General features: G+C 42.8%; 12 protein-coding genes, 1 non-coding gene and 2 pseudogenes across 34 annotated transcripts; 7 read left to right on the top strand and 8 right to left on the bottom strand.

Moving 5' to 3' along the window:
* The first annotated feature begins 99,765 nt into the window (after window positions 1-99,765).
* Window positions 99,766-99,869, top strand: LOC132528277 (U6 spliceosomal RNA). The gene has a single exon (XR_009543160.1). It is a non-coding gene; the product is annotated as a U6 spliceosomal RNA (small nuclear RNA).
* Window positions 99,870-117,294: 17,425 nt separating this feature from the next.
* Window positions 117,295-160,276, bottom strand: TMEM170B (transmembrane protein 170B). Its single transcript, XM_060163706.1, has 3 exons — window positions 159,961-160,276; window positions 135,711-135,881; window positions 117,295-125,142 (listed from the first exon to the last, which is right to left on the bottom strand). Exons 1-3 carry the CDS (start codon window positions 160,274-160,276, stop codon window positions 125,012-125,014), a joined length of 618 nt encoding a protein of 205 aa, XP_060019689.1. The 3' UTR covers window positions 117,295-125,011.
* A 22,737-nt stretch (window positions 160,277-183,013) lies between these two features.
* On the bottom strand, window positions 183,014-227,697 carry LOC132527955 (52 kDa repressor of the inhibitor of the protein kinase-like; annotated as a pseudogene).
* Window positions 227,698-350,870: 123,173 nt separating this feature from the next.
* Window positions 350,871-854,693, top strand: NEDD9 (neural precursor cell expressed, developmentally down-regulated 9). 3 transcript variants are annotated; one of them, XR_009543054.1, is made up of 8 exons: window positions 417,394-417,559; window positions 436,216-436,662; window positions 453,725-453,826; window positions 454,315-454,416; window positions 455,238-456,464; window positions 457,816-457,905; window positions 460,092-461,882; window positions 854,681-854,693. XR_009543054.1 is itself a non-coding variant. In XM_060163697.1 (7 exons), the coding sequence occupies exons 1-7, from the start codon at window positions 350,998-351,000 to the stop codon at window positions 460,599-460,601; spliced, it is 2,490 nt and encodes an 829-aa protein (XP_060019680.1). In that variant the 5' UTR covers window positions 350,871-350,997; the 3' UTR covers window positions 460,602-462,370. The 3 variants fall into 3 exon arrangements, 2 of the variants coding, with proteins under 2 accessions (XP_060019680.1, XP_060019679.1); XM_060163697.1 differs by lacking the exons at window positions 417,394-417,559; window positions 854,681-854,693 and adding an exon at window positions 350,871-351,009 and having other exon boundaries at window positions 460,092-462,370; XM_060163696.1 differs by lacking the exon at window positions 854,681-854,693 and having other exon boundaries at window positions 460,092-462,370.
* On the bottom strand, window positions 505,772-521,564 carry SMIM13 (small integral membrane protein 13). The gene is made up of 2 exons (XM_060163691.1): window positions 521,438-521,564; window positions 505,772-510,024 (listed from the first exon to the last, which is right to left on the bottom strand). The coding sequence occupies exons 1-2, from the start codon at window positions 521,511-521,513 to the stop codon at window positions 509,837-509,839; spliced, it is 264 nt and encodes an 87-aa protein (XP_060019674.1). The 5' UTR covers window positions 521,514-521,564; the 3' UTR covers window positions 505,772-509,836.
* Window positions 587,593-589,025, bottom strand: LOC132528242 (large ribosomal subunit protein uL4-like; annotated as a pseudogene).
* ELOVL2 (ELOVL fatty acid elongase 2) lies at window positions 592,927-622,217 on the top strand. The gene is made up of 8 exons (XM_060163950.1): window positions 592,927-592,938; window positions 595,247-595,310; window positions 599,944-600,131; window positions 604,305-604,382; window positions 609,277-609,448; window positions 612,461-612,585; window positions 612,994-613,128; window positions 622,092-622,217. Exons 1-8 carry the CDS (start codon window positions 592,927-592,929, stop codon window positions 622,215-622,217), a joined length of 900 nt encoding a protein of 299 aa, XP_060019933.1.
* On the bottom strand, window positions 629,162-696,970 carry SYCP2L (synaptonemal complex protein 2 like). The gene is made up of 28 exons (XM_060163698.1): window positions 696,919-696,970; window positions 695,180-695,317; window positions 694,972-695,091; window positions 692,076-692,180; window positions 691,647-691,671; window positions 687,138-687,223; window positions 686,939-687,027; window positions 685,176-685,210; window positions 683,907-684,049; window positions 681,698-681,750; window positions 680,811-680,856; window positions 678,629-678,721; window positions 678,470-678,530; window positions 667,368-667,510; window positions 665,703-665,796; window positions 665,070-665,224; window positions 664,394-664,420; window positions 655,323-655,470; window positions 654,478-654,527; window positions 652,290-652,419; window positions 651,141-651,214; window positions 650,906-650,975; window positions 640,669-640,770; window positions 639,523-639,629; window positions 638,544-638,635; window positions 637,616-637,715; window positions 637,452-637,510; window positions 629,162-629,610 (listed from the first exon to the last, which is right to left on the bottom strand). Exons 1-28 carry the CDS (start codon window positions 696,937-696,939, stop codon window positions 629,556-629,558), a joined length of 2,421 nt encoding a protein of 806 aa, XP_060019681.1. The 5' UTR covers window positions 696,940-696,970; the 3' UTR covers window positions 629,162-629,555.
* On the top strand, window positions 702,496-709,906 carry GCM2 (glial cells missing transcription factor 2). Its single transcript, XM_060164279.1, has 5 exons — window positions 702,496-702,585; window positions 706,705-706,957; window positions 707,090-707,202; window positions 707,836-707,961; window positions 708,965-709,906. Exons 1-5 carry the CDS (start codon window positions 702,496-702,498, stop codon window positions 709,904-709,906), a joined length of 1,524 nt encoding a protein of 507 aa, XP_060020262.1.
* MAK (male germ cell associated kinase) lies at window positions 734,527-775,442 on the top strand. Of its 3 annotated transcripts, XM_060164280.1 has the most exons (14): window positions 734,527-734,627; window positions 740,223-740,277; window positions 741,292-741,413; window positions 743,830-743,909; window positions 746,505-746,637; window positions 751,271-751,442; window positions 752,433-752,600; window positions 756,262-756,573; window positions 760,273-760,445; window positions 762,445-762,593; window positions 766,469-766,600; window positions 768,266-768,340; window positions 770,923-771,042; window positions 775,288-775,442. In XM_060164280.1, exons 1-14 carry the CDS (start codon window positions 734,527-734,529, stop codon window positions 775,440-775,442), a joined length of 1,947 nt encoding a protein of 648 aa, XP_060020263.1. The 3 variants fall into 3 exon arrangements, with proteins under 3 accessions (XP_060020263.1, XP_060020264.1, XP_060020265.1); XM_060164281.1 differs by lacking the exon at window positions 768,266-768,340; XM_060164282.1 differs by lacking the exons at window positions 768,266-768,340; window positions 770,923-771,042.
* On the bottom strand, window positions 787,891-794,695 carry TMEM14C (transmembrane protein 14C). 2 transcript variants are annotated; one of them, XM_060164284.1, is made up of 6 exons: window positions 794,593-794,695; window positions 793,464-793,533; window positions 793,050-793,126; window positions 792,123-792,224; window positions 789,333-789,413; window positions 787,891-788,415 (listed from the first exon to the last, which is right to left on the bottom strand). In XM_060164284.1, exons 2-6 carry the CDS (start codon window positions 793,484-793,486, stop codon window positions 788,408-788,410), a joined length of 291 nt encoding a protein of 96 aa, XP_060020267.1. In that variant the 5' UTR covers window positions 793,487-793,533; window positions 794,593-794,695; the 3' UTR covers window positions 787,891-788,407. The 2 variants fall into 2 exon arrangements, with proteins under 2 accessions (XP_060020267.1, XP_060020266.1); XM_060164283.1 differs by having other exon boundaries at window positions 789,326-789,413.
* Window positions 800,322-811,116, bottom strand: PAK1IP1 (PAK1 interacting protein 1). 4 transcript variants are annotated; one of them, XM_060163692.1, is made up of 10 exons: window positions 810,982-811,116; window positions 808,731-808,896; window positions 805,199-805,319; window positions 805,053-805,127; window positions 804,482-804,534; window positions 803,943-804,088; window positions 803,730-803,827; window positions 801,811-801,910; window positions 800,947-801,070; window positions 800,322-800,792 (listed from the first exon to the last, which is right to left on the bottom strand). In XM_060163692.1, the coding sequence occupies exons 1-10, from the start codon at window positions 811,063-811,065 to the stop codon at window positions 800,587-800,589; spliced, it is 1,173 nt and encodes a 390-aa protein (XP_060019675.1). In that variant the 5' UTR covers window positions 811,066-811,116; the 3' UTR covers window positions 800,322-800,586. The 4 variants fall into 4 exon arrangements, with proteins under 4 accessions (XP_060019675.1, XP_060019677.1, XP_060019676.1 ...); XM_060163694.1 differs by having other exon boundaries at window positions 811,036-811,065; XM_060163693.1 differs by having other exon boundaries at window positions 808,731-808,893; window positions 810,982-811,065.
* GCNT2 (glucosaminyl (N-acetyl) transferase 2 (I blood group)) lies at window positions 816,541-923,405 on the bottom strand. Of its 7 annotated transcripts, XM_060163704.1 has the most exons (4): window positions 889,620-890,953; window positions 841,413-841,505; window positions 817,410-817,479; window positions 816,541-816,647 (listed from the first exon to the last, which is right to left on the bottom strand). In XM_060163704.1, exons 1-4 carry the CDS (start codon window positions 890,536-890,538, stop codon window positions 816,626-816,628), a joined length of 1,104 nt encoding a protein of 367 aa, XP_060019687.1. In that variant the 5' UTR covers window positions 890,539-890,953; the 3' UTR covers window positions 816,541-816,625. The 7 variants fall into 7 exon arrangements, with proteins under 7 accessions (XP_060019687.1, XP_060019682.1, XP_060019684.1 ...); XM_060163699.1 differs by lacking the exons at window positions 816,541-816,647; window positions 817,410-817,479; window positions 889,620-890,953 and adding exons at window positions 834,643-835,522; window positions 922,322-923,405; XM_060163701.1 differs by lacking the exons at window positions 816,541-816,647; window positions 817,410-817,479; window positions 889,620-890,953 and adding exons at window positions 834,643-835,522; window positions 911,520-912,543.
* C10H6orf52 (chromosome 10 C6orf52 homolog) lies at window positions 818,044-821,687 on the top strand. Its single transcript, XM_060163707.1, has 4 exons — window positions 818,044-818,114; window positions 818,344-818,524; window positions 820,871-820,916; window positions 821,530-821,687. The coding sequence occupies exons 1-4, from the start codon at window positions 818,044-818,046 to the stop codon at window positions 821,685-821,687; spliced, it is 456 nt and encodes a 151-aa protein (XP_060019690.1).
* Window positions 923,406-1,011,035: 87,630 nt separating the features above from the next.
* TFAP2A (transcription factor AP-2 alpha) lies at window positions 1,011,036-1,033,797 on the top strand. 8 transcript variants are annotated; one of them, XM_060163710.1, is made up of 9 exons: window positions 1,014,835-1,017,973; window positions 1,020,235-1,020,288; window positions 1,020,432-1,020,669; window positions 1,023,750-1,023,801; window positions 1,025,899-1,026,130; window positions 1,027,992-1,028,110; window positions 1,030,016-1,030,157; window positions 1,031,702-1,031,755; window positions 1,032,045-1,032,183. In XM_060163710.1, exons 1-8 carry the CDS (start codon window positions 1,017,438-1,017,440, stop codon window positions 1,031,733-1,031,735), a joined length of 1,407 nt encoding a protein of 468 aa, XP_060019693.1. In that variant the 5' UTR covers window positions 1,014,835-1,017,437; the 3' UTR covers window positions 1,031,736-1,031,755; window positions 1,032,045-1,032,183. The 8 variants fall into 8 exon arrangements, 6 of the variants coding, with proteins under 6 accessions (XP_060019695.1, XP_060019693.1, XP_060019691.1 ...); XM_060163708.1 differs by lacking the exon at window positions 1,031,702-1,031,755 and having other exon boundaries at window positions 1,015,306-1,017,973; window positions 1,032,045-1,033,797; XM_060163712.1 differs by lacking the exons at window positions 1,014,835-1,017,973; window positions 1,031,702-1,031,755 and adding an exon at window positions 1,011,036-1,011,194 and having other exon boundaries at window positions 1,020,235-1,020,669; window positions 1,032,045-1,033,797.
* Window positions 1,033,798-1,153,433: the final 119,636 nt, after the last annotated feature.

The following is a 1,153,433-nucleotide window of genomic DNA, read 5'->3' on the forward strand; positions in this document are numbered from 1 at the left end:
AAAATCCCAATTTTCCTAAAAAGAGGCACTTTCATAAGCTAGTTATTTTCATGGATTTCTCATCTATTTTTTTTCTCAGTCTAAATGGAAATGTAGGGAGATGGCTGCTTCTGAAGTTGTCTGTCTACCTAGTATAATAGCAAATTAACTGGGGCAATGAGAAAATAAGTTATAAAAAATATTGGTAAATCTGTCCCTCTTGTGAGCAAGCATTTGGGGCAGGTAGACATTGAACACAGTGATATTGTCAAAATCTCTTCCATTGGTATATTGATTAATTTGTCAAATAAGTGTACATTTCACTTGGGGAATAATCTGGATGGGAGGTGATATGATTATGATGACTGCTGAGACTGCTGTAAGTACAAAGCACTTGGCTGTGATAGTTTACGGTTTAACAAAGCTGACTGTCAGATGATTAACAAGCACATTCATGAACGCTGCTTTAATTTTCCTAGAGGATTTTTCTCGGTCTTTATTTACAGACACATTCTGTAAAGAACACAAATGACTGGTAGTAGGTAAACATGTTCAAGTCCATCGATGGGTCAACAGGCCCATGTGGGTTGGGTGTGGGCACCAGAGTAAATTGTACTTGGGCTTCCCAACCTAACATTATAGAGGAGAAATCTGGTTGAAATGGACACCAAGGGCAGTCTGATAGGCGTAGAGAAGAGAGCAGACTATCCCAACAGGGCAGGTAGTCCAAGGCAAGACTAGGACAGGCACCAAGCAAACTGCTTGAAACCTACTCCTCTACAGTTATACAAATATGAGCCTCAAGTCTTTGGATTGAGCTGGGAACACCACCTCTTTTCCCACACCTGCTGCTTCTTGACTGCTCCTAGCACCTGTCTCAGCAGGAGCTCAGAAGCAGTTGTCACAGTGGAAATTCTCCAAATGTGAAGCCCGCAGGGGATCACCCAAATTTTCCACACCCCAAAGATGACTCGGGCTGCATCCTTCTCGGAGTCATAGTAAGCTCTTGGCTGTGATGAGCCGGCAGATTTCTATCTGTGGTTTCACTATCCCCAGGACCAAATTAAACTGTGGTTGCTGCATGCCTGGCCACTGTGCAATATCTATTCCAACACCAGGAACACCTCAGAACCATTCCCCACTGAGTGTATACGTAAGCACACAGTGCTTCCTTGGTGCTGGTATAGCTTAAGAAAGGAGAAGCAACAAAACACCTGTAATGAACACTGACTAAACATTCATTAAAAGGGAGACAGTATTACCTGCCTACATAAGGCTGTGTTTGGCCCTTAGTGGTTAGAAAACAACAATACAAACCAAATGATGAGAAAACCAGCAATAATACTTGTACAGTGTCATGTAATTTAGAGCCACTCTCACCTCCATGACCTCGTTTTATCTTCACAAAAGTCTTAAAAGTAGAAAATATATTATGTCCTCATTTTACAAATGAGCAAACTGAGTTTCTGATGTTGGTGTGCTATAAATGTTTAAAATCCAACTCTCTGGAAAAAAGAAAACTTTAAGGCCCTGATTTATAGTTTGCCCATTGCCATGGTGTAAACACTCCAACATGACCTTTTTCAAGCTACCAACATGTCAGTGAACGCAGAGTTGGGAAGAGAGACACAGAACCACTGAATCCTTGTGAGCCTGTACAAACTCTCTCCAGCACACTACTGGGTTCAGAGAAAGGGAAAAAAACCGATCCAAGGTCACATAGATGGTTGATTCCCAAGCCCACCTTCCTTCCTCTTTATTACAGAACAAAGCAGGAACTGAGCATCTGGAAGCCTTTATTTTCAAAAGCAAAAATGTATGTACATCTGCAAGGTTACACAAAAGAAGGGGTTAGGGACCCCAACTTGGTGGAAACTCTCACCCATACAGGCAGGGGGAGCTACACTACTGCTTCATGGACTGGTCCATACCTGTGCTTATATTCTGGAGTTGCTATCTCACATGTGACACCAATTTTGAGTTTGGAGAGAAGACTTACCTTGTTTGCCTAAACAATACATTAGCCCCATGTTCCCTGCAAATGGGTCATACATTTCTCAAGCTATTTTTGGGTCCTCTGCACCTACTCGCTTGCAATACTTGTCATAACAGGAAGTCAGTTTCATATACTGTAATCCCCAAACACGCTGCGCCTGCACATGGGGAGTGTGAGGCGGGGCAAGGAAAGAGTGGGGAGGCTGGGCCTCCCAGAAGGCTGCCTGGATGAGCGCTGAACCCATCCCAAGTCTGGGTATCCCCCCTGCGAGGGCACAAGTGTCAGCAACCAGAATCCATATCCAGATACTATTTCCCATTCTCATGCAGTTGGTGCTTCCTTTTTTTTTTTTTTAATAAAGCATTTGAGTAGGCAGCAAAGCCAGTCAGAACTGTTTATTTATAGCTGTGGATTTTCAATGCTGTATAAATTAGAAATCATTGCTGAATGAGGCCCACGCCCACTCACACACCCAGGGCCGCTATCTATGAGTCCTTTCACACAGTTTGACTGTACACAGTCTAAAATGGGAGAAAATGACATGCTCGAAGTCAAATGATGGAGTCACAGCTAAACTGCAAAGCAGAAAACCAGCAATTATTTTTCTTCAGCACAATATGGGGAGTACGACAGGTGCAATTATCCAATATTATTTAACAGCACTGGTTTGTGGTGTAGGGAGAAAATAAAGGTTTCTGTGTCTTGGAGAGAAGAAAAAAAAAGAGAGAGAGAGAGAGAGAGAGAGAGAAAGAACCAGCCTCTGGCTCCTGTTTCTGTGGATTAAGCTGTGTAATGTAAATTGAAACTGGCCTGGATTCCAAAAAAGGGAAGAAAGAAACACCTGGCTCCTTTGCCCTGGCTCCCTGGAAGCTCACCACTTGCATCATCAGGGACTTTAGAGAAAGGCCCCTCTCCTTGGGGACCCGGAACATCCTTCTCAGAGGCAGTGGTTCCAGGTAAGACTGTGTGGAAGGCTGAGCTTCCTGAGCTCCTGTCCTTTAGAGGGAAACCATCTCCCGCGATGACTCCCCCTCACTCAACTGAATTAAGATACAGTAAAAGAGAAGGCAGCCCACACGAATAATTTTCATTCCCTTAATCAGATCTCCCCCGCTTCTGTTCTTCAGCACATTCTTATTCCTACTCCCAAGCCTTTCCTTTATTGGTCATCCTACCTGGAAAGACCTCTCTTCTTCCAGCTACTATCAAATAAGCTGTCCTTCATGGCTTCTGGCCCTATCTGAGTGCCACTTCCCAGTTCTCCTAAAAAGTTTTCTCTTACTGGTCCAGGGCATTGGGCTCTTCCTCCTCTAAACTCCCATAGGAGGCCACATCCACCCCACACAGACTTCTATTGCTCTCTTCACCTCTCCCTCTTGGCTTCTGTGTCCATAACAATGTGGAATGCTGAAAAGAACACAGGCATCAGAACCAGACCAGATCTGAATTTAAATCCTGACTCCACCACTCACTATTTACATAGAACCTGGGGAAAACAGTTTACGTTTCTTAGCCTTGGTTCCTTAAAGTCATAAGATAATCCCTACTGCGATTAAATAATATTATTTAAAGTGATGGATGCAAGTGCTTGGCATCCAAGATTCCCCATTCCACTTGCTTAACTGCAAACTCCTTGAGGCCAGGTAGTTGTCTGTATCCCCAATAACGCCTAACTCCATACCATTAGGAAGCAATGAAAATACATACAGGCTGACTTGAGAATTACTAACAACTTACTAATTTTACAGGCGTAATCACCAAATAGCTTCCTCCTTTCCCAGAAGCTGAGATTCCCAACATGAGACTCACTGTTTCATTTAAGATACTCTCTCCATCTTAAATCCCAGGATCCTACTGACAATGATGATCATATTATAATTTCATGTGATCCAGCAGTGGAAAGCATACTGATAGAATGGGACACAGGAAAAATAAATTTTGATTAAAAAAAAAAGATGAGGGAAGGCCTGCAGAATAAAGACTGCATGCAGGTGACACTCCAGATTGGACTATTAGAATGACCCTGATTACCCCAAGGAGAGCCTATAGGCCACTAGGGTCTAAATCAGGGAGACTGATCTTTAAAATCTCGTTTAGACCTGAATTTATTTTCCTTTAGGTGCCTGCTAACCCCTTCCTCACAGATGATACCTGTTATTTGATTATTTAAAAGCAAGTATTAATATGGGAGGAAGCATGCTTGGAAGAATAAAAATGGGGATATTGTGAGAAAAGCAACGGTACAGAAAGGGTCAGCTGCAGACTTGGAGGACAAACCTTACCGAGTTCACAGTGTTTTACCACGTGGCTGCCAAGAAATGGCTAGGTATGTGTGTCTTGACTCTCACCCCTCCCTAAGAGAGCTAATCTATGGTTAGAGTACCGCAATATAGAATAGACAGTGATCTTAGCCACTGATGGGTCAGCAAAATTCTGCATCCCTTTATAGGAGTGGAAAGAGGAGGCACAGCTGTGACATGCCACACTTTATGATTCCAGTCTTGACTAACTAGCTGGCACTACAAGAATTTAAACCTGCTTTATGGCTGGGGAGAGAAGTTACTGTTGGGTTGTCACCATACCTAAGAAGAGAGGAGACAGCAAAGAGAAAAATAGATTCCATTGGCTCCTGAAGAGCTTCTGATGCCTTCAGAAATACATTTTACATCATGGCTCAGCAGAAACACACACACACACACACACACACACACACACACACACCCCATACACACACACACACACTTTTAACACGTGTGATAGACCACTTTATTTTCTATCCTATTATTTTCTATCCTATTGTTTGAAAGATATTGTGGGACTTCCCTGGTGGCGCAGAGGTTAAGAATCCGCCTGCCAACGCAGGGGACACGGGTTCGGGCCCTGGTCCGGGAAGATCCCACATGCCGTGGAGCAACTAAGCCCGTGCGCCACAACTACTGAGCCTGCGCTCTAGGGCCCGCGAGCCACACCAACTGAGCCCATGTGCCACAACTACTGAAGCCCGTGCACCTAGAGCCCATGCTCTGCAACAGAGAAGCCACCACAATGGGAAGCCTGCGCACTGCAACGAAGAGTAGCCCCCGCTCGCTGCAACTTAGGAAGACCCAACACAGCCAAAAATAAATAGATAAATAAAATTTTAAAAAAAGAAAGATATTGTGACCATTAAATTGATTTTCTTTTTTTGGCTGCAGTGGGTCTTCCTTTCTGCACGTGGGCTTTCTCTAGTTGCAGCGAGCGGGGGCTACTCTTCGTTGCGGTGTGCAGGCTTCCCATTGCGGTGGCTTCTCTGTTGCGGAGCATGGGCTCTAGGCGCACGGGCTTCAGTAGTTGTGGCACACGGGCTCAGTTGGTGTGGCTCGCGGGCTCTAGAGAGCAGGCTCAGTAGTTGTGGCGCATGGGCTTAGTTGCTCCACGGCATGTGGGATCTTCCCGGACCAGGGCTCGAACCCGTGTCCCCTGCGTTGGCAGGCAGATTCTTAACTGCTGCACCACCAGGGAAGTCCTTTAAACTGATTTCTTAATACAACAATAGGGTTGCAACCAATAAGCTGATCAACGCTGCACTCCACTGTACTGTAGGATTCATTCACTCACTGAACAAGTAATGGTAAAGTGCCTACTACGTGTATGGCCCTGGCCATATGCACGTCATGGCCTGAGGACAGGAACATGGTGGCTATCACCCAGCCCCTTGCATTAGGGTTTGGGATTTGTATCCTTTCATCCTGCAGCACCTTTGGGAAAGCAGAACCAAGCCTTGTTTTTCCAGCTCATTCTGTTAGCAGCTGCTCTGCCAGACTCAGCTCCTCTGAGATGCTGACAGGAAGAAGAGAAAAAACACTTCCACTACGAGAGCTTACAAAACCTTCCGCTGAGGCTTAAGTCTGGCCTGAGCCAATATATTTGGTTATACTTTTGGGATTTGTTTTCACTCAACACTTAATTTTATTAAGATTCAAATTATGAAGTTAGATGACGTAGAGTTAGGAAAACAAATGCTATACGACTTCTACTTTGCCAGGAATCTGGTACAGGGTTCTTAAAACTCTCAATCTAGGCACGTTTTACTCCATTTGAAAAATTTTCTAACTAAAGTCTAAAATGCACTCGTGTTGACATTTTATGTACATGCATTGACTCAACTTTGCCAATTTTTAAAGTCATGGGGTTAACTAAAATTCTTTTTACTGTAAAATAAATTGCATTGGCACTGCCTATATTTTCCTCTGCCAGACTTCCTGCCATCGTGACCTTTTAGTGCCCTTATATCACCCAACTCAGAGGAAGAGGCCAAGAGATCTATCTGCAGCCAATTCAGTCAGTCTCCCTGCCCAGCGAAGTGGATTTCTGGGTAAGCTTCACGTCAAGAGAAAGAAAAGACCTGTTGCAAAATATTCTTCCAACGTACAGATGAACCTCTCCCGGGCCCACCTGGGAGCCACATTAGACCCTAGGCATGGAGTATTTGCAGGGGTTACTTGTGTGACTGTATCACCAACGATAAAGGGAGACTTTGCCGTACATTCCAGTGGGTTCAACGAAAATGTCATGTGCACATGAATCTCTGGTCTGTGGCTGCTTATTGGGACAGAGATTGAAATCACAACTCCAGGATCGGGTGTCCAAGGATGAGAGCCAGCAAAGTCTGAACTAGCTGAGTGTGCGTGTGTTTATGTGTGCGTCACAAAGGGTTGTGCTAGTGCACCTGAGATCAAAGGGCAGGGAGCCCTTTTCCCGACTGGTGGGTGGACGAGCCCAGGGCAGGCGGCAATTTCATTTTTACTTATTGCCTTACTGCCTCTCACGTGGCCCCCTGCTACATGCAACACTCGTTACTTCACTCCATCTCTCAAACGGTCACCCTTGAAAGACCCTCCAGGCGCCAGCGGCCTTGGCTCCTAGCACAGAACATCATCAGACTAGGCTCTTTAGCCAATATCTAAATAATCCTAATTAACAGTTAGCTAAAATTTTACCATTTCTAAATTTAATTATATTTACAATATAAATTCATTTATAGTTCCAATAACCCAGAAGTACTATATTACTACCTAAATTGTTTTCCTAGAGCTACCATAACAAAGGACCACAAACCAGGTGGATTAAAAACCCCAGAAGCTTATCCTCTCACAGGCCCAGAGGCTAACGGCCTGAAAGTAAGGTGTCCGCAGCACCATGTGCCCTCTGAAAGCTCCAGGGAAGAATCCTTCCTTCTAGTGGCTTCTGATAATCCTTCACCTGTGACCACATCACTCCTCTGCTTCCATCCTCATATGGCATTCTACTTGGTATGTCTTTGTGTCTCTTACCTTAGAGGAAATCTGGAATCTGTGTCCAAATTCCCCTCTCCTTTCTTGTATAAAGACGTGAGTTATTGGTTTTAGGGCCCACCCTAAATCTAGGATGATTCCATTTCGAGATCCTTCACTGATCACACCTGCAAAGACCCCGTTTCCTAATAAGGTCACATTCTGAGGTTCCAAGTGGACATAAATACTGGGGGGATGCTATCCAACCCAACACATTATCCCTGTTTTACAAATGAGAGAACTGAGGGTCAGAGGTCACTGGACATCAAATTTTGGCTTTTAATTCCTCTGTCTTGTCTGTCTTAAGTCAAGCAGTCACCAGCAGTTTATACCATCTATTGAACGCCCACTACAGGATAGCCATTTACTTATTCATTATCTCTAGTCCCTCCCTATCTGAAAAGCAGACATTATTATCCCAATGTTAAGGATAAAGAAACAGGCTCAGTAAGGCTGATGAATTTGCCCAAGGAAGAATTACCCCAGAAAAATGGAGCCCAAGCCCAGTCTGGTCAGTTCAGATGCCCCCTTTGCTTTATACCATGTAACTTCTACCAAATCTTGCTTCTGTTTCCTTCATGAGGTCTAGAAGATCAACCCTTCCTGCTGGCTCCTCAAGGTCAAAACGTTAAACATTTTAATTTTAAACCCTCTGATACAATGTGAGAAAGTGCAGGCCCCAGGAAAATCACATTATTGTGGAAAACTCCCTTTCCAGAGCCCTAGCAGCTTGAATGGCCATGGAAACGGGTTAAATGGACATTGGGGGAGCCTCACATAGGGGAGGTGGGGAAGGAAATGCAGCTGACCCTTGAACAATGCAGGGATTAGGGGCGCCGACTCCACACAGTGGAAAACCTGTATATCACTTATAGTCAGCACTCTGTATCCGAGGTTCCTCTGTATTCACTATTCCACATCCACAGATTCAACCAACAGCAGATCATGTAGTACTGTCGTATTTACTACAGAAAAACATCCGTATAAACGCGGACCCGTGCAGCTCAAATCTGTGTTACTCAGGGTCAACCGTAGAACAAAGCTGCTGGAGCTGGATATGGCAGAGCTGTTCAGCCTGGCCTGTGTATCTGGAGTCACCCGGGGAGCTTATAAAAGTACTTGTGCCCAGATCCCTCCTCGGGAAATTCTGAATTGTTCCCGGCTATGGATTAGGCATTGGGAGTTTTAAAAACACTTCTAGGTCATTCCAATGTGCAGCCAAAGTTGGAAGCACTGATATATGGGAATTCTGATCGAATATTATTTGGAAATGGCAGCAGCTGAGGTCTGATTGAATATAAGAAGTTGCAGTTGCTTTCAACATCTCCCGGGAGAGCCACCGTCTTCTACCCTAGCTGCCTTCTGAAACCCTGCCATCCTAGTGCTTGGCAGACCTGGTGGCATAATTGACTGCTCGCTTCGCACGCAGTATCAGAGGTGACCCTGAGGCAGAGTGAGGGGCCAGGCTCTGAGGATGCTTCACAGTCCTCTCCGGAGCGTCCCGGTTGGGCTTTCTCAAGTCTATCCGCCGATCTCAGCACAGCTCCCTAGCGGTGACAAATTCCAGACTGGCAGAACGCAGCCGCAGCCGTGGGGAACTCTGCCAGCAGTCGGCCTTTGGGCTTGACTGCCGCCTGGGCTCTCCTGGGTCTCCAGCCCACCGGCCCTCCCTGCAGATTTAGGTCTTGCCAACCTCCGCAACAACGTGAACCAACCTCCCTGAAACCTCTCCCTCTCGCTCTCCATCCCTCCTTCTCTCCACACACACACAGCCCTCTTGGTTCTGCTTCTCTGGAGAATCCTGGTTAGCCTCATTCACTCCTCTGCCTTTCCTCTTCCCAGGCTTCACTTCCTCCCTCCCTGTCTGCACCCCACCCTGCCCAGGCTCCGCTCCACGCCAGCCCCGCACTCATTCACCCCTCTCCTCATCACCTGCCTGCAGCCCCTGTGACTCACAGGCCTGTAATAAGCCCTCAGCTTCCGTGTGACAAACTCTCTCTCCCCTCTCTTCATTCAAGAGTCTCCCAAAATCCCACATCATCCAATCAAGGAAACAACAGGCTGTCCTCCCTCAGATGAGTCCATTCAGTGGAACAGATTTCTGAAAATATCTAATAGTATGAGTTTTGCTAAGAAAATTAAACTCTGAAACTGTTCCACACATGACCATAAGGGGACTTGGTGTTTCAAAATTCTCTGCTTTAGGGGCCAGGCTGCAAGAGGCGGGGTCTGCACTGCAGAGGTTTGTCTTTGGCACATGTTCACATGTTCTAATGATGCTCACAAGGCCATGGTCTTGGGTGTGGCTTCCGGACTGAGGTGCTAAAGGCCACTGCCCTCCATGGCTACAGATTTTATAACCAGCCTCACACCACCATCCTGCTCATGTGACACTATTTACCAGGTGAACTGGGTGAGAAGGTGTAAAGGGGTCAGGACAAATCCATAAGCATATGTCCTCCTGGGGGCAAAGCCCATTCTTACACAAGCTCAACACAAATGATCAATATGTACAATCATTCTGGTGGCTCATCCACCCTGCCTGTGTTTCCCTGCAGACCATCCAACGGTCAGAGAACGTTAGTGTCTGGGATGAGAATAGCCATGGCCAAACCATGGCGGTTACTGCAAGAGACCTGCAAGGGTCTTGTCACTGCCCCCTGCACTCCGGATGATGGAGGGCTGGGGGACACTACCCCTCCCTTTCCTACCACCTGTGTGGAGGGGCCTTGTGATGCTGCTGCAATCCCCATTAAACCACACTCTCGGCACACACTGCAGAGGCTATGGAACACACTGCTCAACCAATGAGCTACACTTCCAAAGACCCCTGAATGGCCTGGGGAGAGGACTCCTTGGGCAGCCAGAGGATAAAGAAAACCCAAGGTATAAGCTCACATTATGAGGGCTACTGCAATGTCAGAAAGAAGATGAGCTTCACGGGTAGGCAAAATCCAGTTCGCCCACAACATTTACCATCTTGGGTGACTCATTCCACCTTTCAGGTCTGGGTTTCCTCCTATATAAATTGGGGGAGCAATACTTACCTTGTGTTAGAGTTACTTTAGGGATGGACTATAATAATGAAGCTAGAACACAGCCCAGTGTGTGGCACTCAATAAACATCCATTTCCTTCTCTGCTCTCTTAACTCAAAGGCTCTATTAATCCAAGGAGGGATATATTCATAGGTTGTCACTTGTGACCTTGGTGGATTCAGTGTGAAATCACAGAGCACAAAGCAGCCAGTGGGGGCACCAGGAGTCAGAAGATTTTAATGGGAAATCTAACTTATTGTCTGCATGACTTCACAAAATCCACAAAAGGGTCCCAATCATTCCCTAACTTAAAATACAAACAGGAGACCATTACGAGTGACCCAACAATATAAAAATGAGAGAAGGCAATGAAAAACTGTAAATGCCATAGACTCCAGCAATCCTAGGTTTTAGAACCCTCTAAGTCTTCATAAAGCCCTAACATTTCAGCAAACATCACCACTTCAGGTAGCTTACATTAGGCCTCACTGTAACTCCCCACTTCTTTCCACCCGACATATGGGAATACCTCCCACGCGGTCCTTGCCTTATTATAGGGCATGAGAGAGAAATTCATTTTTCGATTAACAAAAGACAAGGAGCCCCTCCTTGCCATTTGGAGACAGAGTATTTAAAGCAAGTTTGCTAGTTTCAATTCTCTCATCTTGTAATAAGATGACTTGGCAGGATGTCCTTACAATGGTAGTATAAAGTCAGTGGAGTGGGAAAGGATATATACCCTCTTCTGGTCTTCAACTGCACTTTTCTCTATCTCATGAATAGTTCTAGGCCTACAATAAAATGGAATGATGAGAGCCCTCTGCTGGCTAAATTTACTCTTCCCTTTTCTTAGAGATATTAAAACAAATTATCTTATGTTTTGAAAGCCCTACGCATTGTTCTCATGAGCAACTTGCTGCATGAACTTCACCTTTTCTCCACCTGTGATCCCTCACCCTCAGATAAAGAGATGATGAGATATTTTATTTTCAATTTATTTGAGGCTCACACTCTGCAAATATCTGGGCAGATAAATCCTTCTGAAAAGATAAAACACACTTTTAAAAATTAATTTTCAGACATTTATCTAACAAATATCTATTGGGCATCTATAACAAGTCAAAGACCATACTATGTACTGTAAGAGATACAAGGAAATTTAAAATATAATCTCTAATTACAAGAAGCTTATTGAACAGTACAGAAAACAAGAGGCTTTAGTTTTTTAAAATGCGGCTTTTCTATAAAACTTAATTGTCTTATAAGATATATATATTTTCTTCTAAGAGCTATATCCTTAGGTTCTCTACCTTTCTATCCTCTTGGGTGCCTGTAGCAGGAATCTGAGCACCTTTCTGGACACTTCCTTCTCCTACTCACCACTCCAATTACTCACCATGTCCTGCCAATTCTACTTCTCTTTGTTTCTACTGACACCAGTTTAGCTTAGGGCACCATCATTTCAGGTTATTACAATATACTTTTTAAAATATTATAATTATTTTTGAGTGGTTAATGCATGCACATATTATAAAATTCAAAAAGTACAACAGGAATGCATAGAAAGTAAGTCTCTCTCACACCCTTAATTCCCTAGCCACTCAGGTCCCCTCTACAAAAGCAAACGACAATTCCAATCTCTTGCGTATGCTTCTAGAGATACTATATTCATGTACAAGCATATATATATATTTTTCACAGTAGTGACATGCTGTTCTGCACCTTGTTTTCACATCTTTCAGTTCATGTTGGAGAAAATCATAAATGTGTGTAAAGAGGGCTGCCTCATTCGTTTTTAAGAGATTAAAAGAATTCTATTATATGTATACTACCGTAATTTATGTAATCAGTTCCCTATTGATGGAAATTCAGATGGTTTCCAATCTTTTGCTATTATAAGTGGATGCTGCAATAAAGATCTTCATACAGATACCATTTTGCATATGTGCCAGCATATATTTAGGATAAATTCCTGTAAGTGGAATTGTTGGATCAAAGGAAATGTGGGTTGTTTTACTATTGATAGTTATTGCCAAATCACTCTTCATAGAGGTTTCACCAATATCTACACTCACTGACAAGATAGGAGACCCTGTTACCCCAAATCCTCAATAATACAGTGGGTTATACAATCTCATGGGTAGAAACTGTATCTCAATATAGTTTTAATTTACATTATTCTTATTTTGAGTGAGGATGAGCATCTTTTTATGTTTAAGATATTTTAGTATGTATAATTTATATATATTTCTATGAACAGACTTTTGTATCTCTTTTCCATTTTTCTGTTTTGAGGGGTTTTTTTTTCCTTATTGAACTGTAGGCACTTGTAGCAGGCAGCCCCCAAGATAGCCCCAGATGACCCCCACCTCCTGATATTCACATCCTTGTGCAGCCCCGCTCAGGCTGTACCAGGGTTGGTCTGAGTGAACCGATACCAATATGGCAGAAGCAATGGTATGACATTTTCAAGATTAGCTTGTAAAAGATGTTGTACTTCTCTCTTGGAGGTGCGCTTTTTTTTTTTTTTTTTTTTTGCGGTACGCGGGCCTCTCACTGTTGTGGCCTCTCCTGTTGCGGAGCACAGGTTCCGAACCCGCAGGCTCAGCAGCCATGGCTCACGGGCCCAGCCGCTTCCCGGACCGGGGCACGAACCCGTGTCCCCTGCACCGGCAGGCGGACTTTCAACCACTGCGCCACCAGGGAAGCCCAGGTGCGCCTCTTTTGAGTTCCTCACTCTGAAGGAAATAAGCTGCAATCTCAGCCAGCTGCTGATGGAGAAGGCCAGTGCTGAGGAACCTAGGCCTCCAAGTGGCCAGCAAGGAAGTGAGGTTTCCTGCCAAGAGTCACATGAATGACCTTAGAAGTGGGTCCTCTAGCCCCAGCTGAGCTTTTAGATGAGACTGTAGCCCCAGCCAACAGCTTGACTGCAATCCCATCATGAGAAACACTGAGCCTGAGCCTCCCAGCTAAGCCAGCTGCTCCCAGATTCCCGATCCTCAGAAACTGAGAGATAATAAATGTGGGTTGTTCTAAGCTGTTAAGTTTTGAAGTAATTTATTAGACTTTAATCAATAATAATGTATAGCTCTAAATATGTTTTTAAAAACCAGTCCTTTCTTTCCTTTGAGTATGAGCTTATTTATATGAGTTTCAAATGCGTCTCTCCATTTGTTGAATGTTTATTACTGGTCTTCTTTGTGATTTCTTTTTTATTTCTTTTCTTTCTTGCCATGCAGAATTTTAAAAATTCACTATGTAGACATATGTAAACATAATTAAATTTACCAATTTAGGGGAATACTTTTATACTCAGAAATGGTGAAAAAGAGACCGTTAAAAAATGTTCCAAATTTCATTTTCCCCCTTTTCCAATAATAAAGAGCTGGGCCATTTGCACCAACCCTCCTGCTAAAAATGTGTCAGATAATTTTCCTAAAAATTTATAAAATAATTTTCCAATCTCCTTAAAAGCATCAAAGGAAGGACAAGATAATGAGGAATTACCAGACCAAGTTCTAAGAGACTCCAAGAACCCAGAAAGGCAAGAAAAACAACCAAAACCTTTTGCCCTGAGGACATATGCTGGGGGACTTGTGTTACTGTTCTGAAGATCTCACAGAGTAAGAGAGACAAGTCAAAGCTCAGGGTCCACCCAGGGTGAAAAGTTAATATTAGACACCACCTCTTATGTTAACCTAGAATCCCAAAGGGAGAACCTACAGGAGAAAGGTAAAGAAGTAAAACTACCTACCCCTCACTCCCCATTTCCCAAAAAAACCCAACGGTCCAAAGACAGAGATGTCTTAATAGAGCAAAGAAGGGACGGACACACACACACACACACACACACACACACACACACACACACACACACACACACAATCTGTCCTCGCGTAGTTCTACCCAGTGATGAGCCCTCTGAGAATTTATAGCATAAATTCAAAACCCAGGAGTGGTTCAGAAAACTTCAAGCCATTACTTTAGTTTGAATTGGTTACAGAGAGGCAGTGCCCCTAAATGTCCGGAGAGGCAAATGCAAGACTGCCTGGAGAAGGGCGCCTCACCCAAGTCACGGGAATCACCCAAAACGATGTCTCATGGGCAGTGAGCAAGAAGCAGCAGCAAAAGATGTAACATACATGAAGCACAGTGCAGTAGCTGGCACTGAATAACTGCTCAACACAGAACTGTTGCTGCTGCCCCCCTTGGCTTGTTCACACCATGGTTCTTGTTCATATTTTCATTCCTGGCCAACTCATCACTCCCTGGTAGGTAGGAGGGCTTCTAATCAGGCTCCATGATTCTCCCTCTCTCAGCCATACTAAAGCTTTGAGCAAAGCAACCAATCAGAACACCCGTTAGAAAAGTGCCTGTTATCAGTCACATCAGGTTCCAGCAATAATCAAAGTATTCGCAAACATCAGTGTCCTTTGTTCCCTCAAGACCTTTAATTTAAAGACTGCAGTTCTGATTTTTCACTAATGTGAATAAAGTGAACTGTGTGTATAAATCAGGGATCAATTTTTCTAAACATAAAGTCCCTCACATATAGACACATTCATTTTTATATAAACCAAGGAATATAATTTAAACTTTGTTTAGCTGTTTGTTAACTTTTGAGCCTTGAAATACTGAAATTATATTATCCTTTACTGGAAGCATCATTTTCATAGGAAATTTAAAAGCTACGAGGTCTCACTAAAGCACAGGCCATGTTCATAAACACAAACCGACAAACTGAAGGGACAGAGGCAGAGCTCCTCTGACCTCATATCAACCAGAGGGGTTGACGGCCAGGTTGATTCTGCTGCATCAATTGGCACACAACCATTATTCGCAGCCAAGCCTATGCCTGCGAAATAAAGCGACCACACAGATACCATCGGGACTCTAAACACTGCCAAGTCCCCTGGCCACCCCCTGTCTTCTCCCATGCTGGGGGATGTACCATTAATGTCGAGTCAACATAAGGCACCTCAGGGTAACAGGTTCCTCCAGGACAGATCCGGCCAGGCCTGGGACTGCCTCTAGACTGCTCCTCTAAACCTGTCACCCACCTCAGTTTGGGTCTGATGCCAGTGACGTCAGAGGGCGGGCCTCCTGCCCTTGCTCTGCTTTTCCTGCAGCTGCTGCTTTTACCACCAATGCACTCGGTCTCCCCACTGATTATCACTTGGTTCCTGGCTTTCTGATACCATCATCATTTCTGTTCCAAGCGCTGCAGGTAAACTGCTACCCGAGGTTGCTATGTTTATTCATTTTTCCAGCTTTCTCTATTGAGGCCATGTTGGTAGCTTTTTCTCTATTTAGGAACTTCAGTGAAGTCCTCTGCTTGTTTTACAGGGGAAGCTATTCAGCAAAGCTCCATGCGACAGCCCAACTCCTCTTCCTCCTACCACGTTCTCTGTGCTCTAAAGAGAACTCTTGTTCTCTGACTGCCTCCAGCCCCAAGCTGGCCTTGAGCTCTCCAACCACGGCTCAGAGGCAAAAACCTCATTTCCCCTCGCTGGAGACTAAATGCAAACGTCTTAAGTGGAGAAAGTTAGGGTTATAGTCTTTTCCCTTAAAATACAGGGCTGCCTTTTTGCATAAAGGGTTCCTGGAGCCCCAGTGGCCATATGTGAACTAACCCAATGGTACTGGGTTTAGACAGTCAGAACAAATAGATCAGCCATCAGATCAGCCATCATCAAACTTTCATAGCCTCAAAACCCTAACATGTAAATCTAAGAGCATGGCTGCTAGGGCTGCATGTAATTAGCTGCCCAAACTGCTATCCCCTGAGCTGGCTCTGATAATGCAGTGTAAAGCATGTAAAGCCATGCTTTACAATCATCTATTTCCACAGATGATTTTTTCCATTGCATTTATTCCCCAATCTGCACCTTTCAGTGGCAGGGATGTAGGAAGTCTGTGAAGATGTGTACAGATTTGTGGTTCACTGCAAGAGAAGATGTGAATCTGAATCAACTGCAACATATGCTTCCAAGCCTCAAATCCATTCAGAAGAACGGTCAAGGAAGCATCTTGCCTGGAGATCCTCACAGTAGCAGACACATGTTTTCTAAATGGTTTAAGGCAGGCAGAGATTGCTCCGTCTGACCCTTGAGTGCTACTGAAGGCATGTCCTTAAGCCGAAATAAGCCCTACAAATTCCCAGAAAACAGTCCCTCTTATGAGCTCCTAAATGTTCTCTTTTTTTTTTTTTGCTAATAGTCTCATTTTCACACAGACTTACATATTACTTCCATTTTTTTTTGGAGTAAAGGCATATTTATTTATTGGAATATCAGCATGCAAATTGACACCAAGAATTATAATAACTCAAAGAGAGCCAAAAGTCAGACATATGAGCCTGAAGGAAAGTGAAAGCAGAGAAATAATTAAATGGTAGTTATGCTTATATTATGTGTCAAAGTTTACAAAGCACTTTTACATATATAATGTATAATAATCCACATACTTGGTGGCAAGTAACAGAAGCTATTTCTGGCTATTGCAGTGGAAATAAATGTATTAGAAGGATAAAGAGTAGTTCACAGAATTTACATAAACACCAGAGCATGGAGAACAGTCAGGAACTTAAGGGACTTTGTGGCACAACCGAAGTCATGCCACAGTCACTTCTGGTCTGAAAGCTGCCCCGGACTCTGCCACCACTGGGAATCTGCCACCACTGCTGCCATTCTCTGGGGCTGACCTCTTACAGCACCTGAGTCTTTGTATCCTTCCCTCCAGATTCAAAGTTCCAGGTGGGCACGTCTGATTGGCCAAGCCTGTGCCCTAGCTGTTGGGGGGGGTAAGAAAAGACAATACCCACTTCCTTCACCCCTCACCTCTCGGCGTTCGGTACTGAGTATGTTAGTTTTTATTGCTGCATAGTAAATTACCACAGACTTAGCAGTGTAAAATGACACAAATTGATTATCTCACAGTTTCTGTGGGCCAGGAATTCTGGCATAGCCTCAGCTGGGCTTTCCATTCAGGGTCTCATAAGGCTGTAATCAAGGTGTCAGCTAGGCTGCATTCTTATCTGGAGGGTCAACTGGAGAAGAAGCTGTCTCCTAGCTCCCTCAGGTGGAGACACAATTCATTCATTTGCAGCTGTGTGTCTGAGGTCCCTGATTTCTTGCCAACTGTCAGCTGGGGACCATTCTCAGCTCCTAGATGCCACACTCAAGTTCTTGCCATATCCACAGGTCCATCCCTCATGGGCAGTTCACAGCAAGACTGCTTGCTTCTTCAGGGCCATCAGGGTATCTCAGGCTTCATATCTCCCTTCAGGAAGGCCCCAGTTCCTCTTTTAAGAGTACACTTGATTAGGCCAAGTCCACCCAGGATAATCTCCCTTTCGATTAACTCAGAGTCAACTGATTATTATCCCATTCATAGGAGTAAAATCCCATCATATTCACAGGTGGTCACCCACCCTCAAGAAGAGGGGGTTACACAGGGTATGTATACCAGGGGTTGGAATCTCCGGGTCCATCTTTGCATTGTTTATCATACTTACCAGAAAATGACAAGAACTATCTCATTTCATCTCATTGGAGCAGCAAGTCAGGCATAAATTTTTTAATTTTATAGAGGAAAAAAATAAGACGCTGAGAAGTCAGGTGATTTGGTTGTAGCCACAGAGTTAAGAAGTAGCTAAACTGGAGCGTGACGTCCAAACTTTTGACAGTGCTTTTTTCAAAGACAAATGGAAACAATAGCAGTAAATATAAACATTCATGAAAATAAATGATTTGACAACTGATGCTACAAGTTCTGATGGAAATAAGAAAGGAAGAATAAAAATGGAGAATTATGACTAACGAGGCTATGGCCTGCTAGGGGAGGCCATTCTTCAGCTACGGGAAACAATGCCAACTAAGAACATGAGCTGTCTGTTTGATGTTAGAGAGAATGACATGCATCTGTGACATGACTGCTATTTTTTTTTTTTTTTTTTTTTTTTGCGGTACGCGGGCCCCTCACTGTTGGGGCCTCTCCCGTTGCGGAGTGCAGGCTCCGGACGCGCAGGCTCAGCGGCCATGGCTCATATAAGCAGCAACTGAGAGCAAGTTTCAAAAGTGAATATTCAAGGTGACAAAAGTCTCCAGAAAAGCCCAAGCAGGAGCTAGAAAGATCACTGCCAAGGCCCTGTAGTTTTCACCAGCTCTACCCCTCTGGGTGTTCTTTGCTTCCTGTTCTCCCCTTTACAGTTCAGAGACCACCCTGTATTCCAAGGAACCCTCCTTGGGTAGGATTATCAAAGAGAACTTGAGTTTATGTCAAGCTAACGATGTTATTTCCTTTATCATCATAGTGAAAGGTTACCAAAGAAGCTTTTGAAAGGCAGGATTTAGAAGGATAAAAGGGGTAAGGTTCTCAATGATTTAGTTTGATATTCTACAAATAACAACATTTTGTTGTCTAAGGATATATAAGTAAAAGTTTAATAGGTCTTTGAACCCATGTCTCTGTATAAAAACCTAAGTGTAGAGAGAGCAGTTTTAAAAAAATATTTAAATGTGTCTGAACACATAATAGCACATTTAACCTCTTCTAGTTACATGTATACCACATGCAATGAGTAACAGTAAGTTACTGGAAAACCTCTGTGCTAATTTGGACCCTGCCACCATCCAGCTGCGTGATCTTGGAGATATAATTTCACCTATCTAGGCCTCAATTTTCTACTGTAAAAATAAGAAGTTAGAAAATTTGATTCCTAAAAAGCCCTTCCACCTTTAAAATTTGGTAATTCTTCAATTGGCTAGATAATGCGCAATAGTCAATATTTGGGGAAGACCATCTTTAGATGGAAGGATGTTAGTTCACTTTAATCACAGGTGACCATGAACTTGGTTACATTTTGAATTACATTCAGCTAAGAACATCTTCCAGCCCCTTTCATCATTTTGGGATATTTGTCTACTGTAGAAATACTTACCATAGCCATATATCTAGCTATCTAGATTCCCCCCATGCCAACACACACCAGAAATATAAAGACAGTTAGTGACCAGGTTAACAGAGTGGAAGTGAGGAGTAGCTGAGTTAGCAGAGATCTGCAGAAGAAGAGGAAAATAGAAGAAATAGTACACAGCTTTCCCAAATTGACATTATCCATATGCATCACCATTAATTATAATAATCATCTCCTTCTACAACAAGTGTACTGTTTGACCCTATGCCTATGTTTTACTTACTTTTTTCTTAGCATTTCCTTTCTCCTTTAGGCTATTAATTAACTGCAGTGAAAGATTAAAGATCTCCATCACATGGTCTTTTTGGCCTGTCTCTGCTCTCTACTATCTTAAAAGACTCCCAACACTTTTATGAACAGCGGTACATTTTAGCATAACCAACAAGATAGCCAGCTCTCTTCTCTCCTCTTAACCCCTCGTGTTCAAGTTTTACTGCAGAAGAACAAGGCACAGGAATGCTAGACCAGCGTCCAAACTCTGTCTGAAACATAAGTGGAGTATCTGGGATATGTGCCCATTTTGTCTTTCCAAACTATGCAAGAGGAATGCATATTCTTGCTAAGACCTTCTTAAAAGCCAACTGTATTCTTTCCCAAAGAGATATGGAAACACATTTTTTAGGAAAAGAAAAAAAGACTTTCCATTTTGTTGTCATTTCGGCTTCACATATTCCTCCAACCAACACAGACTGAACATCCTGTAAAGTCTTTTTCATTGAGGTAACTTGCTCACTTAACAAATGGTATTTCAACTTGATCTATAATTCAAATTTCAATGACGCCCTACCTGTGTACTATCTTACACTATTCTCTTCACAGCCAGAAATTACCTACAAATTGCCTTACTCAGTGGGCATGTGCTTTCACTGCCCAGCCTGAGGTCAGGTCACTGTTAAGCACTGCCTCCCTCCTTTGGATCCGGTGCCTTCTCCTTCTCTTCCCTTCTACCACTCTGACCACTCCTTTTCTGTCTTTTGGGGGGGCTTTCTTCCTCCGCCTGCCCCGAAAATGTAGGCATTCTTCAGAGCTCCATCCCATGGCCCTCTGCTCCTCTCATTCTTCACACTCTTCAGGATTACATCCAAACTCATGTTTTCACTTACCACCCACTCAATGACTGCTTCTAAATGTATTTCTCCAACAAAGACCTCCCTTCTGGAGTCCACAATTACGTACTGAAATACCTACTAGAAATCACCATTAAGATGTTCCCCAGATACCTCACACTCAACTGGGCTGTTTTAGTGTGCTCAGGCTGCCATAACAAAATACCACAGAATGCGTGGCTTCAACAACAGAAAGTTATTTCTCACAGTTCTGGAGGCTGGAAAGTCTAAGATCCAACTGCCACCTGATTCAGTTCCTAGTGAGGCCCCTCTTCCTGGCTGAAGATGGCGCCTCTTGCTGTGAGCTCACATGGCTTTTACTTGGTGTGTGTGTGTGTGTGTGTGTGTGTGTGTGTGTGTGTGTGTGTGTGTGTGTGTGTGTGTGTGTGTGTGTGTGTGTGTGTGTGTGTGTGTGTAGAAAGAGAGAGAGATTTTTTGTCTTCCTCTTCTTTCAAGAGCGCTGGTCTCATCACACCCTCATGACCTCATGTAACCCTAATCACATCCCAGAGGCCCCATCTCTAAATACCGTCACATTGGGGATGATGGCTTCAACATATGAATTTGGAGGGGACACAAATATTCAGTCCATAACATGGGCCAAAACCAAATGTCTCACCCTTCCCTCTTACATATGCTCCACCTCTGCTGTGCCTCAGCTCAGTGCAGGACAGCATCACCCATCCAGTAGCCTAACTGGTAACCGGGGGCCACCTTCTAGGTTCTCCAAGCCTGTTTTCTCACCTGTAAAATAAGGATACTAACAGTATCGACTTCACAGAGAATGAGATTAAATAAGTCAATACATGTAAAATGCTAATAAAATACAGGACACAAAGTAAGTTAACAGTAATGTTGCCTATCACACTTTTTCTTAAATCTCTTCTTTTTACTAACCCCACAAAAATGTTTGAGATCTTACCTTACATAATATTCTTTGACTTGCAAACCTTCCCCAGCCCTGGTCTATCTCTACTACCTTGGTTTTGGGCAGTTCACTGCACACATGGTATACTGGAATTGCCTCCTAACTAGTTTTTCTGCATTCTCTCAGCTATCTATCTAATCCTTTCCACACTTAGCTATGTGAGTAATCTTTTCAAATTCTGGTTATCATCATCACAGTTCTCTGGTCAGAAGTCTTCAGTGGCACCTCAGGCTTTTGAACATAGCTCAAATTCCTTAGCACTGCCTAAAATTCCCTTCATGGTGTAGCCCCTGCTTAACTCTCTAGCCCCTGTTGGAAGAGACAGTCTACCATGGGTGCTAAGTGTCTCTGCCCTCTGCTGAGGGTGCCAAACTGCAAGACTCATCCATCTCCTGGTCCTGAGCAGCTCCTATAGCTAGTCGTCACATAAGGCAACCACAGCATGACTAGTGCGTCCCTTGGAGAGGGGGACTGGACAGCTGGCTGCCTGCATAAAACGTGCTGTGCCCCTGGCTCTGGGTTTCTCGGCTGCTATGCAAACCCACTGAATATGTAGCAACCACCTAGGTCCATCACATCACCCGTGTGGGACGTTGAGGGGAAGGGAAACCAATGCAAATATGCTGATGCTCATGATATGCTTGCTATACCATTAATAATGAAGTCCTTTGTCTCTGACCCAGTAACCTTGCGTCATCTGCCAGCATCCACAAGACTGTACCAAGCTAACTTATTAGCTTGCAAATAGGGGGAAATTCCATATCCTTCACTTTTTGATAGCCCTACCTCCTCCTGTCTCTTGTTCTATCTCTTGTCCTATGCTCCAGTTGTACTGAACTATTTCCTGCCCCTGTGCCTTGAAAGATGCTAGTCTCTCTACCCCAAATTTTATTTCCTTTGTTTTCAACCAGCTAAAAGCACTATTTCCTCCAGGAAGCCTTCCAGACTTTTAGCGTGATTTTGAACCCTTTCTCTCTTCTTCTCAGTGCTCTGTGCAAGCCTCTGCAGAGCTCTTGACACACCGTGCTGTGGCTTATTTGACTCATGCACTTCTCCACTGGACAGAAGGCTTTTTGAGGATAAGGGCCATGTTTTATTTGTCTTTGTATGCCTGGTGTCTAGAGACTTTGTATCCTGCAACACTTGGCATGTAAATGTTTAATAAACGGTACATGCCTGAATGAATGACTGGACCCTAATAGGTTGAACTCATTCTGAAAGATGAGCTTAGAAATAAATTACCCACTATCTCCCTCTTTGCCCTCCACACATTTCTTTCTCTTTTTACCTTCCCACCACCTTTTCTTCTATTCTAAGCTACACCCTATTCTGTGTGCTTAGCTAGATGCAAACAGACTTAAGTGAGGCAGAAGTATGACTGCAAAGCAATGAGGTGGATTCCACGCGCCATATGGGAGAATTAATCTCACCCTATATAATCAGTGCCTAAAGAGAGAGACTCAAACATCCTTCCCTCTCTCAAATTTCCTGAGAGATTGCAAAAATGGATTAAGTAGCAGGGATTAGGTAATGTTTCTATTTTTTAATATTTTAAAATCAATCTCTCTCTCTCTCTCTGTCTCTCTCATACACATACACACACACACACACACACACACACACACACACACACACACACACACACACACACACACCTTCTGATGATAAAGAATGGGCCATGGTAAAAAAACAAAACAAAACAAACTGCTTGGCTTCAGACAAATTTGCTACTGCCACAGTGGAAATCTCAACTTTAAATGAGCCCTCTGGGCTTCCCTGGTGGCGCAGTGGCTGGGAATCTGCCTGCTGATGCAGGGGACACGGGTTCGAGCCCTGGTCCAGGAAGATCCCACATGCCATGGGGCAACTGGGCTCGTGCGCCCCAACTACTGAAGCCTGCGCACCTAGAGCCCGTTCTCCAAATTGAGAGAGGCCACCATAGTGAGAAGCCCACGCACCACAACGAAGAGTAGCCCCCTCTCACCGCAGCTAGAGAAGGCCTGCGTGCAGCAACAATGACCCAATGCAGCCAAAAATAAATAAATTAAAACAAAAACAAAACAAAAAAAATGAGCCCTCTTTTCGGGAGACAATCCCCAGGAAGCAACACCGTAAACCTAGAAGGTACATCTTGACATATGTTAAATAAATGTATGAGCTAATAAATAATGTTCATAGTAAAAGTGAGTAATCCCATGGAGGCTATTTCAGAAATAAACATTTTCGCAGGGAAACTAATAATATTTTCCTTCCTAGGGAAGGTATGTGTCCTCTCCTACTTGCCTAATTACTGTCCTGACTCTCACCATGTCTATAAGTGTACTAATGATAAACGGCTAGGATTTCATCCTAGTGCACTTTGCTAGTGAGCCAGTTATTAAGCTACTCTCTCTCTACGTCAAACCCATCCTTCCATACTTGGCTTTGTGATTCTGGCACTGACTCTGCAAACTCCATTTCTGCTTTGCCATTCCCTTCAAGTCTGCCTCTTCCATTAGGGCATAACAGAATAACAAGGGACTTGCTCCTTGTTTGTTTACCATTGGTGTCAGTGTCACCCAGCCTCACTTCTTCATAATTCTAAAGAACCTAACTCTCCCATAAATGGCAAAGAGCCCATCCCCGTGGGGCAGCATCTTCATCGCTTGCTTTCCTGTTCACTTTTGCTCGCTAACAGCACTCACGGCAAACACTCTGCTCTCCTTCCAGTCATGTCATCGTGCTTGTCTCTTCCCTTTCTTCTCTCCCTTTTTCAGCACTCTGTGAGATCACAGCATTGTCCATTTATAGAACAATCGCTAAAATAGCAACTGAGGTGATAACAAAAACCAGCAGCCAAGAAATAAATATTTGTGGTTGTGTGCTTAAAAATAACCGATCTGGAATGACATAATTGGAAAAATGCAGATAAAACAACATTTGCCCTGCCGTGAAGTCACAAGTAGCTTTACTGCTGGATGCACTTTTTCCTGATGGTACCACAAATATTTAAAAGCAAAAGTAATCTCCTGCATTCCTTAATCTTCCTTCTCTCCAAAACACACTAAGCAATTAAAAATTTTCACTTAGTGTCCAGCATTACTTATTCCATTTGAAAGAGGAATACACTGAGGCGCCAGCAGTTTTAGTATAAATCTCGTAAATTTCAGCTCAAATAAAAACTTAAAGCTTCATTAATTTCTTGAAGAGATTATGCAGCTTTGTGGGGGTGTAAAGAAAAAGGAAAAAGAAAGGCAGCAGCAGCGACTGACACTGCTGCCTGAGTTGCTTACCAGGTGAGCACCACCTTGCACTGTGCTCCCCTCCCCCTCCCCACCTTTCTGTGTTCTAGAAGTAGATGGGAAACTGATGAACAACCTGCAGAATGCTGATCAACAGCCTGGTTGTTGCCCCCAGAGTCGTCTGAGAAATCTACCCTAGGGCTCTTATCAATTGTTCAGGGTTAAACGACTTGAATAAGGATGTCAATAATGTTCAAGCAACTGTAAATGGCAATTGGTAGAAACGCTAGCTAAAACTTTCCACGGGCAAAGGAGAGTCCAAAAAGATCTCAACGAGCAGATCAACAAGATTAATTAGGACATTCAGGTCCAAACTAATGTGTAAAATAAAGGAAGCCTGGCACATGTGATACAGATGAGGCAGTTTTATTGACTGAAGATTCAATATGAATAATTCATATGACATGGTTATTTATATGATCACACATGATTGCATGTTAGGGACCCCTGCTATGTGTTCTCTCAGTGCTCTGGGCTGAACCCTATTACAATGCTCATCACACAGTACTGCAATTGTCTATCTTCCCATGTACACTGTAAGTTCTCTGAGGGTGGGGACTGTCTTTTTTCTTTTTCTTTTTAATCCACAAGTCTAGCATAATATATAACCCATTGTGGGAACTTCATGTCAACTCTCAAAATGAAGTGGACAATAGCTTTTAACTATATTTATACTATAACAAAATGAAGTTACTTGAAGACTGCAATACTATTTGTATTGTATTGAGGTGAAGTTACATGAGACAGTACAGTAGTGAAGGATGAGTTCTCTGCAATGAGTCGGCCTCGGTGCTAATCCTCCCTCTGCCACTTACTGGCTGAACAACCTTGATCAATTTCCTTAGGCCTTTTCATACCTCGGTTTTTGTATCTATTAAGATGGTGATATATAATAAGCACCAATTTCATAGGGCTACTGTGAAAATTAAATGAGGTAATACACATACAGTACTTAAGTGGGCCCGGCATAAGGTAAGCACTCAATATATTTTAACTATATGGGTATTATTAATAGCATTAAAATGATGATGATGTGATAATGATGATGATAACAATGACTCTGTCACTGAAGTTATAAGACAGTGACACACTGGGATACAATATTTGCAACGTATGAAACAAAGGAGTAGCATATAAAATATACATAAAGAACTTCAAACTTCAATTTTAAAAAATAATATCAAAAAATGAAGAAAAGAAATAAAAGGCAATTCACTGCAGTAGAAACTCAAATAGCCAACAAATATTTAAACCCAAGCTTATTAATAATTTGGAAAATGTAAAGCAAAATCCATGAAATAACATTTCTCACCTATTAAGGTGGCAAAAATTTCAGTCTGATGATATCAAATGTTGGCAAGCATCTAGGGTGATGGGAATGCCCATACACAGGTGGTGGAAGTGTAAATTGGCCAAACACCTTGCAGGGCAATTTGGCAATATTTATTAAAATTGAGCATGTGCATATCCAAGAATTTGGTGGTCTTCACACCAGAGCTATTCAAAGAGTTCACAAATATAGAGAGTTTTACTGAACTGGCCTAAGAGCCTGCAAATGTTTGCAAAAGCCCTTTCTTTCCACATCCATCCCAAATCTTCAGTGTATTGCTCCTGAGTTCCAAAACCTTTTGTTAACTAAACAAAAGAGAAGCCTCTTTTAATGATTACTTGGAGCACCATAAAGCCTTCTGTCTTCCAGTCTTTCCTATGTAACACACACTTCTGTTAAGAGTGAAGTTTGGAATTAAAATGGGATACTCTGTTACGTGGTAGAGAGGCATGGAAGTGATAACTTCTATTTTTTTTTACCTCTATTATTTTGCCTCTATTATTCCTAAACTAATGTCAAAAATTGCAACACTGTTGGCAGTGGTGGGGTAGGGGCAGTTCATGAGAACAAATAATGGGTAAGATATTTTTAATACTCTAACTTTTTCAGGTATAGGCAATTTCAGGTGTAGGCAATTCCTTTAGGCTATCCTCAAAATTTATGTCTAAAATGTATCATCAGCTGGAAAGAAAAGCAGCATTGACTAGCCAAAGGAGTATATGTTAGTGACTGATTTTTTTAAGTGTACTTGAAATGTTTTCCTGGAACTACCAAATTGCCCAAAGTAAACTGAATAAAATTCACATATGAAACATGTTCATAATTTCTTTCTGATCTGCTGCGTGCGCTTCAATAAAGCAGTTAAAATTCACATGATAAAAGCGTATCATTAAACATGTATTCCAGTTGAAGTTATTTCTCATCTAATTTTACTTATAAAACACTTAATGCTTTCTACTCCTGTAACAAAAAAATAATAAAATTATATGTTTGCTTCTAGACCAATGAGTTTTAGCAGTAGGTAGCTTTCTCTTCCTTTAAATACTAGGAAAAGTTTTATCCTGAGGTCTAGAAATTAATAGCATTATTTATGATATAGTTGGTTCTAATTTAATTATTCCTCATAGCAGAATACCAACAATCAATATACGCACACGAACACGTCTGCTAAAGAAACACCATGCTTTTTATCATATACCTCACTTCAAAAAAACTTATGATTTTTGCTAAATAGTACATTATTATAAATTAAATAATGAGAAATAATATCTCAATACATTTTCTTGTTTGTATAACTTACTATAAGGTAAATAAATTAATTATATTACATCTGCATCACTTAAATCTCTTTACAATATGCATTTTGAAATTTATTTCTTAGTAGTATTTAATATTTATTCAATATTAGACGCAAATTAAATTCAAGGAATACTTAATGAGATTTTTGAATCCAGTATTAACATTTGAATTAAAAATGAAGCTAGGGGCTTCCCTGGCGGCGCAGTGGTTGAGAGTCCGCCTGCCGATGCAGGAGACACGGGTTCGTGCCCCGGTCCAGGAAAATCCCACATGCCGCGGAGCGGCTAGGCCTGTGAGCCATGGCCGCTGAGCCTGCAGGTCCGGAGCCTGTGCTCCACAACGGGAGAGGCCACAGCAGTGAGAGGCCCGCATACCGCAAAGGAAAAAAAAAAAAAAAAAAAGAAGTTAAACTATTTCCGTCAGAAAATAAGTCTTATTTTGATGATAGGTTTAAAAAGGGTATTGGTTTTGTTTACATGGGGAGGATATTGTTTTATAAATTAAATTAGATAAATCTGCAGCTTCAGGTTTGATGAAAATATATTTTAAAACATGGTAAGAGAAATATTTTTATCAGTAATAAAGTTAACAATGTTTTTTTTATTTTTCAGCTAGTTCAGGAATTATTGATATCCCACTGTGTATCCTAATGGCCCACCTGTTGAGTTCACTTCACCTAGTGCAAAGGGCCCAAGTCTTTCTGATTCTCAGCTGTAAAAATGGGGTTGGGGCAGAAATAAAATCAGTGCAGAAATCTGTATTGTTCTAGCATATGCCACTCAACAATGGATACAAGAACTAATTAGAGAGAGGAGCACCATTTCAAGAGAAGCATTTTCAATGATATTTTATTTTTTCTGTTTAACGAATTACAATATTGTAAAAGAATTTTATCTTGATCAATTGTGTAACAATAACAATTGCAACAACTCAATCTACAAGAAAGTTTAAACACAGCCTTATGATCCAGGAAACAAAACATATTTTAAAATTTCAGTTTCTATCTACAATTTTGTCAAGGAGAAGTATGATAGGGTGGTTCAAAAAGAGACTTTCTGGCATGAAAATATATTACATGAAGATAAAGTTCTGTGGGAGAATTGGAATAGAAAGGAGAAAATGGAAAGAAAGAAACTTTCCACAGGAAATTACGCATGCATTTTTCATAATGAATTATGGTTACTGAGTCAAATTGTTATGGTATTCAGATTCCTTTAGATACACTTAAACAGGTAACCATTTTATTTTAAAGTGTTAATATTTACAAAATGCCAGAAATTTTATTCTTTGGAACTTTTTAACCCTATGATTTAAATCCTTAAATGTCAATGTTAAACTGTGTGAGGGGCACATAGTTTTTCTAAATTCTTTTAAGGGTTATACAAAAAGTAAATTTGCAGACTTATAGGTTGAATTGTGTCTCCCCACCAAATTCATGCATTTAAATCCTAATCCCAGTACTTCAGAATGTGACCTTATTTGAAGATAAGGCCTTTATAGAGGCAATCAAGTTCAAATGAGGTCATTAGGGTGGGCCCAAATCCAATATGACTGGTGTCCTTATAAAAAGGAAAATTTGGACACAGAGATAGACAAGAATGACAATATGAAGAGACACAGGGATAAAACAGCCATCAACAAGCCAAGGAGAAAGGCCTAGAACAGATTTTCCCTAAGAACCCTCAGAAGGAACCATCCTTGCTAACACCTTGATTTTGGCTTCTACCCTCCAAAACTGTGAGAAATAAATTTCTGTTGTATAAGCCTTCCAGTCTGTGATACTTTCTTATAGCAGCCCTAGCAAACCATATACAAAGACCACTCTCCTGGATAAACTCTCTCACTTGTAGACAAGGAGAAATACAAAGGGACATTACTGCTTCATTCTTTGCATTAGGGGAGTGGATAATTAAAATGCGGTATCCCAGCATTCCCTGTTTAGTGCCGGGAATGGGTTCCTGGAAATGGGAATGCAAATCCAGGTCCGCTCCTGGGTATCTAAAACTGGCAACTGCTCTTCCATTCTTTTCAAATGTCCTAAGGGCATGCATGCTTTGGACCAGTTTCCTTTAGCTTCTTTCCATGCAAATGTTTGGCAATCTTTGCGGTTGCAGTGATATTTCTGACACCCTTGACAATGTCAAAGGACTTCTACCAGTTCTTAAATTGCAGGCTAATTTTTATCCTTCACATTCTTTTAAATGTGCCCCTTCCCCCTCATCTATAAAACTTGGATTTTAAAATCCAGCATGATTCTCTTCCTTTGTTTCTTTGCAACAAGGCTGATTCTATTCCCTATTATGTTAAAGGGCAAAACTGGCAGAATCTAAAATAAATGACAGCATCAGAAAAACAAGGTGGATCGATGTGATAGATGGCAGAATGAACAGACAGACAAGTATGTGATAAAGTGAGTGTGGTAAAAGACCAACAGTAGAATCTAGGTTGGGGATGTATGTAAAAAACTATTATAAAAACTTAAAACTTCAACTTTCTGTATGTTTTCAAATTCTCAAAATATTGGAAAACAATGAAAAACTAAATGGCAGACAGAATGGCTACAGCACAGAGTAAACAACACAAATTACAGAATATATCTAACTTGGGTGACCAAGGTTGATATCAACTGTGATAACTCATGTTGATAACATGTGTGCTTGATATGATGTGATGAAAATGGCACTTCACCTCTGTGATTTTCTTACCTCACCCTGTTATCTAGGCCTTCCTCTGTCTCCTGGAGTCTCCTGCTATTTGTTCACTGAGCTGTCTCCCTCAGCCATTTAACTCTCGCTTATTCCTTTTAAAAAAAGGCTTTAGTTGGCCCCCAAAAAGGTTTAGTTCCAAAGTTTTGGGTTTTTTAAAAAATGACATTATACTGAAAATTGCCAAGTCTTTCCATATATATGAGCTCGTTTGATTGTTACAGAAATCTTAAATACTCCTTTATTGGCTAAGGAAACTAGCACATTGAGGGTAAGCTGAAGGGCATCCCTGACTCTTGACGTTGGCCATTCTTCCTCTTGTCTACGCAGCATCTCATTACCCTTGTAGCATGCGGAGAATCCTCCATCTTATAAGGTAAGCATGCCTCTGTTCTCAGCCTCTGTTTCAAAGTACACACTTTTTGTCTGGCTTTTTTCACCCAGCATAATTATTTTGAGATTCAGCTTGTTGCAGGTATCAATAATTAATTCCTTCTTATTGCCGAGTAGTATTCCACTGTATAGGGAGACCACAATTCATCTATTCATCTGCTGACGGGCATTTGGGTTGTTTCTAGGTTTCGGCTATTATAAATAAAGCTGCTATTAAGACTCACATGTAAGTCTTTATATGAGCATATGCTTTCGTTTCCTCTGAGTACATACCTAGGGTGGAATGGCTGGATAATATGGTAAGTAATGTTTACCTTAAGAAACTGCAAAGAACTTTCCAAAGTGATTGTACCATTTTACATTCCCACCAGCAATAAGAGAGTTTCAGTTTCTTCATATTCTCTGCAACGTTTGGTATGATAAGTCTTCCTAAATTTTAGCCTTTCTAATAGGTATTATATGATATCTCACTGTGGTTTAATTTGTATTTCCCTAATGACTAATGATGTTGAGTATCTTTTCATGTGCTTATTTACTATCCATATATATTCTTTGCTGAAGTATCTGTTCCAATATTTGCCCATTTTTAATTGAGTTGTCTGCTTCCTTATGACTGAGTTTTGAGAGCTCTTTACATATTCAGGATACAAATATTTTCACATTTTCTCCAGCCTGTGACTTGCCATTTTATTATCTTAAGAATTTCTTTTAAAAATCAGAAGTTTGGGCTTCCCTGGTGGCGCAGTGGTTGAGAATCTGCCTGCCAATGCAGGGGACACGGGTTCGAGCCCTGGTCTGGGAAGATCCCACATGCTGCGGAGCAACTAGGTCCGTGAGCCACAACTACTGAGCCTGCGCGTCTGGAGCCTGTGCTCCGCAACGGGAGAGGCCACAACAGTGAGAGGCCCGCGTACCGCAATAAAGAGTGGCCCCCACTTGCCGCAACTAGAGAAAGCCCTCGCACAGAAACGAACACCCAACACAGCCATAAATAAATAAATAAAAACAGAAGTTTTTAACTTTGATGTAATTTACTTTATAATTTTTTTCCATTATAACTTGCTTTTAGTATCACATCCAAGAAATCTTTGCCTAACTCAAGGTCTCAAAGATTTTCTCCTATATTAACTTCTAAAAGTTTTATAATCTAAGGTGTTACATTTAGCTCTATGATCCTTTTGGAGTAAATTTTTGTATACGGTGTGAGATATGAAGTTCTTGTGAGTGTGTGTGTGCACACAGGTATTTGACTGTTCTAGCAGCATTTGCTGAAAATACTATTCTTTCTCCTTTGTGCCTTGATAAAAAATCAGGTGTCTAAATATGTGTAGGTCCATTTCTGGACTCTACTCTGCTTCACTGACACTTTTATCTATCTTCATGACAATTTTTATCACTCTAGCTTTAAAGTAAGTAAAGACCTTTCTCTTTACTTATAAAGGCATTTAGTACCATAAATTTCCCTTCAAGTACTACTACAGTGGCATCCTACTAATTTTGATATATTATGTTTTCATTTTCATTTAGTTTAACACATTTTCTAATTTTTCTTTGACTCATGGTTTACTTAGAAGTACTATTTTATTTCCAAATATTTGCACAGTTTTCAGATTTCTTTCTCTTATTGATTTCTAATTTAACTCTTTTGAGCAAAATAACATACTCTGCATTACCTGAATCCTTTGAAAATTGACACTTGTTTTATTGCCCAGAATATTGCCTATCTTGGTAGATTCCACATGCATTTTAAAAGAATGCCTATTCTACTGTTGTATAGTGGGTCTTCTATCAACGTTAAATATGTCAAATGGGTTGATAGTGGCTTTCTCACTTTCTATATCTTTACTTATTATCTCTCTTCTTGTTCTGTCAAATATTGAGAGTTGGGTATTGAAATTTGCAACTAAAAATGTGGATTTGTCTATTTCTCCTTGCTTTTGCATTTTAAAAATGCGTTACTATTGGCATAAAAGTTTAGGATTATTATGTTCTCTTCATAAATTGACATTTTTTCATTAGAAAATGACTTTTTATTTCTTGATTATTCTTTGCTTTGAAATCTACTTTCTCTGACATTAACATTGTCACTCTAGCTTTCTTTTAATTAATGTTAGTATGGTATATCTTTTTCCATGATTTTATTTTTAATCTATTTGTATCATTATATTTAATGTGGGTTTCTTGTAGGCAGCAGACAATTGGACAATTTCCATTTTTAAATTGAGGTATTCAGACAGTTAATGTGATGACTGATATGATTAGGTTTAAAGCCATCATCTTGCTATTTGTTTTCTACCTATTCTTTGTTACATAGCTCCTATTTTTCTGTGTTCTTTTGAATTAATTGAACATTTTTATAATTCTACGTTATCTCCTGTGTTGGCATCTTAGCTAGATCTCTTTGTTTTGTTATTTTAGCAGTACTTTAGCATTTATAGTATATAGTACACATCTTAAACTTATCACAGTCTACTTTTTAGTAATTTAGTCTGGGGCTAATTATTTTCCCTCCTACTGAGGTAAGACTCTTCTAAGCAATCTATTGAATGACCCATTTTCCAGTCAGGCTGAACACAGGAACTATTTGTGGCATTGTATGAGCTCTAGATACTGTTTCCTCTAACCACCCTTTCACCTTTTAGGAGTTCATTCTCTGGCCTCAGGTAAGGTTTGTAACCATGAGTGCTCCTCAGCACTCATCTGAATACTCAAGGGACCCTTATGCATATCTCCAGAGTTATCTTTCTGTACAGCCCTCTCCGTTCTCATACTGCAACCTGAGAGCTCTAGCTACCTTGGACTCCCTAGAAGCTCCACCTCCTCAACTCAGGTTTCCAGCTGGCTCCTCCTCCCTGCACTGTAGCCTAGAAACTCTCAAGGCAGCAAGGTGGGGCATTTGTAAGGCTTATCTCCTATTTTCTTTTTATCATCTCTCAGGGATAACTGTTCTTCATTGCTTAAATGTCCAACATCTTGAAATCCATCGCTCATATATTTTTTCTAATTTCTTAGTTGTTCCAGGCAGGAGAGGAAATCTTGTCCCTATTATTCCATTTTGGCTCCAAGGAGAACTTCATTCTGCCAATACCCTTCTTATCACTTCCTTTCAACTTAAATATGACAGAGGCACTATCTATTGTTCACAAATAAGAATTCAAACACATACATATGTACCTCTTGCTTATCTCATATACTCAATTTATTTCCTGGTCCTGTCAGTTTTATCACTTAAACATCTTTTTAACAGTAATAGTGTAAGTTTAGATAGATAGATAGACAGACAGATAGGTAGATAGGTGAGATCAAACTCCTTAAAGTGCTCCCCAAGGCCTTGCCCTTCTCCACCCAGCTTCAACCCTGCTTGCCTCTTTCTCTGCCATCCAGCTACAATAGACTTTTTTCAGAACTCTTGCTCTCTTCTGCCAAAGGCTCTTATTCACGCTGTTCCCCCCACCTAGAGCACAATTCCTGACCCCTTTGGGGCGATTCTTTGTCTATTTTGACTCAACATAAGATACCCAGCACCTGGCATAGAGTTGAGCACACTCCATATTTTCCAAAAATGAATAAGTGAATGAGTTAGGTTAAGTTACTTGACTACGGTGACACGGCAATAAGTTGGGAAACTGGAACTGGGCTTCTGGTTACTGGCCCAGCTGTCGGTTTCATGTGGCATTTGAATTAAAAGCTTGAAAGAACTTCTTAACTGCTGTCACCCTCTCATATCTGTTTTGGAGATGTTAGTAATGATACCCAGCCTGTAAATCTCTTAAAGAGTCAGTCCCTCCATGTCCCATGATTAGTTGCTGGTGCATTTTGCCTAAAGAACTGTTATGCTCTGAGGTTATTTATGGGTGACTCTAGTCTTTAGGAATTTCAGTGGATCCAATAATTGGTCTAAGCATTAGTTTCTGATGATTTAGCTGTGTTCTTTGTGAATTAATGATGACTAATGATAGGGATTTAGAACTGACACCCCAGGTATTGAGCTGTTTTAAATAGCACATTAAACAATATAACACTTAAAGTTCATGTGCCCTAAAAAATATTTTATGAAAACCCAAGAGGTGAACTATAAGTGTTGTATTAGTTGCATTGAGAAGTAATTTCATAGCTCCAGAGGTGAAGCCAGAAGCAGATTCTTTTTCCTCTAAATGAATGTACCCTTCACTAAGAACACAGGTTCATAATGACTGAATAGTATACACATTCCTGTTCCCAAGCTTCTAAGACCCAGTGCCTAAAAGGGAGAAGCATGCAAAACTGAATTTAGCCATGAGTAAAAATCAGATAAAACTCAAATTGAGAGACAGGTCTCAAAAGTATCAAGGTCATGAAAGACAAAAAGACACTGATGAACTGTCCCAGACTGGAGCCATGACAACTAAACGCAATTGTTGATGCTGTCTTGGATCCTAGATCTTAGAAAAAACATTAGTGTGACAACTCATAAAGTCTGAATAAGGTCTGTCAACTAATCAAAGATATTGTGTGTACTGTTTCACAGTTTTGGTTTTGGTCACTGTACTATGGTTACATTTGTGGAAACTAGAAGAAGAGCATGTGAAAACTTTTGGGACTATTTTTACAATTTGGTTATAAGACTAAAATTATTTCATGGTAAAGTGTTTAAAACATACCCAAAATGAATTAATAAACAAAAAACAGAAACAGATTACTACATCCAAAGAGAGAGACACAATTTCTATGCAAAGAATGTTATAAATATTTAAAATTTCAGGGAGATTTCAAAGCACAAAACCAAGATGAACAGAAAAACAGAACTGATTCTCTTGAGCTTACAGCTCAAGAAAACTCAGTTCTTCTTTAAAGCCACCACCACTGGTCTCAGTAGATGCCAGAACAGTAGCACAGAACAGACACCTGACCTGTTGCCTTGGGCTGCCCTGCAGATGGGGGCCTGGAAGCCCTAATTCTTATGGGGCCTGTTGGGTATAGGCCTATTTTTTCTCTTTAGAGTTGCCTTACACGTTCTAGTTCCTTTGCCTTTCCATGAACATTTTAGAAAAATATTGTCACTATCTACAAAAATTCTTGCAGTAATTTTGATTGGAATTGTATTTAATCTGTATATCAATTTGGAGAGAATTCACATCTTTACTGTGTTGAGTCTTTCAATTCATTAACATGGAATATCTCTCCATTTATCTAGATTTCCTTTGATTTCTTTCATCACTGACTGGTAGTTTTGAGCATATGAATCTTGTACATGTCTTGTTAGATTTACATTGAAGTAATTTATTTATTTTTTTTAGGAATTGTAAATAGTATTGTATTTTTAATTTCAGGTTCCACGTGTTAATTGCTAGTATATAGAAATACAATAGGTTTCTTATGTTGACCTTGTATCTATACTGAACTCACTAAATAGTTGCAGGAGTTATTTTGTACGTTCCTTGGGATTTCTATGTGGAACAACCTGTAATCTGAAAATAGGGACAGTTTTATTTCTTCCTTTCCAATCCATACGCCTTTTAATTCCTTTTCTTCCTTACTGCACTGGCTAGAGCTTCCAGTTCTATGTTGAACAGCAGTTGTCAGAGTGGATATCCTTGCTTGTCCCCCATTCAGCTTCTCAGCATTGTCTGATGTTAGCTATAGGCTTTTTTATGAACATTCCTTACTAGATTGAGGAAGTTCCCCTCTATCCCTATTTTGCTGATAGTTTTTATCATGAATGGGTATTGGATTTTGTCAAGTACTTATCCTCCATTGATTGATAATATGATCATGTGACTTTTCTCCTTTAAGCTGTTAACATGGTGGATTACACTGACTAGTTTTCATATTGAACCAGGCTTTCATCACAGAACAAACCCCTGTTGGTCATGGTATATAATTCTTTTAAATTTCATTTACCATTGCTGTTATACAAAAATAATTTTATTCATGCATACTGCCCTAGGATGATCTTAAAACATAAATATGACTGTGCAATCACTCTGCTTATATTCTTGAGCTACTTCCAATTTCCAGCTGGAAGTGGGGATTACTCCCTCACTGGCTACTCTTAATGATAATGACCTCCAGGATCCCGGGCTAGGGGCCAAGTTCTGCAGCAGGTTTCAGGGCCCCTGGATCTCCCAAGTTCTTTTATTCAGAACCCTCCCACAGTCTGCTCCATCGTAATATAGGGCTGGATAAAGAAATCCCTGGCTATGTCATATGTGGATGGTAAGATTTTATTGCTATTAATTCCCCATAAAATCTTTTCCTGAAGAAATGGAGATGAGTCCCAAATACACTGAGTACAGTTCAGCTCTCTCTGGAAATGAGCTATCTTCTTCTACCCCAAGAGTGAGAGTCCTGAGAAAATGATTCACATTTCCCTACTCCACTGATTCAAGGGAATGTGCATATTGTAATAATTACTCTGTGACCGCAAAGTAACATTTCTCATTACCTCCTTAGTGCAAGATTAGCTAAAATAGGGGTGTGTGTGTGCGTGTGTGTGTGTGTATGTGTATGACTCAGAAACTTTTTTGAAGTTTCCAGCTGCTCTGTTTGCTCTCTTAAATCTCACCACTGTTTTTCTTTCTAGATGCACAGGTTCCCTATGCACATGTCAGCAACTCCAGAATTTACATTTTTAGCCTTGACTTCTCTCCGGAATTCTACCCCTAAATGTCTATCTGCTTGACAGACCTTCCCTCTGGAAAATTAACTGTGAATTCCTTGAAAGCAGGAGCAATGTCAGATTTAATTTTATATCCTCCATGCCTAGTGCAACACGTACTACAGAGTAGACACTCACAGATATTTAAAAAATGAATGGATATTATGTAAGACTATGAGATTATGGAATAATGTCTGTGGAAAGCACTTAATAGTCAAATATGTTGCCACTGGTTACTATTTTTTTAAGTAACAAGAATAACAACCAACACTTGCATTACATTTGAAGATATGTTAAGATTGAAGTAATGGATTAATATCTTAAACTTAATTTATCACCATCTTACTCAGTGTGGCTGCAACCTTAGCTCCTACTCCTACGAACTAGTAAAATTACTCTAGTTACTGTCTCTGGAACACATTATCTTTATTTCTTTGCTTCTATAATCCCTTTCTTCTAAAATTGGATTCCTACTTACTCTTATTTAAGTTTTCTTCGATGATCCATCTAAACTCCCACTTCCTGTATAAAGCATCCACACAGCCTTCAAGCCAACACATCTCTTTTTATCTTCCGAATTCATAAAACTCATGGTCTAACCTCCTAATGGAGAGTCATGATACAACTATATGTCTAAATTCCAGCTTTAGCACATTCTATGTAAACTTTCTCAGTTACTTAACCTTCCTGAACCTTGATCCCTGATCTGTGGAGAAGAGATACTAATATCTACCTCTCAAGATTCTCAAGGGTTACATGAAGTAATGTTTCTAAAGAACTTAGCTGGCATGTCTTAAGTATTCAATGAAGAGCAGCTATAATGTTATTATATGGCACGTACTATCTGCCATCTTGTTTCGTTGTGGACTTTCAATGTATATATCGTAACTCCCTAGACTGGAGATATTTCTTTGTAATTCTTTAATCACCAAGAGCTGTGTCTTACTGAAGTGCTTCCTGATTTATTTAATCATGATTGTTATTGTTGTTGTTATTGTTATTATTATACCTCCGGCTTGTATAATACTTTACAGTGTACAAAGCAATTTCATGTACATTATCTCAGTTTATCTTCATAACCATCTAGTGAAATAGGCCAGGCAAATATTGTTAGAACCTATAATTTACTGAATAAGAAATAGACTCAGAGGACTTTCACTTCCATCCAAATTTAATTATCTAGTACTACACTTTTTCTTGCGCTGTAAACAAATATAAACCTAGACAAAAATGTATGAAACAAGTGTTTTTAGTTACTGGAAAGTAGGCAGTGCAAAACTGTAATCACTGAAAGAACAAAAGCAAGTAAGGTGAGCATGACAATTTGGCCATCTTTCTTCCTGCAGGCAGTTTCTGGACCTTGACACAGGACAAGGGAACCCAAGCAGAGCATGTCAGTCTCAACGAATTGCAAATACAGACATCTGAATCCAGGGAGGCTAAAGTGGTTAGAACATATGGGACAAAGTACCGGAGAAATCAGAGCTACATAGAGAAAATGCTTCAGAGATCTGAATAGGGCTACCCTTGAATTTTTGCTGAATATTAAGTGGTATATATATACATATATATATATATATGTATATATATAGGGTGAATTTCCACAAAGTCAGGCCTAGAACAACTATCATAGATTATAAAGCTGAACAATTTCTAGAGTTCATCGTAGCAGTAGGAGCATTTGCATTCCAGCCAGCTACACCGAAGAGAACACACTGAACACCAGGACATTAGTATGGGCCCCAAAAGAGCCATACTTTAGAAGTGGAGCTAAATTAACCCTAAAATAATGGCTACCCTCGGGCTGCCTTAATAAAACTTTAAAACAGCCTAAAAAGAACCAAACTGATCCACAAATAACTTAACTACCTGGCAAAACAAAATTCAAACTCATTAAAAGATGAAAAAGGAAAAATCCAGCTCCCAATCAATTCACACCCTCCATCATCCCACCAATAATCCCTGGAAAAAGCAGCAGGGAAATGGGACAAACAATCAAGGGGAAAATCAGTAAATCAAGACAGACTCAGAAATGACAAAGATGATGAAATTATCAGAAAATACTGTTGATACAGCTATTATAAATATGTTCAAGTGTGTAAAGAGAAACACGAATGTCTTGGGGAGAGACAGAAAATATTAAGAAGAACCAAGTGGGCCTTCTAGAGATGCAAAATTTAATGTCTAAAATTTTTTATTTTTTTATTTTTTGATTGATAAAACAAGTTAGCATGTTACGTTGCTTTATAAATTGCTGACATACCGGCACGCCTGGGCAGCAGAGGGCCACCTGGGCCACCGGCGCCCTGAGCCCCTAGCCGAGCCCCTAGCCCAGCCCCCAGTGCACTGACGGGAAGGGTAGCCGGAAGCGGAAGCGAGGGGCCCCAAGAATCTCTTCCCAAGAGAGCAGGACGGCGCAGGCGGTGACACCCGCGAGGCACCCAGGCCTGTCCTTACCGTGAGAAGGCCGCGCCATCCTTCACGCCGGGAAAGTCTCAACGCGCTGGCTAATCTCCTCAGGATGAGGGGCCCCAGGCCCAGCGACGGGAACTCGCGGCTGTGCCCACAGAGCCGCCGCCGCCGGTGGACAAAGAACTTAATGAACTCGTAGTCAGAGGCAGGCACATGGTCCTCGGGCCGCAGCGCGCGAACGTCTGGAGCAGCGGCCCCAGCTTGGGCGCGGCGTCCGCCTGCGTTTAGGCCCCAGCTCAGTTGTAGGCGCGCAGGTGGCGGCGCCGACTTGTGGTGCGGGGCGCGCGGGGCCTGGGCGAGGCGTGGCTGCGCGCGCACACCCGGCAGAGGCCCCGCCCGCCTCGGGTCGTGCGGTGCCTGTGTCCGCTTCTGTGGAGACACGGTCACTTTTTGAAGGCCCAGTGGAGGGCGGGTGTGGAGGCCTCGTCAAGTATGTCTCTGTCCAGCACGTCGGACGGGGCCTGCGCGTCCACAAGCAGGAAGACCCACTTCTCCGTGCCGGCGTCACCAAGCAGCACGTGTACCCAGGCCCCCCCCCCCCCCCCCGCTCGGCTTGGCGGGCGGGGGTGGGGCGCCCGTGGTGGAGCCTCTGGAACTTTGCGCCTGCAGACTCTGTCTGGGGGAAATGGCCCGGTCCTGCGCTGTCTTCAGGACCACCAGGTGCTAGGCGTCATCCCAGAAGTAGGAGGTGGCGGCAGTGTCATGGATGCGGACCCTGGATGGGGTCGCCCCCAGCCCTCCAGGCCGGCCCGACATTGGAGGCAGACAGGCTGGTCACAGTATCATGATCCCGGACAAGTGGCCGGAGCCGGAGGGCTCTGTTTGGACTATCAAATGCGGGACCTCCTTCCTTCTGGAGACATCCAGGCATCCTGGCTGGACGTTAACCCACGTGAGTACTTCATCTTCTCCTCCATATTGGCTCTCTGTCACCTTCTCCTGGACTTTCTCCTCTCCACTCTTTCCACCTTTTTTTTTTTTTTATGAACTTCCCTAGTAGAGTTCAAAAAATGAGAAAAGATGAGGCCCAAGCAAGTTAAAGATCACCAATATTGAGGAAATTATCAAAGGGAGAAGAACTTATGGAGAAGCTAGTGAGAAAAAAAACAAACAGGAGAGAGTGGTCTCGTGGAATTCAAGAATTCGGTACAGTGTGGTCAACAGGATCAAATGTGATTAATAGATAAGGAATGAGACCATGTATTATATTTGGTAAAAAGGTCATTGTTGACTTGTGAAGAGCAATTTCATTGGAGTGGTGGAAGCAGTGTTGGAAGCATATACTGAAAAATGGAAAATGAGAATAGGAAATACAGAAAACTTTTTCAAAAAGTTTGCCTGCCAGGAAAGAGTTCAAGGGAATTTTGTAGTCAAGGGCTTTTCCCCCTAAAGTACAGGAAAGTCTTAAGTATTTTAAATGTTGGTGAGAAGGAGCATGTAGGTTCTGAAAAGGAAATGATGACAACTTTTTTATCATTTATCAAGTCCCATATTAGCTGGACCCAGGACTCAGAGGAACAAGGAGAAGCTTAAGTGTCTGGGCAACACTTTTTTTTTTCTTTTCTTTTATTTATTTTTTTATACAGCAGGTTCTTATTAGTCATCCATTTTATACATATTAGTGTATACATGTCAATCCCAATCTCCCAATTCATCCCACCACCACCACCACCACCCCCATCACTTTCTCCCCTTGGTGTCCATATGTTTGTTCTCTACATCTGTCTCAGTTTCTGCCCTGCAGACCGGTTCATCTGTACCATTTTTCTAGGTTCCACATATATCACTCTCCACCTTTTAGCAACACTCACTTAAATGGCGACACAGTTCCAGGCTTCATGCCCTTCTTGCCCGCCTCTTCATGCCTCTTGCCTGTCATCTCATACAGACCCGCCTCAAAATTGAGTGACATTAGATCTAGATGGTATTGATCAAATTGTAATGCATTAACCCTGTCTTAATTCAGTGTTTTATCCTGGTCATAGAGAGGAGGACTTTTGGCTTTATTATAAAGACAGTTGTTTTTAGAGCTCTTCTATACAAAGTTGAGAGGAATTTGCATGTTTGATGGTTTATAAAGTTAAAAACTCCACATCTTAGGAGTTCTGTAGTTTTGTCTTCAATGTTATTTTAGTTGTCAGATTTCATCTATTTCTGGGCATAATAAAACCCTTATGCACACAAACAAGATTTTTGGTCACAATTTAAAAAGCTATTTGGGGCTTCCCTGGTGGTCTGGTGGTAAAGAATCCGCCTTCCAACGCAGGAGATGTAGGTTCGGTCCCTGGTCAGGGAACTAAGATCCCACAGGCGGCAGGGCAACTAAGCTCGTGTGCCACAACTACATGCCACGTGCCCAGGAGCCTGCACACCACAACTAGAGAGAAGCCTGCATGCCACAACGAAGAGCCCTCATGCCTCAACAAAGATCCCGCCTGCCGCAACTGAGACCCGACACAGCCAAAAATAAATAAAATAAATAAATAATAAATAAATCTTAAAAAACATAAAAATAAAATATAAAAAGCTATTCTTAGATAAGATGATATGTATATATGTATAAATATATAAATACAGGTTTCCCCTCCTATCCAAAAGTAGAGCATTCGTAAGAAACCTTTCATAAGCCAAAATGGTATAAAGCAAAAGCAATTACCTCAGAACAGATCTTGCTAATGAATACCCAGAGTAAGTCAAGATAAAATATAGATGCTCACAGACACAGTTCAAAGCTCTGGTGGCTTGATGATGAGATGCTGAATGTAGTTCCCAGGGAAGGAGCTTGATGATCCACTCTCCCTGCTTGGGATGTGTGCTGCCCCTATAATGGCTTGCTGCAAAACAAATACCAAATGCTATTTTCACTTTTTGTCTTTTTTTCATAAAACTGAAAATCCTCTTGGATTTCATTCACTTAGTGTAAACAGGTACTCACGTAAGTCTTTAATAATAGCAAAGTGGCATAAAGCGAACTTTTGAGAAGTATGAGATACCTGTATAAATATTAATATCTATCATGATAAATTATAAATTTTTTCTATGTTAAGAAGTAGTGTGTAGAGCAGTTAAAAAACACCACCTCTAAAGCAAGTGATGGCTTAATATATGTTTATCACTAAAACAACTTTCAAGTATCATTAATTTAATTAAGGAAATAGGATGATTTTATACATTTTTATTTTATTTAACAAGATTAGGGCTTCCCTGGTGGCGCAGTGGTTGAGAGTCCACCTGCCGATGCAGGGGACACGGGTTCGTGCCCTGGTCCGGGAAGATCCCACATGCCGTGGAGCGGCTGGGCCCGTGAGCCATGGCCGCTGAGCCTGCGTGTCTGGAGCGTGTGCTCCACAACGGGAGAGGCCGCAACAGTGAGAGGCCTGCGTACCGCAAAAAAAAAAAAAAAAAAAGATTATATGCATAGTTTTATTTAACAAGATAATACGTCTTTCACTGAAGTCCTCCAACAACCAAATCTAGAAAACTATGAAAGGGTGAGATACTATTTAAATAAGTCAGACCACTGAATGTTCAACATTGTCTAAATATAATGCAAATGACTAAACATAATGCAATTTTTCAAGTTCCGAATTCTTCAGTACATAGTATCAATAGTGTATATATGTCAATCCCAAAAGATAACTAGTGAGAACCTACAGGAAACTCTACTCAGTGCTGTGTGGTGACGTAAATGGGAAGGAAATCCAAAAAAGAGTGAATATATGTATATGTACAGCTGATTCACTATGCTGTAGTAGAAACTAATACAACATTGTAAAGCAGCTATACTCCAATAAAAATTTTAAAATAAATAAGTAAAGCAAGCAAGCATTGGTGTTATATGTAAATTTCTGATGTAATTGCCTCTTGGGCTTTTAAATACTAAAACTATATGATTGAAAATACTATTTTTATTTATTATTTCATTAAGATTTTAAGCAAACTGATAAAATATAAGATTTTTGACAATAGCCTATTTCAATTAAAGTGACATTTTATTCAAAAAAAATAAAATAAAAGTTGTGTGTGTATAGAGCAGGAACCAAAACTGATGAAAAGCTAAAATAGGATAAGCATCTAGAGAATTCACATTCCTGGGGTCAGCTATTATCTCTAATATAAGACTTGGGCCAGGTCTAGAACTATCAAGATCAAGATTGGCTTAACACTAGCTTGTAATTCAGCTAGCACTTGTTAAAGTGGTTCTGCGTAGAAGCCCTAGGGTAGAGGAAGTCATATTGGTATTTGTGTAGGATAGAGTACTTCCAGCTGGTCTCAAAAAGTTCTATTCTTATGTCTAAAAAAATGTTAAATCCACTTGATGGGAATATCAACAAATTAAACAGCACAGAAGAAAAGGTCAGTGCCCTTGAAGACAGAGGTGCAGAAATTATCCAAACTAAAGCACTGAGAAAAAGATTGGAAAAAAAATGAATAGAGCCTTAGTGGCATGTGGGATAATATTAAGAAATCTAACATAGTATAAATGGAGTCCCAGAAAATAAAAAGGGGAAATGAAAATATTAAAGTCATAATGGATAAAACATTTCTAAACTTGATGGAAACGGTAAACTCACAGGTAGAGGAAGTTCAGTAAACCCTAAGCAGGATGAACACAAAGACAACCATACCAAGGTACATCATAATTGAATTGCTCAAAAGCCAGTGAGAAAAAGAAAACCTTAAAAGCAGCCAGAGGGAAAAATATGACTCATACACGGAGAACAAAAATAAGTATTTCCAAAGACTTCTTATCTGAAACAATGTGAGCTAGAAGATATTGGAAGAAAACCTTTGAAGTATTGAAATAAAGAAAAAACTGTCAGCATAGAATTTTATGTCCAGAAGAAATATCCTTCAAATATGAAGGTAAATTTTTTTTAGTAAAACGAAAGCTGAGAGAATTTCTCACCAGCAAATCTGTACAATAAGAAATGTGAAAGAAAGTTCTTCAGGCAGAAGCAAAATACTAACAAATGGAAACTCATCTCTGTCCAAGGATATGAAAAATGTCACAGATGGTAAATATGTAAGTAAATGTGGGTAAAACTTGTGTATTATAAGTGAAATGACAATATTATTTGAATATATTCTGTGATGATTTTAAGATTCGTTTTGTGAATCGTAGAGAAATCACTGAAAAAGGGAACCAAAGAGATACAGCTAATAAGCCAATAGAGGAAATGAAACGGAAAACTAAAACGTAATTGATGGAGAAGAAGTCAGAAAAAGAGGAAAAGGAGCAAAGAACACATGGGACATACACAGAATAAATACCAAGATGATAGACTTAAACCTAACTCTATTGTTAATTACATTAAATGTGTATAAGTCTAAGCACTCCAACTGGAAGACAGGGATTGTCACAGTGGGTAACAAAGCAAGATCCAACAATTTACAGAAAATCACTTTACTATAAAGATACAGATAAGGTAAAAGTAGGAAGAGAAAAATATGTACTATGAAAACACATACACATAAAAATCAGTATTGGAAACCATAATCAACCCTTCTGACTTAATTAACAGTTATAAAGCACTAGACCTAACAACTACAGAATGCACATTCGTTTCTAGTGCGTGTTGAACATCCACCACGCCACACAATATACTGGACCATAATGCATATCTCAATGAATTTGAAAGGGTAGAAACCACACTAATAATGTTTGATTAAATTAGATATTAGTAACAAAAGATATCTGGAAAATATCCACATATTTGTCATCAAACAACAAATTACAAAATTTCCAAGAACTGAAAAGGGAAGTTCGAAAATATTTTAGCTGAATTATAATGAAAACACAAATATCAAAACTTGTGGGATGAAGCTAAAGCAGTACTTAAAGGGAAATGTATAGGTTTGAATGCTTAGAGTAGAAAAAGATCTGAAATTGATGATCTCTACTTCAACCTTAATAACTTAGAAAAAGAAGAGCAAATTAAACTCAAAGTAAGTAGAAGGAAGGAATAGTAAAGATAAAAGCAGAAATAACAAAAAATGGATAAGCAATAGAAAAAAATCAATAAAAACCAAGAGCTAGTTCTTTCAAAAGAACTATTTCAAAATAAAATTGATAACCTCTACCTAAAGAGAGAAGATACAAATTACCAATATAAAGAATGCAAAAGCAGACATCACTAAAGATCTATGGACATTGATAACATAAAAGGAAAACATTATGAATGATTTTATGCCAATAAATTTAATAGCAGAGGTGACATAGACAAATTTCTTGAAAAACATAAATTGTGAAGACTCAAGAAGAATTAAATAATCATTATAGCTTTATATCTAATAAAGAAGTTGGGGCTGATGGAAAATCATATATCTTGATTATGGTGAACATATCCATTTATCAAACCTTATCAACTGTACACTTAAAATAGGTACACTTACTGTATGTAAATTATACTTCAATAAAGTTGATTTAAAAGGAAGGAAGGGAGGGAGGAAGCTCAGAGGATTTACTCGATTTACTGAAGACCAGGTCCCAAACCAGGGTCCTCTGATTGCCAATACACAGCTTTCCCCACCGGAGCACATTGCCTTGGGATTACCATGGGGGAAATTTAATCATTACACTCTTTGAGATGAGAAAAAGTAATCACATCTTTTCAGAAATTGCCACTCATCATCTGTTTCTAATCGAATTTCCAAAATTTTAATTCAGTCTGCGTTCTGATCTCTGCTCAGGGCAACACACACATGAACCTGGTGAGTGAGCCTAGGCTGGGGTAGACCTGATGGCTGCCCATGGGAGTGATTTGTGACTAAGTAAGGAGCGTGCTCAGAACCTCTCCTTTGCCTCTCATTGCTCTGCACCACACTCCTCTCCTTCCTGCCAGAGCTGCTAGGACTGTGCTCTCCCAGTTCATGGTCCAAGGCTTTTGCTGCTACGCTAGAAGCAATATCTACTGTGAATTAGTGGTGTTCAGCCCTATACTCACAGTTTATATGGATGTATGCTTTAGAGGTATTGGATTGAAATGGACATCTAATTTACTCCACAGCCTCAAGGCAGAAAGACCTGCTGCTGCTTTACCCTTCTCCCATTAACATATATATTAACTAGATTAGCAAGCTATCAGCACTCAGTCCTGAGAGCCTGGGTAGTCCATTCAGTGCATTTTACAGTCTCCTGACTGTGCATTTCAGTGAGAGTAAGGAAAGCTGAAAATAAAGAAGGAAAGAGAGTGAATGTAGGGCACTGGCAAAGACATGCATGCCAGGATGAGATAGCTCAGGATCTGAGCAGCATGGGAGACACCGAGGCATCTAAGAGAATGCACCCAAAATCAGGGGAAAGAAAAACACCTAACGCATGCAGTTGCTGACTAATGTTTCCCTTAGAGCATGGGACAGTGCAGTTTGGTGGAAAGTACATGACTTTCAAAACCAGACAAATCTTGGTTGAGTGCTGTTTAGTTTCTGAGTGAACTTGAGCAGGTGACTTAACCTCTTTGAACTTCCACTTCCTCACTATGCAGTGAAAATAATAAAGTCTTCTTGGTATTATTAGAAGAATTAAAGGGCCATGACACATGAAAAAGCCACAATGCCTATTTTTGTTCCTCCCTTTCTTCTTTTCCTCCATCCCCTCTTCCTACCTCCCTCGATATATAAAATGGCAGAGATAGAAAAGACCCTAAAATCCTGTACTGCAGCACCCTCCTCATACAGATACGAGAAGCAAGAGACTTGCTCGTTTCCCACCACTGGCCACTGGCAAGGCTGAAGTCTCCTGAATATAGTGTGATCTTTCCACCATCCCATTTGGGGTGGGGGGCACATGTAGCTGGATTAGAAATTCTAAATACCAGTTTCCAAAATGTACATGTGCATGAACTTAAAGGTCCAAATCCAAGGGGATATCAACAAGGATAGCTCTCTTATCTCATGCTTTTTACTCAAGAACCTGAACTAGACCATTGCCTATTTTAAAAGCTGCTCTGATGAATAAACCTCTGGTAGACTTTTATAACTCAAGATATAGTTGATGTCTCCCCACAAGCACTGCTGAGTAAATTCTACTTTCTGGAAGGAGGCAGTACCAGGAGTTCCCAAGATGGAGCCCTCAAGCTCCTCAAGGTCCACAGCTGTTCAGAAGACCTAGACCTCCTTCAGTCTTTGGGAGGAGAACTCCCCTATTTTGTGAGTCTTAAGGGAAGTCTGGACTCTGACAGCTGCAACAGAAGGACAAGGGGGCAGATGTTCCTTCTTCCCACTCGTACAAATAGAACTGGGTCACATGATATATCCTCTGTTAATCAGATGTTCCTATCAGACCGTGATCCTTAAGAGAGCGATGCTATGATTAGAATTCAAGGCAGCACCATCAGGGGCAGCAGTACAGCATTCATGTATTCACTACTGTGTCTAGAGCTGTGTTTCTCAATCTTTTTTTCATTATTGCTCTCATAAGGAGATTTTTTGGACTTTTTTTTCCAAATTTCCCCCACCATGTAATTTTAAGACAACAGATATTCAGTATATCTGCTTACATACTGTATATATATATCCATGCATTATACATAAAGAGTAGAATTTATGTATTTTGCCCCTTCAGGGGTGGTATCACTCCTGTTGAGAATGCAGGGTCTAGGAGATACGGTGTCCAGCAGGGGCATCCCAACCAGATGTTCCCATGAATCAGTAGTGGCAGTGAATCTTATTCCCTGGCATCTCTGTCCCTCACTCATCTTCATCCATTTGTGAGTTCCCTGGGATTTTTCCAATAAGGTTCTATCTTGGTTTGGATTTGCCTGGAAGCAGATCCTGAGGTAAGAATTCTAGTACAAATAGTTTATTTGGAAGGTGAGCCCAGGAACACCAGCAGGAGAGCTAGGAGGGAGACGGGAAAAGGAAGCCAAGCAATTGGGTTCATTACCAAGCCAGTTACCACCATGGGCAACTGGAGCTCAAGCCCACGGTGTGCTCTAGGTGAGAAAGTAAAGCGTACGCCAGAAGCATCCCACCCAAGGGACACGGCAGATGGAGTGTTTGTACACCAATTCCCACCAGTCATTGGTCGAGTGCTACTGCCACGGTTGCTCCTCCCCAGCCCTTCTAGTCTGCTGTGCATGGGCAGAGGAGTTCTGGAGGCCAGAGAAGGGCTTGATGTAAAGAACATACACGCTGGCAGCTAGAAGTCTGGCATGTGTGCACTGAAGTGAAAAGGGTCAAAGGGACATGGTCAGGGCACTGACATTGAAAGACAGATGAAAAGCATGAAGTCATGGACTTTAACCAAGGATTTCAATGACTGTGCCGAGAGGATGGGGCCAGGATAGCTGGAAACCAAAGGTGAAGTTTGATCTGAGATTACTGAATTACCTTATCAGCTGAACCCGTATCTTCATGGTGGCTTTTTGTCTGTTTTGTTCGTTTGTTTTGCATGTGTAAGGACATTGATCAGAAGAGAGCTGAAATGGGGATGTGTGGGAGGATATACCATGTGTACATTGCAGTTTTCCCAACCCTCAGCCCACTCTTAGCCCTTCTTGCCTCCCTTAGCATCCTCCTCTTCCCTACCTTGATTAGACTCTTCATGTCTGGCCTGAGAACACTGCTACCTTCTCCAGAGGCCATTAGTTACCTTGGAAGAGGGAGCAGATTCTCTTCATGCTCTATCTCCACCCCATATACAGTGATTCTTGATATTCTGAGACCTGTAGCTAGAGTCAGAGTCCAGCATTTTCCAAGGGAGGAAGGATATTTACAATGTCAAACCCAGTAGGAGATTTGCCCACCAAAAGATTTACAGGACTTTACTCAACTATATTGGCAAAGTTCTGAAAATGTGTGAGTCAAGGGATCCCAAGGGCTACTGATCACGAGGAAGGAACATCATTTTGATCAACGTAAATTTGGATGCACTTAGCAATAACTCTGGGTGTAGTGATGCTAGTTGGAGCAGCTGAGAGTGGTTCTGATAGTTTGCTTGCTGGCTAAAGAAGACTTGAGATCAGTTGGGAGTCAGTCAATACTAGGTCATTGACTTCAATGACCTAGGGAAAGTTGAGATGCCAGAAATGGTGACGTTCAATTAGAGAAAGGAATTCAAAGATGTCAGGAGATAGGAATGTGGCTGTAGATTTAGCCCTATAGATGATCTCTCATCATCAAGGCCTGAGATAGACACCAATAAGGGAAATGCCAGCATCTTTGAAAAGCAGTGTAGTGGCTATTCTCTGTGGGTTTGGGAGACTGGTAGAAATAGGACTCCTTGATTACAGTGAATGTGAAAAAGTCCCAAGATGGCAAACGGCAAGTAGTTACACTAGAAGAGTCAGATACAAATGGGTGTGGTTACTTTAATAGACATTAGGGCTCATTAGAATAGACGGACCTGGTGAGATTTTAGGGTATGGTAGATTGGTCATGGAGATTCTGGCCCAGCTTGATGTATGTAACTGAAAAAATTTCAAGTCTTTTGAATCAAGACTACCACTATATATGAAAGTTGGGGCCATTTCATTTTTCTTTAATTTTTATTGGAGTATAGTTGATTTACAGTGTTGTGTTAGGTTCAGGTGTACAGCAAAGTGAATCAGTTATACGTATACATATATCCACTCTTTTTTAGATTCTTTTCCCATATAGGCCATTACAAAGTATTGAGTAGAGTTCCCTGTGCTATACAGTAGATCCTTATTAGTTATGTATTTTATATATAGTAGTGTGTATATGTCAATCCCAATCTCCCAGTTTATCCCTCCTCCCCTTCCCCTCCTGGTAGCCATAAGTTTGTTTTCTACATCTGTGACTATTTCTGTTTTATAAATAAGTTCATTTGTACCATTTCTTTTAGATTCCATATATAAGCAATATCATATGATATTTGTCTTTCTCTGACTTACTTCACTCAGTATGACAATCTCTGTCTGACTTACTTCACTCAGTATGACAGTCTCTAGTTTCATCCATGTTGTTGCAAATGACATTACTTCATTCTTTTTTATGGCTGAGTAATATTCTGTTACATATATATACCACATCTTCTTTACCCATTCCTTTGTCGATGGACACTTAGGTTGCTTCCATGCTGGCTTTTGTAAATAGTGCTGCAGTGCACATTGCAGTGCGTGTGTCTTTACTAATTGTGTTTTTCTCTGGATATATGTTGAGGAGTGGGCTTGCTGGATCATATGGTAGCTCTAAATCCCAGTCAGTTCACAGAGCCACATCCTCTAATGATGGGGGAAAGAGAATGCCTAAGGAATCATGTTCTACTAATATTGCAGCTATATTCTATAAATTTTCCTCCTTGCCTTCCCCAAAGGTACTTGTGTCTATTTATATAATTCACTGTAATGGGGAATGTAAAATGCCCAGACTTTTCAGAAATACTAGGTCATTGACTTCAAACCAACAATACTATAAAAGCAGGAAATTAGTGGGGATCAGGTGATTAATAGACTTTTGGAGTGTGGGTGTTGGCCTTTTTTATTTAATGGAGGGAAAATATAATAAACACAGAGAAGAGTGCAAAAATCATGATGAGTTTTCACTCCTGTAAGAGCATCCATTCTCCCCTTCCATCGCTGAGTTCCTTCCCGACCTGCAGCTCCGTGTCTTAAACTCTCCCTTCTCCCTCCCATCCCAAGGTCTTGAGGTCACTGCTGTCTGGTGTGAACGTTCTTCCCAGCTCCTCCCACCCCTTCACCTAACTAATTCCTCCTCATCCTTCAAATCTCAGCTCTAGGCAGGGTCACTTCCCTAAGAAACCTTGACTGCTTTCATTTCCCCTCGAATCTAAGTCAACTTCCTTGGTTCAACAATACCATGGGATAGTGTTCCTTTCCTTCAAAGCACTTTCCTCAGTTTGTTTCTATACATTCATGTGGGTGACTTGATTAGTATCTGGTTCTTCCACTAAACAATAAGCACCACAAGAGCAGAAACCACATGTTTTTCTTCATCACTGTATCCCTGGCTCTTTAGTACAATGTCCAGCATGGTGGACACTCAATAAATATTTTTCAAATAAATAAATGGTAAATGCATTACCATGCCTTTTTATTTTTAAAGTAAAGTCTTATAAGAATGAAAATTTGGCACAAATTGCCCAATATTTTTCAGGATCCTTAGTATGGCAGAATTTTCTTCTGGTGACTCTGAACAGAGGAAGAAAAATACCATCCCCTTCACCACACACCTGAAAGTGTGTGTCCCTCCAAAACAGGGCCTGGATCAGTAACGTCACTTTATGATACTCTTTTCTAAATAGGACAAAATTTTAAGCAGACTGTAAAAGCTGGGTTGGTGTCTGAAAAAAATAAGGTAGTGATAAAAAGGGAAAATTGAACCATCCACCATCTCACTGTCCTTTGTTTCAGCATCCTGCGTGCTTGCAGGCCTAGAAGGGGCTGGTGGAAGGGTTTGTAGGCTGAGAGACTGGACTTTAATTGGTCGGCAAAACTCTAATAAAGCTTTGTTTCAAGTCTTTAATTTCACCATACTTCCCTTTTAACAAACTTCAAGGAAATAACTCACCCTGAACTACAACAGTGTACTGCCAAAGAGCTACCAAATAAGAAATGCACATGTTTCCTGAATTTGAGTGAATGAACCACAACACTCACCTAAAAGGCTTTTTTACTAGCAGGGAGGATGCAAACGAGGTTTTCTTTCACAGTGTTATTTTTCTAATGAAAATATTTGGTGCCACCTGCTGGCAAAATCCACGCTGACTTCTTAGCATTCACAGAGTGTAAATACGTTCGTTCTCTCAAATGAACTAGATATGAAAAACTCTGATACAACTTATTTGGTAAACTTCTAAGAATATAGAGAATTTACATTTCTTACTGAAAAAAATTCCCATCTGCGATACCTCACTACTTGGGGCAATTTGTGTTCCTGCAGAGGTGTCCTTCTCTAAGTGAAAATTGTTTTTTAAAGTAATATATTTTATGCAGAGTTCATTTTTGAGCTAAAAGAAGGAAAAGTGAGAGAAGAAGAAGGAAATGCCCAGAAATTCTTTAGGCCCCTTCCAATCTCTAACATGCTAGGATTCCAAAAGGTTTGAGAATGTTTCTGATACTAACACTTGGTCCAAGCAAACTCACGCTTTCACTTGGAGAAAAGGTTTACATTCCACACCCTCAAGTAAAACATAAATAGACCCAATTAGTCCCTCTGATGTTTTATGAACTGGAAGTGTACTTCTTAACCTACCATTCATTCCTGAGTATGAGAAAAACAAGAAGAGTGATATTTAATGTCTTAACAAACCCATGCCAGGTTACCAATTTTAGCTAGCTGACATAATTAACACAAATTCTGTTTCAGGGAAATCCACCCCCTTATAAATCAACTGTGTTTTAAAATCTCCATATGCACAAGCCATATATTTGAATAACAAGGATAAAAAAATCATTTTCCTGGAAATGTGTAGGTTGATTAGCAGAGACAAGCCCTATCTCCTCGTACTCTAGAGGAACATTTATGGTAAAGGCATTATTTAGTGTGCCAGGTGTAGGAAATTTGGTCCCAAGTATCAGCCAGTACAGAAGAACATCTACAAGACTTAGCAGAGTGGTAGTGTCTCGTGCACTGGGTGGCTCATCACCAGAATTTAAGTCACTGTTTGAGAGAGAACAGCCCCCAGAAACAGCCCAGCAAGAGCCTGAGTCTCTGAAAGATCTTTCAGTTCAAGCCTCTCTTTTTACAGACAAATAAACGGAGGTCCCAAGAGTTTAGGTGACTTTTCCATGGGCCCTTATCAAGTTAGAGAAGAGCCAGAGTTGGATGTGAGGTCTCCTGATTCTGCACTTTCTGCTTCTCCCTCCCCATAATGCTTGTTGTAACCAATGTCCTCCTTTCGGGTGATGCAAAGTACAGAGGTGACGGGAGAGGTGGCAAGAGCCACTCTGGAGTATAATAATATACATCACTTAGACTGAATGTCTTTCTCCTTCAAAGAAAGAAATAAAACTCTTAATGTAAAGTAAAGGGGGAAGGGAGAAAACCCTGTCCCAGCTAGGCAGAGGGCATGCAGCAAAGCAAATGCTGCTGCCCATGTTGTTAAGCATGTACTGTGTGCCCAGATACTTTTCACACATTGTCTTCAAGTCTCATAAACACTCTCTAGTATAGCGTGATTATACTGAATAATGTCCTGCTTCAAGAACCTAAGGAGGTGCTGTTTCTAATAAGCGAAATTAATACAGAGAGCTACCCCAGGCAGTGTAACCTCAGTAGCTGTTGAGCTCAGCATTTGCCTTTAAAATGAGAATTACTGACTCTGGGTGAAGACTTCAGTTCAAGCATGAGTCATGCAGCCTAGGAGACCTGGTTTGTTTTTAGCCAAGTGTCGGGTGTGTGTGCTCACCAGCAAAGCATGTCACAGAGGATGCAGATACACACATACACTCATCTGCCTATTACAGCTGCCCCAGACGTCTCTCGCCTGACAGAGCAGGGGCTGTTTCCGACCCCTACACATCCTTAAGGAATGTGGTCTTTGTGGAGATCATGGACAGGAAATGACCTTGAGGAAAGTTGCTTGATGTCATTCTTTGAATGTTCTGCTGTCAGCTCCCAAAACTGTCAGGAATGAGGTAGTATCTCCTTCAGCTGTACAAACAGGGACGACCAAAGGATTTCAGGAAAGAAAAAAGCTGGTAGTCATAGTAATTTACATTTGGACCAAATATGGCAGCACCAGTAGGAGGCTGCTTGGTATTGTGATTCGGACAAACTCAAGCTTAAACCGTACAGCTGTGATTTTTCGGGGTAGGACATTGAACAGCATATTATAACGTCTCAGTTTTCCCATCTGCTTGGTGGGCCTCAGAGCATGGTACAAGCAGTCAGTCCCCGATAAATGCTGCTTCTCATTCTTTATCTCTCCAACTCCCATGATGTGGTTAGAAATTGCTGGTGCCCACCCGAACAAAGAACTGTGGCCTTGCAAAGGGCACGCCAGCCCAGCTTCCCCGCCATTGATGCTAAAATGGAGCAAACTGGCAAGCTTGATGTTTACTACAAAAGTGCTTACATCAGATTCTCAAAAGGGTACATTTCCCCCCAGACATGTAAGAATCACTACTATAAATTCTTCCTCGGAGCTCCCAGAACTGTTCCCTCTTCTTCTTGGTAACTGTCATCACTTCAGTTCGAGGCCTCTTCACTTCTCTCCAAATACTGCAGCACGTCCTCCCTGTCTCCCTGCCTTCAGTCTGCCTCCACCACCCCATTCTCCACACTGCTGCCAGACTGAGCTCTCTGACATGTCAGTTGAAGGCATTGGATGTTATTAGTTACCTCCCAGCATCATTTCGCTATCTCCTTGGATTTTATTCAGGGATCCATAACTCCCTTTACCGCCTTGTGTAGAGGAAACTGTCCCTCCCTCCATCTCCTTAAGTGTGCCTGATTGGTCTAAGAGTCAGACTATTTGCCATAGCAAAAAGTTTAGTGTTGGTCCACATCTCAATTCTGAGCAGTGATACGTGAAGAAAGGATTTTGGCTGTTCCTTGAAATGTTCGTCATCACTCTTATCTGTAGGCCTTGAAACAGTCATAACTCTGTCGTGATACAACCCCCCTGCTTTATTCAATGACATGTTTTGGTCCCCACTGAGACTATAAGCACATGGCGTAGACCTTTTCTTATGCTGCTTTTCAATCTGTTCCTAATGCAATATCTGGCATATAGTAGGCCCTACGTAGGTAAAGAGACAAAGATCCTCGTTCACAATAAAAAAAAAATATATCCACTTGGTGATTCTGTTTGGCTACAAACTCTCACCTGTTGTAGCTGTTGTCTAGAACATGACGCCAGGCCAGATTTCAACCTTCTTTCCTAATTAGGAAATGGTTCCTAAGTGATAGCACACAAGGAGACCTCTCTACAGGATGTTATGGTCACAACAAACCAAGGTTTTAGGACACCAAAGACAGAGAGACTTTCAACACCCTGTCTTTTCAGCAGAGACAGTATCACGTACTGGCCTGAGTCATCAAAATCAACAAGACAGGTAGTCAGAAGGGATCCTGGCAACACCTGCAGTAGGATGAAGTGGATTTAAGATATACGGTCTACTCCCCTAATCACCAAAATCATTAAATTAAAAATCCCGCCTGTCCCTACAAAGTCCAAATTAGCAGCCTTGTACATAGACCATTTGCAATTAAGAGCAGTAATTTAGCTTCTGTTCCTGTAATTACAACTTCTCCTGTGTGGACAGACAGATCCCTCATTGTGTCTGGAACAATCACAGCATTCCAAACACAAAGCAAGCCAAAGTAGCATACCCCAGGGCCGACTCTTTCAACAATCTGTCGCTCAACAGCTCCATGCTGCAGCCAGCTCGAGGACCCGGTTTCCTGCCATTGTTAGCACATTGAGCCTGGAATTCCATCCAAATGGATTTGACCCCTTTACTAAACAGCAGTGCATATTTCCCTGATTAGTATATTCCTGTGTTTAGACGGGAAGTGGCAGGATTGGGGGAAGTGAAGGGAGAAAGACAAGAAAAATAACAAGAGAAAAAAACAACTTCATTCTATTCATGCTATAATGATAACAACCTGGAACTCTGGCTTCATCCACAAGTGTAATAAAAGTGCTCACCCGTACATAAATACACATACATCTATCAAAAACCTTGTGTTACATGTGTGCAATAAAGTAACCGGACTGGGCATGAGCAAGCACACCTGGCTTCATTAATAAACAGTTATTGCTATGGGGCTCTGTTTATTTTAAACAGGAGAATGCAGAAAATTATAAACTATAATCTCTTATGATTGTCCTTTTCTTCATGAGTTCTGTTCCCTAAAGATATTGTTTCTTCTCATGATGACACTGATTAGGGGACCTTTGGTATTATGCAACTGGAGTGATTCCTAGTTATACAAGACTGCAAGGGCCCTTCTCTACAAAACACTTTCAGACACCACACCCTACTGTTTTGCTGTTTTCTCTAATATTGAAGCATCTATCAATTTTATTGTCCTTTAGGAAATTCCCTGGTGGTCCAGTGGTTAGGACATGGCGCTATCACTGCCAGGGCCCAAGTTTGATCCCTGAAGAGCCCACGAGCCGTGTGGCATGGCCAAATTAAAAAAAAAAAACATTGTCCCTTGTATCTAGCTGAAACTACCTCATATAGATCAATACACTGTTCTTTAGCACATATTTAATTACTACATGTATAATAAGGTCTATATGTAAATGACCCAAAGACAGAGAAAATATAATTCACCATTTGAAAGCCTATGAAGTTATCAAATTTTAAAACTTACGTGCCTTAAAAGACACCATCAAGAGAGTGAAAAATCAACCCACACAATGGGAGAAAATTTTTGTACATCATATATCTGATAAGGGATTTGAATCTAGAATATACAATACAGAGAGCTGTTACGACTCAAGACAAATAACACAGTTAAAAGTGGGAAAGAATCTGAATAGACATTTCTCCAAAGAAGATATACAAATGGCCAAAAAGCACATAAGAGATGCTTAATATTGCTAGCCATCAGAGAAACACAAATCAAAACTACTGCACATCCTCTAAGATGCCTATAATAAAGAAGACAGATAACAAATGTTGGTGAGAATGTGGAGAACTTGGAAGCCTCAGACACAGCTAGTGGGAATGTAAAATGGTGCTGATACTTTGGAAAACAATCTGGCGGTTCCTTAAACAATTAAATGTAGAGTTACCATATGATTCAGCAATTCTACTCCCAGGTATATACCAAAGAGAAATAAAAACATATATCCACACAAACACTTGTACGTTAATGTGTATAACAGCATTATTCATAGTAGCCCAAAAGTGGAAACAGCCCAGTGTCCAACAACTGATGAATGGATAAATAAAATGCGATAATGCCATACTACGGAATATTATTCAGCAATAAAACACAATGAAGCGCTGGTACATGCAGCAACACAGGTGAACCTTGAAAACATACTAAGTAAAAGAAGCTATCTGCAAAAGACCACATATTTTATGACTTCATTTTATGAAATGTCCAGAACTGACCAGCAATAGAGAGAGAAAGTAGATTAGCAGTTGTGCAGGGTTGAGGGGGCAGCATATCTGAATAGAAGTTTCTCCAAAGAAAATGCAGAAATGGCCAAACAAGGGTATTTGGGACTGACAGCTAAGAGGTGTGGGGTTTCTTTTTAGGGTAATGAAAACATTCTAGAATTGATTGTGGTGATGGATGCACAGCCCAGTGAATATATTAAAGGCGCTCTGTACAGTTTAAAGGGGTGTGTTAGGTGAATTGTATTTCAGCATTAAAAAAAACAACTGTGAGCTTTCTGCATACTCATAATTTGCTGACAAATTTCATTGCAAGAGCATGAATCTTTGCTGTCTTGTCCTAACACTGACCCTACTCTAAACAGCTAAGTAACCAGGCATGTCCCTTTAGTCTCCAACCTGTGTCCTCACCTCTGAGGTGAGGTGAGCAAATGCTTTCTGAGGACCTTCTCACTTCTAATTCTTTCCAAAAACAGTGACATCCCAAACAATTGTGCCGAGAAAACAGTCTAACTGTTCTTTGAACTCTCTAAAGTTATAATATTCTTTTCCTTGGTTTTTAAAATTCCACCAAGAACTCCATTGGGTAGTTAAAAATAGTAAGTTAATTGTGTTTGATTTCAATGAAAGCAAAGCATTTTAAATTAGCATGATTTGTTTACATGCTGATAACAGCCTTTTTCTGTGTGCTGGGCTGGGGGTGAACTAGCAAAATCTGCTTACTTAGAACTGGGCTCTGGGGGCACCCAGCTGAGGACCTGGGAAGCCCCTTTGTACTCACTCTAAGTAGGACCCACGAGTCCTTCTTGTTTCTCCCATGCTCATTCTTATGTCTCAGGGCCTTTCCTATATGGTTTTGAGACTATTAGGTTGCTAGCCCAGCAACACATAGACCTGCAGATTAATCCTTGCCTGTGGGTGAATCATATCATGGTCTAACATGTTTTGGACATGAGTTTTGTTGTTATAGTTTTGCCTTTTTTATTTTTATTTTTTTACTTAACGGTGGTGGCACAGGGTGCTCTGTCTGCTAAGCTGCCACGTAAATCACTGGCCAGATGCCTGCTTGACACAGTGTAATTCAGCCGAGACTGGCTGCATAGAGGAGGGGACAGGGCCCTTGTCTCCCAAGCCCTCGGGTTTATGGGTGACTCCGCTGCACTGATGTAGAGGACTGTTTGCTTTCCCTCTTCCCCGTGCCCAGCCCCTTGGCTCTGTTCCAAAGATTCCATTTTCCCCATCAAAACAAATGTTTATGTTTTTAAACTACAGCTTCAGTTCAAATCCTATCTTCTTTTTAGAGCCTTCTTGTCTACCTACACTGATCTCCTTTCGCTAAATTCCATTACAATAATGGCCATGAGCACAAAGTGCACAGAATAGGTCGCTAGTTATTTAATGCCTGTGAAATGGGCATCTTCAACCAGCTCTTGAGGCCAGAACTGAGTCTAGTGTTTCACCACTCTCCCCCTCAGTGCCTACGTAGTCATAATAGACATTAAATAAACATTTAATTCGTTTTGCTAAACATGGAACTCGGAATACCTACAAAGATGTCCATGCCAACACCGTGAGACAAGTAAAACGTTCACAGATTTCTGAAAACGGAAGTAGGAAGTTTTCAGAAATATTATGGTCGTGCCCTACTTATAATCCAGTTAGAACTTTTCTCGAGGTACATTTAAGCATTTTCTAGAAACAACAAAGTCATCATTTTCCTTCTCTAACTTTTCTGTTGGGATCAGGGGGAGAGGTGGTGCTTCTGCTCATTGTTTCCATTCACTCCGTCCAGAGACGAGGTCTCCATCCCTCCATGTCTCCACCTGTCTTCCCTGGTGCTTTAGAGCAGATCTTCACCTATACTCTGAAGACCTCCCCTAAGCTGTCTTTTTATACTTGCCTTTTTACACCTTCTTCCTCATCTCACTAAATCCTCTTCAACAGTAGCCTGTTTTCCTCACACTATTTTTGGAGTAATAAAAATGTTCCAAATCTGCGTATGTAAATTCTACATTACATGTACAGTTTGCAACCCTCTGAAAAATAGAATTATTGGAAATAACTTAATTCACTTGGGTCATGGACAACTTTTGGAGTTTGGTTTAGTTTGCTTTGGTTTGGTAGATCACAGTAGCCTTCAAAAATATTTGAATGGGCAATAATTAACTTTCCTCTGCAACCTCATTAGCAAGTCATTATGAGAGCAAGGCTCAGGCCAGATCTCATACACAGACAGACACCTATTTGATAAACATTCATTAATAAAGCAGGCTCAGAACAGTTCGTCAGCTGGTTCTCTAAATGTGACCAAATCCCAACTCTCTATTCCTTTAGGTACTCTAAACATGTCCTGTAAAATGTTTGCTCATAGCAGATACAGCAGTATTCCTAGGTAAGAGTCAAAATGTTGTCATTGACACCATCTCATCTCTTAAACCAATGACTGGATGTAGGACCAAATAGGGCTCAAGCTAAGAAAATATCCCCAAGGGGACTGGGTCCATTGTTGAGTCGATTCTTAGGAACTGTTCATTCACAGAGAAGGAGCACCTCTGAGCTCTGATTTACACATTTTGAATCCCTTTAAATTCACCAATGAGAAATAATTAACAAGACTCTAGTTTCATCAGTAAAACCCCATTGTTGATACCTAATATAAGAATTATCAAAGCAATGGTAATTGAACAAGGAGGCCTTGTGAAAGATGGGAATGGCCTTTCTGATATAACCCTGGCTGGCCACCTCCTAACTAGGTCTTCTTGATTAGCACCTGAGATTGACCTAAAGTAACACACACAGTTGCCAAGTATTTCTAAGAAACTTGTAGGTATCACAACAGGCCTATAAGTTAACATTTTATAAATTGAACCTCTCTTACATGTGACAAAATGCTGGTACTATACCAGGATCACTGTACCTGTGAGCATTTGGAGGGTCTTCTGAATAAGTAATGAAGATGGAAGATGAACGTCCACCTAGTGACATTGCCTGCTGCCTGAAGAAAGGCCTTTTAAGCAATGTTGGAAGCAGCGAGACTACCGCTCCCAGCCTGGACTCCCCACTTCACTTGTGGGCCCCTATCTCTTCCCAAAACGGTTGTGTTTGGGGACCTTTTTTCCATGCCACTCCAGTTACACACTGAAAAGGCTGAAGGTCTTAGTTTTGTGGTTCAAGGACCACTTTGAGAATGTAGTGAAAATCTGTTCGATAAAAATGCATGTATGCATGTATGAAAAGTAAACTTTAAATACCATTTCGGAGAGTTTACAAACCCCGCACTACCACCACAGTCACCACCACCACCATCATCACCATCATCACAATCACCACCACCACCATCACTACCATCATCATCACCATCACCACCACCACAGTCACCACCATCACTACCACCGTCATCACCATCATCATCACCATCACCACCACCGTCATCACCATCATCACCACCATCACCATCATCATCATCACCACCACCACCATTACCATCACCACCACCACAGTCACCACCACCATCAGCAGCATCACTGTCACCACCACCACAATCACCACCACCATCATCACCACCACCAACAACAACACCACCACCAGCTTCATCCTCCAATTTTCCAGGAGTCCCACTAAGGTTTTCAATAGATCACCTCTGGTAGTATGACATCAGGAAAACCAGTTCACCTCCCTGAGTCTCTGAGTTTCATCTTCTCCATGATCTTCTGTCACAGTGCTTCATCCTACTCCATCACAATACTCTGAGGAGGAAGTGAAATATCAATTAGGGAAGTGCACTGGAACTGCAGATTGCTGTGTGAATATGTGGTGATTCTCTTAATGAAAGTACAGCCCACAGGGAGGATAGGCTTTAGTCCTCTGTGCCTCTCCCTGGACATGTAGGATATTACCTGGCACCAAGTCTGCTCATGGTCTTCTGTGTTTTATCAGAAGCAGACAAGCAGCACTGTTTCCAGGACGGCCCTCTGCAGTAAGTGAACCTTACCTTGGGTTTCTTCTCCCCTCTCAGAATATTGCCCCATGCTTTTAACCTCTCAGTTTTCCTAACCTCTCAGTTTTCCTTCCTACCCATCCTCACTCAGAGCTGACACAGGGCCCTGAACTGCTGAGTTAATTCACACTGAAGTCATGTGCAGTGTTTACCCCAACAGTATTTCGCATTTTAAAGGCAAGCTGCACTGTTAGGGTTACAGTCAATGCTAAAGAATGAATCTCTAATATTGGAATTCCAATAGCTATTGCACTGGTCTGGGGTAACTAGTTTTTAAGTCAATTGTGTAGGCTATCACATATTCCTCATAAGCTGAAAGACTAAGTTTGCCATTTGCTTGAAATTTTTAGGGAGATAAGATCCTCCTCTATCTAGGCAGGAGTATTTCAAAAGAGATAGTGAAGAATTCTACTCATTTTTCTGTAAGAGCACAGCTTTTCCCTAAAAGGAAGGGGAGAATCAGGTCTATGTCAATATTTGTGGTATCAGAACCCAAGTTGGATGACATTGGTTATCCCAAGAGCTTCCATTTCCACTAGTCCTGGGGTAAGCTAGCACTCCTGGCCCCCCTGAGCTCATGGCATGTGTTCTGGGTAGGTGTAGGAGGACCACTAAGGGACTGCTCTGGGATGGAAGGCCCACGCCCTTACCCCACCTCTTACCTCAAAAGCACTTGAAGATTCACGGTCGAGAGCCCCATTTACCTGTTCCCACCTGGCCCTTTCCCACCAGGAGCAAATCTGGGCATAGACCCCTCTGTGACAGCTATTGCCTTACTCAATTATTTTGTCTTACGTGAAACCAACAGCCCGGCCCTTGCTGTTCTTCCTCCCGTGCTGCATTTTCCCCATCCATGACCTCTCCCTGCCCAGGATCCTGCTTGCCTAATCAAGTCCTGGCTTGAATCTATTTGAGAGCCTCTAGGTCCAACTCATGCCCCTTAACAATTCTAGGCCACCCCAGTCCTGCAGGGCAGAAACAAGGCTCTCCCTGGCTCGGGTTGCCCAATCCTCTAAGCATACAACCAGCTCTGCCAGTTTTTAACCAGAAACTTACATTCCAAAGGAGAGACTTGTAAGTTCATATGCTTTCCTAGAAACCAGTGATGATGGTGCAGAGTCTTCTAATGCAGTCATGTCATTTAAAGAAAACCTGAATCTTCCTTAATTTCGTTTTTCATGTAGTCCATACAAGAATCCTGGACCCTATATTTCCTATCCACCTTCTATTCCATCTTCTGTTGCTTCTCTGTCCAAGTTTTAATGGCTTAGCTGGAGTTGAGGCCATATTTGCTCCTCATGTTTGTTTGAACACTTCGGTTCTGTAAAAATATTTGCCTCCCAAATTCCAAATGACAGATGTCCTAGCTCATTGCTGTTGTTAAGTATCTTGGCAGGGAGAGAATTGGCTTCATATTTCAAAGAATCCCTTCTTTACTAAAAAGTTTTGGTAGCACCACACATAAGCACTTAGAACATGCATTCACAAAGTGGGGCCATCAGGACCTCTTAAAAAGAAAAGGCAGTGCTTCATTTTCTCTCAAGCCCCACTAATTAGGTCAGTGACCTCACACTTAACCTCTCCAGGCCTTGGTCTCCTCATTTGTAAATAGGGGATTTGATTTTCAGGGTTTCTTGCAGCCATGACCATCTACGATTCCATCAAAATAGGTCATAGGCAAAGGAAACTATAATTTTATTCTGGGCACAGGGATTTTCAGGAGAATATCACGAATCTACAAATAGAGTTTAAGGTGGCATCAATCTGCTTGCTAACAACATGCATTTCCATTTGCTCCTGCTGCACTCTTTCACTGAGTAATTGGAAAGAGCCTTGAAGGGTAAAGATCTGATGGGCCTCTAGGACAGCAGGGTTCATTCTCCTGCCTTTAGATTCCAAAGTTCAAAGACTATTGAAACCAGTTCCTCTCACCAGGCAGATCCAGCAGCAGCCATCTCAATTGGATCCATCTCAGTGTCAAATGAAATGAATACGAACACATGTTTTCATAAATGGGACAAGTGTGAGAAGGACCCTAGCTCACTCATTCATTCCTTGTTGTTTCACTGGCAAGGCACGCTTCCCCCTTCTGGAATCAAAAGTAGAAGAGAAAATCCATGATCTGTTGCAGCTACCTTTGACACATGCATCCACCCAATCATTTGTTCATTGAGTCGGGGCTGCACTGGGCCCCTTAAGTTCTGAAGGTGAGGATGTAGGCGAGTGGGGGAGACACAGTCAGTCATCTGATGATTTCTCCTGAGCCAAGATGGGAGTTGACTAACAGAGGTACAACTGCCACTCCGTTCCTACAGCCCCTGACTTCCCAGCACGTTTCTAAAATGTCTCTGCATAGGAAAGGGCAACTCAGCAAAAATGTCCCTGATCACTTTAACTGCACCGTGAGTCTAATAAAGGCCGAGGGGTGAGCTATAAAGTAGTTAGCTACAGAAACTTGGCCTGTTTCCTGGAGGTTATTTGGCCTTTTCTCTCCCCTAATTCCCTGGACACTGTGTCTGTCACTCTGCTGTTCCTTTGGGCTCTTATTCAAACCCACAGGCTGTGTTTCTATGAACTAGTACTAAATGGAGAGCTAAGGTGTCAGTTCCATGCACCAATCAAAACAAGTCGCCAGTTTTAGCCCTGTCCCCTTACAGAGTTACAGTCACATAGGAATATTTTTGGCTCACAATTCAGTCTTCAGCCTCCACTCCTCCACATACCTCTTTTCTAATGAAAAACAGTCTGGGGGGGAAATGCACATACACAACTAGCTGCATCTTCATTTTGTTTATTGTTTTCTGTGAACAAAAGTATAGGTTTTCATTTCTTTCCATTAAGCACATGGTTATGTGTAAGGGGAATGGCTTGGAAGAGGTATATTATGTTCAAGATTTCATATTTCTTTAAAAATATTTGCTGTTATGTTTTAGAATCCTTTCTACCAACTATGGGTTCAGAGAGGTCAGGGAAACTATTCACTGCCAATGATTCAGTTTATAAAGGTCTAGGGAAACATTCCATATGGAGAAAAATAAGACCAAGCAAAGAGGAAAAATGGAAGCTTCCTCTACCAAAATAGAGAAAGGGCCCTGCAAGAAACCAGGTGACAAGAACATCTCAAAGGAAAAGCATTCCCAGGTAGCAAAGGCACACGTGCATACACAGACACACACATATACACATATATGTATGGACACATAAACACACACTTATACACATAGATCTGGACCCTTTGGGTGGGTGCAACTATGCTCATGTTTCATGGGCTTCTTTTGTGTTTTGTCCATGATAAACCAGTAAATTGTAAATTCTGCTACAGACACAGAGCTCTGTAAAGGTGAAACAGTGTCTCTGTAGTTGTTGTTGTTGTTGTTGTTGTTGTTGTTGTTTTTGCGGTACGCGGGCCTCTCACTGTGGTGGCCTCTCCCGTTGCGGAGCACAGGCTCCAGATGTGCAGGCTCAGCGGCCATGGCTCACGGGCCCAGCCGCTCCGCGGCATGTGGGACCTTCCCGGACCAGGGCACGAACCTGCGTCCCCTGCATCGGCAGGCGGACTCTCATCTGTAGTTGTTTTTTGGAAGCACAGTAACTCCTGACTGTATCTCTTTTGGCTTTCTACCAGAGATGACTATTCATTTACTCAACAAATATATTTTGTGGTGAACCTCTACCATACTGTAGGCACTATGCATCCTAGAACGCTGGCCTTGACTTAGGGCACTTCTGTCTGGTGAGTGAGATGGTCGCGAAAAGAGACAATTAGAATAAAAATGTTTGGTGTGAAGCAGTGTATACACCACATGTGAAAACACAGATAAAGGATTGACTAACTCTGCGTAGAGAAACATCTGTGCTGAGTCTAGGAGAATGAGGAGGGTCTCACTAAGGAAGCAGGAAGGGCATGATGAGCAAAGGGGAGAGCATGAGCAACAAAAGAGGAGAGGAGGAGTGTGGAGGGTTCAGTAGACAGCAGGGGATCTCCTGTGGCTGGACCTTACGAGGTGATTCAGATTTTGAAAGTCTCTGACCACCACACTAAGAGATTTTAGCTTTATAGCATAAGCAATATGGCAGCATAAAGGGATCCTCTTTCCCTCTCTTTCTGCCTGTCTGTCTCTCTCCCTCTCTCTCTTCCACCCCTGACAAGCATCACTGTTAATTTAGGGATTTGGTGAGATCTTTGCTGCTGTTGGATAACTTTGGCCATAGTGAGAAGAAAGGTCAGGAGGTTGGTAAGGCAGGGAAGTTAGTTAGGAGGCTGTTGCAGTACTCCGTGTAAGAGCTGATGAAAGAAGCCCTGAGTTGGAAAGTGAGAAGAGAGAGGAGGATTCTTAGATGTAGGCCGGGAATGAGCCAGACCATCCTGTGTCCTTCGTCTCCTAGATTCATCTCTCCTGGGGGCATCTGTCTTCTTGGCAGCCCCGTGACTGCAGCGTCCTCCATGACGCTGCTGGGAACAGCTGCCAGGCCCCGTTGCAGAGGGGCGGAAGCACCCAGCTCTTACTTTCACTCAGGCCCCTCATAGGATCAGAACTCCTGCCAGGTTCAGAGCATGGGGAACGCAGGCGTCCTTCTCACAAACAACCTTCAATCTGGCTCATTATGAGGATAAAGCTGGCAGTTTGACTCACCTTTGAAATCAGTTTGAAAAATAAAGAATCCGTTTTCTAGGTTATCAGAAGCAGCTTAGTACTGAGGATGAGACGCGAACATACTTTTTTGTAGCTCTGTCGTTACACACCAGGATCTCCCTTGCCTTGAACACTGTCAATTCACAGTTTCCAACAAGGTGACCCAGTTAGGAACAGATGAGAAGATACCCAGACAGGCTGTCCCACAATTAGAAATGTGGAGGGGAACGAGGGAGGCTTCTGCGAGAATGAGCATGAGGTAGGGTTGAGGTTCATCCAACTTCTGAAGGCAGATTCAGAAAAGGAAGGTGGATGGTGAAAGTCACACGCCCTCACTTCATCCACACAGAGCCCTCACCATCGGCAGCAACCTTCAAACAGGGAAGCACAGTTAACGAGACATCAACAAGGATGGCTGACTTCCCATATTTACTTTTTCTTTTAAGCCCCAATCATGGTATATTATTGGTGCTCAATAAATGCCTTTTGAGTGAATAAGAAGGTTCGACACAGGCGGTTTTCAAACTGGTCTTTACCAAGGCCTCAGGTTTTCCCAGAGAAGTTATGGGACCTGCGGTAGGGAAAGGTGTGCTGGGGCCCAGCAGAGCAGCTTCATCTGTGTTCCTGTGACTGTCTGTATCTTCTCTGATGTCAAGAAGAGTCTCCACAGTAAGACTAGGTGATTGCTGAAATCCTCCCCTTCCTAAGGTATCCTTTGGATCCTATGCAGCAGCCAGACGTCAATGAGCTGATTGCCAGTGCTCAGTGTGCTCTAGCAAGTCATGGTTAACATATTTTTAATTCAGTGGTGACAAATAAAAACCAGCTCTCTTCCCTCACATTTGGGGGAAAAAGGATTTCTAGAAATAGCCTGGTTTAGGAGGAATGAGGCTGCCATCATGGGGTTTGCCCAGCTTGCTTTATACATATTATTCTACCCTGTTCTCCAGTTCTTCAGACAGTTGGGGATACAACTGTGGCTTAAGATGACCAGCTCTTGCCTGCTCTCTGGCCCTCACTAGTCCCCCCCAAACATTTCTAGAGAAGCTGGACTTCCAACCCAGAATGAATTCATCACCACCAAGCAATGGGACCCGTATTTTTCTCTTCTTAGGGTATCTTGCTAACTCATTATTTCCATCATTAGCTTTAATGACCCTCGTCTTCTCTTTCTTTCCAAACAACACACATTCTCATTCTTGGTGGGTATGGCAGACCTCCAAGCTTTTGGCAACTCTCTGTTTGACGGAGATCCCAGGGGAGAATTTCAGACGGTCAGCTGAGGGTGCCAAGGACAGCTGTGTGAAGAATGAGGCTTAGATGGGGGGGGGAGGGGGTTAGGGAGGAGGAGTAGAGGGAGAACACAACATTACAGTGGAAAAAGGACTCAGACAACATTTATTCCAATCCCCATTTCACAGATAGGAAAGCTGAGACCTAGCGAGGTGAAGCAGCTCACAAGGCTGCGATGGTGAGGTCTTGGCATACATCAACCTATCAAAGCTGGGGCAGGGTTGAAACTGAGACTGTCCTTTGTTGGCTTAGGTGGTGATCTGAACTTTCTGTACTTTTCCAAGTGAAATATGGAGCCGCAGGGTCCAGATTTTTCTGGAAACATATAAGGCATATATGTCTCAACATATAAGGCATTTAGCTGGTGAGGCCTCTTTCGTAGATACAGCCACATGTCCCTGCTGGCTCTGCCTCAGCTCTCTCTGCCAGGGTGCTCAGGGTCTCCATGGCACCAGGTCCAGGGCAGAAGGAGATGGGGAACCCCCTCATGTAGAGAAGGGGGTTCACCAGCACAGCAGACAGCTCCCCGCTCTTCTCCTATGGTCTCCTCCCCTCCACGTGCTTAAGCCTACCACGTCTCACACGTGTGATTTTGAACACAACCTCTCATACACTCATTTGTGAGTCTTAAATTACTGGGACATACAAGCACCGTTCCCTGTGCACTGCCCAGAGGTTCTGTTCCCCCACGGCCTCCAGCCTGGGGTGCGTGCCCAGCCTAGGCCTGCTGACGGAAGGCAGCAGGACATACTTCCTCAGGCTACAGGGCCGGAACTGCTGCACCCGAAGCACTCCAAGAGGAAAAGACTGAAGGAGGCAGAGCAGTGGGCAGAGAGGGTCTAGGGGAGGAGAAAGAAGGACTTTGTCACATGGCTTTAGTTGACACAGTAAGTTCATAACTGGGTAATAAAGAGACAGAAGCCAGTGAGAGCCTCTGCGATTTCCCCAGAGAATAGAAAGGTGACTTGAGGTCTGGAAATTTAGAAAGAAGAATTTAGAAAGCATGACTACATAAAACTAAAGATATGGGAAGGGAAGGAATGAAGTAATCTGTGTGCTGGGAGCAGACAGCCTTGACAAGGGACATTGGGGAGCATGTTGTCCAGGGAGCCAAGGAGTCCAGTGCCAAGATGAAGCCTCCTGCAGGGGCGACTGCCCAGTGCAGCCCAGTCTCGGAGAGAAGCGCTCGTAAATTCCTCTTAAATTCCCCGTCAGCAAAGGCAGCCATCCTTCCCTTAGGTAACACACTGGACTGCATACGACATAGAAGAAAGAATGACGTGGAAAGTTCACGGTACATTGGGCTTTGTATTTATTACAAAGTAATAATCAGTACAATACAAATTATTTATTATAAAGTCATAAATAGAGCATGAACCCGTTTTGTTAAAAGTAAGCACACATACACTCTCACGCACACACACGCACACAAAACACCCACATTTCCCTAAACCACCTGGGCCTCTGGGAAGAAATGGAGTCACTTTAATGACAGTTACTGAAATTTCTCACCTTGTGCTCCCTTTGCTAATACGGAACTCCCAGCCCTCTGAAGGCACCTCCAAGTGGTTCTGGAGTCCCTTGCGGGTATCTTTCATCTGGCTCATCACTGTGTCTCGGCGCCGGTTCTGCCCTGCTTCAGTGAGGTCTAAGCAGCGTGAGAACAGTGAGGGCAGAGTAAGAGGCAAACCGAGCACGGGTGGGTGGACACCAGGCCCGGCAGCACCCACCTCAGTATGAGTGAGTCAGATCATGTCTGGGCCGGTCCTCCTCCCGATGAGCATTCGGCCCACACCTGTTTTGTTCCTCATGCAAACAGGCATCTGGTAAACCCCTCTCACCTAGCTCAGCCAATTCCTCTTAAACTCAACCTGAGGCCCCAGAAAAATAGACACAGGCCGGGCCACAAGCTCACACACGTACAAAGACATCACGGAGAAAACCAGAGAACAGCAGGGAAGGATTGCTTTGTGTGTTTCTTTTGGTGTTGTAGTTTCTTCTCTTGGTTTATGTCTCTTCCTAAATTTTTCTCGAGTTCTTTTGAATTACTAATTCAATTTAAATACCTAATAACAAAAATAAATATGTTATTTATAAAACTCCTGTGAAAAATGAGTTAAATAGGCACAGTGTCTCCTGCATTATGCTTCATTCATTCATTCAACAAACATTGGTTTTTACCTCGTTTGCACTTAATGCTAAGGATTAGAAGGGGACTCAGAGGTTATTTCTGTTCCCAATCTATCACTTATCAAGAAAAGAAAGATACATTGAAGACATGGGTGAAATAAATTGTGTAAACTCAACCCTGATATTACAATATGATCACAAAAGATTTCTTAGCATCAGTTAATGATCAGTGTGGAACATTATCTCCCCAAAAAAGTTTCCAGCTCAACCAAAGAGTTAAAAACCAGACATTTCACACTCAGGCCAAAAAGCCCACAGGTCCAGACAGCCTCTTGCGGTGGCTGGAGGCCTTGCTGGCCATGCCTTTCATGCCTGCCCCTCCCTCAGGTTTTGGGGTGGTGTCAGACAGTGACAGCCAGGTCACGGTGCCCTGTCCTCCCGGCAACGCAGCCAGGGGCCCCATTTTGCTCCTACCTGACAGTCCGTGAATTTAGTTCTCCAGGCTTGGGGCTACCAGCCAGGGCCAGCAGGAGCCAACAGCTCTTTCTTGACTTTTTCTCTAAAAGAAAAGGTGTTTTACAAGATATCCCTCCCTGGGATGGAGTCAGGAGTGCTGGGAATGGATAAGAGGCTGAGCTCTGTCCAGGCAATCGAGATTCATCGCTATATTTCAGTTTCCCCAGAACATGAAAAAGAAATGCATTTCCCCCCCTCCATTCAAATTGCAAACACCTTAAAATAAAACAATGGCCTGTAAGTACGTCATCCAGTAGCCAGCTGATTTTTGTACCCCAGGAAATCCCTGGAATGAGCAAGCCGGTCCTATCTGGCTCCATCAAGGAAATCTTACATGGGCTCAGAAGTTCCCTGAGTGACCCTCTCCTCCACTGAGCCCTCCTTTGGGCATATTATAATTTTTATTAGTAATCAGATCAAATAAAATTATTAATTACATTATTACCTAATCCTATTAATGGTTTACAATATGACTAGCCCTGTGCTTAAAGTCAATTATCTCATCTAATCCTCACGGAAATGCTGTGGAATGAGGTTTATTCCAATTTTATAGAAATAAAAATAAGGTGTGTAGGTGACACCCCAAATAGAGTAACAAATCCACAACATGATGGTGTTGCTGATGTGACTGTTGTGTATTGTTACAGGTTATTTTTCAGAGTTCCCTGGGAATCGTTTTTTCCTCTGTGTTGTGATAGTTGAAAGACAATAATGCCACCTGAGCAGAAAATAAGACCTGCGCAGGGACAGAGTATACAGTCGTGATCAGATAAACTTCAGAAACCAGGTTAATCTGACACGTGAAGCCAGTCACGGCCAGAGCTTGGCTGCAAGGTACTTGAGTGTGAACTGTATAGGAAGGGAGTAGCCACACGTAAACTTCCCCTACTTAAACGTTGGCCCCTTCTGGCCTCCAGCCTCTCACTTTCCAGCCCAGCTTCCCAATGTTGGCTTCTCTGAGTCTGGCCTGCCTCAGGCTGACTCTGAGGCATCCTGTGATCTAGAAAGTTGTAAGACCAAAAGAAAGTGATATTTACAGTCCAGTTAACTAGGACCTAGCTTATGCCTCACACATAATAGATGCTCAACAAATACTTGCTGAATTACTTACTCTTTGCCAGAAACTTTTATTGGCCAAGTGAGAGCGGCCCCACTCCACCCCACTGTGGTCCTGAGTTGGGCTTCTTCAGAGAGACCCATGGTGCTGTGGATGGCAGATTATTGCCAAACTGACATCTCCAGCTGGGTCCACCAGAAAAGCTAAGCACGGTGCATGTGGGTCCATGTGTTGACCTCTACTGGCTTTTCCCACCCCCAGGCCTGATCTCAGGCATGCAGGACTGAAGGTTTTTTTTTGCCAGGGTTGTAGGCTTTCAGGGTCCCCCAAAGCTGAGAAGCCACTCAGGACTGGTCCTGGACATTCATGGAGCAAGCCTTTGTCTTTGCTGCTGCCTGCTCTCCTCTCTGTTCCTAATCTTCTTGGTGTCCAGTCTCCCATTCCTCTAAATATCCCACTAAAGCATTAATTGATAACTAAGGTAGAATATTTACATTTTAAAAGCAGACTCATATTGGGAAACTCTCACACCCAAAAGAAGAGAGTCCTGATGAGGGAATCAGTGAGGATAGGATAGGTGAGGGCAGGAATCCTTGCGTGATTTCCCTAAAAATCATACACCGGCAGTTATTACTTGGAACAGCTACTCAAAAGGCTGATGCTGCTGCCCACACTCTACAAAGATCGGTGTGCAAGGAGGTCCCCATTATAACAGCCTCACCTGAGAGATACCGGGGTATGTCAGCATCATTTTTTATAAACCATCTGTTTGAGGAGAAGAGAGAGAGGGAGAAGGAGAAAGAGAGAGGGGTTCAGCAAATAGTTTCAAGACCTGCTGTTTACCAGCCACTCTGCTAGCCCTGGTCCTGGGCGCAGAGAAGATAGAAGATTAATGCCGTCAAAGAGCTCATGAAATATAAGCAGATACTGTCAACATCATGTACCAGGTCTTGTGAAACCAATAGGATCAGGGAACACATGGACAGATAACCCACCCCTAGCCTGGGATTTCAAAAAAGTTTCCCCAGAGAGACTTCACTCACATTAAAAGATACATGTTTGGCTTGGTTCCCGATCATTTAATGCTGGAGATTTCCCCCACCTGGCTCTCCTCCATCAATACTCTTCATAGAGCAGCTCTCTGTGCGTCAAACACCTCTAGCTGGAAAGCACCTCAGTTCAGCCATGGAGGACCGACTGCCTATCCTGCCTGGCCCGCAAGCTTCAGACCCATGAAGGAGAGGGATTGCCAAGTGTCGTGGGCCAAAGGTGTAAGGGGCAGGAAAAGCAAAAGTTTGCTGAATCTCAGGAAATGCTTGTCAACAATGTCATCAGACAGACCCAGGTTTTGTGGATCCTGAAGTTCAGACAGTTTAGGGGACCTCTTTAAGAAAAAGAATTGGAAAAGATTCCTTCCACAAGTTGTCAAAAGCCTATTACTTATGAACACATTGCCTGGGTCCTTCGCAGAAAGGAGCACCTTTGCAAATGAGGGACCCCAGAGCTCAAGCTTCACGGACTTCATGGCAAACCCACCTTTGCTCAGAAGCCAAGAAATGGTCTTTCTCCAGAGAAAAGAATTGGGATCGACCCCACCTCCAATAACTTAACCATCATTGAACTGCAAAGGCAGAGCGGCGGGTTGTCTAAGACAGTGAGAGGACTCCCTCCCTGTTCCCATGGGTCTCTAGAAAGATGCCATGCTATTTTTGGAGCACACACTTTCTTCAGCCTTTCAGTTTGGCCTCTTGAAATTTTCACAGCAAAGCAAAATATAGGACTGGGTGGAAACAAAATAGCTTTCATATTGCTTTTTGTTGTTGTTATTCTAATGAGCCAAGGACAGAGATACTAATTTTTAAACAACATATCAAAAATATTTACCCTTAATGCTTTTCTTTCTTTCTTTTTTTTTCTTGGAGATTAAAAAGGTCAGAGGTTCAAACGCCTTGTATTAATGGCAGCACCATACTTATTTGTTTTCCTCTAACAGACAGCATTGCTTAAGATTAAGAAAAAGGAGTCTCCTGAGCAGGTGGATATTGATAACTCTTATCTCCATCTTTATTATTGTTATGTGCCTGTTACTAATACTAATTAATAATAGTAGCTAGCTCTTTCCCTCGGAGTTCACAAGTGAAATGAATAATGAATGGAATCATCAAATACCCATCTAAGCAGAGTTTAGGAAACGAAGAGTACTGGAAATGCTAGCCCAGTTGCGTTTTTCACTTCAGATCCCCACCCATGAGGCCTCCCATGATATTCCAGGCCTTGAAGCACCCTTCCTCTTCTAAATGCAGCCCAACGCTTAGAATAGGGCCAAGGCAGCAGGCTAACTCTTTAGCAAAATCCATCCCTCCTTCCCCAACTTTCCTCCTTAAGGAAGCCATCAGCCATGTGACACAATCCTGGCTGGTGATATGCAGGCTGAAGCCACTGGGGAGGAAGAGCCTGCTAAGAGGAAGCTCTTCATTCTTTGGGCCACTTTACCTTCTTTTTCTCCCTCTTCATCTCCCTGTGGTACAGCCTGGACGTGCAGCTGCCATAGTGGAAAACAAGGGATGGCAAGTATGATGAAGGGCTCTATGTGCTAAGCATAACACAGTGGGAAGACGAAGGTCCCAGTCCCTGGGGCATGGGGAGCCACCCCTCAGCCCTGGCCTGGCCTCCTCAGACTATTATTATTATTTTGTAAGATGAACAAATCCTCATCTCTCGAAGCCACCACTAGTCAATATTTCTGATACTGGTTGCCAAATACATTTCTAATTGATGCAATAGAAAGAAATAACCTGGTCCCCTCTGATTCCATCGTAAATGTATTAGCAAATAATAGAATAACTATAATAGTTCTGTGTTCTCTAGGCTTTAGTCTTCTCCGGGGTAACATAGGTAACTATCCTTGGCCTCCATCCTCATTGAGCTCCTCTGAGGACAAAATAATATACAGGCAGACCTTGGAGATATTGCAGGGTCCATTCCAGACTGCCGCAATAAAGTGAGTCACAAATTTTTTGGTTTCCCAGTGTATATAAAACCAGTATCACTGGCATTGGTTTACACTATAGTGTATTGGTTTACACTGTACTGTATGTAGTCCATTAAGTGTGCAATAGCATTGTGTCTAAAAAAGTATGCATACCTTAATTTAAAAAGTACTTTATTGTTAAAAAATGCTAACCATCATCTGAGCCTTCAGCAAGTCGTAATTTTTTGCAATAGCAGCATCAGAGATCACTGATCACAAATCACCATAACAAATACAACAATAATGAAAAAGTTTGCCATATTGCATGAATTACCAACATGTGGCACAGAGACACGAAGTGAGCAGGTGCTGTTGGAAAAACGACACTGAAGACTCGCTCAAAGCAGTGTTGCCACGTAAACCTTCAATTTATTAAAAAAAAAAAATGCAGTATCTAAGAAGCACAGAGGAGCGAAGCAGAATAAAACAAGGTATGCTTGTATGTGAGAACACTATGAAAAGTGTTCATTGTACAGCATTAACTGTAGCAGGCACCATGCTAGGAGCCTCGTTTGGGAGCCTGCCTCCCGTAGGGTTTTAGGGTCAGTGAACAAGAGGCCTATTTTGTAAGTCTTCCTATTGCTGCACTGGAGAGAGTAAAGGATCAGCTAATAAGACCTATAGAAAGCAGCAATAAAAATTAGAGTGGGGGTCATAGTGCCCCGCTAGCAACGCCAGAAGCAGCACAGACGCGTGGATGATCAGGATTTTTCAGGTACAAGCCTCTATTAGCTTGCTGGAGCTTCTGCAACAAATTACCGCAAATTGCGTAGCTTAAACCAACAGAAATTTATTTCTCACATAGCTCTGGAGGCCAGATGTCTGCAACCAAAGTGCCTAGCAGAGTCTTTGCTTCCGAAGGCTCCAGGGGAGAATCCGTTTCATGCCTCTCTCCCAGTTTCTGGTGGCTTCCAGCAATCCTTGGTTTGTAAGTTGCATTATTGCAGTCTCTTGGTGTTCTCCTCTTTGTGTTTCTATGTCTCCTTCTTTTTTAACTCTTGTAATAACACTCTGCACTGGATTTAGGGACAACTCTAAATCAGTTTTATCTCAGTTTGAGCTCTTTACCTTAATTACATTACCTTAATTATCTTAATTACCATAAGATACTTATTCCAAATGAGGTCACTTTCTAAAGTTCCACTGGGCATGTCTTTTGGGGGCCACAATATAAACTGCAGTAGTGACACCTAAATGCTCTTTGACCAGGGCCCTGGGTAACTGGCCCACATTCTTGCGAAAAGTGGAGTCCAAGATCCTGGCTTTGAAAATGAAGACTACTGCTCTCGGTCCCCATTGGGCATTAACTTTGCTGAGTCACCCACCAAAGGTCACTCGTCCTCCTGGAACAGCCACCTCCAGTAGGTGGCTGACTCAGCGTATAAATGCCTGGTCCCTCTTGCCAGCTCAGGACGTCTCTGAAGGGCCATCCCTGCTTCAGAGCCCCTCCCACCCTTGGGGTCAGCTGAGACCTTGTGATGAGGCCGCATTGTTGCCCAGCTTCTGCCTCTGCCCCCACAGGCCTCGATCCTGAGAGGATCAAATCCCTACAGGCAAATATCCCCAGTCAAATCTCTGCAGGCAAATCTCCATCTCAGAGTCGGCTTCCCTGGGAGCCAATGGGCAGAGTTGTCCTAATTACAAAATGTAAGAAGGAGAAATCTCAGCCTGCACTTAGCAGTCTAAAGTGCTCGCATTAAGGCATCCTCATTTTTACAAGAAAATAACTTTTTTCCCTTTTAAACAATCACGTTATAAAACAGTTTTGTAAAAATATCATTAACACCAAGCCAGGTCTTATGTAGCATCCCATACTAGCTTAACAAGGGCCTGAAGTGACTTCTTAGCCTACCATGGGTTCTTTTAACTTTTTAACACTTGGCGTAAATGTTAACAACCTATTGTCTGATTTTTATGGACTTTGAAACACTGCTGCCAACCCTTCTGGAAAAGATCTGGTTTTGTCAGCAATTCAGGCATGAATATTAGAATTTGAAAACAAATAAAAAAGATCTAGTAAGCTCATGGGACTTATACTTAAAATAGTTCCCATGTATAAACACTGTCCTCCTACAAAGCCATGTGTGCTCACCGTTCTACAATCATAGGTATATTCATGACCAGATGCATTCTGTTTAGGACTGGAGTAATCATGTATAATTTAGATAAAATGACTTTGTGCCAACATCTGCCTGAGTTATGGAGGCATGAATTTGAATTCCATGCCACCCAGGTGGGCTAGGAATTCTGGGTAGTCATAGGAAAGAATTGTAAAGATACTTAAGAATTTTACAAAGAACTGTGGCTTGGAGAAAACTGTATAGTGAGTTCAGTACAAGGGACCTGAGCATCGGAAATGATCAGAGGAGGACTGAGTTTGGTTCAGGGAAATTTCATGAGCTAAGTCCTAAGAAGTCACTGAGTTTCAGTTTGGGCAACTGCAACACAGAGAAGGCCATCTACGAGAAAGTTCTTGGTCTCAGAATGGAGTGTAGAAAAGGTCTCAGAAAGATTTTGTTATCATAATAAAGAGAACTGGAAACAGCTATGAAAGTTAGGTTTTCTAGCCAATCTTGAGATTTACCTCATGTTACGTTGAATAGCAGAGTGTCTTGGCTGAAGCGGACACAGTGGGCAAGTGGTATGGCAGTGGCAGGCGGGAAAGAGCAAGGCGTCAGGGACCTGGGCAGAGGCAGAGAAGCCCTTAAGACCCCAGGTGGGGATCACTCATCCAAGTGTCACTGGAGTTGGAGAGAGGGCCAGAGGGATAGATGTCCTGGCTTACCTGATGTCAGTGGTTCTTCCCTTTCACACACATCACCACATCACACAAATCACTCCATTTGTGTGAACAAAAAGCCCAGTTCTGTCCACAGATTTCAAGAGACAGGGAGCACATATCCCTATGCAGAGGGATGGGCCTGTCCATGCCACAGATGCTTTTTCTTCTTGGACAGAGCTAGCTCAGACATGCTGGCTTCCCCATGCCCATGAGGTGGCCTTCCCCAAAACTAGGAGGCAGGGTGGGGCTGTTGATTATACAGAATCTTACAGAATAATCCTTGGCAAGGCAGGCATTCAGGGAACAACCTGTTATAAGCTGAATTGTGTCCCCCTAAAATTCATACAGTGAAGTCCTAACCCCCAGCATCTCAGAATGTGACTGCATTTGGACATAGGGCCTTTAAAAAGGTGTGTAAGGTAAAATGAGGTCATACAGTGAGCCTTACTTGAGTATGACTGGTATCCTCATAAGAAGAGGAGATTAGGACACAGACACATGCAAGATGATGTGAGGACACAGGGAGAAGACAGCCTTCTACAAAACAAGGAGGGAGGCCTCAGGAGAAGCCAATACTGCCGACACCCTAATCTTGGACTTCTGGCCTCCAGAACCCTGAAGAAAATAAAATTCTGTTGTTTAAGCCACGCAGTCTGTGGTACTTTGTTACGGAGCACTAGCAGACTAATGCACCATCTCAAGACCAAAGTTTTAAGACACCCCTGAGTGTGCTCATGCTGGTGGGACCACATCTATCTGGCTTACCCTGTCTTCCCAGGGCCAAGCCCAGTGCTCGTCCTACAGGATACTCAGTCATTGTTTGTGGAATAAATGAATGACTCAGGATAAACTTCTCTGGAATTGAAACTTTCCAGGTGGTCTCACTTGGCAAGCAAGTTATATCTGAGTGGCTGCCAGGAATCTTGCTCTGTCCCAAGAGGCTATAAATGCATAGCAGTAGTAACCTGTCAAGGATAACAACCCTCTGGGGAGAGGAGAGGGCTCACCCTTTGTAGTTTGCTCTCTTCAGTCCTCAGCACAGCTGCCTTAGGCAGGTCAGTGCTTAATTAGTGTTTCTTTTGATAGTATGGGCTGGTACCACAACATCCGTGTTTAGTAATACTAATGCTGTCTAAGAATTTTTCCCTTATGTACACATTGCTCCAGGACTGACCCCATTTGATTCCTCCCCCCATCTATCAATGGTATCCCCAGTCTCCCGTGGCTCAGACTCAAACCCTTGGAGTCAGAGTTGATTCTTCCTAATGCTTGAAGCTCTAAATCCCATCAGGGACAAAATCTTTTCCATTTTGCCTTTCACTTGCCTCTCCTATCTCTCCCTCTCCAGTCTCATCACCATCGTAGCCCGGCCCATGCCTCGTGGCAGGGGAATCCTCACTGATCCCCCTTGCACGCCATTGCATGATGTGTTCTTCGGCCAGACTCACCTTTGTCAAGCCTCAGAAACTCTTTCATGGGGCCCTGGATAGACAGTAAAGAAGGTTAATCCTAGTGATTTTATGCCTGGCAGCAGTAGCTAAGAAGTTTGAAGAAGTGGGGAGTGGGAGGCTAGTGAAATTGCTGGAAATACCTGCTACACTAATCTACAACCATTGCTGTGGGGTCTCCTGGAATCAGAAACCCCATTTCCAAATGCTACTATATAAAATGCACATAACCAGATTCACCTTAGGTTGTTGGATACAAGAACTCAGCTTTTACAACCTACCAGAGTTCATATGCAGACTGTTAATTATACACTCTTTCCTGTTTGTTTATTTTTGCAAAAATTGTTATATGATGGGGCGGAGTTAGGGGTTGGGAGGTGCATGTGGAGGCCAGAGGGACATGGGGAGAGAAGACTGCTCCCAGGAACACAGAGTAATCGCCAAGAACTATAATTCTAACCTTCGCCCTACATGGTTCAGTGGCTTGTGGGCTGGAAGAAGGAAAGTGACATCTGTGATGGAGTCCATATGAGATGCTTGACCTCCCCAGCTTCATGCTTCAGCAGGCTCAGTGTGGGGCTGAGGCCAGCAAACAGAGCAGGAAGTACAGAGCAGGGGAATGTTGACAGAAGAAACATTCATATGTTCTCTGGATGCTAATTACCGAAAGCCTATCCTCCTACAGACTGTTTCGTGGTAAATTTTCTGCTTATATAAATTTTTATAACAAATCAATCCATTTGGTTTGGTTAGCCATGGAAGGATGACTTCCTGAACACTGACACAATTAAAACACCTGCCTCTGTCCTGAATTTTTCCTGAGACCACGTTCCTGCATGTGTCACTGAAGTTTCTGTAGCTGAGAGTCCCATAATGGCCCATGGCTGACCCCAGCTCTGGGCCTAGGATCTCCATGCTTGACATGCAAAGATGGTTTGGAATTAATAAAGGACTTGTGAAAAACAGGAATTGTTTTTCTTGTTAATTGTTACAAGTTTAGGCGGAGGCCCATCATCCCTGACATGTCCACCAAAATCCCTGAATCCTGGATTTACTGCCTCACTCTGCCTCCCCTGCCCTCCCCCAGCGAATCTTTGACCACCCTGTCCCTGTGGCTACCCTAAGAGCTGAAGCTTTGAGGGAAACGCACAGAAAGGCATCTCCAAGAGGATCTGGCTTGGATCATCCAAAAAGAAGGATTCAGAGCTCTTCTTATTGAGTCAATTCTGTTTCCTCGTCTGGCAAATGGAAAAATATTCTGGCTGATGTAGGACCTCTTCCAGCACACAGATCTATGATTTTTAAATATTGCTCTCTTAAGCATTATTAAACAAATGCTAACACACATTAACATTTATTCATATCGTTAATTGATTACCTATTTTAATTGACTCTGGTAAACACACAAAACGTATGTGTTGCTGAGTGATGTGCTGGCAAACTGGGTCTTCAGCTGGCGGCAGCTCCATTTCCATCAAACTCTTACTGAGCTATGTGCCAGGAACCCAGCTCAACCCATGGCCCACGAAAGATATTCAATAAAAGTAAATTAAATATGAATGTATTCTATAACAGGGTCTTGAATTACAACCATTAGGACACTTTACAGTTTCTGTTTTCATCAAAGTTAAGCAGATACAACAGGCTGTTGGCCAATTAAGTGGGCAAAGAAAGTAATGAGTGATACACCAGAAGGCAAGATAAACACTGTTGTCTCTAATGATGTCTGGACTCATTCTGCTGATGCCCTAGGTTAGACCAAGTTTACCAACAGCAGAGAGTTTCTGGAAAATCTATAAATATACTTTCTTCAGGGAATGTAACTTTAGTTATTAAAAACCACATGCAGAAACAGCATCTCTACTAACAAGTTCCTGAACACTGACCTAAAATGGAAGATGTGCAGATAGCCCATAATACTTGTACAGTCAGTTTTTTCATCTTTAAAACAGGCACCAATGCTTGCTTTTCTGACCAGTTGTGCAGATTAAATGAGATAATATGTGCAGAATGCCTAGAACATGCTAGAAGTTCAGTAAGTATGTTTGATGACTATTACATTCTTTTAAGCCTCCACAACCCTTTTTTATGCTTTCTTAGTTTTTGATACTGACTTTATCCCAGTAAAAACACATCCCTAAGGTCTATCAAAAGTATGGTTCTGCCTCCTCCTCTCTGAGGCATTGTTACGTAGTATGATTCCAAGCAGCTCGAGGTATAGGCAGTAAGTAAAATTCCACCTTAGCTGGTGGAACAGGCTGAAAGGTCACAATTTCAGTATTTTTGTCTTTTAGGCTATGGTAGACAGAATAAAAGCCCCTAAAGGTGTCCACATCTTAATCCTCAGAACTATGACTATGTGATCTCACCCATGGCAAAAGGAACTTTGCAGATGTGATTAAGTTAAGGATGTAATCACCAAGGTTCTTATGAGAGAGAGACAGGAGGTCAGAATCAGAGGAGATGTAATGATGGAAACAGAGGTTAGAATGATGCAGCTGTGAGCCAAGGAATGCTGGCAGACCCTAGAAGCTGGAAGAAGCAAGGAATGGATTCTCCCCTAGGACGTCCAGGAGGGACCAGCCCTGCTGACACTTGGACTTCAGCACAGTGAGACACATTTGGACTTCTGATCTCCAGAACTATAAGATAACAAATTGTTGCTCTAAGTCTCTACATTTGTGTTAATTTGTTACAGCAGCAAGAGGAAACAAATACATAGATAAACTAAGAAACATGGGTCATGAGTCCCAGAAGGGGAACAGTCCTTTCTCTCCAAACCCCACATGTAAGAAGAAAAGATACAGTCTCCTTGACCTATGACGGTGTCACTTTCTCAGATGAGATTTCTTCAGAGCAGGAAAGTACTGGTCACCAACAGGCCCTGAACCCTCCAAGAACGTACAAGAAATATAACTTAAGTCAGGGAATATAAAATGAAGAAGGCAAGCAGTTAGAGGTGTAGTGTGTAAAAAAGTTATAAGCCATCAGGATTGTTGAACTCAGGTGGTATGAGTATATATGTTTGTTTGTTTTTTAATTTTAGAATGGTTCAGAGCAATGACATTGTAAGTGGATCAAGGAAACTAAGTGAAGGATTTTCCAAGTAAATATTTGAGGAGAATTGGAAAATGATGACCTCAACTGAATTATGGCCTAGTCTTCCACGAAGGAATAAAAGCTCCAGCTTAGAACAGATTAAGGATGTTGTAAAGCAATTGGAAACTATTTGTTAAGAAACAATCCCCTCCTCGCAGGGGTCCTGGAGCTCTTTCATGACCTCATGGGGAGTGTAGCCTGAGTCTCCTAGTCTTTGCTGGCCCCATCCACTGACTGTGAGCCACAATTGTAAACTCCAGAAGGACACAGGTCATTGGCGAGTGTCCTACGTATTCTGTGGGGTTGGCAGAGAGACCTGAAGAAAACAGAAAGGAAGGCAGAGGTTGCTGGCCATCTGGCTGACACCCTGGACTACCATTTGGTTTGCATTGTCCTACTTTGCAGAAGGCCCCTGCTGCTTTCTCTTTCAGCAAAATGCTTTTCACACAGAGCTGCTACTTTAAATGGAAGGCTTTTCGGTGGGTTCCATCTAATATGCTTTCATTGTGCTAGCTCAGAAAGCATATGGAAAAGGAATCATTAAGAAAGATTTTCATTACATATATATTGTCAAACATAGAAGCACAGGAGTATCTTGGGTAGGATACAAGTGAAATTGGTTAACAGTATGTACTTTTGTGGGTGGAATTAGAAAAGCAGTAGGGGGACTTCCATTTATTTGTTCATGTTGTTAAATGGTGATATTAAGGGTGTTTTTCCTTTTTTTGTTTCATTTCAGCTTTTTTTCCCCAAATACATTTCTTTTAATAGAAAATAAAATTTTCCTTTTGGCTGAAAAGTAGTAACACAACAGACCAGAAAACAGGTAAAGTTCTGATGGTACCCACTGAGTTTCCTGAATTCAGTCCTTTCTTCTTAAAACAAAACTATCCTGGACTAGTGCAGTGAATGGCTGACCTGTCTCGTGGACATATAGGACAGTGGACGTATAGGACGTATAGACAATAGCCTCTATTTCAGGAATTCTAGCACAGAGCTTCTCAACCTGAAATGTGCACGTGAATCACCCCAGGATCTCGTTTAAGTGCAGGTCGGATTCGGTAATTCCAAGGTGGGGCTGAGATTCTGCATTTCTAACCAGCTCCCAGGGGATGCGGATGCCGCTGGTCCATGAACCAACTGTGTGTTGCAAGGGCCCAGACCATTGTCAGACCAAGTATCAAGTCATGTGTTCTGATTTAGGGATCAGAACGCAGAGCAAACCAGCAAGTGAGAAGCTTCATAAAGCTCGGACCAAGGACTGCCCAAGATCAGACAGTGGATTCCAAAGCCAGGTAGATAACTGGTGGCTAGAGGCACTTGCTTGAGGCCCACTGATCTCAACACTGGATGCCTAGGAAGCGCTACCATAGCACAAACTGTCTGGGTTTGAACGTCAGCTCTCCATTTCTTTACTGACTTTTACCATAAATGGAAAGGCTTTCCCTGGGAGCTCCCCAGGGGTCTTATTCTGCAGTGTGGTCACTGTTGTTATCGCCAATATTACAGTAAGGACTGTGATGGTAATAAGCTGGAATGTTTGTTCCAAACGCCAGGATGTCGAGTTCTTTGTGATTACCCTTCAACGAGAACCTCTGGTGTTTTGAAACTGACACACTTATGAAAAAAATTAAATACTAGATGATCAGCCAGGATCTGAGGGAATTTCCCACCCTGAGCTGCACATGCCAAAACTAACCAAAACTCTTGGTGGTGGTTTCCTTGTTACTGCTGGTACACAAGCAATACAAGCATTGAAGTTTACGTGGGAGACACGGCATGACCGCTAACCAACAGAAGATCAAAACAGGCTTTATTTTAGGACTCTCTGTTCTGTGGGCGAGGGGTTCATGAAGGATTTCTACTGGCAGGTCCTTGGACTGCAAATTGGATTCCTTTAAGCCCCCAGTAGGCTTTTTCCTATAACCAAGACATTAATAAGGACATGGCTGCCTGACGTTGTCTGTGCCATTGCTTCTCTGCAGTTCCAGCCGTAAAAAGGCATTGCCCATAGTGGGGGTTTCCCTTCTTGCTGAGATGACAGGGGGCCAATCTCTGCCTCCACATGTCTCTGGCTTCCTTACCAGTCTCTTAGGGCCATTCGGATTCAGAATCGTAGAAACCGATTTTTAACAAATTTCGGAAATCATCAAGCATAATCTCTTCAATTTAAGGATGAGAAACCCAAGGCCAAAAGGAGTGAAGTGCCCAAGCTCATCTAGCCAGTTCGTGGCAGAGCCAGATCCAGAACTCTGTCTTCTGACCCCAAATCCATGAGTCCACTGCCCTCAGATCATGGCTGACACTGAGGGGTCTCCCACCCCGCACATCCCAAAACCTCCTTCAAAGTCCAATCCACCCACAGTGCATGGACACCATCTCCAGAGTCACTAACTAAGAATCTGAATATCTAAACAGTATCTAATTATCAGATTAATAGTCAAAAAAAAAAAAACCCTCACGGGGTCCAAAAACTGAGTTTACTTCGAACGTTGAGTATATTCATGGATGATTCAGTAGTTCCTAGGTCCTCTTCTGATTCCCAAGGTTATTAGAAAGGTCATTGGGAGGAGGCATTATTCTAACAATCATTGCATAGTTAGGTTTGATGTCCACATACCTGAGTTTGATTCTTGCTTACTGCCAGCAGGCTTTGAACAAATTCTTTAACTACTCTAGCCATCAATTTTCACATCTTTAAAAATGAGGTGAAGACTTTTATCTCATAACTTTGTGGAGGAATAAAATGAGATAGACATTACATCGAGTGCATAACAGAGTGCCTTAAACATAGTAAGCATTCAAAGATGCAACCTGCTACTCCTCCCTCATCATCGTCATTGTGTATCTGGTTTTCCTTAACGAGACTTTGACTTCCCCACAGATTTGGTTTATTAAAGTGAAAGGCTGACACATAGGAGACACTCCATAAATGCTTTCAGTTCATTTCAGAAGCAGAAGAAAACATGATGCTCTCCCTTGAGGAGCTTTTACTGTCTGCAGAAAAAACAGGAAGATGAGCTAACATGTCGAGCATGTAACGTGCTAAGTACTTTGCATGAGTTCTTTCATTTAATCCTGTGGTACCTCTATAAGACACATGCTATCACGAAGCTCATTTTACACTTGCAGATACGTAGGCCCCAAGAGATTATTTTACCCAAGATCACAAATCTACTGAGTGATGGAGCTGACCTTCAGAACTCTTCGTACCTGGAGCCAGGTGCATAGACTTGCCACCTTTCATGCCCTCAGACTCTGATGCCACATCATTTCTTCCAGGGTCCACTCTAGCAAGGAACTGTGTTTCACAGTTTTCTTACGGAATTTTTTCTAACCATGTGTAGTTGTTTGCCCAGACCACCATAACAAAGTACCACAGACTTGGTGGCTTGAACAGCAGAGATTTACTCCCTCTTAGTCCTGGAGGCTGAAGTCCAAGATCAAAGTGTTGGCAGGTTTGATTTCTCCTGAGGCCTCTCTCCTTGGCTTGTAGATGGCTGTCTTCTTGCTGTGTCCTCACATGGTCCTCCTTCAGTCTGAATTTTCTGTGTCCTAATCTCCTCTTCTTATAAGGACACTGGTCATATGGGATTAGGGCCCACCCTAGATACCTCATTTTAATTTATTTACCTCTTTAAAGACCCTCACTCCAAATACGTCCTGTGATGCTGGGGGTTAGGACTTCAACAAATGAATTTTGGGTGGACACAATTCAGCCTATAACACCATCATTAGCATTACATATGTGTGTCTCCTCTTAGCTCCTGAAATCCATGGTGTAGAAATGATGGACAAAGGTGAGGGGTGGGGGAAGCAGGGGGTCTAATCTCTGCTTAGAAAGAGCACAGATTTCTCTTGGAATACCTTTCTGTAACCCCTTCTGCCTCCTTGAATGATTTTACTACTTCATCATTCCCCGCACCATGCATATGCACTTTATACTATTTGTCTCTGCTCAGCACCACCATGTACCCGCTCCATAGGTTGTGCTCTGCCCAAAGATGCTTGGGTCGGGGGTGAATGATGGTTGAATCCAGCCCTGAGTCCACTTTCCAAGGCAGGGGACACAGGACTACATCTTCCTAAGAGTGGGATCTTTTTCTTGACACAAAAAAGCACATTTTTCATCTTTAACATTCATCATTTGTGGCTCAATGCTAGAATTTCTTCCCTGTCTGTGGGTATGGAGAGAGACAGATAAAGACAGAAAGGGAACAAGTTGGGTAAGAGGGAGAAGGAGAGATGGGAGGGGGAGTATTTGATCTCTTTAGAAGGATCTTTGAGAGCAGATTCCTCTTCCTTTACATCATTGGGTGTTTAATAACTCCTAAAACAATTACTCAAAGAGAGAGAGAAATTTGCATAAATTTATTTTTAGGACAGTAAACCTGGGCCAGGGATGGCAGTGGAGGTTTCAACTTGAGAGTCTAAATTTAGATTCCTATCTGTGCTTCCCCATACCTCTAAGATTCTGCCTTTTCTCCTGCTGACCCCTAGTATGCCAAGTCAAATTTTCAAGTAAACTCTAAACTCTGTATGTTGTTAAATTCTTCCCATTCATTGTCACTTTCTTCTGTTATTTAGAATCTCAATAAAGGAAAGAACTATAAGAGTCTCTCAGAAGAGTCTCTCAGAAGCAAGCGCACAAAGGAGCTTTAGTCCTCTGCCCCTGGCCAAAAGGAAGGGCTGCCTTCCTCTAGAGTCTCACTTAGCATCCTTGTCTCCAAATCCCGCCACCATCACTAGTATCTTTCTTCTTCCTTTGGTCCTACAGCACAAATAAGATGTATTTCTTGCTCACATCATGATGCTGAAGATCAAGTGCTTTCCTGGGCATTTTTGTTCTATGTGGAGACTGGAATCTGGAGAGGAGCTATTGGGAGGAACTGATGTCATGGATGAGGGGACATTGCTGATGCTCTTCATTCCTTTGTGTAGACCCAGCTTTTTATCTGGCATCATTTTCCTTCTGCTTGCAAGATTTCCTTTAATATTTCTAATGGAGCAGGTCTTCCAGTGACAAGTTATTTCAACTCTCAGATGTCTGAAAGAGGCTCTATTTTACTTTTGTTTTTGAAAGTTAATTTTGCTGGGTATAGAATTTAGGTTGATAGTTGTTTGTTTGTTTTTTCTTTCAGGACTTTACAATGTTGCTCCACTGTCTTTTAACTTGCATTGTTTCCAAAGAGAAGTCTTCTAAAATTCTTATCTTTGTTCCTTTGTATATAGTGTGTATTTTTTCCTCTGGTTATTTTTAAGATTTTTCTCCTTATAATGACTTTTTTAAAATTTAAATCTAAATCTAAAATTTTTTTTTCATGGACTTTATCCCCACCACCACTTTTACCCCAGGTTGAATCTGATTATGATATGCCTTGGAGTCATTTTCTTTATATTTTGTCTCCTTGATTTTTGTTGAGTTTCTTGGATCTGTGAGTTTATAGTTTTCTACAATTTTAGGAAAATTTCAGCTATTACTTCTTCAAATATTTTTTTCTGTTCCCACCTTTTACAACTCCATTTACATGCAAATAGGGCCACTGGGGGTTGTCCCACGGTTCACTGATACTCTGTTGAAGTCTGTTAGTCTTTTTTCCTCTGTGTGTTTCATTTTGAACAGTTCCTATTGCTAAAGCCCTCAAATTCACCAATATTTTCCTCCACAGTGTCTAATCTGCTGTCAGTGCCATCCAGTGTAATTTTATCTCAGACATTGTATTTTCATATCAAAATAGTTGACCCAGGTCTTTTTATTTTAAACTAGATTCCATGTTTTCCCTCAATATGTTTATGATTTCTTCTATCTTCTTGAATTTATAGATTGTATTTGAAAGGACATGATAGGGTTCCTTAGTCATTTGTGTTTCTTAAAAACGCACTGCCTTCCTTCTGCATTCCAAGTGCATTCTGGTTCCAGTGGGAAGTGTGCCATCCTGGGAAGGAAGTGCCCCTCCTCCTTCCCCACCCCCACCTTACTCAGCAATAGACATGCTTACCTTGTGTTTGCTTGGAGTCTTCCCTACACTCTGTCACAATCATGGGTCCTGTGGAATTCTGTGCTCATGGGGCATCATGAATGCTACACGTGAACGGGCAGCGAGGACCAGTGGACACCCATATATCTCCTGACTACTCAGATCACATGCATGCTCTGCTGACCCAATGGACTTCGTACAAAACATGAGTTCAAAGATAACATTATTAAGGATTTCCAAACGGCAACAGCGGACTGTTAAACCAAGCGTGGGTCCCTTCTGTCAGCTGCACGGGTCCCCGGCTAGCCCTCATCCCCAGGCGGCAGAGAGAGGGGAATGCAGGCACACTGAGTACCGTGAGGTGGGAGTCACAATTCTGCATCACAACCATGCTTTACCCAATGGGATGACCAGGGGCAAGGCTCTGAACTCTTTGGCCATCAGAGTCCTTATGAAACGAGTGTCTTGTATATGATATTTACAAAGGTCTTATTTCTACAATAGTATCATCCTACCAGAGTGAGAGGGCTCCTTAAAGTTCTTTACCGTGTTTGAGCAGGTCTTAATGAAGACCTAGAAAGAATTTAAAGGACACGCCTGCCCCTTTCTTTGGGGTTCCCCTGCTCCCATGGGTGCCACTTAGAAAAGTGAAAAAAACCCCACAGCTTTAGAACATATTTGGCAAGAGCAGAATTCTTTCTAGACATTAAGATAAATTCCACGCTTATTTTTCCCTTAAATGCTAAAGGTTTTGCAGGCTTTCCATAGAGTGGGTTTTAAGCCTGAGTATAGCCATGGACACACACGCCTTTGGCTTCATCTCAGTGCCCACGTCCGCATGGTGTGGTCACTAAGGCTGCTGTGCCCCTGGACCTGCGGCCTGTCATGTTCCCTGATTTCCAGCTGTGTTCACTGGGCCTGCCTTCACCTCTGTTCTGCACGTTGCTGGTTTTTCCATATCAGGTCTGTGGAAGAACATAAACATTTCTCCTTTTCTGAACGAGACTTCCAGTGAGTGTGTGTATGTGCGTGTGTGTCTAACTTCCTAGAAACCAGGGCTGTTTTCTCTTGCCAGGCGCCACAGCGGGCCTTCCTGTGCAGGAGGTCATTTCAGTAAGGACTCGGAGCTTAGTAAACGGAGAAAAGAAGGTCATTCTCAGACAGGATGTTGGGAAGACGCCCTGAATGAGCCTTGCTGGGCAAGAGACGCCAACGGGACCAAGAATGTGGACCAGTCCCCCAGGAAGTTATTCATGAGCCTGCACTGTATGATAAACAGGCAACCAAAGCCTTTTCTAAACAACAAAAATCACAATGCTCCAAATTCCAGAAAATCCTCAAACAATGACTGGACATTCCTTATCCCCCATTTGCTTATTTGTGTACCAAGTACTTTCAAATAGACCAGAAACTGGAGTCCTGACTTGGGTTTTGGAGCAGGAATGAAGTGTGCGAGAAATGTGCTGGCAATGGCCGTGCCTCCCCAGTGTCATTCCTCCTTTCAGGAGAGCATGAGTCTCGCTCACTGTGCCAACCCCGTTGTCCGGAATCCCTTCTGCTTCCAACAGCCACCTTGGGCTGAAGGCCAGCATGAAGCAGCTTTAAGCCTGATCAGCAGGACAGGGTCAAAAGGCAGGGAGATGCTTCTGTGGTTCATGTTACCACGAGATGTGAATTGGTCAGGTTTGAAAGTCCTTCCGGAATAAACGAACAGACTATTTGGAGAACTAGAAATTTCCTGTGTATCTATCTACCTGACTTGAAAATTATCAAAGCTCCTTGAAGGTACATATTTTTCAATTAAATTGTAACGTACATATGATTATATATGTGTATATATAATTATAAAATAATATTCTGAATATTATTACATAATTATTTTATATTCTGAATATTATTTTATAAATAAATGAAAATATTTGCAGAAAATAAAATGTTTCCACAGATAGTGATATGTTTTATTGGCAAGACCAATTCTTCACAAGAAGGAATAGAAGCACTCGTTTGTCATTTTTCTCACTCGTTCAGTAAAGTTGCACTTGAAAATTTTATTACAATCTTCCCTTCCCCACTCCACCTGCACACCAGATGTCCCTTTACCTGCTGTATTTTTTCTACAGTATTTATAACTTCTAATATACCACGCAATTTATTGTTTATTGTTTACCATCTGCTTCCACACTCCCTTCCCACCCTTATAACGTAAGCTTTCAAGACAACCATTTTTGTTGTTGTTTCCTTGTGTGTCCCAAGTACACAGAACAGTGATTGGCATACATGAGACACTCAAAATTAACTTTTGAATGAATGAATGAGTGAATGACTACATCTGCCTTACCTCGAAAAATCAAAAGCATCGGATATTTACAAAGAAGCAACAAGCACTTCTGGTCAGTGTGAATCTAAATGGAAGGCTGGGTAGGTATTGGGGTGGCGGGTACACTCTGGAGGATGGATGACTCAAACTCACAGGCACGTAATTAAGATGTGACAAAAGAGGTGTCCGGGTGGGTATAGAACAAACAGGATCGATTTTAAAAGGACCAATGCAAGAACCTGAAACCACCTGGAACAAAACACAGAAATGAGCCCCCAGAAAGCCTGTGGGAGCCCCACTCTCAGATATCTTTGAAACCAGTTATCTGAAGGGGTCAGTTTCCAGAGTGCCTGCTTGCAGGACACAGGCTGCACAGAAAGAGTCTTTATAAGCTTCCCATGCTCTCTTTTTCTGAGATTCTGTGAATTTCTCAGTCCATCCCAGTGGCAGGAATTCACACCACATCAAACCAACCCCCTGACAATGCTGGCAACACGACTGGTGTGAAAGGGACTCCAGACTTGGATCAAGGAGAGAGAGAAGAGGGTGAGGTTGAAGTCAGAAACCAAGCCGAACAGCCTGGGGAAAGAGCTAGGGGAGGGCTGGCTTTTGCTCTGCTCCCTTGCTCCGGATTCTACCAGACGCACATTCATTCTGCCGGGCTTTCAGCAGGTCTTTCCCTGGCAGCACTCAGAGTATCTCTGAAATCAACACAATGCATTTTACAGCTCCTTCCACAGACTGTGATGTGGGGATGGAGATCTTGGGGAGCCACAGGGCTCAAGAGCTGGAGCCGGGTCATGAGGTTGAGTCCCTGAGGAGTGAAACAGGGTGTCTTTTGGGTTGAGACCTTAATTCCATCCATTTTACTAAATCCCTATCCCACTCGTCCACCTGCCCAGCCCATAACTGATGCCAACTGTGTTATCTAGTCTCTCTTCTCTGCATTCCTTAGGTTGTCTATTTTAATAAGGCCAGTGAGATCCTTAAACCACCTTTGGGTTCTCTGAATAAGATGTACCTCTGTGGGGTTGTGGACGTGCGTTCGTTTTCGTGTCACAAAGACGCATGTGAGGGCCTCTTTTGGCGTGGCTGAGCGGAGCAGAGCATGCTATATATTTCATGTCTTTGAGACAGTAATCTTGTTAAGAATGAGGACCATTCTCAATTAAATCATAAATCACCATCCCACCAACAGCAACAAAACTCAATACAAATCTCTTTATAGGCAGAGATAGCTTGGAATTAAACTTGGAATTGAATTTGGGGAGGAGCGTCATTTCTGGCTTTCAAGGCAAGCTCAGAATGAGGCAGTACCACTTCCTGTTGGGGGCGCTTTCCACCTCGAAAGTGAACAGTAAGCAGGTAGATGACAGTTGTTTAAAATTTAAACCGTTTTGATCTTAAACCGCTTTGGTCCTGTCTTTCAGCCCTGGCAACTGATGATGAGACACTGAGCTTGGGTCAGTAGCTGAGGGGGACTTGTGTTTGGAAAAGTTAGCAGCAGCCCAAAGACCCTCCTGCAGACCTAATGGCTTAATTCTTACTTTAATCAGAAGGCCCAGGTTTCTTGAAAGGCCTCTTCCTTTCCTTCATTTTTTGACCCAACTGGCTGCACTCATAGCTGATGGTTCTAAGCGCAGTTCAGTGGCTGCCTCTGTCCTGACAGGGCAAGTGGCCAACTGGATCTTAAACCAGCCAGTAAACAAGATGTACTGGAATTGACGGAGGGTTGGTGGAAGTGCCTGCCAGGGGCAGGAAGCCGACCACGGGTGCAGAGTCATTAACTCCGAGGTTAACTACCCATTGAAATGCAGTCTAAACCGAGCCCTGCCCTTTCTTCAGCAGGTTTTCATTAGCTGCTTGATCTGCAAAGGAATAGAGATACTGCATGAGATAAGGGCTGGGGACAGCCTGCCTTGGTTCACTGGGTTCTAGCAAGCTTGCCAAAAAGCTGAAGGGGGTGGGGGAGAGCATCTGCTTTTTAAAAAGAGTCTTAAATGTAAAATTAACGTACCATATCTTGTTTTAGGAACACACACGCCGCAGCAGCTCTGCTGCCATATTTCTATTTGAACTGTTAGCGTGGCTCATGTCAAAGGCCTACCCCACCCTCCCACTGGCCCGGCTACACTGCATTCAACCGGGGCAGCTTCCCAATAAGCCCATTGCCCAAGGCCAGGGTACCTTGCTCAGAGCAAAAACTCCAAAGCAGTGGCTTCACTCCACTCCATCAGATGGCTTTACTCAACGTGGCTTTTCAAATTTCACTTTCACACCGATTTTACCCACGGTTTGTTTTCCTGGGAGGCTCAGGATTTCTTTGCAGATGATTCCCCAGGAGGCCTCCACTGTTTCCCCAGTTCTGATTGCTTTATATTCTATTTTCAGCCTCTGCACACAGATAACTCTTTTGTTGTGTTCAGAGCTGTCATGCTGACACGGCGTCCTTCCCCCTTTATAATGTCTGTCTTTCTGTATATTTATCTCTGCAGGCATGTAGCTCCGAAGAAAGAAGAGTCAGCTACGCGTTGATTCCCTGCAGTCTACTTGGCTGTTTATGTCTCTACAAAGCACTCGCCCCAAAAAGAACGTGTACAGCGCTAAACATCCCAGAAAACAAACCATCGCAACATCAGGTAACCGAGTCAGGCACACAGGGAACTCACAACAAATCTGTTTTTTCCTTTGTATGAGAACAAATGGTGCCCAGGAGTGCCCACACTCGAGTGGGAAAAGGCGGGTGTTAGGAGAAACAAGACAAGTGGTGTTGTGATCAGGATTTCTTCCTTTCCCAGAGCTCCTGCACCCGCCCTCAGGGCAGCCAGGCCAAGAACAGGAGAGGATTCTCCAGTGGAAGCCTCCAAACGAGACTCCTGAAGGTTCTGCCCCGGAGTTCCTGGAGGTGGTGGTGTGTGTGGATCTGGAAGTCCTATCTGGCTTCCGATGAGTCCCTTGTAGTTATGCTACCCATTCCAAGTTCCTAAAATAAAGGTGATTAACAGATGATTCCAAAAGGAAACTTCTGGAAGCTGACAAAAATGGGCTGCTTTAGGCTCTGAGGAAGAATGGGGTTTTGTGCTGTTGTATTCTTCCACAGGACCTTTTACATAGACATGATGAAATTTTAAAAGGCAAGGCACAGTCTAGGTAGTGTAGTTGTGAAAGATGCTGGGGCCCTCCTGCGTTGAACGACTAACCACAACAGAAATCAAATGAAGAACCAAAGCACTGATTGTCAGCCAGGTGTCCTCCCCTCCCCACACCTCCTTTCCCTCTCTTTCCCACTTTCCCAGCCAACTTAAATCATCCCGGTGTTACTGCTGTCTCCAGGGGTTAAGGTTTCTCTCTCAGGGCTACTGTTTTGGGCTGGCCTCAGCCTATCAGTAGAGATGCTATCAGCTAGGAATGCCTGGGAGTGCTCACCTGGGCCCCTGCTACTGCTAGGAGCCCCCCGCAGACATTTCCCCACGGAAGCAGCAGTTGAGACTGGACCAGCCCTTGTGGTTCTTGTTATGATTGCAGGGCACACCTCACTGACGGCCACCAGGGAACTTTGAAAAGCCAAGGTACCTAACTCACAAGTCCTGGGGGCCAACAGCGAGGTCGTGGGGACAGAGAGAGAGAACACACAGACCTGGGGTTCTGCCTTTATCGGGGTCGAGGGTGAGGCGCCTAGGGTTTCGTGGGCTCACTCTTTATTGGTGAATTTAAAACATGAGTGGGAATTAAAGCACAGGAAGGGGGAAGCACGTGACTCAGATGGCCAGCAGTGTAGGTCACCCAGGGCTTTCTACCAGGGGAGCTTCATGGGTGGGGCGGCCTGGCTCTGATCTAGCTGTGTAGCTGGAGAAGTGTTTATTCCAGATGGATGTCTTTGAAGTGGATGCCTCCGTAATCAAAAGGTTAATGTCATGCACTTAGAAACAATAAAAATGCTGATTGTCTGGCGCTCACACCACAGCTACCCTGTGAGAAAGCATCACTTCAACCCCGAAGGCCAGTCCCTACCACCTGAGCACCGTCCTGAAGCTGAGCCTTGTGTAGGCAGTCTGCTCACCTCCAGACAGTGTCCTACACATTCAGTTCTACCCACATACGTGACTGGTCGTTCGTCTAGCCACTGTCTTCATCCAGGAGGGCGAATTCTTGATTCTTCTGTTGCTTTTCTCTGTCACTTCGTGCTCTGCAATCTTAATTAGCTGATAATGTGCTCTGGCCCAGCTCTCCAGGGTAGGATCCAGGGGTGACCCTTATCTATATATCTCTTAGACAACCCCCAGCTTGGATGGGGGCAGCCCAAGAGTTTGGGAAATTCACAGCCTGGCCCCTAACAACCTGAGTGTTACTGTGGGTGAGCGGTCCTGGGCTGGAACCTCCTCAGGACTTTGAATTTCAGCCAGGATCCTTGAGCCTCAGCCTGAGTGAGGCCTTCAGGATGGAGCTTGACGAGAATGGTCTCAGAAGGGAACCAAATCATTTTCTCTCCTGGCATGAGAGCTTCTCCCCAACCCTGACTCCGCAGCCTCCCTCGCAGAAAGGCTCAGTCCCAGGTGGCAGAGAGACCCCAAGAATCAGCCCTTGGTGTCATTTCTAAACTGTAGTCCAGACTCAGGATCCCATCAGCCTCTCTGGCACTGGCAAAGACATTAGCTGCCTGGCCGTTGCTAGTGGAACTCACACAGGAATCCCCAGAGCAGCTAAACACTGCACGTGTGTTCAGATAAGTGCAGCAGTGACATGGCCAAGGTCTCCCACAGCTATAGTCCTGATGCAGTTGAATGTGGCAGCATTTATCTAATGCCTGTTACAGGCAAGATGGTTTGGCCATCACTAAAGGGAGTAAAAAACCAACTGTTCCAGTAATGAAGATTGATACCATACGCAAATAACTATAATAAAGAGCAGGGTGTTTATGAATAAGAATGTGTGATTACAGACCCAAATAAAGTGCTGGGGGAGCACAAAGAAGGAAGCAGTGACTTCCACTGGGAGGGGGAAGTAAGAAGAGGGAGAGGATCGAGGCTTCCTTCATCTGGGCCTTGCAGGCAGCATCTTGAAAGGATTCTTACTGAGTGAGACCAATAAAAAGTCCTTCAGGGTAGCTGTTTCCCCTGGTTGAGGCAAATGGTAGAAGCTCATGACACCAGAGTTGCATATGTTATTTTATGGTGATTTGACAGTTTTTGAGGAAAGAGTGATATTCAAAATACTTCAGGAAAATATCTAAAAGTGGAAGTCTGTGGATTGATTGAATGAGGGTGAGACTGGAGGTCTCGGCAAGAAAAAGAAGGGCTATAAGAACAAGGGATTTTTTTTTAAGATTTTTTTATTTTTATTTTATTTATTTTGGGCTGCATCAGGTCTTAATTGCAGGTCTTAGTTGCGACACGCGGGATCTTCGTTGTGGTGCCCAGGCTTCTCTGTAGTTGTGGTGCGGGTTCCAGGCGCTCACGGGCTCTATAGTTTGAGGCACGTGGGGTCTCTCGTTGAGGCGTGCAAGCTCAGTAGTTGTGGCGCACGGGCTTAGTTGCCCCACGGCATGTGGGATCCTAGTTCCCTGACCAGGGATCAGATCTGCATTCCCTGCATTGTAAGACAGATTCTTTACCACTGGACCACCAGGGAAGTACACAAGAGCAAGGGATTTTTGAATGGGAATGACAGAAGGAGAAGAAGACACAGATGGTGGAGCCAGTGTGAGGGGGTAGCAAACTAGAGGAGTCAGGTGTGACATTATGGAAACTTAGGGAAACAATACTGGCGTGGCTTTTGCTGACACAGCAGCACCGGAAGAACAGGAAGAGATGATCCGTTCAGTTTGAAACCTGTCCAGTATGAAGTGTCTGTCACCAGGGGATGCCTAGTGAGGTGAGGATATGCTTGCAAGAAGGAATGAGAGGGGCGAGGCGGCAGAAGTCACCAGACTTTCCCCCAAAACTCACCCTGCCCTTCAGGCTACCCCTCCTCACATCTCCTCCTAAACACAACTTCCTTAGGGAGAGCCTTTCCTCACCCTCCCTTCTCGCATTCTGATTTAGGTGTCTCTGCTGGGTGCTCCCGTAACATCCTGTACCTCCCACCTCACAGCACTTAGCACGTTTTACTGTGATCGCTGTTTTAATTTTATGGTACAGAACTTGGCCCACAGAAGATGCTTAGTAAATATCTACTGAATAGATGAGAGGAAAGAAGGGAGGGAGAGAGGAGGAAAGAAGGGAGGGAGGGTGGGAGGATGGGAGGGAGGGAGGAAAATCCGAAGTTCAGAAAAGAAGTAACTCCTAAAAGTGCCAACTTACATGTTATTCACAGATGAAGTCAGAATAAAGGGGAAGAAAGACAAGAGAGTGTTTGTGGAGGAAATGGACTCTAAGCCAGGACAGAACCTGCGTGTTTGGAAAGGAGGAGGATGGGGAGAGGGGACGAAAGGAGGAGAGACACACACAGTAAAGGAAGCACAGTGAGTTCAAGGGTTAGAGAAGAATCACGACGGAGAAGGACCACTGCAAGGGGCAAACGGGAGGCTTCAGGCCTCGGCCAGGGGTGTTACAGTGCAGCATGGAGGATGCGCATAGTGACCACAGGGAAAGAAGGTTTCGGACTCGACCTCCAGGAAGCCTGTGGTGGGAGTCGGGGAGAGAGTGAGGATGGGCCCATGCACACCTGGGCTGAGAGCGAAGGTTCAAAGAGGAAGCACCGGAGGGGTAGGAGGATGTGACGGCAGCTCAGAGGAGAACGGGCCACAGACTAGTCTCCACTCAAGGAGACCAGGGGCTATTCACAACCTATGTGGAGAGAGCCACTGGGCCAGAAAGAGAAGACGCATGGTAGAAGAAAGCCAGTGGGTTTGTAGGAGGACTCCAGGTCAAGGTCAGAGACAAAGGGCGTTGGCCTTGGAGAGGAAGAGGGGGCAGGAAGGAGAGAGGGACAGGCAGGGAGAGCAGGCAGGTGAGAGAAGCGGAGGGCCCCCCTCGGATGAGCCAAGGTTATTTGCTGAGTGAGGGAGTCTGGTAGGAGGGGCAGCAGAGGTGGGACTGGGTCTTGGCAGGAGTGAAAACGGTGAGGAAATCCCTCTCTGGCTAAATAGGAAAGAATGTTGATGCGTGGGAGGCCTGGAGCCCACAGAGCCCTTAAGATAGCAGCACGCAGGCTCTGGAGGTGCGCTCCTCTCCAGCAGCCCTCAGGGGTCCAGGGGAGAGGGAGCTCGACGAGATTTTCCGGGCAAAGGAAAAGGCTTTGCATCCATTCCAAGAATGGTGCCAAGCAGTGAAGTCAGACTAGTAGAGTAGCTGGGACGACCAAGTCACTGCCTGCAGGGATGGCCGGCCCGCTCTGCCACCTCCACCTGGTGACCTGTCTAGTTTTCACCCCTGCAGCCTGCTCCCTCTATCCAGCAGTGAGTATCCTGGGAGTCATGACCCCGGTCGTATCTGGGGCCAGCCTAACCGCAAGAAAGAGCAGGGAACTCCCTGCAGGAAGGTACAACTGGGTGTGCACTGGAAATACCTTACTACTTTGCAATTGCTGCCTATTTCACTGTTGGAGATGAGCCTTTGAAATCGCAGTGAGGAGACAAACACAGCAAAGAGAGGGGCCATTCATTGTGGTCACCTGTGGACTGGCTTAGACTCATGCTGACTCCTAAAAATTAGCCGATATCAGCTATCCCAGGAAATGAGAGTGGCGCAAGGTCACTGGGACAGGCTATTTCGGAAGATAAGAAAGAGGGCAGAAGTGGACAGGTGCTGCAGTGAACTAGACAGCAAGACCCCTCGGGATTTAGGGTGAAGGGAAGGAAATGGAGATGCGGAGCCTACAGAAAGAGGAGGTAGACTGGAACCAAAGCAAAACAAAACCCTGTATGCTCCGTAATTTTACTTGGAGTTGACTCTTTGGGGGGCAGTGGAGTATTCTGAGAAAAAAAACCTATTATCAGAGAATTTTGCAGAACACAGAGTGGGATTAGCTCAGTTTCTTCTGTCAAAATAATCCACGCAGGTACAACGGAATAAAGTCAGGGAGTACTGGAGTGAAAACAGAAAATACAAAAATCAAAGGAGGTCTGGATTGGGCATCCAGACCTGCTGGCTTATCCTGCACTCATGTCCCCTTGGGCAGACAGTCAGCAGGTTTCTGCAAGCTCCTCCCTTTCTCCTGAGAACTCAGTTTTATTGAGCACATTACATGTGCTCTCTCATTTAATTATCCCAACCACCCTGCGAAGCAGGTACTCTTGTTCCTCCCATTACACAGATGGGGAAACTGAGGCCCAGAGAAATTTAGTAACTTGTCCAAGGTCACGCATAGAGTAAGTAGCAGAGTCCAGACTCAGATTCAGGCCAATATGACTGAAGTCTGTGCTCTTAACTGGAAGCTTCATCACCTCTCTTTTCCTGGAGACAGTAAGGAAAATAAGAAGGAAGAAAGGGGCAAGGAAGGAGGAGGAGGGAGGGAGGCTGTATGGGAACATTTTGAGAACTGAGAAATGGTTCTGCAGACACATTCCGATAGGCAAGGGATGCAGTTATACCAGATGCAAGCGCAAAGCTCCAGTACCAGCCAGTCCAGAAAGACGAGCTTCTGGGCACACAGGCCCCCAAAGTGTATACCACAGACTTGGATATTTTTACCCCTGGCTTATCCCCCCACCTTCCTGCCTCTCTTCCAAGTATTAGTAACATAATATTCTATGATAATTTTTCCTTTTAAAGGAGATACTACTCTTACTAAAAGGTCAACCACCTAAAAATACTTTGCTCTGATTTTCCATGAGCTTTTCTGCATGACTTCTTTGCTTCAAGTCTTACCTGGGAGAAACAACTGGAACATTTTTCACCCACAGAGAGCCGTTTTCCAGGCACTGGTGCCACGGTTTCTCTTCTCCTTGTTCCTTCCCTGTTTTATCCCCTTTGGTCTTATCAGTAACTTTCAGAAGAACCAAAAGAAAGATTTTATTTTCAAAGAGAGAAACATTGCTTTGACATTTAAAGGCAAAGGCCCTACATTCCTTTTTAGTAAATCCCTTTACAAAAGCAAAGGCAGGGTGCAGTTGTGCGTGAGTTATTGAAATGAGAGTTTTGCTTGGGGCAGGTCCTCCAGGTGCCACGGAGCACCTACCAGTGGACAGCTCAGCAGCTGTGCGCCAGATAGAGAGCTTTGAGAGGTGCAGGTTTCCCCTGCAATCCACAAGTAGAGCGTTCTTATGAAACCTTTCGTAAGCTGAAATGGCATAAAGCAAAGAAGAAATGACCTTAAGACACATCTTGCAAATAGATGCACAAAATAAATCGAGATAAAGCATCTGTTATTTTTGCTTTTTGCCTTTATTCTTAAAATTAAAAATCGCCTTCAAATTTCTTTCACTTTGCAAAAACAGGTACAGGCATATCTCAGAGATGTTCTAGGTTCAGTTCCAGACCATCACAATAAAGCAAGTCACATGGTATTTTTGGTTTCCCAGTGCATGTAAAAGTAATGTTTACACCATACATAGTCTAGTCTATTAAGTGTACAATAGCATTATGTCTAAAAAACAATGTGCGTACCTTAATTTAATAATACTTTCTTGGGACTTCCTGGTGGCGCAGTGGTTAAGAATCTGCCTGCCAATGCAGGGGGCACGGGTGCTGCAACTACTGAAGCCCACATGCCTAGAGCCCGTGCTCCACAACAAGAGAAGCCACCGCAATGAGAAGCCCGTGCACTGCAACAAAGAGTAGCCCCCGCTCGCCGCAAGTAGAGAAAGCCCACGCGCAGCAACGGAGACCCAACGCAACCAAGAAAAAAAAAAAAAAAAGGACTTCCCTGGTGGCGCAGTGGTTGAGAGTCTGCCTGCCGATGCAGGGGACACGGGTTCGTGCCCCGGTCTGGGAAGATCCCACATGCCACGGAGCGGCTGGGCCCGTGAGCCATGGCCACTGAGCCTGCGCGTCCGGAGCCTGTGCTCCGCACGGGAGAGGCCACAACAGTGAGACGCCCGCGTACTGCAAAAGAAAAAAAAAAAAAAGTGTATTGCAATGCTTGCTTCAGCAGCACATATACTAAAATTGGGACGATAGAGAGAAAATTCGCACGGCTTCTGCACAAAGGATAACACACGAATTCATGAAGCAGTCCATTTTTATGAAAAAAAAAATTTAACCCTTTGAGCAGCAAAACATTTTTTTAAATACTTTCTTGCTAAAAAATACTAAACATCATCTTATCTTCCAGTGAGTCGTAGCAGTAACATCAAAGATCACTGATCACAGATCACCATGACAAATATAATAGTGAAAAAGTTGGAAATAGTGTGAGAATTAGCAAAATGTGCTACAAAGACATGAAGTAAGCAGATGCTGTTGGGAAAATGCTGCCACTAGACTTCTTCCTCCAGTGTAGTCATCCCTACACCATGGTGCTGGTTCCCGACTGAACAGAGTCAGCCCTACATTTTTTACCAGTGTCATGAGTAATTTTTTATTAACACATTCTTTAACCAAACCCAGGGCACTGACAGGGGGCTGGGGGTGTGGACCTGGCTGGGGTGCTCTGGCCAGGCAACCTGAGGCCTGAGGGGAGGTTGGGGTCCCTAAATACCATGTTCACCTCCATCCCTGGTGCGCCTGCAGCAAGCCCTTGCCCTCAAGGTGTCAAATTCTCCTCATGTCCTATTAAACTTTCAACCTGTTACTACTTCCCAGTCAAGGAGGGATTTTGGTTTTGGTGGGGTTTTTTCCTGCCATTAAACATTTTTCAGTTTAAATATGAAAAGTAGTCTGCCTTTTTTTGGTTCAAGGTTTTTGATGTTTTGAGGGTATCTTTCAGGCCCAAAACAGTCCTCGTGGGAAATTCTTGTAAGACTCAGAAACTTAGGAGGCCAGGAGTGAACAGTAGAAAGTGGAGGTGCCCAGGGGAGGGAGAAAGTAAAAGATGAGTGCTATTAGTTTTTAGCCATTTTCCCTCAGGATCATCTCCTCCCATAAGGAGCTTCCTTTTAGCACAATACTCTCCTGAGTTTTTAGAACTGGGTAGAGATCATCCGATCTATCCCGGACACACCAATGCTGGTTACAAGCAAGAAGAAGAAAGGCCACAGAGGCTGAGATAGAGGTGAAAGTACTTGCTGAAAATCCCGACGCTTTCCAGGAACAGGATCAGGACGGGAATCTCCAGGTCTTAACTCTCAGCTGCTGGCAGAGCTCAGCGGAGCAGAGCATAGCGCCCTGACTTAAAAGAAGCTGCTAACTTGTCCAAGGACATTTTTAAAGAGTTCTTTACTTTTTATTGGAGTATAGTTGATTTACAATGTTGGGTTAGTTTCAGGTGTACAGCAAAGTGAATCAGTTATACATATACATATATCCACTCTTTTTTAGATTCTTTTCTCATACAGCCATTACAGATTATTGAGAAGAGTTCCCTGTGCTATATAGTAGGTCCTTGTTAGTTATCTATTTTATATATAGTAGTGTGTATATGTCAATCCCAGTCTCCCAATTTATCCCTCCAATCTCCTTTCCACCCGGTAACCATAGTTTGTTTTCTATATCTGTGACCCTATTTCTGTCTTGTAAGTTTATTTGTATCATTTTATTAGATTCCACATTAAGTGATATCATACGGTATTTGTCTTTCTCTGTCTGACACTTCACTTAGTATGATAATCTCTAGGTTCATCTATGTTGCTGCAAATGGCATTATTTCATTCTTTTTTTTGGCTGAGCAGTATTCCATGGTATACATATACTGCATCTACTTTATCCGTTCCTCTGTCAATGGACATTTAGGTTGTTTCCATGTCTTGGCTATTGTAAATAGTGCTGCAATGAATATTGGGGTACATGTATCTTTTGGAATTATGGTTTTCTCCAGATACATGCACAGGAGTGGGATTGCTGGATCATATGGTACTTCTATTTTTAGTTTTTTAAGGAACCTCCATACTGTTCTCCATAGTGATTATAGCAATTTACATTCCCACCAACAGTGTAGGAGGGTTCCCTTTTCTCCGGCATTTATTGTTTGTAGACTTTCTGATGATGGCCATTCTGACTGGTATGAGGTAATACCTCATTGTAGTTTTGATTTGCATTTCTCTAATAATTAGCGATGTTGAGCATCTTTTCATGTGCTTTTTGGCTGTCTGGATGCCAAGGACTTTTTTTTTTAAGTCGAAGTATAGTTGATTTACAATATTGTGTTAGTTTCAGATGTACAGCATAGTGATTCAGTTATTTTTTTCAGATAATATTTCATTATAGGTTATTACAAGATATTGAATACAGTTCCCTGTGCTATACAGTAAATCCTTATTGCTTATCTGTTTTACGTACAGTAGTTTTATCTGTTAATCCCAGGACTTTTTCATTAGTTCACCCCATTTGAATCCTGAGGTTCTGAAGATTTGCTTACACAGGAATTCTTGTGTAGAAATAACCTAGTGGTTGTATTTGGCAATTTGCAAATAAGCCATTTAACTGGCATTTTATAGCTGCTGGGAAAGGAGTTCCTGCTACTTCTCTCTCTGCGATAATCAGGGAACACAGTGAGCCGGGGAAACCAAACGTCAGCTCACAACGGGAAACGCAGGGAACTCACTCTCAGGGCTCCTGCACTTTACTGGCATGCCTGGTGTGGAGGCAACCACCCAATAGACAGTGCAGTTTGCAAATACACCCTAAACCAGAATCACCTGACTCAGCTTATTTCATGAAAATATTAGCTGGAGCCATCTCAGTCTAAAGGTTAAATTCAAAATGTGGATATATTATATATGTGTATTATAAATATATATATATAGTCGTCCCTCTGTGTCCTCAGGCTGTGCATCCTGGGATTCAAGCAACAGTGGATGGGAAATATTCAGGAAAAAAATTCCAGAAAGTTCCAAAGCGCAAAACTTGAATTTGCTGCACTTTGACAACTATATACATACCACTTACATGGTATTTACAACGATTTACACAGCATTTACATATTATTAGGTATTGCAAGTAATCTGGAGAGGATTTAAAGTACATGGGAGGGAGCATCATCCACCAGAGGGCAGACAGAAGAAGCAAGAAGAACTACAATCCTGTAGCCTATGGAACGAAAACCACATTCACAGAAAGATAGACAAAATGAAAAGGCAGAGGGCTATGTACCAGATGAAGGAACAAGATAAAACCCCAGAAAAACAACTAAATGAAGTGGAGATAGGCAACCTTCCAAAAAACGAATTCAGAATAATGATAGTGAAGATGATCCAAGACCTCGGAAAAAGAATGGAGGCAAAGATTGACAAGATGAAAGAAATGTTTAACAAAGACCTAGAAGAATTAAAGAACAAACAAACAGAGATGAACAATACAATAACTGAAATGAAAAATACACTAGAAGGAATCAATAGCAGAATAACTGAGGCAGAAGGACGGATAAGTGACCTGGAAGACAGAATGGTGGAATTCACTGCCATGGAACAGAATAAAGAAAAAAGATGAAAAGAAATGAAGACAGCTTAAGAGATCTCTGGGACAACATTAAACGTGACAACATTCACATTATAGGAGTCCCAGAAGGACAAGAGAGAGAGAAAGGACCCGAGAAAATATTTGAAGAGATTATAGTCGAAAACTTCCCTAACATGGGAAAGGAAATAGCCACCCAAATCCAGGAAGCACAGAGAGTCCCATACAGGATAAACCCAAGGAGGAATACACCGAGACACATAGTAATCAAATTGGCAAAAATTAAAGACAAAGAAAAATGATTGAAAGCAGCAAGGGAAAAATGACAAATAATATACAAGGGAACTCCCATAAGGTTAACAGCTGATTTCTCAGCAGAAACTCTACAAACCAAAAGGAAGTGGCATGATATACTTAAAGTGATGAAAGGGAGGAAACTACAACCAAGATTACTCTACCTGGCAAGGATCTCATTCATATTCGATGGAGAAATCAAAAGCTTTACAGACAACCAAAAGCTAAGAGAATTCAGCACCACCAAACCAGCTCTACAACAAATGCTAAAGGAACTTCTCTAAGTGGGAAACACAAGAGAAGAAAAGGACCTACAAAAACAAACCCAAAACAATTAAGAAAATGGTCATAGGAACATACATATCAATAATTACCTTAAATGTGAATGGATTAAATGCTCCAACCAAAAGACACAGACTGGCTGAATGGATACAAAAACAAGAGCCATATATACACTGTCTACAAGAGACCTATTTCAGACCTAGGGACACATACAGACTGAAAGTGAGGGATTGGAAAAAGACATTCTATGCAAATGGACATCAGAAGAAAGCTGGAATAGCAATACTCATATCAGATAAAATAGACTTTAAAATAAAGAATGTTACAAGAGACAAGGAAGGACACTACATAATGATCAAGGGATCAATCCAAGAAGATAAAACAATTATAAATATATATGCACCCAACATAGGAGCACCTCAATATATAAGGCAAATGTTAACAGCTATAAAAGAGGAAATTGGGGCTTCCCTGGTGGTGCAGTGGTTGAGAGTCCGCTTGCCGAGGCGGGGGACACGGGTTCGTGCCCCGGTCCGGGAGGATTCCATATGCCGCAGAGTGGCTGGGCCCGTGAGCCCTGGCCGCTGAGCCTGCGTGTCCCGAGCCTGTGCTCCGCAACGGGAGAGGCCACAACAGTGAGAGGCCCGCGTAACGCAAAAAACAAAAAAAGGAAATTGACAGTAACACAATAATAGTGGGGGACTTTAACACCTCACTTACACAAATGCACAGAAAATTAATAAGGAAACACAAGCTTTAAATGACACAATAGACCAGATAGATTTAATTGATATTTATAGGACATTCCATCCAAAAACGGCAGATTACACTTTCTTCTCAAGTGCACACGGAACATTCTCCAGGATAGATCACATCTTGGGTCATAAATCAAGCCTCAGTAAATTTAAGTAAATTGAAATCATACCAAGCATCTTTTCCGACTACAACGCTATTAGATTAGAAATAAACTACATGGAAAAAAAACGTGAAAAGCACAAACACGTGGAGGCTAAACAATACGTTACTAAATAACCAAGAGATCACTGAAGAAATCAAAGAGGAAATCAAAAAATACCTAGAGACAAATGACAACGAAAACACGATGATCCAAAATCTATGGGATGCAGCAAAAGCAGTTTTAAGAGGGAAGTTTATATCAATACAATCCTACCTCAAGAAACAAGAAAAATCTCAAATAAACAATCTAACCTTACACATAAATAGAGAAAGAAGAACAAACAAAACCCAAAATAAGTAGAAGGAAAGAAATCATAAAGATCAGAGCAGAAATAAATGAAATAGAAACAAAGAAAACAATAGCAAAGATCAGTAAAACTAAAAGCTGGTTCTTTGAGAAGATAAACAAAATTGATAAACCTTTAGCCAGACTCATCAAGAAAAAGAGGGAGGGACTCCCCTGGTGGCACAGTGGTTAAAAATCCGCCTGCCAATGCAGGGAACGTGGGTTCGAGCCCTGGTCCGCATGCTGCAGAGCAACTAAGCCCATATAACACAACTACTGAGCCTGTGCTCTAGAACCTGCAAGCCACAACTACTGAGCCCACGTGCCACAACTACTGAAGCCCGCGAGCCTAGAGCCCATGCTCCACAACAAGAGAAGCCAACGCAATGAGAAGCCCGCGCACCGCAACGAAGAGTAGCCCCCACTTGCCGCAACTAGAGAAAACCCGCATGCAGCAACGAAGACCCAACGCTGCCAGAACTAATTAAATAAATAAATTTATTAAAAGAAAAACAGAAAGAAATGTTCCAACAAATTCCAGGACCAGATGGCTTCACAGGTGAATTCTATCAAACCTTTACGGAAGAGCTAACACCCATCCTTCTCAAACTCTTCCAAAAAATTGCAGTGGAAGGAACACTCCCAAACTCATTCTAGGAGGCCACCATCACCCTGATACCAAAACCTGACAAAGATACTACAAAAAAAGAAAATTACAGGCCACTATCACTGATGAATATACATACAAAAATCCTCAACAAAATACTAGCAAACAGAATCCAACACCACATTAAAAGGATCATACACCATGATCAAGTGGGATTTATCCAGGGATGGAAGGATTCTTCAATATATGCAAATCAATCAATGTGATACACTGTATTAACAAACTGAAGAATAAAAATCATATGATCATCTCAATAGATGCAGAAAAAGCTTTTGATGAAATTCAACACCCATTTATGATAAAAACTCTCCAGAAAATGGGCATAGAGGGAAGCTACCTCAAGATAATAAAGGCCACATATGACAAACCCACAGTAAACATCATTCTCAATGGTGAAGAACTGAAAGCGTTTCCTCTAAGATTAGGAACAAAACAAGGATGTCCACTCTCGCCACTATTATTCACCATAGTTTTGGAAGTCCTAGCCATGGCAATCAGAGAAGAAAAAGAAATAAAATGAATCCAAATTGGAGAAGAAGAAGAAGTAAAGTTGTCACTGTTTGCAGATGACATGATACAATGCATAGATAATCCTAAAGATGCCACCAGATAACTACTAGAGCTCGTCAATGAATTTGGTAAAGTTGCAAGTTACAAAATTAATGCACAGAAATCTCTTGCATTCCTATACACTAACAATGAAAAATCAGAAAGAGAAATTAAGGAAACAATCCCATTCACCATTGCAACAAAAAGAATAAAATACCTAGGAATAAACCTACCTAAAGAGGTAAAAGACCTGTACTCAGAAAACTATAAGACATTGATGAAAGAAATCAAAGATGATACCAACAGATGGAGAGATATACCATGTTCTTGGATTGGCAGAATCAATGTTGTGAAAATGACTATACTACCCGAAGCAATCTACAGATTCATTGCAATCCCTGTCAAATTACCAATGGCATATTTTACAGAACTGGAACAAAAAATCTTAAAATTTGTATGGAGACTCAAAAGACCCTGAATAGCCAAAGTAATCTTGAGGGAAAAAAACGGAGCTGGAGGAATCAGACTCCTTGACTTCAGGCTATACTACAAAGCTACAGTAATAAGGACAATATGGAACTGGTACAAAAACAGAAATATAGATCAATGGAATAGGATAGAAAGCCCAGAGATAAACCCATGCACCTATGGTCAACTAATCTATGACAAAGGAAGCAAGGATATACAATGGAGAAAAAGTCTCTTCAACAAGTGGTGCTCGGAAAACTGGACAGCTACATGTACAAGAATGAAATTAGAACACTCCGTAACACCATACACAAATAGAAACTCAAAATGGATTAAAGAACTAAATGTAAGACTGGACACTATAAAACTGTTAGAGGAAAACATAGGAAGAACCCTCTTTGACGTAAATCACAGCAAGATCTTTTTTGACCCACCTCCCAGAGTAATGGAAATAAAAACAAAAATAAACTAATGGGACCTAATGAAACTTAAAAAGCTTTTGCACAGCAAAGGAAACTATAAACAAGATGAAAAGACAACCCTCAGAATGGGAGAAAATATTTGCAAATGAATCAACAAAGGATTAATCTCCAAAATATATAAACAGGTCATGCAGCTCAACATTAAAAAAACAAACAACCCAATCCAAAAATGGGTAGAAGACCTAAATAGACATTTCTCCAAAGAAGACATACAGAGGGCCAAGAGGCACATGAAAAACTGCTCAACATCACTAATTATTAGAGAAATGCAAATCAAAACTACAATGAGGGCTTCAATGGTGGTGCAATGGTTAAGAATCTGCCTGCCAATGCAGGGGACATGGGTTCGAGCCCTGGTCCCGGAAGATCCCACATGCCGCAGAGCAACAAAGCCCCTGTGCTACAACTACTGAACCTGCTCTCTAGAGCCTGTGAGCCACAACTGCTGAGCCCGTGTGCCACAGCTACTGAGGCCCGTGCACCTGGAGCCCGTGCTCTGCAACAAGAGAAGCCACTGGGATGAGAAGCCCGTGCACCACAACAAAGAGTAGCCCCCGCTCGCTGCAACTAGAAGAAAGCCCGCGTGCAGCAACAAAGACCCAATGCAGCCATAAAAAAAAAAACTACAATGAGATAACACCTCACACCGATTAGAATGGGCATCATCAGAAAATCTACAAACAAATGCTGGAGAGGGTGTGGAGAAAAGGGAACCCTCTTGCACTGTTGGTGAGAATGTAAACTGATACAGCCACTATGGAGAACAGTATGGAGGTTCCTTAAAAAACTAAAAATAGAATTACCATATGACCCAGCAATCCCACTACTGGGCATATACCCAGAGAAAACCATAATTCAAAAAGACACATGCACCCCAGTGTTCATTGCAGCATTATTTACAATGGCCAGGACGTGGAAGCAACCTAAATGCCCATCAACAGACGAATGGGTAAAGAAGATGTGGCACATATATACAGTGGAATATTACTCAGCCATAAAAAGAAATGAAATTGAGTTATTTGTAGGGAGGTGGATGGACCTAGAGTCTGTCATACAGAGTGAAGTAAGTCAGAAAGAGAAAAACAAATATTGTATACTAACGCATTTTTGTGGAATCTAGAAAAATGGTACAGATGAACCGGTTTGCAAGGCAGAAATTGAGATACAGATGTAGAGAACAAACGTATGGACACCAAGTGGGGAAAAAGGGGGTGATGGTGAGGGGACGTGGTGGGATGATCTGCGAGACTGGGATTGTCCTGTATACACTAATATGTATAAAATAGATAACTAATGAGAACCTGCTGTATAAATATATTAAAAAATTAATTAATTTAAATTTAAAAAATGAAGTATGTGGGAGGATGTGCATAGGTTATATGCAAACGCTATGCCATTTTACATAAGGAACTTGAGGATTCTCAGATTTTGGTATCCGTGGGAGTCCTGGAGTCACACCCCAAGGATCCGAAGGACAACTGTATATAATATATGGCCATACTATATATGTGTATTATAAATATATATATATATATCTCTCTTAACTTTTTATTTGAAATAATTTCAGAGTTACAGAAAAGTTGCTAAGATAGTACAAAGATCTCTCATACTCTCTTTACCCGGGTAAACCAGATTTTAACATTGATCCACATGTGCTTTATCATTCATTCTCTCTTTATGTAATTATTATTATAATTTATAAATATTAATATAATTTATATAACATTAATACTAATATAATGAGTCGGTTACATACATGATTCCTCTTTACCCCTGAACGTACCAGTGTTTGCCTGAGAACAGAGATACCCTCTTATGTAACCACAGTATAGTTATCACATTCAAGAAATCTAACAGTGATGTGATATTGTTATCTAATCCACAGTTCATAAAATATGGCTACAGTGTATCCCAGAAGTCTTAGTGCAGCTTTAAGCTATTTAATGTTTTAATAAAATGAAAAATGTTCTACTCACTGCAGATATCATTCATGAGAACCTTCCTACCGATTTATACTAAAAACAAATCATTTGCTCCATAAATTATTTATTGATCTAGCTATTTTTAGTTTGTTTATCACCTAGCACTGAAAGCTTCTAAATACCTGTTTATAAATCCAGGAAGATATTCTGACAATCCTGCTGGTATCACGTTGATTTGAAAGATGTGTTATTTTATTATAAATGCAATTAAACAATAAGAAGTTAAAAAGGTAAAATATAGGCTTTAAAGTTTTAGCAGGATTTGGGCTTCTGGGGTACACAAGAATGAAAATGTGGATTAGGAATGTTCTTTATGAAAATTACCCCAGTGCCCATAAGGCTAGGAAATGCACAGTTAACAGCCACACCAGAACCCAACAGCGAGAGTCACTAACCAGGGTACAGAACCGTCTTGTTCCAATGTTCTTCCTTCTTAAAGGGAAGGGGAAAGTGATGTTTTCCACTGGGAGGATGTGTGTATGTGTGTGTGTGTGTGTCTGTAGTCATTTCATAATAATGTAACACAGAACTGTAGCAATACCACCTACTTACCCTCAGGCACACTGGATCTTACCTCCCTTTCTTCAGAGATGTCTTACCAAGTCAGGGCTTCCCCCCAACAATCAATCACTATCTCTCTCTCTCCTCCTCTTTCTCCCCCTCTCCCTCTGTCACCTTTCCCTCCCTCTCCATTGGCTTTTTTCCTTACGACCTGGAGCCTACTCAAGTCTTTCCCCGGGAGCCAAGTCCAGGTACACCTCACCTGGAGCAGGCTGCAACGGTGGGTGTCGTGCCTGGGGGGAGGTGGAACTGGAACGTGCAGGGTCAGAGACAAGGGGCCGAATGGACACATGAGGAAGGAGCTACCACGTGAGGACAAAGTGAGGCCTTCAGTCCAGAAGGAGAGAGCCTGGGTTGATGGGAGGAAGTTAAAATTAACTTTATAAAATCCCCCATGGAGAGATAGTGTATGGAGAGAAACAGTACATCAAAGGACATAAATACATTTCTGGCTAGTAATAGCTATTTGCTAAATGTCTTATTGTCTAAAATAAACTCTCACAGCATAAGAGTTTACTTTTACTTATTTTCAGTGCCTTGAGCCCAGGTAGTGTCCTGATAAGAGACATTACAGAGAATTCCCATCTGGCATTCCTTCCCCCAATTAACTAGCTTTAAAAAGAAGAAAGGGAGAAGTTACAAAGGGAATTTTAGTTTTCCAGCTCTAGGCAAAAACTGCCGGGTTGGGGTCAATTGGTTTCACCTCCCTCTGACCGTCTTCTTTGCTTGGGAGGTAACTGGGCAGATTGGGTTTCAAAAAGTCATACTCCCAGAGCCAGTCCAGGTGGCTGCCTCTGTCTGTTGATGACAGCAGACACTAATGCTAATGAGGAGAATGGAGAGATAAGGGCCTCACCAGCGACCAAATAACGCAACAACTCAAGAAGGAAAAATAGGGTAACAGCATGGTTCTCTCAGTTGTGGGCAATCAGGGCAGTGTGGACTCAGGGATCCTGCGAGGCACAAGCAGCTGACCACGCAGCACGCCGGTCACGTTGCTGGAAAACTACAGATCAGAATGATCTCTAAGTGCACGGCTTTATTGAGCATGTCTGCAGCTGTGTTTTATTCCAACAGCACCGTCACTTTACAAGTACTGCACTGTTGAAGCCTCACAACAACCTGAGGTAGCTTTTGAAATCATGCCATACGTGAGGAGACTAAGCTTCCGAGAGATCATGTAACTTTCTCAAGCCCATAAGTGGCAGTAATAGGTGGGAACAGATGGAGGATTCTGACTCAAAAGCCCTCGTTCTTTCCCACTAATATCTAGAAAGCTGACACGTTGATGTAAAGGCAGCACTACCCCACACGCGCCTTCCGTGAATTTCAGATGGAGGTGTACTTTTCCTTCTCAGAAAGCTTCTGGTTTTCCTCTGCCTGTAGGATACAATTCAAATTTATGTGCCTGGTATCTGGTGTGTGTTTACGTTTCAGTCTTACCTTCCACTGTCTCCCACTGCAGCCTCACCTGTCTGTAACTCACTTCACATATCCTGATCCCCCCACCTGGATTTCCGTTGTTCTCCCACCTGATCTGTCCATGTCCACCCTTTTCCTCTTCATTATGGGCCACCACTTCTGCCTTTAAAAACATCCTTCAAGGCCTGTCCTACTGCCAGATCATCTGTGAAGCTGCCCCTGAACTTCCCAGTCCCCAGGGGACTTCCTTTGCTGCAATGCTGTGACATTTAGCCAGCACCTCTCATTGGACACTTGCCAGATGCAACCTTGAATTTTATATGAGGGTCCCATTTAATATGACTAACTTGAGCCTGGGCCATGCATAGCAAAATGCCATCCAGGGAGCTTGGGCCTGGGACGTCCCCAAAGGACGTGTAAGTTAGGAAGCGCCTGACACAGACCTGCCAAACAGGGCTGGGAAGGTACCGCTATGCAGAGTCCAAGCAAAGGATGAGGAGCCAGAGGTCAGCAGACATTGGAGGCCAGAGAGGAGCAACACTGGGAATAAAAAACTCAGGTTAAAACTTAGATATTAAAACCCTGCATCATCGGGGCTTCCCTGGCGGCGCAGTGGTTGGGAGTCCGCCTGCCGATGCAGGGGACGCGGGTTCGTGCCCCGGTCCGGGAGGATCCCACATGCCGCAGAGCAGCTGGGCCTGTGAGCCATGGCTGCTGAGCCTGCGCGTCCGGAGCCTGTGCTCCGCAACGGGAGAGGCCACAGCAGTGAGAGGCCCGCGTACCGCAAAAAAGAAACCAAAAAACCCTGCATCAGATTTAGTGTGATTGAGCCGGAGATCTACCTGGTGATGCCAGGTAGAACTTTTTAAATATGCTTGGAAATGCTTTCTAGGAGTCCACAGAATCAGCAAGCTAGAGATTTCTCTTATCACGATAGACATTCTTCAGAGAATTCATGGCAATGAAACAAAGCCAAATAGGGTTCCTAACTCAAAGCTTTTGAAAGTCTTTAACATGCTTGTGTGAATTGTGAATCTCTAAGACAGGGATGTAGAAGACAAGTTTTATCAAACTCACTTGTCCAGCTAATTCTTTTTCTCAAGATCCTCTCCCAGCGAAGGCTCTTCAGCACACACTTAATACGTGCTATTTACATTTAGTCTGACCCGTGTTTCATTGTGGCTTAAAAAACAGATAAGCCTGGGAAGTTTTAAAGAGATTGGGCCTTATTTTACCAAATTTATCATTATATAAAAAGCCAGATTTATTGGTAGCTTTGGACAAGAGGATGAGCCCAGACTGGATTAGTAACAGCTAAGATAACCATCGAATTTTTTGAGGTATACGTCATAAAACTGGAACCTCACCAGATGATTTGATACATTTCTCAGGTTGATACTTTCCAGTATTAAAGGTATTAGCTTGATTGTCCTCATTTTAGCTTATGGGAAAAGCCCTGCTTTAGTGACAGAACCTATTTGAAGGGCTCATCTTGTTAACTTTGGGGACCGTTCTTTTGCAAAAAATCATGTCTACTTGGTCCCTCTTAATTCTCCATCTACTGTGCGTGTAAAGAAGCCCTCTGACTCTTGACCACCTCTGCCCCCTTCTGGACATGGTGAGCGAATACAAGGTTTATATCCATTTGAGAAAGAAACGCTTGAAAATATAAAGAGATCTTTGCAAAGTGGTGCAAATTTCAATGTCAGGCAAAAATTCCTTTAGGGTTACTTGTCAGTTTATTATCTCTGCCTCTTGTCCTTCCCTTGTAGATGGGTTGTCATAACGTTGAGCTGGCCTTTGTTTATGGGCACTGTTGTAATCTAAATTTCTGTTCAGGCCTTTAATAGTTTCCCAATACAGTTTCAGATACCACAGATTCCTGATGTCATGGGTGGATGTGTTTTTTCTTGATCCTGATTCTGAGGTTAATCAGCACGCTGTTCATGTTTTCCATCGTAGCCAACAAACCTGCTGCTGACACACTGCAGGCCTCAGTCTACAGATTTTAGTAAAACGCTGCCTCCCATTTCTGTGATACCAAAATCACATTTTTTCTTTTGGTCTGTTTTGGATTCAAAATGTCCAGGAAGACTTAAGTGTTTTGCCTTGACTTTTCCTGTCCAGATAATTGGTGGTATGGATAAACCAGTTAAGGTGACACAAGGGTCTCTGAAAATCATGCTGTTTTATTTATGAAAGAAAATATCTGCTCAGTTAAGTGAAATCTTGGAAAACAATTAAATTTGGTGGCACCTCTACTGATAATGAGCATTCTGTCAACACTGTCATGTAACTCTTATGTCTGAAGATGTCCATCACAAGTAAGATATTTCTGATAGAAGAAAACAGGTTAATGCCCCAATAAGATCTTGTGTGAACACATGTGGGCCTTTCTGCCTCCTTAAGAGTTAAAAACTCTTAAGCCAAAGCATTGTGGCAGGAGAATGAGCCGATCATGGGTTACCCAGGAAGTGATCAGTTTCCACGGGGATCTCTTCAGGCCTCTAGGCTGCTGCGGCCACTTCAGGTCGGCTCTTATTATTGGCATTTGTCCAAACAGCTGCCCAGTTCTCATGAAATACCTGTGTTTAACCAGGTAAGTTACTTTGATTAAAAAAACAAAAACAGTTTTTTCTTTTCCTCCAAGTAAGAACAAATTGTGAGGGTAAAATGAGATTATAGATGTGAAAATGGTTTGAGAGTGAAAGTTGAATGCCAACATTATTACAAGGTCTACCTTATCAATAATATAGGCCTTACATAGTTTATCCAGATACTTGTTAAAAAAATACAACAGAAGTTATACTTTAGATTTGAAATGTTCATCCCTTCTAATTCACCTTGCAAAAAGTCTCCAAGTTAGACAATCTTCAAATAAATCTAAAGATGGATTAAAGCTTAAAACTATAGTAGATATGGCACATGTCAAGTTCAAGGTGTCAAACTGGTCCAGGTCTAAAAAAGTTCCAAGAACAACAGACCTATACTGATGTTGTCCCATTGAAAGTTTCAACTTGCATTTAAGAGAAGACAAAAGAAGCTAATCTATTTCCATGTTTATCGCAGAAGAAATTGTCATAGAGAGATTAAGTCTAACATGAGCTCTCCTGTGCACAAGGGGTCAGAACCAGGGAGAACACCCAGGTCTGATACCCTCCCACTCAGTCAACATGCACAGGGCCTTCAAAAGTCTGAAGTCTCTCAAAATTGTTGTTCCCTCAGCCCTACAATGCCACCCACCCATCTCTGTACCTTCTATTATTTTCCACATCAAAGACAACACAAGTGTCTTCTTGTAGCACATCCTGTAGTCACCCACCAATACCAGTTCCCACAAAAAAATAAGCAAAAGGGACAGGAGAGGTGTCATTTTATGAAAATCTGTTGGGTCCCTTCTCTGGTCTCTTAAGTGCCGTTCTGATTGCTTTAAGACCTGGAGTGCATGTTTGTCTCCGAGGCTATTACAGACCACGCTGTGTACTAAGACTTGAGCTTTTAAGGTCAGACATTCTGGAGCTGAAGAGACCAACACTTCTCTGTGTTTGAACCATTGGCTGTCTCTGCAGAACAATAAACAAAGCCAAGAAGCCCACTTGCAACAGGATCTGAGGTGGTGGATGACTATGTGCACAGCTGACAGGCGAGTCACGACCATCTTTCGGGGAATTTATGTTGGCTGCTTTGGCTTCCTCATCTTGTACATATTTGGTTTAGAGAATGCAAGGAATTTGCTAGCTGAGCAAGTTTATCCACTCTGTTCTCTAACCAGGCTCTTTTTCACTGAGGTCTGTTTCTGAAAAATTCCCTCAGCCAACTTTGCTGCCAAAGCAGCCCACGGTTCAGTGGAACAGTTTAAACCTGAAACAAATCCTCTCTAAAATCCCAGTGTGCACTGTATGGAAACAGACTTTGAAAACAGAGGTACCTGAACTTATTATCAAAACTCATATGGCAAAGTCCAGAACAACATCATCTTTCTATGTGCACATGACACACGAGAGGAGGAAGCCCCTGGGACAGAGTGTTTGCTGAGCCCCCAGGAGGTATTATCCTCATTTACTGATGAGAAAACTGAAGATCACAGAAGTAAAATAACTCGGCCCAAGTTAATATCCTAAGTGGCAGAGCAGGACTTCAAAACCAAGTCTCATGGTGTAAGACTGATTGTGATACGTTGGTATATTCCTTTTATCCCAACAAGTTGACCAACTATGCAATTAAAAATCATTAAAGTATAGACTATTAAAGACCATTATGCACTGAGCTGGAACACAAATTTATGAAGAGTACATAAATCAAGGTCCAGATTAATGATTTGCCAAAATCACAAAATTAATGTGATTTTCTAATTTGTAAATAACCCCTGAACACTGCTTCTTAACCTTCTTTGGAAAATTAGTGATAACATGGAAACTCTTGGTTTTTCTTGTATTTAATTTCGTCACGTGTATTTTTATCCGAACAAAATAAAATGAATGTATTTTATGGAAATGAGTCCAGAAGTACAGACTGATTTAATTCGGGTTGGTTCATAGATAAGAATGGCCAAGACAAAAGCAAGGGAAAAATAAAATAGAACTACTGCACCATCTAGTGATGAAACTCTTTCTTTGCCAGAAAACCACCTAATGCAATTCCATTTTGCAATTCAATCCCCAGAACTCTGAGCCTGAAGAATACTCATAAAATTGGCCAAAAGAAAAATGTCTGATAACAATGAATAATGGAAAATTAAAAGCAGATAAACGGGAATAGTGAAATGGGACAGACTCTTCTGTTAAGATTCTATTGGAAGCTGGAGGTGAACCCCAATTCTCCTCCTCAAAGATCTGCCATAGATCCTGTTTACTTTTTTCTTTGTACCCTAAAACTTTAGGTACCATTTTATGAATTAACAAGGGTTCAACTTCAAAACATAGATGACACAAGTATCCATTTGATAAGTCTGAGATATTCTTCCTCCACAACTCATTCTTCATCAGAAAGCAAGCTCAATGTAAGAACTGAGCATCTTTCTTCTAGATTACCTTTCCCTCTGGTCTTGTTCTAAACAGGTGGCAATAAATCTGAAATTCAATGCATGCTTTCAACGCTCAGTGAATATCAAAATACCCAAAGATAGCTTTTCCTATTACAAATACTATAAAAATATTACTTCAAGAGCCAAAAAGAATAAAATCAAGAGAAAATTTCTTTTTAATCTCAAGATTTATATTTTGTTCAAGAACTCTTTAAGACTCACGGTCAGGAAGGAAATATATTTAATAACTTTATAATTCTTACAGTTGAAGAAGTTACCTAGAAAAAAATACATTTCAATGTAGTAATTACATGAAATATGTCAGTATGTGTGAAAAAAATGTTTACTTCCACTTTCCTTGCACAATTTTTAAAGTTAAGCGAGTTTTTATTCCATCAGGGTTTGTAACAATTTCAGTGACTGGCTCTGTTGGCCCCAATCTCTCCTCAGGCAGGAGAATTAGTGGAAGCTAGTTGGGTACCTAGCACCTTCCCTTAGGAATCCCTAACAAAAATTCAAAATATGCATAGTTTTGGCAATACAAATTCTGAGTTGATAATTTTGAAAATCCCCATAATGCTGTCTGGTCTTTGTCAAAAATGAGATCTTATCTCATTATAAGAGCTCCCAGAATACTCTATTGAAACCAACATAGCACGGTGGGGAAAAAACATAGGTTAGAGTAAGAAAACCCCAGTTGAGCATTAATAGCTGTGTGACCTTGAGAAATTCATCACCTTCTCTGAACCTCAAATGCTTCATTAGTAAAGTGAAGGATCACGTTCATAATTCTTAGTAATCCCTTTAACCTAAAGGTTACCGTAAGTGTTAAAGAATGCTTACGAGGTGTCTAACAGATACTAAGCACTCAATAAAGCGTAGCCATTTATTAATAAACGTGACAGTAGGCTCTTTAAAACAGGAATTCTTAGAAGTAGATGCTTATGTGGCCTAGCACTGATCCTTGGTAAAACTATGAACTAGGCCAAGTTTGTCTTTTAAACTCCTTGCTCACCTTTTCAATGCTACCTTCCAAATCCAGTGTAAAACTGGCCCAGAAAACCTGACAAAAGGGTAAGAGGAAACACTTGAGTCTACAGTGAATGAGTTAAAAAGATATGTCGTAAAGAATCAAACACCCCATAAAGCTTTTGAAGACAGGTTTATTTATATATAAGCGCATGAAACTGAATACAGAAACTTTATTAAAATACTGTATATTACAAATTTTTAATCCAATAAATTCTGTGTAATGACATTTAAGTGCTGGATTCACTTTTAACAGTTGTTTTGTGTGTATCAGTAAAGAGTTCACCCTGTATATTACAAAGAGGAGAGACACATGTGGACCTCAGAAATGGTCCTGAGATTAGACAGTGGATGATGTTAATTGTGCATCTTTTCTTTAAAGCAGTGAATTGGAATCTAGATCTTGTCTTTGCAGACCAACTTTCTATAATCAAAAATAACTTGCATATATTTATTGCTGCCCTTTGAAGAAAATGAGTGGTGAAAAATAATTTAAAATAAAGAGCAACATTTCTATGCTTACTACAATTAAAATAATTAAAATTCACTGCAAAGTTTGTGTTATCCAGGAAATTATGCTATATACACAATGAGATTTGTACATGAATTGGAAATAAAAAATTGCTTATATAAAATTAAAAATCAATAGTATACAATATTTACAGCTTGTTAGGTATTATAAATAAACATACTTTTTAAATAACCCTTCAAAATTAAACTGTATTATGTAAACATGCAGTACACATACTCATACAGTGTGGTTTATAGTCTTAACAGAAGGGGGAAAACTGTGTTCACATAATGTAGGATACTTCATCACATACGCCTTTGTTTTTATGCGTTACCCCTCCAAGGCTGCTTCTTCCTGTCTTTAAGCTTCACAGTACGTTAAGTATTTCTATAGTAAAAAAACCCAAAAAAATCCCTGATGGTAAACATATTCCTAAAAGTTACATGAAGTGTCTGCCCTTGTACTACAATATAAAGCTCACACTTTTCACGCTAGACTCTCTAATTTACAACAAAACCGAATTTTAAAATTCCACGTTTAATTGTCTTGACATTTTCTCTCATTTCAAACTTACTTGGAAAAAGAAAAGAAGACAAATACCACATCATGAAAATGTAATGAAAGCAGTTGTCATCTGTCATAGTCAATGGTGAAATAACTGATTTTTACTAAACCGCAGGGACCTAATTCAATTACACTGTTCCTCACCTCTGAATCCCCAGCAATAGGTGTACCAATCCTGAATCTTACTAAATTCACTTTGCGAAAGTATCTTAACTTCCAAGGCACTAAGGCATCATTTAGCTTTTAAAAACTGCACTGTGGTTTACTAAATGATTCATCAGTGGTCTGAGAGTTAACACAATTTGAAAGTGAGTTTTTAATACCTATCAGGTAAACTATATTTTTGCTGTGTGAATAAAAACATTTTCATTGATTAACTTCAAGGTAAAGTTGATCCCCTCATTCTAGAATGATTAGAATTGAGAGTTAATACTTTACAGTAGGATCCTATGAATTTTACCTAGTTATATGACTGAAATGAAAAATACTGTGGAATTTTATATTGGTAGAGCTCGTGTGTGTGCATGTGTTTGAGAGACGTACAGAACTTTTAAAATTCCTCCATCGTAAATGCATCCGATATCACAAATACCAAGAAAGTGTCAACAATTAGACTATCAACTCATCCAGTATTAAAGTAAATCATTTTTGATTACTTTTCAAACAAGTGCCTCTATTTTGCCTTCTATGGAGAAAACTTTAAAATGTTCCTTCCCAAAGATACTCAGTGATGATGTATAAATACTTTAATTTAAAAACAAAGGAAACTTTTCACCACCAATAGTACTGTCAAGTTATCATTCATTTATACAGGGCTATAAAAAAATGATGCTTTTTAGAAATTATCAATATGTTTAGGAGAGAAAGTGTTATAGTTATGGTGATTATGCATTATAGTTCCTCTTCCTATATATTTTTGTAACACTGCTTTCCAGTTTCAGTTACATACGTAAATACAGTTCCCAAATGGGGACAGTCATGTCACCACTGAGGGGAGGTATATACGGGCACAGGATATAATTTAAAAAAAACATGCAGGAGGTCCACGCTCTCTTGACTTGCTTATAGTATTTAATTTTCAGCAAGATTATAGCTGCATAACCATAAGGTGTTAAGAACATTCTCTTCTAAACCAGCACTTTTGAGTCTATCAACAAACTGTACATATGTTTAAACTTTACCATATGACATCTGTATGGAAGGGGGAGGAATATTTTTAAGAAACTGCTAAATTAGTTCTCAAGATCAGGAAAGGGTTATTACATAAGTTCAACATATGTGCAATGAATGTAAAGAATGTGAAAATGAGTCCCCTAAGCTCAGGGGAGATGGCTACAGTTCACAGCCTAGTGCTCTCAGAAATTTGGGTGTTTCCACTAATCTATTAACTGGTATATCTCCACATTTACTGAAAATACTTTATATATTAAGCATTACTTCCTCTAAACAAATTCATAGATATATTTTTAGATAACAACTTCAGCAACCTCCTCAAAAACATTCCATTGCCTACACTGAACAGACATCCTTAAGTTAGTAGGCAAACCTACCACCACACGCACGAAAATGTAGTACGATTTCAAAATGCTTTGTGGTAAGTTTAGTCTCACATATAAAAAAACACTGCATTTTGCAAACATGCACTAAATGTACTCATACAGTGTAGTTTATAGTCTTAACAGAGGGGGAAACTGTGTTCACATAACGCAGGGTGCCTCATCAAGTGTGTCTGTGTTTTTGTGTGTAACCCTCCGACATTTCTTCCTGTCTTTAAACTTCCCTCTGCTATAAATGCTACCACATGTTAGAAAAAGTTAATCAGTTTTTAATCAAATAATGTCCTTTTTATGCTGTAGAGTCTTCCTCCACGATGTTATAAAAAGGACAGGAAGATAAGGGAAATTACTAGTCAACTTTAACCACTGAGATTCTCACCCGATTATTAAAAGAAACAACCGTTTACCCAGTTACCCAAGTGTTGCCAAACTTCTCTGCAATCTAGGTCACTAGAATTTCTTCAGTAACTTTCCACATTCTTCCATCTTAAAAACAAATGGCAACTCTTTGAAGAGTTCTGATTAAAACTTTCTGAGAGAAACATTTGTAATAGTGAGAGTGAAGTAGCTTGAGAACATTTCAGAAAGTCCTCTTAACATCTTGTTACTTCTTGAATTATAAAATGGACATAAATTAAAAATAAAAGTATTTCCTTTTAAGTTAAAAACAAACAAACAACAAGTAGGGCTTAAGCACTTTTGGTCCATGGAAGGAGGGACGTGGCAGACACTGCAGCCCAGTTCTGTTCTCACCCGGCACGGTGAAGCCACAGGCTGGGGCGGTGGGAGGTACACAGAGAGAGGGGACACCCCTCCACCCCGAAAGCAAGGAGAGTAAGTTGCGTGTAGTGGAGATTCAATGAATATTGGCTGAGTAAATCCAAAAGAAGCAAGCAGGATAAGGTAAGGGCTAAATCCCGGCTACTTCTCCCTTTCCCTGTTTTAACTAGTAATAAACACAGCCTGATATTGAATTCGGCTTGCCCTGCCATTTCCATTGCCACCAATTCCCAAAAGTGCTCTTAGAGAACTATCTGCTGATTTAAAAACTAAAGAGGTGGAGAGGAGAAGCAACATTATAAGAGAAATTTTTTAGTTTCCATCTTAAAATATATGTAGGGAAAATGTAGAAATGGAAGAAAACAGTTGACTCTTACAAAACAATATATTCAATTGGTATTGCAAAGTGTATTTAAAAAAAATTATAATGACTATTGATCATTTACTGTTAAATACTGAGTCGTCTCTTAGTATCCAGAGTGGATTGATTCCAGCACCCGCATGGATACCAAAATTTGAGGATGCTTATAGAAAATGGCCATTATAGAAAATGGTGTAGTATTGGCACATAACCTATGCATATTCTCCCATATACTTTAAACCATCTATTGGTTACTTATAATACCTTATACAATGTAAATGCTATGTAAATGGTGTAAATAGAGTGTAAATGCTATATGAATAGTTGCCTGTGTGGGGCAAATTTATGTTTTGCTTTTTGGAACTTTCTGGAAATTTTTTCTGAATATTTCAATCCAAGGTTGGTTGAATCCCTGAATGCGGAACCGCAGATATGGAGAGCTGACTGTACTGTTTCACCATCATAAACAAAAAGTCAACAAGTGGGAGGGCCTGGATTCAAATCTATGTCACGGTATTCCATTTGGTTAATAAACTGAGAAAAATCAGAATTGGGGGAAAAAACAGGACTTAAGCTCTCAGCTAGAAGCAAGATATTCTCCCAACTGTTTTAGGATTTAAATCATCTTGGTAGCTCTTGGGGACTCAAGGGTGGGAACCCCATCTTGGTCATCCTTGTACTTACTACAGAAAATACCAGGTTCAGCACTTTGTACATAGTAGATCCACCAAAAATGTTTACAAAACTGAATTCGCTGGCGTTTAACTGCCAGCTTGGGCACACTGACATGGCAGCCCCACTCTCCTCATCTTAATTGGAGGTTCTCTAAAGACGTTTTCCAAGAACATTTTAAAAACTATTCCTGTTCCTTACATCACAAATATATGATACACAGGGCAGCTCATTTCTTTATTTCTCACTTAAAGTACAAACAAAACCCTCACATTTTGGGGGGGCAGTAGAAATGTATGCTGCAAATACTAAGAAAGTACATTGGGTTACAAACTATAACACTGTTCAGTAAACACTAAGATCTAAAGTAAGAATAATTAACCTACAAACACTGAATATGGCCACCATTTAGGACTCTCCTTATGTTAACTCCCTGTGTTAACTAATTAACAATTAGTTTGGGCATATAGGAGTCTCTTCTCTGAGGAACTGATTTCACTGTCAGCAATATTTTATTAAGCATTTTTAAAAATAACGAAGTGTAAACTGCAGAGGATTCTCCCCTTCCCTCCTGCATTTTTCACAAAGAAAATTTACTGCTAAGTCACATGTAAATTTTAAGAAGATTTAACCCAAATACATCAATAAGGGCTTTTGTCACATCACAAACAAGGATCTCTACCACTATTAAACCAAGAAAACTTTCCCCAAATTAAAAAATCTCAAAGTTCCTTAAACTGATTTAAAAGATCACTCAACCGAGCAAATGTATCAAGTTCTCCACGATAATGTCCAAGTGTTCATTGAACAAAAGCTTTCCAATTAGACTGTATTCATATATAGCAGCTTTATATATATATATGTGTATATAATGATATATGTGTATGTAGATATATATCATTAAATGTTACTTGTCTCTATAAGAAAACCAATAACATTTTAAAAATCTCATCACAGAAACAGCTATTAAGACATTTCATCAATTCACACTATCAACTGCATTTCAAAACATCGAAATAGTAACAGTTGCACAAAATCCCAATGGAAGCAACTAAAAACAACAGAGAAACCAAAAATTCCCCCAAAAGTTAAAAGCACACACACACACACACACACACACACACACACACTCCTCATAACGTAAAGCAACTTGATAATGAGATAACTGCAGGACACTCTACAAACTGATCCACCTTCTCATACTTCATTCTAGAGCAGAAACAGGAGTTTCATTCTCTTTGGTCCATGCATCCATACACTTAATGTGTCCAAGTTATTTTCTGGCTAATTTCAGATTCTGAACCATGTGTTCCATGTTACCTTACCATGGTAACTTTCTGAAACATAAAATAACCATGTGTTAAAATAAATATTCATTTCTGTAGATCTCAAACCATTTCAACATATTACTGGTAATTCCTCCCAAAGAATATGAACACTTTAAATTATTGACCAAAGAATTTAAAGAATTTAAAGAATAACCAAAGTAAAGGAAGAACACAATTCAAGTCTAACAGAAAAGGAAAAATCAAATTGACTTGGAAGATTTAGGCCTAAATTTAATTTAGGAAAATGTCAGGAATATAAAGAACACATGAAAACAATTTCAGGCTTGAACATAATAAAAAGAATCAATTTTAAGATTTACTTTAAAGATCTCTAAGAATGCATACTTGCTTCTTGGGTTTTTAAAAACAAATTTCCAAGCCACAGTGTTGTTAAACTCCCGCACCGCCCCAAACTGGCTTCCGTACTGGTAAAATACCCCCAGTTCCTCATCGGTGAGTTGTTGATACTACTCAGCTTTTTGGTGGAGAAACGGTGCCGTGGGTAACAAAGGTCTTATATTTGCATGGAACCTAATAGAAATGTACGTTTTTCCAAATTAGGTTATAAAACAGTGAGGCTAGAGTATCAGATTATTGTTTGGATTGTCCTTAACTTATATTTTCTGCAGTTGGCTCTTCCTTTGAGTTACCATATATATAATTGTACCTGGTATTAAAAAAATCTCAGTAGGAGACAAATTCCACCACGTTCTGTGTTGCCCTTACTTCTTGTACTCTTAAATACAATTACATATTGCCAAAACCTCTTAAAACCTCTAAGGATTTTTTCATTCTAATAAATGTCATCACAGATTCTAGTAAACTTAAATAACAGCATAAAACAAGAGCTGAACAACTGAAATGAATAACTCAAGTATGCATTCAATACTGTGTTGATATGCTGAGATTTGTTGCCAAATTTTATAATTATTTACTATATTCCCCAATTTTTACTCAGAGAAATTATGATGCTACCACATACCCAAAGTAAGATAGCTTATTACTCTTCCTATATGTTTCTTATCTACAAATGAGGCTTCTTGTTTTCATAGCCTAATTTAGGCCACTCTTTAAATACAGTTAATACTCTAGAATGAATGACTGCTTACGTTTTGTCAAAAATCAAGGTATATGCAACAAGTGATATAATCCCACTGAGATACTAGTTGTAAAGATGTTTCCTCCATGAGCTACATGGCAAAAACTTTCTTTAGAAGGGTCAAGAATGCAACGTGCATTTCAGATTTCTTTCAAAATTTATAAGAAAATTTTCAAATTATACTTTTGTGACACACAAGCTACAATCAATGTGTATGACCCATAAAGTTTTTAAATTCATATCAATAGAATGTTTATGTATGAGGGAAACTATTAAAAGAGTGTTACTTAAGTGAGTGAAAAGGATGCACCCTATAGATCTACTTTGAGTCCTTAAAAGAGTTCAGCAGTTTTCCATTAAGTATTATTTTTCACGTAAGTAACAATAATGCCTAATTTATATGAAAGCCCTAAATCCCAGAAACGTTCAACATTAAAAATCAAATAATTTGTCTCCTATTAAATGATTCGGTATGCAGCACTCATACGGGATTTAGCATTACAAAACAAAAATCTCACTACACCACCTGAATTCATGTCAGATATGTTCACAGCACTCATCTACATCTACACTTGCAAATTCCACATGATCAATGTTAAAAAAAAAGAAAAGAGTTTGGCACATATGTCAATTCTTCAAAACGTCCCTGTAACTTAACACAACACTGTTAAGAACGATGATTCAACGCCAGTGTTAACCTGACTGGCAGCTAAACAAGGTGCTTTTTCTTGTAGCTTCACGTAGTGTCATGCGCCTTGCCTGGGACGGAGGCACGTAAGGTGCGGTGCGGTAGTGCAATCACTTGAACACCAGAGGGCAATCTTCCCACACAGCTCAAGGCCTTATGTTTTGACCTGCTCCTTCCACATTCTTGTACAATTTCATTCCCTTGTTAACAATGCCATTTTCAGAGAATCTGTACATCTGCTTCCTTATGTGAAGTAAGACATGCCCACAGAAACCTCAGAGTGTGGCGAGAATCCTTGAAAAGGAGATGATTAATGTCAGTACGGTCTGTCCAACGCCCCACACCAGTGCTTCCAAGGGGGCCATGTTCTTCCCTGCCACTCTGTAAATGCCGGCGACTGCTGCACCTAGACGAGAAAGAGGGAGAGACAAATAACACCTTCATTCATTCTGAGACACGCTACATGGCTGTAACTTAAAATCTCTTTTCATCTGAGCCAAACAGTAAATCATCAGTCATTCTCATTTTATAATTTTCTATGGAAGAGTTCCCTTGTGATTGGTAGAAGTTACTCTACCATACCGCATTTCCCCACAAAATTGAATAACAGACTTTTCTATTCAACTGCAAAATATGTATTTATGGTATATGCTGCTTACCTGACATAAAATATGTTCATAAAAAACGAGTAATTCATTACTGTAATCTCTCAGCTGGGTGTTAAATCGGCCAGACCTCATCGGCACTTTCATAAACATATGACACAATATATTGGTAATTATAAATAATAATACAGAAAACCATACAATTTAATATAATTTCTAAATTATTCAAGAAAAAAGTTAATATTAAAGGAATTTTAATTTATTTCAGTAAAATGAATGAATTCTTAAATGTCCCATAAAATATCAGAATTGTGACTAATGTGCTTCACAATCTACCATATAAAATGGTTTCAGTGTTTTAATAAAGCATACAACTGTAAAGTTATTTGAGTATCTTGACATCTAATAAAAGTGGAGTATGAACCTGACATCCATCTGTTCTAGGAGAAATTTTTAGATAACGTGCATTTCTGAGAATGAGAGAATCTCAGGAGCTTCAGAGCCCCGAGGCTCGGTTCAACACTTCATCTGATTGCTATAGTATGTATAATGATGTGGTATCTATGAGGCTGATTTTAAAAGTACATTCAGAAATTATAAAAGGAAACATTTAAACTATGGTTATGCCATCTCACAGGTTGAGATGGCCTTACAACTCTTCTCTAGAAAAAACTGTCTATGTATCCTAGAATGATCAAACAAAAAGAACAGAAATAAATTATTTGAAGACACTGAATTATAATTATTTGAGATAGAAATTCTACTCATAAAAATTAGCTAAGAATTAACTCCAGAGTTCACTTAAATTCAAAATATTATATTCCTCCATAGAAGATATAAATAGGAAAAGCAAATTATTAATTTAAGCCAAGGGCTTTCATATACATATTTTAAAGAAGGAATTAAAATATATAGTATATTTACAGCATACTGTGTATCTTGACAGGAACTTTATCATCTTAAATATGATACCACTCCTGAGTATTATTACTTAATTTAAAGATGAAAAAAACAGAGGTTCAGAGAGTTTCATTTACTAGCCCAAGGAAATATAGTAAGTACAGAGCTGGAATTTCAATCCAGGTTAGTCTGGCTATAAATTTCCAAATCATTCTATCATTTCACATTTACACCTCGTGAAAAAGAGAATAAGGAATTCATAAAATAATGAAGTAACTGATAATCATCTCAATACTAAATAAAACTCCTAGTAGCACCAACATTTACTTAATCAATTAATAAACTTCACTAGTATAATTAATCATATCCTCAAATTTTAGAATTGGATAACATTCTGAAAATAAAAAAGATCTTAGCCTTCTTTGTTATCAGAAATTATGTTAAAATAAACCTGAAAAATACTGTCTTTACTTTGGGTTCACCCTAGATTTCCATGACTATCTTCAATTTTAAAAACTACAATTTGGCCTCCATTTCTCCAGCATTAAATTTTCAAAAATGATCCAAAAGGTGAAAAACATAGCAATTACTAGCTCAGGCTGCCTGGGAAGTGCCAATTTGTTAATTCAAACATCTCATGCTTATATAAAGTTAAGAGCATGGATTTTGGAGCTAGACTTGTGGGTTAAAATCCAAGCTCCGCTAATTAGTAGCTGTGTTACACTGAGTAATCGCTTAACCTCCCTGTGCCTTATTTCTTCAACTGTAAAATGGGTGGGTTTGAAGATAATACTTGGAAAGTGCTTAAAATAGTGTCTGGTCCCAGTATGTACTCCAAATTTTGGTTAGTAGTTGTTGCAGTAGTAAATGATAAAGGAATTTCCAATCAGTGATTCATCATTCAATAAGTGGTGTGGAACAACTGATAGCCACTTGGAAGAAATAAATTTAGGTCCCTACTTCACACCACTCCCCAGAGTAAATTCAGATGGGTTAAAAAACTAGACGTTAAAAGCAAATAAATAAAATGAATTTCACTTTGGAAGGCTTGCTGTTTGAGGAATAACTTACAAAACCACCAATAACCCACTTTTCTTTACACTCTTTCAAGAAACAGAGGATAAGATCTTCAACCCTATAATGTAAGGGGAGAAAAACCACTGTAAAACTCCAGAGTTTCCAAAATCAAGAGAGATATTTATAGTGTTATACAGAAAATAAAACGAACTACTGTTTTCCGCCCAGCAGATAATCAGGAACCAATTTGTAAGTTACAACTTCCCTTCAAAAGAAGCAGATTTACACTAGCTCCCATTGCACTATATCATTTCACAACCCAGAAGCACTAGTCAGAAAAGACTGTTCCAGTGGAACTCTTAATCGAAAAGATCTGAAAGAAAACAATTTTGTGTGCCTATTAAATGATTTTGGAAACACTGCTATTAAATATTGAGCAGATATGAAGGAGTATTTATAAAATACGTGTAGACTGTTAAAAAAAACACACAACAAATTCCCAAGTACCACCATCCAACTGAAGAAAAGAACATTACTATTTCATTTGAGGTTCCAGTGCAGTCTCCACAGTCACATCCCATTCCCTCCCAAATTTGGTTTTTATCATTCCTTTGCTTTTCTTCAGCTTTACTGCCTGCCTATATCCTAAGATATCTGTTATTTAGTTTTTTAAATAAATGAATTTTATATAAATTGATACTCTAAGTATTTTGGAATTTTTGGCTCAAGGTTATATTCAGAAAATTATCCATCTTGTTGTATACAGCAGTAATTCATACATTTCCAATGTTGTACAGAATTCCATGTATGAATATACCACAACTTATTTATCCATTCTACTGGGGATGACATTGTTTCTAGTCCTTAACAATGACAAACCCTGCTTCTGTGAACGTCCTTGTAACATGACCTCTGGCACACATGCGCAATCACGAGTTTCTCTACAACGTGGGTAAAAGCAGAATGGCTCAGTCCTATGTTATGGGCATTTTCAACTTTACTAGGTAATGCCAACTTGTTTTCCTAAGTAATTGTACCAATTTATATCCCAGTTACTCCATATCCTCAGAAGCAGTTGATATCTTTAAAAAAATTTTTTGTCAATCTGGCAGGTGAGAGATGTTATCTCTGCAATTAATTTGGGTTTCCCTGATTTTTAATGTCATTGAGCTTTTCCTCACATATTCTTCACATTTGGCCATTAGGGTTTCTACTTCTATGAAATGTTTGTCAAATCTTCTGTCCATTTTTCTAGTGGATTGTCATTTTTTTATTTGATTCATAGGGTTTTTTAAAATATAGTTTGGATATTAATCTTTTTACATTTATATAAGCTAACAAATATCTTCCCCCAATTTGTGCTTTAGTTTTCACTCCTGTTAAGATGTATTTTGCTGAACAACAGCCAGTTGAAGGAGTACAAATATTGTGATCGTTATTTTCTTGGTGAAGTGTGTGCAAGAATGAAGAAGGCAGAAGTGTATAGGGTGCCTGAAATAAATGAAACATGTTTGGAGCTGCCACTGTGAACAACAGCAGAAGGTATCAATTAGAAATATGTAAAGATTCCCAAAGTATTAAGGAGCTAGAGAAGACTGGCATAGCAAAGATGAAGTGGAGAAAGCAATTCTGCTGAGCTGAGCTGAAGGTAAATAACAGATGTAAACCTGCAAGGACAAGGGTGACTAGGAGAAGAGTCACCAGTGACAGAGATGTCCATATACAGCAACATAAAGTGTCTGCAGAGAGGTGGACCACTGAAAAGTGATTTGATCTGCCCTCCACATTCCTGAGAGAACGCAAATATAAAGGTTAAGGCAGATTTGGTTCTAATGGTGTTGATTCTCTGTTTGTGTAATCAGATCAGGGGTCAGCAAACTATGATCCACAGGTCCAGTCTGACTCACCACCTGTTTTTGTACAGCATGTGAGCTAAGAATGGTTTTTACATTTTTAAATGGTTTAAAAAAAAATCAAAAGAATAATAATATTTCATGATACATAAAAATTATATGAAATTCAAACTTTAGTGTCCATAAATAATGTTTTATTGGCATACAGCCGTAGTCATTTCTGATACTGAACTATCTTTGCACTCCTAGGATAACATTCTTAAAGTAAATGAGCCTATACTTTTCCATCCTTCTGTAGTCTTCAACTTGTTTAGCAACAAGATTACTTTGATCCAGCAAATATGCTATGCACAGTTTTTAATCTTTCCATTTCCTGCAATAATTTGGAAAAAATAGGAACTGTTCCCTGAAAATTTGGTAGAACTCATCTGTAAACCTCATTTGAGCCTGGACTTCTTTTGGGAGGAGGAGTCTTCAACATTTCAATTGTTTAAACATACTTATTGTATTATTCATATTTTCTCTTTCTTCTTATGCCAATTTTAGCAACTTATATTTAGGAATATATAACTGTTTACAAAACTGTCATTTTTTATAATCCTTTATTCTACCTTTACTATTGAGTCTGTAGTTCTCTCTTCTATGTTGTTCCATATTTTACTTTTCTGCCTTAACTATTTTAGAGTTACGGCAGCAATCTATTCACCTTATTATCTTTCCAGAAAACCAGTTTTTTGCTTTGTTATTAATCTCTCATAAACTCAACTTAAAAAACTTAAATGCATTTCTCTATAAATAATATATATATATAATAAAACTAAACAATGTAATTTAAAAAGATACCATGCACAACAACCGTAACATAATAAGAGTTTAGGAATTAACTTAATCAAAATATACAATCCTCCTATTGAAAAAAAACACTTTTAAACTCTAACAAAAGATGTAGAAAATGATCTGAACAAATGGAGATATATTACATGTTCCTGGGTGGGACTTAATTTAATATGTCAATTCTTCCCAAATTAACCTCTACAATCAATTAAATCCTCATAAAAATAACAGTTATACTTTTTGAGGAACTCAGTAGACATATTCTAAAATTTATATGAAAGAATAAAGGTCCATGAATAGTTATGTTAACTTTGAGAAAGAAAAGAAATGAGAGGGACCAGCCCTACCAGATATTAAGAAATACTACAAAATAATAGAGACAAAAAAATGAGGCCTTGCTGCAAGAACAGATAAAAAGACTAACAAACCAGAACAGAATCTGAAGGCAGGTCCATGTACCTTGAGAACACAGTACACAAAAAAGGATGAATCAATGGATAGATTTTTTTAGTGACGTGGTAAAAATTGACTTACTACATGGGAGGAAAAAAAAAATACACATGGAATCCTATCTAATTCCAAACACAAAGATAGACTCTAGACCAGAAGGCAAATTATGACCTGAATGTCAGACATCTGTTTTTGTAAATAAAGTTTTATTGGAAAAAGCCATGCCTATTCATTTACCAATGTCTATGGCTGCTTTTATGCCCTAATGGCAGAGCAGAATAGTAGTGACACAGACCCTCTGGCCTGCAACGTTTAAAATAGTTACTGTCTGGCCTTTTAAGAAAATGTTTGCTCAGTCCTGCTCTAGATAAATTAAAGACTTTAATACAAAGGTAAAACTATAAAATTAACAAAAGAAAATATATCAGAGTATCTTTTGACCTTGGTGTGGAGGAGAACTTCTTAAATAAAATTCTAAATTAGGCAAAAAGACTCTTTAAGCTGATTATATAGAATAAAGATTTCTACTCAATAAACAACATCATGGATGAAGGTACTGATAAAAGAGAAGTTATTTGCAAAGTTCAAAACCAATAAGACACCAATACATCTAAGAAACATCTATCGTTTAATAAAAAAACAAGAACCCCAAAAGAAAAGCACAGAATTTAAAGAAGCAATTTGTAGAAGAAATCTAAAAATATGATAAGAATAGAAAGAGATGTTCAAATTCATTAGTAATCAGAGAAATGCAAATTAAACCAACAAAGAGGTGTCACTTTAACCCTCAGACTCGCTAAAATTAGACAGCAATACAATGCCAAGCAATGGCATTATAGAGAAACCCATTTCCTCCCAATTCTGGTATTAACTATCAGTACTAACTGAAATGAAAAATCACTCTATTCTGGAAATAAAAATCTAAGAGGGGGCTTCCCTGGTGGCGCAGTGGTTGGGAGTCCGCCTGACAATGCGGGGGGCGTGGGTTCGTGCCCCGGTCCGGGAGGATCCCACGTGCCGCGGAGCGGCTGGGCCCGTGGGCCATGGCCGCTGGGCCTGCGCGTCCGGAGCCTGTGCCCCGCAACGGGAGAGGCCGCAACGGTGAGAGGCCCGCGTACCGCAAAAAAAAAAAAAAAAATCTAAGAGGTAGTAAAATATAATAGATATGTATCTATATTCAGTCAGCCATCATGTGCTGAACTGAATATACAGCTGTGATCGTGCTATAGCACTCACAAAATACATTAAGAAAATAAATGCAGTTAAATATTCACAGTGGCTAGTTTTCTTAATTCAAGTGTTTGCAGGTCAAAAAGTTGGCCAGAAGAAATTTATATGTTTTATTGTTAACCTGCATACACATTTTTACTTGAAATTGTGTCAGACATATTTGTAAGGATTTTTAAATATAACACTGTGGTTTCCAAAATCATTAGCTTATTTTATTCCTGACTGAACTGAAAGCAGGTAATATGTAGATACACATCATTAGGGAAGTAGAATCATGTTCTCTTTAAAATTTCACAATAATTTACAGCAATAAACACACATACAACACACATACTACTTTTGACTTGGGAACAAGCTGCTCCTTCTTCCTTCCTCCTCTGTTTACGGTTCCACAGTTGTAGCAGTGGCCCACATCAAGAATGTCAGCAGTCCCTTTCATGTCTCTTTGTATGCCACCGCAGTGAATAACAACTAATTTGGATTTTTCCCTTTGCCACAGTCCTGACACCAACTCCTTTTCCAACCCACCGCCACTAGTCTAGTTCAGATCTAGCCTCAATTCAGATCACAGTTAATGCCTCAACTCCTCTTCTTTCCCCTTTTTCCTCCCTTCTTCCCTCCCCCCACTTTCTTCCTTCCTTTCCTCTGTGCTGCCTCCCTTACTACATCCATCTATCCAACCAGTATTTTCTGAGTATCTGTTCTATTCCAGGTACTGTTTTATTGTTGGAGATTCAGCAGTGATGAAGACAGACAAGGTCCCTGCCCTTTCAGAGTTTCTTCTTGGTTCTTTCTTCACATATATTCTACATTCAGCCATAAAATAGATTTTCCTATTGAATTGCTTTGCCCCTTTCCAACCCCATTCTAAAATATCTAGTTGTTTTCCATGACCCACAGAATAAAGTCTAGACTCTGGCTGGCCGTCCAAGACCCTTGAGGATCTGGCTCTTTCCAGTTGAATTTCCTGCTACTCCACTCTGCACATTTGGTGCTTCAGTGAAATCTGATTTCTTGTTTTAAACTCTACCTATGGCAAAATGAATGAAGTACCACATGAGAAATTTACAGAAATTTACCTAACGCAAGATAACACACAAAAACTGAATAGTAAATGAAGACAGGATGAGGAAATAGACTACTCCCTATTTCCCACAACTATTTTATGACTGTCTCACAGGACAAACCCAGAGACATGGGAACAGGGCTCTCCCCTCAAGGCAAGGCATGCTGATCACTCTGGGAAAAGGTGACTGTGCGACACAGAAGGAGGGAGGCCTTGGAGCCATGGAAGAAAAGGACTTCCTCTCATCTCTGGGGCTAAGAAGGAACTTAGAAAGGAAGAAGCCCTCGGTGGCGAGTCTTGAAGCAGATCCAGCAGCGACAGCCAGCTACCCTAGGCTCCCAGAAGCCGGCCAGAGTGAACAGCAACAGAAGCTCTGCTGTTCACCTGCAGTGACGAGACCACACAGCAAAGAGAAGCACCAGTGTCCGGCAGAACCACACGAAGGAAGCGGCTGAGGGCCCTCCAGGCTCAACAGGGTGCATCTAAGTTCTAGCTCATCTAGCACAGCAGAACCCCAGGCTGGAGTTGGGGCCTAAGTACAGCGCTAAGAGGAGAAGGTCAGAGGGAGTGAACCTGAGGGCTGTAGGACACGCACATAAGGCAGCACAGGAGAAAACTTGCAGACAGCTGGAGGACACCGTAAAGTGGCTAATTTCTAGTAGGCCAGGGGAGACTTATGTCATAATAATTTGTGTTTAAGAAGGAAGTGCACTATTATGGTCAATCTGCATACGACAGAGGAGGCAAGAATATAAAATGGAGAAATTCAAAAAGTGCTGCTGGGAAAACTGGACTGCTACATGTAAAAGAATGAAATTAGAACCTTCTCTAGCACCATATACAAAAATAAACTCAAAATGGATTAAAGACCTAAAGGTAAGACTGGATACTATAAAACTCCTACAGGAAAACATAGGCAGAACACTCTTCGACATAAATCGCAGCAAGAGTTTTTTGGATCCATCTCCTAAAGTAATGGAAGCAAAAGCAAAAGCAAACAAATGGGAACTGATTAAACTTAAAAGCTTTTGCAGAGCAAAGGAAACCATAAACAAAATGAACCAACAACCTATGGAATGGGAGAAAATATCTTCAAACGCTGCGACCGACAAGGATTGATTTCCAAAATATACAAACAGCTCATACAGCTCAACATCAAACAAACAAACAAACAACCCAATCAGAAAATGGGCAGAAGACCTAAATAGGTATTTTTTCAAAGAAGACATACAGATGGCCAATTAGGCATATGAAAAGATGCTCAACATTGCTAATTATTAGAGAAATACAAATCAAAAATATAATGAGGTATCACCTCACACCAGTCAGAACGGCCATCATCAAAAAGTCTACAAATAATAAATGCTGGAGAGGGTGTGGAGGAAAGGAAACTCTCCTACACTGTTGGTGGGAATGTACATTGGTACAGCCATTATGGAGAACAGTATGGAGGTTCTTTAAAACACTAAAAATAGAGTTACCATATGACTCAGCAATTCCATTCCTGAGCATATATCCGGAGGAAACTCTAATTTAAAATGATACATGTACCCCAATATTCATTATAGCACTATTTACAAGAGACAATACATGGAAGCAACCTAAGTGTCCATGGACAGATGAATGGATAAAGATGTGGTATATATACACAATGGAATATTACTCAGAATAAAAAAGAATGAAATAATGCCATTTGCAGCAACATGGATGAACCTATTGATGATCATACTAAGTGAAGTAAGTCAGACAGAAAAAGACAAATATCATATGATATCACTTATATGTGGAATCTAAAAAAAATGATACAAATAGACTTATTTACAAAACAGAAACGCACTCACAGATGTAGAAAGTAAAGTTATGCTTACCAAAGGGGAAAGGGGGGGAAGGGATAAACTTGGAATTTGGTATTAACAGATACACACTACTATATATAAAATAGTTAAACAACAAAGACCTACTGTATGGTACAGGGAGCTATATTCAATATCTTGTAATAACCTATAATGGAAAAGAATTTGAAAAAGAATACATATATATGTATATCTGAATCACTTTGCTGTATACCTGAAACACTGTAAATCAACTATACATCAATAAAAAAATTAAAAACTTTAAAACCCAAGAATTTGAAAGGAAAAAAAACATGTAATTGCTACTTCTAAACTTCCAACTGTTCTTAAAATATAAATAAACCAATTTGTCCCGAAATTTATTAAAATGATTAAAAATTAAGACTATGTGAAATAACAATAACTAAAGCTTAAAAAATATTTTAAGTATGTCAAAATTAGAATTTATTCCAATTTTAATTGCCTGGTTTTAAAGAAGGCAAATTATCTGTAATATATTTAGAATATCCTTTTAAAAAAAGAAGGAAGTGCACTTTTATTTTGTAGTCACAGGCAGATGACATCAAGGACCTAAGAGCTATATCTTCACTTTTTTTTTGTTTTTTGGTTTTTTTTTTGCAGTACGCGGGCCTCTCATTGTTGTGGCCTCTCCCGTTGCGGAGCACAGGCTCCGGACGCGCAGGCCCAGCGGCCATGGCTCACAGGGCCAGCCGCTCCGGGGCACGAACCTGTGTCCCCTGCATCGGCAGGCGGACTCTCAACTGCTGCGCCACCAGGGAAGCCCTATCTTCACTTTTTTAAAATGACAATTATCACTGGCATATTTGTGTGCCTACCTCTCTCCCTTACCACATAATGAGCTCCTTTAAAGCAGAAACTACATCCACTATAAGATAAATTTTCCCACGAACTGCTTTACCTCTTGACAATTTCTACAAGCTTTTCCATTTCCCCAAAACCTTCCATAATGAGTATTCATACAGCAAAAGTACCAAAACTATCTGTTCAGTAATTAAGCGAACTGATCTTTACCTTCTAGATGAAGTGTGGTTAGTGCTGAAAAATATTCTACATGAAAGATTACACTGTTGCATTTACAATAAGAATAAAGTTACCAAAACTGTAAGTGCATATAAAATTATGTGCTTAAAATTAAATCAACTTACTAGTAATCATTGCTCCAGTCACGGAAGCCAGAAATCCGATGCTGACTGCAATGACAGAGATTACTCTCCCCTGCCGATGCCTCTGTAGCATCACGAACATCAACACTCCTGCAGCACCATGGACAAACAGAGAGGAGAAGAGAGCCCAGAGGAAGATCCAGTACCACATCTCTGAAAAGAAAAGCAAAATGTTAATAATTCTGTTGAAAAACATCTTAGAAAATCCAGTTTAACAAATAGTGAGCACCTATGGTCTGGAAAAAGGTTAAATGAGATAACAGATTAAAAACATGCCTCGTACAGGACTTGATACATAGTAGTACTAAATAAATTTTAACAGTTATCATCATCACTAATGCTTGATGGGGAAGTCATTCCCTCCATGACTTCAGAAGGTCAAAGCCTCTAATTTCCTCTAAATGTGCCCATCATATAGCTATAATCTATTAATTTCTCTAATAAACCCTCATGTCTGCAAATCTCTTGCAATAAATTATATAAGTTAATTAACTGCTGTTAGATATATAATTTCCTATCTTCTATACTAAGTGCCCAGACATTTTTAAAAACTACCACTTAATTCAAATAATAAGTACAATAAGTACAAAAACTATCTGTTCAATAAATAAATGAACTGATCTTTACCTTCAGAATTCAGAAATAAGTCAGTGATTTTTATCTTTTATGATTTTAAGAATTTCAGGCCATTTCCCTCTTGGCTCTCACCTTTACATACTAAAGAATCAGTCAGAATTTTTTTAATGCTTTGTCTCTCAGGTCGTATGCTAGTCCTTAGCAGGAACTCCTCAAGCTCTATCACTCTTTCTTCAATGTAGTCTCGGTTACTGTTCATTGAAGCCTGGTTTACAGACAATTGATGAGCATGCCTTTCATTCTCTCTCTTTCTGGCTGAATGGTGGTTGCCAAGGACTTGGGGGAGAGGGAAATGGGGGACTTCTTATTTTAAAATGGCTACAAACACAAGGGATCTTTGTGGCAATGGAACTGCTCTGTATTTTGACTGTGGTGGTGGATACATATACAAGTGATAAAACTGTACAGAACTAAACACACACACACACAAATGAGTACAGGTATACAAGCAACACTTGTGGAATCTGAAAAAGGTTGGTGGGTTCTATCAATGTCAATATCCTGGTTTTGATATTATACAGCAGTTTTCCAAGATGTTCCCATTGGGTAAATGGGGTAAAGGGCACGTGGGTTTTCTCTATACTATTTCTTACAACTGCATGTGAATCTACAATTATCTCAAAATTAAAAGTTTAATTTTTAAGAAGAGAGGATATATAGAAAACAGATTTTTTAAAAAATCAGTTTCAGCCTGCTAAATTCTTAAGAATTGACACTTAGAATGGACTTATAATTTGAAATCATTTCAAGGAAGAGACATCTGATATATTTTTCTGTGTTAAAGTACCATGCATGCTTCTCTATGGCATAAGAGAGAGATGCTGGTGATTAAGGAAAAACAGACAAAGCTTGCCTTTTAGAGGTCTTTCTCTTCCAGCTTTCAGAGAAGTAATGCTTTCACACTGTCACTCCCAAACAAATAGCTTCAATTTATAAAAAATAAAGACAAAAATGCTTAACTTGCCCTGAAGAATATTTATATTTTAAAAGATATAATTTTCCAGAGTGACCCTAACAAAGCGAGACTATGATACAGCAATAACAGGGGGGGAGGGATGCTCATCAAGGCGGTTCTGAGATGAGACAGGCGCTGGAACAGGCACCTACTCTTAATAAGAGCAGCCATTTGCCTTGATCCCCAGTCCTGCTTCTCACCAGGGCTACCCCCAAAAGCACTTTTATTTGTTGTCCTTATAATACAGGTAGAGTGAAAATTTTCTTGACTATATGTAACACTATGAACAGGGATTATCTGACATTATAAGTAATGTTGTTTGCCTACTGACTATATAGCTATAGTCAGTATACCTAATAATTAGGAAAATTAAGTCTAATGTCTTATAAATCCCCAAGCTATCAAAGAATTATACAACTGAAACAGAATCTCAAATGGTCCTCTAATGTCCAATCCAGGATTATCCCTCAAGCAGACTGAGCACAATCTGCCCAAACTCAAATTTATTTTTATGTTTCTTTGTTTTTCTTAATCACACTATTTATCATGGAAAAAAAACCGAATGCTGCTGAGAATATCTACAATTAATTTAGGTTTCATGTTGTTACTACTTTTTTTTTTTTTTTTTTTTTTGCGGTACGCGGGCCTCTCATTGTTGTGGCCTCTCCCGTTGCGGAGCACAGGCTCCGGACGCGCAGGCTCAGCGGCCATGGCTCACGGGCCCAGCCGCTCCGCGGCACGTGGGATCTTCCCGGACCGGGGCACGAACCCGCGTCCCCTGCATCGGCAGGCGGACTCTCAACCACTGCGTCACCAGGGAAGCCCGTTACTACTATTTTAAATTACCTGATAGATCAATACAACCATGTCAGTGAACAGGGCCTCTGAAGACCTGGTTCTACTCCAGATAAACAAGTCTAAGGTCCGACTCACTAGTGGCAAACGCAGCACACCTGGAGAACCGCAGGAGCCTAAGAGTAGAGTGAAGACAGATGCCCCAGGGCCCTAGAGAAAGAACAGTTGCTAAGAACGGGAGAGGAGTATGACAACCTTTTCTTAACTTGTGCAGGCTTGTACGGCTAACGTGAACACCCAGAGGCCCAGTTTTCTCTTTCCACCCATATCCCACCTAATCCAAGCTTCTTGCAACTAAGCAACAATAAAAGGATGAAGCCAGAGGGAGAGTTTGCTGGTGCTAAACAAAATACAAAATGAGAAATTAAAAATACACTTACAAAACAGAAACCTTGAAGCATGCCGTCCATTCAATTACCGTAATTCACTGAAAGGAGATATTCCGTCTTCATTAAAGCCCTTTCATTATTTTTCCCTATTCAAGGCTGTCCATAATCTTCATCTTAAACTGAATTGTTGCAGTGTGTTTGTTTACTTTTAGTGGGATAAGAGGCAGAGGAGTAGTGATTTGTTCCAGTCTCCAAACAATTCTAGAAATAGCCCTGATCCCAATCTGTATCTCTCTCAGCCCTGGTTGCCAAGTCACTAAAAATTATCTTCTGTGCTTTTGTTTGTTTGTTTTGTTTTTTTGCAGTACGCGGGCCTCTCACTGCTGTGGCCTCTCCCGTTGCGGAGCACAGGCTCCGGACGTGCAGGCTCAGCGGCCATGGCTCACGGGCCCAGCCTCTTCGTGGCATGTGGGAATCTTCCCGGACCAGGGCACGAACCTGTGTCGCCTGCATCGGCAGGTGGACTCTCAACCACTGCGCCACCAGGTAAGCCCTCTTCTGTGCTTTTGATTTTAATCTTTGGACAAAATTATTTATGAGAAATAAATTTTTCTAGATTCTAGAATATATTAACTAAGTAAAAACAAATCAAAGAATGGTACATATTGTATGATCCTTTTTGTTCAAAAATTATAGGTACAGAGAAACACATAAACAGATTCTAACAATGGCTATCTTTTAAAGATAAGAGAGGAGATGGGTTATATTATTTTATTCTTTACTGATTATTTTTTAGCAACCAGCCTGGTTTTTTTTGTTTGTTTGTTTTTTTACTTTACTGCAGATACACTGTCTTTAAAAGATAGTTTTTCATTCTAGAATTCATCAAAGGAGAACATGCTCAATGAAGCCAATGCTTCTCAACCCAGACTGCTCACAAGAATTACCCACAGAGCAACTAAAACTATCACTTGAGGGGGGACCTAGACAATTATATTTTCATCAACTCTACCAGATAATCATGACATGCAGTAAAGACAGAAATCACCACTCTAGGCTAAGGTTACATAAGAGGTACTTACTAAAAAAATCCAAAAGTCATAAAAACAACAAAACCTATCTCAACAGACAAACACTAAACATAATTTTTAATCCTCTATAGCATATCTAACCCTTCTAACAAAATCATTAGCAAATAGATACTGAACATTTATATGTATTCAGCATACTCTAAGCCTCAAGGTGAAAATAAACCAGTAAGACTAAATTTGGGGGCTGTTCATAATTTCTATCTTCTTTATAGAAATGGTCCTCATTATATGTTTAAATAATCTGTGTTCAAATTTGGTTATCTCAAGTTTGTTTTTTCATTCCAGCAAATCTAAGGTGAGGCAATCGCTCCCCTTAGTTTCCGACACCAGTGACTTCTCAGTTTGGGGATGTGTCCCACACAGGCAGCTTATTAAACTCTCAGGGAGATGATGCATTTATAATTTGAAAAAATCCCCTAGATCAGGGATTGGCAAAGTATGGACCATGAGTCCTATCTGACCACCAACTGTTTCTGTACAGTCTGCGAGCTGACAATGGTTTTTACATTTTGAAATGGTTGAAGAAAACCCAGAAGAACAATATTTCATGACACGTAGAAAGTACACAGAATTCAAATTTCAGTGTCTATAAAGTTTTCCTGGAACACAGTCATACTCATTCATATTGTCGATGGCTACTTTCATGCTACGATGGCAGAACTGAGTAGTTATGACAGAGGCCACGTGGCCCACAAAGCTGAATATATTTACTGCAGTTACTATATATATGCTGAGTATGTTAAATACCGGTCCTTTATAGAAAAAGCTTGCTGACTCCCGGTATAGATGATTTTGACATATGCTCCAGGGGGCTGGGTTGTTACCCCACACCTCACTGAAAATTACAGTCACAGTACTTTCATATATTATCAAGACCTGATACTTTGGGTGTTTAACTAATGGTACGTCAATGGCATATATTCTAACACCACAGGTTCTTCAGGGCACAGTATGCAGCGGTCGCTATGGGGTACATACACCCATAGTTACACAGAACAAGAGGGAGAAATGTCAAGAAAGATCCCAAGAGAATTCGTTGCCACCTGAATTTTTTTTTTTTTTTTTTTTTTTTGCGGTACGCGGGCCTCTCACTGTTGTGGCCTCTCCCGTTGCGGAGCACAGGCTCCGGATGCGCAGGCTCAGCGGCCATGGCTCACGGGCCCAGCTGCTCCGCGGCATGTGGGATCTTCCCGGACCGGGGCACGAACCCGTGTCCCCTGCATCGGCAGGCGGACTCTCAACCACTGTGCCACCAAGGAAGCCCGCCACCTGAATTTTTAAAATAAACAGGACTGAACCAAATGATAAACACACTGGAGATGGAATGAGGGTGAGGAATGGGGAGTGGGGCACTCGAAGCTAACGGTTCTCAGCCTTGGCTAGATGTTGGAGTTACTTGGGAGAGCCTAAAAGAAATATCACCCTCAGAAATTCTGACTTAATTGGGATTCAGAATTTTTTAAAGTTTTGATTCTTATGCACAGCCAAGAATGAAAAACTGCACTAAGACAAAATGATCTAATCATGGAATTATGTACAACTGAGAATATGCAATTGCAAAACCTCCAGTTTGGCTAAAGCCGAGAAATATGGAGAGAACTGGCTGCAGATTATAGAGGTGTGCTGGAGCAGCTTTTGTGGGGAAGGGAGGGCGCTTACAGACCCTGAAGATGTGGACTTTATTCTGAAGACTGAAGGTCATGAGGAGCCAATGGAAGACTTTAAATAAGGAAGTGATACAATCACATTCACCTTTTAAAAAATTAATTATCCTGGCAAGTATGGGAAAGGGGGACTAGAAAGAGATGAGAGACTATCAGAATATTTCAAGAGTCCCGAGAGAAACTCAGGCCTGGACTTAGGCACTGGCCTCAGGATTGAAAATAATTTGAAATATTTAGGATTTGCTGATGGCCTGGATGATGGAGGTGAGGAAGATGTGATGTCTGGCCTCCCAGATTTCTGCTATGGACAGCTGAATAGACGACAATGCTGTCAGGTTTGGAAACATGGGAAAATATGTTTCATGCATCAGCAATACTATTCAAATGTTGGTGAGAAGCAAAGAGTAAAGAAGCTAAAGGCAAGAATATGTCAAGTAGGGCTTCCCTGGTGGTGCAGTGGTTGAGAGTCTGCCTGCCGATGCAGGGGACACAGGTTCGTGCCCCGGTCTGGGAAGATCCCACATGCCGCGGAGCGGCTGGGCCCATGAGCCAGGGCAGCTGAGCCTGCGTGTCCGGAGGCTGTGCTCCCTAACGAGAGAGGCCACAACAGTGAGAGGCCCGCGTACCGCAAAAAAAATAAAAAAAGAAAAAAAGAATATGTCAAGTAGAAAAATGTGAAGATTACCTATACATGCATATTATGGGCCATGTTTTAAAAAGCAGTAAATCTCAAGTTTGTTGTGTCAGCAATCTTCCTAAGTTCATGATCTGTCAAATTTTAAATCTATGATTACTAAAACAATTCTGTTATTAGATATAAATTTGAATTAAATTTAGGATATAGAAAGCTATAAAGAATGTCACTCTCATCCTAACAATGAGAAAAAGATAAACTACAAAATCATAGCTCTTCTTTAGCCCATCAGTCAGGTGACACTACAAGATAACAAAGTAACCTGAATTTCAAAGAGGGACAAGACCCTCCAAGGAGACAGGTGACACACTCACTATGTTTCCTGTGGCAAAGCACAGGAACAGGAAGTGGGTACCATACAAGTGGGTAAAAAGAAATCTAAAATTTTAACCGACAGTTAAAGTCCAAGTGTGCGATTAATCGGTCAGCTTGGAGTAAGTGACACAAGGAAAGTGCACAGTCACCTGCAAGCTCTTTTCCACAGGTCTCTACCGAGCACTCCCTAGAAAGACGGAGACTGGAGAGAGCCACCCCAGTGGTGTATGTCGGCCTATAGGAGGTGATCAGTGGCTGCTAAGGGAAACAGACAACCTGGCATGCTTCTTGGATACCTTTTTCCTATTCAAAACAAGCCTTAGCCATTGCTGGAAGGCAGCAAATCCTGTCACCCTCAGGGGACAAGCAAAGACCCACTGCAGCTCCAGCTTGGGAAAGAGTAGAAGGAAAAATCCTTTACCCCTGGGGCAGGGGCAGAAAACCATCCAGGACCCAGGATCCTATTCTAAGCAGAGTCGGTTACTGCTGAGGGAAGGATAGAAGACTCCTGCCCAAGACCAATCACAGATACTAGGGAGAGTGTGGCTACCATGGTTCAGAAAGGCAGGACCGTGGACAGCCCCACCCAGATACCCCACTACACAGAGCTTGCCTGAGACTAAAACTGGACAGGACAAGAGAGAAATTTCCCCTGCCCCAAGTAATGAGCAACACAAGGCTGTGGCTGGGGGAAGGCAAGGGTGTGGAGAGACACTTCTTCCATGGTGCAGGCTTGCAGAGGTGGCTAAAAGCTGACAATACAGCACTAACACTGATACTAACCCTGCAGCACCCAGCCCCCACCCTGCGTACAGGCAACAACAGCACCTTCTGGGGAATTTGAAGCCTAGGGTGTGCTGAAGGTAACCATAACAAGAAAGCTCAAACTCAGCTCACTCCTGACTAAATTAAATCAACCTTCACCCTACTGGTCTAGCAGAAGAAGCCCATTTCCAGGCATAAATATTGATATTACATACCTCAGTCACTACTGTTATACATATAAAGTCCTTAATTCAATAAAAAATATATTGAATTAAGACACCCTCAGAAACAGGAAAACCAATTCATTGTCAAGAAATAAAGTGATCAGACTTAGAGATGATCCAGATTTTAAAACAACCAGACAGGGACCTTAACTATAATTAACATGTTAAATACTCTCCTGGAAAAGGTAGACAACGCACAAGAACAGATGGGGAATTTCAGCAGAGAGATGGAGAGTCCAAGAAAAAGTCAAACGAAACTGCTTAAAAGAAAAAACAAGAAAATGCAAAAACAGAAAAACCATAATATCAGAGATGAAGACTTCCTTTAATGGGCTCACCAGCAGACTTGACATAGTTAAGCAAAGGATCAGTGAACTTATCATAGCAGCACTATTTACAAGAGCCAAGACATGGAAGCAACCTAAGTGTCCATCCACAGATGAATGGATAAAGAAGATGTGGTACGTAGGTACAATGGAATATTACTCAGCCATAAAAAAGAATGAAATAATACCATTTGCAGCAACATGGATGGACCCAGAGATCATCATACGAAGCGAGATTAAGTCAGACAGAGAAAAACAAATAGCAAATGACAGCGGTCCCCAACCTTTTTTGGCACCAGGGACTGGTTTTGTGGAAGACAATTTTTCCATGGACCGGGGCGGGGGTGGATGGGTCAGGCAGTAATGCAAGCAATGGGGAGCGGCAGACGAAGCTTCACTCACTCACCTGCCACTCACCTCCTGCTGTGCGGCCTAGTTCCTATCAGGCCGCAGACCGGTACCAGTCCACGGCCTGGGGGTTGGGGACCCCTGGCATATAATATTGCTTATATGTGGAATTTAAAAAATGATACAAGCGGGCTTATTTACAAAACAGGAATAGACTCACATAGAAAACAAACTTATGGTTACCAAAGGGGAAAGGGGGGGAGGTATAAATTAGGAGTTTGGGATTAAAATATACACACTACTATACATAAAATTGATAACCAACAAGGACCTACTGTATAGCACAGGGAACTATACTCAATATCTTGTAATGACTTATAATGGAAAAGAATTTAAAAAAGAATCTATTTACCTATCTATCTATCTATGTATCTATCTATATAACTGAATCACTTTGCTATGCACCTGAAATGAACACAACATTGTAAATCACCTACATTTCAATAAAAAAATTTTAAAAAATAATCAGTGGGCTTCCCTGTGGCGCAGTGGTTGAGAGTCCGCCTGCTTATGCAGGGGACACGGGTTCATGCTCGGGTCCAGGAAGATCCCACATGCCGTGGAGCAGCTAGGCCTGTGTGCCATGGCCAATGAGCCTGCACATCCAGAGCCTGTGCTCTGCAGCGGGAGAGGTCACAACAGTGAGAGGCCCATGTTCCGCAAAAATAAAAAGGTAATAATCAGTGAATGTAAAAGTAGACAAATAGAAATTATTCAAATTGAAATATAAGAGAAAAAGAGGGGGGGGGGAAACAAAGAAGTAGTAGGAGGGAAAAGAGGAACCATCCAAGAGCTATGGAATAATTTCAAATGGTTTAACATACACGTAATTGGAGTCCCAGATGGAGAAGAAAGAGATAATGGAGAAGAAAAATATTTAATGAAACAGTGGCCGAAAATTTCTAAAACTAATAAAAGATATCAAACCACAAATCTAAGACTCCCAGAGAATCCTAAGCAAGAAAAAGACCTCCCAAAAGAACTAAAAAATAAAAAAACAAAAATAAAGCACACACACATACCTAGATTCACCACAGTGAAATGACTAAAAAAACAAAGATAAAGGGGAAGTATTGAAGAAGAAATAAGGAAAAAAGAAAGAGCGAACAAAAGACATTACACACACAGAGGGACAAAGATAAAAAATACAGCAAACTTCTCATCAGAAGCAACCAAACCAGATGACAAATTACAGTAACACTTTAAAAAACTAAAATGCAAAGTCAGAACCTATATTCAGGAGAAACATTTTTCAAAACTGGAGGTGAAATGAAGATTTTTTTCCAGGAAAAAAAAAAACTGGAAAAATTAACTGCCAGTAGACCTGTGCTACACGGCATATTAAAGGAAGCTCTTCAAACAGGAGTGTAATTCTAGATGGAAACTTAACGCTCCACAAAGAAGTGAGCAACAAAGAAAATTAAAATGAAGGTAAACATAAAAGATATGTTTTCTGGGCTTCCCTGGTGGCACAGCGGTTAAGAATCCGCCTGCCAGTGCAGGGGACATGGGTTCAAGCCCTGGCCCGGGAAGATCCCACATGCTGTGGAGCAACTAAGCCCATGTGCCACAACTACTGAGCCTGAGCTCTAGAGCCCGTGAGCCACAACTGCTGAGCCCGTGTACCACAACTACTGAAGCCCATGCGCCTAGAGCCTGTGCTCCGCAACAAGAGAAGCCACCACAACTAGAGAAAGCCTGCGCACAGCAGCAGAGACCTAACGCAGCCAAAAATAAATAAATTTTTTAATATGTTTTCTTATTTTTAATCATTCTAATATTTTAACCAGATTTAAAAATAAGTTGTTGCGTTTTTTCACTTGAAGCCTCATTTAACATAGAAGTTAAAGCTATTGTAGATATTTTATAGCTGCCTGCTTCCACTTCTTAAAAGAGAGCAAAAACATTAGTTTTTAAATTTAATTGTGACACCTTCAAGAGCTGCTTGAATATACTGCCTCTCTCAAAGCTTACAGCAATACTGTTTATTACCCACTTAAACCAAATTACCCTTTCACCAGCTAATTATATAATTTTAAACTGTAAATTACAGTACTCATCATTGAATAGAAAAAAAATTCTTAGAAAAATAAATTTTTAATTTAAAACAATCAGAATATCATTTGCTGTAAAAAAAAAAAACAGGTTAAGGCTATTTAAAATAGTTCAAAATTTGCTTTACATTTAAGCCACAGCACTACCTTCCTAAAAGATGCCATTCAATTTGTTCTTTCCCATAATCGATTAGTTACTCAGTTATAAAAGTTATAAAAGATCTTCCCGGACCGGGGCATGAACCCGTGTCCCCTGCATCGGCAGGCGGACTCTCAACCACTGCGCCACCAGGGAAGCCCTATCTTGAAATTTTAATAAGTCTTTAGCTATACTAAACACTCCACATTAACTTGCATTATATATCACAACACAGTTACAAATTGATCACAGAAAAGCTTCATTTTAAAAAAATCCAGTGTTCCCAATCCTTGAGTTCTCAGTAATAAAATCGCCTTAAGAGCTAGTTTAAAATGTACCTTCCTAGGCCCTGGTCTCAAGGATTCTAATTCCATAGCTGTGGACTGGGTCTATGGACTGTACCCTCAACCAGCCTCAGGTAATTCTGATATGTAGCAAGATTTAGTAACCATATTGGATTAAATTAATTCATGGTAGGGACTGGAGAGAGGGAGAATTTTATAATGAAAACATATTAGCGGGACTTCCCTGGTGGCACAGTGGTTAAGAATCCTCCTGCCTATGCAGGGGACACGGGTTCAATCCCTGGTCTAGGAAGATCCCACATGCCACAGAGCAACTAAGCCCATGTGCCACAACTACTGAGCCCACGTGCCACAACTAATGAAGCCCGTGTGCCTAGAGCCCGTGCACCGCAACGAAGAGTAGCCCCCACTCGCCGCAACTAGAGAAACCCTGTGTGCAGCAATGAAGACCCAATGCAGCCCCAAAATTAATTATTAATTAATAAAACATATTGGCTACACATAGTTATCCAAAAGCAATATAATACTTTAAAATTTAATCAAGTCCTGGTGGTATTCCTGAACCATCCTCAAAACAGATCACCTCTCCTCTCTCTCCATCATCCCTTAAACAGGTTCTTTCTCTACTCTCTACCTCTTTTGTTGTCTTCAAAGTCCCATTACCTGGTTCTCCCTGAACTCAGCAAGCCGCCGAACTACGACTTAACCTGAAGGTTAGTTCGCCTCTCTACACCATGAGCCCCTTATGGAGAATGATTGACATTTTCATTTTTGTTTATCAGTGTTTGCCACAGAGACTGGCAAATGCTCATGATCAAGAAATATCCAACAAGCCTGATCCTTGAAAATGCTAGACACTGCTTCTTAGTATAATTCTTCTATATACATTTAATAAAATACATTGTATGGCCACTTCAATTATAGTAAGTAAAATGCACGCAAAATGCTTTGTACAGTACCTGACATATAGTAGGTGTTCAATAAATATAGCCATTGTTAGAATTATTCATCTGATTCTAAGGTAAGTCCAATGCACTGAATTCTCTGGGCTCTCCTCTTACATCTGACCGTTCTTAATTCCAGTTTCCTTCCCTGGTTCCAATTCCTCCTCCCCATCTCTGCCTCATCCTTCCTCTTCTGTTTAGAATTCCTTTCTACAGGAAAAATATCCCTAGTTATTCTAACTTTTCCTCCTGAATTATCTTACTTTTCTGGTCCTTTATTCCAATCACTAAACAAAGCAAAGATAAATATATTTATATTCTGATAGTTAACCATTTAAGAATCAAAATCATAGCTTACACCGTCCTAAGACTTATCTGGAAATTGCTTTAGGTTTAAGAAACATCATCTGGACCTTGGACATGGTACCGCCAGAGGATACTGATATATGATTCAAAGATAAAGAGATGGGTATTAGGAATGTAAAAACCTGAAGATGGCAATTCTAATTTTTGAAAAATTACAGTGGCTTCATTCTCGATAACACAGGTAAGTCTTCCAAATGGCAAAATCCTATAAAGTACAAATCATATCAGTACTTATTAATTGGCTCAGTACCACAAAAGAGTAAGGGATTTTTCACATGTATTTCAGAAAAAGTAAATTTGGGGGTCTGGCACAAATATTGAAGAGTAGCACATTGTCTTTAGGGCTACATTTACAAAACATAAATTTCTATAATTGGACATCTGAAATAATTTTATCTGCATAAACTCACCTCCTATAATAGAGCATTTAGGAGGAGGAACTTAACCTAATGGGACACTAGAATACGTGCAGGGACTGAGAGAAGCATACCAGTTTGGGAGCACCACCAAACGAAGTTGCTGGCTCTACTAGTATGAGGTGTGAACAATTACAAGTATGTATACTAGGTACCCAAGTTTTCCCCCTTTCTCTCTTTTTTTTTATCTGATAATCACTATTAACACTAAAGTGGCTTAGCAACTATAAAATCTAAACGGGAAATATAACAGTGTGTATGTATATAGTAAAAATAAATAAGCACATATATATTTTGTAAACACACACACACACACACACACACACACACTTGACCTTCATTCCAGTTTGAATTCCCAGCTTCCCGATGTTTATACCAATAGAGAGGTGCATCTGCGCCCACATTTGCTGCTGACACAGAGAGGGGATGAGCCTGAAGCCAGACTTTGCCTTTTTTCCAAGGAACCAATTATTCCTTTCCCAACCCGAGCCCAGCTCTGTGTTTATCCGGGGGTTTAGGGATCCTGCCTCCTTCTAAGTAAAAAATTCTTCTCGAAACTCTTAGCAACCAAATTTGGGTGGGAACACAAAGTTGGGAGCCAAAATAGTTGAAGAAAATAAAAGTAAAGCAAAAGAAAACATTTCATTGTAGATCGTTATTTTGAAGTTAGGTTACCCATAAAACTGAAAGAGTATATACATTCTGACTCTAATTTTAGGTTGTGGTGGGCAAGAGGGATTTAGGACATATTCAGAGAAAGAAAAACTGTATGGGAAGGAAGGAAGCCACCTATCTCTCTACTTGAGTGAGCTGAATAAGCATATAACCTATACACAGTTAACAAACAATTTAGGAATCCTGAGAATCACACACTGTGGGAAGTGACATACAGAAGAGAACTCTGGCAATAGTTACCAAGTGACAAAGATGGGGTCTCCAGGTGTTAATCTCTATATGAAATCCCCATAGTACTACTGTCTTCCAGGAAGGAGAAAAAACAGATTGAACTTGGTAGGATTTCTAAAACTAGATATATAGTAAATATGGATCACTAACTTTTACATAGCCTATGGCAACTTAAAATTTTAGAAAGATTATTACTATTATCACTATTCAATAATATCTTACATTGTACAGTATCTTTTATTTCTGGACAAAAATTAGTTCCATTCATCCATTCTTGGGCTCATTTGGGGCAAATACTTACACAGCTATTCTTAAGTGCCTTAAGATTTATCATCTATCAGACCTGCCTGAGTTAAAATCAGATGTGGAATAAAAGCAAAAGGCACAGAACTGAGAGTCAGTGAACAACAGTTCTAGTCCTGGCTCTGTCATTAAATGACTGTTTGATCCCAGTCATGTATATCTCAATATTTCTAAAAGGAAGTAATCAAACTACATAACTTCTAGCTCTAAAATGTTGGCTAATTCTAATTTCTAGTTGTCGTCACTTTTAAAAAATATATTTCTATCAAAGTAATACATACACAAGACTACTTTCAAGAGATTGGCCTCTGAGATAAAAAGGTCAAAATTCTGCTTCACCTATGGGATAAGATACAGACAGAGGAATAAATCATACCTGTTAACTGAAAAAAAAGATGAGGGTACATTACCCTTTTATTTACTTTTTAATTAACCAGAATTCCTATTAACGAGATTTCTGCAAATCCTTCACAGTCATTTCTTAAATCTAAATCAGTCTGGTTACACTATGCTCCTTTCTATTACCTGTTTCATTTTCAAGTTTATGATGATGACAAAAATGCCTTCTGACTTAATATGTGTTATCATAATCTGAAAAAAGGTAATAATTTTTCACTTATTAGCTACCAGATCTAAGCAAGTTACTCTTTGCTTCAATGTCTGAACCTGTAAAATAAGGATAAACACTAATCTCTCTCAAGATGGTTGAAAAGATTAAATAAAATACATGAAAGAATGGTAACTAGCACAAAAAAAGCATTTTTGTGTTTTAAAAGTATGACAATTATCTATATAAATTGCTTAAACACTTTATGTCCTAGTTAAAAGCATATTCACTCTAGAGACTTTTTCTTCCCTCTTTGTTTCCTGGTGCGCGAGGAGAGGGGATTAAGAGCACTGCTTAAAGGAGCTCCAGAGACGGGCGCAAGTCGCGGCTAACAGCGCGGACCCCAGAGACGGGAATGAGGCGCTAAGGCTGCTGCTGCCGCCACCAAGAAGCCTGTGTGCGAACACAGGTCACTATCCACACCCCCCTTCCGGGGAGCCTGTGCAGCCCGCCACTGCCAGGGTCCCGGGATCCAGGGACAACTTCCCCGGGAGAAGGCACGGCGCGCCTCAGGCTGGTGCAACGTCACGCCGGCCTCTGCAACGTCATGCTGGCCTCTGCCGCCGCAGGCTCACCCTGCATCCGTACCCCTCCCTCCCCCCGGCCTGAGTGAGCCAGAGCCCCCCAGTCAGCGGCTCCTTTAACCCTGTCCTGTCTGAGCGAAGAACAGATGCCCTCCGGCGACCTACACGCAGAGGTGGGGCCAAATCCAAAGCTGAAACCCGGGAGCTGTGAGAACAAAGAAGAGAAAGGGAAATCTCTCCCAGCAGCCTCAGGAGCAGCGGATTAAAGCTCCACAATCAACCTGATGTACCTGCATCTGTAGAATACATGAATAGACAACGAATCATCCCAAATTGAGGTGGTGGACTTTGAGAGCAAGATTTATTATTTTTTACCCTTTTCCTCTTTTTGTGAGTGTGTATGTGTATGCTTCTGTGTGAGATTTTGTCTGTATAGCTTTGCTTTCACCATTTGTACTAGGGTTCTATCCGTCCGTTTTTTTTTCCTTAAAAAATTTTTTTTCTTCTTAATTATTTTTTTATTTTAATAACTTTATTTTATTTTATCTTATTTTATTTTATCCTCTTTCCCCTTCCTTCCTTCCTTCCCTCTTCCTTTCTTTCTTTCTTTCTTTCTCTTTCTTTCTTTCTTTCTACTTCTTCTCCCTTTTATGCAGAGCCATGCGGATGAAAGGCTCTTGGTGCTACAGCCAGGAGTCAGTGCTGTACCTCTGAGGTGGGAGAGCCAACTTTAGGACACTGGTCCACAAGAGACCTCCCAGCTCCACGTAATATCAAACGGTGAAAATCTCCCAGAGATCTCCATGTCAACACCAGCACCCAGCTTCACTCAACGACAAGCAAGCTACAGTGCTGGACACCCTATGCCAAACAACTAGCAAGACAGGAACACAACGCCACCCATTAGCAGAGAGGCTGCCTAAAGTCATAGTAAGTCCACAGACACCCCAATACACACCACCAGACGTGGACCTGCCCACCAGAAAGACAAGATCCAGCCTCATACACCAGAACACAGGCACTAGTACCCTCCACCAGGAAGCCTACACAACCCACTGAACCAACTTTAGCCACTGGGGACAGACACCAAAAACAACGGGAACTACAAACCTGCAGCCTGCAAAAAGGAGACCCCAAACACAGTAAGATAAGCAAAATGAGAAGACAGAAAAACACACAGCAGATGAAGGAGCAGGATAAAAATGCACCAGACCTAACAAATGAAGAGGAAATAGGCAGTCTACCTGAAAAAGAATTCAGAATAATGATAGTAAAGATGATCCAAAATCTTGGAAACAGAATAGACAAAATGCAAGAAACATTTAACAAGGACCTAGAAGAACTAAAGATGAAACAAGCAACAATGAACAACACAATAAATGAAATTAAAAATACTCTAGAAGGGATCACTAGCAGAATAACTGAGGCAGAAGAACGGATAAGTGACCTGGAAGATAAAATAGTGGAAATAACTACTGCAGAGCAGAATAAAGAAAAAAGAATGAAAAGAACTGAGGACAGTCTCAGAGACCTCTGGGACAACATTAAACGCACCAACATTCCAATTATAGGGGTTCCAGAAGAAGAAGAGAAAAAGAAAGGGACTGAGAAAATATTTGAAGAGATTATAGTTGAAAACCTCCTTAATATGGGAAAGGAAATAGTTAATCAAGTCCAGGAAGCACAGAGAGTCCCATACAGGATAAATCCAAGGAGAAACACGCCAAGACACATATTAATCAAACTGTCAAAAATTAAATACAAAGAAAGCATATTAAAAGCAGCAAGGGAAAAACAACAAATAACACACAAGGGAATCCCCATAAGGTTAACAGCTGATCTTTCAGCAGAAACTCTGCAAGCCAGAAGGGACTGGCAGGACATATTTAAAGTGAGGAAGGAGAAAAACCTACAACCAAGATTACTCTACCCAGCAAGGATCTCATTCAGATTTGATGGAGAAATTAAAACCTTTACAGACAAGCAAAGGCTGAGAGAGTTCAGCACCACCAAACCAGCTTTACAACAAATGCTATAGGATCTTCTCTAGGCAAGAAACACAAGAGAAGGAAAAGACCTACAATAACAAACCCAAAACAATTAAGAAAAAGGGAATAGGAACATACATATCGATAATTACCTTAAATGTAAATGGACTAAATGCTCCCACCAAAAGACACAGACTGGCTGAATGGACACAAAAACAAGACCCATATATATGCTGTCTACAAGAGACCCACTTCAGACCTAGGGACACATACAGATTGAAAGTGAGGGGATGGAAAAAGATATTCCATGCAAATGGAAACCAAAAGAAAGCTGGAGTAGCAATTCTCATATCAGACAAAATAGACTTTAAAATAAAGACTATTAGAAGAGACAAAGAAGGACACTACATAATGATCAAGGGATCGATCCAAGAAGAAGATATAACAATTGTTAAGTATTTATGCATCGAAGATAGGAGCATCTCAATACATAAGGCAAATACTAACAGCCATAAAAGGGGAAATCGACAGTAACACATTCATAGTAGGGGACTTGAACACCCCACTTTCACCAATGGACAGATCATCCAAAATGAAAATTGAAAAGGAAACACAAGCTTTAAATGATGCATTAAACAAGATGGACTTCATTGATATTTATAGGACATTCCATCCAAAAACAACAGAATACACATTTTTCTCAAGTGCTCAGCGAACATTCTCCAGGATAGATCATATCTTGGGTCACAAATCAAGCCTTGGTAAATTTAAGAAAATTGAAATTGTATCAAGTATCTTTTCCAACCACAACGCTATGAGACTAGATATCAATTACAGGAAAAGATCTGTAAAAAATACAAACACATGGAGGCTAAACAATACACTACTTAATAACGAAGTGATCACTGAAGAAATCAAAGAGGAATTCAATAAATACCTAGAAACAAATGACAATGGAGACACGACAACCCAAAACCTATGGGATGCAGCAAAAGCAGTTCTAAGAGGGAAGTTGATACCAATACAATCCTACCTTAAGAAACAGGAAACATCTCGAATAAACAACCTAACCTTGCACCTAAAGCAATTAGAGAAAGAAGAACAAAAAAACCCCAAAGTTAGCAGAAGGAAAGAAATCATAAAGATCAGATCAGAAATAAATGAAAAAGAAATGAAAGAAACGATAGCAAAGATCAATAAAACTAAAATCTGGTTCTTTGAGAAGATAAACAAAATAGATAAACCATTAGCCAGACTCATCAAGAAATAAAGGGAGAAGACTCAAATCAATAGAATTAGAAATGAAAAAGGAGAAGTAACAACTGACACTGCAGAAATACAAAAGATCATGAGAGATTACTACAAGCAACTCTATGCCAATAAAATGGACAACCTGGAAGAAATGGACAAATTCTGAGAAATGCACAACCTGCCAAGACTGAATCAGGAAGAAATAGAAAATATGAACAGACCAATCACAAGCACTGAAATTGAAACTGTGATTAAAAATCTTCCAACAAAGAAAAGCCCAGGACCAGATGGCTTCACAGGCGAATTCTATCAAACATTTAGGGAAGAGCTAACACCTATCCTTCTCAAACTCTTCCAAAATATAGCAGAGGGAGGAACACTCCCAAATTCATTCTACGAGGCCACCATCACCCTGACTCCAAAACCAGACAAGGATGTCACAAAGAAAGAAAACTACAGGCCAATATCACTGATGAACTTAGATGCAAAAATCCTCAACAAAATACTAGCAAACAGAATCCAACAGCACATTAAAAGGATCATACACCATGATCAAGTGGGGTTTATTCCAGGAATGCAAGGATTCTTCAATATACGCAAATCAATCAACATGATACACCGTATTAACAAACTGAAGGGAAAAAACCATATGATCATCTCAATAGATGCAGAGAAAGCTTTTGACAAAATACAACACCCATTTATGATAAAAACCCTGCAGATAGTAGGCATAGAGGGAACTTTCCTCAACATCATAAAGGCCATATATGACAAACCCACAGCTAACATCATCCCCAATGGTGAAAAACTGAAAGCATTTCCACTAAGATCAGGAACAAGACAAGGTTGCCCACTCTCACCACTCTTATTCAACATAGTTTTGGAAGTTTTAGCCACAGCAATCAGAGAAGAAAAGGAAATAAAAGGAATCCAAATTGGAAAAGAAGAAGTAAAGCTGTCACTCCTTGCAGATGACATGATACTATACGTAGAGAATCCTAAAGATGCTACCAGAAAACTACTAGAGCTAATCAATGAATTTGGTAAAGTAGCAGGATACAAAATTAATGCACAGAAATCTCAGGCATTCCTATACACTAATGATGAAAAATCTGAAAGTGAAATCAAGAAAACACTCCCATTTACCATTGCAACAAAAAGAATAAACTATCTAGGAATAAACCTACCTAAGGAGACAAAAGACCTGTATGCAAAAATTATAAGACAGTGATGAAAGAAATTAAAGATGATACAAATAGATGGAGAGATATACCATGTTCTTGGATTGGAAGAATCAACATTGTGAAAATGACTCTACTACCCAAAGCAATCTATAGATTCAATGCAATCCCTATCAAACTACCATTGGCATTTTTCACAGAACTAGAACAAAAATTTTCACAATTTGTATGGAAACACAAAAGACCCCGAATAGCCAAAGCAATCTTGAGAATGAAAAACGGAGCTGGAGGAATCAGGCTTCCTGACTTCAGACTATACTACAAAGCTACAGTAATCAAGACAGTATGGTACTGGCACAAAAACAGAAATATAAATCAATGGAAGAGGATAGAAAGCCCAGAGATAAACCCACGCACATATGGTCACCTTATCTTTGACAAAGGAGGCAGAAATGTACTGTGGAGAAAGGACAGCCTCTTCAGTAAGTGGTGCTGGGAAAACTGGACAGGTATATGTAAAAGTATGAGATTAGATCACTCCCTAACACCATACACAAAAATAAGCTCAAAATGGATTAAAGACCTAAATGTAGGGCCAGAAACTATCAAACTCTTAGAGGAAAACATAGGCAGAACACTCTATGACATAAATCACAGCAAGATCCTTTTTGACCCACCTCCTAGAGAAATGGAAATAAAAACAAAAATAAACAAATGGGACCTAATGAAACTTCAAAGCTTTTGCACAGCAAAGGAAACCATAAACAAGACCAAAAGACAACCCTCAGAATGGGAGAAAATATTTGCAAATGAAGCAACTGACAAAGGATTAATCTCCAAAATTTACAAGCAGCTCATGCAGCTCAATAACAAAACAACAAACAACCCAATCCACAAATGGGCAGAAGATCTAAATAGACATTTCTCCAAAGAAGATATACAGACTGCCAACAAACACATGAAAGAATGCTCAACATCATTAATCATTACAGAAATGCAAATCAAAGCTACCATGAGATATCACCTCACACCAGTCAGAATGGCCATCATCAAAAAATCTAGAAACAATCAATGCTGGAGAGGGTGTGGAGAAAAGGGAACACTCTTGCACTGCTGGTGGGAATGTGAATTGGTACAGCCACTATGGAGAACAGTATGGAGGTTCCTTAAAAAACTACAAATAGAACTACCATATGACCCAGCAATCCCACTACTGGGCCTATACCCTGAGAAAACCATAATTCAAAAAGAGTCATGTACCAAAATGTTTATTGCAGCTCTATTTACAATAGCCAGGAGATGGAAACAACCTAAGTGTCCATCATCGGATGAATGGATAAAGAAGATGTGGCACATATATACAATGGAATATTCCTCAGCCATAAAAAGAAATGAAATTGAGCTATCTGTAATGAGGTGGATGGACCTAGAGTCTGTCATACAGAGTGAAGTAAGTCAGAAAGAGAAAGACAAATACCGTATGCTAACACATATATATGGAATTTAAGAAAAAAAAATGTCATGAAGAACCTAGGGGTAAGACAGGAATAAAGACACAGACCTACTAGAGAATGGACTTGAGGATATGGGGAGGGGGAAGGGTAAGCTGTGACAAAGTGAGAGAGTGGCATGGACATATATACACTACCAAACGTAAAATAGATAGCTAGTGGGAAGCAGCCACATAGCACAGGGAGATCAGCTCGGTGCTTTGTGACCACCTAGAGGGGTGGGATAGGGAGGGTGGGAGGGAGGGAGATGCAAGAGGGAAGAGATATGGGAACATATGTATATGTATAACTGATTCTTTGTTATAAAGCAGAAACTAACACACCATTGTAAAGCAATTATACTCCAATAAAGATGTAAAAAAAAAAAAGCATATTCACTCAAACAGATGTAGCTGAAAATAAGGCGACTAGAATGTTTTAATCATGCAACTGTTAAGTATTGTTTTAAAAGCTCAATTCAATAAACATGCATTGAGCATATACTACGTGCCAGATACAATACGCTAGGATTCCAGAATTCCATGATTACAACAATGACCCCACCCTCAAAAAGCTCACAGTCTAGAAGAGACAAATAAAAATTATAATGTAATTGAAAAATATAACAACAAAAGCATGTATAAGGAGCAGAAGGAACAAGATGAAGCACTTAATTCATTCTGTTTATAGAGAACAGAGAAGAAGTAGCTAAAGCAGCTTGGAAAGGGGGAAAGAGTAATTCTGTAGGCAGAGACGGGTTTCAAGCCTAGCTCAGCCATTTCAAGCTATTTGATGTGGGCCAACTTTACCTCTCTGAGCTTGTTTGTAAATCTGCTTTGGATAGTTACTCTGAAGATTAGAAATAATATATGTAAATTGCCTGATACATAGCAGGCATTTAATAAATAGGAGTTATCTTGTTTTAGAAGTTGTGTGTTTGTTTTTAATAGACTAAGTTCTAAATGGCACTGTAGATGCAAGAGGGAGGGGATATGAGGATATATGTATACATACAGCTGATCCACTGTGTTATACAGCAGAAACTAACACAACATTGTAAAGCAATTATACTCCAATAAAGATGTTAAAAAAATAAACAATTTTAACTTACATCTTAATTATGAAGCCGAAAAAAAATAAATGGCACTGTAGGAGGCAGCACTTAACTATCGATCAAGCTGCATCTGGGATCGCGAAGGTCACCAGCATGGAGAAGGTCATGATGAACCACATCAGAATGTTACCACTTACGGAGTCTACTTTTTAGCAGTGATGGGGTTCCTAACGTGGTACATTCACCTGCTGGTGAAGCCTATTTCTAATCGATTTTCTCCATTTTTACAAAATTTTGCGTACTCAGACTCTATTTAAATTTCCTAGAAGAGGTTCCCATGCTCCTCAGTCCTGGTTTTGGATGGTCAGCATATCCCATATCCTTTATAAAATGGCAAGTCCAATGAGCAACAGCTGATTATTAAGACTATGTTAGGAGATAATTGGAACTAACCCTGGATTGAAACTACTATTGTTAGCCTAACGGTTGACCTATGGGAACTGGAAGCCACTGTAATGATTCAGAATGTTAAAGTAAATATTTTAAAATATTGTTAAATCTGTCCAAGAGGTAAGTTACATTTACATTTACTCTATGGTTCCCAAAGCTAATTTTCTCTAAATACCCACCGATGAGCTAAGCCAGTCATTAACATATACAAATACATATTCTTAAATCCTTATTTTTCATTTTACTCCAATAAACATAATTCATACAACATTTGAAATATTAACAGTGGATAAACACAAGGAACGCCATAAGTAAAATAAAGCAGTCTATCTCAAAATTCAATTGAATTATGAAATGGTTCTTATGTCAGTGTAGGTTTTCAGAACTAAAAACATGTTCCTGACCTGCAACCAGCATGTAAGGTCAGTGTGCTCCAAGTTAAATAACCACAGATTAAAAGTGAGGGCACTATAATCCAATCCTGAATCCACGTTCATTTTATTTATTTATTTATTTATTTACTTTGCGGTACGTGGGCTTCTCACTGTTGTAGCCTCTCCCGTTGTGGAGCACAGGCTCTGGACGCGCAGGCTCAGCGGCCATGGCTCACGGGCCCAGCCGCTCCGCGGCATGTGGGATCTTCCCGGACCGGGGCACGAACCTGTGTCCCCTGCATCGGCAGGCGGACTCTCAACCACTGCGCCACAGGGAAGCCCCCCCCATGTTAATTTTATATAGCAGTTTCCACATTCAAGGCACACAGCGTCTTTAAACTCAACCTTGTGGTAAATAATCCCAATTTTTCTCTATGAATATCTGAATTCCATGTAATGCTAGATTTTATAATATCTTGTATCCTATCAAGACAGGTTATATTTGTAAAATACTCTCCGTAGCCTTAACCAGTTTAACATAATGCATTCTGAAATACTAATGCTCTATCAAAGTTAGCTGTCTTATACATTTCCAAAAATTAAATCCTGAGTATGTTTTTAAGATTTTTCCCTGAGAAGCACGCACTGAGGAGTCATCAAACTGCAACTGAAATTACTTTCTTGTAAACACTAATCTTTAGCGAGTATTTTTTAAAGTCAGGGTATAATACAAGCATTTCTGCATTAACCAAGCCAGAAGTTTCTCCACAAACCAGACCTACAAATTTGATTTTTAAAGTTTATGAGTATTATTGCTCACTTTTACAACTAGAAATTGATGTTAATTACTATAATATATTAAGTCCAATTCCCTCCTGATAGCCTTGACGTATGAAGGGAAATACACAAAATTATCAAATGTCACAGAAGCAGCAGCTTGAGGCCAGAGGGAGTCAGACAGACAAAAGGAAATAGGAGAGGGAGGAGATATACGGTTAAAGCAAAAAGTGCTTAGAATTCACTAGACCTTGACCCAGCCCGTGACCTAATACAATCTACTTAATGAGTCATTTATATCGCAAAAAAACAAAAACAAAAACTAACAGTTGAAGCAAACTGATCATTGTGAGCAGGGAATTTAAGTCCTGCATTCGATTTGAGATTTGCAAGAAAGAAAAAGAGCTAAACTAGAAAAAGACCTAAAGAGCAAGAAGCGCGCGCGCGCGTGTGCGTGTGCGTGTGTGTGTGTGTGTATGGAGGTGGGGAGATAAATAAAGGCTAACTGTACTCAAGTCTCAGCGCTAAAGCTATTCCACGCGTACTACAGAGGCAGGGCGGTCGCCGGCCCTCCCCATGCAGGAAGGGAGGGAGGCGGGGGTCGTGGATTCTCCCCCAGCGCTTCTGGAGCCGGGGTCTCGGGGGACTGGCGTCGGCGCCCCCAGAACAGGAGCGGAGCGGATCCACTTAACACCTTCCTCGCCAGGACTTGGGACCGCGAGCTCCCGAGCGGGGCGCGCTCGGGGGTGGGGCGGCGAGGAGCGCTTCCCCTCCGAGGGAGGGAGAAGGGAGGCAAGGGGCGGCACCGCATCCCGGTCCCCACCCCGGGCGCATCAATTACCCGTAAGGTTCCTCAGCACCGTCCCGTGGGCCCAGAGGCTCAGGACCTGCTGCACCGACAGGTTGATCATGGAGTGGTCGCCCCCCTCCGCCTTCATCTTCCCTGGGGGGCGCCCGCCGCCTTCTCCTCCGGCGCCGGGCGGCGGCGGCGGCTGCGAGGCTCCGGGGGCGGCGGCGGGTGCGCGGCTCCTCCAGGCCGCCGCCGCCGGGGGAGGCTTCGGGTCGCCGGGCTGGTCGCTGTTGCTGCCGCCGACGGGCCTCCGGGGGGGGCCGCTCAGCGCGTCTCCCAGGCAGCCCCCTCCCCGCCGGGGAGACATCGAGGACGGCGGGCTGGGGAGGGGAGGGTGCCGGGCGCTCTCCCTGCTCGGCCCCCGAGCGATAACTCGGGTCGGAGGAGGCCGCTGCCGCTCCCTCTCAGGGGCAGCTCGGAGCCGCGGGGGCCGGGCACGCGAGGAGGCCGAGGTCACGCCGGGAGGTCCGGGGTGATGGGCAGCCGGCAGGTGCAGCCCCCGACGGGGCTCAGCTCATCACCGCGAGAGGACGAGCAGACCCGGGACTCGGAGGAGGCGGAGGCGGCGGCGGCGGCGGCAGTGGCCGCGGCAGCACCTGCCGCCAGCCTGCCAACCCTCCTGCCGCCGACACTCGAGGAACCGCCCCCTCCACCCGCGGCCGCCCCGGGCCGATCGTGCGCGCGCGCACGGGTCCCCACCTCCCCCGCCCTCCCCGGAGCTGCTGCGCATGCTCATTCTCCCTCTTCCCGCGACCCGTCGCCCTTCGACAGCCGGCCGGCCCCAAAGCCCTCCTCCTCCTGCTTTGCGCGCGCGCGAGCTCGCGAGGCTGACGGGGCTGAGCCTCGGCCCGCAGTGGGGCGGAGGGAAGCGCGGCCTACGTCACTAGCGCCACCGCCGGGCCTCGCTGCTGACTGGGCGCTCCAGGGGAACCAGCTCCACGCCCTCCCTAACCCCGGCCCCCCGGCCCCGGGCGCGCGCCCTGGGAGAATCCGGGCGGAGCTGGAGCTCCAGGCTGAGCTGCAGCCCCGACCCTACGTGACGGGGAGCGAGGTGTCAAACTCTGTCAGGTGGATGCTGTGACAGTTCACATCTTTGGCTTCGAATGAAATACATTGGATAAAAAGGTTTGAGTACAACTTTTTCTAACAAGTGTAAATATCTCAACATTGTAGATTTGTCAGTTTGTGGGTTTGGGGTTTGGGGTTTTTTTTGGGGGGGTGAGTCACATGACCTGGGTAGGTTACTACTTGCAGAATATATCCGAAAGCCATTAAAACAGAAACAGACCCACTTTACGATTCATCCAGTCCTACCCACAGCCAGAACCTGGGCCTCCCGTGGTTCCGGCATCTGAAATCACCTGGAGTCCCGGGGCTAGGCAGGTGGCCTACACCTCAAGGCCACCCTCGGGGCTAGCTCATTTTTCGTTGCAGTACTCTCTTTACCTAAATTGTAAAAGTCTCCGTTATCTCCCCCCAGCCCCGCCCAGCTCAGGACTTAAACTAGACCTCTCTTCCCGTGGTTTGCTGCCTTTCTCCATATCCACCGTTAGCCCGAGGAACTGTCTAAAATTCAGCCACAACAAAGTGAACTCCTCCTTGAAGTCTGAAACCTTTTATCTTGAAAAATAAGAATTAAATTTTGGCAGTGATCGCATATGCACCAGTCAGCCGCCTCTCCCCATCCTTTTTCAATCTCTTTACTGTCTGAAAAGAAAATCTGCAAAGGACGCCGAAGTTCATGCTGGAGCTAAATCATCAAGTACTTTGGGCAAAACGCAGGAGGGTTGGATCACCTGTAAAGGGTGTTCTTGGGGACCACCTTAAAATATACATATGTATATTTATATACGTATGTACGTGTCAACGGAAATAATGTACAGCGAGAGAGGTGTGAGTTAAGTTTTATTTGGGGCAGAACGAGGACTGTAGCCGGGGATACAGGCTTTCAGGCAGCTCTGAGCAGCTGCTCTGAGGAGGTGCGGAGGTCAGTATATATGTGACTTTGGTGAAGGGGACGTATGTGCCCTTAAGCACACATTTTGGCAGAAAGTTGCTGCTGGTCACAAGAAGGTTGGTGCTGGTCACGAGGAGCAGGTGTCTCTGTTAATGATTTTAGTGCTTTTGTAGATGTGAGAAGATGCAAGAAATTGGGCTCATAAATTCTCCTGAAAATACCTAACTGAAGACCTGTTGTGCCAATTTTTCCTGGAGCACGGAGGGCCTCATTCCTGATCTCCACCCTGAACTCCTTTCAGGGTGTGGGGAAGTTTAGCGGCTGCAGTGGCTACTGACTTCATTCTTATAGAACCAGAAGGCAAAAAACAATTTTTAGTTGGCATATGTATTGTCTGTTTGATGTCGCAACACAGGAGGAAAGGGAAGAGTCTGCATCACTAATAAGAACTGAGCCAAAACTCATAATGTGGAGTTATCGTCTTCTGAGGATATAGAATTCATGAGATCTTAATTTAAGATTATAAAATAATCAAACTTAAAAGAGGCTTTACCACTTTGCTAATTCACTTTATTTTACAGATAGGGGAAACTGATTCTGCAGAATTAAGTGCCTTAGAGAGGTGACACCACTTCACAGCCTAGTTTCTGAATTCCTAGTCTGTTCATTCTTTCCAGTAGCCACATCTTCCTTACCTAACTATCAACTCCATACCTTTAAGGTTCTGGATGGGGAGATGCAGGTTACCTAATGATTACCAATAAGAGATTTGACATGATATGATTAGCGGTATTAGAGAATATGACTACATTCAATGAAGGGTTCATATCAAACTCTCTAAGCAGCAGCTCATTAAACTCTCACATCAGGAACTTTTAGTTAGTTTACACGGAATCAGTGGGGTTCTTATTATTACACACTACTGTTTACAACATGGTAGCATGCATTTAAAATATTCAGAACCTGGGACAGTGCCTAGCACATGGTGTTCATCAAATATTTGTTGAATGAATAAACTTAGAAAAGTCAGCATTTTTCTTGTTTCACATAATTTTTTTAATGGAACCTAAGTGTTGATTTCTGGAAATGAGAAAGTAAGACACAGCAAGGAAGGCCCAAATCGATAATGCACTTTGATAACCAGACAACGTTTCCCTTGCTATTCAGCTCAATTCAGTAAGCATTTATTTGGCATCTGTTATCTATAATAATGTTCTGTGCTAGGCATTACCTACAGGATTTGAAGATTCATAAGGTCTCAGCTCTCTAGGCTAATACCTTGCATTCAACTTGTGTTTGCCTTGATAAAGCTAATGATAAACATAATGATATGTTGGAAGCGTATATTCTTAAGTGAATTGAACATTTCCCAATGACCAAGGTTATGAAACCCAAAACTGAATTAATGCAGGTGGAAGTTGTGTAATTTCTTTCAGTATTGAGTTAATACACCGGTCAAGGAATGGTTTAGTCACATTCCTGCCAGAAATCAGGGAACACCCCAAATAAATTCTAGAGGTCTCTTTTAGCCCCGTGCCCTTGCATGTGAAATAAATAACAATTCACAAAGAGTTCCTAGTTTATTTCTTACACACAAGTAAGGGAACACCCATAAGTCTTAGGAATCCTATTAATTGTCCAGAGAGGGCCCAGAAGAAAGCTTTTAAAGTCAATTAGAATATAAAATGATATTGATCCTTTGAGAAAAACATTAACTATGAGGACATCTTTCTCCTTTATTATCTTCCTTTCTCGCTGTACAGTACTATATCACAGAATCACATTACATAGGCAACCTAATTTCATCTCACGACACATTTCAGCAGCTCCAAACTCTGAGTGATGGGGCAGGTTTAAAAGATTCATTATCTGGAAAATATGGTTTGAACACTGGCTGCATCACTTACTAGCTTTAAAATGGGAATACTAATGGTACCTCTTCAGATTTTTGGCATCATTTAACTAGTAGTAGTAATCAACACAGCTCCTTCCTCCTGCCAGACCTTGTGCCAAGTACACCATATTAGCTTATTTAATTTTCACAAGGATGGGTTGAAATTTCATAACACTAATTTAATAGTGTTAAATTTTATAACACTATTAGACAATTTTTTTTTCAAAATCTATACACAAAACCTCACTTCTGCCCAAATCTTGTTTCTTGTTCTTATACGCACATGCACACACACACACACACACACACACACACACACACAGCGAAAGCACTGTTGGTTTTTTTGAAGAAGAATATAAAATTCTGTTGGAAGAAATGACAGAAATAAGAGGAAGAAATGGTCGTGCATATTATTTTAAAATAGGTACCGCACTGAAATTTACTTGTTGAAATGTTTCTCAGAACCCCTGTTAAGAGTCAAGAGACATTTCCATCACAGTAAAGCAGAAAAACAAGGTATGTCCTATTTTGTCTCCGCAGTAAGATATGGCATACCTAGGGTGCCAGGTCACCATTATGGGGCTACTGAGGGGTCCAGCCCTGTCCAGAAAAGAGCAGAGATGCTCCATATTGGCAGTGGGAAATGACATCCACCCACAGTCCTGGCGGGTTAGGAGCATGTTTGAGATGGAAGGACAGGCAGGTAACTGCCCGTGCCTCTAGCTCCATTTTCCACCTCATCCTTGTTGTCTTCCCTCCACCTGTGCATACAAACCACCTACCTTCCAATTTCTGCCAGATGCTGCCCAGCCCACTCCTCACTGCCATGTAGCTCCTTGTTTATTATCCTAAGTCTTTAAAAAAGATAATACACGACATTTGAACTCTAAGAATTCATTCTCTGAGGCCTGAATATGAGTGTAAAGAAAGACTCCGCTAAAATCACACGCATACATTTGGCATTTGGCAACACAGGAGACTCAGTTTCCCCCCTAAAAACCAGTGTCTGAAATTACCCTGCATCCAGTCTGGTCATATTATGGATGGAAGGCCAAACATAAAACACATAAAATAGTGTGTTGATTAAATGCCACTTGTAGATTCCTGATGCATAATCCACACTAAACTCAATTCTTAAAGTACTTAATTGTTGCGCTAAACATCATAACACATTGTATGCCAAGAACAAAATGGTGAAAATGGTATTTCACTGTATTTTATTGGCGATTTTCTGGTTTTAAGTGAGGTGACACATTTTATGTGTGTGTGAAGGAACATATTGATTGCCTTTTCTAGGCACTTCTGCCCATTTTTCTTTGGGGTAATTTATCTTTTAAAACCTTACATGTAGGAGCTTTTAAATATTTAACAAATTAACCATTTGTGATATGTACTGTATACATCTTTTTCAGTTTGTCAGTAGCCTTTTAGCTTTAACAAAACTCTTTGGTCATGTAGAAATTTCTGATACTTATGTTGTCAGCCTTTTCTTTTATGGTATCTAAGTCTTCCGCCATGCTTTAAAACGTCTTCCCTTCTCAGATTTGATTTTTTTAAGTCTCATATCTTTTCTAAAAATTTTATGGGTGTCTTTGTTTACACCTTTGGTCCACTTGGAATTTTTTTAATGTAAAACGTTTAGTAGAGATCTAATTTTGTTTTTCCAGATGGCAACTGAATTGTCCCAAAACATTTATTGAAAAATCCATCATTTTCCCACTGACCTAAAACACCAGCTATATCATGTTCAAAATTTCTGTGTATACTTGGATTTATTTCTGGACTTTCATTTTTGTCCTATCTATCTATTCATGTGTCAGCACCATACTATTTTTATTTTCTTTAACTGTACAATATGCTTCAGATTCTTCTAAGATAGATCTTCCTTTTCTATTCATCTTTCGATTTTTTTCCTGATTAATCTTGAATGTGTATTATTCTGGAAGAACTTTAAAATCAGCTTCCTAATTCTAAAAATATTACTGGTTATATTTTCACTGAAGTCGTGTTACATTTATAAATAAATTTAAGGGATGTTGAGATATTTTAATGTTTTATTTTATTAAGAAATTTGATTTTGAAAAGTTGTTGAATATGTCTCTTTTTAGCATCTATGGATATGACAATGTGATTCTTCCTTTGGTCCTAAATATATGAGGATTATATTAAAATTTTCCTAATACATTTTCTTTGAGTTTCTAGAGTTAATGCGACTTAGTCATGATCTCTCATTCTTTTAATATGCTACTTAATTCCATGTCTTAATCTTTTATTAGAATTATGTCATCAGTATTGTGAGTGAGATTGATCTGTACGTTTCTCTTTAGAATTGTGTTTAATTTAGTTTGTGGTTTTTATTTTTGCTAATTAATGTTGTGTTGGCTTTATACAAAATATTTAGAAGCTGTCCTTATTTAGATTTTTCTTTTCCTTTGGTGTTTGGTGAAATTCAACTGTAAAACTGCTGTCGATGCTTTAGGGAAGCAGCTCTTTGTCAGTTTTTTTCTAGGTAGTGTTTTTTCCTATGGCAGTTTATCCATTTCGATATTTTTTCTCTTCCTGATTTCTTTCTGTAATTTTTTCATTTGAACCATTTTTATCTATCTGATACAATTTTTAAAAGTAATTTGCAGTGTTAATCAATACCTCTTGCAAATCTTTTAACTTCTCCAACAAGTTGCTTATTTTGCGAACGTACACATTCTCTAATTTTATCTTAATTATATTTGCTAATCATTTTATATTTTTTCCAATTAATCAGCTCTAAGATGTATTTATCAGTTCTCTGTGTTTCTGTATATTCACTTTTTTTCTTTTCTCATTATCAGTTAGTTTCTTCTGCTATTCTTTGGATAGTTTTGTTATTTTTATAAATATTTAACTTTGAATTTGCCCTGAGCACTGCTTAGGTTGTATCGTGTAGCTTTTTTTTTTTTTTTTTTTTTTTTGTGGTTCGCGGGCCTCTCACTGCTGTGGCCTCTCCAGTTGCGGAACACAGGCTCCGGACGCGCAGGCTCTGTGTCCATGGCTCACGGGCTTAGTTGCTCCGCGGCACGTGGGATCTTCCCGGACCGGGGCACGAACCCGCATCCCCTGCATCGGCAGGCGGACTCTCAACCACTGCGCCACCGGGGAAGCTCTATCCTGTAGCTTTTGATACATGATGTTCTAGTAACATTTCCTGTTGTTACCTTCTAGAAATTCTGCCATCTTACTTTTGATTTCTACTTTGAAGTTATGTAAAAGAGAGATTCTTTTTTAACTTTCAACTTTCAAAGGGAGGCAGTTCTATATTTTTTTAGCAGTTCATAGTTTAATTACTGTGTAGCCAAAGACTGTTATTTATACCATTTCCACTTTGAGGGATTTACCGATGTTTTCTTTGTAGCCCAGTATATGGTTAATTTGGGGAAGTGAGTACACAATCAAAGAAGGTGCATTCTCTGTTTTTAGGGAATAGTGTGGTCTATATGAATAAGATCTACCATATTTATTACGTTACTAAAGGTCTTCTATAATCTTACTTATTTTTGTCCACTAGATCTGCTTTAGGCTATACCTTAGGTTTCACTAGACCATGCTACATAACAAAGAAACTTAGAATCTCATTGGTTTAAACAACAAATCTTATTTCTTTCTGGTGTTGCATGAGAGCTGCAGCCCTGTTGCGGTTCCCCTGGGATCTACCTGGATAGTAAATATCTGGGGTAACTGGGAATGAAATGAGAACATCTGGCCCACTGTAAAAATATAAGTTTGAACTGAAGTTAATAATTTTCATCACTTTTCTTTCATTATACTAATCATATGTGTTAAAAAATAAGAAAAACACTGTTCCTTCCCTTAAAGACCCTAGCATTGGTTTAAGAGAATAAAACATGCATTAGAAACAATAGAAGACAGTTAACAACAACCTGTGACTGAGTATACACTAACATTGTATAATTATATATATGTAAATGTATGTTTATTATGTATACGTGTATAATGTAATGCATAATGTGTTATTATACATGTATATAGTATACATTTTAATATGTATTATATGTAACGTATAGTAATATGTATAATAATATACCTATATGTATTGTATATTGCAGGAATAATATATATTATATATTTTACATATGTTACATAATATATGTGTGTAGTCAGTAAATAATATTACATATATGTATATATTTATATATGTAATACAATGCGTAAACTCAGTTACGGACATATATATTTACTATATATATATATATTCCATAAGTGCTGAGGGTATTATAAAAATAAGACAGGATGATTAGAGCCTTCTTCATAGCCAAGGTCACGTGACCCAGTTCTCAGTTGGGGAAAAGGTAGTATCAAGTAGGGCACTTGGCTCCTTCTCTTAGTTTCTCCATCACTCCTGATGACCAAAGGAATGGAAGACTGTGTCTTAAAATCAAATTAACAGGGGCTTCCCTGGTGGTGCAGTGGTTAAGAGTCTGCCTGCCAATGCAGGGGACACGGGTTCGAGCCCTGGTCCAGGAAGATCCTATATGCTGTGGAGCAGCTAAGCCCGTGCACCACAACTACTGAGCCTGCGCTCTAGAGCCCGGGAGCCACAACTACTGAGCCCGTGAGCCTAGAGCCCGTGCTCCACAATAAGAGAAGCCACCGCAATGAGAAGCCCGCGCACTGCAACGGAGAGCAGCCCCCACTCACTGCAACTAGAGGAAGCCTGCATAGGGCAACAAAGACCCAATGCAGCCAAAAATAAATTAATTAAATAAATAAATTTAAAAAAAAGAAATCAAATCAAATTAACAGATGTTGATTGAGTGAGGAGTAAGTTGTGCAATTGTTGAACAGATGTCATCTCTCACGATTAGCCAAGAGTTCTGCGTAACCAAAAAGTTGTACAACAAAATGCAACTTCCTCTCTGCAACCAGGGCGCATTTCTTGCTTCTCAGAGTCTGGCCTCCGAGGGAGCCTCCTCTTTTATTTCAACCTCCTTATATTTTTCCTGGATTTCCAAGCTCAAATAAAGTGCAGGCTAGTATTTCACTGTGAAATATGACACAGAATGCAATAGAAGGATGAAGAAAGAATTTAATTTACTCCAGCGTGAAGATGAGGCAGTGAAAAATTTGTGTTTCATGTGAACTAAGAGTCCCATTAAAAAGATCTCATTTTAAGCAAAGTGACTTTTTTTTTCATGAAAAGACATTTTATCTTAAATATAGCAGTGCGTACATGTCAATCCCAAACTCCCAATCTATCCCTCCCCCAACCTTTCCCCACAGCAACCGTAAATTCGTTCTCTAGGTCTATGAGTCTGTTTCTGTTTTAAGCAAAGTGATGTTTTGTTAATGATCTTTTTTTCTTTCTTTCTGTAATTTCTGGGAAAGTTACAGCAGGGTCAAGTTAAAGATGACCCTTTTTCCCTTTGCTTGTCCTTCTTCCTTTCTGAAAATCTGAACATGATGTGAATAGCTTATTAGGCATTTTGAAATCATAGTTTATTCCTTTCTGTTCTTTGTAAGACTTTGAAAAACAAGGCCATTTCCTTCTCATGCATATTGAGGTATAAGAAATAAGGAGGAAAAAATAAAGCCATGTATTTAAATGTACTTAGAAATTGCTGAGTGGACCTCAGTTGGAAATTCACGAGTAAAAATACCATCATTGCTTCAGTGAGTAGCCAGTTAGGGCTTAACTGTTGAAGTATCCGGGGAAAAATTGATATATAATATGTACTTAAAAAAACTTTTGTCAAAAGCCTTGCCTGGTTTGAAGTCATCAAGCATGTATGCCAACAAGATTGATACTCTATTTGAAATCAGAATGTTTTCTTTCACATTTGGGTATTTAAGACTACTTTGATAAATATTTGGCACACTTTTAAAAAATGCCCTCAATGGTACTAATGTTTATAATTTAAGGGTGGACTTGGCATTTGGAAAGAGTCAGAAGTTGCTTGGTGTAATGTCAGTTGAGTGGCCAGCCTGGCAAGAAACGTCTTTTGAGTAAAAATGAGGTGTGTCATGAGTGGTGAAACCTTTGTGTAGTTTGGAACTACCTGGTTTGGAAGAAAATTAAAATGTGTTTGAAGTAATGGCAACGCCATTAGAATAACAATCTACCTTCCAGAGTGTCTTCTCTGAAGAATTATATCATTTTGGAACCATAAATGGTAGTAAGTCATTAAAACATGCAATCTATTACTTTATAGTCACATCTCATGAAATCTTTCATTTGCCCTGGATTTGGTCTTTGATGAAGATATATATTATCTCTAAATTCTTTAGTCTGTTCCTCTCTCTGGAGATTTTATTTATTTTCTGTGTTTAAATATGCACACATAACTCCTACTTAAAAGGAAACAATTGGCCCTGAACCAAGATGGCGGAGTAAAAGTACATGCTCTCACTCCCTCTTGTGAGAGCACCAGAATCACAACTAGCTGCTGGACAATCATCGACAGGAAGACACTGGAACTCACCAAAAAAGATACCCCACATCCAAAGACAAAGGAGAAGCCACAGTGAGATGGTAGGAGTGGCGCAATCACAGTAAAATCAAATCCCATAACTGCTGGGTGGGTGACTCACAGACTGGAGAACACTTGTACCACAGAAGTCCACCCACTGGAGTGAAGGGTCCGAGCCCCACGTCAGGCTTCCCAACCTGGGGGTCTGGCAGTAGGAGGAGGAATTCCTAGAGAATCAGACTTTGAAGGCAAGTGGGATTTGATTGCAGGACTTCGACAGGACTGGGGGAAACAGAGACTCCATTCTTGGAGGGCACACACAAAGTAGTGTGTGCATCGGGACCCAGGGGAAGGAGCAGTGACCCCAGGGGAGACTGAACCAGACCTACCTGCTAGTGTTGGAGGGTCACCTGCACAGGCGGGGGGTGGCTGTGGCTCACCATGGGGACAAGGACACTGGCAGCAGAAGTTCTGGGAAGTACTTCTTGGCATGAGCCCTCCCAGAGTTTGCCATTAGCCCCACCAAAGAGCACAGGTAGGCTCCAGCGTTGGGTTACCTCAGGCCGAACAACCAACAGGAAGGGAACCCAGCCCCACCCATCAGTAGTGAAGCAGATTAAAGTTTTACTGAGCCCTGCCCACCAGAGAAACAGCTCCACCCACCACCAGCCCCTCCTATGAGGAAAGTTACACAAGCCTCTTAGATAGCTTCATCCACCAGAGAGCAGACAGCAGAAGCAAGAAGAACTACAGTCCTGCAGCCTGTGGAACAAAAACCACATTCACAGAAAGACAGACAAGATAAAAAGGCAGAGGGCTATGTACCAGATGAAGGAACAAGATAAAACCCCAGAAAAACAACTAAATGAACTGGAGATAGGCAACCTTCCAGAAAAAGAATTCAGAATAATGATAGTGAAGATGATCCAGGACCTCAGAAAAAGAATGGAGGTAAAGATTGAGAAGATGCAAGAAATGTTTAACAAAAACCTAGAAGAATTAAAGAACAAACAAACAGAGATGAACAATACAATAACTGAAATGAAAAATACACTAGAAGGAATCAATAGCAGAATAACTGAGGCAGAGGAACAGATAAGTGACCTGGAAGACAGAATGGCGGAATTCACTGCTGTGGAACAGAATAAAGAAAAAAGACTGAAAAGAAATGAAGACAGCCTAAGAGACCTCTGGGACAACATTAAACACAACAACATTCACATTATAGGGGTCCCAGAAGGACAAGAGAGAGAGAAAGGACCCGAGAAAATATTTGAAGAGATTATAGTCGAAAACTTCCCTAACATGGGAAAGGAAATACTCACAAAATCCAGAAAGCACAGAGAGTCCCATACAGGATAAACACAAGGAGAAACACATCAAGACACATAGTAATCAAATTGGCAAAAATTAAAGACAAAGAAAAATTATTGAAAGCAACAAGGGAAAAATGACAAATAATATACAAGGGAACTCCCATAAGGTTAACAGCTGATTTCTCAGCAGAAGCTCTACAAGCCAGAAGGGAGTGGCATGAAATACTTAAAGTGATGAAAGGGAGGAACCTACAACCAAAATTACTCTAACTGGCAAGGATCTCATTCATATTCGATGGAGAAATCAAAAGCTTTACAGACCAGCAAAAGCTAAGAGAATTCAGCACCACCAAACCAGCTCTACAACAAATGCTAAAGGAACTTCTCTAAGTGGGAAACACAAGAGAAGAAAAGGACCTACAAAAACAAACCCAAAACAATTAAGAAAATGGTCATAGGAACATACATATAGATAATTACCTTAAAGGTGAATGGATTAAATGCTCCAACCAAAAGACACAGACTGGCTGAATGGATACAAAAACAAGACCCATATATATGCTGTCTACAAGAGACCCACTTCAGACCTAGAGACACATACAGACTGAAAGTGAGGGATTGGAAAAAGACATTCTGTGCAAATGGACATCAAAAGAAAGCTGGAATAGCAATACTCATATCAGATAAAATAGACTTTAAAATAAAGAATGTTACAAGATACAAGGAAGGACACTACATAATGATCAAGGGATCAATCCAAGAAGAAGATATAACAATTATAAATATATATACACCCAACATAGGAGCACCTCGATATATAAGGCAAATGCTAACAGCTGTAAAAGAGGAAATTGACAGCAACACAATAATAGTGGGGGACTTTAACACCTCACTTACACGAATGGACATATCATCCAGACAGAAAATTAATAAGGAAACACAAGCTTTAAATGACACAATAGACCAGATAGATTTAATTGATATTTATAGGACATTCCATCCAAAAACAGCAGATTACACTTTCTTCTCAAGTGCACACGGAACATTCTCCAGGATAGCTCACATCTTGGGTCATAAATCAAGCCTCAGTAAATTTAAGTAAATTGAAATCATATCAAGCATCTTCTCTGACCACAATGCTATGAGATTAGAAATGAATTACAGGGGAAAAAACGTAAAAAACACAAACACATGGAGGCTAAACAATACGTTACTAAATAACCAAGAGATCACTGAAGAAATCAAAGAGGAAATCAAAAAATACCTAGAGACAAATGACAATGAAAACACGATGATCCAAAACCTATAGGATGCAGCAAAAGCAGTTCTAAGAGGGAATTTTATAGCTATACAAGCCTACCTCAAGAAACAAGAAAAATCTCAAATAAATAATCTAACCTTACACCTAAAGGAAGTAGAGAAAGAAGAACAAACAAAACCCAAAGTTAGCAGAAGGAAAGAAATCATAAAGATCAGAGCAGAAATAAATGAAATAGAAACAAAGAAAACAATAGCAAAGATCAGTAAAACTAAAAGCTGGTTCTTTGAGAAGATAAACAAAATTGATAAACCATTAGCCAGACTCATCAAGAAAAAGAGGGAGAGGACTCAAATCAATAAAATTAGAAATGAAAAAGGAGAAGTTACAGCAGACACTGCAGAAATACAAAGCATCCTAAGAGACTACTACAAGCAACTCTATGCCAATAAAGTGGACCACCTGGAATAAATGGACAAATTCTTAGAAAGGTATAACCTTCCAAGACTGAACCAGGAAGAAATGGAAAATATGAACAGACGAATCACAAGTAATGAAATTGAAACTGTAATTAAAAATCTTCCAACAAACAAAAGTCCAGGACCAGATGGCTTCACAGGTGAATTCTATCAAACATTTAGAGAAGAGCTAACACCCATCCTTCTCAAACTCTTCCAAAAAATTGCAGAGGAAGAAACACTCCCAAACTCATTCTATGAGGCCACCATCACCCTGATCCCAAAACCAGACAAAGATACTACAAAAAAAGAAAATTACAGACCAATATCACTCATGAATATAGATGCAAAAATCCTCAACAAAATACTAGCAAACAGGGCTTCCCTGGCGGCTCAGTGGTTGAGAGTCCGCCTGCCAATGCAGGGGACGTGGGTTCGTGCCCCAGTCTAGCAGGATCCCACATGCCGCGGAGCAGCTGGGCCCGTGAGCCATGGCCACTGAGCCTGCGCGTCTGGAGCCTGTGCTCCACAGCGGGAGAGGCCACAACGGTGAGAGGCCTGCATACTGCAAAAAAACAAAACAAAACAAACTAGCAAACAGAATCCAACACCACATTAAAAGGATCATACACCATGATCAAGTGGGATTTATCCCAGGGATGCAAGGATTCTTCAATATATGCAAATCAATCAATGTGATACACTATATTAACAAATTGAAGAATAAAAACCATATGATCGTCTCAATAGATGCAGAAAAAGCTTTTGACAGAATTCAACACCCATTTATGATAAAAACTCTCGAGAAAGTGGGCACAGAGGGAACCTACCTCAACATAATAAAGGCCATATACAACAAACCCACAGCAAACATCATTCTCAATGGAGAAAAACTGAAAGCATTTCCTCTAAGATCAGGAACAAGACAAGGTTGTCCACTCTCACCACTATTATTCAACATAATTTTGGAAGTCCTAGCCACGGCAATCAGAGAAGAAAAAGAAATAAAAGGAATACAAATTGGAAAAGAAGTAAAACTGTCACTGTCTGAGATGACATGATACTATACATAGAGAATCCTAAAGATGCTACCAGAAAACTACTAGAGCTAATCAATGAATTTGGTAAAATTGCAGGATACAAAATTAACACACAGAAATCTCTTGCATTCCTATACACTAATGATGAAAATCTGAAAGAGAAATTAAGGAAACACTCCCATTTACCATTGCAACAAAAAGAATAAAATACCTAGGAATAAACCTACCTAGGGAGACAAAAGACCTGTATGCAGAAAACTATAAGACACTGATGAAAGAAATTAAAGATGATACCAACATATGGAGAGATATGCCATGTTCTTGGATTGGAAGAATCAATATTGTGAAAATGACTATACTACCCAAAGCAATCTACAGATTCAATGCAATCCCTATCAAATTACCAATGGCATTTTTTACGGAACTAGAACCAAAAAATCTTAAAATTTGTATGGAGACACAAAAGAACCCGAAGAGCCAAAGCAGTCTTGAGGGACAAAAATGGAGCTGGAGGAATCAGACTCCCTAACTTCAGACTATACTACAAAGCTACAGTAATCAAGACAGTATGGTACTGGCACAAAAACAGAAACATAGATAAATGGAACAAGATAGAAAGCCCAGAGATAAACCCATGCACCTATGGTCAACTAATCTATGACAAAAGAGACAAGGATATACAATGGAGAAAAGACAGTCTCTTCAATAAGTGGTGCTTGGAAAACTGGACAGCTACATGTAAAAGAATAAAATTAGAACACTCCCTGACACCATACACAAAAATAAACTCAAAATGGATTTGAGACCTAAATGTAAGACCGGAAACTATAAAACCCTTAGAGGAAAACATAGGAAGAACACTCTTTGATATAAATCACAACAAGATCTTTTTTTGATCCACCTCCTAGAGTAATGGAAATAAAAACAAAAATAAACAAATGGGACCTAATGAAACTTAAAAGCGTTTGCACAGCAAAGGAAACCATAAATAAGACGAAAAGACAACCCTGAGAATGGGAGAAAATATTTGCAAACAAATCAACGGACAAAGGGTTAATCTCCAAAATATATATAAATAGCTCATGCAGATCAATATTAAAGAAAGAAACAACCCAATCCAAAAATGGTCAGAAGACCTAAATAGACATTTCTCCAAAGAAGCCATTCAGATGGCCAAGAAGCACATGAAAAGCTGCTCAGCCTCACTAATTATTAGAAAAATGCAAATCAAAACTACAATGGGGTATCACCTCACACCAGTTAGAATGGGCATCATCACAAAATCTACAAACAACAAATGCTGGAGAGGGTGTGGAGAAAAGGGAACCCTCCTGCACTGTTGGTGAGAATGTAAATTGATACAGCCACTATGGAGAACAGTATGGAGGTTCCTTAAAAAACAAAAATAGAATTACCATATGACCCAGCAATCCCACTACTGGGCATATACCCAGAGAAAACCATAATTCAAAAAGACACATGCACCCCAATGTTCACTGCAGCACTGTTTACAATAGCCAGGTCATGGAAGCAACCTAAATGCCCATCGACAGATGAATGGATAAAGAAGATGTGGTACATATACACAATGGAATATTACTCAGCCATAAAAAGGATCGAAGTTGGGTCATTTGTTGAGACGCAGATGAATCTAGAGACTGTCATACAGAGTGAAGTACGTCAGAAAGAGAAAAACAAATATTGTATATTAATGCATATATGTGGAACCTAGAAAAATGGTACAGATGAACCGGTTTGCAGGACAGAAATTGAGGCACAGATGTAGAGAACAAACGTCTGGACACCAAAGGGGGAAAGCCATGGCGGGATGGGGATGGTGGTGTGATGAATTGGGCGATTGGGACTGACATGTATACACTGATGTGTATAAAATGGATGACTAATAAGAACCTGCTGTATAAAAAAAAAGGTGCCTTCTTGATAAAATGTTTAAAATAAAAATGTAAAAAGAAGCAATAACAATATTTACCTCACCATATGTGTGGTTTTTTAGGACCACTTTTTCCTTTCTTCCACACCAAATTGTTCAAAGAAAAAAATAATATATGACAATATATAACTGGGCTCTTCCAGTGGGGCAGACACTGTGCTAAGCATTTTTCATATTATATTGCTAACCCTTCCTATAATGAGAGTGTTAGTATCCTCACTTTAAGGATGAGATTACCAAGAATATTAGTTTACTGGAGCTGCCATAACAAAGTACCACAAAATGGGTGGCTTAAAACAACGGAAATGTTTTTTCTCATAGTTCTGGGGTCTCGACGTCCAAAATCAGCCCTGTTAGCAGGGCTGTACTCTCTCAGGTTTCTAGGAGAGAATCTGTTCTGTGCCTTTCTCCTAACTTCTGGTGTTGCCAGGCATCCTGAGTTTTCCTTGGCTTGCAGTTGCATATTAATTCCAGTCTCTGCCTCCATCCTCACGTGGTCATCTTTCCTGTGTGTGTCTCTTTCTGTGTCCTTTCCTCTTCTTATAAGGACATCAGTCATATTGGACTAAGGGCCCACCCTACTGTGGTATAACCTCACCTTTACTAGTTACATCTGCAACAACCCTATTTCTAAATAAGGTCACATTCTGAGGTTCTGGGAAGGACATGAATTTGGGGGGATGCTATTCAATCCAGTGCATGGAGACTTAGGTCAACTTCTGTGTGTTGAGTTGCCCAGTCTGGTTGGAGCCAGGATTCAGGTAGAGTTGCCATCAGACCCTGTCCTCCTAACTGCTTCATTATTCTGCACATGTCCACTCACTCATCACTACATAGCTCCTTCCCTCCCTTGTCTATGTGATCTGGTTTCCAGTCCCAGATCACTATTAACTCTTCTCCTAAAGTCCTCATCTTCTCGCTCCTTCACCTTCTTCCAGCACTGGTGACAGCGTCCTCCTCCTTAACCACTCTGCTGCCTTAATTATCTGGCAACACTATCTGAGTCTCACCTACATCCCAGGCCACAATGTTCCCTCTTGCATTGGCTCATTTTATTTGTCCTATGCCCTAAATGTGGGTGGTTTCCAACTTTCATTTCTCTGTTCTCTCCTCCACATTCCTTCTTTGATGAATCCTCCCTCATTCTCTTGGCTTCAGCTGTCGCTTCTATATCATTGGCTAGTAAATCTATGTCAATCTACTTCTTCATGCTGTCCTCTTCCCTAAGTTCCAGCCTCATACCTCCCAATTCCTTTAGACAAGAAGTTCTACCATCATCTCTGACTCAGATTGCTCAAGATCAGGTAGTTTTCTTTTTTGGAAAGCTCTTATTGGTCCTTCCTATTTGCGATGACACTGCCCTCATTACCTCATGGAAGGATCACTACAGCAACGCCCTGGCTACCTTGCCAGATGCCAGTCTCCACCCTTCCCAAGCACCTTTCATAACCTTGCCCAACTAATCCTCCCAAACCAATTTTCATCCTATTATCCCTCTGCTCAGCAATTCCCTATGTTCTTCATGTTTAAAATCCTTTGACTCCTCTTTTTCACTATGCTCACCCAGTATTATTTCCTATGGCTTCCAACGCTAGTACGGTTAATTGCTCCTCTGCAAACCTGAATGTATTCTCATCTCCATACTTTGGCTTATGTTGTCTACTTAGCCATTTATCCTTTCAAATCCTGTGTCTTCCTTCAGGTCCCAAATCAAATCAACTCTCTAGGAAGTTCTCTCTGACCATTTCAGCTTCAGTTCATTTCAGTGGATCCCCAAGAAGGGAATGACAGAAAAGTTGTCATAAATGCAAGATATACTCTCTCTCTGTATCCTCTGTTCTTAGCTTCTTTGTTTACTTTTTTTTTCCATTTCTCTCTCCCCCATCTCAGAACTTCTAAAAATCAGCATACGCATCACTCTGCACTGTCTTGTTTTATTACTCTTACTCTGTATCTCTTCCCAACTACTTTACCAGGTAAAGGAGGGCAAAGGCCACATGTCTTTTTTTTTTTTTTTTTTTTTTGGCTATAACACCCATATCACCTAGCAAATGTTGAGTATTTATTGAATAATTTTTGTTTGATTCACTTAATTTAATAAAGTTTCACAATAGTTTGAGAGTGTGAAGAAACCAAGTTTCTAAAACATAATGTGTCCTACAGACTGGTTTTCTAAGCTAAAAGTATTTCACCCAACGTAGAGTCTGCAATATGACTAGTAAAGATAATTTTCTAAATCATGTGATGAAAAATTAATATCAGGACATTTTAGGGTTGTGTTAATTCTCTGCTATCTTTGGTTTTCTAGACATATCCTTAGAGCTACACTAACCAATACAAATTATATTGGTAATACTGGAACTTTTTTATTAGCAATGTGAGTGAATTTTCCCTCAGTCACTAAAACTATGTCATGTAAATTTATGCTTCACCCAAGGCAAATTTCTGAAAACAGAACTCATTGACATTCAGAAGCCAAAAAATCTCAAGTGCTTTATTCTCACAGTATTAAAATTATTGACTACCTTGGAAATAATAGTAAGACAAATAAAACTTGATTTCCTTTCTGAGAACAACGCAAAGGAATTAGAATTAAAAACATCTGCAGGAGTCACCGAATATCAAATCCTATGCATTTTCTGACAATGTGCTCTCTCAAATCAGGAAACTATACATAAAAGTTGACATTGATGTTTCAAAAGAGCAAAGACGATCTAGGTAACCCTACAGTCAGCACCTTAGTGAGTGAGCAGGGAACACTACAAGTTTACAGCTAACATGGACCCTCAGATGGAGGGAGTAGATCAGAGAAAGGCCATCACCCATAGGCAAAGCCAAAGGATATACTGATCACAAATATGTTAGTTGTTTAAGGGATAAAACTTCCCATAGTCCATACTCATTTCTGTATTATTCGGGCCCCTTTAACAAAAACTTAATTCAACAAAAAAAAAGTTAGAAGTTGGTATTACAATGATTGAGGGGTTTCACAGAACCCAAAGGCAGGAACGCAACTGGAGTTCTGGAAGGAAGTGAAACCAGCAATTAACAGCTGGCAGAATCCAGGAAATGCTCTTGGTCCATATCTGCTTCTCCTTTTTGCATTTCCTCTTGTCTTCTTTCTCTTTGAAGACTCCGTTTCTCTGGCCTTCAGTCCACAGTGTGTGCTACAATTGCAGGCAAACTTTACTCTGGACTTAATTTCGGAATTCCTGTGTGAGAGAGTAATTGGCCCATTTAGTTCAGGTTGCCAGAACTTTAACAATCACTTGTGGCCTTAGAACAGATTATCTACTGTAAATTTGGCTGCCTAGAGATTGCTTCTGTGGTTTTTCTTGTAACAGGATACTTAAAAATAATTTTGAAATGCTCAGTTTTGTGACCTGCCGTAAATTTCATCAAGGGCAAGAGAACAACTAAACATGTGAAATAAATTTAAAGTAACAGTTTAAATTTAAAATAAAATTTGTTCCATGATTGCTTCCCTGAGTCATGCTTGTTCAATAGTACAGTTACATTTTAGATAGCGGATTGTGAAATGGACCATTGCCATGGAAGAAGAGTCATTTATGAGTTTGGCAGATACTCCAGAAATAGATGTCTGTTGGAAGTGCAGTTTGGATGTAGCTTACAGTTAAAATTTATGTCTTCAGGAAATGCAATTACAAGTGTCATAAAAAGATGTTAAAATGAAAGCTAATATCATCATATTACATGCAAACAAAAATAAAATCTCAGAGTCTTGGAGAAAGAAAATTACATGCAAAATAATATTAGATTAAAAATGCAATATACAATTTTATGACACTATATACAGAAGATTAGAAAGACCAACCCAAAAGGTCAACTTGGGTGATTTCTGGTTTTCTTGTGTAATCATGGGTAATTTTGTTTACTTTATACTTTAACATATGAGTTGTCATAAGTGAAAAACTATTGCTTTTAAAACTTAAAAAGGTTATTTTTATAAAAAGAAAAATAACACTTTTGCAGTAGGAATATTATTATAATAGTGGAAAAAGTGCTTTGATAGGCTAATGTATAAATAGAAAAGAACAACACATCAGATTAGTGTATTGAACAAGAGTAATGCTGAAGAACATCCAGTTTCCTTTTGAATAAACATTTCCCAGTTGAATATCTAATTATTCCAGTACCTTTCATTAGAAAGATTTTCCTTGTCCCCCAATGTATTGCTTTGGTACCTTTGTTGGAAATTAATTGATTTTACGAGTGTGAGTCTATTTCTGGGCTCTCTATCCTGTTCCATTGATGTTTCTCAGTCCTTATGCCAGTATCACACTGTCTTGATTAATGTTGCCTTAGTAAATTTTGAATTCAGATAGTGTAAATCCTCCAACTTTGTTCTTCTTTTTCAGATTTACTTGCGTCTTCTAATCCATTAACATGGTACATATGTCCATTTATTGGGGTTTTCCTTAATTTCTCTCAGCAATGTTTTGTAATTTCTAGTGAAGAGGTCTTGCATGTTTAATTCACTTCTAAATTTTTATGTTTTAGTTGCTATTGTAAATGAAAAATTTTAATTTTATTACCATTAAATCAGTAAGTTATAAAAGAACAATTGATTTTAGAATATTGACAATGTATCCTGCAACATTTTAAAATTTGCTTATTAGTTCTAGTAGTTGCTTATTGGTTCCCTAGAATTTTCATACAAACACATTAAGCTCTTTACTTCATTTTATTGCACTAGTCCACTGGCTGGGGCCTCCATTGCAACGTTAAGTGGAGACATCTTTGCCCTGTGTCCAGTCTGAGAGGAAAAACTCTTATTCTCTCACCACTGAGCATTATATTAACTGGAAGGTTTTCATAAATATCCTTTTTTTTCCTGGCCATACCGCACAGCATGTGGGATCTTAGTTCTCCACCAGGGATCGAACCTATGCCCCCTGCGGTGGAAGCGTGGAGTCTTAACCACTGGACCGCCAGGGAAGTCCCCCATAAATATCCTTTATCAGGTGAAGGAAGTTCCCTTCTATTTCTGGTTTACTTAGATTTTTTTTGTTAATATAATATCATGAGAGTTTTTAAAATTTGTCAAGTACTTTTTACACATCTATTGAGAAGATCCTATGATTTTGTTCCTTTTATCTGTCAATACAATGAGTAATATTGATTGACTTTTAAATGTGAAACCAACCTTGCATTCCTGGGATAAACTCTACTTTGTCATGGTATATCATTCTTTTAATATATTGCTGGATTCCATTTGTGAATATTTCGTTAAGGAGTTTTGCATCTATGGTTATAAAGGAATTTTTGGAATTTTCTTTAAAAAAATAAAATTTACGTTTTGTTTAGATTAAAACACATTGTACAACATTTTTCTCACCAGAATAACAGCAATAATTTCTGTATTATTTTTATATAAGCAAAAAAAAATTCCTATTTTTCCCAGGTAATTTTTATAAATCAAAACAAGGCAGGACTTCCCCTGGTGGCTCAGTGGTTGAGAGTCCGCCTGCCGATGCAGGGGACGCGGGTTTGTACCCCGGTCCGGGAAGATCCCACATGCCGCGGAGTGACTGGGTCCGTGAGCTATGGCTGCTGAGCCTGCATGTCCAGAGCCTGTGCTCCGCAACAGGAGAGGCCACAACAGTGAGAGGCCTGCGTACCGCAAAAACAAAACAACAACAACAAAAAACAAACAAACAAAAAACAAGGCAGTAGGTATGGTCATGGAGAGAAAAAACAGTCAAATAGATGGTCAGTAGCCTTGGCTTCTGATTCTATCTTGACCATGAAACAAAAGTGTTCAATGTACACCTGCTAGAAAGACTACACTCAGCTAAGGTATAAATTCGACAATGATTGTAAATAACATCCAGAAGAAGAACCACAGTGGACTGCTTTCTATTCGAACTTCAATTTTCTACTTAATGGAGACAAAATCTACATTGCAATCTCTGTTTGGTGATCTCAAAGTTTATTCTACTTGTTGGTAATTTCCTTAACTGCCCATTACAGATTTTTAACCACATACTAAAACACCTACTAGTCAATGGTCAGTCCTGAGCTTTATTGCAGTATTTTATGAAATATATTCCTTCTCCCCACACCTCTCCAACATTTATTTCCTCAAAGAACTGGAAACTAATACCTAATAATTTGATTCATGGCAATAATAATGTTCTATTTCAAGTGACTCAACTAAAATTTCCCCGGAGTACCACCAAGAGAAATCACAGAGAAATGAAATGTTCTTTCAATGCTGTCTTCTGAAATGAGAGGTTTTCAGAGAATAAAAGTTCAATCAGCAGCCATTTAACCAGCAGCTTATCAATGTTTAATGCCTTCAATGGAAGGCTCAGAAGCAAATAGTCAGTGATTGAATGGCCTACATACACCTTAGAGCTTTTCCTCCAAATATCAACTGTAAGGATAAAACCAATTTTTAAAACTTCTCTTAGGTATTTTCAGTGTTCTTTTTTTTTTTTTTTTTTTTTGCTGTACGCGGGCCTCTCACTGTCGTGGCCTCTCCCGTTGCGGAGCACAGGCTCCGGACGCGCAGGCTCAGCGGTCATGGCTCATGGGCCCAGCCGCTCCGCGGCACGTGGGATCCTCGCAGACCGGGGCACGAACGCGTGTCCCCTGCATCGGCAGGCGGACTCCCAACCACTGCGTCACCAGGGAAGCCCCCAGTGTTCTTTTTAAAGTACTTGTAGGAAACTCTGGCTTAAATTCATAATTTGATATATGTGTCTACCATTAAATTAAGATCATATTTTATATCAAGATTTATGTTAAACAAAGTAAAGTTATTTGACCTCTGGTCTGTTGAAATATTTCTTAATTATGCTTAAGATGCTTTCATCTAATTTCATTGCTCTCATTCTCAAACTTCATCAGGGAAGAATACACAGGACCTTCAGCCATGTATAGACATTAAGAAAAAAATTGAAGTGAGACAGGTAGGGGGCTTTGTACATGGTTAATGGAAGTTCTGTGTCCTTTTCTCTGTGTTTTGTTTGATTCTCCAACAATGAAGGTTGGCAGAGAGTGTGTTGGGAATGGATAAGTCACTTTGGTACATGTTGGCATGGTGTTGAATGTGAGCTGTTCCAGGACTGGTGCTATAAGACATAAGCATTTAAGAACTGTGAGGTGCCCATACATTTGTTTTCTACATCTGTCTCTATTTCTGCTTTGCAACTAAGATCATTTGTACCATTTTTCTAGATTCCATATATATGCATTATTATATGATATTTGCTTTTCTCCTTCTGACTTACTTCACTCTGTATGACACTCTCTAGGTCCATCCACATCTCTACAAATGACACAATTTCATTCCTTTTTATGGCTGAGTAATATTCCGTTATATATATGTACCACATCTTCTTTATACGTTCCTCTGTTGATGGACATTTAGGTTGCTTCCATGTCCTGGCTATTGTAAATAGTGCTGCTATGAACATTGGGGTACATGTTTTTTTTGATTTATGGTTTTCTCTGGGTATATGCCCAGTAGTGGGATTGCTGTATGTATGGATACCAATGGGGAAAAGGGTGGGGTGGGAGGAATTAGGAGACTGGGATTGACAAATATACATTATTGATACTATGTATAAAATGGACAACTGATGGGAACATGCCGTATAACACAGGGGAACTCACCTAGTGCACTGTGGTAACCTAAATGGAAGGGAAGTCCAGAAGGGAGGAGAGGGGATATCTGTATGTGTACGGCTGATTCATTCTGTTGTGCAGTGGAGGCTAACACAACATGGTAAAGCAACCATACGCCAATAAAAATTAATAAAAAAAAAACTAAGAAAATTTAGAAAAAAAAGAACTTGTGAGGTGCTATTGTAAGAAAATATCTTTAACGTCCTGAATAATGTGTTTCATTGTTGGGATACTAAGTATTTGTTTATACTAATTCTCAATGGTTAGTTGAGATTATCTTGCTGAGCCCAGAGGAAGTTCCAGGAAATTCCATTTAAATATCAAGTTTGGTGCTCAATCATGGCTTTCTCAAATCAAAATTTACGATAAACATAAATATTTCCATCTCTTCATAGAGTGCAACTCTACTGCAAAGAAATATTGGAAATGCGGCCCTGGAAGTTTTTTCCAAAGGCTATTTTAAAAAATAGGATATTTTTATGAACAACAATAATAATTAAAACAAAATCTGTTAATGCACTACAGAGAACAAAAGCTCAACCAACTATAAAGTTATTCTATCTAACATTCGTTAGATTCGTATCATTATTTATACCATCTAAACACAAAACGAGTATTTACAGGAGTTCTACAAAATTTTCAAAAGCATCATACCCACCTATTCATTGAGACTGGCAAAATTCCTTCAGTTCATGTGCCTTTTATCCTTCACTGTTCTGAAAGAGGACAGATATTACATTGTTAAGTTCTAAAGTAGTTGTGATCAACAGAAAAAAGAACAAACATCTTTAATTTCTCCCAAAGCAACAGATACTCCCACAACAGACGCTGCTTTTGACAACTACGTATTTAAGGCAGAGGAAGAATAGACTGTGTAGATATTTTGGGGTTGTTTCTCTACAAGTCTAGTTACCATGAGTTGCGTTTGGGAGAAAGTCCACTAGACATAATCTAAGCCAGACCACATCAGTGCTCCATGTTTGTCCCCCACTCGTCCATTATCATAGTGTGAAAGTTCATAGCCAGAATTTCTGCATCAACTTCAGAAGGTAGAAAGCTCATATTCCTCTGTCTGGATTGAGATTCATTGATGAACCTCACCAGTACTGGTGATTGCTCCTCCCCTACTATGTCCATCTTATTATCAGTGATAATGGAAGAGGTGAGTCTCTCACTTCCCTGTTTCTCTCCAATGGCACCCTTGCAGTGTCCAGCACCTATTTCTGCTGTGTTTTCAAAAGGATGGATGTGTAACTGCTACTGTCTCGAAGCACTTTCTCAGAACTGCCTCACCAGAATATCCTCTGCACTCCAGCAGGAGAAAAGATATCTTTAGAGATTTTGTCAGCTTCATGTTAATCCAGACTTGTGCTTTATAAAAATCAAACTGCAGATGAAGATTTTAGCTGCTCCTTGTTTTCTTTCTCTGCGAAGTTTAAGGATAAAAATGCCTTCCAATCTTGTTCTTTACCTTCTTCCTCTGCGTTGGAGTGGTGAGGATTGCTATGGTTTCTTTATTTCTGAGTTTGTTCCTGTTCACAAGTTTTACCATTTCTTTTTCTGTTTGTGTTCTCATTTCATGATCACTCAGTTATTTTACTAATTTTCAGTGTCTCCACGTGGCTTGTTCAGATGACTGGCGAAATCAACTACTGCTAGCACAGCATAATCTCAAAGAACTCCTTTTTAAGTACTCGTTCTACAAACCATAGGTTTCTTAAAGCATTTGGCAGTAATGTGTGCTTAGTACATCAGGTGTTTTATCTTCTAAGTCACATATCTTACATTTCTTCACCCACTTCTGGCTTCTGTCCAGATCTTTCAGGAACCTAAAGAAAGCCAGATTGGACTGCATTATCTTCCATTCAGTTGGGGGCTGTGCAAAAGTTTGATATTGTCGCCCACCAGCCAGCCAGCCTGCTTTTCCCTCCCCTTCCCCCAATTCAGGGAAGCTTGTTTGCCTGTTGGTAGTGGAGGAAGGAAACTAAATTAGGTGGGCAGTTTGACATGACTGGTGTTTTAATTTTCTTTTTTAAAAATGTCTGTGTCAGATTTAGTATAAGGGTCATTCTAGCCTCATAAAACACATTGCAAAGTGCTTCCTCCTCTTCTGTTTTGGAAAGCATTTGTGTAAGATTGATCTCTTACCTAAATGTTTAGCAGAGTTCACCAGTGAAACCATCTGACCCCGATGTTGTATTTGAGAAAAGATTTCAATAACGAATTCAATTTACTTAATAGATATAGGGCCAGTAAAATTTCCTATTTCTTCTGTGTCTGTTTTGGTAAGTGTTTTATTCATAAATTTCATCTAGTTGTTGAATTTATTAACATAAAGTTGTTTACAATATCTGTAGCATCCATAGTATATTCACACATTTATTCCTGATATTGGTAATTTTTCTTATTTTTTTCTTTATCAACCTATGTAGGGCTTATCAACTTTCTTATTCTCTCAAAAAGAAAAAAAATTTATGTGTTAATTTTCTCTTTCATTTATCTATTTTCTATTTCATTGATTTCTCCTCTTTACTATTTCCTTCATTCTACTTCCTCTGGATTACAGATCTTCCTCAACTTACAATGAGGTTATGTCCCAATAAACCCATTGTGAGTTGAAAATATCCTAAGTCGAAAATGCATTTAATATACCTAATCTACCAAACATCATAGGCTAGCCTAGCCTACCTTAAACATGCTCAAAACACTTAACAGTAACCTGCAGTTGAGCAAAATCATGTCACACAAAGCCTATTTTATAATAAAGTGTTGAATATCTCATGTGATTTATTGAATACTGTACTGAAAATGAAAAACAGAATGGTTGTAAGTGTATCAGTTGTCTACCCTGTGATTGTGGCACTGACTGGAAGCTGCAGCTTGCCACCACTGTCCAGCATCCCAAGAGAGTATCATACTACGTATCGCTAGCCTGGGAAAGACCAAGATTGTAAATCCAAATCCTACTGAATGCACATTGCTTTTGCACCATTGTAAAGTTCAAAATTTGTAAGTTGACCCATTGTAGGTTGGAGACCGTTTGTACTTTGCTCTATGTTCTCTAGGTCTTACTGTAGACTCTTAGGTCATTGATTTTATACCTTTATCCTTTCCTTATCTAGGCATTTAAAAGCTATAAATTTTCCTTTAGCTGTAGCTCACAAATTTTAATATGCTATATTTTCATTATAATTCAGTTTGAAATATTTTCTAATGTATCTTGTCATTTTTCCTTTACCCATGAATTATTGACAAGTATGTTGTTTAATTTCCAAATATTTAGGTTTTATCCCTCCTACATATCTTGTTGTTGATTTCTAACTAATTGCCTGTGATCAGAAAACATAGTCTATATTATGTCAATCCTTTAAAATATATTAGAATGTGTGTTATGGTCCAGCAAATGGTTTATCTTGGTTAATATGCCATGTGCACTTGAAAAGAATGTTTATCCTGCAATTGTTAGGTGTAGTGTTCTATAAATGTCAATTAGGTGAAGGAAGTTATAGTGTTACTGAGATCTTTTGTCTATTTGTTCTGTCAATTGCTAAGAGAAGACTCCACTGTAATTGTGGATTTGTCTCTTCCTTTAATTATGTTACTTTTTCATCTGATGTATTTGAACCTCTTTTATTAGGCACATACATGTATGATTCTTATGTCTTAATAAATTAATCCTTTTTATTGTTCTAGTGTGTCTCTCTTTATCTCTGGTAATACTCTTTGCCTTGGCATCTGTTATATCTCATGCTAATCTACCTATTCTGACCTTCTTCTGTTTTCTGTTTGCATGATTTATCTTTTGATATCATTTACTTTCAACCTGTTTGTATTTTTATATTTTAAGTTCATCTCTTATGGAGAGATTATGTTGGGTCTTATTTTTTTTTATCTATTCTGAGAACTTCTGACTACTATTTGGAATGTTTAGTCCATTTACATTTAATCCAATTATTGATATGGTTGAGTTTGGACCAACCATTTTACTAGTTGTTTTCCTTTGGTCCCATCATTTTTGTATTTTGATTCTCTGTTCCTACTTTCTTTTTTTTTTTTTTTTTTTAGGGTAACTGGTCATGCTTTTTGCTCTCCTTGAATTTTTTTTTTTAACATCTTTATTGGAGTATAATTGCTTTACAATGGTATGTTAGCTTCAGCTTCACAACAAAATGAATCAGTTATATACATACATATATTCCCATATCTCTTCCCGCTTGCGTCTCCCTCCCTCCCACCCTCCCTATCCCACCCCTCCAGGCGGTCACAAAGCACCGAGCTGATCTCCCTGTGCTATGCGGCTGCTTCCCACTAGCTATTTACCTTACGTTTGGTAGTGTATATATGTCCATGCCTCTTTATCGCTTTGTCACCGTTTACCCTTCCCCCTCCCCATAACCTCAAGTCCATTCTCTAGTAAGTCTGTGTCTTTATTCCTGTTTCACCCCTAGGTTTTTCATGACATTTTTTTTTTTTAAATTCCATATATATGTGTTAGCATACGGTATTTGTCTCTCTCTTTCTGACTTACTTCACTCTGTATGACAGACTCTAGGTCTGTCCACCTCATTACAAATAGCTCAATTTCGTCTCTTTTTATGGCTGAGTAATATTCCATTGTATATATGTGCCACATCTTCTTTATCCATTCATCCGATGATGGACACTTAGGTTGTTTCCATCTCCGGGCTATTGTAAATAGAGCTGCAATGAACATTTTGGTACATGACTCTTTTTGAATTATGGTTTTCTCAGGGTATATGCCCAGTAGTGGGATTGCTGGGTCATATGGTAGTTCTATTTGTAGCTTTTTAAGGAACCTCCATACTGTTCTCCACAGTGGCTGTATCAATTTACATTCCCACCAACAGTGTAAGAGGGTTCCCTTTTCTCCACACCCTCTCCAGCATTTATTGTTTCTAGATTTTTTGATGATGGCCATTCTGACTGGTGTGAGATGATATCTCATTGTAGTTTTGATTTGCATTTCTCTCATGATTAGTGATGTTGAGCATTCTTTCATGTGTTTGTTGGCACTCTGTATATCTTCTTTGGAGAAATGTCTATTTAGGTCTTCTGCCCATTTTTGGATTGGGTTGTTTGTTTTTTTTTTATTAAGCTGCATGAGCTGCTTATAAATTTTGGAGATCAATTCTTTGTCAGTTGCTTCATTTGCAAATATTTTCTCCCATTCTGAGGGTTGTCTTTTGGTCTTCTTTATGGTTTCCTTTGCTGTGCAAAAGCTTTTAAGTTTCATTAGGTTCCATTTGTTTACTCTTGTTTTTATTTCCATTTCTCTAGGAGGTGGGTCAAAAAGGACCTTGCTGTGATTTATGTCATAGAGTGTTCTGCCTATGTTTTCCTCTAAGAGTTTGATAGTTTCTGGCCTTACATTTAGGTCTTTAATCCATTTTGAGCTTATTTTTGTGTATGGTGTTAGGGAGTGATCTAATTTCATACCTTTACATGTAGCTGTCCAGTTTTCCCAGCACCACTTATTGAATAGGCTGTCCTTTCTCCACTGTACATTTCTGCCTCCTTTGTCAAAGATAAGGTGACCATATGTGCGTGGGTTTATCTCTGGGCTTTCTATCCTGTTCCATTGATCTATCTTTCTGTTTTTGTGCCAGTACCATACCGTCTTGATAACTGTAGCTTTGTAGTATAGTCTGAAGTCCGGGAGCCTGATTCCTCCAGTTCCTTCTTTCGTTCTCAAAATTGCTTTGGCTATTCGGGGTCTTTTGTGTTTCCATACAAATTGCAAAATTTTTTGTTCTAGTTCTGTGAAAAATGCCAGTGGTAGTTTGATAGGGATTGCATTGAATCTATAGATTGCTTTGGGTAGTAGAGTCATTTTCACAATGTTGATTCTTCCAATCCAAGAACATGGTATATCTCTCCATCTATTTGTATCGTCTTTAATTTCTTTCATCAGTGTCTTATAATTTTCTGCATACAGATCTTTTGTCTCCTTAGGTAGGTTTATTCCTAGATATTTTATTTTTTGTTGCAATGGTAAATGGGAGTGTTTTCTTGATTTCACTTTCAGATTTTTCATCATTAGTATATAGGAATGCCAGAGATTTCTGTGCATTAATTTTGTATCTTGCAACTTTACCAAATTCATTGATTAGCTCTAGTAGTTTTCTGGTAGCATCTTTAGGATTCTCTATGTATAGGATCATGTCATCTGCAAACAGTGACAGCTTTACTTCTTCTTTTCCGATTTGGATTCCTTTTATTTCCTTTTCTTCTCTGATTGCTGTGGCTAAAACTTCCAAAACTATGTTGAATAAGAGTGGTGAGAGTGGGCAACCTTGTCTTGTTCCTGATCTTAGTGGAAATGCTTTCAGTTTTTCACCATTGAGGATGATGTTTGCTGTGGGCTTGTCATATATGGCCTTTATTATGTTGAGGAAAGTTCCCTCTATGCCTACTATCTGCAGGGTTTTTATCATAAATGGGTGTTGAATTTTGTCAAAAGCTTTCTCTGCATCTATTGAGATGATCATATGGTTTTTCTCCTTCAGTTTGTTAATATGGTTTATCACATTGATAGATTTGCGTATATTGAAGAATCCTTGCATTCCTGGAATAAACCCCACTTGATCATGGTGTATGATCCTTTTAATGTGCTGTTGGATTCTGTTTGCTAGTATTTTGTTGAGGATTTTTGCATCTATGTTCATCAGTGATATTGGCCTGTAGTTTTCTTTCTTTGTGACATCCTTGTCTGGTTTTGGTATCAAGGTGATGGTGGCCTCGTAGAAGGAGTTTGGGAGTGTTCCTCCCTCTGCTATATTTTGGAAGAGTTTGAGAAGGATAGGTGTTAGCTCTTCTCTAAATGTTTGATAGAATTAGCCTGTGAAGCCATCTGGTCCTGGGCTTTTCTTTGTTGGAAGATTTTTAATCACAGTTTCAATTTCAGTGCTTGTGATTGGTCTGTTCATATTTTCTATTTCTTCCTGATTCAGTCTTGGCAGGTTGTGCATTTCCAAGAATTTGTCCATTTCTTCCAGATTGTCCATTTTATTGGCATAGAGTTGCTTGTAGTAATCTCTCATGATCTCTTATTTCTGCAGTGTCAGTTGTTACCTCTCCTTTTTCATTTCTAATTCTATTGATTTGAGTCTTCTCCCTTTTTTTCTTGATGAGTCTGGCTAGTGGTTTATCTATTTTGTTTATCTTCTCAAAGAACCAGCTTTTAGTTTTATTGATCTTTGCTATTGTTTCCCTCATTTCTTTTTCATTTATTTCTGATCTGATTTTTATGATTTCTTTCCTTCTGCTAGCTTTGGGGTTTTTTTGTTCTTCTTTCTCTAATTGCTTGAGGTGCAAGGTTAGGTTGTTTATTCGAGATGTTTCCTGCTTCTTAAGGTGGGCTTGTATTGCTATAAACTTCCCCCTTAGAACTGCTTTTGCTGCATCCCACAGGTTTTGGGTCGTTGTGTCTCCATTGTCGTTTGTTTCTAGGTATTTTTTGATTTCCTCTTTGATTTCTTCAGTGGTCACTTCATTATTAAGTAGTGTATTGTTTAGCCTCCATGTGTTTGTATTTTTTACAGATCTTTTCCTGTAATTGATATCTAGTCTCATGGCGTTGTGGTCAGAAAAGATACTTGATACAATTTCAATTTTCTTAAATTTACCAAGGCTTGATTTGTGACCCAAGATATGATCTATCCTGGAGAATGTTCCATGAGCACTTGAGAAAAATGTGTATTCTGTTGTTTTTGGATGGAATGTCCTATAAATATCAATTAACTCCATCTCGTTTAATGTATCATTTAAAGCTTGTGTTTCCTTATTTATTTTCATTTTGGATGATCTGTCCATTGGTGAAAGTGGGGTGTTAAAGTCCCCTACTATGAATGTGTTACTGTCGATTTCCCCTTTTATGGTTGTCAGTATTTGCCTTATGTATTGAGGTGCACCTAAGTTGGGTGCATAAATATTTACAATTGTTATATCTTCCTCTTGGATCGATCCCTTGATCATTATGTAGTGTCCTTCTTTGTCTCTTCTAATAGTCTTTGTTTTAAAGTCTATTTTGTCTGATATGAGAATTGCTACTCCAGCTTTCTTTTGGTTTCCATTTGCATGAAATACCTTTTTCCATCCCCTTACTTTCAGTCTGTATGTGTCTCTAGGTCTGAAGTGGGTCTCTTGTAGACAGCAAATATATGGGTCTTGTTTTTGTATCCATTCAGCCAATCTGTGTCTTTTGGTGGGAGCATTTAGTCCATTTACATTTAAGGTAATTATCGATATGTGTGTTCCTATTCCCTTTTTCTTAATTGTTTTGGGTTCATTATTGTAGGTCCTTTCCTTCTTTTGTGTTTCTTGCCTAGAGAAGTTCCTTTAGCAGTTGTTGTAGAGCTGGTTTGGTGGTGCTGAACTCTCTCAGCTTTTGCTTGTCTGTAAAGGTTTTAATTTCTCCATCAAATCTGAATGAGATCCTTGCTGGGTAAAGTAATCTTGGTTGCAGGTTTTTCTCCTTCAACACTTTCAATATGTCCTGCCACTCCCTTCTGGCTTGCAGAGTTTCTGCTGAAAGATCAGCTGTTAACCTTATGGGGATTCCCTTGTGTGTTATTTGTTGTTTTTCCCTTGCTGCTTTTAATATGTTTTCTTTGTATTTAATTTTTGACAGTTTGATTAATATGTGTCTTGGCGTATTTCTCCTTCGATTTATCCTGTATGGGACTCTCTGTGCTTCCTGGACTTGATTAACTATTTCTTTTCCCATATTAGGGAAGTTTTCAACTATAATCTCTTCAAATATTTTCTCAGTCCCTTTCTTTTTCTCTTCTTCTTCTGGAACCCCTATAATTCGAATGTTGGTGCGTTTAATGTTGTCCCAGAGGTCTCTGAGACTGTCCTCAGTTCTTTTCATTCTTTTTTCTTTTTCCTGCTCTGCAGTAGTTATTTCCACTATTTTATCTTCCAGGTCACTTATCCGTTCTTCTGCCTCAGTTATTCTGCTATTGATCCCATCTAGAGTACTTTTAATTTCATTTATTGTGTTGTTCATCGTTGCTAGTTTCATCTTTAGTTCTTCTAGGTCCTTGTTAACTGATTCTTGCAATTTGTCCATTCTATTGTCCATTCTATCTCCAAGATTTCGGATCAACCTTACTATCATTATTCTGAATTCTTTTTCAGGTAGACTGCCTATTTCCTCTTCATTTGTTAGGTCTGGTGGGTTTTTATCTTGCTCCTTCATCTGCTGTGTGTTTTTCTGTCTTTTCATTTTGCTTATCTTACTGTGTTTGGGGTCTCCTTTTTTGCAGGCTGAAGGTTCGTAGTTCCTGTTGTTTTTTGTGTCTGTCCCCAGTGGCTAAGGTTGGTTCAGTGGGTTGTGTAGGCTTCCTGGTGGAGGGGACTAGTGCCTGTGTTCTGGTGGATGAGGCTGGATCTTGTCTTTCTGGTGGGCAGGTCCACGTCTGGTGGTGTGTTTTGGGGTGTCTGTAGACTTACTATGATCTTGGGCAGCCTCTCTGCTAATGGGTGGGGTTGTGTTCCTGTCTTGCTAGTTGTTTGGCATAGGATGTCCAGCACTGTAGCTTGCCGGTCGTTGAGTGAAGCTGGGTGCTGGTGTTGAGATGGAGATCTCTCGGAGATTTTTGCTGTTTGATATTATGTGCAGCTGGGAGGCCTCTTGTGGACCAGTGTCCTGAAGTTGGCTCTCCCACCTCAGAGGCACAGCACTGACTCCTGGCTGCAGCACCAAGAGCCTTTCATCCACAGGGCTCCTTAATTTGGGATGATTCGTTGTCTATTCAGGTATTCCACAGATGCAGGGTATATCAAGTTGATTGTGGAGCTTTAATCCGCTGCTTCTGAGGCTGCTGGGAGAGATTTCCCTTTCTCTTCTTTGTTCTGACAGTTCCCAGGGGCTCAGCTTTGGATTTGGCCCCGCCTGTGCGTGTAGGTCGCCGGAGGGCGTCTGTTCTTTGCTCAGACAGGACGGGGTTAAAGGAGCCGCTGATTCGGAGGCTCTGGCTCACCCAGGCCGGGGGGTAGGGAGGGTCACGGAGTGCGGGGCCGGCCTGCAGCGGCAGAGGCCGGCGTGCCGCTGCAGCCTGAGGGCGCCGTGCGCTCTCCCTGGGGAGCCGTCCCTGGATCCTGGGACCCCGGCAGTGGCGGGCTGCACAGGCTCCCCGGAAGGGCGTGTGGCTAGTGACCTGTGCTCGCACACAGGCCTCCTGGCGGCAGCAGCAGCGGCCTCAGCGTCCCATGTCCGTCTCTGGGCTCCGCAATCTTAGCCGCGGCTCGCGCCCGTCCCTGGAGCCCTCTCAAGCAGCGCTCTTAATCCCCTCTCCTCGTGCACCAGGAAACAAAGAGGGACGTAAAAGTCTCTTGCCTCTTCGGCAGGTCCAGACCCCTCCCCGGACTCTCTCCCGGCCAGCCGCGGCGCACCAACGCCCTGCAAGCTGTGTTCACGCCGCCAACCTCAGTCCTCTCCCGGCGCTCTGACAAAAGCCGGAGCCTCAGCTCCCAGTCCCGCCCGCCCCGGCGGGCGAGCAGACAAGCCTCTCGGCTGGTGAGTGCCGGTCGGCCCGATCCTCTGCGCTGGAATCTGTTCGCTTTGCCCTCCGCACCTCTGTTGCTGTGTTCTCCTCCGCGGCTCCCAAGCTCCCCAACTCCGCCTCCCGAAGTCTCCACCCGCGAAGGGGCTTCCTAGTGTGTGGACACTTTTCCTCCTTCACAGTTCTCTCCCGCTGGTGCAGGACCCGTCCCTATCCTTTTGTCTCTGTTTAGTTTTTTCTTTTGCCCTAACCAGGTACGTGGGCGGTTCCTTGCCTTTTGGGAGGTCTGAGGTCTTCTGCCAGCGTTCAGTAGGTGCTCCGTAGGAGTTGTTCCACGCGTAGATGTACTTCTGGTGTATCTGTGGAGAGGAAGGTGATCTCCGCGTCTTACTCTTCCGCCATCTTCCCGGAAGTCTGTTCCTACTTTCTTAATTTCTTTTGATTTAATTGAATCTTTTTGAGAATCCCCTTTCAAGGGATTGTGGCATTTCAGTTATATCATTTTGCATTATTTCAACTGGTTGCTCTAGGAACCACAATATATACAGTATCCTTAATTTTTCACATTTTTCTTACATTTAATATTGGACCATTTCATACAAAATATAATGATCTTTCAAAAATATAGATTTTTAAGCTCCTTTCTTTATTTTTTAGTTGTCTATATTTCATCTACAAATATTATAAATCAAACAATAAAATGTTATAATTTTTGCTTAAACAGTCATACATATTTCTAAATAACTACAGAAAAAATCTTTTATATTTAGCCACACATCTATCATTTTTGGTACTTCACTTTCCTCTGAACATTTGAATGTCCCTTTGGCATCAATTTTTCTCAACTGATGAACTTCTGTGGTTTTTTTGTACTGCAAGTCTGCTGATAAAAAGTTCTCTTAGTTTTCATCTATCTTTATTTCGCTTTCATTCTTGAAGGATATTTTCACTGCACTGAACTGACTTCTTTCTTCTTTCAGCATTTTAGAGATGTCATTCCATTATCTTCTTGTGGCCAGTGTTTCTGACAACAAATCATTGTTAAATCATATCATTCCACTGCATGTAATAAATTAATCTGTAGCTAGTCTGCAGTTGCTTTCAAGAGTTTCTTTTAAACTATGGCTTTTAGAAGTTTGACTCTGATGTGCCTAGATATGCTTTTCTTTATCTTTTTCCTGATTGGGGTTTACTGGACTTGTTAGATGTGTAAATGCGTGCCTTTCACCAAATTTGGGGAAATTATCACTATCATTTCCTTATATTTTTTTTCTCTCTTATTCTAAGACAGCAAGTACACAAATGTTAGACCTTTCTACGATGCCTGCATAGCTCACTGACACTCTTTATTTTCTCCAACCTTTTCTTTCAATTTTTCAACTTAGACACTTTCTATTGATCTATTTTCAAATTTACTTACTCTTTTCTCATTTTGGTCTGTGTCAAGCCACTTTGTAAATTTTTAATTGTAAATACTATATTTTCCATTTCTAGAATTTTCAATTGGTTCTTTTTTGTGGTTTCGTTTCTCTGCTAAGATTTTCTATTTGTTAATCATAAGTGTGTTTTCCTCTAAATCTTTGAGATGGTTATAAATAGTTGCTTTAAAATCCGTATCTGCTAATTCTAATATCTGGGTCATCTCAAGGTCAGTTTCCACTTATTGCCTTTCTTTTAGATTTAATTGGCCTATTTGAAGTTTACCCCATGTGTATGTAGTTCAGGGATCAACCAGAGATTTTGGCCAAGTTTATATACAGAATCCCCCTCTCCCCACCATGTCTATTGCTTTCACCTTTCCAGGATTCCAACCCCCCTCAGGTTCCAGCTGTGTGGTGTCCCCAAACTCTGACCTATGGCTTTCCAAGCCAGTAAGACTACGGATTTCTATTAGAATTTTAGCCACTCAGCAAGCTGAAACTAGGGCTTAACCTCAAACAAAAATCTGTATCAAAACAGGAAAATTACCCTGTGCCATTTACTTCTTTCAAATATAGATTTACTTCGTTTCTTTTAGTTCCGCTGACTGCCTTCAACTTATTATATTTTGTATTTTAGTAAGTGTTTATAGTTGTTCTCTGAGAGTGAGTTGACTGATAGAAGCTACTTTTCCACTACTGGAAATCTATTTGCATTACTTTTTAATTCACTGAGAAATCAGAGATTACTAATTAGTTTTCCCATTACCTCTTGTAGCAGTTGCCTGGTGTTGGTTGTAAGTAGATTTTCTTCGACTCTACCACTGTAAAATGTTTAATTTATTCTTTTTTTTAAAGAGATTCTCTCTTTTTTAAATTTATTTATTTTATTTTTGCCTGGATTTTGCCTGGAATGGGTCTTCGTTGCTGCACACGGGCTTTCTCCAGTTGTGGTGAGCGGGGGTTACTCTTTGTTGCGGTGCACGGGCTTCTCATTGTGGTGGCTTCTCTTGTGGAGCACGGGCTCTAGGCACACAGGCTTCAGTAGTTGCAGCACGTGGGCTCAGTAGTTGTGGCACACGGGCCCTAGAGCACATGGGCTTCAGTAGTTGTGGTGCACAGGCTCAGTAGTTGTGGCTTGTGAGCCTGGTGCTCAGGCTCGATAGGTGTGGCTCATGGGCTTAGTTGCTCCGTGGCATGTGGTATCTTCCTGGACCAGGGATCGAACCCGTGTCCCCTGCATTGGCAGGCAGATTCTTAACCACTGCACCACCAGGGAAATCCCTTGATTTATTCTTTGATTGGTTGGTTGTGTTTATCCCCACATATTTATCAAGGATCTGCTATGTCCTAGGTACTGGATACATAAAAGTGAATAAGGTACAGTCTCTGCCCTCACAGAGCTCAGAGTCTAGTGCTATACTTTTATTACAGTAGTGACTAGAATACATATAGAACATTTCAATCATCCAAAAAGTTCTAATGGACTGTCTTGGTGTAGTGGAAGAGAATGATATGAAAATGCATCACTAAAATATAGCGTGAGAAAGTGTAAGAATAGAGTTGTATATAAAGGTATGGCAGTTGAGCAGAGGTGATACTACTTACTTGTTATTAGAAAGATCCAAAGGGGAAATGATTCTTAAGCTGAATTTTTATTGATTAGAAGGATTTAATCAGTTATCTTAGGAAATATAAATAGTGTATCAATAAACTCTGAAGACTTGAAATAGATAAGGGAACTACAAGAAAACTCCTGACTCTATGTATCTATTTTAGGGTTAGTTTTACTACATAAAGCTGTTCTGTAGTACTTTCTCACAGGAATTAAAAACATTTACTTAGTTAATTATATTCAAAAGAGTATATATTTTGTTTTTCTTAATAAGAAAAAGAAGAGCAACTACAGACATGACTCTGAAGCAACTGCATAATCAAATTTCAATTCACGTAGCCTATCCTTTTGCCAAGATAGTTAGTGATATTGAGGAAAGAGCTGTCTGTCAACAGATTTGGCTACCACTGCTTTTAGATAACTGAAAATAGTAAATCTCAGGTGTTAGAATATCAACCAGGAACTACATAAAAGTTCTTCTCCATTAGGTTTTGGACAGGTAACATATATTTGCTTTTAAATATCTTGTTAAAACTGAAAGTTTTACTGTATAAAAAAAGTGGTAGTAATTTGTACCACCCACCAATTGAAAATGCTGCAGGAATGATTAAAAGAGTTTCATGTCTTTGTAAAGAGTTCTAAGAACATAATGATTTATTAGTGTTCCAACTGCTGTCTTTTTTTTTCCTTTCGTGTCTTGACAATTTTTATCATACATTCCTTACTGGTGATCTAGTAGAAGTAGTAAGAAGATCTTAACTTGAAAATTACACAACTCCCTTATTTAAACTGCAGGCTATTTGTTCCAATTGCCATTTTACTTATTTAACGAACTTTTATTGATACCTCATTATATGCCAGATATTGTTTGAAACTGGGGGCCCCAAACTGAAAGCATAGTCTCTTTCTTTAATGAGTTCATAGTCTAGTGAACATATAGAGAAATATTTGCGGTAAATTTTGTAGTAGAGGGATATTCAAGTTGCATGTGGCGGCTAGCCTAGGCAGTCTTCATAAAGAGGTTAAATTTCAGTGTGATATTGGGAGTATGTCAATTTTTAAACCTCATTAAATTGAACACTTATAATTTATGCATTTCAATGTATTTAAATTTTACCTGAAAAAACTGTAGAGAGATATTGAGCCCTAGTTAATAGGATTGCTTTTTACAGGGGTATGGGTTGGCAATTCTGAGAAGTCCTTCTGTGTATTGTAAGCTTAATATTTATATATATGAATGATATAGATATAGAAATATGTTCTTAATGTTAAGCATATTGATTGTGATAAATATACTATTGTTTATAAGGAAAAGTCCTCACAAAAATGATGTTTAAAGTATTTAGGGTAAAAGATACAATGACTCCAGCCAGTTCTCAAATAATTCATAAGATATATAAATACAGACATAGGTAGATAAATATATATAAAGAGAGAGAAAGGCAGAGAGACAGAGAGAGAATGATAAGGCAATGAGGCACATGTAGATAACTGATGAATCTGGATAAAGTTTACTTAGGAGCTTCTCATACTATTTTTGCATCATTTATCTAAATTTTAAATTATAACAAAATTAAAAATTATGGTAAGTTTCACTTATCCTTAAGATATAGAAAACTAGGGACTTCCCTGGCGGTCCAGTGGTTAAGACTCTGCGCGGCCAATGCAGGGGGCGCAGGTTCCATCCTTGCTCTGAGAACTAAGATCTCACATGCCGTGCAGCACGGCCAAAAGATTTAAAAAAAAAATATATATATATATATATATATATATATATAAAGCTATATTTTAGAAAGAAAACATCACTTCCACAATAATACAAGAAAGTGCAAGATAAACTATAAAATTATAACTCTTTTGAACCCGTCAGAGAACTAAGTTTGCAGGATAGCCAAGAAGTCTGAAATTTAAAGAAGACAGGCCCTTCTAAGGATATAAGCACTGTCACACCTGGGTCAAAGCATGAGAGGAAGAGAAGTTGATGCCATATAAGGAAAATAAAAGAGAAAGAATAGGACAGACAATATTTGAAGTGCTAACAAAAACAACGTAAGGAGAAAGACTTCAAAATGCACATCCAGGAATTACAGGAAACCCCAAGCAGCATAAATGTGAGAAAAAGACATCCACCTATAGACAAATAACAGTTAAACTGCTGGAACCCAAAGATAAAGAAAAAAGCTTGAAGGCAGTCCAAATAAAATTACAGCAGATTTCTCATTAGAATATATACAACCCAGAAGATAATGGAGTGACATCTTTAAAATACTGAAAGAAAAAAGAAAAACCTACCAACTCAGAATTCCACATAGATTCAGAGAACTGCCACTTCAGGGAAGTTTTCAGAAGTGCAGTTGTCAGGTGCACACTGGATATCCCCTCCAAAGCCGAAGACGAATCGCTGCATCTTGAAGCCCCACCTCAGAGAAGGAAGCACGGTACCTCGTAGGCCTCTTTGAGTTCTAGAGGCAATTCCTTCCACAGCTAAGAGCACATTGGGTGGCATGATGGCTACCAGCTTTGAGTGGTGCCTGAAGCAGGAAAGGGCTCTGCAGTAGATGCAGACCAGGATGCAGGCCTGTAATCTGTGAAAGGTTAGTTGGGAGGCAGAAGAATATGTTAGGAAGGGTCGCAAATTGCAGTGTTGCCCTTCAAAAGTCTCAGCCAGCCCAACGGGAGGTCCAGAGCAAAGATTGCCTGGTGGAGGGTTTCCACATTGATCAGAAATGGCCTAGGCCCTGGGCCATTTACAGAGCCTGGCCTAATCAATAGTAAATAATCAAACAAAGTTACCTTCCCCTAAAACAGTGGTTCTTAATGGGGCCAGAGTTGCAGTCTCCCACCGAGATATTTGACAATGTCTGGAGACATGTTTAGTTATTACAACCGAGGGGAGGGAGGGAGGGGATGCTACTGACATCAAGTGGGTAGAGGCCAGGGATGCTGCTAAACAGCCTACGATACACAGGACAGCTCTTACAGCAAAGATGACCTGGCCCCAAATGTCAGCAGTGCCCGGACCGAAAACCATGTACAGATAGCACTTCCCATGGCTTATTAGACAATGCTCCAGTATGACACAGAAAGGACATATGAAGCACAGTTTTAATGTCTCTTGACCTCATTCCCTTAACTGTAAAATTGGGATAATGATAGTAGCAACCTCATGTAGTTTGGGGGAGAATTAAGTAAAACAATTGTCGATTGTATTTTTATACAAATGGCCACCAAATATATATCCCATCCCAGGTGGGGTTTACGTTCCCTCTCCTTGAGCCTGGGTGGCCCTCTGTAACTGCCTCTTTCAGTGGGGCACAGCAGAGGGGATACTGCATGACTTCTGAGGCTGGGTCATAAAAAGCAATGCAGCTTCACCCTGGCCCTCTTCGTTGGGATCCAACCTGAAAGAAGTCTGGGTATTCTGGGGAATCAGAGGAGGGTCTACAGAGAGGGCTCTGTAAAGTTAACGTTCACTTATAGAAGATCTATACATTGCAATTTATTCCTGTCCAGTAGAAAAAAATAAATCCTACCGATTGTGCTTTTATTGTTTTACAGGACATTGATCGGTTTCCATCTAATTTGTAATCTTATTTCAGCATTCTTTTCATCCACTGACTGGATATAATAGTTCTTCCTCTCCTTCTTTTAACTATCGTTGTCACTGTGCCGGTTCCTTCTTTAATGCGCTAAGTAAATCTGTGCGAGTTGCACAGACACACACAGACACGCACACCAGCATCTTGGTAGAAAGCAGAGAGAGAATTCTTTGCAAGGGGCAGGTACGGCCATCATGGAGAGACAGGGAGAGGTGCTGGATGTTCCAGCCCCAGCTCTTCCAGTCTCACCGGCTCAGCCACCAGACGTGAACAAACGAGTCTTGGAGATGCCCCAGTCACCATCTGACTGCAATCTCGTGAGGAACCTCCAGCCAGAGCCATCCAACGGAGCTGCTGTGGAATTCCTGGCTTACTGAAACCGTGGGAGATAATAAACGATCATTATTTTAAGCTGCCGTGTTAGGGGACGGTGTGTCCCACTGCAGTGGACAGCCAAAGCACCAATGCTCATCCGGCCCTTAGTGCAATGCTTGGCACATAGTTCGGGCATAATTGGTCACTTTTTTCCTGTAGTGTTAGTATTTTGTAGTTTTCATTTTTTCATGAGTATTTAGTTAGTAATTAGCATTTAATTTGTAGCTTTACTCTGCCTCTATGCACTAGAGGGCACTCTTATCCGTTGCCAGATGGTCTCAGACATGCAGCTGCGGTTCTCCAACCAAGGCACCAGGGGGAGCCAACCCCTAACTTTTCACTATCCCTTTCGGAAGGTGAGCTTGACGGAATGGAAAAAGGCTTCAGAACCAACGAATTAGCATACATAAGAAGACGTTTTCGAAAACCGTCGTAAACACAGTCTAAAAAACAAGAAAGCTTATTTCTGATGAATAACGCTGCCCCCAGGCTGGATGTGCAGACAAAGGAGAAGAAAATCCCCACCCACACTTCTTTTTTTCCATTTTAAATGTGGTGGAGAAGGGATCTGCCATGCTATGATTTCTAAACAGCGTTGTACCGAATCTTTACTACATCTAGAAACGTGGCGAAAGCAGTGTCTCTGCCGCAGTTAGCTTCTGATGGCGAGAGGGTAATTCTGATTACTGTTTCACAGTGTCCCAAACAATATTTGTACCACTACTTTAACTTACGGATTTTAAAGGTCCCATTTTTTTCTAGGTCTTTATTTTATATACACAGGATTTGATAGTCTAGTGACTGTGAAAATGGACCATGATTATGATTGCAGGAAATTGGGGAACCCAAACCTTTAAAATGAATTGCCTGAACCAAATACATTGTAAGTCTCCCCCTCTTCCAACAAATTCAAAGCAGACTTTATCTATAATCATTCACAGTAACCTGAGAAGGTTGGCAGCCTGCACGATGATGACGGTCTGCCTGTCTCTAAGTACCTCCTGAAGTCTGGCCCTCCCCTGAGGGGGCTCAAGTATAGCCGGGGCTTGAATGGAGCAGGGGTTTTGAGAATAAAGAAAGGTTTATGGTGAGCTTATCTGATTAGAGCCTTACGCTGTGAGGTCAGGACTCTGCAGGCTGGTAGATTATAAATCAAAGGGGACTAGAGTGGGAGAGAACTGAACTCTGAAGAGCTGATTCTTCGAGGGTGTCCTGTACCTGACTCAACCCCAGCTCTAGCTGACCTACCGTCTTGATGATCAACCACAAGAGATTTGATCAACTCAGATCCTGTTATTTTGTTTTAATCCCCACCGTAGGGATTAAAACAAAGCCAAAACAAACACAAATGTATGGTAAAGGTAGTAGAATGATGTTTCTATCTAACACGTGTCTGTAAATGATGGGATTGCTTTTCGGGTATAACTTATGGCAGTGTCTCATCACTTGGTGTTCAGAGGATGTATATGTAATATACTTATCTATAACACACTAACAAACGCTGCGCTCTTTGGCTTAACCACAAATTGTGGACTATGAGACCTCAGAGTATCTCCAGTCTCTCAGCTAGTAATGGAAATTTCTAGAGCATTTCATAATGCACTCCTAAGAAGCCCTAAAGCTCCCCAAAACCACTTTGTAGACCCGAAGTAGCAGATGTGACATACCCGGTGTGCTCTTTAGAAGCTGCGTGGCTGGGTCCCCAGGTCACTGATTCTGCCCGTGAAGAAATGGTGGTGGATGACATTAGGGTGCATCATTTAAAATTCTATGAGAATTCGCAGGACAAGGGAATACCTTTGAGTTGGGAAAATTTAAAGGACTTCATGGAGGACAGCCCCCCAATTAGGAGTAGGGTTGGGCATACAGTGATGGAGTGAAGGGTACTCTGGGCAGGGCTGGGTAAGCTGAGGCATGAAGGCAGAAGTGAGTAGGTATATTTGGGAACAGTTCAGTCTAACTGGAGCATTATATGAAGGAAAACAGCAGCAGAAGGGCCTAGAAAGGAAAGATTTAAGTCCTATATCAAAGTCAGAAATCTTAATCTAGTGAGCTAGGCCAGCTCTATCCAATAGAAACTTGTGCAATGATGAAAATGTTCCAGATAGGAGCTGTGCAATATGGTGGCCCCGAGATACATGTGGCTATCAGATACTTGAAATAAGCTGGTGCAACTAATGAACTGAATTTTTAATTTAGTTTAAATTAATTTATTTTTTTAATTTTTATTTTTTTACATTAGGGTTCATTCTTTTTTAAAATGTTAATGGAGTATTGTTGATTTTCAATGTTGTGTTAGTTTCTGCTGTACAGCAAAGTGAATCAGTTTTACATATACATATATCCACTCTTTTATAGATTCTTAATAGTCACATACGGCTAATGGCTACCGTATCTAGTAGTGCATTTCCAGACAGTGGAGAAAGGACATGAACAGAAGGGTGCTTCGCTTTAAATGACCTGAAAGCCAACTATAAAGCGGATTGTAAGGGAGGTACTCTGAAGATAGAGTCTTATGATGCGACAGAATCAATACGTGGGCCAGTGGGGTTTTTTGAAAAAGTAAAATAAAAAAGGTTTTTTCCAAGAACAAACAAAACAAAACACATAACTGATCCTGTTTAAATGAGGAGGCAGGAACAGTCCCTGTGAGGGGCCATACCACTTTCTTGCCTTCTGTAGGACACCTACAGAAGTCCTTGAGGAATCTCCCTGGGATTTCCAGGAGCTGTTCAGAACTCAGTTTGTTAACCACTAAGCCAGGTCAAAGGTAGTGGGGAATTCTACCAGGGTAACAGGGATAAAGAAGAGGAATAAATGTGAGCAATATTATGGAGGTGGAATCAATAGATCTTAGTGTCTACTTGGGTATAAGGAGTAAGGCTTAAGTATCTGCACATCTATTTTTTCATTCAGCTAAGTCCAAACATTGGTGTTATCTGGAATTCCTCCCCATTACTCAATCATCGCAAATATGATAGGTACACAAAAATAAATGTATTGAATGGAATAGAATTAACACACACAGTGCTGCACAGATGTTGAGTGGGGAGAATCAGGATGCATATCCAGGGCCATTGACTCCAAGGCTTTCCCTACAGCTTGTGGTCCACTTTCCATCCCCTGAATAATGCAGTCACAGAAGCCAAGGCAAGAGGCTTTGCAAGTAAGGGTGGTCCATCAACAGTTTTAAGTGCGGCAGCAAGTTTGAGGAGAAAATGACAAACGGATGTTAAAAATGGAAGGTAATTCCAGTTAGAGTTAAGGAAGGTGGGCTCAGAATTTCAAGGATTAGGATAGTAGTGGATGAAGGTGAGAGAGTAAAGGCGATGAATACGAACTACTCTTTAGCTTCCTGGTCAATGGAAGGAAAAAGGTGAGATATACTGCGAATAGTTCGCGAGTTGACTGCTGGCTCTACTTTCTACTTTTTTGAAATCTTAGAGTACCTAGAACACCTAATGTCATCTCAAAGGAAGTCCTTGGCCATTAGTCACCTTACTTAGAGCCATGTGGTCTCATCATGAGGTTGATAGGACCAGACATAGACAGCTGACAGGAGCCAGCCATTGCTAAGCTAACCAATATCCAATGGGGTGGCTTGGTAGAAGAGCTCTATCCAACAGAGGCAGTGCATGCATACTGACTGATAACTGGCCAACCACTCGTCCTCTGTGTCAAGGACGTAGAACTCAAAGACATCAGAGAGACTCAGGGAGCAATAGAGGTAGAGATAGAATGATCATTTTGTCACCCGAAGTCACTCTGAGTAAAGAACAACGGATATCTTCCCTGAAGAAACGAGCTGTCTAGAACCTTGGAATTTCATAGTATTTTTAAGTGTTTCATCCTCTGCAAAGCCTTGCTGAGATTCTGTCTTCCTTACTTGCCCTTGTATCCTTATGGAAAAATAAAACAACTCAACAAATGATTTAAAAAAACCCAAGCACAATTCTGTTTCTTGCAACCTGAAAGAACATAAACAACACGTAAGTCTGGAAGGCAGAGTAAGGTGGAAGTGTTGGCGTCCTTGCAAAAAATAATTGCAGAAAATTCTCACAGTGGCAGGTCCTTAACGAAGAGTCTCCAATGGCCATAGGCTCAATGGTCCTGTCTTTAGAAAAAGTGCAGAAAATTCCTGTTGACCCACCTACTGTCTGGAATGGTGCCGCCTCCCCTACTGAGTAGCTTTAACTTAAACGGAGGAAGACTACAGACAGCCTAAAAGTGCAGCCTCAGTTCCCTGCAGTCTATAAAGATAGCAGGCTGAGTCTCTCCATGTTAGAAAAGGGAAGATAAGCTAATGAAAAGGCAGTATTTGAGAGAGAAAAGAAATCAGAGAACTCTGGAATTGAAAGGTACCCTGGAGACTGTTATGAGCTGAATTGTGTCCCCCCAAAATTCATATGTTCCAACTGCCAGTACCTCAGAATGTAACTGCATTTGGAGATGGGACCTTTAAAGAGGTGATTATGAAGTCATATGGGTTGGCCCTAATCCACTCTGACTGGTGTGCTTATAAGAAGAGAAGATTAGGACACAGACATGACGTGAGGACACGGGGAGAAGACAGCCACCTGCAAGCCAAGGAGAGAGATTTCAGAAGAAACAAAACCTGCCAACGCCTAGATCTTGGACTTCCAGGCTCTAGAACTGTGAGAGCATACACTCTGTTGTTTAAGCCAGGGGTGCCCAACTCCCGGGCCATGGACCGGTACCTGTGCACGGGAACCGGGCCGCACAGCAGGAGGTGAGCGGTGGGCGAGCGAGTGAAGCTTCATCTGCCGCTCCCCCTCCACTCCCTGTGGCTCCCCATCGCTCGCATTACTGCCTGAACCAACCCCCGCCCCCCTGGTCCGTGGAAAAACTGTCTTGCACAAAACTGGTCCCTGGTGCCAAAAATGTTGGTGACAACTGGTTTAAGCCACTCCATCTGTGGTACTTTGTTATGGCAGCCCTATCAAACCATCTGGTCTAACTCTTCCTCTTGACTTCTGAAGAATCTGAGGTCCAGCATCACACAGCTCGTATCAGTTGGTAGGTCCAGGCTCCAGGGGTCCTCATTCTCAGCCCAGAGGACTTACACCAGCCACACCCCTGAATTTGACTTGTGTGCATTTCCAGAAAGGAGGGAGAAGGATGATGGAAAGAGCAATGACCAGAGTTGGCGTCTAGTCCATTATATGAAAGGAATGGATGGGAAAATCGTTCGCTGGTTTAATAGCATCTCATAAAATCCTATGACTCTTGGGCTGCCTTACTGATGACTTTTTGTTGTTTTCTATTCTACTTTCTGTTTGTTTTGTTTCTGTTGTTTTCTATTTCTACTTTCTGTTGTTTTCTATTCTTATTCCCATTCTTACTGGGAAAAATTCCTAACTGGGAAAAATGATTGGTTGTAGACATTCCAAAGTGACTTCAGCATGATTTTTAAATACATGAAACCATGTTGGACTAATGGGCCTACACGTAACCAAGGAGATCTTATTCTTTTCTTCCATGTTTACATCTCTGATCTGTTGATTGTATTACAGAACCTCCTTTGATGAGAAAAATCTGGGACAGCTGGGGGATTCGTGGTGGGAGAGTTTAAGTAATTTGTAATTCAATTTTATTTTAGTTTTAGTATCTGTTGTTGTCTTTTTTAAGCACGTGGACTTTTCATTTTTTTTTAAGGCAAGGGCCTCAGAATGCACTAATTTTCTCTCTCAACCCCGTGTTGGTTTCAGATGACAAGCTTTTAAAAGCACAGCTCTTGTTAGTTTTAGGGAAGCTTAAGACTCATTGTCTTGTCGCCTTCCTGTCCCCTGCTACACTCTTGTTGTTGCCACATCCCAAGGTGTTCTAAATCTCTGATTTCCCTCTTTGAGTGCTTGTCTCCCACTTATTTTATTTACAGATGAGGCCAAGCTTTTGAATCTGAATAAAGCATGGCGGACTGAGCTTAGTCTGTTGGTATCTCTGGATCATCCTGATGTTAAAAAAGGGGGAAATGCCTACAGGCTCTTTCTCAGAAAACCCATCCTCTTCTCCACGCTTCTATAGGTGAATTACAAGCTTCCCCACCTGTTTCCACTGATTGGTGTGATGGACGCAGTGCCGGGCATTGTACTGTGAGCCTGGTGGCTGGTGGCCTGGGCTGCCCGTCACAAACACCAACATATGAAGCTGAGACTACTGATCAAGTCTGCACAGACTGTCTGCGATTATTCTGCTCATGGATACTCCAGATCAGAAGCCAGGGGGCCGTGGAAACTGTGCTTCACGTTCATTTTCAGCAAATGGAGAGGAAGTAAAAACAGGCCTGATTCATAAGGACTAGTAAGGGATACAAAAGGTAGTGCTTACTTAAAACTAGGATTCAAAACAAACATTCTAATCAAGGATTTGACTTTGGCACCATAAAGTCATTGAACTGCCAAAAAAGATGTATTAGGAAACAAAATTCTAGTTTTAATTGGTGTTTTGTTTTGTTTTGCTTGTTTATTTTTGACAGAACTTTAGAGCGCCTTTTAAGTTCTGATCCTGAAATTTTTTCTTAGTTATGTGGTTACCAGCAAATCACATGTGAACTAATTAATATTAAGCCTTTCAAATTAGCTTTTTAATAATGATAAACAAATGCATTTTATTCTAATTAAAAATAGAAACTCTTCATACTGAATTTCTTTTATAGTAACTAGGTCCAGATGCAAAACCAATTGCTTCCACTTAATTCCTTATTAATCTACTGCTTTCCCCCCAATAAAGTGAAGTTATAAATTAAAGAAAGAAACTGTCTTCCTTGGATTTTATTAACCACAGGATTTTTGGGGAAGACAAGCAAAGTTCTCATTACTTCTATTTGCAATCACTTAAACCTCCTTGGAGAAGTTTCTTCAGTGCATGGCTCAACTATTTGGAACTCTGGAGAACTTTCAAGGAAAGAGAGCACAAGTGATAAATAGTTTGGAAATGAAGATCAAAAAGAAAGCATTGGGAGAACTGGGAATGTTTAGTCTAGAGAAAAGAAGAAGGAGTAGAGTCGTACTTTTCCTAACTGTCATAAACAGGACGAGGGTCATTCTTCTTTTTCACCAAAGAGTTAGGAAGAACAAGTGAATATAGGCAGGAGCAAAGCATTTAACTAACATAATTTATTTTAATTTTTTAAAAAATAATAATGGAATGCTTAGGGACTCAGGAAATTATCCTAGAATCATTTCAGAATACTATTCCACAGATCAATCTGGAGATTAAGAACACAGCAATACCTATCAGGAGGAGTGGAGAATTAATGTTATTCACATAACAGAGTCAGAAATACTTTCCACTGATAATTGAAATAATAGTGATGTTTACTTCCAACAGGAATTTAACATTCATCACACATTGATTAAAGGCCTAGTCAGCCTTGGGCACTGAAAAATTCATCATAGCGAACACTTGCAGAGGCTTGGTCTCTGAGCACTGTCCAAAGTGCTTTGCACACAGGAATTAATTTAATTTTCACAACAGCCGTATGAAGTTAGTGCTATTCTTTTCCTATTTTTGCAAGTGAGGAAACAGAGGCAAAAATAAAAATTAATTATTTGCCTGAAGTTACATCTTGAGGTTATAAAATAAAAGAGCCAAGATTTGAACTTGTACCCTTATAGGTTCTCTGAGAACAAATACCAGGGTGAGAGTAGACACAGATGAGGCTTACTGGGACAAACATCTATGACAGATAAAGAAGGAAGAGGCAGGAGGAGTGGGCAGGGACAGGCTTCAGACCGAGATGCAGGCGTGATATTTGTGAAAGGCAAGAAGGAAGGAAGGACTGGGTAGCGAGAGCCTCAGACTCCTGTGCAGATCTGGGAAAGCCTCAGACAGACTGATGGATGGGGCGTCCCTGGGTCAAAGTGGGAGATTCCCTCAGGCAGCATGAATGGTGGAGTTTCATAGCCTCCTGTTGCTCAGTCACGGCTGGGAGGAGTCTAAGAGAAGTGTGGTCTGCCACCAGTGCTGCAGGGGATCCAAAGAAGCCACTGGGGGCTCTGCCCCTCTCTCTTGAAGGGAGGTCTGAGTGGGAGGCTACGGAACCCAAGCTGTCTGGCACCAGAGTCCATGCTTTTAGTCATTCTGTTATGCTGCCCTCCTCATACCTTGAGGGTGTGCAGTGAAGGATGTAACCCTGTAGCAATGAAAGGCCTCAGTAGGAAAAGGGGACGCTTTGTTACAAAGATCTGGGGCCTCCACTCACACAGAGTTCAGTGCCTGCAGTGCCCCGAGGTCGTGCAGAGCGATGGCTCTGGTAGTAGAGAGCTGAACAGCAATCTTCCGATCCAAACACACTGTAGTTTTACCCTGAATCAGGCACCTTCATGTCATAAAAATCTCGTAAAACTTTTCAGCCAATATTTAAATATTTATTCAATACGTACTAAATACGAGGCATTGTGTTAAGTGCAATCGGAAATATTAAGATCGAGAAGCCTGAACCCTTCCATCCAGGGTTTACCCAATAGGGTAAATGGAAAATAACTAAAAATAACCATATATACATGAGAACACGTGAAAAGTGGCACAGATATGGTGCTGTGGGAGTTTAGGGAAGAGAGAGATTACTTCCTGCTGGAAAGATTGGGAAAGATTTCATGAAGGAAAAAGCAATGGTGTTCCTTCCTCAAATGAAAATATGAAATTAAAAATTTGAAGCTGTCTTTAAAATTTGTATCTGTCTAGCCCACCACCCTCACCCCAAGCACTGGTCTTTAGGAACTGGTGGGAACATATATCGTAGGTTAGAAAATGGGGTTCAGATCATAAGATTGAGAACAGGGATATTCTGGCCGTGGTGGAAGGTTGGAGAGAGATCAGAGATGGAAATGGAGACTTAGTGTGACTGTTTATCCCTTTATTTTTTGGTAGCAGTGTCTAATCTTTGAATCCATCCCAAGCTCCTAATTACACTTAAAGAAAGTGCCAAGTTTCATATTCACTGTATCCAAGCTGCACCATAAACGTACAATTTTCTGTGCACCCTTTAGTCCCCAGACAACACATTTCCTTTTGTATATTGTCCTGATGGCTCAATGGGATTTTTCCAGATTCAGGTCTCACTCTTATTTATATGGTGGAATCATGATTTAAAAGTACACTATTAATTTGTCAGAAGTTTTTCAATAATTTTTCTAAAACTGTACTCCTTCTGCCTTGCATTTTATTCACGTTTTCTTTTCTGTTTGTTTCCTCAGCTAAGTTCATATTTAATCGCTCTCTAAACTTAGAGCCATTTCATTTGAGAAAATAAAGTCCTTTTATTTTCTGACATTTCCCAAGGTGGCAGGGGGTCTGGGGTCTGGGGAATGTGTTTCCACCTCTAAGTTGGAGGAAGCTTTGAAAACACTTTAGCAAGTTTTGGATTCTTGTCTGATTAAAAGCTGCTACAAATAATAAGTGGAAGAAACAAAAATAGAAGGTAGATAGGTATGAACACGAGTGTTAAAGATGCTTCTCTATATCCCTGCTCTGTGATTTTAGGAATTATAGAAAACAAATTGCAACACTTTTACTCAGACTTTATATTTTTATTACAGAAGGCAAAGGATTTGTCTTAGAATACACGTTTGAGACCTGAACATTTCCTAGGTGTGGTAGTGTCTGCTTTCACTTGGGTAGTATAATTAGCTCCGCCACTGAGGGCTGGCTTCACTCCTGTAAGTGCCCTCCTTCCTGCATCAGGAGGCTTGCAGCCCTTCTAGATCATTCCCTCTGGAATACTAATCACTTGTCTGTCTCTCATCTTAAAACAAAACAAAGCAAAACATACAAACAAAAACGTCCTTTAACCCCACATCCTCTTCCAGCTTCTGCCTTTTTTCTCTTCTCCCTTTTGTAGCAAAATTCTCAACAGAGTCATCTATGGTTTCTGTATCCACTTCCTCACCCCTGCGGATTTTCCTAAGATATTCTTGTCCACATCCCAGAAAACTTCCATGTTGCCAAATCCAAGACTCTTTTCAAGGTCCTTCTCTGACCCAGTCCCTCAGTATCTTTTACCACAGCTGACCACTTCCTTTATTGGAACCTCTCATGTCTCTTAGTCTGTATTTACCTGGTTTTCCTCATACCTCTCTGGCAGTTCTTTGTATCTTCACTGATGAAGCCTCCTTTTCAGCTTAGTCTCTAATATGTTAGAGGGCTCCCAGGGCAGAGTTCCAGGCCCTTTTCTCTACCTACATTGTCTTTCTAGGGAAATAATCCTTCCTATCCTAAGGCTTGAGATGTCATTGATATGCCATGACTCCCAGGTTCTCATTCATTCCTGAACTCTCCTCTGAGCTCCAGACTTGGATATCCAATTTTGTATTCATTACCTCCATTTGGCTCACTAAGAGGTATGGCAAATATAGTTAATTTTCTCCTACCCTCCATCCTGTTCCTTCCCAGCCCTCCCAGTCTTCGATAATGGCCTCGCTACCCACTCGGGAGTTCAAGCCTTGATTTTTCTTTTTTTCTTCCTAATCCATCAGTGAGTCTGGTAGCTTCATCTTCAAAATAGATCTCAAATCCATCCACCTCGCCTTATCTTCATTGCTATCATGCTAATCCAAACCATGATCATCACTTTGATGACTGCAGTTGCCTCTGAATGTCTCCCTACTTCTGCTTCTCCGCCACGAACAATCCACTTCCACACAGCAACCAGAGAGATTTTTTAAAAATATAAATCAGAGCATGTCATTTCCATGCTTTAAACCAACCAGGTATTTCCCTTCCAAAAGCACTTAGAATAAAATGCACCTCTGTTCCCCAGTTTGCAAGACTCCAGTTAACTTGGCCCCTACCTAACTCCTTGTCACCTTAAACCATTTTTCTACCTCACTTCCTCTCTCCCAGCCATGTTGGCTGTCTTCTTGCTCCTTCAATATGCCGAGATGCTCTCCCTCTATCCCTTTGCTTATCTGGCACCTTCTTATTTGTCTCAATTTATACGTTACTGTTAGCCCCTTAGATCAAACCTCCCTGATGACTGTTCAAAGGAAGTGCTCTCTCAGCAGCACACCCAGTTCATTCCCATTAAAGCCCTTACTACAGGTTGTAATTATAGGCTTGTTTTCTCATTTGCTGTCATTCATCTCCCACAAGAATGTGAGCTCCATAAGAGTAAGGACTTGCTCTGTCTTATTCATACCTGCATCACTGCTGTCTAGAACAATGACTGTCCAGAATAGATGTTCAATAAGTATTTGTTGAGTGAATAAATCAGTTTTTAGATTATTCAAGCCATTTGGTTTTCCTTGATTGTTTGCCAGTCTACTCCTTGTAAAGTATCTGAGCATTACAGTATGGAACATGTTTCATTTGCAACTTCTGTTCAAAGAGGATATGGAACTTTAATAGATTAGAGGGAGATCCTAAACTTTTAAGTCTTAGCTTTTCAGCAGTATATCCCTTAACGATGGCAAAAAATCAAAGATTAAGTTATGAGAGCTATTAGAGTTTCACTAGCAAAATTTAATTTTTTCTATTTTCTGTCTGTTTTGTGAATTTCATTTTATCTGAATTTAGAATGTGAGCAAAGCTGTGGAAGGGTTAGGGTTGCTTGTACGTGATTTTCAATCATTGGAATTCTAAAAATGCTACAAAATTAACATTTTTATTTCAAATACATTGATCCCAAGACTATGTGATACTAACTCTTCTTCTTCTCAAGAATTACAAAATAAAGATGCTGATATGGAACTCATTGCAACAATACCTCGGGATATGAACTTGTATCTATGAAACACTGATGTAATGCTATGAGCTCATAATATAAATGGATGCTAAACCATCTGTGTTTTGTGACACACTGTATCATCAAAAAAATTTTGTGTATAATTCTAAAGTAAAAAATAAAACAAAATTTCAACTAACAGGTGTGTAACTTCAAACATACAATTCAGCAATTCTAAATCCCGACTTGAAACAATGCCTGAAACGCTGAAGGTCAGGTGAAGATATTACATTTAACACTCTTGAAAATGTCAAAGAATTACCTCTAAAACATAGGGAAAAATTGGTAAATTAAATATAAGATGTTGCAAATCAGGATAAAAGAGTCAATATAAAATACTTTTTTACTGGAAGAAAAGAAGAAAGAGGGAAGAAGAAAGGGCAAGGAAAGGAAGGCAGAGTTTGCTGAAGAGGGGCCACTCCTGAGTTACTTTAACCACTTAGCTCGGTCTCTTGGGCTGTGCACTCAAGAAAATGACGGTCAGTATTTACCTGCGTGTGCTTGGGATTTCCATGTTCTGCGCGTGCCTCCGCTGTGGAAAGCGTGAAACCATGATGAGGGCTATCAAGGCAGTCAGAGTTCAGCAAGAGGCTAAAGGTCGGTGTGGACTGGAGAAGCAGGAATTACTCTATGGACTGAGCTGGACTTCCGCTAAATCTTGTTGGATGCAGTGGATTTTGATAGAGACAGATGTGAGCAGTGAGGAGAAAGTGTGAAGAGAGACACATGCACAAAAACAAAATAAAAAAGGTAGAAAAAATAAGTTAGAATTCCCTATCCCTAGGAGAAAGTTTTAAAGGGTACCCTGATTGAAATGGAAACATTTAGAATAGTCATAGGAAATGATGGCGTGAAGCGGCTGTGGGTTTTAAACTCCAGGCTGCAGGGTGAGAAGGCAGTGAGAAGCTGGAGAAAACCTCAAGCAAGGGCGACACGAAGGAAGTGATGTTTTAGGAAGGGAAAGGATTGATGGCATAAGGCAAGGTGGGTTGCAAGGAGGTAAGCTCGAGGTCTTATCATGATGCCATTTCTGCAATAAGGTTGTAAAACGTAATAAATTAAAGATCTGCACTCTGATGATGGTAATTTTATTTTATTTTTATTTTATTGAAGTATAGTTGGTTTACAATGTTGTGTTAATTTCTCCTGTACAGCAAAGTGATTCAGTTATACATATATATATTCTTTTTCCTATTCTTTTCCGTTATGGTTTATCACAGGATATTGAATATAGTTCCCTGTGCTAAACAGTAGGACCTTGTTGTTTATCCATCCTATTCAACTAGTTTGCATGTGCTAATCTCAAACTCCCAATCCTTCCCTCCCCACACCCCCTCCCCCTTGGCAACCTACAAGTCTGTTCTCTATAATCTGTGAGTCTGTTTCTATTTTGTAGATATGTTCATTTGTGTCATATTTTAGATTCCACAGATAAGTATGGTATTTGTCTTTCTCTTTCTGACTTACTTCACTTAGTATGATCATCTCTAGGCCCATCCATGTTGCTGCAAATTGTATTATTTCATTCTTTTTCATGGCTGAGTAATATTCCACTGTATGTATATGTGTGTGTGTATATACATATATATACAGCACATTATCTTTATCCGTTCATCTGTCAATGGGCATTTAGGTTGTTTCCATGTCTCGGCTATTGTAAATACTGCTGCTATGAACATAGGGGTGTATATATCTTTGGGAATTATAGTTTTGTCTGAATATATGCCCAGGAGTGGGATTGCTGGATCATATGGCAATTTTAATGGAGATATAGGAGTAATTCCAAGAGGCAGTTTGAAGGTAATGGAAATAGACATTTATCAAGGGTTACGTGCTCTATACTTTACTTAATTCTCACAACCACCCTTCCAAATAGGTATTATTATTCCAATTTAGAGATAATTGAGTTCCAGAAACTTATTAAATAACTTACTCAAGGTCAGACAGTGAAACCAGGTTTGAGAACCAGCAGATTGGATGGGTGGTAGACTAGGATGAATCAAAGCATTTTCATTTGTTTGTTTTATAAAAGCTGTATTTCTACTTTATTTTATTTTTTTCTCCTAAGTCTGGGAGCCTAACATTCATTTGTATTTGATTGTATATCAAAGACAAGGGCTGAGTAGGTAATGCCCAAAGCTGAGAGTGATGGCCAGATTGGTTTTAGTTTTGCTTCTTCATCCTTAAAACTAGCATTTGGTTTTAGGTGAGTGAAAGATGAGTTCCTAATAATAATAAACAACCGTCTAATAAAGACTTATAATGAGGGATTACCAGCTGGTTAAGGCAAGCAGCCTTCAGTAGGTTTGCCCTCAGTGAGTTCCTTTGGGTAGCTGTGACCGAGGGGTCACAAAGCAGAGGTCTCTGGCAAAGGGAGGCTAGCCTGCACGTCTTCCACCCAATATCCTGGTGCTCAGTGGGACCAGGTCACCCACTTGGGCAGCTCTGAAACAGCATAAAATAAGTTTGCAACACCAGGGCTAGAGAATAAGATGGGCTGAGAGCTGAGGACACAGCACAAGTTTTAGATTCAGATTTTCAAACCTGGAAAACTCTCTTTTTTCTTTTTTATAAAGAAAAACAGAAGTTCACGGTCTCGTTTCATTACCCACCGGTGCTTTCGAGCCATGAACTTTCCCCCACTTCGGAAACTTCTCTGGAAAATTCATTTCATGCTTGTCTACTCCAGTAAAACCCTTGACTGAACTCGTTACAAAACAGGAGACTTGGCCGAGGGAATGTGAGAAATCACCCGACACGGCAAAGCCAGTTGGCATCCTTGAGAGCTGTGTGGGCTTTCAACTTCGGGTTTACCTGTCTTCTTGGACTGTGACCTTCTCCCAGCGGAGGGGGAGTTCTGATTGTTCCTGTGCCCAGTGACTGAGAGGGGGCGGTCACAGCACACGCATCACGTTCCTTGACACACTGAAGAGTGCCTCTTGGGATGAGGGGGGCTGTGGATGTCCTGACTTCAGGGCTCCGCACTCACCAGCATGTGAGAGGAAGTCTTAGGAGGCTTCTTGGTAACTATCAAATGTCTCTGAAAGCCTCAACTAGGACTTTTGCTCTTACAAGGTAGTGCCTGCATCATTACCTTATTGCTGCTAATGCTGCCCTTAAACTAATGTGATAAAACACCCCTGTCTCCTCTAGAGCAGATTTTTTCCCAAGGATCCTTACACGGATCCTTCGCCAGTCACTCTGCCCTTCTCCAGCACAGTTGTTTCTGAACGTAACTTCTTTTCTTAAGTTCTCACCCGATTCTTACCCCCTTTACTCTCAGGGGGTGATCCAAGTTCTTAAGAAAAGGGAGTATTTTCAATAAGAATTCATTGGGGGTCTTCCCTGGTGGCGCAGTGGTTGAGAGTCCGCCTGCCGATGCAGGGGACACGGGTTCGTGCCCCGGTCCGGGAAGATCCCACATGCCGCGGAGCGGCTGGGCCCGTGAGCCATGGCCGCTGAGCCTGCGCGTCCGGAGCCTGTGCTCCGCAACGGGAGAGGCCACAACAGTGAGAGGCCTGCGTACCGGTTTAAAAAAAAAAAAAAAAAAAAAGAATTCATTGGGTACCTGCTATGAGGCAGGAATTATGCTAAGTTTTTGGAACATAAAGACAAATAAGTTGTGATCTCTACCCTGGAGGGGCTTATAGCTGGGTAGAGGGAGATAAATAGACAGGAAAACAAGTAAGGGCAGTCAAACCATGTAGGTGAATTAATGCATAGATGTATAGGGTAAAGGGAGAGTAGGGGAAGAGTCATTAATTCCACTTAGAAAGCGGGACAAGCGTCACAAAGACCATCTGGGATGAACTTCCTAAATTCCCTTCTATTCTTACCATCTTTCTTCCTATCTTAGAAGAGGTGTCTAGTCTTTTCTAAGGCTGTTCCTTCAGATGGCTCTTAAAAATAAAGTTCATCTTCCAATATAAAAGTGAGGTAAAAGAACTGCAAAAATATGTAAAACAACAACATAGAAAAATTAAGAAAGAGAAAATACCTCCCATAACTCAGCCAGTTCCTTAACATTGCTGCCGTCATCCATTTTGTGTATTTTAATCTCCTTTCTCGTCCTATGCACATTTTAAAAATATATTTTATTTTTATTTTTGGCTGCATTGGGTCTTCATTGCTGTGCTCGGGCTTTCTCTAGTTATGGTAAGAGGGGGCTACTCTTCGTTGCTGTGCGCAGGCTTCTCATTGCGGTGGCTTCTCTTTGTTGTGGAGCACAGGCCCGAGGTGCACAGGCTTCAGTAGTTGTGACACTCGGGGTCCGTAGTTGTTGCTTGTGGGCTCTAGGGCGCAGGCTCAGTAGCTGTGGCACACTGGCTTAGTTGCTCTGCGGCATGTGAGATCCTTCTGGACAAGGGCACAAACCCGTGTCCCCTGCATTGGCAGGAGGATTCTTAACCACTGCACCACCAGGGAAGTCTCTGCACATTTAAATAGGTATAATCATCCCCCTGTAGCCATCTCCATTCCTCTACCCACTCCTCTGGGACCCGACTCCTTCCAATTCTACACCTTGACTGTCTTTCCCATTGGAAAGTCCCATTCACTTCCCTACTCACTTAAATCTCACCCATCCTGCAACACTGGAAGCCACCACTTCCTTAGCTGAGCTAGAGCTAGACTGTTCTTGCAGATTCTTTAATGACCCGTTAAGGAGATCAAGTCAATTTTCTTGTTGATCCCTTCCTTCTTTCTGCAACTTTTCTCCCTTGACTCCCTTAGTTGTCCATTTTTGAAGTTATTTTGGTTTTTTTCCCCTTCTTCTCTGATAACTCTTTCCTCCTCCATCTCTATATTAGTTCCTCTCCCTCTGCCTACCTTTTAAAGACTGGCGGTTCCAGGGTCTCACCACTGTCAGTTTCTCATCCCTCACTCCAGACTCTCCTGGGGCCCCTCCTATGATGTCACATAGTCACTGAGTACTTCCAGACCTGTGTCCCCACCCTAGACTTCTTGCCTGAACCTCAGCCCCACTGGTACCTTACTACTGGGCATCCTTACCCTGGCATCTCCAACTCAACAGTTACCAACTGGATTCCTCTTCTTACTTCTTAGCTTGGTCAAAAGTATTACCTCTTACTTCATCCACTGTGTCAGGAAAATGGACACCATCTTCATTTCTTCCTTCTTACTTAGGCACATAAACTCTTCCTACAAGTGTGTCTCAAATCCATCGCTCATTCTCGCTGCCACTTTTTAAAATCAGACCCTGACTATTTCTATCTGGTCTATTGGATAGCCTCACTAACGAAGACTCTGTTTTCCATTTCTTTTTACTACACTTTTTCTTCCATGCTATTTCACAAATTACATTTCTAGAATACAGATTCTTTTTAAAAAAATCATTCCTTAAAAAAGAATTAATTGGGCTTCCCTGGTGGCGCAGTGGTTGAGAGTCCACCTGCCGATGCAGGGGACACGGGTTCGTGCCCCGGTCCTGGAAGATCCCACATGCCGCGGAGCGGCTGGGCCCGTGAGCCATGGCCGCTGAGCCTGCGCGTCCGGAGCCTGTGCTCCGCAACGGGAGAGGCCGCAACAGTGAGAGGCCCGCGTACCGCAAAAGAAAAAAAAAAAAAAGAATTAATTAATTAATTTAAAAAAGCATTCCTTAAAATAAAAATTGTTGATGATTGTCCACTGCCTGCACCAAAATTCAAATTTCTTACATAACACTCAAGAGAGTGTGTCCTTGGCCCCCAGTCTACTTTTCCCACCCTCCCTTCTTTCCTGCTCAATCCCCATACATCCTCTGGTGTAGCCCCACGTGATTACTACGTGCTGCCCTGCTTCCCCAAACATGCCGTGGATTCTTACACCTCCCAGGACCTCCTGTGGTTTACCCTCTACCTAGAAAAGCCTCATGCATTTGTTGAAATCATATTCATGCTTCTAAGCCCAGCTTAAATGTCATCTTCTCTGTGAAGTCTTCCCAGACCTTGTTTTCTCCTGCCCCCTGGAAAATCAGTGGCTCTCCCCTCTGTGTTCTCATATCAGAGTGGTTCCCAAACCACTAGAATCAACTTTTAAAAGATCCCGTTGCCTGAGCCTTACCTCATATGTTACACCAGAATATTTCAGGGTAAGCTCTGTGCATTCGTAATTTTTGAAATCAGATCTGAGGTGCTCAGAATTTGGCAAGTTCAGATATTTATTCATGACTCGATGCACAGATTACGAAGAGTCATCAAAGAGAACAAGACTTACTTTATTCTGGGATAGCCTGGTTCTGGAACAAGGAATTACCTTCCTGGCTAGTTAGATTGTCTCCAGGGTCTCTGTCCTTGTCCCAGAAACTGAGGTTCTTTGAAAAACCAAAGAAGACAATGGACGAAGTGATCTGCTGTGGTATTCGCATCTTGAGAAAATTACCAGGGTACTTTGGAATAGAGTTCGGACATCCCATCCTGCTGTTCTTTGGTTGTAACATTTTAAATCTCCTCTCTCCCAGGCAAGTGTATGTGTCAGAATCTCTCCAGTTCTACCAACGTACCTACAGACAAGACTAAATGAATCGAAATGAAGTGTTCTCTGCACCACTAAACTGGGGTCTGAAGGTAAGTCTGCTGAATACATTAAAAAAAAAAAAAGATAGTATAACATTTGTAAGTGAAATATTCTCAATGCTCACAGTGAAGTTTTTTATGGTTCAGATGGGAAGTAGTGTAACAACTTACAGTCTGTCTTGGAAAATCAAAAAGGTTCTCATTTGAGAACCACTGCAATAAGTTTGCTATTACTGGGATGGACAGGAAATCAGCAAGTTAATAGAAATGTTTTCTTGGAAGCTTAAATTTATTAAATAACATTTAACTATGATTTGTAGGAGTTTTTAAATTCTAAAATTCTTTCCTGTGTCACCGAGCCCAGCCATCGTCCTGACCCTCAGGGATGTTAAATGATGAAGTATTTGTATGTTTCCTGAGTTGGGTAGTGCCAGAGCTCTCCACTCTTCCCACACACACCTGCCCTTTGCAAGGATGTGCACACACCACACACATGTGTACAGGGACGGATGTCCACGCCCACAACAGCTGGCCTGTCTACAGCCTGGGTCTCGAAGAAATCTGACTTTTAAGGTTGCTGTTTCTTTTCTTTTAAATCATGATCTTACTGTTGAATCCAAAGCTCAAACAAACATGATATCAGGGAAAGTCACAGCAGGGTAGTTTACGGAGATTAGATTTCTTTAAGTTACCAAAACCGTGAGAGCAGGAGGTCCTTAAAATCAACAGTTTATAAGCTGAATCATGCTCATGTTTTTGCTCCTTTGCTTAGAAAAACAGTATAGCAAGGTTGACCTAAAACTGGCTAGCAGTGCGTGGCACAGTTGGAGAGAAGCGTGCAAACACTAAGTAGCGTCCGAGGAAGGCTCCTCCTGCCTTTTGGATCTGTGCCAGGCTGAAGTTCTGAGGCTCTGGAGAAGATCCTTTTCTTCACTCACAGAAAAACATTTATATAAGAACAGTGTATTAAATAATATTTTTATTTAAAGGTTTATTTTAAGTTCCACTGTTCTGAACCCTAAAAATGAGCATAGGTGAATAGACCTGCCACCGATCCCCTACTGGCAAAACTGTCTCTTTACTCTTCGAAGTTCAGTTGAATACAGTGGTTCTCAAAATACAGTCCCCAGACCTGTAGCAGCACTCCAGAACTTGTTAGAGAAACAGATCTCAGGCCCCACCCCAGACTTGCTGAATCAGAAACTCTGGTGTGTAGGACCCAGAAATGGGTGCTTTAACTGGCCTTCTAGGTGATTCTAATGCAGGCTCAAGTTGAGGACTACTGGATTCATCCAGTTCACTCTGTGAAAAACCGACTGGTGTTGAATATAAGCCAACCATATGCCGTTGCTTACTGATAACATAGAAAAACCAATAGAGTGTCCAGAGCACTCGAGCCTTATTCCTAACATTTTTCTCAAAGAAAAGGGAGTAATGCGGGGATGAAGAAAAAACATGTTTTTCAACCAAGTCCCATTGATGTAAAAAGTGAAAAAATTAATTTAGTGTCACATAAAGGTACAAAAAATAAGCCCACTTAGATTATCTTTTTGTTCCTTCCAATAAGAAATAGAACATGTTCAATTTGCCTTTTTTTCCAGTTAACTATGAGGAACAAAAGACAAAGCCAGGAAAAATAACTGTTTTTTATTGTGCTTAATTAAAGGAGAGATACCAGATTCTACAGAAGAGCTTATTTTCTTGAAGGGCAAAGGCTTTCCCTATATTTCCTTACGCACTTAGCGTACTCCTTAGTCTGAAATAGGTATCTAATAAATATTCATTAAAATTGACAGAAAAGGCAAATAGGGGAAAAGGAAAAGAAGCAAAAAAGAGAAAAATAGAAAAACATCACAGGGAGAAATATAAACCTGAGACAGAAAAAGATAGAAACATCTACAAGAGAAGGAAGACACCAGGCAGAAAATAGGAGAAAATGACAGAGGTAAAAAGAAAAGAGATGATACCCTGAGAAACAGAGAACTAACCTGATTTATCTATTATATAAATAAGGCTCATGAACTTCAAATGCAATGATCTAGCTACTCAGGCGTGCAACCGTTTCCCTTTTAAAAATTATTTCTGAAACTCTTTGTCCCAAAATGCTGGCCAAGTTTCAAGGACCAAGAAGCAGACTCTTAGGGACACAGGGTTCTACCTAAAGAAGGAACACCTTTTGTCAAGAAGAGATACTTGGATCTGAGATGAGTTGCTTGTGAGGCAGTGAGCACCCCGTCACAAGGTCACAAGCCAAGGAGGACAGGTGACAGATGCTACGAGGAGCGTGACAGATGCTATATCAAAAGAAGAGGGGGAAGGGGGAGGTTGGTTCTTTCAAAATCTTCCACTTTACTGAGAATGTTTCTCAGAGTTTCAACTCATAGCTGCTGTTTCACAGATAGGTAAGCATGGGAAACATGGCTCAATGGACCAAAGCCTGTGAATTCTCACCTTGAGCCAAAATTCACCTTAACCTCTGAACCAGTCACTACCCTATCTCATGCTTGGTTTCATCTCAGCAATGAGAATATGACCTAATAGCAGACAGTGCAGATAACTAAGAAAAGTGGTCCTGAGAACTTAAAAAATGCAAATGCTCAGTGATTACCCTTTAAAATTTGTGAGTAGTGCTTTATAGCAATAACTGAATAGTTCAAGAACAGCTGTAAGCAGAGTTGGCCTAAGGGAAAAACATGATCTGACTTAAGTGTTGGCAGGAGACATTCTACTCACTCCCAAGGAGGGACCTACTTGTTCGAGAAAAGACATCAGAAATCATGAACTACCACAGCACACAAAAACAGAGCTGGTGGCCACATCTTAAAAGTCAGAAATGATGATCCAACTCTGGAAAATGGTAGTTTTTCCAGTTAGTTCTTCCATTCAGGAAAGCACCAGCCCCTCCATACAGCTTAACTGGATACTGGCCTTTCAACCTTTCATCTCAGGCAATAAACAAGAGAGAGCGATGAGGAAAGACAACCCACACTTCCATTGTCATTAGACATTATACATTCACGTCATCATACAGTTGTTCAAACCCAAAGAATGTACAACACCAAAGGTGAACCCTAATGCAAACCTTGGTCTTTGGGTGATAATGATGTGTCAGTGTAACTTCATCAGCAGTAACAAATGTAGCTCTCTGGTGGAGGAGGCTGATAGTGGGGGAGTCTGAGTACATGTGGGTTATAGGGGATACCTCCATATCTTCCTCTCAGTTTTGCTGTGAACCTTAAACTGCTCTAAAATAATAGAGATAGTGAGAAACTACATGAGACATATATTTGTTTCATATACACGTGTAAAGATGCAAGTATGTCCACATGGGGACATACGCTATCTTTCAATCTCTATGAAGAAACTCCTTCTCTGCTGTCTGGAAAGTCTTCTTTTGAGAGGGGCAGGCCTGGATGTATGTGCATCTCGTTGGTCCCCTTAGCGCTTCACTGCATGTCTTCAAAGCAAAGCGTCTTGGGGCAATTTGAATCTTTCCTTGTGCAGCACTATCCTACCAAGTATGATCATTCTTGAATCAACTGAGCTAAGTGGACAAATAATATCTTAGCTTCCATGTGAGTATTGTTTTATCAATAAAATAGTGGATTTTATAGCATTTTCTACTAATCAAATTGTTACACCATTAAAAAAAAATCAAATCAAGGGAAGAAGCAAGAATTTGATTATAAGGCTGTGAAGACATGATTACACAATTATGGCCTTGGGTCAAGGCTGGGAGGCAGTTCTTTCTGTGCTGGCAATGAAGGCTGATTTATGATGAGTGCTCAAAGTCGTGGTATTCTGGAGCAAAGGGAAGGAGGATACAGGTACAGCCCCTTAGCTGTGCCCCTGATCCTGGCATTTGGAGTTCCTTCCCCACTTGAAGAAAATACGGAGTTGATTTTTATCAGGACCTACCGTTAGGTATCCAACATAGCATGTCTCTTGTATTTCTGAACAGACTCTGGCAGAATGCAAAAGAGAGAAGAGGCCATCTAATTAAGTACCTTGTGCATAGAAAAATAAAGTGGAAATTAATGTGTTTATGCAGTGCAGGTTGTTATGAAAACACATATCACTTTTTTGAGATCACATTCTTCTCTTGCCTCATAAAAGTTAAGAGAACTAGCATTTATTGAGTACCTATCAGGAGCTAATTATTTTATAGACATTATTTCCTTAAATGTTGACAACTAAGCCAAGTAGATATTATATTGCTCCCATTTCCGGGTGAGGAAACTAAAGTCAAGAGGATAAAACACTTGGTCAATGTTATCAGACAGTTGATGGGAGAGCTAGGATTCAAAGTTATGTTCAGTTACAAAACCAGAGTATTTTTCTATCACATGTTGTTGCACCATTTTTCTAGAATTATCATTTTGGAGTTCTAAGGGGACTTCTTTCATTGCTGGTTGTCAAAAAAATAACAATTACAGACATACACACACACACACACACGCCTATTCATATATGTGAAAAAATGAGATACAGTGTAGTGTGGTGGTAAAGGGCATGAATTCTGGAGCAAAACTACTGGGGTTTAAATATCTGACTAGCTGTGTACCTCTGGGCCAGGTGCTTTGGCACTCTCTGACTCATTTCCTATTTGTACAACAGGGATACTGATAGTGTAATAGTTAAGAATGGTGTTTGGAACATTTTAAGCACTTTGCAAGTATTAGCCAATACTGTTGTATCAACAAGGGTAGAACTCTTGAGTAATATTTTTCATTCAGTGCATCTTGCTGGAACCATGAAATTTAGTGCTAAGGAGCTGAAGATTAAAACTGAGATAGATTTATAGACCAATTAGCTTCATTTCTGCTCCGTGCCCACCGATTTCCTAACACCCCTCAGCCATATCAGTGAGGATCGTGGGCCAAAAGGGCTTCCTGAAATAGAGTGATTTTACACTCGCTACAAAACACCATTTCTTGAGGATCAGACAGTAAGTTAGTCATGAAATGGAATTTGAGCCTTTTACCATTGTAATTAAAAATGCTGATTTCATAGGCCAATGTTTATAGCAGCATTATTCACAACAGCCAAAAGATAGAAGCAATCCAGGTGTTCATTGGCAGATCAGTGAATAATCAAGATGTGGTATATGCATAAATGGAATACTATTCAGCCTTTACAAGGAAGGAAATTCTAACACATACTATAACATAGATGAAGCTTGAGGACATTATGCTAAGTTAAATAAGCCAATCACAAAAGGACAAATACTATATGATTCCACTTATGTAAGATACCTAGAGTAGTCACCTTCAGAGACAGAAAATAGAATGGTGGTTTCCAGGGGCTGGGGGAGAGAGGAAATGGGGAGTTATTATTTAATGGGTACAGAGTTTCAGTTTTGCAAATGAAGAGATTTCTGCAGATTGCTTGCACAACAATATGAGTGTACTTAAAGCTACTGAACTGTAGACTTAAAAATGAGTAAGATGGTAAATTTTATGTTCCATGTATTTTACCACATTTAAAATTTTTTTTAAATACTGATTTCCATCAAACCAACTGTAGCTACCACAGTGGCCACCAGTTAGGGGAAGGGTGTTCCATTGTTACTGATCTATAAGATCTGATGAAATTGTTAATGCTTTTTCCTGTCAGCAGCCAATCTCAGTGACAGGCTGCAGCTGCTGTCTGTGCTCTCCAGTCCAAACAAGAGTCCAGGTCACCCACTCTTGGCCTCTGATTCTTTTCTAGGGGAGCTACAAATATGAATGCACACGTGTATCCCTAGGTGGTCACCCTATTGAACCCCTTTACATAAGGGAGAATAAGGGGCAGCGCTAAAATCTTCCATATAGGTCAGCTGTGTTATATCACACGCCTGTCAGATGTAATGTTTGTGTTTCTGATGCCATCGGTGGAGCTCTAGGCAACATCCCATGGTCTCTGTGTTTGAACTCTGTGTCTTTGCATGCTCTGTGAACATCAAGTCTGCATTTGGAACCTGGGCTATTCCCCCCAAGCAGGGAATGCTTGAGTCCCTTTGTTAATTAGGGCCACTTAGATTTCTCTGATCAGTGGTTTCAATGTGAGTATTTTAGATTAGATTTGCTGCCTGTCGATTCTTTTAAAATGTGTTTGAGTTTCACAAGTATGTGTGAATCTTGGATCTTTTATTATTCCCAGTTGGAAAGGAGGAGGGGGGAGGACAAACATTTCATGTTTCAGCACAAGTTAGAGCCACTTTCAAGTCCAGCATATTAATTAACTAACAGATGATTATCCTTCATAATAGTAGTCTAGTATAAATAAGATTCTACTTATTTTACTCATAATTATAATAAATTCTTTATGCTTCCTTCTCTGACTGCTTCCACACTTCCACGTGTGTGTGTAAGGCTGTGTGAGACGAAGTGTGTGTGTGTGGTATATCTATTATGTGGCATCCTGAAATTTGAAACAAGGGCAACTCATACTATTGAAAGAGCAGAGACTTTTGTTTCTGAGACCTACGACACTCCTACAAGCTTATGTCAAAAAGCCAGCTGTCCAATAGCTTATAGAAAACAAGCTTTACAGAAAATTAAAAGCAACGTGACAGTGTTTTACCCTGAATGTCTCTTGATTCAAACTCTCTTGAAAAGTAGAGGCCAAGTGCCACCTGTTACTGGAAGGAGGCCATGTGACCTCCGAGCAGACTGCTGCCAGGGAGGTTTGGCCACATCTGTGATTTCCATCAGCTACCACCTTCTTTGGCCCACGAAGAGACTGGGGCAGAACCTGGTTAAGGAGCGGAAGTTGCTTTCAAAAGACTGAGATGAAAGAACTGCTGGGATCAAATGGTGATAACAATGACTGATTCTCTTCCGCACAATCCTAAGAACTGACCCGTCCTTGACCTTCCAGAATATCAACCTGTCAGGACCGTGGAGAGAAGCCACAGCAAATGGTGCGACCACTGGGTGTGATCTGTTGGTCTTGGTGGTAAAAACAAAGTGACTCTTCCTCTCTTTCAGCCCCCAGACTCTCAGGTACAGTAGGACACCGTCAGGACTGAGCCTGTGCCCTGAGAGAACTTGGATGGCCTGACTCAGAAACCAAAAGTGGGCTTGGCAGGAACTATCTTAGCAGGGATCACAGACTTAAAAGAAGGGGGAGCAAGAGCTTTAAACAAAGTTTCCCTTTGCGTTCCGCCAAGGACAGGTGTTTGCTTTGCTCAAAGAGAGATTTCACAGAGTGATTTCATGCATAGCAAAGAGCAGTAGTAGGATTTTTCGGCTATTATAGCTGGGACTGACTGACACCATCAGGGCATTATCACCCCAGTGGTTTTCTACGAATATGATATTAAACATGTACGTGTGTGTGTGTGTGTGTGTGTGTGTGTGCGCGCGCGCGTACACAATGCCTGAATCAGGTAAAACCACCACCCACCATTTCCCCAGCATTCTTGGGTATATTTGCAATATTAGGGCAACTCTCTTATCCTCTGGTTATTAACTATTAACACAAGTACTTTATTCACAACATCTCCTTTGATTTTCGTTACAATGCTATGAGATAGGCATTATGTCTCCACTATATAGATGGGAAAACTGATGCTTAAAGAGGTTGAAGAACATGCTAAGGTGGCATAGCCAGGAAGTGGCAGAGGTGGGATCTGAGCTGAGGAAGTCCAGAGCTTTGCTCTCAATCCTGCTCCCACAAGATAAGTAGCACACGTATCAGCTGCACAAAGTCACTAAAGAATCCCAGGTGAACATCTGCAAAGCCCATTCACTAATCTTCCTCTCCTTTGCAGAGCTGACCCACAAGCACGAAGTGTGGCATTGCCTCCCCTGCCACCTCAGCCAGTGTCCCTCTGCTTATGCTGATTTCATTCCTTTCCAATATTAACATTGGACCTACCTTCTTTCCATGACCCCGATGGCCAACCCTCCCAACAGCATGTCCTGAATAATAGACTCAGGTGAAAAGTCCTCGCCCATCTTTCCTAGCAGAATTGCTGTCCCTCTGTGGACTCCTCAAGAGGCGCCGTCTGTGCAGCCAGAACTAACCGCCCAGTCTCCTCTTTAACCAGAGTTCCCAAATATCACATCCTCTTGACAGCTACATACAAAGGAGGCAAAGTCCGTTTTTTAGCTGTTGATCACCAGCTTACTCTTTCTGCTGTCTCCTGGATTTCTTTATCCTTTCTCTTCTAGCTCTTCAATTGTCTGGATTCTTTAAGAAGCTGCACTGTGTTGCTGTGTTCAAGATGATAGATGATAGATCGATAGATAGTTAGGATCTAAATAGATAGAACAGGGCATGGATAAGTATTGTATGTGTATGTATATTATTGATTTGGGTTCCCCCAGAAGCAGACCCTGAGATAAGGATCCACATGCAGGTAGGGAACACTAGCAGGAGAATAAAGATGTGAGAAACAGGGAAGAGAAGAAAACTAAAGGAGAATAATCGAACAACTTCCCATTGAAGGCAAAGGGAACCTAATTCCTCTGGGGGATTCTGGGAGACTGTAAAACTTCTACTCAAAGTGGATTATCACTATTATCTCAAGCTCCACCCCAAATCTACTGAATCAGAATGTGATTTTTTTTTTTTTTTTTTTTTTTTTTTTTTTTTTTGCGGTACGCGGGCCTCTCACCGCTGCGGCCTCTCCCATTGCGGAGCAGAGTCTCCGGACGCGCAGGGTCAGCGGCCATGGCTCACGGGCCCAGCCGCTCCGCGGCATGTGGGATCTTCCCGGACCGGGGCACGAACCCGTGTCCCCTGCATCGGCAGGCGGACTCTCAATCACTGCGCCACCAGGGAAGCCCAGCATGTGAATTTTTAACAGTATCCCCTAGTGATAAAGTTTATAGAGTACTGGAGCAGAAAATGTCTCAAAGTTAAACTAACAAAGGGGTAAGAAAGTTGTGACATTTATCCCTCAGCTTCCCCATTTGATACTGGTTTTGGGCCATTTCTGAGGGTATTAATTCTCTGGCACTTCTGGCTTAACCTTTGTATTGTTGGAACAGTCAGGATCCAGTGGCCAGAAAGAAAGTCCTCAGACAGAAATGGAAAGGTATTAGCGGTAAGCAGCTCTTGGCACATACAGCTATAATAAGTTCATCTATGATTCAGCTACATATAAGTATGATATTAAAGCTGAGATTAATTGCAATAATAATAACTACCATGACGTAATACTGATTCAATGTTAACGGTACATTAGGTAGATTGAAATAATAGGATTTCATCTGGGCTTTTGTTCTAAATAAAGTAGTTAATTTAACTAGCAGAGAAATACCATTATCACAATTAACTTTAGAAGCACTACAATAAATATATATATAGTTTTTTCTCAGTAGTTATCTCAGGCTCTCTCAAGCAGGCCATGAGGGAGGTCAGGAAAGGGGCTCCATATTTCACTCACTTATTATAATTCCTAGTATTAACCCTCAGGAGGGGTTGGGAGGCAGGCAACCAGTGTTCTTCATTGCAGTGTCAAACAGTGCACCATACGTATTCTGGAGTTCGTTCAAGAGCTGAAATTATAGTGGAAAAAAAAGAGAGACTCCTATTATAATGCTAAACACGGTAAAGACATTTGGATGACATCCAGAAAAATCCATCACTGCTCCCAGACACAATAAAGTAACTACAATAAAGCAATTTCAAGGAAAATGTTAGTTCTGTTACCCATCACTTGCATTTCAAGGGGGTATTAGGGTATTTCATATCACACAAGGAAAAATTCAAAAAAAATTCAAGATGCATCAGAAGTTTCTAAATCAGCTTGGAAAAAAATTAGAATAGTAACCTCTTAGAAACATCAAACTTAAACAAAAATCCCAAATAAGATTTTAATGTTTAAATAATAGGGTTATAGAAAGGTGGGAATCCAAATTTTTTGTTCCTCACAGGATGTATTAATTATGAGCTCCAATTACAAGTTCAACATGAACTTCATTAAATAAAATTTACAATAAAAATGAATGAGCTACATATCCTGTTCTACATTTTTTGCTCAATAAAACACCAAATGAATTTTAAAATACTGTAAAATTACACTTATTATTTATTAACCAAGTACAAAATAGAAAAACCTTTCATTTAGAAAATAAAAAATTAACGCATGGAGTATATTCTTAGCATTCTTAAGTTATGAAATCCTACGGCATATATTCTTATGCCTCCTTCTCTCCCCTCTGTCTCCCTTCTCTCTGCCCTTTAGCTTCCAGCAGCAAAATCAATTTTGTATCTATTAAATAAGTCTCACCTGAATTCACTGAGCACAGTGTTTTCTGTGCACTTCCTCACACTACGAATTAGCTGCCTTCTTTAGAATAAAGTCTAGTGAAATCCTGCTTTTGCTGACGTCTTCTCTTTCTCTTTATGAGTCTCTGCTGCTCCGGCCAAGACACTAAGGAAGATATCCGTGGCTTTAAATTATGTATTTATTTATAGTACGGTTGACAGGCTCATTGGTGTTAGAAAGAAACGTCCTGCCAAATTTGACAGTTCAACTCCTTGCTGTGATCCAAATTTCAGCTTAAAAAACCCCACGGTGTGGAATGTCAGTTTGGATTGAGGAGGGGGGCATTTTCTTCAATGAAATAAAATGATTTCCCCTTTCCCCGAAGTCTGTGTAGGAAATAACTTGTAGAGGGATCAAGGTATGTCTGCTGGGGGTAGGCTGGGCCCACTCACCAGCAAAGGACTCACTTCTGAGATTAGAGTTAAGAAGAGTGCAAACTGTGACGGGTCTGTGGGATGAGAACATGTCTGTGAACACCAAAGGTCCAAAGCTAAATGGGTTGGTATCAAAAACTAACTGGGTTCCGGACCAGTGCTGTCTGATAGAGACAGAGCCACGAAAGCAATTCTAAGTGGTCTGTAGCCCCATTAAAAAAGTAGAAAGAAACAAATAAAGTTCATTTAAATAGTCTATTTTTAACCCAATATGTACAAAATGCTATCGTTCTTAAGGCTGGTGAGATTTGTAAGTGCTTTTTTCATACTAAATCTTCAAAATCAAGTGTGAATATTACCCTCACAGCACATTTCAAGGGTCCCGAAGCAACCTGTGACTAGTTGCCACTGTGCTGGTCAGCCCACGTCCAGACAATATGAACCAGATTTCTTCTAAAATACCTGCAGGATCTTTAAGAACCAGATCAAAAGCACTAGCTGAGATCATGAAGCCAAACTTGATTTTTATTATTGTGAGGTCTGACCTCTTTCATGTATACTTAGAACCCCAGCTACCTAAGAGACTTTTCTCTAAGGATTATTTTGTCATCCAAAATTTCACGTACTCTCATTCACCCAAAACACATGTTATGAGCAGCACCCCTCCACCACGCATATAACCCTGCAGTATCCTATCCTCCAACCCTTGGGAATCGCTTTAAATTAGGAAAGTACTTTAATTCTGATTTGCTTTTTAGTACAAAAAGCAGCGTCAGTCTGTTTTGTTTAAAAATGTGTTCTGCCTAAGGTAGAGAAGAGCCCTTATGTCAAAGCTTCATCCAGGTTTTTATGTGGCCAGAGGAAGGTCATCCAGAAACAAATAGTTCTGTTCTTTGAAAAAGTTATATATGCTAGGGCTCATTTTTAATGTGCTGTGGGCCTCTGGTCAAGTTGTGGAATTAGGAAGGAGACAAAGGCCAACCTGTCACTTCAGTACATCAAAATGTCTATTGCCATCCCCTTGGGGAGCAGTCTGAGCACAGTTTCCTGTAATTAGAAAAATGTTTCTTATCCTCAATATGTATCTTGATTGTGATGTTTCTGAAACTTAATGTCTCTTCTGAGACAAGAGTTACTTCTGAGATGACTCAGAAATAATAAGGCATATTTGCACATTATACTACCAGGGAAATCTCAAAGAGCACTGACTTGTAGAGCCAACATTTATCCTGGACTGTCTTCAGGAAGCCCCCTACCTCCCAGTGAGAGTCTAGCTTAACTTGAGAAATGTTTTGCTGCAAGTGGTTGTCCTAGGAATTGAGCTGGTTGAGGTATAGAAATGAGTAGGAAGGGAATTCTAGGACGTAACTGCTACCAGTGAGTAGGGGACAGGTTTCTCCAAGGGGAGATGAAAATTCACATTCTATTGGTTTGAAGAAGGAAGCCCTCCTTGCAGAGAGGTAACACCTCAGAGTCAGGAGCCAGGGCTGGGTACTCTGTGTATCTGTGAAGGGTTTAACTTTCTGAGTAGTTTTTCTGTTGGACTATTGGAATAGTTTTGTGAAGGGCACACTAATAATTTCTCCTCCTATATTCTTTTACAGCTTTTTGATAAAAGTTTTCTGTGATAGAATAAAAGCAGAACTAGCTACATAATTGCAGGGCAAGTGCAAAATGAAAATGCAGGAACCCTTGTTCAAAAATTATTAAGAAGTTCAACAGAATGTGATACACACTTACAATGGAATATTAGTCTTAAAAATGAAGGAAGTTCTGAGACATGGTCACTAGCAAGCAGCAGGATACTAAAGACAAAAGAAAATTTTTAAAACAGTCAGAATAAAAAGTAAACTACTTACAAAGGAACAATAATTAGACTAACAGCAAAATTCTCATTAGCATTACTAGAGGCCAGAAAACAAAAGAGTATTGGGAGAACATAGTTGTCAATCTGGAAGGTCCTATCTAGCTAAATTATTATTCAAGAGTAAAAGTGAAATAAAGACAATTTCACACAGGGGCTTTGCTGGTGGCACAGTGGTTGAGAATCCGCCTGCCAATGCAGGGGACAAGGGTTCGATCCCTGGTCCGGGAAGATCCCACATGCCGCGGAGCAACTAAGCTCGTGTGCCACGACTACTGAGCCTGCGCTCTAGAGCCCGCATGCCGCAACTACTGAAGCCTGCATGCCACAACTACTGAAGCCCGCGTGCCTAGAGCCCGTGCTCCACACAAGAGAAGCCACCGCAATGAGAAGCCCACACACTGCAACGAAGAGCAGCCCCCGCTCTCCGCAACTAGAGAAAGCCTGCGTGCAGCAACGAAGACCCAACACAGCCAAAAACATGTAAATAAAACAAATAAATTTATTTTGAAACAAAAACAGTTTCAAACAAATTGAGCCTGAGAGAGTTTATAACTCACGGTCTTTCCATCATTGAAAAAAACTACAAGAGGATGTGCATCAGTAGGAAGAAAACGAAACCCAGTAGGAAGGACTGGCACACAGACGTCTTTGCAGTTTCTCATTCTATCCCTATGTCTCTTATAACGTTTCATATTTCCTATTTCTTTTTTTTCTCTGTGTTTCATTCTGAAGAATTTATTCAAATTTTTCTAGTTTACTATTTCTCTATTTATCAAGTTGCTAATAATTTTCTGTGATTGTTAGGATTAAGTTCTGGTAAAGGAATAGAAAAACCCAATATAGCCATGGCTTTAAAAAAAAAAAGGAGAAATTCAGTTTTCAGTCAAGATGGAGTAACAGGGCCTGGATTTCTCCTCCTATTTGAGGAAAAAAAAAAAGAACAAATATAAGAAGCAACAGTTTTTAAGACACTGGACATCAAGTAACAGAGGATAGTGATCCTAATGAGAAACAAATAAGTCCTATAATTGCTCCAACTTGCTGCCTTTCATTTGCAGGCTGTGTCACTAGGAGAGGGAACACAGGTGGAGCCTGCTGATCTCCTTGAGTTGAGGAGATGGAGCTGAGAGTCTCAGAAGAGCAAGACAGATAGAGTTCACAGGACACAATCCTGAAAAGAGGAGAGCTGCGTGGAGAGAAAAACATGGAGATCTGCAGCAGGGTCTCCGTCAGGAATCAGTTGAGTAATCATCAGTGTATGTGTATGAGGAAACTATCTGAAGCTAGAGAAAGAACCACCCAAAATGATTAGAGGAATCCGTACCTGAGCTCACATAGGAATAGCGCCCATTCATTTGTTGGTGGACACTTAGGTTGTTTTCATGTCTTGTCTATTGTAAACAATGCTACAATCAACATGGGGGTGCATATATCTTCTCAAATCAGTGTTTTCATTTTCTGTGGATAAATACCCAGAAGTGGAATTGCTGGATCATATGGTAGTTCTATTTTTAATTTTTTGAGGAAACCCCATACTGTTTTCCTTAGTGGCTGTACCAGTTTACGTTCCCTCCAACAGTGCACAAGAGTTCCCTTTTCTCTACGTCCTCACCAACCCTGTTATCTGTTGTCTTTTTGATAATAGCCATTCTGACAGGTGTGAGGTAATATCTCACGGTGGTTCTGATTTGCATTTACATAATGATTAGTGATGTTGATCACCTTTTAATGTACCTTTTGGCCATCTGTATATCTTCTTTGGAAAAATGTCTATCGTATCCTCTGCCCATTTTTTTAATTGGATTGTTTTTTGTTTGTTTGGACTTCTTTGCTATTGAGTTGTATGAGTTCTTTATATATTTTGGATATTAGCCCCTTATTAGATATATGAATTGCAAATATTTCCTCTCATTTAGCAGGTTACCTTTTCATTTTGTTGATGAAAAATCTTTTCATCAAGCTTCTTTTCTCTGCAGAAGCTTTTTAGTTTGATTTAGTCCCATTTGTGTATTTCTACTTTTATTTCCTTTGCTTTTCATGTCAAATCTAAAAAATCGTCACCAAGACTGATGTCAAGGAGCTTAGCTTATTGCTTGTGTTTTCTTCCAGGAATTCTGGTTTCAGGTTTTACATTCATTTACATTTTTACATTCTTTAATCCATTGTGAGTTCACTTTGTGTATGGTATAAGATAGGGGTCCACTTTCATTCTTTTGCATGTGGCTGTCCAGTTTTCCCAGTACCATTTATTGAAGACCCAGCTACTTCTTTTTTATTTTTTTAATAAATTTATTTATATTTATTTTTGGCTGCGTTGGGTCTTCGTTGCTGAGCGCGGGCTTTCTCTAGTTGTGGCGAGCGGGGGCTACTCTTCGTTGCGGTGCGCGGGCTTCTCATTGCCGTGGCTTCTCTTGTTGCAGAGCACAGGCTCTAGGCGCACGGGCTTCAGTAGTTGCGGTGCACAGGCTTAGTTGCTCTGCAGCATGTGGGATCTTCCCGGACCAGGGATCGAACCCTTGTCCCCTGCATTGGCAGGCGGATTCTTAACCACTGCACCACCAGGGAAGCCCAAGACACAGCTACTTCTTTAAAAGACTTGAAGTAGCTACTAATTACCTAGGAAAATAGCCAAAGATTTATTACCTGACATATATATTTTATACCCTTGTGTACTTCCCCAGTTTTCCTTCAATTAGAGGGAGATTATTGAGTGACTTACACTCTACAGTACTACATAATGGAGAAAGAAACCATAGATCTTATATATGGTTTCCACTGTCTAGACTTGCTTGTTTTAGATCCATCTAATGCATGAAGGATAATGGGACATTTTCCAAGACTAGGAAGAGCAACATGTAAGTGGAGCTGACGTCATAGTCCTTCTTGTGTTAGGAAATTTCCCATCATTGTTCCAAGAAAGCAAACACTTGGGAACCACACTGCAGGAAATGAATGGTTTCACATCAATGGTCATTTGCCACATAGTCTGCAGTGTCATAAAATGTCTTATAATGATGGCATCTCCTACTCGATCTTCCCTTCCTGAGGAAGGTTTGATTCTTTCGAGAGAATAAATGGCTGACTGCAGATTTACATTTTCTCTTGGAGAGAAGTTTTTCTCCACGTTCATGAAAAATTATACTAACAATAAATGATGCTGAACGTTAGGCTTTAGGTTGATATTTCCAAGGCACGTACTGCTTTTGATAGGAAAGTCTTATATGTGTGATGAAGATGCTATATGCTGAGGAGGGGGTTTTCTGAGTCCATGAGTCTTCAGTATGCTTCTTTGGGATAGTGAAGAGGACTTTACATTTTTAAAAAAATTTTATGGGAGTTAGTTGATTTACAATGTTGTGTTAGGTTCAGGTGTACAGCGAAGTGAATCAGTTATACATACACATATATCCACTCTTTTAGAGTCTTTTCCCATATAGGCCATTGCAGAGTACTGAGCAGAGGACCTACTGTATAGCACAGGGAACTCTACTAATTTACATTTCTAAAATAATAATAAAGGAGACAAGCACCGTGCACTTTCATCCAAACAGGCAAGATAAACATCCTATTTTTTCCAGAGTCTGGGTTTTGGAAAATTACGTGCTGTCTGCATTTGAATTCTGTTCTCATTTTTATGCTACCTGTAGTGACCTTTCTATATACAGACAACATTTCTTTTTGCTTCCCATTAACTATTGGTCAAACTCCCTTGTATGTTTCCCCAGAATCTTCATGATCTGGCCCTTGCTTACCTCTCCAGCTTCATTGTTTATCCTCCAGAAACACACACATATACACATGCTAACTTCCCTCCAAAACCTCTATCTCGTCCTCCGTGACGGGGCACCACACTCACACACTGCAAAGTAGCCGTGTGAAAATGATCTCAGTTCCATATATGGCTACGTTCCCACCAGCCTCTGGGCCTTTGCCCATGCTTTTTTATTTGCTTAAAATACTGCTTTACACATAGTCTTTGTTTCGGACTTTGCATGTTTGAACGCTCCCAAATTCATATGTTTAAACCCGAACCCCCAAGTGGATGGTATTAGGAGACAGGGCCTCTGGAAGGTGATTAGGTTATGAGGGTAGAACTTCCATATGGAATTAGTGTCCTCATAAGATGTGGAAGAGAGTAGATCTCTCTCTCTCTCTCTCTGCTGTGTGAGGCTCCAAAGAGAAGGTCTGTAAACCGTAAAGAAGACCCTCATCAGAACCTGATCATGCTGGTGCCCTGACCTTAGACTTCCAGCCCTCAGTACTGTGAGAAATAAATGTTTATTGTTTAAGCCACCCAGCCTATGGTAATTTGTTTTAGCAGCCTGGACTAAGACAGTCTTTAGCTAACTTCCACTGAGCCTCCATTTCAGCTTAGTAGGCACTTCCTTTGAAAAATTACTGGTTAACGCTACCAGCCAAGATTAGGTCCCTTTATATGTTCTCCTGTCCTCCCTACCGTAGCGCTTATTTCACTGTATTTTGGGCATATTTATTTTCTAAAGATGGCCACAACTGTATCTGTTGTGGCCCACACAGTCTTACCTTGTTCTCCTTCATCAAGAGGTTGGGGACAGAGGTTGGAGGAGTCTGATTCTCCTTCCATGGGATCTAGGCTGGCCTTAGTAACCAGTAGAAGGTGGTGGAAGTGATGGCCCATGATTTCTAAGGCTGGTTCAGAAAAGGCCCTGAAGCTTTAGTCTGATTTTGTTGAGACACTTGCTCTGGGGGAGGCTAGTTGCCATGTGAGAAGTCTCCCTTAAGACGGTCTCCCTTAATATAGTCATGGTGGAGATAACTCATGTAGGTGTACCAGACAGTAGCTCCCAGATGACAGCTCAGCAAGGACTGCCAGCCAAGTGAGTGAAGACATCTTCAGATAATTCTAGCCCCCAGCCCTTAAGTCACCCTCAACCATGAGTCTTCTCAGCTGAGGCCCAGACATCATGGAATCCTGTACCCTATTCAAATTCCTAAGCTGCAGAGCCATGAACATAATAAAGTGGTTGGTTTCAGCTGTTAGATTTGGGGATGATTTGTTACAGAGCACTAGGAACTGAAACATTATTGTATAAATGAATGTTCACTTATCTAGGCTGTAAGATCCCACACCAGATTCTACAAGCATGAGGGGGGGTCTATATCTGATTTGTTTGCTATTATAACCTTAGCTTTTAGCTCAGTGCCTGGCATATAATAGGTATTTGGTAAATAATCTTAACTAAATAAATAGATGACTGGATTGGTGCCTTCTTTCTCTGGCTTTGTGTTTATCTGCCTCTTTCTCACACCTTAAGTTTGGTCATCTAGTTACAGACAGCTGGTTTGCCCAAGACACTGATTTTCTTGTCTGTCAAGTTCTACGTCATTGATTCCTACTGTGTTCCTCTTGACTATTCCTTGTCCCGATGTTTGGGATAACGAAGGAGCCAAGTGAAAGGCCTTGTGCCTTGTGGGTCACTAACAAGTCAATAAAAAGCAATTCCTGTCTCACTTCCCCAGCTTCTCTCTGGCTTTCTTTTCTATCACCTGAATGCCTCATCACAGCCAGAAGAGAGCCTTTATGTTCCCCGTCTGTCTTCAGAGCAAACGAGGCTGGACACAGGAAGAAAGGGCTCTCAGGTCCCTGCCTGGACAGGTTGGCTCAGTGCGCTCATCCCTGGCTCCATTCCAGTTCAGTGGAATCTTGCTCTGGACTATTCGCCCCTGTCCTTTGCAGGCTATAGGACTGGCCCAGCGATGAGCAGCAGCGGCTGTGCAAACATGAAAGAGAGGCAGCACTCAAGCCTTTAGCAGCCCATATTCAGCTCAGGCCACGTGCACGCTGACATTTGATAATGTTTTGGTGAAAAAGCTTCTGAGTAGCCCTGCTTTCACCAAAAGGCGACTGGAGTGAAGGGAAGGGTGACTGGATGCCAGCAACCCTCTGAATCCCGTCAACCTGGGAGTAGTCTTCGTGAGGGTGCAGAACCATCCATTAGAAAGATACCGCCTCTCTCTTTCCACACCCCCTAGGACATGGGGATTGGAGAGCCTGCAGAGTTAGCAATCATATCAAAAGAGCACGTCATCCGCTCCGGCTCAAGGAGCCTAAGCTGTGAAGGAGGTGGGTGGGGAATTCAGGCACTGGGCTGTATGAGATAACACCTTTGCCTTAGAAAGTCTGTCACCTTCTCCCTCCACCCAAAACCCTTTCCCTGCTCTTACACATGCGTGCACACACACACACACACACACACACACACACACACACACACAAGGCTGGGAGGAGGCCCAGCATCCTGAATCACACCTGGTTCTGTGCACGATGGTCGCAGCCTTCTGTGCTGAGTATTTGCTCCAGTTACAGAGACAAAATAAAAATAAGAAGAAGAAAAATACGAAGGATAAGAAGAGCAGGCAGAGAGGAAGAAGGGCTATCTTTTATTTGGTATTTGCTGTATGCCATGAATTGTAGTAAGAACTTCTTTTGGTATAATCTCATTTAATCTGAAACAGCAACTTACAATATAGGAATACTTTCTAATTTGTAGATGAGGAAACTAATGCTGCTCAAAGAGTTTAAGTAATTTACCCAAGATCACACAGTAAATGTTGGAGCCAGAAGTTTTAGCCACATTGGGCTGCCTCTAAATGCCATGTTCTTTCCATCCAACTAGGCTATAGGTGGTTCTATTATAGCCTAAATGTCTCCAAATAGCCTACAGGGATGAGTGTTCAAACAGGATCATGACGTGGGGATCACTTTGACTCTGCACAGAATTGGACACCCCAGTGTAACATCTGTTTGAATTCTACTGCCTCTCACATGACTACCTGGACGCCTAAGCACTGCCAGGAATTCCTAACTGACCTGGAGTTCACTGTCCTGGCCATGCCTTGAGGATCAAGAATTCAAGCTATGGGGTTCCAACACAGTGCACTACACCACAGAGAAGACGGTTGAGAAATCCAGTTGATGGCCTTAAGCCATACATTGATTTATGCCCAAGAATGCATTTCTGTTTCTGGCGAAAGGAAAGCAACCCTCTAAGATTTATTCTGGTTGACCACATTAGCTGTTCTGATCACAGCAGCCACTGTGAATTGAGTTGGTTTTGTTAATTCCCCACTATACAGTGCATTTACAAGCTGTGTCTGCTAAGGCAACACAGAATCAGTAATTTCTTCAGTTTACAGTCAGTGATAAGAAGATGAAAGACTAGAATCAAGTGCTTAGGCTCTGAATCAAGTTACTCAAAGATTACAGGGATTCCCCAGAATTCAAGGGAAGAAGAGAAAAGCCTATTCCAACAGGCAGCTGCAGATTTGATTCTGATCAAGGGTTTACTCCTTTAGTTTGATTCACTTTGACCTTTGAAGCCTTACTGTGAGCTAGACGTTAAGCTACAGAGCAGAAATAAATGGTCCCACATCCTGAGTTTAACTAGCTCACTCTACCTAGTGATTATAGAAAAGAAGTTACATATTTTGACAGATTGCTTTGTCATTTACTGCTCTTTGGTAGGTCAGAAAAGAATTGCTCATAACATATGCATGCTGATTTTTGGTTCTCAAAGTCAGAATATATGGTCCAATATGTAATTATAACAGATGATAACTTACATATAAGTTACGGTGCCAATAAGTGGTATCTACATCCTTCAGTTTTAATATACTTCACATGACCACTTTCTCCTACATTGGAGGAAAAAAAAGAGCTTCTCTCTACCAATCCTACTTTTTCGAATATGATTAAGAAGCTGAATTTTACCTACTTGGCTGAGCAAGTAGGTAATTCGGACCTACTTGCCTGAGTGGCGTTTATTCTCAGGATGGAAAACTCTGGACTTCCCATTGGTGATGGTTTACATTAACTCCAGAAGAAAAAAGGGAAAAGTTAGAGCAAGTGAGAAAGAAATAAACAAAAAGAAACAAAACTTTAGCTCCAGAAGAAAAGACAGAGGAAGTTCAGGAATTTAGAAAGAGGAAAGAAGGCAAAAGAAAAGATAGACCAAACACTGTTAGGAAAAACATTTTTTAAAATCTGAATAGCAGGCCAATTTACTATAATCCTTCATTTCTTTGCTTACATACCCAAAATAGGATTCAACTTAGCTTCAAGTAAATGACATCAAACACCAAAAGCACCAAACAAATGACTCATAACTTAGAAAATCGGTTGAATGAGCTATAAAAATGGATCCAAGTTTATTTTTAGAATTTAATAGAGCGGTTTCGTTTTCCTCTAATAACATGTCAGAATATACAATGGCATTCTCTAGGGTCTAAAAAACATATTTAAAGACATTGTCAATTCTATTTTAACATGGTACTCTCCTCGTTTAATTTTTTATTATTTTTTTTAGTTAAGTGAGTAGAACATTACAAAAGCACTCACAAAGCTATCTAACCATCATGCTTGAGAAAGACAAATGAGGAATGATTGTGTATGATAGTAGGATGAATTACAGAACTGGAGCAGTAAAAATGGTATTAGAGATGGTGCTTCTCACCTTAGTACCTTAGTATTTTCCCTGTCTTCAAGAGTTCATTGCCAACACCCCCAATTGTGGTGCATTGTAATGGTGGTCACATTCTTTAATGGGCCCTATTTTACTGAGTCTGTGTTTTATTTCTCCACCAGTGCCTTTCTCACTTGACTTTTAGCTTGTAGTCATTCACCACATAAAAATAAGATGATTGGATGAAAACGCAGAATAATAACCATGTAATATGAAATATGCCATAAATGCGGTGTATACATATTATATATTATGGCAAAACCTTGGTAATTGCCTGTCTGGTTTAATTTTCAGCTGAGTAAAGGGAAAAAATTCTGAGGTTTTGCTATCTTTTGCTCTATTATTATTATTATTACAAATATCTGTATTGGTCAGGGAACCACATAAATCCATCACTCCAGCTTTATAGTTTTCAAAGTTTCTGGAACTGGAAGCTAACCTAAGGTAAAACATTTACTCAAGCACAGCTTTCCAGAGTTTTCTTACTTTTCTCATCAGAAATGAATTTCAAGTTAACCTTTAAATAATAAGAAACAAGAGTTTCCTATGCAATTGTGGGGTAGCTAAACCCCAGGGTAGGAATGGGGGCAGGACCCAGGGTGAGGACATCGTGTTCTCTCTCATCCTTGTTAGTGATGGCTCTAAACACAAACAGCCTTCTTGGATCTTGGAGTCCTGCTGGGGTCTCTGTATTGAGAAGGTGTCATGATTTGGGGGTGGAGGGTGGGTGGTGACAGTAAAAGCTTGGGCAAAATCCTGGTGTGTACAAATTCCAGCCTCTCATTTTTCTACCCTTTTTAGCCTCTTGTCCTCCAACTTAAAGTCTGAGGAAAGCTTGCCTTAGAGGCACTTCAAGCCTCTGTCACGGTGAATTAATCCTCAGATTTCTGCAAACATCTCGTGAATATGCCAGGTGCTAGAGATTCCAGGATAAATTACCCCAATTCAGAGTCTGGTGGAGAACTTTATGCTAGTTTCCTAGGGCTGTCGTTAACAAAGTACCACAAACAGGGTGGCTTCAAAGACAGAAATTTATTTCCTCACAGTTCTGGAGGCTGGAACACTGAGATCAAGGTGTCTGCAGGGTTGGTTCCTCCTGAGGGCTGGGAGGGAGAATCTGTTCCATCATTTTCTCCTGCCTCTGGCAGCCCCAGGCATTCCTTGGCTTATTGATAGCATTCTCCCATGTCTTCACAGCATCTCCCTTCATGTGTTTCTGTCTCTGTGTCCAAATTTTCCCTTTTTATAAGGACACCATTCATACTGGATTAGGGCCCAACCTAGTGACCTCATCTTAACTTGATCATCTGCAAAGACCCTATTTCCAAATAAGGTCACATTCACAGGTACTAGGGGTTAGGACTTCAACATCTTTTGAGCAATTTAACCCATGACAGTTGTTCAAATGGGTAAAAATTCTAGAGTCTCTGACCCTCCATACTGAACTTCATCACTTCCTGAGATACCGCATTATGGGCTTCTACAACCGGTTCCATTACAGACTCCTCTGTTACTTCACTGCTTTTGTCTCAACAATTTCAGCAACATTTGAGGCCCCATTTTGACTTGAAAGTTCCTACCTAACCCCAGGAGGCTCCTTAGTCTTTGCCCAGCATATCTCCCCCATGTCCTTCCCTGCACACTGACCCTAATTTGTATCAACGATTTAACTCTCTGTTCCAAGGATTTCACTGAAAAACATCTTTCACTCAATAAGCATTTTCTATGCCTATTGCTCTAGGCTCTGCTCCTGGAACTCAGCACACACTCTTGCCTTCAATGAGAAACTCAGTCTAGTGAAGGACATTAAAGAGTAAAACACAGAGGAATAGAGGTTTTGGTAGGAGCCACCACGGTGTGCTATAGGAGTGCTGAATCCAGGCTGGGGTGAAGGAGAAGAGAGCAGGGAAGGCTTCATGGCAGAGGGGACACCTGAGATGAGTCTTGACATACATGCACTAAGATTTATCCAGGTAATTATGTAAAAGCAGAAAAGATAAGCAGTGAGGTGCAAAAGGATATTGGGACAGATAAAAAGATAAAGGAGAGTACATAAAAAGATGCTAATTAAATACTACAATTATTAGGTGAATAAAGAGAAAAGAGGGTAGTGTGCTTAAAAGAGTTGGGTGTGAGCAATTTTCTTTTCAACAAGTACAAACAGCTTGTCTTGGTCAGCTTGGGTTGCTATAACAAAATATCATAGACTGGGCGGCTTAGGCAATAGACATTTATTTCTCACAGTTCTGGAGGCTAGGAAGTTCAAGATCAAGTTGCTGGCATATTTGGTGTCTAGTGGGGCTCTCTTCCTGGCTTGCAGATGGCTGCCATCTTGCTGTGTCCTCATGTGATGGAGAAGTTGTCTCTTCTTGTAAGGGCACTAATCCCATCATGGGAGCTCCACCCTCAGGACCTCATCCAAACCACACTACCTCTTAAGACCCCACGTCCAAATACCATCCCTTTGGGGATCAGAGATTCAACGTACAAATTTGGAGGCACCCATTTAGTTCATAGCATAGCTTTTGCTGATATTAAGAGGAGAAAGGAATGCATGGTGAAGAAGAACTGACTGACAAGTTCTTCTGGCCCACTCCCAACGCGCATGGACTTGATTGCTGAAAACCATAAGACTCCTCTTTAGTCAGTCAAAAGTATGATCGGGGCTTCCCTGGTGGCGCAGTGGTTGAGAGTCCGCCTGCCGATGCAGGGGACACGGGTTCGTGCCCCGGTCCGGGAAGATCCCACATGCCGCAGAGCGGCTGGGCCCGTGAGCCATGGCCGCTGAGCCTGCGCGACTGGAGCCTGTGCTCCACAACAGGAGAGGCCGCAACAGTGAGAGGCCCGCGTACCACAAAAAAAAAAAAAAGTATCATCAGTTAGCAGGACTCTAATAATAGTTCATCACTCAGTATAAGCATAGGCCCATCTAAGACAGTCTTTTATTATTTAGCCATACAAACAGAGACTTCTCCAGAAACCCACAGGTTTGCCCAGCTCAGGGCCACAGAAGGGTGACACAGCTCTTCCCCAGCCTGGGCGTTAACAATCTCAGCTAGACAGGAGAATTGTTCAGTTTCCTCCCCAGCCATCATGTGATTCATGGACTCCTGTTGCTCCACCACTCTGGTCACCTGATGTCATGGGGTCCCCCAGAAGCCTATGACCTAATGGCTAATTTAAGACAGGAAGCCTACTGCATTTAGCCTCCTTCACCTCAGCATAGAACTCCTCATGCTCTGACACCTTAAAGTGCACAGCCAACCCTCAGGTAAGTGTGAAGTTTCACCAGATTGTCAAGTAAACCGCAAAGCTTAAGGAACATGACACGAGGGCTGAAATTTTTAATTGAGTCTGTAATAAACAAAATATGGTGAGAATATAGACCTCATTGGTTATGTAATCACCGGTGTATTTTTACAAACAAAACTTCAGTGTTGCTTTAAAGTAGTGGAGTTATCAGGAAGGAAATCGCTGATGTCATTTGTTTTTCTTTTAAGGCATCAGGAGTCTTGACTGGGCCTTAAGCTGTAGAAGAATGCCAGTATACGTGCCATTTGCCATCTTTTAGTATGTTGGTGTTGGTGGGAAGGAGGAACTGGTTAGAAAAAGACACAGTGTACACATGAGAATGTATGTATCAGAGAACAAGGTCAACAGTGAAACAATGTGTCTAACCATAATGAGGCTTCTAGGATCCAGACTGTGGGTCACTGAGCAACTGTGTTCCTTTCTGTCCCGTCTGTCTTTTTTCAACCCCTCTGCTAGTGGTCTGTGGGCTGAGCTAACTCCCAGCCCTGTGGTAGACATCACCCAGAGAGGGTCTAAACACGCAAATACCCTCGGGGCTTAGCTTACATCCTGGGGAGGGAGAAGAGAACTGGTATTTCACAGGTCAGGCTCTGGAATTCCAGTCTCTGAGCAGGAAAGGGAGATGTTTACAACCGCTGTCTGTCTTGGGGGCTGGGGTGTTTCTCTGAGATATGTTTGATAAAACTGGAATTCTACATTTGTTACAGAAAACAATCACACGCTGTTTTTAATAAGAGTGAAGTGTATTCCTCTTCTTTCCACACTCAGCTTTGGTTATTCAGAAGGGTTATTTACAGTGTTGACTCAAACTCTGTATGGCATTGCACGAAAGAAAGAATGACTTCATTGGTTAATCAGTTCAGTAAATTCAACTGAATTCTTACTACCTTCTGGGAGGTACAAGGAAGTGTTGCACCCAGTCTTCCTGTACAAAGAACTACAAGCAGTCTGGGCACCAACAATAGGACAGAAAGCTTTGTGTTTCATCCATCGCTGTATCTCCCAGAAGGAGCGTGATGTTTATTTAGTGCATACTAGCTGTTTAACAAATATTTGTCAAATAAATGAATGAGATCAGCACCACTTGAGCACAGAGAATCCTCTCCAAGTTGAGAAGTGAGCTGTCCTGGCTCAGTTGATTCCGGGCAGGCTTCATGAAGAAGGTGGAATTTCAGCAATGCTTTCAGGAAGGGGTAGGACTCAATGCAGGGGATGGAGGGATGACAGGAAGAGGTTACTCTTTCAGGTCAGGGGGCAAGGGTGAGTCAAGCCAGGAGACTGGGAGGCCCAAAGCATTTTCAGGAGGGGAAATGACTGAAGTGCAGAGGCCGGGCAGTGGGAGAACAGCCTGAGAAGGATGGGTTAAGCGTGTGGGTGAGGAGGGCATCTGAAATCACCTCCGAGTTGACTCCCCATGTAGTTGAGGAAGGTGAACTGTGGATAAAATGGGAAAGATACACAGACAACCCATCCCAGCCGAGCCCAGTGGAGTGATGCTCTGCTCCTTCCTGCCTTAATTTTAACCTTTTAGAAAAAGCAAATTAAAAAAAACACCTGACTTCCTATGTCCTTTCAAGCAAGTCATAAGGATTATTATATTCCTAGTCAATTTTGACGTAAAGGTATGAATAGGAATAAGAACAGATCCCAGAAACTCCCAGGAGGCTGCTCTTAGCCATAAACTGTCTTAGGGGGAGAAAGACCTGCCCAGTGTCCCCTCTCCCCACAGCCATGTTATGCGATGGAAGACTGAAAGGCACCTGGTAAGCCCAGGTCACTGCATTTTAGGACATCCCAACACAAAGGGGTGTGTGTGTGTGGTGTACGTGGTATGTGGTGTGTATGTAGTGTGTGTGGTGTCTTGTGGTGTGTGTGTGTGTGGTGTGTATAGTGATGTGGGGGGCACTGAAAGGGTTTAAGGAAGAGTAAAAGTGACATGGGGTTCAGGCTAAGCCAAGGCAATCTCAGTGACAGTTACACACGCACACACACACACACGCACACGCACACACACACACACACATACCAGAAAAACAAATTAGTCAGGAAAGGGACCAAAAAAAAAAAAAAACCCTCATGAGATTAGATTTCTACATAAAAGAATTACAGGAAATTGTTTCTACTCCAGGAGAGAGGAATTCTTTCTAGAATTCGCTTCACATCAGTGTTTAATCATCTTACTCATCTAAATTGGGCTATCAGCCTCCCCCTGCCACCGCTCTGTGTACCCTCTGCCTTTGTCTTCTCTGGCCTCCTGGCAGGCTGTGACCTCCCGGGGGGGTGGGAACTCGTTCATTTACATAGAACATTACTTGGCACAGAGTAGGTGCTCAATGAATTTTTTGACTGCTTGGGATCTGGGAGGGGCTTTGAAGTACAGTCTCCTTGGGGGTCTCCAGGGTGGGCCACTGAAGGAGGGCTTGCTGATTACACACACACCATGCACACTCACCACCTCCAAAAATAACCACTACTTTTTAACATCAGGGGATATACTTCAATATCCAGGAACAAGCATGTTTTTTGAATACAGCATAACCCATGCCACACTAATACAGTGTAATTCTAGCCTGTGAAATTCATAGTTTATATCAATATACTGAAAAATGTCAAGTGTCGTCGCCCCCACCCCACCCCCGGCTCTGCTCACCCTCAGAGGGACTCCAGGCTGCCCCTGGACCCCTGACCCCTGCTTAAGAAACCCCAGATAAGTCAGGACCCGCTAATCATAGACGGCTGCAGGAAGCCCTGCAGAAGCTCTGAAATGCTACTTTTCTGTCCGTTGGGTCACCTCCCTGTCCTAGGGAGGCCTCTCGCAGAGGAAGAGGGAGTGTGAAAGAAACGCACCCCGTCACCCCTACCTTGTTCGAGGTGGTCGGCAGTGTGGGGGAGGGAGTGAAGGGATTGGTGTATTCCACTCTTCCAGTTACAAAAACAAATTTCCAATTACAGAAACGGGACAACACAAACATGTGACAGGCATTTAGAGAAAGTAGAACGTGGATCACCTTGAAAGGCCTAGGGAAGAATTCTCCAGGCTCTGGGATTGGAGCCCAAGATTTTGGTGGATGGCATGGGGGGCAGGGAGGGGGAGGGAGGGCATTCCTAGCATTCCTGCAGGGAGTCAGCTGAGGTGGGAGCTGGGAGTGGGCACAGTGTCGGGGCTCCGCGTGACCACTCTCTGCCCAGAAGTCAGAGAGAATGAGTACCTTGCAAAGACAGTGTATGTGCACGTGTGTGCATGTGCATGTGTACGAGCACACCCATGCATGCACATACGTGTTTTAATAGAAATCTTTATTTGCACACTCTGTTTCTTAAATCCTTTTACTTCCCTTTTCTTCATCTGAAACATATAGTCTGTGTATTAGTAATGATAACAATAGCTCACATGCGTCAAAGTGCCAACAGCTCCAAAGTGGCTTTTCACGTCTCTGTCTCACTCATTACACTGTATTATTAGCTTGGTTGAAGTGAGCCTGCATCTACCCACTCCTGGAGCTTCCAGGAATGCTTATCAGCTTAATATTGCATTTTTGCAATGCCAGTTATTTCAAATGGTTGGTAAAGTATTCCTTCTGTGCTTTGAGAAGCAGATAAGATTATGCGCTTAACACTCACTTGCTTTCAGAGGTATGCCTCCTCCAGGAGGGCCCAGGAAGACAAGCAGGACCGCCCAGGTATCTCTCTTTCCAAAGATGAGGGTTTGGGCTGTGAGTCAGCTGTCGCCACACTGACGCTGCTGTTTCAGCACTAGCTACCAGCTAGGGCTGGTAATCAAGAGTCTAGGAGGGACCCCACCCCAGACTTTCTTGCCTCCCATCACCACTTCTCACCCCGTCCAAATAAGGACAAAGCACCCTTTAGCAAAGCCAGCTTGATAGCCCCCAGCCAGAGGGAGCTGAACCAAATTTTTACCCTTCTGTTTGTTGAAAGCTACGTGCTGTGGGTATCACGAGCGCTGTCCCCACTGGGCTGGGGTGCAAAGCCGGTCGATGGCCCCAGTGCACAGAGCAGGGTATTCCTGAAGACTGTGTTGAAATTTGCTGGAAAACCCCTAAGCACATTCTGCTGCCTTAAAGACTCTGGGACCCGTGACAGGCCCAGGTCTTGGCCCAGATCCTTGAAGGAATGTGACTTAGCCCTGAGGTTTAAACCTCTGTGGTTGAAGTGAAGGTTCTGAATTCTAACAACTGGTTCTGAGTGCTAACAGCTTTCTGGGTGAGGAACCACTGGAATAGTGATTTATTTTTTCCAGATAGCCATCCTTTGTTGAGTGCTTACTGCAGGCTAGGTCCTGAGCTTGCCTGAGCGTTTGACATCATCTAACCCTCAGTTGACCTATAAGGTACATCTTATTGCTCCATTTCATACCTGAGACACCTGAAAGCCAGAGAACTTGCTCGAGCTCTCACAGTTCACAAACCAGAGCGCTGGGATCTCAATCTAGGCTTCCCCAGCTCCACTTCACTGTTTGAAAGAAGGCAGGATTCTTGCGCGTAAATTCATTCTTCCATTCAATAAAGTTTACTGGGTTCCTACTAAGTGCCTGAGGCAGGAAACACACCTGTGAACAAAACAGACAAAGCTAGGGATTTCATGGAGGTTACATGCTAGTGGGTAGAGGCAGAAAATTAACAAGTATGTAACATGTTATGTGGTGATAAGTGCCATAGGGAACGATAAGCCATGGCAACTGAGATAGAATGAGCTGGGGATGCAGCAGTACTATTACTCCTTACATAGGAAATGACGCATTCCTGGTGCTCAGGCAGAAATATGTTTCCCATCATGTCAAGAACAATTTCTGAGTTCCTGGAACCTGTCATATCCAGCTGTGATGACAGCATGATGGTTCCCCAGCCAGCATAAGAAGAGTCCCTGCCCAGTAGGTGCATCTCAGCTCATTGGAACATTCAGTCCGGATGGAAGTGTTACAGCACAGATGGACTGAACAACATGGGTAACGATTCAGTTTTGTCCGGAGGCTCATCGCCACTACCTTGATTAGGAACTAATCCCCTCCCCTTCTTTCTTCACAAGGAGCTTTTGAAAACCAACCCCTCACCAATCTGGAAACCATTTACAGATTCCAAAGAGAAAAGGGCTATGTACCAATGTGATTACTGGTATTGTTCTCATTAAATATAACATGATTGGGAATTACTGGGGAAAACCACTCCCCAGGAAGGAAGGGGTTTCAAAATATGTGACAAATTAGCATGTCTAAAGATTGGCCATAAAATCAAGAGGTTGATGAACTATCAATGTTTCTAAGCTGTAGAAATAAACAATTTTATAAAGGAGTGTGATTTCGAGATCTTGAGAGAAACTAGTCCCATGGTTTAGAAAACAAGTGATTTAACAATGTAACCAAGTATTTTGAAAGGATTACTTTCCGCGGAAGTAACAAAGTTTGTTAATAACCGCACAGGGGCAAGGAGTTTTTGCACCCAACAGATCTACCTAGGTGTCTGAGATACCTGAGATGTTAGACTGTAAACAGCCTTTCAAAATCATTGTTAGTACACTCAGAAAAACCAAATATCCTATGTCTAGGGGGAAATGAAAATTAATCCTAACTGAAAGAAAATCCATATAAACTCATAAAACTCCATCATGCTTTACACTTCTGACACCTTTCTAATTCTTACTAGCACCTTCAAATGCTTTTCAGTAGTAAATGGAGTTTAACTTCTTAATTAATTCATTAAGTAATTAACGTAATGACCATTTCAAACCCTATATATCTCATTTCCTGTCACTCAGAAAAAAAACAAAAACTTTGATTTTTCAGAAACCAGTTTTTCAAGATTGAAAGCCTAAATGGTCTTATTTCTGTCGTAAATTTGTACACACAAGACTTTCACTATCTTTCCTGAGTTTAGAAAAAGCAGCTAAGGAAAGTTCTCCAAATATACTAGCATTGTGATGACAAGTATAATATAGAGGACCATACAGCTTTTGCGACCGTCTAAATTTTGCTCTGTGTGTCTTAATTACTTAATGAAATTCTTGGAACAAAAGAAGTTTAAAAAGTCCAAACTGGTGATGGTGGTGATTAGATTTACTATTATTTTATAAATACTATAAATTTGCACCATCCAATATGGAAGCCACGAGCCACATGTGGCTGTTGAGCAATAGAAACATGGCTCTTCTGAATTGAGATGTGCCGTTAGTACAAAATACATGCTAGATTGCATAGAATTAGTGTGAAAAGAAGAATAACGATATCTCATTAATAATTTCATATTGATTTTATTTTAAAATGATAATATGTTGGATATATTGGGTTAACTAAAATATATTATGAGAGTTCATTTCACCTGTTTTTTAAAAATATTTTTACTGTAGCTGCTAGAAAATGTAAAAGTATATATGTGGCTTTCATTTCATTGCTATTGGACAACACTGCTCTAAAGTTTAAGAAAGCATTAAGAAAGTGTTTATTTCAGTTGGGCTCAAATTATTTTTAAAGCAACTTGGAAATTGTATTTAAGCAAGAATCACCCTAAGCAGGTATTAAGATTATATTAGTAAGTATATGCTTTTTATACTCAATCCCCCCTTCAAATAAGTACAATGATAGGTGAAGTATAAATAAAAAAGTAAAATGACATAAGTAGGTTCAAAACACAATAAGCACCTACATGGACTAGGTATGCGTACCAGCAAAGCAAAGCAATCAGTAGCATATGGCACAAAGATCTGGGCCTGCTTCTGGGGCAGGAAGCAAGCAAAGATATCTGGGAGTTTTGTTCATCTGAGATTACAGTAATTAAAATTACTCAGTATGAAGTGGCAACAGGACTCAAGCTGGAGACTGGGATGGAATTTCCCCTTATTAAAAAAAAAAACAAAAAAACCCCAGTAGTATTATTAGTAGTAATAATAAAGGTTGAGAAAAGCTCTGCTAATTGTTGCCTGGGAATATTGCCTCTTTGAATTGGTAAGACATAAAAACAGCCTCATTTCCAGGAACCAAAAGGAGCTAACTTCTGGCTCTATGACCAGATTGGCCATAAACCTTAATCCTTGAGGCCATAATCCTTAAGGTATGTGAGCTCCAAACCTGTTAACATAAGACTTGTTTGGTCAGCAAGCCCCAAGAAGCCAAATGGAGGCAATTGTAAAAACTAGAGAGAGAGGGATAAACAGAGAAGAAAACAACAAAAAGAAAACTTAATTCCTTCTCAAAATGAGCCTAGAAACCATGATACCAAAAACAAAGAAAAGAATGCTAAGACATAGCCAATATAAATCAATATAAAAAAGGGTGTACATTTAGCCCAACAAAATTAAAGTACAAGAATAGCCTGACAGAGACTTTCAGGATGATAAAGGAGATAAGCGAAAGAATAACATCCACTAAAAATAGAACACCTAATTGGCAAGCAAAATCTGGAAGAAATTAAACAAAATAGGTAGGTCTAAAAGAAACAATGTAAAAAATTTAGACATGAGAAAAGTATTTATTGAAAAAAATTTTGATAAACAACTAGACAGTACAGAACCAGGGAATTGGAAGATAGCCCTGAGGGTTTTACTAGACTGCATCTAGTAAAGAAAAATATGACAAAACAGTTAAAGGTCTTAGAGGATAAATGGAAATGTCTAATTTATTTAACAGAATTTCCCAGAAAGGTAGAAAAGCAATATTTGAAGAGAGATTTGCTAATGTTTTTACAGAACTGAAAAAAGACATGAGTCCTCAGATTCAAAATTAAATCTAAGGGCCCAGAGGGATAAATAAATATTAATTACTACAAGGTAACAAATGTAGTGAGACTACAAATCATTGAGAACAAAGGGAGGGGAAAAAAATCTTTAAAATGACTAGAGTAAAAAGACAGATTACTTACAAAGGACTGACAAATTGACAGCAAGAGTAGATACGAGGCGATAAAAGAATAATATCCTCAAAATACTAAGTGAAATTATCTAAGTCTAGACTTTCATACCCAGACAAACTATCATTAAAAAAAAAACAAAAAGAAGAGAAATAAAGGTGTTGTTAGATTCATAAAGAAAGAGCAAGAGAGTTTACCACCAATTGATGCTTATGAGCACAAATATTAGAGAATATATTTAAGTTTAAAAAAAAAGTGGACCCAGAGGGAGGGCATGGGATACAAGAAATGGTGATAAACGTTAACAAAACATGTTGATTAATTTAATAAAAATCAACAATTTTAAAAGCTATTTTAGCACATACCATAGAGTTCACTCACTCAGAGTGAACAATCCAGTGTTTTTAGTATATTCACATAGTTGTGCAACCATAACCACAAACTAATTTTAGAATATTTTCGTCACCCTCGAAAAAGAAACCCTCAGCCCCTCAGCAGTTACTAGGAAATCAACCACTACCAGGTGGTCATCAGAAAACCACTAATCTACTTTCTTTTCCTCTACAATGTAGTAATCAAAGAACTTTCCAGAAGGAAAAGCCCAGGTCCAATGGTATCACTGGTGCGTTCTATCAAATGTTTAAAGAAAAATACCAATCCTTCATAAGCTTTCTCAAAAAAGAAAAAAAAAGGGGACACTTTCCAACTCATTATACTAAAGCTAGTAGTATCCTGTTAGCAAAACCAGACAAAGACATCTCAAGAAAAGAAAACTGTACATGCAAACTCTATGACTTGACAGGAAGTTTTTGCATCACTCCTTTTCGAGAGTCAAATCTGTAATCAGAAGCAAGAAAGTTAGTTAGCCATAAAGAATGTGTGATGGATATAAATGCCTAAGATTTCTTAAAAGAAGTCATTTTGATTTGCCCACATTGACAGAGATGGTGATGCCCATGGATGGGGCCTCCAGAGATGGGAGCTGGCCTTAGATTCCATTCCTAGTTACAGAAAAGTTTGGAAGCTCCTCCTTTTGGAGGAATTGCGCTAGTTTCCTGACTGAGAGCAAGTTCATCTCATGCACAACTGTTGAATTAAGCAAAGTCAGGATTGATTGATTTCCACCCTCAGCGAATCTTTCCTCATTATCACCCAATAGCACCCAGTAGCTCTCCCCTCCACTCTAAGTCACAACTTCTCAGGGTCTTCATTTACATTAAAGTCGAAATGAATGATAACAATATAAAGAATGATTCAATCAGACAACGTGCATTTTATCAGAGATTTGAGCTTACACATGAAGACTGGAAATTGATTGTTTCTGTCATCAGACACTTTTTTAGGGAATAATTTAAAGGGCAAGATCATGTGAGTACAGAGGGCCTCTGGATTTTCCTAGCTCCTGAAAGCAATACATATACTAAGAATGTACTTTAATTGTGATGTCAAATTCTAGGTTGCTAGAAACATAAAGAAGGAAGCACTATAAGTATGCCTGTTTGCATAGAGTTCATGAAGTTTGTCCAGGACATACACAGTAGAGGTTCTGTAAGCAAAGTAAACAGGACACACTAAGGAAACATATCTACATCCATGTCATGCTTTCTGGAAGAATTAAATTTGTCTTTCCTTCCAGTGATATATATGACCAAGATTATTGAATACCTCTGTAGATGCAGCTTCAGAAATATAATAAATGACTTTAAAACTCATTAATTTTAGTAACATGGGACCATCAAGCAGACCTTTCAATCCTTTAATGATTTAGAAGATGTGTCTAGTATCTGATAACCAGTCACTTTGAATCATGAGTATTTGGTACTATAATCACTGGGGAATGTGTGGCCAAGGCCTCAGAAAGCCCTATTTCCCTCATTTACCTCTGAGATTAAGAGCATCCAAAAGACAGGCATTGTGTTTGCTCCGGGACCATACAGTCCCTTAATTCCCATTGGCACCATCTGGACTAATTCCATCTTAAGACCAAGTAGGTGAAGTCTTCTAATCATTGGCAGATCTCTTATCACTAAGCCAGATCTCTGTAACTACCAGTGGCTTAATCCTCCCCTTGCAATGCCATATAAAGTGTCAGTCCTCCACTTGTTCATTGGAAAAAGGACAGAGGGCTGAAATGTAGGAAATCTGATGGATCATAAGAATGAGCTCATGGGTTAAAAATGGGGACAACTGAAATACTAAATGAATGGTGGAAAGAACTTAAATTTCTATCAATGTCTTTAGGTTACAAAAGTAGGGCATATGAAAAAAAAAAAAGGAAGGGGGCTCATAGGAAGGTAAACATGAAGATGGAAGCAGAAAAAAGACATTTCAGCTGAGGAATGCTTCTAAGAGGAGGCACTGGGAGACAGCTCATTTTATTTTATTATGTAATAAAAAGGAAAAAATGGAGATTTGTTTGAAAGGATCAGGCCAAAGGAGTTTTCAGCATGTGTTATGAACTCATTCACAGAGGCACCAACATATTTTAGGGCAAAATTGTCTAAAAATAACTTGCTTCATCAGTCTGGGACATTTTTTTCAGTCTTTTGCCAAGAATCCAATTAATGTGTGTTGTTTTTTTCTTTCAGGCAATTTTATGTGGCTTTTATACACCCACGTTGATGTGAATCCTATGATATGTGAGTATCTGAGATGCTAAGGCTCATAATGCAATTACTCGACTCCCGCTGACACAGGACATTCATAAAGATCAACTAACTCAGTTTAAGCTACTCTTAAAGCTCCCTTCCTCTCCATCCCAGGTTCTACCATATTTCACTTGTGCAGAGAGCTGACACTCAGACTCTCTGCCTCTATGAAGCTGGCAGTGAGTGGGCAAGTGAGGAAAGACTAGGAAATAGAAGCCAGCCAGGGACGTTCAGCCTTGCTCAGAGCTTATGCGTATAACTAGGTGGAAATACTTAAATCTAAAGGTGTAGCTGGCCTATCTTCCTGGGGCATCAGTGAATAATAAAACAATTTAATAGTACTCATGTCAAATATATTAAGGAATAGGATGCACATGAACCTTTAAGGTAGAACACAGTAGACTTCAAAGATATTTCATGATTATTTTTTTTCTGAGGAGACCACTTTAAGCTGAGCCTCCAACCTCCTGGAAGCCTCACAATATAAAGCATAATTTCAGAAAACAGCTGTGGTGGCATATTCATTTGGGGGAGTATCGCTATCAGTCTAACAAAACATTCAAGACAGATCACCATTAGCTATGGATTTTAATATTGGTACAGACTTTAAAGATAATCTGGTCTAATGAATTATTTTAAAGATGAAATTGAGAACAAGTCTAAAAGGTAGAAAAAGTCTTGGATGGGTTTTCCTTTCTTCTAACAGGGTCCAGGACTAAAATTTTCCATGCTCTAAGCTGTTGACCATTCTTTAAATGCAGCATTGTGTGTTGGCTTACAATCTCCTTTTGCATGCAATGCCATCTTCCTCTGGAAAAGTTTTACTCTTTCTTCAAAACCCAGCTCACAGTTATCTCCTCAGGGAGACCTCCTTCTACTCACCCAAGCAGAGTTACCTGCTTTCTCTCTGTGCTCTAATAGATCTTTAAATATAATTTGGTTTTAGTACCTCTCATCTTTAAAAAAATAAATTAAATAAACAATATCCCTCTTTGATCTCCCTCTCCAGTGCCATCCTACCCATTCCTCCCCTTTACAGCTAGGATTCTCCAAAGAATTGTTTCCAAACTCAGGCTTTATTTACTTCTTCACCCCCATCTCCTCCTCAATCCACTCCACCTGGCTTCTGACCTCTCACTTCACTAAATTTTTCTTGGTAAAGGCACCAATGACATCTGTGCTGCCCAGTCCCATGGCTGCCTTTCAGTTCTTATCATATTTGCCCTCTCTGGAACATTCTATGTAGTCAATCACCACCTCTTTAAAACACCCTTAGTATCTGGGACACCACATTCTTCTGGTTTTCCTCCAATGACTTAGGACATTTCTCTCAACCTCCTTGGGAATTCATCCTCCTCTCCTGGATCTTTAGTGTTAGAGTTCATCAGAGCTTAGACCTCAGTACTCTGTCTCTTTCCTTTCTTTCTTGGTGACCTTGTCCACTCCCTGTCTCAAATGATATATCAACAAGCCTCAACAATATATCTACAGCCAAGGTCTCGCTGTATGAGTTCTAGCTAATAAATCCAACTGTATATATTGCTAGCATTGTCATGATTATAAGTGATAAAATCCCACCCAAAACTAGCTTAAGATAAAAAAACAGACAAACATACAAAAAAAAGGTGGGGGGGGAGAGAGACAGAGAAACAGAAAGAGTCAGAGAGAGAGTGCAAGATTAATAGACACATACTGACTCTTAATTCATGTAACCGAACCAGGGGCAGAAGCAAGAGGACTCTGTTATTCTCAGGATCCTTTCTCTCCGACTCCTGTCTCTCTGCACATTATTTCCATTTTTCTAAGCCAATATAATCCCCATAATCATTAAGAGCTCTGAACATATATCCTCACAGCTCTGCAACCAGAGTGTAAAAATCTCTCTTCTGTCCACTCAGACTAAGAGAAGGAATTTGATTGGTCCATTGATGTTCACATGACTTCTCTACAAATCAATCCCTGTGGCCTGGGAGTCAAGATATTACAATTGCCTTAGATTGGGTCACATGCACACCTCATAATTATACTAGAGGAAGAATGCTGGGCCAGGCAGTCACACCATATGTATCCATTGGACTGTTTAAAATTTCCATTCGGATCTCTCACAGGTATCTCAAGGTGATAGTATCCAAAACCTAACTAGGTTAGGAACCTAATGTTCCTCCAAAGCACGTGATTCTCCTCCAGTATTTTCAATCTCAGAAAATGACACCAACATTTATGGGATTGACGAGAGTTATGCTTGACAACCTCTCTCCTTTACTGTCACCACCACGCACCCACAATCCAATGATCATATTGTATTGATCTTACAACCAAGATATACTTTGGATCCATCCACTTCTTTCTGTCTCCAATATCACCCTCCTAGTTCAAGTCAATGTCACCTCATACCTAGATTACTGCAATAGCCTCCTAATTGGTCTCCTACTGTCCATTCTTGATCTCTTCCCGTTCTTTATCTTCAAAGCAGAATGATTTTCTAAAAATTAAAACCCATCATATCTTGCTCTTAAAATCTTAGAAAAGCTTCTCACTGCTCTCAAGATAAGCACTGAACCCTTAACTTGCCCTCACATCTGGGGATCTCGCCTTAACACCGTGGGGATCCAGTCTCTGCTTTTCTTCCTAACCTTGCTCTTTCCACTCTCTCCTTTCCTCCACTCAAAATGTTTCGACCATATTAATCTTTCAGCTTTTCAGAAGTAATCTGAGCTTTATTGAGTTATAGGGCTTTCTCATGAGCCGGGTAAACATATCATGTTTTATGCTCTCTAGACCCTACACTTCTTCACATTACTTATCATAACTCCAATACTTATTTGTGCAGTTTTTTAACTGTAAGGTTCATAAGGGCAAGGACAGCATCTGTCTTGTTTGACATATTATGTAACACTTAGAGATATTCAAGCAATATTTATTGAATGAATGGTCATCCTACCTTATCACAGTTCTTTATATATCTGTCTTTTCAGCCAAAATATGAATTCATTCTTTTGCTTCGCAGATATTTATTGAGTTCCCACCTTGTGCTAAGGAGTTAAATATTGGGGACAGGGTCATGAAGAAGATAGATGGGGGTCCTTTCCTTTGGAAATTTATATATTTTTTACTATGCAGAAAATGTGTTTTTCCTTTCCATCCATATACCTCAATTCCTGGCAGATACCAGCTATGTAATGCTTGCTAAATGAATTAATTAATGGATACTCTGAAGATGACCATCAACTATTCCCTGTTCTTGACACTGTTCCTAATTTTGTGTGTTTAAAATGACAAAAAGACTCATGGCAGATCAAAATGGGTCACAAGCCATGGGTTTTCTGGCTGGCAGTGAGCGGACCAAATGGAATAATCACCCACTAGGCAAAAGTGAGATAGAAAAGTCCAAGATGGGATATTGGCACAAGGGTGGAAGGAAGGTTCTAGATACATGACATCTGGGAGCCTTGGGGCAAAAGGATGGGAGAAAAATTATAATGTCAATGGAGTAAGAAAAGAAGAGGAAGGAAAAGGACCAAGGGGAGATGAAATATGCCCATTTTTCATTGAAGTTTCTTACTTAATGTCTGTCTCCTACTCTGCATTGTGAACTCTGTGGCAACAGGAACAATGTCTGGGTTATCAGAGCATCCCCGGTGCCATTCGAAGTGACCATGCTTCCTTGATGAATGAATGAATAAATGAATGCTCAGGCAGAGTAGGCTCAGTGTCTCAGAATCACAGGTCCCGGAGCTAATGAGGCCAGGACACCTGTTCCTATACCTCACATCACTCAGAGAACACACCTCCTGTGACTGGTTCTGGAGCTCACCCTCTCCAGATAAGCAGGAAACCCTTGAGAGGAAGTTCTTACACCTAGATATTCTGACCAGTCACCAGCCGAAGACATCCCCAGACCATAGTAGAGACAAACGGATCCTTTATCCCTGAGTTGATAGCTGAAAATTCTCAGAAAAAAGAAAACCAAAAAACCCTCTTTATAGTTAGAGATAAAAAAATTTTAAATGCACTTATGCCTAGAAGGCATAGATAGCATCAGTGTGAATGAGTGAATTATACTAGGTAATTTTTTTAGAAAAGAGGTGGTACTGTAGTGAGGTATACAATATAGGAGGGCTGTAGGTACCTTAAATGATGAGAGGACGCCTTTAGGGAGAAAAAGGAGACAAAAATTAAGGGACCTAAAGACCTCAAAGGTAAACCTACGGGCAAGTTATACCCAGAGCAGGTATAATTTTATGACTTTACTGTCTCAGTGAAAGGTGATATCCCATAACAACTAAACATGTGATCTTAAGAATCTGGTGGCGTGGGTTTGAATCACAGCACCGTTGATTTTGGATAAGTCACGTAGAATCTCTAGGGTTCAGTTATTTTATCTGGAAATGAATATGTGAATGAGAAGCATCTCCTAAGATGTTGAGAGTACTAAATGAAGGAACACTGTGAAGCGCCTGGCGAGCATTATATGCTTGATAAATATTACTTATTACTAACACTCATATAAATGACTTGGCAGGAGGTGTGTTCACCATTTGGGCTCATCTCTACTACTGGAGATTCCGAGGAGAACCAGAGGAAATGAGGAGGTCCAGAGAGAACCTTCGCGAGATGTGTCCAAGCAGACCCGGGCACACAGTTGGCACTCAGTAAGTGATGACTTTCCTTCCTTCCACTTTTGTCATCTCCCTGTTTCTGTGAAGTTGACTGTCAAGTGTGCAGTTCTCCCTGCCCTACCTTGGAGCTTCCCTGTGCCCACGAGACCTTTTCTGGTTTGGAGATGGCTGAACACAGCCCAGCAGCAACACCAAGGGAAAGTGGTCAAAATGCAGATCAGGGTTTTCTTTTTAAAGAAATGCATATTTTAAGGTAACCATCCAGATGCATGGTTCACATGAGAATCTAAACGAGCACAGCTAATGCAAAGTTATAAAACCAGATTATTTTTTCTTCTTCAGCAAACAATCTAAGAGCCCTCGGGCTCAGGAAGGAGATGGGTGGTTGTTTCCTGGCTCCACGCAAACGTGGGAAGGAAGTGAAGTTGAGTGCCCTGTGCCACCTCCTTCCCCTTTCCCCTTCCCCATTCTACTCCCCAAGCCTTTCGCCCCCAACTCTGGGCACAGAACTGTCCATAGTTTCCCAGCCAAAATTTTCTCTCAAGAAGGATCTGAAACTCATTTACATTAAAATACAAATGAGGACTGCAACTGAGAGCATTACGTCAAGGTTTTTCTTTTAAAACCCCAGCAAAGATTCACACCAACCCCAGCAAGGAGCAGAGACTTCTTTAGCAAGCTCCAGAAGCTTAATCGTTGGCATTTTCATTGTGGATTCATCCTGGAATCCTGAAATCTCACCACTTAGGTTGTAAGTTAATCAGCAGAGTTTAAAGAAAAGCAGGAAGGGTTAGAGAGAGCGATTGGTGCTTACGAAATGGTAACCACCTTCATTCTTTTAGACAGAAGGAAGTGGAGATGCAGCAAATCAACCTCCCCTGAATTTAAAATCACCTGAAGCATTTATGTACTGACAACCAGATGCCCTTGGATCTCTTTTTCAGTAGGTCTGGGTTAAAACCTCAGAAACTGATTTTTGTAACCAACATTGTGGGGTTGTAGAGAGGATTAAACGAGGGAGTTAATGAGAAAGTCCTAGCTTAAGAGCGTTGAGTGCTATTTGAATTTCTCATCTCGCTTCCTGTAGCCTCATTTGGAAGTGTGAGTCTGATTTCCCCAGTTTGTGCTGTCCTTAACTCTCAATTGTACACACTTCTGAAGAGCTTCTGTTCTCTGAGCTATTTTATAAGTTGTTGACAGATTCATCTTTCTAAAGTACAGTTCTGAGCACATCCAAGGAATCCATGTTCCACCGGACCTAACAAACATACGGACAATACAATCTTCACAGAGTAGCAAAAATTATCTTTTAAAAATTGGATTATTTCATTCCCACATTAAAATGAAATGCAAACTCTTTAGCGCAGCTTTCAAAGCCCTCACATGACCTGGCCCCTGCTCATCTTCCCTACCCCATCTCATACCACTTCCCTTTGTTCGCTAGGCTCCAGTCACTCTGACTTGATTGATCCTCCTGCCTCAGTGCTCACTCCTGCCTCAAGGCCACCACCTTGCTGTTCCTTCTGCCCAGAATGCTTTTCCCCCATGCTTGCAGGACTGACTGGTTCCACTGCGTGGTTACCTCTTGGCTCAACAACTACTCCCACTAGAGCAGTCCCACCAGGCTCAATCACGTGAATCCTTTTTCTTTTCTTTACAGCACTTCTACAGTCTAAAATGTCCTTGTTTATTTATTTGTTTGCTTACTATGAGCTCCCTAACCCCTCCAGGATGCAAGACCCCCGGTTTCCCTGTTCACAGTGTTATCACCGCTGTTGAAGTAGCAATTGACACATGGTTGACCTTCAATGAGCATTTTGCAATAGAACCATGTTATGCTCTGTTCAAATCCTTCCATGGTTCTCCATACTTCTCAGAAGTGAGAACACATTCCTTGGCCTGCCAGTTAACAGTCTCCATGGTTTTGCCTAATTCTTATGCTGAACTATGTCCATGTAGTTCCCTTTTTATTATAACTCTGAACACATTAAATTGAAATGATCTGCATGGGTTTCTTTCTCCTAACCTTTACCCCTCAAAGTGAGGTTTATGAACCTGTATTGTTGGCATCATCTGGAAATTTCTTAGAACTACAGACTCTGAAACTTAGCATTAAATCTACTGAATCACCGTCTGCATTTTAACAGGAGCCCCAGGTGAACTGTGGCCTTATTACTAAAGGAATAATCAGTCAGCCACCCAATGTGTATCAGCTGAACTCCTCACCACTTCCAATTGGGTCTCTCGCTGGTATCTTGAGTCGGTAATGTTCAAACTGAGCTAATAATGGTCCTTCCAAAACGTGATTCTCTTCCAGTGTTCTCAACCTCAGAAAATAAGAAATATTTCCTACACTAGTTTATGAGTTATTCAAAGGCTTTATTATTCTGCTTTGGAAACGGGGGGCGGGGGGCATGGGAGTGACAGTCACTGAAATAGGGAGCGTAGGAGGATTGGCTGGGGGTGGGCAGAGAGAGAATGGCTTTAATTTTCCCACGAGAAAGCCAGGGGACAAATACCAGTAGATAGCTGGATATATGAGTTTGGAGATCAGGAGCGATACCAGTGTTCAAAAATAGATATGGGAGCCAACACGCAGTAGCCAGTGTTGATTCAGTGACCCTACCACATTTCCCTAATTCATTCACTCTTCAAGATGACTATCTCACATCCTATCCTTTCTCCTTAAACCTCCATCACCTCCTCCCCAGACTTCAGTCCTGGCTGATAACCTTATTTTCTATTTCACAGGAAAAAATAGAAGGGTCAGCAGCGGTCATGCACCCACTCACACCCCCATACCTGTAGTCTGCCCTTCCTCTTCAGGAGAAGCTGTTAACAACTTTGTTAGCATTTGTTAAGGAAAGCACAGGATGTGAGATGGTGAATGATGTTCAACAAAAGACCACAAGAAACATTGAAATGGGTTCATTACTCATTGGTTCTGGAGGAAGTACTGGGCAGGCCGCCAGGGGCCATGAGGGGAGGTCAAGACAGGGTACAGGCTGTGAGAGTGACAGGTCCTGGGACATGTGCCTTTATTAGGGTCATGGGGGGAGTGCCTTGGGTTTCCCAGGCTAAGGCCAGATTGGTCAATTCAAACCAAAATGAGTGTGGTTTTGGTAAGCTCCATGGGGTCTTATCTAAGGGGCGCACAAAGGGAAGGCCCTGGGAGACAGGGGAGCCTGTTTGATCACAAGGGCTGCTGGGGAAGTCATATCAGGAACTTACATTTGCTTGTGACTCTGTGGGCTATTCTTTAGGCCATTGGCTGGTATGAGGGGCTGGTGTCCGTTTAAGGCCCCTGCAGGTCACTTGGCCAAACAACATGAGCGCTGAGGCAGAAAAGCCACAGAGTAGTTTAACTAAACTCTTGACAGAAGCCAACCTCTCCACTATTTCCTATATCCCATCCCCTTACCCTTTTCAAGGACCTCACTCCAACAATTCACTCCTCTTTCCCCTGTGTCATAAAAATTTTCCTATTAGATTGTCTATTATCTGAGCATATTAAATCTCCTATCAATAAAACCAAACCAAAAAAAAAAAAAGCCTCCCTCGACCCTCTACCGTCTTTCCACTATCACCCCATTCTTCTGCTTTACAGCAAAGCTCTTGGAGAAGTTGTCTACACTGCAGCCTCCAACTTCTCCCATTGCCTCGCACCCACAACTGAAACTGCTTTGTCAAGGTCATCGGTGGCCTCCGCATCCCCAAATCCATTGGGCAGTTCTCAGCCCCCGTCGTACTTCCCTTTCAGCAGTTGACACACTTCGTGTCCCCCTGGACACTCTTTGCTGACCTTTCAGGGCACCATGCACTGGCGGCGGTCCTTTGTCTCAGGCCACTTCTCAGTCTCCTCTCCTGGTGACTGTCCTCTCCCAGCCTCTCCATGTCACATGCCCAACGCTCACTCGTCAGTTTGCTTCCCTTTTTCGAACACACACCCTTGGTGATGTCACCCAGTGTCACTGCTTCAAATGTCACCCTACATGCTGGTGACTCCCAAAGGTCTATCTCCAGACCTCTCCCCCTTTTCCCCCATGGTGTCCACATTCATATATCCTACTTCCTTCTCAACAGCTACACAGGGTCTAAGAACCACGTAGAACTTAGCCTGCCCCAAATCTAACTCTCCCCTCCCCGCCAGGTCCCCCACAGCCTTCCTTATCCCTGAAAATGACCACGCCTCCTTCCACTTGCCAGAGCCCAAACCTTTGGGCTTAACCTTGGTTTCTTTCCTTCACTCCCACATCTAACAGAAAATCCTATTGATCTCACCTCAAATTAGAGCCAAAATTCATCCATTTCTCAACACTGCATTGCTACCACCCTGATCCAAGCCCTCATCGTCTCTTGCTTTGATTATTGCAGTTGTCTCCTAACAGAAATTCCTGCCTCTGCTCTGGCCTCCAGGGTCTCTTCTTAACAGAGACACCAGAGTGATCCTCTAAGGGTGTAAGTCAGATCCTATCACTCTTCTTAAAATCCAGTGGCTCGGGCTTCCCCGGTGGTGCAGTGGTTAAGAATCCGCCTGCCAACGCAGGGGACACGGGTTCGAGCCCTGGTCTGGGAAGATCCCACATGCCGCGGAGCAACTAAGCCCGTGCGCCACAACTACTGAGCCTGCGCTCTAGAGCCCGTGTGCCACAACTACTGAGCTCACGTGCTACAACTACCGAAGCCTGTGTGCCCTAGAGCCCATGCTCCACAGCAAGAGAAGCCACCGCAATGAGAAGCCACGCACCGCAACGAGGAGTGGCCCCTGCTCGCCGCAACTAGAGAAAGCCCGAGCACAGCAACGAAGACCCAATGCAGCCAGAAATAAATTTTAAAAATTAAAAAAAACAAAAACAAAAACCCGTGGCTCTCCATTTCCCTCAAAGGCGAGGCCAAAGCCCTGACATTGCCTGTGAAACCCTCCCCACTGCCCCCTGATCTGTTTCCTTCCTCTTTCCCCTGGATCACTTCATTCTAGCCCCCTGAGGGTTTCTTGATGATGCCAAGTTCGATCCCACTGCAGGGCACTTGTGTTCTTTGTTCCCGCTGCCATGCCTCACGTCTTGGTCACTCACACCTTTCAGGTCTGTGTGTAAATGTCTTATCAAAGAAGCATTCCTAGGCACCCTGTAAAGGAGCTGTCTCTCCCTGACCTTCCTTCCCCACGTACCCATCATGATATTTTCTACGGCACTTACTTCATCTCTAACGGGAAATGTTTGCTTATTCATTATCTGTCTCTTCATTAGTATGTAAGTTTGCAAGAGCAGGGTGTGGTCTGTTTTATTTATTGCTATATCTCCAGCATGAAGAACAGTAATGGGCATATAGTACCAGGCCTTCAATAAATACTTGTTGAATACATGATTGACTAAAAATGGATGAAAGAAATGTGTATTGAATGTCTAATATGTGTCATAAATATATAACTAGGAATTGAGGCTATAAGAAAGGATGAAATCTCACATCAGGGATCGACAGGTGAGATTGCAGCAGGGTTGAAGAACACAGTTCTGGGGAAAGCCATAAAGAGGACCTTTTAAGGGAGCATGGAAAGGAGATGCTAGAGAGGAAGGCGGTAAACCCAGATAAAATCATCACAGAACACAAGAGAAGATAGAGTTCCAAAGGAAAGGGGATTGACAAGAGTAGCAAGGCTGCAGAAAGATAAAGTAATAGGAAGAAATGGAAAGGACCCATTGGAGGTAGCAACAGCATTTTGGGGACCTTACTGGTTCCTGGCAACTGTGATAGTAATACCTCCCCCAGGAAGCCTCTGTAAATCCTAATATCCCAGTGTTTATCAATCAGAATATAGGTTCATTGACTTGTCAGTTATCCAGCCATTTAGACTTGAGCAGCCTGAGGGCCTTGAAGAAGGAAATGGCATGTTTGGGGCAATTCCTATGGGCCAGGCACAGTGCTAGGTATTTTGCAAGTACTAATATATTTGATCCTCAGAGCAACCCAGTGAGATAGGTATGATTTCCCATTTTACATATTCAGAAATTGAGGTTCCAGGAGGCTAACCCAAGATCTTGTAACTACTAACGGATACTGGAACCTCTGTCTTTTGGACTCCTTATGAAAAACCTGTATGTTGGGGAGTGTTTGTCCCGTCCTTCCTATGTCATCTGGAAGTTCCACAGAGGTGGACGTGCTGGTTTCTTATCCAATAGCTAATCCTATCTTCCTGCTGACAGAACTGGATTTTCTTTGTGTATGGGGTAACCCTGTGCTTCAGCAAAGACTGAGCCCTTTCCTAATTCCAGGGCCAAAATTTGACTAGTCTAAGCAAATTATGACCATTTCATTTGTCTTGCTGTTGATCAGCTCAGGGACAGGCTTGTGATGCAGTTCTGCCTCCTAGGACGTGAGGGCATTTCTGCTGGGGAGTGTCTTCATTTTGGCTTTGTTTATTTATGTATTTATTTGCATTTGGATGTGGTTGAGAAGGTACTACCTAAAGCTATTGCAGCCACTTTGCAACTGTGAGGGAACCAACCACCTGAGAATAAAACTGACATGAAGATATTGATCTACCCCCAGACTTCTTGCTTGGTGAGGCAACAGGTATTTATTGTTCAAGCCACTTTAAGTTCTATTTTCACATTATTTGTAGCCAAAGCATCCAATATACACAATATACTATGTATATTTTTACCCACTGGTTTATTCCCGGCTCCTAACACAGTGGTAATTGCTCAAAAAAAAAATGTTTTGATTGCCAGCATGAAGAATGTTGTGTATTTCAGAGTAAAGATGAATGAATTCAATGAATTATTACAGGGTATAGAAAATTGAGGTGACAGCATGCCATTGGCGTTCTCTCTAAAAGCACAAGAGGAGGAGAGAAAAAGAGCACAACACCACCTGGAAAAAACCCTGGTTGTGTGTAACATGGCAGCATCTCAGTACTCTGTCACCAGGGAGAAATATCTGTGTTAAGACCTCTGTCTATCAGACGGCCATTTCCTCCCATGTAATTAGTTGAAATTTAAAATCAATTTGTGTCCCTGGTTACCAAGGTCCAGACTAAAGAACAGCCTAGATTGTGTTTTCAGTCAGGAGGTGGCTGTGTTCAAGATTTGTGTTGGCATCTTTGAGCTGCGACCACAGCTCACATTTTTGTGGGAAATATCAGATGAAAGTTTTATGGCAACATTCTTCTATCAGGAAGGGCGGGAGGGGGCAGGGGGGACGGGCTTCAGCATGCCCAAGAGAGTTTTTCTCCTTCTGAAACATGTTTAGACTCATTCTTTCCAAATTAATGAGGCCACTTTCCCCTTTCAGAGCAAATGCAGATAGAGAAACAAATGGGTGAAAATTTAGAAACATCAGGGTCCCCTTTCCAAAGCCTCATTTCACAAGGCCCTATGTGGTTTGTGGAAGCAAGTTGAGGTCCTGGTGACTGATAAATACGATATAATTTTAGAACTTGCATAAGCCTGTGTGGCCTTTTTGTTGAAGATCAGCCTTAAAGTACTGAAAACAATTACCTAAATCGTTTTCAAAATGTCCATATTCAGTATTAGTTCTGGGCAATGTCTCTTCCTCTTGTTCAGCCCCTGCTTATACTCTTTCATTCAGCTAGATTATTCCAGTTGTGGTTCCCAGATATGGTTCAGCTGCAGTGTATGCAGGGGTGCGTGGGGAAGACGTTCTGGCCGAGGCTTTGGAGAAGAGTCTCTTTGTGCCCACTTGCTCATGGCCCTATTCTGAGGGAAGGGACCCTAAATGATTTCCTACAAACAGATCATCACATTTGACCGCCTGATCCTGGCTGATGGAACCAGGAAGGGGCAGTTGTTTTTGAAGATGGCCATCCGTAGGCTGACCAGCAGCCAATGAGATAATCCAGTGGGAGCCCTCTATAGGACAGGGGTGTCCAGTGGCCTGTCGTGGCCAATGGACTCTATCAGATCCTTTCTCTTAAGAAGTATGAAGGTGACACAGAGAGAAAAATATATGTGACAGAAGGGTTCAAAAACCAAGAGACTCATGGAGAGGAGACCATGGGCTAAAGCCATGAATCAGTAGAATTTAAGATTAAGAAGCTAAGCAGGACATTGGAGGGAGCTAAAAAGGGTATGAGAAGTATTAAGAAAGAGGCAGTGGCCTCGTCTGGTGCTGAGGGTGACCGCTGCTGAGAGTCAGCAAGATCCTGGGGTCTGTGGGCTGAGGATGAAGTACCAGTTCCTGGGAGGCTCGGTCCTGCGTTTATGCCAACTGCCTACCGTTGTCCCTTACGTGCCTTCATCATAAATCTCCATTTGCTGAGAATCTGATTGGGTCAAGCTCTTGCAATCTGAAAGAACTTAACTACTAGGTTCAATATTTACAAACTTTGTGATCTTGGGTAAGTCACTTAACCTCCGTGAACATTAGAGGTTCAATCTCTACCTGCGATAGGCAGAATAATGACCCCAGCATGTCCATGTCCTAATTCTAGGAATCTAAGAATATGTCACTTTACATGGCAAAAGGGATTTTGCAAGTGTGATGAAGTTAGAGACCTTGAATTGGGCTCCTATATTATCCATGAGAGTCCAAGCTAGTCACATGGGTCCTTAAAATCAAATAGGAGAACTTTTCCCAGCTGAGGTTGGGGGAGATATAACTATAGAGGAGCAGTCATAGAGGTTCAACATTACTGACTTTGAAGATGAAAGAAGAGGCCAGTAGCCAAGGAATATGGGCAACCTCTAGAAGAGAAGAAGGCAAGGAAACAGACTCTCCCCTAGCCCCTCCAAAAGAATGCAGCCACGCCTACACACTAACTAGCCCAGGAGACTGTGTGGGACTTCTAACCTACAGAACTGTAAGATGATAAATGTCTTTTGTCTTAAGCCATTAATTCTGTGGTAACTTGTTACTGCAACAATAGTAAACTAATCCACTATAATATCACTCTACATATATATAGGAAAACATTTAAACGAATACACATTCCAATGTAATATTGGTTATGTCGTCTTTTTGAATTCCTTACTTTTTCTGGTTTCAACAATGAGTATATGTTACTTGTGTAATAAAGAAGTGGTTATGTGTACTTTTGGTAAGATTTATTTGGTAAATAATAAGTCCAACAAACATTTCTTGAAGGTACTTTGTGTAGTCCTGAGGTCATTTAGATACTGCACGTTTTTTAGTCTTTGTTAGGCCTGGTATGGTGCACTGTGACAGAGCTCAAGGTCATGTTGATGGAGTTCAAAAGTCTACTGAAGAAATTTTAGAAGGACATTTTAGAGACCCTGTGGCTTCACAAGTCCATCAGCCTCACCCAAAGTCTAAAAACTCTTAGGCTCATTCACAGCTACCCAATGTCAATAGGGGAGGACTATTAACTGATATTAGAGTTACCAATACTGGTGATAAGCACAGCAAATGAGACAGTGAGACTCCTTTGAAGGTACTTCTGAACCACTTAAGGTTAAGAACTTGGCTTTGGTGAGTTAAAATTGCAGAGCATGCCCGAAATACCAGTTCTCACTTGAGCAAGAATTTGTTAGCTCTTATCACGACCAACCATCTTCAAGGCTTTGAATGGCCCTAAACCTAATTTCGCATTTAGACAGGACAATAGGTGCTTTGCATGACCTGATTAGAGAATAACGCAAAGCTGTTTCCCATTAGGTCACTTTGACCTGCGGCCGAGCCAAGTTCCCTGGACCTGTCTCCAGCCAAACTACACCCCAGAGGAATGAAGGAAATAGAGCAGATTTTCAGGAGTAGAGACCTTAGCACTTTTCATCGTGTCTTTATTCATCAAATGTTTGTTGGATGTTGTAACTGTGTCCCCAGATGTTCATGTGCATAAGAATTAGCTGGGAGGGTTCCACTCCCCAGAGAAACTGATTCAGCAATTCAAGGGTGGGACCTGGGGATCTGTATTTAACCACCTTGTGGGTGATTTTGATACAAGACCTCTACAGACCACTTTGTAAAATGTTTAGTTTGGTCTAAACAAAATGAATAAGCAACAGTTCCTTGCCATCTGGAGCCTTGAAGTCCAAGGAAACAGACACACTATTATGATACTATGTGACGAGCACGATAATAGGAGTTTTGGTGACAGTGAAAGGGGGAAAAGATTCTCTGTCCAGGGAAGTGCAGTCTTGAAGCATGTCGCCGGAAAGAGAAGAAGGAATGGCATTCTAGTTAGGGGAACAGGCTTTACAATCCCCAAATCATGAGAAGACATGAAATACTAGGGAAGAGTGAGCAGTACATGGTGATGGGAAGGTGAGAAGAACTCTAGGTGTGGATAAGCAGGAGAGAATCGAAGAAGAGAGCATGGATCTCGATTCACCATCTAAGTCATCTCACTTTGTTTTGTAGGCAACAGGGAGTTGGTGGAAGTTTTTAAGCAGACAGTGACATGAGAAGATTTGAAATTTTTCTATGAGAACATCTAGTATTGTGGAGATGCTCATTCAACTAATGTCTCCTGAGGACCCACCTTGTGCCCTGTCACAGTTAGAAATTGTTGTGACAGTCCAAGCAATGAAACTAAACTAAGGTATCAGCAGTGGGCATGTATGGAATTGGTCAACAAGATTTAAGATTTAATTTTTTAAATAACAGGATTTGGTGACAGGTTAGATTTAAGAAGCAAGGAGATGTTTGTAATGTTTTAGGGCAGAGAGACTGCTATGGACTAAATGTTTATGTCCCCCCCAGATTCTTATGTTGAAGCCTAATCCCCAATGTGATGGCATTAGGAGATCGACGTTGGGGAGGTAAGTAGGTCATGAGGATGGAGCCCTCATGAATGGGATTATTAGTGTCCTTATAAGAAGAGACAAAGAAGGATCATCTCTCTCCCCCATGTGAGGATACAGCAAAAAGAGAGCCATTTACAAACCAGGAAGAGGACCCTCACCAAAACCCAACTGTGTTGGCACCCTTGGTTTCAGACTTCTTGCCTCCAGAACTGTGAAAAATAAATGTTTGGTTGTTTGAACCATCCAGCCCATGGAATTTCGTTAAAGCAGCTAGAACTGACTAAGACAGAGACTGAAGGGATGATAATGACATTAGTGGAGAGTCAGGAGGAAAAGACTTGCCCCAGACCTAAATGGGAGTAGAGGAGCCCATCCAGAGGGAGAAGTAGAGTGAAAATATGTGAGGTCCAGTGGTGGAACATGGGTAGCAATAAGCGGGGGGATGTAGTGAACTGTGAAGGAAGTGAACTGAGCTGAACGGGATCCCCCAGAGAAAGAAAGAGGGGTCTGAGAGGAAAGAAGTGATTGGTCATTTTAAATGCAACAGAGGAAAGCCATTGTGATGTCTTTTGGTTTCACCATCTAGGATGCCATGGGTGACATTAACAGGGACTACTGCATGCAGAGCTGGGGGTGAGAGCTAGAGGTCAAGATGGAGGGAACGCAGTGAGGAAGAAGGGAGTGGAAGGTGTGGCAGTGGGAGCACACAGTGTAGACGAAACAACTCTTTCAGGAAAGCTGAGCATGAAAGGAAGGAGGCAGAGTAAGAAGAAGAGTGAATAGAATTAAGGCACTAAGTATTAGGGTTTCCGTGAACCTGTGGGCACAGGGCTTTTCGCTTATACAATAGGAAAAGTTGTGGTGAAAATAGAGGAGGGATAAGTTGGATTTCTTTTTAGAATTTCTATTGTCTTAGAGTAAAATACTTATATCAAAACTAAAGGGAACAAGTGTGCTGGGGCTTTAAGTACCAGGAATCAGTAAAAAACTATTTCTAAGTCTTTAGAGTAGGAATCTGTCAATATGGGCTTGTGAAATGGAGGCTGCTCTGAGAATCAGGAGGAGGACGTGCTCAAGGGAAAGGAAGGCTAAAGAACCAGCCATGGCAGAGCAAAAAGGGGCTGTAAATTATCATGATACTTGGCAGTCCCTCCCTGGGACTGGGTCACTGTCAGGGCAGCAAACCTACCTCGAGAGAGGCATGATTTGACTTGATTTTTTGGTTAAGTGATTGTGTAGGCATAAAGGAAAATCCAGAAAAATCACCTTATCAAATGACTAATCAACCTTTGGTATTTGATCTGGGAATCTCTACTCAGGGGCAAACCAGTTGGATGTAAATCCACATTTTTGTATATTTAGAAAATAAATGGTCAAAAGTCAGATAGATGGAGGAGTCTAATCTCTTCAACCATCGAAAACAACAGTGTAATTTTATTTTGTATATTCTTATGAATAAGATGTTGCTTTCAAGTTCCTATTTCATGTGAAACCAGAACATCAGTTTGCACGGTTCCCTCAGAAACCGAGCATAATGTGATGGTTTCAGTCTTGTGTTCTGTTTGTGCACAAGAGCGCGCTCAAGGGCAAGGTTGCACACGTGCATGTTGCAAATTGACGGTGGTTACGTATATTCGTGTAAATGCCTAGCAGATGTCTTCGAAGAATACATACCAAACAGGTAGCAGGGGTTCCCTTTGGGCAAAGCAGAGGCGAGACCTGAAATTAGGGTTGATGGTTGGAAAGCACTTTAATTTTACCTTCAACGTTAGTTTTTTTACCATATAAATTTATTAGTTGTATATTTTAAAAATTAATTTAAAAATTATGGTGAAATCAACACTGACAAGATTTTGCTAATTATTCTTTGGGAAGTCAAAGGTGGTTATCATTTAGTAGAGGGATAGGTGATCGAGATATAAGTAATGGAGAAATCAGTGCTTGGTGTTTGCCAGGTGCTTAAATGCAATGAATGCCTCCAATAAATCAGAACCCTTTATGTTTGTCATCAGTTCTGTCTTAAAAAGAATTCAGTCTTCCTGCCTTTAGCTCTTCTTGGAACCCATGTTTCTTCAAACAGCTATTCTGTGAGCTAGAAGAATGGTTTCATCTATGAAAATGTCATTTTCCTCCTAATGATAGACATCAAAAATGGTAGCGGGCTTCCCTGGTGGCGCAGTGGTTGAGAGTCCGCCTGCCAATGCAGGGGACGCGGGTTCGTGCCCCGGTCTGGGAGGATCCCACATGCCGCGGAGCGGCTGGGCCCGTGAGCCATGGACGCTGAGCCTGCGCGTCCGGAGGCTGTGCTCCGCACGGGAGAGGCCACAACAGTGAGAGGCCCGCGTACGGCAAAAAAAAAAAAAAAAAAAGTAGCTATTTTTATTAATCCAATGATAATGATTGAAACTATAATTCAAAGGATTGAAGAATGAGCAGAAAGTGAGGATCTGGATGGATGAAAGAGTGAAATTCTGTAGAGATCATGAGGGACGCTGAACGAGCTCACGTCGGCATCTTACCTCTGCATGGTGTGAGCTCAGGGCTGGGCTCAGGGCTTCTGGAGAGAGAGGAAAGTTTGGAAAGAAGACCTGACAGAGAGTAGGAAATGAGTGAGAAGATTCCTGAGCAGCAGAAGGGCCTCAGCTGAGGTTATTGAGAGAGAGAGGCCAGGAAACAATTTGGCCTTGGTTAACTTTTCCCAGTGAGTCTGGGTTGCTCTGAAGCATGAGAGAAAGTAGACTGAACTTCCACTTAGGGCTGGGAATGGGTGAACACCCCGAAGAACAAGAACAAGGAAATCGACATTAACATGTCACTGGAATAGCTTTCCATGGGGCTCTGGCAATGTAAGGGTGCGACACTCTAGGACTTGGTTGATGGACGGGAGAACAGAAGAGATGGAAGGCAAAGACGTCCTGTTACAAGAGAGAGAACAGGAGGGTTGTAAGCCGCAAGAGAACAAAAGAGGAAGGTGAATAAGGTTCATTTTGTCATGCCTACTGTAATTTCTCTTAGGAGCTGATTTTCATTCATTTTTGATTTATCATAGCACTTGTTCAATAAATGCTTTTAATATCGTGAGTGAACCCGTTAAGGGGAATCGTGATCTCACTAGACAATCTACCAACTAAGCTCTGAGTCTCTTGAGTGCAGGCCCTGAGTCTTGTGAACTGATATATCAAAACTGTGCGGGAAAGATCAGAGGAGTTTGCAGGTCCACGATAGCTGTTGAATGGACAAATGAGCTGGAGCTTTCTGAACTCTGATTTCTTCATCCAAAAATGAAAACCACAAGACCAGCTCACAGTCCCGCGAAGGGAGGAGGCATACATTACAACACCAGACAATTCTGCTCATGAAACATGCCAGACCAACGCTCGAGCATTTTCACTTAAATTCCTCCGTGGGCAGCTGATTCCCCAGGGCTAACCTGTCTTCAGTCGTGGAGGGCAATGAGTCAAGCAAATGGAATCATAAATACACACACGCACACACACGGACACGACTTGGCCATAGACTTTTTAAACTTATCTTCTCAAATTCTCCTCACTTCTTTCTCCTTCACCCCTCAGCCTCCACTTCATACAGCTGGCCCTGCTTGGACCAAATATCCATGACATTCAAAACCACTGCCTGGAGGTTGGCTACTGCTTAACAGGTAGTTATAAACCATTCTGTGGTGCTGAGATTCCAGCAATCTGAGATGGCATGAAGAAACTAATTAAAGCAGTCAGGAAGACTGTGTAAATAAAGAGGAAAATGTAAACACAGTCTTCATTGGATACAGTGATTACAAATTACACTTGTTTGTTTTTTGTCAGAACCATCTATGGTTTGTCAGAATTTTGATATGTGGCATAACCTGCCACTAATCGAAAGAAGAAAACACACACAAAAAAAAGAAGGAAATCTAAGACTGTAAGTAGGAAAACAGACGTAGGAAACTTCCATTTTCCAAGTGGGAAAAATATTTAACTTGTTTTTTGCAAACAAATCTGATCTGTCTTTGGACAAAGTCTGAGCTCCTTAGTTTGCCTTGACAGATGTGCCCTCTCTCCATCCTGAAGAGCTCAGCAGTGGGAGGTCCAGGCATGAGGGGGAAAGTGGGGAAAGAAGCCATGAGGATGTAGATGAAATAACAGAGTTAAGGATAATCAAGTTGCCAAACTCAAGGACTTTATTTAAAAGAAGCCCAAGCTTAGTTTTTTTTTAGAATATCTAGGGTATCATTGACTTATGGAAACAACTAGCTAGCATTAATCTTCAAGTTACACTATATAACTGTAAAATATTTTTTCTAAAATTTAGCATTTAAATTTATACTGCATAAACATCTAATGAAGCAAATAATATTTTACTGATATGGTATTTAACTGATATGGGAAATGCATAGAGGAGCATTTTGAAAAAATTATTTACTGTCTATACTTCTCCTCTACCTCTATTGATTTATCATGAATAAATACTCTGCACTATAAAATAAAAACTTAGAATAACTCTACCTCAAATCTGGACCAGTTCCTGATATATAGCATGTACTCAAGAATAGTTTTTTAAGGAGAGGGAAGAGAATGAAAAAAAATGGAGTACCTTAATGGTATTTGTACCATGAAGTTTGCTAATTATGTACATGTATAAAGATTAATGTAGATCTTCTTATTGTTGATGTATTTATAAAGTCCCAATTGCACAAGGCATTGAGCTGAGTTCTTGTTTCTTTGTTTAAAGGTAGCATCTGTTTATGGACAGAGTATTTCTTAGCATGATTCAGGCCAGCTCGACATTTAAAAATAAATAACGTGGATCTGAGTTTCAGAGAAGTATTACAGGAAATTAAAACTAAACAAAACAACAAGAAAACAGAAGTCACAAGAGTGCAACAGGCAACATGAACAGAGTGTAAAGATGAGGGGAAGGCCAAGGACAGCCCTGTCCTTGTCTCGGGGATGGAGCAGGCAGGAGCAGAAACATCAGTCACCACCACATCATTTCGGAATATCAGTCATTCAAACCATCTCCCTCTTCCCTCAATCCTCTATGCCCCCAAGTCATTTCCTAGGCACCAGCAAGGGGTGGGAAGTGGGGCAAAAAAGGAAAAAAAACCAAGGACTGAAGTTATGTATAATTTGCCACTAATAATAATGGTAAGCACGCATATGCTGTTTACTTATTTATTGTGCCAGGTGCTCTTTGGATACATATACTAACTCATTCAATTCTCACAGCAGCCCTTTTATTATTCCCATTTTACAGATGAGGAAGTTGAGGCACAGAAGGATCAAAAGTGTTTAAAGAGTAGAGCCATGATTCAAATCCAGGTGGTCAGTCTCAGAGTACATCCCCTTGTCTGCTACTCAAATGCCCAGCTGGAAGAAGACAAGGGTTTGGGATGAAATACCTTCAATTTCCCTTTCACATAATCAAATCTAGGCTTCTATATCACGTTGTACATAGAAATGATCTGTTTGGGTACCTAGCCCCTAGCACACAGAGTACAGGCTCAATAAATACTTGTCAAATGAAAGGATGTTTCGTGTCAATTTATAGTAGAACTCTTTAGAACATATTGAGCTCATAAAACCACAAAATCCTAAATTGATTGGTCTTGAAAAACCTAATTTTTGCCTCAGTGCAGCCTAGAAAGGTGCTTGTGCCACTTAGAAAGTACATCCCACAGAATTTCATGGTGATCCTAATCTAAAGATCTCTTTCTCAAAACAGCAAACGGTGCCGATCAGAACTAGATGGCTCGCCTGTCCCTAAACAACCAGTGGTCCTCAGCATATCAGGAGGTCTGACAGAGGAAAAAAAAAAAAAAAAGATGCACAGAGAGGAAATGAACTGAGACAACATCACTTCACAGCAACCGGAAGGAAAAACACCCACAAGGTCACCATTCACAGTCTGCATGTGCAGTTGCTCCGTGGGGAAATGCTCACAGCTGCCTTCAGAAGCAAGTCTAGTGGCTGCAGCAACACAGAAGCACGGCCATGAGGCAGGACTGAGCCACCACCTCCTGCCTGCCCGCCCAGAGGGAGGGCAAGGACCCAACCAGAGGATCCCGCAGCCGTTCGCCCGGGGTGAGTTCCCAGACACTTGCTGTGGCCTGAGGGGAAGGTGGGGGGGGGGGTTCGCTCAGACTCTGACTTCCTGAGCTGGTGTCAGACAACCAGCTGTGTTCCCTGCTGGGGGCGCCCTTATCTGCAGCTGCTGGGAGGGACTCAACAGGCCTCAGGAGGAAAGAGTCTCCCCCTTCAGGTTGACCTGGAGGCACTGCTTTAGTGCAACTTAAAACCTATGTGATTCTAGTTTCATATCTTCCTGGGTAGGTGCTTCCTGGTGTGTAAAATACATGGCTCCTCCCCCTTCCTACCGGCCCCGGAGAGCTTACCTGAAATGACCCTGAGCTTTTCCTTTTCCTAATTATTTCAGAACCTCTACGTGTGGGCTGTCACTTACAGTTTATGGTGGATTAGAGTCATTTAGAATGTCGTTTTCAGCCTCTATGGGAATGACGGAGGGGCAAGAAGTGGTGATGAGAATCAGACTCTGTGTGTGTCCAGGCTCTGCAGAGAATGGGTCATTAGTATCCCCTCTAAGGGGTTGGGGACAAATTACACTGTTCTCTGTGTCCACACTGGGCCACCCGAACAGCTCCACCCTTACATTTCTCTGTATTTATTAATCCATTTAATGTGTTCATTCATTCAATTGCCTTTCTTCCGCAAAAGACTTGAGGCAACTTTTTATCTTTCTGAAATTACTTCAAAATGAAGAATACATACAGCTTTAAAGAGGAAAGACCCTTCTAGAAGGGTCAGATGCTATCTCAAGCTGCCAGGAGGTCGGTGAGCAGTCTAGTCCTGGAGCTAGTGACCAGAGGTGAGGGCGGGGGCTCTGGTCTTTTCAGCTCCTGCCTGGAGAGCCCCTCCCTTCCTCCCAGCAGCTGGTTTCCCACCCAGAAGTGGGTGTGAAGAACTATCCTCCAGACAGAACTCTGGGAACCAGCCAAGCGGTTTTCCCCCTTGTTTCTGTTTGCTCCCAAGTTTGCTTATTTTTAAGGACATTTCTGTTCTAAGAATGGAGCAAAGGGGAGCAGTGGAAAGGGCAGGGTGTGAACTCAGTTTCGTGTTAGAGCTCCACCATTTCTCGTGAATTAGGTCACTAAATTATTGTACAAGTCTCTAGTGAGTATTCACGGTGTGGAAGCCACTTTTAAGTCAAAACTTAAGTAAGATGGAGCAAAACTGACATTGCCCTGCCCCCCAGAAGCTTGTAGTCTGTTGATTAATCATTACCCAAGTGCAATGAGGACCAGAGCACATCGCAGGGGAGCCTGATCTGTCTGGGCGTCAGCGAGGTTTCCATAGCACAGGGGCCACGACAACTGGAGGAGAACAGGCATGAATAAGGCAAAGGGCTGGCTAGTGCCAGGTGTAGGGAGCAGCTTATGGCGCTCCCTGAGGTGGGAGACCCGAATTGTCCAGCTAAATTAAGGCCAGTGTGGCCAGAGGGAAGAGAAGAGTGGCTCAGGCCGAGGCTAGAGAAAGGCAGCGGTGAAGGTGCTGCTTATTCTAAAACTGGTGGAGAAGCTTGGGGTGTCGTGGTCTGATCTGCATTGTTAATAAATCCCTTTTGCTACCGTGCGGAGAGTGGATGGGACGGGCCACACCTGCTGACAGGGAGACTGGTTAGAAGGCTGATGAAGTCAGCCAAGCAGGGGTGTCAGCGGGAGTACAGACGAGACAAGGGTGGTAGCAGTGGAGGCGGAGCTACACAGGTAAGGAGTCATCAAGGAGGGGCCAGCAGGACTCGGGGGTGAACAGGAGAGGAGGTCCCAGGGGGAGTGTTGGGACGATCCCCCGTTCAAGGAGGGGCCAGCAGGACTCGGGGGTGAACAGGAGAGGAGGTCCCAGGGGGAGTGTTGGGACGATCCCCCGTTCAAGGAGGGGTCAGCAGGACTCGGGGGTGAACAGGAGAGGAGGTCCCAGGGGGAGTGTTGGGACGATCCCCCGTTCAAGGAGGGGTCAGCAGGACTCGGGGGTGAACAGGAGAGGAGGTCCCAGGGGGAGTGTTGGGACGATCCCCCGTTCTCTGGCTGCGGCGTCCTCGTGGATGTCGACGCTGCCTGCCGCCCACAGAGACTAGAGTAGCTGGTGAATGGCCAGGCCTGGCGTGAGTTCTGCTCTGCAACGGATGATTTTGGAGGGCCTTGAACACATCCAGAGGCAGATGTCAGCCAGGCAGTTGACATGCTGGTCTAGAACTCAGAGCAGTGTCCTGGGGATCCTGAACGTATAGATGCTGATTGATGCCATGGGTATGGATGAAACATCCTTGAGAGAGAATATCAAGTGAGAAATGAGGGGGGTGGCTTAGGAAGGAACCTCAAGAAATCCTAACATTTAAATGGAGGGAGAGGAGAATGAACTCTCTAAGAAGACTAGGTAGTTTCTTGAAAAGTTAAACACAGAATTACCACATGACCCAGCAATTCCACTCCTAGCTATATACCCTGACGAATTGAAAACAGGGGCTCATGCTTTCATACCAGCACGATTTCACAATCGCGAAAAAGTAGAAACAGCTTAAATGTCCATCAGCAGATGAATGGATAAATAGATTCTGGTATAACCATACGATGGAATATTATTCAGCCACAAAAAGGAATGAAGGTTCTGGGGCTTCCCTGGTGGCGCAGTGGTTGGGAGTCCACCTGCCAACGCAGGGAACACAGATTCGATGCCTGGTCCAGGAGGATCCCACATGTGGCGGAGCAACTAAGCCCATGCACCACAACTACTGAGCCTGTGCTCTAGAGCCTGCGAGACACAATTACTGAGCCTGCACGCCACAGCTACTGAAGCCTGCACGCCTAGAGCCCATGCTCCGCAACAGGAGAGGCCACCGCAGTGAGAAGCCCGCATACCACTGCGAAGAGGAGCCCCTGCTCGCCACAACTGGAGAAAGCCTGCACGCAGCAACGAAGACCCGAAGCAGCCAAAAATAAGTTAAAAAAAAAAAAAGAATGAAGGTCTGATACATGCTACAACATGTATGAACCTCAAAACACCAGGCCCCCAAAGTGTATGATTCCATTTAAACGAAATGTCCGTAATAGGTAAATCAATAGAAACAGAATGTAGATTGGGGTCTGGGAGCAGGGAAGTATGGGGGACAACTGCTTAATGGGTATGGGGCCTCTTTTGGGGGTGATACCAATGTTTTGGAACTAGATAGAGAGGGTGGTTGCACAGCACTGTGGATATATTGACTGTTACTGAATTGTTCCCTTTACATTGGCTAATTTACATTATGTGAGTTTCACCTCAATATTTTTTAAAGAAAGAAAGGAAAAAGAAGACTAGAAAGGTATAACCAGAGGTGCAGGAGAACACAGACTGTATGACTTTGGTCAAACGATATAACTCCTGGTGCCTCTTCCTTTATATGTAAATAAGGGGAAATTAATCGCTGTGAGGAAGGGCTGTGGGTAAGGATTAAATGTGGTAACAATTTTTAAAGTATCTAGCAGGGAAGGGGCGTAGTAGAAGCAGTCAGAGTCCTGCCTACATCCTTCAGGCCTCAGCAGGACTGGGCTGACTTCTAACAGCCTGCACCTTTCTCTCATGACCTGAAGGCTTTCTCCAGGCCAGGTAGGGTCACTGTAATTGCCCAAAGACAAATGAAAATGTCCAGAAATTAACTCTCTAATGGGCTGTAAATATCCCAGCTCCTTGGGCCCGAGTGGAATAACTCTAAGTCTTTCACCTTTTCTCAAAATTTCCACCTGGACTTGTACTTCAGTTGCCCACAGTGGTACCTGGCTTGGTAATGTGCCCTTTATGGCTTTCCTCTCCTCTTTTCACCCTTCCCTCCCTGCAACACACCTCATATCCACTCAAGGGCCCTGGGGTGGGGGGAGGGTCCTTCTCGTCCCTCCACTTGGAGAAAGGACCCAGGTACCAGCATGGGGAAGCTCCTTTAGACTTATCCTGTCCTGTACGAAACTACACCACGTGAAGACACATCGTACCGCAAACCTCCTCCACTTTCCCTCTGCTTCTCTGTCTCCCCATAAACTCATTTGATCAAAAGTTCCAAAGTGTGGGACACAATATGATAATTTGATCTGGTACTTGGTACCCAGATATGGCATTTAATCACATTGAGTCACTAGACATTGTCATACAGAGAAATCTTTTCCATTTCTCTCTTTGATCCTCTGTTGTAGGCCTGATCTAAAGACCCCTCTAACCTGTGGCCATTTACCTTTGGCACAAAGAGAAAGTAGACCTCAGGCTATAAGCCATCAGCAGGCAATGGTAGCTAGCTAAAATTTAGTATCATGGTTTCGTCTTCCTGCATTTATTTTTTTAATGGCTACCTTCTAGTAACAACAATGGCAATGTGTTTTTATTTGCAGGAGTGGCATGAAAGTAGGTTTTTATTTTTTAATTTACATGTCTTTAATTTTCAAAAAAGTGTCTATTTTTCTTTCTTTGTTTTCTTCCAGTTTTATTGAGATATGGTTGACATATAGCACTGAATAAGTTTAAGGTGTACAACATAATGATTTGACCTACATACATCATGAAATGATTATTATAGTAGAACATTCATCATCTCATATAGATACAACATTAAAGACATTGAAAAAAAGTATATTTTCCTTGTGACAAATATTCTTAGGATTTACTCTCTTAAAAACTTTGCTATATAACGTAGCGCAGTGTTCATTATATTTATCATGTTGCACATGACATCCCTAGTATTTATTTATCTTATAACTGGAAGTTTGTGCCTTTTGACCACCTTCCCCCAATTCACCATCCCCCACCACCCTAAAAGTGAGTCAGTTTAAAGAAAAGAATCATGTTACTCATTGTACTGGCGGCACACTTGACATGGAAACCCTGCAGGGCCAGGAATGGCCTGGACGTCCTCGGAAGGGAGTGTCCAAGCCACCCTGTGTGCTGCAGCTTTTTGGTCATCAAAATAAGCAACTTCACTGTGACCACAATGGCTCCCAAATGTCCAGGCAGTGATGGGAAAGCCTGCCTGAAATTGACACAGCCCCAGGCTCCAATGCAGGGTAGTTCTGCCCTGAGGACAAACCCTGGGGGTTCAGAGTAACTGCAGAGGTGAAATAAGGTAACAGGCAGAGAGATGCCAATGCATCCACATTCCTTTTCACATTCACTTCAGATTAGAAGCTTTGGTTAAAGGAGGTCTATAACTCAACTCTATTTAATTTCTATAGGCAGCTGTTCTCCCCCAAGGCCCTCCCTCCACTTTCCAAGGAAAGTGGTAAACGAGGGTTGGTAATCTAGATAAGTTTCATTTTAGAAAAATTGTTAAATAATGCAAAACATTTCATACTACAAAGAGGTACATGTAATGTGTACATACATTCCAAATAATAGGAAAAATAAGAAAACAAACACATGTGTACCCACTGCCCACCTTCCCAACCCTTGAAAGGAACTGCGGTCTTCAGTTTTGTGTTAATCACATTCCGTGACTTTTCAGATTGGCCTCATGTGCCTATATGTATACGTATATGTGTATGTGCAATTTATATATAAATTAATTTATATATAGTTTATGTGTATATGCAGTTGATTTCTGCCTGTTTGGGAACTTTAAACACATGTAATCGTACCATATGCATTCCTCCATAACTGGCTCTGTGGCTCAGCGTTGTTTTGGAGGGTTATCCATGTCAATGTAAATACTGACAACTCATTTTCAAGGCTATAGAGCATTCTGTTGTGTAAACAAGTGACAATGTCTCTATCAGTTGACAGTGCTAGGTCATTGCCAAAGATGAAGACTTGGAGTATGATTGCAGGAAGGCACAATGCTTCCCAAATTTCTCCGTCTCTCATGCACGTCTCTAAACATGTTAGAAACAGGTTTTAACTGGGGATAAAAGGTGAATGAATTAGGCACTTGAGAGCCAAAAGGAAAAAGACATCAAAGGAGGAAAGGGGCCTTAAATGGAGGAAAAGAAGAAATAAAAAGGACTCCTGGGTGGAGAAATGTGCTGGTTGTGGGCACATTAAGGAAAGCTTTCACTCTCACCGGCCACTTCCCCTACCGCATAAACCCTTGGTGCAAGGATCTATGTGAAACTTCGTTTTCAAAAGCATCCTCTGCCCAATCAGCAAATGACCACCACGAGTATTAACCACATTGCTGGATCCTGAAGAGTCCACATTCCATACAAAACTCCCCTGGCGCCTTCCCACTGATGTCTTTTTATTTATTTTTTATTTTATTTTATTTTATTTTGCGGTACACGGGCCTCTCACTGCTGTGGCCTCTCCCGTTGCAGAGCACAGGCTCCGGACACACAGGCTCAGCGGCCATGGCTCACGGGCCCAGCCACTCCGTGGCATGTGGGATCTTCCCGGACCGGGGCACGAACCTGCGTCCCCTGCATCGGCAGGCGGACTCTCAACCACTGCGCCACCAGGGAAGCCCCCACTGATGTATTTTTAGATTCATCTTTTCCTTAGAGTATATGGGACTAATGAGCACATAGTCATCATCAAATGGTACCGTGTCCGTGAACCTTTCATAAACTTTGGACTAGTTCCGTGACTCTGAAATTCCCCACCCACAGCTTCACTTGTAAAGAGTGGAAATATTTAGAGGAAGTGATACTATCAGTGGCTCAGCATAACCATGGCAACTATTTTCCCCAAAAAACACAGTAGTGAGCCTGTGCCTTCTCACATAACAGCATCGCAGCATGGCTGTAGCAAGTTCCGTGTTCTCTTAGCACCTGTTTCTCTAGAGGGAAAATATGCAGGGCTTTACATCACAAGAGAGACAGGACATCGAGGAGGTAATGCTCTCTATCCCTCCACCAGAGTGGAGAAGTTGAGGTCAACTGCTAGTGTCAGGGGTTGTGTCACTGATCTGGCTTCGTTGACTGTAGGGTCTTGGTGGGTGAGGATACTTCCTGGTAAATTACATTTATATATTGACTAATTCACTGAGAGGGGAAAAGACTAAGGGATATTGCAGGGAAACAGAACCAGTAGGATGTGTGTATATATGTCCATATAAAGAGAGATTTATTTTAAGGAAACGACTCATGCATTCATGGAAGCTGGCAAGTTCAAAATCTACAGAGTAGACTGGCAGGCGGGAGGCCCAGGGAAGATTTGATGTTGCGGTTGAGCACAGAGTCAGTCTGCTGGCAGAACTCTTACTCAAAGCGGAAGTTGGTCTCTTTTCTCTTCAGGCCGTCATCTGATTAGATGAGGCCCGCCCAGAGTATGGAGGGTTCTCACTTTGCTCTGAGTCTACAAATGTTAATCCTACTTAAAAAAATAACTTCACGGCAACCTCTGAAATAATGTTTGACCAAATATCTGGGTATGTTTTTTTAACTTAATTTTTTTTTTATCTGAAGTATAGTTGATTTACAATGTTGTTCCAAATTCTGCTGTACAGCAAAGTGACTCAGTTATACACATACAGACATTCTTTTTTTTAATTTCTTTTCCATTATGGTTTACCACAGGATATTGAATATAGTTCCCTGTGCTCTACAGTAGGACCTTGTTGTTTATCCATCCTATATATGATAGTTTACATCTGCTCATCCCAAACTCCCAGTGCTTCCCTCTCCCGCCCCTCTCCCCCTTGGCAACCACAAGTCTGTTGTTCTCTATGTCTGTGAGTCTGTTTCTGTTTTGTAGATAGGCTCATTTGTGCCATATTTTAGATTCCACATATAAGTGATACCATATGGTATTATATTTGTCTTTCTCTTTCTGACTTACTTCACTTAGTATGGTAATCTCTAGTTGCATCCATGTTGCTTCAAATGGCATTCTTTCGTCCTTTTTTATGGCTGAGTAATATTCCACTGTATATACATACCACATCTTCTCTATCCATTCATCTGTTGATGGACATTTAGGTTGTTTCCATGTTTTGGCTATTGTGAATAGTGCCGCTTATCCGGGTATCTTGGGCTGACCAAGGTAACACGTGAAATTAACCATCACAGATAACATATCTCCTTTTAGAAAATAACTTAACAGTTATTTATTCAACAATTGTTAAGAGCCCCGTTTGGGCCAGGCACTGTGCATGGTGTTGAGGATCTCGCAGTGAAGCCAAGCAGATAAAGTCCCCATCCTCAAGGAGCTCGTATGTGGGAAGTGGTCAAGGAATTAAAACCACTTACAGTAGGTTTCATGCCTTCAAGAAGCACGGCAAATATGACTCGAGTCCATCAAATCCAGTTTTCCTTATAATATAGTATTGGATTTAGTGAGGTTGTGTCTTCATGGACCTTATGGCTGACAAGGGACCTGAGTTGTGAGTTATATGACGACCATAAACACATTTCAACAACGGTACACCACATGCTCTCCATTATACAGCTTTCAAAAGCACCTATGACCCAGTTATGAATGGCAGTGAGGATTAACAAATTGCATACAACTGTATTTAAAATAAAATAGCCAAGGTATTTAGTACATAGGTATTTCATTTTCTCAAAATTTCTTCATTTTTATGGCAAGACAGATAAAAGACCCACTGAATGAAAGCGCTGTGATTTTGGAAGGATTGATTTGGGAAGACTTAAGACCACTAGACGGTATTTGTTTGTTTCTTTGGTTGCTTTAAGTTGTTTACTTTCTTGGTTTCTTTTTTCCTTGCATTTTTGTTTTTTTGCCTGAAGCAAAGATAGGCATTAAATAAGGCATTACTTCATATTGTTTAGAACTGAGAATCCATTTTCTTAAAATGATGAGATTATCTGTGCTGGCTTGCTAAGTGCTGTAGTGGCCGCAGGCATAGAAGTCTCACACACCTGACCTCCACTCTAAGAACATCAGTATTTTATTGGGATATTTGAGCTGCCAAAAGCTAGGGGTAGTAATCCAATCAAAGTTTTAGGTAAGGGCTGGAGAGGGCCCAAGGATGTATACTGCAAAGTGGTGTACCTCAAAGAGTGGAATTTTACTGAAGAAAGCATGTCAAAATGTGTCACCTATTATCTCCAACATAAAGCCCCATTCTCAAGAATCTTACATTTGAGTTGAGGAGAGAGCATACATTTGTAAAACAAAAATCACGTTTAACAAGTAGCTAAATGGCCTCCTTGATGTTCCCCCAAAGGCCAAGCATGTGCCCAACTCAGGACTTTTGAACCAGAAGGACCTTCCAGGAGATATGTGCAAGGTTCCTCTCTTTTCTCATCAGGCCCCTCCCTTTCCTCATTCAGCTCTTGAGTCACATGTCACCTTATCATGCCACCCTCCCCTTCCATGCTTTATGAAATAGCCCCATCCCCATCTCACACACCCACTCCACTACCTGCACTTATTATCACCTAACATAGGAGTACCTGTGTATTTGCTTATTGTCTGTTTCCTCCCCTGGAATGCCAGCTCCGTGGGTGCAGGACTTGTTTTGTTCACTGTTATATCTCTAGCACTTGGTAGGTGCTCAATAAATATCTGTTGAATGAATGAATGAATGACCTAGTGAGTGTTGGGAATGAGCCTACTGTGTAGGGGAGGAAAAACCGTTCAAGCCAGGAAGCCTGCTCAGGAGAGGTAGACTCAGGATGGTCTTTGTAGAATAGGAAGGATATAGAAAAGCATGAGGAGATTGTGATGGGAAGAAAAAGTGGCCTGAGCAAAGAAGCAAGGCATCTGGGCACCAATGCACTTTTGGGGACCTGTGAGCTGCTCCTTTTGACCCAAGTGCAGGTCATGGGAGGGCAGAAGGGGAAATCATCCCATCCCCTCCCAAGCCCCGGTGGGAGCTGCCACCAGACGAGTGGGCAGCAGGCCTGGCAATCCTTTGTGAAAGCAAGAAACCCACCCTCGTGGGCTGCACATATTGTAGGCAAAACAGACTTTCCGCAGGAAAGCAAATTTGAATCTGATCTAGTATTTTAATCACAGCTTGATTGAAAAACAGAGTTCTACTTAATATAGCAGAGCAAAGAATACTTTTGCCCTGAGCATTTTTTCAGAGAAAATATTGCTGGCTGTTTGCTTTAGCTATAGGAAAACTTCAGTCATGTTTTTGTGTAATATCTTGCTCTAAGCAGGCCTCTGATGCAGGGATTGGCCCTCCTGGGTTCCTGCCAGGATGATTTACCAGAGAGATATATCTATTTCATAGTTAAACAAAGTATTGCAGAGGGAAAATATTGTTTCACGTACACCAATTAACATTGGTGTAATTGGTGTATTGTTTCACATACACCAATTAACAATAGCATTCCTTGAATACCCAGTTAGAGAAGTGTTGGTCTGTTCTGTGTCATATTTTCTTTCTGATGAATAACTTATTTCTTAATAGCATAGATGATCTTCTTGGCCTAACACTGTCAAGTTGAGGTTGAGCTCAACCTAGCACAGGTTTCGTTTCTTTTGAGGCTGAGATGAAATTGTGCATGTTACTCAAAATATGAACACAATCAGAATGTCCATCAGTGACGTCCTTATTATACTTTGGCAATCCGCACTTTGAAATACTATGTTACTGTTAAAAAAAGAATAAAGATGATCTACACACCAAGACATGAAAAGATGTGAACTAAATTCAAAACAACAAATACAATGGAATGTATAGTATAAGCCCATTTTTAATGAAATGGTCATTATTATCTATATTGTAAGGAAAAAAAAAGTGATCATTGGAATTCAGAAAATGGGCAGATCCAGGAGGGCTGAAGTAACTAGTGGAGTCTTTAAGAGGGCAGCTCTGGAGCCAACCGCTTGGGTTAGAATCCCTCCTCTACTACCCAGCCGCTGTGTGCTCTCGAGCAATGTACTTTACCTTTCTGTTTCTCAGTGTCTCATCTGCAGAAAGGAGGTAATAACAGTCCTACCTCACTGGTTGGTTTTGAAGGTTCTGAGTCAATACATGGCTTTGAGTGTTCAATATACACCAAGTATCTAAAGCAGTATTTGACACATTAAATACTCGATACTTATTAGCCGGTAGGAGGAAGAGGAGAGAGAATACGGTTTCAAAAATGAGAAGGAACCTAAAGAATAAGTAGGGTTTGACAAGAAAAGAGAATTCCAGAAGAGGCGAGTGTGGAAATATATATATAGAAAAGTCTTCTAGGATGAATGGAACAGTCCAATTTAATTCAATTCAACCTCCATAAAGAAAGTCAAAATGGTATATATCTCATTATCTAGGTGACAGACAGGATCACAGAGGTACCATTATTGAAAGGAAATACAAGAAGGATTTTTTAAAGTTAGCTTTCCTTCGTTATCATGTCGACCCACCTGTGTATCAGTCATCAGTCAGCGAATATTGATGGAATCCCTACAGGGTGCTGGGCACTGAGGGGGACAAGACCAACAGTCCCTGCCAACATGAAACTTTTTTTCAAGCGAGTTTAAAGTCGGAAAACTACTGGGATCATTTGTGTCGATTTGTAAGGTGCCCAAGTGGTCGAGTAGTTACCTCAGAGTGAGTCATTAATAAATAGAAAAAAAAAATCATTGTATTACCTTTTTTTTTTGGCCACACCACATGGCTTGCAGGATCTTAGTTCCTTGACCAGGGATTGAACCCACACCCTCTGCAGTGAAAGCCTGGAGTTCTAATCACTGGACCACCAGGGAATTCCCTGTATTAACCTTTAAAGCATAGACAACTCTTGATTTTCTGTGCTAATGAGAAATCACAGGAATAAATATAGTTGATAGATTAAATTATGTTTATTTTATCTGTAAGTTAAATAAATCATCATTGTTTGCCTTTTAAGTTCAAAGCCTTCCTCCATCTGTTTGGATTTCTGATTATCCTCCATCCCCATCTCTCCTTCTCAACTTTGCAAATGGCCATGTGGGCCCAGGGGAGACGGGAAAAGCAGCTGTGGTTACCCACGGTAAGTTTTGAGCAGCCCCTAGGTCACTGAATGGGGTGACCTTGGCAAACACCTTATCACTTTCTCCCAGTAAATAAATGCAAGTGGGTCCCTGAAACACTGAGGCTTTTGCTTACTACCCCTGACCACACTGAAGAGGCCTTGTGAGAGCCAAGATCCTGTCTTGTAAATCTCTGATTGTTCAAACAGAAAAGCCAGACGTTTCATAGTTCGGCAGGATTAATTTGCAAGGGATACTGTGTGGAAGATGCCAAAACAGCTAGTAGCTAAATTTAAGAAATTACAGTAATCAGTTGGTCTCAAAGGGTATGGTATCATTCACTCTTAGAATCGCATTGCCAAGGACTGAGCTGGGGAGTTTGGTCTCCAGGGAAGAGTTAAAAAATCAGACAGGAACATTACAAAAATTTCCACTGAAAAATAAGTTCCTTGGGAGACAAGCTGAGAGCCTTGCTAATTGCAACTTACTCTGAGCCTAATGACGGTCAGCTGCATTCTGGGAGCAAGCACAGGATGTTACAATGATGGTGACGGGAGAGGGGCCTCCAAGCAGATGGACCGGAATCCAACAGGGCAAAATGAGTCCTTTCGAACAATGATCCATTTTAGAGTGAACTGCACTGGGAGATGAGTCCCATTCGCTTTCTCCAAGATTCTTACCAACAGGAAAGATTGATAAAACACATTTGTGCCGCTGTGTTTTTCAAAAGTTCAACCATATAATAACTTTAGCAGGCAGGTCATACTACACTGCCTACATTTCAAACATTTCCTTGATGTAGGATGATCACACTAGAAAGGAATGTTATTCTTATCCAGCCATTGGTAAGATTTTTGTCTTCCTTAACCCCAGAAACTACATCACTGGCTACTTCAGAGGCTCTGACCTAAATCTTAATTGATGCCATTGCCTGTTTAGACCACTGTGTGTGATTTCAACCAGACAGACCCAGGAGGAAGGATTAAGGTGGTTGCAATGGGGAAAGGCTAATGTTTTGACCAGTCATGTAGTGAGTTTACTGCAGCACCCTTTCCATTTGTAATTTAGCTCTATAAGGCTCTCCTCCTGAGGTGACCCTCCTTTCCTGACGTCCGGTACAGTGAAAACTAGGTCATTGTCTTATGTTTGGTTTTTTCCTCTTCCATCTTGATGCTGGTTCACATCATTGGATCAAAATGTTAATAGCTAACATTTAGGTACTAACTTACAATTCCGTCAGAACGTTGACCCACATCAACCAACTTATTTAGTGTTCACAGCAGTACTGGGGAGTATTATTATATCCTCCACTCTACAGATAATGAACCTGAGGAGACGGTGTGAAGTCAGGCAAGTGATCATATGACAACTGCTAGAACTGAAACCCCCGTCTTTTAACTAAGTCATTTGCTTAAAGACATTCATCTAATGACTAAGAAACTCCTTGTGGTGGGTCCTTACAGCATAGATGCCTTTGGTGTGAAGACATTGATTTTTCTTAGATGAAAAATGCATTTACTTGAAACTAGGAGGCTTTTAATTTTATTTCCATCTCTCCTCTATTGCTTTTAAAGTGCTAACCACCAAAAGCCAAGATTTCCCATGGAAACATCTGCTGTATTCATGAAGTGATCCTTGGGTACCACCACCAGTTTTTCTTCCTAAATCCCATTTCCTTTTTCTTGCACTTGTTATGACAAAGTCCTCTTTTCAAACACGTGATATCCATGGTCTCCATCCAATTTTACTTTTATCAAAATGTGCTTGTAAGGAAGGACTTGATCTCATTGATTTCAGCTGGTGGAACGCCAAGCCATTACTTTCCTGCTAGTTACGTTTTAAGTCATATTCCTTACTATGAAATAAGAAGTTTGCTTCTCTAGTAAAGGGGATTCGGGGGAGTAGATGGAGATGAGGTTTTAAAACAGGGGCATCTTCCTCTACCCTCCAAATTCTACCATGTAGATATACCGTGCTTTAGCCAACTTCAGCGCTAACTAGGACATCTTGATTCACCAATTAAGCCATCATAGAAACTTGCCATTCATTTGCTGTGATGCAGAGAAAACAGGCATTTAGCAGAAAGTTGTTCCTCTTTGAAAGCAGAGCAAGAATAGGTCTGTGGAGGGCTTCCCTGGTGGCGCAGTGGTTGAGGGTCCGCCTGCCGATGCAGGGGACACGGGTTCCTGCCCCGGTCCGGGAAGATCCCACATGCCGCGGAGCGGCTGGGCCCGTGAGCCATGGCCGCTGAGCCTGCGCGTTCGGAGCCTGTGCTCCGCAATGGGAGAGGTCACAGCAGTGAGAGGCCCGTGTACCGCAAAAAAAATTTTTTTTAAAAAATAGTAGGATGAGTGCCATACCATTCCCCTCCCTTTTTCCTCCTCATAGATGTTTCAACTTCTTGAAGACATTCTACTTGTCATTGAGCTGTGGGAAATGTATGACAGATTTCCTGATTAGCAGGTGGAAGGGATAGATGGCTGTTGCATAACAAAATAATAGTAGTTTAATTGAGCATTTAGTATGTTCTAAGCAAACACTCCTCCCTTGACTCACAATCACCCAACGAAGGAGGTATTGCTACTATAATTCTAGAGTCTCCGTAGGGGTCAGAAGCAAGGGCTCTGGAACCAGACTGCCTGGGTTCAAATCCTGGTTGTGCCATGTGGCTGCTGTGTGACCTTAAGACAGGCGCTTAACCTCTCCATGAATCAGCTTCCTCACCTTTCAAGTTGAGGCAATAACAATGTCACACATCTGTGTCAGGGTCCCCAGGTCCACCCCCGGGTTCAGTGTCTCACTAGGATGAGTCACAGGATGAATCATCCTAGTGAGACATGACGTATGTACATGTACTTACATGTACATCATCCTAGCATGATGTCACAGCATACAATCGTACCCACAGCTAAGATCTATTACATCAAATGGATACAAATTAAAATCAGCAAAAGTAATTATCGGTATGTATGTTCCCATTACCATTTTCTTAATTGTTTTGGGTTTGTTTTTGTAGGTCTTTTCCTCCTCTTGTGTTTCCTGCCTAGAGAAGTTCCTTTAGCATTTTTTGTAAAGCTGGAGGGACCTAGAGTCTGTCCTACAGAGTGAAGTAAGTCAGAAAGAGAAAAACAAACACCGAATGCTAACACATATATATGGAAGCTAAAAAAGAAAAGGTTCTGAAGAACCTAGGGGCAGAACAGGACTAAAGACACAGACGTAGAGGATGGACTTGAGGATGTGGGGAGGGGGAAGGGGAAGCTGGGACGAAGTGAGAGAGTGGCATGGACATATATACACTACCAAATGTCAAATAGATAGCTAGTGGGAAGCAGTCGCATAGCACAGGGAGATCAGCTTGGTGCTTTGTGACCACCTAGAGGGGTGGGATAGGGAGGGTGGGAGGGAGACGCAAGAGGAGGAGATATGGGGATATATGTATACGTATAGCTGACTCACTTTGTTATACAGCAGAAACTAACACACCACTGTAAAGCGATTATACTCCAGTAAAGATGTGAAAAAAAAAAATCAGCAGAAGGAAAAGTACACAGGGCAAAGTCCAGAGGAAACCAGGCGGAAGCTGCCAAGGTTCATCTCCCAGGGAGTCACACAAGACATGCTCGATTCCTCCCGCAACGAGTTATGACTGGTGTGAGGTAGTGTCTACCAGGGAAGGTCACTGGAGACTCAGTGCTAGAGTTTTGACTGAGGGCCGGTCACTTGGGTACCCTCTGTGTGGCACGTACCAAAATTCCGGACTCCCGGGAGGGAGCAGGTGTTCAGCATAAACTCCCTTGTTTGTACAAATGGTTAGGTACAGTGAGTAATTCTCAGGGAATGGCGGGAACACTCTTGAAACCCGGGTTCCCAGATGCCTGCTCAGGGTCAACCATGTAAGCAAGGCTTTTTAAGGATAGCAGCCTCAGGCCAGCTGTGTTAACTCTTTTTTGCACATCACCTCATTGGATTATTGTGAAATGAGATGAAGTAAAATATATCCACTGCTTACAACAGTGCTCTACACTTAGGAAGCCCTAAAAAAAAATTTAGCCATTATTATTAAATGGAAAAATTTACTGAGGTTTAGAATGACTACACAGCTAAGAATCTAAATTCACATCTACCTGACTTAAAAACATCCATGCGTTTATTCACTCATGCAAGCAGAAACGAGAATATTCTTCAGACCTCTGCTAGGCAGGGAGATCCCTCCCTTGTCAGACTTGTAGCTGATGGAGCCTTTAAGTGTAGCTGTTTTGAAGACATAGCTTCCTCCAGCTACAAGTAATATCACACTATGGTGCAGAATCCTCGTTGATTAAACCTACTTCTAGAGTGTAGACATGGTCTAGTACTTTAATGCCCTAAATGAGCATATCTTGGATTTACCCCAATCTTTCCCTCCTACTCAGTTAGGCATGCTTTGTCGATGTCTCTCATTTTTCAGAATACGTATCTAAATGCCCTACGAATTTTATTTTATAAGATCTAGATAGTGAATCTTCACTTGATACTTGAAATCATCCAATTGTAAATCATTTTTAGGCTTCAAAAAATTCTGACAAAGGCATTTCTCCTGCCCACCTCCTCCCAGTGCAAACCAGTTCATCAATCTCCTTAAATCACAGGATTCCCTCTACTTCATCTTTCGCCAGGTTTTTGTGTCTTTGGCTTTGTCAGTGGGGTGGGTAGCAGACGTATCCAGCAGCTAGCTGGGAAGGTGCTGTCGACAATTTTGGCACAACTTTATTAGGCGGAACCGAGGGAATCTCTGTATTGAGTTGGAGTCCTTGACTGCAGCTGACTGACAGGGATCTTTTAGTTAAAAAAAAAAAAAAGATTTAGAACTGGAATCGGCCTAGCAGAGTCCTTTGAATGTTGCATCAATAGTTTGATTCTAAAAGAGAAACTTTGCAAGGAAAGAAATTTAAGTTAAAAAATAGTGCATTATCCATGGCTATTGCAATATGGTCATACAGGATGATGAAAGGAAGAGTCTTGGAGCAATAATTTATTTCCACATTAGCTTAGTTCATTGTTATGCATCTGCCTCTTCTAATAAATGAAGCTTTTTGTAAACTTCTCAGTCATTGCTGTCCCCCATAGAGCCTCGTATGGAATCTACACGTGGTAACTGGTCAGTAAAGGGCTGCTCCTTTAACATTCAATTCCTAATGTATTGCCATTTAAAACAAGAGATTCACCTTCGGGCTTGGCGGTTTATCACTTAGCCCACGTGTGTAGGTGGGTATTTCCTGCATGGCCATAGTCAACCCAGTGCCAGATTTTTGCACCTACTCAAATCTTTTCCTCCAGTGAGAAAAGCAAACTGAGAAGGGAATTAAATGAAAGAATAATGTGACTGGGGTTGTTTAATAGTATAATTTGAGGAATAAGTAATGGAGTCTAGAAAAAAATAAGAAATGAAGCTCATAGAATATGGAGGTCAAAGTATTCGTTGTGGCTCTTGTTGCCAGTAGCTGGGCCCAAGGGTGCTACTGAAAGGCTTAAGACATGCAAGGGAGAAGCAAGAGGCAGAACACACAAAAGAGGGAGGGAGAAAAAGAGAAAGACGAAAAGGGAAGAAAGCTAGCATAACACCATTCATTAAGACTTTATTTTTTCCTATGCAATTTCCCAAATATTCCTTGAGTATCTGTGCCTCTGCCATTGTTCAGACTAATTTCTCCTCCTGCCCATGTACCAGGGTCACATTTAGATTTTATACACACACACACACACACACACACACACACACACACAGACACACACACACACACACATATAAACATATATCTACAAGAGAAATACCCATTTTCCCCCTAGAGTAACTTAATTCTCCAAATAGAGAGTTAAAGCTTAAAAAAAAAATCCTCAGTTTTATTTATTATCTAACATGATATTTTCCTGTCAGCCAGGGAGAGACGTTTCCTGAAACACAAATGTCATGAACACAACATCAAAAAGTTCTGGAACGTTCTAAACCTCCCAGACCAGTTTGCACTAGAGAACAGTTCTTCACTGGCTGGCAGTTCTGCCACGGATGGCATCAGACAGGCATTGCCCCTGTCATGCTGCTGACATTATGAAATAGCAGAGTGGTTGCTCCTTTAGTTGTTGACTAGTTAGCTCTGGAGGTGGGACCCACAGTGACTGGCTAATGAATGGCTTTTGCTCATTGCCACAGACTTGGCCATTCAGCTAGGCTGATGTGGAACTGATCTAGAAGGGATTATTTCTCCCATGTATCGACTCTGATCAGAACCAAACCCTCTTATCAGGGAGGAAAGTTAGGAAGGCTCTCTGTTTCCTGCCCGTTTGGACACTCATTTTCTCGAGGGTAACGAGACAGTATACCAACTAAGCAGCTGTTTGTAATATCATTATGGTAGCAGGAATCTGAAATAAATAGGGAATCTTTAAATCCTATTATTAGTATTATTACTGTTTTTCTGGGTGCTGTTTCTTATTTCAAGCACTTACATAAAAGTTGTAAATCCACTTGAACACCATCTGAATGTTCCTGCAGAACTTGGACAGGATGCTCCCCTATTTAGTGGCTAATAATGGTCAGTGGCTTTCTCTTCCTTTCTAACTTTGTTTGGGGCGTGTCTGGGTTGAGGTCTGGGTTGCAGCCATGCATAGATCTCTGTAGTCCAAGAAACATTCCTTTAACTAGTGAAGATGCGTGGGAAGACAGTGCCAAGGTGCCCACAGCTGTGCCGGCACCAACAGAGAACAAACAGACCAGAGGATGCAGGGATCGTTAGGGGTCCTGCACAGCCTGAGCAGAGATTGGAATAGCCATTCTTAGGCTTCCAGAGAGATAATGACAAGTTTACCCACAGGAATAAAATATCATTGCAACCAGAATATGCTTGGGTAATGTCCCAGCAAATCAATTTAAAAACGTAAATGTGACGACAAGCTAAAGAAAGCCAGCAAGGAGTGAGTGAGTGCAAAATAAACCTACCAGCCTTAGAAAGTGACAAACAAGCACAATGAAGTCTTTGAGAGAGTCCAGTGGGCGTGGCTGGAGGCCCAGGATAGAGGCAGCCCTCACTTTATTGTATGCAAAGACCCTAAGGCTGAGAGCAGGAAATCCTGTCGTTCCCACTCATGTCCTCAGCTGAGGTCCTGTAATACTATCAATATTCCTTAGATAACCAGCAGAAACCTTTCTGACATGCTAAGGGGTGTAGGACACAATATTCTTCAGGAAGTTGGTAGAAAAGTCACTGTCATTGAGGCCCGTAAAACATTTATCCACATGTTCATTTATCAACAATTTACAGACTACCATCCTAGGGGGAGATAAGAGAGTAATAATGATAACAAAGATTAAGGAGACCCGACTAGACCCTCAGCTGAGCTTACAGTCTGCAACGGTGCTACTCAAGGTAGTTGATGGCCTCCTGGGAGCGTCTTGGAAGGGCAAATTCCCTGTCACCCCAGCCCCACAGAAGCAGAAAGCCTGAGGGTGGGGACCAGTGAGCTGTGTTTTCACAAGCCCTCCCAGTGCCCAGAAAGTTTAAGCTGAACTGGAACATGGTGTCTCAAACAATGGTATGTCTTAGCCATTGGTGAGGTGTGTGGAAAGTGATTTATTACTAACGATTGTTAACATACCGACATTTGTGAATAATGTATATGTCACTTGCAAAGATTTTTAAAAATACAGACCTCTGGCTCCACCTGATTCCACCTGAGTCAGAACCTCCAGGTGTGGCAGCCAGGAACCTATATCGTTTTAAAGTTTCCCAGGTGACTTAGGATCAGCCGGGTGCGGGAACTACTGGTCTATAAGAGCCAATTTGTCCTGTAACAAAATAAATAAATCATGGAATTCTAGAGGGAGGTCCCTCAGAGAGCAGGTTTCCCTCCCCCTGATGAAATCTCCGACTTTTAAAACATACAGAAGAGAAGCCCCGATGACCAAAGCAGAAGAGGTCACTTGGCAGCCCGCCCCCTTCTGCAGGGGCCCCTGTGACGCTTTATAAAAACCTGGAGCTCCCCAAAACATGGCATTACTCACCATCCAGGGACTAATGGAGTCCAGAGAATGGGGGACTTGCAGTTTTCAAACAGGGAGAGTCCCACTGGACAAACCTGGATGGGTCGGTTGCCCTAGGTCGGAGCCTAGATAAAACCCACACTTCTTGCCTTTGGGATGAAATGATGAGGATGGTGGTGGCGGTGGTGATGATGCCATATTACTGCAAGGATTCAGATTATCATGTTTTCTTGAACTTTGTCTTTATTCCCTAATTCCAGAAGGGTTTAAAGAAATAACACCATCATTTTGTGTTTTAAACACTCTTGTAACCATTCCTGTGTTTATACCCTCTCTATTTTACAAGCCCTCGGGTCCAATATGCCCTGTGCATACAGGTTGAATCTTCCGTCTGGCTTCTATATACTTTTGTGGTGTGTGCTGTGGTCCTATTGTGTCTTGCTGAGGTCTGCGTATTAGTCAGAACTCTTCAGGTTGCCGGTAAAAGAAACCTAACTGCTAATGGCTTAAGAAGATAAAAGGATGGAGCGTATTGGCTCATGTAACAGAAAAGAGCTTTGGGCACAGCTGGATACAGGGGCTCAGTCTCATCAGGACTGAGTCTCTCTCTCCATCCCTGCACTCACTCAAGCTGACTTTTCCAACAGTAACAAGATGCCCCCAGCAGCTCCGGGAGCACACTGTTCTCTCAGCCACCCATCTGACTGCATCTCATTCCCGATGTAGTTTGTACAAAAGTCCCTAGATTGACTCTCTTTGGGCTGACGTGTGCCCTGTGCCCATTCCTAAGCCAGTTCTGTGGCCAGGACAACGGAGAGTTCTGATTGGCCGGGGCGGTGGGCACATGCCTGTCTCCATCAGATCTGCTCATGCCTTCAACAGTGTGTACCCCAGTTTCCTCCTCCGTCCCCACCCCTGAGCTCTAAGTACTATTTTTCCCTGAAACATGAGGCTGTGTGAGTCCAAGGCCATTACCATCCATTCTAACTTTTAAGACCTACACACCTTTGGCTGAAGCTCGTAGCAGCCCCAGAACCAAGAGAGCTCCATTAGAATCATGACGAGCCTTTGCTGGGCTCCCAAATATGGAGCTCCTGGAAGCGGGATGCTGGTGACTCACACCCTTCAGCCCCATCTGGCCCCATGTTTTCCTGCTGGGTCTGTGACATGAGACTCAATCTTTTCTTCAGCATGTCCCACAGAAAAGGAATAAATAGCCTTAGAGCTCAGTTTCTTCCTTCCTTTCTTCCTGTAATTCATATACAGGCCAACTCAGTTTTGTTCAAACCACGGCATCTCACGCTGGCCTGCAAGTTCTGACAAGCTGCTTGCTTTATTCTTTCAGTCTTCAGTTAAGCCAGGAGTAAAGTTGTACCTTGTGTCTAATTTTTAGTCTGTAAACCTCATCTCTTTTTTTTTTTTTTTTTTTTTTTTGCGGTACGCGGGCCCACTGCATCGGCAGGTGGACTCTCAACCACTGCGCCACCAGGGAACCCCTGTAAACCTCATCTCTTCATAAGCTGGAGTCTTAGATCAAATCAGCACGAAAATGCCAGCTACCCAGAGACATCTGAACCATGACCTATTATTCTTCCCGCCCTGACATTCACTAAGACCCTTCCAGCTCTTACAGAAAGTTGCTGTCTCTTATCCATCAGTAAGGTAGTGTTTTGAGTCTTCTTAAGCAGTTTTTTCCCCTTCCTCATCAGCCTAAACTTATTCCATTTGATCTATTTTATGTTATACATAATTGCATAATACATCCCTAATTTGGATAAACAACTAGTTAATCCTAAAGGTGGGCTTACGAATGTTTGTTTCACAAATGAATAAACCTCTCGGTCATGTGAACTCAAACTAGTAATGGAGCCAGTGTGTTCGTCTCCTAGGGCTGCATAACAAAAGTACCACAAACTGATTGCCTCGAAATTACAAAAACGTATTCTCTCACAGTTCTGGAGACCAGAAGTCTGAAATCAAGGTGTTGGTGAGGCCGTGAGCTCTCTGAAGCGTCTAGGGGAGGAGGCTTGCTTGTCTCTTCCAGCGTCTGGCAGCCCCAGATGTTCCCTGCCTTGTGGTGACAAAACTCCAATCTCCCTCCATCTTCACACTGCTGTCTCCTCGCTGTGTGCCTCTAGCTCCACGTGGCTTCTCTTATCTTCTTATCAGGACAACAGTCATATTGGATTAGAGCCCACCCTGATGACCTCATCTTAACTTGATTAAATCTGCAGACCCTATTTCCAAATAAGGTCACATTCACAGGTACTGGGCCTTAGGAATGCAAGGTACCTTTTTTGGGGAGAGAGTGAGGGACACAATTCAACCTATAACAGGCAAGAGAGAACAAGAGAGAAACAAGGGACAGAAAAAATGACTCTTCCATCTTGGGCAATCCAAAAAGGAGAACCTCATCTCAGAGGCCGTTTGCCTAGAAAGCGCTTGAGACCCCTGCCAGGAGCATCTCAAGATGGAGGGAAAGGGCCTAGTGATGGATGTGACAGCTAAAAGGGGAAGGATGCCCTGGAGGGCGAGGAGGCAGTGATATACCCATGCTCCAAGAGCCCACTGTGTGTTTGACACATTTTTATCACATTGGATCCCCAAATAACTCTACCAAATAATTGCTATTATCCTCACTTAATAGATGGGAAAACTGAAATTCTAAGTCAGCAGATCCAGGGCTGTGAGTAGAAGTACCAGATCATCATCATTAGTACTACTGTGGTTTTTATTATTAATAGCCATCCATACTCCCATGTCTACTATGTACCAAGGACATTACCTAAGTTAGCTAAGCTCTTCACAGCTCTAAAGAATAGATATTGTCAGCATTACACAGATGAGGAAATTGAAGCTCAGACAGGTTAAGTCACTTGCCTGCAGTCACACAGTTAATAACTAGCTGAGCCAAGATTCAAACTCAGATCTTTCTGAGTCTGAAGACTCTTCTTACCATTGTGCCACGTTGCCTGGGGGAAGGGGAACGTTAAGACTCTCAAATTAACATTGACCTAGGTTCAGAGAACGAAGCCGCAGGAAGAAGCTGAGTAGTTATACTTGAGGCATAAGGAAACAAAGCAACATAAAAAGAGCATGTTCCTGGGGAACAGGCGAGAGTGAAGAGGAAGTGGTGGCAGAATTAGTTACTCCACGAAACAAATGCCAGAAGTTGATTGTTATAAAGCACAGCAAACTGGGCTCAGTGCTGTGTAAACATCTGTGCTGCCCAGCCGGAGAGGATTCATCTGCTCCATCTGTGCTTGGATGGCTGTGGTGTAGACCTGCAGTCCCCAACCTTTTTGGCACCAGGGACCAGTTTCGAGGAATACAGTTTTTCCTCAGATGGGGCCACTGGGGGAATGATTCAGGCGGTAATGCAAGCAATGGGGTTGACAGGCAGATGTAGCTTCGCTCGCTCGCCCACCGCTCAGCCCCTGCTGTGCGGCCTGGCTCCTAACAGGCCGCAGACTGATACCGGTCTGTGGTCTGGGGGTTGGGGACCCGTGGTGTAGACAACTCACTTCTCTAGAGGAGAGATAAGAGGAGGAAAGCTGGGGTTTTCAAGCCCCATACTTCTGGAGAGAAACCCTCCTGTGTCCTATGAGAAGTAGCAGAAGGGACTGGGCTTGTTAACGCTGCAGCAGAGAAAAGCCCTGACTACTCGCCTCATCTCCCTCCGCCCCTGACCTTGAACTGGCAGCTCCCCAGACGTTCGAGAGCTCAGCAACATTCCCCGACCCTGGTCCTCCCTCACTCCTTCACTTCGCCCTCTCGGTCTCCCTTGCTCTCTTCCCACCTCTTTTCCCTTCTGGCCTCTGTGCCCTGCACAGGCTGTAAACTCCACTTAGAATGTCTTTCCATCCACCCCTTTGATCATCTTCGGGTTCACTCCTCTCCTTCCTTCAAGACTCCACCTCTCCCCCAAAACCTTCTCTCTCTTTTTTTTAATTAATTAATTAATTTTATTTATTTATTTTTGGCTGCGTTGGGTCTTCATTGCTGCACGTGGGCTTTCTCTAGTTGCGGTTAGCGAGGGCTACTCTTCATTGCGGTGCACGGGCTTCTCATCGCGGTGGCTTCTCTTGTTGCGGAGCACAGGCTCTAGGTGTGCGGGCTTCAGTAGTTGTGGCACGTGGGCTCAGTAGTTGTGGCTCACGGGCTCTAGAGCGCAGGCTCAGTAGTTGTGGTGCACGGGCTTAATTGCTCCGCGGCATGTGGGATCTTCCCGGACCAGGGCTTGAACCCATGTCCCCTGCATTGGCAGGCAGATTCTTAACCACCGCGCCACCAGGGAAGCCCCCCACAAAACCTTTTCTGATTCTCCCAAGCCTGGCTGACATCCCATCCCCTCCACGGGCCGCCGAGGGTACAACTACACTCTGTTTATCCGAGCATCCCAACTGCTTGTCTCCTTGCCTGCCACCCTCCCTCGGGGTTAGAAATTGGTCATGTTCAGCATCTTGGTCGTATCCCCTCCAGCCCTCGCTATAGCATCTGGCACAGAGTAGGTGCTCAATAAGCACGTTCACTTGCTGGTGACATTGAGGGCAGTCAGGCCTGCGAACATCCGAGTTCCCATCTACTCTGAGAGTCTGTGAGTCTCTATTTCTGCTCCCACGGTTTGTCACAGAGGACAGGAAGTTGCCAAAGCCAGATGATAAGACGTCTGTTTGGGGTTGCCCAGGTCTGCTTGGTCTTTGCAATTTGTAATCAGGGTATTTAAAAGAGAAACTGAACCAAGAGAAAAAAACGTGGTTTTGATGAGGCAAGAGTTGCAAAGTAACTGGTTGTGTATTAGTGACGGTGGCATCTAAACCAGCTGTGGCCCTGTCCAAATTATATGAGGCTCTGCGGGGGTCGGCTTTGCGTATGAGCCAAAAGGACAATCGTCAAAACTATGACCTGAGTGTTTCAAAGCCCCTCCTCTCTCAAGGCGTTGCCTCTAGAGGTCAGCCTGAAACCTGACATCCTCACCTTAAATGATTTCTCCTTAAGTCTGGATGGATAGGAAGAGATTGGACAGAAATGAAAATATGTTACCCAAATGGTATAACCCTTGAAGCCACTTTTGGCCATTAAGGGCCACATGTAAATTAGTTTATTTTGTACTAGATCAAACTGTATTGCCCAGGCTAGCTCCTGAAAAACTGTGAACTGTGAACTTCTCAGTTCAGAAGGTTGGATAAGACTCTGTACGCCATCCGTCATCTCTTTTGAACCTAAAGATACTCTGAGCCAGATAGATTGGGCATTTTTTCACAGACTTACAAGGAAAGAAACTGAGTCTCGGAGTGAAGTGACTTGCCCGAAGTTGCAGCTGATAGAGTGGCCGGGCGCCCCAGTCTTCATGCCCCGGTGACCCCCTTCACGTGCACCTCCTGGCTCTGCTCCTTTGGCGGAGAGGTGGGCTGAGGGCTGTGGTCACAGCAACCCCTTTGCCCAGATGGAGACCCGTGAAGGGCAAAGGAGAAGGGGCTGGGGGGTGGAAAGGCGGAGGTGAGAAGGGGCGACCGGGAAGACTGGCTGACCTTTCACAACTCAGCTTCAGGGCAGCCCTGACTCAGTAGCTCTGGGCCGAAGCTGGCTGTTTGGGCTCCCACAGACAGGAGAGGTTTTCACACCCTCTCTCGGGGGGCCCTGAGCACAGACTCAGGGCTGCAGCAGTTACTGGTTGAGCGATCAAAGCAAGTCAGGGTGAGCTGACTTGAAAAGCTGAGCGGGTGGCTGCTCCGTCAGCAGCCAGCCTGGATCCTCTCTGCAATGCCTGGGCTCCCCAGCCCTAGCCTCTCCCCCAGCAAGCGTCCACGCGGCGTCAGACAGGGCCACGCCCTCCCTGCCTGCGAGTTCTGGTGCGCGCCTCATAATCAGATTTATTCTACCCAGCAAACCGAGGGGACTTTGAACTCACCTGGGGGCCTCTGAGCCTTCTCGTGACCACATAACAGAAGTGAACTGCAGATAGTTGCCTCCTCAATAAAGAGCATTGCTCTTCGGGGTGAATCTGTAACACCTAACACTGGTCTCTTGTCTTTTAAGGACTGTCCTCATCGTTGTATGAAATGGTAGGGCTGGGAGAGACTGCTGAATCAGTACCTAGTGCAGAAAAATGCCTTCTACGTAACATAAAAGATACAAATACTATATCAACGGGCATGTTTACTCGTTCAGTGAGCACTTACTGAGTACTTCTGTATGCCAGACGCTGTCCTCGGTGCAGGAGAGGATAGACAAAGTCCCTGTGCTCGTGGAGCTTGTATTCCACAGGTGGGGACACAAGTAAGCCAAGTAAATAAATAGAGACACTAGACTGTGCCAGGGAGAGCTAAGTGCCACCAAGAAGCAAAAATGGGTGGCGTGGCCTAGGAGACCCTCCAGACAGAGAGGTCTCAGGAGCTGTGACCCTGGAGGTCAGGGGTCAGAGCCTTCGGCAAAGAGAGCGGGGGCAGAGGTCGTATTTAAGGAGCAGCAAGAGGCCTGTGGGCTGGAGGGCCTGAGCTGGAGAAGGCAGCACGAGGTGGGCTTGGGAGTTGTTTACCCCCCTTCTGTCACACTGAGTCAGCCTTTTGATCTCAGCCTAAAATACCTTTCACTAATGCTGCTATGCGGACTTCTATATATTGGTATTTACAACCAATGCATGATGTTGTGTACTTTCAACTCGGAGATAAGTCCTCTACAGGTGTTTATGGGGTTGAAAAGAAGATCACCCGTCCTCCAGAAAGTCTCTTTGGAAACTTGGGGTAGGGGACAGGGGACTAAGGGCAGATTCAGTCTTGGGCAATCTGAGGTTCCCCTGGAAATGAAGCCATGACAGCAGGGGAGGAGGCAGGCTCCTGCTCCACATACTGAGCTAAAGTGAGGCACACACACACACTCTCACACACACACACTCACACTCACACACTCACATGCTGTCACACACACTCTCACACACTCACACACACACTCTCACACTCACACACACACACTCACACCTGCTACTTTGGTGTTCACTTTTCCATCTCTTCCACTGCTGTCTAGCACACCAAGATAACCAAGATAACATCATAAGTAACTTGAAGCCCCCAGATTCCTTCACACTGCCCCAAACTGTTGAAATAAGTCATAAATGTCATGGTGTCTTGTTACTAAAGACAAGTTTCCTTGACTTGGTTCAAAGCACCAATCAGCACATCTTCTCCATCTCCCATCCTCCACTCCCAGCCACTCCCTGTTACGTGTTAGATATTCCCTTGGGTGGACTTCTTGTCCTTCTTTCTTCTCTCAGAACCTTTAAGTTTATTTCCTTCTCACTCCCATCCCCTCTCCATCCTGCCTCACCCTGGTCCCTCTTTCCAGTCACCCTATTCCAGACAAGAAGATCTTTTACACAACATCTTTCTTTTTTGATATCTTCTCTACTTTTACAGGAATGCTCCCAGATTCCTTTTCTTGCCATTGGAAGGGCTGACTCCTGGCATTTATAACTCTAACACTCAGAAGGTCATGGAATGGGAAGTATGAGTTCTCCCCTCCCCTCCCCCATCCTTGAGTCTCAGTCTCCAGTTTCTTTAAATACTACCTCTCTCATGGGGTTTGGGGACAGGAGTCGGGGAAAGGAGAGGGATGAAAAAGAAGAGAAGAAAGTTGTTGTTGTTTAATGATAAGAATAAATAAAGGTATCTAGTTTCTGAACTTTGGAGCTGGAGAGGCTGATGGTCATGAGGGAGGGTGGGGAGCAGTCAAGCTGGCTGACAACCAGGGATGATACCCAGCAGAATGTGGTCCCTGGAATGTGTGCTATGTAATCTAAGCGCAGTAGACGTCAAAGTGAGGTTGCCGTCTGCCTTGGAGGAGGCGGCAATGAGGGCACGTACTTCAGAGCCATCCAGATGGCTCTGCAGGTACAAATCTTATTTTATCAACTATGACCTGGAATCAACATGCCCTCACCTGAAACTTGGAATCCAGTTTGCTCCTTTCATTGGAAGGGTGTGACACTTAGGACAGGAGCACAAATGATGCTGTTGGATATTTTGCACACATGCCCCTTCTAAACGTTCTCCTACTTTGAATGACTTCCCTCTCTTCAAGGTAAATATCTTCAATAGGATGGACCTTCCCATAGGATTGACTAGGTGGATTTTTCTCAATTGTCTGGAATTTGATGCTAAATGAGGGGCCTAACTCTTAGGAGTTGAGGCCACACATATTCTAATATTATGTCCATCACAAGTGCTTATCAGTACCTTTTGTAACCAGAGGTGTGCCAGGCCTAGCTGTCACAATGTCTATACCTCTAAGAGAGTTTATTCTTTTTTTTTTTTTTCCTGGCTGCACCACGGGCATGCAGGATCTTAGTTCCCTGACCAGGGATCAAACCCATACCCCCTGCAGTGGAAGCGCAGAGTCCTAACCACTGGACCACCAGGGAATTCCTAAGAGAGTTTATTCTTACTAATTTTCTAAAAGAACCAAAAAGGGGCCTCCAGGTGCTATTTACCTTCCTTCTCAGGAAGGTAAATAGCAGCCCACCCACCTCTATCTCTTGCCAACTACAACCCCACTTCCCTCCCCCATATTATCCTAACTCCCAAGTTACACCTCTATTTTCTAGTGGGTGAAGTACAAAAAAAAAAAAAAAGCTGAGGTAATATTTATTGTAAACATCCTTAGTTCACCTGAGAGCCTGGGTAAAGTATCTCTTATGACGTGCCAATGGTTTGTTTATGTATTTAGTCCCTATTACTTTTTTACTCAGGTTTCTTGCCTTTTAACTTTGAGTTAGACTAAAATACAGTGTCTCGAGTTTCATGATATTTCAGTGTATCTTTATTTTAGCCTCTCTACTCAATCTTACATTTGATAACAGTAAAGGATTCAGTAATTCATTCACTCATTTATTCATCCATTCATTCATTCATTCAACATTTATTAAGTATAATGTGCCAACTACTGTTCTTGGCACTGTTCACAGAAATGAAAGAAATGGGCAAAAGTCCTTGCCCACATGGAAGTTACATTCTAGAAGGGAAGATAAAACAAGATAAATAAAATATACAGTGTGTTAGACAGTGATATGTACTAGGGAGAAAACTGAAAATAAGTAGTATCGGGGTGCAGCTTTAAATAGGAGGGAAAGCCTCCCTGAGACAGTAGCTTAAAAAAACTTTAACCCACCTTATTAATTTATCTGCTGTAAAGTTCACACATTTTAGTGTACAGATTGATGACTTTTGACCAACATATACACCCACTACCCTAATCAAGCTATGGAAAATGCCCATCTCCCCAGAAAGTTTCGCCTCACTCTTTTATAGTCATTCTCCTAGCCCCACCCCAAGATACGGATTTTATTTATATCACGATAGATTAGTTTTTCCTGTTTTACAATGTCATATAAATGGAACATATAGCACAAAGTCTTTTGTACACATACAAAAGACTTCTTTTTGTCAGCTTAATCCATGTTATTGCATTTATTAATAGTTACTGCTCTTTATTACTGAGTATTAATCCACTGGATGAATATACCACAATTTGTGTATTTGATTATTTATCATTTCTCCTCCTTTTCATCCTTTCTGTAATTTCCATCTGGTATTATTTCCCTTTGCACCAGAGGACATCCTTTGGCATGGTCTGCTGGTGATGAATTTTCTCAGATTGTGTTTATCTAAGAATGTCTTTATTTCACCTTCAATTTTGAAGAATATTTTTGTTTCATATAAAACTCTGGGTGGACAGGATTTTTCATGCAATACTCGAAAAATGTCGTTTCATTGTCTTCTAGCCTCTATTGTTTCTGATGAAAAATTAGCAATCATTTTTAACTTTGTTCCCCTGTATATAATTTGTCTTTTTTCTCTGGCTGCTTTCAAAATTTTGTCTTTATGTTCAGTGTTCAGTTGTTTGACTATGATGCTCCTATGTAGGATTTTCTTTATCTTTATTCTTGAGCTTGGATTTGTAAGTCATTCTTGAGCTTGGATTTGTAAGTCATTTTTTAAAAAATCTGGAACTTCTTGACAACTCTTACTTCAGATATTTTTTTCTGTCCTCACTCTCTTCTCTTTCTGGGACACCAATCACACATGTGTTAAACTGTTTGATACTGTTCTACGGGTCCCTGACCCTCTGTTCATTTTTCCTTAATATTTTTTCTCTCTTTGATAATTTCTACTGATGTGTTTCCAGCTTCACTGAGTCTTCTACCATCTTTACTCCAAGCCCCTCCAGTGAATGACTCACTTCAGGTATTGCACAATTCTAGAATTTCCATGTAATTCTTTTTATGGTATCCATTTCTCTACTGAGATCCTTACCTAGTCACTCATTAGGACCTTTTTGAAAAAATAATAAGTATATTTCTAATTTTAATTCTTTGAATATATACTGTAAAATACATATGTCTTAAAGTCTTTATCTTCTGAGTTCAGCATTTGGTCCATCTTAGAATCAGGTTTTTTTTTTTTACTTCTTTTATTGTCTACTGTGAATTACACAATCCTGATTTTTGCTTATTTGTGTTTTTGGACATCTAGTGATTTCTGACTGACTGCTGGACATTGTGAATGGTGCACCATAGAGACTCGAGATCAGCACTGTTCAATTGAACTTCCTGCATTGAGGAAAATATGTCTGCACCATGCACTGTGGTAGCAGCTATTAAACCCTTGAACATGACTGAGGAACTGAATTTTAAATTTCATTAAATTTTTGTTAATTTAAATACTCACATATTTACCCCTAGAACTGCTCAACCTTTATGACATTTGTTTCAGTCTCAACCCCATAACAGCTGATATGTGGTAAGGCTTGGATGGCTCTGCCTGGCACGTGCACGGTCCAGCCCTCAGCCATGGGCTCATGAGGGACCGCCCCACACATCTACATAGACTTTTAAGGCTTTCTTTCTGCACAGATCCCAGCCATTTCAGTTGCCTTGAACCCTGATCCCTGCCTTTTCAGCTCCACAGGACTACTGTGCTCTGTGCAAATTCAGATCTCCAGGCACAGAGCTGGACAACAGTGGGGGTCCCCTCAGGCTCCCTTCTCCCAAGCACTGAAGTCTCATGCTGGTTATTTTCCATTGCCTGAAAAGTATCTTACCATGCTTATCTTGTCCAGTTTCCTATATTTACAGGGGATGAGCTAGTTTGGGACCAGTTACTCCATCACAGTCATCAGCCCAAGGAGTTTCCTTTTAAGTAACAATTCGAAGAAGATGAGGAATATTTGGGGGAAGAGAATTTCAGAGAGGAAACTTCAATGGAAAGGGCTGTGAGGCAGAAGCATGCCTGACTTGTTAGTAGAACAGCATAGAAGCCACACTGCTGGAGAATGTGAGCAAAGGAGAGAGAGGAGGAAATGAGGTCAGAGAGGTTGTGGGCAGGGGCGGAGCGGTGGTGGAAACAGCTACTGTGTAGCTTCATAGGCCATTATGAGGACTCTGGCTTCTACTCTAGGGAAATGGAAAGGCACTGGAAAGTTCGGGGGCCAAGAACTGATTCGAGTTATAACTGGATCACACTGTCTGTCGAGAAGAGACCTCTAGGACAAAAACAAGGAGCTGAATTAGAAGGCCATGAAATAACTGGTTGACAGAACTTTCAAATTAATTAAACCTCTATATTATATAAATTTGATGGCTAGATTTTTATCAATTTTGTAGATTTTGGGGCTCGCTAAGAGACAGGCATCTTAGTGTCTAAGAATACATCATCTAAAGTCAAAAAGTAGCTGTGTGATTTTAGGCAAGGGGCTTAAAATGTCTCTCTTTATTTCTATAAAATGGAGATAATAATAATAATATCACATAAAGGATATTATGACAATTAAATGAGATAATTTGTGTAAAATTATTTAAATGATGCCTTATGTGTATACAGTGAGTGCTCTATAAATGTTCACTATTGCTCTCTGATAGTCTGAATGTGTGATGGTCATCTCTTCACCAATGGATACTGACTGATCTTCTCTGTCTGAGGGGCACAGACAGCCAGCTTTTATCCTCCAGGCATGTGGGCAGCTTAGGAAAGGAATCCAGCAGGGAAACAATATCTTAAGCAACACTGAAAGAAGCAAGAGCTAAGCAAGAGCTAAGTTTGCTCTTAGATAAGGAGGGAAAGCTATTCATTAAGACAGGGCAGGTTTTGGAAGACTCCTGGGGTGTAATCAGACACTGAAGGATGAATGAGATACAGATACTTTTTGAAAAAGAAGGAAATTTATATCCTGCACATGGGCTGCTTGGCCTGTTCAAAAATCACAGACCCACTAGGGACGATGTTCCGTGCACATACGGCTTGTGAAGATCATCTGAATTTGTGGCCACGGCTAATGTTTAAACAGCTTCTTAGATTCAAGGTGAAAATTAATGAGTTGCACATAGCCATTAGTTCCTTAAGCTCACATCACAATCAACCATATGAAGTAGCATGTAGTTATTTATATTACAGCTGAATGGCTTTATTAGCTTATTTTGGGAAATTAGATAACGAATACAAGTACAATCTTGTTGAACCAGAAGCATTTACGGATTGTCTCTGTGAAAATGTAAGAAATATTCAAGAAATGCAAGCAGAGAGAAGTCAGGTGAGTCCTGAAATCCCAGTGCAGTAGCATTTGGGAAGTGAATGATGGCCCCATGAGCCACAGGAAGGTAATGGATACATTACTCAAAGGTTTTGATTAACGCATGTGGTCTCACATTTCATCTGGCCCAACATGTAACTAATTGGTCATTTCTAGCATAGCCCATGGGAGAAGAAAAACTTGTTGAAACAAGATCTAGTGAGCCAAGATGGGCCAGTCGTACACCAGACATAAGCTGCTGTGCTTTGGAAATACCTGCATAAAACATGAGGAAAGCCAGCTTTCATGGGGTTTAAAGCTTATCTAACAACCTCTGGTGACAAAGAAAGTATCCATCTCTTTAACGGCATAAGAACCGTGGCAGGCTCAGCCTTGTCCAGACTGCAGAGAGAACTTTGGGAATGCTTTCTGTTTGTTGTAAGAAAAGCCGGCCGAGAAGTTATTAAGAACAGGCAGAACATATCTGTCAAAGAAAGACAATGCAGTCCTCAAAAAGGGTGAGACATGTTTGTGTATTTTAATAGAGAATTATCTCCAACATTGGAAACTCAGCGATCAAATCAAGGTACAGACAGAATGATGTTTAGAGTATGTGATCATTAATGTAAAAAATGCAATATACATACGCACAGACATAAAAGATGTTGCCTCTGAGGAGGGGACTTGAGTAGTTGAGAGTAAGCAGGGGACTTATTTATCCTTTTACCTCTTGAATTTATTTCTATATGTACTTAAATTCAGATACGTTGTTTTTCTCAGCTGAAAATATTTAAAAGTTTAGGAAAAAAAATAAATAACACCCATAATGAAATTTTCAAAAGAGGTAGAATAGGTCTTTCCCTTTCCCATTTGCGAAGTGAGCCATAATCATGCTGGACGCTGGGACCAAAACGAGTGTTCGTGGAGATTTAGGATAAAGTGCTCCTCTCTGATATTTCACTCAAGGGTCCCTGAGTGTATTCGTTTGCTAGGATTGCTGTTAAAAAAAGTACCGTAAACTGAGTGGCTTAAACAACAGAAATTTATGTCTCACAGTTCTGGAGGCTTAAAGTCTGACATCAAGGTGTCAGCAGTTTGGTTCCTACTGAGAGCTCTGAGGAAAATCTGTGCCTCTCCCCTGACTTCTGGTGGTCTTCTGAACATTCTTGGCATTTCTTGGCTTGTAGGAGCATCACCCCCATCTCTGCCTTCATTTTCATATGGTGTTCTCCTTCTGTGTGTGTCTGTCTGTCTGTCCAAATTTCCCCCTTCTATAAGGACAATAGTCATATTGGATCGGGGCCAACCCTAACGACCTCATTTTTAACTCAACTAATTACATCTGCAACAACCTGATTTCCAAATAAGGTCACATTCTGAGGCACTAGGAGGTAGGACTTCAACATATGAATTTAAGGGGGACACAATGCAACCCATAAGACCAAAGTAACATTCACTTATCCAGAGTTACCTTGCTACAAAGGGGAAGTATATTGAAGTGTGTTTATAAAGCACAGCTAATGGGATGCACCTCATGTCCCAAGTGTATAAAGTAGACAAATGCTGGCATAGTTGAATATCTTAAAATTTTCGAGTACATTACCATCCTCTGAGGAAAGAGAGGCCCTAAACTTGGTCAACGAAGAATTAACAGTTTCTACAGTCACAGCAATAAATCAGTAGAGTTGATTCCCTTAGCCCCCTCCTCCTGTCAACGCCAGCTCAGGGTATAGCCTTTCACTAATGTCTATTAAGCACCTCCCTAGTGCCTGACACTGCTCTGGGAGCTAAGCACAGAGTAGGACAGAGCATCCGCCTTCCCTTTCAGGTGGAGAAAAGAGACACACAAAGTAGTAATTACGTGATGTTTTAAGTGCTCATACGGAGATATGAACAAGAAAAGAGTACCCCTAACTGCAGGCAAGGAAGGCTTCCTGTGAGAGGTGACACTGGGGTTGACTTTTTTTTTTTAATTTATTTTTGGCTGCGTTGGGTCTTTGTTGCTGTGCGCAGGCTTTCTCTAGTTGCGACGAGCGGGGGCTACTCTTCGTTGCGGTGTGCGGGCTTCTTATTGCAGTGGCTTCTCTTCTTGTGGAGCATGGGCTCTAGGCGTGCGGGCTTCAGTAGTTGTGGCTCGTGGGCTCTAGAGTGCAGGCTCAGTAGTTGTAGCACGTGGGCTTAGTTGCTCCTCGGCATGTGGGATCTTCCCAGACCAGGGCTCAAACCCGTGTTGCCTGCATTGGCAGGCGGATTCTTAACCACTGCGCCACCAGGGAAGTCCCTGGGGTTGACTCTTGAGGGTGGAGTCGGTACATGAGGACAGGGAAAGGCAAGAAGGAGGAGAAGGGGGTCCCAGGGGATGCTGTGTTCAAAGAAAGAGAGACCCAGACAGCCTTCCAGTGACCTGGGATGGGCACATAAGAGTTGGCGTTGAACCTCAGGTGCTGACGAGCTTCTGAAGCATTTTAAGCTTCAGCTGGAGGGTTTTGGACTGCCTTATTCTATAGGAAACCCTGGAGGATTTAGGGGAGCTACTTGGTCAGATTTCCTTTACAGGAAGACCTTTCTGAGAGAGAGTGAATAAAGATGGGACAGATTAAAGAGAGGGTGACATACAAGGAGATTTTTGTAGGTGAGGGGAAAAAATGAGCAATAAACTATGGCGGTGATGACAGGACTAGGGGAGATAGGAAATAATTGTTTTCTCTTAGTTGCGTGCATTCATTTCATTTTCTTAAAATTCTGTATTACTTTTCAGATTGTAAAAAATTGGAAAAAATTTGCAATGTCTGTGGAATAAAACAAAATGATCCGGGCTTCCCTGGTGGCACAGTGGTTAAGAGTCCGCCTGCCGATGCAGGGGACACAGGTTCGTGTCCCGGTCCGGGAAGATCCCGCATGCCGCGGAGCGGCTGGGCCCGTGAGCCATGGCCACTGAGCCTGCGCGTCCGGAGCCTGTGCTCCGCAACGGGAGAGGCCACAGCAGTGAGAGGCCCGCGTACCGCAAAAAACAAAACAAAACAAAACAAAACGATCCTTAATTGCACTCCGGGAATGAGCGTTGTTAGTTTTGTGTGGCTCCTATTTCTTTTCAGAGTCATATATATGAACATATGTAGTCATTTACTCAACAGCTACTTTTGTAAGCCGATCTCTCCACTGCATATATCACATTTCCCTATGCCATTAAGCGACTTTGTACAACTTGATTTTAATTGATTTAGCCAATCTAGGGCACAGATTTGAAAACTGTTAAAGGATTATAAATAGTATGAAACGGTGACTGATGAACTGATGAGGTATGTGGAAAAGGGAGAAAACCAGGAAACCCCAACTTCTGAGCTGAAGCTTCTCGCCCTACAGTTGTCTTCCTGTTTAGGCCTGAACTGGAGGAATGGCCGGAGGAAAAAGACACCCAAAAGGATCCGTGAATACATGTTCTAGTCAATCTCAACAACAGTGAAAATAACCACTCCTCGGGGCATGCAGACACAGCCCCGTGTTCAGAAACGGCCAGAGCATTCATTAAAATAGATTAAATGGCCTGCCCTGAAATCCTCAAAGGATGTGGCAGATAAAAAAAATGCACTCCTAAACACAGCTGCGGGCCGCCCAAAGCCCAGCTGCACCTGATGAGCCGTCTCAGAGAGAAGCGAGCTGAGACGGCCTTCTCTGCCAGGAGGCCAAGCCTGTCCGGGCACTGCGGCCCTGCCCAGTCTCTGCACCTGTCACTCACCTGCCATCTTCCCCGCATCCTGGGAGGGCGCGCTTGTCCTGGCCTTTCCGCAGCGACAGGGAGAGGAGATGGAGCGGTTGTTTCCAAGAGGGGCCTCAATCCCTGAGGGGCACAATAAGTCCAGTGGAGGCGAATAATGAAGCTTATTCATTTCCAAAGAAATGAAAAGGGGAGGTACTGGCAAACAGACTAACGAATCAGGCGCTCAGGTTAAGTGCAGCTTGGTTTCCATTGTCTAACGCAACTCCTACGCTTCTGAGCTTCTTTAGAAAAGGTTTACGGTTGAAATATAACTTGTGTCTTTTGACCAGTCAGGAACTGAAAGACATTCCTCTTTTAATCTTATGAATGGAAAGTAATAAATTTCAGTGGCTTTCTTCTTTATGTTCATGGACCAAGCCTCAGAACAAAATAGAAATAATCTCTTCTCTTGTGCCTGAGGTAGACTTTCAAAAGCAAAGGACTTTCCTTCCTCCTTCCCTCCCTCCCTCCCTTCCTTCCTTCTTACCTTCCTTTCTTCCCTCCTTCCTTTTTCTTTTTCTGAAGTGTATGAACTATTTCTGTTCTTACTTTAAGGGAAACTGCGGGGTTTAGAGTATATCTTTATGTGGAGCTGATAGGAAGGTGCTCTCATATCAGCATTTATTGCTCTATTGCTCTTCTCTCAGCAGTTATTCTGCCAAAGAGAAAATATGGGATGCACCTTTGTCAAAAAGCTGTCCATCATTTGCAGTTCACTGAAACTCACTCATTCCCTCATTAAGCATTTATGGACCTGCTACTACTTCTGTGCCTGGCATCATGCTAGGCATTCAGGAAGTGGGGATGGCTGCAACATAGCAGCCAGTCCCAGCCTCAGGAACCTCACAGTTGAGTTAGGAGGTAATTTCAATAGGATGTGATGGGGGCTAAAATGAAGTGAAGCACAGAGTGCAAAGGAGAATCTATTGATAGTTCAAGGGTCGTTGAGCTTGGTTTTGCAGGGAAGATGCCTTTGACTGTGAGGGAAGAGCACGTGCAGGGGTGTGGGGTTACAAGAGAATGTGAAGCATTTGGAGAACTGGAAGTACCTCAGTGAGATGGGAGCAAAGACGAGAGGTATAGGTACTCACCAGGAGACCCCTGGCCCCATCCTGCAGGTAATGGAGAGCCTCCGATAAGGATTTTAAGAAGAGGCGTGATATGGTCAAATGTGCACTCAGTAAAGTGTTTCTTTGAACCTTTGTTCACTGCACCACTATATATGAGTGTCATCGTCTTATTAAACTAAAAGCTGAAATTCCCATTGGAAACCCTACCCTACAGTTCTTGTAATGGAAACATGAAGGTAACTCAGGACTTACAACCCTGGCTTGAAAAAAGATCAAGGACATTTCATAGATCTTATTGCTTTACTTTTTCTCTTAGGGCAAAGCACACATAAAAAAGACCCTCAAATGTTGCTCACTGCTACCAAGATTTTCTGTTTTAATCTTACATCTTTCATCCTAAATGCTCATGAAAGACATGTTGCTTTTTGTTCAAACTTGGGCCAGTGACAAAGCTTTTCAAGTTTGTTGACCCAATAATCAGCCATTGCACTCAAAGACTTAGAGTGGATCAGTTTAAAAACAGCTACCAGTGCATCTGAACTACAGCTCCCAACCCCATATGCCTGGGCTTGCTGTTGCCACAGGGAAGCTCCCACTGCTTCCCAGGGGGGTACTGTGTTTCTCAGCCTGTTTTAGCACTAACATGTAAAAGCTGCTTGTGTCAAACATGGGTAAATGGCAAACTCACTTAGGAGATTAGCTCACCTCTGTTCCACAGCGGGAGTGGCCAAATGAGATAAACCCCAAAGACTTATGGCAAGACGGATCTAGTGTCCCGTTCTGGAGAACCGCACAGGGGTCCTTATGGGAAGGAGATGGAGCCCCTCTCTGTGCTTATCTCAAGAGATTAGCTTTAAACACCGTAGTTTTCTCCAGTCAAGAATTCATTATGGAACTGTCATTTTCTATTTAAACATCTTTGAGCTCTTTATTTCTGCAGCCCTTGGCATTGAGATAAAAGGCTCTTAAATCACTCCTCCCCCCCCAACTACTACACTGTATTAATAATTACCATAGAATGAATGTTTGTCCCCCACCCCCCACTCATATATTGAAACCTAATCCTCAACGTGATGGTATTAGGAAGTGTGCCTTTGAGAGGTGATTAGGTCATGAGGGTAGAGCCCTCCTGCATGGGATTAGTGCTCCTTTAAGAGACCCCAGAGCCCCCTTGTTCCTTATGCCACATGAGGACACAGCAAGAAGATGGCTGTCTAGGAAACAGGAAGCGGGCTCTCAGCAGAAAACAAATCTCCTGATGCCTTGATCTTGGAACTTCCAGCCTCCGGGGCTGAGAGAAATAAATGTCTGTTTATAAGCCACGCAGTCTATGGGTTTTTTTTTATAGCAGCCTGAACAGACTAAGACAGAAACTGCTACTGAGAAGTGGGGTGCGGCTGTAACAAATACTGTAAAACATGGAGGCATTGGGTAGTGAGGATAATGGGTAGGGGCTGGAAGAATTTTTAGTATGCTAGAAAAATCCTACATTGAGATAAATGGACCGTTAAGGGTGATTCTGGTAAGAGCTCAGAGAGCAAAGAGAACCGTAGAGACAGCCTCAGTCTTCTTAGAGGATACCTAAGTAATCGTGAAAAGAATGTTGGTAGAAGTATGGACAGAAAAGCCATTCTGAGAGGTCTCAGAGGAAAATGAGGAACATGTTATTGGAAACTGGAGGAAAGGCCACCCTTGTAATAGACTGGCAAAGGACTTGGCTGAATTGTGAGTGACGAAATTGGATGTGTAGCTGAAGCTAATTCTAAGAAAAGTGCAGAAGGTACAGCTTGGCTCTTCCCAACCGCTTATAGCAAAATTTGAGGGGAGAGAAAAAACTTAAAGATGGAATTAAGCAAAAAGGAAGCAGAACTTCAAGATTTGGAAGATTCTCAGCCTGTCCATATGGCAAAAAATGAGAATGTGAAGAGTGTGGCCAAGCGACTATTTTCTAAGGAGCTGAATATGACTCAGCCGTCTCAAGCCAAGTGTTGTTCTTCAAGACTATGGAAGAATGACCCTGAAGCCAATTCAGAGGCCATCACACACCACTCCTATCACAGGCCAGAGTGCAAGGGCCTAGGGAGCAGAGTGATTTCAAAGGGTGGGACCACCTTTCTGGGTCAGGCAAGGCAAGATGCCCCCTCAGTGCTTCAGGTGTGGGTCCCTGCAGGGAGGTCCCCCAGCTTGGGCTGCATCCAGTGGAACCATGGCATGGATAGGGTCCCCTGGGAGAGCCACAAGGCCCCAGAAGAGAACCATGGTGCGGCAGAGCCCTAGCAGAGAGCCGCTAATGGGCTGTCCCACTGACACATGGGGTGACATTGCCACCCCAGTGGGCCTGGAAGGGAGAACACTAAGCCAAAAAGGAGCGTTCTCAAGCCTTGAGTTTTAATGCTGTTTATCCTGTTAGGTTTTGGACTTACTTGGAACCTGACATCCCTTTCTTCGTTCCTATTTCTCCATAGGAATGGGAAGGTCTATCCTATGCCTGTCCTACCTTTGTATTTTAGAAGCACATAGCTTGTCTGGTTTCAGGGATTCACAGCTGGAGAGGAATGTGCCACGGGTTGACCTTGAATCTTGCCAATATCTGATTTAGATGGTATTTAGATGAGACCTTGGACTTTAGACTTTTGAACTGCTGCTGAAAGAAATTAAGACTTTGAGAGCTATTGGGATGGAATCAAGGCATTTTGTATGCAAAAAGAATATGAATTTCAGGGGGACAGGGACAGAATGCTGTAGACTGAGTGTTTGTGTCCCCACAACATTCATATATTGAAACCTAATCCCCAATGTGATGGTGTTGGGAGGTAGGGCCTTTGGAAAGTTGTTAGGTCATGAGAGCGGAGCCCTCATGCATGTGATTAACGCCCTTGTAAAAGAGAGCCCAGAGAGCTCTCTTGTCCCTTCCTCCATGTGAGGACATGCGTATAGGATGTCTATAAACCAGGAAGTGAGCCCTCAGACACCAGATCTGCTGGAGCCTTGATCTTGGACTTCCCAGCATCTGGAACTATGAGAAATAAATTTCTGCTGCTTATAAACACCCAGTCCATGTATTTTTTTTATAGTAATCTGAATGGACTAAGACAGAAATACTTCCTTTTACTGTCCTAAATTTACCTACCTTCCCCTCTGCTCCCCTCTCACCCCTGCCACGTTCAGACAAACTAGCGATTTGTGAAAAAGTCAAAGTTCGCAATTCTGTCTTCTCTCATCATGTATCTCTCTCACCTTGTGTCTTTCTTGACAGAAGAATTCTCATCTTTTTAGCTCTCCTTATATCACAGTTTCCAGCCCCTGTCATAATTTTGGTGGACTTACTGTTTCTGTTCAATCTCCATTGTTCCCCTGGGGAATGACGAAAATCAATGCCACCGGGACCTCCGGTTTAAGCCCTATAGAACATTTAAGGAGAGAGGATTTGTGTTTGGTTTGGTTCAGTTATATTCTTTCCCCATCTCAAGAAACACAGGTAGATGTAGCTTACCAAGTGACGTAGGTGACGTCCTTCTCTAGAAAATTTTATAGTTGAGTACACAATATTTCATTGAGGAAAATTTGTACAATAAGCTAGCTATTCAATGGATTACAAAGACTGTAAGCCCTACAACTAAGACCCTAAAGCAGAGCTAGATTAAGAAGGAGGCACTTACGTGCTTAGGGCACTAGCAGAAATCACAACCATACAGCTTTAACGAGGTTATCCAAAATTTCATAATCAGATCAAAGGGAAACACCATTTTGTGTTTTATTACTGCTTTTATTTGGGCTACATAAGGGAGGGAGCCCCATAATATCTTAGTGGTTGGAGACTTGGCCTAAAAGCCAAAGGCAGGCAGAGAAGGAGCTGGAAACAGGTTCTCCTTTGTGACACACTTGGTCTCTTCTGCCTCCCTTTGGCTCTAGTCTTCACAGAACGTATATCTGAGTGGGAATTGTGAGTACAGTGGTTCTGCTTCCATGGGTTCTGCTTCCGGTTTCTCTTCCACGGGTTCCCCCATCCCCGCCAACCCTGTTCCAGTTTCCCTGGCATCCTCTTCCTCTGGTTCCACAGACCAACCCTATTACACTATTTTACGTAAGGGACCTGAGCATCTGCGGATTCCAGTATTTGTGGAGGATCCTAGAACCCACGCCCAGCGGATACTAAGGGACGACTGTATTTGGCTTCTGTTCTCAGCAGAGTTTATGTGATGAAAGTAGGCACAGGTGGCCTTTGCTACCTCTAGCACATGTCACCACCATGCCGCCCCCAAGCCCCCCATCTCATGGTGTCCCCTCCTTCACTTCAGGGCCCCCCAAACATTTTTCAGATCCATGAGTTATATTAAATTAGCATTGGTTGTTGATAAATTAAAGGTCGTCTCCCTCCCAGGGTAATATACCAATATGGGTCAAAGTCTTAGCTAAAGAAGGAGTGTCTAGCTGTGGAATTCTAATTATAAGCTGGTGGAGTAGATAACCCGCGAGGGCAGGCTCTTCCACTGCTTCTAAGCTCCCATTATATGGACCTGCATTGTCCAAAGCAGTAGTCACTAGCTGAATGGGATGATTAACATATAATTAATTAAAAGTAAATAAAATAAAAAAATTTGGTTCCTTAGTCACACTGACCACATTTCAAGCGCTGAAGAGCCTCATGTGTCTCCCAGCTAACGGATTGGACAGCACAAATACTAAGCATTTCCATTATCACAGAAAGTTCCATCAGACAGTGCAAGTGTAGATAATTACTTTCTTGGCCTATGCAGAGGTGGTCTACCCTTACCCCAGTGCAGGGTTTCTCAGTGTTGGCACTACTGACGTTTTGGACTGCATCCTTCTTTGTTGAGGGGGATTGTCTTGTGCATTGTAGGATGTTTGGCAGCGTATCTGGCATCCATCCCCTACGGGCTGGTAACGCTTCCCATCCAGCTGTGATCATCAGAAATGTCTCTAGGGACCTCCCCGGCGGTCCAGTGGTTCAGAAATGTCTCTAGGGACCTCCCTGGCTGTCCAGTGGTTAAGACTCCATGCTTCCATTGCAGGGGGCACGGGCCCGATCTCTGGTTGCAGAACTAAGATCCCACATGCCGCGTAGCGCGGCCCCCCCCCAAAAAAATCTCTCTAGACATTACCAAACGTCCCCCACAGGACTAAACTGCTCCCAGTTGAGAACCACGGCAGTAAAGCTGGCTGACACTTTGGGGGTCGTAGAGGACATCTGTAAGCACACTTGTGAGCAAGATAGGCCCAGGGAGCTGTGAGCGCTTAGAGGACAGGGACTCTGCAGGGGCCAAGCCGTGCACATTTCACATGCTCTTGAAACATTACAGATGAGAAGAATTTCAGAGCGATGTTTATAGCCCAGAAAGATATTCTTCCCCTGGTCTTGAGAATTCCCTTGATGCTAAATTGTCACGTATGTCAAAGCTCTACAGAGCTGCAGGGAGGGCCGTAAATCAAAGGAAGGCAGAGAAGAGGCCCAGGGGGCAGACTGTGCGGTGAGTAAACTTATCCCAGCACGGGTGAACGGGGCTGTCCCCACTTCGGTCTGAGATTTCCAGCCTGGCGTCCTAAGCCCCCTGTTCCCAAAGTGGCCGTTCATGCGCTAACTGGCTATAACTGCGTCATCAGCAGCTTGTCAGCTGTAAATTCTCATCCCAGGCCAGGTCTCTCCTCCCAGGACCAAAGTCATGAAGATGTTTGCCCTCGCACAGGCCTTTGACATGTGCTGGGCCACATTTGTATATTTGTCTGAGGGCCCTCCAGAGCTTAGTGCTTCCCTCTGGCCCAGGCGAGCCTTTATGTGCCGTGCATTCCTCCTGACCATGACGTCATGCTTGTACCTCGCCACTGGAGATTGAATCCGAAGGCCGGAGGACTTAAAAGTCTTAAACAAGCAAATGTTTTCCATTATTTAAGATGTTAAGGAAGGCAAATTCTGAAATATTTATGGCCACGGTCTCCTTTGTGGGTCGTCAATGACTTCTTCCCTTTCAGGAGGCATCTTACAGAGAGGGAGCCCTGGTCTTCTCCCCCTGGGGCCACTAACTCACAGCAAAGCTGAGTCAACCATTCCACGGGAAGACTGGTGAAAAGTTGATTCGCCACACACTTCTAGCTGAAATGAATGAAAGCAAACCCAGGAGAAGTCCAAGTTTACCATAGAAGGCAAAGCAGAGACCAAGGACCGCCCTGTTTCCTGCAGACATGCATTTTAGATTTAGCTCGAGTTGTTTTTCTGTTTTCAGGGACGATGTCAATCATCTCATAAGTAAATGAAGACAATGATTCAACAGTTCTGTAAACATTGAGAGAAAAAAGAAACCGCCCCACAAAATGCTTGGTGTACTTCAGACTAGGGTGAGGTTGAGTTACACGGTGCCTTCTGGTGTCACCTCTGCCCTTTCCTTTTATTCAGGGCCTGTGAGAACTAAGTGGCTCCATCTGGAAGTTCTGCCCGATGCTCCGGCACCATAGCAAGCCGTCCAGTGTGATCTGAGCCTCTTCAGGGGGTCTAAATTATTCTCTACAGGTAAGACTGAAAAGCCCATTCTTTTATGCAGTGTTTCTCGGTGGGGATGCTTTTAACAACTGGGGTGGGATGACTGTTTGCTATGCGAGTGTCTCTGGCTTATAGCAGGGCATTTAGCATCCCCAACTTCTAGGCACAAAATGCTAGTGGTGTCTACCTTCCGTCATTGTCACAACCAGCCATCCCCTAACACTCATTTCCCAATAGCACTTGGTGGGCAGCACTGCCCCCACTGAGCACATTGCAAGTGTACTGCGGTAGAATCTAGAATGTTTGCACTACCCGTGGAGTGTTTAGGTAGCCAACTTGCCCTTTATTTATTTTGCCAGCTGATTCTGCAGACCTCAGGTCTGAGACCCACTTTGCCCCATCTGCAGAGGGGTTTTGACCATTGCATTTCTTCCCCTAGAGTGAGATAGTATGGGGTCGGGGTGGGGAAGACAGGAGAAGAGAATGACCAGCTGCTCAGTTATTCCATTCCTGATCCCTGCTGATCACCTAAGGTTGTAAATACACTCTAGGAGAACTCTCCTAGGCGTGGAGCAAGAGGCCTTAGTTGGCAGGAAACATGAGGAAAACATGGAGATTGAAGTTAAAGAGGAGGTCCTTCATGGAAAAAGGCTGGGAAGATTGTAGGTTGTCTCTTTCGTGAAAAGAAGTTGAGGCTCAGAGATGCTAAGTGACTTGCTAAAGGTTAGACAGCTAGTTAGTGTCCTGGAACTATGGTGACCATGCCATACCAGGACAGTCCCCATTAGTCCTGTTGTCCCAGCAGAATTATCAGCAGTAATCTCTCTCAACCTCAAAGGAGTCCCAATTTGGATAATAAATTTTATGATCACCCTACCTAAAACCCAAGTCTCTCTAACCATCAGTTCATCACTTTTCCCACTATACAACCCTTCCTCTTTCTCTTTTTTTTGTGGTTCTCAAAATTTTTCCTCCTATTTGAGTCTATTTCTCATGTTTTCATAACTTCATCATCCTCAAAGTTTGGGAGGCTATAAATGACAACTCCAAGTCCAGATTGCCTGAACTATGGGGCCGTTGGTTCCTAAGTGGACGAGGAAGCAAGACACTCCAGAAACAGGATCACTTGGGCCTCAGGCAAGTCCTCAGCCTTGACCAAGCCTTAGAAAGCCACCCATGTGCCACATCCTCAGTGCCCAAGGCTGGAGGTGGGGGGTGGGGGTGAGGAATCTGGTGAACATCTGTGATTTTATTTTTAATGAATCCAAGATGAATTGAAAAGAAATGCAGTGTGAAACACCACCCATTAGGCTATGAAAGTCCAGTATGTCCAGATGATTCAAGCATGGTGTTCATATTCTTTGGTAATACTTTGAAATCCTTTGTGAACTATAAAATTTAAGTATAAGCAAGAAAGTGCTTCTCATAACAAAATAAAATCCCTTTTCCTTGTCTGCCCCATGGGGCAAAAAATACCAGTGTCGTTAATGGGTATATCAGTACCACCCTCAAGAATTTCTTTGTGTCATAAACACACAATGCAATTTTGGTAGAGTCCCCCAGCAAGCTATAATCACAAGCTGGGAGGACGCTGGTTCTGCGGCTGTGCTTGGTTTCTTTATTGCTGTTAATTTGCAACAGAACTAAATACCTGTGTAACAAGACCTTCTGATACCAAAGCTCAGTGGACTTGGGAGAAACTGGTTAAAATGAAAATTGGTTCCATATAGAGTTGGGAGAGTAAAATGGCTTCTTTTTAAAGTAAGGAATTTTGCTATTCTGATTTTTTTTAACACCTTTATTGGAGTATAATTGCTTTACAATGGTGTGTTAGTTTCTGCTTTATAACAAAGTGAATCAGCTATACCTATACATATATCCCCAGATCTCCTCCCTCTTGAGTCTCCCTCCCACCCTCCCTATCCCACCCCTCTAGGTGGACACAAAGCACTGAGCTGATCTCCCTGTGCTATGTGGCTGCTTCCCACTAGCTATCTCTTTTACATTTGGTAGTGTATATAAGTCCATGCCACTCTCTCACTTCGTCCCAGCTTGCCCTTCCCCCCCCATGTCCTCAAGTCCATCCTCTATGTCTCCATCTTTAGTCCTGTCCTGCCCGTAAGTCCTTCAGAACCTTTTTTTTTTTTTTAGATTCCTTATATATGTGTTAGCATATGGTATTTGTTTTTCTCTTTCTCACTTACTTCACTCTGTATGACAGACTCTAGGTCCATTCACCTCACTGCAAATAACTCAATTTCGTTTCTTTTTATGGCTGAGTAATATTCCATTGTATATATGTGCCACATCTTTTTTATCCATTCATCTGTTGATGGACACTTAGGTTGCTTCCATGTCCTAGCTGTTGTAAATAGAGCTGCAATGAACATTTTGGTACATGACTCTTTTTGAATTATGGTTTTCTCAGGGTATATGCCCAGTAGTGGGATTGCTGGGTCATATGGTAGTTTTATTTTTAGGTTTTTAAGGAACCTCCATTCTGTTCTCCATTGTGGCTGTATCAATTTACATTCCCACCAACACTGCAAGAGTGTTCCCTTTTCTCCACACCCTCTCCAGCATTTATTGTTTCTAGATTTTTTGATGATGGCCATTCTGACCAGTGTGAGGTGATACCTCATTGTAGTTTTGATTTGCATTTCTCTAATTATTAGTGATGTTGAGCATCCTTTCATGTGTTTGTGGGCAATCTGTATGTCTTCTTTGAAGAAATGTCTATTTAGGTCTTCTGCCCATTTTTGGATTGGGTTGTTTGTTTTTTTGATATTGAGCTGCATGAGCTGCTTGTAAATTTTGGAGATTAATCCTTTGCCAGTTGCTTCATTTGCAAATATTTTCTCCCATTCTGAAGGTTGTCTTTTTGGCTTGTTTATGGTTTCCTTTGCTGTGCAAAAGCTTTGAGGTTTCATTAGGTCCCATTTGTTTCTTTTTGTTTTTATTTCCATTTCTCTAGGAGGTGGGTCAAAAAGGACCTTGCTGTGATTTATGTCATAGAGTGTTCTGCCTATGTTTTCCTCTAAGAGTTTTATAGTGTCCAGCCTTACATTTAGGTCTTTAATCCATTTTGAGTTTATTTTTGTGTATGGTGTTAGGGAGTGTTCTAGTTTCATTCCTTTACATGTAGCTGTCCAGTTTTCCCAGCACCACTTATTGAAGAGGCTGTCTTTTCTCCATTGTATATTCTTCCCTCCTTTATCAAAAATAAGGTGACCATATGTGTTTGAGTTTATCTCTGGGCTTTCTCTATCCTGTTCCATTGATCTATATTTCTGTTTTTGTGCCAGTACCATACTGTCTTGATTACTGTAGCTTTGTAGTATAGTCTAAAGTCAGGGAGCCTGATTCCTCCAGCTCCATTTTTCTTTCTCAAGATTGCTTTGGCTTTTTGGGGTCTTTTGTGTTTCCATACAAATTGTGAAATTTTTTGTTCTAGTTCTCTGAAAAATGCCAGTGGTAGTTTGATAGGGATTGCATTGAATCTGTAGATTGCTTTGGGTAGTATAGTCATTTTCACAATGTTGATTTTTCCAATCCAAGAACATGGTGTATCTCTCCATCTGTTTGTATCATCTTTAATTTCTTTCATCAGTGTCTTATAGTTTTCTGCATACAGGCCTTTTGTTTCCTTAGGTAGGTTCATTCCTAGGTATTTTATTCTTTTTGTTGCAGTGGTAAATGGGAGTGTTTCCTTAATTTCTCTTTCAGATTTTCCATCATTAGTGTATAGGAATGCAAGAGATTTCTGTGCATTAATTTTGTATCCTGCTACTTTACCAAATTCATTGATTAGCTCTAGTAGTTTTCTGGTAGCATCTTTAGGATTCTCTATGTATAGTATCATGTCATCTGCAAACAGTGACAGCTTTACTTCTTCTTTTCCGATTTGGATTCCTTTTATTTCTTTTTCGTCCCTGATTGCTATGGCTAAAACTTCCAAAACTATGTTGAATAACAGTGGTGAGAGTGGACAACCTTGTCTTGTTCCTGATCTTGGAGGAAATGGTTTCAGTTTTTCACCATTGAGAACGATGTTGGCTGTGTGTTTGTCATACATGGCCTTTATTATGTTGAGTTAAGTTCCCTCTGTGCCTACTTTCTGGAGGGTTTTTGTCATAAATAGGTGTTGAATTTTGTCAAAAGCTTTTTCTGCATCTACTGAGATGATCATATGGTTTTTCTCCTTCAATTTGTTAATATGGTTTATCACATTGATTGATTCCCATATATTGAAGAATCGTTGCATTCCTGGGAGAAACCCCACTTGATCATGGTGTATGATCCTTTTAATGTGCTGTTGGATTCTGTTTGCTAGTATTTTGTTGAGGATTTTTGCATCTATGTTCATCAGTGTTACTGGTCTTAGTTTTCTTTCTTTGTGACCTCTTTGGCTGGTTTTGGTATCAGGGTGATGGTGGCCTCGTAGAATGAGTTTGGGAGTGTTCCTCCCTCTGCTATATTTTGGAAGAGTTTGAGAAGGATGGGTGTTAGCTCTTCTCTAAATGTTTGATAGAATTCTCCTGTGAAGCCATCTGGTCCTGGGCTTTTGTTTGTTGGAAGATTTTTAGTCACAGTCTCAATTTCAGTGCTTGTGATTAGTCTGTTTATATTTTCTATTTCTTCCTGCTTCAGTCTCAGAAGGTTGTGCTATTCTGTTTAATTAAGAGGCCGTTGTACAGACAAGTCTGCCTTCTAATGAGCTCTCTTCCTGACCACCTTGGAAAAACCTATTCACCGACTTCATTTATTCCGTGGTGAACAACACAGGCTCTGGTGCTATTTGACTCTTTCCTCTGGCTGGGGAGGCTGTGTGATCTTAGGCAAGATCTTACTTAACCTTCCTTGGCTTCAGTTTCCTCAATGGTAAAACAAGGGTACTAGTGCCCACCTTATAGATCCTAATCATGTTGCTGTGAGGAGGGAAGACAATAACGCATGTGAAGTGCTCAGTGTAGGGCCTGGTTCATACAGCTGCCATTATGGTTATTTAATCACATGCTTCTGAGATCAGTTATATAACAAGTGCTGCACCAGGTTGTGGGGCTTCAAAAATGAGTAAGATATGGGGCTTCCCTGGTGGCGCCGTGGTTAAGTCTCTGCCTGCCAATGCAGGGGACACGGGTTCGATCCCTGGTCCGGGAGGATCCCACATGCCGCGGAGCAATTAAGCCTGTGCACCACAACTACTGAGCCTGCACTCTAGACCCCGCATGCCTAGAGTCCATGATCTTCAGCAAGAGAAGCCACCACAGCGCAGTGGTTGAGAGTCCGCCTGCCGATGCAGGGGACACGGGTTCATGCCCCGGTCCGGGAAGATCCCACATGCCGCAGAGCGGCTGGGCCCGTGAGCCATGGCCGCTGAACCTGTGCGTCCGCAGCCCGTGCTCTGCAACGGGAGAGGCCACAGCGGTGAGGGGCCGGTGTACCGCAAAAAAAAAAAAAAAAAGAAGAGAAGCCACCATAATGAGAAGCCCACGCACTGCAACAGAGAGTAGCCCCCTCTCGCCGCAACTAGAGACAGCCTGCTCACAGCAATGAAGACCCAACGCAACCAATAAATTAATTAATTAATTTGTTTATTTAAAAATAAATAAATTTTTTAAAAAGAATAAAGTAAAGGTTCTGACTTGAAGTCCTTACATTCTAAGGGGGCATAGCAACCATATACGCAAATACTTAACGTGGGGCTCTGAGGTGGCAACGGGAAAGAGAGCCTATTGACATCGTGTTGAGTTCTGAAGCATGGATAAAAATTCTCCGGGCAAAGAAAGTGAAAGCGCTTCCCAAGACTGTTCAGGATAGGTAACAATGTACCTGGATGAGTGGAAAAAGATGATAAGACTTTTGTTTTGGTTCCAGACCAATTTTTACAGAAAAGATTATGACTCATTTAAACAGGTAAAACAAAGCCTGCTGTTTGTACATTTTATTCTCTTTTCCCCGAGCCAAGCAAACAGAGCTGGGGACACTGTGACGTCAGGAGGCTTGTTAGGTAAATAGAGCATGTTTCCGTGAGGTCAGAGCCGTCCGCTCTTCTCTCACTGGGCTCTTGGCCCAGACCTGCCCAGAACATTGCCTGCAGTAGAGTGACCCATGATGGAGCCCGCTCTCCAAAGTACTCTCCAAATTCCCTCTGACCTGCACGGAAAGATGTTTGAATAAAACGTTTCACTGTAAACCTTTAAACTCAACGTTTCTAGAAGACTCCTTTGGGAATGTCCATGGCGTTGGGCTTCCTGCCATCTACCATTGACACCTCACAAAAAGTGGCCCTGGCAGAGACAGATCACAGAACTGAGGAGGACAGGTGAGCTCGTCCACAGACCCTTGAATGCTTCAGCTGGCTGGGGCCCAGATTTCCAGAGATATGGACATGGCATTTCAGGTCAAATGAAAGTGGTCGTTTCAGAACTCTCCCCAGGAAAAACCGGTAAGGAGTGAGGAAGTGGGACCATGGAAAGGCACACTGCCAAGAGCGAAGTTGGATAGAAGGTGACTTGGATCAAACCCACAGGGGAGCTTGGAGCTGGTCCAGGCCACATGACAAGGCTGTCCTGAAGGGGCAACACAGGAGCTGGGGTTTTTGTACCTCCCATTGCATCGGACATTGGTTCAGTGCCGCTCCCAGGGGACTTCAGTTCCTGGGCACTCACTGCCTGTGCACACAGGCTAATAGATCCCTACAGCCTCACAGCAATCCACTGTGGCTGTAGGAAGAAGCGCATACAGGCAGGGCCCGGTGCAAAATGAAAATGTGGGCGCCCTTTTTTAAAAAGCAGGGGAAAGGTGCCAAATAAAAGGTACTAAACCAAAAGCTTTTTCCTTTCTTCACAGTCTCTCTCTTGGCTTGTCATCGTTTCTTTTGTTGTTGTTGTTTTTTTTAAATGCCACTATTGAATGCCACTCTAAGTGAAGGAAAATTTAAATTTTAAATCATTAGCATATATTTTACCCCTTTCATTTCAATATTGTGTGATGCCTGTTTTAAATGCAAATATAAGAGCATTTAACGAGTATGCTAATCGCCAAAAATTACACAATTTGCATATTTCATTCTTAGCGTAACAGTGGAAAAGCTGCGCAAAAGTAACTCATCTGCTTTTATTTCATTTCTTGATGCATATGCACATGTTACTAACAGTCCCTACCTTCAGCGTACTGATGAGTAAAGAAGGATTGAAAGGGAAGGGACTATGGGTGGCCTAACCTTTCCCTTTCCTTCTCTGTCATCATTTTTAGCATCAGTCAGGTCCTTGGCTAGGGCAGGAAAGTAATGTGAGGAAGAAAGAACATGAGAGGGCTCTTTGCTCATCCATGTTTCTTAGAAACCACCGCCTTCTTTCTGGGTTAGAAGCAAGTCTTGGTTCAGATGGAAAGTGTGGCCTCTTGGTGCCGTCAGCATCCCTCCCGCTCCCCAGCTAACTCAGTTGGAGACAAAACACACTTTCCTTGTACTCGCCTTGAGTCTCTGTGAACTCCCACACATTGAGGGTCCACTGGAATTTGGTGCTCATGGGACCGTCTGTGAGAGTGGGGCAGGAAGAAGGGACAGACACACGGACCGTGTGGATCTCCTCTGTTCGTGTGCATGCTCTGTTGCCCCATCAGAATTCACTTACAAAATGCAAGTTCAAAGGAAAAACATTTAAGAATTTCAAAATGACAGTAGAGCATCAAACTCAGCATAGGGTCCTTCTGAACATGAAGTCCTGGTGACCACAGGGGTCACACACCCCCATGACGCTGGCCCTGCAGGCAGGAAGGCCAGATGCGTGAAAATGGTCAAGGGATCCCAGGGGATGTGGATGGAGTCCTGAGAAAGAAACCCAACTGGTAGGCCAGCCCTGCCCACGGGGAGTTTGTGCAGAAGGAGTCTAGGGCACACAGAGAGATTTGTTTCTGGAGCTATAGCCCCAGAACACAAGCCATGCCAGGAAAGAGGCGACAGCAAGAGACAGGGGACCAAGGAGAGGGAGAAAAGCCAGGGAGCTAGCTGATGAGCACCAACCTGACAGAACCAGGGGAGATCCACGAAAGCAGCCGAGGATCATGGAGGGAAGCAAGATACTGGCAAAGGAGTGTCATAGAACAACTGCCATTTGGACCTGGTCCCAAATCCGATGCCCTGCCCCGCATCCCTCTACACCTGTGAGCTATGCTGAACGAGCCTGGGCGTGGCTCCTTAGCGGGGCAAACCCCGGTGGATGGCTGGGCTTCCCAGTTCCTTCTTCTTGTTCTACCCTCGTGGTAAAAATAGAGACAATTGCTAGGAGTGAGGCGGCCTCCTCCCTCCCCTGCAGAGAACACTTCTGCTTTGCCAAAGCTCTAGGAACACTTTCCCCGATTGTTTCATCGTGGAAACAAGCAGGAAACCGGCTACGCTGAACACGTGATGTGGAAAGAGGTGAGCGGTGATCCTCCAGCTTGCAGGACACCGGGTCGCTTGGTCCATCTGTGAGACTTTGCAATCCAGCAGCAGAATCCTGTGACTCGGGAGGTGTTTAGCCTCCTTCCATCACCCGTGACTCAGTCGTCTGCGTTAGCTTAGAGCAAGGTTTCTCAGCCGCGGCTCTGTTAGCATTTTGAGCCGGTTAATTCTCCACAATGGGAAACTGGCCTCTGCACTGGACGATGTTTAGCAGCGTCGCTGGCCTCTGCCTGCCAGATGCCAGAGCATCCCCCGGTTACGACAATCAAAAATGTCTCCGGACTTTGCCCGCTGTTCCCTGGGGGACATAATTGCCCTTGGTGAGGATCAGTGGCCGAGAGCATGTGGGGGTTTTACCCTATGCTCTGAGCTAGGTGTATTATTACACTTTTTTTTTTTTTTTTTTTTTTTTGCGGTACGCGGGCCTCTCACTGTTGTGGCCTCTCCCGTTGCGGAGCACAGGCTCTGGACGCGCAGGCTCAGCGGCCATGGCTCACGGGCCCAGCCGCTCCGTGGCATGTGGGATCTTCCCGGACCACGGCACGAACCCGTGTCCCCTGCATCGGCAGGCGGACTCTCAACCACTGCGCCACCAGGGAAGCCCTATTCCACTTTTATATTAGCCTGTGTCTGCCTGTCTGAAAGCATCTCTTTGTCACATTTTCTTCCCTGTAGCACCATATCCTCCACTCCTGGCTATGTTAGGAAGGCTTTAGTGGGTAGTCAAGCCACTTGGTGTTAAATCTCCGTGCTCTGTGTCCGTCCAGAAAAGGTTGAGCCTTTGAAGATTGCTGTAAACTATATGCACCCTGAGGCCTAGAAAGATTTTCCTTAGCTCACCCTCCCTTTTCTGTCTCTCCTGGGGTCCTGGCTGCTAAAATCTAGCAAGAGCTCAGCCTAGTCCTGTGTCTTATTGCATTGAATCCTCAAGGAGAAGAAAAATCAGTCTCATAAAATGGCATACCCATGCTTACAGGTGGGGAAATGAGGCTGGAAAGTAATAAACAACTTGCCCAAGACGATCTAGGTAGTAAGTTGAACTTGGGTGTTTTGGCTGCTCATGGGAGACCCTTTTGCTTCTAATGATGCTTCTCAACTTTAGTGCCTGTAAGAATCACCCAGGGGAGTTTGTGAACAGTGCAGCTACCCAGGCCTCCCCACAGAGACTCAGTAGGTAGGTCTAGAGCAGGCCCCAAGAATCCGGATTTTAAACCAGTGTCTCCACAGATTCTGATGCAGGTGAGAAACACTCACCTGAGAAACACTGAACTCCATCCTGCTCCGTTAGGCCATGATTTCTGGTGAGCTGCTGGGGAGGGGAGAAGAAGAAAGGGGGACATACAGGAGAAGGGTTGGGAGCGATTAAAACTATCTGGGTCCCCTCCCACATGCCCGCAGGCTCGGCCAGGTGTCTGCCTGGCAATACTGTGTCCAAAAATCCAGTCGCCACTGGATGCCCCTTGCCTTCTCCTGCTTCTCTGCAGCCAAGGGGCATTTGAACGGCAGGCGGGTTCCCCCAGCTCAGGCCCCAGGTGCCAGGGCCCAGGCTACAGTCAATCTACCTGCCAATAATCCACAAAGCACTTTCATCAGTTTAGCTGAGTTATGGGAATTAGCCCAGTCATATTGCATCTGTTTGTCCACAGATACTTTCAGAAATCCTTGGCCTTCCCAGGAGACTTTTCCTGGAATCTTTGCCTGCCCTGGCTTGATCATGAAAAACCTGGATCAGCCCGGAAGTTGGATGTCTGCTCATTTGAGCTTTCAACTAGTCTGGTAAAGGAAGGGGTCCAAGACATCTTGGTATGATGTGTTTCCAGCAAAAAATATTAGCACCACATAATAAGAATAATATTTGGAGGGCCCAGTTCCCATTAGAATTTGGCAAATAGAGCCAGAAGATCTCCTAGGTTCAGATCTAGTTTAAGGGAAAATAATGGCCGATGCAGGTTTGAGTTTCAGAATTGGGTTTCTTCCAGCTCCCTCGAGAGACCAAAGAGAAAACCTGCAGAGAAGCACAAAACGCTGCTCATTGTACCTGCTACTTGTTTGCAAGCAATTGTGTGTCTGCCCTAAAAACCCCACTGGGTTCACCACACTTTGAAATCAGTCTCCGTGATGTAACACACCCGACCGTTCGCCCACACTTGGTGCAGGGTGCAGTGTCTCTGAATCATGACTGCAGTGGCTGCACTTCTCTGCTTGAACTGTGGCTGCTGGTGGCTTGGCCTTTATTCGGTGAGCCGCAGCTTCAGGAAAGAGCCAGTCTTTTCCTGTGGCACTGGTCTAGCACAGCTATTGTCTTTAATTGTCCTTCTGTGGGCCCACCTTTTCCAGAAAGCTAAATTGGAAGCTTAGCCTCCAATCCTATGGACTGTTCAGAAGACAGGTTGTCAGCTCACCAAGCTGGAACCTGGGGGGACCGAGGTTCAGAGAAGACAGGCCTACCACCTGTGGGGTTTACACATCTCCTCTGTCCCTGGGAGGAGGGCTGCTGGGACCTGTGTTCACTGTCATCGTGTGTGTTGTAATTGCAGAGCTGGCCGCACATGTAGAAGGCGGGTAACCCAAGGTGTACATTCCAAGAGGTCTTCCCATGCAGGAGAGTTTTCTCTTTGATGGAGGAGGAAAGCTGAGCGGTGTTCCATGAGCACGATCTGTGCCTTGAACCAATGAAGGGCAGATAAAGAGCTGACATTCCTGAGGACAGGCTTGCTCCCCTTCTCTGATGGGGGGGTCACAGTCAAGACTTGAGCAGGCCCCCTCATAACTGGAAAGATGGTCTCTGCTGTGGGAGTGATGTTTCATCAGAGCCACCCTCTTCCTCTCAGATGAAGCAGCTGAGATGATGGGCTACCACCTTCGAGGCTTGCCAGGTACCTTGGCACCTAGAAGGGGCTGCCTTGGACCATGCTCTGGTTGCTAGAAGGGGGTTTCTTGGCAGAATACACAGTCATTCTGTCTTTTTAAGTCATGAGAGTGGGTGGGCCAGGTGAGAAAATTTGGGAAAGCAGCACAAATCCATATTTCCTATTAGAAACACAAAGTCCATCAAATGTGATGGTTGTGAGCTTCACCCGTCCGAGTGAAGGGGGTATTCGTGCTTTCTCTTTGGGACCTAGAGCAGTAGCAGAGGGCTGGATGGTGGCCATTTGCTGGGGCAGGAGGTGGCAGAGAAATTAGCAGCGGTTGTCATGCCCATCGGGGCATCTGGTTGGTTCTTAGATGAGTGGGTGTCTGGTTGTCATTTCCTTGGAATGATGGAGACCAATGGGCTTTCCCACTTATGTCTCAAACCATGGAGGCTGGAGCTTCCACTCGGGCAGGCTAGTCCCTGGGGCCTGGGTTGACAGATTCAGCAAAATATAAATACAGGCCACCGGTTAAGTCTGAATTTCAGATAAACAACAAATAAATTTTAATATAGTTTTCAGCATATCACTTTAGTATGCAAAGCATTTGTTGTTTATCTGGAATTCACATTTAACTAGGAGGCCTGTTTCCTATCTGTCAGCACCACCTTGGGCATCCCAAGTAAACTCGGAAGTTGTTTCTTCAGACTTTGTCATCCATAATGAAGGTGAGGAATCCTCATTTTCAAGGAAAAGAGCAGTTTAAGGTCACTTACCTCAGTGTGGGTTTTGAGTCACTGTTTTCTCTCTCTCTCAGACATGGTAAAATGTTAAGCATGGTTTCTATCGTGGACTATGAGAAATAGGAGATTTTGTCCCCAGGGAAGGAATTTCCAGTCTCATTCCTACAACGCTTCGTGGAGCTGTGGGTTCCTCTCATTCATGCACTCTGCTCTTTTCCCTTGGCAATCTTTCCATACAGAAAGACCTTATTCATTCCTTTTTACGGCATCATAGTACTCCAATTGTGTGGATTTGTATAATTTATTTAACCAATTCTATATTAATAGAAATGTAGATTGTTTCTGATACTTTGCTCTTCCCAACGATGCTTTACCGAGTGACATTCTACTGTGTCTTTTTTGCACCTGTATGATTATATGTATATACTTCTTTTTTTCTGCACCCATACAATAAATTATCTGTAACATAAATTCCCACAAATGCTCTTGCTGGGTCCACAGGTGTATGCATGTGTAATCCTGATGGATTCAGACAAGTCACCTGTCATAGATATCGCACTGACCACACCTCCTCCAAGGATGTAGCATTGCCTGTCGTGACTACTTCCTGAGGCTTTCTTGGGATGAGGAAGAGGCTAGAGAGTATGGGTAGTTGTTTAATTAGAACATTGTGTTCCCCAACACACTGTTCCCAGAAGTTACTGTTGAAATTCTTATTTCAACTCAAGAAGGGAATATTTTTATTTTTTAAATTATAGCTAAATAAATTAGGACTCTTTTGGCTGCAAGTAATAAAATACAGTTCAACTCAGCTCGGTGGGGGATAGGATCGTGAGAAAGGAAGGGAGGTGGTCATCCTAAGGACAAGGATATAGTTCATGGTACCAGAGGCAGAAATGCAGCCACGCGCCCAAGTTTGCACTTGGAGAGGGTCTACGTGAGTGACTCAGTGTGTGTGTGAAGGACTTTGACTCCGAACTTCGGTCAGGCACCCACCCCAGGTCCAGGCAGCTGTGAACACTAAAGCATCATGTTGTCCAAACTGAAATCTGGAACCTACTACGCTGAGTGAGCAGAGAGGCTGGGCAGATATTCCAAATGGCATCGGCTACAGCCACAAATAAAATGATTTATCTTCGTCACTTTAATAGTATAACAAAGAGGATTACAAAAATAGAGCAGACATGAAATGAATGCTGAGTGCCCAATACATCTCTCACGTAAATCACTCCGGTCATTTCTGAGGTTATCATATGGCAGAAATGAGGCAGGTATGAAGTGGACAAATTCTCACCTCTGCTACTGTTTCTATTCAGCACATAGTTTCCTAATAACTGGGTTATCAGAGAAGATTTTTAGAGTAAAAAAAAATTATTTTAACATTTTTTAAAACAAAAATTTCTCTTTCATGGGTTTCCAAAAAACAAAACAAACAAACAAAAAAAAACCCCACAGATTTCAGGGCTGGCCTGTAGAGCATATTTCAAAGTGATGTGTGATGTCACTTTAGGAAAGTGAGCTGTTTCTTTTTTCAACCTAAAGACAAAATGGCCAGGGAGAAAGCAGCCAAGTCTCTGAGTAATCTTATTGAGTGTTCAATTTTCTAAGTATGACCTTATGCTAGCAACAGCTCCTAAGTAACAAGAAAACAAGCCAAGCTAGGAAGTCTCGCTTCTGCAAGACAAGAGACTCCAAGGCAGCAAAGTCTGAAGGTTAATTCTAGTTACATAACAGGAATGAGTCCTCAATGCCATCAGAGATTACAGACAGCTAAACGGTCACCCGCTCTCTCCCTACAGTTCTGAAGTACGTAGGCTCTCACGGACTTCATCCACCCCACACCTTCCCTTTACTCTCCCTTCCTGCCTTATTTCCTTTTTTTTTCCCTTTTATTTTCCATTCTATGCTGTATTAGTCAGAGTTCTCCATAGAAACAGAAGCAATAACCTGAAGACATGTATATACGATTTATTATAAGGAAGTGGCTCATGTAATTAGAGAGATGGGCAGGTCCTAATATCTGCAGGGTGGGTAGGCAAGCTGGAGACCCAGAAGAGCCAATGATCTAGTTCCAGTCCAAGTCTGATGGCCTGTGAATGAGGAAAACTGATGGTGGAGTCTGAAGCAGGTCCAAAAGCTGACAGGCCCAGGAAGAGCCAGTGCCTCGAGTCAAAAAGCAGAAAAACACCAATGACCCAGTTCAAAGACATTCAGGCAGGAGGAATTCTCTCAGACTCAGGGAGAGTCAGTCTTTTTGCTCTGTTTAGGCCCTCAAGTGATTGGATAGGGCTCACCACATTAGGCAGGGCAATCTGCTTTACTCAGTCTACTTACTTAAATCATTAAAATTATGATACTTACATGTTAATCTCATCCAAAACCATTCTCACAGGAGCACCCAGAATAGTGTTTGACCAGATATCTGGGCATCCTGTGGCCCAGCCAAGGTGACACATAAAATTAAGCATCACAGTTGCCTTTCTATTCTCTTGTGCACAGGCCACTGCTACATGCTCCTAAGACAGGGACCTTGCATGTCATCTTTTCTGTGTCCCATTTCTCCACTTGTTTTTACGGTAAAGTGTCTAGAAAGGGAAATCTAGACTCACTGTCTGAAACATCTCACCTCTCACTATTCATCCCAATGGCTTTTGTCATCTGTCCCCAACTCTCCATTGAAATTGATTTTCTTAAGAACGTCCATAATCCAATTGTCAAATTCTTTCCTCTCTCGCTTTCTGTAACAGCACAGCATCCTGAATTTCCTCTTACCTCTCCAGCCCCTTCCCCTCTGTGGCGTTCCCTGGGGGCCCACTGGCTTCCTTTCCTACTTTATAAGCTCTGTCCACTAGTGTCATACTTTCCCTGGCTTTAACTACCAGCTATAAACACAGACTCAAAATCTGTGTCTTCAACATTAACCTCACTCTGAATCCCAGACTTGTATGTCACTGCTCATGGATTCTCTCTCCACGTGACATTCCCCACATGAAACTGGAACTTAACATGTCATTAAATTCATCATTTTCTCACAGATTTAATTCTTAATTGCCTCCTTCTCATAATGATACTATCATCCACCCAATCTCCTAAGCTTCTACCTGGGAGACATTTATAACAAACACTCCCTCTCCCTTGCCTTCTAATTCCAACCAGTTACTATGCTCTATCCATTCTACTTGCTTAATACCCACCTCCTCACCTCTCCATTGTCTCTGTCATGGGCTTAAACCGGACCCTCCTCATTTCTCATCTAGACCCTAGCAGAGCTTTGTAATGGATTTCTCTCCACCACCCTTCCAGATGCCTTTTCAATTCATCCACTAGATTCAGTGTGATTTTTGTGAGAAGGAAATGTGATCACGTTACTTCTCAGTTAAAACTCTTCAAAGTCTTCCCCATTGTTTTGAGGATGAAGTGTGGAGACAATTCAACAGTCCAGGAGAGAGGCAATGAGCTAAGACAGTGGCAACTGAGATGGAGAGATGGGGGGCAAGGGAGGGGTATGGAGGTCCTAAGGAGCTAGAAAGGACAAGATCCCATTACTGATTAGATGTGGGGAGTGGGAATAACAGAGGCACTAAGGAAAACTCTCCAATTCTGACTTGGAAAATTGAGTGATCATGGCCTCGTTCTCTGAGCCTGGGAATCAAGACCTTCCTTTCCTCATGGACAACAGCAAGTTGACTTACCTGGGTGGGGCACCACGTCTGGGGAAACAAGGCCTCAGGAAACCTGTCAGTCTGGGCAGAGATGAGTCAGAACCTAGTAAAGAAGAAGAAATAAAGATTAATACCAGATGGGAGAAGGAGGCAGTTGAAAGTCCCTATAAATAGCATCTAAGAACTCGACAGGAGTGGAAGGTGCAGAAAACAGTGCCTGAAACAAAGGCCTCTTCTGCCAGGAGGTTCCTAAAAGTTTGCTGACAAAGACCAGGAAAAGAACCAGGGCCATGTGCTCAGCAAGACATTACCTAAGTGCAAAGGGGTTTAAAGGACTTAGAACTCTGACTTCCATTCTCATTTATTTCATGAGCACTGCCATTCCCTTTTTTTCTTGGTCAGGGTTTTGGCTGTAGTTTGGAATATCTTGCTGTTTGCAGAAAATTTTTAAACATGAATTATCTAGTTGCTATGCCTCCGGGGTGCACATTTAGATGTGCACGCGGATGAACTAATAGCTCTTTTCACCTCACTCTCTTTACTGAGTCTTACCAATTTAAAACAAAAGAAAGGCTTATTTTATAGATCTTTGAAACATATCTGAGCATTTCCAATTCACTTAAGAGCCAGTCCCCTCAGGGATCACTCCTAGAGAACCAAGGTCACTTGAAAATCTATACACCAAGGATATTTAAACTGGTTACATTGAGCCAAATCACCCAATTTGACTGTTTAGTCAAATTCAAGTATGTCCAATGCATTAAGGTGTTAAATCCTCAACAAATTCTTCTTTGGCATGGCCCGATGAGATAAGTGCTATTTACTTATTGTTTTTACACAAATGGAAAATATATATATACCATAATTCAGAAGTTTTCACAGGTAACCTGGTTAGAATTCTGAATGGGAACCAAGAGAAGGCTGATCTTTCTGCCAAAGAGAGGCAAACAAATCTGACTTTCTGCTCTGCGAGCAGGTGGCTGATGGACTGTTTTATGAAGTGTTTGGTTAACTCTGTCTTTCTGTCTTAGTTACCTACCAAAATAAACTGCACGAATGCCAACATGATAGAAGGACTCTGTCACCAGCTGGCCGGCATCTAGTAAGGCTCCACAGCCTGGGGAACTGAAATTACTAAGGAAGACAAGTCAATCAGTATGCAGTTTCAAGAGGCCTCTGTTTCAGGTATTGTCAGTGGCCAGACAGTAACAGCCAGTATGCTCTGCTGGCTACACTAGTCCTGGGCCCAGAGCTGTCCTCGGAGCCATAAGGGGGACCCAGCTGGTTTCTGCCCCGGGGCCCTGCTCCCCCTCTACGGAACACCACCTGGTCCCCTGGCGAGGGTCTTTCGGACCCCTTTATCCATAAATCTGACCCAGGGCAAGCCCCATTCCCTTAGGACACTACCCAGGTGGTGAAAGGGGGACCAGATAAATACACTCAATTCATGATGTTCACTACTGATAAATGCTTAGCTTCTGTGCCTTTTAATTAAATAGCACTGCATTTTCACCATTGCCTTCAAGGCCTTATCTCAAAGGCACAGCAAGGTGGAAACATCACACAGTGTGACAAGGTCAGAGACAGAGAGTCAGAGAAAGAGAGATACTGTCTTTGGTTAATAATACCTTTCATCGTATCCTACCGATTATATATCCAAGCAATAACCTAAATAAGACACAGAATTTTTGTGTCTGAGTCCTTCATCTTATACGTGAGGAAACTGGGGCTTAGAAATGGCTGAGTTGCCCAAAGCCACACACCTGGGACTAGAGCCCAGGTCTCCTGATTTCAGGCCACTGGTCTTCCTGCCTTGAACATCCTACCGCATTGCCAGTTGTGTATGGCCAGATGGAAGATGAAGGTTGCCGAACCTGGCTTATCTTAGTAGCAGCCCAGGCCCCTTCCCATCAAGGACCTTAAACATAAGGATCAGATACCAGACTAGGGAAACACCCAGTGAGAAATGGGGAAAATGTAGACTCAGTGGTCCACTGGCCTCAGTGTGGGAAATAAAATAGGTTGCCAGGAAACCAGGAACTTAGACTGTCCTGAGGGAACCATGAGAGCTGCCTTTCTCAACGGTGAATATCCCGTTCCACAGAAATAACCATCCTTCACGCAGAAGCCCTGCCACTTTTACCCATGCCTGCCCCTCTTCTGGATTCCACTCCACCCTCCCCTTCCTTTAGAAAGAAGTTCTTTTTCCTTCTTACCACGAAGAATTCTCACCGAGCTCCAGGGAAAGAGTCTACTTCATCATATGTTCTCATTCAACAAACTTTTATTAAGCACCTACTGTGTACCAGATACTGAGCTGGGTCCTGGGGAAACAAAGATGGAACAGGCACAGTTATTCTTCTCAAGAGCTCATCATCTGAAGGTCCTATTTGTGTACAAGTGCTTGCTTGCACATGGGTCTAATAGCCCCATGTGGACAGCGGGCATATTTCTAAACCCCAAATCCCAACACATGGTCCAAAAAAAGATTGCTTTTCTAATTTACAACTGTTCTATATGAAGGTCTTTAAAAGGCTTAAAAATTAAATTGCTTTCATAAGTCCTTTAACAAATTTCCTTTGCTGAAAAGAAATAAATTTTATTAAATCAGGCTTTTTTTGAGAAAAATCTGTGCTATGTGTTCATCAAACCCACATGTGTTAACTTGTAAAACCTTGTAATCATAGCTATTGCAGTTGGAAAGGATCTGAGATATCACCTAAGCCAGTAGATTTGAATTTTTTAATTTTATTTTTTAAACAAACACTTTTTAAGCCAAATATTACCAAAAGTTCCCAAACATAAAACAGTTAAAACTGGACCTGCTTTGGTCAAAGGAGAGATGGAGAGCTCAGAGCCCTCTCTCCTAAACTCCCTCTCCCATCCCACCACCTCTGTTTCCACAGATTTTGGAACTGCACTCCACAAAAAGTACTATCCAACTACCCCTCATGTCCCAAATGGGGACACTGAGATCCAAAGAGAGTATGACCTCATTTTAATGAATTACATCTGCACCAATCCTGTTTCCCAACAGGGTCACATTCTGAGATTCTGGGCATGAGGACTTCAATGTATGAACTGGGGAGTCGAGGCAGGGGTGGGGGGACACAATTCAATCCATAGCGCTGCTTCCTACCCTATCTGGATGAAGATCTTTGTCAAGCCAAGGAAGTCCCTGATACCAGGTCCTTAAGGGAGAGATGTGAGCGTATTTGACCACTGCTGGGAGGAAGTGAGGGGAGAGAGCGGATGCCTAGAGAGATGTCCCTGGGAAGATAAGAGAGGATGGCCCTGAGGCCAGGCAGAGGGATTAGCTTAAGTAGGAGGGGAGACACTTCCTGTATTATCACAAGGAGGTGGGAAGGAGAAAGGGATGAGTTTGGATGCAAAATGATATACAAATATGGAGGAGGGAATTCAAGGGAGTTGCTTCAAATGGCCCCGCTTTCTTTGTGAAGCAGGAGAGCCTGCCTATTGAGATTGACAGTGGAGTTTGGGGTTGGGGCTCAGGAGATGGACAGAAAATAGAACCAGAGACTTGAGGAGGGTGGGGAAAGTTTGAAATAGCCCTGTGTATAGTGGACAATAGCCAGCTTTGTCTTGAGTAGGCACCCAATACATCATTACAGAAGAGGATCTGTTATCGTTGTATCAGAAAAATGGGAGAATGGGAGGTGAGCTGACCAGGGGAACAGAGAAGGGCTGCCTGACAGTAACAAGGGTCCAGATGGCGTTGGTGACCAAAATTTATAGTAGCACCACCTGCAGGGTGTGAGGTTTTTCCAGCAACGCTCAACAGCTGGGAGACTGATGTAGAGAAAGTAAACAGTTGAGTCGATCCAGAGCTGGGCTTTGCCCAGAAGGGTGCATTAAAAGGACAAAGGGGCAAGGAGGCTGAGGATGTTAGCAAGAGGAGGGTGAAGTGAGGAAGCGCAGGGGCCCAGGTAGGTAGAGAAGGAAGTGAGCAGGCTGTGCCTGTTGCTGCAGACGGGCCTTGCACATGCCCCTTGCTTGCTGTTGACCAGAGCACACGGTCATGGCTGCCTCCTGGAGGGACAGATGCTGCCAGATGTGGCATGCTAGTGAGCTGTGGCCAGTGGGCTCCTCAGCTGATCTTCCTCCTCTAAGGTGGTCCTGACTGGCCCAAGCTGGGTAATTCAGCAATTTGTACCTAGCCACAAGGGTCAGGGCACACTCTGGGGACACACATATCCCTATGAAAGGATGAGGTCGACACCAGCTGCATATCTGGATCTTATGACTGTGAATCTTCCAAGGCCACAGATCTTCTCTTAATATACATCTACTGACATTATTAGCAGTCAACTCAGAACTCCAAGTTACTAGAATCACTTTAGTATCTTCCAATACGAAATAACTGGGGTGGGGGGGAAAGAAACTTTTTAGTGGCATACTAAAAATACTCCTAGTACAGAATGATTAAAACTAAAAACCAGTACCAAACTTTGTCAGGAGCAATGGAAACTCTCATACCCTGCTGCTAAGACTATAAATTGGTGCAACCACTTTGGAAATTTTGGTATTTTCCATTAAAATTGAAGATATGCATATCCATCATCCAACAGTTCCATTCCTAGGTATATGAACAACAGAAATAGATAAAGATCTGCATAGCATGAATTGTTCATAATGGTCTAATACTAGAGACAACTCAGTTGTCCATCAGCATTAAAATGGAAGGATATCCATACAATAGAACACTATACAGCAATGAAATTGACAAGCTACAGCTATAGGCAACAGCGTTGATGAATTTCACGAACATAATGCCAAGTGGAAGAGGCCAGCGTAAATACATACTGTATGATCTGTCTATTCAGAGTTCAAAAACAGGGAAGAGTGACTAATATATAGGAATGCAGACTTCAGTGGGTAAAGTATAAAGAAAAGCAAGGAGGGATTACCATCATAGTCAGGATAGTTGCCTCCAGACAGGCTTACCGCTAACATCTGTGGGGCTTATATGGAGAACTGCATACCATAGCCCTAAATATTTAAAAGTTGTAAATTAAACTAATAAGCTATTAAATAACAGATGTTCTATCCTCCTACCTTGACAAATGTATCTTCACTGCAACCTGGAAGACCAGGTTGGACCTGAGAATTCTTGGATGGCTTAAAGCTTCTTGCTGGAACGCGTGACACAAGAAGAGCCGGCCCCCAGACCCTCGGGCCATCCACCTTCTCCTCCCAGCCCTGCTCCATCCCATACCTCAAGGGCCTTGTGCTCAAGTATGTGTACTCCCTAACTTTCGTCCACAGCATCCTACAAATATCTGCCCCTGGGCCCCCCATCAGGAGGGTGGAACTGAGGACGAGCCCCGGGAAGACCTGGGAGTGGGCCTGGAATCATTTGGACGGGGAATTCCAGCGCCCCCGTGCTTGGTGCCTTGTCCGGAAAGGGGGACATGGGTTCCAAGTGGACATGGCCTCTTGGCCTCACAGACGCCCCTGTCCCTTTGGAAAGGGGCACGGCTGGAGGACAGCTGAAGCCCCGAAGCACAGGCCCAGCAGAGAGCCCCTGTGTGTGGCTTAGGGCAGTACCACTTTTTTAAAAAAAAAAAACAAATGTATTTTTTTATTTTTGGCTGTGTTGGGTCTTCGTTGCTACATGCGGGCTTTCTCTAGTTGCGGTGAGCAGGGGCTACTCTTCTTTGCGGTGCGCGGGCTTCTCATTGCGGTGGCTTCTCTTGTTGCAGAGCACAGGCTCTAGGTGCACGGACTTCAGTAGTTGTGGCTCACGGGCTCTAGAGCGCCGGCTCACTAGTTGTGGCGCATGGGCTTAGTTATTCCGCGGCATGTGGAATCTTCCCAGACCAGGGCTCGAACCCGTGTCCCCTGCAGTGGCAGACATATTCTTTTTTTTTTAACACACACACACACTGTATTTTATTTTATTTTTTAAGTTTTATTTATTTATTTTTGGCTGTGTTGGGTCTTCGTTTCTGTGCGAGGGCTTTCTCTAGTTGCGGCGAGCAGGGGCCACTCTTCATCGCGGTGTGCGGGCCTCTCACTGTCACGGCCTCTCTTGTTGCGGAGCGCGGGCTCCAGAAGCGCAGGCTCAGTAGTTGTGGCTCATGGGCCTAGTTGCTCCGCGGCACGTGGGATCTTCCCAGACCAGGGCTCCAACCCGTGTCCCCTGCATTAGCAGGCAGATTCTCAACCACTGCGCCACCAGGGAAGCCCCCTGTATTTTATTTTTACAAGAGATAAATAAACTGACACCAAGCATTGTAAATGGATGGCCACAACAAAAGCAACAGTGATTGCAATTACCAAACACGAAACACACTCACACTATGTCATAATATTGACATTCAGTCCAGTAATCCTCCACTGTAACACCTCCTTTACTTTGCAGTGAAAATTGATTTATATATTTTTTGCCTTTGAGTCCTTGTGGGATTTTTTTTTTATTCAAACAGAAAGTCACAAAAATTATAATCATCCTCATCAGTTCACTCAGTCCCATGTAATTAATTTTTTTTTTCATCTTGATCCTTTGTTAGCACTTTTATGAATTCATCAGTTTTCCATTAGAGTTCTGAAGGGCAGCACCACTTTTAAAGGAAACAGAGGGCTGTATTAGGAAAGGCACTGGAAAACTTCTGGGGTCCAGGCAGTATTCTATAACTTGACCTAGGGGGGTTTACAGTTACAATAATTTATTAAGCTCTACATTTGTTTTATACAGCTTTCTGTACGTGTGTTATATTTCACAATAAAGAATTAATGAAATCTCTATATATTCTATTCCTGGTGCTGCAGTTTATGGGATCCCCACAGACAAATCAGCTCAGAGTGGTTGCACTTAAGCTCAGACACCTTGGGCCGTTAAAATGCCTCAAGGTGTGAAGACCTAAGGGGGAAGTGGACAGATGCTGGAAACACAATAACTCTCACGGCTGGCTCTCTCCACTGTCCAGACCGAGATCCTTGAGTGGCATGGACAGATTTAGGCAGAACGATGAGTCATGGGCCTGTGTCCTCCTGCCTAGCCACTGCAAGTGCCTCAGAGGGAAATTCCTTTTCCTCCCTCTTAAATAAGATTACAGATACTGTGTTTATCAAACCGAAATTATAGGAGGCTGTTCCTATCCTAGCAGAAATGAAAGAAGACCAACTCCCAATTATCCTCTGTTTGGAAAGCAGTTCTAGGAAGACTTCTCTCCATCAAGGCAGCTGGATGGGTTAATTACACAGTTTGCTGAGCTTCTACTGTGTCCTAGACGCAACCCTTATTTTTCAGCTCCACATTTTAAAACATTCATTTAGTTTTTATTTTTTTCATTCTTGATAGGAAAAACATTTTCCTTTTACAAAGATTCAGATTTCTGATTCTCAAAAAGATTTCCAAGTGCCCCACATGGTTTAAGTATCAGGGTTTTTCTAAGAATATATATTTCTTTTTTTTTTTTCATTTTAACATCTTTATTGGAGTATAATTGCTTTACAATGGTATGTTACTTTCAGCTTCATAGCAAAATGAATCAGTTATATATATACATATGTTCCCATATCTCTTCCCTCTTGCATCTCCCTCCCTCCCACCCTCGCTATCCCACCCCTCCAGGCGGTCACAAAGCACCGAACTGATCTCCCTGTGCTATGCGGCTGCTTCCCACTAGCTATCTACCTTACGTTTGGTAGTGTATATATGTCCGTGCCTCTCTCTCGCTTTGTCACAGTTTACTCTTCCCCCTCCCCATAGCCTCAAGTCCATTCTCTAGTAAGTCTGTGTCTTTATTCCTGTTTCACCACTAGGTTTTTCATGACATTTCTTTTCTTAAATTCCAAATATATGTGTTAGCATACGGTATTTGTCTCTCTCTTTCTGACTTACTTCACTTTCTATGACAGACTCTAGGTCTGTCCACCTCATTACAAATAGCTCAATTTTGTTTCTTTTTATGGCTGAGTAATATTCCATTGTATATATGTGCCACATCTTTATCCATTCATCTGATGATGGACACTTAGGTTGTTTCCATCTCTGGGCTATTGTAAATAGAGCTGCAATGAACATTTTGGTACATGACTCTTTTTGAATTATGGTTTTCTCAGGGTATATGCCCAGTAGTGGGATTGCTGGGTCATATGGTAGTTCTATTTGTAGTTTTTTAAGGAACCTCCATACTGTTCTCCACAGTGGCTGTATCAATTTACATTCCCACCAACAGTGTAAGAGGGTTCCCTTTTCTCCACACCCTCTCCAGCATTTATTGTTTGTAGATTTTTTGATGATGGCCATTCTGACTGGTGTGAGATGATATCTCATTGTAGTTTTGATTTGCATTTCTCTAATGATTAGTGATGTTGAGTATTCTTTCATGTGTTTGTTGGCAGTCTGTATATCTTCTTTGGAGAAATGTCTATGTAGGTTTTCTGCCCATTTTTGGATTGGGTTGTTTGATTTTTTGTTATTAAGCTGCATGAGCTGCTTATAAATTTTGGAGATTAATCCTTTGTCAGTTGCTTCATTTGCAAATATTTTCTCCCATTCTGAGGGTTGTCTTTTTGGCTTGTTTCTGGTTTCCTTTGCTGCGCAAAAGCTTTTAAGTTTCATTAGGCCCCATTTGTTTATTTTTGTTTTTATTTCCATTTCTCTAGGAGGTGGGTCAAAAAAGATCTTGCTGTGATTTATGTCATAGAGTGTCCTGCCTATGTTTTCCTCTAAGAGTTTGATAGTTTCTGGCCTTACATTTAGGTCTTTAATCCATTTTGAGCTTATTTTTGTGAATGGTGTTAGGGAGTGATCTAATCTCATACTTTTAAATGTAACTGTCCAGTTTTCGCAGCAACACTTATTGAAGAGGCTGTCCTTTCTCCACTGTACATTCCTGCCTCCTTTATCAAAGATAAGGTGACCATATGTGCGTGGGTTTATCTCTGGGCTTTCTATCCTGTTCCATTGATCTATATTTCTGTTTTTGTGCCAGTACCATACTGTCTTGATTACTGTAGCTTTGTAGTATAGTCTGAAGTCAGGAAGCCTGATTTCTCCAGCTCCGTTTTTCGTTCTCAAGATTGCTATGGCTATTCGGGATCTTTTGTGTTTCCATACAAATTGTGAAATTTTTTGTTGTAGTTCTCTGAAAAATGCCAGTGGTAGTTTGATAGGGATTGCATTGAATCTATAGATTGCTTTGGGTAGTAGAGTCATTTTCACAATGTTGATTCTGCCAATCCAAGAACATGGTGTATCTCTCCATCTATTTGTATCATCTTTAATTTCTTTCATCAGTGTCTTATAATTTTCTGCATACAGGTCTTTTGTCTCCTTAGGTAGGTTTATTCCTAGATATTTTATTCTTTTTGTTGCAATGGTAAATGGGAGTATTTCCTTGATTTCACTTTCAGATTTTTCATCCTTAGTGTATAGGAATGCCAGAGATTTCTGTGCATTAATTTTGTATCCTGCTACTTTACCAAATTCATTGATTAGCTCTAGTAGTTTTCTGGTAGCATCTTTAGGATTCTCTATGTATAGTATCATGTCATCTGCAAACAGTGACAGCTTTACTTCTTCTTTTCTGATTTGGATTCCTTTTATTTCCTTTTCTTCTCTGATTGCTGTGGCTACAACTTCCAAAACTATGTTGAATAAGAGTGGTGAGAGTGGGCAACCTTGTCTTGTTCCTGATCTTAGTGGAAGTGCTTTCAGTTTTTCACCATTGAGGACGATGTTGGCTGTGTGTTTGTCATATATGGCCTTTATTATGTTGAGGAAAGTTCCCTCTATGCCTACTTTCTGCAGGCTTTTTATCATAAATGGGTGTTGAATTTTGTCAAAAGCTTTCTCTGTATCTATTGAGATGATCATATGGTTTTTTTCCTTCAATTTGTTAATATGGTGTATCACGTTGATTGATTTGCGTATGTTGAAGAATCCTTGCATTCCTCGAATAAACCCCACTTGATCATGGTGTATGATCCATTTAATGTGCTATTGGATTCTGTTTGCTAGTATTTTGTTGAGGATTTTTGCATCTATGTTCATCAGTGATATTGGCCTGTAGTTTTCTTTCTTTGTGACATCCTTGTCTGGTTTTGGTATCAGGGTGATGGTGGCCTCGTAGAATGAGTTTGGGAGTGTTCCTCCCTCTGCTATATTTTGGAAGAGTTTGAGAAGGACAGGTGATAGCTCTTCTCTAAATGTTTGATAGAATTAGCCTGTGAAGCCATCTGGTCCTGGGCTTTTGCTTGTTGGAAGATTTTTAATCACAGTTTCAATTTCAGTGCTTGTGACTGGTCTGTTCATATTTTCTATTTCTTCCTGATTCAGTCTTGGCAGGTTGTGCCTTTCTAAGAATTTGTCCATTTCTTCCAGGTTGTCCATTTTATTGGCATAGAGTTGCTTGTAGTAATCTCTCATGATCTTTTGTATTTCTGCAGTGTCAGTTGTTACTTCTTTTTCATTTCTAATTCTATTGATTTCAGTCTTCTCCCTTTTTTTCTTGATGAGTATGGCTAATGGTTTATCAATTTTGTTTATCCTTTCAAAGAACCAGCTTTTAGTTTTATTGATCTTTGCTATCGTTTCCTTCATTTCTTTTTCATTTATTTCTGATCTGATTTTTATGATTTCTTTCCTTCTGCTAACTTTGGGGTTTTTTTGTTCTTCTTTCTCTAATTGCTTTAGGTGCAAGGTTAGGTTGTTTATTCGAGATGTTTCCTGTTTCTTAAGGTAGGATTGTATTTCTATAAACTTCCCTCTTAGAACTGCTTTTGCTGCATCCCATAGATTTTGAGGTGTCGTGTCTCCATTGTCATTTGTTTCTAGGTATTTTTTGATTTCCTCTTTGATTTCTTCAGTGATCACTTCGTTATTAAGTAGTGTATTGTTTAGCCTCCATGTGTTTGTATTTTTTACAGATCTTTTCCTGTAATTGATATCTAGTCTCATAGCATTGTGGTCGGAAAAGATACTTGATACAGTTTTAATTTTCTTAAATTTACCAAGGCTTGATTTGTGACCCAAGATATGATCTATCCTGGAGAATGTTCACTGAGCACTTGAGAAAAATGTGTATTCTGTTGTTTTTGGATGGAATGTCCTAAAAATATCAGTGAAGTCCATCTTGTTTAATGTATCATTTAAAGCTTGTGTTTCCTTATTTATTTTCATTTTGGATGATCTGTCCATTGGTGAAAGTGGGGTGTTCAAGTCCCCTACTATGAATGTGTTACTGTCGATTTCCCCTTTTATGGCTGTTAGTATTTGCCTTATGTATTTTGGTGCTCCTATGTTGGGCGCATAAATATTTACAATTGTTATATCTTCTTCTTGGATCGATCCCTTGATCATTATGTAGTGTCCTTCTTTGTCTCTTCTAATAGTCTTTGTTTTAAAGTCTATTTTGTCTGATATGAGAATTGCTACTCCAGCTTTCTTTTGGTTTCCATTTGCATGAAATCCCTTTTTCCATCCCCTTACTTTCAGTCTGTATGTGTCTCTAGGTCTGAAGTGGGTCTCTTGTAGACAGCAAATATATGCGTCTTGTTTTTGTATCCATTCAGCCAATCTGTGTCTTTTGGTGGGAGCATTTAGTCCATTTACATTTAAGGTAATTATCGATATGTATGTTCCCATTCCCATTTTCTTAATTGTTTTGGGTTCGTTATTGTAGGTCTTTTCCTTCTTTTGTGTTTCTTGCCTAGAGAAGTTCCTTTAGCAGTTGTTGTAGAGCTGGTTTGGTGGTGCTGAACTCTCTCAGCTTTTGCTTGTCTGTAAAGGTTTTAATTTCTCCATCAAATCTGAATGAGATCCCTGCTGGGTAGAGTAATCTTGGTTGCAGGTTTTTCTCCTTCATCACTTTCAATATGTCCTGCCACTCCCTTCTGGCTTGCAGAGTTTCTGCTGAAAGATCAGCTGTTAACCTTATGGGGATTCCCTTGTGTGTTATTTGTTGTTTTTCCCTTGCTGCTTTTAATATGCTTTCTTTGTATTTAATTTTTGACAGTTTGATTAATATGTGTCTTGGCGTATTTCTCCTTCGATTTATCCTGTATGGGACCCTCTGTGCTTCCTGGACTTGATTAACTATTTCCTTTCCCATATTAGGGAAGTTTTCAACTATAATCTGTTCAAATATTTTCTCAGTCCCTTTCTTTTTCTCTTCTTCTTCTGGAACCCCTACAATTTGAATGTTGGTGCGTTTAATGTTGTCCCAGAGGTCTCTGAGACTGTCCTCAGTTCTTTTCATTCTTTTTTCTTTATTCTGCTCTGCAGTAGTTATTTCCACTATTTTATCTTCCAGGTCACTTATCCGTTCTTCTGCCTCAGTTATTCTGCTATTGATCCCATCTAGAGTATTTTTCATTGCATTTATTGTGTTGTTCATCATTGTTCGTTTCATCTTTAGTTCTTCTAGGTCCTTGTTAAATGTTTCTTGCATTTTGTCTATTCTATTTCCAAGATTTTGGATCATCTTTACTATCATTATTCTGAATTCTTTTTCAGGTAGACTGCCTATTTTCTCTTCATTTGTTAGGTCTGGTGGGTTTTATCTTGCTCCTTCGTCTGCTGTGTGTTTTTCTGTCTTCTCATTTTGCTTATCTTACTGTGTTTGGGGTCTCCTTTTTGCAGGCTGAAGGTTCGTAGTTCCTGTTGTTTTAGTGTCTGTCCCCAGTGGCTAAGGTTGGTTCAGTGGGTTGTGTAGGCTTCCTGGTGGAGGGGACTAGTGCCTGTGTTCTGGTGGATGAGGCTGGATCTTGTCTTTCTGGTGGGCAGGTCCACGTCTGGTGGTGTGTTTTGGGGTGTCTGTAGACTTATGATTTTGGGCAGCCTCTCTGCTAATGGGTGGGGTTGTGTTCCTGTCTTGCTCGTTGTTTGGCATAGGATGTCCAGCACTGTAGCTTGCTGGTCGTTGGGTGAAGCTGGGTGCTGGCGTTGAGATGGAGATCTCTGGGAGATTTTCGCCGTTTGATATTATGTGCAGCTGGGAGGCCTCTTGTGGACCAGTGTCCTGAAGTTGGCTCTCCCACCTCAGAGGCACAGCACTGACTCCTGGCTGCAGCACCAAGAGCCTTTCATCCACAGGGCTCCTTAATTTGGGATGATTCGTTGTCTATTCATGTATTCCACAGATGCAGGGTTCATCAAGTTGATTGTGAAGCTTTAATCCGCTGCTCCTGAGGCTGCTGGGAGAGATTTCCCTTTCTCTTCTTTGTTCTCACAGGTCCCAGGGGCTCAGCTTTGGATTTGGCCCCGCCTGTGCGTGTAGGTCTCCGGAGGGCGTCCGTTCTTCGCTCAGACAGGACGGGGTTAAAGGAGCCGCTGATTTGGAGGCTCTGGTTCACTCAGGCCGGGGGTGGGAGGGGCACGGAGTGCGGGGCGGGCCTGCGGCGGCAGAGGCCGGCGTGACGTTGCACCAGCCTTAGGCGCGCCGTGCGTTCTCCCGGGGTAGTTGTCCCTGGATCCCGGGACCCTGGCAGTGGCGGGCTGCACAGGCTCCCCGGATGGGGGTTGTGGAGAGTGACCTGTGCTCGCACACAGGCTTCTTGGTGGCGGCAGCAGCAGCCCTAGCGTCTCCTGCCCGTCTCTGGGGTCCGCGCTGTTAGCCGCGGCTCGCGCCCGTCTCTGGAGCTCCTTTAAGCAGCGCTCTCAATCCCCTCTCCTCGTGCACCAGGAAATAAAGAGGGAAGAAAAAGTCTCTTGCCTCTTCGGCAGCTCCAGACTTTTCCCCGGACTCCCTCCCGGCTAGCCATGGCGCACTAACCCCCTTCAGGCTGTGTTCACGCCGCCAGTCCTCTCCTTGCCTCCGACCGAAGCCCGAGCCTCAGCTCGCAGCCCCGCCCGCCCCGGCGGGTGAGCAGACAAGCCTCTGGGGCAGGTGAGTGCCGGTCGGCCCTGATCCTCTGTGCGGGAATCTCTCTGCTTTGCCCTCCGCACCCCTGTTGCTGTGCTCTCCTCCGCGGCACCGAAGCTCCCCAACTCCGCCACCCGCCGTCTCCGCCCGAGAAGGGGCTTCCTAGTGTGTGGACACTTTTCCTCCTTCACAGCTCCCTCCCGCTGGTGCAGGACCCGTCCCTATCCTTTTGTCTCTGTTTTTTCTTTTTTCTTTTTCCCTAACCAGTTACGTGGGGGGTTTCTTGCCTTTTCGGAGGTCTGAGGTCTTCTGCCAGCGTTCAGTAGGTGTTCTGTAGGAGTTGTTCCACGTGTAGATGTATTTCTGGTGTATCTGTGGGGAGGAAGGTGACCTCCGCGTCTTACTCTTCCGCCATCTTCCCGGAAGTCCTCTAAGAATATATATTTCAACTACGGTCCATAAAGATACACACCTCATCCCAAAACTGAACCTTATGGCTGAGAGATGATGAAGGGGAAGTGAAAAACTGGCCAGTACTAACCAACCAAAAGCCCAGGCAATATTTTTTCCCAAAAAATCTAATTTCTGAGCTTTGCATCTAAGCTGTTTAAAGGCCACATTGCAAAGTGCTAGTTTTCCTCATTTTGGGGAAACAAGAAAAGCGTGTGGCTCCAGGGACCTTCACAAACTGCCGCTGAGAAGTGGAGCCAGGCACGTTTGGTGGCGTCAAGATTATCAAAGTAGCAACATATTAGATGAGTTTAAAGGAGGATGATGAGGCAGTGGGGTAGAGGGATAGGAAAACAAGTTAAATCAATAGGAGGACTAACGTTGTAGCTTACAGACAGTGGAAGATCACTCATTTCTACCATTTTGCCCCAGTAAGAAACACCTGACAGACATCTACCCATCACTTAAGACTCCACCCAAAGTTTACCTTCTCCCTCCTTCGAGCCTTCACCAGACCCACTTAGTATTCTGCCAGAGTTGCTGTAACGTTTTACAGGACTGTACTGGTTTGCCTTCCTAGACTGTGGTCTCCTTGAGGACGGGACCATACTTTATGCATCTTCAAAGTTCCAGCTAATGCATAGTATGAGCTCCACAAATGTTATCCTTGACTGCGTGAATAACTGATGGCTTCCATTAATATAGATTTGGCTTCTCCAGCTGCTCTGATGCCACCCTTAAGTGGTGGAAAGCATCTCAGCCTCTGCCAGAGTTTACCCACTGTTGTTTGTTTGTTTGTTTGTTTTGTTTACAGGCTGCGTTGGGTCTTCATTGCTGCGCGTGGGCTTTCTCTAGTTGCGGCGAGCGGAGGCTGCTCTGTGGTGCGCGGGCTTCTCACTGCGGTGGCTTCTCTTGTTGGGGAGCACGGGTTCTAGGCGCACGGACTTCAGTAGTTGTGGCTCGCGGGCTCTAGAGCGCAGGCTCAGTAGTTGTGGCTCACGGGCTTAGTTGCTCTGCGACATGTGGGATCTCCCTGGACTAGGGTTCAAACTCATGTCCCCTGCATTGGCAGGCGGATTCTTAACCACTACACCACCAGGGAAGTCCCTACCCACTGTTTTTAACTTCTCTTTTCAGCCTCAGGAAGCTGTGAATTCCTTAATGTCATACACTGGCCTGAGAACATCGTGTATTCCTTAAGCAGAGTTATGAGAAAGAAGAACCTGATCAGCCGACTCAAACACTGGAATTGTCCTTTTCAAGACCCAGAGCTCCAACATTCCTTGGCGTAACAGACAGAAGCACCTGGGAAAATGTGGGCAAGGGTGAGTAGTGATGAAAACACCAGGCATTTCGTGTGCGTCTCTTTCGTCCAACTCAACTCAGACAAATTCCTTTGAAACAGTAATACAAATGGCATTCCTTTCCCACCCAGGACTGCAACTAACACTTGAAATTGAAAGGTTGATTTTAGGCCACCAGATTTTGCTCTGTTAGGTGAATCTTTTTACATGGGTGTGCTGATGCCCACGGGAAATCCTCTTCCATTCAGAAATCTCAGGGGAAGCAGTCTTGTGGGATAGAGGTAGAATGTTCCAGCTAGTGTAACTAGTGCCCAGGTCTGGAGGTTACAGTTCTGAACTTCCAAAAGCTGATCACCTAGGTTACCGATTAGCCAGTTCTCTGGTGCCTCCTTTCTCTGTCTGCCAGTCATCTCTGAACCATTCCTTTTCTGCTCAGCCATTCCCCAAGAAAACCACCTTGGCCTGGGGTGGAGGTTAGGGTTAAAAGAGTCAACTCTCCTATCGGACCAAGGCTTCCTAAAGGTTTCATGGAAGCTAAGTAGGAGAAGTGATGTGTAATTGCACCTATTAATTGCCTTCTATTGGAGACGGGCGGCGGGGCCTCGCGCGGTGACCTTGGGAACAGAACTGGCTTTAGCCTCTCTCCTATGTGAGTGTGAGCCACTTCCTGGAAGCTTTTGAAACTCTGTTTTCAAATTTATAAAATGATGATAGAAGGATTGTCTTGAGGATGAAATGAGAAAGTTCACATAAAGTAACTTGTGCTTGACAGAAAGAAAGTTAATTCCCTTATGTGTTGAGATCAGTAATCCGTTGTGTGTGTCACGTGGAGAACTAACCACCAACATAAATCAGAAAGCACCAGGCAGCCCCGTCAATCCAAACAGGGCCCTATTTCATTTACAGAGAAAGGCTGTAAGTTAACGCAAAATGACAAATGTTTTCTTAAAACATTTGGTAAGTAATAAAAGGATTTTCCTGGAAGCCTTTAAAAACCAGTAAGATTGTCATACCACTGTAGTGTTTTAAAGTAATGATCCCTTAAAAATTCCTCCTAGTCTTAGGATTCTATGATAAAAATCTGTCACAGAATTGGCCATTTTGAGGCTTCAACCAAACCAAAGTATGAATTCAAACGAGCAGATTACATTTATTTGTGATTCCTCAAGTCATTCAGTGTGAATATTAACTTCTTTTTTTTTTAACATCTCTATTGGAGTATAATTGCTTTACAATGGTTTGTTAGTTTCCACTTTATAACAAAGTGAATCAGTTATACATATACATATGTTCCCATATCTCTTCCCTCTTGCGTCTCCCTCCCTCCCACCCTCCCTATCCCACCCCTCTAGGTGGTCACAAAGCACCGAGCTGATCTCCCTGTGCTATGCGGCTGCTTCCCACTAGCTATCTACCTTACGTTTGGTAGTGTATATATGTCCATGCCTCTCTCTCGCTTTGTCACAGCTTACGTTCCCCCTCCCCATATCATCAAGTCCGTTCTCTAGTAGGTCTGTGTCTTTATTCCTGTCTTACCCCTAGGTTCTTCATGTCTTTTTTTTTTCTTAAATTCCATATATATGTGTTAGCATACGGTATTTGTCTTTCTCTTTCTGACTTACTTCACTCTGTATGACAGACTCTAGGTCCATCCACCTCACTACAAATAACTCAGTTTCGTTTCTTTTTATGGCTGAGTAATATTCCATTGTATATATGTGCCACATCTTCTTTATCCATTCATCTGTTGATGGACACTTAGGTTGCTTCCATGTCCTGGCTATTGTAAATAGAGCTGCAGTGAACATTATGGTACATGACTCTTTTTGAATTATGGTTTTCTCAGGGTATATGCCCAGTAGTGGGATTGCTGGGTCGTATGGTAGTTCTATTTTTAGTTTTTTAAGGAACCTCCATACTGTTCTCCATAGTGGCTGTACCAATTCACATTCTCACCAGCAGTGCAAGAGGGTTCCCTTTTCTCCACACCCTCTCCAGCATTTATTGTTTGTAGATTTTTTGATGATGGCCATTCTGACTGGTGTGAGATGATATCTCATTGTAGTTTTGATTTGCATTTCTCTAATGATTAGTGATGTTGAGCATTCTTTCATGTGTTTGTTGGCAGTCTGTATATCTTCTTTGGAGAAACAAATATCACCTCTTCTCATTTTTTTATACCTACTCAGCCAGTTTTACTAAACTGAGAAAAAAGCAGAGGAAGGAAAGAAGGAAGGAAGGAAGGAAGGAAGAGGGAGAGAGAGAGGGAGAGCGAGGGAGGGGAGATAGCATTCTCTAAAGCAAGTCAGTATTTCATTTCATTTGAGTCCCTGCAGTGAATATTAGCTCCGTGGTATTTCAAATACATGTTGCTTCTCAACTTTTAGTGCCCTAGACCTGAAAACCGGACAGTCCTACCTCCTGGAATCCTCAATTTGCTTTGGAATTATCTATGTTCAGAGTCCAAGGGTCCTTTAAGATCATTAATTCCATCCCTTCTGGGTAATGTTTCCCTCATTATACACACACACACTTACATGTAACTGTATACTAGACTACGTAGAATGTAACTATTGGGCAATTGCTAGTATCTCCTATTAAAAAGGAGCATTTATTCCCAGTTGTCAGCGCTTCCTAAGGCTATATTCCTACTGCTCTTTGTGGGGCAGTGTGCTGGTTAAACATATGGCCGTGAAGCCATACTGCCAGATTTGAATCCCAGCCCTGCCACTGACAGTAGTAGGACAGATTACTTAACCTCTCTGTGCCTCAGTTTCTTCATCTATAAAATGGGGGTGAGAATAGCACCTACCTTGAGGGGATGTTTTGGTGATGAAGTATGTAAATAGCTTAAGAGTTGTGTTTGGCACAAACCAAGCCCTCCAATGAGACCTGGAGCTCCAGAGCACAGAAGAAAAAACAGTCTCTGCAGCTAAAGGAAACCACTAGAGGGGGAAGATGGGGGAAGCAGAGAGTAAGGAAAGGCCTGGAGAGAGAATGGGCCTTTAAGAGTCGACCTTAGGCTGACGTGGCTGTTCTCCTGAGACCCCTCGGGCTGCGGTTTTCTGGTTCTAGGAGAAGCAATGGAGACACCGTGAGTCCATGGCCAGAAACATCATTTGGGGAAACCTGTGCTCCATTCATAGATACTCTTAAAAGAAAGCCCCTTACAAAAAAAGCTCCGCAAATAACAGCAAGCCCTGAGGTAACCATGAAAATGTCAAGCCCTGAGGAGAAAGTGGAGAACACAGGCCCCACCTGGAGGGCCACCTGGAGGGCCAGCTGAGGGTCGCCAGCGGACGACCTTCTTCTGCCGTACAGCGGGAATCGGCACATGTGAAGGCAGCTGGTCCGGCCCGCAGACCCACGGTGCACTCCCACCTCGGTAGCCTGATGCCAGCCATAATGGGGGTGTTTACACCACAGGAATCTGCAGCTTCTTTTTGTTTCATTTTTAGAAAGCTGGTAGTTAAACGTTCCCTGATGCACTGCTGGGGAAGATACAAAGGCTGGCTTGGAAAAACTGAAAGAAAAATGTCTTAAACTGCAAAGCATTTTCTTTGGCATTCCTTAGTCTTCCCCTCTGTACGAAGGCAGGAAGCTGGCAGTGGACATGGTCTGTTAGGGAGTACCTAAAGAAGAAAAGCCACGCTGACCCCTTGCTTCACAGAGGGCCAGAAAAGTGCTGACTGACGGAACTTGAAAATGGTGTCCTTTTCCCACGAAATATAAGTTCACTCCAGGCCCAACACAGGTGTCACACGGAGGACTTACAGGCTTCTGATGACTGTCCTAAAAGGGAAATGCAACGAAATGCAGTCGTTCACATACTCCTCTTACACCGATTTAAAAATATGATTATTTCGGACTTCCCTGGTGGCGCAGTGGTTGAGAGTCCGCCTGCCGATGCAGGGGACACGGGTTCGTGCCCCGGTCCGGGAAGATCCCACATGCCGCGGAGCGGCTGGGCCTGTGAGCCATGGCCGCTGAGCCTGCGCGTCCGGAGCCTGTGCTCCGCAACGGGAGAGGCCACAGCGGTGAGAGGCCCGCGTACCGCAAAAAAAAAAAAAAAAAAAGATTATTTCGACATATTTTAGAGAATATGAAAACTGTCTACTGAGACTTATTACCTTACCTCCTTGCATCTAAAAGACCGTTTAACCTGTTCAGATTTCTGGGTGTTCCTTGAGCGTAAAGATGGAAGAATAGGGACGGAAACGAAGAAGCGCCTCGAAATCTGCCTTTATGAGTCTGCTGGGGCCGCCATTACAGAGCTCTGCAGCCCAGGGGATGCGACAGGACTGTATGTTCTCACCGTTCTGAAGGCAGAAAGCCCAGGGTCAAGCTGTCAGCAGGTGTGGTTTCTTCTCAGGCCTCGCTCCTTGGCCGGTAGTTGGCTGTCTTCTCCCCGTGTCCTCACACGGTTTCCCCTCTGTGTGTGCCTGTGTCCTGATCTCTTCTTATAAGGACACCAGTCTTATTGGAGTAGCATCCACTCTAATGACCTCATTTAACCTGAATCACCTCTTTAAAGACCTTATCTCCAGACACAGTCACATTCTGAGATATGGGGAGTTGGGACTTCAACCTATGAATTTGGAGGGGGACATGAGCCCATTAATTGACTAAACATAAGCATTATTTATCCACAGGACAAATTTGATTTAACAACCTCACAGGTCGAGTTCCCAGAGAAGCAAACTCTGGAAAGATGGAGACTGGTGTGCAAGGGGTTACAGGGAGTGCTCTCAGGAACACATACGAGCAGCAAAGGAAGCAGGATTAAGCAGAGGGAGAGCTGGACCGCAGTGCCGTCACAATAGAGGCCCCGGCTCATCACACAGACCCTCTGGGGTGGCCCTTCAGACTTGTCCGGAACCAAGGCAAAGGGGTCGACTAGTCACAGGACGTGGGCTGCCCCAGGGAGGAGGCATGACCTGCCTGAGAGGCTGTCTTCGGTTGAGGACGATCTCAGGAGGGCTTGGTGGAGAGCTGCCAGTGGCTGAGTCTTCAGACGTTGACAGAATGATGGCTCGGTCTCAAGTGGGGCTTCTGGTCAGTGCACTGCAGTGTCCACAGCCATACACGTGAACAGAAGTTCCCTAAGTGCATGGAAGAATTTACCATCATCTTCTTAAGAAATTTCTCATTAGGTCTCTAAGTAGGTTAAAAGGTGACCTATTCTGAACCCTAAAACATTGAGCCCAATTCTGGACACGTAGAGGAAGCCGAGCAGGATGGTGAGTGAGTGAGTGGCTTAGTGGGAAAAGGATGGATGCTCTTTGGAGCCAGAAAGATCTGGGTTCAAATCTCTGCCCCACTATTTACTAACATTTCTTACCCTCTCTCAACCTCCGATTTCTCCTCTGCAAAATGAGGGTAATAATGCCAACTTTGTTAGACTGTTGAACGATTTAAATAAAAAATGTATACTTAGAGCGTGTAGCATAATGTTTCATACAAAGAAGTCATCCAAAAAGCATTTGCCCCCTTCCCTTTCTTTCAGCAGATAGTTAGTCGGTGACAACTGGTTACAAGCCAGAAAGAGAGGTTTGATCTCCTAACTTGAAGGAGGATGTTTCTCAAATTCTGGTGTGACCTAAAGGTGCCTGAGGATACTTCTTTCCGCTGTCCTGACTGTCACCAGTTCTGTCAATGTGGAAATACACATCACATCACAAAGACCTCTCCCCCTTGCATAAATACCAAGTCTATTCCAAAACTAAAACATGCATAAATTATGTCAGTTATACAATCAAACCAATTCTCCTTTTCAAGATGTAGTTTTATTGAGGTATAAATCACTACTATAAGGCAATTTGGTGCAGACAGGAATTTTATTGGGGGACGCGGATCCCCTGAGCTTGTCTGGAAAATGGGAAGCATATTCCACGATGAAGTGTCCTGCAGGTGTAAGAGTCGCTGTGCCTGCAAAGAAACATGCCTGGTCAGAGACTTAACTTTCTCATCTAAATCAAGTCAAATTGAGCTCCCCTGGATGGGATTGCTGAAGGTTTACTGCATTTGATTATGGATCACAGAGCCCAGAGGCACTGCAGAAATTACACTGTCAAAGAAACACCTGACTTAGGTCCAGAAAGTAAACAGGAGCCGGAACACAGAAAGTGACCCCTGAGCTTGGACCAGGTTTCTTATCCCTACCAGACGTTTCCCCTGATTTAACACGGGGCCACGTGGTTTCCCACTGTCTTCTGTGGCTTTCTTTTCCCATAGAGAGGTTCCATTTATTCGAAAATATGAAGCTTTGGGGGTTTCTTGAAAATGGTACTTTCGCTCAGTAAAAATAAGTCAAGATGAAAGCGCTATCTGTGGGAATCCATTCTGAAAAGAGATTAAACTAAGAACATGGGAAGAACAGTCTGTTTTCCCCAAATGATCAGTAGCCACCCAGACCTAATCACTTTCCATAGGACAAAAAAAAGAAAGTTCTAGAAGAACACAACAAAAATATCACAATCACTAAGAAGTCTGAGGTGACTCTATATTTACCATCTCCACACAAACATCACGAGTGTGGGAATCAGTGAGCTTTTTGTCCTTAGACCTATTCTGAGTTCTCTTATTGATGAAGGAGGTTTCTGTCGTCATTTTCCCACAATCGTCCTTTATTCTTTTTTAAAAAATATTTCTCCGGGTTTGACCAGGGCCTTGTAACACACAGAGTCACCATTACACCATAAAGAACCATGCATCCCCTATGCTTTAAGTATTATCCACAGCCCTCTCTGTCTTTTCACTGGCTCTTTGAGAGAAACATCCTTGAGAATGACATCCAAGCAAACAGTAGGTTTACATCTAGTGCTTCCCTCCCATGTTCACATCTCTTTCTGCCTCTGTCCTATACTTGCCATTCCTCAGACACAACAGAGCTGGAAGAACACACTAGTCAGCGTAGTGTTGCAGTGAGCTGCTGTAACAAGTAAACCCTGTAATTTTGGTGGTTTAGCACAATACAGTTCAGCCCTCACTCCTGTGATAGTCCGTGGCTTTCTTAGGCAGCTCTCTTCAGGAATCTGGGTTTTCTACCATGTGGCCCTAACATCTCAGGGTCTCTCCCTTCCAGCAGCTTAGATAAGAAGAGAGACGGTGTGGGAGCAGGCCAGGAAAGTGGAGTAAATTGCTTCTACCAGCATGCTACTGGCCCAAAGAAGGCTGAGAACTAAGAAGTGCAAAGATGATAGTAGTGTTTGCCTCAGAGAGTCCTTAAATGCCCCTTGCTTTCAATCCTTTCAAGTTTTTTGTTACTTGAGGCAACGAAGACCCAGAGAACATAAGCTACACACAGCTAATCAGTGACAGCTCAGTTCAGTGCTGGCCATGAGGCCTCCTACCCATTCCTCTTGCTTCCAATTAATGTGAAAAAGGACTCATAAAATCTCAAGATAAAGCTGGAGCATTGTTTCTAGAACCTTCTATCCAGGACTCCAGCCTGAGGAAGACTATGACCACCCTGCTCTGAACCCACAATTCCAGCACAGTCCCCTCAGTCTGAGAGCTGGACAGATGACTGTTTCAGGGAGCAAGTGCCAGTCTCAACCCTAATTACAGGAAATGCCTCTTGGCCCCTTAGGGATATAAAATTACTTTGCGGAAAGTCAAGAAAAATAGAAGCAGAATACCATGTAATGCTTTATTCGGAGGCCAAAGTCACCTATTAGGGCTTGCGCTTTGTACTTGGTTCTGTCAAGAGAACTTAAAGGGTGGAGACGCGGAGTTTATAGGGAGAGAAATTCTGGATGGTGCCAGCCTGGTTTACAACCATCACATTGTCCTGCGGAAAAGACGCCTTGATGTCCTCCTCACGGTTGAAATTGAACACGAGAAGACACAGAGCCTTCCAAAAAACACCTGGAGAAGAATGAGAAAGTGGGCCCAGGGAAGGTTGGTCTCCTTGTCAGGCTCTGAAGGTTGTCTGGAGAGCAGTGCTTCACTCGTGGAAAGAACTCCCGTGTGGAAATCTGGATAAACCTTGGCCACACCTCTGACCATCTGCATGGCTATGGAACACTCAGTTAGTTATACAACTGTTTTTTAAAATTCTGACTTTACCTTCACACAGGTTCTATATCTGGATTTTTTTGCCTGAATTTTAACATTCTCATCTGGAAATCTGACACTGAGGAGTTAAAGGCTGCCCATTAGTTCTCTTAGTTTCTCTAAGAAACTTAGTCAAACTATTTAACATTCTGAGGTCTCCCCTCCACCACCATAATAGCAAGGGAGGGAAAAGAAATAAAAATAATAGCAGCCACTTGGCTGGAAATTATGGTGCTGATTTACTCTAAACATTATCACATAAAATCAAGTAACAATAATAATAGGAATTAGATTTATGGCAGTGCCAATTATATTACTTTAGCCAAAATACAATCACATTTCCAGGTTTACAGATCAGATACTAAAAATAGTACAAAATTTAATTACATGTGCCTTTATTTTACAATCTTTCTACCTCATTCTCTATTTTTTTTTTTGGCTGCATTGGGTCTCCTTTGCTGTGCGCGGGCTTTCTCTAGTTGTGGCGAGCGGGGGCTACTCTTCGTTGCAGTGGGCAGGCTTCTCATTGCAGTGGCTTCTCTTGCTGCGGAGCACAGCCTCTAGGCATGTGGGCTTCAATAGTTGCAAAACATGGGCACACGGGGTTAGTTTCTCTGCAGCATGTGGGATGTTCCCGGACCAGGGCTTGAACCCATGTCCCCTGCACTGGCAGGTGGATTCTTAACCACTGAGACACCAGGGAAGTCCCTCATTCTCTATTTTCCATGCTCACTGCTCCCCTTCTTTAAAAAAAATTATTCTTGCGAGTTGGGGAAATATCATGGCCATCTTATTAAGACAGTGAGGGGATTAGGTTTGTTGGCAAAGCTTGAACTCAAATCAGTGGTCAGTGTGGGGAGCAGGAAAGGTGGAGGCAGGCTAGTTAGGTGTCTTTAAGGAACTTGGAAATAAGGTCGCTTTCAGAGTGAAACTAGTAAAATGCACGGATAAAATGCATACAAATTGGCAACAACAGGAAGGATATAATTAGCCAGCTGTGCAAGTGCGCCAAGAAACTATCCAACTGTGTATGAAATAGAAGGTGTATGGGAGCATCTCAGCCTTCAGCCCCACAGATCCTGGGGTAGTTAGTGAGTAGAAAACCAATTGGCTGCATCTTGCCTGTTTGGATGAAGGCTATGTAAACAGGAGTTGGTTAGCCAAGGAAGCAGTGAAAAGAATCAGGGTGTCACAGAAGCCCTCTGGGTGGCAGAGCCCATCAACGTGAAGCATCTAGGGAAGACACAGTCTTGGCGGTGTTGACCAAAGCATTATGGTTCTCTTGATGAAACCATCCCTGTTGTGGGCATAAGTGCCTCAAACCATTGACGGTAACATCCTAAGACCAATTAAGAGCCTTTTCTTTTTATGGTTCTGTGGACACCAAGCAACCTTGTCATAATTTGGCCCCTCATGTAGTGAGCCTCCTGACAGAGCTGCCTCAAAACTTTCTGGTCTACTTGCCAGTTGTATTTATTATTTTAAATCACTCTAACTACATCTGATGCTGTGAGCCAGTTCCACCTTGAGCATGCCAACGACATCAGTTTTATGAACCTAACTGACCTTAGACCATGGTATATACGTCAAGGTAAACATCACCTTATGGGGTGCACCTGGGCAGGCAGTAATGTTACCCAGCAACAGCTCAGGCTCACTCTACACTCCTCTGGAACTGCAGCTGAGCCAGCCTCGTGCCATTTTGACTGAAACGTAGATAAAGTCAAGATCAAGATGTTCTAATAATATGAGTGTCTTTAGTGATCTGACAAAACAATTGCCATATTGTAAGCCAGAAACAGTCCACAGAGTGAAGGGATGGAAAGAACCTGAACCATTTTAACAGGCTACACGCTGATTTTCAATTACATCTGGGACCCCACCGTAGACAGCTTCATCGAAGGTACTAAGGTCATTGACAGGTAATGTTTTCCAGGTTTTTTCTCACCTTATCCAATTGCAGTAATTGTTAGGTGATAAATACAGTGACAGCTCATTACAAAGTTCAGCTTGCAGAAACTGAAAGGTTAAGTGGCACCTCTCACCGGCTGGGGGGTGGGTTAGCATCTAACCCCTGTCCCTTCTCCCTACTGCTATACAGTAGGTCCGTCTCCATTCTCCACCCCACAGCTCTGTCTGGAATCTTGTGCACTCCAGGCTTTAGATTTTACACAAACCTGTTGAAGTGAAAATAAAGTCAGAAGGTTCTACTACCGAACCTCAGGGATATATAGGACAGTACATAAAGTGCAGAGTTGCAGGGGATAAAGAATACGGCCTGAAAACTCGAGAGCATTATCCCTAGTCTCTACAGGTGTTTTATTAGTGTGTGTACGTGTTTCTGTCTGTCTGCCTGTCTGTCTTCCTGTGTGTCTAGGGAGAAGGGTTTGTATACTCTGTGACGTCATGCCAGCTTGTCACACACGTATAAACCTATCTCCACAGATGTTAATTACTTGGTTTTTTTAAACAGCTTTATTGAAGTATAATTGGCATACAATAAACTACACATAGTTAAACTGTAAGTTTTGATAATGTTGACATACACATACAGCTGTAAAAACCATCACTAAAACCAAGATAACGAACATATCCATCACCCCTCCCCCAATTCCTCATGCTTCTTTATAATCCCACCTCTGCCCCTTCCTACTCCCATCCCAGAAAACCATTGATCTCCCATCTGCCATTGCACATTAGTTTGCAATTCCTAGAAATTTATATAAATAAAGCATATAGTACATACCCTTTTCTCTGGCTCCCTTTACTCAGCAAAATTAAAATCTTTTTCATAGATATGTGTTTTCTTCTCTTTTGGTTAAATAAATACCTAGGAAGGAAGGAATAGGTCATATGGTAAGTCTATGCCTAACTTTCTAAGAAACTGACAAACTGGGTTCCAAAGTGGTTGTACCATTTTACAGTCCCGTCAGCAGTATGTGAGAGTTCCAGTTCCTACAACACTTGCCAGCATTTTGGTACGGTCATATTTTTCTTTTAATTTTAGCCATTCAAATAGCTGTATAGTGGTATTTTACCGTGGTTTTACTTAGCATTTCCCTAATGACAAATGATGTTGAACATCTTTTCATGTGTTTATTTGTCATCTATATGTCTTCTTTAATAACATGTCTCTTCATATATTTTGTCAAGTTTTAACAGGTTGTTTTCTTATTGTTGAGTTTTTAGGGTTTCTTATCAATTCTAGATGTAATTATTTGGTCAGATATCTGTATTGTGAACATTTTCTTCCAGGCTTTGGCTTGTCTTTTCATTCTGTTAACGTTGTCTTTGGAAGAGCAGACATTTTAAATTTTGATGACGTCTTATTTAGTAATTTGTTCTTTTATGGATTGTGCTTTTGGCGTGGTGTCTAAGAAATCTTTACCTAACCCAAGGTCACAAACATTTTCTCCTACATCCTCTTCCAGAAGTTTTATAGTTTTCGGCTTTACCTGTCTCTCTGGTCCATTTTGAGTTAATATTTATATGATGGAAGGTATAGATTGAAGTTCATTTTTTTATATGGATATCTAATTGTACCAACACCACTTGTTGGGAAGACCACATCTCCCCACTAAAGTTTCTTTGCACCTTTATCAAAAATCAGTTGCCTATATATGTATTTGTTCCATTGATCTATTGGTCTGTCTTGAAGCTTGAATAGTGTACCTTATAAGCCTTGAGGTCAAGCAGCATTAGTCCTCCAACTTTGTTCCTCTTTTATCTTTTTGTTTGTTTGTTTTTAAAATATTGTTTGTTTTATTTCGTTTTTGCTATTCTAGGTCCTTTGTATTTCCATATGAGATTTAGAATCAGTTTGTCAATTTCTACAAAAAAAAACAACCCACTGAGCTTTTGATTGAGATGGTGCTGAGTCTATAAATCAATTTAGGGAGAGTTCACATCTTACCAATAATGAATGTTTTGATCCATGAAGACCTCATATCTCTCCACTTCTTTAGGTCTTCCTTAATTTTCTCAGCAATGTTTTGTAGTTTTCAGTGTACAGAGAACTGTGAACATTTCTCAATCACAAACCATAAGGAAGGATGACCAATTTCTTCAAGACTAACAACTTAAAAGCACCAGACGCTTAAGCCCCTGTATCGGTTTATGGCAATTCAATGCAGGGACTATAAAGAGGGGATGATAGTACCTATTTCCTAGAATTGTGATCATTAAATGAGAGGGCACAAGTATGCAGTTTAATATAGCACAGGCTATGGGTCAAACTGCCTGGGTTCAAATCCCTCACTTACAGCTGAACGATCTTAGGAAATTCATGATCCAACTAGAACTCAGTTTTCTGATCAGCAAAATGCAGAAAATACTAGCACCTTCCTTATAAGTGTTCTCATGAGGGTCAAATGAGCTTGTTAAACACTTAAAATTATGTATTCTTGTCATGTAGTAAGCCACAAATAAATGTGAGCAATGGGTGTTGATTTTATCATTATAGCACTCAAACAGCATCTGAAACACAGTAAGCACCCAATAAAGGGTAGATTTTATTATTAGCTTATACAGCTAAACTAGGCTACTTGGTTAACACCTTCAGGTATGCCTCCCTTCTGCTTTGAATATCGCAGACTGAACTGAATTTTCTGGAAGGAGGTTTGTTCTTAAAAGACCTGACCCTGATACTGAACACAGACTCCCCATTCTACAATCTGGATGTTGCATTTCTTTTTCTCTTATTGCTCTTAAAATCCTTAGAAAGCTAACGCCTTCATGAAGGGGCATCTACTTGCTATAGGGTAAAGAAGGGTCCAGGTTACATACTAGACTGGTTTTGTGGTGTGATATGATATCCAAGTCCAGGAAGACTCTTTGCACCTCTTGTCACCCAGCACTCCTACCCTCCACCACTGCACACGCGTGCACGTACACACACACATGCACACATAATCTCCCTCCTGGCTTGCTGACACAAACTGCCCAATTGGAAACCCATTTCTGTGCTTGATGACTTTGTTCCCTATACAATCACAAATTACCTTTGAAGGAAAAATAATCATTAGCTTATTCAGGTATGTGACAGTATAAAGTAATAGAAAGAGCCCTGGACCAGAAGAGTAAAGGTTTGGGTCCTATTCCTAGCTGCCTTTTTCCCTCTCTCTGTAACCTAAGATTCCACTTAAGCTCTCTGCTATACAATAAAGGGATAATGGATTTGAGCCATTCATTCATTCAGCAAATCTTACACAGCCAGGTGTTGTTTAAAGTGGAGATGCAGCAGTGAACAAAACAAAATTCCTGCTCCCACAGAGCTTATATTCAAGTCAGAGAGACAGGTAATAAGCAAACACATATGTAATTGACTGTCAAGGAGTGGGCCATTATACGAGTAAAAATAAAGCGGGGTAAAGAGATGGAGAATGAAAAGAAATGCTAGTTTGGCAGAGTGTTAAAGAGTGTTAACGTTCTGGCAGAGTGTTAAAGTTAAGTTCTAAAGTTTTAAAGTGTTAAGTTTTGGTCGAGTGTTAAAGTTCTTTCTGAGGCGGTGGCAGTTCAGTAAAGACCTGAAGAAAGTGAGTGGTGTCAGTTATAGAGAAAAAACTAGTGGTTACAAATGGGAAGAGGGAAGGGGGGAGGGGCAAGATAGAAGTAGGGGTTTCAGAGGCACAAGTTACTATGTATAAAATAAATAAGCTACAAGGATATCTTGTACAGCACGGGGAACAGAGCCAATATTTCGTAATAACTTTAAATGAGTATAATCTATAAAAATTTTGAATCACTATGTTGTACACCTGAAACTAATATAATATTATAAATCAACTATACTTTAATAAAAAAATTAGTGAGTTATGTGACATGAGGCTAGCTGGTAGAAGAACATCCCAGACATGGGGAGTGGTCAACACGAAGGTCATAAGGTAGACATGGGCCCGAGGAAAAGAAAACATGTTCAAGGAAAATAAAAGAGGCCCATATGGTTGCAGTAAAGAGATAGTTGAAGTGGGGTCTGGGGGCCAAATCATACGGGGCATCGTAGGCCAGCATAGTGACTTTTGAGTGTGTTTAGAGTGAGATGGGAAATCACTGGGGGGTTAAGCAGGAGAATAACAAGATCTGACTTATTCTAAAAAAATCATTGGGGCTGATGTGCCGAGTGCAGACTGTAGGGTGGCCAGAGAAGCCACAGGAGCCAGAAGGAGCTGTTGCTATGGTGCAGGACAGAGAGCTCTGTGGCTTAGACTAGCAGTGGTGAAAAGAGGTAATGAAATGAATGGGACATTTGTTAAACAGTTAGGTGTAGGGTGTGGGTTGCATGTTGTGGAATAAGAAAGGAGTAAAGTATGATTTCGATACTTTGGCCTGTGCAAAAAGAGGATGCCATTTACTGAGACGTAGAAGCCTGGAGAAGAAGAAGTGTTGAGGGGGCACCCCAAGACTTTGTTTCGGATGCGTGAAGTTGTGGTTGCCCATTAGATGGCCAAGGGGCCGGTCAAGTAGGCGGCTGGATATACAAGGCTGGGCAGCAGGGGAGCAATCAGGGCTAGAGATTTACTTGTGGGGCATCAGCGTCTGCCTGGTAATGACATTTACGGCACTGGGTGAGGGCACCCACGTGGTGACTTTGCTGGAAAAGAGAAGAGTCCCAATGAGAAGAGGAGAATCTAAGAAAAGAGTGAAATGGGATAGCCAGTGGGGCAGAGGAAAAAGCTGGAGAGCGCAGTAACATGGAAGCCCGATTTTAGAAGATTTTCAAGGAGGGAGTGAGCAAAAGCTGCTGTGAGGCTTAAGATGACATTTTTAATCTCTATGGTTCATTACTGGATTAACTGAGATGAACAGCTGGAACAGTTTATTAGGGTACTTTGGGCTGCTGGCCGAGTACCAGAAATCTCACGTAAAAGTAGCTTAAACAATCAGAACATTTATTATGTCGCATGATATAACTCTGGAAGGAGAATAGTTCTAAGTTTGGTCAATTCATTGACTCAAAGATGGCATCAAGGCCCAAGATCCCTTCGTCTTTGGGCTCCACTTCCCTTACGGTAGCAGGAGGGTTGCTGCAGCTCTGGATGTCACAGCCCTCACAGTGTCCAGAGGTGGGGTAAAGGGAAGAGCCTTTTATTGCGTCTCTTTTTTTATGAGTGAGGAAATTTTACTAGCAGCCCCTCTGATGAACTCCCTTTCCAGCTAATGCAGAACGCGTCACACACTCATGCCTAAGCTCATCTTAGCAGGAAGAATGAAATAAATCAATATTCACATTTTGGGGCTGAGGAACAGCCCAGAGTCTCTTGAAGGACATGGCTACTCTGAGGGTGAAAACAGTCAGAATTCTGTGCGAAAGAAGGGCTTGTAAGAGGGGTTCTTCGTCCGATGACTGATACCGTCTGCAACGCAAGTGCTTGGCATTCCCAACATGCCCGTCTTTCCTCCAAAGCGATGGCACAAATATTTATGAATAAATATGCATTATCCCTCAACCAAGCTGAAGAGACTTTTCTCCTCGGAGTGCTGTTCAAGCAACTATTGAAACATTCACCTTTGCCTACCATAGCATCATAGATCTGGGGATCAGAAGAGGCCTTGAAGGTCTGTGTATCCTCAATATAAAGTCGCCACGACTTTGCCTATTAGACAAGGTCCCAGCTAGAAATATATGATATACCCAAATTATCCTAATTTAACAGGAACTCAGAGGATTTGATGCCAGGACCAGCTACGAGTGAGGGCTGGGCAGAGCAAACCCACAGGGTGGTATGGCCGCCACGGCTGGTCCCTGAGGCCTCCCTGGCAGGAGGCCAAGCGCGCTGAAGGGCGGCCACCCAACTGGAGCTGAGCCTTTGTCGGGGGCCCAGCCAGCCCGTAGCAACCTTGCAGGATGAGGGAACACAGGGAATCAACACCCTGACCTCACCTCCTCCCTCCTTCCAACTAGAAGCCGGAGGGCAAGGAAACCCATCCACGGAGTCCCTACAGGTGAGAGTCCGGGCCACATAGAAGGGGAGAGAAGGCTGGAGATGGTTCTGGAAGGGTGAATAGAGGATATCCAGCCTGCCCTGTAAGGGAAGACCAGCCACTCCGAAGCCACTCATTTCACCTTGGGACAACTCTGACTGCTGGAAAGTTCCCCGTCAACCTGGGGGTCCATACAAAACAGGTCTAACTCCTCGTCTCCATGACGATGCTTTAGTTAGAGGACAGCAGCCCACGCATCTCACAGCCAAGCGCTGGCATGAAAGTCACTGAGCCTTTAGCTTAGTCCTTGACCCCAGCAGCATCCAGTGGAAGTTGAGCGTCAGGATCTACATCTGTGGTTCTCAACCAGGGGTGATATTGCCCCCCAGGCAATGTCCGGAGACATTTTTCATTGTCACGACCTGGCGGAAGGGATGCTACTGGCACCTAGTGGGTAGAGGCCAGGGATGCTGCGAAACAGCCTACAACACACGGGACAGTTCCCGCGAGATGATGCGACCCCAAATGTCACCAGTGCCGAGGATGAGACACTCAGCAGGAACTGTCTGTGCAAGGCTGTCACTGTAAGACGGTCCCCCGGAGCCACACCCTGAAGTTCCCCCAGTGTACCTGGGCTGAAGCTTTATTTTCATGGTGAGCTAATAAAAAAAGAGCACTAGGGCCCTGTGAGAGCAGGGAGAGGGGAGAGGCATTAGTGGGAGTAGAGGAGCAGGGGTGAGGCGGGTGAGAGGAGAAGAGGGGCCCTTGCTTGCATTGGAATGGCCACTGTTGAGTTTCCCCTCGGTCAGTACCCCTGCTTCTGAGCTCCTGGTGGGTGGGGCGGGGGTGCGGTGAGTGGACCAGCGCCAGCCGCCGGGCAGCGTGCAAACCGTCATCACATCGCACATGAGCTTTGTGCGGCAAGCATGTAAACAAGAAGACCAGCCACAAGAAACATAAGAAAGGAATAAAAGTTGTTTGGTCTGCCGTCAGGAACAGATTGTTGGAATATTCCAACCCCAGTCCAAAAGGAACAAGCAACAATAACAGCTAGGAGACCGCATCCGACATTCAGTTACACGAAGCCTGCGTCTTCCTTGTGCCGACCGTTTCCAAGAGGACCAGCCGCTGGCAGCACCCTCTGATTTTACGAAGGCCTAGCACCCTTGTTAGGACTGAAAGATATAAAAATGTCCACTGTGACCATGAATCAAGAGCAGGTGAGCTTAGCTTCCGCTAAAGGTCAGCAAGTGTGTTTTGATAAACATTTGGTGTCAAACAGCAATTCCTCCTTTATCTGGCATCCGTAGATCAATCAGAAATAGTGTATTGTAACTGTATCTTCCAGGTACCTGACTCTACCTTATTTAAGAATAACCTTACTGATGTAATCTTTGGGGGTAAAAAGTTTTCTAAAAGGTATACATGTCCTTTGCTCCAAGAAACAAAGTATAGTGACAATAATTCTACCTTTTAAAGTGACTCGGGACAATTACTATAATGTAGTAATAAGAAAAAAATAAAATGTCTTCAGACTTAGGAGCAGTTTTCCCAGGCACTAAATGAATCCAGATCGCGCGTTATTTTTTATTTATTTTTTTGGTTCTTGGGCAAACTCTCCATGGTTCCCCTTCATCCTCCATTCGGATAGCTGCCAGCTGTTACCCTTTACTTCTATCACCAGGCCTGTCCACTCATCAGCCCTGCCTTCCAGGAACTGCTGCTGTGGGTTGGGACAGTTCTCAGATGCTCAGACTTGGGCAGCATTCTGAAATCCCCTGGGAGCTTAAGAAATTATCCAGCCTGGGTTCCATCTCCAGAGCTGTGAAAGCATTAGTCTAGGGCATGGCCTGGGCCTAAGGACAGATGAAAACTCCCCAGATGATTCTGTTGTACGACCAAGGCTAAGAACCACTGCGATGGGAAATTTGATAGCCTATCCTGTCATAATTAGGCATAAAACGAGAGTGAGTTGTGATCTGAGACATTTGCCTATGAATAAGCTTTAGTAAATGAACTTTTGGGGCATGTATTTTAGGGCCTTTGGGTCTCACTTTCTCGTTTTTAGCTGTGCTCCAGGGAAGTGACTCAAGCTAGAGAAAGGTAGGATGAATCAGTGGTTAAGTACTGAGTCTAGAGTTCAAATACCTGGGTTCAAAGTTGACTCTGCCACTTACTGTGTGACCTTGGGCAAATGTCTTAACCTTTCTGTGCCTTGGCCTCATCAATAAAGTTTGGAAGGATTAAGTGGGTCAGTGCACACAGAGGACTGAGAATAGAGCTTGGCACATAATAACACTCAACAAAGTTAGTGTTATCAGTTCAGGGTTTGGCAAGAGACAAATTTTAAACACTTTGGATGGTCAAGGTGTTGAGATGGAGTTGTGGGCAGGGTTAAGGGAGCAAACCAGGAGTGTCGTGGCATCCACAGACTGGCCGCGGTGGGAAGTTGTAATTAGCCTAGTCTGGAAGGGGAAGGGCAGCAGTAGCGTTACCAGAATCCAGTGGAAGCTGAAGCTGTAGAGAGACATGGCAGCTGCCAAAGAGGAGACACAGAAGCAGGGACGGAGCAGGGAAGAAATGCCACGACCTCTCTCTCCTTCCAACCTCTGAATCCAGGGAGAAGCCAGGGGGCAGAGGGGAAGCAGCCCTCAGGGGTCAACCTCCCAGGGCACAGAGCTGAGCAGAAAAGGGGGGAGAATGAATCTGAGTGGGTAGTGAGGCAAACGGAGAAAAACCAGCACACGTATCTGTTATTATTATTACCTGAGCTGCGAACTCACCAGAGAAAGTCCCTGTTGCCCTACCTGGATGAACTTGACTTGGCATCAGCTGTAGAATCAGAAAGAGAATTGCCCCTCAAACCACATTCATTCTGGGAGAAAGGTACCATCGCCACAGACCTTTCATGCCAAACTGAGGTGGCTACACACGGCTGTGGGCAAAAGTCCAATTTCTAAAAAGTATCCTAAGCTCTTTGGGTGTTTCAGGGCTCAGGGCAAAGCCCCTCCCCGCTATGGACTAGTTCCTGCTCCTGTCTGAGTCCTTTTCTCACTTGCTCACCCTGGTGTTTCCCATCCCCTGCACCTGTGCTTCAGAAAACAGAGCTCCTGGCTCTGTCCCTTTGCTAATTGAAACACATTCCTGAGCCTGACTGGCAGCATACTTTGGAATGTCTTCATCTCTTCCCCAGCCCCAAACACCACCTCTTTCTTCTCACTCATGAGTGTTGACCTTTTGTCCAATAAAGACTCCAGTCTTCCAACTGCCCACTTTCTACTTAAGTAGCCATTCTCCGATGTGTTTACATTTGACCTACAAAACAGCCCTTGGAGTCTCACTACCTATGAGTACTGAGCTGCTTAAACAGAGGCAGAAGCCCCTAGCTGCCAGCGGCTTCTAGGCAGAGCGCTCAGGGTGACTTTCCCCGTACACATCTACGCAGTGTGACAGATTCCTCTCCATGTTCTGCCACTGCCCCATATTGCAAATGAAAATGATTAACTTGTAGATTCACGCCTGGGTGCATCTGGAAAATTCTGATTCTGTGCTGATACACAGGCTCGGTTGCACTGGAGACCCTGCCATGACCCTGTCCTCATTTCCATCATCATATTTTCTCCAGATCCTATAACTAGATATTCCTTGACCAGATTTAATTGAACTATTCATCCTCATTACTCCATTATGTTCATTCCAAATTCCTTGGGACTCATGCTTTCCATCACATACACACTGTGCTATCATAATACCCACTGTTCGGCTCTGTTCCCCCTTGGGAGCCTGGCAGATGTTACTATTGGGCTCTTCTGAATAAGAGAGAAGATGAAACCCCTCCTGTGCCTCTCCCAGGACATAGGTGCCCGTAAGCAAAAGCATCACAGGGGTGGTGCCAGTGCCCCAAGAAAGAGCTGGATTGAAGTTAAGAGAGGCCTGGTGAGGTGTGAGTTGGCAGGATTTTGACCACTGATTCGGGGTCAGAGTGGGCCAGAAACAGTAATAGCAGAAGTAGGAGCACTCGTAGACACATAGGCCCTAGGTATTCAATAGATCCTGACCATTACGGAGCTTACATTTTGGATAAGGAGGGAGGACACAGCACGCGCACACACACACACACACACACACACACACACACACACACACACACACACTAATAATAATGCAGGCTAGCGTAGGATGAATGCCAATTAAATAGTATATAAATAATAATGACTGAATTGCATTTTAAAAATCTGTAATGTAAGCATTTCCCTTAATCAAGGTTGGTTTTCTACCCAGGTAATTTCCATTTCAAATGGTATAGGTGGGATTTTTACTATACTTCTTAATCCATCTCTGTTTTCTTTTTTTTTTTTTAATCTTTATTGGAGTATAATTGCTTTACAGTGGTGTGTTAGTTTCTGCTTTACAACAAAATGAATCAGTTATAATATATACATATGTTCCCATATCTCTTTCCTCTTGCGTCTCCCCCATCTCTGTTTTTATATGCATAGTTTCAGTGGCTGAAAGATGTCTCCCATTTCCAAATCTAGTTTGTTGATTGAAATTTTGAATTCATGTCACATCCACAAATTTACTCAAGATCAGTATCCATCAGTATCTGAAGACTTGTCTTAAGATGATGTCAAGACAAGAATACTTTAAAGTAGAAATTATCCGAAGATAACTCCCTGTTTAAGTTGAAGTATGCGTTTTATATCTTCAGTTCTCATTTTTTTTCAAGGTGGGCTCTATTTTAGCAAAGCCAATATCTCCAAGAGCACTACCCCTCATTTGTCCACTTGTGTCGCTAGAAAAGGCAAGGTCCAACACTGAGCAATACGAGTGATTTTGAAGAATGTCTCAGCTTTCGGGTCATAGTGATGAACGTTATTGCAAGTAAATGACGAACTTGTCATGGTGACGTCTGCTCTGTGTGTTTTGATGCTCTGTCTGCACTTTTATCACAGCACCTTTTGCAAGATGCTGTGCTTGATCGCCATGCACAGGGTGGCCTTCTCCCTGGACTGTGAGCTCTTGGGGAACATGCAGTGGGTCTTATTCAGCTTGGCCTTCCCAACATGGAATACTTTGTGTGCTTTGTGTCCAGCAGGCCAGGGAGGGGTGGATGAATGAATTGATCAAATAACTGACGAATGGAAAATGGGAAAACATAGGCATTCAAGCTCCTGGAGAGCAGGAATAGGTTTAGGAGTAATTGTGGGAAAGGGAGGAGGTGTCCATAACCTTCCCTGGCAAAGAGGCCCAGAGTGTGGCAACAGCCGTAGCCCCATTTGCACCGAGGGGTTAACGGAGCCAGTGACTGGGGACTGGGGAATCTCTTCCTGGGCTGGGAAAAGCTCTTAGGGGCAAGGCCTTCATCCCCCTTCAGACACATGGCAAAGACGCTCCATGATGATTGGGCAGCCTAGACAAGGACCAGATTACTTAGTCCCTGATACCACAATTATCATGATTATCATTCTATCATTACTCCCATAAAACTTGAAGACCAGATTATGTGTAAAACTAAGGTACATTCGAAAGGCTCCTAACAAGTAATAATTCAAATTCTAACCTAGTTCTCAGGTTTGACATAGAAAGAGTTGAAGAATGTGGTCTCAAAAGGGCAGTTAGATGTGGTTTGAAAACATTTCAAGAAAATCATTAAGGACCATAAGCCCCGTAGCGTTCAATGATTTAACTGGAGCGTGTGGCTGAATGCCGTCATTACACAGGGAGGAAGTGTCATTAACCACTAATGCAGGCAGCCTCTTCTCTTGGCTCAAGTTGGGGAAATGCTACTGAGGAAGGAACAGATGCAGCACAAGTGGTCAGAGCCCTTGAGTGCAGGAATCACATCCATGGAGGTCAGCTGGTCCAGACGGACAGAGTCATTTTCCAGGGAACAGCCACACATTGAACGTGCTGAGAACTGCTAACAGATGCTCTACAGGTTACGGGGTGTCAGTCCTGCCTCCAGCTGTGGGATCAATTCCTTGATAACAATGACATCATACTGAGTCACTGGCAGAATGGAATTTGCCAGCAGGAAAGGAGCAGTGAGTTGATGGCTGACGGGGACCACGTCAAAGGCAGTCCAAGTGGGCAGACAGAGATGAGTATGCACGCCTCAGCCTCGGTGGCTCTGTGTGACACGTGGCACGATGCCGCTTGCCCTCGCTTTAAGCAAATTCAAACTTTGATGTACTCTTTTTTATGGAAACTAAATTAGAAGGATTATTCATTTATTGAGTACTTTTTCATTTCACCAGAGTCTTAAATAATACCTCTGCACTAGTAGTTATAATAATTTTTTAAAATTTCAACATCAATACCCATTTTCAAGAACATAGCTATTGAGACTTCCCTGGTGATGCAGTGGTTAAGAATCTGCCGACCAGTGCAGGGGACACAGGTTCGATCCCTGGTCCAGGAAGATCCCACATGCCGCGGAGCAACTAAGCCCACGTGCCACAACTACTGAGCCTGTGCTCTAGAGCCCGCAAGCCACAACTACTGACCCCGCGTACCACAACTACTGAAGTCTGCGTGCCTAGAGCCCATGCTCCGCAACAAAGAGAAGCCACCGCGATGAGAAGCCCACGCACTGTAACGAAGAGTAGCCCCCGCTCGCCGCAACTAGAGAAAGCCTGTGTGCAGCAACAAAGACCCAATGCAGCCAAAAATAAATAAATAAATAAATTTATAATTAAAAAAAACAAACTTAGCTATTATAAAATATACACTTCTGGGGCTTCCCTGGTGGCGCAGTGGTTGAGAGTCCGCCTGCCGATGCAGGGGACACGGGTTCGTGCCCCAGTCTGGGAAGATCCCACATGCCGCGGAGCAGCTAGGCCCGTGAGCCATGGCCGCTGAGCCTGCACGTCCGGAGCCTGTGCTCCGCAACGGGAGCGGCCACAACAGTGAGAAGCCCAAGTATAGCAAAAAAAAAAAAAAAAAAAATATATATATATATATATATATATATATATACACACACACACACACACACACACACTTCTGTAAGGAAAGGTAAATAGGTAATCATATGGCTGTTTAATTCACAACACCATAATCTCACCCCTTTCAACAAGCCTTCACCTTGCCTACCCTGAAGAAACCACTTCCTTGACTGGGTTAAATTAGGCGACAATTAAGCAACAGGGATATGGTTCACACACCAGCACAAAGCCGTGTGGCAGATCCATTCACTTTGGACGGACCAAAGGTTTCAGCATCAAGAGAGAAGTGATTAATCAAACCGGGAGGGAAGAGAAATGAAAATCCAGCAGACAGTTATGAAGACCAGGTGAGAAGCCCAACAATCCAATGTCTGTGTGGATCAGCAATGCTCTCCTCTGCACAGCGCAGAACGTGCAACGACGTGGGAATAGGATAAGACCAGAAAGAAAGAAATGGTGCTTTCAACTGCAGTTCCCAAGCATGGCTTTTCTTTCCTTAACTTGGAGAACCCCCCCGAGGCCTCATTCCTAGAGCTCTACACCTAGATCACATACCTCTAGGGTCTGTGGAAGCCAAGGCCTGTGCAAGGGGGAGTCAAGGATCCAGCCTGAGGTTAGGGAAAGAGGAAGGAAACATACCTTCTGCCGTTGGTGGAACATGGAATATTCCCAGTTCATGATCTTGAAGAAAATTCATCTGACAGTGGTATTCTCCACTTTTTTACCTGGTGCTCACACATCCTACCTTAATTTAACACATTGCAAGCCAAGACACATCTAGGTCAACCTGCTGTCAATTGTACTTGTAGCAAGAAACCTGGAAAGTAGGAGGTGATCGCTTTGTTTCCTTTTATTGAAAAAGCAATCATAGCTTTTGGGAAGTGCTGAATGTTAAGAGGACGTCTCGCATCAGTCCCTCCTTCCTTCCTGGGCCTTGGGCAGGTGGGCGGAGCCACAGATTGTGACCAGTGAAGAAAGACGTGAGAATGGAAGGAGTGACTAGATTTCTTATCTTCGCATAAGGAGCGATCCGGGAGACATGGGGATGCCATGTCTTCAGCTTCGGGAGAGAAGGGTAAACTGAGTCCCCAGGCTCAGGGCCATTGGAGGAAGCAGAGGGGGAACGTGTCCTGCTCTGGTTTGCCAGGTCTTCACTGGGCTGTCCTTTGATACGACAGCTATCTTCTGCAGTGGGACCACCTAAGATGAGCTTGGGGAAATGTCTCAATACAAGAGCCAGACAGAAATATGCTTTAAGGGAAGGGATGCATCTTGTTGCTCGTTGTGGTTTTATAATACGCGAGCCTGGTTTACACAGCAGTGGTACAGATGCAGCTCTGTATAGTATTGTCATACTTAAACTATGCGCATGTTTACTATTTCCTTACCAACGACAGCTGGAGAAAACGGCTCAGTGAGGTTGGGGAGGAGGGAAGGAAGATGGAGAGAAAATTAAAACATCAGAACAGATGACCTACAACTTCCCTGATGAATGAAGCTGCAGATTCAGTTGTAATGTAATTGGTGTCAAAGTGTCATGACTCTGCGTTTTTCCTTCCATACACAGAAGGAGTAAGGGTGGACCTAAAACAGGACTAAAAATAAAGCAGATGACGTTCTACCTTTACTTCTTACAATTCCAGGGTGTATTTACCCCCTCTCTACACTGGGCCCCTTTTTTTGCAGGTGCAATATTTTAACTGCTTAGAATGCACCTATCGGCCCTTCTCTTGGGGCGCTGGTGTCTCCCAAGAGCTCAGATTGCAACTGCTAACTGCAACGCTGCAACCCGGGACAACCCCACGCTGCCCGCAGGGCTTTCTGCCCTGCCGAAGACTCAAAAGCAGGGAAAACACATCAGCAAAGGATTCTAAAGTCTCAGGAATATGTCAACTGCGAGCACTAATCAATTGCTGTTTCTCAACAGCTTCTCTTGGCTTTTCCCATCACCTTGGCTTGGAACTCTCTCCCACACCCCACCCACCTTCAATTCCCTTCTGTCAGCTAATTCCTCTTTTCTTCCCCAATACTCAGCTAAGGTGTTACCTTCTCCTAGAAGCCTTCCCTGAAATCCTCAAGCAATTCTCTTTCATTGATTCCCCCCTTTGGATTCCTAACTATCTCTTTGGGTTTGTCTGTCCAGCTAGACTGAAGACCCTTCGGAGACAGGAGCAATGTTCTTTTCATCTTTGTGTTCCTAAAACCAATCGCCATGGTAGGCACTCAGCTGGTGAATAAATGAGTAACACTGGTATATATCTGTAGCCACGTAACCTCCTGGAGTTTCAGCTCGTGAATGCAGATGTGACATTGCTAGGGATGCCGCTGTTCAGGGTAAAGTTAAGTGCTCAAGACTCTCTTGGCTTTGCAGCTGAGTCACTGGGGGCTGATAAGCTGTGGCAGAGACTGTTCAAGGTCTCCGGCTGTCCTGAAAGTGTCTGCTCGTTTATTTTAGGTAGATAAGTGTTGCTATTATTCCTGGGAGGGTAGGAAATGCCCGGGTGGGGGGGGGGGCGCTGGAGATCACTGGAGACTTTTTAAATTAGAACCGTGTGAAGATATGTTGGCATCCCTGGCACATTAAAAGTTGGGGGGCGGGGAGACAGCACATACCCTGCATTTGATGATGCTGTAATTATAGCTTCCCTTAAGAGCAGCTAATAACTACCTACTGTGTTGTAACCTCGGGGTAATGAACACTGTAGCTTTGCTTGTTAATTGAAGTTGACAGAAGGCTAGAAGGAGCCTTATGGCACACCTCTGGTATCAGGGGAGTATTTTCTCTTTGTTTATCAATAGGGAGTGTTTGTTTACTTTTTATGGCTTACTCTAGGCTTGCACCGGAGGAAGTAAAGAGATTATTCTCAGGAAGATCCTTGAGGGAAGAGTCCAGTTATTTGTCGTGAGCACCACCTCAGTATTTAGCCCAGCACAAACCAATAATAAGTGATCCATTTTGTCATCGTAATATATGTATCCCTGGGAATAAAAACAAAACAAAACAAGTGGGACAGCTACGATTCTCTCAATCTTCTTCCCAAAGTTCCCACCAGCTTACTTAATAGCCTAAGACATGAGAGAATGTCAGAAACTAATTGTTCAAGTAGTTCCCAGCAGCTAGAATGCCCCATGACCTAATCAAACAGAGAGCAGGACAGAACCACGAGGGCAGAGGTTCCAGAGGCCTATCCTGCTGTCACCAACCCTCCCCCAGCCCAAAACCTTCACCAGATACCCAGTTTGTAGTGAACGGGTTAGAGTCACTGACTACAGTTAAATTCAGACCCTTGGGCTTGCGTTAGATAATCTAAAACTAGAAGAGAACAGCACTTTTGCAGGATAAGGAATCTCGGGAATTTGGGCCTTTAAGTTCACAAATTCTAATTTCAACTTCGCTGAACTTTCTTATAAACAAGTAAAATTTCTCTTCCTAATTTCAAGCAGATGTAAATATCTCTGAAACTAGGTTAAGGAACTAAGATGAAATGAAAATAAAAATAAATTTAGTCCCTTTTTTCCAAACACTGGAAAATTCTTTATTATCATGAAAAGCTAACAACTTTAACGTAGTCTTATTCTATTTCCTATATCTGCTCTTTTGTTCCTCCCGTGTTAGAAAGTGAATGCCTTTTCCAAGTATAGTGGTTTTATTACTTACCTTGATTGATAGGCGTCCAATATGAAAATCGCTACCTTATAGTTTATAAATCAGAGAATAACTCGATGTAAATTAATTGAAGATCTATTTTCATTTTCTACCATGTTACAGCAAACAAAATAGCAACATATCTTTTGTTATGAATTTCCCAGAAAATACGTCCTTTTGTTTTTTCCATTTGCTGCGTTTCAGTTAGAGGTCGAGGAAATAGAGCTGCTAAAAAGGAGAGAACAGCCAGGCAACTAAGCCACTTGCCTCCTGTTCCCAGATAACGCCACATTCCAGGATTTGCTCCTAGAAGCCAAAATAGATAAATAAGTAAATAAACACACAGACAAATAAATAAATATTCTCTTTGTCCCGGAACTAATCAGACTCTTGGGAACTTACAGATTAGTCAACTGAGTAAGAAATTGATGTATAACCTATAGAAATCAGATGAGAAAGAATAGGTGGGAAAGTCAGGTGGAGCCCAGGCTAGGCAGCACCCCACAGGTTGGTACTTCTAGAAGCTACTGGGTCGGCCAAAGTTCGTTTGGGTTTTTCCATAAGATGGTACGGAAAACCCCAAGCGAACTTTTTGGCCAACCCAAATAGTTATATTCTAGAAGCTTCGTGCTCTGCTTTGGAATCCCAGAAACTTGCTCTTATCTGTGTCCTGGGGTGACATCAACCAAAATGCAGATGTGCTTAGGGAATCCTCTAGAATGCCTACTCTATTCAAAATACCATGGACCAGACCAAGCCATCGTGTGGGCGTGATCCCTTCCCAGTTCTCAGGTTGTACGGGAAGCTCTGTCCTAACCTGGAGCCACTTGGTTGGTTCATGTTTTGAAATTATTCTCATAAGAAACAGAATGCTGGCATTTCGTGTGATCCCTATCTGCAAACTTACAGAGAAAGCCAAGTAATAACCAGAAGGGGATATTGGACGTGGATATATTGTCAGCTCAGGAGTTTTTCATCAAATTTTTCAAAGGTTTAGGCCAAGTATCTCTCCAAACCTCAATTCATTTTCCCTAATTCTGTACATTTTCCTGATACCTGATTCTGCTGCCCACATGGCCTGCTCTGTAAAGGGGGTGTCCCAAACAGTAGACAAGTCACTGAGAAGGACATCGTACATTAGTAAATTGATATATTGGCTCGTGTCTTCAGTATGTGGGAGCTCCTGAAAGGTGCCCTAGAATAACTGGAAAATTGAAAAAATAAGATTTCCACTTGAGAGTTAAATTGTACGCTCAATGTGTAGAATACTTCAAAGTATGCTTATTTCTGTATTCTCCCGAGACTCACAAGAATTGTTCGAAGATGCCATGTAAGATTGCCTTTCTCCCCAGCTGCCAGGGAAAGGAGCTAGAATGCGGGTGAGGGTGTGGCTGGCTGATCCCAGGGCAGGTGCGTTTGCCTGGTACACACACCAGGGCTGATGGAGGGAATGAGAGGATTGTTCTCCCTCCTCCCCTGATTTCCTTGTACCTGTTACAAAATCAGATAACAAAATGGCCTGCCTGTGGAAATGATTCAGAAACAACACAGTGCTATTTAAATGTAATATGTTAATGGTAACAGAAGTCTCTATTGTTGCTAATACAAAACGCCTAAGGTTCCAAATATTACAAATGCTTTAAACCTTTAATGTTAAAATAACATTTCTTTGAGAGCCAGTCAAGGCCATAGAGGACGATGATAAATGAGTCCAAATCAAGGATAAAATCAGGAACGTTGATCCCTTAGAAAATCTAGTGAAAATCAGCACAAAATGCCCAGATTTATCCATGACCAGGAATAGTCATCTTTGAGGTGCTTTGTAAATGTGTGCTAAGGGAGATTTAGGAAATACATAAGTCCCTGTCAAGGAAGTATCATTTTGCAATAATTTTCAATTACATTGCAAAGTGCGTGGGGAAAGGCTTGTTTGCAAAAAGGCTGGTAGACCACATGGGGTCTAGAGAAAGGAAGCCGAAGAATGTGTCCAGGGACTTCCCTGGTGGTCCAGTGGTTAAGACTCTGCACTTCCTCTACAGGGAGCATGGGGTTCCATCCCTGGTTGGGAAACTAAGATCCCACAAGCCAAAAAAAAAAAAAAAGAATGTGTCCAAGTCCATGTATGGGCAAGGGGCATACACTGAGCCCTAAGGATTTGTCTTAAGCTTCTTCTCTGAAATATGACTGGAGAACACTATCCTCGTGGTTTTAAAACTTTCCAAGTAAGGGGGAAACTTGCAGGGAGGTGGGGCTTTATTTTAGATCCAAGAAAGCTCTAAGATTCTCCCACATGTAATATAACTTTTTCCTAAAAATTGTATGCAAAATTCCCAACCTTAGACTTGCTAAGGCCCGACTGCTGTGGACAGAGGCACTGTCGGGAGAGGCCTCCGAGGTCAGTTGCTTCCCTTTTTACGTTTCTCTACTTAAATTCAATCTATTTTTATGGAATATGCTTAGAAATAAACCTTATTATAAGCCTTAGATATAATATTCGAATATAACGAGTTTACGGAAAAGTGAAGTCGACTCTTCTCCCCCAGATAAGATCCTTATCTCAAGAGACATGATAATAGCTTTGTTTTTTCTTTTCATACTAGCTCAGTAGTGCTACATCTACACCCCCCCTTCCCCCTAGGATCTCTGTTATCCATTAATAATATATGCAGCAATCAGCATGTTTAGCTGAAAACCAAAGCCTCTAACAGCCCTGGATGCCTAGCTCGCTCTCCAGAACCAAAAGATTCTCTACTACCATAAAGCCAATTCTGCATCTCTTAAGATATATACATTAGAGCCAAGTCAAAGTACAAGTCTTCAGGCATTATAAAAAGATATTTGGAAACTACACCCCTGCAACCCAGGAAGGGGTAGCTCTTTATTTTGCAGAGCCGTCGGACCTCGTCAAAACTTCAGACCAAGAGTTCAGCTCATCAGTTCATCGGGCATCTAATAAGCCCGAGAGTCATTTGTTCTTGGCATGATAAGGTCGGATGGCGTGTCACAAGGCACTTCCAGGTTGAGTTTTCTTGAAAAGACACATTTTCAGGAAGTGCTGCCAGAGAAATGACTGTGCCTGAAATAAAATAACTGACATCAAGGAGTACTGACTTCAGAAAGAGCTGCTGAAAGCAGCAGCCGGAGGTGCGGACGTTTCCATATGAGGGCCGTTTATAACCGTAAGTCAGACAGGTAACTCCAGCACATGCAGGTTCTCTTTGGCACACGCGTGCTGTAAAAGCTGTTGGGCTGACAGCAAAATCTCTACTCCGCTGAAGCCATCTCCGCTCCCATCTGTTGATGGCTTTGCTCCTGATTCAAAGTGATGGATGGTCCTTCTGGTGAGTGAGGGGAGGGGAGTTTGTTCCCTACATGCTTATACACCAAGACGGGTCCAGTCTTCCTGCATTAACTTCCTGCTTAATGCGGCTGATCCGGACCGTCACCCGGTTTCACAGAGACTTCAGGTAGCCTGGCTGGGCTTGAAGCACTGAGACCGGAGACCAGCTCAGTCAAAGCACTACTGGAAACTACACCTGCCCGTGGTTAGACTTAGACCACTGATTCCAATGGCAATTTTTCATCTGTCAGTGACAAACGAATCAATACTGTAGTCGAAGACTAATTAGAGACCAACACAAAACCGAAAACTTGTTTTTAGTAAACGTGTTTGGCTGAAAACCCACGTGTCCAGAAAGAATAAACTCAGCTTCTTAGGGAGCTTTCGTCTCCAAAATAGGCGCCTCTGCCTCCGGTGAGTGAATTAATTGTCTCTACAGTGGTTTCTTTTCCAAGACTTTAGGGCAGGGTTTCTCAACACTGGCACTATTAACATTTCGGGCCAGGTAGTTCTTTGGTGTGGGTGCTGTCCTATGCATCTCATATGTTTAGCAGCATCCTTAGACCCGACCCACTAGACGCCAGTAGCACTCCCCCACCCCAATTGTGAAAGTCAAAAATGTCCCCAGACATGGCCAAATGTCCCCTGGGGGCGGGGGAGGGAGCAGGGGGGCAGGGGTTGTAAAATCACCCCCAGTTGAGAACCACTGGTTTAGCCCATTATTTAATAAACACATTCCCTCTGTACCCATGACAGCTCTCCCCCAACTCCTCACTCCCAAGCCCTATAAAAGAATTGCCTCTTGTTCTGTGGAAAGATGACCAGCTTTCGTTTATACAACTTTCCTACCAATATTTCTGGGTCACAAGGACAATACATGAATCGATTCAATTGTTTTCCCAGATTGGAGCTCTTAGAGAAACGTGTTTCCATCCACACATCCTGGAGAACTAAAATTGAAAACTCTAAGTGCAGACTTGTTGAACGAATAAAATAAGTTAAACCCCAGCAAATACGCCCGAAAAATTCAAGTGATAGAGAAAATTTTGAAAAACAACATTTAAAAATCACCTAAAATTTCACCATGCAGAAATAACCGTTAGTGATGTTTTGTGAATGTTCTCAGAGTACTCTCCATGAACACAGGTATAAAGCCTAATTCTGTGCAGAAGTTCTTCTCCAAAATAGTCCAGGGTTAATTATCCCAGGATTCCATATTGAAATTTACAAAAATGAGTTTATACTCGTGCAGTTTTAAATTAAAAGAATTATATTTAATTTTCAGATGAGAAAGAACCTGAAAACTGAAGAAACTGACGATTTTCAAATAAATGTTTCTTCAACTGCTAGAGAGACAGGTTCTTAAAAGGTCTCCCTAAATTAAGAAAATGTTTATGCAAAATTTTAAGAGCTGAAGTAATTGTTATTTTTAAACTTCTCTTTCAACATTAAATGGTATGTACTGACTCTCTAACAGGAAAGATGAGGAAGTTCGCTAACTTATATTGTTCTCCTACCCCTGTTCCTCCTATCCCCAATTTGATTGGTTATATTTACATGTGACCTTTAAGTTCTCTTCCTCAGCCATACTTCCTACAGTTGTTTGGTCTCAGTTCCATTTTAAATGAATCCACAGCCTCTCAGTTCCTGAATTCTTTATTTTGACTCATTTTTTTTTAATTGGCTGGATTGTTTTCTTTATTGAAGTATAGTTGATTTATAATGTTGTGTTAATTTCTGCTGTACAGCAAAATGATTCCGTTATTCATATATATATTATTTTTCATATTTTTTTTTTTTTTTTTTTTGCGGTACGCGGGCCTCTCACTGTTGTGGCCTCTCCCGTTGCGGAGCACAGGCTCCGGACGCGCAGGCTCAGCGGCCATGGCTCACGGGCCCAGCCGCTCCACAGCACGTGGGATCTTCCCGGACCGGGGCACGAACCCGTGTCCCCTGCATCGGCAGGCGGACTCTCAACCACCATGCCACCAGGGAAGCCCTATTTTTCATATTCTTTTCCATTACAGTTTATCACAGGATATTGAACATAGTTCCCTGTGCTCTACAGTAGGACCTGTTGTTTATCCATCTTATATGCATAATGGTTTGCATCTGCTTGTCCCAAACTCGCAATCCTTCCCTCCCCCAGGCCCCCTCCTCCTTGGCAACCATAAGTCTGTTCTCTACAATGGTGATAATCTCTAGGTCCATCCATATTGCTGAAAACGGCATTATTTCATTCTTTTTTATGGCTGAGTAATATTCCATTGTATGTATATGTGTATATATATATATCACATCTTCTTTATGGCTGGATTGGTTTTCAAGACAGTTCTTATTTGCAAAAAGGACCCATCGAGGCTGTATTTCTTGAGCTTTTGAATCCTTGATGACAGCTGTCTGCCACTTTCATACTCCAAAGACAACTTGGCTGGAGATTCAATTCTTGAGTGACCATTTCTTGCCCTCAAGCTTCACAGATGCCACTCCAGGATCATTGCTGGAATCGATGGCCAGTTCCCACTGCGGTAACCTACTGGACGCTGTGGCTCCACAGGGCTCCCTGGTTCCTCCTCTCCAGGACGTCACTTACTGAGGCCACAGCTTGGCCTGCTCCAATCACCTGAAGGCCATTGCTGCCCTTCAGAAAGTAGAGGTGGTGGACTACTAGCTCTGGGCAAGTCTCTTCTGGCCTCCCTACCCTGTGCTGTGCTCAGAGCCACCACTTCCTCCTTCACAAGGACCGGAGCAGACCCTCCTTCCTCTCCCACTGCCCGCCTTCCACATGAAGGGAGCTCTGGTGGCTCCTCTTTCCCTTCTTCCCTCTCTCTTCCCATTGGATCTAGAATGCACGGAGCCATCGCTCTCTCCCCTTTCCCTGAAGCCACCGTTTCTCTCTCCTCCAGTCTTCTTTCTGCTTAATTTTCCCACTTAAGATCTGCAGTTGAGTTCTGCCCTTTGGGCACACCTTGTTATTGTAGTTCTTCTAGTACCCTAGTGGGTACCAAAGAGGTCTTCTTATATACTCTTAATATTCCCATTCATTCCAAAATGGTACATATGAAATAACCAAAGACTAATCATCCCATGATTCCATGGCGACATTCTGGTATTAAGTACTTATCTATCTTTCAAGGCAGGTAAACCTCCAGCTTCTTCAAGTGTCACTCAGCTCACTATCACCTACTCTCTCCCTGCTGCATTTGGACTGCATTTTTAATCTCAGCACGTGGAAGGTCCAGACCGTAGGAATAGTTATCTTTTTAGATTGTGTCAAAAAGCCTCTTAAAACAGAACACCTTACCCACAGAGGTATTCAGTAAACATTTGCTGATAAAGGGGATGTCTTAAGATTTCTATTAATATGCTCCAGGGCTCAGGAAAAAAGGATGCATGAGGGAATAGCAAAGTAAGTGAAACATCAGGATATAGAATTTAACCATAATAATAGTTAACAGAGTGCTTCCCATATACCCGGCACTGCTTTAAGTTGTCTACAGAGGTCATCTCGCTCCATCTTTACAACGACCCTAGGAGAAAGGTACGATTAGTGTCCCTGTTTTAAAAACAAGGAAACTGAGACATAGAGGAGGTAAGGAATTTGCACACATCATACAACTAGTAAGTGGGGAAGTCTGAACCTGAACCCAGGAGGGCTAAGAGATGCTCTACAGGGATTATTGTGAGGGAAATAGACTGTCCTCCATCTTCACTTTGGTTTGCAAAGATATAGGCTTATCGAACCATGAATTAAAATTTTGGTTAGGACTAATGAACTTCCTTTCTGTGAAAACAACGGGGCTCCATCCCCAAGAGGTTACAAGCTCCCTGTGTAAGTGTCCCAGACAAAAATGACACATTTCCGGGCTTCCCTGGTGGCGCAGGGTTGAGAGTCCGCCTGCCGATGCAGGGGACGCGGGTTCGTGCCCCGGTCCGGGAAGATCCCACATGCCGCGGAGCGGCTGGGCCCGTGAGCCATGGCCGCTGAGCCTGCGTGTCCGGAGCCTGTGCTCCGCAACGGGAGAGGCCGCAACGGTGAGAGGCCCGCGTACCGCAAAAAGAAAAAAAAAAAAAAAAATGACACCTTTCCATGTGTGACCTTAACACACACTCTTCCATTCCAACCAAACGATGACCTCATGCTGTCGAAGGCCAGGAATGCGAGTTGAGGAGAAAAATAACAGCTTGCTTTCACTTTCCAAGCGCAAGCACTGCCAGTCCAAGACGTCTCTCCCTGCCGTGCAGTCTCTACAGCTCAAGAGGGCCTTCCGTGTGCCAGACAGATTAAACACGTGGGGAATTTGATACAATTACTCCTGGGAGGGGATTTTTCCACTGCTCTCTAATCCAATGAAGCCTGGGCTGGCAAAGGCAGATGAATTGAGAGAGTGACTAAATAAGCAGCGTCCTTGGAGGTTGGAATACAGTCTGTCTACAAGGGGAAGGCATTTTGCCTTTAGTCTGTCTGGATTTCTAATATCTACTGCAGACTATTAATCATGCCGACCAGACTCTTGAACTTCTTTGAACTGTTTTACATTTAATCAGAATCGCACCCCACCCCCGCCAACCCCTGCTCCCCACAAAAAAGCTACAAAATTCTGCCTGGTTATTTGATTTAAATGATTTTAAACATTTAAACAATGGTTTACCTGGAATACATACCCAACATGGAACATAGCTTAATAACTTTGAAATGGACTCAAACAAAACCAAAAATGCAATTGCCATGCATATCATGAAATCATGAGAATTAAAAAGTAGCCACAGACTCATTGTTCATTTCCTTTAGATTTTCTGTTAAAACATTGGCTATCCTAGATTTCATAGAAATGCTATGGACAAAAATGGAATAACTTATTCCAATCTAATTTTCTTAGGTGAGGATGTGGCCCAGAGTTTACACTTTAATGTAGGATTCTGTATGTTGCAGTGTCACCTGATTTTTATCTGTGACCTTTACATAAAGCAGGTGCCGTGATTTACAAAACCACACCTATCTGAAATCCAGGAACATCCCTCCTCCCTGCGCCTCCACAAACATATTTTCCATGTATTTGCTGGGCTTTCACTTATTTTAGTCTTTTAGCAAATCTATATTATGTTTAACTCAGAGTTTTCTATTTCAGTTTTCTGGGCTCTGTGGATGGAAATGCTTTTCTCTAAGAACCCTATCCCGGGATAACAATTGAAGCCAAATTGGAAATGTGGAGTGGTATGCAGGTTCCAGAATCATCAAATCCCCATCCCAACCACACATAAATCCCTAAACTTGCTTCAAGCAGTGAATCCGGGAAGTGAACAAAGTCTATGTGTTCCTTCTACACTCAGGTCGGGTGGCATGTTTCCACCTCAGGGCGGGAAGGGACTCAAGACCCATATGCTCTTGACTGCACAGTCTGGGAGGGAAAAAAAAGAGCAAACATTTGCCTAGGCCAGAAGAATGTTGCCACAGACCTGTCACCAAGATAGCTGCCAGAATTTTTCAAAGTGCAGAAAAAAGTAAATCTTTAAAGCAAAGCTCCTTTGGTGCTTTCTTTTTGAAACTTACTTGCTAATTTCCTCTTCTGGCCATCTGAAAGCCGGAGCTTCTGCACTAGCAACTCACAGCAAATAGAACCTGGTCCAGGGGGCTGCAAGACAAAAGCCTTTAGTAAAACCACAGCCCTTTGCAAATCTAGTCTGGATACATGTTCAGCACCAAACTTTCACATTGGGGAATATTCCAGAACGCTTGAGGCTTTTGATTTGTCTATTTCTTTAAAAAGATAATGCTTCAAAGTCAGATGAAGTTGAGGAATTTGGGAGGTGGTTAAGACGAAGGTTTCTTCCAAGAAGATCAGTTCCAAAGTTGACATCCTCAGGGTAAGACGAGAATCTAACAGATCCCAACAATGACTATGTGGTGGTCTGCAAGCTTCACCACTGGGCCGGTGTGACATTTCACTGCCCAGATTTCACCCATTTGGGGTTTTGGTGGAGCAAGAATAAGGGGAAGCAGAGAAAATGAGGTAAAAACATGGCGGAAGTTATCAACAACCACCATATATCCTGGATTTTCCATCACCTGTGTTCATATCATCTCTCCGGTTGTTCCCATAAAAGTAGTCATACTTGCCAGGTAGTATGTCTCCGTTTCTAATTAGGAAAATTAAAGTGATAAACTAGGTACAGTTTGTAAACGACAGGATACAGTTTAGCTGCTCCCCGAGGGCAATGACTGTGACATATTATCTATAGATTCCTAATACCTTATATGACACATGGCAAATAAAAAGGGCTCTGTATATGTTGAATGAAGGAATTGAAAAGCAACTAAGCTGATGAAAATTAAGATAAATATGATTTGTGTGTGTGTGTGTGTGTGTGTGTGTGTTTGCTTGAAAAGGCAACCACTGAACTCCTGTCACTGTACCATTCAGTCAGCCGTCTGATCTGATCTCTCATAGTTCTGATCTTACTGGTGTGGCTCTAAATGTCTTTATCCTAGATGTGAAAGTGGCTATTACTGGTCAGTCTATCTTAAAGCAATATCCTAAAGATCTGACTTGTTTTTCTAACTCCAGGGATGGAGAAGGAGTACGTTTCAGACCACTCATGTCTGTGTATTATTTTTGCAGGGTGTCACTTTTTGGCTTAGAATAAGAGCATACAAACAGAATTCCATTGTATAAGCAGTCAATTTTGCTAATAATAACACATGCCAAGAGCCCTAAGATTGGATGTTTATACATAAAACTCATAAAATTGTTCGCAGAGGCACCCCTTTTTAAGGCTGGTTTGGGGGGAGAGGACTAATACTCATCTTCAAAATCTGCCTTTTACATCAAGTTTTCTTAGGGCCCTGCTCTTTCCAAGGATATGATCACATGCTTAATTTATAGAAATCTAAACAATGATTTGCCTTTTAAAAAACTTGGGATTCACCATTTCTGCCCCTCTTTCAAGTTGGCCTTTGGAGGTGGAAGGTTAAGCTTAGGTTAACTGGAAAATGCTCTGAATAACCAGGTTCCAGGTGGGGAGTGCTTTCCAGGAATACCTTCACTGGCAGAAATAGCCCTCCCTGCAAGGCTATCAGAGTAAAGGCGATGGGAGGAGTCCTCATCCCTCCAGAGGGTCTTATTTCATAAGCCTTCTCAGCTGGCCTGGGGTCACCGGGTGAGGAGAGGCAGGGACACCCATTTCGTGTAGCACAAAGGCCAAGCATGTTTCCCTCCGGACCTGGAAGCCACGTCCGGGTCCATCACGTGAACTGCCCAGAGCTGGTTGATGTTTCCAAGTCCCCCGCAATCCTGCACAAAGAGACTCCCTGGACCCCCAGGAAAAACAGCAGCACCAAGCGCCAACAGAGAGACATGATGTGTGTGTTTTCTGGTTTCACACTGCAGCTCCTCTTACGACAGAATAACATCTGCAATGCCAGAGACCTATGAAGTAACAAGTAGCCTTTCCCCCAGCCTCTTACCAGCTTTACTTTGCTCAGAGACACCATCAGCCCTGAACAGTTTATGATTCTGTGCCCTTCCACCTGGAGCGACATCACCCCTTCGGAGGGTGTAATGACCTCACTCAGCTTCACGCTCACTCTAGGAGGGAAGTGTGGGCACGGTCACCCATGGGCTGTCAACCACTTGCATGGCTTCGGATGGTTCAGAACCAGCAACCTCCAGTCCAGATTCCAGGCGAAGGGCACAGATGGCAAACTGGCTTTCAAAGCAGGTCCTATAGCAAAAACGCAGCTTCAGACCAATAAGTGAGTGACCCAAAAGTTAAATGAAAAAAATGCATTAAAACCCACAAAACCACTTCCTTTCAAATTCTTTATAGCAAACATGTCAGATCATTAAGTAAGCAAAGTTCAGAGAAGAGCATTCACACCTTTTAGTACAGAACGCATCTGGGTGCTGGGGCCCAGCTCTCACACTGCTCTCCTGCGAGGAAAATGCTGATATATGCAAGCAGTGGGGGCCGGACTAAGCCCCTGAGCCTCCCTGGTGGGCACATACAAGCCTCAGAGCATTCCATAGCTGAAAGGTCCAAGTCTTGTAAACATGTACTTATGCCAGGAAATTGTTGTGTATGCTACAAGATGCTGGGATGAAATCTGAGTGCGTCTGCACTCACTTTGGACTTTGGTTTTAGATGATTCATTTAGAAAGAGGTCCATACTTAGGTGCTACAGAAGTACCACCAGTTACATAGTTGCAACAGAGCCTCTTGCGTCTGCACTTTGCCTCTTTCAGGTTAAGCCAACTCTGCAGAAACTTATCATTTGTGGTTATTATCAGTTATTCATATCTTGGTGTGAATGAAGGCTGTAAGATTCCGTTTTTAAAGCAGCAGATGGACATAGGACACTTGTCTATGAGCAAGAGACTAATCACTGGAACAGGAGACAAGGAATAAAAAAGATAACCTTCATGCTCCTCAATTAAAACACACACACACACACACACACACACACACACACACACACACACACACAGCATCTGTGTTGTGCCTGGAGCCCTGCGGGCTGGGGGAAGGCAGAAATGAAAAGCTTCAGTTCTCATCCTGTTTAGAGTTTTGCCTGAGCCCAGCTCGTCTGTTGGCTTGGAACTTGACTTTGCAAATCTCCTAGTGCTTCTAGGCAGACCTCAGGAGCAAGAGGACCCAAAAACGGAGAAATTAGAACAGAAGAGAAGGGGAAGGAGCAGTGTCTAGAGTGGGGACAGCGACAGAAAAATAGCAAAGTTCAGAAAAATGGTCTGTTTGGGAGACAGACCCAGTCTAGGAGTCCAGAGACCCAAGGGCTAGTTCCACGTTGTCCCCATGGAATCGTGGGCCCTCATGAGGCATCCTTCCCTCTCCAGGTCCTAGTTTTCCCATTAGATAAATGAGGAAGGTAGACTCCACCAGGGGTTCTCAACTAAGGGCTATTCTGCCCCCTTGGGGGTATTTGCCAATGTCTAGAGACATTTTTGGTTGTCAAAACTGGAGAGAGAGGGCCTCTGCTTAGGACCTGCGTGCGGAAGGGGAGAGGCAGCACGTCCAAATGAGGGCCTCTGGAGTGTGGAGTTCCAGAGTTTGGAGTATATATAAACCAAAATTGGGACTGACAGCAAGATGAACTGAACATATGAGGAATTCAGGCTCCCAACTTGGTTGTCATTGAACAGTATAATAAATCTGAAAAACAGAGACCTTCTAGATGGCGGAGGAGTAAGACGTGGAGATCACCTTCCTCCCCACAAATACATCAGAAATACATCTACATGTGGAACAACTCGTACAGAACACCTACTGAATGCTGGCAGAAGACCTCAGACTTCCCAAAAGATGATTATCTACTGGGAAAGTTAACGACAATCGATGAAAAATCATTAGACTAAGAAAAAGAGCTCTTCCGGGTATAGCCAGTTATAAAATAAATGCTCTACGGTGGTAATAAGAGACTTAATTTTCTTCTTCCCTGAAAATTACCTCCAGACAACAAAGAGAATAAGAAATAAGAATGTAAGTATCATCCATAATCCTAAATTATAAGTATTCTCCAATGCAGTTTACATCATCTCGATGTGGGAAGACCAAACACTGGATTCCTGAACTCAAAGAGCACTGGCAGGTCACTTTTCCAAAAGAGGTGATGCAGACTGAGAGGTGATGCAGACTGAGGGGTGATACAGACTGAGGGGTGATGCAGACTGAGGGGTGATGCAGACTGAGAGGTCAATCCAACTATTTCTTGTTGGTATAAGAGGGACAGCAGTTCCAGTTGGTAATGAGACTTTCCTGAACCTCACTTGGCATCATGGAGTAGTATACTAAAGGAGCGAAGGTGAAAGGATCAGGAAAAAATGAGTCAGATGAAGAATGCTCAACCCCTGCCGCCCCAAAAAAGTTGCAACTAAGCTAAGCAAATAAAAAGTGTAACTACACTTATCACTCTCCGTTAAGTAACTAGGTAAAGGAACACGCGTTTCAGTACTGAGAAAAAGAGCACAAGGCAACATAAAAAAGGTGAAACAAGAGATGGCAGTGTTTGGGAAAAGAAATTAGAGAGAAAGGTAAATTATCACGGAAGTGTTCCATACCGGAAGCAGCTTAACGAGAATAAGAAATGCTAAAAACAATGACAAAGGCGGAAAAGTGGATTTTATCAAATGGGCAAAATGCTCTGGGAAGGATTGTACTGTTACAAAGGCTTATAGAGAAAATAATCGCTGTTAAATGTGATGTTTGAGCATCAATATTTCTTAATTAGTGTTTCCAATGAAGGGAATGAGAAAATGGAAAAAGAAAACTATACAAACATAATTTTTTAAACCTTCCAGAAAAAAAAGTGCTTCAAAATACTGAAAAGTTGTATGATGTCTCTGGATAAGTTGACAGAATTATTATCAACAGCAAGCTCTATCCTAATTAAAATCCTGGAGGACAAAGGAAAAGAAATAATCCTTTGTCATCTAAACAATCAGGCTGACCATAGGCTTCTGCACAACATATGCTTCTCTAAGTGACATTAAAATCATGCCTGTAATGTCTTCAGGGGAAGAAAAATATGATCCAGGAAATAATTAAACTGCAAATATGACACTGGAATGTAAAGACAATATTTTCAAATTAACAAACATTCTTCTAAAAATGGTTTCCAGACAAGGAAGAAATGAATAAGAAAAAATAATATATAAAAATAAAAAGGGGGCCTCCCTGGTGGCGCAGTGGTTGAGAGCCCACCTGCCGATGCAGAGGACACGTGTTCGTGCCCCGGTCTGGGAAGATCCCACATGCCGCGGAGCGGCTGGACCCGTGAGCCATGGCCGCTGAGCCTGTGCGTCCGGAGCCTGTGCTCCGCAACGGGAGAGACCACAACAGTGAGAGGCCCGTGTACCGCAAAAAAAATAATAATAATAATAAACAAAAAGGAAAAATAAGCAAGAGTATGTCTGGTGACCAACAAAGCTATTTAATAAATAAGGGATTCCATGTTAAGCTTTTGTAAAACTTTAAAACAAAATGTAAATTTTATACACCATGGCAAATAAAAATTCTACAACCAAAGAAGATGGAAGGAAAAGAATAAAAGCGTTCGGAGTAAAAAAAAAAAAAACTGGAGCGAGAGGGTGCTTCTGGCATCCCGTGTATGGAGGCCACGGACACTGCCCAACATTCTGCAGTACACAGAGCAGCCTCACAACAGAGGCCTGTCCCGCCTAGAATGTCGACCATGGCAATGGTGAAACACTCTGGGCTGCCTCATTTGAAGGGTCTACTGAGATCCATGTGGCTTATGGCCCCTCAGAAGAGGATTGGTCGAGAACCAGGAGTCCAGTGGCCATCCTTTGCATTTTCCCAGGGCCTGAGAACCAACATGACCCATTATACTTAGAAATTTTGCCTTGTTTCCTGGCATTCATGAGCATGTGTCCAGCGTACTCAGAGGTTGACGACTGCTACTCAAAGGGAGGTTCGGCCTGCAGAAAATTTGGAAGGTGCATGAACGTGGACCAGTCAGCAAACGTGCCATCCACGTGGAGGCTGCTCCGAGTGTGCACAACATACAGCTTTGCCTGAATCAGTCCATACTTGCTGATCCTAAAAGGCTCCTGCAAAGGTCCTTTTGAATCCACAGTTTGTAACAAGTATGTATATAATATAGAAATTAAATATAAGAGAATACTTTGAAAGAGATGCCACCAACCCTTCTTGGCAATTGTTTGGTGAGTACAGCCAACTCTTAAGAGCAGAGGTGCCCCTGTGGTTTTAGAGTGGGCTGGAAAGGGTCTAGAGTTTGCCAAGAGTTACAGAACATTTCTGCCCTCCTGCCCCCGGTACACCTGGCAGGAAAGGAACCAAGGGAAGGAGAAAAATGTTAGTTCCCTGAAGATGCCACAGGAAGACCCCTGCTCAAGCAGTTGGGGCTCTGCCTTGTCAGGTACTTGGCACAGCAAAGGAGGTTCCAAAGTGCCAAGGCCAGTAGGCTTGTCAGTCTGCCTGCATTCCACTACCCATCTGAGGCCTAAAATATCCCCTTAGCACTCTGTTGAACAGGTATGAGACCACACGCCTTGCTACACTTTAGCAATAACCACACATAGTGACGTGTGAAATTCTTCTCACTTTGCTGGGCCATCAGGACCCAGATGCTCTGTGATATGCTGAGTAGAGGCCTAGTGGTGCTCTTCCCCAATCCCTCTGGAAATGTGGCAAAAAAATCATCAGGAAAGATGGAGAATACAGGTGTCCCTCAATTCCTGCCGAAATTACTGAAGTCGCCTCCTAACTGGTCTCCTCACAGCCATCCGGTTCCCCTCCAATCTCTTCTCACCAGCGTAGTCAGACTGATTCTTTCAAACTCAAAGCGAATTATGTTATACTCCTACTTAAACAGATAGAATGGCTCTATAGTGCTCTGGAGATTAAGATGGAATTCCTTAACAGATCCCAAAAGGCCTGGCATGGATCCAACTGCATCCTGCCTCTCAAACATAATATCCCACCATGTTCTCTGTGTTCCAAACACACTGGCTTTCTTTCAGTTCTTTAAAGGCTTCCTGTTTACTTCTGCCACAGGGCCTTTGCACATACTGTTTCATCTGCCTTATGTCCTCCTCCTCCCAGGCCCTCACCACCCCCTTGTCACCTGGTTAATTCTGTTCTCCCTTGAGGGCTTAACTCAATCACTGCCTGCATCACAAAGGCCTTGTCCCACCTCCCTCACTAGGTCACGGCACCATGTGCCTCATCTTCATAGCTCTTTACACAATTGCCGTTATCCATTGATGTGTGCAGAGATGTTCAACAAGCACCTACTGAACAAGCAAGCGAAAGAATCGTTCCCTCCTGGATAGAATACTCTCTCTGACCACACATTCTTATTTCTGTCTCTTTAGTGTTTCCATCCTCTTAGCATGGGAAGCTGTTGGCTTGACTCCCCCCACTGAGAGTTTTCCTTTCCTGCCAAGCCCAGTTCACCACTCTTTCCTCTGTGAAATCCTCTCATCTCCCAGTGCTCACAAAATTTATTTGTCCCTCTCTGTGATCCTGTAGCTCTTTATTTGTATCTTTCAGTTTATTTCTTATTAAATTAAATATGTAAAATATATATTTAATTATCAAATATATGGTTTAATTAACATCCATTGTAGACATGTTAGTATCCTCCTTTGAATTCTGAACTCCTGGAGAAAAGAGATTCAGCCTACATTACTCTTCTGCAAAGTTGTATGTGCTTAATAAATATTTGTTGAACTGAAATGCCACTCGTTAAAGCTCCAGGATAGGGATAATCTCAAGTAGCCACTCTCAGATAACACTAATATCAGTGACATTCTACCCACTTGAGCTTCTAAGAGATGATACAGAATGCAGATGGGAAGAGGTGCTTTCTTCGCAGAGGGTGAGAAACTAGGTATATTGTGAACATCTTCTAATTAACGGTAAGTTACTGTCATCTTTGGGAATTCTCCTCTTGTTCCAGATGGCTGTCAGGGCAGTAACACTATTTCTCTGCGTGTAAGATTATCAGGTTTAGCAAATAAAAATACAGGACTCCCAGCTTAATTTGAATTTCAGAGAAACAAATATTTTCTTGCGGAAATATGTCCCCAATATTTCATGGGATATACTTATACTAAAAAAGCTATTCATTGTTTATCTGAAATTCAAATGGAACTTATCCTGTATTTTCTCTAACAATCTGAACCACATGCTTTTACCATATGGTTGGAGATGCTGTGATATTAACTGGTAGTTCCAAATAACAATATGCATGTGTGCACACACAAGAATGCCAATACAAAATGATCACACGAATGTAATTCCTTCTCAGTGTTTACTGGTTTGTCTCTAAGGCTGTCATATCACTGACTGAATCATCACTGTCTTAAAGGGCGGGTGCTGGATCTATTTTATCATTTGGGTACAGTCCTTAGGGTGATATTGCAGTCATACATGCCATTAACGCATACTTGTCTTGCTGCCTATTATGTTCGGGAAGAAGGAGTGGACTTTGTTGATAGTTTTTTATAACATTCTCACAGATTTAGAGTTAAATTCCAAAATAATACCATAGTTTCCCATACAAAAAATTATACGTTAAAAAAAATAGAAAAACAGAAATCAATTTTGAACATTTTAAATAAGTTAACCTGAAAGTTCAGGATTTAACTCACAATCAAATGTGAGTTTGTCCCAGGGCATAGGGTTGTACAGGGAGAAGAAGAAGCGTATATTTCCTGCAATTTTCCTGGAGACATATGACTTCAAGGAGGAGGAAATAAAAGTGAAGAATGAGGCCGAGACTCTGATCAAATTTTCCCTTCAGAAATACACTGCTACAGTACACTTGCTCCGTGTAACCTCAGTGGAGGTGGCCAGATGCCCACAACCGGGGACACTTTGTTTGATTTCATTATATCTTTTCCTCCCTTACAATCCTTCAAGGCGAGACTTTTTTAGTATTATTAACAAGAATTAAAACTCATTTTGATTTGACAAGTTTTTTTGAGTTAAGGGACCACGTGCACATGTGAACGTTGCAAAACCAACATAGGACTTTACCTTGAGAACCTATTAGGACTAAAGTCTATGCATTTTCTTTTGACCATAATCTAATCCTTGTCTAAAGGTTTTTGCAAGAATATGTCCTGACCTCCTTGGGACTCAGCTGTGTGCAAGAATCTTAGATTATTAAGACAAACAGTCTTGTGTCCCTACAATTTCCTCAAAAGATAATGTTTTATTCCTAGGCAACCATCAGGAAGTGCCAAAAACATCTAGCTCAAGCCCAGTTTTCCAAAAGAATGATTTCTGTGTTGAAATGGAGCAGGGGGAATGCATTCCTCTCATCTCTCTCTGTTCTAACTTTTATTTCTTTTTTTCAAAAATGATATGTTGACCATAGGATACAAAATCAATTTACACACCAAAACAAACCACGTATTTGAGAGACAGCACTTTTTCTGGGAAAATAGAACTACACCAGGCTAGGAATGAGTTTCTCTCCAATAGTCACCATTTCTGACTTTGCATATTAAGATAGTGATGCTTTGCCTGTGCAGAAGGCTCTATATAATCAAACAGTGGAAGTGACATGGAACAAAGATGTCGATTTCCTAGCGGCTCCCTTCTGATCTCTGCAGTGTTTCTTTGACCATGGAAGGGGATGCTTTCAGGAAGCCTGGGAAAAGGTCAACCATAACTTCCAGGGTCTTTAACGCCAGTCTCCATGAATCATGTTTTAGTGTTTATCTGTGTGTGTGTGTGTGTGTGCGTGTGTGTGTGTGTGTGTGTTCATACGGAGGGTTTGGGGAGTGGGGGGTGTCTGTGTGCATGTGTTAATTTGTTTTGCTCTCTTTAAAGGAAAGGAAGGGCCCCCTCGGACCCGCAGAGAGTTATATTAGCACAGGTTTGCGGAGGCACTCAAAGCAGGCAGAGATAAATGAGTTAGCACAAGGTAGGGACACGAGAGCTGGTTTGGCTATTTCAGTGGGAACCTACTGCTCCTTCACTTGATTGGACCTTCTTAGAGCCTCCAAAACCCTTTTTTGATTTTTGCATTCATCTGTGTTTTCAGCTGCCAGTGGGCCAAAAAGTTCATGACACGCTCAGGCTGGTAGAAAATGAGAATACCAGTTGTTTCTGGAGAGCCTTCCACTGCCACAGCTGAGAGTCCAAGGACAGACTTGAAGTGAAGATCTAGCAGGGGTAGAGCTACAACACCCAGGACTGAAGATTAGGCTCTAATTCACACGGTTCACGTGGGGAGAGCAAAATACAGTCTGTGGCTGACACGAGTCAAATAACATAGCCTCAAACCGTGGGGCAGAGCAGAAGCACACGAGTTTGTGGGGAGGTATTTGTGTGAAGTCAAAGCAGGAGGTAAGGGGAGAATTCTGCCCTTCATCCCCCAACACACACACACAGACTCACACACACACACACACAAACTCAGCCTGAGGTGCGAAGCAGCAGAGCCCATGGCAAACACCCTGGAACTGATCCACAGAGAAAAGAACTGTATCCTTCAGTTAAACCTTGCCTATGCCCAGTTTTGCTTTGTTTTCCCCTTGTAACTGTTCCTAAATCCCCAAAGTGGTTGAGTGTCTGTCACCGAGACTTTCATGGGTCACTGGAAACAAACCTGTAGGTGGGAGGGACCTGGATTCGAACCAGGAAGCCTGGAGTCAGGCCGAATTGGCTCGGCTGCCTGGGCAAATCACGTCCACAGAAAATGAGCAGGCTCAGCCTTTCCCTCCAAAACTGGGATCCTAACATGGGTCCTGCCCACCTTAGAGGGGAGAGAGAGAACCATGAGAGTCGATGATACTCCTGGACATAACTTCTCCTCAAGGAAGGCTGTTATTTTCCTCTACAGTATGGACTGAGCTCCTTACTTAACTGCCCGAGACTCCAACATCCCCACCTGGTTAATACCAAACCCTCTGAGACGTCCCTATCATAGGTGCCCTGTTAATAAAGGACAAGAGACCCAGAAAGGTGACTTAAACAAAACCACAGCCACCACAGCAAAACATCTTTGTTGTTCCCCCAAACCTTTATCTTACCTGAAATGTTAGAATGGGGCTAACTATATTAGTGAAATCTGAATTAATGTTTCCATGTTGAGATACTTAAGATCAAGAGAATGAAATAATAGGCAACCAGTTTTTATAGGGCTTTATTTTTTATAGGATTGCGTGTATGCTTTCCATTGTAGGTTATATTTCTTGAAAACCCCAATTAAAAGGCCACTTATCCCATACTCCATCGTTTCCGTATGTCTCCTCATAGGAGTGAAATTCTGGCGACATCTCCACAGGTGGAAAATCCAGGCCCAGTACCTAGAGAAATTAAAATATGGTACACTGACCCGTGGTTAAAGATTAAGTTAAAGGTAGTAAGGAATTTGCAGGTGTGTGGTTTATTCCCACTCCCCCCGCAGCCCCCCACTCCCCCACCCCCACACCCCCCCACCTCCCCCCCTCTAGTCAGAAGAAGCATTTTAATGGTGTTAATGGGGCCGGGTGGGGGTGGGGGTTCCACCTGGGGCCTTGTTAAATTGATTTGCAAATGAGAACTTTGAAACTGGGCAGGAGGGTGAAGTTTAAAGGAACCTCAGTGCTCAGAGGCATGGGACGGGGTTGCTGTGTCCAGTTCTGGAATCTCAGAGCTGAAGTCACAGTACATTCCCCAAATCCTTTATCCCAAGGAAACAATGGTAGTCAAGCTGAAAGACCGGCGCGCTGGACTCAGCTAACAGGTCTCTCTGGGATCTGGGGAGGAAGGACCCCTCTGCTGGGTGAGGCACATGGGGAGGGTCACAGGACTGTCAGCTAAAACCTCCTCAGTAGATTCGGAATGTGATTCTGGGCACCAAGCAGCCTCTCTCCTCTACAGTGGTTAAGGACACCAAGGGATGCTTTCCCTTCCCGTCTGTGATGCTGAGGAAAAGGAGAGATGCTGGAAGCCACCCTGAGGAGGAAACCCATGGAGGGTGACATGTGGGGATTCCAGCATGGTTAGCGTACAATGGCCTCATTTTCATGGTGTGTCAAATTGAATTTATGCTTTGGCTACTATGCTTGTCATGGGGCTCTAACTCATCCAGAGCCAGCATTTCACAAATTTTATGACTTTACACCGTCTTTGACCTCTAGGGACAATGGCCAGTTGGGAGAAAGAGCAGCGGGGGCTCTTTCCCCTCCTGGCCCCAGTTTTCCCTCCCTCCTGTTCTCTCTGAAACACAAGCTGGGCGGATGTCTGGCTCTGCTTTGGCCATACCCATCCATTTGCACACCTCTTCCCGTGGAGTGTCGGGAAGAGTGGGGGCTCGTGACCCAGACATCTCTGTGGTTGGGGAAGGCTGGGAAAGACCTGGTCCTGGCAGGAGCCTCTCGGAGCCCCTGCACCAGGACCTCTACACTTACCTTATCGTGCCCCAGGAGGGCAGACCAGCAGCAGAGGCTGGGAGGAAGCCCACGCCAGCAGACAGAGCATAACCTCTGGGCAGGGGTAGGGAAATGCAGTGTACAACCTGATGACCCAGTCTGAGTATCTGCCGTGAGCAAAGGGCTATCCTGACAGGCAGACAAAGCCTGAGGTGTATACATTCAGCAGTTTCGAGCACTTACTATACACAGTTACACTGTTTACCTAGTAGGTACTCATGGCTGACACTGTCATCCTCTAAATGCCCATTCTCCCCTTCCCTAGTCATGGAATGACCACCCAGAATAAAGACTACATTTCCCTTGCAGCTAACTGTGGCCATGTGACCAAGTCTGAGTAATGGAATGTGAAAAGAGGGTCCATGGGCACCTTGCAGGAAAAAGGCACATTTTTTTCACCCCCCTCTTCCTGCTGGCTGGAATGAGCAGCCTTGGACCTTGTACTGAAGATAGCAAAGCACAAGACAGGAGAAACTTGAATCTCTGCAGACTTTATGAAGCCCTCAAGTAGCCCTGCAGCCTAACAGAGCAGCCTAGACCCTTTCCTGTCCAGACTGGGAGAGTGTTTGTAATACCTGTCTCTGTGTTCTGGCTGTTTTCCGTAGAACAGCAATTTCTTCATCAGGGTACTTTTCTGACACCAGTTTGAGGATCTATATAAGCACGATGTTGAAAGGGAATAACAAAGTTACTAAGAGCATGAGATGTGAAGCCTGATGAGCCTTGGTTAAACCCTTGCTGTGTGACCCTGGGCAAGGCGTTCACCTCTCTGAGCACAGGATTCCTACCCCCTACCTGATTGGTTGTTACGGTATCTGGCATGTGATAAGACCTCTTTGTGGTAAATTACAAAGAGAATAATCTCTATGTCTCAGGGAGACCTTATTTCTCCTCTCTCTCTAAAGACTTCACTCTCCAGCTCTCTCCAACACTCCCTAACTTCTGCTTTTCCTTTCTATATTGAAATACCATTGTTTGGTTGTTGTCACTCTACATTCTCTCACACGTACTAAATGTATCCTTGTGTTCATACAACTGATGCCATCCTTTTAGATGCATACAAAAAATGTCATAGCCAATCTCATGTTTGTGTTAGCCTTTGGAATTTCACTAGAAAGACATGCATGAAGTCAGTTATAAATTGTTATTGCTAGACAGAAATTAGAATGGTGGTTATAGTTGCCAGGGATTGAGGGGGAGGGGTGGGGGAGGAGGGTTGGAGAATGACTGCTCATGGGCGTGGGGTTTCTTTTCGGGGTGACGGAAATGTTCTGGAGTGAGCTAGTGATGATGGTGGTGCAATTCTGTGACTATACTAAAAACCACTGAATAGCACACACTAAAATGGCGCATTGCATGTATGTGAATTGCATCTCGATAAATTGCCTGAGTCAGATAGGGGATGCCTACTTCCGAGATCAACTGTTATGCAAACGAGAGGCACTGGCCACCACCCTTAGAGATTCCCAAGTCAGACACAATGGCGCCAGGACGCCAGTGTTAGATGAGGTGGCACAGACAGTGAGCATAGCACGAATTCAGGAAAAGGACTCATCCATAGAGACTGGAGTACGTTTCAAGAAGGTGAGACTTAAGCTGAGGATGAGGGAGGAATGGATGAACTTGAAGAGGTGAAATAAGAGACATTCTGAAGAAGAACCCAGAAGGAGTAAGAGATCGTGGTGTTGTCTTGACTTCTTGTTGTTGTCTTTTTAATTTCATTTCTTATTACGGTATTTTCAAGGGGAGATAGGAAGGCTGGTCTCCAGGGCAGAGGAGTTGGGAGAGCAAATCCTGGCAGGACAGGGCGGAGTAGACGGGTCTACTCTGATACTAATTCAGCCTTGTCTTGATGTGGGAGGACCCAGCATGTAGGCATCTGGGGCCCTGGAGCCAGGCAGTCACTTATCACTCTTTCAGATGCCTTTGAACACCTGCATCTGAGGTCCTCTAACCTGACGTGAAGATGGCCTGTTGGGATGAAAACATCTTGACTGGCCTGGCGTTTGCAATTGTTCATTGCAAGAGTTGTCTAAAGTCTGAGGGAAATGAGGGTTCTTCGTTTGAAGGAAGCACAGTGCTGCCGGGCACAGGGGGAATTCCTAGACAGCCATCTTATTTTGTGTGGGCGTGTAGTGAAAAACCTCTCATGCTTTGTAAGCCGAGCAAAACCGGGGTAAGGCAGGAGCAAAATGAGTATGCACGGGCTTAAATGCCACTTTGAAAATTCAGGGCAGACTTCATTGGCTAAACCACAGCACGTCTGGGAGGTTTCAGTGAAGAGGTTGGTTCGAGACCTCGATTTTTTCTGTAAAATGCCATGGGGTAGTCGCCAAACTACCATGCCAGGTAAGCTGGTCGAGCTCAGGGCCTGGAAAGCCATACAGAGGCACAGATGGCCATATTCTTATATTCCATTTCACAGGAATATTTTGCAAGTTCCCTCTTTGGGGTGATGGAAGTCTGCGTCTCTGGAATCCTTTTATCCTTTGGTATTAACGTTATTATTATTTTGTTAGCAGTGTAGTATGACTGCTATTTAAATATCTCTCCCCCGTCCCGTCCCCAAGTACTTGTCTGCCGTGGAGAGAAGTGGTTTGGCATAAAGTGAAAGTTTTTAAAAATCCATTTTCCAGATGGACCTCTCTGTTAAATTTATATATATATACCAAAAAAACTAAACCATGTGGAATGCTCCTAAGTGAATATTATTATTTACTAGACTTCTTATTCCATCTTATGGCATTTTATAATAAAATATCTGCAAGCTCGTAAGGAGCGCTTTTTTTAAGGTCCATAATCTTTATAACAATAACAAAAGAGCGGTAAATATATTGTACAAGAGTGCAATAGAAAATGTGCTAAAGTATTTCCATAAATCAAACGTAGCACTTTGGCATTGACGCTAAAGTATTAAATTTAGTAAATTAGAACCAGATGATTTTAAAATAGAAACTTACGTAACTTTACGGCATGCTTTTTTTTTCCTACACAAGTTTATCTTCATGAAGTCCCTTTGGCTGCTACCGTAATAGGTATTTAAGAAGTAAGAGCAGCATCTGGGTGTTATACATCTTTGTAATTCCCATGGTGCCTGGCATTCTGTTGGGCAATTAGTTAAGTACTGGTGGACAGATGAATGAGATCTCAGCAGTGATTAACGAGTACAAGTTAATTGGCAAAGGAAATGTAACATAAATATTTATATGGATCTCCAGGTAGACAAAACACTGCTACCCTGCACTTAGCAGTAAAACTATGCCTTGCTTTTCCTTTCACTGTTAAATCTGTGTATCTAAATCAACGAGTTTGAAATAAGAGGGTAGATCTGCTTCTCATTTGGGTCACCAAATTCCCAACTGGAATTTTCCTAATACATAAGCCTCCATTTTATTTCTGCCTTCATAGGAGCTAAGGAATAATGCTCCTTCCTGTCATTTCTCTCTCTCCTCTCATTCACACACAATTTCACAAGGTAGCTGGTAGCTTAAGGACAAGTTGGGAATTCAGTGCAACACAGAGACTGAGATGATCCTAAATGCGGTGCCACAGGGGATACAAATGAATAAGGTATAGTCCATGCCCTTTAGGAGAGTACTTTTTTGGCAGAGGCTTAGTCAGGACACTGTAGTTGCAAGTGAAAGAAGCTCAGCCCCAACTAGGTTAAGCAGAAAAGTGTGCTTACTGCTTTAGAAATTGGGTTAAGATCGGAATTCAGGCATGGCTGGATCCAGAGGCACACACACCAGGATCAGAGTTCTCGCCATTCCTCTGCTCCAAATATCTTTGCTTCTTTTGTGTGTGGACTCATTCTCTCTTGCTGTGGACACTCTCTACAATGAGGAAGAGATGTTCGCTGTCATGCAGACATTTGCATTTATTACCCAAGGAAAGAAGTGTCCTCTCTTTCCTAAGCTTCATTTATAAAATCTCAAAGAAGATTCCGCACTAGGAACTCTTGTCGGAAGAGCCAGGTGCGAAGCCTCTGTACATAGCCCCCTGTGAGTGAGTGGAACCCGACTAAGCACAAAAGGAAAAAAGAAGCCATTTCAGAGCTGTGACTATCTTCAAGGCTACTGTTTTTCTCTGTGGAACACTGCCTTTGGGGCAAAACAAGGAAGAAGTAGGTAATTCTAATGTGCAGAGAAGAAGGACAGCCACTGCAGGCCAGCTTCTCCAACTCTGAAGGCACTCCAGCCGTGTGGCTTCTCCAACTCTGAAGGCACTCCTGGGTCTTGGTGCTGTGGCTGGGTGTCAGACCTAAGCCTCTGAGGTGGGAGAGCCAAGTTCAGGACATTGGTCCACCAGAGACCTCCCGGCCCCACATAATATCAGTCGGTGAGAGCTCTCCCAGAGATCTAAGTCTCAACGCTAAGACCCAGGTCCACTGAACAACCAGCAAGCTACAGTGCTGGACACCCTATGCCAAACAACTAGCAAGACAGGAACACAACCCCACCCATTAGCAGAGAGGCTGCCTAAAACCATACTAAGTTCACAGACACCCCAAAACACACCACCGGACGTGGTCCTGCCCACCAGAAAGACAAGATCCAGCCTCATCCACGAGAACACAGGCACAAGTCCCCTCCACCAGGAAGCATACACAGCCACTGAACCAACCTTACCCACTGGGGGCAAACACCAAAAACAATGGGAAGTATGAACCTGCAGCCTACGAAAAGGAGACCCCAAACCCAGTGAGTTAAGCAAAATGAGAAGACAGAGAAATATGCAGCAGATGAAGGAGCAAGGTAAAAACCAACCAGACCAAACAAATGAAGAGGAAATAGGCAGTCTACCTGAAAAAGAATTCAGAATAATGGTAGTAAAGATGATCCAAAATCATGGAAATAGACTGGAGAACATATAGGAAACGTGTAACAAGGACCTAGAAGAACTAAAGATGAAACAATGATGAACAACACAATAAATGAAATGAAAAATACTCTAGATGGGATCACTAGCAGAATAACTGAGGCAGAAGAACGGATAAGTGACCTGGAAGATAAAATAGCGCAAATAACTACCTCAGAGCAGAATAAACAAAAAAGAATGAAAAGAATTGAGGACAGTCTCAGAGACCTCTGGGACAACATTAAATGCACCAACATTCGAATTATAGGGGTTCCAGAAGAAGAAGAGAAAAAGAAAGGGACTGAGAAAATATTTGAAGAGATTATAGTTGAAAACTCCCCTAATATGGGAAAGGAAATAGTCAATCAAGTCCAGGAAGTGCAGAGAGTCCCGTACAGGATAAATTCAAGGAGAAACATGCCAAGACACATATTATTCAAACTATCAAAAATTAAATACAGGGACTTCCCTGGTGGCACAGTGGCTAAGAATCCACCTGCCAATACAGGGAACACGGATTCGAGCCCTGGTCCAGGAGGACCCCACATGCCACGGAGCAACTGAGCCCATGCACCACAACTACTGAGCCTGCGCTCTAGAGCTCATGGGCCACAACTACTGAGCCCACGTGCCACAGGTACTGAAGCCCGCATGCCTAGAGTCCAGGCTCCACAACAAGAGAAGCCACTGCAATGAGAAGCCTGCACACCGCAAGGAAGAGTATCCCCTGCTCACCGCAACTAGAGAAAGCCCATGCACAGCAGCAAAGACCCAACACAGCCAAAAATAAATAAATATATTTTTAAAAAATTAAATACAAAGAAAAAATATTAAAAGCAGCAAGGGAAAAGCAACAAATAACATACAAGGGAATCCCCATAAAGTTAACAGCTGATCTTTCAGCAGAAACTCTGCCAGCCAGAAGTGAGTGGCAGGACATATTTAAAGTGATGAAAGGGAAAAACCTACATCCAAGATTACTCTACCCAGCAAGGATCTCATTCAGATTCAACAGAGAAATTAAAACTTTTACAGACAAGCAAAAGCTAAGAGCATTCAACACCACCAAACCAGCTTTCCAACAAATGCTAAAGGAACTTCTCTAGGCAGGAAGCACAAGAGAAGGGAAAGACCTACAAACACAAATCCAGAACAATTAAGAAAATGGTAACAGGAACATACATATCGATAATTACCTTAAACGTAAATGGATTAAATACTCCAACCAAAAGACACAGACTGGCTGAATGGATACAAAAACAAGACCCCTATATATGCTGTCTACAAGAGACCCACTTCAGACCTAGGGACACATACAGACTGAAAGTGAGGGGATGGAAAAAGATATTCCATGCAAATGGAAATCGAAAGAAAGCTGGAGTATGAATTCTCATATCAGACAAAATAGACTTTGAAATAAAGACTATTACAAGAGACAAATAAGGACACTACATAATGATCAAAGGATCAATTCAAAAAGAAAATTTAACAGTTGTAAATATTTATGCACCCAACATAGGAGCACCTCAATACATAAGGCAAATACTAACAGCCATAAAAGGGGAAATCGACAGTAACACAATAATAGTAAGGGACTTTAACACCCCACTTTCACCAATGGACAGATCAACCAAAATGAAAATAAATAAGGAAACACAAGCTTTAAATGATACATTAAACAAGACAGACTTAATTGATATTTATAGGACATTCTGTCCAAAAACAACAGAATACACATTTTTCTCAAGTGCTCATGGAACATTCTCCAGGATAGATCATATCTTGGGTCACAAATCAAGCCTTGGTAAATTTAAGAAAATTGAAATCATATCAAATATCTTTTCTGACCACAACACTATGAGACTAGATATCAATTACAGGAAAAAGTCTGTAAAAAATACAAACACATAGGGCTTCCCTGGTGGCACAGTGGTTGACAGTCCACCTGCCGATGCAGGCGACACGGGTTCATGCCCCGGTCTGGGAAGATTCCATATGCCGCGGAGCAGCTGGGCCCGTGAGCCATGGCCTCTGAGCCTGTGCTCCCGGAGCCTGTGCTCCGCAACAGGAGAGGCCACAACAGTGACAGGCCTCCGTACCGCAAAAAAAAAAAAAAAAAATCTTCCAACAAACAAAAGCCCAGGACTTTTGATGGCGTCACAGGCAAATTCTATCAAATATTTAGAGAAGAGCTAACACTTATCCTTCTTAAACTCTTCTAAAATATAGCAGAGGGAGGAACACTCCCAAACTCATTCTACGAGGCCACCATCACCCTGATACCAAAACCAGCCAAAGAGGTCACAAAGAAAGAAAACTAAGACCAGTATCACTGATGAACATAGATGCAAAAATCCTCAACAAAATACTAGCAAACAGAATTCAAAAGCACATTAAAAGGATCATACACCATGATCAAGTGGGGTTTCTCCCAGGAATGCAAGGATTCTTCAATATGTGGAAATCAATCAATGTGATAAACCATATTAACAAATTGAAGGAAGAAAACCATATGATCATCTCAATAGATGCAGAAAAAGCTTTTGACAAAATTCAACACCTATTTATGATAAAAACTCTCCAGAAAGTAGGCATAGAGGTCACCTACCTCAACATAATAAAGGCCATATATGACAAACCCACAGCCAACATCGTTCTCAATGGTGAAAAACTGAAACCATTTCCTCTAAGATCAGGAACAAGACAAGGTTGTCCACTCTCACCACTATTATTCAACATAGTTTTGAACCGTCACAATATGTGAATATGAGGAGGTGATGAGAAGCCTCTGGAATATTTGGGTGCAGGAGGAAATGAGGGTTTGGAACGCAGAGCACAGGTCGGGGGATGTGATTGTCATCAACACAGAAACGAGAGTAGAAGTCATTGGAGAGGATAAGATAGATAAAGGAGAAAATGCAGAAGAAAAAGGGCTAAGGATGCAACCCTAGGGAAAGCCAGCCTGAAAAGAAGACTAAAATGCAGTGGTCCCTCGGGATCCTCGGCAGGACCCTCCCACGAATACCAAGATCTGAGGAGGCTCCATCCACGGGCTCTGCATCTGTGGATTCAACCAGCACTGGACAGGAAATGCTACACCATCTGCGGCTGGCTGAATCGTGGGTTTGGAACCCGCAAATACGGAGGGCAAGGGTGCCAAAGTGCACCTATCGGTGAGAGAGGCAAGAGTAAGAAGAGCCCACCGCTGTGGAAGCCGAAGGAGGAGGACGTTTCAGGACAGGTCGGGTCGGGGTGGGGGGTGAGAATGTCGCGAGCAAGGGGATGCAAAGGACCAAGGAAAGCCCCCAGCTTGGGCAAAGGAAGACGAGGATCTCAAGCCGTGCTCCTCAAAATGCCATCTGCAGACCCGCCCCGGGCTGCACACCGCCCAGGCCCACAGAGGGAGTGAAACTGAGAGCGGGCACTTTGCCATCTGATGGCATTTAGGGGTCATTTTATACCAGTTGAATTCAACAATAATAACAACAAACAAGGCTTGTATTCCCTAAGTCTTTTTCATTGCATTTTCCTAGTAATGTATTTTTTAAGTGGTGTGTGATGGCTTGGGAATGGAAAACACTGGTCCTTTACAGTGGAGAGCTTGGGCTGCACTGCCCGGGATGGAGGTGGCTGGCGAGGATGGCAGAGGCAGAGGAGGGGGCGGCCAGGACTGGGCGGCTGGCTGGCAGATGGTGGCAAGGAAAAGAGAGAGCAGAGCGCTTGGTGTGGTGCTGGGGGAAGGAGAGTTGTCAGAGGGGAGTCCTGAGGAACTGGAGAGTGTGGTAGTGGTCCAGGCTCGTCCACCCACGATTACAAAGCATAAAAATCTAGAGTTCTTTCGTGACTCATTTGGCAGCAAAACCTGACTGGATTGGCCCAAGGTGGTGCACAGTGTTCATTTACCCACCGTGGTATGAATATGCACACATCTGCTGAAATCTGAATGAGTCTGCGTGCGGGATGCTGGCCCAGGTCCCACTGGGAGTTTTGTAGCATGCTGTATAGACACGAAATCTGTTTCTAAAAGCTGAAATATTCTGAATTCCACAACTCGTCTGGCCTCCAGGTTTTTGAACAAAGAACCGTGGATCTGTATTTAGGACGAGGAAGGCCGAAACGTTCTTTTAGAGAGCAGAATGCCAAGGATCAGGGGTGGGAATGGGAGAAGGGAGAGGTGGAGAGCTAAGTCCGGGGGTGGGTTTGAGAGGGGACGATAAAAAGCACAGAGCTGTGGGGTAAGGAGGGAAGATTTTTTTTTCCCTGGTGAGCTGACTGCACAGGGGTTGGCTTTAGAAGACAGCGAGTCTGAGATGGGAAAATCTAAAGGTGAGAAGCACGTAGCCTCCACCTTCTAGGGACAGGAGGGCCGTGGCCTTGCTGCTTCTCCCAACCCTCGACCCTTCCTCTGACCAGAAGCTCCACAGGCTGGTTAGAGCATGAGTCATGAGAACCGCAGGCATCAAAGTTCAAGAAAACCCTCGCAAACCTCCCCGCCCTTGTCTACATCCTCTGGTCTAAATCACAGGGTGCCAGGACTTAAGCAAATTAAGGGAACTCGTACATAACATCTGTAAGCCTCAGTGCTGTGAGTGAGTGAGCCTTTAAGTCCTGTGCTTGCCCGTTAGCCGAGCTCCTCTCCTTACAGAGAAGAGAGCTCCTCTGTATTTCCCAGCTCCAGTGGGCAGGAAGGAATGCGCCGTCCACAGGCGCTCGGCAAGTCAAGGGTGGACGCTGGTGTCTCCACAGCCGCCCAGTCTCCGGCCCACGCTGGAAAGGCATTCCTCCGGCAGACGAAATAAAAGAGTGCTGAGAGCTGAAGTGCTTTGTTTGCTTTCTAAAATGAATCAAACTCTTCAAAAGCTTGGATTCAGCAGCGCCGGGTGTGCTGCGTTCCCACATCACATTCCTACCGTCTTGCCCTCCCCACTCCGACCCCAGGCCCTGCATTACTCAGATTCCTTCGACTCCCTCATCAGCGCCAGCTGGCGGCCGCCTGGGCTGCTCAGAAGGGCCGGATGCCCTGGGACAGGGCCTGCTGGACATTCACTGGCCTCAGCTGATGAGGGCGGTGGGGACAGAAAGCAGGGGCCCTTGAAGGACTGGGTCAGCGGGCTCTCGTTGGGCCCCCGGCGGGAAAATGCGTCTCCAAACACTAAAGAAAGGGTTTACCCTGTGCCTCCAGTTAAGTGGCTATTGGGGGTTTGAAACACCGCCCCCCCTTTTCTTCCACACCCACCTCCACCCTGGAGTCACGCTGGATGCCAGATGGGGAGGGTGACTTTTAGCGGCCCATGTGTCTGGAGCATGGTAAAGCTCAGGAGTGGATTGGAAACAGAACATCCAGCCCCATCCGGGAATTTAGGGCACGCAGTCCATAAATCTCTCCGCTCATTCCACCTAGGTGGTAGCAAAGAGTGGAGAGTGGGAAGGGGATGGCAAAGCTCTAGCATAAAGCACCGTGATCTCACGTCCTACCATCTAGAGGGTGATGCTACGTACGCGACGAGGGCTCAGGAAGACTTTTCAGATTTAAGAATACACAAGGGAAGAACAAAAAGTTACCAAGAAGGAAACCATGGCGCCTTTGTCACTGCTTATTTAATACCTATTATGTAGCAATCTCACTGTGCCGGGCCCTGCCTTCAGAAAAGTAGAGGCCGTCTTCCATCCAGTCACGCCACTCCTGTTTATTTGGTCTTGGCAAATCACCTTGACCTTTGTAAAAACCCACAGTCCAAGTTTCTACCCGCAGAAGAGATTTCCATGACAGTTTCATATAACAAATTGTTTATTTGGACAAACTAAAGCGTGCAATAATAGAACACCTCAGGGCTGGAGAAAACAGGAGGGAGCGTTTGCCAGCAGCCTGCACAACTTTACTGCTAAAAACTCCTTCTCTTCTACTGAACTTCGTTCCTTTGTCCAGCTGGATACATATGAATAGTAGCAGTCTAAGCCTTTGCACATTTACGATGATGAATAAACCTAAATCTTTATTACGTGTTTCTAACTTTTCTTATTATTTCACCCCTAAGTTAACTTTCCCAAATCCTTCATATAAAGAAAACACTAAATGGCGCCTCACAAATGCTTGTCATGTTTCACTAGAATTGAGTGGGTTTACTCGACATATAATTTAATCTGTTACGTTTTTTAAGTCCTTTGTGGGGGGGAAAGGTAGTAATTAAGTATTCTAAAGTTATAATATCAGTAGTATGTAGGTGTGTATATATATATCATCAGAAACTTTACAGCTGCACGAGTTTTTCAAAAATCAAGTCAAGGTATTGCCAACAATCGCCCCATTTACAGGAGTCTTTGTAGCATGTTAGTGACACGGTATTACGTGTATTCTTGCAGGGTGTACCAAGGACTCAGAGGGCCCTGAGACACTCAACGTTAGCACTTCACCCTTGATAAAATTAAAAGCCACCTCGTAGAGTCTGGGATGGATGGCAGAGGGCAGTGGGAAGGGGGAAGAGGGTGGTGGACTTTTAAAAGGATGGTGACAGTGACACACTTATAAACTTGACTGAGTGAAAAGGGGCACTCAGACCTTGTAAAGGCTTCATAGTATGGGAATCCACATGTCATGCGTGAAGGTGAAGAAAGACCTGGAGGAACCACTGCTAATCTCTTTAGAGCCCCACCTCACCCCAGGTGGCTCGTCATTGAGCGAAAACAAGAAATAAGTCAGGGAGGAACCAAGGCAGAAGTAATTCAACGATCGTGAGTCAACAACCTTTATAGTAAACACCACCCTCCATCTGCAGAAACTTACGTTAAAACAGTGCTTTGAACACCTTTCAGAAAATGGATATTCTTCCTAGGACACTGCTGTGAAAAGGGGGGGAGATGGGTGGGCTCTGGGTGGCCTTCATGAGGTCTCTTGTGCCAAAATAGGAGTGGAGGGAAAGTGAATGAAAGCTCCACCCCACACACGTAAAGAAGCCTGGAGACTGTTCCGAGCGTCTCTCCAATAACAGACTTTCGTTCATTCCAAGAGCTTGACCCGCTCAACAGATACACGAGGGCAGTTGCCTAGAGTGAGAGGTGTTCTTCCCCTGCCTGCTGAAAAGTGGCTTATTTTTTTCATATTGACATCGATGAAGGCTGGGCGCGTGGACAAGGCCTAGGGCTTTGAGAAGACATAGATGCGATGCAGTTACCTACACAGGTGCAGAAGGGGATACGACAGAAGGAAAGACAGGATCCTCTTCTACACGTTGCTTAAAATCTCACTCTGGGGGAGGCACCCTCACGGGTGAAACAATACAAGGCAATAACTAAGCACTAAATGATATACCACACACAAAACGCTGTATACAGGATCCTATGAGGATCTTTTCTCACTCGTAGATTCCAAGGCCTACAGAATCCAACTGAAAGGGGAGAAGCCGAAGCATCCACAACTGGTTTTTAAAGGAGCTCAGATTTGGGAAGCCCTGACCTAAGCCATAGGTGATGAAAGACACAGGGGGTGCGGGGGTGGGCAATGGGGTAACCAACAATGGAGAGATTTTCTAGAAAAGGATCCATGCAGGAGATGGGGTGCAAACTAGGGGGAAAACGGGATTTAGGTAAGCAGATGATGAAAGGAAGGCAGTCTAGGCAAGAGGGACCACACACACACACACACACACACACACACACACACACACATACACACACAGGCTTGAAAGTATGCGTGAGTAAGATGTGTGTAGTGTGTGTGTGTGCGTGCACTATTAGCCTTAGTCACAACTCCAGAGCAATACATGTTCCTCAGGTACGCTTAGTAGGGTAGAGATGCTAATTTATCAAACTGACAAATGGGGGCTCAGATAATGAAGGCACCCAGAGGAAGCCTGGCAGCCATGTAAGCACACAGACCCGGGAGCCAGAAAGCCTGGGTTCACATGCCAGACCTGCCACTCCCTGGCCTGGACCTTTGTGCAAGTTGTGGAAACCTCTCTGAGTCTCAGTTTGGTTACGTGTAAAACTAGAACGCTACGACCCACCTCATTAGGGTTGTTAGATGAATATTGAGAGAAATGATGTTTGTGACGGCCCAGCACAGGGCCTGGTCCCTGAATGAGCCAGTGGACTGAAGGAGAAAACTCTCAATGGCTCATCTTTGTTTGGGGACGTTTCTGGAGACCTGTAGAATTGAAAAGTTGCTGCCTCGGATTATTTTTTTGAAATAACTTTGTTATAATGAAGATTTTTTTTTGAAATTGGTATCAAACTAAAAATGCTAAAACATGGCTCTAGAGTGGGTATTTCTATGTTGTTTCTCTGTGGCTGTGGCAGAGTCTATACTTATCTGAACTCAGGGATGGATACATCTTGCACTCCTCTAGAGCATGCGTCAGCAAACTTGCTCCAGGGAGGGCCAGATAATACATTTTTTCGGCTTTTCAGGTTTTAACCGCCTCTGTCGCAGCTGCTCAAGTCTGCTGTTGCAGCTCACAGGCAACGTGGAGATGAACGTGTGCGCCTGTTCCAATAAAACTTTATTTAGAGACATCTCATGATGTCTCTAATCCTGCTTTAGATTTTGTTCCAACCACTTAAAAATGTAAAAGCTATTCTTAGCTCGTAGGTCATATAAAAACAGGCGGCCCAGGGGCTTCCCTGGCGGCGCAGTGGTTGAGAGTCCGCCTGCCGATGCAGGGGACGCGGGTTCGTGCCCCGGTCTGGGAAGATCCCACGTGCCGCGGAGCGGCTGGGCCCGTGAGCCATGGCCGCTGAGCCTGCGCGTCCGGAGCCTGTGCTCCGCAAGGCAGAGGCCACAACAGTGAGAGGCCCGTGTAACGAAAAAAAAAAAAAAAAAACAGGCGGCCCACAAGCCGTAGTTATCTGACTGACCTGTGCGCAAGAGCCAGGACTGGCAACAGGCCTGACCTGGTTGTGAAGAGGTGCTTCCTAGCTCAGGGCTAATAAATGTAAACGGCACTCCCGCCCTCAACCGCGAGTTTCCCCACTGCCTTCCTAAGCAACAGGCAGAACCTCAGGATTACACAAGTCCTTTGAAGATGTACAGGTTCTCTTGCTCATTCATTCAGAAGGCATTTCAGCTTCTATAAGGTATAAGCCCGCAGGGCACACAGAGTTGAACAAGATACCAGCTCACCTGGAAGCTGGGGAAACAGACATCAACAAATCATCATGATACAATGTGTCAGAACCTTATGCTAGGGCCCTGGTCCACGTCCAACAGGGGCATAGCACAGGGAGGGAGGGATTCGTTCTGAAAAGGCGAGGTGGGCAGAGTTGGGGGTGTAGACAAGGAAGCACAAAAGAGCAAGTGTTGGCACTGGGCTTGATAGCAGAAGAGTGAAGGGAGGACATTCTGGGCAGAAGGACCCGTCCGTGCAAAGTCAGGACTGTACAGGCGTCTTGGATTCAGTGAGTTCGCCCCTCCACCCTGCCCCAATATGTGGTTACAGTGTGGGATGTGGGTTGCGAGGGGAGGTGAGATGAGGCCAGAGAGTGAGGGTGGGCTCCGATTATAGTCCAGCCCAAAGCGTGTGGATCCTGTTTTTAAGGCATTGGAGTGTTCCTGGAGGTTTTTAAACATAGTAGTAACGTGATCAGCTCTATTCCAGAAACTAAGCAGGTAGCAATATGGAACATAGAGCAGAACAATTTCAAGCAGGGTAACTAAAAGGAGTGGCTGGAATAAATCAGACAGGAGATACAGAGGACGGACCTAAAGCACTGTCTGTGGTTAGGATGCAAGCTGGTGGCCCCCGGGCAGGGCACCCCCAGAGCAGCAGCTCCGTCCTCTCTACCAGGGGCTGGACTGGACGATTCCCAAGGTTGCTTTCTGCCCTCGCAGGCTCTGACTTGCCCCTTCACTCTCAGCGAGCAGCCATATGGGCTCCTCCTAAGTTGTGGACGGAAGAATCTCTTCCCTCTAGCATCCTCTCTGAGTTTTTGCTGTATCCGCACCAGTGCCCAGCGGCAGCTGGAAAATGGTTCGGATGGCATCTGTGCCATCTCCCTTGCTCCGGCCTGCACGGGCGTCTGGGGAGGCCAAGAGAGTGCTGGTGAGCACACGTTAGTGTCCGAGCCCTGGGGTCCTGACCCATTTTATGAGGCTACCCATGGGAGCATTAGGGTGGCTGCATAAACCAATCGACGGTGTTTTTATAGCACAATTTAAACAGTGTCTTTTCATCCAAAAGGTCAGGTGACATAGATGGAGATATAGATGGAGAGGGGGCTGCTTCTGTATTCATTGAGAGCATTTGTGTTTCCCCAAAGGGTTCTGAAGGAAACAGAGCAGATGACACTAATAAAGTGACATCTATCAGCATTATGTAAGCTGCATTAAGAAAGAGTTCAATATTTATTAACTAATAGTCTACGGTCCCTGAGTGTTTAAACAAACCAAGGGTAAAAACAGAGAAATAGATCATATCATTCCCTGCTCAAAACGTTCCCGTGACTTCCTGTCACACTCAGGAGAAAATCCAAATGGCTGTCACCTCCCTCTCTCCCTCCGTCCCCTGGGTACCCCTCTCTGGGCAAGCTGGACTGCTCACTGGTCTTAAATACACCAAGCTCACTTGTATCTTGGGCCCTTCCCATGGGTCACTTCCTCTGTCTGGAACATTCTTTCCCCAGATCTTTGAGTGGATCCCTCACGTTGTTCAGATGCCTGCTTCAATATTACCTCCTCAGAGGGCCTTACATGACCACTCACTCTAAAATGAGACTCTCCTCACCCACCTTGGTCTGTTTTCCTCTAGCAATTTTTCCTGCGTCATTTTTCTTCATGGCATCTACCACACCAAAACTGTACTATATATTTCTTTAATTTTTGTCCTCCACTCCTACTAGACTGTAAGCTTTGTGAGGGTAAGACCTTTAACTGGGCTGTTGTTGTATTCTCCCTACCTAGAACAGCCGTGGCACGTGGTTGGTTCTGAATTGATATTTGTTAAATTAGAAAGCTGCCCGGTGATAGGATGGCACAGAGATGGAGGGATTCCTCCATCATTTTCTGAATGCCCACCACATGTATAATATCGATAATAGTCTAATAGTGATAATAGTTATAATTAACATGATCATTTAAAATTAATTTATATCATATAACAATAATAATATAATGATAAATGATGTTAATGTTATATGATATAGTAATAAAATAATGTATAATAAATTTAATATTAAAATAATAATTAATAATGTAATAATACTAATAAGCCATCATTTACTAAGGTCTTACTGTCTGCCAAATACTATTAACTTCTATCTACATTAGTTCATTTAGTCCTCATTATAACGCTAGCAGGTTGATACTATTGTCTATTTTACACTTCAGGACACCAAAATTAGGAAGTTAGAAATTTGTTGAGATTCTAACACACGTTTAACTGACTCCAACACCCTCATGCTTTTCTCTATATAACTAACAATACAGCAACCCAAACCACCTTGAAATAAACTTCAGGTAGGTTTTCAGGTATATTCTGTACAGGACAGAAACAGGAGAGCAGGAGAGCCACTTGGTGTGAGTTAAGCTTTTACCTAGAGAAAGAAAGAGCCCTGGCATATGCTTTGGGAAACTTTTTAAAAGCATTAAAAAGGGGTGAGATAGTGTTCACTATTCAGTGGTACTCATCAAACAAAACAGAAGGCGGATTCAGCTTTACTGCTTAGGATGCCAAAGGAATGTTATCTAGATCTCCTGGAGGCCACAAGACTCATCTTACAGATGAGAAGGCCTTTGACTTATCCAGGCAGACACCAAAAACAATTTCCTGCCAGCTAGACTCTCACATAAGTCTGTGGGACCCTTAGGAAGATCCTTGCAGTGTAATATGTCTCATGCTTAATGTGTATTCAGAAGGACCTTGCAAAATCACTCAGGCTCATTTTCACTCTAAGGCTAAATGAGGGAAAGAGGTCGAGTGGAGGTCCCAAACCTGTGTGTCAACCTCACTATGACCACCTTGGTGGTGGTGGTGGGGGGGTCCTGTCCAGGGAATAAGTGCCACATTAAACAGTGATCTAAACTCTGAGCCCTGTACCCTGTATCCGGAAACCACTTTTGTAGGACAGCTGCTCTCCTGTTCTTTTTGCTTAGATCATAAAAGTAGAATTTTTTAAAATAAATTTATTTATTTATTGTTTTGTTCTGTTTTTTTATTTTTGGCTGCATTGGGTCTTCGTTGCTGTGCACAGGCTTTCTCTAGTTGTGGCGAGCGGGGGCTACTCTTCATTGCGGTGCGCGGGCTTCTCATTGCAGTGGCTTCTCGTTGCGGAGCACGGGCCCTAGGTGCACAGGCTTCAGTAGTTGTGGCTCACGGGCTCTAGAGCGCAGGCTCAGTAGTTGTGGCGCACGGGCTTAGCTGCTCGGCAGCATGTGGGATCTTCCCGGACCAGGGCTCGAACCCATGTCCCCTGCATTAGCAGGTGGATTCTTAACCACTGCACCACCAGGGAAGCCCCATAAAAGTAGAATTTTAATCCATTGGGAATTGGGAAGGAAAAAAAATCAAACTGATTCTGATCCAACTCAGGAGAAAAATAAAGGCTGATTTTTCCATCCAAGTCGTGTAGTCTAGTTGGAGTCCTTCCCATTCAGGGACAGCTATTGTCTGCACTCATCGAGTCTCAATCCTGAGGTCCCATGAAAAGGAATTTTCCCCTCACTGCTCCATTCCTCAGAAGAGTTGCTGAAGATGACCATTTCTGTTCTCTCCTGGGTGATCCTCTCTCTCTATAGAAAGCATGAAGTTGAACCAAATGCTCTGTGCTTCACTGGGAAAAGACTGAGTTTTTTTAACTAGGCTCGTCAAACAGTGGGCATGTTTTGTTCCCTGGATAATAAGTGTTGGTGGGTTAATGGGTCATCTTCAAGAGAGAGGTCAGAAGGAAAAACTGCAGTGTTCAAAGCTGGAACTAGAAATGCCAGCCATCAAAGAACACAGTACTTGGTGAACAGTGATGATGTATAGGGCGTGCACTGGCCAGCCCCATCTAAGAGGTCACAGCTAACCTTTATCCTCAGCAAAACCAGAGAAGGTCTACTGAATGTGGGTGACACTCAACTCTGTGAGGCCCTCGTGAGAAGCCGGCCAGGGAATCCCTGGTGCCTGAGCTACCAAGTTCCTTTTCACTGAGGGAGAATTGTATTCTGGCTCCTTGCAGACTGACATTGCAAGTACTTTGAACATTGAAAAGAACAAAAAAAGCAAACAGCCGCAAGAAAGGGGAGGGGAGGGAGGAGAGAAAGAGAGAGAGAGATATCAGCAGGGGTAGTTAGTAAAAAGGGGCCCGGAGACAGAAAACCTTTTGTTCCCCGAGTTTGTTTCATGTAGAGATTGTGAGGTGAACGGCTTTGAAATGAAATGGGTTTATGAAGGAGTTGCTAGGTCACAGGAAGCGCGACTGTCAGACCGCTTTCTGAATTCCATTTCTTTAAAATTTGGGTTAAGCTTAAAAAGAATTTATCTCCTTTTCCAGGGGTTTTGGGGGTGGGGGTGGAGTAAGGTTCGGGAAGGTTCCTGACTTTATTTTCCACCCTTTCTGACAATGTAAAAAGAAATGATCACATTACAAGTTCTTTGTCAGTTTTCAGGAGTTAAGGGTGGGCGGAGCGTCCGCATTACCTTGGCCCACTAGCCAATGGCGGGGCGGTATGCAAATTAGCTCAGTGCTCGGCCTGCCTCAATCAAAACAGTGAGCTCAGAGGCTTGGCGGGCGTAGCGGTGCCGGAGCTCCGCGCTGCGCTGACAACTGGCTGCAGCTGGGCCGTTCTCACTTTCATTTAGCCCAGCGCTCGATGGAGGGGCGGACACGCCAGTGCTTAATGCAGTCTAACTAGTGTAGGAAAACGCCTCAATTCACCGCTGCCGAGATGAAGTATAAGGTAAGAGAGTGCCTTTTACAAGTTTCCGTGTGTGTGTGTGTGTGTGTGTGTGTGTGTCCGTCCGTCTGTCCTCTGCAGGACAGCTCCTCTGCAGGGACCCCTACTGTGCCCGACTGTGTTCTGTTTTGAGATGGGTCTCAGTCACTGGGGTTGGCATACAAGCAGGCAGGCAGAGCTCCAGCCTCTAAGACCCACGCCGGGAGCTCACAGCACACCCGGTCCACCTCCCCTGAAAGTCTGGCGGAGCTGCAGTGGGCACGGTAGATCAGAGGGTGTCTAACTCCATGCGGAGCGCCCCTTAGCTCAGCACTCCGCGCCCGGGCCTGGCCGCCACTGTCCCGGGAGACGTAGTAAGAAAGGAATCAGAACTGCTGAGCCTCTCAGCCTGGCTCTTAAAGCAGTTTTCAGCCTTTGCTTTAAAGCGTTTGCTTCGGGAAGCAGTTTGCCATACGTACTTTTAGTGGAAGAAGTTCAAAGCCCCAGGTACCCTTATACAGCTGATGATGGAGAATTTTGACATCCATAAATGACATTGGATTCAGAACCAATGAGTACTTGCCATTTCTTGAAAACACTTTCCTTGGCGTTTGAATGGACTGAGGGTCTGAAGGCTCCAGCGAGCTTATTGTCTCTGAAACTCATAGTGGTGTCAGAACACTCAGCAGCATATTTTCCCAAGCATTTCGCACCTTTGTGTGTTTATTCTCGGCAAAAGGATTACAACTTATTTAGAATATCCCCTTTTGTCTAAGTTGCCCCCATCTAACCAGGCAAGCAGCTTCCAGAGACCCTCTATTCAGAGCAGATTGCAAGGGATTGGATATGAATTTTGCTTGGAGGATGACTACGTGTGTTTTAGAATAGATACAGTCCCGGTGCGTTTAAACAAACATGCTGTTGTTGAAAGGCGTTTAGGCCAGGTGGTTATGCTTTGGGATTGGCAATTTGAGTTACCTGTCTGACCTTCAAGATTGTGCTAGCTGAGAGCTACTTGGCTTTCTTTCTGAATTACCTAGGTTCTGGCTCATCCTTTTTTAATGTGAGGTTGTAAATACTCAGTTCTGGCTAATAGCCGCTGGCTAACCTCAGTGATAAACCTGTTATTCAAAAGCTATAAATCTTGTTCAGTAGCTCTAAATCTAACTGTTGAAAGTCTCTATTGTGATGCATGAGTTATAGCTCTCCTTGGAAAGGTTAGAACTCTCTGAAAGCAGAGGTATCAGTTAGCACTGTACTATCAGCTTTCCATTTTCTACCTCAATAGGAGAGATCAGGGGAATGGATAATCCTGAAGATTCTTAATATTTTTGACTTCAGGATGCAACCAGAAACAAATCCTTCTACCTGGCAGGAAAGCTCTTTTTCTTGAAATGGCTCACCCGTATTTCCACAGTTCCCTTATTTAGAACAGTGATAGGATATCATAATGTCCTATCTCCAGATATTACTTAGCCTTCAGTGAATTTTTGCCCCTCTTCTGCCTATTGTGAATGCCTTTAGTTTCATAAAAACCAGCTTGAAGGGGGAAAAAAGAGAAAAGACGTTCCTACATTTATTATTGGAAAGTATAAATGGCTGTTTTTAACGTTGAGTGCCGCAACCTGGAAAGTGACAGAAAAGTCTAAAGTCACTTTTATTCAGCGACCTCATCATGTTTAGTTTTACTTTTGTGGAAAGAAAACATCACAGCAGCTGACGCTGTGAACTGTGATTGCCGTTCATGGGGAAAACCTGCCTCTCTGCCGGGTCTTACCAGTGCCGAGCACCCTGCCAAGTGTTGTAAATGTATGATTTTTATTAGCTTGCGCACGTCTTCACCAGCAAAACTACTGACTTCCCCAACTAACCAAATGACAGATTGACACCTTGTGGTGACTATAAAAGGAACCAATAGCTGAAGCAATCTACTTTCCCTTTCTCATAAAGCCTATTTTCTCTCAAGTTAATGATGGACTTTGTTTCAGGAGAGGATTTTGTAATTTTAAGTAGAGGAGGTGGCACAAAGGTAGACGAGTGATAAATAACAGTTCTTAAGACTCACCAGGCCAATACAGAATTCCATATTTAAATCTCCAATTAACTCCATGAGGTGGTGTTAATACTTCATACTCATTTTCAAATGTGGAAATTGTGGCAAAGAGAGGGTAAGTAATTTATCCAAAGCCACACAGCTAAAAAGTGGAGGAGCTGGGATTTGAACCAAGATGATCTGGCTCCAGAACTTGTGACTTTAAACCACTATTAAAGAAAGAACTCTCTGTGACCTCCCTAAAATGTGCTGTGTGACTGGTGTTTTCTTCTCCCAGGAAGTTTAAGACTCTATGTCATCTAGAGTATTCCTGCACATCAAGGTAACGATTATATAAAAGACCTTTCGTGCTTATTGAATAAATCATAAGAACTCAAGAAAAAGTATTCCTGCAGAATAGATTTTTTTTTTTTAAGACAGTAACTCTACAAAGCAAAGTGAAATGCATGTTTGGTAGTGTTGTTTAATTCGAGCCACTTAGGTAGTAAAACCAGATAATTATTAGATTGTAAAATCCTGGAGTCAGGAATTACCTTTTAGACACGATATTGCTCTAAACACTATAAATGTAGCACAGTCAGACTTAAAAATACTCACTGAGAGATTTATAATCCGGCCACTCTTAAGATATTTTTTATATACATTTATTTATTTATTATTTTTGGCTGCGTTGGGTCATTGTTGCTGCGTGCGGGCTTTCTCTAGTTGCGGTGAGCAGGGGCTGCTCTTCGTTGCGGTGCGCGGGCTTTTCATTGCGGTGGCTTCTCGTTGCGGAGCATGGGCTCTAGGCGCGTGGGCTTCAGTAGTTGTGGCACACGGGCTCAGTTGCTCCACGGACCTGTGGGATCTTCTCAGACCAGGGCTCGAACCCGTGACCCCTTCGTTGGCAGGCAGATTCTTAACCACTGAGCCATCAGGGAAGTCCCTAAGGCTTTTTTTTTTTAACCAGATTATCTGGTTTGGCTACTTCAGGGATCATAACTAGAGAACAACCAAGCCTCCCCTCATTCTGAACTTAACACACAGCTCCAGCTCAGCCAGCTTATATTTATGGTAATCTTGAGCACTGTGGAATGCAAGCTATTGCTCTGGTGAATTTTTTTTGGTTAGCCTATATCTAGTCTATTTCAATTGCATTGTATGTATTTTTATTTGTTCACAGGAAGGGTGCAGTCACTCTCATATGCACGTAAAGTTCCATTTCTTTTTAAAGGATTCTGTCTGAGGCTCGCTGACAGTAAATTGCGGGGGACTTCATTTATCAAGAATTTTCCCCAAGCTCCTTGGAACATACACAGCACGTTCTGGATACTGGGGTTGAGGGCTGTGCCTCGGTGGCCGTGGCTTGCTCAGGGAAAGCTTCCCTCCTGAGGGTCTGGGGGTGGGTTATCGCTGCTGTCTGCCAGGAGGGTAATTGGAGGGTGGGTACACAGCTGTGTTTGAGCAGAGGCCCGAGGCCCCACCCACGTTGTGCAGGCCCAGGCCTGGTCAGTGCCCCACGGGCCCGGCCTGTTTGATCTCTAATAGCTGAGCAGCTTCTGTGGCCAAATTTCTGTACCCTGTGTGCCTACATTAAAATGCTAAATTACTTCTCTAGTCTGCCATTCAGCAAACTCATTCATGAACGTTCCGACTGAACGTTAGAACAGGTAGAGCTTAGAACACAAGTAAGAAAACTACATTCTGAAATTCAGATTCCTGCGTCGTGGATGAACATGGTAAAGTAGGTTAGGGAAACCAGAAAGTGTGTACAATGAAAAGCTTTCTAGGGGACTTTGAACATATTTTTATTTTCTCAAGGTGGCTTGAGAACATTTGATCAGGTGTCTTTGATTGAGTCAGCATGGTCATTTATAATGCATATAATTTCTGATTCTTTCCTGGCTTCAACATTTTGGTTTTAAATTTTTTATTCTCTTCTAAATGATGTGTTGCACACCCTCCAAATGAGGGACTCCTGCCCCCTGCCTCCTTTTTAAAACTTATGTGAGATCTATGCATTTAAAAGCACCAAAAGATGCTTTGAAAAAATTATTTGGTTACATATTTATTTCTTAACTGAGCAAACCCATTTTCAGAGCTAAACGATTTACGTATACAGAAATCAGAGTCTTTGTAGAACTGAAGGTGTTCTGAGAACACCGATCTAGCAGGTTGCACAGTAACGAAGATTCCTTCAGCATCCTTTTCTTGCTGGAATATACATCAGTCCTCTTCTGAGAATTCATCAGTGGCTTCCACTCTGCGCCCCCCCCCCACTTCTAAAGAAACTTCCTCTCCACTTTTCAAGTCTCTTTGCCAATTCCATCCCCTTTTGTGCCCTTATGACCTCATCGTCTCTCTCTCTTTTTTTTTTTTTTGCGGTACGCGGGCCTCTCACTGTTGCGGCCTCTCCCATTGCGGAGCACAGGCTCCGGACGCGCAGGCTCAGCGACCATGGCTCACGGGTCCAGCCGCTCCGCGGCATGTGGGATCTTCCCCGACCGGGGCACGAACCCGTGTCCCCTGCATCGGCAGGCAGATTCTCAACCACTGCGCCACCAGGGAAGCCCATCTCTCATTTTTTTCATTCAAGCATTCTCTATGCTTCTCTAATACCGACTTCTGTAGGGCTTGCCTCCCCACCTACACAGACGTGGCACACTTAAAGCACAGTCTGTACCCCCTACCTCCCTCCTCTCTTTGGACTCTGCTATGGGAAATCTTGGTCCTTTGTTGCTCCCATTCATTTGCCCCTGTCTCTTTGTGCCTACGTGACTTGGTTCGTGTGTCACTTGCCGTGAGTCAAACCCCCTCATCCATCCACTCTATAAGAGAATCAGAAGACTAAACCTTTGTCTCCCTGACTGTCCTATAATCCCTACAATAGGCTTTCTGTTTCTCACCGCTGCCCTACTCTGTTAGCACTACCTTACTCATTAACCTCTTTCAATCAAATCACTATCTAAATGATACCTGGAACTCACATAGGTTGCCCACTGGGGCTTTCCAGTTTTAGGTAAGCCCCACTGAATACGAGAGACTCACCCTTTATTTGTATGTAGTGGCAGATTGACAGACAAGTCCCTTGAATAAAAAGTATGATCCAGGATCTGTTGTGGCCTTGGGGGTGGGAGGCAGAGGTAGGGACTTGGTCTCTTCTGTGTTCTTGCAGTAGAGACAAGATAGAGTATGAGGTTTGGGGAAAGGCATTTCTGTTTCCTGTGACGTGATGCTCTGTAACCTTGGGCAAGTTAAGCTCTCTGGGCCTCAGTTTTCTTATCTGTAAAGTAGGGATAATAACTCATAGGATTGTTCTAAAGCCTAAGCAAGACATTTTCCATGGTAAGGTATTTACCATGGCTCCTGCATAATGGAAGCAGACAGTGCTAGTCGGCCCCAGCTCTCCTTATATAAGTAGGTGCCCAATAGATGTTGAAAGGATAGTGTGGACTCAAGACTTGGTGACAGGATTATGTCAAAACCCCAGTCACTAGGTTAAGATAATCGAGTATTATTGAATACTCCATGGGCCTGGAGATGTCTTGCAAAAATGCAGATGCCAGACATAGGGATTTACCAGTACACCTCTGTCCCCACTTGCTAATATTTTAATGACTTGGTATCTTCATTGTTATTAATAAGATTTGATATTCCTGAAATTGTAGGACCTTGCTCACAGTAGCTACTCAACAAACATTGAATTGAATGTTGAATTACATATAATACTTACACAAATAGCCGTTAAAAGAGTCTCGCTGTATGGCAAAGTGGATTTTGTTTCCAATCCCACTTTTGTTACTTCCTAACAGTATAATTTTAGGCAAGCTACTTCAGGTCTCCATTTCCTCATTTATAAAATGGGAGTAATAGTACCTGTCTCATCAGATAGTTGTAAGGATATAATATATGAAAATCATCTGTTTCTAGTACATAATAAGCATTTTAAAATGGCAGGTATTATATGATGCATTATAAGATACATACAATATATATACTCAGACATATAGGTGCAGAAGCATTATATGTATAAAAATGTAAGAGGAAACCTTTGCTACAATTGTTTATCCACAACAAAACTGGTACCGAGGGAAAGAGAAAGTCATGACTGTAAAAAATCAAAGGTGAAGTGCACAGGAGGTGAGTGGGGCTCAGGGAAACCATATCTCTAGCCTACTGCCGTCAGTTAGAGTGATGGAGATGTAAAGGAAGAGGCGTTGGTGATCTATTTTTAGATCATTTTAGGGTTAGAAAGAAACTTAAACAAATTGGTTTGAAATCCCAGCCCCTGGGACCGTGGAATTACTCTGCAGTAACATATAGACGTAATTACCAAGGCTCCTTGCCAAGATAAACACAATGGTGCCACTGGGAAGAAATCCTCTATTTCCAACTTAAAATGAAGAGAATAGCTACCAGTTACCTAGGCAATGGATGACTGCAAAGAGTATGGGCACGGAAAAGGGACCCAAAAAATAAAACAAAAAAACCCTGTTTATACTTTGTCAGCAACACCCCGTCCGTCTTATTTACTTTGAACATTCCAGTCATCCCCCTGCGGGAATTCTTACTAGTTAATGAGGACGCCGCAGGCCTGGGGAACATTACAGCTTAGCTGCAAAAGACTGTCTTCCTGAGGAATCTTCATTTTAAGATAAAGGCCTTATTGGTGACCCTTTCCACTCTCCACTGGAAAGAGTGATTCAGAAGGTCGACAATGTGATCTAGGTGAATTGAGGCAAATGCTTTGAGGAAGATGGAACAGGCACTCCAGAAAATAGAAGTAGTGATGGTGTGTGACCGTGAGTTTTCATGGTTGAGATGGAGGGTGGGACAGCTGATCATGGAGATAATGAAATTGCCAGTGCAGTGTTTTCAAATACATATACTTGGGCCTCACCATGGATTACTAAATACAGGTTTATTCTTTAAAAAAAAAAAAAAAGCTAGTCCCTTACCCTCAACCTCTTCCCCAATTAATTTAGCAATTAATTGTGCTAAATGGTATTTAGGTAGGTGGTTCATGAGCCTTATTCAAAGGCTGGGTTCACTCACATGGAGGCATCTTATTTCTTTGCAGATCTTGGTGTGTATGTTGCAAATGAGAATTCCTCCTGATAGTTCTAATATGTCAAGGTAATAGTTATGTTACCAAAAATTGTTCCTTATGTGGAACGTTGATGTTTATGATTACCAGAAATAAAGACTGATCAACCGTGAATATGTAAAAGTGCAAGCACTGCACCAAAACGTTTGATAGCTCATTTTGAATTTAATTCCTTTCTTTGCTCTTTGTGTGTGTGGCCAGGGGTGGCGGGGGGGGGGGCGGAGGGGTGTGTGTGTGGGAGGGTGTTATTTGTGAAACTCAGTAGAAAGTTGCAACCACCAAAAGGCATAAATGGTTAGGATTTGAACCAGATCTTTCTATTTAATTAAAGCAATATTTATTTAGACAGTATGATGTCATTAATATTTTTGCTAATTTATTTTAGTTATGCTGTCTCTTGTATGAATTAGCCTTAATCTCATTGATTTGTGGTCGTCAGTTTATTGCCCTTAATTTAGCACCTCACTCCCACAGAAGATGGGGCTGACTCAGGACTCAGGCGTCTCTGTCCCCAGGCTCTGTGCTCTACTGAAAGACTGAGCTGGGATTCCGTCCCCCAGCCCCCAATAACCATAACAAGCAATGCCAGCCACTGGGAAGTCAGGAAAGTGGACTTCTAGACACTCCAGGCTTCTAACAGGACATGTCAGTGATCTGTCCATGAGTTTGTTGTTACTGTTTTTTGTTTGTTGTTATTAATCATCCGTGGTATGACTTAGAGTTAGCAGGAAATGGCTTGAGTGGACCAGCAGTGCTGCAGAACCATCACAACAGCATTGGTAGAGCAAAATTTTGACATCTTTTTTTCCCTTGAGTGCTCCTCTGGGTTAGAACTTGCATGTTATTCTCTGATTCTCCAATCTTTTCCACTCAGAGCTAAGTTCAATGAGCATCCCCTTAAATGGTGGGGAGGGTAAAGGAAGGGGGTGATAGGAACACAGTTAGCCCAGTGGCATTCACTGTGAAGCTGGACTGCTTGACAGTCTCACAGAGGCCAGCATGCCCTTGGAATAGATCTCGTTCCCTTATAAAGATCATCTTGTCAATGAGAGAACAGTCCATTGACTAAACCTAAGATTCTTATCAGTACTTATCAGTTTTCCTCCCAAATCCTAAAGTCAGCCAAGGTAGATCCATTAGCAAGATATATACTTGATGCCTGTCTTTTATTTTTAGTTTAAAATATAGATCATTTCTGTAGGTATGTATCCATGTTTCACAGACCCCAAAGTGGGACAGATGGTCTGACAATGGGAAGGATATTTGAAACGGGGACCGTCTTGGAAAGTTTAGGAACACATGGTCGTTCTAGCTGCTTCAGAGATCAATCAGCCATCGAAAGCATTATCCCTTTTGCCTTATGCCAGGCTTTTATCTAACTTGTTTTCAGCTTCTTATCAGGAAATTATCTAAGAGGCTTTTTTAAAGTGGATTCCGGCAAATTTTTTATATTTACCTGTAAATACTATTTACCACGTGACATTTGCTGGTACATAATGAGGCGGTCCTTTTCTTTCTCCTTGCAGGAGTAGGAATCTTTAGCAATGAAGGAAAGCCCGTTTTGAAATATGGACTGTGCAGAGAACACCTGAGAGCACTAGGCAGCGAGGGGGATTGTGTTTCAGTTGCTCTTGTTGAAACCTGGCAGGATAGCTCTGTGCCTCACAGCCTGCAGCGTCTGTATCCAGCCTCCTACCTCCCTTATTAAGATCTTAATTACAGATGCAGCCTACTTCATTGCTGGAGGGAAAGAATTTAGTTTCTCTGAACTGTGTCTGTTTTTTGGTGTGGCAGGTGTCATCATCATGAGATCATTTCTGGTTTGTTTTCTTTCCCCGGAGGAATTTTTTTTGGGGGGGGAGGAGTACAGTTCTTAAGACAGAACTTCATGAGCTCATCATAGTGCAGTAATCATAACCGTGCTTTGATTTTACAGAGACCCTTTCTTCTGAAGATATCAGAGTCTTTTGCATGTATAGTTTCATGACTCCTCGTGATATTATTATAAAGAACGTGTTCATTATCCCCATTTTGCAAATGGGGAAACAGAGGCATAAAAGGCAGTGCTTTCATTGTCATTAGTCTTACAAGATGAGGACCAAGATTAGACTCTATTAATTTAACAGTGTCATGTCCATCCCTCTATCCGGGGTTTCTCCACCCCAGCACTATTGACATTTAGGACTGGCTGATTCTTGGTAGTGGGGACTGTCCCTTGCATTGCAGGATGTTTGGCAGCATCCCTGGCCTCTACCCACTAGATGCCAGTAACACACACACACACAGTGTGACAACCGAAAATGTCTCTGAACCTTGCCAAATATCACCTGGGGGGACAAAATCCCCCCCCTAGTGAAAAATCACTGGCATAATCTCCCCTATTTCCTTCTGCTTAAAAATAATTACCTCACTGGTTTTATGTAATAGAAGCCCAAAAATGCAATCATAAAGCTGCTTGCCATAATCTTATCATGACCGAGGTTGGGCTTAATGTTAACGGTTCCTAACCAAAAGGAAGCTTCCTCTTCTATGCTTAGTGCGAATTTGTTCAAGTGAATACCACAAAATACTAAGAAGCATAGGGTCTCACTAGGTCACGTGTAAACCATCAGACCATCGCGAAGGCAGCCTGAATCCTCTGAAGTCTTCCTTTGGCTTTATTTTCCTAATAGTCCACCTGTTATATATAAAATATATAAATAAATAAAATAGCTTTCTTCAGGGCCCAGTTCCAAATGCATGTTCCATTAATAATGGGCCTTGAAGAACACTGTTTTATTCTCAAACTGCTGTGGCATATGTACATGTAGGAGCTTGTCTATATCCCCAGCCACTAAACAATTTCATTAGTTTCATTCTGAGGTTTTCTTCTCCTCCATTTGCTTCTGCCATCTTTCCTCTCTCTTCTAGCTGAGAAGCTGCAGCTTCTAAAAATGCTTTCTTGGGACTTCCCTGGTGGTGCAGTGGATAGGACTCCACGCTCCCGATGCAGGGGGCCCGGGTTCGATCCCTGGTCAGGGAACTAGATCCCACATGCATGCCACAACTAAGAGTTCGCATGCTGCAACTAAGGGGCCTGCCTGTAGCAACGAAGACCCGGCACAACCAAATAAATACATAAATATTAAAAATTCTTTCTTGAGGCAACTCTGCAACTGCAGTGCTGACAGTATACGATTGTACACACCCTCTCGGCCAAGTGTGCGAATCCATTTTTTAAAACTCTTTGAGGACCTCACAAGTTAAGTAGGATAATAGCAGTCAGGCACCAAACCTAGTTCAGGGGTCATCTAAAAGAGTTCCAGTGAGGGGTGATGTCCAAGTTACATCACTTGGGTTCTGGCTGGGAGGCAGATGAGGGTTGCTAGTATGTGTACATATTGGCACTCGTGGGTTTAGATATAACTTCATACCTTGGGGGTTGCATACCTTGATGTAGGAAGATAAGATATATGGGAATGTAAAAATAGGAAGATCTTTCCCTTCTTTCAGATACTTTATTAGATGTTAGAACTTGTGTGTTTTGACTATTGAGAAATGATACAGTTTTTGGAATATACTGTAATATTTGTGGGCTAGAGTCTCCTACTCCTTTATAACTTAATTCTCGTTTCACTTCCCCAAGTACCTGGATGTTAGAGGGATTTGTCTAGACAGGCAAATAGAAGTGATTTGATGCTAATACTGTAATGTTGGCTGAAATCCAGATGGTTGTTTTACCATTAATAAACCTATCTTTTGGGTGAGTGGGTGTCAGACCTTCATCATTATATGGCGCCTGTCAGATTTATCTAGGGACAGACCCTGAAAAGCGTTTGTGCCTGCCCCGTGTTTTTGATCCTTTGCCAATACACTATGCTTAAATCTATCAAAACCAGGCAACCTGGGACAAATGCTTATAAATTCTGAGGCTTAATAGCAGCGTTACTAAATTCTAAGATGGAGAAGGTTCTCAGGAAGCATACCCTAGTCCAGTGGAAAACATTCCTAGATTAAGAAGGGAACCAGATGCTAGTTCTGGCTCTGCTGCTGATATAATAAGAGACCCTCTGGGCGGTAGAACAAGAAGACTGGGCGAGAGTGATCTCTGGGATCCCTTCGTAGTCTAATATTCTAGCCTAGTCGGTCTGGTCAAGCCATGGGTGACTTCTGGTTCTAAGTACCCACAGAAACCTAGGTGTTCTCCCACCGTCTTTCAGACCCTCAGGAGTTACTCAAGAAAACCCCAAAGACCACAGAAGAGTGGAGAATTGAGTTCTTCAAGACATATGTATTATTTATGATCATCAGAGTTGTGAGGAAAAGCTAATTTATTTTTCTCACATACTGCTAGCAATCAAATCCATCCTCCGCAAACGGCCAAGAAGTAATAGAAGTTGGCCGTGAAGTCACACATACCTGTGTACACGCACATGAAGAGGATGCTATGGCTAACCATCTTAGAGGATGTGAGGACTTGGGGCAAAGTAAATGACATGAATATTTAGAGAGAGTCCAAGATACTCATGTAAGCTTTATAACTACCATAGGGGTTTAGAAGCACTTTCCAGAAAATGAAAATCATCGGCTGAAATGCGGTCCAGGTGCTAAAGGGCTCTTTGGTGGCATGTGTTGGACACACCTCCCCAGGGGTCAGGAAGTATGAGCATCATATCTTCTAACTCCTAAACCTAAAAGCCTAGTGTCTACTACTTAACAGTCTCCAGAGGATTCAACTCTTAAAAAAATTCAACATTCCAGATATCCAGTGTAAACCAATATTCCAAGAATCAAAATCCAGACACTTGTAGATATCCATGTTTTCTGACTATGGCTGTGTCCTTCTCTGGGGAAATCCCGCATCCCCCTGTATCCTAAAGATGAGGGTAGGAGGAAGCCAAAGGGGTTGGATGGCCCTCAGACTGAGTTTTTTTTTAATTGAAGTAGAGTTGATTTGCAATATTGTGTTAGTTTCAGATGTACAGCAGAGTGATTCGGTCATACATATATATATGTATATATCTATATTCTTTTTTTCGATTCTTTTCCATTATAGTTTATTACAAGACACTATATTCGAAATCTTGTAATAAACTATAATGGAAAAGACCTAAGCTGGTTTTCGTCGGCAGACAAACATAAAAACACAGGATCCTTTCTTTCTCTTCTCCAGTGTGTCCTGAGACTGACCTTTCTGATACTCATCCCTCAGCCACTTCCTTTGGGACCGATTTTCTTGACAATGGCCATTTCCTTCTTTACTGTGTGTGTGCGCGCGTGTGTGTCCCTGCCAGAGTCCAGGGCTAAAGTTTGGGGGGTTGGGTACAGGAAAGCCACATTGTTGAGAATGTGGCAGCCCTGAGGCTTGGCAGGAGCTCCTGCACGATAAATATAGAATGAAGTAAAATAATAAGAGGAAGCTGGGCCATTGATGATGCTATCAGTCCGGGGGGGAGGGGGGGGACACACCAGGCATTGTGTCTCATTTTTCTTCAAACAGCAGCATGAATGGTCATGGAAATTATGTCACACACCTCTCTGTATTTGGAATAGCAGATAGTTTCCCTGGCAATAGGAGTAATAAGCTTTCTTGACATTTTGATAGTAGTGGAGGGAAAAAGAAAAGGGCAGGGAAGAGCAGGGTGGTGTGGAAATGATCACGTGACCTGGAGCTCTCTTTACTTGCTGTAATACTGCACGGCATTTTCTGCCCAGTCCTTGGGCATGGCCTGGGAACCAGGAACCGCAGGACCCAAACATTCTGGCGAAGCATGAACGGTGCTCGGTCATCTACCGCCAGATGCAGGTCGCCACACTAAAGGGAGAAAAGGCCTCTTACGGAGACCATTGTATTTAATCAGACGGGGATGGCCGGCTCCTCCTGGCCTTCCTGTTTGCTCAGTGGTTGTGGCACTAGCTGCAGCCTCCCCATCTACGTCATCATCCTGTTTTAACAGGGAGGGACGGGCTCTTTCCTGCTCGCCGTCTCCCACGTTCTCTGGCCGTGAGGCTTAGGTGACTTGGACGTGCCATTTATCTTTCTGGTTCTGTTAGTTCATCTTCCCATGTCCATTGGAAAATTTCAACCGAATATCTTGCTGACATCTCTAGAAAACCATTTCACCCTCTCTGTAGAGAACCAGGAAATCAGAGTCCAGAATCCATTTCAATTTAGCAAACACTTAGTGAGTGTGTATTTTGTTTCACACACTGGTTCTGAAAATGCCAAAGAAAGAACAGCTTCCCTGAACTTAAGGAGTTCCCAGTCTTGAAAGGGACAGTACAAGTCGTACTATAAGAAATACTGTCACAGAGAACTAGAAAGGAAAACAATGAGATAGATTTGGGGAAGAGAACTCTTCTGGTGATGTGGAAGATGAGTTTGGAGGTGGGAAGAGGTTGAACGCAGGAAAACCAGTTGGGTAGCAATTGTCATACCTTCCCCCCGCCCCCCCCCCCAAAAAAAGTTGCTGAGGACCTGAGCGAGGAGTGGCAGTGAGGAAGAAAAGCCAGGTCCCAGCTGACAGGTTCAGATTGTGAAGTGACTCAGCAAACCTGAGGCTCTGATCTTGGGCGGCCTTATGCCTGCTGTTAACTGAGAGAGATCAGGAGAAAGGGGTTTTGCACTTGTTGAGTGAGAGGTGAAGATACTCATTAGACAACTGGAAATATGGGACTGGAGAGCAGAGGAAATATCGAGGCTGGAGCTGTGGATCTGAGTGTTACCTGTGTGTTTAGATGCCATCGGCATGGATGAGACGTCCTGTAGAGAGCAAACTCATAGAGACGAGAGATCCCTTTGGAACATGATCACTAAAGGGACAGGAAAAGAGATTAGTCTGTGAAGGAGGAGAAAGATGAGCGGTCATGAGAACAAGGGAAGAGGGAGGACCGGGACGTGGAATCATGGGAACCAAGGACAGTTTCTTCTCAGAGATCGGGGTGGGGTCAATGCTAGAGGCTGCTACAATTAGGATCCCTCAAATAGGGTCTGTGACTCTAAATGCGGATTTCCCATCCTAATTAGAACCACAGCTTTTGTAGCACATGCCTCTGACTTTATCCAACACTGTCCTAATTCTGGAGCTGGAGACAAGAGGCCCGTGTTCTTAGCTCTGTGACCTTCTAGCCAGCTGACTTGGCAAATCATTAACTTCTTGGGCCTCATTTTTCTCATTTGTAAAGTGAACGAGTTGAACTGTAATTGTTTGAAGTGCCTCTGGCTTTCAAGTTCTATGACCCAACGGTTTGGGTGCTTTGCCAAGCTCTAGCTGCATTTCTAACTGCCAGCCTCTGGAGCCTAACCATCCAGCTGGATATAGGATTACAGAGCTCTCTTATCTTTCCTTGATGTGTTTCTGTGTTGACCTTTCCTGCCCTGGAGATAAATATCCCAGGGAGGGTGGGAGAAGGAGTAGGTCTTGAATAGACAGACTGCCTCTCCTGGCTTTCTGTAAGATATTCAGATAATCACCTTCTGACTTTGTGGCCTTAAGGAATCACATCTCTGCCCTGAAGGAAAGGGTCCCTCCACCTTGTCCTAGCCAGAGAAATTAACTCTTGATCTGCCTGTGCACTTTTAAATGAGAGGGTTTGTGTCCTGGCTGAAGTTAACTTTGCTGTTATCTCCTTACTAAACTCTTGCCTCAACGCACCAAGTATTTTCAAAAGCCAAGCTCTTGGGCTTCCCTGGTGGCGCAGTGGTTGAGAGTCCGCCTGCCGATGCAGGGGACACGGGTTCGTGCCCCGGTCTGGGAAGATCCCACATGCCGCGGAGCGGTTGGGCCCATGAGCCGTGGCCACTGAGCCTGCGTATCCGGAGCCTGTGCTCCGCGATGGAAGAGGCCACAGCAGTGAGAGGCCCGCGTACAGCAAAAAAAAAAAAAAAAAAAGCCAAGCTCTTTACCCCGTGTTATTCCGTACTTTCTGATGGATTGTACTCTTCTGGAATCTAATGAGATGTATCCATAATTTGTCCAGTAATGATAATAATATAATATCAATAATGTTATAATGATATAATATTAATAATATTGTGGTAATATTAATATAATGATATATCATTATAATTAATATAATTAATTATATAATAATTCGAATAGTGTTATATATTATATTAATATAATTGATTGATTATATTAATATAATATATAATAATACTATTAATTATATTAGTAATATATTATTATTTTGTCTCTTGAATGCAACCGATAGTTTCATTATTGTTGTTTAGAGGCAAATACTCAACAAGAGGTTACAGTGAGCAGAACTCATTATTAATTCAGAGAAGTACTGCTTCAAGATACAGTTCTCCTGAAGCGTAATTGTGAGCAAGAGAAATATCAGATGTGTATAAAAATATATATCATAACAACATTAGAATAGAACCAACCTTTGACAGAGAACTGTGGAGGTGATCCGCTAGGAAGCTGAAGATCAAAGCTCCATCAGCACATTAAATAAATAGTCATATCTTCCCAAGTCTCCCACGACGTTAAAGCACTTGACTGGAATTAACTCACTGAATGCTCACTGCAAACCCATGGCATAGGGATGTTACCCTCATTCTCATTTTACAGATGAGGAAATTAAGGTGCCAAGGGGAAGAGTAACCTGCCCAGGTCACACAGCCACGACCCCAAACCCCAGGAACTGGTTTATTCCGTAGACATGACAAAAGGAATTGTCACCTTCAGAGCTTTACCGTAAAACGGGATGGAGCCCAGTTAGGAGGACATTGTGTAGTAGAGCTAAGGTGGCTTAGAGCTCTGGAAAGAGAACTGAGCCAAGAGACCACAGTTCTCTTCCCATCTCTGACTCCACCGGTGTGGCCTTGGGCAGATGATAAACCGCCCCCCACCCCAGATCTGTTTCCTCATCTGTAAAACAGGGGGGTCAGGTCCAGGTGTTCTCTGAAGGTCTCAGGAGCCGTAACCTCCTGTGTGGGAGAGTGGCTGGCTGTAGACACTGGCTCCCTGTGGCCGGCACAGATATTAAATCACTTACTCCCATTCACCCGAGGCTGAGAATAACTCCCAGCATGTGAGGTGTCAAGCCGGCACCGGGTGCTTCCACTCGCGGCTGCCAAGCTCTCTGAATCCCAGTCTCTGGGAGTGGTGGTGGTGCGGGGGGAGGACAGCTAGTCAGAAATCACCTTGTGATCATCTTGTGCATCCGCAAGAGGCTCTCCAGGTTTTCCTGGAGAAGCAGCTCTGGATGCCTGTCTGGAAACAGGTTGCTGCTTAGCTGGTGGTGGGAAGGTCACTGGAACAGGAGACGAAGACCATCCAGAGCAGCCTTCGTACAGGGATTTCTATCTGCCTCGAGTCGGGCGTGGTCTGGGGCTCCACTTCATTGCTTGATGGAGCTCCGTGGACGTGACCCAACTCCGAATGCCTGGAGTTCATGTATGCTGATGAGGTCTGCGGTCCTTCACCTTCTACTGTTTTCTGTTTCTTTTCTTTCCCTTCTTGGTAGCCAATGTAATCGCACAGCTCTCCACCCTTGGCTCCCATAGGACTGGTTCCACCCCTATCACTTCTGACTTCACCACAGGGCCTCCTTGCCAGCCATTCCCAGTTGTTGAATGGGCCCCAGAGAAAGGGGTGGAGACCAGAGCCGTCAGCTCACCTCCTGTTCTATCATCACAATAAAACTTGGGTGGAGTAATTTCCTTCTGATCATTTAGGTACAAAGGACCAGCATCTTGTCTTCTTCAACTCGATGACTTTTCTTTCAATAACGGGACACCCAAACGATGGAAGAAGAGAAACAAGAGATTTTAGGATTAGGACACATCCTTAAATGGTTCCTCAAACCAGGATACGGTGCTGTATGGTTTTATCTTTCAGTATGTGGACTTTTAATTGTTAGAAGGAACACAGAGCTTCCTAGAATATAGATACTAAGTAAAACGTTCACCTGGAACTCAAAGCCCTCAGTATCCCTTTAGCTTCCCTTACTGCTCACCTGTCCACATCATAGACTTCCTGGATCAGAAAACTGTCAAGAACAAGGACTTCAACCTTATTCTTAAAGAGCATCACCAGACTTCCTGGGCACTGAGCTCTAGGGCTTCGTCTCTTTTCCTCACTGCCTAAGGGGACTGTGGTTAACAGTAAAAGTAGGAGCCCCTCAGCTGCTGACTGGGGGCAGACCCTCCCACGGCACAGCGCCTCCACAGCAGAGAACCAGCCCACAGTGCAAGACCCGCGGTTACGGGGCGGATTACAGGGGGAGATGATTAACGGATGTCAGTGGTAAAGGAATGAAAAGCATGAAGCTGAAAGATCGAATCCACATTTTTAGAGAAGAAAACAGGGGGCAGAAGTCCAAACAACAACAGCCCCCAGTGCCACGAATGTGTAGTCACAACACACTCCGGCCAATCAGCAGTCTTTTCCCCACAAGTGATCATCATCACAGTGACACCTAGTGCGTCCCAACTTCCTAGCGAAGCACTAGAGAGATCACTTGGAGTTTTCTGACGGCTTGCTATGAATTTACAACATTCCCCGACTCCTCTGTGTGCTGGGAAGGAGCAGGCATGGGGTGATGGCTGCCATCGTGCTGCGAAATGTGACTGATGCCAAGAAGTGAAATCTTTGGAGCCTTTGAAAGGCTTCCAGGAATGTCAGCATGTACTGCCTGCCCGCTCCCCGCTGAATGCCTACTTTGGCTGTCTACTTAGTACTGAGAGTGCCAGACAGGCCTTCACACAAAGAAAGAAAGTGTTTGGGGCCCATGAAAGGGGAAAGCAGAGCCTTTCCGATGTGAATGGTGAGATTCAAGAAGTAGGAAATGAAGTGGCAGGGTGAGGAGGGGCCCTCAGGAAAGGTAGGAATAAAAGACCAAAGAGGAAGCGATGGTATCTATCTACCTACGCGGGGTAACTTCTTTGTAGCTCCCCGCGATCAAATCTGGAGATGTAGACTTACCATCACACTACACTCCATGCTTGCTTCGCATGGAAAGATCGCTTGCTTGTAGATTCTCCACGTATCCAAGGACCTCTTGATCAACTGAGAATAAGAATTTTTATGCCCTGCCAAGTCAGAGATCAGTGTACCTCTGTTTCCATTTTAACACTGAATATCAAGGCCATTTGTGCTGCTTGTTGTTGGGGATTTTCTTTGACTCGTTTTACCTCCAATATATTAACAAAATAAGAGATGTCTGTTGTAGTACCTCTGAATATCTTGGAATATTTTATTCCTTCGACTGGGTTTAAGAAAGGAAGAGAAATGTTTTGTAGAATGAACCGTTCTCTAACCCTTAGCCATGCTACTCATAACTCCCTGGGCACAGCATGTACTGCTGGAAGAAAGCACTCTGTGGCATTCTGAGCTTTTCCAAGGAGGCGGTCTGATGTCATTGGTGGCAGACACAGTATGTATGGATCTGTCTTCTGTCTGCACCATCTGTTTTTCTCCTTACAGGCTATTGTTCAGATTCTTCTCTTCTCTCCAGGAAGTGTGCCTCTCCATAAGAGCACGGGCTTTAGGTGTTAAAGGGACTGAGCTACTATTCTAATGTGGATTCCCTCTGTTCTTTCCTTCCTAGAATCTTATGGCAAGGGCCTTGTACGACAACGTCCCAGAGTGTGCTGAGGAGCTGGCCTTTCGCAAGGGAGACATCCTGACTGTCATAGAGCAGAACACAGGAGGACTGGAAGGATGGTGGCTCTGCTCCTTACACGGTCGGCAAGGCATTGTCCCGGGCAACCGGGTGAAGCTTCTGATTGGCCCCGTGCAGGAGACCTCCTCCAGTCAGGACCCGCCTACTTCTGGACTGATGCACCAGCCCTTTGGCCAACAGAAGCTCTATCAAATGCCAAACCTCCAGGGCGCCCCTCGAGACACCATCTACCAAGTGCCACCTTCCTACCAAAGTCAGGGAATTTACCAAGTACCCACTGGCCATGGTACCCAGGAAAAAGATGTGTATCAAGTCCCACCATCAGTGCAGAGAGGCATTGCAGGGGCTAATGGTCCCCACTTAAGTAAAAAGGTGAGTGAACAACAGACTGGATTTTTGTTCTTAATTTTTTCCACTGTACTCAAAGCGTGTGTGTGTGTGTGTGTGTGTGTGTTTGCGCTCCTAAAATAAGAACTTGAAGCTTCCAAGAAGTACATCAAAGTAGTAAGTATATCTTCCAAGAAGTAAGAATATCTGAATACCTTAGCTTGAGTATTATTTTTCCATTCATTGGTCAGCAAAACCTTCTTGAACGCCCACCCTGTGCCAGGTACTGTTGATCCTTCACCATTATGAGTTCCCGAGCCATGCCAGGTCATAGGCATCATCAAGTGTTTCTCTCCAAATTTCTGATAGACCTGCTTTTAGACCTGGACTCTGCACTCAGTTTCCAGTCTTTTCTCTTTCTCCCTTGAGTGGTACAAGGCACCACATTTTGCACTGCCCTAACAATTTGAGATAAGTAGAAAATTGATTTAATTTCAAGCATCTGGTATATTTTCAATGCTTGTGATACAGTGATGAATTCAAGAGTGAATCTGGCCTCCATGATACTTACACTGTAGTAAGGAGACATAGGCAGACACTGAATGTCAGGTGGGGAATTGTGCTGTGAAGAAAATAATACCAGTGAACTTGTGGAGGGTAGTAGCCAACACAAAGTGATGCTCCTGGGAGCATTGCAGGGGAAGGCTTTTCTCTTCAGTTTGCTGGCAAATTCCAAGGGCCTACAATGGGTCCAGTGAGGTTTGGTATTAAGAAGGGACTAATTTAACAGAATAAGAAAAGATCCCTGAATCACAAGAGGAAAGATGCAGTTGGACGCCAGAAAGAGCTGTTGATGCTTAGAACATGACGTATACATGTGCCCTGCCTTGCGAAAACCTAATACAGCATTTGAATTTACAGTCCCAAGTAGATTATGGAATATCTATTTGCGTGATAATGGAATCCTCTGTTGGAAAAAATAAAGGAGGGGGTGATTTACTGTTGGATTCCTTAAATAACAAAGCCACGAATGTATTTTCAAATCACCTTTTATACAAAACGTGTGTTTTACAAAACACTGCTCAAGAGCACAGGTGTTACATAAGCTGAGTGTATAAACATTAGGAGGAATTCCTCAAGAAGTTAACAGTTTTCCGACTTGTATTGCCTGGGACAATGATCCCTGTCTGGGGGTCACAGACTGCGCCCGTGACCTTTCAAAGTCCTTCTCACCCCAGGGATTTTAGATTCAAAGGGAGAGTCAAACCAGGCCTCTGTCTCCAGAGGGAAAAAGAACAGTTGAAAGGTGTGACTATAAATAAATAACTTCTCTCATTCGTAGCCCTGCTTGTGTGCATCTTAAAAATAGCCCTCCCTCATCGGAGCTGGTGTGAGGCAGACAGGGGAGGCCGGCATGGGAAATGCTTGGCTGAAAGGTGGTGGGGTCTGAGCTTTCATCACAGTTTATTTTGGCAGGAAGGTGACATGTTTTTCTCTTTAGACTCTACCTTTTTAGTTCCAAGTCTGAAAAGTCTAAAACTTCGGACTTCCAGCCATGTCATTTGCTATAACTGTACTTCAGGTTTGTTCCTGGACCCTTGATCCATTTAGAGGGGAGAGAGTTTGACACACCTTCCCTTCGACGGAGGTTGGAGTGCCGGGGTTACCATCGGGCACTTGAACTCAGTGTTTTTGTTTTTGTTTTTAATTCTAAAATCAGTGGAAGGTTTTATGTTTAGCAAGAGGTAGGTGGTTCCTGTAGCGGGAAGCCAGCTTCCGGAAAGGCACTCTGCCAGCCCTCCCAGGGGACGCCACAGACCTGGGGGAGGCTTGACCAGAGCTCAGGGGTAGGCAGTGCCCCGAGTGCTGCGCTTCGAGCAGTCGGGGTCTGAGGTGGTAACGTGGTGAGGCAGGAGGGGACGGTCCTGGCTCTTCCCTGACAAACACCGTGTTCTCTAGGACACCTGACCTCGCCCTGAGTCACCTTAGTGCCACTGGTCCTCAGGCTGCCGCCTCCATCCTGTCCACTGGACCATTGGCTCACGCCCCATGGGAGTGGGTGTGCCCTTTCCTTTCCTCTCCCTCTCTTCCTTCTTTCCTTCTTTTCTCTCTCTCTCCCACCCCCTGTTTTTGCTTTCTTTCCCTCTCCCCCTTTCTTTCTTCCCTCCTTCCCTCCTTCCTTCCTTTGTAGTGGAGATGGCTTGGCTGCTAACAGGTGATTTTAACCTTCTGAGTAAAAACAGCTGCTTTAAAAACTTCCATCAACATCTCCCTCGGTGACGTTTCTGACTCAAGACCTTCTCAATGGGTGAGAATCATACTAATGACTTAAGCCACGGCTCCAAGAGTTCATCTCAGTACGGGGGATCCGGCAGGGTTTGCTTTGAGTTCTCATTGTAGTAGTTTTGCTGACTTACTAAACAGCCCCATACCCGTTTCTCTCTTTTAATTTCCCATCTGTAAAATGATGGTGAACCCAGAACTGGACATTCCTGGTGGCTTACGTCATAGTCCTTAAAAGTTATTAAAGGAGAGAAAGAGGAGGCAGTAGAATCTTGTTCTGAATCACTAAAGTGTGGTTCTAAAATCTTAGGGAACGTAAGAATCACCCAGAGAGCTAGAGAAGGTGAGTTGAGATGCAGATTCCCAGGCCCCCCCAGTGTCTAGCCCCAGGGCCGGGGAATCTGCATTTTAGTAAGCTCCTGGGATAGTTCTGGGGGAGGTGGTCCAGGACTGCACTTTGAGAAGCATTGTTACAGGGCCATGAAGGGGGTTGGATATGTTCCAATCTGTGATTCGGGACTTTCCACAGTTAAAGATTCCCTTGATGTTGCTACAGACTGCAGGCTTCAGAAGTTTTATCCACCACAGTTTTTTCTACTAATGAATCACATAGGAAAAAAAAAGACAGTGAATTCTGCCTTGTATCACTCCAACTTTGCTGTCTGGGAAACTCCAGCCCCCACCCACCTTCTTGCATTCTAGCCACGTAAAATGAGATTCATCACTTATTAAATCAGTGGTTAGAGAGAGAAAGAAAATCATATCATCTCCACCCTTTCCTGAAACAAGGAGACAGCATGAGGATTGTGAAAAGAGCCTGGGCTCTGGGGTGAGGGCGACTCCTGGTTCTGTTTCTTTGGTAGCTGTTAATCCCTTGGCAAGTTACTGAACTTCTTTAGACTTCAGTTTCCTCATCTGTCAAATGGGAATAATCATAACTATCTCCTAGGGTTGCTGTGAGAACTCAGTGAAACACTGTATGGAAAGGACCTGGCACAGAGTTGCACAAAGCAGGGGCTTAAAAAAAATTAGTGCCCCTTGCTTTGATTTTCTTTCCTTTCTCAGAGTTTATTTTGAACTGATCAGCCCTGTTTGTGTTTCATACTCTGCACTGAATATGCAACTACTCTATTGCTAACATATATTCTGTTCTCTTTGAGTGTGTGGCTCCCTCTTTGGTTCTCCAGAAATTTTGTACAGGGTGGAAAGAACTCTCAAAGTTTATACACTGACACCTTGACTTAATTTCATTGGTCTTTTTCACTCTGGGTTTTGTGTGCAGGGCCGTTTTATCCATTAGGCATTGTGGGCAGAATGCCGGAGGTCTACGAGAACGTTGGAGCACTGAATAAAAAGTCTTGGCTCCGAAATATGAAACACAAAAACTTCAAAATAGAAATTAATAAACGTTTAGACAAACGTGCAGGAAACAACACAACGTCAACCTCATTAACTGTCACATTTCGATGTCATAACTGTTTCATTACATGTGAAAACAATTTGTAGGTTAGATTTTTCTCTCTTTGCAAAGACTTCTAAATATGCCTGTGATTGCCAAGAACTCACAGGCATTTCTAAATTAAATGAATTACTCATAGTCCAATAATTTGAAAAGCTGAATTATATTTTTAAGAAGTGTCCTCGATTTTTTAAAGGCAAAATTGTAGTTAATATGGGACTGTGGTTTGGAGGGGACGATTTAGACCCAAACATCAAAAGCATAAGGTCTACAAAGGTCTAAAAGAGCTTAATTTCTCTCCTTCAAAGATCAAAACCTGCCACCTGACTTGATCCACTTTGTGCCTGACCTTCACAGGGAATTACGTGTGTTTCTCTGATTATTCTTTGGACATGTCGCTTTTATTCTAACTGGTGGAATTAGATTTGCTTTGCATCCTTCTGAAGATCAGTTTGGGGCTAAATTATGAATTCCATTAAGGCAGGCAGAGGCCATGGCTGTCTCTTTACTGCTATAGGCCAAGCTCACAGTAAACCATCAGCACACAGATAACGAGTGAATGCACAGGCAGAAGTGAGAAACGAAGCATTTAATTTGAGTTGACCTTTAAATAAGCTGAAAAGTGGTTCTGATCTTATCACCCCTTCACCATCACACACGAGTCAAATCCCGTGTCCAGCTCATTAGTCTGTTACGACATATGTCAGATTTTACATGGTCATTTTCCCCCAGAAGGCTGTTGGAGAGTGTCACCATCTGTTTTCTGAAACGTTAACTCTCCGTTCACAACAAGTGAGCATCCAAAGCATGATGTCACGTTCAACTTTTCTGAGGGCCTAACTTTTATGCATTTTGCCAAATTTAGACAACAAGATTAGTTAACACGTCTGTAGTCGTCTAAAAAGGAGAACCACACTTTTCCCACTGAGGAACAGTGCTTCCTTTACCTATGCTATTATGTATCTACTGCCTTTCCTCATCTGTGCTACCTGTGAACTCCTATTCATACTTTAAAACCCATTTCAATGTTCATCTCCTCTGTGAAGCTTTCTCTGCACCCCAACAGTTTCTCCTGCCTCTGTGGTCCCAAAATATGTTGTAATTTCACTTAATCTCAAGGGAGCACACAGGCTTATTAAAACTTTAATGGCCCACATTTATAGTGTGTATGATGGACTGGGCAAGTACTGCTTTGGGGGTGGCACTCAGTAAACTCAAGTAACAGTAGGATTTATCCAAACCCCATGACATCATCTTTAAAGACCATTTCCTACCTTCCAAGGTGAGACATAGCCCAATATTGGCAGGAAATGATTCAAAGATTTTAACCAGGTCTTCCAGGCCCATTCCTTGAAAGGTAACATAAGAACCATAAATAGTTTATGCTGCAATGTTTGTGCCTTCTTAGACGCTGAGTCATCATAAATTACACACACATGCGGGCACACACACACCCAAAGCCACTGGTTAGGGAACTGAGGACTTCCTTTATTGGGATGTGAAGCATTGCAAAATCTGGTTGCCCAGAACAACACTCATATACCAGCAAACCAACTGCTATATATTAGCAGTATGATTGTCTACCAACAAGTAAAAATAGATTAAGAGGAGATGAAAGCTCCCAGAGAAGATAAACTCTGACTTCACCTCACATTCCTTTGTTCCCTTCCTACACACACACAAAATCATACACACCCTCAAAAATACTGGGGAGAATCAGAGTTTGACAGGGCAGAGGGTACCTCCAGTTTCTTCGCTTATAAACTCAATAAAATATGACCCTGTTCCAGAATTATGCATTCCTATATAAAGATAATCCTGATTTAAATGAATTTTTTTCCTCAGTACCATGGCTTTTTAGTGTATGCAAAGAAGTGATTGTTCACCTAAAATCTCCACCCTCAAGAGTCAAGATAAAGTTTAAATCTTACACAAAATTCAAGGTCCTTGAGCATTTCAAGGGCTCTATGACCTCACTTCAAAAAGGAAAAGTATCTCTTCCCAGTTAAGTCACCCACGCCAGTGGAATGAGCAAACCGTGATCCTTCCTTAGAAATGAACAAAAGTCTTTTTTGTTTGGTCAATGCCAAGGCCTTTATAAAACTCATAGATAATGCATATTTCTAGGAAGGATTTAGTAACTTCTTACAAACTCACGACGAAGCGAACAGAGGTAATCTTCCTTCCTTCCCGAATGATTTCATGCTAAGTGACTGTGCTTATCGGAGAGACTAGGTCAGCATCATACGTAGTATGTTGGCTGGCTCAGTAGGTAATGCTCTATTTGTGAGGGAGAGAAAAGAATATGGAATTTTGGTGCTTTGACAGTAAAACTGAGACTTACTGTTGGTTGAATGCGTTTTTAAAAGCAGACTTGTCTGAGTCCCTTGTGCAAAATGCAGAGCTGGGCGCCTTCTTAAATAGCTGTGCCGTGAGCCTTGTTGTCCAGGTCCCCGTCCAGAGAGGCACCCTGCTCCTGTCTAAGGGGCGCAGGTGCGACTCACTCGGGACATGTATGTCTCCCTTCAAAGCTGTGATTCCAGCAACGTATGAAGGGCACCAAGGAGTCCCATCTTTAAAGGGACCCCACAGTCGATCAATTTTTGAAGCCAAAACAAATCCCTTAGCAAGGCCATCATCACATCGGATTTATCTGAATAATTTTTATAATACTTGCTTTTCTTAAAGCATGGTGTGCTTAAACCAGTTATTTCTCAGAGTAGTTACGCGTTTTCACGTTTCAGCATGTTATTAAGCTACTCACTTCTTTTAAGGATCATTTTAGATCTAAAGTGGGGTGACTTGCAGGTGCCTTTGAGCTTGGTCGCACATTAGGGGCGTTACGTGCATAATCTCATCTAACCCTCCCAACAGTCTCACTAGGTGTTCGTCACAGCCTCCACTTTACAGGGTAGGAATCTGAGGTCTGAGAAGTGAACTTGCTGAGGGACATACCTCTAGGAAGAGGCAGGATTGATACTTGAGCCCACGTCTGTCTGACTCTGAAGCTAATGACTTTTACGTCCCAGCTAATGGTTGATGTTGCCAAGCCCTAAAATAAGAGGGCATATTTAAACACCAGAACCCTGTGTGCTAAAAAGCATCCTGTTGGTCAGAAAGAATGAAAGGCACTGCCAAAGGCTCCCACCTCAGATCCAGAGCATAGCCTCAATGCTGAAGGAGTCTGAGTTAACGACCAAGGAGATGCCCGCCACCCGGCTGCAGTCACTTGCTTCAGGGCAGGCCGACCCTCAGAAGGCCTGAGTGGGTCATCAAGGTGCTGTAAAGACCGTGGTACCAACGTACTGCTACATTGGCTTTCTCTGCCATTGGAAACACCGTCTTTTCAAATGACTTCACATTGCTCCAAGTGAATAACTTCATTTAACCAGATACAGTCAAATCTCCCAGAACTGGCTTGCCAGTGTGAAAGGGACACCCCCAAAATATAAGATACCCAGATTTCAAGTTTCGCTTCTCAAATAAGGAAGTGACTTTCTTTAGGAGTATTTATTTGTGAAGTTAGGGAAGTATTTATGTGTAAGTTAATCTGTCTCACCGTGTAGCCTATAAACACTGTGTAGCCAGCGTGGCACTGGAAGGGGGGGGCCCCGATGGGCTGCTGGACCCCATTAACCGAGGTGCTCCTTCACACCCCTGTGGCCATCGAGCTGAATAACCTCTGAACTTTAGTCCCCTCAACTGTGAAATGGAAAGTAGGGTTGGATTATCGCTTAATGGTCTTGGCTAAAATTTTATGACCCAGACAGCCTTATCTGATTCTTTCCCAGAGTCACTTGAAAAGTTTAGTAAGATGACTTGGCCTCAAGATTCTTAAGAAAGAAGAAAAGACACTCAGGCGCTGCTGTAAATTTCAGTTGACCCCTACGTTTTGGCATATCCTTCTTTTACCTTCCTTTAGGATCCTGTCCACCTTTTATCTGGAAACCGCAGTCTCCTTCAGAGGATAGAACCATGTCTTAGAAAGCAAGGAGCAGGCAGGAGCACGGGAGAGGGGGGTCTGGGGTGCTGAGCGGGGGGCCACAGAGTTCGCGGACTTGGTCCCATACATGAGAACGCTTCCGGGGAGCGTCCCGTTAAGAACTCTCCTCCCTGCTTTGTTACCAAGAGCTAAGAAAGTGTGTCATCCTGGAACTCGTTTTCTGCCCATTTTCCTCTGTTTCACCCTCTCGCCTTGGGTGAGACCCTTGATGAGTCTGATGCCTCTTGAAGCGACAGACCTGCCGCAGCCTTGGGTCAGCGCCGTTCAGAGCTGGCAACAAGTTCTGCCATGTGAGCTGTTTGCTCCATCCTCCATCATGTCGGGTCTCCCAGTTAAGTCACAGCGTCTTTCCTGTCCCTATTTAGGAGGAGACGATACCCATAGGCACCTGGGTGCAGAAATTCCCATCCCTTTCCTCTTTCCATAATCGCATCCCTTGAGGGCTGTCTGTGAGCACCTCTCTAAAACCCAATTCAAAATCTAGATTTAGTGCTTCGTGGTTTATTGAATTTATTTGGACAAAAAAAGAACCAAAATGCTCGTGCCTTTTATAGTTTTCACTCAAAGAACATTTCGGTCCATGAGATATAAAAAAATGGCTGTGCTGTGCCCATCTCTGTCCCAGACTGTATTCAGCTTCGTCCAGAGAAACACCTCAAACACTTGCAGAACCCAGGAGTCATTTCCCGTCATGTTCTTTCATGTTTAAACGCTTCTAGCTGCTCCTTGGCGCTTGGTCACTCCATAACTAAATATTGCTTTAGCACTTGCTACACAAAGAGCTTCCTGAAAGCAGCAGGGGAGACATGCTGGAGGCCTGACAATCGGGGCACTGTTTGTATGCAGTGGTTTGCCGCCCGAACGCTGTGTCAAAGGAAAGGGACCCAAGAGCGCCATTCTACCTCTGAGCTTTCAGCTGTGACTCATTTGAAAAAAGAGCCTGGCCGTGATTTAGACGTGGCTAGCAAAAGGCTACGTTCTAACATAAAATCAGACATCAAAATGTCTTTGAGGGAAAGTAAATCACCTCCCAAAATACAGGGGGAGAAATCTTGATGAGCACGAGAGAAGCAGTAGGAAGGGTTAACGGTGCACAGGGCCCATGAGGGTGTATTTTAAAGGCCGGACTCAGTTTTCATTATATTGTTGCTATAACAAGTAAATAAATGAGCTCACTGCTACACCCAAGTGGGGCAGAAAGAATTTATAGAGAATTAATAAATCCAGTCAGAGAAAAGCAACAAGTAATCTTGGATTTTAAACAGACAAACCTCCATAACTTTGCAGTTTCTGAAAATGGGATCCAAGTTCTAATGAGCAGCCAGTGATAATTCTGATGTTTCTTTTCCTAGGGTTTTCTTTAAAGGGAAAGGGTCACACAGTTCATGGGCTTTAAGACAAAGAAGTTATTATAAGATCAAATAAATACTGTGGTGGCTCTGTTAATGCTTTTTAAGGGCATTTCAGTGAAATAAGTCCTTTCCAACAGGCAGTTTTAGAAATCAAAATACTCTTGTTAATGTACAGGTCCCAGAGATAGTATAAATAAAACTGGGTGTCAAGGAATTAAAGAAAGACAGGAAGCAATGTAATTTTACTTTCCACATATGTCTAGAAAAATGCAAAAGATGGCTGCTAATCAGGGAGGCCTGCTTTTGCGTTCAGATGATCTTAGGTGCTGTTAATGGCGAGGTTATAAATCTGTACTGTAATCATCATGGACCACCTGGGCTGCCCAGTTCTTGGCTAGGCCTTGGGGCAGAACACCAGGAGCTGGTTACACACCTTCCTGCTCTGCCGGGATCCGTGGGTAGAACCCCACTGGGCCATTATCGAGGCATTATCTAGATATCAGAAGCAAAGCATGGTGTCATTCACACCATTCCTAATGTTGCTTTGGATTGTAGAGACTTAGACACAATTAAATCATGGGATACAGAAACTTAAAAGAGTGACAGAAGACTCCTCCCTATACCCCTCCAAGTGGGATTTCATATTACTTTTTAAAATTTTGTTAAAGTTATAAAAAATTCTATTTTTATGATTTTGAATTTCTTTTTTGATACGTACATACATCCAATGTAGAACTATGAAGAATAATAGTGATACACTAGAACAGGACCAATGCCGCCGAAGTTCCCTGTGCTTCTCGCCATCCCATCTTGGTCTCATCCACTCTACCCAATTCTTTCAGTCAAACAGGAGGGTTTTTCTGCATCCTTTTTACTGTTTTGTTCTTCTTTCGGGTTGCTGATAGCATGGAAGGAGGGAAAGAGTCAAAACAGGGGCGAGCGTTGGAGGAGAGAAATGAGAGTTTGTGATAAGTATGTGAGCAGTAGGGCTTGTGCAAGGGAGCACAGAACATGGCGGGACCTGAGACCCTATTAATCGGCTTTCACAGGGTCGGTGGGTGGGCAAGGAGGATCTGCCTTCATGAATGGTACAGCCTGCTCCCTTCCCACTTCCCCTAGCGCACCCCTGAATGGGCAGCATCTGGCTGAAGCTCTCCTAACCACAGGGCCTCTGTTTCTGCTATGCCCCATCCCAGGCTCCCACCAGCTCAGCTTTAAGGAGGCAAACTAGATGCCCAAGGGAAGCAGCACGCCCAAGTAGACTTGCTGAGACCTTGGTACAAGTGATACCATGTGAACAGAAGTTGTCTTTCTAGAAAGCGTTTTGCTTCTAGACATTCCTCATGGGTGTGCGTCCTACTTCTCGGTGAGATCCTCTTGACACACCCAGCATGTGCTCTTCCACCAAAAAGAAATGCAGAGGAGAAATTCAATAACGTCTCTTGGGTTTGGGACTTTGCTGTCTTTCTCTTGGATAAATATCTTTATCTCTCAGATTATAAAGCACGTTTTCTCCTGGGGTTTTCCACTGGTGTGTCTTGTGCTGTTACGGTGATAACTGTGACAATGGCAACACTGATATGACCAGAGTAAAATAGTAACCCAAGTCAATACACTGCTGATCACCAAGGGCAAAAGTCTCTTGTCATCTATCACTTTAATTTGAAATTCCCATTGCCTCGTAGACCTCACTGGGAACACTGTATACATTTGTGAAGATTAGTCTCTTTTTCCATGACTTAAATCTAGGGATGATTCAATTTTGTATTCCCCTACGGTTTAATCATGAAACATTTTGAAAGCAAACAGCCTTGAGATCTGTGATCACCAAGACAGAAACATCCTCATCCTATTTGGAAGGAAGCAGGAATGGGCTGTTTTGTTCTTGTTTCTGCTGCCTTGTCTCCCGAATTCCTAGTTATCTTTGATTGTGTGTTGGACATCTGTGGTTTTTAAAAAATATTTGCAGAAATAATACAAGGCCTGTAAAGCTGTTCAGAGAGAGTAAAAATCCAGAGAGGATTTTACCTGCTCTGCCAGCCTCACAGACACACATAAATCTGATTTCAGGCTTTGAGATGTCCTCGCCAAGCCTGATGACGCAGAACCTAGCTTTAGCCTGTACAAGGGTAGGTTCACTTCCAGCTACTCCTTACTTTCGCATGTGGCCCTTAGGGTCCCAACCCAAACTGCGGGTTGGTTATCAGGGTCCCTACCTTGGTGAGCCCTAGAGTCCAATGTTTCCCTTCCCCCATAGAAGCTGAAAAAACACAGTGTAGCCCCTCAGACCTGTCTTAGATCAGCAAATGCCACCAGAGAAAAAGCAGCCTCAAAATGTGGGCTCCCCTCTATGAATTCCTTCTCCACTTTTCAGTTTTGACCTGGTAATCCTTTACTATCTTTTAACTTTTGATGTTATCAAGAAGAGTTTTCATATATTCTCCTCACTTTTTTAAAGCTGTCTTCATTAGGGGGATTGATCTGAATTACCTAGTCCACAGTTTAAGCCCAAAAGTAAACTCTGCTTAACCTAGGTAACAATTATGATAAAAATAGCTGAGGCCTACGGGTTTATGCTTTGCCAGGTACTTTATGTACTTGGTCTCATTTAATACTCCTAATAGCCTCTAAGTATTATTACTTCTGTTTTACTAATGAGGAAACAGGCCAGGAAATACCTTGGTCATGTCGTCACAGCTGCTAAGTGGTAGAGCAAGGATCTAGATCCAGCTCTGCCTGGGTCCAGCTTACGTTCTCAATCACTCCCCTCATCAGACCTAATCCTTTCAATGAGCCAAAGACCCAATGTGGCCTTGGCCTTTGGTAGAAGACTTCATGCAACACGGGCCTGTCACATATTTTCAGAACTAGAGAAAGTATGACTCCTCTTCCTTTCTATTGTATTTTTTTTTTCTGATGTTAAGGTAAAAAGCAGAGTTAGTTTTCATTTCTTTTTGTAAAACTCCCCCATATATTTCTGGCTTGTGGCTGAGAAGAACACAGGTGTTTGGGTCACATGCAAGCTCTAGATTGAGGAAAAGGAAACCATCTAGTGGCCCTTCTTTGCCGCCATCCAACCGTGGTTTGTACCAGATAGTGGTGCAGGTGATAATTCTTCCATGGTGTCTGATTTCTCAACTTTACCTAACATTCACCCTGCTTTCTTGGCCACGCCACTTGCCCAGCACTACCATGCATGGCTGATAAAGACATGTCCCTTATCCCATGGGCCCCGCTCATCCTAGAGCTGACTTACCTGGAAACCAACCTCATCCTCTACAGGCAGACCTGTTTAGTGTCCTCTCCAGATCCACACCAGTTTGCTTAAGAAAAGCCTTGAGTTTTCCTTTAGTTCATTAATATATTCAGTCAATACGTTTATCTAAGATCTACTATATTCAAGGCACTGTGCTAGGCCCTGCTGTTTATATACAAATGGAGGAGAAATGGTCTCTGTCTCCACAATGCGAAGAGAAGAGATGGTCTGAAACAGTGAAACCTCAAGGGTTAAGCAGTGTTAGAGATGTATATGCACACGTGGAAGTTTCCAAGGACGGAGATATTGTATCTGTCTGAGAAAGGCTTTGTGGGAGAGAGGCACTCAGGTTGGCCCTGAAAATTGAATGAAGTTTGCACATGAGGAAAGAAAGATGAGCGTCTTGGACAAAGACACAGTGTGTGTGAAGACGCAGAGGTGTGGCACGCAGGGCACCTGTGAAAAATGGAGTGGTTCAGTCTTGCCAAAGCACAGAACTAGTGAAGAGCTTTCAGGTCCTGCCCTCGGACTGAGAAGGAAGGAAGAAATACACAGATGAAAGCAAGGACTGGGCACCCTGGGGGCCAGAGACGTGTCGTTTGGCCAAGATGCTGTTTGAAATATTTGAGCCAATTTCCAAAATCAGATATCACATAAAAATCCAGATTTCTTTCTTCTTTAATCATTTAAATTTTATTTATTTTTTACACAGCAGGTTCTTATTAGCTATCTATTTTATACATATTAGTGTATACATGTCAATGCCAATCTCCCAATTCATCTCACTACCACCCCCCACCTCCAGTTTCCCCCCTTGGTGTCCATACGTTTCTTCTCTACATCTGTGTCTCTATTTCTGCCCTGCAAACCAGTTCATCTGTACCATTTTTCTAGCTTCCACATATATGCATTAATATATATTTGTTTTTCTCATGCTGACTTACTTCACTGTGTATGACAGTCTCTAGATCCCTCCACATCTCTACAAATGACCCAATTTCGTTCCTTTTTATGGCTGAGTAATATTCCATTGTATCTATGTACCACATCTTCTTTATCCATTCGTCTGTCGATGAGCATTTCGGTTGCTTCCATGACCTGGCTATTGTGAATAGTGCTGCAATGAACATTGGGGTGCATGTGTCTTTTTGAATTACAGTTTTCTCTGAGTATATGCCCAGCAGTGGGATTGCTGGGTCATATGGTAAATCTATTTTTAGTTTTTTAAGGAACCTCCCTCTGACTTCTCATGAAAATTGGAAAGATCTGGCAACACAGGGAGTATTTTTTCAGGATGGTGGTCGGCTGGAGCTGAGGACTGGCTGCCACCTTTCAAAGAGTACGAATTCTGTGCCCCCAACACAGGGTCCCGGCTTATCTCTCCCTTCACCCAGCCTGCTCAGCCCACAGGCATCTAAGCGTAAGGCCCTGGCTCTGCTACAGGTGCAGACTCAAGCCAACTGAATGTGGAGACACGAATGACAGACCTCAGGGCTCTGTCCCAGCGCACTGACTCTCACACCTGATGGTTTTCAGGGTTCCCTAGCCCTCGCTGCTACCCCAGACACAGACTCCCTTTTCAAATTTCAGCATGCACGGCTCTCAAAATTATGAGACTCAGAAGTCTTAACAGCATCTCTAAAAAGCTCGTGCTGCCCAGAATCTGAGGCTCAAAATGGTGTGAATCAAAGTGTGTGTGGGGGGGGTAAGTCATGTTTGTTTGTTTGTCTTCTACAAGCGGAATTGGTAGAGAGCTAACGTGACCCCAGTCTCCAGGCTTTAGATCCTCCCCTGCCGGGGTCCGGCCTCCGAGATTTAGTCCGTGGACTCTTCCCTTTCTAAACGTCTATAGTCTGCCCTTCTCTGCTTCATAGCTCTTCTCAAAGTGTCCACCTTCAGACTCTTCCATTAGTTGACAAGAACAGTATACTAACATCCAAGGGAGGTTGGATCCCTCATCTGGACAGAAAATCCATATTTGGACAATGCACATCCTCTCCAGGGCAACCAGGAAAGTAGGCGGTCATAGAGCCCTGGGGAGCCCACGGTTCAGCCCCCTTTGTGGCAACGCTAAAGAGCTAAGAGGTCAGTTTGGTAATTCCTAAGGCTAAGCCCTTATAACTATAAATAAATACGCAGAATGAAAGGAATGCAGGAAAGAAAAACAAATGGAGGAAAAAAGGAAATGAAAAACCTGACTTGATTTCATTGAGAAAATTAGTTTTTAAGATGCCCTTTGTGTAGCAATTACATCAGTGCCTTGCCGTGCAAATGCCCAGGAGATTTCTTCCCAAATGTACATCCCCTTAGCTAGACCTTGGTGTTCCTCATAGGCTGAGGTTCAGTAATCCTGGGAAAGTAGAAAGGTTTTTGTGGACTGTGTCAAGCAGGAAGAAAAGGCCTTATGAACCACAAAACTGGATACTTTGTAAGGTACAGAACAGTCAGCACTTTCCTCTGAGGAGAGAACACACAATTGGCATGAAAGTGACCCAAGCAATGGGGTGAGTTGGAGAAGGTCCAAAAGTAGAGGAGGTCCAGCTCCTTTTGTTCTCTGGGGCGTCACAAAGGGGCTCACTCTGTGCCCTGCCTGTGTCTGACCAGATGCACAGCCCCGGTCCCATTTCCACGCCATTTGTGGACCGATGCGAATTAGATAGTAACATCAGGATGCTGGCATCGGGGAAGGTTGTGTTTTGTTGGCTTTTTCCCCCTGTGGTTTTTCACCATCTGTTTCTTTTAATGCATAAACAAGGAAAATGACTGGTTTGGAATGCAAAGTTTTTAAAAAACCAGATGACCACAGGCATCCTCTAAATGAGAAAGAGAGAGCACGCGGGGGGTTCTGTGACATTTGTCAGGAAGCGAGACCTTAAATACTGGGAAGCATTAATGCTCCCTGCCAGGGACGATCTGCAAAGGCAGGGCAGAGCCTCGCTGGCGACCCGCCTTCCTGAGGTTGTGCCTTATGTTTACATGTCACCAAGCGCTATTTTCAGATAGTAGCACCACCCCATCTATCTCCCAGCCCCGCTCCCTTTTTTAAACTAAAGATGAAACCCGTCTGCTGGCCTTCAGCATAACCAGCCTTGGTTTTCCATTAGCGTTATTACTAACTTGGCAACCTTGGATAGAAGCCACTCTTAGAAACTTGTAGACTGAACAAAAGCTGCGCTGTGAGCAGGTTTTATTAAACAGCCAAAACAGAGAGCTATAAATAGAGGAGCTGATGAGATAGACCAAGAGAAGATGCTTCATTTCTCTCCTGGACAATAGCGAGTGAAGAAAAAAATTATATAAGGGCATTGGGAACACAGTGTATCTTTCTTGAGCAAAGAGCAGCCTGCTTTAAAAAGGAAGATTTGCTCTGCACAGCACAGTAGCCACTTTGTAAACTGGTTCTGTATGTTGCATGCCAACAAACCTTAAAGCAAGAGATTCCTTTTTCAAACCCGAGGCAGTGGCGAGATTGGATGGGATGGTGGCTGCATACTGATCTCGTTTACCTTCATTGCAAGCCATAATCAGCTACAAGCACCAGGGATTTAAAAGCAAATTGAACCCGGGCATTTAGAGCCCCCAGGGAGAAGGGCACTGGTGCATTTGGCTGAGTTCCACCCATTTCGGGGTAAGATGGATATGAGCATTTTTTGCATAGTTTTGCAGGCAGCCTGACGCCAGAGTTTTCACATTAGAGAAAGGATAAAAGATGATGGTTTCTTAGAGAACAACAAACTCTTCCTAATTTGCAGTGTCTGTTCTCACAAATGTCATGAGCAATACTTAGGTGGGTGCTGTTAGCATTCGGGGGACAGGGGTTAGGCAGAAACAAGACCCTAGTCGTTTAGAAGCTTTGGGGGGATTAAATATATTTTCAGAGGAGTTTAAGTTCCAGTCGTTTCTCTACCTGTGCTTAGGACACAATGAAGTGTGTACATATGAAAATGCGAGCCTGTCGGGTGAGATTTGTTTCATTGACATTGGTTCCAGATGCTCGAGCTGCGATGAGTGTACTTGACTTTTGACATCACTTGGACGTAGGTACCGTCTGGATGTTTGCTTCCCCGGTGGAAATGGGAAAATGATTAGACCTCAGCTCTCTTCCTGGTCGGCTCCCAGACTCAGTATTTCATGTGTTTCATTCGTTAAAATGAAAGCTCCTGCAGGCTTCTAAGGGCAGCGCTGTGTGAACCTTCATAAAAGTACTCTAGTGGCCTATGGAATTTTAGTTATAATCATAATAACGTCAGATGAAGAGGCTTCCTGGGGAAGGTATGAGAGGAATTTTAAGTGGCCGAACTCTATTTACAAGTAGTTTCAGAGCCTTTTTTTTTTTTTTTTAAATGCTGTGCTTTTGATGCTCCAAAGGGTTGATCTAGGACTTTCATGATTCAAACATGATTCTCCTTTCAAGTACCTTTTGGGAATTCAGACTTTATCTGACTAACTTTGAGGTGATTTTGTTACCAGGAGGAATGGGGACAGAGGTATTTCAGGGAATGGTTCTTCACTGGGATTCAAGAGGGATTTAAAAGTTTACCGTTGTCTCCTTCCTTTTGTCTCCTCCCTCTTTCTGTGTGTGTGTGTGTGTGTGTGTGTGTGTGTGTGTGTGTGTGTGTGTGTGTGTTGTGGGTTTTCTTTCTTTCTTTCTTTTTAGTTGGGTGAAAGATGAGGGTGGAGTGTCTGATTAGGAGGCTAGGAGATGCCCTCAGGACTCGGCTTGGAATTTTACCCCCGTGTCTTCCTGTCCACAGGTGATCACGCCGATGAGGACAGGCCACGGCTATGTGTACGAGTACCCGTCCAGATACCAAAAGGACGTCTATGATGTCCCTCCTTCCCAGACCGCTCACGGGGTGCGTACCAGAAATGTGGTCACTGGGGAAGAGGGCGGCTTTGCTTCAGGGCTACAGAGGAAAGGGAAGTTCACAAAATATGTACAGGTCATGGGACGCTTTATTTAGGTTGTCTGTCCAGGGGCCGTTTTAGCCAATGTTTTAAGGTATGTTTTCTGGCTTTGCTTTAGTAGGGCATCGAGGCTTTGATCTAACAAAGCTCTTATTGCTTATCAATTTATCAGGCAGCGTAAAATTTAACCTACAATTTAAAATACAGACAGTGCAGGCAGTTTACCTAAGATCATTTTTATATTCAGTCTAAGTCAAAGAATACAAAATTGAAAAAGAAAAATTCCATCAATCCTTTATTACATAGAATTCAGCCGAAGAGCAAGGGAACACATAACCTGGTAAATAAATCCGTCATTAAAAGCTTAGTACATAAAAAATGACACGTATAAGCCATTTCCGTGCCGGGTAACTCTGGGGGGGGTGTTTCTCTTCAGGTGTACGACATCCCACCGTCGTCTGTGAAAGGCCCCGTGTTCTCAGTCCCAGTGGGAGAGATAAAACCTCAAGGGGTCTATGACATCCCTCCTACCAAAGGGGTAAGTGAGCTGCTACAGAGCAGCAAAAAACGTGTGTGTGTGTGTGTGTGTGTGTGTGTGTGCGTGTGCGTGTGCGTGTGTGCGTGTGTGTGTGTGCGTGTGTGTACTGGGATAAACAAACCAAAGAGGAGAAGCTAGCCTTTGTGAGAGTACAGGGAGGGAAGAGAAGGGGGGAGGGAGGAAGAACCGGCAATAAAGATAATTCTAGGAATTCCATATTTAGGGGCCCACACTAAAAAAATGGGGAGTCGGTAAGGAGAGCCAATAAGAAGGTAATCAATTCCGTTTGGCAAGCGACTGCTGTATCTCATATAGCTCACGTTTATATAGGGTGTCACAGCTTACTCAGGCCGTACATACATGGGCTAACGCACTGGACTCATTCTGCCCAAGAAGTACAGTCATCCAGATTCTGCAGATGAGGGAACCGTGTCTCAGGACACTGAAGCGGCTTAGTGGGCAGCACACGGCTGACAGGTCCGGGAGAGACCCTAGGCCTCCTGACGCCTGGCCGGGGCTGCTGATGCATCACCTGCCCTCCCAGCCTGCAGCAGCTGAGGAAGGAGCCCCAGGAGGTGCTCAGCGATGCAGGCCCAGGAGAGCAGCGCAGGCGGGAGGGCTCCACGCAGGGCAGCGTGGAGGCCAGGGAAGGATGCACTTGTCAAAGGGTGGGGGAGGTGAGGGCAGGGAGACGCTTAGGGGTGGAGGGCGAGCGAGAGGGAGGCAGCGCCTGGCCCTCATCCTGACGTACCGCTCAGCTTCCGCACCCTCACGTGAGCCAACTGAGCGAATAACAGCTTCGCTCTCCACTTGCTTTTCAGGGATACGCCATTCCACCTCCTGCCTGCAGAGATGAGGCCGGGCTTAGGGAGAAAGAATACGACTTCCCCCCTCCGATGAGACACGCCGGCCGGCCCGACGGCAGACCCGAGGGCGTTTATGACATCCCCCCAGCCGGCACCAAGCCCCTGGGGAAGGACCTTCACGCTAAATATAATGGCGACGCTGCAGCGGAGCTGGCGGCACGGAGACACCAAAGCATTTACCTGAGCCACCCGGCCCCGCAGCTGCGCCAGCCCGGGGGCTCCCAGAACGACGCCTACGATGTCCCCCGGGGGGTCCAGTTTCTGGCACCGCCCGCAGAAGCCGGCGGGAAAGCAAACCTCGAAGAGAGAGACGGGGTTTACGACGTGCCGCTGCGCAACCCGCCGGACGCCAAAGGCTCCCAGGATGTGGTGGACGGCATCAACCGGCTGTCCTTCTCCAGCACCGGCAGCACCATGTCCACGTCCTCCACCACCTCGAAGGAATCTTCGCTGTCTGCCTCCCCGTCCCAGGACAGAAGGCTCTTCCTGGATCCAGACACGGCCATTGAGAGGCTCCACCGGCTGCAGCAGGCCCTGGAGATGGGCGTCTCGGGCCTGATGGCGCTGGTCACCACCGACTGGCGGGGCTATGGGTACATGGAGCGACACGTCAACGAGGTCCGCGCCGCTGTGGACAGGGTGGAGCTGGCCCTGAGGGACTACCTGCACTTCGCCAAGGGGGCCACGGCCAACGCCTCCTGCCTGCCGGAGCCCCCCCTCCACAACAAGATGAAGCGGGAGCTCCAGAGGCTGGAGGACTCCCATCAGATCCTGAGCCAGACCAGCCATGACTTAAACGAGTGCAGCTGGTCCCTGAACGTTCTGGCCGTCAACAAGCCCCAAAACAAATGGGATGACCTGGACCGGTTCGTGATGGTGGCAAAGACAGTGCCAGACGATGCCAAGCAGCTGACCACGACCATCAACACCAACGCGGAGGCCCTCTTCAAGCCGGGCCCTGGCAGCTCGCATGGGAAGAGCGGGCCTGAGAGCATCACGAACTCCGCGGAGTGCCCACACGCCGGCTCCCAGGTACAGCGGCTGCATCCCGGGGACCACAAGGCTCCAGCCCTCAACAAGCCACTGCCCCCAAGCCTGGGCAAGGACCAGCCCCCTGACTGTAGCAGCAGTGACGGCTCGGAACGGAGCTGGATGGATGATTACGACTATGTCCACCTCCAGGTAAAGAACCAGACTCCTACGGCACCTACACTCACATGCAGGGGCCTGGGGCTAATGCCTATAAGGCTGGTAGCTAGACTACCAGAGCCGAGACCAAGATTAATGTTCAGAAACACGATGAACGGTTCACAGATTGGAGGCAATGTTGTCCAGTAGGAAGAATACTGGCCTGAGAGTCCTGAGTCCTCTAGACTCTTCCGTGACACTGTGTCACCAGCTTCTGTAACCTCATGTCACTGCCTCATTTGCAGAATGAATGAAGTGCAGGGGTGGATTAGATCTGATGGATACGCCTCAGGCGAGCAGGAGGAGACTCCCCAAGTAGGTTAGCGGGCCCGCAAATAGACATGCCAGCTCCACTTCTGTTTGCATTTCATGATACGGTTCTGCACGATACTTTATTTGGAAAAAAAAAGTAGGGCGAGGGGTGTTTCACGGTTAAGGAAAAAGATTTGAAAACCTCTGAATTTCTAAGGTCCCTTCAGCTCTATACTGTGTATGTGTATGTGTGTAGCATTACTCACAGAGAAACTTAACCCCACCATAGGCTGACCTTGAAGAGCACTGGGCATTTGCCAATTGACCTAGAACTTAACGGCATAGGGAAATCGGGCCGTCACAGTCTGCGTCCTCCAGGTGGAAATTCCACCAGGTTGACTCAGGATCCTGACAGCTTTCCCTTCGGGGGATTAAAACATTCTACAAGATCCATTATTTAGAATTTGCTTCACTATCTTATTCTGCCATTCTTTTCATTTGACTGACAGCCGCGAAGTCTCCTGAGGATTATTACACACAGTTCCTTTGCCTACAACCGGGGAGTGGAGAGCAGAGCCACACCTTGTGCTGAAAAGAAGTATGGGGAGAGAGTAGACCGAGGCATTAAACACTGACCTGGCTGGTTGTCCAACTCTGCCTCTTGGGAGATGCTAATTTGGTGTAGAGCTGTAGATGATTGAAAGCAACTAGAAATACAATGTGGACCATGTTTAGACCCCCGTTGGGGGGTTTATGGGTTTGCATATAATCTATTAGAAAAGAGCCCTGAGAAAAAGTACCGCGTACGGAGGTTTGAAGGGGGCCATGGTTAACCTCCAAAAACGGTAAAGTGGAGCGGACAGCGTGACACCCCACATGCTAATGGGTTTTAGTTTTCGGTTCTCATCCGCACAGTGACTCTGGAAGTCTGGCCGAGAAGCCCTGCCTGGGGTTCACAGGGCCTAACTGGGCATGCAGGAAATTGCCAAGGCAGCGGAAAATGGAAGCGTATTCACGTGTCTGTCGATGAAACTGTTAGCATAAGCGAATCCTAGTGGTGACGTCATGTTTTCTTTATGTTGGAAAATAATAGGGTAAGGAGGAGTTTGAGAGGCAACAGAAGGAGCTCTTGGAAAAAGAAAACATCATCAAACAGAACAAGATGCAGCTGGAACATCATCAGGTACGTTCGAGCAGAACAAAAACTACTTGGTATTGAAAAGATTTCCCACTTAATAAGGAAACTGTAACTTCAGAAGATCATGGTTTTGATCCTCCCAGTACACTTTGGCATAAACAAGCTCCAAGGCACATAATAGGGTATAAGGACAAAGAGAAGGTCTATGGCCTTAGTAATCTAGCTGGGTGTACCTGGACCATGTCCAAATACAGTTTTTCCAGGCTAAGCCTGTACATCTAACTTATTAGGACTATTGGGCTAAGGCGGTTGGTCTCAAGGAGTAAGACGCACTCAAGCTGGCCCAAGCAAACAGGTTTTGTAGTAAAGCCACAATAGGGGAATCCGGGAACAGAAAATGAAGCTATAGCCATGTCTTAAGGCACTAGGACTGTCAGTGTCCTCTCCTTCCTGGACTAACTTGGTGTCTCTCTAAGTTGACTTCCTTGGCCTCTATTTTCTGGTAGTTTCCTCTGATTATCTACTCATTTGGTTCCCCTGTAACTTTACAGAACCCACAGCTGGACACTCAAAGCCTTTCCTATATATAGTTTTTCATCTCAGCTTCCTCGCTAATAGTCAGCCCCTTCTGTGGTTTATCAAATTCCTTAAAAAAGAGTCTGGGCCATTATCCATCTATCTATCTCCCTCTGTCTCTCTGTCTCTATCATCTCTATCTCTGTCTCTCCCCAAGCCTGTGGCTTGGCTGTTCTTGGTCCAATCTAAGGGGAGGAGGGCAGGATCCAGTGTTTTCAACATATATCCAAGTCCATTTACTAAGGGCTTTGGGCAAGGCAGTTTCATTCAAAAGTTGGGCATGAGTGGGGCAAATAATAATGGGTATTGCTAATACAAGGGCACAAAAATAACGAGAAATGGATGGAGGATTTATAGGCCTTTTAGGATGAACTGAAATGGCATGTAGGGACATGAAATGGCGCACTGAACTCAGGAAACCAGAGTTCTAATCTGTGCTTTCTGGCCAACCAATCATATGACCTCAGGCAAGTCACTTAACCTCCCTGAACTTCCATTATTTCTCTATAAAATGAGGAAGTCCCTCTCCCCTCCGACCTAATGAGATGATATATTTATGAACATACTTGCAAAAGCATAAGCGGAATATCTTGAAGCATCGCCCTGTATCTATTTATGTTTGCTTTGGCATTTGCCCAAGTAAGACTGCAGGGCTTTGGGGAACTTGTTGAAATCATAGTAATTCCTAAGAAGAAAACAGAGTCTACAGAAAAGGAAAGCTCGCCGTGCACTTCTCAGGGGAGAAGCTGGGTGAGGTTAACCCTGCTCAGACTCAACCCTATTTCAGGGCAGAAGACTGAGTCCTAAACTCCGGTCACAGATAGATAGTCCTTGCCTGTAAAAGAGAGCCTCTCCTGACACTTGTTGCAATAGCTGGAAATTATTATCATTGCAGTTTAAATAATACACCAGCTGGGGGCAGTGAGGAGAGAAGGGAGAAAGCTAACACTGAGTCTGACCTTGTGTGAGGCCCCTTCCTTTCGACCGCTCTGGGGGGCTAAGTGTTATGATGCACAGCCTGCGTTCAGATTCCCTTAGAGAAGTTCTCTTCCACAGTGCACATGTATTTACATGCAGTAGTCTACCCTGTAGTGCTGGATAATAACATTTATAAATGTGGACAGAAAGAGTAGGAGAAATAGAAAAGGGTCATGGATTGTCATTTATCTAAGTGCCTTGAAGGGACAAAAGGCTTTCCCCCAGAAGGAGCAAACTGTCAGTGACTGACCTGACAAAGAGATCCCCACGTTTGCTTTTCCCTGGCCACCTCTCAACATGTAATAAACATTTACCTAGAGTCTCCATTATACCAAACACTATTCTAAGCACTTTGCAAATATTAACTCATTTAACCTTCGTAAAGGTGTGGGTAACAGAGCTGGGTTTAAACCCTATGCTGCCTTCCAGCCTGAGGAGAGAAGAGACCAATCGTGTCCAGTCACAGAAGTCAGAGCTGGAGGATTCCTTAGGGACCCTCTTTGTCAGCCTGTACAGTTCACAACTTAGGAAAGCCAGGCGACTGGACAAGCCTTGGCATCTAATAAGCACCTCACACTGGGATGAAGGTCCCTGAGTTTTAACTGCGAGCCCTGGTTAATTTCCATGTCGGCACATCGCCTCATCCTTAACAAACTCGGCTTTTTCCTTCCCTGCAGCTGAGTCAGTTCCAGTTGTTGGAACAAGAAATCACAAAGCCCGTGGAGAACGACATCTCCAAGTGGAAGCCCTCCCAGAGCCTCCCAAGTACCAGCAGCGGCGTGGGCGCGCAGGACAGGCAGCTGCTGTGCTTCTACTACGACCAGTGTGAGACCCATTACATCTCCCTCCTCAACGCCATTGACGCGCTCTTCAGCTGCCTCAGCTCGGCACAGCCCCCACGGATCTTCGTGGCACACAGCAAGTTCGTCATCCTCAGCGCCCACAAACTGGTGTTCATCGGAGACACGCTGACGAGGCAGGTGGCCGCCCAGGACGTTCGCAACAAAGTGATGAACTCCAGCAACCAGCTCTGCGAGCAGCTCAAGACTATAGTTTTGGCGACCAAGACGGCCGCGCTCCATTACCCCAGCACCTCCGCCCTGCAGGAGATGGTCCACCAGGTGACCGACCTGTCCAGGAACGCGCAGCTCTTCAAGCACTCTTTGCTGGAGATGGCGACATTCTGAGCAGCAAAAGAGAGACTGACTTGGATTACTGAGGAAAACTGGAAATACTCTCTGGTTTTTGTAAATCTTATCTATTTTTGTAGATATTTTATATGAAAATGAAATATTTTAACACTTGATGGGTTAGACGACATTCAGAAATTCAGGGAACTCTGGGGAACTTTTTTTTCCCTGCGTGGTTCTTGTGTACACATCTAAGCATCTAAGACGTCAACTGTACAGAATCCTGTCCGTGTGTGTGTATGACTGTGTGTTCATGTTCGTTCATAGATGTTTGTCTGATACATTCCATTGAAAACCATGAATTAAGAAGGACCTTAGTAAGTACCTCCTAATGCTGCATTTTTTTTTTTTAGAAAACATACCAGCTGGTTGTAATATTGCTCTACATATACTAGCAATTATTCTGAGCCTGTCACTCCCAAGTCTGGGAAGCACAGTATATTTGCAGGTGTGCACCTTCCAGTAAGGAGGCATGCTATGCCTTGTTTTTGTTGTTGAAACCCCTTCCAAAACTGGCTGTCTTGGGCGCGTTATTGCAAGATGCCTCATTTCTGGTTGAAAAAGCCCTCTTAGAAAGTTTCAGAAAGTATACGTTAATCCAAACTCTGACGTGTTAGGTGCTGGAGGAGTGACACGTGTACTTAGGGGCCATGTCCCCACTTAGGGTTGTTTCAGCAATGGAGAGGACGTGTTTCCGCAAGGCTTTTTACTCATTGGCATTTATGAGTGACTTGGCCATGCGATTTTCCAAAGGATGTTTTTAGATTTGCAAAAAAATATATTATTTGCAGCAGGAATTCATAAAGACACATCAGACTATGACCATCCACAAAAGGAAGGATGGGCCCATCTGCCAGTTGTAAGTAGGGGCCTTTCTGACTCTCAACATTCCCTTAGGTGCTACTACCCCATTACCTGAGGGAAACTGGCCAGTTCCTTGATCACCGAAACATTAGAGCCACAGGCCACATCCCACTCTAAGCGAATCCGGTGCTTGATCCTGTAGCCTCCCTAAAACATGCAAATGCAGACCCAGCACTCAGAGCAGCCGTATGGAGCCCATCTAGGCGTCACAGCTCTGTCTGGCCAATGACCCTGTGCACACTGCTCACCACCGTCTCCCAGCTCGGCACAGCATCCGTCCGTTCCACAGTCTGTCCTCTCGTACCTGCTGGGGTCGGCACAGCACAAACACACCACAAGCCGTCAGATTCATCACGCTTCTTACCCCAGGGGGTGAATGTAGTCACATATTACCAAGTCAAGGAGCAAATTACGGTTTTTATTTAATAATGCTATTCCAGCCGACTGGCAAACATTTTGGTTTGCGATATATGCCTTGACTTAATTGAGCTTGCTTGTTTGAAACAACCAAATCATTGGAACAGGAAAGGATTTAGGCGAGAAGGATGCGTGATCTAAGTGGGATACGAAATAATCAGTGAAGCACCCTAGAAGTGCTTTGACTCAGAACCACCGCTCTCGTGGGTCTTGATGTTCTGCTGTGCCAGATGCAGCTGTATGGTTACAAGAAAGAAAGCGCGCGCGAAGCAAGAAGCAGGTTGCGGAAGAGCAGCGGAGAGGAGGCTGAAAAGCGCCCTTGTAGATTTCATTGTCCGATGTGCATCTCTTAGGAGATGGCAGACTTGAGCAAAGTGGTGACATTTCACGTGCTCCGAACCAAAATGTTCAATCTGTATCTCTCTCTCCCACATTGTATATACAGGCTGTTTTCAAATCATTAAAATTTTAGATGTCTGTTTTCATAGGCATTGGGTTTTCTTTTTCTATATTTCTTTCCTTGTCTCAAAATTAAATATTAGCTTATTTCGGCACTCCTAATATAGAAAGTTAAATTATGGAGATTTTATCGATATTATGGATCTGGATTTTTGAGTAAAATTGAGTGCTATTTTTTCGTTTTGCACCATTTAAGGAAAATTCTGGAATCTGTGAACATTACCAAACCCAGACATCTGGAACAAAGCTGCTCTTCACCAGAAAGCCTCTATATTTAAATGACGGGTGGAATGATTTCTGCTACCATAATATGGATGTTACTATTCACATGGTTTTAGAATCAAAGGCAATTGCTCGATTCATTCTGGAATGGACATCAACAAATATTTAAAACTATACTTGATGAAAATAAGAGATTCGTAACCACATAAATTATTTTTAATGCTTGGCCCACTCTTTCACTCTGGTATCCTACTGCGAGTAACAGATAAAGTATCTGAATATACCTTGCATATACCTTTTTCCACATTTATAAACATTTTCAAAGAAACTGACAAGGCACTTCTTGGGAAATGGTAAGTCCTTTGAAAAAAACGGCACTAGAACAACTAGATCTCTCCATGGAAAAAGAATGAATATTTACCTTACATCTTACAGAAAAATTAACTCACATGGATCATAGCCCTAAACGTGAAACTAAAAACTCTCCTACTTCTAGAAGAAAACACAGGGGGAAAATCTTTGTGATCTTAGGAAGACAAGCGTTCCTTAGGTAGAACAAAAAAGCGTAAATATTAAAAAAATTGATAAATTGGACTTTATCAAAATTTAAAACTTTTCTAAGAAGACCATTAAGAAAACAAAAAGTTAACCAACAAACCAGGAGAAAATATTTGTACCACATACCTCAGCTAAGGACATGTATCAGAATAAGGAAACAAGTAATTTTTTTAATTAATTAATTTATTTTTCACTGTGTTGGGTCTTCGTTGCTGCGTGGGCTTCTCATTGCAGAGGCTTCTCTTGTTGCGGAGCACGGGTTCTAGGCGCGCAGGCTCAGTAGTTGTGGCACGTGGGCTCAGTAGTTGTGGTGCACGGGCTCTAGAGCGCAGGCTCAGTAGTTGTGGTGCACGGGCTTAGTTGCTCTACGGCATGTGGGATCTTCCCAGACCAGGGCTCGAACCCATGTCCCCTGCGTTGGTAGACGGATTCTTAACCACTGTGCCACCAGGGAAGTCCCAATAACTAAATTTTTTAACCGGGCAAAAATTTTGAACAGAAACCTCACAAAAGAAGACATGTGAGGGGACTTCTCTGGTGGTGCAGTGGATAAGAGTCCACCTGCTAATGCAGGGATCACGGGTTCAATCCCTGGTCCGGGAAGATCCTACATGCCATGGAGCAACTAAGCCCGTGCACCACAACTACTGAGCCTGCGCTCTAGAGCCCACGAGACACAACTACTAAGCCCGTGAGCCACAACTACTGAGCCCACGTGCCGCAGCTACTGAAGCCCACGCGCCTAGAGCCAGTGCCCCGCAAGAAGAGAAGCCACCACAATGAGAAGCCCGCACACCGCAACAAAGAGTAGCCCACGCTCACTGCAACTAGACAAAGCCCACGTGTAGCAATGAAGAACCAACGCAGGCAAAAAATACATAAAATTTAAAAAAATAAAAAAGAACCGGTAAAATTTTAAAAAAAAACGTGAATAGACAATAAGTAAATGAAATACAAACCCACCAAATAGAATCATTAAAGTTAAAAAGATGAGCCATACCAACTGTTGGTGAGAAAGGGGAGCAAACAGAGCTCTCATACACTGCAGGGGAGAATGCACAACAGTACAAACACTTTGGAAAATAGGTTGGCGGTTTAAAAAACAAAATTAAATGTATGCCTACCATAGGACCTAGGAATTCATCTCCTAGGTATTTACCCAAGAGAAATAAAAGCATGTGTCCATATAACACTTGTATAAGAATGTTTATAGCAGCTCTCTTTGTAAAGCCAAAAGCTAGAAACAACCCAAATGTCTATGTGAATGAATAACCATTGTTACATATCCACACAATGGAATACTATACAGAAACAGAAAGGGGAAAAAAAGTGAAACAAAAAACAACATGAATGAACCTCCAAATCATTATGATGTGTACAAGAAGCTAGACGAAAAAGAGGACATATAGTATGTTCCATTTATACCGAATTCTAGAAAATGCAAACCACAGTGACAGACAGCAGATCAGCGGTTGCCAGGGAAGAGGAGTGGGGGGAGGAGTACATTACCAAGGAGCTCAGGAAGCCTTTGGGGAAGATGATGAAAATGCCCCTTTTCTTTTTTTTTTTTAAATCGTGACCTCTCTTGTTGCGGAGCACAGGCTCCGGACGCGCAGGCTCAGCAGCTGTGGCTCACGGGCCCAGTTGTTCGGCGCCATGTGGGATCCTCCCAGACCAGGGCTCGAACCCATGTCCCCTGCATTAGCAGGCAGGTTCTCAACCACTGCGCCACCAGGGAAGCCCGCCCATTTTCTTGATTGTGGTGATGGCTTCACGGGTATATGCATGTCAAAACTCATCAAATTGTACACTTGAAATGCATACAGTTTATTCTTTGTCAATTATTATTTTTTTACGTAAATGGTCTAAACAGAACAATTAAAAGTCAAAGATTCTCAGACTGGAGTTTTTTTTAAAAGCAAGACTAAATTATATGCAATTTAAAAGATGCCCAATTTAAGTAAAAATAGATAAGTTAAAAGCAAAGAGAGAGAAATATACCACGCACATTCTAATTTTTAAAAAGAAAAGCTGGAGTGACTATCAGCTGACAAAGTAGAATTCAGAACTTGGACAAAAAGGGGCATGTCATCGTGACAGGGCCAGTTCATAAAGAAGACAAAACATTCTTAAATTCGAATGTACATAGTCATAAGGTTCAAAATATTATGAAGCAAAAACTGATAGAACTGAAAGGAGAAACGGAAAATCTGTAATTACAGATGGAGATTTAGATACTATCTTTCAGTACTCAATAGAACAAGTAAACAAAAATGGTAGTAATTGGTAACAATTGGAGTCCTCTGGAACTCCCCTACATTGCTGGTAGGAATGTAAAATGGTACAACCATTTTGGAAGACAGTTTCGCAATTTCTTATAAAGTTAAGTATACACTTAGCATATAACCCAGCAATTCCAAAGGTATTTAGGCAAGAGAAACGAAAATGTATGTCCATTAACAACAAGGACCTACTGCATAGCACAGGGAGCTATAGTCAATATCTTGTAACAACCTGAAAAGAATCTGAAAAAGAATATATATAGATATAACTGAATCGCTTTGCTGTACACCTGAAACTAACACAACATTGTAAATCAACTGTACTTCAATTAAAAAAAATTTTTAAATAAAATATATGTCTACAAAACTCACTGCTTTATTTAGCATAGTCCCAAATGGCATCAGCAGGTGAGTGGATAAATAAATTGTGGTCTCTTCATACAATGGAATACTGTTTAGCACTAAAAAGGAGGGAACTAGTTACATATGTAACAGCATGAATGGATCAACCTTACAAACATTACGTTGAGAAAAAGCCAGGTAAATGAAGAGTATGTACGTATGAAGCTCTAGAAAACACAAATCTAATGTGTAGTAACAAATCAAATCAGTGATTTCCTGAAATCAGGATTGGGAATTAGGAATTCTCTAGAAAAGAACACAAAGGAACCTTTGGGTGTGATGGATATGTTTTATCTCAGTGCTATATGTATGTTTTATATCAGTGCCGTGTGTGTGTGTGTTGGTGTGTATTTGTAATTTTCACTGTCTGATACAGTAGACAATAATCACATGTGGCTATTAAGCTTATGAAATGTGATGAGTACAACTGAGAAACTGTTTTTAGTTAATTTTAATTTAAATAGCCACATGTGGTGAGTGGCCACTGTTTTGGAACTATATCTATATCTAGATTCCTAAGGTAATTATGTGAATGCAAACTATTTGCATAATATACACATAAAGTGGGCGCACTGTATTGTATGTGAGTCATACCTCAATAAAGTTGATTTTTTTGGGGGGGGGGCGGGTACGCGGGCCTCTCACTGTTGTGACCTCTCCCGTCGCGGAGCACAGGCTACGGAAGCGCAGGCTCAGTGGCCATGGCTCACGGGCCCAGCCGCTCCTCGGCATGTGGGATCTTCCCGGACCGGGGCACGAACCCGTGTCCCCTGCATCGGCAGGCGGACTCTCAACCACTACACCACCAGGGAAGCCCTTAAGTTGATTTTTAAAAGACGTAAAAATATTTCCCAACTAACTCTAATGTTCCATTGTTTTCAAATCAATATTAATATTGATATTAATAATATTGACATTTTTTCAAATCAATTATTATCATCCACCAACTCACAGAAACCCTGGAGGGCCCACAGGAAAAGGTCCAATCAGAAAGTTCAGCTTTCTAAAGAGTCCATCCTGGGCTGGGTCATGACCCACCCGAGAGACAAACACGGTTCTCTCCTCGCCTAGTCAGTAAAAGTTGATCTGGGCTTCAGATGTTTCCCCATAAACCACATCTACATTCTTCATAGTGTTTGAGGAATTATGACAAAAGAAATGTTGCTATTCACCAGAGGACATGAAAAACAAGGATTCGTTTATTCATTGAAAGTTTCCTGCCTGGCTGAACAGAGTTGGCAAATCCGCCCTGTCCGTCAATAAGCGGCAGCTGTCCCGGCCCGAGGAGCCACCCAGCCTCACAGCCTGTGCCTCTGCACCAAACGGCAGGAAAGAAGGGGGAGCCCCGCTCTCTGCTTTTCTTCATTTGGGACCAAAAGTAAACATGCCTCTTAAACAACTCAAGTCAGGTGAGGGACACATGCCCAACTGAAAGCTTCAGGAAAAGACTTAGGAGTACAGCGAGAGAGAAAAATCAAAGTGATCTAGGCTGGGTAGAAAGCACACACCAAGGGCAGGGAGCCTGGCTGAGGCTGGCCGTCGGGAAGGAGCAGGACAGAGGTGGGCAGGGGGCCTGCGGGACCGGCTGGGGCTCCCGCGCACAGGGACGCGGGCTTTGCGCGCGGCACCTCCAGAGAACTGCTGAGCTCAGAATAGGCGGACACCACATGCTTTCACGCAAGAGAAAGGAGAAGTAGCAGGAGAAGGGGTCAAGAGGAGACAAAAGAGATGAGAAAGACAGTGAAGATTATGGACGTATGGAGGGAGGAGAACGGAGACAGGAGGGGAGACTGGGGGCGGCAGGAGGGGCAGGGAGAGGCGCAGAGTCGAGAAAGACTCTACTCAGTACTCTGTGATGACCCACACGGGAAAAGAATCGGAAAGAGTGGATATATGTGTATGCATAACTGAATCACTTTGCTGCACGCCCAAAACGAACATAACATTGTAAATCAACTGTACTCCAATATAAAATAAAAATTCAGTTTAAAAAAAAGTGTCGGGCTTCCCTGGTGGCGCAGTGGTTGAGAGGCCGCCTGCCGATGCAGGGGACGCGGGTTCGTGCCCCGGTCCGTGAGGATCCCACATGCCGCGGAGCGGCTGGGCCCGTGAGCCGTGGCCACTGAGCCTGCGCGTCCGGAGCCTGTGCTCCGCAACGGGAGGGGCCACAGCAGTGAGAGGCCCGCTTACCGCAAAGAAAAAAAAAAAGTGTCAGTGGAACAAATATGAGCTTCAAGAGATGCATATTCTAAAGCAATATTTTAGGCTCTTTGATATTCCAGGTTCTCAAGATATTTTGAGAAATAAATTGTTGGTGGATATGCTGTCATCATTTTGGAAAATACCACAGAGTACGTGGTGCTACACAGGAGCAGAGTAAAGGCTGGATGGAATCTCGCAATAGAGAATAGAGTCTTGTCTACTGTTTCCCAAAACTTTTTTGACCCTAAGATCTGCTGTCTCTCTACACACTTACGAAAACTTCGTCGAGGATATTCAGATAGTTCATCTTTGTTTTCCTCCCCTCTCAAAAGGCCGAGGCCTGCTAACAAGGCTCGCGGAGTCAGTGTCGGTCTCACCCCTACTTGTCAAAGTCCAGACCTCTCCCGATGATAGCGCTTTAGAACCAGCAGGCTAAGAGGCAGCATCTTGACCTCTGCCACCCATACCCCTGAATTTACACAAGGCACCTAGAGAAACACACAAACACACCTCATTGTTTCCTCAATCCGTTTCTCATCATCTGAATGTCCCAGAATAAAAAAAGAGAAAGTAAACCAATGATTCATTTGGATGAACTTCCCCCAGATAATCAGCTCCTTTGGATGAGGTTTTTTTGGTTTTTTTGTAGAAATGCTTTGTGAAGGTCAATCTTATACAAGGAGTTTAAAAATACTGTAGAAGTACTTTTCAGATGGAAGACAAGAAAGTGAAAGAAAAATAAAATACATACAGATGGGAAGAGAAATCCAGTCAGAGACAGATTAAGAGGTGCTTAATACGTGGGAAAGCTTCCTGAAGAGGGGCCAATAATGATAGACAAGCACATACTTTGCTCTGAAAGCAGCGCTCTGAGGTGTGGGAAGTGAGAGGAGGAGCCCTGTAGACCCTAACAGCTCAGTCTGGAAACTCGTCAGTCCCTGGAGAAAGGGCAAAGGCAGCCTGAATTCAAGAGGAGGAATGGAGGCTGAAGTGGATGGATTCCAGGTACGTAGGAGGGGAGTCAACATGATCGGTAAAGAATTGGATGTGGGCTTCCCTGGTGGCGCAGTGATTGAGAGTCCGCCAGCCGATGCAGGGGACACGGGTTCGAGCCCTGGTCCGGGAAGATCCCACATGCCGCGGAGCAACTAAGCCCGTGTGCCACAACTACTGAGCCCACGTGCCACAGCTACTGAAGCCCATGCACCTACAGCCCAAGCTCCGCAATAAGAGAAGCCGCCACAATGAGAAGCCTGCGCACTGCAAAGCAGCCTCCGCTCGCAGCAACTAGAGAAAGCCCGCGCGCAGCAATGAAGACCCAATGCAGCCAAAAATAAATAAATTTAAAAAAAAAAACAGAACTGGACGTGGTGTCTGATGGAGAGGGGCCCAGGCTGCAGGTTCCTGCTGTGGGCGTCTCGATGGATGTGGATCCATTGGGACACCAAGGAAGCACCAAGGTCTCGACATCTCCATGGAACCAGCCTGTGTGAACTCCACGCTTACGGCACCATCCCCGCCGGGCACTGGATGCTGGCTTCATAAAGAACAAGGGCAAAGGAGCAATGCCAGCCATGAAACCCCAAAGCGTACCAGGAGGAGGAGGAGCCTACGTTAAGCTCACCTCACTTCTTCCCAGGTCCCGAACAAGTAGGCACAGATTTATTTTGTGGCTGAAAAAAAAAGAAAGAAAAACAACCTTGAAAGTGTTTTAATGAGTAGAGGCCAATGTGCAGGGAAGAAACCTCTAACAAGGGGCAACTGAAAACACTGAGAACTGACTTTTATCTCAGTGTTGACTATTACCCCGGCCTCTAAAACAAATTCCTCTGCAGCGGGGGCAGGGGGGCGGGGGAGGGCTGCAGAGGAAGAACCCGTAGCTCTCACAACATGATCTAAGGCATCTCCCAACAACTATAATTAAGAACACTGAGTTAACAGAAAGGGCACCTTATTTTTTCTCCTCACAGACAATTTTCCAGGGAGACAAGAGTCAGCAAGAAATGATGTTAAATGAAAACATACCCATAATTTTCTCTGGCCAGCCCATCGGTCAGGACACCATCAGACACCAGACACTACCCAGCCCTCCCCAGCATTTCATCCAAAAGCCATTTATGAGTCTCCTTTATGACCCAGAGAGCATAACGGGGTTTTTCAGAACTGCCTGGGCCCTTTGTGACCTAAATCCCTATTAAAGAAGTTGAATTCTCTAAGGAGGATGGTTGTGAAGGGGACATTTTAGACATCTGTAGGAGAAGCTGCATATTCCTGGGTCTTGCCCGAGGTCGAAACACCAAGACAAAGGAGTATGCAGGTTTATTTTTAGGAGGATGTAAAAATGTAAATGGACAACGTAGCTAAAGTTGCCCTTGCCCTTGGGCAATTATTCCTACCTGTCTAGACATCCAGTCAACACTAGAAAAGCCCTAAGATTTGACAAAAGAAGGTTATCGTTGAATAATGGGTACCCCTGTCTTGTTTGCAAAAGGAAAATCAATAAACAAGAAAACAAAAGGAGTGCAAGGAACATTAAGAAAAGGGCGGAGGAAAGTTTTCTAGAGAAAAGTTACCCAAAAGGAGTGGACTCGTGCGGGTCCCAGGCCGCTGCCCTTGTTGGAAGGGGCCTCCAAGAGCCTTTATTTCCCCGCAGGGGCAAATGGCCAGCCCCCCCGTCACTCCAGGTAACAACGTCTTAATCTGGGCACCACCTAGGATGGTTTTGAAGCTTTTACGTGTCCAGCATTTTGCGGATCTAAAGCAGAGTTCACTTGAGACCCCTCGGATGGCCACACACATCACCCCCTTGTGGGCCGGTGGGGAAACAAAAGCCCTAGGAGGACAATTTGGTTTTTCTGCCAGATTCCGCCACCAACCTGCCTGTGAAATGGGGATACTAAGCTGACGTTGCTCAATGTTGTGAACGTAAGCTTTTAAAGTAATTCCTAAGTGCTCTACAAACACGCAGCAGTACTATGACTTCTTTGTCTGCACGTCTCCCCGTTCTATTGTACGTTTCAGACCTTAGGGCCTCTTGAGTTCATCTTCTCCATCTAATGGCCTGGTTCACACAAGGAGCTCAATTCATGTTTGTTGACTGACTAACTGACCAAATGAATGAATCTAACTCCCTAGATACCCCCCACTAATCTAATCCCACATTGGAGGAGCCCTTTGCAAACACTGAAATCTCTCCAAAGGGCAGGATTGCAAGTGTCCATAAGTTACTGTTGTATTGTTTCACATTATATAAGTACTTTCCCATCACTTACTTTAGTGCCTTTTTTTGTTGCTGTTGGATGTCTATGATTTCTCTGTTGCAAGTTCCTGAGGTTGGAGACTGTGTTTCATAGCTCCCTGTGGGCCAAGCTCCAGTGCACTCCCTTGCAAAGTTGGTGTCACCAGACCTAACCAAACCCTCAGTCCCTGGATTGCGAACCCATGGTTTTGGCTAACTGCGATGTTACCTCACCCCATGTGCTCTCAAAACGGCTCAACACTTTTGTTACTTCCCCATCCTGATATTCAGATCTTTAGCACATCCCAGCATTTATGGACCTTTCAACTATGGCACCTACAAGTAAAAATCAATTGCAGGGCTTCCCTGGTGGCGCAGTGGTTGAGAGTCCGCCTGCCGATGCAGGGGACATGGGTTCGTGCCCCGGTCCAGGAAGATCCCACAGGCCGTGGAGCGGCTGGGCCTGTGAGCCATGGCCACTGAGCGTGCGCGTCCGGAGCCTGTGCTCCGCAACGGGAGAGGCCACAACAGTGAGAGGCCCGCGTACCACAAAAAAAACAAAAACAAAAACAAAACAAAACAAAAAAATTCAATTACAGAGAAAATCGACAAAAGGCTAAATGGAAGAAAAGCTTTACTACCAGTAAGCAAATTACAGGCAGATGTATTCACATTTAAGCACTGGGGAGTGTTTTGTTTCTCCTGAGGAACAGACAAGCTTTTTCTCATGGAAATAAGATTTTTTGTAACTAACTGATGTTCTCCTTTTTGCCTTTTACTACCAAGAAGGTCAAAGACAAACGCAGTAGCCAGTAACCTAAGGCTTGACTATCTGGGTTCTAAATTTTCTCTTCATCTAATCCTTTCTACTTAAATTATTCCCTGTCCTCTCTTTTTAGCCACTGTCTCTAATAGTACGCGGGTTCATGTGAAATATTTTGAGCATGTAAGAGCCTGGATGCTTACGGGGTGTGTACCAAAGCATAGATTCTGCTTCTCCTTCTGTGAGGTCAAGATGTTCCCCAGTAAGATGGACAGGGCCAGTCCTATTGGGCTTGTAGCCAGTTCTCTCCTATAGAAGCCCGCTGCCGGGGGGCTGGCTGGGCAGGTTCTTCTATTGGCTATTTCTCACACCCCAAATCTATCTTTCTCATTGCAACTTCTCCCAGGCTTGGGTATGAGCCCTGACTGGATGTCCACTTCTCCTACTGTCAGTCCCCTCAGGGAACTAAAGCCCTTTCCTGAAATCTGGTCTCAGACAGTTATTAATATATTTGACCCTTAAATGTAGCATTAAGGGTTAGAACCCATTCCTGTTTCTTTCAGGAGGCACACCGGCCACTTCATCATTTCACAGATGCAAGCTGAGTCATCAGTGCCTGGAAACATCCAAGCCCCTGTACTCTACCTGAGAGCCTCAGCCCTAACAGATCACCCTGTGACACCTGCAAGGCTCACAGTCAGAGGCGGGCAGAGTTTCCAGTTACAGGCGGACGGAGCGCAAATCCCACGCCCCTCCCATTCCCATGGGAGGGAAGAACTGCCTTCTGCTTTGTGACTGGGGCTTCCTAGTGGCAGAGAAACATCCCTGAGCCTCCTCACAGACTGCGCATTAGCTGCAAGGGAAAAACAGTAGCTACGCGGTAGAGAAATCAGACAGCCCCTTGATGGAGCGGGGTGATCACAGGCAACACCACCAGTGAGGGGCAGATGGATGGGGAGCCTCCTCCGGGAGGGAGACCCTGAGCCGGTTGTCACATCACAGAGGTAACATTGAGCTTCCTCACCTGACCACGACGAGATGGCAGCGCGCACAAAATGGAGACAGCCTCTCCTAGTTTTTAAAGGTGGAGGAAACCTATTCTGCAAAACTGTCAGCGTTACACAAGACAGACGAAGGCTGTGAAAGATCTTCAGATTAAGGGAGGCAAGAGAGAACCAATAACTGGTGGAATACGTGGCATTACTGGCCTGGACCCCATCGTGGAGGAAAGAATCGAGGACATTATTGTTGGGTTAATTGTCGACACTGAAACACAGACAGTACCTTAAATAGAAGTACCAAATCCATGCTAAACTGACCAAGGTTGATCAGTACTCTGGTTCTGCAAGAGAATATTCTCATTCCTAGCAGAGAGGCACTGATGTATTCTAGGGTAAAGGGCCACAATGTAGGCACTGTGTTTCACAAAAAGAATTTTAAACGTCTCAATAGCAAGTGATTCTCAGTAAAATGTGCTATCCTCCTTCTTAGAACTTTTCTGTAAATTTGGAATTATTTTCAAATAAAAAGTTTTTAAAAACAACAACAATAACACTTCAATCTTACCTATAAAAGCTTGGCCTCAGTTATCATTGAGGTAACTTGGGTTTAATCTCATCTCTGCCTCAGCTGTGTGGTCTTGGGCTATTACTCTCTGCAAGCCTTGATTTCCCCATCAATAAAATGGGCCTAATGATAGCAGCTGGGTCATAGGCTCTTCACATGGCTTAATAGCACCAATGAATGTTTGTAAAGCACTTAGAACACGTCCTGGCACAAAGTCGGCACCATACGACTCTTTGGTAAATAAACTGCTACAATTCTGAAATTAAAAACACAACAAACACAGAAAACAACTTTCTCCAAGCCTAAAAATTCTCTCTTGGGATCCACGGACTGACTCAATTAATATGTCAATGTTTTCATGTGTTCACTGTTGGGTTACCAAGCAGACAAGTATGCTTCATCGAGCAGGGTTAGAAACGTGGAAAGGCTTAAGTAACTCATGTAACTGCTTTTGTCAAAGCCGCGGAATATACTACAAATCAGATGTTGACTTAAACACAGAGGAAATAAGTACTCGTTACTCGTCTGAACATACCTTTGAATATTATATTGAGTTTCCAAGAAATAAGGGGGGAACGTATGATAATATCCCAGATGGCCCAGTCTTGTTTTACGATGCTATGTAATTAGAAAATCAGAAACTGCCTTCTCACAGCCATCACTCGTTCAGCCTTCATAGGAAAATGTCTTATTCCACCCCAAAACCCCAAAGAAGGAAAGGGAAAATTCTCCCATTTAGGGCCTCTGCTATAATTTTTCCTGGAAGACAACAGGGTTGGGGCAACTCAGAGACTTATTTGCAAGGATCCTGAAGACTCTTGCCAGGAAAGCCCTCCCGTCTGCAGGGCCCGAGGGAGCGCCGTCTCCAACCATCCCAGGGCCGCAGGCTTCTCAGGGGGCCACCTGGTTGGTCCCAGAGGTTCCAGGAAAATGACCACCTATAGCATCCAGGGGGTGGCAGTGCCTCTGACCCAGCAGGTCAGGTGACAGCAGCCTGGGGGCAGTAATGAATACTTACTTTGGTGAAGTAATGCATATTCACCTTGGGTTACCCCAGCAATACCTCCAGCTGTGCTAAATTGTATCCCCATCAAGTCATTCCACGTGCTCCTAGAACACACAGGCCCCTCATATCTCACAGAAGTACTATTAGCCTCTGACTCGATAACGCACAGCCCTGCCCTGATGGCCATGCTATAAGAAACAGCCTAACTGCTCTGTTGAAGCAGTGATGGACTTTTTTATATTATTCTTTTAAACAAGAAGTTCATTTAAATAACAAGACATTGACTTGAAAGGAAATCTATTTCGGATTCATTTCCTTTAGAGAAATTTATTCCAACTTAAAAACACACTGCCCTACATGTAATGATGATTGTACAAAGAACCATAAAATTGTGCTTTGTTTTACAATGATAAATAAAATATGTTGAAATTCTCCAATCAAATAAAGTAGGCAGGGACTTCCCTGGTGGTGCAGTGGTTAAGAATCCATCCTCCAATGCAGGGGACATGGATTCAATCCCTGGTTCAGGAGGATCCCACATGCCACGGAGCAACTAAGCCGGTGCGCCACAACTACTGAGCCCGTGTGCCACAACTACTGAAGCCCACACACCTAGAGCCCATGCTCTGTAACAAGAGAGGTCACTGCAATGAGAAGCCTGCGTACCGCAACAAAGTGGCCCCCACTCGCCACAACTAGAGAAAGCCTGCACGCAGCAACAAAGACCCAACGCAGCCAAAAATAATAATAATAAAAAAAAATAAAGTAGGCAAAGGATTTTGTCGTTGTTATTGTTTGTCAGGCAATGAGAGCAAAATAACTTAATGACATAGAAAAATAAAAGTTGAATAAGTATACTGCTAGTAGGTCTTCTTACAGAAAGTCTTTTTTCCACTCTATTTCCTTTTGATGTCAATAGAATATATCACTGACCATTTAGTAAAAAGTAATAATAATAGTATAATAGATAACATTTAACATATGCCAGTTACTTTATGTGCAACAAAAGAAAGGGAGAGGGGAATGACAGAGCAGAGAAAAACGGTAAATACAAGTCAGGATGCGCAGAATCAAACTGCACTTTTCTTGGCACATTTTCTTGCCTATGAGTTCCGGAGTGAAGTAGCACATCGTCTGTATTTTCATCCTTCATTTCAAACAGTGCAAGTGCATCTATTTCATTGATTATCTGCCCATCAAACTGGAATCTAATCTGCCTCCGTGACAAGCCCTGTCATTCACACCAGGTTTTCATTCGTCCACGAGCGCTGGATTCTTCATCTTCAACAGAATTACCACCTGACCTCCTTCAACTTAATTCGCCCACTGTCCCTGTCTTGACCCTTCCTGGGGGTTTGCATCAGCCACACGAGTTCTTGAGACCCCTCAGCTGCTGCATCACTAAAGAGGGGCCGGGTCTGCACCCAACACACCAGCTGCACAGGAGGGTAGGAGGAGATGGGACAGTAGTGATGCTCTCAGGGGGTATTCTATGCTCCACGAATGTCCCTGCAGGAAGACACCCTGAGGCTGTCTCTTTTGTCTCAGATCTAGAAAAGCTGAGCTTCCCTGCACGGCTATTCTGGCTGTTGGAGGACCCGGGGCTTGGTCCCTGTCCCCTTCTCTTCTCACCACGGGGTCTCACCGGGTCCCATCAACCTCATCCAAGCTACAGTCGTCTCTCTGGACTGGCTCCCGGTTTCCACACTGGCTCATCTACTGTGCAGCGACCACACAGAAGACAACCTTTTAAAAACATGAATCAGAGTGTGGAAGGGAAGACGGCGGAAAAGTAAGACGCGGAGATCACCTTCCTCCCCACAGATACACCAGAAATACATCTACACGTGGAGCAACTCCTACAGAGCACCTACTGAACACTGGCAGAAGACCTCAGACCTCCCCAAAGGCAAGAAACTCCCCACGTACCTGGGTGGAGCAAAAGAAAAAACAAAAAACAGAGACAAAAGCACAGGGACGGGACCTGCACCAGTGGGAGGGAGCCGTGAAGGAGGAAAGGTTTCCATACAGTAGGAAGCCCCTTCTCGGGCGGAGACTGCGGGTGGCGGAGGGGGAAAGCTTCGGGGCCGCGGAGGAGAGCGCAGCCACAGGGGTGCGGAAGGCAAAGCAGAGAGATTCCCGCACAGAGGATCAGGGCCGACCGGCACTCACCTGCCCGAGAGGCTTGTCTGCTCACCCGCCGGGGCGGGCGGGGCTGCGAGCTGAGGCTCGGGCTTCGGTCGGAGGCAGGGAGAGGACTGGGGTTGGCGGCGTGAACACAGCCTGAAGGGGGCTAGTGCGCCACGGCTAGCCGGGAGGGAGTCCGGAAAAAAGTCTGGAGCTGCCCAAGAGGCAAGAGACTTTTTCTTACCTCTTTGTTTCCTGGTGCGCGAGGAGAGGGGATTGAGAGCGCTGCTTAAAGGAGCTCCAGAGACGGGCGCGAGCCGCGGCTAAAAGTGCGGAACCCAGAGACGGGAGTGAGACGCTAAGGCTGCTGCACCACCCCCAAGAAGCCTGTGTGCGAGCACAGGTCACTCTCCACACCCCCCTTCCGGGGGGCCTGTGCAGCCCGCCACGGCCAGGGTCCCGGGATCCAGGGGCAACTCCCCGGGGAGAAGGCACGGCACGCCTGGTGCAACGTCATGCCGGCCTCTGCAACGTCACGCCGGCCTCTGCCGCCGCAGGCCCGCCCCGCACTCCGCGCCCCTCCCTCCCCCCGCCCCACCCCCCGGCCTGAGTGAGCCAGAGCCCCCGAATCAGCTGCTCCTTTAACCCCATCCTGTCTGAGCAAAAAACAAACGCCCTCCAGCGACCTACACGCAGAGGCGGGGCCAAATCCAAAGCTGAGCCCCGGGAGCTGTGCGAACAAAGAAGAGAATGGAAATCTCTCCCAGCAGCCTCAGGCGCAGCAGATTAAAGCTCCACAATCAACTTGATGTACCTGCATCTGTGGAATACCTGAATAGACAGCGAGTCATCCCAAATTAAGGAGGTGGACTTTGAGATCAAGATTTATTATTTTTTCCCCTTTTCCTCTTTTTGTGAGTGTGTATGTGTATGCTTCTGTGTGAGATTTTTGTCTGTATAGCTTTGCTTCCACCATTTATCCTAAGGTTCTATCCGTCCGTTTTTTTTCTTAATTATTTTTTAATTTAATAACTTTACTATATTTTACTTTATTTTATTTTACTTTATCTTCTTTCTTTCTTTTTTCCTTCCTTACCTCCTTCCTTCCTTCCTTCCTCCCACCATCCCTCCCTCCCTCCCTCCTTTCTTTCTTTCTTTCCTTCTTTCCTTCTTTTCTTCTTTCTTTCTTTCTTCCTTCCTTCCCTCCCTTCTTTCTTTCTTTCTTTCTTTCTTTCTTTCTTTCTTTCTTCCTACTTCTACTAATTCTTTCTCTCTACTTTTTCTCCCTTTTATTCTGAGCCATGTGGATGAAAGGCTCTTGGTGCTACAGCCAGGAGTCAGTGCTGTGCCTCTGAGCTGGGAGAGCCAACTTCACAACACTGGTCAACAAGAGACCTCCCAGCTGCACATAATATCAAACAGGGAAAATCTCCCAGAGATCTCCATCTCAACACCAGCACCCAGCTTCACTCAAAGACCAGCAAGCTACAGTGCTGGACACCCTAGGCCAAACAACTAGCAAAACAGGAACACAAACCCACCCATTAGCAGAGAGGCTGCCTAAAATCATAATAAGTCCACAGACACCCCAAAACACACCACCAGATGTGGACCTGCCCACCAGAAAGACAAGATCCAGCCTCATCCACCAGAACACAGGCACTAGTCCGCTCCACCAGGAAGCCTACACAACCCACTGAACCAACCTTAGCCGCTGGGGACAGACACCAAAAACAATGGGAACTACGAACCTTCAGTCTGCAAAAGGAGACCCCAAACACAGTAAGATAAGCAAAATGAGAAGACAGAAAAACACACAGCAGACGAAGGAGCAAGATAAAAACGCACCAGACCTAACAAATGAAGAGAAAATAGGCAGTCTACCTGAAAAAGAATTCAGAATAATGATAGTAAAGATGATCCAAAATCTTGGAAATAGAATAGACAAAATGCAAGAAACATTTAACAAGGACCTAGAAGAACTAAAGATGAAACAAACAATGATGAACAACACAATAAACGCAATGAAAAATACTCTAGATGGGATCACTAGCAGAATAACTGAGGCAGAAGAATGGATAAGTGACCTGGAAGATAAAATAGTGGAAATAACTACTGCAGAGCAGAATAAAGAAAAAAGAATGAAAAGAACTGAGGACAGTCTCAGAGACCTCTGGGACAACATTAAACGCACCAACATTCGAATTATAGGGGTTCCAGAAGAAGAAGAGAAAAAGAAAGGGACTGAGAAAATATTTGAACAAATTATACTTGAAAACTTCCCTAAAATGGGAAAGGAAATAGTTAATCAAATCCAGGAAGCACAGAGAGTCCCATACAGGATAAATCGAAGGAGAAATATGCCAAGACACATATTAATCAAACTGTCAAAAATTAAATACAAAGAAAGCATATTAAAAGCAGCAAGGGAAAAACAACAAATAACACACAAGGGAATCCCCATAAGGTTAACAGCTGATCTCTCAGCAGAAACCCTACAAGCCAGAAGGGAGTGGCAGTGAAAGTGATGAAGGAGAAAAACCTGCAACCAAGATTACTCTACCCAGCAAGGATCTCATTCAGATTTGATGGAGAAATTAAAACCTTTACAGACAAGCAAAAGCTGAGAGAGTTCAGCACCACCAAACCAGCTTTACAACAAATGCTAAAGGAACTTCTCTAGGCAAGAAACACAAAAGAAGGAAAAGACCTATAATGACAAACCCAAAACAATTTAGAAAATGGGAATAGGAACATACATATCGATAATTACCTTAAATGTAAATGGACTAAATGCTCCCACCAAAAGACACAGATTGGCTGAATGGATACAAAAACAAGACCCATATATATGCTGTCTACAAGAGACCCACTTCAGACCTAGAGACACATACAGACTGAAAGTAAGGGGATGGAAAAAGGGATTTCATGCAAATGGAAACCAAAAGAAAGCTGGAGTAGCAATTCTCATATCAGACAAAATAGACTTTAAAATAAAGACTATTAGAAGAGACAAAGAAGGACACTAAATAATGATCAAGGGATTGATCCAATTAGAAGATATAACAATTGTAAATATTTATGCGCCCAACATAGGAGCACCTCAATACATAAGGCAAATACTAACAGCCATAAAAGGGGAAATCGACAGTAACACATTCATAGTAGGGGACTTTAACACTCCATTTTCACCAATGGACAGATCATCCAAAATGAAAAAAATAAGGAAACACAAGCTTTAAATGATACATTAAACAAGATGGACTTAATTGATATTTATAGGACACTCCATCCAAAAACAACAGAATACACATTTTTCTCAAGTGCTCATGGAACATTCTCCAGGATAGATCATATCTTGGGTCACAAATCAAGCCTTGGTAAATTTAAGAAAACTGAAATGGTATCAAGTATCTTTTCCGACCACAACGCCACTAGATATCAATTACAGGAAAAGATCTGTAAAAACTACAAACACATGGAGGCTAAACAATACACTACTTAATAACGAAGTGATCACTGAAGAAATCAAAGAGGAAATAAAAGAATACCTAGAAACAAATGACAATGGAGACATGACGACCCAAAACCTATGGGATGCAGCAAAAGCAGTTCTAGGAGGGAAGTTTACAGCAATACAAGCCCACCTTAAGAAAAAGGAAACAACTCGAATAAACAACCTAACCTTGCACCTAAAGCAATTAGAGAAAGAAGAACAAAAAATACCCAAAGTTAGCAGAAGGAAAGAAATCATAAAAATCAGATCAGAAATAAATGAAAAAGAAATGAAGGAAACAATAGCAAAGATCAATAAAACTAAAAGCTGGTTCTTTGAGAAGATAAACAAAATAGATAAACCATTAGCCAGACTCATCAAGAAAAAAAGGGAGAAGACTCAAATCAATAGAATTAGAAATGAAAAAGGAGAAGTAACAACTGACATTGCAGAAATACAAAAGATCATGAGAGATTACTACAAGCAACTCTATGCCAATAAAATGGACAACCTGGAAGAAATGGACAAATTCTTAGAAAGGCACAACCTGCCAAGACTGAATCAGGAAGAAATAGAAAATATGAACAGACCAATCACAAGTAATGAAATTGAAACTGTGATTAAAAATCTTCCAACAAACAAAAGCCCAGGACCAGATGGCTTCACAGGCGAATTCTATCAAACATTTAGAGAAGAGCTAACACCTATCCTTCTCAAACTCTTCCAAAATATAGCAGAGGGACGAACACTCCCAAATTCATTCTATGAGGCCACCATCACCTTGATACCAAAACCAGACAAGGATGTCACAAAGAAAGAAAACTACAGGCCAATATCACTGATGAACGTAGATGCAAAAATCCTCAACAAAATACTAGCAAACAGAATCCAACAGCACATTAAAAGGATCATACACCATGATCAAGTGGGGTTTATTCCAGGAATGCAAGGATTCTTCAATATATGCAAATCAATCAATGTGTGATAAACCATATTAACAAATTGAAGGAAAAAAAACATATGATCATCTCAATAGATGCAGAAAAAGCTCTCGACAAAATTCAACACCCATTTATGATAAAAAACCCTGCAGAAAGTAGGCATAGAGGGAACTTTCCTCAACATCATAAAGGCCATATATGACAAACCCACAGCCAACATCATCCTCAATGGTGAAAAACTGAAAGCATTTCCACTAAGATCAGGAACAAGACAAGGTTGCCCACTCTCACCACTCTTATTCAACATAGTTTTGGAAGTTTTAGCCACAGCAATCAGAGAAGAAAAGGAAATAAAAGGAATCCAAATCGGAAAAGAAGAAGCAAAGCTGTCACTGTTTGCAGATGACATGATACTATACATAGAGAATCCTAAAGATGCTACCAGAAAACTACTAGAGCTAATCAATGAATTTGGTAAAGTTGCAGGATACAAAATTAATGCACAGAAATCTCTTGCATTCCTATACACTAAGGATGAAAAATCTGAAAGTGAAATCAAGAAAACACTCCCATTTACCATTGCAACAAAAAGAATAAAATATCTAGGAATAAACCTACCTAAGGAGACAAAAGACGTGCATGCAGAAAATTATAATACACTGATGAAAGAAATTAAAGATGATACAAATAGATGGAGAGATATACCATGTTCTTGGATTGGCAGAATCAACATTGTGAAAATGACTCTACTACCCAAAGCAATCTACAGATTCAATGCAATCCCTATCAAACTACCATTGGCATTTTTCACAGAACTAGAACAAAAAATGTCACAATTTGTATGGAAACACAAAAGACCCCGAATAGCCAAAGCAATCTTGAGAACGAAAAACCGAGCTGGAGGAATCAGGCTCCCTGACTTCAGACTATACTACAAAGCTACAGTAATCAAGACAGTATGGTACTGGCACAAAAACAGAAAGATAGATCAATGGAACAGGATAGAAAGTCCAGAGATAAACGCACGCACATACGGTCACCTTATCTTTGATAAAGGAGGCAGGAATGTACAGTGGAGAACGAACAGCCTCTTCAATAAGTGGTGCTGGGAAAACTGGACAGCTACATGTAAAAGTATGAGATTAGATCACTCCCTAACACCATACACAAAAATAAGCTCAAAATGGATTAAAGACCTAAATGTAGGGCCAGAAACTATCAAACTCTTAGAGGAAAACATAGGCAGAACACTCTATGACATAAATCACAGCAAGATCCTTTTTGACCCACCTCCTAGAGAAATGGAAATAAAAACAAAAATAAACAAATGGGACCTAATGAAACTTCAAAGCTTTTGCACAGCAAAGGAAACCATAAACAAGACCAAAAGACAACCCTCAGAATGGGAGAAAATATTTGCAAATGAAGCAACTGACAAAGGATTAATTTCCAAAATTTACAAGCAGCTCATGCAGCTTAATAACAAAAAAACAAACAACCCAATCCAAAAATGGGCAGAAGATCTAAATAGACATTTCTCCAAAGAAGATATACAGACTGCCAACAAACACATGAAAGAATCCTCAACATCATTAATCATTAGAGAAATGCAAATCAAAACTACAATGAGATATCATCTCACACCAGTCAGAATGGCCATCATCAAAAAATCTAGAAACAATAAATGCTGGAGAGGGTGTGGAGCAAAGGGGACACTCTTGCATTGCTGGTGGGAATGTGAATTGGTACAGCCACTATGGAGAACAGTATGGAGGTTCCTTAAAAAACTAAAAATAGAACTACCATATGACCCAGCAATCCCACTACTGGGCATATACCCTGAGAAAACCATAATTCAAAAAGAGTCATGTACCAAAATGTTCATTGCAGCTCTATTTACAATAGCCAGGAGATGGAAACAACGTAAGTGCCCATCATCGGATGAATGGATAAAGAAGATGTGGCACATATATACAATGGACTATTACTCAGCCATAAAAGGAAACGAAATTGAGCTATTTGTAATGAGGTGGATGGACCTAGAGTCTGTCATACAGAGTGAAGTAAGTCAGAAAGAGAAAGACAAATACCGTATGCTAACACATATATATGGAATTTAAGGGAAAAAAATGTCATGAAGAACCTAGGGGTAAGACAGGAATAAAGACACAGACCTACTGGAGAACAGACTTGAGGCTATGGGGAGGGGGAAGGGTAAACTGTGACAAAGCGAGAGAGAGGCATGGACATATATACACTACCAAACGTAAGGTAGATAGCTAGTGGGAAGCAGCCACATAGCACAGGGAGATCATCTTGGTGCTTTGTGACTGCCTAGAGGGGTGGGATAGGGAGGGTGGGAGGGAGGGAGACGCAAGAGATATGGGAACATATGTATATGTATAACTGATTCACTTTGTTATAAAGCAGAAACTAACACACCATTGTAAAGCAATTATACTCCAATAAAGATGTTAAAAAAATAAAAAATAAAACCATTAATCACATCCTGGTACCCACCTGCCCAGCGCCCTCCAGCCCTCCTCTCTGCCCTTTGACTCCAACCTTGACTTGGCAAGCCCGTCGTGATCACTGCTGACCTCTGACCTCCGCTCAGACCGTGCTCGCCCTGACCCTCATGTTCCAACCACAGAGGCCTCCCTTCTGTTTCTCAAAGAAGCGCAAGTCATTCCTTTGCACCAGCTGCCCAGCTGCCCCTCTGCCCCGAGGCTCCCCTCCCAGATGGTCAGCATCAGTTCTCCATTGTCACCCCGACCTCAGCAGCTTTAACCTCCCAGCTAAGGTCACCTCCTGGCCATCTCCTAGTGCATTCCCTTCTCTTAATCCTCGCAGAATCCTGATTAATAGCTTTTTTACTTTCTGCTTTTTTTATTCTGCTACTTCCCCCTAAACTGTGATCCTGGGCGAAAAGAAATCCTTTCTGTCTCTCATCCACTGTTGAGATCTCAGAGGCAAAAGTAGTGCCTGGAATAGCCGTAAGCCACCAAGCGGGTACTGAATGGGTCTTAAGGGTCTCATAGACTTTGCAACCATCAGTGTTCCTGTCACTGCTATGATCCCAGTACTTTCAGGGTCAAAGGCGAGACTCACTTCTACTCCCATCAGACCTCACAACACGCATATCAGGGCAGCATGCTTTACTCTGGGCTTCCTTATGTTTCTCACCTAATTTTCCTCTTACCCTGATTTGCTCATCTTAAAAAGTAGTTATAAAGGGCCCAGTGGACCGCTAAGCTTTCCTCAACCCTTAATAACGTGGTGGTGTGTAAATACATCCTACAGGTGGCCTTCTGCTAAATATTATGAGCTCGAGGAATCAGCCCCCTGCGTGATTTACCAACCAGAGGTGGGTGAGAGCAAAACCCGAAGCCCTCCCCATGAGTCAGGGCTGGGGAGGGCGGGCAACAGGAAAAATCAAATCCTCACATCACGGCCAACATCAGTTACTGGGCGTCAGGACAGCAGACACCAGGCTGAGGGCCCCAGGACCAGCGAAAGTGAGCAGGGCCAGAGGAAATTGTGGGAGGAGCCTGCTCAGCTCGTCCCTTCAGCAGAAGGGACACCTTTGTTTTAAAATTGGGAATCAAACTAAACATCTTATTGCTTATAGTATGTTTTTCTTTTTAATTGTGGCTTTAAAAAAACATGTAACATGAAATTTACCGTCTCAACCATTTCTAAGTGTTCAGTTCAGTAGCGTTAAACATGTTCGCACTGTTGTGTCACAGCTCTCCAGAACCTTCTGGCCTCCCCTTACTGAGATTCGACACCCATTAAACAATGGCTCCCCATTTCCCCCACCTCACAGCCCCTGGCCACCCCCATTCTACTTCCTGTTTCTATTCGTTTGACCACGTTAGATAACTCACATAAGTGGAATCACACAGTACTAGTCCTTTTCTGTTTTTTTTTTCACTTAGCATAATATCCACAAGGTTCATCCGTGTTGTCACACATGACAGGCTATGTTTCTTTTTAAAGGCTGAATAATACTCCGTTGTATGCATGTACCATGTTTTGTTTATCCAGTCATCCATCGGTGGACAGTCAGGACAGCCTCCTGGCTATCGGCGGATGGAACACTTCTGCTACCAGGTATCAACAGTCATTCTATTCCTCCAGGCCCCATGTCCAACAAGTGACTGAGAGAGTAATCGAATTTCACCTCTAATATCACAAATCTGTCCACTTTTCATTACTCCCATGGCTAGTTCCTTAATGCCCGTTACCACAGTATCAGCGAGATCACTGCAAGGGCCTTCCAACTGCTCACCTGACTCTTTCCCACCCATTCTCCATCCAATTCCAGTGTGATTATGCCACCCTAGGGGGCGCTCCAATGCCCTCCTTGGTGGCATTCAAGGCCGTCCTTGTCGGGAGCCTAACCCCTTACATCCTGCCCACACTTGCTTCCGCCACTCGTGAAGCCCCTCTGCACACACCGGCCACCTCGCACCTTCCCAACTTTCTCATGCTGCCTCTCCTGGCTGGCACACAATCACCACGTTTCTTCACTAGCCTAATTCTTCTTCTTCACCCAGGAATTACCTCGGGCCTCTCTCCAATTCCTAAACCCAAGCTCTGTCCTCCTGTGCAGCCTCCCAGCACTGGAGCTTCTGCTTCACAGTCTCCATTCAGCGTTTCGAGGAATCGTTTCTTCCCCCAGATTCTCACGGGCATTCTGGGTTCCTCGGTCATGTTCTCAGGGCATAAGGTCATATTCTCCATCCCCTCACCACCTTCTCTTCCATGCTAAGTAGACATTTCACAGCAAAACACTACGTAGGAACTTCTCAAAGCTCCAGTGTTAAGCGCAAGTAACATATAAACAAATTCACTTAGAGGGATGTTTAAATTGTGAATTATAGGTACAAAGAAACTATAAACAATTTAAACTGGTGAAGAATTGCCCTGCTGTGTGCCTCGGTTTTATACAAGTCTTCATGCATGAGGGCTGAGTCACAGAACAAAGAATGGCCGTTCAGTTCCATGGCAGGAACCACAAACGCTAAGGTCACAGACATCCATTCTGTATCCCGTTTTCAGTAGTGTATGAAAAATTACCCTTTCTGTCTGAGGCTTTCTTTGTGTAAGCTCAAATTTCATTTCGGAAATTCTGAACAGGCTCTCTTCAATTAAAATTAATCACTTTTCCACATTATAAAAAATTTTAAATGTTTCTAAACAAAGTTGGTTGAACTTGGAGAACTGGGTGGTCAGAAAGGAATGAGACCTGTCAAATAATATTAATAATAAAGATTTTGGGTAAGTAGGGTGACATTTTTAAAGGAAAGATGTTCCTTGTTCAAAAAAGAAACAAAAATAGTGTTCCTTTTTTGAATACCAGCTTTAGGAAATGGGAATTTGGATTATCCTTGGTTCAAGTAGGAATAAAAGAAGAGAAACACGGTCATTCACATTTCTTAATGTCTTCATAGAGAGATATCTTTTTAATTTCCAAGACTAACTACAATCTTCTTTTCTCGCTTGTATATCTAACTTCATATCTTCATGTGAAATCTCTCAGATTGATTCCTTAAATAAGAGATCACAATTCATACAGTACCATAGTTGGAATTTGGAAATAATGCTTTCAATTCTCTTGAGAAGGCATCTATCTACAAATTCACATTTAAATAAAGAACATCAAAAAAATATTGGAAACTAAGGAACTAAACTAAACTAATTTTCACTCAAAATTTTAAAAGAAACAAATCAAAATGAAGTGGAAAAAAAGCCTCAGTAGAGATAAAAGCAAAAAGTAATAAATTAGAAAACAAACAAAAAGTAGAATTAATCAGTAAAATCAAGATTTTTGCTTTTAAAAGTCCAACAAAAAAGATAAATCCCTGGCAACTGTGTGCAGGAAAGAAAAGAAAAAAAAAACACATGAATCTGTAACATAAGAAATGAAAAGAAAAATGATTACAGAATAGAGGAAAGACTACTATATACAATTCTGTTAATGTGTTTGAAAACCTGGATGAAGAGGACAGTTCCTAGAAAAGTTAAATCATCACAGTAAAATCAGGAAGATGTAGAAACCTGCATGGGAAATAATCCTTATGGGAAAAACTGAAAAAGTTACAAAGAATTACCCCCAAAATATGACATGAGATTCACATGGATTTTAAAGAGTCCTATCAAGGAAGATATAAATAATGCTTACGTGAGTTAAACTATTCCAGAATACAGAGAAAGATGAAGAGTTTCTCTTTTTTTCAATTTTTTAATTTAATTTAATTTTTTTATACAGCAGGTTCTTATTAGTCATCAATTTTATACACCTGAGTGTATACATGTCAATCCCAATCGCCCAATTCATCACACCACCATCCCCACCCCCTGCCGCTTTCCCCCCTTGGTGTCCATACATCTGTTCTCTACATGTGTGTCTCTATTTCTGCCCTGCAAACCTGTTCATCTGTACCATTTTTCTAGGTTCTACATATATGCATTAATATATGATAATTGTTTTTCTCTTTCTGACTTACTTCACTCTGTATGACAGTCTCTAGATCCATCCACGTCTCAAAAAATGACCCAATTTCATTCCTTTTTATGGCTGAGTAATATTCCATTGTATATATGTACCACATCTTCTTTATCCATTCGTCTGTAGATGGACATTTAGGTTGCTTCCATGACCTGGCTATTGCAAATACTACTGCAATGAACATTGTGATACATGACTCTTTTTGAATTATGGTTTTCTCAGGGTATATGCCCAGTAGTGGGATTGCTGGGTCGTATGGTAGTGCTATTTTTAGTTTTTTAAGGAACTTCCGTACTGTTCTCCACAGTGGCTCTATCAATTTACATTCCCACCAACAGTGCAATAGGGTTCCCTTTTCTCCACACCCTCTCCAGCACTTGTTGTTTGTAGATTTTCTGATGATGCCCATTCTAACTGGTGTGAGGTGATACCTCATTGTAGTTTTAATTTGCATTTCTCAAATAATTAGTGACGTTGAGTGGCTTTTCATGTGCTTCTTGGCCATCTGTATGTCTTCTTTGGAGAAATGTCTATTTAGGTCTTCTGCCCATTTTTGGATTGGGTTGTTTGTTTTTTTAATATGGAGGGGCATGAGCTGTTTATATATTTTGGAGATTAATCCTTTGTCTGTTGATTCGTTTGCAAATATTTTCTCCCATTCTGAGGGTTGTCTTTTGGTCTTGTTTATGGTTTCCTTTGCTGTGCAAAAGCTTTGAAGTTTCATTAGGTCCCATTTGTTTATTTTTGTTTTTATTTCCATTTCTCTAGGAGGTGGATCAGAAAAGATCTTGCTGTGATTTATGTCACAGAGTGTTCTGCCTATGTTTTCCTCTAAGAGTTTTATAGTGTCCGGTATTACATTTAGGTCTCTTATCCATTTTGAGTTTATTTTTGTGTATGGCGTTAGGGAGTGTTCTAATTTCATTCTTTTATATGTAGCTGTCCAGTTTTCCCAGCACCACTTATTGAAGAGACTGTCTTTTCTCCATTGTATATCCTTGCCTCCTTTGTCATAGATTAGTTAACCATAGGTGTGTGGGTTTATCTATGGGCTTCTATCTTGTTCCATTGATCTATGTTTCTGTTTTTGTGCCAGTACCATATTGTCTTGATTACTGTAGCTTTATAGTATAGTCTGAAGTCAGGGAGTCTGATTCCTCCAGCTCTGCTTTTTTCCATCAAGACTGCTTTGGCTATTTGGGGTCTTTTGTGTCTCCATATAAATTTTAAGATTTTTTGTTCTAGTTCTGTAAAAAATGCCATTGGTAATTTGATAGGGATTGCATTGAATCTGAAGATTGCTTTGGGTAGTATAGTCATTTTCACAATATTGATTCTTCCAATCCAAGAACATGGCATATCTCTCCATCTGTTGGTATCATCTTTGATTTCTTTCATCAGTGTCTTATAGTTTTCTGCATACAGGTCTTTTGTCTCCCTAGGTAGGTTTATTCCTAGGTATTTTATTCTTTTTGTTACAATGGTAAATGGGTGTGTTTCCTTAATTTCTCTTTCAGATTTTTCATCATTAGTGTATAGGAATGCAAGGGATTTCTGTGCATTAATTTTGTATCCTGCAACTTTATCAGATTCATTGATTAGCTCTAGTAGTTTTCTGGTGGCATCTTACTCTATGTATAGTATCATGTCATCTGCAAACAGTGACAGGTTTACTTCTTCTTTTCCAATTTGGATTCCTTTTATTTCTTTTTCTTCTCTGATGGCCGTGGCTAGGACTTCCAAATCTATGTTGAATAATAATGGTGAGAGTGGACATCCTTGCCTTGTTCCTGATCTTAGAGGAAATGCTTTCAGTTTTTCACCATTGAGAATGATGTTTGCTATATAGTTTGTCCTATACAGCCTTTATTATGTTGAGGTAGGTTCCCTCTATGGCCACTTTATGGAGAGTTTTATCATAAATCGGTGTTGAATTTTGTCAAAAGCTTTTTCTGAATCTATTGAGATGATCATATGGTTTTTATTCTTCAATTTGTTAATATGGTGTACCACATTGATTGATTTGCATATATTGAACAATCCTTGCATTCCTGGGATAAATCCCACTTGATCATGGTGTATGATCCTTTGAATGTGTTGTTGGATTCTGTTTCCTAGTATTTTGTTGAGGATTTTTGCATCTATATTCATGAGTGATATTGGTCTGTAATTTTCTTTTTTTGTAGTATCTTTGTCTGGTTTTGATATCAGGGTGATGGTGGCCTCATAGAATGAGTTTGGGAGTGTTCCTTCCTCTGCAATCTTTTGGAAGTTTGAGAAGGATGGGTGTTAGCTCTTCTCTAAATATTTGATAGAATTCACCTGTGAATCCATCTGGTCCTGGACTTTTGTTTGTTGGAAGATTTTTAATCACAGTTTCAATTTCATTACTTGTGATTGGTCTGTGCATATTTTCTATTACTTCCTGGTTCAGTCTTGGAAGGTTATACCTTTCTAAGAATTTGTCCATTTCTTCCAGGTTGTCCATTTTATTGGCACACAGTTGCTTGTAGTAGTGTCTTGGGATGCTTTGTATTTCTGTGGTGTCTGTTGTAACATCTCCTTTTTCATTTCTAATTTTATTGATTTGAGTCCTCTCCCTCTTTTTCTTGATGAGTCTGGCTAATGGTTTATCAATTTTATCTTCTCAAAAAACCAGCTGTTAGTTTTATTGATCTTTGCCATTGTTTTCTTTGTTTCTATTTCATTATATCTGCTCTGATCTTTATGATTTCTTTCCTTCTGCTAACTTTGGGTTTTGTTTGTTCTTCTTTCTCTAGTTCCTTTAGGTGTCAGGTTAGACTGTTTATTTGAGATTTTTCTTGTTTCTTGAAGTAGGCTTGTATTGCTTGTATTGTATAAACTTCCCTCTTAGAACTGCTTTTGCTGCATCCCATAGGTTTTGGATCGTCGTGTTTTTGTTGTTATTTGTCTCCAGGTATTTTTTGATTTTCTCTTTGAGTTTGTCAGTGACCTTGTGGTTACTTAGTAACGTATAGTTTAGCCTCCATGTGTTTGTGTTTTTTACATTTTTTTTCCCAGTAATTGATTTCTAATCTCATAGCGTTGTGGTCAGAAAAGATGCTTGATATGATTTCAGTCTTCTTAAATTTACTGAGGCTTGATTTGTGACCCAAGATGTGATCTATCCTGGAGAATGTTCCATGTGCACTCGAGAAGAAAGTGTAATCTGCTGTTTGGGGATGGAATGTCCTATAAATATCAATTGAATCTATCTGGTCTAAAGCTTGTGTTTCCTTATTAATTTTCTGTTTGGATGATCTGTCCATTGGTGTAAGTGAGGTGTTAGAGTCCCCCACTATTATTGTGTTACTGTCGATTTCCTCATTTATAGCTTTTAGCAGTTGCCTTATGTGTTGAGGTGCTCCTGCGTTGGGTGCATATATATTTATAATTGTTATATCTTCTTGGATTGATCCCTTGATCATTATGTAGTGTCCTTCCTTGTCTCTTGTAACATTCTTTATTTTAAAGTCTATTTTATCTGATATGAGTATTGCTACTCCAGCTTTCTTTTAATTTCCATTTGCATGGAATATCTTTTTCCATCCCCTAACTTTCAGTCTATATGTGTCTCTAGGTCTGAAGTCGGTCTCTTGTAGACAGCATATATATGTCTTGTTTTTGTATCCATTCAGCAAGCCTGTGTCTTTTGGTTGGAGCATTTAATCCATTCACATTTAAGTAATTATCAATATGTATGTTCCTGTTACCATTTTCTTAATTGTTTTGGGTTTGTTTTTGTACATCCTTTTCTTCTCTTGTGTTTCCCACTTAGAGAAGTTCCTTTAGCGTTTGTTTTAGAGCTGGTTTAGTGGTGCTGAATTCTCTTGGCTTTTCCTTGTCTGTAAAGCTTTTGATTTCTCCATCAAATATGAATGAGATCCTTGCCGGGTAGAGTAATCTTGGTTGTAGGTTCTTCCCTTTCATCACTCTAAGTATATCATGCCACTCCCTTCTGGCTTGTAGAGTTTCTGCTGAGAAATCAGCTGTTAACCTTATGGGAGTTCCCTTGCATGTTATTTTTCATTTTTCCCTTGCTGCTTTCAATAATTTTTCTTTGTCTTTAATTTTTGCCAATTTGATTACTATGTGTCTCAGCATGTTTCTCCTTGGGGTTTATCCTGTATGGGACTCGCTGCGCTTGCTGGACTTGGGTGGCTATTTCCTTTCCCACGTTAGGAAGTTTTCAACTATAATCTCTTCAAGTATTTTCTCAGGTCCTTTCTCTCTCATCTCCTTCTGGGACCCCTATAATGCGAATGTTGTTGCATTTAATGTTGTCCCAGAGGTCTCTTAGGCTGTCTTCATTTCTTTTCATTCTTTTTTCTTTATTCTGTTCTGCAGCAGTGAATTCCACCATTCTGTCTTCCAGGTCACTTATCTGTTCTTCTGCCTCAGTTATTCTGCTATTGATTCCTTCCAGTGTAGTTTTCATTTCAGTTATTGTATTGTTCATCTCTGTTTGTTTGTTCTTTAATTCTTCTAGGTCTTTGTTAAACATTTCTTGCATCTTCTCGATCTTTGCCTCCATTCTTTTTCTGAGGTCCTGGATTATCTTCACTATCATTATTCTGAATTCTTTTTCTGGAAGGTTGCCTATCTCCACTTCATTTAGTTGTTTTTCTGGGGTTTTATCTTGTTCCTTCATCTGGCACATAGCTCTCTGCCTTTTCATCTTGTCTGTTTTTCTGTGAATGTGGTTTTTTTCAGATGAAGAGTTTCTAATTTATCTTACAAGAATTGCATAATCTTGATACCAAAACAGAAGAAAACAGAAATATAGTCTAAACTAATTAAACAGATGCAAAGATTCTAAACAGGATATTAGTAGATTAAAAGAATAACATACCTCAGTGCATTAAGAGAATCTACCACAATCATGATGCAAAACATGATAACACCATTTAATATTTCTCCTAATAGAAGTTTACTTGCAACATATGTGGTCTATAACCTCTGGGGTTTTTCTCTGGAAATATCTTTATTTTGCCTCCACTTTAGAAGGATATTTTCACTGGGTATAGAATTCTAAAGGTGTGTTATCTCCTTTCAGCCTTTAAAGCTGTCATTTCATCGCTTGGTTTCCATCATTTCTGCTGAGAAGGTAGCTTTTAGTATTATTGTTGCTCCTTTGAAAGTAATGCATCTTTTTTCTCTACTTGCTGTTATGATTTTTCTCTCTTGATTTGCTGATGATGAACCAAAGTGTAGTATTTTTGTCTTTATCCTGCTTGGGGTTCTTAGTAATTTTTGATTCTGTGATTTGGATTTTTTTAGCCCTTTTGGAAAATTCTTGGTTATTATCTCTTCAAATATTGCTTCTGCTACATCCTCTCTTCTCCTCTTCTTGAACCCCAATTACGTTTGCTAGAATGTCTCATGATAGAGCATGTCACACGTCTCTGACACTTTTCTGTATTTTCCATCTTTTTTGTTCTTTGTGCTTCTGTCAGGATATTTTCTACTGCCCCCTCTCCAGCTCACCAGTCCTCTCTTCAGCTGTGTCCAATCTGCTGTTAAACCCCATTTTTGAGTTCAAATTTTGATTACTATATCTTCTTCAGTTCTAGAATTTCGATTTGCTTTTTGACAATATTGATTCCAGTTCTCTACTAAAGTGTTCTTTTTTTTTTTTTTTTTGCAGTACGTGGGCCTCCCACTGCCGTGGCCTCTCCCATTGCAGAGCACAGGCTCCGGATGCGCAGGCTCAGCAGCCATGGCTCACGGGCCCAGCCGTTCCGTGGCACGTGGGATCCTCCCAGACCGGGGCACGAACCCGTGTCCCCTGCATCGGCAGGTGGATTCTCAACCACTGCGTCACCAGGGAAGCCCCATTTATTTTCTTGATCACATTAATTACAATTATTTTTAAATCTGTGTCTGATAACTGCAATAATCTGGGACACCTGTGAGTATATTTCTATTATGCTTTTTTCCCTTGGCTCTCTTTCTTGGATCCTAGTAATTTTGGATGGGATGCTTATCCCTGTGCCTGAAAGAGGGATCTGGATGAAGTTATTTTCCTCCAGAGAGGATTCACTCTATGGTCCAGCAGGCAGCTAGAGTAGGGGCAGTTTGTCTTAATCCAATCAAGGACTCAGGTGATTCAAGTTTGAGTTGTAGTGAGGCTTGATCGACCCTAATGCACCCGCTCTTAAAGATCCCAACTGAAAGCCTACAGCACTTACAGAGGGCAGCCTCCTGGTCAGTTCCTGATTTCCAGTTTTCATCTCCACAGCAACGTAAGACTGCCAAAAATTCCACTCTATTTTCCAGCTGCTTTTCTTGGCTTCTTATCGTTTCATTTTATATGACTAAGATTCACCAAGTACTTCAAAGAGAAAACCATCAACTATCAGGCTCACTTCTCTGTACCTCCCTTTTCTTCTGGAACCTTGACTTCTGGAATCCTGGCTGATCTGGGAGCCCCACAGTCCACTCCTCAGAACTACAAGACTGCCGAGAGCTGTGATACTTTTCTGCTTCTATGAGTGTCTCAGCCTCTTTGTCAATGCCAAGGGTCACCAGATGCGAAGAGGAGAAAAGCAGCTTTCAGAATGTTGGGCTCACTTCAGTGAGCTTCTCTTCTCTCTGGCTGCACTGTGCGGCATGAGGGATCTTAGTTCCCCCACCAGGGATCGAACCCACGCCCCCTGCAGTGGAATCGCAGAGCCCTAACCACTGGACTGCCAGGAAAGTCCTCTCTCTGGTATCTTGACCCTTCAACTCAGGCTGTTGCAGTGGCTCTCTGAAAACTTCAAACAGATCAATTTTAATTGTATCCATCTTTTTCAGTTGTTCTCAGTGGAAGCAGCAGTTTTCTACTAAATACTCCATCACAGGAAGTAGGAGCTGCCTCATTTCTTTTTACAACTTCATAGTACTTCACTTCATGGATGTACTATAGCTTATTTAACTGACTCTCTACTAAGAGACATTGGGTTGTTCCAGCCTTTTGCTATAAAAGATAAGGTCATGGTGAATAGCCTTCTGCATATGTCTTCATATATTTGCAGTTGAATAGTTGAGATAGAATCCTAGAAGTACAATTGCTGGATCAAAGAGTGAATGCATATGCAATTTTGCTAGATATTGCCAATTTCACTTCATAGAAATCGTACCATTTTGGGGTCCCACCTGCAGTGTATAAAAGTGCCTATTTTCACATAGTCTTGCCAAAATTTACATTGTCAAACTTGGGAGTTTCTTTTTTCAATCTGATTGATGAGAGATGGAATCTCAGTAGTTTTGACATGCATTGCTCTTATTGTGAGTGAGAGCTATCAGTATACCTTTTCTGTGAACTGTCTATTCATACCTTTGCTTATTTTTTAAAAAATCAGTTTGTGGATATTTTCTTTTTCAATTTTTAGGAAATCCTTATTACATTAAGTATGTGAGTACTTTGTCATACAAGTTGCAAAATTCTTCCCAATTTGTAATTATCTTGTGACTTTACTTATTTTGTTGTTGGTAATGTTGTCAAATTTCTTTGTCTAGATTTTTTTAATTAGTTAGAAATTCCCACTTTGGGGTTATAAATATAAGATTTACCCATGTTTTCTTCTAATATTGTATGTTTTTCTGTTTGTGTTTAATTTTCATTTAGATCTCGAATACATTTATAATTTCTCCTGGAATACATTGTGAGAAAAAGATCCAATTTCTTCCTTTTTCTTCATAGCTATCCATTGGGCACAACACTGTTTAAAGTTAATTTTCCCCTCTGATTTCAGTGCCTCTTTTGTCATATACTAAATTTTCCTGGACATTCTATTCTGATCCATTTGTTTATAAGTCTTTTCCTGAGCCAATACCTCACTGCTTTAATTTAGAGGATGTTAACTGTTTTACTAACTCTAATAGGATTAGCTATGCATTAAGTATTCTTTCCAAATATTTCCTGGCTATTCTCAGTTGTTTATTCTTCCATATAAACTTTATAATCAACTTGTCTACTTCCAGAAAAAAACCTGAGGAAATTTTTATTGAGATTGCATTAAATTTATAAAACTAATTTAGAGAGAAATAACATCTTTATGATGTTAAGTTTTCCTATTCAATATTAGGGTGGGGTTTTTTTTCAGTTTGCTCAAAGCTATTTTTATCTCTTTCTTGAGTGTTTCGCAGTTTCCCTATTATTTTTGCACACACTAGGTTTCTGTCTATGTATTTAAAATTTTGTTATTGTATACAGGGTCTTCCCTCCCCTTATACCTTCAAATGGCTTATAATTTATATTTACAAAGGCTAGTAATTTTACTATGCTAATTTTATGTCCTGCTACTTTATTATCTTATGGTTTGTAGTACTTTTCCATTGATTCTTCTGGTTTTTCCAGATATGCAATTATAAACAAAGAGTTTGCCTCTTCCTTTCCAGTTCTTACAAGTCTAATTGTTTTCTCTTGCTTAATTGCATTAGCTAACATTCCAGTGCAATGTTAAATCATTGTAGAGGTAGCAGGCATCCTTGTCTTCCTCCTGACTTGACTCCCTAAAGGTGTTTGACATCTGACAGTCAAATAAAAAGCTAGCTTTTGGACAGATACACACACACACACACACACACACACACACACACACACACACACACACACATACACACACACACACATTTTATTAGGTTTTCAAAAAAAAGTGTTTCGGGCTTCCCTGGTGGTGCAGTGGTTGAGGGTCCGCCTGCTGATGCAGGGGACACAGGTTCATGCCCCGGTCCGGGAAAATCCCATATGCCACAGAGCGTCCGGGCCCGTGAGCCATGGCCGCTGAGCCTGCGCGTCCGGAGCCTGTGCTCTGCAATGGGAGAGGCCACAACAGTCAGAGGCCCATGTACCGCAAAAAAAAAAAAAAAAAAAAAAAAAGTGTTTCCATGCTATTTTTTCTGTGTATGCTAAACTTTTTTTTTTTTTTTTTTTTTTACTTTTTCAGCTGCACTGCATGGCTTGCAGGATCCTAGTTCCCCGACCAGGGATCGAACCCAGGTTTGCTGCAATGGAGGCATGGAGTCCTAACCACTGGACCACTAGGGAATTCCCTAGACTTTTGTATTTGAAAAATTATTTGTAGAAATAGTTTGATGACATACTTTGCTCTAGGCCAAGAGTAGCCCCCAATACTAGGCTCACTTTCTTGAATTCTGTCTTCTTCCATATGTTGGTTGATAATTTCTTCTACCTTGTTAATTCTTTGATGATTTTAAAACTGCATTTTATGTTCTCTCTAGCTTTACTTTAGCTTTATCTTTAGCAAGAGGGTTGGTCTGAATCCCCTCATCTTCTGTTACCAAAAGCAGCACTCCTACTTGATGCCAACAAATTAAAAATAAGTTTTAAAAGCAATAAAGAGGAAAAAGAGAGGAAACAAATTTTTGAAGTCACATTTTTCAGTGTGTGAAAGATTTCCAGATGTGTCTGAACTACCATTTAGAAACAGGTACTTCTCCGCAAAGAGATAAGAACATAAACTTTTTTTATATAAATTTATTATTTTATTTATTTATCTTTGGCTGTGTTGGGTCTTCGTTGCTGCGCACAGGCTTTCTCTAGTTGTAGCGAGCGGTGGCTACTCTTCGTTGCGGTGTGCGGGCTTCTCATTGTGGTGACTTCCTTAGTTGCAGAGCACGGGCTCTAGGCGCGTGAGCTTCAGTTGCTGTGGCACATGGGCTCAGTAGTTGTGGCGCACGGGCTTAGTTGCTCTGCAGCATGTGGGATCTTCCTGGACCAGGGCTTGAACCCGTGTCCCCTGCATTGGCAGGCAGATTCTTAACCACTGCGCCACCAGGGAAGCCCAAGGACATACACCTTTTGTGACTAAAAAGTAATAAAAAGAATAAAATTTCCATAACATGGCCCCCCAAGGAGCATAACTTTATAGTCACGCCTTACATTTTACCCAATTTATGTACCATCTAAGCTCTCCTAGCCTTACCTATGGCACAGCAGATGTTATTCTCTTCTGAGAAAACACTAAGCTATTCCTTGATACTTATCTGCTGCTTATGCACATTTTTCCAGGGTAGTCACTCTCCTCACATACATAACAAGCAAAAAATAAACAAACAAAAGAAATAACCAAAAAAAAAAGCAAAAGGCGCTTCTACCTTTCTGACTTACAGGAAATGCTTGGTACTCCTTTATCGTCCCACCAAACAAAACATGATGTGAGATCTCTTCACTGAACCACACACTTCTTTGGGACTCTGTCCCCAGCTTTCTCAATCCAATTTCTTGCATGGCCATTCAAAAGCATGCCTCATGGGTTTAACAACGGTACTTAAGAATTCAAACCAACTACTTTTGTTAGAGCTTAAAAAGCAACTACCCAGATTTTGAGTCCCTGGGCAGGAGGTTAGCTAATATATTTGGAACAGGATCTGACATTTAATGGGAATTGGCAGAGCTAAAACAGCACCTGAAGGTGACAACTGTAGGGGATCTCGGGAGCGATAGAGAGGTGGACCCATTTCATGCTGGGCCCAAGGTGCTGTATTTGTGGTTTCCAGTATTCAAAAATACATATCGATTATGAGAAATCTCTTCCGGAAACACAACAGACTAAGGTGGTGCACACAGGCCTTCCTATCTACTGCAAACATACTGAAGAGTTGGATGTAATGGTTTTTTTTTAATGCAGTATTTCATAATCCAACTGAAAAAGAAAGAATGGGAGATGACCAGGGGCCAAGAACAAAGATAGAAATCAAAGCTAGAGCAGGGCCTGGAGTTGGAAAGTCTCACCCGCACAGGAGACGCAGCCTCCCAGTTCCAGGGGGCAGAGGAACTGGAACCAAGCCCAGGCAAGAATCTTTGAGTCTTGTTTATGAAATGGGGACTAGAAATTTCTGCACACAGGCACAAGAAGGAAACAAGGAATTTGGTCCTCTATGCATGCACTGGACTGCTAAAAAAAAACGTACATATGTGCACTATAACAGGAAAATTATTTGAATAGGAAATATAACTTCTTGCAGAGAAAAAGTTGGAAATAAAAATAACTTAAGACAATAGAAGGTAGAAAAAAGGGGATGGGGGTTATTTGTTTCCTCGGGCTGCAGGAACAAGGTTCCACACACGCAGAGGCTGAAAACGGCAGAAACGTAGCTGTTCTCTCATGGCCTGGAGGCTGCAAGATGCAGATCCCTCTTTGGAGGCTCTGAGGGAGAATCGGCCTCTCTCCTGGCCTCTGGCGGTGGCCGACGACCCTTGGCGCTCCTCGGCTCGTACGCGCATCCCTCCAACCCCTGCCTCAACCGTCACCGGCCTGCCTCTGTGTCTCCGTGTGTCTGAATCTCCCCTTCTCACAAGGACACCAGTCATTGGATTAGGGCCCAACCTAATCCAGAACGACCTCGCTTTAACCTGCAAGGAGCCTATTTCCAAAGGCGGCTTTATTTACAGGTTCCAGGTGGACACGGATTTTGGAGCGACACTATTCAACCCAGTACTGGGGGGTTAAACAAAAAGGATCATGATCACCTGGGGGAACAGGTTAAAAACACAGATTCTTCGTTCTGACCTGCCTGAGATTCTGAGTCAAGTCGACTGAAATAAGGAAGGGCCCCAAGTTTGCATTTAGCACCCCAGTGACTCTGCGCACTGAGTTAGCAGGACAGATCACCAGATAACCCGAAGTGCTCTGCGGGGGGCCAGTAGGGTGGGGCGGCGGGGGGGGGGGGAGTGGCCGGGAGACACGTGGCTCTTGAGGGGGAATTAAAGGCAAGAGGAGGGCTTCCCTGGTGGCGCAGTGGTTGAGAGCCCGCCTGCCGATGCAGGGGACACGGGTTCGTGCCCCGGTCCGGGAAGATTCCACATGCTGCAGAGCGGCTGGGCCCATGAGCCATGGCCGCTGAGCCTGCGCGTCCGGAGCCTGTGCTCCGCAACGGGAGGGGCCACAGCGGTGAGGGGCCCGCGTACCGCAAAAAAAAAATAAATAAATAAAGGCAAGAGGAGGTGACCAGGCAAGGTGATCCGCATTTGCAGCAGCACAGAGCCCAGAGCTCTGCTCCCCCAGTGGACCCAAGATACGAGATGGGGAGGGAGAGGGCGAGAAAGGCCAAGGCCTTGGGTTTCTTCCTGTGTTTCTGTTTTTGGTCTGGGGAGGAGTTCTAAGAGCTTGTTTTTAGATGTAATCATTAGTGAGTGTGGAATAACTTGACAACACTTAGTGCAAGACTTGTTACGTGTTTTGCTTTGCATTGTTTTGTCCAAACCAAATGAGCAGTGACCCTGAGCCTCTCCACCACGGTTGACGAGACATTCCGTCTCAGTCATTGCAGGCCAACCCACCCCCCCCCCCCGAAGGGTCCTACACAACCCAGGAACCTCAGCGAAAGCCTTAGCTCTTCAGTCCATCAGGGCTGCCTTTGAGATGCTCACCATTCAGCCCTGTGAGATCCACTCCCAGCATCATTCCCTGGGCCCACCGTGCTCACAGAAAACCTGGCTGCACTTTGCAAAGCCAGAGCTTAGCCTTCAGATCCCCAGTACCGCAGGTCACCCCCATCAGGGGCCTGCCACCTCCCAGGGCTGTGTAAGAACAGGATGAGGGCTCTGCTTTCAGTCCTTGGGAATCCAGCTGCATGCCCCGCGGGTCACTGGCTCACTTTCCCCAAATGTCCCTTCCCTCCCAAACTCTTGCAAGTCCTTCTCCCTATTGGACAATCAGAACCCCAGTGAGCCCAACTTGCTGAGCCCCTCCTGGGGTGAGGCAGGGCCAGCGCTACAGGACACAGAGGCCGGCTAACCCTTTCTCCATTAGTTTATCCCACCACATATGCTCATATAAGTCAGGGCTGCACCTTGTGTTTGTATTTGAACATGTACTTATTTCCCTTTGTGCTGAATCACGTAAGGTGATTTGGATGCTTTAAGCAAAAAAGAAATTGTTTCCCTTCTCTAAGCAACAAGGCGGGGGGTCCAGGATTTGGCACTATCATGTCCATGGCCAAGCTGCTTTACCTCCTTAAACCTCAATTTCTTTACCTGTAAAGCAAAGATAACGTTTTCCTTGCCCTTCTCATATTCACAAAGCTTAGGAAGGCAATATATGAAAAAGGACTTTGCAAATCAAAGGCACTTTCTAGCGACACAGAGCCTTCCGGTTCCACGGCATCTCACCCAAGGTGTGGGTCCTGCTCCCACAAGTAAACACGCGGGCCTCTGGACCAACCATCTTCCCATCTGCCTCTCATGAGACTGACCAGCTTCTAGAGTCATATGCCGGGAGGTGGAGTTCAGATGCCGTTTGTGAGCGCTCCTGTTTCTCTGACTACAAGCCCACATCAGAGGGACCATAAATATTGTCGCCTGGCCCGCCTCAGCTTTAGATGGAGTGGAAAGAAGTCCTGGGTGGCCCAGAACAATCCTGGTTTATATCTGTCCTGGCCCAGTGATGAATAATCCCCCATCCCCTTCCAGTTTAATCAACGATTTATACGCACTCACTTAACTGCTTTAAGCAAAGAGGATTAGGTTAAATACATATGGTGCAAAACAGGGTGCCATATAATTACCAAACCCGTCAACATCCTTTTAACGGAACACACCCCTGAGAGGAAGTGCAACTAGACTCACTGGCTAATTCTTGAAATCTGTCGCCATCTTGTGGTTAAAAGTTGCTGTTTGACAGGCTATTTGGACCTTTTCAGAAGGGATGGAAGAGTAATGGACACAGAAGACACAGAAAGAATCGGGGGCTTGCAAAATAAGCATCTCACTAACATACACTTTTGTGTTTGTTGAGTAAAGAAAACAGTAAGCATTGTCAGGAGATGATGATAAGGCAGAATTAAGCCTCTCAGATTAGACTCAGATTCTGACTCAAAGACTTAATATATTGCAGCTTGCGGGTTACAATGTCATTTTGATTTAAGTTCTACCTTATACTGATATACTGATCAGTTCAACATAGGGGATGATAGCACTTCATCAAATAAACGCACCAAGAAGTGTTTAACTCTTGTCTGGAGGAGAAGAGGACCAGTCTATGTAACAAAGGAACTGCCTGGAAAGGGGTCGGGTAGTATTCAAAGACGCTCCCCTGAGAAAGTGACTTTGGGCTGAAATCTGACGAATGACTAGGAGAAGGGGTGCGGGGGGAGGAGCCAGTGCAGGGACCCGGGGACAGGGGTGCCGGTGATCTCCGAGTATGTGTGTAGCTGAGAGGAGGCTCACCTGCTGTAAGTGTAGGTGGTGGGGAGGCCAGTGGTGGGAGAAGGTGCCTGACAAGCTGGTGAATGAAACCCTGCAGCGTGTCCTGGGCGTGTTGAGGATTTTCCACCTTTTCTCTAGGACAGTGGGAAGCCATTCCCACGATATAAGCAAGGAGCCGACACGGCCAATAGAATATATTTACTGAATACGTTTAGATGTTGGAGAGAGCGATCCAGATGACAGAGAGCAACTGAGTGTACAGAAGAAATAACTGACAGTGTTAACTTGCTGAAAAGGTAGAACGGGATCCAAAGCACAGGAGAAATTCGTTTCAGAGAGGAGAGGGGTCTGTCCTCTAATGAAGGAGGGAAGGAGAGGGTCGGAAGAGATGTAGACAGATATATGAAGGCTCCGTGGAAGGGTAAGGAGATTCCAGGCTGAGGCTTCAATTTGCTCTGTGACATGAGATGCACAGTCCCCGCCTGGGTGGGGTACCTAATCAAGAACAGAGGATTAGTATCTTGTATGCTCACATATTTTTCTCACCAGATGACTTCTGTCTAACCCAAATGGTTCCCAAACCTGCTTACTTCAGTTGTCTCTGATATCGCAATTACATAATGAAATGTCACAACTAAATATGAGTGTGAGTAAAGGGTTGCTGTTTCTATGAAAACTTAGTTGAATGTTTCGGAAAAATTTGATAAAGACAAGATGCAAAAAATCCTGTCCATCTAGGGACAAGCAAGGCAACTGTCAAAGACGGAAAAACACTACAGTAAAAATCTTTGCTCTGCAAGACTCTGTTCTCGTTCCGGTTTTAAGAGAACAAAACTGGAGATCGCCGAATTATAAGTCTGGCTTTTGCAAAGAAAATGAGATTGAACTCAATGGATCTATATTCAGTGATAAAAAGCCTAGGCCTTACCTCAAAAGACTGTCGGATGAACGTATGTGTTTTTGTGATTCTCGCCATTTCAACTCTTCTCAGTGAACCGAAACCAACCCCTGGACCAAGCCGTCATTAGGAGGCTGCCTCGGTTACAAAGGTAAGAAGTAAGGAAAGGCAGGTGGGAGTGAAGCTATGGGTTGCTTACTATATATTAATAAGTGTGGGGACTTCCCTGGTGGCACAGTGGTTAAGAGTCTGCCTGCCAATGCAGGGGACACGGGTTCGAGCCCTGGTCCGGGAAGATCCCACATGCCGCGGAGCAACTAAGCTCATGCGCCACAACTACTGAGCCTGTGCTCTAGAGCCCGCAAGCCACAAGTACTGAGCCCACGAGCCACAACTACTGAAGTTCGCGCGCCTAGAGCCTGTGCTCCGCAACAAGAGAAGCCACCGCAATGAGAAGCCCGCACAGCGCAATGAAGAGTAGCCCCTGCTCACCGCAACTAGAGAAAGCCCGCGCGCAGCAACGAAGACCCAATGCAGCCAAAATTAAATAAATAAATAAATTTATTTAAAAAAAAATTTTTTTTTAAAGAAGTGTGCTCAACAGGTGTTTTTAAAAATTTACTCCTTACAACAGCCCTGCACGTTCTCATTCTCACTCAGCAGACCAGGCAACAGAGAGGTTAAATAAATTGCCAACTATCAAGTTACAGCATCTGGATAGGAACTCAGTTCTGACCTGTATCCTCAGGGTGGCCATTTCCATTGGTCTTCCATGCACCTGGACGTATCCCCTCTAACATGCTCCACCCATGCCCTCCATCAGCCCTCCACCAATGATTCATCCTTGCCCTTCACCTTCCATAGCTAATCAATCACCAAACCCTGTCCAACTGACTCCCGTCAATATCTATTCCATTTGTCCCCACTGTCACCTTGCAGAAATTTCACATCTTCTTTTGCACAGACTTCTGCCAGAACTAGGTTACTCCAATTTCTTAATAATCAGATCTGAGCGGCATCATTCTTTAATATATATCAGTTTAACACTTGCTCTTTCTGCAAGCTCTTTCTTCATTGGCCTCAAGCACACTGCCTTCCAGGTATATTCCTGGTTCTCCGCAGTCCTTCTCAATGTCCTTGGTGGCCTTTTTCTTTTACCAGCCTCTGAAATATTGATGCTCCTAGGGGCCACTCCTTGGGTCTCTCCTTATTCTGGCTTATTCCCTGGCAGATCCTATTTTTGCCAACAGCTCCAACTGCATTCACACGCTGATGATCACTGATGGCCCTCCTACCATTTTCACAACTGTTTAGTATTTCTGTCCACCCAGTGGCCTGTAAGCACCTCAAATACAAATATGTATGCCCCAAACTGGACTCTCATCTTCCATGTCCCTTCAACCAGCCTCAAGCCTACTTCTTCCATACACTTCCCTCAGCGTTGTCCATCTCAAATGTTGAAATCATCCTTCATTTCTCCTTCACAACCCAGTCTCAAGCCCTGTGGATTCTTCATGTCCTCAAACTTCCCATGGCTGTCACTCCTTTCAAGCCTGCCACTAGCTTTCTATCACCCTGTTTCCATTGTGTCTCCAAAGGAGACCTCCTTGGGGCAGTCAGCATGAGCTTCCTAAGCCATCTGTACTTTGTCCAGGTGCCTGCAAGAACAGCCAGCACTTAGAACATTAAACAAAGCCGTTGACATTGCATACAAGATCTTTGATGACCTAGATCTTTCCTACTTCTCCAGTTTCAAAATGTTGCACCCCATAATCACTCTCCATTCCAGGAATAATCAACTATCTACGGTTCTCCAAACAAGGCATCTTCCCTCAACTCTGCCTTGGCACCTGCCCTTTCTCCTGTCCAGAACCCTGGAGGACGCCTACTCCGCCCTAAGATTCTTAGAGAAGCTTTTGTTGTCCTCAACTCCTTTCTCCTCCCCCATCCCCAGCCAAGTTCTCCATAAACAGCATCATTTTTCTAACCAAAGTACTTAATTGTACGTAGCAATCATGTGCTGGCTTGGAGAGGTGCCGGGGGACAGGATGAAGAGAAAGCATTCTCACAGCTCGTCTTTCATTTTCAGGAAACTCCTTCCTCCTTTTAAGGGCCACCTGACATCCCCGACCTTAAGGTCAGTCCTCCAAGTCCCCGACCTGGTCCCCCAGGTCATGGTCGTCTTCTCCATCCCAACTCCAGCCACGATGCAGAACTATTAGTGGCCATGATGACAGTCCACATGACACCCTAGAACGTGCCACAGTTCTCAGATTCCCCTTTGCTACGGTTGCTTCACCTCTAAAGTCCTAATCTCCACCCCAAACTTCCTATTCTATCCACTATATACATTACGGCACATGCATTTTATTATCTTCAGTCTCTATCCCTTTCCATTCGCCCCATTTATCAGTGCCTTACTGATCCGACTTCTCTCGCAACCCAGCCCAAACCCCACGGCCAGTCTCCGGCAATCAAGTGACCGTGCCCTTTGGACACTCCTACCCGACAAAGCCTGACCCTGACACGGTCCACTTTTTCCATTCTACATTCTTGGCAGCCGAGCACTGCAGAAGAAAAATCAGTACTTGGCACTCAGCCACTGCAATTCATGGTTTCCTATTGCAAATGGGTTCCAAGGCATCCCTCCATCTTTTCGCTTGGCTTTGGTCCATTCCCTCACTCAGTCTTCCTGGTGGTTAATACTAACAAAATGTGAGACATGATCTATGGTAAACAGATTTGCAAAACAATCTTAAAGGTACTGGATAAAGTGTGAGAAGAAAAAAGGCTAAACTTGAAGTGTAAATGAGCTCTAATGCTATGTGCCCTTAGGTTCCAAGTCAATTACTTTCATGGCACTAGGAATACTACTGAGATGTTGTCTTAATTCTTATAGATGTTTAGAGTTTGACAAAGGAGGTGAAGGGTGAACCACTGGTAAAAGTGGCTGGTTTCCAATCCCTCATGTCCAAGGTACCCTTCATGCTTCTTATTCTTTATCAATGAAACAAACACAACTTCTGTTTTCATTTTAATTTATTCTGTGTAAAGTGAAGCATCATACAAACCACAGAAGCTTTAGATATAGTGTTGACCAGTTCTAAAACAGTGAATAATCGTTTACACAGACTCATCTCTAATTTTACATCTCGTTATACAAAGGTACTATTAACACACACAGTTCTAATTCCTTATAAACCTATGTGTCAAGCAGCAAGATGACAATACATCATAGCATAGCACAGAATGTTTCCTCTAAGAAACCAGAGCAGCAGTATTTGGTGAATGGTTATGCATAGAACTGACTTAGAGGGGTAAACACTGGTCATAAAACAGGCGACACGTGTATAGTAACAAATGCAAAATGCAACTTTTTAAATTAATATAAGATAAAATGTTACTCTTTATGCTTTAAGTTAAAAACTATAGAATACTTTAAAGGCAGACAATAATCCTAGACTCCATAACAAAATACTATTCCATTAATTGCTTAAGGATCCATAACCTCTGAGTACTGCTCATTGGCTTTTTAAAGTCAACCTGAAATATAAAAGCACTTGAAGTTCACCAGTCAAAAGCTAAAGTTACATTGGTTACATGTCACATTAAAACATACCTTTTAAGAAAAACTGACTTTAAAAAATACTGCATTGTTGACTTAAAATAATTTCAAAAACTGTTGCTCTTAAAAGTAAAAATGCACTACTTTCAAACCTTTCAACACAGTTTGGTTTAAAATGCCCTATTTTGTGAATCCATTACTTAACATATTCCCAACTTTCAGCAAAATAACAGTTCGAAGTTGTTTTTAAATCTGATAACACCTGAAGAAATGGGTCAGCATGTCTATAAATTGGCTACCACCACAAAATGACGTATTTATGTTTCCACCATGAAAACATCACTACAAAAATCCACTGGATGAATTCTATTTTAGCTTTATGTAAATATTAAAAACCTTGGTTAACAATGTCACACAAATACTTAGCGTTTTTTGGCCTTGAAATCAGAGCAATGCTACCAATAAATTTGATACAGGCAATCTTCACAAAAGTTTCAGAAGCAAAAGAAGAAAAAGATTTGGAAATGGTTGGTTGGGAAGGAAAAGCACCCACCAGAATCCTCATTTTAGAATTAATCCTCAAACGATGACGTCCTTGCTCGCCATCACTGTTTGTGAGGATTCAAACAAGACTAATACTTGTGTCTTTAATGCTCAGGACCCTCTAAACTTTAAAACTGACCACAGGCTACTCCGTCTCCTACTAAGAAACTGAAAATGCACTTATGATGAGTTCTGTAAGTTCAGCTACAAAAGCACTAAAACAGGAAAAAGAACAAAAACACTATATCACACAAATAATTCTGTGTTAACAACTATTTCTCCTGCCTCTCTCAGTGGCCTTAGAAATATGTACTATGGCGAGTGTACTGGGGGGGAAAAAACGTTTTAAACAAAGGAATTCGTTTGTAGAATTCTCATATTGGCAGCAGTGATTTCACTTTCCTAAGAGTTAAAACACGGTAGAGTGTGAGCTATTAATATGCTTTGGTTATATTTCCCAAGCAAGTTAAGCAGAACATTTCACACAATTCTATTTTCAAAAGACATCCATAAAAGCATAAATATTAATAAATAATACCAACATGTACATCTTTCAGGGATTAATTTGTGGATGACCCTTGCAGATTTTAGGGGTTATATCGGCCATCATTCTTAATACTGACACAAGAGGAAGTTTACCAGTGTGTCAGCAACCATTACCTAAACCTAAGGTACCCACTACAAAGCGGAATCCACAGCTCCAAATATCAGACTGCAAAAGATCTAATTCAAATATCCTCCCAGCACCAAGAAGCATTAACGTTCTTTCTAACTGATGAGCATTTTAATGTGATATTTAGCTAGTATGAAGCATTCAAATTAATGCTTGAAACTTGTGTCACTGTTTTGTTAATCAATATAGTCACATAAAAACAGAAAACGGCATCCACTAAGGAAATAAAGACAAAGACTGTGCCCCACTCTCAGCGGCTAGGGACCTCTCCTTAGCAAATACTTAAAAGTAAAGTTATACTCTGTAAATTCCCTTTTAGTACATCCAAAGGGCTACAATGACAGCAGAGGTGTTCACCACCTTAGGGCAGAGCAGATGAACTGTTAATAAACAAACGAAACTATCAGCATGAAGTATGAGGTATCAAACAAAATTACACACCATCATAAAATAGAGGTGATATTCTGTAATGACTAGTTCTTGAGAAACAAAGGTTTAAAACGTAAAAAGAACTTGGATTAATAAAATAACTTGGCTTCGCATTTCATGCTTGTATAAAGCAGGCAGCACTGAACAGGAAGGTTCTTTAATCCACATCTCCCTTCCCCAGGCAACAGGCAGTCCAAAGTTCAGTGAAGACAAACGTGGGAACCTGGCAAGAATCATTTTACAGTAAAGCAGGCATTTTCACCCACTCTCTATTTTTTCCTCAATACCCAGTACCTCTGAGGTCTTGTCACTGAATTGCTGTTTGTGAAGAAGTATTTTCTCCACAACACATGCCTTGAGCATGAAGTCCTCCCATACAAAAGGAGTAACTAATCCTACTCTTCCTAAAGTAGAGGATAGGGCCTAGATTCCCAAGTTACTAGTCTAAAATCTTGAATAGGGTGCTCCAAAATGTATCTCACAGAGGATAACTATTTTAACAACATTCTAAGAGTCAGAATTAAGGTCCCCAATAAATAATTGCTATCCTAGAAAGAAAAATAAATTTACAGACTACTTTTTTTCCTAACCTAAGATGCCATCAGTTGTAAGACGCACCACATGTATCACTAAGAAAACACATAGGCAATTAAACTATGACACAATGCTTGTGTATCCTGTAGAACGGCTACTTTTTAAATTTACTCAAACAGCTTTTAGAGTTAAAACAGATCTTTATCGCGTCAATCTTCTGCATACGTAAAGAAAGTGTATGATGAAATAAGTTGGCTAAGTTATGACTATAACTTCATAGTCTTGAGTCTAACTCCTCTCAATCACTCAAATCACAGCCATCGGTGTCTGCATTCTCCCAGGCCACAGCACCCTTGGCATCATCAAGAGTGCTGGCAATGCAGCATCTCTTAATACAGCACTCCAGCACTGCCTGCGGTTTAATATCAGCAGGAAGCGCTGGACAAAATGATGTTTGACGCCTTAACGACAGTCCTGCTCGATGCATAAATCGATCACACCAGCCTCTTGTTGCTTTGAATTTTGTTTCATCTATTCCAAGGGTTTTGGCAATTTCTCCTGCCTTCAGCTGCATCGCCTGGCGTGTGACAGGCAGTCCTTTTGCACGTGTCTCACTGACAAAATGTAGCACAGCTTCGTCTACTTGTGGGTATCTTCCTTTCTTAGGTCCCGTAAAGCATTTTGTTGTTGCTTTACAAGAAAATATGGAATTTCGGTCATTCCTCCAGCGACGGATATTTGCTTCACTAATATCGAACATACGCCCTGCTGCTCTGTTTCCATGCTTTTCTGCATACACGATAACTTTTCGTTTCAATGCCGAATCATAGTGTAATCTTTTTGAAGACATTTTTAAAAGCCAATTAAACCTGACACATTTGATACCAACAACAGGACAAACCTTAAGTCCACACAGGCACAGGCGAGGATAATTGCACCATGACTACTGCCTGGTTGACAGTAATCATAAAATGCATCCCGATTTCAGACAAGGTATAATGCGGGGGGAAAAAAAGTACAACATAGAACTAATATTAATAAAATACGGTTTTTCAAGCCTGTAATATTTACCAGATTAACACCAGTGCAAGAAGATAAGCCCAAGAGTCAAAGAATAAGTATATATGTAGAAGTATATAAGCAAAAATTATCTTTACGATGAAATCTGCAATGGTCCAATTTGGTTGTAATTCCCTTTATTTTCATATGGCTTACATGTAAATCTTTTTTTGAATTGGACTTAAGATCCAAGAATGAATGTTCTTCAATCTTTTAGCAGATTGCAAAGCCAAGTCATTACAGAGAGAGACTCCCAGTGTCCTTTGTCATTCACTATCAGAAGACCACGCTCAGGTCAGTGGCCTTCATCAACAGGTACCCTCCTTTGGCGAGCAGATCTGATCCTGTGTGGAGATGATGAAGCATCTTCTTCTGTTTCAGACCCTGAAGGTTCATGATCTCCCTCCTGAGATCCTGTGTCTCCCACCAGTTCCCGAAGAAACTTGAATTTTGATAAAAAAAGATGCCAAACAAAATACCAACCTAAAGAGAGATAAAAACATTAAAAGAAATTATGACACACAGTATTATCAGTTGGGAACATTTCAGTTAATTGTGTGTGGGGTGTGTGTGTTATGAAATAGTATGTGTAATTTAAACGTATATGTGATTACAATTTATATAACAAACATTTATCAAGCATTTACTATGGACACGGCATAAAGATAAACTCTGGGATTCTACAGAATGGCAAAAACAGTTTCTGCCTTTATGGAATTGAGAATTCAAGCTTGGTCCATCTACATCAAATTTATAATGAGATTATGAAATCTAAGTAGAGTGTTTATTGTATTAAACTCAACTTTTTGAGAGCATTTTTCTGGGGAAGAAAGAATACACCTCGCTATTTACCTGGACATTCACACCCCAATGCCAGTATTTACTAAAAACAAGTGTGCTTCAATCAGAAAGCAAGACAGTAAATGGCAGGATTTACTAAATCACCTGCACTTTGGTAAAAACTTCTCAGGACCAAACTATTCAGGAAGTTTCTAGAAATAATAAACTTTCACAGAAAATTAATAAATTTTCTTTAATTACACAATGCAAGATGAAAAGCCAGAGCACCAGTATCTTAAATTCAAGATTTTAAAAAATACAGTGTTTTCATGTCAAAGCCATTAAAAAGGCTGAATAACTCTCCTAAAAAAAAAAAATTACTAACCAAGTTTTGCTTGTTTTTGCAAGGAGTTTTAAGTTTTAGACGTCCACTAATATAGAACTAACAGTCAATAAAGGAGAACACAGGAGATAAAACTCCTGAAGCCATGACTGGTTGCTCTGAAATGTTAGAGTACTTCATAAACAAAACTAACCACTGCTAACAGTTTTCCATGCTAGCGTGTATTCTCGATGCCTTCTACTTTAAAACTCTCTAGTTTCACAGAAAAGCAATGGACCATAGCATATTCTGATGACTAGCATTTTATGGAAACAAAATCCAACCAGCTTTTCTACCCCAGCATCACAAAGGCCGAGATGAATGGCCACTTAAGGAAGTTTCTAATTTTACTTGTTTCTTTCTTATAATCTCTGGGGGGAAAGATGAACATAAAATCCTTGGTACTAAAAACCTAACTTCAGAGACTTAACCCTTTTCTCAAGTTTTTGACTTCCTTTAAGCTTGAGTGCTGAGTGCTAACTGAACCACACCACAAATATATTTTAGTCAACTGTGTGAGTAAAGCACCTAACTCTGTAAGACAGTATTTTAACGATACTCCAAATCAGCAAGCTCTCTCTTCACTCAAAATTCTTTGTAAAAATAGGCACAGCGAGGTAGAGGGAAGAGCACTGGAGGGGTCAGGGGGCCCAGGCCTGACAGAAGACTGATAAAGCCACTGTGAGGAATAAATAAATAAAGGGCTTAGGTGCCTAGCACCGAGTCCACATTTGGTAAACTGCTCAATCGACAGGAGCTGTGGCTGTCCCTGGGCAGTGGGATCTGGGGTGACTTCTCCTTTGTTCTTGATTATCTTTTTTATTGAGATACAGTTCACCTATCATAAAATTCACCATTTTAAAATGTACAAGTCAATGGTTTTTAGCATATTAACAAGGTTGTGCCGCCATCACCATTATCAAACTCCAAAACATTTTCATCGACCCCCAAAGAAACCCCATACCCATTAGCAGTCCCCTCCCCAGTTCCTCCCTCCCCAGCCCCTGGGAACCATTAATGTACTCTCCTGTCTCTGGATTTGTGTATTCTGAGCGTGGCATACAGACGGAATCACAGTACGTGGTCTCGTGTGCCTGGCTTCTTACACTTAGCATATATTTTCAAGGTTCATCAAACACGTTGTTGCAGGTATCACATTATTCCTTTTTATTGTTGAATAATATTCCATTGTAAAGACACATCACATTTAGTTTTAACCATTTACCAATTAACAGACCCGGGCAGTTTCCACTTTTTGGCTGCAATGACCAACTGCACAAGTTTTGCACTGACGTGTTTTCATTTCTCTTGGGTATACAACAGACCTTCGAACAAGACAGGGGTTAGACCCTCCCCACAGCTGAAAATCCACCTGAAACTTTACAATCCACCCTCCATATCCACAGTTCCACATCCAAGGATTCAACCTCAGATCATGTAGTGGACTGCAGTGTGTCTTTAGTGAAAGAAATCCGCATGTTAAGTGGACCCACACAGTTCAAACCCATGTTGTTCCATGGTCCACTATACCTAGGGGTAGAATTGCTGCGTCATATGGTAACTTATGCGTAACCATTTGTGAAATTGCTAGTCTTGTCCAAAGCAACTGTGCCATTTTACACTCCCATCAGCATGGTAAGAGGTTCTCAACTTCTCTACATCCTCACCAAGACTTTTCATTGCCCGCCTTTTTTATTATAGTCATCCTAGTGGGTGTGAAGTGGTTTATCATTGTGGCTTTTATTATGGCATTTCCCTAATGACTAAATATGTTAAACATCATTTTCTTGTGTTTATTGGCAATCTGTAAATCTTCTTTGGAGAAATGTCTATTAAATTCCTCTGCCTACTTTTTAATCAGGTTGTTTGTCTCTTTAAGTTGTAAGAGTTCTTTATATATTCTTGAAACCAGACGCTTATCAGATATATGATCTGCAAAACATTTTTTTCCCATTCTGTGGGCTGTCTTTTCACTGTCTTGATAATGTTCTTTGAAGTACAATAGTTTTTAATTATGATGGAGCCTAATTTATCATTTATTCTTTGAGGAAATCCAATTTATCGTGTTTTCTTTTGTTGCTTGTGCTTTTGGTGTCATATCTAGGGAACCGCTGACTAACCCAAAATTATGAAGATGTATGCCTATGCATGCTTCTAAGAGTTTTAGTTTTAGCTGTTACACTAGGTCTTTGATCGATTTTGGTTAACTTTGGTGTGAGAGAGAGATCCAAATTAATCCTCTTGCATGTGGATACCAAGCTGTTCCAGAACTATTTGTTGAAAAGATTGTTCTTCCCTCCATTAAATTGTCTTGGTACCTTTGTCAAAAATCAAATGATCGGGCTTCCATGGTGGTGCAGTGGTTGGGAGTCCGCCTGCCGATGCAGGGGACACAGGTTTGTGCCCCGGTCCGGGAAGATCCCACATGCTGCGGAGCGGCTGGGCCCGAGAGCCATGGCCGCTGAGCCTGCACGTCCGAAGCCTGTGCTCCGCAACGTGAGAGGCCACAACAGTGAGAGGCCCACCGTACGGGGGGGGGGGGGGGGGGGGAAGTACAGCTCCAACAATTCCTCCCACCCAAACCTGATATGCAGACACGAGAAACTCCTTACCTACTCTTATTCTGTGGGGCGTGGGTCTTATACCTTATCCTGAGATTGTAAGAGCAAAATGGGAGGGAGGGACAGAGGAATAGCAGTAAGGAGGGGGTGGAGGGGGCAGGGAGAAGGACTGTCCACAATTATATGTACTTAGTCAAAAATTTACACTAATTGTTAAAACAAGTATTGCAGTTTTTCATAGTTTAAAAGGCAAGTCTGTGAGTCAGAAAAACTGGCTGGCAACAAAGGGTGTGTGTCCTGGGATAAGCAAATAAGCACTCAACTTGCGTGTGCCAGTAACTAAGCATTAGTTCACAGGACGGATCTCATGAAACATAACCGTATATTGTTTTTCTATGCAAGAGAAATGTGCTGGCAGCAGAAGGGTAGCAATGGCAGATGAACTTGAACGACGGACCATCACTGTCAACACACCACAAACCCAGGGGACAGTAGTAATCAGAGTTCTCAGTTCATGAAATGCTTTACATTCGACATCTCATTTAATCCTCTCATTAGCTCTCTGAATTAGTGAGACTAGGAATCATTATCCCCATTTTCTAGATAAGAAATCAAAGGCTCGAAGTGACTCATAACCATTGAAAAGGGCTAGCTCGGCAAAACAGCAATGAATTCAATAAGTGTATCAAATTTCTCATATTTTCATAGTGAAAGTATGGCTAAAACACAAAACACTAATTAGGGAATGAGAATATGATTTCCTACCCAAGATCTTTTTAGTTCAAAAAGCCCAGGTGAAAAACAAAAACAAAAACAAAAACAAAAACAAAACAAAACAAAAAAAAAGCCCAGGTGCAGTAGAACAAAAAATTCTTATCTTTGTGGAATCATTCCTCCCATGGAGTTAATCCCACCTTCATGATGATATCTAAGTGGTTAACTGACTGGCTCAATACCAATCTTGATTTGTATAAAGCTCTTTTCCACCTTCAATCCTATAACCTTATTTTCCGTTTACACAGAAGGCAGCTAAGGTTCACTGCTAAGTAATACGTCCAAGGCCAAGACACAGGCAAAGTGAAAACAGAATCATGCTCTCCAACCCTTCCCACCAAGCTCCCTCTACTGCACATCCTTCTGTAAAGACACACTGGGCGGCCCCAGCAGACAAGCCCCCGGAGAAACCATCACTGACCCAACACAACATGGACCGCAATACCTCCACACCCAAAACCCTGTTACCCAGTAAATGGAAGACAGATTTAAAGTTCCCTTTAAAACCTCTCCTCTTTTTATTTTCCTCTCCTTCCAGTGATCACAACACTCCCATAGATCCAAATATTACCCCTAGTATAGAGGATGACCAAATTTTTCATCCATACTTTCTACCTTTCTTAAACCCCAGGAAGGAATCTCTACCTCTGGCTTGAAGACATCTTTAAAAAGTATACCCGTTCAACAGCTCCTTCTCCTGATGTGCACATTTCTGTAATGGGTGTTGTATCCTTTCCCCATCTCTCAGGTGGGAAAGAGCATATTTCAGCCCTACCCTGCTTTACTTCAGTGCTATAGATTCTACCTTAATAAACCCTCTCCCATCTGTTTCCTTCGTTCTATTCCTAGTGCCATTCTCTATCCTACGTCAAATCCTTATTATCTGTCAGCTGGATTTACCACCACAACTTCTTATAACCCAGAGGCACACTGGACCCACACTGCTTGGCCATGAATCCTAACTCAACAGCTCACTCGCAATTTGGGCAAGTTAACCTCTATGTGCCTCAGTTTCCTCATCTATAAAATTGAGACAACAGCACCCACTTTCAGAGTCAATGTGGTAATAAAAAGAATTAATGTGTGGAACCTAGAAAGAATGCCCGCACATAATAAACACTCATCAAATGTTATCCATTGTTACCATCTCTTAGGCTCCAATCTCTTCCTCTCCAGGGCAAACTCCACAGACAAGAGGTTACTACCACTGCCACTGAGCTTTTTAAGCATCATGAACACATAATTTTTGCGTCTTTCTACTGTACTATCTCTTCAGTAGAGTACTCTCTTGGGTGGCTGCTTTAGCATTTCATGCTCACTTCCATCCTTCATTGTCTTAATAACTAACTGTCATCCCCCCAAGACGTGAGTTCCTTAAGGAAAGAAAATTTATGGTTTATCTATGGTTTCCACTATGTCCTCTATGTCTTAGAAGAGCATCTGGCACAGAGTAGGTAGTCCAAACAAACCATTCAACTTCCATCCTCCAACCCCAACCCCCAACACACACCAAAAGTACCATACATTTAAGTGGTTAATGACTTTCACCAATTGATCCATTTCAGAGCTCTTAAGATTTCTACTATGTAACAGAGTAGCTGATAAAAAGACCTGCCGAACGATGTTATTGACAACATTGATATTGAACAATGTTATCAACCAAGTTGACCTGACATGTACAGAACATTCCACTCAGTAACAGCAGAATAAACATTCTTTTCAAGTATAGGCAGAACATCCACCAAAACAGACCATTAATTCGTCTCATTAAGTGTAAACCTTCCTAAACTTGATACACTTTTCTCACCATAACAAAATTAAACTAGAAAATGATATATGGGGGGAAAATGTCCTAAATAAGTCATGGTTCAAAAGAGAAATCACAAGTGAAACTAAAAAATATTTTGAACCAAATAAAGTTTTTTTTAAAAAAATCAAAAGTAATACCTGGAAAGAAATTTATATCATCAAATAGCTATTTTTTTTAATAAGAAGGGTCTAAAATCAATAATCTAAGCTTCCACCATAAGAAACTAGAAGAAGTGCAAACTAAAATCAAAATAAGTAGAAGAAACGAAAGATATAAGCATAAGTCAATGAAATAAAATATGGACAAGTAAAGAAATTAAAAAATCAATAAAACCAAAAACCAGATTCTTTGAGATCAATAAAATTTATAAACCTCTAGCCAGAGTGATAAACAAGAGAAAAGAACACAAACAATATCAAGAATGAAAGAGAAGACATCACCACAGATCCTACAGATATTAAACGATAATGAGAGAACATTAATTCAGATTAAATAGACATAGTGCTTGAAAGACACAAACTACTACAAAAGCTCACTCAAGAAGAAACAAGTAACTGGAATAGCCTAATATTAGCCCAAATGAAAGATACTGAATTGCAGTTAAAAGGTTTCCCCAAAGTCCTGGCCTAAATTAATTCTACCAAACATTTAAGAAAGTATACTAGGGATTACGCTTTATTAATTTTTGGACACTCATGACCTCCATCACAGCACCTGAACATAACAGTTCATTAAGTGTATTTTATTGAGTAATACAAGGGTTATCCACCTTGAGATAGCCTTGGTTTGTACCACATTTAAGACTGTATTTGTAATAGAAATTTAATAATTTATATTGAGGAATCTGTCTTCATTTCTTCTTCAAATATATGAGGGCCTTCTACATGCTTCTACTCTCTAGGATCCAGAAATAGAGCAGTGAACAAGCCAAAGAAGGTCCCTGTCTTCACTGAGCTTACGCCCTAACTGGGAGAAACAAACACATAAAATACAGTCAGCCCTCTGTACCCATGTGTTCCACATCTGCAGATTCAAACCACCACAGACAAAACTGACAAACATAGACTGAGGAGATGGAAAAAGGTATTCCGTGCAAATGGAAATGGATAAAGACGATGAAGTATATGTATACAATGGAATATTACTCAGCCATAAAAGAGAATGAAATCTTGCCATTTGCGACAACCTGGATGGATCTAGAGGGTATTGTGCTAGTGCAGTAAGTCAGAAAGAGAAAGAAAAATACTCCATGATTTCACTTACACATGGAATTTAAAAAACAAAACAACTGAACAAACATAACTAAACAGAAACAGAGTCATAGATACAGAGAACAAACAGGTGGTTGCCATAGGGGAGGAGGTGGGGGAAAGGGTAGGGAAGATTAAGAGGTACAAACTTCAGTTGCAAAAGAAATGAGTCACAGGTATGAAATGTACAGAGTGGGGAATAACATCAAGATTTATGTAATAGGGCTTCCCTGGTGGCACAGTGGTTAAGAATCCGCCTGCCAATGCAGGGGACACAGGTTCGAGCCCTGGTCTGGGAAGATACCACATGCCGCAGAGCAACTAAGCCCATGCGCCACAACTACTGAGCCTGTGCTCTAAAGCCCATGAGCCACAACTACTGAGCCCACATGCCACAACTACTGAAGCCCGCGCACCTAGAGCCCGTGCTCCGCAACAAGAGAAGCCACTGTGATAATAAGCCCGTGCACCACAACGAAGAGTAGCCCCCGCTCACCGCAACTAGAGAAAGCCCGTGTGCAATGAAGACCCAACACAGCCAAAAATAATAAATAAATAAATAAAAATAAATCTATAAAAAAACTATAAACAAAAATAAATCTATTAAAAAATATTTACATAATATCTTTGTACGGTGACAGACGTAACTAGACTTTCACGGTAATCACTTTGAAATGTATAGAAATATTAAACCACTATGTCCCGTAACAGGAACTAACAGTGTGGTAGGTCAATTATACTTAAAAACAAACAAACTGGGCTTCCCTGGTGGCGCAGTGGTTGAGAGTCCGCCTGCCGATTCAGGGGACACAGGTTCGTGCCCCAGTCCAGGAGGATCCCACATGCCGCGGAGCGGCTGGGCCCGTGAGCCATGGCCGCTGGGCCTGCATGTCCAGAGCCTGTGCTCCGCAACGGAGAGGCCACAACAGTGAGAGGCCCGCGTACTGCAAAAAAAAAAAAAAAAAAAAAAAACCAAACAAACTCAAGAAAATGAGATCAGATTTGTGGTTGATGGAGGAGGGGTGGGATTGGATGACGGTACAAACGTCCAGTTATAAGGAAAGTAAGTACTAGGGATGTAATGTACAACAAGATAAATAAAAGTAACACTGCTGTATGTTCTATATGAAAGTTGTTAAGAAAGTAAGTCCTGAGAGTTCTCATCACCAGAAGAAAAAACTTTTTTTCTATTTCTTTAATCTTGTATCTATATGAAATGATGGATGTTCACTAAACTTACTATGATAATCATTTCATGATGTATGTAAATCAAATTATAATGTTATACACCTTAAATTTATACAGAGCTGTATGTCAATTACATCTCAATAAAACTAGAAGAAAAAAAGACAAAACTGACGCGACTTCCAGATGGAGTTGATATTTATAAGGAAAGGAAAGGGCAAAACCAAGGATGACACCCAAGTCCTTGGCTGCTGACAACATGTGAGGAGGGAGGGAGAAACAGATGGTAGAAATCAAAAGTTCTGTTTTAGATGTGTTTAGTTTGATATGGTTATTAGATCCTCAAGTGGAGATATTGAGAATAAAAGTTTGATGCACGAACCTGGGGTGCAGGAGAAGAATAAGAGCTGTAGATTTAATTTTAGTCATCAGTTACAGTTACTATTTAAATCTTTAGAACTGGGTAAGATGAGTAAGAGAACAGAAGTAAGGCGAAAATAGAAATACTATATATTTGTATTATAACGTAATGTAACATAAAAATACAATAGAAAATAGCATGCATCTCATGGAGTAATGGCAAGTACTAGTCTGTAAAATTTTTATTTCAGAGACAAGAGAGATAATGGGTAGATAGATGTGGATATAACTAATTGATATACGTAATTTATCTATATATACTTACAAATGTACTGGGAGCAATGAAAATTTATTTCCTATCATAGATTGTGATCAAAAAAAGTTAAATTCTAGCGGATGAGAAGCCAGGAAAAGATAAACAATTAACCACTATGGTAGGAAGAACACCATGAAAGTATAGTGTACAAAAGCCAAGAGAAACGCTTCATGGAAGGAATGCTCACCTGTATAGAATGAGTATGAGAGGTTACCTATCAATACAATTACAACTCATAAGGGACCATGGACTTGGTAATATGGAAGCCATTTGTTATGAACCTTGACAAGGGCAGTTTCAGTGAACAGTGGGAGTGGAAAATATTTTTAGAATGAATGAAAAGCAAGAAAGTACAATCAACAGAGACAGGAGAAGGTAGACCTCCCTAAGGAACCTGAAATTTGAAAATCGTAATTCACTATGTGAAAGAATCGGTCAGAGTTCTAAAATAAACTAGGTTATGAGTTTCTTGGGGCAGACCCGTGTCATCAATTTTTAATCCCCAATGTAACTATATTTGGAAACAAGGCCTTTAAAAGGTTATTTAAGGGTAAATGAATTTATAAGGGTGGGGCCCTAATCCAATACGACTGGTGTCCTTATTACATAAGATTAGGACATGGACACACACAGATGAAAGTCCCGGAGAAGACCGCCATCTACAAGCCAAGGAGAGAAGCCTCAGAGGAAATCAACCCTGCTGACACAACGATCTTCAACTTCTAGCCTCCAGGCTACAAGGAAATAAATTTCTGCTGTTACACGTCTGTCGTACATCGTTACGACAGGCCTAGCACACTAATACAACACCCTAGTTTCTCTCTCAAATTTGGTGGGATCCTTCCCGCCTCTTCCTAAGCCCCAGGCCCCTCCTAGTCAAAACATGAAGCTATCACATCATTCACTCTCCCAACAAAAAAGTGCTTGGATTACTTCTTAGAGCTATTAGTCTTGACCATCTCAATCAAAATAAGGCATTCTTTTACTTACCATAGGTCACCTCTCATTCTATAATGTTTTCTGAAACCAAAGGCAGGGTACTTTTAGAAAAATGAGTAAAATTTAAGTCAAATAGCTATTGGGAGCGGAGAGAGCAAGTCTAATGTATGCAGCAATTCGGAATTTTGAGGCCCCAAAGGCAAGTTTGGCAAATATTCTATCTAAGGTGTTGTTACATGGTTTACATTTTACATTCCTATCTCCAGGTAGCTTGCTTCTTCAAGTTAGAAAAGAAAGCATATGTTTACCTCCTTCCTCACATCCAAACAAATCACATAGATCTGGTTTTCCTTACTTCAAGGATCTTAAACACCTACAGTTAGCACAAAATCCTGACATCACAAGCAGGAAACTGAGAAAGGCTTTCCAATTGTTTTATCATCAGAAAAGAAAGGCTGTAAGTTAGAAGCTTTAACTCTAGTGCCTTAGTAAAAGCAAGAAAATTAAAAATATACATACAGGTATATAAATACAAATATATATACATGTCTATGCACGTATAAAAGCAAGAAAATTAAAAATATACATACTAGTGTATAAATACAAATATATGTCTATACATGTATATGCACGAGTGTCTCCAAACATGGCTGATACTGAGCATTTAGTACATTAATCATGCAATGAATAAGCCCTATAGTATTTTGAATACTGACCAAATTACTGCATCAACCTGAACCCCCACTTCAATAGTATAATTATCAAAAAATACTCACTGACATCTCGTTCTAAACACTTACCAAATTTTCACAACTGCTCAGCCACTTGGCTAAGAGAGCTGTGGTTATCAGTTACTGTGCGTTAAAAAAAAAACTACAATTGCGCTAATATTACCTTGAGAAAAAAGTTTCACGTCCTCTCGTTCCATGAAGGAAAAAAAAAAATCACACCAAACAAAACAGCACCATTATTACAGAACTAAGAGTTAGGTTACCTGACCCTGGAAGTTTAATATAGCCGGTGTTTCTAAGTCCTGCCGCGTCTCAACATTTCTGCTTGGAATTTAGTTTAAGCCTGAACTCCAAGGAAACAAAAAATGTCACGCGTGCTTCAAACCCAATTCTGTCCCTGCCCCTGGTTAAACGAAGGTACTGAAACCTCGCTTTATCATCAGAGTCAGAACGTGTCAAAAAAGAAAAAGGAGTAATCAAATCACTTCACCTTCGGATACAGGCCAAGGTTAAAATCTAAGCAGACTGCGGTAAGAATGGCCATCCTGCCGGTGAAGCAGGACCTGCTTTAAGCCCGAGTCAAGATGCCCAGCCCTGGATGCTGTTCTTCCCTCTCCTGGATGACAGCGGGCCTGTCGTGGATCAGGGCTCACTCCCGAGAGGTAAGTGAAAAACAGATGATTTGAAGACACTTGTCCACCCAGGCCTTCTTTTTTTCTTTTAAACCAGACAAAACAAGCCAGTCGACCAGACGCAAGCCGGCGTGTGTACCGCGGAGTGTAACTGCCCCGCGCGACTCTTCACTCACCGCACACCATCAGCAGCAGCACGATCAGCAGCGTGGCCACGAACACTAGCAGGGTCAGCCCGACGCTGTGCCACATCTTGGGGGCAGGAGGGCGGCCGGCTCCGGGCGGCTGGGCGGTGGGCGCGGGCGGGCCGGCGGACGGGCGGGCGGCGCGGCCGGGGCTTCAGCGGCCGGCGCCGGGCGCGGCAGGGCGCCGGGGCGGCATGAGCGGAGGACGCCCGGCAGCGCCCCCAGGAGGCGAGGCGGGGAGGGGCGGCGCGGGGGCGGCACCGCGGCCGGCCGGCCGACAGACCCACGGTTCTTCTCGGTCCGGCCGACTGAGCGCGGGCGGGAGGAGGAACGTGGGGCGCCCCTACCTCCTCATCGCTCCGGGGAACCGGGGACGCGGCGCCCGGAGACCCCGGTGGCAGCCGGATGTGCTTCCATGGCGGACGCCGCGCGCCCGTGGAGGGGACAGAGGGCGCGCACTGGAACGTGCGGCGGCCACCCGGCCCTCGCCGCCGCCCGCCCGAGGGTCCCTCGACCCCCACTGCCCGCAGATAACGTCTCCCTGCGACGTCTGCGGCGCCTACCCGCCCCAGGCCCTCTCCCCCAGCGGCAGCTCATCACCCAGCGCCCCCACCGCTCGCCGCCTCTGCGTCGCGAGGGCTGCTGGGAGACGAAGTGCAGAGCCCGGTGGAACCTTGAGGAGGCCACCCCGAAGGGGACTACAACTCCCAGAATGCACCTCCCACTCAGCTGCTTTGCTTCTCCCTCCCTCTTCCCCCGTTCCTTTGGTTTTCCTCAAGCCAGAATCTCTGTCTACCGACTGCTGTTCTCGGAACCCGTGCCCTTGGCTGCCCCTGCTGCGCTGTGCCAAAGCGCCAGAGTGATTTCAAACGCACAGTCGTTTTGTTTAAAGCCGTGACTGACGAAGCACGAAGAAGGAAGAAAGGGCAGGCAGCTGACTGAAAAACTGGTTGCCTGTGAACCTAGCCCTATTGCTGGGGGCGGAGGTTGGATACTTGGGACTTCTGAGGAAATACCAACGTCCCTGCCTAAGAAGGGGGCCAGAGGCACGGAATCTCCCTATTTCCCGTGTAATAGATGTTGTTCTATGTTTTTATAGCTAATGTATTTCGGAAATGGCCCGCGAGGGACTTAAGGACATAGATTTGCCCTTAATTCGCCTGAGTTACGAATTTAATTCAGCTGCTTCCTTGAGACCAAGTGACAGATGACCCACAAGTGAAGATTTTGCCGCACTGGCTTGAACAAACCCCTGCGAAACAGGACGATGTCATAATCTCAAGCACTCTGAAATTAAAACTCCTCAATTCCGCCAGATTACACTCATTCGTTAAAGAGGTGCCCCCCGAAGAAAAGAGGATAACCGTGTATCCCACTTTTAGAAGGAGCCAGGTATAGCCTTCATGTTTTCCTGTGAGTCTGTTGCTCCCTGCCATACCTTTCCATTCTTCTACTGATTCCTTTCCCCTGTCCTCTTGTAAGCAGGTAAGGTAAAGCGTCCTCAGAGAAAGAGAAGGTAAGAAGCCATTTTTGGCCTAAGCCATTTTGTGATGTAAGCCTGGCCGCAATGCTTGCCTGCCCTAGAACAGTCATAATCTTAAGGGAACAAAAGACTTACCAGGCGAGAGAAGTAACAACAGCAAAGATAATAAATCAGTTGTAAACTCCCAGTTCTGTTACAATGGTAAAGATTAGCCTGAAGCACTTTCTTGAGCTGTTTTGAAAAATTTAAACGCCCTCGGGTGCTCAACCATCAAATCAACTGGAGCTTAAGGGAGGATGAGGTTGACCTCTTCTGACCCTTGTGCTTTCAACCAACTAAAGCTTGGACTCTGTTGACCTCCCAAGCCCCTTCATGAATATGCATGTACCCTTAGCTAAAAACTTCCTCAGTTTTGCTGTTCAGGAAGACACTGCTTTGGGAAAGACCCCCAGTGTTCTCCTTTCTTGCTGCAAGTAATAAATGCTTCCTACTCCCGCTCTTTGGCTTGGTTGTGTCTTTTGGCTCAACACCCACCAAGAGGCCAACCCAGTGTGAAATAAAATTCATATTTTATTGGGACTTCCCTGGTGGTCCAGTGGTAGGACTGCGTGCCCCCGCTGCAGGGGGCACGGGTTCGATCCCTGATCGGGGAACTAGGATCCCGCGTGCCACTAGATGTGGCAAAAAAAAAAAAAGAAATGTTTTAAGGCAAGACAGGAAAAGTTTAAACAAAAGTTTTTCCCTGCTCTCTGGCCTCCTCTCTCCCCACTACTGTGCGCTGTGTATCTGCATTATGCCCAACCTTCCCCATCGGCAGAAATGCCTACTTAACCATGAAGAACAACATTCTCCTTGCATCAAAACAACTCCTTCTTGATCTTGTAAGGGGTCACATGACCCACCACGATGCTGCTCAGATCTGGATTGTGTAAACTGTCAATAATACGTCATTTAATGTACAGCCCTCTGTCTCAAAAAACTTATATAATTGTGCGGAGATGCTCTTCCTTTTGAGGGTTATAATCCTCAAATATGGCTCAAATAAAATTTGGGGTAACATTCTTGTCTCCAAAAACAAGCAAACAAAATCTGAGCAGCAATGCCTTGATTTAATAAATAGACCCTGGCCATACCCAGCTGCTCCATTCTGTGAGCTGTATTCCCTAAGCAGCAGTATTATGAACAAATACTGTATATCAAAATATATTAAGGGATGATGACTTTGCAGAAGATTTAATTCAGGGGTCCTATGAAGAGAGAATGAATCTCGTGCTATTATGATACATTTACAAAAAAAGCCGTTGACACTTTTTTCAGAGATAGTTCAATTCTATTGCATAAATAAAGCACATTTTATTAAAATCCAGTTAAACAGTTGAAAAGAACAGAGAACTGGAAGAATTTATCTTAAACCTTTGTATCTTCTCTTTCATTCACAAACATTGAATACCTAATAGATGCCATGCACTGTTCTAAGTGCTGAGGATACAGCAGTGAATAAGACAAATGTGTTTACACTCAAGGTGTTTATGTTAGAGTTGGAAGACACAGACAATAAGCTTAAATAGGGAAACCTCATGAACTGCTAATTTCTATAATGAAAACAAGCAGGGCAATGTGCTATAGATAGGGGTGTTATTTTGTTTATTTATTTATTTTGGCTGTGTTGGGTCTTCGTTGCTGCACTGGCTTTCTCTAGTTGTGGCGAGCGGGCGCTACTCTTCATTGCGGTGCGCGGACTTCTCATTGCAGTGGCTTCTCTTGTTGCGGAGCACGGACTCTAGGCGTGCGGGCTTCAGTAGTTGTGGCACGTGGGCTCAGTAGTTGTGGCTCGCAGGCTATAGAGCACAGGCTCAGTAGTTGTGGCACACGGGCTTAGTTGCTCCACGGCATGTGGGATCTTCCAGGACCAGTGCTCGAACCTGTGTCCTCTGCATTGGCAAGCTGATTCTTAACCACTGTGCCACCAGGGAAGTCCGATAGAGGTGTTAGTTTAGGTTGGGGGTGGGAGTATCAGGAAAAGCCTACCTGAGAAAGTGACATTTAGTCTGAGACCTGAATAATGACAAGAAGGATCCAGCCATGGAAAGATCTAGAGGAAGAGTGTACCAGGTAACGGGAGCAGCTAGTGCAGAAGCTGTTACCCGAAAACTGGATCCACCTCGTGGTGGGTATTGAACCAAAAGACACAACTAAGCCAACGAGCGGGAGAAGGAAGGATTTATTACTTGCAGCAAGAAAGGAGAACACTGGGGGTCTTTCCCAAAGCAGTGTCTTCCTGAACAGCAAAATTGGGGAAGTTTTAAACTAAGGTCACATGCATATTCACGAAGGGCTTGGAAGGTCAACAGAGGACAAGCTTTAGTTGACTGAAGTCACAAGGGTCAGAAAAGGTCAACCTCATCCTCCCTTGGGCTCCAGTTGATCTTCTGGTTGAGCACCGGAGGGGCTTTAAATTCATCAAAACAGCTCAAGAAAGTGCTTTAGGCTAATCTTTACCATTGTAACAGAACTGGGAGTTTACAACTGATTTATTATCTTTGCTATTGTTACTTTTCTTGCCTGATAACAGTCCTATGTTTCTGCATTCTTTTGTTCTTATAAAAGCCACCGGGAGCAGACAAATTTTGCTGTTCCTTTAAGCCTTGGTAGTGTTTCTCAACCCTAGCTGCACATCTTGAATCACCTAGTGTAAGTCCCTAGAGAAAGAAAACCAGGCATAGCTTTCTTGACATAAGAGAAGCCATTTTTGGTCTAAGCCATTTGGTGATCTAAGCCTGGCTGCAATGCTTGCCCTTGAATAGGTTTCAGTAGTTAATGATCTTAAGGGAACAATGCAGTAAGTGAGAAGTGGAGAGATTTGGGATATATTTTGGAAGAAAAATCATCAGGGTGAGCCAATGGATTAGCCATGGGGACAGGTAAGGGAAAGAAATCAAAACATGACTCCCAGGTTTGTAACCTGAGCTTCTAGGTGAATGGCCGTGCTATTTCCTGAAATGGGGAAGACTGTGTAAACACCTTCCCAGAATGCTTTAAGAACTCCAGTCTTTATGTTAGGGAACCATTGACCAAAACCGCCCACCTTGGCCAGGCATGATGTTAACCGCCTGCCTGAGTTGTCTCAGGACAGGAGGTCCTGATAAAGAATGACTGTGCTGCTGCTGAAACTAACTCGGGAGGGGCCGAAAGGCGGGAGGACATGCCAGCCCATAGTAGGTCTTGTAAAACTCCCCTGGAAGAATTCGGGAGGTGCCAAAGGAGGAGGGGGGGAGAAGATATGTCCTGCCAACCTCCCAGAAACCCCTCACGCTGGAACCCATTTTGGCTGAGAGATGCTCAGGCCACCAGGAAGGACCCTGAGTCCGAATGACGGACCAGAGACAACCTGGAAACTAACCCCGTTATCATAAAACCCAAGACCGTGAGCCACGTGGCAGAGCAGTTCTCCTGGGCTCCCTTACCCTGCTGCTCTCCACCCGGGCACCCCTTCCCAATAAAGTCTTTTGCTTTGTCAGTACGTGTGTCTCCTCAGACAGTTCTTTTCCAAGTGTCAGGCAAGAGCCCACTCTCAGGCCCTGGAAGGGGTCTCCCTTCCTGCAACATTTTCAAACAAGCCTTAAATATCTGGGTGAAGGATGTCATGACTGGGCCAAAGTCACACAGCCAGGAACCAACGTCTCCTAACTCAAAAGTCCAAGATCTTTTCCTCTAAGCCATGCTGTGATGTCTTGTCATTTGTTGTATTAGCATAGATCATTCTCCAGGGATAAATTTTATACGGGTTTTCAAGAACAAGGTCCTGAGTTTACCCTTGAGCCACAGTTATTTCTGGAGTCCTCTGCTTACTATTCTCTGCCCCGTACAGAGTGCTCTGCTATCTTTCTACCTCAATCGTACTTGTCCTGCAGTGTCTGTCCAATTTCCTCCTCAGTAAGACCTCCCAGACTCCCGATCCCTTGTCTAACTCCTGTAAGTCAATGGTTCTCAGCCACACCTGCATACTGAAATCGCCCAGGAAGCTTTAAAATCAGATTCCTGGTTTCATGCCAAGCATATTGAAGGGAGGGAGGGGTTAGAGAGGGTCTGTAATTACTTAACATCCTTCAGGTTTTGATAAAAACTCAGACTCAAGAAACACTAGGGTAAACTATATATTTAGCAAATAATTAGGTACCTACTTTGTGATCGTCCTTGGATTGTTTTATCATTTAGTATTTTATATACACAAATACATACTATATTTATGTACTCAGTTGGTAATATGTCTGGTCTCTCCATACCCTTTTATCCCTTCTGTCCCTGGTCAGGGGGAGAAGTGACTTATCTAATTGGTACAGTTAGGAAAAACAAACTGGGTTTGCTGAGCTCAGCTCCTCCCACATTCCTCTTGGGTCTGAGCTGCCTTCTGCATAGGGAGGGCACCCTAGTTCAGCATTGTCTCAACTTAGGGTTTAGTTAACAGGCCAGACTGGCTCTCCCGTTATTATATGTTCTCTGACCTAGTCTTTATTATTAATAAGGGTGATATTGGGCCTCCATATGTGTTATTACTTTTTTTAAATTAATTTTTTTGGAGTATAGTTGATTTACAATGTGTTAGTTTTGAAACCGAGTGAGGCCCCGTGGGGCTCCCGCTCACGGAGGCGTTTTTGTCCCCCCCCCCCGTTTCTTGTAGGCCAGACTCCAGCCTCCATGACCTTCCCTGAGTTCCAAAGGGCAGATTCCAACAGTTGCCAATCAAGGGAGGAGTGGCCAAGAAACCACCTGAGGGGAGATTAAAGGGACCAGAGAAGCTCATCAAGGTGAGGAGACGACCACCTGAGACTATAGGGGTACAGGCCCTGCACACCGCAATCTTGGAGATCCCAGCCTCGAACCACTGCTGTAAAACCCTCCATCACATCCTCCTGGGTTGGGACACATAGTTTTTGAGGGCAGGAGCCCCCTCTGCCTGGCAAAGCAACAAAGCTGTTCTTTTCTACTTCACCCAAAACTCTGTCTCTGAGATTCGATTTGGCACCGGTGTACAGGGCTGAGCTTTCGGCATCAGTATGAATTCTGACTTGGCTGAATTACTTCATCCGTCTAAGAGTTTAAGCCGCTGTTACATTTGTAAGGGTTGTAATATTTGTGAACATTTGTAAAAGAGGCATAATAATAACCCTTTTTCATAGGGTTGTTTTGAGAGTTTTTTTAATATATACAATTTTTATTGGTCAATTATATCTCAATAAAGATGAGGGGAAATGTTTGAAAATTGGAATTCATTCATTCATCCAATAGCACTGAATGCCCACTCGAGTTTAGCTACCACGTAATGGAGCTGAAGTGTGAGGCTGAGGCAGGAATACAGTAGGAGAAGAGGCAAAGGAAAATTTGGGAGTACAGTCTGAAGGACCAAGAGTTCATAGGAAATATTTAATTATATTTTGTTTCATATTGTTTCCATAAACAGGGTTATACCGAGCCTATTTTTCTGTCACTTGATTTTCTTTCCCCCTCAATATGTCTTGGAGGTACTTCCATGTCCATATCCGTAAGACTGTCTCATTCTTTTTTTTAAAATTTATTCATTTTTGGCTGCGTTGGGTCTTTGTTGCTGCCCGCGGGCCTTCTCTAGTTGCAGTGAGTGGTGGTTTCTCTTGTTGTGGAGCACGGGCTCTAGGCACACGGGCTTCAGTAGTTGTGGCACACAGGCTTCAGTAGTTGTGGCACACGGGCTTCAGTAGTTGTGGCTCGTGGGCTCTAGAGCGCAGGCTCAGTAGTTGTGGCGCATGGGCTTAGTTGCTCCACGGCCTGTGGCATCTTCCCAGACCAGGGCTCGAACCCATGTCCCCTGCATCGGCAGGCGGATTCTTAACCACTGTGCCACCAGGGAAGTCCCTGTCTCATTCTTTTTTAATTTCTGTATCATGTATAGAAATGGGCTATAACTTGTTTAAGCACTTTCTTATTGGTGAATATTTAGGTTGGGGTGTTTTGAGAATTTAATAAGATGCTGTAAAGAGCTTACTTAGCATCGTGCCCTGCACTTAGGAGGTCTTCAATAAATGTTAGTTAGTAATCTTAATAATCTAATATATTCTAATATAATGGAAGGAACTGGGTAGCAGGACTGGTTTCATTCAATTCATTTTTACTTAATTTGGAAGAGCAGACTAGGACCTACAAAGACAACTGTTGCCCAGAAAGACTAACTGGAGCCCACGTTTGCCTCTCCCCACCTCCAGCCTTGATGCTGTATTTGATGTGTAGGAGAAGCGGGTGCCCTTCACTAGGGAGCCACACATGCACTCAGTCCAGGATTTGGAGAAAATGGAGGAGGAGATCTGCCAGGAGGTGGAGTGGATTCGTTTCCTGGGGCTGCCATGACCACAAATTGAGTGGCTCAGAACAACAGAAATGTACTCGCTCACAGGTATGGAGGTCACGCGTCTGAAATCAAGGTGCTGGCAGGGACGTCCTCCCCCCGAAGGCTCTAGGGGAGACTCCTTTCTCACTTCTGGTGGTGGCTGGCAATCTTTATAGCTGCTTCACTCCAATCCCTGCCTCTGTTTTCACATGGCATTCTTCCTTATGTGTCTGTATTTCTGTGTCTTCACATGGTCTTCTTATAAGGACATCAGTCTTCTTATAAGGACATCAGTCATTGGATTTAGGGCCCCGCCCTGTCCTAGTAGGACCTCATCTTAATGTAACTAATTACATTAGCAAAGACCCTATTTCCAAATAAGGTTACATTCTGAGAGTCTAGATGGATGTGAATTGGGGGAGAGGGGAGGGGACAACACCCACAAGTTCAACCCCCTACACGGAGGAACTGTGGCTGAGCCCTTCCCATGACAATAGGTGGGATCTACCTGCAGGTCAGAGGCAATGCGCCTGGCACCTCCCACCAGACATAAAAACATTAAAAAAAAGAAAAAATGGGCAGCTGCTTTATTTCTACCTCCCAAATAGCATCCAAAGTGTCTCTGCTGGCCAACGCTGATCCAGAACCATTTAGGAAAGGAAATTCTGTGAAATTCCAGTCTAGCTAAGTTGATATAGTACAGAGCTATCACACAGGGCATGAGTGAGGACTTTTTTTTTTTAAAGCAGAGAAATGACTTGATGGAACTGTTGTTTAAAAAGTATTGATCTGGCGGCAGAGAGGAGAGATTGGGGAGGAAGAAAGATTGGAGATGTTAAGCGATCATTGGCACGGTCTAGGATAGTGGCCCCTAAACTTTCTTTGATTGTGCTTTTGGTAATGATAGACTAGGTAAATGGGGCTGACCCTCTGGCTGAACACAACTGCAAATCTGCATTAAAAAAAAAAAATCTAAGTGTCAAAAAACTAAGAAGATAATGAGGAATAATTGCTCCAATATAGGGAAGCCGTTGGAAATGGAAATCCAGAAATGCGATCCCGGCATTTAGGGCTCTTTTACGGTGTGTGTGGCGGCGGGGAGCGGGGACTGGAAGGTCTGAAGAGCAGGCTGAGAAGTGCCTCCCAAGCTCTGGGGGCTTCGGGCTCAGGACCCTGGGAGACAACCAGCCGCATGGGGCTGACACACCGAAAGTTTGCATCACAGGAGAGGGAGGGAATGAAAAATAAACCTGCAGGCTAGGTCAGCTTTGTCTGATCTTGCTGACCCAGAAAAGCACAAATCCTGAAATTGGATTAGGGGAATCCTGGATTACTACAGCCCTGAGGCCTGGCAGAAACAAATTAAGAAACTCAACATCCAAGGCCTCAAATTATTTCTACAAATAACTTTTCAAACACAATTTCCAGCACATACGCAAACATTTTTTTTATTGCTTGCCATTCTTAGTTTTAAAAATAAAATTGAGCACACACCTTTAATACATATTTATTCACTTACAAAAATGAGATAGAGATGAAATAAAATATTTGAGTTTTTAAAATTTTATTTTTAACGGTAGGAAAAGGTTTTAACAACACTTTAGTTTTCTACAGCTGCTATAATGAAGTATCACAAACTGGGTAGCTTGAAATGACTGAAATGCATTCTCTGACAGTCGTGGCGGTCAGAAATGCAAAGTCAAAATGTCGGCAGGGCCATGGCTCCTCTGAAGCTTCAAGGGGTGGATTCTCTTCCAGCTTTTATTTATGTGGCAGCATAAATCCTATCTCTGCCTTCTCTTCTCATAAGGATACCAGTCATTAATTTAACTAATTATATCTACAACGACCCTATTTCCAGATAACTTCGTGTTGAGGTACTGGAGATGAGGATTTCAACTTTTCCTGGGACACAATTCAACCCATAGTAATTACCATACAGTCTTCATTATTTAAAAAAAAAAATCTTTTGAAAATGATGAACACTTTGAGAGTCAGCAGCCCCACAGCCTGATTGGTTTATCTCAATAATTAATTTTACTTTATTTATTTTTCGGGGCCGGGCCTCATGGCATGCAGGATCTTGGTTCCCTGACCAGGGATTGAACCCATGCCCCCTGCAGTGGAAGCACGGAGTCTTAACCACTAGACCACTAGGGAAGTCCCATAATTAATTTTAATGTTTGTCATAATTGGAAAAGATCCTTCAAAAAAATCTGAGATCCAAATGAAAGCAGAGCATCTCCAACTGACTTTCTGAGTTGTGATACACATTTTTTAATCCCATCCACTTACTATCCAAAGATTGGTGTTGATCTTCATCTAGTAAATTATTAATACCATCTTTTTGATGTTAGTTTTCTTGGACACTAATTGGAAGATGTTGCATTTTTGTTATTTTTATGAATAGGTTAAAAATCCATGGGAACTCTTTGTGTGGGAAATTTTTAAACAAGTGAAATAATTCTGATTCCAAGTTTGTGTGCAGATAGGAGACAGAATTGTGTAGTTTTGGACAATTTAGTTGTATAACAGTGGACATGTTTTCAAAATATTCTCTCTATAAGATGTTTCTTTTAAAAGCAACAACTTTCTTGTTTATTGTTAAGACATTTATTTTGACGAAACAGATTAAATGTGGCTATTTTTCCAAACTGTCTGCTACGTACTACGTGACAGTCATTCCATCATTTTGCTGCAGAAAAGTCCAGCAAACTTTGTATAGTCGTCCTCTAGGTGGACACTGTGATCCACCACCCATAAGCATCCTCCCCGGATGTTGGACAGTGGCTTCGGCTGTAGGGAGTGCTGGTGGCACTTCAGGGATTGCCTGGGGCAACCCCCATCCAAGGGAATGACCCACACAGGAATATAAAGATCTGGCTGTCTGAGCCCAACTCAGGACAACTCAGAAGGAGTATTCCAGCCGAGGGGTCTTCTGCCTGCAATGCAGCTCAGCTTCGCCCTCTGCTCAGTCCCGCTTCCTTCTTCCCCTTCCTTCTACTCTTGTGGAAACCAGAGGCTTGCACTCCTAAGTGTCCTGCAGGCTGTGTCTCAGAATTTTCTTCCCAGGGACCCAAACTGTGACATCATCATTTAAGAGAAAAAAAAAAAAATGCATAACGTGTCTTTACAATCTTTGCCAAGAGAAAACCAGAAAACTTATGTGCGGTACAAAAGGTTTGCCTGGCCATTGTAATGATGGCCTATTATTTTAAAGTCTTGCTTTTACAAAATGAAGCCCATCAAAAACAAGTCATAGCAAGGAAAGAGCAATGCATAGAGATACTCGGAAAGTGGGGCTCCGACTATGCTCTCAGGATATTTCCTATTATTCTATTTGATATGTGACCGTATAACATAAGAACCAAATGAGGATCCCAGTGAATATTACGAAAGTTTACTTTTTTTTTTTTTTTTTCTTGTGGTACGCAGGCCTCTCACTGTTGTGGCCTCTCCCGTTGCGGAGCACAGGCTCCGGATGCGCAGGCTCAGCAGCCATGGCTCACAGGCCCAGCCGCTCCGCGGCATGTGGGATCTTCCCGGACCGGGGCACGAACCTGTGTCCCCTGCATCGGCAGGCAGACTCTCAACCACTGCGCCACCAGGGAAGCCCGAAAGTTTACATTTTTACCTTTTAAAATAAGCATATATGCTTTCTCATATTGTCTTTTTATGTTCTCAGTGTATCAGATTGCACATTCCGCTCATCTGGGCCAAAAGCCACAAGAACGGAACCTAGGGTGTGACAAAGGAAGGGCAGGAGGGAGAGCACGATGGACACAGACACACGAGTTGTCTGTGCTGAGGAGGACGTGGAAAGAACCCATGACAACGTCCAAATCATTAGCCTAAATTGACTGAATGAAAGTCAGGGCCCTGGACAGAAATTTTTGACTCGGGGAATAAGGTAACGTCTGCCTTGCTGGATTTGGACGATGGTGGTTGGACACCTGGATAAAGATGTTCAGCAGCGATCTCACTGGGTAGCTGGAAGTCGTTCAAGAGAGCAGTCAGGGCTCAAGTAGCCGTCTGCAAATTTGGGAAGGTGAAAGCTGAAGGATTGAGGGATGTCTCAGAAGAGAGGATGACGAGATCAGAAAAGTATTTTTAAAAGATTGGGCTTGATCTTGAAATAATGACTCTGTATCTCTTTTTTTCTGATTTTGAGTGTGATGCACATTTGTTGAAAAATTGTCTTCCTGACAAACTCATTATTTAAAACTCCTTGAATGTATTGCTTCTGTGAAATCTTTATTGCACAGGGGTGATTTATCAAGCTTTCTATTATGGTATACCTAGATCACGTATTCACGTTGATTATGTATTCATCATTCAGTAGTCTCTCAATTTTTCTGTCTCTCCCACTAAATTGTTTTTTTTCAAGGCAAAGGCCTTGACATTTGTGTTCCCTGCGTGCAGATACTTACATGCTAGTCTCTCGGTAATTGCTTCCAAATGCATAAATTAATGGAAAAAAAACAGAGACTGGGCTTGAAAAAAAGAAGAAACTTTGAAAAAAAAAGTTAGGTCTAGCAGTGGAGTTGAAGATCTGTTGGAAAAACCTTAGGTCTTATAGGGGTTCCGAGTGCATCACCCCGAAATTTGCCGCATTGGCATATTGATATTTTGAGTTAAAGGCACTTGAGAAACAGCACATGTAAAAAGGTCACTTTGACCTTCCTTTTTCTTCCTGAAAGCAGGAAATAAAATTCTCCTGTGATAGGTGCCCTCCCTGTACCAGAGGAAAAAAGCCTTCTCATCACTGGAGACAGGAAGTCATGGCCGAGAGAAATCCGTGCAAAAAAACTTGGTCTAAATAACCCCTATCTTCCCAGCCGCTTCTCTACGATTAACTGCCCTAGTTCAAACCCCTTAGTCTCGTCTCGTGTTCACAGTTCACTACTGTTTGTCCAACCTAGTGTATAAGCTTGGACCTTAACTGCTTCTTTGGGTCTCTGTTACTCCTGTGAAGGCTCCCATGTACATGTAAAAATTACTATGTAAGGTTTGTATGCTTTTTCTCCTGTTCATCTGTCTTATGTCCATTTAATTCTTAGGCCCAGCCAGAGACCTAAGAGAGTAGAGGACAAGTTTTGCTTCACTTACGAGTCTCAAGGCCACCTAGAGGAGGCTTCGGGGATACAGACGTGGGCAAATGAAGTCCATAGGCAAGGGCATGGGGAGGACAGAGGGATGGATAGGAGAGGAGGGGTTCAAGAGAGGTCACTAAGAAGGGCAAGCTTTGTGACTAACCAGCTCTTTGTGAGAAGCCAGGGAAAAGAAAGAATTCAACAGTTCCTTTTGGACCTTATTTGGAAAAATATCTTTTTTTTGGCCGTGCCCGGCAGCTTGCAGTTTCTCAGTTCCCCAACCAAGGATCAAACCCGCAACCCCTGCAGTGGAAGCGTGGAGCCTTAAGCACTGCATAGCCAGCGAAGGCCCTGGAAAAATATCTGTGTTCCAAATACACTGTCCTCTGTTATCATCCTTACCTCATGCAAACCCACATAAATATGGTATAGGTCTTAGAAGTGGTTTAGTTCAATTACAGTTAGGCACTGACTGAATACACGCCAGTTTCCCTATGGCAAATTAAACAGCTAACTATAGCAATAGATTTTTATCTACCCAGACAGGAGCAGCTTGTCATGAGCAGGAAGGCACACATGGCTGATACTCATTTCCTTTCTTGGTCTAATTATTCCCATGACAGATAGAATATTTGCTTTTAGGCCATATGTATAAAAGTTTATGTTGTAGCTGTTTAGGCTAATTAGCTAGTTTTTGTTTTTAAAGAAAGGCTAAACAATTTAGAACTGTAAAAGATAGCTACACTATTATTTTCACAGTTTAATAGGTTGAACATTTATAATGGATGTGGTCTTAGTTTGTTTGGGCTGCTATAACAAAAACACAGGAGACTGAGTGGCTTAAACAGCAAACATTTATTTCCCACAGTCTGGAGGCAGGGAAGTCCAAGATCAAGGCAGCAAGAGATTCAGTGTCTGGTGAAAAAACACTTCCTGGTTCACCCCCTTGTTTTGTCCTCACATAGCAGAAAAAGAAAGAGAGCCCTCTGGGGTCCCTTTTACAAGGCCACTAATCCCACTGATGAGGGCTCTACCCTCATGACCTAATTACCTTCCAAAGGACCCATCTCCTAATACCATGATACTGGGAGTTAGGGTTTCAACATATGAAACACAATCATTTAGCCCATAACAGATATCGTGTTTCTTTCCTTTAACAGCCCAACCTAGCTTATTTCTTCTGCCTGCCAAAAAACTGGGTAATATCACAGAGGGGGGGAAAAGTTATCTAAGAGAAAAGAAATTCCTAAATCATGTCATGCTTTCCTTGATGATACAAAGAATGAAGTCTACCTCCTTCAGTTTGAACAATAAAGCCCCGATTCTTACATTTCTAGGGAAATGTGGTATTTTGCTGGATCTTTGTATTCTAGTATAAAATTTTAATTTCTGTTAGAATTTTTCCCCCTGGTATAGTTGTAGTATGTTAATCAGTTGAGTCAGTTATTGCAGGTCTATCTGAATCAGGACTAGGGTAAAATGCCTTTGGGGACTATTAAAAACACTTTTATTGGACTTAATATTGTAGCTCAAGCCACTACTTTAAAGCCACTCTTTTGAAAGTACTTATCAATACAGTACTTTTCTACATCATCACGAAAATGTAAAGTTAGGCTCGAATGTTACATTGTCACTTAGTTGAAGTCTGGCTAACAGCAGCTAGTAACACTCCTGTTGTGCTTATCTACTGTATTAACTCATTTAATCTTCACCTCAATGCTATTAGGTAGGAACTATTATTATTCCCATTTTATAGATGAGGAAGCTGAGGCACAAGAGGTTAAGTAACCAGACCAAAGTTACATAACTAGTAATGGGAGAACCAGATGCAGACCCAGTCAGTCAGCCCCAAGTCCACGCTCTTAACCACTGTGCTTCTTCTGGCTGTTTAAGTGAGAGTTAAGTGCTTACAGGGGGAAAATATACTTCCACTTGCCTCCATAAAATTCTAAGAATCAATCATGCAGTTATGTAGTAGATTGGGAGAAAAATAAAGTAACTTAGGGTGACAGAGTCAAGATGGCGTACTAGGAGTATGCGGAATTCACCTCTCCTCACAGTGGGGCAGCTACCAGTCACCAGTGGGGGACCACGGACACCTAAGGGGACGGGAGGACACGCAGCGACCGGGTAGGACGTGGGACGTGGGGGAAGTGAGGAGGGAGGAGAAGTGGAGGCGGGACAGCACCGGAGCCCCTGAGGGGCGGCTGGGGGAGGGGAAGGGATCCCCAAGGGGGAAATTGGGGAAATCACTGGGAGGGCAGAGGATCAAAAGGGAGCGTGGCCAGGTTTCCCCTGCCCACTTGGGCCCCCGGGAACCTGCTGAGATCCCGGCCCTGATCCTCTACCCACCGAGGCCCCCTCCAGAGGCGGGGGTCCTGAGGGAGTGGGAGGGAGGGAAGGGGGAGCAAAAGTAAAGGCCGGACTTCCGGGACCGGCACCCCTGAGAGGCGACTGGGGGAGGGGAGGAGTTCCTACAGCAGCAGGACCCAACCCGGTTAGGGGTCCAGCAGCGACAGGGGGAGAACTTTTGGGGGCAGAGGAACAGGAAGGAGCGTGGCCAGTGCTCTCCCTGGCCACTTGGGCACCGGGGAGCCTAGTCCTCTGCCCTCGGAGCCTCCGTCCTGCCGCGCAGAGCCCCACCCCTAGCCCCCACCTAGGGCCCCACCTCTACCCTCGGAGACCCCCTCTGAGACCCCCCTCCAACTGGGCCTAAGCCCCACCCACACACCCTCACTGTGGGCCTTACCTCCAAACTCCAGAACTCCACACTCCAGGCCCTCCTTTCCACCTGCTGCCTCTCCCCTTCCACAAAGGTCCTAAGCCTAAGCTCTGCCCGACGCTTGAACGTCTCTTGACATTTTGTTGATGAATAGCGATGAAAAATTAAAAGACAGAAAAAAAGCTGAAAGGGTCCTCGAGTTCAGATTTTTCTAGCTTCAGGTCACCATGCATTCATGAATTGTGAAAAGCATTTTTTTCTAGATGGATTGCAATAGAAAAAAGAAATATTAGAGTACATTTCACAGAGTAAAGGTATTGTCTTATTTATGAAAATTTTATTTATGGACAGGATCATAACCTAAAATATATTTCTTACTGTGAATTTCAAACAGAAACTTTGATATCTATGGATCTAGTCTAAACCTCCCTTCCTGTTAGACTGGGTCCAAGAGATCCAAACAAGATCAACCCAAAGAGGACCGCCCCAAGACACACTGTAATTTAAGTGACAAAAATTAAATATTACAAATTTCTGATTTTCACAAAGCGTATTTTTACTTTGTGAATGTGTAAATTATATACACATTAATGACTCCATGTACATTTCTATTTTTCCCCCTATGGGATTTGCAGGAGACAGATACCACTGACAGCCGGTTAGTTTGTCAGAGGCATTTGTTTAAAGGAGAAACTTCTTTTAGTACAGACTATAAATAATACATCCTCCAGAACCTATATTTGAAAAGCACAAGTCAAAAAGATCACATTGGCCGGAATCACCTGTATTTATCAGAAATGCACGCAATTTCTCCAGCAGAGGGCGCTAAAATATAAATTCGGCACTTCTGCTAAGTGAAGCTTAGCAAAAGTTTGTTTAGTTGAATAATAGATTTGCCTATTCAGTCTTGGTTGTCAGGTTCCTATAGAAAATATACGTAAAAAGGGCTAGTCTTGTGGAATATGGGCATAGGAGGTCTTAAGAACCAAAGTTTTTAAAATGTGAAATTTTTAATATTAAATCAAATACAAGGGTAATTTCCTCCATGTTGCCTTGTCAAAATAGAAATGAAAAATTTGGTGCTCAGCAATCCCTTTTTGCTTAACCTCGTCAAGCCAGAGAAACAGATTTCTCTAATAAAGATGTAAAATGAAGTAGTCCTTCCAAGTCCTGGAAAGAAGAGCTCCCTTTCTTAATGGAACAGACCTAGAAGGAATCTCAGGTGGATCTGCCACTAAGCGCCGGGTCTGACTGCCTCTGGCAGTGATAGCTGTCATACCTCACCAGGAACAATCCAGGGTTGTAATCAGGTTGTAATCAGAGAGGCACAAAGCTGGTTATCTCGGGCACTGAGGCTCTCCTGCCAACGTTGAGCTGGCAAGTTGCCTGACCTCAACAAAGCCCAAGGATGCTTTAGGTCAGAAGCAGGCTGATGAGGTAAGTGGCAGCAAGGGTCACAGGGACCATGGCCACTAGTAATCCAAAGACAATCTGGGCTTTTTTAAAGGGACCAGCAAAGAGATCGTCGGCAGCTAATACGGATGGTCAATACACCCGTACTATTGCCACCTCAACCTGGATCCTGCCTGGAGTTAGTTCCCATCCACCTGTAGTGCAAGGTGCTGAGTTGTAGAGAAGCTGGAGGGACGCTTTGTGTATTTCCATAAAATCAACAGGGGGAAACAGCAGCCCCAAACAAATGTCATCGGGATGTGGTATTACACTGTAATGCTCGTCATCTTCACTCCCCGTGCACCTAAACTTTATCTTAAACCTAATATCCTATTCTCCATTCAAAAGCCTTGCAGCTCCCATGCTCTCCAAAAGCTTTTTCAATTTAGAATTCTTCTTCTCCGTTCTGCATTACTTTTCATCGGTAGCTCTTTGAGAGCACACACCACGGTCCCCTTTGCGTTGCATCTGCCTGTGTTATCTGTCTCCCTCCCTTCACACCAGCCTCTGGATTGGGAGCATTTGGAAGGCAGGGATCAAATGTTGTTTATCTGTTGATTCCACCCAGCTCCTACCCAGTTCTGTGTACACGGAAGGTACTCAGTACATGTCTGTTGGTTTAGATCAACTAGATGGACATTTTATGATGGTCAATTTCCTTTGTCAACCTAAGAAATATAAGAATAATAAAGCCCACACTCAGAGTGGCATTGGTTTCTCCTAATGCTTTAAAACCCCAGGCAGTATAGCCTAGAGGTTAAGAACATGGACTTTGGAATCAGAATAATGTGGTTTGGGATCTCAGCTGTTTCTTATTAACTGGGCGTCCCCAGGCAAATTACTTCATCTCTCTAACCCTCAGCTTTCCCTCTGTAAATTGGAGCTGATAATACCTAACTTGCCAGATTGCTTTAAGGATTAAATGAAATAATACATGCAAAGCACTTGCCACAGCACCTGGCTCATAAAAAGGCCGTAAAAGGCAGCCATTGTTAGTATCATAAGCGTGACCACAAGCTCTTGTGACTCCAAGCATGGTAATCCTAAACGTCAAAAAGTATACTGTTTAAAAACTGATGAGGGGGCTTCCCTGGTTGGCGCAGTGGTTAAGAATCCGCCTGCCAGTGCAGGGGACACGGGTTTGAGCCCTGGTCCGGGAAGATGCCATATGTCGCAGAGCAACTAAGCCTGTGCACCACAATTTCTAAGCTTGCCCTCTAGTTTTGCGAGCCAAAACTACTGAGCCCGCATGCCGCAACTACTGAAGCCCTCACGCCTAGAGCCCGTGCTCCGCAGCAAGAGAAGCCACCGCAATGAGAAGCCCTTGCACCGGAACGAAGAGTAGCCCCCTCTCGCCACAACTAGAGAAAGCCCGCACACGGCAACAAAGACCCAACGCAGCCAAAAATAATAAATAAATAAATTTTTAAATATATATTAAAAAAAACTGATGAGGGCTAGAAAGAGAACCTATAGACCAAAAGAAAATTCAAAGATGTATCAATCAGTTACAATTTAGGGTACCTTATATAGATACTGATGGACACTAACTGAACACTGGCTTTGTTGGTATTAAGGAATTACTGTTAATTTTTTAAGATGTGACAATGGTATTGCAGTTACAGTTTTTAAAAAGAAGAGTCATCTTTTAGAGATACATTCACAGATTATAATTTACTATTTCTGGGCTTTGCTTCAAAATAAGCTAGGGTGGGACTGGAGGAAGCAAATGAGGGTTTAGGTGAAATGAAATTGGCTGTTAGTTGATAACTGAAGCTGGGTAGTGGGTGCATGGAAATTCCACTCATTTGAAATTAGTTTTCCATAAATATTCAGCTACCTGAATATATTTGTCATGGGTCAGTTTCCCCTTGGGAAGCAGAAGATGGAGAAAATTTCCTGGGAGAGCTCTTGGGATCGACATCTGTGAGGGAGGGAAGGAAGCAGGATGAGGCCATAGGGAAAGGACTCATTGGGTCCTACAGGGGCTCTGGGAGTGGGATAGCCCTTCAGCGTCATCCTGAATTAGGTCGAGGGAACTGGGCCTTTCTGGTCACACGTGACCACTCACTGGACGTGGGCACAACCTGGGCAAAAGAGGGGGTGTGACTCTCAGCAAGTCAGCAAGGCTCTCCAGGCTAGAGTGAGTCCTGAAACATACTCGGCTACCTGAAGCCAGGGCTCACAGCAACTGGGGGTGTAGGTGGATGTGAATAATGATAAACAATGGTCAGTAGCAAGACAAACAAGCGTCCAAAAATCAAAACCCTTATTTATTCCATCCGAAGTACAATGACTGGATCTTTCGTAGCCTTAGTCAAGACTGCCTGATAGCGGGTATTTCATTTTTGTACATATTTCAGGAAGTCATCTTTCTCTCTGTTACTCTATCTACCAGCTATAGCCTAAGGAAGACATTTCCGTTACTCGGTAGAAAGGATGCAGGTGGGTGAGGCATGTATGCTTATGTGCTTCTTCACACTGATAATGGGGAGCTTTCTCTTGAAACCTTGAGAGGAAGCTAAAGAAAATAAATAGAAACAGTGAAAATTCCTAGACAGTCACATTCAAGGACACATTATCGCAGCCAGTTTTGTTTTCTCCTGAGGCTGAAGGGCGGGCTTCTGATTCCATCTCAGGAGAGAGTCTCTGCTCACCGAGTCCAGACACAATGCTCTGGCCTCCGTGTACACAAAGGCTTGCGGCCGAAGAGCAATGACTCGATTTCAACAAAGGCTAGAACAATCTTTTCTCTCTTCTGCCACAACGCATTTTAACATTTGAATGAAGGAAAAAGTGCAAGATTTTTTTTTCCCAACTGAAGAGTAGATCCTGAATATCTGAAGTCTTGGCAAGTGTAATTGCAGAGGAGGTGTAAACTATATTTAATGAAACTGATAGTTGAATGTACATAGAAAAATTACTGTTGCTGGTCCAAGCAATCAGCTAGTGGACACCTAATTATCTGGAATTACTAGAAAGTAGGCGAACTAGAGCTATGCAATTTCAAGTTTTTTCTCTCTTATTCAGTGGCATATCAGTGGAGGGGGAAGAGTTCTATCTGGGTGCGAACAACAAGGGGGTGTATCTTCTGTGGGGATAGTAAAAACATCTTTAAAATGGACTAAACCTCTCACTTGTTCTCATCATGTGGTAGGGTTTGGAATCTGGGCAGGGATAAGGGAATTTGCTCTGTGTTGGTCGAATCAGCTGAGGTCCCTCTCTCAACATCATTTAGCAGGTAGCTGGGCTGGGACGGAATGTCCAGGAGGGCTTCACTTACACATCTGGTGCTTGGTGTTCCCCCATGTGGCTTTTTTCTCTTCACATGGGGTCTCATAATTCAGTAGTACGCTGGAGCTTCTGTATACCCAGGTGGCTGACTTCTTAAAGCAAATGCAGAAGCTGCCAATCCTCTTATAGGCTGGCTGGACTCAGAATGGGCACATGATTACTTCTGATTACTTCATTCTGAGAGTCATAAGACGAGCCCAGGTTTAAGGGGAGGGGAATAGATTTCACTCCTTGATGTGCTTACAGGAAAAAAAAGGAATCGATGGCATTCATCTTTAGACACATATTTACCTCAGGTAAAGTATTTAAAATCTCACATAAACATGAAGCAAACAAAAACAGAGAATTTATTACCAGAACATCTATACCACAAGAAAAGGTCAAGGAAACTCTACAGGCAGAGGAATATGCTGGTAGACAGAAAGTAGGCTCCACACAAAGAAATGAAGATCTCCAGAAACGGTTCAACTGAAAGTAAGATATAAAAGACATTTTTAAATTGAAATATAGTTGATGTACAATATCACATAAGCTACAGGTGTACAATATAGTGATTCACAATTTTATTTTTTATTTTATTTATTTATTTATTTATTTTATTTTAACATCTTTACTGGAGTATAATTGCTTTACAATGGTATGTTAGTTTCAGCTTCACAACAAAATGAATCAGTTATATATATACATATGTTCCCATATCTCTTCCCGCTTGCATCTCCCTCCCTCCCACCCTCCCTATCTCACCCGTCAAGGCGGTCACAAAGCACCGAGCTGATCTCCCTGTGCTATGCGGCTGCTTCCCACTAGCTATCTGCCTTACGTTTGGTAGTGTATATATGTCCATGCCTCTCTCTCGCTTTGTCACAGCTTACCCTTCCCCCTCCCCATATCCTCAAGTCCATTCTCTAGTAAGTCTGTGTCTTTATTCCTGTTTCACCCCTAGGTTTTTCATGACATTTTTTTCCTTAAATTCCATATATATATGTTAGCATACGGTATTTGTCTCTCTCTTTCTGACTTACTTCACTCTGTATGACAGACTCGAGGTCTATCCACCTCATTACAAATAGCTCAATTTCGTTTCTTTTTATGGCTGAGTAATATTGCATTGTATATATGTGCCACATCTTCTTTATCCATTCATCCGATGATGGACACTTAGGTTGTTTCCATCTCTGGGCTATTGTAAATAGAGCTGCAATGAACATTTTGGTACATGACTCTTTTTGAATTATGGTTTTCTCAGGGTATATGCCCAGTAGTGGGATTGCTGGGTCATATGGTAGTTCTATTTGTAATTTTTTAAGGAACCTCCATATTGTTCTCCACAGTGGCTGTATCAATTTACATTCCCACCAACAGTGTAAGAGGGTTCCCTTTTCTCCACACCCTCTCCAGCATTTATTGTTTCTAGATTTTTTGATGATGGCCATTCTGACTGGTGTGAGATGATATCTCATTGTAGTTTTGATTTGCATTTCTCTAATGATTAGTGATGTTGAGCATTCTTTCATGTGTTTGTTGGCAATCTGTATATCTTCTTTGGAGAAATGTCTATGTAGGTCTTCTGCCCATTTTTGGATTGGGTTGTTTGTTTTTTTGTTATTAAGCTGCATGAGCTGCTTATAAATTTTGGAGATTAATCCTTTGTCAGTTGCTTCATTTGCAAATATTTTCTCCCATTCTGAGGGTTGTCTTTTGGTCTTGTTTATGGTTTCCTTTGCTGAGCAAAAGCTTTTAAGTTTCATTAGGTCCCATTTGTTTATTTTTGTTTTTATTTCCATTTCTCTAGGAGGTGGGTCAAAAAGGACCTTGCTGTGATTTATGTCATAGAGTGTCCTGCCTATGTTTTCCTCTAAGAGTTTGATAGTTTCTGGCCTTATGTTTAGGTCTTTAATCCATTTTGAGCTTATTTTTGTGTATGGTGTTAGGGAGTGATCTAATCTCATACTTTTAAATGTAGCTGTCCAGTTTTCCCAGCACCACTTACTGAAGAGGCTGTCCTTTCTCCACTGTACATTCCTGCCTCCTTTATCAAAGATAAGGTGACCATATGTGTGTGGGTTTATCTCTGGGCTTTCTTTCCTGTTCCATTGATCTATATTTCTGTTTTTGTGATTCACAATTTTAAAGGCTACACTCCATTTATAGTTATTATAAAATATTGACTCTATTCCCCATGTTGTACAATTTATCCTTGTAGCTTATTTTATACATAATCGTTTGTACCTCTTAATCCTCTCCCCCTATATTGCCCCTCCCCTTCCCTCTCTCTACTGGTAACCGCTAGTTTGTTCTCCATATCTGTGAGTGAGCGTCTTTGTTATATTCACTAGTTTGTTGTATTTTTTAGATTCCACATATAAGTGATATCATACAGTATTTCTCTTTCTCTGTCTGACTGACTTAGCATAATGCCCTCCAAGTCTATTCATGTTGCTGCAAATGGCAAAATTTTGTTCTTTTTTTATGACTGAGTAGAATACTACATATCACATATTCTCTATCCATTCATCTGTTGATGGACACTTAGGTTACTTCCATATCTTGGCAACTGTAAGTAATGCTGCTATGAACATTGGGATGCATGTATCTTTTTGAATTAGTGTTTTTGTTTTTTCAGATAGATACCCAGGAGTGGAATTGCTGGGTCATATGGTAGTCCTATTTTTAGTTTTTTAAGAAACCTCCGTACTGTTTTCTACAGTGGCTGCACCAGTTTACATTCCCACAATGGTGCAGGAGGGTTCCCTTTTCTCCACACCCTCACCAACATTTGTTATTTGTGTTCTTTTTGATGATGGCCATTCTGACCAGTTTGAGGTGATATCTCATTGTGGTTTTAATTTGCCTTTCTCTGATGATTAATGATATCAAGCATCATTTCTTGTGCCTATTGACCATCTGTATGTCTTCTTTGGAAAAATGTCTATTGAGTTCTTCCACCCAGTTTTGAATTGCGTTTGTTTTTTTTTTGATGTTGAGTTATATAAACTGTTTATATATGTTCGATATTAACTCCTTATCAGTCACATAATTTGCAAATATTTTCTTCCATTCAGTTGGTTGTCTTTTTGTTTTGTCGATGGTTTCCTTCGCTGTGCAAAAGCTTTTAAGTTTAATTAGGTCCCATTTGTTTATTTTTGCTTTTATTTCCTTTCCTTTAGGAGACAAATCCAAAAAAATATTGCTATAGTTTATGTCAAAGAGTGTTCTGCTTATGTTTTCCTCTAGGAGTTTTATGATTTCCGATTTTACATTTAGATCTTTAATCCATTTTGAGTTTATTTTTGTGCATGGTATTAGAGAATGTTCTAATTTCATTTTCTTATGCATAGCCGTCCAGTTTTCCCAACAGCACTTATTGAAGAGACCGTCTTTTCTTCATTGTATAGTCTTGCCTCCTTTGAAAAGATATTTGTTTTTAATTGCTCTAAAAGATAACTATCTAAAGCAAAAATAGTAGCAATGAATTGTAGAATTTTAGTATTATGGTATATATAAAGAAAAAATATATGCCAACAACAGCACAAAAGGTAGAAGCAGGGAATTGGAAATATACTCTCATAACATTCTTGTATTATATGAGAAGCAGTATATTATTTGAAGGTAGCCTGTGATTAACTAAAGATTAGAGCAACCTGAAGTAAGTCAGACAAAGACAAGTACTATATGATATCACTTATATGTGGAATCTAAAAAATAACACAAATGAATCTATATACAAAATAGAAGCAGACTCATAGGCATAGAGAACAAACTTATGGTTACCAAAGGGGAGAGGGAGGGAGGGAGGGACAAATTAGGAGTATGGGATGAACAGATGCAAACTAGTATACATAAAACAGATAAGTAACAAGGATTTACTATATAGCACAGGGACTTATATTCAATATCTTGTAATAACCGATAATGGAATATAATTTTTTTCAAGATAACTGGATATCATTATGCTGTACACCTGAAACTAACACAGTACTGAAAATCAACTATACTTCAACAACAACAAAAAAAAAATTAGGGAAACCTAAGTATGTAAAAGATCTAACTTGCCTTAGCTGACACTGAGTGAAACCAACATTCTACCCAACAACAGAATGCACATCCTTTTAAAGCACACATGGAAATTTACCAAGATAGGACATAATCTGGGCTCAATGAATAGATTCATATTATGAAATGCTTCCACAAATTTAAATGAATTGAAACCATACAAAGCGTGTTTTCAAACTTTAACAGAATTAAACTATAAATCCATAACAAAGGGATATCTGGAAAAGCCCCAAATCTTTGGAAATAAAAAATTACTAAATAACACATGGGTAAAAGAGGAAATCATGGGGAGAGTAGAAAATATTTTGAATTGAATAAAAGTGAAATCACAACATATCAAGTTATGTGGGATGTAGTTAAAGCAATGCTTAGAGGAAAAATTACAGCATTATATGTTTACATGAGAGAAGAAGAAAATCTTAAGTCAATAATCTAAGTTTGGGACTTCCCTGGTGGTGCAGTGGTTAAGAATCTGCCTGCCAAGGCAGGGGACATGGGTTCGATCCCTGGTCCAGGAAGATCCCACATGCCATGGAGCAACTAAGCCCGTGCGCCACAACTACTGAGCCTGCACTCTAGAGCCCGCAAGCCACAACTACTGAGCCGATGAGTCACAACTAACAAAGCCTGTGCACCTAGAGCCCGTGCTGCACAACAAGAGATGCCACCACAATGATAAGCCCACGCACTGCAACGAAGAGTAGCCCCCACTCACTGCAACTAGAGAAAGCCCGTGCACAGCAACGAAGACCCAACGCAGCCAAAAATAAATAAATAAAATAAATAAATTAAAAAAAAATAATCTAAGTTTCTACCTTAAGAAATTGGAGAAAGGAAAGTAAACTGACCCAAAACAAGTGAAGAAGGGAGATAACAAAGGAAGAGCAGGAATCAATGGAACTGAAAACCGAAAAACAAACAATGAAACCAAAGCTGATTCTTGGAAAAGGGCAGTAAAACTGATAAACCTCCATCCAGGCTGACCATGGATATAAGAGAGGACTCAAATTACCAATATTAGGAATGAAAGAGGGAACATCACTATAGATCCTGCAGGCATTTAAAGTACAATAAGGAAATAGGACGTACAAGGTTATGCCACAGATTTGACAATTTACACAAAATGGACCAGTTCTTTGAAAGAAAAAAATTACCAAAGCTCACTCAAGATGAAATTTATAACCTGAATGATCTTACATCTATTAAAGAAATTGAATTCATATTTTAAATTTTTCTAAGAAAGAAAGCTTCTGGTTCAGAAGAGTTCAATGGTATGTACTACAAAACATTTTAAAGAATAAATGGTACCAGCTCTACACAAACTTCTCCATTATACAGAAGAGGAGGGAGGACTTCCTAACTGATGTATTGAGGCCTGCTTTGTCCTGATGCCAAAAGCAGACAAAGACATTATAAGAAAACAGAACAATAACTCTCAAGATCACAGAAGCAAAAAAAAAAAAAAAAAGAATGATAATATATCATGACCAAGTGAGCTTTATACAGGAAATGAAATGTTAATTCAACATTCAAAGCTAAGTCAATGAAATTTACCATATCAATGGACTAAAGAAGAAAAAACATATGATTAGCTCAGTAAATATGGCAAAAACATCTTACCAAATTTAACATTTTATTTATTTATTAAAAATAAAAACTCACAGCAAATTAGGAAAAGAGAAAATTTGCTCAACCTGATAAAGGACATCTACCAAAAAACTCTACAACAATCATCGTACTTAATAGTGAAAGACTGAAAGTTTTACCCCTGATTTCAGGAACAAGGAACAGATGTCTGCTCTCATACCCCTATTCAATAACATATTGGAGATCCTGGTCAGTATAATGAATACAAAAAAGAAAATAAAAGGCACACCGATGCGAAAGGAAGAAATACAACTGTCCCTATTCACAGATGACATGATAATATACATAGAAAATCTCAAAGAATGTACAAAAGAAGCTTCTAGAATGAATAAATAAGTTTGGGAAGGTCACAAGATATAATGTCAATGTACACAAATCAATGATAATTCTATATACTAGCAACAAACAACCATAAATTGAAATTTAAAAAAAATCATTTACAATCACACCAAAAACATTAAATGCTTAGGTATAAATCTAATGAAATCTATACCAGATGTGCTTAAGACTACAAAACAGTGATGAAAGAAGTCAAAGAAGATCTAAACACATGGAAAGGAATAGTAGTTTATGGATTGGAAAACTCAATATCATTAAGATGTCAATTCTCAAATTTTTTTTTTGGCTGTGTTGGGTCTTCGTTGCTGCACGCGAGCTTTCTCTAGTTGTGGTGAGTGGCGGCTACTCTTTGTTGCGGTGCGCGGGCTTCTCCTTGCGGTGGCTTCTCTTGTTGCGGAGCACGGGCTTCAGTTGTTGCAGCACGCAGTCTCAGTAGTTGTAGCTCGTGGGCTCTAGAGCACAGGCTCAGTAGTTGTGGCGCATGGGCTTAGTTGCTCTGCGGGATGTGGAATCTTCCCAGGCCAGGGATCGAACCGATGTCCGTTGCATTGGCAGGAGGATTCTCAACCACTGCACCACCAGGGAAGCCCCTCCCAAAATTGATCTATAGATTCAACACAATCCCAATCAAACTTTCTGCAAGAATTTTTTTTGTGGAACGTTGATAAGCTAATCCTAAAATTTGTATGGGAAAGCAAAGGAGCTGGAATAGTGAAAACAATTTTGAAAAAGAGAATGGAAAACTTATAAAACTTGGTTTCAAGACTTACTCTAAAGAAACGGTATTCAAGACAGCCTGGTATTGCTGAAAAGATAGGCACATACATCAATGGAACAGAATAGAAAGCCCAGAAATAGATCCACACATATATGGTCAGTTGATTTTTGACAAAGGTGCAAAGGCAATTCAAAAGAAAAGAGTATTTTCAACAAATGGTGCTGGAACAATTGGACATCTATATGCCAAAAAAAAAAAAAAAAAAGGAATTTTGACTCATCCCTTACACCAAATACAAAAACTAACTGAAAATCACATAGACATAAATGCAAAACATAACACTACAAAATTTCTAGAAGAAAACATATGGAGAAATCTTTGTGACCTTAGAAAGACAACGTTTCTTAGATACAACACCAAAAGCACAATTCATTAAAAAAAAAAAAAAGGAAAAGGAAAACTTGGACTTCATTAAAATTAAGACCTCTTTGAAAGGCATTGTTAAAAAAAAAAAAGCCATAGACTACAAGAAAATATTTGCACCACGCACATCTGATAAAGGACTTACAACATATCCAGAATATATGAAGAACTCTCAAAACTTGATAATAAGAAAACAAACAACCCAATAAAAGAAAATGGGTAGACTCTTTACCCAAGAAGGCATACTGGTGGCAAATGCACACATGAGAAGTGCTCAGAAAAACCTGTTGAATGGATGAATGAATGAGTGAATGAGGTTTGGCCTTCCCAAAGTTATCTGCTACTTGATTAACTCTTTCGAATTTATTATGATGATTATTCTAGCAACTAGAACCCTTGAAAGTTATTCTAGTACAAACATACATACTAAAGCCAGAGAAAAATAAGTTTTAAGTGTCTCTATCTCAGGTCCCTTCTAGCAGGGAGAATAATATTTTTAAAAGTTAGCTACGTTGAGATAAACACAAAATATTTCATAGGGCTGCTTCTCACAGTATTTAATAAAATGATGGTATCGTGCAGAGTTCATTTGAGTCAAACAATTTAGTGGGGGCCAATTGGATTCAGTCCATGTCCTCAGCTTTCTAAAGATCTAGCTTAATGCAGGGGTGGATTTAGACTATTCCGATAACACTACAAAAATGAAAAATTCCCGTAAAAATTTCCTCTCTCGGTTAGGCTTTGGATAGATACTCAGTGTCAGTAAATTCAAGATATACCACTAGATAAAAAGAGTGCAGATAGACATCCACCAATGATGCTAACAAGGCCACGTGTCTGAGAAGACCGCCCCCCCCACCACAGCTGGGCTGCAGCAAGAGTTTCTGCTTTGTTTCAAAGCTAACAGTTTATTTCCTCAGCTCTCCTCATTTGCAGACAGTAGAATTCAAAGTTGCTATTGCCTTCTTTTCTTGAAGACTTTATTAGATGGTTAAGAGGCCTCTGAGATTATGTCTTCTCCCTTGGTCTCTATTTCACACTTAAAATTTTGATTCACAACCTATCTTCTGGCAGAGTAAAGTATCTTAGTCTCGTGAAAACATGTGTTTGTGTGTATGTGTGTGTTTTCTATTTGTTTTTTCTCTGTTCCAGAAATGGAGTAAAGGTTATTGACCTATTCCCCAGACATCAGTTTGTTTTAAATTGTTTAAGGGGTTCAAAAGGTGGTCAGGCCTTTGTACTTATTAGTATGCTCTGAGGACTGTCACAAGACAGCATGCTAAGGTTCCAAGAGACAGTCTGGCTGCTGGATGCAGCTGAGTCTGGATGATAAAATTGTGTACAGTCAACAGCAGCAATTTATTTAGCAAGGTCCAAACTATGCACTATTTGCTAGAGAGTTTGGAGGTGAGGCAAGGATTGGGGCAGCAGGGTGAGTCCAAAGTTGCACGATGAAAGAGGCCATCCACCATGACCACTACGTATTAAAGTGCTGGCGCAGTGTAGGCTTTGAAATGGTAATGGCCACATCTTTTCACAATATTGTTTCTATAAATGATATCATTAAATTAGTGTTTGTTCAGGGACTACACTTCCATTAGCCAATGATAATATACTTTCCAAAGACCTTTGAATCTAATGAGATACTCATTAGAATGTCACAGAGGGCTTCCCTGGTGGCGCAGTGGTTGAGAGTCCGCCTGCCGATGCAGGGGACGCGGGTTCGTGCCCCGGTCCGGGAAGATCCCACATGCCGCGGAGCGGCTGGGCCCGTGAGTCATGGCCGCTGAGCCTGCGCGTCCGGAGCCTGTGCTCCGCAACGGGAAAGACCACAACAATGAGAGGACCGCGTACTGCAAAAAAAAAAAAAAAAAAAAAAAGAATGTCACAGAAACCTTAGGTGGCATGGGTTAAAAAAAAAGATGGGGGGCAAGTCTGCCTTACATATTGATTGAATGTCTACTATGTGACACAAGCTGTAAAGATAGTCTGAACTAACATTTTTTAAATAAATTTATTTGTTTTATTTATTTTTGGCTGCATTGGGTCTTCATTGCTGTGCACGGGCTTTCTCTAGTTGTGGTGAGCGGGGTCTACTCTGTTCTGGTGCGCGGGCTTCTCATTGCAGCGGCTTCTCTTGTTGTGGAGCACGGGCTCTAGGCATGCGGGCTTCAGTAGTTGTGGCACACAGGCTCAGTAGTTGTGGCACATGGGTTTAGTTGCTCCGTGGCATGTGGGATCTTCCCAGACCAGGGCTCGAACCCATGTCCCCTGCATTGGCAGGCGGATTCTTAACCACTGTACCACCAGGGAAGTCCATGAATTAACATGTTAAGTCAAATTCTGACATAAGCTGAAGTAGTTGTAGAACTAAATTAATTACAAATTACCTTTAATGGAACTAGTTATGGAGTGGTGGACAGACTATAACAAGATTACTGTCATGTACTATTCTATCTAGTTTAGTGAAAGAACCAAAATATTTCATTCAAAAAATTCTTCATGATCCATTCTCCTTCTGAGTTCTGACCTATTTCCTTGAAAAGGACCAATCACATTAAAGCCTTCTGTTAATTTTTTTTTCCTTTTCAGTGCTTAGATAAATACAGTCAAATGGCTATAAGAGTACAAAGTAATGACCCCAGTAGGGTTTCTTGAACTGACCAGTACACATCACTTGAGACCATCCTGCCAGGGCCAGGATCCCTAGGGACCTAGGTCCTCAAAGGTAGGGCCCAAGTTTTCCTGTCTCAGAGCATTTTCATTTGCTGTTTTCTTCATCTAGAAGGATTTCCCCTAGATTTTCTCACGGCTTCATAACTGGCTTGTTCTGCCACTGAGATCTCAACTCAGACATCATTGGCTTAGAGGGACCTTTCCTATCATCCAATCTAAAGTGTCTCCTCCTCCACGTCACACTCTCATAATAGTGTTTCTTCACAGCACTTCTCTAAAATTATTTTATTGTCTTCTTCCTTCCCATTGAAATAGAAGCTTCATGAAAGAAAAGGACCTATCATGTTCAAGGCCTTATTTATAACATCTAGAGTCAACAGGAATTGGCACACTTTTTTTTGTTAAGGGCCACATAGTAGATACTTGAGGATTTGTAGGCCATGGTCTTTCTGTCACAACTACTCAACTCTGCCATTGTAGTGTGAAAGCCACCACAGACAATATGTACATGTATGGACATAAATGTGTTCTAATAAAACTTTATTTACAAAGAACAGTCAGCTGGCCAGATTTGGCCATGGCTGTAGTTTGCCAACCCTTGCTCTAGAATATTGTACTGGAACACAGTACTCAGTAAATATTTTTAAATGAATGAACATAAATCTCTTTTTACCTGGATTGATATGAAGAAATGACTGTCCACTTGTTACCCTACAACAACCAAACGAGCAGTATATACATATATCATTGTCATAAATCCTTAGCCCTGATAATACTGAGTAAAAGATGTCCTAAATTTGTTGGAGGTAATTGAATTGCACCAGTGTGGCTTCGTCTGGCGTTACTCTTCTTATTTTTCATTTCTAAATTGGTAGTGTTGGGCTGCACCCCGCAGGCCTGCATGCCTCGTAGTTGCCCAGCCTGGAGACCAAAGAAGGAGCCCAGAAACAGCAACAGAGACATCAAGGTCTTAACAGATAGGGGATCTTACAAATCTGAAACAAAAGGTCCTGGAGAAACTGTACCCTACTATGTACAGCAGATGGCAGGCAGGACGCAGCAACAACCTTCACTACCCAGGGGAGAAAGAGGCTACCATTTATAGGGGGAATTGATACCAGGTTGCCTCATCCGTTACCAGGGAAATGGGCAGCTGGGGCAAGGGGCAAGCATGTAGGCAGTTACTGATTAAGTTTTATAATTAAGAGGACTGGTTAGTCATGTGAGTGAAGCTGGACTGGTGGAGCAGGGGATGTACAGAGAGCAAGGGAACAGCCATCTTGAATGGCCTGACCATACACATAGGTACAGAGCTTTCTTTACACAAAGGCAGAGTATATGGCCAGGGAAAGAATGTGATTTCCAGAGGCTGTTTCTATCATTAGTCTAAAAATACAAATCCTCTGAAGAAAAGCATTGATTTAAAGTCACAATAAATTATAAGTGAGTAATCCACAGAAGAGAATAATAAAAGGAAGAAAAATCTTGTAAAAGCATCTTGAAGGCACATTAAGATATTTTTATTGATAAATAAGTGGGAATTAATTTTATTTCTGGTCATAATATTAAGGTATGATCCCAGTTCTGTGTTTATAGAGGTAGAACCACTTCGTTTTTCTATTTAATGAATTAATTGGTGGGGAAAAATACCCTCTGGTATTTGCATCTCCTATGTTCCTTTATTGTAGTGACAAGAAAAGCCATAAAATAATATTTTAAGTAATAGATAATATATTGGTGACTTTTTAGACCTCCTTCTGGACCTGTGGGTTGATATGTGTTTTTAAATAATAAACGTAAAATAATGATTATCAAGCTAAATGGTAGTGGGAAGTACAGGAATAATTCAAAATTTAAGGGTTCCTTCCATATGTGAACCTGGTGTTCTTTGCCAGGTATAGATGGCATCAATAGTATAATTCCTACAAGCAAACAGCAGAATGCTTAGAGGCTGGTTATCACACTTTTTTCCTCTTAATGTTGTTAGAAAAATAGACTAAAGCCTTTCCTAGATGATGGACTTGTGTTCTCAAAACGTGGTCCATGGCCTACCTGCCTGCATCAGCATCATTTGTGATGCTTGTTAAAAATTTGTATTCCTGGTCTTCACCTGAGACCACCTTAATGCTTCCAGGTCTCTGTAGTTGATTAAGTCCTCAGGTGCAATTTATACACAATAATGTCTGAGGGTACTTTGAGAATTCACATTCTACTACATCAAATTAATCACACAGTGAAATTGAGATCCAGTATTTTTCTAGTTCAGTATCCAAAGAATGTGGAAGCTACTTTTGTGGATTTAAAAATATAAAATAATGCATGTAAAAGACCTGGTAAATGAGGAAAAAAATATAAAGAAAAATCATTTCATAATATGGCTATGGGGGGGGTGGGAAGCACTTAATATCAATATTTGATACCTGGGTGAATTTCCTTCCAGCACACATTCTTAATGCTTAAAATAGGAAAGTCTACCTTTTCACATCTTCCACTTGGGCGAGAAAATTTTTTTTTTTAATTAAAAGCCTAGTATCTAAGATAAGATCCCTTACTTTCTGTTCACAATTAAGTGTTGAGTTAACCATTAGTGGCCTCAGCTGAGAAGCCCATAGACTAAGATCATCCTCTGTAGGTAGATTCACGTGAGACAAGGAATCTCCTGCTGAGACTGACCCGCCACTGACCTCATCCCAAAAGGAACCCGATTGACCCCTACATCTGAAACACCACATCATGCAAACCTACGTGAGTAGCAGCTAGTCTCTCTTTAACCTATGCTTGAAAACCACGGAGCCAGCTAAGAGAAGGGCGATGCCCTGGCCCTCTGCAGCCCCACTCCCCCAGCTCCGCGGCCGTCGCAGCCTCCGGGGGCGGGGGACAGTGGCGGGTGACGAATGGGTCCTTGCCCAGGCTCCGCGAACGTTCAGCGGCCGAGCGCCGCGGGCGCCGGCTGGGCCTGCAAATCGCCGCCCGGCCGGCAGAGGGCGCGCGAAGCGGCGCTGGAGAACACGGGCTCCCGGGGGCCGCGTGCGAAGCCGTTCGGGGCCGCCGTCTCATCTGCCCGCCCCTCTCCCGCCGCCCTGCTAGCGCAGCGGCTGGCGGAGCCCGTGCGAGGGGAGGGGGCGGGGAGCGGCGGGCTCCCAAAACGGCCCTGCGGCTCGGAGCGCCGAGCGGGAGCGGCGCGAGCCCGAGGGGGCGGGGAAGCGCGGGCTGGCGTGCGCGCGCCGGGCGTGGGTTGGGGTAAGAAGAGCGGGCGCGGCGGCAGCGCGAGGCAGAGGGACGCCGGCTACCCTGGACAGCGCATCGCCGGACGCTGGGGTCGCCGCGCCGCGGATCATGGTGAGTGGGGGCAGTGCGCCGCCGCCTGCCTCTTTCTTTCTTTCTTTCCGCGACCGGGCGGGAAGGGGCCGAGGAAGCGGCGGTGCGGGAGCTGCGGGTTCGACCGCTGGAACCCGTCGCTGTCTGCGGGCCGGTGGAGGGGGCGGTGAACGTTTGGGTGCGGTGGGGGGAAGGGGGACCGCGGGTCTCGGGCGCTTGGTCCGGGTCCGCGGCCCCGACCGGCCCCTCAGGCGCCCGCCGCGTCCAGCCCCCTGTTGCATGCGCGCGGCCGGCCGGAGCTGGGATGCCCGCCAAACCGCCCCCTCCTTCCGCGGCGGCTGTTCTCGCGCGGCCCCCGCCGCCCCCCGCTCCCGGCGCGGGGAACGGCGCCCCCCTCGCGTGGGACCGATCCCTCCGCGGGAAGTTCAGGCTTTGGGGCGCTAACGGTTGAATTCCTGCCCGCGCGGTGCCTACAGTCCCTGGGGTGTGTCTGTGCGCCGGCCCGTACCTCCCCGGGTTTGTACGGTGGGGTCGGGGGATGGGTTTCCACGTGTGAACCGGGATGGAGGGACCGCTACTGTGTTCTTTCCGACAGTTCGTCTCTCCCCCAGCTTGCCAGGCTCCGACTCCACCCCGAATTCATAACGCTTTCTGATGGGCATTAAGCTCTGTTCCTGGAGAGAGGGGGTGGGGTGTCCCCGCGTGCCCGTGCCCCAGGAACTGCCCGAGAGTGTTGGCGGCAGAGCCTGGTTGTGCGACTGCAAAAAAGGAAAGTGTGTGCCAGGCTCTAAGTCCGAGCAAAATGTGAAGCCTCGTTTGTCCTCAGTGGTCCCTATTCTATCTTTGCTTCTCTCCTCCTTCCCATATAGTCTCCTCTCCACTTCAGGGCTTGTTCGTATGCGAATCTCCTCCCCCCCACCCCCCGCTTCAGCGGACACCAATCAACCCTAGATTTTGTCTTTTCTGCGGTTTCAGGTACACGCTATCTTCCCTGATTACGGGGGAAGCGTTCTCTGACTACTCTTCTTAAAATTCCGGTCTTTCCCATCCAACCCACCACAGTTCATATTACCCTGGTCTGCTTCGTTTTTTTTTCTTTAGCAACTATTATTTAACATACTATCTATTTAGTCTGTGGGGTTTATTGAACACGTTCCCCACCAGAATGTGAGTTTCAGTAGGGCAGAGATTTTTGGGTCATGTTGTTCACGGCTCTGTTACTAGTACCTACAACAGTGCCTGACACATAGCAGGTGTTCAGTAAATTAAAAGAATTAGCCCAGTAAAGCAGCATGCTGAGGCTAACGTTATAATGTACAAATGAGAAACAGTAGTGCCACTACGGGATTATCTATCCAGTGAACAGTTGTAATGATGAGAATCACAGGTGAAGTTGAGAGGAGGGATGCTCTTGGAGAAGACGGACTCAGTTTGGTGGCCCTCAGTGATAAGAGTATAGCTGACCATGCTCTTGACACCTTGGCATCTGGGTGGACAAAGCATTTTTAGGGCTAACTGGCTGTCTCCTTCAGGTCCTGCACCTTTGTTCCAAATTATTATGAATTGTAACGAGTGAGGGAACAAGTCGAAGCATATCTCCTTAACTGTATGGAAGAGTCATGGGAATTAACCTAAAAGCCAAAATAAAGGGCAAGCTCTTATAAACTGCTCTATACAGTCATGATACTATCCAAAAGGCATTTTTCAGAAACTTTGGGTCTTCAGAGGAGATTTTTTTTTTAATGTCCAAATCCAAGGCTTCTCACTTTAAAAAAAAAAAATGACGGAGAGAGTGTGATGTAGGGGTTATAATCCATAAATAAAGTAGTGGTTCAGTTCAGAGCCACCCCTCAGGGTCCTAGTGCAACGTGAACAGCCTCTCACGATGTTTCTGCTAGTCCTATTCCAAAACATATTTTTCAAATTCCCTTTTGTTTTTCCACTTCCAGAGTGTAAATTTATGGCAATCCTTTGTTTTAAGCCTGGAGAAGTATGCTTTTATAATCTGAGCCAAACTGCTTAATAAAATCTACCTGGGAAAGTTTCTGAAAATGATGTAATTATAGCCATCGCTGTACAAGTTCTGCGGTTCTATGATTACTGTCTTGTCCAGATAGGTAGTGAAATTAAAGGTAAAAAGGAAAGAAAAGTAAGTTTGTCTTTGAAATTAAAACCAACCAACCACACACAAATGAAAGACACCTCATTCTTAACCAAGTTTATATTTGTAGGAGATTTTGCTGTGTTATGACTCCAGTCAAAATATCAAGCCGTTTTTTTTTCTTCAGAAGCAAAGCATTATCAAGGAGTACAAAATCCATTTTTAACGTACCCAGCTGGGTAAGCTTACCTTTTGGTTCTTCAACAAAAGGCTGCAATTTAATCTAGCTGCCTTCAAGACATGTTTTTTTAGTTGAGGTATAATTGATTCCTTCAAAACATTTCAATCACAGTTGGGGAGGTCCAGGTGCTTTCATAGTCTGAGAGTGTTGACAATTAGTTAACTGGATAAACGATGTGATCCACTTATCTTCAGGAGGCGGGGCCCTGCTGGTCAGGGTTGCACCCAGGATCACCTCGCTTCGGCAATCGGATGTGTACCGTCCAACTTGTCGGGTTTGGGTATTAGGAGTAGATGGTGACCAAAGGCAAGAAGTTGCCCTGGAAGCTCTTACTTAGGCTCAATATGGCCAAAGTATGTCAACATCAGTAGTTCGTGATAATTCTGAAGTTACAAATTTGCTCACTTGTGCTTTTTCTTAATCGAATTAGGACATGGCTAGTGTTTCACTGACTCTGACAATGAACCATTATAATAAATTGCTAGTTTAAATGTAGCCATTTAAAATTTAACAATTTCATAATTGCAGAGTGTAAATTGTTCTGGGGTTGATGTGGCAATTTGGAGTTTGGAGTTCCAGGTGTGGAGTCAACCCTGGGTTTGAATCCCAGCACCAGCACTTAACTATGACCTTGGGCAGCTTAACTTCTTTAGGCCTCACTTTTTTCTTCTGTGAAAGGAATCAGTATTGTTATTTCATAAGATGGTTTGAGGAACAAATAAGATACTGCACTTAATGTGGCTAGTTTAGTGCTGCGAGTGTTCAGTAAATATTAACTATTGTAATGACATGTGTTGTTCTGTCTCCCGTATCTGTTTGCAGTCGAGACACCTCTAAATGATGTCTGTGATTCTGCTCAGAATTCTCTTCCCCATATGTGATACTAACACATACCTAGTATTTCTCTGTATCAGCACTTATCCAGGATAAATATAATGCGAGCCACATAATGTAGTTTAAAATTTTCTAGTAGTTACATGAAAAAGGACAGAGACAGGTGAAATTAATTTTAACATTTTTAACCCAATTCATGCAAATATTATTTCAACATGTAATAAATGTTAAAAAAAATTAGGTATTTTTTTCCGTATGAAATCTTCAAAATCTGGTGTGTGTTATGCTTACGGCATGTTCAATTCAGGCTAGCCACAGTTTCTCAACAGCCACTTGATATGAGGCTACTGTATTGAGACAAAACAGCTCTAGATGGTACATGTCTTCCAAATGTACCTCTTATCTGCTAGACCGTTTCCACTCGTGACAACCTCACTGCCACCTTAAACCTAGCACGACTGAAAGAAAGCTACTCACCTTTCACACTGGCCCCTGTTCCCTCTTGCTGTTAGTAATTCCACCAGCTCTGGAGGCTACTGTGTCAGAAATCTGATTCTTACTCTCTTTTTTCTTTATATTGTTTATTGTCTAATATTCTTATATTTTTACTTGAAAATATCTTTCAATCTCTTCTCTCCAGCCCCTTTTCCATTATTGCTTTTTCTACAGGTTTCCTCTTTTGCAGTCTGTTTGTTTTTTTACTTGAGGCTTGTTATTTCATCATCATTTTCACTTAGTAGCTTATTGCTGGGACTCTGGTCCTCCCTTTGCTCCTGCCCGCTTCTCTCCTCCGGGTCACCGGCCTCCACATTCTCTCCATTCTTTCATCAGCTCTTTTTCATGTTAAGTCACAAAAGCTTTCTATTTTATCGCTTATTTCCATGTTGAACACCTTTCCTTTGTCAAATGTCCAAAGAAATAACACTTACTTTCACTGATACTCTGCTATTAAGATGACTCACCCAAGGGGTGGGGGATGACCCTCCCTTTACCTGAAAAGCTTAGGTAAATGGAGGAGAAAAATAAACCATAGGAAGGGAAGATGAAATTATTTTTGAGCTTTATCTACCTTTCAAGAAATATCTACGGACCTGATTAATGAGAGTAACAGCAACCTCCTAAACAGTGATGACACCCTACGTTACTCAGTGCCTTAGAGGAACAGGGTGCTTTCCTTTGTGCCTGGTGAGCAAAGCTACAAAACAGAAGAAAGGCACTGGACCAAGGGCAAGAAACCTGGCTTCCTGTCCTGGCTTTATTGTGGACCAGCTCTGTGCCCTTGATCAAGCCACTCCGGGGCACTGTTTACTCATCAGCAAAATGCGTTACTGTCTTTTTCAAAAGACTGTTTTGTCAGTATCAAATTCTGGGGCCTTTACACTGGCTGTTCCCTCAGGCTGAGTCTTTCTCCTGAGAGCTGTGTGGCGGCTTCCTGCTACGTTTTTAATTAGACTTACCCTAACCTCTCTACTTAAAAGTGGAAACTGCCGGGTTGTGTTCACGCCCTTCTCCTTATGCTGCCCTCTTTTTTTCATAACACTGTGAGCTTAGAATTTCCTCGTTTACATAATGCTCAGAACTTTCTAATAATTTACTTATTACGTTGTGTGATTTGTCGTCCTTCCTACCTCAATCCAAGCTTCACGAGGGCAGATTTTTGTTTGCGTTGCTCAGTGATGTATCTCAGGCACCGGGACTAATCCCTGTGACGTACAGTAAATGCTAAATGATTGTGGATAGAGTGAAGGCCAGATCTGCTGCTTCCCAGGGCGGTGCTCCTTTCTCTTCACGTCCTGTTTCCCACATGCCAAGGATGAATTGGGAAATGAACATTTGCTTTGCAGACATATCCACAGTACAATCCCTTCAAAGAACAATCTCTCTTAATGCATTTACAGTCATTTATCACAATTGAGTTTAGGTGTGTTTCAGTAATACAGATGTTTCACCAATGCATATACGCCCAAGTAACCTCTTAGTAAATGATAATGTGTGTGTATTCCTACAACTATATTTACACTGCACAATCGTTATGTTTGTGGAAGGGGCCAGGTTAGGCCATTATTTCTAAATAATGAAATGTATGGTTTCGTAAGTTCTTAGTGAAATCAAAATGTGTATGCATTTCTATTTTGTAGAAATGTGTATGCATTTCTATTTGCATTTCATAATTTGTAGACTGGGCCAGGTTATATTGTTTTTACATAATGAAATATATAATTATAGCATTAAGTTCTTACTGAAATTAAAAATGAATATTTCTTTTAATAGTAATATAAACAAAGCTATGATTCATGAATTTACTGAATAATTATTTTTACTTTACATATGGTGCATTCTTTGGCTTTGAGTTACCACTTCAGTACAGGGATAGTAGTAGTTGACATTAATCAGTAAAATGTTTTTTAATGCATTTTTACACACATTATCTCTTGAAGCCTCACAAAAGACTTGGGAGAGACTAAGTCCTGTGTCACTATACTAGTTCACAGGTGAGAAAATTGAGTTTCAAAGAAGATAAATGATTTTACCCAAGGTCACATACTAGAGGTAACAAAACCAGGTGTAAACCTTCTGACTCCAAAATTATCACCTCTTCTGCTAATCCATATAGCCTTATCCTAGAACCAGTGCAAATGTGTCTTCTCATACAAATATGATGAAAGAAGAGCACTTTCTCATTCCTATAGATAAGAATGGAAAAATCAGAATGATTTCCCCGTGTAATTTCTTTCTCATGAATTATAAGAATAGGGATAGAGGTATATATACACACAGATACATTCAAAAGTATTAAATATATATAAAACCTAAAGATCTGTTTCATATACATGGAAAATGGAGCATATGAGGGAAAGTGTTTTTTTTTTTAGATATTTATTTGGTTGTGCCCGGTCTTACTTGCAGTACGAGAGCTCCTTAGTCTTGGCATGCAAACTCTTAGTTGCAGCCTGCATGTGGGATCTAGTTCCCTGACCAGGGATGGAACCCGGCCCCCATGCATTGGGAGTGTGGAGTCTTCTTAACCCTAACCCTAACCACTGCGCCACCAGGGAAGTCCCAGGAAAGTGTTATTTTAAATGGCGGTGATATGAACAACATATGTACATATCAAACTTTATCTACTTACCAGTATAATGAGTAGGGGAACATCCATACAGTAGACAGTTAAGTAATTTACAAAGGAAGTAAAGTTAAAGTAGTCTGTTTTTGAGTAGAATGACTGCAGCATTAAGACATTGATCAGAGAGACCAGTGTTAGCTTTGCACATAAATTTTTGTTGCATAATGAGAGTTCATCATTTGGGTTTATTTCCAATACTTTAAAAATTTAAAGTATTGATTTTTCTGTAAGGCTAAGTAGGATTTGGTTTACTAGAAACTTTGAGTTTAACAGGTACTGTGGCAACTTGGGAGACGCTTTTTTTTTTGGAAGGGTCGAAAAGTTTATTGACCATCACCCTGAACAGTTGGATTAAAAATTAACTCAAGCCTTTAAAGAAGAAATCGGAAGGTATCCATAATGCAAAAATCAATTAGGCCATTTTCAGTTTCCAGAGGGATCAGACCTGATCAGCTGACTTTCTTCTTGGCCTCTGGGAGGTCTCTGCAGAGTTCTCCAAGGCACAGTGGGAAGAAAGGACGGCTATTCTTTGACCTTCTCTGCTCCCATGCCAGAGGCTTTCCTTAAATTCTTACAGGGAAGAGCAGCTTCCTTGGCTTTTGGAAATGCAGATTTCATGACTGTTTTAATGTCTGTGGTGAAGTTATTCCTAAGAGGAAGGGTGTTTTGGGTTGTCAGAAAAATATTCAGTTGTCAGAAATGCACTTGGAGGCTGTTTCACATCCCTTTTCTCCATAGGCTGGGGAGTTGTTAGTTCTTTGTATTTTTAAGGAAAGCATTACCTTTCCTTTGGCCTCTTATCTATTCAGATTCCTAAAAAGGAAAGGCACGTGTCACAAGTTGTTTTGGGATTTACTACCTGAAATCTGCTACAAACTCAAAGCACAGTAGCTTCACTGTTATGTAAGCCGTGTTTCTTCACTCAACAATAATGTGATTATTACATTGACCCCTTAAAGGTCCTGCCGCTACTACTAAGATGCTGCCGTGTTTTCTTTTTTTTGTAAATTAGGTTTACTATAGTGTAAATCTTTTTTTTTACAATTTAAAAAGTAAGTGGAAACATCCCTGTTGTAACAGATTTCTGAAAAGAACATTAATCTTTTTTGGGGGGGGGAGTATAGAATTACAAAAGCGTGACATGAATGCAACTTTTCACAAATGCATAACTTATAAAACAGGGTGCATGATGTTTTTCTCTGTGTCGTGGGGCTTTTAGAGGAAAGGTTTCTAAGGACCAGAGTGGTGGTTGGAGGGTGGACCCGGAGAGGGTTGGTTAGAATCAATTTAGGAGCTGGAAGGGATGGGGGATGATAAAGATTTCCTAGTTCAAATCTGTCCTCAACCCATGAAGGGACTGACATGAAGAAAGTAGGATGCACTGGGGTGGGGAATGGAGGGCAGGCTCCAGCCCCTGACCCCACCCTGAGGGGAGGAAGCACAGTCACAAATGTTCCCGTTTTAGAAGTAAGAAAACTGAGGCAGGGACTTGTCCAAGGTCACACAGCTGAGAAGTGGCCAACTAATCTGAGTTCACACAGCTGCTTGTTGGTAGAACTTCAGTCATTTCCTTTTCTTGGGAAAAATGAGCTATTTCCTTTGGAATCTGGGTTCCCATTCCTCTCTCTGTCACTCATAGTAGTATATTTATTAAACGTGGTAATAACATCTTGCATTTGTGAGGTGCTTATGATTTTCAAAGCACTTTGGTATCAATGATCACATTCAATCTCACAGCCACTCCTCAGAGTTGATGTGACGGGGGGATGGAAACCTCAACAGCAGCAGTGCCAGGAGTTACAGTTGAACCAGGGGCCCATAATAGCACATCAAACTACACCTGCGCACAGAATTTTCCCAAAAGAGACTGCCTTGTCCCCAGCCCTGGCAGAAGAGTCAGACCTTGGGCAGCCATATTTCATACCATGTGACCTCCCTCCCTGAGGCCTGATTTGTCTGAGGATGGACACTGGATCCCAGGGCAACCAGCCACAGGCAGGCCTGTAGCCGATCACAGCAGGTAGAGTGCTGCCTGAGGGGCAGTGCTCATGAGCTGGGCCACAAGATCCTGAAGAACGCTAACCTTGTCGGTGTTTGCTTTATATAAGACAGAACAAGTGTCTGTAATAGTCTTAAGTCCTTGGTGTAAACTGTGGAATTGCTAGTTTACATTAATTCTTTTTTTGAAGGAAAGAGAAACGTTCTCTACGTTGAGTACCGTGTTGTTTAAAAGCCGATACCAAGGGGACATGGAAATTCATTGCCTTAGTAAACTTTTGATTAAGTATACCCATTGGTTCCTTCATTCAGCCACATGATCAGTAATAGGCAGTGTGCTCGGCACTGTCAACCTAAATGGAAAAGACAGTTACTGCTTCAAGAAGTCAGCAGTGCGGGGGGAGAACCTTGTGTCCTCTAGTGTGAGCATATGAACAGGTCAGTAGCTGAGGTTTCGAGTCACTCAGGCCAGTAAATGTGCTTTATGCCTGTGTTACATTTTTATCCATTAAGAAGATTTAGTATAATGGGACTAGTTGTGTTATTACTTAAAAAAAAAGAAATCTAAACCCTGCATCATGGGTAGCTTTTGCCTCTTTATCAGGCCAAAAATGTGGTCAAGACCAGGAGGTGTGACTGGTCATTGAAGAGGCAAAATCGTCAGGATTGATAAAGCTGAGATCGAGGTTGAGTCTGTGACACCAGAGTACCCAGAGGACGAGGCAATTCCGTGAGAGGAGAAAACATCAAACCAGCTGTGTGAGAGCGAGGGTGGGTAGAAGGAGCATGAACTTAGGAATCAGACGTGTATTTAAATGTACATTCCCAGACTCAGTGAAGCCACATGTACTGACTCAGAATCTGAGTGAGGGGCTTTGGAATCTGTACGCCAGGAAGCGGGTGCACACGAATTTGGAACCTAGTGCTCTAGGGGCTCAAAGGAATGAGTGACCACTTTCTAGCAAAAATGTTTAGTGTATGATCATGAAGGAGTTGGGATCAATGCTGGATCTTGAACAGGTTGGATTTTGATGTGTAGGAAAAAGGAGAAAGGTAGAATCGAGCAGAACATTCCATTTAGGGAAATAGGTTGGTAAGGAACCAGAAAGCAATGACATATTTGAGAAGAAGCTATACTATGAGCAGCTTATGGACAAGGCCACGTCTGCAGAGGCTAGCACAGAATAAAGAGGTGCTCAATAAAAAGTTGAGTTTGAAGCTTAGGGACAAATGAGATTATGGGACAGATCAAGTCAGATTTTGAAGAGTCTTGACTCTGAGGCTGGGAAGTTTCTTCTAGATTTTGTGAACCAGGTTTTGAAATGGAGAGTCAAATGATGAAAGCATTATTTAGGAAGATTTAATCTGGTTTCCATAATATCTGGGGCTGGGAGAGCCTGGATAAGGAGGTTATAAAGGGGCTGAACTAATATGTTAATTCTCTTATTTTCATGTTGTCAACTTTTGAAAACTTATCTCTGGGTTTTCACCACACATTCCTGGGTTCAATTTATCTCATCTATAAAATATGTATAATAACACATGGTGAAGATTGGGTCAAATAAGCTAGTATATAAAGCCCCTCATGATATACAAGCTAGCTGAGAGTAGATGCTCAAAACTGGTGGCTGTTACCCATAGAAACTTAATCATATTATCTTTACAAACCTAACTTTTCTCTCTATGCCTGGAATAGAGATCTTTAAAAATCTAACTTGATTAATCTACATATATTTACATTAAAAGGTTTTTCATATTCCTGAGATTTTAGGGGTTTTTTTTGTTTGTTTGTTTTTGCGGTACGCGGGCCTCTCACTGTTGTGGCCTCCCCCATTGCGGAGCACAGGCTCCAGACGCACAGGCTCAGTGGCCATGGCTCACGGGCCCAGCCGCTCCGCGGCATGTGGGATCTTCCCGGACCGGGGCACGAACCCGTGTCCCCCGCATCGGCAGGCAGAATCTCAACCACTGTGCCACCAGGGAAGCCCCTGAGATTTTAGTTTTAACATTCAGGACTTTTTCTGGAGAGAATGAAAACGTGATAAAAACTTAATTCTCTGATTTTTGGGTCCTTTTCTTTAGGCTGCATGAGTTCTGTTAATTAATGAAAAATGAAAAGCTAAACTGTGTGCTCGTTTCAGAACAGTTTTTCTTTTTGAAAAGTTCTCACCTATAGATGCAATCACAAAACAGTGTATTTTGAAAACTGTTTCATGGATTTGAATCACAACTTTAGAAAATCCTAAGAACTCCACATAATCAGATTAAACTTTAGCTGTTTGCCCAACCGCCCACATCAAATTGCCTATGTCTTGAGCTTCTTAATTGTGCTTAATCGAATGCTTTAACCCCGAAAAATGTACAAGAAAACAGATCTTCCAGGCTCTGCCTTTGCCACTGGATCATCATTACTTCAGGTACTAAAACCCTAAAAATAGCAGATTTTTGGATTTGTGTGTTGTATTGGAAATAATGAGGAAAGAGAATATATATGTACACTGCTGCTTTTCCGAATTTTTCCCTGTCAGTTTGGAAGTAGTGGAAATTGATTAGAAATTTAAGCGTTATGTGTAAAATCGGAATAGGTGGACAATATGGGGCTTACTTTTCATGACCTAGGAGAAGACAGTGTTAGAAGAGGCAAAGATTAGGTGGGAAAAGTGGAAGACTCGTTGGACGTGTTGCGGGCAGTGAATAGACCCGCCTGGCTGGCGTGAAGCTGTTGCTAAGAGGACTGGTCCAGTCAAGGGTGGAGGAGGGCTTTGAACCAAATGGAACAAAGTCCCCAGGTTTCTGGTCAAAGTCCATGATGCCCTCCAGTGTAAAACCCTTTCCTCCCTGGTGGAGTTATTTTGTATGGCTTGATTCCCTATCAGCTCATTTTCCCCCCAAAATAGGATAATTACACCTTCAGTTTGCTACCAACTTTAGAAGAACTTTCCACAATGTTCCTCGTGGTAATGACGATTATACCATATGTTTGTATAATGCTTTCAATTTATAGAACACTTTCACAGCATCTCATTTTTTTTTTTTTTTTTTTTGTGGTACGCGGGCCTCTCACTGTTGTGGCCTCTCCCATTGCGGAGCACAGGCTCCGGACGCGCAGGCCCAGTGGCCATGGCTCACGGGCCCAGCTGCTCTGCGGCATGTGGGATCTTCCCGGACCGGGGCACGAATCCTTGTCCCCTGCATCAGCAAGCAGACTCTCAGCCACTGCGCCACCAGGGAAGCCCAGTTGTATGTTTTTTAGTTAATTATTTAGTTCATTATCTATCTCCCCCACTGCAGTATAAGGCTGTAAGGGCAAGAACTTGGTATGTCTTGTTTACCACTGCAATTTCCACACTAGAATGGTGGCAGCGTGTAATAGACACCCAAAGAACACTTGTTGGATAAATGGACAGATGTGTAAATTAAGAAGAACCAGAGGGCTTCCCTGGTGGCACAGTGGTTAAGAATCTGCCTGCCAAATGCAAGGGACATGGGTTTGAGCCCTGGCCCGGGAAGATCCTACATGCTGCAGAGCAACAAAGCCCGTGCACCACAACTACTGAGCCTGAGCTCTAGAGCCTGTGAGCCACAACTACTGAGCCCACGTGCCACAACTACTGAAGCCTGCGCACCTAGAGCCCGTGCTCCGCAACAAGAGAAGCCATGACAATGAGAAGCTCGCGCACCGCAACGAAGAGTAGCCCCTGCTCGCCACAATTAAAAGCCCGTGCGCAGCAACAAAGACCCAACACAGCCAAAAATAAATTAATTAAATAAAGAAGAAGAAGAAACGGAGACTCAGATTGTTCAGAGTCCAATAGCTAGTAAATGGTGGATTGGGGATTCAAACCCACTTTATACCTGTGTCTCATATTTTCTACCCCACTGCTTGTTTCATTATAGTAATTGACTTTCCTGATACCCATGTTAATTTCAGCAAGACTGAGAAGACACAAACCATGAAAAGTGACAGGTTTGACTGTATCAAAATGTTAAATTTTGACATGACAGAAGACACCATAGGCAGAGATTAAAAAAACAAGCAACAGACTAGAAGGTATTTGCCATCTATATAACAATATAGATTGTTATATATACAAATGACTTTTTATAAGTCAATAAACAGACAAGCAACCCATTAGAAACATGGATGAGGCTTATTAAATGGCAGCTCACTGCAGAGGGAACCACAGTCAATAAACATTGAGAGACATGCACAACCTCAGTAGTAATAAGGAAATGCAAATTCAAACCATGCTACATCCATGAACTTGGCAAAAACTTAAAATGCTGACAGTAGCAAGTCCTATAACTTCTTAGAGCATATGGTAGTTTTTACTAAAATTATAAATGTTAATAAGCAACATAGCAATTCCACAACTAGATTTATTCCCAGAGAAATTCTTAGTTATTAACACAAGGAAATTTGTATAAAGCATCATTGTTTGTAAAAGCAGAAAACTGGAAACAACCTAAAATATCCATTAGTAAAGAAATGGATAAATAACACTATAGAATATTCAGATGATGGGATACTATACAGCAGTTACAGTGAATGAACTAGATCTTCATGTATCAACATGAATAGATCAAGCTGCCGAAGTCAAGTATGATATAATTTATATACATCCTTAAAGTCGTATTGTTACATTTTTGTTTGAATATCTGTATATAAATGTATAAAAACGTGAACAAGAAGGCTTGACCTCAAATTTATTGCAGTAGTTATATCTGAGGAAGGAACAAGGGACACAGGATTAGAGAGAGATACAAGGGAAGGACAGCTTTAGCAATTTTATTTCTCAGTTCCCAGCACCTGCTAGGTATATTCAGTAAATATTTATCAAATTAATTAATTTTAAAAGATTTGAAACATGATAGTTTTAACATGTGATGTATTTATTTTACTGTTCTTTACATTTTTATGCTTTTTCCTAAGTTAAAAGTGGATTTGGATTTGGGATCTGTGTTAGAGATCTGGTATGAATAGCACATGTGGGACAGATTAGCCACAAGGCAGGAGGACGGGCTGTTGTTTTCTTAGACCCTAGTCCGTCCTTCTTGGCTGACTGAACCAACTCTGAAAGACCATTCAAGGTGAGGCTCGGCAGCCATGCACTTTTAGAGAACTAAAGGACAAATTGTGGAAGGGCATGTTTGTCATTCTCAATGTTAATTAAAGGAATGAGTATATCTTCCCATGTGCGAAAGAGAGGAATAGCCAAATACAACAATAGCAACTGATCACATTTACTGAGTTCTTGATAGTAAGACAGAGTTCCAGGTACTGTTATAGGAACCTTTCCTGTATTTCCTCATCCTCACAGCAAACCTGGGAGTTGGTGCTGTCACTTCCCTTTTGCAGATAGGGAAACTGAGGCAGTCTGGGGAAAGAAGCGAAAAGAGAGCATTTTTACTCAAATTATACTCTGTACTTGTGTGTCCTAATAGGAAGGCAGTTGTGGAGGGCTTTGAACCACTGACATAGCATCCTTTCACTTTCCCTTCTCTAACAGCTGACTTACCCAGTGTTGTCTTTGAGAGTATTTACCTTGAATATCCCTCGGGTCTTTTTCCAGTGTTAAAACTCAAACTGGAGTTTTGTTACTCTCCTTTTTAGACTACTGCATTTCTTCGAACTTTTAAAAAAGATATTAAGAAATTTTTGTAAAGATATCACTGTTTAGACAAGCCCTAATTAAAGAAGGTACATTTCTCCTATGTGATGTCACTCCCTCTAGACTATCCAAGGGTGATGGCAGTAGGAGATAGAAGGATGTGACAGTGTGCAGCTCAATCGGGATCTGAAAGTGCAGGACAAGGAATGAATGTCTGTCAAGCGACTACATAGTGTACAGGCCCATCTCAGATGCTTTTACAAATATGAAGTCATCTAAGCTTCACTGTGAAGTTAGAATGACTTTTCTCATTTTATAAATAACGAAGATGATACTCAGACAATATTTTGCCCAAGGTTATGCAGCTACTTAGTGTCAGAACCAAGACTAGACTTGTAAGACTCCCATTCTTTGCAAGGAACCACCCTGACTGCCATGCTACCTCTTGTAACCCTAACCCCACACACACCAGACCCAGGATTGGCTACAAATGATCACCGCGTGAGTGAGTGGCAAGAAGACACAGCATTCCTCTAAGCGGTGGTGGGTCATCGCTCACTAGCTCTAGTTAGGCAAGTTGCTGTACTTCTCTAAGCCTCACTTTCCTGATCTGTCAAGGGAGGTGAAAAAACCTGTTTTATAGACTAGCTGAGAGAATTAAGATAATATATAATATGCCTAATAAATACAATGGCTGATACCTAATAAGCACATTCTATTTTCATTTATTATTGCTATTATCACCTGTAATTTCTATAATGAAGAAATAAGTGACATTGGGGGTAATTCTGAAATTAGGAATTCCTTGACATATTGTTTTAAAATGAAAAAAACATTAAAAGCATGCTTCATGACAGCTGTAGGTAACTAATGAAGGGAGAGTGTAATGCTTTTCTTTATGAACCAATCAGTAAGTAAAAAAGAAAGGAAAAGGGAGCCTACAACCATTATTACAATTTGTAGGCATCCTCTGCTGGTGGAAATAGTTACTCTGGACTGAAGCCATCCAGTCACAGATCAGCCTGTTTGTTCCTACCTGCTTCTAGCCAAGAATAAAATCTCTTTATAAAAGGTGGCCAAACTGAAGAGTCAGATAAGCTACTGCTTGATTTAACTTTATATTTATCAGGGCAGCCACAACAAGGGAGGCATACAGTGTTCTAGGACAAGGACCTGTTTTAAGCTATTATGGAGTTTAAATGCCACATCCAAATTTAAAGCAGAACCAAATCCCCAAAGAGAAAAAGACATGCTATCAACAAAGCAACTTATACATTGCCATAAAGAAGCTCTATAAGCTGTCATTTGGTTGATAGAGAAATCTATGTGTCTGTAGATTCCCCACAACAAAAGTCCAAATTAGGCCCGTTTGGAGGAATGGTATTGGAGACACTTCTAAACTAGGCACAGGCAGAAGGAATCGGTTATATCAATGGAAATATGGCTTTCACAGTAAGAGAGGTAATAAGTTCTACCACATTCTGACATTGTTCACATCTGAAGGCTCTGTTTTTTTTAAAATATTGACTAACTAGAATAAATGCAGAAGAGAATGCTGAAGAAGGTGAGGGTCTAGAGTGCATGTCACGTATGTGGACATGTGTGTAATGGTATATTCAATTAACACTTGTGGAAGGAGGAAGGAAGGGAAGCAGGAAAGGCCAGATGACAAAGAGGGGAGAGGAGAGTGGGAGGAGGTGAATTTACTGAGGCTGTTTAGGAAAAGTGAAGGCTTGGTGTGAAATGTCAAATATCTAAAGGGCTCTCAGGACTTCCCTGGTGACAGAGTGGTTAAGAATCCGCCTGCCAATGCAGGGGACACCGGTTCCACCCCTGGTCCGGGAAAATCCCACATGCCGCAGAGCAACTAAGCCCATGCGCCACAACTCTGCGCTCCACAACTACTGAGCCCGTGCACCTAGAGCCCGTGCTCCACAACAAGAGAAGCCACTGCAATGAAAAGCCTGTGCACCGCAACGAAGAGTAACCCCTGCTCGCCCCAACTAGAGAAAGCCTGCACACAGCAATGAAGACCCAACGCAGCCAAAAATAAATAAAATAAATTTATTTTTGAAAATGTTAATTTCTATAAAAGGCCCTCATGCAAAAAAAAAAAAAGGTACTACTTGTATGTGATTTTAGAGGAAAGAACTAGGATTGATGGGTAACCACTGAATGGAGAAAGATTTTTAGCCGCAAATAAGGACTGGTTTCCTAAAAATGAGAAACATTTAAAAAATAGACTGTGCTACCTTGCAAATAGTGAGAAGTCTTTCTCTAGAGTTTTTCCAGTAAGGTGTGTGGATTTCTATCAGAATTATTGTGGGAAGCAATTATTTCCAGCTTTGGGTGGGAAGCTGAATTAGATGTCTATGACTCTCTGATACTATGAGAGCCAATAAAGTGCTCCTTGATTCATCTGAGGTTTAAAAAAATCATTCTGTGTGTTTCTGTGTTTCTGTTCATAAAGTCTGGACCATGCAGAGCTAATTCTTAGGCCTTTATAGTGCTATGTGGTAGGAAAGGAATCCGTACAAAGAAACGTGTTAACCTTTAATACGTTTTTAAAGTTATTTTTCATAAAACATAGAAGGCTAAGCTTAAGAAATGGAGAAGTACTTACATCAAAACTTTTCAAATATTTTCAAATATTATTTAACCTAAAGATATTGCATCTCTGTATAAGGAAAGATGGTTATTCTGTTAAATATAATACTACTAATATTCCATATAGTTATGTTAAGAGTTCCTATGAAGAAATCAGGCTACAGTTTACGAACTGGCAGTAAATCCTGTTATTTCTGGGTTGCGTGTAGCCAAAGACAAAATTTCGTATCATTCACCCAGTGATCATATTGGACTTACTGCAAAGGTATACTTACTTTACTGATTCTGAAATGTAATTGGACGTTTTAGGCTTATTCATGTTCCATGACTCCTTGTCTTATAAAATCTTTGTTTCCGGGTGAATGATACTCAACAGCAGCTAATTCAGCCATCATAAGAAGGGATTTTTTCCCTGTTATGTAAATGAGGCTCAAGGCCGCAACACCTGTTGGTGCTAGAGTCAAAGCAAGAGCCTGGGTCTCTTAATTCGTCTTTAGTGTTTTCTGCCTCATTATGACAATTACTGACTTTATAGTGAAGCAGTAATGTTTACTACGTGAGCAAATGTATGGGCATCTCCTTTAGGAGATTCCATGGAATAGGGAAAGCCCATTTTTGTTAAATAGGACCTTTAATTAATACACATATAACATTGGGTTCATCCTGCATTCTGGCATCCTGCTAAGTGCATGCAAGTTACCCACATGGGTTTAACATGAATATGTTTTATTCTAAAAGATTTTATCCTAAGCTAAAATAACCGTTGCTGTCATGGAGTTAAATAGCTTTCTCTGTGAACATATTTAGGTGACTCCTCTATTAGGAAATTCTAGAGATTGAAGGAATAGCAAACTAGAATGAACAATTAGGTGAAAATCGGACTACTCCTCGCTTGAGTCCTTCAAAGGGAAGAGAGAAAGTGGCGAATGAATGTGTGTGTGTGTGTGTGTGTGTGTTGTAAGGTTTTCCCTTCGATGGTTACCAGCTGCTACTTCATGATAGTGTCTTGGTGGACTTGGGTTCTATAGCAATGAGACAGTGGACATGAAGAAAATAAACGGCTTCCATTTCCCCGCCATTTCTAGTTTGGTGAAACCAAGGAGGCTCGTTATTTAAGAATCAGCTTCTTGGACTTCCCTGGTGGTCCAGTGGTACAACTCCACGCTCCCAATGCAGGGGGCTGGGGTTCGATCCCTGGTCAGGGGACTAGATCCCACATGCATGCCACAACTAAGACCCGGCACAGCCTAAATAAATAAATAAATATTTTTTAAAAAATCAGCTTCTTGGTGGCTGTCCCAGAGATCTGTAATATAACACTTAACCCAAGTCCAGGATTGATGTAGAAGAGTTGGCTGGTCCCTCCAGTCACAGCTGAGAAGGATCACAAAAGATTTCCTACCACGTGCTGCCCAGCCGAGCTGGCATTATCCGACCTCTTTGCCCTGCTTGCTACTGGCTACATTTTCAGTCCTTGGGCTTTTTAAAAGTACGCAAGTTAGTTGGCCAGACTTTCTTTTTTAAAAAAACAAACAAAATTGACAGTCTAACATCTCCTTCTTTAACTTTTCTAATTTATCTAAATCCAACACACATTTTCACACAATCAGACCTAACGGTCTCTAGAGACTAACTTGGGCCACAACTTGAGAAACAACTAGAACTACTAATCAAGTGAGGTCACTAGTGAAGTGCAAGTGCTCACATAATCTTCCTGAAAACAGCGTTGCATCAAATACCTCCCTAAATAAAACTCCGGAATGTTTCTGACCCACCCTTTCCACTGCCCAGAGGTACTACCCATTGGTGTTACTGAATTTATCTTTTCTCTTTTAGAGACTGGGAGGGAAAAACACTGTAAACCTTCTATAGCTGCATTAGCTGTAGTAGTTAACGTTCTCTATAATGATACAAGCCTAGCTGTATCTAAAAAGAAAAATCAAATAACCTTTGAGTGCTGAAAGGCAAAAACTAGGTGAAGACTTCTGCCAAGAAAATACTTTTAAAATCATAAGATCATGAAGATAACCATTAGTATGCTTTGTGTGTGTTGCTTTATCTTGTAGAAGTCAACCAGTTTCTAATAGACAAAGGAATAGATTGGTGCACGCACTTTTAAAAGAAAATTTGGTAACATTCTCATTATTCATATGACTTAAATGGCTGTGCTTCTTTGACTCATTTTCATGATACATTTATAATTGTTTCAAATAGGCATTTATTCACTTTAAAACATTTCTTCTGCCCTATTAAAAGTTACACTGCAGATAAGCATTTGAAAGACCTTGCTTGCGTGAAGTTAAACTAAAAAATTGTTGAATGAAAATGAGTGAAGTAACCCAACTTACCAAACTATTCAGTGTTAATATGAAAGGCTGCAAATTTCACTTTCACTGATTTCAGTCCCATCTGTCCAGTTCATTCCCAAATTACCCATTGGACCGACATACTTCAGACATTGGCACCATATATGAAGCTAAGAATATATTAATTTAGTTATATAATAAAGTAAATTAGTATGTTTTATGTTTATCTCCAGTAGTAGCTTCAAAATTCCTATATAGGCAAAGAATGGGATGGGATGACTGTCTGGTTGGGAGCAGATGGAGGGTAGGGACCTCGGGGGAGGGCTTGAAGCATCTGTCATTTAGAAAATTGAGAAAACACGCTACATAATGCTCTCTATTCTCTGTTGAATAGAAATTGATTCATCAGTAAGATTAAGGATAGTAATATCATAAAAGTGCTCATCTAGCAGTATTCAAGACAGTAGCTCAGGAAGAACCAGGTGAGAAGATGTGTGATGCAATGCTAATTTTCAAAAAATGGGGGTCAGAGGCTTAGATATACATAATTTTCTTTATTTTGACACAGTATCTTGGCAAAAGCAATGGGCTTTGCCACACACGGGGTATAATTGTAACAAATCATTTTGTCTTCTGCTTTATATCACCTGTCAAATAGCTAATACTTGTCACAGCTCTCTTTTTTCCACACCCCCCCCCATAGAGTTGTCTGTCTTTATCATCAGCCCAGTGTTTTGGGAGACCGTGTTGGGCTGATGACTGAATGTTGATTAATTAATTGAGGTGAGACCCCAGAAGGTGCTCAAAATAACACGAGATATCTAAAATTATTTGTAAAACTCCCTAACCATCATAGATGTCAGGTAGCCGTTAAAAAGGCCTTTTTTTTTTCACACAGTGCTCAGGCTGCATTTTGCCTTCCTGTGACTTGTTTTCCTCTTAGAGCCTCTGCTAATGATGCTCAGTTTGATTTGACATCTGGATTAAAATGTTAAGGAAAAGGTATGATTTTCCTTTACTTCTTAGAAAAGCCTTTATACAGTGAAGTGTGGAGCAACTAACTGTCACGATAATATACTTCAACCAAAGAAGGATGTGATAAGGATTTCATTCAGCAGGGAAAGAGTCTGGATGGCTCAGTAACTCCCAGTATTGGCTGGTTCCATAGCTTGAAAGAAGGAAAATATAACACAGTCTATCCGTGTGACACAGATTGTCTCTTAGTGTTAGCAGTAAAAGAACACATCTTTTGACATTACCATGAATATCCGGAAATACTGTCGATATTTTTAGAACATATAGAAATAGATTAGAATATAGATATATAAATAGGTAGAATAGGTAGGTGTGATTATTGCTTAAAATTTAGAAATAAAATCTGGCCCATGTCTTTTCCAAGAAACCATTAAAAGCTTTCCTTTGTTTTCACATTGAAAAGAATAGCACTTGTACATGCAGAAAAGCCAACCTGCTTCCCCTCTGCTCAGTACTTGATAACCAGAGCACATACAAACAAAATCTCCTTTCACTGCTGCTGGTAATTGTGAAAGAACTGTATTCTTCCCCATGTCCCCAAATTCAGAAGCTGGTACAGTTCCAAGGTGTCCTGAATACAACTCTCTGGCCTGGGGTTAAATCTCCAAGGAGTTTGGTATTCACTCACAACTTCACGGGGAAATAGAAGTTGTAATAATCACTACAAATATCTTGCGTCGCCACCGTAGCAGCTTTTTTGGTTCCTCACATACCCAGTATTGAGCCACCGAATGACTTCATTTTCTAACTGTGAAATTGCCTCTTTGTTTTTCTGTATAGCAGATTTCATTTTATTCCCTTGAAATTAAGGCAAGTTATTTAATATCTTTTAATGAGGCCAGAATATTATAAAAGAAGTAATGTGTTTGGATTTTATGTCCATTTTCTTGGAGAGAAGGCCATAACTTGCAAAATGACTGGCAGCAGGGTAACTAATACAATTATATTCATGATTAAAAATTTGTATTTGTTTAGTCAGATTTCAGTTTCCTTAAACTTGGTGAACTTCTGTGTAACCAACAAATTCACAAATTAAGCTTTGTGAATTTATTTTTAAAGTGTTTAAAATCTATTTTCGTGACTTAACAAATCCGGTATACTTACGTCATGTCTTTGTTAACCAGGGACTGTTCTGTGCTCGCGAGATACATCTCTGAGCGGTAGCTCACAGTACTTTGTGTTTACACACTTATGTCTCACCTGTTCTTTCCCCAACTTCCCGCAGTTCCCCGCACTTCGTCTGCCCTCGCCATACGCCCATAACCAAGTGTTGTTTTCTGTCTCTTCTTTTCTGTTCCTTTGGGAGAGATCACAAAGCGTTCCTCTCTTGCAACCCCAGTACTGTATGTAGATAGATGTAAGTACATCCTGTACCTTTTTCATCACTGCATTCTCTCTCCCTGGGTCCCACAGGGAACTGAGCCATGAAGAATCCCAAGTAACAGATTCTTTACTCAGCATTACTCCTCATGTCCAGAGCTTTGTTATTGAGATGCCTTGTCTGTATCTGACCATTTCCCGATGCACCTCATAGGGGTGAGTGCCCTCCCACGATACGCTGCCCAGGCTCTTGTGCAAAGAGGACTGACTGCCCCACCAGTCCGCAGAGAGTTCTGAGCCCAGAGGTGAGCCGGCAGCACCGCCTTACAGTGTATCAGCATAGCAGGTGACTAAACGGGTATACGCCCTAGAGATACTAGAAGACTATTTAAAATGCGTTACAGGCAGACCTCGATTTCTTGTACTTCACAGATCCTGCATTTTTACTTATTGAGGATTTGTAGCAATGCTGCATCGAGCAAGTCTATCCGCACCATTTTTTCCAACAGTATTTGCTCATTTCGTGTCTCTGTGTCACATTTTGGCAATTCTCACAATATTTCAGACTATTTCATTATTCATTATGGTGATGTGTGATCAGTGATCTTTGATATTACTACTATGACTTGCTGAAGGCTCAGATGATGGTTAACATTTTTTACCATAAAATATTTTATAGTTAAGGAATATACATTATTTAGGCATAATGCTGTTGCATACTTAATATACTACAGTATAGCATAAACACCTTTTTTTTTTTTTTTTTTTTTTTTTTTTGCGGTACGCGGGCCTCTCACTGTTGTGGCCTCTCCCATTGCGGAGCACAGGCTCCGGACGCGCAGGCTCAACGGCCCAGCGCTCCACGGCATGTAGGAGCTTCCCAGACCGGGGTACGAACCCGTGTCCCCTGCATCGCAGGTGGACTTTCAACCACTACGCCACCAGGGAGGCCTCAGCATAAACAATTTTTATGTGCACTGGGAAACCAAAAAATTCACATGACTTGCTTTGTTGTGATACTCCCTTTATTGCGGTGGTCTGGAGCTGAACCCACAATGTCTCCAAGGTATGCCTGCATTGAAATTAGTAATTTTTAAACATTGGTATCTATCTCTTAAAAATCTAGAACGAAGAAGATATTTAAGAGTCCTTCTAGGTGGTTTTCAGAGTCATAGGTCTCTACAATTTTGGAGTTACTGCTGTCTCAGTATCCCTCTGCTTTAAAATACAGGGATACGTTGTCAAATGTCTTTCAGTCTCTCTTCTCTCTTCCTAATCCCCAAAGCTCTTTTTTTTTTTTTTAAACGTAGATTTTATTTATTTTTGGCTGTATTGGGTCTTTGTTGCTGTGCGCGGGGGCTACTCTTCGTTGCCGTGCGCGGGGGCTTCTCATTGTGGTGGCTTCTCTTGTTGCAGAGCACGGGCTCTAGGCACGCGGGCTTCCGTAGTTGTGGCTCGAGGGCTTCAGTAGTTGTGGCTCATGGGCTCTAGAGCGCAGGCTCAATAGTTGTGGCACACGGGTTTAGTTGCTCCATGGCATGTGGGATCTTCCTGGACCAGGGCTCGAACCCACATCCCCTTCATTGGCAGGTGGATTCTTAACCACTGCGCCACCAGGGAAGTCCAACACTGTTTTTTAATTATTAATTATTTATTTTTTGGCTGCGTTGGGTCTTCCTTGCACGCGGGCTTTCTGTTTAGTTGCAGTGAGCGGGGGCTGCTCTTCATTGCGACGTGCGGGCATCTCATTGCGGTGACTTCTCTTGTTGCAGAGCACAGGCTCTAGGCACGCAGGCTTCAGTAGTTGTGGCACGTGGGCTCTAGAGTGCAGGCTCAGTAGTTGTGGCGCACAGGCTTAGTTGCTCTGCGGCATGTGGAATCTTCCCGGACTAGGGGTCGAACCCATGTCCCCTGCAGTGGCAGGTGGATTCTTAACCACTGCACCACCAGGGACGTCCAGTCCCCAACACTCTTTAACTTGCCATGTACATATTCACACCATAATAATCCTGATAACTCTCTAAACCTGTCAAAGAAGAATGTTGCAAAGGAAAAAGAGGTCAGAAGTGGACCCCTGAAGTTTGCAAGCCCATTTCTGGTGTGATACTGGCAAACTCATTCATTTATTTATATATATATATATACACATATATATATATATGATAAATACATTCCACAAATGCTTATTGAGTGCCTAGTGTATGCCAGACATAGGATCTTGACCAGTTTGGGAGAAGGTGAGTGGTCAGGAAAAGGCAAAAGACAATTAGGCGTCATCCAGGCAAAAGGAAGAACACCTACGTGCAGGGAGGTGAGGACGGGGAAGGATGGATGGAGAGATACTCAGTGGGGGAACTTCAGATAATTAAATGTGCCTGGGGCGGAGAGTGCACATAGGCATCTGGAAGGAGGGGAAGCTTAGAAAGGTGAATTTTGGCCAAGTTGGCTAAAGAACTTAATAACAGTTATTTGATTTTTTAAAAAATTCCTCAGATTTTGCCCCTATGCAGAACAGTATGGAGGTTCCTTAAAAAACTGAAAATAGAATTACCATATGACCCAGCAATCCCACTACTGGGCATATACCCAGAGAAAACCATAATTCAAAAAGACACATGCACCCCAATGTTCATTGCAGCTCTATTTACAATAGCCAGGTCATGGAAGCAACCTAAATGCTCATTGACAGACGAATGGATAAAGAAGATGTGGTGCATATATACAATGGAATATTACTCAGCAATAAAAAGGAATGAAATTGGGTCATTTGTTGAGACGTGGATGGATCTAGAGACTGTCATACAGAGTGAAGTTAAGTCAGAAAAAGAAAAACAAATATCGTATATTAACGCATATATGTGGAACCTAGAAAAGTGGTACAGATGAACCGGTTTGCAAGGCAGAAATAGAGACACAGATGTAGAGAAGAAATGTATGGACACCAAGGTGGGGAAGCGGCGCGGTGGGGGGGGGGGTGGTGTGATGAACTGGGCGATTGGGATTGACATGTATACACTGATGTGTATAAAATGGATGACTGATAAGAACCTGCTGTATAAAAAAAGATGAAAGTTTTTAAAAAATCCTCAGATTTTATGGCAAACAATGCAGATTCTTCCTGTAACATCCAATTGGATGTCAAGGAATCAGGGTTAAAATGCAGGTGTATATGTCTAGGCTATCTTAATGCAGATCACTAATAGAGTGGACTTTCCTTCCTGAGTTCTGTACTGTGTTATTTGCACTGTATTAAAATAATAATAACACTGGTAATGATAAAAAATAATGAGGTTAGGGCTTCCCTGGTGGAGCAGTGGTTGAGAGTCCGCCTGCCGATGCAGGGGACACGGGTTCGTGCCCCGGTCCGGGAAGATCCCACATGCCGCGGAGCGGCTGGGCCCGTGAGCCATGGCCGCTGAGCCTGCGCGTCCGGAGCCTGTGCTCCGCAACGGGAGGGGCCACAGCGGTGAGGGGCCCGAATACCGCAAAAAAAAAAAAAAAAAAATGAGGGTGTCACTGGACTTCGCTTGGTTTGGGGCTTTGATTTTTTTTGTATAATTTTAACCTACTAGGGAAAAAGAAATTCTGTTTTTACTTCTAACAAAATGGTAATCCGACCGGTGTTTTGAGAACAGACGGCTACAAACGCATTAAAGAAAGCCCTAAATGGGTTTCTTTTGATCAAAGAAAAATCCTTCTCTTAGCGTGGGAATCGACCACTTTTCACACAGACACCTCTTGCTGTGGTGTATGTTAGTGGATGAAGCGGAGGGGAGTAACTGAAGAGTTGAAGGACCCTCTGGTACCCTTCTCTGAAGGCATCTCTGAAAGACCTATAGCAAAATACTGAATAGCTACCAATCTTTTGAAGATAGTTGAACTTTGTTAGCTTAGAGTATGTAATATAAGACTGAAGATTTAACCAAACACTGCCAATTACTCTTGAGAGTTGTGCTGATTACTATTTTTTCCAGCTTTATTGAGGTATAACTGACATATAACATTGTGTAAGTTTAAGGTGTATAATATGATTTGACACGTTTATTGCAAAAACAGATTATCACTGTAGCATTAGCTAACACTATCTCATCACATAATTACCATTTCTTTTTTGTGGTGAAAACATTTAAGATCCACACTCTTAGCAACTTTCAGGGACTATAAAATACAGTATTGTTAACAGTATTCACGATGCTGTGTATTAGATCCTCAGAACTTAATAATCTTATAACCGGAAGTTTGTACCCTTTAATCAGTGTCTCCCAATTTCCCCCACCTCCCAGGCCCTGGTGGCTACCACTCTGCTCTGTTTCTATGATTCAGCTTTTTTATATTCAATGTATTTGTCTTTCTCTGCCTATTTCACTTAGCTTAACATCCTCAAGGTTCATCTGAGTTGCTGTAACAGTAGGATTTTCTTTTTTCTCATGGCTGATATTCATGTGTGTGTGTGCGTGTGTGTGTGTGTGTGTGTGTTGTTACATCTTTATCTGTTCACCCATTGATGAATGTTTAGATTGTTTCCATATATTGGCCTTTGTAAATAATGCTGCAGTGAACATGGGGCACAGATTTCTTTGAGATCTTGTTTTCATTTCTTCTGGATATATATCTAGAAGTAGGATTCCGGGATCATATGGTAGTTCTATTTTGAATATTTTGAGGACCCTCCATACTCTCTTCCACAGTGGCTGCACCAATTTACATTCCCACCAACAGTGAACAAGGGTTTCCTTTCTTCATATCTTTGTCAACACTTTTTTTTAACTCTTGTCTTGTTGACAACAGCCATTCTAACAGGTGTGAGATGATAGTTCATTATGGTTTCACATTTCTGATTAGTGATGTTGATCATCTTTTCGTATACATGTTGGCCATGTGTATGTCGTCTTTGGAAAAATGTCTGTTCAGTTCCTCTGCCCATTTTTTAATCAGGTTGTTGTTTTTTGGGGGGTTTTTTGGTGTTTTTTTTTTTACTATTGAGTTGTATGAGTTCTTTTTAATATTTGTTTGTTTGTTTATGGCTGCATCCAGTCTTAGTTGTGGCATGTAGGATCCTTCATTGCAGTGCATGGTTTCTCTCTAGTTGCAGTGTATGGGCTCTGTAGTTGCTGTGGTGCATGGGCTTAGCTGCCTGGTGGCATGTGGGATCTTCGTTCCGCGACCAGGGATCAAACCCACGTCCCCTGCATTGGAAGGCGGATTCTTAACCTCTGGACCACCAGGGAAGTCCCTGAGTTGTATGAGTTCTTTATATATTTTGGATATTAACCCCTTACCAGATATATGATTTGCAAATATTTTCTTCCTTTTTGTAAGTTGCCTTTTTATTTTGTTGATTGTTTCTTTTGCGGTGCAGAAGCTTTTTAGTTTGATGTAGTCCCACTTATTTTTGTGCTTGTGCTTTTCTTGCTTGTGCTTTTGGCATCATATCAAAAAAATCACTGCTAAGACAAATGTCAAGGAGCTTTTTCCCTGTGTTTTCTTTCAGGAATTTTGTGGTTTTGGGTCTTATATTTAAATCTTTATTCCATTTTGAGTTAATTTTTGTGATTTGTGTAAGAAAGGGGTCCAATTTCACTCTCCTATATGTGGTTATTCAGTTTTCCCAACACCATTTATTGAAGAGACTGTCTTTTCCCCATTGAGTATTCTTGGCTCCCTTGTCAGATGTTGGTTGACCACATATCTGAAAGTTTATTTCTGGGTTCTCAGTTCTGCTCCGTTGGTCTATGTGTCTGTTTCTGTGCTGGTATCTTACTGTTTTGATTACTATAGCTTTGTAGCTATATTTTTGTTTGAAATCAGGACATGTGATGCCTCTAGTTTTCATCTTCTTTCTCAGGATTGCTGTAGCCATTGAGGATCTTTTGTCATTCTATACAAATTGTAGGCTTTTTTTCTACTTCTGTGAAAAAAATGTCATTGGAATTTTGATATGGATTGCATTGGATCTGTAAATGGCTTTGGGGGAAGCATGGACATTTTAACAATATTAATTCTTATCCATGAACGTGGGGTATCTTTATTTGTGTCTTCAGTTTCTCTCATCAGAGTCTTGTGGTTTTCAGTGTACAGATCTTTCATCTCTTTGGTTAAATTTATTCATAAGTATGTTATTGTTTTTTTGTTGTTTTTTTTGGTTTTTTTTTGTGGTATGCGGGCCTCTCACCGCTGTGGCCTCTCCTGTCGCGGAGCACAGGCTCCGGACGCGCAGGCCCAGCGGCCGTGGCTCACGGGCCCAGCCGCTCCGCGGCATGTGGGATCTTCCTGGACCGGGGCACGAACCCTTGTCCCCTGCATCGGCAGGCAGACTCCCAACCATTGCACCACCAGGGAAGCCCTGTTATTGTTTTTGATGCTAAAATGAATGGAATTATTTCATTTCTTTTTCAGATGTTTAGATGTTAATGTAGAGAAAGGCAGCTGTTTTCCATATGTTGATTTTTCTATTCTGCAACTTCACTGAATTCATCAGTTCTAGAGTTTTTTGGTGGGTCTTTAGGATTTTCTATATATAAGATCAGATCATCTGAAAACAAAGACTTCTTCCTTTTCAATTTGGATGCCTTTTTATTTCATTTTTCTTGCCTTACTGCTCTTATGCTCAATAAGAGTGGTGAGTGTGGGCACCCTTGTCGTGTTCCTGATTTTAGAGGAAAAGCTTTCAACCCTTCACCATTGAGTATGATGTTGGCTGTGGGTTTGTCATATATAGCCTTTAAATTATGTTGAGGTATGTTTCTCCTATACCCAATTTGTTGAGTGTTTTTATTATAAAAGTATGTTGTATTTTGTCAAATGCTTTTTGTGCATCTATTGGGATGGTTATATGATTTTTTTTTTTTTTTTTTTTTTTTTTGCCGTATGCGGACCTCTCACTGTTGTGACCTCTCCCGTTACGGAGCACAGGCTCCGGACGCGCAGGCTCAGCAGCCATGGCTCACAGGCCTAGCCGCTCTGCAGCATGTGGGATCTTCCCAGACTGGGGCACGAACCCGTGTCCCCTGCATTGGCAGGCAGACTCTCAACCACTGCACCACTAGGGAAGCCCCTGGTTATATGATTTTTATCTTTCATTCTAATATTAATGTGGTGTACCACATTTATTGACTTGCATATGTTGAATCATCCTTGCATCTCAGGGACAATTCCCACTTGATCGTGATGTATGATTATTTTAATGTGCTGTTGTGTTCAGTTTGCTAACATTTTATAGAGAATTTTTACATCTATATTCATCATGGGTATTGGTCTGTGATCTTCTTTTAGTGTCTTTATCTGGCTTTGGTATCAGGACAATGCTGGCCTCATAAAATGAGCTTGGAAGTATTCTCTCCATTTTTTGGAAAAGTTTGAGAGCAATTGGCATTAATTATTCTCTAAATGTTTGGCAGTATTCACCGGTGAAACCATCTGGTCCTGGGCTTCTCTGTATTTTGGGGGTTTTGATTACTGATTCAAGCTCTTCACTCATAACTAGTCTGTTTAGATTTCTGTTATTCAGTATTGGTTGTTTCTAGGAATGTGTCCATTTCTTTTAGGTTATTCAGTTTCTTGGTGTAAATTGTTCATAGTAGTCTTGCATGATTCTTTGTTATTTCTGTGATAGCAGTTGTAATGTCTGTCTGTCATTTCTGATTTTGAGTTCTCTTTTTTTTTTTTCCTGAGTTAGCCTAGCTAAAGGTTTGTCAATTTTTTCTTTTCAAAAACTGGCCTTGAGCTGATTACAGTAATGACTAATCTGTTTGTATCAATACAAAATAATAAAATACATATTTGATGAAAATTTAAGTTACTTGTCATGTACTTAGACAAGAATTTCACAGAGTAACATTTCTAGTCATTTAATGTCATGATATCCTCTATTTCATCTTTTATTTCAGATGAATAGGAAGAGAACAACCTATTAAGAATTGTGATTGTTTTTTTGTTAGTTTGTTTAGACTTACGGAGGAACTCATACAACTTTCCTCTGTAATCATTCCGTTAACGTTTCCCTTAGTTTTTAATTGTAATATTTTAATTACACAACTAATATACTGTTAATGATTCCTTATTAAAAACTAAGACATAAGACATATACAGGGTAAAGACAGTCTGTCCTGGCCTTCTCCCACTACCCTTGTCATTCTCCTTTCCTCCCCAGTGATAATCATTCTTAAGTTTGTGTGCCCTTCCAAAATTTTTCCTATATTTACATTATATATACTTGTACCTATACATGCATAGGCAGATTGCTGTTTGTTAAAGTATTTATTTATCTAAACCAAATCAGATAATGTGAAGCTCATACTTTACATTAGATGATTTCAAGCCATGATTTTTTTTCTTGTAAAAAGTCATTCTTTAAGGCTTATAGAAAGGCATTCTTCAAGGCTCTTAGACTGGGTGGCTTCAACAGTAGAAATTTATTTTCTCAGTTCTGTCACCTGAAGTTGGAAGTCAGGTGCCAATGTGGCTGGTTTCTGGTGAAGGCCCTCTTCCTGGCTTGCAGACAGCCACCTTCTCCTTGTGTCCTCACAGGGCTGGGGGAGAGAAAGAAGAAATTCTCTGGGGTCCCTTTCTCATAAGGGCACTAATCCTATCATAAAGACCCACCTTCATGAGGTCATCAAAATCTAATTATCTCTCAAAGGCCCTATCGACAAATACCATCACATTGGGGGTAAAGGCTTTAACATATAAATATGAGAGACACAAACATTCAGTCCATAACACGCAGACTATGCCACTTCTTTTAATTAGTAATGTGAATAAAGGTGCCGACTCCTTTTTTTAAACATCTTTATCGGTAGGTGCCGACATTTTAAAAATGACTAAACCAAAGGGAAAATAAATATTGAGGAGTTTAGATAATCTTATCAGTACAAAGGTGGGGATGAAAATGAAGATAAATTCAAAAGGGCTAAATAAAGGTCTAAAATTCCATTAAGTAAAAAAAAAAAGATTCAGTTGTATGAATATAGGATGGGTAAAGCTTGAATTTGACAGCAATTAACATGAGAAGTGTCTGGTGATGTTGACAGTGACTAACTGATGTGATGTGTGAATGCAGTTTTCTGATACTTTAATAGAAATATAATATCCTGATCAAGAGAGGTCATCAGTCTCTCTGCATTCTTCCCTTAGTAGGCTACTTTCAGAATACTGTATTCAGATATAGCAGATATAAGGAAGAATACAACCAAACCAGTGATTGTTTCTGTTTGTGCAATGTGGATACTGTCTAATGGGCTTGTGGAGACAGTTAATTACTAAAGTGCCTGTGAAATGCATGGTGACATAACTAGTATACAGCAAGTTTGAATTTCACAGAGTAGAATATGCAATAAAATACTTGATACCTTTGTAGAAAGTAAGCAAGAACTTGGTTTTTTTATGGTAAGGTATTTTTTATGTGCCTTTGATTATAATTGAAACAAATTTCAAGAGACAGTGGTCTAGATCATTCCAATCCAAGCGTGGTTGCATGCACACCTGGGAGCTTAGTATGAATGCAGACTCTCAGGCCCCATCCTAGGCCAACTGAATGAAAACCAGCACCTTCACAAGATCCCCAGGTGAACCACGTGATCATTAGAGCTTAAGAGCATGAAAACTTTCAGTTGTGTTCAATGAAAGCTTTAAAAAGCTGTGAAAATGTCTCAACTTCTTTTTATACCCTCTTAAAGAGTGATGCGATACGTTAGGTAGAGTGAAAATGAAGGATGATGTAATAGTGATGGCTTCTGTGGGTGTTGCATTGTCCTTCTAGGCAATTCTATCATTCTTACATTTTCATGTATTTTTTTTAGCACAGATTGAAATGGTTGCATATTTGTGAGATAATTCCTAGGATGATTAAATAGCAAATGTTTTAAGATACAGGAAAAATAAGATCACTAAGATCTCACAGTGTACCTTAGATTTATAGGAGTCCATTGAACTCGTATTTTAATTGCAAAATAGAATGAGTTTTATTCTACTTTAAAAATATACAAATTTTTTGGTTTGTATAAAAAAAAACCTCAGAGAATAAAATTCGGTCCAGTAGACCCTGATGATATACCAAGTGTTAAGGATCTTTCAAAATATACTGGAAACCAGATTGTATATACAAAAATGTAGCTAAGAATGCGAAGTGATGTGAAATAAGTATCAGGTGAGTACTGTGACGGTTTAGAAGAATGAGAGTTTTGTCAACACATTCATTAAGCATTAAGTGCCCATGAGGTGCCAGACATTGTTCTTGGAATTGGGATAAAATGGCCTATTGGAGCTTATGTTTTGGTGGAGGGCCCAGACAGTAACCAGCCAGTGAATGTTTGTGTAATGCTAAGTGTCATAAAGAAAACACAGAGCCGGTGAGGGGATGGAGACAGATCAGGACGCCACAAAGCAGGGGCTTTCCTCCTCTTCAGTAATTAGGGGAACATGGAAGGAGTCGCCATTCGACGGGACACTGAATGAAATGAGAGAGCCGTGTGGAGTGAAATGGCCCAGAAACAAAACTGCAGCAAGATTTTCTGCTCTAAAGCCCTTTCATCTCCTTAATTGAGTGAAACTGCCTACAGCCTCAGGGTTATTACCTAGGATGCAAATACTATCAAGCCCTGCTTTCTTCATCAGCTTGGTGTCCTGAAATACGACGTCCCAGCACAAGAAGCAGCATGAGCTCCACAAGGAGCCCATCGGTCCCAGTTCGGACACCTTTCCCCACAATGGTGTGAAAACACTGATCAGTTGTTACCAAACTTACTTCAAGTTAAACACAACAGATCCACTTTTTTTTTTTTTAATATTTTATTTATTTAGGCTGCGTTGGGTCTTGGTTGCTGCGCGCGGGCTTTCTCTAGTCGCAGCGAGCGGGGGCTACTCTTCGTTGCTGTGTGCGGGCTTCTCATTGCGGTGGCTTCTTCTCTTGTTGCGGAGCACGGGCTCTAGGTGTGTGGGCTTCAGTAGTTGTGGCTCGCGGGCTCTAGAGCGCAGGCTCAGTAGTTGTGGCTCACGGGCTTAGTTGCTCTGCAGCATGTGGGATCTTCCCGGACCAGGGCTCGAACCCGTGTCCCCTGCATTGGCAGGCGGAGTGGAGCCTTAACCACCGTGCCACCAGGGAAGTCCCCAGGTCCACTCTTGAGCTCAGTCTGTTTTCACCTCTGTAAATTGGGGGAAAAATACCTAACTTGCATGGCTATTGTGAAACTTTTAGCTAATATGCATCAAATACCTGGCATATATTAAGTGTTGGAAAAACAGGAGCTACTATTATTACTCACCATTGTGGTTATTAGTTCATTTATATCTACCTTCATATGTGGCAATCAAATTACAAATGTTCCCCCGGGTTCCTCATCACCTGACTTAGTTTCAGTCTCATTATTTGTTCTATGGAGTAATTTTTTTTTTTTGATTCTCAGGTCTTTATTCAAAATTAGCTGTCCAAAATGATTTGACCTTTACCGAATAAACAAATTTAAGTTTATGCAACAGCCTTCTTCTCCTCTGCGGTGGGTTTCTTTTCTGTGGGCTTCTTTTTAGCAGGCTTCTTTTTAGCTGCTGGTTTCTTGGTCGCTGCAGCCTATTTTCCCACCAAAGCCTTCTTTGGCTTCTTCGGCTTCTTCAGCTTCTTAACGCAAACAGCCTCCTTTCCCTTCTTTCCCATCACAGGCTTCTTGCCTGGAATCCCCTTCTCATCTGATTTGGCTTCTAGTGCTGCTACTGCCCTATCCATCCGGATTTTGTGGTTCCTGGCCTGGCGAAGAATGGTGTTCCGGCGCATGGTCTTTGCATATGGGTTTAGCTTCAACATGATTCTCAGGTTTTTCAGTGGATTCTTCTTCAAGACGGCGATGAATCTTCTTGCGTGGCGCTCGGAGGGCTCTTTGGATCTCTGGGCTTTTCAAGATTCTGCTAAGGTCTGTACTGAGCATCTTGTGCGTGGGGAGGTTGTAGTTACTCTTGAGGGAGGCAGATTTACGCCAAGTGCCACGCAGCTCCTCTAACTTGCGGAAAAGCACTTTCAGTCCAAATGCAGAAGCGCCCCACATGCCCACCAGGAGCCAGTTTCAAAATGTTCAGTTTGTTTACATTAAGCAGAGTAATTCCAGGGATGTTTCTGAAGGCCTTGATGATACCATTGTCCTCATTATAAATGATGCAGGGTCCCCTGCGCTGGATACGGCAACGGTTTCTCATTTTGCCTTTGCCAGCTCTCATCCGCTGCGAGGCGTAGACCTTTTTGATATCATTCCAAGCCTTAAATTTCTTCAGGAGCAAAACAGCCTCCTTGGTCTTCTTGTAGCCTTCAACTTTATCTTCAACCACCAAAGGAAGTTCAGGAACTTCCTCTGTACGATGACCTTTAGACATGACCGGCGCTGGTAAAGCCGAGGCAGCCAACGCAGAGCAGATGGCATGTCGCTTCTGCGTTGTATTCACTCTGCGGTGCCAGTGTCGCCAGGTCTTGGTTGGTGCAAATATGCGGCCCCCATGACACGTATTTCCAAAAGCACCCTGGCCAGAACGGTGAGTGCCGCCACCTCGAACCCTGGGAGTTCGAGCCACAGCTCTGCCGGTTCCCCAAGACTCAGCACTGGTTTGATGACCTGCTAATTCACTGACAGCATAGGGCTGTCTGTTGTTTTTGCGCAAGTTGGTGTGAACAGAGTTCACAATATCTGGTCGAATGGGAGCCTTGAACACAGCAGGCAAAGTGACATTTTTGCCAGATGACTCCCCCTTTTCAGAGTACACTAATATCAGTGGACGAGCACACGCCATGGCGGGGAGAGGAGAAGGCCACACTCCTCCCAACCCGGCGGCTCCCACAGGAAAAGCTATGGAGTAATTTTTATAACGATTTAGAGTTCCCATAAGCGAATTAGAGTTCCCTACCTCGTGCCTCCCCTCAGCCTACCATAGTCAGCTGCTCCCTCCAGGGTATGGTAGTGGAAAGTAGGTGTTGAGTGGGTGGGCCTCTGCAGGGCAGTTTGGGGGGATCAGTGTAAAATGCGTGAGTGATATCATGGGAACTCAGCTGCATGAAAGGCGAAGATTTTATCACATCTGCTTTTAGCCGTCCTCCAAACCTCCCAGAATCGTTCACAAATGTGAACGCGTTTCCATTCTTCAAACACATGGGCAGCTGGCTGGGAGCAATCCCTCAGGGGCCTGCAAGAGGGGTTTCAGTGTTTGACAGCCATCCTGAGCCTGGGGAACAGGAGAGAGGCCTCACTGTGGGATGGGGCTCTAGTCTGTCCCTTGCCCCTGAGATTTTCAGAGTCATGTCTGGTTAACCTGAGCTGTCAGATCCCATTTCCTGACCTGCTGTCATCGAACACTTCAGATTTAGTTTTCTCTGAAATATTAAAAAAAAACAATGTAAAGGTTTGGATACTGTGTCTTCTTCCAACTTAAGAGTCTGTTTCATAATCTTAATGGCTTTTGCTCATTTTAAAAAGCAGTGAGGAAGGGGGTTGGTCATGGAAAAATAGGTAACTATTCTGACTGAATAAGTTTTCTTAAAATGTCATGTAAAACTACATCAACAGGGCTTCCCTGGTGGTGCAGTGGTTGAGAGTCCACCTGCCGATGCAGGGGACATGGGTTCGTGCCCCGGTCCGGGAAGATCCCACATGCCGCGGAGCGGCTGGGCCCGTGAGCCATGGCCACTGAGCCTGTGTGTCCGGAAAAAAACTACATCAACAAAATAGGACCAACCCAAGAGCTAGAATCATTGGATTTTTATACAACGTAATGCCCGTGATAAATACTAAAAACCGTAACTGCCTAAAACAACACTGAAGGAATGTGAAGAAGGAATGAGTGAAGGAGGGAGGAAAGAGGAAGAAGGGGAGGGGATGTGAGAAGAGGAACAAGGAACATGATGAAGGAAAGGACGGGGGAGAAGGAAAGGAAGAGAAACCGGCATCTGGTTTAGAGAGCGCTTAGAGACCAGAGGACGCACCAGCGGAGCTCTGGTGGCAGGTTTATTTCTGCCTTGCTTCCTGGCTCGGCTTCCGTAGAACGGCCCTGCTTCATGGTGATAGCGATTCTCATCCGATCGCAAGACGGCCTTTGCAGAGGAAAGTCTGAGCCGTCCAGGTGTTGAGGCTGAGGCAGTCCCCGCAGCAATCAGAGTTCACACCTTCAAGAACAGACCAGGAAGTGGCCTCCTGTTTGAGATGCCCCTGATTTATGTTGAGTCTCAGTCATCACCGTGGTGGCCAAAACTTAGGTGTGCCCCTCACGGCTCTCCTGTGTCCCAGGTACTCTCAGAACATGGGAGCAGAGGCAGGAGTGCATGGTGATCCAGTCCACCTGTGCTGAGAGATGCATGTCACGTGGCCGGGAAGACCATCTCACCTTTCCATAAGAAGTCAGCCCGGTGGGTCTGCCTCTGATGGGTCCCCGCTACCTCCAAGTGGTGTTCCTTCTGGCAGTAGAAGAAGGGGCAGATGCAGGGCAGCACTGGGTGGTGCACAGCACTGCTCCTGGGGTGGGATACGCAGGGTGTGGGGGGTGATGATGGCCGTTGCAGTGGACGTGATGAGGTAGGTGGAGGTTAGCTTGCTCTGGGCTAGGGCTCTTTGATCAGAAAGATATATTTCTTTTTTTTTTTCTAATTAATTTATTTTTGGCTGCGTTGGGTCTTTGTTGCTGTGTGCGGGCTTTCTCTAGTTGTGGCGAGCAGGGGCTACTCTTCGTTGCGGTGCACGGACTCTAGGCGCCTGGGCCTTCAGTAGTTGTGGCACGTGGGCTCAGTAGTTGTGGCTCGCGGGCTCTAGAGTGCAGGCTCAGTAGCTGTGGCGCACGGGCTTAGTTGCTTCGTGGCATGTGGGATCTTCCCGGACCAGGGCTCGAACCTGTGTCCCCTGCATTGGCAGGCACATTCCTAACCGCTGTGCCACCAGGGAAGCCTGGAAAGATACATTTCTGATGCTCTTTATGCCTTTCCATAAATGCTACTTTCCATATGGAACCATTTCCCTCTAGATTGTTCCTTAAAGAACATCTTGAGCATACATTGCGGTGCAGTTCTGATGCTACAAATTCTCTCACCTACGTGTGTATGAAAATGTCCTTATTTCACCCTCATATTTGAAGGATATTCTGCTCCTCTCCTTTGCAGTCCCCAGGCAACCACTGATTTTCTATCACATAGATAACTTTTTACATGAAAGGCCAGAAAATAAATGGAAACAGAGAGTGTGTATTCTTTTTTTGGTCTAGTTTTAATGCAACATCATAATTTTGAGATTCATCCATGTTGTGTGTACATCAGTAGTTCATTCCTTTATGTCGCTGAGCAGTGTTTCATTGTGTGGTTATAGCACAGTTCGTTTACCCATTCACCTGCCCTGAGTATTTGTATATGAGTCTCTGCATGGATATGTGCTTTATTTTCTTTTGGGTGGCCTAGAAGTGGCATGCTGCTGGATCATATGGTAGGTGAATATTTGTGTTTTTACCAAACTGCTAAACCGTTTTCCAGTGTGGTTGTACCATCTTACATTCTCATCATCTGTGGTCGGCAGTCAGGGATACACCTTTAAATAAGGCCCTACCTGCTCCCAGCCTTCCCATGCTTCAGCTGTAGCTATACACAGGCACAAATTGAATTCAAAGTCATGGAACGTGGGCTTTATTACACGGGCAAGGGGAAATAGCTAAAGTTGTTTTGCATGTGAGCTCAGAGAATTCTTCTTTGGCAGAGAATTCTGTGGCCTGGGGAACTTGGAACGCAGTCCGGAGGGGGAAGCTATGGCCACGGACAGGCGTTTCCCTGGCTGAGAGGATTCTTTTCCTGTGTGGAGGGGAATAGCCAAAGGATGACCAGAGTGGTGCCCTCTGAAGTGTGGGGTGCAGGGCGGCAGCCGTCTTGCCCAGGTCTAAGGGCGGAACTATTCCCCTCTCCTAATCCAAGCTCTCACCATCTTTGAAAACCCACGTTAGGTCTTCACTCGCGTGGCGTCTTCGTCAGTGTGGCCGCTCTGTGTATCTCCGCCTCCTCAGCTGCTGGGTGCCTGCCCTTCTCCGCGTCTCACTTAACAGTTTGTGTGTAAGCTCTTGAGGCAAGCACTCTATCCCTTTTTTCTTCATGTGTCTGAAAAGTATTATGTACATAATAGCTGTTCAGAAATGTGGGTTGAATGAACAAAGTGCTGCTGGTAGTTGGTTTTTCTCAGCTCCTAGGGGTCACCTGAGAGAGTGGCCAGCACGCTTCAGCGTTTACCATACGTAGGACCCAGGGTACAGCTGGGAGCTCGTTACCCACGCTCTGATCTCATCCTTTGCTAACAGTTCGTCCTTAGTTGGCTGACGCTACCCCTTCTCTGTACTTTCTCTTACCTTATACTGACCCAGGGTGAACTCTGAATTGTTCTTCTGATGTCCTCTCATCGTCTTTTTAGACTACATCCTCACTAACTGTATTAAATAACCCAGAACCAAAGAGGTAATTGTTTTCAGGTTTCTGACCTTCCCAGCCTTGGCTTTATTTCTGTCAGATAGGTCCCTAGAGACCCTGGCCATAAGCATTTCCCAGGTGAGTCATGTCTCCGTGTGTTTGCTGATCTCTTCCCTCCTTCTCCATCTAGACGACATCCTGGAGTCTTTCAAAACTCAGCAAAGCAGCAGCTCTTCCTGGAAGGCTTCTCTTTTTATAAGAGATTTGCATGAAATCTCCTGGCTTTTCTTTTGTTTCAGGTGTACAGTATAATGATTTCGTATTTGTATATGTTGCAAAATGAGCACCGCAGTAAGTCTAGTTAGTATCCATCACCTCACAGTTACAGTTTGTTTCTTGTGATGAGAACTTTTAAGATCTACTCTCTTAGCAACTTTCAAATATGCGATACAGTGTTATCATCTCTAGTCATCATGCTGCACATTGCACCCCCCCGACTTAATTTTTTTCATAACTGAATTTGTACCTTTTGACCCCCTTCACCCGTTTCTCCTATTCCCCAGCCCCTACCTCTGGCAACCACCAATCTGTTCTCTGTATCTATGAGTTTGGTTTTTTTGTTTTGTTTCTTTTAAAGTCCGTACATAAGTGAGACCATACAGTATTTGTTTTTCTCTTACTTATTCACTTAGCGTAATGCCCTCAAGGTCCATCCACATTGTCGCAAATAGCAGGATTTCCTTCTTTTTATGGCTGAATAATACTTCCTTTCTCTCCTTTCTTACAGCATGTCCCGTAAACCCCTCTCATCCTCCTTAAAAAACTGGTCCGTAATTACTGATTACTTGCTTGTTACCCTATCTGAAGATAAGGACCATGCCTCGTTTGACTTCATGTTTCAGCATCTAACACGGTGCTGGTGCATAGTAATGTCCAGAAACTCAGTTAATGAATCAGTAAATTAATGACTGAAAGAATTCGTTCATATTCGTCTTTCATTCTCTTATTTTCTGTTCACGTCTTCCCCTCTTTTGTTTCTGTTTTTCTCCACTGTGACTAAATTTCTGCAAGATAATAGAAATAATACAAGCTTTGTGACCTTTAGCGTTTTCTTAGCTCGACAGATGTTGGAAGATGGATTTTGAACCCAGCAAACAAATTGGAAAAGTTTAAATGTTGTGGGTAGATGTGGCAATGAAGATTTTATTGGTGTCTGTCATGAGGGTGGGAACATCATTGAGGTTAACATTCTTTGCTCAGGAATGAGAGCCCTCTGGACAGATCTGCCCTATTCTAACGGCAACACAAAGTTCTGTCACACTGAGATGTTAGATAGTTGACCTTTCTCCAATCTGGAGGTCTCCCAAGATGTCCATTATGGAAACCAAAAGTAAAGACACTGTTTAAAACCTTCCAAAGTTGGTTTAGCCCAGATACTTTTCATAGAGATATGATGAAATAATAAAGGTCCTAATACACTGGTCAGCAAGTCGCGGGTGCTAATAAATGCTAGGCTTTCACCGTTATCCTCCTTCCCAAGCTTCCTAAGGTTCCCAGAGACCTAAGTTTCCTTGACATTTCTCTTCGGATCAATGACACGAATAAGGGACAGATGCAAACTGTACGTGCCAGTCACCAACGTGCACGTCTTCTTTACAGATGGCAGGAACTTAATTCTCCTCTTCTGCACCTATGTTTTCTTTGAGAATAAGATGCTTTTGACTGCACTCCAGCTATTGATTATGGAGAACGTTCTGTACAAACTTCCTGAGGGCCGTCCAGGAAACTCACACGCAGTCAGGGACCGGTCCACTCGCCCAAAATCCCCCTCACAGATCCCTTTCCTAGGAGCACTGTGCAGTGATCCAGCTTTTCCTACCTTTGCTTGAGGGAGGTGCTCTAGACCTTAGCAGCAGGGGTAGGGAACACCTGAGCGGGTATTTTGAGAGGTATAATGTCAGAGCAGCGTGAAGGGAGCCAAGTCAAGAGCCAGCAGCCAGTTCATCAGCATTAAGATTCTTAGCAGAAACTCTCCAATCTCAACCGGAATCCAGTTAAAGTGGTGGTAGTTAATCTGGGATACCCTAGTGATGCTATCTACTGTACTGTTAAATAGATGCTAATGTACTGAAAATGTTTTGAAAACAAACAAAACATAAAGGTAGTGGGGAAAATAGCTATAGTGCTTCATTTCCTTACTTGAAAAGCATCGTCTTTATGGCTTTACATTCAGCTTTGTGAAATACAATTCAGCTGAATTTTCATTTAATAATTATGTAATGCAGGTGTAGACTTCTGTTGCTTGCACACAACCCCTGTTAATTGCAGCAATAGAAGTTGCTTCTGGAAAAGTACACCTCTAAAAGCATTGTCCAGGGAAATGGGGTGGTCAGTAACCCTTCAGTGTCTAAAGGTACCAAACCTGTCTTCCAGGACGCCTCTTGCCTAAGAAAATGAAAGAGGAATTGTTTCCTTCCAAATCCTTACAAGCTTGTGAATGAGGCTGCGTTTACTGGTCCACTTTCCTTAAGTCTCTGCAGTCAAAAGTCCTCAAGGCCAGGACCCTTGGAGAGTCTGTCAGCCTCATGTTGTTGGCAGTGGTTCATTTTGAGAGATTCCAAAAACACCCACTTAAATCATTTTTTCTTTGTCTTTTCAGGAGCATCTAAAGGCCTTTGATGGTGAAATCAATGCCTTTTTGGACAATATGTTTGGACCTCGGGGTGAGTGAGCTTCTTGAGAACTCAATGTGGAAGGAACACGGTTTAGTTAGGAGGATGGTGTCCCTTCTGGTGTCTTGACAGTGGTACTTGGCATGGAGGGACTTACCCGCCCTCACCTTCGATGTCCTTCTCCCAGAACGTGCGGAGGCGCCCCTCCCTCCTGCTCAGCCTCTCTCGGGATTCAGGCTCCGGCAGCGGGAACAGCGCGCGGTGCACTCCTTGCCTCCGGCCGCCAGGTGGCGGTGCCTTTCCTTCCAGGTCTGCTGCATCCTCTCCGCCCCGCCGCCCATCCTCCTCCCACTTCCTCACGCGCATAGTCACACGCAGCCCTTCTGCCCTTACCTGCCCTGGGCAACTCCCTCTAAGGCTGTGTGGGCTTCATCGGCCCAGGGCCACGAGGTCGGGCTCCGCAGCTCAGCTGTCTGAGTGTCCCGATGTTTCCTCCACCACCCGTCACTCGGACCACTGCGGGGCGTCCCGATGCGTCTGCCCCTTTCTCATCATCTGTTAAGTGTCAGCTGCAATAATACTTTAGAAGCCTAAATCACAGAATGTGGTACTCTGGCTTAACACTCACCAGCATCTTCCGGCGTCCTCAGGATGAAAACGCAGTTCCTCACCGCGGACCACGCAGTCGGGTACTGTGCAGCCGCAGCTGCCTCTCCGACGCCACTGCTGCTCTAGACATCTTACTTCCTCGACATGTAACAGTCGTTCATTTGCTGTTCCTCCCGCTAAGACCTCCGGCTCCCCAGTGTAGTCAGCTCCTCCTCATACGTCAGGTGCCGGCTTGTGAACGTTACCTTCCCCGACAGGCTTTCCCTGACCAGGATGGCAGAGATTTGCCCTCGAAAGTGGCAAATCGAAAGCCTCTCATCACGCTGTATTTCAGCCTCTGTTTATTTCCTTCATACGCTTTATTAATAGCTCTTTCTCCCACGAGGGCAGGATCCGTGACTGTGATCTCCAGGGTGTATTACAGTCCTAGGAACCTGTGAGACACTATATTTTGCAAATAAGTGAATAAGTTTTCCACAGCACGTTTTGTTTCCCTTGAGCCTTGCTGGTTCACAAAGCTGGAAAATCTACAAGTTCTGTCCTCAGCATTATTGGGTGGGAGGGGGAGGGAAATGAGGTTCTCCTGTTTCTCAAAATCTTTAAACAGAAGCACACCGAGATGATTTAGACCACTCTCCAGTTTCCATACAGGCTCCATAAATTATCCTGTGTGAATGACTATTTATATAGTTTTAGTGAAATGGTACTGATTGTACAGAGCTTTAACATATATGTGTATTTTTTCACATTGCCTTTGGTTTTCGTTTTGTCTTGTTTTCCGTTTTATCCTTGTGATGATCCTACAGGCAGGGTGGGACCTGTAGCTCGTAACCTGCTTTATGTGATGTGTTCTCTGCTGTACCGCTGTAGCAGATAGCGTGATACTCTAACAGGCATGCGGGGCTTCTGGGTGACCGGCTTTCTACGTGACATTTGCACTAGAGCTATCAGTGTCTCTGAGCCAAGGTCATGTTGAACTTTGCCACTGGTAAGGTCACTGTGACCTGGGATGATTTCTTATTACTGTGGATGGGGATTAATTAAGGCTAGGATTGCAGTTGTCTGCTCAGCAGTGGTCATTTTTGTGGGAGTTTCCTTTGTAGCAAGCAGGTTGTGAGATTGACAGTTGACAACTGGATCAGGTGACCTCCACAGTGACAGGGAGTCTAGCCTCCAGGCCATCTAGTGCCCACTTCCCCTTTGAGGGGTGGCCCAAACTTAAATTGTCTGGCAGGCCCCCTGCTAAACCCACAGATGTCCCCAAGCCTTTTCTGACTTTACCTACGCCACGTTGGTACCATCAAGGGAGATGGTTCTAGGCAAATACGTGACCCAGATGCAGAGCTAACATCTCAAGCCCCAAAGATAATAAATGATATAAGTATCTGGTCCCATCTTCTGGTCGGAACAGTTATGGTCTTCCCCAACAACGGCAGCAAACATTCACAGGGCTGGGACAAAAGAAAACGCCAGCCTCGGGCGCTGTATTAGCTAAACACGCTTGACTCAGTGTGTCGATCGATACGCATTTGATGACTGTTCCCGTCAACTCTGCACTGAGTGGCGATAAGTTACGAGAGAGACAGAGTAGAAATATAAGACGTAGTCGGGTCTCACGGAGCGTGCACTGTGGCTGGGAGGTAGAACCGTCACCTCTGAGGCAGTCGAAAAGCAAGGAAGTAAACCACGTGTGCTCGTTTCTGGGGCTGTCGTAGCAAAATCCCACAGACTGTACGGCTGGAAACACAGCAGTTTATTCTCCCACGGCTCTGGAAGTCGGGGTGTCGGCAGGGCCCTGCTCCCTCCGCGCTTCAGGGAAGCCTGTTCCTGCCTCGGCCCTCGCTGCTTTCTGCTGTTGCCTTGCAGCTGCGTGGCTCCGTCTCTGCCTCTGTCTCCATGTGGCCTTCTCCTCCTTGAGAGCCAGTCTGCCCTCCTTGTCAGGACGGACACTGGTCACTGAGCAGTGCCCACCCTAATCCAGTACGACCTCATCTTAACCGGTTTACGTCTGCAGAGACCCTATTTCCAAATAAGGTTATATTCACAGATACCAGGAGTTAGGACTTGAACACATCTTTCTGGGGGACACAGTTCAACCCATAATACCATTAACAAGAGGCAGCTAGCAGTTTAGTTCAAGTTATTTAACTTCTTTTACCCAATTTTTCTCAATCATAAAGTGGAGATCGTACCACCTATGTGATGGATTTATCTGTCGCCTCGCCTGTGGTGATGGCATCACGGGTTGGCAGATGTCCAGACTCAGCAAATTGTACACAGTAAATATGTGCAGGACTTTATCAACCACACCTCCATAAAGCTGTTAAAAATAACATCACCTGTATCATTAGCTTGTTCTGAGGATTTTAAAGATGTTAATGTATATCCAAGGCTTTAGGACTGTGTGGGGCACAGAATCAGTGCTCCGTAAATGTTAATTATAATAACAGTATTATAGCCATGATAACTTGTAAATTGTAAAATAACTATTTTGTCATGCAGATGAGTAGCTGTAGTTATGGAAGAGCAGTGGGGAATGGCTTCCTTCAGAGGCCAGGACCTTGATCTGGGGGTCGAAGGACACGTAGGCTTTAGGCCACGTGGCACGTAGGATGTGGAGGTGGATGTTAGGAAGTGGCCCAGCGCGCGAAATTTATGACGGATAATTGTGAGCCAGTTGTGCCGAAGGTAATATCTGTTAGTTGCATGAATGCTCCTCTCTTACCTTTTTATCTCTGTCAGAATAAGGAGAAGTCTTTACAGAGTAAGCGGTGGGACAGAGCTTGAGAAGGCGCTTTGCTCACAGAAATGGTGCTCTGTAGGATGGGGGGTGTAGAGAAGCTGGGGGTAGATGGGGTGGCAGGGAGCAGAAAGGGGAACTGGGACCGCGGGGACCAGAGGAATCAGGAAAAGGGAGAAACCAGTTCCTACAGCTCTATTTACAGAGATCAAAAACAGCACGCAGGGGCTTCCCTGGTGGCGCAGTGGTTGAGAGTCCGCCTGCCGTTGCAGGGGACACGGGTTCGTGCCCCGGTCCGGGAAGATCCCACGTGCCGTGGAGCGGCTGGGCCCGTGAGCCGTGGCCGCTGAGCCTGCGCGTCCAGAGCCTGTGCTCCGCAACGGGAGAGGCCACAACAGTGAGAGACCCGCATACCACAGGAAAAAAAAAAAAAAAAAACCAGCATGCGGTTTTCATAATTCTGGGCCAAATCATTTTCTCTGTTTAAGCAACAGAAAGGAGCAGAGAACAAAAATAGTTTTGTGCCTACAGTTATTTTCTAATTACTATATTATAGATCTACGACGTGTGTTTTATTTAGGTTTTAAAATTTTAAAGCTAAATAAACAGAGGGACACCTCTGTCCAGGTTCTTGCCTCCTGGCTGCTTGTACTTTTGGTCCACGATCAGGTTTGGGTCCCCGGTTTGATTTTCCTCGGCTCCGAGGCTCCGCCTTTGCCGTCTGCAGCTCCTCCTGCTTGCCCTTCTGTAATCCCACTGCTCTATTTGGATCAGCTGAACGCTCAGCCGTTCCTGGTTTATGCACAGTGATCCTAAGCAAATTACAGGGAGTGTGGGTTCCAGGAATTAGGACACGCTACCATTGTGTCTGCTCTCCTGCCGACCCAAAGCTTCTCCACGGGAGGCAGCAGAAAGGTAAAATGGACGGGAGGCGGGTGTGAATTCCCAGCCACCGGAGCGCCTTCTGCAAATGGTGACGCTTTCGGAGCTGTTTTTACATCCATAAAATGGCATAATACTTCATATTTACTGAGTTAGAGTAACTACGGTAACTATTCCAAAGTTAGACATTCAAGAACTGTGACTTCCCACCTTTATTACTTGTCCTTGTCACTCAGTGTTCAGCTGAAGCCCTGTTTGCTCCACGGGCCCCTCCTTAACTATTCCAGCCCCCACTGGTTTCTTCTTCCGAACTATAACTCAGACCCAGCTTACTTACGCTGTGGCCTGCAGTTCCCTGTCGAACTTGGGTGAGCAAATACAGCACACGTGACCGTGTCTCCCAACTGAGCACGTGGGGTGCCCTCGGGATTCTCACTGTGTGTTTCTTTGCAGATTCTCGAGTCAGAGGGTGGTTCCTGTTGGACTCCTACCTTCCCACCTTTTCTCTCACTGTCTTATACCTGCTCTCCATATGGCTGGGCAACAGATACATGAGGAGCAGACCTGCTCTTTCCCTCAGGGGCGTCCTCACCTTGTACAATCTTGGAATCACGCTTCTCTCCGCGTACATGCTGGCAGAGGTAAGTATTTGGGTAGCTGACGCTGGGGAACAGTGACCGAGTGATTTTTAGAAGCAGTTACATCTGGCGTTCTAGAACTATCCACGGTTGCTATCAGTACTGTTCTTTAACATCTCAAGGTTCCGGTATCTGATGTTATTCCTTCCCAAAGTCCTAGAAGTCTTTGTTTCTAACTTGAATGTTTTTTTAGCCCAATTTAGACCTATTTCTTTAGTCCTTAGTCTTTCATTGTAATTTAAAATCACAATTTAGGTCTGAATGGGCCTTTAAAGATCATATATAGTTTTCTTCTTTTATAGATTATGATACGGAGGCTTAGAAAAGTTAACCTGATTTGCCTGAGAACAGACAGCTGTTGAGTAACTGTTTTTTAAGTTAAATATCAAATGCAGTTAGCTTGACCGAAATGCAAATATACGTTCCCTTAAAGGATACTCCTCCCATCTCTGGGTCACTGTGTATCCTCAGGACTGGCTTCCAGAGGCCTGGGGTGACATTCCAGCTCGGCTGTGGCTCCCCACATTACATCATGTCTTCCCTGCTCCTTTATAACGTGCCAAACCTAAGTAATTTCACAAGAAAAAGAACAAGTAATGATTGCCCTGCCTATTACAACCAAAGGTTATTTTACTATAATACAAGAGAAAATCGAAAAGTGTTAAATAAATGTGCTTGAGAGAGAGAACTAAAACAGAACAGTCTTTTTGGGGAAAAGTTAGGATAAACTCATTCATATAAGTTATAAATGGCTGACAGTGGCACAGGTATAGCTGGCTTCCTGGTGTCCTTGGCTTCTAAACGAAAATAAACTCTTGCCTAGAATACAGGCCATCTCACCCATAGAGTTTAATCTGCACATTAGTCTAATATGCACCATTCTAATAATGGTTAATAACCAGTATCTAAAATGACTGTCATGAAACTCTAATTATGGAATTTGAGGCATCAGAGTGCAGGAGACAGAATTTGGGGTCAGGAAAGCCATGCTGATAGCTCTAAGGTTATGTCACATAGGTGCTCCCTGATTTACCTGACTCTAAAAGGGGAATTTCTATTTTAGGTTTCTCTGGGTAGACTTTTTAGTTCACCAGATGAGCTTGCAAGATAGTAATTTACGGAGTTAGTTTCTCCCTGTATGACAGAGGGAGAGTTACTCTCCCTTGGGTGGTTCCCAGAAGTGGCAGCCGTGCCAGGGGAGCCGGCCTGGCCACCTGTCTGCGCTGGAAGCTCTAATCCCTGCTGGAAGCAACGGCGCAGTGGAGGCAGAAGATCCGAATTCAAGTGTCAGCCTTTCGCTTTCTCTGCAACTTTGGAGGAGTTACTTAGGCTCCCTGAACCTCAGGCAGCTTAGCTTTCAAATGGAGATACGATGTCTGTCCTACTTCACTCCCTCATGAGTGTAAGGACGAATCCGTTCTGTTCAGCCTGCATTCAACGAGCACCTGCTCGGTGCAGCCCAGGGGCCACAAAGATGTTTAGACGTGGTTTCTGTGCTTGAAGAGTTCACAGGCTAGTGCAAGTAGCAGTTAGTCACTGCGGGAGGGCCTCGGTCTTCAGGTGAGCCTCAGGCACCGTCAGCAGGCGCAGCAGTGCAGCGTTTGGACAGCCAGGTACATGGTTTGTATTTTTTAGGGAGAAGGTCTGCATGGAGCTCATTCTCCACCACAGGTTTCAGCTCTGGCTCGTCCAGTGGTTCTCTTTTCACACTCTTCCATCTCTGCTGTTGGTTGATTGCCTCCTAGTCCCCCAACGGCAACCTCTTTTAGGGCACAAGGTCTTCTCTTTGACGCTATGGGGAATGTTTGGTTAGACTCTGGTCAAAGGATAGCTTACCTTAACCTTGCTCACTTGTTACGTCCAGGCCAGATGTCTGCTTAGGCCAGAAAGCTGCACTAAAATTACTAACACTCTTGCAGCAAATGTGTCGAGTCCCTGCACTGTGTCAGATTGTGTTCTAGGCTCTGGAGCACAGCCTCTGCGTGTGCGAGGGAGCGATGGCCGGGGCGGGGCAGGGCAGGGCGCAGCGGCCTCTCTGAGGAGGTGATGTTTGAGCTGAGGCTGGGTGATGAGAGCAAGCCGGGCATGCGGAGCTCTGGGGAGGCGCCGGCACAGGAGGATCGGCAAGTGTGGAGGCCTTGAGGTGCTCGAGGACCGTGGGTAGGGGCCGTGCGGCTAGGAGCTCGGACAGCGGACGGAGGGCCGCTTCAAGGCGGTAGGTTGGGGGCAGGTTACATCCGGCCTTGTCAGGAGTTTGGCCGTTGTTCTAAGCGTGATGAAAAGCCCCTGGAGGACTTTAACGGGGGAGTGACAGGATCTCCCTTTTTAAACAGGTTATTCTGGCTGCTACGTGGAAAGTGGACTCAGTGAGTTGGGGGCAGAGGGTCCGTTTAGGAGATGACTGCAGGGCTACAGTCAGCGGGCGCCAGTGGCGTGGATTCAGGTGGTGGACGTGGGGAGTGGACCCTCATCCTGTTTCGGAGAGAGTCAGTCCACACCTCCTGAAGGCTAACCCTGCTTGCCAGCCTGCTTTCCTTCTCTTCAACACGTAGGCTGGGTGGTTTCTGCCAGCCCGCCCAGCTAGGGCGTTAGGAAGGGTCCAAGGTGAGCAGATAGAGCCTCCCGTAGCCTGATGCTGACTTCTGCCATTTAGTTTGTCAGATAGTCCTGCAGAGGTGCCGTGGGGATGGGGACGGCCTGGATAGAGCTGGCTAAAGCAGAGTACAGCCTGTCCTTCCCCGCCTCTGTATCGTTACTACACAGAGTTGATACTAGAGCCCCTGACTGCAGAACGACAGCCTGACCATAGAGGTTTTTAATCTTTTTGCCAAGTTAGGAAACTTTATTTTGAAAAAGACACACAAAAACTTACATGCACTTCTAGGTATTCCCAGATCCCCTGTGGCCCGTCACAAGTTCCCCTTTGAGAACCAGCACGTAAAGCTGTGGGGTACCTGGGGGGTGACTTGATCTGTAATAGACCCCATCAGGAAAGGTCAGTCTCCTTCACTTTCACCAGATTCACTTACCCTGATAGTCTGTACTTGTCATGACGTTAACTGAAAGGTGTTTTTGTTAGGATAGAGAAGTCGATAAGGATAGTAGAGCAAAGACTTGCACACGTTCTAGAACATTCCCAATGTTCTTAGTAGTTCATCTCTTCTTACTGTTCAGTTCATGAACATCTGTCCCTCCCTGCTCTGTTTGTGTATTGTAACAGTGCTGTACCTTTACACAGTTCTGATAAAGCAACAGAAAACTGTAGGCTTTCACGTATAATATCTCATGTAAATCAAAGCCAAAGGCCTTATATTATATTCTAGAATTTTAAGTTTCTTAGTAATAGTGGGAAAGAATGGAGAAAACTTCTGTAGAATTTTCCACAAAGTTCATTTTCTTATGATGTTGTAAAAAGAATACTAGACAAGGAATTAGAAGACCTGAATCCAATCATTGTTCTACCACTATCTAGCCATGTGATTGTGAGCAAATAATCCATTCATCATATAGCGGTTGAGCACCTTCTCCGTGCCAGTCACTGGGCAAGGAACTGTAGATGCGGAGATGAGCAAAGGAGGCGTGGACTTTGTGGAGCTCTTTGTTTCTTGAGCGTAATGGGGAAAACAGACGTTAATCAGTCATAATCGCACAAATGTCTGGTTACCGCATCGATAAAATGGAGAAAGTGATTTAAGAACGTTTCTGAGCCCTAGTTTTCACATCTGTAAAATGGCAATAAATACATAATTCATAAAATTACTGAGATGATCAAGTAACTATTTATATATAAGCCAATGTAAAGTTTTAACATGTTAGTGTAGTTTCCTCACATTTGCTTACATTTTACTTCTACATTTTATTTGTAGAACATATGATTAGATAAATTCCTTACATAAAATAGTTTGGTGCTCAAAATGATAGCTAAATTCTGTTTTTGATGGATGTGGAGGTTAGAAGTAAATTACATTAACTAAGGATTGTAACCACTGATATATCAGTTCAACAGCAGGAATTAGATCCTTTGATATCATGTGTTTGGGGACAGGATCGAGTCAAACTCATTCTGGGAAGAACTCAGTCTTGAATAGATGCCAATCAGAAACATGAATGGGAAATTCAGTTTTCGTCCAAATTCTCACACTGACTTTTTTTTTTCTCCTCTTGTTTCTTTGACAGCTTATTCTCTCCAGTTGGGAAGGAGGCTACAACTTACAGTGTCAGGATCTTACCAGTGCAGGGGAAGCCGACATCCGGGTGAGTCAACCATCTGTAACTGTTTCTCCTTCGAGATACGACGATGGAAGCTGGGGTTAGATAAGAAACGGTCTCCCGTCCTAATAGAAATGCTTACTTGGGGACAGACTGAATGAACCATGGTGCATCCGTGCAATGGGTCCCTTTGCAAAGTGAAATGAGGATGACCGCTGTCCTGTTACAACATAATCTCCAGGATGTAGCTCAGTGGAAAAGAGCAACCCGCAGACCGTGCTTACAGTACAGTGCCTTGTGTGCAAGAAATGATAGGAATATGTGTATATTTGCTTATGTTTTTAAAAAGAAACAATGGCAGAATAAACCAAAAGCTAACAAAATGGTTTCCTTTTGGGGGAGGGAACAGGTCAGAGGGGATAGGGATGGAAGCTAGACTTCTCTGAATGTACCTTGTCTTATATTTCAGAACCAGTTGGTGTTTTTACATAATTATAAAACAAATTTTAAAAGATTACAAGGCAGGCTCCCCCCAGATATCTCGGAAATAAACTAAATTAATATACCCATATATTAAGTTGTTGACATAACCACCCAAAGAAGAATTATTTCAGGCGCCTTTAAGACAGTGTTTTGACTGCATATCCCAAGTGAGACGCATCTTAACAGCATTCAGTAACTTGGGGGGCTGCTATTACTAATAAAAATACTGGTATTGCTTGTTGTTATAGGTACACTTAGGGTAAGCTATATAATAATGCTATTATTACAACTAGTATTTGAAACATAGAAGAAAAGAAACTAAAACTCACTAATTACAGATTCAAATTGGAAATAGCAGAATTAACTTTATTCTTTCTAAAAACAGATGTGTTTTTTAGCTCTGTGTACAGGAAAGGCCTAGTTAGTCTCTGACAACCCAGCAATGATACCAAAATTGTGCTCTCTAAATGTAATCCACCAAAAGGGTTTAGGATTCTTAGAGAGTTGGCCAGTTCCTGATTGGGGTGGGAAATGTATATGAGAAGAATCCAGGACATCTTGTGACAGAGCAAGGAAGCTACCCAAGACCACTAGGGTCATGACAAGAAGATGTAGGAGCCACCTTGAAGGGACTCCCACGGCTAAAGGTGGGACAGTTTGAGTGTCAAAAGGAATACTGACATACTAAATTTATGAAAAACCGAGTTTAAAATGATACTAAAAAAAAGCCCTCATTGTTACCTTTTGAAGGTTGCTAGAACACCAAGAAGTTCTAGATGAAAAAATTAAAGGACGATAATCAAACATTTATCTTGCCTTTCATATGTAAGTCTCCAAATAGCTAAAGAGGAAGAGCTCTTCTCTATAAAGAGAAAAATGCATAAGTATGAAGAGAATTTGAAAATCACCATTTTGCAACTTATAGTGAAGTAATGGATCCTAGACAGTGGTCATCTGTAAATGATGAAAGTAATGGGCCAAAGTTGAATGGAAACTTCATAATGATTAGATTAGGCTGTTAACACCCAAACTCACTGTTGATTTTAATATCAGAAGTTAGGTACCTCTTGATGTGATTCCATAGGAAGTACCCAGAACCACATCTGAAGTATGGTTGACCATTGAACTACGTGGGTTTGAATCACGCTGGTCCACTTATACGCAGACTTTTTTCAGTACTAAATACTACAGTACTGTACAGCCCGCAGACGCGGAGGAACCACGCTACAGACGGCTGGCTGTAAGTTGTACACAGATTTTCGATGTGCAGAGGGTCAGCGCCCTAACCCCTGTGTTGTTCAAGGGTCAACTGTATTCTTGCCCAAACCTTAAACCTGAATCCAGTTAAGCCTCTAACCTTTATTGCTGTTTACAGAAAATGGCGGGGGGGGGGGGGGGGGGGCGGTGCCGCAGGTAGAGAAACAAGTTAAACCACACGAGGAAGAAACAGTCATCCAAATCCATATTAGGAGTTCTGTACAACTGATCTAGTTTAAGAAAGAAAAGACACGAAATGAAACGAGGGAGCAGGGAAAGGGAACTGTTACTGATTAGAAGAAACTTAAGAACCACGTCAAATAAATGCAAGCTGGACCCTGATCCTGATTTAAACAAACCAATAAAAAGACACTTTTGAGAAAATCAGGTGGATTTGAAGGTGGACGGACTATTAGAAGATATTAAAGATTCATTAATTTTATTAAATATTAGATAAGATAGTGTCTCACCTAATGAAACTTAAAAGATTTTGCACAGCAAAGGAAACTGTAAACAAGAGGAAAAGACACCCCTCAGAATGGGCGAACATATTTGCAAAGGAATCAATGGACAAAGGATTAATCTTCAAAATATATAAACAGCTTGTGCAGCTCAATATTAAAGAAACAACCCAATCCAAAAATGGGCAGAAGACCTAAATAGACATCTCTCCAAAGAAGACATACAGATGGCCAAGAAGCACGTGAAAGGATGCTCAACATCACTAATCATTAGAGAAATGCAAATCAAAACTACAATGAGGTATCACCTCACACCAGTCAGAATGGGCATCATCAGAAAATCTACAGACAACAAATGCTGGAGAGGGTGTGGAGAAAAGGGAACCCTCTTGCACTGTTGGTGGGAATGCAAATTGATACAGCCACTATGGAGAAACAGTATGGAGGTTCCTTAAAAAACTAAAAGTAGAATTACCATATGACCCAGCACTCCCACTACTGGGCATATACCCAGAGCAAACCATAATTCAAAAAGGCACATGCACCCCAATGTTCACTGCAGCACTATTTACAATAGCCAGGTCATGGAAGCAACCTAAATGCTCATCGACAGACGAATGGATAAAGAAGATGTGGTGCATATATACAATGGAATATTACTCAGCCATAAAAAGGAATGAAATTGGGTCATTTGTTGAGACGTGGATGGATCTAGAGACTGTCATACAGAGTGAAGTTAAGTTAGAAAAAAAAATACCGTATATTAACGCATATATGTGGAACCTAGAAAAATGGTACAGATGAACAGGTTTGCAGGGCAGAAATAGAGACACAGATGTAGAGAATGAATGTATGGACACCAACTGGGGGGGAAGGGGGTGGTAGTGGTGGTGGGATGAATTGGGAGACTGGGATTGACATATATACACTAATATGTATAAAATAGAAAACTAATAAGAACCTGCTGTATAAAAAAATAATAAAAATTTTTTAAAAAGATAGTGTCTCGGTGGTTATATTCAAGTCTCCCCATCTATTAGAAGGTGTTATAGATAAACTGATACACTTTGTATTTGCTTATGTTACATTCCCCCTTGCCCAAAAAAAAGTGGTAGGAAACAAATTGGAATCATACTGAAAATCTTGAAGTTCAGGGATAGATACCAGAGGGTTTGCATTCTTTACTCTTCCTGCATTTGTGAATATTTGAAAATTTCCATAATAAAAGCATAGGTTATTAATAAGAGGTGGTAGAAACCTTTTAATTAAAATTTTAAGATGAGCATTTTTAAACATCTTCAAAAGCTATAATACAAAAAGTAAGATGTGTAGATTTCTCTACACCCGTTTCATTTCTGTTATCACAGACTAGTACACTTTGGGATACCATACAGTTCTCTAAAAGCCACTGTTGTATGTATGTGTTTACTTATGGTTTAATTTTTTTTTTTTTTTTTTGCGGTACGCGGGCCTCTCCCTGCTGTGGGCTCTCCTGTTGCGGAGCACAGGCTCCGGACGCGCAGGCTCAGCGGCCATGGCTCACGGGCCCAGCCGCTCCGCGGCATGTGGGATCCTCCCGGACCGGGGCACGAACCCGCGTCCCCCGCATCGGCAGGCGGACTCCCAACCACTGCGCCGCCAGGGCAGCCCTGGTTTAATAGTTTCGAAGGTTAATGATTCCCTCAAACATTTATGATGGTGCCAGCACGCCTTACGAGTGTCTTCATGGGAAGTAAATAGCAGAGCGTTAAGTTCTGATTTCAAAGCTCCTCTCACAGTGTCTCCTCTTCTGTTTAACCGTGAGTGCTGAGAGCCCAGTGCCTTTAATGAAAGCGCCTCCCTGCGATGGGGACTGTGTGAGGGACTCGGGAGGGAAGCAAGCCCTCGCTGTGGCCTGCTGGGGCTGGGGGTTGAAGGGCAGAGAAGCACCTGGAGTTTTCATCTTCTGAGGAAAAGACATGAAGGGCTTCATCCTAGACTGCTCTCGGGGAGCATGATGTTTAAGGGACAAAATATGAACAGTAAAGGAGCAGAGAAGAATCAAAATCAGTGGAACAACGGTAGTGACCTGCCAAGCCCTGAGCGGAGGTGAAGGAGACCGTCTCCGCCTCGGAGTGACTTACAGCCTAGTGGGAAGGAGACTTGTTCACGACTGTGGTTATTGATAATAGAGGCGTAAAGTAATTTGGGACCACAGATGAAGAAGGGGATGATTCAGCCTGAGACAGGAGGCTGCGGTCACGTTCCAGAGCAAGGTGGCATTTGAGAGGAGTGCTAATAGGATGACAGGACCACGCCAGACGTGGGGTAGGGGAGGCGTGCTGGACGCATGAGAATGAGGCGTATGGGGGCAGCAGGGCTCCAGGGAGAGGAAACGACCACTTGAACAGCACACAGGATGCCCAGGGGGTGTGCTCGGAGGAGGACAGTGGACACAGCAGCCCCCCGGGCCCGCGGAGAAACTGTATGAACCGAAGAATCATAGACTTGGTTCTGTAGGTGCAGAGGAGCCGCTTGATCAGTTAATGTATTTTGGAAAGAGAATTCCTTTCACCAGAGGGGCTGGATTGTTGGGAATAAGGAAAAGCTGGAGGCAAAGACGCCAGCTGAGATGCTTTCTCGATAGTCTGGGAGCCGGGCGCGCTGGTGAAGCACCAACGGGGGCAATGCAGAGGCGGGCAGCACTGCGGCGGCAGCACGCCTCACCTTGTCTTTTCCCCGTTTTACATTTCGTACAGGTAGCCGAAGTGTTATGGTGGTACTACTTCTCCAAATTAATAGAGTTCCTGGACACGATCTTTTTTGTGTTGCGGAAAAAAACCAGTCAGATTACCTTTCTTCACGTATACCATCATGCCTCTATGTTTAACATCTGGTGGTGCGTTTTGAACTGGATACCTTGTGGGCAAAGTAAGTGAAGTTGTCAGTTTTTCAGTTCTGTGTGATGGGTCTCCTATACTGAGCATCGCACACCTTCAGGAGAGAGAACTGGGCCCGGCCCAGCCTGCTTGTCACACGGGGAAACACACCTTTGCCAGTGGCCGTTTCGTTTCTTGTCTTTTTTTTTTTTTTTTTCTTGCGGTACGTGGGCCTCTCACTGTTGTGACCTCTCCCATTGCGGAGCGCAGGCTCCGGACGCGCAAGCTCAGCGGCCATGGCTCACGGGCCCAGCCGCTCCGCGGCATGTGGGATCTTCCCGGACCGGGGCACGAACCCGTGTCCCCTGCATCGGCAGGCGGACTCTCAACCACTGCGCCACCAGGGAAGCCCCGTTTCTTGTCTTTGATCCTGGCAAAATCTTTGAGTATTACGATAAATTTTAAAAATGTTTCCTTTTCCATGCACCAAATGCCCGATGGCCGGAAACCCATACCCCAGCTGGAGCAGTTTTACTTCATTAACTGCAGCTGTAAATAAATACAGCACCTTCCACAGTCACCACTTAGCTGTGGTACAGGTTGAGTCACGTCAACTTTGGGGGCTTGTTTTTTCCATTCTGAAAAATTAAAGTCACGTCACTGTGACCCACCAGAACAGTGGCTTTCAATTTTTTTTTTAACTGAGAGCTCAATAAGTAATACGTTTTATATCACAACCCAGTGCCCTCATTCATATGTATACATTTTGTATGAAACAAATTTCATGAAACAGTATTCAGCCCAGCTCTGTGTGATGCACTTTATTTCTCACTGTGTTGGGTCTTCGTTGCTGCGCACAGGCTTTCTCTAGTTGTGGCGAGCGGGGGCTGCTCTTCACTGTGGTGTGTGTGCTTCTCATTGTGGTGGCTTCTCTCGCAGAGCATGGGCTCTAGGCGCGCGGGCTTCAGTAGTTGTGGCTCTCGGGCTCTAGAGCGCAGGCTCAGTAGTTGTGGTGCACGGGCTTCATTGTTCCGCGGCATGTGGGATCTTCCCGGACCAGGGCTCGAACCCATGTCCCCTGAGTTGGCAGGCCACCAGGGAAGGCCTGTGATGCACTTAAAAAAAAAAATTGATCTCTTTCAGAAAGCTAATGACAACTCTCACTATATTGATTTCACAATTGACTGATGTGTCGGTTATATGACCTGCACTTTGAGAAACACTGAGCTCGAGAGAACAGTACTTTTCTATTTGATATTTATTGTCTTGTACCCAAGAATTTAAAAGTATTCTGTGAAAAATCAGAACACGTAAAACTTAAAATTTTGTCCTAGGATTTAGAAGCTTGTGGAGATGGTATTTTTAAAAACCCCAAGGGTATTTGCAATACATCATTGACTGTGAAGATGCAAATTTAAACTCCAGTGTGAAGAAAAATTGTTGGGGGTGCAGCAGAGAGAAAAGAGACGCTTTCACATGCCTCCTAGACCGACATACTCCAGTCTTGGTTATTAGGATTACAACAGACTTGCACTGTAATCAAAATATAGGCTGAAATCAATACCGCAGGACTGTTGTCAAGGTTAAGTATGTTTTACGATTATCAAGTTTCATTTATAACTAACTAAAGCATCTAAAAGTTGGTCTTGAATAATCACTTTGTAAAGACATCGTATTTCATTCACAGGAATTCTGTGTGATGATTTCTGTTCAAGCTAGAATATTATAAAAATTAGCAACTACTCTTTTTTATTAATTGATGGAAATGAAAACTCAGGTTGGTAAAGAAACATCACTAATATTGTGCTGCCTGGTACTCTGAAACTATATTTATGTTTTCATATAAATTCACTGCCCTGACAAGTTATTCCAGCCCGTGTATGAGGACCTGGTAGATTCCTGGTGTTCCTCTTGTTTCTTATTCATTGACTTGATCTGTCTAGATCGCTAATCCAGGATTGGGAAAGCAGGCAGGAGAATTTAAATTGATTAGTTAACCACCAATGTGGTGTGCCTTTTAGTTTATATAGTATTATCTCATTTAACCGCATCTCACTCTTAAGAGATAATTACTCTATACCTATTTTCCAGATGAGAAACAAAATTTACAAACTAGTATGTCCAAGGGGACAGAACTATTAGGAGGTCGCCTGGCTCCACAGCCTGTCTCCTCTCCCACAGGGTTGACAGCTCACAGAGGCATAGCACTCACTTTGTGCTGGGCACCATTCCGAGCCCTTTGCCTGCATTGACTGATGTCTTCCTTACGACGAGTTCCCTGTTTCCGTCTCCGGCACCTTACCTCTTGCAGCTCAGTCCTTTTGACCCTTGGTTGACCCAACCTAGAACTTAGCCCTCGCTCCTTGGTTTCCTGAAACACGATTCACCCACGTTGATGTCAGATTTCATGAAGGTGATAGCAGGAGAAGGGGAGTTCCACGGCACAGCTCAGCACAGGCGATATCCTAAAACTGGATTTTTAGACATTCTTTGTTCCAGAAGTCCAGGAAGTGGCTTGGCTACTGGGAAAGTCCCATAGGCCCGCCTCTCCCCTGCCCCAGCCTCTCATCCTGCTGGGCCTTTTCTCTCCCCTGTATTCTCTTACCTTCTGCAGCATCTTCTGGTTCTAGGTTCCTGCCAGGTAGATCTTATTTACTGAACTACGAAGAGCAATACATTTTCCTGACGCTTTAGCACCCTGTCCAGCCATGAACGAAGAAGGCTCTTTCTACAATCAAAATGGCTCATCAAAGGTTTAGCTAAAGCAAAGACACTTCCTCAGATTCTGCCACCTGATTGGATGGTGGTAATGACAGAAGCAGCAAAGCCTTTGCAAATCAGGCGTTACCTGTTTGGTTGGCACTGACTGAAAACCTACCCCAGGTTAGTCTCTCTGTCTAGGTGACCTTGGGTGAATCCCCGGATAATGGCACAGGAATCAGGGTGAATTTTGTTAGTGCCATATTGTTATTTGTCTTCAATTACGATGCACAGGAAGAGTATTACTTGACAACGAACGATCGTACTTTCTAGAAGAACAGTAATTTATACTGTACTTTTCTAGGTTTCTTTGGACCCACCCTGAACAGCTTCATCCACATCCTCATGTACACTTACTATGGCCTTTCCGTGTTTCCATCTATGCGCAAGTATCTTTGGTGGAAGAAGTATCTCACGCAGGCTCAGCTGGTATGTCATCCCTCTGTCGGCTTTTCTCCATGTGAAGCATCTGCATGTCCTCAGTCCCAGCCCTGGAGGTCAGAGGCTTTTCTGTGTGTGATGAGGCTGCCTATTTTCCTCTAAAAATGGACTTTTAAGAGCGAAACCTTGTGTGTTAAAACGTCTGTGTGAACATTTTTGAAATTAATGTCTGTTAAAGCATTTTTACCTAAATGATTTCAACTGTGATTTTTCCAGGAGAAAATTAATCATGGCCAATTTTATACACTTCCTAATTTCAAACAAGATTTCTGGCTAGGACGGTGGGCTGCTTCAGCATTGTCTTGTTTGTTTTACCCCTGCACGAGGTAGGGAGTACGAGTAGTCGATTGCTAACTGCCTGAATGCAGAGTGGTTCCACCCTTGCCGCCCCTGCAGGTGCAGTTCGTGCTCACCGTCACCCACACCATGAGCGCTGTCGTGAGGCCCTGTGGCTTCCCCTTCGGCTGTCTCATCTTCCAGTCTTCTTATATGCTGACGCTGGTCATCCTGTTCTTAAACTTCTATGTTCAGGTAAGTTAAATATAAATATTCAACTGTAAAACACTAGACTGTGCACTTTTGCATTATGTATTTAATTTTACCGATTATTATGGTAGCACAGGCTTATTGATAAATTCAAATAACAGAGGTGCACACAGTACAGAGTGAGACCTGCATTCTCAACTCCTCTCCCTGTGTCCTCCTCACAGGATAACCACTGTTCATGGTCTGGTGGGCATTTTGTTAGACCTTTTTCAATGCATGCATGTAGTTTTATCAAAAATATGCATTCGAGGGCTTCCCTGGTGGCGCAGTGGTTGAGAGTCCGCCTGCCGATGCAGGGGACATGGGTTCGTGCCCCGGTCCAGGAAGATCCCAGATGCCGTGGAGCGGCTGGGCCCATGAGCCATGGCCACTGAGCCTGCGCGTCCGGAGCCTGTGCTCCGCAACGGGAGAGGCCGCAACAGTGAGAGGCCCGTGTACCGCAAAAAAAAAAAAAATGCATTCGAATCATGTATTTGCACCATGCTACCGAAGTCTGCCCTCTGAAAGTTAAACACTGTGTACAGTAACACAGATCCAGGAATTCTGTATGAACGGAGGAACACATGGACTAAATGAACTTAATATTAAAAAACTGTTTCCATGTCATCTACTGTTACACTGTAGACTCAGTTTATTTGGGGGGAAAAATTATTTTAAGGCGAACCAGTATGGAAAGGTCACACTGACTTTTTCTTGTGTCATTTTCTTTTTAACTAACAGTTTCAGTGGAAGAGATTTTCAAAATGCAATTTCAAAGCGACTGTTTTAAGAGAACCGATGGCAGTGATAACAGCACAGGCCTCACGTGGCTGTAGATTTTAAATTGCTCTCCTTTGTGGGCTGCGGAAATAGAAAGCTTCATAAGAAAAATGAAAACATACAGTTTATTCAAAACAGTACTTTTGAAATTGTATTCAACTGTGTTTCCTCCTGCTTTGCTGATTTTTCAGTCTGGGTTGACCTTCAGCAAATGCATAGTGGTTTTACACAGAGGACAACTGTGGGAACTGAACTTTTGACAGCTTTTCAGCTCTTGTGTTTCTGAAACTGGACTGGCAATGCTTTGTCTTTTGTAAGAGATAAAAGTTTCCTTTGAGAATATCCAAAGAAATAACCATTGAGAGAACCAAACAAAGCCACCACCCAGCCCTGCTGCCCCCCATCCCCCCCAAAAAATGGCTCAATGTTGCAGGAAGGCTAAGGGAATCAGGCACCTTGGTGTTGAAACGGGAAGGGAATCGGTAGCCCGGCAGGGGGCAGTGGCGCTCGGAGCTGTGGCTCCATCTGCTGGTTGAGACGGAGTCTTAGTCCTTCAAAATTGAGTGTATGCTTTTCAGTGTTGACCCTTGTTGATGCCATTGCTTTAAAAAAAAAAGTGGGAGGAATATGAGAGAACGCACATCAAGGCAAAATCCCAGGTTCTAGTACTTTTATTTATTTATTTTTTATTTTATTTTTTTTTCATTTTAACATCTTTATTGGAGTATAATTGCTTTACAATGGTATGTTAGTTTCAGCTTCACAACAAAATGAATCAGTTATATATATACATATGTTCCCATATCTCTTCCCGCTTGCGTCTCCCTCCCTCCCACCCTCCCTATCCCACCCCTCCAGGCGGTCACAAAGCACTGATCTCCCTGTGCTATGCGGCTGCTTCCCACTAGCTATCTGCCTTACGTTTGGTAGTGTATATATGTCCATGCCTCTCTCTCGCTTTGTCACCGTTTACCCTTCCCCCTCCCCATAGCCTCAAGTCCATTCTCTAGTAAGTCTGTGTCTTTATTCCTGTTTCACCCCTAGGTTTTTCATGACATTTTTTTTCTTAAATTCCATATATATGTGTCAGCATACGGAATTTGTCTCCCTCTTTCTGACTTGCTTCACTCTGTATGACAGACTCTAGGTCTATCCACCTCATTGCAAATAGCTCAATTTCATTCCTTTTTATGGCTGAGTAATATTCCATTGTATATATGCACCACATCTTCTTTATCCATTCGTCTGTCAGTGGGCATTTAGGTTGCTTCCATGACCTGGCTATTGTAAATAGTGCTACAGTGAACATTGGGGTGCATGTGCCTTTTTGAATTATGGTTTTCTCTGGGTATATGCCGAGTGAACATTGGGGTGCATGTGCCTTTTTGAATTATGGTTTTCTCTGGGTATATGCCCAGTAGTGGGATTGCTGGGTCATATGGTAATTCTATTTTTAGTTTTTTAAGGAACCTCCATACTGTTCTCCATAGTGGCTGTACCAATTCACATTCCCACCAGCAGTGCAAGAGTGTTCCCTTTTCTCCACACCCTCTCCAGCATTTATTGTTTCTAGATTTTTTGATGATGGCCATTCTGACTGGTGTGAGGTGAAACCTCATTGTAGTTTTGATTTGCATTTCTCTAATGATTAGTGATGTTGAGCATCCTTTCATGTGCTTCTTGGCCATCCGTATGTCTTCTTTGGAGAGATGTCTGTTTAGGTCTTCTGCCCATTTTTGGATTGGGTTGTTTGCTTTTTGTTATTAAGCTGCATGAGCTGCTTATAAATTTTGGAGATTAATCCTTTGTCAGTTGCTTCATTTGCAAATATTTTCTCCCATTCTGAGGGTTGCCTTTTGGTCTTGTTTATGGTTTCCTTTGTTGCGCAAAAGCTTTTAAGTTTCATTAGGTCCCATTTGTTTACTTTTGTTTTTATTTCCATTTCTCTAGGAGGTGGGTCAAAAAGGACCTTGCTGTGATTTATGTCATAGAGTGTCCTGCCTATGTTTTCCTCTAAGAGTTTGATAGTTTCTGGCCTTACATTTAGGTCTTCAATCCATTTTGAGCTTATTTTTGTGTATGGTGTTAGGGAGTGATCTAATCTCATACTTTTACATGTACCTGTCCAGTTTTCCCAGCACCACTTATTGAAGAGGCTGTCCTTTCTCCACTGTACATTCCTGCCTCCTTTGTCAAAGATAAGGTGACCATATGTGCGTGGGTTTATCTCTGGGCTTTCTATCCTGTTCCATTGATCTATATTTCTGTTTTTGTGCCAGTAGCATACTGTCTTGATTACTGTAGCTTTGTAGTATAGTCTGAAGTCAGGAAGCCTGATTTCTCCAGCTCTGTTTTTCGTTCTCAAGATTGCTTTGGCTATTCGGGGTCTTTTGTGTTTCCATACAAATTGTGAAATTTTTTATTCTAGTTCTGTGAAAAATGCCAGTGGTAGTTTGATAGGGATTGCATTGAATCTGTAGATTGCTTTGGGTAGTAGAGTCATTTTCACAATGTTGATTCTGCCAATCCAAGAACATGGTATATCTCTCCATCTATTTGTATCATCTTTAATTTCTTTCATCAGTGTCTTATAATTTCCTGCATACAGGTCTTTTGTCTCCTTAGGTAGGTTTATTCCTAGATATTTTATTCTTTTTGTTGCAATGGTAAATGGGAGTGTTTTCTTCATTTCACTTTCAGATTTTTCATCCTTAGTGTATAGGAATGCCAGAGATTTCTGTGCATTAATTTTGTATCCTGCTACTTTACCAAATTCATTGATTAGCTCTAGTAGTTTTCTGGTAGCATCTTTAGGATTCTCTATGTATAGTATCATGTCATCTGCAAAGAGTGACAGCTTTACTTTTTCTTTTCCGATTTGGATTCCTTTTATTTCCTTTTCTTCTCTGATTGCTGTGGCTAAAACTTCCAAAACTATGTTGAATAAGAGTGGTGAGAGTGGGCAACCTTGTCTTGTTCCTGATCTTAGTGGAAATGCTTTCAGTTTTTCACCATTGAGGATGATGTTAGCTGTGGGTCTGTCATATATGGCCTTTATTATGTTGAGGAAAGTTCCCTCTATGCCTACTTTCTGCAGGGTTTTTATCATAAATGGGTGTTGAATTTTGTCAAAAGCTTTCTCTGCATCTGTTGAGATGATCATATGGTTTTTTTCCTTCAATTTGTTAATATGGTATATCACGTTGATTGATTTGCGTATATTGAAGAATCCTTGCATTCCTGGAATAAACCCCACTTGATCATGGTGTATGATCCTTTTAATGTGCTGTTGGATTCTGTTTGCTAGTATTTTGTTGAGGATTTTTGCATCTATGTTCATCAGTGATATTGGCCTGTAGTTTTCTTTCTTTGTGACATCCTTGTCTGGTTTTGGTATCAAGGTGATGGTGGCCTCAAAGAATGAATTTGGAAGTGTTCCTCCCTCTGCTATATTTTGGAAGAGCTTGAGAAGGATAGGTGTTAGCTCTTCTCTAAATGTTTGATAGAATTCGCCTGTGAAGCCATCTGGTCCTGGGCTTTTGTTTGTTGGAAGATTTTTAATCACAGTTTCAATTTCAGTGCTTGTGACTGGTCTGTTCATATTTTCTATTTCTTCCTGATTCAGTCTTGGCAGGTTGTGCCTTTCTAAGAATTTGTCCATTTCCTCCAGGTTGTCCATTTTATTGGCATAGAGTTGCTTGTAGTAATCTCTCAATATCTTGTGTATTTCTGCAGTGTCAGTTGTTACTTCTCCTTTTTCATTTCTAATTCTATTGATTTGAGTCTTCTCCCTTTTTTTCTTGATGAGTCTGGCTAATGGTTTATCAATTTTATTTATCCTTGCAAAGAACCAGCTTTTAGTTTTATTGATCCTTGCTGTCGTTTCCTTCATTTCTTTTTCATTTATTTCTGATCTGATTTTTATGATTTCTTTCCTTCTGCTAACTTTGGGGTTTTTTTGTTCTTCTTTCTCTAATTGCTTTAGGTGCAAGGTTAGGTTGTTTATTCGAGATGTTTCCTGTTTCTTAAGGTAGGATTGTATTGCTATAAACTTCCCTCTTAGAACTGCTTTTGCTGCATCCCATAGATTTTGAGTCGTCGTGTCTCCATTGTCATTTGTTTCTAAGTATTTTTTGATTTCCTCTTTGATTTCTTCAGTGATCACTTCGTTATTAAGTAGTGTATTGTTTAGCCTCCATGTGTTTGTATTTTTTACAGATCTTTTCCTGTAATTGACATCTAGTCTCATAGCCTTGTGGTCGGAAAAGTTACTTGATACAATTTCAGTTTTCTTAAATTTACCAAGGCTTGATTTGTGACCCAAGATATGATCTATCCTGCAGAATGTTCCATGAGAACTTGAGAAAAATGTGTATTCTGTTGTTTTTGGATGGATGTCCTATAAATATCAATTAAGTCCATCTTGTTTAATGTATCATTTAAAGCTTGTGTTTCCTTATTTATTTTCACTTTGGATGATCTGTCCATTGGTGAAAGTGGGGTGTTCAAGTCCCCTACTATGAATGTGTTACTGTCGATTTCCCCTTTTATGGCTGTCAGTATTTGCCTTATGTATTGAGGTGCTCCTATGTTGGGTGCATAAATATTTACAATTGTTATATCTTCTTCTTGGATCGATCCCTTGATCATTATGTAGTGTCCTTCTTTGTCTCTTCTAATAGTCTTTATTTTAAAGTCTATTTTGTCTGATACGAGAATTGCTACTCGAGCTTTCTTTTGGTTTCCATTTGCATGAAATACCTTTTTCCATCCCCTTACTTTCAGTCTGTATGTGTCTCTAGGTCTGAAGTGGATCTCTTGTAGACAGCAAATATATGGGTCTTGTTTTTGTATCCATTCAGCCAATCTGTGTCTTTTGGTGGGAGCATTTAGTCCATTTACATTTAAGGTAATTATTGATATGTGTGTTCCCATTCCCATTTTCTTAATTGTTTTGGGTTCGTTATTATAGGTCTTTTCCTTCTTTTGTGTTTCTTGCCTAGAGAAGTTCCTTTAGCAGTTGTTGTAGAGCTGGTTTGGTGGTGCTGAACTCTCTCAGCTTTTGCTTGTCTGTAAAGGTTTTAATTTCTCCATCAAATCTGAATGAGATCCTTGCTGGGTAGAGTAATCTTGGTTGCAGGTTTTTCTCCTTCAACACTTTCAATATGTCCTGCCACTCCCTTCTGGCTTGCAGAGTTTCTGCTGAAAGATCAGCTGTTAACCTTATGGGGATTCCCTTGTGTGTTATTTGTTGTTTTTCCCTTGCTGCTTTTAATATGTTTTCTTTGTATTTAATTTTTGACAGTTTGATTAATATGTGTCTTGGTGTGTTTCTCCTTGGATTTATCCTGTGTGGGACTCTCTCTGCTTCCTGGACTTGATTAACTATTTCCTCTCCCATATTAGGGAAGTTTTCAACTATAATCTGTTCAAATATTTTCTCAGTCCCTTTCTTTTTCTCTTCTTCTTCTGGAACCCCTATAATTCGAATGTTGGTGCGTTTAATGTTGTCCCAGAGGTCTCTGAGACTGTCCTCAGTTCTTTTCATTCTTTTCTCTTTATTCTGCTCTGCAGTAGTTATTTCCACTATTTTATCTTCCAGGTCACTTATCCATTCTTCTGCCTCAGTTATTCTGCTATTGATCCCATCTAGAGTATTTTTCATTGCATTTATTGTGTTGTTCATCATTGCTTGTTTCATCTTTAGTTCTTCTAGGTCCTTGTTAACTGATTCTTGCATTTTGTCTATTCTGTTTCCAAGATTTTGGATCATCTTTACTGTCATTAATCTGAATTCTTTTTCAGGTAGACTGCCTATTTCCTCTTCATTTGTTAGGTCTGGTGGGTTTTTATCTTGCTCCTTCATCTGCTGTGTGTTTTTCTGTCTTCTCATTTTGCTTATCTTACTGTATTTGGGGTCTCCTTTTTGCAGGCTGAAGGTTCGTAGTTCCTGTTGTTTTTTGTGTCTGTCCCCAGTGGCTAAGGTTGGTTCAGTGGGTTGTGTAGGCTTCCTGGTGGAGGGTACTAGTGCCTGTGTTCTGGTGGATGAGGCTGGATCTTGTCTTTCTGGTGGGCGGGTCCACGTCTGGTGGTGTGTTTTGGGGTGTCTGTAGACTTATTATGATTTTGGGCAGCCTCTCTGCTAATGGGTGGGGTTGTGTTCCTGTCTTGCTAGTTGTTTGGCATAGGATGTCCAGCACTGTAGCTTGCTGGTCGTTGAGTGAAGCTGGGTGCTGGTGTTGAGATGGAGATCTCTGGGAGATTTTCGCCGTTTGATATTATGTGCAGCTGGGAGGCCTCTTGTGGACCAGTGTCCTAAAGTTGGCTCTCCCACCTCAGAGGCACAGCACTAACTCCTGGCCACAGCACCAAGAGCCTTTCATCCACACGGCTCCTTAATTTGAATGATTCGTTGTCTATTCATGTATTCCACAGATGCAGGATATATCAAGTTGATTGTGGAGCTTTAATCCGCTGCTTCTGAGGCTGCTGGGAGAGATTTCCCTTTCTCTTCTTTGTTCTCACAGCTCCCAGGGGCTCAGCTTTGGATTTGGCCCCGCCTCTGCGTGTAGGTTGCTGGAGGGCGTCTGTTCTTTGCTCAGACAGGACGGGGTTAAAGGAGCCGCTGATTCGGAGGCTCTGGCTCACTCAGGCCGGGGGGTAGGGAGGGTCACAGAGTGCGGGCGTGCGGCGGCAGAGGCCGGCGTGACGTTGCTAACCTGAGGTGTGCTGTGCGTTCTCCTGGGGGAATTGTCCCTGGATCCCGGGACCCTGGCGGTGGCGAGCTGACCAGGCTCCCCGGAAGGCGGTGTGGTTAGTGACCTGTGTTCGCACACAGGCTTCTTGGTGGCGGCAGCAGCGGCCTTAGCGTCTCATGTCTGTCTCTGGGCTCCGCACTTTTAGCCGCGGCTCGCGCCCGTCTCTGGAGCTCTCTTAAGCAGCGTTCTTATTACCCTCTCCTCGCGCACCAGGAAACAGGGAAGAAAAAGTCTCTTGCCTCTTCGGCAGATCCAGACTTTTCCCCGGACTCCCTCCCGGCCAGCCGCAGTGCACTAACGCCCTGCAGGGCTGTGTTCACGCTGCCAACCTCAGTCCTCTCCCGGTGCTCCGACGACCGAAGCCCGAGCCTCGGCTCCCAGCCCCGCCCGCCCCGTCAGGCGAGCAGACAAGCCTCTCGGCTGGTGAGTGCCGGTCGGCCCCGATCCTCTGCGCTGGAATCTCTCTGCTTTGCCCTCCGCAGCTCCCCCACTCCGCCACCCGCAGTCTCCGCCCGCGAAGGGGCTTCCTAGTGTGTGGACACTTTTCCTCCTTCGCAGCTCCCTCCCGCTGGTGCAGGACCCGTCCCTATTCTTTTGTCTCTGTTTATTTTTTTCTTTTGCCCTAACCAGGTACGTGGGGAGTTTCTTGCCTTTTGGGAGGTCTGAGGTCTTCTGCCAGCGTTCAGTGGGTGTTCAGTAGGAGTTGTTCCACGCGTAGATGTATTTCTGGTGTATCTGTGGGGAGGAAGGTGACCTCCGCGTCTTACTCTTCCGCCATCTTCCCGGAAGTCCCCATCTAGTACTTTTAAAGTAACAGCACTTTTTCCTTTGAATTGTATTTTTTTTAAATTACATCCTTAAATAAGTCATGGGGATGTAACGTACAGCATGGTGACTTTGGTTAATAATACTGTAGTTCATATTTGAAAGTTGCTAAGAGATTAGATGTTAAAAGTTCTCATCTCAAAAACAAGTTCTGTACCTGGATGTGGTGATGGTAAACTAGACTTTGTGATCATTTCACAACACATACAAATCAAATCATGTTGTATACCTGAACTAACAATGTTGTATGTCACCTGTACCTTGATTTTTTAAAAAGTTCAAGAAAATCATATTCTTTCCAAGTAAGCAACTAATGCAGAATAACTTGAATGCTAATCCCATAAAACTTAATACATAAATACTAACCTGATGTGGATAAGGCGAAAGAAACAACTTTTCATTGTTGGAATTCATGCATCCCTCTTGTTTTTACCCTTTTTTAACCCAAAGCTTAAAAAATGTCATATTACAAACAAGAATTCTTACTAGAAAGTTCAGTACCCAGTGAAGATCATGCACTGTTTTAGACCATATGTCACATTATAGACAAGGTCTTACTAAAAGATCCTTTTCTCTTTCTCTCTTCAACGTGGACACAACCAACAGACATACCGGAAAAAGCCAATGAAGAAAGATGGGGAAGACCCACATGCAGGGCAAGAAGTTAAGAATGGCTTTTCCAAAGCCTACTTCACTGCGACAAATGGAATAACAAACAAGAAAGCACAATAAATGCTGAGTAAGACAAAGCATATATAATAGCCTAACAGATTCGCTTGTTTTAAAGCAGAGACTGAATTGAAAGTTATATATGTTTTAGCATAAACTAATTTCTTTTGAGTTTATAAATCATTTGTACTGGGAATGTATTAATATATTGCTAACAGGTTAATCTGTTGAAATGCTTCCATCAGCAGTGAGGTGACAACTCTGCAGACCTCAGAACTGGTGCGACTTCTCTCCTTCCCACCCTGACCTAACCCCTCACCAGACACTGTCTTGATAAAGCCTTCTGCACCTACAAAGCCAGGACACAGGGAGCACTGTTTCTCACAGCAAGTCTGCAAATAAGAAGTCAGAGTTTTGTTCAGATTTAAAATGTTTAAAACAAAATGTTAATTGTCTTCTAAATACAGCGTATGCTCTAATATATCTTCAGCAATAACTCTCAGTACATAAAGTAATCAGGTCCATTTATTCCTTTACGAATCAACCCCAGAAAATACTCAAATGGTCACATAAATGGAAAACCCAGCAAAACTTTTCTCTCTCGTCGGTCTCTGGAGTGTCAAATTCCCACAACTACTCCTAATTCTCAACTTAGTGACATGGTAATAAAGTTTGTATTTTTTTTTTTTTTTTACTTTGAAGAAAAATCTTCTACCAAACCTTCACAGCTCAGGGGCTTGGGTAGGAGTAGTTCCTCAGTTTTAATTGGGTTTCCTTAATTATTCATATATTCACATCTACCTCCGATGTTAAGGTGCCCCAGGTTAGGATACAGATGCAATACTCAGTTTTAAAAGCAGGAACTGACTTGCCCGTTTCCTTTCTGACAAGGACTCGAGTCCAGTGGGCCCTTTTTCTTAGAATGGTATGTCACTGGACTATCAACAAGTCAGAATTAATGAGCATTGGCGGCAAAATAGACCTTGAACTTGTGGACGATTTCTTATGCGCCTCCTTGTGAGTATTATCCCCAAATACCTTGCTGTCACTCTTTGCAGGTTACGTTATTGAAGAGAGGAAAAGGGCTATGGGAAGGTTCTGGCACCGAGCCACGGGCTGAGAACGAGCCACAACGGAAGGCACCAGCTTGGCAAGCTCGGCGCTTCCTTTCCCTGCTCCAAGTAACGCGAGCTCCACTGGGAAGCACGGGAGCAGAGGAAGGTCAGCAGGACCCTCTCCCTTCTCCCAGCGGTGGGGCTATTACTTACTATTAAATTGTCCCAAGAATGGAAACTGAGGATGTTTTCTGAAGATCTGATGAAGATTGATATACTGTAACATTTTTATACCCTATAAAACAAGATTTGCCAACTTTGACGCTTTCTTTCCCTTCCTACCTTATTTTAAGAAGTTTTTAGGTCATAACGTGGATATCAGAGGCTTAAGTGCCAGAAAGGCATTTTCACCATTGCCCCCAACACATTACAGTCTCTTTGGGAACGACTTTGTCCTTTTGGGGGCATTTCTTTTTTTTTAATGAGTATTCAGGAAAAAAAATTTTAAACTACAAGAAAACAAAACAACACACTTCGGTACTGACACACACACACTGAGGAAACCAACTCTTCTGTTTCCTGTAAAAGCCCCTTGGGACTCTGCTGCACTGAAAGGTGACTGACCTTAGTCCAGTCTTCACGTGAGGGCATCGTGCCCTGTAGCCCCTTCTCTGCCAGTTGACCCATTTCTACCGAACAGACATCTTCTGTCTGATGCCCCCTTACCCTTGGATCTTTCTAAATAGCTTTTTAAAACTGACTTGCTTTAGGGTGCTTAATCTCCGCTTCCATCACATCATACCTGCACGGTTATACGTCTCGTTCTCTCCCAGAAACTCCCTTTAAAACAAGGGCTCGCTTCGAGCATGGCTCAGCACTCCTCTGTGACAGAACCCGCGACAGACTGAGGACGAAGCACCCTGGAGCAGCTGGGCTCTAGTTCAGTTTTACGTCTCAGACATGAGCTAAAGTCTGTTACCAAAGTGCACTCACCGCAGGTAAAAATGAGACTCAGAAGACAGACATCACTGGTCAGTCACTGGCTCCAGCGTATGTTTAATCGTCGGTGAGGCCCTGGGCTCACCACTTGGCCTCATGCCTGCAGTTCTGGATGCTTTGATGGGCTTCATATCTGCACAACACGGAGGGCAGCATCCTTCAGCCGAAGGAGAAAGCCCAGGCAGCTGGAAACTCTGATCAAAGGAAAAAACTTGGTTTACACTTTCAAGCTCAAAATTGGCTAGAGGTTTCAGGATGCTTATTTCCAACTTGGTCTTTAATTCTAGAGAAGCTTAATGAAACACTTATTGCCTTAAACCATTCAAGGGCTGGTAAATAAAGTCTTAGTCACAAAAATTGAGTCAGGTAAATGTCTTCACCTGTTTCTAAGTGTTACAATTTTAAACGTTTACTTTTAATGTGATTTTCCTAAAGCACAGCTTTAAAAAAAATCTGTATAATTTGTTAAAAAAAAGTCTTTTCCCCAAATAAATTTCCTCTTACTCATAGGTATGAAAACATTTAAATGAATATTGTAAGCATATGTGTTGCTAATTCCAATTTTTTTAAGTAACAAAATGGAATGTTATTTAATGGAGTTAAATATAGAAATTTCAACCCATTGAAATTATATACTGAACTATTTAGGCACACTGTGCAGCGGGGAAATCCTCCCCATTAGAGAAGTATTTTTAAGGCAAAATGCTGTTTCCTGTGATGGAGAACTAGCTCTTTGTGTAAGAGACCAGTCTAGTTCTTTCCAGTATTTCCATATCATTTTATGTTTCTGGGGACTTCCTTATTTGGAAAATAAGGATAACACTTTTTTGGTTTTCCTTTGAAAATACTTATATGTTAAGAACGTATCATGATTGGGGCAGCCGGGGAGGCAAGAGAAGCCATTTTTCTTTGTAGATAAAAAGCATTCTGTATAATTGTATAATAAATTGATTTGTACACTAAAGTATGTTGTGATTCTTTTTGTTTGGTTCAAAGAAGTTTAAAATGTGTTATACATGCTGTTGCAAGTGACCTATTACTCAGGAATTTTTTAAAGTGACATTTTAGCAGTTAATTTTAGATGTTGAATTCAGTAAGCAGTGGGCTTTTATGTAACATTGTTACCTTTACATAGTATTCATACACCAAGTTAAACTATTTCAGAAAATGGTCATTCGTAAGGAAAAGTTAAGACCAATTAGCTAAGCAGAGGATATAAGGGTTACCACAAAAACCGCTTTACAGGGTAACCCGGGCAGGAAAACTGGATTGGCTGGAGAGAGAAGATTAGGCACAAACAGCATGGTACCATGCTCTGCAGCCCTGGCCTCTCCCGTCGCAGAGACGGGCAGACAGGAGGCCACCGCAGCTCAGGAGTAGAGGCATGTGAGCTGAGGCTTGACCTTGGTGAAGCCTGGCAGAGACTTAAGGGCGTGGAGCCCTCTCTGCATGGGGCTAAAGAGCCTCCCCTTAATCTGCTGGGATTTCATTATTTTAAACAACGGGTGGAACCAATTCATTAAAGCACAGTAACTGTCGTTGCAAACTAGCAGCTGCTTATACACGATAAAGGTTCACCTAAGTAAGTTTTAGTGTCTCCGAATAAAGGAAAGTTCAGTGTGTTTTTATTATTAAATTTATTATTACTACTTAAGTTCATTATTTAGGTTTTCTTCAAAATCAAATTACATTCACATTAAAGAATAGTTCTACTCCAGGGCAGGTAAAGAAATAATCACTCTCATGACACCTAAACTACACTCCACCTAAAATATCCCTTGACCTTCAGTAAGTAACACATGACTTTCAGTCATGGGGGGAAAAAAAAAAAGCTACTGATTTGTAGGTCATTTCTCTGTCTTGAAAAGCTGCCTTGAGGGAACCCTGGGATGACACTAAGGACACGTAAATCTGAAAGTCCTACCCTCATTGAGCACGGGCAACCCACTGGGAGCCCATTATGATGCCATCTGGGGCCAAATCCCCTGTGGCAGCCCAGCTGGGGTGAGACAGCACAGCCCTCGTGGGTGCTCTCCAAGCTCCGGCACGTACCATGGCATTTGCACGCACCAGTCTGTTCCCTTGAGGTGGGGCAGTACTCTTGTGCTTGCCAATTACCACCACGCAGCCTTTTACACTTGGCCTGTGAACCTAGCTGACCCCGGGAGGCACCTCAATTCGTGAGATCTGAGCACTGAAAAAAAATTCTGCACAGTTTTGCCTGGACTGATGTCATGTACTTCGAGGGAAATGAACTCTCCTGTTGACTGTGACCCCAATGATAAATATTACAAGTGGCAAATTTCTCTGAAAGATTTAAGCCGTCTACCAAAGACAGTCCATGTAGAACTAGGCTTTTTTTTTGTTTTTAGGCTAGTTTAATCCTATGGGCTTTGATAGACTCTACTAGAAATAGTAATATTCAATTGCAAAGCTCATCAACCCTTACCTTCCCAGTGCTGTATATTACACTCGGGATACAGAAGTGACCCAGATGAAATACGTGCCCTTAGAGAACGTAGATGGAGAAACGTTTAATTATACAATAACAGAAGTACTGAAAACAGCTTACCTCGAAAACTTTCCCAAAGGAGACAGTGCCTGAGCTGTCTTGATGGGTGAGGAATTCTCCAAACAGACAAGGAGGAAACTTTGTCCAAGGAAACTCCAGAGGTTAAACACCCAGGACTCTAATGGGAGTCACGATCCCCTCCGCAATGCTGAGGCACTTCCTCCAGTGCCCCCCACGTGCCAGGCATCGCACTAGGGTTTGGAATAAAATGGTGAAGAGATCAGACAAGGCCTCTGCTCAAAGAGCTCTCGTCCAGTGGGCACCCCCTAGAGGGAAAACGGGGCTTATCACAAAATGGTAAGAATGTGCTGTTTATGCTGTTAAACATGTCAGGATTCAGTCTCCCCTCATTCACGTGGGGAACCAAAGATGAATGCCGAGGCCACTGTTTATTCCTGATTCAGCTCACAACACCGTGCTACGACTCCTGGCTCGAGAAAAATGACCAAGACAACTGAGACACCACCACCGAGTGAGAATAATCACGCTTTTGAAGTCTATTTGAAGTTGTTTCTTCTTTTGATAACCAAAAAAGACAAACGATTGCACTGTTTATTAGTGTCCAAGCTGAGAAGCAGAACCACTAGGTGACACCCACATATATCCCTACAGAACTTGACCTTACACAGCTGTGCGAGTGATTAAGCAGCCTCTGTAAGGCTGTTGTCGTCAGGTCTGATGTTGGAGCTTGAAGTCTACACGGCAGACAGTCAGGAAGAGGGGATAGATTTGGAGTGGGGAAGACCCGAGAGCAAGCCCAGAGCTGGAGCTCCCGAGGACAGACTGCCAGCCCAGCTGCCTCTGACCTTGGGGATGAGGGTGACCTGCAAAAGCCAGGGCATGTGTCACAGAGCTATGCACACACCTGGCCCAGAGGAGGAGCTGACAGAGGATCATGGGAAGGCAGAGTAGCTGCAGGCCCAGCATCTGCCTCAGGGCACTGAGGGGAGTCAGCAGACAGGCCACAGGGCATGTGCACACAAAATGGCAAACCCGCTACTCTGCCCTGCAAGCCTCCCACTGGACTCTCTCTGTGGTCCACTCTCACCAGAAAGGTACAGGAGCAGGGATTCTGGGAAATTCAGGTCAGCCTAGCCGACACAATACACAGCCACCATGTCCTGTTATAAACAATTAAAAATGCCTGTGCCACATAAAGAAAGAAATCCAGTGACCCAATGGAAAAGGCAAGCCCCTAGCTTACCTGAATTCCCGGTGAGAGGAGTTTCAGCCAGTAGTGACCAGTGCTCTGGAACGCAGACGGCATTTGTTTCTCTGTTATCAGGTCAGTAATAATGACCATATCATAAATGGGAGAATCAAACGGTTAAATGACCAGAAACATAAGAGCCTGACCAGGTACAGCGGGGCCTCCGCTCAGTAGATCCTAACCCACGTGGCAACAAGTTTTTCCAGCTTTCCTTGACCAAAGGCAAAGCTGAGTTTTTTTCGTGTTGGAGATTTACTGCTTTACTTAACATACTCGTTTTCTAGCACCAAAATTCCGAACTGACACTGTCCACATATTCTAACCACTCCGACCCCCTGCCCACCTTGCTCACACACACACACACACACACACACACACACACACACACACACACACTTCATTCCTTAGGCTCCTTGGAGAGGTCTCAGCTACACTGGTTTTGAGACACCCTGTATCAGTCAGGATTCTCCAGAGAAAGAGAACCAATAGGATATACATATAGATATCCTGTCTTACAAAATATATGTATAAGTAACTTACAGATTGGGGAGAGATATTTTTCAGCAATTGGCTCCCAAAATTGTGGGAGTTGGCGTGTGTGAAATCTGCAGGGCTGGCCAATAGGCTGGAACTCAGGCAGAATTTCTATGCTGCAATCTTGAAACAGAAACTGCTTCTTCCAGCAACCTCAGTCTTTGCTCTTAAGGCCTTCAACTGATTGAACGAGGCCCACCCACTTTATGGAGGGTAATCTGCTTTACTCAAAGTCCACTAAGTTAAATGTTAATCACGTCTAAAAACGAAGTTAATTAAACACTTTTATACTCTATAAAGCTTACAACAATATACTATAACATAGCTCATTAAAAATTTTTCAAGAAAAATGACAAATTGGGGTTGTAAAGATTGCTTTAGGCTGATTAAACTATAAATAAGCTATCTTATGTAACTTAATTATATAAGGTATAAGCTGGTTTTCAGTCTACAGTCTTTAATTGTACTTATCCAATCATGAGCAAAGTTACTTTGCAGATGGCCTGAACTTATGTAGGTTTCATTTTCCTAAAATAAATTCACTCAACTGTATATACAACTTCATGCACCAGACTTTATTAGAGCATTTAGTAATTACTGAAAGATGAATATTTCTCCTCTGCTAAAGCTGGTAGTTTTGTTAAAGTTCTACAGAAACTAGAACATTTGCAGATCAAATGAAAGAGTAACTATTTCAAAATACAACACCATTTTCATCTGAGCTATGAAAATAAAAGTAAACCCTCCCTTAAAGAGATATACTAAGTAGTATATATACAGATGCTGAGGTTTCCCTGCCCCCAAATAACTTGAAGACACTTCTCAAAAATCAATTTTCCTTTAAAGAATCATTTTAAAAAAAAAGCAAATCACTCCAAGTTGCTAAACATCCTGAATTTCTTATTTTCTGATGAAATTTTAATACAAAAGCTTAACCTTTGTAAACAAATGGACAAACTACCAACATATTACGGACTATTCCAACTTGACTGGTCTCAGGAATTCCATTTGGAGTGAATGAGCACAGAGCATTAAGGCACCGCTTCTGTGGCTTGAGGTAGATTTATCTCCTTCCCATGGCTCAGACTGGTGGAAAAGGAACAGGAGAACAGTAGTTAGTGGAGCCTGAACTAGCCCCTTCCTGGTCTCTAGAACTCAGCACGCCAAAATGAATGTCACTCCTTTTCATCCGCTCCATCCCTAACTCAGATATTCACTGAAGTTGCATCTTACACGGCCACTGGAAGCTAAGGTCAGTCAGTGCAATGGGGGAAACTGCCCGCGGTCAAAATTGCTCTCAAAATTCTCTTAAACATGTGCTGCTTTCAAGACACACATGCCATCTCCTGACAGTCTAATGCACTAGGTTATTTTTCCCTCTGGTGTTGGAGAAAAGACAGCTATTTCTTGGGTGAAGGACCAGATAAAGTGACTGGGCTGGCTTTCGGGGCCACCTTGTATGAAAAAAAATGCATGTTGTTAATAACCAGGTTGTCATTGAGCCCAGTTGGATGCTCACACAAGAGGTAAGTAGGAGCTGATGTCAACTGAGGCAACACAGTCTCCCATCCTCATGCAAACACTAGGGCACATGCTCGTTGAGAAGAATGGCAGACAGAATCACCTGTGCAATTTATTTCTCCATTTTTTCCTGTGTTCAGCACATATAATTTAATTTAGGCATGACTGACATTACTGGTTCCCTATCCAACATCTGTTCTCCCCTTCTTCCTTATTAACAGAACCCCACTTTGCGGGAGGACAGTAATATGCTCAGTTAGATTCTTGCCACTCCAGATTCCCTTGTAACTAGGGAGGTTTACATGACTCAACAAGATGGAGACAAAAGTCTATTGGTTTGGCTTCCGTGAAAACTGTTTCCCTTATTTTAAAAATAAGGGGAGGGCTTCCCTGGTGGCGCAGTGGTTGAGAGTCCGCCTGCCGATGCAGGGGACGTGGGTTCGTGCCCCGGTCTGGGAAGATCCCACATGCCGCGGAGCGGCTGGGCCCGTGAGCCATGGCCGCTGAGCCTGCGCGTCCGGAGCCTGTGCTCCACAACGGGAGAGACCACAACAGTGAGAGGCCCGCGTACCGCAAAAAAAAAAAAAAAAAGGGAGAAGGACTTCCCTGGCGGTCCAGTGGTTAAGACTCCACACTTCCACTGCAGGGGGCATGGCTTTGATCCCTTCTTGGGGAACGAGGATCCCACGTGCCACGTGGCATAGCCAAAAAAAAAGGGGGGGGGAGAATAGATTCTAGTGGCACACATCTTTTACCAAATCCTTCACCCATCCCCATCCCCATATCCCTGCCTGGAGTATAGGAAGACATGCTTAGAAGCAGAGCTGCCATCCTGTGACCAAGAAGCCCAAAGCCACACGAAGGATGGCAAAGCAGAAAGCTAAAAGAACCTGGGTCCCTAACGACCACTTAGAGCTGCTGTTTCAGCCCTCCGGGCTGCTGCTTACAGGGCTAAAATTAAATCCCCATTTGGTTTAGCCGCTGGAGTCTGAGTTCTCTTACATATGACCAACTGTAACACGTACATTTAATTCGCATTTGATCCAATTCCCTGCTAGGGCTGGGAATTCTAACATTCTTAGCCCGGATTAGTCTTTACCCAGATCCTCTTTTAGTACTATTCTGATTTGAAGATTTGTTATTTTTGTTTCCCCCAAATAAAATAGTAATGTCTTCCTGATAATGAAAGTCATTCAAGATATAGGTACAAGGGTATTCACTACAGATTTATTTGAAATAATAATTTAAAATAATCTAAATGTTCATCGATAGGAAATCACATGTGTAAGTTATAGTAGGCCCATAAGCTAGAATACTTTACAGTTATTTAAAAAATGAGCAGATCCTTACTACTGACTTGGAAAGGAATCCTACTTCTGTTACTGAGAGAACAAAGGAAGAACAATACTCATAATATTTAGTATATCATTTGTCACTTAAAATATACATAATTAAACTTATAAAGAGATTTGTATATATACTTACATAAACATAAAGAAAATATCTAGAAGAACATATACTAAACAGTAAGGAGATAGTTCTCTCTGGATCATAGAGAAGAGGGAGGGTTAGGGAGAGGGGAAAAAGTTCACTCTTACTTTATAAATGTTATGCTGTTTGAGTTTATTACACAAAAGTAACTTGTATCTTGCACTAAATTCTAAAAATATAGAACAGCCTATATAGAAAGTAAAGTCACCTAAAATGTCACCACACAGAAATAACCACAGATGACATTTTGATGAATATCTTCGAGAATCTAGACCTCTTATTACATATGCATGTACTCACACGCTCTCATCTTCTGCAACACCACCCCATCCTTGGAAAATTCTTTCTCGCCCTCTTCTTTTTTTTTCCTTTTTATAAATTTATTTATTTTATTTATTTATTTTTGGCTGAGTTGGGTCTTCGTTGCTGCACACGGGCTTTCTCTAGTTGCGGTGCGTGGGCTTCTCATTGCGGTGGCTTCTCTTGTTGTGGAGCACACGCTCTTGGCACACGAGCTTCAGTAGTTGTGGCTCATGGGCTCTAGAGCGCAGGCTCAGTAGTTGTGGCACACCGTCTCAGTAGTTGTGGCCCGCAGGCTCAGTAGCTGTGGCGCACGGGCTTCGTTGCTCCGCGGCACATGGGATCTTCCCGGACCAGGGCTCAAACCCGTGTCCCCTGCACTGACAGGTGGATTCGTAACCACTGCGCCACCGGGGAAGCCCTCTCGCCCTCTTCTGCTGGCTTCCTCTCCCTTATCAAACTTCAACACACTGGAGCAGCCCGAGAATTCTGTCCTGGAACAACTGCTCTCTATCACTGGTCCCTAAGTCAACTCATCCAGTCTCGTGCTCAAGCCCCTCTGCCGTGAGTTTCAGTCCTGAACATCCAGTTGCCCACCCAACAACTCCATCCAGACGTTGAAGTCACAAATCAGATGTATGTGTCAAATCAAGTCTTCAATATCTATCCATATCCTACTCCCCCTACCCATAAAACCAGACCTTTCCTAGTCTTCACTATTTCCTCACACGACACCGATTGCCACCTCGCTGCTCAAGCCCCGAGCTGGAAGTTGTCCTTAATCCTGCTGTTTCCCCACCCACCACATCAAACCCACCAGCAACCCTTCCAGCTCCATGTGCCCCGGCACCTTGATCTGACTCCCCACACCAACACACACACGCCCTTGAGAACAGACAGTCCTTTACTTTTATCCCTTTCATTGCAATTAGAATCGAATCCGGTGTCCTTACTGTGGCCTGCAGGGCCCTAGGTGACCACCAGCACCACACACCCGCCTTCTGACCTCATCTTATACCGCTATACCCTCACTCCTTTTGTTTGGCCCTCACTGAATTCCTAGAACATACGAAGCTGCTTACAGCCTCAGACGTCCTGTCCATTTCCTCCCAATTGCCCTTGCCTCGCTCTCCCACCATCTCACCCATCAAGTTTGAACTCAAATTTCACTTCCTTCGGAAGGTTTGACTTGACTCTCCTCTTTCCATAGTATCAGATTCTCTCACCTCACACTTTTTTCCTTCTTAGCTTTACCACTATCGTGAATGCTTATCTGTTTAATTGTTTACCATCTACCTTCCTACTAGAATGTACTCCCTATGAGGTCGAGGACCTCTTGCCTACTGTTCTACCCCCAGGATCTAAGACAGTACCTGGTACCTAAAAGACTCAACAGTTCATTGAGTGAGTGAACATATGAACATATGCACCCCCATCTAACATTAAAAACAGATGGGGGGCTTCCCTGGTGGCACAGTGGTTAAGAATCTGCCCGCCAATGCGAGGGACATGGGTTCGCGCCCTGGTCTGGGAAGATCCCACGTGCCGTGGAGCAACTAAGCCTGTGCGCCACAGCTACTGAGCCTGCTCTCTGGAGCCCGTGAGCCACAACTACTGAGCCCACGCACCACAAGTACTGAAGCCTGCACGCCTAGAGCCCGTGGTCCACAACAAGAAAAGCCACCACAATGAGAAGCCCGCACACCGCAGTGATGAGTAGCCCCCGCTCACCACAACTAGAGAAAGCCCACACGCAGCAACAAAGACCCAATGCAGCCAAAAATAAAATAAATTTATTTTTAAAAAGTGTAAATTGGTACAATCTTTAAAAGAAAAAGTGGGCTTTTGTTATAGAAGCTGCTTTGCAACAAGCTTTTACTTTTTACTCATGTTGAACACCTTTCAAGTCAATATAATCTAAGTCATTCTTTTTGATGGCAACATGGTATATCACATGAATGTATCAATCTACTTAACCAAACACTCGCTGGGCATCTAGATACCTTCCAATATCTCCCTATTAGAGTAGTTTGTAATACATGTTGGTCTACATGTATTTGCACAGTCTGATTTCATCTTTAAGGTCATTTCCTAGAAGTGGAATGACTGCTGTGTCAGAAATCTCAAATCACAACTTTGGACACTGAAGGAGTTTTTAGAAAACCACCCACTTCATTTACTCTCAAATAAAATGAAACGGAACACACATTTTCAAAAGAGAAATACTAAATTCTTTAAGATAAATGAAATTGCATTCTTATTAAAATGTATTTGGATATGGTCCACTTAGGGAATCTAATTCCAACCTCTAGCTTGAAGAAAATCTCAAAGTTGATATCTGCTCAACAAGCCCCGTTATTAAATGCTGTAGGAATGAACAAGATAGTATTCGAAGAATCTAGCTGGGTGGGAGGGTGGCTGTCCTTAAAGTGACTGTGTCCAAAAACAGAAGAGGTGGCAGTTGCTCTACACATTCCATATTTATTTACTCGGTGGGCCTGACAACACTGCCAGAAAGCTCTTGGAGTGGTAGCCCCATGAGCTACTGGCCGATCTGGGAAGCATTAGGGATCACAGTGGCAATTCTATAAACTCTCTCCTTTAAAAGTCTCTCAGAGTCAATCCTGTCTGGTTTCAAATCCCTCTTTCCCTTTGTAACTGCCAAAAGACAGCCGTTGTCACCCACACTGTCATCCGTTCTCACCAGCTGCTGGTTGTACATCTTCTCCTTTGCCCCAATCTACCCTTCTCCACACTCCTGAGCTCTTCCTCTCTAGCCCCTACAACTCAATCTCTTGGCAACAAATTCCCCCAAATCTTCAGCCTCTTCCTGGAAGAAAATATCTCCTTGCCTCCTTCTTTTAACTAAAATGTGACTGACTTCTGTTGGTACCACCCGTGATCATAAGTGAGATTATTCCATGGGTCTCTCTGCAATTTTTCTTGTTTTGGTATTGCAATGCAAGACTCATTTTTTAAAAATTGAGAATTTTTATTCCCCTATGTGCTAGAATACTTTCTGCAGCACTAAAGTGATCCCTCTTTAAAGGGCCGGTAGAATTCCTCTGTGATGCAATCTGGACCATATACATGTTTGTAGGGAAGTTCTTTAACAACTTTATTTCTTCTATGAATATTTGCCTATGTTTTCACGTCTGTTTAGAAGTCTGTTTTATTAAATTGTATTTTTCTGGAAAACTGTCCATTTTTCCAGGTTCTCATCAAAACTTGGAGGTGTGTGGACAACTGAAAGTTAAAATGTTAGCAAATGAACTCTAGGTTCTGCTCCAACCACACAACCCTCCCCAGTCTTCCTTCTCTAAGTGGCAGCACGATCTGGTTGCTAGAAGACAGCAACCTAGGAGGCATATCCCTAACTCTCCTTCCTTTACCTACTGCTTCCATCTGTCAGTAATTTACTAATTCCAGCTCCCAAACGTATCTGGAATCTCTCCATTTCTCACCCTCTCCAAAGGCCTCCAGTCAAGCTTTCCTCCTTTACTCTTCTCTCTTCCAATCGATTTCCAACATAGCAACTAGAAAGATTTTCTTAAAATATAAATCAGATTATATCACCATCACACCCAATGCCTTTGCTCAAACCCATCCATATTTTCCTCCACCCTTAGTATAAAGTTCAAACTCCTCAGCATGGTCACAGAGGGCTTCCCTGGTGGCCCAGTGGTTAAGACTCCACTCCGCCTGCCAATGCAGGGGACACGGGTTCGAGCCCTGGTCCGGAAAGATCCCACATGCCGCAGAGCAACGAAGCCCATGTGCCACAACTACCAAGCCTGCGCTCTAGAGCCCACGAGCCACAACTACTGAAGTCTGCATGCCTAGAGCCCGTGAGCCACAACTGCTGAGCCCATGTGCCTAGAGCCCGTGCTCTGCAACAAGAGAAGTCACCACAATACGAAGCCTGCGCACCACAACGAAGACCCAATACAGCCATAAACAAACAAACAAACAAACAAACATGGTCACAGAGAGCCGGTCATGCTCCCAGCTTCATTTCAAGTAACTGTCCCCCTTATACTACTATGATCCAAGAACTTTCAGTTTCTCAAAGATGTCAAAGTTCTAGTGTGAACCTTTGGGACCCCGAAGGAGACTATGTTTCCAAAGATTCTGTGAGGTCAAAACTATTTTGGTAATAATGTTACTAGTACTAAGACATTATTTGCTTTCTTCATTCTTCCCCTCTCACAAATGTTCAGTGGTGTTTTCTAGGGGCCACGTGTTGTGTGGTGTCACAACGGATTGCATCCAGAGCATATATAAAGTCTTCTATTAAGCCAGACATTAAAGAGATTGCAAAAACATAAAACAATGCTACTCTTCTCAAATTTCTTGTTTTGAAAAGTCTGATTATTTTTCATAAAAGTCTGTTATTTATATCAGTATGTAATGATTTATTACTGTTATTTTTAAATAAATACATTAAAAAACTCAGTCTCAATTTTTAATGTGGAAAATATTCACAGATATAACCCACAAAGCAAAAGCTCTCTGGGGATCCTCAATAAATTTTAAAAGTATTAGGAGATCTTATTCCAACCAGTTTGAGAACCATTCATAACCAACCATGGGCATTCAGTGAAGAGATTTTAAATGGATATCCACTTTCATCATGTATAATGGTACATGGAAGACGATGTGTGTATGAAAGAACTTTGAAAATCTATAGACTATGCTGCCATTATTATTCATTATGTTAACTGGAGTAAATAGCAGAATGGATAACTCAAATTTTGACAGTTTTTGTTGTTCTGGTTTGAAATACATGATGTGATCAGAATTATACCCTTTTGGGGACTTCCCTGGCGGACCAGTGGTTAAGACTCTGAGCTTCCAATGCAGGGGGCGAGGGTTCGATCCCTGGTCATATATAATAAATATATGAATATAAATAAATAAATATAAATTTATCAAATATAAATAAATATTTTAAAAGGAAAAAAATAATATCCTTTTTAAAACCACGTGACTTACATTTCTGTGATAAAAGCAGATGCTCAACTGGTAGAGAAAGCTTTACCCATTGTAACTTTATATAGGGATCCCTTTTGATTCAAGCAGGAAGAAAACACTAGAATTTCTCCCAGGGCACAGGAAGTGGAGTGAAGGGCTCCACTCTCCATTCCCCGACTCCCTACACTCTAGAAAGAGGAACAGTGGTCCAAACGGATAGAAGCAGCAGTCTCAGATTATAACTGACTAATCACAGTGAAAACATGCATCAAGATAAACCCATGTGTTGTTTGAAAATACATATATATGTTTAAAATATTTACATACATATAAGGTGTATAGAATATGTTCTTTCAAGAACACAATTCAGTTTAAGTGAAAATCAACTGTTCATACAGAAACCTCTATATTTTTCTTAAAATCTATTTTAATTTTTTTAAATATTGCTTAAAAAGAAAACACTTTGTATCAAAAAACACTGAAATTCGGATGGTCCCGTTTATGCTTTTCAAAATGTATACTTCCTGAGCGATATCCCAAGGCACGCCCTGTGCCCAGAGAGTGCCACGGAAGTGGCTGGTTAGTATCAACTAAGATGCTTCTAGAAAGAATGCTTGTTAAAAAAATAAATAAATAAATACCTCAGCAGCTGCAGTTCACAGAATGATTTCAGATCATCAGACTGTTTCCCCCAAAATTCCTAAAATTGAACAAAAGGTTGGTTGGTTGAAGCGGTTGACAGTTACTCTACCCGGGAACAGATCCTCTTAAGTCAAAGAGAATGTTCCAAACAAAAAGAATTTACCAGAACATCCTCCTCAAGGCGTTGCAGACCCCCAATATCCTTTTCAAGATTGCTCAGCTCTTGAAGAACTAAAGTGTGAAACTGTTCTAGTTTATTCAGTCTGAAAAAAACAAAAGCAACGAATTTCACTGGGACCACTTGGACGTGACACAAGACCTTTTTACTCTTATTGCAAAGATAACTTCATATTTTTCTCTAGACGGTTCTTGTCTTAAAAATATACATCTCCTTGGAAACAACCTAAATGCCCGTCATCGGATGAATGGATAAAGAAGATGTGGCACATATATACAATGGAATATTACTCAGCCATAAAAAGAAACGAAATTGAGCTATTTGTAATGAGGTGGATAGACCTAGAGTCTGTCATACAGAGTGAAGTAAGTCAGAAAGAGAGAGACAAATACCGTATGCTAACACATATATATGGAATTTAAGAAAAAAAAATGTCATGAAAAACCTAGGGGTAAAGCAGGAATAAAGACGCAGACCTCTGAGAGAACGGACTTGAGGTTATGGGGAGGGGGAAGGGTGAGCTGTGACAGGGCGAGAGAGAGTCATGGGCATATACACACTAACAAACGCAGTAAGGTAGATAGCTAGTGGGAAGCAGCTGCATGGCACAGGGATATTGGCTCGGTGCTTTGTGACAGCCTGGAGGGGTGGGATGGGGAGGGTGGGAGGGAGGGAGACGCAACAGGGAAGACATATGGGAACATATGTTTATGTATGACTGATTCACTTTGTTATAAAACAGAAACTAACACACCATTGTAAAGCAATTATACCCCAATAAAGATGTAAAAAATAAATAAATAAAAAAAAAATAAAAATAAAAAATATACATCTCCTTTCTCTTCTTTCCCCTTGGAAATGTTGTTTGTGAGGGATCCCAAGTCCATAAATTTGTTTTGAACCCAACACTTACCTGCACAGATGTATCTGGTTTAAAAGTTTTGTTAGGCAATCTGGTGCTTGCTTTGCAGTTTCTGAATAAAGTGGGCTCCTTCTGTACCTAACCTAAACCACACAATAACAAAATGAGCACGTTTGGCTTAAACATAACTACCCAAATTGGGTGTGGGCTTTGCATTAAAAAGATGTTGCCTGCACATAACATTCACAGCAAACATTATCACTGAAGAACTGTAATAAGACACCATGCCACACACTTCGTGTATTACCTCAGGTTTGATACCCATAAAGGACAATAAGCTAAAAAATAGTAAAATTTATATTCAAGCTACTGATACACATATTGAATATCATGAACCAATTTCCATGATAAATTAGCTTACACTGGTACTGCAGAGAATAAGATTGGAGATCTTCCAAGTTAGTTCAATGAATCTATGTTACGGTAAGATACTTTTCTCAAATGTGCTAATAAATAACTCAGTAGGGATTTATAAATACTACGACAAAATGGAGGGGATGGAAGTGGTTTCAAAGTTCACCTTGCAGGCAAGGTTTTGTGACAGCCTGTATGTGCGGTGTCTCAACTGGCCACCACTCAGCTGACCACCTGCCCACAGTCACCTCCTTCTTTCTCCCAGACACCTCTCTCATCCACATGGCCCCCCCGCCTTGCCTTCTCTTCCTTGTCTATCACTGTGACCAAATCACTGCTTCCTGGTTGTCCAGTTTTCTGAGAATGCAATCAACAAAACCAAACCTTTCCATATCGGTCCATCTGGTCCCATGGTAGCAAATGGACATGGAATAGCTGTCTTATAAACCACAATTCACAAAGGCACTAAAGTCAGTGACCACAGCTAAGACAAACCTACCTCCCCAGAGACTCAGGGACACCTTCACACAGGAAGGACAACAATGGTATTAATGAATATGAACCTGTTACTTTAAACACACAGCGAGCTAGCTTTTCATTTTTAGTGGACCGTTACCTCGTATTTTCTTTTCAGTTCTCTAGTGAAGTTTTCAAAGGTGGTGATCATTGCAGAACCTTTCAAGTTCTCTGGAATAACTTTTAAGGATGAGGTAGAAATGCCTTCTGAACAAGAAGAATAGAACATTAAATAAAAATAACAAAGGTCTCAAAATAGGTGTGCTCAGTCCCCCCGCTGCCCGGAGCGTGGACAGTCATCTGGAAGCACAGATGCGATCCACAGCTGCCCCACTGGCTGCCCGGCTGGGACTGCAGCAGGGCTGACTCTGGCCGTGACCCACCAGGCCAGCTTGAGTCAAGAGTCCTCAGCAGATGCTTCCTGCTGCTCCCACTAAAACTCACTCTCTGGCAAGTGCTCATTTCATCCAAACTTTCCCAGCACTTTAAATCAGAGCAACTGAGAGTACGGCTAAGAAGCAGGCTGAGGTGTGGTAAGAGGATTTTAGGAGGATGTGATGGGTAGGGCATTTCTAGGGGCAATGCTGGCATAACAGCTTCTGGGAGCCAAGGAGTTTTACGAGGGCTCATGAGGGGTCTGGCACTGTTCTAAGGGATTTGTATGTATCAACTCATTTAATTCTCACAAAATCCAAGTGAGACAGGCACTGTTAATGCCCACTTTTAACACGGATATCACGTAACCGGTGCGAGCTCACACTGACAGCGCCAGGATTGGAACCCGGGCTGCCTGGCTCTAAGCCACAGCCCTCTCGTACCTTAGGGCTTCCAAATCTGCCTTCTCGGAGCCTTTTGTTTCAAAGTATCATAGTGTCACTCATCCTGAAGGCCACCGCCACATATGCAGCCTTTTCAGATCAGTCTCCTTCATTTGTACAGAGTGCATATTTTTAACTCAAAACTTTAGCTAATAATCATCACCTAAAGCAGAGACCTAGGCCCTGAAAATCGCCACTAAGAATTAAGAGGCAGAAATCAAATTGCCAGGAGGAGATAGTGCTTGCTTTTATCTACAATTTGTGCAGCAATGCACTTGTCCCTGAAAGGACAAAGTGCTTAGTTTTCAGGGTCCTGCAGCTACTACGATCTTAAAACTGTAACTGCCTCGTAATTCACGTTGGGACATTCAGGGCTTACACATTTGCCACATTCTTTCTTGACCGGCTGGCTGGGTGCACAACGTTACCTGCCAAGTCTGTTTCTTCTGCCACTGAGGAAAGGCATCCTGGAGCATCACCTTCTTCCAATCGCGACTGTTTCCCCTTAGCGAAATGACCATCTGCTCTGTCTGAAGGCAAGCGCAGTTCACTGATAACCACACACACGTTTCTTGGGTCCTAAATTTATCTCACTCTCTTTCTGACAGTTAGTATCTAGCCTTGATGAGCAGCAAGCGAAACTCATTCCCTGCTTGTTACAAATTGCTTATCATGTGGCATGCTGACCAAGAGCAACGCAAGTATCAAAGCACTCAGTCTACTGGTGCCTGAAAGAGGACCCACGGGAACGTGCCTCCCTTTGACGAGCTCAGTAACGTTCAGGAACACTCCCCTGAGCAGGATACAGCCTGCGTCAAACAAAAAGCAGTAATGGTTGGCATCAAACCCACTTCCAGGGCTCTGGGCTAAAGAGCAAGGTGGCAAGGTTTCCAGGCCGACTGGCCCTTGGAAGCTCATCGGATCACCCCGCGGAGGGCGCCACCTGCTGGTGACACAGGAGCTTCGGCACAGAACTGACAGCTGCCTCATAAGGAGCTCATCTTGGGTCCTCGCTAGCTCAAGTGACTGAGAGCCTCCGCTGATGAGATTTAAATACAGATTCTGTTTTCAGTTCAGCATTTACTAAACATTTTCTTTTTCAAAAAAAATTGAAGTATAGCTGCTGTACAAGGTGAGATAAGCTACAGGTGTACAATGATTCACAATTTTTAAACGTTATACTCCATTTATAGTTATTATAAAATATTGGCTATATCCCCATGTTGTACAATATATCCTTGTAGCTTATTTTATACCTCATAGTTTGTACGTCTTACAGACTCACAGATATGGAGAAGAAACTGGTTACCAGTGGGGAGAGGGAGGCAGGGAGGGGAAAGATAGGGGTAGGGAAATAAAAAGTACAATATCTTTTATTTTGATGTTCAGTTCACACCAAACACGTCCTCACCCCATCCGGGCCCTGTCTCATCAGTGGCATCTTATCACTGTCAATAGTGCACTAGCACCAGGCCCGACTGCTGCTTTTTACCATCCTCTTCTCTCCCACCGTCAAGGCCTGAGGCTCTGCCTACAGAAAGCATCCATACCTCTCTGCATCCCCACACCAAGACTGTCCAAGGCCAGCTCCCGGGAGGAGCTCATCAGTCCCATCCCTTCAACTGGCATCCCCCAAATCCCTCTCTTGCCCGAGCTCTCTCGAGCAGCAAACCTGTGTTTCCAACTGCCCACCCAACATCTCCGCTCAAAACCCACTCTTGGGGCTTCCCTGGTGGCGCAGTGGTTGAGAGTCTGCCTGCCGATGCAGGGGACACGGGTTCGTGCCCCGGTCCGGGAAGATCCCACATGCCGCGGAGCGGCTGGGCCCGTGAGCCATGGCCGCTGAGCCTGCGCGTCTGGAGCCTGTGCTCCGCAACGGGAGAGGCCACAACAGTGAGAGGCCTGCGTACCGCAAAAAAAAAAAAAAAAAAAAAAAAACCACCACTCTTTTCCGTTCCTCCCCACCCCAGCTGCTCTTTCTTCCCCACCATACACTCGGCCCTGCCACACACACTTAACTGGGAAGACATCTGCTCTTCCCTCTCTCCTCCCACATCTAGCTAGTCACTACAGATTTCCCCCCTGAAAGTTCTGGAATTTAATTTCATGAATTTGCTCAATGAATATTTGAGTGTTACTATGTGCAGGGAGCTGGGCAAAATGGTGGGCAGATGGTGGGAAAGCAAAGAGGCAAGTTTCCCCTTCTGCATTCCACTGCTCTACCCTGGTCTCCTTCCAGCTCCTCAGACCCTGGGCCACTCTCACCTCAGGGCCTTTGTACCTGCTGATCTTCTGACTTGCATCCTCCCCCCACCCCCCCATAACTACACTAAGGTTTCCCCTGGCCATCCAAACTAAAATTTCAACCCAACCCTCTAGCTCTTAAATCCCCTTCCCTGCTTAATTTTTACTTAGCCTCTATCACAATATAATATACTACACATTTCACTTTCTTGGGTATTATGTCTCCCCCACTAGAAGGTAAGGTCCAGTGAGGGCCCGTACGCTGTCTGTTTTGTTCACTAGAATATCTAACACATAGGAAAGCAGCTGGTGCATAGTAGACATCAGTAGACATTCACTGAATGAAAGAATGAATAAGTGAGTAAATGCTGCAGAAATCCAAGATTCTACAAAATAAGATGTATCTTATATCCTAAAAAAGGATCTTAGTAAAACAAGAATGTATTCTAATTATCTTATACTAGCAGTGAGGGTAGAGATACAGGAATATCAAAAACCTTAGAGACCCAAATACCTACTACATAAATAACAAACTGAAATTAATAAAATTTAGTATTTTAAGATCTGCTAAAACTACCTTTTGGGAGGAACTGTAAAATACTAATTTTTAGAAATAGCACCATAGTAGGAAATACCAGTCATAAACATCAAAGTGACAGAAGGAAAAGAAAAAGAAATTTGCTATTAAAATTATGCAAAACAGAGAATAGTCAATGTTAAAATAGTTCATGCCCTGTGGTAAAACAGAAGATACATTTTTAAGAAAAATGAGTAACTTAGGTTTAAATGTCAACTTAGATTATTTTCTATTAAAGAAACAAAAAGGAAATAGCAAAATGAGAGGTAAAACAAGAGAGATAATAAATATCTAATTGAGAGAAAAGGATGACCAAATGCAGAAAGAACTAAATTAATAATACCAGATATATAGATAAAATGATCATATATGAATGATGACCTTCATGGGACACCTTAGTTGCTTTGCTATAATAGAGTTTTCATAAACTGAAAACTTCGGTAGAGGTCACATTCTCACTTGGAAAAGAAAGAGCCCACAATCAGCCCCTCTAATAAAAAGTAAAATAAAATAAAATGAAAAGCATAAGAAAAGCTCTCAGCTTTGAGAGGTGCCACTATCTCTTCTCACTGCTCTTAGATTAGGTGTGTTTGTTTGAAAGTATGGGTGGATATTTTCTAGGGAGTTGCACTGTGTCAAGGCTAAATGATTTTTAAAAATCAAAGAAAGAATCCAGACACAGCACTGTCCTCTTCCAGCCTCAAAATAAATGGAGCTCATGCTTGAATCTCACATGGTGTCCATATCCCAGTCAGGGCCCAAAGAAACCACTTAGAAAGGATCCCAGCCAGCCCCAATGAAGCACCGATGAACAACTACTACGTTTCTTTACATTTCTTTCCTTGCTGCCTGTTCCGTCCCTTCCGGATTTTTTTTTTTTTCTCTCTTCTGACAACATATTTGTAGCAAGAGCTCAAAGCATGGCCTTGAATTTCGATGTATCATGCTAATGTACCACCCGTGGAAAAGCAGGGCATCTACTGGAACAGAAAATGTTTACCTTCAATGGAGAGACGAATCCAGGAACTCTGTAAATAAGCTGGTTGCCCCTGAATGAGCTGCTTGGAATTTGTGAACCTACTAAACAGGGATCATCCGTATGGACCACTTCAGGGACATGGAAATAATTTGGCATAGAAAACCCTTTTTGAAGAGCCAATCTTGTTAAGTACTTTACCTGAAACAAAGCAATGGCCCTCCAGAGAGAACAGGCTCCCCTAGGGAAATCAGTGCACTTGTTAAAGGATGCAGGTCCTAAGTGATGCAGTTGGCTCAGCTTTGTTTCCATGGTAACGGCATGCCTCTTTTAACCAGGACTTTTTGACATTCTCATAAAGGGGTTAAAACTATGTACACACAGCACTTCAAAAATGAACACAAGCAGTAAACACACCGTGGCTGAAACTAGAGTGATCTCAAATGAATGCTAACTCATTTGTGGGTGGCTGGTAGAAGGAGTGCGCGCTTGCTTTTGAACACAGCTGTCTTCATTGCCATGAGAATTGAAGACTTTTGCCATCTGAGGAGCTTCTGAACTTATTTTGGGCACAGGCTGTAGAGAATAATGTGGTGTCTATATTACATTTATTTACTCATACTTCTGATAAAACGGTTTTTAGCGCTACACAGAATCAACCCTAGGATTAATAGCCAAGCTCTCCTAAGTTATGGCATTAAAAAAAATCTTACTCTGAGGTGACACCCTGTGGCTTAAAATGATAAAAGGCCAACGACCTTCACCGGAGCGAGAATAGTCTTCTTTACCAAAATATCCTTCCTGTGAAGGCACTTTCCTAGCGCCAATTCCTTTGTTGTTTCTACCAATGCGTACTATGTCGAGAATATGAAAAATTAAAGACAATCTTTATCGCTGAATTCCTCAGTCTGACGGGGAGAACTGAAATAACTTTTGTCTGGATGAATGCATTTTAAAAATCAGTAAATCAATTAATAATACTTAGTTGTGACTATGTATAAATGATTATTCAATATGGAATTATGCAGAGGTTCGTCACTAAATGACAGCATTTTCTAAGTTTCTTATTCTGGTTCCTTGGCAAATATTCATTGAATGCCTCTATGTGCCAGGCACCAAACTAGGCAATCATAGCACCATTGGAACAAAGAAGCCATCCTCCTGACTCCTTCCCAATCCTGGAGGCCTCTCCAAGAAGGTACGTGAGGGCAAAATGCAAAATCATGAGCAATCATCCCGTTTGCTTGCAGTTCTGGGAGCACGGCATATCCAAAGTTCCAGGGTAAACATTAAAACAACAGTCTATGAGCAAAATAGCAGAATAGGAGTTTTCTACTGTTTTCCCCCAAAGGACACCAATTTTGAAAATCACCTACTGACAGAGTGGCCTTTGTGGAAGTCTGAGAGTCCAGTGGGGAAGATGTAGCACACTGTCTGAGGAAGAAAAAAATGCAAGATTGGCTGCACTGAAGAGGGTAACAAGGACACTTTCGCTTGAGCCACATCACCACTTGTTCAAAGGCAGCACAGCTCAGGGCCAAGAGAGACCCTCTTAGCTCATGACTTCTCCACTGGGGAAGGTGAGAGGGTTTGAGGGAGCGCTCGTTTTCCCCAGCTGTGAGGGACCCTGCCAAAGAAGACCGTTTCTTGCTTGCCCCATCCAGAATACTGAGGGACACTCCATGGCTCGGGGGTGGGGAGTGGCTGGGAGAACAGAATCCAGGGTTCTCAGGGAGCATCAAACGGATGCAGATCCTACTGTTTCAGGGACTCCGTTAGGAAGCCTACTCATGAGCTGCTGGGGAGGCCTCAGCTACGGATGCCCCCGCAACTGGACCATGGACAGCGCAACCAATCCATATGCCTCACCCCAGCCTGTGGTTGGCTCACTTTGCACACACACACCCCAATGACTGTGAGTGTTTGTAGACAGCCAGCCCTATTGAAGCAGGATGGGGATTAAGCACACATGCTTGAGCATCCACCACTGCCCTAGGGAAGGCAGCAGGAGGCTGGGAGCACCTGGCCTGGCCATGCAGATTCCAGAGAAAGCGAGATCTGCAGAGGTACCCCAGAGAAAGCAAAGTGTGGAGCAGGCAGAGCCATAGGAAAGGTCTGAGAAAGCTTCAGAATCCGTAGTAGACAAAAGGTATTTCTCTCCTGAAGCCAGTCAGCAAAGACTAAAGGAGGTGACTGCTTCTTCAAATATGAAGACAGCAACGCGAAACTTCAAGGAACGTGAGAACTCAAGGAAACGTGACACCTCCCCCAAACCACAATAATTATATAGTCACGGACCGCCACAGAAAATGGAGCTCTGCAATTTGCCTAGTAAAGACTGCAAAATAGTTGCTTTCAGGAAGCTCAGTTGGCTACAAGAACACACACAGACAATTCAATAAAATCAGGTAAACAACAAGCAAACAAAATGAAAAGTTTAGGGGCTTCCCTGGTGGCGCGGTGGTTGAGAGTCCGCCTGCCGATGCAGGGGACACGGGTTCGTGCCCCGGTCCGGGAAGATCCCATGTGCCGCGGAGCGGCTGGGCCCGTGAGCCATGGCCATTGAGCCTGCACGTCGGGAGCCTGTGCTCCGCAACAGGAGAGGCCACAACAGTGAGAGGCCCACATACCGAAAAAAAAAGAAAAAAATGAAAAGTGTAATAGAGAAATAGAAATAATAGAAAAAGAACCAAACAGAAACTCTGGAGCGAAAGAATACAAAAGTGAAATGAAAAATGCAATAATAGAGAATATGAGCAGCAGACCTGATCCAGAAGAAGAAGAATCTGTGTCAAAGGCAGATCATTTATCCAAATTATCCAGTCAGAGGAGAACAAAGGAAAAAGAATAAAAGAGAGTAAGAAAGCCTATATGAACTATGTGATAGCACTAATACAAACAAACTATACCATTAATCGAAACAATTCACAGAAACACAACAAACAATCCTAAAATTTGTATGGAACAAAAGACCTCGAATAGCCAAAGCAATCTTGAGAGAGAAGAACAAAGCTGGAGGCATCATGTTTCCTGATGTCAAACTACATTACAAAGATGTAATAAAACAGTAGGGTACTGGCATAAAAAAGAGACCGGGAAATCAATGGAATGGAATAGACAGCCAAGAAATAAACCCAGACATATACAATCAAATTAATTGACAACAAAGAAGCCAAGAGTATACAATGGGAAAAAAAAGTCTCTTCAATAGATGGTGGTAGGAAAACATGACAGGCACGTGTAAAAGAATGAAACTGGACCACGATCTCACACCATACACAAAAGTTAACTCAAAATCGCTTAAAGACTTATATGTAAGACTTGAAATCGTAAAATTCCTAGAAGAAAATACAGGCTGTAAGCTCCTTGACATCCATCTTGATGATCATTTTTTGGATTTGACACCAAAAGCAAAGGCAACAAAAATGAAAATAAACAAGTGGGACTACATCAAACTAAAAAGCTTCTGTATAGAAAAGAAAACCATCAACAAAATGAAAAATCAAACTACAAAAGGGATGAAAACATTTTCAAATCGTACATCTGACAAGGGGTTACTATCCAAAATATATAAAGAGCTCATATAATTCAATAGCCAAAAAACCAAATAATCGATTAAAATGAGAGCAGAGAATCTGAACAGACATTTTTCCAAAGACATACAGACAGCCAACAGGTGCACCGATGATTGGAGCAAACCAAAACCACAACGAGATAAACTCACACCTATTAGAATTCCTATTATCAAAAAGACAAGAGATAACAAGTGTTGGTGAAAATGTGGAGAAAAGGGAACGCTTGTGCACTGTTAGTTGGAATGTAAATTGGTGCAGCTACTCTGGAAAACAGTATGGAGGTTCTTCCAAAAATTAAAAATGAAACTACCATATAATCTAGCAATTCCACTTCTTTGTATTTAACAGAAGAAAATGAAAACACTAACTTGAAAATATATATGTACCCACCATGTTCACTGCAGTATTATTTATAGTAGCCAAGACATGGAAGCAATATGTGTCCCATGATGGATAAAGAAAATGTGGTATATATATACAACAGGATAATATTCAGTCGTAAAAAAGAATAAAATCTTGCCATTTGTGTCAACACGGATGGACCTTGAGGGCAAAATGCTAAGTGAAATAAGTCAGACAGAAAGACAAATACTGTATGACCTCACTTATATGTGGAATCGAAAAGGAAAACAAAAAACAAAACCAAACTCATAGGTACAGAGAACAGATTGGTTGTTGCCAGAGGTGGGTGAAGGGGTGCAAATGGGTGAAGGGGGTGAAAAGGTACAAACTTCCAATTACAAAATAAGTCCTAGGGCTGTAATGTACAGACAGGATGGTGACTGTAGTTAATACTTTATTGTGTATTTGAAAGTTTCTGAGACAGTAGATCTTAAAAGCTATCATCTCAAGAAAAAAAAATGTAACTACCTGTGGGGATAGATGTTAACTCGACTTATTGTTGTAATCATTTTACAATATGTACAAATATCAAATCATTGTTATACACCTGAAATTAATATGCTACCTGAAATTAATATGCTACATGTCAATGATATCCCAATTTTAAAACAAGGAAACAATCTACACGTTATTGGAGTCCCAGAAGGATAAAAGAGGGAAAGGGGGCAGAAAGCTATTTTAAAAAATAATGGTCGATGGGGGAGAATGGATGCATGTATACGTATGGCTGAGTGGCTTTGCTGTGCACCTGAAATTATCACAACACTGTTAATCGGCTATACCCCAATATAAAATTTAAAAATTAAAAAAAATAGGGACTTCCCTCGTGGCGCAGTGGTTAAGAAACTGCCTGCCAATGCAGGGGGACATGGGTTCGAGCCCTTGTCCAGGAAGATCCCACATGCCGTGGAGCAACTAAGCCCGTGAGCCACAACTACTGAGCCTGCGCTGTACAGCCCGTGAGCCACAACTACTGAGCCTGTGCTCTAGAGCCCATGAGCCACAGCTACTGAGTGAGCCCTTGTGCCTAGAGCCCATGCTCCGCAACAAGAGAAGCCACCGCAATGAGAAGCCCGCGCACAGCAACGAAGAGTAGCCCCCGCTCGCCACAGCTAGAGAAAGCCCACGCGCAGCAGTGAAGACCCATCGCAGCCAAAAATTAATCAATTAGTTATTTTTTTAATAATAATAATGGCTGAAAACTTCCAAAATCTGGGGAGAAATTTGGACATCCAAGTTCATGAAGCTCTCAAACCCCCAAAAGATTCACCCACAAAGATCTTTTGCAAGACACATTATAACAAAACTGTGTAAAATCAAACACACAGAGAGAATTTTAAAAAGAGCAAAAGAAAAAAGTTTTCTGACATACAAGGGGACACCCATAATGCTATTAGCAGATTTCTCTGAAGAAACCTTACAGGCAAAAAAAGAGTGGGATAATGTATACATGTAAAGTGCTGAAAGAAAAAACTGCCAACCAACAATACTTTACCTAGAAAAGTTGTCCTTCATAAATGAAGGAAAGATTAAAACTTTCCCAGAAAAATAAAAGCTTAGGGAGTCATCACCACTAGATCTGCCTTACAAATAGTGTGGAAAGCAGTTTATCAAAAGAAATGAAAAAACACTAATTAGTAACATGAAAATATATTAAAAAATATAAAACACACTGGTAAAGTATATATTCAAATTTGGAATATTGTAATATTGTAATACAGTGGTGTGTTAATGAACTCTAGAATAAAGGTCAAAGGGTGAAAATATTTAAAATAATTATAGCTATAATTTCTAATAGATATACAATATAAAAAGAGATAAATTATAACATCTAAAACATAAAATGTGGGTGGGGAGAGAAAAACGGTAGAGTTTTGTATGCAATAGAAGTTATCAGCTTAAACTGTATCTCGAAAATGTTTTATGTGAGCCTCATGGTAAACACAAAGCAGAAATCTATAGTAGATACATAAAAAATAAAGAAAAGGGAATCAAGGCATACCACTATAGAAAATCATCAACCACAAAAGAAAACAGCAAGAGAGGAAGAAATTAAAAGAAACAACAAAACAGCCAGAAAACAATTAATACAAAGGCATTAGTAAGTCCTTACAAATCAATGATTACTTTAAATGTAAATGGAGAGTGGAAGCTAACACAACATTACAAAGCAACCATACTCCAATAAAAATTCATTTAAAAAAAAGAAAAGAAATGTAAATGGATTAAATTCTCCAATCAAATGGCACAGAGTGGCTATATGGATAAAATATGACCCAACTATATGCTGCCTACTGGAGACTCAACTCAGCTTTAAGGACGCACACAGGCTCATAGTGAAAGAATGGAAAAAGATATTCCATGCAAGTGGAAATCAAAAGAAAGCAGGAATAGCTATGCTTATATCATTCAAAACAGACTTTAAAGTCAAAAAATTTAACAAGAGACAAAGAAGTTCATTACATAATGATAAAGGGGTCACCCCATCAAGAGAACGTAACAACTGTAAATATAGGCACCCAATGTCACAGCACCTAAACATTTTAAGCAAACGCTAACAGATCTAAAGGGAGAAAGCGACAACACTATCGTAGTAGGGGACTGCCTTCTGTGGGGTGGGAGAGGAGGCATGCCGGTTGATGGGACTTGTGTCCCAGGCTATATGCTTCTCGACACAGACATTCTTGTTCCTGAGTGAAAACCTCTGCTCCTCCCCTTGACCTTCAGGTACATTTGGAGCTGGTTAAGCAGATGGCACTGCCCTCTCCAAGGCCTGGCAACTGTCACTCTGTATAGTGATTGTATCTGCCTCAACTTGAATAACAGCCCAGTCTGCCAAAATCAGATTAATTTTGCTTTATTCTGCAGAAAGAAGTTTAGAATTCTCTCACCTCTGTCTTCCAAGTTTTGCAGTTTATGTTTGAAGCCAGTACTTTTCACCAATGACTCCTGGGCCACAGTCTTAAAAAAAAAAAAAAAAAGGCCACAAATACATGTATTCATGTCGAAATAAGAAACACATGGTGCTACATTATCCCTTAAGAAGGAATAAGCTAGTACATTAAGCAAATATAATATTAATTCTGGAAAACCCGATGAATAACCAACAATTAAATAGTACAATACCTCAGATACATTTTCTTCAACATCTGAGTGCTCCAAGGAAGAGAGATCGCTCGGTGGGGGGGGACTTTGAAGTTCTGAGCATTAGAGAGAATGAATAGTTTTAAGGGAATAAACACACTGAGAGGCAATAACATTTCACTATCAGTCTATAGATTAAATTTCAACATCCACTGCCTTACCCCCCGCAAAAGGGACACAGTTCTAAAACAAAACAAAAAAAAAAACCCAAACCAAAAACCACTTTGTATCTTGCAGGGCATGCATGGGTATCAGGGGTTACAGGTCTGTAGATAAAATGAATAGCCAGTTACCTACTAGGTCAGCACCTTTAGTAGCTGCCCATCTGGCCCCAAACACACAGCAAGGACTCTGCCACCTCAGCGTGGTCCTTCTCTTTCCTCTCTTAGATGCACTCCCTTACTCCTCTTCCTCTCTGTTATATTTCTCTCTCTCCTGCTATATTTCCCTCTCTCCTGTTTTCCTTTCCCCACTTCTTTTCTTCCAGTGGCAGCCAAATTAAGAGGCTGGCAGTCACGTGCTTGCTAATGCCATCATGTGCCTGCCAACGTGCAATGCTCTAAAATGACAGGTGAAGAAAACAAAATCCCTACTCTTACCAACTTAAAAAAGATGTGAATTGTTTTCATAAAATACAGCGGGGGCTGAGATAAACCTTACAGGTCAAGGGTTGGCACACTCTGGCCCCTCAGGCCATATCCAGTCTGCCACCTGGTTTTATAAATAAAGTTTTATGGAAACACAGCCATGCCCATTGGTTTACATCTTGTCTGTGGCTCATTTGGAGGTACAAATGCAGAGCTTAATAGATGCAACAGAAACTCTAGGGGCCAAAAAGCAATTACTCTGGTGCTCTACAGAAAAAGTTTACCAACCCCTGCAATAAATCATTTGAGCTTCTTGTTATTTTTAAAGTGGAAGAATACCAGCAATTCTTATGCACAAGCTGATCTCAAATGTTAAAACAGAATTAAAACAATGTCCTCTGTCTTTTGTTAATGAGGGCATAAAAGAGAAGATCAATCATACTTTCACACTTTCTTCAACAGATATTAAAATACATTTTTCTTTTTCAAACTACCTTTCCCAAAATATAATTTTTTCTACGTAGATTGACAGAAAATCACATACCTATCTTCTGGGCAGAATCTTCAGGAGTTAAAAAGGCAGAACTACTCTGAAATTCCGTTCCAGAAATTTTTGGAGGTGTGACATTATTTTGCCTAGAGGTATCTTTCCGTAATGGTGTTAGAATTTTAGCCTGAAATATAGTATTTTTTATAAAGTGTTAACTTGTTTTGAGTGGTTGTGAATGTTATCGAAACATTCCAAGACATTTCCAACATCCTTTTTAAATGATTACGTATTGGATATGCTCCATTTGAAAAAACCAGTAAGACCATAAGATCGCAGGGTTGGAAGCACATTAGGTCAGGCATCAACTGATGACTGCAAGTCAAAGTTCTCAAAGTGTGCTCCCAAACCACAGGCTCAGCAACACCTGAGAACTTGACAGAAGAGCAAATTCTCAAGCCCCAGTGACAATGTACTCAATCAAAAACTCTGGGGACAGGACCCAGCAATCTGCATTTCCGCAAGCCATCCCGGTCATTCTGAACACTAAAGTCTGAGAACCACTGCTCTAATTCAGGAGTCAGCAAACTACAGCTCACTGTAAATAAAGTTCTTGTAAATATAAGTTTTACTGGGACACAACACATCCCCTCATCTGAGTATCGTCCATGGCTGCCTTCACGCTACAATGGCAAAGTTGAATGGCTGCCGCAGGAACCATATGCCCGAAAAGACTGAAATATTTAGTACCTGGCCCTTCACAGAAAACGTTTGCCAAGCCCCGCTTCTAAGTTATTCTCTTAAACTCCAGCACAGACAAGTGAGTTCTAGATACCAATGTCTGTATAAAGTCAGCAGTGCCCCCACTGAAAATCAGCACAGACTTCTTGTCAGTTGCACACCTTAAATTGATGGATTCTCAAAGCTTTCCTGTTTCTTCTTTGGTACCTATTTTTCTAAAAAGCTGTATATCGCTAAAAACTGTTCTTTTGGCCTATTTCTAACTGATAACTCCTTGTCTCAGGTTGAACTATTCAACAAATATTTAGGTAGTTGCTCTGGCTCACAGGTTTGAGCTATAAACTCTCTCGGTCACCTCAGAACATGAGTGTCCCTTAGCCTCACAGAAGGCAGCACTCCGCGCCCCCAGGCTGATGGCAGAAGGCAGGTCGGGCAGGGAGGGCAGATGATGAGCTACTATTAGGGCACTAACAACATTCTATTTCTGTACAGGCAAGCAGGGCGCTGCTCATGCCCTGAGAATCCCAGCAGCTGCCCTTCGAAAACTCTTAAAGACTTCGCACTGTATTCTGCAGTTTGTGTGTGTGTGTGTGTGTGTGTGTGTGTGTGTGTGTAGATACATATATATATATAATATGTACATATATGTATTATATATGTATGTACATATATTAGATATGTATTATATGCATGTAATATGTACATATATGTATTTTTAATATAAGTATATATAGTTTGCACATATAAAGTATATGTGCACAATTATATATAATACATATCATATACATGATTATATATATTGTTACATATTTTATATAAAATATCATATATACAGTATATATATACACACACTATACTATATATACTATCTATCTATCTAATTTCATTTGACAAAGAACAAAAGCCAACTGCTTAGAGAGGTAATTCAGCTAAAAGCATGATAAATAAAGCTCTGAATTGGCCCGGAGGACACTCGTGTCCATGTTCTTAACTACTTTGATATAAAACAAGGATAAGTGAGAGGAATTAAGAAACTTTCAGGGCTTATTCAATATTTGAAACGGCTGAAGGCATTTCAACTGCTTGCAAAATAAAGACTTAAATGTTTAAATCATTAAAATCTTTGGGAGTAACGTGTCAATCAAACTGAGAACTAACGGAAGAATTAAACCAAGAAGTTTATTTTAAAATATAAATTCAAAAAAGCATACATTTGCAGGAAATCAGAAGAGCCCAGATTTCAAGCTTAGTTCATAATAAACATCTTGCAACAAATTTGCAACCGATGAAAAAAGATCCTAAATTTTTACCCAAGATTCATATAAAATGTTTAGAAGTCCTTGAAGTTTCTATTGAAAGTGGTTCACATACTAGTAAACCACGGGTTTATTCTTCTCATATTTCAGAAAGGAGTTTTTTGAGAAATAAAGGTGGTTGAAAGAGATCAGCTTGTTTCAAGCTTACACCATGAGGGCACACGGCAGCCCAGACAAAATTTACTTACTTCATCTTTCTCAAGGTCACTGCCACTACTGAGGGGGAAAAGTGGCAAGGCTAGAATGGAAGGGAATAAGAGTACAGTGGGTAAGTTTGCTTATAAGAAATACCCAAATACACACTAGAAGCAATTCCCATTTCCCACAGCTTGCTGAAATGTCTAGCTCTTATGATCTAATTACTCACCTTTGTCCCTCACCACCCAGCATGAATTCTCTGCTCCAGATCCTGTTCTGAATGCTGTTCTCACGTCTTTCTAGTTTTACCTAATTAGAATGCTTCCCCTTCTCCACACCTCTTCAAATCCTATTCTTCTCCCAAGGATTAGCTGAGGTCCCACCCAGCTCTTCCTTGAAGCTTTTCCTGATGATTTCAGCTTACGCCAGATTCCTCTTATCTGAACTCCTTACTCCATTTATCCACAGCTCAAATTTAACAATTATTGGTCAATTCCATATTCTTTCATACCGTTTTACATATGTACATTTTCCCTTTCCCATCTACAAGGGAAGGAGGACCACATGATCACATCTCTTTGGCACCCACTGCTCCCATCACATATTGAAAAATTAATATCTGATAATTTATTTGAAAAGTGACTGGAAAGAAAACACACACCAAACTTACTTTTTTTTTTTTTTTTTTTTGTGGTACGTGGGCCTCCCACTGCCGTGGCCTCTTCTGTTGCGGACCACAGGCTCCGGACGCGCAGGCTCAGCGGCCATGGCTCACGGGCCCAGCCGCTCCGCGGCATGTGGGATCCTCCCTCCTGGGCAGGGGCACGAACCCGTGTTCCCCGCATCGGCAGGCGGACTCCCAACCACTGCGCCACCAGGGAAGCCCCAAACTTACTTTTTATGTTACTTCTGGTTCTTATCTTTTTTCTATTAGTATATGACTTTAGGGATTTCCTTTTTTGGTTACTGGTCCAAGACAGTTCACTGGCACTAGTACTTGAGTCTTCATTACTCTCCGAGAAGAGGTGTTTCCTATAATTAAACTTTTACAAGCACAGTGATAAATGAGAACTATTAAAAGGACGTTAGTACCATTTATGTGCAATTAAACATATGACTATGAAGTTAGACAAAAGAGAAATAACTCCTTCTTCTAGAAGACTGGGCTTTCTTCCATAATGAAAGGGCACAGAAGTAAGGAGAAGGGAGAAAAAGAGGATGATTATTTCTCCACCAAGCAGCTGTAGTAAAAGAGACACAATCCTCTCTAATCAAATACTTGTAGCTGTAGAGATGGTAGATGACTTTCCAAAAGCTGATGCACCTGACTACTGGGCCAACACTAACTTCAAAACACTAACCCATAGGACTGAGAACCACCGCTAAGAGAAAGTCAGAAGGAGCTTTAATCTGTTTGTTTGAAGCCCATGATCTCTTATTTTAGAAAAATTAATTTCATTTACTGTCTATACATTTTTTTTAACATACTGACAATAGACTTAAACTCTGCTTCCCAAAGCAAGAACAATGGAGAGATGGAAATGGGCACACACAGGAACAAAACCACGTCACTGACTCAGAGCAAAAAATTTCTTTTCAATTCATTAACACTTCTGATTCTAGTCAGAGTAAATCTCAGCTGCTAGTAGGTCTTTAATATTTCTCTTCTACTTCATAATCTTTTTTTTTTTTTTACAGACTTTTGGCTCAAGGCCTAATACAAGGAAAAGTACAATTCAATATAACTTTGTTATTCTCCGTCATATTTATTTGGGGGCTTACCAACTATTTGTTACAACTAATGCTGACTTTCCATTTCAAAGTGAAATGCTTTATGCATATGGGTGATTCACTTTGGTGTACAACAGAAACTAACACAGTATTGTGAAGCAATTATACTCCAATAAAGATCTATTAAAAAAGATGTTAAAAAAAAGATCTATTAAAAAATAAAAATAGAAGCGAGGAAAGAAAAATAAATAAATAAATAAAACAAGCTTAAGATAAATTTAACTGAGAAACAAAGAGCAGAGTAATGGTAAAGTTTGAAGATGGTATGCAAATAACTAAAACATGGGAAGGACTGCCCCAAAACAATGAAAGTGATTCCATTACCGACATCCTTGTTTCTTGCTTTCTGTCACCCTCAAAAGCAGACTCTTCCCTAAAAGCAAAATATATTGAATTAATGGAACTGTTTCACCAACATCTTCTCCTTTCCCAGCTTCACAGCACTTTTTCTTTCCCTTTACACGTCCTTTGATTGTGAGCCCAACTCATGGGAAGTATCCCATTCTGAGACAAACTTTCTACCTTGCAATCCATTTCCACACACCTTCTGCCTGCCAACAACTGGCTATTTAACACAAAACAAAACTTTATTGAGCCCTTCTCTGTCAGGCATCCAAAGAAGAGGCAGGCAGGGTAACGTCAGCAAGTAAGCAGTGAGTGTGACAATGATACAGAGCAGTGTTTCCCGCCTGGCTCTGCCTTAGAATCAGCTGGGTGCTAAAAAGGCAAGCTTTTCTTGATGATTAGTGATGTTGAGCATCTTTTCATATACTTATTGGCCATTTGTATATCTTCTTTGGAGAAATGTCTATTCAAGTACTTTCCCCTTTTTTTTAATCAGGTGTTTTGTTTTTTTTTTTTTTTTTGCTACTGAATTGTAGGAGCTCCTTATATATTATACTTCAGATATTTACCCCTTATCAAATACAGTTTGCTATTGTCATAAAACCAAAAGACAAGTCTTTCTATTTGCTACCATATAGAAAGAAACTTGATTTTTTTACGTTAATCTTATATCCTTTGATTTTGTTAAAGGGGAGTTGTTTAATGGGGACCAAGTTTCAGAAAGATGAAGATGAAAAAGCTCAGGAGACGGCTGGTGGTGATGGCTGTACGACAACGTGAAGGTACTTAATGCCACTGAACGGTACACTTGAAAACGGTTAAGATGGTAAATTTTACATTATGCCTATTTTATCACAATTTTTAAAAAGTTATGCTAACACATATATATGGAATTTAAGGAAAAAAATGTCATGAAGAACCTAGGGGTAAGACAGGAATAAAGACACAGACCTACTGGAGAACGGACTTGAGGATATGGGGAGGGGGAAGGGTAAGCTGTGACAAAGCGAGAGAGAGGCATGGACATATATACACTACCAAACGTAAGGTAGATAGCTAGTGGGAAGCAGCCGCATAGCACAGGGAGATCAGCTTGGTGCTTTGTGACCACCCGGAGGGGTGGGATAGGGAGGGTGGGAGGGAGGGAGACGCAAGAGGAAGAGATATGGGAACATATGTATATGTATAACTGATTCACTGTTATAAAGCAGAAACCAACATTCCATTGTAAAGCAATTATACTCCAACAAAGATGTAAAAAAATAAAATAAAATAAAATGCCTATAAAAAAAAGTTAGTCTTACACTGTTAGTTTGTGTGTGTTTAGTCTTGATAGGGATACAGTAGGAAAATCAAATAGCTAGTTAAAAATCCCACTAGGGGATTATAGACAGACAGGGAACTTCAGGGAGCTTTGGGAGACCATTGTAAGTTAATGATCACTCAAGAAAGCAATGGGAAAATCATGAAACAAAGCAGGCTTGCTTAACAACGAAACTAACAACAAAAATATACATCAAGTCAATGATGTCTGCATCCTGCTGGTTGAGGTAAGTTAATGATCCCTAGGACATGCTCCTCCGCACATGCTAAAAACAAAAATATAAGGGAAAGGTGACATTCCAAAGTAGAAGACCCTCATTACACTGAAACCTGAGATGACTTACCATATTTTAGCATACATTATCATCCTTCTGCTGATTTGAATAGCGCCATGACCGTCCTGGTTTGACCACTAGGGACAAGAAAACTCCCCTGTCCGACATGGAGGAGGAGGTGATGAGGGAAGCTTGATGTCTACTCAAGAATGAGGAAGAAAGTGGATTTCTCCCCCCTCCCCACTTTTCCTTTGTTTATAAAAATGTAACCCATTAAGTGCTAGGGGCAGAGGCCTCTCGCACCTCTCCTACCCCTCACAAGCCTCCTATACTAATAAACTCTTTCTTTACCTGTCACTCTGCCTCTTGCTGAATTCTTTCTGTGCTGAGACAGAAGAACCTATGCTCTACTGAGTCCCGAAATGCGTTCTGCGGTTTCAGTCTGAATTTATAAGCAGCTACAGGTGCTGTTTTATTCCAACATGAAAGAGCTAAAAAGCTCTGAGCAGTACCCAAGATTTCTTTGCAATACTGGCATCTGAACATCCCTTTTAATTGAAGTACTCATTTGCAGAACAAAAAAACAGAGTCCCGGAGATGAACAGATTAGTCCAGTCAGGAATCTTTAACTCAGAGTCTGTGGTGTTACTGTTAGATGCTCTAGGGGAATTATGTACCCTCCATAAGTCCAAGACCTACCCTTCTGCTCTATGTGGAAATATTCCGTAGGACCAAGCACGCAGCCCCTTCCCAAAGCCGAATCTGGACCTCTAGGAGCAAGAGCAACAATGTTCCATGCCTCTCAGAATGAGAAAAAGGATTCTCAGATTCAAGTGGGGCTGAAGAATTCTCTCACTGCTGAACGGAGGATCAGACAGGCACAGAGAGTGGCAACAGGTTACTGGGAAGGCACAGCCCCGGCAGGGTTGCCTTACAGCAGCACACTTCCAAACCATGCTGGAAGCCCCTGCCAGCGCCCCACTCCTTCTGAGGCAGATGTGAGAGGAAGAGGTGAAGTCGGAAGAAACCTGGATTGCTCCAAAGATCTTAAAGAATGAGACACTGGGGCTTCCCTGGTGGCGCAGTGGTTGAGAGTCCGCCTGCCAATGCAGGGGACGCGGGTTCGTGCCCCGGTCTGGGAGGATCCCACATGCCACGGAGCGGCTGGGCCCATGAGCCATGGCCGCTGAGCCTGTGTGTCCGGAGCCTGTGCTCCGCAACGGGAGAGGCCACAACAGCGAGAGGCCTGCGTACTGCAAAAAAAAAAAAAAAAAAAAAAAGCCTGGACAGAAAGTGTAATGGGAAGGAAGTGTAGGGGTAGGGCAGGTTTCTACCCTCTTCTAGTTGAAAGAGATCCTTGAACAATGAATGGCTAGCTATAGCGATGGTATAAAAACACTGTTTTTTCTTTCCTGGCTCATGGCCTGACAGAAATGTAGGCTCTATTCCTGGCTTAGAACTCTCCTTTTTTTTTTTTTTAGAAGGACATCAGCTCAGCTTTTATTTATTTATTTATTTCTGGCTCTGTTGGGTCTCCGTTTCTGTGCGAGGGCCTTCTCTAGTTGCGGCAAGCGGTGGCCACTCTTCATCGCGGTGCACGGGCCTCTCACTGTCACGGCCTCTCTTGTTGCGGAGCACAGGCTCCAGACGCACAGGCTCAGTAGTTGTCGCTCACGGGCCCAGTCGCTCTGCAGCATGTGGGATCCTCCCAGACCAGGGCTCGAACCCGTGTCCCCCGCACCGGCAGGCAGACCCTCAACCACTGCGCCACCAGGGAAGCACCAAAACTCTCATTTTTAAGGTCAAGAAAGAACAAATTTCACAGTATGACAGAGTGCTTTAAACTAACATCATAAAAGGAGAAACAGCACTGTTCATATATAAATTGTAAACCCTTAAAGCCCAAAACCAATATAGGCTGACACAGAAAAACAATAGGAGAGATATCTAGTAACTCACAGAAGAAGAATGGTATTGGGGAGGTGGAGCCACAATAACATATAAAAACTAATGAAGTAAATAAAGGAAATTATAACACACTGAGGACCCTCTGGGGGATTGTGTGGTTCTGGCAGAGGAATGAAGAAATAGCCCACATCAGTATTGGATCTGTTCATTCATTCATCAGTCCATCCATCAATGAAACTGTATTACTGAACCTCCTGACAAAAATCTCTAGCAACTAGAACCCTCAAAGATTGGGACTTTGCTGCAGTCCAGTGGTTAAGACTCTGCACTTCCAATGCAGGGGGGTGTGGGTTCGATCCCTCGTTGGGGAACTAAGATCCCACATGCTGCATGGCACAGCCAAAAAGAAAAATAAATCAAATAGAACCCTCAGAGACTGCTGGGAGGAATGTAAAACGCTGCAAAGACTTTGGAAAACATTTTGGCACTTTTTAAAAAAGTTAAACATATACCAATCATGATCCAGCTATCCCATTCCTATATATTTACCCAAGAGAAAAGAAAACACATCTCCATACAAAGACTTACACATGAATCCTCAGGGGTTTACCTGTAACAACAAAAACCTGGAAACTCAAATGTCCATCAGCAGGAGAATGGATGTGGTATATCCATACAATGGATCCACTATTCTCCATACTACTCAATAACATAAAAGAATGAACTGTTGATACATGATGAACCTCAAAATAATTACACTGAATGAAAGAAGCTAGAAAAAAAGTACTTATTGTTTGGTTCCATTTAAATAGATTTTTAAAACTACAAACTCATCTATAGTGACAGAAAGCAGACCAGTGATTGCTAAGGGTCGGGGTGGGAATGCAGAAAGACAGGAGGGAGGGGTTTCAAAGGGGCAGGAAGAAACTCTCGGAGATGACGGATACGGTCCTTATCTTGATTGTGGTGATGGTTCCTGGGTGTAGACATATGTCAAAAACTGTATGTCATAGATGGAAAAATCTTCAACAAAATACTAGCAAACAGAATCCAACAGCACATTAACAGGATCATACACCATGATCAAGTGGGGTTTATCCCAGGAATGCAAGGACTCTCCAATATACACAAATCAATCAATGTGATAAACCATATTAACAAATTGAAGGAGAGAAACCATATGATCATCTCAACAGATGCAGAAACAGCTTTTGGCAAAATCCAACACCCATTCAGTAGGCATAGTGGGAACGTGCCTTAAGATAATAAAGGCCATATATGAAAAACCCACAGCCAACATTGTTCTCAGTGGTGAAAAACTGAAACCATTTCCTCTAAGATCAGGAACAAGACAAGGCTGTCCACTCTCACCACTATTATTCACATAGTTTTGGAAATTTTAGCCACAGCAATCAGAGACGAAAAAGAAATAAAAGGAATCCAAATCAGAAAAGAGGAAGTAAAGCTGTCACTGTTTGTAGATGACATGATACTATATATAGAGAATCCTAAAGATGCTACCAGAAAACTACTAGAGCTAATCAATGAATCTGGTAAAGTAGCAGGATACAAAATTAGTGCACAGAAATCTCTGGCATTCCTATACACTAATGACAAAAAATCTGAAAGAGAAATTAAGGAAACACTCCCATTTACCATTGCAACAAAAAGAATAAAATACCTAGGAACAGACCTACCTAAGGAAACAAAAGACCTGTATGCAGAAAACTATAAGACACTGATGAAAGAAATTAAAGATGATACAAACAGATGGAGAGCTATACCATGTTCTTGGATTGGAATAATGAACACTGTGAAAATGACTATACTACCCAAAGCAATCGACAGATTCAATGCAATCCCTATCAAACTACCAATGGCATTTTTCACAGAACAAAAAATTTCACAACTTGTATGGAAACACAAAAGACCCCAAATAGCCAAAGCAATCTTGAGAAAGAAAAATGGAGCTGGAGGAATAAGGATCCCTGACTTCAGACTATACTACAAAGCTACAGTAATCAAGACAGTATGGCACTGGCACAAGAACAGAAATATAAATCAATGGAACAAGATAGAAAGCCCAGAGATAAACCCACGCACATATGGTCACCTTATTTTTAATAAAGGAGGCAAGAGTATACAGTGGAGAGAAGACAGCCTCTTCAATAAGTGGTGCTGGGAAAACTGGACAGCTACATGCAAAAGAATGAAATTAGAACACTCCCTAACACCATACACAAAAATAAACTCAAAACGGATTAAAGACCTAAATGTAAGGCCGGATACTATAAAACCCTTAGAGGAAAACATAGGCAGAACACTCTATGGCATAAATCACAGCAAGATCCTTTTTGACCCACCTCCTAGATTAAGGGAAATAAAAATAAACAAATGGGACCTAATGAAACTTCAAAGCTTTTACACAGCAAAGGAAACCATAAATACGACGAAAAGACAACCCTCAGAATGGGAGAAAATATTTGCAAATGATGCAACTGACAAAGGATTAATCTCAAAATATACAAGCAGCTCATGCAGCTCAATATCACAAAAACAAACAACCCAATCCAAAAATGGGCAGAAGACCTAAACAGACAGTCCTCCAAAGAAGATATACAGATTGCCAACAAACACAGGAAAGGATGCTCAACATCACTAATCATTAGAGAAATGCAAATCAAAACTACAATGAGGTATCACTTCACACTGGTCAGAATGGCCATCATCAAAAAACCTACAAACAATAAATGTGGGAGAGGGTGTGGAGAAAAGGGAACACTCTTGCACTGCTGGTGGGAATGTGAATTGGTACAGCCACTATGGAGAACTGTATGGAGGTTCCTTAAAAAACTAAAAATAGAACTACCATACAACCCAGCAATCCCACTACTGGGCATATACCCTGAGAAAACCATTATTAAAAAAAAGTCATGTACCACAATGTTCATTGCAGCACTATTTACAATAGCCAGGACATGGAAGCAACCTAAGTGTCCATCGACAGATGAATGGATAAAGAAGATGTGGTGCATATATACAATGGAATATTACTCAGCCATAAAAAGAAACGAAATTCAGTTATCTGTAGTGAGGTGGATGGACCTAGAGTCTGTCATACAGAGTTAAGTAAGTCAGAAAGAGAAAAACAAACACAGTATGCTAACACATATATATGGAATCTAAAAAAAAAAAAGGTTATGACGAACCTAGGGGCAGGACAGGAATAAAGATACAGATGTAGAGAATGGACTTGAGGACACTGGGAGGGGGAAGGGTAAGCTGGGATGAAGTGAGAGAGTGGCATGGACATATATACACTACCAAACGTAAAATAGCTAGTGGGAAGCAGCCACACAGCACAGGGAGACCAGCTCGGTGCTTTGTGACCACCTAGAGGGGTGGGAGGGAGACACAAGAGGGAGGAGATATGGGGATATATGTATAGCTGATTCACTTTGTTATAAAGCAGAACCTACACACCATTGTAAAGCAATTATACTCCAATAAAGATGTTAAAAAAAACTGTGTCAAAAATTTGATGTTAAAGTATACATCCAATTGTACACTTTAAATATGTACAATTTTATTTCAGTTATATCTCAATAAAGCTGTAAAAAAAAAATCACAGGTATGACCCATTCTTCAGAGGCCTACATGGAAAGTGGCAATAAAACAATGCCAAGTAATACATGTTTTCTGGCGAGGGATATTCAGTGTTCTGCTACAGAAAACTACATCACCAAAGATAACATTGGGACTATAATGGTAGAGACGCATAGGTCAAGAGAACTTTCCAGCCCTGCTCAAATCATTCTGCAGAAAACTGCACACAATGCTCTCTCCTTGTGTGGAGCACAACCAGATGCAAAAAAGGGGGAAAAACCTAGACAGTTGAATTGTAATTAATGAGTCACATTAACAGCAATCTACACGCTTTATGAGTTTTGAAAATCACGTACCTAGATGTATCATTTAATTCAGGAACCTGCATTTTTGCTGGTGGTTCTTGTAAATCTAAAGAATATTCGAGTTTTGAAGTAACTTCCAAGCATGAAAATGAAAAACAAAAATTATTAAGCATCTCAAGTAAACATTTAAATATACCATTCAAGTCTTATGACAGAAAAAAAATCTGACCTTTTTGTGTATCATCCAGTTTCGATTTTTCAGGTGAATTATCAGCTGTATTTGTTTGCTGCAGGAAAAACATATATACCTAAGTTTAACTATGTTGTCTTTGAAATCTTTTACAGTTCCAAAGAAAAGCATTTAAATAGTAGGGTATCAGGCTCTTTGTTCATTAGATTTAGCTCCAAATGACTATTGGCTGTTCCAGAAACGTCAATATCTACCCTCAGAAGATTTGCCACCATCAAAGACAATCACAGAGTGTCTCAGAGTTACTAAGGGAAACATCAAAGGAAGACTTACAAAAATGTCTTCAACAGCATCATAATTGTCGAGATATGTACGAGTTCCCAAAAAGACAATCTATCTGGAGGAATAATCTTTGGTGTATTTGTTTTTAAAAAAAATCATAACACTATCACATTTCTGTATAATGTGTCCATGTAATCAAACATAAGAAAATGGACTGAACACCAATACATGCCAAGCAGTGTGTTAGGTGCTTTATGTATTTGTGCTTTTAATCCTAAGACGGCCACACTGTAAACCAGCTATTACCTTTGCTTCACAGATGAGAAGCCTCAGGCTCAATGATGTTAAGTAATTTTCCCAAGTTCCCACAATCAGTAAGTGAAAACCAGGTCTGATTCCAAACATTAGGCTGCTTTTCCCAAACTCAGTCTCCAGATCCCAAATGAGGGAATGAGGCAAAGCCAGCCAAGCGACACATTCCGCGGGAGAGCCAAGATGAGTGAAAGTCGAGAAAAAACAAACACGGCAGGCAAAAGTAATTTAAAGGAGGGGATAGTGAAAAAAGAGAGAGATGGTTGACCAGGAGAAAATGGACAAGCCGGAGAGTCAGCTTCCACCTGCCAGCATCCTGGTGGATACAGTTCAGAATCTTGTCCCCAGTTCCCTGTACTCACAGTAGGCTCAGACTGGTTATTTAAGGGGAGAGTTGTTGGGCAATTGTTATCTTCAGCACTGGTTAACTCTGCCAGCTCGGTAGATTCCTTTGCTTGGTCTATACACATTAAGAAAAGAGCAATAAAGAATGGTAACAATAACCATACACAATGCTGCGTACACCCTCCAAATGCTCTTCATAAGATTCATACTGCAAGTACATCACCATCTTTTGGTAAGAGCTGGTAATTAGGACCTGCTATGGGCACCTTGGAAAACTGCTTTTGGGTCTAAATCATAAGAGATATGTAACCTGTGCAGGGCCAGCTTCATGGGTAGACAGGGCCCTACGCACTTGCCTCCTGCCACCCCATCATAATTTCTCTTTTGTCATTTCCAATTGACCCCAAGACAAACTGTATCAGGTGGAGAAAATAATTCAAGGTTTAATCAGCAACTTTTCTTCCTCCAAAGGTATAATAACACATTAATTACTCCTATATGACCACAGATTTTCAGTGACCTCTTTCAAGTAATATTTTATCATTGCTTCTCTATGGAATCCAGGTAAGAAATTTTGTTATTTCCCAATATACCTGTCTCTCTTTCGTGGCTGCTAGGAATCTCAGTGTCTTCTTTCTCAAACTCACCAGAACCGTCTGAGGAGATTTTCGTCTGGTCAGGCCTCACCTGAAATGAAAACCAAAAATCACATGATTTTTAAAAGCAGTAATCCTTTTAAAAATTTATTATTAACAGAACTAAAGAGACATAGACAGCAATACAATAACAGGAAGGGACTTTAATACCCCACTTACATCAATGGATACATCACTCAGATGGAAAATCAATATGGAAACATCAGCCTTAAATGACATGTTAGATCCAATGGACTTGACATATACATAACATTCTACCCAAAAGCAACAGATTACACATTCTTCTCAAGCACATATGGAATCCAGGATAGATCATATATTAGGTCACGAAACAAGTCTTAATAAATTTAAGAAGACTGAAATCATATCAAGCATCTTTACCAACTACAGTGGTATGAAACCAGAAATCAATTACAAGAAGAAAACTGGAAAACTCATGAATACATGGAGATTAAATAACACGCTTCTGAAAAACCAACGAGTCAATGAAGAAATCAAGAGATTAAAAAAAACTTTTGGAAAATGAAAATGGAAATGCAACATACCAAAACTTATGAGGTGCAGCAAAAGCATTTCTAAGAGGAAAGTTCATAGTGATAAATGCCCACATCAGAAAAGAAAAGAAGGACTTCCCTGGTGGTCCAGTGGTTAAGACTCTGTGCTTCCAATACAGGGGGCACAAGTTCGATCCCTGGTTGGGGAACTAAGATCCCGCATGCTGTGCAGAGTGACCAAAACAATAATAATAATAAAGAAAAGAAATAACTCAAATAAACAACGTATCTTTACACCTCAAGGAACTAGAAAGAAAAATAAATGAACCCAAAGTTAGTAGAAGGAAGCAAATGAAGAACAGAACGGAAATAAACAAAAGACACTAAAAAAACAATAGAAAAGATCAATGAAACTAAGAGCTGGTTCTTTGAAAATATAAACAAAATTGACAAACATTTAGCTGGATTCACATATATATGTGTGTGTATCTATCCATCTATATTTAAAACAGCATATTATTCAGCCATAAAAAAAGAAGCAAATCCTGCCATTTGCAACAACATGGGTGGACCTTGGGGGCATTATGAAAAGTGAAATAAGTCAGACAGAGACAGACAAATACCGTATGATCTCACTTATATGTGGAATCTCAAAACCAACAACAAAAACAAGCTCATAGATACAGAGAGCAGATTGGTGGTTCCAGAGGAGGGGGTTGAGGGTAGGCGAAATGGGTGAAGGGGGTCAAAAGGTACAAACTTCCTGTTATAAAATGAATATGTCACGGGGATGTAAGGTACAACATGATGACTATAGTTAATACTATATTGCATTTTTGAAAGTTGCTCAGAGACTAAGTTCTCTAAATTTTTTTTGTTCACAAAAAAAAACCTTCTACCAATGGTGATAGTTGTCAACTAGTCTCATTGTGGCGATTTTTTCACAATATATACAAAAATGGAATCATCATGATTTACACCTGAAACTAATATGTTTTAGGTCAATTATATCTCAATTTTTAAAACCCCAACATGGAAATGTAAGAGACATGAAATCATACTAAAACATATTTACTGATAAATAATCAAGAAGAATTAAACATGCCACCTGTTTGTCATCTCCTAAAGCTTTAATGGAAGCTTGTGCTATGTTGAATTGCAATTCAAAATGAATTTCTATTTTCATCACTTCTTTGTTTCTGATATTAATAGGCTTCTTCAGGTCAATTTTGAGCATCTTCATCTCAGTTTCTAGCAAAAATAAAGTATACCAATGTAGATCAACATACTGAAAGGTTATATTTTTAAATTTTATAATTTTAAATAACTGCACTGGGATATTTGTTCACTGTCCAGATTCTTCCACAATGAGAAGTTGAAAAGAAATTATTTGAATAAAGTTACTCTGAAATTATTTTTATTAGATGCACATGTGTTTTTACACACAGACACACACACACAAAAATATGTTTAAGCAGTTAATCTAGCAGAGATAGAAGTAACTTAGCAGCATAGCAAATGAGATATTTTGTCTTCTAAAATTCAATCCATTTTTTAAAGAACATTTGTGAATACAAAGCTATCAACTGTAACAGGTATTTTACTTCTCAATATATTAAGCACAACACTCATTCTCATTCTGTCTCTCTCAGATCCCACTCATTTCTAAAATTCAAAATAAAATCCACTGTTCTCAATATACAAACTGGAATAATCCACACTCATCTCAACAGATTCCACTTAAAGAAGAGAAATGGAAACATTCTCCAGAGAGGCCTAATTCTCAGACAACAGTCTCCTTGAGGGCCTCCTACCAGGACATCAGCCCTTTACTGACAAATAGTAATTGGTTTTAGAAGAGAAAATAGTTTAGACCACAATTCATAGCGAGCCCAAGAATAAGCCACAGGAAGTACAAGCTGTGTTGGAAGCAGCAGGGGTGAAAAGAGTAAAACCCATGAAAGAGCAGGCAAAGCTCAGGGTCCCAAACTGATGAGAATGAAAAGAGGAAAAAAGAGACACACCTGGGTCTAGATCTGTGGCCAGTGGTACTCGAAATGTGGCTAGTACAACATGAATTGCATTATAAGCATAAAATACACACTAGTTTGTGAAGACACAGGACCAAAACAGAGAAGGTAAAACATCTCATTAATTGTTCATATTGATTACATGTTAAACTGTTAATATTTTGGACATACTGAGTGAAATAAATATATATTATTAAAATTAGTCCACTTGAAAAAAACTTTTTAATGAGGCTACTAGAAATTTTTTTATATATGGTTCAGATCCTATTTCTATACAACAGTGCTGGCCTCTAGTAAAGTTCAACAATCCCCCAAATGCTGATCTTACTGGACGTTCAGTCACTGCAGAGAAAGTCTCTAAATCCCTGTAGCAAAAGTAATTCTAAACAAGGTCTGAAAATGTAAATAGCTAGTTGGGCTGTGGGGCTCGGTACAAGGGCAAGAAGAAGTAGCCCAAGGGCTGCCCTCCACAGGCCCCTAAAACACTGTCAACCCCTTAGCAGGAAGGGCTCGGCACGCAAAAGGCAAGTCTTGCTTGTAGTGTTTGCTACACAAGCCTCAGTTGCCTCGGCTATAAAACTAAAACATCACACCTACTTCCTCCTGCTACTGTGAGGCACTTTATGAATTTTAAAGTCTCCCCAAAATGTGATATGTTTATGAAGTGTAGAATAGTAAGTTTGGCAAGTTGGTTGCTGAAAATCACCTCAACAGCAAAGTTCAGGTTCAGAAACTTAAAATATGTAATGTTAGGGGTACCACAGTCAGAAAATCCATGGAAGTCTATAAAAATATTAACTTCAGAATAAACACCAATGATATTTTGCATACCTTAAGTGAATAGTAACAGGTAATGACTATATAAATTAAGTTACTCTTAACTTATGATTATATTGAATTTACATTTCTAGTAAGATGTTTATAAACCCCTTTCCTTTACTACAGATAGGAGACATCTCCAACTCAACGTATACTATCTTTCCAGTTTTGTGACTGTAAAACTGCTCGTTTGTGCTTCTTCCCATCTGTGACACCATAAGAAATATATATTTGATCTTGGCCTTTGTTCCTGACACAGAGCTTCTGAAATGCATTTTAAGTGATGGGGTGCTGGGAGCATCTTTTGTTCTAATATTTGGTCTTTGACCCTGGTTCCTGACACCAGAGCTTCTAAGACCCTTGGAATGCCCGGGGTGATGAGTGTTTTATAAGTTAATGAGGTGACTGGGGGTTAGAGGACTGGGGGTTGGAGGACTTAAGGATGGGGACTGGTCAAAAACTTGCACAAGCCTCTTAGATAGCCTCATCCACCAGAGGGCAGACAGAAGCAAGAAGAACTACAATCCTGCACCCGGTGGAACAATAACCACATTCACAGAAAGACAGACAAGATGAAAAGGCAGAGAACTTTGTACCACATGAAGGAACAAGATAAAACAGAAAAACAACTAAATGAAGTGGAGAAGGGCAACCTTCCAGAAAAAGAATTCACAATAATGATAGTGAAGATGATCCAGGACCTCAGAAAAAGAATGGAGGCAAAGATCGAGAAGATGCAAGAAATGTTTAACAAAGACCTAGAAGAATTAAAGAACAAACAGAGATGAACAATACAATAAATGAAATGAAAAATATACTAGAAGGAATCAATAGCAGAATAACTGAGGCAGAAGAACGGATAAGTGACCTTGAAGACAGAATGGTGGAATTCACTGCTGCGGAACAGAATAAAGAAAAAGAATGAAATGAAGTCAGCCTAAGAGACCTCTGGGACAACATTAAATGCAACAACATTCGCATTATAGGGGTCCCAGAAGGAGACGAGAGAGAAAGGACCCGAGAAGATATTTGAAGAGATTATAGTCAAAAACTTCCCTAACATGGGAAAGGAAATAGCCACCCAAGTCCAGCAAGCGCAGCGAGTCCCATACAGGATAAACCCAAGGAGAAACACTCCGAGACACATAGTAATCAAATTGGCAAAAATTAAAGACAAAGAAAAATTATTGAAAGCAGCAAGGGAAAAATGAAAAATAACATACAAGGTAACTCCCATAAGGTTAACAGCTGATTTCTCAGCAGAAACTCTACAAGCCAGAAGGGAGTGACAGGATATACTTAAATTGATGAAAGGGAAGAACGTACAACCAAGATTACTCTACCCGGCAAGGATCTCATTCATATTCGATGGAAAAATCAAAAGCTTTACAGACAAGCAAAAGCTAAGAGAATTCAGCACCACCAAACCAGCTCTAAAACAAATGCTAAAGGAACTTCTCTAAGTGGGAAACACAAGAGAAGAAAAGGATGTACAAAAACAAACCCAAAACAATTAAGAAAATGGTAATAGGAACATACATATCGATAATTACTTAAACATGAATGGATTAAATGCTCCAACCAAAAGACACAGGCTTGCTGAATGGATACAAAAACAAGACTCATATATATGCTGTCTACAAGAGACCCACTTCAGACCTAGGGACACTTACAGACTGAAAGTGAGGGGATGGAAAAAGATATTCCATGTAAATGGAAATTAAAAGAAAGCTGGAGTAGCAATATTCATATCAGATAAAATAGACTTTAAAATAAAGAATGTTACAAGATACAAGGAAGGACACTACATAATGATCAAGGGATCAATCCAAGAAGAAGATATAACAATTATAAATATATATGCACCCAACAAAGGAGCACCTCAATGCATAAGGCAACTGCTAAGACCTATAAAAGAGGAAATCGACAGTAACACAATAACACTGGGGGACTTTTAACACCTCACACCAATGGACAGATCATCCAAACAGAAAATTAATAAGGAAACACAAGCTTTAAATGACATAATAGACCAGATAGATTTAATTGATATTTATAGGACATTCCATCCCAAAACAGCAGATTACACTTTCTTCTCAAGTGCACACGGAACATTCTCCAGGATAGATCACACCTTGGGTCACAAATCAAGCCTCAGTAAATTTAAGAAGACTGAAATCATATCAAGCATCTTTTCTGACTACAACGCTATGAGATTAGAACTCAATTACAGGGAAAAAAACGTAAGAAACACAAACACATGGAGGCCAAACAATACGTTACTAAGTAACCAAGAGATCACTAACAAACTCAAAGAGAAAATCAAAAAATACCTAGAGACAAATGACAATGAAAACACAACAATCCAAAACCTATCGGATGCAGCAAAAGCAGTTCTAAGAGGGAAGTTTATAGCTATACACGCCTACCTCAAGAAACAAGAAAAAATCTCAAATAAACAATCTAACCTTACACCTAAAGGAACTAGAAAAGAACAAAAAAAACCCCAAAGTTTGCAGAAGGAAAGAAATCATAAAGATCAGAGCAGAAATAAATGAAATAGAAACAAAGAAAACAATAGCAAACATCAGTAAAACTAAAAGCTGGTTCTTTGAGAAGACAAACAAATTGAGAAACCCTTTAGCCAGACTCAGCAAGAGGGAGAGGACTCAAATCAATAAAATTAGAAATGAAAAAGGAGAAGTAACAACTGACACTGCAGAAATACAAAGCATCCTAAGAGACTACTACAAGCAACTCTATGCCAATGAAATGGACAACCTGGAATAAATGGACAAATTCTTAGAAAGGTATAACCTTCCAAGACAGAACCAGGGAGAAATAGAAAATATGAACAGACCAATCACAAGTAATGAAATTGAAACTGTGACTAAAAATCCTCCAACAAACAAAAGCCCAGGACCAGACGGCTTGACAGGTGAATTCTATCAAACATTTAGAGAAGAGCTAACACCCATCCTTCTCAAATGCTTCCAAAAAGTTGCAGAGGAAGGAACACTCCCAAACTCATTCTATGAGGCCACCATCACTCTGATACCAAAACCAGACAAAGATACTACAAAAAAAGAAAATTACAGACCAATATCACTGACGAATATAGATGCAAAAATCCCCAACAAAATACCAGCACATAGAATCCAACAACACATTAAAAGGATCATACACCATAATCAAGTGGGATTTACCCCAGGGATGCAAGGATTCCTCAATATATGTACATCAATCAATGTGATACACCATATTAACAAACTGAAAAAGAAAAACCATATGATCATCTCAATAGATGCAGAAAAAGCTTTTGACAAAATTCAACACCCATTTATGATTAAAAAAACTCTCCAGAAAGTGGGCATAGAGGGAACCTACCTCAACATAATAAAGGCCATATAGGACAAACCCACAGCAAACATCATTCTCAATAGTGAAAAACTGAAAGCATTTCCTCTAAGATCAGGAACAAGACAAGGATGTCCACTCTCACCACTATTATTCAACATAGCTTTGGAAGTCCTAGCCACGGCAATCAGAGAAGAAAAAGAAATAAAAGGAATACAAACTGGAAAAGAAGAAGTAAAATTGTCACTGTTTGCAGATGACATGATACTCTACATAGAGAATCCTAAAGATGCTACCAGAAAACTACTAGAGCTAATCAATGAATTTGGTAAAGTAGCAGGATACAAAATTAATGCACAGAAATCTCTGGCATTCCTATACACTAATGATGAAAAATCTGAAAAGAAATTAAGGAAACACTCCCATTTACCAGTGTAACAAAAGAATAAAATACCTAGGAATAAACTTACCAAGGGAGACAAAAGACCTGTATGCAGAAAACTATAAGACACTGATGAAAGAAATTAAAGATGATACCAACAGATGGAGAGATATGCCATGTTCTTGGATTGGAGGAATCAATATTATGAAAATGACTATACTACCCAAAGCAATCTACAGATTCAACGCAATCCCTTTCAAATTACCAATCGCATTTTTTACAGAACTAGAACAAAACATCTTAAAATTTGTATGGAGACAAAAAAGACCCCAAATAGCCAAAGCAGTCTTGAGGGAAAAAATCGGAGCTGGAGGAATCAGACTCTCTGACTTCAGACTATACTACAAAGCTACAGTAATAAGGACAACACAGTACTGGCACAAAAACAGAAATATAGAGCAAGTCAGAAAGCCCAGAGATAAACCCACACACCTATGGTCAACTAATCTATGACAAAGGAGGCAAGGAAATACAATGGAGAAAAGACAGTCTCTTCAATAAGCGGTGCTGGGAAAACTGGACAGCTACATGTAAAAAATGAAATTAGAACATTCCCTAACACCATACACAAAAATAAACTCAAAATGGATAAGAGACCTAAATGTAAGACTGGATACTATAAAACCCTTAGAGGAAAACATAAGAACACTCATTGACATAAATCACAGGAAGATCTTTCTTGATCCACATCCTAGAGTAATGGAAATAAAAACAAATATAAACAAATGGGACCTAAACAAACTTAAAAGCTTTTGCATAGCAAAGGAAACCATACACAAGACGAAAAGACAACCCTCAAAATGGGAGAAAATATTTGCAAACGAATCAACGGACAAAGGATTAATCTCTAAAATATATAAATAGCTCATGCAACTCAATATTGAAAAAATAAACAACCCAATCCAAAAAATGGGCAGAAGACCTAAATATTTCTCCAAAGAAGATATACAGATTGCCAACAAACACATGAAAGAATGCTCTATATCACTAATCATTAGAGAAATGCAAATCAAAACTACAATGAGGTATCACCTCACACCAGTTAGAACGGGCATCATCAGAAAATCTACGAACAACAAATGCTGACGAGGGTGTGGAGAAAAGGGAACCCTCTTACACTGTTGGTGGGAATGTAAATTGATAGAGCCACTATGGAAAACAGTACGGAAGTTCCTTAAAAAAGTAAAAATAGAATTACCATATGACCCAGCAATCCCACTACTGGGAATATACCCAGAGAAAACCATAATTCAAAAAGACACATGCACCCCAGTGTTCACTGCAGCACTATTTACAATAGCCAGTTCATGGAAGCAACCTGAATGCCCATCAACAGACTAATGGATAAAGAAGATGTGGTATGTATATACAAGGGAATAATACTCAGCCATAAAAAAGAATGAAATTGGGTCATCTGTAGAGTTGTGGATGGATCTAGAGACTGTCATACAGAGTGAAGTTAAGTCAGAAAAAGAAAAACAAACATCGTATATTAACGCATATATGTGGAACCTAGAAAAATGGTACAGATGAACCGGTTTGTAGGGCAGAAATCAAGACACAGATGTAGAGAACAAACATATGGACACCAAGGGGGGAAAGCAGCAGCGGGGTGGGGGTGGGGGGGATGAATTGGGTGATTGGGATTGACATGTACACACTGATGTGCATAAAACTGATTACTAATAAGAACCTATTGTATAAAAAATAAATTTAATTTAATTTAAAAAAAAGGTTTTGCTTACATATCAATGATATTTCTTGAAAAGAAAAAAAAAGGATGGGGACTGGTCGCCAGAAAGACCAAGGTATGGTTAGAGGGTTGGAACTTCCAGCTCCCCAACCTTCAGGGAGGGCAGAAGGGCCAGCGATTGAGTTAATATTCCATAATGCCTACATGATAAAGCTTCCGTAAAAACCGCCAAGCTACGGGGTTCAGAGAGCTCCTGGGTTGAACACAAACGTTCCAGGAGGGAGATGCACCCCAACTCCTCAGAAACAAAAGCCCTTGCACTTGGGATCCTTCTGGATCTTGCCCTGGGTATTCTCTTCATCTAGCTGTTCATCTGTATCCTTTATTATATCCTTTATAATAAAATGGTAAATGTAAATGCATGCTTCCCAGAGTTCTGTGAACCATTATAGCAAGTTTCAAACCCGAGGAGGAGCTTGTAAAACCTCTGATTGGTAGCCAGTTGGTCAGAAGTACAGGGGTCAACCTGAGACTTGCAATTAGCATCTGAAACGTGGGCAGTCTTCACTGTCCCTTCATTCTCCCAGAGTTTCACGGTGAAAGGCTCTCCTCCTCTTCCGCCACTTCCTTTACTGCCTAATCTAGCCCAAACTTCCCTTTCTCTAGTATGTAACAGGGGAAATTAAAAATAATAACGCAAGTGATTCTTGCTCATATAAATTCAAATTAATTGTGTCTGTGAAATGCAACAGTCTAGTCGTACATCTGTTTGTAAATTAATTTCAGCATTGCTTGTATCTGTGATTCTTTGGATTCTCCTGGTTATTACATCTTATTAATTTGCTCACTAATTAATGAAATCTTTTACCCACATTTATTTTATATTTGTATGCGGGTCATGATTTTACCTTTTCAAAAATTACCCTTTAACAAAACACCAAAGTTAACTTATGTACACAGGAAATTCCAGCAAGGAACGCTCAGGGCTGAGGAAGGATTACCTTATCCTAAGTAGTCCCATGGGAGAACCTTCAAGTTAAGAGTTCAAGGCCAGGAAGGATGGATTTGTTCTTTCCAGGACTTGTATGATGAGAATCATGTTATCCATCATACTTTTCACCCTGGCTTTCAGGAAGCTAAGCACCAAATTTGTTTTATTTTTTAAATTGTACAACTTTATTTAAATTTATTTATTTTCTTCTTGGCTGCATGCACCTTCATTGCTACACACGGGCTTTCTCTAGTTGCGGAGAGGGGAGCTACTCTTCGTTGCAGTGGGTGGGCTTCTCATTGTGGAGCACAGGCTCTAGGTGTGTGGGCTTCAGTAGTTGTGGCAGGTGGGCTCAGCAGTTGTGGCTCACGGGCTCTAGAGTGCAGGCTCAGTAGTTGTGGCACACGGGCTTAGTTGCTCTGTGGCATGTGGGATCTTCCCGGACCAGGGCACAAACCCATGTCCCCTGCACTGGCAGGCGGATTCTTAACCACTGAGCCACCAGGGAAGCGCTAAGCACCAAATTTGAATCTCCATGGTGGCCAGATCAACCTTCTTGACAGACATTTTTATTCTTGTTTGTGGTTCCAATTTTCTATTTCTATTATTTTGTTACAAATATGCAAGCTGCCCTAAATCCTTTGTGAAAAGAAGTATAAAATCCACATAATTGCATAGTATTTAGTTTTAACTCTCTAGTAAAGCAAATTACTTAAAAAATGATTATGTGTATTGAGTTACTTTCAAAACATCCATTTTTTAAGAGACCCAATTCAGGAATCCTGGTCAAGTGTGACTATATCTGAAATACTGAACTGGACCAATACCTTTCTTCTACCCGCCCAGAAAAAGATCACTCCTGACTCCATGCCCCTCAACCCTACCTACCAAGAGGAGAAGAAAGGTGACGGAGATTTAAGAAGGGGGAGTCAGGGTTTCCCTGGTGGGGCAGTGGTTAAGAATCCGCCTGCCAATGCAGGCGACACGGATTCGATCCCTTGTCCGGGAAGATCCCACATGCTGCGGAGCAACTAAGCCCACGCGCCAAAACTACCGAGCCTGCGCTCTAGAGCCCGCGAGCCACAATTACTGAAGCCAGTGAGCCACAACTACTGAAGTCCGCGTGCCTAGAGCCCATGCTCTGCAACGAGAAGCCACCATGAGAAGCCTGCGTGCAGCAACGAAGACCTAATGCAGCCAAAAATTAAAATTAATTAATTTTAAAAAAAAGAAGGGGGAGTCAGGGCTGATATTTAAATAGTTTGTACATACCCAATTATTAGTATAAATATGTGGGAAAGGGAGGGCAGGTACTATAACCATTTTTAAAAATGGTGGTACAGGACTTCCCTGGTGGCACAGTGGTTAAAAATCCTCCTGCCAGGGCTTCCCTGGTGGCGCAGTGGTTGAGAGTCCGCCTGCCGATGCAGAGGACAAGGGTTCGTGCCCCGGTCCGGGAAGATCCCACATGCCGCGGAGCGGCTGGCCCGTGAGCCGTGGCCGCCGAGCCTGCGCGTCCGGAGCCTGTGCTCCGCAACGGGAGAGGCCACAACAGTGAGAGGCCCGCGTACGGCAAAAAAAAAAAAAAAAAAAAAGAATACTCCTGCCAATGCAGGGGACACGGGTATGAGCCCTGGTCCAGGCCACAACTACTGAAGCCCTCGTGCCTAGAGCCCGTGCTCCGCAACAAGAGAAGCTACCACAATGAGAAGCCCGCTCACCGCAACGAAGAGCAGCCCCTGCTTGCCAAAACTAGAGAAAGCCGGCACACAGCAACAAAGACCCAATGCAGCCAAAAATAAATAAATAAAATTAATAAATTTATTTTAAATAAAATAATAAAATTACAAAAAATAAAAAATTGTGGTACAAAACATAAAAATGGCTAACAAGGTAAATGTTAAGTGTGCGGTTCAGTAGTGCTAAGTATATTCACATTGCTGTAGAAGAGATCTCCAGAACCTTTTCATCTTGCAGACCTGAAACTCTGTACCCATTAAACAACTCCCCATTCCCCCTTCCCTGCAGCCCCTGGTAACTAACCACCATTCTACTTTCTGTCTCTATCAAGTTGACTACTTTAGATACCTCATGTAAGTGGAATCATACAGTATTTGTCTTTTTGTGATTAGCTTTTTCCACTTAGCGTGATGTCCTCAAAGTTCATCTATGTTGTAGCAAGTGTCAGAATGCCCTTCCTTTTTAAAGCTAAATAATAGTCCATTGTAGGTACAGATCACATTTGCTTTATCCATTCAACCGCCGATGGACACTTGGGGTGCTTCTACCCTTTTTTTTTTTTTTTTTGGTTGCACCGGGTCTTAGTTGCAGCAGGCGGGCTCCTTAGTTGCGGCTCACGGGCTCCTTAGTTGTGGCATGCAAACTCTTAGTTGCGGCATGCATGTGGGATCTAGTTCCCTGACCAGAGATGGAACCCAGGCCCCCTCCACTGGGAGTGCGGAGTCTTAACCACTGTGCCACCAGGCAAGCCCCTGCTTCTACCTCTTGACTCTTGTGAATAGGCTGCAATGAACGTTCATATGCAAATCTCTTCGAGTCCTGCTTTCGATTCTTCTGGATATATATCCAGAAGTGAAACTGCTGGATCATATGGTGATCCTATTTTCAGTTTGTTGAGGAACCATAATCATTTTTACAACGAGAAAACCAGGCAAGTCATGGAACCTCAAAGTTACAGAGTGGAGGACTCACTAATCTTTTGCCCTGAGCACAGCCTTCTGTCCACAGCACTCACCACCTCCCCTCCACGTCAAGTGCAAGCGAAGTCTGCTCGGGAATTAACTAAACATACACTGCAAGTGTAAACAGAAACAATACTCAGGACTAAATGCGGGGTAGTTTAGAATTAACATCTTACCTATTATGCTGAAATTAATCGCTGCTTCCTTCAAAAGTCTTACCGAGTCCCATAAAGCGCTCTTGGAAAAAATAAGTGAAATTCATGAGCACATAACACATACTTGGATATGAACACTCTCTACACACTTAGGTCTAAACCGGAATCGAACATGATTACCTCAGGATTGTTTATATAAAAAGTTACACTCTGAGTTCCTAGGTTGAAATCAATCCAAAATTTCTCTAATTTTTCATCTGCAGGTTTTCTCATCTGTAAGATATAATTTCAGTATTAATATCATATGAAAGGGTCAAATGAAAATTACTCCATTAAAAACAGAACTGCTTTTCTGAGAACAGCCCTACTTTAAGATTATAGGGTCACCGTTTATTGCCTTACTCATTTCTGCAAAATAGGAGGAAGGTTTCAATTTTATATAACCAATCTATTTCTGGAAAAACCCTACTATACTTAGCAATTTAATAGATGTTTAAATGTGTCAGATAACTCTAACCACACAAACTTTTTTTTTCTGGTGCCAATCACAGAGAAAACTCTTCTATGTTAAAGCAGTAACAATCCACACTGCCTATGGAGAGAAACTTCTAGCAAAGGAGGTACTGTGATCAAACATAAATGGTGACTTGCCGTCTAACTTACCATGTGTTAGAATAAGGCTAAGACCTGAACATTTCAAATTATCTTTATTTTAATTGATTAGTCAGCCCTCTGTATCCACGGGTTCCAAATCCAAAGATTCAACCAAATGTGGATTGAAAATATTTAGGAAAAAGAATTCCAGAAAGTTCAAAAAAGCAAACCCTGATTTTGCCATGTACTGACAACTATTTGCACAGCATTTACACTGTGTTAGGTATCAGATGTAACCTAGAGACGATTTAAAATACACGGGAGGATGTGTGTACATTATATGCAAATACTAAGCCGTTTTATATATGGGACTTGAATATACGCAGATTTTGGTATCCACGAGGGGTCCTGGAACCAGTCCCCCATGGGTACCAAGAAATGACTGCATTATAAAATAAACATATTCTCTTAAAGAAAGAAAGAAGGAAAGAAAGAAAGACAGAAAGAAAAAAGGAAAGACAGATTCAAACAATATGATGCTAATAGAGAGAATAAATATCTCCTCCTCTGTCCCTCAAATTCCCGTAGGTACCTTTCCATGGGAACCATTAACAATGCCTTTGCTTCCTCCCAGATGTGTTCTAGACATACTCAGGAAGTATATGCCAGGTTTTTATTCCTCAACATGGAACAAACACTAGACTTAACTATTCTTCCACTTGTTTTCCAGTAAATAGCATTTCTTGGCCATTGTTCCAGCATACGTGTCTACTCTTTAACAGCTATAGAGTTGAACAAAGGGGTTTTTAAAATTTTATTATATTTTTTATACAGCAGGTTCTTATCAGTTACCTGTTTTATCCATATTAGTGTATACATGTCAATCCCAATCGCCCTATTCATCACACCACCACCACCCACCCCCTTCTCCCCTTGGCGTCTATAGGAACAAAGGTTTTAACACAAGTCTATATCACGGGAAGCCAGTGTAAGGACCCCTACTGAAGCTGATGGAAATTTAAATTCCAAGCAGAGATTGGAATCCTCAGACAACCAGAAAGAAAAACAGACTCGAAATATAGGAATCAGGCTTCCAAAATTAGTTCTAGAAAGAATGTACAATGTAGTCGTGAGCTAACGGCTCAGCTCACAGAGGCCAAGAAGGGGGCCCTCAACCCAAAACAATGAAATGGTTAACTAGAACATTCTAGAGACATGATCCAGGAAGTGTCAGCACAGTCCAGGTTCAGAGACCTATGAAAAGTTTACCTGGAAACCGAGACGCTGCACGTTGGGGCACTTTTACAGGAAGGACCTTGTGCCTCTAGAAACCAAAGAAGGGGGTGAAAAGAGACTGTTCCATTTTGGACTATAAAGTACAAGGCAGAATGATCTAGAGAAAGGAGAGTGACCCTAATTGCTGGGGATAGAGTGGGAAGCGTCTACCGGGTGGAAAGAAGCAATGGACTTGCCCTATTCCCTCCAATCCAGGCGTGAATAATGCTGCTCGTCAAGAGGATAAAATAAGGCAAGGTTCCTGTAACCGACCTCATGAATGCAGTATAAACCTAAAATTCCTTTACGTAGAAGTAACACTAGGGCTCTTCAATAATAAGCTTCAGAGTTGAGGCCTAAGAGGAGAAGCAAGTTTCCTTTTTTAAAAAAGCCCTTCTGTGTAGCAAGAGCCGTTTGGCCTGATGTAAACCTACCTATGGGTTTCACTATACACCCCCCACCCTCACAGCCCCTGAAAGAGAGACACACATACCTCAAAATCATCAGCAAAAGCAGCAATGCATGGAAATGAATAGACCCTGCAAAACACCTCACAATTAAAAAGTAAAATAAAATATGGACCGCACACACGACCTACGGATGTTCTATAAACAAGCATGTATAACTAGGTACGCCATTATGTCCCTTGGTACCAAGTATGAAAGGGGCTCTCAAACCTACAAATGGAGATCTACCATGGGCAGAATTCAAATCTCCGTCTGGCAGTCCACAAGCCAGGTTTTCCGGTACCATATACACCTCAACCCAGCTGCTTGGCAAAAGTCCTAATGAAAGGAGTGAATTCAGCCAATATTTTCTCATCAAGGACTTAACTGTCCATAATACGGCTTTCCCGAGTAACCTCAGATCTATAGGAAATCATTCTTCATAAAATCTCCCTGGAGGATATAAAGTTACAACTGTTCCAAATCACAAATAAATATGTTAAAGACTGATAGAAATCATTTTTAAACACACACGAATGAATCACTAGGCAGAATGTGTCTAATCTTCTGAGGTTTCTACTCAATGGATAACTTAGTAATGCTCAGTAAATTCTGTATCCTACATTCTCTCCTAAAACAGATCCTAGATTTCTTTTTCTTTTTTGCAGTATGCTGGCCTCTCACCGCTGGGGCCCCTCCCGCTGCGGAGCACAGGCTCCGGACGCGCAGGCTTAGCGGCCATGGCTCACAGGCCCAGCCGCTCCGCTGCATGTGGAATCTTCCCGGACCGGGGCACGAACCCGTGTCCCCTGCATCGGCAGGCAGACTCCCAACCACTGCGCCACCAGGGAAGCCCCCTAGATTTTTTTTTTTAATATTAGACATTTTCAGAATAGAATTAGTCAATAAAGTAAAGCTCAGAAAAACGTCTTACCTTCTTTGGTCACCAAGTCTGTCATTTAGGTGATTGAGAAACCGTCTACAATCCTTCAAAGTAAATAATGCAAACTTTTTTGTTAAAAAAAATAAAATCAAGATATTTAATTTAAATACTACCCTTTGCAGCATGTAGAGGCCAGTGTTTGCTACTACATTTCCAGGATCCAGTGACATCACAAGGCTTCACAAGGATTCATTATTAATCACGATAACTAAACTAATACTTTGTGTCACAAAGGGGAGGTTCCAGACTCATGTTCTGAACCCCCAGCCATGAGACTTGCAGCTGAGGAATGCTTAGGTCTCCAACAGTTTTTTTTTGTTTGTTTGTTTGTTTGTTTTTGCGGTACGCGGGCCTCTCACTGTTGTGGCCTCTCCCGTTGCAGAGCACAGGCTCTGGACGCGCAGGCTCAACGGCCATGGCTCATGGGCTCTCCAACAGTTTTATGTACAGGAACAAGCAAGAGAAATACCTCTTACTGATGACCTGGATTGTAATATTCGACTAACCCACAGGGCATCCATCTCCCTACCATCTCCCCAGCACAAGCCAACCACAAACCCATGAAACTTATCAATTTGGGGTTTATCCTGGTGTACTTAACCACCGTAGGTTTTCCTTATCAGGAGTTCTCTAACCTGCTCCTTCCTGGAATCTCTCTCCCGCTAAAGGTTCTAAGAATAAAGAATACATTTATAGTTCTCCCAACCAACAGCGACCAGGGAGGCAGACTGTTACCCCCAAATTTCTAAAACCAAAGAGATACCGATCCAGACTTTTATCCCTTTTGTTAGCAAGGACTGTCTGTTGTAGTCAAACAGTCCTCACACCCCGTGTCTAGATTCAGCACTAAATGGACATTAATGTGAACTTTCATCTAAAAGCAGTCCCACTAAGAAGCTGATGGCTCTAGGGGGAAAGTGATTTGAGAAAGGGGATAGTTACTTTTGTCTTATGTTCCTCTAATTTCCCTGCAGATGAGAGAATCATCTGCACAGAGGGGAAAGGAAACTAATACTGGAGTGTCTACAACATCTCAGGCACTTTTAGTTTCTCTCATTTAATTCCCACAATTCTGAAGTTGGTCTTATTCCCATTTTACAGATAAGAACACTCAGGCTTCATGAGTCAACTATCAGCTCCAAGGACATATTGCACAACACAGGGAATATATAACCAGTATTTTATAATAACTATAAATGGAACTGTAACCTCTAAAAATTGTGAATCACTATACTGTACACCTGTAACATTTAACATGGTACATGAACTATATTTCAATTAAAATTTTTTTTTAAAAAAAGTCAACTACTTTGCCAAAATGTATACATCACATCAGTTGGGACCCAAACCCAACTCATGGTATTCCCACTTAGATCAAACTGCATCCTGGCTAAACAACTACTGCAGATCTGGCAACGGGCTTAAAGTCAAATTTAACATATTTCATAATATATTTGAAGGTTCGGATTTAATAAAATCCCAAGTGCTCAGCAGTTTTGACCAGAAAGGCTTTGTTCAACATGAGCACTGTTACTAATAATTTTAGCTTTTCCTACAGAATCACCCTCATCTTAAGAACTTTTTTTAAAGGAGAGGGAAAACATTTTAGCTATTTTAGGATAAAGGTGAGTATATGGCAGAGCCATAAACTACGTCTGTGCTACCTGAGGACACAATCACAGTGAGGCCGGGTTGCATGGAAGACACCGAAAATTATTGTTCTTCCAAACTGTGAAGGCTGGAGGGCTCACAACACAAGCACCCCATAATACTCCTCTGCTACCAGAGCGCCCATGCCAGCTTCAGCCTCCTGTCATCATGCCAGCTACTCTCTGCAAGGCCCAAATGCACATTCTTTTCTTCTCCAACTCTCCCTACCCTTCAAGGTTTGTTGAAAACCACTTCCCGCTCCATGACCACTGTCTCTGACTGGATCCATCAAACTCACACAGCTCTGGCTCCAGGCTAAGTTTCCTGTAAAGATGTCCTAATTGTATGCTGGTATCTGGTCCACAAATATTCTGTTTCTATTACCCTCAAGTTATTTCACATAAGTGAAAGTGAAACAGGAAGTTTAAGAATGGCGACCGAATCACATTTAAGAAAAAAAATCCTCCCCTGAGCCCAACATACAGGAAGGCGCTGAAAGGATGCTTCATAAATATCGATTAAATGGAATTTTCACGACCAAGAATCTCACCGTCTCAAATTCTCGATCTTTAATTTCTTTGAAAGCCTCAGCAATGGTATCATCTTCAAACCACTGATGGACAAAGTCTTCCCTTGATTTTTTCACGGTCAGTCTACACAATGCTTCACAAAGAGCCACCTGCTGGTCATAATCTAGAGATTAAACATACGGCAGACATGGATAATTCTGGGCACAGAGCAAAAGAAAAACTGAGTTCCACAGGTCAGCATTTGCTCTAAGAAGGTCCATCTTAGAAGACTAGCATTGTGTCTTATAGTTATAAGCAGAAAGACATATCCTGGAGCAATTATAATCATTTAAATTCATCTGTAAGAAATAGTAGGGGGAAATCCAAATGATAGGTCAGTATACAACAAATTTTTAAAAAATGATATTTCTGCAATTTATATTTTAGATATATTAAAACATTCATCCAAAGCAACTTTGTCCAAGACTCACAGATAGAACAAACTAGTGGTTACCCCTAGGAGGGAGGGGCAAGATAGAAGTGGGGGAGTAAGAGGCACAAAGTATTAGGTATAAAATAAGCTACAAGGATATACTGTACAACATGGGGAATACAGCAAACATTTTATAATAACTGTAAATTGAGTATAACCTTTAAAAATTGTGAATCACTATATTGTACACCTGTAACTTATATAATAGTATACATCAACTATACCTCAATTGTTTAAAAAGCAGCTTTATCCAGCCTTAAATACATCTATAAAAATAAAATCCTAAGAAACTGTAGTATTTCACAGCAGATAAACAAAACTACACACATCGACATGTTTAGATTTCAAACAATTTTAAAGGTAAAAAGCAGGTTGCAGCTGGATACACAAACTTAAATTTGCAAAAACAATAACGTATGTTGCTTGTGAATACACAGCATAAAAGTACAAAAATATTCTTGGAAATGAAAAACAAATCCAAGTCAAAGGATCACCTCTACGAATGGCGAGGGGAATTGGATGGGGATCTGGACACAGGGGCTTTACCTGTAACTCTGATTTATTTAAAAAAGGATTTGAAGCAAATGTGGAAAAAGGATCAAATTGGACTACGCTCATTGGTGAGTAAAGGAATATTCATTAATTATTCTTTATGGATTTAGCATGCTTAACTCTTTCATCATAAATTAAATATAAAAATCCTAACTTCTATTTTTAATTTGACCATAACTTATTCCCCATAGTTCCAAGATGCCCATAAAACCCCCAATGTCCAATAGTTAACATTCTAACATTTAAAATTCTTAATACTTCTTACCACCCACAGTCAAGATTGTCCTTGCAAGGTCTTTCCTGAAACATTTAGATAAATTTCATTTTACTGAGATGAACATAAGTAAAACTCTACTATATTGGCATTAAAATTTTAATCCAAGATGTACATCTTTGAAAGTATTTCAAATTCATTGTCAAAATTTCCTCAATGTCACAAATATATTTTTTGGAAAAATTGTCAAGTTTATATATTAATGACTTACATATACTTTTTACAAAGAAGCTAGAGCTACTATACATTCTGAGGTTCTATTTCTCCCTCTGTAAAGTGAATTATAATTTGATGATCTCTGAGGCTTCATCAAATGCTAAGATCCTGGAATTTTACAGTCACCTCACCAGCCTGTGAGGATGCATACCCTCTTTTTTTCTTTTTTTTTTATACATAGTTTGACACCTGGAAGAAATGATACAGTAGATGCTGTAGGTCTTTCCTATAAGCTTTTGGAACTTACTTTAAAAACTGATAAATTTAAGTTAGAGATGTAATGGGATTAAGTTATCACATTATTGTAATTAACACAGACTCCCATATTGCATAGTCACTTAAGAATTTCAGTTAAGTGCTAACAAGTGTGGATGTTGATTTTTTAATATCTGAAATAACTCTCACGCTAAAGAATGGATTTAAGAAATCTTGTAGTAGTTCAGTTTCTCATAATGAATGGATTGATTTGTCACAATTAAATAGAAGCCTTAGAACAGCACCACTGAGAGTTCTGCTTACTTTTATGTTTGCAGATTTCACATTTGACTTGAAGTGCAGAACACTCAAGAACTAGACTAGAACACTCAAACAGTAAGGCAGGACCACTGCATTAGTTTGAAGACTTAGGAGCAAACATCAGGTCGGCTTCTCTCCAGATCTAAGTACACCACTAAGGGTAACGATTAACTAATCTATTCAATGAATATCTTGTAGGAAAAATTAAGAGAAAACACTGCGTCCTGCAAAGACAAATGAAATGGATAAACATGAGCTCCATGCTCACCAATCACGTCTTTCAGGTCGACACTATGATAAACTGGGTCACCCTGCCTCTTGCTAGTCATGGCTGCATGTCCCTCGAATGACGGTGTGCCACGGGGATGTCACCGACGCTGGTTGGTGGTCAGCACACAGTCACAGGTTTAGGTTCAGATTTCAAAACAGGGTGCTGGTGTTGTGCTTCCCATGGTCACACACTACAACCTTCTCTCCAAATTTCTATGTCCCAGGAACTACATAATTGTGAGTGGGTCACCAAAAACCCCCAAATCCATCCCTTGAAAAGCAATACATGCCCTATTGATATAGGTAAGAGCTGGTAACCTTTGAGCATTCGCTCTCTACCAGGTAATGTGCTAATGGCTTTCAATGGATCGCCTGATTCGACCTGTGCAATAACTCTATTGATCAGCGTTAACGTTGACTCCATTTTACAGATGAGTAGACTGAGGTGTAGTGAGCTAAAACTGTGCTCTAGAGGAGCGACCAGCATAAGTGGCCAAACTAGGATTTGAAGCCTGAGGTCTGGCACCACAGTCTGTACTCTTAACATTCTCCCATGAGTCACTAATCCGGTTCACATTCACAATGAAAAATAATCTATAGCCTGAGAAAGCATTTCACCGCACAAATTTGATGGGGCAAAAAAAAAACCAACCCAACAACCCCAAACACCCAAGGAGAACGAAGACTGAGGTGCCACAACCCGGAAAGATTTTGCCCTTACATCACCACCTAATCAGGCCAAGGTCACGTACATAAGACGACACGAGCCTTCCGACAAGACAAGTTGTTTTCTCTCCTCCCGAGGTACAGCTTGCAGAAGGAAGTTCAAGGTCCTCAGTGCCTGTTGGGAGTTGGGGAAGGTTTTCACAGGGAAGAAAGAAAACGGAGACCTGGGCACGAGCTTCTCCACGGGGTCCAGGGCAACTGCTACCAGCACTATTTGCAACTCACCTCCTGCTGGATCAAATGATTTATATTCTCTTCTGTCACCAGAAATCCTAAGGTAAATATGAAGGAACCCAACATCTGACTTTTCCCTGAAAGCAGAATTTTCAAAGAATCAAACTGATGCTAAAAAAGAATAAGGAAAGGACTCCTACATAGCAGGAAGAACAGCCATGGGCAGTAAACATTTCAGAAATGATGTAGTCTGAGCAAGGGACAAATCACAGCCTGCTTCAAGATCTATAGACCCCCAGGCCACAATCGATTTGCACGGCATAGACGCCCACTGAGGTAAACAGCAGCAGTGCGTGCAAAGTGTGACTGTCTGTGATCACTGCATCTCAGGCAAAGCTACTTTTTTGTCCAGAATGAACGATGTGCAAGGGCAGCTCCTGCACACACTTTCCCACTGTTTCTGTGCATTTCTTACATTTGTGTATTTTATAGAAAGAAAAATTTTATAACGGTCTTATGCTAACAGAAGCAAGAATTTTCAAGTAAAGCATTGGTCTTTGTTAAATAGCTTAATCATAGAAACTTCAATGGCTACTTACGTCAGAACGTAGTAACAAAACAAGGTATGTGGTAATGCTTTATGCTTATTAAACAATAAACTATTATTATTTCATTTATGCATATTGTGTTTAGATACGACAGTGGTAGTGTACACTGCAAAAACTCATGGTAAAGTCCTAACATTACTTTGATAGGTTCAGAGGTGCAATTTGGATATGTGCATTTTTTTTCTTTTAACCACACACTGCATACTTTTTAATCCCCATATAACTCACGAAATTGTGGGAATCCAAATCAGAGAGTAGAAATTTAAAAAATATCCCTCTTCAGTCCAAAAAAGCCACATTGATACTGCTGAATGATTTCTGGAAACAAGAAACATGGCCAGGGGCTGAGCCCAAAACTTGCCTGCCGGCTTAGAACTTGAGAGAGAGATTGTAACAGAGCCCAGGTGACCCAGGTGGACAGCAGGGGACCCTAGAGACATTTATGCACTCTGTTAACCAGCAAGTATCAGATGTCATTGGACCCTTTCACTTAAAGAGTAGTAAAGAGAAACTAACAAACATAGCCCTATGCAAAAGGAAGGAGCATAATAAGTTAAGAGGTAGCAAAAAAGTGACTTTGAAAAATGCTTACTTCAGGAAATAAAAGATGATAGAAAAGCTGGGAAGCCAAATCAAAAGCATCTGGTTTATCATCTCAAAACTCAAAAGAATGTGAATTCTATGAAATAAAAAATTAGATTTGTAAGAGAAGGCAACAGTATAAGATGAACACAGAAGTGAGAAAGAAATAAGTAATAGGAAAATCTAAGCCATTCTAGATATTTCAATCTGAGAGAATTTAATACAGGGAATTAGTTACAAAAACATAGGTAGCCACTACCACCCCCTATACATCCCTGGAAAGCCACGGGGAGGAGGTGGTATTACCAGACCCCGGGAATGAAGGTCCCCTAGCAAATGCTATAGCCACAAATAAGCCAGAGTCCCAGGAACTATGCAGTCACTCCCAGAGAGAGCACCTCAGCAGAAGGGAGCGGGAGAAATGGCCTTCCTACCTCCAATTTCCTGTCATTCGCTAAACCTGGCAGGCAACCAGTTGGTTAAAAAGCCCAGGAAACTGTTCTATGCAAAGTAGAGAGGAAGGCAGAGAGGAATGAACCTGAGAGCAGAGGTAGAGCACCACCACCCACGGGTTTCAAGGAAGCAAAGATGTGAGAGCAGAACTGAAGTCCATAGTGGAAGCAACGAGAGCAGAATTAAAGCATCGGCTTCCAAGAAAAAAGTAGCAATTGCTCTCAAAATACACAGGAAAAAAAGAGTGGGAAAAAGATGTGAAGACAAAAAAAAAAGATGCAATGGATGAATAATAGATAATCTTAGAAAGAGAAGAGAATAGAAAGAGTAACTGTAATCATCCTTTCCCACCTCCTCTCTGATGTAACAATTATGCTCTTGGGTGGGACTAACTAGCTCCAGGGGTGGATCCTCATTGGCTTAAATGATGCAGGGGCATCCCATTCATCTTTTCACAGTGATCGGTTCATTAAAGGGGTGGAGGTGGGGGGACACAAGCAGAGCCAAGCTAGGGCTTTCTTCTGCCGCTTGAGGAAAGTGAACGTTTCTCCCCCAGATGTGAACCAGGAAGCACGGCTCTGGTTGCTGGCCGCCATCTTGCAACCACCAAGGGAGACCAACTTGAGCTCAGAGACAAGACTCAGAGGAGGCAAAATAGAAAGAACTGCAGGAAACAGAGCCTCGCTACAGCCAAACTGCTCCTGAAACTTCCTGTCTCTGACTTTTTAGTTCCTTCAGCAAATTAAGTCATCTTTAGCACTTAAGACTGTTTGAACTAGATATCCTGTTACATACACTGAAAGCACTTTAACTCAGCAGTTTTCAACTAGAGGTGATTTTTGCTCCCCTATGGCACTCTTGCAATATTTGGAGATGTTGTCACAACTGGGGGAGTAGTAGGGAATGCTATTGACGTCTAGTGGGTAAAGGCCGGGGGTGCTGCTAAACATTCTATAATGTACAGGACAGCCCCCCCAAACAAAGAATCATCCAACCCGACCAAAATGCCAATACTGCCAAAGTTGAGAAGCCCTGCTCTAACTGATAAAATTATCAAAGAATAAAATTTCCCAAGCTAAAGTAAGATCTGATTTCAAAACAACTCATGAAGAACCACATAAAACAACACGTGTGCACATGTGCTCACAACACTCAATATAAGACAGTGAAACAGTTTTGAGGGGAGACTCTGGACTCTGCAAAGCAAGAGTTATATTGGATAAAAGCCACAGGAACACTCTTAAATGATAAAAAGCACTGACCATGTTCCACCCACATACCCTAATAACCTCTTCAAAATGTATTACAGCAGATGGAGACAAAGCAGAATAAAGAACTCAAGAATGAGAACATCAGGCCATAAACAAGCTGGTAGTGAGCCCTAAATAACTACTGTAAATAAGGTTGCAATACAAGGCAAAGAGCAAATACTATTTACAAAGACATATATATATATATATATAAAACACAGGACTAAAACACTGGATTAAATTAAATAAATCTGGGTAGAAAATGGAGGAGGAATAAAAACACATGTTGAATTCCTTGCCATATATAAAGAAGAAATAGGTGCTATCATTTTGGCACTCTCATGTTGATGTTGATAATTAAATTAAGAGTAACAACCAGAAGAATAAAACTAGGACATAAGCCATTCAAATCACTAGAGAGGAGCAAATAGTGAAAGAAAATATAATCCATATAGCAAAGCACAAAACAAAGGAATCATAAAAATGAAACACATACAGTAAGCTGAGGTCATGAAGGTGGGGCCCTCATAATGAGATTAGTGCCTTTACAGGATGCCAGAGAGCAGCCTACTCTCTACCCATGTGAAGACACAGCAAGAAGGTGGCTTTCTGCAAGCCAGGAACTGTGAGAAAATAAGTTTCTGTTGTTTAAGCCACTCAGCCCATAGTATTTTGTTATGGCAGCATGAGCTGACTAATGCAGTCACCTAGAGCAGTGTTTCCTCCATTTGGGACAATGAAGTGATTGCAGGGACTATATGAACCTATTAAGTGGTCCAAGCAACAGCCATAGGCTCAACAGATCTCTCTCATATGTATTGTTTTTCAAATATGCAGTGTACACACACTGTTGTAAATCGATCAAAGTTTATTTTTAAAAATTCAAAGTAGTTTTTACCACTGGGTATTTTATCAACCAACTTTAGAGACAGGAACCATCACTTATGAAGTCCAGAAAAAACTGACTTGCAAGTATTTGGATCTGCTGACTTAGATTATGGAGACCTCTTTTTAAAAATCAACCAAGCACCATCACACTTAAGCTTCTAGTACTAAATGTCCTCAATTTACAAGATACCATCCACTGTAGAATGTAGTGTCAATTTAATAACAGCTTTTCAAAAGAAAAATAAAAAGATGGACAATAGGGAGCAGACATATGCATTTTAAGATGGCCCCGATTTCTGTGCACCTTTGAATCCACAGTTTCATAATTCAAAGTGTTTGTTGGGTTACCTTTAACATGAGCCACATTGAACAACATCATCGCCCTAACCTCCAAACTGTCTACCTTTTGAGCTCTTGAAAGACAGAGAAAGGCATGAGAATCGGCTCCAAGTTAAATCAGTAATAGCTAACTTTTGCTGTTTTGGAATGACGGAAGTGGCTCTCCATCCCTGATTGGAGCTAAATGGCCAAACGGTGGCAGGAGCAGCTAAATAAAGACTCACCGCAGGCAAATGAGACACTTTCCAACAAAATTCATTTCAGCATCACAATCTGAATACCATAAGATGGCCAATTAATGCAAATATAATAGTTAAACCCACTTCACTTTTATATATCATTTAGATAAATATTCTTTTCTCTAAACAGGAATATTCTATTAATGAAAGGTATTAATATTCTATTAATAACAGCCAATTAGTAGTAAATAATACACTTACCTTTACTACTAGTTCTGGAAATAATCTAATAAAAAGAAAGAAAAAAGTGAAGCTCGTATTATTTTTAAAAAGCATTATAATCTATAACATTAATGTGCTATGCTGATAATTCTCTAACAGGCAGGAGTTGACTTTAACTACAGTAGAAAAAAACTTTAGAGAAATCCTATTTGACTTTCAATTACTTTATTAAAATCAGCCTATCACCTCCAATCAGGTGAACAATATATTTGAAAATAAATCACCTCATTTTTCTATAACATTGGTTATATACGTTTGTTACTATTTCATATAATATTTCTAATAATAAAATATGAGTCTTTTAGTAAAACCCACATCTTAGAAAAACACAAGTTTTATGAACAACTTGAAGATTCCTACAAATTACCAACGGTATCTGCTCAGTAAAGCATCCAACCTCATCCTTACCAAGGCTGTGTCAAAAAAGTCTTCCGTCACATTAATCAGATATATGTCCGAGGCTAGGTCTGGCATGGTCAGAAATCCTGTTGTTCTTTCAAACCAGGAAACCATGTACACAAGAGAAGAAACACTGATGCAACCTCTATGACTGAATAGCTACTGCTCATTCGATAAAATTTCACAACAGAGTTCTATAATTTTAAAGACCCCTTTCCATTTCACTTAGGCCTGGTTCTGAGGCCCCCATCTAGAACACTCCAGAATGGAATCAGACTGCTACAGAGTTGCAACAAGTTCTCACATACCAGCAAGAACTGGAGACTTTGCCAGGATCATCAACACTAGAAAGGCTTGTAAAGGGGGCAGTGAGTGGTTAAGAGAGAAATGAGCCTTGTCTACACAGGAGAAATTCCTGTTACCTGGGAGGCTGTAGAAAACAAGTCATCCAATACCAAAGGACGTGCAGATTCTAGAAAGTGCTCCGGAAGTATGCTAGTACAGTACCCATGCCTCAGGCCTGGCCACCTTCCTTTTGTCAAAAGCTTCCAGCTAACTGGAGATTTTTTCCCCATAGGAACATATATCCAAGTTCATATTACATTGCTAGAACTGGTGTGATTTAAAATTAACTTACATAAACCTTCCTAGAACATACTTATTCAATAAAGCAAAGGCCATCTTTGGACCGTTTTTTTCTTGAGGTTAGTCACTCTTAACAAAAAAAAAAAAAAAAAAAATCCTAAGTTAGAAGTCATCAGTTGACCAAGAAGTTAGTGACATGAGTTTGTGATGAGCAACTCCTATAGGAGTGGGGCCTTGGAAACTTTGTCCACTTTATAGCCAGGAACCCAAGGTACCAGCTGAAGACCATGGACAAACCCATCGGCTCTCCATGTTGGCTGCACGTTAGGAAAACGTGGGAGCTTTGAAATGCCCTGATGCGTGGGACCCGTCATGGATCCAGAAAATCAGAATCTCTGGTGATGGGACCCAAGCAGTGCGTCTCCAGGTGATTCTAAGGTACAGCAAGGTTTGGAAGTCACTAGGCAATGTTTCTTTTATCTCTAATCAGACAAATATTTGCATTTGATTGAATCATCCACCTCCTGAAGCAAACCTTTCTCCAACAGCCCAAGGGAAGAAATGTCCCTCTACACAGCAAAACTCACCGCTAAGGTGACATTTCCTCCCTCCCCATGTTCATACTCAAAATTCTATGCTTTTAAATACATTTCTGTCACTATTCTATTTATGCCCCCAAATCCTGTCCCCCTCCTAGCCCACCAAAGTACACTGGCTGAGTATAGATTCAGAGAAGTGGGGAAAATGCCGCATTACTTGATCAAGACTTGTACTAGGAGGTCACTCTGAAGCCATTTATGTGCCGTGATCATACATGGTAACCCATATACCAGCTGCCCTCACAGCTGCGTCATTGCCAGAAGCCAGATGGTTACTGACAGATGCAATAGCTGTTACTCATTAAGCATATGGTAAAGGACAAGTTAATCCTTCTGGATCTTCAAGTACAGGGCCAAATATGTTACTTTCTGTAGGAATTTCTTATTCTATGGAGAATAACTTCCCAGCACACTTCATGTTGAGCCTGCAACACAGTGGGCTTTTGAAGTGTAAAATCTTGTATCCCATCCACTTTGATAATATCAATCTACTCTCCTTGGCCAAAACCTACATGAATTAATAGTACGTGCTTTAGAATGTGTTTAAATTATGGCTGTGGCGTTTCCATCACCAGCTAGAATTCCAGGGGGATGTGGAAATTCCTGTTTGGTTTCAAAATTCCAGTGGAGACTTGATCTGACACTTTCAACCTTGGGATGGCATTCTTAAGCCTCAAAAGAAATTTCAGTTTGGAGCAGATCGCAATTCATCCCCCCAAATCAGCTTAAGCCTCCAAAGTACCCCTGGGACATCCCTGCCCCATTTCCTTTGGAGTTTTTGCTCTTTTTCCCTGCTTCCTGTTACCTGCCTAAGTGTATCAGGGAGTTAGACGGGGCTAAATGAAATATACAATTCAAAATGAAATAGACACGGCTTGCATAAATACAGCCCTGAGATTTACACTCCCACCCACTCCCTACCCTAGCCGCAAACACTTTTAAAGTTCCTGAGAGAAGTCAGGAAGGCCTGGAGTTTACTCTCTCTCCCCCATGGAGGGGCAGCCCCATAATTAGAGGCATTTTAAAGTGAAAAGGGACAGAGACATTTCCTTTGCCCAACCTGATCTTGATAAACTTCAGGTACTAAAGTCCAGGGGGTAAATCAGAGATTTAATGGCAGCCAGCTCACCCTTCTGCCCTCATGTTCTCACCAATAATCAATCACAGGGCTGCAAATCTTATCATGAAAAAACAGAGAAATGCAGCAAGAGACTTTGCAAACTCTGCTTTGCTTCCAGATGCCATTATTAAGGCACGCATGATGTTACCTCCTGATTCATTAAGAACAGGTCAGAATTGCGTAACTGGGGTGACTTAGAATAAGCAAAAAGTATTTTGGCATTTTTTTCAGACTCAGCTAGGATTTTAGAAAGTTGGAAAGTGGGCTGTGGCTAGGGGAAGTATTTGATCATTTATCCAGGTCCAATCTTCCTATATCTCCAAGTTAAATTCACTAATAATAAACATACTATTACTGCATTGGCTTGTCGAAGGGAGGAGAGGGCTGTATCCGACTTATTCCCGTACACTCCCCAAAGTGCCCTGCCCACCCCATACCTCAGGAAACATATGTGGAACTTAATTTTTGATTGGATGTAGGCAACAAGCCCTGGAGCCGATTCCTTTTCAAATTTGATTTCAAAGGAACATAAAATACCAAACTAGGCAACTGAATCCTCTCTAGTTCTTTAATCCGTACAAAATGAAAAGATGACACTTATCTTTGGGATCAGTCCCTGCTGAATGAGCAAAGGCTCATCTTCTTTGAGGCCATCAATGAAGAATCGCTGAACACATTTCAGCAACAGCGAAGCACACAGAAATTCATTTTTATCCAGCTCCTTGGGATTGGACCACACTAAGTTAAAAACTTTACATATAGTTACACATTGGCATTCTGGTTACGGACCAAAAAAACAACTCACTTGCCTTATTTATTGATCTGTCAAGATGGTGTAACAAAAGATTATTATATTTTTGAGGAACGTGGCGCTCTCTCTGTCGAAAATATTCTTTTATTTTCTGAAATCCTTCATCATGCAATGTATTAGTAATAAGTGACTGAAGCTGGAAAGTTGATAGTATGAAAATTACTATTTTTCCCCAAGAACATTTATTTCACAGTAATATTTCTATCATTATTAATAATAATTCAGTGCAGAAATAGAAGGTAAATATAGAGAGTTATATCTTGAACAGTAATCACGTAGACAATGATTTTGTTGTCTTAAGACAGTAGTTGGCAAAATGCGGCTCCTGGACCACCAGCAGCATGGGCATCACCTGGGGACTTGGTAGGAGTCAAACTCTGGGAGCAGGGCCCGTCAGGTGATTCTCATCATGTTAACTTCAAGAACCGCTGACTTAAGGAAAACTACACCTGAATTACAGGTATCTGTGGGTAAAGACTTTATCCTCAGTAATGTTAGAAACTCTAAACACTATAAAATTCAAGCCTATTATCACTTATTAAGTTACATAAATGATCATAATAGAAGAAAATGGATTCAACAGTAATAATTACAGTTAAAGGCAATTAATATGCAAATTGCCATGATGAAATTGAACTTTTCTGCCTGAAAGCTTGTTAAGACCTATTTCTAAGTGTGTATGTGTATATATATTTTTGAATAACAGATACATTCTTAAATATCTGTGCTACAAAAGATATTTTTAAAATGCAGTCCAGTTCTACAGGCTAAATTACAGTATTCTTTTCATAAGGAGTCATTTTACTACATACAGCCTGAAATTCCACTTTTTCTTAGTATTGACTTAAATAATGAGACAGCATTTGAAACGAAACATTTAAACAGATTTTTTAAGTTACCATACAGTAAGCTTTTTTGAGCCAAGTGCGTTAAGTGTTCTGCAGGTGTTAATCCTCACCACCAATCTGGCGGTTAGACTCTTTATCTGGGGATAATAATAGCAAGGCTGTACGAGATCCCACAGCTGAGATTCACACTCAGATTCTCTGACTCAGCAGTTCAGGCTTCTTCCTACTTAAAACTCTGCCTGGCTTCTCTATACTCAGAACAAATCCAAACGCTTTGCCTTGGTCTGCAAGGCTCTGCACAATTTGATCTCTGTCAGCTTCTCCTGCCTGACTGCCCTGCTGAGTCCTAGAATAAGTCAAGCTCTTCCTTGCCTCAGGGCCTTTGCACTGGCTGTTCTATGCCTCCACTGCTTCTCCCCACCACTTACCATTCTGGCTCCTTGTCACCCCTCAGATCTCAGCTTCAGTATCATCTTTTCAAGTAGGTCTTCCAGGACCTAAAGTTAGTCAACTGCCTCCCTCCCCCAGCAATTATTCTCCATCACAACACCCCGTTCCTTTTCTTCCTACTACCTTATTTTGTTCCTAATCTGTCTCTGACTCTCTGCCAGGCTGAAAGCTCTATGAAAGCAAGAATTGTGTCTGTTTTGTTCAATACTGTCTACCTCCACCTAGAACAGTGCTAGGTACAAAATAGATTAGGATATTAGTAGGGTAATCAAAGGCAAAATTGACAAGACGTGGTGATAAACTGGATGTGAGAGATTAGGGAAGTAGGAGAAGAGGATTCTTCTGCCTCTTGTTGAGCAACTGGAGGAAAAAGTATGCTGACAGCCCAGGAAACCCAGAACTAGAGAGAGCACACAAAGAATACAAACTTGATCTTTACATAGAAAGCATCCTGTGCCATGCCGCTCCCATCCTTTTCCTGAACAGACTGCAAAGGAACTTCCTTCTCCTGTGTACAAAAAGAGATTTTTTTAAAATTTTATTTCAAAGAAATGCATTAAGTTTTAATATAAAGGTTCATATTGTTTTCCTGAACAAAGCTTTTTGTTCATTCATGCCAGTGATTATAGATCTAAGACACTACCTTAAAAAAACACCAAAACAAAAAATAATAATAAAAAACACCAAAAGCTTTATCCAACCTTCTTTAACACTGCCTCTGACAAATAAAACTATTACAAGAAGCAAACATCACTGTAATAAATGATCACACAAAAAAAATTTAAACTCTATAATGGCAACTATAAAAAAGACTTTGAATTAATGAGCGGTTTTTAGAATGAGAGCTTGGAAAATAAAGTTTTTCAGAGCGCGTTTCAAGCCCAGTCATGAGTTTAAGCTTTATGTTCCTGACTTATATGAATTTTAAATGTGACTCTAGGGCTTCCCTGGTGGCGCAGTGGTTGAGAGTCCGCCTGCCGATGCAGGGGACAGGGGTTCGTGCCCCGGTCTGGGAGGATCCCACATGCCGCGGAGCGGCTGGGCCCGTGAGCCATGACCGCTGAGCCTGCGCGTCCGGAGCCTGTGCTCCGCAACGGGAGAGGCCACAACAGTGAGAGGCCCGCGTACCGCAAAAAAAAAAAAAAAAAAAAAAAAGTGACTCTAGGACTTAAAACTGAAACTTCAAAGATTGAACAGCAACAACAAGAAAATTTACAAAACATTGAGTAATGGGTTGTTACGTTTTCTTCAAGAAGTAATCCGTGGAGCTACCAACCTCGTTTTCACACACATGCTAAATAACAGCATCTCATCTGCTCACTTCATCCCAAAAACCAAAGAATAATTTTAAAAATTTTTATTAACCTCTTCCAAAGAGTTTTTTTTAAAAAAATCTAGCTTGGGCTAACGGTCCTATATGTACTTGACCACAATCCTTAAATGTCAGCATATTTTACAATATCATCATTATAAATATGAAAAACAGGATGAATTCAAACACCAAAATCCATACTTGTTTTTTTTCCCCACCAGCAGTGTATTCAGTAAAGTGAATGCTGAAAAGTAGAATCACTAACGGTACCAATCCACCTCCCAGCCCGCGACCCCAATCCCTGGGCGGCGGGTCCCAGCACTTGGGGTAGATCTGGGGCCCCGAGTGGGTTAACGTCATTGCACTTTCTACTCAGCGAGGGAGAAAAGGGGCTGGGAAAACATCCCGAGCAACTTAAAGAATCATCTCGTCGCCTTCAAACATCAATATTTCAGTTCCCCCTTCTCCGAACGCTTTACTAGCGAGGGACCACACGTTTCTACCCCGCTTCATGCACCCACAGAAAGCTGCCAATAAACTCCAAGCAAACCTGAGGACGTGAAGCGCCCCAAGGGCCCCCAAAGAGCTCTTCCCACGGCGGCGGCCGGGGATTGTAGCCGGCGCCGGGTCTCTGGGCGAGCAAGCGAGGCTCCGAGCCCAGAGGCCGACGGACGCGCTCCCTGGCGCCCGCCTAGAACGGCGGAGAGAAGGCCGGGGCTCGACGGGTGCCCGGCTCCGCTCGAGGTCACTCACCTCCTGCATCCCGAGGCTCCCGACAGGCCGCCGCGCACCCGCCCCGGGGCGCACACCCGGACCAGGACGCGCCCCGCCGCTGCGCCGCTCTCAGCCCCAGCGCTTCCGCCGTCCGAGGCCCGAGCGGGCGAGGATGCGCTGCGGCGAGAGCACGGGGAGCCCACGGCCCCCGGACGCCAAGCTTCCCCGGAACTCTAATTAATAAACCCGCCCCTGAAAATCTACCAGAGTCCCGTGTTTGAGAAGCGAGAAAAGCTCGCGAGTTAACTGGCAATCAAGGTCAGGCCACCTGGGCGCACGCACAAGCACCTTAGGAAAAGCGATTACTTAAAGGACGTAAACCTGTCGGAGAAATTCTACGCTGATAGGCGTCCCCTGTGCGGAAGCCGGCTGTTTTCTCTCCACCTTTAACGGCTGGTAGAGCTGGTTGTGATCCATTGATACTGCTATAGACCGAAATCGAACTTTCCCCATAGGAACCAGATTAGTCTCCGAAATTGTGAGTTTATTCCTAATATCACAAAAGAAGTGTTTTGTTGTTTTGTTTTAATACATACCCCGGTGTGCTCAGTCAAAATAAAATAAAAACAAACATTTTCATCCAGTCTGCTTGTTTTCTGCTCACTTCCTTTAACCCAACAAGAATGTGTACTTATGGCCCCGTTTAGGCTGATAGGTTGGTTGTCTGTTATGTGAACAGGGTGGCAAAAGTAAGTTGGACTGGAGTTTTCTTTTAAAAAGCAAGCAAGCAGACAAGACCCCTCAAATCCAAACAATCCTTGTAAAAAATCAACTTGTGTTATTATAAGTAGATGCTATGGGTATTTCGTGTCATGAGGCTTACAGAAGATATTTGTTTACATCAAACCAAAACAAAATATAACCAGAATCTCTGCCTTGTACCTTCAGTCCATTCAAAACAATACATACTTATTTCAAAACTCATCATATCCATTTCCTGGCAAATATGACGTAAATATACTTACATTAATTTACCAATTTTAATCTAAACCAAGGAAATTCAAAGCCCTTTTCCTTTGCTTTTGTATTAATGGACTTTTACTATTTCAAAATACTAGCCAAGGAAGAGCCAGCTGTGAATATAAAGTGTTCTGAATCAATGCAAATATTAGTGCAGGAAAAATTGAAGGATAACAAATAATCAAAATACAGTTTAAAAGCACACTATTTTAGAGAATAAAACAGGTAATACAATAAGAATATAATATAAAACAAAATTAAAGTTTTCTTAATATTAGTTTAAAAGTTTTAATCAATTATTTTCAGACTTTGGGGAAAACATACAACCTTTCAAACTATGTGGTTGTTAACACAGTCAAAAATTCAGGAGAAATTAAAGATAACACCACAGACAACACCATTTATTTATTATATTTTGTTATATTTTCACTTTGATTAGCTTCTTTTACTAACATGTTTTACCCAGACATAATTTTAGGGCAACTTGGAATACGTATTCTAATTCTGCTCAAACTAAATATGGTGGAGACAATGACATTTCTTTGGCCACCGGAATCTAATTAGGAAAAAAAAGTATTTGATTAATTGATTTAGCTTTAACTTTTAAAAAAATTGTACTTATTTATATTTTTGAAGGGTAAGGACTCTCTAGAAATATTCCAAAGTTACAGAGACAAGAAATAGTCTTAACAATGTTTACAATAAGACCAGAAATTAGTTTCTATGAATTCTCAGAAATAATTTTAAGCTAGTTTTTGAAGTTATGTAAAGAACATTTTACAGAGTACATTATCTTAAACTTCACAAAGAAATGTCAATTTGTAAATAAATAAATAGAGAAGTGTCAGTAATTTTAACCTTTGAAAAACAAAACAACGCAAAAAAGCAACTGAATAACAGGGGCTGCCGGGCCGGTAGGCGGTTAATATGATGAAAGTTTGTGGACGCAACTAGTAGGTAAAGAGTGAACGCGTTTCCTCCTTTCCTCCCAGACCTCCGCGGCAACTCTGTGAGAGTGATTTTAACCAGAAACGCTGACCGACACTACCAAAGAGAACTTTGGGGACGAGGGGGTGGGAAGAGGCTGGGGGATGAACTAGTCACTTTCTTGTTTGAGAACTTTGCGCCTCTGCTTGGGGGTGGGGGAAGGGTGGGGAGAAATCCCAGCTTGAAACCAGAGAAAGAAGAAAATTCGTGTAATTACCCAAATCTGGCCTTTCCCGTCTCGGGAGTTCTCTGCCGGTCGGCGGCTCGGAGTCGAACTTCACTATCGGGTTGGCTTTTCTAACAAGCCTGACTGTGCCCCCGACCAGGCAGGTTAAGAGGACCGGAGCGTGGACGAGGTTCGCTTCCTGGGTTGTAAGGGCGCATCTGCTTTTCCCGCCTTTCGCCAGAAGAAGAGGCTGTAATCCTGCGACGGGCGCTGGCCTGGGCGCCCTCCAGGCCGGCTCCCAAGAAGCATCAGTCCGCGCCCCTGGTGCGCGCTCGGCGGTGCTGAGTCTAGGGCCCGCAGGTCTCGGGATTTGCCGGGATGTAGGTTGCGAGCATCCTCCTCTAACAATGATCCGCCTTTAGAGGCGGCTTCTCCCTGGCTACGGCTGGGAACTGGAGCGTGTAGCCCGCAGAACAAGGGCGCAAGGAATAAACTCCGGAAACCCACCTTCCCTTGCTGCCCGGAGCGGCTAAAGAGCGACTTAAGTCATTTCAATCGGTTTCTTGTATTGGGCGCTTCCAATCACCCTAATGAAACGGAGGCACAGGTGAAGAAAGCCTGGGCTCAGCCCTGGTGAGCCCACGGCGCTCTACGCTCTCACCTGGTTCCTCCAGTCTCCAGAAAGCCTCCGCAGCGGGAAGGGGTGTAAATAGAATTTTTGTCGTGGTATTTTCACGACAATACCGATGAAGACTATTTTTTTAAGGGTCGTTTCAGGTGGATGGCGATTGAGAACTCACTGAGCCCCAAAGCCTCTTTCAAACAGATAAAGAAACAGGCTCAGAAGTAGCCGAGGCGGCAGAGAGAACTACGGGTTTGGGGGCAGAACTCAGCCCCTTCCTCCCCCTCCGCCTCCCCCTAGCTCATCTCCCCAACCTTCTCCGGGTTCGCTTTCCAGGACTCTCTTCCCACAGGGCCAGGTCTCTCCGCAGCCCCCGGGAGCAGGCGGCCTCCTGGGCCGACGACCACACGGGGACCTTCGGCACTCCCTCGGACGTCCCTCCTCCCCCCACCTCCCCCCGAGGATGAGCACAGATTCCAGACCACGCGCACCAGCTACAACAAAATCTCCGAAAAGGGTCGGCCCAAAGCCAGATGGCTTGCGCACATCCACTCAGGCTAGGGCGCGCGGCAGCCGAGGCTCTTACGGCGGTGCCCGGGCTGCCAGGCAATGGAGTATTGTCTCTCGGGACTTTGCTGGAAAGGTTCTGTCTGGAAAGCCTCCCTCTAGACCAATCCGAAACCCCAGAGGCGGGGCGCGGTTAGGGAAACAAAACTGATTTTCAACTTACATGAGACACTCCAACCTCCCCCCCGCCCTGGCCCGCCTTGGCTTCAGTCTCCCGTCACCCCAAGGGCTCAGGTCAACCTCCCCCTCCGGTCCCAGTTCTGCCCGGGAGGGGATGACAGGCCCTGCTAGTGCCCGGAGCGTGGGAGCTGGCGGGTGAGCGAGGAAAGGCGGAGCGGGGCGGGACGGGGAGGGACGGGGTGTATCCGTATAAACGTGTGGACAGCTGCCTGGCGCCCGCGCTGCGCTCCGACGGGAGACCTTTCAGCACTGCGGCCAAGGACATGGCTCCGCCCGAGTCCTTAACCCTTGTTCGCCGCTTCTGGATTTCGAAATCAGTCTCTCTGTCTCTGTCTCTGTCCACTTTCCCCTAAGACAGGGGGAGAATCACCTTGGGCACCTCTGGGTTGGTTTGTTTTTCTTCTGTCTTTCAGGATCCTGGGCGGAGAGCGCCAGCGAGGAGGGCCAGATGCCGGCGGAGGCGGGGCAGCAGGCGGACGGTGCGTGTTCCCACGGGATGAAGCTCAGCTGGGACATCAACGACCCGCAGATGCCTCGGGTGCGTGAAACCCCCGCGCGCGCGGCGCTGTCCATCCAAAGAGGAGGGATGTCCTTGCAGAGACTGTGGACAGACCTCACCTCCACCCCCAAACACACACCCCTGAGAGTCCTCCAGTGTACAAGGACTCCACAAATGGCAGAGCTCGGTTCAGAGATGTGCCTTCTCCCAGCTCTTACCTCGCACTTGTTAGAAAACACGCCGAAAGCAACAGGAACTGTCAATCAGGCTCCAAGCTCCAGGTCATCTGGCGGGAACCGGACACCTCGTCCTTCACTTTCTTTTTTTTTTTTTTTAACATCTTTATTGGGGTATAATTGCTTTACAACGGTGTGTTAGTTTCTGCTTTATAACAAAGTGAATCAGCTATACATATACATATGTTCCCATATCTCTTCCCTCTTGCGTCTCCCTCCCTCCCACCCTCCCTATCCCACCCCTCCGGGTGGTCACAAAGCACCGAGCTGATCTCCCTTGTGCTATGTGGCTGCTTCCCACTAGCTATCTACCTTACGTTTGGTAGTGTATATATGTCCATGCCTCTCTCTTGCTTTGTCACAGCTCACCCTTCCCCCTCCCCATATCCTCAAGTCCGTTCTCCAGTAGGTCTGTGTCTTTATTCCTGTCTTACCCCTGGGTTCTTCATGACATTTTTTCTTAAATTCCATATATATGTGTTATATATATGTGTGTGTGTGTTAGCATACGGTATTTGTCTTTCTCTTTCTGACTTCACTCTGTATGACAGACTCTAGGTCTATCCACCTCATTACAAATAGCTCAATTTCATTTCTTTTTATGGCTGAGTAATATTCCATTGTATATATGTGCCACATCATCTTTATCCATTCATCCGATGATGGGCACTTAGGTTGTTTCCATCTCCGGGCTATTGTTAAATAGAGCTGCAATGAACATTTTGGTACATGACTCTTTTTGAATTTTGGTTTTCTCAGGGTATATGCCCAGTAGTGGGATTGCTGGGTCATATGGTAGTTCTATTTGTAGTTTTTTAAGGAACCTCCATACTGTTCTCCATAATTCGCTGAGTCTCTCCTTATCCATTCTTTGCCATCCACGAGAAAGGTAGGGGAGAATCTTGGCTAATGTAGACATCAGTGCTTCTCACGCAGCAAAACTGTGAGATAGGACCGTAAATCTCGGTGACCCGACTCTTATTAAACAGCAGGACTTGGGCCATTAGACGCCTGCCCCGGCTGCCTGGATGAAGCACGGCTCCTGGGGGGCCTCTCTAGTCATGCCAACCAGGGCACAGGCGCCCGGAGAGCCCCTGGAATCCGGCTTTTGGACGCAACTTCTGAGATTACTTCTCTAATGACAAGGAAATCACCATCATCCGTTTAGGGTGAATTTGTTTTATTTTGTTTTGTTTTAACGGAACGAAGGGGTTTGGAGTCTAGTACAGGGAATGAGCTGGGCAGTTATAATTGGTCATACTGGTTTGGGGAAAAACTGCAAAGTGACTTTAAAGTCCTGGGTGCATAGGTGGAGGGAGAGTTAGGAGGCGACCTGGGAAGCATTCGCGAAGGCGGATTCCTGGCAATGCTGTGGTATAGGGGTAAGAGACTTGGCCTTTATTCAGCACCTACTATGTGCCGCATATAACAATTCATTAGCAAGGTTGTCTAGCCTCTCAGAGAGATCAGTACTTTTGGGGATGTACGTGTTTGCAGTAAGTTTGTCTATTTTCAAGTCTGCCTACTTTAGAGCCACACTGTGCCATTTTTGTGAAAGTGGACCACAGTACAGCAAGGGCATCTCATTCTCACTGACTTCTGTCTGCATACATCTTCATAGGAAAAAAAAATCTAATCTTGCATTTTAGAAATGAGCCACATCCAAATAAGGGAAGGATGGTTCCTCTCATGAGTATTATTCTGGACTTCCCATGTAAATGTGAAAAATTTTTCCTCTGGGAGATTGGTCCTTAAACAGAGAGAAAGTGTGTGTGTGTGTGTGTGTGTGCACGCGCGTGACATCTCAAAAGAGGCAGGTGCACTGGGCTATGGAAAGAGAACTGGAGAAAGAGGATCCTAGCCCTGCTCTGACAAACCAAAGGAGGAAGAGCGAAACTAGCTGTATGACCTTGAGACAGTTCCTGAATTTGCCTTAGTCTCAGGTTGCTCACCTGTCATCAAGCCGTGGAATTAGATAACAATCTTAAATTGTCGTCCAGATCTACTGTCATGTTCGGTGTGTGCACGCTTGTCTGTATGTGACCACATGGGCTCCCCTGCACCAAGACATTAGAGCAAATGAAACCCAATCTAGGAGTCCTCCATTCTTGTTTTGATTTTAAAATGCAGTCTCTGTGTCTTCATTTTCAGTGGCACTACTTTGGTAGTGGGGGTCTAGTCTGTACCCTTGCAGGGGAGTGCGAACAAAATATTCTTCTGGAAAACTGTCTATTTGTTACTAAGGTCCTTAAATTGAAATATTCACTTTAAACACAAAGATATAGCATTTAGCGTAAACTTAGAGTTGCTAGCACATCATTATATATTTCATTTGTGATGTACCTTAAGTTAATGTATTGACTTATGTCAATTATATTTCTGAGAAAAGATAAATAATGCCTATTAGTAATAATAACGATTTCAACAACATCTCTGCGGTTTTGGAAACAAAATTGCCCATTTACCTATTACTGTTAGAATGTACAATACTAACATGGTACACAAGTCTGAATTGTCCAACTAAGAATACTTTTGCTTTGCAGATGTTGGATCTAATTATCCTGGGCTGGGGGAAGGGAGAGAAGGTGTACATGGCTTATTACTGTAATAATAGTTTTCTGAGCCTCTATCATACCAGGAAGGTCAGTGGGGCCCGGCTGCCACAGATCTTTTTAAATCCCAGCTATGCCACTGGAGAAGGTTATCCATCTAACTTCCTTATCTATTAAATAAGAGGAAGGATGCCTAAGAGGCAAAGTTGTTGTGAGGATTGTAGATACTGCATAATGTGGTTTTATGGGCCATACTGTCTCTGTCCCCAATACTCAGCTCTGCACTGTAGTGAGAAAACAGCCACAGACCCTACATAGACGAATGTACATGGCCGTGTCCCGTTACAACTTTATTTATGGATACCGAAGTTTGAATTTCATATGATTTTCGTGTGTCACAAAATGTAGTTCTTTTGATTTTCCCCCCAACCATTAAATAATATAAAAATCATTCTTAGTTTGTGGGCTGTACTACAACAAGTGGCAGGCTGGGTTCGGCCCATGGTCCCTAGTTTGTACAAGAACCATATTGCAGTATAAATAATGCATAATGTGGACAAAGGACCACCAAATGTGAATAGTAAAGCAGTGCTCAGTATTTTACGTATAACATTATTTTAGCCATGCAGTTCTTTGTGTAGTAGAAGTACAGTCCATATTGCTCTGGGAAGAGGTTAGCTTAGCAGGCTCCACCAAATGCTCGGGTTTACCTTATGGTTAGGCTGTCATCATAACACCCTTGTAAACCTGGAGGGCTAATTTGGGAAACTGTTCATGTCTCTATGATGTTGTGCTGGGTATCAAGCCAAGAGCTTTTGAAGAAAAAGCACTGGATGGAAGTAAAGATATTTACAGGCTCAACTGTATGTCAGCGATAGAACTTTCCAATCACTTTTTGCCCTGGTGCTTTACTGATTAACTAGAAAATATCTGTAACATTTAAATACACCGAGAAGTGGTATAACATAGTGGTAAGGAGAATAGGCTCTGGGGTCAAACTGTGAGGGCTCAAATCCTAGAGCCAAGTCTTACTAGCTGTGTGACCTTGGGCAAGTCAATGAAGCTCTCTGGTCTCCATTTACTATTCTATTAAATGGGGATAATAATAGTACCTATTGTCTGTATGCAGTATGAAGGCTAGATGAACGAATACATGTACAGCTTTTAGAATATAAGCACTATGTAAGCATCAATTTATAGCCAGTTGTCAGAAGGGCATACACAGGATGAGTGACATTTTGTAAGAGCACAGTTTCTGGAATTAAAAAGACCCAGTTTTATCCTAATGTGCTTGGGGAAGATTAAAGCTGTGCTGTCTCTGGTTTGGGCTTGATGAACTTGACTACCCGTCCTTCTGGGCGCCTTCCCAGGAGCCAGACCACTTCGACCGCTTCTGCGAGTGGCCGGACGGCTACGTGCGCCTCATCTACCGCAGTGGCGAGAAGAAGGCGCAACGCCATCTGAGCGGCTGGGCCATGCGGAACACCAACAACCACAACGGCCACATCCTCAAGAAGTCGTGCCTGGGCGTGGTGGTGTGTGCGCGGGACTGCACCCTGCCCGACGGCTCCCGTCTGCAGCTGCGGCCTGCCATCTGCGACAAAGCCAGGCTGAAGCAGCAGAGTGAGCTATGGGACTAGGAACGGGGTGGCCTTGCGGTCGTGAGTTCCCTATTCCCAGCGAATTTCCCCTTCCTTCCTTCCGGAGGGTCTGGGGTCAGGTTGTTATTACTATTTCTCGCCTCTGGCTTTGCAGAGAAGGCATGCCCCAACTGTCATGCTGCTTTGGAGTTGATCCCCTGTCGAGGGCACAGCGGGTACCCTGTAACCAACTTTTGGCGGCTTGATGGCAACGCAATATTTTTTCAGGTAGGTGGGGGGACACCACAGTTTGTGATGGACATTCTCATCATGTCACAGGGACCAAACCACCTGCCATGTATCTCAGGAGCCCTGGACCAAACCAGATACAGCTCTGGTGGCCAGAAATAGGTGCTGGGGTTCCCAGGGCCTTACCAGGCTCCTAGGAATTAGTTCAGCTACTGTGTGCTCTCTAAGGGGAAGAGGGTGAACCTACTTATAGTTGTTTTCATATGGCAAAAGGACTGTTAGGTCATCTTTTAAGATGTCTATTATTGGTGCAGTTTTATTTGTTCAAGAATTTTTTTCTGGGCTACCCTGGTGGCGCAGTGGTTGAGAGTCCGCCTGCCGATGCAGGGGACATGGGTTCGTGCCCCGGTCCGGGAAGATTCCACGTGCCGTGGAGCGGCTGGGCCCGTGAGCCATGGCCGCTGAGCCTGCGCGTCCGGAGCCTGTGCTCCGCAGCGGGAGAGGCCACAGCAGTGAGAGGCCCGCGTACAGCAAAAAAAAAAAAAAATCTTTTTCCCTGTCTCTTGGAAAAAACAAACAACTTTGGGCACTGGGAAAGGCACACTCAATTTTTGACCAGTGTTGCCAGCTCCCCTCAGAGGAATAATGTGATTCATCTCCTTATTAATGCAGGCCAAGGGAGTTCATGATCACCCAAGACCAGAGAGTAAATCAGAGACAGAAGCTCGAAGAAGTGCTATCAAGAGACAAATGGCTTCTTTTTACCAACCCCAGAAAAAGAGAATTCGAGAACCCGAGGTAATAGGGAGCTGACATTACACTTGTGGTCTGTGTTCACCGTCATCACAAAATGCACTGAGAATTATGTAAAATAATTTAAAAGGTTTCATTTTATGTGAAAATTATATACCTCTAACAATGTCATTGAATCAACATTCTGAATAGGGTTTCTAATTCCTTCTTCTTCTTGATAAAAAAGCAGAATATCTCTACAGTTCATGATAGAGTGAGCATGTGAGCTGACATCCTAATACAAGGGCAATTATCGAATGGTCATACAGAAAGAAATAGGTGCATACCAATGACTGAACGGTGCATCTTTGAGAGGGTCCTTTTCATTATTTACAAAGAACAGATAAAATTTCTTTGGGCAACTTGATCCAGTTTGGCTGTTCAACCACAGTATGCCAAGGAGGCAGAATATTAGTTGGAGGATAAGAGACGCTGGCCTTGTTTGAGCACTTTCTATGTGCCACGCACATAGGGTTTAAGTCTTACACGTGAATTGGTCACAAAAGCCTTAAGAAGAAATTACTGTTATTAAGCCCCATTTTTTAACACCTTTATGGGAGTATAATTGCTTTACAATGGTGTGTTAGTATACATATAGCCCCATATCTCCTCCCTCTTTAAGCCCCATTTTTAAGTGAGGAATCTGAGGCTCAGAGAGGTTAAGTAACTTGTTCAGTGCATAAGGGACAGTCAGGATTTGAACCAGGTCTGCGTCAGGCTCCTGAGCCTCTGCTGTTATGCACATAGTAGAGGGAGAACAGACCATCTGCCACTCAGACCCACCCTGCCTGGCTACCACGGGCCCTCCTAATTCAGCAGCGTGGAATCCAAGCCTGAGCTCAAGCTGTGAAATTCCCGGACCATGCGCTCAGATCATGTTTCTGAACTCCTAACACACAGCCCACCAACCGAAAGCTTGTTATTTGGTCGGTTGACGACCGTTACAGGTGAGGGTGTCCACGCAATTTACATCTTTATTTACAAATAAAAATTTGTGTCATTTCTTTAGGCAGGAGAGAATCAAGATAACGGTGGCCATTTCAGCAACATACCTTCCCTGGAGAACCCAGAGGAGTTTGATATAATTCCTGACACTGGCTTCCCTGTTCCAGGGCAGCCTTGCTTTTTCTTTCCAAACTCGGATGCTTACAAAGCTACCTGTGACCTAGCTGCCTTTCAAGGAGATATAGTACCACCCTTTCAGAAATATCCAAACCCAAGAATCTTTTTGCCTAGGCCACCCTGCAGCTATGAATTGGCAGGCCCTGGTTACACAAATTCAGGCCCGTGTTATCCCACCCTTTATAAAGATGCCAGCAGTATTCCTGATGACACAGACTGGGTTCACCTGAATGCACTGCAATACAATATCAACTCCTGCGGCAGCTTTGAGAGAAGCTTTGATTTCACCAGTAAACAGCCTGGCTGGAAACCAGCTCTTGGAAAAGCTGACCTTGGGGAGAGCACTGACCATGGACAGTTCCAGGCCGCGGCCGCTCGCCCTTATTACAACCCAGAGCTTCCCTCCAGGTACCTCACGACGGCCCCGCCATCTGCTCCAGCCCTGCAGACAGTAATCACCACCACCACCAAAGTGTCCTACCAGGCCTACCAGCCCCCTGCTCTGAAATGCTGGGACAATGTGCGGGAAGTTACGAGCCTTTCTGGCTGTAACTATGATTCTGAAAACACCCAAATGTCCATCTGTCTGGAAGACTTGGACCTTCCAGCTACAGTCGCCATGGCAGCCTCTCCAACAGCATCACTTCCTTTGAAAATTCCTGGAGATTGCCGGACCATCAGACACACTTTGCCTTTTCCTCAAGACTCAGCACCCTCCTGGACAGACGGAGCAGAGACGTGGGATGTGTGTCCATCTGGACCGGGGTCTACAATTGGTTGTTCAGAGAGAATCAGTCCGTTCTTTAGCTATGACCATGAGGACTTTTGAACAACAGTCCTGGGGCACAGCATAATATTGGTCTCCATGCAGGCGGTAGAACATGACATGGCAACTCTCTCTTAAGTTGGGAGATTCGTTTAGCATGCAAAGAAATATATATATTATATATGTATATAGATAATAGTAAAACCAATTATCAGCGGAGTAAATTATAGGTTGGAAATATTTAGATAATCTAGAGAAATCTTGCACAGTATTTTACTTTTTTTTTTTTTTGCCATGCCACTCGGCTTGTGGGACCTTAGTTCCCAGACCAGGGATTGAACCTGGGCCCCCTGCAGTGGAAGCGTGGAGTCCTAACCACTGGACCACCAGGGAAGTCCCTGCATGGCATTTTCAAACCCACTACAGTACATAGAATTAGGTCTGCAATGAGACTGTTCCAAATGAACAAATAAGCATGAAAGTTAATGAGCTAAGTAAGTCCATTTAGTTTGTTAGCTGGAGTAGAAGTCAAGAATCCTGGCTCTCACCCCAAGCCTTTCCCCACTGGATCATATTAAGGAATTTCACAAATCTCTCTTCGGCCCTTAGGGGTTGTCAAAATAGCCTCGGGAAGAAATCTTTACAATCTTATCTCCTGAGTCATTTCCTAAGATTTTACTTAGCATTTAAAACCTGTTAAAATAACTTCAGGAAGTAATTTTGATCATTTTACCTGCAAAGTATATATCTATAGCTTTTTAAGAAATCTACTGTGTTGCAATGATAAAGTGCAGTTGTTTTTAAGAGAATTTTGTTTTCCAGTATCAGCTGAATACCTTTTCTTAACACTGATGAATGTTTTCCTAACAGAGACAGCCTAACACTGATGATATGTATTTGATTCATTTTTATTGTACTATAATATACATTTTTTCCAGTTAGGTTTCAAAATTAGAATAGAGATGTTTTATTCAAATTTAGCTTTACTGTTCCTTTGTTACTCCTCATAAATATAATTGATAATGTTATTCAATTAAACATAATGAAGACATTTAAAAATAATGTAGCTGATGCTTGAGTTATTTCAAAACAAAAATAGGAAAAAAATGTTCATATTATAACCTGGGAAACAGCTGTTATAATAGATTAAACATATTAGTTTATTTAAGTTTTGTACTTTTAGAAAAAACTATTTGCTATGCTGATTACGGAAATCCTCTCCGAAACAGTGCGCATACGTGTGCGCACACACACACACACACACACACACACACAACTTTTGCACAGCTCCCAGTGCTTAGTGAAAATATTCAGTTTTCAAATAAAAACAAACTATGTAAATAAATTTTTGAGAATGGGGTGGGGGAAGGATTATCCTCAAATTTGCATAGAATACCCAATTTGCACAACTAAATTGCAGTAAATCAGATGCCATTTTAAATCTTTGAGACTTACATACTGCTCACCTGATTCAGAAAGCCCTCATACACTGATGTAGTAAATACATGCAGTACTGGCCACAAGATTAAATAAATATCATCACACGCCTGTTCCCTAGCCAACTTTTTCTCAAAGGAAAGGACGCCTAGTACACTCATAGACTACTTTTTTCTTTAGACTTCCATTGCCAAAACTCGCAGCTTCTAATCATACCTAACATTTATATAGCACTTACGTGGGCCAGACACTGTTCTAAGCCCTGAACATGTATTAATTTATTTAATCTTCATAACAGTCCTCTGAGTTACCTGAGAGAGGCCAAATGATTTTCACAGTAAGTGGCAGAGCTGGAATTTGAATTCATCTCCAGAGACCCTGCTTTTAAGCACCACATTACATTAGCTTTGATTAGTTATTTATCAATGAAATCCCATTCGTACTTCGCAAGTATTGTACTTGGCATGAAGTAGAGAGTTTTATTACTTCTAAGTATTTATGTCCTAACACTGGATGCAAAGAATCCCCGCAGTGTGGGTAGAAAGGGCAGGGATGGGAGGAAGCAGACTCTAGGCAAAGCCCTGAGGTAAGCATTTCCCAAAGTGTGGTACAAGTGTGCTCCGGGTTACAGGGTGATTCTAGACGGTCCACCAATGTTTTATGTTAATAGTTATGGATTCATGTTAATGTGTAATAGGGAAAGATATAAATAACACATCAAACCTATGATTTCAGGATATTTTTGCCTAGACAAAGCAAAACAATGTTTGTTTTTGTTTTAAGGCAAGGTAACGTAAGGAAAAGTATTAAGCAAATAATAGCACAGATGTTACAAGAAAAAGCAAAAAAAAAAATCATGCAAATGGTTGAGAGCTTGTGCTCTGCTGCCTGTGCTTAGTCATGCTGGCTCTGCACCTTTGTAAAAGAAGGTTGCCTAGAGCCTGAAATATATGGGATAGCCCATTCTCAAGGCTCTGTCTCCCAGGCTTGACCTTTAAAGGTATGACATTTTTCATTCACACAAAGATAAAAAGTTGCAGAACAGAGAATAACATTTGTCATGTTGGAGGTTTATGGTTGGACCTACCTGGACAACTGCTAGAACAAAGGACTATCACATCCTTTCTGGGGTCTGGCCGACCCCAAGAAGTTTGCAGTTATCGGCTATACTCCCTCCTCTTTTAGTATAAAAGAAGCCTGGATTCTAACTTGGGTAAGATTCTTTAGGACACTAGCCTGCCACCTTCTCTGTCTGCTGGCTTTCCGAATAAAGTCGCTATTCCTTGCCGTAACACCTTGATTTATTGGCCTGTCACTCAGCCAGCAGTATGAGCTTGGACTCAGTAACAATAGTTTCCTAGAGCAAGGGGTCAGGGGGCTGAAAATAACTGACTCAGCTGAAAATGGGAAATGGTGATGACAACAAGATGGTATAAAGCTGGAGCCTATGGGGCAAACAAGCCCAGGTGTGACGCTGGACATCTGCAAGTGTAACCCCAGTATTGAGGAGTCCAGACAGTGGGCAACACTCAGAAGCCAGGCTGTGGGACTTGATCCCAGGGGAGGGGGTGAAGACAGAACATACCTCAAGTGTTGGCTGGGGGCCCCAGCTACGCCATCCTCCAAGGAGCCAGGTTCCAGGGCAGAGTGTCTGTGTAGCACAGATGAGTTCTTGCAAACTGAGCCACCTGAAGAAGGCGCAGGAGGATTTAGACTCTGGGTCATATGTGTTGCTCTAAAAAGCTGATCTTATTAGGGGGCAAAAGAGTTTTGTGGAGAATGAAAGGAAGTAGGGAACTTACAAGGGCCTAATCGTTATATTACTAATATGAAATATTAATTATGACTATGTGTTATGAGTAATAACTATTTGATTCCTAATTTATAGCCTTCAAATGCAGCCGGTGTAAATTAGAGCAGCCAAAGCTTCTGACATACTTTGTTCTGATCAGCTCATGACTGGGCTGAGTCCATGCCTTCAGTCAGACACCTACTGTATCAGCTATTGAGAGCAGAGGATAATGCAAAGGAGGTGAGGCCAGGCTGAGAGGTGACCCCTGTGATCAACTGTCCCCCGTTAGACTCAACTAGTGCCACGGGGCACTGAACAGAAACACAAGGTATTCACTTGCTAACCATTCTTTCCTCTCCATGAATAGTGCATAGTCTTGGAGTAGACTTGATATACTTACCTGGAAGAACTTTAAAGTACTGAACCTAACCTCTGACAAATTGTTTCTATGGAACATCTGTTGGAGAAGATAACAGAATTCTTTTCAAATTTTAGGATCTTTTTTTTTTTAATTTATTTTTGGCTGTGTTGGGTCTTCATTTCTGTGCGAGGGCTTTCTCTAGTTGTGGCAAGTGGGGGCCACTCTTTGTTGCGGTGCGTGGGCCTCTCACTGTCGCAGCCTCTCTTGTTAAGGAGCACAGGCTCCGGATGCGCAGGCTCAGTGGTCATGGCTCACGGGCCCAGTTGCTCCGTGGCACATGGGATCTTCCCAGACTGGGGCTCCAACCCGTGTCCCCTGCATCAGCAGGCGGACTCTCAACCACTGAGCCACCAGGGAAGCCCCAAAATTTTCGGATCTTATGGAATGATTTTAACTAATATTCTGTGAGACGTTGTGCTAAGAAAACCACTGGAAATAGAATTTACAAACAACAAAAGAAAGTGATAAATGGTCTCTCACTGCCTCTTTCTATGGTTCACAACATCCCTCTACACATTAGAATCACCTGGGGAGCCTTAACAATCCTAGTATCAAGGATGCACCTCAGGGACTTCCATGGTGGCACAGTGGTTAAGGATCCTCCTGCCAATGCAGAGGACACAGGTTCGATCCCTGGTCTGGGAACTAGGATCCTGCATGCCTCGCGGTGCGGCAAAAAAAAAAAAAAAGTATCAATTAATTATAGTAAATATACAATACTAATATTAGATGTTAATAATAGGGGAAACTGGGTGCAGGGCATATGTGAACTCTACCATTTTCTCCATTATTTTGTAAATGTAAAACCCTTCTAAAAAATAAGGTCTATTTAGGGCTTCCCTGGTGGCTCAGTGGTTGAGAGTCCGCCTGCCGATGCAGGGGACGCAGGTTCGTGCCCCGGTCCAGGAAGATCCCACATGCCGCGGAGCAGCTAGGCCCGTGAGCCATGGCCGCTGAGCCTGTGCGTCCAGAGCCTGTGCTCCGCAACGGGAGAGGCCACAACAGTCAGAGGCCCACGTACCGCAAAAAAAAAAAATAATAAGGTCTATTTAAAGTAAAAAATAGGGACTTCACTGGTGGTCCAGTGGTAAAGAATCCACCTTCCAATGCAGGGGACGTGGGTTTGATCCCTGACACGGGAACTAAGATCCCGCATACCGCGGGGCAACTAAGCCCACACACAACAACTACTGAGCTCGTGCACCTCAAATAGAGACCCCCGAGCCGCAAACTACAGAGCCCACGTGCCCTGGAACCCGCGCCACAACTGGAGAGAAGCCCACGTGCCCAACGAAGATCTCATGTGCTGCAACTAAGACCTGACGCACCCGAAAAATAAATTAAAAAGTAAAAAATAAATATTCCTCCTCCTGGGTCCCACCTTTGACAGCAAAATCCCAGGCACAAAGGAATGACAGAGCAGAGCCTTTCACTAGGACAAAAATGTCCTTATCTATGTATCAAAAACCTTATGTCCCGCTTGTGTCCTATTTAAAGGCATTTTTTTCTTGTGTAGGATTTTGATCAGACTGGTGGTGCTTGGACCAAATTTAGCAAGAACCAATAGGATATATCTCTAGATGAGTATATATATATATATATATAGAGAGAGAGAGAGAGAGAGAGAGATTTTAAGAAATTGGCTCACAATTGTGGGGTCTGACGAGTCAGAAATCTGTAAGGCAGGCCCACAGGCTGGCAATTCTGGCAAGAGGTGATGTTACAGGTCTTGAGTTCAAATTCTGCAGGACAGCAGGCTGGAAACTCAGGCAGGGTTTCTAGTTCCAGTCTTGAGGCAAAATTGCTTCTTCTTCAGGCAACCTCTGTCTTTCCTCTTAAGACCTTCAACCGACTGGATGAGGTCCAGGCACATGATGGAGGGCAATCTGCTTTTATTCGAAGTCGACCAATTTAAGTGTGAATCACATCTGTGGACACCTTCACAGAAACATCTAGAATAATGTTTGACCAAACAACTTAGCCTAGCCAGTAACCTCATAAAATTAACCATCCCACTTGATAAAGGTGGATTAAAGGGACCAGGGATATTTAGCTTAGAAGAAAAGACTCAGATGGGACATGATAATATCTAGAAATATTTGCAGTCACCTCCAGCAGAGATGGGACTGTAGTATAGTGTGGCATTTAGGGTCATGGGCTTCAGACATAACTGAAAATAGTGAGCCGAGAAAGGATTCTGCCAGGGCTCCCACAGCTGTTTAGAGGGAGCTGGGATTTGGACCCAGCCCTTCCATGCACCTCAGTGAACATGGGGAAGGCAGTTCCTTTCTGGGAAGAATTGAGGGCTGTAGTTGCATCCTCTCAGGGAAACTGAAATCTCTCCTTATTCAGGGGCAGAGGTTCTAAATTATATTTGGAGGATTTGTACAGAAATATGGGAAACGTACTTTACAATCTAAAATAAAGAGTGAATGTGGGCCAGAAAAAAGGATGTGGTCTAGAAGTTTGCTTAGAAGCAACCCACCTAAGACACGCAGGAAAAGACTGGAGAAAAACGCATCAGATTAAGCAAAAGCGGTTTGTTATCATAGAATCTTTTCCATGGATCTTGGAATCCGTGAATTCCTGAGACTGCGACTCAGGACATCCTTGGAAGGAAGATACATGGTAAGACTCCAACATTTCAAATATCGATTCCATCACACATCTCCTGTTTTGTATTCTTCCATGATTCCCTCTGGACAAAAGTTCAGGCCAGACTTACAAACTGCCTAAACATAAAACACAGCTTAGAATACTTAGACTTTAAAGGCTTGGTTTGTTTTGACAAAATTTAATTAGCATAATTTAAGATTAGACCAGATTATGCATTAAAAAACTAAACTATATTTTATGTGGAGAAGAAAAGAGAACTAATAATACGCAAAGTTAATATATGTAAGACTTTGTCTACTCATTAGCATGGTAACCTCACCATAGTAATCTGTAACTCTTCCTTTGCTACTATTTGGTAGCAAATGATATTCTTCTACAGTCTGCGCTGCTGGTGGAAAATATTGAAGAGATACGCATGATTGTCATGAGACCCTGGAGATTCATTTCTTTAACGAGGACAAGTTGCCTTGAGTCTGGGAAATGTTATACCAAGCATTTGCTGAACTTGAAGGGCGGAGCAAGTGGTGACAAAATAACAAATGTTATCAGCGACCTGTATCAGTTGTGCGAATGCCAGGAAAATAATTTCAAGGTGATTTCTCAGGTATTTGTAATAGATTGTAAATCAAAAATGGCTGCTGGCTAGTAACATCAGGCATTCCAAAACCTTGAGTTTCTAGAGTATTCCTTGCACTGTAAATGTAAAAGTTGTTCTCAAAAATATAAATATACCTACTTTAAATAATCCAGCAAAGAATGGATAAATATAATCTGAACTCCCACAATTACCTCTTACTCTTCAAGTGTTCTCCAAGGGAAATTCTAAACTAAGTCAGAAATCAATTCTAAAATGTAGAAATGGAGAATTCCCTGGCGGTCTGGTGGTTAGGACTCCATGCTTCCACCTCAGGGAGCACGGGTTTGATCTCTGGTTGGGGAACTAAGATCCCACAATCCACGTGGCACACACCCCCTTCTAGAAAAAGCAGAAATGGAGTAAGGGATGAATTCTTCTTTTTTTAATTGGACATTTGCAGTGGTGATATATCTATATCAACTGAGTTGGGGACAGCTGAAGGGGGAGTACTTTGGGGAAGTGGGGCAAGGAGAGAGTGGGGCAAGGAGCTGCGTTTGAACATGTTAAGTTCAAACTCGTAGATTTCTAAGTGAAGTGTTGAGTAGGCTGTTGGCATCTGAGTCTAGAGTACAGGGTGGAGGCACAGATTTGGAGATACAAGTTTGGGAATCGTCAGCATACAATCAAACTTGTAATTGGTTGGTTGTAAAATGCTATTCACATGTAAAGTATCATTACTTAGTAATTACTCATGAATATAACACAGTAGCAGTCATTGACCCGCTAACCCTTCTGTTTGGAACATCATAGATACTTTTTGAAGAATGAAATAATGCCATTTGCAGCAACATGGATGGACCTAGAGAAGTAAGTCCAACAGAGAAAGACAAATATCGTATGATATCACTTATATGCGGAATCTAAAAAAAATGATAAAAATGGACTTATTTACAAAACAGAAACAGACTCACAGACACAGAAAACAAACTTAAGGTTACCAAAAAGGAAAGGGGGGGAGGGATAAATTAGGAGTTTGGGATTAGCAGACACACACTACTATATATAAAATAGATAAGCAACAAGGTCCTACTGTATAGCACAGGGAACTGTATTCAATATCTTATAATAAACTCTAATGGAAAAGAATCTGAAAAAGAATATATATATCTGAATCACTTTGCTGTATAAGAGAAACTAACAGAACATTGTAAATCAACTATACTTCAATTGTGTTTTTTTTGTTTTTTTTTTTTTTGCGTTACGCGGGCCTCTCATTGTTGTGGCCTCTCCCGTTGCAGAGCACAGGCTCCGGACGCGCAGGCTCAGCGGCCATGGCTCATGGGCCCAGCTGCTCCGCGACATGTGGGATCTTCCCGGACCGGGGCACGAACCCGTGTCCCCCGCATCGGCAGGCAGACTCTCAACCACTGCGCCACCAGGGAAGCCCTTGAAAGATATTTTTAATAGAACTCTTTTTTTTGGAAAATAGGATATATACAAGTGTTAAGTTTTTCTTGTTCTTTCAAGTATTTTATTGCTGATCTTAAGTACTAAGAAGTTCAGAGATTCTCTATTGATTTTAGGCTTACAAAATATTATCAGTTGGAAGTTCTGAGAAGGCTATGTAATGACATCTTCAAGAATGCTTATCTTCCTAGGAAAGGGAAAGCTCAAATGTGAAATGCAGTCTTAAAGAACCGTGAAGCTGCTAGGTCAGCCCTTGTCTTGATAGGAATCAAGTACTGAAGGATATGCTGCCAATCTTTGATAAGGAATATGCTGGTAGTTTAAAAATATACACACTTCTTTTCAACACTCCATCCTGTAAGGAGAATTGGAAGAAACATCAATTAAGGGTTTTTTTTAAAGGATTTTATTTATTTTTTATTTTTTGGCTGCGTTGGGTCTTCATTGCTGCGCGCGGAAGCTTTCTCTAGTTGTGGCGAGCGGGGGCTACTCTTTTGTTGCAGTGTGCGGGCTTGTCATTGCGGTGGCTTCTCTTGCCGTGGAGCACAGGCTCTAGACACGCAGGCTTCAATAGTTGTGGCACGTGGGCTCAGTAGTTGTGGCTCAAGGGCTCTACAGTGCAGGCTCAGTAGTTGTGGCGCACGGGCTTAGTTGCTCCGCGGCATGTGGGATCTTCCCGGACCAGGGCTTTCTGAACCTGTGTCCCCTGCATTGCCAGGTGGATTCTTAACCACTGCGCCACCAGGGAAGTCCTCAATTAAGGTTTAACCACTGAAAAATTTATTATTTGAGGATGAAACAATTTATGGAAAGCACAAGGATGAGGATGTATAGGAGGGACTCCCCCAAATAATGATTACATTAAGCCACCGCCAATCCTGATGTTATGCTGAGACTCAGAATACATATTTTGCCATTTTGCTGTTACACATCTACACATCAGTCCTTCAAAATACAAATAGGAATATTAAGGTCACAGAATACAATATTGCTCTGGAATAGTTGAAGTATCAACACTCAAAAGTAAATTGTTGAATTTCTAGTTCTGGAAATGGTGGAGTGGCTTGTATTGAACTAACTCTCCTTCAGGTAACAGTTATAAACTCTGGACAAATATAAAGCATAACTACGTGAAGGCCTTAGAAAAATCACCAAAGTCAAGTAGAAATTGGAGGGAATGGAACCACGATGGCTGTGGTCCACGTCTACACAGCTTCTCTCCTCAGGACACATCCCAGTCCACAGGACACGGGGCAGCTGGAACCGGAGCAGAACCCAGCATTTCTGGCTTGTCAGAGGATGGAGTCTGGGGCTGCCAGAGCAGCTGGAAATTGAGGAAGGAAGCTTGGAAAAGAGAAGCCACAGGGAGGAAGCCCCCTAAATCTAGGTACAAACTCACTTTAAATTGACCCCTGACCTGTGCGTGCGTAGACGAGATTCCAAGGGGACTGTTAAAGCAACAGCTGAAAAAGCTGCAGAAACACAGCAACTGTCTCATCTGCCGGCTGCAACGGAGGCAGAATGAGGAGTTAAGTCTCCCCAGGTTGGGCCTGGCAAACACCATGGGCTTTCCATCGAAACCCTGGAAGGGCCGTAGGGAGTAAAGTTTATATCCTAGGTCCAAAGGATGTACCCTAAAACTAATGGCAAAACTAAAACAAATCCATCTTCAAAAGTTCAATACCAGGGAACTCCCTGGTGGTCCAGCGGTTAGGACTCGGTGCTTTTACTGCAGGGGCCTGGGTTCAATCCTAGTCAGGAAACTAAGATCCCACAAGCCGAGCAGCCAAAAAAAAAAAAAAGTGCAATACCAAGCATCCACAAATGAGTCAGTAACATAATCGACTACTTAAAACAAAAATCATCACTCTATTAAATGTCCCAAAACTGGTGGAAAAACAACAGACAGATTCGAAAAGATCAGTGCATCTCAAAAATGATAAACACAAAGAAAATCACACCTGGGCTCATCATGGGCAAACAGTTGATAGATCAAAGATAAAATCTTAAAATCTTCAGACAAAATGAGGGAAAAATAATAAGCATAACTTCTGACTTATCAGAAATAATGGAGGACAGAATCACATCTTCAAATATCCAAAAGAAAAACAAAACAAAACACATCAGCCCAGAATTCTATATCCAGCAGAAATGTGTTTCAAAAGTGAAGGCAGGGGCTTCCCTGGTGGCGTAGTGGCTGAGAGTCCGCCTGCCAATGCAGGGGACACGGGTTCGTGTCCCGGTCCGGGAAGATCCCACATGCCGCGGAACAACTGGGCCCGTGCGCCACAACTACTGAGCCTGCGCGCCTGGAGCCTGTGCTCCGCAACAAGAGAGGTCGCGACAGTGAGAGGCCTGCGCACCACGATGAAGAGTGGCCCCCGCTCGCCGCAACTGGAGAAAGCCCTCGCACAGAAAAGAAGACCCAACACAGCCAAACATAAATAAATAAATAAAATTAAAAAAAAAAAAGTGAAGGCAGAATAAAGACACATCCTATAGGCATCCAGAGGATATAAGGAAAGATTATGACAACTGGAAGGCAACACATTAGACGAGTGCGATGAAATGAGGAAAATTCCTTGAAAGAAACTTACCAAAACTGATGCAAAATGAAATAAAAATTATGAATAACCCTATAATTATTTTAGAAGATGAATTTGTAATTAAAAACCTTCCTACAAAGAAAACTCTAGGCCTAGATAATTAAACCGTTGAAGGCTATCAGACATTTAAAGAAAAACTAGTATCAGTCTACCCAAATTCTCTCAGGAAATAAGAGGAAGGAACACTTCCTGTTTTCCCAAGTTTAGCACAGCCGTAATATGAAAATTTGACAAAACACTACAAGGAAAAAAAAATTCAGATCAATATCCCTCATGAACATAATTGAAAAATTCTTATGGATATATTATTAAACTGAACCCAGCAACATATAAAAAGGATAATACATCATTTTCAAGTGGGGTTTATAACTTTGACTTAACATTTAAAAAATTAATGTAATCCTGGATGGACCTAGAGTTTATCATGCTAAGTGAAATAAGACAGAGAAAGACAAATATCATATGATATCATTTATATGTGGAATCTAAGAAAAATGATACAAATGAACTTATTTACAAAACAGAAATAGACCCACAGACATAGAAAACAAACTTATGGTTACCAAAGGGGAAAGGCAGGGGAGAGATAAATTAGGAGTTTGCGATTTACAGACACACACATATATAAAATAGATATAACTGAATCACTTTGCTGTACACCTAAAACTAACAGAACTTTGTAAATCAACTATACTTCAATTTAAAAAATAATTTAAAAAAAGAAAATAACCTTTCAAACTCAAAAATATGATCCACTTACCTAGATGAGTGACTAGAATGTAATATGTTAAATATTTGTTGTATATAATCTGTTATATTATCATATTAGCATATGTTAAGAATGAACATTAAATATTAATACTGATCATTATAATTGTGCTAATAAATATTAATATATTTTTTAAAATAATGTAATTCATTACATATCTACCTGGGGGGAAAATAAACTGCAACTCCCACATATACAGAAAAAAATTAATCTGTGTTGGTTAATAGACCTACATGTAAAAGCTAAAAGTATAAATATGCTTCAAGAAGAAAACACAGGAGAATATCTTTGTGACCTTGTGGTAGGCAAAGATTTCTTAGAACATGAAAAGCACTAGCTGTTAAAGAAAAAACATAAATAGGACATTATCAGAATCTAAAACCACTGCTCATCAAATGACATAGTTAAGAATATGAGAAGGCAAGCCACAAAGAGAAAATATTTGCAAAACATATATCTGGCAAAGAACTTGTATGCAGAATATATAAAGAACTCAAGCTAATCAGTAACAAGAAGACAAACAACCCAATAAAAAGTTGCCAAAAATCTTGAATAGTCACTTTACAAAAGAAAACGTATGAATGGCTAATATATACATGAAAAGAGTCTCAAAATTATTAGTCATCAGAGAAATGTAAATTAAAACTAAATGAGAAATTTTGCAATCAGTGGAATGGCTAATTGTTTTTTAATGTACAGTGCCAAATGTTAGCAAGGATGTGGGGCAAAGTTGAATTCTCCTACGTTGCTGGTAAAATTGTTAAATTGTACAATTACTTTAGAAAACCATTTGGTACTTCGTTTAAAGTTTAACATACACCTCCTTTATGATCCAGCCTTTTCACTCCTGCGTATTTACTCAAAAGAAATGACAACATATTTTCATTTAAAAGATTTGAACAGGAATTATCATAGCAGCTTTATTTATATTAATTAATGTCAATTGACAGGAAGATGAACAAATAAATGATGGTAAATTCAAATGATGGACTCCTATTCCGTAATTTCAAAAATGAACTACAGATAAACACAACACCACAGATGAGTTTCAAAACACTATGTTGAGCAAAAGCATCAGGGCACAAAAGACTAAATCCTCCAGATTCCAATTACATGAAGTTCAAGAACAGGTAAAACTAATATATGATAATAGAAATCAGTTGAAGTTTGTGGAGAAAGGAGTAGGGATTGGCTGTTGAGGGACACAAGAGAGCTTTCTGGGATGATGGGAATGTTCTATATCTTGATCCAGGCGGTAATAACACAGGTGTGCACATTTATAAACACCTGATTAATTGGACACTTAAGGTCTGGCATTTCAATGTATGTAAAGTTTGCCTCAAATTTTTAGAAGCTAAATTCTTTGCATTTCCTCGAATAAAATAGTAGCCTCTGTATGAACATTTCTCTAGAAATGAAATAACTTTGGAGAGAGGCAAATAGTCTAAAAAGAAATCCTTTAATCCTACTGAAAAGTGTTTGGTGAGAAACTGCTATATTCTTGAAGATGGATATCCATTTTGGGATTATGTCAAGGCACTTGAAGAAAAAAAAAAACCTCTTTAGGTTGATGGAAGGAGTATGAACTAAGGTCAACATTGCGGATCACTTAATGTCCCACCCCTTCTTGGTAATGCAAAGAGCAGAGAAATACGTAGCAATCCTGCACATTTTGATGTTACAGCTTTTTCCTAAAATGACCCAGCAAGAGTGATACCCACTGATCAAATCCAATGATAACCCTCCTCCAGCATATATCATTTGGTACAAAGTGAATGTGAAAATTGAGGAAACTGTCAATATAATTCAGGTTGCTCCGAAGTTAGAAATCTGGAATTGTGTTTGTTGAGGTGTGGAAATGGGCAGCTATTGAATTTATGGTCTCTTCATTGCTAAGAGTTTTTTGTTTGCTTGGATATATTCCCAGTTTTCAGCATCATTTACCACTGTGATTCCTAATCACATGTGTGTGACCTGTTTTTTCTTTTTGGAAGCTTATAGAATCTTCTATTTATCACTAATTTTTTGAAATTTCACAGTGATGTGTCTTTGTGTGGGTTTTCCCCCTATTGTTTTACTGGGTGTTTGGTGGGCTCTTTGAATCTGGAAACAAGTGTCCTTCAATTCTGTGCTATTCTTGTGTTACTTTTTGATTTTTGATTCCACTTCCTCTTTCTTTTCTTCTGCACATTCATTAGTTAGAGGAAATACTTGATCCTCTTATTTTCTAATCTTTTCTCTTGTTTTTTTTTTAAAAACTATATGTTGTTTTGTCCTAATTTCTGGGAGTTTTCCTTAAATTTATCTTCAACTATTTTATTCATTTATTCTAGATTTCTGCTACCCTAGTTTTATTTTCTAAGAGCTCTTTATTATTCCCTGAATATTAATTCCTATTATAGGATCCTTTTCCTGTTACAGACACAGTATTTTCTCTTTATGGCTTGGAGAATATGAATTATAGTTTTGGTTTGTATTGCCTTTTAAGAAGACGTTCCCTGTATTGTTTCTGTTTCCTCTGAGTCACAGAATCTCCTTAAGAGTCTCACGGTCCTTATTTGGCCTAGTTTGTTTGTTTAAATATTTTTTATTGTTCTAAAATACACATAACATAAAATTTACCATTTTAGCCATTTTTAAGTGTACAATTCAGCGGCATTAAGAACATTCATAATGTTGTACAACCATCACTACTATCCATTTCCAGGAATTTTTCATCTCCAAACTGAAACTCTATACCCGTTAAACAGTAACTCCCCATGCATCCTTCTCTCAGTCTCTGGTAAGCTCTATTCCCCTTTCCATCTCTGCGAATTTGACTATTCTAAGAATCTCATATAAGTGGAATCATGACATATCCGGCTTATTTCACTCAACATGATGCTTTCAGGGTCCATGCACATTGTAGCATCTATCAGAATTTCATTCCTTTTTAAGTTGAATAATATTCCATTGTGTAATATGTATAGACCACATTTTGTTTATCCAGTCACATCCATCAGTGGGTATTGGGTTGTTTCCATCTTTTGGCTCTTGCGAATAATGCTGCCATGAACACGGCGGCATATTTTACTAGTAGGTTATACAAAGCTATTTAACCAGAATTTGGGCAAGGTGAAAAATAGGTTTAATATCTTCCCTAAACTAATGGTTCTAAAACTTGGCCATGCATGAGAATCACCTGGGGTGTTTTTAAAACCTTCCAAAGCCCATGCTGCAACCCAGACCAATGACATCAGATTACCTTGGGAGTGGGACACAGGCCATGAGTATTTTTTGTAAATCTTACCAGTTGATTCCAATGTGCAGCCCAATTTGAGAACCAGTGCCCTAAGTAGTGGTCACAGTCCTTATTTGGATGGGGCTTGTCAATCCGGGGGACTCAACTCTCAGGACCTGCAGGATTTTTTCTTATTCGAATCCACTTGCCCAGAAAGTACTGTTCTAATCTATGACCTACGGCATGAGCCAGCTGCCATCTTTCTGGAAGCCAAGCAGAGAAAGTGGTCCAGGGTCTCACCATTCAAAATGCACTCTCTTTCTTAACCTGCCTATTTTCAGGAGCTGCCTCATCCAGCCTTCTGCTGTGCTAGCGAGGGGCATCGCCCATTTGGACAGGCTTGAGGATAAGACCTGGGGTCTGCCTCTTTCACAGACTTTCAGCCAAGCCTCTTTTCTTCAGCTCCACCTCAGCCACTCTCTGGAGTCCCGTGAAAACATTCAACTGCTGAACTTCATCTGAGTTTGGAGTGTGAATCAGCTTCCTTCTCCTTTGCTACTTAGTCTTTGCAGTTATGTTTTTACATTTATCCTCAGGAAAAAGTACTTTACTTGTCCTAATTCACCCAAGACTTAGGCTTTGTGAGACTGTTCACAAGTAAACAAAAAATGAGCATGAACTGAAATATCTAGTGAATTGGACTAATTTTTAATTAATAACTGGTAAACTTAAGAGAACAAACTCTTTTCTGTTAAAAAAAACCCCATAAATCTTGACATTTAAATTAAAACATATCTGGAATTCCCTGGCACTCCAGTGGTTAGGACTCCCCACTTCCATTGCCAGGGGCCCAGGTTCAATCCCTGGTCGGGGAACTAAGATCCTGCCAGCCACGGGAGATGCAGCCAATAAATAAATAAATAAACAAACAAATAAATAAATAAAATACAAACATATCTACATAAATACCTCTAAAGTCTCCATCCGTATGAAACCAATTAAAAATTATACTTATCAATCAAAGACTTGTGTGGTGTTTTAAAAATGTGAAGCTTACATTTACCTCCTGTACTTTAAAAAGCTGCATTGATTTCCTGAGTTTTTAAACTTAACCTCCCCCAAATGTCTCATCATAACCCAAATCAAAAAGTATGCATTTTAAGAAATGAAAAAAGCTGGGAATGAAAATTTTAATTTCAATAGTCACTTGTCTTTATGACATCCCTCTAGTATTTAAAAATTTTTATTTCAGCGCTTTCAAACTTCATTTTGGGCAGGAATTTGATGATATATCATATTACAGTAGAATCTTCTAAGTCAGTGAATAAAACATATAAACAAAGTTGCTGGACCTAGAAACATATTGATAAAGATCAGCTCCTCAAATTCATTTGACAGAAGCAAACACACTTGAGAGGATATAATTTATGACTTCCTCTGAAGCAAGACAGACTCTAGACTTATTTGCAAAAGGAACGAAGTGAACTGAATAATCTGTTTAAACATAACACAGTGAAGTATCTGTTTCTTGACAGACAGGCCAGATCTCAGGTTCCCAACCCTGTCCTGTGGCCCTTCAAGATGGTCAAAGTCATCCATAGGGATGTTTTGTGGCTGAAGTTCCAATTGAGTGTTTTGGGTTCAATGTCTTTTGATCTCCTAGGTATGAGCCCTCCCTGGCTTCTGCCTGAAACTTCTGGGATCACCCTGAGGCAGGTGCAGAGGATCCTAGCACTGGAATGACACCACTCATCTAAGCCACATGGTCCTGTCACTTTTAACTCCTAAATATCCTTGGATTCTCTCCCTCTCTGTCCTATTCCCAGCCTCGCTGCTACAGTTGGATCCTCATCGTTTCTTCCTGATCAATTGCCATAGCCTCCTTTTTATTCTGTTGCCTTTACAATCATTGCTGAAATCCACCTTACCCACTGCTGCTTTTGTGATCTTTCTGAAATGCAAACGTGAACATATCACTCCTCTGTAGAAAATTCTTCACTGGTTCCCCAGTTACTGCCTGATAAGGCTTAGGCTTCATAACTGGGCATATAAGACCTCCATGATCTAACTTATGCTTCTTACTTCCCCTGTCTTTTTCGCTTTAAGCTGTGAGAGGACCATGAACATGTCTGTCCTGCTACCCTGGCATTATTCTCAGTGCCAGGTCCAGAGCCTGACACCTAATGGATAATTACTAATAGGTACATCACTACCCCATGTCTCATGCTTTTGATTTATGGGCTTTTTTTTTTTGCTAGCCAATTGAGTTTTGTTGTTGTTGTTGTTTGTTTTTTGGTAATAACACAAGTGTGCCCTTCTTTCGCAACTCATTTATTCACACATTCACTCATTTACCTTGGGATCACTACGATCTAACACTGTGACTGCTACGAGTAAGTACTCTGAACGAATAAGTGAAAATGGAGATGACACATACCTGAGGAGTTGACTGCTCTGGATTGCAACTGGACTTGCAACCCAGTGCAGTTTTTCCCCAGGCAGTTCATGTATAGACAAATACAAGGACCAGGAGGCAAACGTAGCCTTCCACTTGCTCTTCACAAGTCTGGGAACAAGAGTCAATGAATCAAGACTTTGTAGAATGAATCGGAGCAAACAAAATAAAGAGCAAACAAACCAACTTCCAATAAATAACTACAAATGTAATCAGGACTCTCCCAAGCCCCAAATTAAACGGCGCAGAGCGCTAACTCCATTGACACCCACTTGTCCCCGGAAGCCCCGCCCCTCGGGAGGCGGGGCGTGCGCGTAGTGGGCGGGGCCTTCCGGCTCGATCACGCCCCGTGGGCGGGGCGTAAGCGGGCGGGCTGAGCTGGAGCATCCCCGCGGTTTCCTAGGAGATGAAACACACAGCACGCCAGAGCTTGACAAGGGAGTGAACAAGGTAAGCGGCCGGCACTGGCAGGTAATCCCGAGCGGGCAGCTGGGCCGCCACCCTCCGTCCGACCCAGCCCGAGCCTGTCCTGCGAGGCGGCCCGGCATGTCCCCTCGGCTCCCTGTCCTACCAGCGCCAACCTCCGCCGAGAGAAGGGGCCTGGACACTGGTAGTGGGAGGGACTGGAGGGAGGTGAATTCGGGGAGGGGCGGGGCGGGCAGGAGGCGGTCAACCTGCTCCTATAGCTGTCGGTTCGCTCCGAGACCCCCTCGACCACTTTCCTGCGCTCCTAGACAGCGCGGTCAGTCCTGGGTTGGAGGATGACGGCGGGAATCCATCAGTCTGAGGGACCCGCACCCCCGAACCTCTACCCCAGGGTCTCCCAACGCACCCCCTGCTCTCCCCCGCTCCCTTTAGTGCTTAGGCTGGAGAGGACGCTACTTTTAGGAGTGAGGGGCGGGATCAGGTCTGGAGAAGGCAGTGGAATTGAGTTCAAAACTGTTACAAAATTGAAAAGGAGAAAGAAGAAAGAGAAACTGGGTCCAAATTCAGTCCTCATTCGTGCATTCCCAAATGACTCCCAGGTAAAAGCGGAATCCCGGCACAGGGTGGACCAGCGGGCGCCCCCAGTCCTCACGCCGAGCCAACCGCGGGGGGGTCAGGGGATCACCTGCCCGCTGCGGCCGGACACGCAGGGCCTCGGGGACGAGCCCTGCCCGCAGACGGGAGTCTTTTAAAAGTCCCGGTTTGCGAGAAAAGATCAGAGCGTCTGGGAACGAAAACTGCTTCTTAACTACGAATAAGACTGAGACATGGTCAGTTTAAGGACAGGGCTGGAGTCGGGGGAGGGGAAGCAATAAAACTGGCTTTTTAGTGGTTTGTAATCTCAATTCTAAAAGGAAAGAAATGTATGTGATTGTGTTTAGATAATCTTTTAAAATGATCAGGCATTTGTTCTAATTGTAACGGAATTCTCATAAAGAGAGTCAAAGTTATCGGAGTGATTTTAATGAGAAAAACGACCCGTTCAGTCGAAATAGTGGCGGAAGCAAACGTTACTTTCCAGCCTTTTGGCTTTCCTTTATCAGCCCCGCGCCCTGTTCACCGCCGAGTGACCGGGAAGGGACAAACCCTCCCCTCCCTCCCAGGGCGGCCACCTTCTGCCTACGCAAAGCTGGCTGTACCATCTCTTCGTTGGAATGGGTTACTTTGGTTTGGTTTTGCTTCGTTTTAAAAGTTTGTGAATATTAGCACAGAGCACCATGCTTTTATTTATTTTTTAACACAGAATCCTGTTTTCCCATTGTAAAATCTCCCCTTTTAATTTCTGTAAACGTATGATTTGGTTAGTTTGAAATCTTTTTTCTCTTTTGCTTTTGAAACGACTTAATGGTTTTTATGGCGTTACTTTTTTTTTTTTTTTAAACAAACGTTAATGCCAGCCTTAGAGTAATAACGTTACAGCAGATTCTACAAAGACAAGTTGAAGACATGGAAACATTATCTGCTCAGTGATTGGGCAGACACAAATTTTACCCTCCATTTGCCCTCTCTGTTAATCTTCTTTAATCCTATCTAAATCCCTTATTAGCTGGCAGAAGCTGTTGAGAATAAAGCTCAAGTTTACAGTAATTGCGCACTTCGATAAAAGTAAGACAACTAGAATGGGAGAGAAATGATAAGGGCATTTATCTAATGCAGGCCTATAATTGAGCCTCTAAATAAATGTCTTTTTCCTTAAACCAGAATATAAGGTTTGTATAACTCATAAGGAAGTCAGTAGGTACTGGAGCTGGACTGCAGAAAATTCCAAGTTCCTAACAGTTCTATTAAATTAATTGAGGATCATAGTTACATTACATTTACTTGTTTTGCTTTGTTGCATATATATGGAAATATGTGCATAAGAAATCATGTCAATACATCCCTGTTTTGCAGAGTTAGCTTTCCAAAGGTCCACAGAGAAGAATATATGTAACTTGCAGAGAAATATTATTGGGTGTGAACTGGGGACCCATAGGCAGTCTGTCTTTTAAGTTACATATACTGTTTTTGACTAGTAATCTCTTTAGGACCTTCCTATTCTACACTGATAAAAATAGTTGTTTATATGCTATCAGTGAGTAGGTACATGGGAGTAATGATTTAAAAAAAATCCTTTACCTTTATATATCTATGCCATTAGGCCATTATCCTTATATTTTTAGGGGGATAAGGGGACAGTTGAAATGGTCAGCTTCTCACCCTGGAGAGCTGTTTATTTTGTATTTAACATGACTCAAAAGAGGCCTTTTTAAAGTTTTGTTTGGGAGCATGGTATGTAAACTTGTGTTACTTAAAGGTTAGTAAACTGGCCCAGTTCTCTGAGAGCCACAAATCAGAGCTTTTTAAAATCTATGTCATATCCATAATGTTTACCCCTCAAACGAAAGAAACTGGGAAATGGCTGTGTCCCTTACTTATTTTTCCCTGAATATAAGTATCCTATGCTATAGCACTTGAAACAAACTTTGCGTTTCCAGTGTTTATTTGGAAGATGATTGGTTAGGCTTGGAGTGCAGTTTCTACAATAGCCACTCCAAAACCGGTTGGGCTTCCAGGACAATGCAGAAAGGAGCCAATGACTGAATGGTCTGTTGTGCTAACAGTACTGATGATGGTGGGCTGATGGTCTTAATAGTGGACCGGAAAGAGGCAGTTAATCCCACTTTTGCAGGTTGTTGAGCCGCTGCAAGGGAAAGTTTCAATGTTTCTGGCATCTCTTCCTCTGAACTTCTCTCCCCATCTGTGCCGCTCCCTCTTTCACTCCCTTCTCAAGCCATTTGTCCTTTTCCAGAAGTGCCTACCTAACTGCCTACCTCTCAGACCCTCAATGCCTGTCCTCAGTGAGGTATGAACAAGAAAACAATTTGTTGCATGTGCAGCAGATTTTGCAAAGAAAAGAAGATGCTATTTATCCCATTAAAATTCTTAATTAAATAATTTTGGGGGGTTGGGTAAAAATAATAATTTTCTTAAGGAACTCCAGGAAGACTCCCTTCTCCCCCCCTCACACTCTTTCCCTTCACTGTTTCTGGCCTATAATTTTTCACTAAGTCCTTCCAGGTATCAGGATGAGACAGATGTAGCCCCAGGGTGTAGCCAGGGTGGGGCGCACCCTGTGCACTTTCCCGGTTGTTTATAGCATCTTGGTGTTTTAGGGTGAGGAGTTAGGAATCTTTAGGGGGTGGAGGGGGTGGGCAGCTTTCATTGCGGGGTAGATTCTATATGGTTTGGCAGCGGAGAGGGGTGGTTCCTTTAGGTGCACCAGTGATTGTAAAAGCTGGCAAGAATGGGTTGTTTAGCAGTTGGGGACTGCACTAAAAACCCAAACAGCTTCAGGCTAATGCAAGTATTCCACTGACTCCATCACTGATTCTCTGACTGCTCATAGGTCATTTAATCCCTCTGTGTTTTTACTGTATAATTTTACTGATATGATAAACACCATGGCCTTTTGGACAAATTTATTCTCTGTATTGTTACTTAACCAGAAAGAATCAGTAAACCTCTAGAAAGCACATTTCCTTAAAAGAGGTAAGTGTATGTCACCTTAAACAGAAAAGCTAGAAAAGAATGTCAAGCAATTTAGGGATTCCCTGGCGGTTCAGTGGTTAGGACTCAACGATTTCACTGCGGTGAATGGGGTTCAATCCCTGACTGATGAACTAAGGTCCCACAAGCTGCCCGGTGCAGCCAAAAAAAAAAAAAAAAGAAAAGAAAGAAAGAAAGAAAAACAATTTAACATGCTGATAATAAAATGCAGAATACTGATTTAATAAGAGTCTAAGTGATCAGAAGAAATACACTTCAGAGTCCACGTTTTGTTTAATCATAGCACAGGGTACAAAACAAACCCCCAAAGAGCTTTCAAACTTCTATTTCCTTATCCAGATAAAGGAAAAATGAAGAAAAGCAAATACACGTTTTGGTCAGGAAATATGTGAGGAGGCGGGGTGTTACCTTTCTCTATATTAATGCCTTAATATTTAGAATCTGTGTCTGTGTATAATGTAATGACCACTTACAAAAGAACTTCATTTTCAGGCAAATGGGGAACCATTTGCTGGCATGTGTTAAGACCATTTGCTCAGATTTAAGCTGAGAAAAATGAAGGAACCACTAAATAGAACTGGAATTTACTATTGTGATCTCTTTTTCAAGATCCTGGTCACAGAGTTAGCATGGCCTAAACGACCTCTCATGTGCCTTTGAAGTGGTTATTATCTATATGAAGTAAAATAAATGACAAATTAACACACACTCCCTGTTATTTAAAAGCCCCACAGCTTCTTCCAAAGTTTCCTGTGGACAAATGTGTTCCTGTATAAAGGAAACAACACAGCTTTAGCGCACTTCTCTGCCATGTTTCCTCAGAAAACCTATTTTTGGAAGCCTTAGGTACTTTGACAACTAAAACATATTCTTGTCGCTCCTAAATTTCTGCATCTAATAGAGAAGCAATTTTTATGATTTTATGTCATGGAGATCATGCAACAGTGGGAAAAAAAAATCTTTGGGCTTCCCTGGTGGCGCAGTGGTTGAGTCCGCCTGCCGATGCAGGGGACGCGGGTTCGTGCCCTGGTCCGGGAAGATCCCACATGCCGCAGAGCGGCTGGTCCCGTGAGCCATGGCCGCTGAGCCTGCGTGTCCAGAGCCTGTGCTCCACAACGGGAGAGGCCACAACAGTGAGAGGCCCGCGTACCGCAAAAAAAAAAAAAAAAAATCTTTGAGTGAAGCACCAGATTATAAAAGGCATTTTATTTTTTGGCCACACCGCATGGCTTGTGGGATCTTAGTCCCCAACCGGGGATCAAACTCGGGCCCTCGGCAGTGAAAGCATGTAGTCCTAACCACTGGACCACCAGGGAATTCCCTGTAAAAGGTATTTTATTTTATTTATTTTCAAATTTATTATTTATTTATTTTTGGCTGAATTGGGTTTTCATTGCTGCGCACGGGCTTTCTCAAGTTGCAGCGAGCGGGAGCTGCTCTTTGTTGCGGTGCACAGGCTTCTCATTGCGGTGGCTTCTCTTGTTGCAGAGCACAGGCTCTAGGCGCACGGGCTTCAGTAGTTGTGGCTCACAGGCTCAGTAGTTGTGGCACACAGGCTCAGTAGTTGTGGCTTGCGGGCTCAGTAGTTGTGGCTTGCGGGCTCTAGAGCGCAAGCTCAGTAGTTGTGGCACACGGGCTTAGCTGCTCCACAGCATGTGGGATCTTCCTGGACCAGGGCTCAAACCTGTGTCCCCTGCATTGGCAGGCGGATTCTTAACCACTGAGCCACCAGGTAAGTCCCTGTAAAAGGCATTTTAAAACAAACTATTTGATAGTGCCAAACATGTTGTTGCACTTTGTAACTAAGCATACAGCCTTGTAACAGAATGACAGAGATTTTTTAAAGCAACATAAGAATGATAAACAGGTATGAAATGCGAAATTGTTCCTTGAATGCAGAACTAAGACAGAACAATGGGAGGAAGTTACTGAACGCTGTTTTAATGAGGTAGACACTAAGGCTTTATGTGCTTTGTGTGTTTTCTTTAATCATAGTTACAAAATCAGAACCTAGAGAAACTTGTACCCTTCAAATATATACAGATCCACAATCCCTTTTCTGTAGTTTTGAAACCCTCAAAGCTCTGAAAGATGAATTTTTAAAAATTAATCTGGGGCTTCCCTGGTGGCACGGTGGTTAAGAATCCGCCTGCCAATGCAGGGGACGTGGGTTCACTCCCTGGCCCGGGAAGATCCCACATGCTGCGCAACTAAGCCTGTGAGCCACAACTACTGAGCCTGCGCTCTAGAGCCTGCGAGCCACAACTACTGAGCCCACGTGCCACAACTACTGAAGCCTGCGCACCTAGAGCCCATGCTCCGCAACAAGAGAAGCCACGACAATGAGAAGCCTCCGCACCGCAACGAAGAGTAGCCCCCACTCACCACAACCAGAGGAAGCCCAGCACGGCAACGAAGACCCAATGCAGCCAAAAATAAAAACAAACGAACAAAAAAAAAAATTATAAAAAATAAAAAGTTAATCTGTGCAAATTCATCTGCAACAAAACATGACCCGAATGACGCAAGGTCATTTATGGTCTTCATTTATTTTACTTAGTGTACTTTTCAAACATTTTTCTACGGACACATTAAGATGAGGCTTGGGAGGTGTTACGGACCATATTACTTTTCTAAAATACGCAAATTCCTGGATTCCAAACACATCTGGCCCAGGAGTTTCAAATAAGGGATTATGGTCCAAATTAAATATGATGCAAACATTGATTCAAGGAATGGACATAGTAGAGCGTCTGACTTCCCAAAAGCTGATTTGGACTAATATAGATTACATTATATAGTCGGTAAAAAAAGCAATCATGCAAATCATTAAGCCAGTATTTATTGAACGTTCATGGGATAAGTAACATGGCACCGTGTAAAGGAAGCATTCACCAGTGAGTACCATCAGTCTTTTATAGGTGAACATCATTCGCATCGCACAATTGATTTAATGACACAAGCTTAACACGTTGGTATTTATAATTTTCCTAGGTTACCAGTAAAATTTTGGAAGAGGTTCTTTAATGAAAATCCCTTTTATTCTTGTTTTGCTTTTTTTACAGGGTGTTCATAAGAATGGAAGCACTGTTTCCTTGCCAGATTCCTTATTGCTATATCTTATGAACCTACATAATCTTGGGGAAGAGCCTGTGCTTAATGATGACAAGCCTGTCACCAGTGTAGCAACAACAGTCTAAGGGCAAAAACGAACAAAAATAAAGAAGCATTTATATTCAACAAGGAAGTCATTTCAGTCAACAACTTGTGCTGCATTATTTTTCCAAGATGAACCGATACACAACCATGAGACAGCTGGGGGACGGCACTTATGGGAGTGTGCTGATGGGCAAGAGTATCGAATCAGGGGAGCTGGTGGCCATCAAAAGGTACCATGGGCAACACTGCCAAGTTTGCCAATCTTTCTTTTCTTTGCTTGCTTGAGACTGTATACAAGTACAGAGAGAAGTCTGGTTTAGACCCCACGCTCGTTAGGCTAATATCGAACGCCATTCTGGAGAAAACACTGCCAAAAAGGAGTTCAGCTGATCCCCACATATGTTAATTTTCTGATTTGTCCAGCTACATGGACAAATCAAAAAATATAAGGCCTCTGCTTTTCATGCATGATACATTTGAACTGAAACTGAAGGTAATTTTGGAACTTAAAGCTGAGTACAGAGTAGAGCTTATTGTTTCTTTGAAACAACAGGTCTCAAAATCAGATGGTATTCATAGTGTCAAACTGAGTTCTGAGTGGCATATGGAATTTTCCGGACCTTACCAATTAAATAGAGTTAATTATCTTATTTCTTTAATTCACTGTATCTGTTATCTATCATATGTAAAAAAAAATTACCCCAAAGCTTAATGATTTAAGACAAGAACAAACATTGATTAATTCAAAGTTTCTGTGAGTCAGGAATTTAGGAGTAGCTCAGCTGTGGTTCGGGCTACAGGTCTCTCGTGAGGTGGCAGTAGGAGGTGGGCCAAGGTCACAGTCATCTGCAGGCTGAACCAGGGCTGGAGCACCCATGCCCAAGGTGGTTCACTGTATCAGTCTGCTGGGGGTGCTACAACGAAGTACCACAGACTGGGTGATTTAAACAATGTATTTATTTCCTCACAGTTCTGGAGGCTAGAAGTCAGAGATCAAGGTGTCAGCTAACATGGTTGGTTCATGTAAGACCTCTCTCCCTGGCTTGTAGATGGCTCTCTTCTCCCCATGTCTTCACATGATCGTCTCTCTGTGCATGTCGTGTCCCCATCTCTTCTTATAAGGACATCAGTCATATCGGATTAGGACCTACCCTAAAGACCTCACTACCTGAATCACCTCTTTAAGGTCTACCTCCAAATACACTCTGAGGTACTGGGAGGTCAGGACTTCAACACAGGAACTTAGAGCAACATTTGGCTCATACTTGGCTTCTGTAGCAAAGTTTAGGCCACAGACTGGGTGGCTTAAACAGCAGAGATTTACTGAGACAGTTTTGGAGGCTAGAAGTCTAAAATCAAGGTGTCAGCAGCGTCGGTTTCTGCTGGGGGCCCAGAGGACAGGATCTATTGTAGGCCTTTCTCCTTGGCTTATTCATGGTGTTTTCTCTCTGTATCCCTCCCACATCAGCTTCCCTCGATGCCTATCTCTGTGTCCAAATTTCCTTTTTTTATAAGGACAAAAAGAGGCCTCAATTTCTCTCTATATGGGGCTCCACAGACAGTCACTTGAGTGTCCTCGTGACATGGCAATTGGCTTCCCCAGAACGAGTCTTGGAAACTGATTACAACATCAACTAAATGATGATCTAAAATTTAAATGCTTTAACAAATGTTTATCAAATGTTAAAAACTTTACACTATCATGATCTAAAACTTTACATATATAAGAAAATACTTTTATAAAATATTGTTAAATAGCCATTATTATCAAATAAGTAAATGTACAATATACAATAACTGAAATGAAAAATCGGAAAAAGAAGAAACTTCCCTGACTTGAAAGGTGAAATATTACAGGTACTTCTTGTAAAGTTGGTTTTAAGACCAGAGTGCCTGCTATATCCCCTACTGATCAAGATTGAACTGGAGACCCTAACTAAGGCAACAAGAGAAAAAAATAATAAATGAGGTGTAAGTATCAGACAAAATGAGATGAAATCATCCTTATTTGTGGGTTAACCAATTATGTAAATTCACACAGATAAATACTTCATTACACACAAATAAAGTTATACGTAAAAATATCTTTAAAAGGACTGTAAAGATTTACATAAACTTCGTGAAAGCTGTGGCTTCCGAGGAGAGGGGGTAAGAAAATGAGAATGAGGGTTGGGTCTCGTGGTATCATTTAAGGTTATTACCATTGGTTCGTTTTCTATAACAAAATGTTCATTATTGCTTCTGTGTGGCAAGATCATGTGTTTGTTTCAGTCTTCAGTTTCATAAAATGGGGAATTGGGCCTCACCTGCATAGAGCTGGGTAAGACCTTGAGAGAAGTGAGAGGTCAAATCCTTTAAGAAGTCAAATAGATTGAATGCTGAGAAGTCATACGTGTATAATTTAGGAATGCTTTCGGTGTATGAAATTAAAAAAACGAACCAAAAGTAAATTAAATAGGGATTTATTTGTTTCACATTGTAAAATGTTTTGTGGTAGGCAGCCCAGGGCTCATACCTTGTCTCAATGCTGTTATCACAGACCTAGGTTCTTTTGTCTTCAAAAAATAGCTGCAGTAGGAGAGGGTGTGGAGAACAGGGAACCCGCCTACATTGTTGGTGGGAATGTAAATTGGTGCAGCCACTATGGAGAACAGTATGGAGGTTCCTCAAAAAACTAAAAATAGAGTTACCATATGATCCAGCAATCCCACTCCTGGGCATATACCCAGAAAAACCTATAATTCAAAAAGATACATGCACCCCTGCATTCATAGCAGCACTATTTACAATAGCCAAGACATGGAAGCAACCTAAATGTCCATCGACAGATGAACAGATAAAGAAGATGTGGTATATATATGCAATGGAATACTACTCAGCCATAAAAAGGAATGAAATAATGCCATTTGCAGCAACATGGATGGACCTAGAGATTATCATACTAAGTGAAATGAGTCAGAAAGAGAAAGACAAATATCGTATGATATCGCTTATATGTGGAACCTAAAATATGACACCAATGAACTTATCTGTGAAACAGAAACAGACTCACAGACATAGAGAACAGACTTGTGGTTGCCAAGGGGGAGGGGGTCGGGAGAGGGATGAACTTGGAGTTTGAGATTAGCAGATAGATGAAAACTCATATATAGAATGGATAAACAAGGTCCTACTATACAGCATAAGGAACTATATTCAATATCCTGTAATAAACCATAATGGAAAAGATATGGAAAAGAATATATATAGACATATAACTGAGTCACTTGGCTGTGCAGCAGAAATTAACACAACATTGTAAACCAACCATACTTGAATAAAAAAATTTAAAAACATAGCTGTAGCAGTCTAGGCCTTGAGTGTGAGTTCCGAGTAAGAAGAAATAAGGAAGAGCTGAAACAGTTACTGTTACTGTCAGTCAGTTGCTGTACTTTCTTCTCATTAGGAAAGCAAAAGCTTTCCCCCACCCCTCTCCAGAAGACTTCTGGTTTCTCCTCAGTGGCCAGGAGTGTGTCACGTGGCACACATAGCAATAAGAGAAGCTGGGAAACTGAGTACTTCGGTGGCCATTTTGTATCCCTGGGTTAAAGCTGATCTATGTTAATAAAGAAGAGAAGAAAAGTGGCTCTTGGATAGACAAGTCATAGTGTCTGCCACATTGAGTATCTACTATGTGCCAGACAGTGTTCCTACCCTAATTAAAGACGAGTAAAAATGAATGAGAAGAGGATGGGTCATTTGGAAGGCTTGCAAAGTTTAAAAATTCATTCAACACGTAATTGTTAAGCTACGATTACACTTGGTGCTCGGGACAAATGGGGATGGGATAGATGAGTTATAAATAGACCAACAAATTAGAAAAGTGACAACACAAAACATGATAAGTCCTATGACGGGGGGATACCGGGGCCTATGGGAGCACAGAGGAGCAGTGCTGCAGAGGTATCTTGGAAGGCTTCCCCCAGAAAATGAGATCTCGAGAATGACAAAAATTCTCAAGAGGAGGGGAAGAATATTCCAAGCTGTAAGAATAATATGTATGAAGGCCTAGAAGCAAGAGAGGTTTTCCCTTGGGAAATTTAATTTAGGTCACTGGTAAGAAACCTTGTGGTATCTGTTGCCATCTCCAAAAAAACATCTGTAACAGGATTCATTCCAGGGGGTGTCGGTAAGGTCCCCGCACCTCATTAAATTAACAAATATTCCTAAGCTCTCCGCCCTTTAAGGACCTGAGAGGCTATTCCATTCCTGAGGCCCTCCCGTTTGTGGGACAGCTCCTCAGGACCCCAGCTGTGGGTCTCGAAATCCATCCACCCGTTTGGTAAACACTGATTGAGCACTTCCTACGTGTCAGAAACCGAGCAGAAGTGTGGAGGTGCCCTCGAGGAGCTTGCGTGTGGCGAGAGGGGAGAAGGGCTACACACAGAAGGAAACTATATGGTATGCAGGAAGGTGGGCAGAGTGCTACGGGAGAAAAAGCAGAGCAGGAACGGTGACCTCACAGCCATGAAAATCAGCTCCGGGCATTAAAGGAACAAGGACCGACGTGAGGTGGTCTCTCACTGCCGCTAACCAGCCCAGCTCTTTCTAGCTGTTTCTGTCTGGCTGAATCTTGTCTTCAGCCTTCACATGCTGACACCTTCTGTCTTTCAGGTCTCATCTGAAATACTGCCTCATCAAAAAGGCCTGGGGCCTGGCCAATTCATCTCATGATCCTGAAAGCTCATTTGTATGTCTGTTTTGTGTTAACTAAAGTCTATTTCCTGTGAGATGGGAAGCATCAGGGTAACCATCTCTGATTTCATCACCCTGGCATGTCGGTGTTGGATGAATCAATAAATGAAAGAGAAGATGGCAGGGAATCTAAAAGGAATTCTAACAAATTGGTTTAATTTTTTATAATTAATTCCTTTAGAAAGCGGGATAATTGTTTTGCAAGGAAACTTCTGTATTTGCTGCATATAGATACGTGCATTACCTTAGGGTAGTATTGATAACTAGTAACTGCTGAAAAGAAAGTAGCATATTAGTATATGTGGATGCAGCTAGTACAGATTTTTAAGAAGAATAAAAGTTTCAATTTGTACTAAATTTTGAAAAGGAACTTGGATATATTAACTAGCCTCTAAAACACTGGATTAAAAATTCTATAATTACTTTTTAAGAATCAGAGATTATATGTATAGTTTTGCATGGATTTGATCAATTTACTAAAATACTTTTATACTACATTTGAATTGATTTCTATTTTATTTCAAATTAAGCACTGTGCTAGATTTACTTTTATCATTTTAGCAAGACATTTATAAATCTATAGTACTGAAACGTATCTTTTGGTAAGTTGGTAAGCCCTCAATTTCTTCAAGCTCCTTCATAAATTTCTAGCGCCTGAATGAGTATAACTGAAATTCTGATTCACTAAGGATATTTTAGAGATAATAGTAGTGATGCCCTTCATACCTTATTGTAGCTGACCACAGAAAGCAGTAAAAATAAGGAGATCTACAATAGCATGTACTGAGTGCTGAACTAAGCAGTTTACAATAGGATTTTCTTATGCAGTAGTTCCTACTTTATAGCTAAGCAGTTTGCAGCACGGAGAAGTCATTAGGCAATTTGCCCAAGAAGTGACACAGTCGTGAACCTGCACCAAATGGCCTTGAGATACACAGAAGGGAGATGATCTCCTTTTAAGGAGGAAGGAAAAGAGATATCACAGCTTTTTGCCCAAAGTGAACTAATTATAGAGTAAGAAAGCCAATGGTGTAAATTGTGTCTTCAAATCCCTGGTCCCCACACACTAAACTTTTCTTTTTTTATTGCAGAATGAAGAGAAAGTTCTATTCTTGGGATGAATGTATGAACTTGAGAGAAGTTAAGGTAAAATCCCAGAGATGAAAAGAACCCCAGAAGGCCTTAGCTCTACCTCACATGTGTCTCATTTCTGAGGATGGTAGCTAAGAAGATGGTTCTGTTCTCTGAGGGAAGCAGACCAAAGATAATTATATTTCTTATGTTTTTCTTTATGTTCCTAATTTCTCATTTCTCATCAGAATGTCAGTGGAGAACAGAAAGTAACTACTCTCATATTTAAAAGTATACTCTCACTTTTAAAAGAGCATTTTAATCCATATTATCAAAGGAAAGATAATTTTTTTAATTACCACATACCATTTCTTTATATTTTATGTTGTATAACTTGGATAAATTTTTGGAGACTTTTGCATGGCTTTCCACATAGTTAAGTCAGAAAAAGTTAAACCTATTTAATGACCAAGAAAAAAAAACATGACAAATGTCTTATAGCTATTGTTGACCTGGTTTATTTTTGCACTTATATTCATTACTTAGACAATTACTGATTACTTTGTATTTTTTTAATTTTTTTAAAAAATTATTTATTTATTTTTGGCTGTATTGGGTCTTCGTTGCTGCGGGCGGGCTTTCCCTAGTTGCGGTGAGTGGGGGCTACGTTTCGTTGCGGTGCGAGGGCTTCTCTCATTGCGGTGGCTTCTCTTGTTGCAGAGCACAGGCTCTAGGCACGTGGGCTTCAGTAGTTGTGGCTCACGGGCTTAGCTGCTCTGCAGCCTATGGGATCTTCCCGGACCAGGGCTTGAACCCATGTCCCCTGCATTGGCAGGTAGGTTCTTAACCACTGCGCCACCAGGGAAGCCCACTGCTTACTTAAATAGATGTTCTAGATGTTTTTAGACATGGAAATTTTTATAGATATTAAAAATTCATTAATGAATTTAGAAGAAATGGAAAACTACTTAAGGTACTTATCATCCTAGCATTGATGAGATTGTGCCAACTTCTATAACTTTGCTTTAAGAATTTTTATTTTTATTTTTTTTGCTTTTAGAATTTTAATGCTCATTTGTTCTATTGCAGTCTCTGAAGAAACTTAATCATGCCAATGTGATTAAACTGAAAGAAGTTATCAGAGAAAATGACCATCTTTATTTTATATTTGAATATATGAAAGAAAACCTCTATCAATTAATGAAAGACAGGTATGTCTTTACGAAAACTTTTTCCTTATTGTCTCCTCCATGAGTCCCTTGGACCCCTTCATTATGTCACACTTGGCAATGTACAGATCTATCAGTCCATGAGGTAGCTTTAAATTAGTTACCTTTATCAAAGGATAATATCTAACGTTGAAGAACCATCATTTTTCCATGGTAATAACTCAAAAGTCAAGGTAAATATTTCATATAAACACACTATCTATCTATACTTTTTGAAACAAAAATCTATCTATAGTTTAATACTCAATAATAAAGCTGGCCTTGGGCAAAATCGAGAAAATTTTCCTTCTTACTCTCCCAAGCATCTTGCAAAAGGTTAATGAAGGAATGGAGGAAAGAATGAAGTTGCTTTCAAGAAAGGATCTAATACACTTGTTTATTAGAATGCTTAAGTGAATCATAAAAATGTGTTACCAGTCCCAAGGAAATTCTCATTTTAATTTTTAAACAAACAAACAGAATCTCTAACGAAGGAGAGTTTCAGTCACCTGCCATGAGCTTGGAGAGGATAACATTTTGGTGGCAGCTGCCGGTCACATCTGGGAGTTTAATGTCCATTTTGTCCGTTTTTAAAGCCAGAGTTGTTCAGCCAAAGAGCCTAAAATATGAAATGAATTTCCCAGTAGAATGATGTTGATTTCTCTCTCTATATTTCTTACACACACACACTCTCTCTCTCTCTCTCTCTCAAGGTCTAAGGATGGTCAGTGAATTTTTCTTTAATCGTATCATTCCTTCTTTCAAAAAATACTGTATTGAATGCCTGTTATGTTTCAGGCTGATATCATCATGACATTAATAGCAGTTAAAATAAAAGTAAAGGATATTCTACCTCTCAAATCAGTGTTTATTTTTCTAGGGTTCTTTCTAGCTCCTGTATACAGACATGCATATTTTCTATGTAGTTGTAATTTTAGTGGTGATACATTTTTCTGTTTGATTTATTCACTTATAGGCACTTTTTAAAATTAATTAATGTATTTATTTATTTATTTTTTGGCTGTGTTGGGTCTTCGTTTCTGTGCCAGGGCTTTCTCTAGCTGTGGCAAGTGGGGGCCACTCTTCTTTGCGATGCGTGGGCCTCTCACTATCGCGGCCTCTCTTGTTGCGGAGCACAGGCTCCAGACGCGCAGGCTCAGTAGCTGTGGCTCACGGGCCTAGTTGCTCCATGGCATGTGGGATCTTCCCAGACCAGGGCTCGAACCCACGTCCCCTGCATTGGCAGGCAGATTCTCAACCACTGCGCCACCAGGGAAGCCCTATAGGCATTTTTTAATGCTGATACATAATCTTCATAGTTACCATAGCTAGTGTGTTCTGTTAAATGACTATACCAAGCTTCACTTACCTCTTTGAACTTTTTAAAATAAATATCAATGGGAGAATAGGTTGGTAATTACAGTGTATAATACTGATGTCATTATTTTGTAGCCATTAAAAGTGATAATTATGAAGATTATAAGAGTGCTTATAAGTGAATAAAAAACAGAAACCAAAGTTGTATTTATGTAACATTGACACCTAATATAAAAGTTATACACACAGATGGATTAGGCCTGGATTAGAATGCTGAAAAATCAAAATAGTTTCCTTATCAGGTGGTGGGATTATGGGTAATCTTCTGGGCTTCTAATAATAATTTATGCTCTTCAAAATATATGAAATGATAAACATATCCGTGGTATACTGAGATATAATTTTGAAGAAAAAATTAAGTACATGTAAATACATGAAATATTATACTTTCATATGATTTTAAATATATATATAAGTGGAAGTGGTGAATGCAATTGCAAATGAACATTAAAAAGACTCAACTTTGGAATTTCATGATTCAATTCTGGATTTCTAAATTAAAAGGAAATTAAAGTGATATTGTTTAGAATACTATTCAATGTCAAAAGTATAAATTAAACCATTAACAACTGTACATGGTAAAGGGTTATTTGAGGTTAGTGGTATTTTTACACTTTTGTTTTTGGTAGCTTAACTTCCTGAAATATTGTTCTTGAGGATTAATTTACAAGCCTTTTTTATTCAAGTAAACTTCTTTTCCATGTCAACTGAAGACCAATATACAAAACCTCTGCTCTGATACTATAACTGAACCTTTAGTGTACAGCATTCTTTTTTTTTTTTTTTTTTGTGCGGTACACGGGCCTCTCACTGTTGTGGCCTCTCCCGTTGCGGAGCACAGGCTCCGGACGCGCAGGCTCAGTGGCCATGGCTCATGGGCCCAGCCGCTCCACGGCATGTGGGATCTTCCCGGACCGGGGCACGAACCCGCGTCCCCTGCATCGGCAGGCAGACTCCCAACCACTGCGCCACCAGGGAAGCCCTACAGCATTCTTTTTACAAATTGAATTACATCACTGTTTATTTGTTCATTTCTTCACAGAAACAAGTTGTTCCCTGAGTCGGTCATCAGAAATATTATGTATCAAATATTGCAAGGGCTGGCATTTATCCATAAACATGGTAGGTTTCATTGCCCTGCCCCTTTAGATTACTGTCACGGTCATGCATAGGAATTGTATATAAACTGTTAAATAATATTATATTGGATAACTACAAGTTTGGAGTATGTGCCTACTAACTGACAGTTTTATTTTAAAAATTTAGAAATTCTATAATTCTATATAAAATAGAATTTCTATAATCTGTAACTATCTTCCTCTATAGCAGAATTTTTTTACAGTTTGATCATCAGCCTTTAGTCTCAGTTAACCCCATCCTGCTACCTCATTCCACCTAATTTTACCATGGAAATGAAAAAAAAAAGAAGTCCCTCTTTTGGAAAAGACTGGAATGCTTTGATCTATCATGATCAATTATTAACACTTAAACAGTTTAAAGCACCTGTGCTATGGTATTTTCTAGTCTTCCTTAGTATTTACATTTAGTAGTTTCTATATTTGGAGAAATTATTTTTATGCATTTCTTATTTATGTAATCTTAATTTATAGTTTTTTGCATATCTATCAAACCAAAATAAAGTTAATATTATTACGAAAAATTTTAGTGATTTAATGATCATTAATTTTTAATGATTCTAGTTTAGCATCACTAGATGTTTAGATATTAAATTAGGCTAGTTTATATCATACCATTGCTGCACTGTGAGAACAGGCATTCAAAAATCACCATTAGCCTCCTTTCATGTTTCATCCTATATTTTATATTTTCTTTTCTCCTTTCTCTTTTAACTGCTACAGGAAATAATTTATTTTCTAGAAATGCTATGCAGAATTCCATATAAACATTGTAAGAACATTCCTGAATCCCCAGGGGTTTTTTGTCTTATGTAAACTATTAAGGTCTTTAAAAGCCTAAAACCCATGAAAATATATTACAATCCATTGATAACCGTCAGTCATTTATTAATTACATGGAATGTAAAGGATATATGCTATTTTAATTGTTCATATTGGATTCCTGGTCTTCAACTCATTTTTAAACTCTGGTCAGCACGGTTAACTCTCGATATTTGCCTGCGTTAATTTATGCTAATGGAAGCAAGTGTGATGTGGAAAACCAAAAGCCTCAGGAATTCTCTGATTTTTGGAAAGAGTTTTGTGTTTTGCTGATATTTTTTAGGCTAGTAATAAAATTGGCTTAGATTCCTTGGATATTTATCAACTATCAGCAATTTCAGAGCATAAGGGATTGAAGGAGGAAACCAGCTTGGAATTTTAAAATTGTTGATGAAAGTAAATAACATATGAGTAATCTAAGTTGGCTTTATACATGCCTACATAGTGATCTGGGAAACCAGACTCCAAGAACAATAGACATTTTTACAAAAGCTAAATTATTCTTGCCATAGTTCGTAAACATCTCAGATGTAATCCTTTGAGAAAATAGATATTTTAAAAACAGTGGCTGTCAAAAGAAATGGACTAATATTTTAGTTAAAGCTAGGACCAAGTTACCAATATATTTATATTAGTGAGGATGGGGAAAACCTCAACTGTGGTTTAATTAAGATTTTATGGATTAATGTCACTTCACCATCACACGTGCTCCCATTCCTGTCTTCATATTATGAAATTACGATGTGTTTCTCTTGGAAGTTAGTGAAATGGATGGATCTCAGTAGCTATTTTGAGTAAGGAGTACCAGGTAAGCAGAGTACAGAACTGTTGTAGATGTCACGGAGAGCCCACGCTGGCTTTGAAGGGGTTAAAAAAGTTTAGGTTTAGAAAAGTCTTCCTAGCTCAAATCTGCATGAAAACCCTCTGGTGATGATGATGATCACCTACAATTGATGACCAGGCCCGTTCTTAATGCCCCACCCTGCAAAGTCATTAGGATACAAGTCATCTGTGTACAACCAGTGTGCTTTACCTATTCCTTAGACATTTGCAAGGAGGGCTTTCTGCCCTCATTTTCATTGGGCTGCCATGTAGCTTTGGTAACTAGCCATTTATTTTATATATTAAATTGGTAAATAAGCATTATAATTATTGGGGTTGTTTCAACAACGCAGCTACCGGGGAGAACTGAGCTGTTAAATAATTTTAAAGGAAGGAGTTGATTCAAATGTGTGGCGTTCCATTTGTGTTTAATGGACTTCTCAAAGTGATTATACTCAAGGAATCGCAGGTTAAACTACAATGTGGTAGAGCAGTGATAAGACCAGCTTCACTGACTGAAGCCTGATATGCAGCGCTCCTTCTGCTTTCACTAGACTGCTTCTCTCCAAGCTTCAACCTCCTCATCTGCTACCCACTGGTGATCATAATACCTCCTTAAGGGTGTTGTTCAAATTAGCGGAGATAATCATAGTGTGGCAGTATCTAACCCAGTGCCTGAACTCACCGGATCCACAAATAGAAATACATGTGGATATTTATTTTTTTAATGGCCATATATACTGTATGAACTTCCTTGCCAAATTATTTTGAAAGCAGGGTCCCCACCTCCCATCACTGTGCAGACAATAAATATGGTTTATTTTTTTCCTAAGCTCACCTTCCTAATTAGAACAGAGAGGCTCAGCTATCTTGTTAGTAAATCAAATATGTCTAGATACGATGATTTATTATTGTTTTTCCTCTCTATATTACCAAGGCTTTTTTCATAGGGATATGAAACCAGAAAACTTGCTTTGTATGGGCCCAGAACTTGTGAAAATTGCCGACTTTGGACTGGCAAGAGAATTAAGGTCACAGCCACCGTATACTGATTATGTATCCACCAGATGGTGAGTAGTTTTTAGCAACGGTCCAGAGGCATATGTCTCTGTTGACGCTTTCCTACAGTAGATCGTTACACATCTTTCTGGAGGTTCCATATCAAGTATTTAAAGCAAAATGTAGAACTGAATTTTTTTTGTATTCTTTGGAGAGAGAGAAGGATTGCCTCGTGACTCTTGTGATAAATGAAAAGGGAAGGAAAAAGGATTTCACGCATCCATTCATTCATTCAACAAACATTTATTGAACCCCTGTTATGTGCTGGATACTATTTTAGGCACTGGGAACACAGACGTGAACGAAACAGAAAAGAATCTCTGCCTCATGCTGCTTACATGACAGCCAATACATAAACAAATAAAGAATGTCCTGAGTTACCAACAGAGAGACACACACACGTTCACCACAAGCACGTAACAGTCCCATCTTGCACACTACCCAAATGTCCATCACCAGAGGCATATATATTCACCCAGTGGACTACTTCACAGCAAAGAGAATGAAAGGCCTACAACTACGTAAACAATATGATGAATCTCACAGATACAATGTTGTGAGCAAGAGGCCAAACAGAAAAAGAGCACACATTATGTGCTTCCATTTATATAAAGTACAAAAATAGAACGAACCTGTTAAAAGTCAGGATAGCGGTTACGTGGTCAGGGTAGGGGCAGTAGTGACTGGAAGAGCGCAGAGGAGGGGCCCTCTGCGGAGCTGGTAACACGCAGTTCCTTGGTCTGGGTGCTGGGCCCATGGGTATGTTCTAACTGTGAAAATTCAGCAAGCTGTACTCTTAGGACATGTGCCTTTTTCTGTACGTATATTGTATTCCAATAAAAACAATTAAGAATATTTGAGTATCAGATAGTGATACATGTACATCTCTACATATTATTATACAGAAAAATAAAGTCTGGAAAGGGACAGGGGATTGGAAGAGACAGGGGAGGGAAGGGGTATGCTGCTGTTTTCAACAGGCGGTCTCACTGATGCCGGGCTGGGGAGATGCTGGGAGGCAAGAGGCTTTCAGGCAGAGAAAATGCTGAGCGTAAAGGCCTACGGACAGGAGTGCCACCGTGGACTCTGCAAAGAGCAGAGTGAATAAGGAGGGTGGGAGCGGGAAATGAGCTCAGAGCGTTTGTGGGGTGGCCGAATGTAAGGACTGGGGTGTCATGCTCATCGGAGAGAACCAGGGGGCCCCTGGAGGGCTCTGAGCTGCCGTCCTGAAAAGGGTCTAGAGGAGCAGAGGCAGAAGCAGGGAGACCAAGGAGGAGGCTGTTACACTCTCTTGGGCAGAAAATGACAGTGACTTGGATCTGGTGGCCATGGAGGTGGTGACAGGTGTAAGATGCTGGGTGTGTTTTAAAACAGAGCAGATGTGATTTCCTGGTGAAGCAGATGTGGGGAATAAGATGAAGGAGTCAGAGACTTCAGGGTCTTTTCCATGAGCAGCCAGAGGGCTGGAGTCAGCCCTGATGGAGACGGGGCTGCTGTGGAGCTCGTGGGGGGAGGCGCAGTTGTGTTTCGGGTTGAGGGGTGCCTCTGAGACCACCACGGGGAGATGTCACGGTAGGCGGTGGGACCTATAACCTGGGGTTCAAGGAGCAGGGCTGGGCTGGAGACATAAACTTGGGACACCTCAGTGTTAAAAATTACAGGGTTGGGTGAGGTCACTAAGGGACTGAGTGTGGTTAGAGAAGAAAAGAAGTCTGAGGACAGAGACTGGAAAGAGTGACAATATGTCCCGGTTTGCTGCGGACAGTCTCGGTTATCAACAGTTTCGTTAAAACAAGCTGGGACACGTCTGATCGACCTCCGCTGTATGCTTCCCAATTCCTCCCTGGTCCGATCTGGTGACACGAGAGACCCATAAACCAAGTTCACACTTCAACACATGGCTAATTAACAATGTCAGTTTTAAATGAGTGCCTTCCAACTGGCTTCGAAAAGAAAAATCAGTTACCGTATTTCTAATAATCATTTGATTTTTTTTCATCACAATTCGGAGAATCAAAGTGAAGCTTCTGGAAGGTCATTCCTTGAAAAGTGAAATGTCTGACGTTGCTATGAATGCTATTTAACTTCAGTTAAAACCTTTGAAAATAAACTTATTTTTGCCGTGGTAATACAAGTTCTAGTGAAGCCTAGCATCACAAAAACAGTATTCTTACTAAATTAAGAAACCCAGAAAGCAGACATTTATTTGGATTGGTTAAGATGCATATCTATTTTGTAACTGCATCCAAATAAGCTGCTAAATTTGCATTCTACCGATCAAAGTAAGCTGCAGTTGTCAGAATTTACACATTACACATACACGCAGAGGGTAACTGCACTGCAGCATTTCTGTGACGCTCCTGATGCTGACTACAGAAACGGCGGCAGCACGGCTGCGTGTGCTTTCTCTCTCTGCCGTCTGTCATTCGAAGTTTAGAATTGTTTGAGCCTTTGAAAAACTACTTTGTAAGTCAATTTAAATGATTTACAGTGGTATCTAGCTTTTCTTGTAAATAATTCCTTCATATTTTGGTTGCATTTTGTTTCAAATCACTTGGAAATCTTCATTCAGAATTTTTGATAAATGGACGCCAAAACCCCAAAGCTTTTGAAGTTTATGGGAAACTGCAATTATTGAAAATGAGGTTTGCAAACAGGAAGATAATGATATTTATCCCTACAAAAGCAAAGGAGGAACTGAACAAATTAAATAAGAGCTCAAAGTGTACTAGTTTTATCTTTTTTGTTTGTTTGTTTGTTTTTTTGGGTTTTTTTTTGCGGTATGCAGGCCTCTCACTGTTGTGGCCTCTCCTGTTGCGGAGCACAGGCTCCGGACACGCAGGATCAGCGGCCATGGCTCACGGGCCCAGCCGCTCTGCGGCATGTGGGATCCTCCCGGACCGGGGCACGAACCCGCGTCCCCTGCATCGGCAGGCGGACTCTCAACCACTGCGCCACCAGGGAAGCCCTAGTTTTATCTTTTTTAAATGTATAATTAGAATTGGAAAATCTCCTCTTGCAGGGAAGAATCTTTTTAAGGAGCTTCTATTTTCAACTGGGTAAATTTAGATTCTATACTGAAATGGAATGAAATTGAGAATACTTGTTTTCAGTATCTAAATTTGGCAAAACCTTCAAAACAATTTTGTCTCCTAAAAATATCAAAACATAATAAAAAGTGTTGGCAAGGATGTGGAGGAACTAGAACCCTCCTTTGCTGGTGGGAGTGGAAAATGGTACAAAACAGCCTGGCAGCTCCTCAGTGGTTAAACATATAGTTACCAAGTGATCCAGCAAAATCCCACACCTAGGTATATACCCAAGAGAAATGAAAACGTATGTCCACACAAAAACTTGTATACGAATGTTCACAGCAACATTACCCATAATAACCAAAAAGTGGGAAAACCCCAAATGTCCATCAACTGAGGAATGGATAAACAAAATGTGGTCTAGCCATACCGTGGAATATTATTCAGCAATAAACAGAAAGAAGTACTGATATATGCTACAACATGGATAAACCTTGGAAACATGTTCAGTGAAAGAAGCCAGTCACAAAGGACCAGACAGTGTATGGTTCCATTGATGTGAAGTGACAGAACAGGTAAATCCACAGATAGATAGTAGATGAGAGAAATGGGAGTGCAGGGCTGTTGGAGAGGTGTGGGGGTTCTTTTGGGGGTGATGAAGATGTTCTAAAGTTGATTGTGATGACGGATGCACAACTCTTGTGAATATACTTAAAGTCACTGAACTGTATGCTTTTAAATGGATGTACTGTATGTTATGTGAATTATATCTCAAAGCTGTCAAAGAAAGCTACTCTGAGTGGAAGCCAAAGGACAACACTGCAAAGCATTTAGGCTGAAACGTTTATGCATTTCAACATGGAAAAAAAATTGAGAATATCCTCCACCAGCTACCTTTGCCTTATAAATAGAGTATTTTTCTAATTAGAAATATTATCAATTAAGGAAATTGAGTCAACTGAGGACTCAGCACTTTCAAACAGATAAGCCAAAAGAAGGATGGATAAACAAGCACAGGGAACTATATGCAATATCCTGTGATAAACCATAACGGAAAAGTCTACAAAAAAGAATGTATATATATGTATGACTGAATCGCTTTGCTGTACGGCAGAAATTAACACAACATTGTAAATCAACTATACTTCAATAAAATAATTTTTTTAGAAAAAGATGGGAGAAAGCCCACTACTCAGGGATAATCTTTGTTAATCTTTTGTTTTCGATCCTTCATGTGAATATATCAGGATTTAATGCGTTGTAAAATTATACAACTGCTCCCATTCAGAACGTATCTGCTTCCGTTCAGAGCTTCTCCGCCTTTTCTTAATGTATTATATAGCATTTCCACAGTTATTTGTTCGAGTGCCTGTCTTAGGCCACTTGGACATTTCGTTTATAGTTGTCTTGAGCTCCACTACTTGCTTGTGGTCAGGAAAAATGTGTGCTAGTCAATATAAACCCAACACATTGTGCAGAGAGATGCCTGATACAGAGAAGGCAGTTAATACCTGGTTGATTGAAATGCCTGACCAAACAAAATCCTACTGCCATTCCACCTCTGAAACTACAAGCACAATGGGCTGTTTTGTTTTGTTTTCCATTTTCATAGGTATCGTGCTCCTGAAGTTTTATTAAGATCTTCAGTTTATAGCTCTCCCATTGACATGTGGGCTGTTGGGAGTATAATGGCCGAACTATACACGTTAAGACCACTTTTCCCAGGGACAAGTGAGGTCGATGAAATCTTTAAGATTTGCCAAGTTTTAGGGACTCCCAAAAAAGTAAGTACTTTTGTCCTTAAGTTGTTGTAACTTTTGATTATTTGTAACTTGGGGGCAGCTAGCTGATATTTTCATTTTCAGAAAGGCTGACGCTTTAAGGGTTAATTTTCTTATCATCAGTCTTTTTTTGTATTGGGATGGGATGAGGGCTGCAAGAAGCCTGAATCCCACCAGACTGTAGAAAAAGGGGCTTACCTTTCTTTAAGAACTTAAGGGAAATTTCTCTATATTTAGAATTCTATGTGTTTAACTTTGGTCTGATGACCAGCCGATGACTACATGCTTAGCCTCTTTCCTACCTGTTCTGTGAATGTCCATTGGGATCAACGCATCAATGCCAGGTGTCCTGGATTTTATTTTCTCTTAACCTTTTCTTGTTTACATTTATATACCTCTGCCATGGATATTTAATTTCTTGAACTGAGTACTTTTCAATTAACTATTGCACTCAGCTAGACTTCACTTTCTGAGATGCACTTATTTAATAAGTTTAAGTTTGTATAATTACACCTGAATTAAATGAGCGTGTGCCTCGTAGTTAACATTAGTCAAGTTAACGCAGCTATTAAAGCTTTAACGTAACTCATTTCCCAGCTATGTGCAGTTTTTGACATTGGATGCAATGTATAACATATAATGAGGATCTTTGTAATAATCAGTGTCTTTGTACATCGCTTGTCCTTACTTGTTCAGAGCCACCTGGGTACCATCATCACCATCGAGATCCAAAAGACCAGAGTTTAACATTTTGAAATTTATGAAAGTGCTTTCTCACTTTTTCCCTAATTCTCAACTCACTGTTCTTTCTAGACTGTTTATAGCACTGAATTGTGTATGTGGTCTGGTATTTCATTTTCACATTTATTTATATGAGTCAACATTAAAATTTTCATACACAGTGATTTTTATATTATTACTCTGTTTTAAATTGATCATTAAAAACAAATTACTTATTGCCTCCCCTCCCCCACTTATATATTCCTTAAACAGAGTGACTGGCCGGAAGGGTACCAGCTTGCATCCTCTATGAATTTCCGCTTTCCCCAGTGTGTTCCTATAAACTTAAAAACTCTTATTCCCAATGCCAGTAGTGAAGCTATTCAGCTTATGACTGAAATGTTGAGTTGGAATCCAAAGAAACGACCAACAGCAAGCCAGGTAAGACAGATCTCCCTGGTATAGTTGTGTGTGGGGGTTTGTTTGTTTTTTTAATTTGAGGTTTTACAATATCGGGGATATTTTTCTTTACAAAGACAAGTCTATTTTCAACCAGAGTTTTACCAAGAGAATTAAGCCCTAAAGCTTAAGGCATCCAGTGTATGTTATGATTTAACTTCTAGGCATGTAAGATTCTTGGGAGAATTGCAAAAATAGCCACTCCAATGATTTTCTGTTTTGTGGTTCAAATGAGGAACCCTGTGGAGGTTGAGGTTGAAAGGAATTAATCTCTAATGGTAAAAATTCAGGCATGTCGACACTTTGATCTCTGACTTCTAGCCTCCAGGATGGTGACAAAATACATTTCTGTTGTTTAAGCCACAAGAGCCTTAGAAAACTAAACGGTGAGGATAACTGTCTGGGGGAAAAAAGCTGTATTTCTCTGGCTTTTGAGGTGGGGGTAGAGGCATTTGGATTTACTATTCCACTTAGATGACGTACACTAGGAGAAAAACGATCCCTCCACCACCACCAAAGGAAATAAGTGGTTGGCTATGAAGGCACAATGGCTTCTGGACAGAGAATGAATGTTCACTTCAATAACCTTTCAAGGAAGTTTTGAAATCACTATTCTTTCAATATTTATTGAGCACAAACTAAGAAACTACGTGCCTGGTAGTATGTTAGGTGGTTGGAATTTCAGATATGAATATACGACCCCTCTCCTGGCCTGGTGGAACATTCTGCAAGTACTCAATTTTCTACCACACTTTTTTGGGGGACAGAGGGCTTTGATAATTTCGAGACAGTTAACAGAGAGCTGTATAGGGATGATCCTTCCACCCAGAGGAAGGATGGTGGTAAAATTTAAGGAAGAATTTGCAAAGGAAATGACATTTACACTAGGCATTATAAATGTTGGAATTTGCTCCCACTTTTTTTCCATCTATCATCTTCCTTTTCCCTTCTTTCTCTGGCAAAGTGATAGAGCTCTAAACGTGGAGGCAGTGGCAGAACTGGAGGATGAATGGGAATGGGGGAATGGTGGGAAATGGGCTAGAAAGACAACTACGAAATAACAAAAAATCAGATTTAGAATTAGAAAAATGTTGACCTGATTTGCATAGCGTAGTTTGTATTCTGTGTATGACTCCAAACGTTTATGATGAGCTTGTGTTCATTTCATAGTTTAAAAGAATAAAGAAGAAAGTAAAAGTCAAAAAAAAAATTCAGGCACGTGACAAGCTAATTAGGAAGAAACTTGTCACAGGTAATAAAAGAGCATCTCTTCAGTTAGACAACCTAGTAGACTTTCCGACGCTCTCCTACCGTGTAGAGGACTCGGGTTCCCTCGACACGGCAGCATCATCCCTCCACAGGACTGGAGTAATGCTCCGTCTCCGGCTCCCACAAGAGGGCAGCGTGTGATACCCATGCTTGGCTCCTTTGTGACTATACCCTCAACACCTACAGATGAATCCTGTCTCATGGTCTTAAAAACGCCATGGTTTTATCTGCAAAGGGCTTAACTTAAAAAGTCGTAACAGGCTTTATGGTATTCTTATTGTTATTTAAATATAAATTGAGGATTGAAATAAACCAAATAATTATTTGGCTTTTAAAAAATTTAACTTGAGACGATATTTTCTAAAGGTCAACTGGAAGAACAAATAGGGAAGAATAGCCAAGACAGGTTTGAACAGTAATAAGTAATCAGAGCACAGTGGTAGGGTTAGACAGCTTGCCCTATCGAACGTTAAAATAATCTGTAAAGTGATAGTAATTACAACAGTGGGGTACTGGCATGAGGTACTTACAGTTGCAGAAGCTGCAAGTCTGTGTAAGGTAAAATCTCTATATATATGTGTGTATGTATCTGAAAGACTAGAAAGAAGTTCTGAAAAGAGAAACATCAAAATGTGAGCAGTAGTTTTCTCCTGGTGCTGGCTTTCGAGATGATTTTCATTTCTTCTTGAGAACTTTCTATACATTCCTTATTCTATTCAATCAATATTCCCTTAACAAACAGGAAAAAAGAAGTTATTATTTTTTAAAGATCCTCTGTTTCTTTAAGGATGGTAGCTGGTATCTTAAAGAGGAAAAGTTACAGATGAAGCCCTGGAATTACAAAACATTCATAAAGCTTCTAGCTCCAAAATGTACATTATTGACTTAGGAATAGTGACATATACTAATTAATGGGGCTACTTAATCCAGAACCTGAGTCCTTCTATGTGTCAGGTACTGATGTATTTAAATCGTCTACAGTTGTTGAGTTCCACTTAGCAATGTCCATGTAGTTAACACACACATCAGGTGTGGTAGGGGACACAACGAAGTTTCTAAGGGGAAACTTAGAAGAAACGCTTTTTCTACTTCTGCCAAAATATACACCTCCCTGCCCTTCACCTCTTCCTTGTTTACTATTTCATTGCCCTGCTTTTTAGCGGAAGCAGGGAGACAGGGAGAGGTTAAGTTACAGGAGTTGCCTCTGTCCATCTAAAATCTGCCCCTGCACGCCTGAGAAGTTAACTGTGGGTCAGGGCTACGCCTCCACGTAGGCGGGTACTGGCTTAGGGCAGGCGGTGCAGGGGAACAGGGCTTCATTATCTTAAGGGGCAGTCCCTTCCCCGATACACACACACACAACAGCAGAACTGGGAACTTCCCTCCCCACGCAGACATGCAGTACTGATAAGGGGACCTGTATCCACAGCTGAGCTGCACAGAGAGCTTCAGACACTCTCCAGACGAGTTTTCACCAACCTCGGTACTTCTGACATTTTTGACCCGCCAATGCTTTGCTGTGGGGAGGCTGTCCTGTTCGTCGTAGGATATTAAGCAGCATCTCTGACAGCGTGCCTAGATGCCCGGAGCGCCTCCCAGCCCCCGAGCTGTGACAATAAGAAAAACGTCTCCGAAGGGGCAAAATACCCCCAGTTGAGAACCACTGCTCTAGCCTGTGTCACCCAGATGGTCACCAGCTCTGTCCCCTACCCCCCACTTCCATGCAGTAACAGTGATTTGATGACTGATCTAGTGAAAACTCAGTGACCATTTTTACTAGTACTTGTATAGTTTATTCCCATAAGTACTTTCTCTTTGCTGTTATAGTGTTAAAGCTTATTTCAATTTCTTAGAATTTTTTTTTATTGCTAGTAGACACGTACTTATAGTTAGGCTAAAAATAACCCTGAATTTTATATGATGTTAGAGTTAATCATTTAAAATAAACTACATAGAAGGCTTTCTTAACTCATTTCTTAATGCCTTTATGGAGTCTAAAACATTATCAGTATCTAGTGTTTTAGTTTGGGTTAATCCCTCAAATTCAGCCACTGCTTATAAGCTAGACTTTGTGTTCTATACGGAGTCTTTACAAGAACAGTTGCCTTGACTGGATGTTAAAATTACAAGTGAGTTATACATTCTTTCTACTAATATGTACTTTTTCATTTTTTTAATGAAATTTTCTTCTCAAATCATTTTTTTTTCTGGGTATCTTTTTAAAGTCATCACGTAAGGGGAAAACTGGATGCTTTCTAAATCTCTGAAACTACCTAGACTAGTGATATATGCCTAGCCCAGCGCTGGACAAGAGTTTATATGCAATAAATTTAGGTGAAACCTTTTGCCATTTGTTATTTCCATGCTTCTTTAGGCACTGAAACACCCATATTTTCAAGTCGGTCAAGTATTAGGCCCTTCCTCACATCATGTGGAACCGAAACAGACTTTAAATAAGCATGTGCAACCACTAGAGTCAAAGCCACCTGTAGTTGATCTAGAACCTAAGCCTCTGCCAGACATAAGTGACCAGATTGCCGGACAGCCCCAGCCGAAAAACAGCCACCAGCCACTGCAGTCCATCCAGCCGCCACAGAACACGGGTGTCCAGCAACCGCCCAAGCAGCAGAATCAACAGAAACAGCCGCCAACGCTATTTCCAAGTATCGTCAAAAACATGCCAACCGTAAGTAGCCCATAATGACACTTTAGACGCGATGGTTTGGTTCCATTAGAATTTTGTTTCTAGGCATTCTAAACACGTTGGGGAAGACATAGAAGATGTCCGTCTGTTTTCGTTTCTCAGTACAGACCCAGAACCCAAAACAGCGTCTGGCACATGGTAAATTCTCAACAAGTATCTGTTGAATGAATGAATGAATAACTGTCCACACTGTTTTTGAACCGCCTCCAGGGTCTTGAGGAGTCCGCATTATCTTTGGGGCAATTCTGACTACTAGAAAGTTCTTCCTCATACTGAGCTCAAATCTGGTTTCTGTAGCTTTTAATAAAAGTTAATCACTCTTCCAGAAAGGCAGCCTTTCAGATATTTGGAAATCGCCCTTACATTATCTGCCCCTTTCTCTAAGAGAAACACCCTCAGTTCCTTCACGTACTCCACAGGGATGTCATTCACCGATGACTGAGTGACCCTCGGTTCCTGTGTCTGAAGGAGCCTTTGAGTCCCCTCACCCTCCTGCTTCCCCTTCCAGAACCAGAGGCAGACAGTAGGTAGGAAACATGAAACAGGGTGAACCACCGGCAACATTCCAGAACCTGTGTTCACTCATGCCATCAAGGACTACTTTTTTTTTTTTTTCTTGGAAGGCCCATAAAATGCTGACTCACACTGGGAGGGAAGGAAAGGAAGTTAACATTACTAAATAGCTACTAAGTGCCATGCACTATGCAACACCCTCCCACCCTCTCGTATGCATTCACCAAGTTAAAGTACCCAATAAACTAGCCCGCAATTTTGAGATGGCTAATGAGCTGCGGAGTTGGGATTGAGCATTCTGTTAGCTAAAATTCCCAAGTCTGTTTTGTACAAGTGCTTCTGTTCAATCACATATTCTACACCTCTCATTGTGTATTTGATCTCTAGGATTCAAAAATTGGAAGATCTTATTTTTACCTCTCACATTTCTAATAAGTATTTTTGAACCCTTATTTTGTCTTCTCAGTTTAACCATTCTGCCCAGCTTGTCACCAGCTATGGAATGGTTGTTCATTTTTTTCCTCCTGTACCTTCACGATGAACAGAATAGCAATGTGCCCTTGGGACAGCAAGCCACTAGAACCTTCTTCTAGACGGATACTGATCCATTAATCAGTACTCTTGGTCAGATTATTGAACTATGTACTTGTCTCAGTCTGCTCAGGCTGCCATAAGAAAATACCACAGACTGGGTGGCTTAAATAACAAAAATTTACTTTCTCACACTTCTGGAGGTTGGGAAGTCCGAGATCAAGGTGCCAGCCAACTTGATTCCTGGTGGGGCCCTCCTCCTGATTTGCAGACAGCACCTTCTTGCTTTGTCCACATGGCAGAGAGAGAAAACAGCTCCCTGGATTCTCTTCTTCTAAGGGCACTAATCCCACCATGAGGGTCCCACCCTCATGACCTCATCTCATCCCCAGTTACCTCCCAAAGCCCCATCTCCAAATACCAACCCATTGGAGTTGGGGTATAAATTTTGGTGGGACATAAACATTCAGCCCATGACAGTACTAATGCTCCTCTGTTGTCCTTTCATTACTTCATCTCTTTGATAGCATGAAAGAAGACCCTGTCACCTCCTTTGCTGAAGGCCATATAGAGTACATGCATTCGCTGTCTGCTTTTTATGAAAAATGGTGGTCTGTGTGATCTACCACCTTTTTTCATTAGTGCTCAAAAACTTTCTCTTTAATAACTGATGTTAGAATCTTTGCCCTCATCTGGTACCAAACTTATTAATGTGGAGTTTGCAAAAATCCACCTTCTACTTTATAAAAATTATTAATATTTATCCCTTTCCAATCTTCTTAGACATGAGATGACTTGATGTTACTGGCACTGTTCAGCAGGACCCTAACATACAGTTCAAATGAAATGATAAGAGTCTCGGCCTCAGCCAAGTATGACTTTTCATTAACTCTACTCACCTGGGGCTTTAGATCTTCTTATTCTCCTTAGTCTGGGGCTCATTCTCTCTGACCAAGAAACAAGAGTATAAGAGAAGTTGGCAAATACCACTTTTTGTTCATCATCCATCACTGTGGCACCATCAGCTTCAAGCAATGGCATATCCATTCTTTAAGCATCGTCTTACTTCAAACACAGCTGTATTTGATGACCTTCCTTCCAAATTCCCCAATTTCCCATTGCATTTTGGATTTTTCAGTTTATATGCCCCCAAACCACCCCATGGTCTGCCCCAGACCAGGTCTTCTTCCTCATTCCTTATTTTTGTTAACAGAGCTACCATTCGGAGACAGTCAGGCTCACATTTTTAAAGCCATCCCTGCCTTGCCTTCTCTGTGTCCAACAGGACTACATTCAGTGACTTATGACAGAACCTGACCACTGTGGCTTAAACCACGAGGGGCTGTTTTCCTCTCATAGCGAGAAGGTGGGGGGTGGGTAAGCCAGGGCTGGTGCAGCTCATAAAAGGAGCCAGACTGCTCTGTCTTCCTGCTCTACCACCCTCCTCAGCAGGTGGCTCTCGGTCCTGTGGCCACACCTGGCTGCTGCTCCTCTGGGGTTGCATCTGCCTTCCAGAAGGGGGAGAGCGGAAGACACCGGCACAGGCCGGCAGAGCCTGAACTGTTTCTCGTGGAAGCCCCTCCCAACAGACTTGCACTTACAACTCACCGGCTAGGTCGTGTCCCATGGCTACACAGAGCTGCAAGGGAGGCTGGCATTTCAGATCTTTTACGTGGGCACATTGCTGCCCTGAACAAGATCTTAGTGAGGAAGCAGCATCTGCTACACTCTCCTTGGCCTCAGTTCGGAGAGACAGAAAAAAGTCCAGACCTCTTATTTCTTGTTAACAGCAAATGTATTCTTTCCTGACCATTCCAACCACCATGAATCCGTGGCTCTTGTTACCGCGTGCCACTGTTAACTGCAAAGGCCTCCTATCTGAGGAGCAGGACCTTTCTCGAATGCTGCCTTTATCACATCACTTCTTAATCTCAAAAACATCCAGTGTTCTCCACTGCCCATAGGACAGCTGCGATGTCCCAGGCATACAATGAAGGCCCTTCATCATATAGCATCGGCCTGTCTTTACAACCCTGTCCTCCCTCCAGCACGAACCATCTGCTTCAGTAAACGCAGTCCGCCCTTTCCCCGTGGAACACACTTTGGCACTCTCCTATTAAAAAGCCGCACTCTACGCATCTCCTCTTCCAAACTCTAGAATAACAACCACAACAATAATACCTAACCTACAGTAACGCTTATGTGCCAGGCCCTATCCTAAAAACTTTCGATGCATTTTACTATCAAATCCGAAAACACTAAATTACATAAATACTGTATGTCGCCATTTAAGGAGAAGGAAACTAAGGCTTTGAAAAGTTAAGTCATTTGCCCAAAGAGACACAGCCACACGTGGCAGGTTTCCAGATTACACTTCAACGAAGAGTCAATTCTGATCCTACGTATTCAAGTCTCCCCCAACCCAAGTTCACAGAGATCTGTCCTCTCTCAATTTCCTATATTTTTAGCATGCGCTACCTATTTTCCTTAATACTTTTAAATATGTATATATGTTATCTCCTTCACTGTATGGAAAGCTCCTTGAGGATGGGGACTCTTAGCCTCAAATACAATAGCTTGCACATAAAAGGCATTCAGCACCCGACTAAAGATGACAACACCGTTTTCCCACCACAGAAGCCAAATGGCACTCTGGGCCATAAAGGTGCCAGGAGGCGTTGGGGTCAGGCTGTGTTCAAGGCTGAAGACGGTTGGGAAGAGTTTGAGGAATGTGACTTCGGGGTCTCCCATTCCAAGAAGCCAAGCATGCGCGTTTTCAAAGAAACGAGGAAAACAGATTCTCCATCTTGGTAAGATTTCACATTTCTCGGGAAAATACGTTTTCATCAGGCAGCAACTTTACTCATTACGTATAAATGAGTGTACATGTTAAAAGACAAGAAGCAGCTTAATGTTGTTTCTCCTGTCAAATCCAGACCTCTGTGCTCACCTCTGAAAAAGTAAGACTCTGAGTCCCTCACAGTGACAATGCCCGGCACCAGTGGCTGAGCGTGTGTAGAGGGAGTTCTAGTTCAGTTTTTCGTGTCCCCTGTTCAATTATGATCCCCATAATTCCCATTTGAAATCCACATGCCTCTTCTCAGACAGCAAAGCACAGTCTACAAAGGTAACGGCTTCCTCTGGTGGTGCTGTTCAGAGTTAATCATTTACTTGCTTGCTGTTCTCAACTTTTTTGATCATTTTCTGAACTTTCCCTGGAAGCTTGGTATCTCTAGCAATCCCTTTTCAGTTGGCATCATCATGAGTGCATTATTCACCTTTGAGGTGAAGATGGGTGAAATTTTGGTGAATATTTTGGGAAAATATTTTCCTTGTCCCTGCCCCGCCTTGGAACAGAAGAGGAACAGGGAGAAAAGATGACGCAGGAGTCAGGGAAATTTCTCTCATAGCTGTTTGGCACTGTACGGCGCAGAAGCCTTCACTTTGGAGAACACATACCTCTGAGGGTAGATGAAGACTTTCCGTGGGGAGATAATTCTCAGTCAGTCAATTTCCAGATCCCCAAGTTCCACAGCTACTCCTCCCTAAAATCCCCAAACTTGAGAAGAAACAGAATAAACCTGCTTAATCCCCCTTCCACTTTTAAGTCAGAAAGTCACACCTCTCAGCCACTTCCAATCTTGCCGGGCATGAGGGTGTAACAAGCGTTGGGGTGCTAACCAAAGGGACAGATCAGAAGACTGGCTCTTCACCCTTCCTGGTCCTATATGTATTTCTCTTAAGGGGAAAACCTGGCATTTAGAAATAGGGTATTTTAGCCTGTGTTGGAAAGCAGGGTGTAAACACAGTGGCCGGAAATGAGTAGGGCTGTTTCTAATGAAGGGGGCTCCCTGTGCCCAGGGCCACCCCAAAGTGGCGGCCAGCAGTCCAAAGGGCCAATCACAGCAGTGTCCATCCCTCAGAGAGTTGACGTGGTAAGCAGGACTTTCCCGGGGGGAACCGCGGAGGCCTGGGGTCAGACAGGTGACGAGAGCTGGCCAGGGGGGCCAGGTCTCTGCACGGGAAGAGGCCCGGTCACAGGTGGGAGAGAAGGTCGTGGTGCAGGGCTGCACACAGAGCGACAGGCAGCAAAACCAATCGCAGCCCCATCCTCTGGCAGCGAAGGCTGCCGCTCGGACAGATGGCCTCGGGAACTAGACAGAGCTACGCCTGGATGCCGGAAGGCCTCCGTTCCTACACAGAACTGGGGCCGTAGGAGGCCGGGCACTGGGGGACAGAGGCACCCCGCCAGGCACCCAGCCAGGCGCTCGCCACCGCCCGAGTCGATTCTGCCTTCTGGGGAACAGGCACATCTCAACAAATGCATGATGTCTCTGTATGTCATTAGGCTCTTTGGAAATTCTGTTTGGGGACTTTCCTAACACTTCCCCACTTCAGTTCTCTTAGCCCAGTCTGAACCGTGTTCTAACAACCTTAGTGGTTACACACTGCTGGAGTAGCCAGCTGGAGATGGCTGTGATTCTCTTCCCTTCCAACATGCCATCTTCCCACACCACAAATCCACAGCTGCGGCAGTCGCAGGAAATATGGAAACATACTGCACACAGGCAACCTGCTGCTTAGTTACAAAGCCTTCTGCCTCATACTGTCCAGTATTAGGAAGGATTCTCTGCACTGCCCGATATCTACTCGGGGAGAGGGGCTGTCATTTAACGCTCCTATCAGCAGAAGGTCTCTGATGGAAACCACTGACTGGCTCGGAAAGATGGGCGGCGGGTGGGCGAGAGCATAGCAGCCGTCATCTTCCCGTTCTTCACCCGGTGATGCTACTTTATGTTGACTTTCAAGGCTTCCAGAGTCAGTACCTGCAGGCCCCAACCACGCAACAGAGGAAAACAAGAACTTACCCCCTGCTATTTCCCTAAAATCTGATTCTGAATTGTCAACTGCTTCAACAGCTAAACAGTACTATTTGAAACAATCAAGATACCTTCCAGGTAAGCAGAGAAAATAAAATGTTTCTTGGTAACTAGAATAGTTAATAGGTCACGCTCCAGGGTCTTTGAATCTCTGAAGAAAGGGCACCAGTGAAATACAATCATAGCGCTCTTTGCGGGCTCAGCCTGTCGCCGGGACGTTTCTGGACCTCCTGCCTCTGTGAAGTCTGCTCAGGAAATGCCTGGCAGCCACCAATCAAGATGGTGAGGATGCTTCAGAAAATACCACCCTCCCCCACCAAAGCTATGCCTTCTGTAAACTGTATGCAAACAATTCTGCACTCCCATTACCAGTTCTCATAAGAGGCAGAATTTTAGTAATACTGTTTCCTAAATGATCTGATTTGTGTTTTTAAAAGATCATTCTGGCTGCTAGGTAGACCACGCTAGGGGCTCAAAACGGGTAGGGGACTGGGCGAGGGGCCCAAGGAGACTGGTCAAGAGGCCACTGCACACGTCTGGATAGAGAGGGTGATGCCTTGTTCCCTAGGACGGTGGGAATTAAGTGGGAATTAAGACCGTAAGAGAGGGTGCACTTTTGAAAGGTGCAAAGACACCAGTTGGTTAGTAAGTTTCGGTGCTGAAACCATGAGGAAGTTCTGATCTGACTGCAAAAGTGGGGGTGTAAATAAAGCTTCCAGAACACAGATTCATGGGGGACACTTTTCCCTGTTTAAAAAAGAAAGAAAATTGAATTCATTTCACTAAAATAAAATCAGTGCTTCATCTTCGCTGTAGAAGTGCGCCCTCTGGTGGTGGGAGAGGGTATTGTAAAATTTTTAGCAGACACCTGTTTTCCCAGCTCTGCTCCCCTCATGCGGTTTTCAGGAACGCATTTCAGGGCACCTGAGACCCATCTGATCATTTCCTTTTTCACCAGAAAGATCTAACAAATTCTACTAATTACTCTGGGTCAGAAGCATGGCTGTAATTGAAGCCTAAGAAACAGACTCAAAATTAGAACGAACTGTTTGAAATCTAAACCTGAGCCTGACTGTACCCTATTTTGGCGTGTTTGGTCTCAAAGATGTGGCCCCTCTAGAGCTGGGTGAGATCTGAAACGAGAACTGAGCTCAGTTCAGTCACTTGGACAAACATTTACTGAGCACCTATCGTGATCCAGCAAGTGCAGAGGACAGAAATGCAAAGAAGAAGTGATCCCTGACATTTATTTATGGTCTGTAGTTAATTCACTGAATATCCTCAGGAATAACAAAGAGTATTATCTTTGGGGGGGCCTTCCTTTTTTTTTTTTTACCATAAAGCCAAGTATTAAGGTCTTATTAAGCATCAACTTTTAGGATCATGGGAGCTCTAGAAATGTACCATATAATTTCAGGGCAGCCTGACATTACACTACAAGGATTGGCAGATCTGTGACACTGGCCTTCAGGGAGAGGGACGCAAGAGTCATAGTTATTGACCTGCTACTGACCGGCTGTGTACTGGAGCACGACTCTGAGATTCTGTTTTCTGTTACTTAACGATGGGACTGCAGTCATCCATCAGCTCGCCCCGTAAGCCTTGGGTACTTAATTATCACAAGGTAGTTGTTGCAAATAGAGTATACAGTGGAGGTGCTAACGATCTCCGCGGTGCCCTCTGCTCTCCCTCCCGGCCCCAGCACTTTCGAAACCCTGTTCTGTGGATCCTTCTCGAGTCCCGTTATCACTTACGGTCCTTCCTTCCACCCAGTGTATCCAACGTCCTGTGTCATTTGTATATGTGCCTCGCCTACTGCGTTTTAAGTTTCTTAGCGAGACCCACGAACTCCCCTGTGATCCGCTGCCTGCTCCCCTCTCCAGCCTCACTCTGGGCCACGCCCTGTCCCTGCTCCATCCTTGCCGAGGACTCCGAGTTCTTCCCCTTCCCAGGTCCACTGCCCACACTGACGCCTCTCCCAAGAACACACCTCTCCAACTCCTACCCAGTCCTTATCATGACTCACATTCCAGCTTAAAGTTACCTTTCTAGAAGACTGGCTTTGTGGCTTCTGTTTTCTGCAGCCTCAGCACCAGATTCTTCTGCATAATTTGCACACTGCTAATTACTCACCTAATTATAACTGTTCGTCTCCCTTCTCACTAGAGTAGATTATAAGAGCCACAAGGGCAGAAACTGGTCTACTTTGTTAACCACTTTTTCTCCAGTGCCACACACACTGCCTGGCACGTGGTAGGTGCTCAGTAAATATTTGCTGACTGACTTTTTAATATCCTTTGAGGGGACAGGATGATAGTATATTAATTTTTGCTTCTCTTTAACGGTGTTTGGTTATAGAAGGTACCCCAGAAAAGCTTGTAAACTAATACATGTTTTAAAATTCCAGATATTGTCTATTTCCAAGAAAATTGAAATCTTTTAACAAAGAGTTAAAGCAATTATTTTCAACAGTGTAGTATGTATTTACTGAAAAACAAAAAAGACTAGGGATATCGCAAGGCTAATCGTATTAAAATAATTTAAGCATTCAGGGCCCATTCTTTGTGGAACTGTATTTATAAAAAATATTCACCTAAAGAGATTTGTAGTTTTCTCCCCTGACCTTGCACCTTCTTTGGGGGTAAATATCGTGTGTGTGTGTGTGTGTGTGTGTGTGTGTGTGTGTGTTAAGATGTTTTTAACCTGAGTAACTGCTACCTAGTGCATCTTCTTTATTGTCAGGGAATTGTCTATTATAGTTCTATTTGTAGGTATTTTATTAGAAACCAAAATCCATAAAGAGCAATATCCTATAATAAAGGGAAATGATCTACCTGATGGAGTGTTTCCTTAGAGAACTGACGACAGGTAACTTTGCGGCTTGGTTCGGAACCACCAGGCTTGTTTCTGGCTTTAGAACAAGGAATATTATTATATGTCTCATAAATGTGAAACCTTGCCAAGGAGTCCACTTTGGGAAAAGTCAAAGCTCCCTTGAAACAGGGACTGACCCTCTCTCTACATTATTAGCAGTCCTCGGTAAGGATGTTTTTTCTACACTAAAGAGAACTCTACATGTATGACCCAGAGGCTTAGACAGTGTGATGTCTCTGGCGTCTGCTAAGCTGAACCCAATTTAATTATCAGTCAAAAGAAAGCAAGTTCAGGAAGTTCTCAAATCTCTTAAAACTAGGTTAAAACAACACCCTTTGACCACTGGGACCAAAGTCCAAGGCCGAGTCCACATTTCACAGATTTCAGAAAATCATAAACAACTAGCTGTTTATATTTTACTAGATCCGATATGCAGATAAGCGTCACACATGGATCTTCACGTGTACTTCCGAACTCCTCAGTCCCCCTGGGTTCTTGGCCGCTCGTCTGGTCCCAGCTACCCCATTGCTCCTCAAGGGCCTGGCACAGAGCAAACACTCAAAATAAGCGTATGACATGGAAGTGTCTTTTGGAAGAAAATGTTTGTGCCACCTCAAATTTTAAGAGACATTTAGGGCTTCCCTGGTGGCGCAGTGGTTGGGAGTCCGCCTGCCGATGCAGGGGACGCGGGTTCGTGCCCCGGTCCGGGAAGATCCCACGTGCCGCGGAGCGGCCGGGCCCGTGAGCCATGGCCGCTGAGCCTGCGCGTCCGGAGCCTGCGCTCCGCAACGGGAGAGGCCACAGCAGTGAGAGGCCCGCGTACCGCAAAAAAAAAAAAAAAAAAAAGAGAGACGTTTAGCAAGAAATGTCCAATGTTTATCATTACTTGTATTACAGAAAATAACTTACCGTTTCTAAAAGACACCGTGAGGATTCCAGGTTATTGTATTTAGGGCTGAGGATCATGTGAGGGTCCATCAAAAAGCAAGTATTTGCTATAGTCTAGTTTGAACGTATATTTTTCCTTCAAGTGTATGATCGCACTCTAACCTTTGAAATGGCTGTTTTGTTCTTCTAAGGTGTAAACCCCAAGAACGTGTCCTTGACAGCCAGTGGGAAGGATACGAACCCATACACCTGGAATAGCCAGCTATTTCCTAAGTCGCTGGGACCCACGGGGGCAGAACTTGCTTTCAAAGGGAGTAATGCAGGTAAGGCAAGACTACATTTAAAGTATGAACTTACACTGTTTTCCTTCTGCGGATTTTTACTTTTAAATGTTTCCCTTTTCCCCAAAGTATAAAAATAGGTGGGGTGCTAGTCAAAGGACTAGTTTGATATATTGGTGCCAGTGTTGAGAAAGTGAGTAACTCTGATGATTGGGGAACAACTAAATCCTTTTTAAGTCGAGTGGTTTCCAGTTCTTAGCTTTCAAAAAACTGAAGGAGAACCTAACTGAGTTATAGCTAATAGATAATTAAAAATCATTTGTGAAAATAACACAATACTGTAAATCAACTGTACTCTAATATAAAATGAAAATTTTTTTGAAAATCATTTTTTATGAGATCACTATGTGATATTTGATCTGTAACTGTGAATAGTGTTCAAAGACTATAGTAACAGAGCTATAACAAAACACCTTTCATTCCCTACTATGCATTTACAAGATTTCTCCTTGCTTCCCATCTTTAAAAAAATGAAGCTGAATCCTGTCTGATTTTAGCAATAAGTAATATTTATTGATGGATACATGAACCACTTGAAAAAGGTCCCATCTTTCTCATTAAGAGATGAATTTCCAAAAAAAAATCTGACTTTTCACTTTTAATAATCAAATTCTATAATATTCATCTTTTTTGATAAATTATATACAATGAATCATTCTAACTATAATTAACTTAATCCAGAGAAAAGTATTTTAATATACTTATGGTTGGTTATAAGAAATTTTTTTAAAGGTTTCAATCTATACACATTTTTTGACTGGTTAAAGACTTTAAAATTATACTCAGATAAAATCTGGGAGCTGACATATGAATGAAATAAAATTTTAGAGAGAAAAGGGATTCATGTGAAATTTCTACCTGTTAAAAAGGACTGTGGTCATGTATTTCTTTTTTTTTTTTTTTTTTGGCCCTACCACGTGGCATGTGCGATCTTAGTTCTGGACCGGGGATCGAACGTTGCCCCCTGCAGTAGGAGGGCAGAGTCTTAACCACTGGACCACCAGGGAAGTCCCATGTGGTCATGTATTTCTTAAGTCAGTACTGGTGAGCATAAAATCACTATGGTATTTAGATTCCACTGATTATATTTAAAAGAGAGATGTAATAGTTTTATTTTTAAATGTCTCTGATTACAGTATGCCAGAAGTTAAATCCTTTGCAACTGTAAAACTTATGAGGAAACATTTTAGATATCAGCTTAAAGTGTCTGAAGAGGTAGAGAGTTCTTTCTTAAAAAAGATGTAGGTGGTATTGGATCAGAAGAGTTTGAGGGTCACTGTGTAGCAACTGAGGAGTCTCCTGAGGTGTTCTGATGGGACATCAAACGCTCTGGGTATTGTATCCATTTAACAGTGCTGTGGCACTGCAATTTGCTAATTTTTTCTCAGTTATTTAAAAATAATATTCACTGAACCAAGTGGTTAAATACAATCAGGTGAAATGACAGCTGCACAACTTTGAGTCTCGGGGAAATATACGACTGACATCAAATCAAAGCTGAGACAGCACCGGGAACATTTTCTCGGAGAAACACTTTAAGGTTTCTTTCTGCATCTTTTCATTAATCATGGAATCCATTTTTTCTCTGCTTTTCCTATAACATCCTCCTTATTGTTCATTCTTTCCTTCCATCTGCCTTCTCTTTAGAAGAAAGCATAATTAAACCAATTGAAAAACTATCATGCAATGAAAGTTTTCCTGAAAAATTACAGGACTCACAAGGTAATTTCTGGGCCTTGTAGATGAGTACAATTAGTTCTTTGAATCTCCTGTCCAATTTTCTTCTCAACATCGACCCCAAATCTTGTCATAAAAGGCTACTACGAAGGCCAAGGTCACCTGCTTTTAGGGGTCAGATCAGGACTCGGGCAGACAGAAGTGTCCACACCACCAAGAACCTCTTTCTTCGGTAGTTGGAATTCTAAGAGTAATTAGCTCTCAAAAGGCTCTATGCTTGTCTTCTTAAATTAATTATGACAAGTTAAAGAAATCAAGCAAATCTACTAAAAATAATTAAAAGAATATTTTCTAATTTTATAATCAATATTCCTGGAAATTTTTTTAAGTTCTGAGACTCATTTCTGAGCATGAACCATCATTTAAAAGAAAAAGTTAACCAAATTCACAGAGATGATGGATTTCCTAGAATTTTGCTGTCAGTGGTTTAAACAGTGCTAACTATTGGCTCCAACCTAAAAATTTGCAGCTCACAAGGTACTTCAAATGAAAAGCCAAAATAATTTAAGAAGACTTAATTTTCTATGCATTTTCCCTTAGCAACTTCTTCCTCCAATAGGAAGAAGCATCCTGTAACCGATCAGTGCATGGGTTTTAGAGCCTGACGTGTCCCTGTTCAGTCACTCACTAGCCTTGTGATCTTGGACAAGTTACTTGGGTCCTCTAAGTCAGTTTCCCCGCCTGTAAGACAGAGGAAATAATACTGACCGAGGCAGTATTATACGACCACCCCTAGGATTTTTGTCACACAATAAGCATTTAATAAGTGTTTGCTCTGATGATGGGGATGAGGGTGGGAGAGATCTTTTTTATTTTGGCCATGCCACGTGGCACGTGGGATCTTAGTTCCCTGACCAGGGATCGAACCCGTGCCCCCTGCATTGGAAGTGCAGAGTCTTAACCATCGGATTGCCATGGATGTCCCGGGAGATATGTTCTCAGGCTGCTACTGAATGGGATTACTGCCTTGAACTTTCAAAAAGTCTTTTGAAGTCTTCTGATTCGTGAATTAGAACGAGTACCTCAAGGCGAAAAGAAAGGACAAATGAGGCAGCAATGCCTACGCAAAATTCAGCAGTGTTAAAAATCGTAGGAACTGATAACGTGTTTCCTGTGTGACGGCCTTTAGGGTCTGATAAATAACACTGCCGGTTGACATGTGTTGGTCCAGGAGCAAACACTTATTGAGCGCCTGCTACGCACAGCACCGTGACAGACGTCAGGGACACAGGAAGGCAGAGTCCAGCCTGTGGTCAAATGACACCATGTGAAAATAAGCTTCAGTCGTAGCTGCCAGAGGAACGGTTCTTTGAAACCACCAGAGCCCTGATTCACCTTCTCACTGACAAACCTGTCCCTTTTCTGGTGTAGCCAGGCTCCTTAAAAGAGAAGTTACATTCATTTTTCCTCTGATTTCCACTTTACCCCTCAGCTCACTGCAGTCTGTCCTCAGCTTGCCTCGGGCCACTGAAACAGCTCCTGCCGCGGTCTGTCCTGCTAGCGGCCAAATCCCAGGGCGGTGCCAACCCCACCAGACCTCTGCCTTATTTGCTGCTCCTTCCTCGTCACACGCTGTCTTCTCTGGGGCTTCCAGACCCTATTCCTACCGTCTACCTCTCCACCCTCTCCCCAGCAGGGTCCTTTTCTTTTCTCCCCCTTAGTGCTCTGTTCCCCGGGTTCTGTTCTGTCCTGGGTCTTTGCACATCCCACAGTCCCTCTGGGCTGGCTCCTCCAAGCCCATGGCGTCATCACCGCCATGCCCCGATCATTCCAGATCTCCAGGCCTGCTGGACCTCTGTGACTTGAATCTCCCATGGGCACCAGGTCTTTACCCCACACTTGACTCTTCCCCTGTATCCTGTTCTCAGTCACCCACGCTACAGACTTAGGGGTTTATGTTACTCTCTTTCCCACCCCTCCCACCCCATACACCTGCTGGTTCCCTCCTCCATCCCTCCATGACGGTCTAAGTTCAGACTCTCTTACTTCCTCTCTCACTTCAGCTACAGCAGTGCCCGCCTGACTGGTCTCCTGCCTTTACATTTCCCCCCAGATTGATCATTCACTAATAGCGATGAGGATGGTGACAGCTGACACGTGTTGGACAGCAGAGCCTATGCTAAGTGCTTTGCATTCACCTCATTCAATCCCTACAACAACCCCTATGAGAATAGGTGCACTTATCAGGGTGACTTTACAAGATGAAGAAGTGCTCAGAGAGCACCGCAGGGATGGGGGCTTCCTGGCAGGAAATATACTTTCAGGTTAAGAAGTGGAGTCATAAAAACCTGGGTACATTCAGGGGGACACCTTGGGTTCATATTCTAATTTGGTCACTTACTAACTGCGAGAAGTTAGCGAAGTCAGGTGTGGATAGTAACATGCATCTAAGAGGGTTGTTATATGGACTGAATGGGAGCATCTGTAAAACCGTAGTGCCGCGCATGAAATATAGACGATGCCCCCAAAAACAGAATTTAGAATTAGTAGTGGTTGTAATCAAAGTTACTCTCCGCTGCTTTAAAATATTAACCTTCTGACTCTGAAACTTTATGATACGTCACTAGGAAATCTTGGAAGTTATGCTACTTACAATCAGTCAGGATATATTCCTTCCTTTCTCAAAAAAGAAGTGGGGTCAGCTGGCCAGAGGATACACTTAGCACCACTCGGTGCGACAGCTTCAGGTAAGAACAAGTTCAGATACAGTTTTTGAGAATTCTGATCAGAAAGGAGCTTTTTAAAGTTTATAGTCACCTTTCCTGAGTGAAGACTTTTAAATTAGTCGCAGCTATCAACTGAAGTTCTGTTTTTGGCAAAATGTCCCATCTTTCTCCCAAAGATGTGGTTTGCGAGTCTAATAAGAGGAGCTGCCTCTGATTCAGTGGTTCTTCTCGGTCAGACACACAGATTGTGCCACCGAATCCTCCCAATGACCTGATGAGGTAGATCTTTTACAGGTGAGGAAACTGACATGGAGTAATTTACCTAGGGTCACACAGCCTGTAAACAGCGGAGCTGGGATAGACAGTGTCTAATTCCGAAGAGTGTGCTATGCTACACGACGAGATGTGCGAGGATGCACTTTTCAGAGCTTCCCGCCTGGTACCTGGCACGGAGCGGAAAGCGCAGCAGATGCTGAGACTCTGTTATCTATCAGTTAATGGGTAGTCCCTCTGCAGCTCCACCTTAGGGCTTAGAACTAAACTGCGGCAGAACTTTGACTGGCTTTTGCTCTGTCATATATTAGGTGGTGAAGTTTTATTCCCCACCCTCCGACGCTATGACTAATTAGGTCACCTGCTCTGCAGTGGCGTGGCGTGTGACAGCCACATTCAGGGGGACGCTCTTGAAACTGATGTGAGGATTCTGTACTTGAGTTGACCAGATCTGACTATGAATGTTCTCTAAGTTATTTCAGTCTAAAATAGAAACCCTTCTTAAAGCACCTAAAATAAACATTGAGGCAGATAATTACAAGTTTGATAAGATATCTAGTTACAGTTTAAGTTAAAAGCTGACTTCAAAAGTCTTCTCCCAGTCTGTCCCAGCCAGGATCTTATATTATAGAACTCCTGATTACAGTTACCAGTCTTTAAAGTTCATGCTCTTGGAGCTAAAATAGTAAAAAGCACTGGACTTCCGTAATTTTTTATTTCTTACCATGGCAGAACTGCTTAAGCAGTACTCAGTTACCTTATCTGCGAAAAGAACTGCTCCATTATCTCTCTGCTGAAACAAAATATATAAACAAACATTTTATATACAGCAGTAATTTTTATAAAGCCTTAAATACTTTAGGGCAGCCTTATCATGAGTCATTAGCCACAGCTTGGTAGCAATTTTTAATATGAAGGCAGAAAATCATAACGTCTCAAATTATTTTGAGTACCTGCTCTTAGAAAGTGCAAGTGGGTATTTTTGAACATATTTTTATAAGGGATTGGAGGCCTTTATATATTAATTATTCTGTCAGATTAGCATGCATATTCCTGTTTTCATTTTTTTAAGTAAAATGCTTTCTCATAACTTTTCATCTCTTCATTTTACTCTGCTTAGACTTTCCTACAGATCGTGATAGGAGGAAAGGTATAAAAAAAAAGAAGTAAATATTAATCATTCTCAAGTGGTCAATGCAAATCCTTAGGAAAACACTGTTCTGTAAGAGATGTGTCTTCCAGCCCTCCCACTGGTGTGACAGTTTCCCACAAGAGAATACAACCAGGTCATTACCGTATTTACTCGACTATCTCCCCTTCTCTCAGCCTCCCTCTCTACTCTTCTTCCTCATCCTCAAGTCTGGAGAAGAAAAATCACATTAATTTCTTCCTCCCTCCCCATGTCATCTATCAACCCAAACCCCCTCATACCTCCTTGTCCCCTGCTAGAGGAGTGACTTCTTTCAGACACAGCCGCCCTCTAGAAGCACGGGGCCCTGTTCTACGTGCTGTACATGCATTAACTCACTGAACTCTCTAAGACAGAAGGTACCATCATTATCTCCATTTTACAGAAGTTTTCTTGCTATAAGTTATATAGCAGTGACACAGATTACATTCTTAACCAGAGGCAAACACCCTTTCCTGCAGCAACACTTCCTACAAGAAGTTAAATGCCCTTGGACACATGCAGGTTTTAAGATAAATGCACAGCAAATGTTAGAGGGCTGCCAGCTCCGTTCTGGGGAGTGGTGAGGTGCGGGCACAGCCAGCTGCTGAACAAAGCGTTTCTTTGCCCCACATGAGACCTGGGCCCCTCTGTCAGCTACTAAGTTCTTCACCAAGGGCGCTGGAGTCCTAAAACTCTTGTTATTTCTCAGAAAGGAATCCTAAATGTCAACACTACCGCCTTACTGGCAAAATGATTCCCTTTTCAAAGAAGGTTTTACAAATGTTGGCTTGGACACAGTTTCCTTCAAATGCATTTAGGACTTAGACTATGTCATCATCTGGAAAAAAAGCTTCTCTGGATGTTACTCCCCAGACGCCTCACTTCTCACCTACTGTTAAGCTTAAGGATGGGTTTTCCCTTCTCCTTTCTCTCAGTCATGGGGACTTATTGTCTCCTCCCTCCTGCCCTCCCCTCCCACGTGCTCTCCTCTGCCCATGGTACCATTTTGATGTGAGTGCACTAATTTATCAGACTGATGCTGGTCTATAGTCTAGGGGGTTAGGACTAAAGGGCTATTCCTAGAAAATACGGTGCACTTAACTGGCCCTTCTAGACACTGTCCCTGTCTTTGTTAAGGAGATTTTTATTGGCTTTGAGAACTTTAAACCCAGTAAGAGTGAGATGAACTGACCCGTCAAACCAAGGAAGAACTCTTGGCCTCCTTGTCCCAACTGAACCACAAAGCAGTTGGGGTGACTGTCACCAGGGCAGCTCCTCACGTAAGGATTTGTCCCCTTTAAGCTGAGGTTAGCAACACATCAGGACCCACGTGTTCCCATAAGTTCCTCCTATACTTCCAATTCTACAGTAAAAATAGAAGAAAAAACTGGGAAAACCATGCCAATAAATATAGTATAGCTAGTGTTAGGTGTACAGAATGGTTAGAGGGCCATTTCAAAGTTGACGCCTACAGAGTATAATCCAAGAATGGCAGCTAGCACATAGTGTGAAAAGATATTTAAATCCCAAACAGAAAGACGGAACATCAGAGAGAACAGCTCTGAGACCTAGCTCCCAGCCTGAAGTGAGGAAGGGCTGAAGGAGGGACTGAGGATATTAAAGTTTTCTTTGAAATGATTTACTGCTTTGTCATCTGACACGTTCAAGCAATCTGAGCTTATAAATTGTTCAGGTAACAAATGTCTAACACATTTTTCCACAAAATTTTCATCAGCCAATACATGTACGAATAAAACAAACCTTGTGATGAAAGGTTTGGGATCCTAAGAATGGCTCACTTTTCAAAGGGATTCTGTTATCATCCATCGATTTCCCAGTAAAACATGAAGTTTCTTGACTCCAAAACCCACATTTTCGTGTTTAAAGAGAAACCTGCTATGTGACCCCACCTGTGTGGCTCCATGAAGCCAGAGCTTTACAGGATTCACAATTCTGAATACACTTTCTGTAGTGATACTGTGCTCAGCTATTATTTAGATGTAACCGCAGTGTGATTTGAAACAGTCACTGACACTGTGGGTACTGCCCATCGAACTTAAACCAAGGAGTTGTTCTTGGTCATCCAAGTTGGCATTGCCTACCAAAATATGATGGGCACTTCAGTGAGCCCAAATAAGAAACAGGAGCAGCGTCAGAACTATAAACCAGAAATTATGGCGCTTAAGCTGCTGAAAACGCTAACTGGTGTCAGCATAATACTACAATAGAATTTTTGGCTTATATATATAATTTAAAAAAAAAACTTAGAGAGCACTGAATTCATCTTTTAAAGACAAATTCAGATTTTTGGACTTCCCTGGTGGTGCAGTGGTTAAGAATCCGCCTGCCAATGCAGGGGACATGGGTTCGAGCCCTGGTCTGGGAAGATCCCACATGCCGCAGAGCAACTAAGCCCGTGCGCCACAACTACTGAGCCTGCGCTCTAGAGCCCGTGAGCCACAACTACTGAGCCTGTGCTCTAGAGCCCGTGAGCCACAACTACTGAGCCTGTGCTCTAGAGCCCACAAGCCACAGCTACTGAGCCCATGCGCCGCCACTACTGAAGCCTGCACGCCTAGAGCCCATGCTCCGCAACAAGAGAAGCCACCGCAGTGAGAAGCCCGAGCACTGCAACGAAGAGCAGCCCCTGCTCGCCGCAACTAGAGAGAAAGCCCGCACGCAGCAATGAAGACCCAACACAGCCAAAAATAATTTTTTTTAAAAAGATAAATTCAGATTTTCCCCCATAAAATGAACTGCTTTATTTTGAATGTAATAATCATCTGAATAAAATTCTAATTTCTGATTCTGCTTTCTTTCAGAATATCCCTGGAACACAAAAACTGGTCAGGGGCAGTTTTCAGGACCTACTTATAATCCTACAGCCAAGAATCTAAATATTGTGAACCGCGCACAGCCAGTCTCCTCCGTGCACGGGAGGACAGACTGGGTGGCCAAGTACGGAGGCCACCGATAGGAGTCTGGTGTGAAGTCCCACAGCATCGCTCCAGAGTCTGTGCAAGTCCCCTGACCCCGGGAAATGTCTACAGATGTCTACTTCTACTGAGTTCTGGAAGAAATATGTAATAGTGGGTACTCTGAAGAGCAAAACTCATCTCCTATTTTCTTTCTTTCCTAGAAATGAAATGCATTTTCTGAGCGTCATTGCCCACAGTGCTGATACATGGGTAGGACTTTACTAAGTATTGAATAAACTATTTGCCAAAGTGTCAAGTATTTGATATACAAATAGATACTAAGTACAATAAGAAGCTTTTTTAAAAAAAATGCCTCCAGAAATAAGTGTTTAGAGTGTTTTATATTTGCCCAAACTATTTAATATTTCATTGTTTAGCCTCAGAGGTTTGTTTTGTTTTGGGCTTTTATAGCAATTACATAGATGTCTGTGGACTGTCAGTTACGGTTCTTATTTGGCCAAGGTTCTACACTACCATTTTGGCAATGGCAGAAAGATGGTAATTTATCATTTTTCTACTTTGGAATTATGGAAGCAATGATAATTCTAATCTAAAGCAGGACATCTTTCTTAGAAATAAGTATTTCTTTAACATAGAGATGTCAAAATCACATCACCTGATTTTAGTGAAGAAAGAGTCGATTGTTCGATTTTGATCAATACAACTGCTATGAATTCGTGGTGACTATCAAACCCAATGGCTTGATGACTTCCAAATTAACCAAGTCAAGGTTCTGTCATCTTCACATCAAGTGTGTTCATCAGACTTTCAAAATACATTTGTTTCCATATTCCCACGAGGCACAAAGATGAAGTATACCAGCTCGTTCTCCAAAGCAAACTCTTGCTGCTGCTGCAGACAGATCAGACTCAGCTCTGACCTTCACACTTGCTCTGAAGAGCAAATGCATTCAGTTGCTATCGCAGTGATTTCACTTACTACATGTTTTCTTAGTTTTATTTCTAAATTGGTAGTTAAAATAGACATTTTGAACTTAGGACTACTCTATTCAAGCCTGTCATTTTACGAACTCGATATTCTTTTTAAAGAATAATGTTATCAAACTGCTCACTTTTTATGTATTTTATGACTTTGTAACAAATGCTAATGTAATTGGTATCATCTTGTGGACATTATACAAAGGCATAGTAAGAACATGGTATTTTTGTACAGAAGATTCAGCTCACCTTCTTGAAAAATGTTAACATCTAAAGAGTAATTTATGTTAGTGGTAATGGTTATATATATATTTGTACAGTTTTAATTAATGTCTCAAAGCAAAAATATTCTTTTGTGTTGCTGGGAAACTTTTAAACTCCAAATAGATATTAAAATTAATATGGTTAACTAGTGTGTTTTCCTTACATTGTTAAACTTTATACTTATACTCTGAGGCCTTTTTTTGTTGTTAGTCAACTTTTTTTTTTCTTAGCAGTTTTAAGTTCACGGAAAATCTGATTGGAAAGTACAGAGTTTCCACATACTCCCTAATCTCCCCGCTCCTCAATTTTCCCTATTATAAATATCTTGCATTAGTGTGGTACATTGGTCACAACTGATGAACCAGTATTGATTCATCGTTATTAATTAAAAGCCATAGATTACATTAGGGTTCACGCTCTGTGTTGTACATTCTGTGGGTTTTGACAACATGTATCCACCAATACAGTATCATACAAAATAGTTTCACTGCCCTAAAGATCCTCTGTGCTCTACCCATTCGTCCCTCCCTCCCTCCCTGCAAACCTCTGGCAACCACTGATCTTTTTTTTTTTATTATCTCCATAGTTTTTCCTTTTCCACAATGTCATATAGTTGGAATTACGAAGTATACAGCCTTTTCAGTTTGGCTTCTTTCACTTAGTAATGTGCATTTAAAATTCCTCCCTGTCTTTTCTTGGCTTGATAGCTCATTTCTGTTTATCACTGAAGAGTATTCCATTGCCTATATGTATCCTAGTTTATTTATCCATTCACCAACTGAAGGACATTTTGGTTGTTTCCAAGTACGGGCAATCATGAATAAAGCTGCTATAAACATTCATGTACATGTTTTTGTGTGGACATCGGTTTTCACTTCACTTGATTAATTGCTGGATCGTATGGTAGGAGTATGTTTTGTAAGAAAGCACCACACTGCCTTCCAAAGTGCCTGCGCCATTTCTCATTCCCACCAGCAGTGATGAGAGTTCCTGTTGCTCCACATTCTCACCAGCATTTGGTGTTGTCAGTGTTTTGGATTTTGGCTGTTCTAGTGTGTAGTAGTATGTTGTTATTTTAATTTGCAATTCCCTAATGACATAGGATGCGAAGCATCTATTCACATGCTTATCTGTCATCTGTATATGTCCTTGCTGTCTATTCAGATCTTTTGCCCATTTTTAAATTAGTTTTCTTATTGTTGAATTTAAACAGTTCCTTGTATATTTTGAATAACAGACCTTTATCAGGTTGTCTTTTGCAAGTCTTACCTCCAGTCCGTGACTTGTCTTTTCGTTCTCTTAAGGTCTTCTGCAGAGGAAGAGTTTTTAATTTAAATGAGGTCCAGCTTACCAATTTTTTATTTCGTGGATCGTGCTTCTGGGGTTGTATCTAAAAAGCCATCACCAAACCCAAGGTCACCTATGATTTTCTCCTACATTCTAGGAGTATTACAGTTCTGCATTTTACATTTAGATCTATGATCCATTTTGAGTCAATTTTTCTGAAAGGTATATCATCTGCTGCAGATTCTTCTTCATGTTGATGTCTATAGTCCAGCGTCGTTTGTTGAAAAGACTTTTCTCCACTGAACTGCCTTTGCTAATTTGTCAAAGATCAGTTGACTGTATTTGTGTGCATCTATTTCTGGGCTCCCTATTCTGTTCCACTGATCTATGTGTCTATTCTCTCACCAATACCACACTGTCTTGATTACTATAGCTTTATAGAAGTCACCTAAGTCAGTCCCTCAACTTTGTTTCTTCTCCTTCAATATTGTGTTGGCTACTTTGGGTCTTTTACTGCTCCATATAAACTCTAGAATCAGTGTCAATATCCACAAAATAACTGGGATTTTTGACTCGGATTGCAGTGAACAAGCAAAAATACAGATCAAGTTGGGAAGAACTGACATCTTGACACTCCTGGGTCTTCCCACCCATGTACAAGGACTATCGCTGTATTTTTTTACATCTTCTTGGACTTCTTTCATCAGTGTCTTGTCATTTTCCCCATATAGATCTTACACAGATTTGTTGGATTTATACCTGTTTATTTTAGTGCTAATGCAATTTTTAATTTCAAATTTGAATTGTTCATTGCTTGTAAATAAGAAAGCAAATGACTTTTCTATATTAAAGTTGTATCCTAATTCCTGTTATAATCACTTATTAAATCCAGGAGTTTCTTTGTTGATTCTTTGAAATTTTCTACATAGACAATCATGTCATCTGCAAACAAAACCAGTTTTATTCTTCATTCCCAATCAGCGTACTTTTTATTTCCTTTTCTTTCTTATTGAACTAGCCAGGACTTCCAGTACAATCCTGAACGGAAGTGGTGGGAGTGAACATCCTTGCCTTGTTCCTGATCTTAGCAGGAAAACATCTAGTTTCTCCCCATTAAGAAAGATGTTAGCTGTAGGGTTTTGGGGTTTTTTTAATAGATTTTCTTTATCAAGTTGAAGACATTCCTCCCTATTTTGCTGAGAGTTTTTATTATGAATGGTGTTAGATTCTGTCAAATACTTTTTGTGCATCTACTGATAATCACTGATGATACAATTTTTTTTTCTTTAGCTTGTTGATGTGATGGACTATATTAATTGATTTTCAAATGCTGAACCAGCTTTGTATACCTAGAATAAATCCCACTTGATCATATTATGTAATTCTCTGTATACATTGTTGGATTGGATTTGCGAATATCTTGTTGAGGATTTCTGCATCTATGTTCATATGTTTATATATATATATACACAGAGAGAGAGAGAGAGAGAGAGAGAAAGAGAGAAAGAGAAAGACAAACTTTTCTCTAAATTTTAAAATTTTCAAAATCAAATGTTAAAACAACATAAGTATGTGAAGCAAAGATTAACCACAAATACAAGAAGAAATTGAAATAACCACAGAGTGGGAGGTTTTTCTTAGAAAACAGATCTAGAGGCCTTAAAATAAGTACATGAGTAACACAGTAAACAAAATTTACCCAACATACATACTATATAGAACTTTGACTAATAAGGCAAAATACTATACATGTAACATGCACAAAAAATTGACCTTATGTTAGGCCAAAAAGAAAATCTCAAATTCTCAAATGCTGAAATATGTAAGCTACAACTTTTTTCCACAGTTTAATAAAAGTAGAATAAAAAAGTATGCCTCCAAAATCATCCACTTAAAAATTCAAAAACAGGGCTTCCCTGGTGGCGCAGTGGTTGAGAGTCCGCCTGCTGATGCAGGGGACACAGGTTCGTGCCCCGGTCTGGGAAGATCCCATATGCTGCAGAGCGGCTGGGCCCGTGGGCCATGGCTGCTGAGCCTGCATGTCCGGAGCCTGTGCTCCTCAACAGGAGAGGCCACAACAGTGAGAGGCCTGCGTACCACAAAAAAAAAAAAAAAAAAAAAAAAAAAAATTCAATAACATTGTTCTAACCACTACAAAGTCAAAAGGGAAAATCAAAAATGAAATAAACATCCTTTAGAAATGGACAGTGACAGACCTCTGTATTAAAACCTATAAAACTCAGTCAAAACAGATCTCAAAGAAAAAAAATTATACACTTGTTCCATTTATGAGGAAAAAAAAACGCTGAAGACATGGTGAATTTGAGCATTTAGCTTAAGAAACTAGAAAAAGGAATAACAACTTTAAAAAGTGAAAAGGAATGAAAAATATAAAATAATGTCCCAGTAGTAACAAACATTATCCAGCACCAGGTCTCGGTTTCTAATATCACTGTCCAATAAAAGAAACCAGGGCTACTTGGAGAAATGGCTGATTCTAGTATGGGAGCATGAAACATACAAGATGAGCCTGGAGCCTCTTACAGTGCCAGAAAGTAGGGAAGTTCTATAAAAACAAAAAACAAGGGAAAAAAAAAAAGTCTACACTGATTGGCTATGTCAAAGGACCCATGGGCCAACTGAAAGAGCTCCCAATGGTCAAAACTGCAACAATTTGAGCAAGAAAATTAATGGAGCAGTATTGGATTATAACCCAAACCAGGAAATATATATACATGATTCCATAGTGAAGGAGTGGATGGTTGGATGGATAGACAGGGAAGAAGAGGCATCTTCCATGCAGCAGAATTCCAAGTAATTTATGTAGATACTCTGCCCTCAAGGAGGCAGAGCACAACTCCCCATTTTTTAAGTGTGGGATATGCATAGTGACTTTCTTTTAAAGAGAACAGTATGGGAAAGGGGGAAAAAAGGAATAGCTTCACAATGGAGAAGCCTGAGGAACACTACCTCAGCCAGATGATCAAGGTCAACATCAACAGTAATATCATGTTCGTATATGTAACTTTAATATGATGTGATGAAAATGACACTTCACCCCTGTGGTCTTCCTCCTAAAAACCGATAATCCCAGTCTGACCATGAGGAAAACACTAGACAAGTTCCAATGGAAGTGCATTCTACAAAATACCTGATCAGTACTCCTCAAAACTCAGTCACCAAAAACAAGAAAAGTCTAAGAAAGAGTCACAGCCAAGAGGAGCCTAAGAAGACATGACAACTGAATGTAATATGGTATCCTGGATAAAATCCAGAAAGAGAAAAAGGATATTAGTTAAAAAATAAGAAAAACTGTACAAAGTATGGTCTTTAGTTAATGATAATGTATCAGTATTGATTCATTAGTTGTAACAAATGTATCATGTTAATGTAAGATGTTACTAATACGGAAAACTGGGTGTAAGGTGTGTGGGAACTCTCTGTACTGTCTATTAAAACTGTTCCACAAAATAAAGTCTATTTTTAAGAAATAAATTTGATCCATCTATCCATTCAGCAAATATTTACTAAGTAACCACTATGTACTAAGTGTAGTATATATGGTACATATGGTAGAAAACAAAAGGTCATTTCCTCCAATCTCATAGAACATACATTCCGCAGACATTAAATAAACACACACACAAAAAACCCTGTATATTGGCAAATTATTATAAGTGCTATTAAGAAAAAAGAAAAAAAACCCAGGATGTTATAGAGACTAAAGAAGGGATATAAATGTAGTGAGAGATGACTTAATAATTTTAAGACTAGGAGTCTAATTATACTTGATACATGCCTCTGCCTGCTGGGTAAAGAATGAATTGTTGGGCCAAAGCATGAAAACAGGGAGTCCTGTTAGAAGATTAAAAGACAGTGAGGCTTGGACTTGGGTATTAGCAATAGTATGGAAGAGAACTGATGATGGCTGCTGATAGAAAGCTACTGGGTTTTGGTGCTGATCTTGTTTCTTGCAGCTTTATAGAACTTCCTCATTAGTTATAATAGGATTTTAGTTGCTTGTCTTGGATTTTCTAGATAGACAATTATATTAGCTACTTAAAATCTTTGATTTCTTTCTTTTCCACTATTACTTTATACATCATTTATTTCTCTTATTTTATTACTTTGTCTAGTGTCTCTAGGAATCATCAGTGATAGCAAATATCCTATGTTTCTAACTTCAACATAAAGCCATAGCACTAGATAAAGGGTAGTTGACAAAAATCTAAGGCAAGCAATGTGCTTGAGTCGACTGAAGCATATACATTAATATCAGAAATTCATTGCTCAGATTAATACCTAATTAGAAAATATATATGAAAAAGTTCCATGCATAATAATAACAAAACTATAAAATATCATGCAATAATCTTAATAGAAATGCAAAGAACTAAGTGAATAAAACTCTAAAATGTTTTAAGACATTAAAAAAAGAAAAACTGAATTAAATGAAGGGACATACAATGTCCTGGATTGAAGAGTAAATATTTTATATACAAACGGCTCATATAGCTCAAAATAAATAAAAACAAACAACCCAAGCAAAAACTGGGCACAAGATCTAAATATACATTTCTCCACAGACATGCAGATGGCCAACACGTACATGAAAAGATGCTCATCATTGTTAATTATTACAGAAATGCAAATCAAAACTACAATGAGGTATCACCACACACCACTCAGAATGGCCATCATCTAAAAGTCTACAAATAATAAATGCTGGAGAGGGTGTGGAGAAACGGGAACTCTCCTACACTGTTGGTGGGAATATACATTGGTGCAGCCACTATGGCGAACAGTATGCAGTTTCCTTAAAAAACTAAAAATAGAACTACCATATCATCCAATGCTCCCACTCTCGGACATATATCTGGAGAAAACTGTAATTCGAAAAGATACATGCATCCCAATGTTCACAGCAGCACTATCTATAATAGTCAAGACATGGAAGCAACCTAAGTGTCCATTGACAGATCAATGGATAACGATATGGTATATATACACAATGGAATACTACTCAGCCATAAAAAAGAATGAAATAATACCATTTGCAGCAACAGGAATGGACCTAGAGATTATACCAAGTGAAGTGAGTAAAAGACAAATATCACACGATATTGCTTATATGTGGAATCTAAAAAAAATTATACAGATGAACTTATTTAGAAAATAGAAACAGAGGCACAGACACAGAAAACAAACTTACGGTTACCAAAGGGGAAAGGGGGGTGGAGGGATAAATCAGGAGTTTGGGATTAAAATATAAACACTATTATATATAAAACAGATAACCAACAAGGACCTACTGTATAGCACAGGGAACTATATACTCAATATCTTGTAATAACCTGTAAAAATCTAAAAGAGAATATATATATATATACATGTATAACTGAATCACTCTGTTGTACACCTGAAACTAATACAACATTGTAAATCAACATTTCAAAAAAACTTTTTAAAGAGTAAATGTTTTAAAGCTCCCAAATCTTCCTAAATTTATCTATAATTCACTGCAATCATAATCAAAACCCCTAGTAAAATTTAAAGCTGAAAGGCTAAGTCTAGATTTATCTGGAAAAGTATGCAAAGAAGAATCAGAAAAGTAACAATGACAGACTTGCCTTACCAAATATCAAAGCATAGTACAATCTACACTGATTATAGACTCCCAGACCAATTAGAAAAACAAAAAAGGGCAGTTTACAGAAAAAATATATATCACTGGTCAATAAATACATGAAAAGATGCTTAATAAGTCATACTAAAGATATAAAACAATGGCTTCGATCAGGGGTTGGAACCATGGTCAGTGAACCAAATTCAGTTCACTGTCTGTTTTTGTGCAGGTGGCAAGCTAAGAATGTTTTTTATAAAAAAAAAAATCAAAATAAACATCGTTGAACGAATATCAAAATAAGATTATTTTGTACTATGTGAAAACGATATGAAATTCAAGTTTCAGGGTCCATAAATACAGCTTTGTTGGAAGGTAGCCATGCTCACCTGTTTATGTACTGTTTATGGTGGCTTTTGCATTACGAGGCAAAACTGAATAGCTGGAGAGAGACGGTATGGCCCACAAAGCCTAAAATGTTTACTATCTGGCCATTTACAGAAAAAGTTTGCAGACCCCTAGCTTAATGTGTCAAAGATAAAAAGTCTGATAATACGCCATGTTAAGCAAAGATGAGGAAACAAAATCTCTCAACCGCTATCGGTGGGAGTGTAAATCCGTACAACTCTTTTTGCGGACAATTAAAATTTTAAATGCTCATCTGCTTTGAGTCAGCTTTTATGGATGTAACCTGAAGATTCATTTGCACATGTGCACCGGGACTTAGTGACGTTCCGTGGTACAGCATTTTTTTAATAGCGAAAAGCTTGAAACAAGGTACCTTTCTGTCAGTAGGGGAATGGTAAACTAGACAGCCACATCATACAATTAAAAAGCCACTAAAAAGAATGAGGTAGTCTCCATGTCCAGATAAAGAAAAGGTGTTAAGTGTGATACAGTGTAGCAAAGCGTAACTCAGTGTTAATTCTGTGCCCTCACTTGTCTTCACAGTAACCAAAAAAGGATACATTTCTATGTTTTATACTCACAGAAAGCTTCTGGGACAATAAATAAATAATGGCTACCTCTTAAGTTGAGAGACTAAGGGTCTGGGATCAGAAGGAAACAATTTTGCTGTATACCCTTCTGTCTTACACGCATTCTTTATCATAAGCATATTTTATCTCAACTTTAAACGACCTTGTGAACTAGGTTATTTTTTTGTTTTTGTTTTGTCTTGTTTTGTCCTGTTTTGTTTTGTTTTGCGGTACGCGGGCCTCTCACTGCTACGGCCTCCCCCGCTGCAGAGCACAAGCTCCAGACGCACAGGCTCAGTGGCCATGGCTCACGGGCCCAGTCGCTCTGCGGCATGTGGGATCTTCCCGGACCAGGGCACAAACCTGTGTCCCCTGCATCGGCAGGCAGACTCTCAACCACTGCGCCACCAGGGAAGCCCAAGGTGAGTATTTTTATAATTTGGAATAAGAAAGAACTTTGTAAAGCAATGAAGTAATAGATCTGACTATGTAAAGACGTACAGAAACTATAAACAAAGTTAAAAGACACAACAGGTTGGGAGAAAATGTAATATGTAATAAAGGACCTGTGCCCATTATATACAGAGAACTTCCACAAATCTTTATGAAACAAAAACCAACAAAAATGATGAAACAAAATACAACAAAAATGAGGGGGAAAATGGATTACATTCAAACCTTTAGCTGGGGATGTCGAGGTCATCTAGATTCGACCTTGCCTTTCAGTCTCATCTCCTGCTGTTGCCAACCTCACCCGCTCTATGCTATTCACACCAACTTGTAGGTACCCAACTGTGCCAGGCAGTGTCATGCCTCAGAGGCACTGCACATACCTTCCCTCTACCTGCAACATTTGTCTGTCCTTGTTTATGAATTCCTCATCCTTCAAGGCTCAGCTCAACCACCATCTCCTCTGTGAAGCCCTCCTAGACTCCCTGAAGAGAACTGACCACTTTTTTGTGCCCCTGGGGTAATGTCTACCTACCTCTATTAGCTATGTATTTCTATGTTGCCTTTGTTTGTCTAGATGTCAGTGTTCTCCACTAGACTCCACGATGGCAAGCCATGGTTTGTTTTTCTTTTCCTTCTGGGACCCAGCACAATCTTAGGACAGTAAGTACTTGGGAAGCTTGGCCAGGGAGAGGAAGGGGTTCTTAGCAAGGACACTGTCAAGGCTGCTGGCCAATGAAGACACCCCATCCCACCCCTGCCCCTTGGAACTGTAGGCAGCCTTAGAAGTCTCAGAGGTAACCACAGGAGCAGTCACACAGGGGTCTACCTTGGACCTGAACTGATTCCCACCTCCAGGGAATCGTTGTCATTCAGAGTCTAAGGCTAGCACCCCAACCCTAGAACTGAAGGTGGCCAAAACTGGTGTCCTTAGGAAACACTTTATGACAGAAGAAAATCCAGGGCCTCGGGCTTCCCTGGTGGCGCAGTGGTTGAGAGTCCGCCTGCCGATGCAGGGGACACGGGTTCGTGCCCCGGTCCGGCAAGATCCCATGTGCTGCGGAGCGGCTGGGCCCGTGAGCCATGGCCGCTGAGCCTGAGCGTCCGGAGCCTGTGCTCCGCAGCGGGAGAGGCCACAACAGTGAGAGGCCCGCGTACCGCCAAAAAAAAAAAATACCTGCAAGTATGTGACATCAAGCATCAACCCTTTCTTATCTATGAGTAGTTATTATTAACAGCAGCATGTGAGAAAAAGAACTGGGGTGTCAGTGGACCAAAAGCTTAATGAGTCACTGCTGTGATGGGGCTGTCCAAAAATCTTATTTTGATTCTGGCTGTACTAACAAAAATGTGTGGTCTAGAATCCAGTATCCTGGTCACACCGCATCTGTGTAGAGCTATGGGCATTATGCTTTAAGAAGGGGCCCTGTTCATTTCCAAAATATACAAACAGCTCATACAACTCAATAATAAAAAAACAAACCCAATCGAAAAATGTGCAGAAGACCTAAATAGACATTTCTCCAAAGAAGACATACAGATGGCCAATAGGCACATGAAAAGGATGCTCAACATCGCTAATTATTACAGAACTACAAGTCGAAACTATAATGAGGTATCACCTCACACTACTCAGAATGGCCATCATTAAAAAGTCTACAAACAACAAATGCTGGAGAGGGTGTGGAGAAAAGGGAACTCTGCTACACTGTTGTGGGAATGTAAATTGGTGCAGTCACTGTGAAAAACAGTATGGAGGTTCCTCAAAAAACTAAAAGTAGAGTTGCCATAGGATCCTACAATCCCACTCCTGGGCATATACTGGAGAAAACTGCAATTCAAAGAGATACATGCACCCCAGTGTTCACTGCAGCACTATTTACAACAGCCAAGACATAGAAACAATCTAAACGTCCATCAACAGATAAATGGATAAAGAACATGTGGTACATATTTACAATGGAATACTACTCAGCCGTAAAAAAGAATGAAAGAAGGCCATTTGCAGCAACCTGGATGGACCTAGAGATTGTCATACTAAATGAAGTCAGAAAGAGAAAGACAAATATGATATCACTTCTATGTGGAATCTAAAATATGACACAAACGAACTTATCTATGAAATAGACTCACAGACACACATAACAGACTTGTGGTTGCCAAGTGGGAGGGCAGGTGGGAGACGGATGGATTGGGAGTTTGGAATGAGCAGATGCAAACTATTATATATAGAATGGATAAACAACAAGGTCCTACTGTAGAGCACAGGGAACTATATTCAACATTCTGTGTAAACCATAATGGAAAAGAAAATAAAAAAGAATGTATACACGTATGTATAACTGAATCACTTTGCTGTACAGTAGAAATTAACACACTGTAAATCAACTATACTTCAATAAAATAAATTTCAAAAAAAAAAAGAGGGCCCTGGCAGACACGTCAAACCATGGCATACACAACAAAGATGAGAAAACTAGGACTCCTTTCAAGGAGCTTAAGCCAATCCACAAAATGGTATATGCCTGAATTACATATTCTAAATCCAATCAATACCAGCTCGGATTGAGCTAAGTAGCAAATATCCCTTTTCTTTAAAGAGGGGGAAACTAAGGTAAGGGGTACCAGAATGAGTTAGCTCAGTGCTGGTTAACAACAATTTCATTTTTTTCTTTTTTATTCTCTTTTTTTGGTTATACAGTCCTACTAATCTTAGAAATCCAAGGCTCAATGCAATGCCTAATCAAATAATAACTAACTTTCCTTCTTTGGTCTTTAAATTATTCAGGATGGGTAATTCCTAAATAAAATGTTAACAGAAACACCTTCATGCTCTTTTATCTTCTTGCTATTCACATCTCATTCTATGTTCTAGACAGCTCTGGCAACAAAGACACCGAAGAAAATATTATTTACAGTAAACTTTATTTTCATTGATTTCACTTAACATAATTTCAAAGTAGGTCTGTGCTCTAAGATAAGCAGAAGAACAGATATCCTAAATCTCATTAACAGATCTTTTTCACACTGTTCCTCTGAGGAGGGTACAGGGTTTCAGGGGCCCCAATGGCGACACCCTACATTTTATCCCTGGAGATTTTACCTATAGATTCAGAAAGAACAGATAATACCAACATACAAGAATCAACCTGTATGCTTCTACTATAGGAAGAAGCTCTTGTGTTACACTCTACCCACCTCTTTAGGGTTGTAATGATAATAACTGACTTTCTTCTCTGCAAAGTTGGGTTTTTTTGGTTTGTTTTTGTTTTAAGTAAAATGTCAGAATATGTGAAAATGCTGTACTTATTTATCTTAATATGCTAAAAATAGTGAAAATTTTAAAATTCTTCACGAGTCCAAGCTGGGCCATGACTACTACGGATGGGATTGACCCAACGCACTAATTCCAAGTTTGGCGACCATCAGCAAACTGTTCAAAGGAAACACATAAAAAAAACAAAAAATCAGATAAAGAACAGCACAGGCACTTGACTATTTTTAAGGGACTGGGGCTCAGCAGGTCCCTCACAACTACATGGCGAGGAGGGGCCAAGGCAGAGCAAGCAGGGATGAACTCCCACCCCTGGAGGTGCCAAAGGAAGAACTCGTGAAAGGCAGTCCTGCACTGGGGCTTTGAAATCATACACGTGAGCTGAAGTTCCTAATCTAACAGCCAATAATTCAAAGATGAGAAAACAAGGCTGGAGAGACCAAGGCCTCCCCAGTCAGGCAGGTCATCAGTGGTAGGTCTCCAGCCTCCCAGTTTACAGCTCTTGACCTTGGTCTATGCTGATTATAAAACATGATTCTTGACAGCATCATAACTATGATCAAAGTTGGGTAAGTAACCTTTTTCCAAAGCAGATTTTTAAAAATTCTATTTTGGGGGTATCTTTATTATACTTACAGACTACATTTTTAAGAACAATCTGGTTTGGATTTTATAATTAAAGTTAATCACGATTGACGTTAAACAGGATTCAATCAGAATTCCCTTTCAGCAAAATTTTCAATAATAAAGGACACCTTATAACTAAGAAACATGGACCCCGCGCTGAAAGTCACACAAACGGCTGCAGTCGTGGAGCTTCCTCCACTGCAGAAAGGGGCCAGGATGGACCAGAGCGCAAATGTGAAAGCAAAATCCATTTCCAAAGTGAACGAATATACTTATTTCATTTTGACATTAAATCTGCTGTTTTTGCAGCCTTTCCTATTTGTATATGAATTGAAATCATTTCAGTCGATGCTCAGCATCAGATATACTGAAACAAGTAAAATTTTGAACGTCTAAAGTGTTTGGGGCATTAAACTAGAACTAGCAATAGAGCAGAGGGTACCTGGCACCTGCAATTAAGCCTGCAGGCATAAATTTTCCAGAGTGGTAGAATCTCATTCCCATAATGCCAGCCAAGGTTCCAGATGTAACTGATGAAAAGATAAAGAGAGTCAAAGATCACTACATCTTGTATGTTGGAGGATGAAAATACGGCCAAACTCCCACCCATCTTTCAAGGGCCCAGACCTCATACCTCCTCCTTCCCTGAGTCGGGGAGCTCCACAGCCACCCACAGTCAATGGGACCAAGTACAAATACTGGAGTCAAAGGCTCTCAGTGTCTGAGCCCAGCCTGCCTTTCCAGCCTCACCTCCTACCACTCTTCAGCCATAAATTTCTTAGTCTTCTCCTAAATTGCTGTAGGAGAAAACTACATTTTTCCTATGCCGATGCTATTTACCCTGTGTGCTCTTAGGCTCTTCCCACTTGACATCTATTCAAATACCTACCACCTGCCATGCACTGCACCAGGTGCTGGGAACACAACTGTCATCAAAAAGATCTCTGCCCTAACGGCGTTTGGAGTTTGATAGGACTAACTTGAAAGAATCACACAAATAAAAACTCAGAAGTATAATCTGTGCTACAGGCGCCAATTAATGCAATACAAATAACGTGATGAACAGGGGATCCAGCCCATTGAGGGAGAAGGACTTGCTGAGAAAGTGAAGACTGAGCCGCGATGTGAAGAGTCGCGATTAACGAGCTCAAGGGGAGGAAAGCACATTCCAGGCAGAGGGCGTAATATACGCAGGGCCCTGCGGTGAGAGGGGGCTGCTAGATGTGGTGTGGCACAGAAACTGAGACTGAGGGAGAAAGAGGGCCACAGCCTACAGAGCCTCGAGGGCCACGGGACGGACTGTGGTCTTCTTCCGAAGACAATGGAAAGCCATTAAAATATATTACGCAGAGGAATACATACAAAGAGCTGCATTCTGAAAATATAATTGTGGCTGTACCATAGGGAGCAAACTTCAGGGAAAACAGAGAGGAGGTAGGGTACCAACTGAGAAACTTCCTCGGGAATGCAGGCAAGAGGGGGGCTAACTGGGGCATGGACGGTGGCCGTGGAGGTAGGGAAGGGGACAGCCTGGGATACGAGTTGCAGGTAGTGTTGACAGGACTTGCTGATGAATCAGACAGAGATGGAGGGGAGGAGAGCAATGGAGACCCAAATGGAGGGAGGACACCAGGAGACCAAGCGTGTGTGAAGATAGGAAGCCAGGTGTGGGCAGATGCCATGACACAGCTGAAAGCTTTCAAGCAGGCAACTGGATACACGAGAGTAAAGCTCGGAGGAGAGAGAAATTTGTGAGTCATTTGTGTATCAGTGGTAATTTAAGACCTGGGCTTCAACCATATTGCCAAGTGAGAGAGTATAAAGAACATTAAAAGTGCCAGGTTTTAAGAACCTTGATATCTAATGGTTGAAATGGAAGACAGGTCGACAAAACAGACAAAAGGGAATCAGAAGATAAAAAGGAAAAACAAGAGAATGGAAAATGGACTGGTGTACTGTGCTGAGAACAGCTAAAAGGCCAAATAAAATGAGGACTAAGAAGTGTACGCTGAATTTTGAAACACACAGGTTCCTGGCAGCCTCAGGGAGAGCTATTCCCGTGGACTAAGGGGCCAGAAGTGGAGGCCGAGGTGGGTTGAGAATGTGAGGTGAGGAAGTGAAGATGGGAGTGTAATGGATGTTTTTTAAGAGAAGTTCCTGAAGAGGAAGCAGAAGGGCAGCAACTGAAGAAAGCAGTGGGGTCACGAGAGGTCCTTTTTTTTTTTTTTTTTAAAATGGGTGAGAGATGAGCACATCGGAGCATCAATGGGTGGGATCCACCTGAGAGGCAGGATAGGGGAAGGCGAAGCAGTAGAGACCCAAAGCCTGGTGGAGGGACCAGCCTTGGAGACAAGAACCAGGACAGGGGAAGGCTTAGAGGCGACGGCATGAGGGAGTCTCCACGTGACGGCTGCTGTTTTGTCTTCGAGCAGATGGTGAGGTTGTTCGCTGGGGTGTCAGAAAGCGGACAGAGGGGCCTGAGAGTAACTCCAGGGCTGCAAGAGAGCCGCCGAGCAGAGCGGAGAGCTGGGCGCTTCCTCCTTCCCAGCCCAGGCCGACTTGGACAAACCGCTGTGACACGCCCGCTCCCCGTGAGGGCCAGAACCGCGTGTTTTCTCATCCTGTGGGTTTGTGGGGGCAGCGAGGGGCCCACACACCCAGCAGGGTGTCTGACACAGGGTGGGGCTCAGGAAAAATGCACCAAAGCCACCCTGATAAGTAATCTTCCCCTCCCCGCGCCCCTCACCGTCTGTGCTGCCCATAGGACACGGCAGCAGCCCCAGTCCCGTTTTATGTCCCCGGCGAAGGTAAAGCCTCCCTGAAGGCAGGGCCTACATCTTACACACTTAGTTTACATCTAAAAGGCTAACAAATGATTTTCAAATGGGAAAAATGCAATACCGATGCAAACCTAACCCAGACACGTGGTCCTTCAGTGACGCTCAAGCAGATGGTCTTCAGCGGGGAATCACAATGGTTAAGAGACACATGCCTGCCTTACGCGAGTTTAACACTTATTTCACTGGGTAAATCTACATTCATGAGGTATGAAAACCTTTCCATATTCTGTACATAAAAGATACGTAGAAACCAGCACAAGACGCACCCCCCCCACCGGCCACCCTCATTTCAAAACTTGCCTAGGACTTGGCAGAAGCAGTAAAACCGTCGCAATGTGAAGAACCTGTCACATCCCACCAACCCAGGGATGCGTCAGGGAGACGCTGAAACCGACATACCTAAGAAAAGCCAAATGTTCCTTGGATCCTGAGACAGCTGATAGGCCCCGAGGCCCGCTAATCCACCGAAGAGGAGCCCGGCAGCCAGGGACGGGACACTGCCTGCCGGGAAGCAAACACACAGTTGCACTGCAATGGCAGACACTCATCTCACTGACAGAATCCACCAGACCGCCCTCCCCTACAGAGGAAAACAGCAAAGAGAACGTCTCTCAACGCGGTCCAGGACCAAGGCATTCTCAACGAGGAAAATGTGTGGGGGAGTTTGCCATTTTACCAGAGAGGTCAGGGTCGTACCACACAGGTCCTCTCTCCTCTAACAGGCAGGACACTTCCTCCCAGGGAGAAACGGAGGGCTCCGAGCCAGGCCTGATTAACCCTGCAAGGACTGGAACTCTCCATGGGCAGGACCTTGGGCTCATCCCCAAAGGAAAGGGAAAGAGGGTCAGTGAGTTAAAAAATGACCTGGAGAGCAAGAATTCTGGTGTGTGTGATGGCAGGGGGTATGCAGGCAAGGAGTGGGGTGGAAACAAGCGTGTTCGCTGACACACCTGTGCCTGATTTAATGCGGAGACCTCAAAACTGCTTCTGCGAAGACTAGAGGTTTCCTTCTACTTGAAGAGCAGAGATGGCCCTCTGGGGTCAAGGCTGATGTATGGCAGGTGATGATAATAACAATCTACTACCATCCCTAACCGGTATCTTTATCTAAAGAGGCAAAAACCAAGTGACTGGACAAGAAGCCTGGTGTAGCTCGGCCGGATAACCGCAAAGGCAAGTGCAGCTGCAGGGCTGATAATTCGCCTGCACTCCAGCGAGAGGGCCTAAAGCAAACCTGACTCCAGTAAGACTGCAGTTTGAGGACCCTGGGGACTCACTCTTCACCGGGAATAAGATTTTAAGCGGTTAAATAACTACAAACCGTACCTGCTCTTGCATAGCCAATGATCCCGCCGGAAGCAACCAGTGCTGCGTAGCCAAAGCCGATCCAATGTATAGGCACTCTGAAAACGGAGCAGTGAGAAATCGGTGCTAACCGTGTTAAAAACACAAAAAACAAACGAAACAGCATGGAACCATAGAATGGGATCAAAAAGGTCACCATTCCAGAACCATCCTATCACTGTATAAACGCAAATAAATCCCAGAGAGGTTAGATGGCTTGCCTAGAGTCAGTGGCAGAGCTGGGACTCGAACACAAGTCCCTGGCCTACACGTCCATATCCTCCCACAGCCCAAGCTGTCCAGCAGTCTTGGCTCAGCGCCCTTTTCAGATGATGAAAGAAACTCTGGTTTTGAAAAGCTCCTGACTATTCCACCCCCATTTCACTGGGCACTTACAGTGGGCCAGAGTCCTTCTCCATTGTTCTCTTTCACTCTGTCCAAATGGAAGATCACACCAGGCCTGCACCTGTGGAGGAGGGGCTGGATCAGAGGCAGTTACCAGCACAGCTCGCTAGCAGCCAGGAAGCAGTGCATCCAAGTTCCAGCTCCAGCCCCTTGGGAGCTAAGAAGAATGGGCAAGCCACCCAACGTCTCTAAGCCTCAGTTTCCTTCACCATACCTACGCTGAGGATAGCAACGGTACAAATTTCCTAGGGCTACTATGGGCATTAAATGGGATAATATGTAAAGGGGCTTTGCACAAAGTAATTGCTGAACAGATACCAGCCGTTCTAGTAATAACCTAAATTCTAATATAACATAGGCCCACAGGACACTTCACTGACCAGCTCTGTACAGTGAATGAGCTAATCTCCTCAACACCTAACCAAATTATAACTAAACTGGAAAGTAAACACACCTCCTGTGCCCTTAATTCAAGTATTTTAGTCGCCCTTTCTGGGGGGAAAGGGTGCTGCTTTTCACCCCTGCCCGAAGAATTGATTTCAATGCTCAACATTTATAAAGTTTTCAGATGGTTATTTAACTTTGCATCACTCATAGTTATCGTTAGATGGGGCGCGAGGAGGAAGGATGAAATATACAAAGCCCAAGTCATAATTACGTAGAACCCTACACCCTTGGCAAAGCAGGGTGTAACTCCTAATTTCTTAAAGAAATGCATCTGGTATCCAACGAGGCTAAGCTTGAAAATACATAACCTCTTCTGCTTAAATTACTGTCTATAAGGGGGGGGGCTTGGAATTGTACCACCGTCATTAATTCGACGTAACACTGAGCCACCGAGATTTTTAAGGAGATGGCCCAATAAAACCTCCAGGAAACTAATGACCTCGACGCTACCTCGGTAAGCATCTGCCTCAGGAGCTCAGGGTCTCCGCAGGATTCACAACCCACTTTAAGGAAAGCAGGAAACGAGGGACTACACAAGCACCTACCACGCAGCCTAAAGCCGCCGCCTGGATCCGGAGGACGAAGAGCAGGCGGCAGCAAAGCCTCTCAACTCATTTCTAAAAGTCAAAACAGGTGTAAAATGATAGTAATAATAATTCCAAAGTACACGAACCTCCTTCCCAAAGGTCTGCACTCGCGAACGAGGGTGCACGCGCCTACGAGCCAGGAGTCGCTCTCCTGCCGGAAATGTCGCAGCGCTTTCTCTGAGTCCGAGGGCGGGGCTTGGCACGGGGTGGGGCTAGAGGTAGAGGTCGCGGCGCTCCGGGCGTCCCGGGGGCAGGGCATGGGGCGAGGCTTGCGCCGGATAGGCCGGCGCGTGCTCTTTGTCCCCGGGTCAGGGAGTCGCCGAGCGCTCCGTGTATCCGGGGAGCTGGGCGTGGTGCCGGCCGTCCAGCACTCGTCCCAGATCCAAGCCAGCCTGGCCTAAATCCGGAAGCCCAGGCTTGAAGTCTAGTTTTGCAAGAGGCCTTTGCGAGCTGGGCCAGGTCTGCGGTGGGGGGGGGGGGCTGCCACCGATGGGGTTGAAGGGCATCCGAGGCTGGATTTTGAAGGACTGCATCAACAGAGGGCCCTATTACCAGGTGTCAACCAGATGCAGGCCATCGGGGAGGACTGTCACTCTAGCCCGATCACGTTATTTGCTACCATGGGAAGGGACTACTTTCTATCTGCAGAAGATAGGGTGGCCACTAGACAGGCTAGACAGTGTGGCTCACTTCCCTGTTTGTTTCAAAGAGTGAGGCTACTTGGAAAGCATCTTAAAAGGGAACAGTGGGGGGCTTCCCTGGTGGCGCAGTAGTTGAGAGTCTGCCTGCCGATGCAGGGGACACGGGTTCGTGCCCTGGTCTGGGAAGATCCCACATGCCGCGGAGCGGCTGGGCCCGTGAGCCATGGCCGCTGAGCCTGCGCGTCCGGAGCCTGTGCCCCGCAACGGGAGAGGCCACAACAGTGAGAGGCCCGCGTACCGCATTAAAAAAAAAAAAAAAAAAAAAAGGGGACGGTGGGTGAGTTACATTTGCAAGTACCTCTGTGATGCCCCCGTGGCCACACGTTATCCCCACTCCCACTGCATATCTGCTTCTCTTCCCTGCGTTTCCTGCACCACCATTCACTCAGTTGCTGTAACACCAAAATGTGGGTGGGTGTCACGTTTGGCATCTCTCTCTTTCATCCCCTACAAGTATCAACAAGAATAGATCTTATATATACAATCTTGAGTGAAAAAGCAAATTGCAGTGCATTGGCAACTGAAAAAAAATGCACAAGGAGACAGTTGTGAGCTAAGTTTTATTGGGGGCAAAATGGGGACTATAGCCCCGGAGACAGCCTCTCAGGTAGCTCTGAGGAATTGCTCCGAAGAGGTGGTGGCTGGGGGGTGAGTCAGTATATGTGCTTTTGGTAAAGGGAGTTGGGTGCCCTCGAGCACACATTTTGACAGAAGGTTGGTGCTAGTCACGAGGAGCAGGTGTCTCTGTTAATGATTTTAGTGCTTTTCTAGATGTGAGAAGATGCAACAAATTGGGCTCATAAAACCTTCCCCTGAAAATATCTAACTCTCTGAAGGCCTGTTCTGCCAGTTTTTCCCGGAGCACGGGATGCCTCATTCCTGATCTCCAGCCAGAACTCCTTTCATGGTGTGTGGAAGGTCAGTGAGTGCAGTGGCTAGGGACCTAATCCTTGTAGAGGCAGATGGCGAGTGACAATTTTTTGTTGGCAGCATACATACTCTGAAAGAAGACCTTCCACTTGCAGCAACTCCTACTTTTCAGATATCAAAAGTGAAGTCTGTGTTTACCACAGCTGATTCTAACCAACCGAAGCTGACAGTGACTAAGAACTCTTGAGCAATTCCACTTAGGCCAGACCCTCAACAACTTAATGGAAGACTCTCCTGAAAAAACAAGGACAGGGGCTTCCCTGGTGGCACAGTGGTTGGGAATCCGCCTGCTAGTGCAGGGGACACAGGTTCGAGTCCTGGTCCGGGAGGATCCCACATGCCGTGGACCAATGGGGCCTGTGCGCCACAACTACTAAGCCTGTGCTCTAGAGCCCACAGCCACAACTGCTGAGCCTGCGTGGCACAACTATTGAAGCCCGCGCGCCTACAGCCCGTGCTCAGCAACAAGGGAGGCCACCGCAGTGAAAGGCCCGTGCACCGCAACAAAGAGTAGCCCCCACTTGCCGCAACTAGAGGGACCCTGTGTGCAGCAACGAAGACCCAACGCGGCCAAAATAAATAAATAAAATTAATTTTTAAAAAAAAATGACAGGACTTGCCTTAACCAGCTGGGATGATTTAGGGATTCATTTCTCCCTATGCAGATGCAAGCTTCAAACCTTAGTTAAGCCCACCATGATCCTCCCCCTGCCTTCTAGACTTAAATTGAACCACAGAGAATTAGTTACCTATAGTCCTAGCCCTTGGTTGAGCTGTTATTTGAAATAAGTTGTCCTACACCCTTAACTCTACTATAATGCATAGTTTCATGTGCAGTCCATCATAAAATATAAAAGAAATGAAAGGAACCGGTTTCTGCTCTGTTTCAGTTGGTTCCACACAAGGATTTGTGTTTAGTAATGTTTCTAGTTGACATTAGCATATTTTAGGAGATAGCTCAGCTCTTAACTAGGAGCCCACTGAATAGTACTGGAACACTGAACCACAAGTGTGTCATGGGGCGTGACGAAGATTGTGTGAGGGACTAAGTTTTAGTCTCTGGCCACTGGGGCCTATCAATGGGATGTTTTTCTGTTAGTTTTCTGTTTTGTTTTTGTTTTTTTTCACAGAGGCCTCAAGTCAGGATTGTCTGCTAGACACACATGTACACCCACCCATAACCAGAGCAATAAAGACCATCTGCCGCAACAGAGGAGCTTACGAGGAAGGAATAGCGCTTCACTCTGAGCATTATTTTATCATTTTTGGAGCTTTGTATGTGTTGAATTTACACTGAAACAGAGCTCAAGCAAAAATGGTCAAAATCAAATGCCAGTTGCAGTGTTGCAAGTCAACATCTACTGAGTATCCACAATACTAATTACTAGGTCTTCAGGAGTATTTTATAGCTTTAAGATTGACATCATTCAATAAAATTTTCTCCAAGAAATTAATAAATGAGATTATGAAAAAAAACTGCCTATTTTTTCCAACCTACCCTATCTGCCACTAGGACCTCATATATTAGAGCCATAATAATATGAGCAAAGCATACAGTGAGCTTATTACACGCAGGACACTGAAGTGCTTGACATCGACGAACTCATTTAATCTTCATAGCAACCCTATGCAGTACAGACTATTACTTTCTTCTGCTTTTATACATGGAGGAAATTAAGGCAGAAAGGGGTTCTCTAGCTGGTATAAGGTCACACAGTAAAGGGTAGGGCTGCCTAACTCCTTTTAGTCTGTTCTCAGTACCGTGACCAGGACAATCCTGTTACAAACTGGACTGCAGTCATTCCTCAGCTCCAAACCCTCCAGTGGCTCCCTTACCTCCCGCAAAGCCCTGCACACCTCCCTCCCGGACCTCAGCTCCTATTCCTTTCCCCTTTGCTGATGCTGCTCCAGCCTCCCTGCTTGCACCTCCGAGCACTTGCATGTGCAGCTGTTTCATCTGCCCGGAACCCTCTTCCCAGATAATCTCTCGCTCACTCCCTCACCTCCTTTAAATCTTCATTCGAATGTCACCTTCTCAGTGAGGCCTTCCAGGATCTTATTTAAGACTACGACCATCTGCATTTCCTTCCATAGCTTATTTTTCTCCACGGCACTTACCTCCTAAGTGGTATATAACTTACGAATTGCAATCCCCTCCCCTCTCTAGCATGCAAGTTCTCGAGAGTGAGGACTGTTGCCTGGCACAGCAGGGCCCCACAAGCACGCGTTGAAAGGCCGAGGACATGTAGTGAGAAGTCAGCAGCTGCTTCAGAAAAAGGGCAACCGGCAGAGTCAGAGACAGGAGGGAGAGATTGCCCTGGCTGCACCCTGCCTCTTTCTGAGGTCTGGCTCTCTCCCGGCCCCGGCCTGTCAGACACCTGTGTCCTTGTCATAAACCCATCCCCGTGCCTTCTGAAGTTTGGGATAGCCAAAGCTGCTTTTTGTTTCTTGCAGCTGAGTCTTTCTTAACAGAGGTAGCATCCCGTTCCCTCTGCCAGAAATGCCTTTTTCTCCTTGTTCAAAACTCAGTCTCATCTCTTACTGAAGTCAAGCTGCCACCAGCCACCACAGGCTGTAATACATTTCTTACCAAAGCTTTTGTCCTTTGTGTAGGGATCTTTTTTTTTTTTTCCTTTTCGGCCCCTAGAATCTAGGATAGTGCCGGGTACATGGTGAGCGTTGTTCATCGCAGGCCCAGTGAATAAACAAATGGAGAGTGGAGATAGAGGTGGCCTTCAGATTTCAAAATACTGAGGAGTGAATTTGCGATAAGGAGCTGCTCATACATTAATATCAAACAAAGTAGACAATCCAGCACAGAGATGGCTGAGATTATAAACAGACTATACATTCCTAGGAGGAAAAGGAAATGAACCTGACTCCCCCGAAATAGATATTTTTTGATACAAACTGGTTTGTGCAATGGCCTCCAAGTACACTACCAGGCAAGCTCTGCCAGAGGTCACTGAGCAGACAAGCGCACAGACCAAAATAAAATGCTCGAATCACATGGTTTATAGCAATATTTTATCTAATTGCCAAAACTTGGAAGCAACCAAGATGTCCTCCAGTAGTGAATGGTAAACTGTGGTACATCCAAAGGAGTATTATTTATTACTAAAAAGAAATGAACTATCAAGCCATGAAAAGACACAGAGAAAGCTTAAATGCATGTTAGTAAGTGGAAGAAGCCAATCTGAAAAGGCTACAATACTGTATGATTCTAACTATATGATACTGTGGGAAAGGCAGAACTTCGGAGATGGGAAAAAGCTCAGTGATCATCAGTGGTGGAGATGGGGAGAGATGAACAGAACAAAGTGGCAAATCTGTCCCTTCTCTCAATATTGTTATAAACCCAAAACAGCTATAAAAAAGTAAAGTCTCAAAAACAAAATAACCAAACCTGTATTCATCTTTGTTTACAGGCCTGAAGTAAGATAACAAAGAGGTGGATGGAAATGTCAGACACATGGTTTGGTTCGTTTCCTAGATGATTTCCTCTCATGAAGTGAGCGGCACTTTAGTGTCCAGGTGTTAAGATCCTCATTTTGCCTAATCAGGGGGGAGTCCACTGGTGGCCTCAGGGATTTAACATCTTCCCAGCTAAGTCAGACCTATGAATCCTCTACTACTGTGTCTCTTCAAAACATCCAGTAATCCATTAAGGAAAATGCTTTAATTTTCTAGGTAAGAAAAGAGTATCATCAACGGCTAGTTTTAAGACCACCTTTGTCAGAAGATTAGCTAAGCGAGTTTTTTGGATGCCCTGAAACAGATGGGAAAATAAAAAAAGGAAATGTCATTTTCCTGTCCTTAAGTTACCTCTTAAACAAACCACTGCTTGGAAACAAAATAGTTACATGAAGTTTGGAAGCCTCTCTTTAACCTTCTTATGTACGTAACCCTAAACTTAAGCATAGGCTTTACGCATACATATTTTATTTTATATATCTAATTTTTAAGCTTGTCTTAACATACTTCCTGGTATGAAAATCTTTTTATATCTTTTGTTACCAAAACAAACAAAATCCGCATTAAAATTACTAGAACCACGTGAAAAAGCCAAAGTAATGCAGGTTTTTCATTCTTCCCTCACTTAGGAGAAAAATCTGAAAAACAACTCCTTTATCTACTTCTGGTAAAGAAATGCGTTCAAGATTTTGTATTATTTTAAGCTATAATATTTTGAGAAAGATCTTTATTTGCCTTACACAACAGTAAAAATTATATATTACACATTAACATACTATATATTGCCATGATATATAATTAATAAAATATTGCCTATCAAAAAGTTTTACCACTGTTTAAAAAAACAAAATCCTGAAAGTGATTTTTAAGCTGTACATTTTCTTCAAAAGAAGAAATTCCTAGCTTTTACTCAGAAAAAAAAAAAGTACATTTGAAAGTTTTTCTCTTAGGAGAAATCTGGGGTTCACGCATCACTCATATTTTCTTCCTTTTGCTCTTCTTTTTTCCTAACATTTCTACTGTTTTCCTCTTGGTTGACACCAGGCTGCTTCCTTTTGTTGGCTTATTACTGTCACCAGTTAAACCGCATTTCTTCATGTCAGGTTTTAGCTGCCTTTCTTCCTCCTGGACTTCACGGCCAGATTCCTTTTTTTTCCTTTTGGACTGTTCTTGTTTACTTACTAAAATACAAGAGACATTGCATTTAAAGAGTGTTTTTCCCTTTGAAATAAACACAAGCCCACAATAAAGTCAAGTCATCTGGATCTCCTCCACTTTAATGATTCAAAGAGATAGCAGATTATTTAGTTTCTGTAAACGATCAATTTCATTTACCAGGAGATGGTTCTACAGCTGGAAGCAGGCTTCCTTTCGTGTCTGTCACTCTGTCCAGCCACACTCCAAGACATGTCAGCCTGGCGTTAGTGTTTACTTCACACAGCAAAGACGGGGAAACCCCCTGAAACAGGACCAGCAATTCGTGATAACACAGAGGGATTTTAAATAATTACTTTCATTTTTCCATAAACATGTTACCTTAATTTAAAACTTACACTGTATTTTGAGTATAACATATACTGCCTAGAAGAAATGTATTATCTTGATTCATGATCGGTTTGACTAAGTCCTTCACGAGAGCCAATTTCTAAGAAGGGCTCCACTAAAGAAAGCGACCATTTTATCGTGGTCATTTCTGGGTTTAACAAAGAACCATGCACAAAGTAGGTACTCAACAAACCACATTCACAGAGAATGAAGAAAAATAAACCAAGAATCTGTAAGAGGGAGACTACCAAAGGGAATTTAAATTTCCAATTATCTGTTTCAAAACTATTGTTAGTTCTACAACTGATCAAAAATTCCCCATTTTTTTTTCCTTAGTAATAGCACTATGTTTATTTAACAAAATCTTACAGAAAACATCAATATACAGAAGAGAAGAAAGTCGTGCTTCTCTGATTTAAACAGGAGGAGTTCTGGAATCCTGCCAGCTCAGACTCACCAATACCAACTCCTGAGGCAGTGCTACGGAGCCCTAACTTTAAAACCATGAATGTCAATCATGCCTGGAAGAGATTTTAAAAGTTTAAAGATCTATGCCTTATGACCCTTAAAAAAAATTCCACCTCACTTAACTCAAAATTAATATTGACAGTAAGACTCCCATTCAGTGTATTTACATTGTGCTGAGACACTGACCTTGTCCTCTTTGAGCTTCCACATTTTGATGAAACCATCACTCGATGCTGTAACAATAATATGATGCTCTGGAGTTTCAAAACTGAACATGTCTTTTACCCTAGGATAGAAATAGTAACACCATAAAAGACCCTTTCTTCCAGATAGTATGATACTGCTAGAAAGCTTCTATGCACAGTCTCTTGACTTTTCAATGCTTCAAGTATTTCCAAACTGCTCAATGAACGGTGCCTAAAATTTAACATGCTTCACGCTCCCATGAGTTGGTGAGTCATTTTCAGGGTCTGAATTCCAAGACAAAATTGACTGTCAATGATATCTTAAGAAAAAGTTGAAAAGATGGTGACAGATAACTATAAATCATCAGATTATCATAAAGGAAGTAAAGATACTTAAAGCCCCTCACCTCAGGAAACTACAAGGTCAGTACCGAGAGAAAAGACAACAGAGATGACCCAAGGCCTCCTCCTCTGCATCTGTTTTTCTTGTCCTCAGTGCCGCCACCCATAGTCTAAGCTACTATCATTTTCCTTCTGGACTACGGAGTAAATTAATCGGCCTCGCTGCTTCCATTTTTGCCCCCTAACAATTTTTTAAAAATCAAACCATGTTACTCCCAGTCTTAAAATTCTACAAAGCTTGGATCTGCTTTAAAATAACACGGGAGAGGGAGGAAGTGGTGGGACATAGATAAACCAATATCTACAAAGGCACTCAGTATAAAATTCAAACTCCTCACCATGACTTGCAAGGCCATGCACCATTTGGCCCACTCTGACCCAGTCACATGGGTCTTCTAGCTGTTCCTAAAATACACCAAGTTCTTTCCTCCCTCAGGGCCACTGTGCCTACAGTTCTCTCCTCTTTTTAGAAATAGCTCCTTTATCCCTAAGGTTTCTCTTAACTCCCCCTTCCCTGATCAACCTATCTAAATAAGTTACCCGTGTTATTCCCAAATCATAATACCCATGTCCTTCCTGTTACAATTACCTGCTTGTTTACCATCTCTCTGTTGCCCCACTGTAAGAGCCAGGAGGGTGCAAGCTCTGGTTGCCGTATTTCATTATGGATGCTCAGTGAATGCTTGTTAAATGAATGAATGGCCAAATTTCCTGAGTGCTATACGGCCTTGAAGAATATGTTCATTTCTCAATACAGGGGAAAACTAGGGCCTGTCTAATTATTGCAGTATTCTGAGTATTTACAAAGAGAGACTTCTTAAAGCTGAACTATTATTTAGAAAATAAAAACTAAGAGTTGTCTGAAACATAAAAGAATATGCAAATAAAACACATTAACGTATAACCATCCATAATCGACTTTTTCAAAATTACAGATGGAAACAGCAGAGGCAGGGTCAGAGAGAACTGGGTTGACTCCCAGCTCCAACACCTAACAGGGGGGTAATCTTGGTCCAGTTACTTAACCATTTACTCTGAGACTCACATTTACCCCCAGAGATACAGTGAGCAAGAGATAACAAACGGGCACAAGACAGAGGTCAATATGTCATCTATTTCTCCTGCAGGAAAAAAAAATAGCATAGAAAGGCGCTAGAAGTGGACAAGGAGAATAAAGTGAAAGGACAAGAGTGGTCAAGGGCAGAGCTCAAGATGGTTTAATTGTTTTTCCCTGCTCAAGCATGGATTGAGGATTTCAGGCCTCAAGTCTAATGAAATTATTGGGAAAATCAATTCCTTGTGCAAGTGACTAGTCCTGATGACAACTTCACCACTTCTGTATCACTCAGGCCAAGACAACAACATGCCCACTATCCTCTTAGGTTCCAGAAATCATATATATGTAGATATGTCTATGTCTTCGGTCGTTCATAAAAAACATATACCCTGCTTTATGAAGCTACTGCATTTATAAGAGATTCTACACTACATGCATACAGAGATTAGTGAAAAAAATACCTGTTTTCATGAGCTTTGAATTCAGAGAGGCACATTAGTGAATCACAGTCAAAAAATCTTACAACCTCTTCATCTCCAGCCACTGCAAGGACAGATTCCTAGGAGAGGAAAGACAGAATACTATCCAGAATGTCATCAACAACGACATCAACAATGTCATCAACAATGTCACCACACATACTAAACTCCCATCACTGATTTCCGATCACTTACTGAAAGAAACGTAACAGAAGATACTCTCTTTTCATTTGTGATGGTGCCACTGACAGACGCAGTGTCAAGCTGATAGACATCTATTTTGTTCAGAATGACAACTACGTATTTCTCTCCTCTCGGGGACCATTCCACTATGTGAGCATCTGTAAGTTAAAAGCACAAAGCTGTTGTATTTCATGAATAAAAAAAGAAATTGATCAGGGTCATAATAAAAATAGCAAATATTTACACTGCATTTTCACATCCATTATCCCATTCAATTTTCACAACAAACTTATAACACGTATTTTGTGAGTTAAATTGTAGACAATGAACTGGTTGCAAGACTCATTAAGGTCATACAGCTGGAAGGCAGCAGAGCCACACCAAGAATCCCAATCTAAAGTGGGCAAAGGAATTAACCTAAAGCATTTGCTCTCAAAGGGAACCACCACCACGCACAAAAATAAATGTATATGTACATGCTCACAAGAATGTGTGTATATACATTCACGTCCCATCAAATTTTCAAATACATTTCAAACAAAAATACTCACTTTGTTTTATGTTTTTTATGAATGCCGATCTTCCTTCCACAAGATTCCATGTTCTGCAAAACAGGAAGCTCATTTACGGCATGATCACCAACTCTGACCAGGTATAAAGGTAAGTTTAAGGAAGACTCAAATGAAAATTTACTAACTACTTGGCTATTCAGAAGAACTGCCTTCTTTCTTACAGCACCACGTGAAGTATTATCAAGCAAGATTAAAACTCGCTCTGTTCCCACAGCCCTTTCCTATGTATGCTGAGTCCACTGTATTTTCAAAAGGTTTCACCCCCTAAAGCTCTTCTTTTTAGGATCACCCTCTACTTCACAGCTTACAACTGCAATGTAACTTGCATGTTTGAATATAGAGCTTGTCGTTTTTTTTCCATTATGAAAAGGTTCACTAGCTTTCAACCTCTCCTTTGTGTCAAAATATCATCAAATGGCTGACAATGTGAGACAATACAGAAACAGAATCTAATTACTATAGTAAAAGATGTCCCAGGGTGGGTTCTTGTTATACTTGGAGAACGAAGACCACAGCTTAGTAAAGGTGCTCTTGGGCCTTAATGACTTACCTTAATGTCTTATCTGTACCCACAGACAGGGCCAACTTGCCAGATGGGTGAATGGAAAGGAAGGTCACATGTCCTCTAAAAGGAAACTGACAGTTAGTCCCCAACCTGACTGGTACCTGGAGACCGATGGGGAAGTCTGGACTCACTTGTGAGCTTTAATCGACTTCAGGCACTCCCATTTCTTTGCATCCCAGACACAAATGAGGCCGTCCTCTGCCCCGCTGATTAAGTGCCTGTTGCCGTGGAATTTCAGGCAAGTTATTGTGCCTGTGGAAAAACCAAGACAGGCAGAACTAACATTCATTTTGAGTGCAAACTCCATTGCTGGCTTGAAGGCTATGCTGCAGTAAGAAAACATCCAATATCTTTAATATTACTGAAACATGCCTTGAAGTGTTGGGTGAAGAAATTAATTTGTTTTTCATCTAAGATCATACAGTCTCAAGCCTATGTAAATATTTTCAGCAAAGCGTTTCTCTAGTTGTAGATACAGGTTTGAACTAATCAGTTCACCTTCTTGCTTTACATCCCCATAATCATAAATTTTGGAGATGGCTGGCTAGGATAGTTTGAGCAGAAGTCAAACAAAACTAACCAGCTAACCTGGGGATCAAACCAAGACGCACAGCCATACGACTTCTACTTTCCAAACAGTGAATTCGCTACCCAACCACCCATGATGCAGTTATTACGCCTTCAGAGCTACTTTTGATTTGACTTCTACACAGTTCTTATTCACTGTCGTAAGAATTTATTACAATTTCATAAAATAATACACTAATTATGTCTTCTGTATTCTCCTTCCATGGTTAACAAATCTTCCTACATCTTTTTAACTTCTTTACAAAACATTGCACTCCCTTCCACTCAAACTGAAGCCTGGATCGCCCATGAATTTCCCCTACAGCGCTCCTCAAATATTAAAAGGCTGGAGCGAGGTGAGGTGATGGAAGAACCCAGTACTCAATCCCTCAAATCAGTCCTCAAGTAAGATTCCTTATCCTTTAAAGTTTGTGTCACCCAGCTTAATTGCCCTAGAGTTGAGGAGTCAGCAAACCACTGCCTGCCAGCCAGATCTGGCTGGCGGCCTGGTTTTGTAAAGGCAGCTTTACTGGAGTACAGCCAGGCTCACTCAGTTACAAAATGTCTACGGGTGCTTTGGCACAGCCAAAGTGAGTAGTCGTAACAGAGACTGTACAGCCGCAAGGCCTAAGTATTTACTACTTTGTCCTTCTCAGAATAAGAGTGTGAACCCGTGTCGTTACTGCCCATCTGCACACCTCCTGGTCAATCCTTTACACTGCCCTTTATATTGAAAGAGCCAGAGATCTGTGAGGAATAATTCTGCACCCCCAAAAAGCACTAATAATATGTGGGCTTATGGACTCCCTTCTCCTCGAAGTGGGAAACTTCAGCCACTTTGCCCATGTTTTCCGCCTTCCCTACTTCTCATTTTGGGAATTTTGCTTTCCCACATCTTCTACTCCTTCTTTCCACGACTCCATTTGTTCCCTGGAAAAGAGCTTATCTATTACCAACTGTTAGAAAAACAGGATTTGTACCAGGAATGAAGGAAATCAGGAACCCTATTTCATTCATCCCCTATCCAAACTCTTTCTAAGTCCCTTCTTGTTGAACACCTGTACCAATGGGTTTGGACAGACTAGACTCGTTTAACTTATTTCCTCCAAGCCTAAGGGAGAGAGGAGGCTTCCTTGTATGAACTGGGATTAGGAGACAGACAGGAAAAGGAACGTACGTTGAAATCACTCAGAGCCGAGCTTCTGCTGAAAAGCGAGACACCTGTCAAAGTAGCTAAGGACCATCTAATATAAGAAAGACGCTGATCACTCTAAATTTACTGCTAGAAGCCAATGCTTGGTGTGGAACTTCTGTAATATATGAAAGATAGTGTAAGAAAAAGGGTACCTGTCTTTATCTGCCTTTCACTGCAGGAAGCTAACTTGCTTGGCTGAGTTTCCTCAAACTAAGTATGTATTTAAGTGATTCTACTGCCTTAAGTTCTTTCTTCCTTTCCCTTTTCCTTCTGGAACACATGTGAAACCCCTCCTTCTCTGTCCCCTGAGAAAATGCAGTGAAGACAGCACATGATGTTCAATACCAGGGAAAAAAATTACCTGTTCGGTCTTTCTGTCCCTCGGTCCTCCCATTACCCTGGTCAACTGCACCATCGGCGTGGAACACACAACTGTGGCTTGTGGATCAGCCCCCCGACCTCCTCGATGCCAGTGACCTTTGCCTCCTCTGTATTTCGTCCCTCACCCCTACAGCCCGGACACCGTTACCACCAAGAGCTTTTCCACATTAACTCTACCCTCTGACCACAGCCTCACATCGTCCCAGCCCTTCTTCCACTCACAATCCACCTGCTTTTTTTCACTCTGGAGATCTGCAGACCCTTGACACTCTATCTTCTCTAGGCTGACAACCTATTCTTTCTCTGAAACCCTCAATTCCCTTGTAAATCGATCCTTCTCTTGCACACGTCAAGTAACCGTCCTCTCTCTCCAGAAATGTCTGTGGCTTACTGCAAACACATGCTAGTCCATCCACAGCCTCCAACTTCAGTCAGGCAGGCCCTCGTCAGTCCTCTACTTGTTCCTGGCACCTCTCCAGAAGAGGCATCCAAACCACGAACACCTTCCTCAGCACTGCTGCCTCCTTCTCATTCAACCCCCAACCTCCTCCACGCAAGGGCCCCCGAGATCTGGCCCCAACTACTTCTCCAGCCACTCCCATCTCCATTCCAATCCTCTCATAATAGCGAGCCCCTTACAGCTCCCCAGACACAGCAGTGGTTAAAAATACAGGCTCTACGGGCTTCCCTGGTGGTTCCGTGGTTAAGAATCTGCCTTCCAATGCAGGGGACGCAAGTTTGATCCCTGGTCGGGGAACTAAGATCCCACGTGCCACAGGGCAACTAAGGTCACATGCTGCAACACAACTAACTACAGAACCTATGCACCCTGGCGCCTGTGCACCACAACTAGACAGAAGCCCACGCGCCGCAACGAAAGGTCCCACATGCCGCAACAAAGATCCCGTGTGCCACAACTAAGACCCGACGCAGCCAAATAATAAATAAATAAATAAATATTTTTTAAAAAAACAAAAAAAAAAACGGGCTCTAGACCTAGGGTTAAGTTCCAGTTCCAGTGTTTTGTGACCCTGGGCGAGTCATGGAACATCTCTGAGCCTAGGCTTTCTCTTCTGCGAACTGACAATACAACTATACCTTCCTGGCATACCGCTGGGTACCTGATGGCCCTCAATAAAGTCGGCTCTTCACGTGATGCTACCACTTGTGCTCATCACACTGCCTGCTCTGCCTGGAATGTCCTTTTCTCTACCTTGCAAGTTTCACCTAGCCAACAACTGACACTTTTCTTATAAAATTATGCAGGTGTCATTTTAAGGAAGTTTTCAATGAAAACTCGCTTCCTCCTCCTTGCCCTCTAGACTGGGTTAAGTGCCTCCCTTCTGTCCCAATACAGACTGTGAGTAACTTAAGGACAAAGAACCACATTTTTTCCATTTCTATATTTCCTAGCACAGAATCTGCTACGTATCAGACACTTAATGAACTGTTCATCTGAAGTCAAACTGTAAAGTAATAATACCTCAACGTTATTGTCTTGAAGAATACAATGTTCTTACCATTGTGATGCACTAGAGCCCCATGGTCTATCTTCTTTTTCATGTCATAAATGTGAATGGTTTCATCTTTGCTCCCAGTGACTACAAAACGGCTACCGACAGCCACTGCTGACAAGGAGGCAGTGTGGGCGTGGTGAGTGAAGTCGGCCACAGGAGTCCATTTCTGCTAAAGAGTGATACATACAGTCAGTGCCGTGCCACGATCGTATCGTAGTTCTCTACAAAGAGATAAGTGGTTTCACGATCTATGAAAACTCTCAACAGATCCTACAAATGGAGAAAAGACTATGCAATGAAAGGCAGATTCACACAAACAATCTGAGAATTGAAAAAGGAAGGTAAAGCAGGAGATGGTAAGGCATCCCTGAGTATCAAAACAATTATGAAGACTGGGCTACAGGGACTTTAAGGTCCCATCCAAATCCTTAACTCCTTAATATATTTACTTAGATGTGACACTTTCATACCATTCATTCACGCAAATGTCCAAATCTTGATTTGAATTTATTCACTCAAATACTGAATGACTACTGTGTGCTTGCCACCATTTTAGGCAGCGGATACAGAGCAGTGAACAAAAGAAACAAAAGTCCTTATCCTAAGGGAGTTGCCATTCCTGTGGGAAGGACAGACAAGACACAATATGATGTCACAGAGATAAGTATCAATATAACAACGCCTATAAAGAAAAATGAACAGGATTTGCATTAATACCAACATAAGCCCTAGAGAATGACCAATGATGAGGTCTTGAGAACTCTATGCTTGCTGCCATGAAACTTCTGGATTGGATAAGTGTGACTGGTTGAGTGCGAAGGATGACGGCTGAATACACACACACATACCCCACAAATTAAGGAAGGTGCATCAAGAAGTATTAGCAAAACAAATAAACCAACAAAGAAAAAAAAATCACCAAACATGTTTGAACACACTTAGGATGTGTTATTGCAAATTAATTCCTAAAAACGACAGCAGGATAGCCCTTCCATCAATCAGGACCCAGGGGGCCTCTCTTGAGTAAAGGTACAACATTCCTGAAGAGCTGCTATGGCCATATATCAAAGAACAACCTTTGCTTGTGCATATTACAGAAAGAAGGCTGGTTATCTGGAATATTGCCTGACTAGGTTTAGAAGCAGTACTGGGTAATGGTTAAGCGCTTCAAGCATCAGAGACACCTGGGAATTTGAGTCCGAGGTCTGCCACTTATTAGCTCTGTGGCCTTGAACAAGTCGCTTAACCTATCTCAACTTCTGGTTCCTCATCTGTAAAATGGGAATAACTGTATCTGCCTCAGAGGAGTGCTGTGAGGACTACTCTGTGTCTGGAACATGGAACGCAACGTAATTACAGAAAGAACACAATCAGTAGCATCATCTTTGAGTATTCAAAACACGTACCTTTCAGCCAAAGGCAGATTAACCACCAGAGTAGAAAACATAATAAACAAAAACAATCAGTCAAGTCATATACTTCCAATTTTCTAGTTAATTCAAGGCTGACACTTTGACTTCTTCATAAACAAGTACTCAATGAAACAGGTTTCTGGGAAATACCTAGGACTGCTTAGGGGAAAAAAAAACAGCACAGGACTAAAAGTTAAGGGATCTTGTTTCTAGTCCTGGGTATGTCCTATGTGCTTCACTACTGCTAATTTCCTTAACCTTTTAACGCACACACCCAGTAAAATTCTTACATTTTGTTGTAATTTTTCTGCACGTGTTTGCCTTCCTCATCCTCTCCTCCTTATGTCGGGAAGATCTCCAGTGCAGGATCCATGCCTTTGGCTTCTTTGCACCTTCACTGCAAGTACTGGCCTCACCGTAAGGGCCCAACAATGAACTGGTGTCACTTTATCTGTGAGGAGTTTTTCCGGATTTAGCTCAAATAGTTTGTAAAATACCGGAACATAAATTCAGTGAAAGAGTGAACTGTTCTTTCATTAAACCCTGAACACCTCACGGGCTGTCAACTTGGATTCATAATCTACGGCCCACTGGCCCGTTTGCAGAAATGCCAGCTTCCTTCGTGCACAGTAGTCGGAATGTTTACTACGAAAGACAGGCATCCTCTCGTCGTATGAAATGCCTTTTCCGTGTTTTAAAAGGCTAACGTGTATTTTAAGTCTCCTGAGCTTCGTCACCGAATCCCTAAGAAATCAGACGGCGCGCTCCCTTGCTGCGCTGTGGGAACCAGACCCGACGGTGCCCGCCCCACCCGCGGCTGCCCTCCCCGCGCGGGCTCTCACCTCCTGGTCGCCGCTCGCCTTGGGCTCCAAGTGTACAGCGAACCCAAAAAGTACCTGCTCGTAGCATCCAGCTACCAGCTCCATGCAGCATGCAGCAGGGCACGCGGCTCCTCCCGGAGGCAGGCTCAGCGCAGACCGGTAGTGACGAAAGCGGATGCAAGGGGGAGGAAGGGGTCCTTCCTGCGTCGGCGCTCAAGTTTACGTCAAGACCGCGGGGCTGCCTTTTAGGCGCCTGCATCCGTGGGAGGGATTTCAGGGCTAGAAGATCACGCGGAATTTCCAAGAAGGGAATAATGAAGGACGCCCCATGACGAGATTCTCATTTCAAGGAGAAAAACAAACAAACAAACCTGGGGACTAGCAGGCATATTCTAGGGAGCCTTGAGCTAGGCGCTTCTGAGGCGAGTGGGCGGGACATCCTCTGCGGAAGCCCCTCGTTTCCGGTACGTCTACGGAAGGGGCGGGGCAGCCTCCGGCCTGGGCGGAAGGCGTAGAGAAGGCTCGGTGTTTCCGCGCTGTTGGTCAACGTGGACCCCTGTCTGTAGTGGGCGGTGATAGCGGGACAGGAGTTAGGTCTCCTTGTTGTGCAGGAAGCCGAGGAATAAACTTTTCTCGCTCACATTGTCAGTAACGGAGCAAGGAGGAGTGGCATTTAGGGTTCGCCGTTATCAGAGGAGTCCGATTCCCTCGTTCCCGCGCGGGCCCGATAATCTCGTCCTGCACCCCTTTCCTTGCAGCTCGGTTATGGATTGTCGAACTCTGGGGGCAAATTGGCCAACGTTGTGGCACATCCTGGGGAGGGAGGAGGACCCTTTACTTGAAGGGAGTAAAGACATTACTTGAGGACGAACGGTATATAGTCATCCTTGGTCAGGTTCCACAAAGAAATCTCATTTATTTCCGTTTCACCACCTCCCCCAGGTTAGGTGCAGAGTCAAACGTGAATAAAAGCAAAGCCCTAATTGGGTTTGAGATTTTCACGAGATAACGGAGATTCAGAGATGTGTTAGGACAGCTTCGCACAGAGTTAACAACAGAGTAAATCTTGGAGCGTAAAAATAGTCTCGTGAACGCCCTAGCGGGTGGATATGACGGATGGGAGGTTGACACACAGGTTGGTGTCGACCCTTAAACCCCCATATGGATTGTAACACATCCTATAGCTCTTAGACTCTCTTGTCTCTGAGGACATTTGTTCACCGGTGTTCTGAATCGTCAGTCCGTGTTTTACTCAGGGTTGTTTTAATTGATGCTGGTTTGGATACCGTAGAAATGATTTCATTTTGGTTGTCACTGCAGCACAAGGGAAGCCTTGTCTTCTGTGTGCTTTGGCGACTCCATGTGTAAGGACTCCTCAGGTACTGAAATGCTGAAGTCCAGCTCACTCTCAGCCTCTTGAAAACCAGTTTCACTGTTTGACAATAGAGGCACCCATGAGGGAGAGTGCGGGCTGGGTCCCAGACCACCGCAATGACGTGTCACACGAGTTCTTTGTTTTCCCAGTGTATATAAAACTTAGGTTTGTATTATACTGGGGTCTATTAAGTGTGCAATACCATTATGTCTTAAAAATGCACATTCCTTAATTTAAAAACACTTTATTGCTGAAAAGTGCTAACTATCATTTGAGGCTCCGGCAAGTCCTAGTAGTAATAGCAAAGATCACTGATTACCGCACAAAATAGAATAATAATGAACAAGTTTGAAATATTGTGAGAATTACCAAAATGTGACACAGAGAAACGAAGGAATCAAATGCTGTTGGGAAAATGGTGCTGATAGACTTGCTCCATGCAGGCTTGCCACAAACCAATATTTGTTTAAAAAAAAAAGCAATATCTGTAAAGAATAATAAAGCGAAGTGCAAAAAACGAAGTATGCCTGTAATTCCTTCCCTTTGGGCTAGTTATCTCATTACGTTACCAAAACACACAAGTTGTTTTACTATTTATTTTCCTATTTACTGCTTGTTAGTTCTGGTGGTTCTTCCACCAGAGAACCACTAAGGTCAGAGGAATGTGAATTGCTGGAGTGGTTGTCCCCGGGCATGGGACAAAGAATGAGTAAGCAGGGGCTTCCCTGGCGCAGTGGTTAAGAATCCGCCTACCAATACAGGAGACATGGGTTCGAGCCCTGGTCCGGGAAGATCCCACATGCCGCGGAGCAACTAAGCCCGTGCGCCACAACTGCTGAAGCTCATGCACCTAGAGCCTGCAAGCCACAACTACTGAAGCCTGTGTGCCTAGAGCCCGTGCTCCACAAGAAGAGAAGCCACCGCAATGAGAAGGCCACGCACCGCAATGAAGAGTAGCCCCCGGGCTTCCCGGTGGCGCAGTGGTTGAGGGTCCGCCTGCCGGTGCAGGGGACGCGGGTTCGTGCTCCGGTTCCGGAGGATCCCACATGCTGCGGGGCAGCTGGGCCCGTGAGCCATGGCCTCTGGGCCTGTGCGTCCGGAGCCTGGGCTCAATTTTTTTTTTTAAATGAGTAAGCAGGACATTTCTTGAAGTCTCGTATTTTGTCTTTAAATGTGTGACTTTTTACATATCTTTATTTTAATAGGAAGTCAGTCTCTCATCGAAAAGGAAAAAAAAAACAAACTTTTTTCTGAAACTGTTTCAAAATCATGTGCTTTATGTATTTTGTTGCTTCTGAAATCCCCCTGGTGCCCTGCCTCATTACCCCAGCGAAGTCTCAACTGCTGTTTGAGAAGAATTAGTTCTCATTTGAAATTAATTTTAATGTATCGCGATAACAGGATAATTACTACAGTCAGCATCTTTTGGCAGATTGTCACATTTTATTTTTTTAATTAATTTTTATTGGAGTATAGTTGAGTATCTGTCACATTTTAGAGAAGAAACTTGTGGGTTTTGCTCCAACTAGGATTCTTTTAGAATCTAGTTGGTTCTAGAATGAAAACCATAATGCAAGCCACATAAACATAACTCAAAATGGTTTACTCCTTTTCTTTTTTTGTTTACTGTTAAAAATTAGTGAAACCAATCATAGAGCTTAGAAGACCTTAGAGCATCTAGTCAAGGGGTTCCTAATCTGGGGGAATTCATGGTTAAATTTTTGGGCCTCTGAATGCCCTGAACTTACATGCAATATTATGTATGTACATTTATGGAGGAGAGCATTGATAAAATTTTATTACATTTTCAGAAAGATTAGTGCCTCTAAAGCTAAAATACTCTAATCCAATCTGAGGTTATAAATGCTGAAGTAGGTCCAGGACTCTTTCCACACACCTAAGTAACAGTAGACCCTGGTGTTGCTGCTGCCTTTTACATTTCCTTGGGCTCAAACGTTCTCTTTAACGGAGAAGAAAAGTGGTTTTTCATTGTCTAAAGAAAAGCACACATACAATATCATATATCTGCTCAACTGGATTCAAACTGAGCATACTTCCTGCCAAACCTCCTGTTCTCTTTCCAAACTCAGGACGTAAAAAGCCATTCAATCTCATTCTTGTGAAAACAGCCGTTGCCAAGAAACAACCAACACTCCAGGGATCATTAACTCTAAAGCGCAACAGGATTTCTAGTTTTGCATTTAAATTATTGATAGAAAAGCTTCTTACACTTGAGCCATGCATTGATTTATTCATTCACTCAAGAAATATTTATTGAGTACCTGGCTTTGGTTCGCTAAAGAAAAAAGAGCCAGTTTTCCTTTGGGGGTGAGGGGGTGAGGGGGTGAGGGTGGTGATAAGGTGGATATACTGAGCTAAAAGCAAGATACAGTGGAGAGAACTCGGCCCTGTTAGAAATATCATGTGCGTCTAACATTCCCTCTTAGTTACCTTCTCTTCACGGTGTGACAGGTAGCAAGTCTGTTAAATTTGGGGACTCTACCGAGCTTGCCTGTGCTTGTATTCTCAGAAGATTTTGGTCTCCTCTGCGCGTGGAGCAGAGTGGGCTGCTTCCCCTGGACACCAGCCTGATAGAAATTTGCTTCACCTGCTTCATGGGAATAATCCCGGTGAACTTTGAGAGGTTTGCACTTGTGGCTGAGATCAAGGAAAGATTTGTGAACTCTTCCTTGTCACCATCACCTAAAAATCACCTGAACGTCCATCTTCATCTCTGGAGCCTTGCTCATGGCCTTCGGTGCCCCGGCTCCTGCCGCCTTCCTGGGTGGGTTCAACATGCCCTGTTGACGTCCCCTACCACCTTGTCTGAAGGTTCAACTCCCACATTCCTTTCCAACTACAGCCCCACCCCTCTCACTCATTCATAGCCAAAATTCCGATTTTCTTTCCAAAAAAAATAAAGTTAGTCCTAAAATAAGAGGACCAGAAAAAGATATTCACGTTTTTATGAAAGAATCTTAACTGATATGTTGAATTTGATTTCTAAGCTGCTCCAGTATTTAAGAATTTGTCTTTTTCTAAAAAATACAACAAACTGATGAATATAACAAAAAAAAGAAGCAGACTCACAGACACAGAGAACAAACCAGTGGTTACTAGTTGGGGGGGGAGGGTACAAACTATTGGGTGTAAGACAGGCTCAAGAATGCATTGTACAACACAGGGAATATAGCCAATATTGCGTAATAACTGTAAATGGAAAATAACCTTTACAAGTTGTATAAAAAATTTTGAAAGAAAACAGAAACAAAATAGTTTTTTAAAAAAGGAATTGTTTTTAACCTTATATAACTTAACAACAATAGTGGCTTAAACAAGACATTTATTTATTCTTTTGGCCACGCTGTGCAGCATGCAAGACCTTAGGTCCTGTAACCAGGGATGGAACCTGTGCCCCCTGCATTGGGACGGCAGAGTCTTAACCACTGGGCCGCCAGGGAAGTCCCAAGATACTTGTTTCTTAAGTGAAAGGCATCTGGAGGTAGGTTGGTCTAGTGCTGGTACAGGGACCCCAGTCATCAGGGACCCAGATCTGTTCTCTCTTTAAGATCCTGTGTTTTGGGAATTCCCTGCGGTCCAGTTTTTAGGACTCAGCGCTTTCACTGCCAAGCACCCGGTTTCAATCCCAGGCTGGGGAACTAAGATCCTGAAAGCCGTGCAGCCAATTGAAAAAGAAGAAGATCCTGTGTTTGGTTGTGTGACTTCTTCCTTCGTATCACCTCATAGGCCAAGAGAGGTGCAGTTATTTTGTCTTCAGCCATCACATCTGTAATCTTAACACTAGGCCTGGGGGAAGGGTGGAGGACAGAAAGGCCTCCTTCCAGCTAAGCAAACTCCCTCTGCCTACGCTGTCCTCAATCCCCTTGTGATAGTTCGATTTACATTTTATTAGCCAGACTTTGGCCACCTGGACACGAGGCCTGTTGCTACCTCCAAATAAAATCAGGGTTCTGTTATTTTTTTTTAATTAATTAATTTATTTTTGGCCGCATTGGGTCTTTGTTGCTGTGCATGGGCTTTCACTAGTTGCAGCGAGCTGGGGGCTATTCTTCATTGCAGTGCGTGGGCTTCTCATTGCGGTGGTTTCTCTTGTTGCGGAGCATGGGCTCTCGGCACGTGGGCTTCAGTAGTTGCGGCTCGCGGACTCTAGAGCACAGGCTCAGTAGTTGTGGCACACGGCCTTAGTTGCTCCATGGCATGTGGGAGCTTCCCGGACCAGGGCTCGAACTCATGTCTCCTGCACTGGAAGGTGGGTTCTTAACCACTGTGCTACCAGGGAACTCCCAGGGTTCTGTTATTAAGGAAGAAAAGGAAACCAGATATTGGGTGACCCCTAGCGATGTGTGCACAGCTGCTAATCAATAACATCTCCCTTGAACACGGGGAAATTCACTAGAGTATAAGCTCCACTGTATGCCAGGCACCCACCTTGTATACAGGAGGAGCTCAGTAAATGATGGGTGAATGATTGAATGGTTTGAATTCAACATGATGATTATTTTTCACATTACAGGTAAATATAGACTACATTAAGAATTTGAACAGTGGAATCAACAAGCTACAAGGAAATGGCCAGACCCTGTGTCCTTGTTTAGACTCAAAAGTTATCTTCTCACATGTTGACATTTTGTGTAGCCTTGCTACTTAAAGTGCCTGCGAGCTGGCTGGAAGGGCAGAATCTGAGGCTTCACTCCAAATCTATGGGAGTGGGACTCCGAACCCACATTTTAAACATGCTCAGGTGATTTGAACCCGCACTAAAGTTTAGGAAGCACTGCTTTGTCGTGCTTTAAAAAAACAAAACAAAACACACAGAATCACAGAAATATTTCTTTAAAACTTTTTTCCTGCACTTGCATTAAGGTAGGGGGGTGTGTGTGTGTGTGTGTGTGTGTGTGTGTGTGTGTGTGTGTGTGTGTGTGTGTGTGTGTGTGTGTGTGTGTGTGTGTGTGTGTGTGTGATGTGTGATATATACCGCTTCTTCCCACCAGCTGGTTGGGGTAAAGATTACAACCTGCAGAGGATGTTTAAAAAAAAAAGTCCAGGGACTTACCTGGAGGTCCAGCGGTTAAGACTCCATGCTTCCAGTGCAGGGTACATGGGTTCAATTCCTGGTGGAGGAACTAAGATACCACATGCCGCAGGGCGCAGCCAAAAAAAAAAAAAAAAGGTCCACTAGATGCTTGTTCTGATAGGTATTCTTTGCAGATAATGGAACTGAGGAGGGAAGCATAAAATTGTAGTCTTTGTCTTAAGGCTTTAGTGATTAAAAGTGACTCCCTTACATATTATCGTATGGGGTAGGGTGGAGACTTCTGCGCGCTTCACAGTCGCCCAACTCACGCTCTCTCTCTGGTCCCTCCCCGCCCCCAGCCTCCCCCTTCTGTCTGGCTTTCCCGGGCCTGACACTTGTTGGAGCGGGCAGGTAGCCCAAAGCCCGCGGTAGTTTGCAGGAGTTCCCCCAGGTGACCCCAGTACACTCCTTCCCAACCCCACCCACTCCTTAACCCACCTGAAAGTCAAGGAATTAAGTACCTGGCCGAAATTGACACCGCAGGTAATTCCTATCCCTGAGGCAGCTGTAAGAGTTATTTGTGGGGCTGAGCGCGTTTAGACCAGGAGCTGGAATTGTTTATGCAGGAGTCAAAAGTGTGGATTTCCCATCGTTTTATCAAGGGTCTGGATAAATGACTGAACAAGAGAGTTTTGCAGGTTTCGGCATAGCGCAACAAAATAATTATTACTGGTACTGGCAAAGGTGAGCTGATTTTTCCTACTCTGAACGAAAAGCGAGACCGGTAGTGGTCTGTTTCTTATACGAATTGGCAGTGTACAAACTGTTGCTTTGAAAATAGGTGTGCTTAAAACAGTGAAAGCGGAAATCATCCTTACGTGTAACGTCTGGGAAAGACGAGGGAGTCCTGGGTTTTTGAGTGATTCTGCCTTGATTGGTGATGTCATTCCTGTCCTTTCCCTTCTGCTCTTAGAGTGAAGCCAGACTTCCATTCCTGCCAGGGTTACCCCTTTGGCAACTGGTACGAGCAACAGCACAGCTATTATCCTCCTTCTGGCTATAGCTGTGCCTATGGAACGGATGGAAATGGACCCAACCTTTATTCTGTGTGTGAGACCTCCGGATACCCAGTTGAAACTTCGCTTACACCCAAGGTATCTCTCCCTGGCATTAATACTGGGTGGTTTGGGTGCCCCGTATGGAAACATCTTTTTTCCTTTCCTCACGCTTCCAGATCCTCTCATTCAAATTCCCACAGCCCTGGCTTCTGCTCCCTAATTTAGTACCAGAGAGGGAAAGCTGATGACCTGAGACATTTTGACTTGCAAACAATTTCAGTCCTCACTGTTTTCCAAAAATAATAGGTTGGTGAAGTCTGTGCGGGAATTCTTGCTACTAAATTGTAGCTTAGCATCATTCAATAGAGTTTACCCTTAAACACTTAAAATTGGACAAGAGGTACTTTTTTTTTTTTTTTTGCTGTAGCAGCAAACATTAACACATGGTAATTTTTTGATGACTAAAGTAACATATTTCTTTAAAAGAGGTATTGGAGTAAGAGAAAGTCTCCACCACCCCACTCTCTTCCCCGTTCCGTCCCCGCTTAGAAGAAAGCATTGTTCAAGTGGATGTATGGCCTCTAGATTTTCCCTTCTACTCTCACTAAGTCACTGTGAATGGGCTTACTTTCTGTTTGGGGAGCTCGAGGCGCCTTTACTAGAATGGACAGTGTCGGATAGTCTTAGTAGTTTGTTCCTTGCTTGCTGTTGTTATGTTGCACCAGGAGAGCTTTCTTTAAAAGTTGCCCATTGGGATGTGCTGTGATTTTAGCTCATCACTTATCGACTGACATTTTAAATGTTTTTGGTGCTTTAACAAACTTCCTTTTACCTCTTTTCAAGAATTTGAGTGTTTTTTGGCTAAGGGAAAAATTCTAGAAGGGGACGTTCTCGATTAAAGGATATGACATTTAACATCTTAAACAGCAAAAGCTTCTCTCCAAAGAGCCTGCCTGAGCTTACACTTTCCATTGATGGTATGACTTGCTTCTCCATGAGGTTCTGTGTGTGATTAGCCAGTCTGACAGGTGAGGAAAGCATTTGTCTTTCATTGGAGGCAAATAACTTTCAAGTGTTTATTGGTATCTGTGCTCTGTGACTTCATTGGTGTCCTTTGTCTACCTTTTTCCTTGTGTCCCCCCATTTTCTTGACTGTGTGAGATATTTACATAATAGGGAAATTAGCGCTTTGCAGTCAAAGTGTTACAAAATTTTTTCCCCAATTTGTGTGCACAGTAACACTTTGTGTGATAGCCTTGGCTTTAACACCTAAGCCTTCAGTTTTTAAAACGTGCATTTGCTTGGTATTTTTTTGCCCAGACTTTCATTTCCAATTTTTCAAGGCTGTTTCTTTTTTTGGGTTTTCTGGCTGTGCCTCGGTGCTTGCGGGATCTTAGTTCCCGGACCAAGGATTGAACCCAGGCCCTCGGCAGTGAAGGTGCCAAGTCCTAGCCACTAGACCAGCAGGGAATTCCCACCTGAGGTTTTATCGTATTTTTCTTCTTTCACTTCTCTCTTTTTTTGTGCTCTTTTGGGAGATGGTCTGACTTCCTGTGGTTAACTTTGTATCTTTAAATAGAGAGGTATAGGTTTGAGTATATTATCAACTTCAGAAATTAACCAATTATGCAATGGGTGAACTGAGTCCATAGAAGAAAAGTCACAAAGGATTAGCATCAGACAAAGGCGTCTGGCTTCTCTGAAGTTTTGGGGAACTAACTCGGCTCCTGGGGCCTGGGCGAGGAACTAGACAGCAGGGACCCTGGAATCAGCTGTGTGTCCTTGACAAAGGCAGGTTCCCAGCCGGTGCGTGCAGAGAGGAGTTGTAAAAACTTGCATTGTCCCAGGAGAGCCCACAGAGTCTGGAGTAACTAACCAAGATTTATTTGGGGAGTGCTTCTGGAATTAACTTCATTCCTTACGTAAGAAGATAATTGATTGGTTTGCTTTTCTGTAGCCTCTGCACTTCCTTAAGCATCTACTGTCCTGGTCCTTAGCTGAGACATGGGGTGCGGGGCGGGGGGTGTGATTAGAAGGCCATGAGGGGTATGTGCTCATGGAGACTTTGCAGATTGTCACCTGGAAGGAAGGGCAGAGCTCCAGGTGGAGAGTTGGGTACCTATTACAGTACCTGTGGAGTCTGATGCCAGGGTCCCTGCTGTCTGGTTCCTCGCCCAGGCCCCAGGATGTCAGTTAGTTCCCCAAAACTTCAGAGAAGCCAGACGCCTTTGTCTGATGCTACGCCTTTGTGACTTTCTTCTATGGACGCGGTTCACCCATTGCACTTATATCATTTAAAGGTTCTTTTAATCAAAATTCAAAGTAAAGTTGATCAAAAGGGAGTTTAGTGTATATTATTTTTGAGAGCTAAATTCTTCCAAGAGAGTGAGTAACCCTTTAAGTAAAATTAGTTTTTTCTTAAAATACTGATTTTCATTGTAGGAAACCACAGCTCTGGCTGAAAACCAAGATGAAGATTCACTAGAAGGTAACAGAGAACTTCTGTTGCCCTCGTTGAAAACAAAACTAACCCCTTTTCCAGGTTCCTCATTCACTCAGCTGGCTAGAAACTGAAAGATCCTACTGGAGAATTCTAGTGTAGGTCTCCCTCTGTTTCTGAATTAGTTGCTATAAACAATTTATTCACTTATAACAATCTGTTAACAGATAAAGCAGCATGATTATTTTTCAAAGCCCTGTCGTAGGGATTTAGTTCTGGTTCACTCTTTGGCATTGTATCTGCCCAAGTCCTCATGCTAGAAACTCAAGACTCATCCTCGACCCTTCCTTTCTCTTCTGCTCCAAGTTTAACGCATTTCCAAGTCCTGTCCGTTCATCTCCACGGGCGTTATCTCTCAATTCCATCCATTTTCTCCATCTTTTCCACCATCTAGACGCTCATTGAGTCTGGTAGCACTACTTTTTTAGCTTCAATTTCTAGGTCTTATTGAAAGTAAACACACAATTAAAAAAATTTAACATTAAATGTCTGCAATATTTCCTGCTAATGTGTTTTTAAAAGCTCTAATTTTAAGCCGTTTCTACTATGTGTCCTGTAAAACTGTATTTTTTTTTTTCATATGTGTTCTTGGCTTCTGCAGATCCAAATCTTCATTTGAATATTGAGGAGTTAAACAAAGAATTTATGGTGGAAAGTGAAGAACTCTATGACTCTCTCATGAATTGCCACTGGCAGCCTCTGGATACAGTTCACTCTGAAATCCCAGATGAGACCCCCCAAAAGCAAGATGTTCATTGAGCTACCCAACTATCACATTGATTGTATCTTGTTTTGTTTTTGTTAAAAAAAAAATTCTCCCAGGAATGTATTGGATTCTGTATGCAAATACAGATTGCCAAGACTTAGATGTGATTGAGATGAGAGAACATAATGTAAATAAATTTTACCAGCACATTCATTTCCAGAAGTGTGGTTACATTATGGTTTTGTTTGTTTTTTCATTTTTTGGCTGTGCCACGAAGCATGTGGGATCTTAGTTCCCCAGACAGGGATCGAACCCACGCCCCCTGCATTGGAAGCACAGAGTCTTAACCACTGGACTGCCAGGGAGGCCCCAAGTATGTTATCTTATGTAAGTGCCAGAAGAGGTCGCAGAACTATCATGGTAGAAGAGGCTGCGCTGTTAAGACATTTCAAAATAGGTTTCCTAACACAACATTGTAAATCAATTAAAAAAAAAGAGATAATAGGTTTAATACGAGATGGGCCTAACCTGAACTGATGGTGGCATTAGCTACTCTGATATAGTTTGCTGCTTTCCTCTGCTCACAGACAATACAAGGTTTCTCGCCTGCATCTAGTATAGAAAAATGTAGATTAGAACTAGATGTTTGCTTTCCTTTTCCTGACCCCAGGCTCTCTTATGAGAGAACTAGACAGCAGAAGTCAGTGGAAACTCACTTGTCACAGCTGAACCCTCAGCATGGAAAAAGTGTGCTTGATCAAAACAGATGATCAGCCTTCTAAGAGGAATTGGACTCCCATAAACACCAGTTCTGAAACTTCAATGCATATGTTGACTGTGTCTCTTATAAAATATGGGTTCTTGGGCTTCCCTGGTGGCACAGTGGTTGAGAGTCCGCCTGCCGATGCAGGGGACACGGGTTCGTGCCCCGGTCCGGGAGGATCCCACATGCCGCGGAGCGGCTGGGCCCGTGAGCCATGGCCGCTGAGCCTGCGTGTCCGGAGCCTGTGCTCCGCAACGGGAGGGGCCACAGCAGTGAGAGGCCCGCGTACCGCAAAACAACAACAACAACAACAACAACAAAAACAAAGACCGGTTCTTTAAATTTTAGAAATCAAGCTTTATGAAAAACTTGCTCTTCCTTTCTTCTCATTTTGCCAAGCACCAGTGAGACTTTGTCACACAGTGGCATTCTCCGTGGACCAACCTTGGACAGTGGTTGGAAAACTGAATCATGAGAAATCTGATAAGTCAGTCCTATCTCTCATCCTCCACTTTCATGAAGCAACAGGAAGGAGTGTAGACTCAGAGCAAGTGTAGCCAATTAACCTGTGACCTACTTTGTATTTCCTGCAAGCTGACTATGGGTTTTACATTTCTACATTTAAAGTGTTAAAAACAAAAACAAAAAACCCCACAAAAACAAAGAATATATGGCAGAGTCCGTATGTGGCCGGCAAAGCCTAAAGTATTTATTTTCAGGCCTTTCGTAGAAAACGGCTGCTGGTTCTTGGTGTAAGTGGCTGGGACACACCAATAAATATCAAAAACGATTGAAGAAAACTGAAACATGAAAGAGAACCCCCCAATTCAATAAAGAGAAGCACCACCACCTAAGAAAACAGTTAATAACCGAAAGAAAACTGAAGTAAAACTATAGAGACATGCAGTTTTGGGTCCTTAAACTTGCAAATTAGTACTAGGATCAGCTTGTAAAATTCTGTTAAGAATTCTGCAGTGAAAACCTCTATAGTTTGTCTTAAGTTGTTTATGATCATATCATTATTTGCTATTATTCACCTTTAAGAATTTTTTGTCCTTAACAAATGTGTACCCATAGTTTAGCAATAAGGCCACTACAGTAAACCTGTCAGTGTGAGGTACATTGTGTGTATGTAAGTTTCTAAGATGGTCTCTGTAGTAGATGGCTACTTCAAATTTATTTCTTGAATGATACAATTATATTAACTTTTTCTCTTATTATGTAACCTTTGGACATTCTAACTTGAATGACTAAATATAGATTACAAAATGAATGTGGAAATTTCAAAAAAAGAATTCTGCAGTGATTTTTATTGGAACTGCATGAAATTTATAAACTAATTGGGAGATAATTATTTAATTCAATTAAAATATTGAATCTTTCAATCCATGGAAATAGTATAGCACTCCATTTTAAAAAATAATTATTTCTTTTTAAAAATAAATTTATTTATTTATTTTTGGCTGCATTAGGTCTTCGTTGCTGCATGCGGGCTTTCTTAGTTGCAGCAAGCAGGGGCTACTCTTCGTTGCAGTGCGCAGGCTTCTCATTGTGGTGGCTTCTCTTGTTTTAGAGCGTGGGCTCTAGGAGCACAGGCTTCAGTAGTTGTGGCACGCAGGCCCAGCAGTTGTTATAGCAGTCCATTTTTAAGTCTTTTATAAAATTTATATGTTAAAGTCTGTACATCTTTTGTTAGATTTACCCTTAGTAATTTATGGGTTTTTATTATTGCTTGAAATATTCTTTGCTGGTATATATAAACACCGTTCACTTATATATAATGATCTTATATTCAGCAACCAGCTGATTTTATTTACTAATTCTAGTAGCTTTCCTATAGGCTCTTAGCTTATCTACCTTCTAGACAATCACACTGTCTGAAAATAATGGCAAATTAATTTCTTTTCCAATTCTTACACAAGTTTTTTCTTTTTCTTACCTTATTCAGGTGACTATAATTTCACTGAAAATGTTGAATATAGGATTGGTAGTGGACATCCGTATTACAGACTTTAAAGGAAATCCTTCTGAGATTCCACCATTAAGAATAATGTGTCTGCAAAAAAATTTTAAAATAAAAAGAATAATGTGACTAAAAATGGAACTACCACATGACCCAGCAATCCCACTACTGGGCATATACCCTGAGAAAACCATAATTCACAAAGGTACATGTACCACAACGTTCACTGTAGCACTATTTACAATAGCCAGGACATGGAAGCAACCTAAATGTCCATTGACAGATGAATGGATAAAGAAGATGTGGCATATATATTCAATGGAATATTACTCAGCCATAAAAAGGAACAAAACTGAGTTATTTGTAATGAGGTGGATGGACCTGGAGTCTGTCATACCGAGTCTGTCTGAAATAAGTCAGAGAGAGAAAAATACCATATGCTAATGCACACATACGGAATCTAAAAAAAAACCAGTACTGATGAACCTAGTGGCAGGGCAGGAATAAAGATGCAGAGATAGAAAACAGACTTGAGGACTCAGTGGGGGAAGGGGAAGCTGGGATGAAGTGAGAGAGTGGTACTGACATATATACACTACCAAATGTTAAATGGATGCCTAGTGGGAAGCAGCTGCATAGCTCAGGGAGATCAGCTGATGCTTTGTGATCACCTAGAGGGGTGGGATAGGGAGGGTGGGAGGGAGGCTCAAGAGGGAGAGGATATGGGGATATATGTACACTTATAGCTGATTCACTTTGTCGTACAGCAGAAACTAACACAGCATTGTAAAGCAATTATACTCCAATAAAGATTAAAAAAAAAGAATAATAATGTGTTTGCAGTAGGTTTTTTGGTACGTAGTTATAATTTCAGCTTATCTGTGAGTTTTCTCATTTAGCCTCATCTCCTTTGTCTCTTTGGAACCAAACCAGGTTCATAGACATTCATATTGCCTGTCTAGGCACCTTGGACTCATTAGTGTAAAAAAGAGAAGGCTTTTTGACCTCTGAGAATGTCCCCTCACCTTGGAGAAATCTTCTTTGCTGGTTTTTTTGGAGATTTGTAGAAATACACATCTCCTGTCTGCTTCCTCTCACATGCAACAGTATCCCATCTTTGCTGCTTTGGAAACCCTTCTGCATACTTTGTGGTTTAGAGTTTCAATTTCTTCTAGTTTCATCAAGTTAGAGTTTCTAGTTCTCATTCTCCTTGTGGCTTTTGCATATCATCCATGAAAGGAGATTACTAAGCACTTTATTGATGTCTTCCAAAGAATCACAGCGGATTCTTATCAGAAATTTACAAGCTGAGGGACTTCCCTGGTGGCTCAGTGGTTAAGAATCTGCCTGCCAATGCAGGGGACATGAGTTTGAGCCCTGGTCTGGGAAGATCCCACATGCCACGGAGCAACTAAGCCCGTGCGCCACAACTACTGAGCCTGCGTGCCACAACTACTGAAGCCCATGCGCCTAGAGCCCATGCTCCGCAACAAGAGAAGCCACTGCAATGAGAAGCCCACGCACCGCAACGAAGAGTAGCCCCCGCTCACTGTAACTAGAGAAAGCCCACGCACGGCAATGAAGACCCAATGCAGCCAAAAACAATTAATTAATTAATTAATTAAAAATAAAGTTACCAATGATTAAGACTTTATTAAAAAAAGAGGCATACATTAAAAAAAAGAAATTTACAAGCTGATCCTAGAAAGATCATGGTTTTGACTAGATTGATAAGTGTTGATTATGAATGATAAATAAGGTTTCTGCTGTACTCAAAGGGCAGAGAGGATTATGCTTGGAACTTGGCTTGTGGTACCACCATGTCCAGGGGTACAAGTTAATAGGAGCTCAGTTCCACCTTATACTCAGCTGTGCCATGAAGGTCAGAGTTCCTTCAGAAATGATGATTTCAGTCATATCACCAAGATGAAGCTTAAGCAAGTGAGGTTTTGGGTGTTTTTGTTTTGCTAGTTGGTTGGCTTTTTGGTAACTCTTCATGTTAATATATTTTCATACTTACAGAAAAGCTAAAGTAATAGTACAAGCTCCACCAGTTGTTTGTATATGTTCCATTTGCTTTACTATTCTGTGTGTACGTGTCGTGTACACATTTTGAATCATTTGAGAGTATGTTGGAGACGTCATGCTACCTCACACTCTAAACACCTTGGTACTTCCTAAGTAAAAAGAATTTTTTGTATAATCAGGAAATTTAAAATTGACACAATAGTATTATCTAATCCATAATCTGTATACTATTTTTTTCTATTTTCCCAGTAATGTCCTTCATAGCTTTCCTTTATACCTCCAGTTTAGGATCTAATCCAGGATCATGTGTTGCATTGATTTTCATTTCTCAGTAATCTCCTTTAATCTAGGACCATGCTAGTTATTTTCTACAATGTTGATCAATTTGGGTTTGTTTGATGTTTTCTCATGACTACAAATTCAGTTTATTCAGTTTAGGGACACCACTAAAGTGATGTTGTGTCCTCAGCGCTTTCTATCAGATTGACTGTGAGTCAATCTGTCCCAGTGTTATGTAACTTTTTATGTAACTTATATCCCAATGTAACTTCCCCCCCTCACCCCGGCTGTGCAGCACCACTTGCAGGATCTTAGTTCCCTGACCAGGGATCAAACCCGTGTCCCCTGCAATGGAAGGGCAGAGTCCTGACCACTGGGCCACCAGGGAATTCCCAGTGATATAACTTTGATCACTTGATTAGATGATGTGTTTAGGCTTATTTTCACTGTAAAGTTACAATTGAATGCTTAAAATTAATAAGTAATCTATGAGGAGATATTTTGCAACTATGTAAGTATTCTGCTCCTTGTCAAACTTTCACCCATTAGTTACAGCAACCATTCATGATTTCCTAACTCCATTATTCCTTCTGTATTTATTAGTTGGTCTTTTACTGTAAGAGCTTTCCCTTTTCCTCCATTTAGGTGTGTACATATGTATGTATATATGCATGTATGGATTTATGGACTCAGTTATTGAATTACAACCTATTACTATCATATTTATTTGGATGCTCAAAGTGTCCCAGATTAGCCAGCAGGAGCCTCTTCAAGGTGACTTCTGTGCCTTTTGATATGTTCTCATTATTCTCTGAGTACTACCCTAATTTCTGGTGCTACACTATGTTGCAGACTTATACTTTCCCTGCCCAAGCACGGGAACCAACTTTTTCTTCAAGGATCTCTTGACTCGCTGGATTTTCAACAAAGCCAAGAAATACATTGGTAAAGGCAAGTCTCAACGTCCAACTACAGTCTTTGTGATCAACTGCAGAGAGCAAAACTGTAGTCTCAAAATCTTCCCTCTATGGCAAGGTCTTGCCTAACAGCCTAATCTAGGAGAAACCCACTCTCTCCACATCTGTTGACCTCTGTCACTTCACCCTGTTTTATTTTCTTCACAGTGACACTTAATCACTACCTAAAATTATCTTGTTTGTTGATATATTTTTGTAATTTTTCTATCCCTTCAACTACGATACAAAGGATCTGTCAGTCTTAATCCACGGAACCTGAAACTGGCATAGTGCATTTGTTAAATATAGAGAGGAATGAGTGGAAGCTTCCTGCTCAAAAAAATCCTATGAAAACACAACAATATCTCTTTACCCCCATTTTATACTGTGGAAGTTTTTCAAATGGCATTTGCCCAGATTCCCACCATCCCTTAGAAAACTTTCTTGATCACATATCCAGGTAGGAAAATTTCCATGTATGGCAATGACTACAACATCAGTGTTTTAGTAAATTTCCTAGATTTTCAAATATTTCTCTACCAGCCTGTATTTAAGTCACTCTGTTGTTTTTTGTAGTTGTTATCCCCAAAGAATTTCATGTTATTACCGTGGTTATTTTTTAAACCATCATTCTTCCACTGGGTCATCTCTGATACACAGCCATGCAATTGGAAAGTCTAATTCGGGTACTTCCTGCTGAGTCCTCTGTGAAAGCCACCATGGAATGCTAATCATGGAGTTATCATGCCTCACCTGCTCACAGGTATGTGGCAGGGGATCACAAAAGGTGTTAAGCACCAGAGTTTCAATGTGCGGACCTGGCAGTAATCAGTGCCTTTCCTCCTTGCTCTTCACGACCCATTACACCTATTTAGTAAAATCCTAAGAAAATGAATCTAGAGTTTCCCAACCAGTGATCTGTAAGACGCAGGACACATTTTAACTGCCCTACCCCTGCTTCCTTCCCCACCATTTTCTTAGTGATGTGACTGTGGATTTTCTCTCCTCCCCCATCCTTTTCTTTTATCTCATTTCCATAGTCTAGAATAGAGAATGTACAGAATTTTCCTTTTCATAGTGCAATTTTCATCTGTAAATATCATTTGAGACCAGTCCCTTGCGGTCATTTGGTTTAATGTGATGGCACTACACGTTACTGGGACTCACCTTACCCACCTGGTCTGTCCTGTGCAAAGGTGAAAGTCACCTGGCTCTGACTCTCAACACACAGCCAGCATAGAATTAAAAACCAAACCAAACTGGTTTTGATCATTGAACTTTGGTTTTGTAAGAAGTTAACATTAGAAGTTGGGTGAAAGGTCTACGAGAATTCTCTGTACCATTTTTGTAACTTTTCTCTGCAGTCTAAAGTTATTTTTAAATAAAACCTTTTCGAAAGCCATCGAAAACCTTCCATCGTTGCCTTGTGTACAGCTGATGCCCTGAAGCTCACTAATAATTAATTCACTTTAATAGAAATAAATGGCTTGAAGTTCATAAATTCACTTTCACCTTGCACTAACTTTTTCAACCATTTCTCCTAACAGCCTCAGCTCTTGATCACACGCCTGAGATTCACTTTTACAGTTTGACACATGATGCTGGCCAATGGTTTCTGAATTTTGCCTTCTTTTCATAAGAACTCTTTTGTTTGGGACCATTCAGCCCCCAGTATCCTTCCCAAGAGGGAGGTCAGCCTTCCTGGGCTGGCTCCCAAGGACTCACCCAAATTAATCTTCCCGACAGCCACCCCGGAAGCTCACCACTTTCAGAGCTTGTAGGCGTTCGTCGTGGAAAAGTGGGTATGGTCAGAGTCACCTCTTACCCACCTCCTTTCAGAGATATCACTGTTAGTCTTCTTTCCAAGGTCAGAACTTGGCCCTGGGAGGTTGACCTCCAGTGTCTTTCCATTGGCTTGATCTCTTAAGCCCTTAGCCATCCTGACCAGAAGAGGGAGTAGTCACAACAGGAAACTTCTAGTTCTGGCATTAGTCTTCCCAAACTCCAGTTATTTGCTTAGTCTGTTCAAGGGAATCTCTGCTCCCGTTTCCCACTTGGCATAGACTGCTATGCATAGACTGCGATCCTAAATTTTTTTAAATTTTTATTTGGCTGCGCCGGGTCTTAGTTGTGGCACGAGGGACCTTTGTTACTGCATGTGGGATATTTAGTTGCGGCATGTGGGATCTAGTTCCCTGACCAGGGATCAAACCCAGGCCCCCTGCATTGAGAGCACGGAGTTTTAACCACTGGGCCACCAGGGAAGTTCCTGCTCTCCTAAATTCTTACTGTGTAAAAAGATTAACAGTGGTGACCTTTCCCTCTTACCTTTTGAAGTAATATGTGCAAAGAAAAAAAAATTTTAAACCAAAGTCACTCATAATTCCATTAAGCAACAAAAAAGAGACAGCAACTGGGGTTTTAAAAAACATTAGAATCATAATATATTTTTATTTATACTTATTTTCTGGTATTCTGATTCTTAACTCAATAAAGGATATCTACCAGAAATCTACTTCAAACCTCCAACATCATGTATCAGAGTTAAACATGCCCTTTAATGTTGGGAACAACTCAAGGACAGCTGCTATCACTGCTACCATTTAAAATTGTATTGCAAATTTCTGCGTGTCAGAAGACAAGAAAAAGAAGGAAAAGGTAAAACTGTTACTTATTTTAAGGAATTTTTTATTTTTTCAGATTATTTTCCTTTATTGTTTATTACAAGGTATTGGATATAGTTCCCTGTGCTATACAGAAAATCTCGTTGTTTATCTATTTTATATATATTGTTATGTATTTGTTAATCCCTCCTAATTTATCCCTCTCCCCCTCTTTCCCCTCTGGTAACCATAAATTTGTTTTCTATGTCTGTGAGTCTGTTTCTGTTTTGTAAATAAACTCAGTTGTATTAATTTTTAGATTCCACAGATAAGTGATATCATATTTGTCTTTCTCTGTTGGACTTAGTATGATAATCTCAGGATTCATTCATGTTGCTGCAAATGGGAATACTTTGTTCTTTTTTTATTGTTGAGTAATATTCCATCGTATACATATACCACATCTTTTTTATTCTTTCATCTGTTGATGGGCATTTAGGTTGCTTCCATGTCTTGGTTATTGTAAATAGTGCTACTATGAACATTGGGGTGCATGTATCTTTTCAAATTAGAGTTTTCATCTTTTCTGGATATATGCCCAGGAGTGGGGTTGCTGGATCATATGGTAATTCTATTTTTATTTTATTTATTTATTTTAAAATTTATTTTATTTATTTATTTATTGGCTGCGTTGGGTCTTCGTTGCTGTGTGCAGGCTTTCTCTAGTTGCAGCGAGTGGGAGCTGCTCTTCGTTGCGGTGCGCAGGCTTCTCATTGCAGTGGCTTCTCTTGTTACGGAGCACAGGCTCTAGGCACAGAGGCTTCAGTAGTTGTAGCACGCGGGCTCAGTAGTTGTGGCTCACAGGCTTCAGTAGTTGTGGCTCGCGGGCTGTAGAGCACAGGCTCAGTAGCTGTGATGTACGGGCTTCATTGCTCCACGGCATGTGGGATCTTCCCGGACCAGGGCCGAACCCGTGTCCCCTGCATTGGCAGGAGGATTCTTAACCACTGCGCCACCAGGGAAGTCCCTATTTTTAGATTTTTTTTTTTTTTTTTTTTTGCAGTCGCGGGCCTCTCACTGTTGTGGCCTCTCCCGTTGCGGAGCACAGGCTCCGGACGCGCAGGCTCAGCAGCCATGGCTCACGGGCCCAGCCGCCCCGCGGCATGTGGGATCCTCCCGGACCGGGGCACGAACCTGTGTCCCCTGCATCGGCAGGAGGACTCTCAACCACTGCGCCATCAGGGAAGCCCAACTCCCCATTCTTTATGTATGGGCTCGGAAGAACGACTTCCTCCCAAAGAGTGTTGTATGGAAAAAGGGAAAAACCTCACTTTACGGTGGAGAATCCTGACAAACACTACTTAAGCCAGGTGACCAAGGCCAGCATCAGCTGTGATAAGCTAAGTCGATAGTGTGTACCCTTCATATCATGTGATGAAAGTGGTACTTTACCTCTGTGGTCTTCCTCCTCCAAACCCCCAAATTCAATCTAACCATGAGAAAAACACCAGCCAAAACCAATGGGTGGGGGGCATTTTGCAAAACCTCCAACCAGCACCCTTCAAGATTGTCAAGGTCATCAAAACAAGAAAAGCCTGAGAAACAGTCACAGCCCAGAGGAGACTGGAGAAACATACTTAAACCCAATGTGGCACTTGGATAAGATCCTGGAACGAAAAAAGGATATTAGGTAAAAGTTAAGGAAATCTACATAAAGTATGAATATTAGGTAATAGTGATAATGTATCAATATTGGCTCATTAATTGTGACAAATGTATTATACTAATGTTATATATTGATTATGTTATATGGGAACTCGGTATTATCTGTAATTTTTCTGTAAAATTAAGACTATTCTAAAAGTAAAAGTTTATTTTTGAAGGGTCCACAAAAGCAAGTTGCAAAAAGATATAATTTCTATTATACATCTCTATAATCAACTCATTTTAAAAAAGCCAGTACATGTGTCTTTGTGTATATTTCCATCGTATACACAAGCACGTGTATATAACTGATGTAGAACTATAGAACTGTGTAGTCCAATAACCACTAGTCACATGTGGCTAAAAATAAGTAACATTTCCTCAGTCACACTGGCCACATTTCAAGTGCCCAGTGGCTAAATTGAGTGGTTACTATCTTGGACAGTGTAGATACAGAACATTTTCATCATTGCAGAAATTCTTTTGGACAGCACTGCCACAGGATATCACCGCACTGAAAAGACACTTCAGAATATACACCAATCAAGTGATTACTCCTGGAGAAAGGAATTCACTTTTTATTCTATATTCTTCTGTATTCTTTCTATTTTTTTTAACCTATGAACTTGATTTTATCATATTGTATAATTTTTTTATTGAAGCATAGCTGGATTTATGTATTCTTTCTATTCTTATGAACATATATTTTTATTGTTTTGTAGTTTGAAATGTTTTTCACTTCAGTTTTTAAACATTTTGCATTAAAAAAATGGTGCATCAGATGTTGTTTAAATGAGTTATTTTCCTCAGTATTTCTGTCATTTTCCATGTGTCTGTTAGAGGCAAAATTTGTTTAGCCAAGCTTAGCACTGCAAGGCTGCTCAAAAACTTTGGCATTTGACAATCCAATAATTATGATAATATTAACGTCTTTTTCCTAAATTGTACCTTGATTTTTAAAAAATAAATAAAGGAGGCAAGAGTAGAAGGCTAACTTCTTCCTTCCTCAGATTTTAAAATGGTTGTACCCAATTTAAATGAAACTGATCTTCCATTATATTCTCTTCTCTATCATTCCCAATTATTCTCCCCAACACTCCACAGAGGAAAAGCTTAATTATTTTTCAGTGGATGGGCATTTTTAGACAAGTATGTGCGTATGTATGAATGTATTTATTTGTATTTTTTAGAAAATGTTAGGAGAATTATCTTCAAATGCCAATCAAATAAAAATGCACAATAGCCCCAAAGGTGGAAAACAATATATTAATTTATTTCCAAGAAAACAACACGGAACATCATCGAAAACAAAGTTTTCAGGGCACCTCCAAGGGCTAGCAGAAATCCACTAGTCCAAACACTACACTCTTCCAATATTAAAGTACTTTAGACATAGAAGAAATGACCAACAACTGACATGTAAACATCTTCTATTCCAAAAGATTTCTTGTTCTACAAGAGAAAGATCCAGTGTAAAGCAACCCTTCTTCTCAAGTGGTGTCATGTAAATTAGTTGAAAAAAAAGGTATCTTCAGATTCTGCCTTTAGCTCTGGGTGTGTTCCCTACCCCTGGACTCTTCATCAACCAATACAGTTCCATCTTTTTTTTTTCGGTAACAGGAAAAAAGAAGGCTTTACTTCAAAGTCACTAGAAGTCATTAAATTCAAAGTCATTAAATGTGATTAACATTCAACAGGCACAATTACAGAAAAAAATAACGTTGCGTGGATTAAATGTATCATTAATTGTAGTTACTGTTGTTCATTAGAATAAATAAATATCAAGGAACTGGATGGAATATAAGAGTAGACTTCACATTTTTCTGACGTGACAGGACGTTTTCTCAATATTAACACTGAGACCATTCTGGGATGCTAAATATGGCTTTACTTCACCTTCTCTAAATGTTCCACCTCAGGAAATGAACAGAGGAGACCAATAAGAGAATCCCGATTCTCAGACAGATCATGAGAGCTTCCCGAGAGCGTTGTGAGATTTGAAGGCCATGAGACGTAAAGGAGCAAGCAGAACACCTACAGGACACAATCGGCTGTGGCTTCCGTCTCCTCCTTCCCTTCTCTCTTGGGAATAATCTCTGATTTAGACCTCACTTTGTAATTTCTGATATCCTGGGCCTGGTATCACAGTCTACAACCCCGCACATGAAGGTGTTAAAATACAACCACCCTGTGAGATTCTCTAGAGCAGCCTTTCCAACGTGGACGTTATTGCCAGGACTTTTAGAGTGAAAAAGCTTCTGACTTACTTCTCCTCCTTGTCTCCGCACGTGTCTGGTGTATAATAAACACTCAAGAAATACTTATTGACCAGATGCTGAATGAATGAATTGGATACATGAATGGGACGAAGTGACCAAAAGGCTCACACACATTTGAAAGCTTTTAAAAATCCAGGCACTCCTATGACCCCCAGGCATTGCAAAGCTACCCAGAGCACACTATGGACTCCTTAAAGGCTCATGGGACAGAATTTGGTCTCCACTTTGCAGATAAGATCACTTTGGTTGGGGTGGAGAGTAGTGGCAATAAAGGAAAGTGATTTACTCTGAGATATTCAAGGCTTGAGGCTAAACCCATGCAATAGCACCTCTCTTCTAGAAATTCTTCATGCTTCAAGAACTTTTCCATGTTCTCAATGGAAAACAAGAAAGAGGGATCAGAGCACATTCCGAATATTCCGAATATTCAGAGCACATTCCGAATATTCAAGAAACGGATTCCCCCCGGGGGCCTTTTACTGAAGAGGCAGGCAGCGACTGCTGTCTCCAATTCTGTCTCCTGTGAATGGCTTTAAATTCTATCCAGAACTTTAGACACAGGAAACTTGAAAATGCTACTGTTGAAACTCAGGAACAAGATCTAGTTCTCAGTTCTAGGAGCTCAAGTTGTAAAGGAGATTGGTCAGTTACCCAAAAAGCGATTTCTATGCCTACGTGCAGGTAAGCAAAGAGCAGGGGATATCCACCAATGTGTGGCTAGAGATCTGTCATAAAAGATTCCTTCTTCAGAGAAACCCAGTTCTTTTTCTCCTAAATAGTATTATCCACAATTCTCCTTTTCTTTAGAACATTTATATACGATGAAGATCAGATGCAAATCTGAGGACAGTTATTTATCACTGATCAGAACATTAGCCTGATGCAGAGACGAGCCTCAAGAAACCGGCAGAGTGGCCAAAGCGCCAGCATCGCTCTGCACAACCACCCTGACAGCATATTTCACGGTGTCCAGAGAATATTTTAACATGTAATAATGTAGTCAGGTCCTGAAGCCATAACCTTGGCCCTGAGACTGTTCATGTAACCCAGGCTAAGTTTTTCTCACAAAGGAAAGCTCTCCTTTCCAGCTGCGGTTTTCCTTCAGTCGTGAGTGGCAGTAGATCAAAAATACCAGCTGGGCTGTATTGCAATTTCACTCTGATTTAGGGTTCTTTCTCTGAGCCTCAGCTCTAGGCATTCCACAGTAAGGGGGTACGTAGTGAGCTCAAACTTGTTAGCAAAGAGGCTTGACGAATTAATCAACCACTTTAAGTCTCCGTTTCCATAGATACAAATGCCATGGACGTAGTGGCCTGTAAAGGAAGAGAACAAGAAACAGTGAAAACAGGCTTGTTTTTGAGTCAGGGGTAGTGAGCTTGCAAAGTGGTAGGGTTACTGCCTAACTGCTGCGTGGCTAGCACTGTGTCAAGGGCTACAGGATTGTGATGAAACAGCGTTGTGCTGGCCCAGCCCACGAGGACGTTAAACTTTCTACGGGGAGAAAGACGTACAAACATGCATTTGGAGAAAATGAGAGTTAAATAATACAAAGAAGTAACACACCAGGCATCACAAGGCCGTTCGTGGACCGTATCATGAACTTTGGATTTCATGGATAAGAAGCTCTAGAAGTGTAGAGATGGGAGAAGTCTTGATGGGCTGTATTGGTCAGGTCTCTTCTCTGAGCTCCAGCCTGGTCTAGCCAAGTGCTTGCTTTATCTCTCCTCTTAGGTGAGTAATAAACCTCACCCGTAGGTCAGGTCTCAAGTCCTTAATCCTCTCCAAGTCTTCCCCATCACAATCCACAGCAAGTCTATTCTTCAGTGCCCTGGGCACTCCTCCCCCTTTTTTTCACACCCCACATCCAATCTGGTAGCAATCCTGTCAGCTCAACCTTCAAAATACTAACAGAATTTGACTACTTTTCACCACCTCCACTACCTGCATCCTAGTCCAAGCCGCCTCCATCTTCCTGTCTGAATTGTTACAATAACTGGTTTCCAGCGCCTCCATTTTTGCCTGTTAGTACATTCCCAGCACAACAGCCAGAGTGATTGTTTTAAATGTAAGCAGAAGATGTCTCTGCTGCTCAACACCCTCTAATGGCTTTTCATCTCACTTGCAGTAAAAGCCAAATTCCTACCAATGGCATTCAAGACTCCTCAGACTCTCCTGGACTCACCTCCCACCACTTACTCATTCAGTTATAACCTTTAATAACCCTTCCCAGCTCGGTGCTTTGTGACCACCCACAGGGGTGGGATAGGGAGGGTGGAAGGGAGGGAGATGCAAGAGGGAAGAGATATGGGAACATATGTATATGTATAACTGATTTACTTTGTTATACAGCAGAAACTAACACACCATTGTAAAGCAATTATACTCCAATAAAGATGTTTAAAAAAACAAAACAAAAACCCTTCCACATTCACATCAGCCACACTGGCCCCCTTGCTGGTCCCAAGCACCCCAGGCATCCATCCGTGTTTGCGCTTTCTCCCCTGTACCACATCCTGCTACCAGACAGCCTCAAGGCTCCCTCTGGCGCCAGCCAGGGCTCGGCTTCAAGGTCAAGGTCATCTTCTCATATGAGGCTGTCTCTGACCTCCTTCCCTTCTTTCCTGATTCATTTTCCTTTTGACACTTATTACCAAACGTGTTTGTTTGTTTATTGTCCTTCTCCCCAGACTAGAATATAAGCTCCTGAAGAGCTAGAATTTGAGACCATTGTGTGCACTTCTGTGTCCCCAGCATCTGGAACAGTGCCTGGTAAATATTAGGTGTTAAATGAATAGTTGTTGAATAAAAGGATAGAGAAGGATGAGTGGAGAGTTCACAGGTGGGTAGAATTGGGAAGCATCAGGGGGATGGATGGGAAAGCATCAGGTGGGAAAATGCCTCTGGAAAATGTAGAGATGAGAATTTTCTGCTAGAATAGAGTTTGTTGGGGAACAGGTTAAAAACAAGGAAGTTGGTACTCTTTCCAGCATTTCTTTGCACATGGTAGAACTATTATGGTTGACTGACTTAAAATAGATGAAAGTTGGGCCTCTTTTATCCCATAAAGGGGTTGGGCCTTTTTATCCCTTTCTTATGAAAGGGCTCGAGAAGTTGTGTATTTTTTTAAATTTATTTTTGGCTGCGTTGGGCCTTCATTGCTGCACACGGGCTTTCCCTAGTTGTGGCGAGCAGGGGCTCCTCTTCGTTGTGGTGCGCAGGCTTCTCATTGCGGTGGCTTCTCTTGTTGTGGAGCACGGGTTCTAGGAGCACAGGCTTCAGTAGTTGTTGCACGCGGGCTTCAGTAGTTGTGGCTCGCGGTCTCTAGAGTTCAGGTTCAGTAGTTGCGGTGCACGGGCCTAGGTGCTCCGCAGCATGTGGGATCTTCCTGGACCAGGGCTCGAACCTGTGTCCCCTGCACTGGCAGGTGGATTCTTAACCACTGTGCCACCAGGGAAGTCCCTGAAGAACTTTTTTGAATAGAAGAATCAAATGATGAAATAGATTTTAGCAAGATTAATTTTGCAGAGCTTTGCAGGGTACATTAGGAACCAGTCAAGAGACTACAGTAATTGTGTAAACCAGAGAGCAAATCTGTTCAAAGTTAATGGTTGCCATGAGTGGGAAAAGAAGGCTATTAGAGGCAGAGCGCAGAAGGACTGACAGGACTTGGTGATTAACTCAATGTGGCTGGAAGGAAGTTCAGTAGACAGAGAAAATCACTGGAGAAAAAAGCCGGAGTTTAAGGAAGTTAAAGAATAACCGGGTAGTGGCTGGGAAGAACTCGGTAGAGGGGCAGCACGCCCATGCTTAAGAAATGGCAGTGAACAGGAGAGAAGATTCCAGGCTGGATCAAGCAGAGGGTGCCTAGACAGCTTGCTCTTCAGGATAGAGGCAGTAAGTACACCTTTGCTTAGGAAAAGAAACAGCAGAGAGGGAGACACTGAGAATGCAAGAGAGCAATGGGATAATTTAGGGGGATCCACACACAACTGAGACCAGATGCTGACCTTGGTTGTGAGGATAGGTAACTTTTCCTCTTGAAACAGGAAGCAACAATGAGAGAATGGGTCCAAAATGTTCTAAGATGGCGGAAAGGGATGACATGACAAAGGAATTGATAAGGAGATTTTAATCAAATATCTTCAAAGTTCTTCCTAAAGTTGAATTGATCACCTTTTGAGAGTAGAAACTGTTTTTTTTGTTTTTGTTTTTTTTTGCAGTACGCGGGCCTCTCACTGCTGTGGCCTCTCCCATCGCGGAGCACAGGGTCCAGACACGCAGGCTCAGTGGCCATGGCTCACGGGCCCAGCCGCTCCGCGGCATGTGGGATCCTCCCGGACCAGGGCACGAACCCGTGTCCCCTGCATCGGCAGGCGGACTCTCAACCACTGCGCCACCAGGGAAGCCCAGAAAGGCTGTTTTAACATAAGACTGGGAGCTTAAAGGTGGGCAGAAAAGCTCAAAAGGTGTACCCCGGGAAGAGTACCAGGACAATAATGACGTAAATAAAAGAATAAGTAGGCAGCCAGAGGGTCTAGCTGAAGGTAGACAGTGGGTGAATTTAGGGGCGTTCTGTGACATTCTTCAACAATGTCCTGCTTCAGGAACCACAAATGGCAAAAAGCAGATGACAGTAATGATTACGTGCAGGAATCAGCCTTGTAGGATCAAACAGCAAGGGAACCTAAAATGCTAGCAAGAACAGCACACAACAGCTGACACAGTACACAGGCTGGACGAGGGGTCCTCAGAAAGAAACTGGTAGAAGGAGGAAAGTTGAACCTCTGGAAATTCCAATTTTAAAAAAGCAAACACATTTAAAACAACAACAACAACATATTTGAGATGTGGGGATACAGCAATGAACAAATCGGTCAAAAATCCCAGCCCCGTTGGAGCTTCTATTCTGTTCTGGGGAGAAAGGCAGTAAAATATATACTATGTAAGTTGGTGAAGGAAACTAGTAGGGTGACAAACAGATAGTAATCAGAGATGGGAGCTCCAGGTTAAAGACCATAGGTCTAGAATGGTACTCTGTGATTTGAAATGCTAAGAGAGTTTGTAAAGTGGGTACACTCACAGGTTTGGAACAAATCCTATTACTCACAGCCAAGCGGAAAAGGTCCAGATTGTATTACTGACTTGCTGGTTTAGCAAAATGTTCTATTTCCTCTGGACTATGTCTTTTTCTTTTCCCTGTATAGTGGTCTGGGGACAAACATTTTTTATGCTATGAACACTGTAAGGCTTTCAGATGGCATAACAGATACTAAGAGAAGGAAAAAAACGAGACATTTGTTTGAGAGGGGCGTGGGCTACCCAAACATCGTACCCTGTGTAGGTTCCTGGCTAGGGGCTATCTTCATGGCCCCTACCTGTCATGTGATCAGTAAAGGTCCCTATAAAAATGCAAACCTGACTTGTCTATACCTTCTCTACTGAGGTAGGTCCTGGATACAGGTGCTGACAAGGAGACTGAAGGTAAAGCTCTCCTTGGGGGGGTTGTGTGTGTGTGGCTGAAACACAGTAGACAGGAGCTTTGGGGGGGGGCTAGAGCTGTAATGTAATCACATCACATGGGTCCTTGCCGTGGATGTTGGAGTCCTCAAGTGTCACGGCTGGAGAAGAGGTGGAGAAGCAGATCAGAGGATGACCAGATCAGAGGATGGTTCTAAAGGGAAGGTGATAGGGGTTATAGAAGGAAGTGGAGAAGGCAACCTATCCCAAATATTGGGACCCTGCCTGATGGATATGGTCCACTTTCTAAGGAGATCAAAGAGCAAAGTACCCTCCTCTCCATCCCCCTCCCCCCACTAGGAGGGCAGGCCACGATGAGAATGCAGGCAGGTGACAATGAGCTGTCCTCTGGGGAACATGTGGGCTGATTGAGGTAAAGATGTGACTACGCTTAAGAATAGAGTGTGCAGTGACACGAGGCTGCTGTCATCCATAATGGAAGGGGACCCCCGAGAGACAGACACCGGAAAGAGGGTGAGTGTAATGGAGAGATGTAGAGAAGCAGCACTTTGGATGTTCTCATCTGAAATGTTAGGTGTAGATAAGATGGGCTGAGGATAGAGCCGTAGACTGAGTGGAAGAGGAGAGGAGGCCAAACTTCGTTACCACAGGGAGAACGGGGCAAACCTTCCTATTCAGTCACTCATCCGTTCGCTCAATCACTTATTCACTGTATATATATTTATTGCCTGTTCTTATGGGCTGAATTGTATTTCCCCCAGATTCATATGTTGAAGTCCTAACCTTCCAGCACCTCAGACTGTAACTGTGTTAGATGTAGGGCCTTTAAAGAAGTAATTAAGTTAAAATGAGGTCATGTGAATGAGCCCTAATCCAATATGACTGCTGTCCTTATAAGAAGAGATTAGGACACAGACACACACAGAGGGTAGGTCATGTGAGCACACAGGGAGAAGACGGTCATCTACAAGTCAAAGAGAGAGGCCTCAGGAGAAACCAAACCTGCTGACACATTGATCTCGGACTTCCAGCCTCCAGGATCGTGAGGAAACAAATTTCTGTGGTTTAAAACAGAAAGTCAAGTCTATGGTACTTTGTTATGTTAGTCCTAGTCAACAAATACACATGCCCACCATGTACCAGGCAAGAGTTCGAATACACACTAGGACTGATGAAAAGCCTCCTTTACAAGGTTCTGTAGCAATGAAAACTACTTGTTTTCTAGTTCTTATCCACTTGGAGGGGAAACCTCTCTTGTTGCTGTCACCTGCCATCATGCCAGAGCTGCAGCAAACACCTCCAAGCCACCTGGAAACCTGTCCGTAGGGGGAGCAGAGGCGGACACGAGGGATGGGAGTCAGTGGTAAGAACATGACGTCACTTCTCATCCTGACCACTGTCTCCTCGTAACCGCTGCACGCCCAAAGGAGCAGAAAGAGGAATGAATAATAAGGAAAAGGCAGAAACTTGCAAGAAGAAAGCACCGTTACAATTTGAACCCACCTCTACATCTCCCTAGAAAATTATAAGCTGGAGAATGTCTTTACGACACTTAGATTTACTTTTCAAGGACTGTGTCTTGAAGCCTCTTGCTACTCTGTTTAATAATTCACAGATTGGTCTAAATGAACCAGCAGGGCTCTCTGTGAGAACCCCTGTATTCCACAACCTTCATGCCAATACCAACAAGCAGTGTGGCCTCACAGTTTCAAATGAATGCCTCACCGTGGCAGCCTCCGTGTTTATCTTCCATGTCAAACCACTTTACAGCTCTGAGGTTCCCGGCCCACGATGCGTTTGGCATGGAGCCAGGAACACCTGCAATGTTGATAAAGAAGAAAAGCAGAAATGAGAACCAAGAAAGAGAGGTGTCAATTTCATCAGTTAAGCTTCCAAGTCATGTTTATTTTCTCCCAGTATATTCTCTTTCGTTTCAGATTTTTCATCATTGGTACAAAACCCCACAGGCTTATGGTGCGAATAGTTGGTAGTTATGGATCTAGACTTGCCACCAGTAAAAACAATCCATTGGTTTTTTTCATAATTTGTGCCCAAGCCTGCAAGAAATGCCATTGCATGAAAACATAATGCAGATGAAGAAGCTGGAGATTTTTGGTCTCAATGCCTTTTAATTAAATTTACTTTTTAAGGGACTTCCCTGGTGGTTCAGTGGTTAAGAATCCACCTGCCAATGCAGGAGACACGGGTTTGAGACCTGGCCTGGGAAGATCCCACATTCCACAGAGCAGCTAAGCTCGTGCGCCACAACTACTGAGCCCCCATGCCACAACTACTGAAGCCTGTGCACCTAGAACCCGTGCTCCGCAAGAGAAGCCACCGCAATGAGAAGCCCGCGCACGGCAACGAAGAGTAGCCCCTGCTTGCCACAACTAGAGAAAGCCCACGTGCAGCAAAGAAGACCCAATGCAGCCAAAAAATAAATAAATAATAATAATAAATATTATTAAAAAAATAAATTTACTTTAAAAAATTTTATTGGAGTATAGTTGATTTACAATGTTGTGTTAGTTTCAAGTGTACAGCAAAGTGAATCAGATATGTATTTCCATTCTTTTTCAGATTCTTTTCCCATATAGGTTATTACAGAATATTGAGTAGAATTCCCTGTGATATACAGTAGCTCCTTATTAGTTATCTATTTAATATATAGTAGTGTGTGTATGTTAATCCCAGTCTCCTAATTTATCACTTCCCCCCATGTTTCCCCTTTGGTAACCATAAGTTTAATTTTGAGATCTGTGAGTCTGTTTCTGTTTTGTAAATAAGTTCATTTGTATCATTTTTAAAATTAGATTCCACATATAAGTGATATCATATGATATTTGTATTTCTCTGTCTGACTTACTTCACTTAGTATGAAAATCTCTAACTCCACTCATGTTGCTGGAAATGGCATTATTTCATTCTTTTTTATGGCTAAGTAATATTCCATTGTATATATGTACCAAGCAAGTCTTCTTTCTCCATTCCTCTGTCAATGAACATTTAGGTTGCTTCCATGTCTTGGCTATTGTAAATAGTGCTATTATCAAAAAATTTTAGGACTTCCCAGATAACATTTATCCTAAAGTGAAAGCTCAGAAAACAGGCCACTCGATGTCTTTAGTGCTAATAAGTGAGAGAGATTCCAGGGTCGCTCCTGTATGAAGTTTGCAATATTAGACATATGGAACTCAAGCAATGTTTTAACACAATATCTTTTTTATATGCTGAAGTTCTTGTTGAGCATTTGGTGTTGCCAACCACTGTGCTGGGCAGTAAGGGATAGTGTAAGTGACAGACACAATTCCTGATCATCCAGTAAAGATGATGAGCCCCCAAGCAATGGTTTTTTTTTTTTTTTGGCTGTGTTGGGCCTTCGTTGCTGTGCACGGGCTTTCTCTAGTTGCAGCGAGCAGGGGCTACTCTTCACTGCAGTGTGCAGGCTTCTCATTGCAGTGGCTTCTTTTGTTGCGGAACACAGGCTCTAGGCACGCGGGCTCAGCAGTTGCAGCATGTGGGCTCAGTAGCTGTGGCTCGCGGGCTCTAGAGCACAGGCTCAGTAGTTGTGCCGCACAGGCTTAGTTGCTGTGCAGCATGTGGGATCTTCCCGGACCAGGGCGCGAACCCGTGTCCCCTGCATTGGCACGTGGATTCTCAACCACTGCGCCACCAGGGAAGCCCAAGCAATGGGTTTTGAGCTTTGAGTTTTTCCTAGACTGGTGTGCACTGATCTACCCATCTTCTCTATTTCTTTCAGTTGTTCTTTTGACCAAAAGTTGCTGACCAATACTTGCTGATGCATTACCAATTAATATTTAACTCACCTTTGAACTGTAAAAAGCCTTTAAAAGGGAGAGGAGGGCATTAGGCTGCCATTCTGCTAAACCAGGGCTTTTCCATGTTGGCACTATTGACAACGTAAGCTGGACAACTCCTTGTTGTAGAATCTTCCTTTGCATTGTGTGATGTTTAGCAGCATCTCTGGACTCCACCCACCTGATGCCAGTAATACATATCCCCCCAGTTGTGACAATCAAAAATATCTTCAGATATTGCCGAATGTCCCCTGGTGGTGCAAAATTTCCCAATTTGAGAAACACTGTGCTATCTCCAATAACCTCCATCTCAATAAATTTTGGATGGGTCACAGAGATTGAAGGGTCCATTTAATCACACACAGTAGGACTTCCCTGGTGGCGCAGTGGTTAAGGATCCGCCTGCCAGTGCAGGGGACACAGGTTCAAGCCCTGGTCCAGGAAGATGCCACATGCCACAGAGCAACTAAGCCCGTGTGCCACAACTACTGAGCCTGCGCTCTGGAGCCCACGAGCCAAAACTACTGAACTGTAGCCCGTGCACCTAGAGCTCATGCTCTGCAACAAGAGAAGCCACCGCAGTGAGAAGCCCGCACACTGCAACGAAGAGAAGCCCCAGCTCGCTGCAACTAGAGAAAAGCCCAGGCACAGCAATGAAGACTGAACGCAGCCAAAAAAAAAAAAAATTTGTTAAGAACAAAGGTATGGATACCAAGGGGGAAAGGGATGGCTTGGGAGGAATTGGGAGACTGGGATTGACACACATACATTGTTGTTATTATGTATAAAATGGACAACTGATGGGAACATGCTGTATAGCACAGGGAACTCACCTAGTGCACTGTGGTAACCTAAATGGAAGGGAAGTCCAGAAGGGAGGGGATATCTGTATGCGTATGGCTGATACATTCTGTTGTGCAGTGGAGGCTGACACAACATGGTAAAGCAACCATACTCCAATAAAACTTAGTTACAAATTTTTTTTTCCTCTTTAAAAACACTCATGAAAACGTGCATTTTCAGACAGAAAAAAAGCCCTGTTCTTTTGCCCTCATGTCACATAATAATATACGAGGATTTAAATCAAGTATCGTACTAAGGTCTCCCAGCCCAGCTAAAATTAAATTTTGCACAGGCTTTTCTGAAAATGGTATGAGTCATCACCCCTAAGGGCTCTCTATCAGGCAGGATTCTTTTCTTGCTGCCAAACTTGAAAAGTTTGTTTATAAATGTGGAGTACTCAAGAAAAACACTCTTTATTAAGCAATATTTCTTCCTATTGTTTTAGTTTGCATTTAATACTTTAAAAGTTACTTTACTGCTTGCCTATCCAAAAAGAAACTTCTTTATTTTGTTCTTAGGACACATTTTTAAAGAATTTAGAATAAAACTCGCCTTGGTTAAGTTAGGGGGTGGGCAGAGGGCAGTTTGGAAAGCAAAGAGATAATCTGGTATATTGACTCATGTCAGCAAGATTAGCTGATGTGATTTTTGTGTCTATTTTGATTAAATAACTATAGCAGAAAAGTATGAATAAAACATTGCCATGACAAAAGGTCCCTTAACCTCTTCTAAAGGGTTGCATTTTTAAAAGGACAAAATATTTTTCTTCCCTTTCATTCTCATTAATATTGATCATCACAAACTCTTATTCTGAAACACATTCCATTATTCTAGAGATAAGACCATGACATTTATAATTAATGACTGTTGTCTTTAAAATAAACACATAGGGAGTTCCCCAGTGGTCCAGTGGTTAGGACTCTTGTGCTTCTGCTGCTGAGGGCCCAGGTTCAATCCCTGGTCCGGGAACTAAGATCCCACAAGCTGCATGGCGTGGCCAAGAAAAAAAAACAGTAAAAACCCCCACGCATAACACCTATTAACCTTCTGCTAATAAAATAACAAACCTCAACTTCTATACTTTCTATTTGATGATAAATCTCAAACGTGTTTGTTTAAATACTATTCATGTTGTGCTTTAAAAATTACATTTGTAAGAGCAGAAGTAGGGAGAGGGACAAACACAGACAATGTTGAATTCTACTTTGGTTTTTTGTGTTGTTGCTTTTTGGTTTTTTTTTGCAAAGAGCCCCTGAGGCACAGCCATATCCGGCAGGAATGGGAATAGACCCTTGCTTCTGAAATGTGGTTCTTGGACTGAGAGCTTCAATATCACCTGGAAGTTTGTTAGAAATGTAGCATCTTGGGCCCCGCCCAGACCTCCTGCACCAGAATCAGCATCTTCACAAGGTCCCCAGAAGATTCCTGTGCACAGTCAAGCCTGGGCTACAGTCGACACTGCCAAGGACTCAGCTTCATTTCCTCCTTTCCTGGAAGTCCTCCCCTCAGCCTTCATCAAGTTTCCAGGTAGCTTCTCATCCTCCTATTCTCACTCAAATTCTGCTCTTATGAAGGAATCTGGTACTTACATCCTAGTGCCCTCTGCTGAGAATACAGTTGACCCCTGAACAACACGGGTTTGAACTGCGAGGGTCCATTCATGTGCGGATTCTTTTCAGTAGTAAATACTACAGTCTTCTGCAATAGGAGGTTGGTTGAATCCATGGATGCAGAGCCTTGGATTCAGAGTAACCTTGGATACAGGGGAACCTCAGATACAGAGGACACTCAGACACACAGGAAACTTGGATACAGAGGGCCAGCTATAAGTCATACTCGGATTTTCGGGAGTCTGCCCCCCGACCTCTGCGTTGTTCAAGGGTCAACTGTTTATGCATTTGAACCTCGAGATCACCTCCTTGAAGACAGTCAGCCCACCTGTTGCTGGGAAAAGCTGAGCTGAGTGGAGGGCCAGTTGTCACGGTACCTTTGACTCCACAGCATTTGGCCCAGCATTCGGAGATACTGATCAACCTTAAAGGAATGGATGAGTGTGGCGCGCAAGGGATGTGCCACCGCCTTAGGCTTTGGTGCTGATGGTGAGGACCGCTTAGCTGTGTGTGGACCAGACAGGCCTGGTTACCACCTTGGCTTCCCAGTAGGCCACCATACTTGAAGGTATAATAACGTCCTACTTCTCAGTATTGAAAAATATTTCTTTTACCCTCTTAGCAAGGGCCAACCCATTTCAGTTTGCCCTACAGCAACTGCCTAGGTGGCCACCAATCATCGATTCTCCACATCTGTCCTGCCTTGCACAACTAGTTTAGGGAGAGATCAAACACTCAGCAAGACTCTGGTGACAGCTCTATTCGAATACTTCGTAGGTATCCCTTGCTTATTATTTTGAGCAGATAATGAATGGCAAACGAAAGATTGAACAGCCTGAATATACAGTGTGACCACTATTCAGTAAGCAGTTCAATCTGTCTTAGGTTAAAACATACATGGAAACCCCAAAGCTACTGATCCCATTACTTGTGCCAACGTCCAGTTGCTCCTTTCACTCCCGTAAAAACATCTACTATGGGGCTTCCCTGGTGGCACAGTGGTTAAGAATCCACCTGTCAACGCAGGGGACACGGGTTCGAGCCCTGGTCTGGGAAGATCCCACATGCCGCGGAGCAACTAAGCCTGTGCGCCACAACTACTGAGCCTGCGTGCCACAACTACTGAGCCTTCTCTCTAGACCCCGTGCTCCACAACAAGAGAAGCCACCGCAATGAGAAGCCCGAGCACCGCGACGAAGAGTAGCCCCCGCTCGCCGCAACTAGAGAAAGCCGGCGCGCAGCAACGAAGACCCAATGCAGCCAAAAAAAAAAAAAACCTACTGAAATGATCCACTAATGGGATATACTACTATATCCCACAATACATATTACATATATACTATATATTTTTAAAATACTGGACTAGGTGATTGTGTTATTATTGTTGCTCTTATAATTATGATTGTTTGTCAGGAGGGTAGTTATGGGGTATGTGGGTAGACGTCTACCTCAAACCACAAGTATCCTAGGAAGCATCTATTTTGCCTTATTTTTAGGACGGGGCAAAAAGGACACTAATCGTATCGGAGAAACCATTTTAAACTATAAAATCCAATTCTCTCATTTGCTCTTCAGAGACTTATTTAAACAAAAGATTTGAGATAGTGTTTACAGAGTAAGCAGTAATGTTTTCTTGGGGCTTAGCCTTTATTGGACAAATAACTGCATTTGTTGAATAAACGAATGTGTTTCTTTGGAACAAGTTTTATTTGTATTGACTTGAGTTTCTCCTTATTGTTCTTACACAGCGTGGTCCCCATTTGGGGATACATATATGTGGTAACAAATCCCAGCACCTGCTTATCATTTAAGTTCAGATGCATACTTCTTAGCTTGTTAAATAAGCAAGAATTTTGGTTTTAAATGTCAAAAGTCAATGCTGGTGTCAGTGTATTGAAAGAGGTTTTCTCACAACTTCATGGTGGTGCAGGAAATGGGCACAACTCTGGAAAATCAATTTAGAAAAGTAGGAGAAGCCACTATAATCACCAATTCCCTCTGGCCTTTTAAGCCACTAGTTTCACAATAAGCTAAGGAAATAACTTTTTCAATGTGAAAATCTGTACATGAAGGTGTTCATTATGGTATTATTTATGCATAAAGACTACCAGCAGAGGCTCTGAAGTCAGATAGTTGACATGTATGGAAAAGCATTTCTTCTACCCTCTTAGCAAGGGCCAACCCTTTTCAGTTTGCCCTACAGCAATTGCCTGGGTAGCCAACAGTCACCTGTTCTCCACATCTGTCCTGTCTGGTACAGCTGGCATAGGGAGGAGATAAAACACTCAACAAGACGGGAACACTCAACAAATCCCAGTGTGTGACCTAACAGTTACGGTAATCTCTTTAAGACATCATGTATCAATACTAATCTTCAAAACCTCACAGGGTGGTGGGAAGGGTAAGCTGGGACGAAGTGAGAGAGTGGCATGGACGTATATACACTACCAACTGTCAAACAGGTAGCTAGTGGGAAGCAGCCGCATGGCACAGGGAGATCAGCTCCGTGCTTTGTGACCACCTAGAGGGGTGGGATAAGGAGGGTGGGAGGGAGACGCAAGAGGGAGGGGATATGGGGATATATGTATGCATATAGCTGATTCACTTTGTTATACAGCAGAAACTCACACACCATTGTAAAGCAATTACACTCTAATAAAGATGTTAAAAGAAACCTCACAGGGTTTTGTTAGTGTTAAATAAGATAATGTATGTGCTGTGTTTAGCATAGTGCCTGGCAGGCTTAACTAAATAAATGGTTGCAAGTATAATCATTCTATTAAAATCACGGGGTGGGGGGGGGGATGGAGTAGCTGTGGAAGAGACTACTTTTTTACTATAACCTAAAGCAAGTTTCTCAGTCTCGGTACTACTGGCATTTAGAGTGGATAATTGTTTGCCGTGGAGACTGTCCTGTGCACCGTATTGGGCTGTCCAAAAAGTTCGTTCGGGTTTTTCCGTAACATCTTTAGCCAACGCAACAGGATGTTTAAGCAGCATCCCTGGCCTTTACCCACGAGATGCCAGTGGCATCTACAGCTGCCCCCCACCCTGAACCCCCAGTTGTGACAACCAAAAATGTTTCCAGATATTGCCAAATATCCTCTGGGGAGCAAAACTGCCCCTGGTTTGAGGTGATTTTTAGAAATAAAAAGGTACATTTGTTTCCGCTTACCAATGGTTCATTAACCACTTAGGATTTTTAACACATGAAACTTACAAAAAGTGATCCTCTTTCGTTTCCTGTGGATGTTTTTTTAGAATTCTGTAGTCCCTGAGATCATGACCTCTCAGTGTTCACCTCTGATAATTGCCAACAAATTAACTATGGTTGTAAAAGGAAAAAATGAAATGAGGAAGAGAAACGTAGCATTTTACACTGGAAGGGATTTTAGAAATTTTCATGTTTTAATATTTTAATATGGTCCCTTCATTGCCAAGTTGTGCAAACCAGAGCCTAGAACATTTAAGTGAATTGCCTGGGAGTGTGAACATGCTAAATTACTCATCGATTTTGTTTCAAGATAATTTATTCACTCATTCAAACAGTTTCCTTGAGGGCCTCCTGTGTTCCACAGGAGATGCTGGGGGTAAAGCCACAAATTAGATGCTCTGGGAACTTTCGGCCCAGAGTACCCAGAAGGGTTTATATTTATTGGTATTGATTTACTGATACTGATATTTTGGGCTAGCATATCCAGAAAGGTTTATATGTATTGATATTTTAATTTTTTTACTTTTATTGATGTATAGTTGATTTACAGTGCTATATTAGTTTCAGGTGCATAGCACAGTGATTCAGTTATATCCTCCACCTTTGTGATGAATCCCAAGACTCACGTTCATCCCTTCCAGCTAGAACTGTTGAAATTTTGTGCAGTACGGGAGCCCCCAGCCTATTCCAATCTATATCGGCAGCTCTGCAAGTCTTACCTGGCTTTAAAAAACAAAAAAACAATTATAAAGCTATTAAAAGGAATTTTGGGGCTTCCCTGGTGGCGCAGTGGTTGTGAGTCCGCCTGCCGACGCAGGGGACGCGGGTTCGTGCCCCAGTTGGGGAAGATCCCACATGCCGCAGAGCGGCTGGGCCCGTGAGCCATGGCCGCTGAGCCTGCGTGTCCGGAGCCTGTGCTCCGCAACGGGAGAGGCCACAACAGTGAGAGCCCCACGTACCGCAAAAAAAAAAAAAAAAAAGGGATTTTTTTTTTTAACTTCGATCAATAGTGGTGAAGCACAGAAATCCAATTCTTGTGCCCTCATCCAGAATGAATCAGAAACTCTGGGGATAGGACACAGCAGATTTTATTTCTAGAAGACCTTCATTTTAACAAGGCTTTAGAAAAGCCTCCATCAAAAGGTAGATGGGTAGGGACTTCCCTGGTGGCACAGTGGTTAAGAATCTGCCTGCCAATGCAGGGGACACCAGGGTTCGAGCCCTGGTCCAGGAAGATCCCACATGCCGGGGAGCAACTAAACCCGTGCACCACAACTACTGAGCCTGCACTCTAGAGCCCGTGAGCCACAACTACTGAGCTCACGTGCCACAACTACTGAAGCCCATGGGCCTAGAGCCCATGCTCCACAACAAGAGAAGACACCACAATGAGAAGCCTGCGCACCACAACGAAGAGTAGCCCCTGCTTGCTGCAACCAGAGAAAGTCGGTGCACAGCAACGAAGACCCAACGCAGCCAAAAATAAATAAATAAAATTTTAAAAAAAGAAAACCAAAAAAGTAGATTAAAAAGTAGATGGGTAGGGACTTCTCCAGTGGTCCAGTGGTTAAGACTCCGTGCTCCCAATGCAGGGGGCCCGGGTTTGATCCGTGGTCAGGGAACTAGATCCTGCATGCTGCAACTAAGACCCGGCACAGCCAAATAAATAAATATTAAAAAAAAAAAAAAGTAGACAGGTAGAATTTGAGACGGATCTTGAATGATGGGGAGAGTGTGATGAGCTCAAAGCATTGCCTAGGAAGCAACCCCACAGTCATTGTTTGGAGGTAAAAATGGCTTGAGGATCTGAGAAGAGTGCAGAACTCCACCCCTCCCGTGGCTGCCCTACAATTATATTAACAGAGAATGAAAAGTATTTTTAAAAATCAAACTTTAAGAACAATTTCTCTTCTACAAAGTATTGCTTCCAGGGGCGCAGAGCAAGTTCCTGAACTCTAGCTCTCTGAGAATAAACTTGGATAAATGATTTGTCTTTCAGCATCTTCTCTCTGTACTTTGTTTTGAAGAGTTTGGTCTGTGTGGGTACACGTTGTACTTTTTAATATGCCAAAGCGAAATAAGTCTCCTTTCATCTGATTTGCTTGTCTTTAGTGCAAAATTATGCGAATTCAATGTAGAAAAGAAAGAAATACTGAAATGAAGAGCAACTGGGTTCATTTATATGCACTATTCTGTGTCATTATTTCTCTAGTACTGTTCAAGGAGCCCTGATCATTCTTTTTTTCTTTGTAACTTTCCTCAAGTTATTCTGTTTTCTTGAGACTGTGAAGTTTTGTGAGTCAAGTATGAGACAATAGCAAATTCATGATGATGATGTCTCATGAAAGTTTGAGATTGAGTGGCCACATTTAAAGGAGTGGGCCTTTTATTTCAAGGTTCATGAAAGCACCTGGAAGAAAAAACTCACATGGTAGCGTCTGCCCACTGTTGGTTGGCAAACCATTCACTCCGAGGTGGTAAGAGTACCTGATGGGGGAGCTGCGTCAGGCAGGGCTGACTTCTGGCATGAACAGGAGGGAAGTACTCTCCTGTTAGACTTTTATCAGACATTCCAGAAATACCATAATGTCTTTGATAGATCTATCCTCAGACAAGCAGCCAGATAACTAGCAAATACTCTGGACATGGTTGAGCAAAAGGGGAAGGAAAGGAGGAAGAAGAGGAAGAAAGAATTTGAAGTCATGTTTTCAAACTTCAGAATACATCAAAGCTTTCTGGAGTGCTTAAAATAAAGACTGTTGGGTTCTAGTCTCAGAGTTTCTTTTTTCTTTGTTTCTAAATTGAGGTACAATCGCCATATAACATTATATTAGTTTCAGGTGTACAATATAATGATTTGATACTTGTATGTACTGCAAAATGATCACCACCGTAAGTCCAGTTAGCAACGAACTCATTTTCAGTTGAGTCCCAACTGTTTTCCAATCTACCAGCTGTTCTTCAAGCCTCACCTGGCTTTTCATGGTACCATTTTCCTTTGCGGGCGCTGCCCTAGTTCAGCTGCTTGACATTGTCGCTCACCAAGACTATTTCAATTGCCTACAAACCAGTCTCTCTGCCTCCAGTCTGCCCGATTTGTTGGCAATACCAGCAAATGGCTTTTTCTATAATTAGCGTTGACCCTATTGCCTTCCTATTTGGGGGATGCGGGATCACTTTGAACCGTTTGCCCTGTGTCTGCTTCTTCAAGCCACTTTGAGATGCCTATCCACCAATCACTCACCCTCCGACAAACGAAAGCAAATTCAGACTTACCATCCCAAACCCCTTCTGCTGGTATCCATTCCACCTCTTCCGAGAATTCCGACTCCCCACTCCACTTCTCATTTTACATTGCTGCTTCTGCTTCCCGGGACCCAGTTTAAAGTTATCTCTTCCCTCAAAAACTTGTGTATAAACTGCCACTTTCTTCTTTTGCTTCAGACTGTCACTAACCAATTCCCCAGCTAGCCCCTCAGAACCATGAACCTGGCTGGGTCCAGCAGTTCACTGCTCTAGGTCACATTCACGCCAGGGGGATACCAAAATGCTGACCATGGCACAGAAGGATTTTTGCAAATATGTCCCCAGACTACACATGGCAGATGGGCAGAAACCACATCTGATTGGTAGGCCTGTTTGGTTTGACCCCCCTAGAAGGGGGGTAGAACAGTGGAAAAAAAAGAAAAAGATTTCCCATGAAAGTCTGGACTGTCAGAGTCCCTTGCCCACAATTCACTACAACTTTATCCAGCCTGGAGCTCTCCTGCTGCCCTGCTGCCCACCTTGTTTCACTGGCTCACACTGTCTGCCTGGCCCTGTCAACGTGTAGTCTGAAACACTGGGTTTCCACACCTCACCTCTCAATACTGCCCACGTCATCCTTCATCACTATCCACGCACCCAGCTGTCCTGCCATCCTTTGGGGAATTCCCAAATCGGTCTTCCACTTTCACGTAGTCCTTTATACCCTGACTTATGCAAATATCTAAGAAAACAAACTCAAAGTAAGTCATGGGGCTGTAATGCACCGCATGGTGACTGTAGTTATTACTACTGTACTGCATATCTGGAAGTTGCTAGGAGAGAATCTTAAAAGTTCTCAACATAAGGAAAGAAAAATGTGTAACTATGGTGGTGGTGACAGATATTAACTAGACTTACTGTGATCATTTCACAGTATGTACAAATATCTTATTATGTTGTACACCTGAAACTAACGTTGTATGTCAATTATGTCTCAGTTTTTAAAACAAAGAAAAAAGAAAACAAGCTCATACTTGTTAGAAACTAAAGTTAGTAAAGTTTAAATCCTAAAATAGCCTCTTCTCCTAAAAAAATAATTTCTTAATAGACTTCTTTTTTTTTTTTAGAGGAGCTTTAGGTTCACAGCAAAACTGAGTGGAAGGTACATAGATTTCCTATATATTCCCTGACCCTCTCCTCATTTTATATGTAGCACACTGGCAAAGATTTAGAAAATGTTAATACCCAGTGGTGGAGAGGGTGTAGGGAAATAGGGGTTTCAGAACTGCCAGGGGGAGTACAAACTGGACCAATTTTTGGAAAAGCAGTATGACACTTTGTACCAAAATGCTTAAAAAACGTGCATACCCTTTGACAACTGAATGTACTGAAATTTGTCTTAAGGAAGTTCTTTGTAAATTCTTATTTGTGAAGCAATGTAATACAGTAATTAAAAGGAGAGACTCTGAAACTATATCGCCTGGGTTCAAGTGCCTGCTTGGCCAATTAGTAACTGTGAGACCACTGACAGGTTACCTAACTTCTCTGTTCCTGGGTTTCCCTAACTGTAAACAAGGATCAAAACAGTCCCTACACCTCGTGAAGTTGTCCCGAAGTGTGTAATATACCATGGTTGAGAATCCCTGCTTTTCAAAGACTATTTCATTGAGCATCCCTTTATAGGGATAATACTTTTCAGCTTCTAAAACACCAAACATTATGCCTTGGTAAGGAGAGATTTTATTTTTCACGCAATAAAGCAACTTTATTTGTAAGTTTTGAAGATTTCAAAAATACAGAAAAGTTCAGAGAAGAGACCAATTTTTTTTTTCCCATTCCCCCAAATTAGATAGTGTTAAGCATCCCGGTGCATTTACCTTATGAATCTTTACCTTTTTTTTCTTAAAAATGTTATTCTATAATTTGTGAAAAATCGAACACTTTATTCGAATGGATTCAAATGACTCATAAAAGTACAAAGAACAAAAATGAAAGTTTAAAAAAAAAACCCCAAACACTACAAAATCTTACATTTACAAGTAACCATCATTAAGAAAACATCATTTCATAAAGCATTTTTTGTACAGATAACTTCCATGTCACCTTAAGACTATGACATAGCTGTTAACTCGTTGACTAAACTATACCAAATATAGATTGCAAATAACCTTTTACAACTGGCCTTTACCATTAAGATGTATGGGTTGAGTTTCCTTAAATGAGTTTGGGCACACCTTACGTACATGTTTACCACTTTTATAGGTTTATCAGTCCAAAAACCTGTTTCCTTAGGACCTAAGCTTTTGTTATTTGCATCATGTGAACATCAAGTAGTAAGTTTTCTCTGTGATCTATTTGTTTAGATGTGTTTGTTCATAGCTTGAATTAGGTATATGCATTTCAAGTGGCATTTCCTAGATTTTATGTGACTGTTTCAAATAAAAGTATCTGCAGTATTGATTGCCCTTCTCACTACATTACGCAAAGCAATTTCATGGCCAGTTCGTTCCTTATAGGAATCAACAGAACACAGCATGCCCTGTACTGCTGTGTTTCCCGCCTGGGCAAAAGGTCCTTAATGAATCCATTAGACAAATTTTCATCTTGCCCTGCATGCAGTGCCTTCCCTTCCTCACCTTCAAAACAAGGTGCCAGGTTACACCCAGTTGGATGTAAATCAAGAATTCACTCCCAAGTTATAAAACATTCCTTCCAATTCCATGTTAAAGCAGCCAAATAAAAATCACCATAGCTTAGGACTCTTGTCTAATTTTAACCCCTGTTGACAACCCAAGACAGGTCCAAAGGATTTGAAGGTCAGTGGTAAATTCCACTTGCTGCTGCATGCACTGGGGTATATATATATAGGTTGCTAATTCTGGGAACTAAGTGCCTATCTATAACAAGCCTAATCTTTTATACAGAGCAGCAGAAGCACTTCTGTTTATACTCTTCTGCAAATGTGAGAAACATCTTTTAGAAAAAAAACTTTAAAAAGAGAAGAAACATGGGAGCAAGTGTCCTAGGATGTGCCTGATGTATGTGGGTCTCCTACCCCACCCCTACCCCTCACCCCCGACCCCATGGAGTTTCCAGCGGTTTTTAGAAACACAGGAAGTCACACTACAGCCCAAGCATTTCTTCTCCTCGAAGCATCTATTTAACCTGAACATTGGGATGAAAAGCACTAGGCTACAGTTAGAAGCCCTAGGACGACACAAAAGCAGCAGACCTGGTTGAGAGGGTCAAGATGATTGCCACTTCTGGAAGGGAGCAGAGGGGGGTTCCTGGAGTACTTGTAGTAACGTGGGGTTTTGTTCTGGTTACTCAGGGGAGGATCCGTTTGAAAATTCAGTGATTTCGATTCTGATATGTGCGGTTTTCTGTATGTATAATATTATATTTCAATGAAACGTTTAAGAAAGTTATAGAGTAGGTGGGAATGTGATATTTACATAAATCTGTAAAACAAAACATGAGACTTCAAAGAAATGTTGGCCCCTTCAGTTCCTTGCCCCCTTCTCCAATTAACTTCACAATGTTTCCATTATTTATTCTGAATCACAGATACTGTCAAATCAAAGGTAACGAAAGCATACCAAATTCAAGCTTCATAATGATTTAACTAGTATTTACTTTTTTTTTTTTTTGGTTGCATGGTACAGCTTGTGGGATCTTAGTTCCCCAGCCAGGGATTGAACCCAGGCCCTCAGCAGTGAGGTCACAGGGTCCTAACCACTGGACCACCAGGGAATTCCCTGTATTTACTTTATCACCCCAAATGAATAATATTACTAAAAACGACCCTACTTTTTTTTTAAATAATAAGAGGTCAAACTATTATTTATTTATTATTTATTTCTATTATTTACAGAAAATAATAAATAAATATATAACACGGGAAAAGAAAAGTTTGCCAAATGGAACCAACACTCAACAGATACCTGCCAGAGGATCTATAAGAAACCATTATATTCACCTTGGAACATGCAAAATGAAGTCATTACAGTAAAAGAAAGGAAGAATAAGAAGCTGCTTTTCCAGACCCCAAAGGCATCATGTTCTATGATGCCATTTTTACCACATTCTGGAAAAGGCAAAACCATGGGGATGGAGAACAGGTCAGGATTTGCCAAGGGTTTGGATTGGGGGCAGGGGTTGATTACAAGGAGCACCATCAGGGAATTTTTGGAGGTGATGGAATTGTTCTTGATCATGGTAGCGAATGCACGACTCTATGCAAATGCCGAAACGCAAGGGACTGGACACCAAAAAGAATGAATTTTACTGCCTATAAATTTAAAAATAAAAAGGGGGGCTGTTTCAGATTTAGCAACAATGTATAATAGAATGGATCTCCTTCATGGTAAATGGATAAATTTTAAAATTCTATTTTGTAGTATACCCAGAGAATTTTTCATTTGAGAAATAGTAATATTCACTATCTTTTAAAAAATGAATTCTGAACACTTTTTATGGAATCCTGTCATTAAAACCCATCATTCAGTATTAGACAACATACATACCAAAATGTAGTTACTGCCCTTTTCCTTCAGTACCTAGGGTATTTCAGAGAGAAATTGTGAGAAGCACTAAATATATAAAGTCTATTGTATTATGACTTACAAGTCCCACCTTCGTGACCCAGATCAGCTGCTAAAGCATGTGACCCAAAGAAATCACTTCACCTTCCTGGGCTTTGGTTTCTCTAATCTTAAATGAGGAGATTATCCTTTCCAACTCTAGTATGAAATTACCCATCCACTTCACAAAATCATTTTGTTATTTTTGAAGTAGGCATTCCGAGTTTCTACTCCTTCCAGAATCATCCACTTAAAAAAAAAAAGAAGAAAAAAAAAAACCTATCACCAAAACGACATTCAGTGGGCACCTTCTCACTACCTGGCTCAAATTCCTCATTTTACAGAGGGGGAAGCTGAGGCCCAGAGAGGTTAAGTGACACGCCCAAGGTCAAACAGCTAATTAAGGACAGAGCCTAGAACCTAGAAAATAATTTTGTCATGTGCATATCTAATATCTAGGTCACTGGCCCCTCTTACAGGGTCCAGTGGCTGGAGCTAGAAATTCCTTCTAAACTTTAAGTCCTAAAACCCAAATTAATTGAGGCCAAGGTTGGTTAACAGTTTGTGTCAGACAAGCTGTTAGCTGACAAGGCCAGAAGGCCAGAGTCCATTTTCTTCCCTCCACGCTGCCCTGTAAGACCAGAGAATCAATCTCAGATTACATTATATACATAAAAAATTAACAAGACGATTGAACCCAACAGAAGCCCATGAGAACATCTGGTAACAGGAAATACATTAAGATTTGGCTGAAATTTGCAAAATATCTTCAAGTCAATTCCAAATTCAAACATACAGGGGGCTCATAAAATAATAAGACTATCAATTTGTCTTTCTTTTTTCCTATATAGACGAAGCAGAATATTCAGACGCTAGAAGAGATGGAAAAGGTATCTCTAAACACTGCACACTAATCAAGTCTTACTCTTAGTAACACACTCCTCCCACATTCCCTGCAGGAAGAGGAAGGCCAAGAAAATGAACATCTTAACAAGCATTATTGCCTCTAATGCTTGAAGAACTTGTGCTTATAGATTCAGTTTTGTCCATTTAAAAAAGGAAGAAGAGGGAGTTCCCTGGCAGTCCAGTGGTTAGGGCTCGGAGCGTTCACAGCCAGGGCCTGGGTTCAATCCCTGGTCAGGGAATTAAGATCCTGCGAGCCGTGCAGTGTGGCCAAAATAAATAAATAAAAATAAAAAAGGAAGAAGAAAACTCAATATGGTTGATATAATATGTCCGAAAAGTTGGGTTAAAAAGGTTTTCACTTTTCAGCAAATCGTTGTTATGGGATATATAGAAAGCCTTAGCCTGGAATATTGGAATTTTCCATTTCTTTTGAAAAAAAGGAAGTTACTCATTTCTGAAAATTTGAGTCAACTCAGTGATGTCATAAATTTTAAGTTTTCTTGCTTTTAGTGTGTGTAGTATGTTGATGGTTGTTGAAACTGGCTGATGGGCACGTGAGGATTTACTGTATCATTCTCCATTCTGTTGTGTGTTTGTAAATTTCATAACAGAGTTTTAAAATGATCCCTGTGTAAGTAGCTAGGAGGGGCAACATTTGTTTGAACATTGAAATGGGAAGGATGTGGTTGAGTCAGCAGAAACCTGTACAGAATGATTGTGAAAAAACTCTCTTACTTCTTTCAAGTCTTGGCTATGTTAATTTCCTTTTCCAAGAAATTACATTTATTCTAAACAGACATCTGTACATGGTAAGGTTTAAGAAAATAAAACAATCTTATTAATCCCAACTCCTGTTCCTTTCATGTGGTGTGATCTCAAAAATAGAGTACTGAAGACACTCGTCCTTTGCATTTTTAAGGAAACACTCTTCTCATGGATGTGAGAACATACTTCACAGTATTATTGTAAAACCTAAGTGAGGTTTTTCAGTATTCAGAATTTACACCAATAGCGTTAAGGGAAATCAAAATTATAAAAAATAAGTACTCATCCCAACATGTTAAACTGCTTAAATTTTCTTCTACTTCCTCCTATTCCTCTTTGGGTGTATTTACATCTAGTTTTACATGGTTGTGGAGCCATGGTGCAGACGTCCTTTTGTATGAAAAGATATTTAAATGGATTTTATTTAACACCTTCCTTGAGAATCTCATTAGTTTAGGAATTCTAGACCATATTAATAAATAGAAAAACACTTCACCTCTCACTTTACTCCCAATATTTTCATTCAATTCTCAAAACAAGTTTACTAAGTAGCCACCTTATTGTGACTGTGCAGTTGAGGAGCTTAAGGTTCAGGTACACAAGGCCACAAAGCTAATAAGGGCGGAGCTGAAATTCATCATCAGGTTTGTCTCACTCCAAAGCCCCGGATGTTTCTTCGACACGAGTCCTTCCCAAGCATCAGTCATCTGCACAGCACTTTAACAGTATCCTCCATAAGCAACCAACACTGTAAAGCTTTGCCTTATACAAATTCACTTTTGTTTTTACTGGTGGCTGCCTTTTTTCTCAGTTAAGGAGATGGAAATAAACAGAACCAGCATTTGCTGCAAATCTGTGAATGTGCCAATCTGTAAAAGATGGTCTATGCCAGCGGTTCTCAAGGTGGGCTTCTAGCAACGTTATCCCCTGGTAACTTGTTAGAACTACAAATTCTGGGGCCTGCTCCTGTCCTGCTGAATCAGAAACCCTGGGGCTGGGGCCCAGCAATCTGTGTTTTAACAGGCCCTACAGTGGATTCTAAAGCCTGCTCTGTTTGGTAACCACTGCACTACATACATTATCTTATGTAATATTCATAACTTATCCTGAAACTAAATACTTTTTATTATTTCCATCATCACAGATGGGTAAACTGAGACTCAGTGTAGACTAAGACCAGTATCACATAGTTAGCAGGTAATGGGAGCCAAGACGTAAACTACACTTATCAGGTTGCAAAGCCTTTTCATAGTATCATGTGGACTCCAGGGGGGATATCAGGAGATTCTGTTGCCGTGGCTCAGAGAAAGCAGAGATACAGATGATAACGAAATCATGGAGACACTGATTATATATCTATTATGATTTTGATATGCAACTAATATTTTACTGTTTTAAAGAATCATTGAGGGAATTCCCTGGCAGTCCAGTGGTTAGGACTCCATGCTTCCACTGCAGGGGGCACAGGTTCAAGCCCTGGTTGGGGAACTAAGATCCCGCATGCTGCATGGTGTGGCCAAAAAAAAGAGTAATTGAAATGCAATACTACGCTTTGTTAAAAAAAAAAAAAAACTAAAACCTTGATGTTTCTAGAAAAGATTAGTTTCAGACAGTTGGTAGAAAATACCTAGAGGTGGAATGAAAGCTGGAAAAATGGCCTTGCCAGTTCTAAAGCAGTACCTATCAATACATTAATCCTTTCTGCAAGAATTAAATTCATGCTAAGTTCAGCTTATTGGTTATTTACCAATTGCAACGGTATTTGTACTTAATTAAATGTGCACATATACTAAAATCCAAATTTTCTTGTCTTGCATAATGTTGTTCTAGGGATTAGGGGTTAAAAGCTAATTAAGGGCAGTATTTCCAGATTATTTCCTTCACAGGGTAGCAGGGGCAAAAAATATTTGGGCACAGATTCCCCAATGAAGAAGATGATCCAAGTATTATACAGCACAGCCAATGTCCAGAGGCATTATAAATGAGCTTTCAAATAGCTCCAGCTTCAGTATAGTTTAATTAAGTAAATACTCTGTAACCTGCCTATGGTTTCTGTACAAGGAGCATGGCATCTAGGTTCCCAAGAGCCAGGATACCTTGTAGATTATAAGCCTTGCCCTATGACCTCACTTACCAGACCTCACTTACTAGAGCACTTACCAAGGAGGCCAAAGAACCCAAACAAGCCCACATCGCTAATACAATATTTTGAAAATCATGTCCAAATTTATTATGTGTATTTAATATTATCTGGCCATACAAAAGTCAGGTCATTCGAAAACTCTGTTCAATGGACAGGAACCCAAGGAAGTGTCTGTTTTGTGTAATTTCTCCTTCAATCTGAACTTATCTCCATATCGACACAATAAGTACCAGTGTGGCTTATCATCCGCGCCCCCCCCAAGATAACTTTATTGTAAACCTGAATGTTCTAATGATGTTCATTGAAACATGATTCTACCAGTCCATCAATGGTTATAATTCTTGGTCCCTGGTAAAATCAGTGTAACTGAATGCATCCTTTGTGGTGCTAGCAACTGAACTGTAAATTTAGGCTGATGTACAGAGAACACAACACATACTTCGAAAAAGCCTGGGGCTGATCCAGCCCCACCCAGATTTAAGCCCCTGGTAACCTTTCTGTCAACACATACCTTCCAAATAACTCAGTGTTTACATTTGCTGAGAGCTACACCTGGAGAAATGTTTCTCAAGTTTCTTTCTATTGTTGTCTTTCCTTAACCTTTCATTTCCTTACTTTTTTTTCCTAACCTTTTTTTTCCTAACCTTTTTTTCCTAACCTTTCATTTCCTCACTTTTTTTGCCCCAAGCCAGTAGCTGAGGTCAAATTCAAACAGAAGAAGCCCACCGCAGGAACCGAGAGTAGGCCAGGAATGGGACAAACAGCAGGGTTGGGTAAGTGCCAAGTAGTGGGAGAATCTCAAACCAGGTGCAGGTAAAACAGAAACTAACTGGAGGAGTTCACATAGGGTACCAGTGCTTTCTCTGGTCATCAGAATTAAGGGCATGATGGGCCAACCTGTTCCCAGGTTGGCTACCTGGGAACCAGATGTTCTAAGGAAGGATTCTGCCCTCTTAATATTTCAACTGGAACTCTTGCTAATTCTACAAGGTATTGGATATCTTTATCTTTACTGGTATCATTTGTTGGCCTAGCTATTATGAAACTGGACATTCAAGCAGTAACTTACCCACTGTTTCTCTAATTCTGTCGAAAATGACCTCCACCCTACCCACCCCAGGTAGGGGGCACCACCCTCTGATCTTCTCATAACCATCCAGCCCCTCCCCAGACCCAACCCACGAGCATCTAGCACTGTACCCGTATCTTCAAGTCAGGCACAGTGATAGGTCGCAGTGTCAGGGTAGTGATGGGGAAGATAAAAATGGATGTCATATTTCTCACCCTTAAGGAACCCAAACCCTGCGGAGGAAGGGCAGAGGAAATTTTCACTTAGCAGGTAATTGTAATTCAATGCTGGCAGCAGTGTCAGGGTGTATAGGAGAACCCAGAGCTGGCGTACCAACCATCTGGGAGGTGGGTTATCAGGCGTGGCTTCTGAAGGAGGTGACATCCAAGGAGGGTTACAAAGGATGAATGGCATTAGTCAGAGAGACGATAGGAAGTGGCCCAGAGAAGACATCATAAAAAGCCACCAGAAAAAATTTAAGTGAAAATCGCAGAAGTGTGCAGGACCAAGTGGTTGCTGGAACATGAAGTGTGAGGTGTCAGGAAAGAAGAACTGAGGGTAGAGAGAGGGGGCGGGGCAGGAGGGGAAGTCGGGTCACAGAGGTTATGCTGCCTTTGGGAGTTCCCTGGCCATCTAGTGGTTGGTGAGGATTCTGCGCTTTCACTGCCGAAAGCGGGGTAGGGGTGGCGGTGGGGGTTCGATCCCTGGTTGGGGAACTAAGATCCCGCAGGCCGCGGGGTGCGGCCCCCCTAAAAAAAAGACCTTCAACTTGAGCCTCAAGATAAGGAAAAGTCACTGAAAAGCTTTAAGGAAGGGAATGACAGGTATTCTACCAGCCTATCTGAGAGTTCTGTACAGCCACCATCCCTTGACTCTGGAAGCAAAGCTCCTTGGCGCCTTTGCCCTGTAAAATTCCTTGCACCTAGATTTAAAAATGCTTCAAAATTAAAAAAAAAAATAGTTGAGCTTTTAAATGAAAATTAGCTTCCTGAATGTCCGCATATGATCTATTTAAACAAAGAATACATCTTGTAGTCTTTTGTTTCTCACTTACAGACAATAGGGTGCCTAAAATAAGGACCATTTTTCTTTTTGTGTATTTTTGTGGTGAACTTAAAAAAAAAAGTACGCATGCTGTTTTCCACACATGATGCTTAATTAGTTTTATTGTCTATAAACTTAATAAAATATCTCTGGAAGAATATAAGGAAGCATTAAAACCAGCAGCTGATGGAGTATAAAATTTTAAAATGTTAAAACTCATGAATAGATTTACTGTTTTTTTAAAAAAAGCTTTTAAAAAACGTTTTTAAAATAGGGACAGATATTCAGAAAAAAAACCAAAAAACCCACAACATTTTGAGGGGTCCAAGCAGGGGGAAAATTAGCTCAACATACTAAAATTAGCCCCATATACTAAAGAGTCACTACACTTAATACTCAACCACTCAAATCTCCAAACTTAAATTCCATAAGGTCATAGTCATCTGCTTCCAGAGCCACCCTCAGTGTACAGAATAGTGCCGGGTACCACGCTAAATTTATTTAGCAGGGCTAAATAAATATTTGTTGAGTGCTGAAAATAGACGTGTCAGAATGTTCTATTATTTTTCTGAAGACTTCTTTTCTATTCTGTAGGAAGATAACGTCCTCAAGATACTTCATTTTCTTTTGTTATCATAATAGTGATCAGGTTCAAATTCACCCTGGCTGCGCCTCGCCCACCAGCCTCTGTGAGCACACGACCTGAGGAACGCTTTCCACTTCCACTGGCTCAGAGAAGGGACAGCCAGACCAAAGCCTGTTTTGGATGGGGCCTGTGGGAGCAGGCACAGAAGCCTGGGTGGGGTGTGGCAACTGGTTCCAGCAGGACAACTTCCTATGATTCCAAAACACACGCACGCACACACGCGCGCACACACACACACCCATATCCCTGCTAACCTTATTTCCAGCTTAGCGTGGTCAGGTGGGGCCTACTTCCATTGCCCTCTGCACTTTTTCCCCAACCTCACTTTTTTTTTTTTTGCGGTACGCGGGCCTCTCACCGTTGCGGCCTCTCCCGTTGCGGAGCACAGGCTCCGGACGCGCAGGCTCAGCGGCCATGGCTCACGGGCCCAGCCGCTCCGCGGCATGTGGGATCTTCCCGGACCGGGGCACGAACCCGTGTCCCCAGCATCGGCAGGCGGACTCTCAACCCCTGCGCCACCAGGGAGGCCCCTCAACCTCGCCTTTTTTACCTTTCTGGAGTTCTGCATGGAATTCGCTTTAGCTATACAGGAAAGAAAAAACGACTATTCCTTTTCCTGGTGCAAGAGAACACTTCAGACTTTAGGCCACACGAATCCAGAGTCAGATCCCAGCTTTGCCTTGGACAAGCTGTGTGATACGAGCACGTACTTCACTCTCTCTAAGCCTCATTTTCCCCATCTGTACGCGAGGATAACAATGAGAATTTCTCATAATTCAGAGATGATGTAGAGCGCAACCCATCTGGCACAGACTGCATTGACAAGAACGGCGCCAGATGCCACGCATACTAGGTTTACACGTGTGTGAAATGCTTTTGTGTGCATAAGTAGGACGCTCACTTCACTGTGATAAATGTTGATTCACTCCCCCTCCTGCAAGTCTTTGTGAACTGTTAACCTAGTATCGTCTGAAATTAACTGCACGCCTCTGTCCCCAGCCACCTTGCAGGTCCTTTTTCTGCCCCTCTCTAAGTAGGTTTCTATAACCACCATTCTAGATTAGCACTTAGGGATGTTGAGTCATCGAGCACCTAATAATTGCTATAAGTCTACTTGCAGATATGAAGGTAGCACCCACACGTGTCAACAATAACGATGATACAGGCAAGAGCAGGGGGGGGGTATTTCAAGCATGGCAGGCATGGGGTCACCTCCCCACAGAGCTGACGCCCACACCCACGCTGGTACAATAGTAGAAACCGGTGCATTGGGACATCACCAGGAAGAGGCCCTACGGGTCACATAGGTCTTCCTAGACAACATATGGAAAACAGACTTTTGAAAAGAAACCCAGTCCTAAATCACAGAGGGAGTTTGGTGCTGTTTTCTGCCTGCACGCCTCTGATACCTTGGCCCCAAATTATCATGAACAACGGGAAAGACTTCACAGTATATAAAAACAAGAGGCTGCAAATGCAAACTTCTAATAAGAAAATGGGCTTAAAAATTGAGCGCTGACTTTGGCTCAACTCCAGCTAGAATCTCTCTCGTATGTTTCAACTCACTGTTACCCATTCTTCCAGGCAATAAAGTATCAGAGTAGATTTACTGAACCCAGTCGGTTGAGACCTGGACACCTGTTCAGGCCTAAGACTGGAAACGTTTAAGCCACAGTGATAATTGGGAAACATCTAAAGAGGAGTCGAAGATTCTGAAAACAGACACCCCCCCCACCTCCCCCGCCCCCCGCCCCGTGAACTGTAAGCATCAGTGTAATACTGTGTAACAGCCTCTGAAAGAAACACTACCTATTTCAACTCCTAAATTCTACAATGCTTATTCAAAATGTCTCATTATGTTATAGCTGTGCTTATCAAGGACTACGAAAGACATTCATTCCAAAGACTGAGCTATGTCGATTATACCTCAATTTAAAGAAAAAAGACTGAGCCAAAGGTCGGGAACCATGTGATACACCTTCAAAGGTAGTTTTGCCGGAACTCCGGGAACCCGGCATATTTATTCTATCTCTATATAGCACAGTCATAAGACAGTAGAGCTGTCACCAAATTGTCACTAAAAAGCAAGCAGACTAATAGCTTTCTAAGCATTTATTTTTTTTTCCAAATCATTTCAAAGAGGAGCTGAATGTTAGCAAACTCAACTGAGTATGGATAAGAAAAAATGGGAATGGAAATTCCTACCTACCTGGGATCCTATTAAGTGTCACCCAGAAATGTTCATCAGGGGAAAAGGTATCTTTGGACCAGTGTAGCAGATCAATGGCCCTTTGGTCTTGGAAGACAAACTTGACAAACTCTCTGGTAAGGGCCACATAGGCAGTGCCAAAGTAGATGGTCAGCTGGTGTGGAGGGGAGGTTTTCAAAATATAAGTATTTTTCACAAAAGAGCCACCTCTGCCTAAGTGCTCTCGGTGGACATATTTAGTCCGCTTTATTGCATGACTGGGAGGCAGGACCCCCGGGGTAATGTTTTTCCCTTTAAATCTTTTCAGATACTGAATGATCTCCCTGTTGGTTTTCAGGGGGAAATCTTGCCCACAGGTGTTGATGGCGTACTTCCACGGAACTTCAGAAGCTAAAAGGTCTTCCAGGCAGTTCAGGTCAGCCTGGAGCCTGGAAATTCCTGCATAGACCACAGGCTCTACCTTTGAAGCAAGAAAAGCATTCTGGAAGCAGCTCAGTAGCTGCCACACAGATTTCTTAAACTGAGTTGTGGCTTTCTCATCCACATGAATGCAGTAGACGTTTTGGGGCATATAGACAGCTCTGAAGAGTCTTTCGAAAGTATCGAAGTCCTTATGGATGACCATGACATATGCCAAAGGGAACACAGCTTCTTCTTTCGACAGGGGGCTCGTGATGTAGTGATTCTGGATCAGGTAGTCCTTGCAAGGGACACTTCCCACAGGTGATGTCAGTGTCTTTTCCCACAAAAAGGATGACTTATCTTCTAAGGCATAATTACAGGCATGCATCCTAAAATCCCTTTCATTGGAACTATTCAGCCTCCCGTAACTTTTTGGCTGGCTTAACTGGCTATTGTAAAGTATCACAAAAATAACCACACTGACCACCGTGAAAGCAAAAAAGCAATACCTCCAAAAGCTCATTATTTTCACTTCCCTGGGGAAGGAGTCTCTCTCCAGGGATTGAGAAACCATCGGTTCTTGAAACCACAAGTGTGAAGAGGTGGAATTGAACCTCCTTTGCCAATCTTGAATTTCAACAGTTTCTCAAGAGGGCTTCCTTTTCCCGGGTCCTTTAATCCTCATTTATTCTCTGCTTCTGGGTGGCATCCATCCTCTCTTGGTGATGGCCAGAGATGCTTCTTAACGCGCACTGGTCTTCAAGCCTCGGTGCTGAATCCCGGCTGCTAGCAGAATGCGTCTGGCTCAGCCCAGCCTCCGGGAAGCCCTTCTCATTTGCATACAAGACGCCAGTGGATCTTAGCAAGTTGCGTTCTGATCTGGAATGACGGACGGCTCGTTTCACCCAGGCTGTTTCTCTGGCTTTATCCCACCCCCTCCATCCAATCTATTCCGATCTGATCTCCCTTCTCGTCTTAGGCTTTCCCCTTCCTTTTCGAATTAAGTGGTTCTCATTTTTCTGGTTAGCCCCGCAACCCGCTAGCAGTCCTTGGAAACTACAGCCTTTGGACTTCTGCTCCGCGGGTTTATTTCTCTTCCTGTTTCTCTGCCACTTCTTTTCCTTTCAGTGTTACCTCTACCTCCGGGCGTATACAGACACAGATAAGGAAAAATGCCCTTGCAACATGCCTAAGTAGAAGATTGTCAGAGGCGAGGGGGAAAAAAAAAAAAAAGTCTAATAGAGAGGTAGGTGTTCCCTGACTTAAATCAGACAATTTCTGATGATGGTACATAGTACATATATGTCTGTGCAGGCTGTGAGTAGAGGGAAATAAGAATTACACTCTTGGGGGCATGAGATGAGGGTAGAAGGAATCTAGTGACTTTTGACATTAAAGGGTGGGTGTGGAGGCATAAATGAAATAAACACACCTTAGTTCGTCTCCCTGGGAGAAAGGTGATACTCACTGTTCCTAGAGAGCAAGAGTTGGTTCCCATTTCACACAGAGCTTCAGATAACTTGAGCTGTTGACACAGTATTATCTACCATATGTGGAGTGACTAGCCACTGGGTCTCTTTAAAAGCCAGACATCTTCAGATTAGAGGTCGTTTCATAGAACTCAAAAGATTCTCCTTTCTACCCAACCCCCTCTCCCACTTCCTTACTCTGAAGAAAGAACAAAGGCTTCCAGGGCTGCTGCAAAATTCCTGGAAGTATCGTCAGGGTAATTCAGGGGAGCCAGGAAGAGAGGCCCAGCAGTTCTGGTCACACTGCAGATGCTTTCTCTTAGGTCACCTGTGCCAGGTGCCGCCAGTGCTCAGCAAACATGGAGTGCGTTGCAGACTAATGCCCGTAGTAAGGACGCTTCTGGAGGAAAGTTACTGGCCCAACTAACGGATCAACTCTGGCAGCCACAGGAGCTAAAAGTGGCCCTGCTCCCATCCCACTCCCGCGGTCAACCCAACTCTCCTACCTGTCTGGGCCTGACGTGGCAACTGAAGCAGCTGCTTCTGTTAGGAAGACACTGGTGTGTAACGCAGCAATCTCCCTGTGTCCCTTCCCGTCCCACACCACCCCTTCATGTCCTACAGCTCTGGACTCATGAATGACAACAGTAGCATGGATGTGACTGAGAATGAAAAACGTTGCCTGCCGTATCAGTAAACAAAGGATGTTGTAGCTATCAAGCCATCACATGACAGCCGCCCCTGATGGGGAGCCCTGAGGGAGCTCAAGATGGAAACAGGATGCCTGCCATGAAGCCATCATGATGCCTGCCACTGCAGCCACCCCCAGGGGTGCACCCTGGGGAGATGAGATGAGAAAGCACAGGATACTGGCCCCAGAGAGCTGAGGTACCTATCTATCAAAGGAATGATTTCGATGAGCCCAAACTTCTGCATCTTCTCATACATAGGAAAGTGCTATATTCAGTTACTTGAGATGCCTGGTTTTCTTTAATTAACAGCAATGTTTTGATCGTCCAACTACCCGGTCTTTGTTGCAAAAACTCCTGTGTATCCTGGTTCCTCCCTGACCTCTTCGGAGCTGTCCCAGGCTTGAAGTCCTCAGAATGTCCACCGAATAAAACATAATTCTCAATTTTTAGGTTGTGCGATTTTTTTTTCGGTCAACATGACAGATACTGATTTGGAGATAGGCCCAAAGAGTTGGCAGGCATCTTAAAGATCACCTAACACAACTCTGTATATCACAGATGAGCAAACTAAGACCAATACAAATGATTTTTTCAAAGTCACTCAGGCAGATAGAAGCCAGAGCCTTAGTTCTGCAGCTCCCTGGTCCAGGTGGAGCCAGTCTAATTAGCTTCAAATCCCAGCTGGTCACTGACCAGCTATACGAGCAGGGTGGAGTTACTTAACCTCTCTAAGCATCAGGTTCTTTGTCTGCAAGATGGGAAATAACAGTGGTTCCTATATCACGTGGTTGTTAAGAACATTAAGTGAGATAACTCTTGTTCAGGGTTTATGTATCTGGTCGTGTATGTTCAATAAGCATTAGCGATTATTGTTGCTGTTGTTTCCCTTTCGAAAAACATCCAGCATTTCTGACCCTGTTAAGGAACTGATATTTTGATTTCTGTTCTTAGTAACGGAAAAGAAAAACATTTACATTCTTAAGGCTTTCAGATGGGTTGATTTATTGCCACTCTAAAAGAATGAAGGTTAAATTTCACTCTTTTCCTTCCCCATCATTATCTTCTTTCATCCCCCTGGGGGGTGGGGGAATCCTAGAAATGCGGGTTCATGAAGGGAAGTACTGAATAGTCTGCTTTGATACCTTCCGTTCCCTTTGTTCTTACTAGACCCACACCCTTTTCTGCGAAGTGAATGGCAGGAATCAGCAGAACTTGGGAGGAGAGGCAGAGGGAAGTGGGCACAAAGGTCTCTCATTGCAGGTTCTGTTGGTTTTCCCCCTCCTTTTGTCTCGACCCTTGATCCTACAAGGGGGAGCTCTGATCCAATGCCAATGCAAAGCAAACTCAACAAATCTTTCATCATGATTTAGTCAAAGCAGGTTGCAAATGAGAAGGGGGTACAATGTGATTAACAGCTCAGAATAGCAGGATCCCAAACCCCTTCTCTGGTCTGTTCTGCCTTATTTACAATGATTTAGATGAACAGCCAGAGATTAGAATGCGATGCCTTTTTTAGCGGTTGGCCCAGCTGTAGGTTTGTTTGGCCTGGTATCTGTGGCAACTGAACAGGAATTTTCTTCCAGCAAATAATTGGGCAGGCTAAGCTATTAACTTCCAACCAGGACAGGATTTCTGCTCTCTTCACTCTAGCTGGCTTACCATATTGAAAACGGTTGTCAAGTGGACATTTTGTATCACTCCCTGCCTCTCTCTGCCCCCAGGATAACCTTTACTGTCACAATCAAGGAGACTGCACAAGGACAGCCACTAACAACACATAATTCGCTTGGCTCAAACCTTAAAACAAAAGGCTAGGCTATGGCGGGGGGGGGGGGGCTTCTGGAGAACGCGGTGGGATATTTTTTCCTTTACAGTCACTTTAGCTCTCATTAACCTCATTTGAGCTGTGCACCTACCCCCGCTGGTGTCTCAGAGGCAAACGTGAATGACTTCTTGCAGGGGCAGGGCTACAGTCTGGGCCTGACCTGTTCCCAAGTCCTTAGAGTTCTCCTTTACCTCTGATTGCTTCTTTCGGCACAATTACTGGCTATTGAATCAAGGCAATGTTTTTTGCCAGGCCGTCTCATCTCTCCCAAGGTTACACCATCCTGCTTCTCATCGAAGGCTCTGGTGATGTCATTCTGACAACCTCAAACACTGGCCACAAGCGAGACCCAGACAGTAAACGAGAAAACGTCTCGTTTGATCACACATGGTAGGCTGCATTCACACACTCAAATGTGTACAGGCAGGTAAGCGAGAAAAGTAAGTGAAAAAAGTTGGTGAAGCTGGTGGAGGGCAACAAAAGCAGGGCTAGTGAGTTCACGAGCGGCAGCAAACACTTGGCCGCGGTGTTGTGGACATTGAGGGAGGGTGCAGATGGGGGTAAAGAGCCTTCAGGTGCTTGCCCCACCTAAAGCACGCCCCTCCTTCTCAAAGTCAGCCCTGAATAACGTGGGGTCATGGGGCCAGTGCTGCCAGCTCCTCAGATATTTGGAGAGGAAGGAGAAATCTGAATTCTATTTGAAAATATTTCCAAACTCTTTAAATGTTATCAAGTAATTAACAAATTTTTAAGACACGAGTGCATGCACACATATGCACCCTGGAGACTGCACTGGCCCCCAGGATGCAGTTTATCGTCTTTGGTTTAAGCATCAAAGCTCCTCTATTTGAAGCTCTCTTGAGGCTTAGCTTATTCACTTTTAGTTTAGACACAATCATAACAAACTTTCTCAGATCTAAGCAGATAAGAAATCACAAATTAGAAGAGGAATACAGAACTGGTAGATTGGGCGCCCTTTTGTCAGCAATAAGTGATATACTCAGAGTGAAGTAGGTTTGAGATAAACTCCAAAAGTTTCCATTAAAAACTAAAAATAGAGCTACCAAATGATCCAGCAATCCCACTCCCAGGCATATATCCAGAAAAGACGAAAACTTGAATTTGAAAAGACATATGCACCCCAAGGTTCATAGCAGCACTATTTACAATAGCCAAGACATGGAAACAACCCAAGTACCAATCAACAGACGATTGGCTTAAGAAGATGTGGTATATATATGTATATATATATACACACACACAATAGAATTGCTTAGCCATAAAAAAGGATGGAACATTGCCATTTGCAGCAACATGAATGGACTTAGAGAATAGCATACTAAGTGAAGTAAGTCAGACAAAGACAAATATGATATCACTTATATGTGGAATCTAAAAATTACTACAAATGAATCTATATACAAAACAGAAACAGACTCATAGACATAGAAAACAAACTTATGGTTACCAAAGGGGAAAGGGGGGAGATAAATTAGGAGTATGGGATTAACAGATACAGACTACTATATATAAAATAAATAACAAGGATTTACTGTATAGCACAGGGAACTATATTCAATACCTTGTAATAACCTATAATGAAAAATAATCTAAAAATAAAATTACACACACACACACACACACACACACACACACACACTTAACTGAGTCACTTTGCTGTATACCTAAAACTAACATAATACTGGAAATCAACTATACTTCAATTAAAAAAAAAAAAAGAAAAGAAAAACTCCAAAAACAGTGCAAGATCATTCAATTAAAGAATGACTGGCATTTGTACAGCCCCATGACCATTTTATTACTATAGATCAATACCTCTAGTATTTAAAATTATCAAATAAGTTAATGAAAGGGCTTGAAAACTGTGAAGGCCAACCCAGTGCTTTGGGGTTGAAAACAAGCAGAGTAGGAACACTCAGTGAAATATAAATTTATTAATATATTCTTGTACATATATTTTGCATAGTTTATTTAAAAAGGAATTTCTGAAATATGTTTATTCAAATAGTTTTTTTTTTAATTAACCATTTTGTGCACAAAAGGGCAGCCTTTAAATTATCTAGGAAACTCACAATTCTGACAAAACTTTTTCTGAAAAAAATGTTAGGCAAATATGTCTACCACATGCTGCTATATCAGACGTCAGTGCTTTTTCTGTAAAGGGCCAGGTAGTAAATATTTTAGGCTTGAGAGCCCTTTGGTTTCTGAGGCAACCACTCAACTCTATGACTGTGTTCTGAAAATTCTGAAAGTCGCCATAACCGTATGAGGTTGTGTCCTGCTAAAACTTTATTCATGGACACTGATATCTCAATTTCTTATTTTCATGTCATAAAATATTTTTTTTTCTTTTACAACCATTTAAAAATGTAAAATCATTCTTAGCTTGTGGCCAATACAAAAATAGGCCAGATTTAGCCCCCAGGCTGTATGTCACTGGCTGATTTCTTTTCTAGATAATAATCAAGTTTCTCCAGGCCTAAATTTTGTAATATCAGAGTCTTTGCAATCACTTTCCAGAGGAAGAAATGTGAAATGAGGGAAAATGGTAATGTTGGTCACCCTTGTACCTGCTGCATGAATCCCGTTGCATACCCTGTTGGGGTTATAGTGCAGAGCACTGGGCTATATGCCTCGGCTTCCCTTCTTCTGTAAAACAAATATATTAGGAACACTGATTTCATAGCATTCCAAAGAGATTTAAATAGATTAGTACATAAAAAGAGCTTAGAGCAATGCCTTGCACAGAAGGCGTACTCAACAAAACTTACAGAATCTCTCTCTGTTGCCAGACTTGGTTCATATAGAAACTGAAGCACCCACCCACCTTCCTAGGTACCTTTAGTGAAGCAGAACGGTAGTGCTTGATGGGTCATTCTTTACCTAAAAGACCCCAAAGTACAGATGGGAGCCATCAAGGCAGCTCCAGCCCCTTCAGCCCTCTCCCTACACCCCAGAGTAAGGGAACTGCCCTGCATTCCCAGCTGCAGTCTCTTGAACCTGTTCTCCAGAGACCCAGCGAGCTGGTGCACCCTGCAAAAAGGTTGTGATAGAGCATGCTGGTGAAGACCAAGGCTTTGGAACGGGTTTAAATTGGGCTCTGCTGTTTACTATGTGACCTTAAGAAAGTTTCTTGGGATCACTGTGCCTTAGTGTCCCAATTTTTTAAAAAGCATCATAGAAAGTCTATGAAAGTAAATCTGGCTAAGAAGCCTTCTGTATTTTACTATATACTATTCCGCATACCGTCACCCCAGCTTAGCCTCATTCTTCCAAGATCACACTGCTTTTTCCTATGTCCCTAGCAGCCTCCTTTGGGTAGCAAATTTCTTTCCCTCTTGTGGTTAATGGCCCAGATTTAATTCCAGTTTTCCAAGCAAAAGCAAAAACAAAAGCAAAAAAACAAACACACACTAATTTTACCTTTGGCTATATTTTGTTAAATCTCAAGGGACAGAATTGGTGACTCTTTGTCTTTCTATACAACTTTTCTGTTTCCAAATGTGTGCTCTGAGAAAAAAAATGGCAAATTCTTAAGGAGAAGACCTTGCATGTCCCACATATTTCCAAATCTGGGATATTCTTCTGGTACCCTTCTCATACAAAGTACTGCCAAACTCCTCCACCCCCATAGTTTTGAAAGTTGAAGTTGCAAGGAGATATTTCTTCTAAGAGACAATATTTTATCATTCAGCTGCTACCAGAGATCTGTATTTTGAAGATACTCAAAGAAAACAAAAGTCTTAAAATAGAGATAGGCAGTGGCTTCCTCCAACAAATAATTTTAATAGCCCTATTAAATTCTTGACTCGTTTTCAGTTTATTCAATCCACTATCATACTAGCTTCTTTCCCCATAGGACCTGTCATTTACTTGAGTTTAGACAGTTTGTTAGGGCAGAGTGCTTAGATAAATCCCCAAAAGCAGATGTGTCTTCTGCTTTCCCATAAATTAAACCTGGAAAAAATTTGCCTCCAAGATATGTTCTGTGTTTGTACTGAATTGAAGAAAATCTTTGTATTTGATTCTCCCACTGGTTCAAGTGGTTTTAGATTCAAATTTTATATTTACCAATCCATCCCTTTAAATGACATCCTTAAACTTGATCCTTTCCCTTCAAAAACAATGGGAAAATTGTTATAAATAGGGTAGGCTCAGTCCTGGTCTGCTTTGGTTAGGGCTCTCAGGTCTGATAGTGTAGTTTTGATTACTACCCTTCAGTGTGTCTTAAATGTGTTGAAACCTACAGAACGGAGTAGTTTCAGTTATCTTTTTTTTTTTTCTTCTTCCAGTAAATGATCAGTGCTGTTCTGTGGAACATAAATACCTAGGGCACTAATTCTCAGTCCTGAGAGGCCTTGGATGTTGGAGAGATGAGCAGGAATGTGTAAGGGCAGTACTTAGGGTGACCAACTGTCCAGTTCACCCGGGACTGAGGGATTTCCCAGGACATGGGATTTTTTTAGTGCTAAAACTGAAAAAGTCCTGGGTTTTAGTGCTAAAACTGAAAAAGTCCTGGGCAAACCAGGATGGGTTGGTTATCCTAGATACCGTCGGTCCTAAGCCGTCACTGCTGAAAGATATACCAACTAGAGGATGTTCAATAACTGATCAGTATGGAAGGAGAGGAAATGCTGAAACCATTGATCTGGGTGAAAGGTGCATGCAGGTCATAAAAATTCTGCAAATTGTAGTGCAAAAAAACTCTACATGACCCTTCCAAACATATCCCTGAACCACTGAGGCATGAGGACGAAATGATGTACATTTGTGGGGTAACTTTATAGTGAACCTAAAAGAATACACTTAAACCATTCTAACTACACAGATGTTCCCCAGTGGTTATAAGAATGTGTTAGTAGCAACCTATACAATGAAGGGAGAACCTAAAAGGAAGATAACTGTTATTATAGTGTTAACTATATCTAAAATCCCCTCCTCCCTCCACCCCACATATGACTTGGCACATCTTTCTGTAAAGAAGGAATTAATAGAAAAATATGTGGTCTTATTAACGGAAATGCTTTTATTAAAATTTATAATAAATGGGCAATGAAGCCAGCAAATGTTAACTCATTTTACGGAACAGTGTAGTCAGCTAGCCATTTGATCTCTCTGACTCTCAATTTCCATATTTGTACAACTTTAGGAACTAAAGATGTTCCCTAAGGCTCCTTTCAGCTCTAAATGTTGTGATATTTCTAGATTCTGCACAGAATAAAGAGGAGGCTATTTTTACAGGAAAACTGCTTTAGGGAGTTTTGCTTAGATTAAGTGCAGGAGAAAGTTGAAAATGTGATAGCACATCTGACCAGAGAGAAACCAAGAAGGCTTTCTTGGAAGTGGGGTGGGGAGAAGTTAGTCTAGACAGACCAAAGTCCAGAGGGAGGAGAAACCCTATGGGGAAGTATTCAGCCTCTCCAGGAGACCACCCGACACCTAGCCGGGATGTCAGGGTCTGGGGTGGGCAGTTTTCATAAGGGACATGGGAGGGCATTTGGAGTCCTAGGCAGGAGGGCCTTTTTTTCTGTAGAACCCCAAGGAGCTCAAAGAAGTAGCTCCAACTTGAACTGAGGGCAGAATTACAGATTTTCGATGAAGGAGGAATTATGTGAGGACTGGGGCTAGGGAAGGGGGTGCCTAATGAGGAAACACCTGGAAGAGGGGGCTGATCACGGCAGGAAGCAACTCCTTTAGGATGAGCTTAGCATCTTCAGCTTGCTTAGGCAAGATTGCAGTTTTATCCTCTGATATTTTCACAGTTAAGTTCTGATCTTTTAAATCTGGCTGAAGAGAAAGATTATGGGGGAATGAATATCATGGAAGTAAGTACAGAGCTCGAGGGTAAAGGCTTTGAAAGAACAACTTCCAATCATCCATTCTCTGAAAACATGGCATTGAAGTGGATACAAAGTAAATATATTTGGAAAGAAAGGACAGTCTCTTCAATAAATGGTGCTGGGAAAACTGGACAGCTGCATGCAAAAGAATGAAACTGGACCCCTATCTTACACCATATACAAAAAATAACTCAAAAAGGATTAAAGACTTGAACGTGAGACTTTTTTTTTTTTCCTGGCTGTGCCGTGTGGTTTGTGGGATCTTAGTTCCCTGACCAGGGACTGAACCCGGGCCCTCGGCAGTGAAAGCGTGGAGTCCTAACCACTGGACGGCCAGGGAATTCCCGAACGTGAGACGTGAAACCACAGAACTCCTAGAAAGAAACGTAGGGGGATAAGCTCCTTGACATTGGTCTTGGTGATGACTTTTTGGATCTGACACCAAAAGCACAAGCAACAAAAACAAAAACAGGGTTTCCCTGGTGGTGCAGTGGTTGAGAATCCGCCTGCCAATGCAGAGAAAATGGGTTCAAGCCCTGGTCCAGGAAGAGCCCACATGCCGCGGAGCAACTAAGCCTATGCGCCACAACTACCAAGCCTGCGCTCTAGTGCCCGCAAGCCACAACTACTGAAGGCCACACGCCTAGACCCTGTGCTCTGCAACAAGAGAAGCCACTGCAATGAGAAGGCCGCGCACAGCAACCAAGAGTAACCCCCGCTCGCCGCAACTAGAGAAAGCCCGTGCGCAGCAATGAAGACCCAACGCAGCCAATAAATAAGTAAATTTTAAAAATTAAAAAACAAAAAAGCAAAACCAAGTGGGACTACATTGAAATAAAAACCTTCTGCACAGGGCTTCCCTGGTGGCACAGTGGTTGAGAGTCCGCCTGCCGATGCAGGGGACACGGGTTCGTGCCCCGGTCCGGGAAGATCCCACATGCCGCGGAGCGGCTGGGCCCATGAGCCATGGCCGCTGAGCCTGCGCGCCCGGAGCCTGTGCTCCGCGATGGGAGAGGCCACAACAGTGAGAGGCCCGCGTACCGCAAAAAAAAAAAAAAAAAAGACAAGAAATAACAAGTGTCAGTGAGGGTGTGGAGAAAAGGGAACCCTTGTGCACTGTTATTGGGAATGTGAATTGGTGAAGCCACCGTGGAGGTTCCTCAAAAAATTAAAAGCAGAACTACCATATGATCCATCAATTCCACTTCTGGGAATTTATCTGAAGGAATTGGAAACACACACACATACACACACACATATATATACATTCAGCCATAAAAAAAGAGGGAAATCTTGCCATTTATGACCTCAAGGGCATTAAGTGAAATAAGTCAGACAGAGAAAGATAAATATGGTATGATCTCACTCACATGTGAATCTAAAACAACAAAAAAAACCCATAGACGCAGAGAACAGATTGGTGGTTGCCAGAGGTGGAGGTGGGTTAGGCAAAATGGAGGAAGGGGGTCAAAAGGTACAGACCTCCAGTTATGAAATAACTAAGTCATGGGGAGGCAACGTGCAGCATGGTGACTGCAGTTAATAATACATTATTGTATCTTTTAAAGTTGCTAAGAGAGTAGATCTTAACAGGTCTCATCACAAGGAAAAGAAAATTGCAACCGTGTGTGGCAATGGATGCCAGCTAGACCTACTGTGGTAACCATTTCACAGGATATACAAACATTAACTCATTGTGTTGTACACCTGAAACTGATATACTATTTTGTCTTAATTATATCTCAATTTTCAAAAAAGGTAAACATATTTGGGAAAAAACTTCTTCTACTCATGGCTTTGTCCAAAAGCATGTCAAGAAAGAATGTCACGTACTATTCAGATCAGAGAATGAAAGACAGGCGTTGAGAAACCACATTAAGAACTGGTTAGTTAGGTCAAGAAAATTGTCGGGACTTTCTTGGTGGCACAGTGGTTAAGAATCCTCCTGCCAATGCAGGGGACGTGGGTTCGAGCCCTGGCCGGGAAGATCCCACATGCCGCGGAGCAACTAAACCCGTGCACCGCAACTACTGCACCTGCTCTCTAGAGCCCGCGTGCCACAACTACTGAGCCCGCGAGCCAAAGCTACTGATCCTGCAAGCCACAACTACTGAGCCCGCGAGCCAAATCTACTGATCCTGCAAGCCACAACTACTGAGCCCGTGTGCCACAACTACTGAAGCCCATGCGCCTAGAGCCCGTGCTCCGCAACAAGAGAAGCCACCGCAATGAGAAGCCCTCGCACCGCAACGAAGAGCAGCCCCTGCTCGTGGCAACTAGAGAAAGCCCACATGCAGCAATGATGACCCAACGCAGCCAAAAAATTAAAAAAAGAAAATTTAATTTTCTTTTCCTCTATTAGGAACTGTCAGTGTTAATATGGGCTGTAGCATGTAATTTCTGAATTGGGCTCATCACACTGTATTGTATTTTTATGATCTACATGAAAAGAATCTGAATGGAAGTAAAACCTACCTGCAAAAACTGCATGGCCTTTGGTCTGCATTAAATGATATAATCCATGTTCATGTAAAAAAAAGGCTCTCAGAATGTTTGCTTTCTTTACCTTAAGTTCATGCCGCATTGCTTTCATATCATTCTTGATCTAAATAAAGTCAAGCAATCAGTAATGATGTAATGATGAAAATACAAGTAATGAATATGAAAAAAAGAGAAAAGTAATTGATATAACTGCTACTTAGTGGGTTCCTTTTTCTTTTTTTCTTTTTTTGGCCGCACAGCGCAGAAAATTCCCTATAACGGTTGTTTTGGATGTAGCTTTCTAAGACTGCAAATTGCCCACTCCAAGACCCAGGAAAAAAATCATTAAAACTCTTAGCAGGGTCATTTGCTTCATCAAATGATGGGTTACTGCCATCAGAGCAGCAGCCCTGTAAAAACCCAGATCTGGTCTTTAAAATAGGGTCCTCTGAAGTTAGGCTGTTATTTTTACTTCTTTGGTGCAGAGTTAGGTGCCCACTGGTTAAGCTCACAGACGCTGGGCCTTGGCTTGAGCTGGTGCTGCCCCCAGGATGAACTTGGCATTGAGAAGCATTCCCAAGATGAGCAAGATGCTTTGGAAAAACAGAAGAGAGAGAACAGTGCCACTGCTGTTGACTAGGGGCAGAAAGGACTTCAGGAAAATTCCCAGAAAAACTGAACATGCTGGAAGATGCTGTCTGAAGCTGACCTACTAAGATTTGGCAAAGGAATCTAGGCTCTGTGTGTGTGTGTGTGTGTGTGTGTGTGTGTGTGTGTGTGTGGTGGTGAAGGGGGCAGTGGAGGGGGTGATTTGCAGCTGACTTGGCAGCCGTGCTGAGGGGCATATTAAATGTTATTTCAGTTATTTCCAGTTCAATAAATATTTATTCTTATCCCACTGGATGTGCCTGCCCTATGTTGAGCTGCCAAAAATGTAAAAGACGCTGAAGAGATAATAGTTGTCAGGGTAATATGATATCCACATTCATAATTACAGTTCAAAGATTATAGAATGGCATAAAAGAGTTACAACTGGGACTTCCCTGGAGGTCCAGCCAAAAAAAAAAAGGAGTTACAACAAAGGTTTACAAAATGTACAATAGAGGGAAAAAAAAAAAAAGCAGGAACACTCCCTAAATGACAAGGCATTGAAATGTACAATAGAGGGGAAAAAAAAATCACGGAACACTCCCTAAATGACAAGGCATTGAATGGAGACCTATTCAGGCCATTATTTAAATAGGAGAAATAGAGGAGAATGACCCAAGGAAGGAGACTGAGAAGAAAAATGTACCAAAGGCAGGAATACAAGGCGTGGTTTTTCTGGAGTGTTCCTTTCAGGGAAGGCAGCCATGGGAATTGATTAATCAGTGATATTGATGTGATTTTCAACAGGGATATGCAACCATCCAACGTGCCACATTGAGATGTTTGTACGGAATAATTCAATAAGCTATTGAAAAATGTCACTGAAGCTTTTGGAATTGAGAAGTTATTCTTAGAAGAAAAATATGTCAAGGGTTAGAATGTTTTGAAGAGGGCGACTTGGGCCAGAGAGACCACATGGATGGGTCTAACAATCTACTTGAGAGATGGGCAGGATGGGCTGGAGTTAGAGCAGTAATGACCGGAACCGATCGGTGATACTCCCTGGAAACCTATCACACACACAATGTACAGAATGTGCTGATCAGGTGTTGGGGGTTGGAAGAGGAGACGTCGGCTGACATGGAGGACAGCAGTGCCTGTCCCAGAGGTTCTGGAGAAGGGGGTTTCTGGTGAGTAGGGCAATGGAAGTGGGGGCACCTGAGCAGGTGCCAGTGGGGCCCTCAGGAAGAGATGCCCAGAGGCCTGGGAGGAACGCAGAGAGGGCCTGGGAGCACGATGCAGGGTCATGATGCATCAGGACAGGAATGGTGATGAGCCTGGAGGCCAGTGAGATCACCAAGGGAGAGAGAACAGCAAGGGCCAAAAAGCAAACTGGGGAAAAGACTCACAGGGGTTGTTTACTGAAAACTTCACTCTCCCTAGTTCTGCATTTCACTGAGAATAGTGGCTCTAAAATCAGCTATTACCCAAGCCTCAATTCAGTAGTTGGTAACCAAGAAATGAGAAGAACAGAATCCATTTAAATATAAGTTTCCAAAGAGGGATTATAAAAGCATTGCCCTTTAACACTTTTGGCAACACATGACAGCTTCTTCTTAATGTTGAAGTTATTGCTCAAAGTTCTGTGGCTTTGAGTCACATACAAAAGTATTGTCCAAAGGCTGCTGGCTTCAGATAATCGTCTCTTCGTGGCACTTTTACCCTATCTGCCTTTTCTGAGTACAAACAACTTTTAGAAAAGAGTGATTCTAGGGACTCCCCTGTTGGCACAGGTTAAGAATCCGCCTGCCAATGCAGGGCACACGGGTTCGAGCCCTCGTTCAGGAAGATCCTACATGCTGCAGAACAACTAAGCCCGTGCGCCACAACTACTGAGCCTGCGTTCTAGAGCCCGTGCTCCACAACAAGAGAAGCCACCGCAACGAGAAGCCCGCGCACTGCAACGAAGAGTAGCCCCCATTCACCTCAACTAGAGAAAGCCCATGTTAAGCAACGAAGGCCCAACACAGCCAAAAATAAATAAATAAATTTATTTTTTTAAAAAAAGAGCGATTCTATACATTGAATTGGGGATGGGGGCAGAACACTAGATTAGAAATAGGATGATCTGAATTTGTGCCCATACTTTGCCAATTACTAGCCAATCAATAAATCCAACAAACATTTAGAGAAGGTATATATCCTACTGGGAGATTAGGTTACAAAGCCAGTATGTACAGGGAAGACAGCATACAGTCAAAATTCCTCTGGAGAAATCCTTTGGGAATGTGCCGTGTTAAGGTGACACAGAGTCTCTCCCTAATTCCAATGCTGACAATTTTCCTTTTAATCTTGGCCCAGATGGTGGTTTCTTCTTACAAGCACCAGATGAAGAAGTTAATTTGAGCTGAGGGGCCATGTCATGAGATGCACACTGTATCTTTAAGATTCGTGAGCATGGGAACCAAGGCCCATCATGGGAATGCAGAATCCATCTCATGCTTACTGTGGACCCCAGACTCATTGGGTGGAACGGAGGGCGGTGGAGGGATGGCCGTTTAGACTTACATACACTGTGAGTGTGCACGTGTGTATGTGTGTGTGTGTGTGTGTGAGAGAGAGAGAGAGAGAGAGAGAGAGAGAAAACAGTTGAGTTTGTGCAAGTGGAATGACACCAAGGAGCCAGGGCTCCATTGCTCGTGTGCCAGGCGTTGTGCCAGGAATGAGGAAGAAGAAATTAGCAGGTGCTGCTGCCATCCCTGCAGGTCAGTCTAGAAGGTCACTAGGAGCACAAACACAGCATTGCAGACTAACTGGAGTACAGTGTGATGCAGGGGGATGGAGTCCACAGGAGCGAGAATTAGGAAAGGCACTTTAGAGAATATGACTCTAAGCCGAATCTTCAAAGAAATGCACGTACCAGAGGAGGGAGAGGGAGGAAGAGCGTTCTAGAGCATTCTGGAGGGGAGCTGGCATGAGTCGAGGCGGGGAGGCTGAAAGTGGCACATTTGAGACCCACGAGTTGTCTGGTACAGCTGGTGTGCGGTATGGGATGGGGGGCGGAGCACAGGGCGAGAAGGTGCTGCAGAGGTCAAGGGGCCACACTGCAATGAGCTCCCTTCCAGCAAAGGGGCTAGGACGTGAGGCTGTATGTGACGGGGATGCACAGGAGGTTTCTAAGAAGGAGAGAGACGTGATCATGAGACCGACGCGCATTTTTATCGAGCTCATTCTGTCACTGTGGAGGATGGATTAAAGCAGGCTGAGAATGGAGTCAGGGAAAGTAGTTAGAAAGAAAGCAGGCTACTGTAGGAGAGAGAGGAAGAGAGAGAGGGATGGCGGCACCAGCCATGGAAAGGAGGCCAAAAGCCAGATCCCATTCACTAACCGTTTACCCGGTACCTGGAAGGAGCCGAGCCCTTGCGCACATCCACTTGCGTCTTCGGCCCACAACCCTATGAACCGGGTGCTGCCAGGTCAAGGCATCCCCGCGACCGTCACATGAGGGCCTCACCCACGTCACGCCAGGTCCAGCCCTCACCCCCGCCCCCTTGGCTGCTTTTCTGGCTCCTGAACACATGGAGCCCTTGCTCACCTCAGGGCCTTTGCAACCTCTCATCCCTCTGCCTGGGACCTCCTTCTTGTTCCGATGGCTTGTTCTCATTTTGGAGGTGCGGTTCATGTGCTACTTTCACTAAGAAGTAGGTCCCTTCCTGCGTCAGCCTGCTTGTCTCCTTCATGGCACTTAGAATCTCTAATTATCTCATCTGTCTACTTTTTACTGCCTGTCTCCTCCTTCTAGAATACTCCATGAGAGTAGGGGCCTTATTTGTCTTATTCACTATTATATACTTATTCACTATTATTTCTCAGTACCCAGCACAGCATCTAACTGCTCAATAAATATTTACTGGGGGAGGGGGAGGGATAAATTAGGAGTTTGAGATTAACATAGACACACGACTATATATAAAATAGATAACCAACAAAGACCTACTGTATAGCCCAGGGAACTATACTCAATATTTTGTAATAACATATAAGGGAAAATAATCTGAAAAAGAATATAGAGATATATACTCATATATATATACGTATATATGTGTGTATATATATATATGAATCATTGTAAATCAACTACATTTCAATAAAAAATAAAATAAATTTATTGAATGAATATCCATTTTACAGATGAAGAAAATAATAACAGTAAGAACAATAAAAACTAACACTCAAAATATGGGCTGGGCACTGATCAAACTCATCTAAACCTCACAGATTTGATGTAAATATCATTATTTCTCCCATTTTATAGATGAAGAAACGGAGGCTCCCACATTTCGGTACCTTGTCCAAAGTCACAAAGCTTGTAAATGGCAGAGCAGAGATTCAAATTCAGACAGTCTGGCTCCAGGGTCGAGCTTTCAACATCTATGCTACACGGCTACTCTAAGACTGGGCTTTCCAGTCATTGGGTCACAAGGCTGGCGATGGAGGAGCTAGGATTCCAACCTGGTCCTCTAGACTCTGGAAACCAAGCTCCAGGGCTGGAGGGATGGGGGTGGTGAGAACTGAGGAGAGAGAAGCCGGCCGGCAGGTCTAAGCTAACAGAGGGCGGTGTTGATTGAGGGGCACACAAAGGCGAGCCTGGCTTGAGTTCTGAGCGTGTAGAATCCCAGGTGCCCGCCGCACTCTCTCCTTTACTGTGCTTCCGGCTTTTGGAGCAGGACACGTCACTCAGCCCCTCTGATCCCATCCTCACACTTGTAAAATGTGAATTTAGATACCGACCCAACAGGATTCTTGCGACGATTAAACTGAGATAACGCAGACCCATGGGCAGATGTTCGTAAACATTACTCTCCTGATCTTTTCTGTACCTTCGGCTCGCACGGAAAAGCCAACGTTTTCAGGAAAATGGGCTAAGTATCCAGATGACATAAGGAACAAGAGAGAAAATTCCTGGGTGGGTCCAATTATATAATCATTCCCCAAGCTTAATGAGACTTAGAATTAGCTAAGTTTCATCTTCTGAACGCTTGCTGTTATTACAATAATCAAATGAAGAATTCATAAAACTAGGTTCAATTTAATCTAAGCTTACCACATAAATCTCACCTCTGCTTCCCCCTATTTCCCCCTAGATGTTTATTTTCATTCTTTTTTTTTTCTTTCTTTCTTTTTTGGCTGCGCTACGCGGCTTGTGGGATCTCAGTTCTCTGAACAGGGATCGAACCTGGGCCCCGGCAGTGAAAGTGCTGAGTCCTAACCACTGGATGGCCAGGGAATTCCCTCTTTTCATTCTCATTTCTTGCTAGGTATATGCAATATTTGTCTTTGGACAAGCCACTTATTTTAATCTTAAATTTCTCATCTGCAAAATGGGAACAACAGTCCTCCCCTTAATAGAATTCTTATAAGAATTAAAGGAGATAATGTGTTAGAAATTCCTTTGCAAACTAAGTACTATCCAAATATAATAATTATTATTAAAAAGAAATATAAAGGTATATTTGTATAAAATTATCACATTTATATTAATAATTATTTATTGATATACTTATTATTTATATATATAAATAAAATATAATTTTATTTAAAATGTTTTTATGACGGACTTCCCCGGTGGTGCAGTGGTTAAGAGTCCGCCTGCTAATGCTGGGGACACGGGTTTGATCCCTGGTCCAGGAAGATCCCACATGCCGCGGAGCAACTAAGCCCGTGTGCCACAACTACTGAGCCGTGCACCACAACTACTGAAGCCCGCGCACCTAGAGCCCATGCTCTGCTACAAGAGAAGCCACTGCAATGAGAGGCCTGTGCAGCACAACAAAGAGTAGCCCCCGCTCGCCGCGACTAGAGAAAGCCCGCGCGCAGCAACGAAGACCCAACACAGCCAAAAATAAATAAATTTATTTTAAAGAATAAATAAATTAATTTAAAAAAATAAATAAAATGTTTTTATGAGGGAAGAGAAGTATGCTTATTGAGATCATGCCTTTTCCACAATGGTAATTTAATTAGTCTTCTCCAAGTTATAATTGCCCAAGTGCTGAAAACTGTATACCTCATTACATCTTGTCCTTCTAACCGAGGTGGAGATGCTCACTGAAACCCCCCTGCCTGCAGGACCCGGAACCACCTTGCAGTGGGCGTGTGCTTTTGCCTGGCAGGCAGCACGGGCGAAGAACCATCCTTCACCATAGCCTGCCCTGAACTTTTAGCTCGAGGGTGAAAAAGTGACCCAAGAGAAGCTGGTCAGCATTCTTCCTGCCCCTGGTTTGTTTAGGGATAGGGATTTGGACCAAGCAGGACCAATCTGACGACTTCCCTGAGCTGTTGCTGGAACTACGAGGAAAGAAAAGCTTTCTTTTCTCTCGGGAGTGCCGGCTGTGAGAAGCAAGCAGCTGGAGCTGCTTCGGAGCCTCTCTGACACCACGTGGGGAGGAGCAAACTGAATAAAGTCAACCCAGTGACAGGCAGACAGACAGACAGATAGAGTGACCAGTTCAGACCAAACTGGGACTTCCCTGGCTTCAGCATGGAAGGTCCCATGCCCAAGACCCCCCTCAGACCTGGGCACACAGGGACGGTTGGTCACTTCACAGAGACAAAGAGTCCCGCATATAGCGTTCCAAGCCTTGATCTAGCTTTACTCGGAGGCCCTCCTCGGGCACCTCAATTCTATGACCCAGTAAGTTCTGGGGTCTGTTTAAGCAACTTTGAGTTGTGTTTCTGTCACATGCAACTCAAAGAGTCATAACACATGCCCAAAGAATGTCCACATATAAGGCACAAAGTTAAAAAAGCAAAAGAAATCAAAGTAGGAAACAAGCTATTTTTAGCATTGAAACATGAGGAAATGTGATCATGTGGTCCTTTCTGAAGTTGAGGTAATTTATTTGACAAAGGGGCTCCGGGAAAAAAAAAAAGAGAAGTATACAAAATGGAAAAAAGAAGAGGCAAATGAAAACATTCTTATGGAACAAAAACCTCATGGCATGAGAAAGGTCAGAGAAACACATGAGCAAAAATCCAAAAGAACAAGCTTAGGCAGCGAGGGGAAAAACGTAGCTGAAGTCAAAGCATGGAGCAGTTTTGCCTTTTCTTTAGAGACAGACCCACCGTAAAGTGGGACAAGAAGACAAGTGAGCCACGGAAGTGGACTGTGAAAAAACTGGACCAGCAGAGGCTTCTGCAGATCCTCAACAATTCCACAAGACTTAAAGCAAAACATCTCAATGATCTCTGGCACTCCGCCCTGGGGCAGGAAGGCCAAAGCAAATGCTATGGGAATAATAGTATGGGAGCTTTTCTTAAGGTGACATACAGCAGTGATTACAAAGACTGGAGAAGTTGGAAAACCTCAGCGTGCACCAGAATTCGTACAGCGTGCATATGACAGAGCCGCATGCTAACCCTAACCCTAACCCTCAAGCGCTATAGGATGAGTGAGAGAAATTTGCGCTCCAGAAGGGTTTCCTTTGAGAATATGGCCAGAAGGGAGAAATCGAGACAACCCATCTGTACACAGCCACACAGGATTGAATGATAACCACTCTTTCTGGCCTTCCCTGAAGAAGGATGTGAGACTGGGGCCCCCAAGGGACATGGCCCGGCACCATTTCTATATCTAATGCAGTTTGGAAAAAACTTAAGTGTTGAAAACCAAGAGAGAAGTCATTTTCTCAATAGAAAGACAACATAAAAAAAAAAAAAACAGTGTGAAGATATGTGATTTAGTCTTACCTCTATGAGTATATTTTCTATTGAGTCTCTATTTATTTATTTATTTGCTGTGCAGCAAGGCATGTGGGAATCTCACTTCCCCAATCAGGGATCAAACCCACACCTCCTGCAGTGGAGGCACGGAGTCTGATCCACTGGACCGCCAAGGAATTCCCGAGTCTCACTGATTTTAAACTATTCTCATTTAGTTGTCTGATATCACCTAGTAACAGGGTACCAATCAGGTTCTTGGTCTCGGTCCTGTTGTGGGTGTTTCAGGGAGCCTGATATGACTGTGCAGGGTCTTTCTAACACAAACACTTTAATTTAGGATGTTTAGGATAAAAACAGAAAGGAACTTTGAGGGAGGCAAGGAACTGCACCATCTGAACTAGCACATTTGCAAAAATGTTTACGCTGTATTTACCGAAGGACTTTTCCCCTTAACACATGACACTGAAAACAGAAGATGTGATATGGTAAAAGGTTGTCTGGTAATAAAGAACCAGATTCACGCACCAAATCCTAAATCACAAAGAGCGCTCAAGTGGAAAACCACTGGAGGGACTGGAGCATGTGACTGAATTCTGCATTGCCTTTGAAGATGGGGAGGTCCATCCCTGGGGCTAGAGCATGTGATGGCTTGTTTTCTTTAAATCACTTGTAATTCAGGAAGGGCCCACCTACAAGCAGGATATCTTCCTGCTTGCTCCCTGAACCAGGATGCCATCTGGACTGTAACAGAGGAAGGAGGCAAGACCCTAGGAAATGTCACGTTATCCTGAAAAACATCCCTTGAAGAATCAGACCACTGAGGTTCTCTCAGCGGAGCTCTCATCTCCGATTTCCTACAGGGGTAATGAAAGGCATTTGCCAAGGCTAAGGGGCAACAAGATTGATGGAGCCTAGACTCACCTCTATGAGTATACTTTCTATTGAGTCTCACTTTACTTATTTATAAATAAAGGCATTTTGGCCTTTCTACAAATTCTCAACAGCTGCCTGCTAGGTGTTTATGTGGTTCTGGGTATTGTGTCCTCTGCAAAGAAAGGCATATGTAGGAACGAAGAGGATCTTGGCTCCTGGGGCCCTTAGTTTGTAGCTGGGGAGATTGGAGATTCCAAGAGGCTATTTATATGGGGTCATACTGTCGCTGAGAGAGGGTAGAAGCCAGCGAGTCACCCCACAAACCTACAGCAAAAATGGTCTTGTCTCCTGCCTCATCTATTTCACCAGGGCTGGAAAGGAGAAGGGGGTAAGGAAAAAAAAATGGGGGGTAAGAGATTATTTTTCCTCGATTTTGTTAAATTGATTTGACATTGATAAGACTGACCATCCTTCTGCAAACCAAACAGACATTTAACACTAACACAAACCCATGTTTTTCTCTTTTTAAGAAACGACAATTCAGGCTTTTGTGAAGTTACGAACTGCCTTCATTTTAGTACGACATCTATGGAACCACGAGGCTAGTATCAAATCTTCATAAATCCTAAGGGAATAGTGAAAATAGAAAGGGAATAAATATTTAAATATGAAAATCTGCCTCTAATTACCTAGTGCTCACCGATTAGATGCCAATGATGGAAACAACAGATAAAAGGTGAAAAGATGGCCATAGGAAGAGAGAGGTCAAGAAAGAGAGCTTGCACAGTGCGAGAGCAAGCCCTGTTCACCAGGCCAGTCACCCCGGGATTCAGAGACCAAACACGGTATTTTCCAGAGAACGCTGCCATGTTTATCGCCCAGCAGGCCCCACCCTGCAGCCTGAGAGCACCTACCAGTGTTTCCAACTTGGCAACCCCCCAAAAACCAGAACAATGATTGCTTTTCTCCTGCTATAATAATGCTGTCGAGTTCATCAGAGATGCATTGTGTACTTTTCATTGAATCCAAAGCACGCTGTTTCCTTCAGACGAAACCCTATCATGTTTTATATAGTTTTAAAAATAATTGATCTGGCCCGTTAGTAAAGATAGAACTGTTTTGATGAGAAAGGAAGGAGCTTCTCCTGGAATCTCATTATTTATCTGAAGTTAAAATATATATATTTTTAAAACTTTACACCTGTGGTACAGTACATGCATGAGTCTAAGTATTTCTCCGCTCACGGGGTCTTAGGGAGACAGCTGTGACGCCATAGTAAAGTCTCATGCTTTGCCACTCATTCATTCATTCATTTTTATTGAGCATGTGCTATGTGTTCTACGCATGGAGGATACAGCAGTTAACAAGATGGAAAATGACCCAACTTCACAGAGCTAATACAGAGGAGGCCAAGAACAAATCCTCTCAAGTAAGTAGATAGGATATTCCAGATGATAATAAACTCTTTGGAGGAAAAAGGTGGGGTGGTCAGCTCAGCTTCTCTGAGCTGATGACCTCTGGCTGATAAGAGGGAGCCTGTGAAGGACTGGGGGTAGGCAGGGGAGTGGCCAAGGCAACGGCCCTGGGGTTACAGCAAGTCTGACAAATTTGGGGGAAAGAAGGAACACCAGTGGGGATGGAGAACCATAATACCGATTGTGGTTAAAGATTTCATAAGATGATGAATGCAAAAGAACACGCTGAACTGCAAAGCAATACCACTAAAAGGTATTATCTGGCTTGGTTAGAATACTGTATTCTAAAGAACATCATTCTTTAGATGTTTAGAGTTTATAAAGGATGCAGGTGAAAACTATATATTTCAGTTTTCATCTTCTACTTCTAATAAAAAGGAGCTGGCTCTCGAAAAGCCCTTTCAAGTATGGCACGTTGCCTTCACGTGAAATAGGAAATCCCACATACCTGGAATCCTATTAAGCGTCACCCAGAAATGTTCATCCGGGCTGAAGGTGTCTTTGGACCACTGGAGCAAGTCAAGAGCCCGTGGGTCATGGAGAACAAAGTTGGTAAACTCTCTTGACAGGGCGACGTAGGCAGAACCGAAGTAAATGGTGAGATTGTGGGGAGGAGGCGGTTTCAGTGCTGTGGTTCTTATCACATAGGAAAGCTCTTTGCCCAGGTGCTCTCGGTGGACATATTTAGTCCGTCCAATTGCGTGAGCTGGAGGCAGCACCCCTGGGGTGATGTTTTTCCCTTTAAATCCTTTCAGATACTGAACTATCTCCCTGTTGGTTTTCAGGGGGAAATCTTGCCCACAGGTGTTGATGGCGTACTTCCACGGAACCTCCAAGGCTGCAAGATCCTTGATGCAGTGCAGGTCAGCCTGGAGCCTGGAGATCCCACCATAGACCACGGGTTCCATCTTGGAAGCCAGAAAAGCATTCGGGAAGCAGCTCAGTAACTGCTCCACTGCATCTTTAAATTCAACTGTCGCTTTCTCATCCACGTGAACACAGTAGATATTCTGAGGCATGTAAATAGCTCTGAAGAGCCTTGCAAAGGTGTCGAAATTGTGATGGATGACCATGATATATGCCAAAGGAAATTCAGCTTCTTCTTTAGATAACGGCGCCGTGATGTAGTGGCTTTGAGCCAGGTATTCCTTGCAAGAAGACGTCTCATAGATCATGAGTTTGTTTCTCCAGAGGAAAGGTGTTTTGCCACTGATAAAGGATATGCAAACTTGACTCAGCATCAAAGTGTCCGAGTTATTTAGCCTCTGGAAGCCTTGCTCGCCCCCAAAATTGAACACATAGAACACGATAAAAATGATTACACAAGAGACAGAAACTATAAAGAGGTAACGCATCAATGAAGGCATGCCTCCAAGAGGAGATTTCAAAGACCGTCAAAATCTAAGTCCTCTCCCAAACTTACTTTTTTCTCTGAGTTCTTATTTTGGTGCATACTCCAGTAATTCGTGCCCTGAAGGAGACACTGTGAATTCATCCGGTTTCATCCCGGGAATCCAGCGGCTGGCGCACTCCCCATGCTGATAGAGCTACTGATCCCGCCTCGTTCTCTGCCTTTCAAACCGCCTTTGTCTACATCCCGGTAGCAGGTTGCTTAAGCCCAGCCTTTTTTCCTCCCTCTGCCTCCCAGCTCCCAACGGCTGGCTGTTTCACTAAAACTGTGGTTTTAGTCTCCTTTTCCCCTGCAGATTTAGTTTCTCAGATCTCTTTTGCTTCATTTCAGAAGGTTTTCCCCCCCCTCCTCTTGTTACTGTCATTCAGAGAATTAATACAGTAAGAACGAAAGTTGAAGTGATGCGTTCTGGCAGGCGTGCCGTTTCCTGCTACTCATCCGACAAGCTGCGGCACTCCCCCGCCCCCGGCACTCCCCCCCCACCCCCCCACCCCCTTGTTGCTCATGGCGATGAGCCACAGCCTGGTCCCTCCACTCTTCGAGCACACTCCACGGGGTATAATGTTGCCTCCGTTCTCAAATATGCCGCTTTAGTGGAAAAATGACTGAAGTGACGAGAATGAAAATTTAAAAAAAACCCGCATCCACCGGGCTCTTTTGTAATGCTTTCTAGCCCCGCCCTACTCTTTTTCTTTTTCTTTTTTTGGCCCTACCGCGAGGCATGCGGGATCCTAGTTCCCGGACCGAGGATTGAACCCGAAGCCCCTGCAGTGGAAGCGCGGAGTCTTAAGCACTGCACCGCCAGGGAAGTCCCCGGCACTCTCTTTTCTAAAACAAGAGCTTACCGGGGTTCCAGTCCTAGGGGATCTGAAAGTGCAAGGCTCTGGGATCTGTGACTTTGCGATTACGTCGTGACAGCCCCTCTCCTCCCACCGTGGTGCTTATCATAAGGGTTGAAACGGAGCAGGACCCCGTGGGGTCCTCCCTGGTACAAATTCTTTCCGTGCCCCCCCCTTTCTTGTTTGTAGGAAATAGGTTTCTTTCAGGCTCCTGGACGTTCCCTGAGCTCCAAAGGGCAGGTTCAAACAGTTGCTAATCAGGGAAGGGAGGGGATGCAGAAACAAGGGAGGAACCGCCTAGAAACAATACTGCAGGCTTGGGGCAGGGTCCCGGTTCTTCCTCAAGGGATACACACAACAATATCTTTGAGTTCTTCTGCGGGAACTAAGGCCTCCACCCAGGTGGAGGATGGTAACTTCAGGCTGAGGGCAAGATCCCTGGAGCACCGCCCTGCTACCTCGCCACCAGCCAATCAGAACAAAGTCACAAGTCCTGTAGCCCTCACCCCAAATTTTGCCCATTAAATACTCCCCCCAAAACCGTCGGGGTTTTAGAAAACGAGCCACCCATCCTCTTTGTATTGGCATCTTTACAATAAATGCTGCACTTTCTTTCACCACAACCCGGTGTCATTAGATTGGCCTTACGGCCCTGAGTTTAATTTGGTAACAGGATGTTGGGGTCCAATGAACAAATGCCAAGCTACATCCCCTGATTTAGATGAGACCTTAAAACGTCACCGGAAAGCACTCGAATCCTGGCACAAATGATGTTCGGATAAGGGCACCTAGAGCGCATTCAGGTTTTCACTACCCAGAGAACATCATCTAATACTCAGAGAAGTGCTTTATACCTGCCAGGTTAAGCCTGTCAGATCACCTAGGAAACGAATGTTGTTTGCCCCTATTTGTAAATAGCAGAGTTTTGGCTGAAGAACATGAAGCTCTTTAACTTACAAGGTTCTCATCTTCAACCTTTTATTTTTCCAACCAGCTTTTTTTTTTAATACAGATCAACATATTTTACTTATGATGGCTTCTAACATACCCATACAACTACTTCATGCCTTCCCGTTTCACCTTCCCTCTGAGGTGAACGTAACCCCTCTGAGCCTCCATCCTGTAGCAGCAACTCACTGTCGGAGACTGAACACCCACCCCCCACCCCTCACCCCTCACCCCCGCATGAAGAAAAAACGTCCTTTAATGCCCTTTCTCTCCTCCTTTTGGAAAAGTCTCTACCCTGCTATTCATGAAATTAATAGAACAATAGGCTTATTCCTTGTTTTCAGCAGAGGTAGGAAAACCAGCGCTAAGCCCCCTTGATTCAAGGCACGCTGCACTTCCGCTGAATGACTCATCACCTCCTGAACCACGGTAGGTTTTCATTCTAGCTTTTATTACTCCTATTTTTCATTATTCCAGCTTGTACATTATTTTTCTCTCTCCCTTACTAAATTCTCCTCATTCTCTAAGACCCATCACAAATAAACTCTACACAGAACCCACCTTTGGCTTTTTATGCAAAGTGGAAAAAAGTAAACGGAGCCCTTATTTGGACAGAGCAGATCAATCTAATTCTTAGTGTTCCCATGGAGCAGAGCAAAGAGAATGACTGAAAATATGATAACGAATGATGATGGTAAATGATACGAAAATGAATGATAATGGAAAATTCAATCCCAACCTTCCTTTTTTCCCCAAATAATACCTTTAAATATCAGGTTATAGTCTATCCTATTTCAACACAACAGAGAGTAATTTCAGTATCTAGTTTGGCAAAGATTTTTTGGCTTAGAGTGAATATTAAAATATTTTAAATATTTGCAGTTTGACAAAGTGTTCAGATACATGACAATGAGGCCAACAGAGTCTGTTTACATTATTATTTCCAACTGGCCAACAACAAGGGGTTCAGATTTATACAGGCTTAGGCACTGACATTAATAATGTTACTATATTGAGAAATACAGACATTAGCCAGATTAGGAACTTTCATCCTATTTGTTTGGTATTCAATCCGTTATTTAAAACAGCACTGTTCAAGTGTTGAAAATGTGGCTCTTTTTCCTGTCTGCCCTTTTGGCTGTCCTTGGGTATTGAAAAATGCCTACAGGAGAACTTTTTTAAAAACCACTTGTAAGAGGGGAAGGCCGTTACCTGTTCCCTTTCCTTCCTAATAGGCCACGTGACCTGCTTTTCCAGCACAGACATGAGGCATGTTTTTGCTGCTGAGACTGAACAGCTCAGCCTTCCCTACCTGCTCGTGACTGCAGGCCAGCACAAGACTGACGCACCTTTGGCTCACTTTGGAAGCAGTTATTCCCGAACTAGACGATTAATCAGGCTAGACATGTTTACCCTCTCCCGGCCGCCTTAAAAGCTTGCTCTTTCTTCCATTCAGAAGCCTTTATTGTTTTTTACATCATTTAATAATTTTTCCGGGAAACCTCCTACACTGATGGTGGGAATGTAAATTGGTGCAGCCACTGTGGAGAACAGTATGCAAGTTTCTTAAAAAACTAAAAATAGAGTTACCATATGATCTGTAACCCCACTCTTGGGCAGATATCTGGAAAAGACAAAACCTCTCATTTGAAAAGGTACATGTACCCCAGTGTTCATAGCAGCACTAATTACAACAGCCAAGACATACATGGAAGCAACCTAAATGTCCATTGACAGATGAATGGATAAAGAAGATGTGGTATATATACACACACACACACACACACACACACACACACACACACTGGAATATTACTATGCCACAAAAAAGAATGAAATAATACCATTTGCAGCAATGTGGATGGACCTAGAGATTATCGTACTAAGTGAAGTAAGTCAAAGACATATATCATATGATATCACTTATATGTGAAATCTAAAGAAAATAGGATACAAATGAACTTATTCTGTAAAACAGAAATAGACTCACAGACAAAGAAAACAAACTTATGGTTACCAAAGGCAAAAGGAGGGGGGAGGGATAAATTAGGAGTTTGGGAATTAACATATACACACTAATATATAGATAATCAACAAGGACCTAGTGTACAGCACAGGGAACTATATTCAATATCTTGTAATAACCTATAATGGAAAAGAGTCTGAAAAAGAATAAATATATGTTTATGTATAACTGAATCACTTTGCTGTACACATGAAACATTGTAAATCAACTATACTGCAACTTTTTTTTTTAAAAAAAGAGTTTTTCCAATTATGACGCTATCTAGAGCACAGCTCCAAAATGAAGAGGGTATTCTTTTTGTGAAACACTGGGAGACTCAGAATCTCAGTGAAATAAAGAAATAATCAAAGGGGGAAAGGCAAGCCTCAGCACCCCTAGGCTTTCTGTGGCAAGGGGCAAGGTACACTCGCCTGACTCTGGAAGGCCTACGGAAGGATGAGTTGAGGGAGAGGCACGTGAAGTCCGCTGCCTGCCAGGCTAAGTCACACCCTTGAGGAAGGTGGCAGCTGGTCGTAAGGAAAATGTCATAAAAGACCTTGCATGTTGTGCTGAAAAACTTGGACTTTACCTTGTTGCCAAAGGAGCACCACCTAAGATGTTAGGTCGAGGAGCTCCCGGGCAACAAGTGCCAACTGGAGGAGGAACAAGACCAAAATAAATCATGGTGGAAAGTACACATCAGCCGGTAAACGCATAAGGCACATGTCAACGATAAGAACAGTAGCAGTATTACTACTGACCAGATTGACCAGATAGATTAAATGACATTAAAAATAAAACAACTTTTAATCAAATTTCTGGAGGAAACCATGCAAGATGTGCTTTGTCTTGTGTGTCCTTAACGCCCACGATTACTAACAGGGCATGGTGCAAAAACGAGTAAGTAAAGCCTCTTAAACTAGGAGGTAAATGTGCTAGTTATGCCTCAGTTAACTACATGTCCTAGAAACAGTTTGAAGGCTCTTACAGTCGAGGCTTTAGTCCTGTAGAGATTCACAGGACTTCAGATACTGCAGTGAGTTTTTTCTTAAATAAAGAAATAAAGATAGGGGAAAGATTTAAAGTCCCAAGGTCACTAAGGAATTAATGGACTGGAATTAGTAGAAAGTCTACTTTGTATTATTATTTTTCCACTCCTTCAAACTAGTAGTGAGAAATACGTATGTTGCCTTACTTATGTCATTTATTTATTTTTAAATGTGTTAAATGAATGAATGAATGGAGTCCACATCCCCCATGGTTCCAGGTGCTCATGGATAAATGTTCTTTTAACTGGAATTGGGAACAGAGCAACGGGTATCTTTTTTTTCTGACAAACTCTGACCAGATTGATTAAATGACATTAAAAAAACCACAACTTTTCAGCAAATTTCTGGAGGAAACCATGCAAGATGTGCTTTGTCTCATGTGTCATTAACGCCCACGATTACTAACAGGGCATATGAGGCAAAAACCAGGAAGCCTGGGCTCTGGTCACTTTTCTACCTTTAGCCGATTATGTGCTCTTAGGCCCCTACTCGCTTCCTCTTTATAAAGGATGTTCTCCCTGGTCCCTTCCAGCTTTTTAAAATGAGCTACAATTCAGTCTGTTGTAAGGTGAATCGCTAAGCAGCAGTGATGGAATCCAGGCAGTATGAGGTATGGCCCCTATCCTGTAGGAGCGTATACCTTCACTAGGATTCAAAATACATACAGCTGAAAAGATAACCAACAAAACAGGAAAGACTATGGCTCAGTTCCAAACAAGAGGATGTCCACCAAATGTGACAGGAACTCGGAGAGGAGAAACAGTTCCCTTGGAGGCAGGGTGGTTAGAAAGGGCTTCTGGTGGTGAGACGCAGACACCGAGAAGGCATTCCAGTTGGAGAAATTACGAGTGTGCAAGAACACAAAAACAAGAAAGCCCAATGTGGAGAAACTTCCCAGGGAGGCTGTAAATCTAGAAGTTCTCTGACGTGGCAGCAGATAAAAACCTTCCAATCGGTGAACTACAGCCTCAAAGTACCAGGCATGTTTAGAGGGTGAGAGTAAAAGGACTTTTGCCCCCTGTCCCTCCCACAGCTCACCAGCTGAGCCAGGGCCTGGCACACGGTGCGTTCAACGCTCGGGAATGGGTCCAGAATCATCTGGGCATTTGAAAGTGCAATTTTCAGCTATGGAAGAAGGAATGTTGAAACCCGTGTTTGCCCACTTTTAATTTATATGTTAGAACAGCATAGGCTAGGAGAGCCATCCATGATTCTTTTCTTTCTTCTTTTTGGCCACACCATGCAGCATGTGGGGATCTTAGTTCCCTGACCAGAGACTGAACCCGTGCCCCTGCAGTGGAAGCGCAGAGTCCTAACCACTGGACCGCCGGGGAAGTCCCCATGATTTTTTTCTTTCAAGCCGATTTCTAGCTATCTGGAGGTGTGATTTTACGGTACAAATAGTGCTTTTTTCTCTCTTCCCCCTAGCACACGCCTGTACAAAGACCTAACTATAAATGTACCACATCAGCACTGAATTCTATTCATAATTCCTCACGCATCTTTCCTTGGTTTAATTGCATGTACTAATGCAAACTTCATTATACCTTCATAATTGTTCTGGGACTTGTTTTTCCATTCTCAATTAATTGCTATCCTGGAGTTGAGAAAGAAACTGAGGAAACACAGGCTTGAGCAAAAGCTAGATTTATCATGTTAAAATAGTGAAAAGGGCACCAAAAGGACTGGGTCTGATGACGTTTTTGTTGGCGTGGCATGGAGAGGCGAAGTTATCGGCAGAAGAGGTTAGTAACTGAGGTGAGATGGTATCACTTCTTGGTCTCACTGCCAGCTGCTCTTTGGAAGGTCATTTCTGTGTGGTTTGCATTGTTACTGAAGCAGGTCAGATGACTCAGGGATTCCTTCCTTAATTATAAAATATAGGATTTATTTTTTTTATTATTATTTTTTATATTTATTAGGTTGCACTGGGTCTTAGTTGCGGCATGCATGTGGGATCGAACCTGGGCGCCCTGCATTGGGAGCGCGGAGTCTTATCCACTTCGCCACCGAAGAAGTCCCTATAGGGATTTCTTTTTTTCCCCTGGAACTAAGAGTATTTCACAAGAAAGTAAAGAAGGGTGATAATCTAATCCACTTTGGACAACCGGTTAAGTTATTCTGTTCTGGGTGGCTAGATGGTTTTTAAATGAAGCCTTTTATTTGTCTATATCTATCTATCTATCTATCTATCTATCTATCTATCTATCTATCTATCTACCTATCAGAGATGATTATGACGCTAAAGAGAAGAAGAAGATATTTCCGAAGCACATCTTTCACTAAAACAACAATTCTCCCATAATTGAGGAGTCCTCCAAGGGGGTTCACTGGGGAAAATCCACCTTCTCCTGGGACCCAATCATTTTATTTTCTATCCCGTTCATCTAATTAGCAACAGGAGAAGTTGCTGTCTAGATTACGGATGCAAAGCATGATTTCAAATTCTCATCTCAGAGCGGGTAAGAAGTTTAACACACAGAATTTTCAAGGCCTAGGTGGCAGGTCCAGGAGGCGGTGGTACTAGATCATATCATGGTAGTGTGAGCTGAAGTGATCTACATCTGATTTTGATGGAGCAAAGGTGTCATGGAAACAGTTCCTGCATGCTAAAGGATGCTAAGCAAATATTTGCAAAAGACAGTCTACACAAATCCCCAGAGGCAAATGTCAAAGCCGGTGCAGGTAGGAGGCAACCTTTTAGTAGCAGAAATGTAGCCATTAGTACTATGAACAGCCTGAAACTGGGGGGCTTAGAAAATGAACAATCAATCATCCCACAAAAGTCACAGCCAATTAACATTTCAGGATGAAACTTACCACTGAATTTACCTGTGGAAATTAATTACTTAACCTTGGAAGAACTGACTCATTGTTTCAGCAAAACACTTGTTTCCACAAAGCCAAACTGGTGTGCCTGTGACTTGAGGTTAAGGATAGTCTAGGTCAAAAGTTTGCAAACTTCTGTTTGACATCTCATTACATGGAGGGGTTGTTAACATACAGGTTGCAGGGCCCCTGCCGCAAGACATCAGTTAGTTTTAGGTGGAATTTAATTATTTCCATTTCTAACAGTCTTGAGACGAAAAGTTTGAGAACCAACGGCTCAGATGCCAAAACTCTATGATTTTTTTTTCCTCAATGACCCCACCTGATCTGTTTCCCTAGGACTAAACAATATACTGTAAACAAAACAAAACAACCAATATTTCAGGATAAACAATACTGTATAATTTGGAAATACTTAATAAACATGAATTCAAATGGTGGATAGGGCTTCCCTGGTGGCGCAGTGGTTGAGAGTCTGCCTGCCGATGCAGGGGACACGGGTTCGTGCTGTGGTCCGGGAAGATCCCACATGCCGCGGAGCGGCTGGGCCCGTGAGCCATGGCCGCTGAGCCTGCGTGTCCGGAGCCTGTGCTCCGCAACGGGAGAGGCCACAACAGTGAGAGGCCCGCGTACCGCAAAAAAAAAAAAAAAAAAAAAAAAAAGATTTCCTTTGGAAAGTTAATTGGTACTTTTAGGAAGAATGGCAGAAAATGGATATACAGAAAGGTGCTAGTTGCTGTTATTTAAATAAGAGAAACCCTAGTTGCAGGTCATCCTGCCCCAAATGCGTTTTCTAATTTACTGTATACACTGTGCACACCTGTGCATAACCCCAGTCTTTCACAAAATATAGATTAGGACTATTTACCGACAAACAGTGATGTTTTGAGTATCTAGTGTGCCATAAGCTGAAATGGAGGAGGGTGCAGGAGAAGGATACAAACTTTTTTAAAAAGAGAAAGAAAGAGAAGAAGTCAGAAAATACTGTATATCGGTGCAGACACACACATGCATGCGCTCCTGGTGGAAGCGTGAATTGGGACCACTCTGGAAAACTGGCAGTATCTACTCAGGCTGTGCACAGACATATCCTCTCCCCCAGTAATTCCATCCCCAGGTATTTGCATTTGCGTACATGTTTATCAAAGGACGCATAGCTCAACATTCACTGCAGCCGTGTTCATAACAGACCCAAATGCCCACCAATGGTTGTTATACAGCAGGGTTTCTCTACCTTAGCACTACTGGCATTTTGAGCTGAATACGCCTTGTTTGGGGGGGCCGTCCTGTGCACCGTAGGATGTTTAGAAGCATCCCTGGCCTCTACTTACTAGATGCAGTAGCACCCCTTGCCCCCTCTCCCCAAGTTGTGACAACCAGTAATGTCTCCAGATATCGCCATTTGTTCCCTGGGGGGCAAAATCATCCCCCATCCCCAACCACACACACCTCCTTCTCTCTGCACAGCAACGAGAATGAATCAGTAGAACTGCCTGCAACAACCAAAAAAGGAATCTCACAAACATAACACTGAGCAAAAGAAGGCAGAGAGAAAAAGGACATGCTGTATATTTCCATTTCTATAAAGGACAAAAACAGGTAAAAGTATCTATGCTGTCAGACATCAGGGTAGTGACTGGGATGCTGGTTATTTCTGTGTCTTGATGCTGGTTGCATGGGTGTGTCTAGTTTGTGAAACTGCATCATTCTGAACCCTAATGATATGTGCACTTTCTATGTTATATAATCTCACCAGAAATGAATGAATGAATGAATAAATAATGAGTCAGAGTCCTTCTCCCAGAAATATTCTTCCAGCGGAGTCTCCCAGGTGAATGGGGATCAGGTGTCTTTCTGGGAATAACTAGTATTTATGGTTATCACTTCTTTATTTATTTATTTTTTTTTTTTTTGCGGTACGCGGGCCTCTCACTGCTGTGGCCTCTCTCGTTGCGGAGCACAGGCTCCGGACGCGCAGGCTCAGCGGCCATGGCTCACGGGCCCAGCCACTCCACGGCATGTGGGATCTTCCCGGACTGGGGCACAAACCCGTGTCCCCTGCATTGGCAGGCGGACTCTCAACCACTGCGCCACCAGGGAAGCCCTAGTTATCACTTCTAATTAAATACTCTGCAGGACCACATACCAGAGCCCACATCACTTCTTCCCTAAGCAGACCAAGGCTGTTTCCACTCTGGCTCCTGACACCAGCCACCCTCAGCCATGACCCGACGACCTCTCCTTCCTACCAGTGGGCAATGCCCAGCAGAAAGGGAGTCAAGAGGAAACAGAACAGGAGGTCAAAAGTGAATTTAAAAACCCCTTGTGGGGCTTTGATCCCTCAACCAGGGATCAAACCCGTGCCCCCTGCAGTGGAAGCGCAGAGTCTTAACCACTGGACCAACAGGGAAGTCCCTGGACCAGCAATTTTACTTTTAGAATCTACCCAGGAGAAATGAAAACATGTGTCTATACAAGGACTTGCACAGGAATGTTGACAGCAGCATTATTCATAATGGCCGAGGAGTAGAAACAACAAAAGTTTGACAACAGATGAATGGATAAACAAAATGTGATCTACCCACAAAACAGAATAGTAGTCATCTGTATAAAGGAGTGAAGTACTGATTCATGCTACAACCTGGATAAACCTCAAAATCATTACATTAAGTGGAAGGAGCTAGACATGAAAAAACATATATGGCTTGATTTATATGAAATGTCCAGAAAAGGCAAATCTACAAAAACAGAAAACAAAGGGTTGTAAATGGGCGTGAGGTTTCTTTTGCAGGTGATAAAAGTATTCTAAATTAACTTGGGGTAATGGCAGTGCACCTGTAAATATACTAAAAATCACTGAATTGTGTACTTGAAACAGGTGTTATACGGTATGTGATGTATACACCTGAATTACATACCTCAATTCTGCGGTGTGTAAATTATACCTCAATAAAGCTGTAAACTTAGAGGAAAAAGGAAGTTTGTCCAGTGCCTCAGATTGAAAAGAACTCATGTGATGGTGATGTACCTGCCTTCTTTTGTAGTGACTAGACCTGGATTGGTTGTCACCTGTCAGTGATTTGGGCAGTAAAAGACTTTTGGGTCTGCATGAAAGCAACACTGTTGCAGGAAAAAAAAAATGGGGCGCGAGAGGATGGTCACATCCCGGGGTCTCAGGCGAGTCCCTGGGACGGGCTGCCAAGTGAGGGACCTTGGCTTCGTGCAGGAAGGAATTCAAGAGCGAGCCGAAGTACAGTGAAAGCAGATTTTTTCAAACAGATACACACTCCGTAGGAGGGAAGCCCCAGGGTAAGGGGTTGTTAGTTTTTATGGGCTGGGTAATTTCATAGGCTAATGAGTGGGAGGATTATGCCAGCTATTTTGGGGAAGGGGCGGGGATTTCCAGGACTTGGGCCACCGCCCACTTTTTGGCCTTTTACGGTTGGTTTGGGAACTGTCATGGCGCCTGTGGGTGTGTCATTTAGCTGATGCATTACAATGAGGCTCAAGGTCCACTGGAAGTCGAATCTTCCACCATCTTGGGCTTAGTTGGTTCTAACCAGTTTACGTCGTGTCCTCAAGGGCTGTCATTCTTTTAACCTGTCTCAACACCACGCTTTTTTTTTTTTTTTTTTTTGCTGTACACGGGCCTCTCACTGCTGTGGCCTCTCCCATCGCGGAGCACAGGGTCTGGACACGCAGGCTCAGCGGCCATGGCTCACGGGCCCAGCCGCTCCGCGGCATGTGGGATCTTCCCGGACCGGGGCACGATCCCGCGTCCCCTGCATCGGCAGGCGGACTCTCAACCACTGCGCCACCAGGGAAGCCCACCACGCTTATTTTATAGTAGCAACATAGGGGAATCAAATTCAGTCCGACGCCCAGCACTGTGTGTGAGTTGAGGCTCGCAAAGATAGAAATCTCACTCTGTCTCTCCATGACTCTGCACTCTGTCAGGTCTCCAGATACTGAAACATCAATAAACCCTCAGAAGAAGATAAGGGCTACCAGGGAGGAAAAAAGAGCACAGAGGACAAACTCTGCCTGAGGGTGGTGCGAGGTCAGAGATTTCACAGAGCTCAGTACAGTTCAGCTGGGCCCTCAAAGATAATCAGGATTTCTCTAGGCAAAGAGGGGCCCAGGGGAAAAACTGGCTGAAAGGCCAGGCAGTCTACTTAGCAATTACACATGGAATTCAAGTGGTAGCAAAATAAAGCACTTTACATTTTCTGAATATTTAAAATCAGAGCTTCTGGGCTTCCCTGGTGGCGCAGTGGTTGAGAGTCCGCCTGCCAATGCAGGGGACACGGGATTGTGCCCCGGTCCGGGAAGGTTCCACATGCCGCGGAGCGGCTGGGCCCGTGAGCCATGGCCGCTGGGCCTGCGCGTCCGGAGCCTGTGCTCCGCAATGGGAGAGGCCACAACAGTGAGAGGCCCGCGTACCGCAAAAAAAAAAAAAAAAAAAATCAGAGCTTCTCAGGGTCAAAGTGACTGGCAGATTCCCTTAATTGTTGATTTTACTTTTCTACCCCTGAACTAAGACATTTTCAATCCCCCAAATGCATGAAGACGGTGATGTATGCTGACCTCAGCAATCAGATGCCCCCTAACTCCTGCAGACCCACCCACACTCCCAAAGTTTTCTGATGGATTTAGCATAGGTGGTAAGGATGCCTGCCCTTTGGAAAAGAAAGTAGGGGGCAGGATTCCTGCCCCAGGGCCTGCTTAGAGGCTGAAATAGAATTGAAAATAACAAACTTTCTGCAAAACTGCAGGAGAATTTCCTTCATTTGGAGAAAATACCGTGTTTAAGGGAAGCAGAGGGCTTCCCTGGTGGCGCAGTGGTTAAGAATCCGCCTGCCAATGCAGGAGACACGGGTTCGAGCCCTGGTCCGGGAAGATCCCACATGCTGCGGAGCAACTAAGCCCGTGTGCCACAACTACTGAGCCCACGTGCCACAACTGCTGAGCCCCTGTGCCACAACTACTGAAGCCCACGTGCCTAGAGTCCGTGCTCTGCAACAAGAGAAGCCACCGCAGTGAGAAGCCCGCACACTGCAACGAAGAGTAGCCCCTGCTCACCGCAACTAGGGAAAGCCTGCGCGCAGCAACCAAGACCCAACGCAGCCAAAAATTAATTAATTTAAAAAAATTTTTTAAAAAGGAGGGAAGCAGAATTGTACTCTTTTCTCTCCCATTCATTGGCTCCTCATTCAACATTCTGCTTTGGCCACTCAACTTCTGGCCAAGCCAAAAGTCTAGGTCCTGGTGCCAATCATCCAGTTCACGTTCTCACTTTTGGGGTACAGGAGATGGGGGTGAGGTAGGGAAGTGGGGCTGAGGGCGACCAGGACCCACACACCCAGTTAAGATGCGATGGAAGTGGCTCTATGACCGAAGTAGGAGTAAAGTGGGTGGGCAGGGCGGCTGCTTCTGGTAGGGGGGAAAGGAGCAGAGAAGCTTCTCTGAGGAAGCACGTGACATCTCAGCTAGATTTGGAGAACAAGCCAGGATGAGCAGCAGAAGCAAAGAGCATTTCAGAACAAGGGAACGGCATGAGCAAGGGCCTGCAGACCGTTTGTCTTCTAGGTTGTTAGGATGACAGAAGCCTGGCAGAGTTAAGAGGCTCTCAACTCATCACAGAATGCTGCTTCCTAATAAGAGGAAAGAGAAACCAGCCACTTAAGGCTCTACACATGTGATGTTGCTAAGAAAAGCAACAGCTGAGGGGTAACTTCTGTGGGCCACATATCCAGTTTCTAGCAAAAAATTATCCCTGTACCTTCAAAACCAAAGGTTCTTCTTCTCTCTTTTCTTTTTTCTTTGATCACACACAGAAGTTTTAAAATTGTAACACTAAAAGTTCAACAATCCACATCAAAGAAGTTCATCTGGGCTTCCCTGGTGGCGCAGTGGTTGAGAGTCCGCCTGCCGATGCAGGGGACGCGGGATCGTGCCCCGGTCCGGGAAGGTCCCACATGCCGCGGAGCGGCTGGGCCCGTGAGCCATGGCCGCTGAGCCTGCGTGTCCAGACCCTGTGCTCCGCGATGGAAGAGGCCACAGCAGTGAGAGGCCCGCGTACCGCAAAAAAAAAAAAAGTTCATCTGTTCCCCCTCTCTTTGAACATTTAATGAGTTTCTACAACGGACCGGGTACAATTTGTGTACTGTCTAATCCTTCCCACAGTCTGACAAGGAGATTTTTTTAAAAAATATTTATTTATTTGGTTGCACTTAGTCTTAGTTGCAGCAGGCGGGCTCCTTAGTTGTGGCATGCAAACTCTTAGTTGCGGCATGCATATGGGATCTAGTTCCCTGACCAAGGATCGAACCTGGGCCCCTTGCGATGGGAGCAGAGAGTCTTATCCACTGTGCCACCAGGGAAGTCCCCTGACAAGGAGATATTTTGATGAGAATCAGACTCAGAGAAATTAAGCATCTTGCCCAAAGTTATGCAGACTGCAGGTGGCAGAGCCAGGACTGCTTTTAAATCCCACCAGCAAATTGGGAGCCACCGTCTGATGCTGCAGAGTGAACAGATCTTTATTTAGATCATTTGTCAAAAACACTCTACAGCTGCTTAAACCTGAAATGCATTCAACTGGTGACCACTGATTTTAGTTCAGTTGAGCCTAATTCCTATTTTTTTTTGTCTTCAATCTCCTTTTAGCTTCCTTAGTATGAAATTAAGATAGATCACCATAGGAAGAAATGTTATTTCTGAATATGAAGTATTAATAATATTTTCATTAAATTAATGAAATTTTAATATTAATTTGATATTTTAAAAGTCTTTATTGAGATAGAATTGACACACGGCACTGTATAAGTATAAGGCATACGGCATAATAATTCGACTTATATACGTCACGAAATGATGACCACATAAGTTTAGTGAATATCCATCACATAGACACAACACAAAAGAAAAAGAAAAAATACTTTTTCCTTGTGATGAGAACGCTTAGGATTTACTCGAAGAACTTTCATAGAGAACATACAGCAGTGTTCATTATATTAATTATGACGTACGTTACATCCCATATTTATCTTATAAATGGAAGTTTGTATCTTTTGACTGCCTTCATCCAATTTCCACCCCCATGTAACCACAGATCTGATCTCTTTTACTATGAGTTTGTTTGTTTTTGAAGTATAATTGACCTACGTTAGCTCCTGTTACACAGCACAGTAATTTGCTATTTCTACACATTTCAAAATAATCTCCACGATAAGTCTGGTTACCATCTGTCACCACCCAAAGGTATTACAGTGTTATTGACTCTGTTCCCCATGCTGTACATTTCATACCCGTGACTCATTTATCTTGCAACTGGAAGTTTGTAACTCTTAATCTCCCTCACATATTTCTCTCCATCCCCAAACCTCCTCCCCTCTGGCAACCACCTGTTTGTTCTCTGTATCTACAACTCTGTTTTGTTGTTTTTTCATTTGTTTTGTTTTTTAGATTCCACATATAAGTGAAATCATATGGTATTTTTCTTTCTTTATTTGACTTATTTCACTTAGCATAATACTCTCTAGGTCTACCCATGTTGTCACAAACGGCAAGATTTCATTCTTCTTTATGGCTGAGTAATATTCCTCTGTGTGTGTGTGTGTGTGTGTGTGTGCGCGCATGCGTGTATACCACATCTTCTTTATCCATTCATCTGTTGATGGGCACTTAGGTTGTTTCCATATCTTGGCTATACTAAATAATGCAGAAATGAACATAGGGGTATATACTGATACATGTTTTTGAATTAGCATTTTTGTTTTCTTTGGATAAATACCCAGCAGTGGGATTGCTGGATCGTATGGTAGTTCTATTTTTAATTGTTTTGAGGAGAGATGGTATTTCCTTGAAAAAGAACTCACAGATATCCCAACTCACTGATTTCCTTTCCTATGCAGTTGACAAAAGTCAGTATTTCCAGCAGATACAAAAACAGAGATTGTTCAAGCTAATAGTAAAACTTATCCCCCAAATTTCCTTCCCCTGCAAGTCTGCCCATACACGCAGTGATGTGTTTGAGAAACATAAATTCCCTCTGGACATAGCAAGATCCCAGCCAAATCCTTGGGGCCACGACTACGAGTTCCCAGAAGCAGCTTTATTTAGATCTGTTCTTCCTCCCTCCTCTCAAGGTTCCAGCATTCGGCACCTCAGCACTGCATCTGTACGTATAAAGGGACTAAAGCAAGTAGCCAGCCTCCAATAATGACAGAGAGTCCGGCCAGTATGGACTCTATAGCAGAGACTCAACAAGCCTCCCCTTTCAAGGGCACATGGGTACATACAAGACAGAGAATTCCAGAAGGGCTGGTCCATAGTCTGGTTCCTGGGGGGGGAAAATGAGAAGCAAGCAGAATCTGTCTTCCAAGCCCACGATCTCCAATTTTCTTCTTTTCTCTATTCCTTCCCCATCAGATATCTTGGCATTCCTTTTTTCTCCCATCTCCAACAAAACCTGCTCTCAGATTTTTTTTTTCTGAGATTTTTTCAGAATGAGAAAGGAGAAAAGGCTCTTTTCTCATTCATTCATTAATATGAATTTGAAATAAGCTCCCACTGAATCATATCAGAAATATTCCTTTGTAGCAAGTGGGGCAGAAACCACTGGTCAGTTTGAAATCTTTAAATCCACGGACCACATGATGAATAAAGCATGCCCACTGAAAGCCCCTGTCACAGGCAGAGCCATGCAGCCTGGAGGGGCACATGACGCATAACTCATAAGGGAAGTAGGAGGCAGTGAACTTGAATGTCTGGCTGGTAAAAGGATCTTTTCTCCAGTTGGAAGTCAGCCACAGCTGAGTCAGATGAGAAACTAAAATGTGGCCATCTTGTTGTAGACGGGATTAACAAATGGAACTGGGGAGGAGAGAGGTGGGGGGAAAGTGGGGGAAAGTGGGGGAAAGATGGAGGGAGGAGAAGTGGGGAAGGCAGAACCCTCATTTCACAACAGCTGGTGAAGTCTGGTGGGCAGTATCTTTCAAGGCCCCTGTGAACTCTCTTTGTATAACACTTCTGTCCTCATGGGCCCCTTCGCTTGAGTGGACCACCCAGGAATTCTCATCTTCCAAGAGGCTTCCAGAGGACCCGTCATGGCCGAAGAGCCTTACTATGTATGAGGAGACCACGTTTTATTTTGCGTTTTGACACTGCCACCCTGACCACACCTGACCCGAATGGTCTGGGGCCTCGATGGAGGGCAGCGCGTCTACACAGAAGTCAGCCACAGCCCAGGAAGTGGCCTGGAATGAGAAAAGGGATGCTCGTTGTACAGTGACAACTCGACCCACAGCAAGCCTCTCTGGGAATAAGTATCTGCAGGAGACAGAGGAATTACCATCAACGGGAACAGCCCAGAATCTGGCTGGAGACACAAGGGGAAGGCATTGAAAGTAGAAGCCGCGGGGCCCACAAGCAAGTGAAAACTCTGAAGCAGAGGTAAGACTTTCATATAAGTAAAAAGAAGCAGAATGAAGATGCTGACACACGAGCACGGCCGACTTCTCCGTGTGGCTCTCGGACGGCACCACTGCTGGCTGACCATTCTCCCCAGAGCAGGGAGGACACCTGGCTGCCTGCTCTGTCCACTACAGTAGCCATGGGCACAACTGATATGTGGGGTATATTGGGTTAAATAAAATACATGATTTAAATTCATGTGACCCGTTAATTTTTGTTTCTTTAATGTAGCCACAAAAGACCTGAAATTACACATGTGGCTCACACTGTATTTCTATCAGGTGGTGTTCTAGTTCCCCATGAGGCCGTTTCAACCGTGAGATCTTTTTTCTTCTGTCCTATTAGTCCTTAGAGAAACCTAATAAGCCCCAATCATTGCAATCAACTAGAACAATCTTAAAATGTCCAGAACAAACAACGAACATACGCATGCATCAGCAAAGAGTGACCCTCAAAACAGAAATGACTCAGATTTTCACATAGCAGGAGGAACAGTTAAACAAGACAGCCACCTAAGTTTCTGATTCCCTTACCTCCTCATGACTAAGCCCTACACTCAGGCCTACCTCAGGTCCTGCAAGAGTTGGCTGGACCAGTGAAGGGCCACAGGCCTCTAACGAGGATCCCACACCCATAACACAGAAACAATTTTAAGGGCTCACTCTTTTAAGTTTTTGAAATGCGTGGAGCAGTCCATTTGTTTTCCATTGTTTTGCTGATCTGTAATTGCTGGTATTTACCAGAGGTGTAAAAATCTAGTTGCAATAGAGAAATCATGTTGAGAACTCAACACTTCTGTTCAATACATTGATTAGAATCATTAGTTAGTATCACGAACTTCAGAGCGGAAGAGACTCACAGGCCATCTTGTCCGACACTTGATAATTGAGTTCCTTGACACGGTTTCTTCAGCCTCTGCTTCCGAATATCCCTTGGGTTTGTTCACCACTGAGGAAGCTACCCATTCTAATCCCAGATCCGTGGGTTCTTTTATCTCCCACCACTGACCCTGGATTCTTCTTCCAAAACTACAGCATTGGTTCAATTTCTGTCTCCTGGGCAAACGTTTTAATTATGTGAAGGCAGTGATCCCTTTTCAAGTCTTTTGCAGACTGAATATCCTTTTTGTTTGTCTTGGTCCCTTCTTTGAAAAATGGGGTCTGGCCTTTTAACCTTCTTGGCTACTCTCTTTGGAATCTGCTTTGTGAATGTCTCCCCTTACAGGTTGGTGCCCAGCCCTGAATGGTCAATACATATTTGGTCCAAGCAACACAAAAGTGAGAAGAGGGCCTTTTTACCTCCCTTATTCTGGGTACTACAATCCCATATAAACAGCTTAATGGTCATGACTCCCCACTTCAATTACTTGAGCCCTGATTTCTTTTTTGACCGTGATCTCTGCCAAAAGAAGTCCTTTTATTTTTTTTAATTAAAAAAGTAATAAAAAATAAAAATTTTTGTTGAAGCATAGTTGATTTACAATGTTGTGTTAGTTTCAAGTGTACAGCAAAGTGATTCATATATATATACACATATATATATATCTTTTTTTCAGATTCTTTTCCATTATAGGTTATCACAAGATATTGAGTATAGTTCCCTGTGCTATACGGTAGGTCCTTGTCCTGATTTCTTTTTTAACAATTGTTTATTTATTTATTTTAAATTTATTTATTTTTGGCTGCGTTGGGTCTTCGTTGCTGCGCGCGGGCTTTCTCTAGTTGCGGCGAGCGGGGTCTACTCTTCCTTGCGGCGCGCGGACTTCTCATTGCGGTGGCTTTTCTTGTTGCGGAGCACCGGCTCTAGGCGTGTGGGCTTCAGTAGTTGTGGCTCGAGGGCTCTAGGGCGCAGGCTTAGTAGTTGTGGTGGGTACACGGGTATAGTTGCTCTGCAGCATGTGGGATCCTCCCAGACCAGGGCTCGAACTCGTGTCCCCTACATTGGTAGGTGGATTCTTAACCACTGAACCACCAGGGGAGTCCTGTCCTGATTTCTTTCATCACTAGGACATTACCCCTTCCCGCTTTGGGAAAACCACAGATTTAAAAAGCATTCTATCATAGCTGCCTTCTAAGTAGCTGTATTTCCTTTGCTTTTATGCCTACACCAGTCCTCTATTACTAGGATTTTAGAATATTTTTCTTTTTTTGCTATTATAAGTGACACTATGATGAAAATACTTTTAAATTAATCTTTTTCCTATCTCTGTTTATTTTTTAAGAATAAATTCCTAGGAGTAAAATTAAATAAAAGGATATGAACATTTTCAAAGCCGTTTGGTACATAGGTGCCTAATTGTCCTTCAGAAAGACTGTGCAGGTTTATACTTTTTCTAGTGGTCTGTATTGGAACACTCATTGCCCATTCTGGAGTTAGGTTTTTTTTTTTAACACCAATTTGAGAAGTAAAGAATTGTAATCATTTATTTTAATTTGTATTGGTGGTAAGCATTGGTATATGATTGTTTAGCATATGTATTTCTACATGTCATGGTTAATCTGATGTGTTCCTTTTTCCTATTTGTGAGATGTATTTAGGTGTTAAAGATATTAACCTGGCTGTATGTTGTTTCTTTTGCAACTACTTTTTCCCCAGTGGATTTTTCTGTTTTCACAATTTTGCCAAGTATTACCAAGGAAAAAAATTTAAAAAAAAAAAAGCATTCTAAGTCTAGGAAGCTTTGTACACAAACATCAAAAACAAGCATCCACGATGGTTCACAGCCCTGGCTGTTCCTGAGAATTTCCCGGAGGCTGAACAAATACTGAAGTCCACATCTACCCAGGAAATCAGGAAATGCATTTTTAAAAGCTCCAGGCGACTGTAATATGTATCCAGGGTTGAACCACTAATCTCAAGAAACCATGACCTTGATGCTCATGTTGATTCAAGTTAGTTTTCCTTTGAAAACTGAATCTGAAATGTGAATTGAAATGTGAATCTGAATTTTTATTTCAAATTGAACTAGCAGAACTGAATTAGTTCACTGTAAACAACTGGAGATTATTCAAGTCATTTGGAACTTGGACCAAGGAAATGTGGAGTTAGTTTAGGAACAACTGAGACCGAATTGAAAATCACCTTAAAAGAACATCAGGCTTAGGCAACCTGGTTTATAATTGGCATGTTTGCTTACTAGCAGGGTAATTTGAGCACATCATATAACCACACTGGTTTCATTGTCTATAAAATAAAGGCGCTGGTCTAGGAATCTTTAAGACGCTCTAAATTTTGGACTCAGTTCCAGGAAAGAACGTGCAAATGAAAATTGTTCAAGTTGTATCTTGCTCTCATTTTGAAATGATCTGAATTTAGCTATTGGAGCTTCAATAGGGGCAAAGGTATTATTTACGTGTTCAAATTGCTGCTCAAATTTATCATATTTATGCCTGATTTTAAATACCATCACATTTAAAGGAGAATTGTGTTTAATCTTTCATTCACCAGTCAGTGTTCCTCAGTTCCTTGCCATGTCTCAAGACTACAGCACATATTCGAAGTGGGTCTATGGGCTCAGAAAGGTAGCTTGGTATGTCAGCAAAATCAAGTCAAACAGTCAGTCTCTACCTCTGCCCTAATCACTATGCCTCAGTTTCTTCATCTGTAAAATGGAGATGAGTTATATCACCCACTCTGTGAGCAGAGCTGCTGTACAGATTTTTTTAATGAATAGTTGAAACTGTAAAGATCTTTAAAAATGTTAATTTTTTTTTACTATTTTTCAGTGGTTCGTTCCGTATTGGCCACGCAATGTTTATTCATAAAAACAAAAGTTAAGAGACATACATACCAGGAATCCTATTGAGTGTGACCCAGAAATGTTCATCAGGACTGTAGGTGTCCTTGGACCAGGACAGTAAGTCAAGTGCCCGCTGGTCTTGGAGGACAAAATTAGCGAATTCCCTCGTGAGGGCCACGTAGGCAGTGCCAAAGTAAATAGTCATGTTGTGAGGAGGTGGAGTTTTCAATTTCGCGGTTTTAATCATGTAGGAATTTCTTTTGCTCAATAGTTCCTGGTGGACATATTTAGTCCGTCCAATAGCATGATCGGGAGGCAGCACCCCTGGGGTGATGTTTTTCCCTTTAAATCCTTTCAGATACTGAACTATCTCCCTGTTGGTTTTCAGGGGGAAATCTTGCCCACAGGTGTTGATGGCATATTTCCATGGAACCTCAGAGCCTGCAAGATCTTTGATGCAGTTCAGGTCAGCCTGGAGCCTGGAAATCCCACCGTAGACCACGGGCTCCATCTTGGAAGCCAGAAAAGCATTTGGGAAGCAGCTCAGTAATTGCTTCACTGCATCTTTAAATGGATCTGTTGCCTTTTCATCCACATGAACACAGTAGACATTTTGGGGCATGTAAATTGCCCTGAAGAGTCTCTCAAAAGTGCCAAAATCTTTGTGGACGGTCATCATGTAAGCCAAAGGGAAGCCAGCCTCTTCTTCAGAGAGTGCTTCTGTTATGTACTGACTTTGAGCTATGTACTCATAACAGGTAGATTCACTGAGGGCAGTTTTCAATGCATTCTCTGTTGGGTAAAAAACCTTCCCCTTAAAAATCTGACGACAGGCTTCTGCTAATAGCGAAGCATTGGACAGAGATGCTCCCAGGAAATTTTTATTCTCCCATAACTCATGATTGTAAACAAACACAAAAATCAGACCAGTGACCAGAGACACAAAAAAAAGACACTGCTTCCAAGAGCCCATCATTCAAAACCAGGAAATGAGTAAAATGTCTCTTGGGATCTGATCAGAGCGTAGGTAGATTTAACTTACATTTTCTCCAGAATCCATAACCATCCTTTTGGTAGGTGCAGTTCTGATCGGCTGTTCCGTAACCTTCCAGTTGAGCATGCCTGTCCTTTCTTTCTGTCTTCCTCTTCTCCTCGTTTGCCACTGCATTGCATTTCCACCTTTCTGCCTCACGTTTCTGAAGTAACTCTTTGGGATTTGCTTTGCTCAGTCCCCACACCCCCTTCCTGCAACCTGTTTCTACATAAAAACAAGTTGCCTCAGGGAGGTTTTGACTCCAATGTGTCCACGTTTCCCTACAGGAAAATCACCAAGGGGTGAACTGACTATTCTGAAAGCCATTGCTCTAAGACTTTAACCCCAGCCTCTTCTCCTGGCCAAAAGGTTGGCAACTCTGTCAGCTCCAACTTCCTGTTAATCATTGTGTTCAACTGACTGAGTTTGTTTGCTTAAACAGCACTGCCAAGTTAAAAGCGTGGGTTCTAAGCATGTGAACACTGCCTGGGGAGATATTCTGTCAATAAATATTTAGTGCTTAAAAATTAATCACTTAACCTTGCCTTTTTCCACACACGCCCCCCTCTGCATATTGGCTGGCTATGCTATTAAAGCACGGCATATGACTAACTGTTAAGCCATTCTTTCCAGCACTTAATTTTCTCTGCTACGAGGTAAGGTCCTTAAAAAGCCACATTAGCAAGTGAACCTCCCCACCTAACTCGTCACAGTATGATGAATAAAGGCTAATGAAAAAAAAAAACCCAACCCCCCAAAAAACTGACAGCCCATTGTAACCCCCAAATTGCTAAAGCTGAAGTTAGTGAATGTCAAGTTTATTTCACCCAAGCCCAGGGAGGATGCAGGGAGAGGCAGGAGAGAAGAATCATCTCAGTTTGGGATGTTTTAGAACTTAAGGAGAGAGGCTCTCATTCATATATATAAACCATTCCAAACTATTAGATTCATATATATAAACCATTCCATTTCCCTACCTGTAAAACATGAGAATAATTTTATCACCTTCATAGGTCAGTCGTGAGAATACAATGAGAAAGCGCATCAAGGGTTCATGGCCTGCCCAGCAATGAATGAGGCGGAGATAGAAGATAGCTGGGCCCCAGGCTGAGATGCTGGTGCTTCAAGGTAAAATAAAGGCAGGAGCAGAGGGGCTTCCCTGGTGGCACAGTGGTTGAGAATCCGCCTGCCAATGCAGGGGACACGGGTTCGAGCCCTGATCCAGGAAGATCCCACCTGCTGCAGAGCAACTAAACCCGTGCGCCACAACTACTGAGCCTGTGCTCTAGAGCCTGTGAGACACAACTCCTGAGCCCGCGTGCCACAACTACTGAAGCCCGCGTGCCTAGAGCCCGTGCTCCACAACAAGAGAAGCCACCGCAGTGAGAAGCCCATACACCACAATGAAGAAGAGTAGCCTCTGCTTGCCACAACTAGAGAAAGCCCGCGTGCAGCAACAAAGACCCAATACAGACAAAAAAAAAAAAAAAAAAAAAAAGGCAGTAGCAGAGAGGAGCTGAGCTCTGCTTGAGTAAAAAGATAAGACAACCACATTCTTCACTCTTGAGGTCAAGGAGACCTCCGTGACTACACATGTGCAGAAAGTTTCCTTAGTGTCAAAAAAGGAAGGGGGTGGGGATTCCCTGGCAGTCCAGTGGTTAGGGCTCCACGCTTCCACTGCAGGGGGGCACGGGTTCCATCCCTGGTTGGGGAACTAAGATCCCACATGCTGTGTGATGCAGCCAAAAAAACAAGAAACAAAAAGGGAGGGGGCGCTAGCCCGTAGTATGTCCTGCCAGCCTCCCAGAGACCCTCGCACTAGAACGTATCTTGGCCAAAAGATGTGCAGGCGCGTCGGGAGGGCCCTGAGTCAGACCCAGTTTGGGCACGAAGCAAGACAAAGCAGATGACTGGCCAGAAGGAACCCATAAAACTGCCCCCATATAAGTAATTCCTGCCACTCCCAAAGCGTGACTCTCCCTCTGAGCCTGCCTGCATGTCTTTCTGCACGTACTTTTCTTCTAATAAACGCTTTTGTCTCTGTGCTGAATTCTTTCTTCAGAGAAGACAAGGACTGAGGTCCTGTTTCAAGCCTGCTGACCCTGGTGATCTAGTGGTTAGGTTTCCGCACTCTCTTCAAGCCACCTCACCCTGTGGCCCGTGAGATCAGGGCTGGGAGAGAAGAATAAACAAAAGCCCCTCCCCCCAACACTCACATCAAGGAGATGACACAGTTACCATCTCTCCTTTGAAATCTTCTTAGTCTTCCCTACTCCTCCCTCTGTGAGCCCATGCCAAGCAGTATACATCTAGGATAACTCTGATCAGTTTTGTTTTATTTGGTAGTCAGCTGCACAGGGGTGAAAGCACACTGTGCGCACACGTGGAGGGGCTATCAGCGCTGGGCTCCCAGGTGGCTCATCTGTTTCTGGCTCCCATCACTGTCTGCACATACTAGGCAATCAGACACTTATCGATCAAGTGCTCTATTTTGCATTCCCTGTTTCCCTGATCACCTTAGTGTGAGATTCCTACATTTGTGATTTATATTTTGTCATCTGTGATCTCTATTTGTATCTGTGGATGTGGGGACGTTCAAAGTACCTAGTTTTTCCAATACATCTTAATTACAAAGACAACATAACATTACAGATAGTTTGTGAACACAGTGTTTTCATGTCCTATGATCCCATTTCCCTCTTGTCCATAGATACACACATTCTGATTTTACCAAGAACATGGGAGATGCAAGTTTGCATCCTGCGTTTTGCACTTCCTGTCAGAGCATAACATTTTCTTTTTTTCTTTCTTTCTTTTTTTTTTTTTTTTGCTGTACGCGGGCCTCTCACTGTTGTGGCCTCTCCCATTGCGGAGCACAGGCTCCGGACGTGCAGGCTCAGCGGCCATGGCTCACGGGCCCAGCCGCTCCGCGGCATGTGGGATCTTCCCGGACCGGGGCACGAACCCGCGTCCCCTGCATCGGCAGGCGGACCCCCAACCACTGTGCCACCAGGGAAGCCCGAGCATAACATTTTCCATCGTGCTACTCAGTTTTCACTGGACATCATCTTCACACCATTACCTTAGAACCCAAGACTGGAGTTATTATTTGTTGTTGTTTTGTTCCCACCCCAGCTGAAAACTAATGCATTAACAAGAAGGTTGCCAACTCTGTTTCATAATCTTCAGGAGCTTAGGAAATGATGATAAGAAAGGACTTAGGGAAGTTTTCCAGAACCAAGGGGTCAGACTTTACTTCTTTTAGGAATCAGATTCTACATACAATATGATTCAAGTGAATACAGACTGGTCTGTAGGACCCAAAATGAATTCAAACAACTCAAATATCTATTTACTTAACTATCTTTCATGTGTCTACCTAGAATTCTTTGGAACAAATCATTTCTTCAATACAGTAGTCATACGAGAGCAATCTTTTCAAAAATGATGACTAAAATTTTGTTAATTTTTGTTTTATTTGTAATATCTCTCTAGGCAGCCACTGCCCACATCAAATGAAATCGACTATAGGGATGAATAAATGGAGGCCTCGGGACTTCCCTGGTGGTGCAGTGTTTAAGACTCCACACTCCCAATGCAAGGGGCTCCGGGTTCAATCCCCGGTCACGGAACCAGATCCCATATGCATGCCACAACTAAGAGTTCGCATGCTGCAACTAAGGAGCCCGCCTGCTGCAACTAAGACCTGGTGCAAACAAATAAATAAATACTTAAAAAAATAAATTATAAAATAAATAAATGGTGGCATCAATGCCTAATTATGCTTTCTAAACTAGTTGAATAATTTTTACAACTTTTTCTCCTAATGTATTCAGATGATTACATCAACTCTTCCTTTGTTGATTTCGGCTATCTCCTCATTCTTGACACAATTCCATCCCTCCAGAGATTTCATGCATAAAAGCATCTCTAATAATTTGCCTGTTCTGCTCTGAATTTACAGCTCCCTGAGTTTAAAGTTACAGGGTAAAGAACGTTTGCAAGTTGGCACTTTGCTGCAGTGGAGTCCTTAATTGCATTTCACCTGAAATGCTTCAAGGGTCTTTTGATTTGGGCAATACTAGCCATTTTTTACAGGAATCAATCTTTTTTTGTGCATCACCCCAGTGCTATCTGATGTCTACTCTCCCGGTGGTCATGTGGGAAACGCTGGTTCTCCGGACCCTCCTGACTTTCCTGAGGACCTTTTGCAATATACCACTCATCATTCTTCTAAATTCTGGGTACAACGCTCTTGCCATTTGTGCAAGATAGTAGAAGGGGATGGTAATGAGTGACCAAAAAAAAAAAAAAAGACATTCTCCTTTATCCCAGCCTGAACATTACATCAAAATTAATACCCCAAATTCTAAGTTGGAGGCAGTGATTGGGTAGGATAGAATTCTGAAGAAGTTGGCAACCAACACAGACTTGTGGCTTGGCCGCTCTGTAAGTGGTGAGGTGTTCACTGATGTCCCAGAATTCAACCTACACTTGCTTATTTCTATGTAACGTACACTCTTATAAATTCTCACTCCAGGACATAAACTAATTTTTATTCCATTAAGAAAATTGCGCTTAGAGTTTAATCTCAACAACTGACTGTAGAAAGGGAGCAGAAGAAAAGGGCTCCATTTCTACAGATGTGGATGCACTGTGCCTCATGCTTGTCTTATTCCTGGGGCCACGTGGTACCCAAACCACTTTTCAAGTATTCGTTTCATCATGACATCACCTCTGTGCCCAAGTAAGAAACCAGGGAAACCAAATGGAAACTTTCTCAGCGTCCACAGAGGTCACAGCGAAAGAGCAGCTTGGGTTAAACTGGTTTTAAGCGCACGTGACATTTTGTCTTTTTGGACTCCTGCAGCTCTTTCTCTCTGCCCAGGCTCTCTCCTCCCTCCATCTTCTTTCTCTGTTTGTTTATGTATTTACCATGTTAAATTCTGTACACTGTTTTCTCATCATCACTGCTTTTGTTTGTTTGTTTGTTTTTGTTTTTAGCCACAGGAAATAGCTGGAAGCAACAGGACTTAAAATAGCCCAGGAGGGTGGTGAGAGAGAGCCTGGATTGTGTGTCAGAAGGTCTCCAGTTGGGCCAAAGCCACTCTTGACAGCTGGGAGCCCTTGAACCAGTGATTTGATCTCACACCTCACAGCTTCCTCTGGGGTGAATTTGAGAAAACAATCCCTGTTCTTCCTCGGGGTCCCCAGTGGTGGCTTCCTGCCGACCACGTCACCTACACCTCTGAGCCTGAGTTTTTTCCAACAACGACCTCCTGGTGCAGCTGGAGGATTCCAGAAGTAACACACAGAAAGCACCCAGCTGGGGGCTGGCCAGAGACATCAGAGCTAATTTCATACCCTGAGGGAAAGCCACTGGGAAGAAAAGAGTGAAGAGAGGAAATGAGGAGGGTTGCAATTATTTAACATAAAATCACCACAAATAGAATGGTAGGAAGGTGCAAGAAAAAACAGTCAATTAGATATCATTGGGGCAACACAAAGCTGAGGCAAAGAGCTGACAGATGAAGAGCACCTCAGCGTTAAGTACAGTCTGTGCCCCCAAAGCCCCTTCCAGCTGCACTTGCCCTTGAAAGGGACCTGACAACCCTCGGCTTTCAAAGCCAAAGGCTAACAGGAGGCAGCTGAGCCCAAGAACCTCAGAGGTTTTCACAGTCTAACATGTCTCTGCTCAGAAAGGCCTCAGGTTTGAGTTTTGGCTGGATTTGAGAGGTTGGGTGTCACAAGGAGAAGGTAAAACAAGGATCCAATCCCAGAGCCAACTGGGCTCTTCACCTGTCTAGACTTCTGCTCTTTCCTTCCTCCACTCTGCTCCCCACAGAGTCCTTGATTTGAGTTTGAAGTTACAGGAGCTCACGGTCACTGCTACAGCGAGCGTTCCCAGCCTGGGGAGACCTTGAGCTTCTGATCACTGAGAATTACGTGCTGCAAGACACTAGCCCCCTCCTTCCGATTGCAATATGCTGTTCAATCAGAACAGAGTGCAAAGAAACGGATCCCCTACTCTTTTGGGTCCCCGGGTGCTGGATCGCAGTATCCCCATTTCTTCTCAAAGCTCACAGTCTACGAGGAACCTGATGCCTACTCTCTATTTGGCCAGCTGGATGGGGAAAGACCTTCTTTACAACAGATGACCATCAACAGCCCAGATTGAAAAAGTATGGAAGACAGAAAAATAGCTTTGTGTTTGGCAAAACCTGAATTTACTTAGTAGATCAGTCTTTGTTTTTTTTTTTTGTTTTGTTTTGCGGTACGCAGGCCTCTCACCGTTGTGGCCTCTCCCACTGCAGAGCACAGGCTCCGGACGCGCAGGCTCAGCGGCCATGGCTCACGGGCCCAGCTGCTCCACGGCATGTGGGATCTTCCCAGACCGGGGCACGAACCCATGTCCCCTGCGTCGGCAGGCGGACTCTCAACCACTGCGCCACCAGGGAAGCCCATGTAGATCAGTCTTTAATTCTGGAAGATGGATTTTCATAGAAACTACTTGCAGAATGACCTCATCACTTTTCAAAATTTTTCTTTTTTTTTTTGGCCATGGCTCGAGGCACATGGGATCTTAGTTCCCCGACCAGGGATCCAACCTGCGCCCCCTGCAGTGGAAGCACAGAGTCTTAACCACTGGACCACCAGGGAAGCCCCCCTATCACTTTTCTAACTGGTCCAGGGCTTCATTATCAGTTTTGCATATTATCGAATGAAGTTCATTCCTCACAGGAATGTTGTGTGGAGTGACTAATCAAATAAAGCACATTTTAAATGCCAGAGGGTGCCAAGTACTTTATTAAATTCTGGAAACATTTTCCCTTTGACTGAAGGGAACTGAGGAAAATAGTGCAAACCATTAATTAGAAACATTGTCCTTTAATAAGAAATTAAAAGTTGTAACTAAGATATACATGGATACTAATGACTTAACAAGACATGACAATTCATGATCACCGGTAAGTATATCACATAATGAAACAACATACTAATAAGTGCTATGCTTTGAAAAACCTTTAGAAATAGAAATCTCATGTATCCCAATCAAATGATTCATTCATTCACAAACATTTTTTGTGTACTTAGTTTATGCAGGCACTGTGCTAGATTCTGGAAATATAAAACATAAGTGTAGGGCTTCCCTGGTGGCGCAGTGGTTGAGAGTCCGCCTGCCAATGCAGGGGACGCGGGTTTGTGCCCTGGTCTGGGAGGATCCCACGTGCCGCGGAGCGGCTGGGCCCGTGAGCCATGGCCGCTGAGCCTGAGCGTCCGGAGCCTGTGCTCCGCAACGGGAGAGGCCACAGCAGTGAGACGCCCGCGTACCGCAAAAAAAAAAAGAAAAACAAAAAAAACATAAGTGTAGCCCACATGAGTACACGGCTACTAGATCTTAAAATGCTATTGGGGATTAAATAGAGGTAATATTTCTTAATCAAATTTATAAGCTTTTATACAGCGAAGGAAACCATAAAACAAAAAGACAACCTACAAACTGGGAGAAAATATTTGCAAATGATGTGACCAACAAGGGCTTAATTTCCTTTTTTTTTAAAATTAATTTATTTATTTGGCTGCACTAGATCTTTAGTTGCAGTATGCGGCATCTAGTTCCCTGACCAGGGATCGAACCCAGGTCCCCTGCACTGGGAGCGTGGAGTCTTAACCACTGGACCACCAGGGAAGTCCCAAGGGCTTAAGTTCCAAAATATACAAACAGCTCATACAACTCAGTAACAAAAAAACAAACAACCCAATCAAGAAATGGACAGAAGACCTAAATAGGCATTTCTCCAGAGAAGATATACAGATGGCCAGTAGGCACATGGAAAGATGCTCAACATTTCTAATTATTAGAGAATGCAAATCAAAACTACAATGAGGTATCACCTCTCACCAGTCAGAATGGTCATCATTAAAAAAAGTCTACAAATAATAAATGTTAGAGAGGGTGTGGAGAAAAGGGATCCCTCCTACACTGTTGGTGGGAATGTAAATTGGTACAGTCATTGTGGAAAACATTATGGAGGTTTCTTAAAAAACTAAAAATAGAGTTACCATATGACCCTACAATCCCACTCCTGGGCATATATCCAGAAAAGACAAAAACTCTGATTTGAAACGATACATGCACCCCAGTGTTCATAGAAGCACTATTTACAATAGCCAAGACATGGAAGCAACCTAAATGTCCATCAACACATAAATGGAGGGCTTCCCTGGTGGCGCAGTGGTTGGGAATCTGCCTGCCAGTGCAGGGGACATGGGTTCGAGCCCTGATCTGGGAAGATGTCACATGCCGCAGAGCAACTAAGCCCGTGCACCACAACTACTGAGGCTGTGCTCTAGAGCCCGTGAGTCACAACTACTGAGGCCCACATGCCTAGAGCCCGAGCCCTGCAACGACAGAAGCCACCACAATGAGAAGCCCACGCACCACAACAAAGAGTAGCACCTACTCGCCACAACTAGAGGAAGCCGCTAGCAGCAATGAAGACCTGGTGCAGCCAAAAATAAATAATAAATAAATAAATAAATTTATTTTAAAAAATGATAAATGGGTAAAGAACATGTGATTACATATGTACAATGGAATACTACTCAGCCACAGAAAAGAATGAAATAATGCCACTTGCAGCAAAAAGGATGGATCTAGAGATTATCATACTAAGTGAAGTAAGTCATACAGAGAAGGACGAATATCATATGATATCACGTATGTGGAATCTAAAATGTGATACAAGTGAGGTTATTTACAAAACAGAAATAGACTCACAGACATAAAAACTTATGGTTACCAAGGGGAAAGGGAGGGGACGGATAAATTAGGAGTCTGAGATTAACAGATACAAACTACTATAGATAAAACAGATAAACAACAAGCTCCTACTGCATAGCACAGGGAACTATATTTAACATCTTGTAATAAACTATAATGGAAAAGAATCTGAAAAAGAATATATATAATTGAATCACTTTACAGATTGAATCACATACACCAGAAACTAACACAACGTTGTAAATCAACTATAATTCAATTAAAAAGATGAGGTAATGTTTCCAGAAAACCATCTCCTTCCAACCTCCTCCCTCCAGTAGTTTTCCAGCAAATCAGCCCCTTCCTACCACTCTCTCCATTCCCAGGAGGATAAAGTTGCCTGGAAGCATACTAGTGCGAATCCTCTCCTTCTCTTTAAGGTAGAGGCAGTTAATGGAGTTACCTCTGTTGTTTAAAAGCAGAATAACAGGGGACTTCCCTGGTGGCGCAGTTGATAAGACTCCACGCTCCCAATGCAGGGGGCCCGGGTTCAATCCCTGGTCAGGAAACTAGATCCCACATGCATGCCGCAACTAAGAGTTCGCATGCCGCAACTAAGGAGACCTGGAGCCGCAACTAAGGAGCCTGCCTGTGGCAGCTAAGACCTGAGGCAACCAAATAAATAATTAAATAAATATGAAAAAAATAACATTAAAAAAAATAAAAGCAGAATAGCAAAAGCCGGAATGTGGAAGTGCAAAGTTCTGTTTACCTTGATTCTCACCCCCAAAGGCCTATCCTTCAGAGTCACAAAGACAGAGCCTTAGAACTGATATGTAAGAACTGTAACTTAGGTTATATGAATTCCATTGAAACAGACACACAAAACAGTCTACAGGGTGCCCATAAAACTGGAAACATAGGTGAATATATATAATGCAATTGAAGATATTTTCAAAGTGTAAAACACACACACACACTCTCACACACACACACACACACACACACACAAATACTTCCAGACTTTATGTAGAATGGAAATCAAGTTCCACATACCTGGAATCCTGTTAAGTGTCACCCAGAAATGTTCATCAGGAGAGTAGGTATCCTTCGACCACCCAAGTAAATCAATGGCCCTCTGGTCTTGGAGAACAAAATTAGCAAATTCTCTTGTAAGGGCTACATAGGTGGAGCCAAAGTAAATGGTGAGATTATGGGGAGGAGACATTTTTCTTATCCAAGTCCACAGCATGAAGGAAAACAATTGGTGTTTCTGCTCCAAGTGCACATATTTGGTCCTTCTGATAATATGAGCTGGAGGCAGCACCCCTGGGGTGATGTTTTTCCCTTTAAATCCTTTTATATACTGAACGATCTCCCTGTTGGTTTTCAGGGGGAAATCTTGCCCGCAGGTGTTGATGGCGTACTTCCAGGGAACCTCTGAGTCTATGAGGTCTTGCAGGCAATTCAGGTCAGCCTGGAGCCTGGAAATTCCTGCATAGACCACAGACTCCCTCTTGGAAGCCAGAAAGGCATTTGCGAAGCAGCTCAGCAGCCTTCCTACCGAATCCTTGAAAGCAGAGGTGGCTTTCTCATCCACATGAACGCAGTAGACATTTTGAGGCATGTAAATAGCCCTGAAAAGCCTCTCAAATGTATCAAAGTCTTTGTGGATGACCATGACATATGCCAAAGGGAACTCAGCTTCGTCTTTGGACAGAGGTTTCATTATGTAGTGATTCTGGGTCAAGTATTGTTGGCAAGTTATGTTTCTCAGTGGTGTCATTGGTATATTTCCATACAAGTTTTTCTTTCCTGCTATGATCATGTCACAGACTTCTGCAAGCACTGAAGAGTTTGAGATTTTCCCCGCCGGAAGGTATTTTGGCAGGACTAAATTGTTGGTATACAGGAACAAAAGAATTAGAGAAACGGCCATAAGCCCTACAACGAACTCGAACACCTTCAGCTTCCTGTTTCCTGCCATCTCTTCTGTGTTTGTCACTTCATATCATTGCTGAAGTCAGTCTTCAGGTCCATCCCCCGACTGCTGGGGAATCTACTCCCACTTCTTATTTTGAGCAAGAAGAGAAATACTGCCACTCACTTAAGGGACAGTGGATCAACCACAAGCTGAAGTTCTTCTCTAACGAGCAGTGTTAGGTACCTTGGTCCAGGTCAATCTCAAGTTAAGACCCTAACAAATCTGTCACGGCTGCCGACTCAAGGTGTTCCCCCGGGGGGTGGGGGTAGAACGTGTGTCCATCTTACAGCCCTTTTACCCCGGAGAGGGACACCCTCACCATCACCGACATCATGTTTGACCACAAGGGACGGTATATTTCTTCAATTTGGGGCCACATCAGTTGTTGTGAGGCAGCTCACCACCAGCAGTGACTGATATTAATGTTGACAGCTCCCAGAATTGCTGAAAGCAGGGTTTCTCTTTACCTAAAGATAAAAATCAAGAATTCAGAGACGCGGGATTGGAAGGAATCTTGCAGCTTTTTCAGACCAGCTCGCTCAAGTCACAAATGGAGCATCTTGAAAATGAACTGTCACTGATGTTCTATCACCCTCTTGGCTCCATTTTCTCACTGACAACCTAGGAGGTGAGCATTGACCTTACACCCACTTTGCACAAGAGGAGATTGAAGCCCACACATGCACTGACTTGCCTGAGGGTCAATAATGAGTTCATGGTAGCATGAGGTCTCAACCCTAATAGGGTCGAGAATATTGTACCTGGAATATGCGCTCCCCCCCTTTTCTTGATGAGTTCGTCCCGTCCATCAGGCCCCCCGTGTGGCACCCCTTCCCTGCCCTCCCAAGTCTGGGTTAGGAGCCCTTCCACCTGTTCTACTAGGACCTGGTGCCCCTCTCTTTGCTTGTCTGTTTGCCCCACCACTAGCCTATGGAGAACGATTTCTGTCTACTGATCACTGGGTTTTTGGCACCTCGCTGATGTTAGGCGGTCATCATTAAATTAAGTCTAGTCATTTTTCTTCCCTCTATACAGGGGTGGACAAAACTACAATGGGCATCATGGGTGAGGGACAATCCACCTGCCACATGTTTCTGTACAGCCTGTGAGCTAAGAATTGTTGTACATTTTTGAATGGCTGAAAGGAAATTTGAAGAAAAAGAATATTTCATGATACATGAAATTCACATTTCAGTGTCCATAAATACAATGCCATTGGAACATAGCCATTGGTTTACAGATTGTCCATAGCTGCTTTCCCATGGCAACAGCAGAGCTGACCAGTTGTAACAGAAACCATCTGGCCACCCAAGACTAGAATATTTACTCTTTGGCTCTTGACAGAAAAGATTTCTTGATCCCTCCCCTATAACTACTGATGTCTCTGCAAACCAGTATATTTTCTACTGTGGACTTGGTACAACTTTACCACTTTTTCCTGTATTTTCTAGATTTCCTCACGAATGCTAGAATGACATCCTATTTGGTAGCAAAGCATGTGCTTTAAAGAGAGAAATCTACAAACAACAAATGCAGGAGAGGGTGTGGAGAAAAGGGAACCCTCTTGCACTGTTGGTGGGAAAGTAAGTTGATACAGCCACTATGGAGAAGAGTTTGGAGGTTCCTCAAAAAACTAAAAATAGAATTACCGTATGACCCAGCAATCCCACTACTAGGCATATACCCAGAGAAAACCATAATTCAAAAAGACACCTGCACCTCAATGTTCATTGCAGCACTATTTACAATAGGCAGGTCATGGAAGCAACCTAAATGCCCATCGACAGACGAATGGATAAAGAAGATGTGGTATATATATACAATGGAATATTACTCAGCCATAAAATGGAATGAAATTGGGTCATTTGTAGAGACGTGGATGGATCTAGAGACCGTCATACAGAGTGAAGTAAGTCAGAAAGAGGAAAACAAATATCGTATATTAACGCATATATGTGGAACCTAGAAAAATGGTACAGATAGACTGGTTTGCAGGGCAGAAATAGAGACACAGATGTAGAGAACAAACATATGGACACCAAGGGGGGAAAGCGGCAGGGGGTGGGGATGGTGGTGGGATGAATCGGGCGATTGCGATTGACATGTATACACTGCTGTGTATAAAATGGATGACTAATAAGAACCTGCTGTATAAAAAATAAAGTAAAATTTAAAAAAATAATAAAAAATAATAAAAATGTATAATGCTCGCTTAAAAAAAGTTATTAAAAAAAGAAAAAGAGAGAGAGACTTGGGTGGGTTGGGATCTTGGTTTTGCTGGTTCCTAGCAGTATGAGCTTGGGCAAGGGGCTTTGCTTTTCTGTTTCAGTTTTGTCATCTGTCAAATAAAGAAAATACCAGTAAGTTTGTTTGGCAGATGAATATGGGTTAATAAGTGGAATGCAATTTGCTCAGACCTTGGCACACAGAAAACTACTGACTACTAAAACTGCTAACTGCTGAGCTGCAGACGGTCACTTTTAGAGGCTCACCTGCACCTCCAGAGAACCGGAAATTCAGAGCACGCTGCTTTGCCTGACTCCACTGTTTCTCAAACTCTGGCAAAACGTGGTGCTGCCACACACTGGCCCTGTACAGCATAGCTGGACAAGGTGGAAAATCTTGTGCATGGAAGGAAGGGAGAATTTTTGTGCCAATACAGCATTTTATTCTCCCAATAGACTGGGAGCAACTCGGAGGGAAGAACACGTCTTTGAAGACACACGACGAGGGCTCAATGTGGCATGTCAGCGACCCCGAAGAACTTCCCAGACCTCAAGGTCCCAACCCAACCAGCCAGCCGTGGTTTCCATAAGGACATTTAAGATGTCTCATAAGCAAGCAAATTGTTTTGGTGAGTTATTCCAGAAAAACGCCATAGCAATAACTTCTATACATCTCCTTAAGTCATTGGGGGACTTCCCTGGCAGGCCAGTGGTTATGACTCCACGCTCCCAATGCCGGGGACACGGATGGTTCGATCCCTGGTCGGGAGAACCAAGATCCCGCATGCTGCGTGGCGCAGACAGAAAAAAAAAGTCATTGGAAACAATGACATTTAAGGAAGGTTCTGAAAAAATGGGACAAGAGACAGGTTAGATTAGACGGAAGCAAAGCAAGCAAGGTCTGGAGCACGGAGTACTCTTGGGGATTCTTTGCTATGTTCCGGCAGGGACAGCTGAGCAGCCTGTAGAGCATATGAAGGCAGTAGGATGCACCAGTGATGGTTGTGTGCCATCACTTCTATTATTCATTTGCAGAATTAGATATCAGTCCTAAAAATAAAAATTTCCCCAATGTCCTAGGCACACTCACATCAAAATCAAATCATTTAATTTTAATTCTTCTCATGTAATTTGAGTATCAAATTTTTAATTCTCACTTTTTTTTTTTCCAGGAAAGTTAAACGGTCACATAAGAGAACTGTCCAGTGACAGAACTGGGAAGAAGCTTAGAGGTCATCTCGTCACCTGCTGTCATTTTACAGAGGAAAGCAGGATGCCATTCAGAGAAGGAAACAGCCGTGAGCACCACAGCCAGGAGGGGCAGCTGGTCAGGGCTGATCCAGCGCAATGCGCTGCTTCCAAAAATGTTTCCTTCCTTTCGATAAGGATTTCAGGAAACAGCATTTTACAAGTGCTTCTATACGCCTATTCAACTGAAGGACAGATTACACAAGATTATCTTAACTTCATGAGATTGGTCTTCAGTTCAGTTTCTACCCTTAGAAACCTAAGCTAAAGATAATATTTGTGCTTTTAAAAGAGGCTGATAACATATTTGTACTTTGAAGTCCAATGTGATAACACTTATTCTGGCTAGTGCTTTTTTTTTTTTTAAGTTTTGAATTTTATTTTATTTATTTTTTTATACAGTATTCGGGCTAGTCTTAGCAGGAGTAGGTAAATACATCCAAAGCCAAACAAAGACAATTTTGGAAACTTTGCGACCAAAACTGACAGGTTTATTCAAAACTCTTGTTAAGGGCATCTAATTCTAATAACATTTGTATTTATGACTGTCCTCTAAATCCTTAGTTATCTTCTGTAAGTAGATTATTTCTCATAAAAACAAGAGTTAACCCAATCCATCAGCGTATTTCCAAGCACTTACCCATTGTCCCCACTGTGAAGGCCATTGCTGATATTTTCACCCCTCTTCCCCCCCCCAAGTCCCCTACTTCTGTCCTTCCGTATTTGACACGTTCTTGCATTTCTGTCAAATTAGCTGAATAGAAGAGTAGTTTTGAATCAGGGGCACATGCTGACCCAGGAAAATTTAACACAGAATCCCCTTCCGGTCTCTGATACCGAGATCTGAAACCTGGAAAATTCATATTTTACCCCTAATCACTGGCACTGAAGACTTGTTAAAGCATTTTTTTAAATTTTATTGTGGCATACAAGCATATAACATAAACGTTGCCGTCATAACCACCTTGAAGTGTGCAGCACAGTAGTGTTAACTATATGCATATTGTCAGCAGAACTCCAGAACTTTCTCATCTTGCATAACGAAAATTCTCTACCCATTGAACGACAACTCCCATATCCCCTCCCCACCCAGCCCCTGGTAACCACTACCACCAATACTTAATCAGCAAGAGCAAGGCCAGTATAACACCAGAGGTCCGAGACAACAGGAAGGAAGGACTTCTGGAGTCAGAGTCGCAGCCCAGTTGGTGAGGGGCTTAGGAATCACGTCGTTGCCAGGGACAGAAACCCACCCAGACAGAAGTTCTGTCATGTGAGGTGACTTGTCTGAGGCCGCCCCACTGATAGGAGCCTGAGTGGGGATTCAAGCCCCATCGACTGGCCCCAGAGCTGGGGTCGTTTGATGGCACGGAGGCACCCTGCCGCCCCCATCTCCATTCTCAGCTCAACCGTCTTAGAGCAGAATCAAGAAGGCAGAGCATCGTCTTGTTCGACCTCAGCTGGGAACGTACAAGTCTGACGACTCAGGTGTTTTGCTGCTCTGCACAAGTGGGCCTATGACCTCAAGTATTGCTTTGGGGGTTACACATTGTAGAAAGTAGACAAATTTGCAAATATAGAATCGGTGAATAATGAGGATCAACGGTGTTTACTCAAGAGAAATCAAAGCATGTGTTCATATATAGTCCTGGGCATGGCTGTTCAGGGCATCTTTATCTGCAACAGCAAACCATAATAATAGTAAAATAATAAATAATAAAATAATACAAATGTTCATAAACAGAGGAATGGATTAAAAAATTATCATATAGGGCTTCCCTGGTGGCACAGTGGTTGAGAGTCCATCTGCCGATGCAGGGGACATGGGTTCATGCCCTGGTCCGGGAAGGTCCCACATGCAGTGGAGCGGCTAGGCCCGTGAGCCATGGCCGCTGAGCCTGCGCGTCCGGAGCCCGTGCTCCGCAATGGGAGAGGCCACAACAGTGAGAGGCCCGTGTACCAAAAAAAAAAAAAAAATTATCATATAGCCACATAATGGAATACTTCTCAGGATAAAAGGGAATGAACTATCTATACAAGCAACAACATGGACGAACCTCAGAATAGTCAGGCTGAAAGAAGCCATACCTCCCAAAAAGAAAGTACTTACTATATGATTCCATTCATAGAAATATCTAGAAAACACAAATAAATCTATGGTAACAGAGAGCAAATCAGTAGTTTCCCGGGAACAGGAAGCAAAAAAGAGAGGAATTATAAAGAGACATAAGAAAACTTTGGGGGCCTAATGGACGTGTTCAGTATTTTGATTGTACTGATGGCTTTACAGATATATTAATGTGTCAAAAATTTTCACTTGTACATGTATGGACAGTTTATTGTATCTTAGTGATACCCCAATAATGCTGAGGACAAATCTGACAGAAAAAAAGTGGGATATAGTAATCCAGAGAATGGTTAAATATTAAAATAATGCATATTGTATTTTTCTCCTGATGCCCAAGCTATGAATGTATTGAATGATATGGAATATTTGCAAATGTGCCAGGCACTGTTCTATGCCCTTTACATACAATAAATCATTTAAAACTCATATCGACTATTCTTCATGAGAGGGATACTAATTTTTTTTTTACTGAAGCATAGTTGATTTACAATGTGTTAGTCTCAGGTGTGATTCAGTTATATATATATATGTGTGTATATATATATTCTTTTTCAGATTCTTTTCTACTATAGGTTATTCCAAGATACTTAATACAGTTCCCTGTGCTATGCAGTAGGCTCTTGTTGTTTATCTATTTTACATATAGTAGTGTATATCTGCTAATCCCAAATTCCTAATTTATCCCTCCCCTCCTTGCCCTTTGGTAACTGTAAGTTTGTTTTTTATGTCTGTGAGTCTATTTCTGTTTTGTAAATAAGTTCATTTGTGTCATATTTTAGATTCCACATATAAGCAATATCACATATTTGTCTTTCTCTGTCTGACTTACTTCACTTAGTATGATAATCTCTAGGTCCATCCCTGTTGCTGCAAATGGGAATATTTTATTCTTTTTTTATGGCTGAGTAATATTCCGTTGTATATATGTACCACATCTTCTTTATCCATTCCTCTGTTGATGGACATTTAGGTTGCTTCCACGTCTTGGCTATTATTAATAGTGCTGGTATCGGGGGCTTCCCTGGTGGCGGTGGTTGAGAGTCCGCCTGCCAATGCAGGGGACACGGGTTCGTGCCCCGGTCCGGGAAGATCCCACATGCCGTGGAGTGGCTGGGCCCGTGAGCCATGGCTGCTGAGCCTGAGCGTCCGGAGCCTGCGCTCCACAACGGGAGAGGCCACAACAGTGAGAGGCCCATGTACCGCACACACAAAAAAAATAGTGCTGATATGAACATTTGAGTGCACGGATCTTTTCAAATTAAAGTTTTTATCTTTTCTGGATATATGCTCAGAAGTGGAATTGCTGGATCATATGGTAACTCTATTTTTAGTTTTTTAAGGTAACTCCATACTGTTCTCCATAGTGGCTGCATCAATTAACATTGCCACCAACAGAGGAATATTATTATTATCTCCCTTTTGCCCAAGGAAAAGCTGAGGCACTGAGAGGTTAAGTAACTGGCCCAAGGTCACACAGCTTGAAGCAGGAGAACCAAGTCTCAAAAGCAGGCAGTTTGGGGCCAGGAGCCAGGATCCATGCTCCTGAAAACTACATTATGTCATTTTCTTCTTGAAGGAAGGCAACTAACCTTTATTGAGTATCTACTGTATACCAAACACTGTGCTCAGTACTTCCAGGTTCCTTGTACAACTTAATTCTCACAATTACTCAAGAAGATAGATGATATCATTTCAAGTTTTTTAGATGAAACTGCTTCAATTCAGAGCATGTTCCACAGTGATTTCATATGTGAGCATAAACCTCATTTCGCCTGCCTCACCATCCACTTTGTTCATCGGTGTATTTCCTGTTCTTCCCTATGTCCCATGTCCCTGATTTAATCCCTAAATCAGCTATAAGATGATAGACACATTCTCCCTCACATAAAGAAATGGCAAATTATAAACGAGGTCGGATATAGCAGAGTGATCCTCAGTTTTCAAAAAAACAAATCAAATTACTCCTGCCTCAGGAGGTAAAGGAATTACCTCAGGTAAGTCCCCCACCCCTGAGGGTAGGCTGGATTTGGTAACTCACTGCCAAACAATAGCAAACGGAAAGACAAAAACTGTTACTTTAATGCGGAGAAATCTGGCAAACATGACCTTGACCAAGTGATCAAAGTCAACACCTCAATGGCATCTTGTGGACGTCAGAGACCCCCAGGTAGGATGTGATAGGAAGGGCATTTCACCTCTGTGGTATTCTTCCCCCCAAACTCATAATCGCATTATGAACTTGAGAAAATACATCAGATACACCCCAACTGAGATCCATTCTAGAAAACATCTGTCCAGTCTTCCTCAAAACAGTCAAGGCAAAAAATGCAAGATAGAAACTGTCATAGACCAGAGGTACTAAGGACACAGGACAACTAAGTGAATGAGGTATCATGAGCTGGATCCTGGAACAGAAAAGGACATTAATGGAAAAACTGGTGAAATCCAAATAAAGCCTGGAGTTTAGTTATTAGTAATGTATTGACGTCGATATCTAAGCTTTGACAAACATACCACAAAGGTAACGAGAGATGATACCATTAGGAGAAACGAAAACCGATGGGAGGTATATAGGAACCCTTTGTAATATCTTTGCAAATTTTCTGTACATTTAGAATTATTCCAAAGTAAAATGTATCTTAAAAATCGAATCAGCAGCTTTTATTCAAGCAAAAGCTGAGCTTGGACCCTTACTGTGCAGGAAGAAACACTTAGGGGTGCAGCCTGGCTTTCAGACCATCCCAGCATTGCTGTTGGAGCATCCAGTTCTGCCGCCACGTTGCCAGCACGAGCCCTGAGTGCCCCAAGTGCCAACTGGCTTAAGTTCCACACTGTTAGGGGAGCTTAAACATCGACAGCTTTAATCTGCCACTAAGTGAAAAACTGACCTCAGGTCCTCTGCGTCCAGAAAGAGAATAAGGGTAAGTGTTCTTTCATTAATTGTGGCATCCATTGATAATCGATTTGATAACATTCCAGAAGAGTTTGGGATAAGGTGAACACACACACGCGCACACGCACGCGCACAATCCTATTACTGGGTTTGCTCTAGTAAGAAGAGCAGAGTTCTGGTTCCTGCACTTACTGTGTAAATTTGAGCAAGATTCTGAAGTCAGAGGAGCCTAGATGAAAGATAGACAGACATTCAGACACACACACACCCCTTATAGGTTTATCTCTGAGCCAACTCCCTCCTTCATCTTCCCTTCCTTGGTAACCCTCCCCCCAGGCATTAGTGGTACAATCTCAGAACTTTCCAGAACCCCACATCTTTGCAGTAAAATCCCAACACTGAGACTGGCTATGGAGTAAAAAACCATTAGTCATCAACATGGAGATGAGCTGGCCTTGGGTAGCCCTGGAGTTGCCATCATGATCTCAGTCTTAGTCTGGAATGCCATCCCGAGGAGCAGTTCTAATTAGCTAACTTATTTTTAATATTTATTTATTTATTTTTATTGATTGATTGCTTGATTTATTTTGGCTGCGCTGGGTCTTAGCTGCGGCACGAGGGAACTTCGTTGTGGCGTGCGAACCCTTAGTTGTGGCATGCGGGATCTAGTTCTCCAACCAGGGATTGAACACGGGCCCCCTGCATTGGGAGCGTGGAGGCTTACCCACTGGACCACCAGGGAAGTCCCCTAACTAGCTAACTAAACGGATTTTGGGGCGGTCTGCCTCGATAATTCAGACATTCACGTTGATCCAGGAGCATTCGGACTCCGGTCCCCTGCGAGCCCTGAGGAAGCGGAGAGGAGGGTACACTCCCAAGGTATGCACTGCCCATCCCCCTACCCCAGCTCCCAGCGCCCTTTCTCTAGGACTGATGATTGTCTCTTTGCGGTGCAAATACAGTTACTGGGCACAATGCTTGAGCAAGTTTGATCTTGCCCCAGTTTTAACCTTGCTTTGAGAAAAATGTTGTCGCTTACATTTCTCCCTCTTAAAATTGCTCAGAGACTGGCTCCCACCTCTTGGGTCTAGGCGGCCCCATGAATCCTGTCTCACCCTCTCTCCTCAGATCAAAATCAGTGCTTCAACTGACTGGATGCAGCCCACCCACAGCATGAAGGATAATTTCCATTAAGCAAAGTCAATTGATTTAATTATATCAGTAATCAATCCCATCTATAAATCCTTTCACAGCAACATCTAAACTGGGTTTGATCAAGTAACTGGGCACCAGAGCCTAGCCATGCTGACCTCTGAAATTAACCATCACACTCTGTAAAGTGTGAATAATAATCTTTACTCCTTCAGAGGGTCCTTGTAAGAATTGAATAATTGCATGGAAAGCCTCTACCGTGTCCTGCACATACTGGATGCTGGGAAAGAGATGAATACAATTATTATCTTCATCTCTAATTTAAATGATTTTAAATGAGAAGTTAGCCTAAAGCAGTACAATTGTATGATCTTTCAGACAATTCTGGTGAGAATTCCAACTCTACCTTCTGATGATGTAGCCTTAGGCAAGACATTCTTTCCCCTCTGAGCTTCAATCCTTTCTTCTGGGAAACAGGGATTAAATGACTATCCTGCAAGGCTGCTGGAGGCTTCAGAGAATGCATGTGGAACGCATGGTACACAGTGCCTGCCACACAGCTGTCACTATGGTTGTGATTATTGACATTATTGTCATGGCATTATTGGGCACTTACTACTCCTGTGCTAAAGCCCATGTGAGAGGCATTTCAGGAGAGCCGCACGGTGAGTGTGGTTCACAAGCAGCTCTATCTGAAGCATTCATTGTAAAAATAAAAACAGTACAGTGGCAGGTAACACATAGATCTTGCCATGGGCTGGGCCCTAGTCTGAGTGCTTTAACAGTGTGAACGCACTTCATCTTTACAACACCGTTGTGAATTAGATGCTCTCCTGTTACTTTGCAGAAGAGGAAACTGACTCACAGAGATGTTAAGTGACTTGCTGAGGTCACATGGTGCTGGCAGCAGTGGGGATGCAATTCAAACCCGGGCAGATCGAAGACAGTGTCCACTCTCCTTACTGCTCTTCTGTACTAAGCATCACATTGGAAATCATTAGCTTAGGAAATCAGTGCTCATGTCCTGTGGTCTCTTTGAATTACTTTCTGGAGTCCTTCAAAAGCTGAAGGGAGACGTGTTTGTCTGATTTCTAAAATGATTCATTCCTTTATTCATTCACTCATTTGCTCTTTTCACAAGAGTACAGTGTGAGTCCAGAGCCCCTCCTTAGGAAATGTCTCCAATACGACCAGGTGAACAAACAAAGTAGAGGGGGTTGTGTAAGTAGCATCCAAAAGGGTGGGCCTGGACAGACGGCTACAGTGGGAACCCCAGTAGCTGGGGATGTCCCCACAAGAAACTTTGGGTCTAGAAAGATTGGACAGAAATATTAACTTAGACAAACGTTCCGCCCTTCTGATAAACCAAGAGACTTGCTGATAAACGCCTGGTGGATTAATAAATACTGGAAAGCTTGGGCTCTGTGCCCACCTTGGCCAGGCTTGCCCTGCAAGGGCCCTGCTGCCTTCTCTTCCTGACACGTGTCCACAGGTGAACAGTAATCCACGCTTATCATCGGCGTCATTAAGAACATACAGAGAGAGCGTCCTCCCTGCACAAGCTACTAGGTAGGCCAGCACCCCACTTTTCCGCGGGACCAGGGCAGCAGGCAGTGTGTGCCGGTCCTGCCTTCTCTGCCCTGACACCTGAGGCAGTGCGGTGTGCTGGCTAAGAGTGTAGGTTTTGAGGACAAACACATGTGGCTTCAAATCCTTGTTCTTTTACGTCTTCACTGTGAACTTGGGCAAGGGGTATGCCCTCTCTCAGTCTTACTTTCATCATCTCTTGGAGAAAGACTGTTTTGGATGAAACTGTGTTCCACCCAAATTCACGCGTTGAATCATTAGGTGATGGGACAGAGGTGCTAGCCAGAGCTCCAGTGGCAATCATACTGCAATATATAAATGTAACAAATCACCATATTGTGCACCTTAAACTTACACAACGTTATGTGCCAAATGTATTGATATTTCAATTGAAAAAAATGACCTCTGCTTAATAGTGATTTGAAGGCCCATAGCTCAGGTTCTACATCTATTTCTTTTATAAAATAAAAAAAAGCAAACAGATAAACATCTGACCCTCTTCCTTGAGAGAATGGGGTATAGAAATTGTAGGATGTGAAAACAATGTCCCTTTACCCCCTGTTTTGCCCCAAATCTGAACATGTAATCTTGAGACATGGGCCAACAAGAGTGAGGTAGGTGGTGGGAAAAAAGAGTTGCCCAACTCTTGCTGGGAACAAATACTCTCCAGACACTGAGGGTGTTTTCTCAACAAAGGGAATTGATGTGTGAACTCTGGCTGGGAGTTCTACCAGGAACTTGCAGCAAGAGCAGGTAGGAAGCATCTTTAGGTTTCCCTATGTATAGTATCATGCCATCTGCAAACAGTGACAGATTTACTTCTTCTTTTCCGATTTGGATTCCTTTTATTTCCTTTTCTTCTCTGACTGCTGTGGCTAAAACTTCCAATACTATGTTGAATAAGAGTGGTGAGAGTGGGCAACCTTGTCTTGTTCCTGATCTTAGTGGAAATGGTTTCAGTTTTTCACCATTGAGGACGATGTTGGCTGTGGGTTTGTCATATATGGCCTTTATTATGTTGAGGAAAGTTCCCTCTATGACTACTTTCTGGAGAGTTTTTATCATAAATGGGTGTTGAATTTTGTCGAAAGCTTTCTCTGCATCTACTGAGATGATCATATGGTTTTTCTCCTTCAATTTGTTAATATGGTGTATCACGTTGATTAATTTGCATATATTGAAGAATCCTTGCATTCCTGGAATAAACCCCATACTACACAGCTACAGTCATCAAGACAGTCTGGAACTGGCACAAAAACAGAAAGATAGATCAGTGGAACACGATAGAAAGCCCAGAGAGAAACCCACGCACATATGGACACCTTATCTTTGATAAAGGAGGCAGGAATGTACAGTGGAGAAAGGACATCCTCTTCAATAAGTGGTGCTGGGAAAACTGGACAGCTACATGTAAAAGTAAGAGATTAGATCACTCCCTAACACCATACACAAAAATAAGCTCAAAATGGATTAAAGACCTAAACGTAAGGCCAGAAACTATCAAACTCTTAGAGGAAAACATAGGCAGAACACTCTATGACATAACTCACAGCAAGATCCTTTCTGACCCTCATCCTAGAGAAATGGAAATAAAAACAAAAATAAACAAATGGGACCTAATGAAACTTCAAAGCTTTTGCACAGCAAAGGAAACCATAAACAAGACCAAAATACAACCCTCACAATGGGAGAAAATATTTGCAAATGAAGCAACTGACAAAGGATTAATCTCCAAAATTTACAAGCAGCTCATGCAGCTCAATAACAAAAAAACAAACAACCCAATCCAAAAATGGGCAGAAGACCTAAATAGACATTTCTCCAAAGAAGATATACAGACTGCCAACAAACACATGAAAGAATGCTCAACATCATTAATCATTAGAGAAATGCAAATCAAAGCTACAATGAGGTATCACCTCATACCAGTCAGAATGGCCATCATCAAAAAATCTAGAAACAATAAATGCTGGAGAGGGTGTGGAGAAAAGGGAACCCTCTTACACTGTTGGTGGGAATGTAAATCGATACAGCCACCATGGAGAACAGTATGGAGGTTCCTTAAAAAACTACAAATAGAACTACCACACGACCCAGCAATCCCACTACTGGGCATATACCCTGAGAAAACCATAATTCAAAAAGAGTCATGTACCAAAATGTTCATTGCAGCTCTATTTACAATAGCCAGGAGATGGAAGCAACCTAAGTGTCCATCAACAGATGAATGGATAAAGAAGATGTGGCACATATGTACAATGGAATATTACTCAGCCATAAAAAGAAACGAAATTGAGTTATTTGCAGTGAGGTGAATGGACCTAGAGTCTGTCATACAGAGTGAAGTAAGTGAGAAAGAGAAAAACAAATACCGTATGCTGACACATATATATGGAATCTAAGGAAAAAAAAAAGGTCATGAAGAACCTAGGGGTAAGATGGGAATAAAAACACAGACCTACTAGAGCATGGACTTGAAGATATGGGGAGGGGGAAGGGTAAGCTGTGACAAAGTGAGAGAGTGGCATGGACATATATACACTACCAAACGTAAAATAGATAGCTAGTGGGAAGCAGCCACATAGCACAGGGAGATCAGCTCGGTGCTTTGTGACCACCTAGAGGGGTGGGATAGGGAGGGTGGGAGGGAGGGAGACGCAAGAGGGAAGAGATATGGGAACATATGTATATGTATAACTGATACACTTTGTTATGAAGCAGAAACTAACACACCATTGTAAAGCAATTATACTCCAATAAAGATGTTTTAAAAAATTAATTAATTAATTAAAAGAAAAAAAAAGAGCAGGTAGGAAAGGACAGTAAAGATGAGCAGTCACCTTAGAGGCCCAGGCTTTGCAGAAGGTCACGATCTCAAAGAGAATGGGGAAACGGCGCAGGCCGTGCTATCGCCTTTTCTACAAAAACTTGAAAGGCATGTTAGCGAGCATTGTTTTCTGTTGCTGGCCACCAAGAACCTCAGCTGATACAGTCATGGTTAGTGGCTCTGCCATCAGACTCCCAGGTTTGAATCCTCACTTTACCGTTTACCTGTTGTGCCATCTCTGGCCAACGGGCCAGCCTGCTGTAGCCGGGATGCCAGAGCCCTCCCAGAAAGCTCCAACAACAGTCAGCTCTTGCTGCATAACAAACCTCTCCAACATGTAGCAGCTTAAAACATTGATCGTTTCACACAAGGTGCGTCATCTTGGCAAACTTGCGTCAAACTTGGCAAACTTGGCAAACTTGTACATGGGTTTCTTGTGAAACGGAATAATACTAGCATCTACTCCATCCTGTAAACCACTTGGAACAGTATCTGGCATACCATCAAAGCTATTATAATCACGCCTAGGTTCTAACAGGTTTGTATTTATGTCACAGACCCACCCAGCTGCTGAGTGGGTGAGGGTTGCTATGTAGCTAAGCCCAGCCTCACCTAGTCTGCAAATTGTTCTGAGGCCTCAGCTCGTGACAGTTATACTGTGAGTCAGTTTCCTCTTCCTGACAAGAGAGACAGGATGCTACCTCATGGGGTCATGGGACTCTTGGGGAATAGGAACTGATCTGGGCTGGGCCTTAGAGAACTAGTTAGCTAGGGAATCACATTGTCTCAGGTCCTTTTAAACCTTGGTGGAAGCTACAGGGGAAAAGTAATGGGGCTGGTCCATACCACTGGGGTGGGGCTGGGGGCGGGGTCTGTCACGAAGCCTGCAGGGAGCTCTCTGGCTCTCTTTTTCAGATGACCCTGGTCGTCTGGACTCAGCCCCCTGAGCTGTTGAAATTGAATAGGTTGACAGTTCAGTTTCTCGGTCATACTAGCTGCATATCAAGGGCTCAACAGCCACACCCTCGTGGCTTGTGCTGCCCTGTTGGAAAGTACAGTATAAAACATTTCCATCAGCAGAGAAGGTGCTATCAGACAGGGCTGTTAGATCCGGGGTTCCATCCCTGACCCACACACACAGCCCAGCTGGCAGGTAGCAAGAGCAGAATTTCTCTGACATGCTGTAATGTGAGGGTATGTGAAAGGCCTCTCCACCAGAAACATTTCCCTCACTTACAAGGAAGACTCTGTGAGTATTCACCATCCATCTCTTCAGATGAAAGTGTGTCTCTTTTTAAGCCTCAAGTAAAATGCAAACAGTTCGGTGGTACAGTAGAGTCATTAAAACTTTAGTTTTATCTGCTATTTATTATTCATTCACCAGTATTGGTTGAGCGCCCAGTGTGTGCCAAGATGCTGGGGATACTGCCTGTTCTTTGCTCTGGGGATACTTCAGAAATTAAGACAGAGCCCCTGTACTCACAGAGCTAATATACACATAAACAAACACATGTATAATACTTCAGGTGCTACAGAGAAAATCAAAGCAGGGTGGAGGGACAGACAGCGTGAGGGTCAACGGGGCGGGGGTACGTGCCGTTTAAACTGAGCGGTCAGAGGGGTTTCTCAATCAAGGTGACCATTGAGCAAAGAGTTGAATGGGGAGGAGAAGTGAGTCCTGAAGATTTCTGGAGAAAAAGCAATCCAGCAGAGATGGCAGCACATGCAAAGGTCCTGAAGTGGGACTGTGTTTGGCACAGGCAAATAACAGCACATGGCAACAAGGACCCAAAGGAGTGAGGAGAGAAAGGAAGGGATGAGAAGAGGAAAGTCAGGAGGAGAGGCAGCAGGGCCAGATCAGCAGGCACTTGTGATAATTTGGCTTTTACTATGAGGCAAGCCAGAGAAGGGCTTGAGCAGACATGATATGATTTTGATTTTATTTATTTATTTTAAAATATTTATTTGGCTGCGCCAGGTCTTTTGTTGCGGCATGCGGAATCTTCATTGCCGTGTTTAGGACCTTAAGTTGCGGCATGCGGGATCTAGTTCCCTGACCAGGGATCGAACCCGGGCCCCCTGCGCTGGGAGCGCAGAGTCTTAACCACTGGACCATCAGGGAAGTCCCGATATGATTTTGACCTACTCTGGGGTGAGAACAGTCACAGTACATCAGTGTAAGTTACAAGTGCCCCCAGAAAGCTTCCATAAATTTGGAGAACCACGAGATTCCCAGAGGTGTGCCCCGTGAGCGGCCGGCTGCAGCTAGGATCCAGGGACAAGACCCGTGGCTGCTTCAGCCTCCACCGGTATTTAAAATACTTAAGAGGCTCCGTTGGGTGGTGGCACAGAACCTTTCCCAAAGCTGGGTTCTAGCATCATCCAGCATTTTTTGCTGAGTCTGCCTGACTCACTTTGCTAAAGCCTCAGTTTCTTTCCAGGCTGACTCAACGCTTTCCTTCTTCCAGAAAGAGAACTCCCTCTAATCCGCCTAGTCTAGTTAATCAGTCTTTTCCCTCTTAATGTTACTCCTCATTAAAGCCAACTCTGCTTGTCCCAGACTACCCGGGCCAGCACCTCTCTCCCCTACGGTCTTTTTCTGTCTTGTGGGCCAGTGTTGTATAATCTACCACGCACGTTGTTGCATCGTGTGCTGCAGCATGGGTGCAGTTGGGATGCATATTTTGCACCCCAGAATGTTGGGTTCCCCGTAATAGGGGTAGATGAGTGGTAGTCACAAGAAGATGTAATTTAGTTTGAGTATGCCACAAAGCCTCCCACATCCTTCTTGGTCTCAGAGCGGGGCTATACCGCAGCGGCGCCTGGATCCACCACATGGTGCTTATGCTATAATCTCATCTGACACCTATTGTTTTCCTCTTTTCTGCTTCATAATTTTCCATCCACAAAAAAGGGGTGATGTGCGTTCGTGCATAGCAGTGGCATGTTGGACATGCTGCCATTGTATTTTGTCCACTATAACCAGGGACCTTTCCAAGTATTCGGTCATCAAGGTTCATGGTTACACAGAGATCATTCCACTAGGAGCCATACACCTCATGTTTGGAAGTCCCAGAAGGAAGGGGTGCTCCCAGAATTCCCTCCCAAATTCCTTGTAGTAAATATAGCCTGAAAAATAGGAGTCAAGGGCTTCCCTGGTGGCGCGGTGGTTGAGAGTCCGCCTGCCGATGCAGGGGACATGGGTTCGTGCCGCGGTCTGGGAAGATCCCACATGCCGCGGAGTGGCTGGGCCCGTGAGCCATGGCCGCTGAGCCTGCACGTCCGGAGCCTGTGCTCCGCAACGGGAGAGGCCCGCGTACCGAAAAAAAAAAAAAAATAGGAGTCAAAAAACTAGAGTCAAAACTGGACTTATTGTTAATGACTAAATGGAGTCTAGTAATGTCCTCTTAGTCATTAACCAGAGTCCATTTAGTCGTTAACCATCTGTCTAGCACGACTCCCAGAGTGATGCCACTCAAGTTTACAGGCTGCCGCTAGACCTTTTCAGGTTCCAAAGCCTGGGCTGGTCTTGGCAAACATAGCTTTACCCTCCCAGGTGTCAGGCACAATTGTCCTGAAAGATAATATGAATCTCTCGTTCTGAGCCTCTTTTGAGGTATTATCAATAATATAAAGTTGGATTTCCCTCACTGCATACCCCACTTACTCATTCCTTTCCTCTCAGCTATGATCTCTCCTTCTCTCCATTTGTCATTTGTTTTTACCAAGACTTTTTCACCTTTGGAAGGGACATTCATTTCGGCCTGTGTGCTGGTCCAGGTTGCTGGCAGCAATACTATTCTAGCCAGTGTCTCCCCCTTGGACCCCTCCCATTCGTATAGAGTAGGGTTACACAGCTGCAGAACAGTGCATTCACTGTCACCCCAACCTTTCTAGACAGGGTGAAGGTACAATCCACCCTATCAGGACTGTAGGAATTCTGATACAAAGGTTGAAAGAGATAGTTACTTGCTCAAGAATCATCCCTGCTGGGACTTCCCTGGTGGTCCAGTGGTTAAGACTCTGTGCTCCCAACGCAGGGGGCCCGGGTTCGATCCTTATCAGGGAACTAGATCCCACAGGCCGCAACTAAAAGATCCCGAACCCGGCAACTGAATATCCGCGTGCTGCAACTAAGACCCGTGCAGTCAAATAAATAAGTTGCATCCCTAGTCCTGGGGTGACTGCATCGAGTAGGAAAAAAGAAAGTTACAGAGTCGCACCAGCATCCTCCCTCACCCCCTCTCCTCCACACCGGCCCCCCACCCCAGCAGAGGAATCTACTGAGGCCCCCTCTTGTGCAGTGTGAGCACACACTCGGGGAGGCATGGAAGCCTGCCCTGCCTGCCTTTCTCTCCCCGCTGCCACCCCCGGTTTAAGACAACGAACGTTTCAGCTGTCTGTTCCGCTCCTCTATTAAACCATTACTCTAATGAGGATACGCAATGCAATTTGTCCATTTGATAATGGACACTGTTGGATATTATGGGCTGGAGAGGACATCCCTTGGTCTGAAGAAATGTAACTTGGCAGCTCAAATGGGTAAGGATCTTCTGTTCCAATCCTTTAACAGTATTTTGAGCATTTGTGTCTACCACTGCCTATGCGAAGCCCATTCCAGAGTAAGTGTCTATCACTGTTACGACCCATTCATAGTCCCCTGGGGTGTAGTCCAGCTATGTGCAAGGCCTTCCCCCAGGGAATTTCCCCCATAGTCACCTGCACTCTCTGTCTCTCTTGTTGACAGACAGAACAGTTCTGGTTATTGTTTTGTGCCTCAGAAGGCGTCTCACTTTAGTCCTTCTCTGCATTGCTGCAGTACGCCTCACGTCCATCCACTCATTTCACGGACCCAGGTGTCCAAAAAGTCCACTTGGTGGATCCAATCACCTTCCAAACCTAGAAGGGAATTTTTCTTTTTCTTTTTTTTTTGGCCATGCCGTGCGGCATGCAGGATCTTAGTTCCCCGACCAGGGATTGAACCCGTGCCCCCTGCAGTGCTGCCATGGAAGCACAGAGTCCTCACCACTGGACCGCCAGGGATTTCTCAAAAAGGGAGTTTTTCTTTTCTCATTTTCTTTTTTAAAAATTTATTTATTACTTATTTCTGGCCGTGTTGGGTCTTTGTTGCTGCACGCGCTTTCTCTAGTTGCGGCGAGCCGGGGCTACTCTTCATTGCGGTGCGCAGGCTTCTCATTGTGGTGGCTTCTCTTGTTGCGGAGCACGGGCTGTAGGTGCGCGGGCTCAGTAGTTGTGGTTCTCGGGCTCTAGAGCGCAGGCTCAGTAGTTGAGGCACGCGGGCTCAGTAGTTGTGGCTCGTGGGCTCTAGAGCACAGGCTCAGTATTTGAGGCACGCGGGCTCAGTAGTTGTGGCTCTCGGGCTCTAGAGCGCAGGCTCAGTAGTTGTGGCTCACGGGCTCTAGAGCACAGGCTCAGTAGTTGTGGCTCACGGGCTCTAGAGCGCAGGCCCAGTAGTTGTGGCGCACGGGCTTAGTTGCTCTGCGGCATGTGGGATCTTCCCGGACCAGGGCTCGAACCCGTGTCCCCTGCATTGTCAGGCGGATTCTTAACCACTGCGCCACCAGGGAAGTCCCAAGAAGGGAGTTTTTCTGATGGGCATTGACATGTCCTACTTAACGTGCCCCTTAGAATGATGTCACCAAGATGGCGGCATAGGAGACCCCAGGCTCTGCCCCACCCCTGCGAAGGGCCACAATTACATGGCTATCCATGAACAAAAACAGAGGGCTCTGGAGCCCACTTAAGTCAACTGAAGAAACTTCAGCAACAGAGCAGAACAACAAACCCAAGAATAAGTGCACACAGAGAGAAGGAAGACAGCTTCATTTTGCTTTCATCAGCCCATCCCTGGGCTGGCAGTGCTCAGCACCAGCAGTAGAAAGAGGTCCCCTTGCCAGGAAAGGAAGAGCAGCGCGAGCGACCGGCCACCCCAGCCTTCCGGGGTGCCATCCGAAGGCCTGCTTCAGTCTCATTCCATTAAGGTTGCAAAGCTGACACAGATGGCTACGAATAAGGAAGAGAAGCAAGGCTACCAAAGACAGTGGGAGCAACTGTGGTTCACAGTGACCTGCCACACATGCAAACCCAGCAGCTTTTGCCACTGAAGAAGAAACCAGTGACCAGTACAGCTGCCTGTGGGCCCCCTGCCGATGGTATCAGCTCCCCGCCACTGCCCCCGTATTCAAGTTCGCTGACGCCAGCCACCTGAGCCCCTCGGCTCTCCCTCCCCGCCTCCCCCGTCCCCACTGGAGCCCAGGGACCACACCAGCAGCAAGCCCCGTCCCCTGCAGCCTAGAACCCCACAGCTGACCCTAGACCCCATCATCACGGTGCACTCGGGGCTCGCACCTGCAGCTGTGCGCTTACATGCCGACAGCCAGACACCCGTGGCCAGCGGCCAGAGCATGCTGTGTAGCCACGGGCGAGCATGCCTGAGAGCCAGGGCCCCTGTAGCTGGTTGTGGACCCAAATCAGGCCCTGTCTTCTGCCTCTGTCCTGTACTCATATAAAACTAGCCCCTCCAGGGACTTCCCTGGTGGTCCAGTGGTTAGGACTCTGGTACTTCCACTGTAGGGGGCCCGGGTTCAATCCCTGGTCGGGGAACTAAGATCCTGCAAGCCTCGAGGCACAGCCAAAAAAATTTAAACAAAACCAAACAAAACCCAACAAAAAGAACTAGCCCCCACAGCTAAGCACCCGCATGGCCCCTGCCCTACCCCCATCACTGCTGTGCATCCACAGCAAGAACCAGCAGCCACAGTAGTATGGGCTGACGGCCAGGGACCCCACCGCTGCCGGTCACCCCCAGCCGGTCCTGGCCCTTGCTGCTTGCCCCGGCCTCCAGCACCACATGTGTGTCTGCATCCGGCCCTGCCGCTTCTCAGACACCTGCACCTGGCCTCAGTGGCGGAGTGTATGCCCACTGCTGGCTCTCATCACCATCACTGCCTGCCCTCATTCCTGGCCGCTGGGCCTGGAGGGACCACTGAAGACCCCAGCAGCCACTGCAGCTCCTGCTGACTCCCCCAGAGCACTGACCAAGGACCACACAGTTGTCAACGCCGGGGACCCCAGCAGCCTGAACTGAAGACACGTTACACCCTGAACCCCCAGACACCTGGTTTCTACGCTTGGATCTCTGCACCACGAGACCTGGGGTCACAGCCCTCTCCAGGGCATCCCCACCTGCAGGTGAAAGTCTTCCCTTACTGAAGTTAGTCCATAAAGTCTGAAAGACGTGACTGATTCTTCAAATGTACAGACACCTGTGCAAAGCTACATGCAGTCAGGGAAACAAGAGTCCACCAACGGAAGAAAGTAAACCTCCAGTAACTGGCCCCAAAGAAATGGAGATTGCCCTACAAATAATTCAAAATAATTGTCTAAAGATGCTCAGAGAACTACAAGAGAACACAGATGAACAATTTAACAGTATAGCTGATGCACTTTGTTATAAAGCAGAAACTAACACACCACTGTAAAGCAATTATACTCTAATAAAGATGTCAAAAAAACACAGAGTATAGGACATAGAGACTTCTCAACATATGCAGTTATTTCTTTGTTACAAATAAATATAGTATACAGTAGCTAAATACAGAACATAGAAGATGCTAAATAAACATTTCTTAAATAAAAAACAACAACAACAGCAACAATTCAACAGTATTAGGGAAATCATCCAAGAACAAAATGAGGAGTTCAACAAAGAGAAAACATAAAAAAGAACCAAATAGGACATTTGCCTTATTTGGAGTGGCCAAGACAGCAGAGCAGGAAGACGCTGAGCTCAATTCCTCCCCTGGGCACAACAAAATTACAACTGTGTACAGAGCCACTGCTGATGAGAGAGACTGGAATCTAGCAGAAAAGATCTTCTACCACTAAAGGTATAAAGAAGGAACCACAATGAGATGGGTAGGAGGGGCAGAGACACGGTCCAGTCAAGACCCACACGTGCAGGTGGATGACCTGCAAATAGGAGGATAATCACAAGTGCAACTGTCTGAGCCCCACGTCAGGCACCCCAGCTCAGGGGTCTGCACTGAGAAGATGAGCCTACAGAACACTGGCTTTAAGGCCAATGGGCTTTACCTTCAGGAGTCCCAGAGGGCTGTGGGAAATTGAAACTCCACTCGTTTCAACAGGGTGCGCCTAGAATCTCACACACTCCAGGACCCAGGGCAGAAGCAATCATTTGAAAGGAACCTTGGTCCGACCCACCTGCTGATCCTGGAGGGCCTCCCGGAGAGGCAGGAGGCAGTCTGAGGTCACACTGGGGTCACAGACACTGAGGCAGCCTTTTGGGGGAGCTCATTCTACCACGAGGACACGGGGGCTAGGAAGCACCATTTTGGAATTCTCCCTCTAGCTTCTTAGCGCAAGGACTGGCCCTGCCAGTTGGCCTATCACCACTAGTACTAGGATGCCCCAGGCCAAGCAAGCAGCCAGGCGGAGACGCAGCTCTACCCACCAACAGGCCTGCTATCTTAAGATCCCCTGAGCCCCAAGCCACCCTGGCAGCGACCCTGTCCACCAGAGGGCTCAGGATCCCGCCCTGACACCAGTGAGCCAGCACTAGCCCTGGGCCCAGCCTCACTCACTAGGGAGCAGGCAGCAGCCCCAGGAACCCCCGGGCCCTGGGCCCATCCACCAGTGGCTGACACACAAACTCATGGACCTCCAGGGCACCGCAGCCAGAGATCCTGGGATCTGGCTTTGCCCACCAGTGGGTGGGAGTCAGCCCTCGGGGCCCCTGGGTCTGGCCCCATCCACATACAGGCAGACATCAGCCACAGGACTGTCATAACGCCACAGCCTTCCATGTCAGGACATGGCCCAGACACCCAGAGGCCAGCACTGGCTCTGGGACACCTTGGGCCCCTCGGCCAGCAGCCCCAGGATCTACCCCACCCACCAGTGGCTGAGACCAGTATTGGGGTTCCCTAGGGCCCTGCAGCCAGAGACTCTGGGTCCTGGTCCCGCCCACTCACAGGCCAACACCAGCCCCAGGATGCCCAGGGACTCAGCTCCACCCACCAGCAGACCGACCAGCTCTGAGATCCCTTGTACCCCTCAGCCAGTAGCACAAGGACCCAGCCCTGCTCAGCAGTGGGCCAGCATCATCTTTGGGAGACCATGGAACCCCCAGCCGGCCATGTTATCAACCATCCACACCCACCAGGAGGTGAACTTACAACCAAGAATACTCTACCTGGCAAGGCTTTCATTCAGATTTCACGGAGAGATTAAAAATTTTGCAGCAAAAGCTCATAGAAAAAGATATCAAATTTCTGGTTACGGGGCGGGGGGGTGCTGAGGGGGTGCAGGAGGATGGCAGGAGGGAGAACTGGAGGAAGGCTGTCAAAAAGTACAAACTTGTGGGCTTCCCTGGTGGCGCAGTGGTTGAGCGTCCGCCTGCCAATGCAGGGGACACGGGTTCACTCCCCAGTCCGGGAAGATCCCACATGCCACAGAGCGGCTGGGCCCGTGAGCTATGGCCCCTCAGCCCGCGTGTCCAGAGCCTGTGCTCTGCAACGGGAGAGGCCACAGCAGTGAGAGGCCCGTGTACCGCAAAAAAAAAAAAAAAAAGTATAAACTTGCAGTTGTAATAAATATAAATAAATAGTAGGGACATAATGTACAACATTACAAAGATAATTAACACTGCTGTATGTTATATATGCAAGTTAAGAGAGTAAATCCTAAGAGTTCTCATCACAAGAAAAAATTTTTTTCCATTTCTTTAATTTTGGTTGGGGTTTTTTTGTTTGTTTTTCACATCTTTATTGGAGTATAACTGCTTCACAATGTTGTGTTAGTTTCTGCTGTACAACAAACTGAATCAGCCATACGTATACATATGTCCCCATAGCCCCTCCCTCTTGAGCCTCCCTCCCACCCTCCCTATCCCACCCCTCTAGGTGGTCACAAAGCACCGAGCTGATCTCCCTGTGCTATGCAGCTGCTTCCCGCTAGGCATCCATTTTACATTTGGTAGTGTATATATGTCCATGCTACTCTCTCACTTCGTCCCAGCTTCCCCTTCATCCTGTGTCCTCAAGTCTCTTCTCTACGTCTGCATCTTTATTCCTGCCCTGCCACTAGGTTCACCAGTACCACTTTTTTAGTTTCCATATATATGCGTTAACATACGGTATTTGTTTTTCTCTTTCTGACTTACTTCACTCTGTATGACAGATTCTAGGTCCGTCCACCTCATTACAAAAAACTCAATTTTGTTCCTTTTTATGGCTGAGTAATATTCCATTGTATATATGTGCCACGTCTTCTTTATCCATTCATCTGTTGATGGACACTTAGGTTGCTTCCATGTCCTAGCTATTGTAAATAGTGCTGCAGTGAACATTGTGGGACAGGTCTCTTTTTCATTCACAGTTTTCTCAGGGTATATGCCCAGTAGTGGGATTGCTGGGTCATATGGTAATTCTATTTTTATTTTTTTAAGGAACCTCCATACTGTTCTCCATAGTGGCTGTATCAATTTACATTCCCACCAACAGTGCAGGAGGGTTCCCTTTTCTCCACACCCTCTCCAGCATTTATTGTTTGTAGATTTTTTGATGATGGTAATTCTGACTGGTGTGAGGTGATGCCTCATTGTAGTTTTGATTTGCATTTCTCTAATGATTAGTCCTCCATCCTGACTCTGCTCCCCTTTTAATTTTGTTTTTATATTAGATGGTGGATGTTCCCTAAAGTTACTGTGAGAATCATTTCAAGATGTATGTAAATCACATCATTATGTTGTCCATGTTAAAATTACACGGTGCTGTGTATCAATTGTATCTCAATAAAATTTGGAAGAAGAAATAAAAATAGTTTAGAAAATAAAAAAGAACCAAACAAAAATTCTGGAGCTGTAGAATACAATGACTGAAATGAAGAATTCAAGAGAGAGCTCCAACAGCAGACATGACCAATCAGAAGTGAGCTTGAAGACAGATCAAACTGAAATTATTCAATCAGAGGAGCAAAAAGGAAAAGGAATGAAAAAGACGTAAGTCATTCAATGTAGTTATCTGTCACTACAAACCTCCTTTTAAAAGACATACAGATGGCCAATAGGTACAAGAAAAGGTGCTCTATATCACTAATCATCAGGGAAATGTAAATTGAAACCACACTGAGATATCATCTCACACCTGTTAGCAACAAAAAGAGATGGCAAGTGATGGTGAGGGTGTGGTCGATCTTCAGGGCATTACTCCAGCTCAAATAAGCCAGACACAGGAAGACAAATACTGTGTGATCTCACTTATATGTGGAACCAAAAAAACCAACCTCATAGAAACAGAGAGTAGAATGATGGTTACCAGGGGCTGGGGGTATGGGGTGGAGGAAGTGGAGTGATGTTGGACAAAGGGTTACCAACTTCTAGTTTTGAGTTGAATCAGTCCTCGCAGTCTAACATAGATGATTATAGTTGATAATATTGTATTGTATACTTGAAAATTGCTAAACGAGGAACTCTTAAATGTTCTCACCACACACACACAAAAAGGTACTTATGTGATGTAGGTTTTAGCTAATACTATGATAATAATTATTTTGCAATATGTATCAAGTCAAAACACCATACACCTTGAAAACTTACACAATGTTATATGTCAATTATATCTCAATACAGCCAGAAAAAACCCAAACATATCTCTTAAATTCCCAGAATATTCCCCATAGGGCCACACCTCATATGAGCATCCTTTTAATAGTCCAGTTTTCCATTGTCCAATCACCTGACCATATGACCAGGCCATTAGCTACTGCACATGAGTCAGTGAAAACCCAAATGTAGGAGTTTTTCCCATCGTTCAATTCTTCCATCGCTGCTAGGAAAAGAGCCTGCAATTCAGCCCATTGAGCTGATTTATTCTTACTTTCTTTAATCGGTCTTTCCAGACAGGATACTGTTTATTCATCTTGCAACTGTCATCTGTAAACCAGGCAGCTCTTTGCTGGTCAACTAACAGATGTTCATAGCGCCACTGGCCATGAGGCAGTAAGTCCCAGCAGTTCTTCAAGTGGTTCCAAAGTCAGTCATGGGGAAAAGCATCTACCTGCTGTGGGCATGGTGAGTACCACCCTGCGTTCCCCTGGTAGCATGCTCCTGTGTAAACCATTTCCATTTTGTATGGAACTCCTCTGAGCACTGCCCTCCTTGTAAGAGTGTTTCTCTGACATTACCAGGACACTGTGGATACTTCAGATTTTGGATGACCTACAGTTATTGAGGCAGTCCAAATCAATGCCCAATAGCTCACTAGTAACTGTTTCTCAAATAATGTGTAAGGGGCAGGGGGCAGAATTTGGAAAATTTCTGGTCCAAAATCCCAATGGTTGCCACTGGTAGGTGCTCATGGGCTTATGCCATTGGCTCTGGTCTGCATGAGTGGGAGAGGCAGACACTTCCCAAATCATATTTGAGTGGGGATCCCAAGGGCCCAAAGGTGGTGAAGGAGCCATCGCGTTTTGTAATTCAGACACATCCTGCTTTTGTTCAGATCCTCAACTAGATACGGCTTTCCTCTGGGTATCCTTACAGATAGGACCTAGTGTATTTCCAGTTGTAGAATATGCATTCTCCAGAATCCAAATAAGCTAACCAAAGGCTGGAGGTTGGGTTGGGTTCTAAGGGTGAGTGGTGACAGCACTTTATTTTTTAGTCTCTTATGGAATGGCTCTGGACCATGACATTCCTAAGAATTTCACGTTTTAGGCAGGCTCTTGGATCTTTGCTAGATTTATTAACCAGCTTCAGTTGGTCACGTGACCCATCGTGGCATTCAAGTCAGTCCTAGCCTGCTCTGCAGTTTCCAATATTTTCGTAATGTCATCAGTATGCTATAATCTTACACTCAGGACCTGCAACAAGGCCAAATCCCTTCTGATCAAATTATGACAGTAAACTGGTGAGTTCAGGTAATCTTGCGACAGGACAGTGATCTCCAATTGGAGTTCTTCTCACATGACTACAGTTGGCTCTTCTTGAGTTTGAAACAGAGAAGCATTCTGGAGATTAATCAGAGTCCCAGTCTTCTTGAGCCTGTTGTATTTTTTGAGGGTGAAGCTTGGGCCGTGGGCAACACAACCTTAGTTAAGCCTCACTGGTCTGCTGTGAATCTTCAGGCCCCATCCACCTTTTCCCTGTGCCACTCAGGGCTACTATGCAGAGCATTCATTGGTACCAGCCCGCCAGCTTCCAGCATGTCATTAATTAAAGTGGTAATCTCCTTTTGCCAACGAGGTATTCTATATTGTTTTAAGTCAACCACTGTGTGCGCTCAGCAGTCCTCAGGTTCCCATCCATCATGTCCAATCAAGACCGGCCCGAGGGCAAACTTACATGCCTTGTGTTTTACAAACTTAATTAGGAGAAGCAATGCCTAGTAGGACATAATATCCATCCCAATAATGCATTCAGGCATAGGAGCCATTACCATTTCACATAAAATCTGTTTGAAAATCCCAATTTTCATTCAAACTTTCTTTCTTTTTTTTTTTGGTAGTGCCACACTGCTTGCAGGATCTTAGTTCCCCAACCAGGGATTGAACCCAGGCCCTCATCAGTGAGAGTGCAGAGTCCTAACCACTGGACAGCCAGGGAAGTTCCCAGACTTTCACCTTAATCCCGTAAGCCATTGCATCTCCATCCTCCCCATCTAAACTTAGCTCACATTAAGACTTCACCAACAGGTTTCAGATTCACAGTGCATTGGGCCCCTGTGTCAAGGAGTCTCAGAAAATCTCCCCCTCTCACCTCCACCCCCTCATTTTACCCACACATGGGCACAGGCCTTGGGTCCCTGGCTAGGGGTGGGGCTGTCAGTCTTTATACATCCGTCTATACACATATGCACATGCAAGGATATTTGTTGTAGCATCACTCATAGTGGGAAAAAAAAGAAAACAGAGTGATTTTCAATTAGTAGGAGAATGACTTAATGAACCATTTCATGTTTCATATGCACTCATGTGCACTAAGGACCAAGGAGTGTTAGGCAGCATTTTAAATGTTGATGAGAAAAAGCAAGATGAAGAAACACATTTACAATATCATCTCATTTTTGCAAATCGAAAGATAGCAAAAACCTGTATGTCTCTATCAGTATGTTAATATTTATATGATTAAATGAGTAAGTATTATATCAACCAGGGTTCTTCGGATTTTTATTTTAAGGTATTGGCTCATGCAACTGCGGGGCTGACAAGTCTGAAACCTGTAGGGCAGGGTGCCAGGCTGGTAACCCAGGCAGAATTTTGATGTTTCTGTCCTCAGGGGACCTCAGTTTTTGCTCTTAAGGCCTTCAAGATTGGATGAGGCACACCCACATTATTGAGGGTCATCTCCTTTACCTAAAGTCAACTGATTGTAGATGTCAACATTATCTACAAAACACCTTCACAGCAACACCTAGACGAGTGTTTGATTAAATTACTGGGTACTATAACCTACCCAGGTCGACACATCAAACTAACCATTGAGAAGAAAACTAACCATATGAGAAGAAAAACATGGCAGTTACATGAGCTACCTTGGGGGGCTGAGGATGGAGGGAAAGTTAATGCGGGGGGTGGGAAGAGGAAGAAAAGAAGGAGTAACCAAGTGAAAACGGGGGGAGGCATATATCTGCTCACTTGATACACTGAGGGAGCACTGTGTATTATCTGAGTATATATGCGTAAAGAAATTAAATATATTTTTACCAAAGAAAAGCAAACAATTTCCTCTTTTTCTACTTAAAAAGCTTCAAGTTCTGGGCTTCCCTGGTGGCGCAGTGGTTGCGAGTCTGCCTGCCGATGCAGGGGACACGGGTTCGTGCCCCGGTCCGGGAAGATCCCACATGCCGCGGAGCGGCTGGGCCTGTGAGCCATGGCCGCTGAGCCTGCGCGTCTGGAGCCTGTGATCCGCAACGTGAGAGGCCACAACAGTGAGAGGCCCGCGTACCGAAAAAAAAAAAAAAAAAGCTTCAAGTTCCACCACCTAGTTTCTCTTCATCTCCTCCTGTGAGGAAATATCTAGAGAGAATCTCTGCCCACAGGATCCTTGAAAAAGCAAATTGCCCACAGAGACCAAGGGGTGATTCTTGGCAGGATTTCAGAGTGCTGTCCCCTGCCAGTTCAGCCTCTGCTCGGCCAGCACGCAGCCCCTGTCTTCACCACATTCTACCATTTGCCAGCATCCCCTCCCCAAACCCCATAGCTGATCCATGGCTTTTATGGCTTCCCTCAAAAAGATGAGTGGGTGGGGCTTCCGGGAAGATGGCGGAAGAGTAAGACGCGGAGATCACCTTCCTCCCCACAGATACACCAGAAATACATCTACACGTGGAACAACTCCTACAGAACACCTACTGAACGCTGGCAGAAGACCTCAGACCTCCCCAAAGGCAAGAAACCCCCCACGTAACTGGGTAGGGCAAAAGAAAAAAATAAACAGAGACAAAAGGATAGGGACGGGACCTGCACCAGCGGGAGGGAGCTGTGAAGGAGGAAATGTTTCCAAACACTAGAAGCCCCTTCGCGGGCGGAGACTGCGGGTGGCGGAGGGGGAAGCTTCGGGGCCGCGGAGGAGAGCGCAGCCACAGGGGTGCGGAGGGCAAAGCGGAGAGATTCCCGCACAGAGGATCAGGGCCGACCGGCACTCACCAGCCCCAGAGGCTTGTCTGCTCACCCGCCGGGGCGGGCGGGGCTGCGAGCTGAGGCTCGGGCTTCGGTCGGAGGCAGGGAGAGGACTGGCGGCGTGAACACAGCCTGAAGGGGGTTAGTGCGTCACGGCTGGCCGAGAGGGAGTCCGGGAAAAGGTCTGGAGCTGCTGAAGAGGCAAGAGACTTTTTCTTACCTCTTTGTTTCCTGGTGGCGAGGAGAGGGGATTCAGAGCGCCGCTTAAAGGAGCTCCAGAGACGGGCGCGAGCCGTAGCTAACAGCGCGGACCCCAGAGACGGGCGGGAGACGCCAAGGCTGCTGCTGCCGCCACCAAGAAGCCTGTGTGCGAGCACAGGTCACGCTCCACACCCCCCTTCCGGGAGCCTGTGCAGCCCGCCACCGCCAGGGTCCCGGGATCCAGGGACAACTTCCCCGGGAGAACGCACGGCTCGGCTGGTGCAACGTCACGCCGGCCTCTGCCACCTCAGGCCCGCCCCGCACGCAGTGCCCCTCCCTCCCCCGGCCTGAGTGAGCCAGAGCCCCCGAATCAGCTGCTCCTTTAACCCCATCCTGTCTGAGTGAAGAACAGACGCCCTCCGGCGACCTACACGCAGAGGCGGGGCCAAATCCAAAGCTGAAACCCGGTAGCTGTGAGAACAAAGAAGAGAAAGGGAAATCTCTCCCAGCAGCCTCAGAAGCAGCGGATTAAAGCTCCACAATCAACTTGATGTACCTGCATCTGTGGAATACCTGAATAGACAACGAGTCATCCCAAATGAAGGAGGTGGACTTTGAGAGCAAGATTTATGATTTTTTCCCCATTTCCTCTTTTTCCGTGTGGATGAAAGGCTCTTGGTGCTGCACCCAGGAGTCAGTGCTGTGCCTCTGAGGTGGGAGAGCCAACTTCAGGACACTGGTCCACAAGAGACCTCCCAGCTCCACATAATATCAAACGGCGAAAATCTCCCAGAGACCTCCATCTCAACACCAGCACCCAGCTTCACTCAACGACCAGCAAGCTACAGTGCTGGCCATCCTATGCCAAACAACTAGCAAGACAGGAAAATATACACACCCATTAACAGAGAGGCTGCCTAAAATCATAATAAGTCCACAGACACCCCAAAACACACCACCAGACGTGGACCTGCCCACCAGAAAGACAAGATCCAGCCTCATCCACCAGAGCACAGGCACTAGTACCCTCCACCAGGAAGCCTACACAACCCACTGAACCAACCCTAGCCACTGGGGACAGACACCAAAAACAACGGGAACTACGAACCTGCAGCCTGCAAAAAGCAGACCCCAAAAACAGTAAGATAAGCAAAATGAGAAGACAGAAAAACACACAGCAGATGAAGGAGCAAGATAAAAACCCACCAGACCTAACAAATGAAGAGGAAATAGGCAGTCTACCTGAAAAAGAATTCAGAATAATGACAGTAAAGATGATCCAAAATCTTGGAAATAGAGTAGACAAAATGCAAGACACATTTAACAGGGACCTAGAAGAATTAAAGATGAAACAAACAATGATGAACAACACAATAAATGAAATGAAAAATACTCTAGATGGGATCAATAGCAGAATAACTGAGGCAGAAGAACGGATAAGTGACCTGGAAGATAAAATAGTGGAAATAACTACTGCAGAGCAGAATAAAAAAGAATGAAAAGAACTAAGGACAGTCTCAGAGACCTCTGGGACAACATTAAATGCACCAACATTCGAATTATAGGGGTTGCAGATGAAGAAGAGAAAAAGGAAGGAACTGAGAAAATATTTGAAGAGATTAGAGTTGAAAACTTCCCTATTATGGGAAAGGAAATAGTTAATCAAGTCCAGGAAGCACAGAGAGTCCCATACAGGATAAATCCAAGGAGAAATACACAAGATTTAAATGATACATTAAACAAGATGGACTTCATTGATATTTATAGGACATTCCATCCAAAACCAACAGAATACACATTTTTCTCAAGTGCTCATGGAACGTTCTCCAGGATAGATCATATCTTGGGTCACAAATCAAGCCTTGGTAAATTTAAGAAAATTGAAATTGTATCAAGTTATCTTTTCCAACCACAATGCTATGAGACTAGTTATCAATTACAGGAAAAGATCTGTAAAAAATACAAACACATGGAGGCTAAACAATACACTACTTAATAACGAAGTGATCACTGAAGAAATATAAGAGGAAATAAAAAATACCTAGAAACAAATGACACTGGAGACACAATGACCCAAAATCTATGGGATGCAGCAAAAGCAATTCTAAGAGGGAAGTTTATAGCAATACAATCCTACTTTAAGAAACAGGAAACATCTCGAATAAACAACCTAACCTTGCACCTAAAGCAATTAGAGAAAGAAGAACAAAAAAACCCCCAAAGTTAGCAGAAGGAAAGAAATCATAAAAATTAGATCAGAAATAAATGAAAAAGAAATGAAGGAAACGATAGCAAAGATCAATAAAACTAAAAGCTGGTTCTTTGAGAAGATAAACAAAATTGATAAACCATTAGCCAGACTCATCAAGAAAAAAAGGGAGAAGACTGAAATCAATAGAATTAGAAATGAAAAAGGAGAAGTAACAACTGACACTGCAGAAATACAAAAGATCATGAGAGATTACTACAAGCAACTCTATGCCAATAAAATGGACAACCTGGAAGAAATGGACAAATTCTTAGAAATGCACAACCTGCCAAGACTGAATCAGGAAGAAATAGAAAATATGAACACACCAATCACAAGCACTGAAATTGAAACTGTGATTAAAAATCTTCCAACAAACAAAAGCCCAGGACCAGATGGCTTCACAGCCGAATTCTATTAAACATTTCGAGAAGAGCTAACACCTATCCTTCTCAAACTCTTCCAAAATATAGCAGAGGGAGGAACACTCCCAAACTCATTCTACGAGGCCACCATCACCCTGATACCAAAACCAGACAAGGATGTCACAAAGAAAGAAAACTACAGGCCAATATCACTGATGGACATAGATGCAAAAATCCTCAACAAAATACTAGCAAACAGAATCCAACAGCACATTAAACGGATCATACACCATGATCAAGTGGGGTTTATTCCAGGAATGCAAGGATTCTTCAATATACGCAAATCAATCAACGTGATACACCATATTAACAAATTTAAGGAGAAAAACCATATGATCATCTCAATAGATGCAGAGAAAGCTTTTGAAAAAATTCAACACCCATTTATGATAAAAACCCTGCAGAAAGTAGGCATAGAGGGAACTTTCCTCAACATAATAAAGGCCATATATGACAAACCCACAGCCAACATCGTCCTCAATGGTGAAAAACTGAAAGCATTTCCACTAAGATCAGGAACAAGACAAGTTTGCCCACTCTCACCACTCTTATTCAACATAGTTTTGGAAGTTTTAGCCACAGCAATCAGAGAAGAAAAGGAAATAAAAGGAATCCAAATCAGAAAAGAAGAAGTAAAGCTGTCACTGTTTGCAGATGATATGATACTCTACATAGAGAATCCTAAAGATGCTACCAGAAAGCTACTAGAGCTAATCAATGAATTTGGTAAAGTAGCAGGATACAAAATTAATGCACAGAAATCTCTGGCATTCCTATACACTAATGATGAAAAATCTGAAAGTGAAATCAAGGAAACACTCCCATTTACCATTGCAACAAAAAGAATAAAATATCTAGGAATAAACCTATCTAAGGAGACAAAAGACCTGTATGCAGAAAATTATAAGACACTGATGAAAGAAATTAAAGATGATACAAATAGATGGAGAGATATACCATGTTCTTGGATTGGCAGAATCAACATTGTGAAAATGACTCTACTACCCAAAGCAATCTACAGATTCAATGCAATTCCTAACAAACTACCACTGGCATTTTTCACAGAACTAGAACAAAAAATGTCACAGTTTGTATGGAAACACAAAAGACCCCAAATAGCCAAAGCAATCTTGAGAATGAAAAATGGAGCTGGAGGAATCAGGCTCCCTGACTTCAGACTATACTACAAAGCTACAGTAATCAAGACAGTCTGGTACTGGCACAAAAACAGAAATATAGATCAATGGAACAGGATAGAAAGCCCAGAGATAAACCCAAACACATATGGTCACCTTATCTTTGATAAAGGAGGCAGGAATGTACAGTGGAGAAAGGACATCCTCTTCAATAAGTGGTGCTGGGAAAACTGGACAGGTACATGTAAAAGTAAGAGATTAGATCACTCCCTAACACCATACACAAAAATAAGCTCAAAATGGATTGAAGACCTAAACGTAAGGCCAGAAACTATCAAACTCTTAGAGGAAAACATAGGCAGGACACTCTATGACATAAATCACAGCAAGATCCTTTTTGACCCACCTCCTAGAGAAATGGAAATAAAAACAAAAATAAACAAATGGGACCTAATGAAACTTCAAAGCTTTTGCACAGCAAAGGAAACCATAAACAAGACCAAAAGACAACCCGCAGAATGGGAGAAAATATTTGCAAATGAAGCAACTGACAAAGGATTAATCTCCAAAATTTATAAGTAGCTCATGCAGCTTAATAACAAAAAACCAAATAATCCAATCCAAAAATGGGCAGAAGATCTAAATAGACATTTCTCCAAAGAAGATATACAGACTGCCAACAAACACATGAAAGAATGCTCAACATCATTAATCATTAGAGAAATGCAAATCAAAACTACAATGAGATATCATCTCACACTGGTCACAATGGCCATCATCAAAAAATCTAGAAACAATAAATGCTGGAGAGGGTGTGGAGAAAAGGGAACCCTCTTGCACTGTTGGTGGGAATGTAAATTGATACAGCCACTGTGGAGAACAGTATGGAGGTTCCTTAAAAAACTGTAAATAGAACTACAATATGACCCAGCAATCCCACTACTGGGCATATACCCTGAGAACACCATAATTCAAAAAGAGTCATGTACCAAAATGTTCATTGCAGCTCTATTTACAATAGCCCGGAGATGGAAACAACCTAAGTGCCCATCATCGGATGAATGGATAAAGAAGATGTGGCACATATGTACAATGGAATATCTCAGCCATAAAAAGAAACGAAATTGGGCTATTTGTAATGAGGTGGATAGACCTAGAGTCTGTCATACAGAGTGAAGTATGTCAGAAAGAGAGAGACAAATACCATATGCTAACACATATATATGGAATTTAAGGGAAAAAAATGTCATGGAGAACCAGGGGTAAGACAGGAATAAAGACACAGACCTACTAGAGAATGGACTTGAGGATATGGGGAGGCGGAAGGATAAGCTGTGACAAAGCGAGAGAGAGGCATGGACATACATACACTACCAAACGTAAGGTAGATAGCTAGTGGGAAGCAGCCGCATAGCACAGGGAGATCAGAAAAAAAAAAAAAAAAAAAGATGAGTGGGTCCTGTCAGATTTCTCTTGGAAATGTCAACCAAGCAAGGAAAGCCATTTCCAGTTAGTAGTGAGTCTTTAAACGGAACAGCTCTGACGTGGAGGGAAGCTGGCGGGTGTCCATGGAGGCATGTCCAGGATGATGTGGAAATGAAAGAAGATTGTTTGAAGAAAGAGGAACAGAGCCAGTGCCCAGAGGAGTCTAGAGGGCGTGTAGCCCTGGCAGAGAGAGGCATCATATAATGGTTATGGAAAGAGAATTTACCAAATGTATAAATCAGGGCTTGATTCAGTATATATCACCTTAATGTAAACAGATTTCTCCGGAGCCAGTTTGGTCCTTAGGCAGTAAAATTACTCCAGTCTTTCTTCCTGCAGTCTTATTTCTGTATTTCTTTTCACATTCTAAATCCACACCCCCTTACACCAAAGACAACCACAGTACTCACCCAGCTCCAGCACTCGCTCACTTCTAAGAAACAGACTCACATCAGACTTCAGTAGCTGGAGACAAAATGAAATAACTTCCTGTTTCAGAGCTCTCTGAAACAACTCTGCAAGCCACACCCAAGGCTTTTGTTCATGTGGGATAGGCAGTTCTAAATATTTTCAGGCTCTTGCCTTGTATACTTTACATGGTTGTCACTTTGAGTAGAAGAAAAATGGAGATGGGCCCCAGATCAGACTACGCCTGAAAATCTCTAACCTCTGGAAAAAAGCCAAAACCCAAATCAAACCTTTGCTGTTTTATTTTAAAATGTATTTTATCACTATAGTATGGGCACATAATTTTAAAACTAGAAAATACTTTAAGCTATATAGTGAAAATAGCAGTATTATTTTTCCTTAAATTCCTGCTTCCCAGGACAGTTCTTTTAGCTGTTTCTTATAATGTTTATTCTCATGTTGAGGGAGGAGATAGATGGGCTCCAGGTTAGACATTTAGAGCCAGCTTCCCGTGTACACTTTCAGATGGAAACAACAACAGGAACAGGGTAAACAGCTGGACTTTGTCTCCAGTGGACACTTTATCTGAGCTGAGTCCTGCCCAGATAAAAGTTAAGGAGAGCACCGTTTCTCATTCTTGCGGTCAAGGAGACCTGCCCAACTACATATGTGCAGAAAGCCTCCTTGGGGGTCAAAAAGTATAGGGTGCCACCCCATAATAGATGATGCCAAGCCTCCCATAGGCCTCTAGGCTGGAATCCATCTTGGAAAAAAGTTGCCCATTCATGTTGAGAGGGTCCTAGGGCAGGCCAGGTGTGGGAAAAAACAACAACAAGATAATTAGCCAAAGGTAAACAAAGGCTCAGAAGAACTGCCCTATATAAATAATTTAACCGCCTCTTTAAGGAGCTCCCCCTTGTTAGAGACGACGCCCACAATGCCCACATCTCTCTGGGTGTGTATCTCTGCCTTGCTTCTGTCTTAACTAAACTGTTTGTCTGTGTGCTCTCCCATGTGTTGTGCTGTGTCTCTAATAATAAATTTTGTACCTGTTTTTACAGTTTTTGCCTCCTTGAAACATTCTTGCTTTCAAACAAGGTCAAGAGCCAGGGAAACTGCTTCTACCCTATAACCCTTGTTGGTCTAGTGGCTAGGATTCCTGGTTTTCATCCAGGCTACCCAGGTTTAATTCCTGGGCAGGGAACTAAAATATCACTTCAAGCCACCACGCACTGCTGTCTCCTCGAGATCAATGTTTCTGTGTAACATTCTTATACAACTTCTTGATTTTTCAGTTACAGGTATTATCTATTGACTGCCTGTTATGTAAGTTGATAATTTAGGTCTCTTCCATCCCACTCTCACTCATAGACACACACACACACACACACACACCTCCTTTCCTCTCACTATAATTATATTACAATTTTTGTTTTATTGGTTATGCAGTATTGACAGGATAATTATATAAATATAATTTATAGCTGAGCCACGTGTATACTATGATTACATTTGTACAACTTATTTTTTTTATTTATTTATTTAATTTATTTTTGGCTGTATTGGGTTGCTGCGCGTGGGTTTTCTCTAGCTGCAGCGAGCGGGGGCTACTCTTCGTTTCGGTGCACAGGCTTCTCATTGCGGTGGCTTCTCCTGTTATGGAGCACAGGCTCTAGGCGCGTGGGCTTCAGTAGTTGTGGCACGTGAGCTCAGTAGTTGTGGCACACAGGCTCTAGAGCGCAGGCTCAGTAGTTGTGGCACATAGGCTTAGTTGCTCTGTGGCATGTGGGATCTTCCCAGACCAGGGGTCAAACCTGTGTCCCCTGCACTGGCAGGCGGATTCCCAACCACTGCACCACCAGGGAAGCCCTACCTTTGTACAACTTTTTTTTCTCTGGAGTTAATAATTGCTTCATTTTTAACTTTCCTTTATTTAAGTTTCTATATACTTATCACTGCTTCCTTCTCAGAATCTGTGACAAATATGTAACTCTCTGAGAGGGTTATATCTCAAGCTATTAGTATGGTTATTTCTGTGTAGTCTCCCTCCCTTCCCTCTCATTGGCACTGGGACGGCAGGTTCTTCTCTCCCACGACTTATCAAATCAGAAGTCAACATTCCAAGAAAACACAGGCCCACGTATTGGGTAAAAATGTTCACATGTGTAGTTGCAAAGCCATCTTTTCCTCTTCCAGTAACTGAGTGGGCTTAGAGGAAAGGACGGAGGCTAGTAAGCCATATAGCACCTCACCCTGACGGAGAAAGCTGGACGGGAGAAACAGGAAGTTCCTAAAGTAGAGGAAGGGGAGAAACTTTCTGTGGCAGAACCAAAAAGTGTAGTTGGGTGGACTCGGCACCAGGTGGTCCTCTGATTCCACACTGGTGAACAAGCCAACATTCAGCCAGTTGGGACCCCATAGGTCCCCTGAACAGAGGGAGAAAGACCTGAGCACTTTGTATGAGAATGAAGGCATGAAGGACAAGATGGTTGCATACAGAATCAGGGGGGAATGCCACATGCATTTGGCATTTAATAATGAACTACAGATTCGAGCATTTAATTTGCTCTGAGAGTTTTTCTGTCGTAACCTCTGGGATAGCTTATATTGGCAGAGTACTCCCTCGAAGGTGATTTCCCGCATAACAGAACTAGAGGGAGAGGTTTTATCCTGGAAGGTGATCTACAGATATTCCTCTGTGGCAAAGGCACTTTAAAAAGCCATGGCTTGGGGCTTCCCTGGTGGCGCAGTGGTTGGGAATCCACCTCCCAATGCAGGGGACACAGGTTCAAGCTCTGGTCTGGGAAGATCCCACATGCCACGGAGCACCTAAGCCCGTGTGCCACAACCACGGAGCCTGCACTCTAGAGCCACAACTACTGAGCCCGCATGTCACAACTACTGAGCCCATGCGCCTAGAGACTGTGCTCCACAACAAGAGAAGCCACCACAACGAGAAGCCCTCACACCGCAACAAAGAGTAGCCCTCTCTTACCACAATCAGAGAAAAGCCCGTGCGCAGCAACAAAGACCCAATGCAGCAAAAAATAAATAAATTAAATAAAATAAATTAAAAAGAAAAGAAAAAGCCATGGCTTTTTTCCTTCTTGAAGAAGACCTGATCACAGCTGATCAACCCAGCTGGGAACCGTGCTCAGGCTCAGAAATCTTGAAGAGTTAAGTCTTGTCACTAAGATGCACTCTTTGAGGAAATGATTTTCCCTATTACTGAGGGAAATTTGTCAATAGTTAAGACTACTCTCAAGAAATGCAGTACAAGAAACCCAGCACCCAGTGAGGTAGCGTTTGACCCATGGTCAGCCAAGTTATTGCTTGCTTGCGTGGAAGGCATTGAAGTCTGAGCGCTCTCAAAGCTCCAACACTTCCTTGACTGGGCAGTCTTCTAAGTGTCCTTGGACATGCTAGTTTTTTGGTAGAGAGCCCATGCTATTGGGCCAGTAGAGAGCTCAAGGGCAAAGCTAGTTGGTTCCTTAAATACTTACAAGAAGACTGGGACCTACGAAATTTGCTTCTGTGCTGAAATTATAAACATGGGTGCAGAAAGCCTTGGCTGGAAAAACATTTGATTATGGAAATGTACACAAAACTCACACTGATCAGGTTTAGGTTGGAGCTGTTCTAATAAACACCCTTGTTCCCAGTTTTAGAAGGAATAGTCAGCTCACCCTCTCAACTTCTCTCAGTTAAGCAAAGTAAGAGTATGGTTGTCAGATGTGGCAAGTAAAGGTACAGGACACCAAGTTAGATCTGAATTTTAGGTTAACAAAGACTAGTCTTTAATTTTTAGTGTTTAACACTTAAAACATTTAGCAGGAGTACATCCCATGCAGTGTTTACATGGGACACACTTGTACTAAAAAAAATCTGGCAACCCTAGTTGGGGAAGGCAGAGGTAGTTTAAATAAGTGACTAAAGCACACCTCCTAGAAGGGACTTGGTGAGATTTGAGTCACGGTCATGACAAGTAGTGCCAATGAGAGTGCATCCAACAAGTAAAAGCATTAACGGCAGCCCTGCAAATCTTTGGAAAAGTAGGAAGAGGGGGTCCTCCAGGAGCCATCCCAAATTCAGCTGCTGAAACAAGGAGTTCTTGGTATTTGTAATCATCTTGGGGCTCTCTTCTTTTAAGGCCACCACTTATATTTGATAAGGGCTCCACATTTATGACCTCATTTAATCTTAATAACTTCCTAAAGGCCCTATATCCAAATAGTCACATAGGGAATTAGGACTTCAATATACGAACTTGGGGCAGGATGGTGTGTGAGGGCACAATTCAGTCCACAGTAGGGGGCATTCAGGGACTATGCAGAAGGGTTACAAATAGGGGAACTTGAGCTCCACTCTTAGAAGGTGTAGGAGGGTTAAATTAGGAAATATCTAATGAGCCTAGGGCCTGAGAATGGATCATGTCAGGCTGTATTTATAAGTGACCTATAGTTCTCTTCAGAAGGCTTAGGAGATATATATATATATATATATATATATATATATTTATTTATTTATTTATTTTTTTGCGGTACGCGGGCCTCTCACTGCTGCGGCCTCTCCCGTTGCAGAGCACAGGCTCCGGACGCGCAGGCTCAGCGGCCATGGCTCACGGGCTCAGCCGCTCCGCGGCATGTGGGATCTCCCCAGACCAGGGCACGAACCCGTGTCCCCTGCAGCGGCAGGCGGACTCCCAACCACTGCGTCACCAGGGAAGCCCTATATATTCTTTTTTGTCCATAAGATTCTGAAATTTCATAATGATGCAACTCAGGATTGGTTATTTTATTCCAGTATATTGGAATATGATGTGGGGGAGAGGATTTGTCCTAGAAACTCATGCCATTTAGTTCTGAAAATATTCTCTGTTATTTCATCGACAATTTTCTCCCTCTGCTTTTCATTATTTTCTTTTATGGCATACTTATTATTTCTTACTTATCTTCAGATTTTTTTCCTTTTCTCTCCTATTTTCCATTTTAGTGGGTTTTTTGATTGTTATTCTTCTTTTGCTCTTCTAATTTCTGAGCTATTTTCTCAATTTACCCTCCTCACTGTCTATTGAATTTTTCATTTTGCTTCCTTAGTTTTAATTTCCAAGAGCTCTTTCGTGTTCTTGAATGCTCTGATTTTAGAGCCGTTCACTCTTGTCTCAAAGGTCCTTTATTTTTTCACAATTCTCTGAGAATATTAATTACTATGGTCCCTATATTTTTTGTTTCCTCTCCCTCTTCCATGTTGGCTTGTTTGTTTTATATACCAATCTTTATGTTAGAGGTGTTTCTCAAATGTCTGGTGATTTTTGATTAACCACTCATCTCTTTTTGTTTTTAAAATATTTATTTATTTGGCTGTACCAGGTCTTAGTTGCAGCATGCGGGATCTTCATTGTGGCATGCAGGCTCTTAGTTGCGACACGTGGGATATAGTTCCCCGAACAGGGATAGAACCTGGGCCTCCTGCATTGGGAATGCGGAGTTCTAACTGCTGGACCACCAGAGAAGTTCCTCCACTCATCATTTTAAAAGCGAGACACTAAAAGTTACAACACACAGGCAAAGAGATGCCAGATTAAAGGCAGGGAGGAAAATTAGAAGGGCCTTAGGTCAACTTGCTTCATGCTAATTCTTCTAAAAACAACTCACTGAAAACCCAGTTGATTTAATAACAATTGTATCCTTGTAACAAGGATAATGTTTAGAAAAATATAAATGTGCTTTTTTGTGTGTGTGTCTTTCTTTGTAGGTGATTTTCCTCTTGTCCATCCAAGGTACCCATTTCCTGGAAGCAGACCAGCATTTGTTACTGAGGGATTGGGAAAAGAAATGATGAGGTGTTCTTCAGCTTCTGACACACGTCATGGCATTTTGGAGCAAAGCAATAGATTTGAAAGCCAGGTTTTATATGAGAGTGATTTTTCCAAATCCTATTAGTTCCCACTTACTAGAACAAATTCTCAATGTGTAGGGAAAGTAGCTATGACATTGAAGTCAGAGAAAAGGAAGCTGTTGCACAGGCAGGAGCCTGCTCTTCTGGCTCCAAAATGATGGGAAATAGAAGAGAGAGAAAAGAGGTGCTCGCCTCACATAGGGAGGTGTCCCAGATTTCCCATCTCTGACCTTGAGCCTGGAGGGTTAAACGCTCTATTAGATGACTAATACAGTAAGTAAGGGTAATACTTAGGGCCAAAGTCAGGCATGCCCCCATCTCATTTGGAACTCTAGAAAAATATCCAACTGTCAGCTCCCTTACAACCTCCCCTCCCCACCACACATGTCTGCAGCCTGCCTCTGTCACAGGATATCCCCATCCAAAATTTCCCTGTGTCATCAGATACCCTCTATCAGTACTTAGGTCACAAAAAGATACACCCTCCTCCAAAACACTCTTCCACGTCAACACACACACAGCTGCCTGTGTCATAGAAGCTCCTGACCGCCAAAACAGAGAAGGAAGCTCTTGGAGAAATAGATTGCTGATACGAGAAAGACAGTTACCCTGAGAGCTGGCTCAGGTTAATACACTAGTTCTGCACAGAGCTCAGTAAGAGAATATTCTCAATGTCAAGATACTAAGAGGATTAGGGAGTTGAACCACAGCCCTATATGCGTTTTTCCCAGTTCTTCTTCCTCAATCCAGATTAATAGCAGAGACTTAATTGAAAAGTTTGAGCCTGGGGTCTCTGATCGCCAAGACAGTAGTCACGTGGTGGCTGACTCAGCTGTGAGGCATAGCCAAGCTGAGACAAGTGCTGGGGTATAAGTCTCGTGACCCACTTTCTCCTCCTTCTTCTTCTTCCTCTTCTCCTTCTTCTTCTCCTCCTCCCCCCTCCCCCTCCTCCCCCTTCTTCTTTTTTTTTATTGTTTCTGCAGAGGACCAAGTAGGAGCCTATTTCAGCAGGTCCCTCATGCCAAGTTGCAAAACTACCCCCTGTCAAAAAGTTAAGAAATGTATTGCTGTCACACTTCAAAATGCAAATTGGAAAAGTTAACTAAGTAAGCCCTTGAGAAAGGATATGAAGGACAAGGGAAATCCAAAAAATTCTTCCTGCGAGGATCCCACTGTATTCAAGCAACCCAGTGTTAAATTAGTTAAAGAAGGGCAATTTTTTTTGCACACTTATGAACTAGAGAAATTATGAAATGTATGGAATGTACAGAATGAGTTTTCCTCATTACCCTCCAATTTTCATTTCTTTGTATCACCCCAGGTTTTAGTCATTCTTTTACGGACAGCCTACTCAACAGCCCCCCACCCTAGCCCAAATCTGACAAACCTACATTTAGGCACATATAAGTGATAATAACCTAAGATATTGTCTCCTCAGTCAGTGCACACTTTAACAAGAATCTATTTATTCAAGCCTGTGTTTTTTTTTAAAGGTCTGACTCCACGAAGGCACGTACCATGGTCCGTAGTGAGAAGATTCAGCACTCTTTCTGAATTAAACTATGCGTCCAATGTAATCCCAAATTTTAAAAATCCCGCTCCAGATTTTTAAGGAACATGGTAAGTTAACTATGAAGTATATCTTGCAAAGTAAGTACACATAAAAAGGACAAGAAATAATGTAAAAAGAATAAGGAAGGGGATTTCCCAGGTGGTGCAGTGGTTAAGACTCCACATTTCCAATTCAGGGGACCTGGGTTTGATCCCTGGTCAGGGAACTAGATCCCACATGCATGCTGCAACTAAGAGTTCACATGCCACAACTAAGGAGCCCACATGCCACAACCAAATATAAATAAATAATATTTTTTAAAAAAAGAATAAGGAGGAAAGACTTTCCCTACTAGAAGCCAAAACATGCTATAAATCTACAGCAACTTAAAAGATGTGGTTTTGTGGAGTACTACTAAGTCATAAAAAAGAATGAAACAATGCCATTTACAGCAACGTGGATGGACCTAGAGATTATTGTACTAAGTCAGTACTAAGTCAGAAAGAGAAAGACAAATATATGATATCACTTATATGTGGAATCAAAAATATGACACAAATGAACATATCTACAAAACAGAAACAGACTCACAGACATAGAGAACAGACTTGTGGTTGCCAAGGGTGAGGAAGATAGGGGAGGGATGGATTGGGAGTTTGGCATTAGCAGATGCAAACTATTATATATAGAATGGATAAACAACAAGGTCCTACTGTATAGGACAGGAAATTATATTCAATATCTTGTAATAAACTATAATGGAAAAGAATCTGAAAAAGAATATATATATATATATATATATAACAATCACTTTGCTGTACACCAGAAACTAACACAACATTGTAAATCAACTATACTTCAATTTCCACAAAAAGTTCTGGGTAGTTCAGAGCATTTGGGGGTGAGCAGGTAGTTCACCCCCAAATACACAGCTTTGGCATGCATATTGACTATTTTGAGTTAAAGGCACTTGAAAAACAGCAAATGCAAGAAAAACACTCTGACTTTTCTTTTTTTTCTAAAAGAAGGAGATGAAATTCCTATATGAAATATGCCCTCCTTGCGCTAGAAGGAAGGTCACATTCTTATAATCAAGGACCAGAAGTTGAGGCCAAGAGAGTTCTTGTTAACAGAACTTGTTAAAATAATTCTTAGTTTCCTTTTGCCTTCCCACATAGTTTAGTCACTTTGCCGCAATTGCTTCTCTTTGTTCAACATAATATAAAAGCAAGTAAGTTTCACCATTTTTTTGCATCTTCATTTCCTTATGAAGGCTCTCATGTCACATAAACTTATATGCATTTGTCTGCTTTTCTCCTGTTAATCTGTCTCTGTCAGTTTAATTTTCAGACTTGGCTAAGGACCTTAAGAGGGTGGAGGAAAACCTTTCCTCCCCTATGGTAGCTAAATACCTTTTTTAAAAAACCTGTGGGGCTTCCCTGGTGGCACAGTGGTTGAGAATCTGCCTGCCCACGCAGGGGACATGGGTTCGAGCCCTGGTCTGGGAAGATCCCACACGCCTTGGAGCAACTAAGCCCGTGTGCCACAACTACTGAGCCTGCGCTCTAGAGCTCGTGAGCCACAACTACTGAGCCCACGTGCTGCAACTACTGAAATCCGTGTGCCTAGAGCCTGTGCTCCGCAACAAGAGAAGCCACCACAGTAAGAAGCCCGTGCACAGCAACAAAGAGCCAACACAGCCAAAAATAAATAAATAAAATAAATTTATATTAAAAAAAACCTGTTGAAATAGTGGAAAATGTGTATAAGAATCCTTTTATAATCTTGGCTTGAATAAGATTTTCCTAAGTGGAACATAAGACCCACAACAGTCATAAGAGATTAAGATTGACTTGATTCGTATAAAATAAAATTCTGTACAATGAAATGCACAATAAACATTTTAAAGGGACTAGTGGCAGATAAGGTAAAATATTTGTCACATGTAAAGCAGACAAAAGATTAATCTCCATAATGTTAAAACACATACAAAATTATAAGAAAAAGACAACTCAGTAGAAAAATACATATAAGTAGAAGATTCATTGAAGAAATGTAAATGTTAATAAATGTATAAATGTGGAAAGAACTTCAAGTTCACTAGAGCTCGGAAAATGCAAAATGAAATAATAGTAAGGTCAATATTTTGCAAATAAGATTAAGATTAGAAAGTCTGGTGATACCTGGGTTGGCTGAGATTGGAGGGAAGTGTACTTCTATACTGTTGATGGGCATATAAATTATTATAACCTTTTTGGAGCAGTATGGCAATATCTATCAAAATATCACATGCTTATATTTTTTGTCCTGTAAATCCACTTCTAAGAATTTTTCCTATAAGAATATTTTCAAAAGCACAAAGATACAATTTTTATTCTACCTTTATTTTATCAAGCCCTAACTCTGATCAAAACATTTTCCCAAGAGTAGCACATTTATTAACTTTCTGAATCCTGTTGTGGAAATAAGACCACAGACTTTGAAATTTTTAAAAATTTGGCTTTTGCTGTTTACTAAAAAGTCTGTCCACAGGAAGAAATTAGGCAAGTACATATCACTACATCTCAGTTCTGAACACATCATTTTTTTTATATTCTCTTATTTTTATGTGAATTAATCCAAGATTAGGCCCTCACCCCCTCTTCCAGAAATTGTTTTGGAACCCACAGAGAGAGGAGGTCTTGTACTCATAAGTAAACAAATGTATAGAATACATTTTGTAAAGGGAGGGAGCAGTAATGATAAACATGGTCAGATACAGATCTGAAAGGAGATTTGGATAGATTTTTTTTTAAATTTATTTTTGGCTGCGCTGGGTCTTCGTTGCTGCAAGTGGGCTTTCTCTAGTTGCAGCGAGCGGGGGCTACTCTGTGCCGTGTGCGGGCTTCTCATTGCAGTGTCTTCTCTTGTTGTGGAGCATGGGCTCTAGGCACGCAGGGTTCAGTAGTTGTGGCACCCAGGCTCAGTAGTTGTGGCACATGGGCTTAGTTGCTCCGCAACATGTGGGATCTTCCCAGACCAGGGATCGAACCCGTGTCCCCTGCATTGGCAGGCGGATTCGTAACCACTGCGCTACCAGGGAAGTCCCTGGATAGACATTTGAAAAAAGAGAGGGTCACGGTAATAGTTCAGAGTTCCTAGTTTTACAAGTACACCCTGCAATGCTCGCAGGAGCTCTTAACTGACTGTGTTCATCTTCTCCCATCCTGCATTCAGGGACTTCCAATTGGTAGCTTGAAATCAGTCCTGGTTGGAGTATTTATGCCACAGAAATCAGAGTACACTACAAATCAGGGATTTTCCCCTGTGGAGAGATAATTGAACAACATTTACCAGCACATCGGTGAAGATACAAAAGTATTTTGAATAGAGGTGGGCTGACTGCCCACAACATCTTCACAACAACTCAATGAGCAAAGGTCCTTTTTATTTTACCCACTACACAGATGAAGAGACTGAGGCTCAGAGGGTGATTTGGCCAAGGTCACACAGCTAGTGGATGACGGTGTCGGGATTTAAACCCAGGCAGTCTGGCTCCAGACACCATAGGGTTAACTATAACACGGCCACAGACAATCATCTGTAAAAGTAAAAAATCAAACTCCCCCAAAGTAAACGTTCATTAATAGGTCAAAGATTAGATAAGTTATATCCATTCTGTGGAATGCCAAGCAGCCAAACTAAAAAGAATGAGGTAGATTTCTACGTACTGACAAAGAAGGGTCCAAGGTATGTTTCCAGTACGAAAAGCAAGTTCCAGAAATTATCTGTATGTACATACCTATGTCTGTTTTCATGTGCTTCGCGTGTATGTTTGTGTGTGTGTGAAAACCTTTTTACTCTCTTTTTCCAGCTGTGGTGAGTGTGGATGTGTTTGTGGCTGGGGTGGGGGGAAGAGGAGATGCCGTGTCTACATCGCTCATCTGGAATTCTTCCCGCCCAGACTATTCATAGTAGTTTCTACTTTATAACTTTATATATTTTGATATTTTAAATGATTTTTGATAAGAATGTATTACTTTAAAAACTACTTTAATTCTTTTTGTAGGTAATATAGTCACATGTTCAAAAAAAAACTAAACAAAAACGTTAAACAGTGAAAAATAATTCCTTCCAGCACTACTTCTCATCATTCAACTTCCCCCACCATAAACACAGCTATCTTTCCTAAATTAGATATAAGTAAATATTAGGGTTTTTTTTTTTTTTTCCGGTACGTGGGCCTCTCACTTTTGTGGCCTCTCCCGTTGCGGAGCACAGGCTCCGGACGCGCAGGCCCAGCGGCCACGGCTCACGGGCCCAGCCGCTCCGCGGCATGTGGGACCTTCCCGGACCGGGGCACGAACCCGCGTCCCCTGCATCGGCAGAAGGACTCTCAACCACTGCGCCACGAGGGAAGCCCCTAGGGTATGTTTTTATATTCCCTCTTTTACGTAAAAGTAGAATATTACACGCAGCAGAAGTCTGTACCTTGCCCATTTCACTAACAGTATCTCTTAGAAATATTTTTATATCAGTATAAAGAGTCTCCTTATCCCCGTTTCCATCATAAGAATATACCACTGGATGAAGCAGACAAGTATTACCAATGTGTTATGGACACATTGGTAATGGACAATTACCATTGATGTAATTGGACATCAATTATGTCCAATTGATGGACATTTGGGTTATTTCTAATCTTTAGATATTTTACATAATGCTGAAATAGTCTTTTACACATATCATTTCACATGTGTACAGGCATATTTTGAGGGTGCATATATTTGTAATTTTGATAGATACTGCCTTATGGCCCTCCTTGGGAGTTCTGTCAACATATATTTCCCCAGCAAGGTTTCAAACTGCCTGTTTCTCCAGAGATTCACCCAACAGACATTACAGTGTCTCCAGAAATTGTCGGACTCTTGGATTTTTGCCAATCTGGCAGATGAGAAATGAGATCTCAGTGTACTTTAATTTGCGTTTCTCTTATTATGAGAGAGACTGAGAATCTTTTCCATATGTTTAAGGGACATTTACATTCCTTTCATCTGAACTAACTGGTCACATCCTCTCCCATATTTCTACTGAGTTCATCTTTCTCTTATAAATTTTAGAAACTCTTTATATTTTAGGAAAATCATCAGTTTCCCCTGGAATCTGAATTGCGAGTATTTTCCCCAATCTGTGGTTAACATTTGACTTGCGTACTTTTTCCTCAATCTTTGATTTGAAAAAAGTTTAAACTAGAGAGGAAAGTTGAAAGAGTGGTGCAAAGTTCACCATTTGTTCACAGTTTGTCATACTGGTTTGCTCTCTCTCTTCGCTATAGATAACACATGTGTATCTGTATCCCTATGTCCATATCTATCTACAGTTTTTTTTTTCTCTAAATGACTTGAAAGTAAGTTGCAGATATGACACATCACCTCTAAATATTTCAGCATATATCTCCTGAGGGCAGACATTGTCCTACTATTACTACAAGAAACTGAACATCGATAAATAATATTATCTAATATACAGAACATGTTCAAAATTTTCCACTTGTCTCAAAATGTCATTTATAGGCTCTTTGGGGAGGTTGGGGGGACTGCAATCCAGGGTCCCAGGATGCAATCAAGGATCATACGTGCATTTGGTTGCAAGTTTCCTCAGTCTCCTATAATCCAGAACAATCTTATCCGCTGCCCCCTTTTCTTCGTCTTAGGTGACATTGACTCTTTAAAAGAGTTCAGGCCAGTTGTCTTGTAGAATATACTAACAGCAGGACGTGTCTGACTGTTTCTTTATGGTTAGAAACAATTTAAACATTTTTTACCTGACTGCTACAGAGGTGATATTTCATATCTCTCATTGGATCACAATGTGAGAAACCTAAAGTCAGTTTGTTTCATTTTTGGCAAAGTTAAGGCGGTGCCGGTCAGATCCATCCATTATAAATGTGCTTTCTTCCATTCGTAATACGATAATTTTAAACACTTAAAATTGAAAAGTTTTCAGCCCTACCCAACACTTTTAGCCCGTCATAGTATGTTCCCAAACCATGTAGCTGAAACAACATTAAATAGATTTCTGACACCAAGGGGGTCTGCAAAATCCTTTAAGGAGATCCATGGGGTCTAACTTTTCTCATAATAATGCTATGACTTTATTTGCCATTTAGACTCTTATTTTTCATATTCTCATTCTCTCACATGTATGTGGTAGACTTTTTCAAAAGTCAGTGATTGATTCAGTGACGAATGTCATATATACTAGTATATTTTTGTATTTCAAAGACTTCTTAGTTTTAATGTCACATGGTAGATATCAGTGGATATAGCCCACGTAAACAAAAGCTCTTTTTGGTGCTTAGTCATTTTTAAGAGCATAAAGTGTTCTTATAAATTATAAACAAAAAGTATGAGAATCTCTGCTTTAGAGTCACAACTCACTGGTCCCCACTTAGTACCCAGGACCTTACATCTTGGTAAGCCTTAATGGTACCATGATGGGTGTAAAAACTTAAATTCAACTTAAGATTAAATGATTCCAGAAGACTTCTCAGTGCCCCTGGTACCACTCTATATGTTTCACTGTCTACTCTGCCAATGGATGAGATTAATCGTATCTGTAGTTTTCCCAGAAAAGTATACAATTCTGCAGGGAGTGAAAATACATTCATCATGCCACCACCACTACCCTTACACATCTCAGAATCCTCCTTCCCACTTCTTAGTCTTGAATACTCTCTAAATTTCCTAAATTCATTATTCTATATTTAATCCGAATTTGTAGACTTGGGACTTTTTAGCTTTGCTGTAATCAAGCAGTGACATTTCTGTGTGTCATTTATACAAGCCACTGCCCATCCAATAGTAATAATTACTGCCAGCCTGAGTTTAAAAAGTATTTCCAATAAGGATGTTCTCAAGTTCTTGAAATAATATTTATCCTATCTCATGAGAAGACAATAATGGGGTAATAGGACTAACTAGCTTGGGACTGAAGGTGAGAAGCACAGTCTTGGCTTTGACAATTACTGTTTATATTATTTGGGGGGAAATAACTTTCTTATCTGCAAATGATAGTTAGGCTCCCTGAATTCCATTACAGTCTACCATTCTATGATCTGCTTTAATTTTATTGGTGATAGAATAGTGATAGCATCTTTTATTGTTTTTTTAAGGAAGGTTGGGGACTTCCCTGGTGGCGCATTGGTTAGGAAGCCGCCTGCCAATGCAGGGGACACAGGTTCACGCCCTGGTCTGGGAAGATCCCACATGCCGCGGAGCAACTAAGCCCGTGGGCCACAACTACTGATCCTGCGCTCTAGAGCCCAAGAGCCACAACTACTGAGGCCGCGTGCCGCAACTACTGAAGCCCGCGTGCCTAGAGCCCGTGGTCCACAAGAGAAGCCACCGCAGTGAGAAGCCCACGCACTGCAACGAAGAGTAGACCCCACTCACCGCCATTAGAGAAAGCCCGTGCGCAGCCGTGAAGACCTAATGTAACCAAAAATTAAAAAAAAAAAAAGTGTACGTGGAAAAAAACCAAAAAACAAAAAGGAAGGTTGAACACCAGACAGTATTAGTATAAAATCAATTCCAAAGGTTCTGAAACTCAGTGACTGTGGCATTTCTTCATCGAGTTTATAATGACCAGATAGACGTTGACCCATAGTGCTCAGGGCAATTTTACAAAATGAAGAGAAGCACAGTGGAAAGTGAGAAAGCAAGAAAGCAGTGATATGGCACCATCTTCAGGTGAACCTGTGAATTACACTGATTTGTTTTAAATTTAAGGAAATTGTTCTCTACTTCTATTCTTCTGCTGGTCTTTTCAGATCACCATCAAAAGGTAATAAATTGGAAATATTAGAGGGAGGCCCTAGCCTCTTGTTTCTGCTTTAATATAACTGAAACACTTTGGAACCGTATAAAGGCCAAAGACTATTTCACGTGTTGAAGCCCCTACAGGATGCCATCCCAAGCTAGAGTCCTAGAGTACCCCAGGAGTCCGTTCCAACCTTCCATCAGGTCAACAGATTTCAGGTGATACGGCAAATAGACCAGCAGATCCTGTGGTTATATCCTCACTTGATTCCTTATAGAGTAGATCCCCTGATCCAGGGCACTGTTACTCTGGATCGCACGACAGTAAGTCAGATACTCTGTGAACCTTAGGAAAGACGATTGATGTTCTGGGTCACTGGAAAAGGACCCATTTGCCAAACCAATGTCTGCATCCCATGTGCCTGACGCTATGTGAATCTGCTCTAGCAAGTATTGTACGTCTGGCCCAATTTGGGCTGCTATTTGCTTGAGTTGCTGTCGTCTACTGCTCCCCTCCAGGACACACCTGGATTCTTCAGGAGCCAGACCGGTTCATTGAATGAAGATATAATGGGAGCCCGAACCTGCCACCTTTCGGATCCTTTAGGGTAACACTGACTTCAGTCATCCTTCCCCATCTCCTTTTATGCATCCTTTAATCCCCTCTCCTCACTGTCTTCATATTCCCTGCCTCCCCCAGGGTAAAATATATACAGTAATATATATATTACTTGCTGTCTTGGCTGGGGGGATGCGGGGGCAGTTTCAGAAAATTCCACTTGGTTTTCCCTCCCTGTTGAAGGCTCTTAGCCTGCTGGAACAAACTGTCGCAAACCAGGCAGCTTTAAAACAATAGAAATCGTTTTCTCACAGTGCTGGAGACAGAGTTCTGAAATCAAGGTGTCCGCAGGGCCACCGTCCCTCCACGTGCTCTGGGGGAGAATCCGTTCCTTGCCTCTTCTAGCTTCTCATGGCTCCGGGCGACCCTCTGCTTGTGGCTGCATCACTTCAATGTCTTCCTCGGTCTTCATGTGGCCTTCCGTTATTCTCTGTGTATGAATTATAAGGACACTTGTCACTGGATTTATGGACCACCTGGGTCATCCAGGATGATCTATGAGGTGTATAATTTAATTACTTCTGCAAAAACCCTTCTTTTTCAAATAAGGTCATATTCACAGGTTCTGAGGATTAGGTGTGGACATACGTTTTGGTGGGTTCACCATTTAACCCACTACACCATCCTAGTCGTAAGTTATACCATCTTCTGGGGTCCTTCCCAGGGGGTTAAATCCTGCATCTCAGAGCAGGGTTCTCAAGTCAGTAAGCTCTCCTTTATCCACATTTATTTCAGGCCCCCTTGATCAAGCACCCTCAGAATCCACTTCTATGCCTACTCCCCTGGCACCTGCTGGTAATTGCTGGCTGGGTTGTTCAGCTTTGGGGAAGTTTAAGCCTCTTCTTTGCTTCTAAGTCCCAGTACAGCCTTGGCTGCGATATGATACTACTTAAATCTAGTTACATAGCTGGTGGCCAGTGGGGGAGGTGCGGCACAAGGTGGCGGTGGAGGACACAGCCGTCTCCAAGGCAAGAGGCCTCTGCATTTTCTTCCAGCAGGGAGGTCGGTGGGAGCTCACAATATGCAGGAACAGTCCACTTCTGTGGCCTTGGAGGGTTCAGAGGACCCTAGAAGTTCAAGATGGGGGCATCGATACAGATATGCCATCCCGTGTGTCGGGGTCCCGTTCCTTCCCGGCCAAGGCCCTGACCTTGGCACAGCTGATCCGCTCGGTTGGGAGTTTAGCCTTCTCTGGGCTCAGATGATTAATTCCTGGGCCGGGTCCTTAGCTTTCTCTGGCCTCCAATGCTGATGAGAGTTTCTCTGTAAGGCTCTCTGGCTTTCACACTCAGATTTCAATTTCCTGGTAATTGCTTCCAGCCTTTTATCTTTTTCTGGTTCAAAAGGGGCTTAATTATAACCATTCCATGGATTGTCTTTGCAGTTACATTTCTCCCATATTTTAAAAAAAATTGTGGTAAAATGCACATAACATAAAATTGATCATGTTCACCATGTGGAAGTATACCATTCAGTGGTATTCAGTACATTTATAATGTTGTACAACAGATCTCTAGACCTTTTTCATCTTGTAAAGCTGAAACTCTGTACCCATTAAAAAACAGCTTTGATTCCTTCCTTCCCCCAGCCCCAGGCAACCACCATTCTACTTTTTGTCTCTGTGAACTTAATACTCTAAGTGCCTCCTGTAAGTGGAATCCTACAGTATTTGTCTTTCGGGCTTATTTCACTTAACTTTCTCAAAATTCATCCATGTTGTAGCATGTGTCGGAATTTCTTTTCTTTTTAAGGCTGAATAATATTCCATTGTATCTACATAGTGCATTTTGTTTATCCGTTCATCTGTTGATGCATACTTGGGTTGCTTCCACCTTTTGGCTACTGTGAATAATGCTGCTGGGAACGTGGAAGTACAAATATCCCTTTGATACCTTGTTTTTAGTTCTTTGGGGTATATACCCAGAAGTGGAATTAGAATTGCTGGATCATATGGTAATTCTATTTTTAATTTTTTGCAGAGCTACCATGCTGTTTTCCATAGCGGCTGCATCATTTTACATTCCTACCAGCAATGTACAACAGGTCCAATTTCTGCACTTTCTCATCAAAATTTGTTATTTTCCTTTTTTTTTTAATAGTAGTCATCTGAATGTATGTGAAGTGTACCTCATGGTGGTTTTGATTTGCATTTTCATAATGATTAGTGATGTTTAATATTTTTGCATGTGCTCATTGACCATTTGTATAAATTCTTTGGAGAAATGTCTGTTCAGGTTCTTTGTCCATATTTAAATTGGTTAGTTCTTGTTGAGCTGTAACAACTCCTGGTACTCTCTAGCCCAATCGCGATGATAAATGGACAAGTGCAGCCAACTTTTTGAGAAGGGCATGGTGACTGGAGTTCAGACTCCACAGAGATGATATCAAGGTCACATCACTAGGTAAGCCTGTAGAGGTAGGAGGGCATCTTGAAGAGACAGTGGAGGAGGGAAGTGATGAGTATCAGTTTTGGTCCTGAGCAGCAGCAGGGGGTGTTATTCATGCTTCTAAACTTTCTTCTTTTAAGTCTCCCCCCAGGAAGAGAGGCTCACTGGAAGGCTGGAGGAGCTGCTCCCCTAGTGTAGATGAAGAAGTGAATCTGAGCATCACAGTTATGGAACAAGTGGAGGTAGACATGAAGATCCCCTTGAAGGAGAGGCGTGCCCACATCTGGGAATACTGTAAGCAGAGAGCCTACCATATGTGGAGTGATTAGCCACTGGGTCTCTTTAAAAGCCTGACATCGTGTGCCTTATGATCCAATTTCCAAGGTGCTTAGCACTGTGTTCAAGGGAAAGGATATTACCAAGCTAATCCTGGAAACTCATCTTTGATATTCTGTTTCTTGGAACTACTCCTGGTAACAAGTAACAGTCAGGGGCAAAGAAGCAACATAGTGTACTTCAACAGAGAGAATTCAAAAAAGGGAATTGGTACCACAGGTATGGAAGGGCTGAAACAGCAAAACAACAACAACAACAAACAAAAACCCCCAAACCCCAAATCCCCCGAACAAACAAAAAACCCAAACCAAAAAAATAAACCAAACTGATATAACTTCCCCCCCCCACCGCAAGGGCTGGGGGAACAAATAGAAGAGTTTGGTGTCATCAGAACCTAGAAACTTGGTGGAAGAGCCTGTGTAGATTAAGTAGTGTCCCTCCCAAAATTCACATTCACCTGGAATCTGTGACTGTCACCTTGGAAATAGGATCTTTGCAAACGTAATCAGGTTTGAAACTGAATTTGAGTGGGCCCTAAATCCGATGACTGGCGTCCACATAAGAAGGCCAGGTGGGGCTTCCCTGGTGGCGCAGTGGTTGAGAGTCCGCCTGCCGATGCAGGGGACACGGGTTCTTGCCCCGGTCCGGGAAGATCCCACATGCCGCGGAGCGGCTGGGCCCGTGAGCCATGACCGCTGAGCCTGTGCGTCCGGAGCCTGTGCTCCGCAGCGGGAGAGGCCACAACAGTGAGAGGCCCGTGTACCACAGAAAAAAAGAAGGCCATGTGAAGACAGAAGCAGAAGTTGGCACGATGCAGCTACAAGGCAAGGAATGCCAAGGGTTGCAGGCAACACCAGAGCCAGGAAGACGCAAGGAAGGAGTCTCCCCTAGACCTTGCAGAGGGAGTATGGCCCTGCCGACACCTTGATTTTAAACTTCTAGCTTCCAAAATATTAGAGAATAAATTTCTGTTATTTTAAGGCACCCAATTTGTGGTAATTTGTTACAGCAGGCCCCCAAGAAACTAATACAGGGCCCTACAAAGCAGGAACTCAGCTCTGAGAAGGGGCACTGCCTGGGTGCGGGGGGTACGTCGTAGAGGGAGCAGCGAGGCTGGCTCTGGGGGGAGTGCCGCAGGAGCAGCGAGGCTGGAAACAGCGGCCACTACCGGGGCAAAGTGCCGTTGCTGGGATGACACCCAAACACAACAGAAACCTTTCTCCCCTCCTCCCCTGCCTGCGCATCTCCCCCCATTGCCTCTGACAGGCAGAATAGAAGCCAAAACCAGCTGGCAAAGGAGAACCAGAGCTTGTGAAGTTCCCAGTTCCACATGGCAGAGCAAAGGGAGCGTGGGCTTGGGGCCGGGAAGCAACAGGTAAAGGATGGGCAAAGGGGTGTTTGTGTTCGTCTTTGTGTGTTGAGTTGGGTTGCAGAATGTGGGTAAAAAGATTACTGGACACATGAGCAATGCTGATGAACCTACACAAGTATTTTGCATCCGTGACCGGAGAAGAAGAGACTCAGAAAGTGTCCCAAAGAAAGTTTATGCAGAAAAACTTGCTGTAAGAATGGGTAGAAAAAATTAAATCAATGCTTTCAGAAGGTGAGTAATAGTTACAATGTAGTATAATTTACCACTATGTTATTTATTATTTTTGGCTGTGTTGGGTCTTCGTTGTTGCGCGTGGGCTTTCTCTAGTTGCAGCGAGCGGGGGCTGCTCTTCGTTGCCGTGCGCAGGCTTCTCATTGCGGTGACTTCTCTTGTTGCGGAGCACGGGCTCCAGGTGCGTGGGCTTCAGTAACTGTGGCGCACGGGCTCTAGAGCGCAGGCTCAGTAGTTGTGGCACATGGGCTCAGTAGCTGTGTCTCGTGGGCTCTAGAGCGCAGGCTCAGTAGTTGTGGCGCACAGGTTTGGTTGCTCCGCAGCATGTGGGATCTTCCTAGACCAGGACTTGAACCCGTGTCCCCTGCATTGGCAGGCAGATTCTTAACCACTGTGCCACCAGGGAAGTCCCTACCACTACGTTAAAAACTACTTTTGAGTTGGCAGGACTTTTCTTGTTTTAAAGACTGTTGACCAACCAAAGAAACAAAAACAAACCCCCCTGCTTATTTTGAAAAAGAATATCAGAGTTAGTCCCCCAATATTTTTCCCTTTAAATACTAGTAACTTAAGTATTGGCTGCAGCTTTTTTTTTACATCTTTATTGGAGTATAATTGCTTTACAATGGTGTGTTAGTTTCTGCTTTATAACAAAGTGAATCAGTTGTACATATACATGTGTTCCCATATCTCTTCCCTCTTGTACCACCTCTTTTTTCCTTGGTTTTGTACCTCGATCCTGCAAGGCTGGTTCCCGCCAGGTGGAGCCATGGAGCAGGTAAATCTCTATCCACCTTTCAAACTCAGGTCCGCACACACCCCTCCAAAGCCAGCAGGGCCCTCAGGCAGCTCTAGCCTCCCAGTTCGAAGCTCTGCCCAGATCTGCTCTCTAGATGGTACCTCTTCCGACCTTTTTCTTCACCCACCTGACATCTGGTTTTCAATTCTGGTCAATTAACTAAAAAATTAACCCATTTCAAGAGTTAAAAACACCAGCTGCTATTTCTTAATCAAGTCCTAAGTGCCAGAGTGACTACAGTTTCTTGTTACAAGTCTTTGTTTGCAAGTAATAAACCCTCTTGAACCAGCTTGAGCAATAAAGGAAGTTTGCGATAAGGCTGCAAATACGCCTTATGGAAGCTCAAAGCCAACACTCAGCTGTGAAGAGCGCTGGAGCGAGGAACTAAGCAGGAGTCAGGAGTCCACGTGTGGAAGCTCTGACTATTCATTCTCTTCTTTCTTTGAATGGACTCTCTCTTTCCTCAGCTGGTAAAAATATAGTTGCTCCGGAATTCTTGAGTTTACACCCCCTCCATTCAAGAGATAGCACGGCTCCAGATAGAACTGGAATCTCATAATTCCGACATCTAGTTTCCAGGAGAGAACTTCTGACTGGCCTTATTTGGATCAAGTGTCTACCCCTGGTCCAAGCAACTGAACTCAGTTACAGGGTTGTTGTGAACTGGGAACACAACCTATAATATGTTTTGGTTTTTTTTTTTTTTGGCTGTGTTGGGTCTTCGTTTCTGTGCGTGGGCTTTCTCCAGTTGCGGCGAGCGGGGGCCACTCTTCATCGCGGTGTGAGGGCCTCTCACTGTCGCGGCCTCTCTTGTTGCGGAGCGCGGGCTCCAGATGCGCAGGCTCAGTAGTTGTGGCTCACGGGCCCAGTTGCTCTGTGGCATGTGGGATCCTTCCAGACCAGGGCTCAAACCCGTGTCCCCTGCATTGGCAGGCAGATTCTCAACCACTACAACACCAGGGAAGCTCAATATGTTTAGCATACATGTGATGATTCATTAATTTCCAAAACAATTGTGAGAGGTTTTCTTATCATTTCTATTTCATAGTTGAGGAAACTGAGGCTTAGAGACTGTGGAACTAGGCTTTATGCGTCAGGATTTTTGCTCCAAAACCTGTGCTCTTTCCCCTACTTGAAACCACATCTGGTGACCTGTTATAGGGCAGAGGCCATTGCATTTTTCTCATTCATTCATTCAATATATATTGAGCTATATGCTTATCTAGGCTCTACTGAGATAAAGGTATGAACAAAAACCAAGTCCTGTTCTCACCATGAAATAAAAAAGGTAGTAAACAATAAACACATGTGCTGGGTGGTGATAAGTGCTATGAAGAGAATTAAACAGAGAAAGACTTGCTGATAATGGAGACCTCGTGCAGGGGTAAGAAATTCTTGAATCATCATTGAAAGCCATCAAGTGGGACAGTTTTGCCTGGGATAGAGGGCTGGGTCTTTGTCAAATAATAATAAAATCTCACTTTACAGAGCTTTCCAGTTACCACCTGCTTTCACATTAATTCTCTGATAAAAGCAATTAGCCTTTTCTATATCTATTACCGACACAAAAAAGGAGCTTGCAAAAAAAAAAATTACCCTCAATGTTAGTTAAATGATGGTGTTCGCTAAATCAGCTGAAATGTTGTGTAAGAACAATGCCCCACGGGCTGTCATTTGGCTGGATTCTGGGAGCTGCCTTCATTCAGGCTCATCTGGGACCAACCCCTTCACCTTCTTTCTCTAACTGAGACCTGGCTCCCTCCAAGAGGATCCCACTTTCCCTGAGCTTCTCACATGGCTGTTTTCTCTCCTATAATTTTTGTGCCACTGAGCTTAGGGGTGGAGGAAACTTCCAAGCCGTTTTCCTTCCCTTATACATACATCCAGCTATAAATCTCATGCCACCATCAGGCTATTCCATCCATGATTCCTCTCTGTTGACAGTCACCTACTGACCTTGGGGTCACACCCTCATTCCTTGTAGAGGCACGCGGCCATTCTATGCAACACCACTGCTGTCCTAATTCTCGGTGGTTTCGACGTCCACTTAGGTGATCCTTCCAACACCCTGGCCTCTCAGTTCCATGGCCTCTCCTCCAATGAGCTTACGGTCCATCCCACAACAGCTGTTCACTCCCATGACCGTACCCTTGACTTTGTCGTGGCCAATAATGACAACCCTGACATCACCTCAGTGTTCAAAACTCACTGTCCTGCCACCACTGTCTCCCCAGCCTTCTGCCTTTCTCATCTCCAACTCCAACAATCCTTGGACCCAAACGGGACTTTATCCTACTGATCCCATCGTCTTTTTACTTCCGGCATTACCCCCTGCACATTCCCACTCTCTCCCAATGACGATCTCATAGCTTCTTCTCTCACCTCAAGCCTCTATCAATTCCTCCTCATATCAGCTGTCACTCTCAGCTGGTAACCTCTTCCCGATTCTCTGACAAAAGTAAAGCAATTAGAACAGAACTGCTACAAGCGCCCACCATCACTCCAACACACCTGCATCAGTTCCCATATGCTCTGCCTTCTCTCCTGTTGATGCGGTTGAATTGACCGTATTCCTAAGGCCAAGGATCCCATCCAGCCCTCTCCTGCCCCAGGATATGACACCAGCAATTCTCCACTCTACCACCTCCTGGTGGCGCAGTGGTTAAGAATCCGCCTGCCAGTGCAGGGGACACGGGTTCGAGCCCTGGTCTGGGAAGATCCCACATGCCGTGGAGTAACTAAGCCCATGCACCACAACTACTGAGCCTGCGTGCCGCAACTACTGAAGTCTGAGCGCCTAGAGCCTCATCACCGCATTATGTTTATCTTTACTGTATTATACTAAGAAGCACACTATGATTTCTATCATCTTAAAAGCAATCCCCTGTTAACTCCACTTACCCCTCACCCCCTACATACTACCTTAGCTGCCTCCCTTCTTTTACTCTGTATGAACCCATTCTCTGTATGAACCCATTGCAAAGAAATTCTCGCCCACAGCACTACTGACAAGTTTCTTATCAAGGTCACCAATGACCTCCACATTGTTCATTTCAATTGTTATTTCTAGCAACTCTCGGTAGCATTTGAAAGAGTTGATCTCTCTCTCTCTCCTCTACCCCCCCTTAAAAATCATACCTTACTTGGTTTCCAGAACATCCTATTTACCTGGCTTTTTGTCTACCTTTCTGGAGGCTCCTTCTCAGTCTCCTTTGCTGGTTCCTCCTCGTATCCCTGATCTCCAGATGCTGGAGTATCCAAGGGTTCACATTTTGGAGTTCTCTCTTCTATCTACATTTACTCCATCGGCCATCTCATCCATTCTTATGACTTTAAGTTCCAAAACTAAGAGGGCATTTATTGAGCACTCCGTTAGTGAGAGGGGACTAAACTAGGGTGTGGGCACCAGGAGGGAAGGAACAGTGGGGACCGTGGGGTCACCTTGAGGTCAGCCCTCTGCGGTGCTACGAACACGGACAGCTTGTCCCCTGGGAGGTGTGATGAGAGTAAACAGAAGAGCGGCAAGTAAGTAGAATCACTCTTTCTAGATTGTTAAAGTGTTTTTAATGTTCCTATTTAGAATGTTATCTCCATGATGGCAGGTACTGTATCTTGTCCGCTGAATTCCCCGTTTCTATAGCAGGCCATTTGAAGGAGCTCAGTGCAAATTTATTGAATGAATAAGTGCTCAGAATGAATAAATGCTCAAAATCAAATGCTCAAAAAAGCTAAATCAACAATTAGTGCTTTATTATCCATTTCCATAGAGGAGAACAGAATCACCAATAATAGAAAACTACAAATAACCTATCTATATGCGTCAACATCACGGCTACAGTTTTGAAGAATGGTACGGTAACCATGGCGGAGCATCTGAGCTCCTCAGGGGTCTCCTTCACTGTTTCAGTTTCCTGGTTGTTACTGAAAACAGAGGAATCCAAAGACAGACAGAGTGCAACAATTGCAAGGTTTTTTTGGTTTGTTTTGGTTTTTTAATCTTCTGTGACTGTTGGCAATGAGCATCACCAATTCGCCAGGTAACCATCAAATTTTTTTTTCTAATTGTTTTTTCCTTGTGATTTGGAAAATTTTTCAAAGCCTACAGAAAAGTTGGAGAAAGTGTACAATCAACACCCGCATACCCTTGACTTAAATTTATCAAATATCACTTGCAAATGCCAGGGTAGTTCATCCCTGAATACTTCAACATGCATCTTCCAAGATTAACAAGATTTTCTGCTGTAAAAGAACATTATCACATCTAAAAGAATTCATGTTAATTTACTATCATATGATAAAATGGTCTATATTCATATTTCCCTAATAATTCAAAAAATGCCTTTACTAGTTATTTTTTTAAAATCCAGTATCTAATTAAGGATTAAGGGTTACATTGGGCTGTTATGTCTCTTTAGTGTCTTTCAACCTACCACAATCCCCTCAGATTTTTTTCTTGTATGGAAATATTTTGAAAAGTCCAGGACAGTTGTTTTGTAAAATATCCCACATTCTGGATTTGTCTGATGGTTTCTACATGATTTAACTTTATTTTCTTTGTTAAGAGTACTGCATAGACAATGTCAAGTATCTCTTTATTGCATCACATCCGGTAGCACATAATATTAAGTTTTCCTGCTTTTGGTGATACTAAGTTTGACCACTTGTTTAAAGTAAATACTCAGGCTCTTTTAATATTAATGAAATATCCTTCCCTTCTATTCCCTCTCTTCCTTCTCTTTTCAGGGAATCTACAGACATAAATCACTGACTCTCTGGCAAATGAACATTTATCTTTTTACCTTCCTGGCATCTGACCCATCCAGTTTTTCCTGTCCTGGGCCCAGCTGACATTCCCCAGACTCAGGGGGGAAAAAATGATTGCATCTTGTAAATACTCTCCTCACCCCTTGGGCTCTTTGCTACAGGTGTTACCCCAAAACCCAGACGTTGCCTGAGTGCTGTAATTGGCATTACTGTCCTGGATAGCGGTCATTGTCTTGGGCCTGGGGACCTCAGCACAAATTCTTTTCTTAATTAAAAAAAATTTTTTTTTGACATTTTTTTGGCTGCACCGCACAGCATGTGGGATCCCTAGTTCCCTGCTCAGGGATCAAACCTGCGCCCCCTGTACTGGAAGCACGGAGTCTCAACCACTGGACCACCAGGGAAGTCCACGAATTCTTTTCTTAACCATATGCAAATGGTTGGCTTCCTAATAGCCCCTCAAAAGATATCTATGTCCCAACCACTGGAACCTGTGAATGTGTACTCATATAGCAAAAAAGGACTTTGCAGATGTAACTAAGGATTTTGAGATGGAGAGATTATCCTGAATTAAACAGAGAGACCCTAAAATACAATTACAATGTCTTTACAAGATGGAAATTTTACAAGACAGAAGAGGAAGAGGCAAACTGACCTCAGACAGAGATTGGAGTGATGGAGCAATAGGCCAAAGAATGAGGGCAGCCACCAGACAGTGGAGGACGGAGGGATAGATTCTCCCCCAGAGCCTCAAGGGACCATGCTGACACCTTGATTTCGGCCCAGTGATACTGATTTCAGACTTCTGGTCTCCAGAACTTCAAGAGAATAAATTGTTGTGTGAAGCCACCAGGTTTGTGGTCATTTGTTACAGCAGCCCTAGGCAACTAATACCACAAGTGAGTCATGTGAGATTTAGGATTAACTGTAATTGAGACTTGGGATTGAATGTTGATCTGTTACTTGCTAGCAGTGGGATTTGGGGCAAATTTCTTGATTTCACTCTCAGTTCTTGCTTTTGCAAGATGGCGATAATAATAACCATCATTTAGGGTTAATATCAATATTAAAAGACACAATAGAAATGTATATGTAAAACACCTGGTGAAAGACTTGGCCCATAGTAGGCACTCAATACCTGAGAGCTTTTAGTATCCATTATTTAATTGAACAAATATATATTAAGGGCCTACTAGGTGCAATACTGCTACCATCAAGGAGCCTGCATTCCAGTGAGGGAGACACATGACAAACTAACAAACGATGAATATGGAACATGCTAGCTAGTAGTAAACGCTACAGAGAACAAACACGAGGCAAAGAGAATTAACTGGTTCTAGTTTAGGCTTAGGATACATTTGCGAAACACCTCACAGCCTGCTTGTTATAACACATGATAATATTAATAATAGCTACTGCCTTTGAACACTTTATTTCATGGATTTCTCCTCACAATGCTTAAAGTAAGGATAAAATTATTTCTGTTCATTAACAAGGACTGAGGCTCAGAAAGTTTAATTAAGTTCATCTTTTTTTTTTTTTTTTTTTGCGGTACACGGGCCTCTCACTGCTGTGGCCTCTCCCGTTGCGGAGCACAGGCTCCGGACGCGCAGGCTCAGCGGCCACGGCTCACGGGCGCAGCCGCTCCGCGGCATGTGGGATCTTCCCGGACCGGGGCACGAACCAGTGTTCCCTGCATCGGCAGGCGGACTCTCAACCACTGTGCCACGGGGGCCAAAGGAAGGAGGTGAAATCAGGTTTCCTGGAGCTTACTCTAGCCCAGACATCTGGTCCTTTCCCAAGATAAATAACATAAGGCTTCTAAACTCTCTTCAGGAGAGTGGGAAAAACACGGGCTCCTTGGGGATCATATCCCCCAGTGGCACCCAAGACCCAACCAGCGTTCTAAAGTTAGTTCATTCCACAAAAAGAGTTAAGAACCGTCAGTCATAGTCATCTTGATAGTACCTAGTTCGCTGCCTATAACTTAAGGAAAATGGGGAGAAGAACTTTAAAAAAATAAATTAAAATATACAGCAATTCAGACTTGACAGTGCCAAAAATCAATGTTCTTAGAAGTCCTTCTAACACAAGGGCAGTTGTATATGAGAGTCATAGACATTTTTTTTTTTTTGGCCATACCGCGTGGCTTGTAGGATTTTAGTTTCCCAACCAGGGAACGAACCTGGGCCCTCGGCAGTGAGCGTGCAGAGCCTTAACCACTGGACCGCCAGGGAATTCCTGACATTTTTACTTTTAAATTCCTGACTCTGCAAAGGGTAGAGAAAAGGCACCAAGCAGCAAAGACAGGCTACAAGTCACCACCAAGGAAAAGGCAGAAAATGAACAGCGAGCGGAAAACAACCCACTGGAGCGTGACTTTTCCTTGGCTTTCAGGATTCATTTTAATCTGATGTCACCTAGACCCAAATCATCTGATGTCGTTTTCATCTGATGTCATCTGATGCCGCCTAGACCAAACTCCTGAAGGAAAGATGAGCTAGGTCTTGATCTCCACTCCTCACGCTTAACCCCTGCCTGTGACCTGCTATCTCTGTCCTTTCAACACCCCCAGCAGAGACATTTTATCTTAACCTCTTATGCTAGAATTGGCATCTTTTCTCCTCCCAATGCTTACCTTGGCCTAGAATTTTGGACTCTGTTTAGAATCCCCAGTTGCAAAGGGGCCCAGAGATCCCTGACAGCGTTAGCCGAGCAGGTTATGAGGGCATTTCTGAGGCACGTGAGTCTATTTCGTAATAACGTGCCATGAATGACATGGACAAGCCTCTCCAAACGGTGAAAATTACAGGTGAAGCAACTTTCTGAAACTGCTCTCATGCCTGGCTTCACTCAGTCATCTTCCTGGAAGGAGACCATGTCCACTGTTGACTCTCCGTCCCCCAAGGACCCAGCCAGCGCTGCCACTCCTTGTAAGGGCCCGAAAGGGCACCAGAACCACCCGCAGCAGGGAAACTGATCCAGGGCGGCTCCCAATTCAGGAGAGCCCCTTCCACACCCACTCTGCGCCTCAGAGCAAATGCCTCGTTGTAAAAAGGTAGGAGGAGGAACATAACAGCAAAGTGTATACGTTCCCAGAGATGTGATGCAAGGAATGTGGGAGGCATTGCACCTCTTGACTCGTGCTTAACCTTGGTTTTGAGAGAAAATATGCCTTGAAATGTGTCTGGCCTTGCCACTGAGGACACCCACGCCCAGGATTCGCCCACGGTGTGAGGGTGTCCTCCTGGCATTTCCCATGAATTTTGGATTTTAGGCTATATTTGTTTTTCTTGGCCCTAAAATTCAATTTCTAGGAATCTAATCTAAAGAAATTCTCCAACATCACCACAAAAATAGATGTTCATGTGGCACTGTTTGTAATAGAAACAAAAATGGAAACAACCTAAATGGCCATAAATAAAGAACTGGCTGTACAAATGATCATGTATCTATACTATGGATCCTGTATCTATACTATGATCATGTATCTATACCCTCCATAGTATTGAGGTTGTCCAAAATACATGGACAGGGACAGATATTAGAAACATGTAGATAAAGGAAAAGATATGTGTAATGTATAACATACATATCCCATGTGTGTTTATAAAACGTATTTAAACGCATAGAGGTACGTCAATTCATAGAAGAGGAACTAAAAGTAGAAGTGAAAGTAGTGATGGACGTTAACTCTGGTCAGAGAAGAAAGTGCTCTGTAGATTTATGGATTGCCTGATTTTTGACAAAGAAAATGTATCATGTATCACGTGTGCAATAACAAGAAAAAGAAAAGAAAAAGGGGGTGCATATAAAGTAAGCTGGTTTCAACCTCTGTTTCTAAAGCTGTCCATCCACTGGAAGAAGTGTTTGCCTCAGAAAACTTTGAGTATCACCCCAGAGATAACTGCGGACATTTAAGAGTTTGTTTTAAAACAGCGCTTCTCAAATCTTACCATTCAAACAAAATACCTGCGGATCTCGTTAGGATCCAGATTCTGAATCAATAGGTTGCAGTGGGGCCTGAGATTCTGCCTTTATCACAAGTTTCCCAGGAGGTCAGTCCTGCTGGTCCCCAGAGCGTACTTTCGGTAACAAGGTTTTAAGAAAGCCACAGTTCTTGTATTTCCTGACAGTCCAGGACATCAGTTTCTCCTGCCTTCCCTCACAATCATGTGCATTTACAATTATAGGAGACTTTCTATCCCTAGGGAATCAGAATTCATGTCGTGGAAAATTGGCTGAGTTGCATCAAAATGCATTGGTTTGGCCTGCGACATGTTGCCTGAATCTGTAACTGCATTTCGGTTCCAATAAACACACACATGCGGGTCTCAGGTAAACATATTGGTTTAAATGAAAATTCACTGGATGGGAAACAAAAATAGGATTGCAGTGAAAACACATTGTATTAAATATTCTACATAATTCCCATAAACAGATGTGAGGAAATAGATGTTTTAGTTTCACGGCAGTTCATTGAATTCATTGACATGCTATTTGTTTTGCTGAATATGTATGAGTTTTGATGAAAATGCATTGCTTGAAAGAAATCAGTCAGGCTCTTCCCATACAGCCCAGTTAGAATGTCCTTCTTAATTTTATATTGCCATACAATCTTTGCTCTTTTTTATGGGTACATATTATTTTTTAATATTTCATATTGCTTGTTGTGGCAGTAAATATAACAACTTTATTTGTTCCTTGAGTTTCTAATGTGGTGGATATATACACTGAACATTAAGGAATATAAATGTGACTAAAATCTGTGTTAGAGTAACCAGAAGATTTTTTTTTTTTTAAGGGGAAGAGCTAAATTTTTTTTTTTTTTTTTGTGGTACGTGGGTCTCTCACTGTTGTGGCCTCTCCCGTTGTGGAGCACAGGCTCCGGACGCGCAGGCTCAGCGGCCACGGCTCACGGGCCCAGCTGCTCCGCGGCATGTGGGATCTTCCCGGACTGGGGCACGAACCGGTGTCCCCTGCATCGGCAGGCGGACTCTCAACCACTGCGCCACCAGGGAAGCCCAGAGCTAAATATTTTGGTGGAGTTTTGTCATTTTTATTTATTTATTTATTTAACATCTTTATTGGAGTATAATTGCTTTACAATGGTAGAAGATATTTTTTATCTCAAAATATTATTTCTCCTGAACCACTTTTTATAGTGAAACATGCATTCTAAAAAATGTTGGACTAAATCTAGAACCAATTTTGAAATCATAATACTGTACAGCCCGAAATATTTCTGTACTAAACAGAAATATTGGCAATATTTCATCAAGTAGATATTATAATTACAGTCAAACTGCATTGAAAAGCAGTGTATTGAACTGAGGAATTATAATTTGTATCAAATCAATGCTTTGACAAGAACCTACATCAAACAGAGTGCTCATAAGTATATTGCTAATCCCTCTTGTGAACCAAGATATAAAGGCGAGGAAAGGGAAAGGAGCAAAGAAGGTTTTTTTATATGGTGACAGTGTCCCAATACAGTACATTAGATACTCAAATGGGTGAAAAATACAGCACGTGCTCAGCCAACTGTGCAACATTATTCTTGATTCAATGTCAGAGTTTAAAGGGCGGTGGGTGGGGACAGGCAGGGAGTATAAGCTACAGAGCTACAGCTAGTTAGACGTATTTATTTTACTCCCCAAATATGAATTGACAAGGCACTCTCAAGCCTGAACATGCTTTCCCCAGAAATGAGCTAAATGTTACTCCTGGGCTTTAGGAATATGAGTGCCATTTTCTTGGGCCAGTTATAAAATCCAAGTCCAGGTCAAAACTGCAGGCTCCATGGCTTCCTGAACTCCAACCTCTCTTCCCCTTGTAATTCTATGCCCAGAATACAGTCAGTGTCTCTCAATGACCCAGTCTAGCTAAAAAAAAAAAAAAAGAAAGAAAAAAAAATCACTTGTTCTCTTCTCAAAATCTAACCGTTATGTATTTGTTTCAGGAGATGCGTTCTGAAGTATATTGGGATGATGTATCATGGTGTCTTCAGTTTACTTTCAAACAGCTTAGGGAAAAATGCGTACCTACCTTCTCTCTCTCATATCATCTATCATCTATGTATCTATCTTTATTATCTGTCTATCTATCTATCGAGAGATAAGCAAAAGTGGCAAAATAATAACACTGTTAAATCCAGACGAGGGGTATTTGGATGTTTGTGTTCCATTTTCCCATCTTTTCTGATGATTTGAGTTTATTATTAATAAAAAGTTGGGGGGAAAATACAAGGCCTTGATTGAGTGTGAGGTTAGAGAAGAAAGGGCTGAGTCTGTCTTGTTTCCTGATGTATCACCGTGCCTGACATAAGGTCAATGCTAATAAATAATTTTTAAACTTAACAAGTTCCTTTATTTGTCAAGAAGGAGAGAAATAAAGAAAGAAAAGAAGGGAGGGAGGGAAAGAGAGAAAGAAAGAGAGAAGGAGTTCCTAACAGTGTAATTTGACTTGTGGAATGTCAAATTTGGACCAGAAATCAGTTAAAATAAAGAAAAAACTGAGACTTCTGGGAAGGAGGAATGTCTCGCCTTCATTTTCCATCCATGGGTACAGCTCCCACCTTAGTAAAGGGTGTCACCCTAGTTCCCCAAGATCTCTTATACAGTAGAATTCTCTCCTGTTATTAAAGAAGCAAGACTAGGGCTTCCCTGGTGGCGCAGTGGTTGAGAGTCCGCCTGCCGATGCAGGGGACGTAGGTTCGTGCCCCGGTCCGGGAAGATCCCACATGCCGCGGAGCGGCTGGGCCCGTGAGCCATGGCCGCTGAGTCTGCGCGTCCAGAGCCTGTGCTCCGCAGCGGGAGAGGCCACAGCAGTGAGAGGCCTGCTTACCGCAAACCCAAAAAAACAAAAAACAAAAAACCCAAAGAAGCAAGCCTAAGCTATTGCAAAACCAGGAAAGAAAACAACCTTAAGTGCTCAAGATGCTGAACGATTAAAGAGCTTTAACTGTATGACAGTCTTCATGTTACTTATATAGAAACCTACCAAAATAATAGGCCGTCAAGTTTTTGTGAAGTAATGCATTTGGGGGAATGTAATGCTTGTTTACTTCATCCTCTGGGGGATAACACACAATTTTTCTTCTAGATGCTCCCCAGCGTTAATGTAAAGATTTTGGTGGTGATACAAACGTGGCATAGATACGTTCTCCCGCCAAATGATGGGGGCATACATTCTTAAACTGGTACCCCAGCGGGAACGGATATTCCTCTGGGAATGGATTGCAGTTCTATTTCTCCTTCGCATGGCCACCTTTCCTCTTGTACGCCTCTTGGCCCTGGGCCACAGAAGTTTTCTCCTTAAAAGAGAGTATCTTTGTATCTCAGGGCCTGGCGCTGTGAGAATGCTCTACGTTGCGCTGTCTACACTCCCAGCTCCCTTTCTCTCTCAGTGGCGACAGCAGGATGCTGACTACCTCCCGTCAGCCTCTCTGGTATTCTACACGCACCATTTCAGCCCCGTTTTCAGGGTCTTACCCTCAGATTTTAAGGTTTATCTCTACATTGCGGAATGAGAGGGTTTATCTCCTGGTAAGGAATTTCAGGCATCGGCAAACAGGTTGGGGGCCAGTCCAGGCACAGTGCATAGCCTGGCTGTCACTCACTCATGTGACCCACTCATCCACGGGGTCACCCTTGGTTGAAGACCTTCCTCTTACTGAGCTGATACACAGGACAAACCTCTGAAGCTCCCTAAATCTTCCTTTTGGAGGAAAGAAAATTGAAGCGTTCTGATGTGCTCAGCTGATTTGGGCATTTTGTCCAGGTTGTCTGACTCCAGTATTTGAATGTGTATTTTTCATTTGTGAATATATTGGTATCTGTGTCAGAGGGCAGGCACATAATAAAGGAAAAGTTACCAATGCTGAAGAATAAATATTTCATTTTATCTCGCAGAGTTTTTCTTTTTCCTTCATGCTTGCAAACTCTCCTCAAATCTTATCTCTGCTGAGAAGCATGTCCTGGAGGCTCACAGTCATGGGAAAGGCCTGTGGGTCAGCCTGAAACCAGAACTCCAACTCCCTGCTTCCCAGTGGTCATAATGAAAACACAACTCACATTTCTCCAGGTCTTTTCTTCCACTGAAGGGACTTCACCTCTCCTCTCTACTTTATTTCCTCTAGGAACTTCTAGCTAACTAAGCAGGTTTAAGGTGTATCATCTCAAATTCGAATGTTTGCTTTTTGAAATATTATTGACACATAACATTGTGTCAGTTTCAGGCGTCCAGTGTGTTGGTTTGAGATTTTATATACTGTATTGTAATACGATTACTATAGTAGTGTTAGCTAATAACTTTTTTTTTTTTTTTTTTTTTTTTGCGGTACGCAGGCCTCTCACTGTCACGGCCTCTCCCGTTACGGATCACAGGCTCCGGACGCGCAGGCCCAGCGGCCATGGCTCACGGGCCCAGCCGCTCCGCGGCATGTGGGATCTTCCGGGACTGGGGCACGAACCTACGTCCCCTGCATCAGCAGGTGGACTCTCAACCACTGCGCCACCAGGGAAGCCCTGGATTTTGTTTTTTTAATTGGCACGAGAAAGTGCTTAAGCCGCTCTTATGAGGTTACTGACTCTTGCAGCAAAAGACAATTCCTAACAGATGTGTATTTCCTTTTTTTAAAATTTATTTTATTTATTTATTTTTGGCTGTGTTGGGTCTTCACTGCTGCACGCGGGCTTTCTCTAGCTGTGGTGAGCGGGGGCTACTCTTCGTTGAGGTGCCCGGGCTTCTCACTGCGGTGGCTTCTCTTGCTGTGGAGCACAGGCTCTCGGCACGTGGGCTTCAGTAGTTGTGGCTCGCGGGCTCTAGAGCACAGGCTCAATAGTTGTGATGCTCGGGTTGAGTTGCGCCATGGCATATGGGATCTTCCTGGACCAGGGCTCGAACCCGTGTTCCCTGCATTGGCAGACGGATTCTTAACCACTGCGCCACCAGGGAAGCCCAGATGTGTATTTCTTAGAATACTTTTAGTGAGGCTAAATTGAGAACAAAATCATCTGCTTTTATACTCATTAAAAAGAGAAAAACAAGCATGGCAGCGTGTAAGAATTGACAAAGGGCAGCACAAAAGAGCTTTGAACAAAATTCCAGTAGATGGCAGTATTGGCCAACTTTTCCAATACTGAATGAACGTTCCTTTTCAAGATGTTAATTAAAATTTGTTGAGCAAGTTAGATATATTTTTAATTTTCTAAACACAAACTGAATGTGTATACTCAGCCATAAAAAAGAATGAGATTCTTCCATTTGCAACAACGTGGATGAACCTAGAGTGTGTTACGTTTAGTGAAATAAGTCACACAAAGACAACTACTCCATGGTATCACTTATATGTGGAATCTGAAAAATAAAACAAACAAATGCATGTAACAAAACAGAAACAGACTCACAGATATAGAGAACAAACTAGTTCTACGAGTGGTTACCAGTGGGGTGAGGGAAGGCGGAAATGGGGTAGGGGATTAAGAGATGTAAAGTACTATGTATAAAATAAGTAAGCAACAAGGATATATTGCACAGCACAGGGAAACACAGCCACTATTTTGTAACAACTTTAAATGGGTATAACCTATAAAAACACTGAATCACTATGTTGTACATCTGAAGCAAATATTATATTGTGAATCAACTATACTTCAATTAAAAGAAGAATTGAATGTGTATTTATATTATGCTCTAAATTGTAAAACTAAAAAACCTTCAAGAGGTAATTACATAAGCAACAATCATATAGTAATTGCGGACGTAATTAACATTTCTGAGCGCTAACAAGGGCTAAGGGATTTGTCATGGACTGAATTGTGTCCTCCACCCCGTTCACATGTTGAAGTCAGGGTGACTTCCTTTGGAGACAGGGTCTTTAGGGAGATAATTAAGGTTAAATCATGGCAGGGGGTGGGGCGTAGGGAAGGCGGCTAACCTACTAGGACTGGTGTTCCTGTAAGGAGAGGAAGAGACACCAGAGGTCTCTCTCTCAGTGGGCACACGGAGGAAAGGTCACGTGAGGACACAGCAAGAAAGCAGGAGTCTATAAGCCAGGAAGAGAGCTGTCACCAGAAATCAACCCTGACGGCACCTTGATCTTGGACTTCTAGACTCCAGAACTGTGAGAAAGTAAATCTGTGTTATTTAAGCTGCCCAGCCTGTGGTATTTTGTATGGCAGCCCGAGCTGACTCATACAGGCTTCCCTAACATTATCTCTTTAATTCTCACCACCTGGATGTAGGAATTATTATACCTGTTTTACCAAGGAGAGCCCTGAAGGTCAAAGGGAGACGTAGACTGCTTAACAGAATCCAGGCTTTTCATGTGGTGAATCTGGCGAAAACTGTAGGGCTCCCTGATCTCAATGTCCCTGCTGGTTCCACCACGGTGACCTCCACGTGGCTGCAGCCACGTGTCTACTTTCTGTCTTCACTGAGCTCAACCTATCAGCCGTGTTTGACTCAGCTGTTCGCTCCCTTTTCTGGAAATGTGGCTTCCAGAGTCCATACTCAATGGGTTTCCTCCTACTTCTTTGGTTGTTCCTTTCTCAGCTGTGCTTTGTTGGTGTCCCTGGATCTCCTTGACGCTGAATATTGGAGGACCCGAGGGTTTAAGTCTCGGGCCTCTTCCCTGTTTACCTGTAAGCAGTCCCAGGTGATGTCAACCAGCCTCCTGCTAATTGCTGCAGCCTCCAAACTGGTTTTCTTGCCTCCACACTTGAGCGCCCACTGTGACACAGCAGCCAAGGCATCCCTGTTAAAACGTCAGTCAGATCATGTCATTTTTGGGCTCAAACGCCTCCAGTGGCTCTCCTCTACCTCAGAGGAAAAGCAAAAGTCTTGATAATGGCTCATGAGGTCCTTCACTCTGTACACCTCTACCCCCCTGCCCCTACCATTTCTCAATTTCTCTCTGGGCTGATCTGTTTTCCATCTTTCCTTTGCTCAAGTACTCCAACCACATCAGTCAGTCCTGTTTCTGCCTCAGGGCCTTTGCACTTGTTGACTTCTCTGCCTGGAATATTTTCTTGAGCTGAGGGGCTTTGGAGTCACCTTATCCTTTGCGACATCCCTATCTAAGTTGTAAATCTCAGGTCTCCCAATACTTCTTAACTCCCTTCTTCATTTAGGTTTCTTTTTAGCCCACACCACTACCTGACATACTATATATTTTACTTACCTTGTTTATAGTATGTTTCCTTCCTCTACAATATAAACTCCACGAAGGTAGAGATTTTTGTCCTTTATTTTCACTGTTCTAGCCCCCAAATCTGGAACAGTGCGTGGCACATTGGAAGATACTCAATGAGTATAGGTCGAATAATTGAAAGAAACATACCATGTTGCCTCACCTAGACATAGTTACTAAGAATAAGCACGGTTATTGTGCAAAGAATTCCCAGCAGCTGTCTACGTCTCACACAGAGAAAAACAAGAAAAGTTAGATGTAAACCACTACATGAAGGATTAGATGAAATAAAAACAATGATCGGACATTGAGGGTTCTTAAGCATTGCCATAAGCTAAAGAAAAACAATCAAACCTCTGGAGACATTGGAAAATAGGATAAATTGTAAATTTATTGGTTTTTACCATTGCAGTGTGGAAAGACAAAAGGAAGGACGGGTCAGCTTCCTGTGGTCTTCCTGGTCCAGGTATCCCTGGCTAAAGTAAATGTATTGTTTATCTGACTTTTGTGCATGTAAATATCCAAATGCAATATTCTTACATGCTTAGAGGATTTTGTAGACAACGAATAGCATTGTAAGACTAATCCTCTTTTTAAAAAAATACAACAGCAGACTTGCCTGTAAAGATTATCGTATAGAATACACTCATAGTATAAAAAAATAAAATAAAATGGAAAAATTCAAAAAAAAGAATCCACTCATAGGCTTGTATGAATCAGTTCCCTTAAGGAAAAGTCACAACTTTTATGATATCCCTGCACCATTATTGGCCTGTGTTTATATAGCTGTCTTCAAATGAAGACAATAATGTGATTAAGTGGCATATCATCTCCATGTCAGGCGGAAGTTATCCAGATTTTATGTTCGGATATAGAGTGAAATACAAAGAGATGAAAAGGTTTTGCTTAATAATGATGACTCTGAAATAGGATTGAGTCTCTTACATACCAAATTGTTTACTTACCTAGAGTCCATCTGGAGGTGGCGAAATACATTGGACAATGTCTTCTAGTGCTGTGACTTAAGGTTTCTTAGCTGTATGTTTCATTTTTAGAAGCATCGTTTCCAGGCTGTTGTTTTGGAACTCATCTGACAGATACATGAATCTGACTCCAGGGGCTTTTAGAGCTGGAAGGGGCCTCAGATAATCGGAGCCACACTCTTGCTTTACAAGTCAGGAAATGTGACCTGGAGACATGAAGCAACTTGCCCAAGGACGTTACAGGTAGCTTGTGGTGAAACTGACACTAGAATCCCATTCTTCCAATTCCAGTCTCGATCTCTTTCCTTTATCCCATGCTACTCAGAAAACCCACCAACATTCCAAAACACTGTAAATTGAGCATTGCCTTACCTGTGACAGTAGCGATTTTTAGAGGGATGTATGTATTGTATTTAAACGGATCATATGGCTTTGGGAAAGAATGGTCACAGCATGAGAATGGGGACTGACATTTGAGAATCATTGTAGAAACGACAAAACCCTCATAACGAAAAGTGGATCGCATATAGTCCTGGCACCTTAATCCTCCACCAAATTGCACTGTGACTCTGAAGGTGATTACTTCATGCCTGTCACTCTGCATCTGGCTCTAAGGACACATATCTGTGGCTCTCACCCCACATTTCTGATTATAGTTGGTAAAAATGTTTATAAATTTCATTGGTTTCTTGGTACACAGAAAAAGTTGAATAACAGAACTCTTAGTACTTAGGTAAGGACACATGAATATTTTCTACAGCCTAAATCTGTTTTCTACTCAGCTAGATATTAGGCCATCTGGTAATGGAAAAAGTGTTTGGAAATCCACCTAAGTTAACCTTAAGTGTTGCATTGCCTGCCTTTGGGGTTTGAATTTTTAAGTTTCATATTGTAATAGATAGTGATCAGGCCGAAAGTAATAACTCCTATATATCTATATATCTATCTATCTCTATATATATCTCCACGTAAGTGAGGGTACACATGCATATAATTCGCATAGTAAGGCACATGTGGTACTAACAAGAATGGTAGACTCAAGTTCCTCCAAGCAACTAGGGATACAAGTTGTTTTATCAGGCATAGTGTGCTAGCATGTTAACATTCTAGCACTAATATATGATATTCAAAGTGGAGTTCATAAATCTGAGTATGACTCAGAATCCTGTGCATTAGATGCATAACTATTGCATTAATGTTTCATGTGTGCAAAGAATAAGATACAAAGGAAAAGAGTTAAAAGGGTTTCACAGTACATCAAGTGGTAATGCGTACACTAATGATGAAAATGATAACAAAAGGCTGAAGTGCAAAAGAAGGCTTCAAAAGCACCTCTTTAAAAGAAAAACAGATTTCAGTACAGTTTTCGAGCATTTCGACCACTAAAGCTAAACAGTTCTTAAGAAACAGTCAAGAAACTTGACTTGATAGTAAAACCTTAATGATTTATATGTTCAAGGCAAGTGGTAATAAAGTTTATATCACTAAAAATCACACAGAAGATACTGGTAGTAAAAAAATATATAACAATTGTACATATTAGGACAGTTTGGAAATTACGTTTGTATGAGTTGTAAGAAAAAACTCTTTCCTTTTTAGGTTTAATTTTACTCAGGTCAAATAAGAAAATTCCCACTTGTTGGTTATCTCTGCCCCAGTCCTTGTTTGATATTTACAAACAAATGAACTGCTTTAGTTTGAAGATTAAAGTGAAAGAAATAATGTTCTGAAATTATATTCTCACACATTTTACCATGTAAACATATACACATCCGTACAAAATCCTACTTACAAAATGTCCCTATAGAATATTAGCAAAACTCCATGGGATCTTGCAGGTTCCAAGGACGCGGTTTGAAGAACCCAGCTTAAGATATGTGTGCCTACTTTTTTCATAACTATCAGTGTATCGGTTAAGATGATCAGGGTTCAACTAAACAAAATGTCTTTTACTCACATGCTCAAATAAGTTCTGAGGTAGGATGCTACAGAGTCAGTTAATTTAGCAGCTTAAAAAAAACCATTAAAGACTTAGAATTCTTTCCTTCTTTCCATTCTGCTATACCTTACTCGTGGTAGCTTCCTTCATGGTTACAAGGTGGCTTCAGCAGCTCCAGACATCACATCCCGCATATCCCCCAGGGTGACACCCAAAACCTAGAAGAGAAGTTAAGGGCATAACTTTATTTTCTGTTCCTTTATAAGAGTGAAGAAAACTATCCCAAACACCCCACTCCCAATCAGATTGTTCCTTATAAGACCGAAAATTGCATCATGTGCTCATTCCTAAACCAGTCACCAAAGAAAGAAGTAGACTGATCATAGCTGGCTTAAATAAGTGATTCTCAACCCAGGCTGCACACTAGCATCACTTGGAGAGTTTTCAAAAACTGTCAAACTCTAGACCAATCAGTGAGACTCTCCGGAGGTGGGCCTGGGCATCAGTATTTTCAAAGAGCTCTCCAGAAGATTCTGATGAACAGAGGGGTGATCACACCTGTTAGAATGGCTACTATCAAAAAGAGAAAAAATAACACATGTTGGCGAGGATGTGGAGAAAAGGGAACCTTTGTGCCTTGTTGGTGGGAATGTACATTGGTGCAGCCGCTATGGAAGACAGTCTGAAGGTCCCTCAAAAAATTACAAATATAACTACCATGTGATCCAGTAATTCCTTGTCTGGGTATTTATTCAAAGAAATCTAAAACACTAACTTGAAAAGATATATGCACCCTCATGTTCATTACAGCATTATTTATAATAGCCAAGATATGGAAATGACCTAAGTGTCCATCACTTGATGAAAGGATAAAGCAAATGTGAGATATATATAAATAGATATTATTCATTTATTTATTCATGTATTATTATAAATACAATATTATTCATCCATAAAAAAAGAAATCCTTCCATTTGCAACAACATGGATGGACCTTGAGGGCATTATGCTAAGTGTAATCAGACAAAGAAAGACAACTACTCTATGATCTCACTTATACGTGGAATCTAAAAAACTAAGAAACAAACAAACAAACAAAGAGCTACAGATACAGAGAACAGATAGGTGGTTTCCAGAGTGGGAGATGGGGGTGAGCAAAATGGGTGGAGGGGGGCAGAAGGTACAAAATTCCAGTTATAAAATGAATAAGCCCTGGGGATATAATGCACAATATGGCGACTAGAGCTAATAACACTGAACTGCATATTTGAAAGTTGCTAAGAGTGAAGATCTTCAAAGTTCTCATCACAAGAAAAAAAATGTGTAACTGTGCATGGTGATGGGTGTTAACTAAACTTATTATGATGATCACTTCACAATATAGACAAATATCAAATCATTATGTTGTACACCTGAAATGAATATAATATTGTATGTCAATTATACCTCAATAATAATTTAAAAAATAGTAATAATAAAACAAAAACTTCTGAATAAAAGAAAATAGTGAGAAGCAGTGAATAGTGTAACTCTTAGATGAATCAAGATTCATCCCCTTGGGTAAGGGAGGGACCAGCCTCCCTTCTTGAGACATGTTTGGGTTGTCTGATAACTGAACAAAACTGGGGCTCTGTTAACAAGGAAGTAAGGAGAGAATGGCTTTGCCAGGTTGATCGTGGTATTATGGACAAGATTTAAGAACTAGTCAGAGTTTTAGAAGCACCTCTCACTGATACAATATTATAAACACTGAAGATGATTTTCATTTTTGAAGTCACATCAGTCTACGGCATAATCATTGGCCATGAGAGAAAATGAATTCCTTCCTGTTTCTTGGGCTCAGAGTGACTCAGACATTGAGAAGCAGGTTTGTCAAGATGACAGAGGACCAAGGTAATGCATTTCAATGATGAAACAGGAAATTCATTCATGAGTATTGGGCATACCTCCAAAGTGACTGCTTAGCCAGAAATGGGATAGCTAGTTTTTCCTACTTCTGTTTTATTATCCTCAATGAGAATGACCAAATATTAGATTACAGAGGAACTTAGAGAAAATCTGGCTCCTACACTCCCCCCATCCTGCCAGCCTGCCACCCATTTTAATATTAGAAGAGACCGGGGCACAGAGAAGTTACACAATTACTGGAGATTACATCAGGAGTCTGTGGCAAAAGTAAGACCTTTTCTCCTGCCCTGCACTTAGTGCTCGTTCTTACAATAATTAGAGAGTTTCTCTGTTGTAGTTCTGTCTATCTAAACTGCATAGGAGGGGCTAAATAAACATGATTTAGGTTTAAGACTCAGTTTTCTAAAGGGACACATGGGGGCAGCAAATGTTTAGAAAAGAAATTACACTTCTAACGTGCAGGCTGTGAATATATATTGAGAAAATGTTTGGAAATGGGATATTTGGGGGGGGTTGGTTTGTTTATTTGATGGTATTGACATTGCTTGTGATCCATATGTTACAACGTGGTATTGGGGATTTCAGAGAAAGTGGTAGTCACCATGATTCAGTTTTGCTTCCAAATGTGCCCCTGCAAAGAGATTATGAAAAGCACCGTTTATCACTAGAAAGCGTGTCTTCGGAATGTTTATTAATATTGAGCCACACCTTCCTCATAGAAGTTAATGAGATTTTGTGTCACACGCACTGGAGTAAGTACAAAAGAACTTACTGGTGAAGATTTCCTTTAGCTACTGTAATAACCCATTTTCATTGCTATGATTACTGATGAATAAAACGTTTTCTTTTTGTGGTTACTTCTATTTTTTATTTCCCCACTCATGTATCATTTTCTTTCTTATCATCAGTTGTTTCTTATTACTCTCAGTAACGCCCAAATAGTGATTTCTGAGGAATTATTCCTGCTCTCCTTCTATCACTCGTTATTCAAAGTGAAATTATCATATTGGAATTTTGTGCCATCACATACCAGGCATGTGTCTAGATAATGTTCAAGAGACATTAAACAAACAGGTAACTGCAGGCATATTCAGACCAGAAGTTTACATTTTCCGGTTTTCTTGTGATTTCAGTGGAGGTGGCACTCATTCATGGCAAAGAGTCACCAATGAAAAGTCAACATTAGACTCAAGAGCCATTTCTCCAACATCTTCCAGAATCAAGGCTTTGGAGGTCATTTCTATCAACACTGGTTGTTTCCCATCTGTACTTAACAATGGACACAAAGGTCATATTTAATCCCAACCCCTTTAAGGCAGACTGGACGCTTGAGTTTACAAAGATTTAGTCCAAAAGGTATCTTAAATCAGGCCTTTAATCCTGAACACAAACGGGACACAGTGTCATGGACTAAGTTAGTTGGGAACAGATGTGATGAAGAGAAGAGCTCCAGCCTGGACACCTAGCTCTTCTGACCCCTTTGGCCGTTAACAAGCTGAATGGTGCTGGCCTCCGTATACACACCTGTACTGGGCTCAGAAGACGTATATTTGTGGTGAAGAGCATTATGGTGAGAGCGCTAAGCCTCTAAAATTCTGTGATTCTGATTGTTTCTTTCTCCGTATACAGCTGTGGAAAGATACTGAGTTTTCTCTCTTTGGGAGGTTTGAGTCTGGTTGCCCTTGACTATCACAAGTCAGATTTTCTCTATCTAGTGCTGGCATTGGGACACACCAGACCTGCCAGGGCCAGGAAATCCTATTGTTTGAAGAAGTTTTGCTTTGTGAGCTTCTCTTTCTAGTAGTAAAAGCAAAAGCAAAAAAAAAAAAAAAAAGTAAAATCTTGTCAATATCCTGGGTTGTTTTTTTTTGGTATAAATATTTGAATGCAATAATGTAAAATGGATATGTATTTTTTACCTATTTTACTTAACTTGGATTTTATACAATGGTTGCTAGAATGCTCCAACAATGAAAAGAGAAGAATATGTATTTGGACAGTCTTTAGATATTTCTCCTTTATTCAGTACACTTGAGAGGATCATTCAAGCTGTAGTTTTTAAATTAAAAAAAAATGAAGATAACTGGAAATTAAAAGCAGTCAAATGCTATTATCATCTGAGTCTTGGTTCAACTAAGTGTCTCGACAACTTCACCTTTAGAAGTTCCTGAGGCAAATGAAAACCAGTTTTTCAAAATTAGAAATAAAATATTTAAACCAAAGACCACAGTTAACTTAATACCCTGTAACTTTGGTAGTTTAACTAGTAATTCTCAAAAGGAAGAGTCCGGTCAGAAACAGAACTGTGTATATAAATTGTCAGGTTCTGGTGTTTGTTTTCAATCACTTCTCAAGGGAAAACTTCCTTTTCATTCTTCTCAGCACCACCCTTCAGAGAAAAATTCTATAATTCTCATATCCACAATGTCGGGACTGAAATGGTCTAATTAGAAAGGCTGTTCATACAATTTATGTTGTAAGATTCAGAAAGAATACATTTTGAGTTTGAAAACAGATGCAATGTACCACGTCCATTTTTTAGAAAAAACTTATATATTTGACCTGGCCTTGTTTTAAATTGTCAACTTAAATTTCGAATGCAACTTGCAATGTTGAAAGGAGTACAGAAAAACACAATGCCATTTGAACAATACCTCTCGAAGATTCCAGAGCCATGTTAAGTACTGTTTTATTTTGAAAAAATAATGATTCAAAAAAACCAAAAAAACCAAAACCAAACACCTCGCTAGACTCAAGAAGAAAGATACCCGCACCTTTGACTGTTGAGTATGTAATTGGAAATCCGGAGGAGGCTGGCCTGTTATTTTGAGATACTTGATAAAAAGTCTTGCACAGCTTAAAACGCTCACAGCAGAGCACTTTCATGCAGCCAGCCTTTCGGCATTATGTGCAAAAGCAGTGAGGCTGCATTATTAGGAAATCACAAGACTTTAAGACACGGAAGTCTGGCAGGTTTTAATGGCAACCGACGTTTGCTCTTTTAAAGTCTGTGGTCGCGTGTAAAAGCAGTGGGGTTTGGTGTCTGCGGGTCCCGTGGAGCGCATCTTCGGGAGCTTCCTTCGGGAAAAGGCAAAGCGACTGTCTCCACTTTTTAAAGGAAGGCCTTACCTCGTACAGTCTTTCTAAATTAAACTGACAGATCCTGGAGAAAATCTCAGAGCACGCATTTCAGCCTGTTCCGCCAACAGGCAACTAAGACAAACTGAAAGTAAACAGAGCCTCGTCTGAGTCGATCCAAGACCCGGGACCGCTCCGGGCAGCGGGCGACGGGGCGAACTTGAAGGACCTGCACGAAGGGAACCGGGACTGAGCCCTCGGCGCTGCCCGGCTCTGCACGGCAGAAAGTTCGAGGCTCTGTTCCCAGACTTGTAGGAGACTTGCATCAGCTGAGGAGACTCTCTCCACCGGCCGCTAAATTCTGAGTGGGGATGAGCCCCATCGGCTCCCCGCCCCCGACCCGCCCGGGTTTGGCGCCAGAGCGCCCTCCCGACCGAGGGCCGCGCGTCGCGGGGACCGTCCTGCCGGCCGGGCGCCCCTCATCCCCGGACCTGGGAGCTCACCCGGGCGGCCGCGCTGAGAGGCGGCGGCGGCGGCGTTGCGATCCTGAGCGCGCGGCTCGCCAGCGGCCACCGCGCGTCCCCTCGCGCCGCCCACCTGTTTGCCCAGATGTGTTTCCAAGAAAGGCCACTTGTATGTAGCCGGAAGGGTGACCAGGCCCCACCCGGGCACACACCCTCCTCTAGATGTCATGGCCCGAGGGACAGCTGCGGGTGAAGCCCCGAGGGCCGGGCGCGCTCGCCGGGATGCGAGCCTGCAGCCAGTACCGTCCGGGAGCCGCTCCCAGCCAGCTCGGCGCACTTTGGGTCCAACTACCGCGAACTTGCCCTCGGGGAAGCTGGGGGAGGCCCAAGGGCGCTGCGACGGAGTGCGCACCTGCTCGGCAAACTTAACCCGACGAGTCTGGGGGTAGGAGGGAGGGAAGGGCGGAGATGTCCCTCCGCAGACGCAGGAAGAAGTCGGCGGCGACTGCAGGATTCGCGGTTTTCGGACTTGAGATTCACAGGACTCGCACGTGGCCTGAGCGAGTGAGACTGACACGCCAAGTAGGGTTCGAGGAGTTGGAAGCGGGGAGAGAAGGGCTGGACGAGGGAAGACTCGGGAAGAAGAGGAAGCCCAGAGCTCAGAGTCCCATCTGACCCCAAGAAAAACCCAGGTGTGGTTCTAAACCTGTAACCGGCGGAAACAGCAGATGCCAGCCGAGAGAGGCGGGGGAACGCTGTCTCGTAGGCTCTTGTTTAGCGGCGACGTTGAACTTGTTCTCAAGTTGGTGAATTCTGATGCAAGTTGCTTGAGAGATTTACCCCTCACCATACCTAGGACTGAGACACGCCCTGTTTTCCCGAAGACCGGACAGCTAAAGGTGGGGTCTCAAGTCCTTCACAAGGCCGAAGATGAAGGATGGCTGCAGATTGGAAAGTCAGCCCCCGAACTCTGCCTCAGGTAGAGGCACACATTTCCCTAGGCCAGTAGTTCTCAAGTTTGAGCGTGCACGAGCATCGTTGGAAGCTACTGTGCTCCTGGCTGGGCCCCAACCCTCACAGTTTTCAGTAGAGCTTAAGTGACGCCTGAGAATTTGCCTTTCTAGTAAGTTCCTAGGTGATGCTGACCTTGCTGGTCCCTGGACGGCACTTTGAGAGCCACTGCCTAAGCCACTGGCTCTCAAATTTGACTGCACAGTGCAATCACCTGGAATACTTAAAAAAATATTTATGCTTGGGTCCTACCCTCAGAAGTTCTGATTCAACTGATTTGGGTGCCACTTGGGTATCAGGATTTTAAAACTCTACAGGTGATTCTAACATACAGCAACGTTCGAACAGTACTGCCTTAAATCGTCCATCGCCCCAGACAACTTTTGTGGGGGGAGAGGGGACGGGGACCTTCTCCCAGCCTGCTCTTGGTGACTTTGCTGGCTTTGAAGCTAGCTTCCCAGTCTTTGGAAAGGAAAAGCCTTTGCCTTACACATGTTTTGCCACTGACACAAGCACGATGTTGAATGTCCGCTTTTATCAACCATACAGGAATTATAAAGGATGAAACAATTCTCCCCAAGGCCTTAAGGACACAATGATAATGTAACATTGATAATTCTGCCTGCACTGTACGGAAGCCCCTTCAGCCACCGGGGCTCAGGATCTCCCGTGAGGAGCCAGAGAGATCTCTCAGGGTTAGTGATGACAGACTTTTCAGTCTGGACCTATGGAGAACAAGAGTCCCAAATCCAGGCTGGGTCATAGGCACTGCATCCAAACTGGCCAAACGCTGACCTGCCCCGTTAACATTGGCTGTGGGGAAATCTCACTGGCCTCTGGCTGGAAGAGTGAGAGTGAGTGGGCGTGGTATTGGGTGTCCAGGATCGCTCGTGCGCGAACCCAAACTCCGGCCATACTGTGTTGAGTTACTGATACCAAGACTGAAGGGTGGGGATGAGGGTGGGAAAGCGCGTTCTCTTCACCTTTCAGAAGGGCCACGCGAGAGGCAGAGGCACCCGCGCCCCAGAGGATCCCCCCAGAGGCACCCCGCTGTGAATGGGTTTGGCTGCCTGGAGGGTTTCTCACCTCATTCTAGACCAACCAGGACAGGGATGGAGATAATAACCCAAGAGACTGGGTCCTCACAGGGATTATAACTTCCCAAGACTTCTGCCTTTCCTGGCCACTTGGCGGGTACTTAACCCTCCCCCCATCCAGAAGCAAGTGCACGGGGGTCACGTGGGGGGTAAGGGGAGCAGAATCCTCCCCCGCTAGTCAGGAACTCCGGGAGACTATCCTTTGGGCCGTGCAGTCCCCCTGTGGGAGAAAGAGATCAAAAGGGACCCTGGAGTTTCCCAGAACGCACTCTTTTCCCTCTCTGCCCGTCTATGGCGGTGCTGGGGGACGTGGCTTTGGAGCGTCTTGGAAGACACCAGGAAAGTAGACATTGGAGTGGAGGAGCTGCAGATGGGCGGATTCCACAGAGTCCAGAGGGCGATTCGGCGCTCTGCCGGGCGCAGTCCCAGCATGGGCTCCCCTGTCACACCGCCGCGCCAGCGTGCGGACTACCGTCTGCGTCCCTGGCCTGGAGGGTCACGGCGTGTCCAAGCGATTTTCCCTGGAAAAGAGTTGGGAGAGCTCCCCTTTCCTTTGCGCGCTCACCGTCCCCCCGCTTTCCGCCCCCCTCCCCCGCGCGAACACACACACACACACACACACGCACACGCACACACACACGCACACACTTCGCGCGCTTCTTCGCTGGGGTTTCCCTGCGGGGCAGATTACTTTATGACAGGGTGTGATAAGTGGTGATTTTGTTCCTCTTTTGATGGTAGGATTGCTTTGTAAACAGAAGCGCAAACTCGTTCCGATAGTGGTTCCGCACCAGTGCGCGGCGGCAGCCCTGGCGCAGCGGGCGGCGGGGGCCGCGGCTGCACCTGTCGCCTGGGTCCGGGAGGGACCCGGGCCGCGCTGGGCGGGGGCGCGCCGCGCGATACTCTGGCCTCCAGGCCGTCTCGGTTTTCGGCCTCTGGGCCGCCGGGCTTGCAGTACATCCCAGGCCTGCTGTACCCACTGCTCCAAGAACTCCCAGCTGCAAGTGCGTGCCTGGAGGGGCCGCGGTGGGCGCACGTCAGCTCGCGGGGCCGCCCTTCTGCCCTCTCCCTGGCACCTATGGTAAGAGGTTTGGCTTCTTTCTTCTGTGGTTACTGGTAACCTTATTCCTTTGCCCTAGTCCAACTGGAGGTTTGAGGGGGCTTTTGTGAGCTGGAGGGAGGAATCGCTCAAGGTGAAGGCCTCAGGTCTTGGCGCGGCAGGACGCAGCTCAGTTCCCCTCAAACTTTCCCCCTGAGTGGTCCAGCCCTCTCCTTCCCCGTTCAGCCTGGGTGCCAGTTTACCCTCGGAGGGACCCAGGAAAGACCCCACGTTGACTTAGGCTCGCTCAGGCCCGACGGGCGTGGAAGGTGAGCCTCTGCAGGAGGAGAGGCGCTACGCACAGCAGGCGATCACTCATTATTTCCCAGTAATCCCGACTCCTCTAAGGGGAAGGCGAAGCCGGCCACCGAAGGCCTGAACTTCCGAGTTAACCCATTGCTCAGGTCTAGATTTCCAAATCCCTTAAGGAGCCTCAAGTGGGGCCCTGGGGGTTTGGCACTTGAATGAAAAGATGGGAAGATTCCTGGAGGTTCTGGGGTGGAGTGAATGCACCTCCAGCAGAGCTTTTGCCCTGAGGGAAAGATTGTTCCCGGTGCAGCTTTGGGGGTGATGGAGCTGGGAGCGGGGGTTTACGGGTACAGAAGTAGATTCCAGCCAGCTATCCCGGGACACCAGGGGCCTCAGAAAACCTGAGCTCAGCATTATCTGAAGCCGGGAGCTCTCTGCAACCTGACACCAAGTCATGCCACTCCTTCCCGAAGCTCAGCGCGCCCGCACTGAGCAACGTACAAAAAGTTTTGAGATTGGGCTGAGAGAGTCCCAGGACCTGTTCGCTGCGGAACCTGCTCTTTGGTAGCCGGGAGGGGGAAGGGGCCCGGTTAAAAGGAAAAGAAGAGAGCGAGAGAGAGACGAAAGGCAAAGTTTTCCCTGATTTGCAAGAGGCCTGAGGCCGAAGTTCCGGAGACTGCTTGGGGGCCGTGACAGTCACCCAGAGCAGTTAGTGGCCGTGGGCCTGCCCTGGCACTGGGCGCAGCCGGCACATTGGGGAGGCTGACTGGAGCCTGGGCGCTGGATGAAGCCGTGAGGTGTCCCCTCCCTCTCTTCGCCCCCCAGGGCTCCTTCCTGGAGGCGGCAGGGTCGAGGTTCGGAGCTACGGAGGAGGTCGAGGTGGAGAAAGGCCCCGCGGGGCGAAGCAGGTGTCTGTGGAGCAAGGGGGAGGGCGCACACTCGGGAAGACGGGGGTCGCGAGGAGGCAGTCGCAGGAGGCGCCCTGAGCCACAGCGCCCGGCTGCGACGCGAAAAGGGAAGCAGCGATGGCGTTGACACGAACTAGACGTGAACCGGTCTCGGGTGCTCTGAGCGGGGGGACTGGAGCGGGGCAGCACGTCCCCGGGCAGGCTCCGCGGCCTCGGCACACCACGCGCGTGCCGTGCTGAGCGCTTTGCGTCCATTCTCCTGGCCAAGTCTCACAACAAATTCCCCATTTTACAAGGGAGCCAACTGACTTCAGACGAGTTCAGTCACTTGCCCTAGATCACTCATCTGGTAAATGTCAACGACTAAGCTGAGTTTGGACCCCAAGTGGTCGTACTCCAGAGCTAGATTCTCGCTCCCGGCCGCTCCCGGATTCCTCGCGTCCCTCCCCGCTTCTCGCCCCTGCCGCCACTCTGGTCCCCGCGCCCGGCATCTGAGCGGACACCAGTGGCCCTCAGGCCCAAGGCCTGGGCTGCTTCACTTCCAAGTCGTCCTGTCCACGTCCATGCAACCCTGCACAGCGGCTTGGCTTCGCACCTAAGCACACTAGAGGCTTTGCCTCCCCTCCCCCCCGATGAAGTACCGAAGTTGGAGTTGGCACTCTTCTTGCCCCACCCCGGCCCCAGTACCAGCCCTCCGGTCCTTCCCGGGCAGGGCCTGGCCCAGCCAGCCGGGTCCCAGGTCCCTCCGGCTCTCGCACCCGTAAGAGGGAGAAGCCAGGCTGCCGGGGCCTGAAACCGCGCTCGTTTCTAAGGCAGCACAGCACCTCCCGCCGGAGTCTCGCTGAGCTACAGGCGGGTCCTACGCGTGTGTCCGGCGCTCTGGAGAACTCGGCTTCCCCCAAACTATTTCGAGAGCTAGAAAAAGCCGGAGAAGTTAAATATAGGCAGGAATGGGTTAAAAACGCCATAATTTAAGGTATTTAAAATTCGCAAGGAAAAATACAAAACAAAACAAAACACCTGCAAACAAAACCCACACTTGTTGAGCAAGGTTCTAAGGCAGGTCCAAGAAAGTTTCCAGTCAACCAGAGAATCGGCACCGGGACGAGAGTCCCACAGCCCAGGCACGATTAATATGCCCAGGCGACACAGGAACTCCGAGAGACACCACCACACCGCCCCTGAGAAGGCCGGGAGGGTGCAAGGCCATCTGGGCCGGCCACCAGGGATAGAGGCTCTTGCGCGGGATTAGAAAGGGGAGGCTTTGGTGCGGGGACAAGTCTTCTCCACTCCTCAGCGTGGAGCTGGCCTTTTGCACACATTTGCCTGAGGAGTCAGAGAAGATGATTTGAAACCGGTTCTTTGTTCCTCTCGCAGTGCCCGTGACGGCAGCCTGGCAGAGTAATTGGGCCTGTCCCAGGAGTCCCTGGCCCAAGCCCTGGGCTGGTGGCTGCCGGACTGGGGCTGGCGCAGTTGCAGCGCCAGCGGGGTCCGAGGCTGAGCTCCTGACCCTCCCTTCCCTCCCGGCCAGGTGTGGCTCCTACGGAGGTGAGCTCCTCGGGAGCCCCAAGTCCGGTGGCTTCTCGTGAAGCTCCCTTCTAATTAGAGCAGCGGTGAAATCATTTAGGTGATTTCATCTGTAATGGGAAAGCAACCTCCACCCCCAGCCCAAACCTCAGCTGACCATCCCGGAGCCACCGATGCCCCTTTCTCCCTTTAAAAAGTTTTAGTGGAAAAGATACAGAGCCCGGAAGCCACAGAGGAATGGGGGCGGGGCGGGGAGTCGTGAAAGTGAGAAGAGAGGGCGGACCTTAAATAGAAGTGTGAGTGTATGCGTGTGCAAGTGTGTGTGCGCGTGTATGTGTGCACGCGTGTTTGACTCTCTGCGGAGGGAGGAGACGAAACCTAGAAGTCAGAAATGAAACAGAATCGTGAATGTCTTCACCTACTGGGAAACACTTTGATCTGAGATCCGACGCTGAAGCAGCCCTGGGGGTTGCAGACTCGAATCCCGAGGTTGAACCTCGCAGGCCGGCGGGGAGGCCTGGACCGGAGATATGGCTTCACCGCATGCATCCAGGTGCGCGGCACCTATCGGTTCTGACCCAGTCTCCGGGCCTTGCCCTCCCCCCCCCAAGGGCTGGAGATTCTCCCAGCCCCAAAGTTCCGAAGGGGAAGAGAGCCAAGGGAAGAGCGTGTAGATGCCCCCATGGCTCGAGTGCGAAAACACACCAAGTCACACTCGCGTCGCTCCCAGCACACTCCAGCAGGCAGTCTGCCTGGGTTCTTCGGCTAGGGATTGACCGGGAAAGCGGGTTGGGGCTGCTGGGAAAAGCTGGAGCTGATGGCGAGATTGCCGCGGCTATAAATCCATCACTTCCCAGGTCAGCTCTGCGAGGCGCTGGGACTAGGGCTGGCGGAGTGAATTCCTGGGCTAGCGCGCATGCGTCGGCAGGTAGCAACCCAGCTCTTTATGACCAGGTGAGATGTTGGTGAGCAGGTAAAAAAGGAGGATTTGCCTAAGCGATTCCAGGGAGCGGGCCCGGCCGAGCCCTACAGCCCATGCCCGGCGGGGACCCGTCGCCAGGAGCGCCGAGCCGCGATGTCCATACTTGCCAAAATGGGGGACTGGCAGGTACGGGGGTTTGCCTTGGCCGGGGCTGAGGTGGGCGGGGGTGGAGCGGGGGAGGGGGCCGGGCGGGGGGAGGCGGAGAGGAAGAGCCGCGGCCCAGGGCTGCAGCGTCGTAGGTGAGGCGCGCCTGGCAGCGCCCAGGAGCGTTCCCAGGAGAGAAAGAGGGCAGGAAAACGGGCGCAGGCGGCGGCCGCGGCGCTGGGGGCCACGCGCGCCACCGGCCTGCCCGGTGCTGGGGAGAGTCCGGCGCACGCTCCACAGGTGGCCCCGGGGGTCACCAGTGCTTTGCGCTACGGACGCCACCCCCCGCCCGCCGCCAGTAGAAACTGGGGTAGATGACTAATTCAGGCGGGGGCAGGGCGCAGGCGGGCGTGCGGTGCGCCGCCAGGAAGGTTCCCTGCTCGCTACGCCTCCGATCTCGCCCTAGACCCCAGGGCGGCGCGTGAGATGGGGTTCCAGTGCACCTGTCTCTCTCCGCGTCTCCACGTTTGGGGGACCACAAGGGAGCGTGGAGAATAGAAAGGGGTCCGGCTGGACGGGTCGCGCCGGCGAGCACGTTCTTTTGGGGAATGCTCAAAAGAGTTTGCGCAAAGTTGAGCTTCTCGCTCCGTCTTCTTCCCGAAGCCACTTTTCACCGCTTGGGCTACGGGTTGGGGTGCCTAGACGGGGGCGGTAAGTGGCGAGTGATGAGGCAGAAGGCCTAGAACTGGTCGAAACCAACGCCTCCCGAACTTGGCCCTGCTAGGCCGCGGGCACCGCAAGGCCAGCTAGGCTCCAGACACTGCTCTCCCCTGAGCCCCGGGCCCGACCCCGGCCGAGGGAACCTGCATCCAGCGCTCTCTCCTTTTACGTTCCGGACGTTTCCCCTAAGGGAACCAGGGCGGCTCTGGCCAGGTTGGTGAGCATAGCAGCCTCTCCCCTGTCGCCGATTTCATAATGGGAACCGCGGGGCCTTCTTTTCGCCCGAGCCAAGCGGAGGCCTGGTTAGGGCGAGAGTCTATGTGCCTAAAAGCCCGCAGGCCGATCTGAACCAAACCCCCGATCCTCTCAAAGAAAATTTGAGGCCCTGCTCTTTCCGGGGCGAGTTCTTCGGCTTGTTTCAGATTTCGGCCATCAGAAGTAAAGTTCAGAGAAGTCCCGTCTTCCCTACATTCTCTGGAGTTGGGGAAAGGAAGTCATCTTGCAGTATTTATTTCTTTCATTGCACTTATTCTTTTAATCAGCCATGAGCTCTTTTAGACCTCTCCTCCCAATTAAACCTAAATAAATGCAATTTCATCTCCAGAGTTAGACTTTGTGGTTTAAGGGTGCAAACCCCACACCAAACTCAAATCTGGGGCATTCACACCTTTCCCTCCCTTGCCCCGGTGGATCTCAGGGCCCTTCTTCATTCTCTTCTCTGGAGCGGAAGACTGGGGGACTCCTTGACGGAGGGCTTTTGGTTTTCCCCTCAAGCCGGGAGAACTTGGCTGCAGAATTCCTCAGCGTGAGAAAACGCCCGCAGTGCAGGCTTGGCCAGGGTCTGGGCCTCCAGTGGGTTCGACTGAGGTTCGGAAGCAGCAAGATTCCAGCCTGAAGGGGACAGGAGTGAAGTCTGGGCCTGGCTCCCGTGGGTTCACAGTTTGGCTAGCGGTGGGAAGCCGGGATCTCGGGTGGGGCACGCGGATTTGGGGCCTGGAGAGGCCGGCTCCTCCGGCTTTTGCCTGTTGGGCTCCTGGGCCCACTGGGTGGCAACAGCTGGTGAAAATGGAGTCTTTCTCCTTCCCTCGTTGTCTCTCTGTCTCTCTCGGTGTCTCTGTCTCTCACACAGATACTCACTCTTCTCCCAACGCCCTCTCCACGCCCCCCTATCAGGGGGGACCCCCGACTCCTGCCCCCAGGCCTGGCGCTGCTGTCCTGGGGTCCCGGCGAGGCCGGAGCATTGACATGCAATGAAGCGACTTGTCGTGGTAATGACGCTCACACACTACCGCGGCTCCGCTGGCTCCAGGGGCGACCGGGGCGCTTGCTCGGGCCTTTCTTCAGCGCTCCTAACGCGGGCGGCGGCGCGGAGCCCGCAGGCCCCAATCTGCACCTCAAAGGCGCCCTCGGCGGGAAAACAACAACAGTTTAGCAGCCCTGGCGGGTGTGGAGCCGGAGATCTGCGGGGTTCGGGTCAGCAAGGGGGGAAGGTGGAAAGGATGAAGGCCCTGAAATGCCTTCCCCAGCCCACAGATAGAAAGAAAGCGAAACCTAGATTTCCCCCAAGCACACCGTGGCGACGTTTTGGGGGTGTAAGATCCCCTGCTCCCGGGCCTAGGCTTTGGCCTACAGATCGCGCTCTGGGGCTGCGGCCGCGGCTGGGAGGGTGTCGGTCCCCCGGGCGGCCCACCCCCCGAATTCCGGCCGCCGCGTTGGGCGGCGGCCCCAGGCCAGCCCGCAGGGTGCGTGGCGCTCGCGCTGGAAGTTGACCATTTTTGCGGGCGGAGCGCGGCGCCGAGCCTGGAGCTGGGTTCAGCCAGGGGCCTGTGCCGCCTTGCGCAGGCGGGGACCGGGCGTGCAGGGGAGCGCCCAGGGCGTCGGAGGGAGCCCCTCCGGCTCTCTACCCCCCTTGCGGCTCTGGTCTTCTCCCTAACTTTCGGAGGGGGGGGCTTCTGGCCTACTCTGCCGGGCTTGGGGAATTGGCTGCGGTCGTCTGGAGGGAGAGTTGCCCTTCGGCGGCTGGGGGCGGGGGGGGGGAGCGAGTCCCCCTCCTCTCGCCTTCCTTCCACCTGTTAGGCAACGCTCGCATTCGCGACAGCCTCTACCCTCACGGCGAGGACGCACCGTGAGACCCGGGAGGCTGGGAGATTTGCAAGCAACAGGCCCAGATGGCATCAGAGGTCGTTCCTAGAGCAACTCTGAGGCGAGACCTACTGTTGTTGGGGGATTTGCCGCATTCGAGAGGGAGAAAGGAGGGTTTGACCTAGGACAAACGAGGAAGCTCGGCCAGATAAATTAATTACTCTGTATTTCCAAGGATCGCATCACGTCTTTTTTTTTTTTTTTGGTCTCTCTTTCTTTAAAAGAAAACCTCTGTTTCACAGAAGAAAAAATTACAGAGCCCCGGTGGGGCAAGCAGGCCCCCGTGTGGACCGGGAGAGCCGAGACTGGCGGACCTGGACGACGGGGGTGGCTCCCGGGCCTCCGGGTTCCGCGCCAGCCGGGCACTGAGCCGCGAAAGCGCCCGCGTTAGTAACAGCACCAAATCATGAAGGAACTCTCCCTGCTTTAATTAAAAAGGGGAATCTTGGGAAAACTGGAGCAGATTAGCACAGCGAAGGGTTGGTTCCCTGCGATTTATTTTGATGCATGCATGACACGGCGCACACATGTCGGTATTTCGGCTCAACTCCAGAAGCGACTGTGAGTCTCTATAGGAGTTCCGTATTCCCGTCCACACTGCACCCAGGAAGCCCGTAGCCCAAATACCACGCTGAATTATCAGTCGGCCCTAGCTTCATACAAATGAGAGGAAAATCATTTAACCCCTGCAGCTGTCAAGTAACCTCTTCAGGGTACACTTTTTATTTTACACGCGGCAATTAAAGGATCCCAAACCCCAGCCGGGCGACTGAAGCCGTCTGGCAAAATCTCCAACCTGGGGGGGTGGGGTGGGCTGGGAAGCGCGAAGCCAGTAAAAGTCCCAGGGCGCCGCGGCCGGAGGTGTCAGTTGCCGGGGAGCGGAGGCGATCTCTTGTTGGGCAAAAATCCTGACGTGACTTCGCCGGTCTTCGTTTGGTGGTTACATCTGATTGCGAAAGGGATAGTAATTTCTAATAAGATTGGACGGAGCCGAAAGGACAGAGCCGCTGGTGGAGGCAGGGATGAGGGAGAGGTGCCGAAAGCTGGGCCCCGGCGCGGTCGCTCGGACCCTGCGCAGTGCCGGGCTTTTGCCGGGTCGTCTCCGGCGAGGAGGAGACGGAGAAGAGAGCAGAGGAGAGGAGAGAGAAGAGTGGCATGGGGGCGGGGGCGCCGGGGCAGGGCCGCGCGGCGGGGCTCAAGGGAGATTTCGTGGGCTCCCCGGCAGGAGCGCGCTCTAGGAGCAGGTTTGCGGCTTGGAGAGGCCTTTATACCTGGGTCGGAGCGGCCGGCGGCAGATTGTGGTGCTGGCGAGCAATTGGACTATTGTTGATATGCTAATGAGGCGATTAGGCTGTTGGTAAAGAGCAGGAAAAGGGAAAAGTTTCTACCATTAGAGGGAGATCTCCGAGCGCACACGGGAGCTCTTTCCCTTCTCGCCGCCTCCTCTGCGCCCTCCTCCCCTCTTCCTCGCCCTCCTCCTCCTCCGGCGCTCGCCGCCCGCAGCCGGCACTTTGGGCTTACCCAGAGAGTAGCTCCACTTGGGTGCGAGGCGGAGAGGGGGCAAATCCATTCACGCCGATCCATGAAAATGCTTTGGAAACTGACGGATAATATCAAGTACGAGGACTGCGAGGTAAGCGCGGCGCTAGCTCAGTTTTCCTCGCGGCCGCAGGCGCGGAGCTGTACTTCCCGCGTCTCCTCCCCTCCTCGAAGCCCGCTGCGAGGTGCGGGTGAGACAAACTTTCCCCAGCGCAGCGCCCGCCTCTCCGATTCGCCCAAAGAGAGCAGGGGAGAGGCTGCAGAGGGAGGATGAGGACGTTCCCTTCTTTCATTTCCCTCCATCGGAGCCCCTGTCCCACTTCCCCCTTTTCCTCCTGACCGGTTTTGACTGTGCCTAAGAGTAGAGCGAAGAGAGACAAGCTGGGTTTTCGAAGCAATTGCTGGCAATTGGGCACGCGTCCGTGCACTCTGCGTGTCTCTCCAACGAGATTCTGAGGGCCCAAGTCACCAGGAAAAGAAAGGAACGAGAAAACCCTTTCCCTTCTTTAACTTTGTCTCTGATCTTTAATATTCCTTCTTTTATGTATTCATTCTTTCCTTCCTTCCTACCATCCCCCCACCCGACTTTTCTCGAAAGGCTCTTTTCTATTTGGAGAAGGGGCCCCCCCGCGCACTTCGCTCTCAGCTGGGCTGCACCTCCCAGTGAGCGGGTTCAGTTTGGGAACACTCATCTCCCAAAGTGCTGCGGGGCTCCTCCAGGTACACTATGTTATTCAGGAAGTTGTAGGCAGTTTCTCTCTCTGAGCTACTTGGTGGGCGCAGCCCTGGGGTGGGGATGGGAGGCGGCACCGGGCGGAGCCGGCTGGCCGCCGGCTCCCTACACAACCGCCGGGCACTCGGCTGCGTGACCGTGGGAATCCTGGCGGGGCTGCCGCAGCCTCCGGTGCGGGGAGCCCGCCCGGCCGGTAGAGCGCGCCGCACTGGAGCCCATTTTAAAAGCCACGATTCCCGGAGCTCGCCTTCTTGGGGCAGCCGGGGAAGCCCCAGGACTACCGGCCGGCCGGCGGGAGGCGCTGGGAAAGGGCCTGGCGGCCGCTGTCCCAACCCCCTTACAACTCCCCGCTAAAAAGAGCCGATGAGTCACGGGAGGGGGAGGGGAGGGGGCCGCGACCGGAGAGATTACCTAAGTAAATAATAAGTGGCAGTCCCGGCTTTTGCTAGTTTTTCTTTCCTCTTTTCTTTCTTTCTTTCTTTTTGGCATGTGGAGCTGGGAATGTCAAGCTGTCTGTGTGGGCGCAGCGGCGGGGTCTTCACTTGAAATCAGAACCTGGGCTATGTGAACGATGTGTCACCCGTCCCCTTCCTCCTCTCCTTTCTGTAGACTATTTTAAATCTTTCCCGTTTCCCGGGTCCTCCTTCTTCCCCTCCCCCCTCCCCCGGGGCACGAGGTGACTTCCCAAGGGGACGGGTGCTTATCTGGGGACTCGTGTCGTGCGCGGTGCGGGCGCAGAGACTCCATGTCGGGCCAGTCGCTTTGTTTTCAGGGCTGGGGGGCCCTTCCCGAGCTGGTCAGGGTGACACTGAGCCCCTAAGCCTCCCAGGGTGGATTGTCGTATCCGGGCTGTGGCCTTGGGCTCGGGCAATCACCTTCTCGGAGGCCGAAACCCCCGGCGGGCGGGGTCCGAAGCTCCGCGCGGCGCGAGCTGCCCGTGGGACCCAGGTGGGAGGCGATGCACTTGCACCCCCAGAGAGGGACCCTGTGGGGCCGCGTGTGCATGTGCGTGTGAGTGAGACAAAAACAGATGAGAAGCGAGAGGAGGGAGAGGAGGATAAATAGAGCGAAGGCTGTTTCAACAACTTTGCGGTGGGCGAGCGCCGGAGCAGGGATTTCGGGTTTCCGAGCCGGCTTGGGGCTGTCTAATTATGTCGGGCTCTGCAGGGACACGCAGGAGGCGAGGTGCCGCTTGTTCCGACACCCCGGCGGGCAGACTGGCAGCGGCGGCTGGGGGAGAGAGAGCCGTGTCATCCGGGGGGGCGGGGGGCCTCGGGCGGGAGTGGCCCAGCCAGTCAGACGGGTTTGCGCCGGGAGCCGGGAGCCGGTGCCAGCGGCGCCCGGGCTGGGCCGTCTTGCGCCTCTGCGCGCCCCGGGCGGCGTCCCGGCTCCCCCTCCGCGAGCCCCGGCCCCGGAGAGCCGAGGGCAGGGCCCCCGCCGCCGCGGAGTGTCCAGCCCCGGGAGTCCGCGGGAAGCTCGAGCGGCGGCCCGGGCGGGGTGCCGGGCCATGGAAGAGCGGCGCGGGGGCGGCCGGCCGAACCCCGAGCCCCAGGCCCGGCTGCGGAGCGGAGAAGCCCGCGGCCGGAGGCGCCCGGGAAGCAGCTCGGGCGCCGAGAGCCAGACGAACGCCCGGACGCGGGCCCCGGCAGCTCCCGGCCGCGACGCGCGGCCCCCGCGGCATCCCGAGGTCTGCCCCAGCCTTTTAGGTCTGATTGTCCTCGCTCGCTTCCTCTCCCCTCCCCCTCCCCCGCGGCCTCCCCCTCCGTGCGCGCCGGTTCGGCCTCCTCCCCCTCCCCCCTCCCTTCCTCCTCTAGGGCTCTCCCTCCTTCCCGCCCTCCCCTCTCCCCACTCCGTGCTCCTCTCTCGCGCCCACACTTTCTTTCTCACACACGCACGCAGACACATTCTCCCTTTCTGCGCGCTCGCCCTCGGTCTCCCTCTCTCCCTCTTTCTCTTTCACTTTTGCTTGCCCTGCAACCTTTTAAAATGTTGCCCCTTCCCTGTGATTCGCCAGCCGCCGCGCCGCGGCCCCCCGCGCGCTCGCCCGCTCCCTCTCTCGCCCGCTTTTTGTCTCTCGCGCTCCCTCTCCCCTCCTCCGATTTGCTACACTGAAGCTCCCGTCAATGGACTGCATTGAGAGCCGGCTCCGGCGCGAGTTGCCTCTCCGCTTCACGCTCGATTTCCAGGCATTCTTCCCTTATTAAGTATTCGTGTAATATTAATAGTCATGAATATCTGCTATTAGCAGGCTCCAGGAACGCTGCCCAGCGCGGTTATTAGAAGCTCAAGCGAAGCCGCCGCTAAGAAAAGAGGGGGAGACACGGATTAAGGAACACGCGCGCGCGCGCGCACACACAGACACACACACAGACACACACACACACACACACTTCTTGCTTTTTGCCTTTTTGAGGTTTTTCATTTTTTAAGGAACTTTGAATCCTACCCGCTCACGGCAGGATAGAGACCGTGGGTTCGACCAGCTGAAGGCGCCGCTCGAATCGGTGGTTCAAGTTCGGATGGACCAGAGCGGGGCTCCAGCGCTCGGGGGAGCGGCGGCGCCGTGACCGGAGTCCCGGGTGGCGCGGGGCTCTCGGCGCCTTTTGTGTGGGGCGCGCTCGGGCAGCGGGGCAGCCGGGCTCTCCGGGCTTGCTTGTTGTTTTCCACCCTGACTCGTTACCCCAGACTCTTCGCAGATGTTAGTTCACAGTTTTTCAGCTATGGTGAGTCCCATCCCCACCCCCATCCCTGTTTCCTTAGGAATTTTACTCTGGAGAACCTGGGGCTGCGGAGCGGCCCGTCCTCCTCGCCCGGCTTTCCTTCAGGGCACCCCCTTTCCGTTTGCATTGCCCTCGCTCCTCGTATCTCTCCCTCTCTTCCATCCTTCAGCCGAATGCGGTACCCCCCCATCCCCCGCTCGACCTCCCCGGCGCGCAGCCCTACCTCGCTGCTACTTCCCAAGGCGTGTTTCTTGCCACGTTTGTCTTTATTTCCTCGCCTCTTCACGTGTTCCCGAGATGTTCTCAACATTTGATGCTTAATCCGGCTACAGGAAAAATGCTGCCCGGTGTGCCCCTTCTTCCCCTCGGGGTCCGGGGCTGTACCTCCGAGGGCTCGCATTGCCTGCAATCAACTCTGTTCGCTTGTTTTGCAAGCGAATTGCAATAGAGGAACCCAAGTCAGGCGTTTCTTCTGCCCTTTGGGGCTGGGGTGGAAGGGGCGGGGGCCTCCGCCCCGGGGTGCACCTCTCTCTTTTAAACCCAAGACAAGGCTGGATCTTTCCATTTTAAACCTTGGCTTGACGTCCCTCTCTCCCCGTCTCTATCACAAATCGACCCTGTCCAGAAAAAGGCTCCTAACTGAGGAAGCGGATAAGACAGACCCCCATCCCGCAGCTAAGACCTTCTTTAAGCTGGTAACTTAAACGTGGGCTTTCCTTACAGCCCCCTACGAAATATGCTCTATTTATAGTCATGAAATGGTAATAGCCTTTGAATGGGTTTGACTGTTTTCCTCCACATAAATGGAACAGGGTAAACAATAACGCAGTGGCAGGCAGGTTCAAATGCAGGGACAGAGAAAAGGCCGCTTCTGCTGTTTAATATTTAGTAGGAATTTTAATTTTGCGTAAGGGAGGTTCCACTCCGCAGCTTAACGGGCTGTGTTCCGGGAGGCCCTTTTTCGCCTTTTCCCCCCTTTGAAAGAAACGCCTAAGGAGAGTCTCTTATGCCCCCTCACTGGCACAGTCGAATTCCCTGCGTTTGGGGAAGGGCCCTTTTCACTCCCGGAGTATTTTCTGAAAAGAACCGCCTAGGCCTCCTTTCTCGCGGCGGCCTACGGACGGGGGCGGGCCGTTTCCCACGCAGCCCTGAGCCGTGCACTCGGTGTGGCAGCCGTAAGTCGACGCCTGATTTCTTGCTCTCTGCCCTTGCCCTCGCTCTCTTCCAGGACCGCCACGACGGCACCAGCAACGGGACGGCACGGTTGCCCCAGCTGGGCACTGTAGGTCAATCTCCCTACACGAGCGCCCCGCCGCTGTCCCACACCCCCAATGCCGACTTCCAGCCCCCCTACTTCCCCCCGCCCTACCAGCCTATCTACCCCCAGTCGCAAGACCCTTACTCCCACGTCAACGACCCCTACAGCCTGAACCCACTGCACGCCCAGCCGCAGCCGCAGCACCCGGGCTGGCCCGGCCAGAGGCAGAGCCAGGAGTCTGGGCTCCTGCACGCGCACCGGGGGCTGCCCCACCAGCTGTCGGGCCTGGATCCCCGCAGGGACTACCGGCGGCACGAGGACCTCCTGCACGGCCCCCATGGGCTTGGCTCAGGACTCGGAGACCTCCCGATCCACTCCTTACCTCACGCCATCGAGGACGTTCCGGTAAGAGGCCCCGCGGGCGGCGGGAGAGAAAACGCAGACCCTCCTCACCCACCCGCGAGAAAACGCCCGGAACGTGCAGCCCGGGGGGCCCGGGCTTTCCTGCCCGGCGTTTACTTTCTCGAAATCTCCTTTTGGTTTTTCGGGTGGACACTTAAGGACCCACCGAGACAGCCGCCTTAAAAAAATGGAAAAGAATTGTACTTGAGGGTCCTGCCCCTAGAACAATGGCTCCTGGAGCTCCTTCAAACAATGCCTGCATATTACCATTGAGAAATTAGACGAATGTCACCGTTGACGGTACCTTCCCCTCTCGACGACAGTAAACTGTTTCGACGGGGAGAGGATCTAATTCCACCACTGTGTCTGTCGTGGGGATTTCTCCCTGTCCTGAAAAACATGTTAGAGTCAACCAAAAGCGCTCATTGAAATGCCCTGGCCATTTAAAAGAAAGTGTGAAAGACACACTAGGAAAATAATTTTTACCGGATTTTATGAGTGCTAGTGATATCTGAAAGTTATGTGTATACCCTACCCTGATTAAAGAATAGTAAGTAGCAAGTCCGAGGAGGAGGACATTGAATGCAGCCTTTTTCTCTTCCTAGGGGTGCTAAGTGCTGACCTCATAAATCATTAACCGGGTTCCCAACGCCTTTCAGAACCCGCTACACCCCCATATTAAATGAATGTTTTGAGACTATCGGGCAATGCATTCTTTGAGTTCTAATTCAGTTATCAATAAATGCAGTTTGAAATGATTTCTAAATAAGCATGGTATTAGCGCATTTACTGTTTACAATGCAAACCAGGCTACTGATAATTTGAAAATACTTTATGAAATTAAATTTAAACCAGCATCTCTTGCTTCAATTCTACATATTTATGGTTTGCTCACAACCTTCCTGAAATGGAATTAGAGCAAGCCAATAATTTTATTAAAGCTGTAAAGGCTCTGTTAATGCTGCTTTTCTTTGGAGAGGAAATGTATCTGGATGTGATTTTTGCTAAAATGCTATTTCAAATTACTGCATCAAATATTGCAGCAATATGTTCGTTGACAGTTTAATGATTACTGCATTAGATTGCAAAGAAAATGGTCAGATGAACTTACCTGCTTGCTCGGTGAATTTAAAACATTATTTAAGTTACATAGGAAAATAGAAAATTTATTACATCTCTCATTTGGCCTAGTTAATCACTGAAATTTGTTGGTTATGTTTAGCAGCGTAACATGGAAAGCAGGAAAGTAGGCAGTTGATCCAATGTGGGGTTTAGTAAGCATTGTGTGTGTGTGTGTGTTTTCATACATGTTTTTAGAAACTGATACTGAACAGTGCATTTCTTGGAAAGTGAAATGAGAGGAGCAATAGCTGAGAAAAGGGCCATTAAAAAACAAACCTGGAAGTTGTGATCATTTTAGTTCCCCTTCCCAAAGATTCTCTGAATCCTTATCCTAGTCTGCTCCTTGGAAATATCTGAATTGCAAAATAACGTTGCGAGCTTTTGGAACTACTGTGAATTAGAATTGCTCTACTTTGCAAAAATTCCGAAGTGGCTGGTGTGAATTCTTGACACCGGTATAGTCACTCTTCGTGGTGAGATTGGCCTATAGGAGAAATTCATCAAAAGATCAAATAAAAACAAGGAAACCCAGTTGCTGCTCTTCCCCTTTCCCTCCCCCACCTTTTAAGAAAAAAAATTCTTTCAAAGGAATTTGGGTCAGGAAAAGGGTTGTTTTCAATTTTCCCATTGCTGCAACAGTTAACCTTTAATAAGAACGACTGCCAAATATTTAAGAAAATCAAATCGATGGTGAAAATTATTTAATCATTAATATCTCAGTGGGGTTTTAAACTTAACAGTCTGCCCTGTATGGACAAGGTCTAGAAATAACACAAATAAAAGTATTATGCCACATTACATTTACTTTATGGGTTTAGGGTGCGTGCATAAAGGGATCATATTTCCCCATATAGTTAAAACACAAGAACTGCAGCAGTAGTCATTTCTGAACATTTCTCAATTTAATTATACTTAAATCCAGAAGCACTTTAGGCAAGTTACAAATGAGAGCATTGAGTATAATAAAACCTGTAATAAAGCAACTTAGTGCCATCCACCCGGAATCATTGCGATCAGGCACAATTAACAGGAGCATAAATCCAAGACAGAATGGAAAATGTTCGAATCAGTATTATTGTTGGACAAAGACTAGAGAAGGAAGTAATAGTTTTTTTAATGGTAATGCCTGTGTTTGGTAACCATTGTGAAATCTTCTATCTCAGCAGCCCTGGTGCTAATTTGTAAACACAGGCAGACATTATATTGCCTGTCAGTTTCTGCATTAGAAAACACGATTTCATTTTACTTTCTAATCACGTTTTGACTCTAGCACACACGTATACCCATCCATCTGTAGAAAAAAAAAAAAGGAAAAAAGAAACCCACACTAACAAATCCAAATCTGCTACTGGACACAGGAAAACCTCAAAGGATTTTTGTTTGTTTGTTTCTCTTTTTATCATTTTCATATCCCTATCTGATATCCAATTTAGACAGTAGTCCTTTTTAAATTTTTTTCATTTATCCATAAGTGAAGGTGTGTATATACGTTTGCTCTTTATCACATCACCTAAAACGTTTCCAATGCTCCCCTGTTACTCCCGACTGTCATTTCTATTGTTTCTCTGGCTTTTGCTGCCTGCACGCTGGAATTGCTGAAGTCCGAAGCCGCTGAGGCGCCAAACTAAAGCTAGGTGTATTTTTAAAGGTTGAACTGACTGTGAGAAAGATCAAAACTCGGTTTAATTTCCAAAGAAAGTTTTATTCCCCACCCCCAGCTCCTTCAAATGTGGATTATTTGCTGGGGAACGAGAAATTGGCCGTGGGTGTACAGTGAAACCTCTTGAGCTGCAAAACCCCCAATTCCAATGAGCCAAGATGAGATGTTTATATATAAATGTCACTAGATGGGAGGGGGGAATTTTGAGTCTACACCTTCCCCTCCCCCTGTCTTGCACGAAATATTCATTTCCTTTTGTTTTGATTATACATTTACATCCATGTGTATCCTTTTGTTGCAGCATGTAGAAGACCCGGGTATTAACATCCCAGATCAAACTGTAATTAAGAAAGGTAAGCCATTTCCTTCTGCATTCCAAGCATGTCCTTACAGGCACAGTGCTATTTAAAAGAACTTGCAGAGCTGTGTTTATTTTTTTCCAAGTAGGATTTCCTAAAGGCTCAGAATTAGCGAATAGATAGGCATAGAATAGCAATGCTTAAATGATCGGCTTTCAGTATGTTAGTAATGGCAACAGGCTAGCTTTGTTCTGATTCATGACTTGAACATTTAATTTAGTTTAATGATATCTGGACAAACACATGAAATGTGTAATAGTTGAACAGATTTGGAAGTGGCATTTCAATTTTGGAACGGTTTTAACAGTTCAGTTAATCCATTGCGTGAGTGGCCATGAGTGTTAAGAAGTGTATAATGCTAAAAGCAGTGCAAGTAATTTAATATTAATATAGGAGCAGATGATAAAAAGACATAGCACTCCTTAGCAGAGGGGGAAAAAGTCTTCCATGTTCTTTAATTTCTCATTAGCTGTTAAGGGTTTTTTAAACTTTGTGAATTAGGTTAACAAAATTTGGCTTTTGGTTAAAATTAGCTTTTTGAAGATGTCAGGTTTATTAGCATAAATGTTTGGAGCAGAAATTGTTTTTAACAAGTGTCAAGTGATTTGGATGGATTTGTAATTTGTGTTGTGTTTAGTGAGTAGAAATAAAGTTTACCGGATTAAATGCTATTCACAGCAGCTTTTTTTTTTTTTTTTGTTATGGTGGCAATGTTACATTTCAGGATTCTAGGCACCACCAGAGGACGATGCTATATAAAACTGTTCCCATTTCTAACCCCAATCAGTATATTGTTAGCGAGTTTAAAGTTTCATTTTTGCATCTGTGAAGTCTTTGTCACGTCAAATTAGATGTGCAAGGGATAAATCTTAAGAGATGCTCTTTCCAAGTCGACATGATAATTGGCTCTTTTATTAGTAATCTCTCAAGAGTTCGTTTAACTCCTATTGTCTCTATTAGCCTCCCCAGAGCTATTAATGTCACAAGTGATCTATCCAAAACCTAGAGCCCCCCCACCTCCCTATACGTCTAAAATATCCCCATTCAAGAGGGAGGAGTACTGTATACATGTATTATTATGCATACATGTATTATTATGTCTCCATGTGGAATTTTAAGATACAAATGCATACTGTACTTAAATGGTTACGAATGCATCTGATTTATATTGGTGTTAGAAATGTAACATGTTAGTACACTTTCTGCTGGCCTTGAATTTTCTTCTAAGTATGGTGGATCCAACGATGAAGAGCTTATGATTTTAATTAACAAGAACATATCCTCCCCTTCCCCCCTTCCCAAAGAAGACGCTTAAGCATAAGATTATTAACTGTTTGCTCATCAAAAGAACACACTGCTAGTTTTCCATGGTAGGCCTGTTTATCCTTCTTTCTCCCAGTTCAAAACGGGGCTTGGAATGGATTTCCAAAACTCGAGTCTTTTTCACAGATAAACATAGGAAAGGGCCTATTTATCAAAAGGACGGGGTGTGACAACAGAATCCACCACTTCCCGGCTTGGTGCCTTGAATGAAGTGCTCATTTACAGGCCGCTTTAGCCATCTAAACTCTCGGCTGATTTTAATTTTAGGTCTGTGAAGCAGTTTTTCCCCAACGCTAAACCCCTCGCCCCACGAAAACTCCCGAGCCTACATAGCTTGCTCTCGGTTTGCAAACGTCACCCCCTCCGCTGCACCCCAAGCCCGTGCTCCAGCACCCCGTCTGGGGGCCACTTCCCTCGGATGCTGAGAGCCGGGAGGGTCACGAGTTCACCACCATCTCTAGACAGCGCCCCAGCGGTTAAATGGCAAGGGTCCAGGGAGAAGCACAGGGCTGGCTGGCGGGGCTGGGCCGCCCCCCGGCCGCCGGTGAGACGCGCCGAGGGGCACAGGCTCCATCCCCAGTACCGGGATGGAGCAGGGACTAGGGCAGGAGATGGGGAAGGAGCCACGGAATTGTCAGGGCTGGAAGAAGAGCGGCGGTTGCGGCGCAAGCCTGGGAGCCGGCCCGGGTCGGGACGAGGGCCGGGGTCGGGCAGGGCTCGGGAGGGATCCTCGGCGCCCACACGCGGCCTCCCCGTCTGTCTCCGCAGGCCCCGTGTCCCTGTCCAAGTCCAACAGCAACGCCGTCTCCGCCATCCCCATCAACAAGGACAACCTCTTCGGCGGCGTCGTGAACCCCAACGAAGTCTTTTGTTCAGTTCCGGGTCGTCTCTCACTCCTCAGCTCCACCTCGAAGTACAAGGTCACGGTGGCGGAAGTACAGCGGCGCCTCTCACCGCCGGAGTGTCTCAACGCTTCGCTGCTGGGCGGAGTGCTGCGGAGGTGAGGCCCGAGCGAGGCCCTGCCCGCCAAGCATTGCGCCTGCGCCGGGCCGGCGACGCGGATGGGCCTCGCGCCAGGGCCCTCCCTTCGCGGGAAAAGAAAGGGGCGGGGAGAAGAGCGTAGAACCCGGTGGGTGGGAGCTGGGGGCGGGGTGAGGCGGCGGGCGCCTGCGCACTCCGCCGCGTTCCCGCGCGCTCCGTCGTTCCGGGGGCGCGCCCGGGTCGGCCGGCGCAGCGCGCTCAGTGGGACCTCTGTCTCCTCCCACCCCCTCCCCGCGCGCACGCGCAGTTCGCCCCGCCGCGGGCTCAGTCCCGGCCGCTGCAGCCGCGGGGCGCCGCGCGCCCGCCTTTTCCCTACTCGCTCACACCTTGCAAGCCTAGGAAAACTTCCTCTCAGGCGCCTCACTTTGCCTTACCTCCATATAGGGTCTCCGATTGCAGCCCGCCGTCCCTTGAATAGGGTTTAAGTAGAAGACAATGGTTTTCTCTAGAGTCTCCGTGCCACGCCCCCGGGTCACCAGAAGCAGACCCTCCCGCGCGAGGTGCTCGCACTAATGGTTCCGATGTACCGCGTCCCCGTGTGTGCCAGGCAGCGTGCGAGGCACGTTTACGTGCATTATGTGTGGTCGCTGCCGACGATTGCATGTTGCATATGTGGCCAGGGATTCTTGTCTCACCCGCGCGAGGTCGGAATGATTCATTTCGTAGATGAGATTTTTCTAAGGGTCGGCGAGGTGAAGCACCTTCCCTCAGGGCAGGTTTGTCCCTCCTCTGGGCTTTTTGCTCCTAGGGTTCCACCCAGCTTTGTGTGTGGTGGGTCTTGCGTTGAACTTTCCCAGATAATATTTTCTACTTTTTCTCCTTTTTAATTTTTAATGAGAAAGTGGACCAAAACTTCATTCTTTTGACATTTATTCGTATATCTGTTTATAGACCCAGAGTTCTGCTGTGATGGGTATATCCCATACAAAGGCTACAGAGTTTAACATCAGCTATTCCACTCTTTCCTTCCTCCTTCACGGTCATTTGCTGTCCCTTTGTAATCTTTCACTGTCACAGATCTGAATCCGCCCTCTGCCTTTTTCTCCCCCTTCCCCCCTCCCCAATATTGGAGACTGTTTACCTAGGGGAGTATAATCTAATCCACACAATTAAAGAGCACTTGAGTAGGGAATAAAATCTGAAATTAATTAATTTGCTGTTTTATTTAAACAATTTATCTTAACCACTTTCTGATTATGGGAGTCTATTTAGACATCTATTTAGAACCACCTCCATCGTCTCTGAAATCAGGGACATTTTTAAAGGCTGATATCAACTTTTGACTTTTCTAGTTAGGCTGGTGACATGGCATGTAAACAGTTGGTGAAATGAATTTCCCACTGGGGCTAAAGCCAGAGAAAGAAACGTAAGAGTGATGATAACTTTGGTTACTCTGAATAACCTCACAGCAGATCTTGCAAAGACAATTTAAAGACCCCATTGGGATTTGTGTGATTGTAACAACAGGGAAAATATACAGTCATCAGTTGAACTCAAAAATACTTCACACCCTAGAGATGAGAGCTGTGTTTATTTGTTTGTGGTTCTTCTTCAGAGAGTTGGGAAGTCAGAACCTTCCAACCTGCCACAATAGTTGCAGTAATAACTGAACACAGGGGGTGCTTTAGAGTTTAACAAGCATTTATCGCCTATGTTCTTTCTGTACCATTCCTTCCTAGGTTTCCCTTCCTTACATATCTCGGGGCCAGGATCCTTAATTTTTAAAAGTACATTTTAGGAAGTTGTCAAAATGACTACAGTGTGATGCAGAGCAACCAAATGTTTTCTGAATCCCTTTCTCACATGTATTTGTGAAACAGGGCGAAGTCTAAAAATGGAGGAAGATCTTTAAGAGAAAAACTGGACAAGATAGGATTAAATCTGCCAGCAGGGAGGCGTAAAGCTGCCAATGTCACCCTGCTTACATCACTAGTGGAGGGTAAGTGAGTTCCCTTGCTAAAGAGAAGGGAAGTTTCTTCTGAGAAAATGGCTAATATTCAGTGGCCAGATGTTTGGCTGTATTTTGTCAGTTGGGCAGTTTCATTTTTCCAGAAAACATAACCAGAAGTGAACGGAATTCGTGTCAAAAAACTATTTGCATTTATTCCTGTCCTCCTTTCCTCTTCCCCTCTGCCACAAAATTACACCTCCCTAGCCCAATTCTGACCTAAACAATGTGAAAACTTAAGAACTGCATATTCCTCAAGTTCCAGTCTCCTTTATAGAGCTCAGCAGTAAATCACTTAAGCTATTCTGACATCTGCGTTTGAGAAATGCGTGACCATTACTTCCTGAATTAATTTGGGAATCTTTGACCTGCATCCTGATTTAAGACCATCCTGAAAGCTCAGGGTTATATGCCCTTTTAGGTTTTTGTTTTCCAAACATATGCTCCCTTATCTCTCATTTAATTGTGCTTCTCTACTGGAGAGGAAGAAAAGTGAGCAATTTTAGACTTTGAGTTATTTGGATAGGAAAAGAAAAAAGAAATATAAGCATTGCAGAAAGTGTCTCATGTCAGCTTTTTACACACACACACACACACACACACTCGCTTCTAAACCCTCAAAACAAAGGCTCACCCTATCCTCACTCGCTGTTCTAGATACATCAGAATCCAGTCACAGCAGTCACATCCCTGCTTCCTCTGGATCCCTGTTAAGTTTGTCCGATACTAAATTGGCTTAAGTTTGGGTGTGTTGGAATGAATGTATCGTTCTTTTGCATTTTCCTTTGTGCTCCGTTGGAAATGTCTTATGCTTACAGGAAAAAGAGAGGCACTTAAGTTATGGCGCAGATTTCAAAACTACCATTTATATTTAAAGAAGGCACTTAATCTTATTTATATCTTGTATTTGAGGAGACATAGTATTATTGAACTCAAGTTCTAGCTTTGTAAATAATTTTTAAAATATTTAAAAACATAAAATTGAGGAGAAACCCTATGAACCATTCGTTAATGGTGCCCAAAATGATACTAATGTGACTGTTAAGTCATAAGCAATTGTTCAGTGCCAGAAACTCAACTACAGTAGCATTATATTAAAAATAATACCAGTACATTGGGAACCCACCGTTCAGACCCCGAAACAATTATACGCAGAGAAAATGGTAGTAGCGGCTTTGGGTGTAGTGTGAGAGTGTGCATGGTTTTGGGGTTGAGTCCTGTAGCAGGGAAGCAGTTTCTGGAGAACTGTTATTGTTTGTGATCCGCTCCATTTTATGGAAACAAGCTCAGCGGAGAGGGCTTTGATGCTCTAATTGGCGCATGCGTTCTTCCGGAGCTGGAGCTAATGGCAGGAAGCCCTGCAGTAAAAACCAACTGGTTCAGGAAATTAAAACCAAAGATTCGAAAATCAACAACACAGGCAGACTCAGTGGAGTGACCCTCGAATCCTCTTGGTTAATCGGTTTGGATGAACAGATAATTATATGCGATAAAGTTAAAATGTAAACCCTTAGTCGTTCCCTTGCAGAAAAGCTCAAGGAGTAATTATGAATATCATTTATGAATGTGTTGATAGGTGTGAGGTTGGAATACAAGAAACATTTTGAAAGAGAAGGTGGGGGAATGTCATCGGGGGTGGGGATGAGGCTGGAGGGGAGTTGATGGAATTTTACATTTTCCAATCGCCTGGGCCTTCTAGGCTAAGTGGCCATTTTCCCTGGGAAATGCAGCCACCAGATCGTACAGAGAAGGAAAGAAAATGCCTGAAATGGGAAAACAAGTAGTGTGTGTTTCCTACAACATCTGGGTTAAGAAAATAAGGGAGTTGGGAGGCAGTTTTGATCCCAACTTTTTTCATTCTCTTGCCCTCGCCCCCCTCCTCTCACCTCTTGCCAGGAGAGGCCGTCCACCTCGCCAGGGACTTTGGGTATGTGTGCGAAACTGAATTTCCTGCCAAAGCAGTAGCTGAATTTCTCAACCGACAACATTCCGATCCCAATGAGCAAGTGACAAGAAAAAACATGCTCCTGGCTACAAAGTAAGACATTACCTCTTCGGGGTCTCTGTGTCTCACTGTCAAGAGAAACAAAAATCAAAATCATTTTTGCTCTCATTTTTGGCCTCTTTTCCTTTTGTGTTAATCAGCTCTGTTGTAAATATTGAAGTTACAACACAATCTAATAAACCATAATTGATTTTAAAGGGGCAATACAAGGAAGATTGTGAGTGCGTATTTCCCACTTTCCCCTCTCTTTCACCCCACGTTCTCATTTTTTTTAAAAAAATTAACGTGTATGGGAGTGGGGTATAGTAGGGATTTGATGGAAGCTGAGTGTGGATTTGCGACTATTTCTGGTCAGAAAGACCAGAATCAGGTTCTTTTTTTTTTTTTTAACCTTGTATTTTATATTGGAGTATAGTTGGATAACAATGTTGTGATAGTTTCAGGTGTACAGCAAAGTGATTCAGCTGTACACATACATGTATCTATTCTTTTCAAATTCTCAGAACCAAGTTCTTAAAGGAGTGACACACTTGCCTGTATCAGTTTTTGTCTCTTATCAATATGTTCTCCAAGGGCAAGGATTAAGCAGTGGCCTGCAAAATGTTCAAGCCAGAAGCTGTCCTAGTTTCAACCCTAATCCCTTCTCCCATTTCTTGCCTTCCTTTCCATCCTCCTCAAAAGTGCTGTGTACACACACACACACACACACACACACACACCACAAGTTCTAGCCTACAGGCGAGATGTCAAATAGGTTTCAAAATGGCCCAAGTTATATTCCCATTGGTGCCTGGGCTGAATAGGCTTCTGCAGGTGGTGTGTGAAAAGAAAATGACTGTTTTGATATGTTTTCTGGAAATTAAAAGGCTTGTTTGGAAGCCCTTAATTATCAAAGTCGATGTCACAGGAGGGCATGGAAGCAGGGGCAGCGGCCTCAGGCAGGCCAGTTTCTGGCCTGGGGACACCAGCTGGCCTTGGAGGAGGTAGCCTGCCGCTGCTTCCTGTTCTCCATCCTCCCTTCACAGCCCCCACCCAAAGGCTGCTGCTGCCTCAGGAAGGCCCACCTAGTCCTTGCTTCCCAGATTCAGAGACTGAGCTTCCCCTGTGCAGGCTGCATCGCCCATATTTCAACTTTTCCCTCTTCTCTTAGCTTCCTAAACACACCCATATTCACAATTTCCCTAGACAGTTTTTTTTGGTGTATGGGAAAAGAGGTGGAATGGGCGATTGAAATGTCTGTTTCTTCTTCCCCAAACCACTCTGACTTATCCCCAAGGAACATTTTTTTTTTTCTGGTGACTTTTATTTTTAAAGGCAAAAGAATCCCAAGAAAAGTTTTGCCTTTCTTGTGCACATCCACCCTGATCTGAAGGTGAATGAGCGGAGAGTTCATCCCCCCAAACCGCTGCCGAGGTCTCTAGAAGATTAGGGAAGAGGGGGCTCCATAGTGTTTTGAGCAGGACAGCTGCTGGGTGCATGCTACTGGCTGTTGAAGAGATGCTTGCGTTTCTGACTCCTTGCCCCTCTGACTCACCTTTGTCTCTCTCCTAACGTGTGAAATGTTTTCTTGCGTCTAGGATGCTTGGTGTGAGCGAGAGAGGAGGGGGTTAGAAGTTTGGTGCAGCTGAGAGGTGAGAGAGACACACACACACACACACACACACAGAAAGACAAGAGAGAGGCATGTGTGGAAGTGTTTAAAGAGCAGGAGATGTTTAGGCGGACTCTGACAGGTGGCTGGGTCTCCCAACATGTGCCCCTCCCCCCCAGTCTGTCTCTGGGGCTCTGGGTCAGGTCAGGTGTCGGCGTGATCCAGGCAGAGGTAACGGCAGGTAGCAAGGTTTTCTCTTTGCTGCGGATGCTGCTGGCTGCCCAGCCTCATCTCTCTCTCTCTCTCTCCCCGCTCCACTTGTGCTGCAGACAGATATGCAAGGAGTTCACCGACCTGCTGGCTCAGGACCGATCTCCCCTGGGGAACTCGAGGCCCAACCCCATCCTGGAGCCGGGCATCCAGAGCTGCTTGACCCACTTCAACCTCATCTCCCACGGCTTCGGAAGCCCGGCGGTGTGCGCCGCGGTCACGGCCCTGCAGAACTATCTCACCGAGGCCCTCAAGGCCATGGACAAAATGTACCTCAGCAACAACCCGAACAGCCACACGGACAGCAGCGCCAAAAGCAGTGACAAAGAGGAGAAACACAGAAAGTGAGGCGCTCTTCCTGCCCCACCCCCTGCCCGCGCCGCCTCCCCGGCCCCGGCCCCGGCGCGCCCACCCACTCCATCTTCTTCGCCATCATCTCCATCATCGCCATCATCGCCATCTCCATCTCCATCACCGCCCCTCCCCCACCACCGATCACCACCGGCAGGTGACAGCTCCGGGATCAGCAACCCCCCACTGCTGCTACTGCTGCTGCTGCTGCCGCCGCTGCCGCCACCGCCTTCGGTCCGGAGTCTCGGGGTGCCGGGGACAGCGCTCCACTGTGAGCGGGGCGACCCCGCAGCCTCAGGCCCCGGCCCCGGCCCCGACTTCCTCCATCAGCACCAACTCCCCTTTGCCCTCGTGTGGAGCCTAAGAGAACAGAACAGGCCGTGAAGCCAGCAAAGAAAAGTTCTGTCCGAGTTTGTGAACCCTTTTTTTTTTTAAACTAACAAATCAACAACGACAACGAAAAAAATTTAAAACTTTTTTTTTTAGAAAAAAGAACGTAAAAATTAAAAAAAATTATATGAGCTTCATGGGACGGAATCACCACCTTCTCTTACATACTTCAGATTGTAGCCATACTAAAAAAAAAAAAGAAAGAAAAAAATGGCAAAAAAGGCTAATGACATTTTTATCAGTATTGTGAATAAACTTGAACACAGATACTCGAAGTTCCATGCTTGTCTTCAGTTCTAGAAGTTTTCCCTCTTCAAGGTAAAGCGACCAACTTGAACTCTCTCTGGCAACACGATTCACAGTTCTATAAGGGAATCAGTGTTCACGTCTCTGTATATATTTATTTATGTGTAATTTAATGGGAATTGTAAATATGGTGAGTCTGTTTTAAGCCTTTTTTTTTTTAATTTATCTGGTGATCTCGTTTACCTCTTGTTTAGTGGGTTTTGAATCTTCCCTATTAGTTCTTCATGTGGTTCATGGTACTTATTTAGGAATCCAAGGTTTGGGGGATTTTTTTTTTTTCCTCTGGTATTCATGAATTTAGCCCTGTTGTAGCATGTTAAAGACGACAATGAAACAGCTGAACAAATAAAAAAAGTAAAATAAAATTTTATAAATAATTAGTATTACATTTAGCTTTTCATTGAACTGAAAGAAAAAAGTGATATTGGACCCTGGAAAGATTTTTAACTTGAGTGGTTTGATAACCGTTCTATGTATTGTGGGGAGAAAAAAGAAAAGTTTATTTTATTCCACTGTCCTCCCTTAAAAGCATCATTTGAGCAATAAATGAGTATTGTCTTTAAACCGAGGGTTAGGGATTCCCCCCCCCCTTTTTGTTCAAAGAACTTCAAACATTTGGGACCACCTGGTATTCTGTATTTTCACTGGCCATTTTGGAAGCAGTTCTAGCTGTATTGTACTGAGTTGTGCTGGCAGTAGTTTCCATGCCTGTCAATGTATCATAGTCCTTTGTTGCCCAGATAAATAAATATTTGATACGCTTTATGTCGATTTTTTTTATTCAGTGGCTGTCTTTACCCAGGCGTATTTTTGTTCTTGGCAGTATTTTTTATTCAGTATGGTTACAGTAATTGAGTTTAACTCTCCCTTGGCAATTGCTCCTTGCAATAAGCAGCTGAACCCATTGTTTCCCTCAAGTATAATAAAAACTTACTTTCAACTTGGAGTTCAGAGCAGGGTATCATTTAGATATTCCACTGAGTCTGTATTCAGACAAATGACACAATAAAACCCAATGTATTCTTTTGGATAAAAGATTGTTTGTACTGCTAAAGGAATGACATACTATCTTTTCCTTACTAGAAACATTAATTTTATTATTAAAAATAAAGTTTTATTTATGTTGATCCTTTAGGTTTTCATTTGTGTTTTGAAAAGCAAAATATAAAACCTTCAGAGCCAAACATTAAGGATGACAAGGAAGATGGAGAGCAGACAGAAGAACCTCTCGCTCGCCCTCCATAGCTACTTTGGAATCTGTCTCGGAGGATAACTGAAATTTAAACTGTTAGTTCATTAACACAAAGGAAATACCCACTGCAAAATTCACTTACTTGCTCTGGCTTCTCAGTGGCTAAGCCATGCAAATGAGTGAAAACTAGCTCTAGTTTTCTGGGAAGAGTGGCAGAAATGTACGTGGAGCAGGGACAGAGAGGACACATCGTCTCCCACGTATTTTAATATTTCATTTAGAGATGAATTCATTACTGTGCTGTTCGTAGTAGCTCTTGAGGTAGCAGAGGGGACTGGGAAACTCTGTTGGTTCCCAGAATCTTTTCTGCCTCCCCCTAAATGCGCACCCACCCCTTTCCCTCACCACAGGGCTCCTCCTAGGACCTTTTAGAAATACAAAAGCTTCTCTGAGGTGGGGCGGGGAGGGAGGGGGAGGGCTGCGGATCCCGCCCCCCGCAGGCCCGTCCTAGCGCTTAGCCCTCACAGAAGGAAGGACTTCCTGTACATAAAAATGGCGAATTCAGAGCTTTTGTAAACTGATTTGGAAAGTCTTTGCTTTGGGAGTGAGGAGGATTTTTAATGGTTTAAAAGAAGAAAGTGGAGGTTGTTAACTGGAAGGTTCACAGGAAAGGTCATAGGGAAAGTATCTAGGCATACACACCGGAGGAGATTCAACATTTGTTCTTCCGGTTTGACATTCTGAAGGACTAAAGAAGCAAAGCATTAGACAGTGTCCATTTTGCAGACTTTTGCTTTCTAATCTCCTTATGGAAGCCGGTGTAAAATCAGTCTCGACAGACGAACGAGAGTTGGTGGACTCTGAATTCTATTTTCCGAAGCCAGAGAATTCATAACAATGGTGGGTTTAAAAAAAAAAATTTCAGATGGAAAGTGTACTCTAAGAACGCGATGCGGCAATTGTTTTTTAAAGCGGTTATTTATTATTTCCTAGAGAGACTGGTTAACTGTAACGTAGATGTAACAAAATAATGAGGCGAATGAACCCTAACTGTACATACTCTTGACAGAAATGAAATGCACACAGCACCGTAGCAGGTGAAGTGAAGCATTGTCTATCAAGGCTGTTTTTCTTGGCTGCATCTCAGATTGTGTGAGGATCCTAACCTCAGGCACAATAGCATTCATAAACAGCCATACATTTGCTTCTCTTTCTCCAATGACACATAAATACTCATTTTAAAACGAAAACAATCGTATTAAATACGATTCATTCATATCTGGATTTACAGATGCTTGTTGTGTTGGAAAACCCGAACCCAGTATAATCCTTGCATCCTGAGAAGGATAGAAGGGAAATAGTGTGTTAGAACATTACAAGGTCACAATAAACAATGGTTTCCAAATGCACAGAATTAGTTGTTTTTATTCTGTAGTAGGACATGCGGAGGATCATGATATTGTCATTTTCTTTTTCTTTTTAAACAAAACATTTAAAGAAACTATGCATATTTTTAAGGGGTGGGGCGATTGGAGGGGGTGTTATTAAAAATGACTTTTATGGCTATATGGATTTTGGCTTTCTCTGTTGTGACCAACGTGTATTTTCTAAAACACATGGTGATTACTTGACAGGTCAGGTACTTATATACTGACAATAGTGATTCTCTTTGGATTGACTCAAGTTAGGATACACAGTTGAATTATGAGGGTGCTTGCTAGGCTGTGCTAATTACCACGCCCAGTTTTTATGGGAACACAATGTTCCTTCCAGTTTGGCAGTCATCATTACCCCTTCTATTCTCCAACACCCTTTAAAAATCACAATCCAATCCATTCCTCCCCCAAATCGAATATTAATATAATTTGAGTTCTTGACGGAACTACCATCAGGACTGCAATGCCCCGCAGCTGAAATAATATTTAAAATAGAAGGGATTTGACATTTGAGAAGTCAGTGGCTTGAAATACCCAGTTGTACTTAGCTAATTCAGTCCTTAACCTCTGGTTTCAAATAAATCAATTACAGTCGATTCCACTTCAGTTCAGAAGTGCACAGGGTTTTAGTTAATTGAATACATTGTATTCACTTGCTAGGAATATTCATTTATCAAAATTTCAAATTTAATGTACATTTCTTTACAACTCAGGTTATGTTGGATTGCACAATCAGATCAAATTTGCCCTGGTTTCCCCAAATGCTGCTTAAAATCTAAATTTCACCACTCTTTACAAAACAATGTCTCCCCATTCCTTTCTCAATCAAAAGTAAATTCATAATAATTCCAGGTCAGGCAGGAGAGCTGCTTTCTCCCCACAAAGAAAAAAAATCTCATATGTGGTCATCAGCCTTGTGTTAAGTTTAAATAGGTTAAGAACAGAACTGGATTAATTAAGTTTTTAAAAAAGTATTGACCTGAAATTTAAAAAAAAATTACGCATGGTTTCCATTAGAGCTTAACTTTGCTGCAGCTGACAGGTATGACAGCATTTTGTGGTCTTAAAGCCGCAGGCCCCTTTTCTTAACCCTCTCTCTTCCTCTGCTTCCCCCCTCTGGCTTTTGGAGAAGTGCTTGAATAAATAGCAAATTGTTAACTGAAAGCAGTGCGGTTAAACGTGCCCAAATGAAGTTGTGCTTTAAACAGATATTGATGTATGCAGTGTTTTATATTTATTGTTTGTAGCATCCTGCTGGCAGTAGTTTACTGTTTGGAAAGGAAAGGGGTTAATTAGCGTCATTATCAATCACTAATGCTTGCCTAACGTGTCCAAAGAATAATCAAGTTAGAGGACGGCATGAAGCCAACAGCTGCTTCATCCCAGTTACAGATCTCCTCCTAAGCCACTCAGTTCTGGGGTCGTGCGGGGGGTGGGGGGGCGGGGGGATGGGGAGGTGAAGTGAGGGGAAGAATCCTCATTACTTGGGTAAAAGGGCTATAAAAACAAGAGATCCAAGAGGCGGAAAGTACAACGTAAATAACCAGCACTTTCATTCTCTGAGTTACAGGTGCAGAGATGGCAGTGGTCCTGAGGCAAGAACTGGTTCTTTAATTTGTTTGATTATCCAAGTTGGGCATTTGAAGAAACACATCTATGTTTCCCTATGGCTTAGCGCTATGTGGTAAAAAGGCATCTAAAATGCGAGGAGAGAAGAAGAAATAACCCATACAGGCCACAGACAAACCCAAGTCAGCTCCCAGCAATCACCCAACAGTCCATGTCAGAAGAATGAAACCACAGAACACACCAGGTAACAGTAGTTCTCACACCTCTTAGGATGCTTAGGGGTATTTTTCCTTGTGAATTTCAACGAACAATTCTTTTTCATATTAAACTAGCTTGCTGCACAGGTATGCCATGTCAGCTTTCCATTGTTATTGCTACGATGATACTGTCCTCCTTGTGACACACCGTGGGAGAGAAACTGAAAAATTTGACCCTGTGATGGGTTTCTCCTAGAAGCTTGTCTTTAAAAACATTATTTGCCAAGTTAACCATGAGTTAAGAACTAAAGACTCCGTTAACAATCAGAGTTTACTCAACTGTTTTTCTGAGGGCAGGAATGAATTAGTCCAAGGTGGAGTATTTATTAACAGAGAACAATTGTATGATTGAAGAAAACTATGATTTCTGTCTACAAAAGCGGTAGCCCAAACTCATCTTTGCCCCTACGGACATAGATGAGAAACATTCTCAATCAAATCATGAACGTTAAGTCCTTCCCCGAAGAAGTAATTGCCGTTTCCCATGGAAGACAGCAGGGTGGCCAACAGAGTGGGGAGAGAAAAGGATGTTGGAATGGAAAACTGTGTAATTCACGTGTCTTGTGTTTAGGGAAGGGAAGGTCTTGTGTTTAAAAAATGTTCTGGGGCTTCCCTGGTGGCGCAGTGGTTGGGAGTCCGCCTGCCGATGCAGGGGACGCGGGTTCGTGCCCCGGTCTGGGAGGATCCCACGTGCCGCGGAGCGGCTGGGCCCGTGGGCCATGGCCGCTGGGCCTGCGCGTCCGGAGCCCGTGCTCCGCAACGGGAGAGGCCACAGCAGTGAGAGGCCCGCATACCGCAAAAAAAAAAAAAAAAAAAAAAAAAAAAAAAAAAAAAAGTTCTGCTCCTTAGGACCATGACTGAGAAAAGGAAAGGAGGGAATAAAAGAGATCTGGGGCTGAACCTGGGAGCCCTCTAAGTGTTAATCATGTGTAAAACTGTATTTTTTTCATCTTTGATGCCTAAAAGGGCAGTGTTGAACCAACTTTGCTTTCACAGAGAGATTTATTTTTTAACAAAAGAGCAACGCAGCATACTGCTAGAGAAATCTAGTTAGAGAAGAAGGAAGCTCAGGGGAAGATGACCTTTCCACAGTAGATACTTATGGATACATACATTTCTCTCCATCCTCCCTTCCTCCCTCCTTCCTTCCTTCCTTCCTTCCTTCCTTCCTTCCTCCCTCCCTTCCTCTCTTTCCACCCCCCTTTCTTCCTTTTCTCTCTGTCTCGGTCTGTCTGTCTCTTTCTAACCCAAGAATAAGTTTAATGTCTTTGGGGAAAAGCTTTGGTAGAATTAGCTTGATTCTCCACGCTAACATCCATTTAGAAGTGGGAATATTTTCACCAGCGGGGCAGGGATTTTTCTCAGAGTGGCCCAATTCCATGCTATGCTTTTTTTGCACGTGATTTTTCTGTGGAAACAAAGATTATATCTGCTAAATTTCAATAACAATCTTAAGCACAACCCCTCAAACTGAAGTTGGAGTCTCGTGGTCCACCCTCTGTCCACTCATGGCCCGCTGTTGGGTGTCCATCACAACTCTCGACTTTGGCAAGTTGCAAGGCCCAGGGCCCTTGGTTTCTTCGGGACCCACACCTCTCCAGTCTCTCTCTTGAGTTGTTCTGCGCTCATCACCCTTCTAACATCCAGCCTATCTTGGGGAAATGTACACACACATGTATATACATTTACTTATATTTATATCTGAGGTGTTTGGTCAAACTAAATTTAACTAACATAGCTTGAAAGAATTTTTCCTGAGGCACTGAGTTAATGCTAGGATCAAATTTCCGTTTGCCTTGTCAGCTACCAAATCCTATTTCAGGATCCCCCCCCCCACCCTGTCTTTTCTGCAGCCCCCGGGTCTGGGCTGCGCCTTTGTCCGCAGCATGGAGTCTGCCTCCAGGGCTTGATCCTGGGCTCCGGGCCCCAGGACCCCGCCCGGGAGGGGACAGCACAGTCCGTACCCCCGCGGCGCCGGCCCGGGAGCCTTCCTGGCTCAGTTTCCCTAAAACATCCCGCCGCGCGCCCCTTTGGATTGGAAGCTTGATTTTGATGGTCTGCAGTAGGAGGTTCGAGCCCAGCCTGGGGTGGGACGGCGGCGGGGCTGGGCGTGGGCGGCCCGGGGGGCGGCCGGCGGCACCCCTCCGGGTTAGACCCAATTAAGCTGCAATAAAAGCCTGAGGTCGAGGTTTGGGACTTGCCTCCTTCCCTTGGCGCGCTCGCCGGTGCAGGGAGCGAGAGCTGGGAGGCTCCAGGTCAGTTTTCCGGGCCCTTTCCACGGGAATGGCGCCCTAATTAATGAGTGGCGGCGGGAGCGGGGAGACTTTCTTGCTCCCTGACACCCAGGGCGGCGCGAAGTTTCAGCATCCCTGGCCAGGGTCTCCAAGCAGGTAGAGCTGCGTGGGGCTTCGACTCCCGGCACCCGCATCCTTACTCTCCTACCAGGCCTCCTCGAGCTTTTCACTCTCAGCCCATTTCACCAGATATCTAACTGTCCGACGTCTCCCCCGAGGCTTCCCTTCCCCGGGACCCAAGGCACGGCCTGGACCCGCGCCGCCCGCCCAGCGCCTCGTGCCCACCGCAGGACAGTGACCATTAGCCACCTGAATCTTTGCAAACTCATTAAGACCTGGTTTTATTGCAACAGTTCTGTTGACCTTCCAGCACCCGTTTGGGCGAGCACCCCAGACAGAACTACCCTAGCAGTGGGAGATTCTGTGGAGTACCATTTATGTGACCCACTCTGGGTCTCCACACCCAACATGGGTCTCCACACCCAACGTGGATCTTCCGTTCGGATGACCCGAGATGAAGGCCTTGGGCGGTGATCCCCGCCAATCCCAGGCCCATTTGCACCTCTGGGTTTTCCCTCTCCCTCCCTCCCTGCCTCTCAGCCTCCCCGCTCCCTCCTCCCCCAATCCTTCTCCTCCCCCCGCCTCCCCCCACTCCTCTCTTTGTAAAAATGCGCTCTGACTTTTGGGGCGGGGCCGCCTGGGCTGGGCAGGGAAGGGGGGGCTTCGCAGATAGTTGATATTCCGGGTCCAGCCGCTCTCCGCGCTCCCATTCTCTAAGCTCAGCCGGGGGGAAGTGTCGCCCCGGGCCAAACATATGCTTCTTTCCAGCGCGCTAATCCACCTTCAGCGTGGAGGCATAATTGCTCGAGTGTCCATGGATTCGCGGCGCTTTGTCCCTCGCTGGCTCCCATCAGCCCTGGCACACGCCATTTCAATCAAATCTTTTCAGAAAACTGTCTCCTTTTATCAAGTCCCAGCCCCTGCGAACGACCGGGGCATTTAACAAAACACCCTCGGTGTTCCGCCCGCCTCCTTCGGCCCTGGCGGAGCAGGGAGCTGAGATATTGCAACAACTTTTCACTGAGTTCAGCCTCTGAGAAGGCAAAGCGACACACACACACACACACACACACACACACACACACACACACCACACACACACACAGAGGGGGGAGAGAGAGAGAAAGAGAGAGAGAGAGAGAGAGAGAGAGAGGGAGAGAGAGAGAGAGAGAGAGAGAGAGAGAGAGAAGAGAACAACAAAAAAGCAATATCTGCATCCTAGATCCAAATGGGTCCTTTTCTAAAGCCCTTGGTGTCAGGTGTATTGGAGAGGAAAGGTCAGAGGTCACCCTCAAAGTGAAAACATGTTTCATCTCAGTTATTTTTTTCTTTGAAATTACAGAAATCAAGTGCCTCTGTGGAGTACTTGGGCAGTCCAGTGGGTTAAAAAGACAGGCAGAAACAAGCTTAGGAAAATGGGCAGAGAAGAGGGAAGAACCGTGTCTGAAGGATGTTGTTGGTAGTCTCTTTCTCCAAAAGCTCTCACAAAAAAATCCCCAGCGCTGAGTCCTCTGTAGTATCCAATTTCTTTCTTTTGTGGCCAGTGACAGGGATAAATGAAAGTTGAATCCGAAGATCTCTGTCTTATGATGATACCCTCTCGGTAAATATGGAAGTCTTACACTCTCCTGATTTAATATTTTGACTGGATTCCCAGCTTCAGGAGAAAAAGCGTTCACTGATGAGGAGAAAAAAGAAAGGGAGAACAAGAGATTGAAAACATGAATTTTGGACAAGACCTTAGAAGCAGATCTTAATATTTTTGACGCTGTAGAAAAAAGTAATGAAGCCAAATGCAAAAGACAAAACACGAGGTTTGATTTTGTGTAGCAATTATTATGCAAATGCACACAAAGAGAAGAGATTGTAGTTCTATTATAGGAACACAGCTTTGCTTCTTGTTTATAAAATGAGAACGTCAGAGTAATGAACAGTTTTCTTCAAATCCCAAATCACCCCATACTGAGAGCGATTTCAGGGACCTGGGTAGTTTTCCTTCTGCAACAATTTATTTCCTGATGATCGAGGAGGAGAAAGGCAATGTGAATGGACATGACCACTTGTTCTACGGTCTTCGAATGCAGCTGGTCTTTATGGTATGAAACTTCATGGGGCTTTTTGGTGACTCCCCTTACTCCTCACATGTCCAAGCTAAGGAAGAGTCTGAAAGGCTTGAAAGTGAGAAGTTCTTCCCTGCTCACATAGACCCTACAATGCCAACCCCAGGAGCCATGGTCCACCTCCAAAGTCAGATGAAATTCTTGAAGTCCCTTCCATTAACCAAGTGGATGAGCCAAGTTTGCTGTGAATGCCAAGGTCCAGGTGTTTAAGTGAGACCTCCATGACTGCAGTTTAAATAGGCGATTGGAAATGTAATTCCTGAAGTCCTCTAAAAATGTTCAGGCTGGCGTGGGATGAGAAGGGATAAGACTTTTGGGGGAAGGCTGTCCCAATTCATCCTGGAAACCGGAAAATAAGACACATTTCTTAGCTAAGTAGCTTCATATCTTAAGAACTAGAAATTACTTTTGTTATGATTATGAAACACTAAAGAATGGTTAAAATCGTTCACAGTTTAAACCACGAGGATCATCAGAGGGAAAAGGAGAGTGATTTTTAAGTTTTTATTCATTTGCTGATATTATGATCTTTTTGTAATTATTGAACAAAAGAAAGACATAGTAACATGAAGACCTCCTCCAACCCTCTTTTCATCCCTGCAGTCAGGTGGGGAGGGGAGGGGGGACAGGAGGGGAATTTAGAAGGAAGCAGTAATCTTGGGAAGGAGAAAGAAGTAAACATCAGGATGGCAAGGACTGTAAGGACCCTCTAGTGGGGGAGACCATGCTCAGGAAACACAGTTGTTACATATTCCCTCAAGTTCTCATCACACCCTCCATGGTCAGTTGAATGGAAGGACCCGGGAAAATGAGTTCCAAGAAAGGAATCTGTTTTCTGGAACATCAGGGAGCACAGAAGTGATGAGTTCTAACCTTGAGGATGTTTCTCCAAGGCAAAATGGTCTTGAAGATTCCCATTAAGTTCGGAGGTTAGGAACTGGGTGGGCGTCTCCTCTCGCATCATGAGACATAAGCGGGTGGCTCCTGAAACAGGGTGGGATGAGGGAGACATTGTGAGGAGATGATGAATTGCAGGCGGCTTCTAACCATCCCTGGGTCTGTGCCTATAGAAGTTCCAGGAACAAGAGAATAGAGGAAAGCTCTGATGAGGTAAATCTAAAATTAAACCAGACCTTTCGTAAGGAGAGGCTACTTAGAGGGATTTTTCTTTTTCAAACACTGGAAGAGATATTGATCTCTCCAAATACCACTGATACCATTGTTATCTAGCTCTGTTACAACGCTGAGAAGCATCTTGCTGGGTTGGTTCAGGAAAGCCACGGAGAGTGCTGACAAGGGATTCCTGGACTGGCACTGCTCCTTTAGGCTCTAGAGAAACCATGTGTTCCTCAGTGACGTGGCTTGGAAGGGGGAGAATCCACCTGCTTGTTTCTGAAGGGGCCTTTTGCTACTAACTCCATCAAGAGGTCTGAGGGGAAGCATGGAGCAGGGAGGTGCCTCAGAGAATTGTGGGGTTGGAAAATTCCTCGCTATACCCTCTAATATAACTCCCAGCCCTTACAAGTTCGTGGCACTTTAAGAGAATCAAGTCACTGGTCTGTGACTGTGCAAAGCTAGAGCTACTTAGGGAAACTATCTCAGTGGGTGTTAGCAAGTATGGAGAAAGTCCTAAGGAAAGGAAGCAAGAAGGAAACAAGAAGAAGAGTTCCTTCAGGAAGGAAACAAGAGTTCAGAGAATCCTCTTGAATCCCCATCCCTCCCTATCTTTCCCTCTCTCCCTGCTGAATATTTTGGTTGAACTTAGTGTTTCTTTGTATTTCCCTCCTTTGCTGAGAAAACCTTAAGAACCTTCTACTAGGCTTAGATTTAACCACAGCCCTTACTGAATCTGGCTTACGAAAACCAGACTTCTCTAAGAGACGGGTCTTCTGGCGGCAATTAGCCTGACTTTTCTTAACAAAATTCTTTGTAATGCCATTCAGAAAACAGGTCGGTAGGAGCTTGTGTCAGGGAGTGTGCGTGTGGGTGGGAGTGGGATGGTGTTACAGAGGCCAATTTGTATGATTTGGTGGAAAAAGAATCCCAATGTTAGCACATTAACTTTGGGAGCTGTGAAATATTTAATTAGTGCACTGGTTGGGATCCTATTAAAACTGGCTCTATTTCTGAAGACTGCCCTGAAAAATCTGCTTGTTCCTTTCCTGGGTGCAGAGTGGAAAACGGCATTGCCATCGTTCCTTGGCACTGAATTATTTCACAGTTTACCAAAGCAATTTATCTTTAAAAGCAGGACTGCCTGGAACAAATGAAAGAAAAGATCCAATTAGTGAATAATCGAATGTAGAAGATTCTATGGGTGGCTATGAGAAGAGAGTGCTAGGATCAAGGAAACAATGGTCTGTCACCATCCTAGCAGCAACTTCTCTGTTTCTCACTGGTGGGGCAGTTCCACAGTCCTAGAAATGCCCTCTTATTGGCCTCCTCCCCTACATGTATTTAAGAATCCAACCCTACAACACACACACACACACACACACACACACACACACACACACACACACACACACAAACACACAACAAACAAGAGACCTATTCATTGAGTCTGCAAAGCCACTTCTCCTCTCCTGGTTATGCAAATACTAAATTGAATCAACGGGCTATAGCGTTCAGCCCATTGCTGAAATACGATAGAAAAAAAAAAAGTTGGGTATTCCAAGGAAATTGATTCCAACAGTTCATTTTCAGTCTGGGTGGATGTCTGTGTGTCTGAAGGTGGAGACACAAATCCATGTTGTTGAAGTTGTGGCTGCCACTGCTGCAGCTCACAGGTTTTGATCTCCGCCCTCTCCCGGCTCCTGGGGAGATAAGAATTTGAGCCATTTAAGATGCAATGCAGAAAACTCTGGGTAGCCCTTTGCGGGGGGTGGATGTGAGGTGGGGAAGGACTCTTCTCTGAACTCCCTCTCGTCACGGTTTCCTCGCCGCCGCTGGCAGGACCCGAGGTCCAAAGTTGCGAGTCCACTCCAGACGGGAAGGCGGTCAGCTCTTGCCTGCAGTCTGCCGGGAGGAGGGAAGAACTGTGGGGACGGCCCGAAAGGCCTCGGAGAGCAAACGCTCGTTCCCTGTCCCCTGCAGACCTGGGGCGCAAGGACTTTCTTTAGACCATCGCGAGGACTGGGTCTTGTTCCCGAAAACCAGGGGACGCCCTGGTCGTCCCTTCCCCTCTCTAGGCCTCCCGAGCCGTTGACTCCGTTCACTTATGGGCAGCCAGGCTGCGTGCGAGACCTCAGTTTCCCTAATGCGCGGACCAAGCCAGGAAGTTTTCGAGGGGACCGGGGACACTTGTTCTTCGGGAAATCAAAGTGGGGACCGGTAGGAGGAAGCGGGTCAGTCTTTCTCCCGTAGTCCAAGGCGGGGTTCTCGGCGTGGGACCCAGGGCAGGGCCCCAGTAATCCAACTCCAGCCCAGAACAATAAGGGCAGGACGCGGCTATGGTTCGCCTCCGCCATCTCCATCTTAAGCATCGTTAAAAAAAAAAATTCCCATCTTTTTGCACACCCAATATATCATTTCAATAAGAATGACTTCACTTTAATAAAGATTTAATACGTTAAATCTGTCCTTGTCGCTGATTGATGCTTCTTTGTCTTGAAAACGATTTGGGTTTTCCTGATGGAGAATTCTGGGGGAAAGGCTGTAATTCGGCGTCGGGGTGGTTATTATTGTTTGATAACACTTCCCGAGGAGGAGAAACCCCGCGTGCGCACTGACACACACACGCGCTCTCACACTCAGAGGCCCGCCTGCGTTTTCTCCTTGGGCTCTCCGGCGTGGAAACCTAGAAAGCTTTCTCCAACTGCCCGGGACCTGGGGGAAGGGGAGCCGCGAGGGGAGGGGGCGCCGGCCGGGCGGGGCGGGACGCGGAGCCGAGCGTCTGTCGGAGAATCATTTGCCCTGAATCACAAATTTCCACGGCCTAAAAAGAAAAGGTAAAGCTAATGTCTGGCTCAATTAATAAACATGGTAATTTCACACCCGGAGAAGGACATAATTTCATCCGAGCGCTATCGGCGCCATCACAAAGGGTCAGGGCGCAGCTGCGGCGAACCCGGGTCATTACGGAGTCGCCGAGCGGCTCCCGCGCCCCGGCCCAGCGCGCGCCTCGAGGCGGAGGATGGCTGCGGGCGAGGCCGGGCCGTCCCCCGATAAAGGACTTACCCGCCGTGCGGGAAATGGAGCCGCTTTCAGACGAGGAGTAATCAGCTCGCAGACGTAGCGCCCGCCCGGCCCACCCTCGCCCACACGTTTACTTTTCAAAAATAAAAGATAAAACAAGCAAACAGCCCCTCCCCATCATCTCAATCTTCTTCTCTTCTGTCCTTTTATAACAAAACCACGACCAATACCACACAGAGACACACACATACATATTTTTATTTTTTAGAGGTTGTCTTTGATTCGTTGTCAATAGAAACCTATTGTATCTGTAAATTTCAGGACAGTTGCAGTTGACAAATTTCTCGTGTCAAGATTTGGGGCCAGGAGCTGGGAGACAAGATATTAGCTTCAATCTCATAATCTCTTAATCACATTACACTTTAAGTGAGCATGTGTAATTTCACCCATCAATGATTTATTTCAGCATTTGGAGCACAATTACTTGTCTCATACACAAATACTGACTGGAGCATTGTTTGCTAGAAAGAAACCCTGAGATTTAGGAAAAAAGAACATTATCTTTTCCGTTCCATTAGGAGTCCCACCTCGGAATCAAAATTCATCTGAGGGCCCGCCTCCTCAAAGGAAGGGGCCCCGGAGGCAAATCCACCCGAACCACAAGGGGGGGTGCCCCTCCCTCCTTCTCTGGGTTTAGATTTTTAAGCAGATCTTCAAAGCTAAAATTAATGCCCATTAAATAGCCACATGCAAATAGGATGGAGCCGGGCAGCTAAACACACAAAGCCTATCTCACATAAAACAAAAGCATGATTGATTGCAACCCCGATGCTCGTGTGTTTGGAAAAAAAATTATACTTGTCCAGTCTCCCAGGTGTCTAAATTATTGAAGAGCGATGTGCATATTTCAACGGGAGAAGGTGGCCAGAGGTTAGGGACCGGCGGTCGCCGCGGCGAATGCCACTGCGTGGTATATTCGGGTCTGGGGAGACTCTCGTGCAAAGAATTTAAACGCATTCTTCTCTGGGCGGCCGAGGAGGCAGCGCTAACCTGACAGCTCTCGGGCAAATGGTTAGAGAAAATGGATCGCTCTCCTTGGCCGGGGACCCCCTTTCCCGGCCTCGGGCAGTCGGTCCCTCTGCAAGGCTGACGGCTGCGCTCCGCGTGCCAAGCGGGCCTCAGAGAGCGGCTGGCAGGGCCGGGCCGGGCGGGTCCGCGGTGCCCAGTCCAGCCGTGAGCTTCTGTCCGCGAAGTGGTGCGGGGCCTCCGCGGCAGAGCTTAGCCCGGAGGTGGGACTCTGCGAGCGGAGCCCAGGGAGGCGCTCGCGGCGTCAGTTCTTTGTCTGGCACTTTCAGGGCCTCGGATTGAAGCACCTCTGGGGACGTGCGAGGGGTCGCCCGGTCCGATGGAGGGACCTGACCGTGGGGGCCTGGCTCTGAGCGGGAGGCAAGGAGGGGGGGACCCGGCGAGCCACTGGTGGTGGGGCTCCTAAAGCAGGGAGTGGTAAATAAGTGGGCAATGCAGAGAACTTTCCGGAATTTCATCTGAAGTCCAAGAAGGAAACATCTGAAAAATAAGCAAGCATCTCTGTGTATCTCCTACCTTCCCCCCCTTCCTCTCTACTCTCTTAACTCTCTAAATCAACCCCCCGTCCTGTCCTCAACCCTCCAGCCTGTCTCTCTCTTCCTCTCTTTTTCTATCTTCCTTTTCTCTCCCCCTTTTCTTCTTCCCTGCCTCTATCTTCCTCTTTATAAATATGCCGGAGAGAAAAAGAGCCTCGGCGATTCCTGTTCAGAGAGAGGGAGCTGCCGTTTGGGGATCGCCTTCGCGGCCTCGGGCCAGCGAGGGAACCCCAGGCGCCCTCTTCCTTGCTGGGCTGCTGGGGAGAAGAGGCGTGGGCCGAATGTCCTCTGCGTGGGGAGAAGCCAGTATTTCCCACGCATCGAATCCTAGCCCCAAACTTGAATCCATCTTGCTGCTCGAGTCCGGCTCGGCGGATTCATAATAGCGACGACAAAGAGTAATTACATATTAGAAAACAAAACAATAATTACACCACCAAGCCGACCCACCAGTCAGCGAAGAACAGTCGCCTGGGTTGGAAACAGCCGAGCCCGCGGCGCCGGCAGCTGACTCAGCAAATCGGATAAGCTCCGGGACCCGGTCCACACCGGCCCAGGCGAACCACCTCTCCCGAGGCTGGACGGCGGGCCCGCCCCTGTCCGGGTCACCTGCAGACGGCTCTTAGAGGCCTCCTTTCACAAGATCTGATTTGGGAGCTGTCTGGTAAAAAAACGTCTCATGTACCAAATAACCAGTTTCTTGGAGAGCTGAGTGTTGTTTCTTAATCGAGGTAGACGCGCAGATTCTTGAGTTGGAACTGTTGCTGTACATTTTTACATCTAGCATAGAGAAAGGCGGTCCTCACGTGTTAATTTCCCCCAGCACCTGTCACCTGGCCCCTAAAGGTTGCTTTACTGCGCCCTCAGGCCTCGGCGTCTTCGGGTTTCCGCTTTATTCCCCCGAGCGTCAAGGCCGCCGAGACCTTTTTACTTCTTTCCCCGGGGCCCGGAGGCGGGTTATTGGGCCCAGCTTGGGACAGAGCGCGGCCCTAACCAAGGCCCCTCGCCCCAAACTCCCCAGTTCCCCGGGCCCAGCCGTGGGGGGAGGCTCCTCTTGCGGCCGTGGCTCCCCCCTCCGACGCCCCCCCCGCCCGACCCGCCCTCTTCAGTGGCTCCACCGCGCCCGCTGGCTCGTCTCGGGGCCCAGGCCCGGAGGGTGGATGAGGGATCTGGGGGCGGCTGGGGAGTGGAGTGGTCGCCTGCGGTCGGACGGAGCTTTGCGGGCGCACCGAGGCGGGCTCCGCCTGCAGTCCCGGGGGTGGCGGGGTCGGGGAGAAACGCAGTCTCTTTGGGCCGGGAGACCGTGGCTAGAAGATGCAACTAGGCTTGAAACACCGCGAAGGGTTTTAAAAAGACCGAGCCGGGGCCCCGGTCGGGTCTCTCCTCCCACTTTCCCAGGCCTGTGTTCCCGGGGTTGGAGCTGCGTTCAAAGGCGAGGGGATGGGGGAAGCCAGTGCACTCGTGCCAAGGGGAGCGTCGAAGGGCGAGAGCCGAGCTGGGGACTGTGCTCACCGGGCGCCGGGATGCTCAGCACCTCGGCCCCGGAGAAAGTCCGGAGCATCCTCTTAGGCCCCAGGCGTGAACAGCATTTGGGCCCGGGGACCAGCCGCACGCTCTCCTTAGCCGGGCGACACCATCCGGCTCCTCTGTAGCGCAGGAGACAGAGGTGTCAGACCTGGCCAAGGAGGGACAAGGCCACAGAAACCCAGAGTGGCTACCAGGGACCTGGGGCGTACGAGCGGCCTGCGGGGAAAGCCGGGCGGAAGTGAGCGAGGAGCCCGCGCTCGGTCTAGCGCCCTCTATAGGTCCCACCAGCCCCGCCGAGCGTGGACCGCTCTCCTTTCATCCCCCCCACCCCCCACGCCCCACCCTGGGCTCAGGGAAGGACAAAGGACCTATAAAAAAAATCCAACAACAACAACAGCAAAGTATCAGCTTGACCCCCCAAAAGAACACTGTTTAATGAGGTGGAAAAATTTTCCACACAAATTGCTTTTTCTACTACTTTGTGAGAGTTCATAAATGTTAATGAAATCCAGTTACCAAAAAGTAACATACATCATGGCAGCTGAAGGGAGGCAGAGGAAGGAAGGTGGTGGTTAACGTACAATCATCATAAAAGTAACAGCAGCAGCGGCAGCAACAGTACGGCCTATGGCTAATGTGGCTGGAGCCCCGTCCTGCGTCGCACCTTTAGATCCAATCTGGGTTGGCCGCTGGTGTTTCCCCAGAAAGGAGCGCCAAATACAGCGTGACTGCCGCAGCAACGACAGCCAAAAACGTAGAGGTGCAGCAGCTGGTGGATCAGAGTGAAAAGAAAAATGACATGCTCCTCTGTCTCTTTTCTTTTGCAACAGAGTGCTTACTATTGACTAAAACGTCCTCAAAGTTCATGCTGTAAAAGCAGCCCAACGGAGACACCTGAAGAAAAAGAGGAGAGACTGGCAAGTTCGTTGGCTTCCACCGCTTCGGGACATCATTGCTTTTCCCTTCCTCTTTGCGCATCAGACCGTAGGCTTCTAGAGCAAGCCATCTTATTCTGCTATTTCTATCCTCAGCACCCAGCCCAGTGTTTGGTACACAGTAGGTGTTGACTAGGTGTGTGCTGAGTAAGTGAATGATCGAATGGACCAATAACAGAAAGTTAAATAACTCAATGGACAATCTACTTGATGACATCTAACTGAGATGCTCAAGCACTCAATACCTTCAAGATTCAACACATTTTTTTAAATTTTTTTTTTGGATAATTTACTATGTGTGGGAAGTGTTCTTGGCCCCGGGGACACAGCAAACAAACAAAACAGACAAAAATCCGTCACCTCATGAAGTTTACCTTTTTGATTTGGGATGTTTTTGTAGATGTATTGTTTTACACGACTGGGCAAATGGCCTCCTAACTAACTTTGGAAAAATACTTCAATTTCCACCTTCTGGATTCCGCTTTATTAAATGGAGTTTTGGAGATGTGAGCTCAACTACTGAAATTCATTATATAAAGAATATGCTTCCTCCCCCACCCCCTGCTTTATTGACATGTAATTGACAAATAGGAATGGTACGTATTTAAGGTGTACAACTTGATGTTTTTATATACATGTTCATTGTGAAATGATAACAATACTCAAGCTAATTAACATATCCATCACTTCACATAGTTATCTTTTTATTTTTCTTTTCGGTGACAATACTTAAGACCTACCCTCTTAGCAAATTTCAAGTATATAATTCAGTATGGTTAACTGTAGTCCCCATGCTGTACATTAGATCTCTAGAGTTTGCTCATCTTGCAAAATTGAAACTTTGTATCCTTTGACTATCTTCTCCCCATCCCCTCCCCCACAGCCCCTGGCAGCCAGCATTCTATCCTCTGCTTCTATGAGTTCAACTAATTTAGATTCCACATATAAGTGAGCTCATGCAGTATTTGTCTTTCTGTGTCTGGCTTATTTCGCTAAGCATCATGTCCTCCAGTTTCATCCATGTTGTCACAAATGGCAAGATTGCCTTCTTTTAATGCTGAATAATATTCACAACATTTTAAAAAGATATTTTTTGAAGGAAGATGCTTTATATTCTTTAATGTGATCGTTTTGTCTTCTGGCTTTATTTCTGAAGGAGAAAAAAGATTTATTTATTTATTTTTGTAAATACTTAGGACAATTTGAGTATTTTCCTCTTGCCTTTGAGAGTTGCTGAAATCAAGTCATTTTGGCTTTGCACACGTTGCTTAACATTTCATGTCATCTAAATATGAGTACTAATACTAATAACTCTCATTTTTTTTAGCCCTTATCTTTTGCCAGTTACTGTGCTCAGTACCTTATAGGCGTTACCTCGTTCAAACCCTCAACAACCCTTTGAAATAAGTGCTACTGTTGGTATCTTTATTCTTTAAATGGGGAACCAAGGCTGCGAGAGTCTAAGTAGTGAATCTTAGGCCACCAGTGAGTAACTGACAATGCCCGATCTTGAACCCCTGGCACTAGAATGGAGAATGCACCATACGGCTTTCAGCCATTGTGATCTAGGGCAGGTCATTTGCCCTCAGCTTTCTTATCTATAAAATGCGACTAATACCTGTCTAGTCTCTATGGTTCACAGTGTGGTGAAGATAAAATTCAGAAACATTATGAAATGTTAAGATGCTGCATGAGTGTGCAACCGGTTTTTGTTATCACTGCTGTATGCTGTTCCTTATTCATAATCGCTACTACCTCCAGTAACCTCCTCTGCAGCAGCGATCACCAGAATTGGCTGAACTTTGGCTGGGTGGCTGTTTTGGGATGCGGGTGGTGATGGATCTGGTGGGAATGAGGGAGCACATTTAATGTGCTGGTTGAATGGAGAAAACGCTACTGAAGATGACTTGGCCCTTCCTGTTGAGTCTCCCTCCCTCCTGTGGGATCTCAGGGTCTGGCAGGAGTGGATCTGAGGCCCCCTGCCCACCCTCCACAGTCTTCCCTAGGGTAGCCTCCCTGTCAATTGCAGGGTGCTCTCTTCTGCCTTGCCTGGGCCATCAGCCCTGCTGCTGGCCATCACTCATAGCAGCCAGTCCGGGCACAGTGGTGAGAAAGGTTAAGTGTTCATTTTGGTAAGCAGGTTTGCAGTGCTGCCTTGAGACAACATAATTACTACTTCCCGCACCTTATTGTGTCTGGTAGAGAAGTGGTCACAAAGACATCAAACAAGCATCAAGTCTCTGTCACCGCCTACTGCACCTGTCATTCTCCAAAAAGTGGGCAAGACCTTGTGGGTGTTTGAAAACCTTTAGTGCCTTTTCCTATGAGTCACTGTGTGGGGCGACACCTGGAGATGTCTTTAATGTTTGAAACTTGGGTCAGTTAGCCAAGGCATAAAGAAGCAGAGCTATTAAGGACATACTGGCTTCTTAATTGTTGTAGTAACCAGTCTTTATATTTCATTTGCTCATGTGTGCATTCATTTATCCAACACTTCCGAGCTCTTTGCTAGAAATTCAAAAATTCCATTGAGAAGCTTCCAGGCTGGTGGGGAGGCAGAAGAGGGAAAATATAATTACAGAACAGTGAGGTAAGTTTTTCTTTTTTTTTTTTTTTTGCGGTACGCGGGCCTCTCACTGTTGTGGCCTCTCCCGTTGTGGAGCACATTCTCCGGACACGCAGGCTCAGCGGCCATGGCTCACGGGCCCAGCCGCTCCGTGGCATGTGGGATCCTCCCGGACCGGGGTACGAACCCGTGTTCCCTGCATCGGCAGGCGGACTCTCAACCACTGCGCCACCAGGGAAGCCCCGGCGAGGTAGGTTTTAATAGAAATTTATATGCACAGTATCGGGAGACCAGTTGATAATTTTGATATATGGAATTAGGCTAGAGCATGCATTCTCAGTTGGAGTGATGTTGGCCTCAAAAAGGCAAAAGTTGTTTCTTGGCGGGGCAAAAAATTCTTAGCTATTACAATGGTTTGTGATCCTCCAAGATCAGTGATACTCGACAAAATCTTATTCCTTTGTATTTAATTTCTCTTGTTAGATAGACTTTAAGTCAAACTTATTTTTTCTTCTTGGAGGGAATGATAATGAGAAAAAGATGGATAATCACTGGGCTAGATAGGTGAGTTTCCCTTACTAACTGTCTAAGACTGCCAGATTGGTTATTCAGTAGTTAAAAAGCAGCAGTTGGTTTGGCTAACTTGTCCAAAACGTTCTCATTATTTTACTGATAAAAATTTTCCTGATTCGTGTCTTGATATAGAGAGATGCCTGCCCTACTCCCCTCCGGGTCTCAGAATAAAAAGGTGAATTCTCCAATATTCTTTTTGTTCTCTCAGAAATTAGTTAACTCTGGAGAAGCATGGAAGACCAACTTTTGGTGTCAGTTTCCCTGCTGCACGAGGAAGCTGCTAGATAAGATGTTGACACCCCGAGAAGGCAGAAGTTTTGCACAGATGATATGTTATGTTATTAGTTACAAATAGATGGTTGTTGAATTTGCAAACATGATTCCTTTCATTCATGCGGAGGTTAAGATATCAGATTTTAATACACAGAGAAAGCAATACAATCCCTTCACGAGGTTGTAAGTAATTTATTCTTTTGGTTTGCAGTTCTTATCCTTTGGGTAACTGTAATTACCACTTCTATATCTTGCCCAAAGCTTAACCTAAGAAATTGTTGGGCCCAATGTCTGAGATTTTTGGATATAGTTTTGGAAGGAATTTTTCACTGTATAAAGACATTTCAGTAGTAGAACATAAGAAGAACATAAGACTAGTTGGAAAATGTACTAATAGTTGGACTCTAACAATCAAGAGAGCAGAAACGATGATAATTACTGACCCACTTGAGTGAAAGTATGGTGGCCCGAGGGGGGAGGGGGATGAAAATGGTCACAAAAATAGCTTTACCTGAATATAATACTTTTCATGCAAATAATACATAAAAACAAACAAACACAAAAAATAAAGACAACATCTTTAACCTTACAGTACAGTACCTTGAAAAGCACCGTAGTACAGTACAACAGCTGGTGCTTCTTAGCAGTACCAGCTACATCACCTCTGCTTTTATACTTGCTTCCAGACATCCTGGGTTGGAAATAAAGATACTGTACTACTGTACTCTATACAGTACTGTACAGTAAAGCACACGAAAGCACAACCACTTGTGAAGGATGCACACATGTGACAGTGTACGCCAGACGTGAACTAACTTACGTGATTGGACTTGTGAACACATGTTCACATCTTTCAAAGTTCGCAACTTGAAGGTTCGTAGGTAGGGGACTTACTGTAATAGAACTTCCTGTTCCCCCATCCATGAAAGTTCAAAACAATAAAAAGCCCCTACCACCCACAATGACATCCTGGGTAGTCCTAAGGACACACTGGGGGGGGGGGGCTGGCAGAAAAGCTGGCTTAGGACTCATTGCCAGCAGAGGACAGAGCTGGTCAGCTGGTCAGTGACCTCCCCAGACGGAGCCGAGCAGGGAGGGGGCTGGGACCGCACAGTGGGTCAGAAGTTAGAAGTGGCCACTGCAGATACAAGCCTTTCTGTATAAACCCTTCTCGTGTGAAGTCGCTGCTGCCCCAGTCACATACCACAGTCACACAGACGGGGACACAAAAGCCATTTGTTAATGCTTCAGACGAGGCTGAGGGGGAGCCATGAGAAGGTTGACCCACATTCCTAAGGGAATGTAACAAACAGTTCTTCTCATTCACACCGTATGAATATTGACTGCCTTACTGCAGCCTTGTTATTGTGGGTGTTATTCCTTTAATGACACCATTTTCAAAAGTTTAAAAGTTGACTGCTAACATTTGCTTCACTTTAAATCTTGGTGTTAAAGTGTTTTGGGTGTGTGTCTCACACACAAGAATGACCCAAGAGGCAATTTCATCGAAAGGAAACTAGTTTTTATTTTTGTGTATTTATTTTAAATACATTTATTTGTTATGTATTTATTTTGGGGCTGCGTTGGGTCTTCGTTGCTGCGTGCGGGCTTTCTCTAGTTGCAGCCAGCGGGGCTACTCTTCGTTGCGGTGCACAGGCTTCTCATTGCGGTGGCTTCTCTTGTGGTGGAGCTCGGGCTCTAGGCGCACGGGCTTCAGTAGTTGTGGTTCACGGGCTCAGTAGTTGTGGCTCGTGGGCTCTGGAGCGCAGGCTCAGTAGTTGTGGTGCACGGGCTTAGCTGTTCCGTGGCATGTGGGATCTTCCCGGACCAGGGCTCGAACCCATGTCCCCTGTATTGGCAGGCAGATTCTTTTTTTTTTTTTTAACATCTTTATTGGAGTATAATTGCTTTACAATGGTGTGTTAGTTGCCGCTGTATAACAAAGTGAATCAGCTATACGTATACATACATCCCCCATATCGCCTCCCTCTTGCATCTCCCTCCCACCCTCCCTATCCCACCCCTCTAGGTGGTCACAAAGCACAGAGCTGGCAGGCAGATTCTTAACCAGTGCGCCACCAGGGAAGTCTGGAAACTAGTTTTTTTTTTTTTTTTTTTTTTTTTGCGGTATGCAGGCCTCTCACTGTTGTGGCCTCTCCCGCTGTGGAGCACGGGCCATGGGCACGGGCCCAGCCGCTCCGCGGCATGCGGTATCTTCCCGGATCGGGGCACGAACCCACGTCCCCTGCATCGGCAGGCGGACTCCCAACCACTGTGCCACCAGGGAAGCCTTAATTCTCATCCTTTAAATCCCAGCTTACAAATTCATCTCACAAAGCATCTCTAATCTCTCCAGTCAGAAACAATTGTCTCATAAAATAAAAGGTATGAAGAGTAGAAAAAAAAGAAACAATTGTCTCTTCTCCTGACTTCTTTTAGCATAACTTTATTTAACCCCTCTTTAATTCTGTTTAACCCCGTTTGCTGATCATCATTACTTGTTGAACATCCTATATCTTTATAATAAAGCTAATTAACATAATCCTGTGCATGCTTCAGGTACAGCGAAGCCTGTTTAATAAAGCACGAGGAACATTCTCACTCCACTTTGTGTTCAGTTAGTTATTTATGTCTCTCTCCTTCACCAATGACAAGTAGATTGAGGTCAGGGCCTATGCTTTTGTATCTGTGTTCTTTATAGCATTTGGCAAAGAGCCTTGCATACATTAGTAACAAAAATATATTAGGTTAAGAAGGTACATTTTATGAAGGTCTGGCTCTTTTGGTGTGAAAAATGTTAAACAAAGGGCAATAATCAAAAGTGATTTGGAAGTGGGTATATAGTTGACCTCTGAACAACTCGGGTCCATTTATACATGTTTTTCTCAATAAGTATGTACCACGTGATCTGTGGTTGGTTGAATCCAAGGATGTGGAACCACGGATAAGGAGGGCTGACCGTAAAGTTATGCAGCGATTTTCAACTCCGTGTGGGTGGGCTCCCCTAACTCCCTCACCGTTCAAGGATCAACTGTACTTTGAGAAAAGATGTGCTCCTGAAAGTATATGACTTAATTAGATTTCTTTACATTTGAAAATTGGTCCTGAGTTTTCAATTTAACAGGAGATCTTTTTAAGGAAACCCCCGTGTTTCCATGTTGGGTTTATAGTGAGCAGAGAATACTCACAGCCTTGCCATCTCCCTGAAACCTCCTACAAGTTTGAATTGTTGCCAGTAAACAATTTAACTCCTTTTTCATTTTGACAAACAAACTCCTCCAGGATATCGCAGTTGAAATATCTACTGCTGCGTGGCCCGTTGCCTTTTTGCTGCTGAAATTTCCTATGGCTTTCTAGGTAAATGAGCATCATCTGAATTAATGATGAAGCCATTTAATTTTATTGGGTAATTAATAAATGCTGGGGAGGGGGATCCTGGGTGATACATATGTGCATCTTTTTGTATTTACAGGAGAGGAACGTAAACCAGAAATGAAGGATGCTTTGGGTCAGCTGTACTAAAACGGCTCTGGGCCAGTGGGGTCCCACTCTGACTGCACTGAGGTCATTAAAAGATCAGGGCTTCTGAGGACTTTTGTAAACATGCATACATTTCCCTAGCATGTATTTTTTACTTTTCTTTTAGCGTGCTGGGAAAAACAGCAACAACAAAACAACCCAATCCCCAAGTAAGCACAAGTGCAGGCAGAATTCTCATATAGCAAGGTTTCAGAATACAGCCTGAATGGAGAACACCCTTTTTCCAAGAGTGCGCTGGTTTGTTTGTGATGGTAGTCTTTACAAATTTTAAATGTTGTGCATTTCTCTTTTGCACATGGCATGAAAAAATAGAAAGGAGATAGCTAAGAAAAAATTTCCCATTCCATCTGTTATGTGTTGTATGATGTCCCCGCTAAAGATATGTTGAAGTCCTAACTCCAGGACCACAGAATGTGATCTTACTTGGAAATAGGGTCATTGCAGATGTGATTAGTTAAGTTGAGGTCATATTGGAGTAGGGTGGGCCCTTCATGCAATATGATCCATGTCCTTAGAGAAGGAGGAAAATTTGGACATAGACACTGACTGGGAGAATGCCATGTGTCGACAGAGGCAGAGATTGGAGTGATGCAGTTGCAAACCAAGGGAACACCAAGGATTGCCAACCACCACTAGAAGTTAGGAAGAGGCAAGGAAGGATCTACTCAGAGTTTTAGAGGGAGCAAGGCCTTGCTGATACCTTGGTTTTGGACTTCTAGCCTCCAGAACTGTAGGCGAATACATTTCTGTTGTTTTAAACCATCCAGTTTGTGGTACTTTGTTACAGCAGCCCTAGAAAACAAATATATACCATCTTCTTGCCTTTTGGTTTCTCTGTCCAGAGGCAATCAATGTTAACATGTCTGGTGCTAATACTTTATTTTAATTTGAAAATCAATGTGATTGATTTTTGAATAGATAGTGCATTCAAATGGGTAAAAAATTACGCAAAATAGTCAGCCCTATAAAAGATGAAATCTTGTCATTTGTGATAACATGGATGGACATTGAGGGTATAATGCTAAGTGAAATAAGTCAGATGGAGAAAGACAAATACTGCGTAATTTCACTTATATGTGGAATACAAAAAAAAAAAAAAAAGAACAAACCAAAATAAGCACATAGATTCAGAGTACTGGGTACCGGGGGTTGGGGTGGGCATAGGCTGAAATGGATAAAGGGGGTCAACTGTATGGTGACGAACGGAAACCATAGTGTATACGGAAGTCAAATATAATGTTGTCCAGATGAAATTTATATAATGTTATAAACCAACATTACCTCAATAAAATATCATAAGCTCAAGATTGATAAAAGGAAACTAATAAACCTTCTTACATGATTAAAAAAATACACAAGAAGTTATACAGTAAAAAAAGTCTCTCTCTTATTCTGTCCCTCATCTGCCCATTTCCCATCTTGCCCCATGCTGTCTTTCCACTACGGCCATTCACGTTATTAGTTAATTTATGCACTACATATTATAGATTTTTATCTCCCCTTTACATAACAAGAATCTGTCATACCATTGTTCTTCACTTTGTCTTTATTTTTTTCTGATAAACAAGTACTTTCCAATCAAAGTTCTCTGGCATGGAAACTGGTAAGTATTGTTACTGCTTCAGCGTTAAGGAGAAAGAAAGTGTGGACTTAGTTAAGGTCACCTTCCATCTCAGCATCAGAATTGGGCTGACTTTCTAGTGTCTGTACTTACGGGCTCCTAGGCTGTAGAAGGAATATGTCAGTCAAGGCTGGAATGCCGAGACCAAGGCTCCTCACTTCGGCAGCTACAGATTCAGGGAAATCAGGATCGGGTGGGACTCAAGCTTCCAGGCCCCGAGTAGCCTCTTGGGGTTGGTGGTAGTGGATGGGGTGGGCACGAATGAGTTGGCCTTCTGTGTCTCCACTGTCTCCTGGGAGACCTCATGTTCAGGTGGGATGCTCAGAGAGAACCAGGCGTCCAGATCTTTGCCATCCAATCATGGTAGGCTTCAGATTTTCTGATTTTCTGATTTGAGGAGGAAGAGGACAATAGAACACGGGGGTTGATTAAAAGCATTGGAATCAGATTTGAATTCCTGTTAGCAGCTGGATGACTTGGCCTGGTTACTAAACCTCTCTGTATTTCAGACTCAGCATCTGCAGAATGAGGACTGTGATGAGGAGTAAAGGAGATCACTGGCTTGAGTGTTAATACTCTCTCGACACTGTAATGTCCAGGTGGTGATGGGGAGATGAAGGTGAGGCCAGAGATCTTGGAGCAAAAGACACTCAACAATGCTGCAGGGTGAAAACTGAGAGCCAGTGGCTTAGGCTGGGCCAAGGAGGGGTTGTTTTGTCTTTTGATTTTTTTCGGAGTGGATTAGCCTCATCTCCTTCAGCAGAAACTGGTGGGAACTGGGGATACATAAGATGAAAGTACACAGAGAGGAATTTGCGTTCATTTTGATCTCAATTGACTTATGAAACATATAAGAAATTATATGCAAATAAGTACCAATTATTTTTTGTCATGATTGTTGGTCATTTTTGCAATCTTGTTTTTAAAAAATATATTTATTTATTTATTTTTGGCTGCGTTGGGTCTTCGTTGCAGTGCACGGGCTTCTCATTGCGGTGGCTTCTCTTGTTGCAGAGCTAGTAGGGCTCTAGGCGCAAGGGCTTCAGTAGTTGAGGCGTGCAGGCTCAGTAGTTGTGGCGTGCGGGCTCAGTAGTTGTGGCGCACGGGCTTAGTTGCTCCGTGGCATGTGGGATCTTCCCAGACCAGGGATTGAACCCGTGTCCCCTGCATTGGCAGGTGGATTCTTAGCCATTGCGCCACCAGGGAAGTCCCATTTTTGCAATCTTGACATCTACAAGATGCTGGGTCACTTGATCTTTGATGTCTCATGGTGGGCCATCACCTCCAGTCCGTTTTGTACCCACCATCCACTGACAGCTTTGCCAGTTGCAGTGATTATCTTCATATTTGTCCTTTGTTCAGATCCTGACTGCTCTAGTAAACTTCCATATTGCCTAGAACTGGTAGTAGAGCACTTCATAAGTTCACAAAAATGTTGCCTTTCAACATCACATCAGCCAAGTGGCTGGGGAGCTACAGAATTCACAATATGTACTCTTAGGGATTTTCAAAGCATCTCTTAGAGATGCTTTAATGGGGATCTCATGATCCCCATTAAAACTAAATGTAATTAGAATTGAAACCCTCAAAAATTCATATACAGAAGTTCTCCTTGCATCTTTTTTTAGGGCAAGAGTCCTCTTAATTCAGATATTTGGAAAAATCAGTTCAAGGAAAGAATGATAGTAGTATGAGCAACACACCATTTGTCTGTTCATTCAGCCACTGTCCACTGAGTAACTTGTGTATGTTAGGCTTCTCAAGAATGATAGCTATATGAGGAAAACTCTATTAGGAGGTCTGAGAAATAGAATATGTATATTTACATAATACAGCATTAAAAAGAGCATACTTGTATATATATATATTTTTTAGCATCTTTATTGGAGTGTAATTGCTTTACAATGTTGTGTTAGTTTCTGCTGTATAACAAAGTGAATCAGCTATATGTATACATATATCCCCATATCTCCTCCCTCTTGCGTCTCCCTCCCACCCTCACTATCCCACCCTTCTAGGTGGTTACAAAGCACCGAGTGAGCATACTTGTATATCAATCAGCATTTCACACTGTCAAAATAATATGCTTCTATCCCATTACAGGGTCATAATTTCCAACACCTTAGGTCCTCAGGCATTTTTTTTTTTTTTTTTTTTTTTGCGGTACGCGGGCCTCTCACTGCCGTGGCCTCTCCCGCTGCGGAGCACAGGCTCTAGACGCGCAGGTTCAGCGGCCATGGCTCACGGGCCCAGCCGCTCCGCGGCACGTGGGATCCTCCCGGACCGGGGCACGAACCCGCGTCCCCCATATCGGCAGGCGGACTCCCAACCACTGCACCACCAGGGAAGCCCAGTCCTCAGGCATTTTAATGTCAAGTTTGCCTCATGAGGATGGGGTAGGAGAGACAACCTGGACAAGAGTTGAGCTGAGAAGCCTCCTCTTGGACCATAATATTGAGCCCAGAAGAAATTGAGGCTTGACGATAACCCCAGCCTCATGCACGTCGAAGGACAACTCACCCACAGGGAGCAGGTGCTCTTGCGTAAAGTTGTCTAAGTTTGATTCACCTAGAATTATATGATCATCCAGCTTGCATTTCTCCATCAACACCACAGGGGTAAGAGGTTTTATCCAAAATTTAGAAAGTTGAGGTATTGCTGTTGAAAATATTCTTTAGGCTGATAACCTTACATGAAAAGGAAATGAACTCTCTTGGGTATTCTCAGTGAACTCTTACTGGTTTGCTGTGATCTTATTTGTCCTGTGTTCACAAGATTTCCCTCCCCTCTGTTTACTTTTCTAAAATTTTGCCAGTGAAAGATGCCAGATTCACTGATCTAAAAATTTCAGAGTATCATCTTTTGTAGAAACCTATATTTTGATCTGATCTTCCAGAAGCTCATCTGACTTCTTTTTTTTTTGCGGTACACAGGCCTCTCACTGTTGCGGCCTCTCCCGTTGCGGAGCACAGGCTCCAGACACGCAGGCTCAGCGGCCATGGCTCACGGGCCCAGCCGCTCTGCAGCATGTGGGATCTTCCCGGACCGGGGCACGAACCCGTGTCCCCTGCATTGGCAGGCAGACTCTCAACCACTCTGCCACCAGGGAAGCCCTCATCTGATTTCTAACACTCTTCAAAGGCTACCACCGATCTTTTCTCATGGAAATGTGCAACCTTATTGTTTCAATCCCTGAAGTTGAATTTCTTTGATTTATAGGACAAAACAGATCTCCTTAACATTTTCCTTATAATGAATACTTCTGATCACAAATGTTATTCTCTAGGGTATGATAGCAATAACTGCTTTGAAAAACCATCAGATAAGAAGGTTTCAAGATCTTCCAATGAATTATTATCTTTAGGGTCAACAGCCTTGATCTAAAAATCTCTAGAAAGATGGGATCAAGGAACCAGTAAAATGGACCGGATTCTTTTAGTGTGGATACGAGCTACTGAAATATTAGACATTTTCTGGCATTGTACCTTTATGTTGTAAAAGCTGTAAAGTCTTGAACATGCAGAAAGGTAAAATAAAACACTGAACAATAAGCCTTGAAGTAGCCTTCTGCTTGAAATGACGAATCACAACAGTCGACGAAAACATTTATGCTGCACTTGAGCCTTCACCGGTGGAATGCGTCGTTGTCTTCCAGGCTCGAAAGAAGAAAGTTCTTCAGGTGTGTTGTTATGGGGTTAAATACCAAAGAAGAAATGGAACTGATCCCTGGGAGAGTCAGAAATGACATGAATCATATGCCCCAAGACCTGTTGGAGGAGTTTGGGATCTTGACAGATGAACTACTCAGAGCCTTGGGAAGCATAGATAGACGGTGAGCCCAATTTCCCCACCTCAGGCAGAGACCAACTGGGTTGTTTCAGCTTGTGCTGACAATGGGGAAACGTCTCCCCTCCTCATTTCCCTGGTTCCTGGGTGCACCCATGGCCGCTGTATAACATGGAGGGGGGCTGTTACGCATCGTTATTCATGAAGCATTCCCAGGTGGGAACTCTGCAGGGACCACTGCTGGGTCTGCCTTTTCCTTTTCTCTTTGCCTGTGCAAATTGTGCTCATTTCTAAAGATTCCTCCAGTTCCATAATCTTTTCCTTGAATATTCCAATATCCATTGATCTTCCCCTAGTTGGATCTTTAGAACTAATTCTCATGATACCCCTCATCTTGACTGTTTATCTTTTTTTTTTTTTTTTTGCGGTACGCGGGCCTCTCACTGCTGTGGCCTCTCCCGTTGCGGAGCACAGATCCTGGACGCGCAGGCTCAGCGGCCATGGCTCACGGGCCCAGCCGCTCCGCGGCATGTGGGATCTTCCCGGACCGGGGCACGAACCCGCGTCCCCTGCATTGGCAGGCGGACTCTCAACCACTGTGCCACCAGGGAAGCCCTATTTATCTATTTTATTGTCTCTCTCTGTGCCTCATCTTCCCCAGCCAGTGCACTGACAGTATCTAGTGGTAGGGGCTATATTTTAATTTAATTTTTGCTTGTTTGTTTTCCTTTTAGTGCCTTTCATGTAGTATGAATGAATTAATAAATACTTGATTTTTCTATATGTCATCCTTGGAAATTCTAGATTCTTGATCAACTGAGACAGTCCCAACTTTCTCCCATGAATGCTTAGCACAGGAGTGTCAGTGTTTGACCCAGAAAATATGATCAGTGTACCTCATTATAGAAATTTCTCCGATATATCAATCTTTATCGACGGGTTGATCACTGAACAATTTCCAAGTCAGTTGTAACAGCCGATACCCTCCTCCCACGGGAGAAACAAGCACAGTGGTCCACACTGGTCCCTTCTCTGCTAGTCAGCAAATCACATTCTCATCATCATCTATCAAGGTAAGTTTCCATGAAGAAAAGCCTCAGGTCACCTCCCTTAAAAGAATGTGCTATTGCATTGGTTTTACTGATGCCTTGTCAGCAGGACACGTAATTTTCAGTTGTTCCCAGGAATGTTGTTGGTTCTTTTGCTGATCTGGTTTCATTTATGATCAATAGCCCAGTGTCAAGGGTGCAACCAGAGTCTAGGGTCTGAAGTTTTGGGTGAGAACCTGAGGCCCCTATTACCAAGCTGTAACTTTGACCTAACTTGCACCAGCCTCAGTGCAAATGGAGGTGCTGGCTACACAAGTCAATGAAGGAAAAGGCCAGGAATGCTTTTCTTCTTGCTTCAGGAGTCTTAAATTCACCTGGCTGTGAAGGTAGACAGGTGGGTAAAGCTCTATATGGTGGTTTTCAATCTTGTACAAACAAGAATCCTTTCGAGAGTGACGGGACATACCAAAAACAATTTAAAAGTTAATTGAACTACAATAGGAACAAATTGGGACTGTACCAGGAAGTATGAAAATGGAAAGATCTGAACATTCTCTAAATAATTTACATAGGCACATGCTCACAATATTGTGCATATATGTTTTGGGGTTTCATGGAGATCCCCTGAAGCCAATCCAGAAACCCAGCTAAATTCCAGGGAGGGACTTAAGGCCAAAAAAAATCTCTGATTTGGAGATTCTGTCATTTACTTTATGCCAGAAATCCTGCTACTTTTTTGGGCTTTTATTTGTTCTTTCAGTGACTTGGCATATATTTATTTACCACCTAGTACTTCAGGTATTTTGCTGGATCATGGAGAGACAAAATCGCTAGAGTCCTTTTCTCTTGCGGTATTATCCTTCTGCTTTGGGAGACAGATCATTGCGGTGCTTCAGTAAGAGTATTTAATAGTAAGGTAAAGAACATCCTTCTTTAATTTAATTTCTGGATGGTCTTTTTGAACTTATCTTATTGTTGGGGCTACTGAAGGACGAGGTGACATGTGGACTGGGTTTTGAAAGTTTGGGGACAGTTTGCCAACGATAGAAGACTGGCTAAAATACCCAACTTGCGTGAAAAGACCGATCTTTTGCATTTTTCCAGATGCAGAAATGACAGTCAATTCCATCAGCTTGAAGACCAATACCATCGCTGGGCAGCATAGTACAGGGGATAAGAATGCAGCTTATTAATCAAACGACCAGGTGTGATGCTTCGTTTATGTGTCACCTTGGCCAGGCCATGTTACCCAGTTATGTAATCAAACACATGAGTCTAGATGTTGCTGCAAACGTGTTTTGTAGGTGTAGTTAACTTCTACGATCAGTTGACTCTAAGTAAAAGAGACTACCCTTGGTAACGTGGGTGGACCTCGTCCAATAATTTGAAGGTCTTAAGAGCAAAACCTGAGGTTCCCCAGGGAAGAAGAAATTCTGCCTCAAGACTGTAATACCAACATCTGCCTGAGTTTCTAGTCTGCCAAACTGCCCTACAGATTCCAAACTTGTCAGCCCACACAATTCCTTTAAAATAAATCTCTATGATCTGTCTATCTATCTATATCTATCTATCTATCTATCTATCTATCTATCTATCTATTATCTATCTATCCATCCATCTATCTATCTAATCATCTATCTTTCCATCTATCATCATCTAATTGGTCCTGTTTCTCTGGAGAACCCAGCTGATACACCAGGGTTGAGGCTTGTGTTTGAATTCTGGCTCTGAATTCGGATTCCCATACTTCATAGCTGTATGACTTTAGACAAATTACTTGATTTGCCAACATATCAATCTGTTCACATATAAAATGAAATAATAATAGTAATTCCCTCATAGGGTTTTGGGGAAGATTAAGTGAGTGAACGCATTTAAGCTCTGAGCAAGGTGTCTAGCATGGGTGAAGGGCTTGGAAATGTTAGCTCCTATTCTAGTTTCAGGTGAACATTTTTTGGCCTCCATTTGTTTGAGGCATGGAGGTAGTACACAATTGTACATCATGGTAACCTGAGTTTTCTGGAGCATGTTTGCTTTTAGAAGTTCTTCTGACCCAGCACTTTCCATCAGCCATACTAACAGCCACGGGATTGTTCTGCGGCTGCTACTTAAACAGCAAAGTTGGTCACCCCCAACATGGGCTGAGGAAGTGATTCTGGGAAGCACGGTCTGGACAGGGGAACTGGTTACCAGGGAGCAGCAACCGTAGAGATCACTGCGGTGACTCAGGACTCAGGATACACACTGAGGTTCTGTTTGAACCAAAACACTCTACCCCAGGAAGGAAGATGAGGTGTTCAGATACATTAAGGTTACTCACCGTTGGCCGTCTCTCAGCTAAAATGAACTGCTTTACAGAGGTACCCACCTAATATTATGTGCTGTGTTGAGACATTCAATATTTCAGTTGGTAATCTTGCTGCATTTGTTTGTGTATATGCCTGGAGTGTACAGAAGGGTCTGTATGGTGTAAATTAGCTGAATGAAAAAGCCCAGTGTCCGGCCTATAATATCCAGTGCTGTCCCATTCCCGATGGAGACCATCGGAGAGGTCTGTGCCCCGCAGGGCAGGCCCCAGGAGTGCATTTGTACAGAGTACAGTGATTTGGTTGGAATGGAGCCTTCCTCAGAGAGGACGTCTAAGGAAGCAGCTCAGGGCTGCCCCTGAATGTGTGCTGGATGATTAACATAACCCTGGAAGGGCTTGCTGGTTTTTTCTGATGGTGGTGATATTTGTTTAACGTTGCTTGAACACAGATCAGTGAGGCTGTTGATCCCTGGGAAAGAAACCTGTGAAACCACAGTTTTTGGTTTTAGGAGGATGGTTTTATATAACAGGGATTAACTTGGCAAAAATGGGAAGCATAGACACAAATCACTCTTTCTCTTTCTCAAATGTCTTAAAAAGCATGAAAGCCCAATAAATAAAAAACTGAATGAGATAAGTGGGGAATCCTTTTTTCAATGGAAAAAGGTGAAATAAGGTGACTAGCTATTTGTTTTGTATTCCAGCTTCCCACTTCCCACCTCCCTCTGGCCTGGAGCCTGGCCTGGTACTGCTCAAGTGTCTGATTGTGTTTTAAGAGGTTCCTTCCAGTCTGCATGGACCTGGGAGCCACGCATCATCCTGGGACATACTTATGGAAACTGGGTAAATTTAGGATCACTCTTGGGACACGTGGTGGTCATAGACATGTATGTCAAACATTTCCAGCTTTTCGCCTTATGGGCACATGGTAGGATTGCATTTGGCCCTCTTGCAGTTGGGTAGGGCCACATGACCAATTCTGGCCAGTGAGACAGAGTGAAAGTGACTTGAGCCACTTCTGAGCTGGACCATATAATTACCTATGTGAGACCCCCTAGTATCGCTTTTCCTCTGGAATAGCAACTGGCAATATTTGAGAAGGTGACTTCTCTCCATTAGCCTGAGTTCTTGAGTGATTACCAAAAATTCCCCCTCCTAATGACTAGAAATGAACATAGATCATGATCAAGACATAAATATTTTTTTGCGGCGTTCATAGAGATTTTGGGGTTGTTTTACAACATAACCCAATCTTCCCTGATTGATACAGAAGCCCGATCATTGAATCACAGAATGTCACGTAACCGAACTTTCTTGCACTTCTCAGGTGCATTTGTATTCCTAAATGTTAATCTAATATCCCTCCCCAAATTCCAGGAGTCCTTTCATCTGGAGCTGACTCAGAATATAACAGATGCAGATCTCTAAACAAGAGCAGACCTCTTCCTTCTGTTCTAGAAATGAATACTTGAGAGCTTTTCTAGAATTTGGTCAGGATCCAGAAGTGAGAAGGTAGAGTTATTTTAAAGTTATTAGTTATCAGAGCTGAAAGAGATCCTTGGAATCAATTGTCCAAAACTGTAATTTTATCAAGCAGGAAATCAAAGCTCATGGAAGTGAGGAGAGTGATTTAACCAAGGTCACCTAGCTTGCTAGTTGGTTAGTGGTCAGTGCAGGATAAGAGCTCAAGACCCTTGGTTACATTTTTATTTTTTCTGTGTAAACAGGGACTATTTGTAAAGGTCAAAAAGGAGTCCACTGAACTCTAAGTCAGCTCTGCCAGCAGAAGTATAACGTAAGCTACAAATGTGCTATTATTATTATTATTTTTTAAATTACTGGGCTGCTCTTCTTTTTTTTTTTTTTTAATTTATTTTATTTTTGGCTGCATTGGGTCTTTGTTGCTGCGCGCGGGCTTTCTCTAGTTGCGGCAAGCGGGGGCTACTCTTCGTTGCAGTGCACAGGCTTCTCATTGCGGTGGCTTCTCTTGCTGTGGAGCACGGGCTCCAGAATCGCGGGCTTCAGTAGTTGTGCCATTTGGGCTCAGTAGTTGTGGCGCATGAGCTTATTTGCTCCGCAGAATGTGGGATCTTCCCGGACCAGGGCTCAAACCCGTGTCCCTGGCATTGGCAGGTAGATTCTTAACCACTGTGCCACCAGAGAAGCCCAAATGTGCTATTTTTTTTATTTTTATTTTTTGTGCTATTTTTTAATAGCTGCATTAAAAGGTTAAGAGAAAGGGATGAAATTAGGTTTAATTATCTTATTTAAACCAATATATCAAAAATAGCATTATATTTTGGCATTTAATCAACAAAATTATTAATGAGATATTTTACTTTTTTCATACTGAGCCTTTGAAATCTGATGTGTGTTGTACACTTACAGCACATCTCATTTGGACTGGCCACATTTCAAGTGCTCGACAGCTGCACGTGACCGGGACTACCATACACAACAGCACAGTATCCTCTAAATTCTTGGAGGGCAGGGGATTTCAACTCAGTTCCCTTTGTAAAACACCTACTTTCATGTCCCCCATAATGACATGTTTCACAATTTCTTTATCCGGATACTAGACATCACAGTACTCGGCCTCTACTCACTTCATAGGGATGTAAAGACAATTAATGAGATAATGTCTGAGTTCAGTAGGAGGTTCTATCTGTCTAAATTCAAGGTGCTATTCTCTTTTATGTGTCTGCGGGGAAGTCCCATTAGCACCCTTTGGAACTATGCATGTTACTGTAATGGAAAAACAAACATTTCTCATCAGGCAATGAATAATACTAGGTTACTAGCAGGGGTTGGTTTTCCCATTGTAGGCGGGGACTTTCTGCTGAGAACTGGTAGAGTTATGAAGTCTCCTCGTGCTACAGTATGGTGAAGGCCATGGTGGATGGCAGGCTGTAAGGGAGGGGAGGTGGAGAAAGGTAGAGCCTGGGGGTTAAAGGCTATTGCTTTCAGAGCTGACCTGTGACCAATGTCCTTCCTTGGGGCAGGGGACTAAAGGAGGGACAGATAGAATATTGCTCTTTTTGGGTCCAGAATGGCTAGTTCAGGTTTTCTTGTTTGACTGAGTTTAGACAAGTTCCTGTTAACCAAGCTATGGACAGAATTTCCAGGGACAGCAAACTTTGTTATTTTCTTTCCCGTACCAACTCTGCAAAAAGGACAGGTTACTCCACAATAGCCTGGAACTCATGTCTGTTGCCTTCTTGTTCAAATTGTCTAGAGAGCCAATACTTTTGAACCCTTTAAAACAGTGCTGTGTGCCGTGGGCAGGTATAGCCTGCATTCTGAGGCCAGGCTATATATTTATGTAAATGGATTTAGCCGCGTCTCACACCCTTTGCTCCCAACCAACTTTTGAAAGTTAAGACACACACACTCTCTCTCTCACACACACATTTTCTCTCTCTCACACACACACACATTCTTTTTAGTCTCAGAGTGCAAGTAGATTGTTTGTGGCAGGTCAGAGAAGAAAGATTTAGGGAAATCTAATAGTGTATGATTACTCCTCCTAACAGCTACTTTTAATTTAGCACCTACTCTTTGCCAGACACTTTATATATACTGTTTCTCCTCCATACAACTGCCCTTAAAGGTGGGTGTTATTATCTCTATTTTATGGATGAAGACACTGACCTCCAGGAATTTAGCTTACTTGCTCAAGGTGGTAAGAAAAAATAATCTGAAACTTGGAAATAAGCAGAAGGATGATTGCCTGCATGTGTTTTCAGTGTTATCAAAAAAGCACTAACAGGCTCACCCATAGATTATGTTACTCTTTAGGGAAAGATACATTTGACTGACTTTTTTTTTTTTTTGCCGTACGCGGGCCTCTCACTGCTGTGGTCTCTCCCGTTGCGGAGCACAGGCTCCAGACGCGCAGGCTCAGCGGCCATGGCTCACGGGCCCAGCTGCTCCGCGGCATGTGGGATCTTCCCGGACCGGGGTACGAACCCGCGTCCCCTGCATTGGCAGGCGGACTCTCAACCACTGCACCACCAGGGAAGCCCTGATCGAATATTTCTTAAGATTAGAGCCCAGACTCTGTAAAATTACAGAGGCCAATTTGTTAACTGTTAAATTACAACTTATTTAAAAAAATACTTTATTGGAGTATAGTTGATTTACAATGTTGTGTTAGTTTCAGGTGTACACCAAAGTGAATCAGTTATACATATACCTATATCCACTCTTTACAACTTATTTTTGTCCAGTAAATATGTAAATGCATTCTTCCCATTATAAAAGATAATCCCAGAGGTTGTAGCTCTATTTACCAGTAGGACACTACCCAGTTTTGTATCTAATGTAACTAACTTTCTGCAGCTTTTCTTTCCTGAAGGGGTAAATAAATGTCTATTTTCAAAAGCTCTTAGAACTACCTTTACCATCTTATTCCTTCATTAGTGAGTCAACTCAGTCTTTGATGTGTGCTCACTGTATGTTTGTATGAGAGTTGATGTAGCATGTATGGAAGACCTAAGATTTTACCCTAATTGCAAGCTAGCAAGTTAGCCTGCCACAAGGATGCTGGCAGAAGACACAAGATTCCCGGGTCAGAAACAAAGGACTTTATGATTATGGTACAGCAAGCGGCGCGCATCTGTGTATTTGTGCCGGTTCCCCTCGCCCCCAAGTCCTAGAAAAGTGACATGTATTACACTAAGGGCACCCAACCCTTTTATAATTTCCGGTAAGTCTGCTTTCCTTTTCTCCAGAGGGAGACGTTATCTCTATTTTCCAAGGCTGTTTGCTATGGAAATGTCCTTGCAAAGACAGTTAGTTAGTGCCTTGCTTATAAGATGTGCAGAAACTCAAGAGGTCCATGGAGAATTGTCTCCCAACAGTCAAATTTTTAAATTTTGAAAATTATACTCTGACTAAGGTTTCATGGCCAGTGAATGGCTGAGTCTGGATTCTTCCTGGCTGCAAAGCCTGGGCTATTTCCACTTAGCGTGAAAATCTCTAAGTCCTACCACATGCGACCAACTAAAGAACCCTCACTACTGTGAGCCTTTTGGGTCTCTTCCATCCTAGAGTGGGCGTGGTCTTGGTTTGAAAATGACGCATCAAAGCATGGATCCAAAGAGAAGACATTTAATTTTATTACCAAAGCCTACATGTCTTGAGATGCCTAAAACACTTATTCTGTTGAAATTTTAGGAGGACTCCGAAACCATAAAAACTTGAAGGAGTCAAAACACTAGTCTGTGAGAAATTTCAGAACAGGGACCATGTTTTATCCATCTTTTTATCCTTGGGAACTAGCTCAGTGTCTGATATCTAGTAGGTGCTCAACAAAATTTTTGTTGAATTAATGAATGATAGGAAGGAGAAACACTCCTCTCCTTTCTTACCCAATTTCTTTTGGTTCTTTCCTCTTCAAGCAAACAAAGCAGGTATCTGTTGAACTCATTTATGCCTTTTGATTTAGCTGCTTGTTCCAATAACTTATTCCATATGTTTATCTCCTTTAGTGTGAAAAGACTTGGCCCACGCTTTCTTCTTTATTTGTCGTTCCCTGAGTTTCCAGTCCTGTCTCTGCTTGCTCATTTTCCACACCCTCACCCCCGCACACACACCCAGGAGTGTGAAGCGGCAACGTGCTGATGGGCATAACCACGAAAGGATGGCCGTTGTTTCTGGACGGTCATCCCAGCTACTGTCCCCGGGCTGCAGAAGCTGACTGTTTAGGCTGCCGCCCGGGCCTCCACTCCCGAGACACTCTGTCGTTCTCTGTCTGACCAAATGCCCTCTCTCTCCTCAAGTGAGTGCAGCCCATATGGTGGGAGAGGGAAATGGGAACACAGCCACTGAGCTTTCACAGGGGCCTAGAGGAAGTTGACAAAAGGCCAAGCTTTGAAGGGCACTGAGAGTCAATCTCCTGCCCCAAAGGAAAACCAGGGATTAGAGATCTACGCTCAATTAATAGGGGATGAAGACTTTTCTTTTCTTTTTTTCTTTTTCTTTTTTTAATAAGTTTATTTATTTATTTATTTATTTAGGCTGCATTGGGTCTTCGTTGCTGCGCGCCGGCTTTCTCTAGTTGTGGCGGGTGGGCTTCTCATTGCGGTGGCTTCTCTTGTTGCGGAGCACGGGCTCTAGGTGCGCAGGCTTCAGTAGTTGTGGCTCACGGGCTCTAGAGTGCAGGCTCAGTAGTTGTGGTGCACGGGCTTAGTTGCTCCGCGGCATGTGGGATCTTCCCGGACCAGGGATCGAACCCGTGTCCCCTGCCTTGGCAGGCGGATTCTTAACCACTGTGCCACCAGGAAAGTCCCGAGGAAGACTTTTCTGAAGTCACCTTTCACATTCAGAAGCAAGTGATGAATTATTGACTGAAGAGCTGAGCTTTAGAGGGGGAAGTCTATTTTTGTGTCCATTTCTGAAGCTAAACAAATGTTGAACTACATACACTTTCGGATTTGACATTAGCACGCCGCAAGGGTCAGGCATAAGCGTCCTCCTTGTGGTGCTTTAAGTCTAAGGCAAATGCTCTTAGGCTTCAGAGACCCAGCCTACCTGAGAGCCACAGTGCCCTCTCCCCATTTCCTGCTGAGGCCACATATACAGCACCATAGCCTAGGGACTTCCCTGGCGGTCCAGTGGGTAGGACTTGGCGCTTCCACGGCCGAGAGCCTGGGTTCAATCCCTGGTCGAGGAACTAAGATCCCACAAGCCGCGTGGTGTGGCCAAAAAATGTGAAATAAAATAAAGCACCATAGCCTAAGTTTCTGTCGGTCTGTTTTTTTCTATTGAGCTTAGGAAATGGTCCTTCTCTGGCTCGTCCAGGGGTGGGTAATGCCTTGCATAGGCCAGGAGTGTCGGGAGGCTCAGTATATTTTAGCTCCATTCTCTCTGGATTTCCCAAGAGAGGGAGGTCCAGTGATAGGATTTTGGCAGGATGTGTTCCAGTGAGAGCCGTGCAGCAGTGGAACAGGCTGCCTGTTGAGTCTGGAATTGTCTGAGCTGCAGAAGTGTTCCCACTTGATATGGCAGATTGGAATAGGTGATTTCTAAGGTCTTTTCTAAAAGTAAGTCTAAGGTTTTCCTACATGTAGCTCTCTGACAGGAAGGCAGTAGGGTGCATGGATCAAAAGCAGAGGCTGAAGCCAGGCTGCCTGGATTTGAATTCTGTTACTTACAACTTGTGCTGCGTGACCTTAGGCAAAACTCTGTGCCTCAGTTTTCTCATCTGTAAAATAGGTATGGTAATAGTAGCATCTGTTTCATGGGGCTATGCTGCCTCATCTCACGAGGTTATTGTAAGAAGTAAGTGGGTTAATACGTGCAGAGTGTGTAGACCAGGGTTTGTGATTGGTAAGTGTTAGCTATTATCAGTAACCGTTCAACAGCCCCACCAAAACCTCCAATACTCTGAGTTCCCTTCTTTTTTTTTTAATTTTTAAAATTTATTTATTTTATTTTTTAACATCTTTATTAGAGTATAATTGCTTTACAATGGTGTGTCGGGTTTCTGCTTTATAACAAAGTGAATCAGTTATACATATACATATGTCCCCATATCTCTTCCCTCTTGCATCTCCCTCCCTCCCACCCTCCCTATCCCACCCCTCTAGGTGGTCACAAAGCACCGAGCTGATCTCCCTGTGCTATGCGGCTGCTTCCCACTAGCTATATTACATTTTGTAGTATATATATACATCCATGCCACTCTTTCACTTTGTCCCAGCTTACCCTTCCCCCTCCCCATATCCTCAAGTCCATTTTCTAGTAGGTCTCCATATTTATTCCCATCTTGCGCCTAGGTTCTTTTTTTTTTTTTTAAACATCTGTATTGGAGTATAATTGCTTTACAGTGGTGTGTTAGTTTCTGCTTTATAACAAAGTGAATCAGTTATACATATACATATGTTCCCATATCTCTTCCCTCTTGCATCTCCCTCCCTCCCATCCTCCCTATCCCACCCCTCTAGGTGGTCACTGAGCACCAAGCTGATCTCCCTGTGCTATGCGGCTGCTTCCCACTAGCTCTCTATTTTACGTTTTGAGTTCCCTTCTTTCTCCTGATAACTTATGGGGCACTTTCAGCCTTTTCTCCTGGTAATCACATCCCAAATTGGTGGGAACTAGGTGGGGCAGAGGGTAGAGGGGGAAGAAGCAAAGATCAGTGTGATAGCCGGAAGGTGTGTAAGAATTAGCTCTACCCTCCTATGCAGAGCACATCACAGCTGCAGTCATCATCCTTGTTTGCAGCAGCAAATGCAGAAGAAGCAAGGAGGGTGACCATCAATCATCATTGTCACTGTCACCATCATCTGCTGCTCCTTTCCTAAGGACCTCAAAGATGATTAGTGATGAAGCAATAAAACACCAAGAAGTTTAACAGTGTTTTCAAGCTCATTAAGGTCTCCAGCCTTTCCATGGGTGCAACAACTCCTGCAGATCTGTTAGCATCCTGTCCTGTACAGAGGACGTGCTTAATAAATGTGGTCGTTACTCCTGTGCTGATATATCCCCCATCTTCACTTCCCAGTTGGCTTCTTTTTACCTATTCCAGGATTGCTATTATAAAATCTCTCCAATTCCCTCAAATCTGATACCCTCATCTACCCCTGCCCTCACTCTTTGTAGATTTTATCATCTTCCTCTTAAAGAGAACATAGAGACCATCAGGATATCCATCCAGTGCCCTACTCTGAAACCTGGCTTCCCATGCTATTACTTATTAATCCCTCTTTCCCTATTGTCTGAGAGAAATGGCATGTCCCCTCCTCTCTGAGGCTAAACCCTCTGCTACCTGGGCTCTGCACCTCAAACCCTTCTGCCTCATGTGTTACCTTCACGCTCCACATGTCCTTAAAGTTCTAGCCCTCTGTTTTGAATATTCTATTGCTCCCTTTCCTTTAGCTCCTTCCACTTAGCCAATGGAAATGTCCATGGCTTTTTTTTTTTTTAATTAATTTTTTTGGCTGCGTCGGGTCTTTGTTGCCACATACGGCACCTTCGCTGAGGCATGCGGGATCTTTTCGTTGTGGAGCACGTGGGCTTCTCTCTAGTTGTGTCCTATGGGTTTTCCTCCTGTAGTTTGCAGCCAGCGGGCTCTCTAGTTGAGGTGCCAAGCTTGGTAGTTGTGGCCCGCGGGCTTTGTTGCCCTGCGGCATGTGGGACCTAATTCTCTGACCAGGGATCAAACCCACGTTCCCTGCATTGGAAGGCAGATTCTTTACCACTGGACCACCATGGAAGTCCCCCATGTGTTTTTAAACCTAACATAATCTTCCACTCCCTCTACCGTCCTATATCCAGATACTGCTCTGTCTCTCTCCTTTCTACGTTGTTGTCATGAAAGAGGATGCCTTTTCCCTTCTTGCTCTGTGTGCTTTCCTTGGACGATTTCATCCGTTTCCATGGCTTTGACCAACACCTATGTCTCTGGGTGTGACTTCTCCCTGTTATCTGCACCTGAGATCCATGGTACCTGTAATTTGATGTGTCCCAAACGAAGTGCATTGTTCCTCCTTCAGACGGCTTGTCTTCCTCCTGCCTCCTCTTCCACTTTGGATAATGCTGTCAACACCTAGGCAGTCTATTTGACCCTCAGTGTCATCTTTATTCCTTCTCCTCTCTCAGCCTCCAACCTGATGAGTCACAGAAGATTTTACTGGAAGATAATTCACAGCACACTCTTGCTGATTCCTGTTAGACATGTTTATCAAATCTGACTTTCTACCCCCACTCCCGTCGACATCCTCTAGTAAGCGCCTCACCTTTCTTTTTTTAAAAAATTTATTTATTTTTGGCTGCATTGCGTCTTCGTTGCTGCGCGTGGGCTTTCTCTAGTTGCGGTGAGCGGGGGCTGCTCTTCGTTGAGGTGCGCAGACTTCTCATTGCGGTGGCTTCTCTTGTAGTGAAGCATGGGCTCTAGGCGCGCGGGCTCAGTAGTTGTGGCACGTGGGCTCCATAGTTGTGGCGCACGGGCTTAGTTGCTCTGCGGCATGTGGGATCTTCCTGGACCAGGGCTCGAACCTGTGTCCCCTCCATTGGCAGGTGGATTCTTAACCACCGTGCCACCGGGGAAGCCCTCTCCTCACCTTTTGCCTCAATTATTTTACCCATCCATGGGACTTCCCTGGTGGTCCAGTGGTTAAGACGCCATGCTCCCAATGCCAGGGGCCCGGGTTTGATCCCTGGTTGGGGAACTAGATGCCTCATGCCTCGTGGCACGGCGGGGGAAAACAACCCCAAAAAACTATTGAACCCATCCAGCCAAGTCCATTCTCCAATCTGTTGTCAACGTAATTTGTTTAAAACTGAAGTCCTTAAAACCTCCATGGGTTCTTTGATGCTCTCCAAAGTCAAGTCCAAACTCCATACGTCCTTAGTATGACCTATAGAGTTATGACACTCCCCCAACCCAAGTCTTGCCCTGACAGGTTTCTGCAGCTTTGCTGGTGGGAGGTCTGGAACAGGTGCCCACACTCCAGGCAAGTTGTATTTCCAACCCTTTCCCACGCCACCACCCCTCACAAACCAAGTCTTTTAATTTCTGCCAAAGTCTCTTTTCTCTCAAGTCTCTTCCTGACAGATTCTTATTCCCTCTTCAAAACTTAACTCAAGAACCTTGCCTTCTGTGAAGCTTCTTCCCATTGTCCCAGACTGCTTATTTACCCTTGTGCTCCAGCTGGAGCTTCTCCAGGACTTTGAAGACGCTCAATCCAGTTTCTTGAAAGTGTGAGTGTGCACAGGCAGAACCAGGCTGATAGAACAAATTCATAGGCATTATGGCTGAGCCCTGAGTGAAAGTTCTGTGCGTATGTTTGCAGAAAGATCTTGCTATTGGAAGATGATTTCTTCCACTCAGGCCAATTTCTAAATGACAATTTTCATTTGATTAGCATTAGCTCTAGGTAGATAGATGTAGGCCACACAGATCAGTGCCATCTCTTCTGAAAATTGTAAATGTTTGGTTAGACTATGTCTAAGTGAAATTTTTATCAATAATGAGGACTTTGACGATCACTGTAATGGTACTTCAAATTTCTCTTTGGTAAAATAAATGAGTCAATGAAAAGATTTAGAGAAAATCTACCCTAAGTGTGGTCTTTTGGGGGACACCTAAAGAGCTGGTCATTTTCCACTTGCTCACAGATGCACTGGAAGATCAGCAGGACGGAATGGTGTCAGTAACGATGCCAGGCTGGCCATGGTTCCTTGTGAGATGGTGGGTACAGACAACAGGTATTGTGGGAGGCTGGAGACAGGTGAAATCAATTCAGGCCCAAGCAGAGGGAGGAGAGGTTGGACTCACTGGAGGGGCAGCAGTTGTTAAAAATTATAAAAACTGGGCTTCCCTGGTGGCGCAGTGGTTGAGAGTCCGCCTGCCGATGCAGGGGACAAGGGTTTGTGCCCCGGTCTGGGAGGATCCCACATGCCATGGAGCGGCTGGGCCCGTGAGCCGTGGCCGCTGAGCCTGCGCGTCCGGAGCCTGTGCTCTGCAACAGGAGAGGCCACAACGGGGAGAGGCCCGCGTACCGCAAAAAAAAAAAAAAAAATTATAAAAACTAAATAATAATAACTAGAGAAATTTATGAATGAAAATTTAAAAACCCTCACAATGGGTAGGAACTGGAACTTTTGAACTGGAGCAAAGAAGGAGAGAAAAAATCAGGAGAGGGTAAAGTTTGATCAATGGTCTAAAGCAAGAAGAAACATGTTTTCTGCAGAGAACCGTGAAAAGGGCAGCCTGTATAAGGGTTTGGTGAGGGCGTTGGCAAGGAGGATCTTCGTAGGAAAGGGACAGAGAAGGTTGAGGGTCAGACTGAGAAATGGGGACACTATTGAGTTTTTTCGGTTTGGGGATGACGACTGTGAGCCAGGAACTGAAGTGTGTCCATGTACAGCAATCCATTCTTTCCCCAAGTTTTCCATGAAAGCGGTGTTGGGGCAATATTGTTCCCTACCTGCTGTGCACAGGCTCTCACGAAAGGAGGGAACTTCATTTACATTTGAAGTTTATTTTACAGGTAACAGGGGATTGGGTGTCCTGACCTCCAGGAGTTCACATTCTCAACCGCTCCAGGCTGGTCAAGGCAATTCCATTAGCATATCTGTTCTCCATGACAGATATTTTTAGCAGCAGATAGCCTGAATCCATTCAAAGAATGCACCTGTTAGATAGGAATCTAGATCTGGCAACCACACAGTTTAATTTCAAAAGAGCCAGGTCAGGTTGTATGCTGAACTATGGGACACGACAGGAAATCTATTGATTTTAAGCTCGTGATGGCTGCTTTGCAAAGTTGGTAACGTGAAGGTGTTAATGTCTATTCATCTGGTTATTTCAGTTTGATGGATTCATGGAAATAATCTGATACTAAAGAACATTCTTTCCTCCCTCCCCTCCTCCCTCTCTGTCTTCCTTCTTTCCTTACTTTAGCAATATTTTTTAAATGCCTCATCTTGGATGTGGCATCATGGGGGTAAAGGAACCAAGTACAGTTTCCTTCCTCCATTAAACATATATTCCAGAAAGGAAGACAGATAAATAACAAGCCAACAAATTAAGAACTAATTTAGTTGCATAAGATGATGCGTGCTGGGAGGAAGAGAAGGAAGGATTGGAGGGTGACTGGGGGCGGGCGAGAAGGTCACACTGAGCAAGAAGCTGAATTGAGGGTGGGCATTCAAGCAACTAACCAGGTGAAGTGCTTTGCAGGAGGAGGACTTGGAAAAGAACAAGGTTTGGTCACGGAGCAGCAAGAAGGTCAGTGTGTCTGGAGAGGAGGGATCCAGGAGGAGGAGGCTGGGATGAGGGGAAGTAGCCAGGAGCCACAACACTAGGGACTTGCCGGCTACAACACGGACACTGGCTTTTATTCTAAGTGCAGTGGGAAACCACTGGAGTTGAGAGGGGAGCGAGGTGATCTGATCTATGGTTTAAAAAGGTTATGCTGGCTGCTCTGTGGAGGATATTCTTGTTGAGAGGAAAGAGGGGTGTAGAAGAGCAGCTGCTGGGCTACTGGAAGTACACGTGAAAGCTGATGGGGGCCTGAGGGCGGAGGTGGCAGTGGAAGTGGTAGAAGGTGCTAAAGCTCAGTACCTGTTCTAAGAGGTTGACAGAGGACTTGATAATGGATTGGATGAGAAGCAGGAGGAAAAGAGGGGAGTCAAGGGTGACTCCTGGGTTTGTGGTCTGAACAACTGGGTGATTTGTGGGGTCATTTTCTGAGATGGGGAAATTAGGGGAGGGGGTGGTTTAGGTTGGGAAATTAAGAGCTCTCTTTTGATAATTTTAAGTGAGGGCATTGAGCATTAGATAGATACATACATAGTAGTCCGAAATTTAGGTGAAAGATCAGAGCTGGAGAAACACTTTGGGAGTTACCAGTGTAACTCACCAGTAGATGGGGCATTTAAAGTCATAGGTCAAGAATAGGTCACCTGGGGAGGGGTGTGTTCACCTCGAGGCCGGGACTGAGCTCAGGGACACTCCAATACTTAATGGACAGCATGAGAATGGGAAGCCAGCGAGGAAGACTGAGATGGAACAGCCAATGAAAGAGGAGAAAACCCAGACGTTATGTCCCGAAGACCATAATGTTTTAAGAAGGAACGGGTGGTCAACTGTGTTGACGCCTGTCGAGACGTCCAGTAAAATTAGGGCAGAAAATTAACCACTAGATTTGACATGGTGACCTTAACAAGAGCAGCGACAGTTGAACGGTGGGGAGAGAATTCTGAATGAAATGGGTTAAAGAGAGAATGGGAGATAAAGAAGGGGAGACACAAAGTATAGAGATTCTTTCAAGTTTTGCTATAAAAGGAAGGAAAATACAGGAACGTGGAGTGAAAGGTGGATTTTTAAAGGAAAAGAACTATTAAAGACGTTTTTGTATGTGGATGGAAGTGGTGTAGCAGAAAGGGAAAAAGATAAATTAGAAGAAAGAGGAGATAATAGGAGTTACTATGCCCTTAAGTAGGCAGGAAGTTATGGGCTCAAGAGAACAAGTGAACAATTGACCTTAGAAGGAAGGAAATAGGGAAAAGTGAGTTAGGCTCACAGGTATATTGGTATAATTGGGTTGTGGGAAAGCAAGTTTAATCTCTTCTTACAGTTTCTATTTTCTCTGAGAGATAAAGCAGTGACAAATAGAGTGAGCTGGGAGGGGGCATCTTTTAAAATTTTGGGAAGAGAGGAAGAGGGGTGAAATAGTCATTCTGGAGGATGAGAACCTGAATTGGCTGGCTTCTAGTGTCATTAGGAAGTTTTGAAAAGCCACTTGAGATTTTTGTTCATAAATTTAAAATAAAATCTAAATTAAAGATGAAACCTGTTAGTACCCCTGTGTGCTTTCCTCTGGTCACATGCAGCTGGAGGGCAGATGCTAAGCAGATGGGGGCTTGGGTTTAACCAGAGTTTGGAGTTTTGCCAAGTGAGTTCTAGAAGGGAGGGAGGGAGAAAAGGGGTTGAGGCTGTGCGTGAAGGGGAGGATATTCAGATGTATGTGGACTTTGAGCAAAGGCAACGAGGAAAATGAACAGCTTATGGGGCTGATGAAAAGGAAGCCAATTTGGTGGAGTAACTAGACTTGGACCAATGTGGGTCTAAGAACTCTTATTTCCTGTCCATGTCTTCCTTTGTTCGTGCCTCCATGCGAAAAGATCTCTGAGTTTCTAAGACCCAGGTCATTTCCTCCATGAAATCATCCCTACAACTCTGCTTTTAATTGATGCCCCCATTCCTGGACTCCTGTTACATCTTATTATGTATATTTTATTTAAATGTATTTATGAATAACTACCAAGGACTTATAACCAAGTCCTTGTTATAAGTACTGGGAATGTAACCATGAACAAATGCAGATGTGTACCTCGGCCCTCATGGATGCACGGTCTATTATAGAGACACATGGTACATGTTACAGATAAATTGTATTGTGCAAGACTTAGAAATCCTGAAAAATTTCAGATGGGATGAATATTTCTTTACAAGTAGATGATAAGCCTCCAAGAAGCAGGAATTTGTGCCACACCAACAGCAGGGGCTCGGTAAACACGGTGTCCTTGGAGAACCGATGTTCCCTTCACATTGAAGATGTTCCTTTCAAAGGTCTGCAGGAAAAGTAGTGAGTAGAAAGAAGGCAGTAGGAAAAGCTTTTTGGAGGCCATGAGTTTATATCCATCAAGTTGGGGAAAGCCTGGAATAGTTCTCAAATGATGATGTCAAGAAAGCTTGGTTGCTTCCTTGACATAATAATCCATTGTGTTTGTCCCATGTTTTGTTAGGATCATATGTTCCTGGCAACCCATAATCTATGTCCTGCGTGTCCCTTTCCACATTTAAATTAATTATCTCGAAAGGCTAAGGTGTACGTGGGACAGTCAGATCTAAGCAGGAGGAAGTACACGGACCTCAAAATTGTGGTTACCCCGAATTGTTGGAAGACTCAGTACTTAAATGGATAGTTACCAACTAGTGACCACACGTTCCAATCAAACACAGCTTTCTCTTCACCAGATGTGCACATTTATCAGGAACTTTCTGCTAATTATTCAAAGAATTCCTAGAACAGCACACATGTGCCCTCTTCAAAGAAAGCCCATGTACGTAATACACATTTATAATCATTTACAGATAAACCAGCCAGATGGAATCATTGTTCTACATAATGTTACATAATTCTGTCAATGATTAAGACACATTTCAGGACATAATTCAATATAGAAAGTTTAAATATAAGCCTAGCGTTTTAGTTAGGAGAGGTTATGAACCAGAGGGATAGAGTAGACTCCAAGTGAAGGGACTCAGAAACCTTTTATCCCTTTGCACCAGGTACGACTAGTTGGTAATAGCTGGTGTCCTTTCTTGTTCGAACGAAGCATGCATGTCTGCAATTGGGTTTGGAGGTGAACAGCTAGTTCAGATGTTGTTAGCTCATCCTGAACGCCAGGATGTGGAAAGGTCAGCTTACATCATGTGATCTGGGAGATTCTAAAGCCTGATTCTGCCGCCCTACATCTCAGTTTGGTGTGTAAATATTTAAAAAATGATACATGCATCTTTTCTGTGACTAGTGTCCATTATAGGCAGTTGTGCTTACTGCCGGGTTTTAGAGGTTGGGGTTTCCTGGAAGAAACTGTCCTGGTGTCTCAACGAGACCGATTGGTTTGTAGGTGAAACACACATTTGTGGGAAATGGGGTGAAAGTATGTTACCCACTTTCTTTAGGACCCAGGGGTCTAATCTGAAATATGGTGTTAATAAGACTTGTTTAATTCTTTTTCTGGTGATCCATCCAATGAGATGTTGAAAGTGATTTGAAAATATAAACTATCGCACATATAGAAATGTTGCTATTAGTAATAACACTCATAAATGATAAAATACCTACCTCTGGAGTACCTTTTGTGGGCTAAAGCTCCTTCTGCCAAGGTTACCCTACTACTCGGAAAGCCATCTGGCTGCTGTCTCTTTTCTACACGGAGAACCATTGATCGCTATTGAATGATAGCAGTCTAGCTTACTATTTTCTTGCCTCATAAAATTTCTTGAGTGAAAATATGTCCCAATATGAAAAGGAGGGAAAAAATAATAAAATGCTCTGTCTTTGTCTTTATTTTGCTGTTGATATTGCCATTATTTCTTTTCCCACTTTGATCTGCTTTCTTGAAATCATCCTGGGGATTTGGGTGTAGAAGGTTTCTAAGCTGGTAAGTAACGGCTATTTCATTATTGGAATTTTTTTTTTTCTTGCTTGTGGAATATACTTCTGTTAGAGGTATAGCCTATGAAAGTGAATAATAATTCCACTTATTGTGTACCTATTATTGACTATGGGGCGTATGAAAGAAAAGAAGGAATTTTAAGCTTATGTTATGTGATTTAAGAGTGGAACTAAGATTAGTAAAGGCAAGCTATGGGTGACTAGATTTCAACTCATAAGAAAAAAGAACTTCCTAGTTCAGTCAGAATACAGAAAATAGAATAGTGCTTTCCTAGCAGAATCTTTGTACAAAGCCTTCTTCTAAGCTGGAAATCTGTGAACTTACGTTTCTAGCACTGGCTGATGTTTCAAAAGAGCTAATTCAGAACAGAGCCTGAAGTGGCCTTGCCAGACGCCCATACTGAACGTGTGGGCAGTGCTTGGTGTGGTCGGCATCGACTGGACAACCTGGCTAAGTCTAGGGGCCACTCTGGGATGTTGTGGGCTGATTGAGTAGCAGGTACTTAGAATGGTGAGAAATGAGGGGACTGGTCACTGGGTTACAGTCACTGCTATGGGATGCATATTTTCTGGAATCAGAAAGTGGGAGTGTTGAGAAATCATGAATATCACCTATATACACAATGAATCCCCTAGCTCTTCTCTAAAAGGCAAGGCCTTAAGTAAAACCAATAGATCCATTTGGAGCGAGTGTGTACATCAGGAGGTGCTAGGCAGCCTTGCTTGGAGGGAAGAGACCAGCCAAGAATGAAGTACATCTGGATCAAAACCATGATGACCGTAAATACTAAATCAACTATTCTTGGTGGCTTTATTATCCCTCTTTGCTAGACTCTCTTTTCTTTCCCCACTATTGCCAGCTAGTGGCACAGAGAGACGGGTAAGGAAAAGCAAATATTTACTGAAAGTCTGTTACCTGTTAGGCACTTTACACATCCTAACTCACTTTGTTCTTATGATCATCTTTGGTGGGTAGATTATTATTATACCCATTTAGCAGATGAGTAAACTGAGCCTCAGGAAGACTAGTTGGGATCCAAATCAGTCATTTCACGACGGTGTGCTGGATAAGAAAAGGAGGAAGATAGATGATGGCAGATATAATGCCATACCTATTGAGACATCATACACTGGTTAAGTATTATTCATTTTATTAATTATATTGTCATAGTGGTATAAAGTTGTCGTAATTGTAATCCCATGCTTTGACATTCAGAATTCCTGGCAAAGAATGCCTTTTTCTAAACTGAATTTTCAATGACTCCATCTTGGTAATCTCTTTACGTTCACTTCTCTGGTTAAATCCTGGGTATACTTTATCATCCTTGAACTTTTAACTCCCATTTTTAGCTCTGCATGTCCACCTGCGCCTGTTATCAGTTGTCTCATCATGAAGAAGGCTAGGTCAGAGTTTATCAAGCATCTCTTATTCATCTTCAGAGCTCCACCCAATTCCACTCTTATCTCTATCTGGATTTTCATTTTGAGCTACACCCTTCTCAACACTCCCCCTCCCACCACCTTTTTTTTTCCCACCAATCCTCATTCCTGACCTCTACTTTATCCCCTCTTCCATTCATTGTTATAACATCACTTTCCGTTTGGTGACTTTAGCTTAAACATCTAAAAGGCTAGTGTATGTCAAGTTATAGCTTTTTAAAGTCCCTAAAAACTTAGAACATGCAGATTTAAACAAAAGATGGTGCATTTATGACACCGTCTACTTTAATTTCCCTGACCCCGTCTCAGTATTACGTGGGTGATTTTTTTCTTTTTTTTGGCCGCACCATGAGGCATGCAGAACTTCCCCAACCAGGGATTGAACCCGAGCCCCTGCAGAGGAAGCATGGAGTCTTAACCACTGGACTGCCAGGGAAGCCCCCATCTGGGTGATTCTTTACATCTCTTCAGATTTTTTTATGTAATTTGAATCTTTGTACACATTGTTTGGCCACCTCTCTTTTTCACCTAGCATGCGGGTAACATAATATTTTACAATGTAGTTTTTAGTACTTGCATAGTTTTTCCTGTGTATACTTAGCATTTTAAAATGTAACCCACCTGTTATTTTTGTACATTTAGGTGGCTTCACAGTTTTGCTTACTATAAATTATGCTGTGAACATCTTTGTGCCTAAGTCATAGTGCATTTCTCTGGTTACTTTCTTATGGCAAATTCATAGAAGGGGAATTTCTGGGTCAACTTATATACATATATTTATGGTTCTTGAAAAACATTGCCTAAGTTATTTTTTGGAAAGGTTATCTGTTTGTCATTGAAGAGGAAGTATTGGAAAGCTTCCTGTAAATAATGTAAGAATGGTATCATTGCTCCTAGCCCATACTAATTACTCATGTGATATTCAGTAAACCAAAAAAAAAAAACCTTTATCACTCTCAGCTGATTCATATGTAAAATTAAGGCGATGAATTAGAGCTCTAAGATATCCCTCCATCTGCCATTCTGTTATGCTGATTTCACATAGTGGGGATAATTGCATTCCTGAATCTTCTCTGGGGTTCACAAAAGGGAATTTAGAGAGACACCCTTAAAACAGAGAAGTGGCTGAAACAAAGACACGAATTTTCTTGAAATCTTGTCTTAGGAGAAAGAAAAGAGTTACCACTGTCTTCACTTTCACTTTGGCCTCCAAAAATTCTTCATGGCACTAAACGTTTAACAAAATTGCCTTAACTCTTGTCCTCATTTAAGTGAGTCATGTCGGTCATGGTTATTATTAACACTTTCATTGATGGGTTATCATCATACCCATTCCACAGATGAAGAAACAGAGGATGCAGAAAGCTGGCAACCCGCTTGGCCTTAGAGGGTTAATCAGAGATCAGGGAGGTAAGCGCTAGACTTTCCCCCATGAGACTAGCCCTCATCAAAGAGAAGACTCTGCCTCAGGATACGGTTTTGGGTCTATCCAAGGAGGTTATGGGAACTAGTAGATTAAATTCTTTCAAAACACTCTCCTCCAACAGGACCCCGGGGCCAACCGTCAGCAGCTAGGCAGTCTTTCCTGGATCTTATGTGGAGTCTCTGACTCTTTTTCTTACCTCTGGCAACGGGCACTCGGGTCATCAGGGTATCCCTGCAAAAGGATGAAACCTGGTTAATGTACTGATGAACTCAGACATAGCTGATAAAAATGAAGTTGAAAAGAAGGATGAAACAGCATCATCAAGGATGGCAATCCATGCAGGTTGGCTTACTTAAAATTTTTATTGAGCAACAGATATGTGTAGGTTCCATGAGAGCACCACCCAGAATAGTAATTGGCTCATGGTTAAAAGTCTGATGTGTGTTTCTTGAAAGCCAGACTCCGGAGGTACAAAGATAAATAAGCCATGAGGTCTTCCCTCAAGCAACTCACAGGCCAGCAGACGAGATAGAAAGAAAGCAAGCACAGCAGAAACATCATAAATTGAAATTTACATAAACACTCACAGAGGAAGGAGTGATTAACTTGAAAGTTGTACTAGAATAAAACTTCAAAGTCCACAGTGTCTGATGGATTACAGGTGTAAGCCCCTCTCAGAGAGACGGACTCCTGAACTTTTCTCTGATGTGAACTCGTATGTATCAAAGCCTATATGGTTTCGTTATAAAACAGAATGTATGTACATTAAAATCACATTTGATAACTCGAACCATTAAATTACCTAATAGCTTCCGCCCCCCCTCCCTTCTCAGCAAAGTAAAAAAAAATTCTTAACTGAATAGTCACATTGGATTGAAGACTCATTTGTTTCCAACACATTGACACTTCATTATTTTTCGTTGGGAGTGAATGTGCAACTCCTTTTGATTACTCAGAGCTTGTTACGCGGACCAACGAAGAGGAGGCTGCACGAGAATGGGCAGACTGTTCTAGACTCCGGAGAAAACGCAGAAATACTGCAGAGATGGAGTCTGTCTCAGGAAATGGAGGAAGAGGGTGGGACGTCTTATTGGAATATGTGGCTGAATGGACTTGAAAATTACGTAAAAGGAGCTTTGAGATTTTGTGTATTATTTGTATTGAGTTAGTCTTCCGGTTTCTAGATTCTGTGATAGTGAATTTCAATGTATCAGATTTCTGTGTAATGAGGTGTATCTGTGAGAGCTACATACACAGAACGACTTCCTATTTCCTAAATGATTTGTGACATTTAGGAGAACTCTATGTGAAATTAATACTAGAAAACCCTCTTATCTGTGTAGAAGAAAAACATTGTATAATGTTAGTTATCATAATGTGTTTCTTGTAGAAAATAGTTGAAGAAATCGAAGGTTGAGAACAACAGATGTTCTCTATATTAAAACGTCAAGAGCTGTACTGAGGAAATTCATCCACCAACAGAATCCAGGTCGTGGAGAAGGTGGTAGGCAAGATTTCCATTTCAAAAGAACTCTGTAATATATCTGATGTTTATCCAGATTGATAACATTTCAGATATTTAAAGGTTTTCTGATTCTTTTACAGTGCCAGGTATAGAGGAATTAACTTATTAAAGGCTGGAATATTCTTCGAATAAACACTCTTACTATGAAACTACTATTCTGACAGGTGTCGAAAACTGAGCGGGAAAGGAATTAGGTCTACATTTAGGTATAAATGTATGCATTTGAGGGAAAAATAAAAATCGTGAACACTGCTCTGTGTCTTAGCTTAGAAACAAACATTTCTCTTTTTTGTAGAATGAAGGGGTCTTGAAGACCAATACAACCCAATATGGTCCATAAAAATGCCTCTGTCCCAAATGCCGTGAAGTTGGTGAGAAGTATTCTCCTAAATTCACCCCAGATTGAAATGGGGCACAAAAGAAGAAGCGGGCAACTCACCTGGAATCACAAACAAGGCAATTATTGAAGCAGGAAAGAGGCTGAGTGCTCCAGAACTTCCCCACACTAACCTTTAGAAGGAAGAAGTTCCCTCATCCTGCTTCCTTGGCACCACTCAGACTGGCTGGTTTTTCTACACTTCGTTCAGGAAAATATGCAGATGATGGAATTTGGCTTTTAATGTTTCCGGGCAATTCTCTGGGAAAGAACTGTTGTTCAGTTGCTGCATATTTCCTTTTCTTTTCAGAAATAGGGATATGTACAAGAAGACTGGGTCCGTGGAAGTGTTCAGCTCTTTGCTGGTCTTTTTGAGCACTTCCAGAATCTCCAGGTGAGGACCCCTCTCCTTTCTATTTTGAATCAGATATTGCAAAGTGGACCTGAGGATGAGTCTGTTAGCCGCTGAATGAGAAGGGGGTCCATGTTCTGAACATGTTTAACTACTCTGGGTTGTGAATTGGTTGGATTAAAACTTCACAACAAAAATAAGATCTGGGGACTTCCCTGGTGGCGCAGTGGTTAAGAATCTGCCTGCCAATGCAGGGGACACGGGTTTGAGCCCTGGGAAGATCCCACATGCCGTGGAGCAACTAGGCCCGTGAGCCACAGCTACTGGGCCTGCGTTCTAGAGACCGCGAGCCACAACTACTGAGCCTGTGTGCCACAACTACTGAAGCCCATGCACCTAGAGCCCCTGCTCCGCAACAAGAGAAACCACCGCAATGAGAGGCCCACACACCGCGATGAAGAGTAGCCCCCTCTTGCTGCAACTGGAGAAAGCCCGCACGCAGCAACAAAGACCCAATGCAGCCAAACATAAATAAATAAATAAAATCATAAAAAAAAAGACCTGGATATGGCTGATAAAGAGGCTTCCTGTAATTTCTCAAGCAATAAGTATTTAATGAGTGTTTCCAAGGTGTTGATCGTTTCCTGAAGCCCATGCACCAAAGATATGCAGGCAGGAGTGTCTGCATTTACCGGTTTGTCCCCAGAATCTGGCACAGTGATTGGCACATAAACGAGAGTTAAATGAACAAATGAGTGAATGAATGATTGAGTGGACTTACTTGGGTGTCCCCTCAGGCTTTGTAGCCCCAGAACCAGGTGTACTGCCTGTCATACATCAGGCAATCAAGAGGGGTTTTGGGGCTTCCCTGGTGGCGCGGTGGTTGAGAGTCCGCCTGCCGATGCAGGGGACGCGGGTTCGTGCCCCGGTCCGGGAAGATCCCTCGTGCCGCGGAGCGGCTGGGCCCGTGAGCCATGGCCGCCGAGCCTGCGCGTCCGGAGCCTGTGCTCCGCAACGGGAGAGGCCACAACAGTGAGAGGCCCACATACCACGAAAAAAAAAAAAAAGAGGGGTTTTGGTAAATGATTGAATGAATCCAAGAGAGTGTTCAGTAACTTACCTAAGTATTGTTTGATTTTTTGCAACCCTTAAAAATTATCCAGGAGGATTACCATCTTTGTTTAATTTAAAAAATTATTATTTGAAAAGTAACGATTGTCACATGCTTTCTGTAGTGCAAGTCTGCAGAAGTTCCCCTGGTGGTGGAAACATCGTATATCCTATGCTTTTGCTTGGCACACTTGTGAAGGCGGCATGGTTTTCACAGACGGGTCCAGAAAGAAGCACCCATGAAACAGGTTAGAAGAGGAATTAGTATGTTAGGGTTTTAAGGTCACCAGTTAACAAGACCATCCGCAAGCTCACGTATTGCCCCCTCTGGGCAGGGTTCGCCTTCATACAGCTTATTTCTGATCTGATGAAAAAACTGTCTGGGGGGAAAACAGAGAGAGCTGAAGACAGGAAGCAGAGACCCTACTGCAGCCCTACAGCCAATGTGAAGAGAGAGAAGAAGGCTAAAAGTACTTCCTCTTGGTGATCTCATATAATATTCATGGAAACCTATGAAGTAGGTATTATTATTATCCCCACTTTACGGGCAACTGAAGCCCAGAGAGGTTAAGTAAATTGCCCAAGATCAAACAGCTAACAGGTGGCCGAACAGTGATCCCAACTCAGGAAGTCTGACTCTGTATTCTTTTTTGTTGTTGTTGTTTTTTGTTTGTTTGTTTGTTTTGCGGTACGCGGGCCCTCACTGTTGTGGCCTTTCCCGTAGCGGAGCACAGGCTCCGGACGCGCATGCTCAGCGGCCATGGCTCACGGGCCCAGCCGCTCCACAGCACGTGGGATCCCCCCGGACCGGGGCACGAACCCATGTCCTCTGCATTGGCAGGCGGACTCTCAACCACTGCGCCACCAGGGAAGCGCTGACTCTGTATTCTTAACCACACTTAGCCGTCATGTTGTGTTATGTTAATTTATGGGTCCCCTATACTGGGCAAATCTTCACTGATAGAACTTGGAATAAGGCAAGGGTTTACTTTAGTAGGATGCTTTATGGACCTTTTAAAAAATAGGGTGTCTTTGCCTATGAGATGAACCCCATTGAATAGTATCTTGGAGACCACACAACGGCTCTCTAGTTTAAAAATATCCCCGATGCCTACTTATGAATTATTTTAACAGTATCCTGAAGAATATGGTCCTGGCCTGAGAGAGTAAGATCAACTCTTGCAGCGGTCTCACACAGGGGGACCGGTCCCCTCATTTGCAGCCGTTTAAGGATGCGATTAGCTGGAAAGAGCCAAGTGGGTTACTTCGGAGCGTGCCAGGTGGGAGGTAATTTGGGAGGTCTTGGGTTCCACTGAGCACTGCTTTCTTTTTTCACCCTTACATGCTTTGAGGATGCCATATAACTGGTACCCTCCAGTAATGAAAGAAGACATAGGACAGATGTTAGACACCACAGAAATAGATGTGTGTTTGAATGAAACGCTCCACCTTATATTACTGTATTACTCTTTTTATTTACTTAACATCTCTATTGGGGTACAATCGCTTTACAATGGTGTGTTAGCCTCTGCTTTATAACAAAGTGAATCAGTTATACGTATACATACGTTCCCATATGTCTTACCGTATGACTCTTGTTTCGGCTTCAGTTTTTATTCTGTGCTTGAAACGTAGGATAAGATCGCTCCCATTTCAGCTTTTATGGTTACTTCTTTGACCGTGTTTGGTTTGGCAGTTAAGAAAAAAATCAACAGAGGGACTGCATTTCAATGGCACAACACCTAATCCTCAGGCAAATGACTCGTCCACGCTGACTATAAAGTACTTAGGATGTATTGTTCGATGTGAACGCTAGTTCTATTAAAATGGTACCTGAGGTACAGTTCTTTAAAGTCTAATGCCTTATTTGTGTTGCCCTGTGCATGTTGGATATAAAGCCATTATGATAAAATATATCCTCTTTAGCCTGATAAAAACGAAAATCAGAGGACAGGACTCATACCGAGAAAGAAAAGATGCTATAAAACACAAAGACCCTTATGATATATGAAGTTGGCGTTCGGGGCAAGCTAGTCAGCACCTCTTCAGACGGAAACTGTCCAGCTGTCTTGGAGGAACATCAGTTTAATCATGTGAGGCACTTTATTTGAATCTAACATTGTGCTGAATCCAACTACGTTTAGCTGCTGTGTTTGTGAAGCTTTCACAACTGGGAGGGAGCAGGTGCATCAAAGTAGTAGATTTCAAGCACAAAGGAAGGTTAAAGGAAGCACGTACAATTCAGCCTACCCTGGATAGCAATCTCTGCTCTCAAATATCCACTTGTTATAACCTTTTTCTCCAGGACCCCGTGCTGCTTAGAAGCACGCAAGGTTAATAATAGCAGGCAAAAAAATGCTAGGCATTTCAAGACGCAACATTCATCTTGCCGTTCCACTAATGCGGGGATGACAGAAAGTCACTTTCAACCTCCTTTCCTGCTGCTTACATTACCTGCGTGTTGTAAGACACTCCTCCAGGTATTGGAAAATGATCACTGTTCATATGGTTTTATAAGAACGATAGGCATATTTGCCATTATCCTCATCTGATTTAATGCTTATCAATCAGCAAAAACTCCACCTCAATTCACTTCTCTTAGTCTCTGAAGGGCAGACGCTCAGTAATAGCTCCATTCACAGTTCATCCGGTGACTCACTTCCCGAACGCGGGGGATTGGGAACCTTCTCTGTAATTGTAGCTTTAGCCAAAGGATGAAAAATCACAGGGCCTGGACTAAAGTGACTTGAGTTTTCAGGTTCCTGCCTTCTCCTGACTCATCTGTAACTTTTCCAGAGTTACAAGAGGTGAACTTTTAAATCAGAGGCAGGCTTTTGATTTGGGTTGCCATCCTAATTTCTATCTTTTCCAGAAAGAGTCACTCTAAGTGCAAGTCTTTGAAGGTTGTTTTGGCTTTAAATGTTTATTTAGATGTTTATCTTTACAAATAGATCAGGTACTTAAATCCATGAGAGTATCTTTCCATTGACTAAAAATCTGGAAGTAAAACTGAAACCAGGAATGGCAACAAAAGGGAGGGAGGAGGGAGAAGGGGAAAATTGCACCTTTGTTTCCTTCAGCTGTAACGTGATCATCACTCTTAGACACCTGTGCTTATCCTTGCTGAAAGCCCCAGAGACAAAGGTGACCATGGCACACAGAGTGACTGCCGTGCCAGGTTGGGTCCCCGGGCATTGTGAACAGGGCAGTCAAGTCTGCGAGAGGGCCTCTCAGGGCTCCCACTCAGCTGTCCTGGTCCATCAGCCTGGAGGAAGGAGGTCTAAGTTCTAGCCGATTGACGGAAACTCGGGAAAGAAGGACCGGCACATCCTGGAACTCTTCTTTTAGTGTCAGGTCCAGATTTAGAACCTAGAACCAAGTACTCAGGTGAGGCCAGTAGGTGTGTGCTCAGGTATTCAGATCAGACCAGGAACTGCGCTGGAGTCTTTCCAGGGCGTTTTTCTAATCAGAACTGAGATTTCCTGAGAAGAAAGTCCTTTCCTGGTCAGATTCTCACCCAGAGGTATGAAGACGGAAGCAGATCCCATGTGAGAGGTATAATTGGGATTGGAGTTAGAAGGAAAATAAGGAAATCTTTTAGTGATGGGAAAAGAGGCATTTCTTTGCTCTTACAAAAACTTGTCTTCGATCAAATCTTAAATGCTTTCCTATTCTTCCTTTTCAGTTTTTGGTCCGATGTACAATAGTGAAGCTAGGGAGATTCTCTTCCATCACCTTCTGCCCCATGAGTGGCCGCTCATTTTTACCCTAGACTTCAAATCTTGTTTAAATACGTTCCAAGATTTCATGCAAATTCTTTTGTTGATTTGGAATTTTGTTATTTCATATACACCACCTGAGTTAAATGAAGGAAGGGACGGCTTTGGTTTAGGATTTGGTTGACTTACACAGAGATTTCTTTTTTTCATTATGAATGTTATTTTTAAAGTGAAGCTATTCTGAAAAAAACCCATGAAACTATTCTCTTTGATTTTGGAAAATTCCTTCGGAGGAGTATGAAGGGGATTTGCTTTTTTATCCAGCTACCTGAGAGAGTGCCTAGTATTAGCATCAAGACCCCTATTATATGAACATTAGAGAAAAAGCCACTTGTGTAGCTATTTGTTATTAGAAAAAAAAAAAAGAAGGCTCATGTTGAGAATTCAGAATCCTTTCCTGGGGAAGGCGAAATTGGTTATCTAGGCTACGATAAACAAGTGAAAAAAAGCAATTAGAAAACTGATATGATACCTAACTGTACTTAGAATTTGGTTATTGATATATAATGTTCTAGCTGTTGATATTTAAAATTTCTAACTTACTTTTAGTATAAGAGAATGTAATTTTTGGTTCTAGAGTTTTCAAATAGGTTCAAAATTCCCTTTCTGAGTGACTATATATTCTGAGGGCCATGTGTAATCTGTAACTCTCTGCCATCAGTACCGAAAGAGATGTTAGGTAAATTAGAAAATATTCTTAGCACGGCGTTGTGTTCCAGTCAGCAACAATGGTACCTCAGTTTCACCCCTAACTCATTTTTCTTAAACCCACTGCTTTGAGTTTCAGATTTGTTGGTTTTGGGGACACTTGATTAAGTAGAGTTGAATGCTTGAAATGCAGAGGAAACAAACCTCAGCTGTTCTTCAGCAACTTCCACTATTTATTTTTCCTTCATTTTCTCAACTCCTCAATATCTCTAAGACCTGTGTACTTGCCTCTATCCCATGGTCACTGCTTTAGTCCAGGCTGCCATCATTTCTCACCTGGGCTTCTGCATGTGTTGCTTAATTATTCCCCCATTTTCCATCTTGCCTCTCTTGTTCTTCACAAAGGCAACCAGAGTGCCCTGTAGACAATAGAGCTAAGTCTTTAATGCACCTGTTTAAAACCCCTCTTTAACGTTTCCCAATGTCCTTAGGACAAAATTTAAAAATCTTTACTATGGTGTACAAGGCACCACTATGATGGTCTTGGTGACTCCAGCCTCTGGGAAGGCGTTCCATTCACGCTCAGGTCCCAGCTACGGACATCCTTCCATGTCCTTGAGAAAGGAGCACAGCTTATTCATTCCCACCTGCTTGGAGCAATTCTAGCCTGGTCATCCTGCCTGACTCAGCTTAAAGGGAACTTCTGCACACAAGTCTTATGGAACACCCCCTACCCCAGACCACGAGAGCTCCTCCAGTTGCAGGTTTCCACGGTAACCCGTGACCATTCTTTTGTGATACCCATCAGACTTGTGTAGTTTATCTGCTCAGAAGAACAGCAAGCTTGGTGTAGGTTGCTGATGAATCAGGGCTGGGGCCATGCCTGTTCTGTCCATTTCCAGTGCCCATTATGTGCTGCTTCATGGCATGCGCTCAATAAAAGTTTATGAATTAGAGACTTCCCTGGTGGCGCGGTGGTTAAGAATCTGCCTGCCAATGCAGGGGACATGGGTTCAAGCCCTGGCCTGGGAAGATCCCACATGCCGCGGAGCAACTAAGCCTGTGCGCCGCAACTACTGAGCCAGAGCTCTAGAGCCCGCGAGCCACAACTATTGAGCCCGCGTTCCACAACTACTGAAGCCCACGGGCCTAGAGCCCGTGCTCCGCAACAAGAGAAGCCACCGTCATGAGAAGCCCGCGCACCGCAAGGCAGAGTAGCCCCTGCTCGCCGTAACTAGAGAAAGCTCGTGTGCAGCAGCAAAGACCCAATGCAGCCAAAAATAAATAAATAAATTTTAAAAATTTATGAATTAATATGATCTTCAAAGACCTAGTGACCTTGGGGTTTTTGTAAATTTGGCATCCTTTGTGTTAAAGAAGACCCAGTCTTTCCTGTCTGAAAAATGAATTAACCTCAGTGAGATCCAAGGATGGTCTGGAACTCACCTTCCCCAGTGTTTTTCATAGTAGAGAATGAGAGACCAATTCAGCTGTCCTTTGGTGCCTACCCCACCCCCCAATATATGCAAATAGGTTTCAGAAAGGGAAAAAGCTAAAAGGCAAAACCCAAATGCAGGTTTCTTTGGCCTTTCTTAATTAGGAGTTAATAACAGCATTCTTTATCTTCATTGTTATTATGATTCAAAGTGAACTAAACATCAGGGTTGTTTGGGTCACCAGCATAGAGAGAGTACAGGGCTGGCCTGGGAGAATTAATTCTCTAAGGAGTCAACAGAGCAAATCACCAGTGAGGGGGTGTGTAGGTGAGTGGAACCCTGAAAAGGTAGCTTGAGAAAATGTAGAAAGTTATGTTTAGACATCATCATCCTTGACAATCACTGTGACCTTTCCTTCTGATGGTAAATCTATTCCGTTCAGGGGGACTTCTCTCCTGGGGCTGCCCGTGGTGATGGGCATTGGAGCTGAGGGCAAACACGATGATTCCTATTCTCCCAGTGCTCAAAAGCGATATGGGGCAATCAGGCAGGTACACAGGTAATTGCAACGTTGTGTGATATGTACTAGGATCCAGGCAGTGCAAGCTTTTATGGGAGTGCAGAAAAGATGTATCTAAGGATCTGGCGGGCACAGGTGGCAGGCGGGTCAGGGCAAGTGGCCAGAGGGGACTTCCCAGAGGAGGTTATATCTAGTTAGACCTAAAGGACAAGTGGGGTTTGGCGAGGTGGACAGGTGGGAGCATTATGGCCTTGCCAACAGCATCTTACACAAGGAAATGTGCACATCGGTTTCTGCCTGGAACATATCTGTTGTGACAATACATCAACAACATTCATGAATACCAGCAAAACGAATCAATATATAAAATCAGCAGCTCGTCGCTGTCTAACATCTCCAAAGCATCTGATGGAGTCTTGAAGGTTGCGTAGGGCTGCTGAACCTGCTGCTTTTCTCCTGTTACCATGCTGACCCCAAGCCAGTGCAGGCGGAGCGTGATCAAAGGAGATCTTGAAATTCTTCACGTGCGGTGCAGGTTACACAGGACAGCCTGGGCCTTTCTTGCCCCTGATAGGCCCTCTGATCATCTGTAGAAGGTGCACTTGCTGTCTTGACTCTGGCCAGCGGTGGCACTGGCCTCCTTCCTAGCAATCCTAGACGTTATTTGCACCAGACACCTTTCCAAACGGTCACCTGCTGAAACACCCTCAGGTGCCTTTCAATACGATCAGCTGCATATTAAACAAGTATTTCCTGCTGCCCTGTCATTACATGAATCGGGTCGGATAAAATACAGAAAAACTGTTTCTTTTTTTTCCTCTGGGTGATATCCCTTTGTTGTTGTCACATCCATAAAAGGGAGCTCTTGAAAGGACCGAAGAATATGAAAAATGGTCTCTAGATCTCTCTTTTGGAGACGCTACAGTCTTGAACAATTTGATAAAAGAAGCAGAGGAGGAAGACAGAGAGCGGGGGAGAAAGAAGCCAGAGCAGCCGTGCTCTGAATTTAGAAACCTTGCTTTGCTATCTGGATCTGATTTGGCCCGAGAATGCAAGCATCAGATAAAAATAAGTCACCCAGTAGAGGACAGATCTCTGGCTTCTCCCCTGCCTGGGGCTGCACATGCCCAGTGCGAGCTTCTTTGGTGGAGAAGTGCTGAGCTGCATTCCCCAGCAGAAGGCCGGAGTGAGAAAGGGCCTGTGTTTGATGTATGAGCTCTGGCTTGCCATCGTGAGTCACCCCAGAACTAGCTGCAGGCAAAACAAAAATCTTTTGTGATTAATTAGAAAAACTGGACAATTATGAACTGACTGCACACAGCCAGGGTTTGGTAATATAAATAGTAATGACTCTGGCAGAGGCTGATGAAAGCTCTCCAGTGTGAGATCACTGGAGAAAGGCAAATTTTTTAACATGGAATCTGCTTAAATAGGACAATTTCTGATCTTTGACAATTTGAGCGTCTTGACGGAGAGTCTAGCTGACACCTTTGAAAGGGATTCTAGTTGACTTTTCTTCGACACCCCTCCCAACACTGGTCTCTGAGCCAAATGGATTGTTCTTTCTTCCTTTCTTTTTTTTAAACATTGACCCTACACATATCCTTTTCAGCAGCTCTGTGAAACTGCTCACATCTTGTGCTAACCTCCCTGCCAGCACATAGAGCTGTTGGCTGGGTCGTCTGCCCTTCTGGGGCACTTGCTCCCAGTCTTACACTCTCTGAGGATTTGAACACAGATATCATTTTTATTCGGAGGCACTTGTTGGTTTAACCTGCCAGGGAAAAAGAAACCACCATGAATGAACTGTGTTTATCAGGGAAAGGAGAGATCAAAATACTATAGTGAGTTGTTGGATTAATGAGTTATGCTGAGGGACAGAAACTGGAAGGGTCTTCATCCCACAGAGTTGAGGGAGAGTTTTAAATCCCCTTGGGTGTGAACACTATATTTTTTTGCGTGATATAATCTGCCTCTACTTCCCCCTAAGCGCACACCCCCTCCCCCCCCAAAAATAAACCACACAGAATGAGCACATCTCACAGAGTGGAGCTAGGGAAGATTTCTTTTCAAGGAAGTTCACAATGAAAAATAACTAAACCCTGACAGTGCCTGCAAACATCAAAATACACATTTCCGCCAGTGTTCATTTTTTAACCACCCGGGGAAGCAAGTTTCCCTTTGTCCTGGGGCAACATGGTGCAGACAGAGATGGCCACAGACCAAAGGGGGACACAAGGAAATGCCATCTCTCAAGGATCCCCTAGCACCTACCACACTTGGATAAAACATCTTCCAGACCTTTGAAATTTGGTATCTGTCAGGCAATCCACTCGTCTTAACGTGCATTGTGGTGGCCAAGTGCCTTTTCTGGTCCTCTGTTTGCGCTCCCCGGCATCCGCTGGGCTTTCTATTATTATTCAAGCAGTGCTGCCTCAGTGGTAAACCCATTGACCATTCAATCAGTGCAATAGCTGCTGCAGATAATTAAAAGTTCCCAACCTCTTGCCCCAAGGCCAGGCTAGAGCCAGTCAGAGAGGAGCCAGGTCCTGGCTGCTGAGGGACCAATCGATCAGCTGATTAACCCTTCTTACTGATTGGTTAGAGCTGATTGCATCTCCAGTAAAGAAATCGCCTCTGGCCCTGGGGCACAAAAGGCAGCCATACATTTAGGGTGGCTGTGAGAGCCTCAGCCTTCACTCTCCACACACAAAGTGGAGGGAGGGGAAGAGGAGGGCTCCTGCTACAACATTTTCAAGATCTTATCTCTTCACCGCTGTTTTCCCTGGACTATCTCAGATTTTATTTCTAGAGAGAAAAGCTCTGCTGCAGCTTCAGGAATGATGGACAAGATTCCCGGCATAGCAGTTGTTACTCTTTAGCTCGTCAGGGAAACGGTGGGTTCTTTTCAACCACAATGTCCCCAAGTGTCCCCTTGTAGAATGAATGAGGTCACAAAATACTGGGGACACACCCTTCATAAATGGGTCTCAGAAGGTTGCTGTTTGACCAGTCAGCTCTGATGGGGTTTGTATTTGCTGGCTAGTAAATCTCTATCTTTGGGTACAGATAAACAATCTGTTTTCAGTTGTGCTTACATTTTGGCACTGTAGGTAAAATATACTGTATGGGAACAGAGGCATTACAAGAATGACTGCCCTGCGAGGTCTTTGAAGGTCTTTGAGTAGCTGAGATGCTATCAGACAGGACCATAATAGGCGGCTGATTTATGCGGATTTGGTAGGACAGCCCAGCAAGGAGACTCTCCTGTGAAAACGTTGGCCCTGCAGGCCCCGGGCTTATCATCCTATCTGCGGCAGAGGGGACAAAAGCTGAATTTTGCAAAGCAGACTTTGCCAATGTTATCTTCACCTCCATCTTCAATGGGGCCGAGCTCCCACTGACGTCAAAAGCAGGTGGCCTGTGAGGAATGGTCGGGTTCAGGCCACATGGCAAATGCTCTAGTGGAAAACGCGGCTGTCAGGTTGGGAAACCCTGAATTTCCAGAATTCTCATGATTTGCCTTATTTGGAGATACTTACCCATGGAACTGCAAGAACAGAAAATCAGGGGACATTTCCAGGAACCAAAACATTATTCATCTTCCAGGGAAATTGATGTAACAGAGAGTGATCTTGGGTCCTACTAAGAGGGGGGCTGATTACAGAAGAGGTGGCTTTGTTCCATGGGCCCCCCTCAGAGCAGGGTTTAGGGACAGAGTCCTTTGTGAGTTGTTGAGGCACCGTGGATACCTCTCCTTCTCCACAGAGGCTGAGGGTAAGCAGGTGGGAAGCAAAACTAGAAACAGTATTGAGGTCCTTAAAGGAGGGAAAAGTACTGTAGGAACACCAAGAATGACAGTTACATGTTCACTCTCAGAAGAACCAAAATGATCTATAATTACATGACCCTGGATATGTGTATTAATATCTCAGTGGCCTTTTTGTCTTTAAGTGAGCTTTTTGGATCACACACACACACACACGGAGATTTTTAAAATAGACTTGTAGCTATTCAATTTATTAAATTTTTTTTTTCCGAAATCAAAGCAGAGCTTGTAAAACTTCTGTGTAAACCGGAGCTGTATGCCGTTTGAGGAAAAGAAAACACTACCCAACCTAGAAGGCCTGAGATAATAGCAAAGGTCCTGTTAACACAGTCATTATTTAGTAAGAACATAATCACATGACACTGTTAAATATAATATGGAAAATAATACAAATATATATGTTTGGTCTGCTGGAAGCTTACAGTCTGATATGTACCGTAAATGTTACTTATTAAAATGCCTGTGAGGCTGCTTGGAATTTAAAATGTTTTGAATAAAGTGTTTCTACTTGAAACTACCTTTTTTTTTAACCTCTTTATTGGAGTGTAATTGCTTTATAGTGGTGTGTTAGTTTCTGCCGTATAACAAGGTGAATCAGCTATATGCATACATCTATCCCCATATCCCCTCCCTCTTGCGTCTCCCTCCCACCCTCCCTATCCCACCCTTCTAGGCGGTCGCAAAGCACCGAGCTGATCTCCCTGTGCTATGCGGCTGCTTCCCACTAGCTATGAAACTAATTTTTGACATAAGATTTCTGTGCACAGAGAGGAAAGGTAGAAAACAGGTCTTAGAAGGGAAATGAGTAAGGCTGTACTTGTTAATTTTTTGTGGCTGGAGAAAATTGACTATATTTGGGAAACCGGGTCATTTATGATAGGTAGTGTAACTCAAAATCCATTGACATACTTTTATGGTTTTGAGATTATCGTTCAGAAATTCTCTCACTGAAGTGTTCATTGTGCATTGGGATTTGGTTTTGTATTTTTTGGCGATTCCACCCAGCAGCATGTGGGTTCTTAGTTCCCCCACCAGGGATCGAACCCACGCCCCTTGTAGTGGAGGCGCGGAGTCTCAACCATTGGACCACCAGGGAAGTCCCATGGTGCATTCGTTTTGCACTATTGCATAATTTCTCTTTTATCATAAAGGGAATATAATATAACGTGCTATAAAGGCAAAATGGAAAATTTTCTTTAAATCAGGACAGGCTATACTCATGTGGAGGCTAGTAGGTGCTCTCCTAGCTTGAGGAAAGTACACATAACATGCAGAGTGTCTGAACTGGAAGTCACATCCCCAAACAGCATCAACAGTGAGAGAGAACTAAGCATCAGACTGAAAACAGGTAGGATTCCTGGGAGGGAAGCACCGTAATTTGAAACTCAGATTAGCCATTTTCTCTGTGGTCAAACAGAGACCACAAGTACACCTACTCACTCATCAAACCGCTTTTCAGAGTCATCTCTTTTTCTGGAAACATTCATTTTCTAAAGAAAGCTGATAAAAACCATTGACTATATTTGGTGTCTTAAATGAATGTAAATGATTTTCTTTTAGCGATTCTGCTTATAAAACATTTCTGAGTATGCTTAGAAATGCCCCCAAAGTTAGTAAACTAGACATGGAGGTTGGAGGAATTTTTCAAACACATAAAACAGATAAGAGTTCAGTGTGTCTTACTTCACTCTTCCTTTTTTTTTTTCCTTTTGAAAATTCTTTAAAGCACCCGAGAGATCACGCAACCGTCAGCACAACCTAACATCAAAGTTCACTTTATACAGATATCTGTGAGACCAAAGAAGCTTAGTTGCTCACCATTCTAGTGCTAACTGTATGCTTACATCAATTAATTCAGCATAAAAGAAATATAAGCAGTCACTGGATCTGTGTTGGTTAGGAAATAGTATACACCGACCTCCAACAAAATTGTCCAAATATTTTTTTCAAAGCTCCAGATATGGGACATTATTAAAAAAGAAAAAGTGTACCCTGTGTACACATTTTCTTTTAAACAGGCCAGAATGCCATGTTTGGCTTTTGCTGCCGTAGTCTGCTTAGGAATTCCTAATGAGTAAACCACAGTGTTTAACAGTAAAATATGGTTATGGCCCTTAAATGCAGGCTACATTTAACAACCGTATATTGATTTTTTCTTGTAATTTTATTTCCATGAGCGTTTCTGGTTTCTTAATTAGTAGGGAAATTTAATGTTCTCTCTATCAGAGGGTTTGGCTTCTGTAATACAGCTTCTCAGGGGAGAGAAAGTTCTAGACTTGCAGTCTACGTTGGGGGGTAGGAGGTCAGCACCCCGTGCACGCATGTACAGATGCACACGGACACGCAGCCCTCCCTCCCCGGCCCTGCCGACACAACTGAGACAAAACAGCGTTGGTAAAGCCGGTGACAAAACTCAACAACTTCCAATTGCACGATCACCCTGTAACGGGAAGAACTATTTACCCCATGTTCCTTATTAAACTGAAGTATTTTATGTAATGAGCATGACTCATGCAAGGTGTTCTCATAAATCATCGGCTGGTTTACAAACTCAATAACTAGGCTTCCTGCTATAACTAGGCTGTGCACACCTTAAATTATTAACACGCCAGGGCCTTAAGGCACATCTTTGATGAGGATGATATAAACACCGCGGAGACAAGGTGCTCTCTCAGCAAAAGATTATTGACTCTAATTACCATTTACCACAGGAAAAAGAAAAGACAATAAAATATGAGGGAGAACTGAAATCTAAGATTTAATTTTATGAGGATCTTTAAACCACCCCCACCAACTATTTTTCCCCCTTTCTCTTTTCTTCTTGTTGGTGGCCTTATCGCACTGCGGGTGTATAATGATAGCCCATGGTTGGCTAACCTTAAAAGGATGACTGTGAAGAGGAAAGGAGGGAGAGGATGGAAACAGGAGAGACTCCGCAGCTGATATTACGCACATTCTTTGAAATGTGATGGAACAAAGCCAGGGGGAAGAGAAAATGATAATACACTGGGAAAAAAAAATCCCAACTTCAATGGTTTTCACAAATAAATGTAATAAAAAGGTTAAGTGACTAATATGTCCGTCTCCAGTCATTTTGGGGTCATAAACTAGAACTTCAGGTCAGCTTTTTAAAAGCTTCCGGTCAGCTTTTTTCCCCCTCAAGTGGCATACAGCTTTTACTATGTGCTTGGGTTTTACTGTATCCTCATTATACAGTGGTTGGAAGGATGCAAAGAGGTTACAGTGAAACAGGTTTCATGATAAGACAGCTTATTAAAAAAACGAAAATCCAGCAAAATGACACATGGTGCATGGTCGGATATTTGGAAAGTGGACATGTTGCTGGAGAAGAATAAGGGAAGGTCTTAGAAAACCCCGAGGAGTGTCCAGGACAAAATGAAGGCTGGCTGGAAAAAAGAGAGGCTCAATGTAGCTTCCTGCTGTCAAGGGCTTTTGTTCTGTCTTACCCTGTGGTTTTGCATATTTCTCATTTCAAAGCCTATCAGCTCAGGTCATTGTCTCTGTGGGCTAAATTGGCAGCGCAGGTTCTCCCTTCACAGAATCTCACGTTGTCATCTAACATTTATTTATGGAATCATAGGATGTCGGAGTTGGAACGGACTTGGCGCGCCTTGTCAGCCTGGAAAGGGGAAGTGATTTGGCCAATAGCACCTGTCACAGGGCTTTGGAGGTCTAATGAAGGTGGGACCCTCACCAGCTCCTTACTGTGCCATAAGGTGGTGTCCTTTGGAACTTAGAATCGTAGAAAAGTGGCCAGTGACTAGGAAATATACTATCAGCCTCATAAATATTATAAAATAGGTGATACTGATGACCATATCTGTCATGGGGATATTTAAGGCAGGTCTCCTAATTCAATAAAATTGTTAAACTATGACCAGAACATGGAGGAAAAGTCTGTGATAGATGTTTATACAGTCTTTTCCTTTTTATGTGAAAAGCTTTCCTAGAATTTTTAGGATCTAAGACTTTTGGTGTTGGCTAGATTCAGGGGCACAAGAATTCGCTCCCAAGCATTATTTTCTCTAATATTTCTTGGAGGTCAACCACCCATCTTATCCCTCCTCAAGGTATTCTTAGATTCCTAAGGCACAGCAGATGTGGAAGCAATTACAGGCGCTAAGAACCTTCTTCAGGGGCCTTTTGGTGCACCTGTGCTTGTTTCCCCATCTGGTAAAGATGTGTGAGGTTTGGCTATCTTAACCCATGCTCTGCACCCGGATCGGGACCCGCCACAGAGCAGCATTCAGGGGGAAAGTCCGTCGTGCCCACCTTCTGTGAAGAGCAAAAAGTGAATCTACGTGTAAAACGAAAGACATTCAATGCCTTTCGATATTTTTTGGGGGAAATAACCATATAGTTGTCTCTCTGGTCATTTTGTCCCTGTCCAAGCCGGATCTCTCACTGGAGACTGGAAACCAAAGACAGGGGCCAATTCTCATCCTCGGCACCACTCTGGATGTGTCCCGGGACCTGCGGTGTCCTCGTCAAATTCTCATTGGTGTTACTTGTCTTTGTGATTATCTTATTGGGGCTTCCAAAGGACTTTATTGTATAGTCTTATTTTTTCCTTGTCTGAGGAAATGTCATGTAATTTTGCCCCACTTCGTTAAATAATGGCTGTACTTCACCCTTCCAGTTGTATGCTTCCTCAGAGGTAACCACAGATAAATATTGAGAGAAATAATTCTTATGTGTGATATATATCTAGCCTTTTAAAAAACCTCGGATTCTTTTTGGCTGACCAAGACATTGTTATTTTGTGGGAGACCATGAAATATATGAATACTAGGGAAGGAGACCTAAAATTGTGTGTGTGTGTGTGTGTGTGTGTACTTATAAATGTTGGTGTGCGCTTTTCATTGTTAGACGTGAAATTTACACATCGAAACCATCTCGTGCCCTTTGCCTTGGGCTGATTATAATGCAAAGAGTCACAATTGAAGCCTCTTCTTGGGGTGCTTTTGAAAAGGGCCTGGCCCCGGGTGGGTGGACAAGGCTTTTCCCAGTCTGAGCGTCTGGGTTCTTTGCTGAGAGGTAGCCTGGGGCAGAGCCCGGCTGATGGGTCCTCACTGGCTTGCTCCCAGGGGTCCACCCAGGGTTTAGTAGCTTCCACTCAACAATCTAATCTGGGAAGAGGAACTAACAGAAGAACGTGTGTGTGTGTGTGTGTGTGTGTGTGTGTGTGTGTTTGCACGCAGGGTGAGCTTCAGGGGCCAGGAAACGCTCCTCTGGAAATTCAGAACCTTGTCTCCACCCTTCGGTTCAGGACTAGAGATGGAGCCTAGACGGCCCCTTCTGAAGATGCAGAATTCTGTGCATTCAAGTGTTATTTCATTCCTTGTGTAACTCCTTTTCTTTTAAACTATGCTACACTTTTCCCCCCAAACTATGCATGCTTAGACATGTTCTATGCATATATATGCAGATAATCCTTCAAAGAAAACAGAATTGTGATCATGCTCTACATTCTGGCTTTCCTTTTTTACACTTTTTTGGAATGGAACATTTCAGACATATACGAAGGAAGACAAATCATGTATAATCAACCTCCATGTACCCATCGCCCAGCTTGAATGATCAGCAACAGATGGCCAGCTTTATTTTGTCTGTACCTAACTCACTCCCCCTCTCACCCTATTATTATTATTTTTTTGCAGTATGCAGGCTTCTCACTGTTGTGGCCTCTCCCATTGCGGAACACAGGCTGTGGATGCGCAGGCTCAACGGCCATGGCTCACGGGCCCAGCCGCTCCGCGGCATGTGGGATCTTCCCGGACCGGGGCACGAACCCACGTCCCCTGCATCGCCAGGCGGACTCTCAACCACTGCGCCACCAGGGAAGCCCTCTCACCCTATTATTTTGAGGCAAATCCCAGACATCATATCATTTCATTGTACATTTTTCCACTGCTTTCTGTTTTTAAAAATTGTGGTAAAATATACATAACAAAATTTACCATTTAAATCATTTTTTAAGTGTACAGTTCTGTGGCATTAAGTGCATTCACATTGTTGTATAACCATCTCATCAAACATCTCCAGAATTTTTTCCTTTTCTCAAACTTAAACTCCGCGCTCATCCAACACTAACTCCCCACGCCCCTGCCTCCTGCCCCTGGCGGAGGGGACATCTACCTTCTGTCTCTGTGGATTTACCCTTCTGGGTACCTCACATGAGTGGAATCTTACGGTATTTGTCCTTTGCGACTGGCTTATTTCCCTTAGCATAATGCCGTCAAGGTTCCTCCACGTTGTAGCATGTGTCAAATTTTCTGTCTCTTCTAAGGTTGTGGATTCTGTTTCCTGACCTGTTTGTTCATTTAGTAGAAAAGCAGTGAGAATATTTTTTAACGCTCTCATTTAAACGTCTCCTCCTTACTAGGTATTATTGTTTGCTTTTGACTTGTTTATTTGGAAGGGTATTAAATGACTGATTCCAGAAAAGAACATCTTTTCTCCTGCTCAAGCCATGGGTCACAGCGGGCTAAAGGTCAGTGAGTGGTGCGACTTCAGTAGCTTAAAAGCACAGGCATGGGATACTTACCTTAAACATGTTCATGTGTGAAATATTCCACCTGTGTATTGCGTAGACATTGACTCCCCTGTGTGCTGAACTAGATGCATCCTAAGGTCAGACAGTCTTATAACACTTAATGGTATGTTTTCTGTGGATGTAAAAGATGGGCAACCTGAGGACTGAGTCACATGGGACAGACAGTGAGGTCATACTCCCCATCTAAAGCACGTTTCTCCCAAGAACCCCAAGTCCTTTTGGATTTAGGTAATTAGTCTTCAAAATACCTTAGAGACTGTGAAGCACAAATTGCTTTCCCCACTTGACAAGCAAAAATGTATATATTTGCAAAATCAGTTGACACTTGAAAAATACCAAGCAAAGCATGGCGGGACCCTTCTTTTGTCTTTGCCATTGCCCCATCTGCCGTCTTAAGGCCTGTTCAGACTCCGAGTCATGGTCTCTTTTAGAGGCTGTAGAGTGCTCAGAGATCTCTCCAAGCCTGTTCCTGCAGTCAGCCTGGTCGTCTTCCTCTTCCCCCTGGTGGTGTGGTGCGCCGTCTGCTGGCCCACCACCTTGCTGGTGGGAAGATGCTTCTAGGGAGGTGGTGATGAGCAAAGGACAGGGCAGCTCTCTGAACCCGCACTCACCCTTGCTCTAGTTTCCTTACTGCTTCCAGTAGGAACCAGCCTGGAGCTTGATCCTTTCACACAGTTTCTGTTCTGGGGGCTGTAGCCCTGTTGGTCTCCTTTCTGTCCCAAGCTCTGACCACATCATCTTTATCTTCTTCTCCCTTCCTTTGGGGAGAACAAAGAGAGGAACACTGATAGGAGGTGCAGGAGAGCCACAAGAGCTGCAGCTGCTTTTGCACACAAGTAGTACGTGGGCGCACAAATGTGAACGTATCACAACAGATCTTTCTCCTTTCTGCCTGCCTCTGTCCTGCCCACCTCCACTTCCTCCATAAAAGCTTCTTGTCTGACCCACTCATCCATCATTTAGTCATCTGCTGGCTTGGTTGTCATTTGTAGTTGCCTTTTGTGGTTATTTTAATCTGTATTGTTTTTTAACCTCTTGTGATTCACTCTTGCTTTCTCAGCTTGAGGGTCACTTCCTCTGGAATTGGGACATGGCCACGAATTTCTTAGTGGTGTAACTTAGCACAGGCTGGGCATTCAGGACGTTTGTGCTAAATGAACAATGGCTGTTCATTGGAGGACAAATGGAGGGACAGCGGCTTCAGCTCAATCACATGAGGTCACACAGACAGAGGTGACAGTCAGACGGGAAAGCATGGCTTTGCCTTGCTTGGTTAGCACTCAATGGGTGGTAACAGTTCCAGAAGAAGGCAAGTCTGAGCTGGCATGCAGAGTGCAGGACACGCGATGGTGCACCATGCTTTTTGGGGGGTTACCACGAGATGAAAAAGCCATAAGAGTTGGCCATGTCCTCTGAAGTCACTTATCTGGAACACTCAGCTGTTGACCAGATGAATATCTGGTGTTTCGGTTTGGTTGTCTGTATTCCACTTTAGCAGAGGAGCAACGTCTCACTCACAGTCCCTTTCTAGATGCTTAACACTTACCTTTGGACTGCTAACAACTTTACTAAAAAGGGCTTGAAGACACTGACAGTCTTTGTTTGAAAAGAAGCTGCATGGCATAGGGAGCTCAGATATTATTTAAGATCGTTGACAAACTACCAATCTTATTTGTTAAATGTCTCTCACTGAAGCACGCCAAGTAGTCCATAAACTAGACATGATAACTGGATTAAAAAAAAAAATCACCAGAGAAGCTTAATCTGAAAGCAGCAGTACATAAAACATTTCTGTAATGAGGAATTCACAACTCAAAATATAATGCTTTTGTAACTCTGGACCTCTTGGGGAAAAAATAAAATGAGACATTAGGTCCGTGAAAGACAACATATGCATTCCGCTTTAAATGTGTTCACCAAACAGGTTCTTTTTCCTCTGATATGACTCTTTTCCTTTACCAGAAGAACATAGTTATTCTGCACGAGAGATGATTCAGTTGGGTAGTAAGAGTCATCAGTCCATACCTGTTTCCATCTATTTCTACACCAGAAATGATACTTGTCTCATTGCAATATAGTTTACACGCTTGTACAGTCTGGTACATGTGAAAGTGTAGACTGCAGAGCTGCAGAGGCAAAATATGCTTCTCGAACTTCAGGCTGATTATTGGCTTCTAAAATCAAAGAAGGGCAAGAACACCAACTCCCACCTTCCCTCCACTAGGTTACTTTTATGGGGATTAACTACATTATTCAATGTATTTTTTAAGAATTAAATTAATTATAATGCATTTGGAGTCCCTGAGCATTCTCACAATTAATTTGTGCTATTGAGTTATCAAATATCCCTTTCTTAAGGGATTAGCTCACTTCTGATGTTTTGCACTGGTATCCCGAGAAGTAATTCTGGACTCAAAAATTGGATCCTTTTCCAAGGATTTGTTCTTAATCTCTAAAGGAATTCTTGGAACACTGGAATAAAACATTACAACAGTGGCTAATCCTTAAGTAAGAATTTCTGATCACCCAGTAACACAAATTAGTAAAACTAGCAGGCCAAGGAAAGGGTCTCCTTGTCTCGTCTGCTTTTTTCATGCTAAGCTCCAAGACAGGGCCTATTTGAAATCCATCATTCCTGGTTCATTATAAAGCTATTTAATCCAAATTTTAAAAATTATATATTTTAATAACTTGTTTCAGGGGATCAGATATCCCAGAGAATACCTTGAATTTTTAAAATATCTCAGTTTAAGTTTTAAAAATTCTTTCCATGGTATCACTTAACTTCCTTTCCAAAATCAAATCTGATCATCTTTGACCCATTATGCAAGGGTGGCATGAGGAAAGAGCTTTCATTTAAGATAAATGGTGAGATGGTTGATCTTTTTAAAACGCTGGGTCCATGTATAAAGGACTAAAATAATGTACAATGCTAGATAACTTCTTTCACATATTTATTTACTTAAGGTAATCTCGTCAAGGCCTCACTTGCCTGTTAGAGTTAGAAGGTCCTACATTAGAGCTGTGATGTGATTAGCAGGAAACAGGTCACAACTGAGAAAACATTATGAAATTACTTTCAAGAGCACAAGAAATTTAGAGAGATGCTTATACCATTTGAGTCAGGAGAATCAGAAGATGCAAAGACAATGTTTTGGATCAGTTTCAAGAAAACTGGGTTTATATTTTGAAAATCACAATTTGTACTAATTGAAACTGAATGTAAATTACTAGAAAATTAAACTAACTTTAAATGTATCAGTAAAACGTTGCCCTGCACCTGGCAATTTTGCATTTATAAAAGAGATTTTTTTTAAAAAAAGCAATATATATTTGTATGTTAAAAACGTACCTGGACCTTTATTTGTTTATTTTATTTTCTCTGGCTGCACTCCGCGGCATGCAAGGTCTTAGTTCCCCCACCAGGGATAGAACCCGGGCCCCCTGCCGTGGAAGCATGGAGTCCTAACCACTGGACATCCACATACCTGGGTTTTTAAGAGGAAGAATCTTTTCTTGATATCTTGAAAGATCATCTAAGAGCATTAACTAGAGAAAAAAGAAACAGAAACTTTCTTTTTTCACACATTTTTCCTGGGTAGTATTTGAAAAGGACCTCATTTAACGTCTAATTCAATGTGCATTTATTTATCAGTTTACAATATTTATGTAAACAGGTTTTTTTCATGTGGGCCCACAAAAAACTTCAACTACCCATCATGTTTTGGTCGTGTGTTTTATTCTCCATTTTCCAATACTCTCCTTTCTCATCCAGCAGACGAGAGCAGTAACTTCTTGGGAGAACAAAAGTGTAGCCAAATCATGACCACTTCTTTCATGAACTGACTTTCCTATGAAAGTTACAGTAAAAGAAATTCAAAATCCTGCTAATGTTACCTGACGCATATCTGAGCTATGAGGTAAAAAATCACGCACACTTTCAAGATTCCTAAAATGTTCCTTAGTTGTTTTTCTTTGTGGACATCCTGTTTTGGGGGTAGACTGTATCTCATATTATGGGCCCTTCCTCCCAATGCATTTAATAGCTCACTTCCTTCTCCACCTTGCTTTCCCCAAGTTCAACTTCTTCTGTCTTTGATTAGGGTGAAACAGTCCAGAAAAGCTGTTAGCTGGCCTCCACTGAGGGACTTTCAGATAAACCAGTGGCTGAAAGAATGCATGCGTTAATTTTGCCTCTTGTGAACTATAAAATTATTGAGGTCCAAGCAGCTGGTCATAGTTAAGATGTGGGCTCTGGAGTGAGAGCATGTGAGTTTGAATACGGACCCTGCCATTTATTGGCTGTGTGACCACAGGCTTGTTCTGTGTCTCAGTTCTCTCATCAACAAGATGAGTATAGTAATCCTACTTCACAGGATTGTTAAGAATATGTGAAGCTCTAAGGAAGGCTCAAATTTCAGCACACAGCCAGAGCAATTTATTTCTTCAACACATATTTATTAAGGGCCTACTAAGTGCTGGGCACCGTCAGTGAGTGACAGAGAGTCCTGCCTTTGAGTTGCTGATATTCCAGGGGGAGGAAATAGACCATGAGCTGTGAGCTTAGTAAGAAGTATGTTAGCAGATGATAAGAGTGATGGGGAAAAAACGTAGAGCAGAGTAAGGGGGATGGAGAGGGCCAGAGAGTGTGGGTGTGGGTGGGAATTTTAAAATAGGATGGTGATGGAAGTTCTTACAGAAGCAGTGATGCCTGGGCAAAGACACGACAGATGAGAGATCTAACCATGTGTATATAGGGGAAGAGAGGGTTCCAGGCAGGGGTAGTGGCCAGTGCAAAGGCCCTAATAGCTGATGTTTGGGGATCAGCACGTCACTTAGTCACCTCTCGTGTCAGTCGCATCCTGATTTCATATCTCACAATTAGGGCTGAGTGGGCAGGGAGGAGAGCTGTAGGAGATGACGTCAAAGCGGTAGTGAAGGCAGATTTTATAGGGCCTTGTAAACCACTGTAAGAACTTTGACAGTCCCACTGTCGGGTCTGCGCAGAAGCATTCCAGGGTCTAACTTAGATTTATAAGATTCCTCTGGCTTCAGTGTTGAGACTAGACTAAGTTTATCACAGCTCATTGTCGCAGCCTCCGAGCCTAGTGAAATGGCTCTCCAGCGATAGGGTATGCGTAATACTCAATGAACTGGGTACTTTATTTAGTATATGTTGTTTCTCCGGTCCACATAGTGCTATTATTTTGTCTTTTCACATCTAGGTTTTCTCGCCTTATTTGCATTTTCTCCCTTGTGCTTTCTGGGGTCTTCTAGGTGGCAAGGAAAAGAGTTACACTCAGTTACCTCGAGTCAGAGAATTAAAATCTGACTGCCTTCAGTCAAAGCAGTTGACATAAACATGCAAATCGCTTGGAGACAGTAGAGAGGGGTAGGGCTGTGGTAACAGGGGGATGCAGGCCCTACTTAAAAGCAGGCACATTGAAAGCTTTAAAAAGTCCTATGTAGGGTAAACTGAAACACATCTGTGGCTGGGCAGGGTTAAGGTACATGTTCCTGATGGCTGTTTAATGGCTGTTTACCATAAGGATGCCCCGGGGTGGGGGGTGGAAAGCAGGACATAAGATATAGTCTCCACTCTGCATACCATGCATCACAGAAGGCTAGACTGTCTTCTGCCGGACCTTTGTGCTATTTAGAAAAGGCACCTGGCTTGGTGTGTAGAGGGTAAACTGTGTTTCCATTCCTGCTTGTCCCCTTAGTCAGAGGCTCTTGTGCAGTGCCCAACCTGCGCATCCCATCTTTTGGGACAAGACAAAGCTCTAACACAACCATAAAGTTTGTTTCCCTCTTGGCAGCAGGCATGTGTTCCTTCTGGCTTGGGTGCTCTTCCACTCTGATGACTCAGCTGTTTTCTCCTGCTCTGCTTTTTTTTTTCTCTCCTGTCATCTTAAACTTAGTAATGCTATCTCTCTGTCCTTATTTATTATTATTTATTATTATTTTTAAATTTTATTTATTTTTGGCTGTGTTGGGTCTTCGCTGTTGTGCGTGGGCTTTCTCTAGCTGCGGCGAGCGAGGGCTACTCTGTCGCGGTGTGCAGACTTCTCATTGCAGTGGCTTCTCTTGGTACGGAGCACGGGCTCTAGGCGCACGGGCTTCAGTAGTTTCAGCATGCGGCCTCAATAGTTGCGGCACGTGGGCTCAGTAGCTGTGGCTCGCGGACTCCAGAGCACAGGCTCAGCAGTTGTGGCGCACGGGCTTAGTTGCTCAGCGGCACGTGGGATCTTCCTGGACCAGGGCTTGAACCTGTATCTCCTGCATTGGCAGGTGGATTCTTAGCCACTGCTCCATGAGGGAAGTCCCTATCTCTCTTTCTTTAATTCAGACTCCCTGGAAGAGAATTTGGTGGGTTTGGCCAGTTACCTGTTGGTAGAGAGTGGGTCCAGGGCAGCTTGTTAGCTCTTGTGAGTCAAGAGCCCATTCCTACACCAATCACCCCTGTCCAGGGCACAAATGTCAGAAACCCTGGGAGAGAATATGCCCAGTGAATACCTTCATGTATAATGTGATCTTCAAGAACAACTGTTTGCTCTGGATTACATCTTAGGTAACATGGCTTAATTTATAGGAAAATACCTAAAAATGTTATATTAGAGTTTTCTCTTTGGATACCCTGGGAAAGAAACGGAAATTCATAATAATTTAATATAAATAGTGCTGGTGTTTACCAGAGGGAGGTCATTTAAGTATACAGTTTGATAGTCAATAAATGCAAACAAGGGATGAAATCATCATATCATGCCTTGTATCAATTTACTTAGTCACCTTATGCTATGTCAGTCCCGTATCCCAGTCAAAAGTCTTACCATCTTACTTACTTTCTAAATATGTATGTTTTTGCCTTTCTCTTCTTGCTATCATTCACATGCTTCTATCATTTGTTGCTATAATTACCATCACAACTTTTTCACTGGTATCTCAGTTTGCACCGTCCCCTTTCTTTAAACCAACTCTACGTCACCACGGGAAGGACCTTTCCACAATACAAATCTGATCGCTGGTCACACGACTCTGACTGAGAGTCTTCAGTGACTCCGTTACCTTCGAGAGGACATCTAAGCCTTATGATGTGTTCTACAAGAAGCTCTTCGTGATTTAATCCCTTCTTGACCTTCAAGAGCTATTCCTGCTGCACTCCTGAATCTTGGTTACGATTCTTAAACCTCTAAGCCTTTTGATATAATGGCCAGCCCTTTCTCCTTGTCTTCACTTGGCCAACTCCCTCTAGACATAATGGCTGCAGTCTTCTCCAGCTACAGTCTTTCGGGGGCCTTTAAGCTCCTGTGCTTCCCTGCATTAAGACACAATGTGACCGTGTGGTAACTCTTGGTTTCCACGCTTGTCTCACTGGCTTTATTGTCGAAGACAGCCACTCAGGGTACCTACCTCTATAAACCCAGGGCCTCTCATCATGTCTGGCTCATAATGGCTGCTCAAAAATAATTTAAGATGGAATTCAATGGAGTAGACCTTGTCCCTAAAAGTTCCTCTCCAAAGGACACTGTGCTTTTCTGAGTAAACTTTACTCCCCATCCCATTCCACCCTCAAACCTCTACTTTAAGAAAAAGAGGATGAAATTACTTCTCTCCTTCCTGTATTTTACTCTGCCAACTATTCCCCAGAGCTTTCCTTAATGCTGCTTCCAGTACGTGACCTAAGGATTGAGAACCACTGAGATCTAAGGAAGTCTAAACACTTGGATGCCTTCTTCTTTGGAGTGTTGCAGTCTCTTGAGTGTGATAGATCTCGTATCTTTTTTTTTTTTTTAAAGAAATTTATTTATTTAATTTATTTCTGGCTGCGTTGGGTCTTCGTTGCACGCGGGCTTTCTCTAGTTGCGGCGAGCGGGGCTGCTCTTCGTTGTGGTACGTGGGCTTCTCATTGTTGTGGCTTCTCTTGTTGTGGAGCACGGGGCTCTAGGCATGCGGGTCAGTAGTTGTGGCGTGTGGGCTCAGCAGTTGTGGCGCACAGGCTCTAGAGCACAGGCTTGATAGTTGTGGCACACGGGCTTGGCTGCTCTGCGGCATGTGGGATCTTCCCAGACGAGGGATCGAACCCGTGTCCCCTGCATTGGCAGGCGGATCCTCAACCACTGCGCCACCAGGGAAGCCCTAGATCTCGTATCTTAAACATCGAACTTGCTTTAGCTTTTTGGAGAGGCTGGCTCAGAAAGGAGCTTATGTGTGTGAAGTGCAGTCTAATCTGCCTGAGAGTTAAGGAAGCCATGATGACTTTCAGGTCAGGGAGGAGAGTCACTAGTTGTGGCCTGGAAGCAGGGGTCTCCCCCAGGTGCCTCTTATGCTTTGATCATGCTTCCAGGTATAGCCGATCACCAGGTTGGAAGAGAATTCTTTCTTTCTCCTTTCAACTGTGTTTTTCCATGATATCTCACACACTAACAAAACCCACTTCTTCACCTGGTTGATTATCCAAACCCTCCCTGAGGTCCTATTTCCTTTCTCTCCCTCCAACAGGCAAATCCTCTCTTACACTCACACTTTAAAGTGTCTACAATGTTTCCTCTATAATTCAGTTCAACGGCCACCTACTGTAAGGAATTGATGAGCTGTGTGGGCTGATGAGGAGTGTTTCTCTCTTTCCGTACCTCCTAAGAAAGTATTATACCAATGGATCACCAATTTAAGATGCTCATTTGTTATTTCACTTTAAGCAGGCTCTGCATTATAATTTAACGGCGTCACGGAGCCCCTATTCTAGTTGACAAACGCTGTGGTGCAAATGATTTAATTTACTAGCTCAAGCATTAGTCTACACATTATTGTTCTGATCAGTCATTGCATACTAAAATCACTCATCCTTAATGTAATGATTTGGTATCCCTACAGAGAATTCCAGTCATCAGAATGTCATTAGATACAGTAAAAAATGAAAATTACTATTACACAGCAGTAAACACTATTAACTGTTAGTTAAAATAGCATTTAATTTAGTCGTGCAAGAGTTTACAAATTTCCACAGTTTACTTGGTCCTCGAATAATTGTCACTGCAAAGTTAACGACACTCCTGCCGACGAAATGACAGAATGAGGAGGGGGTGATGATGAACGGGCGTTTTTACATGGCAGATGTCATCTTGTGACAGTGCCGTGCGTGGCTCTCTGGGACATTTCATTGATAAGAAAAACAAGCCTGCTGGTGTCCTGAGAACTTGAAGCAGGGCAGAAGAGTTTGTGTGCCTTTGGAACGCAGAGGAACTATAAGCGTAGTTGGGAGGAGGAGGAAATGATGCCTCCCAGATGCCTTTCTCTTTCTCCATCAGCTCAGATTCACACTCTGGCATTCCAGACGTCTGCTGCAATGCTGATGAAGCGGGGCCACCATGAAATTCTTCAAGTGTCCCTGGCTGGCGGATCTAATCTTGGTGGGAATTATGGGCCTGGTTGGAAAGTATGTATTTTGCACAAGACTCCTCAACCCCAGGCTTACAAATAGCACCAGCTTAAGTTGCAAAACATACATTTACCGCGGAAGGGCCTCTCCCTGTTGCAGCCTGCGTCCAGCGTTCCCCAGCTCTAAAGAAAATCAGCAGCAACATCGACTGTGCCTCTAAACGTGGGCACTCTGTGGGTTACTTGGCTCCAGAGCTCTGTCTTCATCCAAGCTGTTGTGATTCATTTCCTTGTTTATTCCATAACTGCATGTTGCTGAATTTGAGTGCTGTGCCCAAAATGTTGAACTTAGATATGGAAAGGGACACCAGGGACCCCTCTGTATATGCAGAAGGCAATCAAAACAAAATGACAGACAGGACCGCTTCCTGCTTTGCTTATGCCTCTCACGTCAGCTCAACAGGGAAAATGATAGCTGGGAATGACCAGCCCTAGTAAGACACTGGTCGAGTGAAATGGTGCCCAGTTTGCAGAATCTTGAAGGCGAGCTCTAGCGAGTGCCAATCCTAAATCAATGAAGTTGCAGTAACGTGGCAGGATGTGTATCTGTGGAAAGTGTTTCCAGTCTGCAGTATGGCTCCGCCAGCTACATTTCATCGAGACTATGCCATGGAGAATTGCCTGGAAATGGATTCTTTATTACATGTGGCATGACGGAGGAGAAATTCTTGGCGGCAAACAGCATTTGGTGAATAAGGAGACATGCGTGCCTCTACTGAGGTGACATTCCAGGGGCTTGGGTGGTGCAGGCGTGGTCCTGCTCCACTGACTAGCCACAAATTCCACACAGGGTACCAATATGGTGGCCTCTGCAGTGTTATCATTCAGAGCAATTTCATCTTTCACCTTGAAAAGAAACTTGAAGAGATACGAGTAAAAGTCACTGCCACTCTGTGAGAAAAAAGAACACAGGTTGGCTACCTCTATTTGACTCAGGGATATTAATTTTTCAAGTTGCACGTGGGTACACCCTGGTGTACAGGATCCTTTTTCACAGCTAAGGTGAGATGCCAAGTGCAGATCATTCCCCTGTGAAATGGATACGGATTTATTTCGGAGTCATCTTTGGGGTCAAAATCTCTGAGATCATTCTTCTAAAAGTGTCACAGTATGAAGGGCTCCTAAATTCTTTCCTTTTACGACTGTCCTCACCTTACCTGTTGAGAAATTCAACGAAATAGGAATGTGTGGAAATCACCATGATTGCAGCAGCTCACCTGCTCATAAGGCTGATAGGTCTTGGCAAGAGTCAGCATTCGTCCTGTGCATTTCTACTTCCCTTGGGGAAACTTGTCTAGGACAGAAGAATTCATCCCTGTGGCTGGGCCAAAATGGACTCCATTGCACTTTTAGTGACCGGTCAGCCGGTCTAGCCTGGCAGATGCTTGGGGTGTGTGTGTGTGTGTGTGAGAGAGAGAGAGAGAGATTTACAGCGTTAAGTCCTTCCAATTTCCATTTGTGTTCCCAAACAGAGTCTTTGGTTAGCTTTTGACCCAAACCACATGGAAATCCTCTTTCTGGCCTATCCCTAACTGAAATTTTCTGTCATGCGTCAAATACTCATTAGAAAATAGCCATATCCAGTGATTCAGTCCAGGACCAGTTTCCACGTATCTAATGTTAGGAAATGGATTGAAAATGTCGAGGAGCTGTGTGCATATTAGTGCATATTAGTCAAGGTTCTTCAGAGAACAGAACCAATAGGAGACAGATGGGTATATATTTATTATAGGATTTGGCTCAAGTGATTATGAAGAAGTCCCACTGCCAGCAAGATGGAGAACCAGGAAAGCCGGCAGTGAAGGCCTAAGAGTCAGGGCTGGCGGGGGGCAGGGAGCAGTGGTGTAAGTCCTATTTCAAGCCCCAAGGCCCAAGAACCAGGACTGTTGATGTCTGAGGGCAGGAGAAGATGAATGTTCCTGCTTAACTGGAGAGCAAATTCACCCTTCCTCAGGCTTTTGCTTCTATTCAGGCCTTCAGAAGATTGGTTGAGGCCCACCTGCCTTGGTGAGGGTGAGGTTTTATACTCAGTCTACTAATTCAAATCCTGATCTCTTGGGGGGACAACCTTACAGACACACCCAGCTATCTGCACATTCTTAGCCCAGTAGGGTTGAACATAGGATTAACCATCACAACCTGTAGATAAACCAACCAGTTAATCCTTACAAATTGGTTTTCTCCACTGAAAAGTATAAGCCCGACTTACGAGGTACTTTCTTATCCTTCAGTGTTGAGCTAAGTTAGAAAGAATAATCAGAAAATAATGAATTTATTTGCATTGACTGGTCCTGGAGTTTTGTCGGGACATTTTTGATTACTGATTCCATCTCCTTACTGGTAATCGGCCTGTTCAGATTTTCTACTTCATGATTCAATCTTGGTAGGTCGTATGTTTCTAGGAGTTCATCCATTTCTTCTAGGTTGTCAAATTTAAACAGTATTTTCTTATTTCTTAGTTTAAGGTCTGATTTTCCTTATTTATATATTTTTTAGAATTACTCTTTGGGTCCACCTCGAAACCACACTTTACTAATCAAAATGTTGTGCCCTCTTTTTTTTTTAAAAATCACCTGAGTGTGTGTTTTCAGTGTATTGTTAAAAGATAAGAGAGAAAGAATTGTCAATAGAACACTAAGAAAATTCAAAAAAATTTAATTTTTCCAAGGTGAAGCTTGTAGGCTAAAAACAGAACACAGAATGAGGGAAAACAGAAATGGGGAAAGCAAACTAAAAAAATATAGAGATAAAGAGGAATCAGCATGCCAGAATTAAGTTGGGAAATCAATCCTAAGAAATAATAGGAAGTATAACAATTATACTCCAATAAAGATATATAGACATATATAAAATAAATAATAGGAAGAAAAAAACCCATATATATATTTTTCTGCAAATATGTTTAATGAACTTAGATTACACGAGTCACTCCAAAATTCTTACAAAAGTCCCAGGCTGGCTGCAACCCCCAGGAACCAAAATTTAACATTTCCCTGTATGTCTTAGAGGTATTTAAATTAAAAATTTTTAGCACAGTGTAGAACATAAGTAGGCACTAAGTAAATGTGAGCCATGATTATTATGCCAATCTGAATTGAAAATGGAATCCATAATATCAGTTGTTACCAATTATTGACACAAATGAAGAGCCGGGCATAGTGCTAAGTGCTTTAGTTACCTTCATCCTTCCAGCGACATTATGAGGCATCATTTTTTTTTTTTTTTTTTTTTTTTTGTGTTACGCGGGCCTTTCACTTTGTGGCCTCTCCCGTGCTCCGGACGCGCAGGCTCAGCGGCCATGGCTTACGGGCCCAGCCGCTCCGCGGCATGTGGGATCTTCCCGGACTGGGGCACGAACCCATGTCCCCTGCATCGGCAGGCAGACTCTCAACCACTGCGCCACCAGGGAAGCCCTGAGGCATCATTTTTAATCTCATCCAATATATTTTTATTTCAGACCGTTTTTTCATCTCTAGAAGTTGGATTTGTGTCTTTAAAATATTGCACATGTCTCTCTTTGACATTCTTTTGTTTACCTGCTTGAATGTGTAGAACACAGTTTTAGCAACTATTTTAATATCCTTGTCTACTAATTTTGTCCTTGGTATCACTTCTCGGTCAGTTTTGATTGATTTTTCTCTTTATTATGGGTCATAGTTTCCTGCTTCTTTGCGTCCTTAGTAATTTCTGATTGAACTCCTGACATTATCAATTCTACCTTGTTGGGCGTGGGATATTCTTTTATTATTTTACATATTTTTGAGCTCTGTGCTGGGATGTAGTTTCAATACTTAGAAAACATTTTGATCCTTTTGAGGCTTGCTTGTAAACTTTGCAGGAGGGACCAGAGCAGCTTTTAGTCTGGGGCTAGTTTTTCCCATCGCTGATACGACACCCTCCTCCATACTACTACCCAATGCTGTGTGTATTCTGAGGTTTCCCCTCTCTGGCAGGTGGGAGCTCAAACTATTCTGGGATCTGTGTGGGCTCCAAGGATGGCTCTGCCTGCTCCTTTTGAATGGTCTGTCCCGACCTCTGGCATTTTCCTCGTCGGCATACCCTGATTAGGACTTAGCTGAAGACTCCAGGTGGATTGGTGTCGGGTCTCCAGAGCTCTCTCTGCGAACCCTAGTCTTGCTGGCCTCCCTGAATGCCTGGCTCTTGACTCAAGGAGACTATTGGATTCTGTCTGCATTCCCCGTCACTATCCTGTGGCCTGGGAGTGTTCTCCAGGGAGAACAACTGTAGGGCTCACCTTGATGGTTCTCCTTTACTCAGAGATCCAGTGTGTATCTCTTGTTTCATACATTTCCCCTATATTTTGTCCTGTTAGTTGTTTAAGGCAAGAGGGTAAGCCCAGGTCTTATCATTCCATCGTGACTGGAAGAGAGCATCCTGAAGGATTATTTCCATTCCCATTTTAAGGATGAATCAATAGAATGATGGCGTGGCTCATCTAGAGCCCAGCCTGTGGTGGAGGTCAACGCCTCCAAGCCTGTGCTCCAATCAGTCAGCAAACACCAACTCCTAAGAGTTTAGATCCTAAATACAAGGCTAGAACTCTAAATTCACATATTTTGTCTCTCCCTATACCCCAAACAGTAATTAATTTGGAGGATTAACATTATTTTGTTCAAACCTATAAATAGTTTTTTTTTTAAGTGAACGTTGCTCCTATACATCTCTAAGGGCAAATTCAGATTTTGATGATCACCTACCCTCGATTTTTCATGTATGTGGGAATTCCTTCATCTCTCCTTGTCATTTTCTTATTTAACATTTACTTATGGAAGAAATTTAAAATTTAAAAGAAACAAGAGAAAACAGAATTAAGTCTAAAAATTATAGGTCGTATCAATCATTTGGATTTGCCAAAGCTATTCATGGCACATAAGTGACCTTCAAGAAAGAGGGCAATGAAATTTGTTATTATCCAAAATTTGCTTGCTAGTGGTAATTCTATCCCTTTCTCTCCATTCCAGGAAATATTGCACCAAAAAAGAGTTATATTATAATAGGGATAACCTAGGATCTCCTCCAGTTTACAAGTTAAGAAAAAAGTCAATCCTCTGGTACTTAAATCTGACAACACACCATCAGTGTGTTGCCATGACAAGGGAGTTGGAAGCCTCCACTTTCAAGGTAGGACTGTGATACAGACCTCAGTTTGGTCATTATCAGTCTGCTAGGGCTTCCATAACAAAGTCCCACAGACTGGGGGCTTAAACTCAGAAATTTCTTCCCTCTTAGCTTTGGGGGCTAAAGTCTGAGATCAGGGTGTTGGCAGGATTGGCTTCTTCTGAGGCCTCTCTCCTTGGCTTGTGAGGCCTAGTCTTCTCCCTGTGTCCTCACAGGGTCATCTCTCTGTTCATGTCCATGTACTAATTTCCTCTTTTTATAAGGACATCAGTCCTATTGGATTAGGGTCCACCCTAATGACCTCACTGTAACTTAATTAGCTCTTTAAAGGCCCTACCTCTAATATAGTCATGTTCTAAAAAATAATAATAATAAACAAGCAAACAAAACCAAATATAGTCATATTCTGCAGTACCAAGAGTTAGGAAGGACGTCAACACATACACTGCGTGCGTGGGGACATAGTTCAGCCCGTAATGTCTGGGAAAGTTAGGCGGTCTATTTCACCTGGCTGTTCTTCCACCTGCTAAGCAGGCAACACAGCTGCTTTATGCAGAGTTAACTGTATGGGTATCCAGACTTCTTAAGAACTGGGCTGGCTAGTTCATTAGATACCTCATCACCATTTTGGCTGCTTCCCTGGTCAGTAAACAGGTATTTCTGCTGCTTCTCCAAGTGAGATGAATCACCGAGGCCTCACTTAATCAAAGGATTCCTCTGGTGTGCTCGGCGATATCCTGGTGCTTAGAAAACGCTCATCGCTTGCAAGTCAGAGAGCGACTTGTTTCCAGATATTTACTGACATAAGATCAGCCTGAGTAGCTTGCTCAGTGCTGAGCATACAAAGGATTTTGCAGGGAAATCCAGGAGACTCCAGCATCTCCTGTATGACCTTCATTCTCCCTCATGCGTGGGTCCAGTAGGTCCAGCTACATCTGGAAGGGCATGAGATGGCAGATGCCACCCCAAAGTGCCTGTCTCTGATGCACTCTGACTGCCAGGACGCACTCATGACCCTGGGGTTATTCTTTTACACTTTTCAGTTTTCGGGGGGCAGGAAGAAAATGAGGTATATACTTACTGTGAATTTGGCTATACTTTCCATCCTTGGTAGGCAGTCTTCTTTATGAATCTGTGTATCTTATTTATTTCTGGAACGTATTTGAATCCTTACTTTATTACTTCAAAACGGTACTGCTCTCCTGATTCCTGGTTGTGTTTTTATTTAAACCAATCTACAAATGTAGCTCATAAACATTAGTGGAGATGAATTTACATTCTAAAATCTATCAATCTAACCCTACTCATTATATAAGTGAACTGATAACTAGCAAATAAATCAAACTACTTGAAACAATAAAACAAATTAACCAGTATCATTTAAATAATTGTCATCACAGTCAGTCACAGCAAAGCCTAACAAATTAACACTTTAAGGGTGTTCTCATTTTAATCCAGTCCTTACATAAATAGCACCAGACTTCAAATGGATTTTGGAAACCACGTGAGGAAAAGAGTGGAAATCAAGGTTGTCGGAACTGGCCTTGTTTTTCACGCTCCTGTGAATGTTTAAATTTGGACCATCCCTAAAGGAAGGCCCATCTCCTTAGCTCCAGCCCTGGTGTCCCTGTGCTACTCTCCCTTTCCCAGTTTTTGAGGGACAGGGCACCAAAGGCCCATGCCGTGCAGCATCTCGTAAGTTCATTTTCCCGAGCATTGCTGCAGGGAGGACCACCGGCTCTCGAATCAGGCTTTGTAGCCTCTCTGGGTATTTCCCAGCTGCATGAATTAAACTTCTGAAGGTCTCAATTTCTTCATCTGTAAAATTGGAATACTGATGGAATTTATCGGAAAAAGACCAAATGAGATAATGAATGGAAAGTGCTTCCCAGTGGCTATTGTAAGTGTTCAGTAAGTGGCCAGGGCTACTGCTGTTACTACTACTTCTGCCACTTCCCTTCCTTTCCCTTCTGAATTTTTTTTGACATTCTGCTTTGCTTTTGGAACATAGGGATACTTGTGTGTATGTGTGTGTGTTTGTGTGTGCTTTTTGATATTTTGATGCATGTCTATGTTGATACCTAGTAATGGAAGGGGAATCAATTTTAATTAATCTCTGATTTCCCATGAAAAAGAAATACAGAACTAAGATCTGCATTCTCCACTTCATTTTTTAGCTTAATAATTAATTTTATTCAACAAACACTCATATACACCACTTCTTATGTGTCAGGCACAGTTCTGATTTTTTTCAATCAGATTTTTGTTTTAAGATGATTGTAAATTTACACACAGTTGTAAGCAAGAGTACAGATATCCCGTGTACCTCAGTGGCACCATCTTGCAGAACTGTGGTACCTTCTGACAACCAGGATATTGACATGGATAGAGTCAAGGTGCTGAGTAGTTCTATCACCCAAAGGATCCCTCGTGTTGCTCTTTTAGAGCCAGACGCACCGCTCTCCTGCTGTAACCCCTGGCATTCACTGAACTGTTCTTCATTTGTATAATTCTGACAAATTATAATCAATCAGATCATACAGTACACAATCTTTCGGGAATTTTTTTTCACTCAACATAATTCTTGGACGTTGCTGTATGTATCAACACATATAATTACATATGTGGGCATATATGGATAGTATTCCATGGTATAGATTTACCACAGTTTGTTTAATCATTCCTCTGTTGAAGGACATGGTTTCCTTCCCAGTTTTGGGCAATTATGAATAAAGGGGGTATAAACATTCATGCATAAGTTTTTTCTTCATTTCTCTAGATGAATGTCCAGAGTTCAATTGCTGGACCCTGTGGTGTTTGCATGTTTAATTTAAAGGAACTGCCACACTGGCTTTCCAGAGTGGCTGTACCGTTTTACCTTTCCATCAGTAATGGGTAAGTAACTCAGTTTTTCACATTCTCACTAGTATTTGCTGTTGTCGCTACTTGTTATTTTAGCCATTCTAATACGTGTGTAGTGACATCTCATTATGGTTTTAAATTGCATTGCCTAATTCTCCATGGTGGGGAACATCTTTTCATGTGCTTTTTTGCCATCTGTATATCCTCTTTGGTAAAATGTCTCTGCATGTCTTTTGCCCATTCTCTAATTGGTTTGTTAGTTTTTTTTTTTTTTATGTTGAGGTTTGAGAATTCTTTTTTTTAAATATATTTTTTGAGGTTCTTCATTATTCTAGATACTAGGCTTTTGTCAGATGTGTGGTTGGCAAATATTTCCATGAAAAATGGGGTTTTTCATAGAGCAAAAGTTTTAAATTTTGATGAAGTCCAATGTATTTTTTTTCCTTTTATGGGTTGTTCTTTTGCTGTCAAGTTTAAGAACTCTTTGCTAACCCTAGCTCCTGAAGAACTTCTCCTATTTTCTTTCCTAAAAGATTTATAGTTTGATGTCTTACATTTAAGCTTGTGATTATTCTGAGTTAATTTCAATATGAGGGTTAAGTTGAGGTTCATTTTTTCCCCCCTATGGATATTCACTTGCTTCAGGATTATTTGTTACAAAGGCTATCTTTCCTCGACAGAGTTTCTTTTCAGCCTTGTTAAAAATCACTTGGACATATTTGTGTGATTCTGTTTCTGGGTTCTCTATTCCATTGCATTGGTCCACGTGTCTATCACTCCACCAGTGCTACACCAGTTGATTACTGTAGCTCTGTTATAAGTCTTGAAGTCGGATAAAATGATTCCTCTGACTTTATTATTCTTTTTCAGACTTAACAATTCTAGTTCTTTTGCCTTTCCATATAAATTTTATTTCTATATCTACAAAAATATCTTGCTGGGACTTTGATAGGAATTGAGTTGAACTTTTTAGTGGGTTAAATAGTGTCCCCCAAAATTCATGTCCCCCTTGGAGCATCAGAATCTGGTGTTATTTGGAAATAGGATCTTTGTAGATGTAATTAGTTAAGATGAGATCATAATGGATTAGGGTGGGCCCTAGATCCGATGACCGGAGTCCTTATAAGAAGAGGAGAGAACACATAGAGACACAGAGACACACGGGGAAGAAGAAGGTGGAGGAAGAGATTGAACATATGTTGCTCCAAGCCAAGGAATGCTGGCAACCACTAGAAGCTAAGAGAGAGAGGCATGTAACAGATCTTCCTCAGAGACTCCAGGAGAAACCCAACCCGACCAACTCCTTTATTTTTGATGTCTCACTTTCAGAACTGTGAGAGAAAACAATTCTTTTGTTTTAAACCACTCAGTTTGTGGTAATTTGTTATAGCAGCTTTAGGAAACTAACACAAACTTGTAAATCAATTTGGGGAGAATTCATTCTTCAATATGCTGAGACTTTCAATCCATGAACAGCATGTCTCTCCATCAGTTTAAGTCTTCTTTTATTTCTTTCATCAGCATTTTGTAGTTTTCAGCATACAAGTCCTGAACATGTGTTAGAGTTACTCCTAAGTATTTTATTTTATTTTTGAGCCATTATAAATGGTCTTATAATATTAAATTTCAATGTCCATGTGTTCATTGCTACTATGTATAAAAACAGTTGATTTTTGTATATTTGTCTTGTATCCTGTGACCTTGCTGAACTCAACTATTAATTCTATGAGATCTTTGTAGATTCCTTAGGATTTTCCACATAGACACTCATGTCTTCTCCAAGTTTTATTCTACAGTTTTATGTCTTCTCTTTTGATATATATTCCTATTTCCTTTTCTTGCCTTATTGCATTGACTAGAACTTCCAGCACTATGTTGAATAAGAATGATGAGAGTGGATATCCTTGCTTTGTTCCAGCTCTTAGGAGAAAAGCATTGTTGTCACCATTGAGTATAATGTTAGCTGTAGGTTTTTAATGTATATTCTTTGACTGGAAGAAGTTCTACACTATTCCTATTTTTCTGAGAGTTTTTACCCTGAGTAGGTGTTTAATTTTGTCAAAGGCTTTTTTTTTGACATCTATTTATACGATAATACTTTTTATTTTTCTTTTTTTAGCTTGTTAAAGTGGTGGATTATATTGATTGATTTTCAATATTGAACCAGCCTTGCATCTCTGGAATGAAACCCTCTTGGTCATGGTATATAATTCTTTTTAATATATTGCTGAATTCTATTTGCTAATATTTTGTTATCAATTTTTGTGTCTGTGTTCATAAGGGCTATTGCTCTGTAGTTTTTTTTTTTTAAATAGTCTTTGTCTGGTCTTAGTATCAGGGTAATACTAACTTCATAAAAGCGTTTCCTCATTTTCTATCTTCTGGAAGTGATTTGTAGAATTTGGTGTTAATTCTTCTTTATACACCTAGTAGAATTCACCAGTAAAATCATCTGGGCCTGGAGATTTCTTTTTTGGGAGGTTTTGAATTACAAATTCAATTTCCTCAATAGTTATGAGGCTATTCAAATGCTCTGTTTCATATTAGGTGAACTGTAGTAGTTTGCATCTTAAAAGAATTGCTTCCATTTCAAAGTTGGCAAGTTTATGTTTGTAAAGTTGTTGGTAATATTTTTTTCTTATGTTTTTGATGCCCAAATGGCCTATAGTGATATCTCCTGTTTCATTCCTGATATTGTTAATTTGTGTCTTCTTTCTTTTTTTCTTTGTCAGTCTTGCTAGAGTTTTATCAATTTTATTGAGGTTTTCAAAGAATCAGCTCTCTGATTTATCAATTTTCTCTATTGTTTTCCTGTTTTCAATTTCACTGATTTCTGCTCTTTATTGTTTCTTTCTTGCTTTGGGTTTATTTTGCTTTTTTTCTAGATTCCTGAGTTGGGATCTTAGGAAATTCACTTTCTTCTTTTCTAATGTATGCACTTAGTGCTGTAAATTTCCTTCTTGGCACTGCTTTAGCTGTGTTTCACAAATTTTGATATATTTTATTTTCATTTTTATTCAGTTCAAGTTTTTAAAAATTTTCCTTGAGATGTCCTCTTTGACTCAGGGATTATTTCAAAGAGTTTTGTTTATGAATGCATGTTGTATGATTTCAATTCTGTTCAAACCTGTTGAGGTGTGTTTTATGGCTCAGAATATAGCCTATCTTAGTGTATGTTCCAGAGACACTTGAAAAATGTGTATTCTGCTGCTGGGTATAGTGTTGTATAAATGTTGATAAGAGCCTGATGTTTGATTGTGTCCTTGAGTTTTCTATATCTTTCTGGATTTTTTTGTCCAGTTGCCCTATCAATTGTTGAGAGAAGGGTGCTGAAGTATTTAATTACAATTTTGGACTTGTCTATTTCTCCTTTCAGTTTTATCAATTTTTGCTTCATATATATATATAATATTACAGCACTGTTGTTTGGTGCATATGCACTGAGGATTTCTATGTCTTCTTGGTGGATTGATTCTTTCTGTCAATACGTAACATCCCTCTTTGTCCTTGATAATTTTGTTTGCTGTCCAGTCTATTCTGATATCAATATAGCCACTTCTGCTTTCTTTTGATTAATGCTTGTATGGTAAATAATTATTTTTTGATTAATGTTTGCATGACATATCTATCCTTACTTTCAACTTGCCTGAATTGCTATATTTGAAGTGAGTTTCTTGTAGACTGCATATAGCTAGGTCACATTTTTAATCTATTCTGCCAATCTTTGTCTTTTAATTGGAAAAATTCAATGTAATTATTGTAATAATTAAATTCAACATAAATTCAGTGTAATTACTGATATGTTAGTGCTTAAGTCTGTCATTTTTTTGTTTTGTTTTTGTTTGTTCTATTTTTCATTTTTCTATTTTCTTTCTCCTGTCTTCCTCAGGATACTTGAATGTTTTTTGGAATTTTATTTTGATTTATTTATTGTGTTTTTGAGTATATCTCTGTGTTTTTTTTTTCTCTGTGTTTTTTTTAATGCTTGTTATAGGTATTGAATTACATATACATAACTTACTGCAGTATATTGATGTTGTCATTTTACTGATTTCAGTAAAGTGTCAAAAACTTTCCTCCTCTTTTATATTATAATTGCCTTAAATATTTTCTCTCATACATTTAGTACCATATCAGATAGCATTTGCTTCAACTGCCAGACGTAATTTGGAAGACTCAAGCGGACAAGAAAAGTCTATTGTATTTACCCATATTATTGCTTACTATGTACTTTCTTACTTTCTTTGTTTTCTTCTTAGAGAGCTCCCTTTAGACATTTTTTAAAGAGTAGGTTTCCTGGTTACTAATTCTCTTATTTTTACTTTATTTAAGAATTGTTATATTTCTTCTTCATTTCTGAAGAATATTTTTCCTCGATATAGGATTCTGATCAACAGTTCTTTCAGCACTTGTAAAATGTGCCACTTCCTTCTGGCCTCCATGATTACTGATGAGAAATCTGCTTTAATTCGAACTGTTTGTTCCCTTACAGGTAAGATGTCATGTTTCTCTTGCTGCTTCAGAGATTTTTTATTGGTCTCTGTTTTCTGAAGTTTGACTTTGATGTGTCTTGGTGTGAATTTCTTTGGGTTCATCCTAATTGGGATTTGCTGCACTTCTTCAACCTGTATGACTTTGGCAAAGTTGGGAAAATTTCAGGCATTATTTCTTTTTCAACTCTGTCTTCTTTCTCCTCTCCTTCTGAGACTCTGATGACACAAATGTTAAATCTTTGGTTTCAGTTCTGCAGGATTCTGAGGCTCTGTTCATTTTTTTTTTCAGTTTATTTTTTCTCTGTTGTTCAGGTTTGGTTAATTTCCATTGTTCTCAGTTCAATGATTTTTTTCCTTTGTCTCTTTCATTCTGTTATTGAGCATATGCAATAAGTTTTCTATTTTGGTTATTGTATATTTCAATTCTAAAATTTCCATTTGTTTCTTTCTTGTTTTTGGTAGAGGGGTGCACCATGCAGCTTGTGGGATTTTAGTTCCCTGACCAGGGATTGAACCCGGGGCCTTGGCAGCGAGAGCACAGAGTCCTAACCACTGTACCACCAAGGGAATTCCCAAGAATTTTTATTTCTCATCTGAGATTTTCTATGTTTTTATTTGTTTCAAGTGTATTTGTAATTGCTCATTTAGAACGTTTTTATAATTGTTTCTTTAAAGTCTTTGTCAGAGAATTCTGACATCTCTGTCACCTTAGTGTTGGTATCTATTGATTGTCTTTTTTTCATTCAGTTTGAGATCTTCCTGATTCTTGGTATGATGAGCGATTTTCAGTTGAAACCTGGATGTTTGTAGTATTACGTTTTGAGATTCCAGGTCTTACTTAAACATTGTTTTAGCTGGCTTCTTTTGATGCTTCATGGCAATGCAAGAGGAAGGTTACAACCTCATTACTGCCACGTAGTGGTAAAAGCTCAGGGGGCCCCCGCCTTAGTGCTGAGAGGGCCTGGGAGTTCCAGTTTTCACCAGGTTTCCACTGAGAGCTATGTGTCTGGGAGTGTAGGAGCTTATCACTGCTCCCCTCGTGGCCTCCACTGACATCATCCTACCAGCCCTGCAGGTGTGTTTGAGCACCTTGTTACAGCCTTGCGAGGAAGTCTAGACTCTCCATTTGCCCTTTGCTGGTTTGGATGTGGGTGGAGGTCACAGTTTTTTTGCAGTGTTTTCCTAGAGTGGAACAGTTATTATCTGAAAGGTTTTCTGTCTTGCTAGGAGGCCCATTTTCTAATGCGCAGGTTTTTTGTTTTGTTTGTTTTTGTCTGTGCTTGTTGGAGTTTCCAGGTTGAAGTCTCAGCTACAAGTCTGGGATACATGAATCGCAAAGAAAACTTACAGAACTCATCACTATATCATTCTTTGGGTCCTGAGGTTCTTAGAGGGTCTGCTTTCTTTCTACCTTTCAGAGTTTTCTTACGTTTTGTTTTTTTGTTTTTTTTTTGCGGTAAGCGGGCCTCTCACTGTTGTGGCCTCTCCCATTGCGGAGCACAGGCTCCGGACGCGAAGGCTCAGCGGCCATGGCTCACGGGCCCAGCCGCTCCGCGGCATGTGGGATCTTCCCGGACCGGGGCACGAACCCGTGTCCCCTGCATCGGCAGGTGGACTCTCAACCACTGCGCCACCAGGGAAGCCCTACGTTTGTTTTATATATGATGCCCAGGGTCTTTAGTTGTGTTTAGCAGAAGGAATAGGGGAAAATATGCCTACTTCTTCATCTTCCCAGAAGTGGAAATCCTAATTGACTCCTGTTTTAAGGGGAATGTTGAATTCATCAATTTCTTATTTTTCTTCACTTCAGTATTTCTTTTCATTAAGTCTTCCCTCATTTCCTACTGCCTCAGAAGAAGAAATTCTACTTTAGTTCCTCAGAGTTGTAGTATCTCCTTATGGTTCCCAGATCATCACCGTTTCTCTTGTCTGCTCTGAAAATTTGCTCCACCAATTATCCCTTCTTACTTGTATTTTGAGTCTTATTTGATTAATACCCTCCTTCAGTTCGAGACACACTTGTCTTAAAGAAATTGACATTTGACCTGTTCTTTCCTAAGATAGTCCTCTACTTTTTTTCTTCCCCTTAAATTCCAGTCTTCTTGAAAGCATTATCTGTATTCTCTACTTCCACTGACTTGCTATCCTCTCCACCCTTAATTCTTTATCATCTGTCTACTGACCTCACCAATTTATTGAAATTGTATTCTTAAAGGTCACCAATCCTTCTTGGTAGTCAAATCCAAAGGTGTTTCCCCAGTTCACATCTACTTTCATCTCTCTGCAGCTTTTAGCACAAACATTTGGGAATTCTCCTCTCCTTGGATTTCATGGCTCTGAATCTTCCTCTTCCCCTCCTGGCTTCCCTTCTTTCTCTCACATGTGTCTTGTCTTCAAGGTTCTATCCTCACTTTTCTTTTCTCTCTCATTCAATGCCATGCCTTCAGCCACATGGCTGACTCCAAAACAATATGCAGAGGATATTAAAAAATTTTTTTACCTCCAATTCTTGGGCTTCCATTTGGCATTTCCAAGTACCTTTCATTTGCCACCCAATATCCAGCCAGTCCATTAAAAAGAGTATGTCTAAGGGCTTCCCTGGTGGCGCAGTGGTTGGGAGTCCGCCTGCCGATGCAGGGGACACGGGTTCGTGCCCCCGTCCGGGAAGATCCCACATGCTGTGGAGCGGCTGGGCCCGTGAGCCATGGCCTCTGAGCCTGCGCGTCCGGAGCCTGTGCTCCGCAGCGGGAGAGGCCACAACAGTGAGAGTCCCGCATACAGCAAAAAAAAAAAAAAAAAGAGTATGTCTAAAACCTAACTTTTCATCTTATCTCCCCTATATGCTCCTATTTCTTTGTTTCCAATTTCTGTGAATGGAACCAACACTCTCCAGGCCACCACAAAGGACTGAGACCTTGGAGTGGTGTCTGACATGGGTCAGCTCTCACCTGACAGCTTCTGCTAGAAATTCACCAGTTTCTTGCTTTTACCCTTTTCTCATCCGTACTACCCTCACCCAGTCCAGGTGAACTTTAACTTTTGCCTGAGTTTTTCCAATAATTCTCTAATTGGTCTCCCTGCCGCCAGTCTATTCCCATTCTAATCGGTTTTATACGTTGTGGCCAGATTCATCTCCCTTTATTGGCTTCCCTTTCTGAATTTAATCTTCCTTGGCAGGTATTCAAGGCTTCTGTGCTTGGCCACCCCCTACCTTCCCAGCATTATTCCAACATTATTCCCACCGAGGGACTCCATGCTCCCACAAAACTGAAATGCCTAAAAAAAAAAACCAAAAAAAACTGAAATGCCTAAAAAAACCAAAAAAAAAAAAAAACCTGAAATGCCTATTGTTCTGTCATCCTAACTCCCTCCTCTTCCTCCAGCACTTAAAATGGAAGTATTCTCTCCATTCTTCCCTAGCAATTAATATGTTTCTTTCTTAGAGTACTCATCAATTTAGAAGTAGTATTAGAGATATTTATATGCTGACATTACTTCTACTAGACTGTCAGCTTCGGGTGAGGTTCATTGATTATTCATTGACTCATTCAACAGATTTTTAAAAAAATTTATTAAAGTATAGTTGATTTACAATGTATTAATTTCTTCTGTACAGCAAAGTGACTCAGTTATACATATATATGTGCATATATATTCTTTTTCATATTCTTTTCCATTATGATTTGTCACAGAATACTGAATATCGTTCCCTGTGCTCTACAGCATGACCTTGTTTATCCATCTTAAGTAAAGTAAGTCAGAAAGAAAAAGACAAATACCATATAATATCACTCATATGTGGAATCTAAAATACGATACAAATCAACATATCTATGAAACAGAAACAGACTCACAGACATAGAGAACAGACCTGTGGCTGCCAAGGGGGAGGTGGAGTTAGGGGAGGGAAGGAAAGGGAGTTTGGCATTAGCAGAGGCAAACTATCATTCAACAGATTTCTAAGGCCTGCTAGTCTCCTGAGCGGGGCACCGGGGATATGACAGTGAAAAAGGCTCCTCACATTGTTGGGGTGCTTATTATTTGTTGCTGCTAGTTGCTTTCATACTGTAAAGAGTGCCTAGTCATAGATCAAGGCCTGGCATATCTAGTAAGTACTCCTTATTAAATGAATGAATGAACTAGCAAGCATGCAAGATAAGATTACTAAAGTTGTGCGATGTCTGTTTTAAAACGTCCTGGCATTTAAGGCTTTCTGATGAAAGAGAAAATAAAAATTGAGCAGGAGAGGCAAAATACTTATTAGAAATAAATGCAAATGCAGGAATATATCATCTGGGTCTTTGGATTAAGGCTATGATACAGCAGACATTTCCAACCAGTTTTACAAATGATAGCAATATTTAAAGAACATCGGTCTCAAAAGATGTATTTTTGTAAGAATGAATAAAAATGATGAGTATGGGAACTGTCTATTCCAACTAGCCCTCCATACTCAGTCTGAGGCTTTTTAGCATAATAAGGCATTTGTCCTCTTTGTATTTGAGACAGGGGTTTCATTTTACTTCCTACTGAGCTTTCCAGTGTGAATGTTCTGTTGCAGATCGTCGCTCTTATGAAGTGTGTCCTCTATCTCACTGAGGTTTCTTTTCTCAGCTCTCAGGATCAGCTTCTGAGCTTAAACAAAAGCGTTGCTGGGAAGAGGAAATAGCAAACCAGGAAAGTGAATAGTCTCTAAGAATGCCTGCACTTTCTAGAGAGTCTGCAGAACATCAGAATGTTAGCCAGTTCTTATGACTCTTGATTTTCACTCCTCATTTCTTAGTAATGTTGTCACAAAGTCAGCTATAAAGATGCGAGGGTTGGGCAGCTACCTTTCTATTCCCCAAACATCATACTCCAAATATTTCCTCTGCCTCCTGAAACACAGCCATTCCATTATCAATGGCCAGAAAGAATAAAGCACATTTCTTCTACAGATTTAATTTGCTTTTCTCTCATGCTGTTCATTAGATTCTTAAATCCCTGGATATTTCATTAGTTTTTAAAATTTTTTTCTTATAAAACTCCTTCCAAACACATTTAAAGTTTTAGAGACCCTGGCTAGGTTCCGTTCTCATAGTAATTTCTAAACCATGCCAAGGACTTGGGGGCCCTGGATGAATTTCCAATAAGGGGCAACTCAGGCTGAACGCGCTGTCACACTTTCATTTGTTTCAACGTGAAGGTTGAAAAGTTAAAGGTATTTCGAGTCTCTTTATCCAGTGGAATTGAAGACTGCTTCACCCACAGATCTCTACGTATTGAGATGAACGCTGGGGAAGTTGTAAATCAGGTTAGTAGGCAGTGCATTGCCTGGCTGGTGACCAGACCTGGGCTTGATGTGGGTGGTGTGTAAGGAGAGAGTGTTCTCCTTCCTCCCCTATTTTTCTTCCTTGAAAATTGGCTATTAGTCCCTAAGAAGATTCTTTTGCATCAGTGGCCAGGCTTGACAGTATAGAAGAGACCTAAGTTTTCTGAAGCGATAGAGTGAATTCTTTTCGCGCAATTTTTCCAATAGTCCTTTACCTTGCCACTGGGTATTTTATTTCTGATAACAGACTGAGGAAGACAAACATTTATTTGTTTTTGGCAAGAAGCCCCATTTAGCGTGCAAATTTGGTCCCTACACTGATTTATTCATATCTTAATGTTAGAAAAGAGGAAGGGGATGCTAAAAAGAAGCTTCAGGGAACGTGTGAAGGGAGAAGTTGGTTAGTTATAATCCAGCAGAACAACTTCTGCAAAAACCAAAGTGGCAGCTGGTTCTGAGATTTCACGAACACATAACAGCCCAAATGCCAAAAACCAAAAAATTCTATTTAAGCAATTTTTTCCCTCTCTATAGGAACCGAGCCTGTCAGCAGCATAAACCCTTGCAATCGTGCACTTCCTAGGATGCATGCGCTATCGAAAAGGGAGGTGTTAATTGCTGTGCTAATTACAACATGATTGCTTTGCACTTGTTTTGCACTTGTAGGTGATTAAATTTTTAACGAATCATATTACTTGGCACTGTGAGCACAGTTAACACATTTCTCCCTCTCTCTCTTTTTTTTATGCCTTGGGAGATGTCCCGCACCGCAGACCCTTCCCTGGCTGTGATGCGCTATTGTGTTTGGAACAAGCCTCTGTGTAGGCTGTCGGTAACGGGACTCCAGCTTCCTGCTTGCGAAAGAGCAGCAGCCTATTATAATCCTACCCAGCATGATGGCACTGGCCAGATGCGAACGCAGAGCCCACAAAGGCATTAGCTAAAAATTAGGCAGTGCTGCCAATGCCAGTCTCCATTTAAAAACTACAGCGACTCCAGCCAGTCGAGTGGCAGTGTCAGAGGGTTTAGCAAGAAGGGCGAGAGATGACAGCAAGTTCCACGTGATTTATTTCTGCTTTACAGCCTGTGTTCCCAGCTGAACTGGAGCATGGGAAACTTGCATCTGTTACATGGGCAGCCCTGGATCTCTTGGTTCCCACTGTGCAGCAGGCTGCAATCCTCAGCGGAAGCTGGATTTTGTGTTTGTGCCTGCAAACCCTCTCTCTCTCTTCCTCCCTAGGCCTGCTTATTCAGAAGTGCCTGGGAAGACAATTCTGGCTCTAAGGGAAGAGCTGGGTGAGTCTGGATTTCTCCACCAGGGTGTTGGGGACCAGAAAAAGAATGTCATGCAGCTAGATTGTCTATAAGGCTGCATGTCAGTGAGCAAACAAACACACCGATAAAACCAAGAAAGTCAAGCATCCAACTTTTTATGACTCAGCTCTTGTGACTTGGCAGTTTTTTGCAGCAAGGATCCTGGAATGATGGTCTTATGAGAACTGAGTGAACAAAGGAAATAAATGAACCAGATTGCTTGAGAAGAGCCTGTTCATCAGAGGCGTTTTTCCACTGGCAACTCTCCTTGTGTGCTCGTAAGCCCACCCATGGGCCGAGTAGGGCAAAGTGGCAAAACTCATTCTCAAAGGAACATAAATTTCTCAAAGCCCGAATTAAGATTTAGTTTTTACCCCTGAATAAATGTGTCCCTAGAACATTTTATAAATGTTATCCATCCCGAGGAAAAAAATTGTCTCTGTATCACATAGCATATAGATACCCGTCAGGGGTTCAGCATGGTGAAGAAACACACAAACCAAAGATGAACAGATAAGTCAAAGGAATTACTAAAAAAATATTTGGGCTACTATATACTGTGACATGACCAAGGGGTTGAAAGCAACTTCTGTACTGGTGCTCCCTTGGAAAGGATATTATCTCTTACTATATAAAAATTAATTCCATTTTTAACTGTCACTTTCATGGTGTCCTTCCATTAGGAAAACCTTTTTCTATTCTAACAACGTATTGGCTGCTTTTTCTTTTTCTCTGCTTTTGACTAATGAGTTTAATTACTTTCATTTGCAGACTCTGCCCTTCTCATCAACTTTTATTTTATTATTATTTTTTGCCCCACTGCTAGGCTTGTGGCATCTTAATTCCCCTACCAGGGATTGAACCCCGGCCCTCTGCTGTGAAAGCATGGAACCCTAACCACCGGACCACCAGGGAAGTCCCTCACCTTTGTAGTTTAGATGTATCTGTTGACTGACTTCACTGAGCTATCCACTATCGAAAATGGATAAGTAGGTGATATTCTTTTCCAAGGCATCTAATCCATACCCCAAAGGGAAAGAGAGAGAATTAGAGAACTGTACGTTTCCTACCTTATTATAGATGTGTGTTTCTCACGTGGAGAAAAGTGGTTTGGGGAGATAGAAGTATTATGAACATGTGGGAAATAAAGCCAAATGTCCTGAAAATAACACTCTTAATTCAACAGTATTGCAACTTAACGTTTGAAAGTATTTCGGGGGAGATCAGTGTGTCTAGGATTCTAAGGCCTGAGCGTCCATGTTTAGAGTTTTTAGCATCAATCTTTCAGTAACTTTTTTCTTTAAAGTGTCAGACACCACAAGAGATCGCTGATCTGCTGACTTTTCAGAGAATATTTCTCTTTGCTGAGTCCACTTTTACTGGACTCATTCTTGGTTCTTTCCTCCACCCCGTCCCCCTTCTCTCCCCTGCGTCCACTCAGCTGCCCCTCCTGCTGCCATTCTTAGGTGGGCCACCTGAGAGGCTCCCTCGGGTCTGAGACTCCAGGCTGAATGGGGACTCAGCAAAGCCGGCCCCATTGCTACGGAAATTTCAAGAATCTGCTGCTTTAGCAACAATCAGAGGTTCTTTTCTTTTCCTCTATTTTTTTTCTTTTTGAAGCAAATTAGTTTAAAAATTTTTAGCCCTGTATGTCAATGCTACACTCTCAAACCTTTTTTTTAAAATTTTAATTAATTAATTTATTTATTTTATGGTACGTTGGCCTCTCACTGCTGTGGCCTCTCCCGTTGAGGAGCACAGGCTCTGGACGCACAGACTCAGCGGCCATGGCTCACGGGCCCAGCCGCTCCGTGGCATGTGGGATCTTCCCGGACCAGGGCACGAACCCGTGTCCCCTGCATCGGCAGGCGGACTCTCAACAACTGTGCCACCAGGGAAGCCCTTTAGCTTCATTTTTGATGGACATGCTGAACTTCACATTCTCCCTGACTGTTGAGAAGAAGAGGAAATGCACGAGGCCCGATGCATTTGTTTTCGGAGGTGATGTGTGAAGACACATACACACACAAGATTTCCCAGAAAACCAGTCCAAGTGCAGGCAGGAAAAGGCGCTCATTCCCTATGTGAGTTCAAATGAGTCAATTGTATTTTGTCTCAAGAGAATTGCTTGAAGATACCTAACAGACACATTGAGTTCATGGATTAGAAGGGTAGAGTACTCAGTGAAACACCAGCCATTTGTCACCAGTGGAATATGGGTGGAATATTGCTTAGGAATTGCCATCTGAGGTTTCCTAGAGTCTTTTCTTAAAAGTAGTCTCCCGTCCTTTTTGTCCTGGTACATGTAATTCTCCTTCTCTTCTGACCCTAACACTGAACGTGAATTGCCCTTCAGGACTTTGATCAAACTTTTTCTCATCTGAAGCCTCAGAAAGGGTAATCTCCCCTCTCTGCTGTACGTGCACAATGTCCTGTAGCTCGTACTGAGCTCAGCTCTACCATTTATTCGATATATGATCTTAAGATTACTGCTGTGGTAAATAGTAAAGTTTTAATACATGCTGACTATTATTATATCATTGTATTCTAACTGATTTTTAATAAAACTTTTAAATTATAAACATTTTTAAATTGAAGTATAGTTGATTTTCAATGTTGTGTTAGTTCCTGGTATACAGCAAAGTGATTCAGTCATATATATATATATATATAAAACTAATTCTTTTTCAGATTCTTTTCCATTGTAGTTTATTACAAGGTATTACAAGGTATTGAATATAGTTCCCTGTGCTATACAGTAGGTCCTTGTTGTTTATCTATTTTATATATAGTAGTTTGTATCTGTTAGTTCCAAACTCCTAATTTATCATCCACCCTTTCCCCTTTGGTAAACATAAATTTGTTTTCTCTGTCTGTGAGTCTGTTTCTGTTTTGTAAATAAGTTCATTTGTATCATTTTTTTTAGATTCCACATGTAAGCGACATAAGATGATATTTATCTTTCTCTGACTTAGTATGATCATCTCTAGGTCCATCCTATAAACATTTTTAAACACACAAAAATAGAGAAAATAGAATGATGACCCTCTCAATCCCAGAAAATTTGACGACTTCTCAGAATACTGTGTTCTTTTTAAGAGGAAGGCAGCAGGTCAGTGGTGGATTGAGTTTGGTACCCTGGGAACTGCTGGTAGATTTAGGACATAAGCAAAGGGACGTACATCCTTGCACATCAGATTGGGCGGGGAGAGGAGGTTGTTGCTTTTGCTGCTGTTGTAATGGAACTCTAAGTGTGAGACGTAAGGGCTGATACCTTAGAGACCTACCTGGATCCTGTCCCATCGTGCCTTTTCTGTTCTATTCCAAGATAATTGTAAGCCATCAGAGAAGTGTGATGGCATAGGCTGGGACCCTGGAGACAGGAAGACATGGATCTGACTTTGGTTTCGCCACTTAGGAAATTTTTAAGCCTTTTATTTTGTGAATTAAATGACATTAGGTACATACAGCCCTTGGGGCATCACATTTATTTTTCATTGATTCTGAGACTCACACTTTGCACACTTTAACATGTCTGAAATCTGCGTTACTATCAATGATGCCATGATTTAATTGGTAGCATTTTCTTTCTTTCTTTGTGGTTCATAAAATAATGGTGAGTCTTATGATTGATATAAAATCTTAGATTCCATGAAATAAGGTAGCAAGTGCCTATTGTCAGTTTTAAAGTCTCATTTACCATTTCAGCCAGGAATGCTGGGATCCTTTCAGAAGCCTGTCCTGAGGTTCCAACGTTTAGCAGGTGGGCATGAAGAACAGGCTAGACTGGGCTTTGCTATAGATAACACGTCTCCGTCTTTTAGGAGTTATGGAAGAAGTGCTTATATTCCATCCTTCTTCCTTCATGGCAGCCAGCCCACTGTCTTACACTCAGTAAATATTTGTTGGTATTATTTTGAGGTCATGGCAACCGTGACTATGTCCATTTGATGAAGGACTGATTTTCTAGTTTCAGAAACAGAACTGAAGAAAATTCCTTTCTTTCAGGGGAATAGACTTTTGCATAGAGACACAGACTTTCAGAATAAAACAAATCTGTCTTCCTGAGACTCATAAGGGAAAAGGTGGAGGGGTATGTAGGGGCTCTCTAGGGGAGTTAAGGGTGATGGTTTCTTTCCAGTCTAGATAAGGGTTGGGTGCAAGCAGGACCAGCACACATACAGCCCATTGGTCCTGGAGAAAGCAGAGTCCTTTATTAACCAATGGGAGGAGAGCCACCCCTTCTGGAAGCAAGTCACAGCAGGTGCAACAGGAGCTGCCTGGGTTGTTGCCTTAGGTTCTTGGAGGGAAACAGCTAGAAGGCTCCCTAATGGAAATGTCTGGATGGAATTGGAATTTTTATCAAGAAGGCTAGATCACAGAGGCTGGTGGCCTTATCCCGTCAGGGACGGCCAGGTATTTCACATACCACCAAAGAATCCTTTAAAAACCAGTCACACAGTTACATTTCAAGCATAGCAATGGGGCCTAAATCAAACTACCATCTTATAATCAAGTTGTATCAGAAACCTATCACTGAAGGTCTAGGGTTTCAAATACTTTATGGGATAGACCAATGACTTAAGAAAGTCTAATTTCACAACAGCATTCACTCGGTTGTGTGTGTCTGCACATGGCAGGTCCCAAGAAAGATGGAAGTTTCCCCAAGAAATTCTAACCAATATGCATTAGAAATTTCTTGTTCATTGCACTCTGACACTGAATTTTCTTTTCATTCAAACAATCATTCATTCGCTCAAATATTTGTTGAGTGTCCCCTACTTACCATGCATTGTCCTAGGGACTGTGGATATCAGAGTGAATAAAAGATGCAAAAGGCTTGCTCTCATGGAGCTTATATGGAAGAGTGTGACAATAAACAAATTAGCAAGTGACATACGTAGATGTCAGATATTGATAAGTGCCGTGGAGAAAAATAAAGCAAGGAAGGAAGTTAGTTAGCTGCTGAGGTGTCAACTGGTTGGAGGGATGCTTTATTAAATCCAGTGGATTTAATTTACTGTTAAATTATGAGATGCCAAGAACCCTGAAGGGGCTTAGGGAAAAAACCATATGAATATGGCTTGGGGAAGGGCAGTTGAGCCAAAGGGAACAGAATGTGTGCAAAGGCCCTGAGGCAGAAATGCTATTTAGTGTGTTTAAGGAACAGGAGGCCACTGTGGCTGGAGGGGAATGAGTGAGGGAATAAAGGAAGAAGATGAGACAAGAGAGGCCGAGGGGTCCAGGGCATCCCTCAAAGACCAGCTATACGAAGATAGCCAGTACCTTCAAGGCACTGAGTACTAGAGGGCTTTTTCTCATTTGTTTGTTAGATTGAATGGGGTGTTTAAAAGTGTGAGCTAATTAAGGGAGAAGGGCAGTGTTTTGGGAACTGCTGGTTAGAGATGGTAGAGGGAAATCTAAGAGAACATGTCACTTGTTCTGTTGAAAATGCAGGAGAATTCTGGTGGGTTTGAAATTATACATACTGGTGGGAGAGAGTCATCGGAAAAGTAGACATTGAACAACATGATTTCAATTTGGCTTTAGAAGATAGCACTTAATTTTTAGGAAGAACTTCTTAATTAGGTTTCATTCAATCTGTTAAAATATGTTGGTATTTTCCAATGGTACATAAACTCACGGTGGCAGGAAATAGCCCAGAAGCTTGGGACAGGAGGGGGAAATCTTACAGCAGATAATCCCTAAGTAGATAAATGAGAGGTGTCAGTAATAGCAGTGGGGATTTCCTTAGGCCCCTTTCCTGTGTTTTCATGACATCAATGGGAGACATGCCCTTAAATTCTCCTTTCTAGGGTCAAAAATGATCTCATAGCACACTGATACTTGAACAGATTAATTCAATTTAGGCAAATGCTGTTTTCATTATCAGGAAATAAAGTTGATGTGTTCTAAACAAGGAAACCTAGTTATATTTAAACTCATCTATAAATTAGATATTTCCATGTGTCTGTCACACTCATTTGATTTTTAAGTATTTTCTGCCAGGAAAAGCAAATAAAATCCATCCCTCGTCATTTTGGCCTATACGATTTCTCTGAAGCATTTTAAATGTGCTCTCCACTTGGTTCTTTGTAGAACCTCCCTCCAAGCTGTTTGTAGATCACCCTTATCAAATACGAGTCCTACAGAAAACTCTGCTTGCACTGGAAAGACTCAACACACGTGAGCTTCCTCTGATACCTAGAAGCATTCTGGCTACCTGGTTGGATTGCATTTCCTCACTGGTCTGGTTGCTTGGCCTCAGTCCTGCCCAGAATTCCTGTCCAGGTGAAGACAAGGGGCCAGCTACCACCACCACTAGATTGGCTCTTATCTCAGCACTGGCTCACAGACTAACAATACTGGGGCTGGTTCATGTCTGTGAAAAAGAACTGAAGAATTTACCCAGAAAGCACGGGTACTGTCATCACATTATGGAAAACAATACAAATATGAGAAGGTATGAAATAGACAAAAAGCAGGGTCGCATGTGATGTTGACTTATTTTTGTTGTATAGGCAGCAAGTGTTGACTGCTACAGGAGAGGGATAGGGTATACTAGACAAGCATTGGCAGGAAGACAATCAGAGTCTGACATACGAATTGGACTGAGAAGGCAGATAAAGGCTGCAGAAATAGAAAATCTCCAAATACACTCATGTAACATGGAGTGGAATGTCAATATCGGAGGTGGTCTAGTTTGTGTCGTAAATATCGGTTATATCCAAATTCAGTGACACTTGGTTTGTGGTAAGAGCCATCACTTCATTCGACTTCTTTACTTTGCTTTAGTGCTCTCATCAGCACCAGATGGTTACTTCATTTGGGGGGCCATTTTTCACAAAGAAACACAACTTGCTACAGAGAGTAAGAACTTGAGTTCTGGCTTAGACCTGGGTTGAAGTGCTAGCTCCTCCATTGACTAACTGGGTGACCTTGAGCAGATTACCTAATCTATCCATGCCTCATTTTCCTTCTCCATGAAATGAAATACTTCCCATGAAACTCTTAGCCCACACTGCTTGGTCCACAGTAAACATTCAAAAGTGGCTATTTCTATGGCTATTTCTGAGAACTGCTGTGTGGAAGACAATTAGTGGAGAAGAACACATTGAGATTTCTAGGCTGGGTGGTTGGATAGACTCAGTCACTGATGACCTAATGGGTTTTATCCACACACCTGTGGTTAGAAGTTGTGGCTTAGAAAAATTACAAATTATCATAAATGAGGAACCACCAGAGTCGTGCACGATGATTTGAAACTTTACTTGTCGAAATCTGCCAGGGGCAAACGTCTATGATACTTTCTTCTCCTCCGTTCCTTGGAAAGAACAGCTGGACACCAGGCTGCATGTGCTCGTAAACAATTACTAAATTACCCTGTAAACTTGTCTTCTGCAAGCAGGATGGACTTGGTTCTTCTAACGTTTCCTGAGCATGGTTTTGATTTTCCATCTCTTTAATCATCTCTGTGGCTCTTTTGTGAACCTCCTCCAAGTTCTCCGTGTCCTTCAATTTGCTCTGGAGCACCTAATTGCTCAAAGTTCTCAGCTAAAAGTTTTCACAGCACAGAGTATAACTGTACCATTTCTAGATGCCCTGCCGTATTCATGCACACAGGTCTGCCTTCTAAAATCTGCTTTATGCTGTGGAGTTATAATAACACCCTACCTTCGTACAACAAAGTCTTTTTCAAAGGACTTTCTTACCTGTAATTTCCTTTGATCTACATTTCAGCCTAGTGAGCTAGGTATAATCATTTCCCCTTTTCAGATGAGGAAACTGAGATTCCGAAGGATTTGGAGGCTTTCCGGAGGTCACAGAGGCAGAAATGTTATGGCTGGGACCGGGTCTTAGGACTCTGGTCACTAATTCCAATGTTCTTTCCACCGCATCCAGGCTCACGACTATGAACAATTTGTAAAGTACACGGTCATCTAAATAATTTTCTGCTCTACTTCCTGTGAGCTCTTTTTTTCCACTGTAGTTGGGTTGGTTTGATTAATTTCTCCACCAAACCTTTCTGTAATCCTTCAGTACTTTGACCGCTGTGTGCTGGGGCTGAGTGGTCCGTTGGTGAGAGTAGCTCCCTGCTGATGTGTCCCATGAGTAAGGGCTTTCTAGAGGGGCTTATGGAGATATTGAATTTCTCTTCAGCGCAATTTCAAAGTTACTGATATAGAGTTTTACTCCTAATGGTCCATGTTGCCACGAGACCCTTTGACCTATAGGGTTCTTCGCTTACTGTTTCCATTAAAAAGGATTTATTTATTTTTTTGTGGCCAGGGGTGGGGAGAAGGGGATTCCAAACCCTCCCCAGTGCACTGTGCTCTTGTAAGTCCAGGGTGCCTGGAGCACTTCCTGGGCAAGGATGCCTTCTCACATATGGGACCAAATTTCTGCGGAGGATGAATCTGTCAGGTTCAAGGTCAAGGCCCACCTCTTAATGTTCATGTAGATTGTTTTCCCACCCTCGAGGAGTGATAGATACTGAATGCTAAATACAAACTAACTACTAAAGAGGTAAGCACAATTCATAATTCTGGACCTAGAAATCCTGATTTACATTCCATCATTGAGGAAGGATTTAAAAAAAGCTTGCTCACCTATATGTTGGGTATTTAAAAAATAAACTCACTGACTCTTTGACTGAATTACTGAGTCAATTAAACTGTTTTAAATGTACTCCCACACCCATTTGCAGCAACAGGTAAAGAGGATCTTTTTAAATAAAAATGCGGAGGCAGGGAAATTGACAGTAAAGATTAGAGAAAGAGAATGGTAACAACTCGCAGTGTCTCCCAGCCATGGCTGCACGTGAGAATCGGCTAGATGGGGGATGGAGGTGTAACAAACAATCCGATTTCTGCAGCGCCTGCCATTCTGATTTAATTGGTTGAGTCGGAGCCCTGCATCAATTTTATTAAAAGTTCCTCAGATGACTTAAAGGAGCCATGGTTGAGATGCAATAATAAAGGAAAGAGAGGAGACTGAAGCCTGAGGATCACTGCAGGCAAATGCCTCCTATTACATGGCTTGGGTTTGCCTTGATGTTGGGAACCAATAGAAGGCCTAGGACTGTACCTGACAGGGGTGGGGAGTGTAGGAATGCTCATTATCATGAGGAACCTTGGATCGATGACCTAGCCACATCTTCTAGTGCCACGTGATCCCGCCGGACTTCTCTGTTGCCCAGCAGGCCTGGGGTGGGAGAGCCCCTGGGTCTAGTGCCAACTGATTTCTAGTATCCTCTGGGAAGCTTTTCCTCAATGAACTTGATCATCAGAATTTCCTGGGTTGCTTGTTAAATATAAATATGCCCAAACTCTTACCCAGGAGAATCTGATTCATGAGTTCTGGAATGGGGCACTGGTCTATACAGTAAAAAGTGCTCTGGGTCAGTCTTAGGGCAGGCAAGTTTAGGAAATTTGGAATACAGGAGATTCAGTTGAGGAGCTCAGTGGAAATACGGATTTCCCAAGACCACCCAAAATCAGATTTACTAGGCCTAGATTGAGGCCCAGGAATCTTCATTTTAACCATTTTCCTGTACTCCTCAAGTGGGTCTCATGCAGGTGATTCTTTGTTCAGTTTTAGAAATGCTGCCCCAGAAGAGAACTGCTATGTTTTAAGGGTTTCCTCTGTGCCTGATCCCGTCCAAGCTGTTCTAAGTCTTTGAGCACACGTACTCCCTGTCTTAGCCTTCTGTCCTTTCAGGCGTGTCCAGGACCCATGCTGCCCCTCGGTGCCCAGCTGGTGTTGGGGGTCCCTGATAACCACACTCTCAGCCTCCTTCGTCTTCTTATTGTCACACGTTGCCAAGGTACCCTTAGTTCTCATGACCAAACCTGACAACATTATGTACCTCTTCTAGACAGTTGAGGCAAAAAGGAAATTACGTTCGTATATAGATCTTATAATTTAAAAAATGGTACCATGTTGATTCTCTCAAAGTGAACATTGTTCCTCTCTAACATTATATTCAAAAGGTAAATTTACTATGTGGATTCAGGATTAAAGGACAATAGTAACATAATGTCTTCAGGACTGGTTTTCTAGAAGCTGCGAAAACGTATACGATGGGGTTTTATACATCAACCCTTAAGAGAGGGTGGTGGTACAATAGTGATTCACAATAAAGCCGTAACAGTCAAAATATGTTAGGCCACACATATCATGTAATCCAATTCTAAATGGGTTTAAAGACATTTATTGACTCAAGAAATTGAAAAGTCCAACATTCTAGTAAGTTTCAGGAGTGCTTTGATCAGCTCCCCGGCTCTGTGTCTCCGAGCTCACTTTGGCTTTGCCCTTCTCTGGTGGTTGGTTTCATTCTCAGTTTGGATTTTCTCAGAGTAGGAATGGTTGCAGCAGCTCCTGGCTTTCCATGTCCAAGTCACGCCTTCCCAGAGGAAGAGAGAATTCCTCTTCCTTCAACCTTTAAACAAAATCCTGGAGATCCCGATGACTAACTTAGCTTCAGGTTCATCTCCGAACCAATAATTAAACTGACTGGCACAGGGCAACCAGGGTCCACCCTGGAGATGGGGTAGAGTGATAATCGTCATTACTGAAATTGGGATGACAAGGAACAGATGCTTGGAAGGAAACCAACAGTGTCCGTTACAAAAGCAATCTATTTTATTCTACTATAACTGAGTATAAATAAGACTTTGTTTCCTGGGTGTGTTGTCTTCTATTTTTCTACTTTAATAGAGGATGAGGAGTGCCTTAGAATGGGGTCAAAATTATCTCTCTAAATGCCTGAACTAAAAGTAATTGGTTGAGACCTCAGCTTTTCATGTCACACAGCATGGAAGACCAGCCAGTTCCAACGGAGTGGCTGAACCAGTTGTGTATAGAAGCTCTGGCTCCTTCAGTCTTATGGGCCTAATCATAATAATTGCTACCATCTATTACTGTTATGCTAATTATTTTCCACAAGTTATCCTATTGACTTTTCACAGGGTAGATAAGTAATGGAGGTTCAACGGAATTAAGAAACTTGCCCAAGGTCACACAGCTGGTGAAAGCCTGGGCAAGACTGGTCTGGGACCCAGGTATACCTGCTTCCAGGAAAGAGAAGCCCATGTTCTTCCCTTTCTGTGCTCCTCTTAGGAAGCTGTAAAACAGGATACAGGAAGAATTATTCATCCTTCTTGCTACCTGATCACCTATTTCCTTGTCTCTGAAGGAGGAATAAAAACACACGTCAGTTTCTTGTGGATTCAGCAAATGATGAGCATTTACGCATTTACAATTTAAGGAACTTTCATATAAAAAATAATAAAATATTAAAATGTTGAAGCAGTAGCAATGTTCTTAAGAGCCCAAGTCTGGAAACCAGCAAGAGTGTCTTGACAGCTATACAAGATGATGCTAACAGGCTGCTTCCCCTCATTGTCCTCAGAGAAAGTAGACACAGAAACAACACAACTGTAGTGGAGTTTTGAACACAGCTTTGTTCACTTGTTTGTTTTTAACATAGAAAGTGGGAGATGCTGGGCAAAGAAATGGTCAAGTAACAAGAACAGCTGACAAGTTTATGTAATTAGCAAGAGTGGGGTGTTAGTTATACATAAACAGGCTGGATGCAAAACCCTGGGGTTGGTCACCACTTTGGGGAACCCCACTGACTCACCCCCTTTTCAGTGGAAAAAATCCCGCCAGCCCAGGGTGCATGAATCCTCTCCCATATCACATCGGCCCTCCTCCCTCCCCCTGCAAGTCTGCATTTCCTAGATAGTGGTACAGAAAATGGGATGAGCCAATTTAGCCTAATCGATTTGCAACTACTAATGGCTTTCGGTAGAGTGATTGGGGGAGAAAAGGCCTAATTCTCATTACCTTTTGAATGTGATATCTGCTTCTTAATGACTTGAGAGTTTAAAAAAAAAAAAAGAGTCTGCTTTACCTGTTTATTGAAGACTTTTCTTGTCAAAGTTTTCTCTCCCCAAGGAAAATGAGCTTTTGGGGGGAAGTGGAAGAGGAATGGGGGATCATTCTGGCATTTTCCAGAAGGCCTGGGGTGGTAAACGAAGAGTGTGAGCAATGGCCTTGGAGCATCTGGGCATCTTCCAGAGAAGGCAACCAGCTTGCAGATGGGCTGAGTGACTTCTAATTGCCACTAAAGCTAGAGAAAAGGAGGTACGTTCTGTCTTCTTCAATAAGTTATCTACTTTGTACAATATTTTTCCAGCAACAGTAGAACTTACCAAACAAATAAATTAATGTGTTGTTACCAGGCTGAGACATGGAGAAGCCAAGAAGCTGGGGTTGTGGCAGAGAGCACACAGGATATGATTTCAATGAGCCAGGAAACAGAGCTCTCATTTCAGAACATTGAGTCCCAGGAACTCCATTGACCATTGGTGAAGGGGCCATGTCTGGGGGCCGGGTAACGTTGTGAAGACATTGTATCAACACTTGGTATAATATGGCTATTGCATAATTTTTATAGAGTAAAAGTCAAGTTCTTAAATATTAAAACAGTATGGGTGGGAATTCCCTGGTGGTCCAATGTTTAGGACTCTGCGCTCACTGCCCAGGGCCCAGGTTTGATCCCTGGTCGAGGAACTAAGATCCTGCATGCCGTGGGGCGTGGCCAACCCCTCCCCAAACAAACAAACAAACAAAACAAAACAAAAAACAAAAAAAAAGAAAAACCCCAAAAAACAAAAAACCAGTACGGGCAAAATTACCTACAATATGTAGAGTTTTGAAAATGATCGTAAGTACTTGGCCTTATTTGAAAATGCTTGCCAAGGCCCTAGGGTTTCCTTAGGACATTAAAAAACAAAAGCAGAATCGAAAACTAACTTTATCATCTGTAGCATAATATTGTAAATGTGGCCTAAAATGGAGATTTCATGAAGCTTGGAAGCAACAGCCGAATCCCCAGCTCAATCCCTTGGGTCGTTCACTTTCCCTAGAAAAGAAGCGAGGTTAAACCTCCAGCTTAAGGCAGGGAGTCTTTACCACACCCTTCAGATTAAGCTGGAGTCAGCGAGCAAGGAGAGGTGTGACTCAGTGACTCAGACTCAAAGAGAAGAGGCTGCGCTTGACTGTCGGGCCTCTGAGCCAAGGCCTCTGCCGACAGCCTTCTTGGCACTGGCCACACCTGTGTCACAGCCTCATGGCCACTCAGAGAGGCTCTGGGACTTCTTGCCTGCTGTCCGTGCCAAACCCTGGCCGATAGAGTTTTTTCTTCTGACGTTTAATTTTGTCCATTGTGAAAGGGATATACACAGTCATCCTTTGGTCTCCTTGGGGGATTGGCTCCAGGCCCACCCCGCGGCTCCAAAGTCTGCAGCAGCTCGAGCCCCTTCCAATCGGCCCTCCGTATCTGCAGGTTCCACATCAGCTGATGTGGAGGGTCAACTGTGTACAACTTTAAAGAATTAGTTTCATTCATGCTTTTCTTTTTTAGTTGAAATATAGTTGACCCGATATTACATTAGTTTCAGGTGTACAACATAGCAATTCAATATTTTTATATATTATGCATCATACCCAGTTATTACAATCTGATTGATTATTTTCCCTGTGCTGTACTTACATCCCCATGAGTTACTTATTTTATAACTGGTATTTTGTACCCCTTCACCTATTTTGCCCTTCCCCTCCATGCCCCTCCCTTTTGCAACAACTAGTTTGTTCTCTGTATCTGAGAGTCTGTTTCTGTTTCATTTCCTCTTTTTTTTTTAGATTCCACGTATAAGTGAAAACAAGGGATATTTATCTTTCTCTTTCTGACTTATTTCACTCAGCAGAATACCCTCTAGGCCCATTCATGTTATTTCATTCATTCTTAATTGCCCTTTGGAAATGGTGGTGAGAATAGGAAGTATAGACAATCTCGTATAGCAGCTTGGACACACTTTTTAGCCTCAAAAAGGCTTGGCTTAATTCATGGCTTATTGGCTGTGTGATCTTAGGGAAGTCACTTAACTTCTCTGTGTCACTGACCCCCTGTGTATAAAATTGAAGGCTTGTACCAGATGGATTCCAAGTTCCCCTCTAGCTCTAAAAAGATCCTGATCCCAAACCAACAGAAGATACATTTTAGCCTGACACAGGTCTGCCCATTCCTGTTTCAATAAAAGATCTAGTTTTGCATTCATAAGAGTAACAAACGCTGTCTGTGCAGGAGGGAAAGATGGGGGGAAGTAGGGGTTCCAGTCTTCAAGACTGGAGAACATGAGGGACTTGTTAGAAAAAATGGGTTTCATACATTTTAATTTTTTCTTTTTAACATCTTTTTTTTTAATTTAAGCCAATAAATTCTATAACTTTGATGTAATTGACAAATTTCTTTTTTTTAACATCATTATCGGAGTATAATTGCTTTACATTGTTGTGTTAGTTTCTGCTGTATAACAAAGTGAATCAGCTATACGTATACATATATCCCCATAATTTTTCTGAATTCCTAGGAACACTAAGTCTTTAACCGATCTTTCTTGAAGGTTCACTTTTTTTCTTACAGAATCAATAATCTTAACTTCCTTTTTCTATCAATCCCGTATAGAAATCCAGAATTTCAAAACTCACAGATGAAGTTATTTCTAATTTCACTTCTTATTTACTAAATTGTGTTTTTCAAATCCACATTCTCACGTCCCTTTCCTCCTTCTCTCATCCCTCGATCAACATTTGAATGGCTAGAGACCACAGATTTAAGTATATTTTCTCTTATGCACCTCTGTGATTGTCTCCCCACTACTCACTTGGGTATTACAAGTGAGTAAGTTACAATCTGAACCTAAAAATCAGTTCATAATACTCGGACATTTATGCACTTCTAACTTACAGACATTTTACTTTCTATTTGGCCAATCGTAACTGACTGACACCAGAATCATTTAGTTTCCCGGGGAGTTTAGGGAAACTGCCTTCCCTGTAGCCAACTTATATGAGCTTGAGATGTATTTACATACACCTGAGATCTTACATGAATGCAGCATTTGGGGAAATTACAGACCATCACAGACTTAAAAAGGAAAAAACATAAATAGCCCATAGAACCTTGCTAACGAGTTCAGGTACCAGGCAGTTTCACCAAGTCCTTGCCAGTATTTGTGTCAATGCAGAGCAATGTGCTTCAGGAACATTTGTTCTGAATGACTGGTATTTCTGAAAGCAGATGCTATTGTAAAAATGCAGCTTAGGATAACTCCATTTATTTATCAATGCTTTCATGCAAAACAAATATTCAGTTAAAGATGGCATGCTTTGGGCTTCTTATTAGATCACAGAGGTACAAATATCACAGGGCTTTTATGTGTTTGTATGATCTGAACCAGCAAAGTTCTTTCCTCTGACCCTTAATTTTTAATACAAGCTTGTGTAAAGAAGCATACTAGCTCTCTCCACTGTTCTTACTCAATAACTGTTCTCGGGTTTGCATTCGTTGAATAAGTAGTAGGTTTACAGATCAAATAAAAATTTACAGACAAAAATAACCCACCAACCTTTCAAGATCCTGCTCTATACCATTGATGACGAGGAATGCTCGTTCCAAGCTGAGCTGCAGGAATGGGGATTGACAGGAACTATTCTGATGGTATAAACTCAGCCCAGCAGCTTCCCTGTCCAAGAGTCATTCCACTTTACAGTCCAGAAAGCTCTTTTTTAATAATGGAAGTGTTTGACTCCTAGGCTGGGATTTCAGCATTTAAAGAATATAATGGTTTGCATACTGTGCAGTGATTTGTAAAATGTGAATGTCGGCAAAAGCGGTGGTTACCCAGCATAACATTATCTTATTTTTAGTTACACAGTCAGTAAAACAGTTAGAAGTCTAAAATCACGGCCTAGCACTAAATGCATTACTACATTTTACCCATGCAGTCAGGGCCTGTCCTTTCAGTGAGACGATAGGAGAAAGCGGAGTGATTACTGGCAAATTAACACTTTCAATTTTAATAGAGAAGCAAAGCCTACATAAAAACATCGGGATTAGAATCTCTGCCAGTTAGATATTGTACAGCAGATGATGTGCATCTAAGCCACACTAATATACAACTGCATTTTATAATCAAAAGAACCCTTACTCATTAGTCAAGGGATAATATCTACCCACGTTGATGAAAGGAGTAACCAGCAAAATATTTTACTTTATAGCTTCTTAACATGGTTAATAGAATCATCTTGGCAATAACGGCAAGATATAATTGGCACTTAGAGAGCTGTGCTTGTTTTTGTTTCCTTCGTAAAAGCATGAAATAGTCTGTAACATTCCATCCCCTTTATCTTTAAAACCAACCTTTTCAGCTAGGTCAGTGATTTTCCTACAGCAAACTCAGAAAATATTAGGTTCCATCATATGGAATTGCTGACATTGACTCATTTGCCCACAAAAGAATGGCAATTTCATACAGTCTGAACACCCAAAGTGTTTTGTAAAAATGTGCACACAGAAACACAAGCAGGGGAGGGGGAAGGGTGAGCTGTGACAAAGCGAGAGAGTGGCGTGGACATATATACACTACCAAACGTCAAATAGCTAGCTAGCGGGAAGCAGCTGTAGAGCACAGGGAGATCAGCTCGGTGCTCTGTGACCACCTAGAGGGGTGGGATAGGGAGGGTGGGAGGGAGACGCAAGAGGGAGGAGATATGGGGATATATGTATATGTGCAACTGATTCACTTTGTTATAAAGCAGAAACTAACACACCATTGTAAAGCAATTATACTCCAATAAAGATGTTTTAAAAAAACCACTTTATTGCTGAAAAATGCTACCCATCACCTTAACCTTTAGCAAGTCGTAATACTTTTGCTCGTTGAGGAGCTTGCCTCGATGTTGATGGCTGCTGACTGATCAGGGTAGCGGTTGCTGAAGGTTGGGACGGCTGTGGCCATTTATTAAAATAAGACAACAATGAAAAAAAAAAAGAAATACAAGCACACATATATTTGGTGCTGATATATTTATTTGTTATAAAAATTGTGGATTTTGAAAGTAAATGTTTCCTGATTATTTTCCCCTACTGATCTTTCTTTGGTGGTCGTGTCTAAGACTTACCTGTGGGAAATGGTAGTTAACCCTTCCCCACATGCCCCATCTGCCATGCTCCCAAGCCACACTGTAATGAAGCAATTACCAATAAAACATGTTGCTAGTTGTTATAGTAAAATGGGAAGAAAAGTATCTTTGCTACATTTATTGATCTAAATGAAAACTTGCAAAAACAATCTCTTGACAAGTCCCCTAGACCCCTCTCCACTGTTCTTACAACCTGATTCAGCCGTTTAATTTAAATTCTTATAAGGAAATAAATGAGGTGCTGGTGCCTCTGTTTTCTTCAGCCACTGGCTTTCCTGCCACACCTAAGGCCTTGTCAGCACCTAGAGGGGCTCCAACTCCAAAATCTTAAATCCAGTCATCCCCTTTGATCGAAAACCTTGATCATTACCACTCAATCACTCTCTTGAAAGTCTTCTTTGAATCTGAAAAAGAATGGATATACGTATATGTATAACTGAATCACTTTGCTGTACGCCTGAAACTAACACAGCATTGTAAATCAACTATACTCCAATATAAAATAAAAATTAAATTTAAAAAGTCTTCTTTGAGATGTTCAGAGCCTCGACTCAACTTCTTTCATTCCCCATCATTTTTGCTGTTATAAAAAATATCAGTTAAAAATTGGATTTCCTAATTATTTGCTGCTAGTACACAGAAACGCAGTGAACCTTTTTAGTTACGTGGTATTCAGCAACTTGGCTAAATGTTAATGCCAGTAATTCACATGGGGATCTTATGGGGTTTATGATGAAGAAAAATAGTGATATTTTTTCCAATTTATTATATTCCTTTTGAATCTTTTCTTGTTTTACTTTCTTGCTGTACTGGTTAGGTACTCCAGTACAGTGGGGAGTAAAAGAGGTCATGGGTGTCTTTTGTCCTGATTTTAAAGCCAATGCTTTCAACATTTCACTATTAGGTATGATATTTATATTACTTTGGTTAAAGTCTCCTTATGAGCTTAAGGATGTTCCTGTCAAGTTTTAGTTTGCTAAATGTTTTTTTTTTTAGAATGTTCTTTTCCCATATAAATGTTGAGAAAAGCAAATTTCAAAGCAAAAAAAAGCTTCTTTCTTATAATCTTTTAAAGTGGAGTCTTAAATTAATAAATATTCTAACAAGAAACCAATTTTGCATTCCAGGTATATGTATATACCTGGGATTATGTACATACATACATTGTATTACATTGTATGTATACCTTACATACAATGTATGTAATGTATATATCTTGTTTAGGTTTTGCATCTATGTTCATGGGTGAGAGTTGCCTGTAACACTCCTTTCTTATAGGTTGATATTGTTGGTATTGAAGCAAGCATCCATCACAAAATGAAATGCATCGTGTTCCTATTTTTTTCTCTTTTCTGGCAGTTTGGATAAGATTGGAATAAGTTCTTTAAAAGTTTGCTGAACTTGCCTTGACCAAGTTGTTTTTGTGAGAAAATTTAGATTACATTAACGGTCAGAGAAATAATTTGGCTTTTCTAGTTCTTTCCAAGTTAGTTTTCATGAGTTAGATTTCTTTCTGTGAATGTCTCCAGTTCACCTAATTTTTGGAAATTTATTGGCCTGTTGTTCCTAATCTTATCTTTTTGGATTTTTGTAGTATCTGTATATTCACCCCAATAACGTTTCGTTATATAGTTTCTCTTGAGTAATCTTACAGGAGGTTGTCCATTTAACTAGTCTTATCCAAGAGCAACTTTTGGCTTTATTGATTTCTAGTGTTTGTCCTTTTCTTTTTGATTTCTGCTCTTTTTATTTTGCTTTCCTTCTACTTTCTTTACTTTGCTTTTCTTGTTTTTTATCTGACTTCTTAAGATGGATGCTTTGTGTATTTTCAGCCTTATTTTAAATATAAGCGATTAAAGCTAAAAACGTTACTCTAAGTAACATTTCAGTTGCATTCCATGTTTTAATATGTGTATTTTCATTATCTGTCCATTTTAGCTTTCTTTTAATTTTCATTATAATTTCTTTTTTGTTTTTTTACTCACAAGTTGTTTGGGAGCATGACTTAAATTTCCAAATCAACGTTTTTTGCTTAGCTTTCTGTTTGTTATTAATTTTTAACCTAATATTGTTACGAAAGAACTTGACCATATGATACCTTCTTTGAAATGGGTTAAGACTTGTTTTATGTCTAGCACATTGTTCATTCCAAATATATCCTGGTTATCTTAAAATGAATATATATTCAATTTGGGGGTAGTTCATAAATCCG

The sequence above is a fragment of the Lagenorhynchus albirostris genome, chromosome 10 (genome assembly GCF_949774975.1).
Source record: "Lagenorhynchus albirostris chromosome 10, mLagAlb1.1, whole genome shotgun sequence".
Lineage (NCBI taxonomy): Eukaryota > Metazoa > Chordata > Mammalia > Artiodactyla > Delphinidae > Lagenorhynchus > Lagenorhynchus albirostris.

What these genes read in the sequence shown, in the direction of transcription:
- TMEM170B (XM_060163706.1), bottom strand. Translation starts at nt 160,276, where the DNA reads ATGTCTCCCCGGCGGGGAGGGGGCTGCCTGGGAGACGCGCTGAGCGGC. An exon ending in GGTGCTGAGGAACCTTACGG is followed by an intron (nt 135,882 to 159,960) that starts GTAATTGATGCG and finishes TTTTCTTTTCAG; the next exon opens with AGATGTGGTACTGGATCTTC. An exon ending in GACTGGAGCAATGATTACTA is followed by an intron (nt 125,143 to 135,710) that starts GTAAGTTGATTT and finishes TTTCTCGTCTAG; the next exon opens with GTGCAGCAGTCGCCGGCATT.
- NEDD9 (XM_060163697.1), top strand. An exon ending in GTCCCCACTTAAGTAAAAAG is followed by an intron (nt 436,663 to 453,724) that starts GTGAGTGAACAA and finishes TCCTGTCCACAG; the next exon opens with GTGATCACGCCGATGAGGAC. An exon ending in ACGACTATGTCCACCTCCAG is followed by an intron (nt 456,465 to 457,815) that starts GTAAAGAACCAG and finishes GGAAAATAATAG; the next exon opens with GGTAAGGAGGAGTTTGAGAG.
- SMIM13 (XM_060163691.1), bottom strand. Translation starts at nt 521,513, where the DNA reads ATGTGGCACAGCGTCGGGCTGACCCTGCTAGTGTTCGTGGCCACGCTG. An exon ending in GCTGCTGCTGATGGTGTGCG is followed by an intron (nt 510,025 to 521,437) that starts GTGAGTGAAGAG and finishes ATCTCTCTTTAG; the next exon opens with GTTGGTATTTTGTTTGGCAT.
- ELOVL2 (XM_060163950.1), top strand. An exon ending in CTGGATACCTTGTGGGCAAA is followed by an intron (nt 609,449 to 612,460) that starts GTAAGTGAAGTT and finishes GTACTTTTCTAG; the next exon opens with GTTTCTTTGGACCCACCCTG. An exon ending in ATCTCACGCAGGCTCAGCTG is followed by an intron (nt 612,586 to 612,993) that starts GTATGTCATCCC and finishes CCGCCCCTGCAG; the next exon opens with GTGCAGTTCGTGCTCACCGT.
- SYCP2L (XM_060163698.1), bottom strand. Translation starts at nt 696,939, where the DNA reads ATGGCACAGGATGCTTTCTAT. An exon ending in GACAATCTTGACTGTGGGTG is followed by an intron (nt 684,050 to 685,175) that starts GTAAGAAGTATT and finishes TTTAATCTCTAG; the next exon opens with ATTATGACCAGCAGGTGGCT. An exon ending in CTTTAGGAGATGACAAACAG is followed by an intron (nt 665,797 to 667,367) that starts GTGGCATGTTTA and finishes TTTTCATTTCAG; the next exon opens with GTGAGGCCTGACCAGACGAA.
- GCM2 (XM_060164279.1), top strand. Translation starts at nt 702,496, where the DNA reads ATGCCGGCGGAGGCGGGGCAGCAGGCGGACGGTGCGTGTTCCCACGGG. An exon ending in ACGACCCGCAGATGCCTCGG is followed by an intron (nt 702,586 to 706,704) that starts GTGCGTGAAACC and finishes GCGCCTTCCCAG; the next exon opens with GAGCCAGACCACTTCGACCG. An exon ending in GCAACGCAATATTTTTTCAG is followed by an intron (nt 707,203 to 707,835) that starts GTAGGTGGGGGG and finishes TTATTAATGCAG; the next exon opens with GCCAAGGGAGTTCATGATCA.
- MAK (XM_060164280.1), top strand. Translation starts at nt 734,527, where the DNA reads ATGAACCGATACACAACCATGAGACAGCTGGGGGACGGCACTTATGGG. An exon ending in GAGCTGGTGGCCATCAAAAG is followed by an intron (nt 734,628 to 740,222) that starts GTACCATGGGCA and finishes TTTTTATTGCAG; the next exon opens with AATGAAGAGAAAGTTCTATT. An exon ending in GATTATGTATCCACCAGATG is followed by an intron (nt 746,638 to 751,270) that starts GTGAGTAGTTTT and finishes CCATTTTCATAG; the next exon opens with GTATCGTGCTCCTGAAGTTT.
- TMEM14C (XM_060164283.1), bottom strand. Translation starts at nt 793,486, where the DNA reads ATGGAGAAGGACTCTGGCCCACT. An exon ending in GAACATTTGGCTTTTCTTAG is followed by an intron (nt 789,414 to 792,122) that starts GTATGTCGGTTT and finishes TCTTTTCATCAG; the next exon opens with TTACATCTGGAACCTTGGCT. An exon ending in GGCTTAATTGCAGGTGCCAG is followed by an intron (nt 788,416 to 789,325) that starts GTACCCTCTGCT and finishes TCCTTTGAACAG; the next exon opens with TTTGCTGATGGTCGCCAAAC.
- PAK1IP1 (XM_060163692.1), bottom strand. Translation starts at nt 811,065, where the DNA reads ATGGAGCTGGTAGCTGGATGCTACGAGCAGGTACTTTTTGGGTTCGCT. An exon ending in GGCTCTAGTGCATCACAATG is followed by an intron (nt 805,320 to 808,730) that starts GTAAGAACATTG and finishes GTTTTTCCACAG; the next exon opens with GCACAATAACTTGCCTGAAA. An exon ending in CTTCTGTTACGTTTCTTTCA is followed by an intron (nt 803,828 to 803,942) that starts GTAAGTGATCGG and finishes TTCCTCTCCTAG; the next exon opens with GAATCTGTCCTTGCAGTGGC.
- C10H6orf52 (XM_060163707.1), top strand. Translation starts at nt 818,044, where the DNA reads ATGACTGAACAAGAGAGTTTTGCAGGTTTCGGCATAGCGCAACAAAAT. An exon ending in TATTACTGGTACTGGCAAAG is followed by an intron (nt 818,115 to 818,343) that starts GTGAGCTGATTT and finishes TTCTGCTCTTAG; the next exon opens with AGTGAAGCCAGACTTCCATT. An exon ending in AGATGAAGATTCACTAGAAG is followed by an intron (nt 820,917 to 821,529) that starts GTAACAGAGAAC and finishes TGGCTTCTGCAG; the next exon opens with ATCCAAATCTTCATTTGAAT.
- GCNT2 (XM_060163699.1), bottom strand. Translation starts at nt 923,252, where the DNA reads ATGGCAGGAAACAGGAAGCTGAAGGTGTTCGAGTTCGTTGTAGGGCTT. An exon ending in GACACTTAACAGGATTCCAG is followed by an intron (nt 841,506 to 922,321) that starts GTATGTGGAACT and finishes TCAACATTGCAG; the next exon opens with GTGTTCCTGGCTCCATGCCA. An exon ending in TAAACACGGAGGCTGCCACG is followed by an intron (nt 835,523 to 841,412) that starts GTGAGGCATTCA and finishes CTTCCTTTACAG; the next exon opens with GCCACTACGTCCATGGCATT.
- TFAP2A (XM_060163708.1), top strand. Translation starts at nt 1,017,438, where the DNA reads ATGTCGGGCTCTGCAGGGACACGCAGGAGGCGAGGTGCCGCTTGTTCC. An exon ending in CTGGGCGGAGTGCTGCGGAG is followed by an intron (nt 1,026,131 to 1,027,991) that starts GTGAGGCCCGAG and finishes TTTGTGAAACAG; the next exon opens with GGCGAAGTCTAAAAATGGAG. An exon ending in GCTTACATCACTAGTGGAGG is followed by an intron (nt 1,028,111 to 1,030,015) that starts GTAAGTGAGTTC and finishes ACCTCTTGCCAG; the next exon opens with GAGAGGCCGTCCACCTCGCC.